This window comes from Camelus bactrianus, chromosome 14 (assembly GCF_048773025.1).
Source record: "Camelus bactrianus isolate YW-2024 breed Bactrian camel chromosome 14, ASM4877302v1, whole genome shotgun sequence".
Lineage (NCBI taxonomy): Eukaryota > Metazoa > Chordata > Mammalia > Artiodactyla > Camelidae > Camelus > Camelus bactrianus.
Genome location: NC_133552.1, coordinates 66,784,938 through 67,834,032, shown reverse-complemented (window position 1 = coordinate 67,834,032; position 1,049,095 = coordinate 66,784,938). Strand labels below are relative to the sequence as shown.

General features: G+C 40.9%; 4 protein-coding genes, 4 long non-coding RNA genes and 1 pseudogene across 19 annotated transcripts; 3 read left to right on the top strand and 6 right to left on the bottom strand.

Annotated features, from left to right (window-relative positions):
- Positions 1-9,211: 9,211 nt before the first annotated feature.
- LOC141579822 (uncharacterized) lies at positions 9,212-48,610 on the bottom strand. Its single transcript, XR_012511836.1, has 3 exons — positions 48,472-48,610; positions 22,110-22,364; positions 9,212-10,128 (listed from the first exon to the last, which is right to left on the bottom strand). It is a non-coding gene; the product is annotated as an uncharacterized LOC141579822 (long non-coding RNA).
- Positions 48,611-69,051: 20,441 nt separating this feature from the next.
- On the bottom strand, positions 69,052-117,244 carry TNFSF13B (TNF superfamily member 13b). Of its 3 annotated transcripts, XM_045514768.2 has the most exons (8): positions 117,092-117,244; positions 99,540-99,916; positions 99,363-99,450; positions 85,463-85,519; positions 84,758-84,850; positions 73,889-74,001; positions 73,651-73,801; positions 69,052-70,703 (listed from the first exon to the last, which is right to left on the bottom strand). In XM_045514768.2, the coding sequence occupies exons 2-8, from the start codon at positions 99,885-99,887 to the stop codon at positions 70,591-70,593; spliced, it is 963 nt and encodes a 320-aa protein (XP_045370724.1). In that variant the 5' UTR covers positions 99,888-99,916; positions 117,092-117,244; the 3' UTR covers positions 69,052-70,590. The 3 variants fall into 3 exon arrangements, with proteins under 3 accessions (XP_045370724.1, XP_074234622.1, XP_010950647.1); XM_074378521.1 differs by lacking the exon at positions 117,092-117,244 and having other exon boundaries at positions 99,540-100,541; XM_010952345.3 differs by lacking the exons at positions 84,758-84,850; positions 117,092-117,244 and having other exon boundaries at positions 99,540-100,534.
- Positions 117,245-121,430: 4,186 nt separating this feature from the next.
- ABHD13 (abhydrolase domain containing 13) lies at positions 121,431-140,865 on the bottom strand. The gene is made up of 2 exons (XM_074378520.1): positions 140,583-140,865; positions 121,431-126,641 (listed from the first exon to the last, which is right to left on the bottom strand). The coding sequence occupies exon 2, from the start codon at positions 126,619-126,621 to the stop codon at positions 125,608-125,610; it is 1,014 nt and encodes a 337-aa protein (XP_074234621.1). The 5' UTR covers positions 126,622-126,641; positions 140,583-140,865; the 3' UTR covers positions 121,431-125,607.
- A 2,282-nt stretch (positions 140,866-143,147) lies between these two features.
- On the top strand, positions 143,148-150,541 carry LIG4 (DNA ligase 4). Of its 6 annotated transcripts, none has more exons than XM_010952349.3 (2): positions 143,148-143,304; positions 146,634-150,541. In XM_010952349.3, the coding sequence occupies exon 2, from the start codon at positions 146,662-146,664 to the stop codon at positions 149,395-149,397; it is 2,736 nt and encodes a 911-aa protein (XP_010950651.1). In that variant the 5' UTR covers positions 143,148-143,304; positions 146,634-146,661; the 3' UTR covers positions 149,398-150,541. The 6 variants fall into 6 exon arrangements, with proteins under 6 accessions (XP_010950651.1, XP_045370728.1, XP_045370726.1 ...); XM_045514772.2 differs by having other exon boundaries at positions 143,157-143,304; positions 146,714-150,541; XM_045514770.2 differs by lacking the exon at positions 143,148-143,304 and adding an exon at positions 143,324-143,455.
- A 58,433-nt stretch (positions 150,542-208,974) lies between these two features.
- LOC105066904 (pre-mRNA-splicing factor 38A pseudogene) lies at positions 208,975-210,224 on the bottom strand (annotated as a pseudogene).
- Positions 210,225-310,208: 99,984 nt separating this feature from the next.
- On the top strand, positions 310,209-846,152 carry NALF1 (NALCN channel auxiliary factor 1). The gene is made up of 3 exons (XM_045514774.2): positions 310,209-311,741; positions 820,578-820,749; positions 843,905-846,152. The coding sequence occupies exons 1-3, from the start codon at positions 310,839-310,841 to the stop codon at positions 844,195-844,197; spliced, it is 1,368 nt and encodes a 455-aa protein (XP_045370730.2). The 5' UTR covers positions 310,209-310,838; the 3' UTR covers positions 844,198-846,152.
- On the bottom strand, positions 512,657-523,567 carry LOC105066905 (uncharacterized). 4 transcript variants are annotated; one of them, XR_012511768.1, is made up of 6 exons: positions 520,101-523,567; positions 519,368-519,857; positions 517,923-518,140; positions 517,542-517,672; positions 516,929-517,451; positions 512,657-515,814 (listed from the first exon to the last, which is right to left on the bottom strand). It is a non-coding gene; the product is annotated as an uncharacterized LOC105066905 (long non-coding RNA). The 4 variants fall into 4 exon arrangements; XR_012511770.1 differs by having other exon boundaries at positions 512,657-517,130; positions 517,293-517,451; XR_012511767.1 differs by having other exon boundaries at positions 512,657-517,451.
- Positions 846,153-928,062: 81,910 nt separating the features above from the next.
- Positions 928,063-936,585, bottom strand: LOC123616123 (uncharacterized). Its single transcript, XR_006723982.2, has 3 exons — positions 935,653-936,585; positions 932,307-932,437; positions 928,063-928,628 (listed from the first exon to the last, which is right to left on the bottom strand). It is a non-coding gene; the product is annotated as an uncharacterized LOC123616123 (long non-coding RNA).
- Positions 936,586-965,929: 29,344 nt separating this feature from the next.
- Positions 965,930-973,494, top strand: LOC141579786 (uncharacterized). 2 transcript variants are annotated; one of them, XR_012511766.1, is made up of 3 exons: positions 965,930-966,284; positions 966,625-966,790; positions 967,541-973,494. It is a non-coding gene; the product is annotated as an uncharacterized LOC141579786 (long non-coding RNA). The 2 variants fall into 2 exon arrangements; XR_012511765.1 differs by having other exon boundaries at positions 965,930-966,334.
- The last annotated feature ends 75,601 nt before the right edge of the window (positions 973,495-1,049,095 follow it).

The window sequence follows — 1,049,095 nt, the reverse complement described above, 5'->3', positions numbered from 1 at the left end:
TAAACCACAAGATCCTACTGTACAGGACAGGGAACTATATTCAATATCCTGCAATAATCAATAATAAAAAAGAATATGAAAAAGAATGTATATACTTATAACAGAATCACCAAAAACTAACACATTGGAGATCAACTACACTTCAATAAAAAAAAAAGTTCCCTCTACTTTCAGTAGTCGACAAGAAGCTGTTAGTTTCTGACTCGTAAACAGCCCTCCCCTAGACCTTATTCACAATTCCACTTCCAGATAAATACAAGGCCTTTTGCCTCAGATTGACTATTTTTTGCTGTGGCTAAAAGAGAATCAAGATTTATACTGTCCAGATCATATATTTCAAAACCGGGTTTCTTTTCCTTGTTATCGAACTTAATTTTCCAGTGAAAGGATGAAAATAATCCAGTTACACACGTGATTATCAGGACAGGTTTTGAATATCTTTTCTTCTTTTATTAAATAGCTATGCAATGAGTAGACAAGTGCTTGTAAAATGCAGACAAGCTGCCTTCAGAGAATAAACATTTCAGTGGAGGAGAGAAACGAGGGAAAGAAAGAAGGAAGGAGGGAGGCTGAGAGGCAGAGGAAGGAAGGAAAGAAGAAAGGAAGGAAGGAAAAAAAGAAAGAAGGAAACAAAGAAAGAAAAGAGCGAGGTTGGGGGAAAGGAGGAAGGAAGGAAGGATGGACATTAACATGTTTTAGAGGGGAGGGTACAGCTCAGTGGTAGAGTGTGTGCTTAACATGCCTGAGGTCCTGGGTTCAATCCCCAGTACCTACATTAAAAATATGTAAATAAATAAACTGAAATTACTTCCCCCCCCCACACACACACAAAATAAACTTTAAAAAAAAAAACAAGAGCTAGGCTCTTCAAATAAAATTTTTTAGGACTGAGAAGGAAAGAAGGCAGTTTCGATGGCTTTATCCACACAGACCTACTTTGAATAGGTCGATTAGGGAAGGCCACTCCCATTTATGAATTAGATTTTGAAAAAAAATTACATTTCCCAATGAGAAAGACAAATTTCACTCATGTGGTCTAGTTTTGAGTTACAAAAATAGTTTTCAAACATCAATAACTTTCAGATAGTTGCCCAAAATAGGATTCAAACACATTTTATAAATCTCTCCCCTTCCCTGGCTTTTTTTCCCCCCTTTTCCTACTCAGAATGGCTCGTTACCAGAGAGCTAAGAGAAGCCCTGCCCACCCACTCAGGTCCTAGAGGAGCCCTGGCTTCCTTGGCTTACGTTGTGGCCAGTATTCATGAGAGCAGCTTTGATTCAACATTCAGCACTTTTCTGATTTCTTTTATTTTCATACTAATTTAAAGAAAATTTTAAGACTGAGCTTTGAAAAATCAAGAATGCTGACTTGAAATTGGCTTCCGAGTTTTGATCTGATGAGGAGCTTCTCGCTCCTAACTTGGGCCTGTAGTTCTGCCCTCACCTGTCAATCACCCTGGTCCCTCAAGAGCAGCTGTGAATATTTTAGAGGCCAGCTGATCATAAGCAGAAATGGTAGCTCCTTCTCTCCCATCTGAAACATGCGTCTGCTTTCTTTTTTATAAAACAGGAGCCCAGAAATCTATTTACTTTCAGTTACAATCTATTGACTTGGTATAACATTTTAACTAACAATTAAACTTGCGTGCTGAGGAATAATTTTGAGAGGTAAATATTTGATCACTACGGACACCTAGAAGATTTAAAGAATTTATGCTCCAGGAAAAGCGGCACCAGGCTGCTCTCCAGGTAACTGTGTACAGTGAGCCGTGCACACAGGTTGCCTTCTAAACTGGGCCTGTTTCTTTCCACATATTATGAAAAATGTTCATCATTCTTCTGGGTTATTATAAAAGCAATAAATGGATAATGAGAAGAATTTGAAAAAAATTAACATACAATTTACCTATATCTCCAACACCTGTAAGTAATCATTATAAATACTGACGTATTTTACAAATGATTCTCTTACAAAATTGAAGACATACTGTTCTTACAAGATGCAATTTCTTTTTTTCATTTAAAAATATGCCATAAGAACTATTTTTATCTTTAAATATTCTCTAAGAAAGATAACTTTAAGTGGTTTAGTAAACATTTTTAGAATAAAAAAAATCTGGCTGCAGAATATCTCATGGCATGAATGTGCCAAAATGCATATGTAACCTTTGTTCCATCGTTTGACATTTTTGCTGCTTCCAAATTTTGTAAATAGGACTGGGATTGACACCCTTGTTATATTAAGCTCTTTATGTATCTCTAATCATCTCATTAGGATACATTATAAGTGTGATTAATGAATTAGAAGGTATAAAGTATAATGCATTTTATATGTATGGTCAAATTAAAAATTTAAAGAATCCAAGTTCACATTCCCGTCAGCAGGCAAAGAGAATGCTTACCCTCACTCCACTTACGATGACTGGTTTTACTTTGCTGAAATTTGAAGGACGTGCAGTATTTGTGGGAGGGGAAGATACCTGTATGTGGCTACGTAACAGAAATTTAAGACGTGGGGAAGGCAGTGCTCCGATAGAATTCATTGACCTAAACATTTATGTCATTAAATAGGAATGGATTAAACTAAGGCATTTCCTGGAAATTTAGGAAAAGCATATCAAAATAATACAAAAGAGAATATAAGAAAAGAACTAATGATATAAAAACAGAAAGCAATAAATTGGAAATTGGAAGCTTAAAAGGAGGTAAAACAAAGAAACAAAGGCTAAAAGTGGAACCTTTGACAGCAATTGTGATGACTGGCTCTCAAGCTACTCCCCCAGAGCCACCATCACTCTCAGGTTTTCTGAAGTTTTATCTCCATTGCTAAGGGGAATCCAGGAGCCACATTCTCGTGTCCCCTTCCCTACAGGATTTCAGATTGTCAAGCCCAGCAGTAAGAGGGCCTCACTCCAGGTCTGAAAGGGGAAAACAGGAGAGAGAGGCCATTCCTTCATCCTGAAAGTCGCTGGCAACAAGGCTTCAGTGAGTCTTGAAGAAGCTTCCATAGCATAAAAAAGAAAGCACAGCTCTCGTGAACATCTTCCAGAGTGGGTGGAGTCCAGCGTATAAGAAAAGAATGATGCTCCCCCTAAAAGGGGTCTATTTCCAGGAATGCAATCGTAGTTAAAGATTAGGTAAAATATTAATATAAATCACAATGAAAATACTGTCTTTTCATTTCCATCGAGGCAAGGATGATGTGAAAAATTCCAATACGACGCCTGATGAAAGAGAAACATTTTTATAAAATAGGAGCCATTAACTCTTTCCTTACTGGATGAGAAGAACATGTGTGAAATGGACCCTCGCATCCTATTTGAAGGAGGAATGCCGACAGCAGCTGGTTTAGGCCAGATCTAGACAGGAAGGTCTTCCAGCATCGTAACTTAATAGTCTTTTCAAGAGTACTAGGCCAGGGGGAGGGTACAGCTCAGTGGTAGAGCACATGCTTAGCATGCACAAGGTCTTGGGTTCAATCCTCAGTACCTCCTCTATAAAAAATAAACTTAACTACTTCTCCCCAAAATTAAATAAATAAATAAAAGAGTACTAGTCAATTTAGAGAGATATGAAAAGAAAAAAAAATGTAAAACTACAAAGGAGTGGCAGCGTCATCTCTTATAAGTGATATAACTCTAGACCTAAAGGCAACAGAATGAAAAAAAAAAAACCTATTCAACATAAATACAATAAATACCTTAAAAACTACTAAATACAGGTCAGAAAGCGGCTGGTTCTATTACTATATCCAAACAAAAACACTCCTTACTGTTTTATCTTTAATTGAGAGAAAAAATAAATCAGACTTACAATAATACTCCCCAAAAGGGAGGTTAAAATGCCTCAATAAAGTTAACAGAAATTTGTAGCACATGCTGGGGGGAATTTCTAAAGCTAAACCCACTCTCATAGATAAAAGACAAAAATGAAGAAATACTAGCATTTCACATAAGAGTAAATGGCAATTGTCCTAAAATTAAAAGAACACTTAAAAATTGACAAAATATATATGAACAACCCAATTCAAAAGTAACAAGGGATATGTCCAAATAATACATAGAAAAAGAAATTAAAATGCCAATTAATATATGGAAAGATGCATAGGAAGGAAATATAAATAAGTAACAATAAGATATGAGTTTTCATTGTCAACAAAAATTTAAAATGAAATCAAATCCCAGATTGATAAAGTGGAGAAACAGGAACTCACAGTCCCTGTTTGCTGGCCCTGTTACTGTGAACACAAATATTGGTAAAAATTTTATAGAAAATTTTGAAAAAATAATTACCAAAGTTTAAGTACATTAATTAGAATTTAAAATGATACCTTCTGACCTAGTCTTCACCTTACATGTCAAACATGTATGATAAACAGGGCACTGACCAAATGCATGCAACTTGCAAACTTTTCAAAAATGGCTTCCTTGGAAATGAAACCCACAGCCAGCCTTTTCTGCCATGCAGCACAGAAGACACTGCATGATGGAGAGTTGACCCATCTGCATTAGACTGTACACTAAGTGAGTGCTAAACAAAAAAAAAATTGTGTCATGCTGAGCCCTGCATTATTAGCCTTGTTTGTTAGTGAAGCTTTGGTTAACTCCCCTGACTGATATGCACACCAAGGTGAAAACCTGAGAGACATCCTTCCCTTTACCCCTGCAGCCAGATCCGACTACGGCTGAGTCCTCTACTGCCCTGATCCTCAGAGCAGCGTTCCAGGTCAAGTGTCATTTTCCGGGGCCTGAAGTCCCTGCTCCCCCCACCTTTAGAGTGCAGCCGGCCAATTGGGTTTCATGCTGCAGCCAAAGTGGTCTTTCTAAATGCAATTTTTATTCTGTCTTATCTGAAACCATGCCTTCATTTCCTGTTCCTTCAGGATAAAATTCTAACTCCTTAGCATAACATACAAGGCTCTTAATTATCTGTTCCTTGCTTATCTTTTCAGCCTTCAATCTTACCAGCGCCGGTTCTCATTCGACTCTTACGCATCTTACGCAGTCCTCCGCAAATTAAACCTGCTCTGCGCTATTCTCGCGCCTACAGACTTGCGCACAGTCCACTCTCAGCTATAAGCAACCCCCCCCCCCCCAATTTCTTACCTTTATCTAATTCCTTTTCTCCTGCATGATGGGGCCCAGATGTCCCCTCTTTCTGAAACTTCGGTCCTTCCCACTGCCCCTCCGTCCTCGGAGCCATTCTGCCCTCTGGGGAGCTCACCCCGCCCAGGGGCGCGGCATCCTACTATCGCAGGGCATCTCACTGCATCCTCACGGCCTGGTAACTTGCCTCTCTCCTCTCATCCACTGCCACTGCCGCCGGAGAACAAACCGTGCATCGTACCTGCTTTGTGTCCCAAGTCCCAACTGCAATGCCCTGTACCCAGTGAGAGCAACATAGATGATAACTGAATTAACGAATGAATGACGTTTGGATTCATTTGCTGTGGTAAGAATTCAGTATCACTGAAGACGAGGTGCAAGCATAGGAGTGTGTGTCGACTCAGCACATAACCCTGATATTGCCTAATTATAATTCCGTGTGAATCATATGATATGAGTTATAATAACACCATAAAAGTCTTCTCTCTGACGTTTTAGTGAGGTTACTGAGACACAGATGCACCCTGATTTTTTCAGCTTCCTTAAGTTTGCTCGAGTTTTTCCTCTGCCTGGAATTCTCTCCTGTGTTGCTGTTTAAAAATCCCTGCTTTCCCTGGGGCAAGGAACCCCAGGTTTCTACCTCCTCCTCGATGTTCATCCTCCTTTCTCTAGCCGTCAGTGATTCCATTTCTTCCTAGTTCCATAGGCTTTTGTTTCTTTCCATTATTTTATCACCTTATATTATTTTCATATACGCAACGGGAACCTCCATTGGCTTGTAAGTTCTTTAAAAGCAGGGTGTATATTGTTTTCCTTTTATATCCCTCCAGAGCCTAGTAGAATTCTTTGCACAGAGTAGGCACTTAATGAATGCTATTTAAATTAAATGTTGGGGATTTCAACCTGAGCATCACCAAGGTAATAAAAGATTCTTGATTACAACGGCGCTTTCCAGTACAATGTTTCAGGAACCGTGCTAAGCTTCCTGTGTGTTAATGCTTTTAATTCTCACAAGAACCTTGCATTTAAGTAGAATTAATATCACTGTTTAGTAGATTAGAAGGATAATGTAACTTGCCAAGGTTCAGACAATTGATAAATAAATAGTGTGATCTTAACCGTTAAGTTATATGCTTATGGGAGTTATGTATCAGTAATGGATTTTTCTGACATACTAATCTGTTAAAAAAGAGAGAGAGAGAACTATATTTTCCTTTAGGAATTCAGTTTAGTTTCCTTCATCCAAAGAGTAAAAGATATTTTTAAGAATCGTGGTTAATTCGATTGACTTTTCTATTTCTGCGTATGAAATAATGTCTGTGTGTATGTATACATACGAGTATGTGCTGGATATGAAATTGATGTGTAAAATATAACTAGATAGTACTAAAATATTTTAAATTATAAATATATGATAATTATATATATAAATATTATGTAAAGTACATATAATTATCATGTCTATGATAATCAAGTCTTTAAAAAAGCCTAATTTACTTCAAGGATCCAAAATGTGCCATGCCGCTCAGACACGTGCAGTCGTGCACACTGCACAGCTGCAGCGCTTTGACGCTCTCCTTGCCCCTCGCTGAGGCGGCTTTGATTCCAGGGGACCAGGCAGTTAGCTCTCTTTACAGGTGTTAGTCAGCTCAGCCTCTCCCGAAGTAACAAAGGACCCACCTGCTGCTCTGATAAGTCCTTGCCGGGGCCCTCGCACCCTCTGCTTCCTCTGAGCTAATGATGGGATGCACAGACAGAGAGGGCCCCCTGTGTCCCGGGACACCCACTTAGCCTGGCGTTGTTGTGGCGGTGTTCTTTCCTAGCTCGCAGAGACGTGGCTGTCATTTTGCACAGCCCTCCCAGGTTGGCAAGGGTCTGTTTCTTAGCACTGTCCCTGCACCATCTGAAGATGCTGTAGGGGGAGTCAGTGGTGGCTTCCTTGGGAGGTGTGACGTGGCCTTTTCTGCCCACTCCCCCCCACCCCACAGGCACACTGGAATCCTTGCTTTTCCTGATCTGATGTGCCGCTGAGCTGGACACTGGGGAGGGCTGTGCGGCCAAGGGGAGGTCAGCACAGAACAGTGCCATCAGAGCCTCCCAGGGAGACCCTGCGGCTCAGCTCGTCCCTCCGAGGCCGCTCTGGATAAAGCATGGCCCCCCCCCCGCTCCCTAGGTCTGCGTCTGCCTTCCCGGGATATTTACAAACATTCTCCTCGGTGACAGCGTGACTGCGTACCTTTCTTCACTCTGGGAGCTGATGAGAGAAACAAGATGGTGGCCAGTTTGCTGGACCCTAGAGTGAGAGGCAGACTGACCACCCCCTTGGCCTGATTCTCCAGCCTTTTCTGGTGGCCCCGCACCTCATTCATCTCTAATAACTGGCCGTTTTCTTAATGTTCCAATAAATTGCTTTTTATAAATCTGTCTTGAATGGTGATTAGAACTAAGAGGCAGAGTGGAAGATGTTAGGTTAATAAAGTTACATATAATTTTCCACATAAAAAACACGTAGAGTTAAATTTTTTTCCCCTCTTTTGTCTTCAAAGATAACTGAAGCAGCCCAGAATCTTAGTTTAAGTCTTGCTCATTTCATTATGAATAAAGCAATTGGTAAGATTCAAGGCTGGACTCTAACAGACTTGATCTACTCTATTTAAAAAGATTTATAAGGTGAACTGTTAACATAAAGTCAAGATCGTAAAATACAGGCAAAACGTACTAATAAGCTTCTGTTTCTAAGTCTCGCGTGCTCACGTGGCCCAGAGCCTCGTGGAGGCCGCAGCTCCGGGCTCAGGTCCAGGCTGACCCCTCAGTGAGAAGGTGTCAGCCTCGTTACAATGCCTCCAAGGTGCTGTCTACCTAGTTTGCAAGGGCCGATGTAACAAAGAGCCCCAGACTGGGTGCTTTACGCAAGAATTTGTTCTTCAAACACCCTCTTTGGTAGAATTCATTCTAAGTTGAACATTTGCATTATCTTGAAGTTTATCAACCCAAGTTGGGGACTTTCCTAACTCTGTGAGTAAAATTTCAGGTACAGAATAAGGTGAGGAGGAGGGCCACACGGGTTCAGGGATTAAAAGAAGTTACTCTGAGCAGTCCAATAGCAGATGAAGAGAAGACTGGTAAAGTACTCAGGTGTCTTTTACTTCAACAGACTAGGATGTAGGACTTTGTTTAAAGACTATTTAGCACACAAATTGAGATACCCAAAGAAATTTAAGCACAAAGTAACACTCTTGCTAAAGCAAGTGATGGTTATTATTTCTGGTACGCATGAGAGAGCAGTTGAGCTGGGTAATCAGAGTTTGGGCTGCTTTGATAGGAGGGGTCCTGAAATTTTAGCTCAAGGGGACAGATGGAGAATTTGCGATTCCGTGCAATGAAGTGGAAAGCAGGGAATCTGGAGCGATCGTCAGTTTAACTTCCTGGATGCACAATCCGAATTGGATGTCAGGCACAAACACTCCCATTGAACATAAATAAACGAAGCACTTTTTCATGCAAAAAATTATAAACTGCCTCTCTCAAAGTATACAAAACAGGAAAGCACAAATCTGAAGTTTCTTGAATTGTGAAAATTAAGAAATATAAGAATGAATGAAAAACCAGCAGTTCTCTGTCACTGGTGTTTCTGAAGAAGATAAACGGTTGGAAACTGCGGAACAAATGGTTTAGAGGCACCAGCATTGGTGATGCGATGTGTCACATCGTCCTTCGAAGGCGAAGTCTTCATACTACGGACGGGAAGCGTGAGTCACGTGGTAGGACCCAGAGGGTCTGAGAAGAACGTACTGTCTCCGTGTGTGCGGGCACCAAGCTCAACCGAGGGGTGGCCGAGGCATCTTCGGGGCTGGATACAGGCACAGGACATAACATAACCCTGAAGCCAAATGTTATACATCTGGTATAAAACGAGTCAAGTGTTGCTCCTCTGTTGATGACCGAGTTGGGGAGGGGTCAGGTGAGGGAGTACTTCCCATCCTGGAGTCACTGAGTGGGGGGGAGCCTCACCGCAGGTCAGCACAGGCGTTCCCAGCCCAGGAAGCTGCGCTTCGAAGCAGATCGGAGGGTGAGAGGCCCCGCTTCGCAGGATTCCCCTGAACTGACTAGAGCCAGCGCTCACCGCTGCCGGGTATGGGTAAGGGCGTGCGCGCGGTCGCTGCCCTTCCTGTTGCTTGTGTGAAAGGGACAAAATCGCCCCGTCAAAGACTCAAGGTCACTTTACACCGCTTTTTTTTTTTTGCTTTTTATAAAATAAATTAAGTCTTATTTTTATTGAAATGTAGTTAATTTGCAATGTTAGTTTCACGTGTACAGCAAACAGATTTAGTTATACATACACACATAGATATATTTTTCCAGATTCTTTTCCTTTGCAGCTCATTACAAGGCACTGACTGTAGTTCCCTGTGCTGTGCAGCAGGTTTTGTTGTGTCTCTATTTTACGTACAGTAACGTGGACACACGGTCAGTGAAATGACTGATTTGACCAGTTGGTGCTAGACCTTTTAGATAAATCACACACATTGCTGTCTAAGGCTGTGAGAGGACTTAAAATTAGGTATATCATTGGAATATAGAAAAGAGTTTGTTCTGTTCAAAATAAATACTAACCATTAAAAATGTACACTAGAAATTGACATATTATAACTGACTGCACTTCAAAGAAAAAAAAAAAATATATATATATATATACTCCTTATCCAGTTAAGAGCTACCCGGAACCTAAGAAGTGACAAGCCCGGTGGGGTGTGGAAGGAGGCAGGAGGGAACGGGGAAATAGGAAAAGTGCAGTTAACAAAGGCACGTGGGGACGTGGAGATGAAATTGCCCTCTGCGTCCCTCAGCAGGAACATCTCTGTTCAGTGATTCCACGGCCCGACGATCCCACTGAATATATCCCCGTGTGAGGCAGCCAGGTCGCCCTGCTGCCTTCAGATCTCGGCTCCGAGGAGAAAGCATTCCATGGAGATAACTATGTTTTTTGAAGCAGTGAAAGAGTATGAAGTCCTGACAGCGTCTCCTGTAAATTAAAGAAGAGGAGAACGTCACGCCCGGTGTGCATGTGTAAGAAGACATTACTCTGTGCTCATGTCTGAAAGGAAGAGCACATTTCAGGCCGAGCTTCTTTCGACACATGAATTGTCAAGGTGCTGCTCAGTAAAAAGCAGGACACGTATTAGATACACTACGAGCCAATGTGGAGGCAATTGTGAGGCTAATTATACACGATTTTTTTTAAATGTCACTAATCTGAATCATCATATTAGCCGATTTGCACACCCCCCAACACGATCCCTGCCTGGCAGAGAATAACAACACAGACAGCCAGCCTCGTGGAAGTGCGGCAAGTAATGAAGGCAGAGGAGGGTCATGAGTCCCCTGGGTGACAGGTGTTATTAAAATTTGAAAGGACATTATAGTTACAGTTGGGCAGGGAATTTCGAATATTGGCATTGCGGGCCATTAAGGCCATCTGTCTAGCACGGTGTGCCTGGTGGTAGTAAAGAAAACAGGAGTAGGCTGCTGTGTGTTTGCAATAAGGCACAATACTTAAATCACTTATCTTGAAACACACGCATTCTCAAGAGAATGCCATTTCTGAATTTCAAAGTCTGGGGCTGTCAATACACAGAATCAACCTATTTTTCTCCTTTCTGTTTACATCTTCCCAGCATTTTTAAGTGCAAGCGTCACATTGAGAGATAGGAAGGCAAATCGCTCGTGATCTGAGTCTGAACCTACCTACCATTTGCGTGCAATTAGATGAGTCATGTAATATTGTGCTCTTGGGAACACATCCCCTGAAAAATATCTTCACTATTTCTTCCACTACATGAAAAGTAGGAGGCTGGAGTATTCATGCAGACACCATGCCTTTAAAATAGCTTCTAAGTGAATTCTTTTCTTCCTCTGACGTTCACACGTCTGGATCCCTTCCGCTTTCATTATATCTTGACACCGTTGGGGTCTGCTGAATGTCGCAGAGTTCCTTTCTGTCTACTTAGGCTCCTCTGGCTTCACTGGCATGGCAGCCGCAAGGATTATAATAACTCAGGGTGTGATGACTGCTTGGTGCCAGCTGAAGTCAGCCTGCTCTCCGGTTCACACCTCTGTCTATTTTGCAATCTCACAGGGCTTTTCCAGCACTGTTGCTCATGGCTTTCTAAGCATTTCTCCTACTGGTTGGCAGGGATCTGAATTGCTGGTCCCTAGATCAATGAACTTGAGTTATCCAGGCTAAACACCACCTTGTTATTTCCCGGATGTAGGTCTAACTTCCCTTATTCTGTTTTAAATGCCAGGCTCCTTTCCTTGATGGTGCTTACAACTCTCTCCAAACTGGGATCAGGTGAGAAACAGCACAGCAGTTGCTGTCTGTCCTCGTTCTCCAGCCAGAAATAAAGACGCCGAATGAGCCCAGTGTGGTGCTAATCCCTGCGGGCCTTCAATGGTAACACGTCTGGGGAAGTCAGTCCATCAGAACTGAGCGGAACTTGTCAGTGTCTGGCTCTTCCACGGAACATCACTGTGAACTGATTTCAGTTTTTTTAATCTATCTTCTTACTTACACAGGATGAGGTAGCTTGAAAAGAAGACTTTTGTTTTCACCTTAAAAGGTACTCTGCACCATGTTTGGGGGAAATAGCAAAGCATGAGTTCCAAGTCCTCACAGAGTCTCCTATAAATGAACAAAGAATTTAGGAGAAAAATCCCTTGCCAAAAAGGTACCAGCTGGGTCGGCCTTCGTGTTTATTTTTAATCTTTTGCCAAGGAAACAGCTGCGGAGAAGGTGTATAATTAAGCCAGATGCTCAGTGGCGTCTGCAAAGAGCACCAGAGTACGCAGTGCACAGGGATTTCGGTTCTGAGCTGCTCGATACTAAACCTGACGGGCTGGGATGTGTCCAGACGAGGCGGTCCAGCTGCAGGGGCGTCTGGAAAGGGGGCTTTACGAGGGAAGGCTGAAGGAAAGGAGATGCTTAACTGGGCAGTGAGAGCTGAGGGAAATGCAGTGACTGCCTTGAATGTGTTAACGTGCCTGTTGTAGGAAAGGGCAATGCTTCATTGTGTTACTTCAGGGGATAGGGATCTGGCTTGCGGGCTGTCGTTTGCCAGCCCCTGATCTAGCACATTGTCAAAACCGCTGCCTTACTCTGAAGTCGTTTCGGGGCCAGATGTGGCCGTTCTCAGCGTCCAGAGATGGTTGTAGCGCTGGTGATCTTCACTGTGAATGCTGGTGGTTTTCCACAGCATGTGCCCAGAGCTCCTGGAAGCGTGTCATGATTGGGTGCTGTGACGGCTGCTCAGTAATCAGGTCTCTGGCTATGATATAAGCTTTAGCCTCTCTTACAGCCTCTCTGACTGTGGCCCAAGGGCCCTGACTCCCGGAGACCCTGCGCTGATCACAAGCCCCTGTGGTGTGCAGTGAAGGACAGGATAGCCTCACGTGGGAGAATGGAGATGTCACATTTGCAAAGCCCAAATGAATGAAAGGCATGGACACTACCTGTATGACAACAAAGAACCCTCGATGGTAACTTCTGATGCCCCAGGACCTATGAGAATAGCTTATCAGTTCTGTCTAAACAGTCTGCTAACTGCTGAAGGCACGATTCAGGGTAGACACCGAGTTTATCTCCCTGACATTGGCGTCATCCGTGAAGGACAATCGGGGATTTCACTTATTCATAACCGTTTAGAATTAGGTAATGGAAAGTGGCAAGGTTATCTAAATACAAATTCAATGTGGGCTTAATCTCACTCGGTTATAATAGAAATTTCAGCCAGGAGCGGGTCTGCTCTGAAGGATGCCTTTTTCTAGGACCTTGGCTTCGACTCCCATCTATGATTCTTGTATCAAAGAGACAGAAATTAACAACTAACTGTGTCTATGAAAATGCACAGTTACATTTACAAAATAAAATGCCCAAGGTGAAAAACAAATGCAGAAACTTGGCAAAAATATAGAGCAGCTAGCATTTCCAAGCCTTCCGGAGAAACATGTGGTGCGCTTGAAAGTCAGATAGAACCAGGAGCCCGTCTGCTGACAAATCAGGGGAGTCCACCGCAGCTTCAGGACGAAGATGAGAACTGAACCCTTTCACAGACAATTTATTCAGTAGCAATTTAGACCCGAGCCAAAATAATTCTATCTCAAAAGATTCCAGTCTTCTGTACCAAGGGCAGAAGTTCAAGTTGAGCAATATCCCATTTCCAGCCACAAAACAGCCTGGTCCCGACAGACACTTTAATAGTTTTTTTCCGAGATGCTTATAGTCTTAGTTTTTTTTAAGGAAATTCTTACCAGTATCTGTTGGCGCTTATCCACTAAGTCTCTTCCTCTTTTTCTAGCCTTAAATTTTATGCCTCTGTCCTACTTTAAAATAAACAAAATAGGGACACACGTGTTTCACTGAGAAATCAAATGTGGACATTTCTTTGCTCTGAGAAGTTACGCAGTGCGGTGGTGGAGAAATGAATGGCGAACAGAGCAAAGATGAGAGGGTGAGTCCAGCAGCAGCTCCGTCTTCTAACAAGGGGTGTTGAGAACCGCTTATGCAGATCGTCAGGGAACACAAGATTTAAATCACAAGCCCTGCTTTCTGCTTTTGTAAGAAAAACGTCAGAGATGTTCACCTTTGACTGAGTCTAGCCTTCAGTTCGAATAATGGCAGAAATGTAGGCATGCATTTCCGTGTCAGGCGTTTGCTTGGTGCATTGGAGCGTCCGGGGGCGTAATGAGTCTACAGCTGGACCAGCGTCCCATCCTGTGCTGCAGTCACACTGGCTGAAGCAGTCTGTTCTATGTTCTTATACACATAATGTTTGCTTTGCTTGTGTACATATCTTATAATCAAAAGAGTGTATTCTTAGGGCAATTTTATATATGTATTTCAAAGACTATTTTAAAGATCTATATGTCCTTATGAAAAATATTCATTCTTTGAACCAATTTACTTCAAGGCTAAGAATTCGTCCTCGGGAAAGTATCAGATCTTTCTTTCAAGAATATTCGTCAAAACATGAAAAGCAAGGGGAGACTGGAAATAACTTAAGTACCTGATGCTCTGAGTGAGCCCTTTCAATTTGAACACCCCTGCAAGAAAAACCTAAGTTGTATTTCGTGTTCCTGAAATTAGCCATTAAACCCATTAAGGCATCTGGCTATTTCATGCTTCACTAGGTTAAGCCAACTGAGGCCCGTTAGCGTCTACAAGCGCAGAAATGCCAGGGAGTTGTTTGAAGGGCAGTCAAATTAGAATTAAACGCCTGCATTTCTCACATCTTTTGCTACTCAGAACTGCCTAAGGGGACTTCCTCGTCCTCCTGCCTGCGCTTCCCGTGCTGAACGACTCACACCTAAGGCAGCAGAGCCCTCTGTGTGTGCTGGATAATAGTCTGTTGTCAGATACGTGTTTTGCAGATATTTTCTCCTAGCCTGTGGTTTGTATTTTCCTTCTCTTGACGGTGTCTTTCACAGAACAATTGGTTTAATGAAGTCCAGTTTCTAAGTCCTTTCCTTCTTGGGTCATGCCTTTTGTGTTGCACCTAGAAAGTCATCACAAAGCCCAAGGCCGTCTAGATTTTCCCCTGTATTACCTTCTAGGAGTTTTCTAGTTTTACATTTTGCATACAGGTCTGAGACCCGTTCTGAGTTAATCTTTGCGAAGGCGTAAGACCCATGTGGGTGTGCAGGTTTTCCAGCACCGTTGGCTGAAAAGACCATCTTTCCTCCACTGTGTTGCCTTTGCTCCTTTGCCAAAGATCAGTTGATTATATTTAAGTAGCTCTATATCTGAGACCTCTATTTTATTCCATTTACCTATTTTTTTTTAAATTTTTGCCAATACCGTACTGCCTTGATTACAGTAGCTTTGTGGTAAGTCTTGAAATCAGGCAGTGTCAGCCCTACAATTTCGTTCTTCCTCGTCAATATTATGTTCGCTGTTCTGGGACGTCTCCTCTCCATGTAAACTTTAGAATCAGTTTGTTGACATCTGTAAAATAACTTGCTGGAATTTGGATTGAGACCTCATTGACTACATAGACCAATTTGGGAAGAAATGCCATCTTGACAATATTGAGTCTTTTATACATAAACAAAAAGATTTCTCCATTTTTTTAGTTTATTTTTATTTCATTCATGAGCGTTTTCTAGTTTTCTTCATATAGATCTAGTTAAAATATGTTAAATTTATTCCTAACTTAAAAATTTTTCATTACATTTGCTAATGTAAATAGTGTTGTGTTTTCAATGTCAAACTCTACTGTTAATTGTTAATATATGGGAAAGTGATTGACTTATGTATATTAACTGAAGTTCAAAGGACAAAATGCTAGCTGGAACCAAACAGAATAATTCTTCACATAGCCAAGGTGAAGCGAGACCCTTGGGTACTTTTTGGTGACCCACTTGTCAGACTGAGCTTTATTACCTGTGGCGTTGACCACAAGGCATAATGTAAAATATTCTTGAGGAAGGATTGGGAGAAATTAAGAAATACTGCTGGCCCTGTGTGAGTAAATTCTTAACCACTGGCTCTCAAGGAGAGGGGAGGAAGCACTGATTTACAGTGTTAGCCAATTTCTGTGGTGTAAAAACTCTCCCCACTGCTGATTTGTAACTGCCGGTGTGACACTTAGGAACACAAATGTGGGGGGAATGCTAACAACCAGCCCTAGAGAGCCAACAGGAGACAGCGCCAAGGCACCACTGTGTATCTTTCCTAGAAAGCCCCTTGACATTAATCCAACCAGGAGCATCTTAGGTTGCTAAGCAATAGACGTCTCAAAAAGTGTAATTAAAGGTGATAACCCAGCGTCAGAGCAACTCAACCAGACGTAGAGGAGAATACCAGCTAGTCCTGGTGAAGTTGCAGGAAGGAGACTGGCCATGGGTGTTCATAAACCTTTGGGCAGGGAGGTAACTGGCCGCAGGGAAGGCTGGTGGCAGGCGACGGGCTCCTCTGGCTGCTCCAGCAGCTGCCAGTCCTGGAATCTGATGACCCATCCTCGGCCTGCTCCTGTTGACTAGATCTTGCTCAATAATGCAGTCATCCGTCCTGAGACCCACGGTCCTTCTGAGAGGACAGCGTCACCACATCCCCATCAAACAGGGGCTGCAGAAACTAATCCTTGGGATTCTCTTTGGACAGTTACTGACCATATTAAATCAGCCTAAAACGCTTGGACATCACTCCAAGAAAAAGCCCCTCCATTGCCCCTGAGCATTTTGCCTGCTGGCCCAACTCTGCACTCTTCCTGCGCCTCCCCAAAGCTAGCCTACCGCCCCTCCAGAACCCTGGATTCCTAAATCCAAGACCCAGCACAGTGGCCTCAAGGCCCTTCACGATCGGGCTCCCTGTTATTTCTCTGACCTGTCTTCCTGCCACTCTCTCTTATCCACTCTCTTTGCTCCAGCTCTTGCCCTGCTTCCTGTTCCTAAAACACTCACGTCTCTTCTGTTATCCTGTGGCCTTTGCCCTCCCTTTCTTCAGTTTCTGCTCAGGGGTTGGTCCGGGAGACCTCTGCTGGGGACTTGCGTTAAATACCCTCCCCTTCTCCGTCGCTCCCCACCCCTCTCCCCCACTGAGCGGTCTTCATCCCTTTCTGAGCTGTCACTACTTACTTTCTCATCGTCTGGCCTCACACAGGTAAGACGCAGCCCCCTGGGAGGAGGGAGCTTTTCTGTTCTGTTCCCTGCTTTACCAACAGCACCGTGAGCAGGTCCCGCCACACAGAGCTCCTCTCAATAATTTTTTGTCGAATAAGTGAATCTATCATAATCTTTTGTTCTGTTCAAATTAATTTGTTTGTCAATATACTCATTGATGAATTCCACAAATCTACAGATTTTCTACAGTCTTCCAGGTGCTGGAGATAAAGTAATAAATAAGAGTCATGATCCTTCCCCTCTGCCTTCATCCACCCCTGAGTGGCGCAGCGACTGCCCTGTTGCTAAATTCAGTGGATTCGTTTCCAGCCTCTGTGTAGCATCTCGTACCTTACCATCTCCTTCTTTTCAAAATACCATTTTCTCTTGCCTTTACTCATTCTTTGATTTTCCTTTTACATCTCTGGCCACTCCTCGGCCTCCTTCGCTGTTTCTTCTCTTCACCTCGTCCCTGCAGTTGGTGTTCCCTGGGACTTGGCTCCAAGCCTCCATTCTCCTAGATGCTAGACTCTCTTTACCCAGGCAACTGTATACATTCTTGTTTCTTTAAATATTATTTATATGTTGGTGGCATCAAAGTTTCTGGGTCCAGCTCAAATCTCTACTTGCTCTCTTGCCTATCTCCAGCTCCCAGAACAAAGTCCAGCCCGTTGTAGGCTCTTAAAGACATTTATGGAATTACTTGTTGAGTGATCATCTGCCCCGAGCTTCAGGATCAAATATCCTCAGCGTCTCTGTGTGACTGTCCCATAAATACCTTAAATTCTGCACTCTCCATAGAAAACCTGACATCTCCTCCCCCAGAGTCCCCTGTCCGTTGTGTCCCTTCCTCACTGAGTGACGCTGCCATCAACACGGTTGTGCACCCTAGAAACTTCCACATCTTTCTCGATTTCTTCTTTTTCCTCAGCCCACAACATTTCAGGAGGAGCTTGCAAACTATCTTCTTTACGTCTACATGCTGGAAAAGCCAGAGTCTTACTTGCTGTCCAGAAGGAATGGGTGCAAAGGCAGACTGGGGGAGCTTCTTAGGACCAGATGTAGGCGAAAGAAGCAGAGAAGCCGGAAGGCCAAACAAGAGCCCTTCTGTGTTCAGCACTTTCTCTCTTTTTCTCTCTAACATATATCACATATGCACTATATATATACACACACATACATATATGTCTTTATATGTGTATCTTTTTATTTTAATTGAAATACAGTCAGTTACAATGTGTCCATTTCTGGTGTACAGCACAACGTCCCAGTCTTGCATATACATACATATATTTGTTTTCATATTCTTTTTCATTTAATGTTATTACAAGATATTGAATGTAGTTCCCTGCGCTGTGCAGAAGAAACTTTTATATGTGTATCTTTATATATGTATACTATCACACACACAATTACACACTCTCTCTCTATACTTTCTCTCTGTATATACACACACACATGCATCCATACCTACACATATAAACACGTGTGTATGTGTGTACATATTCATAAAGGTACCGCCCAGATCAAGCTGCAGATCATTTCCGGCATCCAGAAGACTCCCTTGTGCTCCTTGCTGGCTAATGTCTGGACCCTGAAGGCAATTACTGTCTCACTTCAATCACTATGTGTCGATTTTCCTAATCTTGACCCATACTGTAAAAAGATATGGCACATTCTCTTTCACTCTCTAGTTTTTGCTCATCCTTGTCTCTGTGGGATTCATCCATGCTACATGTAGGAATCATGATTGCCTTTCCCTTTTCACTGCCGTGCAGTATTCCACTGAAGCAGCATTCCACACTTTTTTATCCATTCTCCTGTTGACACACATTATGCTGGATTTAAAGATAGATACTTGTGAATTCCTAATTTATTAGTAGCTTTTATCAGGAATGAGGTAGAATTTTATTAATTAGATATCAACCTAAATCAAGATGTTGCTTTTTTCCTTCGATATATTAATATGTTATAATGCATTCATTTATTTCTAAAGGGAAGCTATTTGCCTGTTAAATTTTTTGATAATTTCTTTTTTGGATTTTAAATATTTTCTGAAGTTAATTTTAGATATTTCATTTTTCCAAGATAATCACTGTTTCAACCAATTTTCAAATTATTAGCTTGGCATTTAGCAGTGTAACCACATTTAACCATTTTTATTTATTTTCTAAGTCTTTACTATTATTTATTTTGTCTCTTTTATCTTAAGTTAATTACTTCATGGCTTTTATGCAAATGACCAATTTTTGCATTTGTGTATTAATTATGAAATTTCTGGACTGGTAATCAATTGAAGCTTTCATACTTATCTTTTTCTTTTGCTTTCTATAGAATTATTTTAATTGTTTGGATAAGGATTTCATTCATAGTTGAGTTTTTCTTCTATTTTTATGCTTAATTTATTTTATTCCTTGTGTGTTTCTGATCATCGCCCTTAAGCCCATATTCCACTTTATCTGTGAAATCCCCTGGGGCCTGTATTAAAGTTACATTCCTCCGAAGAAGAATGGCATTTGTTTTTCCAGAATCCTGGGCTCAGTGCCCTCTTGATGCTACTTTAAGTTAAATTATTTGCCGAGGCTCTTTACAGACTGGCAGGCAGTGTGAATTCATGTTGAAAACTGGCTGAAGAACTGGGTTGTGGTTATAAGTTCTAAAAGGAATTCCTCGCCTCTCCACCGAGAGTGGCTGTCCATCCCCAGCACGTGGTTATGACATAATGAGAAACAGTGTCTCATCCTCTTAAAAGTGTCCCAGCTCAGGAGACACACTCTGCGACCACTCAGCGCTCAGGCTGTTATGGTGGGTCCTCTTGCTGCCCACTTCGGGGCGGCAGGTTTAGCCCTTGCTTTCCTTCACAGACAGTGTGCTAACCCTTAGGGGCCAGCTCTGCTCAGGGGATTCCCACTAGACTTTCAGCCTAGGCTGGCCCTGGCATACATCTCTGTCTTCGGTCCTCCTTACCCTATGTAGCCATCAAAATGAACGCTTGCATCCATCAGAGTCCCTGGCACAGCCCTTGGAAGAGACATTTGCTTGGAGCAGTCTGCAGTATGAACAATAGTGGTGACAGTGGATTCAGGATGGCCCTAGACATTTATCCTCCCTTGAGCATTAATCATCATAAAAGAGCTCTTTCTGTCTTTCAATATTTTTGCCTTGAATTCAACTGCAATCTCATGAGCCCTGAGTTCCTTTTGTATATACATTTATCAGCTGATTATTTCCTTTCCAACAAGTCTTTGTGAGTATGCTCTAAAATGCATTACTTTGTGTACACAGGTTACATTTTTTATCAAAACAGAAAGAATTTCCTTTAATTGGTTTTTCTTATCTCATTTACAATTGCTGATATGATAAGCAAGTTTGATCTCAGTTTTTTCATAGTTCCTATGTTTTCTTTTCCATTTCCTTTTGAATGATTTTTCTATTTTTTTCTCTTTTACTTCATGGTCTTTGTGTTTTTAATTTGGTGTGTGTGTATGTATATGTGTGCGTGTGTGTTCCTTTGAATTGAAACTTCCTTTTTTAAATGTTAATAATATGTTTTCAGTACTTAAAAAAAAATACTTAGGCAGGTGAACAATAATAAGAAATGAAGCTATGTTTATCTCTGCTTTCCTCTCATTTCCAGATAGGGAAAATAAAACATTATGAATACCTCATTCACGGCTCACGCGGAGCCTGCTACCCACTCAGCCTCCATTCAGTCTCCACCTCAGCTCTTGAATGACTTTCCTCAGTCTTAATAATAATAAATAAATATTATGCAAACCAATCAACCAACAAGCCTCCCCTGAACCCTCATTTTATTATGCTGTTTTGGCATGATTTACCATCCTGGTTGTAAGTCATTTTATGTGAGTGTCATGTTCACTCACATAACGTGAGCAGAAGGCTCTGGTGTAAACCGAGCCCCCTTGCAGTGCGTACATCCTAGACACAGTGATGGTTTTTATGCAGTGAGAAGACTTTCAAGTCCAAGTGAATTACAGGACTCAGTTTTAGCATTTCTCGAATCAATTACCTGCTGTTGAATTATCACTTAGGCGTTTTCTTTAAAGTATTCGGCCACAGGGATTTATGTAAAGTTGTAAACTATCTTTGAGCCAGTTTATTGAAAGGTGTGTGACTACCAGGTAATTGACTCGCAAGTCCAGCAGCTTCGTGTAGGTAGACACAAGTAGGCAAGACCCAGGAGGGTACGTTCACCTTGGCTCTGCTCAGAGACTCAAGACAAAAGATTCAGTAAACCTGTATGGCTCTTATCAGTAAATATCTGGATTATAAATTGTTTAGAACACATTGTAAAAAATTGTTGAATTCCCATCTTTCAGACCTTTAACAAGCCAGACATCTGAAATGTCAATCACAAAATAATTTTTTTAAAGATGAAAAGAAAAAGATAAATAAAAAAACCACTTTAAACATTTGCATGCTTCTATTACTAGATAAGATATTTCTGGTTCCCTTTTCACTTGGACTGAAACAAAGATTTTAAAGTGTGTAGAAAACATTCACACTTCAAAGTCTAGCTGCTACAATATAATCAGCCCCTTTTTATACAGAGAATGAGAAAGCTTTTGCTGGATTGGCGGTCCTTGCTGTCTTATGTAAAATATGTTTTGGTTCAGCACTCTATGTAAATTGCAGGGGAAAAAAACGGGGATTTTATCGTAATCTGTACTGGCTATAGCTGTTAGTTTTTTGTAAACCTGGATCCCGGATTTAGCATCCATTTCCTCATCTTAAAATGAAAGAAAGAAGAGATAACAAGTAAAAAGAAATGTAAATTTGATTTATTGCAAAGACAATTATTCTTTTATTTTTATAATGTATTGAAATTCTGCATGGAGACGAAACTAATTTTAGCTAAATTCTTAAAGAAAAGGCATAGACATCACTTTTTAAATTAGTAAATATCCTACAACATACAGCTTCCCTCTTTTAAAAAAATTTTTTTTAGTTTATTTTTACCCTTTTTTGGTGAGGGAGATATTTATGTTATTCATTTATTAATTTATTTTGATGGAGGTACTGGGGATTGAACCCAGGACCTTGTACATGCTAAGCATGCGCTCTACCACTGAGCTATACCCTCCCTGCTACAGCTTCCCTCTTTAATCAGGAATTGACTAGACTTATTTGGGTGTTTATACCAAATATGTTCTTGGTCAATATTTGAGTTCTTTTTTCCACTGTTGTCTGGTTTTACTCTTTTGCTCTCCTTATAGTTTTCCCTGGATTAAAAGAAAAAGTGTTCAAGAGAGACAGTGGTCCTGCCCTGCTATTTATTTATTAAGGCGAACATGAGTCAGTTTCTCATAATCGGGCAAAGACACTTACCAGCAGAAAGGCACTGCAAGCACGGTGCGACGCGGAGACGCCGCGGTTCCTGACGGTGCCCCAAGAGATGCGAGGTGGGTGCTCCTTGGGAGGCCAACTCTGCTGGGAAGCGTGGGGCTGGAAAGTGACTCGGGCATGCTTCGCAGGAGCTTCAGAGGTGAGGTGGTGCAGCGGCAGGGGTGGTCCCGTGTTGGCTCTCTGTCTCTCCAGACTCCGGCTCCTCTGCTCCGGACCCCTCCAGGACGGAAGGCAGGGCTGCAGGAAGAACGTGCAGTCTGGGTTAGAATCCCAGCAAATTTATTCAAGGACAAATTTCCTTATGGAAAACTAGAAATTAAAGCCTTAATCACACAGCAAAAGAAAACAACAGCAAAATGAAAAGGCAAATCATATATCAGGAGTTATCATAAACCATATACAAGGAGTTAGTATCCAAAGTGTATAAAGAACTCATACAACTCAATGACAAAACCAAACAATCCAATTTGAAAATGAGCAGAAGACTTGAATAGGCAATTTTCCAAGGAAGATACACAAATAGCCAACAGGTACTTGAAAAGAAGCTCAGTAGCACTCATCATCAGGAAAAGGAAAATCCAAACCACAATGGGATGTCACCTCAGACCTGATAGGAAACCCATTACCAGGAAGACAAGAGACAGCAGGGTTTGGCAAGGATGTGGAGAGAAGGGAGCCCTCGTGCACCATTGGTGGGAATGTAAATTGGTGCAGTGACTATGGAAGACAGTATGGAGTTTCCTCAAAAAGCTAAAAATAGAACTACCAGGTATCCAGCAATGCCACTTCTGGGTACGTATATGAAGGAAACAAAAGCACTCTCTCCAAGCTATTTCTGCACTGCTGTGTTCACTGCAGAATTATTTACAACAGCCAAGATGTGGAAACAATCCAAGTATCTATCAAGGATAAATGGATAAAGAAAAATGTGTGTGTGTGTGTGTGTGTGTGTGTGTGTGTGTTTATGTGTGTGTATCAACACATATACATATATATACACATACACATACATAATGGAATATTATTTAGCCATAAAATAAGAGGCCATTATGCTAAATAAGTCAGACAGAGAAAGACAAATACTATATGATCTCACTTTTATGCAGAATCTAAACAAATGTGAATTCATAGATATAGAGATCAGACTGGTGGTTGCCAGAGGTGGATGGTGGGGGTGGGGCAAAGTGGATGAAGGTGGTCAAAAGACATAATCTTCTAGTTAGAAAATAAGTAAGTCATGGAGGTGTAAGGTACTGCATGGTGACTATAGTTAAAAATACTCTCTTGTATATTGCAGCTACTAAAAGGCTAGATCTTAAAAGTTTCCTTCACAAGAAAAAGAATTAACTATGTGGAGTGATGGATGTTAAGTAAGTTTAATGTGGTGATCATTTCACAATATGTACATATACCAAGTCATTATGTTGTACATGTTAAACTAAGATAATGCTGTATTTCAATTGTATTTCAATAAAACTGGAAAAATAAATAAATCGAGCTTTAGTCGATAGAGAACGTCTAAATCTGAAAGCCAAGAACTCAAGATGTTTCGTCAAGATGTATGGATATAGATATAGATATATTGGTCTTAAAATTAATAATGGACATAGTTGAAAAAAAGAATTACTGTTCTTTCGATACAAAGGCAAGTTGAAATACAACATAGATGACAATCTGTCCATGTAATTTTTATATATGATTCACATAGAATGAACTTTACCCGTTTACAGTTGCAGTGCAGTGGTTTTAGCACATTCAGAGATGTGCCATCACTGCCACCAGCTAATTCCAGGACAGTCTCATCACCCTCAAAAGACACAGCTTCCCCATTAGCAGGGACCCCCTATTTCCTTCTCCCCACAGCCCCAGACAAACACTAACCTACCTTCTGTCTTTATGGTTTTGTTTACTCAGGACATTTTATATAAATGAAATCATAAAATATGTGGTCACAAAATTGATACTCTCAAATGAACTTAATCTGAAATAGAAGTAAATCATTTTGCTTTCGTTTGCTGTCATAGTATTGCTCTCTTTCACAAAGATGCGTTACAAGTTAGTGCATGAATAAGGTATCCTTGGGTCAGTTGGCCAAAAGTATACATTGTGATAATGACAATCCTTTAAATTTCCCATAAAGAGAAAAATACCTGGTCACTAATCCACCTTTTCATTTCATTCCTTCCTTTTAGAACTAAGTATTCCCATGGTGATGCTAGTGACTTGGGGACAACAATTAGGTTGGCTAACTTATTTTTCCTGTAAAATTGCTCCCTTGCCTGGCTGTTTAAGGGTATGCACAGGTGATCAAAATCAGTAAAAGCAAATTACTAACAAACATGAGGCTGCAACATGCCTGTTTAAAGAGTGTGTTTATTCTGTCTCTACTGGGACTTCCTATGGAAGAACGCAATCTATCCTGCCCAGTGCGGTAGGAAAACTGCGTATGAGACCCTGCAAGTCCCTCAGGGCACAGGGCAGAGCTGGGCAGTGGTTACAGTAGGATTGTTCCTACAAAGTGGCAGGCTTCCTCGGCTTCTCCTGAGAACAAAGTGGATGTGGTCACGAAAAGTGCAGCAGGGTTTAATGCGTTACTGATGAAAAGAAACCCCGGGCACAGTCACCCCCGCTCAGCACCGGGGGGAGAAATGCCGCCGTTACCAAGCCAGCTCCTCATCAGGAGGAACGCTCCCCCCGCTGGGGAAGTTCACTCTTCAACCTGGAACTCGCTGATGTGAATGGAGAGGGTGCACTGCCGCCACCGGAAACATGAAGAAACAAAAATAAACACCAGAAACAATGACTGAGTCCTTGCCTCTGCCCCAAGCCATCCCCTTCTCTTTCCTTTACGTCTTCCAGCACCCAAGAAAACGTCCCCTGTGGGCAAGGTAGGCCTAGCAGATGTGAGTTGATGGTATGAGTTAAACATGGGATTCTAGCAACCGTGAAAGGTCATCCCACTGGCATGCTGCGGTGTAATTTTAATCATTAGCGAGTTTAATATCATCATCATCATCATTAATACAGCATTTCTAAAAAGCAAATAAATTGCCCAAGACAGACTTACATAGGATGTTTTGAGCCCTGGATATCTAGGGAAAGGATAGTTCCAGAAGTGGAGACATCCAGAGATGAAGGCTCATTGCCTCTCTCTCACACGAGTCTGTCAAGCTCTAGGGACGGTGCCTTGCTCTGGGCGTGCAGGGATGATTAACGCAAACTCACTGTTTTAGAGAACTCAGTCTAGGCAGTGGTGGTAACATCCCCAAAGAGAGTGTGCGATTAAAGACAGAAGTGTATACAGGACACGCTGAGGGTGGGTTTAAGTTCATGTGAACGTTAGCGCCAGGCCTGAGGCTTGAAACGTGAGTTAAGCGTTTTGCAAGAGAGGAAGGTGACAGACTTTCTAGAGACAAGAAATTACTAACAATGTAATGGAGAGACAGTATCAAGGTCAGAGAAATAAAAATTCCTAGGAGCACTTGAAGCACAATACACTGTAGCAAGCTGGTTTAACAGAGAAACAGGCCAAGGCTGGTTCCTCAAGGGCGTGTGTGCGTGTGTGTGCGCGCGCGCGTGCGTGTGTGCTCTAATAAGAAGTCTCAATTATTTAAACAGCAAAAGAGATCCATTGGAGTAATTCATAGAGAAAGGCACTACAACCTGCCTTACTGTACAGAAGTCATTTTATCAGGAGTGATATAGCGTTTTCTCAGTTAGATTTTCAGCCTCAATCAAGATGTTGCTTTTTCCCCTTTTGATACGTTAATAATAAGTTATCATGTATTCGTTTATTTCTCAGGGGAAGCTGTTTTCCTATTTCCTTCAATTGTTTTGCTGATAATTTCTTTCTCAGATTTTAAATATTTTCTGAGGTTGACTTAAAGTCTTTCATTTTCCCTAGATAATCATCACTTTATCCAATTTTCAAATTATTAGCTTAGAGCTGAACAGTAGCCCGAGTGCTTAAGATTTAGAGAATCGTTTCTGTTGTTTAGGGTGGGACGAACTTAAACACGTGGTGCTATGGAAGAGGACTCAGCAGGGGGGAAGAAGTTAAGGATGAAGGGAAAAGACATGTTTAGGGGTCAAGGACCCACAGGAAATGGGAGGCAGGGGCATCTGCAGAAATGCTGGAAGGTTCCTCTCCCTCTCACTTGTCTCTGATGCTCTTACGTCTCGTTTCACAAGGAAAAGGGAAGCCACCGGCAGAGACCTTGCTCAGCCCTGCATCACCACCTCTCTCGATATGCAGCTCCAGTGCTCATCCCTCTCCTTGCCGAGGATGGACTGGCTGTGACCCTGGCCAAGGCCACCTCCCCACTAGCGGCCTGGTATCACTCCCTCCCGCTTTCTCACAAACGTCACACCGGCAACCCCGGCGTTGTCCTCCTGTACAGCGTCATGGCCACCATCACACACACATGTGCTTTTCATTCTCTTAATGGAACCAAACGATAAAACCAAAACCCAACTTTCTATCTGTCCCGTTTGCCCCTCCACGTTTTCCGTGTCTCCTCTCAGCAGAACTCTTGGCGCTACATTTTCCTTCACTCCCCCCGGCAATGCCTTTAGACATTGCATTTGTTTGTTTACTTAGATTTTTCATCTGGGTGCTGAGATGTGAAAGAAAGTCATCTTATAGATTCTGGTTGACATTTTACAACGTGGGGAGGACGCAAGGATAAACATGATTGCTCTTCTTGAAAATTAACTTGATGGAGGAGGCAGTAACTGGGAACACCTGCTCTCTGAGCCTGGAACTCTGAGGGGAACTCTATTTACCGCACAGCTTGGCGGACTTGATCTGTTCGGGCGTCTGTGGCTGTGACAGGGACAATGAGCAGAGGGCAGCTCCGCCGCAGCTTTCTGTTTATCGAGTCTCCGGCTCTGTTGCAGACCGTCGGGTCAGGGATCAGCGCTGGGAGCCTCTGCATACGGAGCAGCAGCAAAGCTACACTGCGGTTTCAAACCATCTGTTAGTTTGTTTTCTTGTCTTCAGAGGCTTGTTTATCCCTTGACTTGCGGTTATAGTTTTATTTACAATTTGATTTTAGATTAGACAACAAGTCTTTGTTTTTTCTGATGCTTTCTTGCCCTTGGCTTTCTCACTGTGGTCCAAACTCGATTGGCTTAAGTTTGCTTTTATTATGTGGCCAAGAGAAGTGATGGAAATAGCACATCGTTTGGGTACTTCCTGTCATTTTCTCTTTCTCCCAGTTTCGAGCAAGTAGTCAGGATTTGTGATTCTTTTCTAAATCTCTCCTCCCAGGATTTTGGCTGGGATGACAACAAAGGCAGTCTGTCTCTCCTTGTCTACTGTAAATCCCTGGACCTGTTGAGGAGATGACCCTGCCTTTTCTGGAAGGCCCTGGGCAGGGGGAAGCCTTGGTAGACAGGAGATGGGGTGGTGCAGTCCCAGAACACCCAGGAGGTGAGACCTATGGGTCCGGAGAGCAAGGTCTCCTGGCCAGGGGCTCTGATGCCATCCCACCTCCTGGGGTGGCATAGGGGAGCCCCTCCAGGTGACAGAACTAACATGGAAATCGCACCTGGGCACCTAGGGCAGCAAGGCACGCCCACTGGGCTCATGGGGGCCAGAAGCGTGTGGGTCTTGGTGTGACTCAGGCGGGCTGAGGGGTAGAAGGGCTTCTTCGTCGCCTTGATGCTCAGCAAGACTGGACATGCACAGCGCTTCAGCCTGAACATAAGTGACGTTTCCTGAACTTTCTATTTTCTGCTTGGGATGCAATTTTTTTCATATACAGTTGATCCTTGAACAGAGCAGGGGCACTGAGCCTCACAACAGGGGAAAATCCAAGTATACTGTGTGGTCGGTGCTGCCTGGCGGAGGTTCCTCCAGGCCCACGTTCCATACCCGTCCGGGGACCCGAGCCCACGGTTCCACACCCCTCAGGGGACCCGAGCCCACCGTTCCACACCCGTCCGGGGACCCGAGCCCACGGTTCCACACCCGTCAGGGGACCCGAGCCCACCGTTCCACACCCCTCAGGGGACCCGAGCCCACGGTTCCACACCCCTCAGGGGACCCGAGCCCACGGTTCCACACCCCTCAGGGGACCCGAGCCCACCGTTCCACACCCGTCCGGGGACCCGAGCCCACCGTTCCACACCCGTCCGGGGACCCGAGCCCACCGTTCCACACCCGTCCGGGGACCCGAGCCCACCGTTCCACACCCGTCAGGGGACCCGAACCCACGGTTCCACACCCCTCAGGGGACCCGAGCCCACGGTTCCACACCCGTCAGGGGATTCAACCAACCACGGATTGTGTGGTACCGATGTGTTGACTATTGAAAAAATCCCATATGTAAGTGGACCCTCCAAGTTCAAACCTGTGTCATTCAAGGGTCAACTACACACACACACACATACACACCTTGCTGACCTGAGTTCATGGATTGAGATTCATATCAGCTACATTTATAAAAAGATTTGAATTTTGTTGGTTTCTGTGTTTAACATTCTACTTACATGTACTATTTTATGCATATACCATTTTATTCCACTCTTTTAAGCTGCAGACATGTTTCCTCAGAAATTATTTTCTCAAACGGAGTTTAACAGCCAGCGTTTCTGTCTGTCCCTGTCTCAGGTAACGGAAAACAGGAAGACGGACAAGGATCATAGGTGACTCTCATCACAGATCTCGATTTCTCTGAGGACTTTTTCCAGCTGTTAAAACGAACGTCGCAACCACGTTACAAAACGACATCTACTCTTCCTCAGAGATAAACACTCTTAAAATAGTGTGTCTTTTACATTTATTTCTTCACATGGAAACACGTGCACACTTACCAGTGCACTCACTCAATTCCGTTAGTGCTCCTTGGCCGTATTTCATGAGAGCCCATGACGCATTCTTCTTTATTAGCTGCCCGTTATTTATTATTGTGTAAAATTATGGTCCTTTAATTTATAGTTCCATACCCTTAATCATGGGCATAGAGTTGTTTCTTTTCTCTGGTTTACTTTTAAAAACAGCCTGGGAGATATTTTTGTGTGTACCTGTATGAGTACATAAATCTGGAATTGGAATTCCTGGCTCAAAAAATTCACACATTTTTAAATTTTGATTGCTTTTGCCAAAGCAACCTGCACAAATTTATCTCCATTTATACTCTCATAAAAAAATGGCGTGAATTCAGGCCCCACAGCAACAGGAGGGACCGCCTGTGGTCACAGGTGTGTTTGGGGGAAAGTATTTGGTGTGCGCTTTCCCCAGGGCAAGGCGCTGGCTTACATTCCTGTATGCTCGGTCTTGAAATTTTTAAAAATTGAGAGCTTTTAGTATTTACTTGGTGCTTAGCCATGCATTTTTTAAAAGTCTGAAAGTATCGTCTGGCATTCATTTCAGCATTTTGTACTGATGATGCTGAGTGGCTTTTCTGATTGGTCACATTGTCATATCCGGAAGCTTTGTCTTTTTACTTTGCTTCTGATGTCACTTTCTATACACAAGTTGTAAATTTTTATGGGGTCAAATTTGTCCATCTTTCATTTGATAGCAGAGGTTACACCTGGTGGCATTTCTATTGTGATAAAATGTGATATATTATAAGACTAGCATTAGACAAGAGTCAGGGGACCGTTGTCTTTGTGACTTTGAGTTTTTTTTTATCATTGTTGCATTTACCTAAAATTATAGAATAATGTGATTTTTTGACCTCAGAAAACGCCTAAACACCTAAATACATATGCTCACCTGTGTGCACATGAGTATGTGTGCGTGTGTGCATGTGTGTGTAATTTTCTGGTTGGAGGAAAACATAAGAAACTGTAAAGGTGACTTTATTAAAATGGCATAAACATATGCCTGGCTCTAATTTCTTCTCAGTCTAATGCATGACAGTTTCTATCTCCAAATTGTTTGTACAAGTAAAACAAGTGGCTACTAATTAGACAGATTTATCCCGGGCATTCTGCCTGCTGAAAACTCAGCTCCTCATCTATTGAAATTTGTATTGAAGGTCTCTGAAATATTATTATGCTTTATTTTAGAAGATGTACACAAATGTCTATCAGCACATCCTAAGTGTAAGGCTAAATGGATCTAAACTTTTCTATGTCTGAGAAAATATGACATTAATGTAACAAATTTAAAGGTGGGAAATCAATAACACAGTTAGGCTGCTGCTTATCAGGACGCCAGGCGATTAACTGTATCATATTCTTAAAGTCAGATTTGCCATTGATCTGTTGAACTGACCAAATTGGTGTAGTCAGCATTTTAAATCAATACAGTTCATTATATGACTGATGCTTTATGAATACCTTACAACTGGAAGTGAGGTGTTTACATTGCTACATCAGTTAACTGGTCTAATGAAGAAAAGAGGCATAGAAAAAAGTATGGTGATGTCATGAAAATCAGACAAGAATGTGATGGACCAAAGTTTTTACCACCTGGAACGATGAGGAATAAAACACTAAAGGAACACAAGACCTCTAAACTAAAAGAAAATCACTTTCCATAATCATAGCCTCTTCTCTCAAGATACTCCACCACTGACAACCTCCAAGTTGACCCTCCGCCCTTTGACCGATGGCTTGGACTTGAATTTACTTTAGACATAAATTCTGTGAAATGAAAGGGCTCAGCAAATCGAGTGACACTGCAGTGTTGGGAATGGTTACCCTACGTGAGAACCCTCAGTAGTGGAATTACAGACCTGACCATTACTGAGCCAGGAACTTTTACTAATACATTCATTAATAAAAATGCTACTTTTAAATGAAAGGTCTACAGTTAAATATAATTTCAATTTAACAGAAGACCAAATAATTGAGACTAAAGACATTTTTGAGCTTCAGATAAATGTTTCTTTACCACAGGAGATATAGGTTTATAATATATCCTATTAAGGATAAGCAAAAATGTATTATAAAGAATATTTAAAGATTTTGGAGTCCTTCTCTTGGCTTTTTAAAACTATATTTCAACATGAGACACTATTGATTGATTTCCTGGTAGAAATTAACAGACTTATATTGCTTATTATCAACATTATGTAACTGTATTTCTTTTTATGCCCCTTCATGAAGCTATACGTACTTTTATAATTCTATTGCTTTATTAAGGTTTGTAACAGTTTTTAAAAAGTTCAAAACCACAGTTCTTTCAGATAATCAGTCTCATTCCTATTTAAATAACTGTTATGTTCAGAAGTATTTGTTTCCCAAAGCTTCTCTAATTCTGAATTGTATCACTGTACCTTTCTTTACCCGTCCATCCATCTATCCATCCACCCAGCCACCCACCATCCACCCGTCCATTCATCCATTCACCCACCCACCCATCCATCCACCCACCCATCCATCCATGCACCCATCCATCTATCTATCTAGTTAATCTTGGTATCTTTCCTATCACAAGGATTTCATTAAGCAATCCAATGGTTTGCATATTTGAGATGGAAAAAATAAAAGCTGCTTGGAAGCTCTGTTTTTATGGGCAAGTCTTGCAACTAGCATCCTTGTCTCAGATAATTGTTCAGGAAGCAGGGACATAACTCGGAGGGCTGTAATGTGAGCATCTTTGTTCGAGGACAAATTTCTGTAAAAAGGACCAATGCAATATTTAGCTTAGTGGATAGAACTTAGATGCTGGGTAGAGATGGGGGATGTTGTAAACTGACTTAAAACCAGACTTTCCATTAACCCACCCTCTTATTTTGTGCCCCAAGCCTAAATCTAGTGCTATTTGTAGCTGGTATTTTGAGACTCACTGCTCTCTTGGGGTCCTGCCAATGTCTGTGTGCTCGTCTACAACCTACTTCTTTCCTACTCAACTCATTAGTCAGTATGTGATCTGTGGAATGACGCATCAGCATCACCGAGGAGACTGAGAGAAACGCAGACTCTCAGATCCCACCCTGAAGCTACTGAATCAGAAGCTCGGGGGTGGTGCCTAGTGAATTGTGTCTTAATAGGTGATTTGTTTTAAGCAGAGACAGTTGGAGAATTGTTACTCTGGACTGAAGCTTCCTCATCTCTACTTCATTGGTTATAACTTCTCCAACCATGGTCAGGCTTCCAGAAATCATGGCTTTCTCTTGTCAGACATGTTTCCTACTAATTTCATTATTGTGTTTTCATGACAGAGGTCTCAATGGTGTCTTTTGTCTCTGCTTTGGTGACTGATCAATAATTGGGTTGGAACAGACCTTGGTTTCTTCCCATAGCATAATTTTTTCAACTTTCATGCATGTTCCAGCAGATATCAGAACTTCATTTCTCTTTATGGCTGGGTAACATTCTGTTACTTGTGTATACCACATTTTGTTTATCCATACATTCACTGATGGGCATTTGGGTTGTTCCTGCTTTTGGGCTATTATGAATAATGCTGCTATGAACATTCATGAACATTTTTTTTATCAATATACCTTTTAAATTCTCTTGGGTACACATAAGAATGAAATTGCTGGGTCATATGTAACATTAACATTGTGTTTAACTTTTTGAGAAACTACCAAAAGTAGTTGCACCATTTTACATTTCCACCAACAATGTATGAGGTGTTCAACTTTTCCTCAGCCTTGCAAACACTTGTTATTATCTGTCTTTTTTATTTTAGCCACTAGTGGCTGTGAAGTGGGATCTCAGTGTGGCTTGATTTGCAGTTATCTGATGACTAAGGATATTTAGTATCTTCCCATGTGCTTATTTGTCATCTGTGTATCTTCTTTGGAGAAATGTTTATTTAAAACCTTTGCTCACTTTTAATTGGGTCATTTTTCTTTATACTGTTGAGTTCTAAGGTTCTTTATATATTTTAGGTATAATTCCTTTACCAGGTGTATGTTTTGCAGATATTTTCTTCCATTCCATGGATTTTCATTTCACTTTCATGATGGTATCCTTAGAAACATCCAGTCTATTTAATTGGCATTATTTTTTTAATATCAAGAATGGATGTTGAATTTTACTACATGCTTTTTTCCTGTTAAAATATTTAGTTTATGTCACAGACGGTGTCCTAGTATTGAATTAAATTTGTATTTCCAAGATGTACTTAATTGATTATGACCAAATTTTATATTTGTGTATATGTGTGTGTATGTGTGTGTGTGTGTGTACACATACATGCTTTTGCTTTGTTTGCTTGCTTATGTTTGCCTCTTTGTTCTGACAAAGCCTGGGGGTAAATATTACTTTTATGGTAACTAAGCCTTTGTGTTTCTAATATTACCAGATATAAATATTTAATGCATTCTTATTTGGTGCCTGAACAAGGTTATATATTGGCTCTCCTGGGTCACAGATGGCTCACAGAAACACTTTGTCTGGCACACACAATACTGCAAACATTGGGACAGCCCCCCTACAAAGATGTGGAGATTCAGTTTTATCTGCAAACTCTAACTAGGTATCCCTGAGCTCGTATCCCTGAGCTCGAACAATCATGGTCTGCTTTCCGGTTTCCCCTGGGGGCGGGTGATGTGGGTCCCAGATTGCTACCATCTTCTGCGCTGTTGATTATCGTTCAGTCATTGATGGTTTCTTCCTAGAGCCTGTGGACATATGAGTTTGTAATCTCTGGAGTAAAGGTCAGAACATTTACATCTTCATTTTAAACATATTCTTCCATTTTTCTGCTCATACATTTTGTAGAACTTCTTTATATATAGATAGTATTTGTTCTGTGTGTATGTGTTGAATGAGAGATAGGAAAGGTACCAGATCGTTTGACAATTTCAAGTGCAATAATAGAAACCTGAAAGACATAGAGTAACAGGGTGGAGGCACCTTCCCTATCTTTGGTGGTCAAGGGGGCTTTCCTGAGAGAGATGCCTCTCTCAGGTGTTGGAGCCTGGTTGTCCCACTTCAGAGAAGAAGAGATGGACACAGAGGTGATGCAGAACCTGGCACAAGTCACCAGAGCTCTGAAGAGACACATCTTAGGCTTACTTTGTATTTAGCCAAGGGTCCATTCTTATTTTTGCAGCTTTGGGTAACAATTTTAACTCTCTTCGCTATTTTAATATGTCTCCAAGCTATTTCAGAAATCTAAGCTCCCCAGCCATTCCCAGGATATTTTGAGTCATTTTGCCTAGTTTTTCTGTTCACTAACATGCAGGTGAGAACATGAGCTCAGCTAACAATGATCTGTTCTAATTTTTCAGTTCACTGACTACTCTAATTATCCAAAACTTGGCACCAACTATTCAATACCCTTCATTGGGTTGGATGTAACAGAGGATGTGTGTGTGTGTGTGTGTGTGTGTGTGTGTGTGTGTGTGTGTGTGTGTGTGTTATACATATAGTGTGAACATTTAATAAGCAAATTCTTCCATTAAATAGCACACCCCGGAGTCTTGTCAACCAGGCACCCTTCAAAGGAATGTGGATGCCACTGTCTTAAAAAGAAGTCTATTTGTTTTTGCAAATAATACTCAATAATTTTAATAGTCTATATGAAAGTGCTTTTATGTAAACACGGAACACAAAAAACTGTTTTTCACCCAGACACACCCTGCAAAGAATCATTTGTTATGTTTTTTAAAAGTATGTGTTACATTTATATTATATTCACTTTCAATGACTGATTACAATAACCTGACACATTCATTTTATTATGTATGGCTTTAAATTATATTAAAAACATATGTAAGGATTTTGTTAATTTAAATAAAGCCATTATTCTATATAAACCAATTTGAAATCAACTGCCTTTTCTAAATGCCAGAGTATTCAGTTGTAAAATACCTATTTAATGCATGATGTAGTTCACGATTAACATCCAAGTTTAAAAAAGAAGAAAACAACAACCATAAGCGAATATCTTATTCTAGACAAAGTGGTGATGAATTAAAGTGACGGGAAATTTTCTTTAACTTACGTTGCTGAATTTCATTTTCATTATTTGGATTGCTCAATAAAGACTTCACAGTAGTTATCTGATCAGCAGAGTTATGTCTGCTGAAAAGCAATTTCGTGGGAGAAATCAGGCTTCCCTGGTGACGCTTTTTTGGCCACCCGGCCAGAGAGGGTCCTTCGAGGAGTCCCAGCTCGGTACGCTAACCCAGGCCCAGGTCTGGCGCTCATTTCTGCAGGCTTAGATATTTGCTGGCTTGTGCACCCAGCGGTTATCATGTTCCAGCGTTCAGACATCATTGAAACTCAAACTTACATAAAAATATATCTACCAAGTGTATGGGATACTTGGCTTCCCCATTTATCAGCCTTCCCCCATAGCTGGGATGTCACGGAAGCCAAATGACAGCCAAAGGAGCGAGCTGGTGATGTCCATGGTTCTGTTGGGATGCTGCGGTAACAGACTGCATTATCCACTCCCCCGTCACTCCTGTGCCACTGGCCAGATATTTATATTCATACAGTGGAAGCTTAAATATCTTAATATGTTTAAATACCTCAAATACTGCTTAAGGTAATTTGTGCTATTATTTATTTTTATATTTAATTCTCAATATTCTTATCACCAACTCTTGTACAGCTTACAAATATGTTGGTTTATATCTCATTATTCTATAGGAAAATCTTCAAGTTAAATGCAAACAGGAAGCTAAGGAAGATACAGTTTTCATCTTTTCATGTAAAACATTCATCAAAAAATGGTTTAACCAGCTACTTATTGATTTATGTGACTTAGGAATTTAGAATCCAAGATATGTTCTGAATATATAATATTTTTAAGACTTTCTACCTGCACTGTTTTTTATCTTCAGCACAAAAGATTGTTTATTTTTTACAAGCTTACACATAATTTTCAGAGTAGATAAGGGTGTCAGAAATATTATAATAAATATTTCAGTAACATTTGGAGACATCAATACATCTTAAATTGAATCTGTCAATCAAGGCAAGAAAGAGGATTTATGCATATTCATATAACAAATACTTACTGAGCTCTGTTTTGTGGCACTTTCTAGAAATGCAGAGGTAAGTGGATATAGTCCCTGCTGACAGGGGCCCACGGCCTAGTGGCAGGGAAATATTGTAAAAACCATCTATTTTACAGTAAAGCATTTCCCAAAGTAGAGGTATATAAACACTGCTGTACAGTTTTAAATATGAAACGTTCAGTTCTGCTTGAGGCCATCCAGAAAAGTGCCTCGGAGAAAGCAGCATCTGAGCAGAGATTTGGGGACTAAAAAGGGATTTTTCAAACAGGCAAGTTGCAAAGGACCCCCAAGCCAAAGGGAGCAGCGTCTACCAAGACAAAAATGTGAGTGATCATAGAAGGTTGGGGAACCTAGAAGTCATTCGCTGCGGCCGGATGAGAGGTACAGTGACAGAATGAAGCAGGAAGCTATGCTGAACAAGGAGAGAGGCCAGTTCAGAAGAGGATTTGCAAACTCAGGACAATATCTTAGAATCTTACAAGGAAGGAGGAGGTGGTATCTTTCCTTGGACTTCTACATTGTGATAATCACAGGTCCACATGCAATTGTAAGAAATAACACAGAGAGATCCCATGTGCCCTTCACCCCGTTTCCCCCAATGCCACACCTCGCAAATCTGCTTTTGTATTAGGAAAACTACTCTGTGGGTGACATGGAGAGGACTGACGAGAGACACGGAGTGCGTCAAGGAACCACTGGGGAAGCTCGTCCATGGCCCAGGGTGGAGACACTGAGGGTCTCTAAGGTCGGACCAGCGCAGATGAAAGAGGAAAAAGTATTTGTGGGGCCTTTATGGTGACAAATCACGAGATTGGACGACTGGCTGGATGATAGAACCACGGAAAGGAAGGGATGTAGGAGGCCTCCAAGTCCTGTCCCGGAAGATGTGTGAGCAGGTCACCGAAACAGAGTTCAGCCTCCTGCTTGTAAACTAGGACCCCTGCCCCTCTCATGATGCTGCAGAATCAGGGGCCTGAAGACGGGTGTGACAGTTAAAGACTTGAGTTTGGGATGAATCAATACACACTACTATTTATAAAACAGAGAAACAACAAGGACCTACTGTATAGCACAGGGAATTCTAGTCAATTTCTTGTAATGAGCTGTAACAGAAAAGAATAAAATATATATATATATATATATATATATATATATATATATATATATATATATATATATATTTTCAACTGAATCACTTTGCTGTACATGTGAAACTAACATTATAAATTGACTATGATAAAAAATTAGGATTATTTAAAAAAGACTTGTCCCAGAGATCAGACATGATTGGAAGCTTCCTGAATTGTGATAGTCACAACACAGTGACTAGTGATAGTCAGAACACAGTGGTCCTTTGGAAGAAGGGTGTCGGTCGCAGAGTGGAAGGATGGGGCGGGTCTGTTTTGCAGGGCTCCTGAGTAGGGAGGGCAGCAAGGTGGGAGGGAGGCGTCACCTGAGAGAGCCAAACAGACGGCAGGAGAATATCTCCGGAGGGGACTCCCTTCGGCCCCTAACCGTCAGCACTGATCCGTGCCAGGGCTGAGATCTTAGGGCCCACAGGGGACTGAGAGCAGCAGGCGTCCCCATCCTTGGTCTGCCTCTGAATGTCCGCACCTCTCACGGCACAGCCTTCCAGACCGATCTGGCTTGTGCCATAAGGGACATGAACTCTGAACCTCATAGTTGCTTCCTGAGCCAAAAAACCAAATGAGTCCACACATGGGCACCCCGACAGCACTGATTGTGATGCCAGCATTTAATAGGAGAAACACAAAATCATGGAATTGGTTTCTATGCTATGGCTGTGGCCAGGGAGCCCCAGTCCACAGAGGGGATATCAGACAACCTGGAATATTGTGGCATTGTTAATAAAAATAGTAAACCTGTGTTGGACAGTTCCTAGTTCACAGTGTCCTAAGAATGGGGTACACCTAATCCAAGGTAGCCACCCAGGCATGTAATAGGTGCCATCTCCTTTTTGCACACGTGGACACAAGGCACAAAGGGGTGCCACAGACTCCCAAGGTCACACAAGGTCACACAAACGCCTGCACTGAGACAGCTGTCTGCAGAGGCTGTAGTTTTGATCACCATGACCTCCTGCTTCGTAAGGCAGGGCTGCCCCTCCCTGAAGGAGTCAGCCATCTCTAAAGAGAGCGCTCATCACATGATCAAATTGCTAGCCACAGTCGTTCTTTCAACACTGCAAGACTGGAAAGTGATTGCAACCTTGAATTTCACGTTTTAGTCCCCGTACCTGGGACTTAGGAGGCGAACTTCACAGCCCCCTTTTGTTCATTCTTCCATAACAGCCGCAGCTGCATATGTTAAACGAATGTTGCTCCGATTGCTCCCCTGTGAACAGTGACTGCTGAAAGCAGTGTGATTGGAAGGCAGAGTTAATTACTAAGACCTGAAAGTTTTCAGAAAAGAATGCTGGAAAAAATGTGTTCTTTTCAAAAAAGGCATTGTCTTATTGTCAACTGGCCTAACGTCCAACACTCCTGACCAGCACCAAGAACTAACTTCTGGGTAATAATCTACTTTGCTTTATAAACAGAATTGTTATAAATGTTTCTCAAGAGCTGTAATATGCTGGATTAACGTCGCCTCTCACGTGTAAGTAGTGGTAGGCAAGTGAAATCTTCACATTCTCACAGTCTAATACTATGTTTTTCATGAGAAAATTGTGAATCTGAAGAAGCGTCGAGTTTATATATTTCACCTTTCTTCTTCCCATCAGGCTAAGGATGGTGGAATTGAAAAAGGAGCCCCCTTTTATTTTATAGATGAAAAAGTCAAGGCCAAGGGGCCATGTTGGCTCCAGGCCAAACAAGATAGAAAATTAGAGTAAGGATGATGAAAAGGTTTCAACTCTAGTCCCAGCTTAGTAAATGCGCAGTAAACCGGCTGTCCTGGGGGCTGTTTGAGGCAGGACTCTGAGCCCAGTGCCTCAGTGATCCATTGGTGATGTCCGCCTGGGCCCCGCCTGGAGGCGGGAGGACCATGTGCACTAGCCCTTGACAAGATGAGGGGCTCCTGGCCCTTCAGCATCCTAGCGATATTCCATGCCTCAGTCACCAGGAAGGACCACAGAAAGGTCACCTGTTTCCTGGGACATTTCCCCGTTCTTCCCTGGGCTGGGAGGAGAGAGCAGGACCGGGTCAGTGAACAGCCCCACCGACGAGGCCCGCGCGTGCGGGAAGGAACAGGAGCGCGGTCCGCGTGGGGGCGCCCTGCAGGCGCGGCAAGGCTCGTGCGACATAAACGTGTCTGTCGTCACCCCCGGGGGCCAGTTTAGCTTTGTTCAAGCCTGCTAATCCCTCTGGACGGCCCACCACACTTGTGGCATTTGAACGCAGGCCCACAACATACACAACCCTTAGGAAGCCCTGGCCCTGCCGCTTTCCGGGATGAGCGCGTTCCCCAGACCGCCCTCCTCACAACTTGGCTGTGCTTTCACACCGTCCTGGGCCTCCGGCTTCCCAGTTCAGCAGCCTCTTCGGGGTGTGTCATCGTCCCCGCCTCCTTCGGCGAGCTTCGTAACCAAAACGAAGGGAGGGAATTAGTGCTGCTCCTTTACACTAAAGAGGAGTTAAAAGCTCATTTTCTACTTGGGCACGTGCTTCCTTATTGGTTTTGTTTTCCCACCCTGGAGCTAGCAAGTGGGCAGGTCGCTGCATCTAAATACGACGGTGAACGTCGCCTTCACCAAGATCCGGGAGAGCGGACGCGTGCCTCCGGCGACCGAGTTACTGCGGACTGCCAACGTCCTACTTACAACTCCGTTAACGGGGGTTCCGAAGGAGAAGTGGCCGTTGTTAGCTGGCGTTCCCATATAATAAACGTCTTATTTTAATACCAGTTCTCCCATGCCATCTTCATAAGCAATTGCTAAAACAATTGATTAAAGCATTATATTTTTAGTAGAATTAAATCGCACTGCAGTGGTGAACACTTTCTGAAGTTACGAAGACATTTCTTATTAGTACTACTGAATTACCTGAGGTTTACCTGGGAGTGAAAATGTCAAAATAGGTAATTTGTGTGGCAGTGTTTAAAATGTTCTATTCGCTAATAAATTTTATCATAAAACCAGTCATGCTACTGCATTTCTGTCATGCCCTTGAACCTTAAATAACTCTAGCACAAGTGAAAGGTTTTCTATTACTATCTCAAACAGATAATTCTATACTCCATTTTAAATCTAAAAAAAATCATTCTAACTGCACCTAACATACAATAGAGAGGGAAGGAGATAAAATTACATTATTTGTCAGTAGACTTTTGTAGAAAATGAACAAAGTAAAACAGAAAAATAGCACACAGCAGTTATTAAAGAATTCCTGCTGAGGTGCCTAGAAGGATGTAAATGACCTCACAATAACTGGAAGAATAGATTAATTTTGTAAGTGAATTGCATAAAATTGCAGCACTGAATATGAAGATGTGATTCTAAAATAAAATGAATATTCTGCAAATAGCTGCTCTATAAAAGTCCAGTGAGTTCAGCACAAAATAGAAATATCCAGCATCCAGAAAAACAGACTTGTCCTTAAAAACAGGAAGTGGTTTATGGCAAAAAAAAAAAAAAAAAAAAAAGCAGATGTAAATAAATTTGACATTTATGGGCAACGTGCTTTTATGATTTTTATGTTGTCCATGCTTATAAAAAGATACTGGCGCATCAGGAAATTCAGTGGCATTGGGATATTTCAGTACAGCATTTAGAATAAATGTCAATGCATTTCTTAGCTCATCTTCATTGTGCTAATTTTAACACAGTGTTTCTGAAACATGATGTTTTGTCTTTGGTTTAATGAACCTTGCTCCCAATTGAAGTCACTAACTGTGCAAACATAGGTCCCTACTCAGCTGCTATTTTCTGACTCAGTCTCAACTGGGGATGACTTTGCTCCCCACCCCTCAAGGACAGCTAGCCCCATCTCGGACACTTTTGATTGTCAGCACTGGCTGGGGAGCGAGGGGGAGCGCCCCTGGCGTCCGGCGGGTGGAGCTGCGGCTAAGCACCCTACAAGGTGCAAGGCAGCCCCCATGACAAAGAGTTTTCCAGCCGAAAATGCCAGTCCTGCCACGGTTGAGAAAACCCCATCTAACTGGATTACGAATCTGAATGAAACCAAGAAAAATCTTGAAAATTCTTAAAATACGACTAGTTCTCTAGTCAGTTACTAGGCCACCATTCCAGATGCCCCCAAATACACTTCACAAATTAGTGTCACGGCTTCAAGGGGGAAGTTTTAGAGAAGGATGCGATGGTTGTGGAAATAAAATTGTATGCATTTTATACCCAATTTCCTGACTCATCATATCAAGCCACTGTAGTTCACAGGAAGTGAAATTGTCCTCCCATTAAAGGTAATTACTGTGGAAAGAGTTCAGTTGGGCGCTGTGAAAGGACGCTTTTGTTCTTGGCCTTAGCAACGCCACCCAGGAGGCATCATGCCCCAGGCCCCAGTGGGTCTCAAAGGAAATCCATGTGTTTTATAAATGATTTCTGTGCTGACCCCTTCTTTCCAAGCAAACACACAGTATATGCAAGCTTGGAGAGTAGGAAAACTGAATAATCTATGTGGATGTTCTAGAAGGTGGAGCTTCTCAGAGACGCGTGGGGCTGGAGCATATTACAGGAGAGTCTTTGGTGCACTAACCTATTTAACTGAAAATAGAGGTCAACTTGTTGCCAAGAAAACTTCAGAGGGTGCGACTATGATATATTTAAAACCTTTGGTTGTCAAATTGATACTTCTTTCCTTAATGCATGTGATCTGAAAACACAGAGTAAGCACTAAAACTGAAACAAAGCGGGACTTAACTCATTGGCAACTAATCATAGCCAGCCGACCCCCAGAAAAGCAAAAGTTAAAAAACTGAAACTAAACTTGAAACACATGCGTATTCCATTTCATTTCTTTAAAGAAGGTTGGATTGGTTGTTGACTAAAATTGGAAGATTCACACTACTCAGTTTTCACTCTCACTGTAAAGCTGCTCTAATCAAGACAGTCTGGTGCTGGTGAAAGAACAGGTACATGGGGCAATGAATCAATGGAAGAAGGATGATCTTTTCAATAGATGGTGCTGGGGAAACAGGACATCCACAAGCAAACAAACTAACAGAAATGATCCTCAACATATGCCTCACACCTTATGAAGTATAATTCAGGATGGATGATGCAATTAATATAAAAGATGAAATGGCTGTTTCCAGAAGAAAACATAGACGACTTTTGTGATTGTGTGTTAGGCAAAACATTCTTAAATACAAAAGCATAATTAATAAAAGAACAAATATTAGACTACATCAAAATTAAAAATGTTTACTCTGTGAAAGACGGTTAAAGAAATGAAAAAACAAGCTACAGATTAAAAGAAAATATTGTTTGTTGTTTTGTTGTTTTTATATTTATGGCCCTCAATTCAGACACTAATTTTTCAAAAGAAATTCTCGATCTATACTTAAATTTTGTAGCTTTTACAGATAGAAAAGTAGATTCACATACTCAAGCTGTTCCAAATAGACTTCAGCATCGCCCAGTAATTGAATCAGTTACCAGTTTTCATAAGAAAGTGCATTATAAGTGCTCAATGCTCGTATGTGGCCGGTGGCTACTGCGTCAGACGTGGGACCTCTACAGCTTACGTAGGTGGTGGGTCCATGGTGTGTTCCCTGAAAAAAACCCACCCTGTACTTGGATAATGTGTGCCCTTTCCTGTACATATATGTTACTACTGAAATTAAAAAAGACTTTATTACTTCCCGAGTAAGCCAGAGTAAGACAGGTGGGATCAGAAGATCATTTCTTTTTATTTCAAGCACTTCTGCGCCGTTTGTCTTCCTGTACATACGTATAACTTGTTCGACATACTCTTAATTGTATTTGTTAAAAAAAAAACAAAAAAGCTTTTCAGGTTTTTGCTGCATTCCTGGGAATGAGGTGAATTCAATCTCCTGTTTGAAGCCTACTCTAAGTGCCACACCGCTGCTCCCGAGCTAAGTCACCCAGCGAGGAGGCTGGGATGCCAAAACCCGAAAGACTCTGCAGTTTCTTGATGACATATGTTAGTCCACTTGGTCAAAAGGCTTTTGAGGAAACAAGAGCGGCTGCTATTTTTTGCTTTGGTGTTTTTCTTCAGAATAGATGTGTTTAATCTTCCCAATAACCTTAGGAAGTAGTAATTAGCATACTCTCCATTGGCCACATGAAGGAACGAAGGCACAGAAAGGTTATGTAATTGTGGCATCTGGGAAGTTGCTGGCGAGGACTTGAACCCAAACTCAACGCAAGGATGCTCAGGCACGTGAACTTTCGTTGAGTTCCTTTGGGGAACTGTAGCACTGTATCAGCACATAGCCTAAAATCCTCACTGATGTATACACACCAACCATTCTCTGTAAATATTTTAGTGTAGTGAAAATAGAAGTAAAATAAATAAGGATAAACTCATTCTGACTCCTTGCCGTGCTCGGCACGCGGCAACTCAAACATCAGCTCGCTGGTTTGCCAGCCCCCCTCCCCGGCACGCGCTCTCTCCCCTCAGCTCTTCTCACCGCCCCCACCCCCACCGCGAGACGCTGAGCAACTGGTGTGGTCGCCCCCCGACCCCTGCTCCACGCTGAGCATGGCAGGCGCAAGGTTGGCCAACAGCGGCCCCCGCCCTGACCTGCCATCCAACACGTGCGTCCTCAGCTGGTCCCCCCACCTGCCAGCTCCATCACTGGCTTCGTGCCCGCCTGGAATCTGCCTCGGTGTCTTTCAGATGTCCTCAGCCTCGTTTTCTGCCTGAGAAGGTGGCTGATCATTTTCGTAATGAACAAAAATGGATCCACTCTGAGTATATTCTCAGAACAGAAACAGGAAATGCTCTTTCTCCTTCTAGAAAGCCCCAACAGTCTCCATCCCTGCATGCCCTCGGTGATGTGTTTACGCTAGGATGCACCCGTTTTCCCCCGCTTCCCCGAGAGTCACCAGTTCCACTGGAAAGAAAAGGCAGGACCCGTTTGCTCAAAGTGACTGTGATCAGTAATAAACGAAACTCAGGACTCAGGGAGTCTTCCTCAGCTGTGGGGATCTGGGTTATCTCAGTGAGTTTCGAGTATATGCTTGTCTTATTAGTTCGGGGCAAAGAAGGATTTTCAAGTGTGTGGATGACAAGTAAGTGTAAGAAGATGGATTCATTACAGCTCATTAGCCTGCACTGCGTTTCAGATTTGCTGTTGTGATTCCTGTGTTTTTCACTCTTCCCCAAAATAAAATTCAAACAGTAATGATACACCCCCTTACCAGATTTATAACCTAAAACTGACAGCTCTCTCGGTTCACATTTATGCTGTGTATATAGTGTTACGAGAATAGATGGACCACAGCAAGGGGGCAAACAAAAGTCCACTTTGAAATTGCTTTTCCAGGCGGTTCAGATGGACTGTGAACTAGCATTGTTAAAAGCCCTGCCTTGTAACATGGGGCTGCTAACTGCTAATTGCTCCGTTGATGAATAGGTAACTGCTGGCTGACTCCACAGAAATAAGTTGGTCTCTCTCAAGCACATTTTTGAAATCTTCTTGGATTATGTGGACCTTCAAGGATTGAGTGAATAAACACTCCCCCGCCCAAGGAAATAAAATTTTAAAATATAAAGATAGCCTGCCTTATTCATGCAAAGAATAATTTACATACTTTAATAAGAGCAAAATTATAGTAAGTTATGTCCACAAGTGATTCTGAATTCTACATTTAAGTCATAACTATCTCCACCCTCTCAATTTGTGATCATCTTTAAAAAACACTGTTGCAAGTATAGCATCATTATGTTCTATACCAGAAACTAATACAATGTGATACGTCGATTATAGCTCGATAAAAAAATGTTTAAATAAAATAAAAATTGAAACTTAAGGTACACATACAAATTGAATAAATGGCTATTTCTACCATGAATCAGAAACATTTAATTATTTAGATAATTTGTATTTTGTGCTGGCTTTTGGGGAAAAAACTGTGATGCGTTTGTCTCCAGAGCGTCCTGCTGTAAGTCCTCAGAATCTCATTTCTCTAGGTCGTGAGTTTGTAGTTAGTCCATTTTTCCCTTTGCATCTGTGCCATTCTCCTGGAGGGAGACCTACAGCACTGGGTGGCAGGAATGTACGTCTGAATCATGGTCATCCGGGCTCAACAGTCCACCCTCAGTGACACTGGAGACACCTCAGGATGAGGAGCCGCTCCAGCATGTTAGGGGGGTTCTGAACTCACCCCAGGCCCCAGAGTAGTCAGCCTCGGCTGCACAGGAGGCCCCCGGCAGCTTTCAAACCGTATCAATGCCTGAACGCCTGGGTCCTGCTCGCCAAGTTTCTGATTGAATTGGTCTGCAAAGTAGGTGGGACTTCAGGAATATAAAACCTCGCCAGGTGACTGGGACCCCTGCTACTCACCACCCGGCAGAGGTCAGAGCTCTGCTCCTCGCACCCACTCCCTCACTTGATTTTCCAAGCATCCTTGACAAGCAGTCAAGACAAACCACGCTATCTTCTATTTACTGGGCAGCTTGGCCATAGTGACTCTGGGTTATGTAACTGAGATGCACAAAGCAAAGACCAAGAGGTCAGGTCTTAGGACTCAAGGTCACCTTGTCCCATCACATCACACTTGCTCCTGTGTGTGAGGGGTGACGGCGAGGGAGGTGACTGCCTAGACTTAATTACAGGTCAACCGTCTGTTGAGGATCACGGGTGAGCTTCGTTTTTCACTTTAAAACCCATTTTTGTGATTTCTGTTTTATTTTCCCTCACATTTGTCATCGTCAACAGCAGTTCCACTAAAGTTAGGGACAGTGACAGGCAGTAACGGCAGGAGGGTGCGGCGAGAACCCCTGTCTTTGTCCTACATCACGGCTGCGCCTCGGCTGAATACGTGAACGTCTCAGCAGAGCAGCACTGGCAGGAATTAACTCAGAGCAAACGTGTGGACACACGACTAGGAGTGTTACTACTCTTCCTGTTCGCTGTTGTTGCAATGCCTTCTAAGTACATAGTTTTACAGCTATAATGACAGTTGCCTAAAAATGTGCTGCACACGGTGTCATCGTCACCTCCACTTAAAGTGGTAGTAGTTTCAGTCCCTCTGTGATTCTAAAGTCACAGACTTTCATTGTCACGCTCTGGCCCTCCGGTACGTAGGTGACATTGCTGACCTGCTATTGGGAGGGTGTGCCCTGGGGGGCTCCTCTGTAGTGTGGGTGGAATTGCGGATCACTCCGTGTAAATTTCCTTCACCTCTCTTGTCTTTAGTTTGCACTCCTGACAATTAAAGTTTGAAATTGCGGCTCCTAATTTTAGCTTGTGAACCTACAAGAACTAATGGGTAGTTGGGGCAAGTGCTTTGCCCTGGATGAGTATATGTCCCCACACCTATCAAACGTGGGAAATAACACACATTCCAAAGATGATTGCAAGGGTGAGATGAGATCGCAGACGTCACTTGGACCACAGCAGATGCTCACCTAACAGTGTGACTGGAAAACTCTGAACGAGGACCCAGCTCAGTCAGGAAGGCTGAGTTAGGATGAGCAGTGCGTGTCTGCCCTCTCGGGTATTTTACCCCCTCGTGAAAAATGCAATTTATAAATCTGCTGAAGACTTTTGTCCTGTGTGGAGAGTCTGTGTCCATCACTAGTGGTCTGTGCACTTACGCTGCATGAATTTGGCTTTCCACTGCAGATTCTTTGAGCAGCACTCTATTCTGACACATCTTTCATATACTTCATTAGATTATAGTGTTATACTGTGGGAGTTTCTGAAAGTATTGCAGGCTGCTTGGAAGGTCTAATTCTGTGGCTTCCATTTCAGTTTTTTAAAGGAAAAAGGAAACCTTTGCTATGGTTGGAATTAACAACTGCTACTCGGATGCCATCAATCAGAAGTTTCCCCCAGAACAGCTGTAGCTTCTGTAATCCACCGCCCAGCTGTCCCACGTGGTGTTTTTAGCATTACGCACTCCAAATTCAGGAGGCAGGAGTCAAAATATAGTTAAAAGATAATAGTATTACGGCGATTCTAGGAAGGGAATTGAGTTTCTTTCCTTTCTTGTTAAAAAATATATTTGCTCTGCAAATAAGTAAACCGTCACACAGTTGTCAAGTGTACCTTTATCAATAAAATAAAGCAAAATAAAATAAAATAATAAAATAAAATCACTGACAAATTTAATCAGTAATCACCAAGATACACTTTTGAAAATTGAAATCATGAACACGCCTTCAGTAGTCACCTCTACTTGAGTCCTATAAAAATAGTTTAAATTAGGACCATTATTATTTCTGGTTAAAAAAACATGATTGTAAAATTATTCTCTCTAAACGAGACAATACTCATTGAGTGCTTACTAGGTGTGTGATATTATTATGAATTGTGCAAAAAGATCTTTTCTCTATTAAAAAAACACTTTACTGTCTAGTTGGGAATCTCATTGTAAGTGAATAAAACAATCAAGAACAAAATAAAATGCTCAATTGTGAGGAAAAGAATTGGCCTATAAATACATTTATTTACACTTGTGACAGAATATTTGCATCAGCAGAATTACTGACGCCAGAACACTTCTGCTACCTCGCCCCTTCTCCTGTGCACACAGTGAACACTTGGATGCCACAGGGATGGTATATTCAGAGCCAAGGTCAGCCTTTAACCAAGCCGGGTGACCCACTGTGAGCCCTACACAGAAGCCACTCCCAAGGCAGGGCCTGGAATTCCTTTGACATTCCAGTAACCACCACAGGCTTCTCTGAACACTCCAGGTCGGCCCAGCCTCTGCTCCAGTCTCTGCCCTCTTGTCTGTTCTGATGAGGCCTTTAAAACAATCTTCTTAATTCACATTGGTATCATCTAGTTTCATAGCGTTAAATACTACCTGTTTGTGGATGTGTCCCAAATTTATATCTACAGTTCAGACTCTTCCCCAAATTCCAGAAACCACATGCCTACCTGTCTACTGGTTCCTCCATTTAGACTCCTACCAGTACTAAAACCTCATAACTGCAGAACAAAAAGAGACTCCCAGACACAGAGAACAAACTAGCAGTTACTACTGAGGAGAGGGGACGGGGAAAGGGGGACAAGACGGGGGAGAGGGTTAGGAGTTACAAACGACTATGTTTAAAATAGATAAGCAGCCAGTATACATTGCACAGCATGGGGAAATATAGCCACTGTTTGGTAATAACCTGAAATGAAATATAATCTATAAAACTATTGAATCACTATGTTACACACTTGAAACTAATATAATATTGTAAATCAACTATACTTCCCAGTTTAAAAATAAACAAACAAGACAGAAAGAAAATGCATTATATCTAAAAGCAAGTTTCTGTATTCCCACCAAGGTGATCTCATCCCACAGGCGTCCCAGCCCCAGGCAGTGGGAGCGCTATCCTACAGACCTTTATTCTGGAGTTTTCTCCCAGGAATAAACCATGTTGTCTTTCCTCAGTCTCCTCGTGGCCAACTCCCCGGTCAAGGCCATCATGACCCGGGGTTTAGCTGTTGCTCTAACTTGTTCCCTGATTCGGCTTCTCTGCGGCACCTTCTCAACACCCGTGTCAGTACAAACCTCTGAAAGCGTAAGTCACATGTTGCCACTCCTCCGGCCCAAGTCTAACCGGAGATTCCACCTCAGAGTTAAAGCCAAAACCCTTTTTATCCTGCACAAAGCCCCCCTGCTGACAGGGCCCCCGTTGCCCGTCTGACCTCGTCTCCTGCTGTCTGCTTATGTGCTCAACTTGCTTGTGGTCTGTCTCCTCCACTGGAATATAAGCAGCCTGAGCAGAGACTTTTGGCTTATTCCTTACAACATCTCCCAAAGCTAAGACAGGGAGTGACGTGGAACAGGCTGTCAAAATTTGATTCACAATCCCCTATGGGGACTTGAGGGTGAGTCTTCAAGGGCTGTGGTCTCGATAGCAAGGCATAGGTTTACGGTTTTATACAGGCAACACCAAAACAGCAAATCAAGAAAGTACCTTCAGTTAAATAAACGAACAAAGAAACAGGTTGACTCATTTTTACATCCACCTGTGTGATCCGTTAGCTCAACTGCTTATAGAGACATAGACTGTGTACCTCTTCTCACATCTGAGTCCTGATCTATTATGTTTCAGAATGTCTGGAGCTTTCATGAGCTTGACTATTTTAGATTTGGCTCCTAAGTGGAGAGGCAAATGCTGGTTTCCAGGGCCTGGGAAGGGGAGGATGAGGAGCTGCTGTTCAAGGGACGCAAAGTTTCAGTTACGGGAGATGCTGGAGAAGTTCTAGAGAGCCGACATACAACACTGGGCTTGCAGTTAACAATGCTGTGGGGTACACCTAAGATCTGGTCCTCTGCTCTAACCACAATAAAAACAAGCATGTCCATGCAAAGTATTACACGGATTTGTCTCCTACGACTTTAGAATCACCTTCTCATCAATGAGTTTGTTAAAAATTATTTTGTTTGCCAAAGAAGCAAAACCATCACCTTCCCAGAGCTGGAGACTGGACATGTGCATACACGGTGACAGCTCTGTGACTGACGTAGCATCCCCATAAATAAGAAGGTCCGTGGCGTTCCTCACTGCCCAGAGCCGTAAGCGCTAACTTCCTCAGATGACGGAAGACAGTGCTTGGTGGCCTTCCTATGAACAGCGTACTCTGTTGCTCAGGAGAGAGTGAAGTACTAATCATGAGTGTTGCTTGCCCAGGCTGGGGGATCATGCCCTCTTTGGATGAATAGTCCCTTCCGTGTGACGCTTCTCTGGTTTCATCTGTAGCAGAAGAACAAAATTTAATACAAACTTGTGCAGGATCAAATAGGACTGCAGGAATCGCTCCCTAGCTGCTGATCGTGCACTAGATTAAAATTTAACAAGTGCCTACCAAGCCCCATTCTGCGCAGGTGGAGCCCAGCACCCACAAAGAGTGACCAGTCTTCCTTGAAAAGAGGGCCCATGTCTCTTCCACCCTGACCACTGGGAGTCTGTCAGATACCTCACGTGCACTCACTAGTGATTACTGATGGAATGAGACATGTGAAGCTTTTAGAATAAACCGTTACATCTCAACTTTCCACTTAATATTTTAAGTAAAGCTGATGCGCCCCCAAGGTAAACCCATTAGAACAGAGCCAGTGAGCAGACCTCACCAGTGTAGCTGTCTGCCTCACTTACAGGTTTCCAACCAAGAGCCGTACTGTTACCTTGTCAATATTATACTGATGAAGAGAAAAGCTAAATCCACCTTCCTGTCTCTCTTTCTGTTCAGGCTTCAAGTCAGTGATTCTTCCATTACCGAGACCCAATGACAGGACATTTTTACTCCCTTATTTCCTGTACATCAAAGTTCAAAATATGTCAGGTATTTCCAACAATCTGTCTTCTTTGACACGAGGTGGCTTTGAATACTTGTGTATATGACTTTGGACAGAAGTGCCTTCCTCAGCTAAGAGAGCTCTTGGAGTCACCACGGATTCGTCCAGCGCAGCCATGGCTCTGCTTTGACTCTCAATGCAATGGCTCTCAGAGGATTTCCCAGGAAAAAGGCAAACTTGACAAAAACTGAATTCTATTTTCAACCTAACAAATTGCCGAAGCATGATGCTGTTCTTTCTCCTACGGTAGTCATAGAATCCCAGCATCTTTGAAACAGAAGAAAGCAGCTTGGGCTCCTTAAGTGAAAAATTCTATCCCCAAAGGGCCAAAGGAGTGACGGCAATACAGAGTAACGCGTTCTTTCCTGGTGGAGTCGGGCCAACATCCTGGAAGGAGGGTCCCGCGGCTCCGTCGGCAGACGCCCTCAGGGCCCACGCCTCGCTTTCGGGAGAAACAGAGCCTGACACCTGCGTTCTCTGCATCTCTTCCTGTCCTGATGCCTTTCAACTTTCTTCTTAATCCAGCCTTCGCTTCTCTGGCCAAGATAGTCCATGGTGACTGTTGGATTTATAGCAAACCAACTGGATTTAAAAATGATTATTAACACTGGGGCCTCAAGGGACTAAAACTGACAATATTAAACACTAACAGTATTCAAAGCTTTCTTTCAAAAGGAGTCATTTAATGGTTTATTTCTCATTTCTTCACCATTTTCTTTCCAATTTTTTGATAGATTTTCATTTCGAAAATATTTATCTTAACCTGTGTCCTCATCCCGTTCTTTCGCTTTTGAATACTTCTTCCCTTTTCTACAACGCCTAACTTTATCAGTGGATACTGTCCAAAACTTCTATTTTCACAGCCCTTTTTTAGAGAAACAAACACCAACTTGCTGAGATTTGAGAATGTTCCAAGAAGATCTTATAACTTATCATTTTTCCTTTGTTTATTAATAATAAAATTCAACTATTACCTTTTTTTTGGTTAAACGCCATCCTTTCCACAAGAGCATTGTTTACAATGTAACATGTAAACGTTTAGGGTCTAAGAACTGCAGACCGGAGGGGTGGGCGTGACGGGGGAGAAGGAGATTGTTGCTCATTTAGAGAGTATTATGCCCTAGACATGTTTCTATCTATCCGCATTTAATATCTGGAACAATCCATTTCACAGATGAGCAAGCCAAGGCTTAGAAAATTTAAGTGACTTGTCCTAAATAACCATCTAATGACTATGAGAGTCTAACCCTGATCCGTAAAGGTACAAGGGAAAATGCTGGAAAACAGCCCCAGCCGCTATAGACTCAGCACTCCCATCAAAACGATTGGTTGATCTACGCCACCAAGATGAAAGCTACAAAAGCCATTTGCGCCAAAAGCAGAAAGAATTGCCAAATGACTCTTTTCTCAATTCCAACGAGTTGCGTTTGCCTGGTCAGGAGGAACCGTCATGTGGAAAGAGCATGTTTTCTGAAGTCATGTACACTTGAATTAAAAGACAAATTTTTCACTTTCTAGTTGTGTGACTGTGGATTATGGACTTCATTCTGCTGATAAAATATTGTTCTGAGAATAAAATGATTTCAGAACAAAAAATAAAATGAGAATAAACACTGTTTTTGAATACCCAGCACAAAGTATTTACTGAATAAATCAATGTAAGACATGTAATAAAAATAATAATAATAAAAATAAAAATAATAATAATAATAATAATAATAATAATAATAATAATAATAATAATAATAAAAACAATAATGACAGAAATCTAAGAAGAAAGAAAAGGCACTGCTCCCCACATCTTCCCAGCCAATCATCATGGTACAGTTTGCAAAACAGAAAACGGAAATCCTCACGTAACACGAAGACATTTATTTTCACCCTTGCTTTCATCTTTGTTCATGGCCCGTGTTTTTGTGAAGACTTCTGCATTATGCAGTTCGAGAGGACTTCAAACCTAATCTAGGGTTTGTTTTTAAGAAGATTTACAGGCCAGCCATCCTAGTCAAACAGCTGCCGGCAGACTGTGTGCGCGCTCCCTCACGCTTGGGAACACTCTGGGGTGGGCTCTGAACCACAGGACCTTCTGCTTCTGTTGAGTGAGGGCTGCACGGAGACCTGAAGGCTGTAACCCAGTCACAGCAAAGAAGGGGGGAAGTCAGTGCCGTGAACCCTGGTTCCAGAAACCGGCGGAGCAGGACGACGGTGCTGGCGTGCTGGCGACCGACCACAGATCGCGCCCCCTCCGGACTGCCAGGCCCACAGAACAGGAGAGAAGGCACCGAGACCGGGAGAGTGTCTGAGATGTGCGTGGCGGGGGGAGACAACCAGGAGGCGGTGGCAAAGCAGGCTGAGTCTGGCGGGGTCTGCCTCCCCACTTCTCAGAGCTCTTCACCTGCGAAATGTGAGCAGCAAAATAGAGCCGTACAGGATTACAACCCAGAGTATAAAGTACACATCCACGAGTCCCTGTGCTGCAAATAAAACCTTAAATAAATTAATAAGTATGAGAGGAAACAACTCTTCCATGAACAAAAATTTCATATAATTTGTGTAGTCTGCCCTCAAAGGGTGAAACATAATTTCCCACCCCTTAGGTATAGACTGAGCAGTGATCTCCTTCCAACGTATACAGTATAGAGGGGTAGAAAGAAACGGAGTAATTTTATGGGGGAGAAATCCGATAAGCACCACCTGGGCCTAGAGCTCAAGGCCAACATCCACAGTCATCCTTCGTGTTAATAATATGCACCCTCAACACGATGGGAGGAACAGGGGAACCGTAAGGTCTTCCTCCCTTTAATCCAAAACCCCAGTTTTATAATGAAAAATACATCAGACAAATCCCAATAGAAAAGCATCCGACAAAATAATGTCTGAGAAGCAGCTAACCAGGTGAAAACGTCTGTTGCCAGCCAGGAGGGGAGGGGGGGTACTGGAGGTCAAGGGGCAACATGCTTCACACTGACGATATCACGGAATGTAGGCCATGGTTCCCACCTTTTGGCTGGGAAAAAGTCATGAGAAGAGCGGCAAGAGGAAAGTTTGCTTACACAGGTCAGTGGCAATGCTGTCTACCTTCTGGGTCACCTCACAATCCCATTGTTATTTCTAAAAACAAGATTTCTCCTTTATCCAACGTCTTTGGACACAGTGTACGTGCTGCCAAAGGAAGACTTCGAAGCAGAATCACTGAAAAAAGGGAAAAAAATGGTTTTTTTTCACAAAGACTTCTAGGAAAGTCACGCTTCAGGAGGACTGGCTCACCAAACATAAAATGCAAAAAATATTTTTAACAATGGCAATTTTCCAAGCTGTATATATTTATTTGACACAACTGTCATGTCATCCTGCTCGTGGTGGACAAACAGCAATTCTCAAGCAGTTACGTTCACAACGTTGTGTTCAAACACCAACATACAAAAAAGCAGAGATACATTTTAAAGTCCAGATTTATACAAAATTAAGATTTTATCACTTTGGGTACTGGAACCCATAGAGGGGATCTGTTAGTTTTAGTTTACCCCAAGGCACACAGAATTTTTTGTGACAATTCTCAGACATCTTAGAAGCAAAGTGTCCACTTCTGAATCTCCAGTGTCAACCAAATCTGTCAGCTCCTTCCTGCATGACTTCATTTCCATTTTCCCTTTTCTCATCTCCTTGGCAACAAGGACAGGATATCAAAATTGAGCTTTGCTTTAGTGATGTTAAGGCCTTTCTTCTTTGGCTGTAGGTAAAATATTAGGAAGTTTTCATTATGTGCCCTCCCAGTCTTGATTTCCAAAATAGCCGGCACTTCCCCGCCACCCGCGTCCCGCCACCACCGGTCACGGTCACCCGGCACCGGGAGCATTTCCTGCTATGTCCCAGAAGTGAGGAGGGAGAGGAACCAGGTGGAGGAAGGAGCAGGGAGCAGGCCGGGGGCCATCGCAACACAGAACTGGTGGAACAGGAGGCCGGACTGAACGGCAATTAAATGATCGACCTCTTATTTTCAAAAGACAATTCACGGGTGATGTGGAGCATTTGCGTTTACAGTGTCCCCGGTTCCTGATAAGGAAAGCTCTTTACGCTTTGCCGCCCGAGGCACGGGGAGAGGCGGGCGCGTCCCTGCGCCCCTTGCGGCGGCGACCACTGCGGGGACCTGGGCCGCCTTTTGTGTTCAAAACCCAGCACCGGGGGCGGGCGGGAGCCCGGCTTTCTCATGCCTTCAGCTGCTCCCGGCTGTAAATTAAGCCACCTGGGGAAGTGTCTTAATTTTTTAAGCCGTGAGATTATCAGCCAGTGGAATTTAAGGCTGATACTGAATGAAGACACGTATTTCTTTGAATATTGAAATTAAATGAGAGCTCATTATCCAAGGTCATTACAGGCCACCGTCAGCCTCAATAAATCATCACTTCCCTTTTATTGTGTCTCTTCCTTCTTCTCAGAAGAAGTTACCTTTAATATAATTTTCCAACGCAGGAGCTTAGAGTTCTGGTCAGTAACATTTACTGTCACTAGTCTCTGTTTAAGTGCCCTGTTGTTTGTCTAGGTGCCGCTAAAGGCTGACAGTTTTTTAAAAAGCAGCAGAATACTAGGCATGTTCTGCGATTTGGACACTGTTTCTCAATTCTGACTTTTTTTTTCTTACAAACTCCAAGCATATGATTGATTCATCCTTAAAGACAACCTCACCAATGAAAAAGAACCCTTCACGATCGCTCCGGTAAACTGGTCGTAGCTACCCAAGCACTGTGTTAGGAAAGCGCATGTGCTTAGGCTGAAAGCGATTTAGCCAAAGCTGTTTGTCTTGCTGAGATGGAACCAAAAGCAAGATGTTCAACTGAAGGGCCGAACTGAAAACGAATATTCTTTCAATGATGTGTTTATCTTTTAAGTATGGCGCTTCTGAAAATGATTTCTTAAAATATCTAGGTGCTATGAAGAACTTTGGAGGGAGAGATTTCCACTTTATTCCTTCCTAATTTGCTTTTTTTTTTTAAATTTATATTCCTTTATTACTGCAATGCATTGTTTGCAGCAGCGAAAATATGGAAAACTCCAAAAGTTTACACACTGAGAATTGTAATGTCTTTATGGTAATTATCTCTAGGTCATTAATGGTATGATGTGTTCCTTAGAAGGGGAACACTTTTATTTTTCCATTTCAATCTGTTAGAAATAGAGCTAAATCAATTAGAGAAATTATGAAAAAGAAATTGAAGCTATTGATAAAGATCTGAAAATCTGATGAAAATATTCAAAGGCAGAAAGAACTGCAAAACTCCAGTGAGGCACCCAAAATATCACTATTCAGAGAACATTTGTGTGTTAATCATGATCTCTGACATTATTGGACCAAATTATCCTGGGGCACAGTTTACACGTGGCTAAACAGTATTGATCACATCCCCCATGGGCACCTACTGATGAACTGAAGACCTCAGGGCTCAGCCAGGGAGGAGTCTGATTGATCAGACGTCAGCAGTTGCAGGAAGGGGCAGCCAGGTTTTAGTCTGATCACCTGCCAGAAAATAAGTCATATTTCTACAAATAAAGAGAAAACATTTGAAGAGCGCATCTTGTCGTGCTGCAGTAAAAATAGCAAAGAAATCATGCAGAATTCCCCCAAGCATTGGCCTTTAGTGGAGAAATAGAATTTGAAACAAAATCTTCTTCCAACCTGGAAATCCTCTCCATAAAGTCAGTAGAGAATGAAAATCATTTTATCGTTGAATAAGCATTAAAGCAGAATGCGATGCTCATGGCAGGGACTCTGCTAAGAGACAGCGAGGATGGAAAGAAACCTCACCCTCCTGCATAGCCAGGAGGATGCGACCCATTAGAGACACGTTCTCGGGATCAGCAGTAACTAGTCCTCAAGTAACACGACTTGACAGCCACATTTGTCCCACGTGTTCGTCCTCAGTGCACCTGAATTGCAGTGACCATCCGTGTCGGTTAATTGGCTTCATATGAAGGAAAAATACATGCCTGCCTCTCTATGGCAAGAGATGAAGTCCTTATCTTCTGTGATGTTACATCTCAAGTAGCTGGCTCCCAGGACCTTGAGAAAGACTTTTCCAGGCTGGGAAACTGGCCAGATGAGCTTTTAAAAAGATTTACACACACTTGGAAGAGACAGAGAAAGAACTTGCAAGTTTTCTAAAGAAAATGTTCTAAGAAAAGGAAGAGGAGACAGCGCCCGCCTCATTTCTAACAGGCAGAAGTAAGCCTCTTCTCTTTACTTAGTGTTTGCTCTACAACTTCCCCTTTTGCTTTTCTCAAGCAGCACCTGCAGCTTCGGGGCCAGCGGGTCACCTCCAGAGGACCAGCTCCCTCTGGGAACCTGCTTTCAATGCGACGCAAGCTGCCAACCCTCTGCAAAATCTGAAGTGCTTTCAAATCGCTGCTCTTGGGGAATTTCACCTGATAAGGTTGTTACGTGAGCCGCAATTTCCTGTATCCTCTTCAGTGAAGTGGCGGGGTGCACAGGTGGGTGCAAGTTGGGGCATGTGGGTCAGTGATGGAGGGGCCACGCAACAGGCTCCAGGAGGGCGACTCAAGGACCCTCGTCAGGATGCCAGGCTCCGGAGGGCTACGCAGCCCTTCGAGGGACACCACCCACACCTGCACCGCAGGACTGTGAACCAGCAAAGGGGTGTCCCAAATAACACTTCAGGAGAGGAATGCGCGGTGTTCACCCTGGGTGCTGGCAGAAATCGTTTTAGGCATTTCAACTCTTACATGATGATATAGAAGAACCTAGCGAATGAGTACCTTCACTTTCCAAAATGGGGCCAGACTTTCAAACTTCTAGTCAATCCTGGGACCCAGAGCTTCCAAACATGCGTTTACATAGACTAGCACTTACAATGTTGGGTGTAAGGGCTGGTGAATTTCAGTCGCTGTAGGAAACCGTTAGCGGAGTTTGGGCTCCAAAGCGGGTTTCTCAGCAGTGGCTCTGGTCTCAGTTCAGGTGTTCTGTGCTCAGCGTCTGTGATTTGCCTGCACAGTTTAGGACTGGAGAAGAGGGAGATAGATTTTGGACATCCCATCGTCAGACCCCTTCCTTCCAGGATTCCCCACGCCCCTCAATAGTCATGTTTTACTAGCTTCTTTCTGATTTCCTAGGAATCTTTCTGGATTTTTCCACATGGGCCCCACAACCCCCCAAGAAGTCTCTGTGTCCAGTTGGACCTCCTCGGCTCAAGCAAGTGTGCACTGCCCGCAGGGCCTGCCGGCCTGTCTCCGCCCCACGGCCGCAGGGAGTCGCTCTGTACGTGTCCAATCTTGGTCGTTTTCTCTTCTGGGGCTGCGTCCGGGGGAGACTCAGTCCATTTTCGCACAGGTGAGAGAGAGGCCCCTGCAAGCAGGAGCTCCCCGACTGCATCCTGACAGGCAATTACCATCATTATCGGAAATCTGCAAAGGAGACAGTGCAAGCCTGGGAGAGGGAAAAGCACGCCAGGGGCAGACACCCTAAGCTGCTTGATCGCAACGTGCGGGCAGTTGTGTTACTTTTCCATTAGTCATCTTCTATGGCGGTTAAATCCGAGGAATGAAAACCATACCACCTTCACATCAAATCTCTGTTATCTAGGGTGTCACTCGGGGGGGCGTGTATGCTTAGCAGACACACGGTCCTGCGTTCAGTCCCCAGTACCTCTGTTTAAAAAAGTAAATAGATAAAAAAATTAAACTAATGACATCCCCCCCAAAAGACAATGTAAAATAAACAAATATTTTAAAAACTTACCATCGAAAAAGAAGACCAAATTGAAAAAAGTAAATTCTGAGACAGACAGACACACTGGTACTCAATTTTTAATTAATCAAGGCAAAATAGAAGTGCTTCCACCACAACCACCATTTCAGAGGCATACGCACGCCTCTCCGCAGTTATCAAATTCAGAGCTTGCACATTCGGAGGACCGTGTGTGGGTGAAGGTTTACAGAAGGCTTCTCTTAAAGAGTAAAATATGTACGGTCTTTGAAGTACCAAATATGCCCTCTGCTGTCACATTGTTTTGGTCTGGTGGATTAATTTGGAAGAAAATTGATGGTCTGGAACTCCAAGATAAAGATGAGTAACACAATCCTTAAAATTACAGTATTTCCAGATATTGGTAACACAATTATTAAAACTCTCACATTTTATAGGATATTATTAATAGGATTCACAATAAGAGAAGTCCATTTACTCCCAGTGATGCGTGCCTGGTCCAGTTCAAACAAAGGTAAGTGGAATTCAATGAGGCTGCCTCTGTGCTCAGGGTCTATTCAACTTAATTTATTATTAAAGTCAAAAACTAATTAGAAATGAAAAGAAAGAGGGATAGAAATGCATTCTCTACCACTAACTGAAGCAATTTGTTTCAGAAATACAGTGACGGTTATGATCATTTAAGTCTGAGTGGCAGGGTGGACGGCTCAGTGGTAAAGCACATGCCCGCTTGTACAAATCCTGCGTTCAATCCCCAGCACCTCCGTTAAAAAACAAAAAGAAGAAAAGAAAAGAAGAAAAGAAAAAAAAATTCACATATCTTTAAAAAAGAAAAAGAAAAAAAAACTTGAATGGAATTTCAACTTCCAAAAATTCAATTTAAAAACAATGCTCTGTCACCATTCAAAGAGAAGAGGATGAGGCTGTGAGCAGGTGCTGGAAGTGAGGGTGTTTGGTGGGGTGGGTGCGGGTGAGGGAGGAAGGGCCAACCTGCCACCCCACAGTTTCTACAGCTCATTGTGGACACGGCAGAAAACAGTTCATTAAGTCACTTACCAAAAGCAATTGTACTATTGCCTTATTTAAACTGTTTGCAAACAGAACCATGGCGTCCTTTAACAGAGAGGGTCATCGGGACCTGGGATGTTCACACTGATTTGCTGGGACTTGATGTCTCCCTACTGGAGGGAAGGGGAGGGAGAGGCAGGCCCGGAGGTGTGTGGGGCGGGCTGGTCCCGGGCAGCCCAGCAGAGATGCGGGCACAGGTGCCGGGACAAGGGGCCGAGGGGATGAGAGCCTTAGCCCTGAGGCCGGTCTCCTTGTGCTGTCGGTAAACTCATCCTTTATGTCCACAAAGAAAACAGGGTCTCTCTGGGGCAGAATGTTCCTTCTTCTCTCCACTTGCCTGCTGCCCCATCCACGTGGAGGTGATGCAGCCGGCCTCAGCGGAAGCGGGATCTAAAGCTACCTCTCAGCTTTCAGGCGGGATCCCACCCTCTCCCCTGACCAGGGCCTCCCTCTTCTCTGCCCTCCGATCACTCCTTCTCCGGGCCCAGGACTTGAGCCTCGGTCCCCGCCCGGACGCCCCTCTACCTACTGTCCTGGCTTCCCTTTCACCATCAGATTGCTCGAGAAGCCATTATCTTCTGTCATCAAACTGCTGGAAACCAAATGCTTTACCTCTGTTTCCCCAAGTCCCACCCCCGACTCAGCTCCCTGCAAAGTGACTTCTGACCACGCTCACTACGTCCTCACTTCTTCCCGGGAGCATCGCGTCTCTCCTCCGCCTCCGGCTCTTGGCACCCGGTCCGTCTGTGTGGAAGCTCCGGAACCCCCTCCCAGGACTCCTCCCCTCCTCCCCTTGGGCCTGGTGTTAGTGCTGAGGAATTGGATGGTTCCAGCTCTGCAGCCTGGGGAACCTGGGAAAGGCTGGTGGCACCAGACACTTGAATGGTCATGTAGCCCATTTCCACGCTGGGGCCGCTGTCCTTCCTGGAAAACTTTTCCTTGTGTTGAAAGAAGAATTGGCCTCGGTTTGAGCCTCGTGGTGCTCTCCAGAGATGTGCAGGATGAAAGAAAGGCTTCTTAAAGAAACGGCTTACAATGCTTTCTGAAGCATCTGAAGGTGAAGACGACACTCAGGCCAGTCTCCCCAGCCCTCCCCAACCCCGTGTTCCAAGTCCGAGCTCTCTGTCACTGTTTTGTTTTAAATTGGTACAGGTGACAATATATCCACCGGCTTGCTCATCCCCCTTCCCCTCTGTGTATCTGTTAAGATTACGTGAATATTAGAGCTCTCTGCCTGGAAAATTTCCAGGTCGAAGTGATTAAACGTAAGGAGGGTTGACCCCATGCCCTTCCTCCCGAAGTTTCGTTTTCACTTCTACCAAAGACAAAACTAAAATCCCCTGGGTTACTTTATAGTGGATTTTTACTTGACCTTTCAGGAAACCATTCTATTGTTCTCTGACATTGAAAAATCCCCTGCTGTTGGTCTGAATGTAACTTTTTGGAGAATGGTTTGATTTTACAGTGTTTAAAAGCCTATTTTCAAACATTGACGGTTGCTCTCTCACTGCACTTCCAGGTGAGCACTTGTGCTAGAGATCCTTAAGTGAAAACGGGCCAGCCTCAGGTCTCAGCCTCACCACTGACCTGGGTGGAGGACAAAGGGCCCTCACGGCAAAGCCGACAGCCACTGAGGAAGCAGTCAGCTCGGCCACCTGCCCTCGTCAGAGGTCGCAGCCCAGATCCACGCACTCTAGTTTCTGGGGCCTTGCCTGAGACAGAGCCCAGTGCCTCATCTATAGAACAGAGGTAATGACGGCACCTGCACCACAGTTGTTGAAAAAATTAAATTAGATTAAAGGGCATAGAAAGAAAAGTCACAGACTAGAAGAAAATCTTAACAAAACACATCCTATGTGATAAAGGACTTGTGTTAAAAATAGACAAAGATCTCTTAAAACTCAACAATCAGAAAATAAACAAACCAACTGAAAAGTGGGCAAAAGGTCTGAACAGACACTTCAGCAAAGAAGATGTCCAGATGGCAAATAACGAGAAAAGATGCTCACCGTCACGTGTCATGAGGGAACAGCAAACTGTAGCAACAACGAGGCAACCCTACCCACCTCCTAATGGCTAAAATCTGAAACACTGACAACGAAACACTTGCCAAATGTTGGCGAGAATGTGGAACCACGGAAACTCTCATCGGCTGCTGGTGAGAATGCAAAACGGCCCGGCCTCTGGGAAGACAGGTTGGCGGTTTCTCACAGGACTAAGCATAGTCTTAGTTAGCGTGGTTCCGTAGCTTAGTTCCCGCAGTCATGCGCCTTGCTATTTACGCTATGATCTGAAAATGTACGTCCACACAAAATTCTGCACACACGCGTTTATAGCAGCTTCTTTCATAATTATCCAAAATCGGGAGCAACTCAGGAGTCTTTCCATAGGTAAACAGACAGCTGCAGAGCATTCACACAGGGGGGTGATACATCAGTAAAAAGAAGCAAGCGTCAAAGCATGAAAAGACAGGGGGAATCTGGAGCCACGTTGCAGGTGAGAGAAGCTCGTCTGAAAAGACCGTACCGTGTGAGCCCAACGCTACGACACTCGGGAAAAGGCAAAACTAGGCCGACAGCAGAAAGATCAGCGGCTGCCAGAGCATCGGGGCAGGGCGTGCGGGGAGTGGCAGGGACGAACAGGTGGCGCGCAGGTGGTTTCAGGACAGTGGGAGTACTCTGCGTGTAAAGATGGATTCAGGTCATTGTGCGTTTGTCAAAACCCATAGGCTGTCCGACACCAAGAGCCCTAATATAAACTGTGGACATTAATTAATAATTGTGTGTCAATGTGGATTCATTAATTATAGCAAACTTACCACACAAATACAGTAATAGAGGTAATGGGGTGGTGATTGGGTGAATGGAATCTCTCTGTTCAAATTTTCTGTATACCTAAAACTGTTCTTAAAAATCTGGTAATTTATTTTTCACAGTTAAAACCTGGGTAACATGTACAAATCAGCTTAGTGCAGTTATACACATAAATAATTTTTAAAATTAAACAGAAGTAGACAGTATGCACTGTATATAGGGGTTAGTGTCTATCACTCCCCATTTCCTGGTTAAAAAAGTCAGAGGTGGAAAGAGATTTCTGCAAAACCTGGACCAGTTTAGGATGGAGACTGTCTTCCACCCTCTCCTCCCCCAGTTCCTCTTTGCCATCTCTCTGCCTCCACCTTTGCAGGCTATAATCTTGCCAACTGTCCAGGTTTGCAAACCAGTTGGTACAACCCTACAGAAACCAGTTTTCATTGCACAGGAATAGAGTGGAAATGTGATATCGTGGGCGTGGGCTTTCGTTAGGAGTTGAATGTGCTAAGGAATCGCTAAAAGGGTCTGGTTGGTGATCTTGTAATGTCTGTCTGGTTCCTGGGTTTATCGTTTTTAGTATTTCTCTATCCATTTCATTGTGTTTAAAGGTAACACAGACCTTTCACTTAAGCTGTTCCAGGCTTCCCTCTGGTGGTTGTACACGGGTACAACGCCTCAACAAGGCAAAGGCAGGACACTGCTTTCCAAAAGCAATTTCCAAAGTAATTTTGAAAAAAGTACCTTTCCAAAGTAATATCACATGTACAGTTAAATTGCATCATGACTAGAAAAACATGGACGTCACAGTGCCCTCTTGGGACCTGGGAGACGCGACCTGGCCAGGTGATCGTGTATGCACCTCTGATTTCCTGTGACGAGGACCCTCCACCTCTTTGGGGTTCTCCCTCGAAAGGCATAGTATCTCCTTTATAACCATGAGAACAATATCAGGCCAACACAAACTGAGGGTCACTCTACAAAACACCTGCCCAGTACTCCTTGGAACTGTCAGGGCCACGGAAACGAGGACCGTCCGAGAAAGTGTCACAGACCAGAGGAGGCAAAGGAGATGTGACAACTAAACGCAGTGAGGTGAACTGGGTTGGATCCAGGAAAGGAAAGGACGGTGGTGGAAAAACCAATAAAATCCCAATGAAGTACGGAGTTCAAGTGAGAGGAATAGTGTTCATTCTTGGTTGTGACAATCCCCTGTGAGTGATGTATGACACCAACAACGGGGAAGCTGGGTGAGGCGCGTATGGAACTCTGTGCTGTCTTTGGAGCCTTTTGTAAATCGAAGTCAGTTTTGAAAGTGAGGGATGTGCAAAATGGTTTCTCCCCCATTTTTTTCTTCTTTTCTGATCTTTCTCTAAGCCCCTCCCTTTCCTTCCTGAGAATACAATTTCGAGTTCCTAATGTTTTAAATTAAATTCAGTCACTTCCTGCACAACTCTTCAAGTGTATTTTTAAAAATCATTATATTTTACACTTTAAATGGGTAACTTTTATAGCATGTAATTTGTACCTTGATAAAGTTGTTTAGAAAAGAAAAAATTCTGTAAGTTCTACCCATCGATGCTACTTTTACCCTCAAGTGTGTTATACCTGTAAATATTGAAAATGGTCCTCCCTTCCCTCCCTGCCCCGCTCCCTCATGTCCTTCCACATTCTTTTTTTTTTTTTTTTTGCCTTGGGGGGGCTTTCTTTTTCATTTTTTTCTCTGGTTTAGACATTTCTAGATTCTTGACCCTTCCTTACTTGATACCGTCCACATTTCTCCCTCTCAGGTGACAGTGGGCGACGCAGGGGCTCTTTTCCCACCTGCGCAGAGCAAGCTTCCCCCTGCTGAGGCCCAAGGGGACCATCCATCCCTGAGATGAGACACAGGCGACAGCTAGAACTCTGATGCGTGTTCAGTTTCAAAAATGAAAATCACTGCTGCTTTCCAAATTCTTGCGAGTGGCTGGACGTCACCACCTGGTGATGCATCCACTCAGATGATGTGGGTTTAAAGGAACGCCTGCTAACGGCTGCATTTCCTCTCCTGGACGGATCTCCGGAAGCGCAGACAGCATCCTGGTTCCCCACCAGAGATGCGGATTTCAACACCAACGCAAGCTTAACTGTCTTCTCCGGAGGTGTCCCCTCGGAGGCTGGACGGTGACACCCTTCCGAGCTTGCGGGGGGGGGGGGTTCCTCTGCAGAAGGGTCTTGCTCATTTTCGCTGTGATGCTCAGACTCTAATCTGGCAGCCCTGAGGTTGACACTTAAGAAAAAACGATCCATTTTCTTTAACTTCCAAGGGACTCAAATAGCCAATAGACTTATCTGAAATACAGAATTTTAAAGTGGCTTTTTTCATTTCCAGTGACTCTAATCACACAGTCCTCTTCACGTGTCAGCGGGTGACCAGGGACCCCCAGCCACGTGCTCCCTCCCTGACAGGACCTGTTAAGAGGGTCGATCGTTTCTCAGCAGTTACAGGGAGGCTCTGTGGGGCGATCCTGAGGGATGTGGGCAGACCCCACCTCCACTGTCCTCTCCCGTCCTTGTCCCCAGCTCACCTGCAGGCTGGTCCCAGGTGGACGTCCCCGGGCCCTGGAAAGACTCCTTCCCATGGGCATTTTCTTTCTCATCAACTCCCCCTTATTCTGATTTCTTGCCTCGCCATCTGATCTCCTGAATTCTGGTTCCTTTCACTGCATCAGGTTAAACTTAGGGCGACCTTCTGCTCCTGCAGGGAGGCTCTTGCCCCACCTGTCCCCTACATCTGGGAAACGCTTCGCCGCCAGGGCAGGATGCAGTCAGAGCCACGAGTGTCCTTGTCCACCTGAGCTGCTGGGCAGAGGGAGGTGGCCCAGGGGACCTGAGGAAGGGCAGGGGCCATGTGCCCAGGCCCAGAGGGCGGCCTCCTCTCTGTTTCCAGTTCTTTTTCTGGTCTATTCAAGATACCTTAAAGCATACAACAAAACCAGATTTCCGCAAGTTCCTGCCAATTCAGCTTTCAGGTCTTTTGCTAAAATAAAACCAAACAGTGCATGTCTCTTTCCTTGTTTTGACTCCTGGTTCAAATCCCTCTTCTCATGTGTGCGTGAGGATCGGGGGGGGGGGTGTCTCTAAGCAAAAGCACGCAACACCTGTGTGCCAGCTGCCTTTACTTGTTCATTTTATTCTCACAGCAGCGCCACACGCTTAGCGGGACTATTACTTTGTTCCTCAAGTTACAACACAAGCAAGCAGCTGAACTAGGGCTTCGGCCCTAGAGATGCGCCCTTAACTATCCTCCTCTGCCCCTTCTCCAACATACTCCAGCAGGACCGCTTCCTAATTTGCGGGACCTGGTGCAAAATGAAAATGCAGCCTCCCTTGTTCAAAAATGATGACGAGTTTAAGATGCAACTGCAGAACATTAAAGGGAAACAAGGCCTCTTGTGTCACGGGGCATTCCCCCCCAACCAGGTGCATCTTCAAATGCTTCTTCCAGCTGCATCGTGTGTGTGTGTGTGTGTGTGTGTGTGTGTGTGTGTATTTGGCTACAGTGGGTTTAAGGGAGGGGGTGATTATTATTCACATCTAAGACAGGGTTGTATCAAAAGTACTGTCCTGAAGCGGGTGGGAGGGATAAATTTGGGAGTTTGAGATTTACAAATATTAGCCACTATATATAAAAATAGATGTAAGAAAAAAGTTTCTTCTGTACAGCACAGGGAACCGTGTTCTATATCTTATAACAACCTTTAATGAAAAAGAATATGAAAATGACTATATGTGTGCATATGCATGACTGGAGCACACAAGAAGCTGACACATTGTAACTGATACACTTCAATTAAAAAAAAATAGCCCTGTACTGATTTTCATCCTCGCACTGTGAGATGCTAATATTTGGAGAATAAAAGTGGAGGGTATAAGAGGTTTCCTTGCACTGTTTTTATAAGCCTGATATTATTCTAAAATGAAAAGTCAAAATATCCAAAACATTCACAGCTAGACAAGGCTGTGACCTCGAAGGTGAAGAATTTCCCCTCTTCCCCCGTAACTGTCTTTTACTTGTCTCTCCGTCAGCATCATCTGATCTCCAGTGATGACGGTTAACATCTCAATCTTCTGTTTTTGGTTTCTGATCACCAGCGTGGGGTCAGGGCCGTGACATGACACCAGATCTGCACTCAGGGACCACGTTCATGACTCTGGTCCTCATGGAATTTCACCACTTCATAATCAGCCCCTAAGCAGATGAATGCTTGGCCTGCTATTAGCTTTTATCAAAGTTGTATATATACACAATATGTAATATATATATACAATATATATAATATGTAATATATACAATAAAGTTAGTTTTAGTCAAAAAATTCTCATGAATTATATTCTACCCATTATAAGTACAAACCTAAAGGTAATGATATAACCAGTGTTTTCCTCTAAATAGTCTGAGATGGATTTTGAGTTTGCCCATTCATTTTTGAAAAAAGTCATTGCAACTTTTGTACAGATGGAAAAAGTAAGACCCAGAAAATGAATCCACTTGCACTTCTGCAAACCAGCTAGATCTTAGTTTTTGTACTGTTGATCTTATTTGTTTAGTCCTTTCAAATGACAAATTAATTAGTCATAGGGTGATCTAAATTGATAGTTCAATATCATAACACCACATCAAATGTTTCATCACACAGGGCCACTCACCCCACAAGTTCCCAACTCTGTGATTAGTGTTAAATACAGTAGGGCCTCAAAACACAAGAAAAAACAAAAACAAAAATGCCTAAAATCTTTTCGCACGCACACAATTAAGTGTGCAGGAAAAGGACTGCATACTCTAAATATATCATTTTGTATACTGGTGAGGGCCACGCTAGCCTGACTGTAAACTAAATCTACATAAGCAACAAATGGATACTCACGCTGGGTTGTTAACACACCTCCATGCTTTTATTTTAATCTTTGTTAATTGATCTTGAACGTTGTTTCATTATTTTTTAAATAACAAACGATTTCCTCCACTTGGCGATGGGGAGGTGAGGAGGAGCTCAAAGACGCCCCCTAATGGAGCTCAAAAGAAAATCACATTCACTCCGTGATGGCCTGGGCGCGGCTGAGCGGGGCCGACCGGTGCCTGGGGTTGCTGACTGCCCCACGCCAGCCTGCGGCACCCTCACCTCACCCTCAGGGAAAGAGGAACCGGGAAAGAGCAGCTGCTCTGACAGAAGCCTCGAGGTCTTGGACCCCTTTCTCCATGATGAATCTGTACGACGTAATCAGATTTATACACACTGACAAACTCAGTTTAGAAGAGTAATGAGCCTACAGACAACCTGGGGTAAACTCGCTAATCCCCGGGACCCAGGACAGGCCAGACAGGTAACAGGGGACAAAGAGAGTCCTGTGTTCTGCAGAAAAGCAGAGCTAGGTGCCTGGCTGCAGAGCGCCGACAAAAGTCAGCCCCTCAGTGGTGGCCTCGCACAGCCCCGCCCTGTTCGATTTTCTGCAAATTGTTTATCAGGCAGAAATCTTATTGGACGAATTAACTAAAACTGGATACATGCAGAGTCTGGGTCCTACCAATTCCACTTCTAGGTGTAGAGCCAACAGAAGGTGCATAGGTTCCCCAAAATGTTTTCAGAGAAGATTCACAGGAACATGCTTTATGATGGTCCCAAGCCGGAGGCAGCCCAAAGGTCATTCAGGAGTAAAAGGGACAAATGTGCTGTGACACAGTTACAAACTGAGTAAGGACTGACTACTGCTGCAGGACCCAGTGGGGAAGAACGTCACAAAGCGGTGAGCTCATGTATCGTGCAGATTACATCCTGTCCCGTGCCATCTGTATAAAGTTCAGATGCTAAAGCTCTTCCTTGAGGCTGGAAGTCAGAATGGCGATTACGTAAAGTCGGGGAGGAGAGTGACAGGCTTCGGTGACGTCCTGTGCTGCAACGTGGTGGGTGACCTCAGGAGGGGGTCAACTTTGTAAAAACACGTGACCAAGCCATACCCTTAGGATCTGCAGTAGCATTGGGTGGCCATCATACCTCGTCCTCCAGATGTAAAATAAGAGATCTGTATTTTCGAAAGAGGTTTACGTGTCCTGTCTCACGTGATGAGTCTAGATTTTTATATTAGAAACCAACTAAAAAATTGTAAAGCAAGATGGGACCCAAACAAAAAAGTCAGGGGGCTGCACGGGTCTCCTTGGGGGTGGGGGTGGGGCTCTTGGGAGGCGTGTTTTCTGATCCAGAATCTGCATGACAACAGGACGTATTATGTCCTTCCACCCATAAGTCGCTGCACCTGTAGCAAACCACACAGGGAGGACTTCCTCTGCACGGTGACCTAGAGCCCGGGGACTTCCTCCAGGGGCAGTGGATCTGAACTGAGTGCATATCCTTACGCCTTAGAAACGTTTTGTTGTAGGAAATCCCAGGATAACATCTTTTTCTGCTAAAATGAATGGAAGGAAAGATAGAGAAGTGGGAACTTGGGCGACTCCTGCTGTGGTGAGACCCACCCTCCCGCCTCCCACGCCTGTGTTTACCTCATCTTTACTCTGCTTCCTGTTGTCTGCACACACTGTCACTCCACCAAAGCCTGATTTTCCTCGCAGTTTCACATACGAGGATTAAGAGTTCCATTTTAACGTTGGTTTGAAACCGAAAGTAAAGTAAGATTTAAGAATATTTTAGGTGCTGAACTCCACATCTGCTGACAAAAATATGTGAAGTCATTTGAAAAGGATTCGCAGGCTGTCAACGACAAGAGTTTAGAGTGCAAACCTGTTACAACGTTGCAGTATCTTTTTTTAGCCTCTGCTCGAAGAAATAGTTAATCCATAACTATATACCTAGTGTTGATATGAACAAGTCCTTTTTGAAATATGTAAAATATTTGACTTCAAATGCTTTGCCAGACCCTAACACATACTACCCCATGATGTTTTACAGTTCATGAACCTCATTTTTAAGATGGCATTTAGTGTTATGGAGAGAAGCCAAGAGATGAGTGGTGTAAGACAAACTCAATCCAAAACTGAGGCAAAAGGCACTGACATTTTTATTTGGCAATCTGTTAGCAGCAACCAGAAGAAAATCTCTAACTTCCTTCTAGTACTGAAACTCCGACCCCACCTACCACTCCTTTATTTATTATAATATTGTAAAACAAAATAAACTGAAGAATGGACTTGACTTTAACCCAAAAGCCAGTATCACAGAAATCAGAATGATTAAGAAAGTGTAATCTGAGATGCAAAATACAAATAATTCTCTTGGTTTTGAAAATAGTCCCTTTAAAATATTTCACTGTGACCTGGGGAAAGCTGGAGCAGACCAGGTCTGCTCTCCCACCTGCTATTTAAACTAGCAAAGTCAACTGTTTAATGAAATAAACTCTTGAGACTGATGAGACACAAAAAAGAGGTGCGCAAGGGCAATCGGTGCCATAAAGGGTAAGTGTTAGAGGATTCTCAAACACGAGTCTTCATAAAATGAAGGTTAGGATGATGTCTTCTGACGGAGTAATTTTTATAACAAGCACATGGTATAGAACATACTCAGGATGCCAAGAACTTTAACTAAACTCCAACTCCTGTAAAGCTAATAATAGGAGTATTTTTTAGAGGCCGTGCTATGTGAACTATTATAGCAGCAGTTTAAAACAGGAGAGGCAACAAAAGGAAATTACATTATTACAAATGTATTTATTAACTTCTATTGCAGATTTGATTTTTACGTAAGAACAATTATAACAATTGTTATTTTTTCCAATAAATGCTTATATGCATGAAGTGGAATCACCCTACATTAAAAGTTTCTGAAGTAACTGAAATTAGCTAGAAAAAAAAAAAAGACATGAATGTAGACACATGAGAGAATTATTTCCCTCCTGTGAAAAATGTCTGGGAGTGTTCCATCAAGGAATATATAATATTAGAGCTAAAAATTGCAAACTTGAAATAAACCTAAAAGACTTACATGGTACCTAGATCCTATTTTGAGTCCAACTGTTTAATATGATATTTACATGTAAACTGTTACTTTTTCATGTATGGAGTGCGAGATTTCTATATACTTTTTTCTTTTTGGTTTTTCTCGGTATTAACTGAAAAAAGGAGAATTGGTGTTTAACATAAAAACAGAGAATCCCGGGATTCCCCCCCCCCCCCATGTCTTCATGTCCTACAGGCGTGGTGCTTTTCCTCAACAAGCAGTGGAATAGCGTTTAGAAGATGCGATCATGGCCCCTTTGAATCTGTGCTTCCTATGAGCCCAGAAGCTATGACTAAGTTGTTCAACATGGCATTGGGGGGGGGGGGGGAGTCGTTCTAATTCTATTTTTCCTTAAATGGGCTCTATTTCTTGTAATTCACATGACACCCGATGGCTGCGGATGTCTGTTAAATTTCCTGTTTGGGTCTAGTTTCAGAAAACCAAAACAAACAGCTCACAGAAGAGGGTATGGTAATAACCACTTTTTTTTTTTTTCTCCTTTTGGCATTTCCAGTTAAGAGTTTTCTCTGTAGAGGTGCAGAGCAAGGGGGGCAAGCAGCCACAGACAAGGTTTCCGTAGGTCACAGAAGTTTCAGCGCACCGAAAAACGTGCCGTCTCCCTCCCGCGAGATTTTAGCATCTTCGCGCGGTATCGCCAGTTGGAGTTCGTCCCCTTCCTCCAGCTTGGCAATGCCTGGAAAAGAGCAATTCACAAGGACTTGAAGCAGCGGTACCACAGCACAGACCCGGGGGAGGGGCAGGAACATCAGAGTAAACTCTCTTCTTTTGGAAAAAAAATGTTAACAGAGGCATTCACACTTCAAATTACACCCGTGGACTTGGAAACCAGTTATAATTCTACTCGTCTAAAAACAAAAAAATACCAAAAAAGTTTAAAAAAAAGGAAGAGCACACAGAGTTACAACAGATACAAATGGATTTATCACCTGCTGTTTCTAAAATGGAGACTCTAAACAGGAACCAAATATCTAACTTTAAGAGGAAAAAAAGTTCAGTAAATCATCACCTATGGTGGACTAGTATGCAGCTAAAATGGTTTTGCTTCATTTTATTGACAAAGGATACCGTTTATAATAATGTTCAATAAAAATAAAAAAAATACACAGACACTTATGAACTGCATAGTCCTAAATACTTTTAAATGTGCATATAAAATGTGTAAATTATTAAAAAGTTAAAGAACACATTATTAACAAAGCACATCTGTTAACATAAGAGTCAGACTATGGGGTTAGGAGTCATTTGGCTTCCTTTTTATAGCCTTCTATATTGTTTTCTTAAATGACCATGCTTGTCTTTATAATCAAAAGCAACAAAGTTCATTAGCTTCTCAAAACGGACCAATAAATCTGCATGTGCCTATTTCACAATAATGTACCCTGTGACTCAGGAATACAAAACACAAGAACTACACTCAGTATATCAAGTCAACCTGACCCCATTTTAAGAGAAAAATAGGAAGAAAAAGAAAGAGGAGGAGGGGCAGAGAATAAAACAAAGACACTGGCAAACAAAATAGCATCTAATTGTCAATAATTTCAACACAATTTTTAAAAAGTAGTTGTACTGTTTCATTAATATGCTGTGGTTTATATGAACACTTATGTGTTAACCTCTATTCCGCTGTCAAACCCAACACACATGGGTTTCCTCCAGCAGCAGCCAGAGGGTATTTATTTACTGAACATGTAAGATGCACCAGACCCCTTCGGAGGCACGCACGGGGCAGTGGTTGGAATGAACAAAGATTCTGTCTCTAAAGATCTTGTTTTTTGTAATGGACTAAGACAGACAACAAACAAAAGAACACAGGTTTAGATATTATTAAGGGTAAAGTGTACACTTTCTAGGATTGGCAAAGCATTTGATGACTATGCTAAGTAGGAAAAAAAAGACTGAATTTATTTGTTGACTAGATTAGTCAATTATCATAGAGACTGAAGATAATCTAGTATTTGACAAAGGCTATATATCACAGAACATCAAGTAATAGTAACTCTCAAAATAAAGGTGCAAACCAACCACTTTTAAAAGTAGGTTCCATTTCAGATTTCAACACTGAGTTTCTGGCTCTTTCAATTCTCCCAGATTATAACAAACGGCTCTAACTTTTCCTACAATAAACATACTAAACTTGCTAATGAAATAATGAAGATTCAGCTCTGTGTACAAAAGAGGTTCCTTAGTGTTATGCTGAGCTCCTTAAATGGACCATTTTAATTTTTTTCAGATTATTACGAAAGCACTTTATACACTTATACACCAATGTGTGGTGTTTAATGGTTTCAAACAAATTCGCCCTAGAACAGATGAAAACTGAAAACTTAAATTTCCTAAAGAACAGTTTTCGTAAAACATACTAAGCTATCAGCATTGAGAACTATCTTGAAGTAGTCAAGTTAATTACTCTTAAAAAGTCAGGTACTTAGGAACTCTGGCCAAGTAAATGTGAGATGCTCAGATGATAAGAAAATCTGAAAAAGACTTTGTTGTAAAGCTCCAAGTATTAATTATAGACAAATAACAGATTGGAGTGGCCACACTGATTACAAATACTTAGCAACACCCAAATACTGGTCACCACTGGCCACAGGGAAACCTCTCTATGAAAATTAGGGAATTTCAACTTAACACACTTCCTCCTCACCCCATCAAAGCTATTTATTGCTGTGGGTCCAGGATGACAATCGTCTCCTTTATTGTGAACTATTTTCCTTCCTTTTTTTTTTTTTTTTAACAGATTCATTGTGCAATTGTCAGTAAATGCCTTTGAAACACAGTCCTTCAAATTGCACAGCCACCCTACCCTCCAAACCTGTGTTTCACACTGTCATTCACACTAACTGAAGACCTTCCTTGGGGTCCTGAATGGATTTATCAAAAATTACCAGAGAGAAAAAAATGTGTTTAATGCAAGGTTTTCCCCCCCATATACTGGCCTTGATTAATCTGGAATTACCTCCAAAACAAAATGATTGACAGTTACCGCCCAAACAGACCTGAGATCGAGAGAGCTTATCTTTCCCCTTCTCTCCATCCCTTGGGCCCTGAGCTGAGACACAGGCGGACTCCCACACTCCACTCCCCACGATCGCCCATCTGGTGTCCATCCACACCAGACTTCACCTGCAGGAAGGTGAGAGAAGCCATTGTGCCACTTGCCCTGACCCTCAAACTGGCCAAAGGCATCTCTTCTGTTGTAAATAAAGAAGAGACACTATGGCTTCCAATCGGGTCAGACCTGCTGTCTTAAACCCAGTTCTGGAGCTTAGTAGCTTTGCAGCCTCAGACAGTGTTTGCTGCCTCTCTGTGTCTCAGATCCCACCCCACTTCAACAGGGAGGATTACATGAAGGGGCACAGGCAAAGTGGCTGGCATGCAGTGATCACTCTCTTATCATTCTATCGTTGCTGTTATTACAGAAGACGACACAGGTGAGGATCCTTCTCGGTGCTGACTGCTGTGAAGTTCCTGCCATTCCAAATGTTTTTGAAAATGGTAAACCTGTTAGTGCTGATTTCCTCAGTCTCAGTGACACAGACTAGCTTATGATTCAAGATAATACAAACCACACAGTATTTTGAGGAATGTCTTTCTATTTATACAAAATTATTATTTACCAGCTGAATAACAGGAATTATTGGGTAGTGTTTCAGGCATGTTTTGAATACATCGGAACAAAGTCACCAGACTCAATTCGTCCCCAAAGACGTGGACTTTTTTCCTCTGTATTAGGTGTCCCATGGCAAAGGTGTTATCGGTGTATAAAACCTGGGAAGCAAACCAAAGAACTTTGTCAGAAGTGAGCACAAAATGGGAGGTGTTGGAAAATGACAACAGCATTAGGGTTGGACCTACCTGACCATATATGAAGAAGTAACCTGTTTCTTTGACCAATATTTTATTTTCTTTTTCTTCAAGGGCTCTTCCTCTCTTAAAGCTGAGAAGCCATGGAACAAATGTGTAAGCTCCTACAATGAAGAGAATGATTTATAAGGTAAAAACACTGAGAAAAGCAGTTTTGACCTCCACTTAGTTGCTAAACTAAGTCTGAAACTTAGAGAATTTCATCTTTAAAAACAAAGAGGAAACAGAGAAATCACAGTCCTCCAGTGGTTTCTCAGCCTCAGTGACATACTTTTCCAGGCAAGTATCAGATACGGGAACTTGAAAGCAAACACTTCATGTGAAATGTCGGGGTTTTCTAGTTCTTCTGTATTCAGCAACTTTCATAATAAAGGCTGGTCTGGATGGGAAAGTCTGGAGCAAAAAATGGACAAAATGTCTCTGAATAACAGACCAACAGAGATTTTGGGGGGTCTTCTTTGATTCTGTTGGGGAGGAAGAAATTTTCCTCTACCCTTCAGGTTCTTCTGGCTGGTCTAAGAATTAAAATGATATGAGGCAGATCAATAGGAGAAAATCAAACAAAAGTTTAACAACAGGTGTACATGGGAGAGCCCCAGGAACACTGAGCTCTGTGCCAAAGCCCTCAGCTTGAATACCATTTTCAGCTAAAGACAAAAAAAGGATGTTACGAGTGGCGGCTTGGGACTTCAAAGGGGAGGAAGGCAATTCACCAAGAGATGGAAAAGCAAAAGTGTGGTAAACAAATGTTTGCTAGGCCACCAGAGTCAGCGGGACCCAGGGTGGGGACTCTGATCCTAGGCCCTGCCTGAGCTTCCCCCACCACCCTTAGCCCATATTCTCTGCAGATGTCTCTGGTGATGGCTCTGTTCCAGGACCAAGCCCTCTATCTAAACTCTTTTAGTCAGTTAAGGAGGGAGGTAACAAGAAAAACTTCCTGAGTCTTCTTAAAAATAATAATTAAAAATAATCAGCCTAAATTAGATCCTCACACCAAAGAGATACATTTTAGGGCGGTAAATGTGGCTCCGCTCTAGTTCCCAGAGACGAGGGAGTTTTTTGTGGAGACTTTAGCAAAGAGTACCAGGAGATAGCCAGCGCCCTCTCCAACAAGGCAACTGAACAGAACTTACAGAGAGAGAGAAAACTTAGTAAGACCTGATCTTTACTGGGACACGGTCAGGGCCCTTTATGAGAGCTGTCTGAAATATTCAAGCTGAAGTGGCTTCTGCTCAATACACCAATTCTCCTCCAGCAGCCCTCAGACTTCACTTGGGGAGTGACGGGGGAGCCACTGTACTCAAAGAGGCAGAGAGAAGACAGTGGCCAAAGAAACAGGCAGCAAAAGGGGCTCAAATGGCAAAGCCAGAACACCTACCGAGAAAGTAAGCCAAACTTCCCATGAACTCACAGGCTAAGGTCACCGGATTTGTCACCATCACGTTGTGTAAAGACTGGCGTAAACAGTGGACCCTCAGGCTAGAGACTGGGAAATTGGGGTTATAAGTAAAATGGTATAAAAATAAGTGATGCAATTAGGGAAATGGTAATGTAACAAGAGAATAGTCTAAAATCATATTAAAAATACTCCTATGTAATTGGCAGTGCTGGGCCACACGTGTCCCCAGACTTCACCTTGGTCATAACTAGAAGAGAAACAAAATCAGTACTAAAATTCAGGGTGTACAGGATGATACGCCAGAAGCTCAGGAAAAGAACACCTTGTCCCCGATTGGCTGTAAAGGAAATCTCGCCCTGCGGGTTCTCCCAAGGAGGCCCCGGAGGATGGAGGCAGCAACGGTTTCAGGTTCACAAATACAACAGTTCAGTGTAAGGGCCAACTCCAATGGTGCCCCCAGGGCCAAACCATTCTACTTGACCTTTAACCAAACAGGATTCCCAAGGGAAGCCTATAAAACAAGAACCACAGATTTTCTGAATATTTCTGAGGCCTGAAGAGCCAGAGGTGACCAAAGACGATTACACTGTGAATTCAACTTAAAATAAAGCAAGTCCTTAAGGCAGCCGGCAAGGCTCACGTCTCACAGAGGGAGGGAGGGGAGCGCGAGGGTCTGGGGGCAGGCGTGCACGGGGAGAAGGGAGGGCGAGCGAACCCCACAGACCTCCCCCACTCCTCTCCTGTGCTCCCAGGCGGAGTGAGCGCTCCCAGCTGTGCGCTCTTCCCCAGGGAGTCTCAGAGAAACCTTTTCCTGAAATGGAAAACCTCCAGCGCCATCACCTGTTTTGATATAACATCATTTCAGCAAAAAAGATGATAATAACATAGTTTTAAATTCTGCTTAAATAAGATCATGTGCCCAAAGCATTTTTTAATGTAGAGTCTGGAAATACGAGGAGGAATTAATACCATGGCTGTGGTTGCTGTCAGAGGCAAGCTGATGACCGAAGGCGACTGTTTTCACGGTAGGAAAGACACTTATTTGATGTTCTGACCACAGAGGGCTTTTTTCGCCCTTCCAGCCCTACACATTTTAGATGCTAACTTCTCTGAGTCCGGGGATGGTTTATGTTTGGTTCCCTCCTATTTCCCCAGGGCTAAAAAGGATGACTGGCCCACAGCAGATGCAGCAAATATTTATTAAATGAATTAACTCAACTTTAAACATAAAATACTTCAGGATGGTGGCGTACTATGCAATTAGTCATGAACATTCCGCTGTATTCTGAAGGCATTTACTACCTGTTTACTGAAACTCCGGGAAATGAAACACCCGCATCATAGAGACAATAGGTATTCCTGAATGGAAGCAAAACACATATTTCTAAAACTGCTTCTTTATATTCCAATCAGAGATATTTACTGACTAAAAAAAAAAAAGAAATTTGCAATACCTTAAATTGAGCCCCTACTTCTGGACACCATGCTTATCTATAAAATTAGTGAGCCAGTTTGTACCAAATTCCATGGCCGTATTGTCAGGATAGAGAGAAAACCAAATATTACGATGATATTCTTATTTTCTCTTGATATTTGCTTTTGGCATTTCATCCTATCTTGCTGGAAATATATTAAAGAGAGAGAGTACACGTTGGCTTGTTTTTATGTACTGTCTGGGTTTCTCCCCTGCCACCCCTGTATACACACACGCGCGTGCACACACACACACACACAGATTATACTCCATTAGGCCAAGGAAATGACTAAGCTGTAGTCAGAGCTGTAAACCCAAATGCCAAGAGTAGAGCCTAGCACAGGAACCTGAGCAGGTGCACGTAGGGGCCTTCCCAGTGACAGACCCCTCTGTGTCCCTGCTTATTGTCGACTAGGAAAAGCGGTTATGGAAACACACCATGACTTCCTAAGCCCTCCGTCTGGAACAAAGAACAGGCCCTGCCAGTTAATGTTTGGGAAAGCAGAGAATGCAGAAACACAGAAAGGACAGTCAGGCAGGAGAGCAGCCGTAAGTTAAACAGTCAATTAGTCACAAGGGCTTCCAGTTCAGTTTCAAAGGTGAAGGTAAGTCTGGTGCACATTCCCAAGCTGTTCTGCAGATACCAAAAGCCCCACCAGGTGAAGAAAGTCGACTGTGTGCTGACCACCAGCACGTAGCCCTAGACCACTGGAAACCAAAAGTTGATGATGTCGACTGCTGACACAGCACCCTATTATCTCACCACCAACCAATCAGAGAGAGTGCACAAACTGATCACTCACCTTGAGACCCTCTCCCTCACACTGCCCTTAAAAACCCTTCCCGAAAGTCATCCTGGAGTTCAAGTCTTTTGAGCACAAGCTGCCCATTCTCCTTGCTTCGCCTTGTAATAAACACTGTACTTTCCTTCTTCACAACCTGGTGTCAGTAGATTGGCTTCACTGCACATAGGACGAGGAGGCCCAAGTTCGGTTCAGTTCCAAATCTAGTATGTACTCAATCAGTATGTGCTGCTGAATGAACTTTAAATCTAAGAAAATATGCTAAAAGACTAATTCAAAGCTAAAGTAATTATAAATGTAAGTGTAAGTGTTATGTGTCTACATCTTAAGACTTAGATTTTCAGCTTGCTAGTTAGCCCACAGATAAACGCTAATAACAAGAGAACATGCACTAAATGCTTATTCTGTAGAAAGATTTCCTAAGCTAGCATGCATCACACCTTACAGCAGATACTGAAGAATTTGGAAGTAAATTCCAAGAGTATTAACGCTTATTTTTGTTAGTCAACAGCTAAAACATAGATGTACCTTGATAAAGTATAAACTTCCCAGCTCCACGAAGCCTTAAATGCAGTGTTAAATTCTACTGCGAGATTAAAAGTCAATCTCATCACTGCCTCTATGAAATCATGATGTTAAAAAGCAGAATAAACAAAAGACTTCCACTCTTAACATGGCTGTGGCAATTACGTCTCTCCTCTTTTACCTCCTGTAGGTCCTATGAAAGAAACAGACAGATGCGTGTTCTCCAAAATAACTGTGATGGACGCCAAAAGCAACTGAGACCACACTGAAGCTGAGCGTAGAAGTGAAGAGAAGCAGCAAAGAAAATGGCACGAAAGCCTGGAAGCAGCCAAGTTCACAAAGAGCCAGCAAAAATCCACTCGCTGAAGGTGAAGAACCCCTAACACAGAAATTCTACAGACAGACAATACAGGAAATGTCAACATTAGCTACAAGAACTTGGGAAATTAGGAGGGGAAAAAAAACCCCTTCATTTAAATGAAAATAAAAGTAAACATTTCAGAAGGGGACCTAGGTTTTGCACAAAACAAAATGAGATGGAATAAAGAAAAAGTTAAGAATTTGAGAAAAATTGTAGAATTATAGACCATAAAAGACATGCAGATAATCACTAGCGTGTACATCACTGGACCCCTAAAGACAAAACAAACAACAGAAAGGCAAGCAGAGCAACCACTTAGAGCTGCTGCAGGCTTGAAAGGCCCATCGCGGCTCAGGGAAAGTTGCTTCGGAAGAGGTTTGTTACTTTCTTATTGCAGCTGTAAGCAGTAACTACAAACTTAGTGGCTTAAAGCAATAAACATTTATTATCTCCCAATGTTAAACATCAGAAGTCTCACTGGACAAGAATCAAGATGCTGGCAAGTCTGTGTTCCTTCTGGATGCTGGAATAACCATCTTGTCTCCTCCAGCTGCTATGGCTGGCCTGCTTTCTTGGGCTTGTAGCCCCTCCACTCTTCCCAGGCAACAAACACATCATTCTGAACTCTGCTTTTATCACCACATCACCTTCTCTGACTCCGACCCTGCTAAATCCCTCATATAAGGGCCTTTGTGATTATACTCAGCCTGTTCAGATAACCCAGAACAATCTCCCCAAATTCCTTATCTTAATCATGTCTGCAAAGTCCCAGATGTAGGGGAGTAAACTCACGGGTTTCAGGGATTAGAATGTGGGCGTCTTTGGGAGCGTATTATTCTACCTGCCACAGCAGTCAACCCTGAGATACACAGTAAAATAAATACTACATTTTTAAGGGGCATGAATCATTCTTTGTACAACGAGGCCAGATAGTCAAGACAGTCGAGCCACTTTGGAGAAGAAAAATTTCTCTTACCTTAGTTTTCTTCAGAGTACATATAACGCCAAAGGCAAAAAACAGTGAAGGAATTCCTACAAGATCCTCAGGTAAAGAGAGGTTAAACTGAGGATTTCATACCCAGCCACCTGTCCTTAAAGTATCAAAACTACAAAGGAACAGCTTTGTTACTGCAGATACTTAGTAAGCACTGTTCTCAGGAAGCCATTTTGAGTAAATGAGTAGAGAACAAAATTCAGCAAAATATGAATGAGGAAACCACAGCAAAGGGACTTGCAATGGGTACTGAAAACCAAGACAAAGACACATAAAAAGGATGGTTTGATGAAAAAGAATGAAACAGTTTTAATCCACGACAATGTAGAGATTATATAAGTAACAAATATTGAGAAGTAGTGGACAGTAATTCATCAATGGCCTCATTTGGAACAGCTGGGGTTCAACGGATACACATTAAACTTGACAGATCAAGTAATAGAAGTATGAACATTGGGAGTTTGAGATGTGCAGATACTGACTACTATATATAAAACAGATAAACAACAAGTTTATACTGTATAGCACAGGAAACTACATTCAATATCTTATAGTAACTTACGGTTAAAAAGAATATGAAAATGAATATATGCATGTTCATGTATGACTGAAGTATTGTGCTGTACACCAGAATCTGACAAAACACTGTAAACTCACTATACTTCAATAAAAATATATTAAAAATAGTACATAGATAATAAACATTAAGAAATATAGTATCACTATCAAAAAAATGGATGATGAAGGACAGGAATGATAGAGAAAGAGAAATCATATTTAATTTTATTACTGATCGTAGTAGACAATCAATAGATATTATCTAAAGATATAATTATAGATGTCAGAGTAACATCATGGGAAACAGCAGCGTAGAAAGCTCAGGAATAAGTCCCTTCTCTGAAGCTGCAATTAAGCTTGCAAAAACTTACAGAATCAATGTTTTTGGATATATGAAATCTAGTAAATAAAAAAAACTTATAGGGACAAAGGGAATGTTTAATGAAAAAAAAGAGATTAAATTTCAGTAAGAAAGTACTGTGGTATTTCTGCTTACTCACTGACCACATCTCATTCTCCAGCTCAGTGGCAGCCATGGAGATGGTGGCCTGAGTTCCAGCTGGTGTCTTGCTGATGCCAGGAAGTGCAATATTCACTGTGTTCTCAAAACACTGTAACTCTGCATTTTGACCTGTCTGGAGGCTCCCTTTAGATGGGAGAAGCTCTTCAGGCTGGTGTCAGTCCAAAGTATTAAAGACACAGATGACCTGTAGCCACCCGTGACAAGGAACAGCAGAGGTAGGGCAAACAGCAGACTGACCAAAAATCTGAGGACAATGAGGCTAAGGAGGAAGGTACCTCAAGGAATAAGGGCTTTGAAGCGCCGCCACATCCACCAAGGAATCTGCAGTGCATTGTGTCTGACCGGAGCCAGACGCTCAGGAAAGACTTAGAAGAACCCTAAGCTATCATCTCCTGTTGATCTTTGATTGCTTCACAAAAAGGTTGGGAAGTCTAAGGCAGAGCCGCTGGTAGCCTGGCTAAATGTTTTAGGAGTTCCCGAGCTCAGAGCTAATCTGCTACGAAAAGGGGAATCTGTTTTTTGATGGTTTTGGTTCCTAGTATTAAAGTAAATCTCTGTCAGGATTAGGACTGGAGATAAATCTCTAATAGGGTGATTACTGCAGAGATAACACAAAAAAAGTCTTCAGTGACCACACAGAACAAAGAGTACAATTTAGTTTTTGAGAAAATATTTTGGGAAATTCAATAAACAAATGGACAATTGCAGCCCACAACAAATCAACAATCAAGAACAGCAAACCCTGGGGATGGGATTTCCAGAGTTACCACACTATAATATTCAAATTGTCCAATTTCCAAAGAAAAATTCAAAGCATATAAACAAACAGAAAATTACGGGCCATTCACAGGGAAATAACTGGCAGAAACCATTCCTAAGGGAGCCCAGACACTGGACTTACCAGTCTAAGACTTTACATCTTGAAGATACTCTTAAAGAGCTAAAGGAAACCATGGACAGAGAACTTAAGAAAACAGACATGTTAGTAAAGAGATAAAAATTGCTGTAAAAGGAACTATGTTCTTTATTTAGAAAGAAATTGTGGAGCTAAAAATTAAAATAGCTGAAATAAAAATTGTACTGGTGAGGTTACACAGGACACTTACTTCACCAAGCAGAAGACAGAATCAGCAAACTTGAATATAGGACAACTGAAATTACCCAGTTTGAGAAATAGAAAGAAAAAGGAATTAAAGGAAGTGAAAAGAGCATAAGGGACATATAGGACACTCTCAATCAGACTAACATAAGCATTTATAGGAGTCACAGAAGGAGAATAGAAGAGGGCAGAAAGAATACTTGAAAAAAATAATTACCAAACTCTTCCCAACTTTGAGGAAAGAATCAATCAACATATCCAAAAAGCTGAATGAATTCCAAGAAGGACAAACTCAAAGAGATTCATTCCAAGATGCATTATAACTAGTAGTTGAAAGAAAAGACAAGCAGAGAATTTTGAAAGTAACAAGAGAGAAGCAATTCTTCAAGTACAGGGAAGCTCAATAAGGTTAACAGATGATTTCTTACTTAAGCATGCAGGCATATAAGCAAAAGGCAATGGGATGACGTATTTAAGGTTCTGAATGAGGAATTATGTCAGCAAGATAGTAGTGTAGGAAGCCTTATTTCTCACCCCCTTGCAGAAATGATGATTTAACAATAATATTGCTACCAAAATACCTTGAAGAGGCAGTCAGGATCCAGGTAAGAAGTAGAAGCACCTTAGAGGAGCACAAACTGAGAAACAGAGCTATATGAGTGAAAACAGAAATTTCAATTTACTCACATCAGTTCCTCCTCCAAATAGGCTTAGCTCAGCCCCAAGAAGACTGCTTCAGCCCCTGATTCTCCCATGAAGGGATGGCGAGATTGGAGTGTGCACCTGGCCTCGTGGCCTCCCAGGTGCCTTCTGTGGAACTGGTTTCTAGCTTGCCTCCTACTGAGCACTGAACAACCAAAAGAGCTTGGTTCCCTGAGATAGAAACAGAAAAGGGGGAGGGCATCCCCTTATAGCCAGTATTTTTTTTTTTTTCATGATTGGGGAAAAGCAGAGAATTGATGCTTTTCCTCAGGAGGGAAGGAAGAAAGTAAAAGGGCTTTACTCCTAGTCTTAGAGGAACTACTACTGAGCACTGCTGACCAGTGAAAGTGTATCCCAGTCAAAATCAGTCCATGAATACAGACAGTAGCTGCTTCTTCAAATGCACAGACAGCAAAGTAAATTGACAAGAAATATGAGGAGTCACTAAGGAAGAAAACAGATCTCCGATAACAATCTGAAAGAAATGGCTATAATGTGTTGCAAATCACTTTCAATTCTAGTGTAAAAGTTAAAAGACAGAAGTACTAAAAAGAACTGTAACTACAATAATTTGTTGATAGCTACACAATAAAAACAGAAGTCAACTGTCACATTAATAGGAAAAAGTGTGGGCGAGGGAGAAGTAAAAGTGTAGGTTTTGTACGAGATCAAAGTTAAGATGTTATCAGCTTAGAATAGAATATTGTAACTCAGCTGTTTTATGTAAACCCTGTGGTAAGCACAAATAAAAACCTGTAGTAAATACACAACATGTGAAGAGAATCAAAGCATACTGCTGCTAAAAATAACCAAGGGACACAGAGAAAGACATGGAGAGAGGAAGAAAGGAAGAGAGGAAGAGTCAGAAAACAATTAACAAAATGGAAGTAAGAAGTCCTCATTATCAACAATCATTTTAAATACAAATGGATTAAATTTCCCAATCAAAAGTCATAGAGTGGCTAAATGGATTTAAAAAACCAAAATCCAACCATATTCTGCCCACAAGAGACTCACTGTAGCTTTAACGACACACAAAGGCTGAAAATGAAGGGTCAGAAATCAACATTCCATGCAAATGGTAAACAAGAGAGAAGTGGCTATTCTTATAACAGACAAAATAGACTTTAAGTCAAAACTGTCACATGAGACAGAAAGGGGCATCATGTAATGATAAATGGATCAATTCATCACGAGGATCTAATAAATACAAACACATAGGCACTCAACATTGGAGCCCGTAAATATATAAAACAAACATTAACAGATTTGAAGGAAGAAAAGACAGCAATGCCCCACCTTCAACAACGGGTAGATCACACAAAAGAAAGCCAGTGAGGAAACAGCGTACCTGCACAACCCTACAGATCGAATGGACTTAACAGATACATAACGGTCCATCTCACAGTAGCAAAATGTACATTCTTAAGTGCACAAGGCAGATTCTCTAAGACAGATAAAATGGTAGGGCACAAAATAAGTCTTAAACTTAAGACTGAAATCCTATCAAGTACCTTTTCCAACTACAATGGTATGAAACTAGAAATCAATTAACAGGAGAAAAGTCAAAAAACTTACAAATATGTGGAAATTAAACAACACCCTCCTGAATAACCAGTAGGTCAAAAAGGGTATCAAAACATAAATGAAAACTGCCTTCACACCTACGACTGAAACTTTATGCTGTACACCAGAAATTGACACAACATGGCAAACCGACTTCACTTCAATTGAAAAAAAATGTAAAAAAGAAAAACCTATCTTGAGACAAATAAAAATGGAAATACAACCTACCAAAACTTACAGGAGGCAGGAAAGCAGTACTGCCAGAATGTTCACACACACTTAACATTTACACGTTCAAGGTTTCCGGGCATCACAATCCATCGGCCCAAACAGCAAAGCACCCAGATACGCTCCCCTGGGCCAGTGGAGAGCCGCCGTGGCGCCTGGGAGACCACGACACTGTGAAAGGCACACTCACGGTTGGGGAGCAGCTGTATCTTTCTGGGTGATTTATAGCATCTTTTGTTTGGGGCCAAATGTGTAAAACAAACTTTTTCCAAGTTAGTTTTTTTAAACTGTATTTTTGGTCCTTGGGGTCTTCTTCTGGCTTTATTTTAATTCCTAGGAAACAGTTTGCTACCTCATAAAAATTGCAAACATATGACTTTGGAGAACACAGAGCAATAATAATAGAATTTCAAATCGTTTAGCATTTGTGTTACATTTAGGATAATTAAAGTCACACAGAAAAATTCAGATGCAAGATAGCATTCCAGGCAATCACAGCAAGGCCAGTCCAAATTCATTATCTTTCCTGTGTCTCCACCTCCGGCCCCCAGCTTAGCCTCCCAACACCTCTGAATGCCCTTCTGTGCTTCACGCCCCAACATTCCTTTGCCGCGCGCCCCCGCCTCACCTGTTTTATTTTCCTCCGTACCACTGAATTTTATTATTCTCCATTTTACTTGTTCATTGTTTTTCTGTTTTCCCCTCATCAGAAGGTAAATTCCTTGAAAGTGAGGAACCACATATATATTACTCACTGCTAAGCCCCCGTGTCCACACGGTAACTGGAAGAGTGCATGTTCTTAGCCAGTATATGTAAAATGTAAAGGACTGATTTCCTACTGGAGATTTATCATAAAAATGTTATATTTATTTGTACATGTTATATAATTATTGATAAATTAACACAAAATGTTTATGATATGTTCAGTTTTATCTTCATCCTATTATAATTTCTACAACCTAATAATGTAATAGGAGAATTAGTATTTGTGAAGATGAACTTGAGGCACCATAGAAGTTAAAATGATTTCTAAATAACAAAAGACTGAATTTGGCTGAGTATTGATTTTGTTTTATAATATGCTAATTATTTAAAATTTCTAAGCATTCGTTTTCTTAAGATAATTCTCTTTGTTAGATGATTACACTAGCCTAAATATTTATTCCCCAACCATTTAAAATAAATTTATCCTTTTACATCTGATTCTAAGAAGTTTTGAGGCACACAGGTGACTTGAGATGCGGTTTTAATACAGTCTTTGGACTTGAACTGTACAAGCAATTGAACTGAACTGAATTCTAAGTGGAAAATTTCCCGAAAGTATGTTATTACCTTTTCGTATAGTAGGCGTGTCACTGTCTGCAATTAGCTGCAAGCAATCTTGAGTAACTGAAAATCAAAAATATATCATTTTAGTTACTTGAATAGAAAGAGTAAGGGAACAAAGAGGGCTGAGATACAAAGCAACAAACCCACACTTCCAGTGACGCCGAATCAGTTATACTTTCTACACTGCCTGTATGCTGTTCCTAAAATTATTTTAGGCAATTTGCCCACAGATTTTTTTTAATAAAACTTGTACTTAAAATACAATATGTATTTGAAATTCAAGTTTAGAAAACCTCTATGTGCTATTGAAATATAGTAAGAATATTATCATTACGCTTTAGCTTAACTTGTTCTAAAATGTTACACCTGCACAGAAAGCAGGTTTAGCCTCTGGCACGTGTTTCCCAGTTCTCTCCAACACACAAGCCAGTTAAACAATCAGATTACTCTGAAATGATTTCTTGTTTAAGAAATCTGTCATTAAACAGTAACTCATCAGTACTGAAAATGCTACTATTAATAATCCTGAAAATAAAAATAATTGTTAACATTTATTGAGCTGACATAAATCCAGGCAACTTCACAAAAGCCCTAAAACTCACATACTGGAAACCACATCTCAGAAAATGTAAACAACGCGTCCAGTCCCCAGGGGCGGAAGGTGACAGGGCCAGAACTTAATCACGCTGCTCCACTCCAGGGCCAAAGCCAGGCTTTTGGTGAAGTATTTTGGACCAGAAAGAAAAAGAGAGCTGCAACATCTTTTTAAGAGCAAATGGAAGATTTCCCTGAGACTGCAGCATGAGTGCAGCTTCTGGGAAGCGCCAATTCACATCACAAATTACACACAGACTACCCCAAAGAACACTCAAAGGAACATGCAACAGTTCTGTTAAATAAAGACAAATGCCTTCAGGTCAAAGCCAAACAGTCACACTGCCTGTAGGAAAAGAAAATGAAGTCGTAAATACCTATGCAAACAGGGGACATAAACATAAATGGGCCTATTTTAAATTAAGAAAATACTGGTTTAGATTGTTCACTATACAGCAAGTATTTTATTTGGCGTTGAAGTAATGCTTTAAAGATATGCTCCTCAACATATACACGTCAAGAGCTTAACACAGTGGAGAATTCCTGCTTCAGCTGATTAATGGAAAATATGGACTAACAGAGGTCATCATTAGGTGATGTTCTGAAACTGGGCAAATGCAGAGGCTGCTAAGAATACTGTCACAGGGAGGGATCACATAAGAAAACTTACTAAGAAATTTCCCTTGAGGACAGCTTGAAGGAAGGAGTAACAGAAAATCCAAGGAGCCAGAGTCTGAAAGGCACAATGTCTAGAGCCGTCATATTAAACCTGCTATTCTGACAAACACTTCTTAAGGAATCATATGCCCGAGGCACTGTGACAAGGTCTCTGAGGGAGGCAAGGGCCCGCCAGAGCATGAGAAGCGCTTCTCGTTCCTCTGCACTTAAAAAGGAGGGATGCTGACAAGATCAAAGTCACATTTCCCAATTTCCCGTCTTTCCTCTGTGGTTGCGTGTACGTGCATCTTGTGAAGATTAAGTGAGACGACGCACGTGGAACACTTAGTATATACCCAGCATATAAAAAACAGCAACGTCACTCTAGGCTATTAGTAGTAGCAGCACTAGCCTTACTGTACTTTTTTTTTTCATCTCTGCTTCTCTCTCTCTTTTTTTTAATTGAAGTACAGTCAGTTACCAGGTGTCTGTTTCTGGTGTACAGTACAATGTCCCAGTCATGCATACATATATTCATTTTCATATTATTTTTCATTAAAAGTTATTAAAGATATTGAAAATAGTTCCCTGTGCTGTACAGAAGAAATTTGTTTTTTTATCTGTTTTTATATATAGTGGCTAACATTTGCAAATCTCAAATTCCCAAATTTATCCCGTCCTACCCCTTTCCCTTGGTAACTATAAGGTTGTTTACTATTATTATTATTGTTGTCCTTAATAGCATCAAACCAAATAAACTGGAAACATCATGGAGGGGCATTATAAGAGCACAAAGACCAAGAGAGGCTGACAGACACTGAGGAGGTACGAGAAATACTATTTCAGTTCACCATCTTCTTCACTGTTTCCGCAAAACTCCTGTAGGACACTTTTGCTATATAGACAGAAAGGGGTTTACCTAATGAGTGATGCCTCAACAATACCAAACTGATGCGAAAAATCTAAATTTTAATCTCCACAGCCCAGCCGAAACTTGTCCACAACCTACAGGCTGAACAACTACGGTCTAGTCCATCACACTGCAGCAGAAATCCAACCTTTAGAAGAAAATACACTTTGAAGAGAAATGTATTTTGCAGGAAAGAAAATGGGATATTAAAACGACAGTTCAGTAGGAGTGTCTGAGTGACGCTCACTGACGCGAGAGCTATTCGTTCATCTTCCTTATTCCAGGGAGGGTCGGGAGAGCTTCCAAGGAGACAAGTTCCTGGAGGTAAGGACAGGACCGTCCCTCCTGCTGCCCAGGTCCTGTCCACCCTATCAGTGCCATCTGCCTCTTCACCTTTCACCTCCTCCTTTTTAGGAAATTTCCTATCAGCAGCTTGTCCCCTGTCGGGTCTTCCAGGACTCCCTTTCTGATTCAGCACAGATCTGGTCTCAGACAATGGATTACTGCTCATACAAGCGGGCCACAGAAGAGCGACACTGCTTTTTGATCTCTCCCGGCAGTACAGACGTCCAGCCGCAAGAGCTTTGCAACCGCGCAGTCTAATGTAAGAGACGCATCACTGATAACAGCTTTAATATTAACCGACTGTGTTTGCTTCTCAGACAGTCTTTCACACGTCTTTCCCTCTGCTACAGTTGAGGGGAATTACACAAGAGTTTGAGACTAGTTTATCTTTTTAACCAAGGAAGGCAGTAGCATTAAAACCTTTCTTTGCTGATGAGGGGGTATATATATATATGTAATATATACATACACATATATATGTAATATATGTGGTATATTACACATATACCTATATATTATTATATAATATATAGCAGGGACAAGCAGTTTGGTGACTTTTGTTAAGTTTCTTGTTGGTAACTTATGAAAACAGTAAGAGGTGAGAGGGTTTTAAAAGACTTTCTAGAGAGCCAGATTGAGAAGTCTGTATTTGATCTACTAGAAAATAGAAAAAATATTAGGAATCTTAATTTTGAGGGGCTTGCCTGATACACGCCGGGCTTGGGCAGGATCACACGCTTGTGTGTAGAATCAGTTGCTGTAAAGGGAGAGTGAAAGCAAAGGGTCGCTGTTGACTGGTGATAAATACAACATGTGGATGATCTGGTCTAAAATGCAATGGTATCAGTGGAGCAGCCAAGATAAACTGTGAAGAAAAAATTTTCAAGTTTCTGACTAATGAGTATATGTGTTTGAAAAAGAATTAAAAACTAATAATGGGGGAGGCCAGAGCTCAGTGGTAGAGCACGCTTAATTAGCAGGCACAAGGTCCTGGGTTCAACCCCCAGGACCTCCACTAAAAAGCAAAACTAATGCTAAAAACCAGTTTTCAATTCTGGTGAATTCAGAAAGATGGCAGCTCTATAATGGCCCTGGGGAAGTTAAAAAGGTTAAAAAAGGGTGCTGACTTTTTTTAGAGAGCTTGGAATGGAGTTGATAAAATAAAATAGGCTAATTGTAACTGACAGGAGTAAAAAAATCTACTGAATTGAGGATTTTCTACGTGTGTATGTGCAAAGAAAGAGTCTTAGCATTAACTGGACACTGTCATGTACCACTCATAACGTAATTATGTTGTATGTCTGGGGGACTCAGGTAATCATTCGAACATCTTCTTAATTAAAAAAAGTCTTTAGAAGTCTAAAATGCTCTTGGAACTTACATACAAAGGGAACGTAAAACAATCCCAACTGATGACAATGAATAGGCCTGATGACATCGCACTCAGTGAGCCAGGGGGAGACAGGCACCCCTCGGAGGTAGCTCCGAGGCACCTGTCAAGGTGGCCACACACCTGTTCTCCAGCAGGTGTGTGCCTGGGAAGCCCTTGCAGCTGTCACAGGGGGACAGGGACAAAGATGTCTATCACAGCACTGTTTGTAATAATGAAAAACATTTCATGTACTGAATAAATGAAACATTCCATTCATAAAATGAGTGAACGAAGTGTATTTCACATAATGAATGAATGGAATGGTAGCCCTTTGCATAGCCTCATAAGCACTAAGAGTAAAATAACAAAAACAAAAAACAAAAAACATCATCTTCACCTAACGTTTAATCTTACAGTTGATCAAGTATTTTAATTCCCTCAATGGGTTTCCTTGCACATAAAAACCAAATCTACCTGCACAGCCTCATGAACTCTCCCCTCCTGGCCCCTGCGGTAAACACTCCTTCTCAGAACAGGTCATCTTTCTGCTTCCAAACCCTGTATTTGCCATTTTCTCCAGCTAAATATCCTCACCTCTCCAACTGGTGAAACGTCATTCACGCTTCAGGGCTCAGGTCAAATATCAAATCCTTCCCTGATCCTTCTGGCTAAATAACTAATGTCACTATACTTCGTAATACGTCATTGCAATACATGTCCCTGTGTGTGTGTGTATGTACTAACGGTTCCCGTAACCGTCTACCTCCATAGACTGTGTCACTTCATATGAAGGAGCATCATTTTTACAAATCTGCAGTGTCTGGTTTACAGCACACTAAAAAAAAAAATCTGTGGCACAAATTAGAAAACAGACATCATAACAAATCCAGCCTTTCCATGAAATTCTTAAAAGCCCCGTCCTGACGTCCCAGTTTTTAATACATGTTAAATCAAATTAAATTCAGTGTTTTAAGGAAAATCGATTCCATCTTAAAAAAAAAAAAGCCTACTTCCACAGTATCTGGACTCTGTAGCAATAAATCTTTGAGTCCGTGGGTGAGGAAAGCATTCTGCATAACGAATAATCCTCAGTCATTAGGTTTTGAAATGTCATCCATAGAACTGCAGCACACTAGAAAAATTCTTGAAGTGAATGGTTGTGTACTCTTTTTCTAAAATGTCTTACTCTTTATTTCCCAGAAGCAGCCCTAGAGCCATCCATCTGTTCGCCTCCAGCAGGCTCAGGGGGTGGGGAGGGGAAGGGGTGGGAGGGCAGCAGGGGAGGGAGGGGAGAGGAGAGCCTGAACTTCAACCCATCAACACTTGGAAAAACCCCTAAATTGAAAAAAGTAAAGGTTAATGCCAAGGTGTCGGCATGGGGGGTGTACCTCCTGCCTACATTACTAAGGTCTCTTCTTATATTTTTCTATTCCCTATTATGTTATTGTTCCCATACCCTGGGTACACTCTCCTCTCACCCCAATCTACTCAGTCTTTAAGACCCAGCTCAGCTCTTCCCGACTGTGGTCCACTTAATCTTTCAGTCTGTGACCCCCACTACGAACACCCCGAGATTCTGTAACAAGCTGTCCCGCTTGCCGGTGACGTTGTTAATTACAGTCTGGGCCTCTCCAGGATCCAATCGTTTTTCTCAACTCTGGTGTCCTACTTGAATGTTAAGTACATACAGCTCATGTAATCAAATAAACTTAGAATTTATAGTCATAGATAATCAGTTCAAACCTTACTTCTCAAATGGATTAGCTGTTTAATCATGAGATTGACACTTAATTTTGAAAGACTTTTTCTTACCTGCATGATGAAAATGACAGTATCTATTTCACAGTGTTGTGAGCGTCGAGGGAAGTCATCATTCACAAGTGCTTTGTCAAGGCGAAGGCGCTTGCTATTTTCAATTTTTATTTCAGTGTCTTAAAATTTACACTAGTTCTGTTTAATGTCTTCAACTCAATACTTAGCTTGCTGGGAGGAGGGACTGACTATGTCTGGGCTTCAAGTCTCTCATCTAAAATGAAGATGCTAACGGCAACACTGTAGGCTTATTAAGAGAGCAAATGATCTCATGGGTCCGTGGGACCTAGCCAGGCGTTTTCACACGGACCAGATTAGGTAAGTTCATCTCTCTCTCCCCTTTTCTGTATGTTCTGGAAAGCCTACCACACAGCTTTGCAGTAGTGGCTGTTTCCTCTATTTTGAGAAAAATGTGTTTCTTCTCTAACTCCTCAGAAATGGGAATACTTTTTAAAAGAAAACCCCACCACAACAAAAGTATGGCTGCCCAGTGCAGTCCCTGTAAGTAGGACTTGACCTATAAAAAGCATAATTAAACATTAAAACTAGTATCACCCATCCCCATAGAACTATTAATAAGAATGCATCCCTCAACATTATGAATTTATTCTTAAAATACCTACGCATGTCTGCAACTTTTTAAGGTTGAAAATATAAAGAAATATCAAGCTTTCAGGGGGTAGGTAGAAAGACTTACCTGGCCTCCCGATTTAAAACAGAAACATGTCCTGGTCCCCCTCCTCACCCTTCATGCTGCTGATTCTCTCAACTTTGCCCTCATTTTTTTCACTTTTCCAATGTACTTGCCATTTTCTAGTATTATAATAAACTCACTAATTGTGTTTATTGATTATTTTCATGACTTTTCACCTCACTGCAATGTAATTTCCAACGGGCAGGAAACTTTTTTGTCTCTTTTCTTTTCTAATCAACACCCAACAACTGGAACCCTGCTCGGAACCGCGTAGGTTGGGGACGGTTGGAAGGGATGCAGTACCCCCTTCTGGATGCACTGGCTGACTTGCTTCCTGGACCTTCTGTTTCCCAAAACCTTAAACTTGATAAGAACAGGGTTCAGAGATTTGGTTGTCAGGTCACTATTTTCATTTTAAATACTTTTGTGGAAACTGAACAGAAGCCAGCTCTTGCAACACTGAAAAGAAGCCTCTCGTTATTAAAGCAGGGAAAAGAAAAACAGCACTCAGGGAAGATTCTGGTCAAAGATCACCATGACAGCAGCCAGCTGTTTCTGTTCTAGGAAGGAACACGCCCTTGCTGGGTAAGAGGCTGCAGTTAGCCTCGTTTGGCGACAAACTGGATGGTTGAGTTATACACTGCTTGCTTTCAACACCCATTTTACAGCCTCGTAACTAACGGAGGAGCCAGAAATGTCGATGAAGCAAAGACTGGACATTACAGACCCCTCAGACATCCCATCTTTTCTTGCAAAGGAGCTGGACTATGGATTTCAAGAAAGAAGACTCAAGAAGAGTATTGATACTTTTTATGTTTAACAATAAAATTGTTCACCCCAGTGAAATGCATAAGTTTCAATATGAGCTGTTAATTTCTGTGCATTATATTCAAAACACTGATTTAAAAAAATATTAAACACACTGTGGCTTCCTGGATGGTTCCTGAAACATTAAAAGGCATTAGTGTAAAAGCTGATGAAATTCAAAGAAAGTCTGGAGTTCAGTTATTAGTTAAATCCCAGTGTTGGTCTCCTAGTTGGGACAAAGGAACCCTAGTGATGTAAGGTGCTGACATTAGGGGAAATTGGATGAGGGGGGTTATGGTAACTCACTGCACTATCATTGTAACTTTTCTATAATTCTAAAGTAATTCCAGACTAAAACAATTATTTTAAAATGGAGAAAAATAAGCAGCTCATACAGCTCAATGTAAAAAAAACCAAACAACCCAATCCAGAAATGGGCAGAAGACCTAAACAGACATCTCTCCAATGAAGACATCCAGATGGCCAACAGGCACATGAAAAGATGCTCAACATCACTAATCATTTGAGAAATGCAAATCAAAACTACAGTGAGGTTCCACCTCACACCAGTCAGCATGGCCATCATCAAAAGTCTACAAATAAGAAATGCTGGACATTGTGTGGAGAAAAGGTAACCCTTCTACACTGTAGGAATGTAAATTGGTGCAGCCACTATGGAGAACAGTAGGGAGGTTGCTTAAAAAAACTAAAAATAGAGTAACAACCCAGCAGTCCCACTCCTGGGCATATATCTGGAGAAAATTCTAACTCAAAAAGATATATGTACCCCAATATTCATAGCAGCATGTTTTACCATAGTTAAGACATGGAAGCAACCTCAATGTCCATCAACAGATTAATGGGAAAAGAAAACGTGGTGTACACACACACACACACACACACACACACACACACACAATGGAATACTACTTAGCCATAAAAAGGAGTGAAATAATGTCATTTGCAGCAACATTGATGGACTTAGAAATTATCATACTAAGTGAAGTAAGTCAGACAGAGAAGGACAAATATACGATATCACTTATATGTAGAATCTAAAAAAATGACACAAACTTATTTACAAAACAGAAAGACTCAGACAGAAAACAAACATCGTTAGTTGGGGGAAGAGAGTGGGGGGGCAAACTGGGAGTTTGGGATTGGCAGATACAAACTACTATATACAGAATAGATAAACAACAAGGTCCTACTGTGTAGCACAGGGAACTATGTTCAACGGCTTGTAGTAACCTATAATGAAAAAGAGTATGTATACATATATATATATACAACTGAATCACTATGCTGTACGCTAGAAACTAATACAACATTTAAATCAACCATAATTCAGTTTTTTTAAATGGAGAAAAATAATTTAAAGTAGATTGGTCAGAATCTTACAAGAAATATTTGAAAGATAAAATACGGGCAAGTTTTCCTGCTCTTGTTTTTCTATTTCTTTGAATTGCTCCTGCCTTCACCACTATTTTTACTACTATAATTGAGAGAAGAATAATAAACATTACTAATAAAAAATAATTGTTATCTTTCTATCACCTAAAACATGGATTTCTGATAACTTTTAAATTCTCTACTGCATAACAAGGGAGAAAATAACAAGGTCACCTGATTTTACTAATAAACTGTTTCATTTTGGTAGGAACCCATTTGAAAGAATTCACTTTCTTGGTAACTTTGAAGATGTTTACCTTTAGGTTTTTGAAATTAACAGAATTACAGTTAAGTATGGGTTCAAAACATGGGTCACCATGACTGCGTTTGTGAAGAAACTTTCATGTGTAGTATTTTCAGAGCTGTATCACTTTAGTTCTTTTTTTATAATTGGGTATATCTCCAAATACACTGATGGGCTTAAAAGTGAATTTCTATCATGAGCCATTTGGCAATTTTAATCCTGGATTTCCCCACATTTCTATTTGTAATACCATAATCAGGAATTATCTTCTGAAACACACAAAACTTACTAAGACTTTCATCTGAAACAATACAATTAAGGAAAGCAACCCTGGAGCCCTAGTAGCAAACTCTAGAGCCAAGTAAAAGCACCATTTACCCCAGGGGCCCTGCAAGGGAACAGTCCACATGGGCGGGGGGCTGGTGGCGATGTCTGCCCTCGTCTATGGCTGTTCAGCTTGTGAGTTTCACCAACCTGTGTCCCAAAGACACGTGCCCTTTTCTGTATGTAAATAATACTTCATTAAAATAAAAAACATTAAATTAAATTGGAAATTCATTAAATTATAGGGAAAGAGGTTGCTGAATGCGGTAGCTTCTCTATGACTTGTGCCTCTACCTGAAGTGCCGGGAGGGTCTGAGGAAAAGGGTTTGCAGACCATCCCTGTGACTCTGACCCTGTAATCTGACTCATTCTTTGGTTACTCAGCTGTTTTAAAGGTCAAGTTAAAAAAAATTTCATAAGATGGCCTTTGATCAAAACCTGACAAATGAAAAAATAAGGGAAAATCCCTCCTTTGCCCAAAACAGTGCCAAATCACTCTATCTTACATGATATTGAGCCCCAAGTTGATCAACGCATACTCAGAGAATACCAACAGTGCACCTGCCGTGACGACATACAGAAGGAGAAACAGGACCAGACCACAGCAGTTCCTCTTTAGCTGCACAGACGGGATACACACAAATGAAGAGAAGGCAGCCTCCCTAGGTGGTATGTAACGCGCCCCAAACCCTGACGCGCTGGGCTTGCTGCGCGCTGGGGAGGCCAGGCCTTCCAGTCCCGCGTACTGGGATCTACTTACAAATTTGAAATAGACACAATAAACCCGAGGTGCCTGGTGAAATTCAGGCAGTGTTTATGGAAAAATAAGAATGGGTAACATTCTGCTGTGTTATTTAGCAATATTTAGCTAGGAACCTTTTTGACACAGTTGTAAGATGTGGCCTGCTGACACTGAAGAGTATATGTAGAAAGCAGAGTATTCTAGAAAAAAAATCTAGCATGCTATGATGATTCTGCTAGTATAAATCCACTAAGTATATTGATGTGGCTTAAAAATAAGTGTGAGATCAAATACTGTATCATTTACTGAAAACTCTGTTCATCTTTTAATAGTTTAACAAGCTATTTGTAAACACTGAGACTCCAAAATAGCAAAAAAAAAAAAAAGACCTTTTAAAATTAACTATAAAAGAAGAGTGAAACCTATATAAGGAAAACTTGTCTTACTGTGAAATTTAAAATTCTATATTTAATAGAGATATTAAAAAGTCTTGAACATATAAATTAAAGTGTGAAAATTCATTGTCTTCTTCAGAGTTAAGCTTTGATAAAACTCCAACAAAAACATGTATAAACATATATAGACAATTCATAAATCAGAAGAGAAACCAACACTTTGCAAGTAAAAGGGACAACCTACGGCTTCTGAGTTTTACTTAAAATAAATCACAGCAATTGGAATGGAAACAAACACAGAAGAAAGTTGCAGAGATTCAAACTATATAGCATTTCCTCAATTCCAAAAAAGGACTCTACCAAACAGAAAGCAAACAAAAATCATGGCATCTTAAGACAATTTTCTGGGTATATATTAATTTTGGAGTAGTGCTAAACAGAGTACATTTTTCCTGCATAAAAAGATAGTGTTTAAAACAACATTCACGCCAATTTCATTGACAAAGAATAGCTGATATTATATTACCTGTCACTAAGGTTCTCATCTTCAAATCTTTCATCTCTGATCTACGAATGTTGAGGGTATATGGAGAGAGAGATATAGAGATACAGCACTAAGTACTATGCATACATTTATATACTGTGTATCTGTACCCATATATACCATAAATATATACATATATATGTGCCATATATGTACTACATTAAAGGTCTATAAAAATCTGAGACAAGCGATGATAATGACAACCGTGATTACATCTGGGCTGTGGAAACTGGGTAAATTTTGATTTACTGGTTAGAATTTTCTGCTATTCTCCAAACTTTCTAAAAGTTGCAAATTATTTGGGGAAAATTTTTTGTTATTATACAATTTTTGGATGCCATGGAAACACAAATAGGAAAAAAATACATGCAAGAAAATTTTTAAATATTAATAGAGGATATTTTGGAGAAGTGGGACTCAGGTAGTTATTGGTTTCTTACTCAACTCTTTTCTCCTTAAATCTGATGTAATGAGTCTACATGCTCTTTGGAATGGTAAAGTTAGGGTTCATTTTTAAAGAGGCAAGGGAACTCTCACAGAGAAGGTTGAAGGAGACTGAGGTATCACCCTACTGGATATGGAAGCTCATTATATTACAAAATTACTTTACATATTTTATTTAATACAGATAAATAGGGTAATAAATCAATGAAAAATAGTCTCAAGATAGATTCAACTATATGTAAGGAACTTAATATAACGCAGTTAGCTTTCCAACATAAATGAGTTAGTAAGAATCATCTAATTGATTTGGCTGAGATATCCTGCAGCAGTTTGGGAAGAAGAAAGGAAAGAAAGGGAAAGTTTAGGCTAGTCTAACATGACCTACCGAAATAAACCCCAGAAGTAACGCGTTAAATACCAAACTACAAACTAAACTATAAAAAGTCAGAATAGCAGAGAAAAGAACAGACTATTTAAGAGATTATTAACAAACACATTTTAGCTTTGATGTGTTAGAGAAAATCAAAAGAAAAAGTGTATCAAGTTAAAATATACCGATGAAAAACTCTGTACATGTTTTTTAAAAAACAGCAAAATACTGTGATAATATTTACATCAAAATTTTGATAAACAAAATGTCTAATGTGGAGTTTACTGAAAATGATTTTAAAAATAGGACAAATGAGGGAAGTTGTAAATAAAAATTAGCAGAAGATAAAATTGGAAGTTATCAAAATACATGGAAAGTAGTTCATTCTTAATTTGTAAGACAGCAACAAATTAAATCACAGGCTTTACAACTACCAAACTAGCCAAAATAAATCTTTAAAGATAAAATGCTGTAAGGATGTGGAGAACTTTTACGCTGCATTTCTGACTGCAAACATTTATAATTCCTTCTGAAAGCAGGATGGCAGCAGGTAGCAAGGGCAAGAAAGCTGCTCATCCTCTGGCTCAGACATTCCATCTACGGAATTTATGTTGAATACATGTATACAATTCCTCAGAAAGAATGAGATCTGCACAAAAATTGGGCATGTTTGATAACAGCCCCAAAAAAAGCCAAAATTGGAAATGATCATGATAAATGACTGTGTGATAAATTAATACAGATGTGTGAGAATTACTTAGAAATAAAGAAAATGCATATTGTGCAAGAAGTGAACACAAATATATACCACAGTATATATGCTGGATTTTTTCAATTATGTAGAAAATATAGATGATAAAATGCACAGTATGAAAATAATTGATATCTTAAAGAATAGTGAAAATATGAGTGTTTCCTAGTTTTACAATGTTTCAACCGAACTGTCTCTGATACTTGGCACAAAGATATGATAACCAGACACAAAATTTATGGTTTACAAAACAAAGAATTTTTTTTCACGAATAAGGCACTTAGTCAAAAACAAGCTTACTGAAGGAGCACCGTGTATGTGTGTGAGAGAGAGAGAGCGCACCCAGTCTGCCTGTCTCTCATGAACTTCTCTTCAGAAGTACAAACACATGTAAGTAAGTACACGTGATCACGGCCCCACGGTCACCGAGAAGGTGAGAGGACACAGGAGACATGACGCTCCCTGTTCCAGTATAAGCCTGCCTGGCACCTTCTAAGGCCGCAGAAATGTTCCTTCAATACAAAAGGGAACAGCTCCAAGGACGTGTTAAATTGCAATACTGGCAAATGCAATGCAAATGTTCTCTTTCATCCCTGGAGTGAAGGCACTGGAGCTGAACGTTCTGGGAGATCCCACCAAATCTGAGGTTTCAGAGATCTGCACAGCTCTGTGGAACAAGTGAGCACGAAGAAAGGCAGATAAGGCAGAAATCACTAAAGAACTATTACAAGAAGATTATAAATGTGTGGACCTCCTGCAAAAGCGTACCTTGGAGAAAAGCTTTAAAATCAGTGTGTGTATGTGAAATACATTAAAAAAAATTAAAAAGATACAAAATAAAGCACAAACATGCACCTGCTCCCACAGTGACCTCCACGTGGTTTCACAGCCGTTACGCCCATGCAGGAGACCTTGTCTTTGGCTGCCCTCCCCTGACCAGGTTCACGAAATCTCACTCTGCACTAGGACTGGTGCTTCTTTCCTGGGGTGACGGAGGATGTTCCTGACACAGGACTGAGCTATCTGTTTGAGGGGGAGTGTGAGCCCCTTTCCCCACCTCTACTGCTTAAACTGCCGCACACAAAACAATACCTCTATCCACAAAATCTGCTCATGGGAGGCCAAACATGCTGTCAGCCTATCACACCGGCCAAAGCTCAGCTTTGGAACCGGGCAGACAGAAGACCATTCACGAGGAGAGCGCGCCGGGCGATGCAGTCAGTGTAGGACGCCGAGGAACACAGACAGCAGGAAATGGTCCGCTGTCACTCAGGCTAAAAGCCCCAGTCTGCACAGTTCCAGCAGGGAAACGGAGCCCCCCTGGCTGGGACGGTAAGTCTCGGTTTCCAGGTTCTGTTCAGCTCCCCTCTCCCTAACCCGATGCTCTCGTCCACACCTATGAACAGGGATCCCTGACTCCTGAAGGCTTCTGTGCCCCAAATGTACCTGTTTCTTCTGCATCCTGGGCAGCACGTTTATCCCTGCCGCTCCGACTGGAGTTGTTCTCTCCCGGAGCTGGTGGGGCCAGGATCGCCTGTGAAGAGATAAGCCCCAGGTTACTGGCAGGACGTCGGCTGGGGGGACCCCAGTGCCCAGCCGGGGCTGTGGCTGCTGCAGACTCACTTTCAGGGCAGAGGTGGTGAGGGGGGCCTCCCGCGGGGTGGCCCCGGGGACCGCAGCTCCTGCCTGGAGTGGGGCTGGCAGCTCCCCCCACCGCTGGTCCCGCAGTTCAGCCCGGAGGCGCCCCAGCTCCTCCTGCAGGGAGACCACCCAGCAGAAAGACAGCACCGTGAGGCAGCAGGACAGCAGGGCCAGCAGCAGGGTCATGGCCAGCAGCTTCCCATCTCTGGAGAAGCAGCCAGAGGGGCTTTCCTTCTGGGGGAGGATGGAGACTGTCTCCTCCAGTTTCATTTCTTCTCTTCTCTTAAGGCAAGGAGGAAGGCGTGCTGGCTCCCCTCTGGACTCATCCATTTCCCTCCTTGAACTTTGCAGGTTCGGACCTTCAGCATAAGTGACCACAGAGAATGGATCATTTCCTGTTATCTGCGTTTGCTGGTGCCCTACACTGACTACACGGCCCGGCCGCCTGGCGCTCGCCCTCAGGAGAGTTCTCCTGAGTTCTCCTCTCCCTGCCGGGCTGCATCTCTGTCCCTACTGCAAGGATAGGTCTTCCTGGCATTCGCCCTTCTATCTGATTGCTCAATCGGCCTTCCTCATTTCACTTTCAGTTTTTGTAAGAATTTCAATGGCATCTCAAAACACTCATGCACAAACGGGCCCCTTCAATCTACTGGTTGGAAGGAACTGGGGGGTCTGGCCCAGCGCACTTCAGAGAACTTTGCAGATATGGAGGTGTTTGTTTAAGGGGCTCCCCCTCAGGGACTGGGAGGGAACTGGGTCCGCTTTGGGGCCATGTGGCTTTGCAGAGAAGTAAGGAAGGGACATTAAAGTTCCTGCTGGCATAATAAAAATAATTAATGTGAAGGTCAGATAAGCTAAGTCCTTTAGCAGTGAACTGTGCTCAGCTGGAGAGATTTATGAACAGTCTGGAAGGAGGAAATAAAATGAAGTGTCGTCAAAGGAGGCACAGAAGTCCGCTGGGACTATTTGCCTCATTTTCCTCTTCACAGTGTGATAAAAAGAAGGCGACTAAATGTTGGAGACCTACTTGGATTAGATGGTCTGCTCGTGGGAGCCTCTGCATGAGGGCTGATGCATTTCGAAGGGCAATCTGCTCCATCTCCTTCCTTCTGGGACCCCTACAGGGGAGTCAGCCACCCAGGATGCCCAGTCCTGAGGAGTGGTCCCACCTCTGCTGTCCCCACTTCTGGGGCTCGGGCTGACTCTGTCTGGGGGCAATCGACCTTATCTCAGCTCCCGATGCCCGAGTCCTGCCACTAACTGCTCTTCCCTGAAGCAGCTTATCTGCGAGTCACGTGAGGTTGACCCCGCCCCAGTCTAACGTGTATCCGGCACTGCCTGACTTGAGCCGGAGGGACTTGTGTCAAGTCTCCACTGTTGGACGCGGTGTGGTTGTGAGGACACCCATCCCGCCTCGCCCGATGGCTGGCTCCTGGCCGGTGCCGGGGTTCCGGCCGCCCTGCCCCCAGCACGCACGCATCACTAAGCAGCTGCAGGCCAGCAAAGGGTCCTGAGCACCCACCAGGCCGGCCAGCACCACTGCCCTGTGTGCTAAGACGGCCCTATCCCACCCACACTGCTCTGCTGCCCTCAGAGAGGAAGCTGCAGAAATAACCTGAGTGAGGGCACGGCCCCAGAGCCCGGTGCAAGTCCCGGCCCCCTCAGTCACCTTCCTGGGGCAAACCCGCAGCCTCTCTGTGCCTCAGCATCCTCATCGGTTAGATGGGCGTTCACCGTCCCCGAGAACCGAGGTGAGGCTCACAGAAATGCAGGACAAGCTTCAGATGCTTGCATCTGTCATTCATTTCCATTTCCATTCATTCCACTCATTCACTACGTGAAATACATTTCATTCATTCATTTATTCAGTACGTGAACTATTTTTCATTGTGACAAACAGTACTGCCATAGACATCTCTGTCCCTGTCCCCCTGTGACAGCTGCAGGGTTCCCAGGCACACACCTGCTGGAGAACAGGCGCATGGTCACCTTGATCAGGTGCCTCCGAGCTACCTCCGAGGGGTGCCTGATCTCCTATCTCACTAAGTATGATGTCACCAGACATTCCTTTTTACCTACTGGGATGGTTATTTATTTTTTCCTTCGTATGTGTAAGTTCTAAGACCATTTTAGACTTTCAAAATCTTCTTTTAAAGTAAAAAACTGTTTGAATGATTACGTGGGTCCCCTGCCTGTTCTGTAATCTCTCGGGTGGAATTTTTCTTCTATAAGTGGGTGTGCAAACTCCTGTGTGTGGTACAAGCCTTTTGTCAGAGTCCTTGTTTCCAGACCCCTTCAGGATGACACATACTAGACAATATTTCAATTTTTAAAAAAGGATTAGTTTGGGGAAGACTTTCCAACTGAAAGTAAGTGAAACTTGCTCCGATGATACGTGTGTGTATACATCCACAGAGAAATAAAGGAATTCAAGATGGTGCTAGAAACCAGCTCATTTCTTCTTTCACCCTGGACATCTGCAGCCACCGCTTCTTTCTGTGAACAGACCTTCTTCCACTTCTTTGTTTCTTAATTGAAGTAGACTTCATTTCCGATGTTGCGTTGGTTTCTGGTGTACAGCACAGTGATTCACTTATACGTGTACATACACACATATGCTTTTTCAGATTCTTTTCCATTATAGGTTACTACAGGATACTGAATGTGGTTCCCTGTGCTGTACAGTAGGACCCTGTTTATCTGTTTTATATAGAGTAGTGTGTATCTGCTAATCACCAACTCCTAATTTATCCTTTCCCCCTTTTCCCCTTTGGTGACCGTAAGTTTGTTTTCTGTGTCTAAGAGTCTCTCCTCTCCGTGTTCTGCTGTAAAAGTTCTACAGAGAAAGGAAATAGTTTGCTTTTGGGAATTACTTCTGCCTTCATTGCTCTACTGGGAGAGCACTGAGCAGTCTGCCTGCCTGCAGCCACTTAGAAACAAGGAGCCAGTCTTGCATCAAGCAGGGGGCACCCCAAGCAGAGAGGGCTGGCGCTTCATCCACAAGAGGCCACAGGCCTTGCCGCCACCCCTGGCCACCGCCACAGGCTTGTCTCCGCCGCCCCTGCACAGTTCAGCACCTCTGAAGACAGGGAGAAAACCAAGCGGCATTTATGTGCCCTTGAATTTCTTATTAGAGGAACAAAAGGAAGTTATTCCTCCATAAATCAAAGATCCGTTTCCTGCAGAGGAAGTGGGTTGACGATAGATGTAACTGAAATTCTGTTCCACAAATGGCAGGTCCATGTGCATCGCCTAGCTGGCCACACTCCCATGTCCTCAGGGCTGTGTGTGAGCCAGGTTCTCCGTCTGGATTCAGCAACTTTTCGTCCTCTTCCTTGTCTCCACTGGCGCACTGAACATTCTGCAGCAGAGCTAAAACAGCCTTAATACACAAAGTGAGCGCCGTGGTCGTCGTCCCGCCCACTCCGGAGAGGGCAGCTGGGAGCCTGTGGGGGTGCATCTGAAAGGAGTTTCTTTCAGTGATGAGTTCATCTGATGGACTGAGGCACAGCATAAAGCAAACATCTGCTCTTTGACCACTGGTTTCTTATACCGACAAGCTCCAAAATAGTCAGAAAGCTTAACTTCTGGCTTAACAATCCTATGAAGAATTGGCTGGTTTGGGAAATCTCTCCTATATTCATTTCTCTGACAAAAAAAAAAGTGTCTTTCTTGAGGATTGGACTGCGCCAGCATGGAGACGACAGCTCTTCCAGCTTTGCAGATCTGCCTCAAAACAGAGCTAGGTAAAACTGGTGTCCGAAAGTGCTCAGAAATGGACAATAGTTTGATGCAAATAATCATTACCTTTCAGAAAAAAATCATGTCGTTTTCTGGTAGAAATATATACATGCAGTCAGTTGCTATTACAGTTACAGTGAAACTTGATTTGGAAGTTTGATTTTGAAGGCCTAAGTGCCAGTCATTCTGTAATTTAACCGTGAAGTAATGGTATGTTTTTTAAAACAGGCAACTCCAGTCATTTCTTATACAACAAACACTGTCATTGCCTGGCAATGCTGATTTCTATTTCTTAGTTATTTCCAAAGAGAAGTGTGTATGCGCTTGCTGGAGCTTACTTTTTGTCACTTTTGGGGAAAAAATCCAGTTTTGTAAGAACTCAGACTCATTCGTGAATGAGTCATCAGTTTGTAGTGTAACTCGTTTCAGATTGAATGCTCTTGAACAAGTGTTCATTAAGTGTGTTTTTAAGAAATTTGTTTACTTCAATACTATTTTCAGCTAGAGTGCAATTCAGTTTGTTATTCTTTCCTTTTATAATACTTACAAGAATATTTTCAACAGTTTTAAGATGAATATGTGTCCATCAATGTGATCGTCTATTTTATATACACCAGTCAATTTTTCTATGTTACATGCCTGGCACCCAGAACACACACTGACACAAAGGGAACATTCAAACAATACCTGGTCAGATTCAACCACCCCCAAAATACTGGAGAAATGATGACTTCTATCCATGCAGAATTATCATTTATGCAATTTTCTCTGTCTTCAAACACTTAATAAAGCAGAGCTTGTAAACCTTTTTAGTAATTTATTTGAACTTGTGCTTATTAAATGTGAGAAGTAAAACAATGTGGGTCGGGTGTACAGGCTCTGAAGTCAAGACACATCCGTACGCCACATTTGGTTTTACCCTCTTAACAGCCTCTTTCCTGCCCCAAACCTAGACCCTGATTTTGTTCAGACGTCCACCTTGGCGGCCTGCTGACCAGTTGCACACGTACATCCTGCAGTGCGGACCTGGTGACTCCACCCGCATCCACAATGACGGCTGAAAGTAGATGGAGGAGAACAGTTTCTAACAATCAGATGTGGGGGAGCTCCTTGGGGGGCTCATGAGAAAGAGCCTGTCATCTTTAAAGGGAAATATAAGAAAAGACACTCTTCCTGCTCTGTCGTGCGTTCAGACAGGACGTCCTAGAATTGCTGGCTGTCCACCCACTGCTGTGCTGTCAGGGCCGACAGGTGCAGCGTAGATCAGGGTCCCGAAGAAGACCGGGGTCTCTGGCTGTGCCCTCGGGCTGCTACGTGAACCCACTCCGTGTTCCCTCTTAGGGGGCTTCTTACGCTGGGTAATATTTTTTCCTTACCCTCCAAGCCAATTTGAGACAAAATTAGATGCTAATGCCCCCAAAGAAATCCTAACTAATTCTGCTGGCATGAGGATATGTTTATTCCTACAACCAAAGAACTTTGTATAGAACCGTTTCAAGTGTTCTTCCAGAATTTTCCCAAATGTCCACATTTTAAAACCTACAATGCAAACAGAGAAGGTTGGCACCCATTGCTAGAAAAACTAGTTTATTCATGAAGAAAGGTCTTCCTACTCTAAAGCTACCTTGTGATAACTCCAGTAATACAGCAGAGTGAGGAAACCTGAGAAAACAGAATCTTTAAAAGTGCTGTTATGTGGTGAGGTGTTGAATGGATCTGTCTTTTCCGTGTGGAACCAGAATATATCGTCACCTCTTTCAGAAAGGAAAATACAAAATCAGAATTGAGGGCTACCGGTTAAGGAAGGAATTACCTCCAATTAAAGGAAAATCAAGGTATTCTAAGAAAAATGCAGCACGAACCCCTCTCTCTCCTCCCTACAGGCTCGGACTCAGCCATCCTTCCTGAGCCAAACTGCAGAGGAACTGGAGGCAGGTGGGTGTTAGCACGACCCTGGGCTCCGACAGCGCCCTAGACAGAAAAAAAAAGGGATCCAAGGCTCTTCCCCTCAGAGCAAGGCTTGACAATATTGAATCTGAGACTGGAGTCTCCGTGGATCTCGGAATAAATGGGAGAGCAGAAGTCTGTAGACCCCAGGTGGGGTTTGCCATCAGCTCCACATCACTGTGCCAGGGGTGCTTGACCTTGAGAGGACATGGAGGAACAAGGTGAGCAGGGTTAGTGCCCCGTCCCCGAGCTGGGAGAATGGAAGCGGACAAAGGGAACAGAAGTCTCCCCCAAATGCGAATGCCTCCTCAGGAGACTGTGCGCTTCCCTGCTGATACAAAGCCGGCCTCTATGGATGGAGACGTTTTGACTTCCTACCAGCTGAGCCCTTGAAGAAAACTGATGAGACGCCTAGGAGAGGCGAGCAGGGCCACAGAGAGGAGAGGACACAGAAGTCCTCCTGCACAGACACCCAACAGAGGTGACAGTGGCAACTAGAATCTTAAAAATTAATAGAAAATCCAATTGCAGGAAACTTTCATAGAAACTAAAAAACATGCCCATAAATTTTCCAATTAAACTGCTTAATGGATGCACTGAGGGAAAGGACGGTCACTCCGGAGCTCTGAGTTACTGGCCTGCCGGCTTAAGTGCAAGGAAAACCTCAAAACACAGAGTAGAGACCTGACCCGTAAAACACAAGAGACATGAAGGGCAGGGGGTGCGGGTGGGGGAAGGGAGAACAGATTAAAAGATTTAAAAACCTGGAGAAGGAAAAAAAAAACCTTCCTTAATCTATGAAAAACACAAACCTACAGTTTGAAAGGGCTCACCCAGTGGAAATTCAGAAAAACAGACCCAAGCAAGACCTGATGAAATTCCTAAACGTAGCAAAAATGTGTGGGACACGTGGAAAATAAACACACTGAAGTTCGTGAGATGGATTTAAGTCTACTTTTACAAGGAAAATGACAGCTTCAACTGCGAATTAGAGAAAAGAATGGGAAAAGGTGAGCGGAGCATACAGTTCCCAAAGTCCTAAAAAATCAAAGACGCAAAAGCAAATGAATCTCAAAGACAAAGAAATATAAAAAGAAGGGAAGAAATTAAGAAAGTAGACAGCAAGCCAGTGCACAATAGAGAGGATAAAGAAATTTTGTTATGAGACGACGAATAAAATGAGTAATTTGGGGGAAGACAAACTGAAGAAAAAAGTACAAATCTGCACCAACAAACGAACGATGGGACATTTCTAGAGCTACTGCCGATGTTCAGGGGTAATAAAAGGGTATTATGAATACAGTTTTGCAGCGGTAATAAGGGGAAATGCGAGTTTACATACATTTCCATTGTGGGCAAGAAAAATGAAACCATAAAGCAGGGATGCTGAGTGCCAGATGAAGGACAGTCCTTCGTAACGCTCTAGGTGCCAGAACGAAAGAGAAACGGAAAACTCCTGCTTCACGGAGCTTAAGTTCTACTGTATAAGATCACCCATGTTGAAAATTTTATTTGAGAGATATATGCAATGGTTTCTTACCTGGTTTTCCATTTCAATTTCAAGCTGTGGCACTTTTTTTTAGTTGTCTACTTGTGCTTTCTCCCTTCACTGCAGGAAAGGATAGCCAAAACTCACTTGTTTAGTTACTGCTGTCCAAGTGATTGGGAGACGGTTTTACTTCCCATCTTTGTAACTGGCTTCATTCTACTTTTCTTGAATTTCCTTTGTTTTTCTCTGTTCTAACTTCTTCAGTTGAATGCTTAAGCATTCACTGACTTTCTTATTTGATCTCAACACACAGACAATTAAATTTCCCATGACCACTGCTTAATGAAATTCAATCCTATTTGATATGCAATGTTTTTATCATCAGCACTTTAAAGAAAACCTGACACTTTGGTTTGGATTTTTAGTTCAACTAGAAAGTCATTTTGAGAGATAGTTGTTAATTTGTTTTAGTTTTCAAGCATTCTTCCCATTTTCTTACTAATTTCTACTTACTGCGTTATACTTTTTTTTTTTTTTTACTATTTCTGTTTATAAAGTTTAGTTAGAGTTTCTGTGGATTAATATTGTCATTTGGGTGAATATTCAATACACAGGTACTTGAAAATAAGATACATCCTAATTAGTTTTATTATTTAAGCCTGCATATCCTTGTTTTTGAATACGGTCTGTCACAGACCAGCAGAGATCAACTAAAGTCTCCTACAACTAGTGTTTTGTCTGCGTAGTCCCCATTATTTCTCCTACAAACTTTATGATTATTGATGCTGTATTATTGATCACTATATTATTTAGTACAAGGATATTCAAAAAGAGGAAAAGATACTCATATCTATGAAAAAGATTTTTTTCCCCAAAAGTACAAGAAGGCTTAAAAATTTAATCAGCATTAACAAGTCAAAACAGTAGTTTTTTTACTGCTGTGACGGATGGTTTGCAAAGACTGTGAGAACAACCATCTGCAGGAAGCCCGCTTGCAGGGGACTTGGCAGCTCGTCCTCTCAGAGGCTCCCCGTGTTCTCACCCCTGGACCTGAGCTGGCCTTGTGCGCTGCTTTGATCAGCAGGACACAGCTGATGTAACCGAGTTCCGGTTTCCACTCTCTGGGACTGCTTCCCTGAGACCACCATGTAAGAACGTCAGTGGGGGATGAGGAGGCACACGGAGAAGCACCAAACTGTCCCAGCCACGAGCCAGCATCTGCTGCCAAATGTGAGCGTGAAGCCGTCTTGAACATTCCAGCCCAGTGTGGCCGCCAGGAACGTGCAGCCACAAGAGAGAACTGAGGTGGGACCCGCAGAAGAACCCCCCAGAAAACCTACAGAATCACAAAGGCAATAAATCATCACTTTTAAAAGCCACACTTTTAAAAGCCACCCTAACAAACATTAGGGTGGTTTGTTACTTAGCAACAGGTAACTGAAATATCGCATTCACTGATTATAATTAATCAAAATAGAAATCATTACAAAAAGCCAAAGAGTTCACTGAACTTGGAGTAGAATTAATGCTAAACTATTTTTCATCGTAGCAATTCTCATCCTCTAATAAAATACACTAGTTTCTAAAAAGTCCATCCAACTCCATCTCTGTAAGATGTATTTCCAATAAAACTTTACTTTTGTGTTTAGTACTTACTCATAAATATTTGAAATATATTTGTTTTGATTCATTGGAATAATAAAACAGTTTTATCATAACAGAAAAAAAAAGCCAGAGTTGTTTACTTGAAAATGTAAAAATACATTCACAAACTTTAAAGCAAAGAGGTATGCAACACTGAAGTTAGGAACTACCCAGAAAGCGATGAGAAGGAAAGCAATTTATATCCTAAAGCAGCAAAGGCAACATTTATTAATAAAATTATAGCACTGAAAACAAAGATGTAGTCAAAACACGATATTCAAAGAAATCAAATGCGCATCTGAAGAAATTAGAGAAGGAATAAAATAAGGCAAAATAAACCAGGAAATGAAAGTCAGTAAAGATAACAAGCATTGATGATGAAATTGTTAATTACATTTTACCAGTTCGAACATGAGTAGAGGGTCCCCTTTCAAAAATGTGAAATAATGAAACATACACATTTCAACTCAACAGTGTTACTGCTGAGAATCTGTCCATGGGAGAAGAAAACAGCAGAAAAATACACATGTATATAAGATTTCAAGCAAAGTTAAGTTCCATTATGTTTAGCCCTCTATTGGAAACCTGTGACATTTCTTCTTGTGTTCCCCTGCTGCTCAAAATACAAAGCTAAAGACTCTTAATCTCACATTGTTTTATTACCAAGTCTGACTGCCCAACAAAAATACTATCTAACTTTACAGGAAAATTTAAAAAAGCTGACAATCATGGAGAGTCATAAAACATGTCTAATATGTTAGAATTTATAAATTTTATTTATTGTTAATTATGTCTGAATTTACTGCATTTGAAATGAATTTGCTGATTTTTGTCTATTTCTTTTAAATACAAGCCTTTGTTCTACCACTATTACAAGAAAAAAGAGGGTGATTTCCAGAATTTTAACCAAAAGCGTAATCTGTTATCTGACAGCTACAGCTGTTTACATATTTTAAACTGAATAATGAGCTTCCAAAAGTTTCAAAAACTAAACACGATCAGACCTATGTTGGTATTTCCACACTCAAGAGAAGCAATCTAGCTGCAGTCCAAAATTCATGTGAAATTTTCACTATCGCTTATCAACCAGCAAGGCTAGTAATAATTAACCAAGGATAACAAGTCAAATAAAATAAAGTATAAACTGAACTCTGCTGGTGACTATTAAAATCCTTCACCATTTCAGAAGACTAATCTTAAATCATTAACTGTAGACTTTTTTGACTTTAATTGAGGTGAAATTGGCATATAACATTGTATTAGTTTCAGGTGTACAGCATGACTCACTCTTTGTGTACACTACAAGGTGATCACCACAGTAAGTCCAGTTACCATCTGTTACTGTACAATTGGTTCCCTTCACCCATTGCACTCACCCCTGAAGCCCCTTCCCCTCTGATAACTACCCATCTATTCTCTGTATTTATGAGTTTATTTGTTTGTCTGCCTGTTTTTTATATTCCACATGTAAGTGAAATCATACAGTATTTGTCTTTCCCTGTCTGACTTACTTCACTTAGCATCATACCCCCAAAGTCCACCCATGTTGTCACAGATGTCAAGATTTCCTCCTTTTTCATGGCTGGGCAGTATTCTATTGTAGATACACCACTTTTTTGACTTCTAGAAAAACTGCATTAAAATATACATAATATAAAATTTACCACCTTACCCTTTATATTATATATTATGTATTATAATTATAAATTATATATGTAATCAAGAATTAAGAATTTAGGCTAGTTTATTTAAATGTACAGTTGTCTACTTATGGGACATATATACAAACATTTCAACTATTTTGTCCTATTTCCCATTATTTCAGCATTCTTCCATACCAGCAGCTTGTCTTAGGCTTACATTATACTGGACTTCTGGTAATTTAATTTGCTACACTTCAGTATGGTAAATGTGATATATGTGAATTAATCAGAATTAATTAAGACTGGCTAATTATTGCAATGAGTTACTCTGTCCATATTAAATCCGAGGTTTTGTTAGGAACATAAAGATTGTCAGAAATTATCTTTAATTGGCAAAACCAGTGGAAGACAAGATACTTGTTAGTGAGGAGGGGCAGGACAGGACCCACATCCTTCACACTCACAAGGACAAGAAGCTGGCCAGCCCAGCCATCCGTGGTGCCCTGCAAGTATGGATGCTGGTAAGCTGGTTTGTCCCCATTTCAGGAGAAACCCTGCTTTCTGAGCTGCTGATCCACAAAGCATGCTGACGCTGTCTCAAAAACAGTATCAAGTAACACCGGAGTGACCCACTGATAACAGGTGTTAGATGCACCCGAGGGCAGAGGAAAGCCCCTCTCCCCCTGTATCCGATGTGGCCATGCCGGTTGCTAATTAAGAGTCTGTGCGGGAAGAGGAATTCAGTCTGAGACTTGCTCTCATCGGAACAGCTGCGTGGTTGCTAGGCAGAGGGGGCGGGGCTCACAGGCTGCCTCTAACATCGAGAGAATATAGATATTTACAGACAGTTGCTACAGCTGATGACCTAGCAAATAAACTCTACATATGTCAAATCTGAAGTTCAAACTAAGCTCTGGGTTTTTCCAATTAAGTTTTGATTCATAAAATTTTAACAGTAGGAAAATACTTCTCTGATATTTTAAAAATACCCCTGAAGACATTAAGTGGGAAATGCATGGTGAAGAAAATGGTGTATATAATGCTGCTACTTCTCCAGTCCAGGCTGAAGTCAGTGGAGGTAGATGGACAGAAAGAAACGATGGACAGAGAAACAGATAGTGGTGGATGGCGGATACATGGAATATTTCATAGAGACATATGTGTGTATACATGTATGTGTATATATAATGAGTGTTGTTTGAATTGCAGTTTACAACTGAAATAATTTAAATAACATTTCTTTATTTCAGGCAAATTTACAAGCTGGCCCACAATGCTCTGACACCGCACATACCTTCTGTGAACTAGAGGAGGGGAAAGTTACTGAAGCAATCATACACAAAAATACTCTATTTTATCTTTTCAATGTAAGTACAGGAAAACCCACACTTTGGTCCAAAGTTCCTTTTTATTAAAAATTATCTCACTGATACTTTGTCAATAGAATGCATGCTAATTATGAGCCAATTCTGAGTTCTATACCTGTGAGCTGCTCCTCCCTTCGCCCCCTAGGATTCTTTCCCTGTTGTGTGATTAATATTAACAACTTAATGTCTGCATTGTGTATATGATATGAACAGTCAGATAGCAGATACAAATTTTACACCAGCATCTCTCTTTTTCTCAATACACATACATATCTACACACATAGGTAATATTATATTTATATATATGCTTTCTAGTGGGCTAACACCGGTCACATTGCACAGCACCAGATTTTCTTCAATAAAATATATCATCGGTATTTTTTCAGATCAGAAGTATAGATTTAATTCTTTTCATAATTTATTTTATTCTTTCCCATGGATGGGGTTTCAAGCTGTTTGCAGGGATTTTGTTTGTTTGCATGTTTGCTTTGCCTACTAAAAAAACAATGCCACGTTAAAATTTAATTTTACACGTGCCCTCGTCTAATTATGTTTTTAGAATAGACTTCCCAAAGTGAAAACACTGAGTGAAAAGGGCTGAAACAAATCTTAATGTTTAATAGATACAGGCAATTTGGCCTCCGAAATGCAACAAGTCACAACCCCGCCAGCAACACTTCCTTGCACTGCAGCTGGCATAGGATTTTGCCAGTCATTTAACTTTTGCTCCAGTTAACCTTGAAAGAGAAAACAGTGTATTGTTCATACACTGACACCAAATCAAGCTGTTATCACAGCTACCTCCAGGTGTAGTGTCCTGATTCTACACTGATTTTACTAAAAAACTCAATTCTTATCATTTTAAAACACAATCGCCAACAAATCCTCCCAGAACTTGTATATTCTGAATAAGCTTGTACTACAGATGCCCATTGTGTCCTCCCCCTGTATCACACCCCCTTCCTGGACAGCCCGCCCCATGAACAGCCCAGTAACTGAGCAGCGGAGCTGAGGGCATCTTTGGTGACACCAGTTATGGGCTAAATCCAAGCAGAGCAGAAGTTGATCTAAGAGAGAGTGCAGATATGAGACCATGTGACTCCAGAACAAGCCAGAGAGGCGCTTCATTCACTGAATCTTTAATCAAATGATCATGGCATGGTCTGCTTCCATTGGCATTTTACAAAATTCAACCTTCTTTCATGATAGAAACACTCAACACACTAGAAATAGAAGGAAATTACCCCAATATAGTAAAAGCTATATATAAAAAGCCCACAGCTAACATCATACTCAATGGTGAAAAACTGAAAGCTTTCCCTTTTAGTAACAAGGCCAAAATGCCTATTTTTGACACTTCTATTCAAAATAGTACCGGAAGTCCTAGCCAGAGCAATTAGGCGAAGAGAAGAAATAAAAGGCTTCCAAATTGGAAGAGAAGAAGTAACACTGTCTCTGTTCACAGACGACATGACCTTCCTTGGAGAAAACCCTGAAGTTCCACAAAAAAATAGTTAAAACTAATTTAAAAATTTAGCAAAGTTGAAGAATATAAAATCAACACACAAAAACCAGCTGTGCTTCTGTACACTAACAATGAACAACCTTCAAGGGAAATTAAGAGCACAGTCCCATCTGCAACAGCGTTAAAAAGAATAAAATAATGAGGAATAAACTTAACCAAACAGGCAACGACATGCACACTGAAAGCAACAAAACATCGCTGAAAGTAGCCACACAAGACAGAAGTAAGTACAAAACCATTCCGTATTCATGAATTAAAAGAGTTAATATTGTTAAAATATTCATAATACTCAAAGTGAGCTACAGATTCAATGCAATCTGTGTCAAAATAATTAATGGCATTTTTCACGGAAGCAGAAATAATCATCATAAAATTCATATGGGATCTCAAAGGACTCTGAATGGCTGAAACAATCTTAAGAAAAACAAAAAGGAAAGCAAAACTAGAGTCTTCACAACTCCTGATTTTAAAACAGGGTACAAAGTCCCAGTACAGTACTGGCATGAAAGCAGCCATACAGATCAGTGGAATAGTCCACGACAAAGACCACAGAAACAGACACTCACTTACTTGGGCAAATGATCTTTGACAAAGCTGTCAGGGCTACCCAGTGGGGAAGGGATAGTCTCTTCAACAAACAGAGCTGGAAACTGAATACCTACATGCAAGAGAATAAAGCAGGCCCCTTGCATTCCACCATATACAAAAACCAACCCAGAGTAGCTTAGATGTAAGCAAGGTCCTAAGGTCCTAAATGTAAGACCTGAAACTATAAACTCTTAGAAGAAATCATACAGGAAAAACTTCATCATGTTGGATTTGGCAGTGATTTCTTAGATACAACACCAAAATAACAGGCATAAAAAGCAAAAATAGACAAACAGGACTACATCAAACTTAAAAACTTTTGAACAGCAAAGGAAACAACAAACAAAATGAAAAAGCAACCTGCAGAATGGAAGAAAAAACTGCACGTCATAGATCTGATAAGGAATTAAAACCCAGGATATATAAAAAACTACAACTCAACAATAAAATCCCCCAAATAACCAGATTTAATAAATCAGCAAAGGGCTTGAAAAGACCTTTCTCCAAAGAAAATATACAAATGGTTAACAAGCACATGAAAAGATGCTCAACATCACTGATCCTCGGGGAAATGCAAATCAAAACCACAATGAGATACCACCTCACACCCACTAGGATGGTCGCTATTAAGAAAAAAGAAAGCAAAGAAAGTGTTGGCAGTGAGATGGAGAAACTGGTACCCTTGTACTCTGTTGGTGGGAATGTAAAATGGTGCAAGCGTTGTTGAAACAGTACAAAGGTTCCTCAAAAAATTAAAAGATAGAATTACTATGTCATCCAGCAAATCTCACTTCCTAGCATCGATCCAGAAGGACTGAAAACAAGATCTCAAAGAGACACCTGCACGCCTATACTCATCGCAGCCTTGTTCACAATAGCCGGGGGTGGAGGCAGCCTAAACGTCTGCTGACTGACGCCTGGATAAAGGAAGCGTGGTATGTGCATACAATGGGATTCTATTCGGTCTTAAAACAGAAGGAAAGCCTGTTACACGCTGTAACATGGGTGAACCTTGAGGACATCATGCTAGTGAAGTAAGCCAGCCAAAAGAAGTACTTACTACGTGATTCCATTTATTTGGAGTGTCTACAGTAGTCAAATTCAAAGAAACAGAAAGTAGCATGACAGCACCCAGGGGCCGGGGGAAGGGGACAATGGGAGTTGTCCGGTGGATCTAGAGCGTCAGCTCTGTAAGGTGACAAAGTCCCAGAGACCTGCTGCACAGATGTACCGGGCACTCAGCAGTGACTGAGATGGTCAATTTTATGTTTGTGACTTTTACCACAATTAAAAAAAGGTAACTGACTGATGACAAAACAATGGCAATCGTGAAATTGATACCATATATAGAGGCAAAGTATATGACCAAAATAACACAAGGCAAGAGGGGGAAAACATAAGTCTACCAGTTACAGGTTCTTTAACTTTATGTGTGGTGGTATAAAATTACCTGAAGATAAACTGTAAATTTAAAAAGAATGCTGAGAGAACTTAAAAGCCTCAAGATGAATATTTTTAAGATATTAATTTGACCCAAATAAATAGTTCATCAATTTGAGAGCCTTTTTATTTTAAAGAAAGCACCATGTCAATATTCATATGGAAATGCAAATGGTTTAGAATAGTGAGAAAAAATCTTGAGAAAAGAGGAAATGTTGAGGATTTACACTAAATGATTTCAAAACTTCCTAGGAAGCTACAATAAGAGAGGATGGTACTGAAATCAAGGTGCAGAAGTCAAAGGAGCAGAATAAAAAGGCCAGAAACTGTGTCTGTCTCTGTCTCTCGTCCTGTCTGTCTGTCTGTCTGTCTCTTTCATCTGCTACAAAGGCAGCAGTCAATACTGTCAAAAAAAAATGCCTTTATCTTTCACTCTTGGCCAACGAGCGGTTAGAGTTCCAAACCTTAAAATTTCAAAGCAACAGGAAGTCTAAACATAAAAGCCATCATCTCTTTCTTTCTTTTTATCTTAATCATAAATATGTTCATTTCTGCCAACTCTAAGTATCCAGCCAAGGGAAAAAAAAGAAAAACGACTTAACTTTGTCATCATTTTCATTGTCGACCTAGCAGAGTGGATGTTACTAAGAGAGGAGTGGCAATCCAAGCATAATGAGGGTGTTGAAAACGGCTGCAGAGCATGACCCAACCTCGTGAATAAATCTTACCTGGCAGAGAAACAAGAAACTGAATTAGAGTGGCTGCCGGGAACATGACTGTAGGTGAAGACTGAACGGAAGTGTTTGAGGAAACGGCACCTTGCTTCTGATTCGTGGAGAGAAAGCAATTCTGGGCTGCGTGTCTCTTCCCCTCCAGTTCCTGTGGACTCTGCTCTATAACAAAAGGAGCCGTCCCTGCCATGGCACCAATTTGTTAATCTTTCCCCCCCATGATACTATAACCCACCTGTAATCAAGCAAGCAATCAACACACTCAGGAGTGCCCCAGCTGAAAATTAAACTCTTTCATCCAGATTTGGAACAAGGCTACAAACCTTGTTCCAAGCTACCAACTGAAGTGCCAGCTACTCTGCAGGCTGGAGTAAAACATCTCATTCTGTCTCCTCTGGGGGCATCCTCTCTCCTCCTGTCCCTTAAGTGTTCAAATTTCTCAGGCTAGGTCTGACGTTCTCCCTTCCTTTTAGGCTCTTGCACTAAACTTTTGTCTTTTTTTTCTATTGTGAACAAATATGAATAACACAAAATGTACCATTTTATCCATTTTTTAATAAGCAGTTCAGTGCATTAAGTACAATCACACTGCTGAGCACCCTCCTTCTTGCAGTAACACTGATGGCTACTCAAACACCTGTCTCAGCCCAGATCTCGTTCCCAAAACCTGACGATTCAACATCTCCTTTTGGATATTATAGCATTTAGGTTTCTCTTAGGTGCAAACAACAAAAACCACTGCTAGCCAATTAGATAGAAAAGGATTCTTCTGAAAGGATTTAGGGTAATTCTTTCGGAAGAATCAGAGAATCGTGCTTCCTCATGTTTGGAGGATGGGTGTATACATACATACCTCTCACAGTCACAATGTGGAAGTGAGCACATGAAAATACCACTGCTGTTACAACTGGGCACAGACCACCACTTGCAGTCACACTGTTAGAGCAGGCAGGTAGCTAGATATGAGCAGAGAAAGGGGGCCCGGGCCAAACGGCAGGAAACCACACATCTTGTAAACAACGGGGGTCCTTGGGCAGAGAAAGAAAAGCAGGAACCTCTGGACTGATAGGAAACCACACATCCTGGGCTGATGTGTCCTGGAGGCTGACAAAGAAAGGTGGGGAAACGCAGGAATCTCCAGTGTCTGAATGCGAACTTTTGCTCATTATGCCTTCATTACAATAAAATTGGCCTTGCAGATTTGAAGTACCCATCGTGCACAGACACCGGGACACTTCCGATCCAGATTAATAAGGACAAAAAAAAAAAAAAATCCCTTTTCTCCTCAGGAAGGTGGAGCTGGGATGAAAATCAGGAAATACAGCCCCAAACCCCTCCCTCCCCAATGAATACTCCACCCATTCATTTTTACACCCCAAGTAACCACCCTGCCAAAGAAACTCAGCCCAGATACTCACCGCTCGCCCCTTCAGAGTGTACTATCGCTTAATAAATCCTTGCTTTGCTTTCTAGACCTCCGCATCTTGTCTCAGAATTCCTTCTGCAACTAGACAAGAAGCTCCTCTCCAGTCACAATACCTCCGGGGACCTACTGCTAGAAGCTCTGAGGTCCGCACCTGGCTGCGGCTGCGGCTGCCACATGAGCACGGATGTCACAATGGCCTTCCTTTTCCACATCACCTGTCTCCGCCTCAAAGTCTGGTCCAAGTGTGCCTGGTTGACCAAGTCTGGGTCATCTCAGCTGTGAGAGGAGCACCCCCTATCTGGAGACCAGCTCTCACTCATCAGATGGAAAAACTGCCAGAGCAAAGGGCAGGTGCTCGGTAGCTGAAAAGAAGAAAATATGCTCATTAGCTTCTTTAACAGGCACTTCAAACTCATTATGAACTTAGAACTCCTGGTATTTCCCCAAACATTCTTGTGTTCTTTTAATCATGCAAGCACCAAAGGCAGAGATGTAGAAGTATTCATTCTACATTCTGCTGCATTTTTCCCCACCAGTTACATCTCAAGTATATCCTGAATCCATCCACTTCACTCCAGATCCATTCCTATCACTTAAATCCAAGATTTTTTACTTGGAATATTCCTAAATATTAGTCTCACCCATTGTAACAACTTCACTGAATATAACTTACATGCAACCCTAGTCACCCATTTAAAAGTACAATTCAATAATTTTCAGTATTTTCAGGGTTGTGATACAGACTGATCACAAAAATCTATGTTAGAACATTATCGTCACCGTCCCCCCATAAAACTCTGTATCCATCAGCAGTCACTCCTTATTTCCCCTCAAGACCCTGACGCTTAGACAACCACTAACCTACTTTCTATATAGCTGGAGTTGCCTGTTTTGGACATTGCAAGCGAATGGACTCATACAGTATACAGTCATTTGTAACCAGCTTCCTTTTTCAAGGTTCGTCCATGTTGTAGCACTGATCAGAATTTCATTTCCTTCCTTGCTGAGTGACATTACATTGCAGGATGCATCACATTTTATTTATTCCATCGTCAGTTAATGGCATTTAGATTGTTCTCTCCTCTATGATGAAGGATGCTGCTATGAACATTCAAGTACAGGTTTTTGTATGAACATATATTTTCAGTTCTCTTAGATATACACCTAGGAGTGCAGATCCTGGGTCGTAGGGTAACTCCATTTTCAACATTTTAAGAACTGCTAGTTGTTTTCCAAAGCAGCTACTCCATTTTACATTCCCACCAGCAATGGGAGTGTCCAAAATTCCTCCACATCCTCGCTGACACTCTGACACTTGTTTTCTGTGTTTTTGATTATATCCATCTTACGAGCTATCAAGTAGTGTCTCAGTGCAGTTTTGATTTGCATTTCCCTGATTATTAATGAAAGTGAACATCTCTTTGTGTGCTTATTGGCCACCTGTACATGCTCCGTGGAAAATACCTATTCAAACACTTTACCCATCTTTAAATTGGGTTGTTTGTCTTTATGTTGTTAAGTTATAAGTGCTCTTTACATTCTGGAAACAACTCTCTTATCAGATATATGATTTGCAAATGTTTTCTCCCATTTTGGAGTCTGTCTTTCACTTTCTTGAAAATGTACAATGTCCTTTGAGGTGTATGTTTTTATCAAGCCCAATTTATCTGTTTTTTCTTTTATTGCTTGTCCTTTTCACGTCACACCAAGAAACCACTGTCTAATCCAGGGTCACAAAGATTTGACTGTCATTTTCTCCGAAGATGTTACAGTTATAGCTCTTACATTTAGGTCTTTGCCCCATTTTGAGTTAATTTTTAATATGGTATGACAGAGAAATCCAAATTCATTCACATGTATGTGGATATCCAGTTGTCACAACACCATGTGTGGAAAAGACTTCTTTCAACAATGAATTTGGCACTTTTGCCAAAAATCAGTTAATTAAATATATGTTAATTTATGGACTCTGAATTCTAGGCCATTGATTTATATGTCTTTCCTTATGCCTGTATGTCTTGACTACTGTAGCTTTGCAATAAGTTTTAAAATCAGAATATATGAGACCTCTGACTGTTCATTTTAAAGATCGTTCTGGCTAATTCAGATCTCTTGCATTTACGTATGAATTTTAAGATCAGCTTGTCACTTTCTGCAAAAAAGAGACAGATTTAATCGAGTGTATTGATTTCCTTGATCAAACTGGGGAGAATTGCCATCTTAATAATTTATCTTTCAATCTACAAACACGTGATGTCTTTCCATTTATTTAGGTCTTTTTTTTAATCTCTTTCAAAAATGTTACATAGTTTTCAGAGACGACATTTTGCCTTTATTGCTAAACATATTTTTAAGTATTTCATTATATTTGGTGCCATTGTAAATGGAATTTTCTTTTAATTAGGGCTGCCATAACAAAGAACCACAAAGTGGCTTAAACAACAAAAATTCCTTCATTCTCTCCCAGTTGTGAATGAGAGAACTCTGAAATCAAAGTGGCACCAGGACCACGCTCTCTCACCTGGCTCGTAGAAACCCTTGGCGTTCCCTGGCTTGCAGCTGCACGAATCCCATCTGTCTTCACTGCCATATGACCATCTTCCCTTTGTGTGTCTGTCTCCTCTGTGTGTCTGTTCCTAAGTCTTTTCTCTTTTTTAGTATAAGGGCACCAGCCATGTACTAGTAAGGGTACACCCTACTCCAGAAGGCTGTCATCTGAATTAGACCTTAATTACGTCTCCAAAGACCCTATTTCCAAATCAGGTCATACTCTTAGGTACCAGGGGTTAGGACTTTGACGTATCTTTTTGGGGTTCACAAGCCAACCTACAACACTATCATTTTGGGATTGTTTATTGACAGTGTATAAAAATGAAATTGATTTTTGTAGACTGATCTTGAATCTTACTGAATTCATTAGCTCTCATATTTTTAGTGGATTCTTTAAGATATTCCATATATAAGCTCATGTCATCTGTAAATATGGTTTTACTTCTCCCTCTCTGATCTGGATGTTTTTTGCTTTATTTTCTTGCCTAATTGTCCTGTACAGAATCTCCAGTACAATGTTGGATATATGTAAGTGGCAAGAGCAGATATGCCTGTCTTTTTCCTGATTTTAGGGGAAAGCTTTCAGTCTTTACCTTTAAGTATGATGGGAGCTATATTCCATAAATGCTCATTATAAGGTTGACTGAGTTTCCTTCTATTTGTTGTCTGCTGAGTGTTTTTCATCATGAAGGTCTTTTGGATATTGTCAAAGGCTTTCTTCTATTCATCTGGTGTTAAGGACTGAATTGTGCCCCACTTCCCAAATCTGTATGTTGAGGCCCTAACCTCCAATGTGACTATATTAGGATATAAGGCCTTTAAAAAGATAATCAAAGTTAAATAAGGTCATAAGGCTGCTGCCCTAACCTGTAAGAAGTGGTGTCCTTGTAAGAAGAGGATGAAACCTCCCCACGCACAGACAGAGGAAGGGCCATGTGAGGGTAAGCAAGAAGCTGGCCATCTACAAGCTGGGAAAAGAGCTCTCACCAGAAACTGAATTTGCTGGCTTCTTGACCATGGACTTACAGGTTCCAAAACTGAGAGAAAACAAATGTCCGTTGTCTAAACCACCAGCCTATGATTTTTGTAGTGGTAGCCCAAGCAGTCTAACATATATATTGCATTAATCGATTTTCAGATGTTAAACCAACCTTGCATTTCTGTGATTCTGGCCACTTGATCATGGTGCATAATCCCTTTATAAACTGCCGGATTCAGTGTGATAGTATTTTGTCGAGGGTTTTTGCACCTATATTCACAAGGAGATCATTTTGCTATCAATGATATTAGATAATGGGCAAAATGTAGATGAGATGAGAATTAGATGTAGTAATGTATCTGTGTTAATTTCTTGATGTTAATGGTACATTTCGGGTGTCTCCAATAAGTGAGTGTTTCATCTCCACTTCCTATCATTCAGCTGGTTCTGACACTATTCAAGCATGTAAGTTTCCCGTTAGGGAAAGCAACCTACAGAACCATTCCTAAAGGTTGAATGAATATCTGGCAATTTTTAATCAGCCCAAATTATTAACTCAATGCCAATGAGAGAAAAAAAAGGAACAAAGAAAAAAAACCCGACAATTTCATGAAAAGGCACTTTATGAAATTCTAAGGCATCATGATCATGAACAGTTAAAACCTATTTGTTCCTAGATTAATGTAACTAATCAAATGCTTTGGGTCTATTTGTTTACCACCAGTTCACATATAGAAAGTATTTAAATTAGCCTAAATTAAATACATGTGGCAGAAGAATACAAGGGAAGGGAAAACAAATCTAACTTCCACTTTTTATTCACACCATTAGTACAAGTCCATTCATTTCAGTACAAATCCAGGAGCTTATTTAACCATTAAGGAAACTTTACTGTCCTACCATATAATTTAGGTTAATAGAAAATTTAAAAAAGACTGAAGACAAACTATCTTAAGACATTAATCAATCTTTTAATGTATCAATTTATTGCATGTCAGTACAGAAAAATAGAAAGTATATTTTAAAAGAAATTTATTGTTAAAAAACAAAAATGTTTGCCTGACATGATTAGCGCATAATGTACTATAACATTCAAATTTGAGTTATAAAATTGTATTACTGCTTCAAATAAAATATGGCAAATAACAAAATATGATTTACATTATGAAACTGGATTGACTTATTTTATCCTGAATGTACTTGAATAGGCTGAAAATAACTTGAATTTTCAGTATATGGTGTACTGACAGAAATTGCTATAAATTATGTTAAATACACACTCATCCCTGGTATATATGTATATATGACACTTTTTGTAAAAAAGTGTCTCTTATACATAGTCCTACTGTTAAACTACACTTTAAAGATACAAAATATAAATGGAGGTATATTTGTGCCATTTGGCAAAAATGTGTTGACTACTTACTATTAAGGATGAATGCATTTATTTCACCATAAAATTAATATACTATTTCTGGTTAGCTAAGATGATGTGCATATATGGCAATATAAACAGAAGTGCTTTTTATTTTCAACTCTATTGATTTAAAAAATAGATGTCTGTGCTCTGTCATTTCCAACTTTACCTGAGTGATATGAAAATACATGAATTTAAGTGGATCATTCAAAAGCATCATGACTATTTGTCACGTGTCTTTTTCCGTAATTGCTGTCAAACACTGTGAGAAAAACGGAGGGGGGGGGGAGGTCAGGAGGTTTTCAGAATATCTCAACCACGACCTGATTTAACAAGCGACTTCTGTGACATCATCTTTTAAGGTTTACCTTATTTACTCCTAACCTCAGGGAAGGAATGGACTCAATCATAAAAACTACACTTTAGTTGGGCTTGCAAGATAGTTCACAGAAAACTGAATACAGCCTTCACTCCTTAATTCCACTGAACAAGCCAATACCCACCTCAAACCAAATCTTACAAACGTAAGAGATGAATGTGAAAGCATCAGGTGGCACTAACTCTAAGTGTTACAAAGAGTTAATCAGGTGACGTACTGCCAAAGGGGGGATCATGTTATCATCAACCGTCTACAGACCATGAAAAATAAATTTAAACTGCCCCCATAACAAAATTCAAAATACCATTTTAATGAAAACACCAATTTTACAGCCAAAATATTTGCAAAAGCACAGGGTAGGTGCAACATCAGGACTCCAATGACCTTCTGTTAGAAATGCCTTGTTTTGTTCTGAATGTTAGGTTTCCTCATCACCAATCTCATCAGCTAATTACTTCCTAGATCGAAGCTTGAGAACTATGTCACATTTCCCCATCCAGTTGTTTCTATCCTATTTGCACTTTTATCTGTTACAAATGATTTCTTTCCGCATTTTGCAATATCATTTTAGGATCCTTTTTGTCATTTTACCCCGAGTAATTCCTTTTAAAATAATCGATTTTGATCTAAATGAGTTTTATCTTGCCATCTAAAATCATTCTAGAATTTCCAAATTACAGTAGCTTAGTAACTTTAAAAACTCAATTCAGAAACTCCTATAGGGGATGCTCATGTGTAAATGAGCAAAAATTAATAAACAAGATGGACACACCCTTACTCCCACTAAGAGATGGGTCCAAAATGAGGGTGTGACCCATGAAGAATCCATGTTTTATTAAGACCAATTGCTATGGCCACAAAATTAGACACATTTTATAAAACTGATGCCATGGGGTTTGTGGGCCCCTGATGATAGGAGTTTGCTTTCTACCTCCTTCCCGTCTAAGGAAACAGTCCCCAGTACAGAAGCCAGGAAAGAAGGATGGACTACAACCCTAGACGCAACCTCTTCCCTTTGCTGCAGAAGGAAAGGGAATGGAGGGAGGGAGAAACACAAGTACTCCAGAACTTCCGAAGTCCTGGATTAAAAAAAAAAGCCGGGGGGGAGGGTGACTGTAAATCTGGAGTACTGAAAGAGAACAAAAGGCAGCATAAAATGAAACACTGCCGAAGAAAAAGCTTTTTATGCTTCATCAGCATAATATTTATAACTAAAGTTGATATATTCCTCCACAGCGTGGGAGACTAAATGATTACATGAAAACCTAAGAAGGTCCTCTGTAAACTTGAAGAATGATAGAAGTCTAAGGTGTGCCGTGTATAAGCTCACGTCTAAATACACTACACTTTGTTGTAGTAACTGTTTTCTTTTTAATGCGTTACTATTTAGGATACTCATTCTACATAGCAATGATTGACAAGATGAAAAGTAGCCTTTAATTGTAGTGAATTTACACATACAAAATACACCTTCCATGATACGCGTTACCAACTTTTTTTTTATAAAAAGCATGATTTTTTTTTACAATTTATAGAAAACATCCTTTAGAAATCATACTTGCTATAATTTACTTTTTCCTAAATATTGACATAAAGTGAATGATAGGAATGTTATTTGGCAAAAGTATTTCTAGCCCTATCTCCATGGAAAGTTTTAAATTAAGGTCAAGATTATTGACCTATTATTTCTCTGCCCTAGCTGCTTGCACAAAGCCAATAAATATAGCTAAAATATTCAAAAAATAGTATATGTTGGAGCTGACATAACGCCGTACAGAGCTCAATTACATCTAATTTTTGAGGACTGCTTGAAAAAACTTAGCACAACTATGCCTCATAGCTTATATTTTTAAGGTAAATCCTGTAAGTTTTAAGGGGCTCTTCTCTACGTAAGATTTTTCTTACTCTTCTGTATGTCCAAACACTACTTCCCACTGACAGCCATTTAATTAAAGGTGCTGACAGGTTCTGTGATTTAAAAGCTCTAGCGTCCCTTCACTCGCACAGTCCTACAAGGAGAACATAAATGAGTCAGGCTTCCTAGAACTCTCGATGCAGCTCTTCTGTTTCGTAACTAAAACATCAGACCAAAGAAAGACAGCCTGCTTTTTTTTTTTAACTTTTGTTTTTGTAAGTTTTATTTTCAGAAAGTCCAATAAATGGTATCTTGGCTTTAGTGGGATAGATACACCAAGATATTGGGACTTAAAAATCATATGTGGAAATTTCTGTAAAATAGTATGTACAATGGAATAATGGTAAGACTTCCTAATTAATTCTTAAACAAGTTCTGATCTTCGTTATGACTGCTATTAGGGGTTCAGCTGTAGACTTACAAAACTGACAGAAGCTAAAATTTCTTTGCCACCAAAATTACAAATGTTAAAAAGTTCAAATATGCACATCAAAGCTGCAGTAAAATTCTAAATTTCTATTTTTACATGCCATGATCCAACATGTCAGACTGTACCTAACAAAACACGGTACATTTCTATTGGAAAATGGGGTCCCATTTATTTGTAAGAAAAAGCTGGATCTCAGCATTCACCAGAGCAAAATTCAATGGCAACCTGCACGCAGGCCTCAATTTCATATCTTGCTAAAAACAAAACAGAGTTTACATAAAAATAGCTATGACCCAGGGCATCATGTACATTGGCATATGACCAGTACTATTTACAGTAAAAACATGGCATTGCGTAAGTCAAGGAATAAAATACCATCATGCATTTCATTTTAACTTTTAAGGTGAAAAATGCAATTACAGAACTAAGTTTGCTTACCATGATTGTCCCAATATTTACTAAAGGAATAATACCCAAAGGTTTCTTGTTTTCGTGTCTCCTTCCACACCTAGCCATTAATCGAAGTGTCACATAGATTACACAGCTGTAGCAACAAGAAACTTTTGAATATAATATGCTATTATACTAGCATATTAAACTAAAGACACAAACACACAATCACATTGAAAGGTTTGATGAAAACGTATGAAGTAATTCCAAGAATTATCGTTCTTCAAATGTAAAAAACTATTTGGATCATCTCAAAGGAGCAATGAAGTCCTTTCAAAGTTTAATGTCACTCTTCAGACAAGTACAGACATAACACACTTCTAGAAAGGAACATTCTTTATCATTCTGCACAAATTAAAATACAGTACATTAATCAAAAAGAAAAACATTATATAATTGTTACATTAGATGAAGTTTTTGCTATTTCTTCAGGAGAATGACTCTTTATTACTTCTTTGATGAACTGTTCAAGGGCAGTGAAGTAACCCTGGCACTGCCACGTATCATTATGAGTTCCATCAGGAAAAATGGCTAATCTCTTAGTCCGAGAGGGGGAGAGTTCATAAAGCTGCTTCATCATTACTGGTGGAATTAATTGGTCGGAGAGTCCAGAGATGAAAAGAGAAGGCATTCTGCACTGAGAGATTTTTCTGTAGGACAAAAATTTATTTTTGTAGCACCATAAAGGAAGGTAACGCATTGGGAAGAATGAAAATAAAGTGCTGGCCATATGTGGTATACTTAAAAATGTGTTCTCCACCATAATGGCTGAAATCCTATGTGAATTTTCAGAAGCCAAATGAATAGCCACTGCTCCTCCCAAGGAACGGCCAAAAAGAAAAATTTTTGTTTTGTCGAGGTCGGGCCTGGCCATCACGTAGTCCAGCACAGCCTCGGAGTCTAAGCACAGCCCCTCCTCGCTCGCTTCTCCGTCGCTCTTCCCATAGCCTCGGTAATCAACAAGCAGAAGGTTAACTTTGAGGTTGACCAGCATGAGCAGCGCATTTGGTAGCCTGTGACCTATGTTGCCTGCATTCCCATGAAAATAAATTATCGTTGGGGAATAGGGCGAACTGTCTCCAGTGTATCTTATCAAAATGAGATTCAGACGCACTCCGTCTTTGGTTCTGATGAAAACGTTTTCATGTGGAATACCAGTGGGCATGGGAACATAAAGGCGTGAAGACGACGGCTGTTCTGGGAAGTAGAGCAACACGTCCTGGAATTTATACAGAATGCCTGCTATTGATATGAATATTAACAGAAGTAAGATAATGCCTCCATACAGGTGAAAAGTCACTATTAAAGGTAAAAGTGAAATGCGGCAGAGAGCCCAAGACCATGAAGCCAAGGCTATTAGCCATCTTTCAACAAAGTTCCACAGCGTCCAGGACTTTTCCATTGTGGCTCTTCGTACGTGTCCTGAGAGAGAGAGAGAGAATCAAAAACTCAGCGTGTATCTATTATTTTAAAAAGCAGATCCCATAAATCACAGTGCTAGGGGAAACCCCAGAAACCTACGTCAATATATCCACAAAGTCAACTGCTCTGATTCCCTTTGTCCCTTTTATTCTAAGGTCTCCTCTCTCCCTCCACTGCTGTACTTATGAAACATTTTCTAAAAAATACAGGTATTTCCATGCCTGTATTAATTTAATAGAAAAATAAGTTGATGCCACATTCCCAATTTTTTATATGAAAGAATGAAGGCTCAGGAGCATATGTGGATTGGCCGAGTCCTGGTTTTGCAGGTAGAAGACCCTGGAGGCCAATGAGTGAGCCTCCAGGGCTCTGGTGCACCCACCAGGGAGATAGGTAGGGTGAGGGCAATTTTTTCCTTAATTGAAGTAAAACTGACATATAACATTACTTTAGTTTCAGGTGTGCAACATAAAAATGATTTGTTATCTATATATACAACAAAATGATCACAGTAAGTCTAGTTAACATCCATCACCACAAATAGTTACAAAATTTTTTTGTGATGAGAACTTTTAAGACCTACTCTAAGAAACTTTCAAAAATGCAATACAAAACTATTAACTACAGTCACCATGCTGTACATTACATCCCCATGACTTGTCTATTTTATAACCCTAAGTTTGTACCATTTGACTCCCTTCACCTATTTTGCCCCCTTCCCCCAGCCTCTGGCAACCACTGCTATGTTCTCCGTATCTATCAATCTATCTTTTTTTTTTAGATTCCCCATATAAGTGAGATCATACAGTATTTCTCTTTGTCTAACTTACTCAGTAAAATTCCCTCAAGGTCCATCCATGTTGCTGCAAATGGCAAATTTTCATTCTTTTTATGGCTGAGTAATATTCCACTGTGTGTGCGTGTGTGCGTGTGTGCGCACGTGCATGCGTGTATACACACCCCACATTTTCTTTATCCATTCATCCATTAATGAACACCTAGACTGTCTCCATATCTTGGCTACTGTAAATAATGCTGCAATGAACATGGAGGTGCATATATCTTTTTTTAGTTAGTGTTTTCATTTTCTTTGGATAAATATCAAGAAGTGGAATTGCTGGCTCATTTGGTTATTTCATTTTTAATTTTTTGAGGAATCTCTATACCATTTTTCATAGAGGCTGTACCAATTTACATTCCCACCAACAGTTCACAAAGGTTTCCTTTTCTCCACATCCTCACCAAAACTTGTTATCTCTTATCTTTTTGATAATGGCCATTCTAACAGGTATAAGGTAACATCTCAATGTAGTTTTGATCTGCACTGCCCTGGTGATTACTGAAGATCATCAGCCTCTTTTCATGCATCTGTTGGACATCTGTATGTCATCTTTGGAAAAAAAAAGTATTCAGATATTCTGTCCATTTTTTTAATCAAGCTGCTTGAATTTTTGTGCTATTGAGTTGTGTGAGTTCTTTATATATTTTGGATATTAACTCTTTATCAGTATTTGATTTGCAAACATTTTCTCCCATTCAGCAGGTTGCATTCTCATTTGGTTGATGGTTTCCTTTGCTGTGCAAAAAAGCTTTTTAGTTTGATGTAGTCCCACTTTATTGTTACTTCTGTTGCCTTTGCTCTTAGGGTCAGATCCAAAACATCACTGCAAAAGTCAATGCCAAGGAGTTACCACCTGTGTTTTCTTCTATGGGTTTTGTGCTTTCAGGTCTTATGTTAAAGTCTTTAATTCATTTTGAGTTAATTTTTGTGTGTATAAGACAGCAGTCCAGTTTCATTCTGCATCGTTTTCCCAGCATCATTTATTGAAGGGACTGTCCATTCTCCATTGTATATTCATGGCTCCTTTGTCATAAATTAATTGACCATATATGCGTGGGTTTATTTCTGGGCTATTCTGTTCCACTGATATGTTTGTTTTTATGCTAACAGCATACTGTTTTGATTACTACAGTAATTACTACAGTAATTACTACAGTAATATAGTTTGAAATCAGGGAGCACAATGTCTCCAGTTTTGTTTGCCTTTCTCAGGATTGATTTGGCTATTCAGAGTCACTTGTGGTTCCATACAAATTTGAGGATTATTTGCTCTATTTGTCTGAGAAATGCCATTGGAATTTTGATACAGACTGCACTGAATCTGTGGATTGCTTTCACCAGTATGAACATCTTAACAATGTTAGTTCTTCCAATCCATAAGCACTAAATACCTTTCCATTTTTTTGTGTATTCTTCAATTTCTTTCATTAATGTCTTATAGTCTTCAGTGCACAGTTCTTTTACCTCCTTAGATAAATTTATTCTTAGTTATTTTATTCTTCTTGGTGGAATTGTAAATGGGATTGTTTTAATTTCTTTGATAGTTCATTGTTAACATATAGAAACATGACAGATTTCTGTATATTGATTTTGTAGCCCACAACTTTACTGAGCCAGATAAGCTGAGGGCAAATTTTATTTAAAGATGTAGTTAACAGATTCTAACCTATCAAGCCCAATCTGATATAATTTATTGTCAGTTTTTTCACATTATAGAAAAAAATTATAATTAAACTAGCATAAGAAAAACTAAAATATTTCCTCCTGTATTTGGAGATCCTCACAGCTAAATTTAAAACAATAGTTTAAATTAGCCACTAGTTCCTAATATTGTACTATTTTTAGGAAAAAGTTTAATAATTTGTCTTTTACATCTGATTAAAAAGAAATGTTAGCTTGCTAGTATTATGAAGTATGCTAAATCTTTTATACAGTCCTTATTGCAATTTCATACCAGATTCAAAACAGATTGCCATGATTTACTCTTAAGGCTATAAACACGTGGGGGATAAGTGTGAAACAAAGACACACCAGTTCTATTTGAGAAACAGAGATAAATGAAGAAAATGACTTACTGGAGAAAAATCTTTTAAAATTTGCTGAAAAATATAACGTGAAAAAAAAATAAAAGCTTTCAGAAGTCAATTTTTTGTTATCAAAAAAGTTTATGCATGCTGTCTTAAAAAGGGAGACAAGGTGAGATTTACTTTTTTTTATGTAGCAGTCATCTACCTAGATAGTTATCAATTTTTAAGAAATATTACATTTCTCTTTTACTAACAAAACTACTATAAGGAAGTTATTCTTAAATTTAATAAATATCTGTTAATGACATATTTTTGAAATTTTATTGCATGCCATAAGCTAATAAATGTAGTAGTTTAGTTCATCAAATTAGATACAAACACTGAAAATCAACTTAGACTGACTATAAAAATGAGTTAGATGATTTAATAAATTCGATTTTTCAATATTATAGCACCAAAAATATTTTACAATTTCACTAAACATGGACTTTCAAATTTGAGTTTTTGTTCCAACGATTCTCTTTGAACATAACCCAACAGCATAGCATTTTTCTGAAGTTTCTCTGAAATCAACACTGCCACCCAGTTGTAGCAAGTTTTACTGCAATGAGCACTATGTTAAGCTGGAGAAAAGCAGGTAAATGAAGTAACAAAAATCCAAGCTTCAAAACTACAAAAGCAATACCTAAGCACTAGGTGTCAGATCTGGTTAAGAACCAGACTGGAAGAGGCTGCAGAGCCAATCACACTGAACACTGACTAACCGTTCCAGGTAAATAATCAGTGCTCTTCACGATCTCTGACTGCTACTCACCAACACCTTAAATCAGACATTCCTCTACACTCTTCCACGGTAGTGGGTGAATCTCAGCAACGCCTCTGACCACTTAAACTTTTCATCTAATGCTTACTTGAAAATGGGAGACAGACTGGCATTAACTTTATACAGCAAAACAAAAGAATTTTTCTGTAATGATTAGGATTAACAAGGTCTGGGGTAAAACATACAAGTACACTGGAGCACTGTACTATTCAGAAAATCAGATATACCATTTAAGATACTTCTTTAGTGAAAAAATGTGCTTTTTTTCATAGACAAGCCAATCATTTATGACAGACGTATCAGAGAGATGAGAATGTCTAATATTTATTTGATGATACAGTAGAAAAAAACACACTAAAACTGCATCACCCTTTCAGTCTGCTCTACCATATATTTGCTGAATAATCTTGAGTTTATAACTTATCTTCAGTCTGAATTTTCTTCTCGGTAGAACGAGAATTTTTAAAATGCCTACTTATAAAGCTGGTCAGCATTATCAAATAAAATTAATAAAAAAGCATTTACAAATGCTATAGACATATTACCTTTATTTGCATTAGTGACTAATATTCCTAGCTGTACTACTACATTCTTAACCATGTTCTGCTCAAATTAACATCAACATCAGAATTTACCAAGCACCTATGAGACAAGAAAAAAGAATCTAGAAATTTGATTGAGGGCATGGCAAACCACTCATATAACCTGAATAACGAGGAGTGAACTAACTAAATTTTCAAGCCAAATAAAGTTATTATAAAAACTAATATAACACTAGACAAAATATAAAACTTCCTACATGTGGATAAATCAGATTTTGAAATTCAAACCACCTGTATAGATTAAATCTATATAGTTAAGTTTTTCAAACTTTGAAAAAAAATCTTTTTTTTTAAAGTAGCCTCTTTAATTTCTAATTTCAACATACAATATTAAATTTAAATCTACAAGGCCAGGAACTGTGTTTTTCTTTTTCACCACTGTATCCCTATGGGTAGTACACAACTTTACATATACTCAAGACCAAAATGTGTTTTAAATGAACAATCCAGCAATGTGCCTGAATGATTAGACGTCTAAGAAAAGACAACTGCATTCTGAGCACTGGGCATGTAAGTTCAAGACTGGACATTAGGAAAATGGCACATGTGAGTCCACTGCTGGTTAGGAACAACAGGGATCAAACCTGCAGTTTTCCACAAAACATTCCTGAAAAGTTGCCTTAATATAATCTTACAATGGACTGTTATTAAACTGTGGAAGTCAGAATAAAAATCAGTTCATTTGGAGGACTATCAAATGCAAGTCAGTTTTAAGGACAGGTTAATAAAAACTGTTCTGGAGTGTGTGTGTGGCTTCTCTTTAACGCATTATGGCACATCGGTGGTTCAGGAAAGGACCTCCACTCAGACTACTTTAAATCTCCTAAGCCAGTTTGCCAATAATTTCTGCTCCTTTGTATCATGTCTCCATGCTCTTAAAGGAACTGGGTCTGGCAAACAATACAGCAAGGATTTTTTATTTACTAAATGTGCAGATATTGTAACAAAGTACCATTACGAGAGCCATCTGCTGAGATGTAAAAAAAAGCTTCACACAGACCCAGATGTTATGCTGGTCAATAAAAATCAACACTGCCTCTAACACAGACCACCGCATAGATGCTACAGCTAGCAGTACGTTTTCCATTTATTGTCAATAAATTAGTGTGAATAAAAGGTTAACAAAACCTTTTCTCCTCCGTGGGGGAAAAAATGACCTCTGGTTAACCTTCTAGCACTGTTTCCCTGGAAACCTCATAAATATGGGATCTGAGCTATGTTTCAAGCCACATTTTGTGTGGTAAACTTGACCCTACTGGTGGGATGAATATGGGTTGAGAAGACAGTGAGCAGGTCTACACATGCCCAGTGGGAAGCACAAAGATGGACCTCTCTGAGTGGGATGTGACTTGTAACTGGTGTGTCCTCTGCTGCGTTGTGGATGCCATACCATGCACTGGTGCTGTAACAGAGGACACTGTCTCCCGTGGAGCCGGAAGCAGCTCAGTCAGGGTGGCGCCCGCCCCCACCCACCTGTCATCTCTCCACCAGCCTGACCTGCACTTGGGAACCACACAGCTGATGCTGATATGCTGGGTTTTCTACCCCATGTGATTCACCAAAGCAGGGGGAGGTGGGTGCCAGGGATGTTCTCATGGGCCTATTGAGAATGTCCAACTGAACCCAAAACCACTGCTGCTAGACATGCTGAATAAGCAAGACAACTAGTTACCCCTTAAAAAGTATGTCCAATGAGGCAAGCATTTATGAATGTGTTGCCAGAAGAGATGGATTATTTGCCAGGTTCTACGCCTGCTGCAAGGCATTTGCTGATTAGATTTTAGCATCATAAACAACCAAGAGAAACGGTGAGTTTAATATACTCAAGGTTAAACCACAGTTTATACCAATCAGAAGGGTTGCTCGGAGAGAAAGAACATTAGACCTGTAGAGCACAGAAACTCAGTCACCCAATCCCTCCTCACTGTCCACGCTGCTTCTGCATCACTACTGTCTTCATGTCTACATCTTACAGAAATACCTCATTTACTCCCATGTCTCAGTTCTGCCCTTGCCATGTTATCGCACCAGCTCTCAGGTTTCAAATGTCTCTGAAACCCATCCATCTGTGGCTTTAATCACCCTCAGTAACTCCTCAGCCACTTTGAGAATCTGATGCACAAGCTCTCGGGATGATCTCTCATAAAAAGCAAGCCTCACTGGCTGGTACACCTGACGGATTCTTCTCAGTCCACACTGCAACACCACACCCCTGTAAGCGGCACCACACCTTGAATCCTCCTCAGCTTCCAGGACACTCCAATTCCTGTGTTTCTCCCTCTGACCTGCCCTAAATGTGGGCATTTTCCAAGGCCCTGTACACTTACCCTTCTTCCCCTCAGGGACTTCCCTCTTTCTTATAGCTCCAACCATCACACTTGTGTATGAATTACTCCCACCTCCATGTCTACTCCGTCCACCATCTCAGTCTGTCTGCTCCTTGAGTACCTGATGCTTTATCAACAACTCAGACTTACCCAAAACTAAACTCATCCTCCCCACCTAATGTTTTACATGCTTTACATTAATTATGAACAAAAAACAATGTACACTTTTTTTTAAAGAAACAATTGATTCTAGGGCTTAATATATAATAAGCAAACTAAATTTAACTATGTGTTACAGTATCAAAAATAGGCACATTATTATAACATGCACAGGTCTTACGCGTGAATGAAAAAAGTCAACCTTAAAGATAATTTTTGTGCTTTTTATTTAGATGAAGAGGTTAGGTGTCATACTGGCTTAAACACATCTCAAGAAAACACTGACAAAAACATGACTAATTTTTACTATTATAGACAAAGTAATCTAATCATGATTGTTTTCTTTTTAAAAGAATGGTTCTGAAATATTAGCAACATCTTTTAATACTGTAACGGCACTTTGGTCATATGAATGAAACTTACCGATCTGGTGACAGCCATTTTGAGAATTTCATGGTCCTAATTAACTTGCTTTGCTCACCTTTAATGCTCCATATGCATCCTATCTTTAAAATATTTGCCCATTTTAAGTATACAATAACCAATTTAAGGCTAAAAGTATAAACAATGTGTAGCTGTGAGGCTATCAGCACCACCACGTTGGCTACAGTGTTGGCTGCGTGGCAAGTCCACAGAGTCAGAGGGGTCTGCTCAACTGATCTCCACTCATCACCTTGAGTGCTCCCCATATATGGACTCAGAGGATCGCAAATGGCTTCATTTCTAAGGAAATATATTTAAATAACTGTTCTGTGCTTTAAAAAAGGAGAGATCAATGCAAAATTTATTCCCACCCTCAATGATATGAGTCCTCAGAACACAAATCCAAGTCCCCAAGGGAGTTCTCAAACTCAGCCCAGACCACAGAAAAGGTCCTACAGTTGGTCTCCCAGCTTCACCGGATTCCAGTGCATCCTACCATACTATTTAAAGATTAAAGACAGAGCCACAGATAAGTGCAGACATCTGCCATTTGAATCATAGCGCTTAGGCACTACAGACTATTTAAAATTTATGTTCTTAAGTAGCTCATGTTCTACACAGTAACTCTCAAGTAACTCATGATCTACTCAGGAGAACATGCATGGACATACGTAACTGTTCGTGCCTAACACAAATTCATTCAATTACAGAGGACACGAAATCAAAGACCACACTGTCCTTAAATACAGCAAGAGAAAAACAAAATCTTAACTATGTGTCCTTCGCGACATAATTTTAGTAATTTCTGGATTTCATCATGCTTTATACTTAAAGAAACCATGTGAAAATTTATGGACAAAGCATAATTCCAAGGGTAAGAATTTCCCTGACTTTCCATCAAACAGCTGCCTATGCCACTTATTTTTATTCACTTAGCACAATTATTCACAGGAACTGGAAGTATTCAAGCAAAATCTAAATAAATACTTGGCAAGGACAGTGTAGAGGAAATTAGAGCAGTTGACCTGAATGAACTTTAAGGTCCCTATTAAACTGAGATTTTTCTACCCTAGTGGTCCTCCAAAGGTGGCTGCAGACTCCTGGCGGTCCGCAAGAGCCATTCCAAGGGTCTCTGAGATCAACAGCAGAAGCTTACTACAACACTACTTGCCTTTTCACTGCTTGACACCAGCACTAATGGTACAAAACCAGTGATGGGTAAAACTGCCAGTGCCTCAGATGAAGATCGCATCCCAACCAATGAGCACACTTCTTTTTAACATTCTGTGTGACAATGTGTAACAAAATGAGGAAGACACAGAAAGCACTACTGCTGTGTACTGAAATACCTCTGAGTTGTGAGCTGAACTAGCTCCATTTTTATTTTTAGGTGGCACCATTTTTACTTAAAAAGACAACAGACAAACTGTGGTTATTCAGGCTTATGTGTCTGGCAGACATTTTCTGGAAAACGAATGAAGTTGCCAATAACTTCCCAAAACTTAGAGACTTTTCTGATGACACTGTGATGGTGATAATATCAACAAATGTGACATTTGCTAACCTATTAAATATGTCAATATTTGGAAGAATCTGCCCAACACAGCAAACTAACACTTTCCAAATGACCGATGAATGAAGTCACAGAAATCAAGCATGGATTAAAAAATTCACTGAAAGATAAACCAATGGATTCTAATGTAACAGAGATGAAGGGCTGTTTGATATGGGTTTCAGAGTCCACAATATAAATGACCTTTAAGAAACCACCATCTGAGAGGGGAGAGTATAGCTTGTGGCAAAGTGAACGCTTAACATGCATGAGATTCTGGGATCAATCCCCAGTACCTCCATTAAAATTAAATAAACCTAATTACCCCCCCAAGGGTTTAAAAATAAATAAATAAAACCACATCCTTAAAAAATAAAAAAAGAAACTACCATCCGTTGACTATGTCCACAATTATCTGAAAAGACTGTTAAAATACTCCCTTTGCAACTACAAATGTCTGTGAGCCTGATTTCCTACGTGCAGTGCACCTAAAACAACCTCCCGCATGAGAACGGAGAAACGTGATCATCGGCGTGTCTTCTAGGAAGCAGACATTAAAGATATTTACAAAAACGTAAAACAATGCCACATTCCTTGCTAATTTTTTAGTAAAGACAGCTGTTTTGCATAAATATGTTATTATGTTAATATGCAGATCTCTTACTGTTATTTTGAAGTGATAAACTTATATATTTTATAAACTCCCAGTTTTAATTTCTAACACAATAAAGCTTTCTATATAGTCTACATATACAAAAACCCTTTGGAGTCTGTAATAATTTTTTAAAATGAAAGGTGTTCTGAGACAAAAAAAAAATTTGAGAACCACTGTTCTGTAACTATATAAATTTACTGCCTTTTTTCCTTAGAGACTTGCCTCCTTCAAATTAAGAATAATGTACTACATTAATTTACATCTTTTGTGCATATTATAAGGTTACTAAGCCTGCTAGATGCTAGAAGAGAAATATCTTTAATAAAAACACATAACTTTCTTCAGGTTCCCAAGGATCATAAACAGAAGACAAGCTTTGGGGAGATGAGCTTTCAACCTGAGCGAGGGCTCTGCCCAGTGCCGGTGAGGCTCTCCACCGGTCAGGGCTGCTTCACATTCTCAGATGAGTAGCCAAGGCCACATTTAAATGTGGGGAACCATTTGAATGAGTACCCTTGTATGTCCCTTTGAGTTTCTACATTTGTAAAAGGAAGCAGTTACCTGAATAACCCCTAAGGTTTCACAAATTCTATTTTACAGGTGATGGAGAAAAACTGGAAAGTTAGAAAACAGGCATTAGATTATGCATAATATTGTCTTTACTAACTGGTACAGTGGGAAGTTGGAGGCCCTGGTTATGTGACTCCAAACAGTGAAGAAGCTACTGAGGGATTAAAAATAATAGAAACCTCAGATGCCCACAGATCCAGGGATTTTATCTTTCAATTGAGGTTCGTAAATATTTTATTCATGAAACATTTTCAGTCTCCTACCCAGACCTCTAACTGTCAAAGTAACATATTTTAAAGAGTACACAAAGTTGTAGAAAATAACTTTGGCTAAACAACCTTTACATAAAACAACAGACACAGTGTCTTAAGAGTGTGTAATTAAGGGAAGAGGAGGACGAAACGCCAGGAAGTAAATACACAAGGAACTGTCACGAGTTCCATGAACTCTGCAGTGTTTTTCTTTGCTTTGTTAATGGAACTCAGGTTATTCCCTCCAATAAAAAGTAAAGTAAATGACGGCAAACAGCACATTAAAGATTAATTCCAAGTCTAAAGTAACAACCACCCTCAACCTCCCCCCTCGCCAAAGAATGTTACTGCTGTCTCTCTGAAGCTTCCACTCTCTTCAGGAGAGTCCTTTATCCAGCAATATTTATCCAAAAGTTAAAAATGAAGAATTACAACTTAACTATACAAAGAAGTAAAACCCAAACTATGGAAATGGATACATTCAACTATTACTGCCCATTAATACTAGCAGAGGGAACTGAAATTATCTTTCATGGATAAAATTGTATTTTAATGATGGTTGGAACTGTTTCACACACACAAAAAAGTAAATGCTAATTATTCTCATTATTTTTAATTGCAAAAGTTTACACCATACTGAACAGTCTACATTCATTTACTGATTCGGCCAACAGTAAAAGGTCTTTGAAGACTATAAAAGATTTTTACCTACACATGAATTAAACAGGAATCCCCCCAAAATAATATGACTAAAGACCAAATCATTAATACAATTCTATAAAGTCCTAAGTCATAAATGTACCATTATTTTTAAAGGCCTTTATAAGCATCTCAATTGATAATTTTAGGAACATGTTGTTTAAAAATAAAAACTGCCCATACATTAAAAAACTTGACTACAAGAGACCAAGCCATGTGTAGGTTCAAGTGAAGACCAAAAAATGGAAAGCAAATTCACGTGTCACTGCTAACATCCACATCACAGGGAAAGAATGAGTATCCTCTGGGGGAATTCACAGCTTCCGATCACATTTCAAGTAATTACAGAACTCAGGTTCAGCCCTCCTGCATCAATATATCTCCTTTTCTGCTAAGCACTGGGAAGTTAAGAAACCATGCCAGCTGCACAGCTGAAATGGAAACACAAAGAGCTGCCATCAGTGTGCCGGAGACACCACAGAATGAATTATCTATTTCCCTAACGGTTACCCACATGTCATCAATAATGAAAAAGTGTGTATTAATAGTCCTATGGGACAAATGAACAATAACTACCTATGGAGTTGCTGGATAGCAACTGAACAGTTTAGAGAGCATTTTAACTGGGATTTGAACTTGCTGGAACAGACACCTCAAATGTTATACTGGGCAGCCACTTAGCAGCATTTTGGTGCTTTCCCTTTCTGTTGAAGCACAGAAGACTTGGCAAATATAGTCAACTCTCACAGAACAAAGATGACAGATTATTGTCATTACCGAAGTCAATCACAATTTGTTCTGAGATTATAAATATCCAAGAAATAAAATGGTTTAAAAAAATTGGATCCACAAGGCTAAAACGCAAACAGCGATGCTGGAATTAAAACTGATAAAATTAGGGTTTCCAGTTAATGAAGGGGTACTGTTCTAAATACTATAAACTAAATGGATGAAACTTAGAATTCATTTTCTCATAAAATGAATGTTACAGAAGAAGTAAGATTTTCTGGCTAGCTCATAAATGTGTACAGTTCTTGTCCTGGAAATACTACACCTTTGCAATTCCAGTACAATGTACTGCTGTAGGAGTTAAGACTTATATGAAATAGTGAAATAAAATGTGGTAACTTATTAAGATGTCTATCATTTCAGGGGGAAGTATCTTAATTAGAAACAAGAGAAAAACTAGAACCTTTTTTAAAGGTCTATTCTAAAAAGAGTACATAAGGGCCTCAAACTACAGAGGTGACTAAACAAGACTTAGCAGGGTTTTAGAATCTGAGTAATAACTGAGTTCTAAGTCAAAGAAAAACAGAGAAACAGAAATAGGTTCCCCTGAGATAAGTGACGAGAAAGAAGAAATCACAGAAAAATGTCAGGATGGACAGTTTCCTATATCCAGCAGGAAAGTCATGTTGCTAACCGAGGGCAACCTGGTTAGTAAACCCTCACATTCAGGTCTGAGAAGGCAGGCGCGAGCCAAGGCATGCATGTGCAGGTATTCCTAAACCGGCTTCCTTTCATCATTCCAACTTAGCGAGCAATGGGAGGCAGTGCCAAGCAGTGGAAAGGACAGTGTGTGGGGCTTGTTATGTTAATAGCTAGGTGGGCTTTTGCCAACTCACTTAATCTCTCTAAATATATGTCTCCTCATATGTCAAAGGGGGATGAAACACATAATTGAAAAGCTGCTGAGATCAAATGTAATACACAGTGTGTTAATAAATGCAACTACTTGTATAAGACAATTTAAAGTATTTTTTTTTTATCTACTAGAGTAGAGTAAGAGAAAGTAAGTACAATTAGAACTGCTGCTAGACTTGGATTAAATAATGGTAAGTGAGGCTCACTGCAGATACCCGAGTACTTGCACACACGAGGTAACTGAGGCAATGTCTTGGTTTTTTCTGTCAAAACCCAGCTCAGATAGCAGCTCCTTCAGAAAGCCTTCTCTGGACCTCTCCTCCCTGCCGCCCACCACTGCACATCCTGTCCTTTGCACACATTTACGTGGTGGCACTCACTACTATAGTGTAACTCAACTGCTTTACACAGACTGGGAGTTACCTGATGACTGTGACGTCATCTTACCCATGCCAGCATTTTCAGGAAACAGCAATGCCTGACACATAGGAAGTCTCTACCAACAGTCACTGAACCGAGCAGTCTACGTCTTAAGCAAGACAATTATGACATTACACTAGACCGTCCATCACGAGTTCTTATTTGGTGGAGCAGAACTTAACCTTTGAGCAAAAGATACGTGATTAAGCTTGCACGCGGATTAAGCCGTGCAGAAAGATACCAGGACAGGATCAATGAAAATCAAGCTTCAAAACTTACAGCCCATATCCCCTTGTGTCTTCCTATTCAGTTATTAGTATACAGTAAATTTAAGTAGCTGTTGAATAAAAGACTTGGTTTTGGTTAAGATACCTTCAGAAATAACACTCGTAACGCACTCTGCAGAAAACACGTTACAAGAACCTATAGCAAGACTGACTTCAACTGTATGGGGTGCTCGCCTGTGCTGTCACTCAAGCGCCCCAAACTTCCCGCCGCGAACCTTGCAAGTCTCAACCTGCAGGCGAGGCGACTGGGTCAGGACGACTCCGTCCCTCACACCTGGGAGCTGGGATTTTCGGTTTCACTTTTCGTGTGCAGGAGGGAGGGCTGGGGTGGGGATGGATGACGTCCAAGCACTGGTGTGTACGCGTTAGTGGAAACACCCCTGACATTCGGAGACACGGTCTGGGACACGGTCCCGGCACCGCACCCGGGGCCGCGGTCACCCGCGCGCCTCAGTTTCCACACCGGCGTCTGTTTGGGTTTCTCCCCTCCCGCAAGGCTGCGGAGTGGGCTCCGTTCGGGTCCCGCACGGCCCTGGGCGCGCAGCCCCGCGCCCCCGGGAGGCGGTGCGGGTCCCGGGCGCCCGTGAGGCCCCGGCCAGCCGCCCGCGCGGCCCCCGGGGGAGAGCGGCCCCGCGGCTCGGCGGCCCCGCTCCGCACTTACTTAGACCCGCTCTCAGGCTGCGAAGTCGGCCGCGGACACGGAACCCGGCGCCGCGCAGCAGCGTCCCCCCGCGTCGCTTCCGTCGCTCCTCATCGTCCTCTTCCCGCCGAGGGGCCGCCGCCGTCGCCACGGTCCAGCCGGGAGCTCCTGCGGCGCGGCACTCGGCTCCTCAACTTCCGGCCCACGCTCGGTGTAGCCGGCAAATGACACCGCCGGCTCCCACATCACCTGCTCCCCGCCTTCCTCCCGGGAGTGGGAACGCGGCCCGCCCCCCCCGGGCATGCGCAGACACCGCGGCCGGGGGAGTCCCCGCTACGGCGGCCGGGACGGACAAGACACCGCGGGGCGGGGCCGGCGGCGCGCGCGCGCTCGTGGTATGCTGGGTGCCGGGCGGCGTCTCCTCCCTCCGAGCAGGGAGGCTTCGCGTCCCGACTGCGAGGCCTCCGGAGTGAGATCTGAGAGCCTGCGGGACGCATTTCTTCCAGAAGAAAGCGTGTCTGCCTCACAGGGTTGTTAGGGGAGTGAGTTCCAGCACTTAAAGCGCCCCCGTAACTGTATTTCTTTTTGTCTAATCCCCGACTCACTCCTGCCTTTGTCAGGGGGACCGTTACAGGCGGATGCTTGCTTTATGGGGCCCGAGACTTGTACCATTTAGACGCTTTTAAAGAAAAAGAATGCAAAATCACGCTTTTGCAAATTTACAGAAGCGCAAGACCGTGAGAACATTGCTAGTGCCCTTCCCAGGGCCTTGGAAGTGACCACACAAATGGTCATTAGCTTCCCTGCAGCGTCATTGGTTCCCCTAACAACACCCCTGCGCACCAAGTTGTACTGAATTGTTTCTTTATAAACGTCTGTCGCCACCCTTGTCGTTCCCTATTCTCTGTTTTATATACACAGACGATAATGCCATGTTTTTTAAAACACGGGATCTGCTAACTGAGTGAGAGCTCCAGGTCAGAGAGGCTCTTGATACTAGGTGCCTGTTGTCCATCACGAGAGCCACCCAGCAAGGCAGACCAACCACTTCAGAAATAAACTAATAAAGTAACTCCAGCAGATACTTAATGAAAAACTCTTGGTTCTCATCGAACCAAGCATTAGAAAGGCTAAAGTCATATGGTAAATTGGAGACTGGGATTTGAATCAACTTGAAGTTTGGTCTGGTAATTACAGTCTCCTTTCTTACATCACTAATACAACGTACAGTCTCCGACAATGTAGGAACTTAGTAAATGTTGAACAAGGTACGAAAATGTACACAGACAAGTGCCATCTCGAATATGGGGACGTGGAGGATCCTCTAACTTAACACTGTTATGTGCTCCTCCAAAGTAAATTGACAATTAAGTTAAATGGTTAAGTATGAAAATTACCCACAAAACAGCATCATGTGACTTTACAACCCATAGGTGATTTCTGAGAAATACTCAGATAACATAGGTGAATTAGACATAACAATGAAATTAATTTTTGTGGGGCTAGGAGGAGCCCTAATCCAGGTTTACTACAAACTAGTACTGTGAATTAATATGTGTCAGTTCGTAAAAAGACTTTTTTTGTACATTAGACAACTCCTAAGGGCACTTAACAGCTCTAAAATGTTTTCTCAGAGCCTGTTGTAGCAAAATTTCACTTCCATTTTAAAGCAAAAATATTTATACGAAAATGAAATAATTATAAAAGTTGTCTCCTCTTACACTTTATGAATAATTTCCACCCCATTGTGGAGGAGGAGAAACCACAGCAGAATACTGGGAGAAATCAAAAGTTCCTGGAACATAAGGTTTGGGTTTGTTTTCATTTCTCAATCCTGATAGATAGCACAATTCCAATATGATAACGAGTGTTCAGTAAAGTTTTGTCGAATAATTTCGAATCCTTGAACAGATACTGGAAGAGTCCATAGTTGATTTCGGAGTATGCAACTGTTTACGGCTATATTATGAATTACATATTAGGTATTATTATGAATTATGTATTATGTATGTGTTAGGAAACAAACTCCCATCAAAGTTTCACCATCATGAAAAATAGGAAAAACAGTCTCAGACAATTTTGCAAAAGTCTGTTTTTCCACCTAAATGACAGAGCAGACATTTTGGAAGGAAAGATGCCCTCTTCTCCCCTGGGCGCTTTCACAACTAGCCGGGGAAATGAGTGTTGGCAGCACCGTTTACACACTGGGAGCAGAACTCTGAGAGGTTGTCCCTTGCTAACCGCACTTTAAGCAGAGAGAGGGCTCAGGCTCAAAGTCCCAGTAGCGAGCAGTGGACAAAGTGTTTTGGGTTCTCAGCAACGAAATCCACTCTATTGAGTCAACCGCTAGCAAAAAGCACCTGCCGCTGCTGCTGCAGCCAACGGGAGAAGTGTTTGTAATAACACTGTAACCTTTGCTCCCTTGAGTCCTCAGCAGCCCAGCAAGGTGGGCAGTCCTCCCAGTGCCCGCCCAACCGTTTCGGCTCCTGCGCCAATCACCTCCCTGACGTCACAGCCTCTCGGCCGGCTGGTGGCGACGGCGCTTGCGCGCATCATCCTTATTAGGTCAGGGCCTCCCGCCCCGCATACAGCGAGTGCGCCTGCGCAGGGAGCAGCTGGCGGAACCGGCTCTCCACGCTCTGCTTCCGGCTTGGCGGCGCCGTCAGGGACCTCACGTCAGGTTGGAGGCTCGTGCGGCGGCTGGCGGGGCGGAGGGGGACTCGGATTGCGCAGAGGACCCAGGGTAAGCCTGGGAGGGCGGAGTTCGGGCAGGGGTGGCCAGAGAGGCGGGGCCGTGCCGCGTCTTCTCAGCTCAGCGAATGCTGCGGTCCAGTTCAGGTTCCTTGTTCTCCGGGACCGAAAGTCCTTGCCATCGTCCGCCTCCGGGCCCCCAGGTGAGGGGCCCCCAGGTGAGGGCACGGCACCCCGGCGGCCGCGCTGCCTCGGAGGCCGGGCTCCGGTCCGCGGCGCTTGCTCTAGACCCCACCCTTGGGGCGTGGGGAGGGGGCTGCAGTTTCCCCGCCTCTGCCTCTCAGGACCCGTGTCGGCTGCTTGAATTGCCCGATTCCCGCGGCCACCCCACCAGGGGACCGGGGGCTCAGAGAGACACTGGGTTTGCCCGGAGCCGGAGAATTCACTCGGGATCCGTTGAGGGTTTTGGCTGGGGCGGAGGAGTGATGTGGACCCTTCCTCCAGTGATTTTGCAGGCGTGTATATGGCTTGAGGGGCGGGAGCGAGTGCGGGCTGGGAGCGAGTGCGGGCTTGGAGCGAGTCCTGTTCTCTTCTTACGCCTTGCCTGTCGTTAACTTTCTGAATCCCACAGCCGTCTCCCTTTTGCTCACCACTCACTTCTTTCTCCTGAGGTTCTCCCAGAATATCACAACGTTCTGTGAAAGGTAGGATCCTGTAAGCCCTTTGTCTTTTCGAGGGTTACATGAAAGAAACTTCAGGGGTACCACTCTCTCTCCAATAAAATAGCATTGAATCTCCCATATTCACCAAACAAAGCCTTGCTAGTTTGTTTTGCTGTCATCAGGACGATAAAGGCAGCACCTGAATGGACGATGAGTCATTATTGAGCTAACTATTCATTCTCTAGAAAGCTTTGCTTATCATTGTCAGAATGAAGCGTCCCCTCTCTTCTTACAGGTTTAGTATTTTGTATTATTTTTGTTTTCAATGTTGTTCGGATCAACATGCATTATAGTACTAAAATTGTTCAGGGACTTACTAATTGCCAGGTACTGTGTTAAGCACCTTGTAAACTGTCGGATGTCATTCTAGTTTCTACATGGTTATAAACCCCGCTTTGCACTTAAGGAAACCAAAGCTTAGAGAAATTAAATAGTTGCCCCATACCACACAGCTGTTAAGCGTCAGCGTCTACATTTAAACTCAGATGTAGTGGACTCCAGAGCCTGAGCCCTAACCACAGACTTATTTGTTTTTGTTTTTGTTTTTGTTTTCACAAATAGAAACCATCAGCTAAAATCTTAAGAATCCAGGAAATGAAATTAAAGCATATGTAAAAAAAAAAAAAAACCAAAACAGTGGAAATCCTAATATTTGAATTCTTTGTACAGTTTTAATAAGTAAAAATATTTTGTCTGTTCATTTTATAGTAACATTGGAATCCTTATCTTTATAGCAATCTTATGATGCATGTATATTCACATGTGTATTATGTGGGTTTCAACATTATAAAAAGTAATTTGAGTCTTTGCCTGGGACTTGTTCAGGGAAACTTTGAGACCATATAGAGTGTACAGATGGACCAGAAACTGTATGCCAATCTTGAACAGTCAAAGAACTATTTCTGCACTTCATTACTTCATTTTATGTATATTATATATAAATCATACACATGACATTATATCCCGTCAGGCGCCAGCTGGAGGAAGCTTGTTTTGAGGTAGGGCAGTGAGCAGACCTGACCAGGTGGTGCAGTCAGTTATGCAAATGAGACACAGTGAGGGGAAGGAGTTCCTAGATTCAAAGATAAAAGACTCTGGATGTGGTCTCTCATGGGTTTATCTCTTGGTCTAGATGTTGGGTTTCCTTTGTCAGGAATCAGACAGAGAAGTGAAGCTTGTTTTCCCCACAGACCCCCGAATGCATGTTCCCAGTGCAGTCGTAGCTGCTGAGTGTTTGTGACCAAACTGAACCCCACCGCTCGTGCTGGGGGGGTGTGCGTGCCTACGTGTTGTGCTTAGTTCCTGGCCTTCCTTGGTGTGCTTTTCCAGGAATCAACCCTAGGTATTCAATAATTCATTGCACAAACCAACCTACTCTGTGCCAGGAGCCAGTGGCAAAATTACAACACGATTTCTGACCTCAGGAGGCCGGCACTTTAGTAAACGTGGATTGTGTCTGGCCGTTTGATTTCTCGTGTTAGACAGCAGGCAGTGTAGCCTTCTGCTGGCAACGTGTGCTGCTCTGCTGTTTGCCGGGGTGGGGGATCTCAGGTCTCTGCACCACAGGATCTCCCCGCTCCCTGGGGAGCTGCTCAGCCCCCTGCTCGCAGGGCTGTGTGGGGATGTGCCAGCAGGGGTCCGAAACCACAAGACAGAACTGGCTGAATTCCTAGAGGAGGTATTTTACTGAAACCTTTTTTTGGAAAAGTTAGTATATTTTAGGGTTACATACTTTAAACTATATTATTTTGGCTCTGATACCTTACAGACTGTAATAGAACTTGCTTGGATATTTAAAACGTCAAAGAAATTCCATGTTCGTGGTGACCATTTTAGCGAATATTCTAGACCTTAGCCCAGCAAGGTCCCCATTGTTTCCTCTCTGACTTTGGAAGGTACTTCAGTGAAAAGCTCTGTCTCATAAAATTTTACTTCTGTTATATTTTTGTTAAAGCACTTAGCATTTTATAGTTGTTCCTATTACATTCCTTTTTCTTTATAGAATGTATTCTTAAGGTGGAAGCATACTGTCTTGCCCATAGCACAGTGCCTGGCTCGTATATAGTCAGCAAGCAGTTTGAGGATTACTGGAATATCAACCCAAAAAGTGTAGAAATGAATTTAAATTTATAAAACTCCAAGTAACTATGAAAATAGAGTTAAAAGAGATGGGGAAAGTGAGAATTTCATGGGGAGCTTACTTTGGTTTGGGTCCTGAGTGCTGGAGGCGTCTGGCGCAGCTAGCAGTGAAGGCGGCGCAGCGAACGGTCACGGGCTTCGTCTGCGAGAAGAGGGTGCCTGTTTCGGGGAAAGGGCCCTATCCATGTAGGAGTTCAGTTCAGCCAAATTTCAATTTAGTGAGCTAGCAATTTGTTAAAAACATGATTTTAAGAAGTTTGTTTCTGGTGCTGGGTGGTGGTCTGAAAGATAAAGAAATATTAGGAAAGCCTTTACCTCAGAAGCCCAGAAATGAAATGACATTGACGCAAAGTAGTTGATTAGCATTCATTGTAGAGGTTGGAAAGAGACAGCATTTATAGCATTGATCTGCTTTCCTTTGGCAAACATGACCAGACGTTTATTATGAACCAGACACTCTCTGTACAGTAAACATTTAGTTGAATTTTATCTTTTACTTATTCTCCTTTTGCCTTATTAGATAAACCAGAAGATTCACCATCGCTTCTATGGCTGCCTCCCAAACTTCACAAACTGTTGCCTCTCACGTTCCTTTTGCAGATTTATGTTCAACTTTAGAACGAATACAGAAAAGTAAAGGACGGGCAGAAAAAATCAGACACTTCAAAGAATTTTTAGATTCTTGGAGAAAATTTCACGATGCCCTTCATAAGAACCAAAAAGATGTCACAGACTCGTTTTATCCAGCCATGAGACTTATCCTTCCTCAGCTGGAAAGAGAGAGAATGGCCTATGGAATCAAAGAGACTATGCTTGCTAAGCTTTACATTGAACTGCTTAACCTACCCAGAGAAGGAAAGGACGCCCTTAAGCTCCTGAATTACAGGACGCCTACTGGAGCTCGTGCAGACGCCGGAGACTTCGCGATGATTGCGTACTTTGTGTTGAAGCCCAGATGTTTGCAGAAAGGCAGTTTAACCATCCAGCAAGTAAATGACATTTTAGACTCCATTGCCAGCAATAATTCTGCCAAAAGGAAGGACCTGGTAAAGAAGAGTGTTCTTCAGCTTATAACTCAGAGTTCAGCACTTGAACAGAAGTGGCTGATACGGATGATTGTAAAGGACCTCAAGCTTGGTTTTAGTCAGAAGACTATATTTTCTATTTTTCATAATGATGCGGAAGAGTTGCACAGTGTCACCACAGATTTGGAGAAAGTCTGTAGGCAGCTGCATGACCCTTTGGTCGGACTCAGTGACATTTCTATCACTTTATTCTCAGCCTTTAAACCAATGCTGGCTGCCATAGCGGATATTGAGCGAATCGAGAAGGACATGAAACACCAGAGTTTCTACATCGAAACCAAGCTAGACGGCGAGCGCATGCAGATGCACAAAGACGGGGATGTGTACCAGTACTTCTCGCGAAACGGGTACAACTACGAGGACCAGTTTGGTGCTTCCCCACAGGAAGGCTCTCTGACGCCGTTCATTCACAGTACATTCAAGCCAGACGTGCAGAACTGTATCCTGGACGGTGAGATGATGGCCTACAACCCTCATACGCAAACGTTTATGCAGAAGGGGAATAAGTTTGATATTAAACGAATGGTTGAAGATTCTGATCTGCAAACTTGTTACTGTGTTTTTGATGTGTTGATGGTTAATAATAAAAAGCTAGGACATGAGACCCTGAGAAACAGGCATGAAATTCTGAATAGTGTTTTCACACCAATCCCAGGTAGAATAGAAATAGTGCAGAAGACACAAGCCCAGACTAAGAAAGAGGTAGTTGATGCTTTGAATGAAGCAATAGATAAAAGAGAAGAGGGAATCATGGTAAAGCATCCTCTTTCTATTTACAAGCCAGACAAACGAGGTGAAGGATGGTTAAAAATTAAACCAGAGTATGTTGATGAATTGATGGACAAACTGGACATCTTGATTGTCGGAGGCTATTGGGGTAAAGGTTCACGGGGTGGAATGATGTCTCATTTTTTGTGTGCTGTGGCAGAGAAGCCCACTTCTGGGGAAAAACCATCAGTGTTTCATACTCTCTGTCGTGTTGGCTCAGGTTACACCATGAAAGAACTGTATGACCTGGGTTTGAAATTGGCCAAACACTGGAAGCCTTTTCACAAGAAGGCTCCGCCCAGCAGCATTTTATGTGGAACAGAGAAGCCAGAGGTGTACATTGAACCTTGCCACTCGGTCATTGTTCAGGTTAAGGCCGCAGAGATCGTCCCCAGTGACATGTATAAAACTGGCTGCACGTTGCGTTTTCCACGAATTGAAAAGATAAGAGAAGACAAAGAGTGGCATGAGTGCACAACCCTGGATGAGCTGGAGCAACTTCGGGGGCAAGCATCTGGAAAGCTCGCATCTAAACACCTTCACATAGGTGGTGATGACGAACCGCAAGAGAAAAAGCGCAAAGCTGCCCCCAAGGTTAAGAAAGTCATTGGAATTATCGAGCACCTAAAAGCACCTAACCTCTCTAACATAAGCAAAGTTTCTAATATATTTGAAGATGTGGAGTTTTGTGTTATGAGTGGAACAGACGGCCACCCAAAGCCTGATCTGGAGAACAGAATTGCAGAATTTGGTGGTTACATAGTACAGAATCCAGGCCCAGACACATACTGCGTGATCGCAGGGGCTCAGAACATTAGAGTGAAAAACATAATTTCTTCAAATAAGCATGATGTCGTCAAGCCTGAGTGGCTTTTAGAGTGTTTCCAGACCAAACGCTGTGTGCCCTGGCAGCCTCGCGTCATGATTCACATGTGCCCATCAACAAGAGAGCATTTTGCCCGAGAGTATGACTGCTATGGTGATAGTTACTTTGTTGACACAGATTTGAATCAACTGAAGGAAGTGTTCTCAGGAATTAAAGATCCTAGGGAACAGACTCCTGGAGAGATGGCCGCTGTGATCGCCGACTTAGAACACCGCTATTCCTGGGACAGCTCTCATCTCAGTATGTTTCGAAGCCACACTGTTTATTTGGACTTGTACACTGTTATTAATGACTTAAGTACCAAAATCGAGGGAACAAGATTAGCTATAACAGCCTTGGAGCTTCGATTTCATGGAGCAAAAGTGGTTTCTTGTTTAGCCGAGGGCGTGTCACACGTAATCGTTGGGGAAGATCGTAGTCGTGTTGCAGATTTTAAAGCTTTTCGAAGAGCTCTTAAGAGAAAGTTTAAAATCCTACAAGAATGTTGGGTAACTGAATCAATAGACAAGTGTGAATTACAGGAGGAAAATCAATATTTGGTTTAAAGCTAGCTTTCCTATTGAGGAAAGCTTCCTATCTGGCCGACTTACTACAACAGGCTGGAATGATAAAATATTAAATTGCATTTTATTTTTAATCTCTTAAAATCTGTGCTTAAACAGTATTATTATTAACTATAGAAACACAATCACTTTAACTTCTGATACAGGAAAGACACTGAATGGCCTAAAGTCAAGAGAGAAAAAAAATTTTTTTAGCAGTGTAGTAGTTGATTTTTATAACCAAGATGAAATAAATAGTTTAAAATTATAATCTCCCTACAGAAATCTAAAATTTTGACTCAGATATTAATAAAGTACGTTTAGAAGCTTTTAAAGTCATTAAAAGCATTGACCTAACCAGGATTTTTCTGAAAGTCAAATAAAAATTTTAATAATAGTTTCTATCTAATAAAAGCATTGCAAGGAAAAAATCGGAATTGTTACAGTTGGGCTTGTGAAAATTTATTTTTTTAAATTGAAGGCTAAAATTCCTCTTTGATATGTGAGATGTAAACTTTTTTAAAGTTAAGTTCAAGCTCATGAATAAATACCTTGTTAATGATGCTATTAGCTAAATCACGGGAAGTTGAATAAGATTTAATGGTTTAAAAACTTAACATTACATCAGTTTGCTTTTTAAAATCTCTTGCAATTTTAAAAGTACTTAGCCCATGTTTGTTTTCTAAAACAGAGCGGCTTTAAAGAAAACGTTTTATGTGAATTTGTACCCCTTTATAAATAGCATTCACAAAGAGTGGTTTTCCTAGGTATCAAACAGGTGTTGGAGTGGCCTGTGTGTTGTAGCTTTCTGTACAGAGAATTAATAGCTTTGACTTTTTACAGTGACTTTTATTTATCCTTGGGTTATTTAAAGTGTGGATAGTATGTGTGTACATGTATATATATTATGTCTAGATTTACATACCAAACATATAAATACCAAAATATACCAGATTTTGGAATATAGCCTATACATTTTGAAAAATATGTTTTCATGACACTAATGAAATACTTGGAACTTGGTACCTGAGAAATAATGTGTAGATTATTTGTAGGTAATTAGAAATTTTATCCAAACAGTGGAACAAATGTATGTTTTGTTATATTTCTTAATTTAAATAAAATATTTAATGTACTATTAAAACAATTTCTTGTACTTATTTTAAAACAATTTAGGATACTTACTTCAGCCAGATACTGTAATTTTTAACTGATTCACTGTAATTTTTAACTGATTCAAGTCAGTTCCTATTTAAGGTCCTTTGTATTTCGTATTACTAAATGAGCTTTATTAAAAATTTTTAACTTGTATATTTTTATATAATGTCTATTGAGAAAAATGACAAAATGTAAGTAAGTGTAGTGTAGGGAAAAGAAACATAATTTTACCACCAAAGATAATAACATTTACTATTCTAGGTTATTGATGGTAAGGAAAGTAGAAAATATATATTTGTAGTGTAACAAATAAGTATAAAATAACCAGAAAGAACAACTAGATCGTAGTGAAACACCGAGGGCGACATTCACAACAGGACCAGGTAATGAGGTGCCCCCGAGAATCCAAACACACAAGAGGTGAGGGAAACAGGAGAGCTCAAGACTTGCAGTATTTGTGTGAAGAAGGCAGAGAGACTGCGTAGGTCCTGAAGATCCCGAGAACACCAGAAACTACATAAATAGTCAGCAGGTCTTTCCTGGACAGCACAGAAGTTCAGACAGAAAACCCACTGAAACTGGGAAGGGTTTCATGCAGCACAAGAGCAGGTAAGGAAGAGCCCCCCACCCGAACCTGGAGGCACAATCCAGATCAATTCTCAAAACTGAGCCACCAGCAGTCCTTCCAGGACTGGGAATGGGATTTAAAAATGGGCAAAATAGGGACAATAGAGACAAAGGAAATCAAAGGTCCAGATAAAGGTGGGGAGTGAAAGGAAGCCAGCGTTTTCGGAGAGCAAGCCACCAGCGCAAAGTTCTGCTAGTGAGAGTTCTGTGACGTTAGAAAAGTGACCCTCAAGTTAATCTCCTCTAAAAATGGGCCACCACTAAGTACTGAGACAATGTACAAAGCATCGCATCGTGATCAAAAGCCAAACCTAACACTGCCCTGGCACAGGGTTATTGCTCAAACAAGAGGAGGTGTTGTGTTATGTCAGAGTTAGAATATTTCCTGCTATGCGATGAGACCAGTAAGCGAACTGAAACTCATGAGTTCTCAAGAATATCAGTAGTTGAAATTTTGTTTCTCGTTTTTGATTAATGCTTGTAAAGTCGTCAATGCTCCAGATCGTCTTAATGAAGAGCACCACTGCTTCTGAGATGTCTCTACTTGCTGATGGAGGAATCGCAGCTCTCGCTAAGTTGAAGGTACACCCTTGCAAGAGATCGAAGTGAAGTGAATTCAGCGAATAATTCAAGCCTTCAAATTATTACAAAATGTGCATCATAACACTTAAAGGCAAAAATACCATTCAGCCCTATGCATTCTCTAGCTTTTATGTTTATATAATTTGAGTAAGGTACCTCCTCTTCCTTATGATTCTAATAATGGTTTTTACAATGATTGGGGCAAGAGTTTTAGGGTGAGGGGGGCAGTGGTTACAGTCCCACAAGAAAAGTAAGAGTAATTATGATAATTTCCCCCTCCATCTCCTTCTATAAATGACTTCCCGTCTCCCGGAAATGCGGCACCGCTGACCGCTGGGGAGGCGCTGCGAGGGCGCCGCCCGGTCTGACGCGGCGGCCGGGGACCTGCAGGGTCGGCCTCAGGCAGGGAGCATCTTCCCGCCCGACCGCGTGGGGGCCTCTGGCCTTTACAAACATGTTTCCACCCAAGGCTAGAGATTGCTTTAATGTCTCTGGCTGTATGTATGCATTGATAAATTAGACAATGTTCCCTTGAAAATGGAGTCATTTAAAAGCCTCTGGGTAAAAATTCAGCAATTTTAAGCTGAACGCCCCCCCGCGGATGTGGAGATGAGGACCGTTATTCGGTCTCCGATTGTTTTTATTGTCAGTAGCATAGAACTTCATTTTCCCCATAATGTATCTTAAGTGAAAGAAGGAAAAATAAGGTACATTGGGTAAAATAAAACAAGTAATATGAGCGTACAAGTAATAATATTACAAATGCCTATAAGGTAATTGTCACCAGATTAATAAACTGTATTCATCTGATAAACTTCCTGTGTGTGATACCGAGTTTTTTCTAGCAGTTCCAAAACAGAGTTGAATAGAAGAGAAGCTATACCGACAGTCATATCCAGCTTGCCTTTTATTTATTGGCAGTAGTGCACTATTCATAACCCCAGCATTTTTATTTGTAGAATAGAGCTTGCAAATAAGAACTCCAAACATTATCTCTAGCCTCGTAGAGGAAAAACAAAAACAAAAACAAAAACAAAAACACCACAATAATTTAAAAAAGTAATCCACTTGATTTTTTGAAGTACAATTTATAAAAACTAAAAATCAGGAAATGAAAGTATTTTTATTTATTCTCGATGCTGAAACAGTTCATTTTAGCATATTTTAATATATGATAATTTCCAAATGTGATATAGTATGCTATTTTTAAATTTCTGCCAATTACTCTCATAATTCATTTAAAGAAAATTAAAATGAATTTACTTAATAAAAAACCAAAAATTGGACTTAAATATTATGAGTCTTGCTCTAGTCACCACTGCCCTATAGCAAGTCAACCCAGACCTGAGTGGTGCAGTGCGGCATAGGGGTTCAGACCCGACAGGGCAGGCGTGGCTTGTCTTGGTTCCATTGTGTCTGGAGACTGAGCTGGAAGAGTCTTTCTCTCTCCCTTTCCTGGCCTTAAAGAAGTTAAGTGGCCGTAGATCCCCCAGTTTCAAAAAACTGAATGCTGGCAACAGCCCCGGGAGTGGGGAAACGACGGTTCCTGAGTGTCTTCTTCACATGAGAAACTAGCAATAGAAAACGAATATATATTTTTGGTTCCGGAATCGGGTTCTGCTCAACAATTACCTAACAAGTGGCCTTGGAAGTGGGTACTGGGGGGAGTCTGGAAGACATCTGAGGAGCACAATACAGAAAGCCTAAATCACAAGCAGACTGGCGGTAGGAATCTGGATTGCAGGGACACTGCCAACCAGGGCTCAGAGGCGGTGAGGAACAAACACTGGAACCGGGAGGGAGGGGGATCGCTGTCCTGCAGTGGCAGAAGCTCTGTGAAGTTGTCTCCTGAAATTATGTAAAAAGAGCGTGTAGGTGGTGACCTTGGAGATCCAGCTAAGGAAGTTTACGCATAGTGTCGGTGATGCCACCTGGCTTCTCGCTGCTTATAGGAAAATGCAAAAGGATTCAAACAAAAATCTGCATTTTTATTTGTTTTTTGTGGGGGATAAGAGGTTCACAGTAGCTTTAATATAACTGGTAAGTTCCCTCAGAGCCAGACAAAAATCTGTTTTTGCCTGATAAGCAAAAAGAAACAATTTGATGATTTTTAAAAAAATTTTCAGCCTCTCCAGATAGCAAAGCTGCTGAAATTCAGACATTGCTTCAGAAGTGTCTTATACAGTAAAATCTGAAGGTGTGATTGTGCAAAGTTTGCTCTAGTCTCACAAATACCTAAAGATCTGATATGCAACTTCACAAAGGGTTGTTTCAAGGCATCCTCTCAGATCCTCTCAAACTGTATCTAGGACTCGTAGCAAGGTTTAGTATGTTATTTGTCTCTGAGCATCTCAGCAGGAGGTCAAAGTGAAGGTCTCAACAAATCTGTCAAGTGACTTCTGCCTAAAGGAGTGAACCCCAAACTCCGAAATTCTCAGGAGACCCACAAGATTCTTGAGAAAATTATTTCAGCAGAAACATTGCCAGCTTAGCCTGAAAGGAACAGAGAGAGTTTAAAATGAAAAGAGATGGAGGGAAAACGTCAAAGTTCTGCTGGCAGGAAGCAGCCTCAGAAGCCTGCACAGCTGCAAACATATGCCTTCTCTCCTGAAAATAAAAGATGACTCAGAGGGCAGAGCCATGAGTCCAGAGAGCCACAGAGAATTATTCCAAGCTTTGAAAGTGAATCCAGGAACTCCCAACATCCACTTGGCTGGATTTCAGACCTGCTATGGGCAGAGACTCCTTTCTCCCCTGTATTTCCCCTCCCTTCTGAAGGGGAGCATCTACAGCTGTTACCTCAGGCCTCACCATCACGCGTTGGGTGTACTGAGTGAAGATAACTTGCGTCTTCTGTTTTGCAGGTCCATGGATGGAGAGCTGGGCCTAACAGCTCTTAACCAGGAAACTCATCTGCACCTAAACCTGATGTGACAATGAGTTTTGTATTTTGCTGATATATAATGGCGTGAGACTCTTGCGAACCTAAGGAGGGGGCAAGATAGACAGCATTCCATAATTACAGTGCCCTTAGTAGCAGACTTGCCCCAGCCTCTCTCTCTTCTCTTCTCCTCTCCTCCTCCCTTCTTCCTCTCCTTTTCTCTCTCCCCCTCTTTCTCTCTCCTTTCTGACTTGCATAGACATGAGCTGTGATGGACCCTATAGCAGCAAGAAACTGAATGCTGCCAGGGGGGCGGGGGGCGGGAAGCAGACACTTCCTCAATTGAGTCTCCAGTTGAAAACTCAGCAGTTGATAATGAATACACATCTCATCATGCTCTCCTCTCTCTGAAACCCTTCAATGATTAAATGATAACGTGTGTCAAAGTGCTCACCAGCGTTTAGTGCACCCAAGGCGCTAAAGAAATACTTCCTTTTTCTCCTTCATTTGCTCTATAGCAGAAAAAAATCCAAATGGATTGGACTACATTTGGTACCTGACCTCAAACCAATCTTTCAATCTTATCTCTCTGCTTAGCCCATCCCAGCCAAGCTGGCTTACTACACTTCAGCTTTTCAACTTCCGTGCCTACCCGGCTGGTTCTATTTGAAATGCCCTCTGTGAGCCTCCTCTATGACAATCCTCGAATTTCAAATCCTATTCATCTTTCAAGCCACAGCTCATATGCCACTGCTACCGTATGCTCTACCCTAGTGCCCTGGTCATGACAAAACTCTTTCTCCCCACCACCCAGAAATTCAGAATTTTCGGTGTTCCTTATGATTTCCTGCCTCATCATCTGTTTGTCTGATGTTATCTTTTGGATCAGCTCTTTGAGGATATGAATCGCGTGTTGTGGGTCTTTCCATGTGTCGGTGTGCCTTGGGTTTACTGAGTGCCTCGCAGTTTGTTTGGAGTACGTCCACACAGTGTTGCCGTGCCGATTTTCTTTAGACTTTCTGCTTCCATTCTCCGTGGTATCACTGCTGTTTTTTAGAGAATTTATTCTGACACACATGAAAATAACAGTGTCCACTGCTGAAAAAACTTCTTGCTGGAAAAATCATACCTACAGACAGAACTCAGCTGTTGACAGCATGGACCCTGGAATCAAAGTGCCTGAGTCTGAACCCAGACTTCTCTATTTGGGCAAATTATGCAGCCTTTCTGAGCCCCAGTTTCCTCTTGCATAAAACAGAGTAACGATGGTACCTGGTTTATCCAGTTGTGAGGACTAAGTGTGTGTGTGTGTTTCCGACGTATTAGAACCGTGCTTAGAACACTCCATCTTACCGTTACTTTTGTGTGTAGTGTGAGAAGGAAAAATAGCAGGTGCAGAGGCCCCGTGATACACAGCGGTAACAGAATGCGAAGGGGAGGACAGCCCTGTGTCTGTAGGGAAAACCTGGCAATGGGCGTTCCCCATCATTTTTTGCCCTTTCTCCTACAACGCGGCTCACAGCTAGGGATGGGTTTGCCCTTCGGGGGTCTGGCAACATCTGGAGACTTTCTGACTGTCAAGACGTGGGTGGTGTGACTGGAATCCTGTGGGCAAAGGCCAAGGATGCAATTAAATACCCGACAGGGAACAGAAAAGCCCCCGCGTAATTACCCAGACCACAATGTCGATAATGCTGAGGTTGAGAAACCCTGTCCTAGAATCATCTAAAATGTAATGAAAGAAGACATTATACTACTTGTGAGAAACTCCAAAAGACCATACATAACCACAGCTTTATTGTAAGCCAGGTTTTCATTCATAAAACAAACGCTAATTCCTGCTTACTTCCTTTACGAGGGTGAGTCTGTGGGTTAATTAGTGTTTGCAAAGTCCTTTGATGATGTCAAGTCCTGTGTAAATGCTATTTATTATTAATTAGCGCTCTGGAAGACCACGCTGTGACCCTCCTGGCTCGCTACCACAGCCCAGCCTCACAGACCCCAGCGACACTGAATGATTTTTGATAAGTTGGAACGTTTATAATGAGAAAGACAGGCGTCAGGGGCGTAAGCTGGTTTTAGGTAGCTGGGATACGGCGCTGTATAAACTGGCTCATTAAGATCAAGAAAACCGTGGATTTTGCTTTGGGATAAGTTTGCTAGATTGGAATAATTTCTTCCAATTTTACAACACTGTTTGTAGCGGGGAGGGGGGAGGGAGCAAGAATCCACAATACAGTTTTACTAATTACGAAGAAGTAAAATTAATTTATAGAAAAATTCTATTATTTATATTTATATGTTGATTTTCTCTGGCCCATGAGTCACTGTGTAATTTGGACTGGGTCTGATAAAACGAAGACAATAAAGGGATTTGCAAAAAGCTAAAGAAACCAAGAAACTGGGTATAAGACAATATTTTTTTTCTCTAGGAATGAAGTGTAAATCATGTCCCATAAATATAATTTTATCCTTTGACAGCACAAATGTCTTTAAATGTCAATATAGCTCTTGATTTTACCTAAGGTGACATTTTCCTGTTAGCGGCTGGAGTCTAATCTCTAGATTTAAATAACAATGTTATCTTTAACTCAGCATCATTCTGGATAAAGTATTTGTTGGTGACATACTGGGGTAATTAATTCCAAGCTATGGGACTTGGCTTTGTCAAATTCTGATGGACACAACGTGAACTTCCGTGTTTAACAAAGGTGATGTTTCATGTCAATGAGGAAAACATAGATTATTTAATAAGAGGTTTGGAGACAGCTGTGTCGTCATCTAGAAAACAGACACTCATTTTGGAACCTACTCTTATTGCTTAAACCAAATATATTTCAGGTAAAGCAGATATTTAAAAGAAAACAAAGCCATAAAAGAATCCAAATTTAGGGGAAGGGTGTTTTAAGTATTGAAAACAAAGCAAAAACTAGAAGCCAGAGAAGAAAAGGTTGCTAAATATAATTTATAACATTTACAAAAACACTCTGCAGTAAACACCGTAAATCAAAGGAGATGACACAGGAAAAACATCTGTAACAAAACAGCAGAAAAATGACTTTTGTCTTTATCATATGAAGAGCTTCCATGAGGAAGGCTGTCAGCTAGAAATAAATAACAAATACGACTGTGTGTAAAAATGTTCAAAAACACGTAAGACAGGTCAGCGAAAACACACAGCTATTAAACTTATAAAACGGTATCTTCCTCATCCATAACAAAGACAAACGCAAGTTGTATTTTCCTTTTTGCTCCCATGTTTGCAAACCAAAGCTTTGAGACTACGTTGTGTTGATAAGAACGTGAGAAAATAGATATTCTCATGCTTTCTTGAAGGCAAATATTTATATCATGTATATACTGACCTTCCATTGGGGGAAATAGCAATAGGTATCAAACTTCAACATGTATTTATGCTCTGGCCAGGCTATTGAATTTTCAGGGACTTGTCTCTCAGAGGTTGTCACACATATAGGAAAACATGTATGTACAAGCATAGTTACTGTAAAGCTGCACTTTGACAAAGAGAAGAAATAACTTAGATGTCACAGAGGTTTGGTTCCACACATGAAGGTGTATCAGCTGCTGACAAAGTAAAGCTATTTTTAAAAAAAGGCGTTTCTATATTTATCAGTTGGGAAGTATCTTTGACATATATCAAGTAGAATGACAGATAGAAATCTGCAGGACACTGTGAGGATTCCTTCACTGTACATTTTTTAAGGGAGGCACACGCCAGTATGCTTACACACGCCACCCCGTCTCCTCCAGACCACACGGCAACGGCCAGAGCGGCTCCTCCCGGGAGGGAGGCTGGGGGTCTCAGTTCTGTTGAAAACAGGAAGGACCGGTGGGTGAAGTACCTGTTTATACTAATGACTGTAATCACCGTGGTCCTCAGTGTTTCCCAGCGTTCCTGCCATGACTGCTCGGGGTGTAAGAAATGTTACTGCCTTGGGTATGTGACTGGTAGTAACTATCCTTCTGGTAAGAAACCAAACATAATTTTTATATTGATTTTGGTGTTTTTGTTATTAGGTACACAGAAATAAAATGTTTTAAAATAAAAATGTCTGTTTATTTTTTTAAAATGTACATGAGTGATACCAGTTTAATCACACTGAAATTTTGTTGGAGTTAAGGGATTACATTTCATCGAAACAGCCTAGATTAAGAAGCCTTGACTGTCGTCTCGGCACATTTTCATGATGGCTAAATTTACCCGGCATTTATGTTTGCCACGAGAGCTAAAGAAGCTAAATTCAAGCTATGTTTTGTGTTTGTTTTTCAGGAATAAGTGCTAATTCTAAGAGCCTTGTCTAATGACAACAGAGACCCACCGCTTTCTCTGTTTTTTGATTTTTGTTTTTTAACACACTCGGATATTGGCCCTAGTGTTGTAAATATAGATAAAAAGGTAAGATCTGGCTTGTTCAAAATGGATACTCTGGATTAACGAGGATACGGAAAATTAAAGGGCACAGTAATTGCCAAATGGCTTTAGCCTCCACTCAGCAGCGTTGTTTGTCTTGGAGAAGACAGTCTCCTCCTCCCTGAAGCGTCTGATGATGGTGGCTCCCCAGACTCTCCTGGGTCTCCTTCAACGTGAACGGCTTCATTGAAGGAGTTTCCCCCTTTGTATACACAGGAATCCTCATGTAAAGTCAGCGTAAACTTTTTTTAGCAGAGAAACTTGCTGATGTATTTCTTATACTATTGTCTCCCAAGATTAAGTTTATTGGAAGGTAGTCAGCAAAATGCCTTTTCAGACGGTCTGTTAACAACCAGACTCAAATGCCTACCTTGTTAGGAGCAGCGGCCTGACTCATGATTCACTGAACAGGACAATAAATTTCCACCTTATTTGATTTTGTTAATTAGTGTAAATGAGATCACTGTAGGAGCAGTTGCTAATTATCAGTTACCATCAAACACCTGTTGGGAGAGGTGGAGATGATATGCATAATTTTAATCACCCTCATCTATTTGAAAATAGTGAGAACGAAGGGGCAACATTTCTCTGGGCCTAGTATGTTTAGCATCACTGTTTCAAATGAAATTTCATACATGTGGAGAGATGTATGTGTAAGGATGCTTACCGTGATATTTGCAATAGGAGAAAACTAGGAACAATCTAAATAGTTAAGTAAAATAAATTAGTTCATATAATGATATGAAAGACAGCTATTAAATTATTGAGGAAGAAGGTTTAATAGCATGCAATGTATGCAAAATGATATAAACAACATGCAGTATAATATGAACACCAATTATATGTAAGTGCAATAATCATGAGTGCTTCCTTTTCTTTGTGTTTTTCTGAATTTTCTAGTACTTCTGCACTGAGGGGAAAATTCCAGGAAAGTGAAATTGGTAATGAACTTAAAAATGAGACACTGAACACTGACACTGAAATCAGAAATCTTATTTTTTTCTCTTCTGGTGAAATTCCTAAGATATGTACATTTCTTATTATGGCCTACTTAATTTGTCAGCTTCCTTTTCTAATGATTCCTTCACGTATTTCATAGGGTTTCACTAATGGAAAAATGGAAGTTACGTTTTTTTTCAAACTGTAAGTTGTTAGGTACCATCTGGTTCTAATTCATTGATGATCCAGCTGATACCAGATAGGGTCTGTGGTACATAGACTGCACTCCAGTCCTTCTGCTGATGTGGAGAGGCTGACTGGCCCGACTGCAGAACAGAATGAATAGGATATAATGAGAGTAAGCCTTATGTACATCGTTTTCTATGCTCTTTAAACAAAGAATTGATTTTGTAGCACAGTATATCAGAATAAAGTAAGAAAAAAAAATTCACCATGTGTCCTTTGTGTAAATAACAGGACTATAAATTATGAAGCTAGCCATGTACATCAAATGCATTGTAACTGAGTCACATGATTATTGGTTTCTTCAGTCCTCTCTCAGAAAAATGCCATTTGTGCAACATGGATGGACCTAGAGATTATCTCACTAAGTGAAGTAAGTGAGACAAAAACAAATACCATATGACATCACATATATGTGCAATCCAAAATATGATACAAATGAATCCAAAATATGATACAAAACATGATACAAATATGATTCTTATTTACAAAACAGAAACAGACTCACAGACATAGAAAGCATGTCCCCTATGGTTACCAAAGAGGAATGGGGGTGGCGGAGGGACAAATTAGGAGTTTGGGATTAGCAGATACAAACTGCTATATATAGAATAGATAAACAACAAGGACCTACTGTAGAGCGCAGGGAACTGTATTCAATATCAGTAATAACCCATAATGGAAAAGACTCTGAAAAAGAATATATATATATATGTACCTGTATAACTGAATCACTTTGCTGTACACTAGGAACTAACACAACGTTGTAAATCAACTATACTTCAATAAACAAGATACTCCTGCTAAAAACAAAACAAACAAACAAAAGATCCCCTCTCAGGAACATTTAGGATGAGCTTAATGACAAGGTACAGTTTAGCATTTCTGTGTTAATCAAAAATCTAGATAGCAGCTTGTGCCTGTTAAGGGCAACAAATAAGAATCAGAAGGGAGAGAGCCACCGGAACAAATAGTGTCCTGGGACTGAGAAACCACTGAACGCCATGTCCGGGCATTCTATGCAAGATCGAACCTTAATGGAACATTCACTCGTGATTTACCAGTAATCTCCATCATCTATTCACCATGGCCTCCTCTTTAACGCTCAATTTATGCTTCAGTTTCTCACCATGAAATCTTTGTTCTAATCAACAGGTTTTCCAGTGACCCCTCAGTCCATAATAAATCATTTCAGTAAAAAACCGGGAAACACATATTTATCATTATTCTGTATACCCTTCCTTATTTTATAGAGACTCGAGAGCACCCTTGACCCTCCCCTCTGCCTGGAAATCCCCACCATGTTTTCTGTGGCTCGTTCCCCTCTCACCTTCTCCTACATCCTCCTCTAATCTTTCCTTTCTCTGGACTCCTATCGAATTTCTAGGCTAAACCAAAAAATGTGGTGCTTAAGCATTCTCTCTTTTATCTATAGCTATAATAGTCTTAATAGTTCCTTCAGGGAAGATTAACCTTTTACCTATATTTGGGGGGGTTCCCACTTCAGTTATAATTTACAGAGGTGTATAATGAATGCCTATCTTTAACTGATTAGCTATCAGTGTACTGTTATACTCTGATATTTGTATTTTTATCTTAGTAGTGTTTGATAAGAAATAGTTAATAGTGCCCCAAAGTTGCTAAGTAAATATTATTCCATAGGACTCTGATGATGAATAATTGATGGAACTGATTATTTCTCATAGATGTTTAGGAAAAAAAAAACTTCATGGTAGGGCAATAAAGTCGAATTTCGAAGGAAAAAAGTCTGGACTAACAAAAAATGAACAGAAGGAGGAATTGAAATTAACTCTGGAAAATATCCAAAAACGAACCACAGAAATGAGGTGGTTTGCACGTTCACAGTGGAGGCTGGGAACTGTTAGAAGCAGGAAGCACCTGCTACCAGTTTTGGGTTGTGTTAGGCTGGCGGCTGCGGGCTTGGACTCTGCAGCCGGAGTGCCCGGGTCTAACGCCACCGGCTGGACGGCTCTGGGCTAGGAGGTGACTAAGCAGCTCTGTGACCTCGGGCTGTTCCCTTAGTACCTCCGAAATTGAACACACTTCTAGGTAACATTGGGAATATACGGACCTACCCCATGGGGTTCCGGTGAAGATTAAATGAGTTAGTACCTGTAAAGGACTTAAAGTAGTTGCTTAGCACCAGGGACAGGTACATATTTGTGAGGCCTGAAGCTTATAAAACTTCCTGTCTCCTCTCTACAGAAATGTTTTTGAAAAGTAAGAATACAAAATCAGATTTGAAATCCAGTGACGTCATTGGGAAAACATAAAAACAAGAACACTGACAAAAAACTTGTCAAGACCAACTTTTGGTTAGCACTCTGGTGATCAACTAAAGGCTTGAAAAAATCCAGGGAAGGTTTATTCAATGCAAATGGCTGAGTTTTGGTAAGAGGAGCGAGCTCTGCAATATCTTCTTTTGCCCTGTGCCCTTCCTCCCCTCCTTAATTTCATGGCAGCCTTGCAAAGCAGCCTCCCCAGGGACAGTGAACACCAGCCTCCCACAGGCACTGGAGGGGTCAGACAGGGCTGGAGCCCCTCAAAGCCCCTTTCTCTGTGAGTTGTCACTATTTGGCCTATCTGGCCATTCGCTGGAAAAGCCAAATGTGAGGCTTATTTTAATTTTGCTGGATTCAGACATAGCCCAGGCAAGCACCCCAACCCCTGCGAGCATTCATGGGAAACAATCAGGGGCAGCTGTTTAACGTCTCCCCTACCTGACCCAAGATCACACTGGCACAATTTACAAACTAACCAGAAAACTTACAAGGAGTGGCAGGGGAAGAAAGTGACCATAGGGGCCTTTGGAAAGCTCGCCCGCTTTCCTGGAAGGCTGGAAGGCCACATCCATGCTCACAGCTGTGCGTGTGCCAGGAACAACCTGAGAAGAGGTCCCAAGGGCTCGCCTCTGTTTGAGGCTCTGAACGGCTGAGAGGTGAAGGCTAAGGCAGAGTAAGGCAGGCACCCCCAGAGGCCACCACACAAAGCCCCGTCTCACAGGGGATATCTCTCCCAAAATAAAACACTCAGTTACAGCTTCATTCTCAACCCTCATGGTTTCTTTGAAAGCATTATTTTCCCTCTGCGATGTATCAACAGAAACCTGGCCCACACAGACCTGCCAAAAAAGACAACATTGAGGGAAAGCAGAAGAACTACGTGTACTGGGCACCTCCCCCTGCTCCAGGTGCACTATGGTTTATGCAAGCTGAACAGGAGAACAAGGGGTAATCAAAATTATTTACTGCCTTTATTATTTTCTAGATTTTTAAATAGACGCGACCACAAGGTTCACTGGGGAGAGAACAGGAGACTCTAGTGCCCTTGAAGACTGTATCACGTGGCAGGTGTTATAATACAGCACTTCTTTGCCTAAGAAAATGCGGGGAGATCCTGAAGGGGCTAGAATCTGAAATCAAAGTCAGTAGGCTCGTGGAGAATGCGCAGCAGGAGAGGGTCTGGGAGACGCTTCTCGGTGTTGGAAGTGGGGAGTGAAATGCACGCGAACGCGCAGCTCCGCCCGTTCTGCTCGAGGCAAGTGGAGACGAGAGGGGAGCTGCCCTGGTCCATCGGTGGAATGAAAACACCACTTCGTAGAATTGCTTCCAAAAGGATTTGAGGTGGGTTTGTCCATATTTTAAAGAGGAAGAAAACTGAGATTCAGGGAGGTCGAATTCCTGCCTGTCTGGACAGAAGGAACAGAGGACTGTAGGTACGGCGGGAAAGCCCAGCAGACCCCGCGCAGCCAGGCGGTCACGGGCAGTGGCCGCGGTGACAGGCCGTGCTGACGGCACGTGCCCCTGATGCTGCTGTGGGCTCTCTCACTCTAGCGGCTGGGAGTCTGAGATCAAGGCGTTGGCAGATCTGGTTTCCTGAGGCCTCTCCCCTGGGCTTGCAGACAGCTGCCTTCTCCCCGTGTCCTCACGCAGTCTTTCCTTGGGGCCCGCATCCTTCGTGTCTCTCTCTGTGTCCTCTTCCGGTGAGAAAGCAGAGTGACTGGATTAGAGCCACCTCAAGGGCCTCGTTATGACTTAATTACCTCCTTAAAGGCCTTTCTCAAGTACAGTCACATTCTAACGCAGCTTCAGCATATGAATTGGGGTTGGGAGTGCTTAATTCAGCCTTTAAAACGTACTTTCCAAATTTGGGGATAAAACCATGTATATTTAAGACCTATCTTAAGAACGTTTCCATTTTACATCTTGAAAAGGGATGGACAACACTTTCAGCACACGAACTGCAAGTCCCTGCTTTTCCTGAGTGTTTGCATTTCCTGTAAGGCGCCTGCAGCCCCTGGCTGCATGGCTGCTCGGCCCCAAATCTTCAGACCCCGTACTTCCTCCTTTCCTTCTGCACGTGGGCTTTCCCTGCCTGCCCTTCGTCCCTCACCTGTGCGTGCTCTTATCCAGCATCTCACTGCCTGCCTGAACCTAAGGCATCTGAAGATGTTCAGTTCTCCCAGTCCCAGCCCTTTCCTTTTTGTGGCCTGAGCTACAAACACACTTCTAAAATTCCTTTTAAAAGTGAATATGTGCCAGCAGTTTTAAGGAAACCTTTAGAAAATCCCATGCCATTTTAATGATAATGTAACTTTCTTTTTCCTCCCTTTTCTAGCTCTGAATGTCAATCTGAAAATTCACTATCAGTCACTTTTAGAGCAAGCTAGAAGTTGTAGTATATGCATGTAACTTTTTTTTATGCTCTAACTTTTTGGAAATTATAGACTGCAAGAGAATGTTTTATATGAAATAGAAAAATGTTGAAAGATTTAAAACAATCAATCACACCCTGAACTGAGGAATGTTTCAGTTAAGCTTTAAAATTATGTTATATAAATAAATTATATGGGCTTGAATGAGCTGTAAGATTTCCCTAAACATCTAAAGGGTTTTCAAAGAGGAAGGATGTCTATAATTAAAGTGGTAAATCTTTAAGTAAGCAGTAGTTAAATTATGCAGAAGCTCTTGAAGAACTTGCCAGAAATAAATATGAGGCAGAGAGTCAGGGTATAAATAGGTAATTATATATGCATACATATAATTGATATATAACAACATATACTATGTAATAAATATATATAATTACATACAAATGCGTATACTTTTTTGGTTTGGATTGACATACTTTTGAGACATTAAATATACCAAATATTTTTAAAATCTACTACAGGTATCTTACACATGAGATGACAAAATAGATTAAATATTTCAGAGTAATGCAGTTCTAATCACATAAGTTCTTACTCAATTTAGTAAGAAGGAAATAGAGATCCAGAGAGACCACATGCACATCTCAGTACTAACAAACATGTCTGCAAAGCTCATTGTGTACCATCTTGTGAGTATAACAGTCAGGTGAAATGAGGAGAGATGCAGATAAACTCAATTTGAACATATGACCAGTTTTATGGAGGGAACATCAGTACAAAGATTCCGGTCCTTCTGGCCCCTGGACGCAGTACACAGATGTGCACTGATCCCATGATGTGCATCTGCTCTCTGAGATTAGGTCAGCCAGCTGTGGGAGGTTCTAGACAGACGCACGTTCCTTAGCATGCTTCCGGTCCAGAGGAAGACCCGTTTCTCCTCTGGAACTGTGACTGGCCTGTGATGGCCTTGACTAACAAAGCGTGGTACAAGTGATGCCCTGACAGTCCACGACTTGCTCTTAAGAGGGTTGGCAGTTTCCGCCTTGATCCTGAAGTCTGAACCACCCTGTAAGACATCCAGTTGCCCCACTGAAGAGACCATCTGGAGAGGCCCTGAAACTGGGGAATAGGAGAGGGGCTCAGATGATCTTGACCATCTAGCCACTGCTCTAAACACACTGGACTTGTAAGTAAAGACACCTGGGACCCGGGAGACCAGACCTGCCGCCCGCTGAGTACCCCCGGTGACCTCAGACACCGCCTGCCTGAATTCCTGTTCCACAAAGTTGTGAGACACAGCGAAATCACTGTTATTTAAAGCTTCTCAATTTGGGGAGAGTTTGTTATGCAATAATAGATCACTGGGATATTGCACTTTGGATTAATTTAGGAATAAATTTAACATCAATTTCAGGAAATGACTGTTTTTCAAAAAATAATCAACATAACTCAGCTAAGTGTATTACAATAAGTCAAATATAACTAAGAAATACTCATACACTTAAGATTTAACCTGAGGCCCTCAGATACCCTTACTACACACAGCACAGGTTATCCTTGTCCTGGAAGCGCTGGAAGTAATTCTACTCGAGGTGCGGGTTCCTGAGGTATGGTCCACGGTCCAGGACTATCAGCCTGACCTGGGACCTTGTCAGAAATGCAGGACCTCTGCCCCCACCCAGACCTCCGGCATCCGAAGCAGCATTTTAACAAGGGGAGATTCATTTGACTCTAAACATTGAGAAGCATTACTCTAAATAGTTTTATCAGAAGGATGAGAATTTATGTAAATAAATGTAGGAGGAACGTTCTCTCTTAGTTTTATTGCTGAGTGCCCTTCTTCTAGAATGTTTGGACTATGATTAAACCTAAAGGGAAAATTGTTTGCATTCATTTTCTGCCTCTTCATTCAACAATAATGGTTTCTCATTTCGAGTAACTTCATTTTCCTCCAACATCAGAGTGTTCTTAAAGGCAGAATTTCTCCAAACCACAAATATGCAGGAATAGGAAAGCACACTTTCAAATTGGGGCATGTATCATATATGTATTCAAATTATAGCTTAATTAGATGAGAAAAATATATAAACTCTTCCATCAGTTTTTTGAAAATAAATATTTTACAAGTTCAGTTATCGGGAAAATAGATCCAACAAAACCATTATTACAAATGGAATAATTAAATCAGTTTGGGTTTTTGGTGCTGGAAAAAGGTGCAGCAAATTTGGAAGGCATCTAGACACGAGTAACGGCATTTATATTAATAAATTTAATACATAAGGTGATTTCCTCTGGCAAAGCTAGTGCCCGACCACACACCCCACGGGAAGGGCTTCCTGGTAAATCCCAGGAGCCATTCTTTGGACATCTTTCCACTGTTGCCACCTACTGGTCAAGAAATGAATTTTCTTCTGTTGGTCTTGCTGTTTTAATATTCGTTGACTTGTATGAGTGTCTTTAAATAATTCAGCAGATATAAATGAAGGGCCTACTGTGTGATAGACCCTACTGTTCCAACAATAAAACACTGCGCTTGTCTCAAAGAGTTCATGGTTCTGTTCAGAAGAAAGACAAAACCAGGCCTTGGCATCAAAAGGGTGTGAGCAGAGACACCGGGTACGAAGGAGCACGTGGGAGAGATATGCACCTGTCTTGGAGGTAAGGGAAGAAATTTCACAAAGAAGTACTAAGAAATGGTTCAAATCTGGGGTTCTGGCATCACAAAGTCTGTGGTGTGTGAAAAAAATCAGGGAGGAAAAATAACTGAAACCTACAGGACTTACTAAATTGTCTAACTTGAGGTTTAGATTTACTGACCAAGCCGTATTATGGTTTGTAGAAAACACACAGAAGAGGTCACTTCAGTGAGAATCACAGAAAGGATTTTCAAAAAGAGGTTTTTCTTCACGAGAGGATTAAAGGTGAGCAATATATATCCTTTAACCAATTTTACCAAGCACCGACTGTACAGGCGGGGCGTGAGTGCTGAGGATTACACAGTGATGAAGACGATGAGAGTGCCTGCTTCCCCGGTTCTACGGGTGTGGAGGGGGACGGGGAAATAAGAAAAGGAACTGCAATGGAGTATGAAAGCCTTTGGGCTGGGGAAACACAAGGGTTGGAGAGGGCTTCCTGGAGGAAGCGGCGCCTAAGCTGGGAAGGGGTGACTAACAGGGGTGAGACTTCCAGGTGGAGACAGAGGGTCCCAGGTGGAGAGAACAGGCATCAGCAGGCTCCACTGAGGGTTTTACTTCTGTCCTGAGGGCAACGGCGAGTTACTGAGGGACTTTAAAAGGGAGGTGACAGTCAGCCCGGCTTGTCAGAAAACCCTTTCTGGAGCCGCTGTGGAGGATGCATCGGAAAGGAGTCATGATGCAGACAGGGCTGCCTGCTTTAAAGCTGTTTGTCGCTTGTCTTTCAGGAGCTGAAGCCTTGGTGTAGGCATTCCGTCTTCCAACTCGTGCCTGTTTCCCCTGAACATGAGCAGACAGGCTTCTTTCAACTTCATTCCAGTACTTGAACGTTTTCCCCCTTTTTTCTAATTCTTCATTGTCCTTTAAGGAAAATAGTCATATCTAATCGTGGTTAATCCCCACAATGTGCAAAATGCTGTGTGTCTTTATTTGATACTCACACCAATACTTTGAGGCAGGTGATTTGCATGCACAGTGAAGTTTGAGAAGCAATGTTCTAAATTTTTCACAGTCCTTTTCGCTGATCCACAAACCTGTGACCCAGCGACACCGCAGTCATGTGATGTGCTAGTTAAATAAAACGCAAATCTGCAGTCTCCACAAAAAAACGTACTGAACTAGAAACTCCAGACATAGAAGCTAGATTCTGTCTTTTTATAACTTTTGCATATAATTTTGATGCACAGTCATATTCTGACCCCTGTTCAGGGGAAGGGAGAACTCCAATGTCTGCTCTAGTCCCTGTCATACTATTCATGGACAACAAAACTGTCCTTCTCACGGAATACCTGGAGTGAACATGTCACAGAATGAGGTCCCATTTTATTTCTGAATACATTTAAGGTGTCATTAAATATGACATTATGGATATTTTGTAACTATTTAATAACATTCTAAAATTTCTCCAGGGAAGTACGTTGTCCAGGTTCTTTTAGGTAACAAATACCTGTTTTCAGACTATTTACTTGGTCTTCAGAACTTGGATATTCATATAAAACCAGAGAAAGTGCTGGCGTTCATTCAGATTCACAGGGCTCCTGATTTTTTCAGGTATTTAGTCATGGAGTTTCATAATGTGCAGATACTAAATTTGAATTGTGGGAAACCCAGTGCTTTGAAAATTTCCGTTTCTATTAAACCATCACATCTGAACCTTTTCACATCAACAAATGAAAGTAAAAACTGCACAAAAGCAAATGAATTAACTGTTGTTAGCTTCAAAGCTGAATGTGTGACTATGGGGCCATTACTCTGTTAGGCCAGGAGGCTCCAGCCCAGGGGCTGGGTGATCGCCCTCCCTGAGACCACGCAGCCCAGCCCCCACCCCCAGGGTTCACAATGTTACTCGCCTCCTATGAGCATCACAGAGAATTACATGTTCATTAGAACTGAGCCATAATGGTACTAAAAGAGGTATTTTCCTGGGCATCTGCAGTGTCTGTGTTACTCTTCTAAGCTTTAGAATGACGCCGTGGGCACACCAGTTGCTCACGTGGGGCACTAAAGCAGGTCTGTCGCAGGGGTTTTTAGATGAGGACGGTGTGAAGTTTCTCCAGCACGTCACTCATGCTCCAGCTGCCCAGTGTGCTTCGGGTACACGCGTCTGATGATCTGGTATTTCAGCCAAGACGATCTGACGCACAACAGGGAGTCAGCCGCTCGTCTTGCAGAATTGCAGAGGGTTTTCTGAGATTCCCGGCATTACTTCTTCCCAAATGTTAAGTAATAAATCTAATTCCACTTTGGGGTCTATGTCCTGAATTCAGATATAAACGAGACCACACCAGGCAGGAAAAGCAGAGAGCCTTCGGGAGGCATTTGTAGCTCACGGGGCTGGCGTGTCTAGGCAGCTTCCCCCGGGGAAGTGCGCCCGTGTGGCCGGGATGTTCAGCGGCGCTGTGGTTCCTGTTCTCCATCCACAGTTCACTGCGGCCACTGGGAACGGCGAACTGTAAACACTAGAAACACAGCGAACTGCCAACAGTGAACTCTGAACAATGTTGCCTCTGGGAACAGTGGGGCGCAACAGTGCCTCCCTGCCTGCGGTCTACACTCCGCAGCGCCTGGCCTGACGGTGCGGCCGTGTCCCTGGTTCCCGGCGGGACATGAGCCCACGCGCTGCACGGTGGTTCCCACGCTGAGAAGTAGACACTCCCCCTTCACTGCCTCTTCCCTCCTGCTCCCTGGAGGAGCCATAGATAGAAGGAACCCAGGTCCCCAAAGAGCATGGGAGGAAAGATCCCTGGGGATCGGAACATCCACACTGTCCCTTTTTCTGATTGAGAAATAAAATTCCATTGTGCTGAGCCGTTATCCTTTGGGGACCATTTATCATCACAGTTGAGTCTCCCTTTATTCAGATGGAGAGGACGGGGAACACCGCAGGTGAGTGGTGCTCCTGGGAGGGGAGCGGTGACAGTGGGGGACAGAAGCAATGAAGGATTTCCGGAGTGCTGACTGATGCCACACCAGTGCTGCCCGCGGAGGGGAGAGAATGGCTGCGAGGAAAGACCAGCCTCCAAACCGAGCCAGGGCGCAGGCCGTTGCCCCAGAACGCATCACAATGGCCTATTGATTGTTGTGAACTAAAGTTTCTTACGAGATGCGCCCGGCACAAGAGGGACACTCGGGCCCTCCTCTCTGTCTCCCTGAGAGCAGGAAATACGCCTCTCGTGAGGGAGGCGTTCTCCCTGTATCTGGAGAAGGAGGACCCCTGATCACGAGAGTCAGGGAGTCCAGGCTGAGGCGCTTATGTACACAACCTTGGTCACTCTTTGATTTACTCCCCAGAGTCCAATCTCACCACTAATTGAGTGCTTAAAACCTGTTTCTTTGTCCTGTCAATTCCTCACAAAGGTACTGTGTCTATGAAAGTATAAAAGCTGCCTGCTTTGGCCACTTCGGCTCCATTTCAGTAAAAGCCCCATGTGTACGGATTAAAATTTGTTTCTTTTTCTCCTGTTAGTCTGTCTTGTGTGAGTTTCTTATTGGTTTCCAGCCACAAGAACTCCAGAGGGTAGAGTGGGAAATGTCCCCGTCTCTGACACCCATTGGGCCCTCATGACCAAGGTTTCGGCCAAAGGTATTGAAGGTAAGAGGCTGGGGGTGAAACACAGGCTCGCAACAGAGCGGCAAGTAAGTGCAACCATGGAAACACTCCCAGAGCACTTGCAGCGCCTGAGAAGGCCTGGGGCTTCCTGGAGGTGCTGGAGAACGGTTCACCGGCTGCCAAGTCTCAGCAGTGAGAACGAATAAATCACATAGTTTTATGACTGAGAATATTTTTACTAAGCAATAAAAATTAAAAATAATTGCAGTAAGTAGATAAAATGAGAATATTAAGCTTAATATACTTGAAAATGGTTTATGAATTGGAAAGTAGAAAACAGATGGTGCAGAAGACAGTGACAATCAATTGTGTATAAATCAGTGACTTGAGTGGGACACAGGCAGGACACGGCCCGTGCCGTGGGGCTTCTCTCCAAGACTGGCCACCAGAAGTCATACAGTAACAGGAATGCACAGAAATGAGTGCTTTTTCTTGGGTGTCATGGGTTTTATTAGACGCTGCTTCCATTATCTTTGTAACTCTACTGTCTGAATATCTGTCATGTCTGTCAAAGGTAAATCTGATTATTCTCCTCCTCCGACCTGAATGGTCCAAAGGCTTAGCATCATGCAATGAGTAAAACAGAAAGTAAAATACAAATCCTCTAAGATCCTACACAGAAAGCATCAGGACATCTCTCTGACCCTGTTTCCTTACATCCCTTACACTCTCTACTCCAGCCACATCAGCCTCTTCTCTGTCACGCAGACACACCACGCACGTTCCCAGCCTAGAGCCTTCACAGCCGTGACACCAATGAGAACAAAAGATCAGACAAAGATCATTCTAAGGTTTTTGTTCACAGCCACTAAGTTAATGGCGATGCCCTTTATTCAGATGGCCAAGAGGTAGCTTCTTTGAGAAACTCTATTGGGAAAAAATTAAACATAACCAAAATGAGAAGATCTGTAATACAAAACCCCACATACTCCTCCGTCAGCCAGCCGTAGAGACCATCAGCTCGCTCACATCCGTGCTTCCTCTGTGCCTCACCTGCACTCGGCTCCCTCCGCCTCCTGCACCAGCACCACCACTGCACTGCGTATCATTTCTTCTTCTTACAATTTCCCATTATTTTCTATTCGTATCATTTTAAAACAACCATAATACTGTTATCATCCATAAGCAGCGAACAATAATTCCCTAATATTATCAAATATTCATTCAACGTTAGAATCCAGAAAAGTCTTTTTTTTTAATTTTTTTTTTCTTTTTTTCCCTTAAGCGGGGGAGGTAATTTTAGGTTTCTTTGTTTATTTTTTTAAACAGAGGTACTGGGGATTGAACCCAGGACCTTGCGCATGCTAGGCATGTACTCCTCCACTGAGCTTTACCCTCCCCCACAGAAAAGTAGTTTTGATAATTCATGGGAATCAAAAGTCTTGCTTTAGACATATTAAGTTTTAGACGCTTATTAGAAACCTAAAAAGATATGTTGTCTACCAAGGAGGCGATCATACAAATGTGGAGTTTAGGGGGGAACTTGGAGTGAGAGATGTGGACTTTGGAGTCAACACCTGTATACAGAAGGTGGTGTGCAAAATTATGACTTATGGGTAAGATTCCAAAGGCAGAGGGTGTTCAGCGATCGGGCCTGGAAGCATGCCAACATTTAGGAAATGGAAAGAGAAAAGAAAAGGAAATTTTTCAGACAGAAAAGGGAAACCCAGAAAAGGGAAATGATTTGGCCCAGGCCACACAGTGATTTTCATCAAGGCTAGAACTTGAATCAGAGCTCTTTATTTGTCTTTGAATCATGTCTCCAATTTCATGGAAGAAGTTAAGGAACATGTATTTCTTTATCAAATATCTGCTCGACTCTAAAATGGAAAATCCCACATACTAACCTACTTCTATATGGTTGTTAAGTTTATTATTACATACCTTGTTTGTCATGGAGAAGAACACTTCTGAATGACAGAAAAAGACATTCCTTGTCTAGAGGCTTTGCTTGCAAGGGGATCAGTTTCTTTGCAGGTAGGAAATAAGATAACATTGTGAAGCTACGTTTGCCAAGAACTGTGAGTCTCCAGATCAGACAGGGTGGAGGTGATGACTCGTGATGATGTTAGAGAATGACTCAGAAGAGCACGGAGCTTGCAGACCCTCTTGAGAGATCACAATAACGTCTCCATAGCAGCCCATGAGTTAGGACTGCCAAACCACCAACCGTTCTGCTTCCCGTCTTCCTCTGTCTTGAAAAAGTGACACTATTTATGCTCATGGAACCAATTCAAAGCAAGGTTTTGATAGCAGGTAGAAGTTTTTTTTATTTCTAACCAAAACTTTAAGGGCAAGAGAGCCTCAGAACAACACCATGTCAAGTGTGCTAGTATGGATACATTTGGGACCTCGCAGTACTCTTTTATTAATCTGAGTTTTAAAGCTGTGCCACCTCATGAATTGTATCTCTTGAGGCAAGAAAGACAGATGTACGGTTCTGTTTGGATTTGTAGCCACGATGGCAAAAGACAGAAGACTGACCACTATGGCCTTATGTGGGCACTTATGTCTGGGGACTGGGAGGCTATGGGATGTGGAGAGGACGATCACAAGGAAAAGTCCCCCTTCTTTATTTATCAGAAGCCTGTTCCAAAGAAGTAATTGAAAGCGTCAGTTATGTGGAAATTATAAACCTGGAAATTAGCTATGCTGTTGTAGTTGCTAAGAACACTGATTATTAGCATGAATGAGTTAGAAAAAGAAATTGTCATTTGATGTTTTAGCAGATATTCTTCTAAAAATATATACTAAAAATGGAAGTAAGCTCAAGGGTACAGTGTCCAACAGAAGAACAAAATCGATCAAATTTATTGGAAAAAATTACCATATTTGATATTTATATAACACCTTACTCCTGATGAGTTCAAATTAGTGGCCAATAATATTAGATCTATTCCTCAGTGAAGTTAAAATACTATGGAAAAAAGAGAAGAGCTTGATACTATTCGCATGGGTTTCTGCTATGCGGCCGCGAGGACGGGTGTCACGTGGGGGACTGCTGGTGCCAGACGTACCTGGATGATGGGCCTGCCTTTGAGTGGGATGCTAGCCCTCTGAACCATCTCCTCATCTTTAACACTGTCCTTGCAGGGTTGTTGTTAGATTTAAGATTAGAATGTTTGTAAAGCTATATACATACATATCTTACATAAAGTATCTGACATATTGAAGGTGATTCATTTATTAAAATAATTAGTTTGGACAAATTTTGCACTTATTTGTCAATTACGTGTCCCGAATGCCCAGGACAAGTGGTCACAAGAAGAGCAGCCCCTGCGTGACCTGGGGTTCCCCCGACTCTCAGCTCCCATGTCTCCATGACGATCCAAGTGCCCTGAGAGTAAACACAGCTCTGGACTTGCGGGGTCAAGCACCAGGAAGGCAAAACACTCTCACGGGGTGGAGTCTGGGGGTCACGCGCTCCCTCTGTAGACCTCTGGTCTAGACGCAGACCCGTCTAGACACACGGAGGCCTTGTGGATTCCCAGCAGACCACCAGCCGGAGGTGAGGAGTAAAGCGGGGTCACCTCTTTCAGGACGGGGCTGAGAAGGGTAAGAAGCACAAAGTACTCCTTGATGACTCAGGCAGAACTGGAGCCAAGTATTCTGACAGGCACATGTCCTGTTTCAGTCACGCTGTCACGTGGGGCACAGGCGCCCTGCTACGCACTGGGCAGAAGTGCCGAGGCTTCCTGACGGCACAAGGACGGGTCTCTCAGTGTGGGGCCTGCCACAGCAAAGCTGCCACTGGAGGGTGAGGAAAGAGGGGGGCGCACAACCATCTAAGTTGTGTCCTTCTTCCAGGGCCCACTTCCAGGAAAGCGTGGGTCCTCCTCCTCCATGCCTGTACTGGTCAGGATTCTCCAGAACACACACACACACTCACATATATGATTTATTGTATAGACGGTGGGGGCTGAGAAGCCGTAAGTTCTGAAGCCAGCCAGCTGGAGACCCAGGAGAGCGGAGCGTGTAGGTTCCAGGCCAAGTCCGAGTCCTGCGGCAGCTGGAGAGCAGTACTGCAGCTGCAAGACAGGCAGGGTGAAGTCCCCACTCGCTCAGCCTCCTGGTTCTGTCCAGTGGGTTGAAGGAGGCCCACCCACATCGGGGAGGGCCATCTGCTCTACCTAGTCTCCTGGCTCAAATGCCAATCTCATCCAGAGATACACCCCACAGATACACCCCGAGTCAAGCGTGACCCAATGGCTGGGTGTCCTGCGGCTCAGGCAAGTTGACACATCAAATTAGCCATCATGATGTCTACACTCACTGTTCGACGTTAGTACTGGAAAGTTCTTTACAATTATATGGTCATGGTTGTTTACCCTTGGGGTCCTGGAAAGAGATTCAGGGGTCTGGCAAGTGTGTGTGTGAGAATTTTTCTGGGAAGAGCTTCACAGCTTTCATGTGACTTTCTCCTGTGTTCCTGACACCCAACACATCAACCACCACGTGGTGCATCACCCACAGGATATAGATTAGGGTCCTGGGTGGCGCAGAGGTGTGCCCAGGTGCACACGCCTCCACAGCAGAAAAGCTAGAACTGCCACATTTTTCTCACCTGGCGTCTCTGGTCCTAATCCGTGCTCCTTCTAGACGGAATCCAGTGTTTAATGACTCAGTGACTATTGAGGGATTTGTGCCAACTTGCTAGTATTACTAAGACACAGAAATGCGTCCCAACACTCCACTACTTGGGACTTGTTACCTGCAAGGGACAGGTACTTGCCTGTCTTCAGGTGCTCAAATGGTGAGAGATGTCACATGTTCTAAGGCTCTGGGGTTAAGTAATTTTAAATCACGAGGAGTTATATTTTCTAAGCTTTACTTATCAAATTCTCTCGTACTATTTTTTGGGGTTCCATATGGATTTATCTCTCACTCTGGCTGGGAGATTAGCCACAGCACATAACAAAAATATAGCTCTCATTACAGAACCCCAGACTCTGTGAAACAAGTCTGATAAGCTACTGGAACTAATGAAAACAAATTTAAATATATTTTACATTTTCCTTAACATTCTGAATAGAGATTATTGATTTTTTTTTATCTCAGTGTCTCCTATTTGTTTAATCATTTTCATTTTATACTAAAGTATTTCTAAATAACAAGAGGAAAACTGTTTCATGGTATCAATAATTTAAATTCCTTTTAATTTAAAAAACACAACCTTTTAAATGTCACATTCATCTCACATTCTACTTTTTATTACAGTGTTCCCTGAAGCGTGGATTTTATAACCAAGAGAGCCTTTACGGTCATTAGCATAAATACAAAGATGCTCATAATCACATCGGCGACGTCTTTTCTCAGACTACGTGGCCTTTCCGAGCGTTTTAAGACCACATGTAGTTACTCACAGAGCCACCCAGAGAGCGATTGCCCAGATGAATATTAGATGACTGAATGCTTTGAGTAATACATTGCACTTTATTTTGTGTAAATGTGAAATCACATCAAACATGGCAAGCTCATGTGGCAGGAACAATGCCTAAGAGTTCCAGCAGGTGGCAGCATATAATACCACAAACGGGCCGAACAGCCTCTAAAAAAACCTCAGCGCCCACTTGCTGTTCTCTCCTTTGAGGAGGGCTGAGCCGCCCCTCCGGCCCCCCACACTCTCAGGAGTCTTAAATGTGAAAGTGGCAAGTATGAAGATGCTAAAAATGAGGTAACGTTGCAGAATGGACATATCACACTAAAGGCAATAACACAAATAGCTAAAATACATTGCGGGCTAAGTCTGTGCTTCCCCAGGTTCTAAGCACTTAATGCGAATCATTTAGTTATTACTCACACCAGCCTTTCTGTTGGTATTATTCTCGTGTCCATTTTCTAGACCACAAAACTGAGGCAGGGACTTGGCCCAGGTTTTCACAGCTGCCAAGGGGAGGAAGTAGGATTTTAAACCAGGCAGTCTGGCTCTAATGGCCAGGCTTTTAACCCCTATATCATATTGCTTAATTGTGGGAAATCAAATAACTGATGAATATTAAAAGTCTTAGGAAAAATACAATGAGTTTTCAGAAGAGAGACCTGAGTATTAAAGGTAATTGTTAAAAAATGGAGAAATTACTAGGTTATTAAGGAGGGATCCTGTAAAAAATAAAGAAATGAGTGAATAAAACTAGAAATCATTCAAATAGGGGAGAAACTGGGACTTCAAGGAGCCCCACAGTTAAACTGTGCACATCAGAGCAGCCGGGTGGAGGGCAAGGAGAGGTGGCGCGTGGAGCAGGAGAGAAAGGAAAAGTTCGTGTGGGCACACAAAATGTCCCAGGGCACGCGGGGCGTGGACAAGACTCTGGATCCGAGCAGTCCTGAGGGAGTCAGTCTCCACTATGTTCCTGAGCTTCATTCCCTCCAGCGAATCCCAGTCTGAGGGCTCCAGCCCGCCTCCATCTGTGCTGTGACCAGACTCCACAGCCCCTCAGCTGGGGAAAGGGACGGAGTTACCAAATGCGTGTGCTTACCCATCCTCTCTCCTTTGTGTGAAAGCTGGGAAGAGTCGGGAGGTCTACAGACGACCTTTGATTTAATGCTTTTATTTAATTAATTACGGTTCTATCTACTAACGTCTCTCTCCCTCAAACCTGGCTCTCACCCTGGGGTGCCAGCCATTCTCTGAATACATCCCTCACTTTTGTCCCTCTGTGTGATTGTTTATCTGGTTCCCCGAATCTGGAGGAACCCCACCTCCCGGGCCCCTTTCAATAATGGTTGTTGGATCAATCTCAGTATTGACCCAGAAGAGGCGGAACGGATGGGTCGGTGGAGTAGGGGCAGGGGATGTCAGACGCCAAGAGCAGCACCTGAAAGCTTTCCCTTGGCTTGTCAACTCTCTGGCGTCACAGCGACTTCTCCAGCCGGACGGTAAGTTCCTTTCAGGGGTGAGGCCACGTTTTAATGACCTCTGAGTCCCTCCTAACCTTATCTGCTAATACCTCACCTGGTACTTTGCACCCAGTAGGGATTCAGTCACTGGCTGCAGCGGGCGGGTGGTGCAAAGTCCAGCTCTCATCGCACCTGACATACCCTGGCTGGACAGGAGCACCACTAACCCAGGATCCTAGTGACGCTGGGCCAACAGGGAGCTGAAACCAAGCAGAGAACTTTTTCTAATTTGGGAGAGAGAATAAACAGCTACAAAGTATGGCCACAGAGAAGAGGCAGGTGGTCCGAGTGACAGTTCACACAATGAATATGCTCAGGAATGCTCCGCAGGCCCTGACCAAAACCAGGAGGCACAGTCTTTCACTCCCAGGCTGGAAGGAAAATTAAAACACTCCACGTGTAGCACAGCCGGTGTGCGGGCTGGAAGAGGAGGTGGAGGTGGGAAGATGAAATTTTGGAGAAAGGCTGGCAGAGGAGAGCCCAGCTGTTAACTGAGACCACCTCTCAGCACCGTGGCACTGGGGCCGGGATCTCAGCACGTGCATTTCGGGGAACACGGGCATTCTGTCCGCAACACCCACGAACGGTAGTCCCGCCTCGTTGAGAGCCATGGCTTTACATCTGTTACATCAGGGGGAGACTTCGTGTGGGTATTGCTTTTATTCTACCCTGCTAAATGCTGTCTTATTTTTTTCTTTCTACTCATGAGAATTCTTCCAGTACAGGCACTGCTTCTCTAACAGCACTTGAATATTCTGAGATGAATTTATATGTCCTTTAAAACCCAATAAAAATGCAATTATGACTAAAATTAAAATACACTAAGCAAAATGAAGCCACTGATGACATCACCTGAAGGTAGGTCACCTCAGTTATTAGACAGGGGTTACAAAACTGGCTTATAGCATGTGTTTTTGGCAATGTCTTTCTTTCAACTAAAAATATTTTGGGCTGACTGCCTCTAGGCTACTGATCAATATAAAATATCCTTAAGAGTAAGCTAATGAAAACTTATCTGAACACCCTGCAGTATTTCTGTCAAAAATTTGATCATAATAAACCTCTACATCTAACTCCCACTTCACAGGATCCACAGGGCACGGAGAACAGTTAAATGACAACAGTGCTGTCAGCAACAGTGAGAATATGGGACATTTCACATGAAACAATGACTACTTTTTATTTTAAATAAATGTGAGGTAAAATAGAGATGTGATTCTTATAGATTAAAAGAGATATAAACAAAGTACAAAGTCTGGACCTCATTTGCATCCAAATTTGGGAGATTTTTTTTTAGACATTTGAACAGAGACTTAACATTAGATTATATTAAGTAATTATTGTTATTTTTATGATAACAGTTGTGTTAAATTAAGAAAATATATTATATCTACTACTATATTGAAGTATTTACAGCTAAAATGATATAGTGACTAGGACTTGCTTTAAAATATTCTAGCAGATATTTGTGTTTCCAACGATGAGGGACTAGATTCCAGCAAAGCAAGCCTTCTGTATCCTCCAAAATTAGAAAAGCAGCATGTAAAACAACGCTTCTCACCTACCTCTTCACTCCGCACCGCCAAAGGAAAATCTGTTCAGAGGCCGCAGAGAGCAGCCAGAACGTGAGGGGCCATGATCCTCAAGAGCAGGAAGCATCTCTGAGTTTGAACCTGACCTTCCACTCTGCTTTCCCCCGAGGTGTTTGCTGATATTTAAAATGAGCTCCACAAGGAGCGGAGAAACCAAGGAGAACCCTGAGCAGGAAGCGGTGACTGTGCAGAACCTCGGCCAGCTCACGGCGCCGGGAGAGATTCAGGCCCCCAAACCAGCTAGGATTTGGGGGGCCAGTTCCCCAGGGGCTGACGAGTAAGCAGGGCTTTTGTGACGTTTCAGCAGGTTAGAGACATGACTCGACTTTCAGGCCCGCAGGGGGAGGCGCCCTGTTAGACATCTCAGACTCTCAGCCTAGACGCTGGAAAACCTGAAGGCTGTGTCCGCAGGAAAGTGCCAACCAGGAATCACCTGTGACTTTTAAAAGCTGAAACCCCAAAACCCGCCTCAAAACCAGGGGGCCTACTCTTGCAGCCATCAACGGGAGAGAAAATGAAATCAGACTCGGGTGGGAGACATGGGTGCATGTGCTGTGAAACTCAGTTCCAGGTCGGATCAGGAGGACCTTTCTCTATTCCAACTGCTTGTTTGCACAGATACTCTACAGTTATTTATACTAAATAGCCAACATTAAATCAGTAATTACTAGACATGTCAAGAAGCAGAAAAAAGGGAAAACAACAGAAGCAGAACTACCAGTGACCCGGATTCCGGACTTACTAGATAGAGTCCCCCGGCAGCTACAGTTGTTGGGGTCAAGGAAAAACCGGCAACATGGAGAACGTCACCAAAGAATGGAGTGTATTAAAAGAATTCATGGAAAATCTGCACTTGAAAAACACAGTGACTAAATACATGGCTTTCATTGCAGATTACACTCAGCTTCAGGGAAGATCTGACAGTAGAAATATCCAGAGAAAGATGATGTAAAACACAACAAGCACATAAGAGACATAAGGTCTGAGGACAAGGTCCTGTATGGAATTGAAGTCAAAAGGCAGAGGAGAGAGAATAGGGCAGAAATGATATTTAAACAGACAAGGCAGAAAAATACTTGAAGAGATAATGTAAGATAAACTTTCAAAACTGATGAAAGACAGTACACGATAGACTAAAAGATACCACAGATCTAAGTAAGATAGAAAACCACACCTCAGCCCCAGCATTAGCAAAGCCACTGAAGAAAAGCGAAAAGCCAACGCAGGAAAGCCTTAAAGGCAGCAGGAGAAAAGGGCGCATTCCACTCATAGGCAGAGAAATCCCAGGTGATTTCTCAGGAGAAATGACAGGATTTAGAAGACAATTGGGTAATATCTTTGAAGAACAGAGAGAAAATAAATTGCTATTAAGAATTCTATACTAAGTACAGTTTTCTCTCAAAACATGAAAGCAAAATAAATATATTTCCAGAAAAACTGGTATTGAGATAATTTGTCGGCTGCAGAACTTTACTGAACGAAATGCTAAGCTGCACTTGGCAGGTACAGAGACAATGGTCACACGTGTGAGAAAATTATCCCATTCGGAGGAATACACATTAAGGAAAAAATGAAAAGCAATGAACTGAGTAAATACACGAGTAAATCTAAATGAATACTGATCACCCAAAGCAGGAGCAGTAAAATTCCATGGAATGTAACATACAGTTGTCCCTCAGTGTCCACCAGGGGCTGGTTCCAGGGCCTGCTGTGAAAACCCGAATCCGTGGGTGCTCAGGTCGGACAGTCTGCCCACGGTGTCTGATGTGCAAGGATCACGTAGAAACTGTAGTGTTCACCGGAAAACCCCACATGTAAGTGGACCTCACAGTTCAAACTCATGTTGTTCAAGGGTCTCCTGTGTATGTAAATTTAAAACGCACACAACAACTACACAAATGGCAAAAAGAATGGAGTGAAAGTGTTCTAAAGTCTGGGAACTGGAAAAAGCACTCATTTTTACTGAAGTTTAGTAAGTCAAGTGTGTGTGCTGTGATTTCTAGAATGATCATCGAAAAAAAAGGGGGCAATAGAAGGTATAATTGAAAAAACAAAGGGAAGTACGAAATGGTAAAAATTTTTCATTAATCCCCCCAAAGACAAGAGAACAGAGAAGAGGTGGAATAAGTAAAAAACGAACAGTGATACAGTGCATTTAAACCCAAATAAATCATGAACTGAAGACTTCATATTGTTCAGATAACAATATGCCCTAAAGTGACATACAGATTTAATCTAACCCTTGTCAAAATCCCAGGTACCTTTTTTTTTTTGCAGAAACTGACAAGCTGATTCTGAAATTCTTTAAAAAAGCAAGATATCCAGAAGAGCTAAAACAAATCATATTCTTTGTTTTTCAAAAATTGTTTAGAATATTTATTATGGAGATCTTACACCTTTCTTATTAAATCTACTCTTAAGACTTATAATTTTGTCCATATTGTCAGTGACATTCTTCCTGATGTGTCCATTTCTAGGTGCTTATCAATGAAATATATCAAAGCAATTGATTTTTGTTGTTATGTTCTATCTAGCCACCTTCTCAAGTTCTTATTAATTCTAGGTGTTTCATACCAGAGTCTTAGATTTTTTAGCGACATAAGAATGTCATCCGTGACAAGATGTAGTTTAATCAATTATATAACCCACCATCACAGTAGGCTAAGCCAGAAAAAGCCTAAGACCCTATCCATTTTTCTGTGAAGAGGCAGAAAGACTGGAAAAATTCCCTAACTGATTCATGATAAAAACTCTCAGCAAATTAGGAATAGAAGGGAGCTTCTTCAGTTTCACAAAAAAACTCCCAAAATCCACAACTAAAATCACACTTGATGAAAAATGATGTGATCTCACTACACACGTATTAGAATGGTGAATGTCCATAAAGCAGACAACACCAGAGTGAGGACCTAACTCCTGGCTTAGACAGCCGCCTCCTGTCTGTGTATTTACGTGGCCTTTCCTCGGCGAATGCACTCAAAGTGAGTGCCTCTTCCTCTTCTTACAAGGGCACTAATTCCAGCATGGGGACTCCACCGTCAGGGCCTCAATTAAACCTAATTACCGCCCAAAGGCTCCACCCCCAAATACCATCACATTGGGGATAAGGGCTTCAATAGCTTTATCTAAAAGGTATAAAAATATTCATTCCATAACAGTGAATTTGCCAAGAGCTTATCTCAGAACTACAACTGCATAAATTGCAGATGAGGAGAAGAAGTAAATGAATATTAAAATCGTGCAGTACTGTGTCTTAAAAGATCTTACAAAGGGATTTAGATTTTATTATACAAGTTATGAGAAGCTACTGAAGAGCTTCGTATGGGACAGTGACATATCAGAACCACGTTCTAGGTCTACTCAGGTGGCAGTATTGCAGGTGGATGGATGATAAGGAATAGTGTCTGGGAACCTTTGAAAACCACGTATTGAGAGCCTGGTCCAAGGTAGCATTTGACCATGAGGATAGAGGGGTGAGAACAGCTGTGAGCTGTACAATGAAAAATCTGCAGGAGAACTGAGATGCGGGAGGGAAAAGAGATGGAGGATGGACAATGACTCCAGAGTTGGACTGAGGAACTACAAACTCAGCCTGGAAAGAGAAATAAGAGCAAGAGATGAAAATGCAGTAGTACAGGAGGCTGAGCTGACTGAGGAACAGACATTTAGATTTGCTGAGTAAGTATTTCAATATATGTGTTTGGACTTTGAAGAGAGCATTTTTAAGGAGAACATTAGATAGTGTCAAATTCCAGAGAAAAGTTAGATAATATAAGATCAAAACATTAACCATTCAGTTTAGCAAATGTGCAGTACAATGAATGGCACGCAGAAGGTCCTTGCCAAAGTTAACATTATTTTAAAACACATACCAACAGATAGCCATGGAAGAAGTTCAAAATATTTATCCAGAAGTGCACTGTCTAGGAGACAATTCATGGAACAGTAAACTGACTTTTTTCAACTTAGAAAGAATGGTTACTAGCGTAACATGAAAGAGGCAAGCTATGTGATCTTAGACTCAGTAGTCCCTGCCTCAAGTCAAGGATTTTAAGTGGTTTGATGTAGTTCAGTTCATCTTTCCCACTATTAATTTTAGCTTTTAACTTCGTAGCTACTCTCATTCCAAAATATATAAAGCCAATGTGCCTTCTGAAGGTCATGATTAATATCCACGTGGAGTCTCTAAAACAGTATAAAATTAATTTGTTTTCCATCTAAGCTTCTTTCCTGTCTACCTTGGAAAAAGATGAAAATAATAAAATTGAAGTTAATTTAACTAGTTTCTTGTTGAGCTTTTCTGGGTTTTCTTAGTAAAACTCCCAATGATATCTTTAATTTTTCTCAGAAAATACTTCTCAGTTGCCAACTCCCTTGCTGGCTCAATGTGCATTAACAAACAGTGACCAGTGGGACCTCTGAGCAATTTAATATCAAAGTGCCGAGCAATCTGAGATGTCAGAGCACCCTACAGGAATACAATTATTTCCTCCGAAGATCTCATCATTCTCAAACCGGGGTGAAGTCTGTGCAAGCAGAATTGCCCTGTCCTTGGGAAATATGACTTTCTTTGCTGTTAATATTCAGTGTACTTATATTCAGTTGGAGGAGAAAAATTCTGTTTTGGCTGATCAGAAAACACTTTTGCTAAAAATTACAGGTGGTTTATGTAGAAAATTAGTGTTCATCCATATTTATTTGGTTTTCAGATATTTTAGGAAAGTGAAGTGTTGTTAACTGTGGCTTAGTGCATGTATACTTCACTTCTGTTTTCCTTTGAGCATCTATGTTCCCCAGGCTCGGTGTGGTTGCCAAAGTAAGATGGGACTGTTGCCTACACATCTTGGGTGTGTAGGCAAAATCTGTGGTTATTTTCTAGAAAGCTCATTGCAGCATAGAAGGGCATATCTAAGTGGTGTTTTTTTGTTTGTTTTCTAAGTGGTGTTTAATACTAACAATATCATTTGGGTCACGGTTTCTGAATTTATGCACGTGAACTTACTGCTTCAGTATAACGTAGTGGTCACGGAGTCTGGTGTCAGAGGGCCAAGGTTGGGAATAAAATGATCCAACTAAAAATTTCTGAAAGGATGGAAATATGCACATTTTTATGAAAGAAGACCTCAACAAGGGTAAGACGGGTCACAGGAAGAACAGAGGAACGTAAAAGGTCTTATCTTGCTTAGTGCTCAGAGCTCTGTGATGTGGGCACTTAATTCTTTCCACTTTCACATGACAAAGCAGAGGCTCAGAGTGTTCAAGTAACTTTTCTTAATGTTGTATCCTTATTGCACGTGGACATTTTCAGACCCAGTCTGTCTCCCAGTATGCCCAAGAGCTCCCCACCTGGCAATAGGGCTCCTGAACCAGTGACTATCAAACAGAAAATGCTGGGGGTTTGCCTCGTGAGATATGGGTGACAGGTGAGTGGTGGGGTACTGTAATTCTGGATTGATGGCACTTGCATGATGATGGAGAACCGCACAGCGGATCAATACCCATGTCAGACCAATTGAGATGGATGTCAGCTCTTCCTAAAAGTACACTCCTGGGATCTTGGCCAACAGAAGCTTCTTTTGGTTTCCGAGACTGAATGAGATAATACACATCAAACAGATTTAGAAACTGTGAAATCCTAAGAGGCGAAAGCTATTACTTTCATGTTAGAAGAACATAAAGTGTCTATAAGTCAGCTTCCACCTTAAGTGCACTAGGGTAGATTATATTCATTGGAGACCTTCCATGAATTTTTTATTAAGTGAGAAACTACTTCCTGTTTTATTACTGTGGTTTTTCATATTTTTAAGGCTCTTTGGGGATGACTCAAAAACCCTCCTTGAAACCCCCAAAAATGCCTTGAGAAAATATCTATTTGAATATGCATCATTTGAAATGTTTTATGCTGCAAGTTATAGAAGACCCAACTCAGAATGTTTTAAATAACAAAGTTAAGCTACTGGGCCTGAAACTAAAAATCTGGCATCAAGAGAACCTTTACGTCTGTTCTCACCCTGCAGGGGATACATGGTCTCCCACACCACTGTCCTCTCCAGTCACTCCTCATGTAACAGCAAAAGGGCTTCAACAGTTCCAGAGCCCAATTCCCACATCCTGTAGTTCATAAGAGGAGACAGGTTCTCTCCCAGTATCTTCTGTGGAAAGAAGAGGAAACTTCCTCTTCCCAGAAGACATTAGGAAGTATCTCTTCACACTGCATTGCTCTCCTTTGGCTACTGGACTTTCCCTGAGTGAACCACTGTGACCAGGGAAGGGGCTGCACTGACTGGTGTAAGGCCATCAGTTCCCTTCTCTGACCCTTGTAACTAAGGTTGGCTCCTGCGCCAACCACATGGGCACAGTGGTTCCCGAAGTCCGGGTAACTGTGCTGGAGAGCTGACAACAGACTCACTGCAAATCTCATTGTAAACCACTTTTGTGGTCGGCTTTGAGTGTTCTATTGGAAACATCCACACTTAAATTCAGACAGTTTCACCAAACAGATCGATTTACTTTGGGACTTATTTTGGAAGTTAATTAGATCCTCCTCCAATAGGTTTGCAATAGGTTTGTTAAAGACTTCATTATGTTTTCCTCAAACAGTCTATGGATTAACTGTTCGCTTAATGCTTTGTTTAGTGGAGGCTGGAATTTGTCTGGAGTCTGTTTAGGCACGATGCTTTGGGGTGGGGGCAACAAATTGTTCCGAGTTCTCACACTCTTCCTCACTGTATTGCTCCTCCTCCTGGCCACACCTCCTCTGGGTCTGCAGCGTGACTTTCACTGTCCTCACTCATGGAAACCCAGTCCAGCTCATTTTAGGTTTTGGCCAAAGAGGCTAGGCCTTATTTTCATAACTGAGTTATGTTATTTCGCACTCTTTCATTCTCTTATTATTGGAGAGACCAAACACAATTCTATTAGCAGCTTCTCTACACTGTACAAGATGGTACATGTGATAGCTATTTTTAATTTCTTAACTAACTATAGGCATTAAAGGAAACTTCCTCAGTTAAAATTATAATAATGTCTTCAGAATAAAAAGACATTTAGGAAAATACATACGCGGTAATATCATTCCAAAAGGGAACAAAGGGGCCTTAATTCATTTTGAAGGAGCAACAGTTCTTCTGAAAAATGCTATTAGCCCAGAATCACCTTTTAGTGACTAATATATTTTTCATAATACACTTTGCTCTGCAAAAGTTGTCAGAATGAAAATTTGAATATTTATTTCTTTCTGATTTTATCTTAAAGTAGTTTGAAAACCTCTGATATAGTTTCCTATTAATATCTTTGTGTAGGCTGATAAATTTCTGAGGTCAAAGGGAATTCATAAATCATTCAGAAAATTCATACACCTCTCATTTTAGTGGGACATTTACTCAGCAGAAACTATTGTGTATACAGATGGCAGACACGTGTTGTACAAGTACACCTATCGCCTTTAATAAGCACGTATAGAATCCACAGCGGTTTTCTACTCACCGATCAATTCTCGATTCCTCTACACTCCGTGAAGTTCCTGTTTTATTACTTCTCTTTGGTCAAATGTTCATTTTAATGCTTTCTCTCTGTTTATCTACTATTTTTGTTTCAGGATCATATCTGGAAGTGTGAAGTTAGTAGGATCAGAGAGCTCATGTTCAGAGACAGGGGAAACTCTCGCTGAGTGTGTGAGGGAGAAGGATGCGGTACAGCCAGGCAGGACTGGGCGGTGCAGGTGGACGCGCAGAGCAGTCATCCCCCGGGAAGGAACAGCAGAGGTCACTGTGGTGGGAGTAGGAACGTCACTGCCCTTTCAATTTTGTGTGATTATGGACGATGTAATCATTCTTTTTCCTTTTTTTTTTTTTTTTTTTTTGTAGTGCTTAGACAAGCACCACTTCAGGGTATAAAAGTAACCATATAATTATCTTTTACTTTAACAGCTGGATTTTGAAAATGGTCTACAGTAACAATAGCCATTTCCGTCCTATGAAGTTTTACATGTATAATTACAACTAGTATTTCCAACAACCCCGCAAGTATTATTATTATTAGGTCCATTTAACAGACGAGAAAAGAGAGCCTCAGAGAAGGTGAACGTATTTTCCAGGACCGACACCGTGGTGGGGGATGGACTCTCATCCAGGCCCTGTGACTCCAAATCGTGTTCTCTCACTAACTCCCTCTCTAGCAACCATTCTAATCGAACAGTAAAACTTCATAAATTACTAGGAAACCAAAGGAAGTTCCACTTGAATTAGCATAATGTATCAATAATAGACTATCTAAAAAAAGAAGGAAGTCATGTTATGTGAAAACTGGTCAAAGAGAGCATCACTGAATAGTTACTTTGAGGGTATTTGCTCTATCGAAACATTAGAGTGATATTAAATTAGCAAGAATGCATCTAAAATATTTATGTAGTTTAAATACTATTCCCATATTTTAATTTTATGATTTAGCTCACTGCACATGTATGAATTTTTTTGTACACATTATTGTTTCAATTAATGTTTATTCACACATGTGCCTACTCCATATGTATTCAACAAGGTGTTTCATCTTGGCCTGGCTAATTTGGCTATTTTAATGCTGATTCTCTTCAACCATATGAGAACCACTTTGTGGGGCTATTACTGAAGTCATATAAAGAAATTTGTCAGCGAAGAGAGACGCGGAGTGGGGAGCTCAGAGCCACACGGAGAGACGTCTGAGAGCTACTGATAATGGCTTTCACTAAATTAGCAGTTGATAGCCAGCATGCTGGGCACTGCTCCTTTCTCTTGATTGTGGGAACATTTCAAACCAACTCACCATAGTACGTGCAGGTGTGAACAGCTGAACCCACCTTGATGAACTGTTACAGGTATTCGAGAATGGTTACTTTCCTGAGCTGGAAATTACAAATATTAATCATATAACGAACTTACATAGGCTACCATCCAAGAGTGCTCTGTATTATATAAAGATTCCACTGAAAGCCTGGAGTAGAAGGTTAAATAATTTCTGAGGACCAGGATATGAACAAATCTTTACCCAAATACCACATATTTTTGAACTCGCAATTTAATAACTGCCTTTGTAGTTGGGGCATCAAACAGATGAGGGATTTTAATAAAATTAAATGCTCAATGATATACTCTACTTTGGAGCAGTAAGTATTTTCCTCGAAAAGCCTATGTGAGACCTAATTTAAACTGTGCATTTGAGTGTGGGGTCTGTCAATTGGCAGCTTTCAGGAAACATGTCTCCTTGAAGAACACAATGAAGAGAAATTACAGAGTGGGAGACACCAGCGGTGAAAACAGCCCTATGCCTGGTTAGTCATCTAATTATCACCCTCTCTTGATAGAAGTATCTCCGTACAGTGGATTCTCCGCAAATGAGTTTTGAGTTCTATAAATTACATTTCATTCACTTACACAAGAAAGCAGATAGTACCCTGTGGAGCAGAAACAAACAAACAGGGAAACAACATGTGCTGTCATCTTGGTCATCTGCTTTAGTGACTTGGTTTAAAATCTATTTCTAACAGTTGTTATTTTGATGGTCTCATCACTTTACCCATGATTATCATTATTTTAGGTATTTCTTTTTAAGAGATTATCTCCCGGACTATTTGACTGTTTCTGTTAAATGTACTTTAAGTGTCAGTCCTTAACTCAGGTTTCTTCCCACAAGCACACATACATTTTACTTGATTTGCAGATGCTTTGTAGTGATTCCTTGTTCCTTCTCCATAGGATTATACTATTTTAGAGAAGGGATCATATGCCCCCAAAGCTCCATATTTGCTGTTATTTATTTCCAATGATCATCCAACAAATAAACATCAAAGAAGTGGAAAAATGCATTTCATATAGCAGACATATCGAGTCCTAAAGTGATGTAGCATTAAAAATAGGAGGTATCATAGATAAATGTTAATGATTGCACATTTCCTGCAAAATTAATAAGCCTTTAATCTTGTCATTTTTTCAAGGGCTTGGTGCCCTTTCTAGGGTGAATTAAGCCTTGTTCTTTATCACAGGATTTGACTAAAAGTTTAATTATTGATATAATACAACCTTATTATAACATAGCTCATTATTCAAGTCAGATCTACTAATATATATTAAGCACCCATTTCCCACTGGAACTATGCAAGGTGCTTAGGGACACAAATTTAGAAGCAAGAGACAAAATCTCGCAATCTTCAGGGTTTTTAATGTATCTCTATATATTAGCCCAAAGATATAATAATCACATATTGCAAAAATCTGAAATGCTATAAAGTCTTATGATCTCACAGAGGAGACAGCTGTAGAAGTGGATAATTTTAATATTGTATCTTTTTTTTCTTGGTGACCTGCTCAGGTGATGTGGAATGGCACTCAATCCATTCTAAGTTTCAGGAAGTCATCACTGGCCAAGTGACACCATATCTGCATGGAGAGAGAATTTGTCTAGGCAATGAAATTATGGGAGGATTTCAGGGAACAATGCCACATGAGCAAGATGGGACCAGCGTGTGCTTGGATGCAGAACTCTAACTGTTCGATACAGAGGAGGGTAAAATGGTTGCAAACGAGGCTGGAAAGCTGAGGATTACCGTATGTGTCTTTATTGAATTTAACTGGGTTTTGTTGTGGTAACACATCCAAATATTGGATCAACTACAAGCTGATTTCTCAGTCAGGTACAGTCTGCTAGAAATGGAGGCAAATCACCAGCATTGTTACAGAATACACAACATCACACTGCCACTCCAGATTTATGAGGCAGAGGATAGGCACCAGAATCTAGGACCTTGAGAAAGAAATAGATTTTCTAACAGAGACTCAGCCCTACAGGAGAGCACATTGTCCGGGACACACAGATTGAACCCCATACTGGACCACACGAGAGGCCAGTTCCCAAGGCTATCACGAGGGACTGCAGTGAGGAGACTTACAGAGCAAATCCCTCGTCTTCTACCTGCCCCCACCCCCGCCTGAGTCTCAGCCGGGTCACAGGTGGCGTTCCTTAGGAACCTGAGATGGCTTTTAAGCCAATGTAGCCTGAATTTCAAAGGACATCTGGGTTACTATTAACAGAATGCCAGACTTGAAGAGTGGTCTCAGTCACCTTTAGTTTTCCCTCAAACCCCAGCCCATCATGGTTGGAGGAAAAAATACTCACTAGCTGGCAAACTAAAGTGACAGTGACTTGAAGGCACAAGCAGGCTGTGCATTTGATCATCCAGGTTTCAGGGAAGGGTGTAGCAAGTTAGTACATTACATATCAGCCTGAAAGAATTTTTACGGAGGGTTGCAACAGTTTTTATTCTTAAAATGCATTAAGCACCCAATTATATCTATACTATTAAAGTCAACTGTTTGCATACTTCATGATCAGGGCTTGTATTTTAATGTCTTATTTCTAACTGTGGTTGTAACTTCCTCAAATTCAAGAGCCTTGTTTTATATCCGTATCTTGGCCATACTGCTAGTAATCCTCCATACATCTTTGGGCATGCGGATGATGGCGTGGGAACAAGAGTCCTGTTTTGCCTTATTTATCATTGTGTGTGCAGTAGTTGTTTTTCTGTTCATCTTAGACCTGGTTTTGAATTATCTTAGACAAGAACTTGCCCTTGGAAATTGAGAATATCTGGGGACACGTTGAACTTATCTTCTGGTCGGAGCTGTAAGGGAGTGGGACACAGTTCAGCTTTATTTTAATGGTACACTGTGCTTAAAAGATAGGAAAAAAATAAGAAGGAGCTTTTTATCCTAATCATGAATGGTCCTGAGTCAGAACCCTGCCTTCTGCAGCATGTGAACATCAGGCAGACAGAACAGACAACTCGAAAGGCAGACCTCGACCTCATTAGAGAACAAACGCAGGAGGAAATGATGTCGGCGCAGCTGTGGGAAGCGGGATGAGAAAGCACAGGGAAGCGAAGCTGGAGGGACACTGAGCGGAAGGGCAGCCCCGCGAGGCCCCTCGGCAGGACCGGCGCTAACAGAGCCAAGAAACGGCCTTGATTTCAGCTGCCTCCCCACGTGTGCGGATTAATTTCCCATGCTTCCCGTTTCACAAAATGGAAGTTAAGGTAAATTAAAGAACATTTACCTGGAGATAACTCAGGGTTGAATAACATTAAATAGGTTAAGAGTTTGCTTCTCTCAGATGTGCGGGCTGCATCGCTTTTAACCACTTCACATCTCAAGTGCTTAGCACAATTCTTCACACATAATAAACGTCTGGTAGGTATTTGTTGAATGACTGAATGGAAACACATATTTGCAAATGATGAGAGCCAAAACTGATTACTTTTAATAAGTGGAGAATATATATGTACAGCAAGTCAACAATGGATGATAAAATAGAAAAGGAAACTCCGAGAGTTTTCAAAGGAAGAAGTGCAATGAAAAGTAAAAGTAAGAAATGCTCCATTGTGTCACAAATTAAAAATAAAAACATTCATTTTCAGTTTTTACTTACCAATTAGAAGTTTGTCTGTGCTGAGAGACTCCCCTGTCACAAATGCCTGGCTTTGTAAAGGAAGGTAGTGGAATGCAGACTCTGAAGCTGGGTTGACTGGTGCTGAGCTCAGCACTTGTGGTCAGCTTGGAGGGGCCTCCATGTCCTTATCTGTAAAGTGACACACGGGGTTGAGAGAGCCCGCTTTCATCTTACTATTGGATACATGAGTTCAGAACTAAACAATCAATACCAACACTAAGCAACCTACAGTCGTCCCTCAGAACCTGCAGGGGACTGGTTCCAGGACCAGCCATGGGCACCCAAAACTGCAGGTGCTCAAGTCCCTTATATACAGTGGCATGTATTTGCAAATAACCTAAGCTCATCCTTCTGTACACTTTAAGTTATCTCTAGATTACTTATAATACCTAATATAATGTAAATGCTATATAAACAGTTGCTGGGGCAGCAAATTCAGGTTCTGCGTTTTGTAACTTCCTGCAATGATTTTTGAAGATTTTCAATCTGCAGTTGTTTGACTCCTGCAGATGTGGAAGCCAAGGAGGCCGACTGCATTATCAATTAGAGGGGGACCATAAGAAGGCAGATGAAATTCTGGACACAGTGAAAGAAGTCAGTGAGGGTCAATTTGAGCAACTGCACTGGTGGAAAAGCTAAACAAACAGGGAAAAAACGGACAGCACCGGCAGGTCGTGTCTCCCTGAGAAGATGCAGAGAGCACCGCTGTGCAGCCCGCACCTCAGCCGGGAGGGGACCCGGGGACCGTGCAGCTGGCTCAGGGGTTTTCCGTCAGGCCATTAATCATCTTGGATGTTGAGGGTAATGAGAAATGTCTAGTTTAGCTCCTGCACGAGTTTTCCCAAGGCAGCACAAACTCAGAATTCTAGAACCAGAGGGGTACTATCGATCCTCATTTCTCAGAAGAGAAACTTGAGACTCAGAGAGGTAAACAGACGTTCTTAAGGTCCTGAAGTGAGGTAATGTCAGACCTGGGGCCAAGACACGAAACAGGATCTGAATGATTAAAATCATATATTTAGTCGAAATTTTGCACTGGCTCTTGTAAACCAGGCATGGGATGCTGGGCATGGGACATTTTGTAATGATTTCTTTTCTCCCTCTCTCGTGCCCCTACCTGGTCTACCCTTTAGCCGAATCTCCTCCCTTTCCCGGCCCCATTTCCTCTTCTTATATGGCACTGGCTGAAAACGGCAATACTAATTGAGGATTGATGAGCTAATACTGGAAACTTAATGTGGGGTTTTAGAGACTAAACTCTCTCTTGGATGCAAGGGTGGAGCTATGATTCGAAGCAACAAGGTGGGGCCTGTTGTGTTAGAGCTGAAGAGGCGACACTGTCCCCTGTGGGTAATGGAGGCAGGAAATAGATCTCACTCACTGGGTGATTTATCCAAGGGATTTTCAACCTGGGTGTTGCAAGTGTTGCTCCTGCTGCTTATTAAAAAAACATGCCTGAGGATGGGAGTAAGTAAAGGAAAGACTCCCAACAAAAGTAAATCGTGACTTGCTGGTCTGGAAGGCTCCCAGCTCTCCAGATGCTAAAATTAAAAATGGCTTCTGAGTAAGTATCTAATCCAGAGCACCATCGGGGAGGCTGGCAGAGAGATGATGCTGAGGATGGGAAACGCTCAGTGAAGCCTTGGAGACACCAACCTTCTGTCAGGCCGAGGGCCCTCTAAGGCCACGACGGGGTGCTCACCATCCTCCACCTCACACCAGACTTTGGACTTTCAGGAAATTTGGGGGTGTTCCTCAGGCCGCTCAGCAGAAGCCCAAGGACTTATTTTTTATGCAATCTGGGTAAAATGCTGCAGGGTTCCGGGACTTGACTCCTAGCAAGGGTGCTAACCAAGTGGCCAAGTGGTCAGGCTCCCTGGCGGCCCTGAATGTGCCTCTCTCTCCCACAGAGACGCCAGCAAGACAAGGGAGAGCCTGGAAGCTGTGCGTCCCGGGCTCATACCATAATGGTCTTTTCCTCCTCCCAGAGTCAGGGGAGCTCAGCCGCTGTGCCCTCCTTCAAAGCCAGCGCCTCCTATGTACTCTCCGTGGTCCGTCTTCGCCGCGCCTGCAGTGGAATGGACTCGTCTTCCCGGTTCTCCCTCATGCTCAAACAAGTGAGTACAGGGAGCACTTTCTTTGTAAAGAGATTTCTCTGCCAAAGTGTCTGGACAAAGAGGCCAAGAAGACAAACCAAAACAACGTGGGACACTCACAGAAGGACTAGAGTTTACACCTGCACATCTACGTGTGGACCCCTGGCATGTCTGCCATCCAGGAGTCCCTAAGCAGCACAGATTCCAGGACTTAGGAACACTTCCATGCACAAGTTGTGTTCAGGCTTAAAAGGCATATTTTTAGTAACATGCCTTGGAGATTTTATATGCAAATGTTCATAATGTATTTACTTCTTTAAAAGTTAAAACCAGCATGTATTTATAACCCGGTTTAAAAGTGTACACATATATATATACACACACACATAGACATATAATAAACCCTTCTCAAGTGCAACACAGACCATTTATAAAAATTGTGGCTGAGTCAGAAAGCAGGTATTAACAAAGAAATACCAAATAAAGTAACTGGTACCATACATTCCTGACCCCAATGCAACTTCTTAAAAAAGAAATAAGGTAACTAAAGGAAGGTCTCAAGTTTATCAACAGAAACATAGCCCTCAATAACATGGACTTACATTCCACAAAGCTGACCTGACCGCCAACACTGCTGAGGGCCACTCTGCCAAAGCAGGGCCCCTCTGAGCCCCTGAGCAGGCTCCACCCCCTTGGGCGACATCAGCTGCCTGGGGGCAGGGTCACTCCATGGCCCATTTCCATGACAGTGGGGCTGTGATTCCTTTCTGCTGAACCATGTATTTCCTTTGGTCATGGGTTTGACTTCCACGCCTGCTACATCTCTTTCAGGACCACCACTGTGAACTTACGGGTGCCTTCCATCTTTCATAGCATTCCATACACTATTTCTGATCAAGTCTCAGTCTCTAACACTCCCTCCTCTTTTTTCTTTTTTTTTTTTTTTTTTTAGTGGCAAACTAAATGAAGCCGTAGACTTAACCTCTGGTATCCACTCAGGTTACGTACCCAATTATTACATGCATTGGGCTCAGTGACAGTTCAGTTACAGCGTCAATTTGGGAAACGCATCTTGTGAGTGTGGGATGTTGCCCACAGGCGCTGCTATACGTTGAAGAGATCCATGGAGAGAGAATTCTGTCTCCTCCATATCCAGAACTTTGGATCTGGGAACCCAAGGCTGAAAGAAGCAACAGCACCTGTGGGGCCCTTATGCAAACTACAGCTGATCCTTGAACAACACGGGTTTGAACTGCAAGGGGCCACTTACATGCGGATTTTCTTTTTTCAATAAATACTGTAGTACTGCACAGTCTGGGGTTGGCTGAATCCGTGGATGTGGCACCACAGGTATGGGGCTGACTGCAAAGTTGTACTTGGAGTTTGGGCTGAGCGGGGAGTCAGTGCCCCTGACCGCTGTGTCGTCCAAGGGTCAACTGTGCACGTCTTCTATCACCATGAACTTGGGCTTTCCTCTGCCAGAACTCCGGGGTTCGCAGGAGCGATGATTCATCCCTGGACACACAGTGTTTACACTGAGACTGTGGACTTGCCAGTTTGGGTTTCTCATGCCATGGATCCAGTAGGCCCCCAAATATGCAATGTCAACTGGTCATGTTAATCCTGACCAGCATGGGAATTAGGCTGCTGCAGGGGTAGGATGAGTGTGTTAGAATCTTAGAGAATCATTCTAATGCCATGTCCAATGGTACAAATCCACGGAAAACGTCAGCAAGTCCATACAGGCCATTAGGGGCTCAGACCCTGTGAAATAAAGCTGTGAGTTCCCCACCCTGACCCTCCCCCCAGATAAAGGATTCACCCAGTTCCGATTCTGCCTGGGGCAATGGATCCATGAAACGGGTGGAGAGAGAACGCATTTTACGCGTCAGTTAATCATGATCTCTCGATAACTGCAGAAAGGAAGTAATTATCTCTATTTTCATTTTTGCTATCTTAAGTACATATTTGTAAAAATTGAACAACTTCTTTTTCCCTTTATTATGCCATGAATAAAAGTTCTTCTCATGGGGGCTAGCCGTTTCATTCCTTAGGCTGTAGGCTAGTAAAGTGGGATTATGACTGACCTGGAAAAGGGAAGGCTGTGCTCCAGAGAGGTGCTCAGTGATTGAAAGGACTGTGGTTTCCCTCTACGGGAGTGGGGGAGCTATTTGAAAGTGCAAATGTCCATGGAGGAGTGTGCATACACGCTGGTGTTTTACCAGCACTCGACGCTCTTTAGCAACTAATTTATTGCTTAAATTGTTGGAGGGGTTCCATTTCCTGTAACTGAACCTTTACTGGCACAATTTTTAATGAGGAAATGCTGGGAGAACTCCCCTTAACATTAGGAAGGAGACAGCATGACTGTGCTTACTACTTCTGTTCACTACAGAGAGTGGAGAAAGGCAAGACAAAGAAATAGAATTTAGAAAATTTTGAAAGAAGAAATAAAACTCATATACTGCAGACAGGAGCGCAAATTTGAAACACCTGCTGTTGACCCAGAGCATGTCTCCCAGGTCTGTCCCTGAGAAATTCTCATTCATGGATACTAATATCCATACCAACACTTTTTGCAGTAACACAGAACTGATTATAAAAGTCATAGATATCACTGAGCTGAAAACTCTAACCTTTTCCTCACCCATCTATATATCGAACAAAATATTTCACCAATAGGCACGTGTCATTAAAGTGCACATTTTGCACAAGGCAGCTTTCTGCTTTTGCTTGGGCAGCTCTACTATTAGAGAAAAGTGAAAAAGTCTTTGTATTTAGACAGAGTGAGTGTAAACTCTCTCCAGCTTCAAATTATTGATACTAGTTCCAACTTCATAAATTCTAGATTTAGTCCCTCTCCTACATTGAAATGATGATGTAATGATTCATGGTTTTCTCTTTTCTGGCTAAAAATACCCTGCGTTTATATAGCATAGTTTGCAGATATCTTGAATTCTGGCTATTAAGCTCCATTCAGTATGTTCATGTTTCTTTTTTCACCTTAATTTTCATGTTGAAAACATTACTATGTCCTATTGGACACTCTTGGTGTGCACATGACAGTACGAAAGTAGAGTATTAATCACATACTTTCTTCTAGATAATACTTGTCTATTAATTTATTCTTACTCATGAGGATTAGCCCATAGGAGCCATGTTGCTTTGCTGACCCCATGTTCTGTTTCAATCTTCCCTAACTTCACTCTGCTAGAGGACCTCGCTAATACAGTCAATAGTGGAGTAGAATAACCACTTCCATCTGTGAGAGGAGAATTAATTTTGCTGTTTAAGACTGGCAACTCTTGTTCTTAGGGGAGACTTTTCCTCTGTTCTTCACTTCCCTGTATCTGTAAGCACCCAAAGTCACTTCCCTTCAATATCCCATCCTGTAACTTCCCAGCCCAACAACTGACCTCCCCAGACCCTGATTTGCGCTCTATATACTTCACTGGAGATGGGACTCCCACTAACTCGTTTGATTGTAGCTCCAATAACCTGTCTGTCCTTTGGACATTTCTTTCTCCACGTGGACTAAAGCATGACCTGAATTGTAGATCCTGAAGGATGTTAGTCAATACCAATGGGAGCCCGTGAAAGTAGGAAATTTGATTCGTTTGATACACCTCATCACTTCAATCAGCCTTTTTGGATAGTGACACTGTCCCAGGACACATCTTCTGTGGCCTGGAGGACTCTGCCATTTTTCTTTGCCATCTTGCTTCCCCATGAAGGACGTTTGCTTCACTGCAGAATAAACCTCTGTGGATACCCTAGTGCTCCAGAATGAATCACTGTACTCGAGTTCCCGTCACTTCTCTGCACCTGGTTATTTTTCCTTTTATATACATAGCCATTGATATTTTGTTAGGAACAGCCTGTACAACTACAAGCCTCTTCAAATAGATCATTTTTCCTTGGTGGGGTCATGTGTTAGTAAATCTCCACAATTTTATCGTGGGAGCCTCCTATCACTCTTGAGTCATTCTCCTTTTTAAAGTCTCCTGCTGTTGGAACCACATGTGCTTTTTGATGTTTAGAGAGACCCTGAATCTTTTAATCCATTGGATTCAACTACAATTGCTGTTTAGACAAAAGTGAATAAAACACTGTGCCTTTGAAGGCTCAAGTCCAGTTAGGTTAACAGGAAATGGAGACAGTGCCTTACAAGATAAATTGGTAAGGGATCTGCACAATGGTCTTAGCAAGTATGTGAAGGCACAGAAGAAAGAACAAGCCACTATGCAGAGGTTTTGAAAAGTGAATAGGAATTTGTCAAGTACAGAAAATGATGGTGCGTTCCCGACAAATGAGGCAGGGTATGTAAAAGCCCTGCTGTGTGGAAAAGCCCACGTGCCCAGGGGCAGGGAAGACCCCTGCGGCTGAGAGATGCTGTAGTTGACGGGAGCGATCAGAAGGACAGTAGCAGCGAGATTATGAAGAACGTCAGTTTTCCTGCGAGAGTGTGACTCTCATAACACAAGATCCACATAAGATTCTTCAACAAGGAAATGCTAAAATCCATGTTCTTGAAAAACCCTCCAAGATATTATAGTTAATTTGGGGGAATTCTAGTATTTCACTTTTATAAGACGGGTGGATTGAAACAACGATTTTCGGAAAGCACGTAAACCCACTGTGGTGGTTGTTGGGCAAGACCGGCATATGTTGAAAATCACAGTTTATATGGTTAACGTGTTCTGAACACTTTCACCCCCTACCTCTCCCCGAGTACTTCCCACGCCTGTATTCACATTCCAAGTTCAGCCACAAGTAGCAGATTGATGGACAGCAGCTGAAACTGCATTTTTAAACTTATTTTTGGACCATGAGAGAGACTGAATATTTTCTCAACTTTGTAACAGGCCTCTAGATGATCCTAGCTTATCTTCTCGTGCTCCCTGGATCCTCCGCAAAGACGGGTTGTCTGTAAATACGGTTTGAACGCAGGAGGTATCTTGCTCACTGTTGAATCACAAAGACCTGTCACAGGGTCTAGAAACTAGGGGACACTCAGTAATAGTTATTAAATGAATGAAAGGAACAAACAGTCTCACTGAATCACAATCTCGCCTTGGCAGCAGTTGGGGAGGAGTCACACGTGGAGTTGTAAAAGTGACATAAGATTCTAACAGGTTTGTATCAGGCTGGTATGTAGTCAAGCCTGAATCAACCCTAAAACCTGACCTTGAAATAATTCAGTTCCTCCTTCTTGCAGGGACTGTCAGAGACACAGAGGACAAGCATTTCAGAAGGAGAATTTTCTAAATTCATGAACTAATTAAAGCTCAAACACAAGTTTAAAGATTCCAAAAGGTTTTAGGAAAAAGTGACCTTCTACTACTTGTGTTTTTCATTCTTTCCTTCTTGGATGTATTTTACTTTGTGTATTACATACATATATTCCTTATATTTATCTGAGGCATGGATGTGTATACAGTCACAATGACTGAGGCTATAACAGAAAAGAGTAACACGTCTAAATGAAATGCAGTAGAGGACAGAGAAACAGGAAGTATTTACTTGACACTATCTCCTTGTTTTCTGAGTCTCATGCATCTTTGAAACAGTTAATGTTTAGTCTCTTTTTATTTATATACTAATCAAGAATTTGTTATTTGATATAGCATCTGATATTTGATATAAATTAAGTTGAGGGTTGAATGAAATTAGTTTTCTTCATATATATATGTTTACCTTCTCAACTTTGGATCTCCCCCGGGACCCATCAACTTACCTTCTCAACTTTGGATCTCCCCCGGGACCCATCAACTTACCTTCTCATACTTATCATACAGTAATTTTCTATTGATTGGTTCTCCTGCAGGTCAATAGAAAATGTGTAGGAAACAGCAAAGGCAAGAATCAGTCATTTTTGTGCTGGAGAGGCTGTGGAGAAAGGGGAACCCTCCTACACTGCTGGTGGGAATGCAGTTTGGTGCAGCCACTATGGAAAACAGGGTGGAGATTCCTCAAAAGACTAGGAATAGACTTACCATATGACCCAGGAATCCCACTCCTGGGCTTGTATCCAGAAGGAAATCTACTTCAGGATGACACCTGCACCCCAATGTTCATAGCAGCACTATTTACAATAGCCAAAACATGGAAACAGCCTAAATGTCCATCAACAGGTGACTGGATAAAGAAGAGGTGGTATATTTATACAATGGAATACTACTCAGCCATAAAAACCGACAACATAATGCCATTTGCAGCAACATGGATGCTCCTGGAGAATGTCATTCTAAGTGAAGTAAGCCAGAAAGAGAAAGAAAAATACCATATGAGATCACTCATATGTGGAATCTGAAAAACAAAAACAAAAACAAACAAACAAACAAAAACAAAGCGTAAATACAGGGCAGAAATAGACTCACAGACAGAGAATACAGACTTGTGGTTACCAGGAGGGTGGAGGGTGGGAAGGGATAGACTGGGATTTCAAAATTGTAGAATAGATAAACAAGATTACACTGTATAGCACAGGGAAATAAACACAAAATGTTATGATAACTCACAGAGAAAAAAATGTGACAATGTGTGTGTATATGTCCATGAATGACTGAAAAGTTGTGCTGAACACTGGAATTTGACACAACATTGTAAAATGATTATAGATCAATAAAAAATGTTAAAAAAAAAAGAATCAGTCATTTTTGTGTTAGTCGCTATAGCACTGTGTCAGCTGGAGAGCAGCCTCCTCACCTCATATAAAAGGTGGAAGCCGTCTCATGCGTCTCAGAGCCCGGGAATGCAGACAGAAGTACATAATGATGTAATTTTACCTCTAGAAAGGCACTTTAAGGATAGGCAAGCTTACCCTATGTGGTCATTATGAGAAACAAAGATTGAGCGAAGTTACAGTTCATGTCCCAAATCACCCATCAAGCTGATATCAGAGTCAAGACAAGAACACTGGCATCTTGTTAACCAGTGTTCCTTCTGCAGCAGTTTGTGATGGTCAGTGTTACACGCGGGCAGTAACCTCGAGAACGTGTTTTCTTTGGCATATACCATCAGAGTGTAGCGAGTAATCACGTGAATTCATGCATTAATAATCAAGCTGCCATTTATTAGGGACTTCTCTCACGAAGAGAACTTTGTGCTCATATCTGGCCTAGGATCTTCACGGCAACCTCGTATGATAGATACTACCGTTTGTATTTTATGAACAGGAACGCTGACGCTTAGGAAAGATGACACCTTCACCCATGGCCATGCTACAGTTAGTCATGGAACTAGCACCTTAACCTGAATTTCAGCTAACAGGAATCCCCGTGTCTCTAACATCCGAGCTGCAGTCCGGGAGTCTGGCTTAGCTCTGAAAGAAAGAGATGGGATTAGCACCTGCCCAGGGCTCCATCCTACCTCCACAACCAACGATTTGATTCCAGGTACAGTTACGGAAGTTTGTGTCTTAGAAAACAATCCTTAAGTAACTTGAAGTGAAAAATACCGGGAACTCAGTATTCTTAAAAGCTTACTTACTTTTTTCCCCCACAAATTACAGTGAACTGATCTCAAAGCTCCCAGGTATCAAACAGATCTTTTTAGTTGTCACATAGAGGACAGAGAGCTGCTCTAATGGGAATGGCCTGCAAGTTGAACCCCGATCATTTGTCATTAACATTTCTATTTGTTTTTAATTGAAAGGATGGTACACCTACAATTTTCGTTTTAAATCATACAAGTCTCACACTGATAAGCACTGATCTTTTCCAAAACACTAGAAATATATAACTGAAAAAAAAAAATTCTGTCTTCTTATTACTTTGGAGGGACCGCCAGAGCTCTTGGCAGGGGAACAGCATACCCAGTTAGCTCATTTTCCCTGCCCCAGGGCTTCTCTCCCCTCCTGGTCCCATTCTCTTTGAAAACACTGTTCTCATTAGCATCACCACTGCACGCTGAGGAAAGGCAGGCTTAAGAGAGGTTATTTTCTCTCTTCCCTGCTTCAAAGTGGCTGAGCACATAAATAAGATAAAAAACAAGGATCTGACAGAGTATCTGATGTTTCTACATATTTATACTATTTTTCATCTACATCAGTTTTGGAAATCACTAGTTGAAAATTTAGCTTTTTCTTCTGCAGGCTCTATTTTCTGTAAGAAAACAGAGTGTGGCAATAGATAGAACAGGATCATTTAGAACCTTGATGAAGTAGTAAGCTTCTCCCACTAGTTTCTGATTTTAAATTTCTCAGTAAAAAAAAATGCATTCTGAGTAATTATTTATAAAAGAATCTTAAAATTGTAATAGCTATAATGCTTAGAATCTTATTTTTCAAACTGCGACACCCACTAGCCCAGGAAAAATCCCATATGAGCCCAGAAGACATTCTTGGAGGCCTTGAGGTTTTCCATATTTTCCCATTAGGTGTTTTGCCTGCATCTTTAATTAAGCACCCAGTGTAAGTATCTTCTAGATCATCTGCACTACTGCCTGAAATTGAGTCCCAGCTCTGTATTTCCACTATAATAACTACTTCTGTGTTTAACTGCACTCCAGGTAAAGGCCACCAGTAAACGTTCGCAGCACACTGTAGGAAGGAGGGCTTTGCAATAACTTGAGAAAAGGAGCAGAGGAATTGAGCTGCAGCACATCTCTCCCCGGCAGAGGCTGGCTAAGGTCAGAACAGCCTCTGCCATCACACACTGCCACCTCCATGTTGCGAGCAGGCTTATTTGTCAATGTGCGACAGTCCATTGTCAAAGAAGACTTCTCCTGATCCTGGCTGTGGCAGTGATTACAATACATACTCATGCAATGCAGAATTCAGTAATGCAGCTGGGCAAACTTTATCTTCAAGCAGACAACAGCACAGAATTAACAGGTGAACCCTCATTAAAATCAGCATTAGAGAACTTCTCATTGCAGCATTTCATTAAAGTAAGAAGCCTTATTAGCTCAAGCAGTCAAGTCTTAACTTATTAATATTTTATAAAACATATCAATGCAAATATGCACGTTTACATTAATATATTGAAGTCAGCATGGGAGAAAATGTTAAAACAGAAATAAACTCATGGCAAAATCTTCCTTATTACTAAATACAAATTCTTATTGAAGCCATCGCTTGTAAATTAATTTCAGAAAATAATCTAGTTGACATAGCACAGGGAAGTATATACAAGATCTTGTGGTGGCTCACAGAGAAAAGCAACGCGACAATGAACATACGTATGTTCATGTATAACTGAAAAAGTGTGCGCTACACTGGAAATTGACCCAACATTGTCAACTGACTATATAACTCAATAAAAAAAGAGATCTAGTTGAGTAAATACCATTGATTTGAAATAAATTTACTTTTTTAGTTTTGTTTTATTTATTCTATAATTGTTTTGGTTCTATAGATGCATAGGACTATTAAGAATAAGGAATTTATACCAGGTTGTACAGATTAAAATCACTATATGATTAAAACACCAGGAAATTTTTATTCCCTGTAAAAGAAGATACAGATTATGAACGTCTGAAAATACACTGTGATGTGCTTTATAAATGGTGAACACTTGGCAGAAGCTTTTCAAGACACTGGAGGCAGAAGCGGAAGAGAGCTCAGGTGTCGTCTATGTTAGTCCCCTTGTTCAGGCAAAACGTGGCTTCAGGCAGTTAGAGCCTCCTTCAAGGTCACAGAGAAAGTTAAGCCATTCCATCAAGACGTATTTCTGACCACTTACTCCTACATGCAAAAATATAATGTACAAACATGGTCAATGGCAGAGCGCCAATTAGAACCTACACTTTTATGGCCAAGTCCAGTCTGTTTTTATTTCTCCATGGGGGTCTTTCTAAGCCTACACACCAGCCAAGATGGAGGCTGATGTTTTAAACAGGAATCAAAGAAATCACAGTGGCCTCTTCTAGTCTGGGTTCTGTTTCCATAAACGTTACGATTCATTTTTAATTTAGTTGGAAGGGCTGAGATTTTAGTATCAGCTATAGAGAAGGAGAAGCAAGGGGAGAAAGTTAAAAAACATGTATGTGACCTCAGGCTAGCCATTCAAAGAGAGCTGTGGCTCTCTCTTAATCAAAGACATGCTGTATTATTTTGATAAGGAAAGCAAAGCTTCATTATCCTTCATTGGTCTTTCCAACCATGATGAAAAATGATCAATTAGTGTGGAAATCTTGCAAATTATTGACCATATTTGTTATCTATATGCTCAGTCATTGCGAAAACAATTACCAGGTGAACTTGTTCTGTCATTTGGCGTTTGGTATGAATACCAAGCTGCATTGATCATCAGTTCTCTCTAAGCCTCATTCTCATTCATGTGGCACCAGTATAATCCTAGGTCCCTCGGATTTGAGTCCAAGAGGCTGTGAAAATGTTGGGTATTTCTTTTTCCCCATTTCACAGTTAACTCAATAAATGGAAAGTTCAAAATCCATGTGTGAAATACTGGCATGGATTCTCCAAAGAATATGCAGCCTCGCTTTTGTTCAAAGGGCTCTGAGTCACTGTGAGAATCCAGGGAGGAGTTGTAATTGCTAGCGGAGTACACTGAGGAAGGTCTAAGTTGCCATTAATACTGCTCACCCAATATTTCCAATTCGCCTTCCAAGGTTAGGGTAGGGATGGCTCTTTGTGATCCCTTGAGGGTTGGAACCTGCAGTCCACTCTCTCATACAAAATTCCATAGTCATTTCTTTGATTGAAATCTAGAGGAACAACTTTGATTAACCCAAGGGAGAAAAGACATGGCACCTTTTCTTACTGGAAGGAAGATGAGTACCTTGAAGAGTTGGACAATGAGGGAGCTTGGGAAGGACAAGGACGAGAATAAAAACAGCTCAGGGATGAGCAGCCGAGTGCCTGACCATCTCGCTAGTTCATTGGTTTGCAATCATGAATGAACCCTGCCTACACAGTAGACTCACCTGTAGAACTTTTAAAAAGGACTCATGCCAAAAATAAGGTAAAAACTGGGGTGTCAAATTAAGGACTCCCTGGATGAATTTAATTGGCAGGTAGCAATACAAAGAAAATATTTTCAAGTCTAAATCTGGAAACTACTATTTAAATATGCAAAGAATGTTTGAAAATTAACAACAAATCAAAAGCAACCCCAATGTAAAAATGAGTAAAGGATATGAAAGGGCCATCTCTATAAGAAAACTTGCCCCCCCCCACAAAAAAAACCCTGAAAGCTAACAAACTCATACAGAGATACTCAGAATCACTGATAAATATAGAAATGAAAAATAAAACAAAAATATCCCCTTTGAAGTTTTGGAATGAAAAAATTAACAAACTGGATGTTGCCAAGGATTAGTGAGGATTTGAGCATATATAAAACTCATGTCTTGCTTTGGGAGTGAGTACAGCCATTCGTAAGAGCAACCTGTCATTTAGCCAAATTACGCACATAGCACAGTGATTCCATTCTTAGCTATGTACCCCAAAGAAGTTCTCACATAGGTGCCTACAGGAACACATACAAAAATATTCATTGCAGTGTTATTTGTGTTACAGAGAGTTGGTTTCAAGTTGGCTGTCCATCCCTGGGAGAAAGGAAAGTTAAAGTTGATAGATATACACCAAGGAGTATTACGCAGCAGTTAAAAGAGGCAGTGAGGGGCTATGAATTAAATATACACATGGTGACATGGATGGATCTTAAAGGCATTTGCTTAGTGAGGAAAAAAATAATACAACATATTTAGCAAAGTACCACTAAGAAACTTTAAACCGCATGCACATCAAATAAAAAAAATATATTTTTCAAGAATACATTAAACATCTATCCATCTACTACAAGGTACAGTAAGATAATTGGAATATAATATAAAAAGAAAAATATATAAAATAAAAACTAATGGCTGTGCCCCGCCCCAGAACAATTTCTCTCTCTAGCTCTCTCTTTCTACTTACTTTTGGAGAGTTCCCAGTTGATTACAAAGCACAGTAAGAACAACTATTGAACAGAATATAAAATCTAAAAAAAGAGTAACACATCTCCAATGGCCTTTTCCCCTTATGGATGTCTTCACATAAGATTCCAAGTCCAGGTGAGAGAATCTGAGTACCTTAGTGTAAGCGATGTTTGTGCCCCTGGGCTCCTGAGATCAGACCTCCACCCGACTGTGTGTAGAGCCAGAGGAGCTGTTTCCCTAAAAAGGGGATGTCAGGCAATCCAAAATAATAGGCCCAGGTGGGCCTAACTATGCCCAGTAATAACCAGAGCAGATGTTTGGAAGTTTCTGATTCTCAAAATATATTTAAGACAAGATGTTTGATTCCAGGATGAGAAAGATTAATTAGTGTATTGACAATTAATCCCTATAAATTCAGGATTCAACTTACTGCACTTAAATAATTCAGTATTCTTGAGTGCTTTGCTTTTACTACACTAAGTGCAGAGAATTAAAAAAATATATACATATATTTTGGATCTTGCCAACAGGAATTCCAGGTTAGATGGATTTCTGTGTGTCATTAGTGCTATGCGGCGTCTTAGGATGAGATATCTGTCAGGTCTTTGTAAATGATTAGAAAAAACTCGATTTATGTGGGAATTTTAGCCAAAACCTGCATATGCTCTAAAATTTGCTGATGATTATCTTGAAAGTCCAACCCTGGATGGGACTCAGGTCCCTGAGTCCTCCTCTGGCACCCATTCAGACAACAGTCTGCTGCTGATGACTGGGCAAAGCTCCATTTGAATAACTGCTTGTGTTCTAGCAACAGAAACATCTTTACATCTAGACGGGATCTTTGGGTTCTTATTATCCCCATTTTTAGTTGTTTCTTTTTTTTTTTGGAAGAGACTAAAGTCCAGAGAAATGAAGTCCCTGTCCCTAGAAGGCAGGAGAGTCCAGGTCTCATTCCAAGCTCTCACTCTGATGTCAGGACAATTTTATGGTTCTTCCCAGAACTGTCTTCCCCGGTGAATGATGTCCTTCTGGGGCATTCAAAGTAGATGATACCTAGTGGTCCAGAACCCTGATGTCAGCATGACTGATACTAAAATGCCTGCCACTCTATTTTTTACAGCTTATTTGTTTAAAATTTAATGTATTTGTAATTTAAAGTTTTAAATCACAAGTAAAATAGTATTTTGAGACATTAAATGCATTTGTTCCCAAGTTGTTATACACACACACACGCACATATATCCCTGCCTGCAAAATTGCCATCCTGTCTCCTGTTGGTTTGCAATAAATTTGTACTTAAGCTCTTAAAACACACACACACACACACACACACACACACACACACACAGGTATATACATGTATGTGTGTAATAAGTATGTGCATATGTGCTATATACAGGTATCTATGTTTTCTATGCATGCATGTTTGTATATAAATATGCATATATAACCTTCGATGTCCAAGACACTACCCTAGACTTAGGGCATACAATGATGAAAGAAACAGTCATAATTCATGCTCTCAAAGAATTACAGTTTAAGGGAGATAATTTCTATCAATACAAGTAAACAAAGCAGACACGGGTTCGGGAGTGGCTGTGGCTTAGATGTTGACAAGTTCTGTGCTCACATTTGTGTGTGTCATTGAAGGGGGGAATGTGAAAATAGGAAACGGGATAAAAGAAATTGCATATTTCTTTTATAAAGGTCTTAGAAATGTGAAGAAAATTGTATTTGTCTGGGTGGCTTTACATGAATATTTTCATATGAATACTTTCCACCTACTGAAAATTATTGTGGGGCTGCTTGTGTTGACTGTGTGGGGGCTGCCTTTTTCTTCTCCTTCCCAACGTTTTCCACTTTAATCTAAAGCATGATTTATCAACTGATTCTATTTACTTTGTATTTTGTGGAATCTTACCCTTTCAAATTTTCATACGAAAATACTTCATTTTTTTTCTTTTGTAAGTGTGTGGGTGTTTCAGGTTTAAGCACAGGGACTTTTGGTAAAATGCAGCTTTCTGATTATAATATATTTTTTAGTGCACATTAAAGTACTCTACACATAGAAACCTGATTGCTTGGTTGTTTTCATCTCTTGACTGCGCCCCAAACTGTCCTCAAATCTGTGCTTCATTTTTCCTTAAAATGACACATCCCCATGACTCTACCAAGCCCTTTTTGCAAATAATTCCCACTTCCAGATCCTAACCCTTGGGCCATTTTCTAAGCATGAGTGTCATTTGTCCAGAGGCCAATGAACATCTCTAGCAGGCTACTGAGGCGCAATGTATTAACTTCCCTGAAACACAAATTGCCCTGGCTTCTTCCTTTCTACTGGTGCTAGAGCATCCTTTTAGACATTCAGTTTTAAGAACTGTAAAAATCATTTTAACACATCTTGGACTTTCACTTCTTATACCCACTTAGTCATCAAGTACTTGTGATGATTTTTTTTGCCATCTTTCACCCCGATAGGGAAAATGAATCAGGAGGTAAATGTACAGTGTTATGCTAAGAAGGGACCTACCCCTGGGGAAGACCTGGGTGGGGATCCCTGGTACATGAGAATATTTTGCATGGTTTCTTTGGTTATGATTATAGGGCCTCGGCTGGAAACTTAACTAGCTTTTATTCAGTCTTCTGGAAAATATTTTTGAAGTTCCAAATATATAAATGCGTTTTGGGGATACTTTGCTATGAATTATTGGTAACAAATCTCTAGAAGCCTTTTGAACTTCCTCTTAGAGGTAGAAGTCAGATTTCTCTTTTTTTTTGCAGAAAATGAGTGTGTCAAATTTAATAACAAAAGTGTCACCAGGGGGCCACACCCTCCCCATGTCATTCATACCCTCTACTCAAATCCATTCTACCCTCATAAATTTAAGTACAAGCAAGGCTGGTTGTACAAAGAGATCAAAAGCAGCCCTTGGGAAGCATCATGCCTCAAACGTGGGTTACGATTCAAAAAGAGACACAAAACTCAGCACCTCTTCTCATTTAAAAGAAAAAAAGTGAAGAAACTTGGTGGAAAAAAAAAATCTAAAATATTCTCATAGCTGCCTGGGGAGTAGGTCTTCATTCTTCCACATAGACAAATGCCTTCATCTCCACAGAAGGCCATCGGGACCAAACGGAGTCCGTTACTCATTCCCTCTCCAGCTCTTCTTGTGGCTTTTCTTAGATCTTTCAGGAGACTTTGAGTGGCTCCTATGTCTGTGACTACGGTGATGACCTGGAGACTTGGAGCCATCTATCTCGGGACCTGCTGCGATGACGCCTTGGACTCTTGCTCTGATGCCTTTCTCAGAGAGGAGAGGGGCTTCTCCGTTTGGGAGACCGACTCCTACCCCTCCAGTAGCGCAGTGTGGGAGAACGACGTGGCTTGTCCAAGTCTCGGTAGCTTCTCCGGCGATGATCAGGTGACGGCACTCTCTCCAACTTCTCATCCTCTTCTTCCTCCTCTTCACTGGACTCCACATCATCCATGTCCTCTTCTAGAGCACTGACCCGAGGCTCCAGTTGCTCAGCTTCCTCCAGCACATAGCGTTTCTGTAGCTGGGGCAGAATGATATCACAGACTCTCTCACTATGCAGTAGTTCATCAATAAATTCATCTACACGCACCAGTTCAAACTCCCCGTTTCGGTTCTGGCTCTTGATTTTTTGATAGTTGCTGTACAGAGGCTCCAAGTACTTGTAGCAAAATCAACTGCAGTGCCTGTCAACCTCATGTAAAGCGCTCCCAACATGCAGACATACTTGAAATCTTCATTTCTGATAAACTCTACAACGATATCCTTCTCAGGCTGAATCTGAAGCATCTTCAAGGTCAAACACAGAAAGGGAGTTGGCTTTATGTTGCCACCATAGACACCACCCACGAACCTTAACTCCATGGTTTTATCAACAAGTTCAGCCGTAAGGCCAAAGCTCTCCTCTTTCCAATATTTGGGCTTGTAAATTTAAGTCGAATGATCTTCTCCACCAGATACTGAGGGTTGGTGCCGTGGATGCTATGCTCATCCTTTACCATACGGTTCTCCATTTTAGAATGCCTCCAGCTCTCTCCTTATACTGGTGCTAAGACCACCACTGCAGGCACACATGCCCACCTTGAGGATGCGCTCCCAGATGTGAGTATGGGCACGTTGCTTTTACCCGTGTCGAGGCAGTGGCTCCCGGGGGCCTGGTAATGCAGGTGCAAATTTGCTGTTTACTTAGTAAGTCTGCGGAGAAAGATGGAGAGAAATCTGCTTCATCACTCTCATCCCTCAGCTCAGAAAGCCATCTCCTTAATTAGCACAGCTGCTGCCTGATTCTTCGAGCTTGAAGATGTCATTCTGTCTCCTCCAACAGTACTTGGCAAAGTGAGGCTTGCCCCCAGAATATTATAAAACCTCTTCTTTACGGTCTCCTCTTTGTGTGCATGAAGGTTTGTTCTTTGAAGACTCAAACATTTTAAAATCAGTACCATCTCTCTTTGCCCTACTGAATGCTCTCAGCATTTAGCTCTGTATTATTTGATGAGAGCATGACATCCGGGCTTTCTTTTCCTTCCCCTTTCTTGGTGTTCCCTTGCCATCCACTCACTTTAAACCTTTTCCGACACCTTGTTTTGTGGTGATTTTATAAATGATAAAGAGTCATTTTTCAATTTCTAATGGAATCTGACACTCGTATGTGATACAACATTTTAACCCATTGACATTTTGATAAATGTACTCTAAATCTTTAAGTTGTATTTATACTTAATTGTTTTGTGCTATTTTCTCTTCTTTTGGCACATATTTTCATGGATCATTTTTTCCTGTGAAACTGGAGGTTCCACTATGCCTTCCTAACCTCCCTCCTATTTTACAGGAATCCTGTTTTTCTCATTTTATACCCATGCTAAATAATTTTTGCATGCTGCCACCTCAGACATTCACTTGCCATTGCCTCTCTGTTCCAAGATGAAATCTTAAGAATACTTTGAATTTCCCCATCTCCTCTTTTTCCTAAGAGAACCTAAAATTATTTATTTCCAAAATGTTATTAAGTTCACCCTTATTATTGATCTCTTTTACTTTAAGAAGCTTTATATAACAATATTTTTTAAATTTCCATTTTCATCATCATCCATTAGGGTTTAACGACATATTGCAAGATCCATTGTTTCCCACTCTTTCTTCCTCTGTGCTCCCTGAGATATCTGCTCTAATTCCAACCTCATTTCTCAGAATACTTATGGTAGTGACAGCCGAAGTACGTGAACGTCAGGGTCTCATCAGTGAAACAGGGTCCACGTGAGACAGTTCAGTGGGTGAGAGACCAGTGACAGGATCTAGTGACAGCAGTGTGGGGAGAGATGAGGCAGCCCACTGATCAGCAATAGCAAAAAGCAGCTATTTCTGTCAGGGCTGGAGTAATTAAGGGGCCAGGTGGTTCTTCCAGAACTGTGGTGGGAGCTGGAACCATAGTAGACAGAGTCAGTGCCAGCCACGGATGCCACCTGACGCAGAGAGGAGGGAGGAAAGACCCCGGTTTCTCTCTTCCTCCTACTTGCCAGTCTCCTATCAGGGCCTTCTATTGTTGGCAGCTATTGAGAAGCTAGCTGGCGACGGGGTCTGGGACCCTTGGCTTGAGGACACAGGCCCTGAGGAAGGGCAGGGCATGGGCTTAGAGCAACAATCCAAGACCAGCCCAGGCAGAATACTTCCTGAACTTCGCAATTCCAAGACTATCTTTATTTTGCGCTAGCAGATGGATGCTATCTTGGCTTGCCACGTTACTCTTCGTCTCAGTCCTGGCTTCTCTGAAGTTTATAATGTTGCTCCACTGCCATCTTTCTACCAGCTTTTTCCATAAAAAAAGAACTTCGTTTTTATTCTTTCATTTTATTTTTCCCATCACAAAACGGGCACTACAGTTTCTTTATTCTTCGAATTCAGGAACTACAACCAACAAGTCCCAAAATTATCTTGGGATTTGGGGATGCCTTTCAAATCACAGGTTCAAGGTGTTTCATCACCTTTGGGTTAATATTTGTGTATGTGTATACATATAAAATTGTTCTCTGTCCTTCTAGGATTCTTATTGCTCATGAGCTCTCTCTCTAGTATCTTTCCTCAAATCTCTTTCATTATTTCCCTCACAATTTTCATTGCTACAATCTTCCCCTACATTCTGTTTTTCCATCTGTTTCTCGAAACAAGTAATAAACTTTCTAGACCAGGATTTCTGTGAGGTTACAGTTTCCGTATTCAAACACAGTGCTTGTCTCACAGCAGGTTCTTAGTAAATATTTGTGGATAAAAGAGTATATGAATTAGTCAATCATATAATTATTTTCTTTATAAAATATATGGACACAGATACAGATATATAGAGATGTGACTATATATGTGGATGACTGTTCAAACATAAAAATTATGCTGCACACGTAAACATTTGGATTTCTAAGAGTTACCACAGGATACACAAACAAAATAGGGCTCTTGCATAAAGGAAACGAAGGAACAGTGTACAAGCAAATACAGTCTTTTCAAGTCACTTTACCTCTAATTTCTTTTTTTCAAAATAGGAAGCAATGGTATCCATAAATTTTCTTAAACACTGCACTTACAGAAATATATGTGGTTCACATCTCAAGCAATAGCAGAACAAAGCCTTTTGAGTTCTATTTTTTTTTAAACCGCTTAAAAATGTTACTCATTTTGTTTTTTTGACTGGGAGTAAGTCAATAATGCTATTCTAAGGAATAATATTTTTAATGATATATGAGACTAGAATTTAAAGAGGCAACAGTTTACACACTTGCAATGAATTTAAAAAAAGAAAGTGACTACTTAAATATTGCAGACACATTATTAGTTTATAAAATGCATGTGTGCATAAGATTCTTAACCTTTTATCTATTAACATGAATTTAGAAATAAAAAAAATCAAAAGAAGTCACTGTGTGTGCCTCTTCCATCTGAATTTCCTCTTTTATTTTATTGAGTGGCAGACTGTGATAGAACACTACTGACAGACTGATTATAAATTGCATCTTACTGTTGCAAATAGTTTGAGTTACTGAGGTATTTCCAGAAAGTGGTTTGTTTATTAATACATTTATTCGGGATTCATATGTAATAAAATGCACAGACCTCAAGCATTCAGACTGGTGAATTCTGACTGAGTAACGTTCACCCAAAACAAGATGGAGAGCATTTCCATCACCCTATGAAGTCCCCTAGGGAGTCCCCCATGCTGTACTCCAGTCACTCCTGGGCACTGCAGCAGCCTTCTGGGGTTCAGTCTGTCCAGCATCCCTTTCTTTGGGCTAGTCTCTCCCACCCCAAAACAGTCAGAGGAATTCTGACCTCAGCGTGGAGACTTCACTCACACTACTGCAAGAAGATTCTCTCACGTAGGAACCCAAATCTGTGTGAAGACCCAGAAGGACGTAGGCCTTGGGGAGTTTCCACTCTGATGACAACCCCAGAAAGTAGTTTCTGGCCCTGGCTCCACACTGCCATTCCCTGGGAGTCCCCCAAAAGACCTTTCTCCTCACTCAGGCTTCAGGTCTCAGGCTCACTGATACTTCATTTTATAAGCAATTTTCCCCATCAGGGAAATTTTAGGCAAATTTAGGGGAATTTCCCCTAATCAGTCCCTGGCCTGCTAGAATGGGAAGAGCAAGGAAAGCAATAATAGTACAAAAAATACCATTTATTAAAACCTTAAAAATGGTCCTTGCACCAGCTAACTGATTTAAAGAGATTATTCCATTCACAAGTACCTTACAAGTAAGTATGATTATTGTTACCATCTCTATTTGACAGAAAAGAAAATTGAGTCTTAAGTATGTTAAGCAATGTGCGCCGACTCCACATTTACCACCTGGTGGAAACAGGCTTGAACTGGGTTCTGTTTGAAACAAAATCTCATGCTCTGAACTGCTCTACTGCACTGCTGCTCAAAACACTGCATTTGATTTACATGCTAATACCACATTTATTCTCACAATTCTTACTTCATCTTGACGAGGAGAAAACTGAACTTGAACTATGGTTTTCTCTCATGAGAAGACTCTATTACACATACAGTTATACACAGAATAAAAGCATAATTTAAAAATATACACATTTTGTTGACACATTTGAAACTTTGGATTAAATAGACTGTTTCTCTTTAAATGTATTAGATTTCTAAATATAGCCTCCATAAAATAGGCTGGTCTCTAACAATATGATGCATCATGGCTTAATGCATTGTTTAATACAAATGTGAGTCATTATGCTTCATTTCTCAGTATGAATTTCTCACACTTTCCCTAATGTCAACAGCAATATTCACAATAACAACAGCATCAAAGCACTGGTTTTGTGTCAAGCCTGGTTCTTAGCAAACCACATCGACAGCTCAGCCTCCATATAGTACTCACAACTCCTGGAAAAGAGACAGCACTGTGTGTGTGTGTGTGTGTTGTTGTTGTTGTTGTTGTTGTTTCACTTCAAGTTTATTAAAATTAGGGAATGAATTTCAGAAGCATACCTAAAAAGTCAGTGTTGGAGCAAAGTAACTGAAATCCCTGGAATTTCCCACATATTTGAACTTTGATTATATGATGAATTCATTTTGTATAATTGTAATTTATTAAAAATAATTGACTTGGGGTCATTTTTTCTGTGTCATAATGAACTTCTGTGAACAAAGAACAGATTAATTTCTTATTATCAGAGATCCCTGTTGTTTATCTGCCAAAAAAATAATGATCTATTAAACTTCTTAGGTTAGTCAAAGATCTTTGGCACCTGAAAATCCAATCATGTCATAAGTTGGAAAATTTTAATTTAAAAAGCACCGCTGGACATTAAAAATGTAATAATGTTTACTTCTTTATTCTTCTCTGAGTGACTTTGCTGTGCACTGTGGCAATAAGAAGACAGAGTGAGGTAAGGCCAGTCTGTACAGAAGCCATGCAGAAACAGAAACCACTCTTCTGAGGATCGTTGAGTCTAAGTCAGTGAATATCAAGCAGGAGTTCCTACTGTGAGGGGTCTCAGAATTACTTACTGAAAATATAAAATGGATGTAGATTTATATAAAAAGCAGAAAATAGGAGACAGACCTACAAAAATAAATTTTCTATGATTTTACTTTCTAAATGTCCAAATCCTTATGACCTGTGTAAACTCTGGATTAGAGACTTTTTCATGCTTAAATCATTGAAAATTTCATTCTGCACAGAAGTTCCTACCAAGGAGGATTTTGTGTGGTTCTGAGGATGCACAGAGCATGGCCACTAAGTGACTCATTTGTGCATAGGAGGCCAGGCCAAAGGCAGAAGTGAGACTAGCTTCCAAGACACAGGCTGGAGTTTGAGTTGGGAAAGTCATGTACTGGTTGAGTTGACCAGATGCACACAGGGGAGCCAGGGACATGATTTACTAAGACTCACAGCAAGGCAGCCAAGCTTGGAGTAAGGCTCAGGCAGGAATAAAGAAACAGAACAAGAAGTTACTGTGGTTGACTAGAAGCTGTCACTTCTCATGCACAGCCCAATTTCCCTTCATTGGAAAGGAACTACATCTTAACTTGGGCATCTGATTTCCCAATAGATTGACAATTACTATGGGCTTTTATATTTAAGAGAAATATGCCTAATCACTAAAGTAGATATGAGATATGAGAAGAAATTGCAGCAAAAGTCTATATATAACCAACCTTTCCTGTCCATGGAAGCACTGACTTCAGTTAATTTCCTCAGCACATAGTCAAAACATTGTTTGCCACACTGATTTTGTTTTTTAATCTTTTAAAGAGTTTTGGGGAATATTTACTAACATTTTGCTCATAAAAATAAATCTCCAAATTTTGTATATATATTCCCAATGGGAATCTAATGGGGCTGCTCAAATATTATATGGGAAAGTCATTGGAAATCCCTAAAGCACTGCATAATATATATTATTATTTCTATAATTACAGTAGAGAAGTCACTTGCTTTCCAGGTTTTATTTCAAGGTGCACTGTCAAAGTAGCGTCATCTATTAACCCATTCTTCTCCATTCTTTTTTTAGTTTTCTTTTTTCCAAGAGTCTCAATGTCAGAATCCTCCATAAAGCACTGCCTGACTTCTCAAGCCCACACTAGCTTCTTCCTTTCCTGAATTCTTTTTCACTGTGGTCAGTATTACATAGTCTAGTGCATAATTTCTGTGGTACTGCTTCATATACATCTTCACTTAGATCAGAATCTTTTGAGGACTGTGTGATGGTTAATTTTATATGTCCACTTTACTGGCTACAGGGTGCTGAGAGTAAACATTCCTTCTGGGTGTGTCTGTGAGGGTGTTTCCAGATGAGATAAGCATCTGAGTCTGTGGACTCAGAAAAGTAGGTGGCCTGCCCCAGAGTGGGCGGGCATCCTCCAGTGCACTGAGGGCCTGAGTGGAGCAAAACGAGAAGAAAGGAGGAACGCACCCCTTTTGCTTCCTGCCTGCCTCCTTGAGCTGAGACACCTCTTCTTACCTTCTCTGGCCCTCTGGCTGGGATTTGCACCACTGGCTCCCAGGTTCTCAGGCCTTCAGGCTCAGACTGAATTACATCACTAGCCTTCCTGGGTTTCTAGCTCACAGAGTGGACTTGGAGCTGTGAGGCTTAACCTCCCTAATCATGTGAGCTAATTCCTCACAGTAAATCTCCTATATATCCCACTGGTTCTGTTTCTCTGAGAAGCCTGCATAATAGAACCTCAGAACATGTTTGTTTTTTTTTTTTCCAAATGATTAGAAAATCTCCCAAAGAATGGACATAGGAGAGTCACAGGAACGTGAAACTTTAAACTGATATATGGGAAAAGGTTACTTCAAGAAGAAATGTGGCCACATAGGTCAGATTTTTGTCCTTTCTCCTAAAAATAATATAAAAAGAAAAAGAATAGGTGAAGAAAATAAAATAAAACAAAACAGACTTCCATTTCTGTCAAGACCACAGATTCCAAAGAGCTGCTAATGAAGCAGATGCAGCTGGGTAGAAGCCATGTGGAAGGGGTTAAAAGAGGAAGAGCAGAAGAGAAAGAGGACATGATATTAAATGCCTGATCTAAGAAGCTGAAGCGAAAACACATCTCCTGAAAACGAAGGACTCACACAAAGTCAAAATGTTACATTTCTTCTTTACCATTCTGAAAATCAAACTGGAACTTGCAGAACTATGACAAAAGGTTCTTCCTAATGGAGTTCAGTTCCAGGGTGCTAAGGAGGTGGCCCGCACTAAGACTCACACGGATGGACCACAGGTACGAGAAGCAACTATTTGGGCAGAACTATCTCAGTGCCATGCCTCCTCTCCCACCACTGACCTCCGTCCCCAGTGATCCACAGGGGGGCCAGGAGCAAGGTGGGCCCAGGCTGTCTTTTAGAGAGGCAACACCACTTAAACGAGGAGCAAAGACTGTCCCCCAGCAATCAGGCAACTCACTCAACCTCCTCGAAGACAAGAAGCCTGAAAGTCTTAGGGGAAATATTTCCACCTGGAAACCAAGTAGAGGAAAATTATCAATGATGTCCTATAATAATTACTATCATTATTCTTATTTTATGGTGCTGTTTTATTGACATTAAAATTGGTTGTCAAAGAAGTGCGTTTCTCTTAAATCATGGAGAAAGGGAATTAACATGGTTTGAATATCTATTAGAGACAAAATACTTTGATTTGCCTCATTGAATTTTCATCATAACCCACTTGTATTTTGAGCAATTAAGGTTTAGACAAGTTTTATATACAAAAGTTATAGAGTAATCAAGTGCTAATGGTGAGAACTGAACCTATGACATGTGTCTCTGAGACACCTTATCTACCATGCTTTTCTGTTTCCTTCTAAATTTTGTGAATTAATGGAGGACTTCCCTTATTTCAGAGAAACTAAGATGCCATCAATTAAAAGTTACACTATTATGTTTTATACCACTAGGAAATAAAATGCACTGCCAGCTAAAATGTGATACGCATCAATGATAAGATGCATCTGATTATCAGAGATGCTAAAATATGAAAGAAGTGTTGATGAAAATCCAATAGATTTTAAGAGAAAATTCAAGCTTCAAACATAAATCTCATAACTTCATATGTGAGAGAAATGATTTGACTTGGATTAAATTTGATTTTTAAAAATACTGTGAATCAGTCTAGTCTTTTGATAATAATAACCCAAAGAACAGTTGATTGCTGATTGCCAATACACAATGTGACTTAATTTCAGTTAACACTGGAATATAGTTGTCATTTTTATTTGTGTATAACAAGAATGAAATAAAAGTTAAACTTAAAATCCTCTCCTATCAATTACACAGTTCCAGATATAGAAGGTTCTTGTTGCTAAATCCTCACTTCAATCAACATATTTAAAAAATTTGCAATTTTGACTCTTGATCTAGTAAACTAACTACTTTTAAGTTTCTTTCTGATGACTAAGTCCATTGCACAGGGTTTCCTTAAAAGAGTTAAGACACTGTTGCATTTGCTGCAGAATTTGTTAAATACAACTTCAAAGATTGTTTCCTGCAGAGGACACTAGAAAAGAATAAGACGATGCAGAGTTTGCAAAGATGCTGAAGTCAAATTCTTTCTAGCTGTTGAGGCTCTAGCTACTGTAATCTCTTTCTAGTGAAAACACTTTAGGTGAACACGGTCCTGGATGTATGTGTGGGTCACTGTAAGATACCGCCTCCCTTCCACCATTTCTCAGCAGAGTGAAGTCAACCTTAAACTGTAGTATGTCTTTTGTAGAATAGGAACAATTATGGAAGATGATATAAATTCATCAAGTAGTGTCATAGTCTGTAGGACATTATACATTTCTGATTTAAAACCACTCAAAGTGAATTTAATTCTTGTGAAAGTTGCTGATGTAGTAAATCCTGTGTGTTTTTCTTTATTTGCAGGTCAGTACAGAGAGCATCAGAGTCTTTCTCAGAGCATCAGAGACAATTTACTACTTCACCCATAAAAAGCCTAGCTCCTTTAGCTCCAAGAAAATTATTCCTTGTTTGTGCCAACAAAATAATTTATATAATTCTTCTTACACAGAACTGAAAATGCTCTTAACAAATTCACTCATGACATAGCCAAAGAAAATGCGGACTCTCTTAAGGACAGAACTTGTCAGGTTCAGAGAGATGATCTAAGGGCAGCATGTCTGTATTTTAAGGAAGTGACTGAGTGGGTATTCCCCTAGAGTGCATTCTTTCCTCAAGACATTTTAGTACACGTTGCCTCTATTTTGGTTGCCCTTTAAGGGATTTTAAAGTATCCAGATTAAAAAAAAATTAAGTGTCTATTTATAAAAATGATTGAGGCCTCCTTCAGTCATGCTATATCCTACAAAGTACTCAACTTGAAGCTTTTCTTTACTGCTAATTTTTGGGGAAAATATACATTGGTCTACTGTATGTTCCTTATGGAACAGACTTTATATCCGGAGTACCCTAAAGATGATCTAGCTCCCGGCACCCTGAGTGATCACCCAGACATTATCTGGGTTTAGACATTCTGCTCCTTGCACTGCGCTGCCTCTGAACCGAGCTATGCCCAGAAGTGAAGACAGATTTACAAGGCACTGTCTCACTGAGAAGATCTTACTGGAGTTTTACTCTGGGAAACATCAACAGTGCTTCGTGATACCATCAGGAGTCAGAAAAGCAATAAAATTTAAAAAAACAGTCACTGTTGGTTACCTTCTGCTTCTAAGAAAAGCAGAAATGCCATTGAGAGATTCTTGAGTGTCCCCTGAGGAAGCAAGCCTATGGAGGCTCATGCCTCCTGCCAGAGTGCCAGCCTGGGACCAGAGTCTGCATCCAGATAAAACTCTAAGGCTACTGTTGTCTCCAAACCCAAGGGGATATTAAATGCTCTGTGGAAGATTCAAACCATTCAGCAGAGAGGCTCTGTACAAACCCTAAACAGCAGGAGCCCTGGATGGAAAGTCCATTAGGATGTCAGAAATCAAAGGAGAAACCTGGACCTTGAATACCGAGCAGACTTAGTCTTTCAGGGGAACTAACCAGAAGTGCCCTGCTTCTTCAGTCAAAAGCTGCAGTCTGTTTTACAGACCAGCACAGTGGGTCAGCATGTCCAGGGAGGTCCAGGGGATTCATGCTAACGTAGAAAGTACACTCGTCTCTAAGATCCTTAAGTGGCAATATTAACAGATGGGAATATTAAAAAAAAAAAAAAAACCAATAAACCTTGGAAAAAGTTGTCAGAACATGTGCATACAAGCGTTTCTGGCCATTCTTGCTGAGGCCCTGGAACAGGGATAATGAAGATCAGACTGCAAGGCTGGCACTGGAATGACAGACTGGTAAAAAGAAACTGACCAGATATAAACTGAAGACAGGAGCAGAGGAGATTAGGATCAAGCAGCTAAAAAAAGGACTTGAATACTCAACACATCTACCCATTCCTGATGGTCATTGTTCTTCCAGGATCTATGTTGAAGGCTGTGTTTTCCAGCTGCTCCTCAGAGCTGAAGTTGGAATGGCCAGCGGTGGTTACAGATCAGATAGACCATGGGTGCGATCTTCCACCAATGCCATACCCCTTTGGGTAATGAACCAGTCCTCCTTGGGCAGAACTCATTCACATGGCTTGGATAGCTCTGAGTCTCCTCCCAGTCTTGTGCTGGAGTTGGGTGTAACTGGGGCCCATTTACAACAGTCTTGTATTCACCTGGTGTCCAATGCTTATCAAACAGACTAGCATGTGACCCAAGCAGGCTGATCAGAATCCTCCAAGGTCATCTGCTGGAACTGTCAGGAGTGATGTGATCCTGACTTTCCTGGGCTTGTTGGCCAGGAGGATGATGTAAGCAGCAACTTCCTGCTTCAATCTTGGCCACCCCATGAAGGCAGCCTGCCAGAGAGTGAGATTATTTCAACCTCTGAGTACAACAGAGCTCTTGGACTAACTACCCAGCTGCATGCCAGTAAATTTCCTTCACGTTGTGTAAGCTAATCTGTCCTAGGTTTATGTCACCTGAAACTAAAGGAGCCCTAACACAGGAATTAAGAACACTGAAACACAATATGCACTTCGACCTCCTGAATTCTGTGGTACTTTCTCTCCTGAGAATAGTTTGTTATAGGTTTTAATGATGGATTTGTACTTCGCTCCTATTGTCTGGCTATGATGTGAACATTGACCCTATGTTATATTTTGTATCTAAACCTATATATCAAGTGTCTTGAGTTTTATTAATGAAAGGAAATAGACTAATACTGTATGATGCCAGTTTATTAATATACTAAATGGAAAACCTGTACAATCACTTTCAGTCTTAGAAGTGATCATACGTAACAAACTGTGACTACATGGCACACGCATGGCATTTATACTTGTGAGCTCCCTTTATATGAGAGTATTTAAGTGTATCACTAATAACATTAGCAAGAAGAAAAATCAAGGGAGTACCCTAACTCCATTTTATAAAAGCACAATGAATAAGCAGGAAAAAAAGCAACTTTCCCCAGCTTCAAAGTAATGAAAACATGTTTTAAAATAAGGGAATATAATAAGTACACAGAAAAAAAGGTAGAGGAAAAGGCAGGAATAACTTCAAACTGACGACTTACTTAACAAATGTAAGACAACCAGAATCTAAGCTTATGTTTCATTTCAGGAGTAGTTAAATGTTTTCTCATTTTAGAAACATTAAATAACAGATGATGACACAGTCTTGTTAGAGATATGATCGAGTGCAGAACAAAGCCTTTCAATGTCAGAAACAACCTCTTGAAAGGACTAGGTGTCAGGAAACTGAATTAACCCAAGCCAATTGATTAATCCTGGCTGATGAGCAATTTCCTCTGGCTCATTCTACCACAGGTCTGCAACAAACCTTTTGTCAATCACGATGCCCTTTGCCATAATTACTCCTGGTCACTATTCCTGGTCTTTATCCAGGGCCATCGCTGAGCAGAATTTATAGCTCATTAATTTGGGGTAATATTTATGGTGACTTCATGTGAGACTTTCAGGGTTTTATTCAGATTCTGCCATGATTAGAAATTTTGGAATGAGGGGAAAGTTGCAAAATGGTATTTTTTTGGATGTTTCTTTTTGTCTTTGCCAAACTGAAGTCTATAAACACAAATGGCCACTCTGCAAAAGGCACTGTGTCAGCTGCGTCCCACGAATGTGAGCCTCTGCTCATAGAAGTCTGTGATTTTACTGAGGGGACAGACACACGCACTGAGGTAGACTGTTATCATCTGTTGCACAGGTATCTCACCCATTGTTTAAAGAAAACTTTGGGCCAACATTTCAATCTTGTGAGAGTTTCTGTGTAAAGCTGCTTGCACGTCTCTTGACTCTCGTTATGAAGGATGCTCAGCATCAACTCAGAAACTCAGGACCCACAGCCTCCCGTTCACATGGCCTTGCAGCTCCTCGAGTGAACGCTGCTGCGCCTCACTGCATTTCTGTGACAAGACTGAAAGCCTGTGCTAACTGTTTAAGGGATTTTAATGAGTCTTCTCAGTTCAAGATTATAGGACAAAAGCATATCAAGCCTCTTATTGATGCTTTTTTGATTTATTAATTATGAAAACTTGTTTTCATAGTGTTAGACACACAAAAGAATAAACATAAAGATACAGGAGTCCAAAACATCACCCTGAAATTGTTAAGGGGATAAAATTATGTTATGTGGTGTTTTTACTCCAATTAAATGTATATATTTATAAATATATATACATGGCAAATTATAGAAGAATTAGTTTTAAAGTACTTGAGCAATCCTCTTCGATAACTTAACGCAGAAATAAATAGCCAGGATTATATTTTTTTTTTGTGCACTATTATTTTGTGCACATGAAACTATTGCTCAGATTAGACAGTAGGAACATGCATAGTTGCAACTTTATTTCCAGGGTCAATAAACTAACAACACTAAACTGTCATATTCTCTTCAATTCTCAAGAACCACCCCTATTATTTCCCAGTCATAAAAGAAATCATGTTACTTAACTAGCTTTGCCAAGCACACTTGACAATTCATTTTGCCAACCACCTTTGAATTAGAATGACAGTTTTTCATGACACCTGGATATTGGTCTTTTCTCTCCTTTGCGGTCTTGTTATTTAGTTCTTACAGGACACTCCAATAAGCATTTGCAAATGACCGACTACCTTGAAATAATTATCATCAAGGAACTGAATGGGCCAACTAAAAAGCCCCTTTTGTTGAATCTTATCTTTATGTCCACTAACCAGGCCTATGAAAAATGTCCTATGTCATGGAAAATGCAATATTTGCAAGTTAATTTGGCAACTCACTGTCCTGGGATCTTCCGAAATTCAAGTAACAGTTAATCAAAAGTAGTCCTGCCAAGAATAAATTGCCACTGTAAATTAAGAATATGTCAATCCACATGCAGATGACTTATCGCTGAAGTTCTCCGGTGCGGTTTACTTGCCTGTGTTTACACCCACTCTGGGAAAGAACAGTTATATTTTGCTCTTGAACAAGTTTCTCAGAGCTGATATTTCTATCTTCCTCTTGGTTTTGCCTTTTACTCACAGTATCTGAGTCTCCTTTAAAATTCTCTAGGCTGCTTAAGGATTCAATTTGAATGGTGAATATAAATTGGGATCTAATGGAGAATGCAGTCCACATGTTGAAGGTCTCCTGTGCAGTACTGTTGAGTGATGAGTGTGTATTTTAATTTCAGAAATGTTTTGGTTCTAAACAGAAGCAAATAATTGGCCTTATTTTTGTGTTTGTTTCTGTTTTTGTTTTCTTTTTGTAAATAAATTCTTTTCAGAAGGGGAATTAAGTTCCATCCCCTGGAACAGGAAGTAACTACAAATGTTATTTGGAATTCTTCTGAAAGGAAATCTTGTCCCTCTTTACCTGTTTTCTTATGTCAATATGAACTCATGCATATTTCCTACACTTTGGGATAGAAACAATTCTACATTATTTATCTTTTTGAATAAATTGTTCCAGATTTATCCACTCTTTCAGACTGGCTCCTCTGTCTTTCTGACTTACCCTCGTGGATTTTTTAGTTGTTTGATTTTGAGCCTTTGATTATATTATGGAACCACATGTCTACGATTGTCTTATATTTCCCTTGCCCACCCCTGGAATTAGCCATTTCTCCAAGCTGCCCTGGTTCCTTTCAGTGGATGATGGTATTTAGAAAGCAAGAATCAGGTGCCAAGTGGGCTCACTGCTTCTAGGCTCTCCCTGAGACAGAGGCAGGAAACTGTGTGCGTAATAGCCTATTCATGCGCATATATCTGTAATTATTTCTCCTGTTATCTACTTGTGTACACATATAAAAATAAACATGCATTCACACTGATGTCTATGATGCTAATCCAACAGCACAGCATTCATCTTAGCCTTCTCTTGCTTAGCTGTAACTTCTCTGACAGTAAGAAAAATGGATCTCATTATCAACATTGTTTTTTAACCAACAGAAACTTTACAGATCTTTGAACAATAGCTCAAACAATAGTTTGCAACAGTAAAACTTGTTTATCCGAACTCTGCTAATCTTTCCAGAGACTGATCCATGACAGAGGTCATGGCCATCATGAGCCTTCTTTTCTTAGGGACTGATATTTCTAGTTTCTTTAACTGTATCTTGTAAGTCATAGCATCCACTTCTTTCACCAACACATTGTAATATAAACACTACCTGGTGCTCAGAACTGGAGGAAAACTATAACCTTGCTTAAAACATGGTTCACTTTTTAGTTTCTGTGACCTTGAGACAGTTACTTAACTTCCTAGTTAGTACTCAATATTTCCATCTGTAAAATGGGCCTGACAACAAATGTTTCATAGGAGTTCTTGGCAGGATTACATATAAAATTATCTAAAATATCTAGTACAAAGCCTAACAGATATTTAATGCACATTTGGTTCCTTTTCTATCTACTTACAACTGTTGGCATATTAATGTATACTAAAGTAATATCATGCTTATTATAGACAATGTTATTGAAACTAAGATTGCAGTAACCAAAAATAGTTAAAATTCAGAAATCTTAAACATTATCTTTTCATTCTACATAATCCTTGCCTTTCTGTACAGTGATAATCAATACTCATATTACCACTGAGGCAAGGTCCTACAAGATTAGAGGTGTTTTCTTAATCATCAGAGAAAATTATTATTGTTGCCCAAAGACTTAAATGTGGTCACCTGGTAAGATAATCACAAAGTGTATTTAAATTTTTTTTACATATAATTAAAAACTTAGAGAAAAGTTCAATAAAAGTACAAAAAACTCCTGGATATCCTTCACCCTGAATGCCCAAATATTAATATTATTACATCTGTTTTATTTTTTCTCAATCATTTCAGAGTAAGTTGCACACTTCATTGCCTATTTCCTGCTAAAGAATCAACTTGCATATTTTAACCTATTTGATTACTTTTGGTAGGGGAAAGAATATTAAGTTCAGAGGCAGAAAAACCACCTACTTGAACAACTAAAATGGCTGTGACTAGCAGCTTGGGAAAAGTACATCATCTTTCATAGGTAAAATGAAGTAAATAAGGACAATCTCTAAGTCTCATTTTAGGACCAAGGCCATCATGGTTATGATGGTGATGGTGATGGTGATTATATTGAAACAGATATTGAAAGATATTAACATCAGTGTCTAGGTCAACAGCCTCACATATACTTGTCCATCAAGATCATGGAAAGAGCCATATAAATTATTACTAGCAAAAAATAGTACTTGTTAATAATTAATAGTGAGTTGATAATCTTTTTGAATGGGAGAGCCTTTTTTATTACATTGAAAAAATGATAATGCTTTTGCTCCATTACAATTTAAATGCCAATTGTATCTGTGATTTGAGTCATTCAGTGCTTCAATTAGAATTCTTCCTGAGTCATCATATTTTTTAATTCCACTTCCAGTCCTCCTTTCCATTTTAGTAAGAATTTTAAAGTTTTTGCTTCACATAACAAAAATCTTATGTAACTCTTACTAATACAGTGGCAAGTTTTCTTTTCCTGAGTAAGATGCTAAAATATGAATTTTGATTGTGCTAGTCTTTGGACAGTTGCTCAAGATTCTTTTTCTAGAAGGCATTAGTATTCTTAAACAGGATTCATATTAATCATGGCTTTTAAACTGTTTTTATGACAAATAGAGAGCAGTCTCTCATTTATAAAAGAAACAGCTAAACACACACCCTAGGCCTGACACTGGAAGCAGCTCGGTCTGCTAATCTGTAATTATTAGGGGAGGGCTTGGCACTTTTCACTGCCACCAACTAAGTTGTATTTGGAGGCAAGGGTGCTTTTGTTCATTTTTTAAGAAACTTGCCAGAATTTATAGGATGGAAAAGTTTGCTCTGTTCTTGCACAATGAATCCAGGTATAAAAATGTCACTTCCTAATCATAACTTACATTTATAGAGTTCTTTTGCTCCCTAAATCTGAAACCTCATCTTTTGAATTACAGGGCCCTTTTGATTCAGAATTTAATTTCAGGCTTTGGGTTATTATTAAAAGTCTCTCTTTTTTTTTTTTTTTGCTTAGTTACCAGAATTTCTTAGTATTTTTGATATGTGACATATTAGGTAGAATTGAAAATCTCTAAGAAGTGACAGAGCAGGGGTTTAAATATATTTTTAAAGTATATATAGATGATACTTGTGCTTTATGGACATGTTCATATTTCTGGCTTCTGAAAGCTTTCATCCAAGTGGTTATACAATTAGCTGAGCTTGAGACAGATCATACATATGTAATTGATCAAATTAGACTTGGTACTGGACTTCATTTGGGAGCTATATACGTGACTTTAATTTGCCTAAAAATATGGTTAAGTCTTCAAGCATCATTTGAATCATTTGAGAGGAAACATGCTTATTAACAGAGGCTACGTTTTACAGTAGGAAGACTGTAACATTTGGAACCAAGAACCACAATTCATGTCACCTAGAAGTGACTTCACCGTGCTAACACATGTGAAGATCAGCTCTGATAAACGCCGGGGGTTTAACACACACCGACGTGCCACTCTCAGCTCTCCAAGAAGCAGAAGCCATGAAAGGGTTGGGTGTGCAAAACGTGTATCAAGGCGAATGTTTGTGACGAAGGAAGGGAAGGATGAGGAGCAAGGCAAACAGCAGGGAAGTCTTCAGATTATGCAGGGTCCAGTTTCTGCTTGATCCCAGTGCCTAGAACAGATCAGTGCCTAGGACAAATCAGTGCTTAGAACAAATCCTGTATTTCCATTTTGAGCTAGTTCAGGCCTAGGATGTGTGTTCAGCTGGTTCTTTTATAAATGAGGAACTGCTCTCTATTTGTCATAAACAGTTTAAAAGCCATGATTAATATGAATCCTGTTTAAGAACACTAATGCCTTCTAGAATTGCTGTAAATATATGTAAACCATAGCATAAGTTAGACAAGATTTTTTACTGTGTCCCTGTGACATAATCAGAAGCTTACTCCTTATAATAGTACACACACACACACACACACACACAATGCTAAACCCTGAATGAAATTCCTCAATCACTCTCCAGAGCATTCAAGCATGAAGACAAAATGACCTTCCTGCAAACAGTGCCTGTTTGGTTCACCCTCCTTGCTCCCCCAGGGCTCCTGGCCCTCCCTGCTCTCCAGCCCGCAACCCACTCCCAGGCTTTGGGTTCCACACCAGCCACTCTATACTTGCACTCTACACTGAACCCTCTCTGCTTCTGTACACACTGTCTCCTCTGCCCTGGCCCCAACCCCTCATTCTTCCTACCTCCCCGCATCACTCTTCCATATTCTGAGTGTCAGTGAAAGAAAACTTGCACAACATAGAGGCTGTGAGTTGAGCTTATTAAGTGTCCTACTGAGAACTACAGCCCAGGAGAGAGCCTCTCAGGTAGCTCACAGAAACTGTGCCAAAGAGGTAAGGGAGGACCCTGGATACATGTGAATTCTTTGTGTTGGAAACAAACCCAGAAACATCAAAAGATTACTACTAATTCCCAAGAACAGACATCTCAGGTTAATGACATTGCTGCTTTTCTGTGTAAGGGAAGAAGATGCAGGAATCTGTGGTCACTGGAAGTTTTCCTTAGATATGCACATTAACTACCTAGGGGCCAGTATCCAGAGCACAGAAAGCTTCGGGTCTTCACCCTTAATCCCCCCCAGGGGCACCACCGGTGGGCAACTGCTGTGGCTGTTGGCTTGATCCTAGTAGCACTGAAATAGAAGGCAAATTTTTTTCTTTACAAGAGTAAGTCTCGCTTGTCCATGAGGACCTCCCTCCCTCCCGGCCTCCAGCCTTCTTTGGCCTGCCATTGCACTTGGCACTTTGACCTTTAAATCTTGATTTACTCATCTCTCCTTCTCACTAGATACAATTATCTTTGAAAGCAGAGGCTGTGTTTTATTTGACTCTGTGTCACTAGCACTTATTTTAGTTCCTAGCAGCAATATTTGTAGAATTAATGAATTATTTATGAGTGAATAAAGGCAAGTAAGAAATAAATTTGACTTAGAAATCTCTTGCTCCAGTGTCTGGGAGAATAAAAATAAAATGAAGATAGAGTGAAGTGTAGAAACAGACTTTGACAAAAAAAAAAAACCAAAACAAAAAAACAATTCATTCCAGACTCTGTTGAACATGAGCAAACTGGGGAACATTTAGGCAGACAGTTAATCACACTTAACAAATATCTATTCAGAACTTACTAATTTCCAGGTACAACACCAGGCATTAAAACAAGGGTCACCTACTCCAGGGGTCATGCCCTCCAGGCTGGTCTCAGGCAACTGGCTGGTCAACAGCTAAGGGGTCTGGACACTAGACCCTGTAGAACGGCCCCAAGGGGCAAGCTGTGCTCCAGAGCCCCCTGGGGAGGGAGGAAGTCAGCCTGCAGGAAGCACGGCTCTTGCTTAGCTCTCGCTGACAAAGAGAGTGAGCTGCTGCTAGCTCTTCTCTACAATCTTGAGCACAACTGCAACTGCTATTTTTTTTAATTATATATTTTTATGCATCCAATTTTATACACACAGGGGTTTTAAGAAGCCACTGTAAAAAGTTTGCAAAAAAGAAAGCACAATGCCTATCCTCCAGGAGTTTATATTCTAATAAAACACACATCCCCCCTTAAAATACACATGTCATAAAGTTCTAAAGGCGCATTTGTTCAGTATGAGTTGAGCACACATTCTGTTTGATGTTGAAAGATAAGGGGAATTTGGGTATATTTTTGTACATCTCAGCGTTGTTCTTAGGAGAATGTAGTATAGGATTATGATAGCACTTCATCATATGGAATACACTTCCTATTTTCACATTTCCTATTCTCTGCTGAGAAATTCCAACGTGATTGCTAAAGGACATTGCTACTTGCTGTGTATTAGCCAAACAACTGCCCTTTGTCTATGGGAAAATAAGAAGTGAATTATGGAACTCATTGCATCTCTTCTAATTGATCTTCCCTCCTCTGTCACCAACCTGATTTTCCATTTACCACAACACTGAATTCCCGACTCAAATTTATGTATGTAATTCTTTTTCTTTCTTTACTTATCTCATGTACTATTATCCTTCTTTCTGGAAGAACTTTCCCTTCAGCCATCATGGAATAAACTTAAGAATTATCTCAGGGGACAGCATTTGTGATTTTCTTTTAAATACTCAGTCGTATGAGAAAGAAGGAGTATCTCTGTGGATAGCTTTATCACCTACTCATTTGTTAAGTTTATGAGCCTGTCACTTGAAAAAAATGCACAACCTAAAAGTTGAGAGTTATGTTTTATTCAGCAGACTTATCCAGGATTTAAGCCTGGGATACAGCCTCTCACAAGGCTCTGAGGGAATGTGCCGAAGCAGAAAGAGAGAGCCAGGAATATATAAGAGTTTTTGCTGGAAAAAACTCATGTAGTTTTGAACATTGAAAGATTCCTGCTAATCACAAAAACAGATGTCTCAAGTTAATGACTTTAGTGCTTTTCTATATAGGGGAAATGCAAGAGTCTGGGTTTATTGAAATCCCATTTATATGCATCTTAAATACCTAGGGCCAGCATCCTGTTTTTCTCCACCCTGAGTTCCCCTCCGGGTGCACCACAGGGGTGGGGTTAATGCAGGGACTGATGGCCTGCTGGCTGCAGCATCCTTTGTTTGCTGAACTGTTAGGCGACATTCTTTGTACACAAGCCAATTAAGTGGAAAGGACTAAATTATACAATATTCCTTAACACTTAAAATTTTAGTAAAACATTAAATAACAGTTTTGCATCTCAAAGGTTATATATTGTTTAAATAATAAACTCTTTTTAAAAAAACAATAAAACCTTTAATGTAGCTTGGAAAAAGTGAAAAATCTGCTAGTCTTGAATGGTATAAATAGTTATGAATAAAATGTATCCGCAGGCTTCATGGTTATATATATATATATATATATATATATATTTTTTTTTAGAGAATTATGGAGACATTCTACTGAAGACATTTAAAATGTAATAAACTAATAAATCCATAGTCTTTCCTTCTGTTTCTCCCTTCTCTCTCTCTGCTGTGTTGGGTTCGCTGAATAGACGTTAGTAGAATGCATAGACTACTAGAGAGATCAATGATGAGAAATTCTTTTTTCTTTAAAGCAAAGACTTATATGGTTTATTTTAACTCTGCATTTATTTAGCACATTTACAAAAATAAGTTCACATGGAAACATTATCACAAGTTTACAGGAAGAGAAGAAAGATTTTTTTTTCTTTCTCTCTCTCTAAATGTCTTGGTAATTAGATTATCTTTCTCATTTTTCTAGTTCCACTGCTAAAAAGTTTTATTTAAAGTACCAAATGATAATGATTTGTGGTAACTATAATACAACTCTTACATATAAATGATCTGTTTTCACTCATAAATGTATTAATGACAGCTGATTTGGTTTTGCTTTTATGTATAACTTTATTATGGTTTTATATAATTTTGATATGAGACAAAATGGGGGAAAAAAGACGTGTAATTTAATCACCATTACACTGTGAATGAAAAATATGGCAGCCATATCAATAAACAAAAAGGAATGCTGCGGCCATCAAGTCATCAGCCACTACCACTGCCCCGACAGTGAGTGGAGGGAACTCAGGATAGAGACAAGCAGACAGCCCCACCTCTGCAGCCACCCCCAGTTATGTACCTTGAAGGAACCTGGGATATGAAAGAACAAGTCACTGGCCCTACAGAGCTAGGTGCATATCAGAAGGATGATTTCAATGAGCCCAGGCCTTTGCACCTTCCCATACATGTTAACAATGTTTGTGTTGTCAACTAAAAAAATGCTGACCTAAAAATTGAGAGTTATGTTTTATTTGGCAGACTTTCTGCGGACTCAGCCTGAGAGGTAGCCTCTCAGATCACTGTAAGAGACTGCTTTAGAGAGGCAAGGGGGGATATATAGGAGTTTTTGCAACAAAGAACAGGTAATCGGAACATTAAAAGATTAATGTTAACTAAAGAAAGCCACGTATCCTGAATTAAGGAATTTGTCTCAATTCCTTCTGAGGGATCTTCTGAAGAATTACAACAATAAATGCTGGAAAGAGTGTGGGAAAAAGGGATCCTTTCTACATTGTTTGTAGGAATGTAGTTTGGTGCAACCATTATGGAAAACAGTATGGAGATTCCTTAAAAAACTAAAAATAGACTTACCATATGATCCATCAATCCCACTCCTGGGTTTACATTGGGAGGGAACTCGAAATTGAAAAGATACAGGCACCCCAATGTTCACAGCAACACTACTTAAAATAGTCAGGACCACAGAAACAGCCTAAATGTCCATGGACAGATAGATGACTGGATAAAAAAGCTGTGGTACATTTATATAACAGAATACTATGCAGCCATAAAAAAGACTACAATAATGCTTTTTGCAGCAACATGGATGGACCTGGAGATCGTCATTCTAAGTGAAGTAAGCCAGAAAGGGAAAGAAAAATACCATATGATATCACTCATATGTGGAATCTTAAAAAAAAGAAAAAGCTAGAAATGAACTTATTTACAAAACAGAAACAGACTTACAGACATAGAAAACCAACTTATGGTTACCAGAGGGGAAAGGAAGTGGGAAGGGATAAATTGGGAGTTCGAGATTTGCAGATACTAACTACTTATATGTAAAATAGATAAACAAGTTTCTACTGCATAGCAGAGGGAACTATATTCAATATCCTGCAGTAACCTATAATAAAAAAGAATATGAAAAGGAATATATATGTATATGTATGACTGAAACATTATGCTGTACACCAGAAATTGATGTAACTTGAAAACTGACTGTATTTCAATTTAAAAAAAAAAGAATTACAACCTATGCCAGAAACTCTTGAGTTTGGAATAAGCAGTAACAGTCAAAATGCGTCATTTTTTTAAATGGAAATGTAAATGTGCCTTAACATTTTTTTTCTATTGTGGCAGAAATCCTAGCAAAACTTTGTGTTGGTAGACCACTAAAAGTATGCAAAGCTTAAAGGAAGATCACCAGAATTGTTTTCAAATAATAAGAAAGAAAATTTTAAGTTAGGAACAAAGTTCAAATAAGAAATTTCTGAAAACTCTTTAAGATTATTTTCAGAATAACTTTAAAAAGTGAACCTCAAAGACAGAGGGACTTTTGGGAAGGCCCCTGTTGATATGTCCCAGTGTATTTCAGGGGGCACGGGGGAAGTCCACTGAGATGGGAGTTCCACTTCATCTGCAACAAAGAATGTGTCTTAATTGCTCAAAAGAAACCAAATAACTAATCAACCTGGATTTTAAAATTACAGTTAAATCCAATTACTGGCTTCAAAAGTCACACTATTATATTGGGTTTGTTACTACATTTCTAGTCATGTCTCTGAATATGTTTGTTTTACACAATTTTTAATAACAGAGGTTAATTTAATGGCTTATGCTAATACCCAGATATAAGTTATTCCAAGAAATGTCCTTTTCTAACACATTATGATTGAGAACATTTTGAAAACTGGGAAGCATTACAAATATGGGAGATGTATGAAGAAATGATTATTGCCTGTATTCCATATTTTATATGCAAGTGAAAACTGATTATTATTAGAAGTTTAAAACTGATTTTGGGGGCAGCTTTGAGTTTTAGAAACATTACTAGAAATACATACGATTCAACTTTGGATGACCTCATAAGGAAGGCACAGACTCCCTCCCTCTCCCCGTGCCTCATTTCTGTGCACTATAAATTCTCTGTATCCTTCCGGTCCTGGTTCTTGTGTACAGGGAGAGCACGAGGGAGCGGAGAGTCACACCAGTTTCAGAGCACTTGGCAATGTCACCTAGAGTTCTGGCAGGCATGATAATGGTTAAAAAGAATTTGGGGCTTAAAGTTTTTGGCAAAATCCTCCATTGTAACTCTTATTTTGTCACACTGAAGCTAGAATTTGTGGTTGTTATGTTTCCATTTCAAAAAGGTAAGTACAAAAGATGAAATTAAGCTCTGGAAAAGGGCTGCTGTGTTTAGTGGTCTTGATGTACTACATAAAATCAATGTGCTTTTCATTTCTCAGCTGCTTCAAATCCTCCTCTTTCAGAAAATGGAAACATGAAGTACAAAACTTCCACTGTAATTACTACAGATAATAGAAAAGCCTCCTTTGACCTGTGGTTTTTTTTTTTTTTTTTTTGAGTGGACTGCTGTTAAAAAAAAAAAAAAAAAAGCTTATCTTTGAACTCAATTTGGGAAAGACCCACAAAGAGCTAGCTCTCTGAATACAATACAGTCGCCCCCCTCATCCTCCTACCTAGCTGGCTGTAAACACGGGAGGTTTAGTCACCTGGTCTGCAGGATCTGGTTTTTCAGGATGACTCTCTACTTGGTATACGAAAAATGGGGGACAGTAGCTTATTCCTGTTACTCCTGTTTTATAGGCACCTTCTGATATAGCAAGTCATTGCAAATTTAATTTCTAACATATATTCACACAACTTGTCATCTGTGTGAGGACAGGACAAAACGTAACTGCATGGAAGCATCACCTTATTCACAATTCATGAGTTATTAATGCTGTTATTTTTCTCCCTCCAAATAATGACACTACGGCGATACAAAAGATGTATCCAGTCCCCAACGTGCTAGAAAGTACCACAGACTATTAGGTGGCTCATTCCTCGTGACAAAGTTCAATCCATTGTCACCCACTGGGTCTCAGACTAAAGAACCATTCAAGGGAGCTCAAACAGATGAGGTTAAACTAGTTTCCTGTTTATTCTAACCTACATCACTAAAGAACAATACACCTCGGGGAAATAGGGCATTGCTCCGTGCCTGTGTGTACAACCACACAGAGATTCATAAAGACGTGGACATTCAATTGATTGCTTTCTAGGTACCAGGCACTATTTCCAAATACTGCCTCCTCACAAAAGGTTTATGAAGTAAACACTATCATTACCGCCCATGCCAAGCAACAGGAAGCTGAGGCACAGGATGGTCACTTGTCAAGGACTTGAACTCCACCTGTCCACCCCAGAGCACAAACTCCTGAACGCCATGTGATATTATTGCCTTCTCCTGTCAAGAATGATTAAAATTGAAGACATTATGACAGAGCAAAGTAAACCTTTTTCAAGTTTCAGTAATCTTAAGATGGAAAATGCCAAATATTCTCACTGGGCAAGGGGGCTTAGGAGCAAGTGGAATAAAAGCCAGGCTTAAAACAGAAAGTGGCTGGACAATTATTTGTTAATTAAAATCCTACTGAAATTTTTATTTAATTGAACTTGTCCTGAAAATACAAAATTGCCTGCATAAATTCAAGCCAAAGAACCATCTGTTTTCTTCCTTTTTAATGATGTTGCCAGCATGTAATTTTCCAACATTTGTGCAGAACTCCTGAGAGCCTTATAGAGACATGCTAAGGAACCCCATGGATCACATGTGGAACACCAACTAATATTTCATGTTCTGATTATTGTGAAGAAAGTAAAAGGCTTTTTAATTGTGTTAGAAGAAAGGAAGATAAAATTTTTTTTAAAACAGCGTACGTTTTTGGAATCTCATGTAAAGTCAAGTCTACTTGACCCACGTGCTCTAAAAAGGGTGCACACATGAAGTCTTGCAATCTTTGGGTTCAACTATTGGAAAGATCTCATGCAAAATGACTCGGTGTTTTCATACAGTTTTCCTGGGAAAACTGTAACTATCAGGTAAGCTGGTTTCTTTGACTCAGTCTATCACTGACCCGCTTCTTATGGCATTCATCAAACGAATACTTCTTATTCAGAAATGTGACTAGAGATATGACAAAACTTTATTACATTTATAATAAGGGAAAGGTTCCTGGCTATTTGGATTGAATCTAATTATAAATACTCATAGATATTTATACACAGGTCCATAAAAATAAATTATACTCAGTCATGTTTTACTTCACCATATTTACATTTTTGGGTTTGTGTGTCTACACAGCACCAGGAAGTAAACACATGCAAGAAGAGCCTGGGTTGAAATAAGAACACAGAACCACAGAACTGATGGAAGACAATCTGCGACTTGATGCCTGTGCTGGAGGCCGTCAGGGCTATGTTGAGACCCTCAGCTAGGGCCACCTGCTCTCTTGTTGGTCCTAGGGGAGATCACATGAGCAAGCCCAACATTTTCACTGTGTATGTATGGATACACATGTTTTGGTGTATGTAACACACTTACAATGTAAATCCAGCCATCTATACACAACTGGGTGATCAGTCATTTATACTGCATCCTCTGTGATGCAATCAACGTACATGGCTGTGTGCAAATCCACTTTACTTACAATGGAGGACAGTCTGTTAACTAACAGTGCCTGCATTCCATTTAATGGTTTAGAATGTAAAGACCATGCTTTACATTGGAAAAAATGAATTGAAAGAAATTCAGTCTGCATGGGATCAGGCACAAAAACCATATTATAGGGTTATCAGTCATGACAATTCTTTTCTTGGTTTGGTAAAATCTACCCTTGAAAAAAGGTGATGGCTGACGTGTACTAGCCTTTGTCCTCTCAGATCTGGAGAGGCAAGGGTTAAGAGCGTGGGCACGGGAGCTGGACTATGGGTTCCAATTGAGGCTCTGCTTTTTGTAGGGCAGCTACTAATGTTTCTGTGCTTTAATTTCTTCCTGTGGAAAATGGGGATAGTGATCGTCACCTAAAGACTTCTAGTCTACCTTCATCACATAAACATTTTAGCATTTTACCTGTTACTGTCTCCTGTGTTTATTTTGATGTTTTCAATGTCCACGTAGATTATCCCTGTAATATTTCAGCCTCTTATTTTCTTGTCTTCTTCCCTATTTCAATTATGTACTTGCATGTTTGGAAATATAAATACATATTATGCTTTGTTTGTAAAAACAGAATATGCCATGTCATTAGAAGGGTATAAAAAGATTTATTCAGTAAGATACTTTTAGACACAAGAATGAAACAGTAATAATAAAAAGGAAGGAACCGTGCAGTTTTTACGTTTCTGTGACCACAAGAGAAGAAAGAACGGAGGTGCAGTCGGGAAGATTCACATGGAGGAAAATCCCTGAGATAATGAGGAAATGGTTTGTATGACAGATAAATGGGAAAATACTGAACTGGAAGATTTCTCAAGACCCTCTTGGGCACTGCTCATGCTGGTCCTTCCTTTTGCTACATGGTCTCGGCAGAGATCAGTGAAAAAAACCTAATTATTTGTGCATCACTCTGCGGTTCTCTGTTGCAGGCTGCTCCTACCTGGAAAGGTGCTCTAGGGAGCAGGATAGGAGAGTCAGACATCAAAATGGATTTCTTTTGTATTGTTGAGTAAGCAGAGAAAAGTCCAGTTGGGATGTATGGAAAAATACTGCCACAAAAGGAAATGACAGCATTGGCCAAGAACACAGGAAACACGCACATTTCTGAGACACATTTTTTTTTACAAAACCAAAATTACAATATAGCTTCTTCATGTTCTAAATAAGACACATCATCTATGATAAAAGTACAGGTAATTCTAGATATAGTAAAATCAAAATTGAGGATAGCTAGAATGGAAAATGTTAGCAAAGCTAAAAAAAAAAAAGCAAAAATACAAATTAAATGTTTTAAAGAATAGGTTTTATATAACAGAAGTTAAATTAGTGAATTAAAGAACACATTTCTAGACCAATCATAGAGAGGAGAGAAAGAAGATAAGTCAATGAAAGTTACAAGACAGGATATAAGATATTGGATATATGACATACTTGTACAGAACTGAAAAATAAAAGATGTGATCAAATACAAAGAGGAAAAAAGGGACTGTGTGATGAGAAAAAAACATTATCATCTGATTTTGTAGAAGACTCACCAAAGTTAAAGACTAAATAAAGAGAGTCCCACCTGGTCATAATCAGGTAACCACTTTCCTGGATTCCTATTCTTAAAAATAAAAGTAAAGCTATTTAGAAAATAGTGCAAACAAAGTAACAGCATATTTCTTTACAGCTATCTAACAAGCCAGAAAAATAACTATGTGATATCTACAAATGCTGAGTGGAAGAAATTTTGAACCAGTGCACCCATGCCCATCACAGACATTAAACTCACTAAACTCTGCTCCAATGTGCAGCCCTTGAGAATATTATTTGAAGTCTGAGTCATTGAGACATAAGTGGAAGTTATGAATATAATGTTAGGGAACAGACCTGGAAGCTAATTGACCTGGAAATCATAAACATCAAAATTTTATTTGTAAATATGATGGAAAAATTGAATGCTCAGGAATAACAATCTTTAAAAAAATCATTTATGTTTTTAACAAAGTGATACAATTTATAATCTTAGATAAAACCAATAGATGCCATTTGAGGTGAAGACTTAGGAAATAGAAGAGGAATCAAACTATTTTCCATGAATAAAAAATATTCAATCTGACAGCATAAAAATTTTGATTTAAAAATTTCTTAGGAATGCATAAATAGAAGTAGCATTAATAGAGGCATAAACATGATGGGGAGCTTCAACTAGCAAACAAAATCTTGTATATCTAACAAGAAAATCAATTAGATATACAGCAAGAAAACATTAAACAGATAAAACAGACAGCACAAGCAAGTTATTTGTCTTTGTGTTTTATCGTCTGTGTTTGCTTTTACTATCCTGTCTGTAATCCACTGCACTTCTTCAATCTGTGGGTTTGTTCCTTTCAAAGAAAGTTTGGTAGTGTCACTTCCTAATTCAAGAAGTGGTCGTTATGTGTGTGTGCACCACCCTGGTGGTCTGAGGAGTGGCTGAGTTATTTGGGAGGGAAAGGAAGTACTATGAGGGAGCAATTAATGTTTGTATGAGATGTGGTCAAATTACTAATGTGTTCACATTATAGGAAACATACAAATAGGATATAAAGCATTGTCACAAACCTCCCCATCTCAAACTCAAGAGCAGCAAGAAGCCTCTTCCACTGAGAACTCTATGTAGAGGAACAAGGTGAGAGGCTACAGACAGAACATACAAAGATGGAGGGTTAACATGAGGGTTAGGTAGTGACCGTGAAAGTCAGAGGTTCCACGAATGAGTGTGGAAGGAAGAGCATCAGGAACAGCTGCCATCCCTGGGAAGACAGTGAGCTGGGCTGCAGTAAGAAGACAAGATGCCAGCTTGCTAGCCTTTTATAGAGAAGTTGGAAAAAAAGGTTGAAATGCTTCTCACTTCCTTTTGATTGATGTGTGTGATGTGATGTGTGTATTTGGAGGAGACGTGTGAAAAGCTGCACTGTCTCAGCTACAAGGATACTTTTTAAGCAAGCGATTGTTACCAAGAACACCAACGCTATATTCCTCAGCATTATTTATATTTTTAAAGACATGCCTTTGAAATTTAGAAAACCTATTATATTAAGGCCATTATACTTTTTTAGTTGGATGCCCATTCAAATAAAAAACATTTCAGAGAAAATTTCATTGGAGTATCTTCTGTGCAGACACTATAAGGTATCCTTTTGGCAGGACAATAATAATTATTATTATTATTATTATTATTATTATTATTATTATTATTATTATTATTATTATTAACCTATGAAAAATGACTTTGAAGTTGGCATAACCATTTCAGAAAAATTATTTTAGATTTCCTGAAAAGAAAGCAGATGCTAGCAGTTTTATTGTAGGCTTTATTTCTATAAAATATGCCATAAAGAAATATTTCACTTACCTGACATAAAATTAAATAATTAAAATTCTTATGTGGCATTTAGTAAGATATAAGCAGGTATTGTATTAACATTAAATATTCAGAAATATTGCCTGGCATATGCTAGTGTTTTATTAATACTAAAATATTCATTTTATTTTGCATATTAAGGTTCTGGCTTTTGTCTCTCACTATATGTACTGTTGTGATTGATTTAGTAACACGCATAGAAATGGCACTAATAACTCCCTCAGCATCGTGCAAGGCAGTTATAGAATGATGAGCAGAATATGAAATACTGTGTGGCACTTAGAGTGGAACTATTTTAGCTCAGATTATATTGAAAGTTAAGCTATTAGTTTAAAACCTGGTTGATACTAAGAAGTCCTCTCTGTATTTTGGTTACATTACTGAGATTTAGTCCAAAGTGTACACACACTTGAAGACTGAGCTTCATCACCCTTTACCCAAATACACTGACAGGTGCCTCTTTGTAACATAGGCACCGCTTCTTAAACATTAGGGCTTAGCCATTATGCTAAGTAGTGAAGTGACTTTTGTGTTTGCACGTAAATGGACAGTATCATAATAAATACATTGGGTTCTTTAACTTGTATAACACTTCTGAGCTCTGTCTAGGAGAAAATCAACAGCTTTTCAGACAGCAACAGCCTTGCCTTGTGAGGTTCACGCCCTGTCAGAACGGGTCTGTGAACTCCCCGGGCAGGAGCACTCTGCAGGAGGAAGTGGCAGCAGCGTGCTGTGGTTTCATAACACTGACATTCTACCCGTTCTGTAAAATTTCATGGCAGAGTCAGGCAGGGGTGGTACAGAATGAAGCCTTTGCCTACAGCTGGTGAGAGGAGCTGAAGAGGGAAAAAAGGGAACAACTTTAAACAATATCAATTTCAGAAAACAGAGAGAGGACACTGGGGGCCATCTAGCTGCCCACCATCTGCCTGAATGTGGGTGATCAGGGGTGACCTGCTTGCAAAGGGAGACACATGCCAGGTAACAAACAGAGGAAGCGGGACCTATGCAGGGAATATGTGAAATAAACAAGCTGCCACGGTGCCATTTCCAGCCACGTATGTGAGCCATAAACTAAGGGTAACACTGCGCTTGGGCCGGGACACACATTTTTGTTATAGTAAAAGTGGAATTCTAAAAGACTGCCTCTGGAGCAAGGAAAATAAATTAGATAGTCTGGAAATCTGAAAGCAGTTTCACATCTGGTAAATACATTTTTCTTCAACTTGCTTAGCTCTTCCCCTGACCTTACTGATGTAACCCCTCCTAAAGGGAATATGTTGTATACTAAGACACTAATTAGAGACCATCTATACTTGTTTTTTGAGAATAAACTCGGTAATATATTTTCTGAGGCCAAAATTTCATACCGAGTTATAACAGGTTAAAGAATATGGTTATGATCGCTCCTAAGCATGAGGCTTTTTGTGTAGTGAAACATATAAAAATATTTTCCTGTGGTTTACCTCCATAAATAAACCGTATCAGTATCCTAAACTAATTATAAAACAAATTCCTATTGAATGTTTTCTGTCATTGACAAAGACATAAAATCCATAAATCCATAGTATTTAATCCAAATACTTCTATTTTACAGATGAGGAAACGGAGATTTACTGCTGCAGAAGATAAAAAGAGAGCAGAGGAGGGCGATGAAACATATTACGAGAAAATAAAATAATTAAAAACATTAGCAAAGGTAAGAGAGAAAATTGATCATTTGGAAGAGGCGATCGAAGGAGCCCTCTGGTACAAGATTTCGGAATAAAACGCCCGAAACCAGCTTTAGGAACTAATAAAGCTGAGGTAAGCTTTCAAGTAACTATGCTGAAGAAAATTAGATTGTTAGAGTCCAGAAGTGGGATTAGAGCTGTATTAACACAGAAGAAAAATAACTTAATGTGGGGTGAAAAGATAGGTAGTTTATTCCTTTAAGTGGAGTAGTTTTTTTTGCCAAAAAAAAAGTTTTTACCAATTACTCCAGTTCCCATGAGCCAGTCTTCGCCATGGATGCAACCTTCAGTACCAATTCGCTACAACTGCTGTCAGTGAACCTGACGGCTACTCTCCCGTTTATCCTCCTCACTGGGCTGACGGCTCAGCAAGAGCTTCGGAGATAAAACCATCAGAGCCGACTCTGACCTGACAGTCTGTGTCCTCCCCAACCACCCTGCCTTCCAGAGAAGTTAGAGAGAGATGTTCTTTTCTTAATGCTGTCCTTGGCTATGGAGTTTGCAGCATCCTGTGAATCCCGTGGGGATTTCTCAGTCACTGCCTTTGTAATCATAAATTGTTCCATGAGCCAAGACTTAAAAACCCTCCCCCAAACAAGTGTAATGGAAATCAGTTGGTGGTTTTTTAAGAATGCGCACACTACATGACCATAAACACGAAGTTTCAGTTGACAAGCAAGGGGGATTATTTGGTTAAAATGTTGTGCATTGTTAAGGCATTTTAAATATCGTTGTTCATTCATTTCAATATTAGGAACAACCAAGGAATTTTTCTCCCTTCATAAACTTCCTTTCTAAACTTTTCTCCATTACAAATGCTTCAAAATTAAATAACATCAATAGCAAACTCTTACTAAAATTAAAATAAAGTGATGGTGACAGAAACTATAATAAAAGCAAGTGCAAGCTGAGGCCTTAAATTCCATGTGGCTCTCAGAACACATCAGAAACCCAGATGAACATTTTTAAATGATCATTAAATTATAGAGAAAAATAAATAGATTTTCATAACCAACTGATGTTGCTGAAGGGATCAAGTTGGAGAAATGTTCACCTAAAAGGTATTATATGGCCCCCACATCACAGATTTCTTTTTCAATTCTTGCATCAGTGTAATATATGCAATTGAAGATCATGATGATCAATGAAGTTAACTGATTTTTACTGCATCTTCTAACTCTGATAGTCAAAAACAGAGAATGGAGACACTTTTGAGGACTTTCATGTAAACAGTAAAACTTCGAGGACTTTCCACACAAAAAGTAAAGGCATTCTTCCAGGCTAGTGGGGGATAGGAGGGGCATCTCTGCATGCCCTGAGAGCAGAGGGAACCTGATCCTCACAGAGCCACAGAGAGGAAGAAGAGCCCGAGTGGTATGTCCATGCACCCTCCCAGGCTGCGTCAGCAAAGCTCTCTGTGGCATCAGAGCATCACAGAGAGCTAGACCCTGGGGACTGCTCTTGGCTCATCTACGGACAACTGACTGAGGACCACAGGGTCTGATTGTCCCCTCCTGGCATGACACGAGACCTTCGGACTGTGCCCCAATCCTCTGGGGCAGGGACCAGGAAAAACTGAAGCTAGAGTCAGAAATGAACTTGAACTATAGAAAATAAAATTACGTATGCCACAGACAGGATGCTTATCAACATAGAGCTATCTAAATATTCTCCTTAGAACAGAAAGAAGTTTGGATGGATGGGCTGCCCACTGGGGTGACACAGACCATTTCCATGAGTTAGTACCTTAGAATTTACTTACTTATTTCTAGGAAAATGAGCATTCATCATCTTGTGATTCTGCTCCTCTAGACACTGAGTTCAGAGTCCTAGCTTTCATCAGTCCTTAAGGTAAAGGTACAGTCCAGATGGTATTGATTTTAGGTAACATCCCATAGTTTTTTCCCTTCTAAAAACCTAAGATGATATTAGGATTATATTATTGTGAGAAATCTATTTGGTATAAGAAAAGACAGTTAATTATCCATCTGTTGTCCACATTCTGAGAAAAAGTCCATCTGCTGATTCTTATAATATCAATTAACATAACTGCCTAATGAATAGGGAGTCATAGGGCATGTTTCCAAAGGAACTACTGGGAAAAAAAGATGATGCATTTTTTGTTTCACTAAAGAAAATTTAGTATAACTGTGATATGTTTATGTTTAAAGGTTGCTCTAAATAGTATGCTTTTAAATATGGGGCTTGAAATCTGTATCAGACAGGATCAATTGGGGAAAACAAAAGCCTAACAGTTTTTTTTTTTTTAACCAGAGAGAATTTAATACAGGGTATTGGCTAACCAGGAATTGGAGGACTGGAAGACAGAAAGGAACAGGTGAGGTGCCACAGTGAAATACACTCCAGCAGCTGGTGATGAAAGGACCGGAACCCCATGAACTGAGGCCAAACATCTGAGCAGGGAGGCTGCCCAGCCGGTGCTGGCACTGCATGAGCTTGGGGAAGGCTTTGCTATGTCCCAGTTTAGCCAACTTCTAAGGAATGGTGCTGGTGGACAGACAGCCTTTAGAACCTCAGGGTCTTAGACAAAGGCTCACAGGATGGGAACCCATATGTCTGAGGAGAAGGAGGTACCTGTAGGGTGAGGCTAGTGTTTCTGAAAAGCACGATGAAGCTGGTCTGGCAGTGCGGAAGATGCCTGGAAATGGAACCGGCTGCTACTGGAACTCATACTTGCTGCCAAAGGGAAGAGAGTCCTTACTGGGGGACAACTGGGACAAACAGAACCTAGGAATTAGAAGGCCCCCTACCTCCCTGCCTTCCCTCTTCCCTCCAGCAGGCCTGCTGGCATAAACTAACAAAAAGCTAGCTAGCAAAGAAGTGCAGTTTGCAGTCTACCTCCAGCATCTCCAGAACACAGAAGGCTCGGAGGGGAAGCACGCCAGCAGAGCACCTAGCAGAAACCACCATGCTGGCTCCTCGGCAGCCACGCACAACTGTCCACATACATGTGCAATCCCACACAGCAACAACAATTGTATCATCTGCCCTAATAAGATGAAAATATCCTTTATACAAATGAAGACCTCTTGCCCTCTCTCCAAAGAAAAATGGGAGACAGAAAAGAAAACAGGATTCCATGAACTCTGTATCCCTTGAACAACAATGTTGAAAGAAGCCATGAGGTATTGGTCACTGCTCCCCAGTGTGGGCAGGGAGGAACCGTCCCAGGATCCAGGGGTTCTCTGGGACATCTCCTCCTGCCTGCTATTTCTTTATGTGTATGTGGGCGTATATGGGTGCCTGTCAACTACCTACCAATGTATTGATCATCTACTAACCTATATGATATCTATCTACTAATATTTCCCCCTTATTAATTCACATAAGGGTTGCTGGTGGTAGGGAACTTTATAATTTAGTCTTTAAGTTACAGAATATTCAAGTGGACCATGACTGAATTTTGGGGAATGACTAACACTCTCCCAGTGATAGATACACTGAATATTATTATGATGAACCAAACTGATGTATGAGTTTTAAGAGTGATGGAACCCTAAATCCTCATGAACTTGACTATCAGTTAGCATGAAAATGATAATACAGATGAATATTTATTGGTGTTGGGTTATTTGTAATATATTCTTGAGTGATCTTTTTTTAATACATAAAACCACATACCACCATTTTATTTCGTGATGATAGCAGATTTGCTTTCTCACTGTAAACAACCAGAAAGCTGGACAAGATGTGAGACAAACATTTTTTTCAGACACTGGAAAGCAGGCAGGAAGGACACAGACGAGGGGAACCCCACAGGTGCCCTGACTTTTTGTCTGGAGGCACATTCCTAGACCAGTGCAGGAATAGAAACCAAGCAGAGCACAGCGGGCTCCCTGGGCTGGGGAGACAGGGATAATTTGGGAGGACAAACAGCTGGAGACAGTGAGAGAGAGAGGCAGTACTGGAGAGGAGGGGAGAGAGTGCTGGAAACTCACACAGGGTTTCTTTTAAGCCGTGGACTGAATATTCAGCTGTACTGTCTTGCTGAAGCTCCGTGAGGTTTGGACAGGAGCAATTACTGTGGGTCAGCTGTTGCTGGACAATTCTCATAGCCCTCAAGAGCCAGAGTGAAGAAACCTGGCTGACCACGGGGGTGTTTATTTCACATTCCCAAGTAAGGGCTGCTCTTGACCCAGGCGAGCGTGCTCCCAGCACAGGCTCCCTCCTTTCTTCTGAAGATGCTGGGATGTTACGGCTTCGAACATTGCTTGACACTTACGCTGGGCCTTGAAGTGTTTCTAGTACATCACATATAATACCTGCACTACCCTCCAAACAGCTCTGTGGGTTAAACACTGCCATTATCCCCATTTCAACAACAAGAGAATGAAGGTGCAAATAAATAGGTCCCACAGCCGTTACAAATGGAGCCAGAATTTGCACCCCAACAACCTGACTCCAGAGTCTTCTTTCTTAGCAACTATCTCCTCTGCCTGGAAGTAGATATACCAGGATATTAACAATGACCATTTCATTGTAGTCGGATGATGCTGATTTAACATTTTTCTATATTTTGCTTATGTGCATTTTCAAATGTTTCTAAAATGAACATGTTCTGATTTTGTAATAATAACATTTATTTTCAGCTAAGAATACAACAATAGTTGTGAACAGTGTATATAGGTGTAATCTTTTCAGAAAGCAATTTGGCTGTATGAATCTGAAATAAAAATAAGTCTGCTCCTATCTTAGGTAAAGTTGGATCCCACATTTAAAAAGAGAATAGTAAACATAAATTTAAAAACTAGAAGAGGATAGGATTATGAATGATTTTGATTATTTTAATATGCTTTCTGTGCTTTTATCATATATTGTGTAAGAAAATATATTAATATTAATTTTACACAGGGAAAAAATAATTTTAAGTTCCCATTATTTAGCTAGTAGGCTCAATCGTAGGAATTTTTAGTAACAGATATTTAGAACACTACTGTTTATAATAATGAAGCCTCATGAGTAACCTGTTTGTCAAAAATAAGATTAAACAAGGATATCATGATGTGACAGAATATCATGGAGACATTAAATAATAATATTTTTGAAGGACATTTGCGGACTTAGAAAATAATTCAGAATATGTTACTACAATTAGTATTTTCAACAGTACATACCCTCTGTTTCCAGTTTAGTAAAAATAAATTGGACAAAGATAAACACGTATTCTTCTACCCACACACCACATCTCACACTTAACAAGGAGATATCAAAAATGTTAAAAGGTGTTCTATCTGAATAGTGAAATTAGGGTGATTTTAATTTATTCTTTTTGTTATTTCCCCAAATTTACCATAAGATGTTTGTTTTTCCTTCCATAGACAATAGACATGTGTTTCTAATGCACAGGCAAACCATTTAACTATTTTAATATAGTTATCAGGAATTCAGAATGGGTACAGAAATATTTTTTCATTTCCTTGGTGCTTACCAGTGATGTAGGGATATCAGCCTCCTTATATAACTACAAATGTTCCAGCTTTCTTCTTTGTCAACCATTTTATGGTTGTGATTTGGGTGTGAGGAACTGTGCTGGGGAGAATTTAAGATTTCCAGTTATCACAGAATTAGCTGAAAAATAAAAGATGTGTATATTTTAGTTATTCAGTATAAAGTTTTATGTAATAATTTTTAATTCTCCAAGAAAAATAAACCACTGATGTTACCTGACATTCAATCAGCATGTGCATATCAGAATATGCACGGTTCATATGGCGATATTTGTAAATTAAAAAAAGCGAAGCTCACATTTTTGTCAGTAATCAGATATTTTTCTTCTAAATAGTGTATTTGCAAACTTGTTTATTACATTAGACTTCAGAAAGGTCATATTTGATTGCTGTCGCCTTTTTTGAACCTTTATTGTTTTAGCTATGTTAGTTCTACTGGTTTCTTTTCTCATGCCATGTCACACAAACTGGTCACTGTTAAAAGCTGGAAATACTTGATTGGCAGACATGCCTATTGCTTGAGCAAAAGATAAGAGGGTAAAATTCTTGGGAGATAAAATGAGTTTTATTTAGAATGGTAAAACTGAAATTGAAATTCTGAAATGTTTTGTGATAGAATTATCTGAGAAAAATAAACCAATCATGACTTTTGTGATTCTGATGGATTATCACAAGTTTCAAAGAGAATTTAAGGCCAATATTTTAACAAATATTTGTGATTATTCGAGTTCCTGTCTGCATTGTTAGCTAAGCTGGAGTACATAATGATGCAGCAGTCTCTAGATTGCGTCACACTGATGCAACTGATGCGAAGTAGCCGCGCTTCACCAGGGCAAGTCTGCAGACAGGCTCTGAAGGTAGCTTCTAAGTAGCAGGAATCACCTAATCAATGCCAGGGTTTATAATAATAATAATAACAACGATGATAAAGTGAAATCTGCTGGAGTAAGAATCAATACTGTTACGTCTTTTGCATTTAATACTCTGTATCCCCCCCCCGAGAAGTCTCTGACACCTGCTGGGTTCCCAAGCAGCAGCTGGTGAAGGAAGACATGGACGTGGCACCACTTCAAAGCAGCGCAGCTTCGGCTGTATTCACATCATGTCATAATTTCTCAAATGGGCGGGTTACTGAATTTTTTTGGTTTTATCAAGATCTTATGAAAAGATTACCTAAGCAGGCATCCCTGGAATGTTTGGACTTTGGCAATTTGAGTTTTCATATTCTATTTTTATATGTTAATGACTGGAATAAAATGAATTTAAAATTTTATGCCTTACTAGGGTAAATTAACATACACACATACAATACCTACGGATAAGTAACCTGTATTTTTTTCGAAACAAGAATCAAGATTTAAAATACCCGACCTGACATTCGTATGTTGGTGGGAAAACAACGTATTTGAAACAAAGGCTACTTTTGAAAACCAAGACTTTTTCCATCACACGTATAAGTGGTTTCTCTTTTGCATCAGTGTTAATTATTACTTCATGCAAAATTAATATTTTAGCAGAACGGTTAACAAAGTCTAGTTAAGTAATGCTGTGTATAACATGCAGTTCAGATACCCTCAGCTGGCTGAGACAATTCAATACTCAGCAGCTGCGAAACGAGGATGTCAAAACAAAAAAAGTCCAAAGAATTTATATAAGTTATTTTGGGACTAAACATTTTTAAAAGGCAATCAGGCAAAGGAGGGAAAAAAGCAAATAATATCATAAATATGGACTAGGTTTTTGAAAGACTGAATTCATTAAATTCCCATGAATCAGAAGCAACTCCTCTTCAACTTCAGAGCTTGGCTTAAGGCTTGATATTTAAAAACATTTTTATTCAGTAAGTGAAAGTGACTAACCTTATACTTTATCTACAGTCAACTGTGTACTTCAGGGGCCCTAGTTCCTGTGTTTTTCCTATCTCCGGTTTTTCACCTGTGACCTTCAAGAATTAACTGTCACTTTATAGGCTAACGTCTAGTAGGACACTACACCGTCTTGCTCTTATTGCTCTCATCCAACCCCACGCTGTACAACACGCTGTCCACTAAACACATGTGGCTGTTTACATTTACTTCAAGCAAAATGAAATACGTTTTAGAAAATCAGTTACTCTGTTGTACAAGCTCAAGAGGGACTTAAATGCAGGGCTATAGGTCAGGACCACGCAGAAATGACACACCTCCATCGTCTCAGGGAACTCCACTGGACAACCTGCATTTAGCCTCTCCAAGGAACACCTGGGTGAGGGCAGAGTAACGAGAGGTCTGCCACCAGAGACTGAAGGAGCCTATGGTGCCCAAAGACCAGCCCCTGTGTGCCTTCTTCACCCTCACACAGTCCCTGTGTGACAGGGATTACTGTCTTCATGTTGTAAAGAAGGAAACTGGAATTTAGAGGGTAAAATAATTTACTAAGAATTGTAAGACTAGTTGGTGGTGAACCTAGGACTTGAACTCAGTTCTTTGTTTCCAGTGCCTATTGCTGTACTATGACATGTTTTCTGGGAAGAGAAGAAATGTGGAGGCTGATACAGAAGTTAGACTTTGAGGGATGGGTGTGGTGGAATATGAGAGAGGTCTGAGGAGGAGCTGGGGTGATTCACAGGTTGACTTTTTTTTTTTTTCAGGCATTTGTTGTTTGTGCTATTTAAATAGAAATTCTTTTAGAATTCCAAAATAAATTTCCCTGGAATTTCTCTCTCCTCCTTGGTCCTCTGAGCACCCAACCAGATACAGTATCATATTTTTTTTTTTCCTGAAGGAAAATTTGAAATAGGAGAAAGCAAGAAAAAGGTGTCTATAGCTTTGGGAAAATATTGCACATTTTCCTCACCATCCCATCTCCAAATCATTTAATGGGTCTCTGGGCTAATGGGAGAAAGAATTAGGGGCCAGCAGGCAGTGTGTAGACCTGGTGGAGCTTGGAGGAAGGGAGACCTGATATGGGGGCAGGGGAGCTAGCACAGACAGAAAGCTTGGTGGGATCTGAGCAAGGAGGCCATATGTATCCAATGCCCTAGGGGGAGCCCTGGGAGGTAGCAAGTACACAGAGGAATGGCTGTAGGGTGTGTCCGGAAGGATGGATCTAAAGCAGTCCTACAACATTCCTCCTCATTCTAGTGGTGCACGAGAGAAACACAGTAACTTTCACAGTTCTGAAGTAGAACTGAGCAAGTTAAGGGTCCTAGGGAGGCGGACAGAATTCCCTGGGTTGCAGTGTGGCATGCATGGGATTATTAAATCATCCCCCTCTCCTCAAAAGCATAAAAGAGGCACTGGTCCCTAGGAACCCTGAGGACAAATCCTGAATGATAACGGAAGACTAACAGAAGCCAGCGGATAGCTCATCAGATGCCAGCTGAGCTACACGACATCGAAGACAAACCCCTTCCACGTCTTGTGTCTGTACTCGCGCTGGGTACCACTTTACCACCAGTTTAGACTCAGTCCTGAGGGAAAAGTTTGTTAATTTCCACTGACTAAAATTCACTTAGACATTTAGTTGTAGAACTGAAGGCTGAGTTTTATTTCACTCTACGTGCCTAAGTTAAAACTGCACTGAATATTGTGATTGTCTACAACAGACCCCATGTTATTTTAATTCTTCTTTAGTTTAAGTTATCTTTTATCACTTCCAAAGGCGTGGAGTATTTAAAGAAGTGCTTAAATTTATCTTGGAAACATTTTTAGATGCTAAAGTGTTCTGACTGCTAATGTGATTTCTTACTCTGTTTAAACAACAGCTGTGCACCTACTGTCCCATATTTTCCTTTTTTATTTTAATGGTTTGAGTTACATCCTAAGAAAATGGCAGGACTATTATTGCTGCATTCTGTTATTGATAGAAACAATGATAACTTGAAGGTTTGAAATTAAGTTAATTTGGTGTCAAGTTTCCTATATGTGTAAATACTGAAACTAGCAATTAAATGACCATTCTACAGACTCACAGAGATGTGGCCAGACTTGTAAGAACAAGAGTATAGGACAACTCTCTAGATCAATGAAATAGAGACTTTTTTCTATGAATCCTTATGAATGTTTTATTCTAGAATTACATGATATGTACGTACAGTCAGCTTTTAATTATCTCAATATCCCATGAGATATACCATTGAGATATACTATGACACAGTGCCTAAAAGATTACCTTTCACTCACTGGAGCTTAAAAGAAATAGGTTACAACTGTAGCTAACAACAACTGAGGACTTACTGTACCAGCTATTTGAATAGGCATTTTCATGAATCAAAATATTTAATATTCACAGTAAACTATTAAGTTTTTAATCTTCCTCTTTATTAATTCTGTCCTAAATGCACTCACAAAGATTTTAGACCAGAAGGAGATTTCTTAATTACTAACCTCATAGCAAACCACAAGCACGCAGCCTCCCTGTGTGCTCGTTCTTATCTCTGGGCTGTTGAGATGAAAGCCAGGGCAAATGTCCTACACGCATGAAGTCTGCATTGCAGGCACGGAGTTGAGAAAATAAATGTGGTCTTCTTGGGACAGAGGAGACTGATGTCTCTCTTACTTCTTCAGAGTCTGCTTTGAAACATCTTACTGTAACCCTTTGGGATGTAAACATAGCTTCCCAGAGAAGTGACAAGCCTGTGGTCTCCAGGTTTATGATGTAAAGATGACACCAGGTCCTGGACCTCCTTCCTCACCCTGGAATGCCACAGGTAAGTCCCCAGAGCTCCCACAGTCCACACAGCAGCAGATTAACTTCTGAGGATGCTCTTATCTCAGGTCCCGGTATCAGTAAAATATGCTAGGAAAAGCCCCAGCTGTGCACAGACATAAACATCTTTTCTCACTACACCACCCATATCCTGCATTATTTTTCAGATGAAGCAACTTAACCTAGAGAAGTTAACTTGCTTTGGGTCAAATTTTAAGCTATCAATAAAGCCAGGATTTTGACCCCCATCTAAATTTAAAACCCAAAGTCTTAAATTAAACATTATAATATTTTGTTCATCTGCTGGTTGACAAAATGAATGAATGCATAAAATGGCCATTCCTAATTGCCACAAATCAACTTTCGCTTCACAGTTTTGTCTAACCTGTCTCATACTAATGTAATAAACTGGTTATAACTTACAAACTAGTTTAATGTCGTTTATTATTTATTCAGTATTTCTTCATGAGAATCAACTGAGGCCTGTGGCGGATGGGGGAAGAGTGAGGGCATATGGGGATCATTATACAGAGGAAAGAATCAAGTAAAAAGTTTAGTAAATCTATATAGGTGCAATACACATAAAAATATTACATTTTCTGATCCCTCAAATACATAATCTGATAAATAAACTTACAAGCATTATATATATGCCTGTAATTAATAAATGAATAAAAAAGGCACTTGTTCATAACATCTAGGCATATGCGATCATTACAAAATGAGTAAATAGAACTTTTGTAGATGTTTTGTTATATAGAGTCAATAATTCACTCAGATGAACTATTTGCCTTTGTCATCTACTTCGCTCCTTTATGCTTAAAATTTCCCTTGAGAAAAGGATATTTAAAATCAAATATCTAAGGTGTTTACAATTATTATACAGTTTCTAGGCATCAGGACTTTCCTCTATCTTAGAATAAATGACATTTAGAGAGAACATTGATCTAAATATCTGGTCTTTGGTGCTAGGCTGGGGTTATTTTTGCCATTTTTCAGTATGATTGGCTTCTGTAGATACTAAAACATGACGTGGGAGGAGGGTGCTGGGTGAAGGGACTCACTTCAGAACCTCTTCTCAGTGGTTCAATGAAAGCCCCAGTCCTGTGTCTTGCCAGAACTGCAGTCATTTGGGACAGGAGAAAATTTGTACTTTCAGTACAATTTTAAAACCGTATCACCCTTTCCTCTTCAAATCTGGGCATATTATGTGGGTTTAAACCCAACTAATGTAAGGAAATATCTACTGAAAGAATAACAAATATTGATAGCATCATAATATTACTATTGTTAGTATTATTGACAATTTAATAAATGCCAGGCACTTGGTAATGATATGTCTTCCCCAACAGTCTGGATAAAACAAGGCAGGAAATGTATGTGGGTTAGAGGACGGTAGTCATTCCAAGAAGAAGGAAAGGGTAGGAGATAGTAATTTGGGGAACAGTCCACTATAATCCAAAACCATAGTACCTTGAAGAAAGAGCAGTAGGTCCAAGGAGGTGATGTTGGAGACAATACTGTAACTTCTTACCTCGTCCCCAAGAAGGGAGTAAAGACAAAGGGGCCAATGGAGACTGATATTATCATTCTCATTTCAAGGATGAAAAATTAAAATCATGGAAGTTACATAACTTGATCAGGGTTAAGTAAACAGCAGAGCAAGGATTTAATCTATTTACAATGTAGATTTTTCCTATCCTACCAAACTTCCTCCCAACAGTTAACTTTGCACATATTATTTGGCTAATAAGTTCTATTTTAAGTCCTCAAGGTTACGGCAACAATAAATCATTGTTACTAATAGGCATCCTACTGTCTCTCTCTCGCCTAGAAGTAACTGAGGATAAGAATTTCTGATCTGACAAAACAGATAAATGTCCAAAGAATCATGAGAAACCATCAAAACTGCACTAGAGAATTAGAGATGGCACTGATGATAGAATCAGTAAATAGAGAAATGTGGTTAGAAAAGGTTCATCTTCCACAAGGAACCAATGAAGTATCAGTATTCCATCTGGTTTCTAGAAGACCTGGAGGATAATACACATGCATTTATTAAGACCTCCTGCAAGATTCTTTAAACTGCATTTAGTGAAAAGCAAAGCTGTATGTGGCATTACACATGTTCATTCCTCAGGAAAATTTCCTCTATTGTGTGTTACTGCATGTTTAAATTTGTGGACAAGGAAGCAGACCCAGAACCACAATCTTTCCTGCAGGAAGGTGTTTATTTCATCTCCTTGCCTGCAACAAAGAATTAGGAAACAATTCTATGAAGTCAGAGAACTGTATCAACTTAGTTTATTTTAACAATGTAGGATTTTCTTTCAATGTGAACTTTCCATTTCTTTGCTAAAATCTTTGCCCACTCCCTGAATCTGTCATGTATTGATCAGAAAACTATGAAGCATTAAATCTATTAAATTCAAAAGTACACAAAGGAGCCATGAAGTCAGATGTCTGAGACGGTTGCTTCATTACTGATCAATAATGTATTGAAAGGGAAAAAAAGGGAGTCTGAAGGGGAGAAGCAAACTAAGACTAAGAGAACACTATAAATTAGCGACTTGACATACTTTATATAGCTTCTATCAGAGAAGATTAATATCTTCATACTTCGCAAGATACTTTTGTTTGACAACATTGTTTTCTAAGGATAAAATTTGGATAAAAACCTATTTAACTGATACTAGAGATGCATCCAAGTTTTATGGGGCCTGAAGCGTATATAACCTGGATAGCAAACTTAAAAGGGAAAAAAACCCAACAAAGTTTGAAATAAAAACACAGATACTGGGGCTTGGAAGGAACTTACAAAAGTGGGGTCTTGAAATTTAAATATATTAACTTCTGACTCAGACACACATACAAATGTTTGAGATTTTATTTCATTCTAAAGGAACCTCTAAAAAATTTCAGTTGTGAACTCACTAGTAAGGGCCCTAGAAGCAGCCAGCTTCTCCAGGTAAACCGCAAGGGGTGCTACTTTTGTCTGCAATCCACATTGCTCAGGATACCTAACACTCAGGTGCAAATGAACTGAGGTAATCGCTGCCCTGCTGACAGGAGCAGAATCTCCAGTTTGCCGCCTGTGGATCATGCCACCAACAGGACGATGATTCAACACTTCTGGCTTGTCACAGGATGAAATGCCATGTAAAAAACAAACCCATGTTGCTAATGATATGTTGCGTAATTTATTGATATTTTCAAAAGGTTTACATGGTATAATTTCAATAAATAAAAATTATCCCTAATTTGAAGTTGTAGTTGAGTTTTACTTCATCCTTCATGTTTTTTCTGCGTATTTTGTTTTTAGTTTTAGGTTCTTACTTTATTATTTTTTGAATTTTCTAAATTTTTTTCAATAAGCAAGTATTAATTTTAAAACTAAAAATTATTTTTAACATTGAAACAACAATGAAATGTGAGATAAATGTCAATGTATTAACTCAAATAAATGAAGAAATATTATTTTAGTGAAATGGTATAAGTAGAACTTCTGTTGAATCAACAGTGCATTGCACCCTCAAGAAAATTTGCAATACTGTGTCTTCTGCACAAGTAAAATCTTGGTAACATATGTGAAAACATTCACAATTTTCATGGTGTGAAAAAAACTACAACTGCCCTATTTTTATTGCTCCTTCCATGCAATAAAAATATAACTTTTCCTTAACTGACTGACACACATAAATTTACTATATGTTACAAAAGAGAGATTAAATCAGAATCCATTCTGCTTTCATCTTACATACTTCCATCCAGTTATCATGCTCCCACAGGAAAGATTTCTAATCAACTGTGTAAGCATTTTTTGTTTTATAGCATGCAACCTCAATTTAGTACTCAGCAATCTGGGTATACATGAGTTTCTAGCTTATGTGGTAGTTTAATTTGTAGAACAATAAAACTATAGGTTGTTTTTAGTATCAAATACATGCTAAGAAATGAGTAATTGTCAGGAAGACATTATAGGGAGTTAATAAACACTGAATATCCATGTCACAGTTATACTGCTTCATCTAAAACCCTAACAGGTTATTAACAGCTTTACTAAAAGGACAGAGGTGCGAACTATGCAAGTGAGCAAATAAGGTCCATGTTTAGTAATAAAAAGAGAAAGTAAGAAGCCATCTGAAAACTGTATCTTTTATTAAAGTTATTAAATAGTAAATAGTAAAATACAAAAAAGCAAAGTTTTAGAAAATACTTTATCTGGTTAAAGAAAAATACTAATGTACTAGTCAAGATGCTTTCTCTTTCTCTCACCCTACATATTAAACTTATTATAAAAGCATAAGCACGTACCAAGGGTTATTGAGGAAATTTTAAAAGGAAGACATACCTATGCACAAAATTTGCCAATATCACTCCAACCACTTTCAAAAGATGAAATATATCACCAAAAGCTAAATATAAAGAAATATAATATAGATGATAGACAAAGTGTTAGTTTCTGTAACACAGAAAGTACTCTTTGATAATTACAAGATAAAGAAAAAAGTAGATAGAAAATTCAGTAAGGATCTAAATCCTCAGGGTCCACTATGATAACCAGTGGACATGTGTGGTCATTTAAATTAAAATCAATTAAAGTTAAACAAAATTTAACATTTAGTTTCTCGGTCACATTGCTGTATTTCAAGGAGTATTTCTACAATGTTGAGAAACTCTATTGAAGCTGCTGCTTTAAATTGTCAGCCGATAGAAGAGCAAATACAAATGGCCAACTCACCAACAAAAACTGGCCAAATTCACTAGTATGTGGCCACAATGACTGACGCAGCAGAGCATTACTTTACACTCACCACGCTGGCAAACCATGAAAAGGACGTGCATACTCTCTTTGCCTAGGATTAATTTTTTCTTACCACTACCACAGAACTATGATTCAGCGTATCATTTTTAAAAGCAAAACAATAATATTTATTTAATAACATATTTTATAACATGTACATATATGTGTGTGTGTGTTTTGTATAGATCTCTCGACAACAGTATCCTTCCTGGCAAATCTCTCCCACAGAAATGAAAGTCCAAGTACAAATGACATATGTATGTCTTATGTTTATGAAAGTCTTGCTTATAATGGCCCCAAACATGCAAACAAACAAACAAAAAAATAAAACCAAAAAAACAAAGAAGTGCCTATCAGTAGAAAAATAGCTGGGTTTGTTACATTGTACTCACATCTTGGAATACTCTTCAGAAACTGAAAATAATAAGGTAAAACCACACAAGTTGACTTGGTGTGATGCCCACAAAGAACTGTAAGTGAAAAAAGATATGCTTGATAGGAACTTATCTTTTTTTGCAAAGCAAAAATGACACATACATTTATACACACACACATAAGCCAATACATGAATGTACATTTATGATTATCTGAGCATGGAAATGTATGAAATCTACAAATTAGACTGCTCATTGTGCTAACATGCTGTGGGGGTGAGGATGGAGAATTCAATATGGGAAAAGGGACGTTAAGCATAAAAACACTTAAAAAGATGTAAGATTTGATCATTCAGGTAATCATGTACAATTATATACATCAGTATGGGTGTAAGGCATTAAAAACATTTAAAAGAAAATTCATGCTTTCTAAATCTAGCGAAAAATTTAACTATCCAGATTGAACTTTAATGCATATTTCTTTTCCAAAATACAAAATAAGATTTTTCTTGCAGCATATTTCTTAATTTTTTAATTTAGGTCTCAGTTACGCTTTTTCTTATTTACCTGAAGATGCATCTAACACATCCTAGGAAAAACATAATTTTATTCAAGTAACTGTAATTAGAAGGATTAAGATACTAGAGCAACACTGACAAGGGATATACAGGGCAAGCTGTAAATGAGTCAACTTGCAATTTAAAATCTTCTTATTGCCACATTACGAAAGTGAAAGGAAATAAGTGAAATCAATTTTAGTAGTATGTTCTTTTTAACTCCAAATAACCAAAATGATATCATGTCAGCTAGTAGTTAACAGAACAATTATTGAAATACTTGTCATTACTTTTTCACATCAAGCCTTTGAAAACCTGGGTATATTTTACACTTTCAGCGCTTCTCCATCTGCTTGGCCACCTTCTAGGGCTCAACTACTAGTGGACGGAACAGAACTAGACAACTGGAAGAAAGGTGGGAACTGATTTAAAATGTGGCAGTCCCAAAAATTTTACTCATGATACAGAGGAATTCAGAACTTTCCAACCTTTTTTTCTGTTCATTAGCACACCACATGTAAGCTGTCCAATTTCTCACAAATGATTTCTTTTTTCCCCCAGTTTTGAGATACAGACACACAGCACCATATACATTTAAGGAGTACAGCATAATGGTTTGGCTTACATGTACTGTGAAATAATTACTACAATAAGCCCAGTTAATAGCCATCATCACATATAAATACAAAAAAAAAACAAAAGAAAAAAATGTTTTTTTCTTGGGGTAGTAACTCTTGGGATCTACTCTCTTAACTATTCAAATATTCCAGGTAACAGTGTTAACTAGACATCATGTGGGAAAATGGTTTCTTTTATAAGGGTCTCTAAGGATATTTTCCCATGGTGTCTGTAATAGCAGGCTACTCTCACACAAATGGTTATTTTAGAAGTGGGGATGCAATGGAGAAATGTGTGTCTGTGACTGGGTGTGCTTCTTGTAGCCTGTGACCTTTCTCCGTTAAGCATTCATTACAACCATCTGTAAACCCTTTCTTTCTTAAAATGCAGAATCTTGCGCCATCCTAAACTCATGGATTCAGAATTTCCAACTGGGAGATGAGTGCCCATTGACTGATTTTTTTTTAACTTTTTTTTTATTGAGTTACAGTCATTTTACAATGTAGTGTCAAATTCCAGTGTAGAGCACAATTTTTCAGTTATACATGAACATACATACATTCATTGTCACATTCTCTTTCGCTGTGAGCCACCACAAGATCCTGTATATATTTCCCTGTGCTACACAGTACAATCTTGTTTATCTATTCTACATTTTGAAATCCCAGTCCCGTCCCACCACCCCATCCCCCTGGCAACCACAAGTTTGTATTCTATGTCTATGAGTCTGTTTCTGTTTTGTATTTATGCTTTGTTGTTGTTGTTTATTTTTTAGATTCTGCATGTGAACGATCTCATATGGTATTTTTCTTTCTCTTTCTGGCTTACTTCACTTAGAATGACATTCTCCAGGAGCATCCATGTTGCTGCAAATGGCGTTATGTTGTCGGTTTTTATGGCTGAATAGTATTCCATTGTATAAATATACCACATCTTCTTTATCCAGTCGTCCGTGGATAGACATTTAGGCTGTCTCCATGTCTTGGCTATTGTAAATAATGCTGCTATGAACATTGGGGTGCAGGTGTCATCCTGAAGTAGGATTCCTTCTGGATATATGCCCAGGAGTGGGATTCCTGGGTCATATGGTAAATCTATTCCTAGTCTTTTGAGGAATCTCCATACTGTTTTCCACAGTGGCTGCACCAAACTGCATTCCCACCAGCAGTGTAGGAGGGTTCCCCTTTCTCCACAGCTTCTCCAGCATTTGTCATTTGTGGAATTCGAATGGCCCATCGACTGATTTTTTAAAAAAACACTCACCTCATGATTCTGGGGTAATAAAGACTGGTGTCTGAGCAGCTGTTTCAGAGGCTTTGCTTCCTTTTCGCTTCTGGCCTGCAGGCGTGTCAGCACTCTAGCTGTACAGGCGTTTCTCCTGTGTTTTAGTGCTAAACCCACTCTGGATTCATTTATTTTAATTCCACTGTTACTTTCCCTTCACCTTGAACATGAACTTTCCTAACCTGATACTGACCCACACAAAATTTCAATACAAGTTATTTAACAGAGAAAATAATCGAAATGTAGTAACATGTCTTTGTGAAATGTCTTTACTAATGCGTGACTTGAGGCCTCGTTACCCTAGGTGGTTCATTTACCTGCCGAGATTAGTGATGTTCCAGAAGCAACACAAATACATAATTTCTGCTGTGAAAAAATAGAATTTTGCAGCAAACAACTTTCTGTGCAAGCCCATTTACTATGTGGCTAAAGACTGCCATTTCCTTCCCCTTTTCATCAGCTTTCTGTGTCACCAGCCAAGCCTAGTGCCACCTGCTCTTGGAATTCTCCCATGTGTAGGAAAGGACAGTTCTGCCTATGACAGTACAGAAGTGAGGGTGTGACGTGGATGGGGTGAAAGAAAAGCCCAGGGGCCTTGGAAAGGAATCTGAGAGGGAGAAAGTGGAGGTAACCCCATATCCTGATGCTGAGGAGAGGGGATACATTCAACAATTGAGGACAACACTGAGATCTACCTTTTAGGATTCTGGCCACCACATACCTATGTGGGGACAAACATCTGCAAGGAACTTGAGACCCTGTGACACGAGCAAGCAGTCAGAGGTACGCCTTCCCATACTACCCTGGTCCACGCAGTAAGATATAGACTGGGGTCAGGCCCAGTGGGTGACTGAGGGGACGCTTGCCAGAGGAGTAAGGTGACCATGGAGAGGGATGGAGCCTGTGCTGCTGGGGCTGGGAGAGAGTGGGAATCACAGCCAGAACCCAGAGAAATGCATAGCACCCTGTGGGGTGGGGGCACCCAGACTGCTCTCAAAGCTGAGCTGCATCAAGTGTAGATGTCAGTAACCAGTGAGCACTGAGTGAGCTGTAGCCAGAGACAGAGTGCTGAGGGCTTTGCCCAGTGACCAGAGCACAACAAAAGCATAAAAAGAGCACGACCAGAGTGCCATGGTGGTGAGGAAAGTGTCATAAAATCCAAAGCCACAAGTCAGATTTCTTGCAGTTAGACATGTCTTAGGGGAGACACTCAGAGGACTCAGTATGCTTGTCCAGCAGGGACTGATGATACCCAACTGTCAGATTAGAATATGCTTGAAACTAGGTGTGGTGTTTCATTAATTTTTTGCCTGCTCAGGAGACAGGCTAGATTACATAATCTACTTTGTAATCTATTACGTAAGCCATTTTGGAAAATTTCTTCAGCAATTTCTCAAGAAGAGAAACATAAAACTACTATATGACCCAACAAATCCACTGATTGGTATTTACCCAAGAAAAATAAAAATACATACCCACATTAAGACTTACATGTGAATGCTCACAGCAGCAATATTTTAAGAGCCTAAACCAAAACTGAACCTAAATGTTCATCAGCTGGGAATGGACAGACCAAATGTGATACACTTACACAGTGGAATGGTATTTACCAATTAAAAAACCAAATGACTGACATGCTACAGCATGGATGAACACTAAGGAAAAGAAGCCATATAAAAGAGAATACATATGATGTGATTTCATTTATACAAAATGGACAGAAAAAAGTAAATTTGTAGACAGAAAATAGATTAGTGGTTGCCTGGGGCTCAGGGTGGAAGCGGGGATTTACTGTAAGTGGGTATGAGGGATGTCACTAGAAGGCTGAAAGCATTCTAAAACTCATTTTTGAGGATGGCTGCATCACTTGCTAAAGTTACCAAAAATCATTAAATTGTATACTCCAAATGGGTGAATGTTAAGATATACATAAAATACACCTCAATAAAGTTGGCTAGAAAAATAATATATGTTGCCAGCTTAAGTAATTTGGATATTAAGTGTTCTCTCTTGATAAAGAAATCAAAATCAATAGATGTGCATGCAATTGGATTTTTAGTTGAAATAGTAAAGGAGCCCGTATCTGCATATCAATCAGCACAAAACTGATACGTTGGAATACACCTCGCTTGTCAAATTTCACATCTTTTTAAAAATGTTTTTAATCACTGGCGATATTGTTTCTCTATTCAGCAATGCTGATAGCAGAATGGTAAATTAGTGAAAAACAACATGAAAAAATATGCCATTTAAGGTCATTTCTGAATTACTGTTTAATGTATTATTATTATATATTAAATGCCTTAAAATGTTGATAATCAATTTCCAAGTCATTCACGTCCTCTTTTTCTTTTAACACATGGAATTCTAAACTTATTTTAGATTTCCTTTCTGCCTAAGTAGAAACTAATAATTTGCCAATAGTAAATACATTAAAAACTGTATTTGACCTGTTTTCTCACTTTCAAGTAAGACTATGCATAAAGGGAGAAAGAGTTCATCCTTCATATGGTAAAAAAGAGAAGGCATCATTAGAAAAATAAAATACTAGATCCAGTAGTGATGAAATAAACATAGGCTATGGCGAATGAACCAAGAAGGCAGAGCTGGCTTCACGGGTACGGAACCTAGCAGTCACACGGGCCCACCTCAGAAGGGCCCACTCTTGCTTTAACATTCTGCTGTTGCCATCTGAACATTCTTCATAATTTTTTAGCAAGGGGCTCCACCTTTTTATTTTGCACTGGGCCCAGTAAATTAGGTGGCCAGTACTGTGTGCAGAGAACAGTATCTGAAGAAAGGTGGCACTTGAGCATTTAGTTCTACTTCAATTGTCCTTGTGTGTTGAAATCTTTCCTCTCTGCATGCTTAGAGTTAGATACATACGGATAAAAATACGTGTTGTTATGTGACTGTACTCAAACAGCTGAAAGAATTCATGGGACCTGTTAACTCAGAATCACCATTTTGTTCAATTTACTTAACCATTTGTGGATAATCCAGTATAGTAACCAGTTTCTTATGAAAAGACTTAGAAAGGTCAGACTGGTGCCCACCCAGCACTTCATCTGTTTTGCCAGTGAGCTCACCGGACTGACACACCACCAGTACTTTTGCTGGCTGAAGGGAAGAACGCTGTCCAGAAGTCTTACTCCTGGAGGCTACTCCACTCATAGCTGACACCGCGATAGAGAAGATGAGGAAGAGGTGCCAGACAGATAAATGGCACTTATTTTGAAACTCAAATCCAGAAATTATGCTATATTCAACACACTTGTGAAAGCAAGCTGGTGTCATCTGCTAATGATGGTTTAGCTGCTGTAAAATTACATGAAGTCTATCAAAAGCTTTCTGTAAATGAGTAAAACCCTCTCTGGACAGCATATATTTCTAGGAAGTAAAAATGTACTTTCTCTCAGCTTCATATAAAACAACGCTCTCTTTTCTATCTTTCCTCGTCCTTGAAATCTTTACTCACTCCATCTCTTTCACCTCTTCTGAAGGAATCTACAGTTTGAGCCTCCACATTCCCTTTATACTAACACAGATACACGCCAGCATCACCCCTAATTAACTGATAGTGGCCTCCTTGGTGCTGAGATGAGTACTGTTAGCTGCACCCCGTCAGCAGGAAAGTGACCTGTGACTGATTAGCAATGACTTACTATAGGAGGATGCTGAAACGGTGAGTGTGGGGACACCGGGAAGGGAGGCCAAGGGAAGGCGTGTATTTGCTGATCTTAAAGAAGGATCTGTTCTTCTGCTACCAAATAGCCAAGTGCCCTAATGTTTGCAATTCCTTTTCATTTTTGCAGAAGCTTTCATTTGAGAACACTGATTTAATAAATGTCGCTATTTTATATTCACTTGCAACTTGTTTGATGTTACAAAATGTGAAAGCTGGAACTAAAACTGGAACCTGGACTGAAACCTTTTTAGTGCAGAGAGTGTGACTGAAGCACTAGGTCAACTGGTTGAATACTGAGGCCTCTGTATCTTTTTCCCAATGCTTGTCTTCCTCTGGAATGCCCTTGATCATGAAACAATTGTATTCACTCTTAAAGCCTAGCTCAGAAGTCATTTTCTTTAATAAGTTATCCTGACTTTTCCAACAGAGGTCACGGCTCTCTTGCCTCTGTTTTGTTTTTGTCTTTTCACAGCTACGAGCCTGCGGACACCTGTAGGGGATGCTCTTTTCTTGTCTCTTCCTAGTTCCTAGTGGTTTGTGGGCAGTCTTTCATATTCTTTCGCTTGCAGATGCACTTCTCCAGCCCTGCATCTTCATATGGCTGGCTTCTTATAAGAACAGTCATACTGGGTTAGGGACCCCCTCTATTCCAGTATGATCTCATCCTAGTGTAATTAATTATATATGCAAGACCCTTTTTTCAAATAAGGTCACATTCTGAGGGAGTAGAGGTTAGGACTTCAACAAATTTTGGAGAGGACACAATTTAACCTATAACTGACTTTATTCTTCAGTCATTTTATTTATGTTAATCTACACATATTTCTAAAGTACGTCCTACTTGCAACAATGCCTTAAATTCCAAACTGAAGATTTTTTAATACATATTAAAACCTCTAACTTGATTATTTAATAATAGAAATTTTATTTTATTGTTTTCCTGACTTTAAAACACAGCTGAAGTTTACTAACACATGTAATATGCATGTTTACAAATTAGAATAACTTAGTGTACATTTTTAATGATTACATATTGTTTTCAATTCTCTGTAAGTAAAGTCCCTTATAAAATAAAACCAGGTTTGCTGATATCACTAGTAGATACAGTTTGCAAAAAATTTAAGCATCATGTAGTGAAGAAAACTATTAAATATTCTGTAAGAATCTTTGTTAATAAAATAAAAATAAATATTTTGAATAGTTTAAAATCTATTCATAAGTAGTATTTCAATCATTTGGATATAGCATTGCTTTACTTATGTTACCTACATGATTACTTCAGTTTTCTACTTTACATTTGCATATGTTTATAGCACATTTTTTCTCCAACAAGTGTTTAGTAGAAAACAGTGTTTTAACATTAGTTTCTTTATTCTTTTAGGACTTTAAAGTATAAGGAATGTTAAAACTTAAAAAGCAGTCATCAGCAAAATACCTAAATCATATTAGCTTGAGTGAGTCTCTAATTAACAGCCGTGTTGACAATCACGGAAGCCTTAATACTCAGATAAAAATCAACAGGAGGTTCTGATGATAATGTGCCGTTCAGTCTCAGACCAAGACAAAAGTGAAAAATGTGATAGTCAAACTGTCCCACATGGTATAGCACCTGTGCAATTCTGCTAGCTTCATTTAGGAAAAAAGTGTGAGTTGTAATTTAAGACTAGAGAAGCCAACTCTAACAAAGGAAGCAGGTGTGATTGTGATAACTTCATTCTTAGACCTAGGTACATCCTTTGCACTGGAACATTCATTAGTAAGGAAACAAAATGGAAAGTGTAAACCTAACCCCAATTTAAGAAGGAATCAAAAGGAATCCCACCCATTTCACAAATAGTACTTCAACCCAGTGGATAAAGTTTGCTTAAAGGGTGTTTTTATTAGTAGTATGTTATTATGGATTAAAGCACTTTAGGATCTGAAGTGGAATGACCTGTAGTAATCATCACTATCAAATTTTAATTATGGTGACAGTGGCAGGTCCACTGTTAGTGATTTAAGACTAGTACTCGAAAGTTGCACCACTAATGTTTCAAATGCTACCAGATGCAAACAAATTCTCTTCCTAAATGTTACTATGCTTTATTTCACATGCATCTTGTCACAGAGGGTTGGATGAAAGATATCACCTACCCAAATACGCCAGCTACTAGCCAATCATTGCTCTACAAGCTACCCCAGAAAATTCATGCTCACTAAAGTATGCAATACTTGAAGGAGATTGATCTGATCAAATGCTCATCCCCAAAAGACAGTTTTAATTTGGAGGAAATGGAAACACTTGATAGTGGCCAGAAGACTAGAGCTAATAAAAATAAATGGAGTAACAAGCTCAACTTCTGGCTGGGCAGTCGTTTTGGAAGCAGAGGACAACTTCTGCTGAGGTGAAAGACATCTTTCTCCCATCATGGCCATACATGCATTGTATCCAGAGCAATTTGGTCTGAGGCTTATCTGTGCCACAATTAAGCTGGTTTCCTATCCTCTTTTTATTCTTCATGTGGCCTTAAAATAGACTCTATCAACTGATGTAACTTCAGTGTATCTCTGGTCTTTAAAATTGATACTTAAAGAAGTTACATCATCTCACCACCGTCACTAACCTTGGTACAGCAAATTCTTTTTGTATATGTTAAAGGTGAATTCCAAGGAGTCGGCATAAAAGTATTTTCCTAATTTTCATGTTTCTATTTATCTTTGCCACCACAGTTTTTGTGTTTAAAAGTTCTATCATATGCAGTAGTAAGAAATAAAAACTGGAAAAGTTACATTCTGAACAGAAGATGTCAATTTCTAAATAAACATATTTAACTACAAATGCATAATTGAATAATTATAAGGAGAATAAGTTCAGAGTCTATTTGGCAAAGTTTTGCATCCACTTAAAATTATATTTTAACAAAATTTTATTTGTTTTACAAAAATACACATTGTATTTATGTATTGAGAGTATCTGACTATATACTTTCTGCATAATATCATCTCAAGTATCCCATCACTAGCAAAGAGACTACTTTCCCAGTAAGTTCATAAAGTAAAATGGCAGTATTTGATTTACCTAATTCCTAGGCCCCAAACAAGTAATGGGTCACCCAGTAGTAAGGGCATACTATATAGTGGCTGAAAATATACTGAACAGGTCATTTGTCCTGGATTCAAATTTTTCCTCTATCAAAATCAGTTGTAGGTTTTTGGTTAAGTTATTAAATTAAAATGAAGAAACTGAAGTCCCAGAGATGTTAACCAACTTTGATTAGATTATTGGTAAAGTTCCTAAAATTATTTAAAGCCTTTGATTCTATGGTATAAACTAGTCTACTACAATATATAAAATAGTAGCCTCACTTTTATTTGTTTACTGTTTGACTAGGATTTAATGCTTCATTATCCAAGTAAACATGACTAATCAATCTACAGAAATGCAAGGCAGTGGTTTTAAAATGTGCTCACAGACTAAAAGATGAAGTCTCTGCATTATTCTTGGATACAAGCATAGTTTTAGTGAGTCTCAAAGATTTTCAAATCATCTGCTGTGATGTGGGATGTGGCTGCCATAGATATGTTACTGTATCATTCTTCATGTCTATTCCTTTTAAGTACAATACATATAGCACAGCCTGCAAGATGTAAGGCATACACAGCAGGTTAAGTTAACAGGGTGCTACTGTTTAGAATATCTTGGCATTGTCTTACCCATTCCATTTTAAGTGGAAAATAGAGATCTGCTCAAATGCAATTTAAAATCTAAATTGAACCAGCCACATTAACACCCCAAGTAATAATGTCTTTTTAAGTATCACACAGTTATGGTATATAACTGCTCTTCCAATCGCTTATACTTTTTTTCTCAGTTGAAACATTTTATAAATGATTCATGTACTTATAGCTTGTTTAGTGATTTGGTGAGGTCACTAGAAAGGAAAATTAAAATTGTTTTATTTTTAAAGAAATTCAGTATGAAATTAAAGTCACCAAAAATTGTATCTTTTAGCATTTAAAATGTTTCAATACTGCTTGAAAATGGTTTAAAATATTTAAATTATTTAATGGTTCATTAAAATACCATCCTCCTCCAAATATAGTATCAAGTGAAATTTGCTATTATTGTGGTAAAAATGCTGGGGTTCTAGTTATCAAATGTAAAACAGGCGTCTATTGCTTTATTCCTTGAACTGATTAACTATCATTTAATCTCAAGCACAGCCAACAACATAAGGTTCTTATTCAATTTGAAAATGCATATTGGAATTACAATACTGGAATGGTACCATATAACATTGCAACTGGATCTTGTGAAACTTATCTCACGTAATAACAATGAATAAATAGAGCTGTAGACTGCCTTTGGCATTTTAACAATATTACTAAAACATTTTATAAACAGTCATTGTATGTAACTTCATGATTTAAGAATGTGGAAATGATTAGTAGTTCAAGTAAATCTTAACATATCCCAAAAGTCTGGGACACTGCAGTTTTCTAAAAAGGCTCAGGAAACAACACCTGTACCTGTGAGGAATACATTCCTCACAGAATCAGGATCATTGGTTGAAATCTCTTAATTAATATGCTGTGAGGTTTGTAGGGCTCACTCTTTCTCACCTATAAAATAAGGACGATAACTTCTGCTTTGACAATTTCCCATAGGTACTGCCAAAATCAAATGAAATATCAGATATCAAATACATTTAAACATATGGAAATGAGATGCATGTTCAAAGATCAGAGACAGATATACAGAGTAAAGATCGAATACAAGTAAGATTTTCAGAGGTACTTTCAGAATAAAAATTACCTTGTTGAGGATGAAATTAAGCAAACATTCCAAAATGAAGTGAATAATTAGAACACTGGTTTATATTACGGTGTTTGTATCATTAACATTACTGGTTATTTTTACCACTGGAGACCTTGAAAGTAAGTCCAGTGCTTTTCAGAAACTCGGGTGGTCAAGATTGGTCAACACTGACAGAGTTCTTGGCATGGGACCACCTTATTTATGACAATCATAATTCAATGACTCACAGAGGAGTAAATTTGGTGTTGAAGATGGTGTTTTTGCTTCTTCATGTATCAGTCTTCAGCCATAATATTGGACATGCTTAAAGATTAAACATCAGGATAAGACCACAAAAGAAACATTACATAATCTTTTAATGCTGACTATGCACACTTTTCCCAATCATGGAAAGGTCATCAGTTAAACTAAGTCCATCTTTTGGATTAAGAAGTAATATTCCTGGTATACCCTCAGTGCTCCACAGCCTCAGGTTTGCTGTGTATATACCACGAGGTGCAGCTGATACCCACAATGATACCTAGATCAGTGCTGATAAGGGATGTAACTGCAAGGAGCATGGAGAAGGATATGGACTTGGTACCTGCACTAATATTCCAAGTGTCGGGGCAGTCCTGTGATCACAGACGATATAAACTTATCAAGACTGGGGTAAGAGAGTGAAAACAGGAGAGACCCTTGGAACCAGCTTTTTGTTGGGATCCTAGAAATATGTGGTCCATCTGTACTGTGACTAGAACTCTTGACATTTTGTTGTCTTCTCCCTTTGATTTAAATATGAATTATACTTTTAAACTGGGCCATGTCAGAACTTTTTCCTAATACACTGTACTAAATTCCAAAAAGTACACACCTCAGAGCTGTTAATTAAAAGGGCCTGCTGGTATAAATAAACACATATGCTGCTGATTAGCCACCCTTTAGGGGTCAACAGTGGGGAACTCCTGCTGGGCTTCTGTTAACTGTTGTCCAGAATCTTTACAGGAACTGTCTAATGATCTCGTATGGCTTTGGCCATCTGGCCCTCTGAGTTCACTTGCCAGTGAATAGCCAACCTTCAGAAAGAGAGAAATATCTCTTAAAAGAGGAATATCTTATAAGATATAACCTAACTACTCATATGTGTGCATAAGGATTCATTTACCTGAATTCACTAGTCAAACCCTATACACCTGAGCTTAATCGTCCTGTACTTTTTTTCTGATGTCAATTGCTTTAATACTCACTAAAAACTGGGTGTTTTTGCTTCTTTTCCAGAAGCAGCATTAGATGCATCAGGACTTGCTAGTATTGCATATTATATTTATAGTCATATTTATTATTTCTGATTTGTATCTAACAATTTTAAGTAGTGGTGCATCTTTTTTTTTCCAGTAGGGTACTGTGGAACTGAGGACCAGGTGCAAAACCTCATTTCATATATTCTAGAATACATTTAGGATTTTAATTGGTATTAACCCTCTGAGTATTATAAAGCTACACTATTAACTGGTTTTTCACTACATTATCTCTCCCATTTTTAGCTGAATTATACATAATAGAATTAATAGATTTAAAGGAGTTAATAAGAGAGTAATGTTCATTCACAGTAAGAGTTATTTTAGAAAAATCTGTTTTACTTGTCTCATTTTCAGAGATGAAAGTCTGGACAAAAGGGAAGAGACCTTTTATCTCAAGGTGTGTATGTGCATATTTTTTCATAGAAATTGTGTCTTGAAGAGAAGAATATAACTGGCTAAATTTAATCTCATATTTAATATGCAAGTATACTATGAAAAGAGATCAGACAGTACTCTAAAATTTACATAAGCAATAGAAATGGAAGTTGTTACTATTTTCCATTTATATTGTATCTTATCATTGTCTTGTCTTGCATCAAATAGATAATTTTCTTTCAAAATTTTCAAACTACTCTTTTCCCCAGATGATATATTTTTCACCTAGGGCTTTGCTTAATTGGTGAACATTATTTTTAAGGAAAGTCAGTTTAGATGGAACAAAATTCATGGTAATGTTTATGTTGACATATGACTGATCAACGAAGTAGCATGGATGGTGAAATACAGCCAGCCTGTGATTGTCAGCCATAACAGATAACATGATTGCTTTTTAGTTATGTTGCAGTAATTCTGAAAAAAAAAAAAAAAAACTCAACTTCTTTCAAAGGTATTACAAACAAATTTTATATAAGGAATAGAATGTCAAACTCCTTCATGTTTCGGGTTTTATACTAATTCTTTTTTCTCCATGGCACCTGCTACTAGATCTGAGGGTTAGATGGGAAATGAAAATTCATCTAAACTAACCATAAGTTTTCTAGAACTCTCTTTATCCAAAACATTTCCTCCAGGACATTTTTTAAGCTCAAAATAAAACATTTGTTTCTAGATAAAATTAAAAATTAAACAAAGAGACCAACGAAAGAACTCTTGGATGCTTGGGAACATTTGACCTCTACATCTCTCCAAACCCAGAATGTAGGCTGCCTGCCATTCTACTTGCTTTACTGTCCTGCCATATCCTGACTACTCATAATCTCTGTGAAAAATCAAATAATCTTCTTATATTTTTTCTTCTACACACTTCTAAGACCCCCCAGTAATTGATTAATTTCCACATACTTGGGAAATTTCCATATTTCCTTACGTTATTGATTTTTAACTTCATTTCACTGTGGCTGGAGAATACACTTCGTTTGACCTCAGTATTTTTACATTTATTGTGATTTGTTTTGCAGCCTGAGATATAATTTACCTTAGAAAATGTTCCATAAGAAATTGAGGAAAATGTGTATTCTCTGGTTGTTAGAAAGTGTTCTCTGTATCTGTTAGGTCTAGTTAATTTATGGTGTGGCCAAGTTCTATAGTTCTTTGTTATTCTTTAGTATAGTTGTTTTATCCATTATTGAAAGATAATTCATTGTTAAAGGTAATAATAGTTGGATACTTTAATACTGAATTATCTATTTGTCTCTTCAATTCTGTCAGTGTTTATATGTATTTTTTGATCTCTGTTGTTTGATGCATACATGTTTACAACTGTTTTATTTTCTTGACAAATTGACACATTCATCAATGTATAATGTTCTTCAGTCCCTTTTGTAACAAATTTTGAATTAAAGTCTTTTTATTAAAGAGCCAACCGAGCTCTCTATTGCTTACTGGTTGAATAGCACATCTTTCCCAATCCTTTCACTTTCAATTGATTTGTGTTTCTGGATGTAAAAAGAGTCTCTTGTAGAGAGCATGTATTTTGATCTTTTTTTTTCCCATCCATTTTGCCAATTTCTGCTTTTAAACTGGAGAATTAATCCATTGATATTTAATGCAATTACTAACAATGACGCACTTCTACTGTCAATTCTCTTTTTTTCCTATACTTCTTTAATCTTTTTGTTCCTCATTTTCTCTTTTGTATTTAATTTGTCTTCTTTTGTATTTAATTACATTTTTAGTGTAATATTTTGATTCCCTTCTCATTTCCTTTTCTGTTTTTTGTTCATTTTTAGTTATTTTTCTTAATGGTTACCCTGAGGTTTATAAATCATATTTTAAATTTATAACAAACTAGTTTGGATAAGTAACAACTTAGCTTCAATAATATATAATATTTCTGTCCCTGTACAGCCATCCTCCCTCTTTATGTTGTTATTGTCACATATCACATATTAACATATTGTATGTCTGTTAACATAGATTTCTTGCATTCTTGTATGCATTTAAGAAAATCATTTTCACTGGATGAAATGTGACTCCTCCTGAAGATATCGATGTGTCTTTGGAAACACAGTTTTTACACAGGTAATTAAGATGAGCTCATTAGGTAGCGTGGGCTCTTACCGAGTAAGACTAGGGTCCTTATAAGAGAGAAAGATGGCCATAGGAAGATACAGACACGGAGGAAAAATGCCACGTGACAACTGAGGCAGAGATTGAAGTGCACAGTTACAAGCCAAAGATCATCAAAGATTGCCAGAAAACCACCAGAAGTTAGAAAGAAGAAAGAATTCCCACTACAGGTTTCAGAGGAAGCACAGTCCTACTGACACCCTGATTTCAAATTTCTGGCCTCCAAAACTGAGACAATACACTTCTTTATCCAGGATGTCTATAAAATTTACAAAGTATCACGCAGTGTCAAGGTTTGTTTTTAACATTTGCAGTTTTTGTTCAATATGTGTACGAACCACTATGAAAATGTCCAGGTAAAAGATTTTTCCTGGATGCTAATTATGACATATGTGCAGGAGGAGAACAAGAGAAAGATGAACTAAGTTGATGATGGCCAGAGAAATCTTGACAGTGGAGAAAATACTTCAGTGGGGAGTTAAATAATGAGAACTGATTAACCAGACTAAGGCAATGGGAGAGAGTTCTAGACGAGGGGACTTGTGCCAAACCACAGGAATATGAAATAAAATGAGTTGTTTTGGAAGGTATAAGATGTTCAATATTGCAGGATATTAATGCTTGAGATGCAGATGGGAGAATGCATTAGTAACGATTAATAGTGTATTATTAAGGAAACTTGCCTCAACAGAATTTAGGGAGAACTGTGAATGTACTTCCTGACATAGCAATGGCTAGGGATTTAAATCACATCATGTGGACTCCTGTTTCCTTCCCTTGTCTCTTCTTTCTTTCGTTTTGGCTTCATTCTCAGTGAATTGATAAAGACAGTGGCCAAAGCTGGCAATTCCCATCCAGCAGTTTAGTTACTCTAGAGGATGAGAATTTTTGTTGCTATGGTTACTGTCGTTGCTGTTTCCAAATGCTATGGTAAAAGTTCTGGTTAAGACGAGGATTGCCTCATTTTGGGTCATTTTCTCTTTTCTGAACTAATTACACTTGCCAAAGGTAGGGGGTACTCTCACTTACTGAGATTGATCTCACATACCTATCTCTGTGGCAGGGTAGAAGGTAGTGCCCAACATCCTTCTAGCATACAAAACGAACCAAATTATTGCAAAGTCATATAGAGATAATAACCTCCAAAATAGGTTATGAGCAGAAAAGGAAAAGGTAAAAACACAACAAAAGAAAACCAAACAAACACCAAGTCTTAAGAAAACTGGAAATGAATGTGATGGGTGGGCAGAACTAGACCATGCTATTATGAAACAGAAGTTTGTCTTATTCTGTAGAAAAGAAAGCGACATTAAAAAATGGAAAGGATAATGACATAAATAGTATTTTCATGTTAAAAAAAAGCAAAAAACCTCTGAGAAATGTGTGTAGGACACACTGGAAAGGGGTGAGACTGAGGCACTCCGGCCCCTGCCAAATATGTGCCTCAAATACAGTTTCCTTTTTATCTAGATGCATTTTCCCTAATATTTTTCATATTCTTCAGACCTTGGTACATGCCACAAAAATATTGGCCAGCTATTCAAACATGATTCAACTGTAAAATACAAATAACACATAAAATATATGTTACATATGTAATATTATATAAAACTGGCTTTGTTCTTTTGAGATACTGTATTTTAGAAAAATGTAATGCTTTGCTTCTGAATTGAATATGTCTGCCTCTAGAACATTTTTATTTCCTGTACACTTCCATGTGTTTATGCATATATAATGAAAACTGTACTATTTTGGTATACACACTTTTTATGTAAACATTGTATGTTCTAAAGATATTTTGAATAGTCAAAGCAATAGCCTTCTGAAATAATATTGTAAAATCAACCAGAATAACAGTGATTATTCATTACAACTCAATATGCTCTAATATCAACATCATTTATTAAATTTAAATTCTTGATGATTTGTCTTTAGTGTGTATTAAACATTAGCCAGCAGTGCTACTCTTTACATAATGAATGATTACCCATATTCATGCAGGCTCTCACAAATATTTATGTTTATTTTAGATCAGTAATCTCATGTGAGTTTTGTGTAAAAACACACCAGACCCCTCCCCCACAAAAAGCCTCCAACTCAGAATCTTACAGGAGAGTATAAACATGAAGATCAACATTTTAAAATTTCTTTGTATACAGAGACTTGTATTACTGAACCACAAAATATGTCAAGACAGTGCGCTTGCTTATTTACTTTTCTGCTGCATATTACATTGGGCCTTTTCCTAAGTTTGTATTTGCATAGTGTTAAGCATGGAGAGAGAGGAGTGTGTCTATTTGCATTTTTAACATTCAGTATCTCTGGCATAAATGAAGGTAGGCAGTTTGCCCTTACATTCCCTCAGCACATTTCATGACATGAAAATACCTCCCCAGTGATTCACTAATGTGGTGTGCAAAAGAAGCCAGAATATCACTGAGGCAATCTTCATATGTCAGTTAAAAGTTTAGGCTCTTAGTTAAATCTACATCTCAAGCGTAATTTTAAAAATGCTGTGATGAGATTTAGTCATGCATTCCCTCCTCAGACACTCATCTACCACCTCTAACCATTTCATGTAATTGTTGATGCAAACCTTTACTTGACTCAAATATGTGTTTCTAACCATGAGGAATGATGTCACTTGGAATCTTACAGTAGATCAATAAATATGTTGATTCACTTAAACTAATCTTCTGAGGCATAGGGCAGTCTGAATGCAAACAGGAGAAACAAACAAACAGTAGTGGTACGCTCTGAAAACAGCAGCCAGAACTGGAGATTAAGATACAGTTCACATATCTGCTAAATGAAGACAGCACAGATCTAAAGGCTTCAGATACAGAACAGTGGGCTCAAATCCCAGTTTTGATGCTTATTCATTGGATGAATTTGGTTAAGTTTATAATTTATTCTTTCATTTTTAGCCACAAATAATTTCAACAACTATTTAAAACAATCAGTAGTGAACCAGAAATTTGCTCCCTCAATTTCATGCACTGGACATTGTAGGGGATTCGATACATTTTTGTTAAATAGATGAATAGACTGAATAGCATTAACTAAATATGAAAACTATTCTAAAATAAAAGAACAACTTTCTTAGCATATGGAACTTTTTTTTTTTTTGGCTAAGAACACATTAGATTGCATAGGACTATTTAGAAATTTAAAGAAAAACAAAACAAGTAATGTTTGTCATTTTCCCACCACTCAAAATATTTTTATTGTGTATACTTTAGGTTTCTAAAGTAATTGTGTGCCTCAGCTTACAAGCTTTATCACATCACCACCATTTGGCAACTTTATATAATTTTTGTTAGTGTGATTAAAACCGCAAAAAGCATGGCACAAACTCTTCAAATCCATCATAAAGAACTGCACAATCTCAGAATGGCATAACAATGCACCTCCACTCTTGTAATTTTTGGGTTACTGGCAATGATGAAAAGTTTTCTCTTAACACAGACAGTTGACCCTCGAATGTTGCAGGGGTTAGGGGTGCCAAAGTCCCGAGCAGTGAAAATCTGTGCCTTGGTATCCAGGGGGGACTGGTTCCAGGAATCAACATGAATCCCAAAATCTGAGTATGCTCAAATCCCACTGTCAGCTCCCTGTGTCTGCAGTTCTGCATGGTGGGTCTGCAGATCATGTAGTATTTTATTTACTGAAAAAAATCTACATATAGGTAGACTGGTGTAGTTCAAACCTGTGTTGTTAAAGGGTCAACTCTAGTTTGTTATTAATGAAAATTTATCTGTTGATGTCCACTAAGCAGAGAAAATTCAGCAATTGTAATACATTTTTGGTTTTTAAAATATGTTGGGGTACATACTGTGCATAAAAACATGTCTATGACAAATAAGTGAAATTAAAGAATAATAAAAATGAACCCCATGAATTAATGGTTTGCTAAAGTAAACATGTTAGTACTTTAGAGTGTGTAGTGGGTGACTCCCCAACCTTATTCCCATCGTTCCCTGATAACAGTATGACTCTTCTTATTTTGGTGATAATCATTTCCTCCTATTTCTTCATAGAATTATCACAATAAATAGGTATCTTTGAACAATCACATGTTTTAATTTTGCTTGTTTGTCGGATTTGTATAAAAAAGGACTGATACTGTATTTATTTGTCTCTGACCATACTTTTTATCTTTCAGCATTGTTTTTAGTCACCCAGGATGACAGGTGATTCAATCATTTTCACTGTTCAAAAGGAGAAATTCTTGAAACTTTTGGTCTCAAGACTCTTTCTTCTTCCCTTCCTAAAAGACAGTAAAATTATTTTCCCTAATTTCAGTTTACCATTGTCATATCAGCCCTCAACAAAACGAGCATGTTTGACAGTACTCATACCCATGGTCTCTTCCTCCACTCTTGCCTGCTCCACCCTTCCTCAGCCAATGTATGATGAAAACACCAAGAACTTTAGATTTAAGTTGTTATATATCTGTTACTTGCTTTTTTGTTTTATTCTGTTCCTTACTTTGTGAGAAAGCATTACATTTTGCTAAGTTATGTGAAACCATCATTTTCATCAGTGCCAACCATCCTCCATGATACTGCTTTCTTCTCACTTGAATACTTTTCCCGAGTATTTATAAATAGATCTTGGTATGGTATAGCACCTGATGCCTTGAAAGGCTGAAAATTTCTTTAACTATCAATCCAGTGATAACTGAATTGAATGTAAAAATACAGTTTTAAAGTTATTTACTTAAACACTTGAAAATAGTGCTTATTTTCTTCTTCCATCAAATTTGCTTTTGAAATTTGAGGTAGATCTGATGGAATTTGTTTTCTGTCTCAGGGATAGTTATTTTCTTCTTCTTCCATCAAATTTGCTTTTGAAATTTGAGGTAGATCTGATGGAATTTGTTTTCTGTCTCAGGGATAGTTATTTCACCTCTGAGGTTTTGAAACATATTTGTCTTTCATTTGCTTAAATTTCACAAAAATATTTCTAGTTGTAACGCTTTGAGTACCCTGAAACTTTTCAATCAGCTAGCAATGATTTTTTCTTATCCTTGTAAATTCTTAAGATAACACTCCTTTAAAAATTTTTTTCTGTCCTTGAGTACTCCTTTCATGTTGATGTTGACGCATTTTTTTCTTCCTTAATATCCCTAAACTTTTCTTTTGCATTATCCATTTCTTTATTTTTTCCTGATCAAGATCTGAACTTTGAGTTCATCAATTTGTCTTTAAATTTATTCTACTCTTCCCAGTCTGTTTAGTTATTGATTCCTCAATATTAAATAATTAATTAATAGTAAAAATAAGTTAATACAAATCTGACCCTTGATTCTCCTTATAACTGCTTATATCCCCTTATATCCCTGAGAACACTAAATTCTTCAATTATGTGTTTCATTAATTTTACTTTGCCTGGTATAAGTGATTCTGTTCATCTTTTATATAGCTGTGTTGTTTTTTTCTCTCATCTTTTTAGTGTCACTTTATGTTTTCTTACTGATATAGAGATTATGTGATTTTTAAAAAATTACTAGTTTCTCATTTTATCCCCTGCCCCCATCATTCCTCTCAACGTGTAATGAAGAAAGTTAAGCACAGGGTCTTACCCAAATTCATATGGCTCTTAACAGTGGAATCTCTTAGTTTTGAAGGCATTTATGTGTGCCATTCTAAGTAAAAAATTTTGCACTTAGAAGAACATTGCAAAGTTTGCATAATTATGCACTTTCACAAATGTGGCATCAGTTTTAAAAGAGCAGAAGTCATATAGCAACAAAGTGCTCCATTTATATGATACTCTGGACAATGCAAAGAAATAGGGACCTATAACATGTAGTTAAGGGTGGAGAGGTTCTATACAAATGGGCACTTACTAGACTATTCTTTTCAGCTGTTGGAATGTTCATCTTGATGGTGCCTAACCATACATTTGTGAAAAACTCACAACTATATTTAAAACAGTGTGTGTAAACTTAAAACAATTAATGGAGAACAACAAAAACGTTTTCACATGTTAGGAGAAATTTAAGCTCTCCTGAACCTTGGTTTTTATGTGTGTAACACTTCCTTCTACCACCTTAGGATCCTTCTTAGGCAGAACTGGAAAGAAAGGCCTCAATAGGCCTTTTTTGGAACCCAGTCGGAACTTAAGAGAACACTCTCTAAGGCGACAGCTGCCCTCAGGTCATTCTCGTAACTGATGAGAAAGCCACAGGGCTGGCCGAGTCTGCCTGTGAGTTGACGCCAGGTTTCCGGGGTCAGAGGGTGGGAGGCTGTGCTCTGAAACATAAGGGTGCATCTGAAGGAGCTCCCCAAGAGGGGACCCCCCCCCCCAAGGCTTTGCCCTAACCCTCCAGCATCAACATCACTGATTGGCAGTGCAGGTCTGGAGGCCGTTCTCAGCTCTTCAGCTTCCCATCTCAAGCCCACTCTGGGCCTGCTTTCTGAGAAACGTGTTTATAACACACCTGTCCCCACTCTGGCACCGTTCTGTCGCCACCCCCAGTGACCGAGGAGAAGCAGTGACAACCCAGGACCCAGGCCGTGATGCCCCTCGGACACAGTAACCCCACTGTCACATAAACAACGGCCCTGCACCCACAAGCACGGCTTCACAGTAGTCTCAAAGCCAATAATGTTAAAAGAGTCGCCCTGCCTAATGCGCTCCCTCAGGCGTCCACGGACCCCAAGTCAACGCCCCGCCCTCCATTTCTCTAGCAGCTTCCACTCCAGGTTCCTGCCGTGCATGCACTGCCCACGCCCGGGGTCTCACCTCAGAGCCACCTCCAGAGCGGTTTGGAGCGACCCACCGAGGCTGAGTCCTACTCCTCTCAGGAACACGACCCCGGTGCAGAGGTCCGGCTGCGGCCTGACTGCCGCCACAGCGCTCCACGGCTGGCTCTGCCGGCCCCGCCCCTGCGCCGGCCCCGCCCCTGCGCCGGCCCCGCCCCTGCGCCGGCCCCGCCCCTGCGCCGACCCCGCCCCTCACGCGGCTCCCAGAATACAACGAGCTACCCCCCCCCCCCCCGCCCCAGAATGCAACGCGCCTCTCTTCCTGCCGCAGCAAGTGGCGGGAAATGCCGGGTCGCTCCACTCTGAGGTATGCGGGTTCCGCCTGGGGAGGCTTCTCTTCTGCCTTCTGAAGAGAAGGGGCGGCAAGGAGGGACGACGGTTTCCAGTGCTTCCCAGGTACCCAGAGTGAACCCTCTGTGGCTGGGAGACCTGGGGTCCGAGGTCGTGGCCGCACTCCCTCAGGGACAGTGGACGTTCAGGGGAGCAGCAGCCTAGGCCTCCGGGAGGTCGACGCGCGGGGACGCCGGACGGAGCTGTGTGTGCAGGTGAGCTCGGAGTGCGGAGACGCCTGGAGGCCGGGAGGCCACGGGCCTGGGGGGCCCTCGCCGTGTGTGGCCTGCTCCTCAGAGGCCCAGTGTTACCCCTGAGCGTGGCCTTCCTCCCGCAGGGCCGTGCTGGGAGCGCTGTGGCCCTGCTGTGACTCCGAGGAATGAAGGAGGGTGGCAAGAAAATAAATTTTGACATGTTGAGATGTAGGGAAGTTACCCCGGCTGGTACACGAGTTAAGTTGAATTTCCTGCTAGAACAGCCTGCTTGTGGCCTGGTACGGCGGCATTAATTATTAACGAAAAGGGCACATTGACTGAGTGAATAATGTTGTGTTAAACATAGAGCTTAAATGCCCCTCTGCCAGGATGCCCCTGCTGGTCCTCGGCTGAGGATGACTCCGTCTCCTGGTGCCAAGGCCATACTGAGGTGGGGTACATACTGGTCTTTTTGTTTGTTTTTAGAGAAACGTTTCCCCGACTTGTTAATGTCTCTGTTCTGACGAGAGATAAAGCTGTGCTGGAAGCCACGCTCCTCCAGCGGAGCAGCGCCTCAGAGTGATGTGGGAAGCGGGTTTCTGGGCTAGTCCTAAGTTTGCCTCAAATAAAACTCTTTTCTATTATTATTGATTGATTGTTGATTATTTTTGATTAATGATTGATTGTTGATTGTTTTTGTTGACATTAGCTACGCAGCCCGAGACCCAACTTCTGGGCGTTACTTGTTGCCCCTGCGTCCTGCGCTGTGGTTTTCAAGGGTGAGCGTCCAGGTGGCGGCCATCTTGCCCTGGGGGTGGGCAGGGACTCAGGATGGAGTTGACTCTGCACGGTGTTCCTGAGCTTTGTCGCTGTTGATGCGTCTCTGCTCTCTGAGAGCTACACTAAGGTGGTGCAGCCAGAGGCCCTTCCGCGGCAGCTGCAGAGAGCTCTATGTTGATCATATGGATGTTAATTTACAGTAAAGGAAGAAAAGACAGAGCAGGGACGTACCACAGTGAAAGGGCCATGCAGTTAGTGGAACATGGCACCAGGCCATTTCTGGTACATGGTCAGCATAGCCCAAACTTTGATCTACTCTTTTGCCACAGCTTTAATGCCAAGAGACTGGATTTTGACATTCTGAATATTCAGTTTAGTAGCTTCTGCTGCAGACATGACCCTAAATTTTAAGTATTCTCCATTCTAGCAATAATCATGTAACAAAAATGTCCCAGGGCAATGTGCTAACTAATTTGTTTAAACTATGAGCAGGCAACCATGAAAAATGAGCACCAGATAAAAAAGATATAGCTCCTATTCACCCCATCACATAAAAACAATTTGATAATTCATTCAACAAGTGTTAACAATTAATGATTTTATGTGACACAATTGTTTTAGATGCTGGAGCATCATAAAATGCCCTTGACCTTTTAGAGCTAACATCTTGGAGGCAGAGGCAGATAGCAAGCAAACGAGTAAACAGGCATCTTCAATCATAATTACAGATCTTCCTTGACTTACAATGGGGTTACCTCCCAATAAAACCATTGTAAGTTGAAAATATCAAGTTGCAAATGTATTTCGTATGCTTAACCTGCCAAACATCATAGCTTAGCCTAACCTACCTTAAATGTGCTCCAAATACTTATATTAGCCAGCAGCTGGCTAAAATCATCTAGCCCAAAGCCTATTTTAAAATAGTGTTTAATAACTCTTGTAATTTAATGAATACTGTACTGAAGATGCAGAAAATCTAAACAGACCTATTAACTTTGGATGAATTAAGGTAAGTTACCAAACAGCAAAAACCTGAGAGATATTTTAGTCCCAGGTACTTTCACCAGCAGAGGTGAAATCAGTGCAGATAAAATATCTGGATTATTTATTAATATTCTCCTGTGTAGAAATGAAAGGCATCTTCATGAAAAGCCTCCCCTAGTCCCCGATATCTGATTCTGCTCATTCTAAATCTTACATTCAAAGCCTTATAAAAAAAAAAAGTGCCAATTAAATAAATGAGTTGCTGGTGAGAGGCAGGAAGTCTCCTATGAATTCTCTAAAATAATAGGATCCCTGGGTTTGGAACAAATTAGTAAAAGCCCAGTAAATGTTTTTAATAAGTGAGGTTGACACATTTAAATGGAAATAGTATCACAGCAGACATCAGGAGATTTGGGTTATGTACTAGTGCTATTAAACAATGACCACTTGACCTTGAGCAAGTCATGTAACTTTTTTGTGAATTTCTTTTTCTTGGTTTGTACAAATGGAAGATATCTGTTTTTGTTTGTTTTTTTAGGAGAGGATCTTACATACTAATAGGTTTCCCACCAGTGTTTGAAGGATGCTTAAATAGTAATAGTTGAAAAATTAAAAAAAAGAGAAAATTTAATGTCTTGTACACCGAAGCGTGTGAACTGAGATTGGTCCCACCCCCATATAGGAACCTTCCCTTGGATTGCTAAGAATATTTTATGGAAAAGAAAAAAATCTTGGACTTAATCAATATCATACTCAAATGTGCAGAGTAAACTTCTTTCCTTCTCTCATACTTGAAGCAGATTCCTTTCCCTTAGAGCTCCCTTCCCAGTGGGAAGTAGGAAAATATAATTTAACCCCAATGTGTTAAATTCAGTTCTGTGGGATAATTCAAACGATCCTTTGAGAAATTGTTCAGTGCTATCAGGGAAACATGTTCAGTCTCTTTTGTTACCCCATCCTTATTCCTCTGCCCAAGAGGACAGCCAGGTACATGAGGGGCTTGTTGTTATCACATGGCAGCAGAAGAGTAGGGCTCTTCTATTCAGGGTTGTGTTCTATGGTTTTTCACTGACCTTCTCTGTAGAGTAGTTGGTTAAAGTCACTCCCTGGACATTCTGCTGTCATTTTTGCTAAAGATGGCCCCTGGTTAAATGTGTAGCCCATTTCCTTTTAGCTTGATGAAAGCCTGGTCACCTTCCAAAGGTGACATTACACACACTTGGGTGCTTCTGGTCCTGCATACCCTCTCTCAGTTACTCTACTTCCACTTTCCATCCTCTGGCCAGGCTGTTGGTGGCACAGAATTGACTGTGAATTCCCTTCAACAGTTCAGACCCTAGAAGCAGACCTTAACTCTACTACCTACCTCAAGTGGAGATTTGAGAGTTTCTGGGATTTGTCCACACCATTCAGGAAAATTGGATGACTTGGAGAAGCTAAAATCTAGCCTGAGAGAAGAAATAATTACATGGTATAGCCAAGTCTACTTTATTTTGGGGAATTTTGTAAGTTAGTGTGGGGTAGAGAAAAGGACATCCAAAATGCTCTGGAGACTCATCGCCTCCTCCCTTTCAGGAGTTCGCCAGACTCTGACTCAGGATGTATAGGTTGATTCAGTGGAAGAACAGCTCCAGAAGCTCTTATTTTCAAACAAGTTTATTTCCTTAGCAGGAGGCTGGATTCTTATATAAGAGTCTGCATGTGCTTTGACCATTTTGTTGATGTGCTTCCTTGGTGTGATCAGCCCTGCCCAACACAAGCTGCCTCTGCACCTTGTGGATAACAACAGAATCTGGGAACATTGCATCATACTATTTTTCTGCCTCTACTTTTTCTCGGTAATCCCAATTTTACAGATAAAGTATACAGCACATCCATTGCTGTGTGTCTGCCACACAGTGAGGGGAAGATTGCATACCTCCTTATTCAGACCAAGAGCTTCCACTTTAGGGAATCAGGCAATGTACCCCTGGCCCATTGTAATCTAAGGCAAAACTTCAGAGCCAATATCCAGTGATGTGCTGGGGCAGACTCCTGCCCACGCATGATAGAGGATTGTGAAAGTTTTAACATAGCCTTTGTTACATTTCACCATGTACTACTACTGCACATTTCTTCCCAGCACTGCCATTCAGTGACACTGTGTTGTCAGTTCCAAATTGGTCATGGTAGGGGCATTTACACGATAGAAATTGGTAAACAGTAAAAACATGGGCATTATTTTTTCTCCTGGATCGCTATTGTTGAACATTGGACAGCATACCACTGGTAAAACTCTCCCCAGATGAAGACTGGAGATCATTGTTGATTACCTGGAGGCAAGAAGAGAGAGCTATCAAAATGGTCATCAGAGTCTGAAAACTAAGCTCCTAGGAAACTCTTTCTCCTGCACAGGAAGCAAAGCAAACCTTTTCAATACAGAACTACAACTTAGCCATTCTTCAAAATATGTAATCAAATCTGTTATATACATAAATAAGAACTAACTAGGAGGAAAAATATAATCATTTCAGTGTAGCTTTGTAATCTATGATTTGGCTTATTTGGCAAGACATTTACCTTTCCAAATGTGTTTAGTGTAACTCAATTAGGTATTAGTTGTCTGAGCAAATACGCTTTGACAGAAGGGCTCTGCAACTTTGGGAGAAAGAGGGGAATAGCCTGATTAGCATGTTTTGGCATAAATAATACATTCAGGAAAAATAATATTCTTGCAGTTTCTTTTCATGCCAAGATTTTAAAGTTGTTTGAAGTTAAATTTTCTTTAGTTTCTAAGTTTTTGATTCTTTTATAAAGATCTTAATTTATTCTTTTATCTAACACATACTTTAAAAGAATGATGGAGGTTCAAGGAACAATGAGTGGCCTCTGCCCTCAAGAAAATATCCTTTAGTTAGAAGAGGCAGCCAGATAGACAGGAAATATCCAACAACAAAGTGAGTTCAGTAATATAAATGAAGAATGGTTTGTGGGAGCATTTGTGTGTATAAATGTGTCTTCAAGTATATAAACGTGGGATTACCTTTCTTTCCTTCCTCCTTCCCTCCCTCTCCCTCCTTCCCTTCTTTCCTTCCTTTCCTTTCTCCCTTTCTGGCATACCCTGATTGCTCCTGCTGGGTGAATCCATGTGAAATATATGGTGATATCCCTCATCCTCAGTTGCTTCATGTGGTACTGTGAAAACAAAACCAATTTTAGCATCAAAGTATATTTTCAAGTATTTTTCTTCACTAGGCAAGCTGTAAGAATCTTCAGCTGTTTTGTTGCCATGGTGAGTAGAGTTAAAGAGATATTTCTAGTCAGAGAGGAAAATCTAGAAAATGAATGCTAATATGAAATAAACTAACAGCCATTATCCTTTAATACAGGAAAGTTTAAAAGTGAGAATTTTCACCTGCTCTTAGACATGCAAAGAAGCATGTATTTGTTACTGAAGACTGGCCTGGATAAGGGTTGCCCATTTTCTCCTCTTTGCAAATTCAGTATTAAATATATCTAAAGTTTTAAATTCTACTTTATTTCAAGAATGGATTTAAAATTTGCTTGTAGGGAGAAGATAATTTTTTATGGGGACACGGGAACTAGGTTTCAGTCAGTCCTCCAGAAATTACTACCTCCTGTTTGGGAAAAAGAAAAAGAAAAAAGAAGAAAATAATTTTTGTCCTTTAAGAATTATTTTAGTGATAAATAATGTAATGTGTCCTAAAAACCTTGTAAACTATTAGGCCCCAGACAAACATTTAATTTTAGCATTGTCACTTGATAATAAAGCACACAAAAAGGTGTATTACTGATCATAATACAGAGCACTGCAAATGGTCAGTGAAATTCCCTCACCATTTCAGGTAACCCATTGTGCCTTTCTTTACACAGTTTGTGAGATAGTATACTTCTTTTTTGGACTTACATGACAACATTCAGGAGACCGAACAGGTCTTTTGTCCATTATTTTTGTGGAGGTTTTATCTTATTGAGTTGTAGGAATTGGTTGTGTATTCTGAATATATAAGTTCTTTCCTGTTTACAAAAAAGACATAGGAATGGCCAGTAAGCACATGAGCAGGTGCTCTAATGCATTAATGATTCAGGAAGTGCAAATTAAAACCAAGATTGACATACTGTTTCACAGCCACTGAAGTGAATATAATTAAATATTGGTTAGAATACGAAACAACTAGAATCTTATATTGTGCTAATAGGAGAGATAAATGGTACTTTAGCAAATTTTATTGCGTTTTCTTTAAAGTTAAACATATACTTGTAGAACCCTGAAATTCCATTCCTAGGTATTTTTCCAAAGGAATTTCTTCTGTAAATCCAGTTTTATGTATGGTGGGTTTATTTGATTTCCTACAGGTCTCTGATACTATATTTGATTTCTTTTTATTTTAATGTTTCATGATTTTAATATTTCTTATTTACCTTTAAGTTCACTGATCATTTCTTCTGCTATGTCAAAGTGTATTGTTAATGTCATCCAATAAATACGGTATTTGATTTTTTTCACAGATATAAAAAACAAACTTATGGTTACCAAAGGGGAAAGGAGGGGAGGGATAAATTAGGAGTTTGGGATTAACAGGTACACACTACTATACATAAAATAGATAAACAAGGACCTACTGTATGGCACAGGGAACTATATTGAGTATTTTGTAATAATCTATAATAGAATCAAATCTAAAACTAACAGAACGTTGTAAATCAACTGTAAGTCAATAAAATTTTTTTAAATTAAAAAACAAACAAAAATGTTATTTTTTAATTTTTACAGTCACTGTTTAGTTTTAGTTTAGAGCTTTTGTTTCTCTGTTGAAATCCCCATCTATTCACACAATCTAATGATCTTGTCCTATAAATTAATAATCCTTTTCTCCATTAGTCCTTTTATTTAGTTATTTAATTGTTAATGATTTTATCTTAGCCTTTAATTCTTGCTTCTTAACTCCAGCATCTAGGACATCCTTTGTTCTGACCCTATTGACTGATGATTTTTCTTGCTTATGGGTGACATTTTCCTGTGTATTTGTATGTCTCTAATCATTACAGTGTGCTGGACATTTTACATAAAGATTCAGCAGAGACTAAAATAGATCATTTTGTTTTGTTTTCTCCACTGGAAACACATACTTTACTTTGTTAGAAACCTAAGTGAAGCGGCTAACACCATGAGTGGAACTAAACTGAGGTAGGACAATTGCAAATTTAATTGGTTTCACTTTATCTCTAGTTTCAAATGAGATAACAGAAATTGTCTTTGCCTTTTTTCCCTAACCCTCAACTTATTTAATTGACAGAGGGACTGTACTCTTTGATCTTTCATGTTTTACCTGTGACTGAGTCTGTTTGTAGCTTTAGTTACATTCTGCCTAACTGAATTTAACTCCTGTTGTGCTCTTTTTTTCCAGCTGTGCTGTGTCTCAGTTAACCTAGCAACAGTTCCGTGGAAGATAACTGTCAAGATACTGATTTTTTTATGTTGTTGTTGGAGGCTCTTCTATTTCCCAGCCAGATTTTTGCTTGCAGCAGTGTTAATAAAAATTAGGCTGCTTTCTCCCTTTTCCTAGAAAAGTCTCTGCGGTTTCAGTGGTCTTAGCCTTCTCCTTACCCTTACCCAGGTTAGGCTGCTGGCACATGTACAACAACAACTGTCTCTCTTTGCTCACTGATGAAGGGCTTATCCTTTGCAGAATTTAGTTTAGATTTGCTTGCATACATTGTTTGATGGCATTACAGGGGAGCATGCTTATATTTATCCTGTGTTGTTTCAATGGGAACAAAGGACTTTCACATGAACTCAGTTACTATTTTTATTTTGCAGTTTGCTTTTTTCTTAATCTTTAACAGATTACATTTCCCCCCTTATCTTCCTAAAGTGGGCCGCTCTCTAGATTAGTTCATGTAACTCTGCTTCATTATTTCCCATGGCTGAATGATATATCATATTATTATAGTACCAGAATATATCTAAATTATCTGCTTTGATTGCAATTACTACTTCAAATAATCATGGGATGAATAACGTTACCTATATGAAACATATATTTATCTCATACCGTTGTGTGATTGTTTCACTTTGGTACATTCCTAGGGTTGAAATTGTTGACTCAAAATAACTATTAATTTTAACTGGTCACAAATATCACCAGATTATATTTACAAATAAGTATGAGCAATAAATGCTTCAAAATTTTATGAATGCTCAAACTCCTCTCCTTGTCACTACTGTGTATCTTATTCTTTTAAATTTATGCCAGTTTGGTGGGGGCAAAATTCTTCCCCCACTCCTTTCCTTTAGTATTTACTTTTCTTGTTTACTAGTGAATTTCATCTTTACGAGTAATAGTCAGACTTCATCTTTGAAGGCCATTTATCTTTGCCTGTATACTTTGCTATTGCATCCTTTTTCTATTCCCTGTTGATTTTGGTGTATTTGTGGGAGAGGGTGAGCTACCAGCTTCCTTTTGCTCTGCCATCTTGGCCCCTTCCACTATTCCCTATTGATTTTGAAGAACTTGAATATTGTAGATATATGAACGTATTTATTATTAGTTATTTCTGTGTCTGTATTCCTTACCACGGTGGGAGCTTCTTGATATTAAGTGCAAAATCATATTAACCTTTTCATATCCAGGAAAATTACAGTTGCTTGCCTGAAGTAGACATTCAAATATTGACCAACTGAATAGAATTGACATAGAATGATATATTCCATAATTATTCCTCTAATAAATGAAGATACTGCACATGTCCTATCATATAAATAATCAACTTGTTAAAATAGATTCCAATCTATTCTGCCTTCGATTTCAGTAGTTGTGATCATTACTGGACTTTTTAGTGAACTTCATCATTGTAACTCTGCTTTAAGTCTCACCTACCCAGTCTTCTGGACTACCCTCAATGTCTGTGAAAGCATTACTTATCATCTCTGTCCAGTGCATCACTTGTTCTTCCTGACTCAGTAATTGGTCTTACTCATAATATAGATATGACCTAAGAGCCAGTCAAAACTGAGTTTGATCGAGGCACCTATCTAGAGTCCTGATGATAAAATAAGTTTCAATCATTGAATCTAATTAGAAAAGAAAACCCTCTTAAACCAGTGTGTATGAGTGTAGACATGACTCTATTCATTTATATTTTTGCCCTTGAAAGCTGACTGAGACATTTTGATCGGAAAACTCCACTAAGAATGGCAAAACATAGCGGGTGAAGCAGATATGTTACTAAAAGAGCGTCAGGTGTTGACTGCTGTCATTTCCTACTAGAACAGCTTGTCCTTAGCAGTGAGTCAGGACACACCTGTGTGCTGATCAGTTATTGAATGTATGGGTAAGATAGCAATTTCAGTATATAATTTCAGGTGTGCCAAAGACATAACTTTTTCTATTATTCAACTTAACATTTAATTCAAAGCTGTATCCTACTCAGACACAGTGCCCTTAAAAATATTCCCTTTCACATCGGCATCGGGACATAGCCATATAGTTATAACCATTGCAAAGAACTGGGATCAGGGGAGTGTACAGATCAGGTCGAGTATATTTCTTGTGTGTCTTATTCATTGGTCTTCACATGTTGCTGCAAATTCCTGCCCAACAGGCTTATTATGCCTGTATCTTGTCCTGCCATACCCTTGTCCTTAGTTAATGAATAAGGGATTGTTCATAAGAATGGATACAAAGGAACAGGTTAAAATAGAGGGGGAGAGAAAATAAAATCAAAACATTCTATCACAGATGTGATAAGAAAATCACTGCTGAATACTGTGAATTATATGCTTTTCAATAAATATGTACATTAAAACCGATGCAAGTTTTCCATCAAATAACAGAATTCTCACTAACTTGCATTTGGAGTTGTATTTGAATTAGAGAGAAAGAAATGGTTTATACAACTTACAGAAATATGTACAAAACAAAAATAATTGAAACATGCAGTCAGTTACTTTGGGTGAGTATTGCTGTTCCTTCAGAATTTGTGGCAAAAAATATGTAGATTTATTTCCCAACAAAATTAGCAAGGTTGGATATAGAAAATCTGGGTATATCATGGAAATGTGTCATGCATCAGAATATCTTCATTTATGTCTGCAGCAGGAAAAAATGTGTGGAAACTGCTATTTTATAAAGCAAAATGTAATGGGGCATGGCAGCTGACGGCAGTTTGAAATAAAGCAAAAGTGTTAGGAAACATACATTTAACTAGACTCATTCAGAAAGAGTTTTCAGGAAATAAATGGACAGACATGTTGGTTGTCTTTCAATTAAATTCATACATTTGATCATCTACTCTGTGCATTCATGAAAAATATGCATTTAATGGGAGCTAGATGTCCAGGCATGGGAAACAAGGACTCTGAACATCAGGCAGCAGTAACTACAGGGAAGTGCAGGACAGTGTCATGTTCTACACTAAACCTTAGTGAATGTGCTCACCAACCAGCCATTTAATTATTAGCTCAGATTCCAAGATCCTATGAGATGTCACTCAGCTTGTCAAGATTTTTTAATGTGTGCCTCTTGAAAATGAGGATCAAGCCTCTTTGATTTCTAAAGAGGAAGGCAGCCACTATCTCCTAAAAGTATCCAGGAGACTGGATACTGGTTATCCAAAATGAGAAATGTCTATTACACAGGATCAAAAGAACTGTAAGACTTAAAATCACATCAGTAAGTTGATCAAAATTGATTCTGCTGCATGTGTACACACCATAATTTATGACTACTTCAATAAAAAAATTAAAATAAAAAATATAGTTAGTCTCTTTTTTGATAGATGATCAGATCATGCTTTATCTTTAATATTTTCTTTACTATTATTATAAAAATTCCAAGGAACATCCTTATGCATAACTTTTTTTTCTTCTAGGAATACTTCCTTCAGACTGTGTCATGGAAAAGACCACATTTGAATAACATGTACTCATTTTACATTGTGACATGTATTGCCAAACTGGTCTTTATAAAGATTCTTTAAATCTATACAACCACCCATAAAATTGAGAGAAACCATTTGTACTCACTGTTAAGAACACTGGCAAGAGAGGGTAATATCCAAAGATGCTACGAGAGAAGTGAAAATTCAAGAAGAGAGATTGGTACGTGGCTGGGATTGTTGCTGTTTATTTTGGGGTTCTTTATGGAGTGTGGTCCCTCTACTAAAAATTGGAGTCAGAAGAATTAGAAGATTAAATAGAAAAATTAAAATGTAGAATAACTGCTTTGAGAACTGTGATTGGAAGTGAGTCAGGAAGAATAAAATGATTAAAAAAATGGTAGAAAAGGCAAATTTAAATTTAGGAAGCATAAATCTGCGACAGAACAAGCTGACATGATTTTGCTTCTTCCTGTATGAACTGCAAACACTCAAGGAAAAAATGAATTGCATGTGAGGGAAGAGTGTAGGCGCTTGAGTTGGTCACTGTTCTGAGCTCGTTGAGAGGGCTGTGTAGGGGACTTTAGGGATCTAGGGTAGTGGAAAACGTACCACTGAAATAAGATACACGCATCTAAGTTCACCAGTGCTGCAGTCAGTAACATAACAACTAGACTGGATAATCAGGGGAAGATGAGGAAGTAAGTGCATTTTTCTTACTAGAATGAATGTTCCTAAGTGAATCCTACATAACGTTCACCAAGCAAAACATCTTGCATATTTGGTGCTCAACAAGTGTCAGTAAACTGTATCTTCAAGAAAATTCTGGAAGGATGACCAACAGGGTGAGGCAAGCACCTGACAGAGAGCAAGGCAATCAACCCAGTCACTTTTAAGGGTTTTTAACCCAGAGCAGAGGGTGGTGAAAACCTTAGGCATGGAGGTGCAGCAGAAGGAAAGAGCCAGGGAGGTGGTGGAAGGCTGTGCATGACTTCACCTCCCTATGAACTTTTTCTTCCTCAGGAATGTACACTATCAAAAGCATGGTTGTGAAGGGGACCGTTGATTGAGACCTGTGTAGGATGAGCAGAAATGCAACCAGGGCACATGCATATGAGCAGACCAGATACATAAATAAGATGATGTTTTATTACCATCATAAAATAAAATAAAAGATTAAGGGGTTCAGAGAAACTAGAGAGCCTGGATTTTTCAAAGCTATTGAAGAGGTGCTTAGAGCTAAATTTGTCCAATCCTGAAGTATCTAGGAGTCTTCAGTGACATGTACTTTTCCCACATAGGGTTTTTGTACTAAGGCGAAATAACCTAGGCAGGTTTTAAATTAAACCATCCCCTAGAATTGAATCAAGAATGGACTCTAACTGTGCCTGTTTTTAAATCCTTGTATATGAGGCGATCAGAAGTTGAGACAAATCAGGCAGGACCTTTGATGATCCTTAATTAATACACCACCTCAGAGTCGGTGATGTTATGAAAACTTCTCTAAGATCCTAATTGGAACTTTATGAGTTGTACATTTTAAGACTTGATGTTCCAGGTGGAGAGCCAGGGCTTGGAGCCCTGTGTGAGTTTACTAGATAGAGAAAGGCTAAGACACCATGTGGTTAGGAAAAATGTGAAAATTGGAGTGTAACCAAGCTTTGAGAAACAAGAATTTTTATCAAGAAATTCGAGTTGTCTAGCCATGTAAAAGGATGTCTGTGAAAGATGCAGGTAGTGATGAAAGCCCTCTTCCCTGATTCAGGAGGCCCTCAAAACTGGTTAGCTGCTGTGGGACTGGCTCTCAAGCAGAGTTCTGAGCTCCTGATGTTACCAGAATCTAGAGACATTTGTGGGATATACAGTGCCAGAAACAGGAGTGGAGAATTTTGAGTTGGCGTTACAATATGTCACTGAAATTTTAGAGAAATGACAGGCCTCAGACAGGAGAAGTGACAGATATAAATGGAAAGTTTCAGGGCCTGGCATTAAGAATTATATCTGGTTGACACTCTCAAACTCCTCCATTTCTAAACTGATGCAGAGTGCACTTGAACTAGTAGGAAGTGATGTATTGGTTCCCAGAATTTTGGTGTCAATTTTCTTCCATTGCAAAAACTAGGGAAAATACTGCTGTTATAATGCATTGTCTAGAAAATCAGCCCTGGTTAAGTAAAACTCTTGTGAAAGGAAACTATATATATTGAATAAAGTGTTTAAAAAACCCGAAGAACTAAAGAGACTTGATGAAACATTAAAGAATACCCCTACATTCTTGTGATTATTGAAACTAAGGCAAGAGAAACAAGGGTGGGAAGCAGCACTGAATGGTAGAAAATGAGATTCGACAGTGACTTTGGCATCAGCAGCACCAGCTTGGGATCCAGAAGCTGGGGTTAATACAGGTGACTCAGATGCAGTGGAAATCCTGGAGGTAATGGAAGGCCCTCCTCTGTTGCTTGCCCTTCTCCGACTCTGATTGGAGACCAGTAATTTGTCTCTGATGTAGGAGCTAGTCACAGAAAGGCAGGCTTAAACCCATTTGAAATTACTGTCTTACTCCTAAAAGACTTTTAGTAACAGTGGGATAAATCCTAGAAAGAAAAAAGAACTCGTGTAGCACTGTAGTATTTACTGTTGAAAAAGATCCATGTATAAATGGATCTACACAATTCAAATCTGTGTTGTATAAGGGTCAGAGGTATTTGGATTTTATTTAGTTAACTGTGTAACACATACTGATGTGAGAGGCAGTCAGATGCATATACTAGAAGATGAAATTGTGGAGAGTGACATTTTCATGACTTAGAGAATGTCAGATCTCTTAGCTGCAAGGGACAGGAATGTCAATCCAAACTGTTCTAAGCAAAGAGTCAGCTTACTGGCTCAAATTACAGTCAGTTCCAAGGAGAAGTTTTACTTTGTCCAATACAGATTGAAAAATTGCTGTGATCTCCTGAACACACACGGCCCCACATCTTCCGCTGCTTAGCTCTGCTTTACTCTCCTTGGGCTTCCCATGATGCACTCTTTTCTTTTGACTGTGGCAGTATGGCCACCAGCATATCCAAGCGTAAGTACTGTTCTCCCTTCCCAGAAGTTCTAAAAATTCCAAGATTGAACCTCAGTGGCTCTTTTGGCTCAGGCCTGTCTATTAAACAATCAGTCCCTATAATCAGACGTGATACTGATTGAAGAGGCCTGGCTCCAGGCTCACCTCTGGAGGATATGAGAGATTGTGTTGAACTGAGAGTGAGGGGTGAGTGGCCCCTTTCCTGCTTTTCCCACTGGAGATAACCACTCTCTAATTGTTATATTTCTTTATAGTTTTACCACCTACATCCATCCTTGAGTTTGAGTTTTGTATAAATGTAATCAAACACCAGACAATGTTCTAACTGGCTTCTTTAGCTCAATATTATGTTTGTGAGATTCATGCAAAATATTGATAGCAGTTGTAGTTTATTCACTGAATAGACCAAACTTAATTTATCCATTATGATGTGGGTGGAACATTTTTTGTGTTTTTCAGTCTGAGGCAACTACCAAAAAAAAATGTGGCAGTCACATACCTATATCCATATGAAGAACACACATTTCTCTCAGACATATACCTAGAACTGAGTGTCTGGGTCATATGATACACGTGTTTTTACATTTAGAAGATGAGGCCAGACGATTACCTAAAGTATTTGTATTTGTATTCCTACCAGAAGTGTATGAGAATTCCTGTTGTGTTACATCTTCATTCCACTCAAAAAAAAGTCAGTCTGTTCACAGATAATTTTATCAAATTGTGGTTGTTCTTGGTATTTCTCTGATTAGTGAAGTTAAACACCTGTCACATGTTTATTAACCATATGAATTTCCTTTTTTCTGAAGTACCTCTTTACTCTTGCACATTTTTGTTGGTTTTTGTGTCTTTATCATCTATGTGCTGCCTCTCTCTTTACAGATTTAAGGAGTCTTTATATATTATGATACTAATTCCTTGGTACCTAAATAATGTAAGTTATGGGTAGTGTTTCCTGTGTCTTTCTTAAACAATTACTTCCTATCTTTAAGTAAGGAAGTTATTTCCCTATGGTCTTAGTTTTATTATTTTCCCTTTACACTTGATTTTAATCAATTTGGGGTTGATTTTTTGTAAGGTTAGAACTAACCTTCACTCTTACCATATGTTAATACAACTATCCTTTAACTCTGATATCAATGATCAGAATGTTTATTGAAAACCTTTCCACTGTCTTGCATGCTATGTCTCTCATAAACCAGGCATCCATGAAAGGACCTCTTTCTGCTTCTACATCTTCCATTCTGTCTGTTGGTCTTTATGAATATCTATCATCTAGGACTATACCGTGTTACTTACTATAGCTTAAAAATTAAGGTGATTATATAATTTATTTTCCAAACTGGGACAATGTGAAAGTAAAAGAAGGCACCAAAAAAAATAAAATTCTGTGAATTTTAGAAATATTTATTTATTAATGTGTAGCTCAGTTTTATTATATTGGTGAACCTATGGAAAGTTCTATTCAAAATGATTTTTTTAATATTATTTATGAAAAATAAAATAACATTTATTCAGTGTATACATTGTCTTTGTTCTAGCTGCTATTTAAAAATGTCATAAACTGGGCAGTTTATAAACAACAAAAATTTATTTTTCTTGGTTCTGGGGTCTGGAGAATCCAAGCTTGGTTGTGGTTGATTCAAGTGTGTTGAGGGTCATTTTCCCAGTTCATAGATGATGCTTTTCAGTGTCCTTGCATGGTGGAAGATGGGAGAGAGCTCTCTGGGGTCTGTTTTATAAAAGCGTTAATCCCATCATGTGGGCTGTCCCCTCACGACTGAATCAATTCCCAAAGGCCCCATCTCCTAATGCCTTTGGATGCAAACTTTCCATCTGTAGCAACATTACATGTATTGAAGCAAATCTTTAAAACCTTTTTATTGACTCTCAGCATTAAAAGATAACAAAAACAGAATACTTCATTTTGGTAATAGTTACAAAATCATTTCAGCATCTCTTTGCAATAGCCTGCCACTGATATTTTAAAGAGACAGATACAGTTTCTTTTTTTACTATGATATTATCATTTATCATTGGTTATAAAATTTAGTGAAATCTTCAAAATTTTAATTTATGGTTAAAATTTTATATTTCTTGAAAACGTTTACTGACTTTTCTCAGTATACCCAAGTATTTTTGAGAAAATAATTCCTTTCAGGTATGTGTACACACACGCACATAAAATGTTTAAAAATATTAAGTGTGTAATTATTTTACCAAAATATTTTCCAGGTACTGTCTTTTAGTTTTTATTCAGATCATTAATCTTTAAAAAAATTTTATAACAAAAAAATCTCTTTAAATCACTTGATTCTATTTATGATTCTTTGAATGTTTTACCAAATTTATATGCTGGAAAATCATAGGCCTTCTTGTTTCCTTCTGTCCCAGTCAGAGCATAAATTTATCCAATTAAAATAGGAACTTCATCAAAAATTCTTCTCACAATCCAAGATATTCCAAATCACACTTGTAACAGTTAAAAATTAAATTCTGTACACCATCTGAGCTCTCACTCTTTGATTTGTTCACTTCCTCTTTTGCTTTTGTCAGAATAATTTACATCTTGCTTGCAAGGTCTGTTTTCAGTAATTGCAGTTCACCCAGTTATTCAAAAGCTGAAGTTTTTATTCACTGAATACTTGGATTAAAGATTTCCAACCAATTTTGAACAAATTAGGATCATTTTTTCTAGAGCTTGTTTACAGAATAATTCAATAATATAGGTTTGATTTAGCTACATCATTTCTGAACTTCTCTGTTTTTGATTGGTTATTTCAAAGCTTTGATCACTTCTTAGTTCTTCTAGATCAATGTGGAATGTTAGACTACAGTTCTGTCTGTTTTAAGGCCTCATGTTTCTGGTGATTTCACTATTTGTCAAAATATTAATAGGATTACTTTCATCTTTCTCTTTGTAATTCTTCTAGTAGCCTTTTTATGGATTAGAATGTTTTCCCTCTTTGTCCTCCCATTGAATTAGATGATGGGATGGAGGTGGGCTGGGGAGGCTTTCTCTGTTTCCAGGGTGGCTTGTGGGCTCTCCCCTCTGTTGTTTTCCTGAAGATTCAAACTGTGGCCTCAGCTCACTCAGGTAGCCATTCCTCAACCTCTCTGAATGAGGTCTTGTTGGGGTGATTTTTTTTTTCTTCCTTCCCCATGCCCTGGGCTCTTGCCTTAGGCATTCTCTTGCTTCCTAGTACTTCTTGGACCTACACTGAGGTGTCTCCCCTTCCGGCCACTTGAACCTTCTCTCACTCCCGATGTTCCTTCTGTGCTCCATTTGGAACCCTTAGGAGGAGCCTCCAGTCTTCTGGAGGAGAGTATCTGCAGGTATCCTGAGGCTCCTAGGGGCTTACTCTGCCAGGACAGTGTTTGAAGTCCCCTTATATCCCACTTCTTTTGCTTGCCAGCAACTTGGAGCTGTGATGCCTTTCAGCTGTACTTGTGGCTTTTAGCCATCTCAGGCTTCTGAACACAATCCTCTTTTTGGGGAGGAGGGGAGATGGATATTACATTGGTTTCTGCAAGGTTTAGAGGCTGTGGATTGGCCCCTTTCATGGCCTCCTGTTCCCATCCCACAGATACTGACTTCTTACAGGTTTAGCTTCACCCAGACATTTCCTAGGGTCTTTGGAGATTCATTGTTACCTACTTTTGTGAAATATGCCATCATCATTTTTCCTTTCACTACCATAATTTATTTCTTTGTTTCAAAATGAGTATTTTGGATATTCAAAAATTATGCTCCCAAAATGATCATATCACTTTAATTATTCATCAGTTTTAACTTAGTGATATGAAATAGAAGTTCCCATTCTACCTTTCAGTCCCACTCCCTCAGAGATAACCATTATTAAACTTTCATTGGATTTTTTCATATGTTTTATAAATTTAAACAGATACATACTTGTTTCTGTGGACTAATTGTGTCACCTCAAAACTCGCATGTCGAAGCCCTGACCACTAGTGTGATAGTAGTAGGAGGTGGGGCTTTGGGGAAGTAATTAGGGTTAGATGAGGTCGTGATGGAGGGGGTCCTCATGAAGAGATTAATGTCCTTATAACAAGAGACACCAGAGAGTTTGCTTCCTCTCTCTCTCTCTACCACTTGAGGATGGAATAAGGAGGCCACTTTCCACAAGCCAAGTCGAAGATAACCCTCACCGGAGAACTGAATCTACACATTGATCTTGGACTTCCCAGCCTCTGGACCTGTGAGAAATAAATTCTTGTTCTTTAAGCCACCCAGTCTCTGGTGTTTTATTATGACAGCCCAGTCTGACTAATACATTAGCATATTCATGTCCTTACTGTATTCAATCACATACATACGCCTTTTTAAACAAAAAAAGTCTATTAGTACAGATGTTTAGAGATTATTAAAGAATATGAGAATTTTTAATTTTAATCAATACTGTTTCAATTGCTTTTGAAAACAACTGTATTGATTGATACTCTAACAATGAATTTGCTAAGAAGACTTCACTTCATGCATTACCTCTAGTATTTAATTAAATTAATCAGAAATAAACAGTGCCAAAATAACTTTGTGTTTATATGCAGCCTGAAGGTATTATTTGAACTGGAATAGTACTGTATCAAATATACAGTGTCATTTGTTCTAAACTTTCCTTCAACTTGTATCTTGATCAGCTGTTGTGTTTCTGACTGCTAGAAACTAATTCTGGTTCATGGTAAAGCATGGACAGAGGGGAAAAAAAAACCCCTCAGAATTCCAGTGGACTAGAAACATAAATAAAATAGGTAAAATAGATAGTTAAGCACATCTTGTGAATATTACAACTTACGACATACCCTGGGAAGGTTAAGCATTGAAATTTTAGTAGGAAAAATTCAGGTTGTTACAGTCTATGGAAGCAGGGAGTGCCAGGATGAGGTTGATACTGGCCTGACAACAGTTACATCTCCTTTCAGGCTGTGATCCAAAAGACTTAGACTTCTAACAGTTGGGAACTTGTATGGTTAGAAAAACCTAATACCCAGTCCTGAGCTAATTAATTAGCCTAAGCTAGACACAGGCACAGAAGGTAGACATTTAGACGTATCCTGCAACCTGAGAGAATCCTGATTCCCGAGGCCCATCCTCAGCACTTCTTGTTACTCATTTCTGCTGGACAAGGAGACATACCCTCATTGTCAGGATGGGCCAAAATGCGGCTCAGTAGCCAGAGGAAGATCTCACCCTCCAAGCCATTGGCTCTGAAACTGCCTAGAGATGTAAGTTAAATTAGAGATCTGTAATTCAAAGGCCTTAATATAGATGCTTATGAGTAAAGACATTCACAGGCAAGATTCTAAATTCAGAGATTATAATTGAGCAAGAATTCTGGTTTTGATCAATATCACATGGTCAGTATCCCATCATTTCTATAATGACCAGAAAAACACCAGCTTGTTTTTAATATATTCATACATTTACTAATATTTAGTAGTTACTCTAGGTATTACAACATGCATACATCACTTCTACTTTTGTAATTTATAAGTTACAGACTTTGTTTTATTCAGTTTTAGAGTTTCCAGTTCTCTGACAAAATTCTTCATTGTGTTATCTAATCTCTTTAGCATATCAGTTAAAATACTTTAAATTATACACCTAATATTCCAACTTCTGATTCTCCAGTAGATCTATTCTAGTGATTTGATTTTTTTTCTCCTGAAATTCTGTTATGACATTTTATGATATGCTTGATCATTTTTTATTACATTTTGAATATTGATATGCACCCTTGCAGACAAAATTTGAAACTCTGGCTGATGTTAGGTTTCTCAGGATAGGTTTGCATTTGTACCAGGTAGCCAGTTAGGGTAGACACAGAGCCCCTCAATCTAAACAGGGCTTGAGCTGCTTCAAACTTGGGCATTAGACTCTATTTAGGACTTGCTTTTTTTCTGGTTCTCTTTCTTATTTATAGTGTGTAAATGTTTGGGGCTCTCAGTTTAAAGCTAGAGATGTCTACCAGTGTCTGGCCTCTGTAGTAGATACTGAATAATCTGTCCTACCCTGACCCCTGGCCATAAGAGTAGCCTACTCAGTTGCTTCTTCAGTTTAGTTTTAAAGCCTCTTCATTGTTGCTTTTGAACTGACAAATTCCTGAAGAACAACATAGAATGTTGGAATTGCTGTAGTTCAGCATCAACCTTCACACAGGTGTATTTTATATTTTATTCAGCTTTCCTAGCTGAAACAAGCTTGTCTTAAAAAATGGAAGTGGAAATCTGTCCTCATTTGAATTAAAAGAAATAGTAGTTCACTTCCCATGATACTGTTTTGGGGAGAGGTCAGGCATGTTGTTTATGTATGAGTGGTCTGGTATATTCATTTATATATCCACAATTGCCCAGCCTTGAAAAGCCACATCAGTACCTGAGATTATGGCACATCAGCCAGAGATCCTGGATTTGGAGTCAGATGTTGGAACTCGATGGAAAACTAAGTTACCATATTTGAATAATTACTGTGGTTTTTTTTTTTTTTTCTGTTTGGTATATTCCCTTTTTTTCTTGTGATCACAGTACCCTGAATTTATTTGGTGGGTGCCTCCTTAGTCCATGTGGTTTCTGCAAAACAGACTTTACCCCTGGATCCCTGAATGTGACGCATGCTCCAGACTAAGACCTTCAGCACATTCTCTCCTCTTGGCCGTGGTGACTGATTCAAGGATGGACTCCAGGACAAAGATGGGCCCACCAGGAGCAAGAAATTTCAAAACTGAGATGTAAAGTGATGTTTGTTTAACCTCAGAGCTCCCAGAGACTACACTGTGGATCCTAAGAATGAAGCCTGCACAGTGGAAGGAAGAGCCCAGAAAATAGAGAGGCTAAGTCTTACTGACATCAGTTGATAGAATTTAGATACATGTGAAGCTTTGTCCCTGGACATTTTGGTAATAAAAACTAATATATTTCTTTTTCTTTCCTCAGATTACTTTTAAGCAGATTTTCTATAACTTGCAAATAGAACAGACCTCTATGATGAAGGCTGTCTCTATTTGGAGAGGAGCGAGAGCAGCTTATGTAGACTATGTATTTTGGAGGGATATAGGTGGGAAGGAGGACACGTGGGTATTTGGTACAACAGTCCAGACCCCTTGCCATTCCTGGAGTGTATCCTAGACCACATAACAGCCTCGGATTTTCATTTGCAGATTAACCCCTTTTAGTTTCAGTGCACGTGTCGGGTAGGGATCAACCCCAGTTCCAGGTGTGGATCATGATGCAGCCTGAAGCCATAGTGATTGGGTCAGGAGTGAGCACATGACTTAATTGTCTCCAATCGCAGTGAATCTCAGGACATTTTTTGGAGCTCCCGGAACAGGAGCAGTCATTTCTGATAGTCTTGAACTTTGAAGCATGTGAGACGGTGGCTGCTGACACAGTCCTTCCGCATAAGTGAAGCACCTGCATGTAAGCATAGCCAACAAATCAGAAGTCAGAGCAGAAAGTTTGACAGTAAAATTGGCCAAGAAGGCAATGTTTAACCCCAGTAACCCAGCTATGCCTGAACGAAAGCTTATCCTTGAACTCTTCCGTTTCATGAGCCAATAAAGTGATGCTCATTTAAACCTGTTTAGGACTTTTTTTTCCCTGTCACTTTCAACAGGAAGAATCCTAACTGATGCTGCATGTGGCCAGTCATCTCTGTTTTAGCTGCACTGTATGAGCAGAGCATCTTGCATGGAGCATGTATTTGAGGGAAAGTTACATGAGATTCTATTGAATTGTTTCTTCACACATACTCACTTTCACACAGTAGCTATTGATATATGCTGTTACTCTGTTAGCTGCAGTAAATGCAGAAAGACATTTGGCCTTAGAGGAGCTTATAACAAGATGTTTTGTTTTTTGTCATTGCTCTTTAAGGGCAGATGTATAAGCAAACACAGGCACTTATGCTGTTCACTTATGGGCATGTGCCAGGATGGAAAGATTTACAAGGTGTTTTATTTTTTATTATTAAAGTATAGTCAGTTTACAATGTTGTGTCAGTTTCTGGTGTCCATCATGTTTCAGTTGTACATACATACATATATTCCTTTTCATATTCTTTTTCATTATAGGTTACTACAAGATACTGAATATAGTTCCCTGTGCTATACGGTAGAAACTTTACAACAGGTATTTTGTTGTGATGTGGATGACCTGTGAGGGGGTTTCAGGAAGCCTCTGAACCCTGCAAGACTATAGGCAAAATCTTGAGTGTATGAGTGATAAACTTCTTTTGGGGAGAGTGTGCAGAGCTTTCATCAGAGTATCAAATAAATACTTCACTTCAGAAATGGTTAAGAGTCACTGCTGTATAGAATATTGTGGAAAAGCTAAAAAGAAATAGTCAGCAGTAAAATTGCAACTGCATTCAGAACACGTTGAGGACATGTTCGTTTCTATTCCTAGAAAGACAAATAGTAGATGTACAGTATATATCAGTTAAATAGGTTAATGAACGAATTTAGCTCTGTCAAGGAAGGTGGCAGGGAAAAAGTCATGTCTGAGTGGAGTCTTAATAGTAGTAGGAATTCACCAAGCAGACTGGATTGGTGACACACTTGCTCTTTTGGAATGATTAGTTTACATAAGTTTAATTTTCTTTAAAGTTCTTAAAAGTAAAGTATAAAAATATCTACCTATGTTTTCAGACTGTAAGCACCAAGAAACTTGTCTACATGTTGACCTTTTTAATTAAGGAGACTGAGAAACTTACCTAACTTTTAGTGATTGTGCAAATAGAGTGCTTTATAACTGAATGGATGAATGAATACACATTGCAAAGCATTTCAGAAATGCTGACCCTGTATGTTTATAAGCTTGTGGAGGAAATGTGTTTCAACATCAGGGAATATATAAGCTGTTAAAGAATATAACACCCCTGAATCGGTAAGAATTTATTTCCCTTTCATTCAGAGCTGTACTTATTTACAAAACAAAAAAGATTAACAATTTCATGAAGTTAAATCTTGTAATTTATCATGTGATTTTTTTCCCATTGGTTTAAGCTTTCCTGCATATTTTACCACTTTCTGAGTTTTCATATTTAATTATTTAACATGTCTGGAGACCATGCCAAAGAAATAAACACATAAGTGAACTCATATTCTAATATCTAATCCATTGTCCCAGAACCATTTATTGTGTAATAATTTCCCTAATCCTTTGTCATATGCTACATTCTTTATAGGTCTTGTTTCTATGGTTTCTATTTTTTCCCCATTTTTTGCCTACTTTTAGGCCACTTACACATTGATTGAATTATTAGATGATTAAAATATGTTTTAGCACATGGTAGGGTTGTCATTGTCTTTACTTTTTATTTATTTATTCTCTTTAAAATTCACCTGAATTGGAAATCTTCCATGCTGGGTGGGTGTTCCCTTTGGATGTAGCTCTCTTAGGTGCATTCTCCCTCCTGTTTACAGTTGATTTTCTACTGACCTCTGTCACTACCATCCCTGTTGATTTTGATGTCTGAGAACCAGTGAGAGATTTATATCACCATCTACTCTTTGGTGGATGTATCTGATCTCAATTTATGATTAAATCTGTAACTAGTGTCACAAATCTACTCTACAGTATGGGAACAGCACTGTAATATCTGGGAATAACCACCCGAGCATAGCACTCTGAGAGGTTTATCCAAGTAGCCTCACGCAAGGTCTGACTAGAGATTCTCTGAACACTGGAGAGAGATGGAGGGGCAGAGGCTGGATCCTGCCCGAGTTGTTCATGGAATGACTAAGTCACCATTTATAGCCCCTGCCGGGTATGCTTGGGCCTTGTGATGGAGAGGCTAATCAGAAAGGGAGAGCCATGGAGAGGTCCTGTCACGAGGGCAGCTGAAGGTGGAGGCAGACGTTCCAGTGTAGGGGCACATTCAAGGAGGATCCATTCTACTACCTGTGATTCCAGGCAACATTTATAACTTGCTGTCAGTCTGTACAGAAAAATTACTGCTTTAATTAAAATTGTATTACACGAACCACATTTGTGCCCAATATAAGGCATACCCAAATAGAGTATGTCTAAAGCCCATCCCTTGTGATGAATCAGAAGCTTACTTCCAAAAAGACTTTTATAAGGTTGTACTTACCAATTTAAGGATGAAAATGAAATTAAGTAGCAAATGTCTGCTTATAGCATTTTATGTATTGATTTAGATGCACACTTATTTGAAGTAGTACATAAACTAATACATTACTTTTGAAACACCTTTTTATACTCTCACATGCCAAGAAACAATATTACTCAAACTCTCCACTTGCTCATTTGATACCTGAGCCTGCGTCACCGCTAGAGACAATGTCACCATCAATTTTGTCTCTGCTTGACAGACGGCACTTGAATGGTTCACTGAGGATCCTCACTGACACTGGAAGTCACTGGGAAATTCTGTGCCAAACCAGAGAATCCATTTGTATAATGGTGATACTGTTCTTTTCTCTTAAAAAAATTCCTGAAAAATGTGTTCTTAACCACTGTTACATGACCATTTATTATATTGTTTCCTACTGTGATCTTTGAAATCCTTATTTAAAATGATTTTTGATACTTGTGGAATCATTACACCAGAAATAATTACTTAATTTACCTTCTTTAAAAAGTTTTTTCCTTTGTGACATTAACAGCTCCAGTGGGTACCCTCTACAAGCCTGTAAAACTGACATTGGTGGATATTATTTTAGGGGTATGTCTCCCCAAAAGAATTTGAATTAAAATAGAGATAAGCCCCCCATCGTATAAGAGATTTTGTAAGGACTCAAATGTAAGATGGTTCCTTCTTTTATAAGGGATAATTTCAGGAAAATAAAACTCACCTTATTTTTAGGCATATGTGCATTAATTTAGGGAAGAATTTCCATCTTAATAATAATCATCTTCCTTTTTAGACATAGGCAAATTTTTCCTGCTGTTCAAATCTTCTCTTATGTTTCTCAGTCATTTCTGTTTGTTTCTCCATATGGACGTTGCTCTGTGTATCTTGAAGGAAATCTTTTCACTTTGTGACTTTTTTACTTGCAAAGCTGTGTGTGTGTTTACCCACGTACTCAGAACAGTAGTTGGCAAATAATAAGTAATTTCTATGAAGATGATGTTGTAGACTTTTTAATGGTATCTGTTGGTGTTCTGTGGATTTGCATTCTATGGAAAGCATTTATGAACTAACTCGACATGTGCTAACTCTTAATCACAAATACTATTACTTAACAGTACATCCTCTAATGGATGAATCTTGATATTGGTTTAGAATTTAGAGTGTGCACTTTAATTTGACTAGCACTGGCAGCTTTGTCCAGCAGGCCATCCACGGCCATCACCGTGGTTACCAGGATTCACTGGTTATACAAAGTTACCAAGAAAGGCTCATTAAAAATGCAGTTCCTCTGGACCTCAACCTAGTCCTACTGATACAGTCTCTGGGGAGGGGTGCAAGTTTACTAAGCCCCCTCTAGATTTCATTCTGACCAGTATTTGAAGACTACTGAGCTAGAGCACACTGGAAGTATATAGATAGAAAGCAAGTTCTAGTTCTGCCCAGCCAACCCAATCAAGTCAAGGTCAGTTGAGGTTCAGAGACTCTGCCACATTTACCATTGTTAGTAATCAACTAGTGTCCTCAGGTACCTGATGGTGCCAGAATCTGCCCTCTTCTTTAAAGAGTGGTTACATTAGCAAACTATAGTGGGCCTAAAGCTAAAGGTTTAATTTTATTTTCTTTATAAATAAATTTAGCTTACTCTTCATTTGCTCTTTATCCATAATTTGTTTTTAAAAATATAGATATGTTAGTCAAGAATTTACATTTATCCATGAATTCTGAAAGCACAAAATTCCCTTTTAGATCAATAGGTATATAAGAACATGGTCTATTTTCACATATAGGTGGCACATAAACAATGTATAATTAACAACAAAGTGGATGTGTCTATTTTTGTGCATCCAAAATACATTCAAAGTGAAAAAGTAGCTCAGGATTGTGATATATTTGACTTATGAAGTGGACATAATCAAGTAATGGTTTCACTAGAAAACAAGATATTTCTTCTCAGTTTGACTTTTCTATGGTAGAATTATTTTGCAGATATTAACTCTAAGGAATAAGACTAAATTTTTGAGAAGACAGTAAGCATGTTATTTTAATTATTTTTACAATACAAAACCAGAGTAAAATAAATATCTCCTTCCAATACATAACATTAGCTATTTAAATAGGAATAAAAGTACAGATTCTCATTAAAATACATGTAATCAATTAATTTAAGAATTTTGAGGTTTTTGCAAGATACAAGCATAAATGACACCGTGCATAGTAAATGCAGGGCTATGATATATATGCAGATCATTTCTGCAATGTTCTCTTTTAAAAAGCACATTTAATCACCAGATCCCTCAATATAATGTATTTGCAACTAGGTGCTATTCAGCTGCCTTCTGAAATGTGCCTGTGCTATTAAACTACTCTGTGCCATTAGTCATACTCTTAGGTAAAACCTGTGTGGGAGTTTCTAGACTCCACAGCCTACTTTTTCTGATAAATGAAACCTACATTCCAGCCAAGCTATTTGCTCTTCTTTTCTACTGTGCTACATTTGAGCTGATAAGCTAACAAGAATCAACATATTTACTAATCTGGTTAACACCTCCCCTGAACATATTTCTCATTTAGATTTTAGTAAACAGTGATGTTAATGAAAACCAACTTTTAAATCACTGTCTAAATTTCCTCAGTGAATCCTAATTACCTTCAGGAGAAGAGCTGATTTTCTTTGCTTATGATACGGTATCACTCATGATGGAGTCCCAGCCCTTTTCTCTATAGTCTTTTCCTTGTAGCTTCTACATATGTTCCCCACTCCCCAGCCCAGCCCACTCACCCATCCATAGATGCTCCAGTGCCCTGGAGTCCTTCATGCCCCAGAGTCCTTGAACACTGGGGGTCTTCTTCAAGAATCCTTCCTAAAGCCACTCAGTGTCCCCAGTACCTTCCTATCCTGGTCCCTTTTAAAATCAGATTGGAGGTTATCCCTCATCCTCTGAAGTCTTCCAAATAGCTAATCCTGTAGCATTCCCCACTGTATTGTGGTTGCTGGCCCAGCTGTTCTCTCTCCCTGATGACTAAACTTCAAGAGGCCAGACATGGCCTTTCATCTCAGTCCCCTCACAGTCCCCAATATATAGCAAGCAGAAGTGGAATTGGTTGTTTACAGTTTACTTTCAGAGGGCATGTACTCTTAAAATTGTCCTATTTTAAAAAATCCTAATTCATGGGCACTGTAAGAGGAAGGCAAGGACCATATTACTTAAAAACAAAGAATTAACTATAGTCTATTGTAGAAAGTATTATCATCCCAATTATAAAAATTAGTGAAACTATTATTTTATCATAGTATATTAGACTTTACTAAGCATCACTGAAATATTTTGTGAAACATAGTTTGACTAGTTTTGAATAATAATAGGATAAAAATAACAGAGCCTGATTTTACTTCTCCTTGGTTGAGAGTAATGGACCTTTAATTTCATATATTGTTCATTTCTTTTATTTTCCCATTTCTAGTTCTCTTTCTGATTGAATCACACACTCAGAACATGAGAGAGATGCTAATGTTTTGAGACACCATTAGAATTTGTGTGTCTCTGATTAAAATTAACAATGCAATACTGAGAGGAAGACTGCATTTTCATCTAATAAATGTGAATACATATGCTATCAGATTTCCTACTTGAGTCCTTAAAAAAATCTTGTTTAGTAAATGTCACAAAATGGAGGATTTGCAATATAAAATAAATGTTAGGGAGATACTGCAAAATGAAAATAGTGACTATATCTGGGGATTGAGATTACTTGTGACTTTAAAAATTGTTCGCATTTTGTAATTTTTTACAATGTGCATACAGTACTTGTATAATAATAATTATATATGTATGAGTGCACACATATGTTTAGTTTAATGTATTATATATTGGGGGCCCATGGGTCCATGTATAAAGTACAAAGAGACAGCTGCCTGATTAATAAATAGTCTGGTTAATCAATAATATTTTATTTGAATAATGTAGAAAAATTCTGACATTAATCAAATTTAAGTAATTGTTAGTTATGCCCTTAACATTTTATTGAGAAGACAGTGAGAGGTTAAGGAAGTTTTAGTATTTTCTAGTCTTTTAAAAATATTCTGTAACAAGAGATGTATGATGAAGTGGTGATTCTGAGTGAAGATTATAAGTTCCCTGTATTTAAACAAAAAAATTATAGCTTCATCTTTCATGCCAGAACTCTTCCTATGCAGATATGAATTAAGTAACTACTCCTTTGAGATATTTCTAGAGCAGTGGTTCTCGATTTTGCTCCCAGGGGACATTAGCAATGCTTGGAGACATTTTTAGTTGCCAGACTAGTGTGTTGTGAGTAGAGACTAGGGGCGGCTGCTGAACCTCCTGCAAAGTATAGCACAGCGCCCCACAATAAAGAATTATCTGACCCCATGTGTCAGTAGAGGTGATGCTGAGCTATATTATCTAAAGTAATTGTAAATAGTTTGATTGCAATAGCTCTGTTGGTCCTTATCTTTAAAGTCCATCCTAGGAGTTGTAATGTCTCTCTGTCAATAGCAGGAGCACTCAACAGAGAGCACAACTCCAGGCTAGAGGGCATGAATGAAATTGGAAGATGGAAATACACATGGAGTGGTGTGGTTGGGGAACGGAGTTAGTTAAAATGGTAGTGTACTGGACTTGGGACAAGAAAGGCAGAATATGTATTTTAAGAACAAACATGATAATTCATTTCAGCAGAACTTCTGCCACTTTTTTCTTGAAAGTGGAACTGAATATAAAGATAAGTGAATCTTTATATTCACCTGAGGTGTTATTAATCACTGTAAATAAGAGCAGGTCTGACCTGAGCTGAAGGGGTTAGAGGAGACAGGGTTGGGTGGTGTTGCACAGCTGGGGAGTGGTGGTCTGTTTAGGTATTTCAACCTTGGAACCCTAGTAGTCACTTTGCCCACATCTTTCCCTTTGGGGTAGCAGAAGGGCTCTGGTGAATTTTCCTTTCTCATGTTAAAAAGCCAGTCACCCTTAGGTCATCTGTGTGTTCTGAAACTCAGTCTAGTCTGCCTGTGAACTTTCTGTATGAGCTTCCCCCTTCAAGGACAATGGGTAGGCTTCCCTAGCCAAGGATTTTCTGAACTTTGTATCTTGCACAGTAGAGATGATGAAAAACATAAGCCTGTCCAGGCAGCATCTTCAAAGTAGGAAGAAACAGGGTGAAGGAAAATAAAGGGGTAGGTAAGAGAAAGAAGTATGGAATTAAATCCTGTAACCCAGGTATTAAACAACTAAATCTAGATAGAGATAAATAGAGATAGATAGATAAGCAAAAAAAAAAAAATTCCTTAGTTTTTTTAATTGAAAGAAAATCCTTACACTGCATTTGTAGAAAGAAAGGCCTTGGATTATTATACTTCATCTATATTTTATCACAAAAGACCAACAAGTTCAAAACAAAAGGAAGTGAGAATCATTTCAGGATTTAGAATACAATATGATCACTTTCATGTTCTGCAAAATCTTTTACCAAGAAATAGAAATGGAGACTCCCATTATCTTTCCATGTATTTATTTATATGATAGAAAATCCCACACCCATATACTCACTTATGGCTATAAGCAGACTTCATGTTGTATTTAAATCTGATTTAGTTTAAGAGGGTTGAAGTTTTAAATATAAGAAAATAGTAATCACGATAAAAGGGTAGAAGACAAAATGCTTTCTAAAATTTAAAGGGATTTTTTTCAAAGGATATTTTTTTCCACATCACTGGTTGAGAAAAAATAATGTCAAAATAATTTAAACTAGCAAAATAAAAAGAATTGAAAGACTATTTCCTCAATGTATGCTGGGTTCCTAGACAAAACTCAGAAAAAAAATGTTTTTATTTTGTATTTTTCAGCAGAACCTGGAAATTTGCTTGAAGATGCTGTAAGACAAGGATAAACCTGCCATAGAAAGTATCTTTAGTTTCTAGATCTTTCATGTAGTTAAAAAAAAAAAAATTCAACACATTGATAGCTGAAGTGCCAGAATGGTGTACTTACACAAGTTGTCTTTTACAGTGTTACATGACACTTATAGATCAACTAGCTGTAAAATTGCACTAAGCTTTGGTGGTCACTGGATATAGTCTTTAGAAACTTACAATTTCCATGGGTAAAGTTTAGTATATACCATACTATGCTGCGAGAAGGACTGGTTGGTTGAATCCTACTCGTTATGTTTTGCAACTTGCCGTTTAAAAAATACCGACTTCTCCCGTGTGCCAACACCCACAACGCCTCTAAAACGAATATGAATACAGATGACCCATCCTTTTGGTTTCTCAACATAGTTAGAACGATAGCACCCTGACAGTGCGCCTGTGAATGTGCACCCGACAGAATATTAGACTCATTAGAAAGCAAGGAAAGGAGGTTGACATAATGAGTGCCTGGTGAAACAAACCGCTGTCCTATGCGACCGCCAGACAGAGCTCAGGACAGCGCTGCGCTGCGGGTGCGCACACAGGCGGCGCTGGCACCGGCTGCGTCTCTGCTCCCGCAGCTTGGTAGGAGTGAGGGGTGGAGTGGGCTCGGTCTTAAGATGAAACAAGACTGGTATTTGCCCACAGAGGCAGGATCCAGAGGACCCCTGATTTTCCCAGCGCGTCTGACGCTTTTCCTTCTTGGAACTCCGAGAGCCAACGCTAAGGGGCACCAGAGGCTCGGACTGACTGCAGCGGCCGCCACTCCGGCAGCCCGAAGGCCCGCTGCTGCGGAAGTGCTGGGCGGCAGGAAAGCCCAACTCCGTGGGGGCTGGGGCGCAGGTTTTTGGAGTGAAGGGTCACAGGGGTTTGGAACGCTCCAGATCCGAAGGAGGAATCCTCCGAGGTTAAGACGTCGAACACGAAACTGGGCTAGTCGGTGACCCTTGATAGCCGAGGTCTTACTGTTTTTTCCCAAGACTCTATAAGGCCACTTCTAATCTCTTTACTTTATGAAGAATGTCAATGTCATATATACAGCTAAAGATTTAAATATGGTTGCGCATACACATTATCCTTTTATCCGTATTACTAAAATAATTTGACAAAATAATTTAATGCATTGGAAGCTGTTGATCTCTAGTTGTCTAGGGATCCTGAGGCACATGCAAAGAGATCAAATATCGCCTCGTCTTCCCACCCACCCGCGGCCAATTCGTGTTTACTCCCATGCCCCCAACCTTTCACTTGAAGTCTGTCATTCCTTAGCTAAGGAGGAAACACCCAGACCCTTGCCGCCCTGGAAACCTCTAACCTCCCGCCAGCAACTCGGACTTTTTCAGAGTCAGGGAGCAGGAGATGCTGAGGAAATTAGAAGGCATCTTCAGCCTTGCAGTCCTAATTCTGACTTTTATCAGTGTTAGCAGAAAGAAAAAACCGAAAGGTGGGGAGAGGGGGGACGGAAAGGAAAGAGGCAGCGCCAGATCGCAGCAGCCCAGGCGGGCCTGCGGGCACAGTCGGCCCCCACCCACGCCGGACCCTTGCGTCCTCGCCCTCCTCCTCCGCCCGGGCCGAGCCCCGTGCCAATGCGCCAGGATGGAGAGATCTCGGCGCGGGAGGAGATGACGCAAAACCCAGCGCTCCCCCCAAAAAAGTGTTTCTCCAGGACGAAGATGGCGGCAACTTAGCCGGGGACTGAAGATGACTGTGGCTCTCGGGAGGCCCAGCCCAGGCAATTCGGCCCCGAGGTCCGGGGGAGGCGGCGTCAGCAGTCGGAGCCTGGCGGCAGCGGCGGCGGCGCCCGCGGGCAGACCTGCAGCAGCAGCGGCGGCGGCGGCGGCGGCGGCGGCGGCGGCGGCGGCAGCAGTTAGAGCGCGGGGTGGGGGGTGGGGGGGAGGGAGAGCCCTGCCGGCGGCGGCAGCCCAGGCTCCGGACTCGGGGAGAGAGAGCGAGAAGTAGGAGCAGAAGGAGGAGGAGAGAAAGGAGAAGGAAAGGAAGGAGGAGGAAGAGGAGGAGGAGGAGAGGAGCTGGGGAGGCGCTCTGGTCGCAGTCAGTGGGCAGCGGAGACGCGGCATGCCCCTGGCAGGGGAGAGCGGGCTGTCCTCAGCGGGGCCATGGGTACCCGCGCTCTGACAATGCCTGGGTGAGAGGAGCAGCGCCAGCCACCCTGCCACCTCCACCATCACCTCCTGCACTCAGCTCACCACCGGCCACCAGCCCCAGCCTCCTCCGACTCTCTCTCCCTCTCTCTCTCTCTCTCTCTCTCTCTCTGCATTATTGTTTCCCACTCTACAGAAGATGGGGTCGGCTGATGATTAGGTCGGAAGCAAGTCGTATCTTTCTCCAGAGCCTGGTAATATTTATGTAGGCAAACAGAGAGAGAAAAGAGGGAGAGAGAGAGAGGGAGAGAGAGAGGGAGAGAGAGAGACAAGAAACGGGAGGAGGGGATAAGGAAATTAAACCCTTTAAGTCAATGCATATTGTGGTGACACCGGCACAGGAGCCCTCACGGTGGAGTCGGCCAGGGCTGTGCGTTCCCAAAATATGACCAGGGGTGCTTGGATGTGTCGGCAGTATGACGACGGCTTAAAAATCTGGTTGGCAGCACCCCGGGAGAACGAGAAACCGTTCATCGATTCAGAGAGGGCTCAGAAATGGCGACTGTCTCTGGCATCTCTCTTGTTTTTCACAGTCCTGCTCTCTGATCACTTGTGGTTCTGCGCCGAGGCCAAGCTGACCCGGGCCCGGGACAAGGAGCAGCAGCAGCAGCAGCAGCGGCAGCAGCAGCAGCGACAGCGGCAGCAGCAGCAGCAGCAGCGGCAGAGGCAGCAGGAGCCCTCCTGGCCCGCGCTCCTGGCGAGCATGGGGGAGTCCTCGCCCGCCGCCCAGGCACACAGACTCCTCTCCGCCTCCTCGTCCCCCACCCTGCCCCCCTCCCCGGGAGTCGGCGGCGGCGGCAAGGGCACCCGAAGCAAAAACAACCGGGGCAAGGCTCTTTTTCTAGGAAACTCTGCCAAACCTGTGTGGCGCCTGGAGACTTGTTACCCCCAGGGCGCCTCCTCGGGCCAGTGCTTCACGGTGGAGAGCGCGGACGCCGTGTGCGCCAGGAACTGGAGTCGGGGGGCGGCGGCCGGGGGGGAGGAGCAGCAGGTGAGGGGGACGCAGCCAGCTCCTCTCTGGAACTTGTCGGATTTTTACCTTTCGTTTTGTAATTCCTACACACTTTGGGAGTTATTCTCGGGGTTGTCCAGTCCCAACACTTTGAACTGTAGTCTGGATGTGGTGCTCAAGGAGGGCGGTGAGATGACCACTTGCAGGCAGTGCGTCGAGGCTTACCAAGACTACGACCACCACGCTCAGGAGAAGTACGAAGAGTTTGAAAGCGTGCTCCATAAATATTTGCAGTCGGAGGAGTACTCGGTGAAATCGTGTCCTGAGGACTGTAAGGTAGGAACAGTGGTTTTTTCCTCCCCCAATTTTGCGCTTTTCTATCTCTGTGTGTTTGGCTGGGGTGTCTTCTGGAGTTTTAAAATAGTTTTTGGACTCTGGTTTTGTTACTTCAACCGTTGTTTTTGTGGTTGTAAGAGCTTGACTGGCTGCTTCATTTAGGACTATCTCACGGATTGCTGGTGCACAGGTGCCTTCCTCAGGGAATCCTTGGAAGCTCAGGAAGACCAGGGTCTTCCCAGATAATAAAGCCCGCGCTGTAACTTTCTTAAAGCTATGAAGTTGGTTCAAACTCAGTTACCTTTTTTTTTTTTTAAATGGAATTTGAGTGAAGTTTGTTAGTAAGGCAGTGATGGGACTGCGTACTGATGACCCCCGCTAACATCAGAAGAGTCAGAGATAGGCATTTATGATCTGGGTTATGGACCTGGACACATAAACTCTCTCATAGTGACATCATTTGGCTGGTTGACCAAAGGGACAAGAAAAAGTGTTTGTGGTTCTTTATGTAGGAGGAACAAAAAAGCATTTTACTTGTTTTACTGGGGTAGTTCTGGCTGTTTGGAAAGTCTGGGGGTCTGCCTAAGTGTATTTACTCACATAAGTTTCCTGTGTTCTCTTAGAAATTTGTATGGTTATTGATCAGAAACTCACTATGAGTAGAAAGTTTTAATAAAGTATCTGGTGATCAATGATCAATGTTAGGTTATTTATCAGACACCTTACATAATTAGCTTGAATTTTCAGAATGCTCTCCAGAAGTACTAATTGGCAAATGCTTGATGCTATGAATGAAAAATACTGAACTCTTTAATAACATATATTATATTCAACCTCTTCCAGTTGGATATAATAATAGCTATAATCCTTGCTGATTCACAAAGGAGAAATGTATGCAAATTTCGTAATAAATGGCTAATGCAACCATGGGTGCCTGTCCTGGTAGAAGTGTTGCTGTCCGTGGTGCTGAAGCGAGATTTGTTCAAGAGCTCTGTTGAAGATGAAGATACTGCAGTGACCTTTTAGAAGGGAAGAAATGATGACAGAATCTCAGTAAGCCTTCAGCCTTAATGTTTTGTTCCAAAGGTACTTTCTTAAACAATTCAATAAAACAGTATTGCTTTTCAAAAGAAATAATACACCACATTCTCTGTCTTTCTTCCTCTTCACCACTCCCTTAGCCTCCCCAAAGAAACCCAACAATTGTCCCTCTTTTGCCTCACTTGCTTTGTACTGAGGAAGTGTAAGCAAGGGCAGCATGGATCAAAGGATTTTGTCATGCTTTGGCGAGAGAACTGGCCTATGGGATATCTACTTAAAGTGAACATAGTTCAAGGGCTATATTTCACTTTGGATTGATTAGTTATGCTTTTGACAATTAAGCTAAACTCAAACTAAACTTGCTTTGCCAACATTCTTTAAGACCAGAAACATATATTTTTTGCAAGTAGTAATATTGAGTTTACAAAATTAATTTAGAACACTACTTTATTAGATAAATGGATTTTAACTTTCTTACATATTTTTCTTAACCTTATCCTTTTAAGTCATGCCTTGGGGTTAAACTTAATCTTAATGATAGAAGTTAATAATGAATGACTAGTGTATTTATTGCATAGTTTATTTATTTTGACAAGATACATTGCACCAGAATTGTAAAGGGAAGGATACTGACATAGCTGCTAATTTCACTGCTAATAAAAAGCTTGCAAGGGTTTCAGTGTATTTATGTTTGAAAGTGGTCCCTTGAAATTATTTGTATTTGCTTGCTTCTTTTAATGTAAACTCATAGAAATTTCTAGTAATTCCAATTTGAATAGATTCAGTATTTAAAAGATAGTCAGCATTGTCAACAGACTACATCACATTTTCAAATGAGCATGTCAAATACATTTTGTTTAAATATTGAAGTTTTAAATATATATATATATAAATGTTTATTTTTCCCTTGACCTGAAATAATTAGCAACTTTATACTTATATCATCATAGCTATAAAGTATAGTGTAGGTTAAACTACTTGTAGTATTATGAACTACTTCTGGATTGTGTTTTCATATAAAGTAGTAGTTGTATACACAATAGCACATTATAAAAATCTTAACTCCTTTTTAGGAACATTTTTTCACATTGAAAAGTGAACACAGACTGTTTTTTCATCTTCACAACTCAAGATTTATTACCTGTGATGTCTTGTAGCTATTTCTTGGTTGGTTGTTTGTCAGTTGGAAACGCTTGAAACATTAGTTCTACAATAACTGTTTTCAAACAGTTTCAAATTTTAGGTGTGGGGGTAGGGTGTTCAGTGTTCTTGGTTGATAACTCACAAATCTGTTGATTAGCTCCTTAGCTTAATATATAATTCTTTTATGATTCTGCAAAACCACAAACACATCCATATACAAAGTATATTACATAGCTTAAAATACTACTTGTAGTTTTTGAAGAATGTGTCTGAATTTCTTTCTAAACACTTTTACTTATTTCAAATATACTTACAATTATGTAATAATGACTGTCATCAGAGGCATCATTCAAGATATAGTCCGCAAAATTTTCCACATTTTAAGGTAACAACAAAGTCTTGGGCTACATTAAAGGTAAATGCATTATATTTCCAGAATCGGTAATATAGTCATAAAAAATCCAATTTAACAGTTTATTAAATATATTTGTAAAATTAATAGACAGGGGAATACAGGTAACCATATTAGTTATGCAAATTATTAGAATTCATATTTTAGAAGAAACAGTTTAACTTTATCATACCCATCTATAATTAAATGATTAATGCGGTGATTTCTGACTTTTAAAAATTAGGACAAATTGTTACTTTAAGCTTTATAATCTCCCCCATTAAAAAAATGATATTTTCCATATATGCATAAAATTAAAATGAATTAAATTTAATTTTTATTTAACTTGATTTAAGGCTTTTGGCCCATTATACTGAAAAACAAAAAAAAACAAAAACCCTTAATATTGATCAAATCCAATCATATTGTCTTGGGCCCAGAGTAACTGGAGATCAAATTCAGTTTGTATTTACTTTAGTAAAACTTTATTTGTAACATATAATAGAAATCATTTGCATCCAAGGGTATTTTTTAATATTCCGAGAAATAGCTGTTTTAATTTTTAAAGTAAATATACACCTTTATCTGGGAAGTAATTTATAGTAAAATAAAGAACAAGAACTTCTGCATCTATCATTCAAGCTGCTATATTACATAAATCAAGTAACCAAAATTATGATAGTAATTTTTCTCTGGAGTTTGCATTGCTATTCAAAATAATGTTTTTGATGTGTAATAAGGATCTGGTGAATCTGTGTAAATCTTTAAGTTGGCTGGTAATATTAAAAAATGGAATATTCTAAACTACAAAATTGCATATATATATAATTAACATGCCTGAATTTTTATTTAGGTTTTTTTTCCCTAAATATGCCATTCTTTAGCTCCCAAGCATTCTTGAAATTACATATTATAAACCTGAGATATTTAGAGAATATAAATTTCTATGTTAACAGGTAAACTTTTATTACTAATAGTTTTATTGACTTACTATTCCTTAAGACAGATGGTTAGGGAAAGCACTTTTAAGATTAGAGTCTAACATAAATCATTACGTCATTTGTATTTTAGTTCTCTCAAAATAGATTCTAATCTTTATACTCTCAAGAATGTAAACATTCTTATATTTCTATTTTATAATCTTATATTAAAGCAAATTATACTGTCTATTTTTATTTAACAGACAATGACCAAAAGAATACTCTACCGATGTTAGGCATGTATAACATTCGTGATATTCAGCGCTTTCTGTTTTGTTTGCAGGAGTCATTCAGAAATATTAACTATTTTAAGAACATAGAATTTGGATTACATAATATGCAATTTAAAAAAAGGCATTTCTTAAGTTTTTATTTCTTTTGATGTCAGACACTATAGATTCTTAAAAATAGTTTTTTTAAGGAAATAAAATATCTAATAATTCTTTCCACTTAAATACTGAATATAAAACATTATTTTGCTGTTAATTGGTTAAGTGCTCTTGTACATATTTTGACACCGTTAGAGTGTGGAGTGCATCTGCAAATAGATCTCTTTTATATTCTACCACTTTATTATTTTCAAGTCATATTTTCATATTTGCTTCTCTGCAAAACTGAACAGTCAAACCTTCAGATAATCACTTTAACCATTAATATGCCTGTTGTAACGTCAAAGCCACTATTATAACCATTTTTATGGCCCAGATTTTTATTTTTCATATTTTTGCTCCATATGTAACTACTGATTTGTAATCTATGTTTTATTTTCATAGGAAAAACACCCCAAATTTTATCTTTATATATACTGCTGCTTTTTTTTCACATTTAAAAAAAATTTTATTTTATGCTGTTGCTTTATAAACCAAAAAAGTTTCTTTTTTTTTTCTTACTTTGGACTTGTAACTGGGTCAAATTAGTAGCTATATAGGGCATAACCACAAAGCTTTAATAATTGATGTTATACATTGATTTTATTCACTTTAATTAGATGAGATTGGTGTCTGAGTATGCAGGGTGAATTAAAATATGAAGAAAAGAAAATCAAATAATGTTCTCAATCTCATGCTCTCCCACATATAAATCATAATCCATTAAGATACATTTTCATACTAGATTGAATACACAAGAACAAATATACAGATAACTATTTTAAACAAAATACTATTTTAGTTTGAATTATGTGATCTGTTGCTTTAATTTTAATTCCCAGTTTTCTTTTTAATCTTAATCTTGTATGTCGACCTCACAATTAGGCACCGAACATGTCATTATTTGTTTGTATTGATTTACACTGCAAAGATATTTCTTAAATATTAGTAAATGTTTACTGTAGATCACTAGTCCTTGGGGGGATCACATTAAAATATCCTGTGAATATTTGAAAACACCCCCAGTCCCAAGAGATTCTGATTTCATTGGTTTGCCTTGTGTCATTAGCTTGGGATCTTCCAGTTTCCCTGATGATGTGCAGCCAAGGTTGAGAACCACTGTTCTAGTTGACAGTGACAACCAAAGTGGAAGGACTCATTAGCTCCTGTCCCTCAGTAATATGTAATAATCTCATTTGTTCAACTGATAAAGATGGAACTTAATTTTTTTTTAAGTGATAAAGGCTACAGGACATAGCTAGAGGGCAGGGGAATAAATGTGAAGTGACTAGCGGCCGAGGAAGTAGATGAGAAGTGAACTAACTGAGTGCAGGGTTTAGGGGATGTGCCAGGAGAGGAGGTGGTGAGAAGGAGGACGATGCATACAGGGCCAGAATTTCAAACATTCAAGGACAGGCTTATGGGCTGTGGGTTTTCTTTCTGTTAGCCAGAACCAAGTCAGTATCCTGGGGGTCACTAGTGGACTGAGCACGTGAGTGCAGAAGGTAGATGGTTGTCTTTGTGGGACTGATCAACTATTTGATTAGAGGAGCCTCAGCTTCCTTATTTTTGTCTCTGATTTTAGCTTATATAAATGGCTAAAATTTAGACTTTTTCAAAAGTATGAGTTTGTTTTAAGAGGAAACATTTTGGTTTTTCATAGTATTTCACATGGTTTGCGTCTATTCTTTCTTCACCTGTTCACTTTACTAAACCTAGGAAATTACTAATTCTTTTTCTCTTTTCTTTTTTCATTATAATGATGAACCATGTTTCCTTTTATACTTATTTCTGTCATACAACTAGTTGACATTCATACAGTTGTTTTTGAAGATTCAGGCTTCTAAATAGGTAGAGATTACTGCCACACTTATTTAAGAATTCATTTTAAAAGAATCTTATCATTGCTCCATATTGAAGTGATTGTAAAATCAGTCATATTTAGTTTTTAAAAGTTTAGATTACAAGATGCTGTGAAGCACTAAATTTAAGTTTTATCTAATAAGAAATTGAATATTACAATCCAAATAATGAAATTTCATTAATAAAATGTTTTAATTAACTCTGATTCTTTAAAAGGGAAACAAGAGATAGTTAACATTTGTCTTTCTTCGGTAATAAATAGTTAATAATTTATACTATGTATTGTATTAGAATGCATGAAAATATTTACTTCTTGGGTGTTTGAAGTATTAAAAGGTAATAGGTGATTTCCCCTCCCTTGGTAGTCTGTTTCTATACATAGTGATCTATTGAAAAAAAAGTTATACGTGCTACCACTGATGGTAAAAACACTCCTGCAAAAAGTACAAGTTTACTGTGTGTTTAAATACAGTTATTAATCTTAGCAGTAGCAGTAGTGTATCTACACGTATATGTGATGGATGAATGTAATAATGATTTCTGTGGAAATACATGGGGATTTTATATGTCAGCTGCTCTGCCCTCCATGAGAAGGAAATCATGCTCTCATCAAAACTGAGTCTTCAACCCTTGGATTCCTCTTCTTCCTGTCAGTGTGCCTTCTTGCTCCCATATGGCTGAATCCTCTCCTGGCCTCTGGAAGTTTCACTCCCAGGGCCTGTGTCCCATAGGAGACCCAAAGTTCAGAAGTCTTTCTTCTCTGCATCTCCACTGCCATCAAAAATGATCAGTCTTTCTCCTACTGAACTGTGACTGACTTAGTTTATTTGAAAGGAAAATTGAACTAAGATTTAAATGGATGATCCTGACGATGTATTAGCTTTCTCAGAAACTGACTTGAATCACTCAGAAGTTTAAATGCTGGAACAAGCTTCAGTAGTAGCTAACAAGCTTTAGAGTTTGTTAGAAGTCAGAAACTAGTCTAATTTATTTAAGCTTCACATCAGCTTTATAAAGTAAGTACTATCACAGATTTTCCAGGTGGGTAAAGTGAGGACGTAGAGTTAATCATTCCAAGGTCAAACAGTTGGGTAGTGTTAAAGATCAAGTCCACTTCCTCACTTTATGGTATTTTCTTTCTCTCTTTCATTATGAGCATTACAATCATTACAAAGAATGAAGAGATTAGTATAATAAATCCGCAGGTAGATTTAACACTTGTTAAAAATCTTGCCATATTTACTTCTTTTTAGTATGAATTTATCAGTTAAAACATTTTATAGATGACATAGCAAGCTAAGATGACAGGGGTTTGGGAGTCCTGGACAGCTGGAATAAATGGCCGGGAATTCCAGGTTTATCATTTCAAAGTCTTAGGGAAAGATAGAGATATGAATGAATGGAATGACTATCAGCAGAACACTTAGACTTCTGATTTCCATTTTAGAGCAGAGCAGAGCAGAGGAAGGATGTCTATACAGTTTTGGAGGGAGGGAAGTAAACTTTGGATATCTCTGATAGTTTATACACTGAATTCATAAGTTAAATAAGATCCGATCACTTTTTGTTTATGATTTTTAAACAGCAGTCCCATTTTTACTTTCTCATTTTAAAAGATGTTGAGTTTATTAGTTGATAATTGTGTGCATATTGTCTGACATCTATAACATTTAGTAATCTTAATATTTATCTAATCTTTATTAATTGCTTATAGGCTTTATCTTCAAAGATAGTCACATTGCGGGGGTCAGGACTTCAACATATGAATTTTTGGGAACATGGTTCCACTCATACATTGAATGAGGTACGCGTCAAGGGCTGTAGGAAATACCTCTGGAGAGATGTTAGTACTCAGTTGTGAAGAACCATGTTTCCCATGCTAAGGCCTTTGAGTTTCGTCCTTTGCATGATAAAATATCAGAGAATAATTTTAGTCACGGAATTTACTTGGGATGATTTGTTTTTCTCAAAAATTAACCCTGGCAGCAATGTGCTAATAGGTTGGAAGAGGGAAAAGTGGTATCAGAAACTAAATTTTAAATTATATTTGATTTTAGTCTAAATTTAAATAGCCTCATGTGGCTAGTGACTACCATGTTGGATAGAAAATTCTAAATGGCTATGATGGCTATGGAAGTAGAAAAGAAAGCAAGATTTGGGAGACTTTTCTGAGTTCAAATTTACCAACTGATAAGCACAGAAGAGATTTAAGTCAAACTTTCTAAAAGGTGAGATTCTGGATGTAGTTACCACTTAATGAGATAGGAAATACAGGAGGAAGAATAAATTGGGATTGAATTTGGTGAAAGAAACAGCAGTTCATTTTTGGAGATAATGCCATCAGGGGACATCCAGTAGATAGTATACCACATAAGTAGGGCATTTGGGTGTGAAGTGTACTCTCTGCATGTAGTTTGATCCAGGAAGCTGTGGGCAGGGATTAGATTATTTATCACAAACACATTCTGTGGAGAGAATGCCAAAGACGAACCTTGAGGAGGAACAACACTGATGAGCTTAGGCAGAGAAGGGACTAGGAACAGAGACTGAGAAGAAACAAAGAATGAAAGTGAAAATGGGACAACAAGAGAATGAGGGAGGTTGGAAGTGGGGAGAGGAGGGAGGGGGAGAGGCAGAGGCAGAAGGAAAGGAGAGAGAGAATCATTAGAATGTGATCATCTGAACGGTATAGGGCAGAATTTTAAGAAAGATGCAGAGTCAGTCAAGGGTGTCTTATGTTGCAGAAAGAACACGGAGGGTGAAGCCTAGAAATAGGTCACTGAGTTTGGCAATTAAGTCTTGTTGACCTTACAAGAGTAGTTCAATAGAGTGGTAGGAAGAGATGTCAAATTGTGATGGATTAAGGAATGTGTTGGAGTTAAGGAAATAAAAACTAGTCCAAAGTACTCCTCATTAAGTTTGGCGTTGAAAAGAAAAAGAGAATGAAAATAGATGGAAAGAAGTGAATTTAAAAAATAAATATTTTATGATGAAATAAGCTTTAGAATATTTGTAGCTTTTGATCTAGGACCCAAATGGGAGTATGAGATTGAAAGTACCACTTTCAGAAAAAACTAGTGAAGGTCTCAGATTCTAAAGAAGAGATAATAGGCTCTCATCTATTGCTTACTCTTGGAGAGGAGGGGAGGTTGTATCTTGCACACTGTGCTGTACATTTAAGATCCTTTTTTCTGTTGTTTATATTTTAAACAGAAGCAGTCCTTTAATTTCAAGATTTTGGACAATAAGCACAATTATAATCTTGAATATTCTTAACTAAAGTAGAATCTTCATTTTCAAGTAATAGAAAATAATTATTGACTGTAAATGTGAAATCATCAGTAATTACATTATATGTGTAACTGTAAATTGTTTTCTTTAGGAATGTGCTATCCTGGGGTTCAATATTTAGAGAGTCAGTTGAATTAAATATAAATATGGCTATCTCATTGTGTGTTTTCTTAAAAAACATTGATATGTTTCAGAGAAACTTCTAAAAATAGAAATTAATTGTAAATCTAGTAGAAAAGTATGGTAAAGTGATTAAAAGAAGTGTTGAGGGTAGACTAGGTTCAACTCCCAGTTTCATCATTTATCAACTATATGGCATCATCCAAATTTCTTAAAATAGGGATTCCAGCATCTGTCTTGTAAGACAATTATGGGAAGAAATCAAGAGACTCCCATGCATATAAAAGTACCTAACCTAGGGCTTGATGATACCCAATAAATGGTAGCAATTCATTAAAACCAATGGAGAAAAAGTCATGAGAAAATCAGTAAAATTAATACAATCTCATCCGGTAAGCAACTCTCATTTATAAAAGTTTTATAAGCAGACTTTGCTTTTTGCCTGGTAAAATTCTCGGTTTTACTACATCTTCCTTCCTTCTGCTTCTCTAGAAAGGTGACTAAAGGTGATTCTTAAGAATAAAACACAAAACAAAAAATCAGCTGGAATGACAATGTTCCAGTCCTAAAGCTTGTTTTTTTCCTCTGTTTTTTCAGATTAAAAATTAACATGTTCTAGGTTTTAAACTGAGTGGATCCTCTTAGATTATGCAAAAGGACTGGAGCCCTTTTGTGGACAGATATTTTGGGGAAGACTAGTAGAGAAACCATTGTAATGACCCTTCATCTCTTGGAAACCTATGGGTGAAAATAATCTTGGGGACAGTTCTTTGCTACGTAGTTGGTCAGGCATTGCAAAGTTTCATGTGCCTCCAGATTCCGTTTTAGAAATTGGGGCCTTTGCTTTGTATTTGGTTTTTGTTGTCCCTGTGATTTTTTGCTTTGTCCCATGTTTGCACACTCTGCCACACCTCATATTTTCACTGACAGGGGAGTGAAAGGAAGTAGAGTAAAAGATTGCCTCTGCATTTGAACTAGAGCTAGAAGACAAGGCAAACGTGGCCAATCCAAGAGAGACAAGACGGGGCGAAGCAGAGTAAGACTGCAAGCTGTGCTCCATGAATGAGAACATGATTGCCCTGAGAAAGAGAGGACACAGAAAGACAGCACAGAAAGACAGAAAGGTTCTTAAACTCGATAAAAATTGTCATGTGGAAGGGGAGTCTTATTATCTAATACTTTTTAAATTGAAGTATATTTGATTTACAGTTTGTGTTAGTTTCTGGTGTACAGCATAGCAATTCAGTTATATATGTGTATATATATTTTTTCATATTCTTTTACATTACAGGTTATTATAAGATATTGAATATAGTTCCCTGACCTATACAGTAGGACCTTGTTTATCTGTTTTTATATATAGTAGTGTGTATCTGCTAATCGCAAACTCCTCATTTATCCCTCTCCTCTCCTTTCCCCTTTGGCAACTATAAGTTTGTTTTCTATGTCTAGTTTGGGTCTAGGGGTAAGAATGAGGCTCTATTTGCAGATGTTTTAGGAATATCTTTACTCTGCATAAGGAAGAGTGATCTAGTAAAGGATAAAACGGAGCAGCCTGTCTGAGGAAATCAGGGGCACATGACTGCAGAAGATGTACCAATGGATCTGTCTGCCGTGACCCTCAAGGGCATCGTGCATGTGTGCTGCAGGTTGACCAGAAGATTTAATATACTCCATCCAAAGTCCTTTGGCATAAAATGAGGCACCCAGAAGTGATAACTTTGCACAGTGAGATTGCACTATTTTCCTTTCCTGACACCTTGCTTATAGTAATAGTACTTTGCTTTTAAAAAAGAAAGTCTTGATGACTTCAACTTTAGATTATTTCTCTGGATCCAATTCACACTGTTATCAGTCTGGATAATTTTTAGAAAGAATGAATCAACTACATGTGCATATCCTGAAGAAATACAGGAACTGAGCTGGACTGATCTCTAAGTAAATTTTTTGTTACTGCTAGTATCCAGAATAAATACTCATCCTTCTCTTCTAACCACAAACACACCACTCACTTTTACAAACTGTCAAATAACCTGTTGAGCAAAGCAGGACTCAGCAACATGGGCAGGTTTAGAAAGAAAAGTGGGTCTGACCTTCCTCCACTGGCCTTGCAGCACTTTTTTCACATATGAATTTGTCCTCACATCCAGTTCTGTGGGGAGATTACCACTAGCAATAAAATCATTGTATAAAATTCCCACCTTCGTGGAATTTTACATATTTACTAAGTTTTTAAAGTAAACAAGTCCTATACTGATAACTTTCGCATCCTTATTTATCCCCCATAATAATCTGCCATCATGGGAAAAATTAGCTTTCTTCAACAAATGGTGTAACTGAGGCTTAAAGAAAGTAAGAAGTGTGCTGAAGTTCTCTTAGGTAAGTGTGGCATAGACAGAACTCAAACTCAGCAATTTCTGGCTCTTAATCTCATGGGCCTGACTTAACTATTATAATATACTGTTCATTCTGTCACAAATCATTGCTTATGTCTAGTTTTTTTTTTATTTTTTAGGGGGAGAATGTGGGAGGATGACAGCAGGCGTGGATAGAATATAAAGTTCTTTGGCACATAAAAGAAAATATAACTCACTCCATCTAAATTTTTTGTTGCAACAGCGTGGTAGGAAAAGAGCTGGGCCTAAAAGTCAGAAACACCTAGATTTAAATGTCTGTTCCATCAGTCCCTGTAAGGTGGGCTGCTTATTTCCAGGTTGAGGAGTCGCTCAACCTGAGAAGGAACAGAGCAGGTGTCTAATAGAATACAGCCGGTGAGTCGAGTTGTCATCTATTCAGTCCAGGCTTCTCTGAGGAGGGAGGATGGCGTCACACTGCAGGGCATGCTCTGCTCTCCCTACTGTTAGACACTGGCTGCTAGAAAACGCTGACAAGTTTGTCCTTCTAATCCAGTCGCTGGTTTCTGATCAGAGCTGTCCTAGAGTAGATCAACTCCCAGATAAAGACCTTGGACTTAGTTTCCACAGAGGCATTTAAAAAGGCACTGGTGATGTATTTCACCTTGGGAATCACAACAACCCTAGATAAGCAGTGAGAATCTGTCTGAAGAAAAGCAAATGTTTTTAAAAATGTCAGTCTGAATCTTAAACCATTTAAAAACAGGATTTCTCCTTCTCCATAGTGTAGACTGAACTGGTCACTATGGGCCATTAAGCAAGGAGTTGTGGGTATCTTTGCTTTCTGATTATTGGCTTCATGCCAAAGTCCAGGTGAAATGATGGAAAAAAAAAAAAAGACCACATACAGATGCAAATGATCTTGCTGTCAGTGGAGCTGTGAGTCTCTATATCTGATCTGCTTTGTAGAGGGCTGGCGAATTATGACAAGTTTCAGATATATTCTATTTGTCTCATGGATTTCTAAATATATATTGAAATTTAAAAAGTCACTTAGGAAGATATGAATCCTTTCCTATCATTTCAGTTTAGATTTTTCAAACTAAATGTTCATTTTTATTCAGTGTGAGACATTTTAAACTAGGTGTTCATTTTTATTCAATGTGTCTGAAAATTCCAGTAGGATAGAATTCAACTCTGAACAAACAAAATCCTTGTCAACATAGTTTGGCTTCATTGATGAATAAAGATTATTTGGGTTTTCAACTGTCATAGTTATCAACTGCTCAGTCATGGACTTGATTTCCCCATTCGATCAGTTGGCTCTTTAAGATTATTAAAATAATTGATTCAACCTTTAGATAGTTGATTCTTTTTTCTTATGATAATGGCTAAAACAGATCAACATTGTAAATGCTGTTTCACTTACAAGGAGTGAAAACAGCTATTTATCTATTTTTTGGCAAAAGCAAGCATACCCAAACCCTTTTATTCATTTATTTAGTCTTTGAGAAATAAATTTCTCATATCCAAATAACTTCAAAATCTGGGGAAAGCTAACAAAATCTATTAATATTTGTAAGTATCAAATTTGTAATTTTGTATTTCATACATGATATTAAGTACTTGAACTTTTCATAGTGAAAATAATAGTTCCCCAAAGCCATCGGGGTTGATTGTTGATGGTCCTAAATTTTTTCAAAAGGTAGAGATTTTGAAAGGCCCTTAATGCTAGAGTAATTCTTAACATGGACGAAGAAGTTGGGCTTTGCTCCAGTTGCGCTGCCGAGACTGGGCGCACCGCGAGTGTGCGTGACTAAGGGTTCACTGACCGTGTGGTTCCACTGCTCTTGAGTGTTGGTGCCTTGTATCAGCTTTTCTTAATTCACATTTTGGCTGTATTCACTTAGGAAAAGAAAAAGTAGACTGATAAATAGCTACAACTGAGACAAATATGAATTTGCAAAGATCTGAAATACTGTTTTGTTAATTTATATTTTGACCAATTGTCTGTCATAAATACGGTGCATCATTGTTGAGGAAGTGATACCTACTTCTCCAGCATTACACTGTAATTGGATGGATGTTTAATTTTTTCACACTATCCACTTCAAACAGATAAATGCAAGAGCCAGGCAGTGCAAATTTGCGTTTCTTTTACAACTTGATTATATTAACAGTATGAAAGCAATATAGCTTAAGGCACTCAACAGTTCACTTTTTTTTTCAAATCAAGACTAGATTTTGTAGTAGATGAACTAGAAAGGTTAACTCATGATAGATATTGTTTAGGGAAAAACATATCTTCATCAAATATAGTAATTTATCTTAATGGCCTGACACTTGACATATATGAGGCCAGATGAAGATGCTACAAATAGACCAAGGGAAACCACAGTGATATATGAGAGTCTGCTTTTCCTACCTGTAACCGAGAATCAGAATTTACTTTTGCCTGTAATGCTGTCTCCATGCTGGGCTGTTTTCTATGGCTCTGAGCCTGTTCTTCTTCTAGTGTTTTTTTTCTTTTTTTTTTTTCCCTACCATGACAATATACGATCCTTTAAATGTGGTAAATTATTAAAGAGAATTTCTCAAAGGGCTGTTCAGCTCAGTTCCTCTGACTTGTCCAATTAACAGTGAAGGGCTGTTCTCCAGGGCCACTGATGCTTGTTGGCGATGAGCAAGGGAGTCGGAGGGACCAAAGGCACATCAGCACTGAAGAGAACACACGCATTTTCTCAGAATGATCACAGTGATTATCTGCAAAGAATATGATAATTGTCACCCAGATGCATTAAAGGATGCTGTATAAAGAGCATTTTAATAACTTAATTTGTAATCATTGCCTCTGGGAATGCATTTTGTCATATAATTTTTGTGTACCATATAGGAAAAAAGCATAGTATAAGGGCGAGTATGTCTTTTTAAAAATAAATCTTTAGTGGAAACTGTTCTTGGATGATTTGAGTACTATTATTATATGGCAGTAGTAATTTAGGCACTGAGATAAAAGATATCCCACAGTGCACCTTGTTAAAAAAGAGTATAAATAATCAGACATTTAATCATGTGTGACTCATATATGGACATGAAAAAAATGTAACAAATTTAAATATAAACAAGATGGTTACTAAAGCAAGAGAAGGAAGGAATATGAAGGAAAATCTGGGAGAATATTTGATTTTCTTTTTCTAGATACATGTTAATGAGAACAAGATTAATTGGCATGTACATCTCTTAATCTAAAAGCTGCTGTTTTCATAATCTGCTACTAAAACACACACACACACACACAAAACAATTTGGTGACAAGTTTTTCTTTTCAAATGGTCCCACTTTCAATCTGTAAGCGAAAATTAGATTTCACTCAGAGCTTTGAAATCAGGACAGTGCTGTAATTTCAACCTGAAATTTTTCCTTCTAATTTGCTTATAAATTCATTGTTTCCCTTTAAAAATACAGCAGTCTCTAAGTCAAATAATTACAAAATACCAGTTTTATAAAATACGGTGTTTGATGTCTTTGTTGTTGAACAACAGAGCTTTTGATGTGGGAAATATAAAGACAATATTTTATTTGTACATGCTTCTTCATGGGTAATTGTGGGTTTGAAAAGTAATAAACAGCAGTGTAATTATTCCATAGCTTGTAGTGGGAATGTGTGTTTCCTTAATCTGGCCACTTAAGAAAAGAAATAACTATCTCTGAACCTTTCCAGAGAAGCATTTAAAAAAAATTCAATGGCTTTATCCAAATTTAGAAGACCTGGGAAAAATATGTTGCTGTTGGGTTCTGCTGATTAGTTTATGAATTTTAAGAAACTGGGATGATATTATAACTTTACAGTGTGATGGACTAAAATAAGAAAGCGATTGAAAGAAGTTTCCACTTAACAGAAAAAAGGCAGAAGAGACTATTTGACAGCATGATAGAAGCTTTTTGATTAATCCAACTGTTGGAATGAAAGCTATAATTGTTTTTTCTTTATTACAAGATCCTATTCAAATAACTAACTAGGATGTTCAGAGTAGCAAAATCATTATATCATCTGAGATACAGGTCAAATAGTTCCAAAAATTCAAATCACTCACAGAGAAATATTTTAGAGAGTCATGACATCTGTGGCTTACTTTGAAATGGTTCAGCAGAGAATATAAAGGTACTTATGACAACATTTGCCAAATCTAGGTTATGGTTGTGAGTGTTCAGTTATTAGTCTTTCAACTTTTCTATATGTTTACATTTTTCATAATTAAAAAGCTTTTTAAAAAAGAATCAATTGCCTACAGGGAGGAAAAAGTTCACTAGTCACGCCAATGTGACTATTCCAGTCTGTGTAATTTGTATATTTGCTATAATTCAATAAACTAGCACTCTTGCTTTAAAAAACATATATCACTTTCCAAACATATATGTATTTTTTCACATTATGGAATGAACTAGAGGTTAGCGGTACAACAAGGAAGAAGTCGAATCCCTAATGGATATTGAGGGGATTTTTGTGGAAAGTGTATTACTCATATAGGAAAAAATGTAAATAAATACTGTGACTGCTTTAGTCATCTGATTTGGAGAAATTTTGTTAATTAGTCAGCAACCCAAGTATAGGGAAAATAATTGATGTAAATCTGTTTCTTTGTCTTTGTAAATAGAAATTTTACTTTTTATTTTAATTTGATTCATGGATAGGCAACAAAGCTGTGTGCCCATCTCTGTTAAGATCGTAATGTTAACATTTATCACCTAATATTGGTACCAGACCAATTTATTTAATTCTCTGAAGTAGGTCTGATAATTATCCTCATTTTGCAGATAAGTAAACAGAGGGCATAGGACTTTTAAATTAAAACTTTTAACAATCCTCTTATATTTGTTTTCTATCACACTGCTGTGATACAGAAGCAGTCCTGATTTTCAGAGATTATAGATTATTGAGAAAGAAGAACATACGAAATCACTGAAAACATTATCTTGAAGGCAGTTTCTAGCAACATGTGGATGATTTACATGATAAACCCATAAAATTAATTTTGTACGTATATGTATGCTAGTCCATTCATCTCTCCTATTAGATTTTGAGACTATTCTTAAAACTAGGAGTTATGTCTTATTCATATTTTTGTCTAATCACTTGTAAAGAAGAAAAGAAAGAAAAAAAAGAGAAGAAAATGAGCTTGTGATGGTTATAAAACATTGTCACAGATTCCTTGACACTTCTCCAACTGAGAGGGTGTAAGCATGCCCTCCCTTTGAATGCAGGCATGCTTGTGACTGCTTCATTCAAAAGACAAACTTACAGTTACCAGTGTGGGGGAAGGGGGTGGGAAGGGATTAATTGGGAGTTTGAGATTTGCAGATACTAACTAGTATGTGTGCCTATCTATCTATCTATCTATCTATCTATCTATCTATCTATAATATAAAATAGATAAACAAGATGTTCATACTGTATAGCACAGGGAACTATATTCAATATCTTGTAGTAACTTATAGTGAAAAAATATGAAAACGAATATGTATGTTCATGTATGACTGAACTCCAGAAATTGACACAACATTGTGAACTGACTATACTTCAATAAGAAATATGTATATATACAAAAAAAAAAAAAAAAAAGACAAGGGCAGATGATGCTCTGTGACTTCCAAGGTAGGTGGTAAAAGGTTGTGCAGTTTCTGCTATTTGCTGCCGCATGCATTCTTGAAGCTTTGAGCTGTCATGTAAGATGGTCAGCTAATCCAAGATCACCATACAGTGAGGAAGCCCAAGCTACGTGGAGAGGCCATGAGCAGGCCTTCTCCTAGACAGTCTTAGTTGAGCCCAGTCTGAGTTGTCCCAGGCCAGGTGCCACACATGTGAGTAAAGCCTCCAGATGAGCCCAACGCCCAGCTACTGACGTCACCCTCAGCCCTTCAAACCTTCTCAAAGCACCAGATACTTTACAGGAGAGGAAAGCTGCCCCCATAATGCAATGTCTGATTTCCTGATCCACAGGATTCTAGACTGTAATAAAACAGTTGTTTTAAACTAAATTTTGAGTGATTTGTTATGCAACAATAGATAATTAGCTCAGTGTTTAATAATAGTTTGTTGAATGATTGATTCACCATTAGGTGAGAGGTTCCGTTGAGTAAAACTTATGAAAATTGAAATAAAAGAAACCTATGTGGCCTCATAGACCTTACTGAATTCTTTCCCTCTGTAGTAACCAATGCTGGTAAGCAGTTTCTTAAAGTTGTTCTTATGACGTTTTCTTCTGCCAATTTATTTAATTCATTTAGTAGCCAATATTCATGCATTGACTCTTCTGTGCAATTCGTTGTCTGAGAAATTTTGACATATATGATGTTAAAATACAATATTGTGTACAATACAACTGAAAAGATTCAGTTTGAGGCTGCGTATGAACAGTGCCATGGAGAGATATAGCACAGTCCTCTGGAAAGAGCTTCTTACTTCTTTCATTGGGTTATACTAATGTGATTCACTGTGTGTCCATATGAGGCAAGCAACATGAGGTTAGTATAATTGTTCAAATAAATAAAGTATCAAAATTTATCTGCCAAAATTTTTGAGCAAAGAGTAATTTTAATTCTATATTATCTGGAATATTTAGTTGAAATTCTCATATTTTAATTTTTTTAAATTAAGAAACTGCAGTGAACTAGTCCACTTGAAGTTGAATAACTTACTCTGAATTTATAACTTTAAGTGTTTTCAAGTGGGTGATTATTACAATATTGTCTTCTAGACACAGAGTTTTTACTGTTATTTGGGAGAAAGTAGTTACATTTTCACTCACTTCTTATGTCATGCACCTACTAGCCATATCTTTTGAATATTCTAAATATCATTTGCATAAATTTGCACATTCAATTTACCTGAAATTTTTTTGAGGGAGAATTAAAGGCTAATATTCACAGAAATCAAGAAAGAAAACTAGCCATGGTCTAATCAGGAGCACGTGGCATTAGCTAACCGTTGGGCAGAATAGGAAGAGACGAATAATCATCATGAAGGAAAGCACCAATCAGTTTTTTGAGTAAGTTATTAAACATTTTATTTAGCAGAGTGGCTGTCAGTTTTCATGGGTTATTCCAAAAATGAGATAATACTATATTTGACATCTTTTTAAAGTTTAGATTGAAGTGAAGCGGCTTGAGTTTATTTTTCTTGCTTTGCAAACAAACAAATAAAAACCAAAAATACCAGAAGTAGAGAATACCATTGTATTAATTTTTGCTCTGTAACAAATTACCACAAACTTAGAGATTTAAAGCAGTGCTTGTTTATTATCTCACGGTATCTGTGGGTCAGAAGTCTGGCATGGCTTAGATAACTCCTCAGCAAGACTATAAATCAAGTTGTGGGCCCGGGACTGGAATGTGGAGAGAGAGGTCTCAGCTGAAACTTTACTAGGGGAAGATCATATTCCAAGCCCACATAATGGCTGGTGGAATTCATGAAGTCATGCCCTGCAGACTGTGGAACTGAGGACCTGGGATACTTGCTTCCCATTGGCTGGATGCTTCTTTGCCATGTGGCCCACCCTAGGGCCAGCTCACAACCTGGCATCTTCCTTCTTGAAGGTCAGCAAGGGGGAGTGTTGCTCAGTAAGACAGATGTTAGATTCTTATGTATTGTCATCATGCAAATGACACCTGTCATCTTTGCTCTATTCTATTCCTTGAAACCAAGTCCCAGTCACACTCAAGAGGAGGAGGCTACCCAGGACATGAAGAGGAGGACAAGGGGTTGCGGGCACAATGGAGACCATTTGTACGTCCATTACTTTTAAAGGTCCCTCAAAGATATTATTCATTAGATAAGCAGAGACAGTTTCATGTATTTGAAAATCATCTCAGGCAACGTACATCTTTATTTTTGTTTTGTCACTAAGCCAATTGGTATTTGATAAATATTTAACTATCAGTGTAAGAGATCTTCAGCATTATGAAGTACAATTGTGTTTTACTGCAGGGACATATGTAAGTAAAATATTATTAAGCATGATTTTGCTCAGAGAAAATGGAGTTTTAATTGAAGAAATTGAGAGTGGTCATTTTCAAGCCTTCTTATTTCTTCCAAAATTGTCTATGTGTAAAATTAAATTCTAAAGTTTGCCTTGACATATTTTTTAAAATTTGAGAAATTTGTTATAATTATGGAATGATAAATGTCACATTATTGCTTTAGGAGAATAAGTCTGTTTCCTAAAATGTATTTTTAGGGTAAATTAATGAATTTTAGAACCTATAGTTTCTAAATGGTGACCTATAATTCCATAATAAGATTGACTTGTTTGGACCAATACAGTAATCACATATGCTTATTTAGTGATCCATATAAATCTCATTTGTCTGGAGTACTGCCCATAATGCTAAATTCAGATGAAAGGTTTCAGCGATGGGATTTGAAATAAACAAAGGCACTTTAGGGCAACTGCCTTTATGAATAGAGGTCTGGAAACTCTCTCTCTTCAACTATTCTGACCCAACTGGAATACTTCTTTCTTTTCAACAGTTCTGGAATGCCAGATTTTCTTCAAGGAGTTGCATCTTTTGTCTTTCGTCTTTGATCCTCATTAAAGTTCAGATTCTGCATACCTAACACTGCTATACATTTACCTGACTAAAATGGTTTCCCAATTTCTTGCTTACTGTATGAGTTTTTTATGGAGAGGAAAAATATTCCTGGGATCAGAATGGGAGTCTTGGGTCAGGCTTGGGAGGTCAGAAGGCTGTATCAATCAGGATAGATCAGGTTATGCTGAATTCATAAACATCCCCAAATCTCAGTGGCTTACAACAATAATCTCTACGAAAGGTTTCTTTCTTGCTAACATTATTTGTCCTTGTGGATTGGCAGTGCCCCTGTTATGTATTTTCAATCCAGAATTCAGCCTGACAGATCAATCTCTGTTTAGAACATTGTCAGTCTTGTGGCAGGAGAGGAGGCAGGGTACCATACTCTGGCTCAGAAAGTCCAGCTCAGAAGTGAAACACACCACTTGCAGCTGCATTTCACTGACTGAAGCAAGCCACACTACCACTCCTGTGTTCAACAGAGTGGGGAGGAAACTGGATTGTTTGGCAAGCAGTGATATAATCAGCCAGAGATAGGGTAAAATGCAGAAAATCTGGGCCCAAAGAAGCTGTGTTTTTATAATTCAGGGCTTTGCTTATGATTGATGCTTTTTAATGTATTTTTTTTAAAAATTATAGATTAAATCTTACTCTACCATCATCTTCTAAGTTTAAAGTTTTGTTTTTGTTTTTGTTTTTGTTTTTTTTTCAGGAGGGTGCTCCAAAGATTGCTTTATTAGTGTCATTCTTTTGGATGGTATGATAATGGAGATAAAACTGATACAACTGATAGACATTTCCATGTGTAATATTAAAATGTCAATAGTTTGAAAGTAAATTAGAACTTTCTGGGGAGTGGGAGAAGTAGAGTGGAGATACATGTATAGCAGTATTTTGGAGTCCTCTTCCCAAAAACACAGGCCATAAAAGAACACCAAGATTTAAAGGGTATTTTCAAATACAGTTCCCCATTAATATTACTATAGTTTTATGAATTTAAATTACCCAAATAGATATGCTTCGTATTGAAGAATGCTTAGTACTGCAAATTAAAAATACAGTTGGGAGATAACATTCTAATTTTTGGATTCATTTTCATTGAGGAACTGGTGTGGTTCTGTGTGGGGAGGAATAATTAGATTGGTGTGTTGGGCAAATAGGGTAAGGTTAGGTTTACCACAGTCCTGCCACCTCAGCTTCCACTCATTCTTTGTCATCAGGTATCTCTGTTCCACAGCACAGACCAGACCTTTTGGTTGTTTAAGGAAGTTGAAGTGGGTCACTATCTGAAAAATGATTCCAAGCGTATGTCACCCAATAGCATCATTTTTTGGTGTTTACAGGAGAGAATTTTATCTGAACTTGGGTCATGCCAAAGGGACAAATGGAATTCCATAAATGGAATCTGGACGTTCTGAGCTGACAACTAAACGCACGCGTGCACTCTCTCTCTCTATGTATATATATATATATGTTGTTTGGTGTCCCATTCATAATTACTGACAAGGTTAATGTGTTACGTAAAATTAGCTCTAGGCCTCTATTATTTATCCTTGCAGGACAGTTGGTACATAATTGTTCACTAAATATTTATTGAATAGATATTATCCACTTGGAGAAAATCTAGTTTGAATTCCATAAACAGAAAAAGTGGGGTAGCCGAATCTGCTGTGACTCCCAGAAACACTTACTGTTACACTGCACTCTTAAAATCAGGCAGATGGTCTTTTTTTCTGTGTGGTTTTTAGATGAAGTCATGCTGGATCATAATGTCAAAATCTTGTTTGAATTAGGAAAACAGAAGTTAAACAAACCCATGTCTCCATTTCAAAGTATATCCATTCTATTGTCAAGCTATCAGTGGTTGTTGGATTTCTTCAAAGCATGATTCATATAATTACTGTATTATGATTAGCTTTATTAGAGGACTGAAGATATTTTAGTAGTTTGTGGCGAATGGAAACAAGATGAAGTATGAAGAACTAGGCTGCAGTGAGAACTGCTAAATGTTGAATTCTGTTACAGTTATTGTTGAATATTATTTTAGTATGACTGAATCCAGAGGCAAGACATTTTGTTCCTTAAAAATCTCATTGAAGAATATTTTAAGGATGACCTGCATAATAATTAATTTTCAAATACTTATTAACATCCAGCAAAAAAAAAAAAAAAAAAAAAAAGAAAAGAAAAGAAAAGAAAGAAAAAGAACTCTGGTATAATTGCTAGGATATTTTTAGTTTAAATTCTTGCTCAGATTTATTTTAAGTTTTCTTCTGGTCATGTCAAAAGAAACTCTTTAATAGTTACTGATTTTCTAGATTTGAAAAAAATATATATATTTGATTAGTGGCTACTTACAAATTGCTCCTCAACAAACTGTCCTAATTTCTAATCATAAATATTGGAGGAGGGTATGTTCAGTTATCTCCTAATTAACTATCTTTAGAACCCTCCAAAAAGAAGTTTCCTTTAAAAATTTGATAAGCTGAGAGTTGTTGTTAATGTCCATTATTTACTGATTCACATCAGATTTGATTGTGCAGAAAGCAAAGACCAAGCATGTTTTGGTGCTTTAGTACTTGAGTAGAAAATAAGAAACATACTCTTATGATACTTTGGCTGTTTAGAAGCAATAGCATTTGATGTTAGAAGCAGTGTCTGTTTTATAAAATAGGATTTTTGCTCATCAGTTAATACGTGGTTTCTCTCCAGATGTCTTTAAAGTGCTGTCAAGTTTATTCTCAATTTGTTTTTTGCTTGATTCCATTCACAGATGGCTTCTGTTTCTACTGGCTCTTTTTAGTGGGTTCTTGGTCACTCTAGCCTCTATTCCAGGGAGGACAGCACAGAGATCTTTGGTGTGAGCGTTAGAAATTTCAGGATGTATCTGATGCAAAACGAAGCTGAAACAAGGAATTATAGTGATTAGGTTTATTCGCTTGTGGATTGCATTTACCTTTGCCAGGTGAACCTCTTGGGGAAGCTTATTAAAATGCCAAGTCTGATTAGTAGGTCTGGGATAGGGCCTGAGCTTCCGCATTTCTGACAAATTTCCAGATCATTACCCTGATTCAGGGACATGAAATGGACTGTGTATTGTGTGGCAGTTATGTGGGATTTGAGACAGTTGTACCAATGAGACTTTTGCTCACACCCCACCTGTCTTTGTTTTAGCAGGCCCTTGGTATTTATAATGTAACATTCAGAGTTTGAAAGTCCATTACTTGTAGGTTTAGTTTGTAATATTACTGAGGTACAGTTTTAAATTGCACATTGTGATACTTAGTCATTCATCAATTAAATATGTATGTTCTGATATCCGTCTGCTAAGCATTCTCTTGGATGCTGGGTGACAAAGGCAGACAAGATTTAGATAAGCAAATGGATAATTGCAATATAGTGTGGTTATTGCTACTCTAAGGGACGTCCAGGTACTATCCGAGACTTTGGAAAGTCTTCTCAGAGAGACCGATGTCTAAACTGAAACCTGCAGCCAGCAAGGGCATTTGTGTGAAAGGGCAGAGAGATGTCTTGGATTCCCTGCTGCCCGTGTGTTCCAGATCCACTATTATGTGATTGTGCTACGTGCCACAAATAGGAAGGCGTGCCTGTTGGTAAGGTGAGCTTTGAGGGGCTCCTGTCATATAATTGTATCTCCTTTGATGGAGCAGAGGGTCATAGGGTGACTCTCTGTGTTGCCCAAGCTCCACAGTCAGGTTGTCTACTTTCAGACTTTGTGTCTGCAGTTTACAAGTGTCTGTGGCCAGCCATCAGTCACCATTGATATTCTGCTAAGTGTGGTTAAATGTTAAATGTATTTCCACTCCCTAGGGAAGTATCAGTAGCCCGGATAACAGGCACATGGCCCAAGGAGCCTGAGCATTTCCCTGGTTTGTCCAAGAATATCTGGGTGATATTTTTATTGAAGAGAACATGCAAAAGCTGGTTGAGTCGTTGGAGGGAGGGTCCCCTTTTTATTTAGGGGATATTTGGGGATACCTAAATAAAAAGCTGGGCATAAATATCACACTGGTAGATATCTTCTTCCCAGAGATTTGCCAAGATTGAATTAAATCACTGTCAGGTTTTTCCAAAAGAGTGTGCTGGGGAATCACTAATTACACAGGAGGTTAAAAGATGTTGAAAGATAAAGAATTTTGTGCTCAAGTATGTCTGAGAATTGCTGGCTTAAAAAAAAGTTAATTGTATTTCTTTATGGAAAGTGTACTAAGTCTTTTGTATATCAATGTGCTATGTAAATCTCCAAACTCATTTAATCATGAAACTCTTTTTTAAGAGGCATTGTGAGGGACTTATGTCCAGTACAATTTGAGACCCTGTAAAAGAAACAACACTAAAGAAAACTTACACAAATGCTATTATTTGTTGGTAAATGTAAATAGTTCTACCTTTACTCTTCGTATGTAATATACTTTTAATCTACATATTTGATTTTGAAAACAAGTCTAATTTTGCATCATAATGATTGGCAACACTTAATAAATTTTAAAATGGTAATGTACCACACATCTGTAGTAGACACATTATTTCTTTGTGACCTTACACAAATAATTGATCTCTCTTGGTTTTGACTTCATTATCTGTAAACTAGGCTTACCTCATTTGCATACAAATAGGTGATAAAATAGGTCTTTTTATGTTTGTTTCAATCCTGTTATCTGTGAGTGTATGAATTTTGGATCACATTTGCTTTCATGCTATATTGTGTGTTTCTATCACTTGTATTACCTTATACTTAGAAGTCAAATTGGCCAAAATCTTTCAAAATGAGATAAAAATTTTTAAATTATCATGTGTATATTAAAAGAATATGATATTTCACCAAGTTATAAATAAGGATTTCATAAATATAAGCAGAAAGAAATGTATTTTTATTTTTATTAGATAACTATTTATTATTTTTGTTTAGTTCTAAAATGACAGAAATTTAAATATAGATGCACATTTCTATATATGGTTTGTGAAAAGCATTCTTTTGCAAGAATATTTGACACCTCAAGAATACAAGAAATATTGTATAAAGTAAAACAGGCATATAATCAACTTCTTTCCCAGAACTTATTCAAACAATGTGCTTCCCCCATGGCAGTGTGAAAGCAGTCTTCGTGAAATGTGTTGTGTAAAAACAGAACAAAGCAAAACAAAGTCAAACAAGAACTTGAAAACATTCTTATTTTTTCTAGTTTTGGCTTTCTAAAAATTTTAGCGGAGATGCCAGCTTTCCTTTTGCATTTCTGTTACGTATGCCCGAGTCATTCTCAGGGAAGAACAAAGAACTAGTAAAAGATAATATCTGTGAATTCTAATACTTACATAGATTATTTCAGTGCTGGGGAGTTCCCACTTTTTCCTTTCAAGCATTTTAATATTATTGGTATTTTTCTATTAAATGAAAATACTCATGAATAGCACATCCTAATGGCATCAGCTCTGACCCTCTCTTTTCCCTTTGCGATGGTTCCTTGAGGGCATATAGAGCCAGGGCTCTCATTCCACAGTAGCTCCTTGCACAGTAGTTTTGGCAGTGACAGATGGAGGCACAGACATTCCCAGATTGCCTTGACCCCTCATTGGATTGTGAAACCTTAGGTGCTTAAACTTTTATTTGAAATCTGCTTAAGCGTAATTTCATACTTTAACAAATATTTATTGAACATGTTCTATATGCAGAACATGGGGGGAGGCACCCCTAATAGTCCCTTCATTCATGTTTGTTGAATACGTGGATGAATAAATGCACTGATGACCCCTGTCCTCCATAGCATATCTTTTAATGGGAGAAACAGAACTGCTTAAAGCTATTTGTATTCCATACCAGGATGCTATGAATCACTAGGAAAAGGTCAAGTTCAACAAGGGAGGATTGGGAAAGATTTTACTTAGGAAGGGGTTTTAAAATTAAATGATAAGGATGAATAGGGTCATAAATTACAGAGAAATACTCAAGTTTTTCTTTAATGTTTTCTAATAAAAACTCCATATCCTGAACTCAGTTGAAGTTATATGGGGCCATGTAATCAAATAGTAGCCAATAAAATGTATGTAGGAATTCAGGGTAGTCTTTCAGTGGGGTCGTCTTAAAGGAAACGGGAGTTTCTTTACCTTTTCTCTCGCTCTCCACTTTGCTACCTGGAAGGCAAGTGTGATCTCCTCCAGCTCCAGCTGGCACCCCGAACCTTCAAGAGGGAAGTCTGTTATCCCAAGGGTGGTTTACCCAGGAGACCTGATGAGTATGTGGAGTCACTACACCCAAGTGAACCTCCTGGTGCCAAGGTTTTTCCTTTTTAAAGTGAGAAAAAAGAACTTCTTGCTTGAAATCACTATTATTTGGAATTTTATGGTTACATGTCTGAAAAAAAATATATATGGCAGTGACATCACTAAAGAGCTTTATCAATTGCGCTCATTTCTTTTAGTTTCTTTATGCTTAGATCTTAAGTATAAGATCAATCTGTAGATCTCATTTTATCTACACAAGATCGTAGGAGGCCACAGTATATACCTATTTTAGAGTATTTGTGTTTGTTTTTGTCTTTGTCTATTAAAGGGAGGGAGATACAAGTTTAAATGCAAACAGAATATAACATGCTATATACCATGTCACCCCTTTAAATTAAACACTGCATATTCTTAAAATTATACATAAGACATTAAAAATAATGGCCTTTCACCATCTTTATTTTTTCCGTTTAGTCCTTATCTTCAAAATTTATTCCTTGTCTTCCAATATTTTTTATGGATCATGAAGATCCCTAATCTAAAATGTAACTGCCATTTAAGAGACATCTTTGTCTTAAGCGTGCACACATTGTTACAGTGTGGACCCCCAGAGCTGGGCATCCAGCTCTGCTGCTTTCTAGCTCTGTGACCTGAGGCGAGTTTCTTCAACTTTCTCTCCTTTAGTTTACTCGTGGGTAAAATGGAGAATAGTAAACCTTACCTGAGAGAGTGAGTTGAGTTATTATATGGAAAGTGTTTGCCTGGTACTGGGCACCAGTAAATACTATCGAGTGATCAGCAATTATCGTAGTGGCGACCCTTTCACGGTAACCTATGGAGTTTAGACTCCATCCGTGTATAAAATAACAAACAATTTCAACTGGAAGCAGCAGCCTATTAATGAGGAAACTGGGATTTTAGTTTGCTTAAAAAGATTGGAGTCTGGAAGGTGGATTAAGACAAGGGTGAAACAGAGTTGTTAGATCATCATTGAAACAACAGCAGCGCCTACGCAGGGCGACCAGAGTAAGAGTGCTGAGACCACCTTCGTCTCCGTGGCCTGAGAACTGGGCTCAGCACTAAATCAGCCAGGCCAGCTAGATCGCACCCCTTTACCCGCCGTCTCACTACAAGTCAGGTGTTGTTCTCTCAGGAGAATGGCGATTGTTAACTTACACTGGGGTGGCGGAGGTCATCATTGTCTCACTCCCTGAGAGGGTAGGGCCGCTAGTCAAGCGCAGAATTGGAACCTGAATTTTGCAGTTAAAATGAAAAGGTACCTGCAGCTTCCTGTGGGGGAAGCATCCACGTCTTTCTCTGCGAGGCAGTGCTTTTAATTCCTCGCTTGCCAGAACATAATAATTACTCACCAGTAAGATGTGATGGAAGAGGATTTGTTTTCGTTTAATGACTTTCATACTCAAAACATCCCCAGACTCCTTGCAGATGAGTGATTGAAGAGCTCCGTGTCACCCACCCACCTGCTCAGGAATAACTGGAACCTCTAACAGCCTGTGTCTTTTTAAGCCAAGTGAGATCACAAGAGGGGAAGACTAGAGTGGAGGTGTGTTTGCATGAATTTAAATGATAGCTCGAATAAAACAGATCTCTAACGCGCTTCCTAACACTCTTGCTGTCTTCGTTGTTACTGCTAAGCCTTCTTTAATCAATTATCCAGCCTGGATGCGTATTCCTGCAAGCATGCTTCCCACCAGTTAGCTGTTGTGTGCAACATCTTTAAGAAATGGGTCCCCAAGCCCCCTTAGAATAGGAAAAAACAACGTAATTTCCTAATGTAGGATGCTCTGTACAGTGTAAGCAATTACAGAAAAAAAAATGCTGGAGCTAAAAAGCAAAAATAGAAACATTCAATGTCACTTTATTTTATTGCTTAAGGAAAGAGTCGTGCAAGGTGGTGCTTCTTGTGCTATGTAAGTGAACCGGCTGGGGATCCTGATTCCCTAAATGGGACAGGTTCTGAGAGTGCATTTCTGTGAAGCCCAGGTGATCCTGCTGATGCTGGCTTTTCGGCGGCACTCAGAGTGGCAGGCTTCTGTGGCATAAAGGTGTAGTTTGTTAGTAGACGTGAGAAAGGGTCAAGGACAAGCTCTCAGAGCCGTGTTATTTCATGTGTGGATCTTGTGCTTGGCTCACTGGGCTTCCAGCATCTAGAAGTTGTCTGAACAGAAGTCACAGCCCCTTCTACTCACACTCTGAGCACCTTATCGAGATACCAAACCAGAACACGTTTCTGAAGCATCTTGTGTCTAACATGAGTTCTTGGATATATACTTTAAAAAAGTCTGCATCATCTAATGATGGATGCTCCCTTGTCAGTCAGTTATGACTGCTTTCTCTCAGAGAAGCCTCTGTGAAATGATCTTCGAGGTTTTCAGGGTATCTTTTTTTTTTTACAGAAAGAACTGGTAAAGTATAATTTCCGTTCATCATTCTCATCAAATGTCTTTTCTGAAACCCGGGTGGTGCTGTGAAGTGCTATATCGAGAAAGTGAAAGCAGATGTCATGCTGACTCCTGGGAGAGTCTGTGCAGCTGGTGGGGCATTCCGGGCCCCGGAACCCTCCTCAGACTGTTTCAGGTCATTTGAATTGCTCAAGCTTTGATAACTCTCTGCGCTCTCAGCATCTCCCCTCTATTTTCAGGACCCATTCTCTGCAACATCCTCTGCACTCACAGAACCCATCCCAAATCCCTCCAGAAGGTAGATACCTGCGGGAACTGTGGAGGTGCGTTTGATGGTGGGGGCAGAGGCCCTTTATTGCTGCAAAGGGTTTATCATGGTAGCGACATATTTCTTCCTTCAATAAATCAAACCTGAAGCTTTGAGACTGTTATCTGCTGCTCTGTCTCATCCTCTCTAAGCACCAGCCTCCAGTGTTCCCACATGGGAGATGCTCTTTGAGACTGATGAGCTTATGAAAGGGCTGTGAACAACATCTCCTAGTGTAAGCAGCATTCATGGTGCGCTTTACCATTTACAAAGCTTTTTGCATAAACTGTCTCAACAACGGGTGTAATACAACTCCCTGAGGTCACTTGGCTAGTGAGGATTTTAAAGGAGTCCTGAAGCCCAGTCAGAACTTTCATTGCTAGGAAAATGCAGTTAAATACCCTTCAAATATAGGTAGTATTTAACCCGGGATATTATGGAATCCTAGTTTTCTGCTTTTTAAATGTTATGCTCTACTTCTACTATTTTCCTAATTGAAACTATAATTTTGTTAAAAAATTAAAAATACCACTTCATGAGCAAATATGCTAAGTCATTTTTTCAGAGAGAGATTTCTCATTCTTGATAATGGCCTTTATTGACATATTTAATTAGAAAATAACACTATTAAATGTTAATGTTCAACTGCTTTTCCTTCAAGGTACATTATACTTTCCTAAGTACTTTTTGTAGCAAACACAAATAATTCGATAGTTTCGTAAGCAAAATGTTTCCTAAAACTTACATTAAGAATTGCTTCTGTGTTGTGCTTAAAGTTGGGCTGGCTGTCTGTGCCACTGCCCAGATTCCGATTGTTGTGATGATTACAATAAGAATGTACAGCCCACAGCCCAGTGGACAGCAAGCATCACGGAATGCTAGCTCTTAGTTAATGTGGTCATTTCACATGTTTTATGTCACACGTTATTTCTATACTTCAGAACTGTTGTTAATAACGAGCTAAGTCCTCAGTCACTGCTTTGCCCGTTGACCTTGTGCCTGCTCCTAGGTTTACTCGGTTGGGCTAACTGTATAGTTTTTTGTTTTCCATTGTCTCAAAACTGGTGTCATGAAAGGCCCAGAGACAAATGTCCCTGGACCTCTCATCCTGAGGACAGAATCAGCTGAGGGGAAGGGACAATCCCAAAGTTAGGTTTATTCTTCCTGTTTTTGGGGAAGTGAGTGGGGGGGTGAAATGGCCCTCTTAATTAATTAATCACCTTCATTTGTAAGAGCTTTCACAGTGCAGAAAGTTAAGAGGGGAAAAAGAGAGGTTGATCTGCCTGTCTACTGCTCAGGGGGAAAAATTGATGACATGGGTAAAGACATTTTTAAAGGCTTTTATTTTCTATGTATCTTGGCATAGGAAGACGTTTCCACGGCCGTTTTACATGTGAACTTGTGCTTCTGTGTCCTTCACTTTAACCTGACACTATTATCTTGACAACCGTCTTGTAAATAGGTACCATGGTACATCAAAGAGGAAACATAAGTAATTAAGTAGTAGTTAACCCTACCTCAGATATCATGGACGATATATGATCACATATTTCCACGAAGAAAGAAACAGAAGAAAAAGGAAGGTAAAAGGAAGGAACATACATATATATATATATATATATACACATGACTGCTGTGTGTTCTAAACTCAGTCCTTAAAGGCTGTCATTTATGGCATATCTCCTGTAACACATCTTCCGTTTCTTCCTCGGTGCCATTTGGTGTCATATTAAACCTGGAATTAGTTTGGTGTTCTTGTCTTGTTTCCTTAGGAACATTTCTGACTGATCCGTTATACAGGAAATTAGCATCCCACAGTTAGGAAAGTAGCGTTACAGATGAATAGTGTTTTGACAGAATTTTTCAAAGTTAAATTGCAGGCCATACCTTAGCAAGGCTGAACTATCTGAATGTATATGTTCCTGAAAGAATATGGGATATGAGAATGGGAAACGATTCTATTTTTTCTTATCAAAAACTGGAGAGCAGAGCTTTTCTCCAGGCAAATGATCCAGCTGTCTCGGGTAACATTTAGACACGAGATTCAGAATCTTTTTAATTACACTCGTTAATTGTTTACCCAGCTAGTGCATCATTAATTGCCACCCTTGTTGGACCGGTACCCTGATGACTAGCATCTCACAGCTTGGCTGGTAAGTAGGGGATGATTCATTGCATTTCCCCCTACTCTCTTGACACCAACGGTAAGAGATTTACTGTTATTAAAAAATAGGTAAAAAAATTCAGCCTCATGCTCTCTGACTCAGCTATGAAACAAACATGGTCTAATTTAGTATCAGGTTTGAAATTTCTTTCTCACAATTGCCAGAGTTTATATATATGTTAGTGAGTGGCATTGTTAAAAATAAAAGACAGCTATCTTAACTATGCAAGCTAATGAAAATTTAAGTATTATTATGAGAAGAAAGTAAAATGATGTCATGGAATAATCACTTTTCATGGGAAGCACTATGATGGCAGATAACAGAGGGGTCAGGAATCTTAGTTTTCGTTTTTCTTAATTTTTTTTATTGTGATAAGAACACTTTATATGAGATTTATCCTCTTGAAACCTGAAGTGCCCAGTGAAGTGTTGGCAAATATAAGCAGCGGGCTATCCTGCAGACCTCCAGCACTTCCTCATCTGTGCAGCTGAGACTCCATATCCCTCGGCCAGCCACTCCTCATCTTCTCCTTCCCCAGCCGCCGGTATCCGCCATGCTACCCTGTGCGAGCCTGACTGTTTCACATACCTTTATCCAGTGGGAGTATTTGTCCTTTTATGTCTTGCTTATCTCATGTAGCATAATGTCCCTCAGGTTCACATCCATGTTATCCCATATGGCAGAATTTCCTTCTTTCTTAAGGCTGAGTAATATTCCACTGTGTATATGTGTATATGCAAGATTTTCTTTAATGTTATATGCCCCATTTTCTTTATTCATTCATCCAGCAATGGACGTTTAGTTACAGGAATCTTGGCTTTCCTTTTGACACTTTCACTAATTGATTGAAAAATTTTTGACTCATTATTTAATCTTGTGATCCTCCATTGCTTTCCTATGTAAAGTATCTTATTTTTAACATCTTTCCATCTGAGAGGATTATGAGGGTGAGCAGTGACAACTGAATATGAGGAAAAATAGAGTTAAATATGGCACACAAGAAAAGCTAAGTAAATTTGATAGTTCATCATGATTGGGAGACTGTAATGTAGAAGTTTAGTTTTAACAATAAAAGTAAGCAGTGCAATAAGAGAACTAGCCAGAATAGTCATACACACACACACACAAAATCTGTAAGAGGAGAAAAAAAAGGAAAAGGTGACTCTTCATCCAACTAATAATACACAGTGTACAGCAGAGTGCTTATTTTGAACCTGATAGAAAATTATACCAATAACATTTATATTTGTACTCAAAAAACATATCTGTCTTCCTAAGGCCAAAAGTGTCAAGTTCATAGAGACAGAAAATATAAATAGTGGTTGCCAGGGGCTGGAAGGAGCAGAGAATGGGGACTTTGTGTTTAATGGGTATGGAGTTTCAGTTTGGGAAGACAGGTATTTTGGTCTGCACGGTGTAAACTGCCCATCTCCCAATCTGCAGACCACACAGTGAGTCAGACTGCTTTAAACACACTACAGGAGTGGGTAGAAAGGGGAATGTGGCCGGTGCCAGTGAATCAACGCGGTGTCAATGTGGTTCTCCTGCTTCTGTGTTGGAGGTAGTGATAGCTTTCTTGGGATCATTTAAATGGAGTCTTCTGCAGGTTGGGCTTGGGGTGGGTTGCCAAACTACTGTGTTCCTTCCTGCTAAGCCTCACTGTGACTTCCTGTCCTTCTCAACACAGTGACACTATGGACTGAAACTATGCACCATCTCTGTTATAGAAGACAATTGCATAAAGAGAAACAATTTATATTTTTGGCCCCGTATACCCTTCTGTTACAACACAAGTTTTACAGAGTATAGTGAATTAGTGATTTCAAAAAGTATATACATAGAAACTTCACTGATGGGCAAAAACATGTAAATCTGTTAGGATGTGTCTTGCCAGCAAAGGTTCAGACATGAGTCAGCTCATGATCTTATTTTCATAGTTTATTCTGACACAATGATAATACTTTGGCACACAATTAATACAGTTATCTTAGTTTTTATTAGAATTAATTACTATGATATCAAAATGCAACAAAGAGATTCTGTTCATAACATGACCTCCTGAATGTCAGTGCTTTTGTCTGAAAGTATTTGACAACCTGGTTGTATGAAACCACTGCTAAGAAAACAAATGACTTGGGTGCTGAAAGTTATTTCCATCCTATTGCGGGTGTATATTATGTCAACATTGAAATGTCAGGTTCAATGCTTTATTTTTGGTCTAACAAATTTCTGAAGTATGCGTGCGATGTGATACACTTTATCAGAGCCACAGGCTGGGCTTTGACTAACCAACTCTGTTAGAAGCAGATCAGTCGCTGTTTATCATCATCCTCGTATGAGGTAAAGATGGGAGCTGCATGCAGGGGAGGTGTTTTCCTTTCGCCTCCACGTCGTCCTGCCGTCTCCCAAAGGCCTGTCTTGTCCTTGTGTAAGTAGTCATGGGAAGTCTCCACTCTCCACTTTTGCTCATTTGACCAGCCACAGACTCACCTGCAGAGACAGGCTGGGCATCATTGTGCTCCAGTCACCTCTGAAAACTTCTCAGTTGAGACAGTGGATACAGGTGTACTGAACCTTGGGCCAGAAAAAGCCAGTGCACATAACCTCATTGCTTAGAGAAATGTCTTTTTCCAGGTAATGGTACAGCTATATCCAAAGTGGTGAAATTGGTACCATCCCTCCACGCAGATCTGAAGCCACATCCCTGTGCATATAGACTGAGTTACTAGTTACCAAGTGAAAATATGAATTCCTGTATGTCTTGTACCATTTTTTAATAGGTGACCAATTGTCAGGCCATTACGATTTTATCTGCTTCCCCAAGCAGAAGTAAATCTCTGAAAAGAGATAATGGACTGGAAACCATGTTTGTTGTTAGTGGAGATTGTGTGTGTGTGTGTGTGTGTTCTGATTGAATTTAGTGTAAATTCACTACATATTTTGAATCTCCTCATAGTATCCTTTTGGGGGGAAAATTCTCTGATTCAACTCTCAAAAAAAACCGCTTTACTTTCTGAGTAATTTGATTTAATCAAATGAGATCAGACGGGTTGTAGACGAACATTCTGCGCACAGTGATGCATGCAGGTGCGGTGCTGCCTGGAGCCCGACCTGAGCCCCCCCACCCCCCCGCACTCCCTGCTGTGACTGCAGATGAGAACCACAGGCAAGGACATGAATATGGGCAATATAATAATAACAAAATTTGGAATGCCAACGATACTAAGGGTAGCCTTAATTCTAATTACTCATAAAAACCTTTCAAAAAGAAAGATAAGATTGTGTAGTTTATTAAAAGTACTATCAGCATTTTAAGACTAAGCTGAAAATTGCCCAAATGAGAAATAATGTGAACTCTAATTCACAGGTCCCTTCAGTTTGCAGGGACACTGTGAGATCTCTATCATCTGCTGAGTGCCCAGTGATGTGCGTACACGTTGGCCTAGCGGCCTAAACGGCAGCAAGGAGACTCTGACTGAGGGACAAAAACACTTCCTCCTCTGCTGCAGTTTTGTTCAGATGAGTATGTGAGCATGGATATTCCTAAAGAGTTCATCTTTTCTGTGCTGAATGACATATTGTTAACTGCCCTTTCCAAAATTCACCCAAGTTCAATTTTTTTTAAACAATAACCAGGATTTATAATTTTTTTTTCGATTCGACTACTGTGCTGATAAAGAAAGAAACATCTGATTTATTCCATTTTTGTGTGTCTGTGGAAAACAGAGCAGAGTGTTTATAAATAGAATCTTTTAAAGCATGCTTTTTGAATAAAATTAGACTTGGTTTGCAGGGTGTCATAGACTGAATATATGTGTTTCCTCAAAATTTGTATGTTGAAACCTAACTCCCAAGGTGATGGTGTTTGGAGGTGGAGACTTTGGGGAGTGACTGAGTCACAAGGGTAGAGCCCTCATGAATGGGGTTAGTGTCCTTATAAAAGTGACCACAGAGCATTCTCTCGTCCCTCCTGGACACAGGGAAATACGGGCACATGAATCAGGAAGCGGGTCCCTGAAAGCACCAGATCTGCCAGGGCCTTGATGTTGGACCTCCCAGGCTCCAGGCCTGTGAGAAATACATTTTCGTTGTTTGTAAGCCACCCAGTCTGTGGTGGTTTGCTATAGCAGCCTTAATGAAAGACAACACAGAACAAAGATTATGTTGGCAAATAAGTATAAACACAAGCAAAAAGTGTGGAGAGTAGCTAATTAAAAGTAAATGGAGTGAACTGGTCTAGAGGCGAATGACGCTTGCTGGCCTGGGAAAGTGGGTTTTGGCAGCTGAGTTCTGATGCTTCCTTATGCCAGAGATCCTTGCGGGAAGACAGTGGGTTGAGTTCCTAGGAGTAGATCTGTTGTCAGTGATTCTGCAGCAAACTCTGACTCTGACAAATGTTACTCCTGGGTGCCTAGGTGGAGTCCTCCTAAAGGAAAGACATAATTCATTAACATGGAATCCTTATGCTCCTTTAGCTCAGACAAACTCTCAGCTTGATGAAAAGCAAAGAGGAGAACAGAAGAAAAAAAATGCAATGTCTGTAAATACAATTAAGACGACTATGCGAGCAGCCCTTTATTTATTAGGAAAACGCCTTAATTCTTGAATAGATACCCTGCAGATATGTATTTATACATCTCTAAGATGAGTCAAATAATATTCGATTTGATTGGTTAAAACAGGTGCATTGCAATATTTGTAGTTTTAGGAGCACATCATAAATCCTAAGGCAATGTTGGAGATTGTGCTCAGCATAAGGTTTATTCCAGAACATGGTAGAAACTAAATCTTGTAAATAAATGGATTTACATGGATTAGTAGCCTGAGGCATTCTGGTTTGATGTGCTAACTTGCTTTCTTTTTTAGTTTTATTTCCATGTGTGTAAGGTCTTGCTTTTCTCATAAATTTAAGGAGATTGAATACCTACTATGTGTCAGGCAAGGCACAAAGCCCACTACATTTTTTTCCAACAACGCTTTGAGACTTTTGATGCCAGTTATTCCAATGAGAAAACTGAGGCTGGAGAGTTAAGTGTGTTTTTCCCAACGTCACATTAACAATAAGGTGGAGCAGAACCTCCTGTCCAGAGGGAAACGTCCTCTGGTCTGTGAGCTGACGAGTGAGAAGGCTCGTCTCCTCTATGATTTGTACAGAAAATTGCTCCAACGTTACCAGTTGTAATGCTCAGACTTTCCTACCCTTGCTGAAAACTGTTTAGAAGCTGTCTTCTCTTTTGATGCAAGATATTTTTTTCTGCTTCACACTTTCAGCCTGGAGCACCCTTGGTGTCTTTCTTTTCGCAGAGGACCATTCTAGATGGTGCTTCTTCTCTGCTATTTCTAGGACATGCTCTTCTGTTTTAAGCATGCAGGTATTTTTCCCGCTTTCTCTGTTGTGCCTGGTCCTCGTGCTCTGTTTGACGCCTTTTCAGCTGCTGGCGTTCCCCGAGGTGCACTCTCAGCTTGTATTGCTGGTTGAGTGGCTTTGCACTCCAGTAGGGGCTGCACACACACACGCACACATGCACACACACACGCACACATGCACACACACACACATGCACACAGGAGGGATCTGGGGACTATATAGGACTGGACTTGTTCAGAAAGACCACTTTTCAAGGACCTCAAATGAGTCTTCTCTCTGTCTCTGGCTCTGGCTCTGCCCTTCCCTCCCGCCCTCCTTCCCTCCCTCTCATTTCCTCAGTCTAAAATACTCTACTCCAGCCTTGGGCAAAATGGCTACATTTAGAACACTATCAGCTGCATGCATTTACTCTTTAATGGGTTATACTAGTTGTAGTCAAAACACAGATACATTATTGGACTCTGTTGGAATGGTAACTCCTCACTAAAAAGTTGATGAACTTTCTTTTCTTTTCATAGTCTTGCAGGGTCAAGAACTGCTTATATGAGTGACAAGGGAAGTTGTTTATTTGTTACAATAATTTACTTTTAATTATCTCTGTAGCTTTGATTTTTAAGTAATATTTTCAGAAGTTACTCAATTAATGCTCATTGTGAATTATATATTTAACATGGTACATAAGGAGTGAGGCAAGAGTTCAGATAAAGGCAAGAAGGTTTTATTTTTGACCCCAAACTCCTAATCTGTTTCTTTCCACCTTTACCCATTGGTAACCACAGTTTGTTTTCTATGTCTGTGAGTCTAATTTCTGGTTTGTAAGTAAAATTTGTATTTTTTTAGATTCCACCTGTAAGCGACATCATATATTTGTCTTTCTCTGTATAACTTACAAGGAAAGATGATTTTGATGAAAGATTATAGATCTACATTTTTTAAAAATTAAGGAGCATCAACATTTTATGATGGCATAAGACATTTGATGTTGAAAAATGGAATTTCATCAATTAAATAGCATGCTTCTTTTAGGTTAGGTTAAAGACAAGAAATTATCAACAGAGAGAGAAATAAGAAATTATAGTTATAATGCCTTTTAATCATTGGAGATATTCCAAAGGAGACCAGAATTCTCATTTTACAGTTGAGAGAGCATCTAGAAGGTAGGTTTTAGGTTATTTACCACAAAACAACAAAGCTAATGAGAAGCAAGGGCAGAAATTCTAACTCTTCCCAGCCCAGTTTTACCCTAGCAACTGACAGTTGCATTTTGCTTTTAAGAATCATGAGTTTCCTCTTCTCAGTATTGCCTTTCCTTTCTAAACATCCAAAGAACTACTGGAATCTAAACGAACAATAAAATAAATAACTGCAGTGTAACTACCAGGTTTGTGGTTTTGGGTTATGTCCTAGTAGTGGGGAGAGGTGGAAAGCAATTTACTACTTTATCTTCTACTTTCATATTTCTGACATTGGCCACTGAAGTGGCAAACTGAAATTCATAAGGGCAGTGGTGCGAAGCGAGCATGAGTCCTGACTGTAGAGCGATGGCAGGGCCTGATACACACGCTGGAAACGTGTGCACTCACACTGTATCAGGTTCTCATCAGAAATGAGCTGCCACTGTGGTCCTGGCTTCTCGTCCCAGAACTCTGTGATTCTCAGTATTTATGTATGAAAAATGGAGGAATCCACACATGAAGAATGGAGTTGAGAAGCAAGCAATTTTCGGTTTGAATCAGTTACTTTAATCCTTTAATCTGGATTACTTTAGGTCAGAATTTCCTGTCCTAGAATATCAGACCCATGACTTCTGTTCTTCTGTTTATCCTACGTGTGTTCTCAGATCTCAGGAATGTTTCCCTCGGCTTTAGATGAATGGAAAATGAATTCCATTACAGCATTTTCAATCCGATGAAGCATCACCCAAAAGGCAAGCAGTTAAGGAAATTATAGTAGAAAAAGGCTTTAAGGCATTTAATCTATTCACACTTTATTTCATTTATTACCTAATCAGTTCACTCATTCAATAAATATTTACTGTATGTCCTTCATTGTTAGGTCTGAAGTCAAAAACAGTTAACTTCGACTTGGTTTCTACTATTAATAGTCAGACAGTCTAGTGGAAAAACACAATTATGTACTACTAATAATTATTTTAATATGTGCTAAATATAATAATAACTATAACCATTTGTTTATTCAACAAGCATTTATTGAAAGCCAGTCATGTGCCATTAATGTGTTATACAAAGTGAGAAGACAGAAACCATACTGGTCTTTAAAGAGTGTATATTCTGAGGGGGGATAACAATAAAAGCAATAATCACAATAATAATATTGAACATTTTCTAGATGCCAGCACTGCAAGAAATGCTTTTCATGTATTAACTCATTAATTCCTCCCAACAGCCTTGTGAAATAAGCATTACTATTATTCCTACTACATAGTTGAGAGAACTGAGAACAGGGAGGCTAAGTTACTTGCCCAGTATCACACAGCTGGTAGGTAGCACAACTAAGATTCAAATCCAGGTCTTCCAGCTCCAAAATCTATAAACTTATCACACAAATTTACGTAAAGTTGCATCGAAGGAAGAGCACAGAAGGCCTCTGGAAGGTCATGGAAGACTTGGCCTTTGAAGGAGATGCAGGACATGGCTTGGAGGAGAAGGATAACGAGCATCTCCAGCAGACGTGCAGAGGCCCTCTGGAGGGGGTGCACAGGCAGTAGGCGCGGCAGCGACAGCCAGCAGGGCTAGAACAGGGGGACATGAGGCAGGAGGCAGGGCTTCCGGGCCATGGTGAGGAGGTTTGCTTACAGCGCAGTGGGAGACCAGTGGGTTTGCATGATGATGCCTGGAGAACCAGTGGAGCAGGGCAGGGACTCTCGTGGAAGGTAAGTTGGGAGTGTATCTAACTTGCCCAGGTGAGAGATGATGGCCGTGGGGGGCAAGTGAAGGCGGTGAAGTCCACGGTTTGCTAACTGCCTAAGGAGTTTGTACACAAGTGTCTCTTAGTGGGGTCAGACAGACGTAATAGCCATACTAGGCTGAAAGGCAGGGCTTTGCCAGACAGACAGGGAGGGCGACTGGCCATTCTGAGTAGATAGATATTGATAGAAGAAATTTGAGTAATCGCACTGTCACAGTAAAACCAAACAAATGCCCCTGACAACAGCATTTCCCCTGGTCAGCTGCATCCAGCACTTTTACCCAGATTCTCATTCTCAACAGACCGCAGTAGTGTAGCTTTATTTTTGATGGCCAGTGGCGAGTGCTTTATTAAATCCCAATTTGAAGAGAGAGTGGACTTTCTCAGAAAGATGAACTAATATTCACACGCCATAAGTTTTTTACTTAACTATCGCAGTTTAACTGACCGTTTCAATCTTTGGGTTAATCTTTTTAAGCCAGAATTTTCATTGTTCTTTTTATATTTAACAATGTCGCTAAGTCTTAATATCTTTCCAGAATGTTAATGCCATCTATCCCTTTAACAAAATGTGGAACATTCTCAATCAATTTAATGCTAAAATATAAGGGAGAAGATAAAAAAGGCTATGAACAGAAGGAGCTCAGGACTTTAACAATATTCACAATTTGTCAGCTGCAGTGAGAAGACTGCATCGCTGACGGTGCTGTTGGAGTAAAAGCGTTTTCACGTTGAGTTGCCTTAACGGTGAAGCACTGGGTCTCACGTTTGGACTTGTTGTGGAATCACCTGTAGGGTTAGTAAGAACACAGATTGCTGTGCTGAACCTGGAGAGTTTCTGATTCAGGAGGTCTTAAATCTGCCTGTCAAAGGATTCCCAGGTGATGCTGACGCTGCTGGTGTAGAGGCCATGCTGTGAGGTCTATTTGTGGCAAGGAAAGGGGGTCCTAAAACACTTTCGCATGACCCCAGGCAACTAACTGGGTTGGAGGGAGAGCAGGTCCCTGCCACACAAGTGCATTTCTGTGAAAATGAGTGGAAGGCAGTCTGGGCTTTATTGTTGTTTCTGCAGGAGGTGAGCAGGGTGACCCCATCTCCTGGGTGCACTGGCACTTTCACAGCAAGTCTTTGCTGTGAAATGTCTGCCCGCTTGCTAGGGGTGTGCACTCCTCTCAGAAAGATGCACATGCGTGGTTTCTAAAAAAGACACATTTGCAATTAATTTCTTATTTACAGGAGAGACCATAAATGGTATGACAAAAAAAAAATGTGTTCATGTGGCACCACTGTCCACATCTATTGTGATGCTGGAGTTTTTCTGAAGATGATTTTGTGCCATTGCCAATTGATTCATGTAGTCCTTTGAAAACGTGCTCTGATGTAAAGATGAATTATGATCTGATAAAGATAAGTTGTTTAAAGGTTTAAGAAAGAATGAGGAGAATGGCGATATTTTCACAAATAAACAACTAGTTTTAGTTCTTACTTCCTTGTTCATAAGGTTAATGACATGGCTTTATTTGGATTTCAACAATTACCGCATTAATGCCCTCTTTCTGTTCTAGGATCAAATCCAGTCCAAGCTACCAAATTGATTTAGCTGTCACATCTCCCTAATCTCCTCTTGTCTGTGGCAGTTTCTCATTATTTCTTTATGTTTTATGCCTGTGACAGTGTGAAGAACACTGGACAGGCATCCAGTACGTCCCCAGGCTGGATGTGTCTACACTTTCCTCCAGATAAGCCTGGGCTCTGGGTTTCAGAAAGAAAAGAAGAAATGTCCTCAACATGTCATATAAGAGCACGCATGATATCAACAGGACACTGCAGACTGAGGCCTGTGTTTGGATAACTGCAGACATAATTACTGATGCTAAGTGCTAATCAATGCATAATAGTGAACAATTGAGCAGATTCCTATTTCAATGGTTGAAGGATATCAGGGTATAATAAGCCATCAGGGAGTCATGTGGAAAATTCTTTCTTATAAATATTGCTGTGATAAACCAAAATTTTATAAACTTCATTAACAAAACTTCACATAAGCATGTAAAATATCATGCTTAAATACAGAAATTTATTTTGTCCTTAAAGAAACATTTGTTCTCCACTCTAGAGACATATTTTACGTTAAAGAACATAGGCAGTGACTCACGTGTGCATGTAATGATGGTAGTTTATGCTTATAGTCCTGTTTTGTCATGAAATGCTAAGGGGCGGAGGGATGCAAATTAAATAGCTATGCATTTTATCCCTATACATGAGAGTGCAAGTAACACGAGGTGATTTTTACCAATACCTGGAGTAAATATCTGGCAGGGACGTTTAGCTGCCAGGTTTCGAACGTTGGTAACGAGCTACATCATGAAATAATATCGTATTTTTCCAGATCAGTGTCTCCTGTGGTTATTAAGCTATGGACTAGAACTGGAAAATCTCTGTAAGCAGCAGTCACTGTGATAGAAATATCAATGTAGTGAGTACTGAGAAACATTTATTTTTTTATTAAAATGTGAAGCCCTTGAGCACAAAGAGAAAGATTTGTTTGGTAGATAAGGGGAAATAGATTAACTCTCCCAATATTCGTTTGGAAATTGTCATTTAGGCTTTTGGACTCCCTAAATACCATAAGCTTCTGCCTGGCAAAGAAGTTTGGATGTCAACACCTTGACAAGGTAGATAGGGAGCTGTGGGTAACAAGGCTGAGGACACTTTCAGCCAGCAGTGGGCTGCACCATGAGGAATCTGGAATAATCCACTCAAAGTGAATGTCAGGTCTCTGTGCACATTCAATTTTAAAAATATGAATGTGACTCAGGCCACTGGAATCAGTCGTACTCATGAAAATATACAATTAGCAATGAGTCCGGTTGACTATAAAATTTCTTTGGAAGAATAGGAAATTCTTGCATTCACGAGATGTCACACAGTGCATCATTCATGAAACATGTATTTACTGAGCTCCTACCTTGTGCAGAACACTGTGTGAGGCACTATAGATGATGCAAATGATCTATGAGACAAAGAATCTACTCCTAAGAAGAGTATACATAAGAGCACAGATGTCTGAACGTCTTCTTGGACCAAGAAAGGGGCAGAGGGTTCTACCAGACTGGGTCGCATGAAACAGGGCTAGGTTAGGGAGTGGACGGCGTTGACTTGAAAGTCTGAGCAGGAAGTCTTCAATCTGCATTTCAAGGATTTAGCTTCTAGATTCCCTGTGAATACATCTATAGTTGGAGAGGAAACTGATAACAAGCTTGAATCAGTTTAGACAACTATACAGATAAAAACTGCAAGTTAGAAGCCCTACAAAATAGACAGTGGCAGTGGACATAGGAAGGTATAGATTATGGACCATGTTTGAGGTTATGGAATATGGAAGAGAACAAGGGAAGGAGGAAGGAACAGGGAGAGAAACACAGGGAGACAGAGAACTTCAGAGAGCAAGTAATATACTCCTGGAGTAATTTAAGTGCAGACCTCCTCAGTGGTCAATAGAAAGTGGTTAATATTTCAAAGTACTAAAGTAACATAAACAGACTTGTACTTGAGGAAGACTTAGCAGTTTATAAGATAGATTTTGGGTGGGTAGAACACTTGGTAGACTGCCTTAGTAGCATGTGCAAGAGATGATGATCTCCTAAGTTTGGAAAAAAAGAAGACACACATGCAGTAAACACTGTTGGGGCAGAATCTGACAAGTAACTATTTACAGAGTCATTCATATTCAAAGGTATTTACTGAGTGCCTATTCTTTATGTGCTAGTCACTGTGTTAGCATTGGAAATTCAGAGTGAACACAGTAAATATGATCGCTGACCTCATATTACTCATACTCAAATGGGAAAGAGACGTAATCAATTAAGTGATTACAAATCCTTCATTCCTTTGCTGAGCATACTTTTGTTGAGAACCTAACTATCTGCAAGGCACTAAGCTCAGGAGATAGAGCAATAAACCATGCAGCGGTGGTCAGTGTTACGAAAGTGGGCATGCATCAGTATGTGTCCCTAGTCCAAGGGAAACAAGGGAGATAATTGAGTGTAACTTTCAGGAGCAAACTATTATTCATAATTTCTCAGCATTCTCTTCCTGCAAAAGCATAGCTGGATGTTTTCACACTTAGCGCTAGAATTCCCAAAACTGCTCAGCTGGAGTTCTAAGACAAATCCTGACATCAGTTGGAAGATGTAGGCAACTCTAACTCTACAGTCTGCAGCTCAATACCAGGTGATCCTTGTTGCCTGACGAGGGGCTCTCTGGTACTCCAGCTCATCCTCCATACACTCTTTTCATCAGGAGGAGCTATGGCTGGACCCCACTCCCTCCAATGTCACCAGGGCCCTCATGCACACAGCCAGAATACACTGAGCACTTGCTGTTCTCAGCAACCCCTGCGAACAGGTGGCCTCCAGCTAAGGTTCTCTGACACACAGTCTCCCAGTGCTTTGCTCTCTCTCTCCACGTCCATGCCCTCCACCTCTTGCAGAGAGAGAGCATTGGGTGGGCTGAGTCCTTCTTCTGATTGCTGCCCCTCGATGTGTCCAGTTCAACAAGAGCAAGCTTAACTCTTTCCCAAATGTCCCCAGGAGGTTAATGCACCCCTGACTCGGGCGAGGGGATGCTTGTTGATGGTCCTCCAAGAAAGACAGCATCCATCACCATACAACTTACAAGGAGAATTCAAGAAGGACAGGAACTGATCTCTACCACCAAGCAGCAACTTGAGAGCAAGGAGTTTGCTTTATACATTTTTATATTCACACCACATAGAGTACCTGAAAATCAACAAAAATCTGTCAGATGTATAGATGGATGGATGGTCAAATGTATAAAACACAACTGTCCTACTATAGTGCAGACAAGCACATGAAAGCTAGATTGCAAGGGTGCTGTGTAGAGGGAGTGTAGGACTCGCAAAGGCAGTGCCTTTGAGGGAGTTTGTCAGTGATGTGGAGAGGGACCACGTACGATAGAAGCACTGTGGAGTTACAAAGTGTGAGAAGCCATTTACAATTTAGCAGACTTGAGAATGACTGCAGACTGATGGGATGTCCTCTGTGATCGGTGAGACTTTGAAAAGAAACCTTAAAATGAGGAAAAATGGCACAGATGGATGAATTACCTAGAAAAAGGAACAAAGGTTTCCTTAAGAGGAAAGAATTGGGAGAGAGGACAGGAGAGATTATAGGATAAAAATGTTGATACTTCCCATGGTGAATGTTTTAAAGGTATTTAAAGGTATGACATTTCTTGAGATATGTGGTAACATTTCTTTTTGTAACTCTGGTGTGTGTCATTAACCTGTTTGTACTTCCTCTATCACAGATCTTAAGTCTACAAATAGTTTTAGAAACATCGTTCTAAATAACATGCACAAACATAACAGTAGTGATACGTTATTGTATAACATACCTGTAATGTGTCATTTTGCACAAGTCACAATTTCAAGTGCATTGCATTCCTCAACAGTCTATTAGTAAATGGTAACATTTTCCATTTTTAGTTGTAAGATATAGTTTGGATAATCTTGTATGAAGACTTTAATATTTATTTTTTATTAACCTATTTACTGAAATTTTAGTCATATATTTACCTCTTCATTTATTGATATTAGTCTTCATATTTCATGTAATGCTGTCTCTTTCTCTCCAACCCAAGAATAAAATCCTAAAGTAATTAAAAAATTATAAAAATGTTTGTATTAAATTCCCAGAAGTCCATATGTATAACAGAGTAAGGAAAATGTGAAGTAATAAAACAAGCTTAAAATTGGCACTCATAATTGTATTTGCTTGAGTAGCTGACCCATATTTTTGTTTTAAATGGCCCTGGCTACTTAAGTACTGGGTAAACAGAAAATTAATTGTGTGATTTAGGTGGACACATCCTGCATAAAAATGACATTCAACATAATTCTATTGTACTCTGAATTTGAACTGGCTTTTGTTTTATTTAACATTACATAGATCAATAAGTGTTGTCATGTAGACAATCACATATGCTTTGTTGTCAATGAAGATCTTTTTTGATAACAGCTTTTTTGCTATGTAATTCAAGTATCATCCAATTCACCCTTTTAAAGTGTATATTTTAGTGGTGAATACTATATTCACAAAGTTGTGCAGCCATCACCACAATCGACCTTAGAGCACGTTTGTCATTCCAAAAGAAGCCCTGTATCTAGTCAGGCCCTATTTCCTTCAATCCTAGGGAACCTCTAATCTACTCTCTGTCGCTATAGATTCACCTATCTTGAATCTTCTGTATAAATGAAATTATACAATATGTGGTCTTTTGTGAATGGATTCTTTCACTTAGCATATGTTTTCAAGGTCTGTTGTATCGTAGTTTGTATCAGTACTACATTCATTTTTATTGCCAGATAATATTGCATGGTAAGAGTATGCCACATACTTTTTATCCATTCACCAGTTAATGTACATTTGGCATGCTTACACAGCAATAAATAAACATAAATATTAAAGGTATATAATATGTATTATATGCAACAGTTATATGTAATAAGCAGCATCTAATGTATAGCTAGTCTTATAAGAAAATGTAAAGTCACATAAGCAAACATTAAAAGAAGTTTGAGTTTCCCCAGGTTTATTTTATTAACTTTCCAAAATGGGATTGTTATGGGAGGAATGAAATTCTTCAGTTTCTCCAGCTAGGTTTGTATGTTTCATGCTTTGCTTATTTATTTAGTAAGCTCATGTTTCTAAATAGGCCACCTTTAAGACCTGTAATGCTGTTGCAGAATATAATAGTCATTTTTTGTAAACTTAATTATAGCTTTGGTTTCTTTGTTCATTGTGATAATTTGCTGTGGGCAAATGACACAAAAATATGCATATTTATTCAATGCTCACAATTCACAGTTTATCAAAATTTGACCAAGCCTATGCCACAATGATTACTTATTAAGACAGTTGCTAATCTTACCCCAGTAAGGCCAGGGCAGACTAAGCTTTCTAAAATATCATACTATTGGGGACAAAAATAATGTAGCATTATTTAGAAATTTCCATAAAATTATACTCCTTGAAAGCAGAAGCTTTGGCTTGGGAAAAATAAACATAAATAATAACTACTTATAATCATGATACGTTTTATATACCAAATGTTAGATAAATTGTATAAAGTTCTAGATGGACCCATGGGTAAAAATTATAAATCTATCAGGAGAAGTTTAAATGTTACTATAATAACAGAAGCTTTATAGCCAGTATCAGAAATACTCTCTCGTTTGCATGGTAATCACGTTTCTCGGTAGACCTGGGATGAGGTAGGTCAGTGCTGCAGATTCTCTGCACCTTAATCAAATGAACCATGTCATGTGGTCTTTTGTATGAATCTATGTAAACAAACTGTCTTCAGATGTCTTAGTTGTGTTCATTTGAATGGTCAACAAATATTGCTGTAGAAACATTCAGCTCATTAAAGCTGGTCAGTGGTGTTTAGGCTGGCAAAGTCTGGTTGGTAGTTATATTTACTTAATGAACATAAAACTGCATTTATACTGGGTATTACAGCATCTATTCTGCATATAGACTTTTAATTAATTGAGCATGTATCTAGCTGAAATGAGTGAAGTTTTACTCTTTCATGGGACTTAAGATTTCATCAGTTTAAAAATTCTTCTATTAATTATGTTTAGATACTAAACATTATGTAGTATTCAACAGCAAAATATTTTACATCTCTTAAATTCTGTTTGTCAGGCCTTATCAAAATAGTGAATAGAACAAATTTTCAACTGCTATGATTGATTTTCCTAAATGTCAGTGAAAACAAGTCAAAGTGTAAATATGCAAAAATTTTAAAGGATTTAAGTCTAGACTTATCAAAAAGCATATTTTAGACCTTAGGGAGCTGTTAAGATTAGTCGGATAGATTTCCTGTCCTCTGTGAACTCATAATTTAATAGAAGGGATATACGCACCTTACTTAATGGGGACAGTTGCAGGTGGCGGCATTTCAGCTGGGCTTTGATGGGCTAGTGGACAAAGGGGAAATAGCGCTCCTCCTGAGGAAACAGCATGAGTAGAAAGCAGGTATGAAACTGCATGCCATGTTTCAGTAGCAATTAATTTTCCAGTGGGCCTGGAGCTTAGAAAGTGCTCTTTAGTGGGATGGGTGTTGAGTTAAGAGAATGAACAGTCTAAAAATCTCATCTAACAGAAAGCCTAAACTGTATACGGAGGATTTTGGCTCCTACTGTGTGGGTAAATATTTCTAAGTAAAGGTATATATAATGCATTACCATACCTCACAGGATGTGTTTACTCACTGATTTATATGTTAGATTACATTTACAGTATATGTGGATAATATATGATTAACATCAACAATGTGTATGGAGAATTGCAGACCTTAATCTGGTTGTAGAGTGGATAGAATGGAGAGGTGGAAGAAAGGTTGGTCAAGATACTAAAGCAACATCCCTGTGGACAGGCACTGAAGATTCAGATTACAGAATGACATTCAAATGCAAAAAGAAAGATGGATGGGAGAGATTTTGAACTAAGAATTGGCAGGAATTGGTGGCTGACAGAAAGCAGTGAATGTAGGAGAGAAAGCAATGTTAGACAACCATAAAAGTCTGGCTCAGATTATTAAAAGAATCATCATGTCAATGACCAAGATAATGATGAAAGAATTTGTTGTCTTTTTTGAAAAATGATGAATTTGTTTGACCTCTGTGCAGTTTGTGAAGTTATCAGGATATACATGCATAAATGTACAAGAGCTCTTGCAGAGATGTATATGGAATTCAGTAAATCTGGGCCTGCACAGAGGTTATGGGAGTGAAGATATAAAGCATGAAGAGAGGAGAAATGATTTAAGTGTTGAGTACACTTGGGATTAGGGTTCTGTCTCTTTGTAAACTTCATGATTAAGAGAAATGTGCAGTGCTGAATCCAGAGCTCCCAGTCTGAGCCTCTGCAGCTCGTTTTGGCATCAAGGCTGCTTCCCATGTTCAGGGAGCAGATTCTCAGAGCAGACTGTCTCTTTTTCATGGGTATGGTTTTCACTGCAAATTTTGCATGTTCCGTGATTTTGGAAAACAAGGATTCTTAGCCTTGTATTTGATGTTAATGAATAAAAACAGGCTTACATGTTCACAGACCCATTAGTCACCTATTTCCCGCTCTGGGAGTCGGGCTTGAGTTGGACAGCCTGGTCACAAGGCACTTTGGTTTGAACCTGCTGTATGAGGTTTCTCAGCCTGAGTCCCAGTTACGTCCAGTATTGTGAGCAGAAGTGAGGAGATCAGTGTCGAGGGGCTTCAGGAAGTTACCTTCCAAATGCCTTTTCTTTTACCGTGTAGTTTTCCACATTGTTCTCAGAATCTGTCCAAGGAGTATTGTTCACCTGTATAATGTGAATTCTGTCACAACTAGAAGTGAAAATGGAAAGGGAACACCCCACTCCCTCTATAGCTAAGCTGTCTTTTCTCATGAGTCTCTAAGAGCCCTTGTCCATAGTCCACGTTTGTAGAAGGGGATCTGCTGAAGCCGAAATGATGCAGTTGGACCGGAAGTCAAGAGAAAGAGGAAGGCAGGTTTAAAAAAGCCAGAAGTAGGAACAATCTTGGAAGAAATTTCTAAAAAACTAAGTGAAATTTATGTTTTTCCAGGATTAAAAAAAAGAAATGGATGGGAGAGATTCCCTTAATATGGAAAAATCTAAATAAATATTGTAAACATTTTTTGTAAACATCGACACCATCATTTATATGGTAGTCCTCATAAGGTGTTCCCTACGGGCTGTATATATCTAGGCTGCAAAAGAACTTGGGTCCCACAATACTCTTGCAAATTAGGTGATCATTATGGTTCCCTTTTCTAAATAAACTAAAGAGAAAAAAAATAATTTTCCTAAATCAGACAGTCTGTTAGTGAAAGAGGCCTGTAACTTGCTACATTTGCTTCCTATATAAATAATTTTTTTTTTGTAGAAGGAACCACACTGAAATCTTGTGAGTTCATTTATCATTTGTGCAATTGCTGTTTTATCACAATATGTAAGTAATGCAATGTGGAAAGAATAATATAAAATCCACAAGTGCTGCTTTAGTAGGAATCAATCTATTGGCTCTTAGTGATTTTTCTTTTTGGTGAAAATCAATACTCATCAGTTTTGAAAAGTTTTATAATGTTGTGTGACATGTTAAATGTTCGTGGATCATTTATCTGAAGAGTTAAACCTTTCATTTTCACTTACTTGATTTTGTGAGCCTTTGCAGAATCAGCCAGGTGCAGTACTATTATTCAGTAATTTATCATAATGTTTATTTATGCATGGTGATAGTTTGTATTTTAGATGTGCATAGTGTACATTAGATATTGAGAATAATATCTTGCCATGGTACAAAGTGTTTTATGAAGCTGAATAAGCAGACTGTTATACCAGTGAAATCATACTTACATACTGAATATTTTATAACTGAATGTACCCAGAAGAAGTCATGAAGGGATTAATACTAAAAGAAACTAAATGCAGGATTCTGTTCTTTTGCAAGTACATGTCAGTATTACGTATTTTAATAAGTGCCTACTGGCTTGCTTTGATATTTAGAATTTTAAACACATACTAGAGTTCAGCAAAATAGAAAATAAGAGGAACTTGCCAAAAATTGTTTTAACTTTGAGAAAGAATTATAGAATGTCTACGAGCAAAGTAATATAATTTATGAGGATGATTTTGAAAGAACAGAAACGGAGTGTGTAGTGCCTATGAGTCAGGAGTTTTTAAGCACGTGTTATTGATTTCTTGCATTTAAACTCTTGGGGTTAAAAAAAGTCTATATTTTCAATTCCTTATAGTTGATTGGAGACACATACAGAAAATAAAATGCAGACCCTTTAGTGTCATTGGAAACTATCATAACTGCAGGTCAGAGGTTAAGAAATGACTTTTATAACAAATATTCTCAAAGTGAACTTCAAATTTTTTCATCTACTTGGTATGCTGAATCAACCCCACATAAAGACTTTTTTGCTTTTCTGATAAGAATTTTGTAATAGGATATTGTAGTAAAGCACAATGTATTCTATTTCATGTCCCCCAATTAAAAAGGTCATTGTGAAGCTGCACCATCAGTGACTGCTTTAAGGAGACACCTAAAGGCATAGAAAATTTTAAAGCTGCCGGTAGCAGAACCTGGAGCACAGCAGAATATTTAGTATTAGAAACTAGGTCATCCCTGCACAAATGCACGCACCTTCTTTTTCTCTCTAGGTCACTTTGAGGTTTATATGCTTAGTTCAAAACACTTGCAATCTGAAATTGTTACAGAATGGGTGAGCTTTCTGAAGGTTTCTCCATGTTTCTTTCTATATGATTCTACAAAATCTCTTTATAACATTGAATAACAGTAAAAATGTGTTTTAAGACAGTCAATCTGTTTTCACTTTGTTATTTTAAACCTACAGGTGTTTGGGCTGGCCCTTTTAATTTGGTGCATGACCAGAAGCCCTATCCATTTCAGGGATCTGGGCCAGAAGAAGCCATAGACTTCAGTAGTTACACTGAAAGTCCAACACTGACACGAGTTAGAATTGTTACCAGTTCATTAAGAAGATATTTCAAAAATGTTTATCCAAGATTTCCAAACCTATAAAAAATTCTTAACTTGTATATAAATTTACTCTTGTGATTACTAATATGGAGGGTTAATTGCACATAGGATTAAATAAAGTAGTATTCCATTTCTCAACTAAATATGTATTTACTCATGGAGTATGGTTTGAACTTTTGAAACCATGCATTTTCACCCCTGGTTGGAAATAAAGAAAATGTCAGAAGAAGGTGGATAGACTTCTCCCCCACCGCTTCCCTCTGTAAGAATAAAAGAGCCCCTGTGAAGGGGGAGAATAAATGAGCTTATTTTATAATTATAAAGGAATAACTGTATCTTGGACATTACCTATACCCACAGCATAAAGCACACAAGTCAAACGCTGCAGAGGGAAACTGCTGGTGCTAATGACTCTGATAGGTTTCAGTTCACTCGAGGGAATACTGGAAGGTGATACATGCACGTTTAAGAGGACTGTGCATAGTATATGAATAAACTCTCAGAAATCATAAAAAATGGTGCAGTGGTCTGATGTAGTTAATGCCATCTCAAATGTTACACAATTGGGCCCATAAAAACATAAACCAAGGATAATTATACTTCTCTAAACATATTTCAATGACTGTTTTTAGCTGCCTGTCAGTAATATATTCAGTGATTTAAATTATTTAAATTTACTATTTATGGTACATAAATTAGGATATAAATTTTACTCTTCCATGTTATTCTACTTAATTCCTTAACATAAAAGGCACAATATCATATTTATTTGTTTACATTGACAAGTAAATATTTTAATTTCTATTTATTTCTTGTTCAAGGCAATAAATCCCACATGCACATCCTTTTTTGACAACTAACAACACACTTAAGATATTATGACACAGTTCATTACACCTTAATTTTCATCTTAAATTAAATGCTTGAAATTCTAATATGCATATTATCTTTAAGAATGACCGACATGTGCAAACATTGAAAGTGCCCTCTCAGTGAGAACAGGACAGCACCTCAGAAGTGTTCTTCGGTGGTGGGGAAAGAATCTATTCAGTTTACTCAGGTCAGTGGCCCCTGAAGTCTTAGTCTGAGGTTTTCACTGGGGTCTGAGGCCTCGCCATGCACCTAGAGTAACTACTCTATAATTAAAGGTAAAGGAGGTCAAAGGACTATGGCCCAGGTAACAAACTCAGTCAATTTAGGAAAGCTTAGTGCCATTCTGGGAAAGTTTAAAGAGCTCTAAAGTGAGCTCCCAAAGCCAAGAAAGATGATTACTCAACATTAGTAAGCTCTGGTGCACAGGATCCAAGAGAGTGAGATAAATGGGCAGCTGAACCCTTGCTTAAAGGAAAGCAATTAATTTCCTGCCCAGATGCTTCCACCTACATATCTTTCATGTGTCTCTCCTGTCACTCAGAAAACAGAAACAGAGTTACTGGATCCGTCTAACTGATCCTTAATGGCAGTGCATTCCTGATCCATGTAGCCATGGCGCACACAAGAGAGAAGCAAAGGTGTCCTCCTGCAGGACCCACAGGGTGAATGACAGAGGTAGAGAAACATTTAGGTTTGGAGAGGAAAACACAAACCAAACAAACATTCGCCATGCCTACAACTCCTTAGTCTAAATTATTTGCCCAGACCATCACATCCCAGGTACCTCTGTTGATCCCCCTGGCTCTGCCTCCCTCTCTGCTAGGACCAAACACATATCACCTTGAGACTCATTTTGAGTTTGAGGTATGACCATGATGTATTTGAAATACTTTGCTCTGACAGGTTCTTACATCCTGTTGAAACGGAGCTGAGCGCTCTCCTTCATCATTAACCTGCAGCGCCTCCCTAGCCACTTCCATCAAATTCTCTTCCTCTGTATCCAGACTGCCTCACCTTAGCCCAAATCCTATTACGCCATATACCACAGAAGTCTCAAGTGACCAATTCCGTGCCTAAATCATTCCCAACACCACTTGTTGCTTTAGAGAATATACGAGAAATACCAAAAACACCCCTCACTCAACCAGTCATTAGAAAAACCCTGGCTGTTAGGACGCAAATTGTAAAATTCTAGAAAAGTGGCTATGACAATGACTGTGGGGAGTAGTCAGAGCACACTGATTTTGGGGTGAACACTCTGTGCTGGAGATTTAGGGAGTTCCATTGTATGTCCCAGAAACCATTAGTTGAGCTGAATTACGGGATCGGTCCATGGTGCGTGAAGGGGCTCTGACTGACATCAGGGCCAGGACTTGGATCAGGCTCCGGCATTTTCACCTGCGTGTTCTTGGGCAAGGAACTGCCCCCTAGAGTCTGTCATGGTTACTGTGGGGTTCAAATTAATTAATACAGATGAAAGTGCCTAGTATGTAATGGCCCTCATTAAAGGCTTGCTCAGTTTTTTGTTTGGAGGTCATTTTATTTCTAGTTAGTTTAACAAAATGAAACCAAAAACGCAAATAAAACCCCCATATTTCTGAGATAAAACTTTTCTAAAGGAGCTTTGAGTTCAAATCGGTTAGCACTTGTGTGGGAGAATGTATCATTCTGCATTGGAAATCATTATAAAAATATGTATAGAAAAAGAACAGCAAAGTTCATGTGCAGTATTTTGAAAATGAATAGTCAGATAATGCGAATATTGTATCAAATTTATCTTAATGATTTTTATCCTGAATAATATGAAGCTATTTTTAAGGGTTTTAATTCAGATTAGGCCATAAAATAGTAATTGGATGTTTGTTACCTATTTTTGAACAAGTTGCCAGTTCTCATTATTATTTCCTGGAAACCAACTTGGATTCTGAGAGAAATACTGACCAAGTTGTGTTAATTTTAGAAACTTTAAATTTAGAAGTTTTGTTTCATTAAATTATTGTCATTTCCCCTTGAATTCCTACCACCATAATTTACAAAACGAGTCCAGTCTCCTCTGGTTTTCTGAGCCATTCATTTGCTTATTTCAAATTGTAGGCACAACGCATGTTCCCTTTTGTGGTCTGAGAGGGCAAGGCCAACTTCTTTCCCGTCTACAAGGGTTATCCTGCAGTACAGCACAGGCTGGCTCGTACGGGGGGCTTAGCAAGTATTTTTGAATAACGATATGCATGATAGAATGACACCAAATTGGAGATTTTCAAGGCAGTTTTTCCTCTTACTCCATGAAGAGATCTTTCCATTTCTACAGGAAGGATGAGATGGACGCTTCGATATCTAATGCTATTGAGTTTATTGGTCACTGAGTTCATTTGAACCCAGCTTTCCACTAAGATTTTTATTTTTGCTTTATCAGGCAAATGATTATCCTCAATCTTAAAGCCAAGCATTTGAGCTAATGAAGTTCCTAGCAATGGGGGTGGTTTAAAAATGGCTTCTCCCTTTTTTATTCTGTCTAGCACAGTCAGCAAGTTTCCTTTTATTCATTCTTCCACCTATACTCTAAAATTTATGAAACATGTAGTCTTTGCTAAACATCGTGTTAGGTACTACAGTTGATATACAAAAATCATGGAATCTGTGTTTTTTACATCTCTTTTATATTCTGGGAAATGTATGTATAAATATGTTATCTACTTGAGTAAATTTTAGATGACTGTAAAAAAAAAAGAAAATAAGAAAAGGGTTAGAGAAAAGTATAAAATATTTCGTATTTTACTGGTTTTAAGATTTATAGAATCATTCACAGATTATGATTAGAAAATCTATATGCAATATATTTATAAGGATCTATTTTACAAATAGTATGATTTTGATATTGTCTATAAAAGTTGTTTTTAACAACCTGCAGTATATGCAGATGCATTTACAGATATATATATACATGTACAGATGTTTTGTATGTGTATATATATAGTATGTATACACATACACATACACAGATAAATCAACTGTAGTCTGTAAAAGGAAAAGCAAAAATATACCAAAGACATATTTTGAGAAGACTAATTTTGTCATTTCTATTTTGTGGTAATAAAATATTTTTCTAGGGATATCTACATAGAATACTCATTTATAATATGTGGAGTGAATAATAAATTTCCTCAAGTGGAAAAAAGGAAGACTTACAAATTGAAGCCAAAAATTAAAACATTATAACATAAAAGACTGGTAACCTATCTTTGATACACATGTATTTTCTTTATCTGTGAGAGGAAACATCTAGCAACCAATTTCTTGATAATAGATAATTTCTAGTGTGTTTTTCATATTGAGATGTGTACATAAGACAGATTTCATGTAAATTTCCATTTCTTAAAAATTTCTAACGCATATTCCCACCTAAAAACATGCCCAAACGAGATGGCTCCTCAAACCACTGAGACACCAATAGTTACAGACTTCGGCCAATGACATGTGCAAAGGGCAGGGGGTACCTTGTAGTCACTCTGTTCAGCCAGCACAGTGAAGGTGTGTGAAGAGGAAAGAAAACCAGCCAGCCATCAAGAGGGCGGAGTGTGTGCTGTAGTCATGGCCGATTTTAGAGAGCTGACTGCCTCGACTGGGTTCATCCTTGTGAAACATTTTTGAAATTGCCCTCTACCAGTGTTAATTAGGATATGAAATTAAAATCTGTTCACATCCAACTGAATATTATGTCAGCAATATAGGGCACACATTTAGTTGGCCCCTGACAGGATTTTAATTTTCTGCAGTCAGTTTCTAGAAAAACCTTGTAAGGAATGGAATGTACTGATCTATATTTTCTATTGGCAGCTGCCAAGGTTCTGCCAAACCCATCTGTCTTAATATTACCTTTCACTGGATTTCCTTGGAATTCCTTGTACATGAAAGAACAGAACCTGAGCGTGACCTCTGACTGTACTATAATGGCACCCCCCCTTAGTAATTGCTCATCTATTCAAAACCTCTCTTGCAAATGTTTTAAAACAGATTGACATCACCCTAGTACACCAGTTAACCTACTCTTCTGACATATCTGGGAGACGTCTTACTGCTGCGCTTTGTGTGCACTGGGTGCCTAGGAGGGAAAATTAGCCATGGGGGCAGTGGAGAACATTTTAATGAAATAACTACATTCAGTCATCTAGAATCTCTAGATTTCTGTGACAGCAATGACACTGTTATAGTTCTAAATGCTTTTCTAACTAATATCTTAATATTACACTATGTAGTGTACTTTTACCTTTAATTTTTGTTTTAATGTTAGAAAGGATGCAGGACTAGTCAAAGCAAATGAGAGCAAGCAAGTGTTATGTAAGGTATTTAAATAGTTTAACTGACAAATTGCATAGAGCCTGGAGCAGGATAATTATGCAAACCAATTCCCTTGAAATGTGATTGAAGAACTGGAGTGAGTGTGAGGTAGCTTGTTGACGTCACTGATGTTCGTCTGTTGGATAAAAGATAATTCTAGAGCAACCATCAAGGCTTTGTTCCAAATATCTTCAGTTTATTATTTTAGAAAAGAAATCCATTATTCTAACTCAATCTAAGTGGTGCTAAGAGAAAGGGTTGAATGTTATTTCATTTGTAATTTAGAAATTACTTTGACTATTTTTAAACCCATTTTGTATAACCGCATGAATGCAAGCCATGGGAGGGCTTCTGGAAAGATAATATGAATAACAATAAAAACACAATAAACAAATTCAAGAGAATTTTCTAGAAAATATCAAATTAGAAAGCCAAGTATCTTGAACTTTCTACTTTACCCAAGCACTCAGTTTCTTGCCCACGACAGTGAGGCAAGGAGCAACTCGGGATGCCTCCTGGGAGGAAACCTGGGGTTGAGCTGCCTGCCTCTTTCTCTCCTGTTTTCTCTTAGTTCTGTCCTCAGTCAACCAAGAGGTGGTAACAGTGTGCTCTTGAAGTGTGGGGGTTGGGAAGAAGTGTTAGGCGTGGTTTGGGTCTTCAAAACAATTAAGTCCCTTCCTTCCTTCCTTCCTTCCTTTTTTCCTTCCCTTAATTTTCTTTTCCAGTTCTCTCTTCTTTTTCCCTGTTCTTCCTTTCTCCCTCTTTTATTTCCTCTCTCACTGTGCTTTTTCTTTGTCTGACTCTCCTCGGTGAACATTGCCTTCTCCCGTCTCCAGCAGCCGAGGAAGGTGTAGCCAAAGCTCTGCAGATGCTTTACCTGTTGTTGTTGTTCCTTCCGTCATAAGTAAGAGGGGTCTGAGCAACATCTGGGTCCTTAGCCTCGCTATTTTGCTTTCATCTATGGGTACAGTACAGTTTTCAAGTTGCAGCATTCTTTTGATGTTTTGATAAAAATTTTAATGTATGTTAATTCTACTTTTAAAAATACCTAAGGATCAGTCCATAGAGTCTTCCGCCCTAAGATTTATGATTATAAGCAAAACAAGCTTGGTTAATGGTAAGAGTCACTTGCAAAAGTAAATAGTGAGTCTACACTTCCTGCCTTTAACCATTATGCTGGTTGGGGTTGTAGAAAAGCGATGGAAATAGAACTCCTTCCGTTGCTTTCATCATCTCCATGTTGGCATATGTGAGGGAGGGAAGATTCAAATGAGGCTCAGTGAAACCAGGATTCATGGAGTGTACCCCACGACCCCTGGCTCTGTGCTGAGCGTTATACACACGTCACCTCATTCAGAGGCAGACCCCATTCACATCAGCACCAAAGAGGATCCTCTGTGGAGCCAGCCCCTCGAAAGAGGCTGAAAGTAGGGCACAATGAGAGGCGGCTGGTGGCGGCACCAAGATAATTTGCTCATGACTTTGAAGTGCATGCTTTCCTATCCCAACAGAAGGCATTTCAGTCACTGCAGTAAAGGTCTAGGGCCACAGTCAATTTGCAAGGGTTTGCCTGCTGTGGTGTGCGAGGATTCTGCACTAGGAGATGTGGATGCCGTGGTTAGGGACAGGCTTTAGGGATAAACACGACCAGGGAGACTCAAGTCTGCCATTATTTGGTTGTGGGACTTTAAATACATTAGGCTCTCTGAGGCTGACTTTTTCTATAAAAAGAGGCTAATTATGAGAGAGTTGTGAATTTAAAAGTGAAAACATCAAGTTCCTGGCATATATAAGTGCTTAAAAGGCCATAATTTATGTACTTACTATTATTACTAATTTGGCAAATGTTGCATTTTGTTCTACAATATTTTGGGGCAGATTGTTTGTCTTTATTGCCAGGACTTTATAGGCAATGGGCTGTATTCAAAGTCAGACTAGCCAGAAAGACACAGTTTGAAAAGAAATATTGTTTTATCTCCCAATAGCAAACTCTATTTAGAGATGATGAAACCAAAACTCTAAAACCATTCCAAACTGAATTTCCACTCTGAATATATGGTTTCTAATAAATTAAATTACACTGTCTCTTGGCTTATCTGTGAGTATAATTCAGAATTCAAAAGAAGAGACAAGAGGTACATAAATGAAAGAAATGAGGGAAAGAAGTAATAAATACAATGATTAAAGAGAGACAGAAGAGCCCAGTAATATTAGCATTCTTTCAAAATACTACTGTAGTATAGAATTTTGCAATGATAGTTTCAGAAATTTCTGTTCATCTACTAGGAAAGTTATGTTATTAATTTAAGTAATAGTACTCAATTCTGAATGAAGAATATCTTAACCTCTAGAGACAAGAAGTTGGCATACTCAACTGGCAACATATATTTAGTGTACATTTTATTTCACTAATTGTGCTTTCTGAAAAACGATTTTGCAAGCAAAGGAGGAGAAGATACGCATTGCTAAAACTGACTGTCATCAGTGAGTGACCGATGATCTGCACTAATTGTTAGTGAACGGACAGATGCCAAAGTGTCCCATATTCATAAGGGTACAGCAGGAAGCATAAATCATGGGGAATACTGCATATTCTTTCTTATACACCCACATGTCTCTGTGGCTGAGAATACTGCTCTTCAAAACATAGTGATCTGCCTTGCTTTTGAAACACTTCCATAGAAATCTGCTGTAATCCAAGCTGAGGAAAAAGGGATGTGCAATTTAAATAGCTGCAAATTGCTTTCGTACTTTTTAAATATAGAAAAACATAGCTATCTCAGGCTATTTCTATTAAAAGGTATTTGATTTGGCCTGTTGAAAACACTTTGATGTGCAGAACGAGAAGAGAACACAGGAAGTATGGTGGCCTGTCTGCCAGAAGGAAGAGTGTGCGTGTGTCAGAGGTCTGCATTTCCTCTGAAGGGGTTTGTCTTCATCTATGATGAGAGAGATGTTATTGAAAACTTATATTCGGATAAATCTCAATGGTAAATCTGAATGGTATTTCAGAATGATAACTGTGATAGCATCTTGGAGAAAAAATGGCGATTAGAAACATCAGGAAGACACAGGGAGGCTGTTCTATGATTGGTGATGGAGCAGGCTGCAGTCAGCGCACAGAGAAGTAACAGAAGCACTCAGGAAAGGTCAAAGAACAAGAAAAATCAATGAAAAAATATAGAGCTTAAAACATTCTGAGCTTATTAAAACTTCCTGGGAGAAATACAGCTTTCACAGAAAATATAAGTAGAGCTGGTAAATAGCAACATCTTAGTGAAAATTGAGATTAAACATACCTCAGGCATTTGTTCATATGAAAATAAAGAGAAGATATGGAAAGTAGTAATATCAAAGAAAATTCTTGAATACAGGCAAACACTAAATAAAAATTATACTAGGCTAGAAAAAATTTAAATCTAAGAAATATAACTCTGCAATCCCAGGCCAGGGAAAGATGAATGTTGACAAATTGGATACCATTTGATGTGACTAAAAAGTTCACCGAATTTATTATAGTGATCAAAAAGTTGAAAAAAATAAGGTACATAACATAAATAAAAGGAATCCAATAATCATGACTTTAAATTTTAAGAGGGAGATATTGTTAAGGATAATTATTAGTCTACATAATTACCACACACAAAGGTTACCTTACATTAACCTTAAAACATATTTTGATGTAAAAAATGATTTAATATCAATATTTGATGTTTAAAAAATGGTGGCATAGGAATACAGTAAGAGACACACCAATATTGACATTTATACACTTTTGAGTCTAGCGGTCATCAGTCTGGTATGAAATTTAATGTGTAAAAACAAAATGGTTTTTAAGACTACAGAAGAAGAGGAAGGAGGAAGACGAGGGAGAAGGGAGAGGGAGAGTTGGGAGAAGAAGGGGAAAAAGTCCTACAGAGTAGGAGAATCCTGTGTGGAGACTTTTTCCTCACTTGTATGGACATGGCACAAGACTACTGAGATGAAAATTACAGAAGAAAAATGTCTTTTATACTCGAGAATGTTACAGTCAATGAAACACTGAAAATGGATAAGTCCTCATCTATTTTTTACTTACGATAATTTGGGTTTACAAAGTGTAAAATGCAAAGTGCTTTATGATGTATAGTATTATTAGGAATAATCACAATAATCATTATGTGTACAGCATTATGCTGAGATAAAAATGATAATATTGAAATCATTAAAGAACATAGCCTTCTACCTTCTAAACATGGAGATTATTTGAGGAGAAAGGCTTCATACAGAAAAATAAAAGTCACTTCCAGCATTTTAAACCTCAGCTTGGCCAAAGGCTAGAGATGAGGTGCCCTAGGGGAAAGCCTTAGAGTAGGAGGGGTGGACGAGTCGTGCAGTGAGACTTTGCCTCCCTTTGCTGCTCTGCGGCTTCTCCCAAAGGATGCCTGACTGGGTGCACTGCACGTGAACGATGAGCCTTGTTAAAGCCTTTCTCTTCTTCCCTCCATCAGTGACTTTTCCCCCCTTTCACAAGATGTGAACTGACTTTTTTCCCTGAGAATGAGAAAATTAGATTGACCTAAATATTACCTGACTGTAGTTTATTTTATCCAGAAACACTGGCACGGGGTATAATGACCCTTGTGCTCTGAGGAAGACTTGCAAATGCAGGACTCTAACAGAACCTTCGCTAATTTTTGCCTGCTTTGCTTAATGTGCACTCTTTTTTTTTTTTTTTTTGCAGTTATTTGTGTATGAAAATAAACACTTTGTGAAATTAATGTGCATGTTCACTTGACCTCTTCTGCTTTATTTTGTTTTTTCTTTTTGTTCACACTGAATAATCTCTGAATAATCAGGTGATTGGGAATGAATGCATCCAAAGATCTTCCTGTCTCTTCAATGCTAAAAGAACTGTTTTGACAGAATTTTTCCCTATTGTTTAAGAACATAAACCCGTTTTTTGGTTCAATTTAAACATAGCTTTAGGCAGGAGTATATTGTACAAGCATTCAAACTGTAACTCAAAGAGCATAAGTAAAAATAATTATTCAGTGACAAAAAAATAATTATTTGTGATGGAAGTTTGCCTTACGGTATCTTAAATTCTTAAAATGATCCTGTAATGGAGTCTCCATTTTTTCTAATATCCCATTGGTAGAAAATGGACTATTGAGAATTTTTTAACCTAATTACGTAGATTCCAGAAATACTTGTGGAATATGGCAAGATAATTTTTTTTGGTGGATGAGTGAAGTTTTGAAAAAATGGTCTTACAAATATTGACACATTTTGTGTTAAGCCATTTAACATTAGCAATGAAAAGCAAATAAAGAAACAAAAAAAAGTATGCTACTCTGAATAGGGAACAAAGGATTTTTCTCATAATAATCAGCATTTTCAGATCCTGTGTGTCTCTATCCAGTTCAGGAGGCCAGCAGACAAAATAAACTGGAAAGAGAAGGACACAGCAGTTATTCGAGAGTGGAGAGGTCAAGAGCTCACAGGAAAACAGCTGTGGCTTAGACTGGGAAAAAAGCTGAAAGAGTAACATAACCAAGAGCTTTCAGACGGAATGAAAGGTTAACAGGCAGCTGTTCTTCATTTCTAAGGGCACAGAACAAGAAATAAGATGGATTTAAGGTGAGCAAGAAATAAGGGCATTGAGCAAGAAATAAGATGGATATAGTACAGTGGATTTAAGTTAAATATAAATTGGCTGTAGGTTAAATATAAAATGACTGTGAGAATAATTTACCTGCAGAAGATATGTAACTCTTTTTTTCCAGATATATTTTAAAAGATGAAGATTCTCACACCTGTTTGGAATGGCTTAGGTATTAGTTACCATGCTTAAAAATAAGAGTGAACAGGATGAGTTAATGAAATTCATATTCAAGCTCATCTTTTTTTTTTTCTTCAGACAATTTCAAGCAACTTTTAAAGACAGATTTTTTTTTAAAGCTTGTGATGATTCATTGTCAATTTAGAGACTAAAGAAAGTAGTTAAGCTGAAGTGGGTTTATTTGTGTCTGGATACCAGAATTTATAATAGGCTATGTGGGTGGGAGAGAGACTTTATAACCTAAAATTGCAATAGAAATTGCAATTCAGAATAACTAAGTCTGATTCAAACTTATGACTAGTTAATGGCAGAAACTTTGAAGCTGAGATTAAAGAATACAAATACTAAAATTTTGACACAAACCTACTTCATAGTAGAAGCAGAATAAAGTATTACTTGCTCTCTGCTTGCTGTTAAGTAATGTAGTTTGGGAAAATTATAAAAACAGATAAAGTAAAACATTCAAGATAGCATTTTGCATGATATTTGGTGGAGCCATTTTGTTTGATAGATGTATTAATATGGCATTAACTAACCCTAAATTCACACCCTAACACATATGTTGGAACAATTCTTACATCATAATCAATTCTAGTGTTGACAGTACAGATTTTCCATTGATGTTCTAGACAGTGATTACACCCACACATACCACACACACACATACATACACTCACTTTTTTCTTTTTATCTCACTACGTTTTCTAACTCTTATTTCTACTCTTGGTCCAGTTGAGACAAAGTTTCAATCCACTCCATTGACAAGAGCTCCCTCTGTCACCCCAGACAGTTTCCTTCCTCTAGTCAGAACACCATTGTGGCAGACACCGGGTTTCTCTTCAATCTAATTAAGGTTCCATTAACTTGACTAGGCTAAACATGTTTGCTTTCTGTTATAATCAACCGCCAGGCCAGCCTTTTCAACAAGGCTTATCATATATTTCTGAATTTTTCCTCACAAACTTTCCCAGCACCCCTCTCCTTCAGCAACTTGACAAAATGCTCACCTTAGAGAAATGGAAAAATAGAACCACGTAATCAAATTGCATTTATTGATTGGTATATCTGTCCCAGTCTAAATTAGATGCTGTGATCCCCTAGATAAGACCTGTTCTCTGGAGTTCACCTTATAGAGGGTGATATAGACAAGTGGACCGGAACTGAGTAATAACTTTTCCCATGTGGAACTGTACTCTAAGTACTGTGGAATCACATGGGAGGAACAGTGGATGCAGATGGGGCAATCAGGGAAGGCTCCCTGGACGAGGAGAGGGCTAGAGTGAATGTGGAAGTTCAGTAGGGATTGCCACATGAAGGAGGGGAGGGGGATATTTCAGGAAGGGAGTTAGTGATTATAACACATTCTGGGAAGTGCATTCTTTCTACAAGAGTCAACCGATAGTCACTGTTGAAGGAAGAATAGAGGTATGGCTAGATCATGATTGCCCCAAGTATAAGGATTGAAAATAGAAACCATCATGAGCAGGTTGGCATTTTAAGAACTGGCATTTAGGCCCAAATATGGAGAATCGATGGGTGAGGGCAAAGTTAGAAGCCAAGATAATAATTAGGAGACCATTGCAGTGATCAGCTGAGGAACCATGAGGATCAGCTAAGGCAGTGATGACGAGATGGAGGAATACCAAAAAATGAGGTAGGATTGGCAGGATCTGAATATGGAGGATGGGGAACATTTAAATGCTAAAGATGGCATCTGAAACATTTACCCAAATATTTAAATGGTAGTTACATTGGGCATGCTAAACAAACAGAGGCAGACTCATGGATGTACTGTCATTGAGGCGGGCGTGGGATAGTTAGTGACAACAGCTGGTTGGCAGACACGCACCTAACTGAGAGATAAGGTTATAAATATGAGTTAAGGTTTCATGAATCATAGTAGCAGATGAAGCCACCAGGTCTCAAAACAAAAAAGAATTATATTACCTGGGAAGATTTGATTAGGGGACATACTTATTAGTGATTTAACCGCATACAATATAGTTTTCAGAAAAGAGTGGCCTTATTGCTTAATCCATGAGCTATTAGGTTGTGAGAGAGTTCAGACTGGCAGTAATTTTTTTCTAAAGAAATAACTTTGGAAATACTTTATTTTACTTACCAACTTACTAGGATAAATGATGGACTATATATAGTACAGTAGACAGAGTGAGGTAGCTCTGAATTCTATTCCCTAAAACTCCTAATAAGGCACACAAACATTGGCAGTAGGTTTTAGGTTTTTTTTTTTAATTTGGGGGGCAGTAGTTTTTAATTGCTTTACTAGGAGCCACATAACATAGATCTGGTAACATTGGTTGTAAAATTAAAGGCATTTAAACTGTGAATCATAAAGAGAACAAAGGACATAATCAAAACTCGTATAAGTCTGCAATACCTTTGAGCCTCTAATGAAGTTTGTATTTTGACTAAGTTCTCTTACATAGACATTCACATCCATGTAATTGTGACAATAATATTTTCTGCCATATGCAGTGGCTATTACTGGAAAAGTTTAAGGCTAGAATTTCAGATTGGTCAAAATAATTGGTGTGCATTCATATGAACGGATTTCTCATCAGCATAAGAATATTTTCTGTTATGCAACAGAATTGGTAGAAAGAATTGTTTAAATCCTCAGTAATAAATAGTGAAGACAGTCTAAGATAATAGTAAAGAAATAACATTAAATGTACTTAATAGTCTAAAGCTCAGTGGATTTTCAGTGTTGGTCAGGAGTAAGCATAGACTGGGAGACAGAATAATTGTGTGAAATGATTGTATGAAGGTTCCAGGATGTCTCTCTACCAAACAGATTTGTTAACCTGTCTAAAGTCCAGTTCTTATCTCTACGGTAAAGATGGCGGATACGTCTCTTTGACCCACCAGGTTCACTTTCCACCGTTGTCCACTCTGCTGAGGGAGGCAGACCTGGAACATCTACCCCAAGCTTTACCTCACTGAGTTCCTTAACCATCTGAGTTAGGCAGGTGCTTGCCTCGGGAGAAGCTGAGAGGGAGGGAGCCGGTGGTGAGGATATCCACCCCTCAGTTCCCACCCTCTGATGGCGCCTCGTTCCAGCAGCTGGCTCATCAACAGGTCTTTGTCTTCCAGAGGAGACCCTCTCTGGAATTTCTTTCCTTCTTGTCTTCTCCTTCCCTTCATCTTTTTGGGTGTTGGTTGTGGGAAAAGCTAGCCCCTGGCTTTTGCACTACCCTTTGTGGTATCCTTCCATCTTACCTTGCCCACAGTTGTCCTTTTGTAAATAAAGCCTCCCTACATTATCCCATTTGAGTTCCACCTTTATCCTGTGTCAGGTCCTGATGGATACAGTGGTCTCTAGAATTCCACCCAGGAAAAGTATTCATTGTTTCCGTGGGTTTTGAACCACTGTCATCAGAGTAAAACCACTAGCGAGTCTGTTTAGGAGAACAGTTACTGTAGATGCTTCTTTGCATCTCAGTGGAGTGACACCTCTTACCAATTTCATTTTAAATATTGACAGAGCAGGCCTTAGACTGGTTCATCTGTGATACTTTTAGACAGTCTGAGAAGTTTTCTATTCTATATATATAAAGAGAGAGAGTGGGGGGGAGACAGGGAGAGAAAATCAGTGATTTACTGGGAAACGCTCCCTGAACTGACAGAATGGAGCAGCTCTTCTGGTATTTGTGCAGATTTTTGTATAACTGCACAGGACAGTTTCTATTTCAGTGATTACTAGCAGCATGCAATTTCCATAGCCTCACCTCCTGGTTTGGTTGCTTAAAGTCACAGTTTCTGTTTGGGGTGGCTCCCTCAGATTAAGCATGGCAGCAGTTAATTAGTCCAAGTCTTCACGGGAATCTACTTCCTAAAACAAACAGACGTGTGCAGACCCTAACATGTACACATTTTCCTTATGTACCGTGTAGCGCGTCGTCTCGTGCACCGTCTGTGGCTGTCACCTGTGTCTGACTCCCGGAGGGAGACTGAGTTCTCGCGGTCGCTCACCCTAATTGGAGGGTGCGTGGCGTGGACGTGGTTTTCATAACCCAGACCAGACCTGCTGGCCTCCCAGGGGCTCAGCTCTGCTAGGGTGCTGCGTAGAGGAGGGGTGAGTTCACCTCCAAAAGTTAAGATGTTTTCATAAGATTTCTTTATAAAATTGGTCCACAGAAATGTAACTCGGCCTTCTTTACAATTTTTATCATCTACTATGGAGTCAAAAACCAACCAACCAACCAAACAGAAAAAAACAAACAGTATTTGTTTCATAGGAAGTCAGTTTTGTACAGAAAAATAATCACAAATATGACCATAGATTAGTCAGTTGTCTGGTTCATTTATTTATTCAACAGATTTTACTGAGCTAGGCAGTGAGGATATTATTACGTTTAAAACACGTATACTTATTCTCCAGGTGATGATAACAGCAAATGCATATAACATTCAAGTAAACACATAGTTAAAGTCAAAGAGCAGAGCTCTTAGACGCAGAAAGCAGAGCCATCTAACTCCAAATTAGGCTCCCGGATGAAGTGCTGTCAAGAACTGAAGGATGGGCTCTCCTTCTGACATGGTCTAGTCAACTGGAAAATGTGTGCCTCTGTCAAGTAGTGGGAGTTAACAGATAAATTAAAGTGAACATACAAAACATTACACGCTTAAAACACAATTTAAACATGTAATATCATGAGTGAGGGTGGAACAGATGAGGACAGACTCAGGTAGCACCTGGAGTTAGAAAAGGAGTAGAATTTACGTGTGGTGGTTGGGGGTGAGCTGAACTGAAGTTTGTGCAGATTCAAAATGTAGATCAGATTTTAAAAAGCCTCAGTAATTACCCAGGCTGTTTCTTCACCTGGAGGTTGATTTTTAAATCTCTTAAGGCTTATGTAATACAGTCTCTGATCCAGGGAGATACACTCTCCTACAGAGAGTTGTTTTGCCTTAGAATGATTAATGTGGAAAAGATTCATTGAGTTAAAAATAAACTTTCTTTTTGTAAAGATCTCTGGTTCCAAAAATATACAAATGAAATTAGATCTTTTGTGTAATAATATTAGCATAGAAAATATTATTTTTCTCCTTGGGTAAGAAGAAATTTACAGTATTACCACAAGTAAAAAGCAAGTTGCAAATCCACCATAAATTTGGAAAATATTTGACATTTCTGCTGTGTTCTGGTTTATGCAACTGATGAGACACTTAGCAGGTATTTGATTAACTAATTCAATTTTTAGCATCTAAAATATGACAGGCACTACACTAATGCTAGGAATATAAAGATAACAAAAACCTGGTTTCCATCCCCCAAATCTCACATCCCATCATTAATGCAGGATTAATAGGGCATTGCGGAAGAGGCTCCCCCCCACAGCTTTATTGGGATATAATTGACACATAACCATTGTGTAAGTTTAAGGTGTACAATGTGATGATCTGATACATGTATATGTTGTGAAATGATTACCTCAATAAGGCTAGTTAGCATTCTTTACCTCACATAATGACCATTTTGCTGGTATTCGTGATGTTGTTGCTATGGTGAGAACATCCAAGATCTGCTCTCACAGTAACTGTCAGGCATACAGCACAGTGCTGTCAGCTGTGAACACCATGCTGCTCTTCACGTCTCCACAATCTCTTCCTCCTGTAACTGGAGGTTTTTACCCTTTGACCAACATCTCTTTATTCCAGAACCACACCCCACCCCCAGCTCCTGGCAAACACCAATCTGTTCTCTGTATCTGTAAGTCCGTTTTTGTTTTGTTTCTTCTTAGATTCCACGTGTAAGTGGGGTCATACAGCATTTGTCTTTCTTTGTCAGACCTATTTCACTTAGTATAATGCTGTCAAGTTTCATCCATGTTTTCTCAAATGGCAGGATTTCCTTCTTTTTTGTGTCTGAATATTATTCCATTGTGTGTGTGTGTATATATGTATATATATAAGTGTGTATATACATATATATATATGTGACAATTTCTTTACACGTTCACCTGTTGATGGACAATTAAGTTGTTTCCATGTCTTGGCTATTGTGAATAATGCTGCAGTTAACATTGGGGTGAAGATACTTCTACAAAATAGTGATTTTAATTCCTTTGGATAAATACTCAGAAGTGGGTTTGCTGGATTCCTTGGTAGTTCTGTTTTTAATTTTTTGAGAAGCCTTTATACTGTCTTCCGTAATGACTGCACCAGTTTATATTCACCAACAGTGCCCCAGGGTTCCCACCCACCAGCACCGGCTATCTCTTGTCTTTTTGATAACAGTCATTCTAACAGGTGTGAGGTGATACCTCATTGTGGTTTTGATTTTGCATTTCCCTGATGCCGTTGAGTACTATTTCGGTACCTGTTAGTCATTCGTATGTCTTTTTTCTTTTTGCTATTGAGTTGTTCCAACAACAAGCACAACAATTGTAAATTCAGGGGAAAAATGTATGTTTTGTATATAGAGAACAAAGTAATAAAAGTACATTTTATGTAAAATAAAAAAAATAATTTTCTTTTAAGTTTTATGAGTATAACTTGTTTTCCAAAGGACTTAAGACAATGAATAATGCTTGAAATTTTATAGCAGAGGGTGTCCAACTTTAAGCATGAAAAGGAAAAGACATACTGAAATGTTAGTGTCTGCTTAATAAGTAAAAAGAAGTTACGAGGTTTTAAGAGAAAGGAGAAGGAGAGTAAGAGAAGGAATTCAAAAAGCAGCTTTTGAAAGGCTTAATTAAATCATCCAGGTGTGGAGAGATCTCAGATAATGAATAAAAATGTCAATGTAAATGGTCTAAAAGGTGGAATAGGAAAGAACTAGCCTTTGGCATTTCTGTGGCTATGAATGGTTTGGCTGAGAGGAGGTGTGAGAAGGGAAGACCATTTCAAGGGAAGGGAGTGGAGGAGGGGCCTTCACCTTTCTCATTATAAGCAGAAGGTCACATGGAGAAACATCTGTGTTTGAAAGCCACTAGATCTGACTTTTGGAAACAATAGCAACATACCTGTCAATCAGAGACTGTGAAGTATCTGACCCGTAACTGTATATTCCCTCAGTGAAATATGGAAGGAAACATTACTTAAAGCTATGATGCTATTCAACATGTAGTAGTGAAGGTGGTGTTAGAGATGGACTTTCTGGTTTTGAGAAAACATTGGAAGGTTGAAATAGCCCAAGAGGAAATCATGAGCTCAGATATTTGAGTTAATTCTGTAACAATGCAGATGTTCATCCTCAGTTAGATCAATATGACAAGATGATGGAATATAAAGCAGAAATGAAGGAAGGTCTGTCTGTGAGATTTATGCATGAAAAAGTGTAGAGCAATGAAAATATTGCATCTCTCTGCAGTAATTCAGCCAAAATATTTTGAATATGAAATGAGATTTGTGTAAATCTTATTGACTTAATAAAGATAGAAGCAGCAGAATTTGATGGCACATTGACTGTAGAGAAAATAAAATTGGAAACAATTATTTAGTACTACTTTTTAAGTGAAAATAATTGGTACTGGAAAAATGTGAGAGTTTGTGTCTTAAAGTACCAGTTTAGGAGGTGATAGTTGGCTAGTAAGAGCTGAAGCTGTTGAGAGCCATTGGCTGTTTAGAAAGAATCCCTGAGAAGCTGGATGCTGGCCAGAGTCCATGCTGATCTTGGAGAATGAGAGGTAGGGAAGGAAGAGGCTTCAGCAAGGGACCTGGAAAGATTTTAGAGTTTATAATCTGTACTGAAAACCTGTGCTTAGACCTTGGAGAACTGGGGAGTCCACTCCTCCACTGAAATGTCCCATTCCTGTCTCTGCCCCGGCCTGAAATCTGCCTTCATCAAAGGTCCACCCATCGATTCTGGTCTGACTTCAAGAGTCACACCAATTCCAATTCCTTTTCTACATTCAGATCTTTAAAATGTGAATTCAGCAGTCATACCCCTCTTTCCATATTCAGTCCAGCAGCTCCAATATCCCCAGTTCCTTTAACCAGTCCTCACATGGTATCACTTTAACTTCCCACTCTCCTAATTCTCCTCCTCTGGGCACACTCTAATGATGTTCCTTCTTAAAATGTGGTACCCAGATTTAAACACGATGCTCTAAATACATTCCACACACCAAGGAATAGAGGGAGACTCATGTTTCCTTTGCTCTGAATCCTGTATTTCTGTTTATGCAGCCCAGGTTTGCAGGGAAGCTGAGTCTCTTGTCTTCGCTCCTGTTAAATAGGCAGTTACCTTATAAGCCGGCTGTTTTTAACAAGTTTTTAAAAATTTTTCCAAGTCTCCTTTATCTTGGGGTACGAAGTCAATTCTTTAAAACATAACATGTGCAATTTAAATCTATCTTATTCAAATTTATTTTTTAATTCAGCAGCAAATAAATCAGCATATACTTTGAACAAAACAAAAAGTAAGCACAATGTCACATTACAGAGTCATAGGAAGCTAATTTCTAGGAATTTATAGTAAAAATCTGTTGACCAAATTTTAAAAACACATACATTACATAAAATCTATATAATATGTTTAGGGCTTTTTGAAGTGTATTTTCTCCAGTTTCTTTAATATATCTCTTTTGCTTCCTTTCCTATAATTTGCATAGAATGCAAGTTCTGGCCTTGAAAAGGCATCAGGGGCTGCATCTCCCTTTCTTTGCAGCCCCGCCCCATAGAGCGAGAGCACTCAGCGGCAGACTGGCTGTCACCTACTAGCTGAGTGTCAGGGGGAATTTTAAATTGTCTCTCAACCTTAGTTTCCTTGCCTGTAAAATGGGGACAATAACAATGTCATCCTCACAAGGATGCTGTGACAGTCATGCCAGATACCTCATGTGAAGTCTTAGACAAATTGCCAGATACAGGAAGGGCATCAGTAAATACTAGCAATTTTAATTGGGCCACCACTGAATCTGAATAATTCAGCTCTTCTATCAAAGCACATTTCAAGGATGTGTGTACATTTTTGTCTGTCCTAAAATCTGTCATGTCCTTAAGGGAACTGTTCCTTGCTCAACTTGATGGTTCCTGGCACACAGTAGGCACTCAGTAAGTGCCTGTGAAATTAATGTCATAAGTGGATCAATCATTGAAGATATGATGCAGTCTGACAGCTCAAGAGTCACACTTGGCTGCTGTTCAGTGATGGTGCTCATGACAGTACGATGCTGGTGCAACCCCAGACCTGTTCCTTACGTGCTAATGGTAGCACTGGAGCCTTACCATGTGCCAGAGCTGTTTATGTCCGCTTTCCCATTTCCCTGTGGGGAAGGTTCAATCATTTGCCTCTTTTTACAGATGAGGAAACTGAGGAACTGAGATGGTAAGACTCTTACCAAGTCACTCAGCTGGAGTGATGGAGGAGGGGTCGGAATCCAGCCCAGCTGGCTCCCAGCCAAGACAGCCTATCACTGTCCTCTGTTGCTTCCCACACTGCTGAATTGTTCCAGTTCAGTCTTTGTCACGATAATGATTGAAAGCAAAAGCCTTCGCCCCAGGTTTGGGTTCGGTTTGGGTCGGTTTGTACATTTGTTTTGTGCTCTCCTGACTGCCTTCAGAAGCCGAAGCTGATGGGCCTGGGCACTTTCTTCTTCCCTCTGGCTGCTGATGTCAGTCAGGCCCACAGTTGGCACGTGAGACAGCGCTGGTCGACTGTCACTGTAGGGCAGCTTTCCTGTGTGCCTGTCCCGTTGAGCAGTTACAGGCCAGGTGCATAACAGCCAACCTGCCATGACAGCCTAGCTCGGTCATTTCCTAACTAATCTCAGAGGGGCTATTCAGCCTCCCCCTGAGTTAGGTCCTTTATCTTTGAAAAGGTGGACCTGATACTTTTCTATATTTTGTAATGAGTAAGTGAAATAACATGTGAGAGCACCTAAAATATTGTCTAGCGTAGGGTGTAACTGTGTTTCTCATCCAAATGAAATTGATAATCCAATGGGAGACATAGGAATTTATTTTATATCAGTAACTACAGCGTGATGGTCTCTGAGTTACAGTGTACTAGACATATTATACAATATAGAGGTATTAGGGAGGGAAGGTCCCTCCTGACTCTGAAAAGAGGCAGGAAGGTCCATAAAAATGGGATTTCTGGCTGACCCTTGAAGAAAATTTTCAGCTTCTTCAGAGTATGGGTAATTTCGTAGTGATCTGTTCCCATAGACTCCATGACAGCAGAGAGAAGGATGGTTTTTCCAACATTCCACCCCCACTGTCTAACAGCAGACCTTATATACAGTAGGAATTTAACAGATATCTGTGGAATGAATAAGTAAGCAACAGAGTGTGTAACAACCACATGATACACTGCGTGTTAGGTCAGAAGTGCTTTTAACTCCATTTCACTGATGAAAAATTTAGACCTAGAGTGGTGGTAAGTTCATCTGATCAGGAAAAGAGAAAGGAACATAGACTTTCTGACTGTAAAGATCTGTGATTGTATTTTCTGAGGGGTTTTGTCTTCTTAATTTAGAAAGAAATGCCAGAGTAAAATCCAGTGTCCAAATTTCTTTTGGAATCCAGCGGTGGTTGCGCAGGGACTCCATTTTCCTAGCTGATTTTAAAGTCCATTGGATCTGTTGAAAGCCCCCTAATAAAGAGCTGCTGCTACAATGTGCAAACTGTTCAGCAAGATGTATGATATCACATCCAAAACTGGAGCTCTGTAACACATGTGTGCACAGAAACATAAACACACACATTAAAATGGACTCAGAATTACTGCTACTTTAATGAGCCATTTCAAATACATGGGAAATGTCAGGAGAAATGCATAAAGTGACTACTCTTCTTGCATTCATTAAGGGGTAAATATTCTAGCTCAGAATCTGTAGCAGGGTAGACCCTCAATTAATAGTTAATAGAAGTGTAACAGGCTGACTCAGTTAATTAAACAATTAATTTAATAATGAGCTCTTTAAAATACTTGAAATTGATTATTTAAGTGGAAAAAACCACCTTTTTAGCAGGATTGAAAACATAAAATGACATTGACTACCTTGTTGATCTTAAATTCATACAAAATAGTGATACTGTAATTTTAAAATAAGGAGATCAAAGCTTACAACACATTTTAAATTAAATACAAGAGGAATGTCTTTCAGGATAATTTTTTGCTTTTTTTTTTTTGTTTTAGAAATTTTATTGAGAAATGGAAGGATATAATTAGAAAAAACAAAAAAAAAATCAATCCCTTGATATTATTTTATAAAATTCTTATTTTGTTCACCCCATGGCAAATTAATCACAAGGTTAATCTATTAATAACTTCAAGGCATATCTATATAATAGCTTTAAACAAAGACATTAGTCTGTATTCAGCATTATTTTTAAGTTAGGTTATTCTATGAGTATGATTTAAAACCCTGAACTATGATTTATTGTATGTATCAAGATAGTTTCACATTTTCTAGTGCTATCTTTGTTACAGCTCATGTTTCTGATAGGAAAATTGAAAATAATTCATCAAAGTAGAATACGACCAAGCTGGAATATGTCAAAATGTGCATAAAATATGGATCACAAGTCAAATAGCTTCTACAGACACATGGCCAATATACTGTTTACCTTATTAAGAACCAGTACTTTCATTTTATCCTTTGATGAAATTGAGCTCTTTAAAAGCAAGAACTGTGAATTATTCATCCTAAATTACTTCTACTTAGCAAAAAAACTACATTTTAAATACTCATTTAATGCTCATTAGATAAAGCAAATATAAGATGTAAAGGAACATTTTAATAAAAATATAATAGATAATAAAGATAAACCCTGAAATGTTCTATTCCATAAAATTTAAGTATTATTTTTTTAACTGAGAACCATCACAAATCAAATGGAAGAGATTTTCTATCTAATTTTAAAAAATCATAATTTAAAAGGTGTGTTCCATAGAACACTGCTTTCAGAGTTTGTAACAAGTGTTTTCATCACATAGGAACCCAAGCTCTCACTGGTTTTACTATAATAGGCTCATATGCAGGGTCATGACTCAAGAGGAGGTATAATTACTGTGTGTCCCATGAGAATGTCAACATAGAATTTTTTTTTCATTGAATATATTTTAGGAAAAGCTACTGCAAATGATTCTGCAAATTTCAGATTAGTTTATTCTTTGCTGATGTATTTTCTACATTGTTAATAACATTTTTTTTCACATAACATTTCCTATAACTCCTCAAAGGGCTCTCTGAACTTGTTTAAGATTGAATTTATCTCAGACAATGGAGACATACTGACTATATTGTTTAAAATGCCAGGATAGGATTTCTTTTTTTCACATCAAGTTTATAAACTCTCCACAATGCGTAAGTGTGTCAGCCAAATGGTCCACCTACCTCAATATTCTTTTATATTTACTACACACACACATATATATATAATTATATATATAACATAAAATATGTATATCTCTTTAAAGAAAATAGCTATTATGTATGTGTGTGTATATATATTTACATTTTTATATATAATGGCATTCAATTTATTTGATAAGCATTAAATGTTATATGTTAATTATCATCATAGTTATGGACCTTTTAAAGGTCTATGTTTAATTGCAAAACATTTAAAAAATCAAAATCCAAGTACTTACGTACTAATAAAAAAACTTTATGTAAAAATATCATCTCAAACCAATCTGGAGATTTGAGATTTGGAAACAGCCAGAAAGTAAAATTAAAAAGGTTGAGTTAATTTTATGGTTAGATTTTTTTGAACTTTAATCACTACCATAATGCAGATCTAAACTGCAACATAAAATATTACATGTATTGTAAGTACATTTTCAAACGACATTGTTTTATGCCCCCTTGAAAAAAATACTCTTCAAATGATTTTATTTAAGGTGCTAAATTCAAATTCCCTAATTCCTCAGAAGGAAGAAGGCAAATAATTGCAAGGACTGATAAAGGTCAAAGAAAATTTAGTCCAGAACCAAGAATGCAACAAAAGAATTGCCAGAAGCAAAGAAGACACAGTGAAAAAGGAAGTCAGCCCGGGGGTGGGGTGGGGGGGGGGCGAAGGGTGGGAAGGGATAGACGGGATTTCAAAATTGTAGAATAGATAAACAAGATTATACTGTATAGCACAGGGAAATACACACAAAATCTTACAGCTCACAGAGCTCACCGAGAAAAAAATGTGACAATGAATATATATATGTTTATGTATAACTGAAAAATTGTGCTGAACACTGGAATTTGACACAACATTGTAAAATGATTATAAATCAATAAAAAATGTTTAAAAAAAAAAAAAAGAAAAAGGAAGCCAGCAAGTTCTTTAAAAGGGGAAGAGAAAAATGAAAGTTTAGGTCATTAAAGATTTAACTGACTAGTCAAAGTCAGAGAGAACAAAGCCATCAAATGAACTTTTACAACGGCCCCATGGAGATATTACCCCAGCCATTAACATATCTTCCTCATTACACTAGGCAACTCTCAGACAGGCTGTTGGTAAACCCTGTACTTTTGAGAAACATAATTGGATAATGGCTTGAAAGTGATTAGAAGGATCATTGGATAAGACAATCTGTATTACTTACTTGTAAAACCATAGAACTCTGAAATCTGTCAGAAGTTAGAGCCCAATGATAGATACTTAGGGAGAATATTTTTCCTTAAGAGGTAGAGCTCTTCCTAAAGAACAAACGAGAGTTACCATCCTGTGAATCTGTGGAGACTTACTATGCATAAGTTATATTGAGTAATGCTCTCCCATTGAAAACTTGGCGTTGAAAGCCTATGTCACATGTAAAGTTGACCTGGACCCTTCATCAGTATTCACAATACAAGACTAAGTGGATTATGAGACCTGCACAGCTGCTTCTGAGTTGTAGGCAGCTCCCAACAACAGAAATGATCACAAGTGTCTTACTGTTGTTGGAGATTATCAAAAGTATAGAAAAGCTAAAGCAGAGTTGGAAGTTTGAGATATTAGGGGGGTATGCGTTGGTGACATTTTCCAAGTAGTGACCATAGGCTACTGCAGTTAGGCTTGGAGGAGGGACTTGAGCTGTGTCTACACACAGCCGTTGATCTAATGGGTGACTGGCTAGTTTAATTAAGGTTAGTGAACAGTTCTTAAGGTTAAACATTATATTTATTTCTAAATTCCAAAGACTTTTCTATATCTGCCAGTCAGTTACTGTTGTTTATCAATTTTATTGGTAGTATGGATTTTGAAATTTTATACTCCTACTTTCAAAAAAAGATTTTATTTCATTTTCTTCTACTTGTCTATTTGGTGTTAAAGATGGAGGAAAGTATATTCAGGGAATGATTCAAACTGTTCATCCTCGTGCTTAATAAATGTTTCTGGAGATCTCAGTAGAAAAAAATAAATCTCAGTAATTTTGTTCACATCCTAAATGTCTTTGAAACTACCAGATAATATTAATTTATTGTGCCCCTTCACATTAGTATATTTCCATAGACAATCCCTAGTCCTGAAAACGAGTCCCAGTTACAGGTATGTACGTTTATTTTTACTTTGTAGAAGAAAAGCCAAGAATCACCGTAATAAAATAACTTGCCGCAAGTGTACAGTATTTAGCCTGTCAGGACCATAATTTTAGAAACAAACTATTTATTGAACTCCATTTATTGCATGCTTACTATAGGCCATATACTGTTCAAAGCACTGTAGATGTAATGTCTAACTTAATTCTGAAAAGAATCTTATAGGGTATGTATCATTGACCCAATTTTCAGTTATGAAAACTGAGGCTCAGATAAATGAGATGTGCCTTCAGGTCCATCTGTCCCCCACCTGCTCTTCTCTCTGTGGATCAGGTCCCCGGGAGTATTTGCTGGACGACGGCCCAGCGATGGTTCCTAGGAGTCCTGGCTTTCTCATGTCTCTCTCCTGAATACATGTCTGCCCACTCTTTAAGCTTATTCCTTCTTGCACAGAAACGTAAAAACACTCTGTAAAGATTTAGCACTGCCACAAAGTACATACGAAAGCAGGATGTGATTATCATATGTAAACAGAGAAAGCTTCTGTCTTAAATGGCATTGTGGGACTGTTCATCCTCACACACATGCACACACACACGTGTAATGTATGTGATTTACATGAAATGACCTTTAGCCGCGCGCATGCAGCTCTTACACTGTGATGTGAGAGTACGTGATACAGCTGATAACATTCTCCCTAACCGTATGCTGCTGATGCAGTTCTAGGATACTTTTCAGAAGGAACACAACTGTCCCCTAATTGATATATGATACGTGACATCCTAGAATATTCTGATGTGAACCATGAGACCAAATCTTGACAGTTTTTATAGAACATGTTAGGACAATGGAATAACATATAATAAGCAGTCATTACTGCAGAACAGTGATTCGGGGCTCAAGTCCGCCTCTGCTGCCTGTTTACGCCTGGATGTACAGCAGGGGGAGGGAATCTTGGGCCCTTCGTTTCTTCTGGCCCTGGGGACGAGTCACAGGAAGTGACAGCCATTTATACATCTTGTCACAAAGCACACTCTTACTTTAGAAAAGCTACCCTAGGAGGCCGTGTGCTGTGGATTTCTGGCTTGTTAATATTTTTCTCTGTTTCTGCATACATGTGACATTTATTTTCTTAGTATGTGAGGGACGCACATCACAGGGTGGTCCTCTGTCACTTTCCACGTGTGACTCTCTGTTTATGCATATTTCCTCTTCTGTTGCATTTTCCCTCTAACTCTTTTACTCCTGTGTCCTCCTGCCCCCACCATTTCTAATTCTTTCTGTTGTCGGTTGCCTGCTTCTTTTATTGATAACATAAAATAAAATTATATAAAGAAACCCCTCTGAGTTGCTTTTGGACTCTTTCTGTAATATGAAAATCAAAATGAATTTGTTTTTACTTCTGCAGCTTTTTGGATCAGATGCCATTAAAACAAAGAATGGGACATGAGTCCACATTCTCTGCCTTTCCATGGGCTGTTTTAAAGCCAATAGATGAAATAAATATATGATACCTTTTAAAAGTCTTGTTACATTCACTTTATTGTAGTGAAATTTGTCTTGTGTTTTAGACTGAACCAGCACTCTGAGTGTTGCCTTAGCACGAAGGTATCAGTATGTTCACAGTATGAGAGGAAATTTTTCTTATGTTTTACATATACAGATATAAAATCTCTCATAGGTTGACAACAATTAACAAATACTCTGTTTGACACTTCAACCAGCAGCTTAATTCTGTACTGAGTATACATGTCATTAACCCAGACAGTATTTGAGCCAGCAGATTCACTACAGATTTTAATACGTATTTCTCCTGTCCTTATTACTGCTAATAGGCCTATATTTTGATGTGTTTTGTAGTATAATTTCACTGGAAAGAAAATTAATTTCTAGTGACCTAGTCATACATTTTCTTTGTCTGATTTTCACTTGACTTAAAAAGGAAATGTTTTGGTGAGCTCATTGTTATCTATGACTTACTCTTTTGCAAAAGCAAAATTTCTAACACATCTGCTAAGCCATTGTTTGCCTCAGGTTGCTGTCTCACATGAAAGATGTCTGTTTTTTTGACTTCATCACTGGGGATGATACAGATTCATCTTAGTAACACTGCCCCCAGTGAGAGCTACTGAGGTTCTCAGGTGGCCATTAGCCACAGCGCCCTCGTGCTGAAAGGGGGCGGGGACTGTACAGAAGCTTATGAGAGCTGCTCCTGTGTCTGCAGCTTCAGCCGCCTCCTAACTCAACGTGAAGAACAGTCATCAAGCGTGAACAGTGGTAGCCCTGAAGGAGCTGTTATACTTGATCTTTCTGTTCTTTATGCTTTCTGTTTTTTTTTAAATTTTTAAATGAGCAAAGAAAGAAACCCAGCTAAAATATAGCTATTTTTATAAAAGAGAGTAATGTGACCTACATAGAGGAATTTAAAACAGCTAGTTGATTAGACCCTAAAGGAATGTGATTTGTCATAGACATAGTATGTTCCACAAATATTTATAAAGGTTTAATAATAGCTATTCTCTAAATATTTCATTCCTTTTAAAATCATGCAAATCTAGGTAATATTTATTAATTTAAATATTTATTAATTTAATAGGCTTAAATAAACTAAGATGATATTTCAGGACCATTCAGTGAGAATGGGTTTTATAAATGATGCAAGCATGCAAGCAAGGTATCTGTTTTCATTTATTATGAATGTAAAGCATGAATGGACAAAAATTATATTTACTAAGTGATATCATGAGAAACCATTTATTTTTTAAATCTGTCCTCATTTTTTAAACCTATCCTCATTTTAAAATATATTTTTAAACAGTGTTCCTGTGTGTTACACTAGACATACACATACACATTTACCTACGTACACATAACTGGAACTAAACGGATAAATATTATGTAAGTGGGCTTGCAAGTTTGTGTGCTAAGCTCTAATAGCTAATCAAGATAAGATGACACTTGGTTATGCCATTGCTTCTATAACCAAACTATATTATCCTATCCACATTAACGTGATACTGAGCCTTGGAATTTTGTTGTTAGGTAAATATTTTAAGGAGAAATTTAGAAACCCCATTGGACTGGATTCACTCAGAACAGATTCTGATGATACCCAGCTCTTCGGAAATGGGTATTTATGGTTTGTTAAACATTTGCAGTGCAGTGAAAATCTTTAAATTGCAATTAACACAACAAAGCTGAAAAATGAAGAAAGTTATGAGATTTTAGTCTCGCCCCTTGTGCATGTGATGGTGGGGATTTCTCTAGTATTCTAATCCTAGAAACCTATTTTCTTCTCATTCAGTGATAACTCTCATTCAGAGAAATGGCAGATATGTCTACTAGATATCTCTTTCATTGGGTGAGGAGCAGCTCTTGTTTGAGAGAGCGCTTATTAAGAATACAGTAATTTGCACTGACTTGAAGTGCAGGGACTGGATGTCCTCTGTGCATAAGCTACTCCCAAGTTGTAAGATAAACCGCTTTATAATCTGTCTTGATTCTTTCAGTCTAATGGCTGGAAAACTGTAATGAAACATAGCTCTCCAAAGGGCTTGACTTCAGATCACATAGTTGACCTCAGCAAAGAGAGTATTTTGAAACTGTAAACTTCATTAAAGTGTGTCCCAGTACATCACTGGGTATTTTGCACTGTTCCCACTGATTTCACTGATCTTGGTCATCTGATGAATATTTTTGTGATAGAAGAAACTTCTCAGCGTTAGCTATTATGCTTTACATGTTTGACAACACTGAATGGCCATTTTGACATAGTCACAATGATTTTTAGGGATTGGTTTTAAGAAGTCAAATGTACTTGGTTTTCTGTTTCTTGATTATTTAGAACTTATTTTTATATTTTTGGGGGGGAGAGAGGTAATTAGGTTTATTTAATTATTTTTTTAATGGCGGTATTGGGGATTGAACCCAGGAACTTGTCATGCTAAGTACACACTCTGCCACTGAGCTACGCCCTCCCCCTCGATTTTTTTTTTTTACATTACTGTCACCTAGATGAGACAAAGTCCCTTCATTAGAATATTTTACCAGGTATTGATGTTTAATTCTCTCGATCGATCTCTCTATGGTAGATGACAGATGGATAGATGGATAGATAGATAGAGATATGAATGTGGATATAGATGTAGACATATTTATAGACTTTATATAAATAACAAGGCTTGGCCTTGGTGGTGTAGTATCATGCCATCTAGTTCCTTTCCTAACATGCCCAGGTTTCATAATATTTCTACCATAGCTGAAGGAAGTGAGAAATAACACAGAGTGGTCGCCACAGTGGGGAAACTTCCTAGATGTTATGGTAACTCAAAGTAGTTGCCTAGCAGAATTTCCCAGAGCTCATGGAACAGAAGGTTTTGAAGAACAAGCTAAGAAGATCAAATTGCTATGATTGTTACACTATTTAAATGTATGGTACAAAGCAGGAGGAAGAAAACTTTGGGTAACACACTTAGGATAGGGTGCCAGTTGGGTGCCAGCTTTTGATCAAGGAAGTAGACCTTTTGGCCCATGATTGGGAAACTCATCCAAATGGCTGGATATCTGGGAGTCCTGTCTTTATATAACTGAATAATATTGATGTGTTAATTCAGTGACCCAAAATAGTAAATATTTCACTTGTACAATATGTATATTTCTGCATATTTCCCTATAACTACAAGTATACAAGTCAATGACAGAAATCATTATAATTTTTCTAGTAATATCAATTTCCTGCCTTTTTATTAATGTTGTTTATTTAAGACAAGTAAAAACAGGCCTCAGGGCTTTAAGAAATATTTTTGAAGGAAACTTAAAATGGAAGCAATCCTATCTGCTATTTATCTCCCCAGTGAACTGGGAAGGCCTGCTTTTTATTTTTTGCTTTTTTTAATTTCAGTATGGAATTCTTCAGTATAGATCCCAGATGTTCTGAAAGTCCATAATCTGAGAACCAGTGATTTAGTCTGAAGAAAACAATATCAGGACAACTAAATAACTATTTCAAGGCTATAAATGGACATTATATGGAGGATGACATCTAGTGATACTTAATTTACCAGAGTCGCTATTTTTATCCATTGAGATCTGATTAGTGACTAATTCTTAGGGGAGGAGGAGGAGGTTTAAGAACACTTTAAATGGACATTCTCTTATTTGTGCGATTTTTCTCATTTTTTCATTTCTGCTGTATTATATTTAGATTTTACAACATGTATGAAATGGTTTCATATAATTTGGTGGACGCCAGAAAAAATGATGACTTCATTTTTCTCTCTTTAAGCTAAAACTTGAGGCCTATTAGAAGGGAAAAAAAGTATCAAAACAGATGTGCTCATTGTTATTCTTTGCAGCGTCCACGAAGACGGGCAACCAGAGGCTGGAAAATCTGTAATTATTTTTCTTGTCTCAATTCCCTCTCTAAAAGCCTCATAATGGTTTCTCATTGCCCCTCAGATATAAAGAAAACTCCTTAAGAAAATTGACTTCCTTTTTTAAAATAACTTTTAAAATTGCATTAAAAAACCCATAACATAAAATTTACCTCAGCCGTTTTTAAGTGTACAGTTCTGTAGCATCAAGTATATTCATATCGTTGTGCAGCAGATCTCCAGACCATCTTCAGATGTTCCTTGCCAAGCTGAAACTCTGTACCCATTAGACAACAACTCCTTATTGCTCCTGTCCAGCCACTGACAGCCACTATTCCGTAAGACTTTCTTGACCCGACTCCTTCCTCTGCTGTCTGATTTTTCCTAACTCATCTCAAAACCTGCTTTACAGGCACACACAGACTCTTTACATTCCCCATCCAAACTCTCATTTCTGGATTTTTGTTCGTGTTCTTTCCATTGATTGGGACACTCTTCCCCCATCCCTTGTGTGGTTAACTTCTGACTCAGTTTTCACATACAGACTTAAAAGGCTCTCCTAGACTGGTGATGTACACCTAACTCTGTGATCTTATATGCACCTTGTATTTCCAACTATCGCAATAAATAGCTTTAAAATTTCTTTTTGACAGAACATGAGCCCTTTGAAACTAAATGTTAGCAATATAAATAAGAACATCCAGTCTTTCCCATCATTTTATTCCCGGCACCATAGCACACACTAAATACTTTCTGACTGAATAAATGGGTTAGTGCTCAAAATGCCTAAATTTAAATTTTATTTTGTTACCTACTGGTTGTATGCCCTTGGGAACATAAAGATAATTACAGTGACAACAACAATAACAATAATTACAGCAATAATGATAGTGGTAGCAAGCTGCGGTCTCTGACAGTTCAAAGCACGTATTGTGTCCTAGACGTTTTTTAGCCCTTACTTACATTAACTCGTTAAATCTTCATAATAACTCTATGCAGTAGGTACTATGGTTATACCCATTGTCAGATGAGGAAAGAGAACAGGGATGTTAAGTGACTCATCTAAGGTCACACGGCTCAAAAGGACAGAACTGTTCCTGGAATTACACATTTTGAATCTGAAGTCATGTTCAGAAATATTATTGTTTAAAGCATTGGGGCCCCATTTCCTTATATAGTAAGGGTTATTATAACCATTTCAAATATGGGTGATGAGCGTTAAATCTTCTAATCTATGAAAGCTGCTTAGTACAATGCCTGGTATGTAGTGAAAATTTAATAAATGACAGCATCTTCTGTCATAATATGTGTAGAGTGCCTTGCTCAGTGCTTATAATGATGGAGGCTTTCAGTAAATGTGAGCCCCTTTCTTCCCTCTCTTCCTCCTTAATTAGAGCAAGTAAGAGGCAACTACTAGTGCAGAGAATTAGGTCAGGAGCGTATTGCAGTGGCTACCAAGAAAATGAGTTATAATTGGAACGAACTGTAGAAGAATAGCACAAATTTAAGAAGAAGACAGCATCCTGTAACTGAGTGCTAATACTTTCCTGGGATTGTGATAAAAATGTCTGGCATTTAGATAATGTTTGTAACTTTGAAAGCGTGTTCACATTTTTCATATCATTTTTACTCCATAGCTGACCTTGAGAGAAAGGATAGGATATCACAATTCCCATTTTATAAAGTGATTCGCTGAAGATAAGAATAGTTAGGTTACAAAGGGGAACTAGTGATTGCATTTCTAGAATACTTGTTCTGTAAAAATATAATTCATCATCAAAACAGGACGTTTTGAGAGTAGAAGGAGAAACTTAACAACTGAGTAAGCAGGTGCAGCTGGCACTGCCCAGGGCCGGTCAGGAGGCGCCCTTACTGCTGCTCATAGTCTTCCTTATCTCGTTCACTTTTTCTTTTCTCTCCCAACAGCAAGCATCACATTGACTGAAATATTCCTCTTCCTTGATCTCCAGAGAAGGATTTCTTTCTTCTCCTCAGGCTTCCATAGTCCCATTTGTTATGCACATGTATAGGTGTGAAAATCAAATGTATCTAGTTGAAAAAAATGAGAAATCTACCTTGACGCAGTGACTACATATACATGCCTGTGTGTATAAATATCTGCATATATGTGAGACAAAGACCGACAGGCTGGCATACTTGATAAGGCTCGCTTCTGAGACTGAGCTGCCTAAATCATGTATTGGTTTCCCATGGCTGCCGTAACAGAGCACCACAGACTGGATGGCTCAAAACAACAGAAATGCCTTGTCTCACAGTTCTGGGGGCTTCAGGACCAAAATCAGGCTTGACTCTTTATGAGGACTCTGAGGGACAGTCCATTCAGTCTCTCTCCTAGCTTCTAGTAGCCCCGCGTGTCCCCTGCCTTACAGACACATCACTCCAGTTCTCCTCCTCACTCGTCTCCACGTGGCACCGTCCCCGTGGGTCTGTGTCTGTATGTGCCCGTCTTCTGCAGTCATACTGGATGAGGGGCCCACTCTGCTCCAGTGTGACCTCATCTTGACATTGCATTTATAATGACCCTCTTTCCAATTGAGGTCGTATTCTGAAATACTAGGGGTTAGAGATTCAACATTCTGTTGGAAGGAGGACACAATTCAATGCATAAAGAACAACACCAACAGCCGCGCCCAGTCACGCTGCACCAGGGTGTGCTGCTGTTGCCGTCTGCCGAGACCTCTCTTTTCCATTAATTTGTGTTTTAGGAAAGAAGGAAAATATAAGAGTTAATTGTGTCTGCTGAAGATAGAACCTCGTAGTGACCCTCCCTCTTCACCGAGTGGAAGATGGTTATAGGATTCGATTATATAGACAGGAATTATAAGCAGAGTTACAACAAAATGAATATCTTGCTTAAATTATTTCCTCCACTTGCTGTGTTTAAAAGATGTGAAAATTACTTTCATTTTTAAGTTTACAAAATTTTACTAGCATGTTATTGATAATTTTATGTTGATTATATTCATTTCATATTTCTATTTTAGTCATGCATAGTTGTGGTTAGAATGCAAAATAACTTGGCATGTTGGAATTATAGATTATTGCTAGATAGACATTTCACACTCTAGAAAACATGACAAAGAAGTAATTATTGTAATTTGCTCTTGTTTCACATGAACTAAACAGCGTAGTAGTATCAGGATGGACTTTTCATTCTCAGCAGAAGACACATGGAGGGAAAAACCAATAGGCCTGAGCAGAAGCATTCTGGAAAGAATGACAGGTCCTCTGGGAAGACATCAATAGGTCTAAGCAATTAAGTCCCAAAGAGGCGGGCGAGGTAGATACCATTTGAAGGTAGCTAATTGAGGCTCCAAACAGAGACTGGCTAGAGATGCTGAGCAGGGAGGGTGGAGAAAATAAGGCAGAGTGTTGGCTGCTGGATTCTGTGAGCGTTGAAGGGCTGGGAGTAGCACCTTGCCGGGCAAGCACCAGCTAAACCAGGCAGTCCTCCTAGAATAGTTAAAAAAATGGGTCTGGACTCATGAGAACTGGATTCACGTGCAAGAATCAGAGACATGCATGGATCCATTCCCTCTACCAGTTTCTCTCAAGATGAGGGGGTTTCCTTAAAAGACAGCTGCAGGTGGCTTTCCCAGCCTTGTAGTCTACCATCTCTTCTTAAGCCACTGACTCCTCAACATAAGAAGATAGTCTATTATAAAACCCACAAGCCCCTTTCATATCTTTGCTCAGAAACCTCCTCAGTTCCCCACCAGGCAACTGACATCATTTGTAAAGGTCATCCTCATCCTCTCTCGGACTCAATAGTTTAGTGTGGCTTTGATGAGTCTTGCAACTTAAAGGTAGGGTTTTGGATTTTGTTCTTTTGAAATATGTATTGAGACCCCAAATAAAACAATTACACACCTAACCTTTCTTCCCATTATGCATAAGAATTTATTTTAAACATGCATTTTGGGAAAACCAAAAGTATGGCAAGTATAACATGCTTTTTATTGACTCAGCAAATGAGTTGCAATAAGATAATGAGTGTGCTGAACTGTTTGATAGCTTTGATGGTTTGAAATTAATGAATAGGGTGGTGTCAATAAAGCAATGGAAAAACTGTATTCTGGGAAATATTCAGTTTTGTCAGCATAAAACATTAATAGTTTATTAATAGTTGCATAGGGAGGGAAAACATAGATAAGCAGGATATTTGAAATCAAAATCCAGTTGGAGCTCTTTTGCTCTTTTTAACCCATTTCTATCACATGTTCTGCTTGTATTGGCTCAGTAACTTAAGAGAGTGGCTGCAGCTTGGTGTTGCTCCCCTCCTGTCATTTTTGCAGGCTGGTGTTGGGGAGATGCTACTCTCAGTTGGATATATAAATGAAATTACCGAATACAGAGATACTTGACTTATCTCCCTGGTGAGTCCCTAAACAATTGATAGTAGGAAATGATTTACCACCATTCATAAGGTTCAAAAAAGAGATTATCCAAGAGCTAGTAACATTGAGGATGATATATTACAAAACTCAAGATGATTTTACAGAATTTTTCAAACTGAGTCCTTTGAGCATACAGTTTGAAAAAAAAACCCTCAAAACAGTTAAGTGCTGATTTGACAGATGCTTTATTTTACCAATCATGCAATAAAACTCCTAAAAGGCCATCTTTAGGTCTTAGGCCTATCCATCAGTGACAAAACCAATAATTTAATCAATTACATAAGGGAAAATATCTGTGTATATGTGTGTGTGTACCCGGAAACATACATTCACCTAGTTTTCCAAATAACTGAAAGAGATACCTTGGGAATAATGATATGTACAGCTCTTTATGTGTGTAATGACTCTTCGAAGTTTTGGAGACAAAATTTGAGAGACAAAGACAAAATTCAAAGTTTTTTAGAGTTAAGGGCTGCATTTTGCAGACCTCTAGCTTACTAGCGTCTGTTGAATGAACAGAACTAAGGCCGACTTGCTAACTGGAGTGTGAAGCTGTGTATAACGTGCCTCTTCACCTTCCCAAGTCAAGCCTCTGTTACCGTTACATCCACCCTCTCCACAAATCTTACCCCTCTCCCTCTGCAGTGACATTCCTGGAAGGCCTTCCTTCCTCACCACTAACACAGAGACCTTCACGTTATCAGCCAGGCCTGGTAGCTTTTTCCCTCCCTCCCTGTGTTTACCTCTCACTGCTCCCCTCCGCACACACTGCCCCCCCCCCCGGCCTTGCTCCTTGCGTAAACGTGTGGACCACGTCTCCAATCTGCCCGAACCTTGAAGATGGCGAGGCTTTTGTGTTAACATGAGTCTTTAGTTCGGAATCACATCTGCATATAAATTTCTTCTGTTACAAAGTACCTCTGAACGAATATTTATAGTGAAAGATAACTGGAAATTAAAGCACATGTCAATTTATAGCCTTTAGTACGAACTTATTAAATGAAACTTATGACAATAGTGCATCAAAGAATTCATGAGACTGTGAAGATTTGTGTGACAAATGTATCTAATGTCACTACAACAAAATCAGACCTTAAACCTTTGTATGTGACCAGTTAACTTCATAATGCACTGAGTCGTCTGTCCTTGTTTATTGTCTGAAAGAGAAAGTGCGGATCTTGTTTCTGAGGTTAATTGTTGCTTTCACTGCTCGCACACCCTCTTTTCTTGCACTCATGACATACCTGTGAAAATGGATATTCGTGGTGTATGGACACAGGGAGCAAGATAAATGGTGACTAATCCCTGGAGGTGTTTAATATAGTTAAACGCGCATGTCAAGTAAGAGACAAACATTTTTAAGTGACCGTTGTAAGGTCACAGAAGTGTGTCAGGCCTGCCTAGACTAACATTTACTTTATTTTTTGTTACATGTGGAGCCTTCATCCTGATTTATGTATTCATGGTTTACGCGTATCTGTATTAATGCTTTATATGTATTGACATTAAACTAATTTAATATTTAGTCATGAATGATTCTAATAGGAGTCCTCATGCTACACCTTTGCTCCTCGAAGGGCAGTCTGTGGACCAGCAACATTGTCATCACCTGGGGGTTTTGTCAAAAATGCAGAATTCAGGTGCTGCTCTCAATTACTTAAGTCAAAGTTGAACTTTAACAAGAACCCCTGCCCTAATGCTTCTGTGCGTATTGCGGTTTGAGGGCTGTTCTACATCTCCATGAAATGTACTCTTTGTAGATGTGAATTAGTATTTGGTTTTTAAACATTGCCATTGTTTTGGGGTTGTTAGAGCACCTATAAAAATAATTTAATATTTTTCATTAAGAAGTCTAACTTCTACCTGGCAGATGGAGATTTTACTCTTGAGTCACACAGATGAAATATTACAAAGAAACATTAAACTCAATATCTTTCGTAACCCAAAAGGCAAGATTTCATTAGATACTCTGTGTAAAACAGGCCTAAATGTATATCCCTGAAAGTATGTTCTTTCTCATTAGTGACCCTTTTGTCCTTAGTTGTCATGTCTATATTTTATGTAGAAATCCATTAAGACTGTCATAGAATTGTATATAAATAAAACTTTTGAACAAATGAATTTGCTGGATCTGATTTCCATTGCTCCTTTGGAAAAGGGCTCCTGGTGGCACTGCTGAAGGTTTTATGTTCTGAGACAAGTGCTACCAGCCAAAACTTTGGGGCCAATTCTAAGTCTGCTGTAGACTGTAACTTTTCCCTGAGTGTGTACATATGTGTGCAAACACGTGAAATCAAGCACATTTAGAATCAATTGTGAGCAGCTCTCAGTTTTATCTATCAACCTAAGTTCACTATAGGAGCTGTGGCAGCTAGAGAGATAAGTAGAGAACAATTCTTGTCTTCTGGGCATTTATGATCTAGTGTGCAAAGTAAATTGAACAGCAGTGGTTCCCCTGTGAAATGTAACAAGAGGGCTCCTGATTACTTTTGAGGGGGCAATCGAAGAGACATTTTTTGTTAAACTAGTATTTAATTGAACCTTGAAAGATATGTGGCATTTCAACAGGTAGAAAGAAAGCAAGAACATTTTAATTGGAAGCAACTGTGTGAACGAAGACTAGAAAGCCAAAAATGATGAGGCATGGAAAGGAAATAGTTCCATGAGGAAAATGGTGGAGCCTGGAAAGAGTAATGGCAGGGAAGAGATGGTCTGAAGCTAGAACCTGAGCATGTCAGAGGCTATGCTAAACACTCTGCATTTTATTTAGAAAGTGAGGGAGGGCCATAGGCAAGACTGTGTGTGGAGGGTCATGTGATCTGGCAACACACACACACAACATGTTTTTGTTATTTTTAAAGGGCTTTTTGTTTCTTTTTGGTTTGGAAATTTGATTTACTCGGGAAATTATTTAAAAAGTTGTATTCCTTGAGTGTTAGCTTCTATATGGTAATAACTATGGGAAATTTTCTATAGCCTCAGGGTTTTCACAAGTAACTAGATTACCTTGTTTTTGTTATAACGCCAAAATGTACAATGCATTTATATTTTGCCTTTACATTTTATCTCAATTTATTGACAATTTTAGAGCTGAAATTTGAAATTATATTTAACAATGACCAGGGGAGACACACAGGGTTAATACTACATATCAATTTACCAGAAGACGTTAACTTCTTGATGAAAAAAATCCTAGAATAAAATGAACAAATTTTGAAAATACCAAAAATTGAAGAAGGAAAAGTCTGCTTACCACCATTCTATTGTATTTACATCTTCTCACCTTTCTAATAGCTTAGGTATATAAAGATATTCTTATAAATATTGGTAGGCTGAAAATACTCATGTGAATTTAGAAGACAAATGTGAACAGACATGTCTTTAAAATCGTTAACTGCAAAATCATGTAGTCTTAGAATGAAGACATCACTAAAAACCATCTTCTTCAACTTTTATATGAAGGACAAAAGTCTTTATGCCCTTTCTGGTTTCCATTCGGGCTTTTTAAGGATTCATTTATTGACAGTTTTCTTCAGTGAACATTTAAAGAGAGCTTCTGGGAATCTGTTTTCTCAAGTTGATTGGAAATGAGAAAAAACTGTCCAGTGGTCTACTTACTTATCCATCCTTGACCCCCAAACTAGGAAATTGGGAACATATTCTTTCCCTCTGCTTAGAACTTCTATATTTTTCTAAGCTAAACACACTCAAATTCTTTGGATGTTTTATGCATGGTGTATTATGTGTGTGTATGTATAAATTTCTCAGTACCCTGATATCTCTTTTTTGGATTACCTTCCAGGAGAGGAACAGTAAATGCAAATTAGTTAAAAAAAAAACTTTTCAAATAATTGCATTAAAAATCACTATCATGTATCTAATTTCAGCATTACTACATAAATAAAAATATAAATGTCACTTAAAAAGTAGGAAGAAAATAATCCTGGAATAAAACAGCCCCCATCTGATAATAAATTCCATCATACATAGCCAAACTACGCACAATGTGGTCCTTTTATTTTTTTTCAATTTTTTTGTGGATTAGAGAAAATCTCTTTATGGTCAGCAGAACAAAATTTTGAAAGCAGTCTTCTCTGTAACCTACATTTTGTCAATATCTCTTTATTTTTTAATTTTTATTTATTTATTTATTTATTTATTTATTTATTTATTTATTTATTTATTTATTTATGTCAATATCTCTTTTTAAAATGTCACATCAGAATGAACACAGCACTCTCACACGTCGTCTCCTCCTGTTTGGACACGCTCCCTGGGAAAGTGCAGCCAAACACTGCACTAGATATTTTTCTCGGCATTATCGTTCTGTTTGCTCATCTTATGCTCACAGGAAACTCTCAGTTCTGCTGCTGCACATTTTTATTTGTGCAGTTAACTTTTTGAACCTAAAGGCAGCACTTTATATTTATCTTTGTTCGTCTATATCTTGTTGGTTTTGGCAGAGTATTGCATTCTGTTGAGAACTTGAAGAATAATGGTGATGTAGGTCTAAAAAGTTTCTTTTTAAAATGTTTTATTTAGATATAACTGACATATAACATTATACTAGTTTCATTATGCTGTACATACAAATATTTGTTTATATTGCAAAATGGCCAACATGATAAGTCTAGTTAACCTCCATCACCATACATAGTTACAAAAATTTGTTTTTTTGTGTAATAGAATCTTTTAAGATCTACTCTCTTAGCAACTTTAAAATGTACATTGAAGTATTATTAACTATAGTCACTGTGCTATACATTACATCCCCTTGACTTATTTTTCTTATAGCTGGAAGTTTGAGTTTTTAACCACCTTCACCTTTTATAAAGTTTGTGTTCAGTGCTTTCAGGCTGTCAAAAACCTTTAACAGGAAAATTGTACAAAATTTTTGCAGGATGTGTTCTGTGTATCATTAGTATGCTGTATTTCTTTTGCCTTGACATAAATAAAAAAATGAATCACTTTTATGTACTTGAAACAATTCTACCAGGTTGAAGTTTTGGGGCAAAAACAGCCTTGTATTTCTTCATCATCTGCTCAACATTTTTAATGAATTTTTAAAATAAAACATATATGTAAGATATACAACATGGTGACTTGATATACATATATATAGTGAAATGATTACTAGCCAAGCTAGTTAACACATTACCTCTTCACGTCGTTGCCATTTTGTGTGTGTAGTGAGTACACCTGAAATGTGTTCTCTTAACAGATTTCCAGTTTTCAGTACAATGTTACTAAGTAGAGTCCTCATGCCTGCGCTTTAGACATCTGGACTTGCTCATCCTACGTGACTGCAAATTTCTACTCTTTGAGCAACATCTCCTCATTCTCCTTCTCCACCCCAGCCCCTGGTAACCACCATTCTACTCACTGCGTCTATGAGTTGGACCTTGTTTTTTAATCCCACCGATAAGTGAGATCAGACTGTATTTGTCTTTCTCTGTCTGACTTATTTCGTTTAGCATAATACCCTCCAGGTTCATCCATGCTGTTGCAAATGGCAGGATTTTCTTCTTTCTCATGGATGAATATATATATTCACACATCTTCTTTATCCATTCACATCTTACATCTCATATCTTCTTTATCCATCCTTCTGCTGACCGACACTTAGGTTATTTCCTCTCTTGGTTATTGTAATAATGCTGCAGTGAACAGGGGGTGCAGATTTCTCTTTGGGATACTGATTTCCTTTGAATATATGTCCAGAAGTGAGATTGCTGGATCAAATTGTAGTTCTAGTTTTAGTTGTTTGAGGAATCCTCATACTGTTTTCTGCAATGGCTGTACCAGTTTATATTCCCACCAACAGGGCACCAGAGTTCCCATTTCTCCACATCCTCACGAGCACTTGCTATCTCTTGTCTTTTTGATAATAGCCATTCTGACAAGTGTGAGGTGATAGATAATCTCACTGTAGTTTTGATTTGCATTTCCCTGAGGATGTTGAACACTTTTTCATGTACCTGTTGGCCACGTGTATGTTTTCTTTGGAAAAATGTCTACTTAGGTCTTTTGCCCATTCCCCGCCAGCCAGCCCCCCCATGGCACGTGGTGTTTGGGGCAGCGTTACTGGGAGGCTGGGGAGCCCTGGCCTACCCGCTCTCTGCTGCCTCTCACTCCCTGACGCCGCTCATTCCTCATCCTTTGCCCATTTTTCAGTTTGGATGATTTGTTTTCTTGCTGTTGAGTTCCTTATATATTTTGGATATTAACTCCATATCAAATGTATGGTTTGCAAATATTTCCCCCTTTCTCTAGGTTGTTTCTTAACTCTGTTGATTGTTTTCCTTTGCTGTGCAGAGCTTTTTGTTTAATGCAGTACCATTTGTCTATTTTTGCTTTGTTGCCTGTACTTTTAGGGTCTTATCCAAAAAATCATTGCCTAGACCAATATGAAAACACTCCCCCTATGTTTTCTTTTAATAGTTTAATGGTTTCAGGTCTCACAGTTAGGTCTCCAACTCATTTTGAGTTGATTTTTGTATATGGAGTGAAATAAGGGTCCAGTTTCATGCTTCTGCATGTGGAAGACCAGTTTCTCCAACACCATTTATTGAAGAAACTGTCCTTTTCTCATTGTGTGTTCTTGGCACCTTTGGTGAAGGTCAGTCACTATAAATATGTGAGCTTTTGAAGTTTTGGCAAACACTGCTCTGTACTTCTTCGTCTGCTCAACATCTTCAAGAAATGGCTGCATTGTTTGTGTCATGATCAAATACATTATTTAAATTAAAACAGCAACAAGAAAAAGAGATTTATTATTTTGCTGCCAAGAAATTCAATAACTAATTTGGGGTTTGAAGAACCAAAGGCTGAAATTCATTGGTAATCTCAGAAATTCTGAATGGAGTGAAGCTGTATTGTGAAATGAATGAAAGAACCTATAAGCATAAGCCAGTTAAAAATAAGAAAAATGGCTATAAACACAGAAAATTAATGACTTGAAAAAGTTAGGAATGTGCCAAGATACTAGGAAGGGCCTTTGGAAAAGAGGAACAAAACCTAAAGCGAAGGGCAGACAGCCACAGAGAGACCCAGGGCCAGGCTGAGCCGTATAGAAGAAAGCAATTTTGCTCTTTTGCTGACTTTATTTAAAAGGTATTGAGTGGACCATGAATAAATTGTTAAGTCTGTAATCTCCTTGGAAGTGTTTAGAACATAACCGAGTTACTTAAAAAGCAACTCTAAGCCTCATAAAAATCTGTTTTCATCTTATTAACGCAAAATGCTTATGTTATGGCAAAGGCTAAATGTTGGCTAATGCAATGGTGGGAGACAATTGGAAAAGTAATAGATTGGCAATCTTTTGTAGAAAAAAGGAAAAAGATACTGTTATGTGATGTATGTAATAGAAATAGCATTGGATAGGTAGTCAAAATATCTGACATGCCATTAATTACAAAATTTAATTCATTTAATATTTTTTTCATTGCCTATTAGATGAGTGATTGAGTTTTTTTACATATATTAGTGTTTTGAAAAAAATTGACATTTGATAACATGTTAAATGTGATAAACTTTGCAAAATTCAAAATCTGTATTTTATTATATGCAAAAATTCTAAGTGCTTTTATTACATAAATTATATTCTATAATTATAAATTATAGATGTAAATAAATATATTTATATCATATATAAGTATATGTAGTATATGTGTATATTAGCCTTATATTCAATAACTAAGCTTTGATTAAGTTCAGGTTTCCTTGAAGTCTGTTTTGGGGTAGGCAACCGCTTACAGAGTATGTATCTATGAATTTCTGCATTATATTCCTCATTGTCATTTAGCACTTGAGATAAGTATTTTACCCGTAGTGTCTTAACATGGCTAGAAATTGTACATATTCAATACCATTCAATAGGTGATATGTGCAGTAGGAAAGTCTACTGGAATTAATTAGGTCTGTTTTAAAGAATAATTATTTATTTTAGTTCAGTAAACTGTGCATGTATGAGATGAGTTTACCTAACTTTGTAATTGACAGATGAATAGATATTTTTAAAGCAAAATAGTCTAGCAAGTTATTTCTTTGTGCTTAATCCAAAGACCAGTTGTTTGGCACCTTAAAGCTATTATTTTTTAATTTAAATCATGTTCTCCAACTCTTTACAAAACAAAGATATTCTTCACGGTCAGTTTCCCGTTAATTTTAACTTGGAAGAAGTCTTCCACAGGCATCCAAATGCAACTTCTCTTTCACATCTACCTTGGGCAAAGCAACATGAAATATTATTGGACTATACTCTGCTGTTTGGCTATGAGCCTTACCATAATTTACCCACTCCAGAAAGGTTAAGGCATGCCATCCAGCTGAAACCCCCTAAGCCTACAAAATAGATTATCTTATGGTAATGTGGCTTTTCCTTTCTAACTGTGCTTTACCCTGGAGGAAATGAAGTTGCCACTTTGGAATGCTTAATAGCACCAGCATTGTAGCTCTCAGAGATTAATCAGTTTCTGCTCTGTTTTATCACTCAGTCAAGAGGCTTCCAAATTAAGGTTGGCACCTGCTGGCCTTTGACCTATGCCCTGCAGGATGTAGTCTTTACAGGAGGCTTTCTGTCTGGGAATTTTCTTTGAGGGGGGTTAGTTCCTGCCTTACAGAACAGATTAAAAAAATCAGTTACTTCAAATTTAAGGCCTCTTAGGTTTCTGAATAAAAAAATTCTTAAAGAAGTTTACTTTCTAATTTCTAATATTTTATTTTATGATATTTTCGGAGAAAGGACTTCCATGTTAACATTTGAGAAAATGTCATTTAGGATCTATGATTCTCTCCTAAAATTGTCAACCAAGTCAGTACAGCATAATTATTATTTTAGTAGAAAGCTGTATTACCTAAAAGTGTTGTTACCTGTTACTGTAACATCACTACTTGTGTATTTATTTTGTTTGTTGCTTTTATTTTTTCTTTTTTTCTTGTTAAAGAAATCTCATATATTGTGGTGGCTAATGATTTCCCCCAAATAATAACTTTTATTTCTTTTTTCCTCTTTTTTCTTTCCTTTCTTTTCCTGTAAATTTAGGAATTCATATTATCCAGTTTCATTTTAAAACACATCCAGATATAAAAAAGTTAACTGGATTAATTACATGATGAGATTTATAAAAATGTGATGTAGTTCAATTTAATATGAGTTAAATATTGGCTAAATAATTTTCTGTATCTCTTATTTGAGAAATTTGATTCCCATGGTTATGTTATGCAAGACCTAGACAGACCCTCCTATTGGACAGCTTAAAGTTCCTACTAAATTTTCTAGTCTCAGTGGATAATGTCATTATGGTAAGCTGGATCTATTTTTGTGTTGAACCTCTAGGCCTACAGCCTCCATTGGCCACATGTGGCTATTGAACACTTGAAGTGGGGTGAGATTGAGGGAGCATTTTTAACAGTTTCATTTCATTTTAATCAATTCAAATTTAAAAACTGATGCAGTGTAAAAGAAGTTTACACTAAGCATGTCTTTATTGTTCTGCCAGGACTATATATGACCTTTGAAGTTTCATCATATGATTAAGATGTGCTGCAAATGTAAAATGCTCACAAGATTTCAAAGATATTATATTAAAAGAGGAAGTAGAATATATCAGGAATAATTTTTACTTTTATTAATGCCGAGATGATAAGATTTTAGGTATATTATGGTAAATAAAATATTCTATTAAAATTAAATTCACCTGTTTATTTTTTACTTTTTTAACATGGTTATCAGAATAGTTAAAATTGCCTAAGTGGCTTGCCTTATCTTTCTTTCATACTGGTGGTTCAGATGAGACAGTGATAGTTCTCTGTGCAGAGGTGAACTTGACAGGATTTCCTGTACAACTTAACATCTTCTCCATCATTAAAAATGAAAGATTTTTCCTTTTTAATTTATTAAGAGAAAATCATCTGAAAACACGAATTTCCCAAAATATGTTATTAACAATGTTAAAAAGTTTTCTTAGCGCCTTAATATGCCATGTGTTATATATACATATGTGTGTGTGTGTGTATATATATATATATATATATATATAAACATTATATACCAAGAGGCATTTCCCAAATGGATTTCCAAGGAGCAGCTCTCAAGAATAGTATTCTGTGGATGAGATGATCAGATAATGGTTGTGTAACTTACTATTTTGGTCATCTTTTATTCTAATACCACGAATGGCAGTCACTCACATTGAGTCCCTCATGCATACTGCACATAAATTTTATGTAATTTACACTGTCCCCAGTGGCTAAGTGACATTTTCCAGCTGGTTGACTTTAGCTTTCTCACATTTTTTTCTCTCATTCTTTCCCTTATTCTCAGACTCATTCTTTGTGGGTAAGAGAGCAAATAACATAAGTAAATCAAATATGATGTGTGAAATCTCTACTCAAGTTTTTTCAGCACAGATATTTTCATATGCTAAACATTTCTAATTCTTATCGTTAGTTTCAATTAAACATTCACGATGTTAGGTTATACCAGAGGGCATTCAATGCTACTGATCAAAAACTACTCCTGACTAATGAGTATTAATTAATTGTCAGGTCAGTTAGCAAATATTTATTAGTTTATGTCTTGCAAGGAACTGTGCTGTAGACAGTGGCGATTCAGTGGTAACAGACACACATGAAATGTAATGATCTGACCTCATGGTGAATAATTGTATCTGTAAATAAGTGCTATATATTTAGCAGAAACAGTCAATGCTGGTGTAGTATGAAGACTACTTTATTCGTTACTTTGAGGTTTCCTTTTTTCTCCTTGTGTTAAACAACATGTAGAATTTATGAAAAAAGTCACATGGAACGGCAAAGTAAACATTTGCACGCAATAAATGTGAAAGAAAAGTGAGTTTTGTGTCATATAAGCCACAAGCTGCAAATGAAATATTTCTATACACTTCAGATTGACAAAGACTATAAAATCAGCTACGAAGAAAGCAGAAGGCCCATTACTTGATAGAACTTCCTGCTTTTCATTTTTTCCTGCCTCTTTCTCTTTCAGAGTGATTTAATGTAAAACACCCAGTTTGATCCCTGAAAAGAAGTAGGGAAACTGGGGATGTTTTTCACTGAGTGAGGGAAGAGCAGTTAAATTACTGTAGTTGAAATTCAACTTTGTCATTTTGTTAGACTTGAAACCACTGCTTACAAAACTAACATGAGCACTTCCAGTAACTGATTCACTTAAGATATTCCTTGTTAGTGATCAGAATAGGGAAAGTATTTGATGAGATATAAAAGTCTTCTATGAAATACTCTACTGCTCATTAAATGCAGGAAACAAACCAGAAATAATTAAGTTTAGAATTAAATATTTTAAACTTAAGGTATTTAAAAAATTATTTTTATAATCTCAGTGAAGAGTCTTATATACATTTTAACGGTGAATCATTCCATTAAAAAAAAAAAAAAAGGTCCAGAACTCTTCTTGAAGAAACACAACTCTCATTAATAGTTACTTTCCAGAAGGGGAGACTATTACATGACAATTTTAGTTGCCTGTCTAACAAAATTGAAAGATATACTGAGTGTAGATTATAGAATATGGCATTATAAGACTCTCCACTAGCTCCCGTGACTGCCTTTCAAATACTAAATTTGCACTAGAGTTTGGCCACCTTGGAAAAATAATGGGCCTTTTGAAAAAATAGTTATTGAGCTAAGTGTTTGAGACAATAGAGAAATAAGTAAAATAGTCTTTCACTCAGAATGCCTGGAGTACAATGGGGCAGAGGGAGGTAAAACAGACAGGTAACCAAACCGAAGGATGGATGCTCACTTCCTAGCAGCTGGAGGAGAAGCCTAGTTTCAGTAGAGTGGAAGGTCCCACCTGATGGAAGGTTTGGGCTTCATAAAAAGCAGCGTTTGAAATTAGCTGCTCAGGATGGCAAAAGTTTACAGGCAGGGATGGAAAAAAAAAAAAAAAGCCTTGCAGACAGAAAGAACCGTGTGGACATATGGGACAAAATGTAAATCACCATCACAGTGCAGCAAATAATGCTTTGATTATAGCCTAAGATAAGTATAAGCAAACAGGACTCAAGGTGGAAATTAAAGTCAAGTTGTAAAGGCACTGGCTATCGTGACACCTGTTGTGTTCAAATGACAATAAAAAAGTAAAATTAATGAATGAACTTGGGAATGTTAATCTTTCAGTAGAATGAATTAGAGTGTATAGGACTTGGAGAAGTATTTGGTTTAGATGAAGGCAAACTTTGTGAGCCTGAAAGCCAGCTTTCTTTGAGATCAACGTCCTGGTGAGAGTTAAGCAATTCAAGAAGCAACTCTGCCCCAAAATATTCTGTCCACAAATTTAAAGATTTACTGATTATTAAATGAAACTATTATTTAATCATTTGATTCAAAATATAAATGATTTTGGAAAGTTTCAGTAGGGATTTCTTTACAGTTGAGTATGAGTCAGCTTAACCCATGTTTTTCTTCCCATCTAAGTTCACTGAAATTCACCAGAAAGCTATAATAATTCTAGAATTGTGTGCAATTAACAAAAAAGCCCGAAGTACTAACAAAGCAAAATTGATAGAACTATAGAACTCCGCTATCATAATGGAAGTTTTTATCTACATGTCTCAATTACTGATAGGTCAAAAAAATGAAAAATTAGCAAAGATAAAGGAAATTTGAACAATACAATTAACAAGTCTAATTTATTAATACCTTTTCTTCAAACTGGTGTATGTATATCTTATAAAATATACACATACTTTTAAATTATAAATTATTCATTAAAAAAATCATCCACAAGTCATACATTAAGCAGGCCTCAACAAATGTTAATAAATTTTAAAGAATTCATATCACACAACAACATAGTGAAGCAACAGAGTTTAGTGAAGAGTGTCGCCCTCGTGAGCCCCACTGTCAGATTTCAGATCTCAGGTTCTTCACATGCTAGACTCCAGGAAGATTGTTATTCTTTTTCTATCTGTTTCCTCAACTACTAGCAGAGGTAATAATAGTATTGATTTATAGATTTATCGTGAGTGTTCAATAAGTTAATGTATGCAAGGTGCTTGGAAAAGTATCTGGAAAATAGTGAAATTATCTAAGAATTTGCTATTACTGAAATAGTAGTTTCTTATAGTTCAGGAGCAGTGGGGAAGGAAATAGTCTTTCAGAGCAGAGCAAAACTTCCCCAGGCTGTCTGGATGCAGATCCAGGAGAGGGTAAGGGGTGGAAAGGAGTATGTAAGCTACAGGACAAAAGGGGGCCTAGTGTTGGGAAGAGAGAGGGATCAAGAAAGTGAGGATGGACACCCCCCCCCCCCCCCGTTTTGCCTTGAGTGTGTTGGGTAACAGCAGTGACTCTTAGACACCACTAAGCCATGCTGTCGGCTCTGGTTCTGTCCCTGGCAGCTCTTGTAGTGCCTTTACAAATCCTAGGTGACGGTGCTTTGATACTGGCATGGACATCTCAGTAGCCCCCTCCTTACCATCTCTGGCATGTCACAGGATGTGAGCCCCAACTTTACTCTGTGGTGTAGACCTTCTCATGGCCCCAGGAACAGAGGACCAACAATGGAGCATCTATACTTTGCACATTATATCCTTAGACAGTTTTAATTTCACTGCTGATTTACTATGAAGTCCAAATATTGTGCCTTTCAGTTTGGATCTTGGTATATATGCTCATAAACATTTTGACAGAATATAGAAGCCACAGTGGTCTTTTAGCTACATTTATTACAATAGAAACTTGTTCTATCTCACAGTGATAGCCAGATGCCTGCATGAAGAACATTTCATCTTCATTCAGTCTGATTTTTGGCAACTATACGAATGCTTGCTTGAAAGGCCCTATTTAAAGAGTTTTTACACCAAGTGTTCCTTTCCAATTAACACTGAGAAGAAGCTTTAAAATTTTAGTGCATCTGCAGCAAAGATGTAGAAAATAACTTCTGAATAATCCAGGCTTTTTGACAGTAAAATTCCTAGGTGGAGAGTAACCCTGCTAATATACTGTTGTGGATAAATTAAAGAACAGTCAACCTCAAAATGTCTATGCTAAAACAGAGTGCTAAGCAGTAAAAAATCAAGTAACAGAATGTTTCCCTAAATGTTTTGAAAGGAAACCTGATTTTTTCCCCCCAACAGAGTATCTATTTCCTTTAGACATAGATTGGATCATCAATATTTATTAAGCACCTTGGGGTGAGCTGCCCAGGATCTGAATTACTGCTCTGCCTTGCTGGCTATAATAAATAATAAATATTGGTGCTATGTTCAAGAACAGGAATTCCCTGACTTGAGTTTTTTTTTTTTAATCAGAAAAATAGACATGGGTCATAATAAATATTTTATTACTTTTTATTATTTATCTATGTGAATCCCATTATGGAATTAAAAGGGAGTGAGAAATAAGATCAGATCTGTGTTGGCTAAGGGGAAACAGCAGTTTCAGGGAGGATTTTGGAACTTTAAGAGGCTTTCATAATCATCTGATCCAGCAATCCCATGAACGTTTACTGAAACAGAGGGCTACAGAGCATCTGCGGCCTGACTGATACCACACAGCTAGCACCGAACAGAGGTGAGAGCAGGTTTCTCTCCTGGTTCCTGAACTCTCAATCAGGTGCGCGCCCCGCTGTCTCAGAATACACCCTACCTTTAGTCTTGTTCTGTGTAACTTTCTTTATAGGAAGGAAGAAAACCTTGGTTCAAAGTTACATAAAAATAATAAAATCATGGATTATCATGCTTCTATTTTATTTGAGTTTTACTTGCAAAGAAAAGCCGATGTCAGTATCCCTTTGACCCTAAGTACTTCCTGCTGCAGAACTTCCCCACCTTGGATTGGAAGATCAGTGGTGTCATGCGTGTTAAGAGAGTTGAGACTGAAGTTGGGAATCGCTCCAGCTTGCTCCCTGCAGCCGACCATGAACTTAAGTGAAGTGGAATAAACAGAGCTGCACAGTCGGATCGTTCATGCAGGCGTGTGGCGGGACGTGAAAGGCCGGGCGCTGTGAGAGGAATGAAATAAATAAATACAAAGATTATTTTTTTGCTAAATTATTCTTGGCCTAGGGTTTAATCTTCAAGTTGATACTCTTAGGAATTTCAGTTTGTCTTGAAATTGAGAGTATAATCAGGTTAAAACATGTCATCAGAGATTATATATAAATTTCAAATGAATGTACATTACGCTTCAATAAAAAACACCACTTTCACAGAAAGCAGATGTCTCAAGGTGGCACGGCCAGCATTTTGTGTTATTGTTGTCAGACCTACAAGTGAAACGAAGTATAACCTCAGGGTTGTCTTGAGATCATGGAAGCAAAGGAAGAAGCGTAAGTTGCGTGATATGCGTGGACTTACGTGCTGGATTCGGCTGTGGGTACACGCTTGTCCATCTTTTGCCTTCCTTTAATAATTAATTCTAGGCTGATGAACCGCATCCCTCTTCTAACTGACACTTTTTAAAATTTTGATTTACTAATATCTCTGCTTAAGTTTTAGTTTTAGGGAGGTCATTTTTAAAAGACGCTTGCGCAGTAATAATGACTTAACAACAGCGACGATACTGCCGTCGAGTAATCACAGTTTAATGTTCTCCAGCGACTCTGCTGCTGGACTTTAAACACATTATCTGTTTCAAGCCTCACAAGCCAGTGGGTATGTCTTCCTCCCTTTCTTGCAAGTGAAAATGTTTATGTCTCACAGGGCTGAAGGAGCCTGCAAGATCTCACACTGGATTAAACCCGTCTGTCTGACTCAAAGCCTTCCTGCCTGCTGTGCTTTCTGTGTTTCATTTTTAAGTCACGCCCTTGCCTTACGGCCAGCCAGGCTGCTGCTGCTGGATACCTCTGTTTTCTTTTTCTTTTCTTCTGTTGTAACTTTAACTCTGGGCATCATTAGTTGCTACCTAGACTACTGGACTAGCCTTTCACAAGGATTTCACAATTCCCCTTCCCAATTCTAATCTATTTTACACAATTGAAAGATCAATTTTCTTAAGGCACATTCTGATCATGTCACTTACTTTATAAAAAAATCGTTACAGCTCTCCATCACTTACACAAAACAACCACAGTTCTTGGTGGAGCATACAGTGCACCCCGTGTCTAGCTTCAGAGTCCTCTTCCAACCCATCCCCCACTAGACCCCACCACGCAGTCTGTGGTCCAGCCAAAGAGAAGCACTCACGACTTCTCCAGACAGATCTGCTCCATATGTTTCTTGTTCCTTTTACTCTGTTAGGGAGAGTCTCAATTTCTTCGTATCTGTCCCCTAACCATCACTCTAAACTTAACCCAAATGAGGTTTAACCTACAGCGATGGAGTTGGTATATGATCCACAGCTCCTTTCTTCTTTAATGCTATCTCTCAACTGATTCTTCCAGATACGGTCCCTCCCGTGAGCCTCCACAGCACCTGATCTGCACTTGCGTGCGGCCTCTGTTACTGTTAGTATTACACTGCAGTGATTTCAGTGTGCCGTTTCCTACCAGAAATGGTGCTTGTCCCAAAGGCTGAAACAAGGATTGAAGTGCAAGTAATTTATTTCGGAGTTGATCTTGGGATTTCCAAGATCCCAAGATCACTTAGAATGTGGTGGGGGGACAGGGACGGGAAGGAGTGTGCTAAGGAGCAGAGTACGGCCTTGAGAAGCTGAGATTCAGTCCTTGGGCGACCATAAGCTCCTAGTGTGTCCCCACTAAGGAGGGAAAAAGTATTTATATGCTAAGCTCCCTTTAGCTCTGGCTGAGGGCCACATGCATGTGACCTTAACTCAGTACTCCCAGCCTGGTCCGGAAAGACTGAACCAGTCAAACAGCCAAAGAAAGCACTCCGAGGAGAAGTGCACCATGTGGGTGGGACCGACAGTGTCTGCAGGAGGCCCCCGGGGCAGCACCTTGTGGATTTATCTCCACGTCCCCTGTAGTGTCTGTAAGTCTTAGGATGGGGGCATTGGTTCATTTGCTCATTCATTTAGAGCTGTCTGTCTAGTGTCGGTTAGATGCCCTGCATGAGAAGTTGTGGATGCCTCCCTCATGATGCATATCAGTGCTGCTCACGTAGCATTTACACACAGTGAGGAGAGGTCAGCAAACAAGGAAGCAAATGAGCAGAGAGGCGACCTCTACACACTGCTTAAGGGGCACCTGTAAGCAAAGCTTTGTTTGCCCCCAGCTAAATTAAAGAAGCAGAAACACATCAAAAACATTTTCTTTTTAAAATCCAGGTGGTATGGCTTTAGCGTTGAGAAATGTACCAGTGGGCATGTTCTAATATGTCATCTTCTTATATCAAAAATAAAACAAAACAGCACTTACCCTAGGTTTTTTGGTTAAGGCACCATTTAAATTATTATATGATGTTTTAGTTATATGAATCCAGTAAGATTGCCTCTCAAAAAGACTATAAAAGCAGTTAAGATAGGTCCTCGAAAGATGTTTCCTTGTTAATAATGAAAGCATTTGTCTTTTTTTCATATCTTCACTTTATCCTCATAACAATCTTAATTCATCATTTCCTTGACAGATTTACACTTTGACAAATATTTCTCATAGGAAAGGTTAAAATATTTCCCTATGTATAATTATCATTTAGAAAGGTTTCTCTGTGAAATGGGTGGAAAATATTCTTTGCCATATTTGCTACTTAGGAAATCAGCACTCAGAGAAGTCACAATAGTTAGTGGAATTCCAACATCCAATTAGCACCATAATCAAATGTAAAAACTAGATCTTGGAATTGCATGCCAGATCTGCCATCGATGCGTCCATGCATATTATCATCAGTAATTATCTTAATATTAATTTGAATTCATTGTATTATAACTAACAAAAGGCCAGGCAGACAGGAGAATCAGTGTTATGCCTGGCGTGTTACAGCAGCACATTAATGTGCATTGAATGAATGAATGAAAAAAGATCATGGCCACTGCCTCCCCAGTGCTTGAATTTAGTGGTGTCTGAGGGTGTTCTCTGCTGCCTTCATGTCCATCCTTCCCACTCCGACTCTGTAACCCACAGAATGGTTTACCTTCTCTTGTTTACATTCCAAAGCATATATTTTATCCCTCGCTGTGAAGGATTCAGTGTGATTTTGTTTTCTCATCCCCAAGAAGACTGGCAGGAACTGGCAGAGCATTCCACACATTTGGGGAACCATTCTTGGGCAGGTGAAGCATGCAAAATTTTGGCTATTTATAAAATGATTTATATAATGATAGTATTAGATATTCACTAATAACTGAGAGTTACCTAGGTTACTATAATTCGATTTATGGAAAACAGATGAAACTAATATGCAGACATTTTTAGCTTTATAATTACCTGTATTAATTTTATTGTAGTTTGCACATGAATCTGAAAGATCAATATGATTAATAATCCAATGATAGATGCTATGCAATTTCAAGAACTTCAGTGTTAATTACATTTAATTGATTTTACGTATTTCTACACTAAGTCCCCCAAACCAAAAATAATAATTTGAAATCTCCATCCCTCATTCTCCAAAGATAAAGAGAACATATATCAACAGATACCACATAGACTGTTTCTAGATTCTATTCTATGGTTTTGTTTCTGCTCTTAATGAGATATTCTCATTCTGCAGCTGTCATTTCCAATGGGAAAATGCATCATTTTCTATGTTCATAGATATTATTATTTACCTAAGATTTATAAAAATATTATTTCTGGAATATAAATTATACAAAATATATATCAAGTCATATCGATTTGAACGCACTGTAGAGTTCAGTTCCTCTAGGTCCTAATAAAGAGCACAGTTAACCTTGTACAATCAGTGTGGCATCCGTCCAGTAGCACATTAGATATATATTTGTCACCATATGTTCCTGATGAGTCAGTGAGGTCCGTATCAGCAGGTAAGAGTTTGTCCCATTTTTGACCAGAAAACCCTTACAGTCAGATTTTTGAGCAAACATGCTCTTTGATTATAAAATGTAACTGCAGTTTTGTCTTTGCAAATTATAGACAGCTCTTCTGAAATTATAACTACTTCATTTCTAACTGCCTTTTTATTTACCCATTCTAAAATTATAGGGGGAAGGCTCTTAATAATTTACTGTTATTTTTCCCTTGTGCATTCTCAAGTTACTAATTATTTGACTTAAGTTGACCACTAGAAGGATGAGAAAGGGGTTTGGAACAAGGGAATGGGGAGAGGCAGGGAAACGGGGCAAAGTGCAGGCCTGTGATTGGAATCAGGTAAAACTCATGTAATGCTTCTGTGCAATTGGTCAAATGGAGGCTGTCCATCAAGGTCGTGAGTCCATCCAACGTATAAAAGCCAACCAGAACGAAAAGTGGTGACCTCCTCAAAAACAGACACATAGATCAGTGGAACAGAACATAGAGCCCAGAAATAAACCCTTGCACCTGTGTCAATGAACCCATGACAAAGGAGGTAAGAATGCACAGCGGAGAAAAGAATTCTCTTCAATAAGTGGTGCTAGTGCAGTCAGTTTGATACTAAGGCACAAGATTAAACATTTAAAAGTGCAGGTCTCTTCCCTCAGCGCTAATGTACTGTGGAAAGGCAATGGAATGAAAACGTAAGTCACCTCCACCTCCTTGTCATCTCACTCACTCAAGTGCTGGCTTCTAACCTGGTGATATTTTTGAGAATCCTCATTAAAATTGTTAATAGCATATACATGTTACTTATGTCCAGAAACAAAACAAGATATTGTAACACTACCTAGAATGTTCCCCAGTGTATATTTATTTCTGCCTCTGAGATGTTTGCTCTGGATAGGAGGCCACCCCTTTTTTAAATTGAAGTACAGTTGATGTATAATACTATATAAGTTACAGGTATACAATATAGTGATTCACAATTTTTAGAGGTTATACTCAATTTTTAATTATTATAAAATATTTGCTATATTCTCTATATTTTATAATATATCCTTGGAGCTTATTTTATACATAATAGTTTGTACCTCTTAATCTCCTACCCCTATAATGCCCCTCTTCTCTCCCCTCTCCCTACTGGCAACCACTAATTTGTTCTCTATATTTGTGAGTCTGCTGCTTTTTTGTTATATTCACTAGTTTGTTGTTTTTCAGATTCCACCTATAAGTGATATCATATAATATTTGTCTTTCTCTGTTTGACTTATTTCACTTAGCATAATACCCTCCAAGTTCATTCATGTTGCTGCAAATAGCAAAATTTCCTTCTTTTTTTTAATAGCTGAGTGATATTCCATTGTTTATATATACACCATGACTTCTTTATCTGTTCATTTCTTGATGGGCATTTTGGTTGATTCCTGTGTCTGTATCTTGTGCCTTAGTACCAAACTGACTGAAGTAGAACCATTTTTACTACCGCTTGTAGATCTATATTTATGGCTGTGCAGAAATTTTATGTTTTCCAAATGGCTTCATATGTTTTAATATCCCTCTGCCCCTAATCATGCATAGATATGTTTTGTATTCTTCAGAAAGAATATTATGACCGCTTTGTTAGGAGATGAGGAAAAAATTGTTTCCATTAGGTATACATACTCCCAGACAGCATTGTATTCTCCAGGATGATGGATAATTTGCAATACTTTTGTAGATAGCTGACATCCTCAGACAAATACAAAAAGAAATCTACAAATAATTAGGAAATTTGCTTCTACTCTAGTTCCTTCAGCATCTCTGGAAGTATTTTTATGCAAGAGTATACAGTGAAACTAAATAAAATTTAGCTTTCTATTTTGAGTCCCTTTTCCAGAACAAGTCAATTTTTTAGGGTTAAGAAAAAATAATGATTACAATAAAGAAAGTGTAACTGGTTAATATACACAAAAAATGATCACCTCTCATTATCAAAATTATAAAAATTTTAATAGTAATGTTCTTCCGATTTTCTCCATCAATAGTTTAAAAAATCAATTAGTTTTAAAATGAAAATATCTGATGCTATTAAGGATTTAGTGAATAGGAATTCTGCATCACACTGGAATATTGATAAAACCTATTTCAAAAATAACTTGTCTCAGTAAGCTTATAAATATTCATCACTTTTGACCTAGGAATTTCATTTATTGTTAGCTATACAGTAGAAACAACAACAAAAACCAACTCCTGAGAAGTGGTTCCATGAAATCATTAGTGATAATCATAAAAACTAGAAATGTCATCATAGCTAATAAAGAGGTTACTGGTGCTTCTGTATGATACCCCCTCATGCAGCTCTTACCAATGTTGTTTACAAACATTGAACAATGATGTTTTAATGTTCAGAATATGGGAAGATCCTGGAGAAGTTGATGTGGTTCTCAGCTGGCTTCCAAACTGGTTGAACAGACAAAACATGAAGTTATAATTCATGGAAATATATATAATTAGAAATGCAGACCTGCTCCAATGGTTGGCAGGCCATTAGGATTTCTTCACTGCCTGGGACTCCCTTGCCAAGTTAGTCTAGGAAAAATCATCTTATTATGGTGGAGTGGCTTTCGTCTTGCTTTGTTTTAAATCTTGGAGATGGGAGTTTCAGGTCTCCACTCTGCTACGCCCTCCTTAGCCTATATTTTGCTCGTCTGTCAGTGCCTCCTCACACCCGAAATTAGCTACAAGTCTTTGATTCACACTGGCTTTTTTCATAACTTGTTAACTAAAAGCAGTGAATTAACTGACTAGAATTTATAGGCAGCAGAATTGAGCTGAAAAGTAAAAAAAGTAGAGACTATTTAGGACCCCCTAACATTTGAATGCTGGTCTAACACCCAAATTGAACAGTGGGGGCGTGAAATGTAACCTAGGACTCTGCTTTGTACTCGGGTGTTCTTTAGAGAACTAGCAGTAGGAACGTAACTGAAGAGGTCCATAACTAAGCACAGAGGAACGAGTAGGTTTGCTGCTTATTTCTTCCCGCCTGTGAGTTTCAGCACCTTATTTTCAGGGAAACCCACTGATGGCAGCAGCAGCCAGGGGTGTAGTCAACCGTGTGAGCAATCCTACAAGCGAACTCCAACAAGGAAGCATGACACAGTCGGGGAGATTTTCTGCCGCTGCCCCTTTACTGCACTCTAATGAAAGCGTCCACATTTCTTACAGAGTGCAACTGGTTAGATACAGCGTATACAGCTTATTCAGGGTGTGTGTGTGTGTGTTGGTGTGATTGTGAGAGAAGCCATGAAACCTCATCTTTGTCCTCGATGTTCTGTGGACTATAAGTCATATCATTTATCCAGTCAGCACACGGTTATTGTCAGGAGGCCGGGATGGTTCCTGCCCTCAGGGTCTTTATGGTCCAGTAGGGAACGTAAGATTAATATAAAAATATCTTTGGTACAAGATAAAATGAGATAAGTGCAATGAGTGGGGCATACAAGTCAGAGTAGAGAAAAACCGCTGAAAAGGGTGAGTAGTTCAGGATGCACAGTTGGCATTCTCAGGAAAGACTACGGTAAGTATCTTATCAGTTCGCTGCAGGGGTGCAGTTTTAGATTCTAGGGCTTGTTTCTCTGTCATCCTCATACCAGGAACAGCCCGTGGGTAAGGAGATGCTGGAAGAGAAGCCCGTCTCCTTTTGGCAATAATCTGTTAATGATGCAAATTCAGATCTAGAAGGCTACAGCTATGCAGTGGTACAGTGTCAACTGTTTTCACTAATGTAATTAGATATTTTAGTAAAAAAACGGACTTTATAAGGCTGGCTTTTAAAGGGGTCTGTTGGAGGGAGGGCAGGGAGTTCAGGTTTTCTTTCCTTCTTAGCCACTTACCCCTGTCCCAACTTAATCTAAGAGTAAAGAAAAATTAGTCATAAAACATATGTGTATTCAGATGGGGAATTTGGAAAGGGCAGCTTTTCTGATTTCAGAGTGTCTTCCTGGGTGAAGCGGCTAGTCAGGATTCTCAAGCCAGGAGAAAGAGACATGCTGCCAAAACTCAAATGTTGGCTGAAAACGCTTGGCCATTCTCTGTGGATTGATTATGTTATTCATCCAACCACGTTATAATCCTGATCACTTGGAATCTAGAAATGCCCAGTGGTTAGTCTGCCACAAAGGCACCTTGGCTTCAGTAGGCCTGTACTACGCAGGTCTAGCTGTCAAATGTGGAGCTAAAACTTACTAAACCAGAATGTATTATTATAATTCTCTTTCTCTGGGACTCATGAGAATATGTGGTCTGGGTTTCAATTTTCCACCAGGGTCCACACAGCCGGATCAAGTCTTTGTCAGTGTTTCTGGGCTCTCGGCCTCCAGATTTCCTGGTGGAAAGTTGTTTTCACAATGGACAGGCAGGCTCTCCCCCCCTCGTCTTTACCTGTGCTTTTGCTCCAGGACTGATAGCTTTTGACCCCATAGACACTCAGATGGGATTTAGTTCACCAGTCAGCTACTGTCTTACTTCCCCCTGTAGAGGGGGATTTGTCGCAGTGTCTAAATTTTGGCTTCCTGTGGTGCCTGGAGAATAGTCGGGGGATAGAAGCAAAAGTGAAGTGTCATTTGGAGGATCTTATATAATATGATTTATATGAATCACTGATGTGCAGTGAATATTGTCAATGGTATTTCTCACCATCATTGATAGTAGCATGAACATATTACACATCATTTATTTCACCTTAATAATATTCTTACACAATAAGCATTAGTAGCCACAATACCTGTTTGAGGAAACTGGGCTCAGTGAGATCAGCGTCTTATCCAAGTCCCCCACCTGTGGGCAGGAAGAGCTAAAACTGCATCTTTCTGGTTCCAAGCTTGTGTCCATTATGCTATAGATTTACTGTGTAACGGCTTAAACACACACACCAACAACACCTCTTAGAAGGATTTTATAAGACCACTAGGATTGCAGCAAAAAATAAGTACATTTTCACTATCCTGTATCTAGCTCTTGGATCTTCCTTAGTTCATTGTGATGCTCTTTAAGGCTGACAAGACCCGTGGGTTTTCTCTTGCCTCACAGTTGCAACACTGCAGATGCTCCCTAGTGATGACCTTTCCCAGAAGTGAATTGTAGGATCCATTGGGGCTGAACTACTGTGTGTTCTAGCACAATTACGTGACATGAAGGCAGGACCACGCTCCTCCTTACAGAGCTTCTATTCTTTCACTTCCCTTTCCTGGGAGGTCGATACAAATTGTATCCTGGGAACAACTTTTGATGTCATAGGAAATATAAAGGTAACTACATACATTAAACTTCACTAAAAACCCCAGTGGCTTTTAATGTCATGGTATTTCTACTAAGTTTTCTTTTTTTGTGTGTCATTGATTTATTTTTATTATGTAGATTAGGAATTGGTAAAAATTATTTTCTTAGTTTTACGCTAATACAGACATATCCCTGCTTTAGGCTAATACTAATGTATGCTTTTGCGTTGTAAAAAAGGGGTAGGTCTGAGATGCATCACTGTCTGACTATTCATGCTACTTTGGTTTTTAAAGACACATCTATACGAACTAAAACGTACAACTGGAAACTGTTGAAACCTTGCATGTGACCCAAATTCTGGCACTGCCTTTAGAAATTCAACAAGGCGACAAAATAACTGAGATTTAAACCATTCTGAAAAAGAAACAGAAGCCTTCAAAGTTGTAAGAGTGTGAATTTCTCTCTTGCATCTGCAGCAAGCTGCAGGCGTGCTCTGGGAGGCGGGTGATGGGACAGCGGACTTAGACGTGCCGCTGTAATTTCTGCAACACACCCTGGGTCACTTGGGCTGAGGAACTAGACGTGGGTCTAATTTAAGAAATTGGCATAATGACTAATGAATTAAAGTTCCAGGAATTTACCCTAATAGAAAAACTTGTGAACCCAAAGAAATGATCAATATTTCTAGAGGATTTGAGTGAAGATGCTTCTGACCTAGGAGTCCCTTCTCTTCTCCAGGGGCTGTCTTACTTTATGAATTTCCATCATAACCCATTGCATTAGCACAGTGTTTCTGTTTTTTTAAGCAATATTGCCGTCGCTCTCCATCCCTTACCTTTCTCTGAATTCTAGGAAACTTGGTGAAAACCGAGTTTCTATGAAACGGGTGTGCTGTAGACCAGTTTGCACACACTGACTTTATGGCAGAAGGAGGAGTGGTGAAGCAGAGATGCAGTGGCTGGGGCCTGCTGCGCGTGCTGTTCCAGGTGTTTACATGTTCTCTGTAATGGATTTCGATCACTTTGCACACTTGTTTATCATGATAGTGAAAGTAGGTGAACGACGAGGGGAGGCCTCACATCTTACTATTGAGAAAAGCAGGTTCAAATAAACAAATACCAGGAGGCATCAACTGTGCGTCTCGTCTCTTCCGCAGTCCCACGTAAGACTTAAGAGAAGCTGCCTGCGCTTCATGAAGGATGTGTCCTAGACACGTGGGTAAAGAATCACGTGGCTGTCTCCTGAGGAAATGAGGAGAGGGTAGACCTATTCAGCGGCAGTCAGAGCACCACCCTCCCTCTGGGAGAGAACAGAGGGGGACAGGCATGCCATCTCAAAATCCGGGCAGCCTGACTTCCTGTGGGGCTGCCCCGGCTGCTGGATGGCTGGGCTTTTAGGAGCTAATACATCTTTTCAAGTGTCCACAGTGCTCAAAGCACTGCCAGCAAATGAAAAACTCACTGTGTATACTTGTACTTCATGCAGACATAAAATCCAGTGGAACTGACATCAGTGCAAACCGTCTGTATGTATGTGTGTATATATGCATATGATGGATGAATAATACACACGTGTCTCATTGCATACTGGTCTATATATATCCATGTTTATAGTGCAAAAATTATAGGATGTATAGGACGGTGTTCAAAATGAACTGAAAAGAATCCAGAAAAGGTTTGTGAAGAAGGATGAGTGAATCTGCTCCCAGGAGGCTAGGAAAGAGTCAAGCATTGCTAGCAATGTGGGGATAACCTGGAGGAATCAACGTCAGAGCAATGGGTCAGTTCTCAGCAGCAGTAAATTCCCAGTTCCAGTTTTCTTTTGTTTGTTTTTCCTGATCATACAGCTTCCTACAGTTCCAAATCTAGATAGCCCTCTGAAGAATTCTGTAGTGCAAAGGAAGCAGGAGAGAAGGGTTTTTAGGCATTTTAAAGTTTACTATGGCCTGAATTAGTACGTGGACCCTTAAGTATATTTTTCTTAACAATTACCCCCACGATGGAACACTTACTGAGAATTCACATATAATATAAAGGCTCCCGTTGAGAGTGACGTTATTGTTGTATACATTTAGGGTTAGAATTTCCTTGCAGTACACAGGGAAATAATATAAGTCATCTCCTTGCAAAGATGCAGGTCGCCTTCTATCCTTGTGCAAAGATTCCTTTCGCAGTTTGTTTTCTGGAAAGCTAGTCAGCATGCTAACTTCCTAAGAAAGACCACGGCAAAAACAGTATCACACACTTCTCTGATGGCACCCATCCCAGCCCTTCACACTGTAAGGATAGCTCTCATGCTCTCCCACTGTCTGGGGCCTGCCTATCCCTCTCTAAGATCCTCATCCCATTAGCATACAGGTGGTGTGTGATGCTAAGCACTTCATCACTGGTCTGAGGCTGAAAACCCAGAGGTAATTTACAATGTGTATGTGCTCCGGGTTCCCTGATTGTGCACAGCCTCTGAAACCAGGCATCTCAGTGCATGGCAGCCTGCAGAGGGGAGTGCTACTTGGCTCCTGCAGTATCACCAGCACCGGTTTGACACTGTATTACTCATCTGCTGACTTAAAATAAAAGGTGAATGGTGGCAAGTCATTCTGTGATGGTTACCTGATCTTATGCAATAATATCAGGAACCCCAACACTTTAAAGAAATAAGACGTTTTTATTAAAAATACATTGAAAATGACTTCTTTAAGACATTTTAAGAATTGTTTTTGAGATATCATACATTAATACGAGATAATACGGAAAGTCTTTTAAGGAAAATTTAAGTATTAGATTAGAACAGTAGGAATTGTTAGAGACTTATTTTCAACTCCAACCAATGAATTAAATCAGTGAACACAGAAATACTGGGAAAACACGAAATCAAACGAAAGTCCCAAGTTGAATTTGTGTCATTGCAAAAGGCAAAAAACAAAACAAAACAAAACAAAAATTAAAAAGCTCAGCAGCTCATGTCAGTCACAACAAAAATGAAAACAAACTCAGGAACCAGAGTCCTGTTTAATTTTCATATTATGGTGAACCTGGCCCAGTCATTATACTGAAGAGCGTTGACTGACCCTGGATCTCACTGTGATACGCTAAACGTATGAAAAGCATTTGTGTGTCAACAATATTTTCAGTAACTCATTTGTTCTGACGACTGTGGAAACAAACCACTTAAAGCAAAATAGAAATGAGAAAGGTGCAAGCTGTGCTGCCGTACGTCTGTATGCAGACGCCTGCTTTGTGGATGTGCTGTCTCATTTCTCCCGAACAGACAGCTGTTTGATCTTCCTCAGTAGCAGACTTAGAAAATAGATGCTGTAGAGATTCTGTCATTGACAATTAACAGAAATGGCTTTTACTATATTGACCAAGAGTTGTATAGATCAAGGACATTTACTGTATTTTGACTAGACTGCATAGAGAAGACAGTTCCCAAGTTCTGAAAACCCTCCGCCTGTGGGGCTCTCATGAGAAGTGCTGCAGGACCCAGAATGTTCTTCATGAAGAGTTTTTCGAACAACCCGTTAAAAAATCAAACAGAGAGAGGGAAATAATGCATCTACCCATTTTAATCTTTTCAGATGAAATTTTTTACAAGAGTTGTTTCTTCATGCATCACTTTTTTTTTTTTTTTTTTTTTTTTGGCACGGCAAGCTGTATCTCTCTGTCTTTCCTTTTAGCAAAAGACACACTGGTCTCATGTCTGTACCTCGAAACAGGCCATTTTTCCTTTGTTATCATGGGCAGTCTCTTGTGTCATTTCAGTATCTTTTTTTTTTTTTTTTGTCAATTTTCTGCTCTGCCGTCCTGAAATTTTTGGAATGTATAGTTTATGCCATTAAGCAGATATGAATTCCAAACTTGGGAAAATAAAAATGAAGAATTGCTAAAATCATAAAATGCTAGACCTTGGTTATAACAGCTCTTAGAAAAGAGATTCAACTGAGGCAGAACTCTCTGGAAATTGGGAGAATTGGGAGTACAAGGCAGCCTTGAGGGTCTCCTTTAAAAAAAGTGCGTGAAAAAAATCTCACATTTTCATCTTTGATTTTCTGTGAGTGTTTTCTTTCTTTGTAAGCAATAGTATGTCTTTACAAATTAGTTTGCGACCATCTGTTCTATGAAAAAGAATCCCTTATTTTTCAAATTAAACTCTTCAGCTTAAAATTTAACATCAAATCTGTCTTTATCAATATAAAATTCAAATGATCAGGTAAGGAATATTGATAAACACAACAATATATAAGGGCATTTTGACTCTTTATACAGTGAAGAAAAAAGGACACATGAATTTCTGATCCAGATAACAAATATCTGTGCCTCTCTGAAGCCCAGTAAAATGGGACTGTGCTCAGTGAAACGAAAGGAAAATCACAACCTAGATGTGGGTCCACTTTAATTTAAAGAATTTTCTGGGAACCACAGTTTCTATATTTGGAATTGTTTTATGGGTAATTTAATAAGTCAAGCCATTGAATTAATTCTACTTTAATGCTTAGTGGAATTTTTATCTTGAAATTACAAGATTGACATTCTTTTCAGTTTTATTCTGCTTGTTTAACCTACCTTCTTATACTTACATTGGACCCACTTTTTTTCTTCCTTCTCCACAAGTCTCTTTTGCTTGCATGTGAGCTACAAGGGTCCATTTAAAATTTTTTATTAGGTCCTATTGATTTTGAAGTTTGAATATTTTTACCCCTGCCTTGCATTTATAGGTAATATATAATTAAAACATGCATTTCTGATAGTGAAAAGCCTCCACTTTTTGAAAACCCACAGGAAATTACCAAGAAACATTATTATATGTATTTTATATGTTAATATTAATACAATATATTAATCTATTATATCATATAGTATATATTTATATGGTATTATATGTATATATCATATATAGTATGTATATGTATCATATAGTATATGATTTGATATATAAACTAAAGCCATATATAGTATATATGGTATATATTATATGCCACATAGTATACATTATTTTATGCACACATACTATATGTAATATACATTTAACTACAGTGTATATCATATATTTCACATATATAGTAATATATCATATTTTATATGTCATTTTATATGCATACTATATATAATGCATATTTAACTATAGTAATTTAAATTAGTTAATAGCTTATTAAGTACTAATTATTTAAATTAAAGTTTAAAAATGACACACTCAACTCCAGTGGCCCAGCGTGCCTCTGCAGGCTTTACAGCTGGTATGTGCAATACTCAATCTGCAAAGCTTCCCTAGGCTTGCCGAAGAAAATCCTATAAAGTAGACATTGTATATCTTTGGGGCCATTCAGTTCTTGCTTGCCCACTTTCTGTTTTGAACATCAGCTAGGTGTTGTTTTCCAAGAGCTCATTGGAAATGTTGAACACTGGAGTACTTCTGTTCCAGGGAGAGCTCCCAGCAGCCACACAAGGTCAGCAGCTGGCAGCGAGACTGTGGCAGTTCTGGGCAGATGGACCTGCCTGCTTGTGTGCACTGATGGATGTGGCTGTTGACTCCAGCTCACTGCCGTGTCCACGCAGTAAGAGATAGGGGACCAGGACGATGCATTTCAGTCTTATCTGTAGGAAAAGACTTGACTTATAACTTCACATTTTCCAAACAACAAAGAAGAATTTTAACACAAGTTAATTTTGTGGAGGGAAATCTAATTTGATATAAATGCAAATTAGATACCATTTTTGGCCATTTTTTTTTAATATATAAAATCGTATGTGTGCCGTTCTGTTTTCTATAATTTAACCACCCCGAACCAGGGCTTGTTTAACAGAAGTAAAATAATACCAAGCCGTCCCCGCACCTGCCCCACCAGATTCACACAGGATGCCCTTGGCGTATGATTATGAGAATTGAGCCAACATATTAAATGTAAGTTAACTGCACTTGACTACGTACATAATGGTCTAGCCGGCATTATAAGAGCTTTTGCTCTGCTTTGAATGCCTAACATCAAATTTTAATATATGTATGCAGTTGTTCCTCAGTATCTTTGGGGAATTGGTCCCGGGACCCTCCAGGGATGCCAGAATCCACAGATGCTCAGGTCCCTTGTAGTGGGCTCTCTGAATCTGTGGATTGTGCATCCTCGGATAAGGAGGGCTGACTGTATGTTAAAAATCCTTAATTAATTCCTCCTTTCCTAGTGACCCAGAGAAACATTATTTCAGAAGTATATTGACATTACACAATTTGAAATGAATTTGGGGGATGTCAGGGTAAGTATGGTGGGAAGAGAGAGAATGTAGCTTTAGCATCATTGCCTGTATCGTCTATATTTAATGGACATTATCATTCAATTTGAACACTGAGTAATTGATATTTTTAAGAATTTTGTATTTAATGAATCAGTGGCCTGAAGCTAAGAATAAGTTCTCATTTCAGAGCCCTAAAATTAGATACCAGCAGAATAATGCAGGCCAGCTGTTCTGTTGCTTTAGGTGATTTGTATCACTAGAACTTTCGCTTTCTGTTTGAAGTCATATTTTATAAATCTATGGCTTCTGTGCCTGACTAACCCTAGCTCCACCCTACAGATAGGAAGCAATTCTGTAATTCTCCAGTGTTTAGGGTAGCGGGTGGTTACCCAGTTCTCTACAAATTAGAAAGAGCCACTACAAGAATTTGGGGAAGGAGCACTTTGTTAAGGACAGGTGGGATGAGAAATACTGTTCTAAATGGCCAAATTTCATTCCAAAACAGATTACACTTACTTCTTTTAATTAATTATGCAATTAATCAGCCATTTCTGGTATGTGCATGAACTGTGGGGAAGAGACACTTGGGGATGTATTTCATGACAGGAACCAAGAAAATGATTGCAGATGATACTTGAATTTAAAAATGCACTTCACAGGTGAGATCTCAGGCTCGATTCCTGAAAGTCTTTTTTTTTTTTTCAGTAAGAGTGTTGAACTGTTTTGTAGGATTCAAGATGAGAGCAGGCACTACACTGAGGGAACAGCGGTGTGAATTTTTAGCTTCCAGACACGATTTCCTTCTGTGCTTTCATTAGGGGTTTTCACTTGCAACTCGTCATCCAATCTGCAGTTCTGACCGTCGTGTATAACCCCTAGAGAACATCCTGGCGTGTTCCAATTGGAAACCATCAAAAATGTACTTTTTGCTTTGATTATTCATTCAGGAACTCAAGGAAATGGATTTCCTACCTCACATATTTTGATGTCTGACCTGTCTTTTACTTGCAAGTAAGACCTGGCAAGCTCAAGGTTGACCAGCCTAGACTAAGGTTCTTAAAATTTTCTTGTGTAACACTTTATTCTTATCACAGAATTTGTGTGTGTGTTGATGTGTGTGTACGCCGTTCAGTAATGACCAAGACTGTGTCTCTTCTACCTGTTACCCGTTAGGCAGCTAATAACTATTTGCTGAGTGAATGAAAGCACAAGATATTTAAAAGGTGTTTCAAACCAAGCGCAAGAGATTGCCATACTAAACTTGGGGGCATAAGAGGAAGAGAAAGAGAGTGAGACAGAGGTGGCTTATAATGATGAACAAGAAGTAGTGGAGTGTGGCTCAGGGCAATAAAGGATGTGATACTGTAGTTGGTGGGAGCGCTATCTGTTTGTTTATTTTTTTAATTGAAGTATAATTGACTTACAATATTGCATTAGCTTCAGGTGTAAAACATAGCGGTTTGATATTTTTATCCATTATGAAATGTTCACCACGTAATAAGTATAATTACCATCTGTCACCATACAAACGTTATTACAGTATTATCGACTCCATTCACTTTGCTGTACATCAAATCCCCACAACTTATTTATTTTCTAACAGGAAGTGTGTACCTCTTAATCCCCTCCACCTATTTCACACATCCCTACTCCCTCCCGTCTGGCAAGCTCCAGTTTGTTCTCTGTGTTTATGACACCATTTCTGTTTTGTGTTTGTTCATTTGTTTTGTTTTTTGGATTCCACATATAAGTGTAATCATATGGTATTTGACTGATGTCACTTATCATAACACCCTTTAGGTCCATCCATGGTGTTACAAAAGGCAAGATTTTATTTTTCTAATGGCTGAGCACTTTGCTGTGCACACACACACACACACACACACACATACCACATCTTCATCCATTCATCCATCCGTGGATACTGGGTTGCTTCCACGTCTGGCTGTCGTCAGTGATGCTGCAGTGAACACTGGGTAGAGGCGCATGTATCTTTTCGAGTTAGTACTTTCTTTTTCTTTGGGAAAGCTAAGCTTTATTTTTAGAGAGATCATATGAGGCACTTTTAAAGTATTTAAGTGTGTCGTTGTCATGAAGCTGCTGTGCTATATAAACCACCAAGAAGAAACAGTATTCCCTTCATAGTTCAAAATCTTGTTTACCGTAACTTTTATTCTGCTGCCAAGGTATTATTTGTTTGGTTTACCCACGATCCACATTCAGAAAGTTCTCACAGCAGGTCATTGGACGTAAGTTTCCCAGAGCAGGGAGGACGTTCTTGTTGCCTGTGCTCCCCACCAGGTGCCAACAAAACACCTTTGCACATAGAAGACATACAGCATTTCTTCAGTTTTCTGTTTCCATCTTTCAGCATTTCTCAGCCACATTCTGTCCAGCTTTGAGGTCATGTCTAGAGTGTTTAGTGTATTTGAGGGACTTACAAGGAGTGGACTTTCTGAGCTAGTACACTAGACTGTGAGTTTTCAGGGTCTGGGGGATACCCACCCAGCTTGCAATGGGAATTGCAGGACAACAGACACGTTGCATAGTCAGGGCCCACAGAAGCAGCCAGGCGATCTGGTCCCGGGGCTCGTATAAGCCAGTAACCCAGGAATCACATGCCTCATTTCACTGCCATCTTCTTGGGTACCCAGCAAATTGGCTCAATATGATGAATGAATGCAACAATTAATCAGGGTTATTGCACAAGGAATTCCAGCTTTGAGTATGAATTCTAACTAGAAGGCTTGTAAGATTTTTTTTTTAATATTGAAAATCTATGATGGATACATGCATCGAAAGTCCTAAAACGCATGATCATTTTAATAGCCACCCTTTTTGGGTTAAGCGTGTGCTCAGAGCGACCATGTATGGTACCTTTTCCAAGAGGGAAATACAGGCTGGAATCCATCCCAGGTTGTGACGATCTGACCTGACCAGGCTGAAGGCTTTAAATGCAGTATTTGAGATTGTTATAGCAACCCTGGAATGGCATTTTATTACTTCTGTTTTATAGATGAAAATAAGGGTTAGGGAGGTTTTGTGACCTGCTCACGTGGATGTGGCTCCATATCCCCAAGTTAGATCTCAGGTCTGCCTGGATGCCAGGCCTTTCTCCTACCCTCTGCTTTCGGGCCATCAGCAGACGCCTGAGGAAGGGAGATACTGGCGTTGTGAGGGGCCTTTGGGGGGCTGCCCAGGAAAGGCTGTGTGAAGGAGCAGTCTCACCGCCGCACTCCTGGGACGGAGGCCCTACGGCTGCCCCTTGGGTCCTGGAACGCTGAAGTCAGGCAGCCAGGGCAGGCCAGGATGTGCTGGGCTTCCTCCTAAATTCCTACTACCTGAGCCCTCAAAGCATCCAGTTTCAGAGACGCTTTCTCCTGGTTTCTTTAGTCTGGGCTCTGAAAACAGAAGGAGTATGGGTGCCGCGTTTCACTGGGTGGTAAAACCATGTAATGCGGTCTTCAGTGTTTTCTCACTCTCCCTCCCTGACTCCCTCCCTCCCTCGTTTCCCCTTGTCTCTGCTGCTCTCTGTCTCTGACTCTCACTCTGTTTCATTGTTACAATGTACCTATACTTCCACCAGAATGTCTTTGTTTCTTAACCTGCTGAATGCTTCAGTTTGACTCTATACCGGTCTTAAATCTCAAAGGTTGGAAAAAAGTGCATAGTGATGTCTTTAACTTACCATTAGCCAGGGCGTGTGGGTAAACAGAGCATGCACAAGCCTTGTGAATGCATGTGGAGTTTGGGAAAGTTTTACAAGAAACAATGATAGAATGAATGCATCTGGCAGATCTGCAGGCAGTGGAGCGTCCCCGCGCGGCTCCCCTCTCTCACAGGAGAAGATAGGGAGGGCTTATACAATCTGCTGGCAACCACTAGGCAGTATGGTTAGGATAATGAGAAGGGAAAATGCAGCCTGAGGCTATCCCCGTCACCCAGCACTCCCTGGGAGTTAGGTGTTTGGATTCTGCCAGAGAAGCAGGCGGCGGACGTTGTGGGCAGAGCCCAGGCGTGGGAAATCCCTGCAGGGGGATGGATCAGCCCGCCTGTGAATTCCCGCAGCGGGGGGCCGCCGCGCGGGGACCTGGCTGGCGTGTCTTCTATACTAAGGAGAAAGTCAAGTTTGTACCACACTGCAAACAGCTGAATGCTGCCTGTTTTTTCAGGAACACATACAAGTTGAAATATTAAACCTGCTTTATCTGAACTGCAGTCTAGCATTGGAAATTAGGAAGTCTGTGGTGTGGACTCAGCTTGCCTGCGCCGTTCACATCTCTAAATGTGCAACAGTTTGTGTTCCCACTATGTGCTCGACGTCCTGGCAGGGCCCCTGGGCTGGACCGAGAAGGTCTGTAGTATGCTCCTTGAGTCCTGGGAGCTGGTGGAAGATGCTGTGGACCAGCTCACTTGTGGAGATGGTGGGCAGAAGGCTGGCAGAGGCAGAGGAGTCAGGTGTCAGCAAAGCCACTTTCCTTGTGCACAGTATCCCCCCAGGAAGCTGCGTGGTCTTCACGTGTCCACTGTATCTCGTACAGTTTGGTACTTGATGTCCGGAGCATTCACAGTCCTCTCCTTGATGTCTAGCCCAGAAATGAGAGTTACGATTATTTTATTATAAATTCTTTTATGCATATTGAGATCCAATGGCACACCAGTTTTAAATTAACACTGCTTCAGAGTAAATAATGCCATTTTCAGATTCCAAGGTAACATTCGCCTTATGCACATGGTGAGATGCCCACAAAGATACAAATTCATATGGATACAAATGGATTTAGAAAGTAATGCCTCCTGTTACCTCTGCGTTCAGTTCCAATTTGACTGCACGCAAATAGACTTGTGCTGGATTATTCTCCCAGAATGGGGGAGAAAACGCAAATATGCAACCTTTGGTGTAAACAGATGTGTTTCAACCTGTGTTTACTCAGAAGGTGGGAGGAATCAGTACCCTCAGCGTAGCGTGATTTTGCTCCAAAGTGATCAGTCGTAAAGGACGTGGATCAGCGCTGCAGTGCAGGCAGATGGGTAATGCTTGGGAGAATAACAGACTCTCTTGCTTCCCCAGCCGAGTTCCTCCCACCGTTTGATTTGGCTGATTTGCCGCTGCAGTGTTTAAGGTGGTCAGATGCAGAGCGTAAACCCCATTCAACAAACATCACCGGACTCTTAACACTCATAGGTTTGATGCTTGAAGCTGTGGCTGTTATGAAATCAAACAGTCCTCAAGGAGACTTAATAAGGCAGATCAGTCATGTACCGGCCTAAGGAACGGCAAGTTTGTAGGGTGGAGACCACCAGAGTGCTGTGGGATCGAGATGATGTGTAGTCGGCGGTGAATAAGAGACACCCCATGGAGGTGGTGCCAAAGGAGAGAAGATACAAAGGTGGAGGGAGTTGGGGACATGGTGGGTGGGAATGGGGAGGGCATTTCAAACAGACACTTGAGCAAAACTGGGAGGACACAGTGATCCAGTGGGAGCAGGGGAGCAACATGGCGCCACTGTGCTCAGGAAAACCTGCCACGCAGCCGGGCTTACCATGAGTTTGCGGGAGGGCGGCTGAGTTTGAGAACCTTCCGCGAGTCTGGGTCGGAGCGGGACAGATACTGGGAAAAGAGAAAAAAAAAAAAGCAAAGAACAACTATGGTCTTTCAGTCCTGGATCCCCAGAACACATCCTACTACCAGCGAGGGAGGAGCGGGAAGAGGGGGATTTAGTCAGAGGAGAGAGGGGAGCATGAGGGGCTGGGTCTGAACTAGCCGGAGTTTGCTTTGCTGGATCACCTGGTGCGAATGTCTAGTAAGCAGAGTGCCAGGTGGGTCTGGAAAAAGATCAGGATAGGGTATCCAGAAATTTAGAGATTTCTTTAAAAACGTATGGTCGAAGTGGTAAACATGATCATACCACCAGAAAAAAAAGATAATTAGGGCAGAATGCGGAATGTTCCCATTCATGGGAAATGAAAGAAAAAGAGACCACAAGACATATTGTCCAGGGGCAGATATAGGACCAGTGGGCAAACGGAACGAGGCCATGTTGAAACAGCTAACAGAATATCCGCGGACCAAAGTGCTCAGGGGTTAACTGTTAGAAAGTTCAGGGTACCCGCTAATCTGAAAACTAGGAGGTTGTTGGTAATGTCGTGGATAATCACCAGATGTCAGGTAGTTTACAGAGAGTGGGTATGAGGAAATGGAAACAGGTACCTCTTTCAGAATATTTTTGATGGGAAAAAAGATGAAGAAAACTGATAGCTGAAAAAGCGATTGTGATAATCACATTTACTGAGTACCTACAAGGGGCCGGGCACCATGTGTCATTTATCTCATTTAATCTGGACACAAACAGACCTGGTTGGAGATTTGGGACAGAGAAGAAGGAATGAGGGTGTGGGGCCGTCTCTTCACTCCTCCCCACACCCTCCATTCAGCAACCTGAAAGATGATAAAGGCAGAAGATTCCTGTTTTCCTTTTTGAGACTCAGTCCTTTTCTATCTGGATTAACCCCCAACCCCCTCCTTGCCACCTCCTGCTATAAATGCAGTGCCCTGGGCACTGGACATAGCTTCTTACGCAATGACCCCAGCTCCCTTAAAGCAATACATTCTAGTTTCCTGTCTTCCCTGTCCTTCCTTTTGAGGAGTTTCTAGCTCACTGCTCAGGCCCTAGTTGCTTCAGAGTCACCTGGAGAATTTGTGAGACCCGTGCAGGCTGGACTCCAGTTCCAGCATTTCTGACTTTTGTGGGTATTTGGCCCCATGGATACAACCAGAACTCATGTGCGGAGGGAACAGAGAAGTCTTACTGGCCCACAGGAGGAACTGAGCTCAAAGAGGGTGACATGGGTGACGTGGGCAAGCTTTGAGGACACCACGGAGGACGCTGCAGCGTTTCCAGCTGGATATTCACTTGGAGCTGATGCTCTTATGTTTCCTCCCAATTCTGAGATCTCAGTGTTTTTTGATTCTCCCAAGTTCAACATTTTTATTCAGAATGGCCTGGGCCCTCCTACTTTTCCAGTACCACCCTCTCCCCGCCACCAACATTAAAACAATCAAAAAAGGTGGAAAAATGTGTTTCTCTTTACAACCTCACTCCTCCACCCACCACTGTCAGTAGTCGAGTGGACACTGAACTCTCTTCCTACCAAACTCAACAGTCACCACACTCTCCGATGGGGCCTGAGACCCATGCCAGGTCTTATCAGCCATCGAAGAAATTTCATCTGAAAACACATCTGTGTTTAAATGTAGTCACAACTGTCTTCAGCTAAGCAGGCACTGCATATACACTTTTGTGAAGGAGGTATTTTCAAAGTGTGTCACCTGCCTGTCCAGGAAGTGAAGAGAAAGTAGGTTGCCCGAACACACGGTCTGTGACTTAAGTGCAGAATTGTCCCCCTTTATCAAGCATTGGCCCTCGATGCACGAGGAGGAGACTGGGAGGGAAAGAAGGAAAATACGATGCCGTAAAGCAGAAAATGCCATGATGTTTTTTCCTCCAGGGTGAATTTATACCTGGCTGAAATCAGGGAGCACTGTTCCTGAGTGATTGAAAGTTCTCTTTTCCAAACACAAAGACTCCACTGAATTTTGAACCTTTCAGCACTGCCTTATCCTTGGTAATAACTCCAGCTAAGAAGTGCAAATGAGCCTGATGCCTTTGAGAACATCTGAATGGTCTTGATGGAAGCATTGATAGGGCGAAGCGGGAAATTAATGTTGCCTTGAAAGGTGACATAAATGGGTTTCAATTACCGCCTTAGATGGACACTCTAATTTCTGCAGATAACATCAGTCTTCCCAAAGTTAACTGTGTTCCAGGCATTGAACTTAGCAAACTTGGATTAAGCAATGTCGAGAAAAAACAGCTATATCCTTTACATTGATTGATTCACTTCCTTTTCTTTGGAACAATACTTGTAATTACAGTAAAAAAAAACCCGAAACAACAACAACAACAACAAAAAACCCCTGTCCTCTTGTAGGAAATCCTGCACTGAAGGCTTTTGAAGTTGTATTTTCATTTAAAAACTTCAGAGGAGGCTTTTAATCCAGACAACGGGCCAACCACAGTGGCGAGCAGAAGTCGCTGGAGGTCTTAGTGGCAGGAGTGAGTGCTGTGGACACTCACTATAGACAGTGCTTTGCAAACTGTGTCCGCTGATGGCCTCACTCTTCCCTTGTACGTCATAACCCATGCTGGTCCCCCCACGTGACTGCACAAAGCTCGCGCGTGCCACACACGGCTCATCACCGAGTTCCAAACACTCCACCTAGGGGCTGCTCTTGTTCAGCAGGGTGACTCCTGTGGTCACACATGGGAATGGCTTGCGTTGTCAAGTTGCTATAGAAAGTTCCAAAGCACCCCCTTTCTGTGCTCACCGTTCCATGGGCTGAAACTAACTGTCAGGGGCTGCACTTGGAGAAATACTCCTCTTTATCTAAGAACCTGGTTCGTTTTTGAGACGTTTTATAAAACAAAGCTCTTTTAGGCATGAGCACCACAGGCAAAGAACGTTGCTATGGATACCATCCCTGCAATCTTGGAATTCAGAGCGGGAAATAATACTGATACAGACGCTTTTATATCAGACTCATAGGAGGTGAGCTGGGAAGATCAAAGCAGGACACAGATACACAAAGGAGATAAAGGGGCTGCTCAGAGTGGGACGGTGTCCAAAGTTGTGAGGAAGGGGTATGTAAGGGCAGTTCCCGGGGGCCTGCTCTCCCGGTGAGGGGAAGCTGGAAGGAGTCAGCAGGGAGCCCTGAGGGGCAGCTTTGGGCCTTGCTGACTCTAAGCTTTACACACATTCTCTCGTCATCGTATCTCATGATCAATGATAAATGGAATGCTGGCCATGAAATGGCTTCTGTACGATAAGACTTGTAATCACAGAATTAAAAGCTGTAGAGGCTTTAGTGATTACCTAGTCATTGTATGGAGTCAACTTAAATGCACAGAATTGAAGTAACTTGTTTCGGGCCCCGCTGGCAGTAAAGCTGAAAATAGGGCCCTTGTCTAGGGCGTCTGACTCCAAAGATGAGATCTTTTCCTACGTCCTGTTCTGTCTCTCGTGCCATCTGGGAAGGAGATTCTTACTCTTTTCGCTTAATTATTTAAAGGCACTTCTCTTCTTTAATCTCTGCTGCGTACTATACATTATGCATTAAAAAAAGTTTTTTCAACTAGCTTGTTTCCTCCCACGCAGGAAAGGTTAGGTTATTGAGTCATGCTGTCCTTTGACCCTGTCCTTAAAAGCGCAGACATAGAAAAATGACTGGTAAATAGACCATGTGCATACTGTGCACACCGGTTAACTTAAACTCTCCATTTTACCACGTTCTTACCTCCGTGCTCCGTTGCTCACTGGGTTACCAGGGACGAAGCTGGCAAGCCGAGGGAAGACTGGCGGCATGGCGGCGAGAAGACTGGCTTACACAGCCCTCCTCCGGCCTGCCGTGTGACCCCCGACGGCGTGCTTTGTCTCTTTGCCCCTCAGCTGCTTCGTCTGCAGGCTGTGGATCACCCAGTGTCGACCACACAGTCCCAGTGTGAGGGCGATGTGGGATTGCTTATTAATGCCCCGCCGCCGGTGTCTAGCAGTGCACAAGTGAGAAACATCACTCTTCTCATTGTACGTTTGTATCATTAGATTCAGTAGAAAAATATCAGAATCCTTCAAAGAAAATAGAGGAGGAGAATACCCATAGTGAACTAAGAGAGGCACGATGTCCAGTGACATCACTGTGCTCTGAGAGTGAACACCATTTGTTTGAGTTCATTTCCCTCAAAGGGTCATCAATACTTGAAATGCTCTGGTTTCTGAAGGAACAAGGAAATTAGAAGGACATAATTAAATTAACAATACATCTAAGAGTGCCATTCCCAGGCAACATGAGATGCTGCCTCGCAGTGGCCGTCCCTTGTGTGGCCGTGGTCTGACCAGCAGCTCTGGGTCAGGGAGGCGCACCCGCCGCGGCAGAGACACTGCGGCTCCCACTGCCCTGCTTGGGAGCAGAGGGCCGGGGCCTGCGCCCCAGCACCTGGTCAACACGCTGGACTGTCCATCTCCTGATGGAGGTGGAGCCCGGGTGGACCTCAGGCCTCGGTGTCTGGTTTGTGGGTTAGCAAGTCAGCTCCTGTCTTTGATCACAGACAAGACAAAGTCTTTTGAATTTAAGGAATCAAACCACTGCAGCTGTTATGAGGCAACGATTTGAAAAGCTTCTGTAGACTTTTTGCTGAAAGAAAGCTCTGTACCTTTTCATACAAGCCTTTCACACTGTGTGACATTTTCAGTGCTTTCATTTTTTTTTTTTTTCATCCTTAGAGCACATGCCACAGTCAAATTACAAGTATAGCAGTCCACCATCTGGCAAGGCTCATTCTCCCCAAAACGGCGCCGGGGCCGTGGAAGATGCTTTGTATTTTACATTTCTTCGTCCCCACGTCTGTGCCACTCTGTGTTGTCTCTCATGCTTGTTAATCACATCTTGAAAAAGAGTCTTCAAAATTAATTTCCATGGCTCTCAAGGCTTCAGTGCGTCATCCTGGACCTCAGCTTAATTCAGGATCTCTGAACTTAGTTTGTGTTTATGGCTCGCATCTAACATATTTTTTTGGCTGGCTATTTCTTTAGCCTCTGTTTTATTGCTGTTATTACCATCTGCTTGTTTTTTTAGGGTTCCTTCCTTCTTGTTTTTGAATCCTTTTTGGGTATGTCACTTTTTGTTTATATCTCTTCCAGGGGAGAGCAGAAAAATGGAGAATACAGGCATCAGAAAAATTCACCAAATCCAAATATAAATGTCTGAGTTTAATTTGGTCACCAGTCCATTTGGATATATTTTTCTTAGCTCCTTCTTACTGAGTCAAAGTACAATGTATAGGATGTGTGTTTATTATAGGATTAAAAGATAACTTAATTAAGGTGTGTATGAATGAAAATAATTCAATCAAGGAAAAATTCAAACAGCTTTTTATTTTTAGTAGGGAACAGATTGATAAAATTAGGGTCTTATTTGTGTATCCTGGCTGGGGACTTTTTTGTGTGATTAGTCTGTAGAAAACCCTGTTTCTCTTGCTCTGAAACCATCTAAAAGTGTCTCATATTAAGTAGTATTTTCAATAAAAATAATCTGTTGTCCCCAAGCACATGTTTTTTATTAACTAACTGGGGATGAAGAAAGATCAGTAGTTATAGCAAAAGCGTGCTCCTTTAGCCTGTCTCCCTGCCTGTTTCCACAGAAAGTCATATTTAGAAATACTCTTGAGAATGCTGTTTGAAGTTCCTGTTGAACACCCTGGGGTTTGTCATATATTAATAAGATAGTTCTTCATTTTACAAAAGCCTCCATACCAACCAACTGGAACAGAGACATCCCCAAATTATAAGGAAAACATTTGACGTATTCATGGACATTTTCCTGGGTAATTATATAGCTGCCTGCCTTTTTCCTTCATGAATACATATATTTCATACCAGGTGAAAGGGAACACTGTAAAAGGATTATGGGCTTGGTGAGGCTCACAACATCATGCGTAATTCAACTCCATAAACACTTCTGGCACATCTGCTGCTGGAAGGGCACTCTCTTAGTTCCATGTGATAAAACAGTGCAAGATACGGACTCTTCTCTCAAGCTGCTTATAATGTAGTCGAGAAATAAGGTAAATACACAACTGCTATAATGTATGTCTGGGAGTGGTAAGTTACTGAGCATTTCAGAAGGCAAAATCACATTACCTGAAGGAATAAAGAAAGTATAGAATAAGTAATTGTCATTTGAGATGGCCTTTCATAAACTAATTTCTGATACAAAGATTCAATCATGTCCACACAAACAAAACCCACAGAGACATAACCAGGAAAAGCTTTTTTATCTACTACTATTCCATATGAGATAGATGCCAGAGGGGAGTATCCGTGCTGATTTTTATAGAACTGCATTGATGCTATAAAGTTTAACTTCATATCAAAAAATTCAAATGTGGGTTGTCTACACAGCATCTTGGAATAACTTTTATCCTACCCATCTCTTTCCAGTTGGATGCCTAGGACTGCCAAATTTGAGCCAATTATCCAATCGCAATGAAACTATCACTACAGGAACAGGCATCAAATTAATAATAATGTGCGCTTACATCATGTTTTTACATATACATTTATAAATATAGAAACACCCTTTCTGTATTTTTACATATAAAACCAAAGGAAGTAATTAATGGGGCTAAAACTCACAATCTGTTCATTTTCTGATGGTAACATTTCAATTGTTTCATCATGAAAAGGAAATTTGTAAAATAACCATATTGTTTTTACCCTAAACAGCAAATGGTAAAAGAGCGGAAAATAATAGAATGAGAAATACTTTGTGACCCTCTCTAGAATCACCTTTATAGCAATGGTCCACTAAACATGCATTGTCCAGCCCGGCAGCCAGTAGCCATGCTTGCTTTTTTAAATTTAAATTTAAATTTAAGTAGCATTTGGTAAAATAACAATTCATTTTCTCAGTTGCACTGGCCACATTTCAAGCACTCAAAAGCCACATGTGGGTTGTGGCTCCGTATTGGGTGCTACAGCTGTAGGGTGTTTCCATCGTTGCAGACAGTTCCACTGGACAGCACTACACTTAAATTCCTTTGAGGACAGAGCCATAAAGTTTTATTGCTTAGGAGACAAAGCAAATATCTTTTGAACAATTAATTGGAAGAGAGCTCTGACCTAGGACTTTTGGTCTCCAGGTGATTTTTTTGAGGGGGTGCCTTTGAAAACCTCTGTCTTTGGTTCAATGCAAACACTAAGCTATAATGACTGTAATGACAATGGTGGTGGTGGTGACGGTGGTAATAACGATCAAAACATGGTGATGATGGGGCTGATGGTGATGATATCAAATAAGAATGTCAGGAGTGAGCTGGTGGGGGTATTTGCATTTTTGTTTGTAACCCAATGAGCAGTTGCTGTCAACTTGTGGAACAAGGAATGGATTCCTAGAAGTTTGGTATGTCAGTGGTGTGGATACCGGTGATTTCACTTATGTGAGGTCCTTCACAGTCATATCTGAGGTCTGGTGAAAACCTGTTAGAAATGTTGTATGTTTGGGACTTACGTCCTTAGGGAATAGACGCTGAATGGTATACCATCAGTGTCTGGTTGGGACTGTAACATGCTGTAAGGAATTTTAAACAGTGTAGGAAAAGGGTTGTTGAATGGTTAGTCTGAGCTTCTTAAACGGTGAAATGGCTCAGATGAGTTCCTGAAAGCTGCATCCGAGTTAAGACTATTGATCCCATTCTAGCTGCTGACTGATGGAAACCAGTTTCGCAAGAGAATGATGAAAATTTTCAAAAGGACTTTCCTCCAGGAGACATGTTCTCAGAGGCTGTAGTGATACATTTGCAATGGAGCCTGTCTCCTTCTCCCCTTTCTAGTATAAGTTATCTTGTGAAGCTCGCTTGTGATCAGACAGCTGCTCGGTTAGCAGGCAGTCAGGTTGAAAGCTTTGATCCAGAGAGAATGTGGTAAATTATCTTCATTCTCACTGCAGAGCACACCTTGCCTGGTAACCAGAAAGACACTTGACATGTAGCTCTCTTAAGGTAGCAAACCTTGTCTTTTATTAATATTACTTAACACTAATTCCACCCTTGAGATGATACTGTTATGGAACGCAGGTTTGACTGCTCACTGCTCAAAAGTCAGTAATTAGAGAGGCAAGTGGCAGCAGAAAGGAAAGTTGCTTTAATCAGGAAAACCAGTATTCTTGGGAGATGGACTCATGTCCAGAGACCAAGTCCAGAGATTCTGCTCACCTACGACAGTTTTTAAAAGGAAAAATGGGGGTAAGAGTCTCAGTGAATCATGGAGGCAGGAAGTTGGGTTCTGCATCCTCCTCCATCATGTGCAGACTGGCTGACTCTCTTTAGATGTTATCTTGCCCCTGTGATCTGTCTGCAGGATTGCTGAGGGAGCTCTTGGAGGTAGAAAGCTAATCATTCTTTAATTACTTAATTCTTCATTCTTTTTATCTGGGAAAAGAATCAACAGGTTAGGCAAGGCATGGTGGGCATTCAGGAGGGCATAAGTCAAGAGTTAATTTCAGTTGCCTAGTGATCTCACTCCTAAACTTAGGTTCTTTTGAGGTTAGAGGAGGACAGAAGTGGGCAAACTGGAAAGGGGCAAAACAGCTGCTGTAAGACTCTAAAGACGAAGACTCTAACTTGGTTGTCTCTCCTCCCCTTCGCCAGCTTGTATGGTGTCTGCTGGTACAATGTCCTTGCTGTGTTAGGGCTGAGACCATTTCAGGAGATCAGGTAGAACTGAGGGAATATCCATAAAACAGACTTTTAGCCAAAAAGAAAAACAGTGACTTTAAGAGGTAGCTGTGGCCTCCAGTAAGAATCACTCTTTTCCCCCAGCAAGGGTACCCTGATTCCAGATGTAATGGAGAAAAATGAAAGCAATATATTTTTACCTAAGGGTAGACTCTTCCTTAGAAGCAAAATCTCTCATGACTTTCAAAGGTCCCCATCATTATCTCGATGTAAAAAATTCACAAAGCCTTTTCCAGAGAGCAGCAGATTGACTCTCGTCATCCTTTCTTTGCTGCCATCCAGAAAGCACACCTACCTGTGCGAACAGTTTGGGGGAGACTATAATTATTTGTATTTAGGATAACTTCGATTTCCAAAATCAGGGATCATTGTGGGTCTTCTTGGTCTAGAAATCCAAAAAATGAAATATTAGAGCACACGGAAAACACAGAATATCAAAATTCTTATTCTCCAGCCACAGATAATAGTCAATTGTGTGGCTAATTTAAGCATACACGCAAACTGCATTTAAAGCTATCGGGTAGCCAATAGAAACTCTAAGAAAGCCAGCTAACCCAGTTTGGAAGCTCTGCAGCTATGAACAGTGCGATCTATCCTTAAAGTACCTAGCCACACAGAGATGTCACCAGCCCCGCCTCTGGGACAGTGGACAGGGCTGCCGCTGCAGACTTCCACCAGAACCGGCTCCGCGCATCCCTCCTGCTCTGCCTCATCAGCTTCCTGTTCACATGGGGGCAAGCGCTTGTGGTGGGCAGGGCCAGAGTCCTGTGCTGACCCCTTGCTGTGGGGCAGAGGCAAAGAGAGTAACTGCAATCTTCAGTTGAGGGGAGAGAGTTGGACTCTGCTTCAAGCAGGAGGGGGTTCTGAAATGAAACAACCACAACGAATGAAAAAGCCTGACTCTACATAAAATCTACCCAAACTCCTTATCACTGACATCGGACACATCATTTTTATGACTCACGAAAGCAAGGAAATTAAATTTTGCCAGATTATTAGATCTGCTTTAGCCTACCCGAATGGCCAAGTGACAGAATATTCATATGAATGCACTTAATCTAAAAACCGCCGGACAAAATTCTCTCCCCACGTATGTTAAACAATTGAGCAATTGCGTTCAAATAGGAATGAGGTTAAACCTATTAAGAGAGAAACATTTTTTTGTTAATGTTTTCGGTTAGAAGGTGGGAAGGTCAAAGAACTGAAGACCATGAGTAGAGCCAGTCCTTGAACACTGAGTTGAGGACGTGCACTTGTTCTGGTACAGCCTGTTCTGTATGTGTGGGGGCTGGGACTTATAGTTTCTGCATTTAAAAATCCATCCTTTTGTTTTTCCGGGTGATGCTGTTTTGCTTGGGACTAATCCTGCTTTCAAGTTATCAAAATAAAAAGACTGCAGCAAATGCTACATTTAAATTTGCATTGAGAAAAGCTTTGGGGGAGATTGTGGGGGAGCAGTAGGCATTAAGAAATAAATATGACAGTGGAATCTTTTCAGGATAAAACTCATTTACTTCAAAGAAATTCATGTGAGAAAGAAATCTAAGTAGAATACGAACCCTTATGAGGCTTAATGAAGTAACTGCTGGTATAATCTGTCTTACCGAGTTGTTTGTCCTCAGACTGTACCATCATGTATCCCTTGCAAAAGAAACAGAAGGTGAAAGAAGAAATTTATAATGTCTGGAAGGGAGCAGAGTTCTGGTTACATTTCTGACTAATAATTTGACTTTCCCTCCCACAGAGAGAGTCGGGGAGAGCATGTTTTAGGCATTTAATTGCCTGTAAAGATTGAATCCCATTGTTCCAGAATACTGCAGACATCCAGCTTTCTCTTTCTCTGTGGTTTAGCAGGATATTGAGAATGTGTCCTTAAATGGAATGACTTGTCATTTATCCAGAAGTCTGTGTTATAGTCACTGGTGCCACTGGAGTTAAAACTCAGACTCCGTGTTAAGCTTTTTGACCGCTCCTCACTGTTTTTGCCACTGCAGCACGAAGGGCCCCTGTCCCTCCCTCCCTTACACATCCGCAGTTCGTATCAGCTGGAACAAAAACTAGCCAACTCCTTTCTCGCCGCTACAAATCTATTACCAAATATAGGCTCTCAATGGAAAAAATAAAAATAAAAGCAAAGCATCACAAGATTGCACTAGCGTTTTCATGAACGCATCTGTTTATATTTTCTCGTGTTGAAAGGCGTCATTGTTTCCCTCGTCCTCAGTTAGAGCCTTGGCTTTGGGATACATTGTGGGGACAGTTATGTTACTTTCTCACTTTGTTTCTTTCTAAGCCAGTGTTTTGCTTGTATTTGATAATGCTGACATTGTAATCAGTGCCAAATTCTGTATTGTTTTATACTTGAGCATCACTGTGTAAACGTGGTCCAATTTGGATGGCAAATGTAAATATATATATACACACACACAAACGTATGTATACACGCACACATATGTATACACACACACTACTATCATCCTGTAGACTTGGCATGTGAACTTCATGCAGTGTACTGCCTTAGGCTACATAATCTGCTAATATTGCAAAGGCAAGTACATTCTCTTACGCTGCATGCCCATCTCACAAGTACTTTCCCAGAGCTAACTGCAGTAAATGGTTTGAATTTATTTAAATTGGAGTTTCTTTTAAAAAAACAAACAAACGAAGCAACAACAGCAGCACTGACTACAGCACGCACTGGAGCTCACTGCGGCAGGCACGTCTGTTCCGCGTCCTTGTGAGGGAGGTGGTTGCACACAGAGGTTAACAGCATAAAATTCCTAGTTGGACAAAGCTGGATTTGGGTCTCACCATCACCATTTATAGTGTCTTGACCTTGAGAATACCTCTCTTTCCTTGTCTACCAAAGGGAGTAATATGTGTACTTCTTTCAAATGATAAAAAGTTTAAATGTAATAATGTCTTGAAAACATGGCATAACATAAGCAAAGAGGTCAGAACATGGAGGAACCAATTTCTGTGACTTACACAGGCCAGATGTGAGACTGATAATAGGGAGACTGGTTGAAAGTCTCTGCATATTAGTTAGACCCACAGGTAGGGAGCTTTCTTCCTCCCATCCCACTCCTCCTGCAGTTAATACTCTGGAGTAAGTGCTCCAGTGAGATGGAGACTCGGGTATCCCAATTCTAGGGGAAGGTTTAGAAATGAAAACACGAGGGTATCGTATCCTACACACTGAAAGATGGAGCTCCCTGTCCTCTTATCATTTTACCTGAGAATGCCTGTGTCTAAGCAATTGTTCCCCAAAGCTAGAGATTAGCAAATTCTTCTTTGGATAAACCCAGGAATCCCAAACAAGACCTAGTGACACTAAAACCTTGATGCCTTCGGCAAACACAACCGGCTCGAGACAAACACTGCTCCTTTAACAGATAAGACTAGGATAGGATGTAAAATAAATTGCCAGACAACTGAAAGAGAACTCTCAGAAATTGGGACTTTAATTGCTGAAAAGAAAATTAACAGAGGAATTCTAGTCTAATGTTGAGGAAATTTCTCAAAAAGTACAGTGAAATTTAAAGAAAGAGATAGACAATAGTACAGAAAAGATTAGTGAATGAGATAAAATAATCCTGGAAGTACTAGATCTAACTATTCGGAATTTCAGAAAGGGAAAGCAAGGAAAAATAAATGGAATATTATCAAAGAAGGAAATAATTGCATAATATATTCCAGACTTGGACAGCACAAATCTTCACATTAAAGAGACCACCATGCAAGCAGAACAAGGATAAGGAAAAACCCTCAGTGAGGTACACTCCCGCACCATTTTAGACTGCCAAACCTGATGCCACAACCCAACAACATCTAAAAAAGGGGAAAAAAAATCATGCCAATTTATCAGATTTAATTAAATGTCTAAAGAGCGACACTGGGATAAGAGACAGAGAACAAATGCTTTCCAATTTCTGAAGGAAAAAATGTTTTTTGCTGGACTTTCATAGCCAGCCAAACTATCAGAGTGAGAAGAGTAAAGTATTCTTGGACATGTGAAATTCTCAAAGAAATTTTTACCTCTCTCTCAGTATTTATTGTGAAGCTTCAGAAGTGATGCTCTACCAAAACAATGAAGTAGTCATGGAAGAAAAAGCCTGAGATGTAGGATACAGGGAATCTAACAGAGATGAAAAAGAGGCTTCCTGTGGGGCAGAACTAGAAAAGTTCCAGGGCAAAGAACCCCAGGAAAAAGTGAAACAAAACAAACAAAAAAGAAAACGGAATTTAGCTGGTGCATTTGAATATAGGTGGATTAGATTATAGGACTTTGTCTTTGGGAAATTTTCACAATGGATACGTTTAAAAAATTATGCAAGAATAGATACAAGCCAACTGTTAACTCTAAGAAAAACAAAATTTGTACAAAGAATAAATACATGTTACAAAGTTTGGGTCCAGCAGGGAACAATATTTAAATAGTTGTAAATTATACAAGATAATTTTTAATTTAACTAAGATGTTGCTTGAGAGGGCAGAATATCCATCCACCATAATGGCAAAGTGAGTAGAGAATTTCTAAAATGTGTAATTCAAGAATTAATGTTTAAGAGTTCTTTTTTTTTTTTTTTTTTAGAAATATAGCTTCAAATACTAAAAGAAACAACTAAAATGGGTAATAGTCATTACTTTTGAGAAGCAAGACTGGTGAGTCAGAAGGGGGTGGATAAGGGACACTTGTCATAATCAGCTTTGTAATAGAAATTGGTATTTTAAACTTTCTGTTGTCCTTACTAATTATAGTAGTTGCATCTCACATCACTACTTTTGCAGAATGAAGCTAAAAGCAAAGAAAATTTAGTAAGTTTGCTAATGTCATTTGGATGGTAAGCGTGAAAGAGCTGTAATTTAGATCAAATCTGTCTGAATCACACACACACTCACTCTTTCCCTGCCTTGGGAAACAACACAGTGTGATTTCCTGTCAAACAAAGATAAGGGTGACCAGTTGAATTGGTCATTGTGTGTGTTCAGTATGGTTCACGGCCGGTTGTGGTTTTCTTATCTATTTGCTCCAAATGGGCGTGGTTTTAGGGGCTGTCTTCTCCCCAGCCAATGCGAGCCCGTTGAAATGAGCAGACTTTATCACCTGTTTCAACTGGACAGAAGAAAACAATGGTGATTTTCCTTATGTACCTTCACCCTGTGTTCCCTCTCTCCTGCCAGGAGGGGACACTTACACAGCCCATGGGAGTGCCTGCCTCACATGAATATGACTGGAGTGGATCACGGCCTTTCAGTTGCCTGTTTTAGAAAGGGGGTCTGTGAACAGACAAATACCCAAGGTGATTCAGGGATAATTGAGTCTTATACTGTGGAGTCCTCTCCTAATCAGGGTTTGGCCCTCTGTAATGTTTTACCGTCTCCATCAAAACAGAATCCAGTTCTCAGTAATGCACCTTCCCCAAGTAGTTCCTCTTTTTTTTTGACATTGAGTGTCGTGATAGATTCTTTTAAGGGAGATTCAACTGTAATTGGTTTAGGAAGACAAAAATCAGTGATACACCAAACCAAAAACGCCACATACACTACTTCCAGGAAATATGTACCATAATTCTTGATTTCTTGATTGAATGAAAAATTTGTGCCTCTGCATGTCCTTTGGAAGGCATATTCACTCTACTAGATGTTCAGCTATGAATGGCAGAGACTTGAAATGGCAAACACCTTCAACAAGATAGAATCGTGTTGTATCTCTTCTGTCAAAATCCAGACTGCTAAGGCAACTCTGCTCCATGAAGCTGTAGGATGCTGGGCTCCTTCTGTCTCCTGCTCTGCCACCCAGATCCTCATGTTCCCCCACCCCCACCCCCACTGCGCCAGCATTCCAGGTGCAGGAGGAAAGGACAGGCACACCTCCTTTTGCAGGTGAGATCCAGGAACGGGCTACCATTGGCTCATACCTCATTAGATTCGGGCCACACTGAGCTCTGAAGGGGACTAGGGGGGAAGTTAGTCCTTACTCTGCCTGCTCCGGTGTCTAACTAAAATTCCTAATCACTGTGGATGGGGAAGACAACTTGTGGTCTGAAATCAGAAAATGGTATTTTACACTTTTTAGGGTTTTGGAAGGATTCTAACCATGAAGTAGCTTAGTGAACATTTAGTAGAGAGCATATATGCTTTGGGTATTGTCACGACTTACATGAGAGCAGGTGGAAGACAGCTGTGGGTGGAGGAGCAGAGGAGACAGCCTCTGAAAACAGCGAAGTGACACTAGGTAGCACCATGGTTGTGGCTGGACAGCTTTCCCTGGATGAAGCAGGGGGCACGAGATAGGGGTGGATGCGTGAAAAGCAGACTGCAATTGCAGTTGGATGCGTAAATGAGCACAACCCCTCTGGTCGCCTGAATTTAGATAGCATATGTCCCTTAACCCACAGTTTGGGTATACTAGCCCACTTGAGAAATTATATGTATCCAAGGATATCCATTACTTTACGTTTTTGTAATAAGGAAAGATAAGAAACAACCTAAATTTCTATCATCAGGAGACTGGTTAAATAAATTATGACACATTTATATAATAAAATGCTAAGTAATTGCTATTAAAAATAACGAGGATGGCCTTTCTGATATATAGAGATTTCAAAAAAAATATTAAAACGAATAAATAAAACCGAAAAACAAAATGTGGAACAGTATGGCGTAGTGAAACTATTTGTATAAAAAGGATGGAAATTTTAAAAATTTAATTGGCTTATTACATTGTATACACTGGAAACTGGGAAAATGGGTGGAAGGGATAAGAATGGAGAGAACTTTTCCCCAAATGTTTTATACTTTGAGACTTTGAATTTGCTGCTATGCAGAAGGTAGTTTAAGGAAGAGGGGAGTTACTTGCAAAGAGAATATTGAAATAGTTTAAGTTACGAAGTGTTAGAGTCAAGAATAAAATGCAACCAAAGGGAAACAGATTTTCAATTCAAACACTAGTTAAATTTGTAATAATTTGTAGCTAACGATCCTTTTTTAATTTTATATTTGTGTACAGATATTGTGAAAAAATTGAAATATCCTCCTTCCTCCTCAGTAGACATTTTGGTGAGAGTTTTCTTGATAAATAAAAGGCATTTAAAGTCAATAAAATGTTCAGTACAGAACAGAAGCAGTGATTTTTAAATTAAAAACATTTAACTAAAGCCTGAAAAATTAATACACTGAAAGTGGGAAAGTTACTCAAGGTGAAAAACATGATCAAACGCTGGACAATACAAATACGCTTTCACTGCATTAAGGCATAAAGTTCAGAACAAGATTACCCATCTTAATCCGTGAATGCAAGATTAAAAGTTACTATTTCTGACTAAAGTTCATTACAAGTCACTAATTCCAGCTCTTGGAAATTTTTTTTTTTTCATTTAAATGAGAACTTGCTAAATTAGCATCTTCACATAAAATATTCTTCACAAATCCAGTGCTTTTAAGAATTATTTAGTAGTCTCAAATAAAACATACCAGAAGTCTTTTATAAATATTTGTCTTGAGGATAGTAATTCTCCTGTAGTGTTAAATTCTGATAAATTAGGAATATTGGTTCTTTTATTTCCAATTTTAGTTTTCACAGCCTTGATTCATGGCTTTAGACAAGTAACTTAAGTTCTGTGCAGTCATCATTTAGACATTCTCTAAAACTCGCCAAAGTTGTCTCAATATACTATTCTTTATTCCTTCTTTCTCCCTTAATACTGATCATTAACCAATGATGATCATACTAGCTTCATACTAGCTTCTTGCCCGTACAAATAAAGAAAATTAAAAAAAAAAAAACTGTGGGGAAGGGAGCAGATTGCAGGAGAGGGGAGGGCTAAGGAAGAGGGAACATGTCTGCAGATGTGGAGAAGGCAGTGGAGGTGGGACACAGGCAGGCACAGTGCACAAAATGTGAACATCAGGCAATCAGAGAAGTCAGAGCCATCCAAATACAAAGTGATGCCAAACATAGACACCAGGTCATTTAGGAATATTAAATGAAAGCCGCTATTTATTGAGCATTTTTATATAACAGACATTATGGGTTATTTTATATATACATCACCTAACCTAAATCCCCAGGCATTTCTATAATACATCATTAATTTTGGTATTTTGGTTGTATATATGTATACATATACACACACACACACACACACACACACACACACACACACACACACACATATATGGATGTGTATAACAGAAATAACAGTATACACACCAACTGTATATACACGCATATATAAACACACACACACGTACGCACACACACACACACGCATACACACATGTGTAAAGACCTGGAGATGGGAAGTGCTTTGCCCACACGCTCTTACTAGTAAGTAGATAGTAGTGCTGATGTTTAAATTGAGTTTGTCTGACTCCCAAGTCCTCTCTACTACCCTCTTTTGTCTGTCTTCCTTCTGGTTTCCATTTGTGTGAGGTTCTCAGTTGTAGAATGGAATTCAGGTTTTGACTTATCCGTTATCAAATGGATGCCCACTGTGATTAACGTCTGCAAGGTGTTAGAAGTTTTGAGATGTAGATTGTACGTAGCACAGCTTCTACCAGAGCCACTCTTTGTGCTTCCTACTCCTTTAAGTCTCACAGATTCAAAGATGGCTAATAAAGGCTCTTACTCAGAAGAATTATGGGTGAGCCGAAGTACCTCATATTTTCCACCATAAAACTGCATTAATTCATTCAGCCAGAATTTATTGAGCCAGGCATTGTGTTGAAAATTACACCTTATTTATGCTTTTGATAAAGGTGTACTTAATTGTACATGCTCCCTAAATACAACAATGTATCAGGAGGGCACTGAATAATAAACCAAGAGGACACGATGTACTAGAGAGAGAACTCAACCTGAAACTAGGAGAACTCTATTATTTGCTCATTCACTGGCTACCTGTGTTATCTTTAGTCTCCAAGAACCCCAGTTCTTTCATCTATAAAGTGAGATGTATTAAAATCTCTCTATTTAAATTAAGATCTTATTCTGGGTTTTAAGTAAGCCCAAATAAATTAAATGAGACAGCAGTGTTAGTAGGAAGGAATAAGCAAAACTATTTAGGTACAGAATCATGAATCTGCCACTGAAGTGATATTTTAACTTGTTGAGAAAATATAGGAGAGGATAGTCACTGAGTGTTCCCTTGTGCCAAGGTGACCTCGCCTGCTAGGTTTGTTTATTTTAACGGCTACGGTTCCTATAACCCTAAGTTACGTTATAAAGTGTCCAAACCTTTCTTACACATCCAGATTCATGGTAGCTCTCTCCTGCCAACTATCTCTATATAATCATTTTTCTTTGACTTTCAGACATATGGTAGGTGCTTCTGTGTTTTTATTTCCCTTCATCTTAAAGGTAGTTATTATCGGTGCTATATTGCATGTGAGAAACCCGAGAAGGGCAAAGAGCTTCTTAAAGTTCAAGTTAAGCTGGGGAGCTGGGACCCATAACCAGAACCAACTCCAAAATAATGTCATAGAAGCAGAAAATTTGTGTAGGAGAGAAATAACTCTGTTTATAAATAAGGTTTGATTATATAGCGTTTTATTTACTTATCTATTTTTACTGAAAAAGTTAGGGATATTTTGATGCAATTGAAATAGAGTCTGAGACTTGAGCAAGAAAATTGCAAAAATTATAAAATGACTCCATCACAAACATGAATAAATTGTTAGTAATTTGGTGGCATGAAAGTACTTTGTTGGTGGGTCTCGGTCTCTGCTACATACAGATTCTCCCACCTCAAACAGAGGAAAATAAAATGGATCAGAATTCTCAGGAATTCATTCTCATGCAAACCAATCATTGCTTTCACAATTGATTTGACTTCTCAGTGAGATGGATGGATGATAGCTAGATAGCTAGATGGATGGATGAAAGGAAGAAAGGAAGGAAGGAAAGAAGGAAGGAAGGAAATAAGGAAGGAAGGAAGACTGGAAGCAAATACAGTGTGCCTTTCTTTATCCAGTTGTCAAATTAAAAATGAAATAGAGAGAAGAGCAGGGAGCATGTGGAGGAAGTAGAAAGCGGAAGATAACTTGACAATCGATTTTAAAAGGAGGATTGAGGCTGAGAGTTTCAATTCCTGAGCTCAGAGGATTTGAAGCGCTATCTCCAGAGTCTCCTAATCCTTTCTAGTTTCAACATCGGTTTGAAAAATCCTCTGTCCATGTTTTCAGCAAGTACTGCTCCCTGACGCCGGTTGTCATATAGAATAAGTTCACCCACAGCAAAATGTCTTCCCCAAAGAAGACACATGGTGGGATAAGGTGGTTTGTAACATCCCCACTGCTTCTGTGGCCGGATGTGTGTAATTTAACCATTCTCCTCTTCAGTTTCCTCATCTGTATGTAAACAAAGGTAATTTGTACTTAATGAGATCTTGCAAGTATCCGTGAGGTAAATGTGCAGCACAGCCAACCCGGTACTTAGAAAAGACCATGACTCTTGAATCTGAGAGTCACATTTTAAGCCTTTTCCAATCTGAATTGTGTGTCTTATATTTGATGTGTCCATTTATGATTTTTTTTTTCTGGGAAATGTATTGTATTACCTTCATCAGGTCAAAGCCAGTGGCAATTAGAGCGGCAGTATGGCAGAAAGTCCTCAGTAAGCAATAATTACTTAGCCGATGATCTAAGGTACAACTAATTCTCCTTATACCCCTATTACAGAGAAAAAGAAGAAAAATGACTTTTTAAAAGAACTTTGCTTCACAAAATAATAGTGATTTCCAGGCAACTCTCAGTGAAAAATCTTTCTTATTCCCTTGTATTTATTCTAGATACATATGGTTCTTGTCTATATAAACTCAGAAATTTTATTAAAGTTGACTTAAGAACTGTAACTTTTTTTTAGTTATTTAGGCACATAGTAAACGGGTAGATTTCTAGACATTCACCTATATTCAGTCGACATTGTTAGTTTGACATAGCTACAAATACATGTTAAATTAAAAGGTCATTTTCAAATATCTTAGATGCATAGCTTTTTGTCAAGGTTTGTGAGAAAAGTTTTAGCTGTAATAGATAGTCTGGCTTTAGACTTATCACATTTTTATGTGATTTTGTTTGAGACCCAAGAAGAAACTATTAAGAATCACATAGTCTGGTTTTCTTTAACAGCAAATATAACAATTTAACCCATAAATAGCCAGGATTAAAGTAATTTCTTGATTACTTTAAACTGGGCCAGATTTACATAATACAAAACCAAGTTACATTTGATTTCTCTAGAAAACTGAGATTTTTTTAAAATAAAAAATAAAGTTTATGTTTGGTCACATTATGTATTTGTATCAAATATCCACTATATCACTTTCCCAAATTCATTTTTTTACACAAAGCTAATATTCAAAGAATTATTACATTTTGTATGCAATAAATTCTGGTGTCAAAGGGAAGTAGCAGAAAATTGGCATTGACTGCAACCCCTTCTCACTGGAGTCCAATCTGGAGAGGGATAAATTAAGCTTTTTATGTTATTTTTGAAATTTCCATAGTTAAAAATTATCTGGTGAATTATTTTAAATAATGTGAATTATCTATAAATCTCAATGCATCTCCCCTCATCTCTTTTTTATGCAAGTTTGCTCAGTTGTCCTTAAGATTTTATTTTGCTTCATTTGTTTATTTACGGACTTGAGAAACATTTGTTGTCCATGTATAATGTGCTAAAAACCATGCCTGTAGGTGAAGATAAAAAAGATAGATATGATATAGCCCTGTCTTCAGTTTACCCACAAAATAAAGGAGGGGTTTAAATTTTTTTAAGAAACATACATTTTTACCAAATCTTGTCCAGACTTTCTTTGCCTATGTTTGTTTTAGTCATATATCATTTTTTTTTGCATCTGTGAAATACGTCACACACCATCCAACAAAGCATACCATTCATATGAAATATTTGAGAATAAATTGTATAAATAGATTTCAGGTACTTGCCTTTCCCAATATTCCATTGTTAATTTGTTGCTGTGTTTTTTGACTTTGAAAAAATTGTGTTAATAAGAAAAAGGGAACTCTGCTTCATGTGAGACAGAGCTGAGCTCTTCATTTCACTCTGGTTTTGATCTCAAATGCAAAGTGCATATGGGTCACACTCTTATGATATGATGCAGTCTGTATAGAAAACCAGGTGGGAAATCCAACATTGGTTACTTTATTGGTCTCGCAGGGCAGCCATGGCAAAGTACCGCCAATGGGATGGCTTACACAGCAGAAACTGTCTCACACTCTGGAGCCTAGTAGTCCAAGATCAAGGCTGGTTCCCTCTGAGGCTCTGAGGGAGAATTTGCTCCAGGCCGCTCCCTAACTTCTTCTAGTGGCAATTTTCGGCACTCCTTGGCCTCTGTATCACCCCAGTATCTGCCTTCATCTTCTCGTGGTGTTTCCTTCATGTCTGCGTGTCTCCAAATTTCTCCTTTCGGTAAGGGCACCAGCGATATTGGACTAGGGGTTCACTCTAATGATCTCATCTTAACTTGACTAATTGCATTTGCAATGATCCTGTTTCCGTGCAAGGGACATTCTGAGGTACTCGGCATAAGGACTTCAGCATGTGAATTTTGGACAACACAGGTCAATCCATAACAGATAATGAATTCTTGGCTCAGGTTTACGTAAAACTAAATAGATTTTCCAAATATCTGCAAGAATGCATGAATGACCCATATTCTTACCATCGTCTTGTTTGTGTACCTTCTTCATGACTGTTGGAAATTTCCCAGGAGTGTTTATAGACCAAATAACTGAATTTCCTTCTCATCGTTTCTTCTTCCTCTCGACTGCAGCGTTTGGTCCTTGGCCAGAGACACCTTCCGAGTAGCATCAGTCACCCACCCTCCCATCTTCCTTCAGAGTGTCCACTCTGATCACATTTGGCAGACTGGTCCAGAAGATGTTTCACCCGTGACCACTCCACTCTACTCTGAGGCTGTACCATTATTCACTGTGTAGTTTTTTATTTCCTAAACTTTAAGATGAGCACTCTCAACGCAAACAGTTGCTCTGCTCCGCTTAATTGAAGTATCTTGAATTTGGAATGCTTTCTTTAGTTCAAATCACTCACTAATTCCCCAGGAGACAATGCAAAAACCACTTAAGCTTTTCAGAACAAACACACTTAAAAGCTATCATTTGGAATGTCCTACATTGAATTCTCCCTGGGGAAGTCAAGTCCTGGAAACTTTCAGATGCTGTTGAACCTGTGAACTGCATATTAAAAATATGATGCTCCCTAATTTACATCCTTTCGCTCTTGGCAAAGCACTGAATCTCTTTTTCTTGAATTATGAGCATTCTCATTTGAAACTTTGATTTCATTAACCCTTAAAGCATAATAGAGTGGGCCAAGCATGGACTTAGGACCACAACAGAACTGAATTTGAATCTCAGTTTAGTTTTTCCTTTGTTTCTCACCTGTGAAACAATCCTTAGAACTCCCCTACACTCACATTCTTCATCTGTAAACTCGGGACACTAAGGCTTACGTTTAAGACTTGCTATGCTAACTCGGCTGACATATCAGCAAAAGGCAATCAATAATGTGTTTAATTCCTTTCTTAAACTTTGCATAGTTTTTACTTACTTTTACCTACTCAAATGCTAAAATTAAATAATTGCTTCCAAAAAGGTGCAAGTCAAGATTTAGTTATGTCTTTGGGGAGCTATATTGTTTGATTACTAAAATGATGAAATATGTACAGTTCTTTATGAGATGTGACCTTTGATAGTGTCTTCAATTTGCAAAAGGAAATGGAAGCAAATCAATAAAACCAACTTAAGAGACGGGCATGGAATGTTTGCAGAATTGCCATAACTCATTCACTTACACATACCAAGAATCTGAAGACTTCTTCTCGAAGAAAAAATATTTTTCTTTCCACCACTATTGCATTCCCTGTTCTGCATGGAGAATTCAAAAATCCTAAAAAATAAATTTATTTTTGAAATTATCTGTCATGACTCTGATGTCAGATTTTTTAACATTAAATCTTTCAATATTATTATTTTTAGAGTTTCAGTTTAAGCTCAAATGGCCATCCCTTCAATTTCCATTTTGGCAGAAGTCCACAGGACCAAGGATTTTTCCTTTTAATTGTCAACCTAGCATCAAGGTAGTTTTAATTTCATTTATTAGAAAGCTGTGGCAAAAATTCAATTCCAGTGTGATTATTCATTTACTTGGGTCCTAAATCAAAGAGTGGTCAAAGACTATGGATTATATCAGTTATAAAAAGTTGTCATCATAAAAAGCCTACAGTAGGACTGATTAAGACAGAGGAGGGAAGAGGAAGGAGGGAGGTGAGATGAGAGCTGGAGGGGGAGTGCAGACCAAGGGTGGAGACTGAGGGGAGGGTGAGACAGCACTGTCTTGGGTGAGGAGGGAGCTGAATATCCGCCTCTGGGGAACCCGTGCAGATGTCCGGCACTGCTGTGACCTTGGCAGGGTGACTTCTCTCTGAGCGTTTTCAAGGGGACCACAGAGAGTGCTCCCGGGGAAGCAAGCTGTCTGATGCAACCTTCCTGCCCAGTCCAGCGACAACAGAATTCTAGGCTTTTCAGGCTGAGTCATCTTGTTCTGTGTCATTTGGTCCTTCTACGCCATTTAAAACGTACCTTCCTGCTTCTCCTCATTACCGTCATCCTCACTCATGACCTCCACTTGGAGATTCTTGTCTGCCTCACTTTTTGGCATTTTCACTAGGTGATGCAGTTACGTCAGCAGACCCAGGAGCCACGTTCTGCCCACCTCTGCCTCTGACCTCTGAATTCTCTGGGCAGATTCTTCATTTGGGTTGACATTTCTAACCCGTTTCTCAGGCAGCAGGTCCCAGACTTTGGAGCTAGGGTCACTTGGACAGGGCATATAGAATGACAGAAATGCTGCCTTTGCGTTTTTCCCTGGAAGATCTTTCTTATGCAGGAAAAAAAGAGGTTTTGTTTCATCTTATTTGAATAGCTGCCTAAGAATTGTCATCCTTCATCACTGTTTTTCCTTTAAACCCTAAAAACAATTGACTAGAGCTTTGCCATGTGTATCTAAGGTATTTCATACCGTTCAAAACATAGTTAAATATTTTCCTATCTCTGGTATTTCTGTAAAATTTACCATTCATCTATGTTAACAGAAATGGCATGCGATTTAAATTTACTAGTGTAAAGCTGGTCAGTACACGGGGTAAAATCCTGCGTTTTGCCTGTGGAAGCTTTTCAGCCTCTCGGCGATATCGGGTGAGGGGCGTGGTTGCGGAGCAAGACACCTTGTCTGGTGCCAGCGCATCCTAGCCTGGCCACCTCGCGGAGGGAATGGTAAATGGGCTTCTGCAAGCTTCAGTGTTCACAGCCATAAGATGCAGTTATTATAACAGCATCCATGTCATCAAATTTTAATCAAAATGATATGAGAATGTGGTGAAGACGTTCAGCACTGCATCTGCAATTCAGAAAGAATCCAAGATTGCCAGCCATTGTTACTAGCGTTGTTGGCAGTAGCTGTGTCTAGGATTGTCGTGTTAGTATCATTTACCTCAAAACTGGTAAAATGCTGCACCAGAGATCTTTAGACGAACATGGTTATTTTAAAAAATATTCCTTGCTTAAGTTTTGGTCTGGCGATTTCAGGTGCACTTCTCAGTATTGTCCATAGACCCCCTGCAATGATGGGACCGTCCTAGGTCTAACAGACCCATGTGCCCCACTCTTGGGTCCTTGATGGAGTTGGTGCAACTAACAATCTGAATTTCTATTTATATTTAATTTTAAACAATTTTAACTTTAATAGCCTTAGGGTGGCCAGACTTAGCAAATAAAAAGAAAGGGCAGCAAGTTCAATTGTAACGTCAAACAACAAATGCATTTTTAGTGTATGTATGTCTCAAATGTTGCGTGGGTTATACTTATCCTAAATGTTTTATCTGCAAATATAAAATATCTACATGTCACTAGTGTTTATGGTAGTGGACAGTCTGTCTCTAGGCAACTCATTTTCTTAAGTAGAAAAAATTACCGTAGGCATTCAACAAGAACATATAAGACATATCATATAATTAATTCCCCACCTCATTTGGTGACCTGTTATCTAAAATCAAAATACATAGTTTCTGGGTGATGTCATGGGAAGATTCATACACTTTAAATAATGTTAAATTGAACCTTATCTTTATAATTTATTATAAAAGAGAAACCAGATAAATGAAAGTATGATTAACTTAGGAAATTACATGCCTTTTTGGAGTCAAGTAGAATAATACCTGGGTTTTAAATAATATATAGAAAATGTGGAACACAAGAGTGATAGGAGAAGCTGGCTATGGGGTAGAGACTGAGTGAGCAAGTTTACGTATTTAAATAAAGAAATACTGATTCCTTAATTATCCACTTACCTAAGTCCCAAGCATACGGAATTTGAAATACCAAGAAACCATGAAACATTTGCTTTCAACAGGGATGGCAGTAGTGACTTGAAATGAAAGAGGCAAGGGCCAGACCTGGGTCGGTGTGGTCCCCTCACCCAGGTGTCCAGGAGACCCCACGGGACGCCTTCGGCTGGGAGCCGGGGACTGCGGAAGAATGACAAGTGGGCCCCCAGAGGAGAGAGGCTGCGGTGCAGGAGGGGAGCCAAGGCTGGGGTGGGCAGCAGCGAGCCTTCCAGAGGCCGTGCCTGTGTCCCCAGCGGAGAGAGGTGGCCCCAGCCACACTCAGGCCTCTCCAGGAACCAGCGTTCACACTCCACCAGCTGCCGGAGGACTGGCTGCAGCCTCGTGGGGCAAAAGGCTGACCTCCGCCCCGCAGGCTTCTCGCCTAAACCTTGTGTAACAGGGAGACCTGGCGCCGAGCTCATTCTGGCCAGAACACCTCTCACTATGGGTTCCAGTCGCAGTATTTTGCAACATACAATGACTGTAAGCCTGTCTCTTGCCTCTGCACACGCAGAAGTGCACAGAGACTCTGCCAGGGGTTCCGCCAGCAGAGAGGAACAATTTCCTTGCCGAGTATGTTTTCGAGGGACAGTGGAGAGTCAACATGAAATCATGCTTTCCCACGTTACTGGGTATGTTGCTGCTGGTTTAAAAACATTTGAGCAGAGAATAATCTTTGTTACTAAAACTAAACCGAAACATAAGTTAATTTAAACTTACAACTCAGAAAATAAAAGCTGGACTTTCGGAGTGGCCTGGGGCCACGCACGCAGCAGTGATGAGCGGGCAAGCACGCTGGGCTGGGGCTAAGACGGGTCGTGGGCAGGAGGCTGTGCCTTTCTCATCCGCGCGCTGGCGTGGGGCTCGCTCGTCGAGGAGGCTGCTGCGCAGGGCGCAGGACGGCCAAGGCGGCAGCGCCGGCCCTCCCAGAGCTTAGGTCCGATGTGAGTGGCAAGCAGTAAATAAATCAGTGCATCTTTACTTAAATGATAACATATTTTAAAAAAACAAAACTGTTGAAAAACAAAATCACGGAGCCCCCAGGGTGCAGGAGAGCCCAGCCTGGTTCTGGGAGGTCCTGGGCCTCCCAAGGGCTGCAGGATTCAAGCTGCGCTCTGAGGGCACAGGCAGAGGCAGCCAGGCGTGCGTGTGTGTGTGTGGTGAGGAGGCCAGAGAGGAAGAGCTCGGCCCGGCTGAGGAGCTGGAAGAAGGGCAGCAGAAGTACAGGACCAGGGCCCCTGCTGGGCCAGGAGACAGGTGGGAGGTCTCACCCTGGAGGCGACGTCAGAGTCACCCTCGCTGGCTGTGCTCTGTGGTCCCCCCAACAGCCCCAGACATTCGTTCCTTCAACAACCCGTGTTGAGCAATTATTGTATACTAAGCCCTAGGCGTACCTAAGAGGGAATTAATAAAGAGAAACATGCCTGCGAGCCTAGCCGAGGGTCGTTTGTAGTTGAAGACGTCTACATTTTCCTACTAAAACTTAAGAACACATAGTCTGGCAGAGTCATGTTTTTCTGCTGTAAATTTACTTATGTGAAAAGACGAACAAACTTGTGAAAAATTAAATACCAAATTCTTGATCTAATAAATTGACATTTTTGAAATTTTTTAAAACTGTAGGAAATAGACTATCCCAGAATATATGACGTGTACAGTCCCAGGGATAAAAGTCAGATAAATGGAATATGAGTAAAACCCATAGCTCACAACCTTCCTTAAGCTGCCTTAAGTTTAAGAAAAGGGAACAAATATGCATCAAACACCAGTTATTTACCAAATACTTTGTTACTTGCCTTATGAGGTGCAACAGATGAAGCCGATGTTCACCGAGGTTAGTGACCTTTGCTGGAAGTCACTGAGATTTGGCTTTGCCCCAGGACAGCGTAGAGCAGTGCCCAGTTTAGTGAACCTCTCTGCTTACTGTTCAGGAACTGTGGGGACATTTATATAAATTATATATAATTATATTTATATAAATGTGGCTGCATCATTCTAGAAACTTCTGTGCAGTTGAAACCTTGAGATTTCCCACCCACATCTCTTCCCTCTCCCCTGCACTGACCACTCCTTCTGTCCTTCCCAGCATCTGAATGCCAAGCGTGCAATGAATCCCTCACACGAAGAATGTCCTGTCATGATCAGGTTCCTTGGAAGGAAAGAGAAATTCAGTGCAAGCGGAACCATAAACCCTGTGGCTCTGCGAATGCCTCAGAGAAGGTCACCGGTTTCAAAACCAGTCTAGCTAGGATTATTTTTCATTTTGACACACACACACACACACACAATGGACTTTGTGTAATTGTTTGTGGCCTGGTTATTAAGGAATTCAGAAATTCATGATTCCACTGAAAAAAAAAATAAGCCATTGCTGCATGCAGACATTTTTCACACTTTACCTTGGGAGGAGCACACATAAAAGGTCACAGCATAAGAAGAGGAGCTGTCGCTCCAGATCCACCTGCGTAAAGTGGTCCAGAAAATTCAATTCAAACGCCTTTAGGGCGTCGGCATCAGCGGTGCCTGCTGTTCGGTTCTGCTTGCTTGTTTTTCCTCCCCTCATCTCACGTTTCACACTTTAATTCTTCACCGTGTAATCAGTCCGAGGCCGTGGATGTGTTGATGGAACAATGGGACTGAAAGCAGTAGCTGACTGACACGACTAAAAAGCCTCCTGAGCAATATTTTGATCATATTTTTATATTGTTTTACGCATTTCTTATCTGACAGTTTAATATTATATCTTTACATATTCTTGTAGGAAAGGATTTTAGTGCCTGTATAATATTTCATCCTGTGAATTTGTCATGAAGTAGTTTGCTATTCTCTTTCCTGGTATTGAACATTTACAAATTTATAATTTACATTACATAATTAGCTATGTAATTTCTTATATAATATGTAATACGATTATTACATAATCTATAACAGTATTTACAAAAAATAGTGTTGTGAACATAATTAATTATGCATCTCTGTACCTAAGTGTGATTATTTCCTATGACACAGTTTTAGGAAAGGAGTTAGAAAATGGGGTGTTTAAACTTTTTAAGGCTCTTGATAAATATTGCTGTATTTTCATCTGTTATACTTGTACCAAGTTACACATGCCTGGCCTCAGAAGCCCTCTTTACTCCGTGTGATTCTGACCCCCAAATTGAGGCGATGCGGTACATCTGTAGGATGTTTTAACAGATAGATATTTTGCATTTTATAGGAATTTAAAACATCATTTTGCTATTTTATTATTCCTCTCCCCTCATTCTTTTGCTTTGTTAAGGTAGTTTATATGATTTAAAAAGTCAACTAATTTTATAGTCTTATAACCAAAAATAAACATAAACACTATTTATACCAGTTTTTTAAAAATGTATGGTTATATATGTATGTATTTGGACATGAGATATATAACCAGGTATATGTATATATATTTCATATATATATTTATATTTGGAATATATATTTGCTATGTAAGGATGGTAAATATTTTATTTATATGTATTTATGCACACATACTAAAGTATTTCCCCTTTAACCCTTTCTCTAAACTGTAGTTAACGATTGCATACATAAAATGTGGATAATCATGTAACCCCCCTCATGTAAAGATGCTGTCATAAGGACATGTCCTCTGCAGGATAAAGGGCAGGGTCTCTAACCTGTCCTGGCCACTCTTCTAAGTGAGCCCCAGCCCAGCCAGTCAGGCTTGACAGATCATTTTACATTTTCTAAATATCCCACATTGTTTTATATTGTTCACTGTACTCAAAGAAAGCATGCCTGGGATTTTTTTCCTTCCACTCTTCCTCACTTGGAGATCTATAAAATTACACAAAGGTTAAGTCTTCAAGCACGAGTTCCCAGAATGCTGACCGCCCGTCTCCATCTGCAGACCCTGACCCCACTCAGTCTCTGTGGCTCTGTTGGTTGAATAAGTAGTACTTTTAATGCACATATACTGGAAAGATGATACGGTCTGGAATGGTCATTTGACCTTTGTAGGACTTTGTTTAATTTGATTATGCACTTTCAAAGGGGGAAAGAACAAATCGTACTGGCGTGGCCCCTCTGAGCAAGCCTGAGTGTTCCCCCAGGGCTTTGTGTTAGCAGGTGAAGTTCTGGGAAGTCCTTGGCATCTTCGGGAAAGGAAGGGTCGCAAGATGGGGGTGGTGCACTTGTAGATTCATAGGCTCTGAAATCCTACCCGTGGCTGGAAGTTTCCAGTTAGACCTTCTAGACATCTGACAACAGGTGGCAGCTCTTTCTGGGAATGAAGGTCCTGACCTCCTACACCAGACCACCTGCAGTTAGTGGCAAGAAGAGGGTGGAGAGAGTGAATCAGTTTTTAAATCCTCCTGTGCGTGGCCTTCCTGGCCTCACCTGGAGTCGGCTGTGTGGCAGTCCTGTGTTTTTCACGGCCGCGTTGCCTGGGGTGCTCATTTGACTGACCCCATTGACATTAGATGTACGGCAGCAAATAAACTTTCAGGATGTATTCGGCGCAGTTAGCCGAGTCTTGACAATCAAAGACAAAGGCTGAATATTTGAATATTCTGTTTGTGTGTGATTTGGTGTGTGAGGGAGTGGTAGACAGGAACTTACAATCAAATTGGAATGTAAGTCCACAGAAGGGGCTCTGATGTTCCCACCGCAGCCCGAGGACAGCGCCTGTGTCGGGTTCAGTGAGGTGGGCACCAGTGCAGAGGGCCGGTGTCCTCACTCCCCCGTTCTCTGTCCTGTGGCTTTGGGAAAACAGCCTAAATCTGCAAACCTCACTCACTGGAAGAGAACAGAAACTACTTCTTTGGATTGGCGAGGATTAAATGAAAGTATGATTGCCTTTACCACAAAAACAAGAGCTTAAAAATGCATGGTATTATTTTGTTTAATCGACCGTTGCTTCCCAGTGTGGGAAGAAAGCATAGATCTCTGCCTTCTGCAGCACAGAGTGATAGCGGGGTGAGATGGTGACAGAAATGAGGTGAGAGCTGAGAAGGGACCCGGAGAGGCAGGCCTGGAGTCAGATAATTAGGGGAAACCAACGTACATTTCCTTATGAAATCATAGAAGTAGGTGTGATGATCTAGGGGTGTGGAAAGGATGACATGAAAAAGAAACAGAAACTGGAATCCTTGGAAATATCAATATTTAAAAGGCTGGTGGTGGAAACCAATTAGCAGCAGCCAGGGAGATTGAAAAGCCAGACAGAGGGCCATAAAAACATATTCTTTCTCAGTACAATTGACTCAGCACATCTAATGCCCACATGATACCCAGTAAACTGTTTAATGAGACAAAAATGTTAATTAATAAATGTTTGTATTGTTCAGACAATGCCAGATAAGAGTTCGATTTAACATGTAATATCCAATAATAGCAATTGATGTGTTTAATTTGTTTTAAATCAACTTATTGTTTTAAAGTCATCGAGGGCATTAGGCACATGTGATCTCTTTTATAAACATTTTCTAATGTGAAATTGAACAGTTTGTCATTTTAACCTATGTCTTTTTGCCTAGAAGGGTTTACACCTGAGACCAGAGGTTGATAAAGATGACCCTTTCTGTGTCCGTTTCCACTAATAAGAATTCTGATACTGGACAAATAGACAACTGAAATCCTTCTGAAAAGTTAATTTGGGGATTTAAAAATACATACACAGTTAGGATGCCTGAGGCTGAGAGGTGCGCTCGCCCACCTGAGCTCCCCAGTGTAGCCTCCAGGAAGGGAGGCCTGAGGGCAGCTGTTGGGGTCACGTCCCTGGTCACAAGCCTTGCTGTGTGGAGCTTGTCTTTTCCGTGGTCTCTGGGTTACACAGCTGATGATGACAGGGAACTTTCTTGCTGATGCTGCCGCATTTGTGCACGAACAGCTTGGTGGCCATGCACCTGTCTCCAGCCTGTACATGGACCACTTGTCCACAGATGCATACATGTCCTTACACATATTACACACTCTGGGCAGATTATCCTGGTTAGATCACTAGTCTTATAAGGTTAGATTCTGAAGGAGAAGGAAGGGAAGGATTCTGCTGATCCATATAGAATGTGACGGCTAAAATTGTTGGAATCTTTCTTTCTGTTTGAGAAATGTTCCCTTAGTATTATTTTAACTTTGAAAATCCTTGTTGGCTTGGGCAGAATGCTGTGGTCAACATTTGTTTCAGGACTTCAATATGATTAATGATACACTTTCACATTTCTACAGATTCCTGGGAAAGAAACAAGGGAGGAAGAAGTTGTAATGCAATATAATAAAGATACTTCTAACGTTTTTAACAGATGCAGACAGACAGATTTCCCCTTGCAGAAAAGCCATTAGGACAGCTCTTACTGCATCTCCTGATGATGCTGTCTACGAGCAGGTGCTCTGAGGGCTGCCGGGACCCCAGAGCCTGTGCCCCGGTGGGGAGAGCTAACTCCAGTCTACTGGGTACTGGGATGTGCGGGGACAGACACATGGACTTGAGGGCAGAAGGAGAAGCATCTTGCCATGTGAATAACGCACAAAGTGCCCATTTTTTGTTGGAAGGGAGCGTTTAGGTAATATTCAAGTTGGCCTTTTAAAATTGTGTAGCAGTGTCCCTCTGGCCCCAACTCGCCTCCCCTTGGCCGCCTGCTGGTCTGCTCCTCTCTCTCCTTCTTCCCCCAGGAGCAGTCTCTGAACTTTGTAACAAACCCCATCACACCTCCTGGGTCCTTCCTGCCCACCTCCCTCTCAGTCTGGTAAAAAGTAGTCCTCAGAATTGAGCAGCAAGCTTCCAGTAGGATCTTGCTTTTGAGTAGCTGAGGAGGGGGAGAGGTGGGAACTTACCCACTACGTGAACCACATCCTCTCCCACCACGTGGCTGTCACTCCTGCCAGCCTGAATGTCTCCCTCGTCCCTGAATCAGGAAAGCCTTCACTCTCCCGTGTTTTTGAACATCTTGTTTTATTGTCTTATGTATATTTAAAGCTAAGTTTTCATTCTCCCTTCAGGCCTCTGTCTTATTTGTTAATGCTCACAGGTGGCACATGCAGAACTGTCACTTACAAGTTTCTCCCAGTCTTGAGTCTTAGCCCCTTGAGGGCTGGCACAGTGCGTGCTGTGTAGCATGGGCCAAATAAATGCTCTTTGGGGAAAAAAAAAAAAAACAAGGATGCAGGAATAAATGCTGACTATTTCGATAGAGATAAATTGGAAAGAAGGGCATGAAGTTCAGAGGGAACAGCATAAACCAAAACTTCTAGTTATGAAATACAATGTAAATAACAGGATGTGTGTGCTCAGGGGTGACGTGGAGAGTGAGGCTGGCATGTTTGCATGGATGGACGCAGTTGACAGCACCCGGGGGTTTCGAGGAGAGAACTGGCTATAATGCCTACCTGGGGAAGGAAAGTGCACACCCTCTTCTGTTTGTAGGTCACTTTCGGATTGCAGGAAGGGCAGGGGAATCGCAGAGAACAGACACAAAGACCCTGTTCGAGCATTGCATGTTCATTCTTTGTTTTCCAATCTTCCTATTGGTCACACCAGGAAACAAGGAGCGGTGATGCTGGAAACCACATGAGATACTCAGCTCCAGGCTGGACCTGGAAGTGAAAACACAGTGATTGATTGGTGTTGCCTCCTGTCCTTGGGTGACTTTTACTACCTGCTGCCCCGGGCACACAGTCATGGCCCCCGTGTGGGCGGGACCGCTGTTGTCTCTGGGCCCCCTGCCTCCCTGCATGCATGAGCCCAACAGGTGCACCTGAACGGCCTCCTCTGGGGGCCCCACCTCATCTCTCTGCAGTACTTGTATGTGTTTATGTTAGTTGACTGACATGGGGATCTGGTGCTCCCAGGTCCCCTTCCCCAGCTTGGCAGAAGGGCTCTGTCTTCTTGATCCTGAGAGGACAGGGGCGGAATAGGGTGGGAAGGACCAGGAGCCAGCACACCTCTCCTGTGGGCTGCGCACCTCCTCTCTGCCTTCCAGAGGGCGGAGCAGCGTTGGTCCCCGAGAGACGCTCCCCACTGCCTCCCAGGGGGGTGAAGTGAGGTGGGCTACTTTTTGATATGCACCCCTGCTAATTCAGTTACAGTGTTTGCCCTGAGCGCTAAACTCCATTAAACCAACAACAGAGAAGAAACAGAAGGATGAGGAAAAGAGAGAAGGAAGCCTAACAGCGAGGCTGTTTAAGTCTCTAGGACTGTTCCTGAAGGGAGAAGGAAGCATGCGTGACACTTGGGGTTGCCCTCTGGGCGTCTCTGAGGTCCGTCAGGTACGAATGTGCCGTGGCTGTTAGCATTATGGAGCTAGAAGTGACAATTTAGATTTTGTGGAATAAGTGTATCTCCACGTGAGGAAGGTCGCAGGAAGAACCAGTGAAGGAGAAGGGAGGGAGAGGGGGCGAGGCGGGGCAGAGAAGTCACACTGTGGTGAGCCAGACCCGGGAGAATGACCCTCTGCAATAAGCGGGCCGGTGGTGACCTCAGAGAAGGGTTCTCTGTGGGGAAATCTAAAGCAGCCTCACTTGCCAGAGTTTAGTTAGTGAGTTTGTGGAGAAGAAGCAAAAGTATTGAGGGAACATCTGTTCTGATATCACTGGAAGTGGATAAAGGGGGGGGGAAAGTAGAAATTTTTGAAGTAATGAGGCAAAGAATAACATAAAAGAATCAAAGATTTTAAAAAGGCAGTAATTTCTAGTTCACTTAAGGGTTAGATCCAATGTGAGCCAGTGTCCCAGCCCAGCAGGGCGGCCGTCCCTCCCTTCCTGACCAGTGTCCTCTCTGGTCATCTGTCTCCTTTTCTGCACGAGTGGTAAGAATAACCCCAGCCTGACTGTAGCTGATACCAGGACCACAGGTTCACTCACCTTGGCTGCCGTATGAGCGTCTTTTCCTAACCATACCCGATGCTGGAGGTGTGGGTACGCCCTGAACCAGCGGCTGCCTTCTAGGATGATGCAGGTCACATTATTTCCTAGACGATAAAAGTCTGGATAGATACGTAAACGGTAAGATTAGACAGAAACTGTAATAACTGTAACATGAATATCCCTCTATTTTAGCAGGTTATTTGGGAGTGTCATGACGATCTTGTGGATGTGCCGGAGGAAGGACTGGATAGCGTGTTTACTGATGTTTCACAGCTGGTTAGCAGGTGGTCACTGATGGACGCATGGGCAGGGGCACTGGGGCACTGAAGAGGCTGCAAGGGAGGACAGCTCACACTGTCCTTGTGCGCATGCATCCTCTCCCAGGCTTCGCGGACTTGATTTGATTTGAATTCTAACAAAACATAAGAAGTTAATATTTTCAAGGCAGTTTTACCATCAAAACAGATGTAAGGCATTATTATTCTTTTTATTATAGAAAGTTATCTACATTTTTTGAAAAGTTAAAGCTCAGAGAATTATTTTTAAAAAACACAGAACATTTTCCATCATAGTAATAAATTCTATTAACATTCCAGGCATGGGGCTGTCTCCTGGACAGGAAACACAGCATCATGCAAACCTCTCTTCCATGATTGTCGAAGAATTTGTGCACATTTTTCATGTAATTTATTGGTCATTGGTTTATTTTTGTGGCTTTTTCTTAGTAAATCTAAGACCACTTCAGGGTAATTGGCTGGTTTGCATAAAGATGAATCCATTATATAGATGAATGGATGGAGACAGGCATCAACAAGGTGAATTTAAATAAAATTCTGACACGCACATGAAGAGATCACGGTCTCAGCGGCTCCTGAAATAGTCGTATCCCCCAGACGACCACAGAGCAGCAAGGTTATAACCAGTCGCTGTTACCGCCTCTGAGCTCCCGACGCACATGGGCTCATTTCATATACACAGCCGCCCCGCCAGGAAGACATCACTGCCCCTACTTTACGTGAGGAAACAGAGGTTCAAAGAGGCCAAGACTCTCTGTCAGATGCCTGACCTAAGTCCACGCCTCGTGTTCACTTTCAGCATCTTGGAAATACAGGGATGAACAACAGACTCTGCCCCTTCCCGTGTGCTTGTGAGCGTGTGTGCCTGTGTGTGCGCCTGTAGGAGACGCGTGTGTGCGCGTGTGTATGAGAATATTCTTAGAGACATGACTGCTTTACTGCTCACTAAGACCATGCTTTCTTTAGGTGCATTTAGAATGTTATTTAAATTCACCTTGTGGATGCCTGTCTCAGTCCATCCTTCTACATAATGGATTCCCTTTCTGCAGACCAGCTAATTATCTTCAGATGGTCTTGGATTTATGAAACTTCATGAGCAATTTTTATAAGTGGCTCCAAACTGGAAGTATAAACTCAGCGCTGGGCACCAACATCTGGTGAAGTCCAGAGGCATCATTTCCCAAAAGAGGATTGAAAAGCAACCATTTTGCATTTTCTGTGAATCATTAAAAATCACAGGGTGAGAGCAAATAACTCCAAACATCATTTAAGTTGAGTCGAGCTCTCATCACTGCGGATTTGCAGCATCATTATCCACAGTCTCATGACCTAGAGAGGATAATAAACTGTGCCACGCCAGCAGTGGGAGGATGGATGCCGGAATGGGACTTAGTTTTTGGTTCCTGCATTGAGCTCAGGAACATGGACAGAAAACACTGTTGAAACGAGGGAGGTGAAACACTGGTGTACAGCTCATCCCTGAAAACCGTGCCTGTGCTGGTAAACCTCTGCGAGAGCTCCCAGCAGTTCTGGTGTGAGCCTGCCATAAAAACAGACATTCGGTTGTTCAGCAGCAGCTCAGTGGTCCTTCAGAGCATCCGATGATACTTCCAGCAGCCCCGGCAACGGCTTGTTCACATGGGGTGGGCGTGGTTTGCTCCCTTGGTGCCCTCTGCTTGTGTCACATGCCCCTGTTCCTACTCATCTGGATTCAAGTTGGGACTTGGTTAAATTTGTATAAAGCAGTTGTAAAGGAACATTCGTAGATGTACGTTTTGTAATTTCTGAGCATTTTCCATGATAGAGCCTTTTCTGCACCATCTTTTAAACAGTGGCTCTTACAGTTACCGGGAGAAAAAAAAAGTAGTAAGTAAATGCAAATACAGTGCCAGAATTATGCGCGAGAGAAGGCATCACTTGCCTTTCCCATCTGCACTGAGCATCTCCGTAAGGACCAGTCAGATCTTTCCCCGTCCTTTCTTCCGATCTCAGGCCTGGGGTTGTGCAATAGGGTCTCACAAAGTATTTATCATTGGTGTAGATGAGTATGTAATTACGAACATAAGAAAAATACAAATATAACATCAATGCCACATAATTAAGTTTTCCCAGATGCATTTCGGTGTATAAATACGAAAAGGAAAACATAAAAGCAAACATCTAGTGATTTCTGATTTGGAAGTTATTAGAGATTTTTTTTTTTTTTAACAAATTTTGTTATCTGAAAGCAAAAGTCAGGAGATCATTTCACTATTCAGTGCCCCATTTATGGGCTGTCTGTCTTCCAGGAAGCCATGGTATCCTGTAGACCCAGTCTCATTAAATTTCATGCTGTCCTTCTGAGGTGGGTGCTGAGCTATGGCTAAATGATAAGTGAAAAGCTGTTAGGTTGGTAACAGAGTGTTTATGCACGGAGTCTCAGAGGGCGGGGAGGCTGGAGCTCCCTGAGCACATCTCAGGTGTCACGGGGCAGAGCTGCGCCTGAGTCTAGTCCTCCGCTGGGCACTCGTCGAGTGGGGAAGAGGGGAAGAGGGGTTCCTCCTTAACTCAGGAACCCCTGCCAAATGGAATCGGTCCTCCTCAACGCTGCAACGACATCTGCAAATGCAAACCAACCAACAAAGGTAGACTTAGTTATCTAGGTATAAGACACACAGAACCCTAGCTTCCCAGGGGCCTCAGGAGGGTCCCTAGGGGAACTGGGGTCCCACCTCGCAGCAGCCCGAGCTTCTCTGCTCCCCAGCCCTATCCAGCTGGCAGCAGTGAGACTGCCTGGTGTTGGGCATCCCTAAGGTCTGAAAGAGAGAAAAGATTTAGGGACTTCCTGGATCTTAGCGATGACTTAGTCGTGGAGGTGAAAAGCACAACTAAACAGAGCGTTACTTACTAATATCTTTGCTTTAAACCCTACATGCTTGTTGTTTGGATAGACAAAATGAAATCTCTATTCTTTGGTGAATGGTTCAGCAGTATGTGCTGTACCAACTTCCAGTAACTTTTGAAAGGGAGATTTTGAAATAAAGTGGAAACTATTTGAACTACCAGTATAAATTTTTGGTTAAATATGCGATTCACTGTTTCTACTTTAAAAATAATCATTCATTCAAATTTCCATATGGCCACTTGTTTTTTTTAATTTCAAAAATGTTAATTAAATTGGATATATGATGTAAAGATACACATGTAATAAAAAAGTGGCTCATCCTGCCCTCGCAAAAAATAAGAAACTGTTTTCCATTATGTAGAGAGGAGATTGTTTGAAAATTCCAGTTCTCTTTTATGATTTTAGAATGTTTAATTAGGTGACTCTTTTGCCATCAAATAATTATAGTACCTCACACTTTCCCTGAAGATCTTATTTCTGATCTCCATCGAAGTTACACAAATTCAGTTTGTTTCTGATGGAGAGACTCTTGGCTTTTTTCTGAAAGGAAAATTACAAGAATTGACTTGTTAAAAATTGACTTTGAGCATTAAATTTGGCTTAAAAACTTTTATCAGATGTTGAACAGAGCATATTAATCTTTTGCTTTCCTTTAGACCTCTTTTCTACCTTCACATTGACTTTAAGAATCTTAAAATTCTTCTTGTTTAAGTCCTTGCATCATTAATGAGGAAACTTAGCCCCAAATTGTTAGGTGACACAAATAATGAAACAAAAACAAGTCTTTTTTTATTCATTTTAAATAAGCAATCATCGATATTAAGACTTATTTTCCCTTTGGCTCACATTTAAAATTGGAGGGAAAAAAATCTTTCAATAATTCATTTTTTTTCTTCAATAATGTGAAATAAACCTTTACTAGGTGAGAGGATCCTATAACATGATTTTGTGAATTAATGATACTGACATTTTCAGGGCTTTTCAATGTTTAATTGTGTGTGTGTGTCATATATATACATATATATGCATAACTCAAAATATATTTTGTAGTAACTAAATTTAAAGTTTCATAGTTAAATGCAGTTAAATTGTTGAGTACCTGTTTATTAGCTGAAACTGCATTTATTGAGCAATTAACAGGTAGAGGAAGGTGGAAGAAGAATTGAGACCAAGATAATGCTATAGAAATCTGACAATCTTAAGTACATTTGCTTATCTATTTAAAATGGTTTAATAGTTTCTCTTATCCTCTGGCTCTTTGCATACTTTTCTTTATATAGTCTCAGTGTTTTCAGAAGCATTTAAAGCAATTAAAAAAACACAAATAACCTGACAAGATGAGATAAAATACAAATAAATATGAAAAATAGTGTAGGAGAGCAAAATATTGCCTCCAGTAACAGTAAGATATTTGACTGTAGGTTACACTTAGAACTTAGAGCTGAGACAGGGGAGGGACAATATGTCTTCTGAAGGCTCAGAATGCCATGAGTGACTTCATTCTTGTGGGAGGTGATTCACAAGCTTGCCTCTAAGTTTTATTGCAGATAAAGCTGATACAGAGACCTGTCAGTTACAATATTTACAGTGCCCATATTGTAAAAATAAAACTCCTGCTCAAGAAAAAGAACTGTCCTGATACTAACAGTGTATGTCTCCTTTAGAAATACCCGCCACAGTCGCGGAGTAAGGACAGTGATAACTCTTGCTGGCTTCTTGTTTTGATAATTCTTTTTTTGGTGGGGCAGAATATTAGTACTAAGTGTGGGTGGGGGGAAGCCTGGAGTATAGATGTGTCTTCTACACAAATAATCAGAGTTGCATAACTAGTCAAATTTCTTCTTTACAAATATCGGGGAATTCAGAGCTAAATGTATTACCTCATCCCAGCAGCCATAGTATGTCTGGTTCCAGGCACCACATTCCCCTTTGGAAGTCTTGACACCTCTTGTCATCTTCCGTTTCACTTGCCCCTGTTGTTACGCTTTGTTCTGAGCTGTCTGTGTGGTCAGCTGTTGAAACTGAAGTGCCAGTGCTGGGTGTGAGGATAGGGGGCAAAGTCACTGGGCAGGTGGACCTCAAATTCAGGGTGCCCTTGGGAGACTGCAATAGTGCTTACAGAAAAAGGGGGAAAAAATGTAGGGGCCAAGTTCAATATGAATGTCTCACTGCACCAAAAGAATATAATGCAGAAAATAACAACTCCAACTAATGCATCCAGGCGAACCATTTTCTTATGCTTATATTTGTAGCAAAAGTGTATAAATCTAGCCATGATTTAGAAGTGAATGGAGCCAGCGAGAGGAGTTCAGCGAGGAGTGAGAGGAAAGACGGTCAAAGATGGGGGTGGGGAGTGGTGGGGAATGACGTCAGATCAGATCTTGCAGGGCCTCCCAGGGCGCTGGCTTTTCCTCTGCATGAAGTGGGAAGCGTCAGAGGGTTTTGCCCTGACTTGAACCGGCTCCTCTGTGGAAAGTAGACCTCAGGGAGGAGAGTGCAAGAAGGGATCAGCTGGAGGCCAGTGTGCTGACCCCAGTGGGACACGAGGGGCTCAGATGAGATAGGGCAGGGGGTGGGGAGTGGCTGGGTGGGGAGTATAATTAGAAAGTAGAACCAGTGAAACAGATCTGTGGGCAGGTGGGATGTGCGTGAAAGAAGGAGGAGATGGAGGACCATCGTGGAAACTGGACGAGCGCAGTCCGGTGACCACAGTGAAGAAGACTTCACGGGTCAGGACTCAGCCACGGACGTGCGTTTCTGAGACTGCTGTGGGATGGGAAGTAGACAGTGGCACACGTGGGCTTGGGCTTTGGGGGGCAGAGATGCCTACTTGGGAGCCGTCAGATACGGAGGACATTAAAGCCAAGGCATTGGAAGTGAGTGTAGATAAAGAAGAGGTCCAGGACGGAGCCCTGGGCCATGACAGCACCGAGCAGTGGGGAGTCGAGGGGATGCCAGAAGTGGAGGATGAGTGGGAGCCAGACAGCATATGTCCAGGAGGCCAGATGTGAAAGCGTTTAAGGGAAGGTGGGCTCAGGCAAGCGCCAGCGAGGTAACTGAGAATTTATGAAATTTGCTAATGAGGAGGGAGAAACAGATTATAATGTACTTGCTGAGGTAGTGATACTGAGAATTTAACAGGTGTAACTGTAGTTAAACTGTGGTATGATGTATTAATTTTCACATTAAAAAGGACTATTATCTTGATAGTAAGTTTTCTTTGGAATTTTCTGCTTTGAAGGTTATCGAGAAGTAACTAGGTTCTCCAAACTGGTGCTTGCCAGAGGGGAAGGGTGTGGGGGATTGGTCAGAATAGGCAAGGAGGATTAGAAGGTACTAACCTCCAGTTATGAAATACATAAGTAAGTCACAAAGAGGTACAGCATAAGGATTAGAGTGTAATAACTCTGTATGGTGCCAGATGGTTCCTAGACTAATGGTGGTGATCATTTCATCATGTATTTAAATGTTGAATCACTATACTGTACACCTGAAACTAGCATAATATTGTAAGTCAACTATACTTCAATTAAAAAAAAAATTCTCAGTTTCTCAGTTGCTGAAAATAGCTTACTTGGGTGATTTCCCGCAGTGGTAGTATTCACGTACTTTCTGAAGGTCTTTTTTAGCTGTAGGATAAAACAATTTGATTTCATTGGTTTTCTATTCAGGGCGGTTACTTTTGGGCATAGAAAAGAAAATTTGTTCCCTAAGGAACTGATGAATGGATGTTATGTGCTAAGTTACGAAAAGAATCTCTAGAATGTGTCACCTCCAAACACAGTGGAACATTCTCTTTCAAGTATAAAGTAACAGTACATTTTAGTGTAAGGCCTTATTACTATGAGACTATGAGATGATACCCATATAGCAAGAGCATAATTTGTTTTTCAGTGAAAGGTAATCATTCAAGTTGATTATTTAGTTTCAAAATAAGTGGGAGGGGAATACATATTTTGTTAATTTGGATTTATTAATTCATTTAAGCTTGCATAGTTAGACATGTTAAAGGGAATAATGTACAAAAATCAAAAAATTAAAAATTAAATTTGAATTCTGAATTAGTTTTAAATGACTAATTTAAGGTCATTTTAATTTTCAAAACCTTTAAAATATACTTCTCCTGAAAAGCCATAGTCTTAATTTAGCTGAGCTAAATCTGCTTTCAGTTTTATACTTGGTCACTGAGCCCCTGAAAAATGAGAGTGTCTTTTTACAACTAAGAATAGTGTTTATTATCATTTAATTAGAGTATGTTCAGAAAAGCAGATTCCCTTTTCGTTTCTTAAATACAGAATCTTACATCATAACATTTTATATAATAATTTATTGTTAATTTGCTAATTAAAACTCCCAGAATCTTTAAAATCATAGAACATAGTGAAAAGGAGAATTAAGTGACATGAATGCTATTTTCAAATTATTTTTAATGGGCATGGTGCTTGAGAACTGCATGAAACACATTTGTGGGAAATCACATTATGATGGCTAAAAACAAACCCAGTTTTAAAAAACAGATTGTCCCCATATGTTTCCTACGGTATTTTTTTTTTAACATGATTGCTATCAGAGTTAATTTTCCCTATTTAAGGAAAAATCTTTAATAGTCTCAGTAATATTAAAAGTCTACTAAATAAAATGTGGAGGTTTAGTAGATGACATACTTCATTCTGTCCAGGGACGTCTCCGGGAAATAAGTTTCAATGTGAGCTGGTTGAATCTGGGGCCCAGGATACCGCTTGGATGTTTCCTGGTAAAACCTATGACCATGGTTACCTCCAGCTGGTTCACCACCAGCCCTGGCCAGGCTGTAAGGACCAGCCCATGGGACCTAGAGCAAATGAGGAGACTGGTTGCCAGTGCGGGAGAGGAGAGAGAGCATCATTCAGAAGGCTGCCGTGCCCAAACACCGGGAGAAAGGGTTCCGTTTTAAAGGAATGAGAGAAGCTTTCGTTCTGTAACCCCACACCATCCCTTTTTCACCTAATGGAGATTCTTGAATTTAGCTCTTCTTGGAAAGAAAGAAATGCTATTAATTTCTTCACACAATTTTTCAAAAGATTGTCTCTAAAATAATTCACAAAATCATAAAATTATAGTCTAGGTTGAAGGACTGAGAAAATTTAAGAAATCTAAATAGACTTCCCTTTTGTATTTTCTTCGTCCTCTTTAAGGCTGTAATGGGTTTGTGTTTCAGGCTTAAAATACGTATAAAGTTAATGTTGTAGAGCATGTTCATTCCCTGATATTTATGATTAGCTGGGCATAATCACGTCTCTGTGAACCTGGCTGGGGAGCCCATACTTTTCCCAGTGTTGATGGAGGGCGGGATGTTATCTCAAACTGTGAGATGGGAGGTAATTCAGTTTTCACAGAACATTCATGGAATGCTAATTGAATTAATCCTTGGGTTTTGTGGCATGTCTTGTTTAAGGTATTATAAGCCTGGTACTTTTATTTGTCTGGATGCTTCTGCATCATACATTTTGTGTTTAGTTATCTGTGGTCCTAGTTCAACTGGTCACTTGCAAAAGACGTGACTGCATTTTGGTTGTCAGACATCATATGGGTCACTCTTTACTTCCCTGAATATGTCATGAACAGCAGATGCAAAGGTAAAAGCAAATTATAAAACTGCTTTCCCAAGCTAACCAAAAGTGTACACTTTATAGATTAAATGTAAAGTATCTAATGGAGCCTTATTGAATATACTTGCTGGCACCCATTGCTAATAATGAACAAGATTTTACTGCATGCTGGTAAGATTTGGAGGGAAGAGGGCATAGGGTAGGACTGGAGATGGATGAGAATTCCTAGAAATCAAATCCACACAGAGGTGCTCAATAAATGTCTTCTGGTTAGGAATGCAAAGTTTCCTTTAACGTTCTTATAATTTAGAAGCTCATGATCTGAACCGAGTTTCATTTGAGAGCTGCTCCAGTCACCCTCCTGGCAAAACTGGGCTAGTTCTGAATGTTTCCACCAAGATGCCAACTAACTGCTATAGGAGAGAAGACGGGGAGAGGGTTTCCTGGAATATGTTAAATGCTGATGGTTTGAGGGGCAAAGATCTTCCCTTTAGGTATTCATTCATTTGACTTTTTTTTCTTTCAATGCCAACAACGGAGGACACCCCACTGGGTACCAAAGACATGAAGATAAAAGAGGCCCTCTACTAATAAGGCACCAGTGAGCCAGTGGGGAAAAAGGATAAATACAATAGATTACGTGCAGATTGCAGGCTAGAGGTCTAAGTGGGATGGTGTGCAGCACAAGAAATGGCTCCCGATTCACCCCGGGAGGTGCGGTGCACTTCTCGGGGGAAGTGACATTTCAGTGGATTCTTAAATGGTGAGTAGGAGTTAATTAGGAAGAAAAATGTGTGTGTGTGTGTGTGTGTGTGTGTGCACGCACGCACATACGATATGTGTGGTGAGTTGTGGCTGGTTGAGAAGGATGTCGCATGTACAATACTTAACATGAAAGGGTACATAAAAATGGAAAATAACGGTGCACATGAGTAACTGCGGAGAGTTCAGTTTGCACAGACGGGGGTGCTGTGGAGCACGCGGGCAGGACCAGCTGGAGGTGCAGCCCAGTTTTATATAAAGGCCTCCTCGCCTCTCATGATGGAGTAATAGGGACCCGCTGAATAAGCAGTTTGGGGAGGGAATGCCAGTCACATTCTTGGTACAGAAATATCACTGTAGTGGTATTAAGGGAGAGGAACCAGAACTGAGGAATCGAGGAGTGATTCATGGTGGCAGAGAGGGTGGTTTTAATAACACAAGTGAGAAATGATAAACGTGGAAAAGGGGAAGAAGGCATCCTCGAGGCTGAAGGTCTGGTATAGCTGGAGCGAGGGGTCTGAGCCTAGAAAAATCCAAGGCTGTGGGCACGGTGAGAATCTGAAGTTTGATTTTTCATATCAAGTGATGACAAGAAGCAGGGTTTGAAAATGGTGTTGGGTGTTGGCAAAGGCGTCGTGATCGAGGTGAAGGGGCCAGTCCACTTTGTTTAGGGAATTTATACCTAAATTCAATAAATTCAATATTCCACATAGAGTACAGTTTGAGGAACAGAATTTTGATAAATGATATGAAATGACCTGAAAAGTGTAGATCCTAAGAAGGAAGGTGACAGAGGACCATACAGATTAAAAAGCAAAGAGAGGAAGAATATGACCAAGTGGTCACGAGGCACAGATGGTGGACGGGAAAGGCCCTCACATAAGCTAATGAAAGATGCTCCAGAAAGAAGAGAGACCTGGCAGGAGTGAGAACAAAGACAGATGAGACCTGTGCAGAAGTAACGAAATCCACCATCCTCAGTCAGGAGGCTCACCCAGTCCCCACAGAGACAGATAAAAACATGTCCACACCTGGAGACATCATGAAAAAGAGTCTTAAAAGTAACTTACAATGTCCAACTAACTAATTCTCATCTTAAAGCATCAGTGAGAACCAGGAGACAGTGTGCTCGGGAAAAGTAACTAGCGTCTGAAACTTGTAAACCCAATCAAATTCTGTTTCAAGAAGGAGGTCACAATCGTGATGTTTTCTGCCAAACAATACCAGAGAAGTTACTGCCCCAGTCCTCTCTAAGGGAACAAAATTCTAAGACACGACTTCATGCAGGTGTGAAAGGCCAGACAGCTGGGTCCACCAGGACATCGGTCAACAGGTGGGGACTCAGTGGTGTGGTGCCTGGTGTTGACATTTCCGGTATGGGCGTCTGATGAGGTTGAAGTATGTACTTTAGAAAAACAAAATGAGTAGGTGTCTTCAGATGGAGTCAGAATAGGTAATGGTTCTTGGGTAAAGCACACACTTCCGAGTGTTCAGTCACAGTCACTGGGTAGCAATGGAAGGACACACAATCACAAAGACTCATAAAAACTATGTACCTACAACATTAATATCACAGCCTGTGCAATGTGTTGTCTCTACAGCTCTCATGGCAGACTCTTCTCACCGAGATCATTGATCTGTCCCTTTGCCTCTTTGATGCACACACGTGTGTGTGCACACACAGACCAGACACATCCACACTGCACACACACTCACACATAACACTAGGAGAAAAGAAAGTCAACCAAGTTACCTTCTAAAGAGCTGCTGTGTGGTGCTTGGTGGTGGTCATGATACCAGGTAACAGAAAGGAGTGATTGCTCTGATTTGGGAGCATGTTTACAGTACTTGTAGAATTTCACTATTTATATCCACACAGAAGAACTGGATACATTTTTCTGGAGCCCAGGGCAAAGTTTGAAACTGAAGATGTAAATTTATGAAGATATTTTACCTAATTAACAATAAATAAACACAAACAATATGGTAGGAGAAAGTATATTGAGACGGCTAGATTGCTCTGCTGTGTCAGCATGACACAGTGAACTAGCAGTGAAAGGAACCACCTAAAGAGGTACTTTTTAGGGGAGAGAAAACTTTGGTTACAGAAAATTCATGGAGAGATTTGAAAAATATTAGTTGTGTGTATGAGGTGCACAGCTCAGGAACATTTCACCAAATCTGAGTGTTAATGCTGTGTAGACTCACAATCCGAGAGGCTGTTCACCTTCTCATTTGTGTTTGTAGCCAGCTTGTAGACACATTTAATAACGCCCAGAGAGAGATCCTCTGTCTCACAGGGTTTGCCAAATGCAGGGAAAGAAATAAGCCCTCTTTCTGGAGTGTGAGCCTGTTCTAAGAAAAGCCGTGCAACCCTCCCAGCGCCAGGCTTGTTCTGTGCGTGTCCTGCCAGTATCTGCAGAGAGAGAGATGCTGTTTAGTTTTCAGACTGTTATATGTTTAGTTTCATTTTCACTCTGAGCTCAGGAGGGATAATAATGCTTCCTTTGCTTTTGCACATGAAGGAAGAGAGTTTTGAAGACCTTGCTGACATATTCTTCCTTCCTCCCCTTTGTTACATAGGAATTTTCCGCCTTCATCTGGGAATCCCAGAGCACCTCCTCCTTGTCCAGAGAACCGCCCTGTGTCGTCCCTGCAAGTTGTCAGCCGTGGTTTTCTTTCCCTTTGCACACTGTGGAGTACATGTGCCCAGGGTCTAGGTCGAGACGCAGGACACCCCTCAGGGGGATTACCTTGTTTTCCCTGCTGTCCTGACCCGAGGCTGCCCTCCTCTCCCGCCGCGGACAGGTGACTGCCCTAGGCAGCGGCTGCCTGCAGGCCCGTCAGCACCAGGGACAGTGCCCGGCACCCGGACAGGGAAAGAGACTGTCACCTTCAGGTGCGGCAGCGCGCGGAAGGGGCTCACCGCGTCTAAAACGGGCACTCATCTTTTCACGTGCTTTCATGTTTAGTGTGTATTTACAATTTCCCCCCTTCAGTGTGTGCACCCCTGTGTGTGCGTGTGTGTGTGTGAGGAGTCGGTAATAAGAGGCAGGTGAGTTTGGCCTTGGAAAAACCTCCAGAATTGTTTCCAGCTGGGCAATTGTGGTGATCTCTAGGAGCCTAGATTGTGCAGGCCATCTGTCCAGCATTCCTGCTCCTGTCTGTACTGTTGATGGAAATAGAGAGCATGTATTCTACTTGGAGTGCAGTTGGCCTATCTACATGAAGTGCTCAAAATGCATTGAAAGCAAAAAATGCAGTTAATGACTTTAGTTGACAGATTCCAACATCTCTAGACCTTAATTTGTAGTTAAAAAAAGAGACAATTGCTTTTTGCTAAGAACAATGGCTTGATTATGTTTATTAGAGTTAGATGGCTAAGGAATAAAATAAATGATGCCCCAAAGTAAAAATAGGTAGAGAGTTAGTAGGTAATTCCTCCCATCACTTAATTCACTTAATTTTCTCTTTCAACAGGCATTTATTTAGCTTTGAATGAAGTGACTCCCCAGTTGGGTGATGCACAATCTCCTTCTCCCCACAAAACACTTATGGAAAGAGAGGGTGTATTAGTTAGTTATTAAGCTGACATTAAAATAATCCAACTCAATATGCAGAACTTACACATTTAATTGAAATGTGGTCAAATAAAACAGATTATTTTTCTTGAAATGCCACGTTCTTACAAATGCTTAAAACCGTCTGTGTTCATTTATAGTACTCTATTTTAATCTCACAAACGAAATTTTTTCCTTAAACCCATGATGAATTTTTTGTTTTGCAAATCCAAACCCATTTTTTGCAAAATCTCTAATTTATTTGTTTCCCTGTATATCTGATTTATGTTATCCATTCATGCATCCTTCCAACAAATACATTTTGAGAACTGATTGTCTGCAGTTGACGTTCTAGGGGTTGGGGCACAACAGTGAGCAAGTGGATACAGTTTTCCTCTCACCAGTGGTTTGTCTACAGGCAAAGTAAGTCATTAAATAAGCAATAATATAAAGAATCATGTGTCATGGTGGAAGAAACCCCAGCATTGTTGAGTGTATACTCTTGCTCTATGCTGGTGGTACATGTTTGCACATCTGTATCTTTAATTTGATCTCATGTGGAAAAGTTTTAAGTTGCATAATACAGACAATAGATGGTACATTAGGAGATCCAAAAAGAAAGAAATTTGGGGGGGTTTAATTTCTGTTAGCAAAGGTATTTTTTGATATCTATTTAAATTTTAATATTTCTTTTGTAGCGGAGTATATATTATATAGAACACACTGTAATCATAAATTCATCAATATTATTATTTATATATAGCAATACTTGTTCCTTTTAACATGTATTTACTAACTCCAAGATCTCTGTGTCTCCAAATATTACATTGCCACTAGCATCCTTCTCATGTTTGTGGTAAAAGTGGAAATGAAAATAGAAATCGTTAGGGTTGCTATATATATGCAATAATTTTGCAATTTAAATAAATTTAACTGGCGTAATCCAAGAGATACTGTGCAAATGAAATGCTATTTTGGAGCAACATTGGTCCTCTGAGGAGATATTCAAATTGCACAATATATCAAAGCAAGCTTCTTTTATTTGAAAGACTCATGCAAAGTTATCTGTACTTTTCTATTTATTTCAAAAAAAATGGTTGACATTAAGACATTCTGATGGAAGAACTGAATAAAATAAGTGAAATAAAAACATACTGTACTTAATAGTTTAGGGCTTTTTAATCTTGACATTATTAAGTACTTATATGTTTAATTTAGTGCTGTAATTTCTGAAAATTATGTTAGAATCATAGTCAACACCTTATTTTTCTTTTTGACGTTAACAAAATTAGCCTTGACCAAACCATGGTATTTTAACCACACTAAAAGTTATCTATTTGATTTTCACCAGTCTTCTTTGTTCTGATTTCCACTATCTTATTCCCTTTGGCAGCGTTTCTTTTGACAACATTTGAGGTTCGAGATTGCCTTTCAGCAGTTTGAGCACCGCATCTTTGTGTCGAGACATTTACAGAGATGAATATTGCACTTATTCTTCTCTGCCTGTACCTTTCTTTGGCTGCTCTCATCCCTACCACATACCAGACTCCCACACACATACACGCGGTACCTACAGAATAAATGAACGCTTAGCTCATGCCAAGAGGGCTTTAAATATATGCAGTTTTCCATACACTAAAAAAGTACTTATTTTATCCAGCAGTTTGGTTTTCAGAGATACAGCAACTGAAAATTAGGAAGGCAAAAATTACCAAAAGTAGATGATGTTAGAAATGAACTCAGAGAGGTATTGACTAATTGATTGATTTTATCCAGCACATCAGAAGCCTAGACATATTTTATAATGTCTTACACTGGCTCCAGGGAAAAGGAAATCACAAGGTGAAACTCATAAAAACATTTTTAAAATGCATGATAAATTATTCTGTTTTTTTCCTAACTTCTTATAGTTCATGTGATTGGTTGGCTGTTGGAAATGATCAGATTGGCAGGAAGTATTAGACAATTAGATGGTGATGATGAAATCAAAGCCAGTAAAGTCTACATTTACAACTCAAGTAGATCCAAATTACTTTATATCAATCTATTTCTCCCCAATAATCCTTGTATTATTATTAAGGATAAGCAAATTTTCTGATGCCATTTTTTTCAAGGAAAGACTCTTGTTTTAAAGAAATTGAATTTCATCCAGCATATTTGTGTCTAGAAATTACACAAAATAAGCTTTAACAATATGGAAAAATTATAGTACAAGAATCCAGGTATGAAGAAAAAATGTTATGGAGGGATTTATACCAGCGTAAGAAAATGAGTTTTAGGAATTTCCTAGCAAGACTTAAGTTTTTTTTTTTTTCTTTTTAAAGTCAATGTGTACTTTTTATTGGGTTTTCTAGAATAAAGTTAGAGAGTTACCAAACTTGACTGCTACATTTTAATGTTCCTTTTCTCACCACAAGATAATCTTAGTTGAAAAAAATGTTTTCTTTTTAATTCTTTAAACAGTAGCAATGCTATTCAAGACTAAGATAGGAACACAGGACCATAAGCATGCATTAAGAATTCTTTACTCATTCCAATTTTTTAGTTTTTTTAGTTTCTACAGCAAAAAAAAAAAAAAAAAAGAGAGAGAGATGCAATATAGTGATTCTAGTGAATAATCTCACGGAGGCCCACCATGAAGGTGAAGCTGATATTCTCAAAGCTAGAAATGTTACTAGAAATAAACCAAGAAAACTTTACCAGTTTTTTTTTCTACTCTTGTTTCAGCAAAGGTCCCATCACCAAGAAATGTTTTTTTAATTGAAATTTTATTTCCTGAAAAGTAGGGAGGATATAGTTCTTTCCAATCTGGAATTCTTAGAGAATAAAGTTTGCTTTAGCCCTCATTTATCTCTGATGAAAAATAGTTGTCAAAAGTCATGTAGGAAAAAAAAAAAAAAGCAAACCCAGTGGACGTAGAGCAATCTGTGGATAAATTCAGGATGTAGTGATCTGAGTCATCCAGTGGTACACTGCTTCTAATCATTGGGGTCTTCCATGCTAGGGAGGGGGAGTAATCAGTAAAGTGAGTCCTAGGGTAAAGTCCTTTATTGACAATGCAAGGATGATGAATTTATCAAGGTAGGGACAGGCAGGAAAATGAAAGTAGGATAATACTCCTGGAATGTTCCAAGGGGTATAGCCTCAAAGTTCCAACACTTAAAAAAATGGTCAAAAGAAAAACTGTCTTTGTAAATGTTATGTTCCCTGCCCACACATATGCTTTCTGGGGAGAGCTTAAAAATCCTACGTGCATTAATCTGATGATAGGAAAATAATGGCCATAGTTGTTTGTATTTGATCCTTTGTTTCTTATTTGGTTTTGTAATTTTCACTCTTATTTGCAGGATGGCATTAGTTTGCAAAATAATTTGAACCCAAGAAAGAGCTTGTTTTCACTAGACTTCCCGGACTGAAGATGAAATAAATCAAAAGTAATACAGTGTTCTGCATTATAACTCAGATTTTTTTCCAACAAAACGTAATAAAGCTGTTTATAGAGTCGACCGTACCTCTGTCTGTAAAGATTTTTTTAAATCACGTTGTATCTTCTTCTTGTTTATGATCTCACGTTCATTAAAATGGAAAACTTCCAAGTTTAAAATTAGCTTTGATATATTCACAGAGGGCAGACTCCACAGATCTGGCTGAACATCTGGACATCTGGATGGAAAGATGCATCTTCCTCGCTCCTATCCTTCATTCTACCCCGAATCTTATTTTGATTAGACTAGATCTCAGTACTTGAGATTTAGTAATCTTCAAGTGTATACTGTTGAAAACAGCTTGTGGAAGTTCTTTAGGAACCTCCTGTAAGAAGCTGGTGCTTCAGCTGTCTGCACAGACAGTTGGAAGTGCTGGGAGATGAAGGTGTGGGCGGGACTCGGGTTTCCGCTCTGCAGACATAAGCAAGCCGCAGTGTCTGCTCCATCTCACAGGTAATAAGTGCACTGTTCCACAGAGCGAGCCAGTTTTAAATCTGTTTAGTATTTGTATCTATCGACTTTTTAATTGTTACTGCAGGTATAATCTCAACACTTCCATGCGCAGGTTTTGTTTGCTTCAGGGATTTCCCTCACCGCATACAGAGAAGCAAATCGAGTCTATTAAGACATAAAAATGCTGATGAAAATCTCAGATTCGTTCAAATGCGATAAGACACAGCTGAGCTGAGTGACTCGACATTTTGGCTTTGAACAGCTGGAATAGTAAGACGCTTTAAAGCATCCTTGATGTGACCTGTCACTGCTTCCCAGTTGCTCTGTGCAAATAAAGAGTGGAAGTGGGAGGGCCCGGGACTGACCGTCTAAGCCATAGGAGTGAACTGTGGGACCCCGGGCAGATCCCTGACACTCTCTCTCCATGTATAAACTGGGGACAACAGCTCATTTTCCTGTTCTTTCGTAAGTTTTTTAGGGTCAAATAAGGTAATGGGTTTATAATTATTTCCATAAGCAGACATTACTATTCAAGCGCAGCATCTACCAAGGAGTTGGCTGGTTTGTTGGAAACGAAATTACAACCACTAGGTGGCGCAACCTCATTGCGCTCCCCAACTGGGGCAGTCTCCACGCCAGACAGGTGGTCCCTTCAGATGGGGAGGCTTTGCTGACTTCTTTGAAACTGAAGTGACCTTCCTTTGCATACGCTATTGTTAACTTGGGAGGCATCTGTGTCTGCTTCAGGTTATCAGATAAATTAAGAATGCTATTAATAGCTGTGCAGGATATGCCCCAAGTGGCACCAACTCCTCCAGTTCTAGACTTAACAGACAACTTTCAAATAACTCACTTTAAGAATGGAGTGACCAGCAGGGCAGAATTAAACTTTAAAATTTAGAGTACATTATCAAGGATGTCTTTTAATCAGGAGTTCTTTTCCTTTTAAGTTCTGTGGTTTAAAGTAACACAAAAAGTAACTCACAGGTATCAGCAGTAGTCCACACGGAATTCTGTTTCTAAATGATAGGCTGACTCTGAAGAGCTAGAGCCTGTCCTGTGCTTCGGGTCACCTTTTTAGTCTGGACTCCTGGGCACAGCACTTCACAAAATACAAAGTTTCCTGAAAGATCATTTAATAAACAGTTGAATCTCCTGTGCTATCTCAGCTACACTATAGCTTTCCTTTGAACTATTTAACATAGCCTGACTTTAAAATAATTCTCCAGGATACGATTTCTTCCTGTGACCAATCAACTTCTTATGTGAAAAGTTTTATTTGCACTTAAACAGGATTGAATAAAGGTTGATATATACCGTGTTCAGTAAATATGCCTCATGGGAAAAGTAATTTATATGAAACAATTAACTCTATAACCCAGGACTCAAATGTAAACGATTGGCAAAGGAAACATCTGATTAATCATTTTAAACAAAAATATAATTTGGGGAAGGAACACAATACTAACTGCATCATCAATATGGTAAAAAACCTATTTGTGTGAATTTTATTGTATAACAAATAAACTAAAGAGTAATCTTTAAAAATATTTTTTTTCATGTAACAGAATACAGCTGTATATATTCATATTATTTCTTCACAATTTAATCTCTGGACTCAAGATATCGTAGTCCCTATGTGAGAATCTGTATATCTGTGTAAACAATGAACATTAAAATTTCCCACACATAATCAGATAAAAAGGAAAATAACAAAATTAATTTATAGTATAACTGATATCATTTTTAACATTTTAAGAGAGTGGTATTAAGAAAATGAAAGAAGCAAGGTATAGACTGGGAGAAATAGTTATAAAACACATATCTGATACAGAACTTGTATCCAAAATATACAAAGAATTCTAAGAAAGTAAACAGCTCGATTAAAAAACTAAGCAAAAAGATCTGAACAGATTTTTCAGCAAAGAAGATATTCAGAGGGCAAAGAAGCACATGGAAAGATGTTCAACGTAGTATGTCATTAGGGAACTGCAAATTAAAACAAGATACCACTACATACCTATTAGAATGGCTAAAATCCAAAATACTGACAACATCAAATGTTGGCATGGATGTGGAAAACAGGAACTCTTATTCATTGCTGGTGGGAATGCAAAATGGTGCAGCTACTTTGGAAGACAGTTTGGCAGTCTTACAAAACTAAACATACATTTACCATATGATCCAGCAATCACTCTCCCTGGTATTTACCCAAATGAATCGAAAACATATCCACACAAAAACCTGCACATGAATGTTTATAGCAGACTTATTCATAATTGCCAAATCTTGGAAGCAACCAAGTTGTCCAACAGTAGGTAAATGGATAAGCAAACTTTGGTACATTCATACAATGGGATATTACTGCTAAAAAGACATGAGCTGTCAGATCACAAGAAGACATGGATGAGCATTAAATACATATCACTAAGTGAAAGAAGCCAGTCTGAAAATATTATCTACTGCATGGTTCCAGCTATATGACCTTCTGGAAAAAGCAAAACTATGGAGACAGTAAAAAGATCAGCGGTTGCCAAGGGTTGTTTTTTTGTTTTTGTTTCTGTTTTTGAAGGTTGAGTGGGGGAATAGGTGGAACACAGGGTATGTTTAGGACTGAAATTTTTCTGTATGACACTAATGCTGGACACGAGCCACTCTATACCTACAAAAACCCACAGAATGTACAGGGTGAACCCTAATGTAAACTTGAGACTTTAGTTAATTATAATATAGCGTGTTGGTTCTTCAGTATTAAAAATATCCTCAAGCAATTTGTTAATAAAAGGGGACAGCTTGCGGGGGAGGCATGTGGAACTCTGTACCCTCTACTCGATTCTTCAGTGAATCTACAACTCCAAAAAGTAGTCTATTAATTTAAAAAACCATGCTGGTCACTTTTATCATTAATAACTTGGTCTAATACACACAATTTAGAAAAGTAATTATAGTCCATAAGCATCAAGTAAATTTTACAGTAGCTCTTCTAATTTGCTGAGCTCAGTTTCTAAATCTATTCCTAGATAGATGGGTTTTTAAGTAACTTTTTTTAATGTGTAATAAAGCTCAATGACATAAAATTTAGAGAATAGAGAGTATTTAATGCCATTGTTTGCATCATGTAATACCTGCTACACGTCTGTATATAAATATCCCTCAGTTTTATTTAAAGTAATCCCTTTTTATATGTTTCCTCGCTTTTGGCCAATTTAACTCAGAGCTAGCAGGAAGTTGCTCAAGACAGAGAAGCTGTCCCTGGAGGAGCCTTCTGACCCTAAAGTCCATATTTCTACTGTAATGAAAGGTAGTTTGTTTTAAACAGTATCTCACTTATGTTAAGTTATTAAAACTTTCATGGAGGTGCGTTAAGTTTACAATTCTGCTTTTGTAGACGCAAACTTTACGTCCGTTAGCAGGGGAAGTGTTGTAAGCTTAGCAATATACCATGGAAAGCTATGTGACAAATTAGCTAGAGTTGCATGTATTCTATTTTGTGCAATGTTTTTAGTGGAATATTTTTAGTAAAAAGTAACATGTGGCAAAAAAAAATAGCGTTGAAGAACACGTAATTTAAAAAAGCAAATCTCTCAGCTTGGGTGAGAGGTGAGTCTGTTCGGTTTCCTGTACACTTTTCAGGGCTCATCTTAGTCCTTTCACTGCTTTCCTTTTGTTTGTTTCCATTTACCAGTGATTGTCCGTATTATCATGTATGAGGTTGCCTCAGATCTCACAGGGACTCACTGAATACATTTTACATACTTTAACCAGTCCCTGTTGATGCGTTTTTAGGATATTTCCAAAGTATTGATGTATTATGGGCATCAATGGGCATCCTAATATATATGTCTCTGTCCACAAGAGCAAATATAGCTGCTGAGTAAATTCCCGTAAGTGGAAATGCTTGGTCAATGTTTGAGTCCATTTACATTTTTGATAGGTATTGCCAAGTCATTAAAGAGATTATATAAATATATAGCATTGGTCCTAGAAGAATAAAAATGTCACTCTACATTTTTAACTATGAAGTCCATTGAGATTCAAATTAATGCATTCATGAGTGGATACCATGAATTTTACTGACAAGGGCTTAAGATAGCTGTCAATATAAAAAGATTTATATTATATCATGGTTAAATAAAGCTAAATGTAGGACACTCAAATTGATATATATATAGAGAGAGAGAGAGAGAGTATTACTTTATATTGGAAATCAAATGAGCATAACATTGATAGAGAAATAATTCATATAAGAAGAAAAAACATTTTACTCAGTAATTAGGTATAAGGAAATAATCCAGGTCACCTGACCGACAAGTCATTGGGCATTTAACTGTGAATGACACAGTACAAGATGAAAAGCAACAGAAGAGGCGAAGATCTCTTCAAATAATTTATTTTACAGGATTAGCTTTTCGATGGTGGGAAAGACAATTCTATCTCATGCTATTTTATTTTAACTACATCATTAGGAAAATACTCCTGCTATTATTTTAGAAATTGGAAAGATTCTTCCCCATCTACACCTTTTTTGTTATTCCGCCCCAAGTAGCTGGCTGTTATCCAGGGAGCCTGTGTGAAGGGGAACCAGGGAGGGAATGCCAGTGCTTTCCATTTATGAAGTAAAACTATCCCCAGTTGTGATGGGATAGCTTGTAGCTGACCACTGCTCCTACTGAGAACAATTAGAAAAGTCAGATAAAGTTTATGAAAAATGTCTGAGAGGATCAGATGTCTGCGGACATAGCCAAAACACAAAGGAAGGGCCATTGCCAAGAGAGAAGGGGGACACCACAGTGAGCCCGTTTGCCGCATTTCCTTTTCTGGTCCCTGATACGAGGCAGGAGAGGAAGAGCCGAGGAGGAGAGCGGCTGCTGAGACAGAGAGAGCGAGCACTAGTGCTTTCTGCAGCCTCTTGAAACGTGGGGAACCAGAGCTGGGGCTGAATTTTGCCATGAGACCCAGAAAAGAGGAACTCAGAAGAGAGACACAAAAAATGAACCCAGCACTCAGTACCAATTCCTCTTGTGTTATTTGCAAAGAAGCTCTTAAGGCAAAAGTCTAAGAAGCCAAGCATAAAACAGTTTAGAAGTTAAAGGGTTGTTTGTTTGTTTGTTTTGTTTTGTTTTTTCTTCCTCTAGCGTTTTCATGGTGCTCAGGACAGAGAAATCAGAAATCAGAGCTTGCAAAGAGAAATTGTAGAAAACAAGATAACAGAGAAGAAATACTATTAAATGAGTAGGACAACAGGCTATGGTAGCCATAAACCCAAACATATCAGTGAAACCCATTAAGTTCAGTAAAACATTTTTAAATAGTCGAATATTCCACTTGACAAATAATAGCAAATTGGATAAAATATGCAACTGTGTAACATTCAAAGAGAAACAACTTAGAGACAAAAATACAGAAAGATTGAAAGTAAAGATACAGAAACATATATGATAAAATTTTAAACAAAACCAGTTTCACTTGACTAACATAAATCAAGATAGATTATATGGCTAAAGAACAATAATTCATACTGATAAAATAATTATTTCCCAAAAAGATGTAACAATTCTAAATGTGCAAGTAACAATGTTCTGGCTTCAAAATATAATTATACTTATAGAACTAAAAGGGGAAGAAAAGAGACAACTTCATAATCATAGAAGAAAATTTTAACCTCCTTCCCTCAGAAACCAATAGAATAGCAAAAAAAATTTGGTAAGATTTTGAGGAATTGAACAGCATGATTGATGAACTTGGCATAGTTTATACTTACCGTCCATAATGAAGATGCACCTATTGTTTAAGTTCATGGAAACAGGTACACAATCTCAGCTACTTGCAGAGAAATTTTATTTTTCAAGATACAAATGTTTTTAACTGAATGATAATGAAAAGCTGATATATCAAGACTTGTAGGATGCAGACAGGTCCATACTTAGGCTCTCTGTGTAAACAGATGCACACATTGTTCAAAAAGAAAGGTGAAAAAGCAATGAACTAAATATCCAACTCAGAAATCAGAGAAAAAGGTAACAAATATACGAGCTGATATTAATTCAGTTGAATATAGGTGATGATATGTAGGCAGAGACTCTCTAAACAGGGTCCTTGGAGAGATTCATACAATTGACAGACGCCTGAGGAACCTGGTCAGTATGCAGAGTGAGAGGAAAAGTTACTAATATGAAGAAGAAAAAGCACAGAGCGTCACAACAAATCCTACAGATGTTTAAAAGTTCATAAGAAATTTTTGAAATATTTGAAAAATCAAGTAAAATGGGAAGATTTCTAGAAAAATGCAACCTGTTGAGACCGACACGCACAAATTAAAAGACAAAGAGAAAATAGAAAAAGTGAAAATTCCAAATCCACTAAGGAAATAAAGCCTACAATAATTTAAAAAATCCAACTTCCTTATAGGAAACACTCAGCTGATACGGCTGCATAGTGAACCTTTCTGATCATTTACAGACAAAACAATACTAGTTCTGTTTAAACCCTTTCAGAGAACAGAGAAAGAGGCAGCACACCCAAATTTTTGAGTTTAACATGGCCTTGATAAGAAAACCTGTCAAGGATATTGTAAGGAAGAAAAATTACAGACTAATCTGTTTTGTAAACATTAATGCAAAACTTCTAAACAAAACATGTATTAAAAAATTTAATCCAAGTTGAGCTTGTTCTTGAGTAATGTAAGCTTGGTTTATCGTCAAAAATCAATCAGTGTCATTTATTAAAAAATAAATGAGAAAAATCACATGATCATCTTAATAAAGACAGAACTCAAAAAATTAAATTGAACACCCACTTACTGTTTTAAAAATTGATAGCAAAATTAGTATGGGAGGGGAAGTCTTTAGGACAACTAAAGCAAAGCCAAACAAACAAACAAGCAAATCCCTACAGCAAATACCCAAATGAAGTGGTAACGTTCTGGAATCTTTTCACCTGCTGTAAAAATCTAGACAAAGATACTGGCTATCCAAGTATTTTAAACTGGTCTCAGCTGGTCCTGCATGGCAAGAAAACCGTAAATGGTACAAGAATTGGAAAAAGAGAAATGAAGCAGTTATTATTTATAGATGACAATTCTGTATATAAAACACTACCAAACAATTTGAGAAGGAATTTTAGAAGAATTTCATTTAAAATAGCTTCAAAAAAAAAAACCCACAAGCATGCAGGAAAATGTATAAGGAAGAGTTTATAAGATCCATAAAGGACTTACATTGCCAGATATAAATACTTATTATATAAGATTATATAGAAATTAAAAGGGTGGCATTGGTGCAAGTTTAGACAGTGGATGGAGGAGATGACGTAGAACTCAAGATGCAGACCCACACAGCTGTGCTCATCTGACTTATGACAAACCTTTCACTCCGCCATCGTGGAGAAGGGATAGCTTCCAATAAATGGCGTTGGGCCAGCTGACTATCCACTGAACAAAATAAGAAGAGTCTATCCCTTATCCGATGCAGACACCAAACCAGATGGTTGTGGATCTAAACGTGAGAAGTACAGCAGTGGAAGTTCTGGAAGATGACCTGGGGGAGCATCTTCATAGTCCTGGCGTAGGCAGGGGGACCTTAAACAGCACACAAACACAACTCATCACAGAGAAGAAGACTGGTGAACAGGACTGCATGCAAATTAACAACATCTGTTTACCAGAGACATGATTAAGAGATTCGAAAACCATTTCCGACACAGGTATCTGACGAGGATCCAATATCCAGAATATGTAAGCAGCTTCTACAGACTAGTATGAAAAACACAAAAATGCCTTAGAAAAATAACAAAAACTAAAACCCCCACAAAACTGAGCAGGCACTTCACAATAGAGGCCATTCTGGTGGCTCATGAACCTCTGAAGGGGAAATGTGCTCAACTTCTTTAGTCATTGGATCAGTTTTCTATTGTTGCTCTAACAGATTGCCACAAATTTGATGGCTCAAAACAACAAAAATGTATTACCTTACAGTTCTGTAGTTGAGAAGTTCAACATGGGTCCCCTTGGGCTAAAATCCAGCTGTCAGCAGGGCTGCGTTCCCTTCTAGAAACTTTAGGGGAAAATCCATTTCTTTACCTTTTCTTGCTGTTCAAGGCTACCTGCATTTTTTTTTAAATTAAAAAAATTGTTTTGAGAGAGGAGGTAATTAGGTTTATTTCTTTTTTAATGGAGGTACTGGGGATTGAACCCAGGACCTCGTGCATGCTAAGCACAGGCTCTGTCACTGAGCTGTACCCTCCCCGAGGGCTGCCTGCGTTCCTCACACAGGCTCATGACCCGTGCTCCACCCTCAGAGCCAGCAGCACAGCCTTCCTCTGACTCCATTTTCATCATCATGTCTCTTCTCTGACAGTGTCTCCTGCCCTCTTACACTTTTAAGGACACTGTGTCAAATAAACCAACGAGACTGAATGATCTCTCACTATAGGCAATGACAGTAAGACATAACAGAACACAGAGCTCATGATTCTGGTTCTGTAAAGTCCAAAATCAAGCAAAACCAACGTAGGATGTTAGACTCTTGGGTGAGTGGTCACTTTCGCTGGGAAAACAGGATGGGCAGGGGTAGGACTGATCTGGGTGATGGTTCTAGAAGTATGTTTACATATGTTAAAATTCAATAACAAAAGAGACTTACTTTAAAAAGGAACACTTACACATGAAAATCCTTTGTAAGACAATATTTTGACGTATGAACAATCTCCTCAGACTACTGGGAGATGTCATTATTTGCAACTTAAATATAAGCACATACATAACTGTAAATATCTTTTCAAACACTATTTCTTTCTGGCCCATCGTGCTAAGGTGAGCCAGGAAAACTGTCCGTAAGCTCAGTGCTCGGTGTTTGGGTACAAGAGGCACATGTTCTAAAGTTAATTAGACTTGGGTTCAGATCCAGTCCCTGGCATTTACTGGCCATTGAGCTTTGACAAATTCTTTGACTTCCGTTTCCGTGTGCATCGGCAGAGGGAGGTAACACCACCCCAGGCGGGCCATGGTGAGAGCTGGAAATAAGCCAGAGCGGTTCCGCTTATGGCAGGAGCGCCCACACAGCTGTGGAAACCTGCCACTGAAAACTCACCTGAAGTTTGGTGGCCAGAGGCGTTTCCGTCTCCTGGCTGAACTTCCCTGTCTTCCTTAGTGTGAAATCCGCAGCGTGCCATCCTGCGGCGCTCAGGCCCGGGTGCCCCTGGACAGGACGCAGGAAGCGAAGTACCAGCAGGCCCAAGGCTGCCGAGCGAGCGGGCAAGGCCCGGAGGGCCTTGGTGATGAGATCGAAATGCTTTGTAGCAACAGGCGTCATACTACGTTCTCTGTTCTTCTCAAGACCCCTTCCCTTTTAAAATTGAATCTTTTTTTCTCATAAGATGTTATTATATTAAAATTTGGAAATAGGAAATAAAATCATAGAGAAGAACATAAAATTACTCATTTTCCTAACATCCCCCTTTATTGATTCCCTTTCTACAAATAACTGTCCTTCATTTTTTCCCAGCTTTATGGAGGTATAACTGACACACAATGACCATATGTACATTTAAGGTGGTGGTTTGGTATTTGTATATGTTGTGATCGCTGAAATCAAGCAGATTAGCACATCCATCACCTCACATAGGCACTTTTCTTGCGGGTGTGGTGAGAACACCTGATACCTAGTCTCTCAGTGGATCTCCAGTGTACACTACATTCTTTTTTTTTTTTTTAACATTTTTTATTGATTTATAATCATTTTACAATGTTGTGTCAAATTCCAGTGTTCAGCACAATTTTTCAGTTATTCATGGACATATACACACTCAATGTCACATTTTTTTCTCTGTGAGTTATCATAACATTTTGTGTATATTTCCCTGTGCTATATACAGTGTAGTCTATTCTACAATTTTGAAATCCCAGTCTATCCCTTCCCACCCTCCACCCCCCTGGTAACCACAATTCTGTATTCTCTGTCTGTGAGTCTATTTCTGCCCTGTATTTACGCTTTGTTTTTGTTTGTTTGTTTGTTTTTGTTTTTGTTTTTCAGATTCCACATATGAGCGATCTCATATGGTATTTTTCTTTCTCTTTCTGGCTTACTTCACTTAGAATGACATTCTCCAGGAGCATCCATGTTGCTGCAAATGGCATTATGTTGTCGGTTTTTATGGCTGAGTAGTATTCCATTGTATAAATATACCACCTCTTCTTTATCCAGTCACCTGTTGATGGACATTTAGGCTGTTTCCATGTTTTGGCTATTGTAAATAGTGCTACTATGAACATTGGGGTGCAGGTGTCATCTGAAGTAGATTTCCTTCTGGATATAAGCCCAGGAGTGGGATTCCTGGGTGATAGGGTAAGTCTATTCCTAGTCTTTTGAGGAATCTCCACACTGTTTTCCATAGTGGCTGCACCAATGTGTACACTACATTCTTATTCACTATAGTCACCATATTTTAAATTGTCTTCACGTCCTTCCATTCTCCCCGGCCCCACACACACTACACATGGGAATTTCTGTATCCTGAGTTTTCCTTACCTCCTTCTGTTGGAAGCCTTCCCTATGACTTACGCGTCCTCTGACAACATAAGCCTGAATCACTATGTCATACACCACTTTTGATGGGAATAGTTGATCAGACCAGCCTGCTGGTTTGCTAACCTCCTGCTTTTTCACTTACGCTAGCACTTGAAGTAACCCTCTCTTTTTATTTATGCTAATACTTTGTTGATCAAGCTTTCATCTCTAGTATCAGTCAGTTGGCTGCCCCACCCATGACGGAGCCCCTGAGCCAACAGGCAGCTGTGACACATGCCATCTGCTGTCTTAAGCCCTGAGACATGCTCCCTGCTTCCACGCACGTGTTGTGACCTTCACAGGTGTGACATCATAAGGGGCAGAAGTACCACATTGGTCCTTTTCCTGAAACACCTGTAATTCAAGAGCAGAGCACAATTGCTGTATTTAAGTCAAGGTAAAGGGGCTTCCGGGTTAAGCAAAGTAAAACGTTAGGAGAACAGTGAAACAGGTGGAGCCTCCGTTACTGCTGAACGCCACGGTACGGCCGCATTAAATGCGGCGGCCTCTTTCCCCTCTGCGTCGGCGTCTTCTGACTTTGGTCTTTGTGGTCTGCTTACCCACACATCCCTCCTTTCACAGAACGCCACACGTTTCCGAAATAAGTAAGTAAATAAGAATTCATCTAGGGCAGAAATCACATATTTTCAGATGTGTGTTGATATTCATAGATGAATATTACGAATTGGTTGTTGTGAAGGAGCGAAACGGATGATTTCAGTTCAACCACATGCAGTGTGTATAATGATCACTACCTTATACCCTGGGCATATAAAGTCTAGTTTTTATTTATGAGAAACTGAAAATCTTCCATGTCTAGTACATTGCCAGGCACGTGGTATTTGCTTAATAAGTAGGTGTTGCATAAATGCTGACTTCAACGAACATTTTTTATTGTGCCGACATAGCCAGTGTTTTAGCTCAGTTAACTGCGTCATGAGTAAGTGAAACCCAACCTTTAGTTTCAGTGAAAACCCAGCTCCATGAGTTGAAACAGCCACTTCCCACCAGCTCTGATGAGTGTTTAAAAGCGGTGCTTCTCAGCTTTCACTGCGCATAAAAATCACAGGAGGTTGTTGATCCTGATCCGTAGTTCCGGGGGATTCTGCGTCTCTAGACGCACCCAGGCGGTGCTGGTGCCCGTGGCCCGAGGACCTCTCCTGGCCTGAGCCGGTGTTTGTCGCTCTCGGCTGCACGCAGGCACCACCCGGGAAGCTGGAAAAGCTGATTCCGGATCCCCCTCCCGAGATACTGGGATCCGGCTCAACTGGCGTGAGAACTGTGTGCTGAGGTTTCTGAAGTTCCCTGATGGTTCTAATATACACAAGTTTAAGAAGCACTGCGTGGAGAGAACCAGTTCTCAAACCTCTCTAAGGGCGTTCATTCTCCGTGGCCCGCTGAGTCGGTCCCAGCCGAAGCCCAGGATTTGATGGCTGATGGGGTCCCGTCATCCAGGACCTTTCAAAGCTGGGACCGTGCTGTGTGACTCCTGAGGCAGAGTGGAGAGTGAGGTAGACCTGGCTGCTGGCTATTTTCTGACACTTGAGAAATAGAAGCATCCTTCTGTGTAGAGACTGAAGAATGAAATCAAACAAATAAAAATTGAGACCTCAGGACCGCGGGCTTTGGTTGCCCTCTTGTGAGATCCAGTGTCACACCCTGCCTTGAGCCCCACAGCCTATTTCTGCATCTTTAAAAGAAACTCCCCTATCAGATTACCTAGCTGCCATCAGATGGTTCTTGGCTAAGAAGATAACTGACCAGTTTAAGCAACAGGTATGAAAGTCCCACTGATCATTAAGTTATTATAAATGGGGGGATACATTCACATATTCTTCATAGAAGTGTGCTGCCGAAATATAGCATCTTTGCTGAAAATATAGGGAAGTGAATGCATGCTGGAAGACGAGTGCTAAGGAGAGGGGCAGCCCCATCTTTCCTAGTAGCACCTGACTATTTCCATCCTGTAAAAGTCCTGGACGACTCTCAGCTTTTGCTGGAGCCTCACCAAAGAGAACACAAACATAGGTAAAAGTTATATGAAGAGCAAGGGAGGAGTTTCTGAAACCCGTATGTCCCCTCCTTTGGGCCTCTTCCTTCTCATGCCAGGAGGGGAACTGCATGAACAGATTTCCCTAAGGAAGTCTGTTCATGCCACAGTAGCTGGAGATAACTGGACAATTTAAACTGAGGTGTATGAGATTTGGTTCCGTGAATGAGTCTTTAACTATGTACTTACATTCTTAGCACAAAGATATACAATTTGCAGAGACAAAAATGCTGCATTTTCATGGTCCCTGCCTTTGAGGAACTTCCAATGCAGTTTCTTTGACTTGGGCATCATTTTCTAAGTGCTGGTATAAGAGACAGGAGCTCAGGATTTATAGCCTGGCTGTCCATGTGCAGGTGGCAGCTCTGCCACCTTCTGTTGTGTGGCCCTGGGCTTCCGTTTCTGTATCTGTGAAATGGGAATAAGAGGTGTCCTCTGATGTGTATTGACAGGATTGAATGATTTCAAATGAAGGGCTTGGAAGAGCCTTTGTCTGTGGGGTAAGTACTCAGTAATTTTTAGCTATTATTATTATTATTATTATAATAATTATTATTATTACTATTATTATTCTCAGTGTTATTTTTATCCCCAAACCTGTATTTGTTTCCCCAACCAGAATGCTGGCTCTTTAAAGATAGGTTTTATACCTTTTAACATTTCACATATTATCACAGAGCCTCATACTAGTCTCGGGGTCCAGAAGTAGGCCAATGTCGTTAATTCCTTTGCATTTTTTAAAGTTCATTCATTATTATTGCTCTCAGGCCTCACACAGAGTGGTGTGACACATGTGTCAAACCTATCTCTTCCACTACAACACTATTCTTGGGAAAATATTCATGCAAATGAAGTCTTTGGAAGAAAAATATTATAGGAATATTTTCACAAATACTGTTTTCTTGCTGATAAATATTTCCATGAAGTGATCAATCCAACCCAACTCTGAGTAACATTTGATCTATAGATTATTGTTGCAGTTTCATATTTATTAATCTCAAATCTTATAACCCCAAACTGATGTGAAATTAATCAAAGATCATGTGAATGCTGCCAGGGAATATGACTAAAATAGTTCAAATGTCTTCTTACTCTATCATAAGAATATTATATTAGGATTAATTAAAACCAGATAAGCTGATGCATCCGGGAATGCTTCATTTCAAATTATATTCTAAAGTTCCCTGCCTTGACTTTTTAAATACTGAACCACATTTGCACTACTGCGTAAACAAGCCATGTTCTCATCAGTTTAGCTGTAGGCTATGTCATCTAGGGCAGGTTATAATTTTTATTTTGTTCCTCCATCTAATGCTATGGTGCTTAGTGGTTGAGACATAGAATTTATTTATAACCTTCAACACTGTATAAACTTGTTTTCTTCTTTGACAGAAGAATCTTCTACTTATAATTTTAAATGACTTCCTTTTCACTCACCAAAGCAATGCCATAATAACAAGAAGGCAAGGTAAATTATAAATATTTAAAGCATTAAAGGATTCTAATCCTTCTGAACATAAACTTTTCCATTCTCTTATCATGCGTTTGCTTGGATGATGTTTGATTGTAAAGATTGGTTCAAAACCACCATAATATAAAATAAATTAAATGATACTTCTCAAATGCTTATATGTTCAACAGATATTTTATTATGTACCAGCTCCCTTTCTCAGGTATTGGGAAGCATAAGAAGACAGTACCATTCACGATAATCTTTATAGGTTGTTGCAGGCATAGAAATAAAAGAATGCCAGGAGTACAGCGAGGGCACGTAGATGAGCCTGTTCAGTTCCACTTGGGGTGTGACGCGTGGCGTCCAAGAGTGGACACCTTTTGTCCGAGTCAAGGATGCCCATTTACCTGACCTGTGTGTTGGACCCCTCCTCTGTGTCAGGGTTTGTTCCCGGGCACTGGGGATGCAAAGGTTCACCTGTTCAAAACCTGTGTCCTGAGAAACCTCGTGACCTGGCGAGGAGAACCTATACCCCTAAACCATGGAAATACGCAACTGCCGTGAGGAGGAGATGGCAGGGACCGGGAAGGCCGGGGGTGAGCAGCACAGGCTGAGCAGTTGAGGAGGTTCCTGAGATGAACTATCACCTAAGCTGAGTTTTTAGAAGCATGAGTTGGAAGCAGAGGGTAAGGACACTCCTAGTGGATGCTAGGAGCAGATGCGGAGGTGGCGTGGTGTGTCTGAAGAACTTTGACAGTGGTTTGTCTGCACCACTGCGAGAGACAGGAAGGAGCGCTGCTGACAAGGTAGGCTCGGGGCAGGTCACACAAGGTCTCGCTCCAGGTCAGGGTGGTCAGAACTGCAGAGGGAGGAGGCGTTAGACTCTGCCTTGCCAGGCAGTCTGGCTGTGTGCGGGGTGAATGAAAAGTAATCTGTTTGGCCTCCAGCAAAATAAATAGCTTATATGAGCTAAGTTATCTCTTCCGTGGGGACAGCTATCTTTTTCATTATTTCTCTCAGGAGAACAATTTGCTTTTACTGGGAATACACTGTAATCAATCAGCTGTTCCAACAGTAATCAATCAGCAACTGTGTATTGAGCTCCTGTTAATGAAAAGCATTGTGCATGTTAGGTGCGTGTCTGGCAGCCAGATGTCAGCCACGTGAGTGTCCTAAATTCTTCCATCCCTGTGGGCCTGGCCCCTCCTGTATCTGTGACTTCATCACCAGTCCTTTGCCCAGAGCTCCGTCTTCTGCAGCCTCTCCTGCCTTCTGCAGAGCTGCTGTCAAGTTGGTGTCCATCCCGCCCCAGGGCTCTTGCCCAGTTCTCTGTCCAGAGAGCTTTCTCCAAAACCTTCAGATGGCTGCATTCTGACTCACTCAGGTTCTAGCTGTTTCGAGACATCTTCCCAGACTCTGCTATAGAAACTCTCTCGGCCGCCCCCTATTTCATTCATCTTTTCCTTTCTCTTCTTGAAAGCTCACATCACTCCCTGAAATTGTCTTACTCGGTGATGGTTCCATTTTGTTTTTGCCTGGCATCCTCTTTTTCCTGTGCTCGGTGACAGGTTATGAGGCTCATTAAAGCAGGGGCCTCTCCGGCCTCGTTCACTGCTACCACCTGCACTTCCGAAGCATCTGCAGCGGAGCAGGCTTTCAATGAGTGCTCAGTGAATGATGAGAAAGAATCCTCACGAGAGTACCACAAAATCAAATCCCGGATCAGGCTTACCTCACGCACTCTGCATTTATAAGTAGGAGAAAAAGTGAGGTTTATGAATCTTGGGAAATATTTTTTAAAAATCAAAAATAACTTTGGTATAATGAACAAAAGAGACATAGGGGCTACTAATTAAGTTAACTGTAAAACTGACTGGTTTGAAGACTACTGTAGTTTCACATCCCCTTACATACAAAATTGTGTAAGAATAATAATAAAAAGAAGCCACCGTTACTTTAAAAAGCAATCAGAAAGAAAAACAAAATGATGCATGATAAAAAAAAATCACTGAGACATGAAGGCATTTCACTCTGTTAGAGTCAGAAATAAAGAATTTATCCTTCAGCATGTTTTCCTGAAAATAATTTGTTAAATGTGTAGCCTTCCTGACTAGTCTCCACCTTGAGCAACCAGAAGTCAATCTTTTAAATAACATGCACTGAAGAAATGCTTTGGTTCATTGTACAAGTTCTATAGAATTGGCACCAGACAGTTCTAAACAATTATGTGTTCAGTTAAATCTTTCAATGGATGGAGGCACGAGCAAACTCCTCCACATTTCATTCCAATTTATTTCTTATTTGGCAACTTTGACTTTTGGATTAAATTATGCTGGTTAATGGATTCAATAATTCGACTGTAGGGGGTGGTGGCACTTTGTGCTTCTCAGCTATAGGGGAGGAACTCGGCTGACCTTCGGCACTGTGCTTCCTCTGGTTCAGATTCAAACTGCACTAAGCAGGGCACTCAGTCTTTGAACTGGCTGTGTCCTGCTTATCTTCCCTTCCACACCTGCAAAACTGCTTTTGTTTGCTTTTGTTTTGTTCATGGGTCTTTTTTTTTCTTCTAAACATTTCTCAATCTGATTCAGGTTTGCAGGATTAATAACTGAGTAAGCTAGATGGAAAACTAACTTACACTGTAAATTTATGAATAGGTTTTTGTTTACTATCCAAGCCAACCATTTAACTGTGTAACTAATTGGTTTCGCTTGGATTGGGGCTGCTACTAATAGTTACAAGTAACCTTAAATACCAGTCATGTGCTATGTTCTCCAAGCACTGTAACATTCAGTTCTTCAAACTTACTCATTAATTACTGTTACCATTCCCAATTTATAGATGGGGGAATTGAAATTTAGAAAGGCAAAGTGAATCTTCCAAGAATAAGGGGCTGGTAAGTAGTGGACTGAAGACAGAGAACGTCTGTCAGAAACGTGCATCCCCCTCAACCGGTCCTCATCGCAACTTGAAGGGTTTGCGGGTGTGTGGGAGTCAACTAGGGCTCCACAGTCTGTAGAAGAAACTCTGGTTATTAAGACATTCACATACTCAAACTTGGTCAAAACATTTTAATTATTGCTTATATGTACTGATCATCATGATTTGGATAAATACGAAGTAGACAGCACAATATACTTTACAGTTGTACCAGTTACCCTTTTCTTGGTAAAACCATAATCTTATGTCCCCTATAGGGCTTCCTCCCAGCCCTTCCCTGAAACAATTGTCTGTAGAGTCAACTCTTTTGCTCTGTCTCATGTCCATCGCTAACCTTTCTCCAAGGTGCTACTGTAGCATTTGATGCAGACACAGTAAGACAATGAATAGCCTCCCCGTGGTCTCTCTTTCGCCTTGATGAAAGTCAGTGATTTCTTTGATTCGCTTGACATTCTTCTCTTTGATTCTGCCCCTGCCCTCTACCACCCTTCTCTCCCTGGAAAGGAAATAAGGAAGGAAGGGAGAGAGGGAGGAAGGAGAGAAAGGAAATAACTGCCTCTGGGTCTCTCTCCATATCATATTCTCACCTCTGTGTTCCTTCTCCTCCTCTCTTCTTATCTAAATGTTTCACAATTTAGCTGAAATCCCATCTCCAAAAATAAGTCTTTTGCATCGCTCCAAGCTCTGGAGTTTTCTCTTTTTTTCCTAAACTTCTGTTGCAACACCACATGCTTTAGAAGCAAATTTACTCTCTGATTTGTTCACATATATTAATGACATTTTTCCAAGTGGAATATAAATATGTATAAGAGAAGGGAAAGAAAATTAGCATTTGAGTTACTTCCTCCCACCATCCTTACCTCCCTTCCCAGAGGTTATTCAATATATGTTGTATGGATGGTAAATACTTGTTAATTAACCAGTTAACATCTCCTACTTGGAGTCAGTTTTATAATTCTACACAACTTTATAAAGAATTAAAGAGCTGGAACTTAGTATACTTTGATTTAAATATATATTATTAAAACCTGTATAACTGTCTGAGCATTATAGTATCTAGAACAACCATATGAGACCAGTTCATATATATATATATACACAATAAGTGCTGTATGCAATATATGCATACATTATAATGTATAATATGTGCTATACATTATAATGTATGTATATAAAATAAATAAAACATTGGGCAAATGTATGATAGACTTAAAATTGTCTGGCTTTGTTTTTATACTGTTATTCAAAGTCTTATGAAGGAGAAAAGAGGTTTAGGAAGGTGGTAATGTGACATTTATGAGGTGCAGCCTGTGAAGCATCGCAGAGATCAGGGGAAGGAGCAGGTGGATTGGATGGGAGTAAAGTCAGTGATCGGCTACTGTTTTGGCATTAGCAGTATAGAATGGTCACGCCCAGAGATGGTGTGTATGGCGGTGCATTATGGTGGAATGATGGAGCCTGAAACGAGCTCAGAAATTGTCTGGTCCCGCTCTTCCTATTCTAGCTGTGATGGCTGAGGGGTAAAGGGATATGTGATTTTCTCAGTGTCAGCCTCGTTCTTGTGAGTGCTGGAGTGTCCTGAGCCAGTTTTATTTACATTGTACTCTATTGTCTTCACAGTTTCTTTTATCTGTATTTATGTGTGTTCCATATGTTTCATACACAAGGAAAGCTTTAGACATTTATTTTTTGAAATATCACTGACTCTGGAAATTGTCTTTATATGAAACTATACACATCTATGCATCTAAATATGCTACTCAGCCATTCATGGGATTATAAGCCAAGTCTATCTCCAAGATAAATAAAATTAAAAATGAGATATGACTTTCAAATCAGCAGATCAATTATTCCTCCTTTCTAAAAATGCCTGCTTGCCTTGTTCTGCACGCCAGCACTCACTGGAGACAGGCGCTAACTTTAAAAAGAGCTGCACTGATTGAAACCTGTCAGTGAAATCTACGCACCTGCACTTTCGTGGGGCTTTTTTGGTTTTTTGTTTGTTTGTTTGTTTGTTTTTGGTGAGGCTTGTTATAAAAGTTTCAGCTTTCATTTCCATTTGTTGGGCTTTCCTTCTCTAGAGAGCACGTGATTCAATAATCATATTCCACTTACTCCCTCATTCATTTTGAAATTTTGAAAATAATGTTTATGCTCCTTTTGTCTCAAAATCATTAACTTTATGTACACCTATTTGCATTATAACCTACTTAAACTATTTTATATATAAATTTCTATCAAATTTATCCTTTGAAACATCTGAATGGAAGTAGCTAAAAGTGGAATTACTTTTCACCCCCTGTTACTGGGTTTGGAGAGGGAGGAGGGGCAATGGACATCAGCCTGGAGAGGCAGTTGAGGCCATGATGAAGACATCCTGAAAAGATGGAAGACAGAGAGAAAGTAAGGAGGGACTGGTAGAGAGCGTGGCCATGTGTGGACAAATGTAGAAGTCACAGGTGTTATCGGGAAGAGCAGCTCCTAAGGAAGGGAGAGAGGAGAGGACAGAGGAGAGCGAATGAGACACAGAAGGGGGTTTTCTGAGATGTCAGCGATGCCAGGCCTTTCCAGCCCCTCACTTATACCCCTTCCCCAGGGACCAGGATCCAGAAGGGCCACACAGAGATGTGGATAACCCAAGGAGGTAAAGGCAGAGCTAAACCAATTAAATGCATGTGTGTGCCTGCGTGTGCGTATGGTTAGATGGAGGTGATGAATATATAGATACACAGATACGCAGAGAAAGATGCATACAGGGGTAGACAGAGCATTGTCACCAGAACACTGCCTGTTAGAGGCATTTACATACCCTGATGGGGTGCAGGTACACTCATTTGAAATGAAATTAAGTTGCATATGCAAAAGTGTTTTTTCAATTATGCATGTTATGCAAATGATAGTTATCGTGTATGTTATTACTATGTTAATATGTACATTAAAAATTTTATACCCAAAAATGAAATGGAGGATTAAACAGAGGTTGTCATTTAGGAAGCGTCTGAGAGTATCGTCTTTGTAAACCTTTGAAGGAGAAACAGAGAGAGACAGAGAGGAGAATGTCATGTGGCTGAACTGGTATTTTCCTGGGTTGTCTTTGAAAAACAAAAAATGAAATATTGCGAGTATTTCTGGCTTTATATCATCTGTATTAGAGCAGGTGAGCTGTCCCTGAATTTGATGTCAGCAGGGACAGGAGGGGCTCATTATAAAGGACACAAATCATTTGCCATCTGAGTCCCAGTGAGTCTAAGCCACTGCAGACAGTGCGGCCCCAGCCCAGCCGGCTCAGGCCTGCGCCCCGCTGTGCGCTCTGCTGCTTCAGAGCCTGCCTCCTGGAACCCGAAACTCTGAAGACAGCCTCCAGCCTGTACTCCGGGTGTTCTGGAACCTCAGTGGCACTGCTTCTGCTAGTTTTGCCAAATTTCTGAAGTAATTTCCCCATATTTTAACTAACTAAAAATCAGAATCAAGATTATTATTCAACCACTGTCTTAAAAGATAGGGTTTTCTTCCCCAGTGAAATATTTTCTCATAATTGAAGTATGATACGCGCAGAATCGCGTCCTCATTTGTGAAACAGTGGGAGCAATACCTACGTGGTAGGGGCAGGACGGGGTGTGTGCACGCCCCCAACCCAGGGGAACACAGAGCAGGCACCATATATTGGTAGGTTTTATTTTTACATCATTATTAAAGAATATTTGAAAGCACAGCATAAGAAAAAATAAGCCATTTTACCAACATAAGGTAATATTTATAGAGCACCATTATATTTTAACATTTGAGTTTATAGATTCAAAAAGCTGGGAGATTTGAGTCGAGGTACCAAGCAGATTGCCTCAGCTGCCTGTTGGATGAGCATGAATCCTCATCTTTTCTCTCCAATAATTGATCTGTCAATCATCCCAGAGATGAGAATATTAAAAATATGTCAACATAAACCATGCATGTTTTATAAACCATACATTAAAATTTCTTTTTGTCTCAAAACATTTGCCTTTTTATGCCACTCTTCGATCAGACCTGTATGTGCAAAATAAAAACAGTTGTAAATAATTATAACCAAAAATACAATTTTGTCCCAATTATTCATTCAACAAATACATATCAAGAGCTTATTCTCTGGCAGGGACAGCAGGTAGAAAGGGGATAAAAATAGTGTCCCTGCTTTTGGGCTCCAGTGGATGAAAATGATATTTTATCTTTGTGTAATGATGACTTTCCAAGACTCTGAGAAATGCCTGTAGCTTAATGCTATTTGCGGAACAAAGGATGATATTTGTGGTTCTTTTCTTTCATATGTGGATGTTGGAGTGTTTCAGGAGGAATAATGAACTTAAGAAAGGGCCTTAAATACTCATGGTATACAGAGTGGTGTGAATGAACAAGAATGACTACCTCAGGTTGTGCGGTAAACTCAGAGCGGATGGACGGAGGTGAGAGTGGACAGACCGCTTTGAGAACTTTAAAGTACTTCTTGAGTAAGAGGCTGGACTTAATCTGATTGGGCAAAGGAAATTCAACATAGGCAGAGACAGATAAATCTATCAATTGATCTGTCGATCAATAGATCTACCTCAGTGTGTTTATGTTTCTGTATTCGTTCCCATTTTTATTTTCTCTGTTTTTGATGAAAATCACATCATTACTTTCTGGATAACTCTTACAGCTTCCCAGCTACAGGCATACATCAGAAATACTGCAGGCTCAGTTCCAGACCACAGTAATAAAGCAAATACCGCAATAAAGCGAGTCACATTATTTTTTGTTTCCCAGTGCATGTAAAAGTTATGTTTATATCGGTAATCTTTTTGCCGAGGCCATGTTGATGGCTGGTGACTCATCAGGGAGGTGGTTGCTCAATGTTGGAGTGGCTGTGGCACTTCCTTAAAATAAGACAACAACAGAGTTTCCACACCAAGTGACTCTTCCTTTTAAGAACAATTTCTCTGTAACATGCAATGCTGTTTGATAGCGTTTTACCCACGGTAGAACTTCTTTCAAAGTTGGAGTCAACCCTCTCAAACCCTGCTGCTGCTTTATCAATTAAGTTTATGTAATATTCTAAATCATTTGTTGTCATTTCAACAGTCTTTGCTCATCCATAAGAGGCAACTCCTCATCCACTGAGAGTTTTCATCATGAGATGCAGCAATTCAACCACATCTTCAGGCTCCACTTCTAACGCTAGTTCGGTTGCTGCAGTTACTTGCCTCTGAAGTCTTGAACCCCCTAGATTCATCCATGAGGGCTGGAATCAGCTTCTTCCAGACTCCTGTTAATGTTGATATTTTTCCCTCTCCCCATTAATCATAAGTGTACTTATGTCTAGGTGTCTAGAATGGTCAGTCCTTTCCAGAGGGCTTTCAATTGACTTTGCCCAGATCCATCAGAGGAATCACTGTCTATGGTGGCTGTAGCCTCGCAAAATGCATTTCTTAAACTATAAAACTTGAAAGTATTCTTTGATCCAGGGGCTGCAGAATGGATGTCATGAAAATAACATTGTCCACTGCCATCAGATCTCTTGGGTGACCAGGTACATTGTCAAGGAGCAGTCATATTTTGAAAGGAATCTTTGTTTTTGAGCAGTAGATCTCAACACTGGGATTGAAATGTCAGTAAACCATGGTGTCAACAGATGTGCTGTCATCCAGACTTTGTTGTTCCATTTACAGGGCACAGGCAGAGTAGTTAGCATAATTCTAAATGGCCCTAAGATGTTCCAAATGGTAAATGAGCATTGGCTTCAACTTAAAATCACAAGCTGCATTAGACCTAACAAGAGGGTCAGCCTGTCCTTTGAAGCTTTGAAGCCAGGCACTGACTTCTCCTCTCTGGCTATAAAAGTCCTGGATATCATCTTCCTCCAATATAAGGCTGCTTTGTCTCCATTGAAAATCTGTTGCTTAGTGTAACCGCCTTCATGAATGATCTGATCTGGCTCTTCTGGGGAACTCACTGCAGCTTCTGCGTCCGCACGTCCTGCTTCACCTGCACTTCGATGTCATGGAGATGCCGTCTTTGCTTAAATCTCATGAACGAATCTCCGTTGACTTCACAGTTTTCTTCTGCAGCTCCCCAGCCTCTCTTGGCCTTCATAGAATTGAAGGGAATTAGAGCCTAGCTTTGGATTAGGCGTTCGCTTAAGGGAATGTTGTGGCTGACCTGAACTAGCCAGACCCCTCAGACTTTCTCCATAGCAGCAATAACGCCGTTTCACTTTCTTATCAATCACGGGTTCACTGGAGTAGCATTTTACATTTCCTTCAAGAACTTTTCCTTCACATTCACAGTCTGACTATTTGGTGCAGGAGGCCTCGCTCTCGACTTGTCTCAGCTTTCAACGTGCCCTCTTCACTAAGCTTAATCATTTCCAGCTTTCCATTTAAAGTGCACCTCTTCCTTTCACTTGAATACTTAGAGGTCAGTGTAAGGTTATTAACTGGCCCAATTTCAATATTACTGTGTCTCAAGGAATAGAGAGGCCTGAGGAGAGGGAGAAAGATGGGGGAGTGGCTGGTGCTGGAGCAGTCGGGACACACGCAAACTTATCGATCAAGTTTGCACCTCAGATGGGTGTGGTTTGTGGCGCCCCCCCAAACAACTGCAATAGCAATATCAAAGATCTCAGATCACAGGTTATAACAAATATAATAATAATAAAAGTTTGAAGTATGAGGTGAGAATTACCAAAATGTGACACAGAGACCCAGAGTGAACAACTGCTATTGGAAAAAATTGTGTTGATAGATTTGCTCAAAGCAGGGTTGCCATAAGCCTTCAGTTTCTAAAAAATATGATATCTGCCAAGCAGCAAAGGGACGTGCAATAAAACAAGGTTTGCCTGTAGGATTTTTGCTTCTGAGATCTTCTCGCTCCAGCCAATCAAGATATCTTTTCTAAAATATCTATCTTTCTATCTATCTACCTATCTATCTATCTATCTATCTCTGAAGTAGAATTCATAGGAGTTGGTGACCAACTGAAAATGAATGAAGTAAGGGAAAAAGGGTTGTTAAGACTGACTTCAGAGTTTGTAGCTCAGTGACAAGATGAATGACACCATCGTCAGTCAAGATGGGGAGACTGACAAGTGGGAGAATGAGGGGAAATCGTGAGTTTTGGACTGATTTTGACAAAGCAAGTGTACTAACCAAGAGGTGATTTCCAATAGACAATCAAAAATATGGGTCTGAAGCTAAAGAGGAAGATCAGAGTTGAGGTCTGATGTGGAGATATGAATCAGACTAGTATTTTGGTCGGGGTTACATAACTGCCAAACATCTCAGTCACAGTTTTCAGTGATACAATTTCACATCTTAGAGTAAAATACTATAAATTACTTATAAATAACTGTAGAAATGTATTTCAAAGACTTTGTTATTTATGTTGATCTGAATAAATCTATGTATAATGGATGAGAGTAGCATATGTTAATGATTGTGTATATATATATTAATATTATTTTCAAAAACAGTAAAAAAATTTTGAAAAATTATGACCATTGATTTAAACATGGGCATTTCATAAAGCTGACCTGGCTGTTGACTATATGTCTAGAAATTTTTCTTCCTTCACGTACATTAGTCTTTATTTTTTGAGAGATTTTAAAAGATCAAATTTTATTGTGGAAATTGATAAAATGTTAGTAGAGCCTCACTCTTTGTAGAGGGACATCTCAGTGCTCAGATGGTAGTGAATTTTAAATGTGTAGACTAGGACTGGACACGCGTGGCAGTCAGTAATCCCCACTGGAGTTCTTAACAACAGCAGTGCTTTTTGTCATTGGGCTTATGTGTGTCACTAGTTGTTCTTTGGGTTGGATGATTACTTAGTTTCACATCAAAGTATTGAGGTACTTGGATTGCATATTAGAATCATTTAAAATTTGCACTTGAAGGAACTTTCGTAACATAACCCATCTGATTCTTCTTAGAACAGAGAAATAGAGGCCGCTGCTCAGTCAGTGCCAGGACTAAAAGTGAGAGTTCCTGACAGTATCCACTGTATTATTTGCTTTATCTCAGTGCTTATATTGGCCAACTGATGGTCACTCAGAAGCCACCTTGCAAAAGTAGGGCACATGAGTCTTAAGGGATTTAATTCATCTCCATGCTGGGTGGATGAGAGATGGGTAAGAAATTGGAAAGTACAACTTCTCTCAGATAAATTATTATGAAGTAGAGGACAGACGGTAAATACCCTGCTACTTACAATAACAGGAAAAAGTTAAAAAGAATGTCCTAAGAGGTATGAAATTTAATTGGGGAGCCTGTAGGTAAGGAAAAGATTCACAAAGAACACATTAACATCACTTCTTAACCTAAGGTTAAATATGTTTGTCAAAGTAGCACTTTGATGCCTCAGTGCCTTGATTATTAAAAAGTGCCAAAATTTCCTATAAATTATTTTGAAATAAAACCATCAATAATAATTAAAAAAAAAAATCCCATTGGCAGTCCATGTAGAAGGTAACCAGGGTCTGTTTTTTGTTTGTTTTAAATGACATTTACCAATGGACTGTATCAGTTTAGATAATAGTTTCCTTCCTGAAGAAGAAAAAATAAATTTGACTGAAAAATGTTCAAGATATTACCTAAAGCTTGGATAGTCTTTCATTTTAGAGGAGCATTGAGAATTACCTCAAGCAACTAAAAAAAAGCATATTGCCTTTTGATATGCAAAATACTTTAGCAACCTTATTATAGCTAATTATCTTTTCCATTTGCTATGTAGTTGTGAGCACATTGAATCAATATACCTTTTAATAATGTGAACCATAATTTATGAAATGTGGAAATGGTAAAGGGTTCCTCAGACATTTTGTGACACAAAAGGAGATGAAGTAAAGGATGGGCTGCCTTGAATGAAAACATGTTCACTCTCACAGTTCTGTCCGTGGCCTCAGTTTCTAATTGACTCTCACAAAATAGCACAAGACAATTAATTACTCCCTTGACATTCTGCTTGAAAAAACAATGGCAGGAAGGGGTAGCCTAGTGGAAGGAAAGCGGAGACTGGGGAGGTATAATGTCTTACATGCAAAGGGCTTTGGCGTTTGCCTTAAACCAGCTGAAACGCGCCGCACAGATGCAGAGTGAAACAGGAGAACATGTCTGTTGATTTAGGACACCCAATGACCGGAGCGTGAATCTTGGCTGTCCTTTTAAATGAAACGTCTTGCTTTGGAAAGATGTCAAGTGTCTGTTACAAGGGTAGCAGGCTGTCATATGGTTTATTAAAAAACAAACAAACATAAAAGATCAGCCGTATGGGTAAGGAAAGTGTCCACGCTACTGAAGAAATGTCTTGTCCATTTTCAGAGTTATGAGAGAATAATTTCATCTTTATAACATTTATAGATTCCATATAGACATTACTTAGAAATGAAAAGAAAATTACTTTCCTTGCTTTCCCCCCTCTATGTTCAAGGCTTTTAGAAAAAAGCCTTTAGCATCGCATTCCTAATGTTTAAATGAGCTGGATTTTAGAACAACGCTAAGGTAATAACTACCCTCAAGTTTAAGGCAAAATAAGCAAACCTGTGGAAGGCATTCACGTTGAATGTGTGCAAATTTGTACTTTCCTTCTAGAGAGCAGGATGCTTCCAGAGCTAAGCTGAGAGTCAGTAGTAACAGAAGAGGGGAAGGAAACAGAGTCGATAGTTAAGTGCTTTCTCCGTAGTGGTATTTCATTTGATTCTTTGTTCTAGGTTGCTTTGAGTGGCATTTTTCTTTAAGCCTTTGGTGTAGGCTTTAAAATATAAGTTTTACAGGAAATTGCACTCCTAGGCTTATAGGGAAGAATGTGTCCCGATTGCTGCCATTCGGGTGGCTTTCACGCAGAGAAAATGCAGGCACAAAGGGACTCCTTCATTAAGGTTTCACTGGCACGTAGGAAGACAGCCTCCCCCTCACTCGTGGTAAATAACACTGAAAACTGTATGACTTTGTCATATGACATCATGAACTCCATTATGGGCTTTTCTAATAATTATCATAAGGAGGAAAAAATCTTAAGAAATCTGTTCATACCACTCATACAGGGTCTGGTAAATTCGTATGGTGGATTCATGCTGGTGCAGTGCTTAATCCCACAAAGTGCTCATTTCTTTTCATGAGGTTTTTTTTTTTTTTGAAAATCAATCTCTAACTCCCACATCCCAGGGGAAATGATAATATATTTTCTGGGTAATTACAACTTTCCCAAGTTCACTGGTACATAGAGCCAAGGCTAAAGCAGTTGGATTAGAACAATTTCAACAGGGGACAGACCTCACCTTCTTTATGTGTTGACACCATTGTTAGTGTGCTGCGCCATCTTGAAATTGCCTCACCTTCCGGAATTGCTCCTCGCAGGATGTTTGAGGGGAGAATGAGGAACAATATGGCACTCCGCAACTGACCCAACTTTTGAGTCATCCTTGCACTGTGTGGCAGAGAAGAATGAGAAATAAAATGTGCCTTCGTTTGTTTAAGCACTTTCTTATTGTAGGTCTTCTTGATTGTTTCCACTTTCTAGTTATAAATAGTAGCCCAGGGAGCACCTCTGCATGTAACTTTTTTATAGAGTCTGTGACTGGGAAAGATGTATAAAAGCGGGAGCTCACGATATTTTTTTTAAAGATTTTGACATATCTGTCACCTCATCAGTTATTAACAAAAACTGTTACATATCCACTGTCATTATTTTCCAATTTTATGTAGTGTGTAAGATGAACAAGTTGGGAAAAAACCTTTTTATAATCTGCACAGTCAGTACTTTTAAAGTAGGTGTTACTGAACTAAATAAACACTCTGAGTTTTGAGTGAACCACTGTACAGTTTTTCTACTTTGAACATGGGACCCCTCATGTATCACTCATGCACTAAATTGACTAAGCTGTGTCTGTCTGCGTTGCCAAAACTACCTGTCAGTTCGGAGAAAATAATCAGTTAAAACAGTTATTTGGTGTCAGGTAGGAATGAATTTTCTCTTCAACAGGTTTTGTTGGTGTCGTGTAAGCTCAGACTAGAAAGAACATTTATTCCAGAAATATTATCCTTAATGGAAAACTGTAACACTCCCCTGGCTGGGAGACAGACGAAGAGCCCTGTGAGGGAATAATGAGGAGGAAATGAACATTGGCATTACATTAAGCAAAAGCAAAAGAGACCTGTTTATTTTTTTTCCGCGTCTCATTAATAAACTTTGATTTTGCAGAAGCATTTTGTATAGACAACCAGTGCCTCACATAAAATGCAGCAGTAAGATAAGTAGAAATGAAAGATGGGAAATTACGGTATTTCACAATATCCCTATGGCACTTTTAAGCATGTTCTGATATACAACACCTTAAATAATTTTTGCATTAAATAAATCCCTTAATCGCTTCAGATGTAGCTAATAATTTGGAGTGGGTGGTTCCTATCTGCGTGCTGTTTTCTGCTAGATGCCAGGAAGTTGACATCTTTTCTGAGTCATTAGAATGCTCTCCATTTAGCCCTTTTTATCAAAAACATTGAACCATTTTTTTTTTCCCCCAAGTTACGTTGCCCTGGGTGGAGAAGAATCTAATGCCAAATCTACATAAAGCTGCAAGTAGAGATGAGTTAGGGTCAGGTGCTAGTGGAAATGTAACCTTTAAAGACAAGAAAAAGTGATACTCTGCATGGGAAGTCTGTGCCTGCACCAGGGTTGTTGGTAATTAATTCCCCAGCATTAATGACTGGGGCCCTGATAGGCGAAAGGAATCTCGTGCTTTTATGGTTAAATTAACGCGTGCTGGAAAAAGTCGAGGGTTATGCAGAAGAAATCTATGTGTTAAAAATTTGTAAATGTCTATGGTTTAGCACATTTGAATGTGTTACTTTTAACTTTGGCCTGAATGTATAACCTGGCATTTATCTGGAAAATTTGGAACCAGAACATCTCTTTCCCTTCCTGCCTTCCTCTCCTCTCCTTTTTTATTGAGAAGATAAGAGGGGTATTGATGATGGTGAACAAGCAGTCAGAGAACCTGGTGATCAGAAGAGGAACTGAGGGAGGCTGGGAGCCAAGGTCAAAGGCCATAAGTATGAGCGAATCTAACTTTACAGTTTAATGATGTCTGTTCTACAACTTACTGGTCAAAGGTTTGATAGCAAAAAAAGAACCCAAGCACTTATCCATGAACATCCACACATTGAAATACTCCACAGCTGTAAAAAAGAAAAAAAGAAAAAGAAAAGAATAAAGAATAAAAAAGAAATTGATTAGATTGTATTTTATGTAAGAAAGAGGGAAATGTGGATGCGTGTGTGTGTGTGTGTGTGTATCTGAGTGTGAAAGCAGAGATGTGTACTGTGAGGTGAGGATGGGTTGGTGAGTGTGAAGATTGAGGACAACAGAAATTAGAGTCAGAGCAAGACTTTTTAATCTATAATTTATTAAATCATTTTGATTTCTAAGTCACAGGAATGAAGTTTACTATCCAAACTAATAAAATTCACTTTAAAAAAGACAATCTTTATACCATCTTTAAAAATTATATTAGTCTTCTAAAATAAACAATAACTTGACTGAAAAAAAATTATACAAGATGACATTAGTTTTCTCAGAACTACAAATTGACAGCTCTGATTTCTCATCATTGTTACCAAGAAACTCCAATATACTGTGGAAAAGCAAGAGTTATAATAAACAACGTGAATTTTAAGAGCTTTAATAATGTCTGCTATGATTTTTCACATCCTTCCTCCACACTGACCACACAAGATATGTACTTACATTTGTATAAAACACACACTGGCTTCATGGATTACATTAGACAGTAAAGCAGAAGAAATCTGACAGCTACCTCTTTCCTGTAAGCACCTTCCGGTGTCTCACTAACACGCCTGAGCCTTCATGTCCGTACAGCGAGGATGCTTGTTCCTCTATCACTGCGTCATTCTCCTGCAAAGACTTAGTGCTGTAATGTTGAGAAACCTTTCACAAATTTTTAAAGTCCTATGCAGATGAAAAGTGATAATATTGTGGTTATTTGTTCCGCACTGGACAGAAGTTGTGCTTCCATCAGCCAAGTGCACGTGTTGATGTAACAGACGCGCCCCCTGTGCATTTTCATCCACGGTCGCACTTTAAAACGCTGTGCGTGTCACCCTTGCTCCAGCTAGAAAATACTCCCCGATCCTTTCTGCCAAAACAAGTTCTTTCCTTCTATTCCTTGTTTAAATAGAATCTCGTCCAAAAGGTTCATTCTGACTAACGTTGTCTGCTCTGTGTGGCCGCTTCATCTGCTTTAATGAATAGCTACCTGTGAGCATCCCCTGTGTTTAGAAAGCTCAGGAGATGTTGGGGGTGCAGAGAATCCACACACACTCTCCTTACTTCACAGCAGGCAAGCCCTGTGTCTGCATTTCTACCGAGGTGTGGTGCAGTTGGCTTGAACCATGCACACAGCAGAAAGAAACAGTGGAGCCATAGTACAGTTACCTTTATTTCACTGAAGGTTTTGGGATGTTTTTGCATTTAGAATTCTTAAGCATTCAAAACCCTTCCAAGAGTGGCTTTAGAGATAGGGCTCAAGAGCAGTTATTTTCTAGTTTCTTTACCCTGTTCCAAAGCTCAGAAACATTTCCTTTCTGAGTGATGTAGGCCTTCCACTTAAACAATGTGACCTTGCGTAAAAAACAGTTTTCCTGGAAAAAAAGAAGCATATAAAGAAAAGTTATTGTATGTTTGTTTCTTTGAATACAGATTCAGTCAATGAAAAAGGAGTCATGATAGGAGACATTTAAACCGTGGAAGATTTATAAACCCTCTAACTCCATTATATTCACAGGACCTGACAGAAAGACTAACTACAGACCACAGAGCTGACTGCGTGTGTGGTGTAATCTATGCGCTCTGCACAGTCTGCAGGGGGAGCCATCGGCCCCAGTGACTCAAGCCCTCAGGCTCCAGCTTGGAGCAGAAACCGCTGCGTTCTTAAGAGCAAGTCCTTGGCAACAGTGGAGCCTATTGCAAAAGTTCTTTTTCTTTTTTTATTGAAAACCAGTAATTTACATTTCGATTTTCCCATCTTTTTTGAGATGTAATTGACATGTGACATCTGTAATTTTAAGACATACAAAGTGTCAGTTTGATACACTGAAATATTGCAAAGGCATTACCACCATAGTCTTAGCTAACACCTTCAGCATGTCATATAATTTCTTTTTTGTGGTGAGGACATTTAAGATTTATCTTCAGCAACTTTAACTGTACAATACGGTATGAATAACTATGATCACTATGCTGTACGTTTATCCCTCAGAACTTTTTCCTCTTATAACTGGGAGGTTTACATTTTGACTGACGTCTCCCATTTCCCCTAACCCAGCAACCACCCTTCTGCACTCTGTTTCTCTGAGTTCAGTGTTTTTAGATTCCACGTATAAGTGATATGATACAGCGTTTGCTTTTGATATACTGGCATCCTGTAGATTTTGCTCATCAAATCACGTTCGTTTGATGATCTCTACAACTTTGCATGGTACAGTGAACTTGGTTCCCAGATATACATGGTCTCATACTCCATGTACTTTTTCACTTTGACAAAAAACCGCTGTAGATGGTATGTCATTCCCAGTTCCATCGTTATAACTAGTTTCTGTAATAGTTTCTGAAAACCACTCCCTACTGGGTGCTCTGTCTACAGTGAGAAAAAACACAGAGATTTAAAAAACAAATGGAAATACCTGAGCTATATCTGAAATAGAAATAGTTTCTGCTGGTGGAGAGTAATTTGTTAATTGCATATCGACACTCTACCTGGACAGATGGATTTATAAATATCTGCGGTGAAAGCGGCCCCAGAGTTTAGTATAGAATATTTCTCTTTTGTCAGTAGCTTAGCTCTGAGGTAAGCAGGCAAATTCATCAGAGACAGAGCATCAGTGGGATGGAGTAATCGTTCTCGGAGAAACTCATGGGCATATTTCAGATCTCATTCCATGAATCACAGCGGCGCCTCCTATGGAGAGGAAGTGTCATTCCCGTTGCACACGCCGGAACTGACTCGCAGCCAGGAGGGAGATGGGGGCTTGGCTGACTCAATCATCCAGGATCGCTCTAGGAGCAGAACCCAAGGGATCGGGTTTCAACTTGATTTCTGCTCAGCAGGTCGGAGCCTTACCCAGACCCTCAGTGTAGCCCCTGTGGAGCAGAATGCTTCAGTTCTTCTCATGGGATTTGAGTGTTCGGTGTAAGAGTAAGGGTGACAGGTCAGAGAGCCTGGCGTCACATTCAGGCAGGCCCGGGTTAAATGTTTACCGTCCCCAAGGAACCAGAACACCTAGAAGCAGAAAGAAATAGCGCAGCAACTGTAATAGGGGAAACAACAATATAGCCACTTAAAGCGAGAGCCTGTCAGCGTGGCACTTACAGCAACGGGGCCAGCCGCCGCGCAGAACCGCGCTTCTGATGACTCAACAATCCTCTCTCTGCGATTTTACTTCAGTCTCATTTAGCTTAAGAGTTCACCAAACAGGATTATTTTACTGTCTTGTTTCTCACCTTCTTGACAGAAATTAGAACATTCAACATTGTCACTAATAAAAAATATGAACCCGCATGTCCCTGTAATTCTTTTAACCTTAAGGAAACTTAATGATACTAGAAAATGTTTATCAAGTCAAAACTATAGTAAGAAAATACTCTTATCAACCTGGAAATATGCGAACTGCTGTGTTAACACTGCAATTTAGGACTGAAGAATCTGGTGGAATTTCAGGGGAGGTTGAGGCAGTCAGACGTAATCACTCACTTGAAGGTCAGCCAGAACACCGCATACCCTCCATGATGGGAGGGATCGGCGGCAAAGCGCTCAGCACCAGGAGCCAGTCTGCTCTTAGCCACGTGTTCCGCTTGGCAGAGTGAGGCTTCAAGGGTTGTCCATCAAGTGTGCGCCGTATTTGAGCTCACAGTAAGCGTGGTGCCGTGAAAGCTATGATGAGGTGAATGGCAGGAGTCCTTCCCACTGAACTGAAAAGAGAGAGAAGGAGGGAGAGAGAAGCAGACAGAGAGGGGAGAGTGAAGGAGCAGAAAGGATTACTTCTAAGGGACCTAAAATTTCTCTTCAAATAAACCAAAAACATTTTGGAAAACGCAGAAATACACAGAGACGGTGATTAATTGTGATGAAGGGAAGCTTTGAGTTAGTGTCATGGGCAAACTCCTCTCATGCCCTCCCTGCACAAGACTGTGCTAGATTTCTCTACCACATGGTTCTGCAGGACGGGACCATCAGAGGAAGAATGAGGTCAAGCTGGAAATACACTCGATCCTTTGGAGCCGACATCTGGCATGATTTACTGGCTGCGTGTCCTTATGTACTGAACATATACACTGGTTGCCATTTTATACCCCCAGTGTTCCAAGGGAAGATGGTGGACAAGAAAGCTTATGCGCAGGGTTCTTACTGCTGTGAGAAAGTCGTTTTGTGCAACCATATCAGAAGCCGCTGCCCATCTACCTGGGAATCCATGGATAGGGAACACATCCTCTGGTTGATAAAGGTGAAAAAAAAGGCTGCAGATAAAAAGTCTAGAATCCTGGTGAATATTTGTGAACAACAAGAATTGCAAGGCTGGAGGTTTTTCTGTTCCTCTTAGAATTTCCAGAGACACATACAATTAGAGATTACCCTGTCTCATTCAAACAATAGCACATCGTTTCCCACATACACTGTCTCTATAGCATGTGATGGCTTTTTGTGGCTCAGGGTTGAAAGCCAGAGATATCAAGGGTATTTCCCGCTTGACCAAATCATCACCATTCTTTTGGAATCCCTCCTCTGGCTCACCATCAAATTATGGTTCCCGTGTGGACTTTGGACTTCAGTGATAAGCTTCCTGGCTAAGGGTTGGCAGCTTTTCTTTTTTTTTTCCTGTCCTAGAGGAGTGTTTTTTTTTTTTTTTTTTTTTGAACAGGTTTCAAACATCACAATTGGGGATTATTCCATTTTAAAGGCCCTACAAAGGCAACTGAAAGTGCCAGGGAAAAAGAAAATGCTGACTGATGTGTGCCTGATTACTTAATAATGAACACAAGAAGCAGGACGCCTGCTTCTTTCTAACTCCCTAGTCCGTTTCTGATTTGGGAAGTTTGACAAGAAAACAGGATGTCCAGGCATTAGAGCTTCTGAAATGTCCATATTGGCCTCCTCTGCAACAAATAGCTTCGGCTGCAGTAGTTTGGGTTAAGTCTTACCATACAACACGGCTACGTCAGAAGTGTAGACCGGACACACGAAGCACCCGCAGGCCCGCGGTCTTGCCCCCGTTCCGCCCGTAGCTCACGGTGGACCCAGAAGCAGCTCGCTCATTCGTGTCAGTCCGTGGCAGGACTCGATGACCTCTGAGAACCTTCCAGTGCAAATGCCCTGTGACTGTCTCTGGAATTCATTAGATGGTTAATATGTTTTCTTCTCCTTACAAATGTGACTTAAGTAAAAGATTGTATATTTGGCCATGATCTGATAAAGAAAAGCGCAAAGTGCGAAAGACTAGTTTACATTCCAAGGGAACCCAGGCTGAATTTTCTGTCATCCAGCTGCCTTCTTTCCCAAATCCTTGCTGATCGCCAGGGTCCAGTGTAGGGACGGTTTTGCTGTGAAGCAGTAAGATACTTTCTGATGGGGTAGATTGCTCCTACTGTCATTCCAGGTATGAGGCGAGGAGCCTCTTCTGGAGTGGCAATGCTAGGAAGAAAGAGCGGGGAGGATGGATGTAAGACGTATTTAGAAATAAATCATCAAGACTTCGCCGCTGTTGCCACATCTGAGCCCATCTCCAGACTGTCCACCTTGCTTCCTTCCCACCCCGTACACGCTAATCCTCAGGCTCCCCCCCCCCCCCCCCAGGGCCCTGGCACAGTGAAGGGCACCAGCCAGCCCCGCGAGCTGCACCTCGCATCCCGCGCCTCCGCGCCCCCACCGCCTCACCCGACGGCTGCAGAAGGGGTCCTGGGGTCTCCTGCTTTCCACTCTTGTCCTGGCGCTGATCCATTTCCCACACCACAGCCAGACGGTCTGTTCATAAGTGTAAGTTAGACTATGTCCACCGCCACTGAGAACTCGAGGGTCTTTCCTTTGCACTGTGACAAAACTGGCCCTTCGGCCCTCTGACCCATGGCCCCCACCCTCCGGCCGCTCCCCTCCCTCGCCGCCCCTGGAGCGCTCTGCGCGCGCTGTGGACGGCTGGCTTCTTCCGGCTGCGTCCGGCCTCCGCTGGAATCTCCTTTCTCCACAGAGGGTCCCCCGCCCTGTCTTAATTTAGGTCCTCCTGTGTCGTCTGTCTCCGCCCCGCTCCGCGGCCCTTATCACAACCTGCGAGTAGCTGTTAGAGTGTTTGTGTTCCTTCGTTACTATTTGCTCGATGCGAGCAGGGATCACGCTTGTCTTTGTTGTGGAATATTCTAGTATGTATGGGTTGAACGAGTAAATAATTATGTGAACAAAATGCACCTCCCGGTTTAGGTACCTGCGCCAAGCACTTCTAAGAATGAAATACAGCGAAGTTTCCATGCGAGCAGGCGAGCACACGGGTGCTGGGGCGCTGCAGCTGTTCTGAGTGGCGGCGGGGGAGCGCTGGCCACCTACCCGGTGCTGGGGCGGGAGCGCTGGGGAGGAGGAGGAGGAGGAGGTGCAGGCGGTGGCAGGACAGCTGCAGCAGAGCCCCCCGCGCTTCCGGGCTCCTTTCCGCTTGCCACTCCCGGGCTGCTCTGTCTGCCAGGCCTTCCGCCTAACGGTTCTCTGGGAAGACAGCTGAATGCAGTCAGCGGATTGCACTTAAGTGATTCCTTTCATCTGGCATTTTTAAAAAAGGGCTCTCTATCACAAAGTATACCTGGATTGCTTCCTCAAATGGAAAGCAGGGCTTTCCAAATTTGCTTGGTTAAATTTAGAGGGACCCAAATATATTCAAATTCAAGGAAGCATAATTTAAAATGTAAAACACCTGATTTATTTGGGTTATTAAATCTCGTGCCAAATGGAATGTGTCTGTCATGGATATATCTTGCTCAATGTGTCCTTAATTGTATGTACTGGGGAAATCTGACTTCGTATATACCCTGGCATTTCCATGTTAAAAGAAATTTTTCAGAATGACTAAGCTCCTTACCATACATGGAACGAACAATAATTGCTCTGTAAAAACTTTTGCTTTTCCATACTTAGATGTTTCATTTCTGTATTTCTACCCTTGGGTGACATCTGACTATAAATCCAGTTTTTTGTTTTGTTTTGTTTTTTTTTGCAGTCCAGGAAGAGGTGGACACAGCAAAGTGCTCTCAGAATTGTTTTTGCTGCCCCTACCCTCCCCCCATCGGCTGCAGTGGGAGGGCTCCTGGCAGCCTGGGTCCTGGCTTGTCCTTTTACTTCTGTCACTGTTCCCGGTGACCCCAGAGCACTGTGCGTCTTCTCATATGTCAGCCTGTCTGGCATTTGTTCTACGAAGGATGGGTGAAATAGCAGCTTCTGACATTTGCTCTGGACTAGAGGAAGGGAAAGGAAGCATCTTGTTATCCAGGTAGCAGGTAGGTTCTCAGAAGCTTTCCCTGAATTCTGTTTCAAAACCAAATTTGTATTCAGCTTTCAGTTAACATCTTTCCATCAAAAAAGAGAAGATCAGTGGCTTTGAAAGATACATTAAAAAAAAATCTGGTTACAACATGTAGGGCAAAAAAATGCTCAGCACTTGTTGAACTAAAACCAGCAAATGCTGCTGGGTTATTGTTCAGTATGACAACATCAGTGTGACTGGGAGATTTCTTCCCAGGAGCGTGATTCCACGTATGAGATCGCTCATATGAGGAATCCAGAAAAAAAAAAAAAAAAAAAAAAGACAAATGAACATAAATATAAAACAGAAACAGACTCAGACAGAGAATACAAACTTGTGGTTGCCAGAGGGGAGGGGGGTGCGAAGGGACAGACTGGGAGTTCGAAATTTGTAGATACTGACAGATAGATATAGAATAGATAAACAAGATTATACTGTATAGCACGGGGAAACATATGCAAGATCTTGTGGTAGATCACTGTGATCTACAGTGAAAAAGGATATGACAATGAATATATGTATGTTCATGTATAACTGAAAAATTGTGCTCTACATTGGAAAATAACACAACACTGTAAACTGTCTATAATTCAGTAAAATAAAATTAAAAAAAAAAAAAAACTCATGGACATAGAAAACAAATCATGGTTACCAAAAGGGAAAGGGTGAGGAAAGGATAGTTTAGGAGTTTGGGATTAACAGATACACACTATTATATATAAAAGAGATAAGCAACAAGGACCTACAGTGTAGCACAGGAAACTATATTCAATTTCTTATAATAACGTATAATGGAAAAGAATCTGAAAAGAAAAAATGTATTTGCATGTATATGTATAACTGGATCTCTTTTGCTATACACCTGAAAGTAACATCATAAATCAACTACACCTCAATAAAAAATTTTTTAAAAATCTGGTTACAGCATATAGGGCAACAAAATGCTTAGCACTTGTTGAACTAAAACTGGCAACTGCTGCTGGGTTGTTACTCAGTGTGACACCATCGGGTGACTGGGAGACTTCTTCCCAGGAGCGTGCAGGTCATCAGGCAGACGGACAGAATCAGGCACTAGAGGTCAGGTGCCCACTTTAAACCAAAGCACTGTGTGTGTGTGTGTGTGTGTGTGTTTGTGTGTTTTCTGGAATTTTAATCTTAACATTCAAATTTTCACTTTCTCTTCTTACAATCTTTCATTGTTGAAATAGATTCCAGGAAGTGTATGTCTTCTGGATGCAGGTGTAAACTCTCACATCTCCCCCTTCATCTTCATCAGTAGCATGGAAATCACGCGAGAAAGCAGCTGGCATTTACTGAACATCCTCTGTGTAACAGGAACTTTAGATGCATTTGCTCCATTAATCCTCACTACGGTCTTGCGTGGAGTGTATCAGTCTGCCACTTTACAGATTAGGACTTGACAGAGTGGGCAGTATGAAATCCCAAAGGACCGTGGGGCTTTAAATTGGGAAGGCTGGAATTTTAAACTCAGGCCATGAGAGACTTTATTTAAGAAGTACATTCCACTAAGCAGTTATCATACGCATGGCTGTCTTCTAGACAGAAGATGTAAGTGATAGCGTTCATCAGTCTTGAGATGGTTTATCATTTAACTGAGCAGAATGCACATCTGCCTTAAGAGAAAAATAGTCTGAGATCCTAATTTCTAAACGTAGATGGCTAGTATAAGCCACTGTTCCCCAGCTTTTTCATATTAGGGCACACAGAGAATCAGTGAGGCTGGCTTAAAAGGAAGTGGCTGGTCCCTGGGCTCCAGCCCACCACCTTGAGGGTGGGGGAGCAATAAACTGGCACCCTTTGGACCTACTTTCTGACTGATGACTGACAATTTCATATTATGGACCATGGTTACCAGAGGAATTGAAGGAGGGAGGGCTGTTTTATGATGCAGGGGGTGGGTTATGAAACGACAATGGGATGTGGACAAGAGGACAGTCGTGGAGACAATAATTAGGCAGGGGGAGTAAGTTGGTGAACCTGCAGGTGATGTGCTCAAGGTACAGAGAACAGGAAAGGAAGGTAGCTTTACTGAGTACTGACTGCAGACAAGCTCTGTGCTTTTATAGAAGTAGATGCCTTCATAGGTATGATTTTTATCCCTTGATGGGAAAAAGATAAATGCACAGAGTGGTAGCTGAACTGAGGGAGGAAGAAGAGGAAGATGTTTTATATAGGCTGATTTTTGAAATCTTGGCTTCATGTTTAGGTGCTGGTGGTTAGAAACTGTCTAGTAAAATAATCAATAAACAATCAAAAGTAAGAACAGAAAGGAGTTTTATTTGAGCCAAACTGAGAACTAGCCTGGAAACCCACTTCCCAGATCACTGTGAGAAACTGCTCCAGAGAAGCATGGTTTCCAGCACTGTTGTACATCTTGTCAGAACAAAGAACATTAAACGAGTCAAGGATACATTTCTTCAAGGTTTCACACACACACAAAAGACCAGCACGAACCCATATGTCCTTGGCACCTGGGAAGGGAGTCTTACCATCAAAGGAGGACCAGCATTGGCATCCCAGGAAGGAGGGACGTTTAATCTTTATTTTTAACGTGAACGTTCTTTACTTCTGGTCAGTGTGCTCCTTTCTTTAATAATTAAAGTAGATGGACAATGTATGTTAAATAGACCACAAACAGGTTATTTTAGCTAGCATAAAATTCACGTTAGCTCAGGTAGATGCCAGAATGACTTCCTTATATCTCAATATGTGAATTTTTTTTATCAAAATGAAAAGAGATATGGGATTGAAAAATAATGGAAGTTTCAAAAAGAAAAGCACTCCAGTATGTCAGAGTAGAAAAAGAAATTGTATGTGATCTGTGGACAAACTCCCATCTTTCTACAGAGAATAGAGAGTAAATTTATTTACTAAACATTCAAATGGTAGTTTTCTAATTTCCAGGCATGGTTTTAAGTGCTTTACCAATACTGACTCATCAAATCCTTGTAACTGCCTCCAGGGGAGGCTGCACTTGTTTTATTTTGTTTAAAAAAAAAATATATATATATATATATAACATAAATATACCCTCTGTGTTACTCAGGTTCTGTAGAAAGTCAGACCTAACAGGTTATTTTATATATTATACACACACACACATACCTATACATAGACATATACATACGCATGGAGAGAGAGATTAATTTATTATTGTAAGGAATTGGTTCACACAAATATTTTCAAATATTTGCATATATATTCTATTCAGAAACAGTATGTATCATGGTTTCATTTCTATTTGAAGTTTATAAATGACAAAATACTGTATGTCGTACTGTATTTTCACTTAATTTATGGTTTTGAGATATTTTCATTTACATATATATACATTCCTTTGTTCACATTTTCTTATTCATCCACTTAGATGAATAGATATCTAGGCTATTTCTGATTGTTTTGTTTGTGTAAATAATAGTGCAGCAGACAATCTTCTATAAGCCTCCGATCTCACTTTGCAGTCTGAATGTTTCTCCCACTTACCCTCCTGCAAGGAACACGGATCGGTCGTATACAGCGCACATACCTTCAGTGATATCGATGTTGCCAAGTTGCAAGCCGCAGCAGCCGAGCCTGTTTCTTCTCCACTAACACTGCCTGTGATTTCTTCTTTCCACATAGCTTCATCAGCATTTAATTTTTCAGACCATTTACATTTGAGTAAATCTGAGAGCAGAAAGAGAATCTCATTCTGGCTTTAATTTGCATTTCCTTCATTACTTATGAGTCAATTATCTGTCATATCTCTACCATCATCATTACTATCTCTTCTCTTTTGATATTTGAGTCTCCTAGTCTATTTTCCTCTGCTAATTTCTTCTTCCTTTTTCAAAAATTGATTTTTTAGGAATACTTACACACACACACCCATACGCATGCACATGTATATATCCATCAATTTAGATAAATACAGATACATTTGTGATAATTGTTTGTTACGTATATGCAAATATTTTCTTCAAGTGTGTTTTAAATCTGTGATGTTCTTTGACAACAGTTTGCTAAGACTTTTGTTTAAAGGAATGGAATTTTATGGAATGCTTTTTTTTTCTGAATCAATTGACATGATCATGTGATGTTTCTCCTTTAATTTATAAATGTGGTTAATTACATTATGTATAAACTTTATATATATATATATATATATATATATATATATATATATGTATATAATACAATATATTCCATGCTTGCATCCCTAGAATTAGATGTATATCACCAGGAACAGCCTCCACCCACCACCCAGTCACAACACTGATGCAGGTTTCATGTTTTCTGACATGACAACACCCCGCTTTTAGAAACAGAATCTGTCCTGGAATGTCTTCCTGCACACCAAGCCACCTGGAGCCTAATCTGCCACAGGAGTATTTATTCTGCTCTAAATCTGCAGGTTGGGTAGGGGTCTGTAGTTTCGGTTCATCTCTGCTCCACTTGGCATCAGCTGAGCTGGCTTGAGAGGAGCCTAGAATTGTCTGGACAGACTCTTGTTCACATACCTGGAGACTGATACTGGCTGTTCATGGGACCTCAGCTGGAGCGGCTGGTCAGAGCACTAACGTGGTCTCTGCTCATGGCCCAGGCTTCTTTGAAACATGGTGGGTGAATTCCAGGGCAGGAACCCCAAGAGAGAGCCCCCTCGAAGCCATGCCACCTTTTACTGCTTACTCTCAGAAGCCAGGCAATCTCACCTCCAGCACATTCTGTTCATCAGGAGAAGACGCAGAGGTCAGTCCATACTCAGAGGGAGAGAAATTATGTTGACATCCGTGAATGGGAGAAATGTCAAACAATATGCAGATATGTTTTAAAACAATATGAAATGGACAATAAGGAAAGTACAGAGTTTCACAAAAGCAACAGTCCAATGTTTCAGTGTAGACAGAGGTCCCTGGAAAAACCCCCATCCTTCTGAAGAGAAAAATTAAGGGATTTTACTTTATTGAATAATTTTTTTCTGTGTACAGGTATGGTTCTAAGTGCTTTACAAGTTCTGTTCAACAAATCTTCCTAAAGCCCTATGAGTTAGGGTCTGTGATAATTCCTATTTTAAAGATGTGGAAAGTGAGACAAGGGTGGTTAAATAAATCGCCCAGGGTTACACAGCTAGTAAGTCTGACAGCTGCTCAGACCTGTAAGGTCTGACTCCAGACTCTGGGTTTTTATCACATCATTATTTTGCCTGTGCAGTAGAGACAGACTAGGTCAGGGAGGGCGTGAGGGAGCTATGTGTTTGTCCTTAGTGTGCCAATGGAATCGAGTGAACCAACTCTGTTTATTTTAATTGTTTTTATTTGGGACTTCTTTCTCTTTAAAAAGAAAAGTACAAATTATCCTGACCTGAAATTTTTCCACTTTACTACTAGTTTCCAAAAACTAGCCTCTGGTATTGTTGAAAATCTCTTCTATTTTTGCTATCTAATTCATTAAATCAGTATTTCTTTTCATTATGCATTTCTTTGTTCTTCCTTTGGGTTATCCATATGATTATTTTTCCAGCCTTTGGAATCAAATGCTTAGCTTATTTATTTATAACCTTTTTTATATTCCACAAATTCATTCAAGCTGATGAATTTCTAAGACCAGTGTAGCAATATGCAGTATTCTTGTTGTTTACATCTAAATAGTTGGTAAGCACATTATAGTTTTCTCGTGGCTCTCTTTTTTTGTTGATACACCTCAGAAACCTCCAGCCTTATTGTAATGACAGTTTACACATTATAGGCCCTCAGGAAAACTGCCCAGGTACAGTGAACTAAATATAATAAGATTCAGCTGCCAGAGTAACAGAGAAGGAATTACCTACAGTTACAAATGGACTGGGGCAGAACAAAGTTCAAACAGTGCCTTGTTAATTCAGCAAAGCTAGATTGTTACGAAATAGAACGAATCAATCCCAATAAGTTATTTCACTCTTCAGGATAGATAAAACGTGTTTTAGAAATCCAAATCGCTAGTACCTTACAGAAACATTACAGCAGAGAAAGCATGCACCAACCAACCCACTGACTGTTCAGCTTGGAAACAACATTTGTGTTAAGAAAGTAACAGTTTTAACTTGGATTTTGTTTTTATTTATCACTAAATATACTTTAAATGTTTCTTCTCACAAGATGTTAAGAAATATAAAATTGATAGAAAAATAGAGAATATTTTCTCGGGGAATAGTAGATCACATTTACTGCTTAATTTGGTCACTGTGAACTTAGTGCCATTGTCATAGTTACAGTGGTAGCAGGGGTTACAAAATACTTGTCTTGGGGCTTTTTATTGTACAGGTGAGTTTAAGTAGTAGAAAACATGTTTTTCTCAAATTGCACATTTGCCTGCAGCATAAATATGAATAACGAATTATGTTCTTTAGGGCATGTCAAGAAATCTGTAAGAGATCTGACTGCTGAATACTAAAATTCAGACATCCCCAGATTTGTGTCCCTTGATGGATGATGATCTGAATGGTACAGCCTAGCTGAGTCTACACATGTTTTTGGAAGGAATAACTGGTGCATAAGAGGTAGCATTAGCTTCTCAGTGTGGGAACAGGTTGTCTGCTAGATAATGTTTCAACAAATGTTTTCTTCAACTAATATGTTTCACTGTGTGGAGGGGATGTTTCCCAGCAGCAATGACTCCATCCTGCGCTGCTTAATCAGAAACACCCCTGTCTAGCTCTCTAGAAACACACCATATGGGAAAACAAGCCATATTTTCAGCCCGTAGAACATTACAGTGTCATATGCACGTAAATGGAAATATCTAAGAAACACCAAGTTAGGATTTTTCCCTTCCTAGGAATACAGTCTTATTTTCTTTGACAAAGCATTTTTAATGGAACCTGTAGATAATATTCATAGGAAAAGCTAATAGAAATATTAAAAACAAAAACATTATAATATATAATTAAGTAAGCAGGCCTAATAATGAAGTTATTGCTGAGTATGCTGTGAATCTGCACAGCCAGGTCCTGAATCAGTAAACAGAAAGGTGGAAGATGTCTTTGCTTCTTTAGGGACAGTTGGCTATGATGCCCAGTTAGGCTGGAAAGGGGTCAGGAGGGCGTATTACACACTTCGGGCCATAAGCAGTAATAGCTTAAATTGTTTTGCTGGGAGAGAAGCACATCACGTTCTTATGATTTTGATTCAAGGAAAACACAGGATGTTATTAGTTGTGATTAGATGAAATGATGTCCTTGACTAAATGAACGTCATGCTTTGACCAACACTTTCTTTAAATCATCGTTTTGGGGGTAGCAGGACAAAGCAGTTTAGAGCCCATCGCTGGAGCCGAACTGTGATCAGACCCTGCAACCCAGTTGCCATGTGACCCTGGGCAAATTATGAAACTTCTAATTCTCAGTTTTGGCATTTGTGAACAGAGATGATACCTTAGCTGCTTTAAAGGGTACTATTTAAAAAAATGAGAATGTGCATGGAAAGTGTTTAGCATAGGCTCTGGCATGTGATAAGCACTCAGAAAGGGAAAGCTATCGTCATCATCGTGTGTAGCATTATTATTATCTCATGGCTAGCGGGACTGTGGCAGAGGAAGATGCCAGTTACGCTCCATGCCAGAATTCAGCCGTGATCCTGACGGCGCAGCAGACTTTCCAGACAACCAGACCATTGCTCATTGCCACCGAGTAACTGGGAGGTAGCACAGACACTGTTGTTAGGTAAATTCCATGCTAGAACTTAAATTTTTAATTAAAATATTCTGGAATATTAATGAGGAAACTTGCCATATTCTCCCTCTTTTCTCATCCCATGTTTTACTCCCAGTCTTAATTAGAGAGAATAATTTTCCTATTTGTCTTTTCAATGAAGTCTTCCAAAAGAATATCAAACATATAAACTAGCACGCATCCTAGACTGTTCTGAAATCAGCAATGTTTTGTTCAGATATGTTCCCCAAGAAATGAAAAATCCACTAATTCTGGTTGGAATTACATTGCTTTGAGTATTTTCATTTTGACTCTGAGTCTTCTAAAAACGTCTAATCATACAAATGAGAAAAAATTTTTTCTTAGTTCCTTAGAAAGAAAAAACAAACTACTGAAATCTAAATGTGGATAGAGAAGATGAGCAAATAGTCATTTGGATTAAGGGGCAACAATTTAAAATGTAGCCTCTCCATGACTCTAAACAGCAAAAAAAAAAAAAAAAAAAAGCAATTTCAATGTGCTTGCATTTGGAGGCGAAGGAGGATGGTGAGGATGACTGGCAAGAAGGCAGCCTTCTGGGTGCACTCGTTCCTGATCTGAAGGCCACTGTTGTGCGGTGTCTGGGGGAGGAGTCGTATTAGGATTTTAACTTTTGCCTTCTTGGATGCTTTTATGATGTCTTAGGCATTTTAGCTACTTGATTCATTTTTGTCTTCAAATATGGTTAGAGGAAAAATATATTTCTGGAAGATTTGAAATTGAGAATGACTTATTTCTCAGTTAAAATGAAAATCTTTGAGTTAAAACAGTCTCCTGCACGTGGCCCCCGTGTGTCACCTTCTGCTCCCCTCCTCCCGCTCCAGGGCAGGGCAGTGGAACAACCTTCCACTGAAGACTGTGCTCCATTGATAGAATGTAAGTGGTCAGAGTGTCAAAACATGCAAAAAGCATGGCATTTTCAAAATAGATAACTGTGCTCACTAGAATCGCGCTGGCATTTGGAGTAACAGATGGAAACATAGAAAATGGAGCCCCGCACACAGATACCATGGCTCACTGGTCAACCCCACCACACTCAAAGGATTTTCATTTTCATCCTTGCTTTCTTCTTCAATTTAGTTTTTATGGTCAGATTTTAAGTTGCCTCTTTGTTAATGTGTTCATTACTGATCTGTTATTAAAAGGAAAGGAGTATACTTCAATGTGATACTAGTTAATCCATTTTTCTTTTATATTTGATACGTTGGCATATTTAAAAATAACCCTATATCATTGACTTCACACTGTGATATTTGCATGGTTATGACTTTAGTCTTTTCAGTCAGCAACAGTAACTCATTACTGCTTCAAAATTCTAAAAGGAATCCCTCATATTTGGCCAATTTTTCTTATTAACTTGAAAGTAAGTTCTTACATTTAAGCAGTTATGGATAGAGCATGGTAATCTTTCTCCTTGAGAAATGGACTGGTGCCTCTATAGATTTGTTACTAACAGAAAACAGAGTCATAGGCCCATAAATCACCTGGAAAATGTGAATAGAAAGTGCATTTTAATTAGAAATGGTTTGGCAATACCATTTCAGTAGCATTTAAATTTCACAGCTAATTATTAAGTTGCAAATATGTGCAGAAAAAAGGAAAATGATCATTTGGAATAATTTTATCGTTGCTTTCTACAACAATTAAGGAGCATTTTTTTTCTTCTTAAGAAATTTTATTAAGGAATGATTTTGAACTTAACCAAAATTTCTCTTCACAGACCAGAATGTGAGAAGAGAATCTGTAGTAAGAGCTGCTAAAACTATCCTGTCCTGTCCCTTCATCCTCTTAACAGGTCTCTTTGCCAAGTCAATTGTGTGGAATGAGCTTTGCTACATAATTACTGAGGAAGATGAGTTATGGAACATGCATGAATTGTCAGGTCTCTAATGGAACATGAGCATAGGGAATCATGTGTTCTCTTGTGTGTATGTTTTCTGGGCCTGCAAGGTTAACAGGAGCATTGGTGAGATGGTTGGATCCCTGAGAAAACTGGCAGCTATAAGCACATGAATTGCAAGGCTAGATACCAAGGAATAATTGAATGAATTCAACATAAATAATCATTTAATAGACTCAAACTAAATATTAAGTGAAATCTTTAAATATTCCTCAGATATTTAAAGATAAACTAGAATACAGTTGGAAATATGATGTATAACATTTAAGGAAAATAGGAATGTATTAGTAAGCCATGCCACTGTGATATAAACACCTGCATTATAGATCAGCATAGTTTCTCATCTGATCTGCCTCAAAATTATTCATCATAGAGAAAACAGGTTTACCATGGTCCCTTTAAGAGGTGATAAAACACCACTTCATCACTTCAGGGAGGTTGAGTGACCCAGCTAGGAGTGGCAAAGTCACATCTAAAGAGATCTCAGATCTGATTCTGGTCTAGTGTGCCTTCTGTCTAAAAATTTTGTCTATTCTCAGCCCCTTTCCGACTGTAATGCTTGCAAAGCCTTCCTGTGTATAATTGGAGTATATTGATTTCAGGTTCGATTCTCACGGTTTCACAGTGATCAGAAATGAACAAACAGCAGATCGTCTTGTCCAATCTTGTCATTTAACCTGAGCACTGATGCTTTAGGAGTTTAAACCACTTGCACAAACAAGTTGCTCTTGAGGGCAAAAGCTGAGATTCACACCCAGGTCTCGTATCATCTACAGTTCAGAAGTGTTTCTGTATAATCAAACAATATGAACCTTACTCTGAAGGAATTGTCCAATTCTTGTTGTTGATTTATAAGAAAAAAAATGTTTAAGGAAATAATAGGGAGCTTGTGTCATTAAAAAAAGAAGGGGGAGAGGAAGGAAGGAAGGAAAGAAAAAAGGAAAGAAAGAAGGAAGACAGGCTCAGTAATTCACTCTGGACAAAACTGACATTGATCTAAAGTCAGATTGTAACTCATAGCTAAGGATTTATCTGTATGAAGAAACAACTTTGGTTCCACCTTTCCTAGGCAAAGGAGGTTTTTTATCTTTGTTTTTTGTGTTGTTTCATGTCTTTCTATGTGTTTGTACATGTATTTTATTTTGTTTTTATCCTGGAAGCTCCAAAACAGTGCTGAAGAAAAATGAAAATGCCATAAACTAGTTGTGAATGAGGTACTGCATCTGTTCTTCAGAAAGCATGATGAAGACATTAGCTTTTTAAGGATATTCATGCATTTTGAGAAATTGTAATCAGAAGGTCATAATAATTTAGTTAATAGCAAACAACCAAAGCCTCTTATCTTAGTAAAAAATGGGAGTGCTAATGTAACCAGGCAGGACCCTATTGTCATTGGTGACCATCTGATATCTGCAACGGTGTTTGTAAATGCCTGACTGTATAGTATTTTAAAGAGTTTTTCTCATACTCTTGCTGACCAGGGTTAGGCTGGAAAGGAGGGAGGTTTGAGTGGTCCACTCAACCCCCTTGTGGGGGAATCATGCCCAGTGCTCTGCTCCTGACCCCAGTGCCCTGCTCCTGACCCCAGTGCCCTGCTCCTGGCCCCAGTGCTCTCCTTTTAACCCCAGTGCCCTCCTCTTGACTCCTTGTGGTTTCCTTGTATCCTGTTGTTCAAGCTGCAGGTCCCAGCCTGCGGTCCAAGGTCCCAGGCCTGCTTAAAAGGCTAACAGCATTTATCCACCTGACTTTAAACTGTACAAGTTTTTCTCTAGAGTGCTTTTCCATGGAGCCCCTTCCTATGCATCCTTTGTTCTTGGTACAAGAATATTAAGAGATTCCCAAAGCTGGAGGTGAACTTCTTACCCAGAAGAGGGAAGTTGACCACTGCTTCTGCAAAAAAAAGAACAATTTTGCAACAGTTTGTTACTCTGTATGCTATCTCTGTGGAAACTAGCTCTTGAACTTTTACTATAAAACCCCCTGCCTTCTGTTCCCAGCAGGCTCACAGTCTTAGAGGCGTTAGCCCACTGTGACCTCCTTTGCCTGGCAAATAAATGAAATAAAGTTGCCTTTTCTACCTTATCCAAAACTCTGTCCTCAAGTCTCAATTTGGTAAGCAAGTTATGGAGGCCATGTTTCGGCAACACTAACCCTATTTGAATTAATCTAGGAAATGGCTCTAGAGGCTAACTGAAGTCTTTCTAGGGGACAGAGATGGTGTTGGAAGAGAGATTGGATGTATAACTTTACAAAGTAATTTCATCTCTCTAGGCCTCACCTCCTCAACCGAAAAAAAAAAAAAAGTGGATGAAGTAATCTATAAGATTATTTCCAAGTTCCCAAATTAGCATTTCTGTATTATAGAGTGAATTCTTGCATTAGAATTCATCTTCCCTCTCTCCTTCCTGGTTGGCACCTGCCCAGCCCATCTTGCTGTTATCTCTAGCCTAGAATAGTGTGTTAGCCTCCTCACGGATCTTCACAATCTTGGGGAAGTGGGAGGGAACTCGCTTGGGAAGGAGCCTGTACATTCTGGGGAGAATATGGACATGCTAAATTTGATATGCTCATCAGGCACCCAATAATGCTATCTTGGCAACTGAATGTGTGAAGATCGTGTTCAAGGACAGAGTTCAGAACTAGAGATATCTATTTGGGAAACTCTGGCCTATTGTATTGATTTAAAACTATGAGACCGTAATTATCTAAAGGGTTGGTATAGACATTTAAGGACTCCACCTTGGTTACCCAAGTATTCAGACAGTGGAAGATAAGGAAATTCAACAAACAGAAAGTATGGAATTGTTGCAAACATGAAGGCAGAGAACCAAGAGTGACTGCTGCCCATAATATAAATTTAGACAAAATGGAAATCACATGTCTGTGAAAAATTAGGATTTTGTGTGTGTCCCCATAAAGCAATCTGGACAGATAGCAAAATGGTCACAGTAGTTTGCAACATGTAGGTGAAAGAACATAGAGTTTTGTAGACATTTTACCTTGTCTTTTATTTATTATCATATTGATTGATTTTTAAAAACAATTATACATTATTTTTACAATTAGCACAAAAGCTCCTTTCCTTAAAAAAAAAAAATCAGGCAAGCTTCTCATAGTCTCAGTCTCAGGATAAATTTCTACTCTTGTTTTTCATTGTATTCAACTACCTAACATTGACTATTTTTATTTTGTAAGCATTTGTATGTTTTCCCTAGAAGAAAGCCATTTGCACAGTTCAATACTCTTTATGTTACCTCTATTATTTATAAGAACAAAAGCTCTGGAAAGAAAGAATTTTCATGAATATGAGATGGATAGTCTCAGCTGAACCTTAATATACACACCAAAACTCATGCATTTTCAGTCTTTATTATGTAAAGACAGGTTTGGAATAAGTGATGATGTGGGAGATGAGGTGCTAAATAGGAGAATATACTGTAGAAGTCTCTCAAATCTTGCACCAAAAGCATAATTTAAACCGTCTCTGCCTAATCCACCTTGTCTACGTGTACCAGAGAGCCGTGAGTATGTGTGCATGTGCGTGTACGTGTGCATGTGTGTGCGTGGTCACCCATGTCTCCAGGCATGAAGGCAGTAACATGCTGCTTTATGCTAGTATCTTTGATCGTAAGTAGACCTTTTCAGGGACTGACTTGAAGAATCTGTTTGTTCATGTTGTCTACAAGAACACTTCTAATATTCTCAGAGGGCAAATATGAAAAGGAGCTCCTCTCAATATATGCAAAATATCATTAAAGTTTATCTCAATTTAAATATAGATGAAAATATCTCAAGCAAATGCCAAATTGAGACAGAACAAATAGAGTCACATGCCTAGAAAAGCAAACCACCATTGCCACTTCAAGTGATGCAAGTTGACTTCAAAAGTTCAGCTGCTTAAAAGAACAGGCACAATGTCTTTCCCTGAGATAAGTATAACAGTGGGCATATTGCCAATTTGGGAAACAAAGCAATACACAGGAAGGGAAATTGCCCGTTCCTATGAGGAGGCACCTAAACTGCTTTAGAGAATGTGACTAGCACGGTTATCCCCCTGACGAGACTGACAGAGACCTTCGTATCACCAGGCACCTGCTACCTTGTATTTGCCGAGGTGTTTTCTCTTGGATCACTCCTTCTCTGATTGCCTTCAAAGCCTGACCTCTTACACATTCCATGTGCACACACACCCCCCTGCCCCTCCCACATGCACATGCAGGCACCGCCACTCCCACAGTCTGAATTTTAGCAGTTTCCAGCCCACAGTCTTTAATACTACTCATTTTGTTTATTAGCTAAGTAGCTACTAGCTAAATGTCTACATTGAAGTCCCAGCAATACCCAGAAAATACGCAGAAAAGCAGATGGTGCACTTTGCCATTAAGGGGAGAACGGCAGAAAAGAGTGGCAGGCAGGTCACGTGACTGTCTGGGAGTGGGCTCTTCCTCTTCTGTGTGTTGAAATGGGCTTAGTTCTTCGAGCCTTCATTTTCCGGTTATTTGGGATTGTTCTGTGTTTTCTCTCACACACTACTCATGGTCACGGATGATGCATACAACAACTGTCTCAGCCTGGACATGTTGATCAGTTTTGCATGTATCTTCTTAAATAGCGATTATTGGGGAAATACGGCAATGAGAAAACATGCCTTAGAAATGTGCCTATTCTTCCTTATATAAAAATAAAATTGGCCATGGTAACGCACTTAGTACCAGCTATTTTGGGTTGTCATGACATGGAGTCAGTGAAGATGATAGAAAGCATAAAAATCCAGGCAATGAGAGAAAAACTTCTCTCAGAGATCTAAACTATGGCCGTTTTTAGTGAATCCACAGGAAATAGGAGAAACCTCCTTCAGGCAATGTTAATATACTAAAGTTTGTGGACAAGAGAGGAGCAATGCCTTGAATTTGTTCTTATTGTTTAGATTATTCTGTGCAAGAGTAATTTTTCTTAGAGCCACAGTGTGTTCTCATTATGTCCTAGATTCAATGTATTCCAATTAAAAGGGAACATTTTTCCCTGGTTACGAACAAAGAGACAGTTTAAAAAATACTATGATGCAATTTTGGTTGAAAACGCAGAAGGATTTCTGTTCCCCTAACTGTGACCTACTGCACTTCAGGGACATGGGTGACTATCTTGGCAGCTCCGGTGTTCCTGGAATGGTGTGTGTGTGTGTGTGTGTGTGTGTGAAAATGATAACAGGCTAATTATTCTCTGGATCATCTACGATTTTAAACAATATGATGGTAAAAGGTAATGACCTATGGCCTCAGCGTTCATGGAGAGTATAATGCATACTTTTTTTCTTTTTTTGCCAAGATTTTCTAACTTCCAACAGAGTTGCCATTGGGAAAACACCATTTCAACCTATTCTTTAAGGGGAAAACAACAATATTAATTTGCTTTTATTTTTTAATTTATAAGGATAATTACCATGGTAGAATTTTGGCTCACTGTTTTTCATCCATTCTTGCTCTCATAAATTTAATTCTAATGGCTAGAAACATTTTTAGGATTACTTTAAAGGCAGTAAATGTAAGATACTTTGATAACACGCCAAACTGATCAGGTTAGCAGAAGACACACACACACACACAGAAAAAGAGAAGGAGAGAGAGAGAAGAAAAAAAGGAATAGGGAGGGGGAAGAGAGGGAGGGGTGGGTATTATTAATGCCACTAAGTTACTGACTATATATTTCACTACTCAAATTCATGCAAATAATTCATTTATTCATTACTCATGAATTAGCTCATCCACTGTTTATTGAATGTCTAATTTCCTAAGCAATAAAGGGATAGAGTGTTCAGAGGAGAATTGACATAGTGAGACTTGGCACTTTTGCTCTGTCTTGCTGACAGCCATGTGGAAGACAGCACAGAACCAGGATCTGGAGACCACTTAGAGGTGTGAGAGATGAAGGTGCATGGGAGATGGGGTGATGAGAACGGGCTGGCTTGTAGAAACATTTGGGAGTAAGCAATTAATTAAATATTGCAGGAGGGTAGGGAAGGAGTCAAGGTTGACTGCCATTTCTAGAAGCATTGACTTTGCAATGCCTCTAAGGAGAGAAAGCTTAGGAAGGACACATGCTGAGTCTTTGATGGCCATACTGTGCCCGTGGTGTGCACTTGGTAGTTAGATACAACACCCAAATCGCAGAACCTCAGAGGGCTGGTCTGAGGTTAGTGATGTGAGGACATCAACTTGCAGGTGAGGGTTGAAATCAAGAGAGAACGTGGGACCTTCAGATAAAATGTAGAGTCAGCAGAGAAGTGGAAGAGTGGAACCCATCAGAAAACCAGCATTTAGGGGTGTGCAGAGGGAGAGTCAGCACTACAAATCTGGGGGACAGATCAGGTCTGATCAAAGGCCAGATTGGTATCACCCCTGGTATATTTCCACCTGGTCTGATGAGGAAAGGGGACTTGCATTTGTGAGAGAACAGAGTGGAAAAGTCAACCATGGAGGAAAATAAAAGCAGAATATCATGAATTAAATGCTAATGTGTTGTCATGAAAGCCAAGCAGGTAGCGAGTTTCAAGAAGACTGACAATATCAAATGCAGAAGGGAGGCTACTTAAAATCAAATCTGCAGTGTCTGTTTCAGGGTAGTTGGCTTAAAAGACCACTTTCAGCCCAATTTCAGTGAATTGGAGAGGAAGGGGAATGACTCAGACTGATAGTTTTGACAAATTTGGAAATGAAGACCAAGATGGATGAATAGATCACCACCAGAAAGCCTAGATAAAGTCAGTGCCTTAGTCTGTTCCAGCAGCTATGCCATAATACCAGACTGAGTGCCTTATAGACAACAGAAATTTGTTTTTCACAGTTCTAGAGGCTGGAAGTCCAATATCAAGGTGCCAGCATGGTTAGAGGAGAGATCTCGTCCAGGGTGCAGGCTGCTTGTTGCACCCTCACATGGCAGAAGAGCCAAGGGAGCGCTCTGGGGCCCCTTTTACAAAAAGGTCATTAATCCCATTCATGAGGGCTCCACCCTCATGACCCAACCACATCCGAGAGTTTCCATCCCCCAATACCATCACCTTTAGGGGTTAGGACTTCAACTTATGAATTTTGGGAGCACATAAACATTTAGAACATTGCAGTCATTTTTGTTTTAGAATGAGAGAGTTTCATTTAAATGTAAAATTGCCCTATTATCTGATGATCTGAAGCTCAATATTCTTGAGCTTCTATTCCCTGCCATGTACTCTTCAAATACTGTTGTAAAGATTAAATATATTTTAAAAGACTTTGTATAGAACCTGACCATGGTAGTCTCTAAACCAATGCAATTTCCAAATTCTGGGTTTTTTTATTCCGAGTGGAAACATAACAGAGGCAATCTGAATCTGGTCTTTGATCATACTGATTTTTTTCTTGATCTGTAGGGATGACATTGAACAGTCATTTTACTGTTATTCAAGGTGTCATGGTGTGTGTGATCGCAAGCAAGTAATGTGTGTTCCCCAAATATATCACTTAGCATCACTGGAACTCAGTGTTAGCACTGGCAGAATGGTATAGCATCACTGGAACTCAGTGTTAGCACTGGCTGAATGGTATAAAGGACAGAGTGATAGAAGTGGTCTTAGGTCTCTCCCAGTTCTGAAATTGCCTGTGATTATAACTTCTCAATAGGGTTATCATCTATTAACTGAATTTATAAAACACTGTTTTGCTTCTATGGGATGTTGTAGTGACTAGACGATAATGACCTGATTCTCTCCTAAACTGAAATCAATAAACATTTTTCAATACATGCTGCCTCTTAAGCATTATAATAAATTCTGAGATTAAAAAGTAATCATAAAAATAATGGAAGCTTGGACTTCCACAAGTCCAAATATTCTTTTTTTAATCAGAAAGAAATGGGATCTTTTATTCATAGTAGACATTGAATAAAAGAGCTGGAAAGTGAAATCTTTGCATTTGATTAGGTAGATATTTGAAATTATAGGGGAAATGTTAATTATCTATACTTGAGTATCCCTAGGATTATGGGATCTCTGTCCATCTTCGAAGTAGCAGAAATAACAATTCTTCTTCATTTAGGTTGACTGTTGGGGAAAAATGTTCAGACCAGTTTAATTTTTAGAAACAATTTTATCAAATCTTTTAATTTATTTAAATTCCCCTATGTTTTTGAAAAGTTTTGACACTGAGTCAGTCAAGAAGGTTGTTTTTTATACTTGGTTTCTCTCAGAATGAAGCAGGTAGTATCTACAATTCTAAAACTCCAAAAGGTGGAAGATGGCTTTCTTTTTTCCATTAAACTAGTGGGAAGAGAGAGAAAATCAAACAAACCTAAAACAGTTACACTTCAGTCATTTGGAATTAAAGTCACCCTGTAATAAAAGTCAAAAGTAGCATGAATATGAATTACTTCTTACATTGCATCTGGCATTTAATTGAATGTGTGATGTAGTGAGTAAAAGCGCTCTGGTCAATTTTTACATTCGCACACTGTCACTCATCTAAAAGGTAGCTTCTAGTGTATTTTCAGGTATTTTCATCAGTCTGAAATCTGAAACAACACTCATGCTCTAAGCCTGTTATGTTACAGGGTAGATGTTAAACGTGGTCACTCAGATGAGAATTGTTATTCCTGTGTCACTCCACTTACTCAGGCTGTGGGAGGGGAGGGTCTCCGGAAATTTCCATCCATACTTCACCTCCCTCATTTCCATCTACACTCACTTGACAGCTTCCTCTGCGTATTCATCGTCAAGCACAGCTTTATCAGGAAGTCTCTGTAAATACGTTTTGGTTATATAAAAAATACTTGGAAACCACTGAAACATGGAATTATCCTGGTGGGAATTCTGTTGCTACTCTTTCTTACTCATCCCAGTGAGCCTTTGACTCACTGATTGGTCTCTTTCCTCTTTATTGTTTCTCACTTCACATTTACATTTTCCTTCTGTTGGTAAGTTTTATAATAGTCTTTATAAACTCAACAGCTGAGTCTGTGATAGTTTTACAAGACTGACCCAAGCCCTAAGACCTCGTAGTCCATCTACCAGCTTGAGCTGAGGTATAGGGTTTCCCGGGGTGTGGGTAACAGCGCTTCACAGACTGAGTCAGTGGAAGGTGGGGGCTGCGATGGGGCCAGGGGAGTCATCAAAACTGCGCATGAAGAAGGCACCTGCTCCTTGAAGCGCTTACTGTGGCAAGACAGATACAGCCGAGGTTCTGACTCACATGTCAGTTTAAAGTGGTGCCCGTCTACTGCCACCAAAAGACAGATTAGAGAAATTCGCAAGTGATGGGCGTGTTAACGGATAAAGAAAGGAGTTAGGAATGGTTGGGGCTGGTTCCTATCCTCTGAGAAGGACTCTACCACTTTTAAATAACAACTTTTTCCTTTGTTCATAATGTTTCTTGGTGTCACCAAATATATAACCTATTCAGTTATACACCAGAAAGACACTTTTTGTTCTTATGAGTAATAGAAGTGAGGATGGTTTATTCATTGTATAATTAGTAGTCTGTAATTCAAACAGCTTTATTTTCTTTCAACCAATGAACAGATTTATTCAGCACATAATATTTAAAGCAATAAAATGCCAGACAATACAACCAAATACCCCGAATGTCATACATTACACTGGTTTTTTTCTAAACAACTCGGAAATATTGTGGAAATTGAAAGGTTAATGAGCTCATTTCTGTTTCTTAGAAGAAAAAAATCATAAAAATAAAACTTTCACAAGCCTGATGTTGACCATTGTAAATTTTGTGGAATTGTTACTCATCAGTTAAAAATTTAGAACCATTTTATTTGTTTTTACATAACAAATACAGATTAAACATTTTCTAAGTGTACAATGATTGGTATTTTTCATGATAAGAATATTTGTCACAACAAATACTTGCAGCTATTATCATTATAACCTTGGTATATCTCTAGCGTCTTTGTTGTCAGTGGAGGACAAGAATAGCAAGGAAATTTGATCCCAATCAAGTAAAACACTAAGGAATATTAGCCTCTTAACTAATGGAAGTGGTAAAAGTACCGAGGAGGCTTCCATCCCCTCTTTCAGCTGAGATGTGAGTGATGCAGCTTGGCCAGATATGTAATCTGTTTGGTCATCCTGCCTGATGTTACAAGCTTTAGCCAATTTTGAAAGCCCAAACACAGCATATAATCACTGCCTCAGGGGAATTTCCAAAAATCAAGCAATCAAAGAAGAAACTAGTTTACCAGATAATCTACTTCCTTAATCAGTATCTAATTATACATGGACCGTTGTGTTTTGGAAATACTATACTTTAATGTTTCATTTCACAATTGCGGCCTAATTACACAGATTTCAGAGAAATTTATATTAAATGTTGTGAAAACTATGCAATAGCAAATGTACTCTAATAACATTAACTTAATGTTTAGGAGCAAACACCAGTTATTTTCTACACTACAGGAAAAAAAGTCTTGGAGAGATCATTTATCCTCAAGAGCCATTCATAATTACTTGAATATTAAAGCAAATTCATAAAGTAAAAATTCAAAACTTCCAAAAACTTAACTAAATATGCCATTGATTCAGTGCGCTGGTAAAATCACAAAATGTTTCAAGAATTATTTCCCTAAATGAATTTATTATAGTAGAAAGTATTTTAGTTGCTATTTAATAAAAAACCACCAAAATTCAGACAGTTGGAATTTGTTTTTGGCTTCTATTGTAACCTTGAAATGTAACCAGAATTTTAATGGGGATGAAAATAATACATGTAAATTCATCTTCATCTTGATTTTTCTGACAACTCCTAGTGAGCCAGTAGTCTTAAAAATGTTAAAAGGCAGAAAAAGGAAAGACTGGAGATAAACAATAATTTGAATAATTCACAAATTGACATTTGATTGTTACTTCTTGAGAATTCACCATATACAATACCACAAAAAATGAGAAAAACTGTGAACAAAAATCATGTTCCAAACCATCTTGGCAGTAACCTGTTTGCTATTTTCTGTTCTGAATATTTTAGGCAAATTTTCAATTAAAATGGATTGTAATTAAATTATTTGGGTGCAGAAATGTGCCTTAGCCTTTGATTAAGCTGATCATTTCAGCATTTCAAATGATTAATCTATTTCTTAAAATGACATCAAGTTGTAATATTGCCATTTATGGAGTTTCACATGTTCTCAATGCATTTAAAGATCTGGCTTTCCTTCTCTTTTTTTATTACGCTGGGAAAATATGATTGATTCAGTTTTATACATATGCAGAATGCCTTCAACATGGTGCCAAGTATACCCTATTCAGGAAAAAAAACAAAAAATAAAAAGGACATTTCTTTTTCTGCAGCAGCCAAAATTATGCAGATGTAGAAATTAAAAATCTTAAGATTCCTTGCCAGAAATGGCTCAAGGAAAATTTACTTATGCTGTTTTTCCTTTTCCATTCACAAATAACAGGTTTATAAATACCAAAACAGCCTTCATCAAAACAATATGATGGGCAAAGTGGTCCCTCGTGACACCGTTCTCTCTCCCACTGGTGCCCAAACCGTCGTATCTTGGGCCCCTTTTTCATGCCCAATTGTTTGGGACCTGTCTTCTCTTTCCAGGTGTGCTTAATTGGTTCAGGTATGTAGGGGGCTTTCCCTGTGGACAACATCCAAGGCTGTCTTGGCCACGTTTCTCAACTCACTCTTTCCAGACCCTGCAACAGAGACTCAAAATTGCCTAAGGTGATTTGGGCCATTAATTTATTTGATAAACTAATTTCTGTTAAAGCTCTTTGGACCTTAATTATCAGCTAAAATGTGTGTATGTCAACAGTGGCCCACCACGAGCACTCTGCTTTTGGAATCTCTTGGAAGACATCACTATGAGAGAAGAGATCCACTTTATGTGGGCACAGTGGAAACAGCCCACAGTGGGCGGACCGCGGTGGCTGGATTAAATAAGTCTCTGGGAATAAAGTCTCTTATTAAAGCAAGCAAGAAACATCTGTATAAGCCGTTCAGTCATTCACGTATTTGTTCAACCATCTTACTGTGCAGGCCCGGAGGTTGCGGGAGGAGGTGCAGACCTGTGTATCCTCGGGTGGTTTACAGTCTAGCAGGGACGCGCTCAGGGACAGAAATCTGTGCACTGTGTCTGCTGTACCCACCCCCAGCCCAACGGAAAGTGAAAACAAGGAGAGCAATCACGCTGTTGTAACAAGGATGAAAGTTACACTTGAGTGTAGGGTAGGCGTCCTACCCATGCCTTTTATTCACCCCCGAGCAAAGTTCAGAGGAGTCTGGACTCTCAGGGTGCCATTCTATTCACTTTTTACCACCTTGGCAGGCCGTTTCCCCTCGTATCAGATGCAAATACGTCACTTCTTCAGATCCACTTATAAAGCTGCCTGCTTTTTAAATCCATTCTTACTCCCTCTTTCTTCTCATCCCCCCTCTGCCCAAGTACAGCAGATCGAACTGAGCCTCGGGCAACAATTACCATCTCAGAAGCGACATTTATATTTGCAGTAGTATTTTATCTGCAGAGAAACAGGGATTAAAAAACAAAACACAATTGACATAGGGAAGAATTACCCTGAAAGGTATAGCTCAGAAGTGTATATACTTTGTAAGTTGGTAAACTGATCTTTCTAAGAGACTGGGTATGGTTTTTTGCACTGCATCACTCTTCAGACTTCTGCGTCTAAAGCATCCATACATGGCTGGGAAAGCACCTCGATCCTTGTAATTCATCTATAGACACCTTTGTCGGTCCTGTGGAATGTCCATGTCTCCCTCACACTCCTCCTTCCTCTCGATCCTCAGAGCCTTCGTGGAAGCACGGTAACTTTCTGCAGCTCCAGTGATCTGGAAACTGCATTAACACCCTAAGCATAGCTCTAAGTAGCGCTAGAATTCAGATCCAGGAGCAAGGAAAGGTTACTCATGAGCGCTGGTTCCAAAAGCGTGATGTGGTGAAGGCTTCTTTTTTCAAGTGAAGGGTCTCACGAGTTTAATCCATTCTACCGCTAACTCGTGGCTTCATAGAAGTGTCTTGGAACGCTAGATGAAGCACGGCGGACGCATGAAGCGTCATGTTTCTCCTTCTACCTTGACACCTTAGTTCTCTCTATTTCCCATCCATTTCCCTTCTCTAAACACAAACCTTAGATTCAAGGGTAACCAAGGCAGAATGTTGACAGTAGTAGAATGGACAAATGGCGGCATTTTGGTGGTGCAGTAACCCCTTGGACAGTATTCCTTACATGTGTCTTTGCTGTTTGCTCTAATGCATTTTATAAACTCATCTGTGGCAAAAATCTACTTAGGAGAACCATGAGTAAAGTCATGATCTCTGAGTGATGGCTTCCTGCAATACATCTCTAAAAGATAAGTTTAATATCCTCCTTCCCATAAATAGATAAATTCAATCATTTATTTAAATAACCAACAAAATAACTGGAAATGGACCCATAACATACCGCTATTCTAGGGGCGTGTTGGAGTGATGGCGTTCAGTCTCTGGAGTCACAGGAAACTGAAGACCCCTATGCCATTCAAACTTCACTTACTTTGAGCCGCATCGACCACCAGGATGCTCGTTCATAAATGGTGGTTAGACTACATCTGTTGGTGCTTTGCTCTCTAATAACCATTCTGTGCACTTGGTAGGATGGTTGTTGAGAAGTGAGGTGAGGGCTCCATGAAGCTGCAAATGCAAGCCAGCTCTTCTCTGCAACGCTTTCCCCAGAGCAGGACAGTTTCACCAGTGCCTGGAGCTTCCTTCCCTGTCCTGCCTTCCTCTCCGTCACACGCAGCCTTCTATACTCAGCAAGTGTAAGATGAATGTGATTGCTTGACTACATTTTGTCACCTGCTGAGGTGACAGGCATTCTTCCAGGGCTTAAGTTTTCACTTTGGCTGGCTTGGAGTCCTCACTTTGAATCCTGTCTCTGTCATAGGCAAATGTTCCAGTGCTGAACATATGGTCAAAAGTAATTAAATACATACATCGTGTGAAATTTCAGAGAATCGATATTTTCCCTCCAACAGAAAGGATTTCAGGAAATGAGTGATTAAATTAATGAAATGCTATACCGTGTGTTTATGAGGTTGGTGTGTGGTGATAGCAGGGAAAAAAAAAAAAAAAAAAAACACGAAGACCGTTGCTTTGTTGTTTGGAGGGTTTTGCTTTTATTGTCCCCGACTACCATCTGAGAACAGATGGCAAAGGCTGTCAGCTGGGTTGCGCGGCCCCAGCGAGCAGGAAGTAGGTGATGATGAATGGCTGGTAATTTCCCTTCGTGCAGTCGCTGTACAGACGGCTCTGCCGTTAAGAATGGATGCTGGGCTAGGACATCCTCCGTGGAATCTTGTCCAGTACTTCGATTTTTTCTCATAAGAAAAGCAAACGCAGAAATCTTGTTCTTCTCTTTGTGAAATCTTTAGAATGCTCACAATAATTTGTTTTCTCCTGCAACAGAATTATCAGCCTTATCTAAGAAATGAAACCTCATATTTCTTGCAAGATTAGTTGGATTTTTCTTCGCCCCATAAGCCACTGGATTTACCGAATACTTCCTGTTTGCCCGCCTTTGAGATACTGGCCAGAACTGGTTTGTCCCTTTGGTCAAAGGTTTGGCTGAGTAATTTCCCAAGCTGATTTTCAGGTGAACAAATGGAAGAGATTCTTTATTTGATTTATTTAAACAACTGGTTATTAAGAATCTATTTTGAAAGGATACTGATGTCTAATATAATAGAAAAGGCAAGTCTCTGAAATCAGATTAAGCCTGAATTGCAGTTTTATCACATGGTATCTGTGTGTCCATTGTCAGTAACTTTACCTTCCTGGGCCTCTGTTAATCATCTGCAAAATGAAAAAAAAAAAAAAAAATCACTCCCCAGGCTACTGGGAGGATATGTTATTTTTAATTATTTAAGGAAGCCAGCGCTGTATAGTAGCTAGTAGACATTTAAGAAAAGGTAGCCTGATACTAAGTAGAGTGACCGCTGTAATAATAATGATAATAATAGCAATCTCAGGAATACAATGTGGTCGAAGAAAAAGGCATCGGATTGGGAGGAACATGAGAACCACCCAGCCTGTGGGCATCAAGTGCAGCCACACAGGATGCAGAGATGTTCCATTTGAACAGCTCTGGAAATGAGGGTGAGACTTACAGCTATCAGAAACGGACCTCTCCATTTATCACAAGTGAAACGTACAAACAAACTAAAAACGGGTGTCAGCTCTTAGTACTTCTGTTCGGTTTAATGTTACTTACCTCAGTGATAAAGAATGAGAACCATTTTGATACTTGACATTCCTTCAAGAAGCAATCATTCAAAAGCCTCTTCTAAGTGCTGGTTTTATTTGACATACTGATCACTGCTTCTTTGAGGCTTAATTTATGATGTTAAATTGCAAGTATGACCTGATAAGTGAATGCATAAAAAAAGAGTTCTTCAAATTCTTGGAAGAAAATATCTCATTTCCTTAAACAGCCTTGCATTAAAATACTTCCAATGATCTTACTTTGTAAGTATCTTACATATAAGTGGCAGCTTTGGACTATCTGACATTGCAAATCACAGTTCCTATGAAATCTCTGAAATACCTCTGGTATGTGTATAATTTTCTTATGCATCTGATACATACTAATCTTGTATTTATGTGACTGACTCTCTTGTCCCATGTGTCATTCATTCAAAAAAATACATGTATTTCTTTCAGAAACAAGAAAGGAAGAGTTGTCCATTGGCTAGCCCATAGGTTATCGCACATCTTTAAACTTTATTTATTTATTTATTTATTTATTTGTAAATTAAAACCATAGGTTCAGGTTCCGGGTACTTGGACCTTTTAGAATGGAACCTATGTTCCATATGGTCCTTAAGCCTCATTGCTATGCACTCTCTTATGATGGGTTGTGGAAAATTGAGGGAACGTTTCTGTTGTTAGGATTAGGGCAGAGTTAACCTCTCTTCTTCCCTAGGAGTCAGAGGGGGAGACAATGAGAGGAGGAGAGAAGCACCCAGAGGCCGGAAAAAGGCCGCATTAGCGAGCAGGGGCAGTGGAAGGTTGCAGTGTGTTTCAGAGAGGACAGGAGCTCTTAGGAACACATTGCTTTGAAATATGATAACAGCCAGGTCTTTGCACTGCTGTAAAATGTATATACACACGAAATTCTGTGTACAGTTTCTGAACATTCATGTGCTTCCTGAACTGTTCATCATTAATGTCAGACTAAGAATGCTGAGCTTCTTTAGGTAAAAGAATGTTAACAGTCGTACATACTAACTGGTGAGTTATTAACTTCAGGCTAAAGCAATTTGTTTATTCCCAAATGTACATGTTTTAAAACTAGACCTAAAATGGCCACAGTGGCCATTTAAAAATGATCATTTTAATGGATCACTTTTGCTGTATTTTGTCATCACTGGGCACAAAACCAATAGACGGGAAATATTTATTTTATGGAAACTGAGATCGTGTAAGTTTTACAGAATTATACTTCATAATTTATAATTGATCTGAAATAAAATATAATAGGGAAAAAAGTTCTATTTATTTGATGATATAAAAGTACTAAGAATATCACTTGAAAATGTATTTGTCTGGTAAAATATATGTACAAATCCTAAAGATTGAGAAGTATACCATAAAAGTGATTCTTGCAAAAGCTATATATAATAAATATTATGTTTTATAAATTACATATTTTATAAGTTTATATTATATTTTCTAAATATTATAATAGTATATATATAAAGGGTTTATCTGTCAAATTCATAATCTTTATTTCCTTCTATATGAAAAAACTGGGTGACTCAGAAAAATAGGCAGAGAAAAAAGGGAGGAAATCACAATGAAATAGTTCAAGGTATGTTCTGAGGAAAGATGAAAATAGCCCAGACCTAGATGTATTATTGGGAAATTTCAAGCCATCAGTGATGAAGAGAAGATTCTAAAATCTTCCAGACTGGGAGGAGAAATAACCTACACAGAATCCAGAATCAGAACAGCTTTGGGTTTCTCAAGAGCAAAACCCAAGTGAGAATACAATGTGTGAATGTACAGGCATAGACACATTTCAGGCTGCATACAGATTTCAGATGAAAAATTTGAATCTATCCGGATTGAACAACATTTTTTTTTTAGGGAAGAAAATCATCATTAAATATTGTTCTTGGAATTATTTGCTCTTAAATAGGAACTTTTCTGTGTTTGGGGTACATACATTTGCTTTCATGTAAAAGAAATATTATATATATATATATATATATATATGTATATGCATGTATATATGTATATATATGTAACTTCAAATTTTCTTTAAGCCTCTCCCTAAATGAAAATTTAAGAAAAGAAAGAATTTATAACTATAGGTTAAAGTTGAAAGAATCTTCTATAAATTCTGACCAATAATCAGTTACTCTTCCTGCTCCAAATGCAACTTAAACTTCATGCTGGGCCTTAGACTTCATTTGTTTTTTCTTGATCCAAAATAGCTTGGAAAGGCTTCTCTTTTTAGCCTGTAATGTTTTCTGTCTTTGAGACCACGTTTGTTTGTTCCCTGTTTGTGAAACCTTTCCTGCTTCTTTGAAAATGTAGGGGAATTCCTTTATCAGCATTCCTGTAACACTCGTATTACCACCATTATTATCATGTTTTTAATCTCTATAGCATGTGAGTGCTTCCATGTCAGTTTTAACATATTCACAGAGAAGAATTCATGTCTCCTCCAGGCTTGTACCTCTGGTTTCTTTGTTAGTACATATATACAGTAGGTTCTGAATGACTGTTTGGAAAAAAAGAATCTATTTCTTGGGTGTTTGTGTCATTATATTATTTTCTATACAATATCCAGTCAACAAACTTATCTTTCCCATCACATATTTAAAATTTTGTGTGTAATTGCAGCAATATTTTTTTGGATCCATCTCCTAGAATAATGGAAATAAAAGCAAAATAAGCAAATGGGACCTGATTAATCTTAAAAGCTTTTGCACAGCAAAGGAAACCATAAACAAAATGAAAAGACAACCTACAAAATGGGAGAAAATATTTGCAAATGATGAGACAGACAGATTATTTCTAAATATACAAATAGCCAATACACCTTAATATCAAACAAACAAACAAACAAACAAACCAATCAAAACGCGGGTAGAGGACCTAAACTGACATTTCCCCAGTGAAGACATCCAGATGGCCAACAGGCACATGAAAAGATGCTCAACATCGCTAATTATTAGAGAAATGCAAATCAAAATTACAATGAGACATCACCTCACACTAGTGAGAATGGCCATCATTGATAAGTTTACAAATAATAAATGTTGGAGAGGATGTGGATAAAAAGGAACCCTCCTACACTGTTTGTGGGAATGTAAATTGGTGTAGCCACTGTGGAGAACAGTACAGAGATCCCTTAAAAAACTAAAAATAAAGTTACTATATGATCCAGCAATCCCACTTCTTGGCAAATATCCAGGTAAAAGTATACCTCAAAAAAATAGATGTATCCCAATGTTCATAGCAGCACTATTACAGTAGCTAAGGCATGGAAGCAGTCTAAATGTCTATCGACAGATGAATGAATAAAAAGGATATATATGTACTCAATGGAATATTAGTCAGCCAAAGAAAGAATGAAATAATGCTAATTGCAGCAACATGGGTGGACCTAGAGATTATCATATTAAGTGAAGTAAGTCAGATAGAGAAAGACAAATATCATATGACATAATTTGTATGTAGAATCTAAAAAAAAAGATATAAATGAACTTGTTTACAAACCAAAAATAGAGTCACAGACATAGAAAACAAACTACGGTTACCAAAGGGGAAAGAGGTGGAAGAGAGGGACAAATTAGGAGTTTGAAATTAATATATACATACTATGTAAACATATACATATCTATGTAAAATAGATAAACAATAAGGGCTTACTGTAGAGCACAGAGAACTATATTCGATATCTTATAATAACCTATAATGGAAAAGAATCTGGAAAATAATATATGTACATGTATAATTCAATTGCTCTGCTGTAAACCTGAAACTAACACAGCATTGTAAATTGACTATAGTTCAATAAAAATAAATTGACAAAAAATAGAAAAAAATTTTAAATAAATAAAATTTTGTGTGTAATACAGATGATTTTTACCACGTCCAGAGTTTTATGCTAAGTAAACTGTGGCATGGGAAACTTTAGTGACAACATCTATAATACTACAGCAGATTAGTAATATGAGAAATAAGTACTCAAAGGGCTCTGATGAACAAGATCAGTTACCATTATTATGGATTTGCATGTAATGATGGGTGAGAACAGAGTCACAGAAAGTAGGAAACTATTAAATGTACATTAGTGAGGGCCAGAATTGGTGTGGAAGGAGAAAGGCGAATTCTGCTTATGGAGGAAGGGCCAACAGGACTCAGGCACTTACTTACAATATTCCCTCTATTATGGAGACATTTGCTGCAATATGTTTTCATTTTGTCTTATGGAAACTTTGCTCCAACTAGAGCTAGAATAATCTGTTTATTTTGTTCGTAGTTGAGTAACCTCCCTCTTTAGACAATTTTCTTGTACTATGCGAGGTTTTATGTGTTTTTAGTTAAACTGGCAGGACCATGGGTTTTGAAAGCTCGTTGATATCCTATGATTGCTCTGCTTTAGACAAAATAGGCATTATATTGAACTTTGGAGGCATATGTAATAATTAAGTGCTAAGGAGGAAACGCAAAAGGCTTGAATCAGAAACAAGTTACAGTACAGCAAGTTACAGAGCTTTTCCTTGTTGATTCTGCTCCCCTTTTGGTCCTTAATGGGGTTACTTTTTTATATAAAAAAATGCCACATGTTTGCGTTTTAGTTGTACCAAAAAGAAACCATCGCAGAGAAATTACCCAGCCTTTGACAAATGCTGTCCTGAATAAGTGCTTAGCTGGCTGTAGCCTAATCGAAATGTCTCCAAGGAACAAACAGTGCAAACAAAATAGAAGTAACTCTATTTTTCTTGAAAAAAATCATTTCCAAGTCTTGGTTTTCACTGCCAGAGCCTTTTACTTAGCTCTTATCTGGGTCTACTGTGTTTTGACCATTTTCCCCTGGTCTCTAGCTCATTTAATGCCTCTCTTGGCTCCTGTTCAGATGGGCGCAGCAAAGGGCAGTTTTTCTTTTATTGTTACAGTGACTCTCTCTTTCCTCTTGTTCCTCAGCTGCTTTTTCTTTGACTCCTGAATTGCCAACAAGCCGCTCGTCCTCTCTGGTCAAATCTGGGCACCCTCTCCCCTTGCTGTTAAAATGTTTAATTGTAAGTCAGAAAGAGGAGAAAATCTGTGCATTAGATATGATCCTTCTGCCTCTCCGAGTCTTTAGCTTCTTTCTCCAAACTCAGAAAGAGTATATAGTTTTATTTATTAGGCAAATATTGATTGATTGTTTTCTATGTGCTAGACACAGTGTCAGGCCCAAAAAGACAGCAAGGCGCAAGAATCAGCCCCTTATGTCATGACCACATTCTTAAGGGGAAGGCACATAAAAACTGAGCAAGTAAGTGATGATTTGAGAGAAGGAAAAGGACTATGAAGAAAACGATGGAGGTCGTGTACTGCAGAGTACCTGGGAGTGGGGGATGCTATTGTTGAAGGGTCATCCAGGGCAGACCTCGCAGAGAGGTGCCACTGCAGCTGAGATGTGAGTGACAGAAAGGAGCCAATGTACAGGATGTAGATCGTTGGAGTCTCAGCATGGTGGGCCAATTAGTAGGTTATTGTAGTCATTTAGGCAAAATATGAAGATGCTCAGATCACAGTGATAGTAGTTGGGACGGAGGACAGTAGAAATAGCAGGACTTGTTAATGGACTAGATGTAGAAGACGGGGTAAAGGGAAAAATCAAAGATGGGGACAATTTTTGACATGAGGACCTAAAGTATACAAACACAGCAGCCTAATTAGGAAATGTAATAAAGATCAGCTAACAAAAAGTGAGACAGACAGTATGTATCTGAATATCTGCACATACAGTTCCATCCCTCAGACAAAAGAATTACAAAGAAGGATGAAAAATTACTCTATCAGAATGTTAAATGGAATGGATTGAAGAAGGATGGGAATTAAAAAGACTAGTCCAAAATTAGTGAGTTTAACTAAACAAGGCCTGACTGATGTCAAAGAGACCAGTTAAGAAACTGGCACATGATAGGGAACAGGGCAGTGGACAAGGGTAGAAACAACCAGAAGAGATGTAAGTTGACTGGTTTAGGACTTACCTGAAAAGAAAAAATGGTGGAACTCGTAAAAAGGTTAGATGATGAGGACGAATAAATGGAGGGAGTCAGAGACTCAGATTTTAAGTTCCAGTGACTGCAGAATGGACACCCAACGAAGAAAAGGCCGAGAGAAGAATTGGGAGAGAGGATAACACCAATTCAGTGCTGCACTCCTGGAATTTTAGGTCTTGGTGAAATCTGCGGGAGATATTTTTAAATAAGTGAAGATTCACAATAAAGCAACAGAGATCCTAAATAACACAATAGACTTAACTGACAGACTTAACTGATATTTTCAGGACATTAGTCAAATAAAACCAGAATAGGCATTCTTTTTAAGTGTACATGGAGTAATCTGTAGGATAGACCATGTACTTAGACACAAAATAAGCCTCAACACATGTAAGATGATAGAAATTTGTTTCCAATAACTTTTCTGACTGCAACAGCATGAAAGCATATAAGCAGAAATCAACCACAGAAGGAGAGACAAGAAAAAAGCAACTGCATGGAGAATAAACAACATGCTACTGAAAACCTGCCCAAAACCAAAAAACAATGGGTCAATTATGAAAAATTAAATGAATGGAGATTCGAAGAATTACCCTGAGTCTACAATGGGGTTATGCATCCAAAGACAAAGTGACAGAAGTGCGACTTGATGATGAAAACAGGGATGAGACTAAGGAAAAGACAAATGTCTTCTAATAAGATGGTCAAGGGCAAAACCTAGACTCAAGTCTGGGAGGAGTGGAGGAACCACACACAGAGAGAGATGGGAGCTGAACCTGAAGAGTTCTGGGCTAATAAGATATTCAAGAAGCCAGCTGGGTTCAGATGGGAGAATTTCAAGATCATGGTAGATTTTACAACATCAGAGGCCATAGAAAATTTGAGGAAGACAAAATGTGACCCAAAACCCCCCCATATCTACCCATTAATCTAATAAGGAGATTTTCACAATGGTTACAAGAAGATTTAAGTAAATTATTTAAATCACAGAACTAATAAATTGAGTGAGGAACAATATGGTACCTCCCTTGACTTTGCAATAGAATCATAAATACATATTTTTCTATCACAAGTTACCTAGTTTTGAAGTATTGTGACTAATAATTTGGGGTGTTGCAAATGGCTAGTTTTCTCCCAACAATCCATTTCCCCTTTCTTCCTGGGTTTGCAGCTGGCCAATTAGAATATACATCCCTCTCCTTGCAGCTGGCTGTGGCCATGTGGTTTGCCAGCTTGGCTTGCCCCACCCCAACCCCTTGCAAGAGAGAAACAAACTTTTATATTATTTGGCCACAGAATAGTAGGCTTTTTGTTATGAAAGCTTTGCCTTGTCTCTAATTCATGTAACTCCTGTCCATGTATGGCTGGCTACTATATACTCACTTTCAGGAGAATGTTATTCTACAGAAGTTTGCAAGAGTATGAACAATTGTGAAGTCTATCCCCTATTGAGGCTAGGAAATATTTATTTTCTATACTTCTGTCCTTCCAAACTCCTTGTCATTTTTAATTTACAAGGTAAGACTTCATACCTTCCTGCCATTGTGTAGATTGCCCTCTCTTCATGGAATGGTCTTTCTCATTCTTTCTCTGGCTTACTCCACCCAGTTCTGTAAGATCCAGAGCACAAAAGCTTTCCTAAATTTATCATCCCCTCCTCTGAGCTGTATATAGGTGACCCATATGCGAGACTCTGTACATGATCTTACAACAGCATGGCACACTGTTGGTAATTATCTTTTTACATTAGGCTTCTCTACTAGACGATGAACTCCTTGTTGCATAGGCAGCATGATTTATTCATTTTCGTTTTCCAGCCCTCATCCTTTGGAGTTTCTGATGCATAGAAGGCTTTAAACTTAGTCTGAGGAAAGAATTCTCAGGAGAACAAGGAAAGAAAAATGTTCTTTCCTTTGGGGCAATTATTGTTTCACTCTTAGGAATTTTAGACCCAGATAGGAAGGATGTCAGTGAATATGTAGAAATTACTAATTCAAGGGTTATTCTTTGAAATGGAACTTTTTATTGCGTTTAAATCTGGTCTAACAAGAGCTGAATCGTTATCTACAATGATAAGACCTGTCGGAGAGATTCCCTTTCATCATTAAATAAAACGCTGAAGTGGTCGGTAGATTGTGCTCTCATTTCCTGATTAAAATAGGACAGAGAAGTTAATCAGGTCTGATCTTGTCACTGTTTTATTTATGCCCTTGCTCTTTATCAGAAGCCAGACACTAAATGTATTAAACCTGAAAACACACACACACACACACGTTCCCAAACATACCTTCATAAACTTTGTTTTATACTCAGACTGTGCTCTATGTCAATCTCAAACTGTAATTCAGAGTCCAAGGCTTGTGTTACAGATGGGAAAAAAATCACCTAAATGCTATAAGTGTGGTAAGCCTACAAAATCTGAGTCACAAATCCTCCCCAACCACAGTCAGACAACAGAAAGTGAGAGTCAGGTGTCCATCTTTAACCAAAGGAAGGAGACAAAAGGGATGCTGAGGCATGCAAAGGGAGATGGAGGAAGGCCATGTTCACAAGAGAAAATGGCGTAATGTGGACCACAGCAAACCGTTTATATCCAGAAATACCAACCACTGCTTACCATTTTGCAGCATCATCGACTTTGCTCTGAGACCCTCACTGTGATGGTGGCCCTAGTATTTTGAGGTGATTTTGCTCTCCTGGACTTGCAGAAGAATCAGGGAACCTATGCTGAACTTACTTACATTGTAGAATGGAGCTCGTGGGATGGTGTCATCGGGAGGCAAGATCAGGACTGGGTCTGTGCTGGTTTGGCAATTCCTGACCGGATTGCCCCTGGGCTACTCACTCCACCTCTTTGCACCTCAGTCTTCTCAAGGCAAAATGAATGCATCCTACCAGATGGCCTTGAAGTTCCCTTGAGTGTTAAGATTTTGGTTTTCTTCCTCCTTGACTCTACTAATTTTGTTAATCTGAAAAACTCACCAGGGTCCTATGGCTCCATTCTACTGAAAATAATTTTATGTTCTATATCCAAGTCATTTTATATTGTTAGGGAAAATAGAATATCACAGTAGGCCTTGTGCACTTAGAGCTCAAATTTTCCCTTAATCCTAATACAGCAAAAAGGTTTAGACCCTGTTTTTAAGTCTCAAGAAAAACTTTATGACATGCGTCCAGGACTTTTATTAGCTGAGGAAGTTTTCATAAAATATAAGTGCAATATGCTTCAAGAGTAAGAATAACTATTGGTCACCTTACTATTTCCCTGAGTTATCAAGGACTTCCCTGTGCTTGTCTTAAAGGGCATTGACTTTCATTCCCAGCCCTTGGTTCTACTTGGAGTGCAAGTTTCCATTTGTAATTCAAAGATAACATCTTTGCTAAAGAAGGACTGCTCATTGATATGCAGACTGAAGAGTCAGGGTGTCCTTGAAGAGTTTCAAACTGTGGAATCAACCACAGTCCTGCAAAATAATAGGACCATAGAGCCTTTTACACTGTGAGACTTTGATCTCCTACTGGCAGGTCACTAAGTTTAATCCGTGAGCTTCACTTAACATGAAAAAGCAAAGCTTGATCTCCAGTAAGTGATTCTAATGCAGAAATATGTAGCACAAGATCAACAGTAAAAATCCAATCACTGATTCATTCACTCATATATTCAACAAATATTGATTGCTTGTTTTTGTTGGTGTAGGAATTGAGCTTTTGTCAAGCAAGAGACTGTTCTCATGGACTTATGTTCTAGTTGGAGTGAGGAGGGAAGGAACGGAAGACAAACAATAAATGATCAAGATTCAAGATGCTAGTCAGGTGATGATAAGTGGTAAATAAAAATGGTGCAGGATAAGGGAATAGAGAATGAAGGGGCTACCAAAGGTAGTTAGTTTCCAACCACATTGGTGTCTTTGATTAAATCTCTTTGAGACTGTATCATTTAGGATCATGTTTAAATACGGAAAACAGAAACTCCAAAATAACATGCCTTAAGTAGGACTGAAATTTGTTTCTCTCTCATGTACTAGAACCTCAGAGGCAGGTAGTTCAGAACTGTTATGTGGGCTAATGGAACCACAGATCTGTCAAGAGATAAGAAGGTCCTAAGATTTTGTCCTACTTGCAGGCTCTCAAGTTAGCCTGACAGTTTCATGGATGCTGGTGTAAGTCATGAGAATCCATGGTCAGAACAGAGGACGTTTATTACAGAATAGCAGTAGTCAGATTATCATCAATTGTGCACCAGTTTCTGAGCCCCAGTTCCCAAAGGACAACACAGAGAAGATCAGGTGATGCCTGCCCACCCAGTGGACTGCATTACAGAAGAAGAACCCTGTGCTTAGGGAAACCAAATCTTTTATAGTAGGCAGTAGGCATGCCTGCCCTTTGCTCCCTGGAGAGACACTATCTCTGTGTTCCAAAACTGTTCACAATTCAAAAGTCCTTGAAAAAATAGACAAAAGGGAGTCACTACCTCCTCACAAGATATGCAGAAATGCAGGAAACCCATGGAAAATTGTTTCCCCAAAATATAATTTCAGTGGAATTATTTGAAAATATTTGTGCAAGATATGCCAATTCCGTTATCTATAAATTATCATTTTAGTGAATTATAGCTTTTGCATACAATTTTAGGATAAATCTAAAATGCTGTTTATGAGAGTTGGAATGTTAAGATAAGTTAAAAGCATGAAAACTCTTTGTAATATGCCAAACACAAGTTTCACAATACTATTCCTACAAACCAATGATTTGGAACACTATGGATAGAAAAAAACACAATGTTTACTTTTTGTTCTACACATTGTTGTTTGCAAAAGTATTTTCATGTCAAATAATATTTTCCTACCTACTACAACTGTAAGTTTGAGGTTGTGTTGCCACAGTAACTCATAGAAACTAATGTACACAAATCTCATTTAAGAATTACAATATTTTGTTTTTCTTTTCAAAATACAATTGAAGTGCTTCTAATTATCTTTCAGAATTTCTACAAAAACTTAGTCCAAAGCTCATAGTTGGTTGTATTCACTTTAAGTAAAATATACTTATTAAAATATGAAGTAAATTCTGTTTTTACTGGACATCCGTTATTTAATATAAGATGGCACAACCATTCTAAAAATAGTTTGATAACTTCCTTTCAAAACTAAAAAAGGACTTAACAAAGGACCCAGTAATTGCAATCTTGGGCACTTATACCAGTTAATGAAGACTTAATGGCATGCAAGAACTTGTACATGAATGTTCGTAACTGTTTTACTTATAATAACCCCAAACTAGAACTTACTCAGATGTCCTTCAGTGAGTGAATGGCTAAATACCCTGTCGTACATCTGTAGCATGAGATACTGCTCAGCAATAAAAGTGAACAAGGTACTGATACTCACAACTTGGATGAACCTCAAGGAAATGCTGAGAGTGATAAAAGCGAGTCTCCAGTCATTTTGCACGAGTCCACGTATGTAGTAGCGCTGCTGGGCTGACATAATCATCGAGGGGAGAACAGATTAGTTGGTGGTTGCCAGGAGTTAGGGCTGGGAATGCGGCGATGCGTCTACAAGGTGGTGACCCATTGGAGACTTACGCTAATGCTTCAGTTGAATACGATGGTTGTAGTGGTGGTTTCACGAAGCTACACACGTAGTAACGTTGCGCAGAGCTACACACACATGAATACATGTGTAACGGTGAAATCTTCATACAGTCCACAGATCTTAGCAATGATAAGTTCTTAGTTTTGATAATTTGTACCTTACTTGTACAAGATGTTAACACTGGGGGTGGCTGGGGGAAGGATGGGGGGGTTTCTCTGCATAGTTCTTTGTAAACTTTCATGTATCTTGTGATTTCAAAATAAAAAAGGCTAAAAAAAACATAAAAATGGGTACCATTTCAAGTAAATGATCAAGCTAATCGATGTGTGTTGGACTTTATTCTAATTACTTCCCGACTTTGGGTCCTAATAAAAAAAGAAAGGCTAAATTTAACATTTGTGTTACCTGGATTTGTCATGGTAAGTTTGACAGGATTTAAAATTTGTTATCAAATATCAAACGTACTTTGATAAATAAGGGGAAAAAAGAATAGTGTATGTATATATACTTACCATACATATGACTTATTTTGATTTTTAAAACATTTATGTCTATATATGCATAGTCTAGTTTTTAAAACTAATATTAACAGTATGTTACTGTATATACCTATGGACAGAATTGGAAGTGTCCATTCAGTTGTTGAAGATAGTTACTGCAGGGGTATAGATTATGTTTTTGTTTGCTTTACTTTCTACCACGTGTTTCTTTAATACTTGACATTTCTATACCTTAGTAATATTCTTTTAACTAGGTAAAAAAAGCATATAGGAGAAAAGATAATGAAGTCTAGTATCTAGCTCTACCACAAAATGTTACTAAATTTCCTTAAATAAAAAGATTCAAAGCTTGCTCATATACCCATGCTGCGGTCAGCCAGCCCAGCCAGCAACTGCTCAGGGACAGCTCCTTGGGGGGGTCTCCGAGCCCTTGAAAGTGGATCTTTCCTACAAATCTCAAATCCCTTCTGTTCACACAGCTCGCTTTCTTTTAGGTTACCTAATGGTAACCTATTAAATTGGAAATTGTAAAAAATATGACAAAATATTTTGTTAGGAAAGACCAATGACCCTCATGGAATTGATAACAAAATTATCTTAAATCATACAAATGTATACAAAAGAAAGAAATTTAAATTCTTTAGTTATACAAATGTATACAAGTTATCTTAAATTACACAAATGTATACAAGTGGAAAGCAAACTGATGACTTCCTGGACATGCCCACCACACGGGCTGGCCTCCGTGGGACCCCCTCTGGGCGAGGCAGTGAGGCTCCAGGGTGGGCTGCGCGGTGCGTTTCCATCTGCCCTGTCTCTCGTCCTCTCAGGCTGCCGGGCTCCCGCCTCCAGACCCAGATGGTGCTGGGTGCCTCTGGCTGTCTCGGCTCAAACTCCAGAGGCCTTGCCCCTCTGCAATTGCTCCCTGTCCAGTCGTTCTCGTTCAGAGAGAGTTGGCCGTGGCTAGAGAGGCTTCCTCACCTCTGTTTCTGGGGTGGAGGCTCTTTATGTTTAGATCTGTTAACGACACAGATCTGCAGAGCGTGGGAAATGCTGCCAGTGTGCCTCATTTCCAATAGAATGTGCTCTGCTCAGGCCTTCTGTGACTCCCTCCTTGACTGTAAAATTGTGACTCTCTTTTGTGAAATGCCTCTCATAAAATCCTTCCAATTGCCATGAATAGGGTGAATGTTTTTATAGCCATTCTTGACTTGAGGTGAGAAATGAATATCTTCTCAGTTTAATGTTGCTGAGAAAAATTCCCCTGTCACTTGGAGGTCCTCCCCGTAACAGGTGCCTCTCAACAGGAAAGACTGTTTTGGCTTCCATCCGAGTAAATTATAGTTTATGAGTTTTAGGCTGTAAGTGTGCCTTTTACTCTGCCTGGAAAAATGGAATGGTCTTCTACCTGAAGAGGAGGCTCTAGGCATACGTGAGGTTATTTCTGAGACTGAGAAAAATTCTTTTCCGTTTTAAAATTTTAAATGTTTAAAATCTATTCCTGGAAGAGGCTGCTGGAGGTTGCTAGTGAAATCAATTGCAAGGTTTCATAGGGAAATTCACATTTTTGCCTGGGCAAAGAATTACGGACTTATCAATTGCTAGAATAATCAGATTAAGGGGAAAAGTCCAATTATTCTCATAATGGAAGAAATAGAAAGACTCGAGAAGTTTTAAGTTGCAGAGAAAAAAAAAAAAGGCCACATGCTGATACTGATGTACACACACATGCACAGTATGTAACGTCATGATACCTGTCTTGTTTTGCAGATGAAAAACTTGAAGCCCACCGAGAATAATTTCTGCTTGCCTGAGAGTGAATCTGTGGCAGATTTAGGCATAGAGGGAGGTTTTCCAAATCCCAGGAATGTTTTTCTTTCCAAAATATCTTTGTGCCTCTCCTCTAGTCCATTTTAACTAGAGGTTCTGTTTTGCTTTGTTTTTATTTGAGCACCTTTTCCTTCCTGGCATATTTTCTCCATCACATTCCTGGAGTTCCTATTGTATCACCCCGCTTCATTCAGTGATGCCTCTTCTGGGCCATCTCTCTGTTCCCTCCGGCAATCTCTGGGTTCCTGTTTCTTCTTATGTGACACTGCTTGTTTTCATTTTACGCGGTTGCTTGCCTTTGGTTTTGCCTTTTCCCTTCTGTCTGAGGAAGGCTTCTGCCTCCAGTTACTGCTCCTCCCTTCCCTGCGTTTCTGTATGCGTGCCCCACCCTTTGTGCGCGCCTTCACCCCTCCTGCCCAGGTTACGAGTTACCACGATTTGTCTGTATTGTGCCCTTGATTCTGTTTCATTTGTGCTATTTCTGCCTCTTCCTCTTCCAGTTGTTCTCCCACTGGTGATATCTTTTCTCTCAGTATAACCAGTTTCATCTTCCTGTTCTTTCCTGATTTAGACATGACTCCATGTAAAATAAAAACCGAGGAAAATGTCTTTCTTGTAGGCATTTGCATTCATGTTTAACTGCATTGGTCAGTGTAAAAATGAAAGACGTACTTATGCTTTTATATATAACCATGGTCCCAAAATACATCTGTAACACTCCGTTAGATTTGGGGACATGTGGGGACTCCAGTGGGAATTGTCGTGTGTGACCCCAGGAGGAGCAACGGCAACTCTTTGCCCTCCCCAGCCTTGCGGCAGCCTTACTGGTGTGAGGGATTTGGGCTCAGAATTCGAATGGCTCTGTCTTAGATACAAAGGATGGAGAGGCCCTGCAGCCTCTGGCTGAACTCTGGTTTAGGAAAACTGTCCAAAAGAGAAGCCCAGTCCCTTTGTCCCCAACTCCCCCCCAATCTGAAAACAGAATAAGCTTTAGGCTGAATCAGAGCCAGTGGTCCCCTGCCGACGGAGGTCGGAAAGACGTGCAGAGGTCCTGGCCGTGGCAGTTACAGTGTGCAGGTGACTTCAGGCGTGAGTGTTCACCTGAGCTACCCTGAAGGGAAGCCGGGTCCGGCCTCCAGGAATAAGGTTCCAAGAACAAGGTGTGTGGACAATTAGGACCCGTCTGCTCCACCGGGATGAGAAGGAGCAACCAGGGTGAAGGCAGCAAGCCCCTGCAGCGTAGAACAGCCTCACGGTTGCAAGGACATGGTTTAATATTTACTCCAGGACGCGGTCAGAAGGCAGAGAGGGAGCTGAAGGGTGACCGGCAACCGTTCCTCCTTCATGAAGATCCCCAGTTTAAGGAAGTAAGGCTGCTCTGATGATTCCTTCTCACACACATGCATATTCGTATCTTCACAGCTGCTTTATGTTACAGTACACATTTCTGAAACCTTTGAAATCAAAAAATAAATTTAGCAGCATTGGACTTTAGAGTTAATGAAACTTACAATGGATTAGTTGCATACTTAAATTTGAGAGCTGAGTCTTTGGATTGCAGAAATAGAGGAAGTATCACCCCCCCCACCCCAACCTCCATCAACATGGGACGTTGTCTCAGTCCTTTCAAAAGCTCCTTCGTTCCAGGCCGTCTTTCCCAGTATTTCCCATATATTCCAAAGCTTGCCAAGCACTGTGAAAGTCCGGAAGATACCGTTCTGCCGAACAATAATAGGTCAACTATGAGACGTACAATAGATGTTTAGAGGTCTTTGGAGAGGTATTTTGATAAGGTTATAAAGAATTTGTAAATAATATTTAATTCCTTCATATTCCAGAATGGCTATCTGCCTGACATATTCATAGTGGATTAATTTTTGCTTTTTATTTGGCCCCGGATGGATAAACTAAATAGAATTAGAATTATACAAGTAAATGTTATTTCAAACCCTCCAGTAGCAGGAAATAGCTTTATAACAAAATCACATAACAGCTGGTGCTGCCTCCAGTGACCAGAATGGTAATGTTTGCTTTTGATTCTCTTGCAACTGCACAGGGCTGTTTAGCTGCACTGTCTTCAAAGACTTTCGGCAAAACGGGGCAGAGCTGAGGGATGCGAGGGCTTTATAGGGATAAATAAATAATAGGTTGTGGTATATAAAGTGCTGTCTCCTCCCATGGAACCAACTTTGCAGAGTTATGTCACTATTTTAAATGTGAATAAAGGAGCAACGCTGCTACCCCACGCTTCTCAAATAATAAGTGCATCCAGGACGCGTAAGAAGCACGTTAAAATGCAGATGCTGACTCCCAGTTACGGGCTGGGTCTGAGACTCAGCTTTCATCACCAACTCTCGTGGCGCTCACGGTCCCTGAGCTTCCAGGACTGGGAGTCCACACCACTGGCAGGGTTTGTCCACTCTGGTCCATGTTGTCAGGCCTGGCCTTTGTGTACAGGTCAGGCGGGTGTGTGGGAAGCTCTGGTTTTTGAGGTGGGGGCTTGTGGTTTTTTCAGCCGCTGCAGGTCACACCTACGTGTCATCTTCCTCCGACTCCAGAGTCACCTTGGGGCAAGGACTTTGTCACTTAAGTGTTTTCAGTCCCCAAATACCAAGTGCCTTAAACTGGCTTTGTGCTCAGTGTTTGGTTTTTTTTTTAATTGAGATCTGAATAAACAATTGTTAAAACTCATTAAACATATTTTCACTCTCATTTGCCCGTTTGTTTGAAGAAGCCCACCTGAGTTCTCGGCAGGGCCAGCTCCGAACTTCCCGAAGGCGGCCCGGCAGCCCCAGGGCCGGGCCGGAAGGAAGCGGAGGCGGGCGCTGAAGCTCTCGTTGGCCGGGAGGTGGGGTCTCTCCAAAAGGAAAGCGAACTCGGTGCGCCCACTCCTGTTCCACCCAGTCGCTGCACAGCCCTCCTTCAGGCCCGGGACCAATTTAACTTCTCCTTGTAGCCTCCTTCAGCCTGGAGCACGCTGGATGGTCCAAAACTATCCCGAGAATGGGTTGATGTGGTCCTGAAGACAAATGGCATTGAGATTCCGAGTTGACGATTGTCGGCGGTACCTGGAGACGCTGCAAAGGAGATTACGGTCCTCAAGACCTGCTAGATCCACGGCACTTATCACCCGATTTTTTAGGAGCTAAAGAAAGTGGAAACTCCTGTATTTATATCAGACATCCTGGAAAGCCCGGGGCTGCAGCGGCTGTGGGTCGCCCCGGCGGGTCCAGGCACTGCGAGGGCTCCAGCCTCCTGTCCCCTAGGGCGGGCGTGCGGCCAGAAGCCGAGGGGCAGCGAAGGGTGGAATACACACACTACAAACACGCCTCTGACTGCCCCGTCTCTCAGAAATAAAACTGCACAGGTGCTTGCACAGGATTCACTCAGAACGGCGTGTGCTGCAGAATGGCAATGAAGGCGAAATCCATGCCACAGACACCAGTTTCTTAGGCCTTATACCCTCCCGGGACACGTATGCATGTCTTCCCGCCTGACAGTGCAGTGGACCCTGCAGCCAAAGGCAACATTTTTCATTTCCAAGATCTCAAGGCAAAGTCCAAACAGCAAAATCTCTTCTTTCTTCTCTGACAGTCTAGTAGGCCATCATTGTTAGACTCCATCAATACGACTTTACTAATTATGCTTAAATTCAAGGAGTTACAAATTGGCTTCATTTTGCATCTTGTTTTGTTAATCTGAAATGACAAACCTTGGAGAATTTCTTTTAATATAAGCCCCTAAATAATAATGTAGCTAACTGGCAAGAGTAAGAAATGTTAAGTGTTGGCAGGTCATTATCCCTGCCTTTGAAGGTTCAGTGGAGGCAGAGGGCAATTTCATGAACACTCACCTAGAATGTACCCTGTAGAGGGGTGTGCAGAGGAGAGAAAATAATCAGCTGTGCTCCGGGACTGCCAAAGTGTCACACCAAAAAGAAAAAATAATGGGTAATCTTAAAAGCTTAAAAATCATCTTAAGTAATCATGGGTAGGAATTTACAAACTAAAAATCGGACGAGAAGCAGAGTATTTGCATGTTCTCAGAGTTTCTCCCCACAGATTGCTTACAAGTCAAAGGGAAGAATGGTAACCACAGTGGAAAGTATTAGGCAACACCCTGCCCAAGAATTCAAAATCAGCATCACCGAGGGGAGCAGAGAGACCCTGGGTGCCTTTAAATGCAGTGTGCCGAGAAGCACAGTTACGTGTGTTCTGGTGAGACACTTCAGGCAGGCCAAGCGGGGAATGTTGCGTAAAATAACTTTCCTTTGGTCTTTACTACATCAGTGTCATGAGAAACAGTAAAGTTGAGGAATTGTTCCAGATTAAAAGGAGACTCAAGAGACATGGCAAATTAGTAGTATATACTCTTGGACTGAATTGTGTCAGAACCGGGGAAATGTTATAAAGGGCACTACTGAACATCACTGGGTTTGTCAAAATTGGAGTATGGAGTGTGTCGATGAAACTATGGTATCAGTGTTACATTTCCTAACTTTGATAGCCGCACGGTGCACCGTTACAAGACAATATCCTTGCTCTTAGGAAATAAGACTTAGTTGAGTATTAAGGAGTAAAGGGAGATGTATATACATGTATGTATATATGTATGTATACATGTATGTATATATATGACCTTTTCTCAAAAGATTCAGAAAAAAACAAACTGGCAAGGTCATTCAACACTTAGAACACACATGCCATGATACAAAATAATCCACTCACATAAAGTATTTAAAAAATAAATTAAAATTTGTTTGGAAAAAATGTGGGGCTAGTGGCAGGTGGTCTGAGGAAATATGGCTGGAAAAAGTACGTCGAGAAGAAGTAATTAACATCTCCAACATGAGGGGAGTTTATCCTGTACACACGATGCTCATGATGAAGACTTCCAGGCTGTATTTTTAAGAAGGTTGTTTCTGTGCCTTGTCTGATATAAAGATATGAATATTTAAAAACGACTGGTCTTGGCAGAGCACCAGTAGGTCCCTGCGGAGCACAGAGTGTGCACACCTTTGGGCATAAGCGTGTGTTAGTGAGTGTATGAGTGTGAATTTAGTATGTTGTGAAGATGTGAGCAGAAAGAATGCACTAATAAACGCATAGTCTGGGGTGTTGATCTCCATTTAAAATAACATGAAGTCTCACCCTACTTCATACCGTATTAAAAATATATTTCAGACCCTTTAAAAGATTAAATTTAAAGAGTAAAAAAAAGAGTACCAAAAGAAAACATAAAATATATTTAATCTTGGGGTGAAAACGGCCTTTCTAAGTGATACAGGATGTAGTGCCAGTATCTATTTTGCTTTTTTGTTTTTGCAGTGTCCTTGAAAGAAAATCATTAGACAAATCCTTGAGTATTAATTCTCTTCAGAGCTTTCTTTCTCCTCTCTCTGAAGCCCAAACCTGACCCCCTTCGCCTCCCCATGTCTACCCTGCAGTAGACACCTTCTCCTCGCCTTTCCTGTCTGCGGTCCACTTTTTTCTTCTTTTCTGACCCCCTTCACCTATTTTGCACCCCCCCCCAACAACCACCACCAATCTGTTTCTGTTCTCTGAACCTGTGATAAGCGTTTTTTGTTTTGTTTTTTGTTTTGATCCACGTATAAGAGAGATCAAGTGGTATTTGTCTTTCTCTGACATTTCACTTGGCAAAAGGCATTCCAGGTCCATCCATGTTGTCATAAATGGCCAGATTTCATTATTTTTTATGGTTGAATTATGGTATCCACTTTTTACCTTATCGGGTCCAGCACATTCCTTTGCCAACTCCAAATGCTAGAAGCCTGCAGACTTGATCCGCTCTGCTGGAAAAGTCTACTAGTTTCTCAAACTCAACATGTCCCAACCCACTGGTTTTCCCCATCTTCTACTGACCCTGAATCCCACGAGATGTGGTCTTTTCCCTGGGGCTCATGATTCGCTGTTACAGAGGGAAACCCTGGCGTGTCCTGATTTCTCGCCTTCCTCAGCGAAGTCCGTGTTCACCCCCATTGATTCCATCACCTCAGTGTCTCTCCTTTCTCTCACCATACTGGTCTATTTCAAGCCATTATTATCCTTTCCCTGGTATATATCCTTTCCCTTGTATAAAATTTGTATGAGATTTATGTTGACTTTAGTTTTTCGTTTAAAATGTTACCATTAGAGAATATTGAAGAAGAATACAATTAGCAGCCCTCAGACTTCGGGATCCTTTTTGCACAGAGCTAATGCTGAGTGTGAGGTCCCTTCCTGACTGCTATGTGACCTCGGAGGCCATCTCCATCCTGATGAGTAGCTGTTCCTCCCCGGAAGAGCTCAGCAGTGCAGAGGGCAGTGTGTGTCATCTCCGCAGTCACTGCGGCCCCCAAGTCTGATGATGTTTCCTTCTCTACTTTGGATATAGGAAGCTCAGATCAACACAAATGGTAAATTATGAGATCTTTATTTTCTCGATTTCATTTTATTTCTCTGTACCTATTTTCTTCAGTGCTTCTTCAATTTTTCTTACATTTTCTTGTACTCTTGGAATCTTTGTCAAGTGCGTTAACTCATTTTGGTTTTATAAGACAAAATCCATAAGCAATTAAAGAATTATTTCTTACCCAGATCGCTCTCTTTACAGTCCCCTCTATACTGTGCAAGATTCGGGGATCACCCACCAAAGCCTTCGCTTCCACCCTTTCTTCAACCATCAGGCTGCTGCTGGAACGCAGTCTCCCTCCCTGCTTCTCTCTTTTGCTTCTGCAGTTTCCTCCCCATGAGATGTCTCCTCCACCTGGGGTATCTTCTACCGCCTCCACCCTCCACACCAAGTTCCAGTTCAAGCCATACCTTAACCAGTGGCAAGAGTAGGGGCGACTGAGTTACATTCTTACTGTGCAGATAATCATAAGCAGCCACACTGTTCTCACTAGTTTATCTCTGTGAGCATGTTAGTGTTTTCTTTCAAGGAATGGGCACATAACTATATTTCTCTAAATTTAGTCTTATTGGAATGCTGTCCTAGGTCTGGTTCTCTAGGTTTTTAGGCAATTTCAAAACATTTGTTTTCCGCTATAATTAGCAAAACCCATCTCTGTTGTTTTTGAACTTTAGAATTCTGCCTGATGCAGTCAGTTTGTATGGTCAACAATCTATAGCGAAGATTTAGAAGAAAATTAGACCAAGGATGATCGAGCATTTGATGTGTACAGCCGCAGCAAATCTCAGGGTCTATAGATAATAACAGTAATATTACCACTGCTAATAAAAAATAGCTGTATCGAGAACTTATTATATATTAAGAGCTGAATGAAGCCTTGCATGCATTATTTCCTATAATTCACGGAAGATACAGAGATTCAGATCAAGTGAAAATGAGCCAGATGGAAAGATGTGGCCTGCCGTTTAGTGGATGATGATGACGATGGTGGTGATGGTGATGACAATGCCTGGAGGGAGAAGAACCACAGTCAGGGTCAAAACCATGTATTACTGAGTTCGCTTGCAGTGTCCCAAGTCCTTCCCCAGCTCTGTCTCCTTCACGTTCACGAGGAAAGACAGAATTTAAGTAACTGTTGGTTGTAAAGATAACCTCTGTGTCTCCTGGAATTAGCCTCAGCTTCAGGGTAAGTGTGCCCCTTCGCAAATTCTTCAGGTTTCCAGTCCTAGTGAATTTAGTTGTGAAGCTACCAGTGGGCTGATGAGCAGGTCACAGGGACCAGGCTGAGCTCAGTCACGGCCCACCAGCGTGATCTTTGTGGATTTACCCGTAGGGGCGAAAAGCAGCTGTGGCCGCCTTTTTGGTACAGAGAGTGGCTGGCCATCTAGCCTGGTTTCAGTAATTTCTCTTTGATACTGAAAAGGACAAATAATGTCATAATTTTAATAGAGTGGTAAAATTAGTAAATAGTGATATGCAATTAAAGGTAATCAAAGAAATGTCTCAAATGAAAATTTTGGTAAAATAAACACTAACAACCTGTCAAGGTCCTTTGTCTGAATTAAGAAATATTAAAAATTCTCAGGAAGGACCAAAGAAAAATGAAATATCCCAAGTAGAACTTAAAGTGGGGAGGTGTGCATTGGGGATTATTGACTGCACACCCCAGGGTGGGGCAGTTAGGGTGAGATATAACCAGCGAATGGTAGGCTCCCCTCTTCCATTAGCTACAGAGAAGCCTTGACGCCCCTCCCCCTACACACCCTCCCCAGAGTTTCCATCTTTTCCTGAATTTGATTTGGCTGCACCACCACTATGCCTCCAGAAGAGGTAAGTGGGAACTCTGTACACAGATGCTTGTTCACATCTCTTTGTGTTTGCAGCAGTAGCCTCTGTGCTTAGAATCTGAGTTCCAAACTGTAGTTGGCGCTCAATTTAGGTGAAGGAGTGAATGCCTGACTGTTCCTTAAAAAATACTGACAAAACAATATTCATGTTAAGAAGCAAGTCTCTGGCCATAAAAAAGATTAAAGAACAGATATTACCTTTCTTGCAATATTTGAAAATCTAATTAAACTTTTCAGTGTTTGGCAAAGGTGAACTGCCGTGCACTAAGCCAAAACCAAATGCATATGGCAGGTCAGAGGCTGGAAATTTGCATTATGCAAATTGTGTTGCATTAAATGCTCTTGCTTCTCTTCCGTGTTTTAGCAGAATATTCCCGCCTCCTCCCTCCTCTCCCTCCTCTCCTCCATCCTCCCCTCCTGCCCCTCCTGCCTCTCCCCCTCCTCCTCCTTTTTCTATCAAGTACTGACAGGTAAGCAAATCTAATCTGAAGGAACTGTCGAACAATAAAACAGATATGAATTTAGTATTTTCTATAAGGCCTCTTGAATTTTAATGTTAAAGGAAAAATGAAGAAAGTTCTAATCCAATTATTATTTCCCAAGGCTTCTCAACATATATGCACAAAATTGGGTGGGGGGGCTCATTTTTGAAGATAAGCAAAAAGAACTATTACCAGGCCCACATCTGTGGCCAATATAATCTTTTCTTCCCCCTCTAGCTCTCTCTGTCTCTCTTTTGTTAATCAATTGGTATGTCTCCAACAGACCTTATTTAATAAGAATTTGGCTGAATTCCCTTCAGCTAAAACAACTTCAGCTTAAATATAAAACCAGAATAATCTTCCAGATAAGAATGTATTCTACTTTTTTTTGAAGATATGATATACTCTAGACTAAACTTAAAACTTTATTGATTCAGAGTTTGAGAATATTCAATAATAATACTTGGTGTAAAAAAGTGATTTAAAAATATTCCTGAAGTATTTTAAGTAAACTTGGACACGTGTTTTAACTTCAACAATATTCTAAACACATATCATTCTTGCCCAGTCATTAAAAGAGACCTGCATAACTACTGGTGGGAATGGAAACTGGTACAGACACTATGGAAAACAATATAGAAATTCCTCAAAAAATAAAACTAGAACTACCATGTGAACCAACAATCCCACTGCTCAGCACATATTCAAAAGAATTGAAATAGGATCTCATAGGGGCATCTGCATGCCCACGTTCATCGTGGCATTATTCACAAGAGCCAAGACGTGGCAACAACCCAAGTGTCCATTGGCAGAAAGAAAATTGGTACATACATACGATGAAACATTATTCAGCCTTAAAAAAGGAAGGAAATCCTGCCATATGCTCCAACATGGATGAACTTTGAGGACACTATGTAAAGGGAAATAAGCCAGTCACAAGAGGACAATACTGGTGATTCCCCCACTTATATGTGGAATCTAAAGTAGTGAAACTCACTGAAGCAGAAAGTAGAATGGTGGTTTCCAGGGTTGGGGGGAGGGAGAAATGGTGTGTTGCTGTTCAGTGGGTTTAAAGTTTCAGTTATGCAAGATGAAAAAGTTCTACAAATCTGTTGTACAACATTGCATCTATAGTTAATAATATTGTATACTTCAACGTTAAGAGGACAAATCTCATGTTATGTGTTTTTTGCCACAATGAAACAAACAAAGGGAAAGAGATCTACACTGATTATAATTGATAGTATGTTTTGCTAGCTATTCATCTTTATATAACCTTTTAAGTTTATAGGTTAAGTTTATATCTTATGGTTACCAGGGGGAAGAGGGTGTGAATGGATAAATTTGAGAGTTCAAGATTTGCAAATATTAATTACTATATATAAAAATAGATTAAAAAACAAATTTATTCTGTATAGCATAGGGACCTATATTCAATATTTTGTAATAACCTTTAATGAAAAAGAATATGAAAATGAATATATGTGTATTCATCGTGGCATATATATATATGACTGGGACATTATACTGTATACCAGAGATTGACATACTGTAACTGACTGTACGTCAATGGAAAAAAAAAAGACTACTTTTTTTTTCTAATCTAAACAGATGGTCCCCAATTATTCACAATTATTTTTCATTATTTTTAGGGAGGATACCTGATGAATCGATGCACTAACAATAGGCAACTTGAATAAGCAGAGAAAAGTTCATAATTGTTATCCAAAGTGAATTTCGGCTTCTAGAGAGCTTCCCAAATTTGTTTTACTGCAATCAAACATTTTCTCCTCTCACATAATAAACTTTGAGTGATAATTTGCATGAAGAAATTTGTATTATCCTGTTCCAGAGCCCTATTCTAGTGGTTAGGGGGTGTGAATCACAACATAATTAAACAGCCCGCTGAATGATCGGTTGGATTCTGTTGGTTACTGCCAACTGGAATAATTAGAGATTCGCAAAAATTCCTCAAATTAAAGCGATAGTTTCACAGCTCAACTTCGTCTTTTTTACCTGTAATATTTAGGAAGAGAAAGCACCCCTGGGTGGCAGCCTCCCCGGGAACCGCGGGCTCCCAGCCTTTTCTGCACCGCCGTCGGGGCCCCCCGCAGAGACGGAGCGCGGCTTGGCGTCCCCTCCGCCCTCACGCCGCCGCCCTCCCTGCTTAAGCATTCTCCGCGCTCCGCATCAGCACCCGGCGTCCCAGCCCCGCCAGCCAGCCTGATGGTGCGCTCCGCGGAGGGGGTCCTTCCTTCCACCGAAGGAACGACAATAGCTATCATTACGCCTCGGTGGCAGCTGGAGAGGGAGAGGGTCGCACAGACACAATACATAACCGTGGGCCGCGAATGTGACGGCGGGCCCGTATCAGAGGCGATTAGAAAGGAAGAGTGCATTTCCAAGCCTGGGATCAGCACATGAGTAAATAGTAGGTCCAGTCTGACGGCGCCACGGCCTGCTTTGACAGCCCCCCTGCTCTCTTAGCTCATTATTTGTTCTAAGTATATTGATGAGATATGCTCCTACATCTCAGCTTATGCTCTCTCAGTGTCACTGGGCCTTCCCACCCACCACTGCCACCCGAGTGCTGCCGGGGGACCTGCCATCCCTGCCAAGGGGGAGGCCTCCCAAGTCCCCAGGCTGCAAAGGCTCTCATGACTAATTGCACTGCCTTCCATCAGCTGGCCCAGGGCTGCAGGCACTTGGTGTTCAATGCACAATGGATCTACTCTGCTCTGACCTTCGTCACTCACCCTCTGAAGCAACAAAGCCTCTGATGGATGATCACAAAATCAATTCCCCAAAGGGTATTTTTAGTTTTCCCCTGTAGCCTTTTCTCCGAGAACTCTGCCCTAGATCATGGGACTGGACAGAAGAACGGACACAGTCTGTCCTCTCAGGAAATCTACAGAAAGCTGGAAACGCAGCTTCGTTCTGATACAGCCTGGTGCTGGCTCTGAATTCTGCTCAGGGCTCAGCTCAGACCCACTTCCATTCATCAGGACACCTGCCATGGTACCAGGTGCTTTCCATAGCATCTCCACCCACACACACAACTGTTGTGAGGTCACAGGAGCATCTCCTGTGCAGATGCAGTTGCAGATGAGGAAACCAAGGCATGTAGCAGACAGTCACCGAATGAATGGGATGCTGAGACTAGAATCGATGACTTCCTGGCTCTGTCAGTCCATGAATGTGCCCTTTAAGAGGCATGGATTTCAGTGGGCACTTGCTTAACTGAGGCAGAATCGGGTCTAGGATTATGACCAACCAGAACATGAGTAACCTAGCAGGATGCAGGAAGAATGGTGACTCTCCAAGAACGCGAGATCGCGCCCTCTTTCTTACCAATAAAACAGAGTTGAAAGAGCCTCTATTTGGTGTAACTTTGGTGAAGTGCTCATTATTTGCTCCAAGTATATTGGTAAGGTATGTCCATATTACAGAAGCCTAATTACTCGGTCATTTTAATTAAATGTCAAATTAATGAACATTTTGATAGGTGAGGTTTTATTGATGGGACATTTCTTCTAGAACCTTAAGAATGTAGCATTGTCATATATTTCAAATAGGAGTAACCTACAATAAACCATAATGCTAACTTCAGCAGTAATTGCAGGGGTTTTTCAAACATTGGATTATGCAAGTAAAGTGTTTCTTATAATTCTCAGAAGATAATAAATACTCTAAATATTAGCTTTAAAAATGTAGTTATATTCTCACTACAGTGCAATTCCCGAGAGTAGTGGTAACAGGCAGAGGCTACCAGCTGTAGTATTAGTCACGTGGTATGATTACTGATGATCCCCCAAGGCATGGTGACAAAAATAGTATTTATTTTGAAAATTGAAGTGCATTGGTTATCATGGGATTCCCTACATGCTCTAAGACAGTTTTATGAGAAGATTTAGTAATGAGCGCCTAGCTTTTACAGGCCAGGGAGCACATCTTACCTTTGAACATTAGATGGTCTTTTCTCTCAGAACCACTTATGTCCTTATGTCGTGTCTGTGCGGCTCTTCATTTACTAAATACCAGTGTTGTTGAAGATTCATCTATTTGTATTTACGAGAACTGAGCCTCTTAAACAGTATACAGTTAAATAAGGGTCACTGAATGTTCAGTTTTAATTCACTGACTTACTAGAGAACAATTCAGATTGTTAAGTGGAGATTGATTTCATGGGTTATACCCTTTCAGCTCTATTTATTAAGTGTGTCCCATATTTTGATATTATAGGAATAGTAGTAAATCACTGGTAAACATGAATCTTTGAAATCCTAAAAAATGTGATGTCCCTATCAGTGTATCCTAAATACTGTAAGATTAAAGTACAGTCTGAAAACTTGAATTGCTTAGTGCAAAACTATGACATAATTATCCATCTTTTTCATATGTTCTTTCCTGTTCTGGACAACCAGAATCATTATGAATATACGTATTATAGATTCCTGGAAGTTCTACAGTGGAACAGGGCTAAAGCTGAGAAAGGCTGAGGCTGGGAGTACTTTCGTGGCACCTTTAAGAGGTGTTCCCAACATCTGCTGATTGCAGGAAGGCAGTTCCCACAAAGGAGCCCAGTTTGTGTGTCTATAGCTTCATGGTTGCCTTATCTTTTGGAGAAGTATTTAAAATCACTAAATTCTCCCTTATAAAGGAGGAGATTATATTAAATGATCTATATGTTTTCCTGATATAATTTAATTTGCTAATGCTTAATTTGTCCAAAGTATTAATTTAAGTAACTAGATAGGCATATTTTGAGTGTTGATAATAAGCATAAAATACATCGATTATTTTCATGTTGCTTATCATAGCTTATATGTAGAGCACACACATATATACATATTATATATTGTATGTAAATGATATATAAATAATATACAATATATAAGTATATTTGTATAGTATATAGTTGTATATATGTGTATATATATATGGAGATAAATCTCTACAAGTTCACAGGCTTCAGGCAGATGGTCAAAAAGAGCATCAACAGTTCCGACACAGCACACAGCGCTGCATGCAGTGTGTTATGGAAGTAGACAAGGAACAGACAGAATGCAGAACAGTCAGGAGAGGTGCTGGGAGGCTCCTGTGAGGCAGTGTGGTACCTGTCGGAGCGTGGGGGAGAAGGAAGCATTAGGCTGGCCGCCAGAGTGGGGGAGGGTTTTCTAGACTGAGCTCACAACAGCAAGGACAGGCCACCTGCTATTTCTTAGAGCTTCTCTTCTGTGATCACTTGTCCTACTGCACGTGGTCATGTAGACATAGCTCTTCTATCTGGATTTTTAAAATATTATTTTGTTTTACTAATGGTCTCACTGAGTTTTAGACTTGATCAATAATTTCAATTTAATATAAGCATGTCTTTACCACTCTGTTAAAACCTGTGGCAATCCTAGATGGAATTGCTCTTACGTGGTCCCCAGTGTTGAAGCTTAGGCTGACCTATAGGGAGGGACAGTATGTGTGGTTGGGTCAGGGATATGGGGTCTGGAGCCTCCAGACTGCATTTTAAGACTGGTTCCACCATTGGCAAATCACACCTCAGTTACCTCATCTGTAAAATGGGGAGAGTGATGGTTGCTACCTCATAATGTGTCAGTGAGGATTAATTAAGCAAATCCATGTAAAATACTTTGCATATTAACTGGGCAATAGTAAACACATTATAGTCAAAGCTATATTATTATTCATAAACTGTTAAAAATTAACTTGGTAAACCACAAATGTTATCTATTATAGACTCTCTTAAATTATGAAATTATTGAAACGTTTTTCTACTAAGTATTGTAAAATGGAAAGGTGTGGGGTTCCATAGTAGAATTCCCCTCTCCTGGATTTCAGTTTCAGTACAGCATTTATCTTTAGGGAAAAACGCTAGAGCAACCCTTCCACCACTTCTGCCCTTTAAGTCACATAAATATTGTAAACCACACTATTATATATATGAGTTACTCTTCTGATGCCATAAAAGGTACAATTTACAATGTACAGGCAGTTTTTAAATTATGATTATTATTAATGACTACCATTTATTGGACACTCTCCAAGTGTCAGGCACTGAGCAAAGAGCAAAGAGATTTTTAAAAAAGATGTATTTTATCATTTTATTTTCTTAACAAAACTGTGAGGTTGGTATTATTATCTCCACTAGCAAAGGAGATGAAGATAATAAGATGAAGTGACTTGGTGAGAGGCACAGAGCTCATATTCAACTTGGGTTTAGAAAATCAGGCCTGCTCAATGCTTTTTTGCAAATCCTTCTCCCATATTTCCTCCTTATGCAATAAAGTGGCAAATATATTAGGTACCAAGTTACACTGAGAGAAGTGCTACTTAGAAGAGAGAGAGATGCATATATATTTTATGTGTTGTATATATTTAAATATCTATCACAACATTAATTTTTTTCTTACATTAGTATTGATATGGTTGACAAAATTTCTATTTTTCACTAAAAGGTAATTTTAGTCATATACAGTGTCAGTGGGAGGTTTTTTAATCTTTTTTTTTTTTTAGTTTAACATTGGTCTTCAGAGTGTTTTTTTAGGCATAGCAGGGCTAGATGGCCAAGCATAAGAACGCTAGCCAAGAGGAACAGAAAGAGAGACCGAATACCAAAATAGTGAAACTTGCCTCGTAGCAAAGCGTTACTGACTTGTACTTGCAGTGTTCAAGGTTGCAGCTGGAGCCTTTTTGCCCCCTGGAAGTGCGAATCAAAAGGTCAGTGTAGACCATGAATGCACAAACGAATGCAGTCTTTAGGAGTGCTGATCCTAGGGTAAACTGAAGTAATTCGCGTCATTATAATCTGGACACTTAACATTCATGAGGTTAATTACAAGAAGTGTGTGAGAGACGTTTCAAGGCAAACCTGCGTTGGCGCAGCTGAAAAGCCCCGCGAGGTCTGCTTGCACTTTCCGTTATCACGCAGCTTGCGGCCCAGCACGCGGGTGTCTGTTCACAGCGCTGAGTCCCAGCGGCAGCCCTCCTGCTTGCAGAGGGCTGGGTCAATCACGGTGGCCTTCACGGCACAGGGGAGTTACAGGTATTACTGGGTTGTTGGCTGTAACTCCCCAGGGAGAAGGAAGGCCCAGCGGCTCTGGCCATCTGTGGGGGACTCCAGAAAAGATGACAGTTCTTCTCGGGTGCTCGACCTGCAGACTGTGAGCGGCTTCAGTGTCGAAGATGCGCCTGCTTTCATTTGCAACGTCCTTCCTTCCAGAAGGCTCTGTGCGGTGGGAAAGAAGCCCCAGAGCTGGGCGTGTTCCAGCGTGTTAGAACCTGCAGGGGAGAGAGTTGTGCACAGAATCTGCCTCCTGCTCGGACAGGAGCGTGCTGCTGGGTGTTTTCCTCAGCCCACGAGGCCTTCGGACCTTGCCCTGCCCGCCTCCCTCCCTCCCCGCCACCGTCTGTGGGCAGCATCCCCACCCACCCCTTTGAGTGGGACTGCATCACGTCTTGGCCCACGGGCCTTCACAACAGGCAGATCTCTGCCTGGAAACACAGCTTAACCACCCCGCCCGCCGCCCCACTATCTGCTCTGATCCCTCCTCTCCCTTCAGATCCCAAGCTCCAACCTCACTGCTTCAGGGAAGCCTTTCCTGACCTCCTCCCTCCTTCTGAAATAAGCAGGGCGTCCCTGCCATGTCCTCCAGTTGCCCATAGTTCCCGCGCCCTGTAGTCTCAGCGACCCACGACGGTGTTGCCACAGCAGAAATTTATTCCTTCTCTTCTGGAAGCCAGAGAGTGGAAATCACGGTGTCGGCACGACTCTCTCTGCAGGCTGTTCCTTTTCTCTCTCCTCTGACTTCCGGTGCTGCTGGCACGACTCGCATTCCTTGGCTTGTAGATGTACCGCTCACATCTCTCGGTCTGTCGTCGCGCAGCGTCCTCCCCCGTCTCCTCGCGCCTTCGCCCTTCCGTGCGATCCTGCGTCTGCATCTCTTCCCTTCTTACAAGACCAGCTGCAGTGGAGTAGGTCCACCCTGCTGGCCTCGTCTTAGCCCGACTACGTCTGCCAAGGTCCTACTTCCAAACAAGGGCACACTCACAGGCCCTGGAGGGAAAGAACTTCAACCCACCCTTTGGGGGGACACAATTCGACCCATGATACATAGCAGCCTGTATTTTTCCTTTACGGTATCCAGCCCAGTCTGCCATTGTACGCTTATTATGTGACTGCTAATTGTTCCAAGTCTGTCCTCTAGAGTGGACCCACAGTGGACACGCTTCAGCTCTGACTCCATGAGGCCCCACACACAGTGACTGGCACACAGTTGCTGCTCAAGAATTTTTATGAGTGTTCACAGGGTTCCCCATCTTCCTCCTCCAAAGCAGGTGTCAATAACAGGCTCCCCTGTGGATCTGAGGGAGAATAAAGCTTCTACATCGAGGTAGTTATAGAAGCAGATTTCCTACAGTGGTCACTGCAGCTGAGGCCCGTGTTGACACTGTGGCCAGTCTGACCAAAATCCATACTGTTAGACCCTCTGTTTGTCTCAGTTTAGCAGCAAAAGGGTTTAAAAGAAACTGGGATTCTGCCTTTGGAAATTGCTCATGCTTCTATTTTGCCTTTGAGACATTTTTGTTTATTATAGTGGAAAGATTTTGAGGAAAATTGCTGTTTTTCTTCATTTTGGGTAGTTAAGACATCTATTCTCATTTGCAGCTAGACTCATTTGAGGTAAAGTCTCTGAACTGGGAATACAGAGTGTATTAAAGTAGCATCATGAGTGCCAAGCCTTTCTAACTAAGGATTTGGTAAAATCAAATCCTTCAGCTGTCCCAGAAAATCTATTTGAAGATTCGAGACCACTTATCTAAAAGCTGGTGTCAGCCCACCAACTGTATGTTAATGAGTTGTTGTTAGACAGTTTGCATAGAGTGAGTTTTCATAATTCAGCTTGCTGTCCGTGTAGCTTGCTGTTGTCATGTTTGTACATTTGATTGTCTGAATAATTCTAGCAGAAGGCTGCATTCTGATATATTTGAGAATCGAGATACTTTGGGATTTTTTTTTTTTACTTTTAGATTATTCCCTGACTGGAAATACTACCCACTGTTAGATTAAAAAAAAAAAAAAAAAAAAGACACTTTTGGACGTATGTAATGACAATAAAAATACTTTATCATTCATAGATATGTTGATACTTTAAATTGTCACTATATTTCCATGATTTCACTTCTCATTTTCTTTGCAACTCTGACATGCTATTCCAGTCGAGAATCCTAAAACTTAGTGTGTGTATATATATAAATACATAAAATATTTGTTTTATTTAGCGAGCTATCTGGTGAGCAAAGATCTCTGATAGTTGACTGCATTATACCTGCCTTTTCATGTCAAAGTTTCAGGGCACACCTGGGTCATTTTTCCCAGGAATAGGCCTGCAGAGCTTCTTAGTAATTACACTTGAATTCGTGACACGTGGTTTGTATTTTGTGGTTGTTGCTATTTTAAATAAAGTGAGCTGAGATGGAATCATAACATATATTGTGGCATTAGTTTCAGATTTTAATGCTAAATGTACCCTGAGTTTCATTGATTTCAATTTGGTATCTGATGTTAGAAGCAATGTATTCTGAATTTAAGAATAGAATTTGCCCTGAGAAATAACAAAGTACACGAGCTTGGTGATAGCCCTGTCACATGTGAATACTGTAGCTAAATAATAACTAAATATATTTCTAGTGTGCAGTTCACTTTAACAAAAGATAATAATTTGACTTTCAAATTAATCTTCAGGCAGTCTGTTAAATAGTTATTGATCAGAGAATATGTGAATATGTGGGGTGATTTGATAGCTGTAACTGGGTGAGTTGTCATGGCTCTTTAGAAAACAGAAGTGAGAAACTTAATAATAATGTTTACCAAGGTGGTAAGGAGACCAGTAATTACTAAGAATTGTGAGGAGAAAGGGGATTATGAGAGAAGAAGGGATTAATAGAGTTCATATAAATTATCATGGAATATAGCTACGTGAATGCCATGGCTTCTAATGTTTTCTAAACATGAATTAAAATGATAAATGATGGCATCATTTTAATAAACCAAAATTACAATATTAGCACATTTTCCAAGAAAAAAATTAAGCTAATAATCTGACTTTAATTTTTAATTTTTTGAAAAGCCATGTAGAATTATCCATTTATATTCTAACAGTATGTCTAGAATAACATGTTTTGCTTTAATTTTATTTTCAATTAATGTGATATATTGATGAAAATCCATGGCCTTGGACTTCGTACTAAACCACATGTAAAACAAATAAATCAACTTGATTGAGTGGAAATGATGACAATAAAGTTTATTTCTTTTCAAAAGTGAAAATACTTTTTGACCAAATCTAATTCAACTAGTATTTCTTTAAGAAACTAGCTTCATAGCTATATACTTCATGTCTCATACAATCCACCCATTTAGAGTGCACAATTCATTGGACTGTGGCATATTCACAGACATGTGCAGCCATAACCACAGTCAATTTTAGCACATTTTCATCACCACAAAGGGAAATCCATGCTCTTTGTCCTAGCATTTCAAACGGCTCCACGCAGCCCTAAGTAGCAACTAAGGCACTTTCTGTGTCTATAGATTTGTCTATTCTCGACATTTTATATAAATTGAACTATAAAACACATGGTCTTTGTGACTGGCTTCTTTTTCTTAGAGTAATGTTTTCAAGGTTCCCCTATGTTATTATTTGTATCAATACTTCATGTTTTCACTGCTGAATAATATTCCATTATATGAATAAAGGACAATTTGTTTTTCCATTTGGCTTTTGATGGACATTTGGGTTGTTTCCATCTTTTGGCTGCTGTAAATGGTACTGCTATGAATGTTTGTGTACAAGTTTTTGTCGGCACCCTTTTTTTTTTAATTCCTTAGCATAGACGTCTAGGAAAAGAATTGCTGGCGGATATGGTAACTATGTTTAAGCAGCTGAGGAACCATGAAACTGTTTTCCCAGGTGCCTGTGCCATTTTACACTCCCAGCAGCGGTGCATGGGATTCTGCTTTCTCGGCAGCCTCACCAACAGTTATCACCTGGCTTTTCAATTCTTGTAACTATCCAGGGAGCACGAGGTGCGTCTCCTGGTGGGTTTGATTTGCAGATCCCCAATCATCTAATGGCGAGCACCTTTTTATTGACTAATTGGCTATTTGTTTATATAAATTTCTTGGAGAAATACCTATTCAGATCCTTTGCACGTTTATTAATTGGGTTAATACAACGTACTTCTAACTTTAGTGATTTTAACTCTTCCCCATAACTTCAAATCTCAATAACAAGACTTTTTCTATCAAAAAAAGCACAGAAAACTGCCCTTCATTTTGCTTCCTCTTCTTGGGTTCCTCTTGGTCTTGCAGCCTCCATGTGTGCACTTGTGTTCTCGTCCTCAGGTCTCAATTCACGTCACCTTCACAGAGAAGCTTGCCCTGATTCCTCCAGACTGGCTTGGGTCACCCCATCATACACTTCCATGGAAGGGTGCGCTTGTCTTCGAGGAACTGGACTGGCTGATAATCACTGACACTGTTGGTCAGGTGTGTCTCCAGCTGCTCTGACTGCACTTTCTATTTCAACCCTCATCTGACTAAGGAACTTGCCCAAGAACTCAGATCTATCAAGTGAGTGATCCAGGAGTCAAGCCCTGAGACCCGATTCCAGAGCTAATCCTCTTAATCTCTACTGGCTCATCTTGCTCATCTTTACCAGATTTAATTCTTGTATGTATCAGCTTAATGTAACCCTTGAACTCGGTTCGTGGGTCACAAGGGTAGACACCAGGGCTCTGCTCCCCATGGTGTCCCTAAACCCTGGCATGGTGCGGGTACTGGCTGTGCCTTCTGTTCCAGACTGCAGACTTTCCTGCGCCCCTCACTGTCCTTGCCTGGCTCACTCTTGTTCACCTTTCAGGACACAGGTCAGAGAGACTCTTCTCTGGGGGACTGATCCTCCAAAACCAGATCTTGTGCCCTTGGGAGTTTGTAGGAAAACACACATGCTTCTCAAATCCATACTGTTCCTCACGCTGTGTTTTAACTGGCTTCATCTGGCTCACACAATAAGCTCCTTGGGAGCAGACACTACAAAGAGGAGTAAACTCTGTTCTGCAGCACATCCCACAGGGCGTGTTTGTTGATTGAATGAATAGACTTGCCTGGACTCTATATATCTCAGTCATGGTGTAGCTGTGTGTCCACTAATATCTGTGACTGAATTCGAGTAGATATTCGCAATTTAGCTATACAGAATTAATAAACCAACATGAAATACACCTTAAAAATCAGGCTCTTTGGGTTGTGAATAATATACTAGTTGCTAATTCAGTAGGGTTCCTAATCCATCTCCATGCCTGGTGGCAAAATTCCAGACATTGCAATCATAAAGGTGACAGGTAAGACTTTCCTCTCATTCTCATGGGAGGAGAGATTGAGCTCATGCCGTTTATGCTTCCTGGTCCCAAAAGTTTGGTAAATGACATCAGCTTGGTGGCACAGGGCCATCCCCAAACTCTGCCTTCACATTAATTTGAATTTTTTTGTTCCTTCTTCATTCAAGCATGTATATGTGCCAAGGATAAAAAGCACTTGATACATAGAAAAGAATTTTATAGCCACTTTTCTGGAGCTTCTTTATTCTTAGTTATCAGGGCTCTTTCTGATTTCTTGCTGAGGCAGAAGGAACACGGCAGGCTGGGCACACACTTAGTTCTTTGAGTGCCGCCGCCTTAAAATCTCACTGCGGCAGGGCAGTCGTCCGGGGATGGAGGGTCTGTGAATGAGCGTAGCAGAGTCCACTTCTTTTCTTCATCCTGGGAAAATATTTCACACTTTCCCTTTCTTTACCTATTGTTCCGTATCTATACTGGAAGGTTTTCATGTTACTTAAAGGCTGATGGCTGGAATTTGGAGACATTGTCTAAAGAACCCTTCACTATCAGGCCGTTCATGTTAATAAGATCACCTAGTCTTTATGTGTAACATTCACATCTACTGCTTCAAATTGTACATGCATACCCTGAAATGACCATGTATAGTGCACAGTGCAGTTTTAAAGCTATATATAATGAAAATGCAGGGTTTTGGTGTAGTTGAGAGGATAAATCTTGTCCTCTCTCTCTCTCTCTCTGCCAAGACATTAGTCTTTCAGATGTCTTGAGTTTGGAATTAAAGCTATTCCTTTCTTCTGCTTAAATGCTCCCTTTGCTTTAGAAAATGAAGGAGGAGAAAGGGTACTTCTGTGGATGCAGGCATACTAAATTAATTTCCTGAAGCCATAACAGAGTAATAGGACAAAGGACCATCTGAGCTGTGGCAGCCGCTTCCTGAGCAAGGCGAGAATCACAGCTCCAGGAACGAGCCTCGTCTCTGAAATAACAAGGTCTTCTTCAAATAGGCTCATAAAGATCCTAGCGTTTTATTCTTTGACAGTTGAATAATTAATTGCAATAAATTTGTAAGATTATTAAAAGCTTTGAATTGGGTAGAGAAAAATAAGGAGCATAAATCTTGCTTTTCATTTTTTGTTTATTATAAGTGGCTGTCAGGGCTATTTTTAATTTATTTAATATTCCTGTTAATAACAACTCTAATTAAGAAATCCATTAGAAGTCTGTAAAGTTAATTTAACAGGGGGAAATCCTAATGGAGTGTTATTGGAATTGTCTTTATAAGAAGAATGCCACAAGCTCTCGTGGATTCTTAATCAGAATCGCCTATCATCTCAATGAGTCCATGTATTCAGGCTTGAATATTTTTAGATTTCTGTTGTTGAGCTTCTCTCAGAGCATTTCTGGTTTCTGATGTGTATGTCAAGTAGCTATATCTCTCAGTCATTAGTGGTTACTATGTTGTCAGGAGTTTGGAAATTGGATGACTTTAGTTCATATAAAATCTTCTGAATGTAGAAGATTAAATGATTTTTACCAGTAATGAATTCAGCATCTCAAAATTCAGTGACCAGCAGTCCCTGTGGAAGCTGACGCCAGAGCTTGCAGTCAGTCGTGCATTACAAAAGCAATCGTTCACTTCTCTAGAATGGTCTGCGTCTTCTCCCTCCAGGTCAGCATGGGTACACACGTATAAAATATTCATTTTAGGAAACTGAGGATGCAGCTTTACCATACATGATGCTGTCTTTCGATCATGAGAGAGAAATTAGAATTTCAAACGGTATTTCTGTAGAAGTATACTGAAAAGTGGTTAAATCAAAATTCAGAGGCAGTTTCTTTAGATTTGCCAAACTTTTTTTTTTTTTGCCAACATTTTTAATATGTTAGGTCTTTCCAGCTTTAGCAGAGGCTGAGGAGTTTGGAATGTTTTCCCTTTCAGTGGGCGAGAGCCTTCCTGTGAGGGACAGGAGTGCGTGTGAAACCCAGCCCCTGCTGTACTTGAGGACAAGGCTCTTCTTGCCAACTCAGGTAGAAAGAGCTTCCTTGACCGCGGCAAACAACGGCTCAGCACTGTTATCCTGGTGGGAATTGCCCACAGAACAGAACACTTTTAGACTTTGCCTCTGATTATTATTATGTAACCTAGGAACACTTTAAATTCTTATTGGGCCAACAAAATCTGGTGACTATCTGCTTTTATTTTCTCTGCATTTTCCTGGGTTTTAATGGTATTTTAAGAGACTTTTAATTAACTAGAACAACCCTTATAATGATGCCGTCATTAGGAACTTAAAAAAAAAAACCAGACTTTGTAAGTTTATACATGTGAGTAACGTAGAGCAAAACCAATACATCATGCTAGTTAAGAATAGCTGCTTTGGAGTTAGAACTTGGTTTGAGTCTCAGCTTCACTAGTTATGTAAACACAAACTCATAACCTCTGCGGTTATAAACATACATGCGGTGTGACTGAGAACATGCCAAGGAGCCGTTTTCAATCAATAAATGGTTCAGGTAATGTCAACAGTTATTCCATTAACTCTATATGAAATCTTATGTGTATTTTATCCTATTCCAGAATACTAATGTGTTGTTTTATGATAGTCATTAGGTAAACATGTCTTATTTCTTGCTGCTTTACAGATGAAGAAACATGTTTAAGAAAACTAAGTTGAATTGAGCAAACATTTATTGAGTGTCAGCCTCTTTTCAGAGTGCTTAGGTGCTTCGGGAGGTGCAGAGATAAGCACAGGGAATTACCTGATGAAGTGTGCAGCAAAGTAGGGGAAACGATTGAATAGCCAAACTCCAGTGATGAATTAAAAACAAGATGTCCATGTCTGTTTTGTTTACCAGTATATTCAGACCTGGGGTTTAGCAAAATGCCCTAAATGGCATAAACACTTATGACATGTTTCTGTGCAAAATAAATGGATAAGTGAATATAATAATAGGTGCTTTATTTATTAATTCAGTGATTTTATATTATTATCTAGGAGCCTACCTGTGTTGACCATTCATAATATTCCAAGTGCAATGCTAGACCTTTCATAAATAGAATCTATTGTAATTACTACAACAATCTTGTGGAATAGATATCATCCCCTTCTTACTGATAAGTAAACTGATAAGTTTAAGCTGTTTTGTTCCAGTTCTCAAGTGAAATCAGGACTTTAACTGAAATCTGACTCCAACAACCTATTCTTGAAATACACTGTCAAATACTAGGGGATGTGTCTGTGATCATGTAGTCAGAATCCCAGACAGATCCTTTGCTAACTTGCTTCCTTGAAAAGTAATTTAACTGAGCTCCGGTGGCTTTAACATGAGGCAAACAATACTTGTATTTCCCAGGGGTATGCAGATTAAATGCTTTGCTTGTGAAAATGTTTCCTAAAATATACTTAAGGGGTACATGGTATGGGGTTCAAAGGCAAATGGCTCAAGCATTCCTACTTCTCCAATGATCTTTTTATGGAGGGTAAAGTTTCCCAAATGATGGAAACAGACTATAAAAAGAAAGAGTAAAGGATACATTTATTAAATGGCTTAATTGGAACATTAAGTCAGTCCAGTGTTCAAAACGGATAGATGATGAGTCTGTTGTGGTCCCAAGACATATTTTCTTGGGTTTGAAAGTTCTGAAAAGATCAGAAAATATCACAAATAAGTTCATATTTTGAGCTACTCTAGAAAGGCTGGAACATCTGCCCCTGTTTGTGTGTTGGACATGCATCCTCAGTGCTTCTGACGGCCGGAGGCTGACTTCCCCACCAGTTCTTCCACTCCCTTGCATAACCCTGGCTTCCTTCACTCATTCACCTTGCCTGGCTGGTCCCTTGGGGATTTTGAGCTGGCCATCCCAATGTAGGAGGCCAACCATGTCGTCTTTAACCTGAGTCTGTAAAATATTGTTGAGATGGCAAATGTAGAAATCAAGTGTGAAGTGAATGCTAGGTCCATCAAAATCCTCAAGTGGAATGATAAAAAATGTATCCCAATCACTAAGTAAACAAGTTATAATAATGAAACTAAAAATAATCAAATGCTCCATCTTGGTTATAGAACAAATCACATGAGTAAAGGAAATTACATGTTAGTTTCCAAATTAGGTTAATTAATTACATACAAAGACTCCCCTAAAAAGGCTCATCTGGACACCTAAAGGCCCTAAGGTAAATAATTATTACCAAAAACCTGCAGAAACTTTAGTATGTTGATGTGTTCGCGTCAGAATAAAAAATGCTTTACGGTGAATACTGTCCTTTAGCACATAATCTGTGGGATGATTATCTTCCTACTGAGGGAAGATGTTCCATCAGTAATTGGCAAATGGGGCCCATCGGTCCCCTGCATCAGAATCACATCAGTGTTTGTAATTGTCTTGCATCTGCACTCTGGTTACTTAGACCGGATCCTAGAGGCTGAGACCTGAAACGTGTGTTTTAACAAATTCACTGGTGAAAGTTTAGGGATATTAGAGATGGGAAATACTGGCAGAATATTAGAAAATTAGTATTCCATGTTAACTTTTCTTCCTTCTTTCCTCTCCTCCCTCCTTCCCACCCCCTTCCTCTCTCCTTCCTTCCTTCCAACTAAATTAGAAATATGTTGTCTGTCAGTATCCATGGGGGATTGGTTCCAGGACCCCCTCGGATACCAGCATCCAAGGATGCTCAAGTCCCTTATAAAAGACAGGAAGTGCAGTTGGCCCTCCCCGCCCACAAGTTGAAGGGGACCCTCGAGTTGCTTTACCCGTGGATATGAAAGCCAAGTGTGGTGTTCAGTTTTTCTAGGGAAAAGTGTTAATATGTACATAAAGAAAAATCTATTTTCTAGAAAGAAATATTTCACTTCATTGTTCACGATCAGAAGATGAGGCGAACGTTCTGCAGTAAACACATCTGTGGTTCTCAAGTTGACTGAGCATTGGAGTCATGGGAGGGGTTGTTGAGACACAGATGTCTGGCCCTGGGCAGAGTGTCTGATCCAGTGACTGGGTGGGGCCTGAGAACTTGTATTTCTCCCAGATTCCCATGTGTTGTTGACATTGCTGGTCCAAGGACCACACTTCTAGAGCTGTCACGGTACATTTCCCACTCACATTCCATCCCCACCACCCCCCACACCCGCTTCGTTCTCTTTCTCCTTTGTTTAAAGAATTCCCTCTGCCATGCTTTGTATCGCAGGATTTTAGCTCCTTGGTTCTTCTCAGGTCACAACTATAGGTCTCTTTATTCTGCCTCCTCTCCATTGTCCAATAAAATCAACTTATTTTGTCATCAGACAATCTGAAGAACCAATTTTCCCTCATGTCATCCAAAGACACGTGAAAACGCCCTTTTCAAGGTACTGCATTTTTAAGAAGTCCTTAACTGAAGTCATGACCTCCAGTTGTGCCCCTCCGGGTACCACGGAGACTCCTGCAGCAGGGGAGGGGTTCGGGGTGTTTGTTATTCAGCGAGCTTGTTATGTTTTGTTTTCCAAAGGAAGACCTTTCTAATACTCTCTCAAGTTCTCATTTGAAAGACATCTGAACACATTAAAGAAATTACCCTATAATCATAAATACTGTTAGGCATTTCAAATGTGTAAACTATAAAGAATTCTAACAGTCACTTACAAGCAATCGAAACATACAGAAAGAAAAAAAGAGATTGGCAAAACCAAGCCTCTTTAAAAGTTGTAGTTTTAACTATATATTGTAGGGAATGTTTATGTTTGGATAACATGATTGAAGTTTTAATTCAAAAGGACAGGTAACTGGATTGAGTCAAAGTAATCTGGTTTTTAAATTATATTTTAAGTTTCAGTTTAGTAATTATACTTAATTTTTTTTCTTTCATGTGGTTTAAAGTAACTTGATAGCTATCATTTTCATGGAGTTTTCTTAATAGTTCTGTTACTAACGTTCATATAATTCTTGAAGCGTATTTAGGGGTCAACATCTTGTCTCTGGTCAATATAATTGCAATTTTATCTTAGAAACCGGCACAGAAATACGATTGTATTTCTAAGTTAACTTCTAAATTGCTCTCTTTTCAGGGATTCATATTTTCTCTAAATTGAAGTTCTTGAGAATTTCAGTAATATCCAAGGCCACTCATATAAGTGGACAAGGCATATGGGACAGAAAAGTCAAAGTTGGAATGCTAGCTAGGCAAAATAATCAAATATCTTAGATAACTGATGTCAAAAACATAGTTATATAGAAACTTCACATAATGCATTTTGATTGATTTTCTGGTAGTTTATGAAGTAGGAATTTGGACGAGATCACACCAATAGCCTGAACTCCCAATATTTAATAAGATAAATTTCATGTTTATTCACGAGGGCACACATGACACTAGAATGGCCACTTCATGGAAAAACATAACAGAAAATACTAGCAATGATTTCGACTCAAAAAAGTATCAGAATAGTCCATGATGACAGCCCATGCCAAGGTAGTAAAAGGCACTGAAAGTTCTTAATGAACTCTTCAAGATTTATCCTTGAATACGAACACCCATGACAGTGGGGGAACTCACTGTATTTCAAAGGATCTGATGCAGTTTTACTTTAAAAATTTGTTCTTGAAACCTGTAGTTTTTCAGATTCTAATTCTGTTCAATTTCTCCTATTTCTTTATTTTGTTCTCGGTTGACTTCAAGACAATTTATTCAGACCAGAGCATTTAAAAAGGTTTAGTGTATGATAAAGTGGATTATAAATCAGTTAAGGAATAAAACACTTTTCAATAAAAACTTCTTGGATGACTAGCTAACTATTTGAAAGAAAAAGTTTAAGTTAGATCAGTACAGGAAATTAGCTGTATTAAAGAGTTAACTGTGAAAAATGATGCCTCAATCATCCAGAAAACAAATACATGCATATCTGATTGCAAAATGACAGAGAACTTCATAAGCATGAAAGTAATGAAAAAGTTCCAAGGAGACTACCAATAGATTAGTCTTTATGAAACACAAAACTCTGGCATGTCCAAAAGCACCATAAAGTTAAAACGCAAGTGAAAATCTGGAAAAATTATTTGCAACAGTATGTCTGTCAAATTCAGAAGATGTGATGCTGATAGAATAATGAAAAAAAAACCATTTAAACAGACAAATCATAAAAAAAAGAAATGTTCAATATGAATGGAACCAAAAATATCATTGTTTAAATACTGAATTGGAATAAACGGAGAAAATTGATGATGGAGGTCAGTGATCAAGAGCTCTCTCTTTCTAAAGGGCCAAAATGTTATCTATATAAATACATACTCTTCAATTCAGTAACTCCTCTTCTAGGAATGTATCTTAACATCTCAGTTGCAGACAAATACTTGTATATTAGAATGTCCAGCAGGGGATTATTTATGTCAAGTGCGGAGAACAGAGTTCTATCTCTTTAGAAGTTTTTACACAATTAATTTCTTCACTAAAATTTGTAGTAAAAATAGGGAGTATTCTTTGCACAGGGCCAGACACATTTCTGGCATTTCTGCTGTCTCCCTTATTATTTCTGAAATTTTACTGCCAGGATGGAGAGACCAGATCCCAGTTCCTGTATTACTTAGAAGTGCTTGTTGTCTTTGTAGAATGTCAGCTGCTCTTCATAGACGATTCGCCTCGGTGTCCTGGATGGTTTCCAGTTTACATAATTATAATGTAATTGATATTATGTTTTCCCCATAGCTCCGGTGATTTGCAATATTGTGTTGCTTCCTGTTTGTCCTGTCATAGCGGCTGGGTTGTCCCAAGAGGCAGTGTTTACTCCCTGGCATATTTGTGTGGAATGAGTGTTTAATGTGTGCATGCACGTGCCATGGGCGTATTAAAATAATCACACTTGGGGGAGGGTATAGCTCAGTGGTAGAGTGTGTGCTTAGCGTGCACAAGGTCCTGGGTTCAATCCCCAGTGCCTCCATTAAAAATAGATAAATAAATAAACTTAATTACCTCCCCCCCAAAATAAATAAGTAAAATTAAAATAAAACATCTATGTGGATGTGTTTCATTCATGTAAATTTTTTTTTTCCTGAGCACTTACAATATACCAGGCACTTCATGGTTTATGAGCTAGTGGGGGATTCAAGCAGGAAACAGGAAAACAAACACGGCGGTTATTACAGACTGGGATAGAGGTGCAAAGTGGACAGAGGGGGAGTGTCTTGCTGGGGTGCAGGGTTCTGCTCTGGACAGAGCTGTCAGACTCTGACTAGGTGGCTGAGCTAGGATGATGCGCCCAGTCCAGGAAGAGTGGCCCAAGGTCGGGGGGAAGCAGGTGAAGCCCTCAGGCTGGGAGGTGGAGGGACCTAAGGGGGCGGCGTGGCTGAGTGAGAGAGTGTGGTGGGAAAGTGGTTTGGGGTGACAGCAGAGCCTGGCCCGTGACCCTGGGCTGCTGACCATTCTCTTCTTGGCAGTGGAGATGGCTGGGTTAGGCAAACTGTGAGTTGGTGCTGGTTCCTTACCTAGAACCCCCTGGCCACTAGGGGAAGGGAGATCAAGCCAAGAACCCTGCCAGTCGTCCCCTCCCATGGATAACTTCTCAGACTCTGTCGCCGTCAGAATCCACCGAGACGGTGACCGCCACCTCGGGTGGTGCCTGGTCAGCCCCCACGGGACTGTCAACATGACTCCACATCTGAGCAAAATGAATCTTCCAGTCATTGCACTGCGGGCAAAGCTGGCAAGGTTTGACTGGTGCCCCTGGGGCTGGACGAGCTGGAGGCCAGCATTCCTCACCTTTCATCTCAAAGTCCTGCTCAGATTAGCAAACTCTAAGGTGGCAGCCAGGGCGTCAAAACCTGAGGTATGAAAAGTCGAAAGTGTCACGTTTCAGGGCCACTGAATGTACTGCGTCGTCTGCTATTCCATGAGTGAACCTTGCTCCCTTGCGTCTCCCTGTTTCCAGATTCCCTCATCCCTATCCGAACGTTCTCTCCTCCTGACTGCCTGCTCAATTCCTAGTCATCTTTTTTTCTTTTTTTTGTTTTAAGACCGAGAGGGGTTAAGTGACTTCTCAAAGCCACACAGCTTGTTATTACCCGAACTATGCTCTCATTTTCCTGCTGTTTAGTAATTTTTCACTTTTCCCCTCAGCTGTGGAGGGTGTGCCAGCCACGTGCTAAGCACTGAGGAAGCAAACGTGATGAAGACAAAAGCCGATGTTCAGGGGCTCACCGTCTGGTGGGGAGACCTTGTCGAGCAAATAAAATGGGATGGGAGTGAGCGAATTGGGTGCTGCAGAGGACAACGGGGGTGCTCAGCAAGCCTGTAGAAAGGGGTCCTAGAATCCGTGCTTAAACTGAAAAATAACTCCAGGTTAGCCAGGGAACAGAAGAGGTTTGATGGGCAAGGACTGCACACAACTGTATACGGAAGCTTATGATTTTTTAATTTATTAAAATGTTCAGTTGTGCTTGGATTACTTCAGTTATTAAGCTGTATCCTCAAATTTTGAACTACGTGGCAAAAGTGGTTTGATTACAAGAGATGGACACTTGGTCCTTTACCGTCCTTTCCCACGAATTGCATCTGCATTATCGGAATATTATAGATGACTTTCCTGAATAAGTCGGTGACTGCTGACATCAGCTTTTGTTAGGAGGACATGTCTGTTGTCCTTGTCAGACAGGGTAATTCCTCAGGGACCAGTGTGTTCTCCGTGTTGACCCACACTCATCCTTGACTCTGGCTCCCGCTCCTGGAGAGCAGGACCGTTGTGTCCACAGATGCCTCAAGGATGCCGACGCCTCTGAAACGGGGCACTGATCCTGGAGGCTTGTGAAGAGCAGATTTTGGATGCTCAGATAGGTCTAACAACAAAGAAACAAAGGTTCTGAGGATTCAGGGAATGAATCCCTGTGGAATTGGACATTTTAAATTAAAAAGAGCATATGACTCTATTAAAGAATGAAAGTAACTGATATGTCATACTGTTTAATATATTTGTAAAATTTTTCTTAACCAGAGTATATGATTTTAACTTATTTTTAGCATGGCATAAAGTTTCTATTTATTATGTAGATTAGAATTGGCCCTATTGTGAAAAATACTCTTTTCTAATCAGTAAAACATGTTGATTTTTTAATTGCTATTATCAACATGCAAATTATTGGATTATTGTCTAGATTAATTGCAGAGAATATTTTCGAGCTATCTTGTATCACATAATTTGCTGGTAATTTAAGAATACTTATGGTTATGTATACTTGCATTTTTAATTAGTGGATATTCTTTCAATTATATTAGTAATGGCCTCATTCATTTTAAAGTATCAGTTATATTTATATTCTTCTTTAGTAAACTAAATACTTTTGAAATACCAAAAACTTGTTTTTTAAAGAAGAAAAATCCAGGCAGGCTAAACTGCCCAGACTTTTTCAAATTGAGGCAAAAAATTACCAGCTGTAATAGTTGTGTGTGCGTGGACGTGTGTGTGTGTGTTTGTATGTGCACAGGTGCCTGTGCAGGTTCGTGATTAATAGTAATACTAAGTATTTGAAAATGTAAACTTCCAAAATGGAACGTATCTACGTGAACTCGCAGAACATGCCTTTTTTCTGAGCACTCTGAAGTTCCTCTGTTCATGTCCGCACAGACGTCCACGGAACCTTTAGCACATGCTAACAGTGTATCACAGAGGAGCCGGGTTAAGCACCAAGGCATATCAGCACATATCCTTTCATCCTTCAGCTCATCAAAGTGGTCCCCTGATGACGGCGGTCAGCAGCTGCAATTCCCCAAGTAAAGATCAGCACCTCACAGTCCTTCCTGAGACTTTTTTTTTTTCTCTTACCGCTTAAGTTAATACAGAAATCATGTTTGAAACTTCACTGGGGTTAATTGGAAAACTCCAAAAGCCACCCTGCAGGTATTGTGGCTTGTATGATCCATGCCTGTCCTAATTTTTTAGAGTTGCTATTCAGCAGTCTCGTTGGAGCTCCAGCAGATCAGCTGGGTCTTGACTAGGTTACACTGTGCTTGTTTTCAATTTAATTTCGTCTTGTCACTTAATAGACATACACTTTCCAAGCTGTCTCATGTTTGAAACTATTTTCTTGACTCTTTTTTTTTTTTTCTGGGCATCAGATGCTGTTTCTTAATTGTAAAGGATCTTTCAAGTGAGATAGATTTCCATTGATTTTGAACATCTAAAGTTTAATGCTCTCTAAACACAAAGGCACAAGCTGTATCTCTTCATAGGGTTAATCCTGGGCCTGAAATGTCAGATTATCCTCTTTTGTTTTCACCTTTAAATCATATCAATGATATTGGTAACACAGTGATTCCTATCACTTTTCTGGGATCCTCTTGCTACACAATAATTTTCCAGTGTTTATCCTACTCCGGTAATCTTATTTGTAGTTAGAATGCAACTCAATCCTCCAAAATTGCCAGGCTTACCATATTGCCTTGGAAAATAATGCATGAGATGAATAATAAATATTAAATTATTCACACAAATAACCTCCCTGTACAAGGACTCCCTGCTTCTCTGCCAGGGGATACACAGATAACATAAAACAATCAATTGAAACAGAGTTAGGAGATAAAGGCCTGAGAAAGCAGGACAGCAGCTGCTGCCAGGAAAGCTTTCAGTAGGTGAACCTTCACAAAGGAGACGGGCTGCGCTGTTTCTCGGGGAGCTGACAGGGCAACTTAGCCTAATGCCACACTCCAGTTTATCTGAACACAGGGTGCTCGGGGAGAAAAATGGAGACAAAGATTAGGTAGTTCCAGAGAGAAACTAAATGATAGATGGTGTAATAAAAAAAAAAGAAATTTAAAACTTTTGCTCTGCAAATGACAGTTTGAGTGAAAAGACAAACTTCGAATCGGGTGAAGGGGTGAGATTTGCTTTGCAAATCCCTGACAAAGAACCTGTATGGAGAGTGTGCAAAGAACAACCGACACCAATAGAAAAAAAGCAAACAGCCCAATTAAAAAATGGGAAGAAGACATGCACAGACACTTCACCAAAGAGGATATATGGATATTAAGTAAACACACAACAAGATTCAATATAATTAACCCTTACAGAAATGCAAATTAAAACCACTGTAAGATACAACATCCCATTAGAATAACTAGCATTAAACTTACATACAAATAGACAACATTAAGTGTGCTGGTTCTGCGAAGCCACCGGACTCCTGTACATGGCTGAAACAAAGTCGTGCAAAAGGGTACAAAGTCGTAGAGACACTCAGGAAAATGCTGTCAGTTTCTTATAAAGGCAAACATACGCTTACCTTATCAGCTGGAAAACCTGCTCCTTTCTTTTGAAAGAATCCTGGGTATTTACCCAGGCAGAAATATAAACATATGTTCACACAAGTTTGTGTGTAAATGTTTATGGAAACTCTATTCATAATGGCCAAAAACTAGAGTCAGCTCACATGTCTTTCGGTGGTGAATGGATAAACCACCTGTGGTACTCGCGTCCTTCGTGTGGTGCTACCAGCAGATGAAAGCAATGAAACACTGATACATGCAGCAACATAGATGAATCTTAGGGACAGTGTGATAAATGAAAGAAGTCGGTCTTGCAAGAGTACATACTGTACGATTCTGTTTATATTACATTCTGGAAAAAAGCTGTAACAATGGAGATCAGATTAGTGCTTGCTGGGGGGCGGGCAGGAGTGAGGGGGTTGTGTGACTTTAAAGGAACAGTATGAAGGAGGTTTAGGGGGAGGTGACGGAGCTATTCTGTTTTCTGATTGTGGTGGTTGTTACCTGATCGCACGTGTCAAAATTCATAGAGCTTTTACATACAAAAAAGTCAATTTCACTGTATGTTAATTCAAATGTCATCTCTTTTAAAAGGGGTTTTCAATAGCCCCTTGAAATGTTCAAGATTCACTGACTCATCTGTAGGTTAATCTCTCCAAAGACCCACATGGAAAATAGTCAGAAATGGTGGGGTAAACTTGCAAGGCTTGAAAGCTCTCTGTGTCTCCTGAGATTTTTGTTTTCTGAGAACAAATTCCTCAGCTGTTATACTGAAATGTTCAAATTCACAGCTTTTAAACTGCAGCTGCTGAACTATGGCTCTGGAAATCATCCGAAGCTGAGAATGTGTAAATATTATATATACAGTAATTTAGAAGAGAGTCAACATTTCCTTTCTTAACCCAAGGTTTTGAGTTCCTGAAATTGCCAAGGTTGAGTAAACTTTGAAGCCATCCATCTTGTTTCTTTTTATCCATGTTTTCCTATTGAATTTCTCTCTCCCTACCAACGATGTTCTAAAATTTAAATGATTAGACTGCAAAGTGCTTTGAGGCTTTGGGATGCAGAATGATTCAAGCGCTAATTATTATCGTGTGGTCTTCTGCAAACACCTCGCTTCGCCTTCTGTGAAGCTGCTTTCTTCCCGGTCCCGCCTACATTCCTTATCGTCTCATTCTAACTTTTCCCGTGGATCTCCTCCTTTCTCCCACCCTCCAAATGTTGACATTTTGTTAAGATAGAAACTTGGATCTCTCAATTCTCTTCCCTCAGACATTTTTTCCTTTGAAAATGACATTAATTGTCCTGGCTTCCTCTAACCGTGGAAATAGCTCCCAAACCAACACTTTCTGCTCTGGTCCTTTTATTTAACTTTAATCAATTGGGTCTTCTCTCCTTGGCTTTTCAACAACATCTTAAACTTTCTGTGTTTGAAAAATCCCATTACTGCTGAGAGTTGGAATGGAAAGTCTCTCGCATTTTTGGTGGAAATTTAAACTGGAAGACATTTTGGAGCGCATGTTGTCAAGACGTACCCAAAGTTTCTATGACATGCCCTTTGACCCAGCAGTACCATTTTCTGGAATTTAAAAAGCACATGTACAGAGATGTATAAATAAGGCTTATCATCATTTTATAGCAAAAAAAAAAAAAAAGAAAAATGTTAATGTCCATCAATAGGGGGTTGTCTAAATAAATTACAGATAATTCCATATCATTAACTTCTGTGTAGCCTTCACGTGTTTACATTTGTAGATAGGGAATACACCCACATTATATTATTAAATGAAAATAGGAGGTTATGACATAGCATATAATTACTTCTTTTTAAAATTGATGTTTCTTGGTTTCATCAGATACTATTTTTATAATCAGGGAAAATCTCTCCTCATTGAGGAGACAAAATTTAAACAAAAAGTAGTTTATCACGTTCATCTCAAGTGGACTGATTTGCCTTAATACCTGTGATAGGAACCACCACCCCTCCTGACAGCCAGACTTGAGAGCTAAGCGCGGCGCCCTGAGATTGCGCTCTCTCCTGCTCCAGCTTTCACACTGCTGACAAGTCTCGGTGCCTGGATCTCTGTGACACTGATTCTTAAGAGGGACTGGGATGGATCTGTACATAAAAATCTCCACTTAGGCATGGTGCACAGTGGCAATTTGCAACCGAGCTTCTGAAATATCCATTAACTTCGCACATGTGCCACCTGAAGAATCATTCTGTGCATTGAAGGCTGTAACTGACAGCAGTGTTTTGCCATCTGTCAGTGATGCGGGGCAGTAACCAGTGTTGAGAACCAGAGCTCTGAATTCTGCCTTTTCCTTATCATTCCTCCTCTGTACTTTACCCTGGGTAATTTTTAAGAATAACGTCATGAGTTTTCTTCTCTTTCTTTCCGACATAGAGCTCTCTTCCAACCTCATCTAATTTAGCCCCAACTCTGTGATCGAGGTTACCAAGCCATAGTTTGTGATGGGGAAACAGAAGATGCAGTCAAAAAACTGACTGCATCTCTTGACGGGTAGATGTGAATTGAAAGAGAAAGTTTATCAAAAACTAAATCTAGTAGACACTCTATAGAGAGGAACCCCAAACAAATGCTGTAAACAAATAAATACTGTAAGAGATAAAAGACAAATCTTTATCACTGAAGCCTTAGGGATGGGCGAATCCTTTAAAAGGTGAATATAAAGACAGAAGTTAAGAGAACTAGGCTCGAATGAAGAGAAACACTGACTTAACGAGGTAGTGCAGGATGAGGGCCGGTAAGAAAGGGAAAGAGTTCAAAGAGTAGGAGGGAAACTGAAGCTTATTTTGTCTCAGTGTGTCCTTCCAGCCCCAGCGGGCAGGGGTTGGTGCCACCCTCGCATGAGTTTAGAAGGGTGGGAAGAGGCGTATTTTGTTGTCAACAGGACAGAACTGTGGATAATGATGCCAGTTGCTTTGCTACACACCAGGCAGTCACACACAGTGAAGAATTGTTCCACCAAATGCCAGCCCTTCTGAGAATCACTGTGTACAGAGCCTCGCACGTGGTAAGAGTTTAATAAATTAATGATTGAGTGAATAAAGTTCATTCATGGGGAATTGAGTGTAAAATGCTTATCTGCGTGCCAAGCACCATGTAACTCTTTAATAAGTGTTAACCGCTGTGGTTACCAGGATTACAATGTTATGAAACATTTCCCTGCTTTCAGATTTAGGTCAAAAGACACTTAACCACCTCTGAGATCGTTTTCTCCAGGTCTGTGTCAGATTGCTCTCTCTTTCAATTGTGATCATCTCTCATCTTTCATACTTTATTTCTGGTCATCCAAGGTGAAAAATCTGTTGAATGAAGAAATGTAAATTACACGGGGAGCCCTGAAACTCATTTATACTCTTTTAATCATGATTTTAGAATAGGAAATCCTCATCTAAGGGAAAACCAATGAGACTGACAATCAGCTCACCAACTGATTGTTTTGTTTTTTTGTGCATTTTCCCTTATACACATATGAAAATAGTTATATTCATTTGACCCCCAAAACGCAACTTCACAGGTCTGACGTGGGCCAGTGTACATGCACTTCAATTTCCTATAATTTCCTTTTGTGCACCTACAATTGATGTGCATAATGCTGACTCCAAATGACTATAAGATACTGAAGAACTTTCACTGTCATTGAAAAATAAAGCCTCATCATTCTAGTGTTCATTTTATTTCTTTAATTTTAATTTTTAATATGTGACATATATAATTTTATATGTAAATTATTCATATTGTTGGCAACTTTAACCAGAGTACTCCACTTTTTGAAATGTCCTTTCTCTAACTATAGTTAGATGTAGTTTCAATCTCTAGAATCAACAGATAGTTAATTTTAACTGAAAAATACCTGATTATTTTTCCTTAAGCAACTTCTCTCTCTACCTAGGTCTCCTGGTAATATTATGACCCAGATGCAGTGGGAGAAAAGCATTATTTGGCTGGAAAGTATTGTTCATTTTATTAGGTCATGTGGATTTAATTTTATTTAGTATTTTGATGTTAAATATTTCTATTTTGAGACTTTGGTTTCTTTGTCTAGGAAAGAGTTAAAATGGGATCCTTCAGCAACTTTCTCTGTCCCAGCAAAAAGCACCAACTATTTAACAACTTAGATTGCCTTCCTATTACTGGACACATGGCCACCCCTTGGTGAACCTTACACTGGGTGCTGTGACCCCCCTAAAAGTGTCCCGGGGAGCCCACTTCCCACAAGGACTCCCTTCTAACACAAGATGCTTTGTAAGGCATAAGTTACATTTATCCCAGCTTCAGTTGTTACACACTTCAGTGAGTGTTCTTTGAAGTGTCCTCTATTCTTCCCCCATCTTTCCGATGTGCTGTCACAGAAGAATCCTCATCATGTGCATCTTGAATGTAACACAGCCCCACTGTGACCTCCCGAGAAATTGGAATTGAGTGCCCAAAGAAGTTTTCATCTCTTTTTGAGAATAATCTCAAATCTAAAATTCTATTTGGAGACCAATGTGAACAGTAATTATACTGTACCTATAACTTGCGGTTGGTTGTAAACACAGATTACAAACTATGACCTAATGCCCTTAACCAGATGTTACCAAAGCTCTCCGGAAGGCACGTTGCAAATTCTGCACATTTAAGTCTCTACCATCAGCTGAGTGCTGGTCCACTTCTGTGTTTGCTTCACTGTTTTGCTTTCAACTTCAACCCAGTTTGCCTCCCATGAAGGTCACTGTGGCCTTCCTTGTCACTTGGCGTTCCAATCCGACCTTCATTTCTCCTGTGTATCACTCTGGTCTTGTTATCTCGTATGGTTCCACTTCAAATTCACTTTCCCAAATAAATCGCCATGATGTTGAAATGTTCTGAAATTTGTTTAGGATGTTCCATCAAAAAATCATCCTGTTTGTTGAAGAACTCCCCAAAGAAGCAAATGTACAATTTCGGGCTAACTCAGATGTCTTCTTTTATTCACATTTGGCAGGAAGTGATAACAGGAGCCAGTCACAGCCATGATCTGCTCACAGCTCCCTGCACTCAGCAAGCAGCCCCGCCCCAGCGCTCACAGGCAGCTCACCCGGCTGCTTTTTTTTTTTTTTTTTTCTATGAAAGCAGTTATCACCTCTAAAATACCACACAGTTACTCAGTTGCCATGTTTGCATTTTCTTCTGTCTTTCTTTACTGGAATGTAAGCGCCAAGAAAACAGGTGACTTATTTTTGTAACTTGGAGTATTCTAAGTGCCTGGAAAAGTGACTGACACAGTGCAGCCAGTGAAGGCTTGCAGCACGCATGACTCGCAAATAGGCTACGAGTTGCTGAAATGCGTGATGGTGTACGTTTTTAGCTCCCTGTTCGCTTCACTTAGGCCTTCATGGGGCGATGGCCACTCCCCTGTGATTGTCAGACTGTAGATCTACAGTCCTTACACCTTACTTCCCAGTAATTTCCAGAGCTTCGTTCTTTCCAAATACATGTGTGAACACCTCAAATTTCATCTCACTAATTTCCCCAAAACTTCTCTCACTCCTCCAGTTCTTAGGTATTCCCAAATTCCAATATTTGTGTTTCCTTCATAGAGAATATGTAAATTAAATGCAATCAAAGCCATGTGTAACACCGTAAAAATTGACTACTTTATATTTATTTATTTGGGGGAATATTTGATCTTATCTGTTCTGTTCTTTTCTTTCCTCTTCTTTCAATACCAACATTTAATTCTTTAATCTGAAAAGAAGCAATAAAAATAACATATTTGTACAAGAGAGAGAAAATAAGGCAACTATTTTTCTCATACTTGACAGAACTATTTTATTCCTCAGTTCTTCCTAACATTAAGACCCTTATTCCAATGCAATAGGTCTTCTCAGCTTTTGTTTTTTTCTCATTCTGCATTCTGTGCAGGGTTCCTGGGTTGGTTCTGTCTGTATAATGTTCTGCCTGACTTGGAACTACTCTTTTGAGCTTAAGTTTTGATTCCCTGTTTTTCTACTTAAAAAAAAATTCCCATTAATATTGGAAGAAGTTAGTCCTGGGTAGTGTTGACAATATTGTCAATATTTTGCTTCTTTTCCTTTAATTTTTCTATTATATTTCCTCTGTTTTATAAACACATTTTATCTTTTCAAATAAATAAATAGGGCAGAACCTTTTTCTAAACATCATCCAAGGCCAGTAGAATTAGGAGCCAAGATATACACACATATGCACACACACACCCACACCCACAGAAACGTTACTTAAAACTGAGACAGAAAGTAGGAAGGAAGGAGCAGAGAAACAGGGAGGAACACCTTTCTATTTCACACAATGGGAAGAGCGTTTCAGATACCGCTAGGCACCATACTTCATCATCCTCCAAGAATGTCAGCGAGGTAACACTTTTATTTATCCAATCTGAGATTATCCAAAATCTTGAAATTTAGCTTTGGAATCCGGTGTTTATTAAAGAAACCGTGTCCAGTTTTGCAAATTGACAAAAAAACAAACTTAAATGTTTATTTTGGAAAATATCAAGTGACTATCTCAATATTTATTAAAACTCTCATTAGCTGGTCAGAAATCATAGTGGATGATGCTTCAGAAAAGTCCCCGGGGTGCACAGTTACAAAGTGGAAATCGGAGTGTGTCGCTGTCGCTACGTGCTAAATTCGATGTGTATGTTGGTCATGGAGACTTTAAAGAGTAGCCGTCACACAGACAAGTTTTTTCTTTTTTTCCTAAATGTGATTGCCGACTACTACAAGATTGCTGACATTTCTTCATTATTTCACACAGCATCTGAAGGCTGACAATAAGTTGGGAAAGTATCATACATTAATAAAATGGAGAAAAACTAAATTAGACTTAGTTGTCAAATTAAATCTTTTTGCTCACTTCATGGCAAGGGCTTGTGTCTAAAGAGGGAGACTCTATTTCTTGAGGAGCAGACATCAGCGTTTTTCTCCTTAAAACTCTGCAGGTCACGCCTCGTCACTTCAACTGGCAGAATGAATGTTTTCACTTTGCAGAACCGCTGAGTTAAGCCATCCTGGAAAGGTGTCTGCTTAAGCTAAGCACGTTCTGCTTAGCTCCGAAGAGTCGATTCGCCCTCCTCCTGGTGAGGGCATCTCGGCATCTTTCACACCCCAGTCAATGCCTGAGGCACAGTTTCCTTCTAAATCAGAAGAGATATCTATTCCCCCATCCTCCGAGACCAAAATTGGTCCTCCTCCCCAAATCTGTCTTCATACAGTGCGTAAAATAGGATCATTTCTCTCGAGTCCAACCCCAGAAATAAGCCTGCCTACCACGGGAGCTTGTTGTAAGGATGAAATGAGTCAACTGATGGAAAGACCTTTGCACGGTGTCGGACGTGTGGGAGGCACTCAGTATACTGATATTTAAATGTTCAATATAAGTATGAATTTGCAAAGAAAAAGTTCTGGTCATCTTTAATTTTTCTCTCTCCCCAGTCATCTGTCACCCCTCAGCTTTCCCTCTTTATTATCAACACAGAGGTTCTAGCACCAGGTGCCACTCAGTCGTTTGTGGAAATCGTGCTTTCTCATCTTGGAGCAGTTTTTCTGATTACAGGCACTCTTACAAAAGCGATGCGTTTGATCTTCACAGCTTCCATTTAGAAGGGGTACATTTATTTCTCATAGTCTATAAATGGGTAAACTGTTGCTCAGAGAAGTTAAGGAACTTGCTTATGGACACACAGCTGGCAGGTCACATCTTCCTGGAGCTCTTTTGAGGACAGGGTCTATTCTTATTCATCACAGGAAGCATAATAAGTACGTGTTGCATAAACAAAGGTCAGCTAAACAAAGTTACATTATAAAGCATTATGTAATATGTAAATATAACTCTCCTAAATATATACACGCCAATCTAAAGACCCACAAGCCAGTTCTGCATAAACAGTGGGCTGAATTTGTGCATTTGCATATTTGCAACCAATTGCTGTTTGAAACAGAATCTAATTAAATATAAAAATTACATATATACATCAAATTTTTAATTTCATTCATTAACTACTGAAGCTTTGTTAAAATATAATTTGCAAATACTTATTTTTATGTCAGGCTTATTCTCATGACAAATAATCATGATATACTCTAAAAAGAGACAAGTTTCCCAAACCCCAATTTTAAACTTACTGGGCGTGGAAAGTGTCCTTTTTTTTCTTGATTGCCTGTTTCTTTGCTTTTTAACTGGTGAAAAGTTTGTTTAGCTCAGCTGTCTATTTATGAGGCTGATGTGGTGGCTGTTTCTTCCTGATTTTGTGTCAGTTACAAGATGTGGGCTGTCCATGTGTACTTAAAACTTGTGATGATCCACAGCTGGACTTTGCCTTCAGGTGTTTATTTTTGGTGTTGCTTTTAAGCAACTTGCTCAAGGAAAAATCAGAGTGAGTTTGAAAGATGATGACAGAGTCACAATACCTAGAGCTGCATCTTATTGTCAGCGTCTGAAAGTTAATCTGTCCTCCTCTCTATTACAGGTGAAATGCGAAGTTTAAGAAAGGTTGAATGACTATATACCAATCAAATGTGTATAACATATAATTATAAGTTATTAATTATATAAAACAGTAGAATTATATACTAATAAAACCAATATACTTATATAAATATGTTAATAAATATATTAATATAACTATAATACTTGTATAGTTATATATATATATTAGTGTAATACATGTTAGTATGGTCATTAGGTTATTTATATGATGAAGGCATGTATGACTGAGCACAGAAATCCAAATATTTGTATCATACAAGGTAAAATAAAGAGCTAAATCAGTGGTTTCAAGATTTCATAAATCAAGCAGAATTTCCACTAGTGCTTACTTACGACCTTGAGCATTTTAAAGCAACAATAACGAACAGTTATTTTCTTGCTTATATTCAGAGCCAAACATCCCTGTGACTATTTCAAATTGTCAGAAGTCATGACAGATACATTTTCAAGTAGAATGGGGCAGGGTAATTTATTACTCTTTTTTTCTAATTAATGAGCCTAATCCGTTTCTATGCAGAAGGTGGCGATTCAGAGGCGACAAGGTGAGCACCACTGTGTGGTGTGGGAGGAGGCTCGGACACGGCGGGCCAGGCGTTCCATTCTGGGAGCATCCAAGTAACTGAGCAATTTTTGGTCCTCTAGTTAATGCAGCTAGCTATTTTTCTTCTTTTAACTTAGACTTTTCACTTGGCTCTTCAGTTACCTATTCAGCAATGAGTGTGCTAATCATAAATATAGCAGGTATGCTTTGAAGGAATCTCCAAAATCAAGGCAAGACAATTTAAGATACTAGGACCCAAAGTCCCGATTTCCAAGCACCTTCACCACACTAGAGGAAGTGGCTCCTTGACAGATACTGTGAACTTCACTGTATTGAGTGTTTCTGCCCTTCCTTTCTTTACGGAGGATGGAAAACTAGAACACGCTGGGACAACTTTAAACATTTTTTTTTTAAAAGAGGTGACAGACTTTTAGACATGCAGGAGCAAGCTCATTAGCTCTGGTTGCCTCAGTTGCTTCTCATGTAACTTTCTTTCCTTAGCCATTAAAAACTTCTAGCACATACAATACACCAGTCTCCTCCGGGGCCAGTTGCCAACAGACGTGCTGCATTCTAAGTTAATGAAGGCAAGTAAATTTGAGGAAAACCTGTCTTCCTCCTACATTTTGCCGTCATTCGCACAATTAACACCTGCAGTTACCCCGGACCCGCTGACGAGGAGCTCCCTAATAAAATGCTTAAAGTGGGTCAGCTTAACATAAATTTTACTTGGGAGGTTCTGTTACAATATGAATAATGATTTCGGTGCACCATGGAAGAGCTGCCCAAAGTTAGGACTCAGCCATACCCCGGAAATCCAGCGTCCTTACTCTTCTACGTTTCCCAATAAGAGATGACTTCCCTCATACATTAAATGTAGTTTCTTAGTTATGTTTAAGTTTAAAAATAGATTTAAAGATACTATTAGCCAGCAATTATACTCCTAATTATTTTAGCTATTTAAGAGAAATAAAAACATATTTCCACTCAAAAATTTGTACAAGAATGTTCATAGCATCTTTATTCACAAGAATCAAAAAGTGGAAAGCAATCCAACTGTCTGCCAAGTGATGAGTGGATAAGTAAAAAATGGTTATACATAGAATGAACTTTTATTCAGCAAAATAAGGCTGAATTTCTGTTGCCTGTTACAACAGGGATGATCCTTGGAAATACTCTACTTATTGGAAGGGGCCAATCACAAAAGATGACATATTTTGTTTTTCTACTTACATAAGATTTCTGAAATAGGAGATGCACAGAGACAGAAAGCAGAATAGTGGTTGCCTTGAATTGACATAGGTGAACGCTAATAGGTACAGGTAATTCGGTGGGGGATGGTTAATAAGAATGTTCTAAAATTAGATTGGGTGACAGTTATACAACTCTGGTGACTGTACTAAAAATCACTGAAATGTACGCTTGAAATCGGTGAACTGTATTAGATGTGAATTATATCTCAATAAAACTACTTAATTTTCAAAAATGTACTATCTTGTTTTCAAATTTAGTACATTTGTAAAGCACTCCATTGTATTTAATATCTAAGACTTAGTTAGTTTGGGGATAAGGATACAGCCATGAGAGCATCACCACCACCAAAGCCACAGGTATATCCGTCACCTCCCAAAGTGTCCTCTCACCCCTTTATTATTACTATTTTGTGTGTGTGTGTGTGTGTGTGTGTCTGTGTGTGTGTGTGTTTGTGTGTATGTGTGTGGTAAGAACACTTAACATAAGACTTTCCTGCTTAGCAAATTGTAAGTATACAGTACGATATTGTTAGCTAGAGACACTATGCCACGTAGACCTCCAGAACTTACTTCTCTTACATAGCAGAAGCTCTGTACCCTGTGACCATCATCTCCTCTTTCCCTCCTTCCCTCCTTCCCCCAGCCTGTGACAACTACCAGACCATTCTCTGCATCTATGAATTTGATTTTTTTAGATTACATATATCAGTGAGATCATGCAGAATTTGCCTTTCTGTGTCTGGCTTACTTCAGTTATAATGGCCTCCAGGTCCATCTATGTTGTCTCAAATCTCAGGATTTCCTTCTTTTTTAAGGCTGAATAGTATCTCATTGGATGTATATACCACGTTTTACTTATCCATTCATCCACTGATGGACATTTAGGTTATTTCCATGTCTTGGCTTTTATGACTAATGCTGAAATAAGGATGAGAGTGTAGGTGTGTCATGGAGATTATGATTTCAATTTCTTTGGATAAATACCCAGCAGTGGGATTGCTGGGTCACATCATAATTTTATCTGTAATTTCTTGAGAAACTTCCATACTGATTTCCATAGTGGCTGTACCAGGTCACATTCCCACCCACAGTGCACCAGGATTTCCTTTCCTCTACTCCGTTGCCAACACTTGTTTTGTTTCTCTGATGGCAGCCATCCCAGCAAATGTGAGGTGATGTCTCACTGCGGTTTTGCCTTGTGTTTCCCTGATGATTAGAAGTGCTGAGCACCTTCTCATTCACCTGTTAACCGTTTGTGTGTTTTCTTTTGGGAAATGTCTATTCAGGTCCTTTGTTAATTCTTAATTGGGTTATTTGTTTTTGGCTATTTTTGTTTTGTTTTGTTTTGTTTTTTCCTGTTGATCTGTAGGAGTTCCTTATGTATTTTGGATATTAACTCTTTATCAGATACATGGTTTGAGGGTATTTTCTCCCATTCCGTAGGCTGCCTTTTCATTTTGTTGATTTTTTTTTTCTTTGTTGTACAGAAATATTTCAGTTTCATGTAATCTCACTTGTTTGTTTTTGCTTCTGTTATCTATGCTGTTTGGTGTTATGCTTTAAAAAGTTGCCAAAATCAGTGTCAAGGAGATTTTCCTCTATGTTTTCTCCTTGGTGTTTTACAGTTTCGGGTCTTACATTTACGTCTTTAATCCATGTTAAGTTGGTTTTTGGGTGAGGTGTGAGACACGGGCCCAATTTCATTCTTTTTCACGTGGACATGCAGCTTTCCCAGCACCACTGATGGAGGAGACTCCCCTTTCCCTAGTTAGTCTTCTTGGCACCTTTGTTGAGTCTGAGATGACTGTGTATGTGTGCATTTTTCCTGCACACCCTATTCTGTTGCGTTGGTCTGTGTCTGTCTTTACGACAGTACCGTATTGTTGATCACTGTAAATTTATACTATAGTTTGAAATCAGGAAGTGTTATGCTCCCAACTTCGTTCTTGTTCCTCAAGTTTACTTTGACTAATCAGTCCGTCGTGATTCCTTATGAATTTTAAGATTGTTTTTTCTATTTCCATGGAAAATGCCTTTGGTAGTTTTTCAGGGACTACACTGAATCCATAGATCACTTTGGGAGGTACAGACGTTTTAATAATGTCAATTCCTCCCTGAACACAGGGTATCTCTTCATTTATTTGTGTCTTCAAATTTCTTTCATTTATGCTTTATATTTTTCAATGTACAAATCTTTCATCTCTGTGGTTAAATTTATTCCTAGCATTTAATTTATTTTGGTGCTATGTGAGTGGGATTGTTTTCTTAATTTCTTTTTCAGATAGTTTGCTGTCAGTGTATAGAAATGCAGCTGGTTTTTGCATATTGATTCTCTGTCCTGCGACTTGACTGAATTTGTTTATGAGTTCTAGCAGATCTTTGATGGAGCATTAGTATTTTCCGCACGTAAGACTATGTCACCTGCAGGGACAGTTTTATTTCTACCTTTTTGATTTGGATGCCTTTTATTTCTCTTTCTTGCCTGACTGCTCTGGCTAGGACTTCCAGTACTGTGTTGAACAGAAGCAATAAATATCCTCGCTTGTCCTCGATCTAAGAGAAAAAGTTTTTTGTTTTTCACTGTTGAGTACGTTAGCTATGGTTTGTCATATATGGACTTTATGATAATGAGATAAGATTTAGTGTATTTTTTAAAAACGCATTATTTAAGGAAAAAAGTAGTAATAGATATGGAGCGGTTTGATTTCAGGGAAATATAACTAAATATGACTACATTTTCTTAAATGAGTTCAACTTAAAGGCATTTCTGGCCTAAGTTGAATTTTTACTTTCTCACATATTCTGACATCATAAATCAATAAGAACAGCAAAAAGTTTCTCCAGGTTTGAGACCTGGCATGGTGAAATGTTTTACACCATAATTGTTCATAAATAATGTCAGTGCAACAACACTGAACATGCTTGAAAGACTTTAGAACTGGTTTGAAAAATGAAAATTTTTATATATCAAATAACCTACAAAGAAAGTTGTATTATTATAAGTTCAACCAGTATCTGCTGAACCTTCACTATATATCCAATCGCATTTATATGTCACTACGTGAACCACTCAGGAGACAGCGTTCTCTCTCCAATGAGATTTCGATACGGTGGGAAAACAGATTTGTCCGTACATAATTGAGATATTAAGACTGAAGACAATTTCTCAATCATGTGGTTATATCAAAGTTGATAACTTTCGAATTTATATGCCGAGCTTTGGAAACTCAAGACTCACACACCTAGTGACGTACCAGAAACCTCCAGCTGGACACCTAGGAGACACTTCGAGCTTCTTATGTACCCAGTGGCTCTTTTCATCTCCTGCCCACCAGACTCACTCTCCTCTCCGTGTTCCCCAGGGCCTCCCCATCCCTACTCATCAGGTCTCACTAACGGAAGTCGCACGTGACTTTTTCTTTCACTCCCACATCCAATGCAGTCTGTCAGCAGATCTGCCATCCTACCTCCACATAAGTCAGGCTCTGATCAGCTCTTACCTTCTTCCCAGCCGCTCTCGTGTCTTACCCGGACCCCTTCCAGGAGTCACCTCTGAGCTCCCTGCTTCTGCTCCGAGCCTCCTGCTACCGTAACCGGAGGGATCCTTTTTAACAAAAAATCAAACCGTGTTGTTCCCACATCAGCTCTCCTGGGCCTCCCTCCGCGGTTCGAGGAGCCACTCTTCTTTGCCCTGAAGGTCGCTTCCCCTTCCTGCTGCACTCAGTCTCCCCAGTGCCCTCGACATTTATCACAAGTGCTCTGTTTGCTGGAACATTCTTCCAGTCTTTGCCTGGTGCTGCCCTTGCCCCAGGCCTCGCTCTGCTCTCTTCCTGTCACCTGCTCGAAGCCCTTCCGGGGCGCCAGTCCTGCCCTGTGCCCTGAGCTCTGCAGGTCTCCTCCCCAGCCCTGACAGCTCCCTGCAGTTCTGTCACATTTGGCTTATCTGTGTGTTTCCTGTGTTCCCTGCTAATGCATAACCTCTCTGCGTGCAGGGACCTTGTTTTGTTCAACACTGGCTTTCTGGGCCTATAGCCAGGCCTGGCCAATGCAGGCGTCCACTGAGTATCTGCTGAATAAGCAAAGGTGTCAGGAGAGCGTAACTAGGCCTTGGGCTCAAAGCAGCTTTGCCCAAGATGACCTTTCCCCTCAGCACAGAGTGACAGGAGGGGACAGTTAGAATGGTGCCAGGTGCAGTGATGGTATTTGAAGGCAAAAGATGGAGAAAGGCCTGAGGAGCAAGATATGTTGTATTCAGCAGAAAGAGGAGTTTGGGGGTGAGACTAGTGCGTGGTATAAATGGTATAAAACTGAAAGCTAAGTTAGGGCCAGATTTTGGAGAGGACTTCAGTGTCAGTATCAAGAACTTTGGACTTCAGGTTATAAACAGTATGTAAATCCATTAAGGGTTACGAAACTGAACAGTGATGTGATTAGGCCTTTTTGATAATAAATTAGCTACCTTTTAAAAAACTTACAGTACGTGGTAATGGCCACTGGCAGGGCTGTTGTAAAGATGGTCTATTCTGTTTTATGACATCTGTCGTCTGCTAAAGGCCACAATTTCAAATGCCTCTAAGGTTGGACCGTGAAGAAAAACTAAATGGATGAGCTGCCTGGCTGGAGGGCTTCCTATGGAAGGGCTGCGGGAGAGCTCGCCCCACCTGCAGACATTACATTCTATTTTAGTTTTTTGAATTTGGAAGTCAGACACCACCAGCGCACTGGCAGGATGCAGCCTGAAGCCTCGGAGGCCGCAATGGATTCTCCAGACTCCAGTCAACTAACTCGTGGGGCTGGAGGGACCTCAGGCCCTGGGCTGTGTTTGGTGGAACTGGTACCTGTCAACTGCTAAATGGTTATTTCCACAAATACAGACGTAAACGAGCCGCATCTCCATCTTTACAGACACTTTTGAAAAGAAAAAAAGTATGCGTTAAATAACAGTATCATAATGAATTCAGCTGTATTTTCTGAAAGTTTTTAGGAAATCAAATTACACAAGAAGTGCATAAATGAGGAGGCGTGGGATTTAGATTTAACCATGTATCTGCTTTCACTTTTATCTCATTGTCTGAGAAAACATTTGACATTCTGGAATGTAGTGTTTAAATCGTTATGAAAAGCGTAAGATCTTACAGAGACTTTAAAAAGGAAGGTGCAGCCAAAGTCCTGAGAAGTGGGCTAAGGGGCCCTGGGCCTGGGAGGTGACCTGCGGAGACGGAATCAGCTGCGAGCAGGTGGGCTCCCACAGAGCTGGGTTCATGAAGGCCGCTGCATTTTTTATTTTACACTTTGAGTTGCATGCCTTTTATGCAGCTTACTGTTCTAAATTAATAACTGCTGGGCTGTACAAGAAAGCATGTTTTTAAATAAAAATCTCCCAAGAGGAGAAGTGTAAGGGGGATTTGTGCTGTGTTTACTAAAAGATGGGATGTGGAGAGATGAGGGGGCGCCTGGAAAGCTCAGACATCTCTTAAAGGTCTTTTTTGGAAAACAAAAACTTTTATTAAATGTATTTTTCTAATTTTCACAGTGTCAATATGAAGCATTCTCGAAGTTTTTCTCATATCTATATTTTCACAAGAATCTCCAAAATATTTTTTTAAAAAGAGGGAAGCTGTATTTATCACTTAAGATTATGCATTCTTTGCACTTCTGACCTTGTGAAGCAGGCACTCGGGAGTAGAAATAGATTACTCTGCTAACACTTTGGGCCTGGAAATAACCTGTTCTGTTCTATGTCAGAGATAGTCTGCAAATGACAAAAGATGTAGTCAGTCCTTTTCAACTTGAGGGGATCCTTACTGCCTGCTCCACAGGAGAGCTCCAAACTGTAATTCTTCTGCATTTGTTCATGTGAAAAGCAATGAAATGCCCTTCAGAAGTTCCACCTCTTCGCTGGATAGAAAAATTGTTAGTTGTTGCTATTATACGTCAAAAAGACTTATTTACGTTGAAAGGAATGCCTGAAATCATATATTTCACATGGTGGAAAAATGCAAAAAAAAATTCCTTCTCTCTTACTTTCTAGTAAATCATTATTCCATTTATCCTCCTTAAATCACCACATTCAACAGAAAGTAGAACTCTGTTCCAGTCAGCTTAAATAATTCACATGCCTATGCTTAAAATTGTATGAGGGAAATGACCTGGTAAATACATGAAATCACGTCTACCTGATACGTTTGAATTCTGAACGGGGAGCTTCTCTTTAAATACTTTAGTTTATTGTCACTGGACAAAATATTTGCTGTTTCAGCAGCTTAGTTCTTAGCAGACATCTTCAGGCTGAGATGGGAAATGACACAAAAGAAGTTACTAAAAATACTCAACAGTATGGAAGAACTGAGGCGAAGCAAAGTGATGTTAGCATAAAATGACATTTTAAGACATAATTCTTTACCACCACTGAAACAAAATGGTGGGTTTTTTTTTTTTTTTAATTCCTGCCCACTTTGGAATTAATATATGTGAGACTGTCAGGTCTTTCCATATTGTCTCAATTGTAAATGTCTCGCCTTATACATAATAATGGATCCAGTTGACCTATAAACTGTGTGTGATCTGTTTTGATGGTATAGCTAATTTTGATGCTACTTTTATACCTGACCTTTTAAATGGAACGTTAGGATGAGTTTTAAAGACAATGAGTTGCCTCAGGTAAACAATAGAGTTGCCTATCAGCGTATTGTTTCAAAACAACACATAAACATTGCACTAGATGAGGCAGATGTCAGTTAAAGAAAAGTCTCAAAGTCACTTACAGCTCAAGGAGAAGAGAAAATATACACATGAAAGAAATTTAGAATAATTAGAGAAGAATATGTCAAATTAAGAATAGCAGGAAAGGCAGACCAAGGCATAAAGAAATAATTGATGATTTTTCCTTTGGTCTCCAAGTCTGTCTCCATTACAACGTCCTCAGTTTTCAGAATGGTGCTGTAAAACTCACACATTAGTAAAACAGTGTGAAACAGTGGCTTAATCAAGAGCATGTGTGTGGCACCTAGAATTTCCAACCGAAAAGTAGAATTTCCACTGCTCCTGAGACAAAGGGACTCCAAAAGATTTTATCGTATATAACCTTTAAATGTAAGACAGTGATTTAATTCTAATAGTTTGTGAACTCTGTGGCTCATTAATTCTCGATATGTTTAAGAAAAAGTAACTTTTATGTTTAAAGAATTGTTTTCAAGTAATCTGTATTAATAAATTTTATTAAGTGACCACATACCAGGTTTTTTTTTTCCCCCATCTGGCATTTATTGACTAAATAATTAAGATGATAGAAAACCAGGCATCATCTCAGGTTTACCTGTAACTGCATTGATAGACCTTTGCTCTTTGCTGAAGTGCTATGTCCTTAGGTTAGGGCTGCGTCACAGTTGTGTGTGTATGTGTGTGTGTGCGTGAGAGAGATACATATGTAGACACCTGCACACATTCATGTTAAATACTTAGTAACATTTTAGAAATCCATCACCACAACGCTTTCTCCATATATGCATTCTCTTCAGATTGTTCTGAATGAAAATTGCTTCTGTTTTCCCAAAGATTTTTTTTTTTTTGGATTAACCTGGAAGAATTCCTTCCAGCCTCTTTCTGTGACAGTTGTCAGGATTACTGCCTTTATTCCTCTTGTTCAAGAGACTTGAACCCATTGTTAAAATAATAATAGCATCCAGAACAAAAATCAGGCTTCTGTTTAATTTTTTCATAATCTGTGTGCATTCATTCATTTTCCTCCCTTCATACACGGCTTCTCCCAGGTCTGAAATCACGCTTCAATTGCACGTTGTTTGTCTAGTGTCTTCTTCTTACCATTTTCTCTTCTTAAAATTGCATGAATAAATCTTACCCTTTGATCACTAGCCATCATGCTCCCATATCTCTTTCTGCACAAAACTTGCTTACTGTCCAAAATCACTGCCCAAATTCGATTGACTTTTAGAAAACCAGAGCCATTTTTAACAATGATCAGGAAGCAGACATCTCCAGGGCTTTCTTATTTCCCCACCATAAATTGTTTCCAGTCTCCCACAGTTCTCTCCCAAGCCCTTCAAATTCTTCTCCTGCACTTGTTCTGTAATGGACCCAACAATAGGAATCTTTCTTTGAGCTTAATACTGTCTGACACACCTTATCCGCCTAACTCCTTTTGACGTATGATTAATTTGTTCTCACTTTTTTTTTTTTTTTGATATAAGAAGTCCATCACCAGACCTCGCATTCTTCATTCTTCTTTGCTATTTACTCGTAGAATTTGTTTTATGTGGTATCTCTTTAATTAGGTAATCAATATCACATCTATTCTAACATAAAGTTAATAAAATAAAATAGCAGATCTGATTGGCTTCATCTTATTTCTTGTGGATGGAAATTGGAAGGCAGTCAAACAGGATGTTTGCTTTTCATAAAATGCTATTTGGTTCTTACAAGGGTAACGATTCTGATGATCAGGCAACAGATAAAGTTTACAATTATTAACTTTATCTGCATGCATTTGATGATAGACCTGCTGATCTGTGATTTAGTTGTTTTGTTCTGTTTCATTGTCAGATGCAACAAAGACACATTTAATCATCATTAATTAAAGGCCTCCAGCTACAAGAGGTGCTGTAAGCATATGAAGACACACGAGGCTGGTCCCCTGACCCTGGCCTGTCTGTCCAGGATGATGCATCCAAAGTGCTGTAGGGGCACTGAGGAGTATTAATTGTGATTTCTTTGACTGCAAATTACACCCCAGTTAGCAGTACTAAATGCAAGGTATACGGAGCACTTGTCAGGTAATTTTTAAGGAGTTGGGTGGGCATATAAAGTTTATCATCTAAATGGAATTTGGCAAAATTTGTGTTTGTCCTTTCTGCCACATGTGGCTGTAGATGAGCAAAGTCTAGTTTGCATTTGAACAGGGTATCAGCAATCAACAATTTTTTAATGTATTTTTCAATTTAATTTAATTTAATTGCTATTTTTAAGGGAGGTCCTGGGGGTTGAACCCAGGACCTCGTGCATGCTAAGCACGTGCTCTACCACTGAGCTATAACCCTCCCCCCATCAACAAAACATAAATTTTTTGTTTTATGTTTTCTGTGCTTCCATTAAAATCTTCATAGAAATCAAGACAACAATTTAAAACTCTGTTTTTCAGAGCAAAGTCCCTAAGAGCTAGGTGGACCACTTTTGACTTCGTGGCTGTGATTGGACACACCATTCGCTATGTTACAGAAAGCATGGTTGTTAGTATGACCTGACAAGATCAGCTCTACACTGTATGGGCCAACACATCTGTTGTCAAAATTCTCCCTTTTGTTCACCTGTGCAACTTCTGATTCAGGAAATGTAGCTTTATTTGTTGTTTTGTTTTGTTTTGTTTTTTGTTTTGAGCCATCAAGAGAACAATATGATAACTTTGTTTGTTTGAACAATATGACACTGTATGTTTGTGTAGTGTGATAATGTGTGCTCATTTCTGCAGTATGCTCAAACAAATTCAGTAGCTGCTGAGTTTAATAATGTCTTTTGAGGAGACAAACCTTTTGATTGATTCAGGGACACCTACCTGTCTCATACTGACCTGGGAGATGCGGTCTCCACCTGGCCTTTCACATCTCCTTCTGCACCAGCCCAAACTCAAGCTGTATTGTGAAGGATGCTCTCTTTTCATTACTTACCTCTCCAATCCAGTTGAATATGTCCTTCCATCTGTCATTTAAAATACCACTGTTGTTCACCCTTCTTTTTTGGTGATGTCTGGATCATACTGTCTTGCTGTAATCATGATTGTTTTCACCACGTGAACTCTTGGGAAACACAGCCACAATATTCATCATGTTAAAAATTAAACTAGTGCCATCTTGGTACAAAGCACAATAGTTAAGCTGTAGGCAAACAGACACTGCCAAGACTCATGATTACAATGAATTGAAGTTGCATCACTTGGAAAAATGCAGCAACAGATGATTGATCCCACACTGTGAACTGAAAATCATGGCTGTCAACATCAGTGGTCGGGGAGAGAAGCATGAGGTTGCAGGTGTGGACTGGTTTATGGGATGAACTGAGCAAATCATCTGTAACTCAAGAGAGGGAATGTGGAAACTCCCAAAACCTCAAAGTATTGCCTATAGTTCCTTCCCTTCTAAGAGACTTTAATGCCTTCTGTTTTTGTTTTTGTTTTTGTTTGTTTGTTTATTATTTTTAGAAGGAAAACTCAGCATAAAAGAAAGAACAGCAAAGGAGCACCTGACCTTAGGAAGTGGGATGAAGTTGTTCAAAGCTCAAAGTCAAAGTCAACTAGGCGATTAGAGCAAATCCCAGCTCCTATTCTAGGCAGGATAACTAGCACAAAGCCCAACAGTAAGACTCGGTTCTCGTCCTCATAAAGCTTACAGCCAGCTACAGGAAAGCAAATACTATTCAAAGAACTACGCACAGAACACTTAAAAACCCAACTGTAATAACTGTTTCAGGGAAGCAGGGTATGGTTTGGAGGGTATGATAAAGAGCCACTGACCTGGCCAGGGAGATCAAAGAAGGCGTATCAGGGAAGAAGGCCACTGAGGTGATATCTAAAGAAAGATGAGAAGTTGCTTAGGCCTGAGGATTCAGTTTCTGCAAGAAGAACAGTATGTGCAAAGGCCCTGAGGTGAGAAGCAGCATGCTGGGTTTGAGAACTGAAAGAAGGCCAATGTGGCAACGGTGATGGAGAAAGTGAGCACGGTGCGAGCAGAAGCTGGCGGCGGGGCAGGGGAGAGCTCTGTGCCTAGTTGAAATTTGGGGTGTGCCTTCCATTCTGTTTCTTTTTCCCTTTATCAAGAAAGACAACAGACTCCTTTACATCAAGCCATTTTTACTGGGAGGTGCCAAAGTGAATCATAGCATTATAACCCTTCCGTTCACCTGCCTGTTAATCCCAACCCCTCAGAACACTTCTATTTCTTTATTTCTGAAGGTCCCTAGCTGTGCATCTTGCTGCAGTCGGTATTTGTGCTGGTGGAATAAATGCACCAGTTCCTTCTGTCAAAACAAGGTGATGGACTTTCACCCACTGAGACTCAGATCACATACCTAGGAGGCTCTAACTTACCCGTTTTCAAGACTCTACATGATATAAGCAAAAGGCTCAAAATCATTTTTACTTTGCACCATTTCTTTCCAGAGTTATTTTCTGGGTGCAAAGTTCCCCAGGTAACACCTTGTCCAGCCCATTCACCTACATTTTTACGTTGTCCGACAGCACTGACCTTCAGCTTAGGAAAACCTCTTTGCCATTATGATTCGTATTTTCCTCACACGTAAGATAGAAATGATAATGTCTTTCTTTCTGCATATCAGGGCTATCATGAGAGGATAAAACCGTAAAGATAAAATAATGGTTATGAAAGCACTCTGAACAATTCTAAAGATTATGCAATGGTGGATGGTCCTCTGTTACATGCAATTTCAGTGACAGATTCTAATTCAGCCATACTTGTTCTTAGTGACAGCTTGCTCCGTTCTCATAATCATTCCACATATTAATATCACTGTGAAGCCATTTCAACAGCTGTATCTTTGCAGATGTTTTACCCTCAAAGAAAGTGAAATTGTGTACTTTTTTTCCTGGAGTTTTGATTGAACCAATTTTGAATCAAAATAACTATAGAAATGTCTGTTGTTGCCTATTGGTGAAGTACACCCATTAGCAGAATCTTGTAAGTTAATCTTTTCCAGCATCCTTTATTCTTCTGGTATCTAAGAAACATCCTACTTATAGACAGCAAGGAACCACAGGAAAGAAGGAGAGAGACTGATAAACAGCCATTTATAGAAACACTGGAGCTGCAGTCCTGGAGTTGCGGATAGGACAGCATGATGAGCCTTTGGGGAAGGTGGTGAAGGCTTCTCTGAGGAGGTGACCCATAAAGTCAGGTTTCTTTAAAATGAGAATTCAAGGAGGTAGTGGTGCAGAGGAAAGCACCTCTATGGAGGCAAGAGTCACTGTCTTGAGTTTTTAGGTTCTATTTCTGGTGTCTTCAGTCCTCTAGGTCAGGGTAAGTTTAGGACAAGCCTGGAAAAATGAGGAAAAATTACATTTGCAGCCTACCTGAGTGTCAAAGGGTATATGTGTCCAGATGGCATTTATCAGTGTGCTGACAATGGCAGTGAATATTATTATTATTATTAGCATTTAAAGTAATTGATAACATCCTGCATTCCCTTTGGCTCATCTTGCCTGCTGCCTTCAGCTTTTTTTTTTTTTTTTTTTTTGCCTTCCTACAGCAATCTTTGTAAGAGTGGGTTAAATGTGCACAACAGCTCTCGGGGTATTTCCTGTTTACTAAAAACTTACGGAACGTTCTGAAGAGCGAGCGAACGTGTGTCCGGGGGTGGGAGGAAGTGGGCCTGGTGCACACCAGGTAAGCCAGAGACGGGTGTCGGGTATCAGCAGTACCTTCCGACGTGGTGATTTTGATGACTTGCAAACTTCAGTTATTGTTTCTGCCTTCCTTTGGTACATCTTTAACCTAATATTTGTGGGGGTGGAGAGGGTACGGCCACCCTAACTCACGTGGCACCTTTCGGGAGCTGGATCAAGAGCCCGTCCTGCTGGGCTCAGCCTTGGGCAGTGGACTCGGTCCTGCTCTGCGGCCAGGCCCCCGAGCCCTCCAGCTCCGTGCGCAGCCGAGACGCCGCCGCCTCTGCTCCTCTGGAAACCGTGCCTTCTCCTCGGGGGTTCATTTTTCAGTTTTCATTCTCAGCCCTGGAGTCCATCTCCCAGAGGGATTTCTCTCAATGTCTGTCAATCCTTATAACTGACAAAGTCATTTGGTTGCGACCCTCAATGGGGAAACAGAGAAACTCTTCAAGCCTTTATAAATGTTCTGAATCACAACTGCCAGTCTGCCACCTCCACTCACAAAACGTCCTTCAGGCTGGTTCCATCCTGACGAGGTGGTCACTGTGTTGTGAATTGACTCAGGACACTCTCTTGGCCACAATTTCATTTTTACTTTGTTCTTAAAACAGACAGCTCCCGCTGTAATCCACTGGCTTGTTAGACTCAACACACTTGTTACATAGGACTTTGAGGTAGAAGGTTGTGTTGCCTTTTTAAGCTGAGTGTGTAAGATCCACGGCTTCCTTTTGCTCATGAAAACTGTAAGTTGGGATAAACACAGAAGTGTCCTTGTTCTGGAAGCTTCGGGATCTAGCCAACTCTGTAAGGTTTCTCTGCAGAGCTGAGCTGATTAACCGTTTTTATTAGTCTCTCAAGTACCTTACATTGTCGTTTGCCATTTTGTTACGCTGCAGTGTTTCTCCATAATGAACTTGAATAGAAAACCCCAAGGGGGTGATGCTCATATAGATAATTGTCTCCTTTTTGAAATGCGACAGCTTGTGGGGAAATAATAAAATGTTACGCAGAGTTTACCATCAAAATGTTGTACATCATTTTCAACGTCGTGGACCCACTGCACATCCGTGCATGCGTGCCGACCCAGGGAAACTGTTCTTCAAGGACACAAAGCTTTCATCATGTCAATCATGATACCCCCGTTTTTTCACAAAGGCCTCCTGTTTATCTGTAAGTGCCTCACCAACAACATACTGACTGTTTGAGAAAAAGGCACAGATACCTGGAAACTTGCTTCCCAAGGCCTAACTGTGTGGGATTGTGTGTGAAAATTACCAGCGGGTGGTCTACTCCTAGATGATTTTCCATAATTGATACGTCCATCTGGAAAGGAAGATCTGTGTGTTTGAAAATGCTCGCTGTTTCAGTTGTCGGAAATGGATGAGGGTGCGTGGGTGAGAGCGCGTAGCGGACAGAACCCTTCCCCCTCGGGTGGCTGGCGCTGGGAAGTCTTGGAAACACACGGGAGCCACACAGGGTTACTGCACTGGAGGGGCTTGTGTTCTGTCTCTACGTTATTCTCTACAGAGAGTCTGATCTCTCTCCTTATAAGTCAGCCCAGGCTTTCTCAAAATTAGGGTGTAGTGACCTTACAGATGGATGTTATCTTAGGCCCTTGGTGTCAACTTCACTCTTCACACAGGACACACTGAGAAAACAATGGCAGTGCTTCTTAAAGAGTTTAACTTCCTCTGTGAACACATGATTAAAAGAAATGACCCGCTTGAGTATCCAAAGACACCGAATTGGAATATTTTATGAGAGGGAGGGAAGGAAGGGGAGGAGGAAGAACCACATTTCTTGTCTTGCTTCCCCCTCAAGAAATGCAGATTGGAAACAGGACAGAACAACGTGTGTCTGCCTTCTGTGCCCGGCATCCCCCGCCCCCCGTGGGGTCACCCCTCCCAGGTCACTAGTGAGAGGGGCGGGGGTTACCCACGCCCACCGGAGCAGGAAACATCCCGAAGCACGGGAAGGAGTTGGCTTCTCTCTCTGGGACCCCAGCCTGCTCTCCACCCTCAGAGACACAGGACGCAGGGAACTGGGAGATACTGTCCATGACTTAATGTAAGCGCTGTGTCTTCCTAGATTCTTGCATCTCTGCTCTCCTGATGGCCCTTCCTATGCTAATCCCCCAGTAATTCCTCTCCACTTCTATTACCTTTACTGTGCAGTTTAACAGCTAAAAACGAAACATGCTTTCCCCTTTATCCGTTTCTCGTTATTAGATGGGTCTAGCCAACTGGTACAGGTTGGATCAAGGCCTAAAGAAAAGGCCTATTTGTCCGTTCAGTTTGCCCCTTACAGTCCATGGGGGCAGAGGTCATCGAGCACGTGTGTGCAATTTTAGCCAAGAGGGTACTGAGCCTTCTTACAGCGGAAGAAGATTTGGGACACTCGACATTATGCCTGACACTGAGTTAGATTCTAGAAATTAACTAGGGTTAAAAACACGAGAGTCACAGGATTTGACAGGGTGGAGGTCAAGGGGGGTTGTATGTAGGACTGACAAGCAATTTCACAAATTTATGGAAAATTATTACTGTTTTAAGCACTATGAGAGCATATAACAGGGAAACCTGTCAGGGGTAGGGATCTGGGCGTGCTTCCTCATGGATGGAGCTACCTTGGAGTTCACTGTAAGGGCTGACGAAGAGGCAGAGTGAGATCATTCATGCATGCGAAGCCCCCCGCTCCCCAAGCCCCCCACTCCCTGCAACAGGGAGCACAGTGTTCCAGGAACTGAGAAAAGGCTCACAACCAAAGACCCCGAGTGTAAGCAGAAGGTTTTTGACTTCAGCTAAATGTTTAGGTAAACGTCACAAAATGGTTTGCAGCCGCTGCCTGCAGATACCTTGACATTCCTGTTAGGGCAGCTGTTCCTTCGCGCATTGGGTGACTAGTACCTGAACATTCTCTGCCCACTTCTCTCTCTGCTGGATCCTAGGAATAGAGTGACGACTGAGGACCCGCCTCTGCCTGCTGGCAAGCAGGTCCATCCCTGAAGTGTAGCGAGTGAGATGTGGGGCGAATCCCACAGCCCGTGAGAAGGAAGGCAGAGGCTTCGTCTAGAATGTAATGAGACGCATTCGGATGGTGGGCCTGCAACGAACTGCTCGGCATTGGTGGGTGGACCTGACGAAACAGGGCCAACGTCACTGCAGGTTGTCTGGCGCTTCAGATGCTGGGAAACGTGAGCAGAACTAACGGGAGCCCAGCACGCGCGGCTGCGGCCCTGGCAGGGGTGCTGGTCAAGTGTCTCATTGCTCTTTGCTAACTGGCGCCCCCCCGAGAGGCGGCGGAGCAATGGGCCGCCTCCGTCCCCGGCTGCGGCGCAGACGCGCTCGGCGTCACCGGCGGAGGCTGCACCCCCGGAGGGTGGCGGTTACCTGGGAACCCTCTCCGTGCCCTGGGGTCCCAGCCGTGCCTTTAGGAGAGCTGCTGAAGAACACTGGCTTTTCAAGCCCTGAGGGAGCTAGCTAAGTAGCGCTTGCCAGCCCAGCGAGTCCTGCGAGGGTGCAGACAGAGGTGCGCCGTCGCGTACCCGGGCCCGGGATTGGACCGCTGGAAATGCCCTAAGCACAAGCGCCCGGCCGCGGTGATCCCTCAGAAAGGCTCTCACACTGCAAGTGGATTACTGTGGCTGCGAGCTCCGGTTCCTCCTCAGACTTTCCCTGCCAACAGGCCCGTGGAGTTCCAGTTCGGGAAACAACTCCTGCCTTCTGCTGCTCGGGGGGAAGAGCTGTTCTCAGGCCTTCATCTCCCCGCTGTCCGTCTACCGTGTAGACCTCGGTCCCAGGGCACAGCGTCTCGGGCCTCCTCCAGCCTCGCGCCTCCCCGACGCCTGCGAGCGCGCTGGGCTGCAGGCGGGGCGCGGGGCGAGCTGCCGGGGCTCTCGCTCAGCGCGTGCTTGCTGTCTGGCCCGGGGAGCCCAGGGTGGGTGCTAAGAGAGCCGGTTGGAGCCTTGCTGGTTCTTCCCTGAACCTCGCTGCCGGAGAAGGAAAAGGAAGGAGAAAGGAGAAAGCCCTCCCGTCCGGACACAGGTTCCTGCCTGGCCGAGCCCGCTCTCCGTCCCAGGGTCGCACGGGGATTGCGAAAGACGGAGCAGTCATTTCAGTTCCAGACATCGACTGTGTTCTCGTGACTGAAAATACGACCATCCCCTTAAGTAATTTTCCGGAGAGAGTTTATAAAGCAAGAGAGTCACCAATGGACACAAAACTCGTTCAATTTGATATTGAATGTAGAATATGCAGGAAAAATAGCTCATTTTTTTCTAGGAGGTCTGTAATATGTAGGGGTATTGGGCACGGATTTCTTTACTTCAGTTGCCTTTCTGCTCTCAGAGAGCTGTGCTGGGTGATGAATTTCTCATTCCTTCTTGGCCTTCCCCATTGTGCTATTGCTGTTTGAGGGAAAAAGAATTAAATTTTAGAGTTAGGAAATTTGCATTTGACATTGACTTTTCCATTTACTTGTTGTGGGACAACGGGTAAGCATTCTAACCTCCAAAACTGAAAAGAGGAATATTAATAATAATAATAATAATAATAATAATAATAATAATAATAATAATAATAATAATAATAATAATAGTGGTACTACCAGTAGCACCCTTTCCTTAGAATTTTTGAGACTTAACAATATTTTGTATATATTTTTTAAAGTTTTTTTAACGCTAAAGATTTTTAAGCTATTATGTTTATGTAACATGTTTATATTTATAAAATTGCTGTCGTTTTTAATTCTACAGTGCTGTCATGTTGCAAGAGTTTAAAAATTAAGTTCCAAGGTGAAGCAAATCTTATTCTCATCTAATGTAATAATAATCATTGGCTCCAAACCCTTCAAACAAAAATTGCATAGTTTAAAAACATTATTCTAGTCTTAAAATAATCTGAAGTTTATTTTATCTTGTAGTTACTTCCCTTGAAGGCCTATATTTGTATCTACAGATAAAAAAAGGTAAGAAATGCCCTTTATAATCGTTGCTTTAGTTGTTTTAATAAATCAGATTTCTGTATTACAGGTAGAAATCTGATTAAATTAAAACCAAGGAAATATTGCATTTCCTCAAATCAAACAGACCATCAATTATGGGACTAAGAAAAACACAGACAAAATATGACAAGCTATTGATTTTATTACACAACTAGACTTCAGAAGTGTTGGGATGCAATGGGTGAAGTTGCCTTAGAATCAAAAAAATAAGAGATTTATATGCATTTTTACCTAAGTTAGCTTAAAGCTTTCATCATGCTCGCTGTATAATGTTCCCTCGCCCATTCCTGAACTGACAGGTCTTGAGTAAGCTTGCGACATGAATGCATGATGCTGGGTGAGTGAAAGCAGATGGTCTGTGCGGTGTACTTGTACACGGGACCCGTGTGCGTTTAGGAGTTAGACGCTAATCTGATTATCCGACCAATAAATGTAAAACCTGACACTGTAGAACCATTTAGTGGGGTTACCCTCAGCGTGGAGTTTAAGGGGAGACCTATCTGGGAGAGTGACATAGAGCTTGATTTACATTTTAAATTACTGTTCATGGTGAACTTCACCACGTTGGCTGGGGAACTGCCCTGGGGCTGGTTTTGCTCATATTCTTTTTCTTCTTGCCTCTCTAAATCCCCAGATTTGTCTTCTAAACAGGTCCACTATCCATTCCCCACGTGGATCTGGGCCAAAATGCATCTCTGTTTTCCCAGGATGGTTATTCTAGGCCACTCCCTAAGCTCTTGCTGTAAGTTCATTCAATATAAACTTTTTATTAATTATTCTGATTAAAAGGTTTATTTATTTCTCATCCATTCTGTGAAATGTGGCTGCCCACCTTACTTACAATGAGACAATGTAGCTTCTCTCTTTTTCTGTTCCTATTTTTCTTACTTGAATGTTCTCTGTCCTATTTGAATTCTCTGCTAGACTGTAGACTTAGGAGGATATTATAAAACTTCTTTTGTTGAAAAGCAACATCCCTGTTGGGGTCCCTGAGTGTATTATTTAGAATTCTCTTGAAAAAGAGAACTAGTAGGATGTGTGTATGTGTGTGAGAGAGAGAGAGAGAGAGAGAGAGAGAGATTTTAAGGACTTGGCTCACATAGTTGTGAAGGCTGGCAAGTCCTAAATCTGCTGTACAGGCTGGCAGGCAGGAGGCCAGGGGAGAGTTAATGTTGCAATCTTGGGTCCAAAGGCAGCCTCCTGGCAGAATTCCCTCTTCCTTAGGGTACTGCAGTCTTTTTCTCTTAAAATCTTCAACTAGTTGGGTGAGCCCCACCCACATTATGGAGCATCAGCTGCTTTGCCCAAAGTCTACTGCTACTTTGTCTACTGATTCAGAGGTGAATGTCATGTAACGAATACCTTCCTGGTAACATCTAGACAGACATTTGGCCAAACATCTAGGCACTATAGCCCGGCCAAGCAGACACATAAAATTAACCTCCATGCTGAGATCATCAGTTTCAGAAATAAGGATGACAGAACACTTTCCACGTGGCCTAAGTCCGCAGCCTCTACTTCCACCAAAGCTCATGGTATTTCTGTGATTTGATCAGCTAGAACCATGTAAAAATCACTGCCATGGAACAGAGGATCCTGCTCAAAAGTCCTGATCCTCCCAGGCCCCCATCAGATAGCTCCTTTGACGAGAAGGGTTGTGTGTACTGTTAATTAGACCCACTCAGTCCTTCCCTTAAGCCCCCAGAGCACTTCGCACATCCTCTCCCCCGGATTTCCACTTTCACTGCTGCGCTGGAGACTTAGACTGAGGGCGGTGTGTCTCTGTCATCCTTTACCACTCCTCAGTAACATACACCTAATAGGTGCTTGATAGATCATTTTAATGGAATTACAGAATCAACTAAAAAGTCAAATTCAGTGTGTGTCTGTCTATATGCTTTGGAGTGAAGTAACATAGATAATGGTTGGCTCTGTATGATCACTTTTATTTGATAATAACCTGTTTTTAATAGAAAAGAAAATATCACTAGGTTTCCTTTTTCCCATTAGCATTTGAAAAGACAGCAAAAAAAGACTTTTAGACTATTAATCGTTTCAGGTAGATCATTGTGACAAAGATTTATTTGTAGCGAACTATTTCAAGGTAATATTTCATTCATTAGGAATTTTAGGGCAATTTTCAGTGGCAGAAAAAGTTTCATGGTAGGAAATCCATTCAACTAGGTACAAATGAACACTTTTCCGGGGGCTTTCTCCTGACATCAGAAACATAATGCAGTTAATTTCTAATTGCACTAATGAAACTTTTAGCCATCAATCCGACTGGTCTACGTTTGTCAGATTGGTTTAAATGTAAATAATTAAAGATAAGAGCTCCATTTTCAAAGAAGCGGATGCAGAATCTCTGTGGATGGTTGAGAGGACCAGTTTTCAGTTCCTGGTCTTCAGCAACATCCAGGGTTACTTCACTCTCAAGTGCCCCAAGCCCTTCCCTCTCATTTGTTTTATTTTTGGAATATTTTTCAAGAACACAGTAGAATTTGTAGGTATGTTAAGTCAGCGAACATGCGAATGCTTTTATCAGTATGTTTTGTTTAAAATCAGAAATTTAATGGCAATCTTAGAGCTCTGATTTACCTCATATAACCTCTATTCAGGGTCTAAAATACTTCATTTTAAGACCAGAGTAACAAGTACAGCAGGCCGTTCATTTAAGCAGATTGAACTGTTCTATAGAGACCCAGAAGATTTGTGCCATGTAGCAATTTGGAATTTTACTGAAGAACAAACTGGAATCAAAATACTGCAGGGCAGATATGCTAGGATGATTTAGCTAATGAATGACTTAGCAGACGAGTGACTTAGCAAATGAGTGATTTAGCTAATGAGTAAGCTTAACCTCCAGAGAGGAAAGGTAGTGTTGTTATTAGAAGAGGATCTCTGAAGTCAGGGGGCTTGGTTTCAGCCCAGCTCCTCCACTCCCCAGCCACGGGCCCACCTACCTGACCTCACTGAGCTCCCCTGTCCACCCGTGCGGTGGGACCGTACCAGCACGAGTGCTTAGTTTTCAATAACCCCAAATTGGCTTTGACGTAATGTCTCTATGTTTTGAGTAAAGTAATTCCCCTCCACTGAGTAGTATATATAGTTCTTTATGAAAATTAGAGTCTTTGAAATATATATGTGTTTCTCCCCCTGCACTACATAATGCCAGAAATTCTTTAAACAGTTCATCTTCCTGAGTTTCAATCTTATACTTGGTGTTGCAAACACTTTTCATGAAGGTAAAACAGAGAAAAAAACAAGAAGAGAGAGAAAAAAAAGTTGAAAGTAATTGTGCTTGACTTTTGAAAAATGATTCATTCTTTCCACAATATTAATTTCCTCCTGAGTTCTTAAAAATTATCCACTTTGACTTTAAAAAGTTACTGGCAAGTTTCAAATACATGACCGTCACATTTCACGTCTAAAAGGTTGTTTTGCAATAGGTTTAAACTGTAGGAACATAATTTCCCCCTTGAAAGTCTGGATGTTAATTGGTGATGGACATAATTAGAAAGAAAGCGTTAGCTACTCCTGTTTCCAAGTTTTTTTTCTTTTTCTTTCTTGTTTTTTTTTTTTGTTGTTGTTGTTGTTGTTGTTTCTGGAGCGGATCTCACTTAAAACCCCACCTAGGAGTTTAATTCAGTTTAGAAATAAACTGTTTAATAATTCTAATCACCAAAGAGAGAAATGTAACAGTTATAAAAGTGGAGACATAGAGAATATATGCCAGTGACAAACGTATCTGTTAAAAATAAGCAGGAGTGGAAGTGGGCATAATTAGGCAGAATGGGTCTCCTTTGACAGATATGTTAAAATAATGAAACTATTTCACAATATAGGAGATGCTTTTAATATTGGCATTTCTTTAATGTGAGCATAAAACTAATACAAGACAGAGATATTATGTAACAAACGTTTCGTAAGAGGCTAATAGTTACCCTGTCAGGAGTTTTGAAATTCCCAAAGACAGATCTTGATTGTACATTAGATATCGTGAGGATTTTTCATTTTCAGTTCGTATACTTGGATATCTAAGGTGCTTTGAAACACTAGAGGGCCTTGGCAAGGAGGGAGGAGATGGGCAAGGAAGTGGGGCGGCTGGTCCTCGCCTGGTTCAATGCACCGACTTGAAGGGCGTCTTCTACAGAAGGCTGGAACTGCCAGCATCAGCGGATCCTTTGACACTCAGAACTCACTTGAATGAAAAAGTGACTTTGATGTAAAGGATTTTTAACCCTCCTTCTCTACCAGGTACTCCCTCCGTATGATGAAACTCTGGAGAAACTTTTGAACTGTGACTTTCTTAAAAACTCAGAAATTATTTGATTCTAGTACCTGGAGTGAATATATTTGTTTCTAAAGATCTTGTGTTTTTCTCCAATATGTATTTTTAGAATGTCATACAACTGTAAAACCTGTTTATGTAACAGTGAGCTTTTTTTGTGATGAATTGATACAAATCTAAGGTTTAAGTGAAAACAAACAAAAGAGCTGAGTTTCTTTAATTTCCCCAGTTAAGCAAAAAGAAAATATAATAAAAACTTAATAAAAGTAAGTATAAACATTTAACCATAAGGGAGAGAGTAATGTGAACAAAAAATACTGCAAACCCTATCAGTAAACAAAGAATGCTGAAGCCATCAAGTCACCAGTGGCTGCCACCACCCCACCCCCCCAGTGAGGACAAGCCTGCAGCCCGGCCTCTGCAGCTACTCACAATGGTGCACCCTGAGGGGACTCAGGGTGAGAAAGGACAGGACCCTGGCCCTAGATAGCTGGGTGCTTGTCGAAGGAATGAATTCAATGAGCCCAAATGTTTGCTTCCTCCCATACATACGAGAAAGCACTAAATTCTTTAACTTGAGATGCCTGGTTTTCGTTAGGTAACAAGTAATCTTTTATTGTTCCAAAGCCTTGTTGTAAAGCTCGCCTATATCCTAGCTCCTCCCCTATCTCTTCGGAGCTGTCCCTCAAAGCCATCTGAGAGGCTGTCATCCCGGCTAGAGTCTTCCCATCAAATAAAACGTAACTCTCAATTTTTAGGCTGCGCATTTATTTCAGTCGACAGTAAGGAATAGCATAGTGGTTTAAACACAGACTTAAAAATCAAACTTCTTTCTTAGGTTTTTCTCTGTTACTTAAGCAAGTTCCACAATTGCTCTGTTCTCTCTCTTTCTGAATCTGCACTATGGAAATAGTGATTTATTGCCAACCTCATAGTGTTTTGTGAATCTTAAACAAATGAACACAAAGAACAAAGGCTACCACTTGGTAAACATTCAATAAATAATGGAAAATATGATTACCTACAGTCTCACATAGGCCTCCTTTACCTTGCTTGATACATTATATTGCATTTGTAAGTAATCTGAAGCATTGTGTTTTGAGGCTTTCCAAATATTCATAAACTAGCTTGAATAATTAATTATATTATGCTGAATTCTCTAAGGAAATAAAAATAAGGTCCAAATAGAAATGAAAATCACATTTCAGAATCTTAACATTCATTTCAACAAGGATGTTTGAGTTGTGCATTAAAAATGTACATTTTTCATGTGAGAAAATGAATGTTGAGCAGCCAGTACCTAAAAGATCATGCTGAAGCAGAAATTGCACTGATGAGGTTAAACAGGCCAGGATGACTTTATTCAAGGCTCCTGCAGGAGGGGACCGAGGCCAGAACCCAGCATGAGCTCAGCTTGCTGAAACAGAAGGAAAAGGATTCTTAGGGCTGGGGGCAGGGATCCGGGTTTTAGGCCAAATGTGCTGGTTGTCCTTCCCCAGGAGAAGAGCAAACTTTCCATGACAGCAGGTGCTGTTACAGCTTGTAGGTAGCCTGGGGTGGGGGTAAGTCCCCTCCCCTCCCATGAAGACTGGGAAGTGGGGGCACTGTCTCCCCTGATGATTACACTTTGAAGGGAGGGCCCCCAGTACAAGAGGAAGACATTCCTGGGTTGTAGAAGTGGTGAGAGACTTTCACAAAGATTTACATCTCAAAGGAGCAGAGAAAGAATTTCAATGACAAATTTTCTAAAGTGAATGCTCCAAGAAAAAGGAGGCCTGGGGCTTAGAGTCAGGAAGAAGCCTGTCTGAAACTCTGTCACGGGAAGAGAATTTTAAGCCCGCCTTGGCCAACACCAGACTAGCCTGTTGACCAAACAAAGCTTAGCTCATTACCTCCGCGTTGGCGAGAGCATTACAGGCTTTGGGCGGTGTGAGAAGGGGGACTCGTGGGTAGATACTTATGGGCTTTGGACTCCGATTTAAGATGAATTCTCAGTGCAGGGTCTGAATGAGAGCAGGCCCAGTTCCTGTTACTGTAGTTAAGGATTGCTGGACCCAGAAGGGTGAGTGTCTTGAAGCAAGTATTTATAAATAAATAGTTGCTTCATTAGAGAAGAGGGATGTTTGAGCAGTCAGTTGGTTTAGGAAAAGTTCCTGAAGCAATGAAGTTATGTACTGGCCTACAGCCTTATCTTCCAGGAGCAAGAATTTGCTGGAACAGCTGATAAAGTCATGTCGATATAGAAGAACTAAATCTTGGACCGGGAATTAAACTATGGAATGCCTTGTGGTCTCATTTCTCAGTAGTTAATTGAATATTCAGCATTCAACTACAGGGTTTTTTTTGGAAATAAACTAGGACACAAAGATGGTTTTCATTCATTTTGTTGGATTTGTTTCTTGATTCAGTTTTCCTGCCTGAACATGCCGTTAGTGAGAGCCCCAAGCGTCACATGAAAATACCTTTTAGGGTTACATTAATGTGACGTGTTTTTAAGGGAATAGTTGTCCATTGAAGTGCTCCAGCCACTCTCCTAAATTGTTTGTTGACTTACAAGTTAATTGATTCCCAAGTTCCTACATAACTCTTGGCTCATTACAAGGACACTTGTATTAATTGACCCAGCAGAGGGTCTCTGCTATTATCTCTGCTGCCAGAGAATCTCTACCAGGTGAGTTCATTTAGTGATTTGAACTTAAATCTATGATTGTAGCCCAATGAGACTGAATGCAAAAAATCTCAACACTAAGTACTTAAATTGAGATGTACTTATAAACAAAATTAATAAAATGTCCAAAAGGTATCCGTACTTTCATAGTGCTGTATGAAAGGTTAAATGTTTTGGGTTTGATAATGTCCAAATATGAGAGAAATATTTTAGAGTTCTCACTTCTAGAAAGAGCATTAATTTGCTTATATTTAAAACAATGGGATTAACTTAATATCCTTTATAAAGGACTATATACCTTTGTAGCCAATTTTAATTTAATCTAAATTAGTTTTCTCTTACGTTTTATGTATGAGAAAAAATATGCTCAACTGGTTAGGGACATGGTCAGATAGTTGACGGGGGAAATAAAAAATTCTAAATCAGTGTATTTTAGCTCTTGACTCCACATAGCCTTCCAGTCATTTTACAGCCACTTTCTTTGGTGGGTGGTTCACAATTCAAAATTCAGGGGTCAAGACCACTAAATCTATACCTGTAAAATGTCAAATCCAACATGAAATTGCCTGCTACCTGTAAGGACAGAGCTTTCTTTTTAACTCAAGGATGCCACCCCAAACGTAACTGTGGTATTCCTAAAAGCTTTCCTTTTTGATGTATTTATTCCCTTCAGAGATTCAATGTGTAGACTGGGTACTAATTCATCTCCCAATAGAATGTGGTTGTCTGCAGGCGTGGCGTCTCCTCTTCTCAGGAGTCCACCCCCGGCGGCAGCCAGTGTCAGAGATTTACAGGCTATTATTGGACTGCTTTCTTTTTCACTCCTCGTAGCATTTCTGCTCCATTGTCTGTTAAAAAGAACACAGGGAAACGTGTATTTTTGCACTGGGTGAAGGCTTTGGGTATGTGTTTCTCTGTCTTTGAGTTCCTACACAGTGTTTGTTGGACAACTCTCGATAAAGAACTTCTGCGAGGCAATCATTCCTCCCTCAAGCTCGATTACTTTCTGATTTAATTGTGTCCATTTAATTGAACTCTAAGAGATTATAATTTCCATGAGAATTTCTTCAGCAGGTTCTAAAATAAAATTAGGTTATCGTTATAATTATTTTCATTACTTGGCTCTTCAAGGGCATCTTTAAAATATTGATCTGAGGAATAAATTTTTATTATCCTAAGAATCTACAATAAACCCTGTGCCAGGAACACCAGGCATTGGATCACTTTATGGTAATTAGCACCTTGTGTGTGGAACCAAAGAGCATTGTGTCTTCCGCACGTACGCAGTGAACGAGAGCTGGATTTGAATGTACGGCTCTAAGGATCACTGCCCGGCAATTTGTGTGTCTCTCACGTTTCAGCTTTTCCCTTGTCCTCTCTCAAAAGTTAGGGCCACTCCTCGTTCTCTAATGAAAACCTCTGGTTCCATTTTTCTGGATGGTGGTGACTTCAAATACTGTGCCTAGAAAGCCAAGGGTTTGTCTCTCGGCCTCTCAGGCAGGATGGATAGCTTTATCATCAGGGTTTGGAGAAGAGTGGCTTAATGTCAAAAAGCCGTAATCCACCTGCGCCATATAGTTCTTGACCAGCAGTTTTCCAGCTCTGTGAGTTATTTTTCCTTCTTGATCGTAAACTATCTGTTCCTTAATATTCAAATTGCAAAAACTATATACTCTGCAAAATCTTGATTGATATAAAAACATACAAAATATAATGTGAAAGTTGCCCCTCAAATTATCCAGGAAAACTCTTATTCATAATTTGATATCGCCCTTATGTGTGTGTGTAAATATGGCTGTGTGTGTATATATATGTGTGTGTGTTTATGTATATATATGCCTTATAAATAACATAATTATGTAAACAATTTTTGAATCAAAGATATTTCATGGGCATCTCTTTCTAACTGATAGTCATCTTACTACTGTTCATGTCTGCATCATATTCCTTTGCGTGTGTGTAAACTATTTCATTTAACTATTTATTGACCACTGAGGTTTTTCCAGCTTCCACAGTTTTATAATTAGTGCTTCAATAAATATTCTTGTACATTGTCCTTGTCCACTTGGGCTGCTGTAACAAAAAGCCACAGACTGGGTGGCTTAAATAATAGATATTTATTTTTCACTGTCCTGGAGGCTGGGAGATCAAGGTGCCAGAAGATTCAGTTCTTAGTAGGAGCCTCTTCCTTGCTTGCAGACAGCCACCTTCTTGCTGTCTTCACATGGTGGGCAGGAGAGAGAGGGGGAAAGAAACAAAGAAAGACAGAAAGAAAGAGCATACTCTGGTCTCTTCATATAAAGGCGCTGATCTCATGTGAGGGCCCCACCCTCATGACCTCATCCAAATTATAACCGGAAAGTTTGACTGCCTTCATCCAGTCCCCGCTTCCCCATTCCCTGCCTCTGGTAAACACAAATCTGATCCCTTTATCTATGAGTTTGTTTGCATGTTAGTGTGTTTGTTTTTGAGGCATACTTGACCTACAACACTACGTTAGCTCCTGTTACATGGCACAGTGGTTTGGTATTTCTAACCATTTCAAAAGGATAGGTGTTAACTCTTGTCTAAATGTTCCGTGGTATCCACCTGTGAAACCTTCTGATCTTGGGCGTGTATTTTGGGGGAGTTATTTTATTACTGATTCAATTTCATTACTGGTAATTGATCTGTTCGTATTTGCTATTTCTTCCTAGTTCAGTCTTGGGGGAATTGCATGTACATTTAGAAATCTGTCCATTTCTTCTAGGTTGTCCATTTTATTGGCATATGATTGTTCATAGTTATCTCTCGTGATGCTTTGTTGAAAGATGTCTTCTATATGTTTATTTTGTCCAGGAGTAGTAAGTGTTCTGTATTTGGAGTTATAAAAATATATCTGGTCAGCTCTACTGCTGAAAATAAACATCTGTTCACAATGTTATTTCATTTTATTCTCATATTTTTCTTATAGTGGCTAGTGTTAAAATGAGGAAACTTAGGCACAAAATTTAAGTGGATTAACCACTCAGACCAGTGTGACAGATAATGAGATGTGGCTCTAAATACTTACAGCAGCACAATCTCCACACTTATTTCATTCTGGAGTTAGGAATCGTAAATGGAAAACCTGGATAAATGATGTTGACGGAGCAATCTGAGAGAAGCAAGAAGCAGATTCCACACCATTGCCCATCGGACCGTGCATTGACCCAACAGCCCCCAAATACGAGAAAAATGGAGAAAATACCATTAAAAAAAGAGAACCACCTTTACAAGAAGTTCCAAAAACACAGGTTACAAAGAGATTTTCTCCAACTCTTTCCAGGTGAACCCAGTATATGTGTATATATGTATATATGTGTATATATGTGTATATATTTCCTATCTCATCCCAAGGAATATACCTTTGAATCATCAAATAAACTCTCTCAGCCCCTGATTCCTCCTGGAGTTGAATGGACCAGACAACTCAAAATCTGGGTTTTTATAAGCTATGCATCTACTCTGGGCCACAAGGCGGGGCAACTGCTGGGCTCCTGGAGGCAAGAAGCTCCTTGGGCCGTTGTTCTCTCAGACCCTGCTTTGGGGATCCTTGGCACCCATCCCTCCAGGTCCGTCTGTCTGGAGTCTCCATCTCCTGCCACGCAAACCATCCCTGCCCTTCTCACCTTGCCCTTTACAGTCCTGAGCTTGCGCCCCAACCTTCTGTCTAATCAAAAGCTGTGGCACAGTTTTAGGGTGCAGTGGGATCCCATTCCAGGTTCTGATTGGTGAAAACACACTGAAGTGTGTTTCAGCGGGAATGCACGAACACAGGAGGTGTGCCGCTGTGGGCAGAGGACTGACAGACCTCCTCCAAGTCACTGTTCATCACGCTCTTCTGCGATGGAGGTTCCCGCGGAGCACGGAGGACCAGGCAGCGCTAAGACATGTGTAACAAGAGCGTGGATTAGGGGGGTACAGAAAGATTCAAGGGAAAAATGAGAAAAACATAAGGTTTACAAAGGATGCTGAGCAAAAATAGTAAACAGAAAGACATCAAAATAACTATACTATTTAACAACAGAGAAATATTTAACAAAGCAAGAAAACCAAGAAATATTTAATAAATCAAAGTACCACATGTAATCCTTTTATAGTAAAGAAAAATATCTAAGTTAAAAACTTCTATGATCTTACCAAAGTTCCAGATACATTTCATCATAGAAGCTATAAATTTAAAAATTTATATATAAATCACATGCTGTTTTTTTTATGCTGCAAATAAAACACGAAAAGTAAAGGTAATACACCAAAATGTAAATTTAATAAAAAGGGCAAAGTGTGACTGTGGGGTCAATCCTTTGCGAAAAGTAAGACAAAAGCCCACCTCATAATGACTAGAGAAGAGAGACGATCAAATAATTTCTGAATTATTTTTTATTTAAAATTTCCCATTGCATTTATTTAAATCATGTATGATTTCTCCAGATACACAAATTCTAAGTCTCGTACGAATTCAGAGCTCACCATATGTCCATTCTTCCAGCTCCCCAGTTTTGTCACTTCAATGTCACTTTGACTGTTTCCCCTGCTAACAATGTATGTATCACCCATTCTATTGCCAAATAGTTCTCATTTAAATTTCATTCATTTTCATGTGTAATGGTAGTAATAGCCAGCTGTCACCTCGAGCTTGTTGTGAATCAGTCACTTTAGTCTGTCATTTTTTAATGTGAATTGGGAAATGAAAGAATCTCAGTTTTGCATTCGGCAAAATAAATCCATGCAGGACGTCGATAACCTAGCCAAGGTGCCACCACTTAGTGAGCTGCAGAGCTGGGAATCTCAGCCACTGGTCTGGATAAGAACGTGGGTTTTGGTGTCAGACAAGTTCATAGCTCTTCTCTTACAACAATTTATGGTTGAAATGGTCGGTTTATACATCAGTCTCCAGCTAGACTGTGAGCAGCGCAAGGGCACGCCTTACTCAGCAGTACTCCAGGACAAGCCCCAATCCTGGTTTGATGTAAGGCTCATTAGCTACTTTTCCTGCTTTCGGGGGGATTCCTTTTCCAACTTCCTTTCCCTCTTGCCTGTGTAAATATGACACATGCTCCTTCCCTTCTCTTCTGAACGTCCCTGAACCTATGAAAGCGCTCTGTTCTCCACAGCCACCTGCCTCCGTACCTCTGCACCACTGCTTTGTCATGGGTGATAAACCTGATTTTCAGTCATACAGCACGTTGATACCTGTATGTCTGTTTTGTCTTTCATTCTCCATTTATGCCTCTCAGTCGATAAACTTTTTGAAGGCAAAAACAAAAACAAAATCTGTCTTTCATCTTATTCAATGAATAAAGTCTAAAATTTGACATGCATGTCTTTTTGCAGAATAAAGTCCAAAATTTGACATGCATGTCTTTTTGTCCAGCGCAGTCCTTACCTCTCACTCTATTCTGTACTCTCCTCCAGATGTTTACAGCTCCCTCAGCGGACCTTGTAGGCTGTGCCTCCACTCACCTGGGATTGTGAGAAAACCTGATCTTTGGAGTCTAACAGATGTAGCTGGGAATCTTACATCCATCCCTTCTGTCTGTGTGTTCTCCTCATCAGTAAACTGAATGGGATCATTCCTACATCAAGGGACACTAGGAAGAGTGAATGAAATAATTGACAAAATCATGAAGCACTGATTCTGGGATGACTGAATACTCGGAAATGAGAGCTCCCTTCCTTTCCCCTTCAAGATTCAGATCACACATCTCCTTCTAGCTGACGTCCCCTCTGAATCCCTAAGGAGAGTTCTCTCTCCCTTTGTGCCCACCCACGTGCACATGCACGCCAGGCATCCCCCAGCGCACCCTCAGGCTTGGTGACTCATAGCAGGACTCAGAGAAGCTGATGTGCCTGTGGTCATGGTTTCTTACAGTGAAAGGATACAGAATTAAAATCAGCAGAGGGAAAAGGTGCCTAGCGGGAGGCCCAGGAGAAACCAGGCACCAGCTTCCCGGTGTCCTCTCCAGGGAAGTCCTGCAGGCAGGTCACTCGCTCGGCAGTGATGACCTAGCGCCTGGGAAATGGTGCCAAGAAGGAAGCTCCCCCAGCCCTAGGGTCAGGGTTTCCCAGGAACTAGTCACACAGGCATGCAGCACAGAGGTAACTGGCCCTAGCTGCTCAGTCTCCAGCCGCTCGGAGGCCACGCCTGTGCTGCAGGCGGCCCGGGCTGCAGGGACGCACAGCCGCCGCTACGAGGGCTGAGAGGTTGCACCGCGGAGCCCGGCGAGCGCCAGTCCCGGCAACAGGCCTGTTTCTAGAATGTGCAGGGCTCGCCGCACCCGGCCCTGCTGGATTAAAACCTTCGCTGCACCCCGTGTTTTATCACGGTGACTTCACATGCCTGTCTCTCCTGCCTTCCCACTACTTAGCGTTTTGCACTCAAGCAGTCTTTGTCGAGTGGCTGAATAAATACATAAATGCATTTCTGACTCTCCTAAGGAGACCTAACATTTCTCTCCATATGTGCAATATTCATTATGTACTTGTAGGTTCGTAATTGATAATAATAATTCAGAGATGAGTTTCTTTTGTCTTTCCTTTTGTTTTAGGAAACCAGCCAAAATAGGAACTTTATATTTGTTCAAGCTTCACATTTTGTATTTTGCTTTTCTTTGAATTATCCGAAAGCCTTACAAAGATTGTTTGTGATTTGCTGTGACAGCAGAAAGCAAAGAAACTTAACACTGGTGTTTCCTGACCTGGAGCACACAAGATGGCAGAAGGCAGGCACTTACGGGTTAACAGAGAAACCATCCTTGGAAGGCTCCAATCTCAACAGACATACTAGAAAGATAAGGGAGAAGCGATGTCTGCAAAGCCGAGGAAGACATCTAGATGTTAAAAATGTGAAGGCCTAAAGGCAGGAATGGGACTAACCTCTAATGCGTTTTTTACCTGGGACTTGGAGGTGATGGGAAAGTGCTGGGAGCTGAGACCAGGGTGAGAGGAGAGAGAACCCGTCCGCACTGCTTCACGCGGTGCTACTGAGTATTTCATTGCATCTTAGAAGCATCTTTTAAAGAACATGTTTTGAAAATGTGCAGACTAGACTTGGTGACCTAGGCACCTAAATGGGTAAATAAAAAGAAAAAAAAATGCAGGCACAGTTCCTTACAAATGTCTCTGCCTAGTTGGAGGCAAATTACTCATGCAAGGAAAGGACACATTTCTTAATTCCTCCTACCTCACAGAAGAGCTTGTTCAGAGTGTTTTTATGCAGAATACAGGATGTGGGGCATTCAGTATAGAGATAAATGAATGTTTCTAAAGCATTTTTTAAAAATCTCATTTTCTTCAACTGGACAATGTGTCTGATATTCTTTACAGTGGTTTCCTTCATAGATGGCGTTAAGTGTGAATGTTTATGCAAATTGTAGCAAGATCTCACCCGATTTCAGTTACTTCCTGTTCATAACAGTTTTGATTAATAAAAGGGCATTTACAATTTATGTTGAATCTTTTCCTATCCATTTAGAAGTCTGTAATTTTCTCAAAAGTAATTTGATTTGATCTAACTTTTTTTTTTTAAGAAACAAATTATTTCTACTTCAAAAAATGTTAATGATAAATCTGAGACCTTGGGGCCTAATCCGTGGGTCTGATCTGTACTGAGCTTTCAGGCCTTTGTGTTATGGTCCCTTTTACCCTTTTAGCAAAATAATCCTCTGAATTTTGGCCTTTCATTTGGTCAGTTAAAGTCAAGGTAGTATATTCTGATGTCACACTCAGTATTTTATAAGGCGGCTTTAAGTCCCACATTAAATATTAAAAGACGTGTCCTCATGTGCCACCTGATTCTTTTTAAGAAAAGGGGGATTATATTGAAAACCTCAAAATGGTGTATTTCATTCTAATGCCCATGATTAGATTATGCTGCTGTTAGTCAGTGTTCTTACATTTAAAGGCTAAATTTAATAGTCTGTAAAGCATCTTTAGGAGAAAGAGATTTTTTAGAATAATTTTGCCTTCAGAAATAGAGTTGGGAAAGAGCAAAATCAAATTAAAAAACCCATGATAACTTTTTATTGTCAATGTACACAGATTGGTTTGTACAATAGCATGTGCAACTGTACTAGCTGTCAGGTTTGCAACCTCTAACGTATGCCACTTACCAAAGTCGGAGCCACGTGAAAATCTATCATGAGATTTGATGGGTGCAAAACAGATCAATGCTTTGCTTAACCACAGAATTCTGTGTTCCTTTCGCAGAAATTCAATCTGATGCCCAGGAACATCTTTTATAGAACAAAAAGCCTAGGAGAAAAGCAAGCATATTGGGCTAGAGCACTGCTCCCAGCACAGAGTGATGCTCTCAATGTCAGTTGTTAGTTCATTATGTTAGCAGTAGGTGCCAAGTCCCAGGACTTTTGAGATGTGTGTGTTAAATCACAGAACTAATTGGGTGTTACGTGAAGAGTCGGTCACGCTGACTGCTGATCCCCCGTCTCCAGCCCCCGGGGCCTGGTCTCCGTTGAGGGTGCGCAGCTGCACCCTGGGGGACAGACGTGGGGGCTGTGACTCCCTGGAGATGCCCGGGCTTCTAGCCTTTTAATTTATCGTCTTGTCACCTCCCACTCTTGCCTCTTTGGGATTGAGATGAAAGGAGTGAGATAGAAAGGAATATTCATTTCACTTTTTAATTAAACATTTGGTTCAGTTCCAAAATACAAGACTTCAGTTCAGATGTATGGGAAAGATGTCAGAAAAATGGTTAAAAAAAAAAAAAGTTAAGCTTAGAAACTATATTCTTAGACACAGGAGACTTTTACTTTGGCTTCAGCAGAAAAAAAAAGAAAAACAAAACAAACAAGAAAACTCTGCTTGCAGGGCCAGACGGGGTTCACAGAGTGCAGTCTTGGAATGTGGATGTTTCTTGACCTCTGCGCTTGGAAATAAGTGTACATACCATAGAAATATACAATATTGTCGTGCTCTCTGATCAAAAATGATTCCTGTTTTTATATTTAAGCAAAAACATTTTGCCAAAACTAACTAAATAAAGCTATAGAAGCTTGGTTGGAAAGTGTTTACTTGTTAGGATCTCTTAACCCAAACAAATGTTAGAACATTTGTTTAAAAGACTATCTTAGAGTCCTCTCGGCATCTGTTCTCATCTTCATTGGCCGTTTAGCTTTGAGCAATACATAAGTCGTGGGATGCGCAGAAACGTGAATTTGCTTTTATTTGATCTTCGCCTGTAAAGATGCAGTTACCAGTTTAGCGGATGAAACGCCAAGCATCCCCTAAGAGTCTAAACATTGAGGTTTTTTTCCAGCAAGGGTTCCAAGTTAGAGAAGAGAGTCCTTTCCTCTTTCCTACCTGCCACGCGTTCTTGGGTCTCAGCACAGTGTTTGTGGGTGCAAACGAACAAACAAACAAAAAAAGATTTTAAAAGGATCTCATATGTGAGATCAATGCCAGTATTCGTTCCAAGTGTCTGAAAGTCCCAAGGTTCTTTCAGAGTCTCCTGTTTTTCTAAGCGGTGTTTCTCCCGGGTGCAGTGAGGTGACCACTGAGGTTTCACCCTCCCGGCCAGAAAGATGAGGGCTTTCAGTTGAATGTTTTGGATGTCCCTCCCAATGCTGATCTTCCATGGATACCTTTAATGTGTCAGAGCTTCTTAGCGGGGTTTTACTTTAAATCATATCTTAACTGTTGGGATGTGAACCTCTTACGCATTGAAGCAGGGTTTATGCAACTTTAATGGAAAAAAATAAATAAGAAAATACCCTTTCCGTTGAATTGATCATTGAGTTTTTCTGGGTGTCACCTTCCTTCCAATAGTGGCCTTACACTCTCACATCAACAGATGCCATAGAAATGCTGTCTTTTAAAAAAAATTTAATTTTTTTATTGAAGTATAGTTGATTTACAATGTTTCAAGTGTACAGCAAAGTGATTCAGTTATACATTTTTACACATATATGTATTCTTTTTCAGTTTCTTTTCCATTATAGCTTATTACAAGATATTGAATATAGTTCCCTGTGCTGTACAGTAGGTCCTGTTGTTTATCTAGTTTATACACAGTAGAATGTATCTGTTAATCTCAGATTCCAAATTTATCACTCGCCTCTTTCCCCTTTAGTAACCATGTTTGTTTTCTGTGTCTGTGAGTCTCTTTCTGTTTTGTAAGTAAGTTCACTTGTGTCACTTTTTAAGCCCCCACATGTAAGGGACATCACATGGTGTTTGTCTTTCTCTGTCTGACTTACTTCACTTGGTATGATCATCTTTAGGTCCACCCATATTGCTGCAAATGGCATTATTTCGTTAATTTTGTGACTGAGTAGTATTCCATTGTGTGTGTGTGTCACTACATCTTCTTTATTCAGTCGTCTGTCGATGGACATTTAGGCTGTTTCCGTGTCTTGTCTACTGTAAATAGTGCTGCTATGAACATTGGGGTCCATGTGTCTTTTCAAGCTGGAGTTTTCTCCAGAGGAGAAACCCTATGTTCCAGGTAAATGCTGTCATTTTAAGCTTCTGAACTGAATAAAGGCAGTGGTTTCTGCAACTCTCAGCGGCAGCAGAGAACATACCTAACCTCCTTTAATCACTTCTTTGGGAGAAGTCTCGCATCTATCACATTTCATCACTTTAATGAGATGATATCCGTTTCTAGAGCTCATTGTGATTTTAAGTCTTATTTTCTGAAAAAAATCAACACGACAGTAGACTTCTCCCATGCTGTCCACATAGACGCTTCCTAGAGTTTAACAAGGCCCGAGCACAGGACGGTCTGTTTCATCTTTCTGAAATAAAGCCAATAAGAACTTTGAGACGGAAAAAGGCGATCAGAGCTCCCAAGGCATTATAGATCGTCACTGAAAACAAGACTCCTGCTGCGAAAACCACAAATGGTAGAGCGTTTCCTCGTTTGTACACTAAGCAGCAAAAGTTTGATGCAGAGCCAGGAAGTATTGTTTAGAATCCCTACATGTTTTATTAAGTGTAAGGGGCCAAGTAGAGAGCATGATCTAGTTGCGTGATTCCTACTGGTCCTAAGCAATGGCTTCTTAAGTCTTTAGACAGCATGTTATTCAAATAAATACATTCTGAAAAGTTAATGATAAAAGTCATGAGCAACATAAATCTGCGTAACAGGGGGTTCTGAATGTCCACCATTGCTTTCACTTTTACGTGTTTGCACTTTGGTGGAAAAAAGTGTGTTGTGTTCTAGTTCTGAATTAAACAGGGATGGGGGGGTCAGGGGAGAGGAAGCCCTAATTCTGGACAAATTGTAATTCTAAGCTGCCCTTCCCCCCGACTTTTTTTTACCTTTCTATGTCAGTGAAGAAGGTCCCCACTGTTGCCTACTCCACTGTGTTGTCAGACCTGCCTACAGTCAAAAAGGGAGCCCCGAAAAAAATGAGGTGAAACAACAGTCTAGCATTTGTGTTCCTGGGTCTTTACCCAAATGAGCTGAAAACTTTTGTCTACACAAAACCCTGCACACAGATATTTATAGCAGCTTTATTCATAATTGTCAAAACTTGGAAGCAACCAAGGTGTCCTTGAGTGCGTCAGTGGATAAATAAACATCAACACAGTGGAATATTACTCAGTGTGGGGAAGAAATAAGCTGTGAAGCCATGAAAAGCCATGGAAGACTCGAAATGCCTATCACTAGATGAAAAGTCAATCTGGAAAGACATTCTGCGTGATTCCAGCTTGTGACCTTCTGGAAAAGGCAAAACTATGGAGACAGTGAAAGGATCAGTGGTTGGCAGGGGTTAGGAGGGGGCAGGGGTTAGGAGGGGGCAGGGGTGACTAGGCAGAGCGGGGAGGATTGTTAGGGCAGTGAAACTGTTCTGTATGACACTATCATGGACACGCGCCTTTATTTGTTTGACAAAACTCAGTAGAATGTACAACATCAAGAGGGAACCCTGATGTGAAGGATGGGCTTTGAGTGATACTGACGAGTTAGTGGGGTGGTCATCAGTGGTCCCCACTGTCCCACTCCGCTGGGGATGTTACAGTGGGAGAGGCTATGTGTGTGTGTGAGGAGGGCACATGTGTGAAATCGCTGTATTCCCCACTCAATTTCATTGTAAACCCAAAACTTCTGGAAAAATAACTTTACTTTTTACAAAATAAGGCAATAGTTATGTGAAATGATGGAATTTTTGAGATGTCTCTTGTTACTTAAGATTCCTAATACATTTAATACTTAATTTAACTAGGATGCGATATGTTATATTGCTAAGTAAAACAAAAATGGGTTGTAAAAAACACTCCTATTCACTTTAATTTAATTTAACAAGCGTTTCGCTAGCCAGGCTACTATGTTAGTAGTAATCCGTAGTCTCCTTCATCGGGCTAGTGGCAAAAGAGATTTCTTTAACTTGAGGAAACAACAACAGCAGTCCTGAAAAAGGTTCTGTGGGGCCCAGGAAATGGTCTGAATGCCGGGCGACCTCCAAGAGGAACTTCTGAGGTGCGCCGTAGACATATGTCCCAGCCAGAAGGAAGCTGTTCAGCTGGTCGTCAGAGAGAAAGATTTCCAGAGTTTTCCCGTGCTCAGTAGAAGCCGGAGTGTCAAAACCTCCCAAGTGAAAAATCGTGCCCCAGGGTTAAGTAACACGGCAGGCCGAAGCAAGCACACGTGCCAGAGCAGCACGGCCTATGGATCAACGGTGTTTTACCTTCTGGCACAGGGGGAAAGGCTTGAGAAAGAGACCCCTGAGTGTCCTGGGCTGAGAGCGAAGAGCCGAACTGGGGGAGAGGGAGGAGGAGGAGGACGCAGCAAGGGGGTCGATGGAATAAAATGCGGGATGCGGGACAGACAGCAGGATAGGTGTGGGCAGACAGGAGGGGGAGGAATGAAGGGGTGTGAAAGCAGGAAAACCAATGAAGCAGAAGACGGGGCGAGATCCATATCCTCTCTCTGGAATTCACGTTGCAACACATAAGGCTGAAAACCATCCTCTGGGCTTGGCCAGTAAGCTTGCTTCTGGCCTTTGACACCACGATAACAGCAGAGCATCGGGGCCACGGATGCCAGTTCAGGAGGGAAGGGGCAAAGCTGCTGGAGAACTGGGAGGAGCTGTGCACAGTTTATTTATTTAAGAAGGCTGATAGTTAAAGGACAGGAATTGATCGGAAACCAGGGAGATGAAGTGAAGTCAAGAGAGCGCCAGTTTTTCTGGGTGAAGGGATCTGTTCAAGGGTAAAGCAGAAGTGTGAAGGCCAGTGAATAAAAATGCTGGAGGGAAAGACCAAACAGGCTGAAAAACCTCCAGGATTTATTCGGATACGCTCCTTGCTGTACCTGTTTCTAAAACCACACTCTGCCCCATCCTTTCATAAGCTAAGTTTATTTCACACACTCGTGGCTTAATAGGTGCTGTTTGTTCTGAGGACGGTTAACCCCTAAGCGATCAGGACACGATATGTTATTATAAAGCTTTGAATTCATCTGATCTAGCCTGTGTGCTTCAAAAGACACATCTGTAGACACCCACAATGTCATAGATGGGGGGGTGCTAATGGACTCACAGCCGCACCAGACCCCCTCCCCGATGGGTCTACACTGTTATGTAAGGCTCCCGGACGGGTCTCCACGTCTGGCATCTGCATTCTGGTGTAAGAGAAGCAGCTGTACCTCCTGCAGACGCGCAGGCAGGATCCTGCCGTCCCTGGTGCCCTGCCCCGAGCCCTGCCCCAGCCCCCGGCCGCCGCGCGTGGTCTGCTCAGCAGAGCGCAGTCGTCCTAATTGCCTCCCTCTGGGTTTTCTTTTTATCCACAGGGCAACTGGTTTCGGAAGGTCCGCATCCTTTGTGTAAGCAACATAATATGAAATCCAGTGTTATTTCCTGTGCTGTGACTCACACCCCATCTGGCACAGCCAGGGATTGAAACATCATCTCCAGGGCACAAAGTATTCAAAATGTAGCTCATAGTTGGAGATTTTCACGGCCAATTCCAAGCCTATATTTTCCATTAGCTAAATATTGAGCATTGGCAAGATGAATTTGAATTCTTTCATCTCCTGCAAATTATCTGTTTATAAGCATTAGTGATACCTAATGAGACTGAAATAGGGCCCTTCTCCTGTACCCAGCTCCGCCTCACCTCTCAGGTTTAAACCAGTTCAGGGCACAGAGCCCGGGGAATTCATCCACGGCATCCCTGAGACACCTTACACCCACAGCCTTCCGCCTGCTGCTCGCCTCTCCCTGCACTGAAACACTTCTGTCTCCTAACCATTCCCACGCCCCGGATTACTCTGGGAAGCAGTCTAAACCAAATGCCTTCGCTTTTTCATCTTACTTTCATATTCCAGCCCTTTGCAGTTGGCTTTCCTGAATCACTGCAGAAAAAAACGGCCCTGTTATAATCTCCATTTTCAAGTTCAACAGCTCTTCCAAATGCACGTGTTCAGTTCTTCCTTAGTCCTCCCCACCCCCGTCCTTCTCTCTCCCACACTGGCCAGAAGCCACCTTCTCCTCCTGGGCCCTCTGCGCCTGAAGAAAATGGCTCTTTCTTGTTTCCCGACATCCTTTCTGATGACCCCCCCTCTGTCTCATTTGCTCCTTTTGATTCCCCCAGGCCTTCAGATACAGTTGCGCTGGAAGGTTTATCTTCCGGCTGCACTTGAGTTCCTATCCAGGACACTAACTAGGGTGCAGCCCCTGGGCCGGGGTTCCCAGTGTGGGGGTGGGGGGAACGCTTGTAGAAGGCATGTCTTTACTTTTGTCATCTTTTAAGCTCTTTTTGCCTTATTTATGTCACCCTTCCGTCCCTGCCTCTCAGCGCCCACCTCTTCCCAGACGAGCACTTTGAAGAAGGCTGTCGGTGTCAGCGCTGGCCGCTGGCCTCAGTGAGTGAGCGCGGGGTCTCGGGAGGCGGTCTGCCCCGCCTGCCCTTCCCGCTGCCTGGGGATTCTAGGCAAGGCGTCCAACCTCTGCGTGCTTCTCTTTCGTCATCTCTTAAATTTTGTAATATTAATGAGCCCCCTAGGATGTTGTGATGCTAAAATTAGTTATTGCATTGAAAGAGTTGAAAACAGCATGGTGAAAGTGTGTGGACGTTGGCTATTATCATTAACACGGCTTTACTCCATTACCTACATTCCTAGTGCCCATCCCTCTCCGAAGCTGCAGGACCAGACTGATGTCTCCACCGCCACGTTCCCCACGTTCCTGACAACAGGGTCAAAACCAAATTCCTCCTCTACTTCTTCTACAAACCTACCTAACATGATCTTCCTAGACTTTTTCTTCTTTTTAATCAGCTACCTTACCAGTGCTCTTGCTTGAAACTCCCCAGTCATTTGTAATTCCTTTATCTCCTGTGCCCTCCCATACGCCCTCTGCAATGTTGCTGTTCCTTTTTCATCCATCTCATTCTTTATATTCCATTGTCAATTATCTAGGTCAGGCTTTCTTCCCTAGTTTGGACAGTGAGGAAGTTCTCGTTCCAGTTTTACACACCATCCGTCCCACCCTCCAGGTCCTGCCCACGGCAGCCGAGCGGTGTTCTGACGGCACAGCTCTGCTCTGCAGGTGGCAGAGGTGGGACGTCATTAGGATGTGCTACTCTCGTTATTTACTTGAGACTCTAACACTGAAATCTGTTTGGCTGCTTTCAGACACTTAAGTTTCAAGATCAATTCCAGGGATGCTTGTCTACACAAACACTGGTCTGTTACAGAGTCCGAAAAGCCTTGTCACCTAAAACAGCTCCTGCCAGGCAGTAGGCGCTCCTTGTATGTTTCTCCAGTGATTGAGTCAATCTGTAATGCTTACAAAGATGCATAAAGAAAATGCGAATGTTGCACGTGTGTATGACCACCAGTCTGGCCCGCCATCCATCTTGGACACTGCCCCTCCCGTTCTTCCGTGTAAATTCTCTGTAAAGAGCCTATTTCTGCATGTCCAGGGACAAGGCCAGTTCTATCGTAAATGACCTGAGGTGCCAGCAGTCGGAAGTGGCCTCTGCTTCCATGCCATGTGATGGAAATTCTTATTCTTGGACTTTCTCCTTAAAGTATTAGAAACCGAAGGCTTCGATTAAAAATTTAAATTACTTCTTTAGTATATCTGCGTGATTTTTTGCTTTTTCAATCAAATTAGCTCTAATCATTGTCATACAGCAAATAAGGCACTGGTGGACAGATGGCCTGGTGCCAAAATGGGGCTGGTTTTGTGCAACGTGGGGCCAAGAACTCAGGGAAGAGTGGGAAGGCGGACTGAGGCTTGGGCTGGGCTGAGGCACACCGTGTGGGACAGGAAGGGAGACGGTTTAAGCCCCAGGGGACTGGCTTGTTACCTAGGCAGTAACAAGAGCCTGTCTGACACTGAGGAAAATTTAGAGAGATTCACAGACCGGCAGACGAGTCAAACTAGGGGTGCACATCCAGGTAGAGGACCTGGAGCTTTGGCAAAGCTGGTCTTCCTCTTGCTTTGCTTTTCTTAGCTCATTTATGTGAAAACAAAATTTATAGAACAGCTGTGTATGTAGGTGCTAGCTCTGTAGCAGTGAGCCAGATGGACAGAGTTCCTGAGTCCTCTGCATTCTAAACAGTTTCTGCCCAAACTCAGATCTCGCCGGTGCTCTGGCCCCGAGGCGGGGAGACTCACGTTCCCCTCTCTCCGCCCCCTCTCGCTCTCTCACTCTCTCTCTCTGTTCAGGCACCGCTCTAGTCCTGCCTTAGGTCTCTCGTCAATACTCACCACTCAAAGTCTTCATTTCAAACCTCACCTTCCAGAGATGTTCCCAGAATAGCACTTCCGGGGGACTTGGTCCTATTCAGCTTTCTTAAATGAGCTCATGGTCTTTAATAAGTTAGCTCTGAGCTCTGACTTTAACTGCTTTTTTTCTCACTGTAGTAATACTTCTTGCATTTCCTCAGCTTTCTTCTACATGCTTTCCTTTATGACCATATTTCCTCCCTCACTTTAATTTATATTATCCAACCTACTGATCTGATGTTCACCCTATTGAGCAGCCGCAGATTGACAGCACTGTCGATGGTGGTGACAGCTCACCAGGCCCCCCAGGCATACACACCCACCTCCTGCGGGCATGTCTGGAGGTCACCCTCCACACCTCTCCAGTTTCAGTGTCCCGCTGGCCGTGGACCCTTCCTGAGCGCACTGTGGGCATTGTTCATTCAATAAATATTAAAGTTAATTCATTTCTGTGCCTTCTCATCGCCCTGCTCCATTTTTCTCTCATGGCCTGTCATCCACGCGTCCTCAGCATCACTCACACCTGACGCTCGCTCTTCGTGGTTTTACCCAAAAGCCTGGAATAGACCATGAGTGCCTGTGATGCAAAAGCTCTGCCATGGACTTCTGCTACCTTTTAACCATCCTGCCAACACTAGGAGGGCAATCTGCTGCAAAGCCCAGGCCTTTATGCTCGTTCCCTCTCTTACTGCAGTAATGGATTTCCACCGTGAGTCCCCGGGTCCCCCCTCACGTCTTGCACGCCGCACTGGAGCGTAAGGTATCTGAGAGCAGGAGCCGTGGCCTCTTCTGTCGTCACCCTCGCACTTGGTAAATGCTGTGCGTTCAGTAAATGTTACCCGAGGGGCTGAGGATGTCCATTCACTTCTGAGAGAGTATTAGAGAATATGTGTTTTCTTTAACTCCAGCTGAAGATTGTAAAGTTATTATGAATTTCCCTCTGAATTTGTTGTACTCCTCGGCAGTGTGGTGCACAAACTACATGGAGTAATTCCTCAGTCTTTTTCACTAGCATTTTAGGTATTGAGGGAAAACTTTAAAAAGTAGTTTCAACTAGAAAATAAACTTACAGCAAACATTGTTACATCCTGTTGCAATTATACGTCCCCATAACTAGACAGCAAGCTTTCCTGTAATACCTTTGTTGTTTACAAGCCTGAATCATTCATTATCTCCCCCACGTTCACCCGGCACCGAAAGCACCTCAGTGAACAGTAAGCAAATGTGATGAGAGCCGCACAGAACTCTTAAAAACAAGGTGAAGAAGGCACTGGAAGAGCATCAGCCCGGCTCATGGGGTGACTGAAGACTGTAAAAGCTTGGCTGTAATTAGGACTCGCACTCTTAGAATTTTAAAGTTCTCAAAAGACATACGCAGTATCTTTCCAGCTGAAAAAACAAAAGCTCAGGAATGTTGCTGAATTGAATGTAATATCTATGTCAGAACACTCACTTTGTGGGTTCTTTGTGCGTACACAATAATATGCAACCAGACGGAAGGTGTGGATGCTTCCATTCAGGATTATTCTCAGGACGGAGGGTTCTTTCCGGAGCCGACACAGTTTGGGCTGGTTCTGTGCTCATGGTCTGCCCCGGCCCCTCTAACTGGACACCAGACACCAAGACCTCCCCCTGGTCTCAGCCATTCATGCCGAATCGTGCCTTCTGAACTTTTCTGTTTGTATGTGGTGTATTGGCTCCAAGGCTGTACTACTTTATATTCGGAAGGTTCATTTACATTACTCTACACTGTAGCTTCTTGTCACATGATGTTCTTGGTACTTCCTGTAGTCCCCACTCACAGCATGACAGAATATGAATTTATTTTTTTTCTATATAAACAGCCTCTCAGTGGACAGCTATTTTCACATAATGTGAAATAAAATATACGAGATTAACAGATACACACCACTATATATAAAATAGCTTAACAACAAGGATTTACTGCATAGCACAGGGAACTATATTCAATATCTAACAATAACCTGTAAAGGAAAAGAATCTGAAAAAAAAATCTGAATTATGCTGCTGCACCCCTGAAGCCGACACAATATTATAAACACCTATACTTCAGTTAAAAACCATTGTTTGGCATGTTATTCACCAAAATGAATTTTTGTTTGTTTGTTTGTTGGGTTTATTTTGCCATTTTCCTAGAATGTAGCTAACAATAATGAGTGAGGTTTACTGGGTATTTATTAAAATGTGTGAATGGTAGACACATATATCATCTCATCTTCGTAACAACCTGAGGATTGGGGGTGACTCATCCCTTACAGGTGACAAAACTGAGTTTTGAGGCACCACGGAGCTGTGAACTGTGCTGATACAGATCTAGCCTGAGTGAGCCTTCCATGCTGATCCACGGTTAAGTGTCATGAGCTCAGGTGGATTCGGGGACAATTACTACTTAGGCGAACATCTCTTTAATTTTAAATAAATTGAGGGAAACTTACTCGGACACCAGCGGGCTCTTTGGGTTAAGAACATCGATGATCCGGACAGCAGGAGGGGAAAGGAGAGGCAGGGCGGGAGGGAGGGTTTCCATGGCAGCAGCATCCACCGATTTGACAACGTCTGCCAAAGGAGGGGAAAGGGAGCTGGATGTCATGGATAAGGACTCCCGAGTGCTGAGAGAAATGGAAAAATGTATGAAAAACTTCAAATTCTTGGCTTCTTTGGAAGAAGAAGAAACTGTGGCAACACGGCCTGAGTACACACGTGGCAGGATCAGCTTGAGATGGTGTGTGCTTTCGGATGGCCCGTCCCCCCCGCTATTGTACACCTGGTGGCCTTGCTCCTTCCTGTGGACACCTGGGCCCTGTCACTGCTAGAATTCTCAAACTCGGCATGAATAGAATAGGAGTGGCTATTTAAGAGAAAACTGCAGTGTGGCACTGGGAGGAGAAAGAGAAGGCTTGGGAACCTAAGCGTTGGCAAAGAGTGGAACTCTGCCGTTGTTATTTCTGTTTAGCTTTCAGAATTAAATTATAGACTCTAATAAATTGATAGTGTTTCTGCTCATTCCAGTGTTCGACTTCCTTTTAATCACACTAAAAAAAAATTGAACTCATGAATCGAGAGAGAAAACTGATTAATGTCAATTATGTTGCACATTTTCCCCCAAAATGGGATGATTTCTTTTAGTTGTATGTTCTTAGGGAAATGACTTAAACATTTATATTTGGAAATCTTAAGTCATTTATCATTTTAAAGTATTAGGTATATTTTGAATATTCTAAACAAAATAAATACATCTTTTCAAACTACTCCCAAAGAATCCTCTTAAGAAGAAAAGATAAACACGTTTTGAAGAAAAGTGAATAACTTATGGCTAGAATCAAAGGCATGGCCTAGAAAAGATTTGACTGTTTTGCTTAATATAAGCAATTGTTAGAATGGAACTTGGGACATAGATTCACTCAGTTTACTTAAGGTTAAATCTGAACTAGCCAGGGTAACCACTGGTGCCAGCTATAGGTTTTAATGCAAAAGTATATAAAGATGGAAATTAGTCAACATTTCTTAGTGTTTCAGAATCTATTTCTAAAACCTTCTCCATAACTGGAGGATGTTGATCTAGAAAACCTTTCCTGTCTCTTCCTTCCACGGTTCTGGGATTCTGCATAAACTGCTATGGTCCACACGTCGCCTTAATTTAGCTCAGGTTAAATTTCACCCCAGATCTAACTTCACTGTAAAGAAGAACAATTTCATGATATTGACTTACTTACTTCAGGCAGATCATGTCTAGTTGACTGTCTCACCTTTTGTTGGCTGATTCAGTGATGAAATACAGCAGTATTGTCAGATGCCAGCTGTGGTCAGTTTTCTGTCTCTGACAGAAATCGTGTCAGGAGCTAGAGGTGCAATGAGTCTCATATTGCTTAATAGACTGGGTTTCCTGGGATTTGGTCAAAATGGCAAACTATATGGAATTAGATACCTGAAGCACGTCCTAACAGACCCCCCCAACACAATTGTTGAAAACTGTGATCTGGGATTGGGGAGGGACCTTTTAGGCAACATAAAGTCAGATGACATGTTTCCACCTGGTGACCTGCTTGCACTGGTTGAAGAGAAGGACAGCCTTTTGTTTATTTTATACCAAAGCAGCCAAAAGGAAATTATAACTGAAAGGGTCGTCTGGGATTTACACACGGTTGCGTGTGAAGGTTGAATACCAGCACAGCACAAGAATTTTGAAGCAAGTTCCGTATGATAGTAATTGCCTGAAACAACTAGATTTTAAGTGTATAGAATTTAGTAGGTGCACTAAAATCCAGTTTCAAGCAAGATTCTGTGTCGTCATCCTTGCAAACAAGAGTAAATTGCAATCAATTGACAGACTCAACAAAGGCTCCGTTTCGAGCGTTTGCTCCTCCTCCACACGCTGTGCTTCCACAACAGGCCTACTAGCAGTTCCCGGAACACGTCGCCCTCTGCCCTTTCTCCCAACACACAGTCCAGCTGAGTGATAACGACCTGAAAGAAAAACATTTTCTGCTGGTTCTCCAGCACCCACAACAGTATCCATGGTGTAGTGGTTAAGTAAATATGTTGAGTAAATGAAGAAATGTGACTGGCTTTGACTTCTCCAGACTCAACTCTACTAAACACAACCCAACTAAACCACTACACGGAGTTGACATTTTGATGCATCAACTATTACGTTCCTCCCCTACCCCACCGCCCTCATGAGTTTCTGTATTCCACAAGACCCTGTCCTCCGCTCAGGTAAACTAGGGCAATCTGCTGCGGGTGACAAATGGAGAGTTTTAATGCAAAAACATAGGGAGAGAGAAATTAGTCAACATCTCTTAGTCTCAAAATATACTTATAAAGCTTCATCTGTAACCAAAGGTTATTAAGCTAGAAAACGTCATTTTTTCTCCTTTTTCCATGATTCTCTGATTCTGCTTAAACTGTAGTGATAATGGATAAAGTTACATATTCTGAACTGTTAAGTGGAAGCACTTGTTTTTGAAAGTTCAGACAGTAAAACACACGTATAATTAAAGCACGTATAATTTTTCCTCCAAAACTGTCAGTGCTCTGTAACTTGCTTTGCAATGTCACTCACAGTGAAAGAGAACACGGTCAAGGGTGGGATGCTTTTCTTTCTCTCCCCCCTTCTCCCTCTCCTCTCCTCTCCCAGGATCATCTGAGACGATTTCCAGAGAAACACATTTAGTTTGGCATCAAAAATCTGGCCTCCCTGTGAAGGTAGCTAGTTGAGCTCAGATTCAGAGGACAAAGAGACGCCGAAATCATGAAGCAGACGTGGGCAGTGGAGGAACTCTGGTTTAACTCCATCCAGCTGAGAGCAAAGTTCCCCCGTGCGTCTGAGAGTTAGGAGATTAGGGCACGTGGAGGGGGGACGACTAGAGGAGGACAACGCAGGAGGGGAGGATGGCAGAAAGGGACGGGGTGACGCCGCGGTGGGGCGGGGAGAACTCATCGAGGCATGTGAGTTGTCTTTTTTTCTAAAATCACAATCCAAGGGCAAGTGGGGTTTCCTTTCGGTACCTGCAAGACACTGTCATTCTCTACCGAGAAGACGCAGGCCAGGGTGTCAGCACCAGCCACCGGGAATGAGAGCCAGACCATGAACTGGGTCCTGGTAAAAGCCAGCTGCAAGGGCGATGACAGGCCAGTGTGTGCGGTGCTGTGCCCACAGCCCTGCGTGTTCTCCTTCTCTTCCTTCTAGGAAATTGGTCTGTGTGCATTTTCCTCCAGATGCTGTAACTCCCCGACCAGCCACACGGGTGTAATGTTATGCTAAGTGCTCAGGGTGAGACTCAGAATTTGCCAAAAATACGGTGTCTGTCTTCTGGCTCTCGATACTAAATTAACACGTAAGACTGTTTTAGAATAAGGCCACCAATCCCTCAGCACTGTGGCTGCAGAGCATTAGCTGTGCTTAATTAAGAATTCCAATATTTGTGAATTTTTTAAAAAGGCATTTGCATTTTAGCCGATAGGTTGGGTGAAGTCTCCCTCAACTCTTATTAATAATAGATGACATCTCTAAATTTAAATACAAATACCAAAAACATAACAATATGCCTTAAAATGAATGACCACGGTGTGTATAAGATTATATTGCTCGTATACATTATTAAGTAATCTTTCCTGAAAAATAAACAGACACCCGTTATATTATTCTTAAATTTTACTCTGGAGATTTTTAACAGCCCAAGTCAGATCGTAACCCACGAGATATTTTTTCTGCCTGCTTCTGTTTCTAAAACAATGTTAGCAAGCATTAAAGAAGTTATATTTCAAGCCAGTTTCTAATCCCTAATTTTTACAAAACCAGCAAGTCTCAACTTCAATGAAATCACATAAACTTTTAAGTGTTCTTGTCCAGAAAATATTAAGTATACGTTTTTCCCTTTAAACTATAATATCCAGGACATATCTGGAGGAAACTTGAAATGTATTTCCTTCGCAAAGATGAATTTTCTGTCCCAAGGAATATTTGATTTGTATTAACCATGGTGAGTGTTTCTAGAATCCTATGTTGACAATAAATTCATGCAGTTTAAAAACACATTTCAACGTACGCGCGCGCGTGTGTGTGTGTGTGAGTGTGTGTACATATTCAGGTCATTTTCAAACACAGAAAAGTTGAAAAAAATAGACATCGGTCATCTCTTTATCCATCATCTATATTCTACAGTTAGTATCTTACTCCACTTGCTTTATCACAAATGTATCCATCAGTTTGTTCTATCAGTTTTGATGGATCTCAAAGTAAGCTGCAGACGTCAGCACACTTCCCCACTAGACACTCCTGTATACGTATCATTAACCAGAAGTCAATATTTTCCTTTCTATTTTTCTTTTGAGGTAGAAGCTATGTGAAATAGAGCAGTCACAGATCTTGGGTTAGCACTCCAGGAGTGTAGACAAAGGCACACAGCTGTGTACAAACACCTATGATTTTTAGAATATGACCACCAGCCAGGAAAGCTGCCTCAGGCCCTTTCTAGACGATCATCATTCCCGCTGCCCCACGGGCCGCCACGCGTGTTAGCTCTGCTGTTCAGAAACTTCACGTAAGTTGTTCATACAGACGACAGACGCTTCTGTGCCAAGCCTCCTCCACTCATAATGCCCGTGTGGTTGCGCGTGTCCGAGTTTGTTCTCTTACTTCTGGGGGCAGCTCTGTGTCCATACACCGCAGCTTGTTCACCCATTCTCCTCCGGATGGGTGCCTGGGTGGTTTCCAGGATGATCGTTACGAATAATATGAATGTTACGCTGTGCGTATTTTTGTACAAGTTTTCTGGTTGTCCTTTTCTGTCCCTTGGGGACATACTTAGGTGTGGAAATACGTGTCACAGGATAAATGTGTGTTTGGTTGCATGAGAAATCGACAGGCGATCTTACAAAATAGTTGGCGTGTTTTATACGCCTAGCAGCAGTACGAGAGTCAGCCAGCCTTGCATGTGGAGTGAAATTTGACGTTACCAGGGTTTTTGTTTTGTTTTAAATAATAGCATTTTGGTGTGTGATGGTACCTCATTGTTCTCTTAGTTGACAGTTCTTGGATAACTGACGACGCTGGCACTTGTTCATGTGCTCCCCTGACACTTGTACCTTCTGTGTGAAATGTCTGAATCTTTTGCCTTTTAAACAATTGTTGCTTTAACCATTGTTGGATTGCTTGTCTCTTTTTTTACTGAGTTGTGGAAGTTTTTTGTGTTCCTTGAAGATCAACTTTTTGTCAGATACACGTTTTATAAATATTTTTTCCCAGAACGTGTCTTGGCTATTTCTATTCTTAATGGATTATTTGATGAGCAAAAGTTTGTTGTTAGTGAGTGAAAACAATGTCGATTTTTGCTTACTGGCCTCGTACCCTGGATTAATACCGGTACTATAGTTGTTACTATAAATTTCTCAGGAATTTCTGCATAAACAGCCTGCTTCTCTGCTGAAGAAGACAGTCCCCGTTCCCCTTCCTGAATGTCGTGCCGTCGCGCGTTCTTGCCTGTGGCGCCAGCTCAGGCCCCTCCCGCAGTGTGAAGTCAAAGTGATGAGACTGCACACCGTGCCTTGTTCTCCATCTGAGGGGGAAACCCTTCAAGATTTCACAGACTATGATGTTAGTTTTCATTATCAGATAGAACGAGTTCCCTTTTGTTCTGTGTTGACCGTTTTTATCATGAAGGGGTGTTGAATTTCTTCATCAAATGCTTTTTTTCTGCATTGATGAAAATGACCAGAGGCTTTTGTTTCCCCCTGTTATTGTGCTGATGCACTGAGTGATGAGGGTTTAGTTTCCAGTATTGAAGCAGTCATCACATTTGGGATAATCCCCACTTGGTCATAATGTATTAGCCTTCTTATTTACTGCTAGCTCATGCCTTTTATTTAAATTTCTAGATTCAAGGGGACGTTCTTTAATTGCTTACTTTTTTTTTTCAGCAAAGTGAATTTTCTATTTGGGTAATGTTCTGAGCTCATTCTAATTAGCTGAGATAATTGTAAATGCAAGAATTATTTCTGAGAACATGTCTAAGCAGTTATTCAAAAATACATTAGAAAGACACAGTAGATCACAGAACAAATATATTAATAAATGCACAAAGTTCATTGGACAAAAATAGTTTATTTAGTGTTATTATTGGTGTTTCTTCGTCTCTAAGATAAAGCTTTAATCTAGTTTTGATTTTAGAAACACGGTCCTTCTAAGCAGAGGAACCCCTGATCCAGCTTTGTTTATGACGCAAAACCCAGAGGCTCTCCAGGGCTGGGACAAATTCTCCATCCCTGACACACTGCTTGTGGGGGTGGCAGTGAGGAAACAGCCTCGGGGAGGCTGTGGAGGCTGCAGTAGATCTTCCTGGGAACGCTGGAGTCCAGGGCTCTGCACTCAGAGCCCTCGGAAGGCCATTCTCCCCTTGAATGCTCCTTCTGTTTACACTGTCTCTCTCTCTCTTTCTTCTCTTTCTGTCTCTCTCTGTACCTCCCTTTCACTCTCAGTCTCATTCCTTTTCCACTCTTTCTGCAGTTGCATTGTGACGATGTGAGTATTTATCAAAGGCTCCTGTAGCTCAGACATCGGACTGTTGCCATTTCTCATCCCTCCCTTCATCTTTGAGGACACAGTCCCAACAGCCAGCTTGGAGGGGGTTAAAGCTCAGGCACGTTTGCCGTTTCTTCAGGCAGCACGTGGCGGGGCTCATAGCTATGCTGGAGCTGCAGATCTGCCAGCAAGTGAACACAAAATGTGATCACTTCATGAATGGAAAAGAAGCCTTTACATCCTCATACGATCATGCAGAAGACATCTGAGAGACTAACAGGTCCATTCAGAATAGCAGGTAAACCTGCTCCTTGCATTTATTAATTTAATGAAGAAAAACACCTAACATGGGTCTGTTAACAACATTTTGAGCTAACGTGACTTTCTGGGTTTCTTTTTTTTTTAATCAATCTCTAAGGTGCTAACACTTGTAATACCATCTGAGCTCCACAGCTGGGAGAGACTCTCAGAAACTCTTGGAGATTCTCGATGATCTTTTTCGGGGTTAGAACTAGGGGAGCATGGCTAGTTTGTTGTTCTCTCACAGCTGGAATTCTCCTTGTCATCTTGGGCTTTCTGTCCACACATTTCTCATAGGGGCTGAATTATAAATGATAGTAAGTTGCCGAGGTTACCCTCACAGATCTCACTAACGCCCTCATGGAAACAAGGACCTTATGGAGGAGAACCTTTCAGACACACCCAGTGTCTCCAGAACCTCCAGTCATTTGGCATCTGGCATCATTTTGAAGATGTTTTATGTCTCAGAAGGAAGGGGACCAGCATGGTTACGCCCCTCCCCACGTGTCTGTGTGCCCCGCTCCCTGTGAGGGCTGGAGAGCCACCACACTTACTGAGAACTCTCTCCATTTTAGACCTCTGCTAAGCTCTTTAGATTCACTATCACATTGAAATCCTGCAAGAATTCTTTAAGATATAATATTCTCTGCATTTGCAAAATAGGGAAACTGTATCTTGGAGAGGATATTCCAGTCCCTTGAGGTCACTGCTAGGAGGCAGCAGATGCAGAATGTAAAGAGAGGTCCGTCTGACTCCCAGCTCCGAACTCTCGAAGGCTGAATGCAGACCTCCCGGGTAGCCGCTCTCCCATGAGTTAGGGCCAGTGACCCAGGCTGTACTATAGCTGTGAGTTTTATTATGTTATTTTTGGAAAAGCATAAATCATTTTGGGCTTCCAGAGTCAACAGCCAGAAAAGTGCAGGAGAGCTGGGCTGGCAAAATGAGCGGAGAGAAAAATCTAATTAAAGAGCCTCCTGTGAATTGCATGGTCTTCTTTCACAGCTCTGGTTAGTGTGAATCTCATCCTCTTTATGCTGACGGGTCTTTATGAACAGGCAGAGAGAAGATCCAGTTTCTCTTTACCTACTGAGAGAGAAGTAAAAGCGACCATTAACTCTAACTGTCAATGAAAATCAGCGCATAGTCAGTTGACATAAAGGTTCTCATTTAATAAGCAGAAATACAGAAATCAGGACGGTGGAGTTCACTGTCTGCTCTAGAGGTCTTTGCATGTTAATGAGATAACCTTCAATTCAATATACGACAGGCTGATCCGACCTCTTATTCAGAAAGCGACATCGTTCTGGAATTCTAAAACTGTCTGTGCCGTCGGTCAGTTTACCTGAGGTCTGTTAGTTCAGGAGGGCAGGGTATCAGGCTCTAGGTTCTCACCTGACATTTTCTTGATGTTCTAGCACATCCTCCTCCTCATTCAGCGGACAGTGACTTTGCTCCCATTTCCTGGTGGCATATAGGCGTACAGTCTTCTTCTTTAATTACTGAAGTGTAGTCAGTTTCCAGCATTGTGTCATTTCTGGTGCACAGCATCATGTTTCAGTCCTGCGTGTACACACATATATTCCTTTTCACGTTCTTTTTCATTATAGGTTACTGCAAGATATTGACTTCCTAGAGCACTGTTCTCTGTGCTCTAGGAAGAAACTTGCTGTTTATCTATTTCATATACAGTAGTTAGTATCTGCAAATCTCAGTGGCACACAGTTCTCGGTGGACCAAGCTTGTACTGTGAGACCGTGTGTCTTCCTTACACAGAGACCCGCCGGCTTCCGAGTGCTCACCTTCACATCAGCTGGCAAACTGTCTGCTCACCTGTGTCTTGAGACGCGTCTCTCTATTCCAGCAGAGCATCTGGGAGTCTATTCAACCTTCCCACTAAATGAAAAATGATCTCCAGGGAAATCTTCTCCTTTTACTTCTCGAAGAATTGTTGACGCTATATAATCAGTGATCATAGTGCTTCTTCATGACACAAAATGAACCATTTTAAGGAAAGAAATGGGAAGTGTTCTTCTAGGGAAAAAGAGAACTAATTAGCTCTTTGATCTCCTTTCCGTAATCTGTAACTCCAGCAGCAGTGTAATTTGGGGTAGGGTGGGCAAAGCACCCTCAAAGCCACATCTCTGACCTGTGAAGATGTGGCTCAGTCAATTTAAGATCTTCATATTTTTAGCAGAAATAGTAATTCTAACCTTCGAATATTTTCAGTCATCATTATGTAGCAACTAAGTTTTCCAGCCTTAAGTTGTTATAATGCACAATAATTAAATAAATGTATTCAGTGTTTTGTCTGCTTAGTGGCTGTAACAAAATGCACATTTTGTCGTATTAGCTACTGATACTAGACTTCTTAGAGTCAGGATTTTTTGAGAAAATACCTCCAGAGTTTGCTTAAAAGAGAAGGTAGGACCCTGGGAAATGGATGTCTGTTTGTGGCCAAAACAATATGATCATAGATTTCTCTGTAAGACCAGACGTAACAGTTTATCTTGAGAGGGGAATGGAAGAAAAGATAAAGAAGCAATGAGGGGTGAGGGGCAGCCAGGTAAGAGGACGGAAGCCTGAGTGAGGGCCCCTCGGGGGAAGTGCGAGTCCTTGGGATGGGATGGCATAAGAAGATTTTAGGAGATGAATGCCTAATTTGCACCACAGGTATCTGCCTCCATAATGGGAACTCCCCCTCTACTGCTCAAAATAATATGAAAAACCAATCATAATGTGAAATTATTTTAATGGGCAAATATTGAAATAGTGAAGAAAACCTGAAAATAGCACAAGCAGATGACACAGCCTGGGGAGGCTGTACGGGGCATAAGGCCCTGCAGGAGTCAGAGTACCTTTGGAGGGTTCTGAAACAACATAGGCAAGGACTCGGGGGTCCATGCTGACCCTGTCTAGAGGTACAAGGTTGGGGCGCAGCTGACAACTGGCTTCCTTACACGTCCATATATCCACAGTAATTCCCACCCTTCGCTGCATATTGGAAAACCCTTGGGGAGCTTTTCACACCTGCTAATGCCAGGACATGCCACCCCAGAGAGTCTGATTCTTGAGGGTGGAACCTGGACTTCATTATAACTTCAATGCTCCCCAGATACTTCTAGAATGCAGCACTAAACTCTGTGACAACAGCGAATATGATGCTGAGGATGTCGTGCAATCAGGAACTTGGAGTGGCCCACTTTCTCAAATGAGGCTCCTCATTTGAACCAGAGAACATCCAAAATTATTTTGGTAACTACATTTTTTTAGTTCCTCCAAGGATTCATATAACTACTCTGTCCTCAATGCTTACAGCAGGCTTAGGGCATGAGGATCAATTCTCTCACAGAACCCTACTTAAGGAAATCTGGTAGACAGAGGGTGGGGACGTTACAGAGGCATAAATATTTGGGGGTGCATTGCATGGTGTTGAGATAATCACGCCTGTGCTCACTAAGGACATAGCTAAGAATTCATGGAACTCTTGCCAGCTGAGTCCAGGCTGTCCCGCACGAACCTAATGAACACTTGCCGCTGTGAGCAGCTCGCAGTCAGTTCACGCGATGCACTCAGCCCGATGGCATCACAGAGCCGGTGACAGCGACCATGCCGCTCACACTGTCCAGTGACCAAGATACTCACACTGTCCAGACTGGGACAGTGCGTGCAGCTGTGTGTGTAGGAAGCACCGTGGATGGTTATGCTGAGACATGGGGTGTCAGCTGTGCCCTCCTCGGCATACCAAGAGGCAGACTACTCCTCGCGCTAGACAATGAGGGGTGTTCCTGGGAGGGAGGGTCGCTTGGCTACCAGGACGATCGCAGGAGCAGAGTGAATACAGGACGCGCTCTGGGGTCCGACTGAAGGCTGCTTGATTAGGAACTCCAGCTCCTGTTAGCTCCGTGGCCTTGCTATGTTCAGTGCTGGGCACTTGAATTATCCGTCCTGGTTAATATTATATTCCAATTTCTTATTATGGAATGGCTTTTCAGTAAGTGTATTTGAAATGGACAAGGAGTGAGTAATACACATTCCAGAATGTCTCTCCACTGGTTAGCCCCTGCTGTGAAAATAATCTGTAGACACTGCTGTCTCTCCTAATATTAAATCTCAGAACTGAACACCTGACTCCAGGTATGATCTCTCAGCTTTTCTGCAAGAAAATTAAGGAGTCTGGTATTTAACATGTTTGTTTAACAGCTTTATCAAATGTTGTTCTCATTAGGCTGCGGCATATGAAAAATTCAGGTGTTTGTACATCAAATTGCTTTCATCATGCCTGCAAAACTGAATTGCATATTTGATAGGTTGATTTTAGGATTTTTATGTTTATCTCTGATAAATTTATCTCAAGTGTGCTAGTTCTATTTCCCCTACTTTGATTACTTTAAATTCTGGTTTTAATCTTTATCGTCTTACCATTTCTTACCAGTGCTGAAAAGTAATCTTATGTCATTGATAACAATATCGCATAAGAACGCAGAGCCCCCCTCCCCATGGTGTCTTCTACTTAGTTCGCAAATGCGAGCGAGTGTGGTGCTCCAGCTGGTAGCAGGTCAGCCCAGCGGTGTCCCCACAACGCTGATGTGCTTGCTTTACCTAAACAGAACGTTAGGGCCGCACTAGGTGCCCTCTGTTTTCTGCCTAGAAGTCATATTCATTTATATTTGGCAGATAAGCACAGCACACACATGGAAAGCATTTTGACTACTTTATAATCCTTTTCTTTAAAAGTCTGAAGGACCCCGGCGGCCAGCATTTCAAAGACATGGCTATACGATCAGGGCCCAGTGTAATACCTGGTCCACACTGAGCGCTCAGCAGCCGGGCTGGAGAACTTACCTTCCAGGGCGCGATGACTTGCTGAGGCCTTGTTAGAGGCGCTTTGAACAGCGGAAAGGCTGGGAGGTTGCTATTAGGAGAGCTCATGTTAAGTTGCAGCAAAATGCACATAGTCTATTAAAATAAGGAACCAAGAGGGCGCCATAAACTCTCAGCGAACGATGAAATGTTTAGCTTAAAACTTCCTCCAAATCACTGATGTTTCAGTAGCTAAAGGTACAGATTTACAAAAAAAAAAATTGGCTTAGATAGCTGAGGCTCCAGAATTTAGCAACATACCACTTGTCACTCTGCACTCTAACATTTTCTGTTGTTCTGCTGCTCAGGGCCTCTTGTTGGGCTGCTTTCTGATTCTGGGAGGTTCTGTCTTCAGAATTTGAGAGCTGGAAAAGAGCCTAAAAACCGCCCAGTCTCAAACGCCTCTCAAATTTCAGGGATAAAAATGAGGCCCAGAAAACGGCCCTTGACACAAAGCTGCCAACAGCGCACATTTCCTGACTTCCAGACCGGACGGCGGCGTAGATGGCGCTGAAGATGCTGGTTGCTAGGTCCAGATCATCAGAGTTCCAGTCCTGGCTCACTCATTTACAGAAATTGTGTAAGCTCCACCAAGTTACTTGTCCCTTCTGAACCTCAGTTTCCTCACCCCTAAAATGGGGCAATAATAGCGCTGACCTCATCAGGCTGCCCCAAGTGGCCTGAGTTAGTAGATGTGGAGGACTCAGAAGAGGACCCAGCTCAAGGAGGCGCTGTGTGCCAGGCGCAGTCTGCTGTCCTGATCAGTGTCACTCCGCCAGGCTCCTTCAAGGGTCAGCTCCACGACCCCTCTTCTAGGGCTTCTTTCCAGCCAGTTTCACTGTTTGTTCCCAGCAGTTCTGTTTTGCAGTTACTTCGTCCTGCTTCAGCTGCGCGGGTGTCTCTCTCCCTGGGCGCGGTGGTTTGCCCTGTAGGCCCTGTAGGATATTTCAGATTAAGCACATGCTTGTTGAACTAAAGTGCATTTTCATTTAGGATACTAAATTGTAGACTTAGCTTTATCTTTTTTCCCCATCCTTAACAGTCTTTAGATGGAGAATTTGTGTTCCTGGAACAGAGCTCTCAGCCAGTTCGTGACCAGCTCCTGTAAGGCCAGTCCACAGAGGATGCTCGCCACTGGATCTCCTTCCGAGATCCCTTCTCTGAACTAACAGCCTCAGCCCTTAACCCCAGGGAGGGCACAAGGCAGGGGTTTCCGTTTTAATGAAAACAAAATTTTCTTTTTCTTCTCTTTTTCCCTTTCATCCCTTTTTTTCCTTCTCATCTGAAGTTAACTACTTTGGAGTATTATTTATGAACTTGTTGTCCCAAGCTGACAGCTCTGCCCTGGTTCTCTGAGTATCCCTTCTGTTTCTTCAGAAGTTTATCTTTTAGGAAGTGAAATTCAAAGAGATGTGCAGTTTTATTCTTCAGGGAGTATGTCTCTTGGAAAAATAAAATTCCTCAAACAGTCAAAATGACTATGATAATCTTTCCCCAATTATGTCAGATTGCTTTGTAAAATTTAAAATAAAAAGTTCCTCTGTTGCACTTCAGGGCTAAAACATATTTTGGAGAAAATGCAGTGAGAGTATAAAAAGTGAAGAAAAAACACAAATATCTAAAGTTGTTCTTAAAACAATGGAAAATGGTATAATTATGTATAGGAAATGGAATAAAATAATTTATTTAGTGAAAAAAATAAAGTCAACTCCCTCATTTGCGTGGACGTATCTATTTGAAGGGTCACTGTCCTTATTTTTTGAATTATAATAAACTTTATCCATTAACACACCATCCTGACATCCTCACACAATATTAACTTTCTCTATGTGTAAACTTAGAATATATAATAATAATTGGGGTAATTGGCTAACATTACTTAGGTTATACAATGTCCTAGGTACTTGTGTCATGTAATATGAGAGATATTATCTTAGTTTTATCATCTTTACAATGATCAGTTTAAAAAACTATTATATTTCAATCTATTTTGTCAAGAGCCTAAAATTTGAATTATTTTATGAATCAAGGCAACATGGTATCATTGAGCAAGTTTTTTCAAGAAGCCAGCAGCAATGGAGTAGAGAAAGAGACACAGCGTTTTGGGAGCAATCTGATGCAACTCTTTGGTGTGTGTTTGAAGATGGTGCTTATATGGTTGGGAAAATGTAGAAATCTTGAAGCTGCATCCAGTACTACTTCAGGATAGAATCTGGTTGCACAGAGGCAGCTACAGAGCTCACACACCAGTGTCTCTCAGAAGCACATTTGATTGGACGTTGTACAAGTTCCTAGTATTTTTTTTGTATGAACAATGATTCACTGTGAAAATATGAGAGGACAAATATCCCAAACAATCGTCTGGATTTCTAAGACGGTGAAGGAGGAGGCTGAGCATCCATATGTGATGGAAATCTGCAGCCCCTGATGGCAGCCGGGTCAAGGTCTCAGATATCCATTCTGTCTGTAGGCTTCTTCAGCTTTCTCAAATGTTGCACCGTATTTATTCACTTATTCAACAATCCCTGGCCTCTCGGAGCTTACTGTCAACCACAGGGGAGAGCTCCAACCCAGCCCTGGCGCCATGGAAGGGGCAAGGGGAGAAACTGTGCTCTAGAAGCCAGGTGGTAATGACCCTGACCTGGCTCGAGAAGCCAGGGAAGTCTTCCCTGAGGGAGAGAGCTAAACATGTGAGGAACACTGAGAGTGAAGTTGGGGCGTGGGCTAGAAACATCCCACGGGGAGCATCATGCAAAAGAAACAAAGAACCCCCATTTTTGGAATGGGGGCGAGCATCCCTCTGGCAGGAAAAAGAGGAGGCTGTGAGCTTGACAGGACTGAGCAGGGGTCTGAGCTGGAAATAGATGTCTAACAGTTTCTTGTACAGAGATCCTGAATATGCTCTTTTAAAGTACAGTAAATAAAAATCTGCATTAGTAGGAAGTTAAACTTTTCCTAATAACATTCCAAACTTGGCCATTATCTTTCTTCTCCTATACTTTTTATATCACATATATGCTCTCTCTGTACTATTTTGGAAATACTTCCATAATAATTTTAGGTTAGATTTACTGATGAGTTTTTCTCTTTAGAAATGTACCTAGTTCATGGCGAATCACTGACCAAGCACATCTCTACATTTTCACCCACATTTGATTTGCTGTTGCATATACATTGCTTCCACCAGTATAGCTCCAAAGTTCTCTGCCTTCGGTAAAAAGCATTTGTTTCTCAAAGTTTACTTTTGGTAAAAAGTACCAAAGTTTACCAAAGTTTACTTTGGTAAAAAGCATTTGTTTCTCAAAGTTGGACTTTGTTCCAACTGACTTTCTTTCTTGATGTTGTCAGTAAAGGAAATTAGGATCAACTACAACTTTCATTTGCAAGAAAAGATTTGGTTTGCCAAACAGAGCAAGGTTCCGAGAGTAAGTGCTTCTCTCTCACCTGACACGGTGGGAAAAAAATGTTAAAAAAAAAAAAAAAAGGAACTTCATAACTGGCAAGAGGATGTATATTTTACGTGCCCTGTTTATAAGGAAATCCTAGAGAACAGAGAGATGTATACCCAGCAAAGTCTAATTTCTTCACATTAACACTAGAGCACCTGTAAAAGAACCTTTCAGTGACCTCTTGTTAACTTATTACATGGGAAATCTTAAAATTCCCTGAAGAAGTTCTGAAAATCAAGTGACCTTTTAAAGAAGTCATGAAAGTTGAGCTCTCTAGGACTTGAACAGAAAGATGACATATTATCAATGATACACCTCTAAGAAAAACCTGAAATGTTATAGTGTCTCTCCTCATCAATGATATTAATTAATTTACACAAAATTTTTGCAAGTGAGACAGATCAGTTAACTTTTATAGAGTCGTCAACAGTCACTTGAATTAAAATGCTGTTCTGTACATCATAGGCTGATGCAGTCTACAAGCACGTGGTATGTCAGAACCGCCCATGTGCATGTGAGAAGGCAGATCATTTCCAGATGGAGCAAAGGATCTCAGATCACTTTGGAATGTTATCCAGGAGTTAGCTATACCAGTTCATTTGATGTGTGGCTAGTATTGAGTAAGATCTGATAATAAAAGGCTGCATTTGAAAAAATTGATACTTACAGCACTGAAAGAATTCTATTTGCATTAGAAACACTACTCCTTAAGATCTAGATGAAGGCTGGCAGATAGAAATGATTCTCTTCAATTAATAATGTACTGTCCTTTAAAAATAACTTGCTAAGTCACATGGCATATACTCATTCATCCAAGATCGGTAGCCTCAGGAAATTGGCGAACAAAAGAAGTTTGCAGTGAGCTTCTGGAGGCATCCGTGTATTTATGTGCTTGTGTTTGCTTCCTCGTTATTGAGATAATCCAACTCTGCTTTTGAAATCAGTGAAGATCGAGTGTTTCTTTCTTAGTTTATTAATTCTTTGTTTTTACTAATTCTGATAAAGCTTCAAAGAAAATGCTTATTAATCAGAATAGCAAAATGAATAGAGACAGATTTTGGAATAAGTAAGTCTCAAATCAAGCCCTGTCTTGACCATTTAAATATATCGACCACTTTGGGGAAATTCTCTTAGGGCTTTAAGCCCCAGCCTATTTGCAAAGTGGAGATGATCTTAGTTCACTCTGCAATGGCTGGATATGAGCAGTCAATGCTCGCACAGAGTCTGTTACTGATAACTGCTCAGTAAACTGTTAGGTATTGTTTGCATGAGGTTTTGTCTTTATGATCAAAAAGGAAGATGTGGAAATACAGTTTTTAGCCATTTTGTGATACTTCTAACATTCTGATGAGCGAAAAATTCTTCTTAGATAATTGATGATGGTACTTGAAAGTCTGCAGGATGCCTCGCCCGCTGGCTGGCATTCCCATCAGGGAAGCCTCATGGACAGCGGCAAGGAGGTGGGTTCGCGACTAAGTTTGCTTTGACATCTACAAACTACATGACCTTATGTGGGTGGGCTTCCTAAAAACTGTGTTGTCTCATCATCCTTGTCTGTGTGGAAGGGTGTGCCTGTCTCACTGTGGTGGGAGGTTTAAGTGGAATACTGTGTGTACAGCCATGAAAGTACGCTTGGTATGTAGTGGGCATCCGTGCATGTTAGCTCTTATTATCTGCAAGAAAAAAGCACCTGTCAAACAAGAGAGAAAAGGCCACCAGGTCTACTGCTTACTGAGCGTGGGTGGGGATGGGTAAAAAAGTTTAACCAGCAGCGTAAGCCTGCTAGGGAGTGTCTCAATCCAGTGGAAAGACATAGTCATTTCAGATCTGCTTTTCCTTTAAGGATAGATTTTTCTTTTGTTTCTCTGTAGAGAGAGATGAAGAAAAGTTAATTTGTGTTAGTACTTTGTGTCTGAAGTGTTCAGAAAGGATCATAGGCAGTTGAAAGATAGGAGATGGGTAGGCTGTGTGGGAGAAGGTAGAGAAATAGGCCCAGCGATGCTGCAGGTGTCTGAGCTGCGGTGACAAGCCCCAGCTCTGGAGACAGCTTGTCTAACATCAGCCAGGTTTCCCAACTAGGAAATCGGGATGTGTCCATTTTCCCTGGGGCGCTAATCCTCGCTGTTTCTCTTTCTCTTCACCTTCCATTTCTTGCCCTCCTCCTGTATCATCTTCTATCACCATCTTCTTTTGTTCTTATGTACACCATTCTCATGATTTGTAACAGCAGAAGGAGATACATCTGGCTACTATGTTTGGAAATAGAAATGTCAGTATCCTTAGCCCTGCCCTGTGACATCATAATAGGGATTTTCGGGGATTTTAATAGCTGTCTCTTCTTTGTTACAGTAGAAATGCAGTTAACGCACGCAGAAGGAATGATTGAGATAGAAAATCACCATTTAGCAAACACCTCAGTAATAATTGTTTCAGACCATTAGCGTCAATGGATGCTAAATCTACTAGCCTACAGTATAATGAGGAAAGAGATATTTGCATAGACTCAAAGTATCTTTCCTTTAGATATTTCTTAATTGCAAAGGGTAAAATAATAACTTTACAGCGGAGAAACCTGGCAGACATCACATCGACCAAGTAATCAAAATGAACATCACTAGTAATGAGACATGTCACCATCGTGCATCCCCTGATATGATGCAAAGAACAGGGCACCATTTCTGTGGGATTGATGTCCAAAAAGGGCATATCCTGAATTTAATCTTGATGAAACATTAGACAAACCCAAAGTGAGAGACATTCTAAAAGTAAAAATAATTGTTCTAGGGACTACTTAAACAAATCATGTTGAACACATAATACAATCTTGCTTTGCAGTAAAAGCATCTTGGAAATAAATGATTAGAAGGTTTATATTTGGCACATGGAATTATTCTATAACTTTTGGCAGATCTACAGAATTACCCATATGTCTTAATTAGATTCATAATAATAATGTATTGCCTTTCCAGAACAATTCCAAAGCTAGAAATGCTATTAGGGCTCCAAGATGTATTTTATTTTTCACATAAGCTGAAAATATTTAGTATAATAATATTACCGAATTTTCAGTCAAAAGCAACTGTACTGAGATATGCCAGGAACACATAATGCAGGATTTATTTGCACATTTTTTTCTCTTTTGTGTTTTTTACCCTTCCATCATTTGAGAAGAAAAATAAAAATGTATTTTCTTCAAGTCGGTTTTCGAAATAATATTTGCTGTTTGTGAAAAAGTCTTCTTTTTTGGAGTGCTGGTTCTCCAAAATGGAGATGGAATATTCTACAAAGAACCTCGAGCTGCAACAGCCAGGGACGCTGAAGACGAGGCGCCGGGCACCCCCACACGGAGCACCCCTCCCGCTCTTGGTTCCACTAACCACATCGCGGACTTCCTAGACTTAGGAGTGCATCACGATGAGAGACTAGCCTCACGTCCATCTTTCTGGCTTCTTATGTTTATACAATGAAATAAGATGCACCGGCACAATCTGTTTTATCTCTCATTTAGAATTCACTGTTTTCTGAATCAGAGTTAGCATGCCCTATTTTACTAAAGAGCTGTTCTACATCCTTAATAGCAAAACATCCCCAGTAAGCACACATAAAACTTTGACTATCTGGCAAATAACACATACCGGAGCAGTTAAAATTCTCCTTTTCAGTGAGAATTGGGATATATGAAGAGGAGACACCAAAGAAAATGCAGAACAAATCTGTGCTTACGAATCACCAGAGCTCTGCAAAGACTATTGTGTCAAAATCTCAGCTCCAGGGATGAGGTCGTGTGAAATGAAGTTTCTCTTTTCTACACTCAGAGTGGTTGCTGCTGAAAGGTGGGGTTTTGAGGGAAGAGAGGCATTTCCTTCCATGTTTAAAGACACGTCAGGGTTGTAGGTTGATGAGCTAAAACCCTATCCCATCTCCCCTTTCTGACCTCTTATTTATGTTGCTTAGTAAAAGGGGTTAAGGCAGCCCCTGATATAAAAATAAGGAAACCACAATGGGGAGAGGTCGGATGGCATGTCTGAGAAATGTACAGAAGCAGGAAAAGTGGGAAGTTGTCAGATGTCTCTCCACCAAGGACAGATAAGGCTCACAATATGCCATGTGCCTGGTGTGCCTGTGTGTGGCTGACTCTCCCTGGATTAATACAGTGACTGGGTTCCACTCAAAGCCCTAAGGAGACAGGATAATTTCTGAAATGACAGCCGGGCGTAGTTACCATCTCTTGTGGGTAGGGGCCACCTCGTCTTACCGCTCAGCCACGCTGCTCTAGGAACCCCTTCTGGGACACGTGAGCTTCAGAAGAACTCATTCTAGCAGCTAAGGTGGGTACTTCTAATAAAATATGTATTAAATATATATAAATATAAATAAATCATAAAATGTAATTTTTCCTTGTACGTATTTTATTTATTAATTTTCCTCAAGAAAAGAAGGTACACATTTTTTGTAATGTCAAGTTATCAGCACATGAAAATGTGTAATAGGGAAGCCCTCTAAATAAAATAAGTGTGGCTTTAAAATAGATCAATGATTGCATTTTTGGTTTTGTTTTCTTTTTTTCAGAACTGAAGAAACATCTTTTTTTTTTTTTTTTTACCTTTTCTGATGATAGAAACGTGTGCACAATGCAAAGCAGTATCATTTTGAAACGTTATTCATCTTTCAATTCTCTTTAGGAAACACTGAAATTGAATTTAGTAACTATGGTATCTCAAGAGCAACTGAAAACAGATATAGAAAGGAAGAGGCCAGACGACTTTCTACAGCATAAACTCAAACGCATTTCCGTCGCTTCACTTGTCCTTTCAATGTCTGTAGTTTTGCCGATTTCATTCAGGCTCGTCTTTACGAACACGAGGCACATAACATGCCAGTAAATTATTAGCCTGACCTCTACAGCAAATTGACTTCTGATTTCTTTCTAATATTTTTAGAGTTAACTAAAGAGCAATTGCACTTGCAGACAACAACCAAATTTTTTTCTGACACCAAAAATCAGAGAAATACTTCACTCATGAGTTTATTCCATTTGTCAGTGTGACTGATACCTCCACAATACTTTATACTTTTGTCTCTTTTTCTTAAGGAGATATTTCATAAATAGTGTTTCTTAAGTATTTTGAAAAGAATGGATTTAGAAGGAGAAATGAAGAAATTAAGAGCATTGCACTATGTAATTATTTCACTAGAATTGTAGTTTTTAAAGTTGGAAAAGCTCTCAAAGTTCAGCCACCCAGTTAGGGGTCCCCCTCCGGCTCGGCACCCTCAGCCTGTAGTTTCTCAGTCTGTGCTCCAAGCTCTTCATGGGACTTACTGCCACCTTCAAGAGCCAATTCCATTTTGGTTCCACTCCACTCTTTCTTGTACAAAACCTTGGTCTCTTTTCCTGTGTATCTGAGGATTAGCTTCCTGGCAATATTACTCATGGTCTACATGCAGAAAACTGCCTGATTTTAAATACAAGGATGTATGACATTCCAGCAACTGACATTGTGTTCGAGTATTTTCATTGTCAATGCAGCTTCCAAATTGTAGAAATTTTGAGAAATAACATAATTTTGTTTTTATTTGATTAATGTTTAATTGGATAATTAACTTTTAAACAAACCATATCAAATCTACAAACCAAAATTAAAATGAGCCATAAACAACCATAAAAGCCTGTGAAGGAAAAAAAAACCCATTTAAGATATATGCAGTTTAATGAATATGCATTTTGCATATGGGGCCAATTACCCTCACCTTCAAGAGACAAGAATTTCTACTGATGCTGTCAGATTATCTGTTTATTGGATTTGAGCAGAATTCGTTTTGCTCCTAAGTGCCACGCTTGCTGTCTGCTTTTCTTCTCTGTATTAGGCAATGGAAGGTAAAATTTGTGTCTGTCAAACAGTTCTTTGGAACAAAACTAAGAATTCTGATACCAGATCACTTACTGTCCATATAGACAGTCTGTGTTTCAGTGGCATTACATGTACATGTTTGAGAACCAGACTGGACCAGTTATCTCTGCATACAGATTATCCCCAAACTCAACGACTGAGAAAAAACCTAAGTATTTATTATCTCACAGTTTCTATGGGTCTGGAATTCAGCAATTCCGGAACTCAGCTGGGCGGTTCTGACTCAGGGTCCCCCTGGTGGCTGCACTTGTGGATTCGGGGTGCAGTTGGATTTGCATTCATGTCAAGGCTCCACCAGGGGAAAAATGTGCTTCCAGCCTCACATGGGCCTCTCCATACGGCCCCCTCCTGATTTTCCTGAGAATTAAGTGATCTGAGAGAGAAAAAGACCCAAGTTACAAGCCTCAGTCTTTTATAACCTAATCTTGGAATTGATATCTCATCACTTCTGCCATATTCCTCTCGCTAGAAATGAGCCCATCAGCTCTTCCCAAACCCCAGAGCATGGGTGCCAGGAGGCGGGAGTCATCAGGAACCCTCCTGGAGGCTGTCCACCACAAGGAACTTCTCTAAAGGAGACAGAAAGGTCCCATGACTAGAGAGCACTTATCTTTACTGGGCCAAGCAAGTAGCGAACACACAGAACCATTATGAATAGAATTTTTTTTTCATTTATTTAGGTCCGTGTACTCTTAAGATAATAAGGAGGAAGTGGACCCAGAGAGTTGTATTTGAATTCTTTAAAATTCTGTTGCCTTTTTCACATCCTGGTTACATCACTAGAGAGGAGGTAGGAAGGACAAGACAGGAAGACTGTTGTGGGGTTGTGGCCACGCACCGACCACTGCCTCTGTGTTACGCAGAAGTAAGTGCAACGTGCTCCCTCGTAGAGCTTACACTCAAGTCAGGAGGACACAGACACAAAGGGGTAAGTAAGTATAGGGAAGCAGGAGGTTAAATGTTAAAATTGTGCTGCGCAGACATTAAATATTAGGAATTCCGATGCAGGGAAACAGTCATTTGCACCTGATCTTGTCCAGACAAATCTGGGCTTATTAGATGAAAATGATAGCTATTTACTTCGGTGAAGGTCTGAGCTAACTCTTGGGAAGATGTGGTTGATATCTGGGGCTCAAACAAGATCGGTACCTGATAGACAGGGAAAGAGCTCACTCTGGGTCCATGTTCAAAGGCACAGACAATGGTTAGGGGTCCACCACAGGGATGATTTTGAGTATAACGTGGGACAGGTTACTCAGAATGTCTTCCAGCACAGTCCCAGTCAGTCAATTCTACATCATTGGGGAGGATGACTGAGAGACATGTGCTTTGTTAAATAAAGCGAAGTATTGTCTCCCAGGCCCACTGTAAGAAACTGAGTGACTAGAGTAACGGGCAGGTGGTGTCAGGGATGAGAAGGAAGCGTCCCCATTCCTGGAGGAAGCTACAGCTGTGAACACACGTGTGGCGGGGACCCACCGGTCCTGGAGAGGTGGGGTCAGTTCAACAGCAGGTCCTCAGACACAGCGAGTGAGCACTGATTTCTTCCTTCAAGGGTGTGATGAATAAATTCCGGCTGAGACAGGACAAAGCAAGCATGAGGAATAGCATAATCAACATGCAAACACTGGCACGAAGAACACGGATTTGGGCCGGTGAATAGATGAGGTCAAGTACAGAGTAGCTGCAGAGGACACTGGAAGGTCAGACTTTGACTGCAGGTGGGTCTTAGATCGGATAATAAATCTCCCCTACACTCTGAGTTTAAATGCTCAGGTAGGATTTCTCAGTGTTGTACTTAGACCCAGAGACTGCCAGGTCGTGTTGGAATACGTAATTTGGAAAGAGGTTACAGATGATCTTGAGTGGAAAGTAAAATGCAAAATTGGATTAGCTCATTCCCTCTCCATTTGCAGTCAGAGGAAAGGTAAACTATGATACCACATGCTGCGACCATACAATTTAAATTTCTACATTTTCAGAGTGAAGTGCTTGTCATTGGCACCAATAATTAATTTGGGTGAAATGGCATAAATATATTATTTTTCTCTAGCATTCGACAGTTTGGGGTTTTTTTTCAGGATAATGAAATCCGCTGTGTTGCCAGCAAGAGCCATGTGAAGGCAAACATGCCAGTTTCGCCCACCACTACTCCTAAATCTGCTTCAGTCTAGGTAGTACATTGTGTACTGTGGTTCCCAACCAGAGGAGCTTTTGTTTTGTACAGAAAAAAATCTCTCATTTGGGCCTCTTTTTTTTCCCTTAGGCTGTTGGGCATTTGGCAGTGGACATAAAGTCCAGTAAAATTTTACCATCTCAGAATTATTATTTGCTTAATCCTCTCATTATTTTTAACTTACTGGTCCTTCACCCTCATAATAAAAAGAAGAAAATTAAAACGGTTGTGGTTTAGGAAGAAGTGACATGACTAGGCAGAGAGAATTTCATAGATACATTTCCTGTATACTGACTTGTAGTAAAATCAGTTAAATTTGTGTGTCTTGTTTCAATTAAGTGAACCAGTCCTTTGGCAAATTTGTTATCCGGTGAGTTGACTTTTGGTCTCGTTGCCCTTGGCAAGTCGTCTGGAGTGATAGTGACAGTGGCACAGGGACAGGGAAGCAGGTCTTGGACGTGAAGGAGCGCTTGTACAAACAACTGTGTCCCTTCAGTAGAACTTCAAACAAATAAAGACATATTGATTGCTTTATAAAAGCAGTTAGGATGATGGGTATCCATTTACATAAAAAATTCAAAGAAAAAAGAAAAAGGGAGGGAAAAAAAGGAATGAAGGAAGAATGGAAGGAAGAAAACCGAATTATACCTCATATATTTTACCGAATTGATATTAATATTCAAATATTGACAGTTACATCATAAAAGTACAATAAATAAACATATAGGGTTTAAAACATAATTTTCAGTCAAGGGAGACTTTTTAAAGCATATGATCAGTACATGAAATTATTTAATATGTAATTTTGACTACCTAAAATTTTAATGAAATATTAAAAATAGTACAATATCGAAAATCAAAATTTCCATTTAAATGAATGAAAAGTGAATGGAAACATAAAGATTTCACAATATATGTGCATGGCATTTATATTTTTAATATATATTCTTAATATATGATCAGTGTGAAAAAACTTGAAGTAGAAAAATTAGTAAAATACACAGAAGTGATTCACAAAAGAAGGAAAATAAATGGTCAGTAATCAGATGAGATATTAACCTTTTAATTATCATGTAATTTTACTTTAATTAGTATCCCCAATTCAATTACATCGTTCCTATTTAAACATATACAATCTAAGAATTGTACAGAGACGATTTAAGAAGGTTGATGAGCTTGCTTTTGCCATTTTCTCTTTACTTATCATTTGGCTGTAATATGCAAATAGACCTTGTTAATGGGTGAGATTTAAATGTAGAAATTTTGTTTTTTGTACTCAGAGTGTAACGTAAGACTTAGAAGTTAACCTTTTTATCATTGCAAATAACATGCACTTGGAATGATGTGGTAATTAATTATTCTTTTCAAGCTTATTTATTCAGAACCATTTGCCAAGCTATGCTGTTAATACATGAACATAAAGTGCACTGTAACAAATGTTAACCATTTCCCATACGAGCAAAAGGCTGATTTTCAATCTGACAGGTAGAAATGGATTATTCCTTTCTTAATCTGTGCTCCCTTCTGACTGGTTCTGGAAAGGAAGTTCTTCCTTTTGGCAACAAGACAACTATTAATATATTTGACAAATCCAGGTTAGATTTTTGATCATCTCACCTGCTTTCATAGGTCACATATACACTATGCAATAGGAAATTCTTCTCATAGTACTTTCCTAATGAGAAAACTCCGTGTCTTGCTGGAAAACAAAGTGACACTCTACCCTGACAAAAGCACATTTCCTTTACTATTAAAAATGAAGATTCTGTAAGTGCAAACAGCATCAAATCCATTGCTTCCTTTTTGTGAAGCCTGTCTTCTGCCAGATGCTCTCTTGTGGCAAAGCTAAAACTGCAGTCCTCACTGTGCTGCATGAGTTAATGAGTTAATGGGTCAATCTGCAGTTTTGTTACCACGGTGTTTCTCCGGGCAACATCTGATGGAACAATCATCTTACACTTTGTGTTATGTGACAGTGACGTGCAAAGCACATTAATTGCGATAACGACTCAGCAGTTGTGACTTGCTGCAGGGGACACAATCCTAGTGAGCAACAGCCTACTGTGCTGCTGTGCTTTAGGAAAATACATGGCGCTGAAGGCGGTGTATTTTAGCAATCTGTGGGTTCAGTAATAAGACTGCAGCGGCAGCCACCACAAGTCAACGTTATAACATGAATGACAGGAGAAACGGCCCGCTAGAGGCAGCAGAAATAATGCTGACCAAAACAGGATGATGGCTCACTATTTTTTTTTCAGTTTGGGCAAGTTTTTCTTCTTCATATCACTAATATTCAAGTTTTATCCATTAAGTGAAAGTAATAGTAATACCGTATCCGTAGCATTATGGTAGATCAGATGGGATGGTGTGGGGATGTGCTCAGCGTGCTGCTTAACAGCCACAAATCCTCGTTAAGCCGTCGCCGTTAGTAATGCTGCTGTTGCTTCTGAGAAGACTGAGGTTCATCTGGGAAACTACTGTTTCTGCGTGTGCAGATCTGGACCTCGTGGTGTTTCTGCCTCTGTCCCCTGGTGTCACAGCTCATTTAGCTGTGAACTTGAGTTGGACAGATTCTAATAATTTGTGGATTGTCAGGGTATTTTTTTTCATCGACAATCTGTCAGTTTCTGGTGTACAACACAATGTCCCTGTCATGCATATACATACATAGACATATATTGTCAGGTTTTTAAAAATGCAAATCAGATTGTGTCAGTGGCTTCCCATTTTTCTTAGGATAAAAGAGCAAAGAGAGGGACACCTTGGCCAACCCCGCTGGCCTCAACTCCAGCTGCTCCCTAATTCATACCATTATCCCCCTACGCCCTCCTCCCCACACCCCCAAGTACCCCCACCTCCAGTCTGCAGAGGTGGCCCAGGGAATTTCTTGCCGACATTCTGATGCTTTTTGCCCGCATCTGCTTCCAGCTGTCCCTTCCAGTCTCGTTTACCTGACTACCTGGTCTCATCCTTTAAAAGTGACTTCTGGGGAGTCACCCCTACACCTACCCCATTTCCATGCAGAATGTGGTAGTCTCAAGGCAGTCGTGTGGGGACTGGCAGAGGGGTGAGGGTGGGCGCTCACAGCTCCCCTGAAATTGTTCAGTAAATACAACTAGTCTTCCTGTCTTTGGTCCCCCGATGTCCCTCTCCTCCTGGTGACTCTCCTGCTCCTTGTGGTCGCCTGTCCAATGACTGCCTTCCTGCCACAGTGAAGGGTGCTGATGGGCCAGCCAGGGGCCACTTTCCCCGACTCCATCAGCAGTGCTTCGCACAGCACTTGGCCTGCAGGAAGAACTGAACACCTGAATGTCTGAACGAGGGATAAATTCAACTGCACATCTTTCATTTTGCCTTCAGCCTGTGGGCAGGATTGCAAGAAAGCATTCTCAGAAGTGTGTCGTGAGCCCTACAAGCAAGGAAAAGTCACAACCGTCCTGAAATGTCCTTACATTTCCTTGAATTTCACAGCCTTTCCAGCAATCCCTTGTTCCTGGGACTTAGCTCAAACCATCCCTAGGGCCTTAAAAGCTGAGATGTACCTTTACTGTGAAAGGAAATATATTCCATCCACGTTCTAAAAATGCAGCCTAAACAAATTGGATGCTGAGTTCCAAGCATTTCTGTTGGTAGTTTACTGACTCAATTTTTTCCACCTCCTCCCACCTCCAAATCTTATTATAGTTGAAAATCTGATGCCTGTGGAGCTCCTTGGACTGGGTATTTTAAAGTCTCTTCCAGTACAAATATCTTTAATACAGGTGAAAATTATAGCTTTGCATAGATATTTTTCAGAATATATACAAAATTGCCATGATTCGTCCTGTGTCCTTTACACACCCCCCTCTTTATAATTTTGAGTAAGAAATATGGGGCAGAGCTGAAGTAAATATTCTGAAACTGATTGACACAGAGTCCAGGTTGTCTGCACCCAAATGCCACACAAAGTCTGGTTTACTGTCTCTTCTGAGACTTTACAGTTTCTTTCCAATTTGGTACCCAGAAAACATTTCAAGTGTTTTAGCAGCTTTAATTGTTATTTGTTTGTGTATGTGTGTTTGTGTGTCTTTGTGTGTGTCTTATTCCTTGGTCCCTTCCAAAGTAACTATTCTGATTCATAAGGGCCAGGTGCTCGTAAATGGCCGTCCGGGGTGGAGGGACGTTGCCCACACCGCCCCAACGGAGCAAACGCCGTCGGCTAGACCTGCCTCCGCCTACATTTCAGTCTCAGTTTGGGTTATATTTGTCAGCTGATTCTTTTCGTAGATTTTATTCAGATTGCTTTCTCGTCTTTCACTCTGACACTTTGGGGAAGGAGAGTGCCGATAGTGCTGGAAATCAGGAAGTAACTGCAGCAAAATCTGCATATTCAGCAATGCTAGCACTGAAAGTACGTCATTAAAAATGACTCTGAATATTGTATTGTTTGCTAATTAGAAATGCTGAGCATTGAATCTATATCATTCCCCTCTCCCTGAACGCCGTAATGTCTGCCTTTCCTGGTCTGCCCGTCTCTTCGGGTTTACTTTGATTCCTTTCTCTCTGTGACCACAACAGCGAATATTTCAGCTTCCTGTACTTCTTTCTTCTCTCAATTTTTAATTAAACTTTGTACATTTAATCATATATTGCTTCTCATCATTTTTTTTTCACTGATTTCAATTTGTGTCTAATCTTCCTAATGCATGGAAAAGCTGTATCAGTTAAGAGTTCAGGTTTTGCAATCAGGGCTGAGTTGAAATGTATCCATTCAATCCATAAGTATTTACTGAACACTTGTTATGTGCCAGACACGCTCTCTGCTCTAGAGACCGGGGCACAGCAGTGACTGAAACATGCAAAATTCCTGTCCTCAGAGGGCTCAGACATTGTAACGCGTGGACACAACATAAACAATCCAACACACAAATACTATGATATTAGCTATGGATGGGGCTGTGAAGAAATACAAAGACTGAAAGGACACAGAGTGAAAAGCCGGGGCGGGGGATGCTACTACTTCAAATAGCGTGGACAGGAAAGGCCTCTCTGATAACGGAGGAGTAATCATGAGGGTCTGTGGAGGGAAGAGGAAGGAGCAAGTGTGAAAACCCAGAGACAGGAGAGAGCTGGGTGTGTCCAAGAACAGTAGAGCAGTTGCCGTGCCAGGAGCCGAGTGATGCGCCGGCGAGTGTGGCAGTGACTTGGAGAGAGGGCCAGGAGCCGTGGTCTGCCGCCTTGTGCATCAGGACAGGGACTCCGGGCTGCAATGGGGGATGCTGTGGAGAGTTGAACAGGGGAGTGATGTGCTCCTATCTGTGTTATAAAAGGATTTCTTTGGCTGCTCTGTGGATATTCTTAAAAGATCTTATAAGCCTTGGTTTCCCCAGGTATATAACAAGAGCCATATTAAACCTAATTTAATTGGTTGTTGTGATTGTTAAATGAGATAATATGCAAGTTCAGAGCGTAGGTCCCACCTCCCTAATTCAGTTCACCACTGTTGATGTCCTTTTAGCTCCCTGAGTGCAGCCAGGTCGCCTCTCACTCTGAGACCTTGGGCATTTGCCCCCCTTAATCCTGGGGGCTCCCCGCTGCTCTGCCCGGCTCATGTCTCACAGCAGAGCCACAGCAGTGGACCCTCGGATCCTTCCCTCACTCTCCCGTAGTTCCCTTTCCCTTTCCTTTCCTTCCCACAGTTTGCAATTTTACATTATTTATGAGGTGATTTGCTTAATTTATTCCCAAGACCACCAGCCCCAAGACACACAGAACGTGTTCATTCCTGTTCTGTGTAGCACTGTGTCCCCAGCACCTAGACCAGAGCCTGACGTTCCATCGACATTTGTTGAATGAATATTGAACGAATACGACCATTATTTCACTGCAGTGGTGGCTGCATGGTCAGTCCTGTCTAAGAGTCTATTAAACTGAGCTGAGGTCTGACATCTGTCACTTGGGGTCCCGCCAGTAGACACCCCTCCTATTTGTAAGGACTCCTTTCTACAAAAAGGTGACAGCCTATTCCTGTTGGGTTTTGCTCGTTGATTCATATTTTTACTCTTTTTGGGATGCCCCTGTTCCACGCGATGTGGCTGTTCTGTACAGCACCCACAGGGCTCGTTTTGAAGGGAACTTATACTTCCTCCTGAAGTGTGCACGGTGGGCAGTAATGGAATATTTGTTGACTTTCTAACATTTTCACTCAGATCCCTGTTTATTACTTAGTGCTGAAATTCATCTCCTAAACTTTTCATGATGAGTGTTTACTGCGTGCTCTTTTAATACTTGCCCTCTTAGGAACTGAATCGTTTAGTTTTCGGAATTTGCCGCCTCTGGGTCTGGGTCAATATTAATTGTGAGATTTGTCAATGCTCTACTCCACCATTACAATAATTGGTAAAATATTTATTTTTCTTTTTAAAGAAATAAACCATATGCTCCCAGTGGACAAATTCTTCGAAGCCGTCATCAATTCAGAGACGTGATCATGGTGCTGCTGAGAGCACTAGGATGCCCATTTGCTTTACAATTGTCCCTGCTCTGGAAAGCTGGATGCAGTTTTCAGAAGTTGTTTTTGCCTCCAAGTTACAGGTTACACACTGACAGAATCCCAGTCAAACAATTTTTAAGAATTAAATTCTCATTAGGAGAACAATGTTCCACCCTGGGGTGGGATAAGGGTGGAAAGACTATATTGAGTCCATATCTTTTTCAAGAAGGTAGAATTTAGGGTGGATTTCATGGAATTTAGAGTGGATTTAAGTTTACCTTTATTATGACAATGAGATACTTTCATATCTGTGTCTTATAGAAAGATCTGTGAATAAACCTTTGTCTTTTTAAAGGTTTTATTGCTTGCACCCTAATGCATGAACATCCACATGAAAACTGCTCTTAATACGATGAATCTTTAGCCTTATTTGATGTTATACAACTCAAAAGGTTAGACATAATAGGAACTCTTCCCCTTTGATCATTTCCAAGGACCAAAACAACCTCATGACCGCTTTTTCAGTAACATAAGACTATGAGTATATGAAGTAAAAAGGTTCTGTTAGCCAAGATAAAAACAGGAAAAAAAGCAAAAAAGGTATATAATTTCAACCATAAATATAATGTTCCCAAAAAAGGTGAGTCATTGTTTTCCTTTGATCTTTGTAGAGAAGAAGGTATTAGGTTTCCTTATGAAGAACTCGCCTTCAGCGCTTAGCATTTATTAAACCTATTGACCACTTTTTCCCCCTGCTTTGCAGGATTGATTTAGCAACTTGCATAAGTATTACATTGAGCATGTCATATAAGCTATGAAAAATGCATTCTTTCTCATCTTCAGAGTACATTTAAAACGTTGAATTATGCATTTTATAGACCAAATAAACTGAGTAATGGAGCAGCCGGAACACCTAATCACCGCAGGCGTGCTGCTTCCTCCCAGCCCAGGTCTGTCCGCAGGGCAGCGCCTTCATCGAGCACGATCCCCACTAGCTGCTCAAGTGCCCTGCTCGGGCGAGCACACTCACTGCACAGGCAACTAGAAAGTAGCTTAAGAGAGTTTCCAAACACAAGAATTAGAAACTTTACTATGAATGATTTCTGTGACCACTCTTCTCTGCTTCCAAACCATAAGGGATTGTGGGAACAGGGTAGAAAGCCAAAACAGGAAGAAAAAGCAAAGGCGGGAAGTAAAATTTGGAGTCAGACGGGGAGCACCAGCCCTGTGTGTGCCAAGAGGCTGCAGTCACTCAGCTCAGAGCTTCAGTCACCAGGCCAGCAGGGACCCAAACCCAGGCGTCTTGATGGGAGAGACCTCTGACCTTCAGTAGGACACCTCTTACAGAGTTTTTGCCAAGGCCTGACAGTTGGGGCAGTAGATTGTGCTGAAAAGGTGGTAAGTTGGCATAGCAGAATGGCAGAGTGCCAGAAATAAGGGGGGAGAATCCTCAAAGTCATAAGTTACAATATTGTCCTTAGAATTTTAATAGTGTAGTTCCAGATGACCTGTTAAGTGAACACACGGTCACTCCATGTACGTCCCACAACCCCCAGAAGTAAGAATCATATAACCCCTTCTAGAGGTGAGAGAACTGAGGTCAAGGGAGTTTGAGTCATGTGCATAAACGCAGCGATGACGCCTTCAGCTCGATGTGACTTCAAAGCCTGCTCTCGTCTGTGTCTCTGGGAGGAAAGGTGGTTGTGGTGTGATGCCTCTAGCTGACACGTTTATGAGCAAAAGCCATTAAAGACTTTTATCACCCAAATAAAACCAGGGTATAGTATCAAGTATCGCATTCACTATCAACTGCTGTATAACGAATTACCACATAGTTAGCTGTTCAGAGCAACCCTCACTTGTCACCTCACAGTGTCTGTTGTCGAGCAGGACGCGGGCACGGCCCAGCAGGCGCCGCTCCTCCGGTGAGACTGTGCAGGACTGAACGCAAGGAGCTGGGCCGGGGGTGAGGCCTCCTCTGAAGGCGTGGCCGTGGAAGGACCCATCTCCAAGCCCGTGTGCTTGTTGGCTGGTTGTTCACAGTTCTGAGCGTCGTGAGACTACTGACTGCAGTCTCCTGCTGTCTCTTGGCTGGAGGCCTCGCTGGGTCTCTGACTGTCCCGGCCTCTCCAGTGTGGCTTCTTGCTTCAGCAAGGCCAGCAGAGAGGAGTCTGTTAGCAAGGGTGAAATCACCGCCTCGTGACGCCTGGGCGCGGAAGGGCCGCCCCTCAGCTTTGCTAGGCCAGGCGCCAGTCAGGAGGAGGGGACTGTACGTGGGCATGAGGGCCAGGAGGAGGGGTGACTGGGGGCCTGCCCGCCACAGGCACGGAGATATAAATGCCTTTTGTGAAAAACGATGAGGGGTAATCTCACTGTTCAGCGTAATGCTTACACAAATAAATAAGTAAATTACATAATTCAGAAACAATTAAAACGTCAAATCGTTTGTATAAAAAGTCCATATTACCATCCAGTGTGGGTTTGGTTACGACCCTACCATATCCTAAATGCATTACACAGTTACGTATCTCCAGTCACGAGCCATTAGCGCACACTGACAATTAATACAGCAGCGAAAGAAACAGCATTGTTTTTTAAAGTGACAATTATTTCATTTGGGTGAGAATAATTTTAAAACGGTCTGTTTATTTTAGAAATGCACAGTGTTTTTTCCCTTTGACATGGAAATAAGCAACTCCAGGGAAAAGCCTGTCATACAAAAACCAATTGACAAAATAATAATTTGCTTTAATTCATCTCCAGTGTTTGTTGGTGATGAAGCTATCTCCGATTTGATTTTAGAAGAGACAGCGTAGTCACGAGTGGGCTGACTACTGGACCAGAAAACAAAACCCTTTTAGCGATGCAGGTTGGACTTCAGATCCTCTGTGTTCAGCGAGGATTTACATGTTGGCCAAATCAGAATATACATGATTAAGACTTCATTTTTCTTAGAGCCTGTCTCAGTGGGATTGAGTTAACCAAGTATCTGGATAATTTCATTAGGGAAGGAGTGTCTATGTGGGTCTAATCTAGCCTGGCCCACTCAGTTATTCTTGAGCAGAGTGATATATCAAGGTTTGTGTTATAAGCTATGCCATTACACACGACTGTCTGAGATTCTAAAGACAGAAGAGCAAAATTGATTGTATTAAGGCACTTTAATGAAAACAAATTTAAATTTGTCTGTGTTATTTTTTTTTTAACCAGAGTTCTAAGAGAGGGCTATTCAGAGAGGAGATAAAACACAGTTTAGAAAAATTAGTGAGAGATGGAGTGAAATTGATCAACCATATAATTTGTTCCTAACTGGAGACAATTTTGAGAAGGAAAGGGGATGTTAGACATATGCAGTTTAAAAAAGTATATAGTAATTAATAAATAATTTTATTATATTGGCAGACAAAGTTATACGCAAAACCATTTTAGTGAAATTCTTTACAAAAATAAAAAATAACAAAAATATGTGCATGTTGAAACACCTTCTCAAAAATATATATAAATATTTGAACATTGAATACTGACACAAATAATAATTATTCTTGATATATTTCATATACTTTTAATTGGTATTTTGGCCACATCTCTCCCCAGTACTATGCCCCAAGTATTTTCTGGAAGAATGCTTATAGAACACAGTCTTAAGTTTTCAAAAATATAATTGCCTGCAATCTTCATCAAAGATGCATTTTACATTTTCTTGTTTTATGTTTACAAAATTTGAAAATATCAACATGTTCAATTAACTCTGACCATGCTATGCTATTTTTAACTGAGGAAAAATTATCTTTGGTGGTGCTAAGATATATGGAAAATTCAAAGCAAATTTTACTACCTGGAGCATACTTTCAATATACCTTTGTTCTATTTAAATGGATAAATATTTTAATGCAAACATTATCACATTTTTTGTTAAAGTCATTCTATCTTTGAAAAATATTTTCAAGACAAAACTTAACAATTTGTTTTTATTTATTATTATTGTAAATATTTTGCCACTTTTAGATACTTCAAAATTTCAGGCAGTCCAAATGTCACAAAATTCTGGCATAGACTGTAAATTTATCCAATTAACACAGCAGTTCCTTCCAAAAGTCCTTCCCGTGAGTGGAGATATTCCAAAGCTCTCCATTAAAAGATCAACATTAAATCTTGGACATGGTTTGAACTCTTATCGCATTATTGTGTTCAAGTTAATTTATTCTGTTTCTTTCTTGCTTTTATAAGATATAGTTCTATTTTTTTCTTTTTACAAACTTTATTTTCAACGGCTAAAAGCACTAAAAAGCACTAAAAAAAAGCTGAAGTGGTTTGGTGCTGTATTTATCCAATATTTTGATTAGAAATTTACACTTTATTTTGAACAAACATAGCAAAAATTTACAGCCTTTATTTTCAAAACAGTTCAATAATAGTACTAAATTTACAAAGTAGTTCTTCAAAAGTTAAAACATTCCTAAAATCTCATCTTTAGGTAACTTTCCATAAAGTACCTGAAAATGAGAATTGAAAATGGATGTACTTAATTTAAAAGAACAAGAATAACAGATGTTTCACTATTCACAGAATTAATTTCCAAAAGCTTTACTTTGATTTCGTGAGTTGGTTGGAAAAAGTCGAACTGATACTGGAATTAACTGATTCTTAATTTGAAACATCTGATGATACTGGTGTGGTTCTCTGCACTTATCAATGTTAGCTGCTGAGCTGTTTCATGACATTTCAGCATTAGCAATTACCCTGAGCCTAATCTTGTCCTAGAGCAGCTCTCAGAGTGTGGGTCCTAGACCAGCAGTGTCAAGTATCAACTGGAAACTCGTTAGGAAAACAGTTTCTCAGGCTTCCGCCCAGCCCCTCTGGGTCAGGAGTCTAGCAATCGTGTTATTCCAGACCTTCCAGATGCTCCTTGTGCGTGATGAAATTGGAGAGCCCCTGCCAAAAAGCAGAGTTGAAGGCCATCTTCTCTCTGTCGGTGTTTTATTTTAAGTTTACCTAAGGTAAGTATAGTTACATACAAAAAAACTTGAGTAAATTATTTATTATTAAAAAAAAACCTTAGCCACTCTATTGAATAGTCCATGCCTCAATTTGCATGACTAATTGATAATAGGCTAAATTCACATATGTAAATATGCCTAATTATGTTTGAAAAGCTAGAAAATTAGATGATTTGTGAATCATTTATGAAATTACATGCATGAAATTCATGTGCTGCATGTACCAATTCTGAGGTTGAGGTATAAATAGATGCGGTGTTAAGTGAACGTCACGACAGACAATTAGCAAAATTTTAATTCTAGTGTCCTCTTTATTGCACACCATGGTCTTGTAAAATGGCTTAAAATGAAACATTATGGTCTTTTAAAAGGAGCATCATTATGTAGTGACCTTAGTTAACGCCATTTTATTCACCGTGGCAACAGCAGAGTACATAGAATGATAATCATCATTGCATACCGTACTGGTCTTTTCTGCTTTGGATGTTTGTTTTTGTTTGGTCTGTTTATGATATGTTTATAAACGAAAAATCAGAGCAATTACATAGACGTTTTAATAGAGATTGAAGCTGGGACATAGGGCATTCTGCCACTCCTTTTGCTCCTGGCGATGCATCTCAAGATTCCCCTGTTCCTTTACACTCGGAGGGTGCTGGTCGGCTGAAGACGATCTGAACTCTTCCAGGAAGTGGGAATTTGAGTTAAGCAGGGCTCTGCAGGCCACAGGCTCTGGGCAGATGTATTATGATGGTGACATGGCCAAGGCCACAGTGTTTTGGGGAGCACTAGGGCTGAGCAGACGGGAGAGGGGGGACCTTCCTCTTTCCTCAACTGGACTGATTTCCTCTCTCCTAGGCACTGTGTGTGTACGTGTGTGTTGTGTTTTGTTTTAACTGTGAGTTGTTTATTTTAGGGAAGTGCCTGTGAATGCTGAGCATCTATGTTGTGGGTGTTCGGTTGTGTTTGCCAAAGTAGCTCATTTATATGGAGACACACATGCACGTCTTCTTGCATACAGAAATGCACACACGTATGCATGCACACACACTCATGTATATATTTTTATCTGTGTATTTTCATACAAAGGAACACACATATAAGTGTATATAGTTTTATGTTAAAGTGTATATCATAGACAATTTTATAAATGTTTATGTAAAAAGTTCAACATAATTTTTCTTCTTCCTATAGTATAAAGTAGAACATATCCATTGTAGGTATGTGAATGTTGTATACAACCCTCTGCAGCCATTTTTCCCATTAAGCAAATAAGAGAGCTACTTCTAAAATTATTATTAGGGGCCCCATGTGTCCAGCCACGTCACAGAGTCTGCAGCTTCTGCAGTGAATATGATGCATGCAGTCTAAAGTGTATGGGTCTTCTGCGGATTTGGGTTGACAGAGCTGGACTGCTGTACCCTGTGACCATGCCACTCATGAAGACGGTCAGCCCCACCATGACATGCTGTGCTAACGTGGGAGCTTTCTGCCACCCTTCAGCCTTCCTCACACACAGGAATGCTCAGGGCCAACAGTGAGGGAATCAGGTTTCTAATTGGTAAAAAATGTAAAGAGAATGACTTTGTTTCTCTCATCTCTTGAAATCGGAAGAATGTATTGCATATGTTTTCCTAACCATCAACTCATTCTTTTATCCATACAACAAATGTCTGTTAAGTACCAGCTGTGCCCTGGACATGGTGCTGTGTGTGGAAGGATATGTCAGCGACCAGGATGTGTGGACATCAAACCATTTACTGCATAGTAACGGGTCAGGTTTGCTTAGCATCAGTAACACGTGGACATAAGTTGCATTGGGAACAAAAATAAGTAAAGAAAAATAACTGAATTCCCAACCTAGAACAACCTGCTACAATATTTGTTTATGCCAAACAAGAAGAGTAACAGTAAGAACAACCATTTTTAAATGCTTCCACTCAGCGTCAGGTAGTATCCACGAAAGGGCATGTAAGTTATTCAACAGTACTAGTCATATTATCCGTTTATTCTGTATTGCTTGGGATTTATTTTGGATATTTGCTTATGTCACAGTTGCCAACATTTAAGATCCACATCCCTTTCTCTGGGCTGAGGGCAAATCTCCTTCTTCTGGATAGCCACTGGATAGCCAGGAGAAATCTGAATTTTCCCAGTGTGAAGCATTTATGCTTATTGCTTTGGAAAGCCAAAGTAGTCAGAAAATATGTAAAAAGGTAATCATTTTGCAAGGTGCTGCAACCCATATCTCTTCCTTCAAAGTGGATTTTTGAAGGTGGGAATTATAACCTTGACCATGGAGTTTAGAGAAAAAATACCAAATTCTTTTTTTGAAAGAGACAGCCAGGGTGAAATATGAATTGCCCATTATTTCTCTGCTTTGGGAGCATTGTCATGCTGATGGAAGGGAGAATGAATAAATATCAGTCAAGTTCATCCGTAAAAGGATCAATTATGTAACAGAGTATTAGGCACTCCAATGGAACTCCTTTTCAGGATGGCCATCCTTTATATTATAAACCTTATATGCCAATCCCTGGGTAATTTTTACGATGTTGGAATTTTCTATATATAGGAAGGCATATGAATATTAAATATGAAGTAACTTTTTGATTGTTCTGCTTTCCATGACCATGAATTAAATAGATCAGAGCCAGGGATTAGCTTCCTAGGGACTGAAATTGGACGCTATAATAGGTTATTCTATTTGACAAACAGGAGCAAAGCGATGAGCCCAAGGCCATGTCTCTGGGGAGCTCTAAAAACCAAGGTGTAGGAAGCCAAATATTAATAGCAAGTGACGTTCAAATGCAAACAGAAACCGGGGCAGGCTGGGGACCAGCTCGCGCACAATGAGAATACAACCCTGAGTGATGCCTTCAGTTACAGACGTGCCTGAGAGTCACTGTGGGGGCTGACGTGTACCTACAACTAATGGACATGCCGGCCTCAGTTACAAGTACCGGGTGGACGCAGTGAGTTTGCAAAAACCTTTCAAAGTCGCCGCCAAGGCTCCCCGGCATTCCACAGCAGACAAGGTTACTCTAATGTTAGGAACACACAGATCGCAGGTGGCATCCTGGAGCATCTCTCAGTCACTTTTCCTCCTCTCATCATCTCTCAGGCCTGGAGAAGAGAAGGGAAACAAAAGGGACAGGAAGGAGGCAGTCTACTATGGGCAGTCCATGGAGTTAGCAAGAGAAGTGGACACCTTTGGATGGAGTCCAGAAAAACTGACTTCAAGGAATGGTCTTCATAGCAATCGTTGAGCGAGTCTCCCTACTGGGGTGGCTGGCCCGGTGCTTAGAGCCAGTCGTCTGCTGTTTGTGGTATAGAAGGCAAGGGAGACTGAACCTTGACCTGTAGTCCCAGGTGGTCAGCCTTCCACAAAGGGCAGTGGTCTATCCTCCAAGCACGTCCCCAGGGCCACCATGCTTCCTTTAGCCTCTGCCATTATTTCCAGTGATTCTATATAGATTTATATGAACACACACTCATATATACACGTACAATCCGATTAGTATCAATCAATTGATGCATATCTATAATGTCCTTGTGTATAATCTTCATCCAGAAGTCATTTTTCATACACACGTGTGCACAGATCCCACAGAACTCTGAAGCGAGGGTGTGAGCAGGGGAGACCTGGCTGAGAAACCCGTCTCCACTGCAGAGTAAGAGAAATGCACACTTTCATCTGATGTCACGTGACTTAAATGAACAACGGTGGCACCGGCGCATTTTATTCCAGTTCTGCCAGTAAGTGCAAATGACGGGAACTTTTTTTTTTTTTTTTTTTGGAATATTTCCCCATATGCCCTGTGCTGTTATCACTGGGCCTTACCTGAGAGGCTTGTCCCCACAGTGTCTTGCAGTCTGCTCACTGCCATCATGATCATTTCCTGTCGTTGCTCTCCCGACATGCAGTCATGGCAGCTCAGTCCCCTTCAACGCCTTCAGCACTGGAGTGGGACACTAAGATGCTCTCCTGACTGCAAGAGCCTTGTGCGTGTTCTTTTGGGTCACACAGCAGCGCCTACCGGGGCAGTGGCATTGGGGGTCTTCCCCCGTGTCTTCTCTTGCTCTCCTCCAAAACGGCATGTGGATGTGGCCATAGGCTAGTTCTTCTGACAACAGAATATTTCCAGTATGAGTTGAACTGTGCCTCCCCCCAGTCTGTATGTCTTCTATGGACTGAATACCCCCAGTATTCACATGCTGAAGCCTCAACCCTCAATATGCCTGTCTCTGGAGACAGGGCCTCTAAGGAGGTGACAAAGGTTAAATGAGGCTGCGGAAGGGGAGCCCTAATAGTAATAAGAGACATCGGAGTCCTCTCTCTCTGCATCACATCAGGACACAAGAAGACCTTTTGCAGCCTAGGAGAGTGCTCTCACCAGACATGAAACCTGCTGGAACCTTGATCTTGGACTTCTAGTCTCCAGAACCATGAAAAAAATCAATTTCAGCTGTTTAAGTGAGCAGTCTAAGATACTTCGCTATGGCATCTGAGTGCACTAAGACAGTTTTAACCTGCCATACCTCAGCATGTGACTGTGTTTGGAGCTAGGATCTTCACAGAAGTAATTAAGATGCAGTCACTAGTGTGGGCCTTAATCTGATATGATTAGTCTTTATAAGAAGAGGAAATTCAGAGACAGACAAAAATGAAACACCATGTGAAGACACAGAGGGGGTGAGCATCCATAAGCCTCGGAGGGAGGCCTCAAGAGAAACCCCCCCTGCCGACAGCTTGATCTCTGGTTCCTAGGCTTGTTAAGCCACCTGTCTGCGGTGCTTTGTGATGACAGCCCTAGAAAACTCATGCAGTTTCAGAGAAAATTACAAACTTACTGTCCAACAGAAGCAGCAATGACATAAAGAGGAAAACCTCAGAAAAATGCTCCCGGGGGTTGACAGATCTCAAAAGCTCAGCCCCATGGTCCTTGGAGGCTCCAGGGGAACCGGGAGGGGGTGCTGAGCCTCCTGCACCTGCCTGGGCAGCCCCGAGTGGCTCCCGGGAGGCTTTCAGTCTATGACCTGCAGTGAGGCTCTTGTCAGCTTTGCTCTCCGGAAGGGCTTGGCTTCCCCTCCGGTCACCTGGTCTGGCCCAGGGGGCATGGCCGTCAGTCATTCACCCACTGTCACAGAAGACATGAGTGTAGCCAGTGGGATGAGTCCCTGCAGTGTGGTCCATAAGATTGGCTCAGCTTTAAAAAGTGACTTTTCAACCGACTGCCACCAGGAACATCAAGGCAACCGACTCGACTAATTCGATCAGCTTTACTTGTCATGTGAAAGCTGGTCTTCTTTGAAAATACTAACGTTCTCATTCCCCATGTAGCTCCTCAGCAGTCTGTTCACATACTTAGTGCTTTGGAGCAGGGGGTCCGTGCTGTGCCTTATATTTTTGTATCTCTCCGAGCACCCAGCACACATGGGAACTCAAAAATATGTTGTTTAATTTAATGAAGCAGAGCATCATTGGATGTCCCCATTGGGATGTCCCACTTGTACCGTCCCTGCCACTTTGCTGGCCCCCCTCCTGGGGATTATTCATCTGCCCGCTCCGGCAAGATTCTCCTTGCAGCCTTAGTATAAGAGGATGTTAAATTGTAACCATTTTACTGGAATCTGCCAAGGCCCAATACAGTGGGTGCCACCTCCCACACTGACACCCAGGCCACTCATACACAGAGGCGTGGAGATACACTACTGTCTCCTCCCCCGGAAGGTCTGGGCAGTGAGAGCCCGTCCAGCCACTTCCAGAAACAGAGCCGATAAAAAGCAGTGGCATGACGGGCTGTCTCCGTCTGGTATTCCTTCGTCCATTCCTCACGAGAGTGTGAAAAAGAAAACACTAGTGTTCATCACAGGGCTCGTGTAGAAAGCAGCAAGCCCATCAAACAGAGCAGCCGACGGGGCCGAGGGACGTGCCAAGGAGCTGGAGGTCCTGCCAGATGCCTGGGCACTGAGGAACAGCCCACAGCCAACCAGTGAGCGATGCCCTGGCCTGGGTGTGGGCCACCCCACGGGTGAACCTCCGGGGGTTATGCACCCCATGAAGGAGACTCATGTCCCACTGGCCTGCCTACTGAGGAAAGCCTGTGCCAGAGCTGAGCAGTGCGGATGACAAGCAACGGGAAAGTGTGAGGCAGCCAGTGACAAGAAGAGGGGCGCAGTGGATTTCAAATACGAGTTTTGGTGATTTTTATTATTACACTGAACTGGGTACTTTAATTCCTGATCTGAGATCATGACTTGAAGACTCAATGTCTAGAGTACTTTTTTGATCATCTGAGAACCAGGAGACACTTCCTGGAACCCATCCTAATTTCATCCACAGAGGTGGGAAAAAACTACCCACATGGAGATTTAAATGGACCATGAAGAGAAGGAAGAGAGTTGCTCCCGAGGACACCCTCAAATGTCCTGCTTGTTCGGGACAGTGGTTACATCAGCTTCGCTCTTCCTTCCTCCACATTCTGTACCCAGGGTGCGTGTGTTATGCCTGGCACATATTAAATGCTAAGTAATTTTTAAAAAACAAGTGTTGAATGCACTGAGCAATCTCTGTCTTTCCTTCCATTCTCTGTAAACAAGTCCCTATTATTACTACTACTACCACCACCACCACTATGACCACCGCCACCACCACCACCAATACCACCACCACCACCACCACCAATACTACCACCACCACCACCACCACCACTGTGACCACCACGACCACCACCATGATCACCACCACCACCACCACCACTATGACCACCACCACCACCACAACCACCACCACCACCACAACCACCACCACCAATACTACCACTACCACCACCACCACTACCACCACCACCAATATGACCACCACCACCACGACCACCACCACAACCACCACTACTACCGCCACCACAACCACCACCACCACCACCACCACTACCACCACCACCACCACAACACCACCACCACCACCAATACTACCACCACCACCACCATGACCACCACCACCACCACCATGATCACCACCACCACCACCACGACTACCACCACCACCACCACCACTACTACTGCTTTTATTATTTTTGGTTCCTCTATCCCATTCTACTCTCACAAAGATGTATCTTGGCTTCTGGACTTTCAGATTTACAAAAGAGCTGGTTCTGCAAGTGCCCTGTGCTATTTTAGCTTCATGTGATCCACTAGAAGTCTGGCTGCCATTTTCTTGTCAAATCTGACAATGTACTTAATTTCTCTGGGCCTTTGCTGTCCCATCTGTAAAAAGGCCATGGCTGGCCTTGGGTAGTCAGTGATGGCCATGAATCAACCTTTTCTCAGGTGAATTCTAAGGCACTGGGTTTAATGTTTAAAACCCTGTTCTAATGGGTTCTTTGCATCTTATTTATGCTTCGAGATGCTTAATTGATTTAGGGATTTAAAAGATTGTCAACTCTCCAGGGTCAAATTATGTTTCTGGCCGAAAGCAAAGAGTTATTTTGAATTTTCTACTAGGAGATATATTTTGACTACCAAAGTGGTCCAACTACTAAGTTTACCCAGAAATTGTGAGATAAGTAGAGATATGCTTAGAAAAAAATCAAACCTAGAAGGTTTATTTTCATATTTAAACATCTGACAAGGCACATTTTAGAGGCGATATTAAGTAATTATTTGGTTTTTAAATCCAAGTTCTTTTCTTGAACTGTTAGCCCCAGCTGTCACATCCAATTACATGTGAATATGATAGATGTGCTTAAAGTGATTTATTCTTTCAATAAGTGTTAATTGAACAGTTCTGAATGCCAGGTGCTGGTCTAAGCAGTTACAGTACGTAGATTAATGAACAAAATGGACCAAACGTGGCCTTCATGAACTTACACGTTAGCGTGTACGTGTGGGTGGGCATTCAGTGCACCACGAGGTAGTGGACAGCTAAATAAGTCAGTGTGTGTGTTGCTTGGCGGGGCTGCCGCAGGGAAGTGTCGCAGTCTGGGAGGCTTACCCAGGGAGATGTAGTATCTCACACTTCGGAAGCTAGAAGTCCGAAATCACGGTGTCAGCAAGGCTGGTTCCTTCTGAGGCTGTGAGGGATCTGGCCCAGGCCTCTCCCTGGCCTGTGGACGGCCGTCTTCTCCTGGAGTCTCTCCACATGGTCTTCCCTCCATGTCTATGTCCAACTGCCCCCTTTTAATAAAGACACCCACCATATTGGATTAGGGCCCATCATAATGGCCTCACTTTAACTCGATTACCTCTATAAAGACCAACCCCCAAATAAAGCCCATTCCAAGGCACTAGGGGCTAGGACCCACCTTATCTTTTCAGGGGGACACAAGACCCCTACGGTGTAATGAAGGTTCCAGCAGGTGAAAAGTGCTTTGGCCAAGTACGGGGAGTGAGGCCATGAGCCACGTGGGCTGTCTGCAGAGGCGGCGGCCTTGGGATGCGGTGAGTTAGGAGGCACTGTCCCCTCCCGCAGCTGCAGTCCGTCTCCGAGCGGCCAGACTGGGGGAAGCAGGAACTACCGCGGGAGGGCTGGTGTTCACCTGTGGCCGAGACTCAGCTCTGGGACCACTGCATCCCCTGAAGCTGGAGGGGTGCCTTGTGCTGACACGTCCCGTGTCATGGGAGCTGCAATATTTTAGAGACACTTGCTCTTGTGAGGAGTTTAAGAGGAATTTGCACGAATGCTCCATGTGGCATATAGCGCAGCCTTGGTGTTTTGTTGCCAGGCAGTTCCCGAGATGCCCTCTCCCGTACACGGGGGGAGCTTGCCGCCCCGCACGGCGCTTCCCGGGTTGCGGCATCTCATGGGCACTGACGCCTGGGCGCCTTTCTCCCTTCCACAACGCGCTGCGGGCACTGTGACGAAGGGGCGGGAAGGCAGGCACCACTTCCTCGCAATACGTTTAACTTGACGTGGTGTGTTTTATTTAAAGGAGCTCATTGCAGACACTACCGTGTCTCTAACCATGGCAAGAGTTTCTCCCTTGGGTCGTAAGCCTTGTGTCAGACTCTACCTGATGTGTTTTGCATGACACTGAGGTCTTGTTTCTTAGATGTTTACTTCCTCAGATTAGAGGGTCATGCTTTCCAATGCTTTAAGTATTTGCAAAGAAGTAGTGTTAGGACAAACATGGAGAAGAGTCTAACAGATTTAAGCAGGAGCACAGTGCCTCGGTCCCCTGTCATTCTAGAATTTTTGAAGTATTTGAGAATAGAGCCTTTAGCATAGAGCTTCTGAAGAATGGAGCTATCTACGCTTTTGTGTCTTGGTACAGAACCGTGGTCTGTAAAGTATTCTGGGTGATAAAATATACATGAGGGTTTTTCTCTTGCGTGAGATGAAAAGTCTATTTTGAGCAGATTTCAGATGGGCTTGTTGTGAATGAGGAAGCACTAGAGGAGAAATTCCAGGAGCACCACGTCATACCGCTGATTCTTTACTTACTGGACCAAAGACTAGCCGCCTGTTTATTGCCAAGAGTAGGTAGATGGGGAGGGACATAGGCTCCAGGCATGTAACGGAAGGGCGGGGACAGCAAGGGAAAGGGGTGATGAGGGCGCCCAGCAGACGCGCAGCGGGTGCTTTACAGGCGCAGAGAGGAGAGACGACCGCCCGGAGGGGAGACAAGCCCCTCGGCCGCGGGATGAGCGCGCCGCGACCCCTGTTCTCGCGCTGGAGGGTGATGTCGCTTTAGAAAGAAAGTGCAGATACCTCTGGATTTCAGCCAGTTTTATTCAAAATAACTGCTGCCTAACCAGTTGTTAACGTCGCAGACTTGCAAACTTGGTGCCTTTTCCCGGCACACGTTCGGAGTCCCAATTCTGTTGTCAGTGTGGGGACAGCTTGGCCCCCGAGGACACCGCAGTTGTGTGAATCTCGTCTCAGATCCGAGCCGATCCTTGGAACGGCACCGCGTTCAAGGCGGGAGCGGGCTTCGTTCCCTGACACGGAGCAGATCCCGTGTGCCACCCCCGAGAACCTCCTCTTAATCTAGCAGGGCGCTTTCAATCGAAGCAGACAGCTGTAGACAAGCAAGCAGCAGCCCCAGTCCGCCGGCGCTGACAGCGGCCCATTACGGTGTGAAGATAAGCCGTGTCTTGTTCCAGAGGCTCCAGCTCTACGAAGTGACGAAGGGTCTGCTGCTCCGTGCTGCCTGATGGGGGCTGAACCTGGGACGGACGCTCTCTGTCAAACCGCATCCTGCCTGTGGTCACCGGACCAGACAAACCAGTCCCTACGAGGAGTCACAGAGATCTCTGAAATGTCTCTGAGTTTTGAAAGTTCACATTTGGATCGCTTCCAGAAAAATAATTTAATTTCTGTCAGATTTGTCCAAATTTCTAAGACATTTGAAATGGCAAAAATGCCCTTTATCAAGCCTTTTCTTCTCCCTATGCAGGGACGTGGCTGTTTATCGCTGCCCTCTTTATTTTAAGCAGCTACTGATGCTGTGGCCAGAGGTGTTTTTGGTTGTTTTTTTTTTTTTCCTGTTTTGGGGGTCGGGGGAGGGTGCTAATACCTGAACTACAGTCTTTCCAGACCGGAAAAGGTGTCACTCTCTGGTCTGCGATGCCAGCTACTGCACGAAGAGCCTGTTTGCAGCTCTCTTTTTCATGTGTTGCTCTTTTACTTAAAAGAGAATGTTGTCCTTCCTTTCCTGGAATAGCCATCATCTTATATTACTTTCCTTTGAATTCTGAATTCTCTGCACAGAAACCTAAGTGCTTTCTGAGTTATAGGCCACAGCCCTTGCATGGACCCTCTCAGATAACTTTAGGGAGTGGCCAGTGAAAAATGTGTGGCCACACTGGCCAGAGAGTCATTGTAACCTCATTAGACTGTGAAAGCTTGGAGGTCAGCAAGCCACTGCCCTTTCACAGAATTCAGGTGATTGTCAAGGATCACATAGTTAGCTGCTCTGAAATAAGCAGGGCAAGGACTGGCACGCTTATCTCAAAATCAGGAGTCAGTTAGACTTGAGGATTCAGGGAAATCTTCCCAGAGCAGGTGACGAGTCAGTGGCATTGTAGTGAATTAACCTCTGGGAGAGTGTCATGGACTGAAGGTTCGTGTTCCCCAGGTATGGCAAAACCCTAAGCCCTACTGTACGAGGAGGTAGAGCTTTTGGAGGTGATTAGGTCATGAGGGTGGAGCCCCCATGAGTGAGATGGGTGCCCTCATTAAAGGGACCTCAGAGAGCATCCTCACCCCTTCTGCCATGTGGGGACAACCTTGCAAGGTCACCCTCTGCAGCCAGGAAGAGGGCTCTCCCCAGAACCTGCCCGTGCCAGCATCCTGATCTCAGACCGCGTTCCATGTGAGAGACGAGTGTCTGCTGTTTGTACAGCGCCCCACCCAGTCCACGGCCCTGTGTTGTAGAAGCCCCGGTGGACTAAGGCAGAGAAGAAACACGGGAAGACTTCCCAGGCGGTGGAAGCAGTTGTGTAAGAGCCCCGTTAGAAGGGAGCAAATGGCTCACACACCTAAGAAACACCACGGGCACGACCTTGCCACTCTGGGAACAGGAGTGGCTAAACTTGCACCCCGAGATCGGTTTGACTTACAGAGAGCCAGTCGAGGGGGTTTCGTCTACAAATATAGCCTTAAGATACCTTATTTTTTAAAAAATCTAGAAATTACATTATTTTGCAGGAAACATCTTTGAGTGAAGACGTCTACTTTTGGATTGTTTACCGGTCAGCACAAGGCAAGCTTCCTCAGCAAGCTTTTGCTGAGAAACCAGAAAAAAAAGTAACAGTCGCAGTTCAACAGGTTTTAATAAAAGATGTGGTTTTCTGTCACTTAGAGGTGAAAGTTGTTCTCAATTTTAAAGTTAAGAATTGGAAAAGTGTATGGCTTTAGTAGCATTTAAGGCGTCCTCAGCCACCTCAAGGCTCCACGTTGTGATGCACTGCGTTCATGTTGCAGCTGTGAGCTAGCGGACTGCTCATGTTCCACGCGGGGCCATTTCTTGCTAATCCTGCGTCTGGGCTGAACTAAGAAAAGTTCTTTCTGTTCAACTTAAATTTTATTAATGCGTCAGAACAAACTTTTAAAGTACACTATGAAATATCACTTCCTCTCAGTGGGACTAGCGTGGTGGAAATGTGCAACTTGCTCCTTTGACACTGTTCTCTGAGGACTGGCACGTGCAGGCTGTAAGCTGCTGAACAAAACAGTACCTCGTCCTGCCAGTAGCATGAAAACCTGTTGGTTTAAGATACTCTCAGTGCAGTTGATTTCCAAGAACTTAAAAACATTGGCTTTCCCTCTCCTCCTCAGAAACATGCTCTGAAATTAAATAAAGGAATTCTTTACTTAGAAAAGAAAAACAAGGGGTGGGGAGATACTTTTTTTTTTTCAACTGAAAATGAAAAAATAATGTATTTTTGTTAACTTTAGAGATTTTGGAAATAGGAATGATGAGAATAACAGGTAACATTTAATTATCCCTTAATATGTGCCAGAACTCTGCTAACCACTTCACTTGGATTATATAATTTAATTTTTATGACCATATAAGGTAGGTATGGATATTATCATTTGCTTTCTACAGATGGAGAAACAGATTTACGGGGAATAATTTTGCTTGCCTGAAGTCCCACAGCAGGGTCCAGAACTGAAATTCAAACCCAGGCAGCTTGACTTCTCATCTTAAAGGTGTAATAACTGGGAGAGAACTACCTGTTCAATCAGACCTTAGAAAGCAAAATTAACGTATTTTCCACATGAAAATATTTATTAATTTATTTGATTTCCTCTCATGTGTCATAAAGATAAAGACAGCTAATTTTAACTTTTTCTTTCACCCCTCTGATTGAGCTGGTTTGTTTTTAATATTCTGACACTCAAAGGGAAGGAAGTTAATTGAAAAATTAATACAGGACATTCACAAACAAAGGTTCTTTTATTATCTGTGTCTGATTTTTAAACAAATATGCCTTGTTTGGTTTCACTTATTCAAATTATAATTAATTCATTTTTAACTGGGGGAGAAATGTAATTTCATTTTAGTCACTATAAAGGGATATAAAGTATAGAAAATATTGTTCCCATTCAAAATAAAATTTCAAAAAAGTAACCTGCTTTTTCAAAATTAAATAATTATTTAATCACTCTGGTACTAAATTCTTAGACTTCTTGGAAAGTAAAATGAGAGGCCAAATCTAGTTCTCTGTAGGGATACACGGACATTAGAGTTATAGATGTACTTGGTTTATTACACTGCATTTAATTTTAATTGCTTTTAACTCGAATTTATAAGGGAAATAATACCTACTTGCACTGGGAGTACAATAAAAAGGAAACAAGCAGTTTATCTTTCAGGTATCTAAATAATCTATTTTCAATTTTTAGAATTGCTTCTAAATCTTCAAAATTTATTTTTCAGTCTTTTTTCTTCCTCTTAAACTTGACTTTGCTTTTACGCCACGGATTTGTTGCTATTGTCTCAGAATAAAAGAGCAAGATTGTCGTCAGGTGAGTTGCTTTTCTAGAGCAGTGGGAACTTTATCCCCCAAATCTGATTTTTATTCCCTCAAAATATTTTTAAGCATAACAAGGGGATAAACATCATTTATTACCCATAAAGAAACAGACCATTTTTTTTAATGTGTAGAGCTTTTGAGTATATAGAACTTCAAAGTTTGATAGTTTTAGGAGAATATAAAGAAAAAAGATCAAAAGTCAATTAATCTTACATATTAAATACACGGAGTGGATATGTACACAGAGACTGATGTTTATGGAAATTGAACAAGCATGTCCAATGCTAACCAGGTTAGTAGAGCACCACCAGATGGAACGTTGTTTTGCAAATGAGGTAAAATCATACAATAGGTACTATTAATATGCTAAATTTGGCTAGCTCCGTTACATGTTAATAAAAGCAACAACTGTATTTTCAGAAGAAAGCAGTCACAAAATTATCTTGCCATTTGATTCCTAACACTGTGTGTTAAGTAGCAGGAATCCTGTAATAGCCTCAGCAATAGTTGCTTATTGAAAGAGAGTCATTTTTTGAAGCTGCAGATGTCTTGCATACATGTGCTGAAATTAATCTTGACAGCTTACTGAGGTCACAGAATGTTCAAAGTGTGCCCAGCTGCTAGGTTGTGGTATTTAAACACTTAGGAAACCCACAAAGAGCTCAGACACAGTCCCGGTGTTGCTCATGCCTCTCAGAGGTGGCTGCAGCTTGGAGTTACGGGGCTGCTGTCCCTGGGGCTCTTGTGAGCACATCCTCGAGTCGTCCAGCTCTCTGCTGTCAGCTTCACACCTGTGTTTACTCCCTAAATCAGAGCTAAAACTAGCTGTTTATCCAAAAGCTGATGTATCACGAAAAGGCAGAAGAGTTCAGGGGAAAAAAAGATGGCACTCAGCACCAGGTGACACTGCCTTTAGTGTCCACTGGCAAGCGGGGGGACATCCTACAAAACAACTGACCAGTGTCAAGTCATGGAGACAAGGGAAGACAGAGGAATGGTCATAGACTGGAGGACACCAGGAGGTAGGACCACTAAAGCAAGCTGGGACCTTGAATTCCATTCTGACATAACAAAGATGTCGGAGAAAAGGAAGGATTGTAGTTTAGTCCACAGCATTGTACTGATGTTAATGTCTTAGTTCTGAACAGTATACCATGATCACCTAAGATGTTAACACTGGGAGAAGCTGGGTGAAGGCTCTGTGGGAATTCTTTGTATTATTTTTGTAACTCTTCTGTAAGTCTAAAATTATTTAAAAATGTAAACCATAAAAAATTAAGAAGTAATGCACATTAAAGGAGATAAGGTTGTCTGACTCCAGAATATTAGTAAGAGCTATAGGTTGAATGCTTGTGTCTCCCCAAAGTTCGTATGTTGGAGTCCTAACCCCCACCCATGTGATTAGGAGGCAGGGCCTTCGGGGTGAGTAGGTCCTGAGGGTGGAGCCCTCGTGGTGGGATTAGTGCCCTTACAGAAGAGACCCCAGAGAGCTCCTGCACCTTTCCTGCCCCGTGAGATCACAGTGAGAGGTGGTGGTCTGTGACCCAGGAGGTGGGCTCTCACCAGACCCAGAATCTGCTGGTGCTTGATCTCAAGGCTTGCTGGCCTCCAGAACTTTGAAAAACAAACATCTGTTGTTTATAAGCCACCTCGTGTATGACATTCTGGTGTAGCAGCCCAACAGACTAACACAATAAGTGTATTTGGCCAAACCCCTCTTTTGTGCTGGGTTGTTATTACAGCTATTCAGACATTATTTTTCCTTTTCAGCCATCATTTATATGCCATTATATGCCACAGTACATATATCATGTACACACCACGCTTATACTGTGTACATTCCGTGTGTGCACCACCATATACATACCACCTCGGTCATCAGTTCACAATGGCTTCACACTTGGGTACATTAAATGTTTTACATTTGAAAGCCTTTTTTAGCAAACATCACATTTCAAATCCATGATCCTCCTCCTTTGTCTGGGACCATATAATATAAAAACTTCTAGAACACTAGTCAACCAAGTACAACAACAATTCTGAGTTCATCTAACATTCCTAATGAATTCCTCAATTGTTATGCAATTAGCTAATCTTTTCAAGAACCAAAGATTACAAAGCATTAGTTATAGATTATAAGAAGTGACTATCAATGTTGTTACATGAATTTATTTGACCGGCGTGAAGTAACATTGGCATTGTTGTTTCCTAACGCTGGGGAGTGGAGGTAAAGTGGAAAGGCAACTCCAATAGGCAGTGGTCCTGGATACTGGGGGAGAGTGCAAGGGTGGGGGTCTGCAGGGTACTCCTTGACCGGAGACGGCGAAGGGACTCAGGCCTGGCACTGAGCATAGGTGCCAGAAGGAACTAAGCCCCGGGAAGAGAAGGACCGTTCTTGTGCTCGCTGGATCGGGCATCGTCGGCAGGGACTTGGCTTCAGAACAGCCCGTGAAGGTCCCCTCCGCTCAGATTTCCCACGAACTACCCCGAGGTCTCCGTACCTATCGGTCCCCGCCCTTCCGCTCAGAACGCAGTCCTGGAGGGGCAGAAAGAGCTAAGATTCCCCTTCTTCTCTCTTTATGTGTTTTCTTCTTCAACCATCATTCCCCTCGATAACAAAACATTTTAAAAGATAATATGAAGGAAATGGAAGCAAACCAGTAGGATGAAAACACGTCCGCTTTTTAATCTCCATCTTCTAACAAAATGCTTTCTCTTTTCTTCAGAGATGCAGTCTTTTCCGTTTTCTTTTTTGCCTCTGAAAAATATTTCCTCAAGAAAATGACCATCCCTGTCTGTTGTACTGAAAGAGGCGTGGGGGTCATTTCAGGGGAGGAGATCAGAACCGTCAACCTATTTGTTGTCTCGGAACTGCCTTAACGTAATACGTGTGTGTCTCTGCCACACGGATGTGCACCCAGCTTTTGTGTTCCGCTGGGTAAAGCCGTCAATTCAAACTCCTCCTTACTCCATCCTCATGTAAGGTTTTTCTCTGAAGACAACTTGTTTATATAACTTTGCATTTTCTTCTTTTGGTGATGACTATCACATAAAAAATAACGAGAGCTTTTCCCAGAAAAACCGCCCAAAAATTGTACTATAAAGGAAGCAGCATCCAAGTATGCGAAAATCTGGTAAAGGCTGGGAAATGTGGACGTTTTCAGCCTATGCTGGTTTACATTGCAGAACTGGGACCATTAAAAATACTAGTGCTTTTTAAAAGTTGTTATTTTAGTAGGTATACTCCATTAATGACGCAGAAATACCACAAATAATGACGTAACGGCTTATGACTGAACGTACAGACGTAACTGTGAAAGAGTCTGATCCTTCTCAGTATCGCAAAGGGAAAAAAAAGGCCGTATTTGTCATTAAACATTTTTGACCTGTGTATAACTTTATTTTCTTGAAACTTAAAAGGAATTTCTAATAAATCCCAGGTGGGTATTGGTCTTTATAATAGAGCGTACTCACGTCCGACTTGCATTTTGGTGTGTCTCCGTCCTGCTGATTTAACAGAGACTTGGCAGCACAGCCTTGAGTCTAAACCCCAGATGACCACTCAGCTGATGATTTCTCTCTAAATAGAAGCGGATTCTCTGATAGGTTGTCTGAAGGCATGTCCCTTGTCTGAAGCTTAATTAGCTCTGAGCAGGTGTTGAATGAAGTGCTCAGGCTGGGGTGCAGTTAATCAGACGAGGTTTCTTGTAAGAGGGGTGCTGAAGAGGAAGGAGGATTCTCGAGGTGGGGGACAGCAAGTCCCGAGCAAGACGGGTGGCGGGGCTGTGCCAGCGGCGGGGGGACCCTTCCTAAGAAAGGCGGGCTTTCTGCCCCGTGAAGACCCCAGTGCGGGTCTGAACCTCCACCTCCTCTGGTTCACGGCCCCTTTGCTTTTCCCCAGCATGCTTCTCAGACCAGACATCCTTGGAGCATCCTCAAATCTGAATACACTGGGACGAGAAACATTATATCAGTACATTATCATTTCAGCTTTGTGAAAACACAAATTTCAGACTGTTTTGAGAAACTAATGGAAAGTTACTATAGCAGTAATGAAATCAGGCCTGGGTAGGGACGAGGACATTTAAAGTCACTGTGATTTGTTTTTGGTTGTTTCCTTGGTGATAAGAGAAGCTATAATTAATTAACAGCCCACTACTCTGGTTATTTCTGGGTTATTGCTGAACAGAACATAAAGTGATTTTTTTTTTTGAGCTACATAAGAAATGGAACATTCCAATTCTATTTACAATAATTTCTAACTTACAAGGTGGTCTATAAAGATAAAAATAATTCCTTGTTGGAAGAGGTGTCTCTGTAAGTTACCTAGCAAAGCAATTATTCTTTCATGATACAATAAAGAGCTGTGTTAGCAATGACTTATCAGCCTGCAGTAGGGATCATTACTCTGCTCAAATGCTACTAAGCATAAAAGCATTCTAAATTAATGTGCCCTTGATTTTATTTTTCATTTGAAATACCGAGTCTTGATTTTCCTGTATTTCAAGATAATCAATATACCATTTGTTCTCTGTCAAAAACCTGCTTTAAAAAAAAAAAAGTGCCTGTATATTTTATTTTTCAACAATAATGTTAAAAATTTTAGAAGAAAAATCTGTTGTATTACCTAATGTGTCTTTCAAGGTTGGTTATGTATTTTCTATTTCTTTCTCATTATATTTTCAACATGAGCCCTGACAATAATTCACATAAATGTCCAGATTTTCAAAAACTCAGCTACATGTTTTAGCACTTGGAACCAGTTTTTGTACCAATTCCTCATAATATTTATGGCTAGGAAAAGTGAAATAATCCCCAGAGAAAACTGATTCTCAGAATAAGTTTATAAATGAATTTCACTTTCAGAATATTCCAAAGCACTTGGTGAGGTATGTGCACGTGTGTTTAATCTGAGTGTGTAGTTAACCTTCAAAATTAGCTGTATTACAAATATATATGGGGGTGTGTGTGTGTATATATATATATCTCCAAATTACTAACCTGCAGAGGAACAGTTACATGGTAAAAACCACCAGACACTGACTATATATATATATATATATATATATATATATATATATTTATCCTGCATACACAAACCCAATTCTTCTGCTTTATTCAAGTTGGTAAGAACTGCTTGGTTTACTCTTGGGAGAAAGCTGTTTTCATTTTTCTCTGTAGCATCATAGAGAATGTAACACAAAAACTGTCTGTCATAACTTTGAACTTTCAGGCAGCTCCTGTGCATAGCAGCTCAGGATTTACTGTGTATTTTATTTTAAATTCCAACTTTGTTTAAACTCTAAGGGGCCCACACAAGAAAAGCAGGAAGAGTGAAGAGATTCAAAAAAAAAAAAAAAAAAAAAAAGAGTGAAGAGATGGATTTTAAAGAACAAAATGATAGCTGATAAAAGCTGGACCAGGAGGGATAATAAGGAGAGAGAAGAGGCTGTGGGAGAAGGATGTTAACACGTAGACTATTAGTGCATTTAGTTCTCACTCAGATTCAGAATTAGAAGTAATTTATTTGTTATTACTTAAAAACTATTCCAATCTGCTAGATTATTTTGAAAATACATAGATGCTTATCTGTCCAGTCATTTCCTGCTTTGTCGTTAAATTTGGGAAACCAGAGAATAAGGGTGGGGCCCACTGAGTAAAACATAACTCTCAACATTCAGGGTGTGCGTTTGATTGCAGTGGACAGTGACACTTGCAGGGTCTTTGGGTCATTTTCACATCAGACCAGCAGCATACTTTTCATGGAAGACAGTGACTCACTGACTTTATTCAACAGACATTTATTGAGAACCTATTATGTGCCAGGTACTTTTCCAGGCAAGGGGTGCAGAGATAAACAAGATGGGGGAAGTTGCCACTTTTGTCATGCTTATATGAATATATGCTGATTGTCTAAAAAAATAGGTAATGCCAAGAGAAAGTGGAAGTTCCTCTGTGTTTGTGTGGAAGGGGACTCATGAGTAGCGTCAGGGGAGAGGACCACTGGGGTCGCCTCAGAGCCTGGCCACCACACTCCTTTCCCACCTTCCCAGTTCCACTCCCTACTCCAGTTTGTTATATCCACTCTGAATCTTCTTTTAGAAGAATGTTCTAGAGCATTCTTTTCTTCTTTTGCTGTGAATGTTTATCAGGGTAAGGGAGCAGTGTTCTGTGTTAATCTTTTCCTCAAACTTGGAGCTACTTTGTCATTCTATTCTTTATAGAGTTCTTATATATTTTTTTAATTATAAAAAATTAAACTATTAAAAATTCAAAATTGAAGCTTAAACAGTTTGCATATATGTCTGTTCAGTATTTTTTGTCTCAGTCGATGATGGAAAATATGCAATGTGAGGCAGGTAATCACTGAAATTGGAGAAAGCACAAAGATGAGATACTTCCTGTTTACCTACAGGATAGGTATTTTCAGGAATGCTCTTTCTTCTTTGATATACATTTTCATAAACAGTGATATTTTTGTGGAATGCGACCAAGCATTTCCCAGAAAGTTATTCTTTGAGAACATGAGAAATATTGAAAGAATTTCCAATTTGTCTTCATTAGCTTGGTTGAATAGAAAATGTCAAATACAGCTTTCTTGAGTTTAATGGACTATGATTAGGTAGAAAGAATGTATTTTGAAACTACTTACTTGAAAGCTAAACACACACGTATATATATGGGCATGTGATGTCACAGCTCATTCCATTCATACAGCTTACTCATTTTTATTCCTTGAATCATAATTGTTGATTCTAAATATGCTACGTTTATCCTATCAAAATTAATGCAATTGGGTATGTCCACAAACGTTTTTCCTGTAAAACTAGAGAAAACATAATTGAACCATTTATATAGTTAGAAGATATATGAAGGTGAATTTAAAAAAAAAAAAAAGCAGTGGATGGTAACATTTTAAGTTACAAAATATACCTCTTTGCCAAGCCTAAATAAAAAATAATCAAATGACGTTTCTCATCTCATAAAAATAAATTGTCAGTTAAATTATCTCAGAGAATGAATTATCAAAATCTTCAGACAATGAAGTATGATTCTTGGTTTACTACTGACCTTCTGAGATCGGGGCCCAGCCTCCGCTTCCATGTCTCAATGATTGGAGCACTTCTTAGCATCTCATTCCACATTTCTTTGAGCAATTCCAAGATGATTACAAAATGCTTTTCTCAAGTGAAAGCTGCTTAGTGATATTTAAGTTGCCAATTTTTAATACAGCTTAGCCTGTAATCTAAAACCTGAAACATTAAGAAATAAATTATATTCCAGAATTTGAGAGGCAATCTGCTTGTTAACCTCCTGTTGAGTTGAAAGCTAGCCCAATAAAGATGTTCTGATGTAGTCATGTGCCGAATCAGAGCAGAAAAATTTTTCCCTAAAAATAATTCCATGTTCTTGTTAAGGAGTGGTTCCACACAGAGTGTATGGAGGGTCAGTTCAAGGAAAGGTATGTTTGGAGGATCATGATGCGTTTGTGGGATGCTAATTGGTCCAATCTAAATAAATGAAAGAAGGATTTGCACGGGGAAGCAGGAGGAAAAGGGACATCAACGAATTTTGTAATACACTTTTTTTATAATTATAAAATTATAAAATGAAAATCATGCTAATTACAGAAACATCAGAAAGGTCAGAAACATCCCAAATGCATTTTCTAGGTGGTAAGAGGAAAACCAATGTTTCATTGTGAGGAATATTAAGTGTGATGTTAGAAATGTTTATCATCATGTATAATCTATTTTTCGTAAGTATATTGTGAATGAATGAAAACCACTATGAATAAGGCAGGTTATTTTGATAGATAATCTTAACTTTCTACCATGCTCAGCCAGATTTCCCTGACTTTTGTCATTGGAAGCTATGAGATTTGTGTGATGAATCAGACTAAATCTCAGGTTAAAAAAAAAAAAGAAAGAAAGAAAAAGAAAAAAAGATGATGGTGTTGCCCTCTTGTGGCTGTTTCTAAGACCAGGTCGATGCTTAGAGAGGCCTGACATGAGGAGTATTTTCAGACAGACGAATTAGCCCTGGAAATCTGGAGAGCCCCGTTATTTGGTCTGGTTTAGCAACGCCGCTGGACCAGTGAGTTATGCCCCAGCTGCGGTCCGGTCTTCCAGCAGCTGCAGGCGCCGCAGCGTGACCCGGAGCGAGCCCGGCCTGGAGATCCGGGTCCCAGCGCTCGCTGCAGCCTCGATCCTGCCGCGAAGCAGTCTCTCACGTTGAGACTGTTTAAAATGCAGGTTTCAAGTCATTTCGTCATAACCATTCCATTTGGGATCTGCAGTCTGTCTTCGGGCTGCCTCCCTGCTGCCTCCCTGCCCCCGTCACCTATCATTCAACGTGGAATCGAGGACCCTGCGCCAGCTGTCAGGAGTGCCGAGAGCTGGTCTCAGGTCTGCTTTTCACTGATTCCTGACAGCGTGACTTTCCTTTGAGGTCTCACTTCTCTTTGGGAAATGCTAAAAGGAAGGGCGAAGGGGAGCCCGCATTTCCTGAGCTGCGGGCTGGAACCCGGCTCTCTGATCGCTGCCGCCCAAGCCTTACGTGACTGGCTTATTATTCGCGCAGTGATTACGTAACCCGGATAACCACAGGTGCTAATCCCAACGCAACCGGAGCGTGCATTATTATCCCCAGTTTACAGATAAAGCAATTGAGGCTCGGAGAAGCTAAATGACTTCGTGAAGCTAAAAGAAGCTAGCGGTGGCGGACGAATACCAGGTGTATCGGCCACTGTAGTGACGGCTGATCCCGACAGTGAGCAAGTTGCGTCAGTGGCTACACAGCTTTGAGATCCGCTGCGCGTAACAAAGTTGAGCAGGTTTGCTTCCGAGTTTCTCCTGGTCTTTGACGTCGCAGTATCCGCAGCGATGCACTGTGGCGCCTTGCCAGACCCCGTTGCTCTGTAGGGCACATTTCAATAGCTCTGGTCTGCCCACAAACTGTTTTCCTTTACCTCATCTAATCAAAGATCTTCCCTGATTATTTATTTCATCTCTAAGAGCTTTTGTCCTAATTCATGTTTCTTTCCATGGTTGCCTTTAATGATACTTATCATATGATTTATTTTAGTGTTGTAATTTCATTAGACATTTCTTCTCTGTTAAATTTCAAATTCCTGGAGGGCAGAAATTCGTTTAGAGATAAGTATAGTGCCTTTTCAGCCAACAGGCACTCAGTGAATAATTGCGGAATATGAGAATAAAATGAGGTGGTTATGTAAATTACAGTTTGTCTCTAAGTTTGTCTGGGATGTTCGTGGCTGGCATGTCATATGTCCCTAACAAGTTACTATTGTTTCAACAGAGGCTTGGCACATCTTACCCGGAAGGTTGTCTGAAATAGAAATTGCAGGCATCGTGACACCGTCAGAGGATTTGATGGAAAGGAGATTTCAAGGGCCTTTAAATCACATGCACGTTGTTAAAACCTTAGCATTAGAAGGGATTATGTGGGTCTGAAAGATGAAAGAAATAGGGACTTTAGTTTATCTGTAATGATTTACCCCTCCAACATCTCCCCTTCCCTGTGGCTGCACAAACAGCTGAGATTCCCCAAGCTTTGCTGAGCCTCAAAGCAGGAGCTCAGTCCACAGCATCCTATTCACCTCAGAGAACAAACACACAGATACAGACTTTTCAGGCTGGAAGGGCTGTTAGAGGCCATCTTGCCAAGTTATTTTCCAACCGTGTGGGATCCTGGGACAGAGGTCTGGGAAACTTTGATGACATTTTTATTTCACAAGATATGTTTATTTCTAAAGCTTAATAACATGGTGACACATCCGATGCCTCTTCCTTTTTGACTGCTGCTGTAAGGTTTTAACTTCTGCTGTTTGTACCTGATTAAAAACATTCTGGACTGGGGACAATTACTAATTTTTTTCCTCATGATTTCTCAGGGTCACTACGATCACAAGAACATAAATTGGATATTAAGACCTATATAGAGTCGTAACTCTCTATCGTAGCTGCTAAGTTCAAAGTGCCATTTTGGTTCTGGCTGGTGGATTTTATCATAATAAGAAGCATAAGCTCATAACGCATGCTCATTCTCATGAGGCACCGCCTCTGCTGTTTCATATTTTGCGTTTTTCCTGTGAACGTGTCTCAAAGCGTTTTCTTCAGAGCTTTCCGCTCGGTTTGCGGCAGAGGAGACTTGAAGCCAGAGAATAGGCTAGAATTCGGTCGTGTCTCTTAATTCCACGCTCACTGTGGAGCTTTCCAGTCCACTCTGCCTTGTTTCAGTTTAAACCCAAAGCACAAGGAGGAGGATGTAAGTCATTTAAGGAATGAGGAATGAAAAATTATAAAGCTTCCACCTTTTTGCTTCCCATGAAGTGACTTCACATCCACATGCAGAACAGCCTAACTCTGACTGGTTGGAGTCCGTGCCGAGCTGAGCTCCTTATGCCCCCGGAGGTGGATTTGGCCTCCCCAGTGGTCCACGCCCTACTGATTTGACTTAGTTAAGTCTTCGAGATTCCTTATTTTGAGAACAGAGGAGAATAAGCAGGCCGTGGCAAGAGCGTGCTTGAATTCTCCCTGGGAACTCAGGAAACTCGAGTGTTTTCCAGAGCAGAGTCAGGGGAAGACTGTTTTGGGGAGAAGGCTCTGTGCCTCCCCGCCAGTGCTGACTTATCTCCCCGGGTGGGGTCCACGCCACGTAAGGGCTACTCAGGGATCACTTCCCCTCGAGCACCTGCGAAGAGAGCTCACCTTCCCCAAACTACAGTTTGTAAGGAAGATCTTGGGGTTTTATTCTTTGTCAGGTTCACAGACTTGCACTTTTCGTGCCTCAGACTAACAGATGTCTAACCTTTTGAGAGGAAGTGTGTATGTCTCAGAAGAATGGTGTTCTATTTACAAGTTTACCGTGATCCACGTTTTCTCCTGCAGAGCAATTCATGTTCATCTGAACTTAGAAAAAATAAAAACTCACGACAGCTTGTTGATGCTCTGTTCTTCCTTTGGTTTCTTAAATGAATGAACTAGACGTTTGTAATAAAGCACCAGTTACTACCTTCTCGCATTTGCCCAAGACCGTCTTTGGAAAGGCACTGAAGTCAAGAGTGTGGGGAAAACATACCAAATGTCTTTCATGATATCTCAGAGCATCAGAAAGAAGAGATTCATTTCAAGGATAAACTATTTTTTAATATTCACTATCTACAAGAATTTCTTCTATTTCTATTCTTAGAAGTTGTATGCAACTTGGATAGTAATTAAACTCCTTTTGATAAGATCTTAAAAATAAATCTTTAGGAACCTGAGCAGAGGTCGATCTTGGGGCAAGGTGATGATTTCTCCAAACCTTTTATTCCATGACCATATTAGCTCTCGTTAGGTGGCAGTTCTTAATTCTTTCATTCGTCAATTCATTAATTTATTCAACAAATAATAAATTTATTAAGTATATACGATGTTTTGGGGGGACAAAATATGTACAGAATGGTTTGAGTTTAGTAACTTTTTATGTTTCCACAAGTAACACAATACAATGAAATAGATATAAATATTGGAAATATATATATTAATTGTTTCCTGTTTTTAACTCTTAATGGTCGGGTTACAGTCAATTCTAGTTTTTTTTCCTTTTGTGCTTATTTAAATAATCTAAATTTACTTGTAATACAAAAAAAGTATTTAAAAAACATTATGGATCACCTGGGAAAAAGTGTCATACTCCAGATATTGAAACACAAAGATGAATTTTGTCATTTGGAGGAAGCATAATCAGATGAGGGCATTTGTAAAAAAACAATATTAGACTGCATCGTGATGAAGGCTCGAATATAGTTGTGCATTAGATGCTATGGAGGGTCAGAGAAGAGACCAAACTCAACTTCCCCTGGAAGAAAGCGACTCGGAGGCAACTGGGAATTCTTGGCAGATAATGAGTAGGAGACCACAAGTTGGACAAGAAGGAGAAACACATTTCCCGCAGAGAGAAACGCACAAAGCCCTGTGAATAATCGACGTATGTGACAAGAGGGAGCAGAGAGGTCAGAATATAGGGCAGAGTGAAGCAGTCAACCTGAGTTCCTTAAACCCAGCCCTGACTTGGGCAATTTTCTTAACCTGTCCAAATGTGTGCCTTGCAGTTTGTCAATAGACAATGCTATTTCTTTCTTTGTCTCTCAGGATATTAATGAACATAAAAATGAAATACTGTATCATTTGGCACAAGGGGATGTGTAACTGGATGTGAGACTGTGTCGCTGTGGGGACACTCCTGCCCGTGATGACGATGTGGTGTACAGAAATGTGCCAGACAGCGTGTTCTGCAGCCGTAAGGCTTCCAGTGAAGCCACAGCTCTGTGTGTGTTCTTCTCCAGATGGGGCACAATTCAGGGCATCTTTGTAATTAATTTCTTCCCACGTTGGGTTTTCTACCGTCAGCCAGGAGAGATGCTAATCAGACAGAAAACACATGATCAATATATTCAAACAGGAAATGAGGGCGAGACTTTGTCCTCCATCTTCTTGGCCTGAAATAGGATGTCAGGGCAATGTGGATTCTGGAGCACAATTCAGGTCAGTCTAATTCAGGACAAACCAACCTGTGCAGACTTAACAGATGCTAGCTGATGAGCACAGACCTGGGTTACAGCGGAGAGTGACCAGTGGATCTCTAAGAGCTTTGCTTTACAACCGAGTCTTTTCTCATTGTAAGTCATTTCTGAGTTGCGTTTTTACATTGGCGATGGAGTGCGTGGAAAGAGGAATTATCCTTCAGTATTTTTCAAAATTAATTTCCAAATTCAAGCACATACAACTTTATTGTAGCTTTAACTTTCACTTTTCCTCTTGCCTTTCCCCTTTCATCCTTGAGTAAGAGCCTGGTTGTCCTCAATGTTCCTTCTTCTCCGCCCCTGGAGGTTAGCTATGCCCAGAGACAGTCAGAAGAGAGACTTCAGTCCCTACAGAATGAAGTTCTGGCCAGAGCTGAAGCTGTGGGCCAAATTAGCCACAATGGCAAAGTGTCTTTGAAAGGATAAAACAAAGGGGGAAATAACTGCCACCCAAGAATCTCTTGCCTCAGAAACAACGTTGGCCTGAGGCCTTTCGTTGGTATATTCATTATGAATTTACTCATTCCGCACATACAGACTTTCCTGACTGCAGGTTTAGAGCAGGCGTTGGATCACAGAACGCAGTGGCAGGAAGAGACCACGAGGGAGGAAGGGGGACTGCAGAAAGCCCAAATGAGGAGAATTCCCCTTCAAGTTCAGATGTTGGCAACCTTTTTTTTTATCACAAGGAACAATGAATCTCTGTGTATAAATTAATTTTTCGCCATTGAAATCATAGCACAGTAAGCACTTCCACTCTCATGTAGATACGAATCCAGAGTTCACAGGAGTGCTTTGTCAGAGAAGTCCTTCACAAACGAGGCTGCTACGCTGACTCTCTTTCTGGACAGATCCTCCGCACATGCTCAGAATGACTGTTGTTTCCATCAAAATAAACCATGTTGGACGGTCACTCTGTGTGTCTCCGTGTGCTTTCGGATGATTTCTTTGTTTGTTGAGTGACTTATTGTGCTGCATTCAGCAGACAGGGAAAAGTCGAACAGATCCACAGTAGGCATTATCATCTCATTGTTGCTTGGTAATTGAATTTCCAAATCTATCTTGTTACAGTAAAATAGCAAGTTCCTGATATGTAGGGAGCTTGTACACCGTCTGGAGGGACTAGAAAAATGAACAAGAGTAGGAAAAATTATATATAAGGGCATCCTTTGCAGGGAGGTATCTGTAAGCCAGCGAGTCTGTAGCTCTGGGGAGCTATTAAGTTAGTGATATATTAGGAGGATCTCTCTGCTTGGATCTAAACACTTGGCTTACCGTCTGGCACAGTCCACAAATGAAGCCACGAGAATATTTTATTCCCTTTGTTAGTCAGGATGCTTCTGCAGGAGGAAGCTAACCTTCCAGCAGCCCGACTGCAGCCCTGGGCATCCATTAACACAGTCACACAGCAGAGGACCAGACCACAACGTCCATGCATCTATTGCTCGTTGCTGCTTCTCCACTTTTGCCACATTTCTTCAGGTCAACAACTCTAGAGAGAAAGTCCTAAAGTGGAAGAGTGAGGTGAGAGATGTGGGTCTGTGGTGTGAGGTCCCTCTGTACTGCCGCCAGGGGGAAAGTTTAGAGCAAAGAGAACTGTGAGAGAATAATTTTGAACTTTGGAGAATAACTAAGGTTCCCCAGCAAGAGGAAAGCTGTAAAGTATTAGCTCATGTTTGCCAGCACCTGCTAAAGCACTCGGCGCTCACAATCAGGTATTTTTTGCAGTTACAATTTTCCTGCACCTTTTCAGACTTAGTCTGATCACTTCCCAATAAAACCAAGTCCATCATAATACATGTTGGTGAGTGTTTTCAAGCGTACATGCTGCTAGTCTTTTTGTGAGGGAAAGACATGAAGGAAAAATGAAAAACCCATATTCAGACATAGACCCAAGTAATGAAAAGTACCATCTTTTTATCTCAGCATCAAAATCACATCATCCTGGGTCAAGCTGTCTGGCTTTTAGGAACAAGTGGTTGTGAACTTGTGACCAATGCTTGTGTCTCACCCTGTTTCCATATTTATGTTAAGACCCTTGACTACCTTTAAGATGAAGTGGAAGGCAAACATTGACTCCTTTGCTTAAACCTCATTTTGCTATCTGATCACTTGTTTGTGTGATGGACATCCTATAGCATCTCAGATCTACCCTAAAGTCACTCTGCTGGGTCCTGAGAGCACCGGGCATTTCCATCCTTAGGGAGAGTGAGGGCAGAACCCAGGCCTCTGGTCTGGACGCAGGGACACCGACCTGAGGGTGGGCTAACGCGAGCCCACGTGTTTGCCCCCGGGGCTGTCAGCAGTGCTAACTGTGTTACTGCTGATGTTGTCACGCATTATGTATGTGACACACACGTAGACAGGCGTAGGTTTGATGTGTAACAGCATACCTTGCGTTTCACACCCCCGCACTCTGGCTCTCCATCCTCTGAGTTCTGAAGCTTCTGAAAATGAAGCAGTTGGCACTTCCTGTCCAAGATGAGTAACAAATGCTTGTACCAAAGGCAGCCTGACCCCTCGGTGTCAAATTACTTTGAATACCTGAAAGGACCCACTGTATAATCTTTAAGAATTATAAACTGTAACAGGTGCAGGGGTGTTGAGGCTCCACATCCCTCCTTTGGGTTGAATTCTGTTCCCCAAGCAAGGTATTTGAAGTCCTTCCCTGAGAACCTGTAAAACTGACCTTCTTTGCCAATATTAGTTCCTTACCTTTTCCCCTTATACCTGTATCTTTATAAAGCTAGCCTTCAGCTGCTCCCTCCTCTGGTTTGAACACTTTCCTCTAGTCCTGCTTCTTCTTCTACTGATCCACCTGTCCCCATCCTGAGCCCCTTATCTGTTTCTTAATTCATCTTCCTCTTCCAAACTCTTCACTCCGGGTCTTTTCCCGTGTCTTCTTTTTGCCCTCTGTGCTTTCTCCTGGGGTGCGCTTCTCCTCATCTGTTTCTGCGTCTACTATCTGTACATCCAGATCTCTGGCCTTTAACTCTCCCTGAGCAACAGATTCCCAATGGCTTGCTACTCATTTCCTGAACCAGCCACGTTTCTTGGCTCTTCCATGGACCGTTTGCGGAGCCTCTACCAGAAGGCTTCCAAGTTTGCATCAAAGCCACTTCCTTCTGTAGGCATTCCCTGCATTCCTCCAGCCGACTTACGTGTGATATTTAAGTAATTGCTACTTTCTGTTTACCTCAGTACATACTCATGAGAGTAGAGGGCTGGACAATGAATTGGTAAGTAAGGAAAGGAAGTTCTTGGTTGCTGATCTACAAAGTAAAATATTTCTCTGGATATAAGGAAGACTCGGCTGAAAAAAGGAACCTGAAACTGACCAAGCCTATAGGTTTGATTACCAATGTCTAGGAATTGTGGGAGAAGGAACATAGTAACCACCACCCCGACAGGCAGTCAGTGAGCTACGACTGGAGGAAACTCTACAGGAATGAAGGACATGGCTTATTAACCAAAAATATCGTAAGAGACAAAAGAGAGGAAAAGACCAGGAGGAGAGAGAGAGAGAGGGAGAGGTAGCTGTAGGTTAGAAAAAAAATTTAAAAATCAGCCTAATACAATTGTTGCATTCTGATTTAAACAAACTATTAAAAAGCATGAAGTAATCAGAGAAGTTTGATTACATTAAGGTGTCTGATTTTTAGGTATATTCATTGATGCTGAGATTATGTTCTTTAAAATGTTTAAATATGTTTTTAAAAACAGAATATATTAATATAATATCTGATATTTACTTCAGAATAATTCAGAGAGTGAAAAAGTTGGTGGGGCTATAACTCAATTATAATTTGATATGAGTTAAAATTGGATGGTGGTTTGTGAGGGTTCATTTATTATTCTCTTTTCCTTCTATGTGTTTGAAAATTTTCATCATTAAAAAGAAAGATTGGCTGAACTTGCCAAATGACAACCAAGCTTCCACCAATTTCCATGATGTGAAAAGGGTGAGATATCTCATTCGCAGTTCAGCTCCAAATGGATTTGATGATTCCAGTGGGGTTTTGATCTGAAAGTGAAGATGACAGGCCATTTGGGGCCTGAATTCTTTTGGGATCTGAGTGCCACAGCTTAGCGGAGATTGTGTTCCAGCTCATAGCAAGTTTAGTCGGAACTAGAACTCCACCCAGACTTCCTTTGGCTTTGATTCACTTTATTTTCAGTGCAATTTGTTGACTTGTGAATGCACACAAGCGCCTACTTCTGTTGTCTCTTTGTTAGTGCCCTAGCAGCCATCTTCAAAGTAATTACTTCTATTTCCATGTGTTTAATTTTACCTTGTCTTTTGCATGTTGCTACAAGTCATTTGTGAATTCTCACATCTATGCAGTAGCATAACCACATTTGTGGTCGTCAGCTTTAAAAATCAATTTCTCCCTTGTGCCCGTAGTGAAAATAATTACAGGTTCTATAAATGCGAGTTTTTTCATGACAGTGGAGCAGAACTGATGTGGCATACTAATGTATTCATTAAAGTGCAGATGAACAGATTATGATCGAAGGTGGTTGCATAGTTTCCTTCTGCCTCTGTTGTCCGGGAGCACACGCTCCATTCAGATGGGAAACTGACAAAAGACAGACTCTTCGGAGCCCTTAAGGGCACTTTGATTTCAATCCCACTGAAAAAGCGATTAAAATGCCACACTCAAGAGGCAACATTTTTTGTTTGGTTCTTAAAGCAGAGAGATCCTGATACTGATGGAAAAAGAAGGAAGGAAGGAGAGAAGGCAGGAAGGGGTAAAATAACTTTTCAGGGAGTAGACATCAAAATTTGTATCTACAGGATACACAATCCTTCTTTAATATTTATTGAATTGGCCACTTGTAAAGGCATATTGTTTGTGTTTTTTAAACATGACATCACAGCTGTTCTTTAGTTATGAGTCCAACTGGATCAGACATTCCATTTTAAACACTGAAGGATGGGAGGGTAAAGACCAGGCTAACTCCGACCTTTGAAGCCCAGTGGAAGAGGCAGACGTGTCACAGAGTCACAGAAGACATCAGTTAGCGATGCACAGCCCATCAACGGAAGAACAGAATTACGTTCAGGTGGGAGACGGTCACTGTGGGATGGGTGTCCAGGGAGAAATCCTCACAAGAGAAAAGCATTGAGAGAAAAGTGAGGACCATTTGATCCAGAAGAAGAGAGAAGAAATTACGAGAATGAGAGAGCAGGGAACGCGATTCCAGGGAAGGGAATGTTCAGAACGTGTCTGCAGGAGTTACAGGACCAGCCAGGCTAGAGAAGAGAAAGTACAATTAAATCAAAATAGATACACAACAGGTTTCTACTGTACAGCACAAGGAGCTATATTCAGTATCTTATAGTAACCTATAATGAAAAAGAATATGAAAAGGAAAATATATGTATGTGTATGTATGACTGAAACATTATGACATTCACCAGAAATTGACGCAACATTGTAAACTAACTATACTTCAATTACAAACAACTGCGGGAAAAAAAAAGAAATTCAACAAAATTATTCAGGGTCTCCAGTAACGTCCAGGAATGTAAGCAGTTTTTAAAATCAGGACTTAACATCAAGTGACACTTGAAGAACAGCGTGCTCCTGTGGTTGACACGCTGACACAGTGGCTGCAGTGCGGAGCTTTCTGTCCCTGCTACTCGTCTTTGCACCTGGTCCCAAAGAAACCCATGTGTAAATAGAGAAAATACATGTTACTCGCCAAAATCAGCATTTCAGTTATGCCCATTGTCATGGTTTTCAAGTTCGTACATTAGCACTGGGGATGTTGACTAAATTCACTTGCATAATGTATTGTGTCCAATGGTGGAGGGGCCACATGTACCGTTTAATCTCCTGGTGATGGCAGAAGACAATTGTATTTCTAATTTTCAATATTGTGTTTCTGTGGATATTTTCAAGAGACATGCTTTCCAGGAGTGTCTTCTTTAGCCCTCAAACGAGGAGACGTGGCGTTTCAGACAGTTGAATTAGCTTTCCTTATCCCTCGGAGTGTGGCTGACATAATCACATTGGCAATAATGTGGGTTAAAAATACTGGGGAGGTCTGCATCCCAGCATTTAGCAAGTGCCAGGCACTGCAAAGCATTTCTGGTCTTTATATCCCTGAAGCCCCAATATCTGTGTGGCAATTTCCACTATTCACTTCTTTTGGCAGTTGGGGAAACTAAGGCTTAGAAAAATTAGGTAATTTTCTGAAGGTACCACAGCAAGCAAATGATGGTGCCAGGAATCAAATTATACTAATAATATTATTAAATTAATAACAAGTTTATTAAATTATTAATAAATTTATTAAGCTATTAATACATTTGATGGAATTATATAATATATATTAGGTATATAAAATATGTAGACAGGTAGAAAGACACGTGTGTATGTGTATCCATACATGTATATATACAGAAACACGTGGATGTTTCTTTGCATGCACACATGCATGTACCTGAGGGCAGGGATACATATGTGTACTCACGCGTGTACATATATTCATTACGTATATAATTTGTTTGTTTCTTCATGCATCTACTCGTTGCAAATGCAGTGGATGCACAGCCCAAAGGGTCTGCTGAAATTGCTGTCTAACTAAACTTGATCGTGTCTGTGCAGATGACGGGCCACAGAGCACCTCAGAGTGACCCCTAAAGCCTCAGTGAGCTGCACCGAGTGGCTGATCTGAAATCTTCTCGAGAAACGATCCATTAAACTAAGTTCTCTGGTTTATGCCCATGTGTTACTGCGTAGCTCCCTGCAAGAAACTCTGGAATCCTTTGCCATTATTATCTCCAGATCGGGCTGCAGCCCTTTGGTGGCAACATTTACTGTTGGCAGGAGTGAGTGAAGTGCTGTGAGAAGATGAACGGGGTCCCACACTTGGGATGCCCTTCCTCTCAAGTCATCTGTTCACATCCTCCAGGGCTATGTCCTTTGTGATGGTTTCCTGGTCCCTCAGCCCGACGTAGATTCTCTCTCTCTCCCTCTGAAGATCTGCCACAACGTTTTTTACAGCTGCCTGCTTTCCGCGTTGCATCGTGTGCATTCGTGTACCTCTCTTACTGTCTTTATTAGATTTCAGTCCACTTTATGTTTGATGCAGCTTCCCGTCCCTCGCTGTGCGTGTGCGAGTCGGGCCCTATGGGGGTCACAGATACCTGTTGAAACAGTGGGACTATGACATAGAACAGGCTTGACCTAAAGAGAAGCGCTGAACGCGGCACGGTTGGCATTTGGTTTTCAAATTGCTGTTCAAAGGCAAACTAAACTCTCTCTCCGTGAGCTCGACGATTTGTTTGAAACTTGTGTCGGCCCTTGTTGATTTGCCCACAGACTGTGGCCTTGCACAGCACTGCTAAGGAGAGAATTTATCAAGAGTTAAATTTTAGCAAGAGTCATATTCTCTCTTACAATAGAATTTTATTTTAATAAATTTGTTTACTGGTGTTTAGTGTTGACCCGTGAACTTTTAAAAACACAGATGCCAGGTATCATTGGGAGTCATTTAACTTCTAAAGCTTTCCCCTGGTGGAGTCAGTCGCATGTTTACATGAGCTTTCCTGACCCAGTTGCTCGGCAGTGACCAAGGATGGGAGAAGGGAAGGCGGCAGGCTTCAGGACACATCCATTCTAGAATAAGGCAAATAGATCGTTAACTTTGAAGTGGTTAGAGACTACCCACCTTGTAATTTTGCTTTCTAAGCAATTTAAGTCTCCTTGGTAGACATACAGTAATCAGAAAGAATCTAAGTTTGGGGAGACCCCTTTGCACTGAGCTCATAAGGAAACTGGGAGACCTAAATTTCCATTTTGTTGAGGACCCTTGACATTTTGAAAACTTAATTAACTGAGCATCCCCGTGGTGTCGTAAAGTTCATATTTTCATCAAATCTCTCCCTGCCTAAAATGCCTAATGTCGATTATCCTGGCCTGAATCGCAGGCATGGACCAGTACTGAAATGCAGTCACAGAAGGCCCATGAAGCTTGCGAGGTCGTGGGCTCTGTTCTTGCACCTGCTTCAGGAGAGCAGCATCAGACGGTGTGTTTGCTGAAGGAGGGGGCGCGCGGGAGCCCAGACCGCAGGCTTGCAGGCAGGCGGGGCTGACCGCGGAGTGAGGGCCTTCAGGGAGCTGCAGGGTAAGGAACTGCCAGCCCTGGACGGTCATGGAATTCCTTCAGGGCCAGGAACCTTCAGTGATTAAACGCACTAACGGAGAAGCGTTATTCTGCTTACTGCACACAGAATCACTTGTTTCCAAAAAATAAATAAGGCAAGTCACCTAAATCATCTAAAATATTTATTCGTGCATTATCAGTTAAACCCAGAGCCACGTTTCTCTCTTGGGCGGTAGACTCGCCTGGGACAGCAAAGCTGAATGCTCGGGTTCCCATTCTTTCCCTGGTTTTCAGCGGCGGGATGTCGAGCTAGAATTCAGCCTCGTCTCAGCCTCAGGCATTGCTGCCTCTCTTTTGTGAATGAAAAGGTGACTAACAGTTGCTGTGTGAGGGGCCGTTTTCCTAACTTCTAAAAATAACGTCTTTCACGTGAAGCACTAAAAATGCCCCCGTCCTGGCTTTTCCCATGAGGCTCAGTAGTTTTCTTACACGAGGCTCTTTTCTTAAATTTTACAGGAACTCAGAGTTAACACCTCTTCGCACTCTCAGGTTTATGAAAATGCACTTGCGTTTTAGTAAATGCATTTGTCTGGATTTTACTGCCCTCTGTGTCATGGCAAAATGGAAAGCGTAAGGAAGGAGGCACACTGAACTCTAACCTCAGGAGGGTCAGAGGGTCTGCTTCTGGGTACTTGTCCAGAAGAAGGACGTGGAAGAGCCAGCTCAGTTTTCTCGTCCCTCTGGCTTGTCCTGCACAGAACGGTTACCCTCCTGGGGGACAGGTCGGGGCACCCAGGACTGCTTGATTCCAACAGGGGACATTTGTGGGTTTCACTTGAGAGCCACAGAGAGAGGCCACAGGGCCAGAAGGCGTGACTGGGGCCATCAGAACCCACTTTGTAAGTTTCTGACTAGCTCAGCTGAGGAAACTAGGAGGGGAAGGGAGAGAGGAAGAATGAAGCAGTTCTCTCTCTTGAAATACCCTGAAAGTGCACAGACTGGACAATATGAGACAGAATCAGCCTAGTGGGACTGTCCCCAGGAAGTCCTGCTCCGCGCGGAGGATGCACAGACACCCCGGAACGCTGGCAGCTCCGTACGTGACTTCTCTCCACCACCATGCTGCGCAGGCGGCGTTCCGGGGGCCGTCCACACTGCATGAACTGCCATCTCATCCAGCAAAGAACAGCAGGAACGTTCTTAAGTAAAGCGTGGGGTCTCGGTCTGGGCATCTTTGCTCTCAATCCCTTACAAAGGAAGAGTTAGCATCTGAAACAGAAGAGAGTGTTTAGTAAGAAGAAATGGAAGTGAGCAAGATATGAAGGGTGTATTGTAGCAAATTTCATCGATGTTTTTTTCCTTATATTTTTAAATGATCTAAAAGTAGCCTCCCACCCATATTCCCCCAAAATCGTTAAAATATGAAATGCCTGCTTCCTTTGAAAATATATGACTTGTCACCAAAAGAAGTAAGTGCACACTCTTCATTTGTGATTAAGAAAAGGATGTCTGTTATATGCATGTTAAATTTCCCCAAATGATTTGACACATTTATTGAAATCTGTTTAAGCGTTAAATTTGCTTCTGAGTAAACTTACCCTTTTAATGCCAATGAAATGCTTCTTTAAAAATCCTGATCATTCATAACTTATATGAATTAAATGATTTGATCCATAAAGTGCACAGGTAATATTACTATTTCTTCTGAAAATGCCCCCAGCACAGCAATCAACCAATCAAACATGGAGAAGCTTTTCTATGTTTTCTACAGAAGTGAAATAAACAACATTCAAAGCTGGTTCCAGACGGAGCACAAACGACTGAGAAACAATTCTAGGTAATTATGTGTAACCAACATGATCACTGGAATATTCTGAAATGGTTGTCTCGGGAAGAATGTCGGTGGTGCTCAGCACTTCCTAGAATCATTAGAGGTGGTGATGGCTTCTCTCCCTCTGCTGGGAGGATAACAGACAAGACCCAACCCAGCCTGGCGGGGACGGACTGCTGGCCCGGGCAGTATCCTCCCTACAGCCTTTGCGTCGTCACAACTGTGCATCTGGAAAGCTTGGAACATTTCACAGACAACCAGCAATTAACTCCTATCGTGGTAACCTGCTCAGAGGACACTGTTTTAGTTTAAGTTTAGACGTTGTTATTAGTGTAGGTATAATATTTGCAGCCGCAGAGGAAAGGTGCGGTTAGCAATTAGAAAGTCTTTCTCATTTCACTGAACTCAAACAGACTTTTCTGTTTGCAGGCTGCCTCATTATGAGGGTCCAGAAATAAGGACAAGCCTATCGGTTCGGGGCTGGGCATTCCACGCTCCCCACTATTTGATTTGGCTAGACCGTCTGCCCCTGACAGAGAGCTGATGGAATTTTAAAGTAGATTCTGTTGTAGCTGGTTGAGCAGAGCTTGTCACAAGCTTGTAATAATTACACAGACTATTCTGTGCACCTTGTTTCATAACTCAGATCGTGTATCTGCTCTGCTAGGGAGGCATAGAGTTTAAATTCCGCGTCTACTGGAAATTTCAGATGCCAAAGGATGCTCGAGTCAACAGGGAGAACAGGGTATACAAAGGGGAGGGCTTCAGACGGCGGGTGGTCCCCTAGGTGAACAGGCAGCTCCTGATGTCCAGGGTGATGGCGACTGCACAGGCCGGGGAGCCTGTCCCCAGAAGCCAAGTCCACAGGCCGCTCTGAAGCCTGAGCGCAGGGCCACGGCCCAGCTGTCAGTAGAGGCGCCTCGGAGAGAAGTCCGGTAAAACGAAAGGATTGTGCGCAATCCCAAGTCCACACTTTGCCCTTGGTGGGCCCTTTCCTCCATAAAAAAAAATGAAAAATGATACTTTATGACTGTTAGTATAATAATGAATGTAACCCAGGATGATTTAAATTCACCTCTTTTTTCTGATTAAAAAAATTTTGTGTGCCCCTAATTAAAAAGGATTTAAGAAAGCCATTAACCTAGTCCTGCTCTCCTGAATGTCAGTACAGTTTGAAAGACCCCGTTGGTAAGTCACGATCCCTTCCCCAAAGTTGCAAAAGGGAGAAAAACAGGCGGTTGTCCCAAATGACATCATCTTAGTACAGAGTGGGCTGCAGTGTTTCTCCAATTCTGTCAGAGTCCTAAATCGGTGCCAGTGCAAAAATCAGAGATTGTCCCTCCAGATTAACAGTTTCAGGTAAAAACCATCACTGTATGACATTTTAACTATGCCCCAAAGTAGCATGTTTTTGACAATCTACTCTCTGTGTGGTTTATTTTTTCCCCCAGCATTTAAAATCATCACAAAATAGCAATATCACCATCAATTTCCATTTCAGTTGTAAAGCCTGAATACATCCCTGCTGCACTCCACTGGTAGTTAATCTTATTCAGCAAACATCTTCTGTGCTGACACCTCTGCCTAAGCCTTTTACAAGTATCAGTCCTCACTGAGTCCCCACAACCGTTCACGACGGGTTGAATCACGTCTCCCCGAAAGGTGTGCTGGAGTCCTAAACCCCAGAACCTGTGGCTGGAACCTTATTTGGAAATAAGGTCTTTGCAGACATAATCCTAAGTGAAGATACAGTCATGCCGGAGGAGTGTGGGCCCTCAGTCCAAAACGGCTGCTGTCCTCATAAAAAGAGGCTATGTTGTATGTTTTTTACCACAATACAATATAATCCTCATCCAGGCTGTAACGAACAATTAAAGAGATAACTCTATTATCCAGTCACATGAGATAAAGCTCAGTTACTCTGCCACTTCGTAGTAAACAACATACAGAGAATTTAAAAGTATAAGATGTCGTAGCTCAGTGAGAGTCTTCATGGAAACTGGGCCATAATATCGCCCTGAAATGGAAACATCACAAGCAGCTGCGAGGGGAAGGCTTTCTTTCAAAGTGAGCAGTGAACTCCTGTGAACTGACCACACTCCCCTGCGCAGAATCAGGCCTTGTCAGCTTTCACACTTTGTTGACGTTCAGTGGATGAGGATATAAGTCAGAAATACAAAGAAAATAGGAAAGCATCAAAACTGAAAATGGACAAAATGGAGGCCCCAGTGGCCACGGTGGACCTGGAGAGAGACCCCACGTGGAACACAGCCACGTGGTCCTCGGTACCCTTCAGACGTAGTGAATCTACCTGCAGTCGGCTGTCTGTGAAACACAGTTCCTCTCTTCCCACAAATGCTGCCTCCCTCTCACACTTTAGCCTCTAACTTAATAAATAAAAAGGAGAGAAAAGAATATATGGGAAGCATTTAAAGGAATGCACTTTTTACTGAAGAGTAGTTGACTTACAATGTTAGTTTCAGGTGTACAGCAAAGTGATTCAGTTATACATACACAGACAGATATATTTTTTCTTTTCAGATTCTTTTCCACGATATGTTGTTGCAAGAGACTGAATATAGCTCCCTGTGCCGTCAGTGTTGAGTGCTGGATCACCCCAGCATAACTATATCTGCAACAAATTTTGTACGTCATTACTATGCGTGTGGTAGAGTGGTCTGTATGTATATTTAGTTTTAAATCTCTCAGCTCTCTGCTGAGGGGTTATTATTATTCATTATTACTCTTCATATTATTACTCATTACGCAGACAAGACAATTGAGACTTAGAGAAGTTAAGCAACTCATTCAAAATCAGACCATTGAGTGGTGCAGTCTGGATGGATATTTGGTCCCTCTGATCCCTAAGTCTTTGACTGTGCTGTGCTGTGATGCATTGACCATCTCCAATCCCTGGATACTTTTCCAAACTCTTTTCTCCATGCAAATCTTTCAGCTCTCAGATCTTGACTTTTTCACAGAGGAAAGAACTGTAACAATAGCCTCAAAGAGCGTTCGCAGGATCAAGGGAGAGAAAGGACATGCACATTAAGGGATGGGGTCCCGAGCACGATGCGGGGGCAAGGTGCCTGTCTCTCCTCCTTTATCAGTGTTAACTGTGCTCAGCAAATACCTCGCACATCAGCAAACCCACAGTTAAGTGAGGAATCCCCAAGTGCATCTCAACCCTCTCAAGGATTCAGATACACGAGAAATTAAAAAGAAAGAGGTTGCAGTTGAAAGCAATACAGATACAACACAGCAAATTTTTGTTCTGCTGCAAAGCATTTGCCCTTTCATTAAGTTTGAAAGAAATAATACAATTGTGAATTTCCGTATTACATTGCAGTCTGAGAGAGGGACACTCCTGTCTAGCATTTTAAAGGACCAGCCCTAGGCTTTCTGATTTAACAGAACAAACTTCTGCCCATTCAGATACTTACATTTTCCAAGGTGTAAGCCACACCACAAGGGGTGCCCTGCACATCATGGGCCTTTTCTTCTAACATGTCTTCATAGTTAACAAAAGGAAATGTCTCATTTCCAGGATGACCTAATATTTGGTAAAAAGAAAGGGCAACGCTAGTTTCTTTTCCTTTCATTGATCATTATGCATGAATGCGTTTATGTTGATCAGAAACAGCTGCTCTAAAGCTGTTCTTACTTTTCTATCTTGATCTGTTGTCATTGTTAAGCAGAGTAAGGGGGAAGAAGATGACTTGGAGACCCTTCAGATCAAGCTCAGTTAATCACCTAAAGTTACGAGTTCCATTCAGGGGGGTCTAGCTTGAATTAGACTGTTGGGAAAGCAGCATCAACCTGTGTACAGCAATAGGTTATTTTCGGGATAGTTTCATAATAAGAAAAAAAAAAAAACCTATTGCTGATAATGGGCTCTACTCAGTTTTGTGCTACGTGAAATTCATGTTCAAGGGCATTAATGCAGAAGAGGCAGCTGAGGCCTGGCAGGATGCTGGTGTGTGATGAGTTGTCCCAGCCTGGCCTCCTGGCAGTACGTTAGAAAATAGAGATTGCGCCCTTCTCCACGTGACTTTAACAAATGACTTTATAACCTCGGTGGCTGCTGAGCTAATCGCAACCAGCGAATTAAATATAGGTAAGAATTCAATTATTTTAGTGTTTGTGTCATGAAGGTTCTAAAATACAATTTTCCCATTCATGAATTTACTAGACTTTAAATACTCATAAGACACTAATTTTGCAAGGAAGAGGAAGACTACGCGAAAAAGCCATCACCGCCCCTCGTCCTCGCCACCGCCGCTGAGCTCTGCCGGTTTACCTGAAAGACGCATTTTCTACAACTGAAAAAAATTAGTTAAAATTTGAAAAGACATCGTTTATAAAACTGAAAAAAAAAAAAAGAAACTAGTTAAACTCTGGAAGGATATCTTTATTACTTAAGTAAAAACGAGGATATTATAGTTGGTCAAGAAGAAAAACAAATGAGTGTAACTGGCCTGAGGCTAAAAGACAGGCAATCAATTACATTTTAAGTGGCTGTAGATTTTGAGATAGCCGTGAAGGAGTCACAAACATACCTCACCGTTGGGATTTTAAAATTACTTTTAAAGTGGTGGGAAATTAAAAGGAGATGCTCAGTTGTAGATGAAAGATAAGAAAAGGTCATTGCTCTGTGAGATTTAATAGGGCTTCAGCGAGCACCCTCCAGCACTTTCTGGAGACTCGTGAAAATTGGTTATGGCTTCAAAGTGCTTGCTCAGTTTTATTGGTACTACATGTAACGCGGGAGATACAGGGGCTGCTGTCTTAGTGACAGAGCCCGATAGAAGCTGCCAGGCATCATTTAGTGCAAAATCTTGAGGAATTGACCGTTCTCAGAGAGCCAAGGCCACTGGTTTTAATTTCCAGGAGATTTACGCGGAGATTGCCTTAGTCCCACCTCATTCTCTCTCTCATTAGCCGAGGACAGCCTCTCTAGTCTGTCTGTGTGAGCACGTGGGCGCTGGCTTCGGAGCAGAAGTGAGGAGACCAGCGTCCTCTCCGCCTCCCAGCTCCCAGGACTCATCCTGACTCTGCCCCTGGGAAGGCTTACTGAGGCCTGGGAAAGTGAGTCCTTTAGATTCTCCCATCTCCTCATCCTGGGGAGCAACTCTCAAAATCTCCAAACCAAAACCACAAAAGCATCACCACCGACAAGAAGCAGTAATACAAGGCTCCATCACAAACTCTGCCTGAGTCTAGAATAGTGCGTTCCGTGTCACCAGCAAAGCAAAACACCGCAAGGCGAACAGGCCCAGCAGTAACAGTAAACGGACCTAGCATGTCCCCCCCTGCGTTGTGTGGCTGGGTAGCTGCCTAATCTCCCTCCGCCCATATTGCCTTCAATTTGTGTAAGGAGCCCCTCAAAGAGCATTTCAAAAACACACAGCCCTAAAGGTAAATTAAAACTCCATCCCTAGTAAGAACTGCAAGTTTTAAATGCAGTTTGTTTTCCCTGCTTTCATTTCTCAAGGTTAAAAGCATAATCTCACCTCTGGTCAACTCCTGAAGTCTTTCACTGAGGGGGTGGCAGAGCCTTCTGGAAGAAAGTGTAAATCAAGGGAGCTGTAAAGGAACATTCTAGAGACTCAGGGCTCATCAGCAGAGTGCCGATGAAGGAGTGGCACTGGACGAAGCTCCAAACAGAGATCTGAGGATGGAGCTGAGTGTTGAGTCTTCACCGTCCTGTGGGTCACAGGTTCTCAACCAAAAGATCAACTCAGGTGACCGGAATTGCTCAAATACACATTTTCCAGGGTTCCTGTTTGGGGAAGGTCTTCCCAGGCAACGTTGATATCCCTCTGTGCAAATCTTGGAGGATTAGTGTGACGCGTAAATAAAGAATTGTTGAAGATGGATTTCCTTGAATTTGAACCGCCATCACATTAATTAAAATTACAACAAGAACAGTTAATCCCTATTCAGTTCCCTCGACACTGTGGACTTTAAAGTTTGCTGAGGCATTTCTTAACTTCTAAACATAACTTCATGAATGAAACAGTGATATGAATGAACAGAATACATTCCCTTTATTTAAGGGAAACTCAGAAGAAAATAAATCTACAAAGATAAAGATACATCATTTTCTCTGAATTATTCATCAGTGAGAAATTCTGAGACTCGAAAATCACAATAAGTTCTTGAATAGCAAGGAAAATACAACCCAAATCAACTGACAGACGCAACCCCTTCTCCAGATTGGAAGTATTTACTGTTCTCTTGGGAAAAGGAGACAGAAGTGGCGATCGCTTCCATTTTCACTTTGGCTTGCTCTGCGTTTTAGCGCTCTGTACGTTAGTGAGGACTGCGTGGATGTCTTTCAGAATGTCTCGCGTAGTTGAATGTTTCATGTACCTTTTCAGGTTCTGTCAATCTTTTTTTAATTGAAATATAATTGACATAAAATATCATATTAGTTTCAGGTGTACAGATTTCACAGTGATTCGTATTTGTATACGTTTTTAAATGGCCCCCAGGACCATCTAGTTACTGTCTGTCACCGTGGGAAGTTGTTACAGTGGTATTGGCTACAATCCCCATGCTGCCCACGAACTTCCAGCTGTAACACAGTCATGAGGGTGGAACGCTCAGATTCCACCATCTGAACTGTCTTTGGCGTCTGTGTCTGCAAACTCACTTACTTGCTAAAATGTATTTGTAACCTCCAACACCAATACTTGGGTGCTTTCATCGCCACTCAGGGACACACAGAGCAGTGAAAAGTTTGTCACCAGACAGGCACATTCCCAGCTCGGAAGGTGATGCTCTGCTTTGTTGTTGCAGCTCTAGTCCTGCAAACAGGCGCTCTCCTCATGGTCTGCTTAGTGCCGACTTCTGCATCTTCTATGCTTTCTGTTGGTGATTTCCCTATTTAAAATGACCCCCAATGTAGTGCTGGAAGGGTGTCCTGTGTTCCTTGGTGCAAGAAGGCTTAGATGTGCCCAACACGGAAAGGACGCCTGTTAGAGAAGCTTCCTTCAGGCACAAGGTACAGTGCTGTGGGTCATGAGTTCAGTATTAATGAATCAACGTTATATATTAAATAAGGTGTCTTGCAACAGGAATTCACATGAAACAAGGCTATTTTTGATTGATTGATAAAAGTATTGTGACCAGAAGCTCGCAGGAACCCAGTCTTCTGCTCTCCCTGGGAGCCAGGGTCAGTGTCCACTATTTCAGTGTTTGTGGCATCTGAATAGAGCAGAACTGCTGTGTCATGAGGATCTAGGTTGTTCACTATATATTTAAAATTTTTATCAGATAGTGCATTGCATTCGTCCTCTATTATTCTAAAGCCATTTTGGAAACCTGATAGGAATTCAGTTTCAGCACCGGGTTTCCATAGAAATATGCTCACGTCTTAGCCGTTCTTCAGTTTGACCAACAATGGAGGAATCAGTGTCTGTATTCTGGGACTCTGGCCCTCACCTCTGGTGATGAAAGGGGTTTACAGCTCTGGGTAGCTCCGAGGAAGGCCTCTGTCACAGCTGGTGAGAGGATACCCTCTGGATGTCTCTCTCTACGCCTGCCACTCCTCTGTAGATTTTTAGACAGTCTTGATTTAATTCCTTTCCATGTTAAAATTCTCCGTCTGTGTGCCAGGTGGCACTACGGTTAAATGTAAGAGTCTTTGCCTTCTGCAAACTGGGCAGTTTGTGTGGAGTGGGAAGGATTACTCCCAAGCTGTCATGGAACCAGTAAATGAGTGTTTGTGAAAGTAGGCTGTTTATGGCTACTTTAACAAATTCTATGTGTTCAAAAGCAATGGTTTTATTTATAGAATGTGATTATTTGCAAAGGACCAATTCCAGGAACTAAGCATTAATATCCATATTTAGGAATTGCTCTTTTATTGAAATTTAATTTAAATTTACTGGCAGTTTTCTTTAGAAAGAAAATATTTTACAAATAATTCTTGTTTGAAACAGGCAATAGAAATAAAATGCTTTATGGGTTTCGCCTTTGAATTTTCATGGATTATTTTGATGTCTTTTGAAACATGAATTGTTTTCATCTCTAAGAGTTAATATTCTAGGATGCATAAAATGGAAATGTCTTATGAAAACACTTATAAACATTTTGATTTTCTTTTCTAAATGTCTGACCCCTTCTGAATCTTTAAAATATGCACAGTAATTTCCTCTAATTATTAGTTGAAATAAAATCATTTTTATTATGTAACAACTGCTTCGTGTTCTCATGAATAATTATTCAAAAGTTATTGTAATATTATGCTTAGGGAAAGAGCCTGGAGTAACCACCGGGAGAATAAGGTTTAGTACTGCCTCTGCTGCTAGTTGACTGTATGAACTTCTACAAACTGCTTAATTTTGGGGGGTCTCAGTGCCCCGTGTTGTGAAATAAGGAGTTGAGGCTGGGTTTCCTTGATGACTTATGTCATCTAGGGGGAAAATGTGACCCTATGCAACGGTAAACATTAAGCGTGCCACAAGAACTTGGCCTTTATATCTTGTATCATTTATATTACTTATGAACAAAATATTTCTCGGCATTCCCAAGCAATTGAGCAATTGTTCTACAGTCTTCAAAATATTACATTACTGGAAAAGGTTAGGGTTGGAATTCCTCTAAATGCTAACAAAAATAAAATCAACATACAGACATTTTTGTTGACTATCATAAAACTAAAGTTTCCACATTACCATTTTATTGTTTTGCAAACCAGATTTCAAACATTTTAGAAAAAGTGAACATTTAAAACCGTTAGCATCTTCTTTTCTTCTGTAGTTCCCTTTTCATCTTATTCTGTGTTACTGCAATTATTACATGTTTTATGTAAGTTCTGGGCCATCTTCAGTAGTTCACGATTCAGATTATAGTCAGTCATTGAAAAGATTCACTATACGAGTAGAGAGGTTTGATGCAGAAGTAGAAAAGGATGTGGGTACACGGGACTATGTGGAGAGAAAGGTTGTCATATATTTGAAAGCATTTTGTTAGCATAAATCTTCCTTTTTATTCTTGTTTGGAGCATTCTATGATGTTCCTCATGACGGGGTTTGAATTTAGACTGGTCACAGTTGAAGTTGAAAGGTGCAGTTCAGCTGTTTGTACACAAACATGAGACAATGATTGCTTGAAGCACATCCCTTCCAGCATCCCTGGGTAACCATGGAGACACAGCCCCACGGCGTGAAACACTGCACAAGACATGTGTCTATGAAAAAGCCTCATGCTGTAACTCTGGACCTGAGAGAACAGCTGAGAGATGAGCGTGGAAACAGGATACAATTAAACTCCAGAACATGCAGCTCCTTTTATTTGAGGCTTTCTCATCTGGAATGAGAAATATAAACTAGTCCTCTCGTAGTTACCTTCATGTGTTTTCATCCCAGTAGAGAATCAAATGATAATTCGTTGGGTAATAGTTTGACGCTCTACAATTTCATATGTTGCATCCTAAGATGGAGGCTATAGATAAACACTGAAATAGCATTATGTTCTGTTAATAGTTACTATCAAGCATCATAGAGACAATGTGTCCATTTATTTGTCAACATCATTTCCCTTTTGACATCAAGTAGACGAAGTCTCAAATCCTTCATCATCAGAGCCAGAATAACCAGATCAGCTCCTCTTACATCTGGTGCTGGAGTCTCCTAGGTTTGGACTGTAAAGTGCATTCCAGCTAGATGTACTATAGTTTGACAGGGGCCACCACAGTGAAATGCCTGCCTATGATTTGGTCATTGTGGCCAAGGAAGACAGCCGACTGCCGGTTCCCCTCCTCACCTTCCTCCTCGGCCAGCCTGAGCCTGGAGCTGATGCTGGGCTGGAGTAGCTGGAGCTCTCTTCCTCTTGAGGTCTCAGAACCAAAGACACCTCTCAAGTGAGGAGCAGATGTCTCCGTTCCCCACACTTCACTTCCCCACGCCTAGGACCGGGCCTTAATGACCTCAGGCTGCTATGACAAAATGCCACAGACTGAGTGGCTTAAGCAAAAGACATTTATTTCTCACAGTTCTGGAGATTGACATCTGAGATCAGGGTGCTGACGTAGTCAGCTTCCGGTGAGGACACTCTTGTCAATTTACAGATGGACACCTTCTTGCTTAATCCTCATAAGGCAGGAGAGAGAGAGAAAGAAAAAGAGAGGAAGCAAGCTGTCTAGTGTCTCTAGTTGTAAGGGCACCAATCCCACTCATGAGGACCCCCTCCGTGACCTCATCTAAACCTAATCACCTAATCACAAAGGTCCCACATTGGGGGTTGGGGCTTTGACATACAAATTTGCGGGAGACACAAACATTCAGTTCATAATAGACCTGAAATAAAAGGATGAGGGGAGAAATGGTCTATAATTTTAAAAGGTCAAGTTAGGCGATAAAACCTGTGGGGACAATTTCTTTCTCTCAAAAAGTGAATTAAAGAGCCAAGCCAGATTTTCTTCGGAGAGTAGCTCTGAGATAGTCGAAAATTAGGTTTGTTGGAAAACACTTACCTAGGACAGGACATGATGTTTCCAGGATACTTGACATCAGATTGCATTTACTAAGGTGAAATGCTTTTTTCCACTCCATTTGGTTATAAAATCGCTACATGGACTTCCAGAAAAATGCTTCAGACTTTCTTGCATTGAACATTTAAACTCTTTTATCAAAGCAAACTTCAAGATCTACTAAGATTTCACTCTTAAATTGTGCTTTTCTAAATTGCTAAAGACATATTATCAGTTCCTAACAAGCTTTATGTTTAAGACACTATTTTCAGGAAATACAGTCAGTTTGTGTTTATGTCTTGAATATGACACAGCTCAGCACCCTGATAATCTCACTCTAAGGAGACCCCCCTCTTCATTTATAAAAGCTAGTCTGTTACAACGTCATGCTGGTGAAACATCTCTAATTTAAAACCTAGTCAACAATATTTTCTGTAGAAATATTGACTGAGTGTTTGTGTCTGAAACACTTTTTGCTTTGCATGGTAATTTTGTTTGCTTGAGATTCTGCAAAAGAGGTACATTTCTGATGATTTAGACGAAGACTGTGTGGATGAGCGCCGTACACAGAAGTGCTTCTTGTTTATTTCCGATTGTGAATGTAGTGGCTTAGGCTGTGGATTGCAAGTTTATCCCTTTATTTCTTCCTTTAAAAAACAAGATTAGAAAATCATTTTCCCAGAACATGGGTACAAAGATTCATGAGGCATCAGATTGTTCCTTTAGAGGTACATTTTGTTCCTCCAAACACTTGTGCATCCGTAGAAGCAAGAGAGGCAACAGAGAAACCAAAGGCTGTGTCGAAACCATTCTTTTAAAGAGCCTTACAATGACTGATTGATTGACAGAGAGAAAACGCTCTGTGTAAGGGCTTCTGGTATCTGGCTGGACTCTTGAGTTTAAGTTGAGATAAATTAGATAATTGTAAAACAAAATGGAACTAATTTCAAGAAAAGTTTTCTTTAAGCACCTAAAGCATGCCAGGTGTTGGGAGCGAAGTGTGACAAGTCTAGGGAGGAAAATTACCAGCTGCTGAGAAAGAATATAGAATATAGCAGTGAGCGCTGAACCGAAACGTGTGTGTGCGCATGTGGGTGTGTCGGAGGAGGAGACGGGGAGAAAGATCACTCCGGGCTAAGATCTGAAGAATGACCTGGAGGGCAGGGGCGCCGCACTATCAAGAAGCAGTGACAGAGACGCAGGTGTGTACCCAGTAACCTGCACGGTCACAGCTCACATAGCATTAACCATCACACTCTGGATATCTGATGGCGACTGAGGCTAATTATCAAGCACTTAAGAAGAACTGATTAGCCATGTGAATGCTGGTATTACAACCCCAAATATATAAAGAGAGGAAATGAAACGGTCATCCACACTGAGATGCATTTGTGGTCTGGTGGTTCAAGTCAAGGAAAGTTTTAAAGGTACTGCCACCTCGTGTTTCATCAGCCTGAAATTATTCCCCAGCCTGATATATTACCGTATCTAGGACACTCGATGACATTTGATTAAGTGGTAATTATACTGAAAGCTTGGTAATGGGAAAGAATGTATTAAATATGTGAATGACAAGCTATTAGAATATTACCCGTTATAGACTAGTTCAGGCATGGCGATCTCATTCATATTGCATTTATTTGATAAAGTGATTTCTCTTGAATTAAGTACACTTCAAGAGAGCTTCGAGGTCTAATGCCCATGGTTGGCAGTGTTCTCATGGACCAGGAGTGTCTGCTGGGTCGGCCATCCTTGGACAGTCTGGTTTATCTGAAGAATGGCAGAGAGTGTTTTTGTTGGGTAAGCAGAACTAACCCGCATTAAACTTTGCTCCAGGCGCACTGTTAAAAAGTGGCTTATGATCATTTTCCCAGATGTTGTATTACTTAGGTAAGACTCAAATACCAGCTTCCCAGTTCCTGCTTCCTAGCTTCTTAGCCTTCAAAATTATTTTCCTACTGAAAAATTTTAAAAGTTTGTTTGAAAATTTGCATATTCTTTTTTTCTGCCAATTTGATGCTAGGGAAATGATTTTATGAGAAATAAAAAATAATTTTCTTAAAAACTAGCAGTTACTATAGAATGAGAAGTTAGAAGTCAAAGGAAAGAAATGAACTTCCCACCTGTTATTTGCTCTCAGCTCTGAAACTGACAGATTTTGTACAAGACATTATTTTCCATGAATCTCTTTTTCTTGGTCAAATCAGGAGTACAAAATATGTCTCACAGAATTTTCTTGAAGATTAATTAAGAAATAGTTGTAAAAGAACTTGGAAAGATAAATACTTGGAAAACATAACTCAGTATTATGCACTCTATTATTAAGCCATTGTATTACTTACAATATTTGGATTATTTTTTATCTATATTGCATTATATTATGCCCTTGTGCATTATAATATGCACACTGTCCTTTTCAAATTATATAGTACTTGTTAAGTGCTGTGAATAATTTTAGAACATGAAAAGTAAATCATAAGTTAACAGAGCACTTCCATATTTTTAAGGGAGCCACTGAAAATTTCAAGACAGTATTTGATTGAACAGGCTACCTTTGGCAGGATGGAGGGGCTTGTAATAATCATCTTTACAACTGATTCAAGTGCTTCAGCAAATCCATCCTGTGACAGCAGACAAACATTTAAGATGGTTAAAGTACGCAAATTGACTCATCCAGGTTTTGTTAATATCATAGTGTAGAAACAGTCTACATGGCATTGAGTAATGTACCTTGAGTGACAGTAGATTCTTTGGCATTACTGTCCTGTATCAATACATTTAGCTTCACCTCTTCTGCAGTAAGTAACAGTTTCTTCAGAAATACTATATAAACTCCTGAAAAATAGAAAATATTTCTAAAACATTTGGATATTTTTATGAGATTACATGCACACCTACTACACACACAAAAGAATACACATGTCCCAAACTCAGACCCAATACACCGTGAGTTAATGCTTATGTCTGGTGAAGACATGGGATGCTTAGATTAACCAACAACTGCACTTCTATGCAATGTTATCATCTGGTAGAAGGATACTTTCTTGGAATTTGGGGAGTTTCTTAAGGAAATTTGTCTCTGAATATGCAGAAATGGCCCTGAAGACTGTTTGCAACAGAGGGATTTTTTAAATGTAGTCATTTAATATGTGAACCAGAAAGTTAACTACAAGGTCAAGCTCTTTAAAAGAGACTTCAAAAATGCAAATTTGAAATAGTCTCCACTGAGTTTAGGTAAACATACTAAACCTACAGAGAGGAAGCAAAAGTGAAAATGCATTTTAAAAAGCTTTTTATGGATTAATTTTTTGGATAAAATGTTTTAATGTGACAAGACATTTTAAAGTATATCTTTGATCAAAAATATAAGATACTATGAGTTAGAAAAATAATAGGCAGTCTTGGAAATATTTGTCCAAGTGTTTGGATAATCATTAAAAAAATGAACCTGCCCTAAACTACTTTGTCCTTCCTACTGGTGACAGAATCCATTTAAGATATAAAAGGCAGAGACATCCTAACAGTCTCTCTGATAAGTTCAAATTTAAAACAAAAAATTAGAGGAAAACATAAGGAAAGTAAGGAGAAACAAAAGACAGGGTGGACACATAAGGGTGGGTTCCATAACTCAGTGAGTGTGCGTTTAGTTTGCTCAACACGTGTTGCTTGCGGGCCTGCTGCGGTTCAAGTGCCGTAGCAGGCTCTCGGGCTGTGAAGGAGTGGCCTTCTTCTCTTAAAATCTGATGTGAGAGAAAAGCGAGCAAGTAGGAGCCATTGGTAGATTTTACGTAGACGAAGTAATGATTAAATTTGCATTTAACAATGATCCCTCCAGGGACAAAGTAGAGAAAAAATCAGAAGGGGCAAGAATCAGAAAATAACTCAGAGGCGGATAAAGTAACCCCCGCCAGCTCCCCCAAAAGGAGCAACAGAAATGTATGAGCTGCCAAGTGACAGAGATAGTGCAGTTTAGTAAGGCGTGTGATGCTCTTTATTCAAGGGAAAGCAGCCCTTGGATTTGGGAGCACGGCGGGGCACTCCTGGGCAAGAGCCAGTCTGGGCAGGAGCGACCTTACAGAGCCTTAGAAGAGGCAACTGGGACGTGCACGGTTGACTCGGAGGTCGTGACCTTCCCCGGAAGGAATCAGGTTCTGTCTTCTAGGGTCAGCTAAGTCAGCCAAAGCTGGTTTGGAGGATTGCGATTGGTTTCTCTGACAGAGAGGCACTTCCAGGAAGCGCAGGCTGACCTAGGCTTAGATGTGTGAGCTGGGCTGGGCCACTGGGGTGGCCTCCGTTTTGTGGGAAATACACTGATTTCCTTTATCAGACTGAAAATGTAGAAGCCATGCAGATGGGATTGTCTCAGACGCTTTTAAGTGGTGATCTGAGATGAAAGCCCCAAATGAAACAAGATTGTTTGTGTTCTGCATTCAGAGTGGAGCTTTTAAGGGTGTCCAAGAGCCACTGAGGGTTTGTGGATATAACATTCTTTAGGAGAATGCTTTTAAAGCTAATCAGAAGTTGTGTAGCACAGAGGCGTTTGCAGGACTATTGGAAGATAGATCTCCTCCTGCTGCTGGAAGTTTGGAAAGCAGGAAGGGACAGTTTAGCCATCACCTTTCGTCAGGTCCTGGTTTGTAGCACCCATCTGACGTCCTGATAGAACTTCCCTTATGAAAAGGCGAGAGCACTGAAAACAGAGAAACAGCTCACCTTAATGCTGGTTGAAGGAGCAAGGAGAGCCAGTCCTGGTGCAGTCAGTCTTGGCGTTTCACCAGAAACCTGAGCCTGGGGTGGAGGAGCTGGAAAATTACAGACAGAGTATTTTTCTAAAATTCAAAAGGGAGGCAGAAAGGAGAACAGGTAGAATAATAATGACCCAGAGTTGGGTTCTTGTGTTGAGTGATTGGCTTGTGTTTATGTAAGAAACAAGAAGTCATCATCAGAATCCAAAATTACTGTACCCAACCTGATGCCATACATTATCTCCTAAGGAGTCTTTTTTTTCCATGAGGCATTTAATGAAATGTCTTAGGACTACATTTTAGATACTACATAGATGTGTGGGTTTATTCCTGTTGCACGTAGATAGGTTCATAATTGTTTGAAGTTTTATTCAGGAGAATATTGTTTAAGGGGGAAAATACCAATCAGAAGGGACTAGGGTTCTTGTGCTGAACACTGGAATTTGACACAACATTGTAAAATGATTATAAATCAATAAAAAATGTTAAAAAAAAAAAGAAGAAGAAGAAGAAGAAGGGACAAGGGTTCTACCTACTGGGCTTAAACGGAGGAAGGTTGAATCAGCCTGACCATGAGAAGGGGGTAAGGCTCGCGCTCTGCCTGAATTGTTTGAATATGTCAGATATAGGTATTGGTTCAAGTTTGAGAAGTCACATTTTAAACAAAGATATTGATGGAATTAGCATCAGGAAAAAAAAATGTTAACAGGTAGAAAGTCTGTAGAAACGGCTGCAATGATGTGTTTTAATGGACTAGTGGATAAATTCCATGTAGTTCCAGATGCAGGACCAGGAACAACCCACAGAAATGACTGGAAACAGAGCTCAGTTCCAGATGAGCACAAGATTTTTACCACTTAGCGTTGTCTGAAAAGGTTACAGGCTGCTTTTCCAGAGAGAAAATGTTGGCGAATCTCCAGATCCTCAGAAAGTCATCTCACTAATTACTCCTGAAATCAGCATTTTTAGACACTTGGAACAAACTTGCTAAGTGTAGCTTTTTCTTCAACTTACAAAGCTAATTCAGTGTTTCCAGTGGAGTTCGAGATGTTCTCCTAGCAGTGTAAATTGCACAGACTACAGGGAAGATGATTAATACTCGTTACCAACCACTCACAATGTTCTCATATCTTGGTCTCAATATTCAGAAAAATAAAATTGTTCTGTTCTTTTAGCCAGCTTGTTCCCTTCAACTCATTAATTTATCTCAAAAACTCTACTTTTCAAATTTAAAGGCCCATAATTAGAATGTTTAGCATTGATGGGAAAAGTAAAATGAATACATTATCAACAAAAATAAAAACATTTGCCGTCCTTTCCAATAAATGCTTTCTCGATTTGTTCGATCCGTGGTAACTCTTGCTGAACATTAGAGCTCGTACAATCTAACCTTGTGTTTTAACACGAAGATTGTAATCAATAAAGGCGGCCCACGTAAGCTAGTCCTGTCACCGACCAAGCACCCAGGATGCAGAACTCAGCGACTGTTCATTAAGCCATGGTTCTTTACTCAAAGGAACTATGATTTTTGCAACATTAAGCCATTATTTATTAATAATGGAAGGCTTGTAGAAATAATTCCGTATAGTTTCAAGATTTGCTCTGTAGTGCTGATTTTTTATGATCCATCACGTACCCTGCATGACTAACAATTTAATTCCATTTCCGTCCCTTGACGTCATTCTCTGTAACTAAGGAGTCAATGTGGGGAAGTACGAAAATGCCTCAAAGATTTGGAAGATGTCTCTTTGAAGTTGTGGGTTCCCTGACCAGCAGGGGGTAGATTAGGAAAAGGCAGTTTTGTTTGTTTGGTTTGTTTTCTTTGTCTTTGGTGGGCGGGAAGAAGTAGGGAAAAAACATCCCGAAGGACAAGATACTGAGGGGATGTTTTCCTCCTCAACTCTACAGTTTTCAGATTTATTCCAAAGGACTAAAATGCCCATGTCTTCCTTCTGCCAGTCAGTGTCTGTTTATTTTATATCCACAAATTTAAAAGACCCTCTTAGAGAAGTACAACATGACACACAGCAAGCCAGAGGTCTTGGGACCATCTTTCCTCGGAAACCACTTCCGTGCCCGTCTCGCTACGTGCCACGTGTTTCCCTGTGACATTTAAAATTTATGTCTGGAGCACTCTTCTCTGCCCTGAGCTCCTGGAAATGTGACAACTCGGATGTGTCACAGATACTTCAAATTTAAATTCTCTAAATGGCCTCCTAGTCTGACAATTCAATCCAGCTTCTCCATTCCCTGTAGCCGGTCAGTAGTACCTCATTTCACCCATTTAACCAAATTGGAACCAAATGACATCATCTTAGCAACTTAGACTCCTCAAGGGAGCAGAGCCTGAGCACATGCAGTGGCATTAGACCACCTTGATTGGTGATTCTGGGGATGGCATGACCTTGGGTAAGCTGTTTAAATCCAACAATACTGCCATTGAATCCTCTGTATAGTGAGGATAATGATATTTGAACCTATCTGTATAGGTTTTTGAGGGGTTAATGAATTAATATTTATTATTTAATACTCTATATTTATATTATTTTATATTTATACAGCTCTAAGAACAATGCATGACATATCATAAGCTCTTTTTCCTCACATCACCAGTTTTCATCAAGTATCTCCTTAGATATTTTCTTTATCCATCCCAGCCTGTCTATCCTGGCTGCCAGGGCTTGAGTTCAGGCTGTTCTCACCTCTCTGTGAAACACTGCAATTGTCATTTCTATTAATCTTCCCACCTTGGGTCTTTCCTTGAATCCATCCTTTATGTTCCTGGCAGAGTGATCCTCTAATACATAAATCTAATCTGTTCAGTGTTCATCAGTTTAAGATTCTTCTGTGACTCATTATCTTAACACCTAAACCCCTTAGTGTGGTTGATGAGACCGTTCATGAATGGCCTGCCTGGCAGTTGATCCAGTCTTACATGGTGGCACTTCCTCTCTCACATCTTTCAAAATCAGTAGTGATCAATACCCTGTCTCTGTCCTCCAGCATCTTGTTTAAGCTGTTTAGAACTGGATGGCTTGGCAAACTAAGCTCCCTGAACTATACTGCTTAATCTCTTCCTCCTGGACAAATGTAAGTCTAAGCAGGACTATGTTTGCTTGTATGTGTCTTGGAAATGTGCATACATTCACTTTAAAGATGTTTCTACAAATGGGAGCCACTATACAGACACGGTGCTTCACCTTGTGTTCAGAATTTAACAGCACCTCGTGGACATTTTCCCGTAAGTAGTACATATAGATTGGATCCCTTTTAATTGCTATTTTATAAATTTTATTTAAACCCCAGTCCGCAACAATGATCCTTTCGTTTGCCCCATATTTTTGTGCTATGAACAATGAAGCAATGAACGTCCTCGTGCACAGCCTTTACTTACATGTGCAAGAAAAGCAATTGAGAAAATTATGAGAAGTAGAATTAAGTCAAAGGATGTGAACATTTACAGTTTTAATAAATATTTCCAGGTTGCACTTCAAGAAGTAGTCCCAGCTTTCACTCCCACCATAACACATGAGTGTTGCCATTAATCCTACTCCTCCCCTAAAGCATGTAGCCTTTTTCACTTCATCTGTATAAATCTAAATTTTCACTTGAAAACCGTACTTTATAAATAATGCCTCTCTCCTCAGTGATTTTTTTTTTAAGTTTGAGAAAGTAGTAACCATACTATGGCACAATATAGAATGAATTATGATTTTTGCAATTTGCACACATACAACCACCCCATAACATGTAGGAACTTGTTAAAGCTGTGTCAATTTCTGTGCAAAAAATACAAATATGAATTATAGCTTTTATTTCTTTAAGGCATTTTAAGGTGATACTAAAAGAGTGAAAAACTCCAAAAGGATGTTTATTATATGCTCATTGACATTGATTTATTTAATTTACATAAGTTGTCAGAAAATTGTCATTTGTAAAGAAATCCTTAGTATGTAAATGTTTTCCTAATGAAATGAAATGGAAGTTAACAGATAAAAGTATTTGATTTCTTTGCTTTTATCTGGCAGAATTATCACGGTGCAGTCTTATCTCCTCATGATATTTGAATGCTTCTTATAAAAAGCGGTGACAGAAAACCTCTAGAATTCTCAGGGACTGTTCCTTCTGTCAGTTCTATTCACATATGCTGTTGGATTTTGCATGCTTTCTAAACACTTTTTCATTCCCCAAATTCAATTTTTTCATGCTCTACTCAACTCTTTTGTTTGTCTTTGCTTCTTTTTGTTATTAACTGGAAGGCTTTCTGTGACCTTTATATTTTAAAAAAAATCTAGAGTTAATATTTTACTGCCTTACCTGAATTGTATCTCTTTGCTTTAGTTATCCTAGATTATGGTATGGAGATTTTATAATATAATTATTAGTTAAGGGTCCAAAACCATGTTCATTATTTCCTTGTCTTACAGGTTATTTTGAATATATTATCAATATGCATGTTATAGGCTACTATTTCATATAATCATCTAGTATATACTCTTAGTATTGATAAATTTAAATTAAAATAGAAATCCAATCTGTCCTGGACATAATGCTTCTTACCTTGTCCAAATTAAGATTAAACTTTAAACTTTGTGTGTCTGATCAGAGAATTTCGGAGAGAGTTTAATTTTTCACCTAAAGATGATTCCCAGGATTTCTACAAATTTTTCAAACCTCTGACTTGTTTAAACCTCACACATGTAAAATCATTATCAACATTGTGGAGAAAATGGATAAATCTGTCTTTCTCTTTCTAGAATCTTAGGATGATTTTGTTAAGATCAAGTCTTCCAAGGACATATACACTTTAATGATACCATTAGAAACGTGTTAAAATCTATACTTAAATAGGCAAGTGTTCCTGTCTTGATGAAGGATTTTACGCATGGGCTGGCTGACTGTAGAAAATAGTTATATTATTGTTTTAATTCTTAGCGTCTCCAAACAATCACACTGTGATTCCAAATAATCTTTTCTTTTGCTGAATATGTTTTGTCATAACTAATAAAACATTAAATGTAAAACTGAGTATTATTCTGATCGCAAAGTCAGAATTGCAGTCTGGGTTAGTAATGTTTCTACAATAATGTTAGATAAGTTCCATGTCTGCAAAACAACTTGTTTTCTTTCTTCATAGAAAACATCTTTCATTTATATTTCTAAAAATAAAATAAAAACGAAGGTGTTTACTTTTGTAATTGTTCCAGCACTTTCCACTTACGGCTTGTTGCGATGGTTGCAGCGATGACTTAATTAAAGATTTAGGTGCTAGTCTTTGGCAACAGAAGATTTTAAAATGAGGCTATCAGTTGCAAATAAGTCAGCAAAATGCAAATAAAGTGAATTTTTAAAAGGCAGCGAATTATAGCTGAAGTTGCTAGGATTTTGAGATTTTTTTTACTTCAACTTTATTTATGATTTGTATTGAGAAGTGAATATGCTTATTTCTACTACTTTGGAAAGGAGAAACACAAAGAAAAATCTTTTAAGCAAGGAGAGATGCTGTAGAATTTAAAGAGAAAGAACACTAAGCAAAAATAGAGACTCAGCTGAACATAGGAAGAAGCTCCAAAAATTTTCACTCAGATTTGGATAAGTCTGGAAGTCCTGGAAGAACTGTATTTTGGTTTTTAAAACAGGAAACACATATTCAAAAGTAAATCTCAAAAAAATTGCATTGGAAATTGTGTTTGCTCAATACCAGTATGAAATCTCCTGTAGTGTTTTATTCTACATTTTATGAAAAGGAGGGAACCAAGAGAAGGTTGTCAAGGTAAGACTATGGAAGGCTTTTCAAGTCAGACAGAGGAAGCGACTCACGCAATGTGACAACTTTGTAAATCTGTAAGTATGAAAAATGCTCAGTGAAAAACAGTGTTTTGACAAAGTCGATCTGTCAGCCTCCTTCACCATGGGCGTGGGAGTCGGTGATGAAGGAAGGAGCCCTGAGGAGAGCCTGACTTAGAAGGATAGTCGTGGAGTCAGGTAAATCTGAGGCATTTTCAAGGAAACATGAACTTATTACTGAGTGACTATATTGACCAAAAATAGGAGAATTCCTGAATTCGCTCACATTTTCTATTTGGATACACCAAATGGGTATTGAGTAAAGAGCCCATTTGAAGGAAAATGTCACATACTTACTTTTACTCAAGTTGAATTTGTTAGTGAAAAATCAGCCTCTGTACCCTGAAAAGCTAATTCAAACTTGGAGGCAAAGTCTGGAAACAAAGGAATGAGCAGCTTTATCGCTTTGCCGGCAAAGGGAGCCACAGCAGGCTCGTGCCTTAGAGGACTCTGTTGTGGGCTGGGGCTTGGTGGCCATCTAGGTAAACGGGACGGGGGGCAGCCATGGTATCAATCAACACTGTTCTTCTACAAGAGTTCCCCAGGCGTCACGAGAACTTCAGGTGGTCCACCAAAGGGTCATCTGCCTGAGACCTCTCCTATCTTGATCTCATCCATTTGGCCTACCAGGGGCTTCTGGAAGATCTGATCATTTTCCTAAGGTTAGCATTCTGTGACCTTCTTCCTGGAACATAGCTTCTGGTTTTAGGTGTAAATTATTTAGGGTAAGGCATAAATCACAGGGTTGGGGTTGCTAAGCATGAGAGTCAATCAAGCTAATCAAACAATAATAGTAGCAGAAGGGAGAACAGGTTAGTCAGCTAGAAAGGATTTGAAGAGAACAAGCTAATCAGTCATAGTTTACTCTTTGAGCTGCCTTAGCATCGGGGAAGCCATTTGACTCCTTCACATTTTAAGGAGAGGGCAGGGAATTGGAAGTTTCCAACTGACCACTGGGGAGTGTGTGGCAGTCCCTGGAGAAGCACTTCAGGAGTGTCTGGGCTGACATTGTCGTGGAAAACGAAGGCGCACACTGAAGGCATTTTCAGATGAGTTGTCGTACTCCACTAGTTGGCAACTGTATTGCTTTGATTCCATTGTTTCAGTTGCATAAGCTTTTTTTTTTTTTTCATTTGTTCTTAATTCGACAAGTGTTTTTGACTGTTTACTTAAAATATTTTGCACTGTGCTATGCACTGGAGATGTTAACAGAAGAATAAGCAGGGTTCCTTCTGGGGTGGATAGTCTACTGGGAAATATAAACAAGTGAAAGACAATGAAGTTCAATATCCAATAAGGTATACACCTAACTGAGACTCGGCAAGGAGGAGATCTGCAAGAGAAAACGGTGTTCGTGCTGACAGAATTGCGGTAAGACTGGAGGGAGGAATGCAGGGAACATTCTAGTCAAAGGGAAGATCATGAGTGAAGGGATGGGTGTGACAAAGAGGGACACTGTTCAGTGTGTGAGGAAGGAAAATTCAGTGGTTCTGGAGAATTAAGATGAGAGCGTAACTAGGGGAGAGAAACGGAGTTTAGAGAGTAGTGCAAAAAAAAGCTAAAAAGTGCTAAGCAGGGTGACATCATGCAGAGTCTCATTAAGGAATTAGTACATCATCCTGAGGCAAAGAGGAGATGAAAGGATTTGCATTTGTAGAAGATTATTCAGACCACCAGGTGGAAAGTGGATTCCTGGAGGCCAGCTGGAGGCCAGAGCCTCATTAGGAGGCAACCATGGTATTCCTGGACAGGAGGGGCGCTGGCCTCATTGGGTAGCAGCACTGGGGCTCAAGACAAAGGTAGCAGATTTGAGAGGGATTTAGAAGATGGTCAGGCTTGGTAAGTTATGAACAGTCAGTGCCTAGCAAAGTTGCGCTGTTTTCTTTCCTTGCTCTATTTCTGCGTGAGAGTTCAGCTGGGTTGTGGTTAGGATTCGTCTTTTCAATATGGAAGCTCAGGAGACCTTGGAGATACATTCACATTGCTCATGAGTAGTTGACAGCAACTCCTGCCCCTTGTGATCTGTCATTTTGAGGGCTTTTCACCGGATGCTTTGCACCTGCTCTTGCTGCTGCTCTCGGTCATTTCTTTCCCTTCTTTTATTATTTTCTCTGTTATTTGCTGGAAATTTTCTCATTTTATCTTTCAAGCATTACATTAATATTTTTATTCAAGCTAATATATTTAAATTTCCAAGACTTCCCACTTCTGTACTTAAGTTTGTATGTCGTGAATGCAGTTTTTTCCCTTTTATTTCTATGAGAAAATGATTTTTTGCAATACTGACATTTTCTTCTGCTCTGTGTATTACGACAGTGTTTCCAGGTTTTCTCTCTGGGTTTGTTTTTGGTTTCATTTTTCTTAAGTAAGAAACTGTCTCAAATATCTTATGGCAGTTTCAGGAGTGCATATGAGTGTGATTAGGAGCGAGACACTTAAAAGCTGACTGGATGATCGCTCGCTGGTGGGTGGGAATTTTGCAGCCATTCTAGAGCTCTCTGTGCTAATTCCCCGAGGTGGGCGCCCGACATTTATCTTTCTTTCTAGGTCAGTGACGACTTCTCCACTGGCTTTCACTCTTTTTACAGATTGTGATTCCGGGTTTTAGGTGCCTGAGTTTCATGAAAGATTGTATTTCTATTCTGATTCTCCTTGATGTTATTTTTAAGATGTCTAAGTACAGAAAGCAGTTTTAGAAATTCTGAACTTTGCCATCCCAAAACCAAAGGTCTGCCATTTAATTCTTTTCAGGTTTTCATTGAGCACTTTTTTTGGAAACTGAATTATGATGAATTTGCTCAGAGATTATCATATAATTATGATGTAATAAACAATTCAATATAGTTCAGTCTTTAGAAAACTCTTTTTTTGGCTATTGTGCTACACTGTTCACTTCTAACCCAGTAAAGCTAATGAATACCACAAAAAAACAGTTTTTAATAATTAGAACACTTTTAAGTTCTGAGATATATGTTTTAAGATCTGACAGTTTTCATATTAGAGAAGCAACAGCAACCATTTTGCTTTTCAGATGGCGCTTTTAAAATTGACATATGATTTCAATTACAGTTAAACTTGGATGCTAAACATGTTTTTCTTTAAAAGACGCATGCTGGGAGGTAACGGATTACTTTTCTGTACTCGACCCCTCTTCACACATTTTTTTTTACTTAAACTGCAGATGAAGTACCTTCGAGCCAAAATCATACAAACAGTACTGATAGCAGAGGTGGGAACAGCTGAAGAACAATCTCATTTCACAGAAAAAAAAAGTGTTAGAACGTCACCAGGATATTTGGCTGCCTCAGAGGTGTTCTCTTATCAGATTGATATCTTTTCTCACCTCAGGCCACATTTTCTAATTTCTTGCCAGTCTTTTCACTCATACATGGTGTTTACTAATCACAGACGATTTCATTGTGTTTATGATAAGGTGCTTGATATATTTACATAATTCAATGTAAAAAGAAAATCAAGGCTTTTGCTGTTGTTATTTCAACATTATTTTCATGTCAGGAGAGCTCCCATTCTCCTTTAAATTTGGTGTAGTGAAATTCATGGTGATATGTTGATATAAAGAAACATCAGTGGTGAGAAGAAAAAGAAAATCTGTTTCCTTTTTCAATGTTTGAGGAGAAATCACATCTTGATATGTGAAGTACCGAGATAGTAAAAGCAAAACACAAAACAAGACAAAACAAAACAAAAAACAGTACACACACAAACCCCCCCCACACACACACACACAACCACACACACACACCCTCGCCTGCATTTTCCTACTAACTCATTAGTAACTCATGAACCAAAGTGCCGTGTGGAGTTGACCTCTGGAACGTCCGGGGCCATCCAGCAGGGTACAATGCTCTTAAAATGAAGAAATAAAACAACTGTTATAAGTGTTTGCTTCAGAGGAATTCTCTCTTCTGTTAAAACTTAGAGAATGAATATAATTGTAAAAGAGAACCAGGGTCCCAGGAAGAAAGCGAAGCTGAAATTCCAGCCTCACGGTGACCAAATCCATTAAATAAGCAACGCGCTTTGCAGGGGAATCCGTGTCCCGACTGCAGCGCAGTCAGCGCCCCGGTGAGTGAAGGGAGACTCGGGACTGGGGGTGACCGCTCCCCGGGAGTCGATATTCCTTCCGGCCCGCACCAGCCTCCACGTCAGGTGTGAGCAGCGTAGCCTCGTAGCTGAGCGCCGGGGCCCGCTTTGCCTTTCCGGCACCCGTTCTTGCTGGGGACTCGGGTGTGTTGCCCTCCTGGCAGGGCGACGCCAGTTCATCCACTGTCAGCTCAAGCTTTCCCGAGTCAAATAAACTGTCTTCTCTTGTCAACGTCGGAGTCTCACTTGCCTCAGGATTTCTCTGAGAATTTTGGGAAACATAAAATGATAGTGGCCATGTTCTTTGGCGTTTAGAAGCAGGCGTGTTTCTGAGCGTAATTCAGATGGTCAGGGACTCTGGATGCCAGCGAACGTGAGACAGAAGTGAGAAGGGCTGAGTGCCGTCACTCTGGAAACCACGCTGTTCAGGTCTGCTGCTTTTAGTCTTTTCTGTATTCAGAGAAAGCATTTCACCAAACAAAAACAAGAGTTTCTATTGTTTGTCATTATGGTGATTATTCACTCATCGACATTTTGATGAAACTACCAGGTTGCAGGCAGACAGGAAAACGCACGCACGAGGCGACGTCCTCACATTCATGAACGCCCTGGTGAAAGGGGAGAGTGAAACAGGTAACACATTTCTACTGGAAATAGCCTCTTAAAAGATAGATACACAAGCAGGCGAGACGGAGCTGGGCTGTAGCCTCAACGCCTTTAATTGAATTAGAAGTCAAAGAAATTCAGCACCTCAAAAAGCTAAAGGAATTTAAAAATAGGCAGATAAGACAAAATTCACGTCTACAGAGGCCGATGGCTGGCTGGTGCGGAGAAGAAGGGGGAAGAAGGTGTGAACATCCTCGTTGGCTGGAGAAAACAGCCTCTGGTCACTCCTGTTCCAGCATGTCGCTTTTTTGCTAGTAGCTATAGGTAATTTTGCAATAAGTATGTTGGTTAATAAGTGTTTTTCATATTAAGCTTGATTTTTTAGGAGACTTACCTAAATAGGATTAGTGGATGGAAGGTATGAGCAATAAAAATTCCCCAATATATATTTCAAATACCTTTTCTGAAGACTACGCCAGGTCACACTCACACCCACGACGTCTTAGGGGGCTAGTGTCACCCGTGTCTTGTTTGCATACATTTCTGTCTCTCCGTAGCGTTTCTGAGGGAGAAAGGTAACATGTGGCTTGTTTTAAAAGCTTTTGAGGCTGAATATTTTCTGTCAGTAGATGACTGGGTGCTCGTATTTCCTTTGCTCCAAGTGGTCATTTCATGTCCTGCACCCATGAACTTCCGGAAACTTAGAGCCTATTTGTAATTCATGGGAAATTACTGGTAATGTTTCATATTGTTACAATTATTTCTCAGTTTCTTTTTAAAATTTTGGTTGATTGCTATCGACACATAAAGAATAAAGACATAGATATGAAGTAGAGGAAAAATAGAGGAAAAGCGATGCAGAAATTTGATGAGATTCCCAGTGGTTTCCTGGGTAAGAGACAATGTAGAAACACAATGGTGTCAGCAGCACAAATACTGTATTTAGTGCCCCCCCGTCCCCCCACACACACATTACACTGGTCTTACACTAAGGGTGCAACATGATACACTTCATAATATTAATCGCTCCTTAGAAGAGAATCATAATATCATTAATGAGAGTTATAAATTGCATCATGGATTAGAGTCTAATATGTCACTTGTAAGTAATTAACTGCCCACGATCATGAATCACGGCAAGTTTATTACGTCCACTTAAAACATTAGTACAAAGTGGATGAAGATTTCTCTTTTCTAAATGTCTCATGAGCATTCTTTGGCAGTTAGACAGAAAACTATTCTATTTGTGTGAAAGGACACCTAATTCCCTCACTTGTTCAGGGGACGAGGCCATCCACAGTGCTTCGTGTCTGCCGTTACAGCTCCAACAACTTCTTCTTGTATTTAAAAAAAAAAAAAGAATCATGTAAATACAGTCCTACTGAATCAATTGTACTGATCAGGACAAATGATTCGCCCTTGAAGTGACTGCGTTTTGCCCAGTGGGTGGCAGTGCCCCACTGAATCAGCAACCACAACTTTCCACTTCCTCTCTCCGTCCTCTCACCTCTGTCTCAGGAAATATGCACCTTCTTAATGTAGGAAATAGTTTTGTTGTCATGGCAAACAGAACAGAAACAAAACACTGTTTCTTACCAGTAGGGGAAAGAGACGGCCCAAAGCACAACGGAAGCTCTCACCCACTGGTTCTCCAACTTGGCTCCATACGGAGAAGATCCCGGAGCGCTAACAACTGCTCCCCACGACCCTGCGGTTCTGATTTCATAGGATGCAACCTGGGCTCTGGGATTTCTCTGTTCCTGAGTGATTCTAATGGCAATGAAGTTTGCGAACAGTGGGTCTGAGGCGCCTACCTCATCCCGGGTGTGCTCGCTGTCCTTCCAAGTGTCTAAGACCCCAGATGCAGCATGACTTGGATCAGGGGAGTGGGCACATGTGTTTTGGAAGGAAATAAACATACATATGAAAAAACACCTTATTTTAATAAGGAAAAAATGTCATCAGGGCTTATGGGTGTCAACATTGCAAAGACCTGGTACTTTTTAAAAAGAAGTTGCTCTTAATTCTCATGGTAAAAATACCAGAGAAGATGGTTTTTCCAATCAGTGCTTGAGCAACCATAAATGTCATTCATTTTTGTTGTGGCAATGGTGGAGGTAGCTTCTGTTGTCACATCATGATCAGAGCCTCTTGCCTCTGTCCCCAAAATTGTAAATGGTAATCCATTCAACATTGAGTGTTTACAAATCATTGAAATACCAGATTTCATTGATAGCAAATCATCCTTAATGTTGAATAACAAAATCATTGCCAGAATTCACCAGAAACACGACTGTGGCCATGGACGTGGGCCCTGACTTTGCAGTGTCTCTGTGTAGTGCGCAAGTGTGTGTGTGTGCTACAGACAGCTTTGTGATTTCTGCAACCAAGGTCCGACATTGATCTTATGTCAGTGTGAGAAGTCACACCACGGGAGTTTTTGTGGTTGTTGTTTATTTCTGGTCTGTCTAGTAGCTTTTCTTTACTTTCAAAGGAGCTAATTTAAAAGTAGGACTTTGAGATATAATAAGTAATTACTTTGAGACTGTTTATAATTTTAAATTTTTATTTATTTAATTTTTAATTATGTAAGATTTCATACTTAAAATTTTTAGTGTATAATTTTGGAAAACTTTAAACATGTAGAACTAATGAATGCCCATCACCCAGCTTCAGCAGTAATCAACATTCCACCTTCTTCTGTCGTCTGTACCAACAGCCCCTCCCCACACCCTTGCTTGATTTATAACTGCTGTTACCGTTTGTAAGGTAACAAATCACAGAAAGCAACGTGTCCTTAGCAGGACAATGCTGGCAGATGGATACTCTGTGTAACCCAGACCTTTCCACAGCCTAGGACACCTCCTCTTACAAAATGGTTCCCTCCTGTTACTTCCCCGTCACCCCCCCACCCCCACTTCAGAGGCAACCGCTGGTCTTATGTTTTTCACCTTTGATTATTTTCGACTTTTCTGGAATTTCAGATGTAAGGAAATATGCAGTGTATATTCTGTTGCATCTGCCTTCTTTTTGTCAACGGGAAGTCTGTAAGGCTCATCCACGTTGCTCCAGGGATCAGGATTTCGTTCCTTTTCGTTGCTGCCTCGTATCCAGTGAGAGCATGTGCGTTAGTTTGGTAACTCAGTGAGGTCAGCCAGGACCCAGGGTCCCTTCTGCCAGCCTCACTGTGTCAGGGTTGTCATGTTTTGTGGACACAAGCTTTGTCCTCTCCTGAGAACGTCTAAAGCACAAGACTTTGAAATTTTAAAACTTAATCTGAAAAAAATAAAATTAGCATTTGGATAACTAAATGAAGGGCATGGATATAAAAATGCCATTTGTTTTAGAAATCCTGTTAACCTAGAAGCAACCAGCATTTAAAATTCATTTTTATACTCAAACAATACTCTGAAGTTCTTTCTAAATAATGAACAGGTAAATGAGATTTTACAATGTATTATGTTGTTTTTCTTAATGTAATCAACCTAAAGACAGTAGAGAAAAAAAAATCTTTATGCTTCTTTTTGGTCCCTAAAGCCAAGTGCTGGACACACTGCAGACACGGTAAGTTTTTTTTAACTTGGTTATAAGAGATCGTATGATTTGCTGACTTATGAGCAGCTAATTGCTGAATGTAAGGCTCTGACTTAAGAGTAGTGGGTGTAGGGTTGAACAAGAGTGTTGTTTGTTTCAACCAACTATTAGTTTGAAAGCTACTGGTCGCATTTCTTTTAATAGCTTATTATCACTGCGTACACTGAAGGACCTTTTACATTCAGAAAAGGGCTCCAATGAGACCTTGGAACACTTCTGCGGTTTATTTTCCAGGAGTTAGCCTGTGCTTATAATTAACTAATGGTCCTTAATGCATTCATGGAATAATGACAGCAGTGGTAAGTACGAGATGACATTTGCATAGGTCTGCGAAGTCCGCAAAGCCCAGACCTCTCTCTGGCAATTGACATTCCTGTCACCACCATCTCTTGGCACCGGGCTCCCGGGGTTTGCCGGCACGTTGTGGGTCTCCTCTCTCACTCCTCTCTGTCTTCTTTAATTGGATTTTCGTCCTGCTCTTAAGTGTAATTATTATTCAAGGTTTTTAAGAAACAGTAGATTAGTAATGAGAAAATAAGAATTCTAGTCTTGGATCCACATTTTAAGCATTTATAGTGGACACCATTAAACCTCTCAAGCTGCAGTTTCTTCAGCTATAAAATGGACGTTTTCATATTTTCCTTGTTAATTCTGAGGGTTGTCATCCCCGCCAAGATAATATGTGTTCAACCTTCTGAACACAAAGTTTTTTTTAAGTACAGTGCAAAGTTCAGGCATGGCAGTTACTGTGCTCTGCAGGGTCTCAGTAAATCCACCTCTTCCCGTAGCTCCGTCTCCAGTCTTTTTACTGATGACTCCCAAATTCAACAGTCCATTTTTCTATTTTTGGCTTAGATTTCAATTTCTTATTTCCAAAATCCACATCTTAGTGTTAATTAGTAACTCAAACTCAATGTGAGGGGTCAGTTGGTATGAAAGTGGCTCCGTAACAATGTAAAAACGTCTAAGTGAGAAGGGCGATGGCCCCCTGTGCATAGATCTGCAACTCTAAAGCTATTATATGTATTAATGGGATTATATAAATATCAAACTTGATTTTAAACTTAGAATTATCCATTCCTGCCTCTTCTGAATCATATGGGTTAAAATGATATAGTCAAAAATTATGTCCTAATAAGTTGCAAATGTATCTAATTATTTGTAGATCTTGAACGGGAAACTGAACCCAGAGAAATAGGCTGTGTTTTGATTTACTTTTCAAAAGGATCCTGACAGTAAAAAATAAAATAAGGAAATAAATTAAGATATGGCTACCAATAATACAATAGTATTTAGACTCTGAATATCTCCTAGAAAACAGCCTGGTCTGTGAAAAGATGGTGTCTGCTATGTTTTTGAGTAACTTTTTTCCAAATTCAGTTGTCCAGGAGGAAAAATACTTATTGACAAGAACAGTGATCTTTCACAAATTTTGAAACTCAAGAAAAGAGTGCTGTGGTACTGGGTTATGAAATGGAGGCCTTGGAAAAAGCAGCTACAGAGCTTTGGAGTTTATAGTAACTAAGATAAGGAACGTTATTGAGTCCAAGAGTTTAATGGCTTTTAGGAACTTGTGAAAGTTGATGTAAACAATTTAGACTCTTTTGACTCTCTGTCTATAAATGACAAACATCTCAAATATGAAGAAAGGAATCATCAAGATAATTCCACTTGTGGCACAAGTATCTTAATGCTTTTATTTACTAATCTATACATTTTTAGTTGAAACACAGTATATCTACAGAAAAGTGCATAAAACGTCCACGTGCAGTTCAATGAGTTTTCTCTTAGTTTTTGGTCCTTTGATCTTATCAAGTTATTTCTGTTTGAATTTGCGATAAGGATTTAATATCCAGAACATGTAAAGAACTCTTACAACTCAACAGCAAAAAGACAAACAAAAAAATGAGCCAAGAACTTGAATAGACATTTCTCCAAAGAAGACATAAAGCACATGAAAAAAATGTTTAACCTCATCAGTCATTAGGGAAATGCAAACCAGAACTGCAGTGAAATCCCACTTTATATACCCACCAGGATGACGATACTAAAACAGACAACAGCATCCAAAAAAAGGGAAAAATGATGAATGTTATCAAAGATGTGCAACATATTATGCAAGTTCAATTCATTACGAAAAACAATTTGACACTGTGGATCAGAAGCTGGGGAACAGCAGCCTGCAGCCAAATCTGGCCCAGAGCACCACTTCTGTCAGCCCCTGCTGTTTGGCTCACTGCTCCCCTGCAGCTTATAATTCAGCAAATGTGTCAAGGCAAAATGGATAAGAGAGCCTGTCTTACAGGAAGGGCCCACCCTGCGCCGGCCATCGTTCTGACGTTCGGGGCCTCAGTTCCTCACTTCCTCGGTAACTTTAGCGATGCGAGGAGACCTTCCCCTTCGCTTGTCTGGTTGTTTTTGGTTACGGGGCTGACCCCTTATAAGCAAGCCCATAGCTGATAGGATGTGAAACCCCAGGGTTATTCTGTTTGTTGTGAGTTTTTGTTTATTTTTACTGTGTGGACTATATGAGAATAACTAATGTTAGAGATTATAAGGATAGTGCCCACATAGTTCAATAATAAACTAGAGAACAAAAATGCTATAAAATAACCTGTAGTCAATACCTTCATTCTAAGGAGCAAGTAGGGTAAGTAGCTAATGAGAGGTTCTTAAAAGCATCACCCCATGTCGTAGCCTTACTTTCAGACGAGGGAAAACGCAGGCAGGAGGGTAAACGGGACCCTTTCACGTTCGCATAATGAGTAACATCAAAGGTCAATCCAGACTGAAAGTGTTTTTTTCTTTAGCTCATTTTCGGCCCTTTTTCTGGACGGTGCGATTGATGTTACTGATGATGCCATAGTTCAGTAATTTCTACGTTTGATTTGTATTTCCTACTAAGCTGGAAGCTATTGCCTTGTATGCTTTTTAATTTTCACTTCTTTTTAATTCGCATCACAGTGCCCAGTGGTCCCCTCTCTTGTTTGGTGAATTTAGAGGATAAACAAATGACTAAATGCCTGGATGGAGGCTGTTCACACTAGATCAGCAAAGGAGGGGCAAAGCGAATGACCAGGAAGGTGACTGTAGGGAATAAAATGGGGAACTAAACCTAGAATCCTTGGTCAAATTTTGTAGAGAAATAGGTACAAAGGGAAAAAATGTTTTACAACACAGCCTGTGCAGCAAAGGAGACGAACTTGGGGAAATGCCAAACTCTGAACGCCGGCATCCCATTTTATAGTATTTTAACCAAGAGATTTAAGAATATGTAAGGAAGATTTGTTACATAACGTCAATTTAAGGTATTTAACATGCACCTGAATTTTCACAGCTTTATTCTTCTAGCTTTGGGGGCTTTATTGAAATACATGAAAAAACCATGTTGAGACCGTATTTTAGTTAACGCCCTTTGAAGCTGCCGGTGGAAGGTCAACCATCATGCATGCCAGACGTTTTAATACGCGCTTTCCTAAGCCAGTTGCATGGGTTTTCACTGCCATTTAGGTGCAACGCTTCCCTACTTCATCCTATGACCCATCAGTAAGGAAGTGGCAGCAGTTACAATAGTCTAATAGCATGAAATTTTAGCTTACAGGTAAAATTTGAGATGAAAATAATATTTTCCTAATTTTTTATCACAATCAAGTGCGGATAGTTCGAAGATGGTAAAAAATAAGGAAGTATACTCATTTCCTGAAGTTTGCTCATTTCCTGTCACTTAGAAATAATGCAGATATTAATATGAAGCAGTCTAATTATCCAGATGCGCCTCATTGAAGCAACGGTATGAATGATAACTCACCTTGTGTAATAAAACTACTAGCACGTCTGTTCACAGTTTGGGCCCCAGGCTGGTATTGCAGGGCATCCGTCCTCATCCTGGGTGGGAATTTTCTAGATCAGTTTTAAAGCTGGCTCTCTAGCGGGTGACTCGGGGCTATAGCACGAGTGATTATCTGAGCAGGAGCTTTGGATAATTGGCATTTTTAATTATTTAGACCCATAGCCTTCAACAGTGTAACCTCAGGGCCTCCAGCCTTGACGGGCAGTAGGTAATCACTGGTGTTTCTGTGCGGACTGGGGGCTCCCAACCCCAGGTGCACAGCGGGTGCCCAGTCCCTGTGAAACTGCGGAGAGGAGGGCCGGGGGGTCTCGAGTGGCCTCAGGAACAAACGCTGTTTCCTGTGGTGGTCAGTCCTTCTCCCTCCCAGCCCTGTTGCTGCCGTGAGGGGCCCCTGAGCCCCTGGGCACAGGCGGGTCCAACCTAAGCCTTCAATGTGAAAACACTGCAAGAATTTAGAGAAATCAGAGAAATCTTTGTTTGAAAAACCTACAGTCCTTCTTTCCTTCACAGAGAACTGGACAGGAACACATTCATGTTACGACTCTCATTCTAGGATCAGAAGTCTCATTTCCCACCAATAACTGAAGCCTTTTTAAAAAAGCTTTGAAAAGCCTCTGAGGCTCGTTCTGCCTGCCCGCCGTTTGGCTCAGGGCTCCAGAGTCCTTATTTAGCCTTCCCTCTGCGCCCCTGCCCGGACGCCCGAACGCTTCAGCACACACACCTTGTTCTGTCTAAACTTCTAATTTGAGAGAAATTTTCTTTTACAGGATTTTGGTGAATATATTGTTTTAAAATGCAAATTCCCACGTTTCCAATTTGTTGTTGTTGTTGTTAGTGGGGAGATAATTAGGTTTTGTTTATTTGTTTATTTAATGGAGGCACTGGGTTTGAAGCAGGACCTGGTGCATGGTGGGCAGGCACTTGACCACAGACCTAGACCTTCCTCCCTCCAATTCTTAATCGTAGTCTTTTTCTAAATATCCTTCTTTAAGAATAGGAACCAGGGCTCTTTGGAGAAATGGCTGAGTCTCGGTTTGGGTCCTGAAACTTCAGGCTTGACAGCGTTTCTGTGGTCATCTTTTTCAACATCAACCCCAGCCTGAGAAAATAACAGGCAAACCCTAGATGAGCGACATTCTGGAAAGTAACTGGCTGGTGCTCATCAAAAGTGTCAGGCCCGTGACAGATGAGGAGCAAGTGGAAACTGCCACGGCTTGAAGGGGAATAAGAAGGGGCAGCAATGATGTGGGATCCTGGATTGGCTCCTAGAGCAGAAAAAGAGGGCTAAGGAAACACTGGTAAAATCTGAGTGAACGCTAATGTTTGCTGATGAGCGTTACGCAAAGTTGATGACCTGGTTTTGAATTGTGCTGTAGTTATGTAAGATGTATCACTAAAGGAAGCGGGGTGAATAGTACACAGGAATCTCCTGGACTATTGTAATTTTTCTATAAGTCTACAGTTCTTTCAAAGGGAAAAATAAATATGTCTACATGTTGTGTGTGCATGTGTGTGTGTGTATCTGTATATATATTGTGTTTCTTGATTCATTATAGTCAAAACCTGATCTATTAAACTTGCCCAAGCTTCAGTGCCTAAATATAAAAAGATTTTGACTACAGTTTGGGACATATTTGGGTGGTTAATAGATGGTTCCTACTGTATTAAGTGCTCCCTTTGATTGTTCAAAAATTCTTCATAGAATTGCATAACATTACTTGACCAGTGTGGGTCCATGGAGATATTTATAAATGTGTCCTGTTTTTCATTTTGCTGCTAATATATGCCCCGTTCACATCCATGTTGCTATATTCTATTCAACCATAATTCATTAAGTCTGCTCCACGTTGCCATCTGTTAAATAACTTTAAAAGTTATTGTGAAAGTTTAACTCAATTTAGAATTCTATGTGCCAGGCTGGACCCACTCTCAGCTTGTTCATGAGCTACTCTGATGGTTGTCACCTTGTCCCAGAAGTCTGAGATGCTTTAGTTTTTCTTCCTGTCTTCCTGTGTTACACTGTCTGAAATCCAGCCCTTTGAAAGTTACTGGCTGCCTTCTTGAGTAAAAGGTGAAGATAAAGTTGCTCTCATTTTGACATCCCGAGGTCAGATATCCTTCTCTGTAAGTTTTAGACACAGGTAATTTCAGTGATAGACCTATTTTAGAGAGAGATCAGTGAGCCTCAGGTGGATGAATTGAATAAGAGCAATTATTTTACTGGTAAACTGAGAAAAGACACTATTTCTTTTCATCATCAAAGCCGTCACTAACAGGTTCTGCAAACGCTTTTACTTGGTCTTCAACACTGGAGGTACGAACGATGAGAAGATCTTTTCCCCACAGAGCTTCCTATTTAGAGAGAAAGGGAGGAAAATCAATAGTTAAATTACAGCCCATGAGGGAATTCATAACAAATCCTGCAGGAGAGGCCCTTCCTGCAGACTGAAAAGGTCAGGGATAGTCGACATGAATTTCATTTGTATTTTCTACTGCAGCTCTATTAATCAATGAAAAAAAAAATCGTACTCTGGTCTGTGTGGGTCCGAGTAGTGACTAATAATATTGCATTGATTTTTCTAACCTTCTCCTGGACAACTTTTGCCTGAATGCAAACTTAAGGTGAAGCCTGCCCTCCTCCATCATTTGGGTGGGTGGGCCCTCCCCGACACTGGAGCACAGCCTGGGTTCTAAGGACTCCCAGCCTACCGTGGACTCTGCTCTCCAGACCCTTTCAGCCACATTGGAGCCTTGCTTTGATCGGCCCTTGCCAGTCTCTAAGATTATATTTTTATTCCCTTTTTACCTGGCAGTGCTGTACGTCCCCTGTAAGGACCTTGATATGTGTACGCTGCTTGACCTGACTGGTCATTCTTTAATAAATGTTTGTTAAAATAATGAAAGCGAGGTATCAGTTGATACCCATTGTTTGTCAATTTAAAGTGAAATATTTTCTCTTAAAAATTTCCTCCGTGTAGCTGAAACCCATGACTCGAAGTAAGAGCTTTAGGGCACGGTGTTTTCCGGGGCAGCGCCGGTTTGCGACCTCTCCTTCATCCTTGCTCTCGCTCTGCCCCTGGTCGTCCCGAGACAGCAGCTTGTACTTCAGAGACGTTGGGTTTCCCGGATGCTCACTAGATAGCCTTCTAAAAGGTAGCCCCACCAAGGTCGGCCAAGAACCAACTTGCCTGTGGCTGTTTTTTCATGGCACTAGCTAGTGTGTCTGCCAGTTGTTCTTCTGATACATTCAAAGAAAACAAAAAATAAACACTCTAATGGATTACAGCTGAAAATGCAGTTGGATTCAGTACAAGTACTCGTTTGGCAGAGAAAATACAGTTTGGGAGACTGCTATTTATCTGATGATTTTGTGCACTTTTTTTTTGTTTTTGTTTTTCATTAATTTGTCTCTTATTAAATTAGATAAGGAAATGTACATAAAATTGGAAATAGAGCCAAATTGGCAATGTTTTTCTTTTTTAAGTTTTTTGAATGTTCCCTGTATCTTGCCTAACGATTTTCAGAATGTATTTTGGCAAGCTTTTTTCTTTAGCTCTTTAAGCTCTTGCATTTTAAAGGAATTCAAAATTTGTTTCAGAATTGACATTGACAATTCAAAATACCAACTTTCAAGGGAACAGAGATAACCAGTAGTTTCTGTGAGTACTTTAAAGAAACTTGGCAAACAGTGTTTCTTTAAATAATCAGATTTTGACAGAGGAGGTGAATTTTAGGCCCCTAGGGTTTGGTTCTAAAACAAAATAATAAAATCTAATTTCAGAAAAGCCACAGTTTAGTTCAAAATCATTCAATGCTTCTAGTTTAAAGCCAAGCAATTTTTGTCCTCTTCTCCCTCCTCCTACCCTCCCTGTGGGCTCCCCCCTCCTCGGTTCCCTCTCCCTCTCCCTGTCCCCCTCCTGCCTCCCCCTTCTGTTTTAACGATGTGGGAGGAGCTTCAAGCAATAGACAGCGGCACAGCACAGGGAAATACGCTCAATATTTTGTAATAACCTGTAGTGCAAAAGAAAGTGAAAAAATAAATATACATGTATAACGGAGTCACTTTGCTGTACACCTGAAACTAACACAGCATTGTGACTCAGCTCTGCTTCAATTTCAAAAACAAAAGCGATAGAGAGCAGTGGAGCCATCACAGCTTTGAGAGGGGACCCTGGTGGCCTCTCACTAAGGGTGGGGGAGCTGGTGGTTGCATTGTGAGGAGGGACACTGAACAGGGAAAGGTGCCTGAGCCCCACCCCCCAAGGGGGGGGACCCGAGGAGATGTCACTGAGCGCAGTGCGTTTTCGGAATGCTTGCCTTTCCTCAGTGGGTACAGTGTCTCATTCTAGTCCTCACCACGGCCCTGTGAGTCAGGTGTTTTACTCAGAGCTGTAACTTAAGGGCCGTTAGGGATTCTGAGAAGCAGTATAAAGAAATGCTTAGCAGCTTCGTGGATAGATCGATGAAGGTTTGAACTCTCGCCTCTGTCACTTACAAGCTTCCTGACTTCAGACATGTTTCTTGAACTGCGTTGCCTCAGTCTGCACGTCTTTAGAATGGGATGATAATGGTATCATCCCGATAGCATCGCTGAGATTCTGAGTTCAGACGTGGAAAGTGTTCAGACGATTACCTGGCACGTGTCAGGCACTAAATAAATATTTGTGAAATGAATGAGTTTTCTGATAAATTTTATATTATTTTTCTTTTTTTTTGCTACTGTTATTATTAAGTAGCTTCTCCAAAGTTCCACAGACAGCATGTGATAAAGATCTGAATTTGAATGTTGGATTTGGTATATTGTAACAGTGTGACCTTGGATGAGTTACCTAGAATAGGGTTCAGTTTGTCTATAGTGAATGGGAAAGCAGCACTGCCCTTTAAGGAGTGAAGGAGTCAATAAAATAATGAATGTCGAAGAAAGAAGCAGTGACTGGGACCCAAATGGGTCTCCCGTATGCAGCATCCGCAGGGAGACGTTCTCCTGGCCCCTCCCCCGCTACCTTCCAGGACTGGACGGTCCTTGACGGGGTGAGATTCCAGTAGGATTTTCTCTGTTTAGCTGGACGGCTTGTACAGCCGAGCAGCCATCTGCAGACTCTGGGAGAGTGCTTTCCGGACACATCCGCGAGTTCACCTCTCAGTAACGCAAATCTCAGCAAGTCCTCTGGGCACCGAGGTGTGTAACCAGTGGTCTGAGAGGAGCTTATGTCCTCTACTTTTCTCTTCAAAATGTTTGCCAAACTTTCTTCCTAGGCCATAAAATGTTAGTGCTTGATTTTATATAAAATGATATATTTATATATTGCATACATATCTCTATAATGATATGATTTTCCAAGTCTTTAAATAAAGGCTTTATTTCCAGCAAGTCGCTGTATGTTTTCTGGTTTTGTTTTGGTTTGTTTCCCCTGAAGACTGATTTCTCTAAGCAACTGCGGGCGCTTCTTACAAAGGCACATCCCTGTCTTCCTCCAGAAATTCTGAGGGCTGCCCTTCGGGAGTTTGCATTTTCCAGAAGAGTCCGAGGGAGTAATCAGTGTGTCCTAAATAAAGCTGACTCAGTGTGAATTACCACTGGAGGTGCAAAGTTGAGGTTTTTCTTCCCAAAGCCTTTGCTGGTGGCTACAATGGAGACCAGTCAAATCCTAGTGAGTGAGAAGCCAGGACTGAGGCCTGGAGGCTCCGGGAAAGTTTCTGTGGCCTTGGGTTTACGGTGAAACAGCATAAAATGAAACCAAGGCCCAGCGTTCACAAAGTCAGACTCCAGCAGGAGCAGGATGGCGGTGGGGAGACACTCCGTTTCGGTTCTAAATGTCAGTGTTCCTCCTTCCTGAATCACGTAAGAAGGTAAAATGTTTCTCGGCTGTTCGCCGTGGAAATTAAATCAGTTTAGAATATGTACTAATTGTGGAAGTAAAATACTTGAAATATTTCGAGAGAAAACATTTCTTCAAAAAATATTTTCATTACTTTTCATGAAAAATAATTTCTAGCTACCTCAAGGGGCGAGTAGTTTTCAATCTCTGGTTTGGAAGGTAATTTCAGATTGTCCTTTATCAACACAAAGCACGTGAGGGAGGACCTTTACTGCTTACTGTCACTTAGCGCTTAAAATAATGACCCAGGAAGTGCTCAACGAGAGCATGATTTGTCAGTTGTTGTTCATGTCAACATGGTGCCTGGGTAAGGAATCAGCTTCCGGAGTGAAGACACACATTTGGGAAGAGGATCTCACATTTTGGTTTTACATTTGAACTAATTATTAAGCAAATTCAAACTAAAAAATATGGCATTCCAAAGAATGTGTCTACGGGGGGACAGCAGTAGTAGTAGAGTGAGCTTTCGTCAGCTAGGAGCAGGCAATGTCCTTGGTCCTAAAGGGTGCCTCGTAGTCTCAGGTCAGGACTCCAGGACCTTCTAAGCCTTTGATTAATAACTGTTTTCTTTAATTTTTTTAATTAAGCAGTATTTTTTCTTTAATTCAATGAGGTGCAAATTTGACATTAAACTCAGAAATCTATGCTGGTCTATACGAAGCTATAGACACTGTGTGCGCAAATGCACATATAAGTACCACAGAAAGCCATGTCTCCACGCCAACTGGTTTTTCTAAACTGCAGGACGTTCTTTTTAAAATAAAATATTAATATAAGAAATAACTTTTTTTTCTGTTTTATAAGGGAGGGGGAAATTACACTGATTCCTTGAATCACTAGACTAAGGTTCCTGATATGAAATCATCCACCATAATTTGTAGCAAAATGTGTTTCAGTTTCCTGCCTCTTTGGGGGAGTGGGAGCTTGAGGCAGCCTCTGAGGTCAGGGGAGACTTAGCAGATTCAAAAATTTAATAAAGGAATTCTACCAATGAAGTCTACTGAAGTCCCAGGGCCCTCCAGATACAGGATAACTCCACCAAGAACCTGTCGGAACATGGAGATGCCGACATCCCGTAACTTGCCACCCTGGTTCTCCTGACGCTCCTGGACAAGAACATAGTCAGCACTTTCCCACCCAGGAACGGGCTCGATACTGTGACTGCTGGCCCGAGGAAGTGGCTTGTCTTTGGAATTCATTTGTTCTTTGTTACCTATTCATTTATACTCTGTGACTCAGAGGAATGGCCGTATTTTTTTAATGTTCTTTTAGTCATTGAAACATCTATATTCCAAGCTATTCTGGTGGAGTGTTGGTGACAAATTCATCCAGGAAATAGCTTGTTTCATTTCCAAATGGCTCTCAGCTGGATGACTGCAGATGGAGACTGATGGATTTGCATGTGTGCAATCAGATGTCCACGTTCCCTGGAAGGACCAGCAAATTTGGATCCGATCAGCCTCCAGTTCACCGGATCAGTACACAGTTTTGAACACACCTCCCCAATAGGTGTGTTTGTGTGTGTGTGTGTGTGTGTGTATATATATATATATATATATATATATGCTATAGCATAACATAACATGGTATCCCTCGATGATGTATTACATTATTAAACAAAAAGAACAAAAAATAGAGCATTTAAGAGCAGTCTTCGATCACCTCTTTCAGTGGGTGATCATTATGCACCTGTCTTGTGCCAGGTACTGTTCTGACGAGGACCCAGCAGTGAACAGGACAATCTGATATTTCAGGGAGCATGTATTTTAGTGTGTAAACTGTAAATACATAAATATATAATATAGTGCCAGTGATAAGTATTTTGAGGAAAAAACATGGTGCACTATTCAGGCAGTGATGGGAGTGGAAGGGGTGCTATTTCAGCGAGGGGGTTCAGGAACACAGCCAAGGCCTCTAATCAGAGAGTGAAGAGAATTACTTGATATCACAGAGGGGAAAGTGCAGTGCCTCGGGACAATGGCAAATGGGATGAAGATAAAACCAACAGAATTTATTTATTATCGGTTAATGAGACACCATTAAGGAGATGGAGAGCACATCTGTATTTCTCACAGTCTTTTAATACTTATGAGTTTTTCTGAGCTCACTGCGTGGCTTATCTGACGGGCTTGTCATTGTTTTAACTTCAAAACGTAGCTGACAGAGAACTTGTGCCAGGAATGAGAGGATGTCAGCAGTGCTGCTGTTTCATTTTATTCACACATTAAAAAATGTTTTCATATCATTTCTATTTCCTACCGAGATACAAGAGTACTCTGCTATTAAATATGATACATACTGGTCAGTTGGGGTATGACTTCAAATCTTTGAAATAACAGGCATGAATTTTGATTAGACAGGATTATTTTATGATAAAAGCATAGAGTTAGCTATTAAAATTTTATATTTGGTATTTTATTATACAGTATTAACAGAGAAAGGCCTAGAAGGCAAGGATCAAGTCTTTTGAAGTATCTGTGTTATCACAGGGAAAACACAGAACCAGAAACACACAGGAGCTTAAATTTGTTTATAATGACCTTGTACAATTTAAGCAAATGTCAGAAGATCATTTAGGTTAGTATACAAATCTCATATTAGGTAATCAGAAATTCGTGTCATGTAACAAGCCTGTCTTCAAAATAAAAAAAGCCCAGTGAATTCTGGAGGAAACCTGAATTGCTCACTGCTTATTTGACCTATTCAGAGTATCAGAAAGGCCCCCACAAAATAAAGACAGCCCAGCTGTGTAAGACAGCGATGGAGAAGTCGCGGCACTCTAGCCTGCATTATGTGGGAGGTTTGCATGTCGCTGCAGAAGGGGAGAAGTCTGAGCTAGGACGTCTCTACGAAGCCCCCTCATGAATAATGGGACCCAGATCGACTTCTGGATGGCACTAGATTTACAGTAATTTTCCACTGACAAAGTCAGAAGCTTTCTGTACCAGAACAGTTTTCCAACAAGTGTGTGTGATGGGATGGCGGTAGAGATGGAGTGAAGGCGGTAGTTACCCCTTGTCTCTAGTCGCTAACAGCTCTTGCTGATTCTACAGCAAGGTAACCATCACACTTCTTCCTAAGAAGAGGGTTCTTGTCTATTTTTTTAATAATTTAAGGGAGTGAAATTCACATCACATAAAATTAACCAACTTAGAGTGAACAATTACTTCAGTGGCATTTAGTATATTCACAGTGTTGTGCAACCTCCACCTCTATCTCCTTCTAAAATATTTGCATCACTCCAAAGTAACACCCCTCACGCGTTAGTCAATTTCTCCCTATTGCCTCCTCCCAGAGCCCCTGGCAGCCGTCAATCTGTGCTCTGACTCTATGGATTTATCTGTTATAGACATTTTGTGAAAATGGTACCATACAGTATGCAACCTTTTGTGTCTGGCTTCTTTCCCTTAGCATGTTTTCAGGGTTCACCCCTGTTGTAACCTGTATCAGTACTTCATTATTTCATGTGACAGAATATTTCACTGTATGTGTACTCATACAGTTGACCCTTGAACAACACAAGTTTGAACTGTGAAGATTCTCTTATATGTAAATTTTTCTTCAGTCAATACATGCTCCAGTACTACGTGGCCCATGGCTGGTTGATTCCACAGATGCAGAACCATGGATACAGAGGGCTTCCTATAAAGTTAAACTAGAATTTCTGACTGCCTGGAGGGTTGACATCCAACCTTTGCATTTTTTGAGGGAAAACTCTGTGTGTGTGTGTCGAAATTTCTTTATTCATTCATCAATTAGTGGGCATTTGGGCTCTTTCCACCTTTTGGCTATTGTCAGAAGTACTGTTATAAAGGTATGTTTACATAAATTTTAGTATCTATTTTCAGTTATTTTATTATGAGATGATACGGTAATTATGCATTTAACTTTTAGAGGAATTGCCAAACTGTTTTCCACAGCAGCTGAACCATTTTACACTCCCACCATCAATGTCTAAGATTCTCATTTGCCTTTGGCTTCCAGCAGTTTGATCATAAAGTGTCTGAGTGTGAATCTCTTTGAGTTTATCCCACTTGGACTTCTTAGAGCTTCTTCAATGCATAGATTTACTTTGGCCTTTATTTTTCCAAATAGTCTTTCTGTCTTTCTTCTTTCTCCTCTCTTTCTGGGACTCCCAAAATGCACATTTTGGTTTACTTAATAGTTTCCCATAAATCTCTTAGGCTCTGTTCACCTTTCTTCCTTCTTTTTCCTTTCTGTTTCTCATGCTGGATATTTTGAATTGTCCCACTTTCAAATTTGCTGATTACTTCTTCTTTCTGCTCCAATCTGCAGTTGAACCTAATTTTTTAATTTCAGGTATCATACTTTTTAGCTCCAGAATTTCTATTTGGTTACTATCTTAGTTGTCTCTGGCTGCCATACCAAAATACCATAGACTGAGTGACTTAAAAACAAAAATTTATTTCTCACAGTTCTGGAGGCTGGCAAGTCAAAGATCCAGGTGGCAAAAAGGTAGGTTTCTTCTGAAACCTCTTCTCTTGGTTCGTAGGTGGTGCTCTTTCTCTGAGGGTTTGCATGACCTCTTCATTGTGCCCAAATGGAGAGAGGAGAAAGAGAGCTCTCTGGTGTCTCTTCCTACAAGGACACTAATCCCATCTACAGACCAGAATCACTAGGGGCCATCTTGAAGGCTGGCTACCACATCAAGTATCTGAATAGTTAACACATTCACCAGTCCTACCTTTCCCAGTCCATTCCTCCTTGCCAGCCCATCGCTCTGTTACAACCCTTAGCTAAGACTGACTTAAATGAAAGCATTATATATTTCACTTAAAGCATCTTGCACAGATGGCATTGATAGCAAGCACTCAGTAGTTACTAGGATTATCCACGCTATCATTTCCTGTATGATTTCATCCCACCTCAAAAGGCTCGTCTGGGACAGAATATATTGGTGTTAACGATGACAACTTGGCATTCGGACAGGATTGCTCAAATCGGCAGTGTCAGGTTTGTACCACACCAGATGAGGTTACAGCTGAGAGAGAGTCTGCACTTCCTTGATTTCTCCCCCTTGTCCTATTGAGGTGCTCCACCCCAGCCGATAATGCAGTCGGTGCAAATGAAAGGCTGCTGGGATAGAGAAAGTCAGGTCTGTGGACCCACTGCCTCCACGTACTCAGGCTGGAGAGATACCTCCTCACCACTCAAGTGTTTATTTTCTATCACTTTTAGCAATCCTTGCTGTGCCTCCGTGTCCTATGTCTTTCTGCATCATCAGCCTTATAGCAGGACCATAGACAGTGAAAGATCCTTTTCTTCTCATTTTATTTCCTCTGATTGAAATATATTCTTAAGTCCAACTTATACCAATTGCTAAAGGACCAGCCCAAGTTCCACACTTTCTGTGACACCTTTCCTGCCCCTTTGTGCTGCAGAAAGAGCCTCCTTATTTCAAGAACTCCCATGGCATTTCATCCAGAATGTTCTTATTGGACAGATCACTGTCAACCTTGTACTAAAGTTATTTGTGTATATTTGTGTGTTCTCTATTATATTGCAAGCCCCATAAGAGCAGGATTTCTGTCTAATTTATCTTCATATCCCCAAGGCACTAACAGTGTCTTGCATGCAGGAGACAATCAATAGGCATTTCTGGAATAAATTAAAATAATCAGCAGTGAGTATTGGAGGGGTACTGCCCCTACATAGATATAGATCTTTATATTTGCATGTGTGTAGAGATACAAACAGATGGACTGCATCAGAGAACATTTCGTAGAAAATATTAAGTTAATTAAGCAAATATGAAGCTCTGCCAAACTGTCAACACAAAGGGCTGCAGACCTCGGTTTCTGACGAATGTCTTCTCTCAGCTAATTAGAAAATCTAAGGACCTACTTTTAGTTGTGAGACCTTCCAGTTTGGTGCACAAATTCACATGTTCATTGTCTCCATAGACAAGTGGTACCAAAGACAAGCACAAATTGCTCTTTTTTATTAGAATTTGACTAGTTTGAGCTAGATAACCTCAATTTGCCTAAAGGTGACAATTCAGAGTATAAAGGCTCTTAAGTTTCTTCAGTTTATATCAAAATAAAGGCATCCTGGTGCTAGTTAGAACAGAATTTGTGTTGAAAACGGTGTGCCGTCAAACATAAAGGCATTCAACCTGTAGGTTATGTTCTGGCTGTACCTTCTGTGATTACATTTTGGAAGTTAATCAGTCAACAAATGTTTGCATCTATTATTCTTCATGGTTCAACATGGGCACTTCTGGGTGCCCAATGGAACCCCAACTGTCATACTATCGGTTAAAAGATAAAAAAGATATATAAATCTTACCATTCAGTTGACCATATAAGTGAGATGTAGCATTTACACAAGGAACCAAGAATAATTGAAGTTTCTTAAGACACACACAAGGAAGAACCTTGAAATCTCACAGTAGTAAGAAATCATTTTCATAGAAATAAAAGCATTGGAGCTTAACCTTACATGTAAAGAGGGATATTTAACAGGTGGAGATCGTCAGTGGGGGAATTCCCAGGTGCAGAGGTATAAAGTACAATATTGATCATGCAATAGTAGTTCAGTCTATCTGAGGAATGGGAAATTTGTAGAGGGATAAACTAGTTTAGGTGCTGTAGGATAGACAGAAGATTAAAAATTGAGAAAATGCCATCTTAATTGGCATTTAGCAGGTAACTACTGGCCTTGGGAAGCAGTAAGATCTATTAAGTTGTGGGAGCGGACTGCAAGTCGTTGTTGAGCAGGTAGAGACAAAATGAAGGTAACAGATGGAGATTTTCCCCTAAAAAGGGGAAGGAGATAAGACTGCGTGTTGCAAAGAAGCAAGATTGAGGGTAAGATTTTTTAGGACAAGGAAGCATTTTGTAGGCAGAGTTGAGTGGGTCGAGATGGAGAGATTAAAGACCAAGAGATAACAGGACAATTGATGGTGCAAGGTCTGGGCAGAGGAGATTTCAAGAGCATCTCTGGAGGATTTTACAGTAGAAAGGGTTGAGAATTGGGGCGACCATCTTCTCTGCGTCTGGGGAGTAGAGAGTAGATGAATGTTTTGAGAAAAAGAGGAAGAAAATTGAAAGAGCTCAAATGAAGACGGCCTTGATCTCAGTCGAGTTAGAAGATGATGTAGAAATTGGGAGGCTGAGAGAGTACAGATGATTTATAAAAAAAATGTCCTGAAAAAACAAATAGGCAGTTACGCAGTTGAGGATAGATGACATCCATTCACCTTGAATCCAATCAGCATTATCTCCTGACTTTCTCTAGTAAGCTTGTGGCAATGTGGGAAGGAGGATTTTGTGTAACATGAGAAGTTCAGCACAGTATTTAATGCAGATAACAAATTCCAGTGCACTGTGAAAAATATTATTCAAAATGCTTAAGAGCTAATTGTCTTCTTTCAGCTCTTCTGCTTCATAGACAGTCATTTGTGGCTTAATAGGACCAGGTAAAAGTACTATCATTATTAGATTTTTTGGAAAAAACAAAAAGAACAGCATTTCATGTGTTGTAATTAGCTGGTAAGTAGTTTCATTTTATATAAACAGACTGCTTTACTGGGCATCCGCAATTAGCCACTGTGGTCAGAATACATGGTGTACTTTTTTTGCTCCAGGCTCTTAAATTGTGAAACTGTAATGGACTCACATGCTCACTTGTTTATCTGTTCATTCATTCATCATGGTGGTGGTGTTACTGAGTGTTTAGGAGTGTCATAGAGAAAGAGGAGGAAAAAGCCCGCATAATCCCCAATTCCAGGGGGTTTCCTGCTTTCTGTCCTATATTATCTTCTTTATTCATATTAAAGCATATTTGTATGTTGCATGAACAAATATCAAATAACATGGACTTACAAGGAATGATTCTAATTAAAAAAGAAAAGCCTGCTTTGGCCCATAATAAACAGAAGCACATCAGATCAGGAGAAAGGCAGAGATCAACACTGAGTCCAGATCTATTCTGAGTCTGAGTGGGGCTAAAAAACACCTAGAACAGCCCAGCTGGTGCACGACTCTCCCCGCTGCTGGGTACTCTCCAAACCATGAACGTGCCTCAGTGGCAGGCTGACCACTGATGTAACCAGTGATTAACTGGGTAACCAGTATCTTTGGACACATTTTCAAACATCGTCTAAAAACTGTTGTTCTTACGCATAAACTATGATATAAAATGGAAACACATTGGCTGTTTTGGGCCAGTTTTTCCCTTCAATTATTTAATCAGCCAAGTCAAAGAGACAGTAAATATACATAATAAAAATTTTGCACGCTGTGAATGGGAAAAACAACATTGACTTAAGGGATTGATGGGAGATTACATGATGGCAGTGGGGGCGGAATGTGTACCCAGTGCCCGTCACATACATCCCACTTGCTAAACTCTTACCAGTTTGCTTGTTGCTTTAAAGCCATTTTGATTTGATGCTCATAGTTTTGAATCATCTCCATAAACCCTCTCACAGACGCTTTGTTAAGTAACAGGTGAATAGAGGAAATGCTAGGTTTGGTGGATAGCGTGTGGGTGGGGATGGAAACAGAGGCTGGGGACACGGACAGAGCTGGAAGCAGGAGACATGGCTGCATCTTTTATGCACTGGCTCTAACAGCCAATTTCGTTAGTAGGATGAGTGACTTCAAGTAGCCATTTTCCAGCACAATGCTAATGAGAACCTGACAGTCAAGATCCAAATTTAGACACTGATAATGGCTCTTCTTGGCCTGCGGATAACTTAAAACAGCTCAGTCTTGACCAAGGCAAGGAGTAGAAAGCTCCCCTTCTGGGTAGTTGAGTTTTTAGAGGAAATTGCCTAAAGTGGAAATGAATTTGTCATTCTTCCTTTCCTGAGAGAAGGAAATGGAGGCAAAGCTAAGAATAATAACTATTATGTAACTCTTAAAGTGGTATAGTATTTGCTAACTGAAATCAGTGCTTTATTAATAACTCGAATAATTATTTATGTAAAGGAGGAGACTGGCACAAGTAATTACGGCACCTTTCACCGACCGCACTCAAAATGCCTCTGAGACATGAGGGGTAGAAAGGCCTTTGTCATTTTAAAGAAATAAATTGGAAGTTTTCTGGCTGATACTCTGCTTTATTTCCACATCACAGTTGAAGAAAACAATTATCTTAAATTACCAGGAAGTTCACATAATTTTCTAGAACCTGATGAAAAATTACAGGGTGAATACAATGTTCTGCATCTTGCAGAACTTACTTAGGGGAAAAATAATTTAATTTTGAAATGTTTCTTGAGAAATTTTCTTTCAGATTTTCTCTTCTTCTATTGTTTTTTGATGAAAATATACTTGTTTGAGTTGTCAATACAGAATCCACCCTTTTAGTAAAAAATTAGGAATTAAAATGCTTATGTATATATGACTAGCTAAGCTAAAAGATGGCCTTCAGATTATAGAATGTTTTTTAATTTTAAACATAAGTGAATATGTTTAGACGTTTTAGTTTATAAATGATGTGTTTATCTGTTGACGCAGTTTGGGAAAAAAGTTTAATTTTCTGTCAGAATCTACATAAAGATGGAATATGTTGGTTTTCTTAACACTTACCAAAAAAAAGAGGCCTGTAAATATTTTCATATAGTGAACAAGGCCTATAGAAAGTAGCCTTAAAAAAAGTTCTGTTAGACCCAGAATTCATGTATATGAGTTTCAGTGTCAGTTTTCTTCATCATTAATCCTACCAAATGCATTTAGCTGATTATGTGCTAAATCCCTTATGGTCACGTAGTCTGTTATTTCTTATTTTAGACACGCTTTAAGGGGAGAGAGGAACAACTCAAGGGGAAAATGAGGTGCATGCTTAAAGGCTGTTCTGGGCTTAGAACATTTAACTTATTGGGAATACGTCCACGGTAGACAGCTGCCAAGATGTCCCCAGTGACCCCTGCTTCTTGGCACTCATACCCTTGTATAACCCCCTCCCTTGGATGTGAGCTGGATTTACTGAACTTTGTCTACAAAGTGGAATATGGCAGAAAGGATGGGATGTCACTTATGAGATTTGGACAGTGGCTTCCATTTCGAACTCTCTTCAGTCTTTCATGGTGGGGGAAGCAAGATGCCGCTTTGCGAGCAGCCCTGTGGGGAGGTCCGTGTGCTGTGGCAAAAGACTAAAACCCTCAGCCCAGCAGCACTCGCAGAGCCATGGGCCTCCATTCACGAGACACCGAGGCCCCCCAGTGACCACGTGGTGGTTCTTTCAGCCTCGGCCAAGTCCTGAGGCCCAGCAGGGCCCGCCCGCACCCTAACTGAGAACTCACGAGGGGTGCGTTTGGCTTTAGCAAATGAAAATGCAAGATGCTCGGATAAATCGGACTTCCAGGTAAACACAGATTTTTTTTTTCAGTATAAGTTATGTCCCATGTGATGTTTGAGACACATCTATGCTAAGAAACTATTTATTGTTTATCTGACATTCCAATTTAATCTGCATGTTATCAGGCAGTATACTAGGAATGAGGTACTCTGAGCTGGAGGCAGAGCTGAGCCATGATCAGATTCCTGAGCACAGAAATTGTGAGGTTAAATACGTTTGCCGTTTTGAGCTGTGAGTTTTGGGATAATTTATTATGCGACACTAGGTAACTGATACATTACCTAATAATTAGATGAGGGTCCAGACAAGCTTGCAAGGTGGACTACATTGATTAGCAGACGTTTTCGCTGGCCTCACAAGCGCAGAACCAACAGCGATGCTTTGATTTGGCCAGGCTCACTCGGATAGAACATGGGTTATTGCTTTGGAAATGGGAGAGAGAGATTATTTGCATTTAAACACTATTGACTGAAACACAGCTTTTGAGATTCGACCTTCCTAGTCCCATTAGAAAGATGTTGGGAAAACTATATAATTTTGAAATTTTAATTTTTTAAAATAATTCACCTCTTTAAAAACCTGTGGTCAACAGAAATTAATAGCATGATGCCTAGAGAGGGTTTGTTGGTGCTACTTATGTCAAGGCAAATGAAGGTGGGTTTTGCACAACTTTGGAAACTACATGCATATTTTACACACATAACCAGATTATGTGACAGAGCCTTCACCCATCAGGTAAACAAGTGCATCGCGGGAGCCTCTTATCTGAATGTTTTCTCTTCCCTCCCTCCCCATCAAACCAATCACTACGTACTAGTGCGCAGTCCTTTGCAGCATTGCTCAAACCCTTCCCTTCCCTTCCTTCTCTTCTCGTTTTTCCCTTCCAACCAGATGAGGTCTCTATCTATTCTGCCTGTTCCACCACCGTGGTCTTTTAACTGATCTCTTCTCCAGAGTTCTGTGTCCCTCTATGATGCAGAGTCCAACTTTCTAAAATATTACAATCATCAGACCAGTTCCACAGTTCAACGCTTGACTCCCTTTCCACAACCCAGAGAATGGGGCAGAAAATGATTTGGGCCAGAAGTCATGCTTCCTGGAGACGTGGCTCTAACTGTTTTGATTTTCCGTGCTGTCCTGAACCAGTGCAGTAGCATCACTCGTCATCACCACGCACTAGGATGTAGGTGCTCCACACAAGAAATGGCTCTGAAGGGAGGCTGAAAGGAAATGCGGAAGCTAAGTCTTTTCTCAGGAAAATCTGCCTGTCAGTCTTCTCTTTCATTAATTCTTGTTTCTTTTATAGCATCCTTTTTTTTTTTTTTTCCCCTCCTGGGCACTGTCATTTTGCATCCCATAGGACAGGAAACATGTTCAGTGTCCCAACTCAATATTTGCAATTCTACTTTGTAACCAAATTGAATGTTTATTTTAATGTATTATCTTAATATATTACCTTACTGACATAGCCTAATGATGTTAATCTTTCAGGTAGAAAACAAAAACTTTGTATGATGTGGAAATAAATCCTTTTAAGGTGGGCAAGTAAATGTATCAGTGGCTTCTTTTTTCTTGTTTAGACTAAAAATATACAAAGGATAATACTGTTCAATCTAAATTTTATCTCTACGTGGTGCTGTACGATTGATTCCTTAGCCCAATGGTAGAAATTTTCAGTAAATTTGATAACCTGCAGTGATAAAAATCTGCATAAATAAAAAGACACTTTAAACCTATTGAAAATAAGAATATTATGTGTATTTACAAAGTTATTTCCACTCATTAATTAATGTTTTATTTCCAGTCATCAGGTCCTGATGTTCTACTAATTAAAATCATGTTTGGCAACAAGTTACAGGGACCTAAGCCACAGTGCCTTAAGCAAAATAGAAATTCCTTACTCGCTCAGTTATGTAAAGTAGACCCAGGCAATTACGACTGGGAAGGCAGCTTTACGGCATCAGATACCCAGCTTTCCCCACGGAGCAGCTGCCCCACACGTGGTTTCCAAGACGCTCATGTTCCAAGATGGCCCTAGTAGTTCCAGCTGGTCTGTCCACCCCAGAGCAGACATAAGAGGCGGAAGGCCAAAAGTCATAGCCTGTTCCTGCAAGGACATTGTGTTTTCTGCCTATTTTTCATGGGGTTACACTTAGACCCATGGCATGTCTGGCTACGAGAAATGACAAGGAATGCGACCTCTCAGCTGGGAGAGAATGACCCAGTTAAAATTTGATGATGTCATACACATAATATGTGTATGAGTGTAACAATGGTTTATTTAACATTTTTAATGTCAGTCTTATTATAGATTTTTTAAAATATTCTGCGATGAGGAAAGAAATGCAGGTGAAGCAATGAACTACTGAAAGAGATACTCCTGGGGTGTGTGTGTGTGTGTGTGTGTGTTTGACAAATTCATAAATATTTTACAGAAGAAAAAGCTTACAAATACAACTTAGCCGATAAATGATTTAGCAAAATCAAAGAGACACAGTACACCAGTAGCTCACCCGAGAAGAGAGTAGCTCTGGCTTCAAGTGACCAGGCAAATAGTACTTGAACTCTGTGCTGAGTTAATCATAATTAAATTAATTCTAAATTAATGTAAAATCAGGGTATGTTTCTTATCTATGAGAAAAATAAGCTCTCAGAAAATGCATGGTTCACACACCGACGCTATGAAACCCTAAACTACTGCTTTTAACCATAGCAGCTTATTAGCACCGCCGTCAGCTAAGGGAGCGCCCCGGTACCTAGCAACGCACCATGGGCTGGGTCAGCATCCGCTGAGCGGGCTTTCTGCTCCTCGCTACAACGGATGGAAAATTTGTTCAGAGCCTGGGATATAATTTGTTTAGAAGAATTAAAAGATGGCTGTAATTTTAAAAGACTGCTAAGGCAGAAAGTTCCATTTTGTTATCCAACAAACCACTGAATGAAGGACCTCTCTAAAAAGTCGAAACCTTATTCAATCAAGACGCACTGTGGCTCCGTTATTCTCGGCATAGAGCATGAGGGCAGTTACTGGGAGCGGCCCTGGTGTGTTTGCAAAGTCAGTTCTCCAAGACACACTGCCGTCTAAAGAACGTTAATGGCTCAGAATAACTCGTGTTGTGTTGTGTTGTGTTGTGTTGTAAGCACCCATTCCTGTTTTCTGGCTTCTGGATGGAAGGACCGTTGGCAGAGATCGCTGCTACTTCATTTCTCCACGTTTATCTCAGGCGATGCTCAATGCTCTGTGCAGTGCTCCATGTCTGATTACTGCCTGCCAATTTGTTCCTTCAAGGGCTCTGTAGCTGAATTAGCTGCAGAAATGCAGTATTTTTCTAACTGTATCTCATGTACTCATGTCTTCAACCTACTTTTTCTGCAGACACGGTATTCCTTCTCCTGATAGCAAGACAGCAGCTCGGATGTTCTGTTTCGTGTCCAGCACACACTGTCTCTCTCATCCATCTGCCTCTCTGTTACAGACTGTAGCGGCCATTCTATCTGTTAAACTGTGGTTACTCAGTTACCAGGAAGAATGACGAGAGAGTGTCTGAGACTCTCCTGGGGTAGCTCTTGTAAAGGGTCTGCTGATTTATGGCACGGCTGCTGATCATCTTTGGCCATCATTTAAAAGGAAGTTAAACTTGGGAAGAATATTGATAAAAAGGCTGTATCATCGATCATGGTATGCAATCCAAAGCTTCTTGAGAAAATGTGACTTGAAGCCATGAATTCATAACTTTGCATGATCGTAAAGGCGGTTTAATGCCGTCCACGTTCCCACTGATGAAGTTACACACGTGCTTTCCCTGTTCTCATGGCTTCCTCGTACTGAGCGTGGTGTAGAGTGTGTGTTACTTTTGTAACTTATGCAGCAGAGTGGTTTCTGCCTCTGGATGGGTGGCAGCCTTTCTCTATCAGCTGTGAGAGGATTTCCTTAGTGACCTCAGCTCCCTTTGTTCCAGCAGTGTGGCAATGTGCGCATGTTTCAAAACAACCCAGGGTTCAGTACGTTTGTTTCCTTGCCTGAAAGTTTTCTCAAGCACTTTTATTGGTTTTAATAGTCTATGAAACGGATGTAACTCGGAGGACTGAAAATATTCTTTGCTACTGCTTTATAGCTTCCCAGTGAGCCTTCAACATCATTACACAAAGTATATTACAAACAAAACAAGAGTTATTAAGCAAACTAGTGTCATTATAGTTGTAAAAAAATGTACAGAATTGGATAGAGAATCGTCAGTGTGACTGAACAGATATCCTAGAAACTACTGAGTGTTTTTCATGGAAATTGATGGGTCTGCTTATTTTTGTAAGAACACTTGTCATGTACATATTACACACACATATATGTGTGTATACATTCGTATGCATATATATGCCATATATGAACATGGCATTATGACAGTGAGAGACGTGTGTCGCTGCGTGTACTTTCACAGTTACTTTATTACAAAGGGCTTGTAAGTGGAGGGAAGCTGCGCTCTGAAAGCCAAGCACTGGACGAGGGGGAAGGAGCACCGCGCAGATGTGAGTCTGGACGTCTCCTCACTGCTCTTATTTCAAGCCGGACAATTACATCTGTCCCCCTTCTGACCTTGTTAGTCCTCATTTCCTGAACAATGAAGTGGTCTTGGCCGACAGCGAGAGAGTGATCCCGGGGTGGGTTGGCGGGGGCGGGGCTGTGCCATTTAGCAGAGCCCATGGCACAGTTTTTGCCCTGATAAAACTGGAAATACTGTGAGCCAGGAGCGTCCGCCCAGTCGGGCAGCCTAAGTGATGTAGTTTCATAAACAGTTCTTACTCCTATCATCACGTAAGATTTCCACATGAAAAAGTCTGATTTGCTGGGGGCAACAATTGACTTCTGTGCCAATATCAGGTAGCTGTTGGAAGTGAATGCTTTCTTCGGAAGAAATCGACCCCAGGGAAGGGACGGCTGTTCTGGTTTACGGTACAGCACAAGCACGGCCTGAAAGCAGTACTGCCGCTCTCATACGTTCCTGTGACGGCTCGCTTTCTTTTCTACAAGAATAGGTAGAAACTTGCTGAGTTTTATTTATTTCTTCCTCAGTGTGAGTCCCAAGCATGTAAGCAAACAAGAGAATAAAGTAAATAATAAATGTGGTTTGATGTTAGATCACATTATTAGTGCATTGAAACAAACAAATGTTACTTTTTGCTTTATGCTAAAATTCATTTATAAAATGCAAAAGCAGATCTGACAGAGTGAGTACAAAACGAGTTAAAGTGTGATGTAATGTTGAACTCCGGGGAGCATTAATCTAGGTTTCAGAAGTTAATGATCTAGCTGTCGACAGACGATCCCAGAAATGCTTTTGAAAGGGCCATGTGACCCAGATAGATTTCATGCCTGGATACTTTGTTGAAATGGAGAGAAAAAAAGAAAAACCCTTATGTCTATAAAACTGGGCCTTCAAATTTCCATTTTGAAATGGCAATAGTTGAACTATTTTTTCCTCTGATATACGTGTTAACATTTCGTTAAATCGTAAGGGATGTATTTACTCGAGTAACCTGAAGCCTCTGAGGTAAACGTAACCTGGTGGCTCCTGCCCCTATTCTCTGTATTCTCTGTATTCTCTGTCATTTTCTGGGCTGTGACCTCCGTACACGTTGGCCCAGGGACATCTTGTTGCCTTCACTTAATTCTAGATCCCCTCTTCTTATTCCCTTGTTTCTTCTAGCTCTGGTTCTCAACAACAACTTTTAATATCTGACCACATTCGTTTCATCATTGCTTTGTCCTCCTTTTTTCCCCAGTCTATGTTTCTGTTGTTTGTTGGTTTGTTTGTTTTGCTTTGCTTGTTTCCCAAACTTCCTTTCGCGGCTTCCTGGTCTCAACTTCTTTGCACAATGTGGACTGGAACCCAATTCTCTTGCTGTGATGGTCTCTGGACCCTGACCTGTGAGTAGGATTTTACAGAATTGCAGGCTTGGTATTTGGAAAGGGACTAAATGCTTTCTACTCTGAGTCTCGAGGCTCTGAATTCCTCTGCAAAACGATCATCTAGTTCCTGCCAAAATCCTTTAAAGATGGAGAGCTCGGAGCAGCACTTTAATATAAATTTGTATCATGGATCCTGCTTCACCAAGAATGTCCTTCAGACATGGGAACGCAGCTTCGAGTTCTCTCTGTGTCGGTGCTGTCTAAAGACCCTTGATTCCACAAGCTGTTTATAAACGTATTTCCTTTTACAGACTGTTTGCCTTGCTGGTCTCCTTACTCGTGGACGCTCTTCACTTCGTCGCTGTAGGACGAGGAATGGACACAGTACTCTGTATGTGTTATCAGCTAGTGCAGAATAAACCTCTACCATCCTCCCATCCTGGTTACATCCAAGGACTTCGAGATCAGACTGGCTTGTCCGTGTCCGTAGCATCCCGATGAGTGGCGTCAAGCTTACGTCCACTGGCGATGGCTAGACCACCCCTCAAGGAGCTGCACAGTTAGGTTTTAGACTTGGGAGAGGACTTGTCCATTTATCCTAATTAAATTTCACCACTGTAGATCTGACCAATTTTTCAAGCTAATTATGATCTTTTGAGTCAAAAGCTATACACTTGCCCTTTAGCTAGAGGAACAAGACGTGGCAATGTAAAACGTTTTTAACTTGGACTTTAAATGTCTGGCAGGGCAATGGGAGTGGGATTCTGCATTGTAAAACCAAGAGAAACAAACAGGATCTTTTTTCTTGAAATACTGACTTAGTAACCTAAATTTTTTTAGAAACCTTAAAATTAAAAAATAATGCTCACATTTAATTCATCAGACGCTATTAAGCCATCATTTACTTTCTGTAGATTTTACCTAAGATCAGAACCAAATTTTCCTTGCGGTCTTTTGCTGTTACCAAATGCTATTCCAGGTTCTTTCACAAAAGTACATTGCTATGGAAAGCAAGCCGTCTTACCCCAAAACTACTCCAGTTCAATACAAACTAGGCTGGACTCGTTTATGTATGTACTATACACGTAAGCTGTGACCCTTCACTGCTCATTGGTTGCAGCAGAGATTTCCTTTAAGAGGAGCTCTGTAACTTGCTGACTACTTCCAGCAAAACATGAATTATTTCAAGTTCTCCCTCCTGCTTCAGTCCTGGTAGGACACAGTTTTTCAGAGGCTGGAGGGAGGGCTCTGCCGCTCTTTGCAGGGTTGCACTCCCCCTCCCCGACCCTCGCCATCTCTCCCGCAAAGCCGGCCTTTCTGCAGGTCACGTGACTCGGCCGCAAAGGCTGGATCCGCGGCCCACGCCTGCGGGCGCCTCGCGGTAGGAAATAGGTCACTGGCCTCTTCACAGATGGGAGAGTTCCCTGCTGCAGTTTCTCAAGATCAAAGATAAAAACCCATCCCAGCGATGCTCTGAGGCTCTTAACCCCAGTGGTTTCTACTGGAGCCCATGTGAGATTAAATCTAAATCAAGGGGGAAAAAAAAGTGGGAAGAACGACTTTAGTCTCCTGAGCATTATTGAAAGCTGTTTTACACACTGAGGTTTTCTCTGAACCTTCAGCATATGTTAGCTCACCGATTTTACATTTCCGACCATTAGTTAAATAATTCTCGGCTCCCTGAGAAGTGAGATCATGATGACCTTTCTTACTGCCGGACCCTGGGGTGCATGGGTGAACAGTCAACAGTTCCAAGGGGGGTGCATGGGGTAAGTCCCTACATTCATTTTACCTTTTAGTGATTCGGACGATGTGCAGCACACAACTTACAAAATAGAAGTACACAGTGCTCTTCGCTGTAAATTCTGTTTACCCAATTGATTCTGACCGAACCCTTCTGCTGATTTTTGCAAACTGTTGCACGAACTGTGGTTGCAATTGAAAGTATTGCAACAAACGAGTATAACCCCAACTGTTGGTTGATACTTTTAGTTACACTAACTAGTAAGGAGACAGGATACAGCAAAGACATATATTAAAACATCACTCATGTGTCAATGCAGCGAGGTGAGAGCAATGTCTCTTCTGCATGAGACGATCATTTTTGAATACTGAAAGAATATTTCCTCAATTTTTGTGCTGCTCACAATGTGCATATACATGGAGCTCTTTTCATTTGGTTTACTAACATTTTCTCTGTCACTTTCCTAAGTCTGGACGGCCAACAGAACCATAAATCAAGCTGTGACTTACATTGTTTACCTAGTTCTGTGATGTAAACTCTCCCATCGAGACAAAACTCGACCTACCAATGTGACATCACTGAACCCATCACTGAATTCAGTGCCCCAAGATGCCACATTTCCACCATCCAAATCCACTCCACATAAACAACCTCAAGAACATGGATAATTGTAAAATAATGAATAAGTCATGCATTTTGAGTATTTATTACCTTTGTTTCTGATATAACTTCATTGTAGATTTATATAATTTAATTTTTAATTATGTCTACTTAGACAGCCAGTTTGCAAAAATTTTTTACAATTTGACAACGGGCTTTCCCAGCCGGTACAAATTGGCTCCACCCACCACTGAATACCCCTGTTGTCTGGTAAGCATTTTTTGGCACCGAGCATTTGCCATCAAATAACGTTGGTTATTATTCCCTGTGCCAATATCTGATTTCTCACATTTCTCCACAGACTGATGATACCTTCCTATATTAGGTGGCCAGTAAGTGCACTGATCAAGTGATAAGATTCTATGTCTTTGTTTGAAGACAAGCAATAAAGAAAAGTGATTAAAGGGACAGCTTCAAGGGCAGGAAACTAAGTCTTGGGCCTGTCACATACTAGGTGTGCAGAACTAAAGAAATGACCCAAGTTGCTTCAAATGATACAAAGATGCTAATGGCAATAACATTACAGGATGTTGTGAGCATTAAACTAGACACTGTATATAGTATACGTATATGCAGCAATAGAGCTTCTGTATCTATAAAGTAGATGTCCGCCAATGACTCGATTAGACTGGGAATACGACTCTGTAACTCAGAGTGAGGGGTCTACCCACGGATTTGAGTCTTACTTTGGGCAGCCCCCACTGCAGCTGCAGAGAAGTTGAACGCTAACCCACCCTCTAACATACAAGTTTCTTCAGCATTAGGAAATAGTGAAACATAAAAGGCTGGACAGAAAAATACACATGAAAGATCTTTCTTGGTGAGAATGAAGAAAGACAAAAATTTCTGGTCAATAAAAGAGCAGAAATGTAGGAAGGGATGAAAGAATGAACTGTTTTTGGCGAGTACACCACCCTCCAGGGAGAGAGTGTCCAGTCTTTGAGAGCTGTTCCTCCTGCTTCACAATAGGAATTGCCGGTCTGTGAATGGAAGAGCCATTTCCCAGGCACCACTCAGAATCCTGGTCCCTGCAGGGCAGAAGGTTGCAAAGGCTGTCTGCGAAAATGTCATCATGAGCTTAGTAATCTTAGATTTTTTTAAGAAATTAACTTTGAAAAAGGAAAGGTTAGGTAAATACGGACTTTCATAGGTCCAATGATATTTATTAATTACTACTGGGGGTTTTCCTTGAGCTCATGTAATTAAACTGGGTACTTTATAGTTATAAGCCAACCTGCTAATGAGGGTAAGTAGAATTACAGTATTCGCTTGGTTGACTGATACAAGCCTGAAATACAACTTACCCCCAATGCTAGATGCATTGGAGGTGGAAATCAGTAATGATCATAAAGAAGAAGTTTTGTCAGTGAGACCAGAATCTGAAAGGAAAAGTCTCATTTGCAGGTTATGACACACCACTTCCTTCGATGACTTACTTTAGGAGAAGTCTTTCGTAAATGGTGGTCTTGGCTGCAGGAATCATAATCCCTGCTCTGATCATCATTTTTAGGCTGCGGTGTTCACAGCCCTCGTGAAGACTTTTCTACTGCTGTCCCATCTCTGTCTTCCCCACCGCCACCTTCCTTCCCCTCCGGCTACTCAGTCTGTCCAACATCTGCGTAATCTTCAATACCTGACGTGTCTCATTTTTCCCACGATGCCTTTTCCGTAAAGCATAAGACGGAAAGTGTGAGCTTTCCAGGAAGGACCTGAGTTCAGATTCTGGCTCTGTTCCTCTCTCGCCGTGTTCCCCACGTCTCTTCAGTAAAATGATAGCAATGTCTCCCACGAAGGATTAAGTGACGTGATGAGAACCCATGGAGTGGCCCGGGCCTTGCCTGCAGACACGTGGCCTTCCCTGTTGTTAATGAGTCGTATTCTCACCAAGCTCCTGTGTGCTTAGATGCACAGTAAACAGGTGTTTCTGAATATATATAACATGAGTATATAATACGATGAATATATAATATACTGGAAGGTGGTATAAGCTAGCAAGGGTACAGAGATGTTGCAAGGCCAACTCCTCTGAAGAGGTGGCATTTTGAGTGACAAACAAAACTTGAGTGACCAACGAAGACCTTGGAGGAGAAGTGACGGCATGTAGGGAGTCACATGCGCCGAAGTATTGGGTCAGGAAAGCACTGGGTCTGTTCAGAGAGATGCAAAGAGCGTTATGTGGCTGGAAAGAAGTAATCAAGATAGTGACAGAAGGTTTGCTTTTAGAAATAGGCAGAAGCCATGCTCAGGACTCAGTGTTTCATAAGTCGGCATATAAGCTGTAGACCTCGTGTTCTAGAGTGACCTGATCTGATTATATCACGGAAACCAGCGTTAGGGATGCTGAGAGCAGACTCAGTTAAAAGGGGTAGGGTGAGGTGACTTCACCTCCTGCAGGGTGGGACTTAGGAACTTCCTGAAGGCGGCGTCAGCTTTCTGCTGGAGTGGGCAATATCCCGAGGAGACAGTGTGAGCGTCTGCAAAGCAGTCCCAGTTGTGCGCCCCACCCGGAGACGCACTAGCCATCAGTCACTTAGTGTCTCTTTTGATTTATGGGCAAATGGATTTAGAAACAACCTGCTGGGTGTATAACTTGTTGCTAAACAGATGTGCTTCAGTGCTCCAAAAACAAAGTTATCACTTGATAGATGGAAATAAATGGTTGCAAAAGTGTATAAGAAATACCAAACAAGAGAAGGGATTGGTACAGAAGGAAAACAAGAGACTCATTATTTCAAAGGTCTTAGCAACTATGAATTGGTTCAGATCTTCTTTTAAAATTTATATGTACTGACTTGCAAAAATCATTCCATAACAGAAGCTGTTTCAAAGAAATCAAAACCTGCTCATTCTAAATAATCTTGCTTTTCTCTCAAAATCCAACTAGGTAACTCCCGAACAGTTGTGGCTAGAAAAAAATCCCTCTTGTCATCAGAATACAAATAAATCAATACACCTTCCCAACATATTTTAACTTATGTCCGTTATTGCACCTTCTCTGGCTTTTCCACGATTAACTATATATGAAGCAGATAAACAACAGGATCCTGCTGTGCAGCACAGGGAGCTCTATCCAGTATCTTATAATGGCCGACAATGAAAAGGAACATGAAAAGGAATATATATGTATAGATGAATCACTATGCTGTACACCAGAAATTAACACATTATAAATCAACTATACTTCAATTTTAAAAATTAAAATATAAAGAGACTGCCGCAAGGAGTCGAAAAAAAAAATTCCAGTGCTCTCCTACCTACAGCTTGGCACATCAAAGTTTGTAACCTCTTATTCCCGACTGGGTCCTGAGGCCACTGCCGTGGGCTGTGGCTGCAGGTGCCGGTGCGCGTCTGTAATGAGGGCACTCAGTCATCGCTGGGAAAGGCTGCAGGTCTGCCCCAGCTGTCGGCAGAAGCAAAGTCTTCTCTGCCACTTTTACCAAATGTCTGTCGTTTAAAACTGAGACAAAATGGAGAGCAAGGTCTCATGTTATTCTTCTAAATCTGAGACCTCTTGTCTGATCAGCCAGAAATAAGAATTTCTTGGATTTTCTGAGATCGCTGCTTCCTGAACTTACTCCGTCTTACGAGGCTGAAATGGAGGCGGTCCCTGGAGAACAAATTCAGCTGCACGTTGTGCCTAAGCTTATGAACGAACGGTATCTTACATTTTCCTATCCTCTCCAAAAGTCACAGCACAAGATGTTGGTGAAGATACAAATGGGTAATATTTCTGTCACATATGTGTACCAAGTCTAGCGTTACTGTCACCAAAACTGCCATTAAGATCTCATATGAGGGGGGCGGTTACAGCTCAGTGGTAGAGCACGTGCTTAGCATGCACGAGGTCCTGGGTTCAATCCCCAGCACCTCCATTACAAAATAAATAAATAAACCTATTACCCGCCCCAAAATAAACAAAATCCCATGTGAGATAAAAATACTGTCTTCTTCCTCTTTCCAGCATTCTCTTCTCTAGAGCCCTCTTTTTTAAAAAAGCATTTTAATATTCTTGTTACTATTTCTGAGAGTCATATTTTGAATTCTTTATTTTCCTGATGTGAACACACTAAATACCTTTTTTGTTTCGTTAATAACAAAATAATCTTTAGCTGATTTCAGTTGTGCAAATGAAGTTTTCTTATGGTATTTTTCTCTTGGTAATAATATCTCTTGAATAAATAGATGATTTGTTTTCTGATGTATTGCCAGCATTGCATGTATATAGTTCTAATTTGGGATTCCAGTAGTAGTGAAAAATTTATCTCATGCATACATCTCACCCATGGCTGCACGCTAATATTGACTAGGGAGCTCAAAAAACAAAAACAAACAAACAAACAAAAAAACAAGACACCAGCCAATCCCTAGAGGGTCTTTTATCATCATTCTGATTAGGAGACAAGGTGTTACTCTATTTTCAAACTCCCCCAGTGACGTTAATCATCTGGGGTTGAGAACCCGTGGTTTATAACTGATGGAATGTCCCTTAAAACCAGGTACATGCTTATAAAGTGATTAAGTGATACATATGTAGTTAAGATGCAAATCAACAGCACTGTGATTAATAATGTTAACAAATGTAATTCCCAAAGCAAAAGTTTTATGAAACAAGAAAGTGAAGGACAATATGATTTACTAACAGTATGTTTTTTAAGAGGTAGATGTTGGAAAGAAGGAAGGAAGGAAGGAAGAAGGAAGGAAGGAGAAGGAAGGAATATGGTTAGAGTTCAAAATAAAAGTGTCTTTTATCTACGGCATAGTAAAACTTACAGATTTAGCCATGTCCCTACACCTATATTCAAAATTGATGTCGTTTGCCTCTTCTGAATCTAAATGGAAAAGCGCAGCATTTGTACATGAAAAACTCTTGAGAAGGAGTCTGGCTACCCTTCAGGATGTGTCTTGAGTACTTGACTCACTTTATACAAAGTTACCAAACCTGCAGTCCCTCACAGCATCTGTTGGCTTCCCAAGCTGGCATTTTAATTGGAATAGAGCATGAATTGGAATAGCTCAGTTCCCTCGCTTTCTCCTGGGCGATTTCATTTGTCTGAATTTTAGAGACCATCTGAGATGTAATTTTTTTTATTCCTCTAGCTCCATTCCTCAATAAGAAAATAAGATCCTCAATGAGAAAATAAGATTCTCAATGAACTCGACTTAACTGGGGTTTCCTGGCCATCGATCATCACAACAATCTGACTGTAAACCTATGGCTGAAAATAAAATTATCTTCTCAAATCTTTGTCATGAAAATCCCTAAAGATGAATATTGCTTTGATACTAATCTGAGTAATTTTTCTAACATTTTATACAGATAGTATTAAATATATCAAAAATCTTACCCTGAATGGGCTGAAGACTATGAGGAAGATGCAAATTCTCAAGTCAAGAAATTTCCTGAGGTGTTTTCTGACATTTTGACTTGCAATGTGCCATTATTATTTTAAAAATATATGCTTTACCTTAAAATTTTATGTTTATATATCCGTGTAGACAAGGCACATTTCTATATTTTTTATTTGTCATCTTAAATCAGCCTTCCAAGAAGATTTTATTTTTTTTTTCTATTTGTTACAGTGTCTTCATTCATATTCATCAAAGTAAACGTCTTTCAGTTAGAAACTGCCTCTTGCTGCACTCTATATTGTGCGGATAAAAGACCGTACATTGTACAAAGTTCTCATATTTTCAAAATGCTCCATGAAAGTCTAGAATAGTATTGGTCTGGTAGAACTTTCTTTAAAGATGGAAATGTGCTGTATGTCTGCTTTCCAGTATGAACACACGCAGCTTCCAAGGGCTTGAAATGTGGCTAGTGCAACTAAAAGACTGAATCTTTAATTAAAAAATTTTTTATTCACTTCAATTTTAAAGCCCTATGTGGCCAGTGGCTGCCACTTGGAGAGTCCAGCTACAGGGGAAAAAAAACTTTACAAAGTTAGATTTTACCAACTTAAGTTTTACTGCTAGCTTTCCTTAGGCTACAGGGAATTTTGAAAGTTTTGACTTGCTAAATTTTTGCAAGAATTTAAGCTGATGAATAAATTACTTCCAGTGGTTGCCGACGGTACCTGAGAGTAAGAAATAATCAGTAGGAAAACCAGACTAGCAAGACCTCAGCAGGAAGTGAGAAGCTGGAGCCTGAATTCTGAGCGTGACGTCCCCGCTGCAGAGAGCACCTGTGTCTTGTGCAGTGAAAGCTTCTGCATACAATTTCTTTCCAGATTTCACAGAATGCGTTGGTCTTTTTCCCCTTTAATCCATCCCCTTTTGTTTGGTGACAGTCCCCCCTCCCAGTCCCTTGTGAAGAGCCTACATTTTTCTCTTCATGCCTTCTTTGTCTCTTTACCTTTCTAAGTAATTTTCCTCACCCATTCATTGATGCTACAGGAAAATGGTGGTGATAGTAATAATGTTAAGATACGTGGTCGGGCGCCTTTTTGTTGGAGGTGCTTAAAGCTCTCCTGTCGATGTGAATATCCCCCAAGACACATGCTAATGATTAGGGATCTTTTCTGTTCCTTTCCGCTTCTTCACTAAGCCACTGTCTCATGTGAGGCCTGGGGAGAATGTCCAGGGTGACCTCTTCAGACACTGCACGATGGCACGCTGATTTATATTCTGCCTGCTTCTGTCCCAGAGGTCAGACAGAGGGAGGCGCTGGGTGGGCTGTGTTGTTGTTACTTATTGCTGCCTCTGTGAATTCAAACTCCCACAGTCATTGCTTAAGACCTGCACGTTCCCTTTCATTCTAATCTCATTCCATTGTCATTACTTTTTGTTTCCTACGTTGAACTTACTAAATTCAATTCGCTCTCAGTCAAAATAACAGATAACCTCATGTCTCCCTTGAGAAGCAGAGAGCTCTTCCAAGTGTGTGTGATCCAGCTGCACATTGCCCTTGTGATCTCAGTGTACAATGCTTTCTTTCTTACTATATGAGGCAGCTCTTTTATTTTTTTCCCATGAGACATCTTTTCACCAAGGTTTTTTTTTTAAGTGCCTTTTACATCTGTATTTGTGAAAATAAGCAAACTGTATTCTTTTTTCTCACTTGCTTTGATCACGTATGCAAATCAAATTCATTTGGGGTGTATCATAAAAAAACATTGATTATCCATGTCTGTCAGGATCATATAAGTAAAAAGATACTATATTTCAATGGATGACACTAGATCAAAAAAATTGAAGATAAATGGACTATTCATTCTTGAGTCTCAAATTTTGCCTCTGTTAATATTGAAGAAGAAAATGGGATCACGTGATTAGGAGTGACTCACGTAATCTTTGTCCTCATGCCTCTCAACCAATAGATTATTGGTGGCCTTAATTTAGAGTCACTGTAGCATTTCCAGCTGTTTTCTTCTTCTCCTTCATGTTAATCTAAGGAGATAAAAAGGCCAAGCTAATTTAAAATGAAACTGAGTGAGAAGAACTTATTCCCTGGCTAGGAACTGTTCAGTTGCAACTCTGAGTACATTTTTACAGATAAGAAATCAATCCTTACAAAGAGTTCTTCTAATGGAAACACTAGAATTCTTAAAGTCCCTCAGTGGAAACCGTCAAAAATGTGTGCAATGACTGTCAGAGAAGTCTACTTTTTCATCCGGAAGCTTGCCATTTAACTAGTTGGTAAGTTTTGGAAAATATCGTTGGAAGATGAAACCAAGCATCCACTTAATGTTTGGTAACTTATCATAATCTCCAAACTAGCATTTTCTTCCAGAGAAAACATAAACCCTAATTTTCTTGCGTTTAAACCATCTTGCTAGGTTTTCAGTGGCAAAAGACTCTGGTGAAACCATTCCGAATGGAGAAATGTTTTTTGATCATGTATTGTAACCTTCAGAGATACTCCTGAGGAATCTGAACAAATAAATACAGCTGAACAATCTTTTTGAAAGTCACACCGTTTACCCCATGGGAGTTCTAAGTGACTTCTCGCTCTGCTCTGAAAAACAAAGCAAGTAGTTTAAAAAACAACTTGATCTTTGAAAGACGGAACAAAGAAGATGAAAGAATAAAAAATACCCTACATTCCCTAACAGGATTTCAAGCTTTAATTTTTGATATTCAAACAAGATTCTAACTCTGCCTGCTTTGTTCTCATAGGAAAAAGATTGTTAAATGTAATAAAAGCACAACTCAATGTATAATGTAAAAAATGAGTTCTGTGGTTTGGACCTGGGATAAGGCAGGAAAGCGCTGAACCCTGAAGGGTGAAGAAAGTGATTGTTGTCTTTGTTGTTGCAAGAATACTTACAGCCTGGAAATCTACGAGAAAAAATACTGTGTCCTGCTCGAAGCATGTCTTCAAATGAATTTTTTTAAATGCACAGATGAAGAGTGTACAAAATGCTCTGGCTTTCGGGGAAATGGAGTGTTGCTGTTAGTGCAGAATGAGATCGAGGCATGTGGGTGGAGGGGGAGAAAGACACTCCAGGTACCAGTAAGTTCAGCGGAGCCCAGGGGAGGAAGTGCTGGTTTGGGGAAGAACGTGATGGATTCAGTCTTCTTTGTGCTGAGTTTCAGTCTGAGATGATATTTGCTCCTCCAGGAGGAAATGCCTGTGCTTCATTCAGAATGTTGGACTAGACCTCAGGGGAAAGTTAGTATCTGGCATAGATGTCTGGATTCAGGAAACACCCACCTTAAAGCGAAAATCTCTGAACTGGGGAAGGGGTTTCATTTGGGCTGAATGTCCAAGAAAGAAGTCCCTTATTTTAAGTTTTTTGTTGGTTTTTTTTTTTTTTTTGAGAGGGAGTTATTTTGGAAAAAATATTGAAAATATGACTTCTTCCTGCATGGTTGATAGACAAAGAGTATTTTTTTCCTATTTGATGTGATTTCAGCTTCTTCTGGCAAACATTTCTCGAAAAAGATACAAAGGAGAAAATCAGCAAAATCAGTATATCAATGCATAAAATGATAAAAATCGTTTTCTTAGGATCTCAGAGTCAGGCTATATTATTAGACAAAATTATCATTAACATGTATTGACTTGGAAACCCAAGTTTTATCTGGTGCGGTGCGAGTCTGTGTATCTCATGTCAATTACAGGTCTAAATGCAGACGGTCTAAATTACGATCTAGGGCACATGCATTTTTTGTGTCTAACTTTTTAAAAAGCAAGTGAAGTAAAATTTTAGTCTGGATTTCACTCTATGCTAGAAACATAATACAAAGTAAATTTTAAAATTTCAACAAATTCATGACTTGTTACTGATCAACATGAAAACCATGCTTTTCTTTGCATAAGCCACTCAGGTTAAAAAAAAAAAAAGCTATTGTTCATTTAACAGACACTTGCTAATTTGTTTCCAGTTCTAGAAATCGACTTTCAATGTCACAAAGCCATAGTGAAGAGCAAAATTACCCCAGGCTGACATCTTCCATGCATCTCTTTGATTCTGGTACCTCAAAATTAAATAGCTATCTCCAGCTATTACAATAGCTGCTTTGTGAATTAAAGTTAGCATCAAGTTGCACAGTGATCGTGTTCTTGCTCAGCTCACTGTAAAGTGCTGATGATGTACTTCTTTGACCATCAGAAATTGTAAGCATATTTTGCTGTGGGAAAAAATGGCTCTTACTTAAATAAATAATAGTCAAGACATACTTATTATCTGCTGATTATCAGTTGGGATCAGATGGTAACTCTTAGCAGCTACAGAAGCCAAACACAATTTGTAGGCAAAGACGAATATGTCTTTCCTTTGACATTATAACAACAATGTACAATTGGAAACAGATTTGTAACTTATTAATTGGTTCCCCACATACTACCCATATATTGTATTTCAGTATTTTCATCACAACACTATGAGATAAGCAGGGAGATACTATTTTCTTCCCTGACGACTTTGTTTTGAGTCAACTATGGAAATTAGGCTGCTCAGAGCAAGGGAAGGGGGAAGTGAGAGATAAGCCTCAAAAGATGTGTAGGAACCAGATCACGGAAGTTCCCAAAACACTGATTGACCTTGGACATGAAGAACCTACGTCAGAGGAACAAACACCCGTGAGGACAAGCACATCGGTCTCCTTAAGACTGAAATTCATATTCATCCTTTTCTTGTCTTTTAGAGGAAAAATTGATCTGTTCCCGTAAGATGCCAGGTCACTCTGATAAAGCTCACATAGCATTTACATGATAAATAAATAGTGGCTTGAATACACCGCTCTTGAAAGTGACAGTACGCACTATAATGACGGCTTTCTTCTTTGACCATCAGGAACTACAAGAAGCCTCTTTTCTGCAGCAAAATCACCGTAACAATTAATATTTATTTTATCAGCATCATAACATTGTTCTGACTCAGGCTTTTGCAGTGTCATTGCACAGAGTCAGTACTACAGGTGGTGGAACAATTTATTGCAGGATTTGAAATGACTTCCTGTGGACGGAAAGTTATACGGCAATTTTTGACACAAAGCGACAGCACAGATTGTTGCAAAGTCCTTGACATGCCTTTTAATTGATGAGCAACTTTCCTATAGTCTGCAAGGCTAACCTGATTTTTGGAACTTCAGAAGTTGTTGGCACTGCTTTATCCAGTAGTTTTCCTCGGTGACTGGATTAGGGAAGAGGGGATGGGGACTGTCTGACCGACCACACAGGGTGTGTTTGGCAGTGTTGAATGCCTCGCGGAACCCGCAGTGTGGGAATCAAAAAGCAACATCACATCTCTCCTCCTCCCTCTCAGCTGTCCTGGAGCCAGGAAAGAGCATCTCTCAGCTCCGCTTACATGTACGGCACCGGCTGCTAATCTAACACTGTAGGTAAAAGAAATAAAACTAAAGCTTTGAAACAAACAAAGAGACTGAAAGGGTGGTGCTAGTAACTATCTGAAGGCCCTTCTCCAGCTCCCTCTGTACATGCAGATGCCAGCCGGTCCACTTGTCCATTCATATCTTTAAAAAATATTTAGTGTGTGCCTTCTGTCCGCCCTCCAAGAATAAAGTTCGATGCTGGACAGTAGATGAAGGCAGATACAGCCCTAACTTCTACCTGAGTCTTACCAGTAGGATCTGGATGAGGATGCCCGGTAACCAAGTCCACGAGGGCATAACTGGCACGTGCCGTGCTGAGTGCCGTCGAGGAAACAGCCAGGGCTGCCACAGGGAGCAGTGGGCATGGGGGGTGGGCCACGCTGAAATCACTCGAGTGGTCTGGGAGCTTCCGGCGGGAGATGCATTTACACTGAAATCTGAAGAAGGAGAAGGAAGAGGTGGGGGACAGGGCAGGTGGCATTCAAGCATGTAAAATGAATACAATGCAGAAACGAGGTGCACACCACGTGGCAGACTCCGTGCAGGGAGATCGGGGGGGGGGGGGGGACAGTGGAGAGTGAGGCAGTGGTCAGACCCTGGCAGGGGCTCAGAGGGGGACTTGGGGTGTCAGTCAAAGGCTTGAGAGCAGAGAGCAATGAAATTTGCATCCCACTCCCTGCCTGTCCTGTGAAGACCGGTTGCATTGGGGCCAGAACGTGAGTGGCTAAGAGGGAATGGCTTGGCTGAAAGCTGGTCGTGGTGATGGAGAGAGGGTACCCCTTGGAGATATTTTAGACGTTCTTTGGTGCTATGATGATGGCAGGTAAGAATATTAGTCTTGCTAATAGAGCAAAAGTTGGAAGACAATTGAGAGATCATCGTCCAACAAAAGTAATTTTTTTAGGTGATGACCCAGGGAGCTTTATAACACACCTCAGCCTCACATTTAAAGAGTTACACAATCCGTAAAGCAAGTCTTGTGACTGTGGTGCCGCCCTGCAAAGTGGATCTCTAGACAAACAGAGAGACACAATAATGTGCACGTGGCTGTCACTTTGAATTATTTATGAATTCTATATTAATTAACGTTGCTCAAAGAATTAAGATACATGGAAAATTAATTCAAAACATATCATTTGTAACTTGTTCAAATATTGTGAAAGAAATTTACCACGGGAACAAAACACAAAGCTACTTCATTCTGTAAATTAAGTAAAAGAAAAGTCCTGGCATTGAAGGTGTCTGGCCGTCCCTCCGTGTTTCCTTTTCTGTCCTCCTTGCTCAGAGCCTGACAGCTCCTGCTGGGCGCTCACCTGGAGCGGGGCCTGCAGAAGAGAGACAGAAGGACCTTCGCAGCAAGGGTCCCCCATGGCTCCGCTGTGAGGACACCAGGCTTCTGCAGGGACGTGGGGAGAAGGGCAGGGGAGGCCAAGTGCATGCTTAGAGCCAGAAAGTCTGATTAAGGATCAGTCACTGGTGGTGCCAAACCCTCTTTGCAAAGTTTCCATCCTTCTCTGAGCTGGGGAGTAAGCTGGGAAATGGACTCGGAGGCCAATTTGAACCAGTTGAAAAAGCAGGGGTGAGGGACTACCTGTTCTGTTCATCCAAGACTTAAAGAATTTGGAGGGTTTTCAATAGCAAGAGCAGTGCTAATTAGGAAATAAGATTTCCAAGACCTTCCAGAGCCAGCGGGCCCTCCAGCACGTCCCGGCCGACGTCCTTTGTTGGACACGCTTTACTGCCTCTGCCGGGCGGTGGGGAGAGTCACCACGCGGAGTCTCCATCAGCTCTCCGCTCCTCGCTGCTCTCGCAGCTCCTCCGATCCGTGGTCTTCGCATCACCAGTGGCGATGAAGCCTGGGAGATAGACATTCCCGTTTTGCAGGCAAAGACTTGGGTGTTAGAATAACTGAATGACTTTTGCAGGACCCTCCCTCCATAGCAGAGCCTGGATTTGTGTCAGCTTTCCAAACAACAGTAAAACACATGCCTATCGGATGCCAGACAGTTTTTTAAGGGCTGGTATTAATCCTAAAGTCCTCACTCAATGAGCAGAGTGTCATCAACAACCCATTTTATACACGGGGAGAAGCTGAGTACCATGCTTACAGTCGCAGGGCTAATGACGAGGAGTCTGGAGCTGAAGAGAATTCATGTTCTTACGGAGAAGGCTTCACTGCGTTTATTAAAATGACAGGTAATTATTTGGAGCCAATATCCAGAATTCCAGGTGCCTCTGTTACCCCATTCCAATCTGCTGGAGATGCTGTAACTGGACGGTGACCAGCCAGGGCACCAGGGCGCGCTACAGCTCCGCTGGTCTCCACACCTGACATCAGACACATGGCATCACCGTGGTTTATGAAAACTGTGCTTTGGGCTCTGCTGACAGCGTATTTCCATCAACCATAGAATATCAGAGTTGGAAGACTTTCAAGGAAGGAGGAAAAAGGTTAACTTCTTTTGGTGCAGGCAACTTAAATCCAAATGAATTAAACAATGTGTTTAATCTAAAATGGAGAGTAAAGGGGGGTGGGTAGAGCTCAGTGGTAGAGCACGTGCTTAGCAAGCATGAGGTCCTGAGTTCAATCCCCAGCACCTCCACTAAAATAAATAAACCTAATTATGCTCCTCCTCAAAAACATTTTTTTAAATAAAAATAAAATGGAGAATAAATACCAATGACAAAGGCATCAAGGTGGAAACCCAGGGACTCTGACCTCTGACCCTGCTTTCTCTAGCACCAAGCCCCTCCCAGCTCTCTCACCTGTGTGTAACCCGAGCTAATCACAAGACAAAGCCACAATGAAATCAGGATCATTCGGAAAAATGCCATGATGGTATCAAGGAGGAATGATACTGAGGTAGCATTATCGTCTAACTAAATTCAGAGGAAATCAGGATGACCCCATACCAATACCCCATAAATTTATTTAGCTACATTTTATGTTTATTTTTAAGCTTCAAGGTAAAAGGCACGTCAGCTCCTCTTCCCTCCCCATAACAAATAATTTTGTGTGTGGTTTGTGTCTTCTCTACGAGGACTCATAACAAAGCTGCCATCATTCGTAGATAAATATCCAGGTTATGTATCTATGCGGATTTAATCCCTTACTGAGAGGATTAAAACCTCCACTCTTAATTAGCAATGGATTATGTGTACAGACTACTTGAATAAATTGAGATTGATAGTTTTATAGCTGGTAAAAGTAAGGGCCATCTATAAAGGATTTCTGTGTTGAGTGAAACTAATGGGTAGGTAGGAAAGGTGATGAATTAAAGCAAGAAGGGGTGGGTGGGGGCTCAGTGTGAAGGGACCACAGAGCCAGGAAGGGTGACTCGTTCAGGACTAGCCTCCAGGTGGCTTCATCTGCAGCGGAACATTCGGGAAAGATCAAGTTTCTATTAGTGGTTCTGAGACATTCCTCTTAGGTTACGATGCCTCTACCTCCAGCTCACTCCTTTTCCACTGGAATTTGTCTTCAAAATAATAGATGAAGCAAAGGTTATCTTTAGTTAGAACTACCTCTTTTAACTGTAAACACTTCAAATTTTGAAACCACATGCTAACATACTAACCCAAAAAGTCCCATTTATATTCTCATAGAATTCTGAAAAATGTGCTGTGACACAGAAATGTGCTGCAGATTCCTGCCTCAGCTGAGGCGGGTTCTCTTTATGTACTTTCTAGAGCACATGTGATTCAGAATAACCTGGTCTGAATAAAGCACCCATGTTTTTCCACATGTCAGTTCCCTCTTTTGCAATATGGATGGTAATAGATAAGCACTTCCCAAAGGCAGGCTCTGAAGGCACGCTCTCCTTGACTGTAACAACACCGCGCAGTCACTGCTGTTGTCTGCGTCTGACAGGCTGGGAAACTGGGATAAGTGAGCCGTCCAAGGCCATGCACGTAGTCAGAGGCACAGCTGACCTAGGGACCCAGACGCCAGGGACTCCCAAGCCTGACACACCACACAGCTTCTTCGTGTTGGGAGGATGAAATGAAACAACACTCAGCATGAAAAACACCCAGCGATGCGCCTGGACGCGTAACCAGGATTCCATATCGTTTATCCCAGTATTTTAAACAACTACGACGCTTGTAAGTAACGTGTCTGATGCCTAGTGTCCTGTTACACTGCCAGCTTCATGACGGTAGAGCGATGTCCCCACCATGTAGCACGTGGCAGGAGCTCAAGAAATAACTATGGCGTAAATGAATGCTGGTTTCATATTCTTGAAATGGTTCTTTTAATGGGTTATTTTATTACCAACTCTCATGAGAGATTATTTTTAGTAATTTTTTGATAGAAACCATTTGTACTGGTTTACCAAGGCCGCTGTAACAACGAACCACAGGCTGGGTGGCTTAAACAGCAGAAATTGATTTTCTCACAATTATGGAAGCCGAAAGTCCAAAATCAAGGCGTCGGCAGGGTTAATTTCCTCTAAAGCACCCCCTCGGCCTAGAGTCGGCCAGCTTCAGCCTGTGACTCGCTCTCCTCTTCTTACAAGGACACCAGTCACATTGGACAAGGGTCATCTTAGTAACCTAGACCTCATTTTAGCTTAAGTCCCTCTTTAAAGTCACTATTTCCAAATACAGTCACATTCTGAGGTGTGGGGGATGGGGGTACAGGGTGTGGTTAAAGCTTCAACTTAAGAATTTTGTAGTGACCAGTTCAGCCCACGACACTGTTGTTGCATTAATGCTTCCTTGTGACTTAGAGTTACTTCTAAATCTAAGGAAGTTTCAAATACATGATAAAGTCCAAGTTTTGTGGACGGATTGCCAAAGCCCTGTTTCCACGTCGGATTGGTGGGTTTCATTGAACCCACAGCCTGCCCTGTAATTTATCAGAACACCAAATTGCTTGGTGTTCTGACTACACAGAAGACATGGTTCTGTGACTCTATGGTGGCTCCGGCACCACCTCTCTGGGAAGCCTTTTCCTTCTTGAGTCTCTGGGATAACACCTAATTGTCAGCTCAGATTCTGCTCAGGACCCATCTCCACCGAGGCACCTTGAATTTGCCCACACCTGGCCACCTGTGCTCCCACAGCTCCTGAGATTGGCACGGCTGTCGTGGGGTTACTCCCCAGTGGACTGAGAGCTCCTTGAAGGCGGGGCCATCCTCAACCAGCAGAGCATCTGCGGGAGGCGGTGCTCCGTGCAGCTGTGCCCACTGCCCGGCTCTGCACCTGCACGTAGGCCAGCTGCCCGTTTCAGAAACCAGCGAGGGTGTCCACATCCTTCTCGCCTGTCAAACGGAATTTACGGAATGGATGCTACTTAGGTGCCCTAATTCTGAGATGATGAGGTTTTAAGAGTTAAATGATTTGTCTAAAGCCACATGTTTGATAAGCAGTGATTTGAAACCCTGAATGTGTTGCACTGACTCTCCATTTTGTGATTTTGATCCTTGCGACAAATCACGTCTATGTAATGGGCAGGGCCCCCTCATCCGTAGTTCAGTTCCATCCAAAAAAAAGAGACTTCTGTTACATCGTTACCTATTCTTTTTACTGTCCTTCAGATTAGAGGTAAAAAAATTGTTCATTGTGTTTCTGTGTCCTGTGGGAGAGACACGTGTGTGTGTGTGTGTGTGTGTGTGTGTGTGTGTGTGTGTGTGTGTGTGTTGATGTCTCCTAGACTTAGATCTTAAACTCCAGCCTCTCTTCTGGTCTCTAGACAGTGTGTCCAACTCACTCGTTTTACCCGGTATAACATATATAGATAAATAGATTGACAGATATAGATCAAATATATGTCTTTGAAAAGATAATTGAGATTATTACAACAAAGTTAGGACACAGTATTTTTAAGTAGACTTACATTTTTCTGCATACTTAGAATTTAATTTAATATTCCACATATTTGTATCTAAATGTGTGTTTCAGCACTCACTATCCGTACAGTTTTATTTTCTTCATACCTGTCTCCAGTCTTATTAAACAGAACTTTCTATTTCTGTAATTTCAAGTTAATGCAGTTGCTGGCCTTACTTGTGATGGATAAATGCTGTATTTTGGGTGTGTTTATCATCATGGACAGAAAAATAACAGAGAGGAAAAATACATATGTGATATATCACATGTCCCAGGAATATAAAATATATAATACATAATATGTCCCAGGAATATAATTATATTGGTCAAATTTAATTAAACTGCTGAATGGAGTGATGAGATTTACAGTTTATGTTGTTGTGCAGTGCTGAGAAACACACCATTTTACACCTGTATTTCAGTTTTCAGAATGAAGGTATTATGTGCTCTGAACTCTCCTAATCTGGGCGCTTCCAGCTCTGCTCTCCTCTGGGCCGTGCAGGGAACGGAACCAGGGTTCTCTGCTCCTGTGTCCCAACAAGAGCCTTCACGTTAGCGGAAGAGACTGAGCTCTGACCAGTTGCAGCTGGTGGCACGTTGCAAGCTTGCTCGTCCGAGGGAACACGGGGGCGCCCTGCTTTGGAGACCTGGGAGTCCTGGACCTTAGCGGGAACCTGTCTGCCACCCTGTGCCTTCTCTCTGTCCTTTGGCAGACGGCCTGTCTGAGACCAGACAGAATGCGGAGACCTGGCAGAAACCCCAGCCCCCAGCAGCAGCAGGCTGGGGGACGCCAGTCTTTGCGGCCTTTCCTGCCATCTGGGCTGGTAGGACCTGGCGGAGGTCCGGGGGGCGGAGGCGGCAGACATGGGGACCTGCTGCAAACTTCAGCCAAGCACTGTCAGGGGACGGCAGGCACCTGAAGTCGGATGAGGCGTGCCCTCTCCTTCTGGAACGTCTTCTCTTTGTAAGATGGCCTCTTTCTCCACGATGCCCTTCACGTGTCTTCAAAACATGGACGAGGGCAGTGGTAACCAAGGCCTTCCTGTGGTAAACCCAAGCGGGGCTTTCCCTGAACTCAGCAGAACACGATCAACCTCTACCACCTATGATTTCACAGAATTCTGTCACACTTCTTTGAAAAACACTGCTTAAAAGAGTTCTTGAAAATGGTGTTTCTTTGTATCATTAAAAAGTGTTGCTTCACACTGGAATGTAATGGAATTTTTAAAAAGTGTATGTTCACAGTCTTGGATTTTAATAGGATAGAATTATTAGTAAATATATACTCGTAAACTACTTTCGGGGATTATTCCAGTAATAGAAAAGCAGTGCACTATGATAGTGAGTATTGCTTCTTGAGTTTTGGTAAGAGCTCCAGTAAGTTGCAAAGTGATTAACAGTATCGTAGTGCATTCATCAATTAAAGACAGAATTATGTAGAAAAAGACTGTGAGAAATAAAAGGTGGGTGTTATGGAGATCCTCCGGCTCCTACATCCAGAGGAAGGCTGAGTGCCGCGAGCATCATTAGGGTGAAGCAAGCGGAGAGGACGGGGCGGGAGCGTCGCTGCAGCTCATTAGCATCCGGGCATTAGGATTATCCAGTCATCTGCTCTGTCTCAAGTCTAAGCAAGAGTTTCTGGGTGTCAATCAGTCAAACTGTAATTACCCCAAACAGAGATGGCATGGACGAGTTCTTAAGAATAACCACGTTGGAAGGCATTTAAAAATTTAAAGCAGAGGAGTAGGAGAGCTTAATGTCTGCTGTTCCCTTGCTGAGCTTCTGTCTGGACACGGTGGTAGGGACTCGGGGGAAGTCACTGGTGACCGCTCTCAGCAAGGCCAGGGAGTCCTTGGTGAAGGACAACAGATGATCTTGGAGGAGCCCGTTCTGCCACTTTTCCTCGTGACCTGATGGCTGCAGAGCACGGGGCAGGCGGGCGGAACCTCTCGGCCCCGCCGGGCTGGCTGTGCAGCCTGTCTATGATGTTCATCAAAACAGCATCCTTATTAAAGCAGAGAACACAAACTCCTGCCACCTCAAGGGCACGTCACCCCTTGTGAAAGGATAATTAGGTCACGGTTGGCACAGGCTCCGCTGTGCAGGTGGTGGTGTCTTGCGTCTGAAGATGCCAGAAAGTTACCAGGTTGTCCTAGCAAAAGAGAGGGCTCACTAAATCCTCAGGGAATGTCTCCTTTTCCGTTTGATTTCAACCAGATGCAAATTTGTTTTATTGAAAAATATAGAAGGAAGAATCGAGCGTGTCTGGAAGAGCTTGTCAATTTATCCCTCCTTAAAAATGGAGCATACAAAAATCTGCATTTAATTGTGTTTGCTCCATTTAAAATATAGAATGCCCCTAATGTCTAATTTCTCATTTGAGACTCAGAATACTGGAAACCATAGTTTAGTGCATATCACTGGAAAATTAAAGATTATTAAGAAATGAATTTCTTTATTTCTATTGCTGGTCTATTTCATATATAATTTGTATACTTTGATAAATAACAATGTAGTAAAAGGAATGCAGTAATAGAAAACGTTCACATGGTACAGGAAGCTAATCGTGTCATATATAACTCTCATTCTTTGCCATTTTACAAATAGACTGTAGATATTCTTAATCACGCTCTCTTTTTTCATTTCCTCTGAGAGTGAGTAACAACTTTTAAAAGTGATGTGATGTCTAATGCATATTTTATGAACTATACCCTTTCCAGCTGTGGCTACTTGACTCATGGCTGCATTTTAAAATACCTGTACAGCCCAGTTGCCTGTGACTTTAAAAGAAGTAGGCAGTTTTGGGTGACAAGTAATGTTTAGACACAGACTTTCAAGAAAAAAGATTCAGAAGAAATGACTCTTTCATTGGGTAGATGGTTGGATGCAAAAGGAGTTTCTAGAGTGAAGATTATTATTTTATAATTATATTTCCATAATAAAAAATATTTGTTAAATATAAGAAGAGGAGATGGTTGTTCCCTGCACTACTTGATCCCTCACCCTGGGAGCAGCAAGCACTCCGTGCGTGTTATTTTAAACTTCCCCTTCCGTCCCTCCGTCTCTCTGGCCTTGTGTGGTTGATGCAGTGGTTCAGACACTGAATTCAATTCCACCAGAACTGATCATCATTCCTTTCTTCCTGCCCAGGACCTGCTTATGTAACGTGTCCCAGAGCCAGGCAGAAACACGCCTTCATAACTCTGGAAGCAAACTTTTTGTGGGTATTTCCATTCTTTTTTATGCCCCCAAGTTTTGGCTGCACTGGTCCGTTGTGGGTGTTTTCCACTCAGTTATGATGAAGGTGGACCTGGGCTGAGAATCGGTGGGCCCGGGCCCTGCTGTGCACACCCTGAGACCTTCTCCTGCGTGGCCAGCTGTGTTCGGGTCCAGCCGACCACAGAGACGTCTTGTTTTACCTTGTCACCGCTTCTCGCTGGAAGAGACACCACCACCAGCTGTAGCTGACCATGACGCCCGCTTGCCCTGGGTTTCCCGTTTGTCCTGCCTTTGTCGTTGTGTCTCGCCCTCCCCTGTGGCCATCTCTCCTTGCTTCTTCCTGGTCTCTGCAATCTTCCTGATGTGAGCTTTCAAAATATGATGTGGAGGTGAATCTCTGTCTTTATATTTGGACATGTTCAAAATTCAGAATTAAGGTCAATCTTTTTTCACTGTAACTGTTTTAGTTGTTATATGTCCAGTCTTAATATTATAGAATTAAAAGCTTCCCTCTGAGCTGAAAACACTCTCCAAAAGGGAAGCAGTGTATCTGAGCAGAGGAGAACCTGGGCTCTGAAGCTCACCTGTTCGAAGCTCAAAGTTTTGCTCCAACACCGACTGCCTGTGTGATCTCAGGCAAGTTACTTAATTTCTCTGAGTCTCAGTTCCTTCATCTCTGAGGATGGGGATGCGAGAAGACCTACTGAATGGAATTATCTGGAGGATGAGCTCAGTCACAGTGTGTGATGTTACTAGAACAATAATTGAAAAAGAGCAAGTGCACAAAAACTATCGGTCCTCTTTACCACCTGTCTTGTTAGTGTTCTGGGAACTATGCACAAAGTCTGTTTGCCGGGGGCTGTAGCTCTCTGACTACTCTGCTTCGAGCCCAAGCAAGTGCCTTCATCCTTTCAGCCTAGATCATCGATGAGAAGCATTATTAAAATAATCAAATTTCCTAAATTTTAAACTACACATTTAGCAGTCTGAGCTTCTGTGACCCTTTTTGAAGGATTGAGTGAGATGATTTCACGATTAGGATGATGCTTTCAACTGACTTCTGGGTCTGGTTGTGGGAGGTGAAATAAAGTAGCATGTCAGAAGTAGAAGGAATCTGTAAGACCGCGTCGGTTTCCCTGCCCTCCCGTATTCCAGATCTTTGAAAGTCTGTCACGTGGAAGATGCCGTCTGGACGTCAAGGTGACCGCACAAGGGCAGGGCCTCCATCCTCGGAGCAGGGTCTCCATCCTCAGAAAGCCTCCCTGGTCAGCTCCATTGTTCCCCTTCTTGTAAACTCTTCATGTGTCCGTCCTCTAACGTCGCCTCCAGGCACCACAGTAGGAGTGATAGTGCCTGCCCTCAGCCACCTAATTACCTTGGCTTTATTTCCTAGTGCTTACGTAAACGGAGACCAGCAGGAGGAAATGGCCACGATTTGCAGGACTGACATACTCGTCTCTCCATCCGTCCCAGAGCTTATTTGCAAACGTTTAAATTTAGATCCAACGGCTTGATGAAACTTGCTTATTACAAGTGCCCTGACTTTCCTAGTTGTTCCAACCCACTATGAACACCCATCCTTTTTGAACTCTGTTAGTGGAAAATAAACAGAAATTAAAATTGTTTAGAAACATCTGACTCTTTGCACATGTGATGCAACATCAAAACTGCTCTGCTGACAAGGATCCTGTCTGCAGTCAGCAGTTAAGCAGAAAATGTAAGACTTCAGAGAGCACCTCACATTTCCCATTCTCCTCCTTCACCTTGATGCCGTGGCGCACAGCTCTGGGTTGTTCTTTCAAAAGCACAGATCAGTCTTGCTACTCAAACTCACAGAAACAATTAACACCTCTCTCTCAGGTGAAAAGTTTCTGCACAGCTCAAAGATGGCTTTCCTGTCTATTATACTCAGAAGCCCTCAAAGAGCTAACAGTAAGAGCAAAATGTACTTGGTTGCCGCAATGCTGAGAGGCAAAGAGGTGAAAAATACAGGGCCTAAATGTGTTATGTGGAACTCTTGCATGTAAAGGCAATTAGTCTAAAATGAACGCAACCTTAAATTATGCACAGCATGGTGAGGGAGGCGGGAAGCATTGGTTATGTAAACCATTAAGAGAACTGGAGTCTGGAAGACTCTCGCCAATAAATTACATCTGTGTCATGTTTAAAGTCAGTCCTACTGTGGAAGCCAACTGAGATCACGCAGACAGAAAGGTGCCAGTAACTGAGGAAACGTGGAGCTTTCCGTGTAAAGACTCTAAAGACCTGTCAGTTTAAAGATCTCCTATTCATTCTTCTAAGCCCCTCTTTACCCGGCCCCGGGCAAATATTTATACAAAAATGACACTGGCCAGTTTTCCATTTTAAAACACATGCTCCTTAGCTATTATTCAGTAAATTGCAAACCCTTGAATCAAAACTGCCCAGAGCTCTCGCTGGTTCCCAGCATCCAAGGTGCCCCCAGTGGTCCTTTCCCCCCACACCCTGGCCCACCTGGCCTCTCTCTCTTTTACCCCTGATCGCTCTCTCAGGTCCCCTTTCATTTTTCTTCATCACATCTTTTTTGCATTCCTTGCAATACCTACCAGGCAAGCAATAAATATTTATCATCTCAAAGTTTGTAATTTTCCTACCACGTTCTACTGTTCCTTCCACGCCAAAGGGCAAAAACATAAACAAATAATCACCCAAAAGGGAAGACACACGGACATATGGAAGTAAATACAATAATGACAATATATTCACACACAGAAAAAGGCTTTTTCACCCCAACAGGCAACGAAAGATAAAGTGGCGGACTTTGTCCTGTTTCCAGCCTACCTGCATACGGAGATGCTTTCGAAATTCAAGGGCGTATCGAGATGAAGGATGAAGAATTTGGTGAGCAGCGTGTATGTTTTCTTCTTGAATAAAATCTAGCCTTTCTAGTTGATTAGATTGAACCATATGACATTGCCATTTCTGTAGATCAGAATAGTTGGATGTCCGGGATTTCTTATGGCTCAACTGAATCCAATGAACATGCTCGTGAAAAGGAGCTCCTGTCCCTGAAGGCAGAGGCCGCGTCCCGGGGACAAGCTCGCTGCAGGCAGGCGGCAGCAGCTAACGAGTCATCTCTCCCTCGTCCTGTTACCTTCCTTCTCGAGGGCAAACTCGCACGTGGATAGACTTCTCTGGAACGTGCCGAACCCCCATCCCGGGACGGAGGGGTGCCCCTTTTGCTTTCCGTCTGGTCTCGCGCCTCCCTGAAGCTTGGTTTGGAATCCGAGGCGAGAGAGAGTTTTGCTGAGGCAGCAGCAGGAAGATGAGCGACCCTGGAAAACCCCTACCTGGCAAGTGCGCTTTCTTGGGCCCAGGGAGACTTTAATTAGCGTTAATGGAGAAACTTCCTTCGAAACCTAATTAAGCACTTAAATGTGTTCTTAATGATCTCTGCTCCCCAAGCCTGGGTGCAGAGAGGGGAGCTGATTTAACACCAGGAATGAAAATACAGACGTTCCCGGGCTCCGGGAGTTGCTCTGGCTGTGGAAGCTCCGCTCTCTCCTGGTGAGCGAGCTTTCCTCCAGGCCCTCATGCAGCGGGGGCTCCCGCGGACCCCTCTCCCTGCTCTCCTGAGCGGTGCTCTGAGGAGGTGAGCCGCTGAGCCAGAGGCATCCCTCGATGCATAAAGCACTTTAAAAATACAAACAGACTCGGCGGGCCTGACTATGCGGCAGGTGTTACGCGCCCCCTCAGCCGGAGAAGTGATCCCACACGCTCTTTACTTCAGGGCCGACACAGTGAAAATCCCGCATCCCCAGGGAGAGCAGCCTCCTCTGAAAGCACGTGGTCCCCACCCTCGTGATGGATGGTGACTTTCCATCAGCACGAGTGTCCCATGATGTTTCCTCATTACAGATCTTGCAAGAAATCCACAATGAATATGCTCACCCAGGTTCAACATGACTTCTAAACACGCGAGTACATGTGTCTAAAATGTGGTTTATGTTTGACCTGGGGTATCTCTGGTCCAAATAGTATTATGCCAGGAGCCAAGGGCAAATCCATTATTAGAAAACACTATGAAACAGTCACATGACAGAACTTCCATGAAGCTGGTTGGCTTGAACCACAGAAGATAATCCGTTGTCAGAAGAGAACTTTAATCACTGAAATGGAGGGTTTTCAAGGCAGACAAGCAGAAGCATCATCTACCAAGTCTCCAAAACGCTTCAGCTTGTATCTTACCCTCTGTGTTTAATGTTGTTCCAAGTAACAATATAAAAAACACAGAAGGACTGAGTTCTTTGGGGCATGTGCCTGAGATAAAGGAGGCAATAGAATGCAATGAATCCTACGTCACCTCCGCACCCCCCCACACACCCCCGGCAGAGCTACACCTTTAACTTACACATGAGCCCCCTTCTCCCTGGGATGATGGGGGTGTCTTCTATTGCCTTCATTCTCTTGTTTGTCTGCTCTCCTGACCCTGAGTTCTCCCCACGAAACTACCTCCAGGAGATGCAGGATCTGCTAAGATCGTAAGAGAGGTGACAGGTGGTCTGATTTTGCTGAATTAGACTGTCATCTTGGCAATAAGGAGACCATTTCAGTAGACTGGTAAGAACTATGTTCACAATTCCCCACTGCCTCATTACCTTTAATGATATATTTTCCAAATGGTCTATAGTAGATTGTAGCTGCCATTAACCTTCTTTGAGACTAAACTTCATGGATATCCCTATTTATCTAAATTAACCAAAAAATGCAGATTGATCAATAATGGCACCACTCCTCTTACCAGTGCCCCTGCCACATGCTCCTCACATAACACCTGGTAAACGTCGGTGAAGATGGTCACATTCTTAAGAAAGGCAATTCGTTACTTCTTCCAGTTTGTGTTACTTGTAAAGAACTTACATTCTGAAATAGGGGATCTTTGCCAACATGTAACATTAGCAAAGTGTTATTAGGATTTGATTGTATTTTATTTGTCCTTACATATACGTAGTTATTCTATCCTTCCTAAAATCTTACGAGGTTGGTACTACTGTAACATCACAAGTCATGAGTGACACTGATCACGGCTTCCCTTGGATCCTTGTCACTCAAAGGGCTCTTATCTCTCCATTGTGTATTCTTGTCCATTTCAGTGTCACTCCCATCATGTAAAACTTACCTGTATTGGCAGTGGGTGGGGGGGTGATTGTTTTAATCATACTGACATTCTTGTCTGTCAAGACATGAAAATCACCAAATAACATGCAATCCTAAAGGATGCAATGGAGAAGATGTTTCAAAAAAGTAATTTGCTAGACTTTTCATTTAAAGTGATTATCAGTGTTTGATCAGAAGGTGTGAATTCATTCATAATGATATTTAAAAGCTCTCTGCAGCCGTGGTGTTTACCAGACATTTTCTTGGAGTTTTACACGGCCGGGAAACAGGCTGCTGGAAAACAAGCCGCACCTAGATTTCCATGAGCTTAAAGTGTTACATTCACACTTACTTACTTAAAATGCACAGGCTTGCTTTGTTTTAATGTTTTACTTAGTAGATGACCTATAGCACGGATTATGCTAAAGAAAGTTTGTGAGGAGAAATCCTGAGATTGACCGTAAATGCACGAAGCAGGGCAGATATTTCCTTAGGGTAAAACAATGGAGGTCCTGGAAAGCCAGATCGTCCATGAACAGAACTTGGTTCTGGCATGAAAGCATGCGGTTTAACCCAGGGGGAATATTTGCTATCTCCAGATGTCCTGGAGGCAGTACAGGATAGACTTAGAAAATTTGCTTACCCCGAGGAGGGTGACTGTTCCTGGAAGGGGTGGGCCTGAATTCATCAGTTAGCCAGCAAGCAGAACTTAGTGCTTATCACATGGAATGTCTGAAGCCCACCTCTCTGACTGCATTTTTTCTGAGCCGTGTACTCCTAATACACATGATGTCAACCAGGCTTTCGGGGCTCTAGATCCAAGAGATCTTGAGTCCCCTGGTCCCATCTTTGCTCTTTACTTTGTCTCTTTGTTTCTTAAGTCTTGCGTCGCCCATCCTCAGACACGATCCCAAGCTGCGCTGGATGCAGCATTACACACCTTGTGTCTTGAGCATCTTTAGCTTGCAATAGTCTAACCCACTCACTAGCTCTTCATAGATCAAGGCACCATACTAGACACGGAGGGCTCTCCTCAAGCATCAGATAAAGTGCCGTCTCAGTGAAGAGTCCAGTCTGAGAAAGTAAGGCAGCCAAAACACAGGCACGGCCCGATTCACAGCCAGTCAGACCTGCAGGACTTCAGGGCACCCACGGTGAGGGTAACTGAGGGGGTCCTAATCTTTTTCCACAAAAAATTATCAGGAAAATTTTACATGCAAGTGAAAGTCTGTCCAGAAGTACATAAATATCTATGTTTTGCGAAATGGAAGAGAGAGGGGGGACTGGAGTTTTGACTTAAACAGGAAGAGGGCAGTTGGAGGTGAATTACACACAACCGCAGAGAATTTTTTATGCTGCTCTGATGGTATGCTGAGTTACTCCGTCTGTACTTTTAATTCATTTTGCCAAAAAGAAATCTCCTGAAATGATGTAATACAAGAATGTCTACCTACTCCATAAGTAGTAACAAATGAACCACATCTTTTCGTGAATGTTTAGGTATCTAGCAGTCATCGTGGATGCCTTGCGACTGAATGGCTGGGTGCACGAGGCCTTAAAAAAAAAAACAGCCTGGGTTTAAATTCTGGCCCCTTGGCTTAGTTGGGTCACTTTGGTCAGGGATTTAAACTTTGTGGGCATCATTTTTCACATTTGTGAAAAAAGAACAATTACTGTTTACCTGAGAGGTCTGTTGTGAGATTCAAATGAGCAACTACACGTAATACTTTTCTTTAATTGAAGTATAGTTAGTTACAGTGTGTCAGTTTCTGGTGTGCAGCACAACGTCCCAGTTATGCATATACATACATCTACTTGTTTTCAAATTCTTTTTCTTAAAATTTATTACAAGATATTGAATATAGTTCCCTGTGCTATACAGAAGAAATTCAGTTTTTTATCTATTTTGATAAACAATGGCTAATATTTGCAAATCTCAAACTCCCAAATTTATGTCACATATAATACTTTAATCAACAGTTTCTAGCAGGTAGGAAGTCCTATGTGTTAGTGGTTAACATCTCTGCTTTTATTACCATGTTGTTGTAAGATCCAAAATCATCTATTTGCTACAATCATCATTATATTTCTTCAGATTGATAGCAATTATGAAAAGTCAGGAAACTGATGTTAAAAATTTTTAGACTGTAGGTTTATGAATTTCTAGCACCAGCTTCTTATGATCTGTTACCTACTCTCTTTGCCCCACAGTGACCGAGAGCCCTTTTTGAATGACCTCTCATGTGGGTACTATGTGAAATAAACAGGTTATTGGGTAATTTTTCACCATAGAGAAGCAATTTCCATCTAAATGTTTATAAATTCCAGTAAATATACATTTAACACTGTTTTACTCTTAGAATAGAAAATAGACATTTTCTGGCTGAAACCGATTTTAACAATGAAGAGCATCTTAAATTCAAAAGAATAAAATCAAACTGTATTTTGGCAGGATCTTTGGATTTCTTTACCTGATGTCATACGAATGGCACTCCTACCCGATCTCTTACCCGGGGACTTCCCTCCAGTCGGTCATTTGGGCAGCGGTGTGGGTTTAAACTCAGGTGCTCACTAGGATAAATCACCCTCCTTCCTGCTCACTGACCCTCAAGGAAACAAGTTTTATGAAGGGAACTAAATTCCATAAAGGCGATTGGAGTCATTGTTCTACCCAGAGGAAATAAAATGTGAGCAAGGTTCATGAATGTGGAGAGTAGTAAGGTCGTTTTTTTTTCCCCCAACTTCAATTTTTATCTTTTTCTTCTTTGTAAAAGCAATACATATCATTGTAGAAAACTGAGAAAATTCAGACAAACCAACAGCAAAACAAAATAAGATGACATCAAAAATCATTTATACATATCCCACTACTCAGAGATTATTCCTACCAATATTTTGGTGTATATGCTTTTTCATTATTATTTACTAAGCATACATAAAAATATTTTAGTGCAATACACTATACAAGCTCTTTAATATCTTACCTTTTCTCTTAGCGATATAACTTTTTAACATTATGCTGTACAACAAAAAAAAACACATTGTAACTGACTATACTTCAATAAATGTTTAAAAATAGCATAAAGGTGTTTTTTATTTTTAACTTGTAAGGAATAGTTCTACTCTAGACAAGAAAGTATTTTTCCCCTGATATGATAATGGAATCTGGCCAGCTGGAAAGGAAATACGTGTGTGTGTGTGTGTGTGTGTGTGTGTGTGTGTGTCTGTATGTAGTGAGAGTGTGGAGGAATGATGGCTCTTTGATTTGCATTTTCGGTATCTCTCTGTAATGAGGTGGAATGAATGACTTTATTTCCAAGTTCATTTTATTTGGATTTCAGAATATGTATGTTAACATCTACTCCATTTACACACTTGATTACCCCTTCTTCACACACGTATCAGTTGGTTAATCCTTAAGTTTAAATGTTTCCTGAATCCTCCCATTTTGATATGAAATCACTCCTTTTGTTTTATTTCCAACATCCTTTCTGTTGCTGCTGTTTTCCATGAAGAGATCATGAAGAACATCAATTTATTAGTTACAGATCTTCTTATTTATGTGCTGATGACCTTTTAATAACTAACATCTTGTTTGGTTTTCAAACCAAAACTTAACTTGGAGTTTGTATATTTAAAACCACAATGATTTTATTACCACAGGTACTAAGCCACAAAATTTTATCATTGCTGTTGATGTAAAATGACCTTTAAACCTTTATTTGAAATTGAATAAAAATAATTTGTTAAGTTGCTTATTTCAGGAACTATGGCAGTCAGACTTTATGGAAGCAAATTGTTAGTTTCAAATTTTAAGGCGTTGCTGTGGACACAAACTTTATGAGCTTTTTATCAGTTCGCATGCTCTGGACTGCTAATATACATCTAATATTTAAAAAAAGAAGTGTCCTCATGTAGGCAATGATTTGTGTTTTATTGATGCATACACACATGCAGTCTCCACGTAGAAAATTGGTAAAATTAAATATCTGGATGTTCTGATGCTCTAAGTTTACATAGTAATATAAGAAGTACCTTCTTAATTTAATGCAGGCATATTTCATTTATGCACTTCTGGTCAGACTTACTCTGAGTGCAGACTAGGTACACAGAGTGTCTTCATTCTGAGCAATAAATAACCAGCAACTATCTGCTCTGACCTACACCTTCCACTGTGCCCAGCAGGTTTGTGATTACTGAGTAAGAATTCCACTAACTCTACTTTTCAGCAATAGTCATAGTGAACGTCATATTACCTTAAACAAAGCATCGTTTATAATACTAGAAACGTCCTTCTGATGCCATGCTGAGCTCAGGGTCAAAGAAGATGACATACGGGCTAAGTGTGCCGTGGCGCCCCCTGCCCCCCACCGCTGACCCATGCCTGTTTCTGCAGAACTGGGAACAGAATGTCTTCTTTCCTGGAGTTTTAAGCTCCTAAGCCCAGCATTTGCAGGGGTGAGGTGGAAGGATCAGGAATATTTATGTTCTTAACTCTGTGAATAGTGTGGCACTTTCTTTTGTCTGAGATACACACAGCACACTTGGAGAATAGGAGATGCATTACATTTTACTTTCATATTACATCTTACACACGTGTATAAATACATTATATTTTTACTGTGGAGGGTAAATGGAACTCCAGGAACACTCAGCTGAAAATTGTCTTAGGAAGCGTCTTAGCAAGGAGTTAAAAAATCCCGCTTTTCAGGTGAACTGTTTGTCATACTCTGAATTGTGAAACTGTTGTGCATGAGTGAATCTCTTTCTATCTTACCTGAAACATCCTACTTTTATCTTTTGAAAACACATTATCTGATTTCTTAGACAACTACATGATCTAAAATGTTAAAAGCATCCATTTTGCTTAATCTCCTTGTTTACTGAGGAAATGGGAAAGCATGGAAAAATTCGGGAAGAACAATGTTTCCCTCTTCCACTGTCCCCAAAAGTTGGTGAAACATTTAAGAACGCAGAAAGGGATACATCTGGGAGTTTGAGATTTGGAAATGTTAACTACTATATATAAAAATAGATTAAAAATAATTTTTCTCTGTATAGCACAGGGAACCATATTCAAAATATTGTGATAACCTTTAATGAAAAAGAATATGAAAACAAACATATGTATGCATGACTGGGACATTGTGCTGCACACCAGAAATTGACACATTGTAACTGACTATACTTAAAAAGAAAAAGGCAGAAATGGAGTTATTCACAATGTATCTTGATCGAATTCAACAAATGATTTCATTTTCTTAATTTTCACAAGATGCCAATAAATTTAGTGTTTAGCAGTTACACGTGTAAGCCTGCGTCAGCCAAGTCATATCAACCAGAACAAGAAACAGCAGTTTTTACCAGTGTCCCTTCTCCTGAAAGTCAGCACCAGGAGGCTTGTCCAAAAGTGGGCCTGTGAGTCCAGCTCCTGGCACTTTTAAAAAGTGCATCAGAAGAAATAGATGCTTTTAGCTTCTAGTTTAAAAAAACAATAATAACAACAAAAAGATTGGCCAAGAAAATAAATCCTACCAAACAGAACAGGAGGGACCTGCTTTCCCGGCCCTGTGGGCTCACCTTCCGTGTGTGTAGACATCACTCCTTCATTCACTGACGAAACCCTAACTGCAGCCTCCCAGAGCCCAGCCCCACCTGTGGAGAGAAGACAGACTGGGTTCTTGCCTCCTTCTGATTTTGAGGTTTTGTCTCGTCAGTTAGATAAAAATCATCAATTTGCTTGCACAATGCAAGTGCGTGCTCAATTTTAAATGTCTGTGACATACAGTTTCACAATTTGCACAATTTTTCAGTATTTAAAACCTTTACACTTTCTCTGTAACTTATCCAGGCTTTCCATAAGTGGCGTATGCAAGGTGGCTCATTGTCATGGGACAAAAATTCCCCTCACGGTGGTCATTTATCCTGTTCTTCACAAGCATTTCTGTGCTTGTTTTATAATGTGCACGTTACACAGTAGTTCATGTGTATGGTTTATAAGTAAATATTGATGGAAGGGAAATATATTACGATTTTAAGTGGATGGAGTGAAAATGTTTAGCAAGTACTGTTGAAAAGACATACAAGTTGGTGTCAGTTCTGTATAATTTAATAGTTGAATAAATGTTCGTGTGAGAAACAGAGAAAGAGGGAGCGAAAACGAGACCGTGAAGGTCCAGGACCAGGACTAGGAAAGGAGGCTTCCTGACTGGTGGCGGCCCTTAGCTCTAATGACAGGCAATTTTTTTCAGACTTAATTCTGGTTCTTTTCTCATTAGCGATAGTATTACTCATGTCACCAGCGCCTGGAGTTCCGAGCTTGCCTTAAGACCACAAACACTGCGATTTTTTGCTGTATTTAAAATCTTTCACTATAGACTAAAATGCGTAGTGGTTACTGAAATACCTTATTGAGATAAAATGAACTATAAAGTGTTGAAAAATGTTTCAATCTTCAAAACTTACCCCCAGAAGAGATATTTCTTGCAACCCAGGAGCAACGCAAATGATCAGAAGTTAGTTTTTGTTTACACCTGAAGTCTGCGGGGTACAGTAAAAAACACATTTTGTTCAGGGTAGGAGTGCGGGGGTAAAACGACCTAAAACCTCCGTCTGACTTTACTGTATTCTGCTGTGGGACTCTGGCCAAATTGCTGAAATTCTCCAAATCTTAGTTTTCATCTTGGTAAAATTGGAGTAATCACACTCACCTCCTGTAGACAATGCGCTGAAGTCACCTGGTCACATAGCTGAGATCAGGCGTGTCTCAGTTTTATTGCCTTTCATTTTATTGTGTGTGAGTTTTTTTTTTTTAACAAATTGAAAGTTTATGGCAACTCTGCGTCCATCAAGTCTATTGGCACAATTTTTTTCTAACAGCATTGGCTCCTTTCTTGTCTCTATATCACATTTTGGTAATTTTCACAGTATTGCAAACCTTTTCATTATTATTATATTTGTTACGGTGATCGGTGATCAGTGATCTTTGACGTTATTGTCATAATTGTTTCGGGGACCCGCAAACTGTGCCCATGTAAGACGGCAGAGTTAACTGATAAATGCTGTGTGTGCTGTGACTGCGCCACCCCTGGCCATTCCCATCTCTCTTCCTCTCCCCGGGCCTCCCTCTTTCCTGAGACACAACAATGTTGAAACCAGGCCACCTGATTATCCTGCGATGGCTTCTAAGTGCTCAGGTGAAAGGAGGAGTCACACAGCTCTCACTGTAAGTCAAAAGCTAGAGGTGACTGAGCTCAGTGAGGGAGGCAGGTGAGAGCTGAGACAGGCAGGAAGCTAGTCTCCTGCACCAAACAGCCAAGTTGTGACAGCAAAGGAGAAGTTCTTGAGGGAAATTAAAAGTGCTCCTCCCATGAACACACTAATGGTAAGAAAGTGAAACAGCCACATTGCTGAGATGGAGAGAGTTTTAGTTAGTGGTCTGGACAGAAGCTCAAACCATCACAAAATTCCCTCAAGCCAAAGCCTCATCCAGAGCAGGGGTCTAACTAACTCTCTTCCTTTCTGTGGAGGCTGAGAGAGGGGAGGAAGCTGCAGAAGAAAAGTTGGAAACTAGCAGAGGTTGGTTCATGAGATTTAAGGAAAGACGCCATCTCCATGACACCAAAGTGCAGGTGAAGCAGGAAGTGCGGACGCAGAAGCTGCAGCGAGTTCCCCAGAAGACGCAGCTCAGATCATCCATGGAGGTGGTTACACTAAGCAACAGATTTTCAAAGCAGACGAAGCAGCCTTATATTGGAGGGAGGAGATATCTAGGACTTTCATAGCCAGAGAGGAGAAGTCAATGCCTGGCTTCAAGGCTTCAAAGGACAGGCTGACCCTCCTGTTAGGAGCTAATGCAGCTGGTGACTCTAAATTGAAGTCAGTTGTTATTTACATTCTGAACATCCAAGGATCCTTAAGAATTATGCTAAATCACTGCCTGTGCTCTATAAATGGAACAGCAAAGCCTGCAGACAGCACACATGTGGACAACGTTGCTGAATATTTCAAGCCCACTGTTGGGACTCACTGCTCAGAAAAGAAAGATTGCTTTCAAAATATGACTGCTCCATGACAGTGCACCTGGCCACCCGAGCGCCCCAGTGGAGATGGACAATGAGGTCAGCGTTGCTCCCATGCCTGCTGACGCTACATCCATTCTGCAGCCCCAGGATCAAGGAGAGACTTCGACTTTCAAATCTTATTATTTAAGAAATAGTTTTGTCACACCGCCATAGACAGTGAGTCCTCTGATGGACCTGGCAAAGTGAACAAAAACCTTCTGGGAAGAATTCACCCCGAGAGACGCCGTTAAGAACGTCCGTGGTTCATGGGGCACAATCAAAGTGTCAGCTTGAGCAGGAGTTTGCAAGAAGCGGATTCCAGCCCTCGTGGGTGACTCTGAGGGGCTCAAGACTTCAGGGGAGGAGGGACCTACCTGTGTGGTGTAAATAGCAAGAGAACTAGAGTCAGAAGTGGAGACTAAAGACGAACTGAACTGCGGCGTCTCAGGATCAGACTGGAAAGGAGGAGGAGCTGCTTCCCGTGGCTGAGCAAAGACAGTCGTTTCCTGATCTAGAAGCTACTCCCGGGGACGATGCCGTGAGGACTGTTGAAATGGCAGCAGAGGGTTTAGAACTTCACATCAACTCAGCCGACAAAGCAGCGGCAGGGTTTGAGCGGACTGCCTCCAATTCTGAAAAAGCTCTACTGTGTGCAGAACGCTGTCAGCCAGCACCGCACGCTGTGGAGAAGCTGTTCGCGAAAGGGAGAGTCAGTCGACGCGGCAAACGTCTCATTTTAAGGGGTTGCCACGGCCGCCCCACCCTTCAGCACCCACCGCCCCACTCAGTCAGCAGCCGCCACCACGGGGACGAGACCCCCACCAGGAAAGGCTGAAGGGCCAGACGACGGACAGCACTTTTTAGCAATAGGATATTTTTCATTAAGGTGTGTACGTTATTATTTGACATAACGGTACCGCACACTTACAGACTGCAGTGTAATATAAACACGACTTCATGTGTGCTGGGAAACCACACATTTCATGCAACTCTCTTCATTACGATATTCACTTTCCTGGGGCTGATGTGGAACCAAACCCGCAGTGTCTCCAAGCGGTGCCTGGACAGTAAATATTCCATCGCCTGCTTCCTCCCGTGCTGTCTCCCACTGTCCCTTCCCGTCCCTCTTTTCTTTCCCGTGTCACAGGCACTCTACCCCGCACTCCGGTCCCCTCTCGGACGTGCCGTATCACTCCCTGTCCTGATGTCCCCTCCTGTCCTCCAGAACCACCCCCTGCACCAGCGGTCCTCACTGATCTCTGCAGTCTCCAAGCCAGAGCCCCCTGCTGGTAATTTACTGCACGGCAGGCCTCATCTTGGCTCCTTTAATTTGCAGACGTTATTCTTGGGAGCAGGGAAGATGCGTCATAATGAAATCTTTACCCTGCCCTCCACGCCTGCTCCCGGGAGGACTTCCCAACTGCCAGGCCCATGGCCCACTCTCAACAAGCCATTTTGGATTAACAGATAGATTGAACGATACCTTTGAAGCCACGGTCGGAGGATACCCGTTAGTGGCTCCGTGTCATGATAACAGCTACAACTCTATGCTAATTAGAAGTTTGAAGGGTTTGCTCTGTGGCTTTTTAAAGCTCTCAGTTCTAAAAGGATCACTGGCACTTTTCTGGCAGTGATCCTATTTATCTAAAGACCCAGTTTAACTAAATAGCATGTTTCTAGGGACCAGGACACAGCTGCGTCCCCACGGTGCTGGGAGTCCATGTGAGGAGCTGTCACCTCTCCTGTCCCTGCTCCTCACAGACAGGACACGTTAGGATAAAGCAGGAAACTCTAAGGATAGCTGGGCGTGGGCTTGGGGACGGCAGAATCAGTCACATCTGTAGGAAAAATAAGGAACATAGAGCCCACCCAACTGAGGGACCGCCTGTCTTTGAGCAAAGACAGGTGAGTATTGTTTAACTGACAACTGTTACGCCTCGGATGCTGTAACGTGGGGTTGTCATCCCGTATTGTCAATACAGGAATGTCCTGATAATGTTGCAAAGTAGAAAATTTAGATCCACAAAGCGTCTCATACCCCAGTTCTGTACAGTAGAAGGCCATGTAAACCTGTAATTGTGTATAAAATGATCAGATTGTTAGTTAACTAATTTTACTTAATTATTGCAAGTTTTTTGTATTTGACTTTAGGTTCTATGACAAAGCTATGCACTGACTTTCTTCATACCTTTATTGTGTGTTTCTATTAAGTGAGGGAGTTCCAGGAAGTCCTATTCTATTTAGTTTTATGAAAAAAATGAATACATCCACATTTTTAAGGAATGCACTGATTACTTATTACAGTTCTACTGAATGTATTGGCATTTTCTAAACGCACTCTACATTCTGGATTGCAACACTCATTCATTCACTCACTGTCAACTGCTCCATGAATTCCTCTGTGCGTCCTGCAGAAAAAGGAAAGTCCACCACGGTCCTGCTCCCCTTTCCTGGAGAAATACATTTTCCCCTGAGATGCTTAAGGCTCACTCCAGATTTACCTACAGACTCACTTGTACCTCTTTCTTTAAAAGGTCAGTTCCCCGCTTTTTAAACCCCTTTCAACGTTCTCGACCTGCTAAAGATGTGGCACTCCAAACTGAATTTCTATTCGAGTTTGCTTGCTGTCTTTTTAAAGCTATAAATTCCAGTAGGATCACTGGCACTTGGATGACGCTTAATACAAACCACATTAAATACAGTGTATTTAGAGGACCACGTGCCATGTAGGACAGTTGCATCTTCAAGGTATTGGTTGGCTGACAGTCCACAAAAGAAGCTGTCATTTATCCCTGTCCCTTTCTGCCTCTAGAAAAGGCTGCTGAGAAAACAGCAGTTTTGCCCACCCATGGCCGACATGCAGAAGTAGTTTCAAGAAAGAATTTCCTTCCTTCCTTCCTTTGTTTTTTTTTTTTTTAAACAGAATCACTTATTATCTCGGGCTTGTAATGTAATTTAAGTGCTGGCCGTATTTCCTGAGTCCTCTGGCTCACTTCACGCATGAATTTTCCCAAAGTTATTCCATGTCCATCATCTCCTAAATCTTCCTCTGCAGACCCCGGGCTTTTAGGGCTTCTTTCTGCTGCATACACCATCTGGTGCCTTTATTCAAGGAGTCCATCACCTCAGACACAGCCGCAGCGTTGGGTTTATCCATAAGGACAGGGAAGCCACGCCTGCACTTTGGCAGATCCCAGCCGTTCCAATATAGATGTTAAATCCTCTGTTGGTGCTTCTGGCCAGACAAGGAGGAGGGCGCTGGTGAGATAGTTGAGCAACTCCACGATCCCGCGTTTTCCCTAATCGTTCCTGGGCCCTCGGTCGCTGCCTACGGGCCCCGCGTCCCTCCTGAACGTCCCCCCCACCCAACGCCCGCGTGCACGGCGCCCGCCCGCCCGCCCGCTCACGGGGCGCGCTTCTACCGCACCTCTTTCTGTCGTTACTAACGTTCACTTTGGGAAGCACAGTAACTTTGTTGGAAAGGAACGAGGTAGGGTTACCTGTCCTCCAGACGCGTTTTGCCATCATCCCACCCAAAGCAGCTTGTCCGTCTCCAACAAGTTTGGAGGAAACTCCGCGCTCGGAAGCTCCTGGCCTCCTACGGGTCCTGAGCCCTGAGTCACACCGTGCCTCCTCTTGGGCAGAAATCCTCCGCTGCTGCCAGCAACCCCATGCCCTGACTCTGCACCTAAACCACAGTGTCTGCCGGGAAAGAGCGGCTCAATTCACAAAGCGGCTTTTAAAATCGTATCTCTGTAGGATTTATTTGTCCTCCAGTAAACGGGTTTGCCGCTTATCTCAAAAGGATCTACAGGGGTTAACATCTTGGGAGCACATCCAGGTTCCTGGTGTGAGTCCGCCCTTGGCAGGATCTCGGAGCCAGGCGGGCTCACACCAGCCAAACCACAAGAGCAGGCTGTGCACACCTGAGGGCCATGCTGTGAAGTTCTGGTGAGAATTCCAGGGAAGGGCAATTTCTCCCAGCCCCCCCCCCCCAGGGCACCAGGAATACAGAAGTGCACAGGCCCCTTCAAGGGAGCCTGGGAAGGAGATAGAGGAACAAAGTGCGTGGCAGTCAGCGTCAGTCCACAGGAGAACATTTCAGAGGCTTCAGACGTGTGTCAGGAAGGTTCACAGGTGAGGTCACACAGGACGGTGGACTCGAGCAGCGGAGGGATGTGTGGGCGAGTTGGGGGAGGGCAGGGCGGCGGGGCTGCGAGGCCGAGGCACATGTGGTCACCTGCCTGTCACCCTCCGCGGCGGCAGAGCGAGGATGAGAGCTGGGGGCCAGGAGGCGCGAGCTCGGCCGGGCAAGGTCTTGAAGCTCTGAGCCGGCTGAGGAGCCGGAACTTCTCCCGGCGCGCAGAGGGGCGGCCACGGGTGACGTGAGGTGGGCGCTGCGATAACCGCGTCCATTTCAGGAAGATCGCTCGGATTGCAGGGCGGAGGCCGGCGCGGCGGAGGCGTTCCTGACCGAGGCCCCAGGGTGCGGCCGCTGGGTGAGGATGGGAACGGCTGGAATCGACAGAAACCAGGAGACCCGGAGTCCTGACACTTAGGACATGGGCCCCTAGGGCTCGGCGATGAAGAGGTTGCGGGAGAGAGCAGACGGAGGCCGGGGGCGACTTCCACATCTTGCCTCTCCCAGAAGAGAAGACGGTAGACTTGAGACTGAGATGCTGAAGAACTTTGAGACAGAGACACACAGAACACAGACGAGATGAGAGAGGGAGAGGGGGCTGCACTGGAATTAGGCTTCCCTGTCTTCAGGACCACAACCAAACCACAGTGAACGCTTACCCCGAAACACTGCGTGACGGCAGTTGAGGACAGACGCCTTGGGGAGATCAGCATTCGGGGGGCAGGTGTGGCAGAGGAGACCAGCAACAGTTACCACAGAACGACCAGTGCAGGAGTGGGGGGCGGGCCAAGAGGAAGCGGGGGTAGAGGGAGTCTCATAATCAGCGGGACGGGCGTCTCAAGACAGAGATGAATCAGCCTTGCTCGCTGCTGCCAGGAGGTCAGATAAAAAAGCAGCCAATTTTAACATCCCAGAGGCCAGGTCACTTGGAAAGAACAGTTTCTGTGCAGTGGTTTGGGCTGACGCCAAGCCGTAGTGAGATGAGGGGGGGAAAGAAGGTGAACCCAGGACGTCATTGACTCAGACGGTGCAAGACGCGTATTCCTGAGAAATGCGGGAAAGGAGACACGGGCTGGCTTTGTGTCCCCTGGACGGTGCTGGAGACACACAGACTCTTCTCTGCTTTCCCCTGTTGCGCGCCCCTCGCAGCTCATCGCTGGGTGAGAGCGTCCCCTCTTCAAGGTCGCTGGCAGAGCTGATCTGCTTTCTGGCATCTTTGCCATCACGTCCGTGTCTGTGGGCCTCCAGGTACTGCACCTGACTAGCAGACGGGACGGGCTGGTCCTGCCTTTTTCAGACCGATTCCCTCTCCAGATGGACGAGGGTTCTGGTGTGGTGGGGAGACTGGGTTGGGTGGACTTGAAAATGTAGGGCAGCGCCAGGAAGCTAGGGAAATTCTGAAGCTCAGGGGAACAGACCAAGTGTTCATAAGAGGATCCAAAAAGTGGGTCACCAAGAGAAAACAGGAAGGCATTTGCGTGTGATTCAGGAAGCGGAGCCGGGACGCAGCCCTGCAGGACGAGGCGTGCTGACATTCTCAGTCTCTGGCAGATCAAGGGGCCTGTCTCCTGACACCATCCATCTCTGACTGTTCCTCCTCAGATGACTTGCTTCATCCTTAAGCAGGGATTTCTTTTTCTTGTTTCATCAGTATTCCTGATTTCTGAGTACAACCTGCTTTAACCAGACACTGACACAGATGTAGAAGAAAGAAGACGTTCAGATACATGAATGTGAACTTTTATTTTGACTTCCTCCCTGACGCGTAATTGTAACAACATGCGTTATGCATCAGGGTGCAGCAGCCTGAGGCGGTTACCATAGCAGACGATTGCTTACATAACCGATTATTTCAGCCCCACTCGCGCTCGGAATGCGGGCCTTAACGCACCAGAGCTGACAGAGTAAGATCCCCTGGAACGCGTCACCCAAGCCACGGATGTAAAGAGTCAGCCCGCAGTGACACTTGGGGACGAGGACCGCAGCCTTCTACTACGATGACAGCCATTTGCAATTTCTGACATTTTTCTTAATGATAAAAAATTGTAACCCTTTTTTTTTTTCAAATAGCTAACAAATATTTACAATATAAATCGCCTCCCTGGCTCTAAAACGTAGACATAGATTTAGGGGAAGGGAGGCAAGTGTATTTAAAAGAGATGAGACTCTGAGCCTCTACAGGAAAAATATTAATTTTAGGCATTTTCATGAGCTGAGCCATGGTCACGTGGAACGTGCACACCCAGGAGAGGTCACGAAGACCTGGCCTGGGGTGTGCTGACCTCATTTGTAAGGGCAAGCCTGAAAATCACAGTTATCTGGGGTACCGGGCAGAACTTGTAATGAACACAGAAGGGACTGTTTCAGGCTCACCCTTCCGTCCACATAAAGCCTCCCTTTCCAGAGCCCCACAGCGCAGCCTCGCCTCCCACAGCCGGGGACAGAGAGCCCTCCCTCAGCCTGTGTCCTGGGACTTCCAGCCATGATTGTGCCATTACAACCAGAACTTCCCTAAAAACTGAGGATTATTTTTTGAAAAAAAACAGTCTTCATCAAAAGTCTGGAAGTGAGCCGAGCAGCCCACAGCTCCCTGGCATCGCCTGCCTCCTCACCCTGTGCTCCCCTAGCTCCCATCTCCAAACAGGCCTGTGTAACCGAGGGGGTTTACGGGGTGACGCTGTGCAGAGGGGAGCCAGAAGTCAGCCCCGGGGCGGGGGCGCTCAGCCCAGCCCGCTGCGCATGATTGCAAGGGCAAGTTTGGAGGTGCAGGTCTGGGACGGTGGGCTGGGAATGAGCACTGCTCAGGTGACGCCGTCCAAAGGGTGTGCTGCGTCATTAAAGCCACGTCCAGGGAGGCAGGGGCTCAGGATTGCAGGCGACTGTGAACTTGCTCGGGCCCAGCTCCCACTTTATGACCCGCGGCTCAGCGGGACGACCTGGGGGACCTTTCTTCTGAAATGCTGCCCCCCACCCAGGACTCGGGGACCCAGACACCGCGTGTTGCCATCACTTTCCATTTAGGCTCAGAAGAGTCCCGGCTACGCAGAGCCCAGCAAAAAGGGCCAGCCGGGGTTCCACTCATTGGCTCCTCCCATCTCTCTGTCACTCATTTTCTTCGTCTGTGAAATAGTTCCCAAACACAACTCAAAGGTTTCATGGGGAAAAATAACAAAGGAAAAAATGCTTTTGGAGGGAATAAAAAAAAAAAAAAAAAAAAAAAAGAACATAACTACTAAATAGAAACAAGCTCATAAACATAGAATACAAACTTGCGGTTGCCAAGGGGGCGGTGGGTGGGAAGGGGCAGACTGGGAATTCAAAATTTGTAGATACTGACAGGCACATATAGAATAAGATAAACAAGATTATACTGTACAGCACAGGGAAATGTATACAAGATCTTGTGGTAGCTCACAGTGGAAAAAAATGTGACAATGAATATATGTATGTTCATGTATAACTGAAAAATTGTGCTCTACACTGGAATTTGACACAACATTGTAAAATGACTATAACTCAATTAAAAAAAATAAAAAATAAAAAAAAATTTTATAAAGAGAGAAAGAGAAGATTGTTATCCAACTATTCAGTAAAAACGTCACTCTTATTTAGGTCAATTTTCATCATCTGCTCTTCCTTTTCTACCCTGTAATGTGAGAGTATTTCCTGTTGACTCTACAACGGGCTGCTGTCGGGCAACGCGGTTGTTCAGTCAGCCGTCCTTCCCAAGGGGCAGGAAATGGGGTGAGGTGTCCTCCACGGGCGTAGTTACCTGGAAAACGAGCTGCTTCCCCAGAGAGGCGCAGCCTCCGGCAGAGGTGGGGTCCACGAAGCTTAGCTATCCATGTGTCTGCAGAGGCCTGAAACGTGCATTTGTTCCTGTCCAACGCCACTGTTTAGCGTCGACAATCATGTCTACTGTTCAGGGACACTGAGAAAAGGGACGACGCGATGCTTCTCTCCACAGGAGAAGCGAAGTCGCTGTAACAGAGATTTCTGACTTTCCTTACAGACGGAGTTCTTATGGGGAGAAGACAGGTGTATTCATTTTTCATCACGTACTTCTATTTGAAAATCCTTTAGGACTTTAAAAACTTAATCATCTTGTCTCTTTGGGTTTGTGCCAAAACCTTGAAATTTCTCAACCCCTTTCCCTCAAAAATTGTAAAATGGCAGCGCTGGGAAGGATCTAAGAGCACTTTCCTTGCACAAGGGTCCTCCTCTCACTGTATTGGCAGGAGTTACCCAGACTCTATCGGAATTTTTCCCGTTACGGGGAGCTCGGTACCTGGCAAGGCAGCCTGGTGCATTTGTCTGCATCTTGTCTGGGACAAAAGCACCTCTTCGCACAAGGACAGCCTACCTGTCTGTGTTCTCTCTGGTCTGTACCCTCTGGTTTCACATTAAGAAAAGCTATTGACATCAGCCCAGAGCAGCTTCTTCAGATACTGATGACAATAGTTAGCACTTCACCCTTTCTTCTTCTGCTCACCCTACTTTCTGGCTTCGTGCATTCCTAGAACTAAATTGTAGAAAATGTTGAAGACTCAAATAAGGGATCTTCCATTGCATTTCAAAAGTCTAGGACTTAAGTCCTAAGAACTAATGATACAGCAGAGGCCGCTGGGACAGCTGGTTGTAGCCCCACGGAAGGTCCAGGATTCTGCCGGTGGCTCTGCAAATCATGGCCGCTTTTCTTCATAACCACTGCCTGATGTTTATAAAAACGGCTTGGATGACTTACTAGTGTTTTAAGTCAAAAAACCTGCAAAGGAAGTATAGATGAAAAAGCATTTAGGGACCAGAATAAAAGTGGCCCCATTTCAACTGGGCGATGCTAAGGAGGCTGCTTGGAAAGAAGACAGATGTGTATGGACCCCAGGAGGCTTCCGTACGCGGCGTCCCATTGTCTGTGGGAGAGGAGCCTGTTTCCTAGGCTCGAGTTTATACGTCCAGCACGTGACTTGCTCTTCAAAACCATTTTACTTTGAATCATTGTGCAAAAATAAGCTGTGAGGTGAAAGAACACAGTTTGACCCATAAAAATACCTGTGATTTCTGGAATTACCCACGGGTACTCCCTGAGGGCAAAGAGATACCTGGAGTCTTTCGAATCCCAGAAATAAGCAGAATGAGATTTTTCCTTAAAAGAGAATTTTATTGTTGTTAGATCTGTATATATAAATATACTCAACTTCCTCTAGTACCAAAAAAAGGAAGTCTAAAGCAGGAACCACAAAATAGACACTGACTATTCTTACATTATAGCTCTGTTTACATCCTAAGTGTCATGCATCCCATTACACGTTATGGCGTGCTGCACAAATACCAGTGGTATTTTGAAAAGCGTCCTCAGCTCCCCGAAGCACGGCTGGGAACCCGCTGCTGTTCTCTTTCTCTGCCGCTCCTGCTTTCAGCCTCTTTCTGCCAGAGTGAAGGCCCCGCCACCCCTACCACCACATCTCCATCCACACGCCCCATGCCGTTTCTGGTTGAAATTTAAGAAGTCTTCAGGGTTTCCTCAGCTATTGTAGTGTTATTTCTAGTGCAATTTCTAATGTACATTTTTATGTTAAGACCTATTCAAAAGACCTATAAGAATACTAGTTATTTGGATATTTTCCTATCTGGTCATATGGTGATTATAAACCATTGACGACAGCAGGTAAAATTATGTTTAGCTATCTAAAATTATATCTGAATTTCACCTGTATCTCATTTTACCCCGACTGAGGCACCTTGATTGAAGAATCAAACTTCACTTTGATCAAATGAGTAGTTATTCATAAAAAGTCAATGCAAACTTTCTCCTACCAAATGCATCCATTAACCAGGTACATGCAATGCAGTGCTGATCACAGATGAATCCGACATCTCTCTTCTGGTTTCTTAAATTCTTCTGAAAAACTGTTTTCAGATTAAACATAGCATAATTATGATGCATGCAGAATTCGGACTCCTGCAGAACATGGATTGTCCAGTTACTTCCATTAGTGATGATTATCCGTGTGCAAAGCGTGACCACTACTTACCATCTGTGTGTGTGCTGAGAATCACATGGGAAGCAAATGCTTGTAACTTGCTCAGCACAGAGCGTGGCGTGGCTGAATGCTCGCCGTTATTCTTGGGGTTACTGTCAGGTGTTTGTGATCTCTCTGTGTACGCGTAACTGGAAACCGTTCACTTTTCCAAGTAGGATGTAGGCGACAAAGTCTTCCCTGAGGAGTATTAACCCTAGAAACAGGCGATCAGAAGCCAGCGGAGCCACGGGCCGGGGACGCCTAAGTCACAACGGCATGGACAGCCGCTGGGGGAAACTCTGTCACTGGGTTATTTGGACTTAGGCTCAGTTTGTTCCCTTATTGTAGAATAGGGTATTTTTTCAACATTTACTTTCCTAAATACCTATCAATCACAAAGAGACAATTGAAATCACAATCCTTTTACATTTTATTAAATTAAACAAACACTTAACAAATACTCATGTAGACCCCAGGTCCAAGTTGTGGCTCTGATGAGGTTTCCTTCCTCGTGCTCCTGACGAATACAAGACTTACAGAGTGTGGGTTGGGTGTTTCTGGGCTTTCGGACGATGAGACATTTCATGTATCTGATGTGAGTCATGAATTTAATGCCCACCCTACGCGTTCAGTGCCCTGGAGTTCAAGCTCCAACCAGCAGCCTGTCCGCACCGCCCGCTGGGGCGTCTTTGTAGGGGACTCAGCGCCATCTAGTGCCCCCGGGGAGAACAGCTGGTGGTCTGCGCAGCTCCCCCCGCACCCTGCAGTAAATAACCACAGTGTATCCACAGCGTTACTTCCTTCCTTGTACATCACTGGATTCCGAAAACCTCAGCTCTTGCATAACTCCACTGTTTTTCACACGAGTTACATCCAATCAAACGCCATATTACCTTTTGCCTTCTCGCAAGGGCTCAATCCAGGAACATTTGGCTCCAATGCAAAGACATCACTTGCCGCTGGCGTTGGGTGAATATGCTTTCTGCAAGGGCCGGCGAGTTTTTTTAGGAGCCATTTGAAGCCGCAGCGGGCTTCTCGCAGTACAGCCTGTCCTTTACTAGCCAGAACTGTTGTCATCTCGCCCTATTTTTGATTCTTCTCTTTTTCAGATTGTCTACAAAGCCTGGCTGTGTTCCCAGTACTTTGAAGTCGCCCAGCTTAACTGCAGAAAGACAATTCCTTGCAAGCAATACTGTTTGGAGGTTCAGACGAGGTGTCCGTTCATACTGCCCGACAATGATGAAGTGATCTACGGGGGACTGTCCAGTTTCATCTGTACAGGTACAGTGCAGGGCGGCTTTGGCCCCCAGCCGCTCGCGGGGGGCTTGCTCTCCTGCGGGCTGCTTGTCTGCTGGGTTGGTTCCCTCCACTGATGTAGCCCTGAAGATGCGGTTAGGAGTTTTCCACGCTGCCCTTCACAGATGTCCTGAAAGGCCCCTGAGACTGATGTGGAAATGCCACGTTGCGTGTTGTCTACGTGTGATCACAGTTGTTAACTTTGTAAAAGGCTAATTCCGAGGACAAGATTTCAGCAATCATTAGATTTGCTTCGATTCGCTTAGAGTTGGTCAGGTTCTACCTGCCTCATCTTTGTATTGACCTAAGAACAGATGATGTGGTAAGAACAGTAAAATTGTGTCTCTTCTTCAGATCGGTCACAAGCTTATGTCCCAAGTCCATCTTCTGAGAAGTGCCGTGTACCTTTATCTTAAATAAGTATCAGGAGTATAAAGAAATGTCCATCTAAGTTGTTCGTGCATTAGAGCCGCATGTTACGGGCCAATGCAATGTAATCTTATATTTCCAATTAACGATGTTCACTTCCTTCAGCAAATGACTCAGACGGGGCAAAATGTCAGCATTTGGCTTCTGGATGTTTACAAGCATGCATGACACCACTTAGACATAGAATAAGATGTGAGGGGTAAGAGCAGACTGCTTTGAAAATGAATGGTGAGCGGGCCTGGGAGGACCGTCCCCTTGGCCGTCATGATGTGGTCACCGGAGCTGTGGGTCGGGTTCTCTCGGTGAGAAAGGACTACGTGATGTCCTGGCGACCAGACGGCCTGAGTTATGGCATGTTTAGTTTACAGGCTGTAAGGACAAGATACTCATAAGCGAGAAGGAACATGAAAACCCACTCCTTACACTAGCCTTTGTGAAACCCTTCTAAGCAGAGTGACACATCGAGGTGTCCAACATGAGAAATCACCAGATTCTTTCTAGCTCACTTATTTCCAGGCCGGCCCATTGGCCATACTGTTCTAAGTGATGGCCTCTCCAGGGGCAGTCCAGCAAGGATCTCCCCTCGGAGCCTGCCTCGACCCCGGACGAGTGCTTCCTGGTGGCCCAGCCGCATGGGAGGAGCGTCCGGATGGAGGCTGACAGACACGGCTTTCATCCTGCTTCTCTCATGCCTCCTCTCCGAGCCACCGGCTTCCCCTGAGGCAGTTCATGATAGTGGTTCCCCCTTGCCCATCCGCCGGGAGGGCCACAGACAGGGGAGGAGCCCAGGACACGTTCCTTAGGCACCGGCCGTCTTCCGAGTGGAAGTGATCTGAGGCAGGCAAAGGAACTGGCCAGTTCTTTTTGTTATGCTCTGGGTTGTGCTGAGGTCATTTTTCATACAGTTCCTCTCTACCCGGAGGACAGAGGACGAGCAAAAGAAACAGAGACAGAGAGAAAGGAAGGAAGGAAGGAAGGAAAGGAAGGAAGGAAGGAAGGAGGGGGGGGAGGAAGGGGGGAGGGAGGAATTTATTAACATCTTCTTCCTTTGACTCTGAGCCAAAATTCACCAGCCAGAGGCTATTCATTTATTTGTCTTTCACATAAAACTCTCAATAAAAGGTCATCGAGAAAAGACCTTTGACTCTTGACTTTGGGGCAATGAGATGCCCATGGTTCCAGGACTTTGGAGTAACTTGTGGAATTTTCTGGAGAGGCTGTATTTTTGTTCATTCACACGCATGTAGCTTTGTTCCTGGAGAAGTTCAGTGGCCCCACTCCCCCGCCAGGTTCTCAGAGCAGAAAACAACCTCAGACAAAGGGTGAGGCATTCATCTCCATCTTTCCCTGCTTCTTGGGCCCTTATCTGTTTGTGCAAATCTGAAATACAGGTCTGGATGTCTGTCCCCTTTTCTGTACACTTTCACAGCTGTGGAAGAAGTGAGACCTGGGATTTTGTCTCTTTCTGCACAGCAGGTGCACGAAGTCCATCTTATGGTTTTAATTGTCTTTGAGTGTTTTTAAGTCGGAGTTTTCATAGCCATCACTACATCACTGAGGAAAACAGACAGGAAAAGAGAGATCTGTCACCTGTCAGGTCCAGGGGAAAGGTTAGAAGCTTTCTTGGAGTCTCACAGCTGCATGTTTGTTAACCTGACTCCTCTGTTCCCCACTGTCAGTTGAGTGTCTGTTCTTTTTATTACTTCTCCAAAATGTGCAGAATAAATTCTAAAAGCATCTTAAAAGGAATTTACCAAGTGGGCTGGTCTTAAGCTTGCCTCCAGTAATTCTTCTCTTTAAAAAAAATTAATAAATGGCTTATTTCCATTCTATAGGCTGAAAAATATAATTATTTATCATCAAGAGGGGAAGAGATAGATGGCGTTTCTTTCAAACTCAACCTATTTAATTCTAGTTGTCTCCCTACTAAGGGAGATACACCCAGTTCACAGCTTCCAGAAGGGAAGGGGGCCCCTCTAAGAGTCAGTCTTGGAGAAGGACTCTGCACATGGGACTACAAAACTCCATCTTCCAGATGCCACCTAAGTGAGGGTCAGTTTTGTTCCAGGTGCTTCTCCCTGTAACGGTGTAAGGTTGGCTTTTTTTCTAGAGTCCTCTGTGTCCAGTCTTTCTGAGACTGCAATTGCAGGACCCCAATTCCTCCTGTCACGTAGGCTTTTATTAGACACGTACCGATGCTTGAAACTCCTGTCATCCACCAGAAAAAGTGCATCTTGGCCCCTTGGAATCAGTGAACCAATTAGAAGGTTCAGAACACACAAAGTTTATTTAAATCAAGAGTTATTTAAAATGTTGAAAACAGTTATTAGATTCAACCTGTAGTGCGTCATTTCTTCAGGATGCTTACATTACTTACCCTATGTGGGGATATTTTAAATACCTGTTTTTTTATCGTCTACTGCTGTGGTCCTCAGCAAGCCGGCGGCTCATCTGAAAGAACGAAATGTCTGAGCGTGATGCCCGTTGCTGCACATTGGCTTCGACTGAGGCTGTTAAAGCAGCGCCAAGACCGAGCTTTCTAACCACAGAACTAGAGGAAGGAAGCGCCTCGCTGTGTGGCGAGTTCTGCCTCCGTCTTAAGAGATGGAGGAGAGACACGTCGCCCTGGATCGCCCTTGGTTTTTCTGTTAGAGAATAGAGCTGACACATTACCGAAGGAGTGTTTGAGAAGTTAATTAGGGAGAAATTCGGAGATGCTGGCGGGGTGAGGCTGTCACTGGATGTCAGGCTTTATTGAGTTAAAACTTTTCAAGGTGGGTCCTTCCTCAAGCTGGGTTCACACCCTAGGCTGCTGGTTTAGAGGCTGTTTCTTCATCTTCAAAGTGACGGGGTGGAGTTATTCATGGATTCTCCTCTGTCAACCCGTCATTGTGGTAATTACCCCTCCCCGCCCCCCCGCACACTCCCCCGCCTTCTTCTCGAAACCCCTAGAGAAACCCTTGATTGCTTACCTGGGATGGTGAACCAACGTTAGCAAAACAGAAGGAGCCGGTCCCACAGGCCACGGGCGCCACGGTAACAAGCATTATGAAAACTGCCACTTGATTGATGGATGAGAGAGACTCGACAGGGTTTGCTGCTGTTTTTTTCATAGACAAATTACTGAAAGAAAGAAAAAAGTAAGAGTCGATCTGCTGGGGATTACTGACAATGGAGATAAAACATATTTTGAGAATTCTGTGTAAATTCCGCCTTTCATTTTTCAGCTGTGACAAGGATAAGGTTATGTTTCCGCCTCTCGGGAAAACACCGTGGGCTGATGCTGGAGACGGTGACAGGCCTGGTGAGGATGTGGTGGAGGACGGCGCCCCCTGGTGGCGCAGCTGTGCCACCGCAGGGGGCCCAAAGCGGATTACTGCCTGCAGGCGAGGATGGGAGAAAATACTTTGATACGCATATTGATCAAATCAGAAAGGAATTTTTAAAGCTGTTTCATGTCATTCACATGAAAGAGTTCACAACAGTGAAAAAAACATTACCCTAGTCGTGTTCTGAGAGGACTGGGGCGTTGATAAAGATTTTTAGAAAGATAACAGATTTTCTCACTAATGGAGTATTTTAGTAGAAAATTCTGCTGCCCATAGATTTTAATTTGGACATCTATGGTATTTCTAATTTCTGTACTTTGTCCAATGTGTGGATATGTTTCATTCTTTTCTAAAAGGAAAAAAAATTTTCTTAGAAGAAAAAATAATTTTCCATTCTTTTCAAGGTTTTTGTTTTGTTTTGTTTTTTCTGAAAGAAGAGTAATGAAATACCACTTCAGGGGGGAGGGTAGAGCTCAGTGGTAGAGCACTTAGCATGCATGAGGTCCTGGGTTCAATCCCCAGTACTTCCACTAAAAAAACATAAACCTAATTACCTCTCCCCGCCAAAAAAAAAGAAAAGAAAAGAAATACCACTTAAGTTATAGCACCATATGAATCCATACAAAGTCTTTCAATAAAAATGAAAAATTTAGGCCCAAAGAGAAATGGGAGGGAAGACTATGATTAGAGTAAAATAAGAAATATGAAAATAAGTTATGTTTTAAACCTTAAGTGAACTATAGTAACATCACGTGTTTGGGACGGCGTCTTCCACTAAAACACCGTGCTTTTTGAGGCTTATTAAATTCATATACGTAGATCCGAGTTCAGGTCCTCGTGTTTAAGACCGTCTTCCCCAGCTTCCCCCTCCGTGTGCTTCCCCCTCCGTAAGTTCAAGTTTGCCCTGAGCAAGGGACCGACTCAGGGAAGAGCCTGGAGTCGAAGTTAGGATGTGTACATTCTGCCAGTAGCTGTGAATTTTGGAAAGTCACTCTCACTGGGTCTCCGTTTCCTCGTCTCACAAGCGGCGGACGGAGCCGGGTCTCCCCTGCGCGCTGGCTCGTCTCGTGGAGGATGCAGCCGGGGGGTGAGGGCGCAGGGCCCGCTCTGGGGACGGCGGGGCCCAGGCCTGGCGGCGTGGATGATCCGGAGTCGAGTCGTCCTCCCCGGTCAGACAGATGTTAAATTAAAATTTCAGAGAGCTTCTCCAGAGCTAGGGGGACGGTGGAATGTACCCCATCCTGCAGGTTCCCCGGAAGCCCTCCTGACTGTTGAGACTCAGAAGTGCTTACCACTGACACGGTCACACTCAAAGCAGTAGAACAAAGGAAGAGTTTTAATTCCGGAACTTCGATCTAGGAAGGAGACCTCTGGGCAAAGAGGGGTTTCCCAGAACAGGTGCGATCTTGTTCAGCGAAGGCGTTTCTCGTTCTGTCTGCGGTTAAGCGCCTCTGTGAAGCGCGCATCCCCACCTTGCAGCTGCTCTGGGCGCTGAACCGCTTTGGACACTGCGATTGTCTCACGTGACTGTAGCTTCGGTCACTTTTAGAACAAGCCTGAATTACACACGTCACCTAGTCTGATTCTGCTTCTATGCGGGATTAAGCAGAGCCGACCCCTCCACTAGCCTGTTCCTGCAGGAATGAGAAGCGATCTCTATTTCCCGACTGTTAGTCCAGTGTCGGGGTCACTCCCCCAGTGGAAACGGCCAGTCGGTCAGTCCTGAAATCAGCCTGTAAGCAAAGGCGTCCTTTCTGCCGTCCAGCTGGAGAAGGTCCCTCCGCAGGGGAAACAGAAGATGGACACACAGCTTGTGGCCTGTGCAGTGCCGTTTCCAACAGTTCAATAAACAGGCCTGATTTCACATTAAAAACGAACACGAGGCGTAGTTCCTGCCTCGACCGTCCTTTCCAGCGAAGGAAAGAGCTGCCCGGCACCCTTCTCGGCAAAGCCTTGCGCTCCGAAGGCTGCGCCCTCGGTCAGATGGGTTGGCGAGTTTCTCAGACCGCGCGCGCGCAGACCTACAAGTACTTGAGTGTGAAGGGAAAAGACAAGGACGCAAGGTCCCTGAGACGTTTGCCTGGAGCATTGTGAATCTAAGGGACCTTCTGCCTCGTGTCCGGCATGTTTGAGTCCCATGAGGAAATAACGTGTTCCATAGATTTTAAAAAGGCAAATGAACCATGTTTCTCGATTTTGAAATCTTGTCCTTCTGGTCGTTTGACTTGACACAACTGGGTGAGATGGTTATTGCTTGTCGTAATTTCTGCGGTATCAGATCATCGTGTTTACTCTTGATATTTAATGGGAAATTTTCTTCAGATCAGTAAAATTTAGAAGCTCTGTTTTTATACCCATGATGCCATCACTGTTCAAAACGATTTTTAACATTTTCTTTGGCAATAATTTTCACACTCTGCAGCATCCTCTTTGTGCTTTGAGAGGTTTATCCAAATGTGTTTGTTGTTTATGGCTGTATCCCCAGCATCTTTAAAGGTGTTTGACACAGTTTGTGCTCAAATAACAAATGAATTCATTGATGAGGAACAACTCAGAGGAATCTGTGGTGGTCCCTGTTGTGAGGAAGAAGAGGCCATCCAAGGTGGGGAGGAGCCCCAGGAGGGCGGGGGGGGGGGGGTAGGTGACCCCCTGCAGGGCCAGCAGGTGTCTCCTGTCTGCCAGCAGCATTATGATGATTCCAGAAAGGGGGCTGACTGGTAGGTGCACTGCAGAACACAAAATGTTCCCCCCATCAGAGTCAAAAAGAATATCAGTATTTCCTTTGAAAGCCGTCTGTGCGTCACATTCTGCACTCCTGTCACAGGCAGCGTAAATACTCACATTGAACGTTCAGACCTCACGCACCGCGCTCACCCTCCTGGGATCCTGGGACTTTAAAACAGAGCCTAATAAATGATGACAGCTCCTTTAGGGAATTTACATCTTGAATGGGCCCCCAAACTGGGTGGCATGGTTCAGTTGTCCCCCTCCCCCATTCATATGTTGAAGTCCTAACACCTGTGTCTCAGAAAGTGATCTTATAGGAAAGCAGGGTCTTTGTGGAGGCAATCAAGTTGAAAGGAAGTCCTCAGGGCGGGCCCTAATCCATCACCACGAGTGGATGTGTTCATTTGCGAGGCTGTCGTAACAAGACACCGAGGCGGGTGGTTTAAACAGCAGAAATCTGCTGTCCCACAGTTTTGAAGGCCAGAAGACCAAGGTCAAGGTGCTGGTGAGTCTCGTTTCTCTGGAGGCCTCTCTCCGTGGGCCACCTTCTGGCTGTGTCTTCACGTGGCCTTCCCTTCCTGGGTGCACCCCAGGGGTCTTCTTGTGTGCCCAAATTTCCTCTTTTCATAAGAAATCACGTTGAATTAGGGCCCACTCTAAGGACCTCACTTTAATTTAATCACCTCTTTCAAAGCCCCGTCTCCAAATACGGCCACATTTGGAGATGCTGGAAGTCAGAGCGAAACCTGTCACTTCATCTCACAGCAGGGTTGCAGAAAGGGGACATTTGGACCCACAAACATGCACAGAGGAAACACACTGTAGAGAGACACAGGCCAAACTCCGTCCCCTGGCCCCCTGCCAGCACTGTGGTCTCAGACCAACGCAGTAAGGCATGCATTTCCGGTGTCGCAGCCGCCCCATCGCTGGCACTTGGTTAGGGCAGCTCTGAGGAGCGCCTGGCAACTGTGTAAGAGAACAGATACAGCCCGTGTTGTTTGTTCAAGAACAGAATAATGTCTCACCCTTCTAGGAAGACAGATTTTGCCTACTTCAAAAGTTCTAGAGGATTAGAGGAGAGAAAGCAATAAAAAGGAATTATAAAGGCAAAGAAAGAGCTCAGCCAGGAGGCTTTGGAGGGTAGTAATTATGCAGAGAAAGTCATGGCAAAGAGGCAAGTACTCACCATTAAAGATCGTTTTTAATTGTAAAATCAAATTATTTTCATAAATTTCATGAAGCTCTTTTGCAGGAATTTAGAACCACGTCCAGTCTGCAGAGCTGCTGTGTGTGCTGTGTGTGTGCATTCCTGGCTTAATAATTAGAAGATTTTTAAACATGAATCTGAAAACTTTTCATCTCAGGAAACTGCAGTTAGTGAATTTTTATTTTGGAAAATCTAGCCACTTTCTGTACTGTCTGCTCAGCGTTGCTATGAACCTAAAACAGATCTTAAAAAAGTAAATCCTATAGGGGAGTAAAATCTAGCCAAATCTGCTTTCTGTCTCGAGATAAATTGTCTTCCATTTGGAGGTGTGTTTGTTCTCACCCACTCTTGCGGTGTTGGAAGGAAGTACAGACTAATAACTTTATGTAACAGTTTCATGAAATTTGTGGCTAGCTTTCACATTCCATCAGTTAGCACAGAAGAGGCAATTGTGGAAGTGTCATTAGGGAAGCTCCACGCGGAAAGTCAGGGAGCTCTGTCGCTGAAAGGACGTGAGCTGTTGTCCAGCTCTCGATGGCGGGTTCCACGCTGGCTCGGGGGTGCTTGAGTCGGGACAGTTTGGAGGATTGAGGTTTGGACTGTTAACGATTACAGCGATCACCTGGAAAGGTCTGCACGCGTGAAAAAGCAGCCAGGGGCTTTCCCGAGGCGTATTTGTCCAACACGATAGCTCAACAATTAAATCCACAGAAAAGAAAACTGAAGAATAGAGAAATTAAATCTTTTCCCTAAGTTCATAATAAAGTCATCAGTAGAAGCCAAGGCATCTGACTCCCCATCTAGCGTGGTTCACTGTACTTTTCTCTTCCTTTTTGACTCCAGAGAGTCGTAAACTCTTCCTACTTGGATTGTAAAATGCCTGCTGTGCTGGGGAGGAACGTCTAAGTGTAAATGTCTTGGATGTGGGTGACGTCACATTTTCTCCTACACGTTTTATCTCCTGAGGATTCTGCTCTGTGTCCTTTCCCTCTAAATATTTTCTCTTGCATTTTCACTCATTCAGCAAACATTTGCACAAGGCTCATTGCATCCATTTTTTGTTTTTTATTGCTGCCTTAACAAATTGCCAAAAACTTGGTGGCTCAGAACAACACAAACGTATTCCCTCGCAGTTCTGGAGGCCAGAAGCTGGACACAGATCTCACCAGGCTGAAATCACGGCTTTCTCTGGGGGCTGTCGGAGAAGGTCTGGCTCCCGATCGGTCAGGCTGCTGGCAGAATTCAGTTCCCTGCCGCTGCAGGACCGAGGTCCCTGCTTCCCTGCTGGCCATCTGCCACGGAGCGTTCCGGCTTCTGGAAGCTCCCCCGACACACATCCCTTGGCTGTGGTTCTAGTGCTCAGGTTCAAAGGCAGCAATGGAGAAGCAAGTTCTTCAATCACGTCTCTTCTACCCACTGCATTCAGCCCCTCTCTCTGTTTAAGAGCTCGTGTGATTAGATTATTCTCACTTGGATGAACTACCGATTCCAAGGTCAGCTGATTAGCAGCCTTCATGCCGTCTGCGTCCTGAATTCCTTTTTGCCACGTTGCAAGATACTCGCCAGTTCTGGGGATTGGGATGCGGACGTCTTTTGGGCTCCATCACTTTGCCGCCTGCATCCCTGACGTACCAGGCATTGTGCGAGATGCTGGTGCTAGAAAGAGGACTGATAGAAGTGGTTTCATAGCCTGAGAAACACACAGTTTTTCAAAACCTGAAAACACAGCAGAAGTAGATGAATTGAATCGATTAGATTGGCGGCATTGCATGTAAAGTATTAACAAATTAGAGAAGGGGGAGGGAACTATTCACTCATCACCATAACGTCTCTGGATGTAAGTATAAGAGAGTGTTTTACTAACCAGGGATTCTTCTCCATTTTCATTTTTTTAAATGAAATAAATTTAAAAATTTTTCTATATTAAAAAATGCTACTAAGAAAACATCAGTACACTTATTTCTGTAGACTTCTGATTCAGTTCCTGAAACTCACTGACTTGGACTTGACAGGTAAAAGGGCGCGCAAAAGCTGTAGGCGCTTGATATTTATTGCCAAAAACTCAGAAAGTTTTTAACAGCATAGATTCTCACCGCCAGTGCGCTCTGCTTCTCATTTCTCACTCCTGTGTGAGCACGGGGCATTATGACGAGGGCTTCTCGAGGTTTTAAGTAAAATCGTACATGTCCTTATTTTTTTCAGCTCACTAAAATACTAGTGTTTGAACTCTTTTACATTGGTCTTTTTATTTCTTTTGTATTGCCTCTTATTAATTTAATACATAATCTTTTTTAATCTTTATTCCTTTACCTTTCTTTCTTCCCTCCTTCCCTCCTTCCTTCTTTCTTCCTTCCTTTCGTCTTCACCCCCTGCACACTTTCCTTTCCCTGCATCATTGTTTCTTATAGGAAACAGCATTGTTAAGGGGGCTGTTTTACTTACACGGAGCAGAAGGTTTGATGTATCAGGCGGAGGGGCCCGAGAAGCCCAACTGCCCAGCACATCAGTTTATCCTGCATTGCCTCGGAGAGATACACACTTCAAAACCTCGTTTTTATTATTCTTCATATCTTCCCAGTTTCATATTTTCTCAATTTACTCTGTGTATCTTTATACATATATGTAGTCAGCATAAAATCAGGTGATATCAAAAATGGAAAGAATCCATGCTTTTGTTATTATAAAAGAACAGATATTCTGTGTCTCCCAAGTAAGAGTCATAATTGGATGCTAAATTACCCCGCCCTGACTAACCCCCAAAAAGAATAATTCCCAGGGACTGTGTCTCTATCACTTTAAATTCCTTCTCTGGCTAGTTAGCAGTCACTGGCAGGTTTCTTTGCATGGTGTTAACACTTTAAGGTCCTGGGTCTTTAACGTCTGGTGTAAACCAGTGATGTCCGTGGGAACAGTCTGGAAGCAAAACAGAGAATTAATCCAAGGTGCCGCTGGACGGCGTGAACCATAATCGTGCCGTCGCACCTGGAACCGTAAACCATTAATATGCCGCTGCCGGGTGCATCCCCCTGTCAAATGGCCCGCCAGAATCTCACTCAGTGGAAACTATGTGTGACTCCAAAACGCAACATTATTTTTAACGAAGAATGCATTCTAATGAGCCGTTTCCTCTGCAAATGGACCCGCAGATAGGCCCCCAAAGGCCTGCCTGCCTGCCTGCCTCAGTGTCACCGCTTCCCGTATTTTTGTAACCCCTTTTGAAAATTCTCTTACATTACCTCAATTTCATTTGAATGTCCTACTTCAGATGTTAAACCTGTTGAAGGTAATTCAACTTTGACAAATAAAGATACTTAATCATTCCAGTTAACATCCTGTTCGTTAACTTTTTTTATTGACACTAAAATATTGAGACTAATTTCCTTATCTTGTTTATTAATGATTCCAGAGTATTTGCTGTTCATTGGAGTCAGAGTACTACCAACTAAAATTTTGGCATTTGTTTTGAGTAAAAACATTTTGATGAAAGTCACAGCTTTCACATTTAATGTTTCATAAACTGGTGATCAAATTAGGAAAATAATTTCCCCCAACTCATTGAAAAGAAAGCACATTTTTGAAGTCCGTGTCTGTTTGTGAGGTGTTCACGTGCCTTGAAGCCATTACCGTGTGTCTGTGCAACACAGACGTGCACACAGACGTTGGAATAGCTTTGTATGCGTTCTGTGATTGCGCAGCAAGTCTGTTTTCCTTTTTAGAAAGAAAAGCAGGAAATCTTGTTCGTACTCTAAATACACCCGTTGATGGATCAAAGCATTTGCAAACCTGTCTCTTCAATTACAAGTCTCGGTTTTAGATTCTGCAGCCACAGACTGATTTATACAGTTTCCTGTTTTTAAGAATATTTCCTTTGCAGAGTCATAGTTACCAAGGATCTCCAAATTAAAAAAAAAAGACTGGGCAATCTATGAAACCATGACACTGATTTACTGTATGTGAACCCACTGTGCCACTCCACAGAGAAAAGTAGCACAAATTAATAGAAGTGGAACATAACAGGTAATGTTCTTAACGAGGACCATACAATTGTCTTCATGTGGCTCCTTGGGCAACGACGCTGAACTAGCTAGTGTTCCCCACGAAGTCACGGACACGTCCCTGAAAGGTCCAGTTTTTTACATTCTCCTGTAATGCAGATTCATAGAACACACTTAAACAAGTTTCTCTGAATTCATGAGATGCACCTCCTGAAATCCCATAAACACTCTTCCCATCTGTGAGAGCAGCCCAAGCAGAAAACTGAAGGCATCTCCTACCAATGGCTGGTTCACAGGGATGGAAGAGAAGGAGCCGTTTGCTCATCGCCTCCTCTGGTAACTTCTACCAGCCCCATTTGGCACAAGTCCTGGTACCTGGTACCTTATCAGCATGGGAAGAGGGCTCTGTCCCACCGGACTCCCCTGCCTTGAGCCCTGTGATGCTCTGACGTTTTGTGCAGATGCAAACGGCTTCTCTCCAGTGCGCTGACTCCTCCTCCAGGAACCCATGTGGCTTTCCTCCACCCCATCCTGTGAAGTCTCCATCAAGGCCCCCCTAAAGGGAGTCATTAGGGATGAGCTGAAAAATTAAACGATATATTTTGGTGAGCAAATATTTTCTTTGTTAACGTCTTTACTTTTCTATTTTCTTAGAATAAATTTTTCATAACTAAAAATATCACTGTAACCCCTCTGGGGGAAATAACAATGTAAAATGCGCTAGTTAACAGCGTGTGTTAGTTCCGTTGAGACTGCATTATCCCTGGCTGTAGAAGACAGTCTTTGTCCTTTTAGTAAAATCCTAGAAAAATTTAGGACCCATTGTTGAGGAAATTTTCTGCTGAGCTTAAGACATTTCAAGTGCCTGATTTAGTCCTCAATTTAGCTTGTGGTCTTAAAGAATGAGTGAAGGCTTTGAAGAACTTCTCTGCTGTTTCAATGTGGGCCTTTATTTTAATTTCACTCGGTATGATTTTCAGTTTTTAGAGCAACCTGTAAATGTGCACTTGGCTTTCCACTCTGAGCGGCCATCCATAGCCAGAGTGAGCATCTGTATCCCTTTTCTTCCCTGGTGTGTACTTTTATTTTACTGTTAGCCTGCATCTGTGTGCTAACATATCCAATTTATTCAAACATTCTCTTACAGCTCAGGGTACTAGTGCATGACCCCTTGGTTCCTTCCCCCTCATTAAACAAATGCATATTGTTCTTTTGGAGATCGGCAGCTGGCTCGGGGTCACAGTTTCAGGCGGAGTGGTTAGGTGTGGCAGTGACGCAGGCCTTACTCATCATGTGGATCTGATACCTCTGCCACTGCTCCTGTCAAAACAAAAACAAAAACAACAAAAACTAATCTACTTTACATGTATACCCTAATTACTTAAAATTTGCCCTTACTTTAAAAATATACTGTAAAAATTACCAATATATAAATGCTCATGTCTCATTCTTTCTGCAGATGGTCACTATGATTTGGAAATGTTTTTTCGAGATTTCTGAGATTGAGCTCTCATTTTGTCTTGCTTTACCAGCCCAATGAAAAACAATCCTAGAAAATTAGCAAAATCTCGGCAGGTCACTTATTTTATTTTTACCTTAAAAAAGGTAGATACAATGTGGGTGCCTGTGCTAACTTTCTATTTTTTGTAAGTTATTTCTAAATAAATAGTAGGTTGTATTCACAATTAACCACTACTGTAGTACATATAAAATGAAGGGATATTAAAGGTGAAACGCTAATTTCAAAAACTACTTTTTGCAATACTAAGGTTTTACATGATGGTAAGAAAAATGGTCTTGGTAATGAGTAAACCACTGTATTTGTGTGTGACTTAAATGCGAATGTGGATGTGACTTCTAGTTCGAGCTGGCAAACCAAAACCAAATTCTTACTTCCCACCTGTCTCTAATTCTTATTGAAACTGAAGTAAAAATTGCAAAATGGGATACATCCATAGAAGCTCTAAAATCTAAAAAGTGTTACACAGTTAAAATGGAGACTATTTTTTTTTTTAATGTACAGAAGGGAAAAAGGCAGATGCAGGGCTTTGAATAGAGCCACAGTTTAGAACATTCTCCCTCTGGGTTCTCCCTTTTTGAAGCAGAGTGTCTATATAACTATTCATCTATGCCCGTCTCAGCATCCCATGTTGGGAGCAGATAACTTGCCTCTTGGTTTCACAGGTGGAGAGGAATCGCATCCCAGGAAGGATTGTACCCAGAGTCACATCCATACGTGATTCAGGTGATTCAGATCATGAGATTTGAGGATTTGGGACTGATGGGTTAGGGGGGATTTCTGCACTTTGAGTTGATGCTGTATTGGGTGTAGACTCAGGACCGTGGGATAGAGTGAAGATATTTTGCCTGTGACGTGGATGTGAATCCTTGGGGCCAGAGGGTGGAGTGTGTTAGACTGTAGTCCCCCAGAAAGATGCCCATGAGCTGATGTCCAGAGCCTGTGAATGCATTAGATGGCAAAAGGGACTTCGTAGATGTGATTCAGGTTATGGACTTGAGATGTGGAGATTATCCTAGATTACCGAGGTGGGTCCCTCTAATCACACGGGCACTGAAATGCACAGAAGGCAGAGTCAGTTGGAAAGACACAATGTAAGATTCACTTGGATGGGGCTGAAGGAGAGGTAAGAGAGATTAGAAGAATGCCATTGCTGGGCTTCCAAGATGGAGAAAGGTGAGCCACGGGATATGGGGAGGGCCTCTGGAAGCTGAGAACAAGCTCAGCCAATAGCACGCAAGGACATCAAAGCCAGGACCCCAGTCCTACAAGCACAGGGAACCACATTCTGCCCACAGACTGAATGAGCTTAGAAGCGAATTCTCCCCTAGAGACTCCAGAAAGGAATTCAGCCCTGCCAGCATCTTGGTCCTGGCCTTATGAACACTGAGCAGAGAAACCAGTCAACCTCCTAGACTGTGACCTACAGAACTGCGAGTGAGTAGAGTATTGTTTGCAGCTACTAGGTTTGTGGTGATTTACATCAACAGGAAACAAACACAATCAGAATTTCCCCTGGCACTGGCCACTAGGGCGCAATGAAGTAATGCCTTCAAAGTTACCAGAAGAAAAAGATTGTGAATCTGGGGTTCTATCCCCAGGCAAAGTGTCGCTCAAGCAGGAGAATGAAGTTCGTTTAAATTGAATATGGATACTCTTGAAAGTTTACTTTCTACATATCTCATCTGAAAAATTGTTTGTAGTTCTAGTCTCGTAGAACAGGAGAGTGACACAAGAAAGATGGTCATGGAGGATTTCAGTGTCTCTGGTGGAGCAAAATAAATCATAAGGTAATATCTGTGCATCAGAAATAGCCTGTTCACTCTAGAGCACTGAAGTTGGTCTGGTTATGAAACTGATTTAGCGGCATAGGGATGAGGATGTAATATTTTTCTGATTATATGAAAAAATGAAAGACAACTGGGACTTCAGAGAAAATGCTCAAGAAGGTCGTGAGCCACATATTAAGCTACTTAAATTTATCATGATTTTCATGAGTTGATAAAGTATAAAAAGTAATCCTCTATTTTGCCTGGTATTTAAAATCCTTTGAACGATACTACTGTAATGAAATGGAAGTAAATGAACCCCAAGCGTTGTTTTCTCTCACTTTCACTTTTCAAAATTAACATACAGAATAAAAATATGTAGGAAAATGTAACCATAGTTTAGAACAAAAGCAATAGCTGGCCAAATCTGGAGACTGATGGGGTAAAGCACTCACTCAACTTTTTCAGTTGAGGACAGCTAGATAGGATCTAAAATCACTGGATTGAGAAATAGACGTATGAATAGAGTGTACAGAGTTAAGAAAGTAATTGCTCCCAATATAAAAACAAACAAAAAAGCAAAACCAAAACCCATCAAAGTCATACTAGACTCTGCACGGCCCCTCCCAGCACCCTGCCAACGGCCTTATCTTAAGTCTCTTAAAACTCTGTTTCCAAACAGGGTCACCTTCTAAGGTACTAAGATTTAGGTCTTTAAGATATATTTTTGGGAGAGCTAATTCAACTTTTAACATACAGAAAATTAAATATGGAACCTAATAAAATATACTTTATATAAAAGAAGGAAGACAGGGCTTGAGAGGCAGAATGGTAACATATATTTGAGAAGAGTTACTACAAAGGTAATGTTAGACAGCGTCTGTTCTCAATCAGTTTCGAAACATGGAGACCCTTTAAAACAAGAGAAGAGTGAAAAGGGAATCTGGCTGGGAAGCAGGCATACATAACAATACATCTGAATTAAAATATAGATATTGCAGAGCAACAAAAAATTGCAAATATAGTATACATGTCAAGGATCATGGTTGACTGGCATAAGCACAGTGGAGGGTAAGTGTGAAGAGGGCAGAGCTGAAGCGCAGGGCGCAGACCAGGACAGGAAACGTGGTGAGAGGGGACGTGATAAATTGAAAACACACAAGACACAGGAAACTAAAGGAGAAAAAGACAATTAGAGAATGAATAGGAAAACTGTTTCCTGACCTCAGAAACACTCTTCTTGGCAGATTAAAGTGATTCTCCGCATTTTGGCAAAATTAAAGAAATTAGATCAAATTCCAAACATTCCTGAATTTTGAGAATGAAGGAAGTTCCTACAAGCTCCAAGGTGGAAAATACCCTATTTGACCAGGAAGGAGGACGCTGACTTCAGCGGTCTTCTTTCACGGAGGGTGAACTGGCACGCACAGCTGTGCTCGCTCCCTGGGGAGCTCCCTCTGGGAGTGGCCGGTGAGACTGGCGTGGGCAACCAAAGCAAGCCGCAGTGCGCCATCGGAACCCGGCCCCAGCCAGTCCCCTATGACACTGAACTGAGAGCAAAACAAGGAGGTCATGTACACCTTTGCCCAGGAAATAAGAGATTCTGAGATTATTCTAGTGGGAGCTTCTTGGTTTGGTTTTGCTTTTCTGCCTAAATTAGCTCCAGTAAGTTCCTATCAATTGCAACCAGTTAATCTCTGAAGAAGGTAGATTTAAATAATATGTAAATATTGTTAATAATTACTGGGAGGGAAGATATAAAATGTTAGTAATTTGACAATAAGTAAGTTTAAAACATGTGATTATAGCCCCAAAAAAAAAAAATGATGAGGGAAAAGGAGTTGAAGGAAGTAAAATTTCATTAACTTCCTCATCAGTGATTCTGATAATTAGACAAATTGTTCAAGGGTGTGTGATTTTTTTAAAAAGGTGAGGTCTAGGAGAATTAATAACTGCATGTGTTTAACAAATGATGAAAAGATATGATTTAAATAGTTCACATAGTAAATGTTAGAAAACAAAGGTAGAGAAACAGTTTAAAATGTTTGGAACTGTTAGTAGATGGTGATGAAGGCGAGCCAAGCACTGTAGACCAGACAGTACATGTAAAGGGACTGAACTCTGCTTTCCAGTCACTGTGAAGCTCTCAGATGTAGAGCACAGCACAGAAAAAAGAGGTCAAGAAAATTAAAATAATGGACAGAGATATATCAGGCAGAGGTGCTAAAGTGCGTAAGGATAACACTGAGCCACTTTCTTTGCTCACCCATAGGAAGCAACGCCTCATCCTTTCAAGTTTTATCAGGAGATGCGGCAGTTCGGTCACATCTTCAGGCTCCACTTCTAATTCTAGTTCTTTTGCTATTTCCGCCACATCTGCAGTGACTTCCTCCCCTGAGATCTTGAACTCCTTGGAGTCATCCATGAGGGTTGGAATCAACTTCTTCCAGACTCCAGTTAATGTTGATAATTTGACCTCTTCCCGTGAATCAGGAAATGTTCTTAATGGCATCTCTAGTGATGAACGTTGTCAGTTAACTTTGCCCAGCTCCGTCAGAGGACTCACTATCTATGGCAGTTACAGCTTTTACAAAATGCACTTTTTAAGAAATAAGATTTGCTGAAAGTTGAAATTCCTCCCTTATTCATGGGCTGCAGAATGGATGACGTTTTAGCCAAGAAACAGCATTAACCTCATCGTCTGTCTCCATCAGAGCTCTCGGGTGACCAAGCGCATTGTCAGGGAGCGGTCACGCCTTGAAAGGAGTCTTTTTGTGAGCAGCGGGTCTAACAGTTGGCTTAAAATATTCAGTAAACTATGTTGTAGACAGATGTGCTGTCATCCAGGCTTTGTCGTTCCATTTATAGACCACAAGCCGAGTAGTTTAGCATAATTCTTAAGAATTTTACAAATGGTCAGTGAGCATTGGCTTCAGTTTGAAGTTACCAACTGCATTAAACTCCAACAAGAGAGTCAGCCTGTCCTTTGAAGCTTAAAGGCATTGACTTCTCTCTGGCTGTGAAAGTCTTAGTGGCACCTCCCTCCAGTATAAGGCTGTTTCATCTACATTGAATATCTGTTGCTTTGTGTAACCACCTCCATGGATGATCTGAGCTGCGTCTTCTGGGGAACTCACTGCAGCTTCTGCGTCCGCACTTCCTGCTTCACCTGCACTTTGGTGTCATGGAGATGGCCTTTCCTTAAATCTCATGAACCAACCTCTGCTAGTTTCCAACCTTTCTTCCACAGCTTCCTCCCCTCTCTCAGCCTCCACAGAAAGGAAGAGAGTTAGTTAGACCCCACTCTGGATGAGGCTTTGGCTTGAGGGAATTTTGTGATGGTTTGAGCTTCTGTCCAGACCACTAACTTAAACTCTCTCCATCTCAGCAATGTGGCTGTTTCACTTTCTTACCATTAGTGTGTTCATGGGAGGAGCACTTTTAATTTCCCTCAAGAACTTCTCCTTTGCCGTCACAACTTGGCTGTTTGGTGCAGGAGACTAGCTTCCTGCCTGTCTCAGCTCTCACCTGCCTCCCTCGCTGAGCTCAGTCACCTCTAGCTTTTGACTTACAGTGAGAGCTGTGTGACTCCTCCTTTCACCTGAGCACTTAGAAGCCATCGCAGGATTATCAGGTGGCCTGGTTTCAACATTGTTGTGTCTCAGGGAAGAGGGAGGCCCAGGGAGGGGAAGAGAGACGGGAATGGCCAGGGGTGGCGCAGTCACAGCACACACAACATTTATCAGTTAACTTTGCACAGTTTGTGCCTCCCCTCCCCCAACACCTGCAAAAGTAACATCAAAGCTCACTGATCACAGATCACGTCACAAATATAATAATAATGGAAAAGTTTAAAAGATTGTGAGAATTACCAAAATGTGACACAGAGACATGAAGTGAGCAAATGCTTTTGAAAAAAATGGCACAAAATTAGACTTGCTGGACACAGAATCACCATCAACTTTCAATTTGTAAAAAACACAGTTTCTGTGAACACAGTAAAGCAAGGTCTGCCTCTGTATGTGTGTGTGTTCATAAGAAGTTGAGAAAACAAATTGGAACTGTTTCTTCTTTTTTTTTTTCATCCTAACAAAGCCAGATTTGGGGTCATTTTCCCCCTTTGTTTTATTTCACTGTTTTCTAAACTTTTGCATTCAGAACAACATTGTAAAGTATATTACTAGTTCAAGTATTTGAAAAATTAGCTTCATATCTCTGGACCTAAAGATGGTAAATGTAAATTACTGAGCTAATGAAAGATTATGTTTAAATAATCTGTGTTTATTTTAAAGATTTCCTTAGAATATTTGGCTTTCCTGTACTTAGAGATTATTTTTACTGACTATACTAGAATAATTGTTTCGAGCTGTGAAAAATAAAATTTTCCTGTGCGTGACTTAGACTAATTGAAAGCAGAAAAAGAATTTGAATTAGATATTTTTAAAACACTTTCCTAATAATTAATTCTCACTCTACTATTTATCCCGGCTTATAAGAGGTGTAATTAATATTATGTAAGATTTTACTGTCTTCCAGGCACTGTTCTAGGCAGTTTATGTGTATTATTTTGTCCTCAAAAAACTAGAAAACACCTAGAAAAACGAATGCTAAAGCAGCAGAGAGAAAACAAAGAGTCAACCACATTTACATCCAGAGTCTCTCCAGACACAGGAACTGGCATCATGAAATACTTTAGAGGGGGTGACATCGTTAGCGACATTAGGGGCCACTGGGTGGAGTCTGTTTCTGAAGCAGGCAGGTCTTCCTTGCCTGCACCTCTTTCTCCAGAAAAGCGTTGGCATGTGTCTTTGTGGGAGGGGATCTATGTTTTGTAAAGGGTTGGAGACAGTTGTTGGACTGGGAGACAGAATTCTGGAGGGCTTCCCGCCTGAAAAGTAAGAGCCGAGCCAAACAAACAAACAAACAAAAAATGACCTAGAGAAAACAGAACACATGCAAGGAGGAAATAAAACAGAACAAGCAAGAGTGCTGTAAAAATCTCAAAGTAGGAAAAGAATATATCGCAACTATGAAACAAAAACAGTCACTTCAAGAAAAATTCAGAGTATAGAAAATAGCTCTTGGAAATTAAAATGTGATTTAAAAAAAGAAAGAAGAAGAAGGAGCAAGGGATGAAGTGATGAGTAGGGAGATGAGATAAGGACATTAAAGGACAAGTCCCAGTGGTTCAGTACCTGAGTATGGGAGTGATGCTCAAATCAATCTGAAGGGTGCAAAGTTCTAAACCTGAATCGCATACTCAGCCACAAAACCAATTAAATGTGAGGGAGTGTAAACACATTTGTGGGCACACAGCTTCTCAGAAATTTACCCCCAAGAGATTTTTCCTTATGAGAATACTGGATGCTTAGGCCACCAAAATGAGCAAGGAGGCAGAGGGTACAGGGAATAGAAAATCCAGAGGGGAGAGGCAGCCAGTGTCCCCAGGAGGAAGGCTCATTGGAATTTTCAGGCTGGAGTCTGTGCACCAGGCATCAAAGCACCCAGTCCAGATGGTAAAAGACTCCAGGAGACATTTCTTCAGGACGATAAGCTGATAGAACGCCTGATTCAACTGAAACAGCTGGCAAAGTACTGAGTGTTGAGTTAGTAAGTAGATAGGAGACTGTCAGATAATTATTAGCTCTAGGAACAACAAGAGTGGAATGGGAATGGAAAGTGAAAGTTTGCTTCACGTCTGAGTTGAGGATTGTTTTTACAACATCCTAATAAAGGAACACTGAGATCACACTTGCTAACGTAGTGGAATGTGTTGGGTGGGGAGATGCATAAGGGCTGGAGAAAGAGCAGAATGAATGTGTTTTTCTCACATGTCCTGGGGGGAGATCTACAGAAATGATAAAAAAATGAAAATCAAGAAAAGCGTAAACCAGGTGATTGACAGACTGGAACTAATACAGAAGCAAATAACAAAAGGATAGTATTTGCCTCTGAAAAGGAAGGATTTGGGATGAAGGAGGTGGGGGAATTTTTTGTTGTCGTTAAATATCTTGCCGAATTATTTCACTGTTAATATGCATGTATAACTGAATAAAAATTCTTATTAAAAAGATGGACAAGAGAAAAAGAGAGTATTAAATTGTTTAGTCAGAAAGAAGAGTACATTTATTGGTCTGAATGAATTGCCTTATTTTTTCTGAAATGACTTTAGTTATAAATCAGCAGGCTGGCTTCTGAGCAGCTTTGGAAGAGCCTCTTACGTGGATGACATTGCTAAACATATCCTGACTATTAACATTCCAAAATGTTGGTCTGAATGACCTTTAGATTTCTATGGTTATAATCTTAACTATAAACTCTCTTCTTTGTAGAATATGACTTTGGAAAATGTATACTTCAATAAGTGATTAGTCTACCAGTGAGGTATCGTATTTGAAAAAACAAAATATCGTACAATAAAGATGTCAGAGCTGCAGATCTCATTAATTCAGTTTTCTTTCCATATTCTACCTAGGCGAAGGTGAAGTTTACCTTTGAATGCCTAAGAAGAAATGAATATTGTAAGCATCATTATAAGGATATCTTGGTCATTTTTTAAAAGAAACTGAAGATTGCAGTGTATTTTATTTAATAGATTCTTTTTTATTAAATAAATATATGTTGAATTTATTCATGTAACAAATCTCACTAAGTATCTATTTTGTTCAGGCTTTCAGCTACATATTGGGACGCAAAGCTCAAACTATACAGTTCCTGCTCTTAAGATGACACATAAGTAAGGAAATTGACATGCAAATGAGCAATTGTGATTAAAAGAAAACATGATCATTGCTCTACTGAAAAATTAGGCAAAATGCACTAGTAGCCCAGGAGTGTGAATATAAGCTTCACACAGGGAATTCCATGTGGGCTGAACTTGAAGGAGAAATGAAAGTTGGGTCTATGAATTGAAAGAGAAAATTCCAGAAAGAAAAAGCAGCTTGGGCTGTGCTACAGATGTGGGTGAAGCATCACATGTTCTGAGAACAGTCAGTAGCTCAGGATGTCTGGAGCCCTGAGCTGTGAGTCTGGAGAGAGAGGAAAGGAGGCTTTAGGTTTCATGATGTAGGTGGAGTCAATGAGACATGATTAATAACAATGATAATTGACAGTAGTTAATGTTTCAAGTTATATCTCTGTGCCGGGCACTGAGCCAAGCACTTTACATACAAAATCGGATTTAATCCTTACAACTACTCTATTGTCATTTTTAAGTTTTTCAAGCTTGAGAGTAACACATCTACAATATAGCAAGAAACGAGGTTGGAAAGATTGTAGTTAGTTCTAGATAGCCAGTTTTATTCTTTTTCTCCACTTTGAAAGTTTCCAAAATACCCATTTATCAATTTAAAAATGAGAACAATGTGCATTTTTAGAGGAAGAAGTCAAAAGAGAGGGGAGAAAGAGAAGAGATTCCATGAAAAGGGAAGAAAAAAAAGGAGGGAGAATAAGAGCGAGAGAGTGAGCTGGACCAACCCTGACTAAAAGGCGATGCTGGAAGATCGGAAGCAGTGAAGGACAGAGCAGAGACTCCTTCAGTGGTCCAGGCAAAAGCCACTAAGGGCGGCACTTCAGGCAGACACCAACAGCAAATGGAAGAATCAGGGAGATACTTATAGAAGGAAATAGTCACCTGTTGGATGTGTAGATGATTACGCTCCTTAACCGAGAAAGGGAGATGTAAGAGATGGTGACATTTGGGAGAGGAAGTGATTAGGAACACGGTTCCTAGAGCTCTGGTATTAAGACCGGTTGGTTGTTTCTTGGACGAAATATGCCAAATACGCTAAAGCATAACTGATGCGTTGCATTAATTAACCCCATTCCTGTTAAAGAAAAAAAAATGGTGGTTGAATGTCCTTGGTCATCAAGTTGATTCAGAACCTCGGGTTCTGATTTTGACGTAATGAAATCTTCTACTGTGTATTCACCACAACCCAGAACTTTCATGGCGTGACCACCAAGAATACAAAAAGAACACAGTGAGAAACTGAAAGTACTGGTCTGGGAGCACGATGGAGTGTTTACCCAGATTGTATTGACTTGCCTTCCCTTCACAAAACTGTGAAATTTTGTGGATCAGGTGTTAGAGTGACAGCTGTACCCTCCGCGCCCCCCTGCAGGTCTTCCCTTCCTTCTAACCGTGCCCTTCCTTCCCCCGACAGGGCTCTACGAAACCTTTCTCACCAATGATGAACCAGAATGCTGTGACGTCAGGAGAGAAGCAAAATCAAACAACCCCTCCAAAGGGATGGTGGACAGAAGCGGCTCCTGCCCGCGGGCGCCGCTCACAGCTTCATCAGCCACAAGACTGTGCAGCAGCCACAGACTCAGACTGTGCGTTCTCGTGCTGATCCTCCTGCACACAGTCCTCACAGCCTCCGCGGCGCACAACGCCACGGCGCTGACCTTCGGCGGCATCAACACGCTGGACGAGAGCTCCGCCAGCGAGGACTAGGGAGCACGGAGCATCCCCGTTGCCCCAGTAACCGCAGAGCGCACGGTCGGATGTCACAGACTCCGTGCTCCGACCCGCCCATCGCCGCGCGCGGGGCCTGGAGGGCAAAACTTAAAAAAGAGGGGCCTGAGTCCGAATAAGGACACAAACCCAGCTTTTTATTGACTAAAAGGCTGGAAAGTGACTTCAATTTCTCACACCATTTTATACACTGTGTTTTAATGTTTGGAGGTTTTATTTGCTTTTCCTTTTGATTTGGGTTTATCTGTTTGTTTAGTTTTTGCACTTGTTAATACAGGATTTATTTGGGGGGATGGTTTCTCAGAGGTAAACTAAGTCTTTTCACTGTCTCTCTCTCTCTATATATATATTTCTAGTCATTGTGTGTGTTCATCAGATAGTTTCGTCTCTACGTCTTGTCAGTTTCTATTAGCGGAATGACGGCTATGACCTCACGGTATAGCAAAAAACAACAACAAAAATCATAAAAATAAAAAAAAAAGACAAAAAAAGAAAACAACAAAAAAATAAAAATAAAAAACCTCCCTCACTCTCCCTCCTGCCTATGAAACCGACGCCTTTCCCGGCCTGCTCGGCCCGGGCCTCCCTCCCCAGCAGACGACATCCGCTTGCTTCTGTCGTTGTCGCCTCAGTGAGTGGGCACAGTGCACGCTCCGCTGGGCTTCTGAGCCGCTGTCGCACAAACCCGCAACGGAGCAGAACCGGGGAGGGGGCCCTTTCCAGCTGAACAAACACGTGCTCTCCGTAACAGGTGGTCTCAGAAAGGGAACACATCTTTATGTTGAAAACAAAGGCAAAGAAAACTACCATGAACTCTGTTGGTCCAGCTCCCCCTCCCAAGGGTCCAGTCCTTCCTCGCTGGTCGGGTGGCTGGGAGCAGCCGCCCAGGAGGAGGATGTGAAGAGGTAGGAAGTCCTGTCCTGAAGCCCGCAGGTGGCTGGGCTCTTGGGATTCCAGTTCCGTTGCAAATAGACAGGAGCACGTTTTGGGCACTGTCACAGGAACAGGATTCCAAGGACGCAAATTTGGACTTCTTTTTCCTCCTTTCCTGTTGTGGAGGAGAGAGCAGACGTGCTCCAACACCTGCAGCATACAGAATCTAGACCATTTCTCCCCAGTATTTCCCCCACATCCAGTTTTTAATGCCTCCAGGTCTAAAGTGGATGCAAATGTGCATTATCAAGAAGAACTTCTTCTCCAAAACTAGGTTAGCCATTTTCATTCACGTGCAAAAACGTTGTCACTCTCCACACTCTAGGTAGTTGAAGACAAGAAAAGTCTGATCGCTCTGTCTGTATTTTTTCTTTTCGTGGGAACATTTCACCGCTGAGTGTCTATGAATTTGCTTTCTAAGAAAAAGGCTTTTATGAGTTTACAGTAGAATCAGTGGAAGGAAGAGTTAATAAGGGCTGTTTTTAAAACAAACAAAACAAATAATTAAAAAAAAAAAAAAAACACTTTACATTCCTTCCTAGTCTCTAACTACGCTTGGGAAGTGCACTTCAGATCTGTTTGCTGTGTAACCGGGAGATGAAGGAAAACCATGGAAAAGGTCCTCTTAGCGAACAAAATTTAGTTCTTAACTTTATAGCTATGAAATTCCCCGGGGCATTTGTTTTTGTTCAAACTTTAACCTCTGCATCATACTTAACTCTGCGACACGCGTACAGTATGCATATTTTGTTTTGAATAAAAAAAAAAATGTTTTGTTCCAGTCTGTTAAGAATATTCAAAAATAATAAAGGTATTGCTTAATAAAATTGCTAGAATTGTTTAGCAGTACATGCACTGATATTTTACTAGATTCTTTGTTTTAATAGTGTTTTGTTGAGACTGAAAAATCCTAAAATGGTCTGCACAAATACAAAAAAAAAAAACACCAAAAATGTAAAATTTTCCAGTTTTTGTTCCTTTTTTGAAATACTGTTTTTTTCTTCTGCAAATGCCAACACACAATCACACATACACAAACAGACACAGTATGTTTAATATATGGAAATTATGGTGCTATTTCTGGGGACTGCGGCTGGGGAGTGACTCCAGGGCATGTTAACCATGTTGAATTACGGCAACTGTTAAGTCTTTTTTCAGGCTAACTAGTGGTGGAATAGAGACTTCAGTGGAGTTGGGGGTGGGGAGAGAAGAATGGGGGAGCAGGGACTGGAGGTGAGGGGTGGGTGAGGACTCGGGGGAACAACTTACCAGGTGAACTCTTTTTCGACTGACCCCTTAACGACGCTAAGACCAGAAAAAAGTTTGTTGTAGACTTCGTCTGCCTCTGCCGGGCAGAGGCCACTCCCCTGTCTTTTCTCCCACTGTTCCTTATGCTTCTGTTCATGCCAGAGGCGTTTCCATGTCTTCGGGAAAACGACATCAACACGGATGCAAGTTTCACCCGCTCTTGCTGGTGTGACAAGTGACTCTCCAGACACTGGGCAAAATGATGACAAAAGTATCTCTTAACAGCAGGGTTTCATTTTCTCGTTATATCTTTTTGCGACAGGTTAAGGTTCTTTTCCAACAGAAGGGGACTGGGAGGTTCCACTTGCGCAAGGTTTAGCTTTAGTTTGGGTAGAATGGCGACCACCGCGTCACAGGAGAGGCAAGCCTTCCAAAGACAAGCTCAAGAGCTGGGAGAGGCAATGTGGCACCGTGAATTTGGGTGAGGCAGGGAGGTGGGGAGGGAAGGGGAATGGCAGCTCAACCGGCGCTGGAATTGCCTGGAATTCTGCTAGCATTTTTTTCCTGCTGGGCAGATTGAGTCTTACGTGGGAATGAGCTCCGTGCCTCGTATTTATTACTGCAAATGTGTAACCACGTCCCTGTGATAGTTCCACTGACACAGTGGACTGAAGCTGGAGCCTGCAAAGTCAGGAAGCAACCACTGATGGTGCAGGTCTCGCTCTATTCGTTGGCCATTGGGAGTGGATTGCCTGCGTGATGGCATGATTGCCGTTTCTGATAGAAAAAATTCCGACCCACATTTCTGTAATCATCATCCCACTCTGCTTTTCTTGTGGTGGATAGCTATTGCATACTAGATAATAAGTTACAGTATTAAAACTATTATCTCTGAAAACTAGTTGAAAACCAAGGAAATGATTTTTTTTTTCACAAATGGATGAGACAGACTTCTCCATGTTTATTATTGTCTTTTTTAAATTCTGCAATAGAGAAGTCCCAGGTTGAGGAATATGTTAACACTGCAAGACCAAATGTCTAATGACAAAAGTGGAATCGTGTGTCGTTCCTTCCTGCACTGACACTGGGTGATGCATTGCACTGACTTTTCTTCCGTTAAACAGGTAGTGCTGTTCTCTCCACAAAGAGTAAGTGAGAGCTGTTCTTTTAAATGGCATCATTATGAAAAAAGAAATTTAGTTCCTCACCAAGGAATTGGTACCACTAAGTACTAGAATCTGTGGTCATTAAAATAAAAGAAGGCAGGAAGGAAAAAAACGAGAGGAGGAAGGAAGGAACGAAGGAAGGGAAATAAAACTGGATTTTTTTATATGAATGAATAAAAACCTCACTTTTGTAGGGAAAAAAATAAGTGAAAGATGTTTCGGGGTGTCAGATCCATGTGCCAAGTACCTGAATTGGCAGGTGACACTTGGTATCTGGACAACATTAAAATATTGACCAGCCTGAGGCATTGTTTTGGTTCTTTCTAGGTAAGAGCGAAGTTTAAAGTGTTCTTGCTACTGGAAGCATCCAATCGGCAAAGCAATGAGAAGCGCATCTTATTTTCACTAGAACTGCAGGCGGTATTTGACCCTGTACGCATGCATATGGACATGGATATATAAGGAGAAAGCGTTACACGTCTATGGTTTATTTTATAGTGATATATATCTTACAAGTAAAACGTCAACCACAAAATTTTTCAGTCCAAAGCAACACACACTATAATCAGCAATTCCGATTTTTTGCTAAAGTTTAAGCAGCATGCTCATTTAAAAACCATACCTGCCTTGATGCAGAAAAGACTCTCAAACTGTCTCCATTAATGAAAGAATAGCAATTTTGAAGTAGCCAGAATCTTTTCCACTTTCCAAGCACTATCATGTTTAGAAAAAATTGAATATGGCTAGCAGATAGTGGGTGATGGTGAACAAAACTGTAAGTGAGAGAAAGGGAAGAAACTGAGTGCGGCTTCAAGCAGTATCTCCATGACACTTATGAGAACGATCAAACTGCTTCAAACTCTAGAAATTCTCCAAATAATGATCAAAAGTATAGATAATCCTCTCAGCCTTGCAATAAAACTTAAGACTCGAAGCAAATCTGTTCTTGGCTCTCAAGATAATTCAGGGCTATGTTTACCTGGCACAAAACGTTCAGATTAACATTAAACATGATGTCACATGGCTATTTTCTCCAAGGCCACACAGGTGGATTGTGCCAAAGTGGAACTCAAACCACACCTGACTGCAAATTCTAAACACTGGCTCTGGAACACACAATCCCTGGGTCTCAAGCGTGCTTCATGAGGATAATGTATTTTTTTCCAAAATGCTTTATTTCTTAAATGGTGAATTTAAAAATCATATTAAGTATTAAAAATAGTAAAAATATGGAAAAGACACTGCTAAGGTTTGTTGATGCCCTGTTTCTTTCTCGATTACTCATTTTAAGTGAATTTGCTTTTTCTCCCGCCATCATTATGATGCTGACCCAACTGGTCCCTCTCAAAATAGACTTGGCCGAACTTCTTTTTGAATATATGTATATTAGGTTGGATCATTTTGTTGATTGAGTCACAAAGAAATAATCATCCAGTTAACTATAAAGATTTCAGTACTATACGTCTTTCTTTTGTGTCTTATATTTTATTTTTTATTCTTGGCTATTTCTATATATGGTGTGAAAAAAATGGAGCAACACAGTTAAGGTAATAATTTCTGCTGCTTTTATCAATCTGTCAAGAAGGCCAGTGGACCACTGCTACAGACGGGAGACAATTTATGTGACTGGGATTGGCTCTCCTGCCATCCTGGCCCGACACCCACCTTCATGACTGCCCTGGACAAGCCACGTGATGACTCGGTGATGCGATCCCGGCTGCTGCTAAGGCCCTTGCCAAGGATTTCACTATTCTGAAATACTAGAAATACTACTTCTACTTTTTTCCTTCCCCTTAATTTGAAAGGCATGTAAACATTATCAGTAAAGGAAATTTAATAGAAACAAAGTTCTTTTCTAAGCCTTCAAGTAGTGATTATATTTTGATGAAAATCTTAGTGAAACGTTTGCTACAGCGCTACACAAAAGTCAAAATGAGTGAAAGCGTTTTGGTTTAATGCAGTTTTCTTTTTCTGAGATATGATAACAGTGAAATAAGGTTTTGAATATGCAAAATACCCAGCGTGAGGAACAAACACATAAAACATACGTAGAATGTTCTCAGGTATTTTTACTATAATTAGAGTCTAAAATGTGATAGTTTTCGGTTCCATTGTCCTTTCCCCTTAAGACAACACACCTTTTGATTTAATTCATGTGGTTTTTTTGAAACACTTTTTATAGCTTCCTAGAGCTCTTCAAATTTCACATGGAATTTTGAAGAATCATACTTACGTTCCATTTTGAAATTAAAAATCTCTCTACTCATCTGTTAGACCCAAGATGTATCAAACAAAGTACTCATGTTGCTACAAATAGATGTAATTACCTGCATTTGTCCTGATCGCTCTCCCTTTCTTCCTCCTTCCCAGTCTCTCTGCCCCTTCACCCCTCTCTTTCTCTGCATCCCCCACACCCTGTCTCTGTTGTCCTTCTGTCTGTCTATCACTCTGTCTGTCTCTTTGCTTTTTTTCTCTCTCTCTCAACTTCAGGATTTTAAAATAAGCTTTATTAGTATCAGGGTTTTTGTTGTTAAATCATGTAGCCTGTCCTATGATTCTTAGAATTGAAAAGAGAAATCATCTCATCAGAAAAAAAATATTAAAAATGTGAAATACGTTGAATATTGCATTATTTGAGCAACCAAGACCCTTTCGATTTCTAGTGAAACATTTGAAGCACTAATTTATTACAATGACTCACAAAGATATATTCTTTTCAGAATGATCTAGGTAAGTTGCCAGAGAATGTGAAAAGTACTAATGTGCTCTTAGAAGAATACATTCAAAAAATGCAAACAATGACTTTGACTTTTCTGAGGTTAGAGGATTTATATATATATTGCAATAAAATGTATTACAAAATGTGATTTTGGGAAAAAATTCACGTGCTTCAACTGAAATGAAAATTTAACCTCCACAGAAATCCAATTTTATTGCACATATTTTTTAAAACAATTCTTGAGAAATTTTCACTTTTATATTTTTATGGAGAACTAGCATCTTACTAAGAGTCTAGGCCTCTTTGCCAACCAGGCACAACTCCCCACGTGCCTCTGATTTCACACTGATCTGCATACAAATGGTACCATAGTGCACTGCTTTAAACACACAGGTGTATTTTGCAAGATCTAAGGCTACAGAAAATACCTTAAGCAAGTGCTTATTTAAGAATAATCTGTCTATGGCCGTACCACCCTGAACACACCTGCTCTCAGAAGAATAATCTATCTTGAATTTTATGCCCCTGTGCAGTGACAAATAACAGCTAAATCCTGCAAAATACGTATTTCGCGTATCAAATCAGCCTGTGATTTCATTCACAGAAACAGATAAACACCTGCTTTCTTCCTTCCTTTCCCAGCGAACTTGGCCAATCTATCTTCCGTTTCTCCCTCAAGCTATTCTCAAAGGTGAGTGTAAAGTGAACATTTTTTTTTTGTGACATTGAAGGAAAAGTGATGAAGTTTGGGCATCATGTTATTTGTATCCCTGTCGCAAAGTCCCTGGTAGGCACATAGTGTGGAAGGCAGCACTCGCCCTCCCCCAGCATGTTCCTCACTCCCCCCTCCCCCGCCTCCCCTCCCCTCTCCACCCTTGCCTCCCCCCTCCGCTCCCCACCTCCCGCCTCCCCTATTCTCCCTTCTCCCATCCTCCCGCTCCCCCAGCCTCCCCAGCCTCCACCCACATCCCCCTCCCCCTCCCCATCCTCCGACCCACCCTGCCACCCTCTCCTCACCCCAAAGCTCTCTCGCTGGAGAGGACCCAGAGCCCACCCTGATCTGCAGTTAAGCTCAAATCAGAATGAGACAGGAGGGAGCAGGGTGAACACCAATAAAATTTCTGGGTAATAAAAATGTATCTTATAGTATTCAAAGGTAGCATTTGTATACATTTCTTTTTTATTTTATGGAAGTTTCCAGAAAGGGGAAAAAAATCCTGAAGATTAAAATGGATACCTAATGCTTTTTATTTTCAGAGGAGTGTGTATATTTTATACTTCCATTTATTAATTTATATAAACAGACATACAAGCTGCCTACTTTCTTGTGTTTTGTTCACTTATCATAAAAAAAGGTACAGAAAATCCTCCATGTCACTGGGACTAAGTTAGGCTTTGGGGAAACAGATACAAAAGAAGTACTTTTGGTTTCCTAGGAGTTCTTAGACCAGTGTGGGAGAAGGATGTACCATCACAGGGCAGCGATAAGCGCAGAGCATGGCAAGCTAGAATACTCCGGAAGCCTCTAATTCTGGTTGGTAGAAGTTAAATTTTCTCAGATAAAGTGACATCTTAATAATCAAACAGAAGTTAAATAATCAAAGGACAGACAGAAACTGTGGTTATGTGCAGAGACACAGAAACTGGAGAAACCTTCCTTCAGGCACGGAGAAATACAGGATAGCCTCCTGATTGGAGGGTCGAGAGGCTGGTCTCATAACCCAGCCTAGAAGTTTGGATTTGACCCTCAAAGCAAGAGGAAGCCATTAGAGAATTAAAAAAAAAAAAATCCTGCAGAATGAACTTTATGCATTTAAGATGTTTTCCCTTGGCATCAGTAGAGCACAGACTGAGGGGAATAACACAGGAAAGGACCGTTAACACGGGTGAGAAATAATGAGCGTCAACAAATTCAACAGCAAATGAGACGGGGTGGGGGTGAATTTGAGACATATGATGATGTAGGATTAATGGGGCTCGGTAATTTTCTGAATGTGACAGTTAAAGACAAGTGAAAGGCAAAAAGAAAAAAAAAAAAAGACGGAAAGGAATCTGTTTTCCAATGTGGCCATTCATCAAATGAAGAAGCCAGGAAGAAGACTAGGTTTGGGACTACGGCCAACCCTTGCACAAGTAGAGATGTGAGCAGGCACCCCAGGGGGACTGCCTGGTGGCAGCATGCCATGCTCTTAGGAAGGTACGAGCTGCTCTAAACAGTGGAGAACAATTTCAACAGCTCAGCTCAAGAGGTTTATTTTTTTTTTTTTTTTGCTCCCTTTAACCGCCAGGGGGCGCTCTCCTATGGCTAATTCCAAGGCCCATTTTTTTTTCTTTTTTTTTTTTTTTCTTTTTTTGGACAAAGATGACGAAAGGGAGACATCTCTTTTTCTTTAAGCATCTTTCAGGGTCAGACATTTTTCATAGTTCAATTCTGGTTCTCACAACAAACCTGCGTAAGAGGCGCTTTTTAACCTGAATTTCTGGAAGTGGTACGATTTTTTTCAAATGCGATTTTTCTAAACCAAGGCCCTTCTGCTCCGCCTTTGAGAACACTTCGTATAATCCTGCTCTCCTCAATCTGGGAAGAGGCCTGGACAGATGGAATTGTTTAAAACTCAATTTTAGCCGTAAATAATAAAAAGAAATCGCATCTTTAATTGTCAAGAATATAGGAGAAATACGGTAAAATTGGCTGGTGAAAGGAGTTTTCATTTTTCCATTCTTGTCTTGTGGGTCTCAAGCTTAGTGAATTTATAAAATGTTCTATCCCCAGACTCAGACTCATCAAGCCTCTTGGAATGACAGTCTGGGTTCAGTGCGGATTAAATATGATCGGATCACATGGCTGTGGAATTCCTAAGGAAACTAGCGGACATTAATTGAAATAGACTCCCACGGTGTCCAGGGCAATGGTCAAGATGGAATAATAGATACCTTGACAAGTGTATGGCTTAGTGGCTACAAGGCTGAAAGGAAATTGGTGACAGTATTTCCCATTTTATGTTCTTGTCTGTTATTGGCAAGGGATCAAACTATCTTTGTGCCCAGTGGTTTAGTGATTGGGACTCATTCTCTCAAAATTGATAGAGAAAATTACTATTCTCCAGAGGTAATTATATTAAAAGAGAAGACACAAATGATGTTGCTAAGGATGTATCAACTTACAGAACGTCTCACAGTAAACCCAACACTACACCCAGCTCAGTGACAACAACAGCTATTTCTGAACGAGGCTGGAAATTCTCCATGAAGCTGACATGTGTTGGGATGCACAGGAAAATTTCCACAATTTCATAAATAACTATTTTTTAAGAAAACATTTAATTTTTCTGAGTGAACCTAAATTTCTGGAGGTGGTACAATTTTTTAAGTGCAATTTTTCTAACACCAAGCCCTTCTGCTCCCCCTTTGAGAACACTTAGAAATTTAGGGTAAAAAGCACCTCTTACGCAGGTTTGTTGTGAGAACCAGAACTGAATTATGAAAAATGCCAGAGTTTGTACATGATTGGTGTAATTTTTTTTCCTAAATGTTGGGAGGATTCACTGATGAAGCCATCTGGCACTAGAGTTACCTTTTTTGGAAGGTCTTGAACTTCGACTTCAATTTTCTTTAATAGACGCATGGCCGTTTGAGTTTTCTGTTCTTCCTGAGTGAGCTTTGCAGTTTGTCAGCTCTTTACTCATGTAGGTCAAAGTGAAGCTCGTCGTTAATGGGACAGGTTGAGATTGTATTTTACATGATAGGATGGACTTTTCTATCATTTCTTCCTAAAATATGTAACCTTAATTTAACAATGTGGAATGATCCAACAACCCAAATCAGAGGTCTTTCTAAAAAAAACAGGAAACAAACAAGATATGACAACTTAATGCAATGCAGGTCATATGTTCAGTAGGTAACAGAAATCTACAATTTTAATTTTATTATCTAAAATATTAGGCAAAATTTCATTTTCATTAAAATTCTAATATGTCTACATTTTTATAGTATTTTTATTACATGGTTATACCTAACTGTGGGCCAATGAGTTGGGGGTCCCTTTGGGGCAGGTAAGTGAAAGCTATCTAAACACTGAGAGCTATCTAAACATTGAGATACTGACAGAGTAGGTATCAGTAAGCTGCTAATATGGTAGGTAGGTAGGTAAGGTCACTTTAAATGACTAATTCTCTAATATAAGTGGAGGGAACATTGCCCAATTCATTTTAGGGATCCAGCATTACCCTCTTATTAAAACCATTTAATTTTATAAGGAAAAAATCTCCAAAAAATTACATCCTTCATGAACATGGTTGACAAATCTATGGGGCCTGTCAGTCAGGATCACTGAACACTTTGCTGCAGCTCAGTACAACATCCATCTCCTTTCCTTTCCAAGTCTAATGAACAGATGACCCCAAATTCAAGGGGTTTTCATCTCTTTTTATTTGTTTGAATTGATTTTTCATCAAAATTTGAAAATCTATTGGCCCAGTCATTCCAAATGTACAATTATAAATTTAATTATGTTCCCATAGGATTTTGTGTGCTGTGCTAGCAAAAAATGAAACAAAAATCATAGAGGGTTTTCACTATATTAGTGAGCACCACAATCACTCAAAAAGCTCCAAACACATCAAAAATAAAGAGCAATCATCCCAAAATATCTTAAAAATAAAACCTTAGGTAAATAATGGCTAAATAGGTCAATGTTGATCAATATTTCCTTATATGGGCATCCTAGAAAAAGACCAAATAAACCAAAAAGAATTATATGGAATAATCATTAATATATATGCATATACAAATACTTTTTATGTTTAATGAGTAAAGTATCCCTATCAAATCAAATATGTACAAAAAGCATTTAAATATTTATATTGCTTTTCATTTCCAGTACAATTTCATAAGATTATAAGATGGACTTTCTAGCTGTAAACACCAATTTATGTTGTTTCTTTGGCAAATAGTGGTACTAATTATGGACACTATATATACAATGTGTGTATAAAAATCTATTTATCTATCTGTAAATTTCCTAGAATATAAGTGCCCAGAGATGGATGCAAATTAACCTGAAGTTATTTGATTGAAATACTTTATTGAGGATTGAGATTTGAATGTATTTCAATACTTCGCAAAGTAAAATAATACTCACTGGATTAATTTTTAATTTTTTTTGTAAGTAGTGTAATTACTCCTCCCTTTTTTATCCCAGAACGTGGTGCTTATAAGTCTTTTGTTTTGTATTGTAGTTACTTGGATTTCTAGCCCTTTTCCCAGGAAATCTAACATAGGTGCTCAATAAGATTTTTTTTTTATTATGGAAAGCAGAAAAAGTGTCTTTTCAACCAGCTGACCAATGAAGACAGCTGCCCAGAAGACGGTGCGGTATAATCCCCCATTAGTGTGCTTAGACCTTACTTCAAAGGGAAGAAAACCAGTCATATTGGGTTAGAGCCCACCTGAGGACCTCATCTTAACTTGAATGTATCTGCAAAGACCTGATTATTTGCCTGCAGGGTCAATGCCGATCACTATTATTAAGTGTATCGAGCTCTTGGTGTTAATTTTCCAATAAAAGAGTCAGGACTCGCACTGCTTTCTCCCTCACCCTCCTGGGGAAAGCATGCATTTTCTGACGAGTTGCTTAGCTCGCATCTACAGACCTCACTGTAACTTTGCTGAGTTCCACAAGGAGCACTTGTCTGTGCAGAGGAGAAACATCTGCAAACTAGTCCTCGTTGGTGACATGATTTAATACTGATCTGACTGGTTAATTATTTGAATATTTGACATCAGTAAGACTGTTCCCAAAGAATACTCATAATTCTCTCAGATGTCTTTATTTTGTCAAACCAAAGGGTCGTACAACCACCTGACTGGATTTCACACGGCTAGAGATCGTTCTGGAATCCTTCCTTCCAGATCCCGGTTCTGAGCATCTTGTAAACATGAACTGACTTTCTGAGAATCATTATTTGGCTCCTAATTCTTTTCTCCAAGCTCAAGTGACTTGTAAACATAAAATCAGTTTTTCTTCCTGTATATTCAGATTCCTGGGGTTTTTTTCTTTCTTTTTTTAGGTTTGTATTACAGATCCTCTTTCAGGTCTTTTCACCCTTAAGATAAAGTTTTTGAAATGCATCATTTAAGTGTCCCTGGGTCCCTCTTCATGAATAATGCCTTTAACTGTTTCCCAAGCTTAGCACTGCCCGCTTTCTGGGGTCAGTAATTCTTGGCGATTGGGGCAGGCGTGTGCATTGGGGGGGCATTTTAGTAATATCCTTGATCGCTACCCACTAAATGCCTGTAGCACCCCCGCCCCCACCGCTGTGTTGTGACCATGAAAAGCATCTTCAGATATTGCCAAATATCCCCTGAGGGGCAAAATCCTTCCTTTTGGCGAGCCACAGCCCTAGATTGGAGCATGATCCCATTAAAGGAAACTGAATGAGCTCTCTTATAGGGAAATGCCACAAATATTGGAAATATGCTAGGGCTTTTTATGCCATTATTTTTGCAGGAAAAAAATTTAAAAATATATGCAGTAAATGTGATGGCATTATTTTTGGTGTTGATAGAATAAAATTAATTTTACTGATATTGATGACATGGCATGATTTATTGATAAACATTTTATTTGGAGTTATTTTGAAGGAATTTTGTTTAGAGGCATCTTGTGATTAAAATCTGGACTCTCCTTTCTTTCACACCTGATGCTAGAGTTAAGAACACAGTTGCAGAAGCCAGGTTGCTGTGTCCTAATTAAAACAATTCGCTCAATAGCTGTAAGTGAAATAAACAAGCAATGGGAGAATGATGATGACTTTTTTTTAGGATGGAAGATGCTTTTGAAATGTTTTTAAAAATTGTTTTGCTTTGGTTTATTTTTGCTTTATTTTTCCTTCAGGTGAGGAAACTAATTTGGAAGGAATAAAAGAATTAGCCTCGTGACAGCCCAAAATTTATCGTTCTGTTTTTATACAACATGCATAAAATCTTATTTCTTCAGATCTTGATGAAAAATCTGTTATAAGACTCTGAAATCCTCAAGTATGTTGTGCAATGGATTTAGTCTCCATATTCACTAACAAGTCAGTACCATTCTGAGTCATGAAGTGACTGCTTTATATATAAATGGTCAATCTTAACCAAAACCTAAGAGAATCTTACCTAACATTATGGCCCATTTTCAAGGGCCATATCCTGAAATCCATGCTTAGGTCCATCAATGTTTATCATAAATATCTGGCCACAGTTGAAGCATATGCTTTCAGAGACACACAAATAGGTTAAGTAATAAAGCATTATTTTAAAAAATGAAATTGTACTTCTAATGAACACAAGTAGACATTACTACTAGCAATCTCAAACAACAAACAGGAAACACTATCAAAACTGAAACATTACCCTAGCAATTTACAACTTAAAAAGGAATTTCAGGGAAACAAAATACAAAAGGAAAAAAAAAAAAAAAAAACCCTGCAAGGCTGTTATGAAGTCATTTGTGAATCTGAAGTCAGGCCAAAACACCACCAACATTCTGAGCCATAAAATGAACAACCTACTCAATCTCCCATGTGCGCTGTCCCCACGGCATAGAAAATACTTCACCTAAACCAAAAGATCGTGGATGCTAGAAGCTAAGTTTTGGTTCTTAAAGAAAATCAACATTTTTCTGATTTTAAATAATAAGATTCGGGTGACTTTTTAAAAAGATGCTTATCATTGAATCAATGCACTCTCCCTGGAAAGGAGATACACTGGCTTTACTAACGCTCAGTGGTATGATGTGCCCTAGGGATGTTCTGAATGAGGGCAGTTCTGCGCGTCTTAGCCCGCCACTCACGGCTGGAAGCCTTTTCGTGAACAGAGTCATGCCGTTGGCCGGGGGCGGACTCCTGCTTCAGCGTCCCCCTGGGAACAAACACATTCGTGCTTTTGGAGCTCAAACCACTCCATTTAGGAAAAAGAGGGAAGGGCTTGGACAGAGGAAGGTGACACAAAGGAGTTTAGTAGCAACAAGAATTGAAAATAAATGCATGTAAATCAGCAAATGATGGCTTATGGGCCAAAACCTGCCGCCTCCTGTCTTTGTACAGGCAGAGAGCGAAGAATAATTTTCACATTTTTTAATGGTGAAAAATGTTTAGATCTCAAGTTGCGTTTTTACCACAATTAAAAGATAATAATAAATGGTTGAAAAAAGACCACATATTGTGACATAGGAAAAGTATGTGAAATCCAAATTTCAGTTTCCATAAATGAAGTTTAAGAGGAACACAGCCACGTTGGTTCACACATGGTCTGTGACGGCTTCCCCGTACAGCACCTTGGAGGGGCTGACGGCCTTGGATGCCTAAGGTGTCTACTGTCTGCATCCTTACAGAAGCTTTCCAACCTCTGGAATAGATAAAACACTGATATTTAGTGGAAGACAGGGACAATGCCAGACGGACGAGGTAGGAAGGAGACAGATCACAGGAGGCATTTAGCAAAGCAGGCCGCCAACAGACGGGTGTTATCATCACTGGGCTAGACATTGAACTGAAAGTTGTACCACTGCAGTGATAAGAAAACACATTTAAATACTCCAGCCAAACTACCTGAATATCGACTTTTGGATCATAACCAATTCTCTTTCCAAAACTTCAAGAATTCTTATATTTAAAAAATATAGATCTAGGTAAAAAACAAATTTATGAAAAACAACAAACTTTTTTTTTTTTTCAATGTTCTTGGTTCTACCTAGAGAACAGCTGGCTGCCAGTGGCCAGGAGCGAGGGCCTTGTTAGAAAATGCTGGCGCGGCGGTTTCCAGTCCCAGCATAGAGTCACTGTACTCAGTGTTACGAGATTGTGGAGCCAAATGCACTACTTTGTTCCAAGTCACTCAAATCGGAAGGAACATGTCTTGGAAAGATAATACAGCAAATTAGTTAAGAAGGTAGTTTCTCAAAGTAGGGAACACCAGGAGCACTGCTGAGTTTTATGAGTTGAGCGGTTTTCCGCACGAAAGCTGCTTTGAAACAGCGATGGGTTGACGTTAACGATCCACGCTAACTGGGGAGAAAGTCAGCCCAGATGTTGCAAAAGCGCGAGTCACCCCAAGCCGTTTTTGTTTGGCTTTAGTACGTACTCTGTGTGTTCTTGGCACCTGATTCACTGTAACAGTTACACTCACTTAATATTAAAAATTATGTTTCCTGGGCACCAACAAATGATGCAGGAAGAAGGCCCTTAGAAGCAGCTTGAGACCAGCTGTCCTTGAATTTTAAACTTGCTGTCATATGATACCAGAGTGGATGGTCCCTGGAAATGTATATTTTTAAAGTGGGATGTTGATGACGGCCGATATTTACCGCATGAAGAGGGGGCCAGCGTGGACATGGAGGGAAGCCTCTGGATTCCGTCGGGGAGCTGCTTTCGCTGAGCGATGCCGGGTTTCCTGGGTCCGACTTTCCCACGACACCTCCGCATCCCAGCTCTCGGCTCACGGCCTGAGGCTCGTGCCTCTTTGGGGCCTTTCCGCACTGAGAGCTGAAGCAGGAACTTTCCTGAGGATAAGGAGGAGAAACTGGGAAGGGCAAAAAGAGAAAGATAAGAAAACCTTGTCTGCTGAGTTGGCTGTGACGCAGTGACCTCTAGCCGCAGCCTTGTCTGAAGGGACAGGTAACATAAAATGGAAACTTGACCGTCTATGTGTCAGTTGGGTAAACCTGACCACATCCCCCACGTGCGTGATCAGTGGCCTGTGAGCAGATGAAACCAAAGGCCCTTCCGCAGAGGAAGAAATACTCCCGAGGTGACCACACACACCCCCTGTCTCCTGTTTTACAGGTGCAGGAACCCTCTCCCTTGACTCTGTGTGTGTGGAGGCTGCGGGTAGGCTTCTATCCCTTGCTTCAGACCACGGGATCGGGAAAATGTGATAAATGTGTGTGATGACGTGATTATGTCATGCAAGAGCGACTGATCCCTGAGCTCCTCACGCCTGTGCTGGCCTTGAAGAACCGAGCTGCGCACTGAGGGTGGTCGGGGGAGCCCAGGTGGTGAGGAGCGGAAGGTGGTCTCTAGATGTTGATGGTGGCCTTTGGCCAGCAATCAGCGGGAAACCGAAGGCCTCAGTCTTACAACCCAAGGGACTTGGTTCTGCAAACAAAAGTAGGCCTTTCTCCAGTTGAATGTTGGCAGTGAATCCCCAACCAGCGCTTAACTTATGTTTTTGAGAACCTCACAGTGGACCTAGTTTACCGTGCCTGGACTCATGACCCACAGAAACTATGAGAAAATTAATGTGGATTTTTTAAAGCAGTTCAGTTTGTGGTAAGTTCTTATACAGCAGCAGAAAAATAATACAGGAAGACATCCTGAGAATTTAATCCAGGTACATCAAAGGGGGCTAGATAAAACAGCAAGACTCAGAGCCCCCATTCTCTAAGTATCTGCTGAGGAACATCCCCTCAGTGAGATTGCGGAGAAGACTTTTGATTACATTGCACTTTGGCAGATGAAAGCTTGAGAACTCTTGCAGGAAAGAAATCTGCTTAACAGTTAAAGTTGGGAGGTCCCAAATGTATTCATGCAGAACAATTTTGTGCATATTCTTATGCCAAAAGACATTTTCACCTGTGCTTTCTCAGGATGACGTGTTGATTAAAAGGAAGTTATCAGGACGCGAAGTACGTGCCGCATCTGAATACACAGTGTGTGTTCATGTATGCTGACCACAAGAACCGTGGGCTGGAATTTCTATTTCTGACTGCAGTGGAGATCTCAGAGAACAAAAAAGATAAGACAGGGCTTTAAAGTCCCAACTCAATTTATAATCTGAGAAACATAAGCCAGGGAATCAGCGGCTTTAAAATGGCGGAGTTGCCAAATTTCCTAAGTAACGTGAGGAAAAGGGTTAATGAGGAGTAGGACCCTGAGACTTTGGACTAGGATGAAGATGAGTCTTGAACGCCAAGTGCGGTCGAGTCTCCTCTCGTGGTCAGACGTGCCCCAACTTCCCCTGTCCAGAGACCGGCCTCTCCTCGCTTCAAGCTCGTGTGAAATCTCAGCAGAGGCAGCCTGTCAATGATGGGTTAACGGTAAAGCTCCTTCCTCCAGACTCGTAAATACAGTCATCTTCCAACACAACTCTGTATGGGGTATTGCAAAGTTTCATCCTGGAAGAGACAACTTGTACACACAAATCTCTGCTGAATCCCGCCGATTAATACTGCCAGGAAAGTAGCAAACATGCGTGGGAACGGATTCTAAGATTGCTAGACCAATAAGACCCATATAATGTTGGATCAGAGTAAGCTTACTGTTTGGGGTACACTTTCTCGGGATTTTAAATTTAATGTGTGCGTTCAAGCAGCTGGAAGTCGGCGAAACATTTGCTTGGATGTGGCCTGAGCGAGAATTTAACGTGGCTGAGACTCCAGAACTGGCACGATGTGGCGAAGGGAACCTGAAAGGTCAGGGAGAGATCATTGCATGCAGACACTTGACCTTCTCCTTGCCTGTGTTTGCTGCCAGGGCCCTGAAGACACTAGGTTTGCTAAGCTATCAGAAAGGCACTGGCGAGAGGGACAGCACCCTTGGGAGGCTCTTTGGTGACTGACCTGCAGCTGTTCTGCAGCTCAGGTGAGCGGCGGGAGGTGAATCCTGGGAAACGGGCACCTCGACCGTAGGGGACGTGCTGAATGCCGACGGGTGGAGGCCGGGGGAAGCACTCAAGTGCTAGAGCCCAGCAGGTGAACTCATGGAAACTGGGAGCGGGAAGGTGACCTCAGCCCTGTGTCCTGTCACGAAGGCATGGGAGGAGGTGGCTAGCGGGCCGGGTTGTACCTCGGCGTGAAGTAGACGGGTGGTTTGCCAAAGCGTGGACTGATTTATTTAACTGCAGAATCTCTTGAGGCCCAATCTGAATCCCTGCAGTGAGAATGTAAGTCATCACAGTAGATGGACAGAATTAAGTCTGCTCACGGACCCAGATCTTGGTTGAAAGTAAGTTGAAAGTTGTCCTTGAGGAAGTTTCCTTTGATGGAGGCACAATAAATACTACACATGGTGAATCTTTCTCCTTTTGTTGTTTTTGTTAGAATGGCTGCAGACCAGAAGGAGGAAAATACCCAGACTTGGGAGATTGTTAGACGCTGGTTCTGAGCCGCCCCGTGTGTGGCTCCTTGTCACAGCTGCCCAGGGGCTGATGCAGGCTGGAACCGTCTGGACTGTGGGTCCCCGGTGCCTGGTGAGCCTCTGGGTCTGTCCAAACCTGCTTTCACCTCCTCCACGAGGTCTGTGATCTTCCTGCTGCTTCTGGTTCACTCATTCCCCACTGAACTCAGAAAGTGGGCAAGTTTTAGGATGACCTCAATTAATTTTGCCCATACTTTCCATTTTTGTTCACCTCTAGGTGACCTATGATCAAAAAGAAATCTATATCTAAATATGGCAAGGATAATCTCTTCTGATAAGTTTAAATAGAGACTCTAATTGAAGGAAAGATTGAGTTACATTTAATTAGCTACCTTTCTTTTTCTTGATGGAACCTGTGATATCAGTGTGTCTTGTAATCAGTGCATCTGAGATGTAATGAAACACGTAGCGCATAGTCACGGAGGTCTCCCCTGATTGCTCAGGAACTCTGTTACTCCCTCTCAGCAAGAACTCTCTTCTTTTCTCCTCCAGGTGCCCAGCCCAGCTGTAAATGTGTCTGTCTCTGTATCTGCTGTCTGACTATGTCCATGGCTGGGGTCGTTGAAGGTAAGGCCACAGCTGATTGACTCACCCCAGTGTGCATTCTGCCAAGGGGGTGACTGGCCCACAGTAGACTTTTACGACATGTTTCTGGGTTCACTGACCCAGTGGGTGAAAACCTCTTTGGAGAGCTCACTCTGAGAGGAACAGGATGTTACTTGCTACAGGCTACAACGAGGTAAAAACCAGTCCACTTTGATTTTCATCCTGGACTTCTGTTAACGAAGCACTAAAATAAAATGCTGTAAACCACTGTAACACGAGAATGCTCTTGGGTTTTACAAAAACAAGACGCATAAAAAGCAGTTGGGTTTTTTCACAGCACAGTTCGGATGAGGTGTCTAAGATGTGCCTGTTGCTCTTCCCGGGTGAACCTTATTAATGAATGACCCAAATATACGGTCAGGAATATCCTTCCACAGACCCTAAAATTGTGAAGTTTTCGGAAGACTGGGAAAAACAAACATAAACAAACCCTGGACATTTCTTGCACAAATCCAAAGCAAATATCCCCCATCCTGGATTTCCCTTTGTGCGACCAGGGATACAAACCGGAGTAGAGCAATTGCCCTGTAACCCCCCAAGTCCTTAAGCCGAGGATAAATGCAGTTTTCCCTTCTGGGCACAAAAATAAAAAGTAAACTCTCTTTGGAGCAGGTGTCAATGCTTAAGTGGACCATAAATCATAATTAAATATAAAAGTGCCTTATCTCGCTTTTTGATCTCCAGTTTTCATTCTAAAGACAAGATGACATGGTGGAGATCCCGCCACCAGTCGTGTTTCATTGGAAACTGTGCTGTTGTCCCTTCTATGCTGGCCAAGATCAGTGTTATTTCGAGAGATTTAATCCTTTGTTTACATATATTTAGGCACTGTCTCTCTGGTATTGTGAGATGAAACACACAACTGAATCACAAAAGCATGCAAATTAAATGTCTACAACTTGCGTTTGAAAAATCAATTACCAGCTGCACCAACAGACCTAAGAAGTTGAACAAATAAAATATAATGATCTGCTTCCTCCTGGGGATAATGTGAGACTAAATGAGGAAACATGTATTAAGCGCTCTTTGAAAATGTCGTATAAATGCATGATATGAACAGCCATCATTATTTTTCCGACATTTTCTGGCTCATTAATTTATCTCTGGATTTCAAAAGATTGATATGCCATCTCTAATTTAAAGAAACCACATGAAATAATAATTTTTAAAAGGTTAGGCATAAATTCATAAAGGAAAATGTTCATTTCTAGTGTGTAAAAATGAGTTTCAAATTTTGGTTTCTTATTGAAATCCTTCCTGGAACTGTCACCAGATGTACCAGGGGAGGGCAGCAATGCCTCGTGGTTGAATCCTAGCCGTTTGCTGTTTCTTAGTTGGGACAGGAATAGTCATTTCAATTTTTCATTGCAAATCAAAGCAAAATTATAAGCTAATGTCCTATCCTGCCACTAGCCTCAAAGGTCATCGCAATATGCTCTATAAATGAAAAGAAACCGTTAGTTCTAATTACATGTAAAATTACTATTGTATGCTCTGAAACTGCTTGTTTTTTCTTGGTTTTACTCTTCATCTTTAAATTGAGTGAGATCTCACAGGAGAGACAAAGAGTAGCAGCTAATATCCTTCTTGGATTAAATTCTATGACTGTAATTTAATTCAAACATTTGATTTATTACCCCTATAATTTAAATCACTTTAAATTAAATTACTGTGTTTTTGTTCCTTCTGAATTTCTCACCAAGGACACTTACATGGAATAAATCTAAACAAAGCAACTTTAGTTTTTTTGGAAACCAGACACTTTTCTTACAGTTTCATGTGTACAAGAAAACTGAGACCAGTGGGTTTGACTCAGGTTCTTACCTGGCTGAGTGGGTGAACGTGCTCACGTGTGCATTAGAATCCTGCCTTTCTCAGTCTTGGGAACGGAGTGCTGTTAATTTGAACATAAACTGTATCAGGAGAAAAAGTATATGACGTCGGAGGAACATTCCTACCTTTTGGGCGCCAACACCCCCTAATTCTGGTCAAATTTAGCAGAACCGGGAACAGTGAATGGAAACCACAAGGAGGCAGACTGCAGGTCGCCTCCAACAAGCGCTTTCTGACCATCAGAACCACCAAATGGGATACCAGTTTTCGTGAGAAACGAATTTCACGTGAGTGTCAAACTGGGACCGCACACTTCGTGACTTAAGACTGAAGCAGCCAACGAAGTTCAACAAAGCAGAGACGTGATGTTTTTCGCTTATTACTCTTATTCCTGTTACACTGCATAGCTATATAAAACCCTTGCAGCTGAGACATAACACTTTCCTTATTTATAAAGTGGAATTAAACATCTTAAGAATGATTTCTAAATTATAGAAGATTATAGCACTGGCACAGAGTAAATGTTCAATAAATGTTAGCTATTCTCATGTTTTGCAGTAGCCCCAGAATGGCATCCCTGAGCACAGGCATTTCTGTCACCCTTGTTCATTCCTGTGTCTTTGGGGCCTAACACAGTGCCTGGAACATCATACACACATAAGAAATGGTGTTGATAGCACAGTGGAGAATACTGGCATAATGATAAAAAGTCCGGGTGGGACACCAACCTGTTCAAAGGGCAACAGACCCACCCAGCTGTGTGGCCTGAGGGGAGTCACTCAACTCTCTTTATTTCTTCAGTCGTGAATGAAGGTAAAGATAACGCTGAGTTCCTGAAGTTATTGGAAGGATAAGCGAGGAAATTCTGAGAAAGTCACTTTGAAAACCCTTTGGAATACGGCGCTTGTGCCCAATGATTGCGAACAACAATGGTCACCTCTATAGGGTGGAAATAACAAACATCTGGGATGAACTATTTCTTCCAACACATTCAGGTCCACTGTACAATCATGGACTGTGTGAGCCGCTGCGATGGGGAAGTCCAGCCTCAAACAGCTGTCCGAGGGAAGCGCGCAAAGCGCTGTAAGGACCGCCGCCAGGCTCCACGAGGCGCTTCTGACTGTGGCCCTTCTCCACAGCTCCGGGGCGTGTTGGCCTGGCCCCTGTGTAGACTGCCTTAAAATAAATGCAACTCACTCACACAGCTGGCTTGCAGTTTAAGTGGTAGCTGGTATGAACTGATGTGAAACTGTGTGGTGTGACTATACCTAGACCAATCTTATTTTAACAGGAAGGCAGGACCCCGTCAGCTTTCAGCACAAGCTGCCAACGTGCTGGTCTGAGGCGCGTCAGGCTGGCGGGCGTGCGAGCTGCCCTCAAGGCGGGGGTGGAATTGCTCGTGGGGGCGGGCACAAAGGAAGCAGACGGGACCAAGCGAGAACCCCACTGTGCACGTCTCTAACGTGGGGAATCGGCAGTTTCAGGAGAAGGGGCAGGTTTGAAATTCAGAATAAGACAGGGGCAGATTGAGAGCTTTGGGAGAGATCCAGCGCTGCACGGAAGACACGTGGGAATCCTGTAGCTTCCCCGCCAGGGTGATGGGGTGATGCTGTCCCTGTGAGCCTGTGACTGCTCATCTGGTCCTATTTTAGACCAGACCTTCTCTTTATTACAGCACCTACCCGGCTGCACTCTGCTGAGCCTAGAGGAAGCTTCTAGCTGTCTCTGCTCGGTCCACCCCCATGCAGCTGGGGCAGCCAGTAGCCCCTTGATCTGACTGGCAATTTACGATATGACCAATTTTCATGTTCTTAGGAAGCAGCACAAGAGGTCCTTGGCAAGTCTTTTCCTGTTTCCAGGCACTGTTGATCCTTGGGGAGTTCCTGTCTCACTCAGAGCAAGGGCACAGGAGTACCTAGGAGTGTCCAGTCTCTTAGGGGAGGGACGGTCAACCTGACATTTTAAAAGACCCTCTGTCTCTTTTTTTAATTGAAGTATAGTCAGTTTACAATGGTGTGTCAATTTCTGGTGTACCGCATCATGTTTAAGTCACACACATACACACATGTATTCCTTTTCATATTCTTTCTCGTTATGGGTTACTATAAGATATTGAATACGGTTCCTTGTGCTCTACAGAAGAAACTTACTGTTTATCTATTCCATATGTGGTAGTTAGTGTCTGCAAATCTGGAACTCCCAGTTTATCCCTAAGATAGATGAAAGACCATCCATCTTAACTGTTAACATGACTTTTTTTTTCCCTTCCGCATTGCAAGGCATACTTGGGGTGAAGCTGGGGGCAATGGCAAAGCCAGCAGGTGAATGTTACTAAGACCAACCTCCAAACCATGTCACTGAATCACATGGTTAATTTATTCCGCTCGTATGTCTGGGGTTGTGCCTGAACAGGTTAAAAAAAAGTTGCCTGGGTTGGGATGAAAGACCATCACAACAAGGAATTGCTACTAGAAACGCCTGGTTAATGCTTAATTTTGTAAAGAGCAAAAAGAAAGGGGGTTTTCTCATTAACCAGACTTAGGCAAATTCAGATATACTTTGAAGTATTAAAATTACTGATAGCAAAGGGCACGAATTTGTTGACAACCATGTTACCTATTTTTTCTAATCTTTTTAATGCAATACTAACAGCATTTAGACTTTAACTCCAACAAATGAAGACTCAAAACTATGGTTTCCTAGAGAACTTATTAGATGTTCTTTGTCCATGATTGACTCATTATGTAAATCTGGTAAACTTAGCCACCGTTCCCAGCCCCACCTCAATGTATGAGAGTTCAGTTATGTTAATTCCTAAATGGGAGTTAAATTTTGCAATAATGAATGTAAAAATCTTTTTTTAAAAAAATTAAACTGGGAGCATGTATGCTCTTACTGGGAGCATTTATAGTCTTTTCAATAAAATTTAAAATGCCCTTCGTTTGTATCCCCCTGCAGACTTCTAAATTTTCTAGTTAGTTGTTTGATGTGCTACTAAAATCTACAAAGTTGTTTCTCGGATGCTGTTTCTAAACTGAATCGTGCTAGATTTTACCAGCCTTTTCTGTCTCACACTTTCCTTCATCAGACTTTCACCCACCTAGTCGCTGAGCTCAGACTTCGGATAACTAGCATGTACTGTCCAGCATTTGCCAGACCTTCTGCTTAGCATCTGTGCTAGTTAATTCTCACGTAGCCTTAAAGTCAGGACGATTACTAGCTCCAGTATAAAGGCTTGGAGACCGAGACAAGGATGTTAAACAGAGATGTTATTGAACAGCTGTCAATGGCAGGTGTTAGACTTTTAGCCCAGAGACTCCGCCTCTGAACTTTAACTAAGCCTTTTGCTCAGGTACCAGAAATGTGACAGTCAAAGAAATTTCCTGCTATTTAGAAAAAGTTCGAAGAGGACGTATCAACAAAGAAAATAATTACAGTGTGATTGGTTTCAAAATCCTATGACTTACTAACTGCTCTGCGCGGCAAGAAGGGACTCACTAACTCTAAGTGCCTGTGGCACCACCGTGCTGGGCGCCTTGCATGGGCTGTCTCACTTCATGACCAAATTCAACTTCGCAGGAATCTATTATCGTCCCATCAAGAAATGCAGAGTAACAGTGAGCTGGAGGAGCGGTGGTGGGGATGGCCAGGGGGGGAGGTCTCCGGCGTGGTGGAAGGATGCTAAGTGTGTCCTTGGTGTCACAGAGTCTGCTACAGGTCACCGAGCGCCAGGCCTTTCCCTGGGTGGGCACCAGCCAGGCTGTCTTCCCAGCCTCCCTTGGTGTAGGTGGGCTCCGGGATGGATTTCTGGCCAATGGCACATGTGCTGGCGTGATGTTCCCCACTTCCGGCCTGGCCCCCACAAACCCCCACCTGCTCCCTCATCTGCCAGCCCGAAGCAGAGCATCCCAGGCCGACTTCGAGGCCACAGCAGGGATGTCGTATGGGCGAAGACTGGGTTTCTGAACAACAGCAGGAGGGACAAATCCTGCATTGCTGGAGCCGCTGAGGACGGAGACAGTCACAGCCACGCACTTACCCTAAACCCCCTGGACGTCGATTCAGTTTTAGACAGAGAGACGGGATGAATTTGGACGGTGACCCAGAGATGTCTGCTGTTTGGCATAAACTGTGACAAATGATGGGAGAAAAACAGGAGTGTTCTGGTGTTCTTCCAATTTAAGTAAGAAATGTGAGTTTATGCCATGTGGGGACGACTTGCCAGGCCTTGTTGCAACAGTTCCTGTCTACCCTCATGAACCTACAGGAAGAGGCCAAACAGCGCCTTCGGCGTTTCTGCAGAACCAGCTCTCGCATTTCGGGCGTACGATCACCACTCGGGGAAAACTCAAATTCTAGTTCACAAGATTTAAGGGCGATATTTTTCACTCCTAACAATCACCCAAGTGACCCTGGACAAGGTGGTTAAAGGCGAACCCCATTTTGAGAAAAAAACATCCTAAGTTCTAATCCATTGGTGTGGCCCAGGCCTCCCGAGATGACACGTGGGAACACATGGGCGCGCCGCGCGGGGTGCAGTGGGGAGAACTCTGGGGGCAGAGTCTGTGGAAATGACGCGGGGCCTGTAGCTTTCAGGGGGTTTGACCTCAGTGGGAGCTTTGCAAGTTAATCCGTGACTTGCCTTTATTAACCTGGCAGGTGTTTCTCCTCATGCCTCACGGCGTTGCCACAGCCCAAACACACAGAAAGCTCAGCAAATAGGACTCACGTGCCTCTCCAGGCCGCAGCCTCCTCATTACAACTTGAACAGATCAATAGGACATAAATAATTTAAAGGCTGCTGCCTGTAAAATGCACATTAGAATGTGTTTCTGAAATCGAGAGTCCGTTTTGAGAGATGGAAGTTATTTTACCTGTGGATGGTTGTCCCTGCAAACTGACCACCAGAAAACATAACACATAAACTAACGTGTTTGCTTTTGCTATTGGCGGACTTGTGCCAGTGGAGCCGATGGCATTTGCTCCCGGCACGCTTGCAGCTGCCAGTCCCTCCCCGCCCGCCCCTCTAAGGTGACCGGACGGAGCAGGTTCCATTACCTTCCATCTCGGCTTAATCCCTTGCTGTTACGAGAAGTGGAAAATGCAATTAAATGCACTTCTGAAACCCTCCCCCAGAGTGCTGTTTACGATATTGCCTGCATGAAACAGGCTAAGCCAGGCGACGCGGCCACCCTTGTCGCATCTGGTGGCTTTCCGCAGCCTGGGGAGGCGCGTTTGTAAATTAAAGCGTTCAATCAGCAGCTCTCAGAATACATCCCAGTTTGTTATAAAAGAATACAGCTGAAATAAACACTCATGTGGGTTTCATCCGGAGTCTGGTTTGAGGGTGGGGGCAGGGGTTGGAAGCCCCCCCCACTCTTCCATGGGGGCTAAACTTGGGATCGGTTTTGCTCACGAAGTGTTGGTGGAATTTCAATGTTAACAGATCCTAAAATTACCTTAAAAGAGGATTCTAAGCCAAGCAGGACATTTCCTCCCTTACCTTAAGTGTTAATCCATTATGTAGATGAGAAGCCACCGTGAAAACTTCCCGTTTCTTTCTGAAGGATGTGGCTTTGATCACACGTTCCACTTGCTTCTCTCACAGGGAAGGGTGTGAAGTGACAGGTGACTAGGAGCCAAGTGACATGAAACGTGTTCTTGGCTCGACCTAGGGCTTGGGGGGTGGCTGTGACCAGGACATGGAGCCTCTTGGTGATGCCACTTGCCCACTTAAAGAGCTGTCATCAGATTGAAGGGGTCGCCACACTTCCTGCATAGAGTAACCTTGCCCCGTCTTTAACCAGATGTGAATTTGATGTGATAAAATGTCCAGCAAACACTTCCTCAGCTCACTTCCTCCAATGGTGGTCAGTTTCCACACACCACTACTTCCTCCGAATATTCCCTTCCTCCCCAAAATGCTGTTTTCTCTTTCCATCCATCAGCTATCCTATCCCCAGGCATCCACCGTGGATGGGAGAGGGCTGAATGACACCTCCTGGCTTTGGAGAATTTCTCCTGTCTTCTCCCCACGCCCTTTCTTCTTCATTTCCACTGTTCATAATGTCTGCTTAATGCAGAATAACGAAGAGCTGTGTCTGCTGTGCGCCGCCCGCCCTGGTGCAAGCAAGGTTTAAAACGCTTCCATTTCACGCCTCGCCTGCACCTGTCACTCCATCTCCCCGCTGCCCTGGCCCTCCAGCCATCGCTTTTCTCCTGTAAGTGCATGAAGTAAACACGGGAGGACTTGCAATTCTCTTCAGTGGCAGTGACACGTGTGTTGAGAGGTTGATGCGAGCCCACCCGGTGATCAGTGCCCAGGATGAAAAGAGGCATCATAGACCGACATCACTTTGATTCCTGTCTTCCCCGGACCCTCTCATCAGTGGGCAGTCTCAGCGTCAACACAGAGGTTTAGCGCCACTAGTTCACAAGCCAAAACTGGTCAGGGCACCCTGTGTGCCCAACTTCTCAGACCCAGTTTTTATGGTTTTATGAGGTTTGGAAAACCTCACAAAATGTGCTCACAAAATCCCGGGACTCTGCTCATCCCCAGCGCCCTGGACCAGTCTTGATAACTAGATGCCTGGCTCTGTTTTCAGTTGAGCCCTCTTCTTCTTTGTTGGGATTAAGGTCTTAACATGACCCCAAGCCCCCAGAGCTAGTGCTCCCAGAGACAGACACATCACAGCTGTGTCTCATCCGCTCCGTCTTCCATGTGTGACCTCACACTGCATCGTGGAGCGAGGTCTCTCCTGTGTCCCACCTGCTCAGGGCACTCTTGAGGCACAGTGTCCATTGGGTGTCTCCCATCAAGATGAAAATCCTGTGCATAGGAACACTTACCAGAAAGAAATCGGAGTGGACATCTGGTCACCCCCTCAAGGGCCCTTCCCCATCCTCAGTCTCTTAGGCCTGACATCCATCTCCCTGTCGTCAGTGCTGGGGCTCCTGCATCCCAGCCTGTCTGGGAACTCACTCCACCCTGGTCACAGCAAGGAGCTCCTACCCCAGAGAAGGAGGCTTCCAGTGTGGCTAGAAAGATTATAGATAATCCATGTGGCAAAATATAAATCATAATAATGAGCCAATTATGCTTATAGTATTGCTACAAACAATAAATCTCACAAGAGGGGAAGTAGAAAATACAAGAAAGTTGGAAACTCATAGAAAATTCACAGAGCAAAAGATTTTGAGGTGGCCCATGAAAGAATACAATGTACAGAGAGGGGCTAGGATGCAACAACAAAGACAAAAATTAAAATGCATACAATAGCCAAGACATGGAAGCAACCTAAATGTCCATCGACAGATGACTGGATAAAGAAGCTGTGGTATATTTATACAATAGAATACTACTCAGCCATAAAAAAGAATAAAATAATGCCATTTGCAGCCACATGGATGGATCTGGAGATCATCATTCTAAGCGAAGTAAGCTAGAAAGAGAAACAAGAATACCATATGAAATCACTCATATGTGGAATCTAAAAAAAGAAAAAAGACATTACTGAACTCATTTAGAAATAGAAACAGATTCGCAGACATAGTGAACAATTTTATGGCTACCAGGGGAGAGGGGGTAGGAAGATATAAATTTGGGAGTTCAAGATTTTCATATATTAACTAATATATATAAAAATAGATAAAAACAAATTTCTTCTGTATATCACAGGGAACTATATTCAATACCTTGTAATAATCTTTATTAAAAAAAGAATATGAAAATGAATATATGTATGCATATGTATGACTGGGACATTATGTTGTACACTGGAAATTGACACATTATAACTGACTACATTTCAATAAAAAAATTTTAAAAATAAATAAAATGAGCTCACCAGGAAAAAAAATGCAAAGGTGGGAGATGAAAATATTTTACAGAACTAGAGGGTTCATTTTAAGATGATAATAGCAAATCTTTAGAGACTTCCCTGAGCACAGACAGGTGTTTGAGAGGCTACATAGTAAAACAAGGTTTGTACTGACAGCTAAGAGGCTTGGATTATAACCCTAGTCCTGCCATGGCTGGGATGTACAATTTCAGACAAGTTATTCATCCTCCGCTGACCTTATTTAATGAATGGCTTAGGTGTTACTGACCCACGTGTAGACTAGGGGTCAGTAAACCTTTTTGTGATGAAACTTTACATAATTAGGTGAATCTGTGGCATTTTCTAATGAGTGACTCCTTAAGAGTTCTAAAGGAGAGATAATTTTGTGAAGTTAGTCAAATTAATAAAGAGTGCTTTGTGTGGCAAGCAAAAGGGCAGAATTGTAAAAGCAGGGAAATTATTTGAACAAACTTTACAATTATGATATGGATGTATGTTATGAGTTAGGAGAAAACAGAATAGAATTGAGAGACAGTAAAAGGAAAGAACTTTCCAGAATGTTCTTGGGAGAAGAAATGGAAGAGGTGAAATAAGGAAGAATTGTGATGATTTTTATAGTTTTTAACTGAGTTATAGCAAGAATGATAGCACCATCACTCAAAATAAAGAAATTTGGAATAGGAGCAAGATCGGGGTTGGCAAACTCTTCCTGTAAAAGGCCAGATGGTAAATCCTTTTTGTGGCCATATTGTCTCTGTCGGCACTACTTAATCCTGCTCTCATGGCACAAAAGTAGCCATGGACAGTAGGTAAACACATGGTCATGTCTGAGTTCCAATAAAACTTTATTTATAAAAGCAGACAGTCAGCTAAATGAGTTGACATTTGGAGAGCTGATTTTTGAGAGCTCACAAACTTAAAAGCCCACTGTGTCTACTGGGTAACAAACACAAATGTGTGAATCAGTTCAGTACAAGTACTGAAAAGTGCTGGGATCTGCAGCAAGAGGAAGCGCGTATGTTGCACACAATGAGATTTAAATTCAGAACATTAAAAAAAAAAAGTTGTATCAGCTAATCAAGACAGATGGCAGACACCGGAGGACGTACAGGCGGAGATACCGGGAAGTGCGTCAGCTACAAGTTGACATGATGGAGTTATCCACAACTTGATGACTGATTCTATGAGATTACATTGTCAGGGGAGAAATTAAAATGAAAAAGAACAGATTTCAGTATTAAGTCCTGGAACAGACCCACTTTAGGAAATAGGAGAATGTGGAAGTCACCATCTGTGGGACCCAAGAAAGAAGAGGACAGTAGAGGGCCAAAGACAGAGGAGTGGAAGGAGGTCAGGGCAATGGGACGTTTCCTGCTGGAACCACAGGGACAAAAACTCGTAGGAGGTCAGGTGCTGAGGGACATGAGGGGCCTCGACGTCCTCGGAGACGCTGTGAGGCAGTGGGAGCAGAAATTTTAGGAGTTCAGGATTAGACTGCGGGGTTGAGAAATGGAGCGGTGGGGAGGACGTGACAGCAGCACAGTCCTGTGACACAGCCCTGGACGTGGCCACAGGCAGGTCCGGTTCTGCTCCCTGCGTCCATACGTCCCAGCTACTTAGGTCATCTCCTTAGAGTTATTTAATCTCTTTGAGATTCAGTGTGTCATTTGTGAAATGAGGAAATTAATAGCCATCTTCAGGATCGTGGAAAGAAAAACGGAAATGAGACGGATTTATGCAGAGTCGCCTGGTGCCTCACACACAATAGCCTTTCAAGCATGCGTCTTCCTCTCCCCTGGCCCCCGGTCCTTTTAGAATATAGATTTCAGCTTTTAAAAATATGGTGATCGATGTTCAATTATACTCTTGTCTAAGTCAACCAAAAGTTCTTGTCCACGGGACAATAAAGGGCCAGTTGAAGCCATGAGATGGTCCATTTCCTCATAAACCAGTAAGAACCAGAACTTACTTATGTGTCAGCCTAACTAGTTACGGATCAATACAACATTGATTTTTTTTCACTCTAGGTCCTCTCATGCTAAACAGGAAGACAGCAGGAAGTCTTTTAAAATGTAAAATAATTTTCTTTGCTGTTGTATGAAGAGAAAGGACTTTTATTTCAAAATTACTAATAGACAACGAAAAAGGAATCTACCCCATAATTAAGTCACTATGAAAGTAAGACAACTGTGAACTCTTTTTTCCTAATTGTCAAGAACTTACAATTTTAAAGTTTCAGAAAATTAATGGCTAAAGCTGTTTCAGCTGCACTAAGATCGTTCAATCTTACAGACTAAATTTTCAGAGATTTTTATGAGAACATTTTGGGCCCCATATTTAACATAATCTGTACTGAGATTAATGAATTTTGTTAACTCCTTCCTATGAAGGCCTTGGAAGGCTTCTGATAGTCTAATTTGAATAGCACTTTACAGTGATTTTGCTTAATATTTTATTAAATATTAATCCCCAGACTTTTAAGATGAACTTCCTAACACCTATATTTCAGATGAGGAGACAGAGCCTGCAAAGGTTAATTAATATCACAAAAGGTCTCAACGTGTTTCCACCTGCTCTTATCTCTCATGTTGCTCCTCACCTGGGAGAGATATCTGCTTCTCCAGAAAGCCCTGGAAAGCCTGAAAACCACTGTGGATAATCTGGTTTGCCCCCCCACACACCCATATGAGGCATATCCAGATCCAGAAATGATTGTCTGTCATCCCAAGGGTGGGAGGCTGGGATGGTTGAGATTTTTGAATAAGCCAAGTGGGGTTAGGAGTCATGGCTGAGACCCAACGGAAGTGACTAACAGTTCACATTATAATTTCCCAAGTTATGACGCAGAATAGCTATCAGTCCATATTTCCACGCACATATGAGGAGACTGATCTGTCAGATGGGCACCATGGGAGAAATCTTAAGTGGGAGACTTCTAGGAGATGTAGGACTTCTGCAATGTGGAAGTGGAGAGAGTTCGCAAGGATGACCCCTCAGAGAGAGCTGACTGAAAGGGAGGGGGCATACAGTGGAGATGGGGTCTTTATTTGGGGCAAGAAAGACATTGGACACTGCAGTCTTTCATCCACTGACCAGATTACTTCATTCTACTCTGTAGTAGGAGAAATCCTAGGCATGTGGTGACCATGACACACCACTCTGCTTCAGGAACTTTCCTCCAGACACAACCCTGTGGTCTGAAGCAGTGAGTGGCTGGGGAGATGGGCACCAAGCCAGTCCTGAGAAGGTCTTGGCCAGCTCAACCCGAGTCAGCTGGAATCCAGGGCAGGGTTCCATTCTCAGAAGGGGATAACGGTACAAGACAGGAAACCACGACAGGCACTCGGCCTCAGACTAAACAAACATGGGGAGGTGGAGGGGCAAGTTTATAACTTGAAGAACGGGGTGTGCACAGGGGCTCCACACAAGCTGCAGGAAGGGCGGTCACGGGCTGAGACTCACTTTGGACCCTGCCCACCGAGGAAAGGACCTGACGGCTGAAGAGCATCCATAGCCGGGGCACGACTTAACCAAGATGGACTGAGATGTAGCCTTTAAGTGTTGTCTCCAAAATCAAAATCATCAATTTTGGGTATATTTTTTAAAAATGAGCTCTGTTTCTGGAACTTTCACATATTCCCTCTGTCCAAAAGTTAAATCACCAGGAATGCCACAGAAGAAGTCCACATTGATTAAATCACCCCTCAAGTCAAGGACAATGAGCTTGTTGTTTTCAGTGTATTCATGTCACTCAGTAAACATCCACGGTGGCATTTCCTCAGATGTAAAAGGGGGATTAAAATCTGTCTGAAGTTGGTAAACTCAAAATTAGAATTTAGCCGTGTCCATGTAATACTCAAATGTATGATCAAGTGGATCAAATGTTCTGGAGATTTAAAGTGAAATCCTTCAAACTATTTCCTGACACGTGGCAAAACAGTTCAAAACTTGAAATGTTTGGGTTTGAGCATCAGAATAATAGCATTTTCCAAGCACTTCTCAGATTTTTCTAATTTTATGATTCTTACACTATAAATTACTAAACTGAAATCCATATTTTTTAGAGACTACATAAAGAGCATTTCGCAGGGGTGGCTGGCAAAAATAATGGCTTTAGTTTTCTTGTATGCCCAAATGCCTAAAGGTCTGTTGGGAATTTTAGCATTTGTTAAAAAAATACTTTATTTATATTTTATGTAACTACAAGATGACAGTATTTTTACCTGTAGAGTATATGCTGGGCCCTGGGTTGTATCCTGTGAGAAAAAGGCCACCAGGATGGCCACAGGTGGTCTGAAATCCGGAAGATCTTGGTGGTGAAGAAAGTATCCAACCTGCCATCATTACTGAAATGTTTGAAATATTTAGATGAGTAAAGGGTTTTCTTCTATTGAAGTATAGTTGGTTTACAATGTTGTGTTAGTTTCTGGTGTACAGCACAGTGATTCAGTTATACAGATATATTTTTTATCATACTCTTTTTCATTATAGGCTATTATAAGGTATTGAATATAGTTACCAGTAGGACCTTGCTGTTTATCTATTTTATATATACTAGTTAGTGACTGCAAATGCCAAACTCCCAATTTCTCCCTCCACCCGCTTCTTCCCCCCGATTCCTGGTAACCACAAGTTTGTTTTCTATGTTTGTGAATCTGTTTCTGTTTTGTAAATATGTTCATTTGTCTTATTTTTTTAGATTCCACATATAAGTGATAGCATATGGTATTTTTCTTTCTCTTTCTGGCTTTCTTCACTTAGTATGAAGACCTCCAAGTCCATCCATGTAGCTGCAAATGGCATTATTTTATTCTTTTTTATGGCTGAGTAGTATTCCATTGTATATGTGTGTATGTGTATATATCTATATATATGGCACATCTTCTTTATCCAGTCATGGACATTTAGGTTGTGAGGTAGACGGAGTTTTTGAAGTACACATTGAATCAGCAGTGAATCAGGACTGTGTGTTCATTCATTCAACAGATCTTTCCTGAGCACCTGCCCTGTGCCTTGTCCAGTGTCAGCTGGCGATACAGGGGAGCCTAAGTTGAAGGTGCCACCCTCAGGGAACTTCCATCTTGTGCAGAAGACAGAAAAGGAGCAAGAAATTCAAGGAGCACACTCCTGATGCACGGCTGTAGCTGCATCAGGCGGCCCGCAGGAAGCCAACAGCCGGCGCTTGTGAGGCTGTTCAAGCCCAGCAACAACCTCAGAAACGAATGCTGACGCTCCTAGCCTCCTCCTTTCAAAGACTTTCACAATCATTACATTACATTTCATTCATTCATTCATTCATCAAACTACCTGTCAAGTGCCTCGTGCTTGACACTCTGCTAGGCGCAAAGATTAACTTGACAAGTGTCTGACTTTGAGGCATGTAAACAAACACTCCCCAGTGAGCCAAGTATATATATATGTCTCTCACTACAGGCGTTCACAAGAAGGAATGCTCAATTTTGTTTCCAGGATGTGGGGAAGGCTTCCAAGAAGAGGAAGTGTTTCACTGGCGTTGAGCAGAAGCTCATGAAGCTCAGGGATGCTCTCGCAACCACAGGGGCAGATAGGACACAGTCAGAAATATGCTGGAAATAGCAAGCGATGCGGCTGCACAGAGGAACTTGGGAAGTGTCATGAAGATGGCCCCATGAAGGTGGGAGACTCAGAGATGGTCTGGAGTGGGCAGTCAAGGCCTTGCAGCCTTTGTGGTATTTAAATAGCATGTTTCATTTGACAGGTTCACCAAGGTGTCTACATGTCAGAGGTGGAAATCGTACATTTATCTTCATATCATTTCAAGTGCACATAACCTTAGGAGAGGATTGTTTATTACTGCATTATAATGTGCACACAGAGGTTGTTAGCAATCGCTCTTCTTAGCCATAAAAGATCATTAATAAGGTGAAGGATATAGATCTATAGTGAGGGGGATTTGCTCGGGGTTTTATTTCGATGGCAAAGAATACAGTATAAATCATGTTTTCATGATGATGAAAATGCGCAGCAGCAAATCTAAGTGCCATATATCATAAGGGGGATTTTGTCAAACATCGTATTTCATGTAGCTGACAGAGAACTATCCAACATCTCAGGCACAGCCTCGGCCTGGCTGCATAAATTTGGCGTCGATTTTATTGCCATTTTGTTAATGAAATATAAAAATTAAATGGATTGCAATGAAACTGTGAAGTAAGTGGTATTCCACATGCCTTTGGCCTCAAAGAAAACAGGGTGGAATGAATGATAATCAGGTACTGAGCACAATGTAAAAAAAAAAAAAAAAAGCAGAAGCCTATTAAAGTGATCTAATGGATGTTCTCTGCCCGTCTTCACTTCAAATTTAGTTTTCCTGGGAATCTATGTCAAGATAAGTCATAGATCATGCTCTGTGAGTCAGGGTGGATGGATGGATTGATTTTTTTAATGTTACTGGGTAGAGTAAACTGAAGCGAATACTGTGATTGACAACACACAGAAGAGGAAAACAAGGGGTCAGATAACTGTCGTGCCCAAGAAGCTACAAGCGAAAGGAGACTCCATGATGGCGACATCGCCAGCCAATTCCGTGCAGTGAGTATTTGTGTCCAATTCTGTGCCAGACACTGCACTGGTGAGTCGCCTCAGCGTGGCCTCATTACATTTGCGCTCAGGATTTCAACATCATTTCTACTTTTTCCCAACCCATTCTGTCCAGAATGGCTGACAGTAGTTGGGTGACCAGCACGGCGGACGCTGGGAGAAACAGATGTGACCTGGAAGAGCCCCAGCCCGGCCGGACTCCTGAGCTCCCAGGGCTGAGGTGCATTTGCAGCAGAATGCCAGGGTGCCAGGGCTGCACCACCGAAGCAAGATGCCTGCACAAGCTGTGTCCTTGCCCCCACGAGCACCACACAGGCCCTCTGAGCGAGTAAACGTCACATAGGATCTAAGGATGGCACAAACACCTGTAACAGACATTCGGGCCAAAGACAAGACTTTAAACAAGCTCCCAGCCAGACCTTCCTAATGACTAGGACACTGTATAAGATCGAAAACGGTGTTTTCTATAGCTTGGACTGTGACTTAAAGCAAACAGAAATATATGTAAACGGGGGGTAAGTGCATTTGATAGAGGATAAGGCTTGATTTTTTTCAAGCGGTGTCTCTCTAGCAACGGGTGAATCTGTTCTAAGCTTATCTAACTGTTGCAGAAGCAGTAAGATCAGCTCATCAGATTCTGGCCTGGAATTCTTCTTTATAAAGAAGGTGGGGAAAATTATGCCTGCTAAGAATTCCATTTCAGTTCAATTTGCTCTCCGCTCTATGCAGCATTTGAAGTGGAAACAATACAAAGGAATCAGGAGAGCTTTAAGAATAAAAGAGAATGGGGTATGCTGGGGGGAGGTGCACCGAAGTTTCTAGCACTAAGTAGACTGCTTTTGCAGTGTCAGTGGTTTTTTTTTAAACATCAAGCAAATAAGCAAATAACACTTGCTTATTTTCTGATACTGCAATCCGTGCGTCACCTATTTTTTGCAACACTTTTCCCCACCACAAAAAAAAAAGTTTTATTTTTTTGAAAATGGGTGTGTGTCAGCAAGACTCAGAAACAATTTTATTTCTCCCTCAAGTGCTCTAGTCTACATCCAGGCAGCAAGTACCACTGGGGGAAGACAGTACCCAGCAACAGCCTCCCTCCTGCCCACGCTCCCAAAACGCACAATAGTTAGAAGCATCTGCGAACGGTGAAGCTCACACAGTCTTACCCGGGTCATTATACCAACAGAGGGGAAAGTTCTAAAATTATCTTACGTGCTGTAGCTGTTAATTAAATATCAAGGCTAGAGTAACTTCTCCACAAGTAAGAAGGTCATTATGTCTACAGGGAAGCCGCTTTTCCGCGTGGCTTCTGTTCCGTGTAGAAGTCGGGCAACGCTGGGACAGGCGTCAGGCCTTCCTGTTCAAAGCATCCCCATTATTTTGCGGTTTAGTGTGTAGGTCTCCATGCTTTACAACCGTGCTGCATGAGATTCTCTGTAAATATTTGTAATTCATTTTCTTTCTATCGTGTGGAGGGGAGTTCAAAAGGTTTTATGATTGATGTCAACTTGGCAAAGAACTAGTCAAATACCCACCTGTGAAGGCGAGCAATAAAGATTTCTGCTTATCTCTCCTACGGCATTCTTGGAGCCATAGAATTCTTAAAGCTCATAATACTTATCAAAATGTATGTTCTGAGCAGGATTTATTATTAATGAATATTGTTCTGTCTTTGGTCACCTCACAGTTTATTAATAACAAGGACATAAGGCAAGAATAAAATACATGCTGTTTATTCCGAGGCGCTTACAGGCAAGATTAAAACAAGCGCAGCTTATTCAACACCCGCCCGGTTATCTGTGTCTGTGTTTGTATCTGTAACCCAGGTCGGGGCAGGTCCTCCTGAGGACGGTGATATATGTGCTGATAAATTACCTGATGCGTCGACTCTCAAAACCAGGCTTCCCTGATTGGAAGTGACTGTTTTTTTCTGAGCTTGCCATAATCTGGAGTAAATGATTTCCTCGATTCTGTTGTCCTTTGAGCACACGCTCAGCTCTGATTTCACAAGGAAGCCTGGCCGGCGAACGCCTCCTCTGAATGGGCTGCAGCTTTTGTTCCTCTTGATCATCTGCAGGCAGGCACCAAGGGCCCCTCGACCGAAGGGGGTCCTCGGGGAGGAGGTTTTCGCTGTGATAACATAACCCTTCGATCGGCGCCTCAGACTGTTCAGCAAAGCACAGCTCTTTCCTTTCTCAGTGCTTTTTCCACTGTCTGCAACCATGTTGCTCCACCACACACTGATAGAGCGGTTTCACGAGATTCATCTGAAGTCAGCGAATTTTAAGGAATGCTTAACGTAAAGCTTGGCGGAACAAGATAATCGAAGATGCGAGGGGAAATGTTTCGATTATCGAATTTCAAAAGCAAAGCATGTGATTGAAGGTTCCAAAGCAACCGTCCCAGTAACTTCCAAAACTACCAGTGTTAACATTCCCATGAAAAAAAATGCCATGATAAAGTTAACAGAAATGCCTCACTTTCAAATTTAAAAAGTGAAGGAGAAAAATGTGGTCTGATTGTGGGTAAAGGATTCCTTTTCAGACACATCAGCTGAAATTCAAGTTCAGCTGGGGGGCTCTGGAGAGGGCACTGGAAAGGACTGTGATCCCTGGAGAGGAAAAACTCTTATTAAGTACCAAGTGTTATTATCTTGACAGTTGGAGATGTTCTTAACTGCAATCATTTAAAAGAATGCTTTCACAACCAAAACATTTTAAAATTAACCTTTTGGAGAATTGCAAAGTACTGGGATGGAGAACAACTTAGGAGAGCTTTCAGAAGCTCTACATTCTCACAAGAAGGAGGTTCACGAAGATTATGTGTCAAAAGTAGGAACAGAATATGAGTTCCACCATCGTCAAAGCGCAGCTTGGGAAACAGACATTCCGGGGAGTGGAGCCTGTGGCTTGTCTTCTCCAGGGGCGGTGGGACTTCTGCTCTTACCTACATGTGTACTACGTGTAGGGGCCATAACAGGACGGGGGAAAGAGGGTAAGTTCTTTTAAAGCAGACCCAACCTGGTTGAGAAACTTCAGAATTTTTTTTTTGAGTTAGTAGCCAGTAGTAATAAACATACCTTATCAAATTATATACAGTTAATTTTGTCACCTGATATGAGCAAGATGACAGAGAGAAATAAGAACTCTTTATTGAGCTTGAGAAGAGCTGGATCAGTCTCCCAGGTCTCGCACAGCTAGCTGTGGGCTCTGAGTCAAATTACCGAACCTCACCAGACTGTCTGCTGTCCTGCAGAGGGCATCGGGCAAGATGGTCAGAGATGACTGAGTCACGTCTGAAGACTCCATGTTTAAAAGTCAACGTATCTAAGATTTAGCTCAATATCTCCCTGCTCTTAGCATCCTTTCCAATATGTCAAACCCTGTGGACAAGAGTCCCACCACAAGGCAAGTGGAATGCCGGGAAGAGGACGTATTAATATATTTTCTAGAAAGCATGCCTATGTCAGTATTCTCAAAGCTGCAACCTGAGTATGAAAACGCTGGGTATGGACAAGAAAGCAAAAACTTAAAGAAAAACGTGATCAACATGGACAGCACCAGGGGCGGGGGTCCCTCCCGGTGCCAGGCATGGGCCTGGGGCTGGTATAGAATAATAAACCCGACCCAGCCTCCATGCTCAGTGCAGCTGGAAAGGCAGTAAAAAGAATTCACTGCGATCAGTATGATGATGAAGGTTTCCCCCTAGCATTTCCGTGTGTTTTCGTGCCCACAAAACATAGCTTTACCGTTGCTGAGCTGAAAGTCCACACTGTGACTCTCACTGACACAGGGTCACACGCTTCAGTGACAGCCTTCTGTTCAAACATGTTTTATGTGCCTTGGTGGTTCTTGCTTCTAGGCCTGTGTCTGGAACCTTCCTCCCTCGGCCAGGGCCCCAGTTCACCCAGCTGAACTCCATGCATTCCACAGGGAGGCTTCCGGGGGCGCCCTCGAAGCAGCGGGCCTTGGCCTCTTCCTGGCTCACTGCTTTGCTGTCACCCTCCAGGTCGCCCCCTTGGGCAGCAGCAGCACCGAGGACCTGTGAGAATGCAGGTCCTCTGCCTCTGACCCCACCCCAGCCCACCGAGTCAGCAGCTCTGAGACCTGGAGCCGGCGCTGGGGGGTTAGCCAGCTCTCCAGCGAAGGGGTCCTGTAAGGACCACGGCTCCGCTGCGCCTGCTGGGTCACGGGCCTGCCCCGGAGGCCGGAAGGCCCGTGCGGGCGGCACCACACCTCCCGTCGCCCTCCTGTCTGGAGCTACTGGGTGGTCAACGTTGTTTTGAATGGACAAGAAAATGCATGAAATGACTTCCTGAAAGACATTTCTTCTTCCACTAAATTCCTTTTCAACCGTCCACTGACACACTCTAAAATACCATATAAATAGGTAGGTTATAAAGCTTAAATAAAGGATCCATTTCGTTACAGACAACAGATTAATCTGTAAAGCCCTCATCATGTTCTTACTTTCTTAATAATTCCCAGAGGCTTCTAGCTGCTAATGTGATCAGATCGGTGGTTCTCTTCTGAGGTGCTTTTGCCCCGCAAGGGACATGTGGCATGTCTGGAAACATTTTTGGTTTTGACGACTTGGGTGGGGTGCTTCTTGCATGTAGCGAGTAGACCCCCGGGATGCTGTTAAACATGCGGCAACGTCCACGACAGCCCCCGACTTCAAAGAATTATCGGACCCCAAATGTCGAGCACGCCAAGGTGGAGAACCCCTCGTCTAAACGCGTGGTTCGTAAATAACTAGTGATAAGTTTGGAGGGTAGATTTCTAAGAAGTTGGGGATCAGCCGTTGACAGTCCTGGGGTGTCTCTTCACACAGCACTCCTTAACCCAGTCGTCCTCAAACATTTTCCTCCTGAAAACATTCTTTGCTGTTTTCCTCTTCAGAGCCATGTGCTTTAAAAGCAATCTTCCAAAGACAGAAAAGTTCAAAGCTAATGCAGGGGAACCAGCACCATCAGGCGATTATTCGGTGCCCTTGCGTTCAGCCTTCTGCCAAAAGTCTTCGAGTCTCAGAAGGAAGAACAGCAAGATGAAGAAGGAGAGGAAGACTGGCAGCGAGGCCCACCCAGGTCCACTCAGTCTGGTTCAGAGCTGCTCCCATCGGGCAGTTATTTGGGGCTATTTTGATGTGTTGTTTCAACGTTGTTAGAACTCTCTGACGTGTCCCTGAATGAGCTGCCCCACAGATGGACGAGTACCGAGCGGGCATCCCAGATGCAGTGGGCTGTGTCCCTGCGGAGACGCTGCATCCAATGCTCCTGAGAGGTCAACACAGTCTCCACAGAAAGGGCCCATTTCAGGCAAAATCGGAATTTTTCCTGCTGGCAAACCCTCAGTGATGCTACTGAGGAAAATCGAGGGAGTGCTGAGGTCTCAGCACAAAACTTTATCTAAAAGGCACTATGAACTCAGCTGCAAAACAGAAACAGACTCACAGACATGGTGAACAATCTTACAGTTACTGGGGGAAAGGGGGTCGGAAGGGATAAATTTGGGAGTTTGAGATTTACAAATATTAGCCACTATATATAAAAATAGATTTTAAAAAAGTTTCTTCTGTATAGCACAGGAAACTATGTTCAGTATCTTACAATAACCTTTAATGAAAAAATATGAAAATGAATATACGTATGTATATGCATGTCTGGGACATTGTGCTGCACACCAGAAATTGACACATGCTAATTGAATGTACTTCAATAAAAAAAAAACCTAAATAATTAAATAACCAAATAACCAACTAACTAAAAAATAAAGGACAAAAAATTAAAGGCAACGCAAACCAAAAAAACCTATTGGAGGTGAATGACTTGTGTTAATGGCAACAACTAGTGAGCTGTGCGCTGGATGTGGCCCTGTGATGGGTTATTGTCATTTAAAGTGTGTTAGTCCTTTGGTCTGAAAACAGGTGATGTAGCTAGAATGACCTCTTCCAGTTCCATGACTTTCTGAAAGTCAGTGCTGGTGGCGATAATTTTAGATAAATAAAACCTTCACTGGTCTGAAGAATTTGGACATTATTCTTTCCTAAGAATTATTCACCCAGTACAGCCACAGTGTGTGATTTAGCTGCTGCTTCTATCAGGATTTTATCCCCTTTCTTTGATGGCGTACTATTAAGTTTTATACTTAAACCCTTCTGTAATTCAAAAGCATGTAATGAATGTCTTAAAACCTAACCACAGTAAATAAAAATGTATTTGGAGTATTCTGATATAAATTGTATCTATGAGAGAAGGAAATGTGTTGAAGACCTAGAAATACTGTTTCTAAGTCAAAGGGAAAGTGACACTTTTGAGACTAGACACTTAAAAATTCCTTCTTTTCAATATTCATTCATGCGCTTGGTTATTGTATATCTTACTTTCATGTTGTTTTTCTTTAGCAGAAAATAAATATTTAATAAACTTGATTGACGTTGGGGCCGCCTGGACTATCATGCCAATAAATTTTGAAAAACCAGCTAACAGCAGAGTGCCGAGAAATGCAATGTCACTCCATCACTGCAGAAATAAAAATACAGTTTCAATTTTTCATGACGTTTAACCATCCTCTTCTGAACTCCATGAATCTAAAATAGGTGGTTTGACAAAAGTGATTAAAGGGAGGACATTCTGAGTTATTTTGATATTTGAAATGAGAGCCTGTCTACCTCACTGTTCCTCATCCATCAAACTTCTTTTTTGTTTTTAACTTGAAGCGACCTTAAAGTTACTAAGACACAGTAACCTTGAAGATCAGTTCTAAAATGTTGATAGTCCTTGTTTGTTTCGGTGAGAGTTCCTTGCTGGGTAAAACGAGGTTTTACGTATGAGAGCCTCGATCAGAAGTGGTGCATCAGGCACCCTCATAACAGATCTTCATAACATGTCCCTGGTATATTTATGATATCCTGTCTTCTTCCAAGTTGCTATTGAAAAGGTATTTCGGTAGCAATAACACTACTGAAACTATTTTGATTACCAAATTATTGACATGGTGTCAGTTGTGTGCAAAATGCAACGCTAAGTGGTCCAAAGATGTAGGACATGCTTACGCCTGCACAGATACGGATCTTAACTTTCAAATAAGAGGTGGCTAGTATTTATCAAAGACCTGGATTTTCCTCATCTTCCACAGCGCTTCTCAAACTGTGGTCTCCAGATTTGCAGCAGCAGCCTCACCCAGAATCTGCTTAGAAATGCAAATTCTTGGGCTCACCCCAGACCTACTGAGTCAGAAGTTTGTGGTGGGGTCCAGCAGTCTGTGCTTTAGTAACCCTTGCAGGGGATTTTGGTGCACACTGAAGTCTGAGAACCTCAGTTCTGCAGCGGTGGTTCTCAAATTAGGGCTGCAGGGTCCTGGGGGAGCCCTGGGCTACACGGTCAACTCCTTTTACAATAATACCAAGATGTCGTAAGCCCTTTATGCTGTCTGAACATTTGCCCTCTTGGTATAAAAACAAGGATGAATGACACTGCTGATTCTTTAGCAACAATCAAGGCGGTGACACCAAACTATGTTTGTAGTCAATATATTTTTTACCAGCATAAGCATGCAGTTAACAAATGCTAGTTTCACTTACATATGCTGATTACACAGTAAAAAAATAATTTTATTAAACCTTGACCCTTGAGTAGGTATTTTTTTATTACTCAGTGTGATGAGATGGGAAGTATGCAGGAAGCACTTTTGCTGCAAATCAAAGCAGGAAGGTCGTCTAAGGGAAAAGTACTCATGAGACTCAGTTGTGAGCCAAACTAACAGCTTTTTTCCTCATGGAACAATATTTTTCCTTGAAAGAACAACTGACAAATGATGGTGATTCAGACATGGGTATCTGGCAGACATTTTCCCCAAAATGGGTAAAGTGAGGTCATCATCACAAGAAAAACAACTGACGGTGTCTACTGCCGAGTGTTGAGTTGAGAGCGAAAACCAGAACTCTGAACATCTGGCCTCGGCCCTTGTGGCTTCATAGTTTCCCAGCACTCAGAGTGTTTTCTGATTAGATCAGCGATGATAATGACAAATACGATTTTTAAAATATCCATAAGAATATGCGTTAACTGTATAATTTAGCAAATTGTGCACAGGTAAAAAATTCAACCAAAGCTCAAGCTAGTCCAAAGGCTTTCAAAGTAAGAGCACGTGGCGAGTTTAATGGTGTGATTTCAGGTTCTATGTTTCCCCTCAGCTTTCCAGAACAATCTACGTTGAGTTGGTTTTTTTTTTTGAAGTGTCAAAGAAGCACATCCAAAACAACCTGAAAAGGCTAATATGGTCCTTCTCTCATCTTAAATCTCATCTCTGTGTGAGGCCAGATTTTTTTCCCTATATATCAACCAAAGCCATGAATCATAATACACTGAATGCAAAAGCAGATGAGAATCCAGCTGTCTTCTGATAAGCCAGACGTTGAAAAGATTTGCAAAATGCAAAGCAATGTCATGCTGCTCACTTTTTTTGTGGAAAATACGGTTATTTTTCATACATACATGTTGTTTATCTTAACACTTGATGGTTTTATTATGGTTATTTTCAAAAGACTTAATAAATAAACACAGTAATAATTCCTCCTTTTTAAAGTCTCATGTTTTAAATACCCGTCGTTATAATCCACATACATAAAAGTTCCTCAGCCTCCCCAGTAAGTTTCACCTTCTTGAATCATGTTATGCAAGCAACTGGCACCTTACAATGGCTCATCACAAAGCAGTCAGCTGACTTTTGAACTCTTACAGACATATTTTCTAAACAATAAACATTTCTGAAAAAAATCATCACGTGAATATTATATTTCTTTCTTTGAAAGATGCCATTTGAAATTCTGAAAACTGAGACCTTCACACAGGCTTGATTTGCCAGTTTCTGTAGAAAAAGCTTCTGAGAATGATAGCTGTCCCAGAATGAAGAGTAATTACGTAAGACTTCATGTTTACAATGGACGATTGCTGTTTTGTCATTTAGACACGCAGCACTGCTCTTCTACACAATACAATGCATCAGAAGAGATTCAATAATCATTTCTTAACTGGTATTAGTCTGACTGACAACAGACTGCAGGGGGCAAGTGTTAGAAAAAAATCCCAAGAATGGATGTTGTCAATTTCACATTCTTTTAAACAAATAAAATGCACAAATATTTAGTATGAATCAGATGCAAAAAATCCCAAATACCAAGCAAGTGTTCTTTCATGAGCCATTATAACCAGGTGGCAGACAGACAGTATTATTTCACTGTTCAAGTTGGGGAAACAAACGAAAAGAGACCTTCAGATACGGAGCTAATGACAGACCAGTAATGATGGTCACGTGGTCCTTACATGGCAACTTCTACTCTGAAAGCCCTTTACACAATTTCAGTAGGATGGTTCTGCCTTTTAAATCCTCATTATCAATACTTATTTTTGTAAACTTCTAAAGGAATCAACTTCCTGTGCTTCCCAAAGATTTGTCCCCAAAAGGCTCAAAAAGACATTGGACTCAGAGGAACCAGAAGTTAACTTGCTTTTAGTTTGATATCATTCTTTGAAATCTTAAAAGTAAAATTCTTCACTGATATCTTATTCTATTTTTAAGAAAAATGGAATGTTCAGCTCTTCATTTTCCCCTTAATTATTAACGTTTGGTAGAAGGTGAGGCTGGCGGTGGCACAGTGTCCTCTGGCACTTCAGGACCTCATCATGTATGTTGTATCAGCTGATGAATAAATGGTGGAGAGGGGTGACAACATTTATGTGGGAAGCTAAGCCTTTTTTCTGAATTGAAGTAGAGTTGATTTACAATGTTGTGTTAGTTTCTTGTGTACAGCAAAGCGATTCAGATATATATATACACATATATATTCTTTTTCATGGATGCTGAGTTTTTTGAAACAGTTTCCAGGACTGACTGTGACATTCATATTTGTGCATAACTCAGCGCCGGTATCAGTAATATGTTTGCAGTAATGCTAAGGAGACCATTTTCCGTAGGAATAAAAGCCAGGAAAGAGATTGGGCAAAAGAAAGAACCCATTTGACTGGCTGCCCAAGTCTCTACATCAAAGTCAAAAGTCAACAGGAGGATTTTGTTTCAAAACCAAAAGGCATCCACCTCATGGGAGAAGGCTCCTGTAAGCAGGACAGAAGGCACAGGCAGCAAGAAAAGCTTGCTTCTGTGCATAATTTACTTAATTTAGGAGCTGACACAGGCCCCGGGGGAGGCCCTAAAGATCTGCTATTTAAAACAGAAAGATGGAAGAGGTACGTGCTGGCACTAAGAATCCTTCAAGGCTCTGAATGCTGGAATGAGGCAGAAATCTCCCATGAAGACCCTCTGATCTCTGATGTCCTGAAACACAGGTGGGTCCTGATTTTCAGCTTTGCCAGACTTTCATGAACGTTAGAAGCAGCCTGGGGTCTGCCGGACGTCCAGGTGGTGTCAACAGGTCACAGCCTCCATGAACTCACTTAGATCACAGACAAGAGGAACAGGTCCCCCAGGCACTGAGTCCCAGGGCCCCTGGCTTCTTCTGCCTCAATCCTGGTGCAAACAGGACCATGATGAACATGTCTCAGAGTGGCCACTCAGAACTTCAAAACGGGTAAAGAAAGCTTTCTGAATATTCCGCTGCAATACCCACACTCCAGGGAAGAGGGCCTGGGCTGTATCCTAATGCATCCAGTTAGCTGGCGTCTCAGTTCCAGTGCTGGTAAGTCCTTAACGCATGTGAATGAGGATGGGAGCATCTGCTATTAAAAGAAGACTTCCTTTAATTAGAAATTTTCATACTCGAGTTTCCCAGTTTATGAAACTTTGTGATGAATGTAGCTTCCTTTAGATAATTGCTTGGGATGAGTGAATACCCCAGTATTTATTTTGCAAGGATGTCAATGAATTATGAATGGAAGCAAAGAGTTCCATTGGGCAAGCACTCTAATTAATAAAGCCAGTTTCCCGTGGTTTCGCGTGTATGAGAGGTACCCCGGCTCGGTGGCAGTGTAATTAATGCACATAACAGATGTCAGAGGTATTCCTGAGAAAAGAACAGGCACAGGGGAGGGGAGCTGACCTGATGCTGGAACAACCTCTTTTGATCTTTGATTGTCTCCGCTCCCTTTTCCACCATAAAGACCCAGATCACATCAATATATTTGCATAGAACCACCCCCAACCCCCCACCCCCGCCGCAAGCTTAATCTTTAGCATTTACTGACAATGGCTTAACAGATGGTCTCTCCAGGGTATTTTCTTGGGAGGTAAATATTCTTAAACTACAAACAGGACCAGTCTAGGGCTCCTATGTACACGCTGCATACCAATTGATAAAATTCTCAAACATCTCCGTATCTTTGCTCAGAAGCCCAATGTCATACCCTGAGATCATGGAATTTCATCACAAAGCAGTTACTAAAGGATGAACATCCACAAAGGGTTTTTAGGTTCAGCTTCAGATATCAGCCTGGCCTCTGTTTTTATCAGAAATTTCTTTGCCCTCCTGGTTGGTAAATATTTGTAATATGACTTCTGCGTGCCTCAGTCCATCCTCAAAACTTAAATGCTTGAATTTTAGCCACAGCAATACAGAGTGGAATGCTATTTGTGAGCTGCAGGAATGCCGTGGCACCCTTCCGCCTCCGTGTAGGCATCCGTCTACCTGGGAAGTCTTGGGAGTGGGGGGAGACAGGGCACCACTGTAACCTTGAAGTAAATTCAGCTCTGGTGCAGTGGGAATGTGAAGCAGTACTAAGTTCCCTGCAGGTTCAGTGTCCTCCTGTGTAATAAGTCACACGCGCAGGACCCTGTTCCTCGTGCTTTGATAAGTGCACATTTATGTCACTTTCATCCCCACAACACTCAAGAGTTACGATATTGTAACACCTGATTCTACAGCTGAGCACAATAGTTTTGCCCCTCTTCAATGGAATGTGGGATGTCATGCCTATTCTAAGAAGGCTTCAAGATTCCTGCCCCCTCCTGGACACACACCATACAATCTGATTCCTTTGAACATAACCAAAGCCAGTGAATATGATGAAATCTCACTTCCATAAATAGGTTACATTATATGGTAAAAGGGAAGAGATTTGCAGAGGTCATTAGGTCCCTAATCCATTGACTTAATCAAAAGGAAGATGATTCTCAGTGCATCTGATGGAATCAGGTAAGCTCCTTAAAAGAAAATCTAGAGATCAGAGCCATATGAAGAAGTCAAAGAGACTCAAAGTCAAAGCAAATGGTCTCTATTAGCCTTGAAGAAGGAAATTGCCATGGAGTGGGGAGGGCCACATGGCAGAGAATGTCAGGCAGCCTCTAGGAGCTGAGGACCACAGTCCTACAACCACTGGAACTGAACTCTGCCAACCAGTGAACTTGACTGAGGACCACAAGCCTCAGATGAGATCACAGGCTCAGGCAATATCTCGACTCTCACCCTGCTAATAACTTGAGACAGGAACCCAAGTAACCTTGATTCACGGAAACTGAGAGAAAATAAATATGTGTTGTTTTAAGTGTTAAATTTGGAGGAATTTGTTACGCAGCAGTAGGTAGCTATTATCCTAGACCTCAGAAGTATTCCACACAAGGGTTATATACAAATACCAAGAGACAGTCGGTGGGAAATACATGAAGTAACCTTTAACCTGCCTAATAGCAGATAACCTATATTAGCCCATTGTTCAATACATACTGGGTGTTGGTTAGTTAATAGGCTAATGGATACCAACATTTAACCTACTTGTTCATCAGCAGAAACTCAGGCTTAAAGTCAGTCTAGCAAATATTTGCTATCTACTATATCAATCAGTAAACTAAATGATGCTGAAGTTTCCATATCAAAAGAAAAAGAAATGGAATAATTGTGTACCCCATAGAGTATTAAAGACTAGGTAACTATTTATTATAATTAACTTAGTCAAAACTTAGTTAAAATATATCTTGAAGGGCAGAGTGAGTGAGAGTATCTTCATCTTTTTTTATTGAAGTCAGTGAGTCTACACTGGGTTAAATTGATCCTTGCGGTGGACAACCGGAAAGTAGGTCAAAGATAACTAAGTCTTTCCATTTTGATTCAATATTGCTGTGTAACATCTACTTAGGACGATTCAAATGATTATTTTCTTTTAAGACTGCTGTAATGGACATAAATGACATCGCCAATTATGGGAACCAGAAACATCAAAAGTTTTCTATAATACATTGAATCTGGCTCGAAGCCCTGTGATATGATATCTACCCAATAATTGTCATCATGAGGGACCAGCAAGTAGAGACTGGAGCTTCAGCCTTCTTCATGGACTGGGATATAGGGAGCTGGAAAGTCCAGTTGACCAAAGGGCATTTCCATATCTCCAGGGATTGGGTAACTGAAAAGACATACTCAAGATGATAGTTGGTTTTTTTGGTTGCATTTAAAAACGTAAAAATTTCAAATGGCTTTTTTGGTTGCATTTAAAAACGTAAAAATTTCAAATGACATTAAAGAAGGATTTTCTATGTTTATCAGAAGGTAGAAACGGTTTGTAAAAAGTAAAGACATACGCACACAAAAAAAACCTACAACATAAAACTGCCCTGGCATCCATGCTGGCAGTGACCTTATGACACTGGGGAATCCAAACCAATGGTACACGGTTTTTGCAAGTCCAAATCATATTTAAGAAATATTTTCACACCTGAAAGGATTCAAATAAATCAGCTCACTAACCAATGGTATTTATCTGTTTGTCACTGGGTAAATCCAGAATGTACCATGGGATATACCTTATAAACAGTTCACTTTGTACATTCCCCCTCCCAGAAATAATCAACCTTTCTTCAACTTCTCTTCCTTGGAAATTACCATGTAAGAATTTCCACTGAAGAAGGCAATCCTTTCTCCTGGAGGAAAATATTATCTTTCTTCCCACCTGCGGAATCCCTCTTTCTCTCATTAAGATAAACATCTTCAAAGCCTGCCATGAGAAGCGAGATCCGTAATTACACGTCTCCAAAATAATGGCTAGATAAAAATGACAGATTTGGCCATTCCATTCTGTTGTTTTGTCTACATGACACCAAACAGCCCTGTTGGCTAATAGTTTCCCTGAATTAATTGGGCACACCTGTTACAGGATGTCAGGCACACCCTAATTTTGCGGTGCCCCACTGCAGGCAGCATTGAGGGAAGGGGGTGGGGGGCTGGCCTCCTTTTAAGGTGGACTGGAAGTCCTTTGGAAGGTGGACTGTGAAGTCCTCTCTCCTCTCGTGCTGCTCAGTAACTGGTGACAGACTAGAATATCTCCTTCAACCTTAACTTAAAGTGCAGGACACCACTTCAACACAGCGCGAGGTGAAATTAAGACAACCGGCTTTCATCCCAACCTGACCCTTTTTCCAAATCTTCTCCACACCCCAAATCAGACTAAATTCCCAGCTCCTGCAGAACAATTTACCCCACATACGTATTTATCAATCTCTTTCTTCCTTCACATTTTTTGTTCTATTTTTAAAATCGCTCTTTGGGCCAAAACTGAGATGCTGCCTCTGTAATTATTTAACAGCTTTATGTATATTATTTCTTCTCAATAATCTTCTTGAGTATACAAATCACGTATTCAACTAGAATCTCTGTCCTCCCTACATACCTTGTCTAGCTTCATGCCAAAAAAGGTAATTATTCACTAAATAATTACATTAAATTATGACTTTTTTATTGAAGTATAGTTGATTTATAATGTTATGTTATTTTCTGATATGCAATATAATGATTCAGTTATATACACATATATATTCTTTTTCATTATAGGTTATTATAAGGTACTGAATATAGTTTCCTGTGCTATACAGTAGGTCCTTGTTGTTTATCTATTTTATACACAGTACTTTGTATCCGCTAATCCCAAACTCCTAATTGATCCCTCTCCCCTGCCCCCTTCCCCCTTTGGTAACCATAAATACTTTTCTATGTCTGTGAGTCTGTTTCTATTTTGTAAATAAGTTCATTTGTGCCATTTTTTTAGATTCTACATATAAGTGGTATCATATAGTATATGTCTTTCTCTGTAAATTATGACTCTTCAAATAGATAACTTAGACTTTGTCCTTGGGCTGTATAATTACCAAAGTACGTGTGAACTTCAATGACATGTGCATTCTCTATGTTTTTGACAATTCCTAAATGGAATTTCTACAATTCCTCAAATCCATCTGACTGACAGATTCTCCTTTTCAAGATCCCATCTCTAAACTCGTTCTGGAATTTCATCAAAGTGTAAACTTAAGAATTGTCAAGGTCCAGGACACTACATTTATTTTCTTTAACTCTGTGTGCACAGCAACTTTATTAAATAATTCTGCCTTTCTGGAAATCTACACGGTCTACATGGGCTATTTTATTTTGACCTTTGGCTCACCTTTGATGGGAGTGCTATTTCAGAAAACTCCTTTTATTTTAACATCTGCACCCTATACTTGTGGTTCCATGGAGATAATAGAACTTATTAAAAACATTTCATTAACAACTTTTCATCTCACTCATCTTTTTATGTGTATTTACCATGAAGGTAATTAGCCTTAAGTTTCTCAGAGTCCTTCAGTGATGAGTCTCCGTTATGTCAATCTGCAAGAAGTCTCAGTCATTACAAATATCTTGATCTGGCGAACGACCTTTTCACTAGACTCAGTCATCACTTCTGGCTAAAAATCTTACTCTTAAAATCAGTTGACCTACTATTCATTCGAATTGACTCCAAACACAAGCTCAGATATTAAATCACTCTAAAAATGGACTCAATTTCTTATAGATAGTCCATAACAGAGGTTCTTGACCTGAGATCTTCAGATTCCCTAGAAGTTGTAAACAGAATTTCGTGTGTGGATACATTATTTTTTCTGGCTGAAGGACCTTGTTGTTATCAGATTACTAAAAAGTTCTATGACTCCAAAAGAATAGCAAATATTTCAGAAATAGGTACTGAACCAGAAGCAGAAGTAAGAAAAGCTCCAAAATTTTTGAAATTGCTATTAATATTTTCACCTCCTGTGATCATAGACATGTCCTACATTGGTGATGCTGTATAATACCTAATTTTTAAGTGAGCAGAGATGTCCGGTATTTCAGGAAGTTTAAGGAAATAGTTGACTCTGGTTCCTCATGGCTTAATTTGACCCAGCCTAAGATAGGGTGCAGGGGAAATAGGAAGAAAGAAGATTGGACTTAAATAAAGACAGGGATCAAAAGAAGAAATCCAAAACCCTTCCAATAAGTTTACATTCTGACACCAGGATGTTCTTGGGGATATAGCTTCATTTTTTTTTTAACTGAAGTCTAGTCAGTTTACAATGCTGTGTCATTTCTGGTGCACAACATCACGTTTCAGTCATACAAGTACATACATATATTCCTTTTCATGTTCTTTTTCTTTATAGGTTACCACAAGATATTGAATATCGTTCCCGGTGCTATATGGTAGAACCTTGTTGTTTACCTATTTTTATACATAGTAGTTAGTAATTGCAAATCTCAAAGCTTCATTCATTAACCCTGTGAATTCTAAGATCTCATGTGCTCAAATGTAAAGTCCACAAGTAGAGACATAAGTGACCTTCCTTTTATCTGCCTTTCCCATCCCAATACCAAGTGTAATTAAGAGTTGGTTCTCAAAGAACACATCATACAGACAAAAACAAACAAAAAGTATTGAAAGCCCTGGAGGAAGAAAACAAAAGAGGAACACAAAATTATCCTCTTTAAAATCTTTTAACCTCCCTGGGACTCCAACGGCATTTTCTCCTAGAAGAGGGAATTAAGTTAGTATTCTTTATGATCCCTTTCAACTCTAAAATCCTTGGATTTCTGTGATCTTGTGGTTTCATTATTTCTATTTCTAGTTTCAGTAAGTGATTTCATCCCCGGCCTGCTGAGAAGTTCCACGCCCGGTTCCCCGGCACAGCTGAGAAGACCCCCAGAGATGCTGCACTCTTTGCTGGCTCAGGGCCACCGGTGGGTGGATCTCACAAACAAGGTTTGCAAACAAACATGCACACACATAGAAAGAAGCCTCCGAGTGACAAGGCAAAGTGGCTGCAGGTGTGTCCCCCTGTTCCCAGTCGCACAGTCAGGGTCACTGAAACTAGCGGGAGTGGGCTGTGGGATTTCTACCATGGTGATTGGAGAATGCAAGGCAGGCACAGTGTCATCCTGGGAACAATGTGATTCTGGTGCGACCGAGAATCGCGGAGCAGCCCGACATGACAAGACACGCCAGTGCAGCCTGGAAACCTGGGCTTGCCAATTAGGTCGGCAGTTACTGAAGCTGTTTTCTCCCATCTGGAGATGAAGTGATCACAGGAGACACATACAGGGTGAAAGCGGAAAAGCTTGCTCAGAAATACAGGTTTTCACGTGGGAGAAATCAGACAGGCACTTTAGAAATTATCCCTTTGCCCTGTCCTGACGCGAAATAAATGGATGTAATGCAAATGGCCCCCCTCCCCAGTTGCTGGAAGACCCTGAATGCCCAGGCTTGCACTGAGAGATAGTCCCAGCCCTATTGTGGTTATTAGTGTTGCTGGAGGAACAGCAGTCGATAAATGGGTTGCCTCAAGGGAAAAAAAATACATGCCTGGGTGCCATTCCTCTAGGCCCCATCACAGTGCTATAGAGGGGAAGACAGCTGTTTATGGAGAAGCACTGGTTTTCTTCTGTAGTAAGAAACTAGAAAGTGGATGGGAGACTATAGGGAATTAGACTTCCCAGGAGACAGAAACTAATTTGCAACAATAAAGGCGGCACGTCGCCCTCCCTCCGGCTGGACTGGTCTGCGCGTCACCCGCCCCGCCACTTCCTCCGGCTCTGCCCCTTCACACGGAGATTGGGAGTAATAATGTTGGCCACTCCCGACTCTTTTGCAGGAGTGTTATGAAAAAAATATAAATTATTCAACAATTGCAAAGGTGTTTAAGATTCAGAAGTGAATCTCGTCTCTGGGTTATTCATGTGAGTGACTCCACCGTCCTACGGAGGATCCTAACGAGGCGTCGCATGCAGCCCAGGGCGGCATCTCCCAGAATCGGACACCTTGAATGGAAATGCAGGCTAAGTAATCTTGTTCTCTGCTCAGAAAAAGGAGACTATTCTCCCATAATCAGCACCCCCTCCTCTGACCTCATCTTCCTAGACGTGGGTGGAATGGAGCCGTTCTGTGTATGGATGCTCAGGCAAGGATGTGATCCGAGATGCAGGATCAAGAAGCACTTTGGTGTGGCCATACTTACGAGATGTATTCTGCCTTTACTATGTCATTTGCACTGACGTTAATAAATGTGTCTCAGTTCTCTTGTACCGTACAAGCACGGGTCAGCGCGTCCTGGGACCCCGCGTTGAGTCTGCCTGACCGCGGAAAGGACCCACATCCTAACGCTGTGGTGCTAGGCAAATTCCGAGGGGCCTTCTCGCCCGGATCAACCCAGTGGCTCCATGTGAAGGAGGAAAGGTCACTGAGAAAAGAGGCCTTACGAAGCAGCATTTTATTAATCCCACAGATCGGGGCTCACAGCAACTTCACATGCTGAAGTGTTAAGTGAGAAAGACTATGAGGGTTTTGAAAATTCACATTGGTTATTATTTTAACGCCTCTGTTAACTGTCAAGAATGACATCATTCTTTGTGAAGGCCTTGAGGCTGCTGGGCTCAAATGAAAATACGAGTTTACTATTTGGACTTCCATTTAAGACAACGCTCAGATTCTCCTTAGCATTTATAACCTTGAAATGAATTTAATTCATTTTTTTTTTCACAAGAAAGAGTGCATAATTTGAAGATTTGTTTTGCTACTAAAATAATTATCTACCAATTACTAGTGGTGGGGTGAGAGCAGGCTAGGGGAGAAAGGAAGAGACGAACGTGACTTCTGTTTAGCACTTAATTATCTTGCCGGAAGTTGCCATCCACTGGCACGAAATGCCCCCGTCAACATGAGTTTGTACACCGGGTCATGGCATGCTTGTCTCCATCTGGTGCTGCATCCACTGCACAGCAACAGAAAACTGCATGCCAAAGAACGGGCTCTTATTAAAAACTACTTTATTAAAAGAAAATAGTTAACACTAGAAATGTGAAGTCTTCAATTATGCCCAGAAGAGGATCAAAAGTACAGTTTTACTTCATCTCTCATTTTTTTCAGCATGTCATTTCTAAAACAGTAGAACCTATGGGACAATGATTATTGTCTGCAGATTATTTCCAAATGTAAAAATTTTGCTTCTCTGATGATCGGCATATTTTTCAGAAGTCACTGGAGGCACATAGGTGAGGTCTCTCGCTCTCTCTCCATATCTCCGATCAGCCAGCTCAGCTGTTATCTTTTCAATAAGTCTGATTCTGTCTTTTTAACAACTTCATTGAAATGTAATGGTCATATAATAAGCTGTGTATGTGTAAAGTATGCATATTGATCACTTTAACTTATGTATGCACTCATAAGACTATCACTGCAATCAAGACAATCAGCGTATATTTAGAACCTCCAAAATTTCCTCATGCCTTTTTGTAATCCTCAGTCCTGTCCTTCCCTGTGATGGTTAATCTTATGTGTCAACTTCTCTGGGCCAAAGTGCTCAGATATTTGATCAAACCTTGTTATAGATAGTTCTGCTAAGGTACTTTTTGGATGAGTGACATTTAAATTGGTAGATGTTGGGTAAAGCAGATTGCCCATGATAATGGGGGTGGGCCTCATCTAATCAGTTGAAAGCCTTAAGAGAAAAGACTGAATCCCTCCAAGTGAGCAGGAATTCTGCCAGCAGATGGCCTTTGGACTTGAGTTGCAACATCAATTGTCCCCTCCAGACTTTGGACTTACACCTCCACAATTATGGGAGTCAGTTCCTTATAATACATCTACCTTTATCTGTATGCATCCTGTTGGTCTGTTTCTCTAGAGAGCCCTGAAGAATACACTCCCCAATCCCTCACCAGCCCCACACCACTCGCTGTCCTAGTCCCAAGCGAACACTGACCCGCTCTTTGTCGCTACAATGGATTTTTAAGAAATTTATGCAAATGAAACAATATAGTATGTACTCTTTCATTGTCTGGCTTCTTTCATTCATCAAAATTACTTTGAGGTTCATCAATGTTGTTGCATGTATGGAGAATTTAACTTTTTATTGCTGAATCATGTAATATAGTATGTGTATGCCACGCTATTTTTATGCATTCACCTGTTGTTGGACACTGGAGTCATTTGCAGTTTTGGGCTATTCCAAAAAAAAAGAAAAATCCTATGAGCATTTGCGTGTAAGTGTTTGTATGGAAATGTGCTTTCATTTTTCCTGGGAAAATGCCTGGCCTAGAAGGGCTGTGGGGTCGTAGGGGAGGTGCATGGTGCTAACAGGCTTTTAACTCTGTGCTGTTCTCTATTATACAATAGAGAGAGGTCAGGAGCCCAAGTTATCAATCGCCTATAATTTCCAGTTATGAAATATGATTTATTTTCATTCTTAGAGTTCAGCTCAACTTCTTGAAAGACTATTTACATTCTTTACATTTAGCTATAGTCAGTGAAGAACAGAATTCAATCTCAATAAATAATAGAATTACAAGCTTTTTGTAGGTGTGAAACATTTAAAATATATGCCTCACTCTAAAAAATAGGTGTAATTATTTTTTTTCTAATAATGAGTTCAACATAGGCCTTGATTTCACCAGCCAAACCAGTATTTATTGAGAAAAATGCCAGGCTTTTACCATTAAAATCAAATTTCATGGACATACAGCAAATTACTTGGCACCTGACAATTAGGTAGACTTGCTGAATAACTAAATTATACCAAACTGTTTGCCTTTCTGCTTTTCTTAGATTCATTCAGATTTGTTTGCTTTCATCCACATAGATCAGGGGCATTTGTCACCAAGCAAGGTTCTCACCAGCAGCAAGCTTATCTTCCAGAATCCTCCCTGTTGGCCAACATAGTGACTCAGAAGGAAAAGCGTATTAAGTTCCGAGACGCTGGGGGAAGCATCATTTGAAGTGGTATTATCGTTGCTCTATTCGTGAATTCCTGGCTTATCCCTGGCCTCAGAAAGATAATTTTAAAATAAATAAAATAAAGTCAATCAGTTATTGAGCCCTAAGGCACCATCAGATAGGAACAGTAATAAATCAGGCTGATAGCCTTAAAACAGCCCCGGATTTTTCTTACTAATCAAATGAGATCAGAACCCGGCCATCACTGCAGGAGAAAAAGCCAAATTTAATTAGCTTATCCAACAGTGTCATTTAGTAAATCAAAAGCCTTTGAAAGGTCAATGAATCTTGCCCTTATCAACTCATTATCTTCCAGCACTAACGAGGTATCATTAACCAGCCCCACAGCAACAGTTATGTCAGTGTCAGGCCATCGCTCGCCATAGTTAGCGACACTTTCTGCTGCAGAAATGCTAGTGTGTGGAAAGTCAACTCTCTCATGTCCAGGGCTGTTGTAATATTAACTTCCCCGAGATCTGATGGAAATAATGTCTTCCCTTCTCTATTTAATACATCTTAATAAGTAAAGACGTCATAAAATTTGTCAGTGTGGTGTCCCCCCCAAGCACGCTAATTTAAGTAAAACCCGACGACTGATTATTTTCTGCACTCAGACATATTTACTGAGCACCTACTACGTGTCAGGCATTCCATGGGGCACTCATAACGTGAATGTCCCTTCCCAAGGGGCTAACTCTTTGTTTGACATTTGCTCTGACAGCAGGCATGAGTGTTGTGAAAATGAGGCATCGAACACACGGAGTCTGGGCTTCTCCCTATTCTGCAGGCTTGGGGTTTCCCGCTTCTAGGAGCCTGCCGGTGAGGAGCGCCTCGGGTCCCACCAGCGAGGCCTCCCCTCCCGCAGCGCTTAAGATGCTTCACGCGGGAGGAGACGCGCACATCTGTGGACTTTGACCGAAGCCTAGGAGGTGTCGGACTACAGCTGACTGGCTGAGTCAACTGTCAGTGAGCTGGGAATTCAGAGGAGCGGGAGCTGGACCGCTGGGGCCAGAGACACAGCTGCTGGACGGAGGAGCTGGCCTTGAGTGGGTGCCAGTGAGCCACGGGGAGGGGAGCCTGCAGGGGGAGCTAGCACAGAGCAAAGGCACAGACGCGGGAACGTGGACGGAGCTCTCAGCACAGCAAGGTTACAGCGGCAAGTACACCGGGGCGGTGGCTCCCCAGCACTTTTTGGCCACAGGCCCGTTAAAACATCTTATGATGTTATGATGATGATACTAAAAATAACAACAATGCCAGCAGTGACAGAAACGGTAACACACGTCATCTCGATGCGCTGTCCTCCTTCTCATGTAAGTGCTTTGAAGTCACTCACGTAACCCTCACTGCCCCGTGCGGTCACACCATCGAGATGTCCCTTTATTAGATGACAGAACTGAAGTCAAACAGCTTAAAGGTCAATCGGAAGAATCCGGGCTCAACCCCACCCTGCCACTCCAAGCAGCAGGCCCTTTTTCTAGAAAACGGTGCTTTCTGCATTTCCACACCATTTCAGAGGGTTCGTGGACTTGAGGTTTCCCCTGTCCACAGGTTAGACAGTTTTGATCTGTGGGGTTGCTGGCTATTGATGAATAACTGCAGACGCCACCACTAGGAGCCCTCTGTAGAAAACAAGAACACTGAACATTCCTAAGCTGGAAATGACATGGAAAAGCGCTTACTGTGAGAAGCACAGGAAGAAAGTGTGAATTGACTAGTGTATCCGAGGTGCCATGCCGGGCACTCGCACATTGGACTGAGTCATTTAACCCTCCCAATAACACTGTCTTTTTATGGAATCCCCACTTTTTCTTGCAGGTGGGGAGCTTGGTCTCCTGAGAGTGTACCTTACCCGAGCTCAGTGCCGCTGGCAGAGTCGGGGCCCACACCCCCTCCCCAGGCGGCGCAGCCCTGTGCTTCCTTCTCCCAGCAACTATGGAACTGCCTGCTAATGGCTCACCCCAGCCACCTTCAGAGACTGGTCTCGGCCAGCAGAGTCAGTGCCCAACTAACAGAGAGCTGGAATTCCCTCGACAACCACCACCAGCCGAAGGACTTGGGGGGAAGTACCAGTACTGTGTTTGCCCGGTACTTGGTCTCAAGTCAGGACGTGCTCTCCGGAGCTCCCGCAGGATCCTGCAGAGTCTGCGTCTCCGTCTCAAATCCCACCTGCCCAGATTCACCTGAACTTCTCTGTCCTGCTTTCTGGGCCCCATGGAGCCCTTTCTGGTAAATCACTTGGACTCAGACCCTTGGCTCGGGCACTGCTCTTGGGACAGCCCAGACTAGCCAGGCATCAGCGGTAAAACCACAAGGATACCGAGCCCGGCCTTGATCTGCTTTCGTTCTCTCCCCTCCGTCACAAAAGCCAACAGCGACAGCATCAAAAGAATCATAAAGAAAAGTATCTAGAAATGAATCAGTCATAGGTAGCTTCATTTTGGCAAAGCTAGTGCCGCGGATGCTTACAAGTGGGAAATGCATTAAATAAAAACATCTGAAGGGAAAACTAGCAGCACGAAAGATTATAGCTTCTTTTCCAATGTGATTTCTAAAGACCTGGTCTGCAGGTGTGTGGCCTGCCAGTGTGGCGGTTACATAGACCACCACTAAGACAAGCTGCGTGAACACCCAAAGGCTTCTAACGCTCGCCCAAAGGTCAGGACTCAAGTCAAGTTCAGTGATGAATGAGGGCAACTCTAAAGGAAACAGGATAAGAAACCGCACAATCACGTACCATCAACACACCCCAGCAGTCTTCTCTGGCTTGGTGTGATGTAGATTTTTGAGGGTGTGTCTCCCCTTGTCACATCCCCCATCCATGGAAGGAGAGCTTCATACCACATACATTTGCCACATTCAGTAACGGCAGGTGGAAGCCACGAAGTTCCGTGGTGTCAGTGGTCAAGGAACTGTGGTCACTGCAGATGTGAGGAATGTGGACCCAGATGGTAAAAACACAAACAAGCAACAGATAGACAATACGCTGCAGGACATGCATTTCCACAGATCATGGTTCTGTGTGTTTTTCTTTAAGAAAAAAAAAATACTTCAATTAAATTGAGTTAAAGTTCTGTAAGACAGGGTTTGATGAAAGCAAGCTTGTTGATCATCATAATTTAATATGTAGCAGGTTTTTCCTTCAATAAATCATGGATATGAGTTTACTTTAAATACTTATTTTTTTCCTCTAGAGTGTTCATGGAGACAAAGATATTCAGATTTTTGAAGAGATGTTTTTCTTTCCCTTAGGAAAACCCCTATGCAACATGATTTAAAAAATAAAACATTACCATTTGTCTCAGGGAAGGTTAGTTCCCTTAAGTGAACAGGAACAAAATAAACAGGACTCTTGCCGCAAGGGGCACTTCTTGCAGTTTGGTGTCAAAATATTTTGTAGCCCTTTTGATTGTGTATCGTGTTCCTCTATTGGATACACAGGTGGGATTTTTCAAGCACTTTGGTATTTGTGAAATGCAGGGATCTCTCACAAGAAGAATTCTGTGACATAGAAAAAAGAACCACAAAGCAGAGAATCCCCAGCAGTGGGGGCGGATGCAGTGCTCAGATGAAGAGGACCCCAGGCACGGGGGCCTCCTTCTCACAGGAAGGAGGTCATTTTACCCAATCACAGGCCCCTGCTCTGCCATGAGCCTAGGACACGATCTGAAATAGCGTGCCTTTGGCCAAAATACATAGGACTTTTTATGCAAATAATCAGATGGTGAATTCCGCTTGAGAAAAAGAACAATCCTCTTAAAACATAAACATCAGCAAGAACGTGGGGAAAGCCGTAAGAAAAGTAGCTGCCTTCAGGAACGTCCTCTTTTAAAAGGGAGCAGCGAATCTTCTACTAAAACCGCCCGTGACTTTCATAAAGCTGCCGTCTGCAACGCGAGTGTTTCTTTTCGAGGGATTCAAAATTACTGGTTTCGTCTTTTCATTTTCTGGCATTTGGTGATCAGAAAACATGAAAATGTACGTGTGGGAACTTCTGTCAAGTGCCTGAGTGACAGTGTGGAAGAATGTCTGGGGACGGAGAAAATCAGTGCATATGGGACTGAATGACAGCTTCTTCAGGGAAACCTAAAAACGATATTTCCAGCCAACACGTTTAATTTCCACCTAATCAAGGCAGGCCGAGCCATCTGTTGGCTGAGATCTTGTCCCCCACCTTGGGGGTGCCTGGTGATTGGCTGGCCGTGTGTGAGAGAGCCATCTCCAACTAACGTCTGTCATCTGTCAGCCCCCCGACTGTAATGATGGGCAAAGTTGCTAGCGGCTGTCAGTGGGCCATATGGGATGACGAGGAAAGGGACAGACCACGACCACACCACAGACGCAGGGTGTTTCACTGGCAAACCAACCCCTCACCAGCCACGCCAGCTGGGATGGGAGCCCCGGGAGAGGCTCTGGTTGAGAAGGTAAGGGGAGTGGGGTCACGTTAGAAGCCATCTCGTCTTAAATCTCGACTGGAAGGGTAAGTGGAATAAGTAAGTAAATAAGCCCGTAAGTAAGTCAGTCAGTTAACTAACAGATGCGCACGTGTTAGGGTGGAACTACAATAGATCCGCACGCAGAGATCCGCTACCATCAGCGCCAGCAGTGTTGTCAGCAGGAAAAAGTCTGTCTTTATGGCTCTGTTGGACAACTATCCATGATCAAGGCTTGAATATTGTCTCCCTCTGTTTTAAGAAGCCTCATACAGACCAGCAAATGGCCGCGGGAGAATGTTTTGGTCTAAATATATATAAAGGTTACTTGAATGCTTAACCAATGAGGCTGCAATTTTTTTTAATATATATAAATTCTTTTTTAAAATTGATGTACAGTCAGTTTACAATGTTGGGTCATTTTCTGGTGCACAGCATCATGTTCCAGTCATACATATACATACACACACTCCTTTTCATATTCTGTTTCATTATAAGTTACTACAAGGTATTGAATATAGTGCCCTGTGCTGTGCAGAAGCAGCTTGTTGTTTGTCTATTTTATATATAGTAGCTAGTATCTGCACACCTCAGTGTTAGGTTCGTGTGGCATCACACGGCCCCAGCAGCCTTGCACACGTGCTCACGTTTTAAGATTCATTCAAGAAGGCCTATTACGGGGAGCTACCTAATTTAAAGCACTCTCTCTAGCATTTAAACTGTGGACTGCATTCATGTCACCTAAATTAAGTCAGAACTTGGTATGGCACCCAAGCCAATAGTCATTTCTGGAACTAGAGATGAGAGCAGGTGGGTGGTAGCATCTGTTTATAACTGAGGAATCACCTTGCCGTCCCAAGTTCTTCAACCCCATTTAGTTGTGGACACTAACGAATTCTGCCTGGTGGTTCTCAATCCCGGCTACTCACTGGACCAATTAAATAAAACCTGTAGGAAGTGGGACCCAGCTAGAAATATATTTTTTAAATGTTATGTATCATTCAGTGTACAGTTGAGAGGCAATGAACGTAAGTGCAGCTCAGCTGAATTTCGAGCTGAACCTGAAGGAGCTGCAGGGCAGCGTGAGACCCACGCTGGCTTCGCTGCGCGTGCAGGGGCCGGCGCGCCTGGAGGGGACCGGGGCCCTGGGGCTCAGCGAGGTCCGCGCTTCCTCCAGCACTCCCGAGCACAGCCGCTTGGTACAAACCATTTTCTGCTTGACTGTCCAGTCCTCTCTGTGGGGACCAAAGCTTGTCCCTGAACCTGCACTCACCTTCCAATTCCTTTGCTGCACAGAATGGATCCCCTGGGATCATGATAACGTCTCCTGTCCAGACTTGCTCATCCTCATAGCAAATATGAGGTAAGAATTAAGGTAAGAAGTATTGTCACCATCTTGAAGACAAGAAACAGACCCCCTGGAGAGGCCCAGTAATTTGCTTGTGCAATTGCAGTGCTAGAATTTATCCCAGGCTTTTCTGACTCCAAAGCCTACGCTGGCCCGTTTCAGCCACCGACACTGAGCTCCAGCCCCTTCCCTCAAACTTGGATCTAACTTCTCCTGAGAGAGGCCGTTCTGCAGCCCTGGCCCCACCCAACTCCAGCCACGTCCAACAGCCTTGGAAGGAGAAGGCCCCTCGATGACGTTCCAGGATCCCACCCCATCACCAGCTGACTTATAACAGGGACCAAACCCACACACCATCTTCCTTCCTCACCACCACTGACCAATCCAGCCTCCTCTGACCCTCCTACAGCTTGGATTCTCCTCTTCATGATTGTAAGAACATCTGTTGGTTGCTTTTCAAATGCTTTACGCTGGATCAATAAAATAAAAAGAGCCTCATAAATGATTGCTTTCTCCCTTACCTTTGGAGCAAGATTCTCTCCTACTGAATCTTGATGATCTTCGTTAAAAGTTTTGAGATTTATTTTCCTTCAAATAAGAGAAAATGTAATTTTGGATTAAACATTAATAATAATAGTAATTACATTTACTCAGAAGAAATAAAATTCTAAGTTCAAAGTAAATAGGACCATTTGATTTTTTTATTTAAAAAAAGTGAAAGAAATAAACAGCACCATAGGCTGAAAAACCACTTCATCTCTCTCATCTGTTCTGAGCTCTTTCTGAGTTAAAGATATTTGTTTGGTACTTTTATTACATTAACTTGTTTAAAATGTTATATAATGTTTTTGTTTTAAAAATGATACAAACTTGTGCTATAAAAATTTGGGAAAGTAGAGAAAAGAATAATCATGAGAAAATAACTTAATATTTTAAAGTATTACATTTCATTTAAAAAATTATTGGAAAAAAACTGAAGAACTTGCTAAACTTAGAATAAAAGTTTCTTCTCAACAATCGATATAAATTCTTAAATATCCCAATAAAGTTAAAATTTTAAAAAACTTTATAAAGTGGGTAATTATGTAAAAAGCAATAAATCAAACTCTAGAAAAGAAAATCATGGTAAAGTAATTATAGTCGTGGCTCTCATAAATCCACAGAGGTTCTACCTGAACTGAGAATATCCGTCAGCCTTCTCTTTTCCTATGAATTCGAATTACCTGGACAGTGTTTGTTTGAGTTTGTTATTTCAAAAGGCACTGTTCTTTAAACCCCATCAGCTATTAAAAAATTATGTCAAAATTTCATTTGGGGACCATGATTTATTTTCCTCTTGTTTTTCTTTAACCTCACTTTGTGATCGCCTTTCTTTTTTCTTGACAGGAAAGATAATCACTCATTTGGTGTGGCGCTATCTACTTTCTTCTTAGACATTTTTACGCAGCCCTCAGACCTCACGTCCCAATTTGGAACGATTATTTCTACACCAGCAGTACAGGAGTTGTTCTGAGCTGTATCTTTTCTTCCCAGGGTAAGTGAGTTTCACCTTAAAACTCATCGTCTTCTTTCTCAGATTTCTTTTTAGATTTGTTTCTTGAATTTATTTGTTTTTTAGTGTTTTTTTAAAATGACGCATGGCCAAATAAACTTTCTCTGAGTCTTCCTGTGTTGGAAAGCACCTAATTTTGCTCTCATGCTTGAATGCTACTTTCGTTTTCCTCATACTAATGTTACTCCACTGTTGTCACGCATTACATTTTGCTAATGAGAAGTCTAGTTTAATGCTTACTCCTACTTTTTTAAAGAAGATGGAATTTTTCTCTGTCTGTGGAGTTCTGAAGTGCCCATCAGTCCACACTTACACGTGCTCTGTTTTCCTTTCTACCTTCCAAAAACTCTCCAAAGTTTTGGTTTGCTAAAATCCCTTCCTTTTTACGGTCTGTTTTGTTTCTGTTACTATTAATATTAAGTAATATGGTCAGTGCCCCATCTTGAACTAGAATTTCGTGTTTGCTCTTTTATTTGGCACTAACTACTCTAGGAAACACAGATATTGGTAAGACAGCCCTCTTCATCCACAAGGAGATAAAACAGCAAACAAATTATAAGAATTGCATTTCTTAAACTAATGGGATGTCTGAAGTGGGCAAACTCTCTTCCAGTTGTAATACCCAAGAAAGGCTGCATACAGAAAAGATAGCATTTGTGTAGAACAAGCAGGAGTTAAAACAGTAGAAAAGAATCCAGCCTGGACGGCCAAGAAGGGAAGAAGAGAAAGAGGTCGGTGGGGAAGAGGGAGTCGACGGGGGACAGTGTGGCACGTATTCTTGAGGCAGAGACTAGACTTGCTCAGCTGTGGTGGAAACGCGCGTGTCAGGAACCGACCGGATGTGTAAACTGGGAGGAGTGTCACTCACTCACCAAACGTCTGAGTACCTGTGGGGAAGCAGGCAGCCAGCCGAGCGCCCGGCAGTCCGTGGAGTAAATGACATGTAATAAACGTGCACAGGTTTACAAGGTGACACACATTTGTATAACTATATATATGATATTAAAATTATAGATACATATGGAGGTATGAACATAGTGACTTTCTTGGGAAAAAAAGTGGGTTAGGAGTTGGGGCTAGAATGTGGTTGTCACTATTGAGCATAAGGCTCTGAAAGACTTCGGTCCTGAATCAGGACACTGGATGCCGTTGAAGGCTTTCGTGCCTGGGAAAGATGATATAAAACATGTTCAATAAATCTATCAGTGGAATATCACAAAAAGAAAAAAATTAAATTAAAAAATTTAAAAAAATTTTAAAAATCATTTAAAAAGCTACCAGGTGAATGAGAGTGCTGTTAGGGATGTTTATTTCAGAAATTCAAGAGTAAATAAAGAAGAAAGGAGGAGGCAAGTACAAAGGTAGGTCAGCAAGATAGGCAGGTATCGGCAGCGGAGAGTAAGGTTGTCAGAGGTCGGGGAGGAGGACGTGGGAGTGACTGTGGTTAACAAAAACTGAGATTTTTAATCTTAGAACTGGAGGATAATGATGCTCTAAAAACCAGAAAACTCAAGGTACCTCATGATGGAGAGGAAACCACATGGGCTCTGTAGATGGTGGATCTGATCACGTCATGCCTCTAACTGCTATGGAAGCTTTGATGAGTGTCTGCCATCTCTGGGTACCGTTTTCCTCATCTATAACATGGGTTGGCCATAAGATATATATGTATATATTTTTTAATTTTCAAATTAAAATTTTATAATTTTACTGAGTTTACACATTAGTTTTGGTGTCATTTCGTCAGTATCTTTATGCCATATATTCATAAGTAACATTAATTCTACTTTATATGAGCAATGATTCTAATCTTTTACCTGTACATCTTAGCTTAGAAAGGGTTATTGTCTTATTTTTATTTTTTAAAAACATAGTAAGAATAAGATAACAGTGAAATAAGCCTGTAAATTATTTGAGAACCAAGGAAGGGTTATTTTTTTTTAAATGTCCCTTGTATTCCCCTTCAAATTCCAGAGCAGGAGATCAAGTAGAAGAACTTTAATGTGGATTTCAGTTTTCTATATAAATCATTCTGTCATTTTGGCACTGCAGCTCAGCTTCCTCATATTAGCTGGAGAAGATCATGAATAAATTTGCAGCATACTGCACATGGGATTCTGTGTACATGAAATAATTCTTATTGGCAATTGCTTTCACAATTCACTGCACAGAAGATGTAACATGCGGGCACAGAATTTCATTCCTCACACTAGGCCACAGACACAGACACTGAAGAGCCGCTGCCTTCCTGATCAACAGAGCTTCTCTGCAAACCCGTTCAGCTAACCTGATTCAACACCAGGAGTGCACAGTTCTGTTGGCCATGATCTCTCAGTGATGTCCCCTAGTCTCGCATAAAATCGTGATGCTTTAATCTGGTAATCGAGGTGTGCCACAGTCTGACTCTAATCCACTCCAAGCCTTGCCCCTAATTTGGACTGTTCTTGTGCAAGAATGACGAGCAGGTGATGCGTGTGTTGACCTCTGCCCCATGCGCATGGAAGGCACCATCACTTAGTTGTGGCATTTTCACACTGTGTAGTAACATATCTTCTCAAACCTTCTCTCTATCATGTTCCAGGAAGTGACTAGCAATCGATCAGAGTAGGCATCAAGTTTAAAAATATCTGCTGTTCTTGGTGGCTTCCTTCTCCTCTAATTTTCCAATCCTCGTGGCTAAGACCCCTTAACTTACATCTCGAATTCAAGTCTAGCCCAGGCTCTGAGGTCAAGCTTCCCAGTAAGGATAAAATGTTACGGAGCCCAAGGCTAGTATTTTTGAGGCTCAGAAACAAGTCATCTTCTTAAGTGGCCCCTTTCTGATCTTTGGTCTTTTAGTTCTATTCACTGGACTTTTGACTTATTCCTTGGAATCCTTTGTATATGGTGCCAGACCTGAGTTTATATCTTAGTTACTCGCTGAAGATACAATATTTCTTTGGGATTTGGGTTTTCCCTTAACTCTTGTCTCTTCAGATGGCCAGAGTCCTTTCCCTTGATATCAACCACTTGCATAGCTGTGTATTTCCTGGAATCTTAGACAAGTTCCTAGCTCTCTGCTTCTGCTGGGACACACATTTTTGGCCAACCTTGGACCTGACCATTACCTCCCACCAAGCTTCCTGACATTCCAGCTGGCAGTTCAAATCTCTTGGTGAAAATAAAATAACATTTAACACTTGTATTATTTCTCAGTTGATAAAATTTTATCTCTTCCCATAGATTATATCACACTGTACCTCATTAAGCCCAATTTTTATACAAATCCACATGAATCTTCATCTCAGTCAAACTAACATCTGAGTGTGTTTGATGATTTTTTTCCTCCTCTGCAGATTTCCTCTGAACACTCTCCCAGTCCTAAATATCCTCCCAAGTCTTCCTCCACAATTGGTCCCCTGACTATTATGCTCAGAGCCTTTCACCTTCTTTGAAATTTGCTCTTGGGACCTCATATCACAATTAGTGTTATAGCTTAATAATTGGGATTTTGTCTCACAAATCATAAGTTCCCAGGTTTTGGAGGAAATACTGTAGGCCAAGTTGTTCAAAAACCAACCTGGTGCAATGTATGAGCTTCATACCCAATTCTCCACCATGTGTATACCTAATCTGTACTCGAACATGCCAGGACAAGGCACTCATTACCTCTTATATTTTGGTAAATAGTTAACCATCAGTAATCTACTTCTCAGTTACCTTAGATTTATTTGCAGTCCTAACTTTACCCAAATATCTAATAAAAGTGCCACAGAATGGTAGTGCCTTAAATATTGAACACAACTCTAATGTGTTCACTAGTCTCCAGCCTTAATCCTCTAAGACTTCATTTATTTTTGATATAAAGTTTCTGCTTACCTCATCATTCTGGTCCTGCCTCATATGACTTTTTTTTTTTTTTCCAGTCTTCGGATAGACTTATTGCAGATTGTCCCATTTTTCACTGTGCTCTCTGCAGTGATCATCCTCCTTGCTTGGAATAAAGCAGATGCATATTGTAGAACTGTTGATTAAAACTGACTATTTAATAAGGATCTATAATTCATAGGCTAGTACAGCGTGTGTGTGTTTATATGTGCGTGCTGTATAGGAAGACTGGTTAAATGAGACTTTTCAAGGCTTCACTTAGCCAGCCTGAATTTAGTGGGCCAAGACTTTTGAAAAATAGGATGCATTTAAATAAAACATAAGTATGGGTAACTTATCATTACCCGTTTGTTCTATATTGGAAACAGAAACTCAAAAGCTGAAACAAATAAATAGCCTTATAGACATGTGGTATCTTCCAAAAGCTTAAATTATAATGTTCAAACTGGATTAGGCTGGGATAAGTTCCAGTCAATGCATCTGATGAAAAGATAAGTTGAATTGTAAGGTGAATTCATTCTCAGTAAACATCTAATTGAAGAATTAGTGTTCAGGTATTTCTGAAACTAAACAGGACATTAAGCCATCAAATAAGTCCCAGTAAATTTAAAAGGACTGAAGTCATACAAAGTATGATCTCCAAACACAATGGAATGAAAGTAGAAATCAATAATGGAAGAAACTCTGAAAAGTTTACAAACAGATGGTAATGAAAAGACATGCTCCTAAGTAACCAGTGAGCCAAAGAAATTAGAAAATATTCTGACTGCACACCAGAAATGGACACACTGTAGCTGACTGCACTTCAATAAAAATGAAGGAAAAATTTTTTAAAAGAAAATATTTTGAGATAAATTAAAACAAAAACAACATACCAAAAATTATAGAATGTAGCTAAAGAGCTTAGAGGGAAATTTATAAATGCCTATATAAAAAATAAGAAAGATCATAAATCAATAACCTAACTGTCCTCCTTAAGAAACTAAGAGGAGCAAACTAAACCCAAAGCAAGCAGAAGAAAGGAAATAATAAACATTTGATTTGAAAAAAATTAGAGACAAGCATATCAATAGCAAAAATCAACAAAACCAAAAATTGATTCTTTAAAGATCAACAAAATTTACCATCATTAGTTCAACTGTCCAGAAAAAAAAAAAAGAGAGACAATTAAAATTAAAATTACTAAAATCAGTAATGAAAGGGAGGGAATTAGTATCAACCTACAGAAATAATGAGAATTATAAAGAGATACTAGGAACACTTTTATGGCAAAAAAATTGATAAGTTAGGTGAATTGGACAAATTTCTAGAGAGAAACAAACTAACAAAATTGACTCAAGAAGAAATAAAAGATCTGAATATAACAATAACAAATAGAGATTAAATAAGTAAAAAAAAAAAAAACTTTCCTCAAAGAAAATCCTAGGCTTCACTGCTGAATTCTACCAAATATTTAAATAAAATGTAACACCATTCCTGAACAACATTTCTCAAAAAATAGGAGTGAACAATTTTCAACTCATTTAGGAAATCAGCATTATCCTGATATGAAAACAAAAGACATCACAAGAAACAAAAACTAAACCCCAATATCTCTTATGAATATAGACACTAAAACCCTTAACAGACTACTAGAAAAGTGAATCCAGCAACATATTAAAAGCAGTATACACCAGAAATAAGTGGTATCTATCCCAGGAATGCAAGGTTGGTTTAACACACAAAAATAGTCAGTGTAATATGCCATATTATTAGACGAAAGAACAATAGCCACATGATAATCTCAATAGATACAGAGTAAAGTATTTGACAAAATCCAACATTTTTATGGTAAAAACACTCAACTAACTAGGAAGGGAATGTCCTTAATCTGATTAAATTCTATGTATGAAATGCCCACAGTTTATAACATGCTTACTGATAGAATACTGAAAACTGTCCACATAAAATCAGGAACAAGACAAAGACACTTTCACTACTATTCAGCATCAAGTGGAGGTTCCAGTGAGGGAAATCAAGAAAGGAAAAGAAATAAGGTATCCAGATTGCAAAGGAAAATGTAAAATAATCTCTTTTTTCAGATGACATAATCTTGCACACAGAAATTTCTAAGGAATCCACATGAGAAATTATTAGAGATACTAAATAAGTTCATCAACATTGCAAGCTACAAGATCAATACACAAAAACCAATTTTGTTTCTATACACTAGAACTGAACAATCCAAAAATGAAATTAAGTAATCAATTTCATTTACAATCAAATGATTGTAATTAATTTGGCAAAGGAACAGCAAGACTTATACACTGAAAACTGTAAAACATCATTGAAAGAAGTTAAGAACCTAAATAAATGGAAAGCTATTCAATGTTCACCAACTGGAAGACTTAATGTTGTTAAGATGGCAATACTTTCCATGCTGATCTACAGATTTGACAAAACCGCTTATCTAAATCCCAGCTGCCATTTTTGCAGAAATTGACAAGCTGGTTCTAAAATTCACATAGAAATGCAAAGAACCCAGAATAGCCAAAACAATCTTGAAAAAAATGAAGAAAATTGGAAGAGTCATCCTTCCCAATTTCAAAATATACAAGAAGCTGCAGTAATCGAAACAGTGTGATGTTGGCATAATGATAAACATACAGAATATATCTATATTATATAGAATATATAGTAAAATGGGATATAATTTAGAGTCCAGAAATAAACCCAAACATTATGGTTAATTGATTTTTGGAAAAAGTGCTAAGATGATTCACAGGGAAAGGAAAATCTTTTCAACAGAATAAAGTTGAACCTGAGTTCTCAGCATATTTAAAACTGAACTCAAAATAGATTCAAAACCTAATTGTAAGAGATGAAAATAATAAATAAAACTAGTAGAATGAAGCGTAGATGTATTGATTCATGTGCTCAATTGAATTCATTATTTCAGAAAAGCCCAGGATGCTGTCCATGGTACTCACATCACCACCAGGAAGTATCTGAATCAGTCTGCATTTGTGTCCACCATATTCATGGAGAGTCTCCACAAAGGGGCAAGGATCTGATTTTTTTTTTTTTTCACAGTAGCGTGCCTGAGTTGAGCCTCAGGTATTTGAATCTTCAGTTGGATTAGTTTAATCTTTTGCCTTTCTCTGGGCAAAAGATTGTTTTTATTTTATTAATAATAATCTCTGCCCTTGAGCTTCTATGATGTCTAAGCATCAAACTATATTCCACATATTATCTCATTTAATCCCCACCCTACAGCAAACCCAGTGGTATGTAGTTTCGTCTCTGTTTTACAGAAGAGTTCAGTGAATCTGTACCTTAAGTGGTTAAGTCAGGATTGAAGCCAAATTAATCTGACTCAGAGGCCCTACCTTTCTACCACACAACCTCCTTTTTCGAGATGTAGCATCTCAGTCCAAATAGATGTCTCACTGGCAAAATTTCTTGCAGAAGCACAGAGTGAAATGATGTATTTTATGCACTGTGAGGGCAATATTTGGGAGCAGAATGCATCACAGAACTATGCAATACCTCCCTGAGAAAATCTTCTGCTTAGGGATGGCATTGTCCCATGACTACATGCATCTCAAGTGACATTTTCCACCTCTTTCAAAAGTCACATGGCCACAGTTGAGCCAGGGAAGAAGGAGATCTCTGTGGAAAGTCATACAGGAGCCAAGAGGCTCACCTCCTTTATTTACAAGGAAATAAATTAGTTAAATTCTTCTCCCAAATTAGGAACTGCTTATTATTTGAGGAAGAAAAATTAGAATCAAATCATTATAATTAGTGAACTCCAAGCCTCCCATTAGAATCACAGAAATTTTCCCATTTAAGAATTTTGTTTCATCTTTGTTTTTTCCAAAATAGTAAAAAGATTCACAAAGTAAAGCTTCAGTACACTTTGATGGCATTAGTATTGAGAAATGGAAAAAGGAGTCCAGAAACCTTCAACTCCTCCAAATGCCAAGTGACAGGCAAGAACAGGAAGCAGGAAATTGCGACCTGCACTTTCGCCAGCACGGAGCACAGGCTTCGTTCAGCTGCAAATCCTGCTCTGGATGTGCATGAACCGTGTGCTCAAGTTAGCGCCAAACGTATCTTGTTTGGCACTGTTTAACATTTTCTCTCCTGATTTTGGCTACCAGCTTTTCAAAAAGAATATTTTTAACCATCAGTCACTGAAAATCTATGCTTGTGTTTGATTCATAACCTTATTTTGGCATTGTAGTGTGCTGGGTATTCAGAGGACTAACTAGTTTGTGGAACTATTTATATGGCCATTAGATCATTTATACAAATTTGATTTTAATTCAGTACTGGTTAATGGGCCATAAAAATAAACGGTGAGCCAACAACAAAAGGAATATGGTTTACTGCCAGAAGGAATGCCTAGGGACTGTGGTGGCTTGATAAGTTAATAATAGCAAAACATTAGCTTCCCCCCAAGCCTTTGTCATCTGGGAAAGTGAGATTGTGTGATGCCCATTTATAGACGCGCACTTTAAATGTATACTTTCAAAGAGAGAAAATACAAAATGCAGGGAAATTGGGTGACTTCCTGCCTGAACAATGAAGCTGAAAGTTCAGGTGTGCATTTCTTCTGCCCCACATCCTGAGAGGACATTCACTCCATTTCCGTCTGATGGAAAAATACTGGCTGGAGATGGATTTTTGGTCAGATGTGCTGGCCATACATTATAAGAAAGGACAATGACATTTTTTTCATGTTTTAAGAACACTGTATGCACACTTACAATGAAACTAGTTTAATTTTCTGTTTAAAAAAGAAAAAAACAGGTCATTTTCCCCCATGGGTTCTAACAATGGTGTATGTTCACACAAAGTTGCTGAATGAGATCTACTCAACTCCCCTGCGGAGCTGACCTCGGAGGTTCCGGTGGAGACCAAGGTATTGGCCAGGGTGAGGGTGCCTCCCCTCCCTCCAAAATAGGTAAAACTTTAAAAAAGTGTCCTCTGATTGAGGCTAAAGGGTTGTCCCTAAACGTTTTATTCTTAGAAGCAGGAAATTTGACAATAAGTGAAGAAACAAAATAAGATACTACTTTAAAAATTTTTCCTATCAATATTATTTAAGTGGCGTTTGGCTGAAATCAGAGGCCAAGAACGCAGCGGTAGCAAGTAGAAATTTTGGATGGAAGCATTTCCAAAGCCCAGAGATGTGATGATGGATTGAACACAAAGCCACAAAGGTGGGTGAACAGTGGATGCACGCAATTTGGTTATGGATCGAAGTTCTTTAAAAAGAGGAAAATAATTTTGTTGGAATGAAAATTGAACTTTAAAGAGTCTCTTTTGAATGTAAAATACTTTAAATATTTGCATTTTACAAAAGATTGATTTTTTGTATATAAAATAGAAGGAATAGCCCATGACGGTGGGATATTCCCACAGCTTTGTAGCAGCGTCCCTATAAGGCGAATACAGAGACTGAAAGACAAAAACTCACTTTTCAACAAAACGTTAAGGATGTAGAAAAAAAATCTACTATCATTACTAAACTGGAGAGTGTTATGACAGATTTTTTTTGGTTCATATTGATATGGAATTATTTTTAATATGATTATCATCTAGCATAAAATAAAAACTATAGAACAATTTGCATGTAATGGTCTAAGGTATTGACTCTATTGTGCCGGTAGTTGATTGTACTATGTACCCATAACCTTCACTTTTTATACATGCCTCTGAGTTCCCAAGAATGGACGACAAGTCCTATTAAGAAGGTATGAAGGTAGCAGCGCTATTTACAATGGCCAAGACATGGACGCAACCTAAATAGCCATCGACAGATGACTGGGTAAAGATAATGGAGTACAGATGTATACGTGTGTGTGTGTGTGTGTGTGTGTGTGTGTGTGTGTGTGTGTAGGAATACTACTCAGCCATAAAAAATGAAATAATGCCATTTGCAGCAACATGGATGGACCTAGAGATTATTATACTAAGTGAAGTAAGTCAGAAAGGAAAGACAAATACTATGAGATATCACTTACATGGGGAATCTTAAAAAAGAGTGACACAAATGAACTTATTTATAAAACTGAAACAGACTCACAGACATAGAAACAAACTTATGGTTACCAAAAGGGAAAGGGCACAGGGGAGAGGGATAAATTAGGAGTTTGGAATTAGCAGATACAAACTACTGTATACAAAATAGAAAAGCAGCAAGGCCCTACTGTACAGCACAGGATCCTACTGTAATGCACCTGTATCCTACTGTACACAGGTCCTACAGTGTATTCAATAGCTTGTACTAATCTGTAACAAAGAAGAATACATACATATATATATATGTGTGTGTGTGTGTGTGTGTGTGTGTGTGTGTGTAACTGAATTACTGTGCTACATACAACAATGTAAATCACCTATACTTCAGTTTTAAAAAAACAAGACACGAAGGGATGAGCATGAGGAGGGCACCCACACAAGGTGGGTGGAGGCGACAGCCCAGCCCCCCAAATGAGGGAAGGAGGGCACCTGGAAGGAGGGCAGCCGAGCGCAGGGAGCCTGAGCCCAGGTGGAGCAGGGGTGGCATTCACACGAGGAAACAGTCCAGCTCTGGGCCGGCAGGGGTGTCACAGCCTGAGGGTAGGCGGGACAGGAGGAAAAACAGAAGATTGGCTGCAAAAAGGGGAATTGGTCCTATAGGTAAATAATTTAAGGGTTGTATGAGGCAGTTTTCTCACTGCTGGAAGAGAAGAATTACAAACATGAAAAGAGGGAGATCTAGACAGAATCCCGTGTGATTGCATTTAGCAATGACGTATCAGAGAGAACTCATGGTTTTCAATAGCTACAAATAGATACGGAAATAATTTACAAGTAAAAGTGTATATATGCTTATAATTCCCTTCTCCCACCAGTGAGAGAACTACCTCCTACATACTTAATTACCTTGTTTATCTGCGGGAGTCCTTACTTCTGTCCACTGGGAGAGCCCAGAATAGCGACACCTCGAATACAGCTGGCACCCCTGGTACCCAGATCTTGGCTTCTAGCACTGTGCTCCTCTGCCAGGAGCTGGGGCTTCTGGGAGAAATGCTTGATTCCAAGACCAGGGTAGAAAGACTGCACAACAAGCCTGGAGCATCGTGTGCCAGAAAGTAAAGAGATGCGCTAAGAAAAGTCACGGGGGCATGTCAAAAGGACATCGGAGTAGTCTTAACGAGGCTCTTACTGGTCACATCTGGGACAGTGTGGACGTTAAAATAAATAATGATAATAACTGAGGTAACCCATTGAATAAAAAGAACCTATGAGGACATACTGACATTGTGTATCCCTGAACAGGTGGACGGTGTGATGAGGAATGCAGTTTTTATCTAACCTCAAAAACTCCACACACCCCCAAATAACTATCAATTACCAAAAGAAAATGACTTTTCAAAGTAGAGAAGTCTGGCAGACACCAGCTGAATTAACTGATCAATATTAACTTAATCAATAATGCAAGAAATTGAAATTCTCTTCCACCGGGTAGGACAAGCATCTCGTCTGAGATATCCCAGCCAAAAATACATGATCTGAATTCAGTTATGAGGAAACCTCAGGCAAATCCAAATTTTGTTCGAGCATTCTACAAAATAAATGGCCTGTAATCTCCAAAACTCTCAAGGTCATGAGACTCAGGGGAAGGATGGGGGAACTCTTCCAGATTCAAGGATCATTAACAGCTAAATGCAAGGTGTGATTCTGAACCAAAACATTCTGTCAGACAAGAGCACTTCTGGAACCATTGGAAAGAACTCGAATGGGGTCTGAGGACTGGCTGTCAGGGCAGCATGAATGGCATTCTCCCGATCGTGACGCCTGCATCGTGGTTACGGAGAAAAGTGTCTTCGTTCATAGGAAATACACGCTGAAGTATTTCGGTGGTGACGTGGGCGCTCACATGGGGAGCGCGCTCTCGAATAGTCCACGGGGAAATGCTTCTTTGTTCTTTACTTGCAACTTTTCTGTGAGAAAAGATTGTTTCAAAATTTAAAAAGTAAAAATTAAGGAAAAAATAGAAGAGAAACTCGATTGTATGGTGTTGTCTCTTCCAGCTCAGGTTAAAACCAGACAATCAAGACAATTTGACCTGGGGGAGAGGAAACCCAAACACTCCAGAGCTCATGCTTGCGTGCCTCTTAAGTAAGAATGTGCTGCTCTTAAAAAGTATGTTTTGTGCCCTCCCTTACCTGTTGTCAGGGAGCGCTGCTGCTTCTTACAATTCATGATGGTGGAATATTAGTATCTGGCGCGAATCACTGTATCTTTCCAGGACTTCCAGTGGGAATTACCATGTGATTACTATACAAGCTGAACAGTTCAAGAATTTGGTTACCATATTTAGATCTGTATATATCTTACAAGGCATTGTGCAAAATTTAGAATCAGTTCAGCCTGGTCCCATTAGCACTGTCATACAGTAAGCCATCCTTTTTGTGCCTGAAACTCCTTTGGGGGGGAATATTTATTTGGGTCAAAGTATTCAGTCTCCAGAAGTCTGCATCTCCCCAGCATGGCAAGACCATCCTTCGCCCTGTTCTGCCTTGCTCTGCGTCTCAGGAGGCCACCCTCTAACAAGTGGAGAATGACTTCGGGGTCACCCGGGCTCACCTGCCCCCAGCTCCTCGGAGGTACACCTGCGGGAGGTTCTCACGGCGGCTGAATCACCGCTTACTGTCTCTACTGAGAGGCCTCTTTCCAGGGCTCCGGTCCTTCCCCAGGGCTCCAGCGCTTCACTTCATTCCGGACTTTTACCTCTTCAGGCCCAGGTGGTGCGGTGACAGCTCCCCATGGTAGTCAGCTCCTGGTGCCTTCGCTCTCCTTTGCTGGGTCTCTTAACCCTGCCTCCACGTCAGCAGAACTAGCTTATTAAACTCTCCTCCATCACATCTTTGAGTGTGCCGTCCGTCTCTCTCCGAGCCCTGGATGAATCATGGCATGCAGTTTCTCTTGGATTATCAGCTAACAAAATGTGAAATTTTGGAAATTAGGAATTATGGGATGGTTCATAGAAGGAAAAAAATTTCTACAGCATCAGCCAAGATTCAGAGCATGGGGTGCATCCCAGAAGGCAGAGCAGGCTGAGCAAGAAATGTAACGTCAGGGTGAATGAGCTCCTTGGGGCAGAAGAAGAGAAGGTGAGGGGAAAAGAAAAACCTACAAGGAAAGCCAACAACGTGGGTGGAAGTAAACACGGCAGACTGGCCAGTGGTGTTATTTCAGCGTCAGCTTTGGTAGTAAACATCCGTCGTTAACATGTATGTCCACCCACCGTACATGGAAACCAGAGAGTTGAAAAGATCTTTAAGACTGTTTGCTGAAAACGGTTCATTATTGTGTTGAAAATGCCCTCCAGTTGGGGCAAATCAAATTAGAGCAGGGAACTTAACTTCTGACCTCCTTGAAAAGTTTTCATCGTCCCCTCTTGGCTAGAATGAAAGTTTCACACACCAAGAATGGAAAGTCCAAGTAGCTCAAGTCGAGTTTCTTTTAAAGCTGTATCTGTAGACGCTCGCCTGGCCTCGATCTGAGCTTCCTAGGGGTGGATGTGCTGCTTTCGATAATACTGAACAACCTGCACTCATTTTTTTCTAGAACTGTAGTAGATTTTTTTAAAAAGGAAAAAAAATATGAGGACCCCATCATCTACTGAAGCAACCATCTTTTTCGAGATGGAAACTAAGATGTGGGTCAGAACTTGGAAGAGCAAGGTCACATAGAAATGGGCAGAAACATTAACCAGCTGCCAGGAATTCTTCTTAAAACATTTATCAAAACTGCCCTTAAATTGGGTTCAGGTGGAAAGAAATGGAGACACATAGGTGAGTACTCATATTTCATGTCTTCTGTGATGCTATGATCTTTTACAATTACTAACGTTTAGTACCAACACGGATAGGTGAAACTATTTCAATGAACATAATTTTTGATACAAAATTATTGGACGACTTGGCTGTAGGCATGTTAGGCTCCTCTACCACCCTCTTTTCAGAAGGAAGGAACTTGGTGGTTTGGAAAGTCACATGCCTTGTCAAGAACCTGGTTTGCTGGTGGAGCAGGCCTCGGGGACTGCTGCCCGGGCTGCCTGGGTCTCCTGGGCCTCAGTCCTGATGCTGACACGGGAGAGCAGCTTGTCACAGTCCACGGCAAGCCCCTCAAACTCCCCGGGCATCCGCTTCCTCATCTGTACAACAGGGATCATAATAACCCTCGAGTGGTTATTGTATCAGATCAGTAACGCATTACATTGGCTCTTTCTAAAGCTACGTAGTCGTAGTCGTAGACGCTATACCAATGATGTTACTATTCTTATCCTGATGTTACGTAATATTCTCCATGTACCTGAAGAGAAAGCTGGGGCCCAGGGTTGCAAACTGACTTGTTAACAGTCACTCAGGAGGTGATTCCAGAATTGGGTCTCAGTTCCAGCGTGTATAGAGTATGTATGGATTCTGCTGAAATTTTACTTCAAAATAGCAGTCTTTCTGAGAAGTAGAGTCAGTTATTTTTCCTTCTATTTCAAGGCTCATTTCTCCTAAACCTACAACCCCCATCACGCCTCCTTACTGAGTCTTACAGCATGTCTTGCACTATTAGGAAGTAGACCCTGAAAGAAAGTTTCCACCAGGTCTGATATTTGAATATGGTTTCTGAAGTTGTCAGCTTCCTGTTCATGAAATTCCTACCAAAGCTTTGCTGCGACTCATGGTAAAGACCTAGACTGCAGGACGGGGCAAACCAATTTCACACAGCGTCTGGCAGAGCACACCCAGAGGGAGGTGCACAAGGGCTTAGCAACACTCGTGATGGCTGTAACAGCCACAAAGATGGTCTCTTGTCTAGACATCATGACCTGGTCCATGAAATGTCATGATATAACGAAAAATCTTATTAACACCTAAATAGTTATATAATAATGGAGGGATTTCACATTTTCAGACATCTTAAGATGTCACATGTCACCTCCCACGGTTAGCCAGATAGAGTCCCCAAAACATGTGTCCCAGGTACTCCAAAATAAATGTCACAGAGCAACTGAAGTGCAGTATATCAGATATTCCTCAAATGCATTCGTTTCCCTAAAATAGATCTGCCTTTCTCTTATGCCTTCATTTTGGCTACTAATAAACATCTTGAGATAGATGGACCTAAAGACAGGGCTTGCTGAACTTCTGAACTCCATCATGGCCTCGGATAATTAAGCAGCAGACAGCATCCCAATGTTGTAAGTCTGGGTTAGTCCCAATATCTCCTGTTCCTTCGACATTTCAATATCACAGTCACAGCGATATGAGGGTGACTGTCACCTGCATCTGGTACACTGCAGACGCGTGCCTAGTCACCCTAACAAGAACTGTTAAATTGCTCCGGTCTGGCTTGACATGTCCCATGGAATGCGCAGTCACCAGATTCTTCCTGAAATACTCAGTCGACTATAGGATTCATTGTATATTTTGGCCAAACTTCACAATAGTCTATAGTTTCTAGAAATTCCAGAAGGTTTGTAATATTTGCCATTCTTTCATCAGGGAAAAAAAAAACCCTCAGAGAATTCATATATTTTTTAAAATTACAAAGTTTTGCTGAGATTGCACACACATTTAACACATTCAGACATAATTCTCACGTACATAGAGGTTTGGATGTATTTACACTGGTTGGTTTTGCTTTAAATATTCTTTGTAGCTAAGTTGCATTTTGTTTTTTTTTCACCGCCAGATCTTTGCAGCTTAGGACCCGCCTCTGAGCTGAAGGCACCAAAGCAAAATGGGAATCACACAGATTTGGCCAACGTAAGCTACATCCTATTTCCCAAAGGCCCGGGCCTCTTTTGTTCTTGTTGCTTCAAACAAACAAAAAGCTCTATTTTTTTCCAGCACTTTTCATTAACTTCATTTGTCACGGGTTTGAGCCTCTCCTGACATTGTTTTTACAGGTTTGTTTTAGGCTCTCATGTTCCCATTTCATTTTGCATGTCTACACCACACTTTCAGAGGATAAACACGTTTCGTGCGGTTCATCAGAAGCTGAGTCACGGATGAGTACAATCAAGTCAACACGAGACGCGAAAATTCTTACGGGATTGACACAACTTTCCAGACCCCATTTCCTGATGTTCGCCACTTCCTTCTTCTCCCAGGAGTGATTCCTCAGGCAAGCCTTTCTGGGAAAGCTCCTGGCAGGGGCCCTGAGCATTCTGGCCTGGGAAGCCCCTAGGGTTCCCTGAAACACCTCCCCAGCATCACCCCTTTTAGCTGTTGGAGTGTTTGTTTTCAGGAACTCCCAGTGCTGCTCCGAAGAAGCAAAGTGAGCTGGGCCTTCACTCATTCATTCATTCATTCATTGAACAAATATTTATTGAGTGCCTCTTACGTGCTGGGCGCTGTTCTAGGTGCTTGTAAAATCTCAGGGAGCAAAGAACAAGAGCCCCTGCCCTCCTACAGCTTGGCACTGTAGACCTTCTAGCGGGTCACGAAGGTCGAAAAGACAGAAAACTTCAGGCAGAACTAACAGCACACATGAGAGCCAGGCTTCAGAAAACAGCCCAGCAGCTTACAGGAAATGTCTGCAAATTCTTCAAAAGTTCTGGAAGGGAACCTACCAGGTGAGGAGCAGCTGGGTGCCTGGAGGGGTGGGGCTGTCCCATCTAGAAGGCTTTGGGTGTTCTGGGGTTCGCCAAGTTTCCTATACATAATAAAAAAATATTTATTGAAATCAAGTAAAAAAGCTCTGACAGTTTAAATTTTGAGAGGTACACTAGTTCTTATAAAAACTATGAGTATTGGGGAAATTGGTAGCCTTTTGATGAATGAATAAATGAAGGAAGGAAGGAGTGACAGAAGGAACAGGAACAGTCAGGTACGAATTTTTGAAAGACAACTGTTGTGTCAGTTTACAAAGCAGAGTTGGATGGAGAAAACCCAGAAAGGAGGTGACTAGATAAAAAAGGAGCACGAGGCCCAGGAGGGAGTGATAAGGATGAAAAGTCCTTGCCTCGGCGTTGCCCCGGGCGCTGCACTCAGGGAGTCCAAGGGAGCCATCCTGGACCGCACGCGAGCAATGCCCCCGGCGATGGGCGGTGGGCCAGCCTTGGGGGGAGCTGTGGCAGGGACGATGGGAACGAAAAGTGGGAGCAAGACGAAAGACACTTGGGTCATACAAACAGATCGGACTTGCTGACTGACTGGTTGTTCTTTCAATTTTATGGCTAATGATTGAAGTACTGAAAATTACTTACAGTTTTCCCTTAAATTTTATTTGAGTGATCATAGTGTTCCTTCTTAGGTTAATATTATCAAACTATAGCCTACAGATGTGATTTTGGAAAACTGAAAAAGCATTTTTTTTCACTTGCTAATTACTGAAAACCTAACACAACAATTTTATAGCTGTATCGGTATCTGCCAGTTGAATCCGATGTACACTTTAGGTCCTCCGTGAAGATTCTGAATTTACCACGATTGCCCCATGACTTTTCCCATTGCCCTCTCTTCACCTAATCAGCTGCTGCATTCAGAGTCTTTAACATACCGCTCAATGCCTGATCCTATATTGCTTTCCACCTACTTCTCGCTGGCTACTATTAGGTCCACAACACTTATAATTGCCCCGAGGGTTATGAGGTTAGAGGTCAGAGGTTGGTTAATGGAAGGTGGGGGTCATGTCATAAAATTTATGTAATTCATCTTATCATTCAAGTTTTGCAAAAGCCAAACCTCCGTCCTAAGGAAAATCTTTAATGTTTTAAATTTATATTTTCAGTCAAACGATTTTTGAAATGTCTTCATATAAAAATTAATGTGTGAGAAAAGATAGTAAATGTCTTCTCATCTTAGCATTAGAATGATAAAAAGTCACCGATCTGTTCTTTTGGGGGCCATTTCATTTTTTATCTCTAAAGTTTATTGCAAGATCGTAAGATTTCATGTTTCTCAGTTTCTATTTCTAATGTGTGGATGTTATTTCTATATTTGTTAAAAATGTGTCTGCATTTTGCACATTTCTAAGATGATCTGCAGGTGTGAAGTTTCTGTTCGGATTTTTAAGTGAGTTGGTTTTTGAAATCTTATCTTTACATTGGAAACGCCAAGGTGCTGGGGGCTGATTTATTTTTCAGAAGGCTGGCTTGACTTTTAATGGGTTATTTACTTTAAAAGCAAATTTTAAATGTTTATTAAAAGTCTCACTAATAAAATTTTGTTGCTCATCTTCAGGTCATGATTCGAGACCTTTGGCGAGATGAGGGGACTGCAAACCAGGTGGCACAGTAAATCTGGTTAGGAATGAAAAAGGGTCATTTATTTCCCAGCCATTACTGAAATTTCTTGGAATAATTCTGGAGCAGGCAAGGGTAGAGGAGCATATTAACCATATTGGCTGTAAACTGACTTTATACTTGAGATGCATGCAGTGTTACTCTCAGGTTTAGGCTCCATTAAGGGATCCCAGGCAACAAGCAAAACCCTCTTCAGTGGATAGTTATAGGTCAAGGTCAGATCATGGACACAAAGGCCATCTGATTGCAACCTCCATCACCCCAGGGTCAGAACGGTCGAACTTCGCAACGTCTTCCTTCCTCACTAACCACTCCCCGTGCTCTCCTGAAACGGAGCTTGCAATAACAGCACACGGCCGAGAACAAGAGGGTTGCTATATGGTCAAGGATGCCTCAGTGGCTCTGCAAGCCCACTAGAAGTCCAGGCAGACCTATGCACAAATTTTGATCTCACACCCAGAATCATTCCGCTAACCCACCTGTGCTGGCCTGATAAAGCAGAGGCAGAAGCCAAGACAGCAGGAAAAGGACTGGGAGTCAGATAATACATCTCAGCTCAGCCTCAGTCCTGTTGACTTATGATATTGACCTTTCTGATCTCTGCTTCCTTATCCTGAGAACTGCTCGGCCACGGCAGCTCGGGAAAGAGGTCAGGACCAAAAAAAATTGGCAAACGTCTGCAAGCTATTTATAAGACTCACGAAAGCCACTTAGTGAACTGCGCTTTAAATGGGGGTTTTTCCTATGTTCACGGTGATTCTCTTATTTGATGGTGGACTCCTTGAGGACATGTATCCTGGCTTGGTTGTACTCAACCATCCTACTGGCATTTTGCCTCACGTGTAGAACAGCATAATCATGGAACCTCAGAAAGGTCTCGAAACTGTCAATTACCAATCAGATCCTTGACACTTGGCTACATCATTGTGGCTAACTTTATATGTCAACTCGGCTAGACCATGGTACCCAGTTTTTGGTCAAACACCAGTCTGGATGTTACTGTGAAGGTAGTTTTTAAATGAAATTAACACTAAATCAGTTGACTTTGAATAAAGCAGATTACTCTTCATAATTTGGGTGGGTTTCCCACAGCTAAAAGTCTTAAAAGATTGAGATACCCCAAGAAGGAAGGAATTCTGTCTCTAGGCTGCCTTCGGATTCAAAACTGAAAATTCAACTTTTCCTTGAGTTTCCAGACTGCTGGCCTTCTCTGTAGATTTTGGACTTGCCAGCCTCCATAATCACATGGAAAACCCTGCCTAAGACAATCATTTAACCACCTCTCAAATACTGCCAAATGATCAAAACTGTCTTTGAGACTGGACTTCGTAAAACTGCAGTCCTGGGATTGAGAGGATTCAATCTTAACAAGTTACAAACTACGTACAAACTACAGTTTTGATCAAGTTTTCAGAGCCTAGCTCCCCATCTATGAAGCAGTTATAATAGGACATCTTAGAAATTCCAAGTGATATGTACGAAGCGCTCATAACATAAAATGATTCTCAAACAGTGGCCGTCACCATTTTGCTCTGATGAACTAAATGGGATTAAATCCTGCTACTGACTGTTCCAGTAGCTGATGGCAAGGCTAGTTTGAACTTTGAACTTCTCAAATGAATTCAACTTTCTTGGCCAGAAATTGACCGTGTGCTCCATGCTTCAGGATTACCTTTACTTGCAATGTTGCCATGCAGGCTACAAAGAGACACTTCTGGAGCTGAGTCAGCCTTCTTTATTCTGAAGCAACTGGGCCCTCCTGGAGGATGTCTCCCCTGAGAGGGTGAGAGCAATGGCCAGTAGCAGAACCACAACCTGAGTGACCAAAGAACTGGGAGATAATGGTTTACACTGCTGATCAGCCCTTGGAACTTGACTTAAAAACAAATAGTGTAGGAATTCAAAGGACACTCTTTCTAAGAATATGTTCACCTCATTAATCAGTTTCTCAAATGAGTCTCACTTTTTTAAAAAAGTAATAATCACTAACATAAGGTGTACAGGCATTGTGGAATAATTTTTTTATGTGTGAGGCTCACATTTTTTCTAAAGACCACAACCGTTGTTTTTCAATATAAGTATTAGGAATTTCAAGGGCATATCAGCATAACTGACATTTTGGATATGAAATCATAATAAATTATTAGAGATAATTTTTAAAAGGAAAACTTAAGCTTTTGTGAAATTGAAACCTTACATTTCATATTTAATTTAATGTTGTAATAGTTTTAGAAAGATGTATTTCAATCAATCGTCACCCCACTAAGTTCATACTGTAATCATTTTTCACAAATTTTCTTTCAGTTCTAGGTCCCAAACTATTTCAGACAGGACATTGGGACTTTCTTATTAGTCAGTATCTAAATTCAGTATTTCCAAGAAGAGACTCAAGAACAGCTTTTAAGGAAGATTTTATCACCTCTTGCTAAATCACATTTCAAATTGCTAACAGGGTATTGCGTATAGCACAAATGGGACCACGTGTTCAACAGTCAAGACAAGCAGACGTGACTGTACAACGAGAGTCAGGCGTGCAGGACCTTGCATGTCAGGGTAATCTGGCTACACAATATAGACACAGCCAGAGGCTTAACGGCTCAGCTGTGCTGGAACCTGTTAGTGAGAGCCAGGGGTCACCTCTTCAACAGCAGAAGCTGGCTGTCGTGAGCTCCTGGCACACGGCCCGGTGGTCTGAATAATCAAACAAGAGCTGAAGTCACCCAGAGACTCTCAGCCCAAGTCCAGGATGTTGACATGCAGTGACAGGACACTCACTGAAATCCAAGGAACAGCACAGGAGGGTCAACCAGGCCTTGTCTGGAGTGTTCTGGAAACAACAGACAGGAGAGGGTGTAAATTAGAGACTTTTAACAATGCTTTCTTTGAGAACAAAAGTACAAATGCTGATGAAAGTTTATATTTAGCTACTCCCTATGTTTCTTAAGTCTATGGCTTCTGGGGGAAAATTATGAGAAACTGTATCACTTTGTGTTGTCTTTGAAAATAACTGAAAATGTTTCCGCAAATGACTTTAACATCCATCACTGCGAGAGTTTATTCAACCCTAACATTTATCATTTAATCTTCTTCCTGTTTACTTTGTCATTTAGCATAACTTCTTTAGAAACTTTTTTTTGATTTGTCAACAACATGGGTTAGGACTTTTTCTCCATGACCCCATGAGAGAGTTCATCGGACCTGGAGAGAGATATGTACCCACAAGGATAAAAGCCAAGCTCCCTAGCCTGACCTTGGCAATCAGCGTAACATTGTTTCTTTTCATGACCTTCTGATTATTTGGGAACAAAATTATCTTTCTGTGCCTAAGCTTGTAAGGCACTTGATACGTTGGTTTTCGCCCTGTCTGTCAGTGGAAGCCAGTGTTATCTGCCTATTCGTGGGAGCTGTCTCAGCAGTTAACTTTCGTTTTAAGGAAACAGAAAGAAATTCCGCAGTAATATTTTATTTTGCCATCACAGATAATAAACAGATCATGAACGAGCTGTAGCTTCATGATGTACGAAAAGAGAATAGTTCCTTAGGATGATCATTTTAATATAATACTAAAAAGAGGAAAGCAAGCTTAATTAGTGATTTTGAGAATTACCAGTTCTTGCTTTGATCTGAGTTTAGAAAAACTATAGTCAATAATACTCTAATACCAGTATCATAGACAGTCTTGAAACTTTATTAACACTTGAAATATATTAAGAAGCAAGAGTCAAAATTTTACAATTTCACGTTTGTTGCCTCTACACTTGTTTCTTTATGCTCTATAATGTGTGTTACTAAATCTGAATTTAATTCCTGGATATGCCATCCATTCATCATGTGAACACACTTAATTTGAGAGCTTCTCCTCACATTCCTTGTCTTCTAGTTTCTAGTTGGCAAAACAGGAGGATAAACAACATATTTACCCATAGGAGTTTTAATGAGATGAGCACAGATCACTGCAGAAAGCTTTTTTTTTTTTTAAAGCATTTATATTTGAAAGCAATACAAAGTGTTTAAAAGCGAGGATTTTGAAGTATAGTTAGACTGCTGTTTGTGACTGAATTTTGCTAAATAGGACGTATTGGCCTGGAGGAAATAACCTCTCAAATACAAATTAATTACCTGTAAAATTAGTATAAAAGTCACACCACACACAGTGTCGTCATGAGGACTGTATGAGATTGAAAAGCATGTTTAGCACATAACCAGGGTCTCGGGGCTCAACTGACTTCGGCGACCATTTATTACTGCAGGAATAAAAGCTGAGGGATCTGTTTTCATCTAATTAAAACAATTTCCTTCAAGCTGAAGAGTAGGACTGATTCCATTCTCAATCACATCTCTGAGAATTAGGTTGTGTGTCTAGTGGGAGGCTAGAAATGCAGACTGTGGTCCTGGGTGGTAAGTCTTAGCAGACATTGCTGAGTCATCAGCCATTGTGCAGTGACTGAAGCCACACGTATGGATGGAATCACCCAGTAAAATACAGACAGAGAGAGAAGGACAAGTCCATAGGGAGCACAGATAGTGAAGGCCAGGAAGACACAGGAGAAAATTTGTCCTTTCCCCTGAAATTAGAGGGATGGAACTAGGGGCCGGGGACAGACACAGCCAAAATGTTAGTGAGGAAGAGCATGAAGAATGGCCATGTTTAATTATCTCCACATTCTCTGATGCAGGTTTTAGGCTAATGTAATATGAGGAAAGAACAGAAAAAAGGGCAGTCAGTGAACCAGCCTTGGTGACGCAGGTAATTCACTTGTGGGAACAGACGACAGGTTAGAAAGAGATGTGAGCCAATCAGGGAGGACCTTAGCTGTTGGAATAACGTTTATCCTCCATCACTGAGGGAAACGGTAAGATGGAAACAGAGGCTTTGGGAGCTTAAGTTGCCCATAGAGTTCAAGATAAACTATAGGAAAACTGGACTCAAGGAAACCAGTGAGCATGCTATGGTGACAAGGTGCTCTGAGCGCATTTTCGAAATGGTCTGAGCCTCTGGTCTGCTCTCTGCCACGCCACCACTTTCCAGCACTTTGAACCCCATCGCTAACCCCCTTCATCCTTCAGTTCTCAACTCAAGTATCACCTTTCCAGGGTAGCTTTCCCTGACACCTGGTCTGATCTTAATACCACGTCCTCAATACTTTCATGGTCCCCAATCAAGAAACTCATCATGCTGTTCTGTGACGCTCACCTACTGTCCTTCTCCCCAGCTAAACTGCAAAATTCCTAACAGATGGAAACCACGCCTCCTTGTGCTCTGGCATCTGGCACACAACCTGGAACATCATCAAAATTCAATGAAGGTGAATGAATAAATGAATGAAGGAACAAAGACATAGATCCTGACTAAATACTATTACTGTAAATCACAAAATCAGAAATGAAGCGTGGACAGAGCATCTTTTACAGCGAGCTATGTGAAAATGGTTCTTCTAAGAAAATGAAGGGTAATTAATGAACATTTTTTTTTTGGCAGTAAAGGTCAATAAATTCTTGTTAAGGCATTCTAACCATAATTTATAGTCAGACAACCAGTGTGCTCCCACAATTGCTTCCAAGTTATTCTGTGAAGCAGTTAACAGATGTGCTAAGCCCTTCCCTGCCAGCCAAGAGCCAAAGGGTGAGAATGTAATGAAGTCGTTTTCCTTCTCTTGTGTTCTTGAACTGGCTTTTCTATTAAAGAAAATCAGGAATCAGCCTGACCTTCCTTGCAACGAATGATGCTTTACAGAATTTTTTTTTTTAAATGCCACATGGAAGGCAGTGACTTTCATATGGTGAGGCTATGCCTAGAGTCCCACCGAGTCAGTGATTTCGCGGAATTGGTTGGCTAGTGACTTGTTGGAGCTTAGATACGGTCGCCAAAGATGATTAGCTGGAAAACTCCCAGGCCTTTTATCTGGACCTAGAAGAAAAATTGTCTCCTAACTGCAAAAGCATGATTTATTTTAGCATTCTTCTACATCAGTGTTTTTCAGACCGTCTTAACGTGCACCCATGTGACCATGACCTAGTCCCTTACACATGTAGGAACGTATCAAGCTTCGTGAATTTTCTCCTTTCCCCTCTTCACATCACTTCACGGCTGTTCTATTCTATTGGTTTTAAAGAGCCCTCTGAAGCCCTGATACTGGTTTCTTCAGCCGCTGATGGGTCTCAGCCACACATCATTTTACAACACGGTGGACGTAAGCAGCAAAATTACAGACTAGAGTGTGAAGTCCGCCCTTTCACCTTTGTGTTGGTTTTTACTGTTTTGCCTAATTGATTAATCCAGCTGATGATCAATTTGGTCAAATTTCAGACTCTCTTTATCTGTGTCTTAAAACGTTTCATCTTTCAGCTTCTTTTTGCTTTGTTCTGTGTGTGGTGTGGGGAGAGTGACAGAGAGAAAAGAAGGACCATAGACCACGTGAGCTTTGTCTTAGGATAAAGATAAACTTTGGGAAGCAGAAAGGGTGAGACTTTAACGTCATCTAGCTAAACATTCCTGGAATTTTACCTTGATTTTGGCCTCATTCATGAATCCATTCAACACACATCTTGTAGCCCTTACTGTCCGTCAAGTTCGGTGCCTGGCTGTTCGAGAGTCAAAGATGAAATATAGGTTTCTGCCATAAATATGTTTATCATCTGGGGAGGAGGGAGATGGGAGAAAAATTATGAAGTAATTATTTTGAAAAACCAACCTATATTTTAGGTCACCATTTCCTGATCTGAGTTAAACTGCTATCTCAGTGCAATAAACTATAATAAGAGATGCAGTGGATCTAAAATTCTACTTGATAGAAAAATAAACCTCTAGGCCCAGTGGTTGCATTCTGTTTGTGGCAGAGAGTTGATCTGAGCTTAACTTTATTCCCCCTACCCCTGAGCTAGTTAAGGCTTCCTCCAAACCACTGGCTCCTTGATGCCAGACCCTCACCTCCTTGGAGGAGCCATTAAAAAGTCTTGCTTGTGATGCTCTGTGCACGTGAGGACTTGATACCCTGATAAATCCATTCTGCTAATCTTAGTGCATACGCTGCTATACTCTTGGACTAGGATTTATCTCATTTCCTCATTGATAAATAATAGGAATGAGTAAAAGACTTAAGAAAAGCCAAGGTGTAGATAACTTTAAGTGCGATTCAGTACATATTTGCTTTTCTCCTGTGGATAGCGGGAGAGAGAGATCATCTTGTATCTGATACCATTTGCTAACAGTGATATAAAAATGCACATGAGAAGAAAGAAATCGAAAGGCATAAATAAACCCTTAATTATTTTCAAAAAAATTTATAAATAGGCTCTGGCTGGGAAAAGATTTACATTTTACCTTCTAAGTCATTTTAATGGGTCATGCCTGAAGTGAGATGTGAGAAATCTAAATGGGTGACTAAAAATACACAGAAAGTTCCCACCAGGACAGGAAAATTCAGCAGGGAAAGGAACAAGCAGTGGGACAGTGAGAAGAGGCACAAGGCGCTGTCTGGTGTTCGCTTGTTCTTACAGCCAAAACCAGAGGAACCAAATTGCGTCTGAAATTCTCAGTGATGACCATAGATTCCGTGTCAGTTTCCAATGTCTCCCCGTTGGGCCTTGGCTCTGGGGCTGCTGTGCCCAGGTTGGGGGACAGAGAGCACGAGGTCGTCCTTGCCACAAATCCTGTGACCCTCAAGAGGCCATATTACTGTCCTCAGCTCCCTCCTCCGCTTTGTGCGCGGTTTCAGCGCCCATCTCACAAGACCGTCTGCTGATCACGTGGGCTCATGTAAATCCCGACGTGCGGTGTGAACCTAAGTGGTAGTTGCATTAAATTTGAATCTGAATTTGCTCTTTCCATTCTCTCTTTCTAGACTAGATCTTCCAGTCCCAAGACTTCACCTGTTGTCTTCATGCCAAAGGTTACCAGCTCCCGTCTCGGCAGCCCTGACTTCTCTCCAGAGCCGCGCTGCTTGCTGGCTGTTTTCTCCTGGGCAGAACACCCTCACTTCCACCTCAGTGTGTTTAAACGACTATATTTACCCCCAGGCTACCTTCCTGTCCCGTAGCTTCTTTTCCTCTAAATGATAGAATTACCCCTTTCAGTTGCCTAAGGGCAAAACACTGGTGTCACCTTCAGGGTCTTCCTCCCTTCGCTCGGCCCACACCTGCCTATTTTCCACACTGTGTCAGGCCCTGCATTATGACAGGAAAGGCACACAGTTGTCAACTGCCCAGGCAGTCAAACCCCATCTTCTCACTACTTCCCGCCCCTGTGCCTCTGCCAGCTCAGCTTTCCTGCTACCATCACCGCAGCTCAAGCCCTCGAGTGCAGCGGAAGTTAAAACGAGACTTTCCATGCTTCAGTGGTATCTTTAAGCTTCATCCTTGCACAGGACTTGCGATGTCTCCTCTGGCCCCCAGCAGCAGGCGTGAACTCCTCAGCCCTCTGCCTTGGACCAACATCACTTTTCCGGTCTCATCTCCAAGGCAGATCTTTGTCTCTCTCCCATCCTGGCTCACAATGAGCTTTTTTATTCTTCTGCTTTGGCTCAAATCTCTTCCCTCAACCCCCAAACCACAGAGGAACATTCTTTTCTCTACCCCTGAAACTCTGTCCATCTTTAAAACAAGCTCTATTCTCTTCTCTTCTCTTCTCTGAAACCTTAGCAGAGCATCCTTGCCAGGGGCTGGAACTCACTCACTCTGACCTCTGCTTTATTTCGTGGGAAGAAAAAATCTCAGCATCTTCTCAACTTGTCAACTAGCGTGTTTTAAAGTTGAAAGTGCATTTGTTTTCCTTGGTGTCTCTGCAAATTTTTGAATAGATGGTTTAACGCTCCTGCTGTTCCTCTCTCTCACTCTCCATATCTATGTAAATACATACTTACATGCCTATATTTACGTATCTATTGGCGGATAGATAAAGTTCAGAGCATCATCCTGCTTGTATAAGAAACACAATAGAATTTGGAAATGTTGTACCATGTGTCATGTTTCATGTAAATAATTACTTGTAAAATCAAAGTGAAAATGATCTGCTTCTATAGTCCTCAGCAATACACCACCGAAATAGCCGAGCTGTGCAGGTAACAGAGAGGACTCTAAAGAAATCTATTATTCTTGAAGAAAGATGGTTCCAGTCCTTGTAGGAGTGCGGTTTTTAACTTCACTGAAATTTCACACTAAACTTTTTTTATTCTTGTAGCTAGGTAGTGATTGATTTTTCTCAACATAAACAGCAGTAGATTAGGGAATTAATTAAGGGAAGCCTAGAATGTCTTCTCCCTCACTTCACTTCACTCACAATGCCTGCTGGGCAGATGCAGGCAGCACTGGTAAGGAGATTATTTCTCCTTAGGGCTTGCAGAATGTAACAACTATTGTGATTAAAAGGCCTAAGGGATTTAAAGTGAGAAAAGACTCAGCTATGACCTGACAACTAAAGAATATTCAACAAAATCAATTGTAGTTAATCCTTCCAACTGGTAAAAAAAAAAAAAAAAATGGAAGGAAGATGTTCAAGGATTTCATTCAACTCTGTGATGGGTGAGGAAGCCAGGAAGATGGCGAAGCTAGATTCAAAACCATTTGAGAAAGAAGGTTTGAATGCATCCCCAGGAAATGCATTTAAAAAGCAGAATATTAGAATGAGATATGGGGGAGTCCAATACAGAAATGATTACTATCTTAGAGGGCAATAAAACTGAAATCTTTCAGGGTTAATTTTACTACTGAACAGAAATCTACAATTACCAGGTAACTTCGTGTTGTCTACACGGTAATCAAAGACGACCAAACAACGGAGTCAGATGTGCTGAATAAACATTGGGTGGCTTGACGCACAATAACCCAGTGTGATCTAGAAAAGGCATGCCACTCACCTTTTCCCTAAGTTTCAAAAGCTTTTCCTTAATCGCAGTTATCCTCTCCAAGAATCTGACGAAAGCCGTGGACCAGTCACTCACGGTATTATGCTATTTTAGGAGGTTGGTGATCTCCCAGAAACCCATCCATACGCCCCCAGGGGTCCACGCCCTCAAGAGTGGAAAGGCTTGGTCCTTATTCTCCACGGCTGAAGCACAACCAGGGACCATTTATCTTGGTTTTCTTTTCAGGGGAACATGCAGGATACTCACGACAAACAAGTGGATTCCACCTCCAGCGGACTGGCCTCCAGAGCAGTAGGGAAGTATCTGGCACTCGTGTGTCAGCCTGCCAGCCCCGGACGGCCATCACGGACTCACGCTGTGAGAGGTATGAAGCCACTGAGCAGCAAGATGTCCGGCTAAGTGGGAAATGTGAGAAATTCGAGGTGAGATGATGTGAAAAATGAGTAGGAAATAGGGGCTGAGCAGTCATGACAGCCAGCAGATAGAGATGCTTGTGCCCTCTTCAAAGTCCAGGGGAACATAGAATTATTCTTTACTGTTTTATGATGTAGTTTCCTATTTTTAAATACTTCGGGCAACTATAAACTGAAAAAAGAAGTTCATTTTCAGTGAAAATAGGGCCCTGGGTTTCCGTTTTGCAAGAAAGCTGATGACGACCCTGCATGGGTTGGACTGTTTTCCACCGTTTACCATTCGTAGAGGGGAGAGAAGCAGGCTCGTGATTACACCACCAGTGGCTCCTGAAGAGCATCGGTATCTATTTCAAAAGCTATATTTTATTTTTTAGGCGACGCAAATATTATTTAAAGGCTTTAGAAAAGGTCCGTTTTATAGTATTCAGCGAAGCATAATGTTTCATTTAGATCAATGACTCTTGTTTCAGTTAATTTCACTCCTTTTTTTTTTTTTAATTCCAGGTTTCCGTTTGCATCTACAAAGAGTGAAGCAGGTTTACGCGCTGGCTCCATTGGCAGAAGAATGTGTCAGAGTTAAACGGTGCCAGTTTTGTATCAGTGCCGTCGGATGCTATGGAGGGAAAAGGCTTTAGTCCCAGTGAGGGTTCCAATTTCTCATCCAGTTCACAGGATCAAAGGAAGGCTTTAGGAAGTTAATTCTGTCAAAGGTGACTCATGACTGTAAATGCTGTTACAAAATCGAATGAAAAGTTCAACGTTAAAGACAAGATAGCGTATTTTTTGTTGTTTTTTTGTTTGTTTGCTTTTAGTGATAATACCATATAAATTTTGGTCAAGCACCAGCATTGTGGTAAAACAACGTTTTTACTAAATTAAGAAGTCTGTGAATTTTGTTGTAATGTACACATAATTCTTAACAGGCATCTAAACAAGTTCAATAGTTCAAAGACAGAATGACAACAGGTTTGGTATCATTCATCTCTAGAAACTCAACTCCAAAATTTTTGAAGAAAGCTGATGGGAACACAAAAAATATTTCAGCGTGGCAGTTCATTCTCTTTGCTACATGTCATCATTCAGGCTTTGAAATGTTTGAGCCTTTGAAGACTCCCAGTTTAATACCTAAAATGGTATTGAATTTTGGTAGCTGGATCTCTTATATGTTGGTTGCAATTTTGTTCAAAATCACATGAAAATCTTTAATCACATTGTTTGATAAATCGAGTACCCAAGAAAAGTCAGTTTGCAAAGCTTATAGCAAATCGTGATCATTCAAGACAAAGCTTCTGAACTGGAAGATACTGTAAACTGTTCCTATAAAAGCAAGGGATGAACCAAACACATTAAAATGACGAGAAGTCAAAAGATATTCAAGATTGAAGTGCGGTATTTTATAACTACATTTTGAAACAAGTTAATTTAGCATAAATGTCACTTGATGAAGCACCTACTTTTAATTGAGTAAATCAATACTCTAGCAAATTAAAGTAAACTGAGAAGGGCCGCATGTTTACAGCGTCTGAATTTAATTCCCCTAAAAGACATTCAAAAGAAATTTGTGAAACTGTCTGTTGAATGAAAGTAACCTAAATGGAATTACCTGGGAAAATATTTAAAATGAAATGTTTGCATATCTTACTAGGAAAACAAATCAGAAATGAGTATATTATCCATGTAGAATAATTTATTTTCAGATCACCAGTTATCTCAGCTCCTAGAAAAAGTGTATTTTCTCATTTCAAAATATCAGAGGCATACATGTATTTCCTTGCTCTGTCAGCTGCATGAACTAGAAGCAATGACACTCCAGGAGCTACAAGCATATCTTAATGCCCAGATCTTGGTTTCTAACACCATTCTCCAGGAAAAGGAATCAGGGCCCCTGGGAGAACTGGCTGGATTCATGACCAGGGCAGGAAATACACACGGTGAGCCTGTAGCATCTGGTGGTGCCAGAAAACAAAAAACATTAACAGGGAGGCCAAAGGGACACAGGAGCCAACCAAAGGGGCCCTCAACGGCCAAAACTGTGACATTTTGAGCAACAATCTAAAGCAGCATTGGAATATAGCCCAATGGATAAAATAAACACCCAAACAGCTAGGAGCTCTTACTGGTGTAAATAAAAGATTAAACAAATAAACAGGGGAGAAGAGACAAACCTCTCATGCAGAAGAATTCCAAATAATTTACATGGATACTCTACCCTCAAGGAAGTGGGGCATAACTTCCCTCTGCTTAAATATGGGCTGTGGAGAGTGACTTCCTCTCAAAAAGGACAGCAAGGAAACAGAGGGGAAGGACCTTTCCAGTGGAGAGAGCTGACAAACCCGACCCCAGGCACGTGACCGAGGTTGGCATCAACGGTGATAAAGCTTGTTGACGGCAGGTGCCCATGATGTGATGCAGGAATGGGGTTTTACCCTGGGGTCTTCCTCCTCCCAAAAGACACTGTCCCAGCCAAATCCTGGAGAGGAACAGTAGACAAACTCCAGCAGTGGGACTTCCTATAAGATACCTGACCGGTTCTTCTCAGGACTGTCAAGGCCACCAGAACCAAGTCTAAGAAACGATCCCAGTCAAGGGGGGCCTATCAGGAGGAAGGGCTGGGCGGCCTCCTGCACAGGGTCCTGGAGTAGAAAGAAACCATCAGGTTAAAACTAGGGCAATCTGAATACACTATGGCTAATGAAAGAACAAGCTTTAGTTAATAGCCGTGAACCGATAGTGGTCCACTAATTGTAACACGTGAGCCATACCACTGTGAGATAGTAGCAGGGAACGCTGGGTGGGACGGTGGGCGGGGACTCTGGACTGCCTTGTAAACTTTCCTCTGATTCTGATAAAAGCCCGGATACAAGCCACACACTACCTTTCACTTTGGGCTCCAATATGGCCGGGCTGGGTTGGCTGTGTCCCCGACTCATTCGAATAGAAGGTCCCAGCATTTTGTACATTCATTTCAGGGTTGCATATGTGTTCCCACTGAATTTCAGTCAGGATTTCTCCCTAGAAACAATCCTGAATCTGTAAAAATATTACACTATGCTATGATTTTGAGCAGTCAAACGCCTCCAAAAATGAACATTTTGTTTAAAAAAACAATCATCTACAAAGAAGGCTCTTTGTAGATGGACCGAACTATACAATAATTTGGAAAAATTGCTGGTAATTTTATTTTTAAAAATTAAAAATAACACACTATTGAAAAAAAAGTCTTCAGAAAAAGTTGCATCTATCAATCTTACATATCTTTGTAGTTTTTTAAAAGCATGCTAATACACAAAATATATGCTGAATGCTGCCTTTTTTTTCCTTCTAAGTAAATATTTTATACATACACATAACCCATTCTTAGCTGTGCTTGCTGTCACTCCTCCCTCTTGCTAATGTACTTTTGATCATTTAAAAACTTTTCTTTTCTCCTCAGCATGATGTAATATTTGTTCATCTTTATAACTGGTGAGGGTATCACACAACACAGTAGGTCTCAGCAAAACTGATTATAGAAGGAACCATAATTTAGACCAAAATCTATTTGAAGAACCATTGTAACAGTAAAATTGAGGTTAGGTGACAGAAATCAGTCATAAAAGACTACATATTTCATGATTCTGTTTACATAAAGTGTCTGTAAAGGCAAATGCATAAAAGAAAGATTGGTGATGCCTGGGGCCAGAGGCGGAAATGGGGACTGACTGGAAATGAGTACAGAGGACGTCTGGGGGGTGACAGAAGTGTTCTAAATCTGGATGATGGTAAAGTTTACGCAATTCTGTAAATTTACTAAAATCCATTGACTCACATACTTAAAAGGGTAAATTTACGGTACATAAATTATGCCTCAAGAAAGCTGTTTTTTGAAATGATACTTACCAAGATGGCGGTACACCCAGATGGACTCAGCCAGTCTGGTGTCATTGAGATAAATTTCTAAACTTGAGAATTATTGTGGTTACTTTGCTTCTGAAGCTGCTCAGAGGCAGCACTGACTCTCACAGGAGGCAAATTTCCAACCTGGTGCGTAGGAGCCAGTGTGTTCAGGGCCCTTAATCCATGACAGAAACTGTGCAAAGTACTTCGCAATGAATAGGTTCTGCAGAGAATTTAACAAATTAGTTATTCTGGGTCTTGTAATTACTCTCTTTTATTCAGCCGCTGCTCCCCCAGTTCTATCATTTCTGTTTGACAACTTAAAAAAAAATAGCCTATCTTTCTTCTTTTCATAGTTTAATGTCAGCTAGAGTTTGAGATGCCCCCTTCCTTTTCATTTATGCAAAGTTCTTCTTTTTTTTTTTGTATGTGAGACTACTGAGTTCAAGCAGTTAGCTGTAGAAAAAGCAATGAAAATTTTTATATTTCAATTGAACCGAACTGAAGATCCTAACCTGTGAATAAATAAATGTCATTGATGGGTTAGAAATCGATGAAAAGAAAGTACAGTGGAAACACTGTGGAAAGAACAGGCGTTCTTTAGCAATCCTTAATGTCCAGATATTTATGGAAAGTATCCATGAATGTAAAACAAGGGTATTAGTCACCTCTTTGTATGATTAGGGGAAATGGCCAGAAAGGAGCCAGTTAATAAAAAAAGAAAGAAAGAAAGAAAATTAAAAAGTCCAGTGGTGAGAAATTGAACATATCAACCATGAAATTGTGTTAATTTGATAATTAAAGTGTCTTAGTTCAAATGTAGATCCCGGACACTTAACAAAACGGTGACAAAATAATTAGGAATGAAGGCGTATTATACACACATTAATAGCGGAAACGGATAAAGTATAAAGCTCCCTCCAAGAAAACGTGTTTTGAACAGCGCAGAGCAATTATGTACAGATTGATATTATTTCATCATTCAAAGAGGATCTGGGAAGAAAGACAAGGAGCCTTTCCAGTTGGGTTGAGCTCTGAAGGGCACAGTCAGAAACAGAGGAGGAAGGGAAGATGAAAGAGGAGGACGGGGATGCGGAAAACTAACAAACGAAGAGAGATGAGCACCACGAAAGCCTGCGTCGGGGCCCCTCCCCCTCACGTTTAATTTTCTGATTCTCTTTGCTTTGGCTCTCTCTCCTTCTCACCTTTATTCTCTCACACTTTGGCCGCCTTTAAGATGTTCTCAAGTCTCTTTGTATATTTAATCTCCACTCCTTTCTCTCCTTTCTTCTCATAAAAACCTTCATTAAGGCAAGAAAACTCTTGAGAAAAATGAAAATGAATGGTTTAATTTTTATTCCAAATTCAAAAGGTGGGGATGAGGAAAGGAAATCAACACATTATTTCTTTACAGCTCAGGCGGGATGGCAGCCTTAGGAGACAACAGCAGAGCAGGGGATAGAAACAGAGGTCTTTTACGGAAAAAGGTAATTCATTACAACGCCTGTTGTTCTGACGCTGATATCTGTAGTCTCAGCCGGGTAATTGGGTTCTCCTGCTTTGTCTTTTTTCCTTGAGGAGTTTAATTTTTTTTCCTTTCATAGCTATAATACAAAGATGAGTCAGTGGCCCAGTTTTTTAAAAAGTAGATTTTTTTTTAAACATAGTTTCCAGTATAGTTAGAAATGAAATGGCCCCAATTCATGCCAGGGTCTTCTCTGGTGCATAAAACATCCAGGGAATGCATTTAACTGCTAATTTTGAATGAGGAAGGGAAAAAGGTAACTATATGTTATAATATTATATCACACATCAAAGTCTTTTTATTCATCAAGTCGTTTTATATCATCAAAACAATCATTTCACTTATCACCCCCGCAGCCATCCCTGGTGCTCAGCATTGTTATTCATTATCTTGATGATACGTTCTTTATTATTTCTATTTTTATTATTATTATGCACATAAAGCAATTGAAGTTAAATCATTTTTGTCAGGTCATTCAAGTCATACATTTTTAGACCTGAAAAAATCAATCTCTTCATCTTGCACAAGAGGCATGGGGGTGCAGAGAAATTAAGTGCCTCGCCCAAGTCACACTGCTAATAAGACGCAAACCTCGGGCTAAAAGTCAGGTCTCCTAGAGTGCTCTGGCACCAATCTGTCTTTTATTTAGCCCCACAATGATCCAACCAGCGTGGAAATGCAGATATTTTATACACATTTGCATTGCTTTTAACTAGGTCGTTCAGCAGAGAACTCTGGCATACAAACTACTTGGGATGGTGCTGGCCCACCTGAGGCGTCACGAGTTGTAAGGGTTAGGTAGCGATGGGACTTCAAGGCCGGCCCTCCGCCATGCTAAAGCACCCCCAGCATTTCAGGAATTGTGCAAATTCGCCAGGATAGCAATTAGTAACGGATGATGGAGAAGCAGTCTCCAATTTGGTCCGTTCACTACTGTCCTTCTCACAGCAATTGCTGAATGCAACTGACACTCCCTTCTGTCTTTTGTTATTTTATTTTATTTTATTTATTTATTTTTATTGAAGTAGAGTCAGTTTACAGTGTTGTGTCCGTTTCTGGTGCCCAGCATCATGTTTCAGTCACGCATATACACACACGTATTTGCTTTCATCTTCTTTTTCATTACAGGTTCCTGGCACTCCCTCCTTCATGCTCCCATCTCCAGTCAGAATTCAGATTTACTTCCAAGCTGGTACCTCAATAATCATCCCACATATTTTCTTAAAGATAAGAGTGTGATCTCATGTGCTGTCCCGTGAGGACGTGGAGACTTTGAGGCAGGCGGTGGGCATCTGTTCGACAACTTTTTCACGGTCAAGCCTGAAAGCGGATGCAAACCACAAGTATGGCCAAAAAAAAAAGAGCAAATCCCTATTAATATTCCCCATAATCAATCTTCATAGAGGTGTTTTATTTCTATGGCGCTTCCCAGATAAAACTCATTAAAGATTGCAAGAAGGTTCATTTTCTAATACTTCCTTATTACTTCCCTCTGGTGGCTTCAAGCAAGTGATCTAACCTTTTTGGGCTCAGTCTCCTCTTCTGTAAAATGAGGCTGAAAACAGTACTGACCTCAAAGGCCAGTTGTGAGGTTTAAATGAGTCAAAATTCAAAACCCTTAGAGCAGTGACTAGCACAAGGTCAGTCCCAAACACCAGCTGCTTGCCTACTTTTCCCGGGAAAAATACTAAAGTGGTAGACGAAATATCAAACAACTTCTGGGTTCTTTTTTTAGAATAATCTTACCTGGTTAGCCACGAACAACAGACCAACCACAGTGAATGGTCTGTATTCTTCATAAGAACAGGGGACAGCCTTCCGCGCCCCAGGTTGTCTGGACTACACACTAACTTTCAGTCCCACGTGCACAGGACTTCGCCCCAGTAATGGGGGTATTTGAACTCAGATCTCGGTTGTTCAGTCTCAGAACTCAGTCTGAGGCTCTCAGAGACGGATGGCTGTCACGTTTGAGACCAGTGTTCCTCGGAAAGAGTTAACATTTGGGGGTTATCTTTATTATGGAAATTACTACTCTCACTGTTTTATTCATTAATATTTTAATATGTTTATGATGAGACTCAACCCAAACCAATTTCCAAATCAAATCTGTCCCTCAGTAATTTCATTTGTTGGAACAGAGAACAAAAGCATTACCAACAGGGTAGTTTGAATGAAATTCTAATTAATTAGGCATATGAATGCACTGGCTAATTTTGGATGAGTAATTAGATGACTAATTACGTTGAAAACAGAGCTGTGTGCTTAATGAGATGACCATGGCCAATTGTACCCACAGAGAATTTTTTTCTGTTAGTTAAACTTGTGATTGTTTTTGATGAGCCAGGGTTACCTGTTGCACAAAGTTATTTCGAGCCTGTTTTGATTGACAATTTCCACTCTTCACCCACAATTAAGGCTTTTTTCCAAAACATGCGTTCCATGACTGTGCTTTGCTGATTTCTTGATATTCCATTTCTTTCCTTTCACAGGCACACATCTCCCACCACCACCTGAATCCCAAGATAATTGCTTTAAGTTTCTAAATATAGTGATCGTTCATTATTTCCACTTAAGTTTCGGAATCTACCCAGTGATAAATTAAATGAGAAGAGAAATAACACACTGATTGGGCTACAGATAAATCTTCATCCATCCTGGAGAACTATCTGCGCTGGCAGTTTCTCCTTTGAAAGGGCTCTGTCTGCGATCGGCGCAGACCACAGGCAGCCTTCAAGCATTCAGAAGTTCCGCTACAGGCGGCTGGTTCTAACTAGCACCTATTCGGCAGAAAGCTGCACTCAGGATTTCTGGTTTTAAGTTCAAACCAATATTTCATAGCAATTGTGTTGTCAGAATTCAGGTCAGGGAGACGGCAGATGTTAATTTAAACCAAAGAAGCAAAAACAAGCTCTTTTCACTTTTTCTTTTTTTTTAATCACAGAATTGGCAGCTCTGTACAAATTCTGAAAGCAGGGTAACCTGCAACTGGCAGGAGAATCGCAGGGCGGAGGAGACCTTTCCAGGTGCTTTGGTGTCTAGTGAACGCTGAATAGATTCTAAAATCAGACAAATAATTTAATGGTGGGAAAATTGATGGTCTTTGTCACAAAAGAACACTTGATTTTCTTTATTCTAAAAAGGAAGCTGGAAACAATAATGATCCCAGTTTGTATGAAAATGCTTGACCTGGTCCATAGCATTCAGTGAGCCAGACGGTGAGATCAGTCCTCAGGGAAAGGCATTTATCTGGGTCTGCTCTTCCCTCCTAGGTCTCAAAAGGACTTCCCTGTCAGGAAGTGTTACATCTGCAGGGAAATCTGTGTTTGTGCTGGAATCTAGGCAGTGTCCAATCTACTCCACGGTTGAAACTCAAGATTCTCCGTTCTTTGACAGTAAATGCAAAATTGCTGGAAAAGCCTATGAATCTATGTGAATGTCTCTGTTCTGGGGGCATTTGTGTGTATGTAACTCGGGCCCTACATCTGCCCTGCCCTTCACCTGCTTTTACAGTTTCAAAAGGCTAAGAAAGACCCAACACGGAATGTCTTCCTGATAAAGATTCCTATCTTTATCTTAAAAGAGAATTATGATTCGACCATAAAATCACTTGAATTCATCATTCAGAATTCTTCAGGTTGTTCAGGGCTCAATCTACTGAAATGGCATTTTTTTTTTCATACTGAAGGAGTTATTTTAAAATGATCTGCTGTAATCTTCAAATCAGTCACCAATTATTTGACCAGTGTTTGAAGATTATCAAGCAGAACTACCTGTCCGATCAATGTTTTGTTTCCGTGAGACCCATAAACGACGTGCACCCTGCTTCCTTTTATAGCTCCCTTGTTGACCGAACATTCATACAGAGATTGACCGTCACCACCGAGCAGTTCTCAGGTCTGTTATGTGATAAACTTATCTGGTCTGCTGTTTCATTTGGGTTGTTTTTGCTGACGTGTTCCTTGCCCAGCAAAGCTTTCAGGAATGTGGGTTCTCGACTGGGGGATACTGAGACGTTATTTACCTTAGATCAGGCACTTTGGAAGGTCCTGCTTAAGCGATCCCATTGTGTGTCCGCATCCTGCCCGGAAGAGGTCACTTTGGATGTCATAGTTTGCTGGTCCTCATTTCCATGCGGGTGCTGTTAAACCTCAGGAAAATAGAGACCCTTGGCTTCTGCCAGTTTAACCTACAGACAAAAAATAGAAGCTGTCTCTGTGGTTTGTTTACTCCTCAATGAGAAAAAAACTTTTAAGAAAAAACACTTTGGGAGAGAAATTTAGGCTCTACAAAGGACTTTATGTGGAAATGTAGGCCGATTTGGAAATTCACAGAACAAAATCCTAAGGATTCCTTAGCTTGTCCTCTTTTCATGGTAGCTTTTCCCAGGTTTTGCAAATCGACGCGCTCTGCTTTAGTTGCTTTGTTAACAGTGGCTCCCACTTCCAGGAGGCTAGGCACTGTTTCCTTCCTGCACTGGAGATTTATTAGAAAAACTGATACTGTGTCAGAGAAGCTGAAAATAGAACAAGACAAAGGGAATCAAAAGAATGACTTCTTTTCATTTTTTACAGGTATTACTTTAGGAGCCAACGATCTGCACACTGTCACAGCTTTGGAATAGTCTGTGCCTGGCATCCGCGCCTGCCTCTGTGCACATGTTGCACGTAGCAGGGAAATAGGAGGAGCACTCGACACTAAGACTGTTTACTTAGTGCAGTCCATAAATCAGGGATTCTGTTACAAAAAAGCTAGCAAGCATTTACTGAGTGTCCTTCATGTGCGCTGAGCATACGTTTGGTCCTGCGGAACAAAAATGCCAGCAAGTCAAGAGAAAGAAAAAAGGGTTTGCAATGTATTACTGACCAAGAGTTAGCTTCCTACTAGCTTATGTGGGTATGTAAATGTATGTTGTGTACATGCCCTGTGTATGAGTGTGTATGTTTGCATGTACGTACATGTGTGTCTATGCATATGTATGTATTCCATCTTTGCTGAAAGCATATACTTTTTAAACTACAAATAGTTCAGGTTAATATCATTTTCCTCCAAATCTAAAGCAAAAACACTTTTGAATCATTATGTTTGGTTTAACTCTTTCTACATCTGAGTCATGTGTTGCTCATTAGGGAATTCTGTTTGGTGATAAAATTTGTGTTGAGAAATCTGTTTCCCTAATTTCTTGTCTGACACAGTACACATTCTGTCAAAGCAAATGCATCAGACAGGTAGAACAGGTTTTACATTCTGCCCTTACATGAACTAACTGGGCTGGCTGTGTTTGTTTGACCTGCCGATACCTACTTCTTGGTCCTTTGCGGAAAGGACATTAATTCATGTTGGCCACAGGGATTCGTGTTTCAATAGAGTTACTTCTGTATGTAGCACTCCATGATTTAGAATGCGAAGTGTGTCTTCACTGCAGGTTATTTACATGAGCATCCACTGACGTCAGTATCCTCACTGCAGTGGGATTCCTTGGGCAAGTTACATGTCAGTACACATTCATGAAGCACGTGAGCTTCAAGGAAATGAACTGAAAAAAAGTCAAGATAAGGGTCTCACACTTTGTCTTTTACCAAAGGTTTTCAGACGTAGTTGGCCAGTGAGTTCTGCTGTTTCTAAAATCATTTAAACTAAGATTAGAATGACTTTATTATGCTTTATGGCTTTATAGTTTGTGGGGTTGTGATAAAAGATCATGAAAACATACATGGGTACGATCTTTCTGATAACTTATTAACTACCCCCCAGTTAAGCTAACAGACCTCAGAGGCTGTGAAGAGGAGGACAGATGTGAGGTCACTTTTATCCACATAAGGTCCAGGACTGTCACACTGACGTCAGGCACAGGTAGGCGGCGCTGAAGGGTAACTCTGGGGTGGAGGCTACCCAATGCAAAGATGTGGTTTCTCAAAAAGCAAATTCAGTTAAATGGCTGCACACTATTAACATCTCATGAATCGAAATGTCTAAGAGCCAGCTGTCAGTTCTAAACTAAATATGGAGAAATAGAGAGGAAGAAACGTGAGGCGGGTTTCCGATTTCCATCCTTTGTTTCAAATAGACCTTAACATCCTCTCCCATCATGCGTACTCCCATCAGAGGATTAGCGTCGCCAGCGCAATTTTGATCTCACTGCTACATCTCTGTCCATGCACGAGAGCCGTGAAGAAGTACGCGGTCCAAGGTCAGTGTCAGTGCAGCTGTAAGGCAAAGTTGTGATTAACTCAAGATGGCTCGCACGTCCCCATTAGCTCAGGCTGGGAGCACAGGCAGCTGGGTCACAGCTGGGAGGCACCTGGCTCCCCACCCATCCAGCACTGAGCCCCGCTCGCCATTTGGAACTGTCTGCCCTTCCGCGTGGGTGAGGTGAAGGGAAGGCTGGGAACAAGTTTCAGAAGTTGAACTCTTCCCTCCACACCAGGTGGCCACGTAACAAATGCCATCCCCTGTGGATCTAAAGTATCCGTTTCCAACAGGAATTCTTCAAAGCGGTGATAGGCAATGTTACTTCCCCCACCCCCCAAAATTTTTAAAGCCCATATATCGTGAATGTATTTTAAATGTTTCAAAAATATTGTTTTTATAAAAATTAAATTTTACCTGCAAGCCTTGTCAGTTGAAATAAAGGTAGTTAAATCCTGTATTTGTAAACAAGTTTTAACCATGTGTTTTATACAGGCAGAAACAGTGAAAGTATATGATTAAAAGATTTGTTTATTACCCTGTATGCACTTGGCCAAGAGATCTCAAAGAGTCCGAAGCAACAAGGCTACAGTGCGGTCAACTTGGGATCAAAGGAATGTAGCGAATTCTTGAAACATAAACCGAGGACAAGCTTGAGACCACGCCAGTCCAGGTCTGGAAACAAATTATTTAGATGAGTCTTAGAACTGAGCATTCCAGGAAGGCAGGGAATGTGGGAAAATGTGTCGTTCCTTCCCTCAGAGAAGCAAATAGTCCAGGATGGGAAAAAGTCATGCCCGCGAGAAACACAATGGGAAGAGAGAAACCAGTAGTTAGAAGAGGGTGGTTTGATCTGAGGACAACCGTGTCTGTGCTACCAACACTTAACAATCATGTGAAATAGTTCAAATCAGAATACCGGCATTACTATGCTCGTACCTTCTTTTTTATCTACTAGGTTACTGGTTGATTGTAAAAGGGTGTAACTCAGGAAGAGCTGGGCGAAGAGAGGCTGAGGGCAAGGCGTGGGCTTTGCCTGGAGCTCCCCTCTCCCAGAACCGCCACAGAACCCGGAAGCCCCTGCTTACAGCTTTACAACAGAAGCGCCGTGCTCCCCCCGCTGCTGTCATGTATCGAGTTGTGCGCAACTTCTACCACAAACAACCATGAGACAACAGAACAGCTGTTACTCCGCCCATTTTACAGGTGAAGACACAGAGGATCACAGAAGCCTGGCAGCCATCCTGGGCAGTTCTCTAGGGCACTGCTTACACTGCAACCACCGACTGACCTTCTTAAGACACCAAAGTGGGTTAGTGATAGATGTGGATCTTGCTGGCAAAACTCAGAACACAGCCATTAGAGTCACACGGGCATTTGCCTGCCGGGGGCTTTGGTCCTGATCACTATCCTCATCCTCACTTATTTCCTTTGTGCCTCTATTTCCTAATCTTCAAAACAGGATAATAGTATTGTTTCACACATTTGCTGAGAGGATTAATGAGGCATGTATGCAGAGCACTGAGTACAAAATAGACATTCAATAAACAGTTGCACTTATGTAAACGTAACCACCTAAGAACTCATGTCTATTGATTTTTAGGTGAGAATTCATTCCAATACAGCAATCTTTTTTATTTTTTAACACGAACTGATTCCATATAGCTATATCATTTAAGCTGAGATTTTATGTGTAAACACAAATTGATACACAAGGTCACACACCCACACAAGAAATTTATGCAAACCTACATATACATAACTTCAAAAAAATCTATAAGAAAGTTTGCCCATTTGGAATTTGCGTAGTAATTTTTCTGAAGAACAAAAATTGTGCTGTTGTAAAAGCTTAAATATTATTCCATTTTTTGAGCAGTCTAATTATGAGTTTTATACATTTCTTTCACTAAATTATGTCCAAAAAATTTGTAACAAACACTGGAACTAGTATGTTTTTAAAAAAGTTATTTCCTCTCAAAACTATGTGCTACGGGCTTTTTAAAGAAAACTTCACAAGTTTAATTTACTTAAACCAAAGATAATAAAGTTAATTTAAAAAGTTAACTTCTAATAGGAAGTATATCTACCTAGAATTTCTATATATTGGAGTAGAGGGGAGGAAAATTTTTCATCTTGAAAATATTCCTCTTAGTTGTGATAATGTAAGTTTTCAATAAATAATCTCTTCTAAAGAAGTTCAGTCAGATGCAAAAGTACCCAAGATGTGTATGATTAAAAAGTAAAAGCCTATCCATCAATGTGTATTCAAGGTTTTTCTGGTACGCCTGAAATAAATCCCTTCCAGATTTTGTACATTCTTCCTGTTCCCCAAAGAGCACAGTATTTTTCATTTATTCTTTTTTTCCCCTTTATTCATGCCTTCATTCAGTCATTCAACAAGTATTCACTGAACAAAGAGCAGTGACAATACGCACCAGGGGCTGGACAGGTACGGCCTTTGCTTTGGAGGGATTAAACATACGTGTAAGTTAAGACACATAAATATGTGAGAAACAGGGCATGACATGGCAGGAGTAAGTCTCTGGAAGAGGGAAAAGCACTTCTTGCAGGTGTCATGCAGGGACTTAGATGGAGAAGGAGCAGCTGGTCTGAGCAGGACAGGCAAGGATGGGCGACAGGCATTCCAGGTTTATCAGAGCTTAAGTAAGCTGAAGGAAGCCATACTATGAGGGTTGCAAAATAGGATTATAGATGCTTAAGAATAGATTTTTGAAATCTTTTTTATCATTCATTTTGCCAGTATTTTTGGGGGGGTGCATATATGTGTTAGTCCCTTTACCCCCAGTGGCAGTACAACACTGGTAACACACAAGACACCTCTGCCCTCATAGAATTTACATTCTATGGTGGCCACTGGGGAAGGGGGAGACAGACACCACGTACTCCCTAATGTATGTTAACTGTGTACATAGTGTGTCATATGAGGGCTGAAGTTTCTAAATAAAGTGGTCAGGATGGTCTCGCTGAAGGGAAGTTTGAGTAACAACCAGCCAAGAGGTGAAGTCGCAGCCCTAATGGTGGATGAGGGGAGAACGTTCCAGGTGGCAAGAACAGCACGTGCAAAGGCCCTGAGTTGGGAAGATCAGCAAGGGGGCCAGGGTAGCTGGAGAGGAGGGAGAGAGAGCTGGAGAAGAAGAGGGTGAGTTCAGAAACATGGAGGCAGTGGAGGCACAACTTGAAGAGGCAGCCATTTTTGAGGCTCTGGCTTTTACCTGAATTGGTGTGAGAAGTCTCAGAGGATTGAGCAGAGAGGAGTCATTCATGATCACTCAGCTCATCTACTGAGTGTGGATCCAGAGGAGTGAGGGGGAAGCCAAGGGAAGACCCTGGATGCTTCTGGGACGTCCAGCCAGTGTCATGGTGGTGGGGCCAGTGTGGTATGAACAGAGGTGCTGAAAAGAGTCAAGTTGTGGATACTTTGAAGGTAAGCTGATAGGATTCACTGTGAGAGGAAAAGAGACATCAAAGGTAACTCCATGTTAGACCCAAGCAGCTGAAAAGAAGGCACTGTCATTAACTGGAGCAGAGGACAGTGGGAGGAGCAGGTCTTCGGGGGTGAGGGCTCAGGAATATGGCTATTTTGGTGCCTGGTTGGTTTGAGTTAGTAATTCATTATTTACCCATATTCACTATGCTTAATAATTATGCTTTCTATTGTAGGATTAAGTCACAGAAACCTACAAAAGAAGGCTGTTTCATGAGCTGATAGTTAAGGAGTTTTACTTCTTTAAAGAATCCAATATTGCCTGCATTAGTTATTGTATTTCATTTTGGTCGTTTGCTTTTTAGCATGACACAGAAGTGACTAGAGGTTAGGAAACAGAGGTGGTGTACACAGAGAGAGAAACTATCTGGGCAAAGCAGGCTAAGGGAATTCCATGATGCCAAAGCGAAAAGACCAGTTTCCAAAGGGTCCAGTCAGTTGCTGAAGGAGACAAAGTGCCCCGTCAAGCCCCTGTGTAGCCAAAGTTCTCCCAAACCGACGGAGAAAGAAGGCGGCCTTAAAAAGAGAAAAAGAAACCATTCAGTCCAGTCCGTCCCCCACACCGGAATTATCTTAAGTACCAATTCTGATTCCAATATTTCAAACTCTGGCAACATAAATTATGATGAGTGGCCCTGAGATTTAATAACCTGCCATTTACAACGCAGAGTGTCTCGTCATTGTCGATAACCGAGGAGACGCGGAGCAGCCGCCACCGCGCGGGAACCCGCGGCGCACGGCGCCCTGCGGCCTTACCGGGCTAACGCACACTAAGCGATCTTAGATGCCTCTTTTTTCAGTTTTATAAACGGCCAAGCATCTAATTACTGCCCTATTATTCGGCCAGTGTCAGACTTACATCAAGAAATGTGCACGTGCGTTTTCTAGAAGAAATCTTTACAGAATTTGATGGGCAAATCTTTGAAGCATGCGATTAAAACTTCCCTCTTGGAGGTTTAATTATCAGTGCTGCAGTAACTGTTGCCACCCAAGCCTCACGCACCCTCAGGTGTCATCCGTTAAATAGCTGAAACAACACGGATGTAAAATATTATACACTCTCATTTCTAGTTTGACATGCTGCATTCTCTCATTCCTTAAATGTTCATCTTTTAACAGGAAATCATTGTCTAATTCATATTCAATTTTCTGCATATGGGGCTTTTTTCTAAATTAGAAATAGAAAATTACAAATTAATGTACAATTGGATGAAGGGCTGCCTAAAGCCCATTTGCCATTAATGGGTTTGACCTCAGGAAAAACAAAAACAGAACAGCTTTTAGTCCATTAATTGCAAATTGTTGATGCCAGCCACAGAAAAGAAGGAAGAAAATGATAAAATAAGAAAGCCTGATAAAATAAGAAAAAGAGAAAAAAGAATAGGGAGGAAACAAAAGGAAGTCAAAACAATGTAATTGTTCTCGTATTAACGTGGAGTGACCTGTAGGTGAACAGAGACCCAAGCTCAGCAGTGTGTGTCTCTGGCTTTGGTCTTGCTTCCTGCTGTGGACTGAATGTCTGTGTCCCCTCCCCTGTGCCCCTGTGTGGAAGCCTTACTCCCCAACGTGATGGTATTTGGAGGTGGGACCTTTGGGAAATGAGTAGGTTTAGGTGAAGTCATGAGGGTGGGGCCCCCAGGATGGAAGCCGTGCCCTTATAAGAAGAGGAAGAGACACCAGTGCACTCTCTCTGCCATGTGAGCCACAGCGGGAAGGTGGCCATCCGCAAGCCCGGAAGAGGACCCTCACGGGTACCTGACCTTGCTGGCACCCTGATCTCAGTCGTCCAACTCTTCTTTGCCCCCCTGCACCCCAGGTCACCACCCCCGGCCTGCTCCTACAGTCTTCCCTGAAGGCCCCTGCAGCGTGCTCAGCGCTTGCCCTGCTGCGTGTATGAAGCTTCAAAGGGCTGCATCCTGACCTCAGTGTACGCGGACCCAGACACTGAGAGCAGTGAGTTTTGTTTACTCTTGTGTGCATCGGCACACATATGCAGAGAAGCGTGCCCAAAAGAGGCCTCAGACTCAGGGCAGGAAAGCCAAGGAGTGCTCTTCCACCCAGCATCCTTTCTGCAGACATCAAACGATAGGTGGTTAGTTTACCAGTCTTTACCGTGGTGTCCTGATAGAAACCATAAAGTGAACATTCTTCCTATTCTGCATGGCTACTTGGAATATGTATTACTTTATCTCTCTCCAACAAAATACATGATTCAATCTTCATTTTCACCATGCGTTCTAATCTGTGACTGTGTAACTTTAAGGATTAACTTCCAAGTGCTTTCTTAAAAAAAAAAGCAGTTCAAGTCTTTAGCCTCCAATATTTTGCTGCCAACCTGGGCAGCTTCAGTTTTAGTTCACATTTGGAGCTCGTCACAGTCCAAAAATATTGCTCGTGTTAGGCTGAATGAGAGTGGCGGAGAGACACAGACGCATTCCTCGGTTTGTGATAAATTGAATGAATGTTATTACCTAACTTTCGCAATCCTGACACCATTGCAGTTGGATTTATCCGGTACTTCTTCTTAAAATCTAAAACATAGGCTGTTTCTTTATTTGATATTTTTTAAAAAATGAGAAAACAACTCGTGGGATGGAACTAAATGTACACTGTATCATGCAAACAAAGCTATGCTTAGCAGTTTCCTTAAATATAAACAAAATGTCCGTCAATCTCTTTCCACATGAGTAACGGTCAAGATCTGGGGCTGATCCAGGTTTTGTAGCCTGAAGCTTAACAATTTTTTATACCCCTTTTAACAAGAAAGATACAAAATGATAAATATCATATTGCTAGGGCCCATCCAGGGCCTTGACAGAGTCTCAGGCAAGACAGAGACCCAGAAGGCTGACCTCATGGGCGGCGCGGTAGTAGCACCCCTACGGAACAGATCGAGGTCTAGAAAACGTAACTAGTGCGGTCGGGGTCCATTTCTTCCCTCAGTGTCGGCCTTCTGATGCCATCGGCCACTCACACAGTTCACAGCAGCAGAGGAGAGACCGGCTGAGTCCTGGCTTCAGCGCGACCCTGCACAGAACCCCCGCCTCCCTCGTTGGGGCTCCAGGTTCAGTCTGTTCATAGCTCAGAGCCTGCTGTAACCGGGATGCTGATAAGCCCCAAACCTCTCCCACGGACACCCCGCGGGTCGGTCTCGATGCCTGCCCTGTCACGGACAGCATGGCGGCCGGTCCTCCTTGTCTCTGTGTTCCCACCCCCTCTTGGATTCCCATCCCTCTCTGTCCGTCTCCTGTGCTGCCTTCACTTCTTCAATTTGCGTATCTTGAAGGGATGTTCTGGTTAACCCCATGACTCCTCACACAAGCTCCCTGACCTACTTTTCCACCCAAACCTCTCTTCGGAGCTCTAGACCCAACTATGTAATTGGAACTTTTTAAAGTCACTCAAGGGGGATTCTCATGCTGGAAATGTCCAGATCTGGACTCCTGGCCCTCTCCTCAGTGCCCTGTGAACGGCTCTTCCACAGATGCAGCCGCTCAAAGCAGCCCCAGGGGAATCAGTCAGGCCTCCCCTGTTTTCACTCACCCGTTTCCAATCAGCCAGTAAGTGCCATGGATCCTACCTCCCAAACGTCTCTTGAGTTCCTTCCCGGACTGCATACTCCTTCTCTCACACCAGTGTAGGTTATGATTATCAAGATGATTGATTCTTTGAAGCACAGTCTTATTTGAATTTATCAAATGCCCTTTTGGCTGTTTCCTAAATTTGAATAGAAATGGAAGGCTTTTCAAAGCCAAATGCTCTCTCTTACATTTTCCCCCATGACTCGAATCGATTTTCCATCATGATTAGCTCTGGACTCTCAGCAGGTAACTTCACCACCTCCTAGAAGGAAAAGGGAAAAGATCCTGAGGGAGAGATGATGGGCTCCTTCAGTGTCCAAAGACCAAGCCTGTAAGCTTACTGGCACCTGCACCCGCTTTTACCTTCCATTCCTGTTACAGGAGGGGCCCTCCCCGGAACCAAGGCTCGCCCCTTGTGTGCCCGCCTGTGAAGGATGCCGCCCCTTCCTTTATTCTCATTTGTTTCCTTGATTGTGCAGCATCTCCATGGCTACCAGCACTTTCCTGACAATTGTCTCTTCACCCCCCCCTCCCCGCACTGCTTCTCCTAACCATTCGATTCTAAATTCCCTGAAGCAGTGCCTACGTTAACTGTCTCTTTGCTCTCTGCCATCTGACTTCAGCATTCTACTGAATTCCTAGCATTCTACTTAAATAGCTCCTGTCACCTAGTAAACTACCTACCCCATCAAAGGATGTCACTCAGCTACTTCGGCTTCTAAAGGACACCATGCACCAGATTTTCTTCCTGACTCTCTGGTTCCTCTTTCTCAGTTTACTTTGTACTTTTCTTTTTGCCCGTCCCAGCTCCTCTGCTCTTCTAACCTTACACACCTTTCTGCTCCATCATCCTCCAGCTTTAATTAACCAGTGATGGATTCTGATTCATAAATTCACATCCTTCGCCAAGATCGTTATCTGGAGATTTAGATGAGTATATCCCTTTAACCAGTGAAATCTGCCACTTGAATATCTCCCTGTGGGTCTAACTCCAGTGTCCCTCAATAAGTTCATCCCCTTCCCACCAAACAAGCTTTCCTTTGGTCCCACGTTATGGTGGCAGGCATCACCATCTCCCAAGATGCTCAGGCAAGAATCCTTCTCCTTTTGCTTCCCTCACCTCCCTTGTTTCCCACATCTAATCAAATTCCCGTCAGTCATACCACCTGAGTCTTTTTTGAGCTTGTCTTTTCTCTCCACATCCACTGTCAGTGCCCTGCTGTCCACTAGTACCTTTCACCCCATTCCCTGCAGGATTCTAAATTGTTCTCTCTGGTCCCAGCATTGCTCGCTTCTGATACGTTCTCCACATTGCAGTGTAATCCCTCTGAGATACACTGAGGAACCATCATGTCGTTCTTCCGCTTCTGACTCACAGACATGGAACACAGACTTGTGGTTGCCGGGGGGGAGGGGGTGGGAAGGGAAAAACTGGGAGTTTGAGATTTGCAGATACTGACTGGTATATATAAAACACATAAACAAGTTTATACTGTATAGCACAGGGAAATATATTCAATATCTTGTAGTAGCTTAGGGTGAAAAAGAATATGAAAATGAATATATGTATGTTCATGTATGACTGAAGCACTGTGCTGTACACCAGAGATTGACACAACATTGTAAACTGACTACACCTCAGTTAAAAAAAAAAAACAACCTTACAGTGGGACAAAAACAACAGCAAAACCTTACAACAACCCCCCCGCACTGCTCCCGCCACCGCTCCCCACCCTCCCCCCTCACACAATGTGGTGCAGCTGTGAGGCCCTCTTTACAACCTGAGACCCTCCAGGTCTCTCCCCGCGATGCACAGCCCTCCTCAGGAGCTCCTTCTTGTCCCGGGGGCCTCAGATTAGCAGCAAGTTGCCAATGAGCTCCAGAGTCATTGGTTAAGTCCTCTTTATAGCATCCTTCACAGCCTCTCTTGATGCTTATGACCGCAGGGCACTGTGTTCCCTCTCTGCCTGTTTGTAGACTCTAAGTGTTTTAAGGACAGGACCAAAGATTGGGTTGATCAACCTGCATTTGTGGGGCATGGCTCAGTGCCCACCCCCTAGCTGATGGGCACATTGTTTACCATGTGCCTGAACTCTAGCATGGGGGTAATCGTGGTACCTGCTTCCTTGGTTGTCATGGGAATTAGCGAAGTCTTGCCTGTAACACACTTGGAATAGCACCTAGCACATAGATGATGTCCAATAAGTGATAGTGATTGTGATTTAATGAGGGGGCAAGTAATTGTTCTAACTAAAGGAACTTCCTGCCCTGGGACTCAACTTGGCTCAATACCCCTCTTATGGATAAGAACCTATAAATATTGAGTGTCAGTATGTTTAACTTAATTAATATTTAATCAAGCAGATTATGAGAGGTGCAGGGAGCAGGAGGAACAGCACCATGTCCCAGCCCTTGTCACATCTCACACACTCACTTTAATATAACGTAGGAAAGGCAGAGTAGGAAAACATGGGTTGTCACGGAGACCTGCAGGAGCGGGGGCTTCTAGGAGAAGTCTGGTCAGAGACTGATGAATGGATCTGAAAGTTTATCTCAAAATTTTAAATTTGAGGGCAGAAAGATTGCAATAAAAATAGGTATCACTTGGAAAAGATAGAGACATCGAGTTACTTTTCAAATCAGTCAGGGTACTCTGTTACTGCACTGACTAACCACTGTTTTCATAGATAGCATGCGTTTGGCAACCTAAGGCATAAGTCACATTGAGGCTGAGCAAAAAGTCATGCCGTCTGAAATTTGAGATTGCATTGGTAAATTTATATTTAAAAAAAAGATGCAGCCTTCCAGATCTTCATCTCTCTGGAATTGCAACTAATGTTCCCAGACTAAAAGGATTACAGCTTGTATCAGCTTGAGTAACATGTCATGATGCCTAGAGTCCACATTGCAGACACCAGCGCTCAAGACTCACATTTGGGTTCACATTTTCTTACTTGTGTGGGTTGAACTGTGAATCTAATTTAATGATCTTCTGACACTTCATCTCACAGAAGAAATTGCCGCTGCTCTTTTTAAGTGTGTCTGCAAACGCAGTGATAAACATGTTTGTATTCACTCTTGTGTTTCCCCTCCATACGTTGTACACTCCCCTGACGGGGACTGGTTGCTTGTCTGCCTTGAGGACAAGAGCTAAATCCAGCTCCTATGCTCAGTGATGCACCCAGGCGGGCCTTGACTGACACTGTTAATAACAAGAATGGTCCCATCAGGGGTTCTAAACTCGGCACCTCTGACTTTTGGGGCTGTGCGATTCTTTGCTGCTGGGGGGCTGTCCTGTGCTTTGTAGGATGCTAGCAGCATCGCTGGCCCCAGTCTTCTAGGTGCCAGTTCACTCTCTCCCCATTTGAAAACCAGAAATGTCTTCAGACTTCGCCCAATGTCCCTGGGGGGCAAAACCACCCCTGCCTGAGAACCACTGCTCAGGATACATGCAGATGCAGGGGCTTTAAAGGCAATCGTAGCAGGAAAGGGACGCAGCCCACACCATGTTCCAGCCATGTGACCTTGATGTCCCGGGCCAGGGAGGTCAGAAGGAGGGTTAGGTACAGGCAGGCCACAGATTCCACCGTGAATTTGATAAAATTACCCACTGGATTCAAGATTATCAGGCCATCTTCAATTTTGAAAACTTCTTCTACAAGAAGACAACTGAGGATTTGTGCCCTGGTGGTAGCAGGCATAAAAGAGCTTTGTAAGGTTGTAGGTGGATTAAGCTTTTTATAAATCAACAGTGTAGTGGGGCTAACTGCCAGACCAAAGCCAACTTGATCTTCAGCTGCATTAAGAGTTGCATAATTTATTAAAGGATGAACTTAACGCTCTGTACTTTAAGATCATTTTTGGAATGTCTTGAGGCTACATTTTAAGAATTTCTAGGTATGTGCTAGGAAGTACTCAAGGAATTGTAAGTTATCAGAGAAATTGTGCATCTCAATACAGAATAACTGTCTGGGGAGGCCTGAGATGCTTCAGTAATGCCGAAACTCAAGTGCACACCTAAAGACCATTGATAAGGATATTATAGAAAGGCCTTAACTTTCTGGTGAGCAATTAAACTTGAATATCACTGCCCTTCCTAAGCCTGAGAGGCTGCGATTCCTTAAAAGTGGTCATTCATTTTTTTCTCTCTGGCCCCTTTAGGACCAAGACCAGAAGGGAAAGGAGGTAGAGGGCCTTCCCAGGCTTTGGTGGGGGACGAAACAGACCTGCACCTGGTGTTTAGATTTCACATGGATCTGGACAGCTCAGTACTCCTTCACATATGTCTTCTCGTGATCTTACTCTCTTAAGAGCAGGATAAATGTCACGCCCCCCCCCCAACTCCGTTTACCCTGCTTGGCTCCTGCAGAAATGCAGAATGTGTTTCAAGCCAAATAAACTATTGAGTATTCTGCCCTAATACCATGGAAGTTATCTTTTCTAAATAGCCTTAATCTTTGTTACCTAGTACATCATTATTTGTACAGCTTGGGTTGATCCATGAGAAGGTCATGGCTGAGAGCGTGATTAGACAGAATTGAAGTTTCCCACCAATAAAGCTGTTCTGATTCAGCTGACTTACGAAGATGCCTTCAAAGACAAATTTCCAGAATTACCTCCTGGCACTTGCCATTCCTTATTTCTTGAGTCAACCTACTCAGAAACAGGGTTTTCTTATTCAATTATTTCTCGAGCATTAGGTTTGATTCACTTCTGACCCCAAAGTGACTTAATGTCACAGCATTAGTGAGCCCCTATCATACAGCAGACTGCCCCAGAATATGATGTGCCCTTAACTCAAAATGTAGCCTTTTACTTGTTTCAGCTTCAACCTGGAGATGGGTAACATGTACTAGTAGTAGCATTTCTTACAGAAAGCACAAAGCTTTTATTTTTAAAATATAGCATCATGTCTCTAGTTGGACAACCTTCCAAATCTTTGAATGCCTCTCCTTTGTTTCAATATCACCCATAGTCTTTTATATCATCTCAACCTTTAAATTTTAAATCAGTCTACCAAATAAAATGTCAAATCCCCTCTTACTGCAAAGTCACACATAATGTGAAGGCCAAAAAAAAAAAAATTCTACAAATAAACTAACCTGATAAAAGTCTGCCATCAGTTTTTCAGATGGTTCCATTACTGAGATCATTTCCTTTGGTCTTTTCAGCAAGTTCCTTCACTTTGTCCTACATGAAAGGAGCTGCTTGCTTGACTCAATACTGTTGCTGAGTTGAGTAGATGGTGTTGAAGTTAAAAGTCAGGAAATGTATTTCTCTCTCCATCACTAACTGTGAATCCTTTCATTTCTGTACCAGGTGTTTCCTACCTATAAAGTGGACTCTCTGGTCTGAGAGAGGATGTGATTAAGATTAGTACATAAATATCTAAGGGTTTTCAAAGATATTAGGCATAGAATTTTTACATAGCTTCAACAAGCTAACATGAGGCCCTAAAGGTCTATGGTTATGAATATGGGAGCTAATAAAAGCCTGTGAAGAAAAGTAAACTCTCCTACCCTGTGGGTGGGAATGTAAATTAAAATCAGTGCAGCCACTATGAAGAACAGTGCAGGGGTTTCTCAAAAAAACTAAGGATACCATGTGACCCACGGATTCCGTTCCTGGGTACAGATCTGAGAAAAACAAAAACACTAATTCAAAAAGATACATGCACCCTAATATTCATAGCAGCACTATTTACAATAGCCAAGATATGAAAGCAACCTAAGTGTCCATCAATTGATGAATGGGTAAAGAAGATGTGATACACACACACACACACACACACACACACACACACACGCGCACGCACAATGGAATACTACTCAACCATCAAAAAGAATGAAATTTTGCCATTTGCAGCAACATGAATGGGCTTGAAGGGTATTATCTTAAGTGAAATAAATCAGACAGAGGCAGACAAATACTGAATGATATCACTTACGTGTGGAATCTAAAAAATACAACAAACTAGTGAATATCAAAAAGAAAGAAGCAGACTCACAGGCATAGAGAACAAACAGTGGTTCCCAGTCAGGGGAGGGAAGGGGGGAAAGGCAGGATGGGGTAGGGGATTAAGAGGCACAAACTCTAAGGTATGAAATGAGCTACAAGGATGCACTGCACAACACGGGGAACACAGCCAACATTTTATAATAACTATAAATGGAGTATAACTTTTAAAAATTGTGAATCACCATATTGCATACCTATGACATATAATATTGTACATCATCTATACTTGCGTTTTAAAAGTCTGTAAAAATGTAAAAACATGGCAGCATGCGCTTTTTATTCTTTGAGGCGGTGGGAAAGAGGTCTTATTGCCCCCTCCCATCTCTAGAATGCATGTGCCTGCAGTTGTGAATTTGCTTATAGTTCATTTTCTTGAACTATGGCCCCCTCTAAAGAGGCTACCATCAGCTTGGGTGGAAGAAGAAAGACCACTAACCACATCCACGACATCCATCTCTCTGCCTTCATCACAGGGGGCTGGACAATGCGTCCATCCACTGGCTACCTTCTCCAGGCCTGCCTCTGCTCCTCAGTCGGCCTTCAGTCCATTGCAGATGCCGTCACACCCCACGCCACCTCTTCTGCCCACTGCTGGCTTCACTGCCACTGGATGGACAGATCCCCGCTTGCTAACAGCTTCCCTGAGACTCAGCTTTTTTGTCTCTGCGCCTTCCCAAAGGCCCTGGCAGGCAACCAAGGAGTGATGGGGTGTGGACACCACCCGGACAGCCATTGCTAGCAGGTGGAGGGATGGCTAGGTAAGTGCACCAGCCTCTCTTCCACTGGAGGAGCAGTCTGCGCTGCAGGTGATGCGATTTCCCAGGGGGTCGCAAGAGGGCTTGAGCCCCAGGTGCTCACAGCGGTGCACCCTTTACTGGCGCATTATCTTCTCCTTTGGCTTTTTCCTTCCCTATCTCACTCCCCCCATGCTCTCTCTTCTGGAATCATCCTCCTAATAGACCACCTGCACCCTAGACCTCATGTCAAGCTCATTTTGGGTGGTGAACCCAAATAAGGCAATTCCCCAGATCACTTCAGTTTAATAAACTTTGATGAGGCATGAACTCCATACTGGGATATGTGGTGGGGTTAAAAAAAGATACGCCATGCAGCAACACACTCCTGTGATCTCAAGGAGCGGTACCTTTTGTGGGAGAGCAAGACAAACAGAGCCATCGTCACAATAGAGGTGCTGTGGTAACAGCACGTCCAGAGGCTGACGAGAGCTCAGAGGGGGGGCAACAGCGCACTTTTGCAGGGCGGGAGCCGTGGGAGTGAGGCGTCCGTCCTCGAGCGCTTCCAGAAGAGGCGTCTGAACTGATGCTCGATGTATCAGTTAACAGTGCTCTGCGTGGAAAGCAGAGGAAAGGCAGCAGTGATCTGCAGGAAGATGAAAAGCACGGGCTACTTATTCCTTCAGCGTGAGTCACCGAGCACCTCGTCAAGGCAGGCTCTCTGCTCGGCCCTGGGACCTTGTCGGTGAAGAAGCCAGCATTTTGCAGGACCTTCTGCCAGGACTTACCGGCCATACTGAGGGCTTCGGCGACTTGCCACTGCACTGTAAACATCTTGACATCAGGGACTAAGTTTTCGTGTTTCTTTTTTTTAGTTTGGTACAGAATTGATCAAAATTTTCCCCTTCTGAGTTTTCCTCTGTGTATACGTCACTACCACTCAGCCTAATTTCCTGAGCCAGTTTGAGGGGTGACTTAGTGATTCCAAGAGGAGGGAATCCACAATGATGTGTCCAGGGAGCTTAAAACGGCTTGGCCTTTCCTTGGACTCACATTCCTAAAATAAACTGAAATGTTCTTGGTCCCAAACGTCCCCTCAGCTTCTCAGCCCATGCAGCTCTCACCCTTGAAAGGAGAGAGCGTGTTAAATGCTCAGCTGAATGAGGGCTTTCCCCACCGATAATCACTCAGGAAATTCTGGTCTGTAAACGCGACCTGCAGTCATTCAGAAAACCAGCTAGACCTCGCCTGGAAAGCTGTCAGAGCGATGGAATCAAAAGGAGACGCGCCGGTGAGAGGGGCACAACCGGCTCCCAGCTTAATGAGGAGCACAGCCGCCTGTGTCTGCAGGGACAGCCCTACTTCCTGCTAGAACATGCACTTCCTGTCTCATAAACACAACTGGGGCACACCTTTCAAACACCCAAGGAGATACGAAGGCGGCGGGGCCGGGGGGCACAGCTGGCCGACCACCGCGCCCAGGGTCATTTCCGTCCGCGGAAGGTCACGCTCCTTGCTCTCGCTCTGGCGTCCGCGTAGCTCCCCTGCAGCCCAGCACCCAGTCCCTATTTTTAACTGATGATGCTGCGTTCTTAGCTCAGTAAACTGCCTTGGTTAAATATTCTTCTCATCTATTATTTTTTTCCTCTCCTCTGGGGAGCAAAGTATTTCCTGACATCTGTTCTGAATTCGGGTTTTTTTCGTAATTTCTGTGTAGGCCTTTTTCCTATCATCTACACAGAACTGAAAACAGCATTTTGGGTTGAGGTTTTTGTTTGTTTGTTTGTTTGTTTTTGCCATTTCTAGGATAATATCACCGTTCACCTCAGGGAACTCCAAAAGGGCTCTGGTGCTAGCTCTTCAAGGATCCTGTAGCCACCGAGACAAAGCTGTGTGTCCCTGAACTATTTCATAAGCCTGTAATACTTACTGGAATAGAGCTCAGGGCAGCTGCTGCTTTGAATGTTTGTGTCTCCTCCTCCCCAAAGGCACATGTAGAAGCCCTAACCCACCTTGCGATGGTGTTGGGAGCTAGGGGTCTCAGGGAAGTAATTAAGGTTAGAGGAGGTCAGAGGGTGGGGCCCTCATACTGGGATTAGCGTCCTTGTAAGAAGAGGCACCAGAGGCTCCTTCCCTCTCTCTCCTTCTCTCTTCCTTTTTTTCTCTGTCTCCACTCCTGTGAGGACACAGCAGGAAGGCAGCCATCTGTCAGCCGGGAAGAGAGCCCTCACCAGAACCCCACCACACTGGCCCCTCGGTCTTGGACTTCCACTCTCCACAGTGTGAGGAAATCAACTTTGCTAGTTTAAATTTAAATTTAAATCCGTGGCATTTTCTTACGGTATCCCCAGCAGACTGACAGGCTGGTTGCATGGCGGTCACGGTTGCCCCTCTGTACACCCCAAAAACCCCTTCCAGGACATGCACGGGGCCTCTCCTTCACTGGGCCCTCCTGACTAGACTGACCACAGTGAGCTGCTCCTCTTGTCTCTCCAAACTCTGGCAACTCATGACAAGGACAAAGATTACTGCCATATGCAATAATGCAATTTAGGGCATGTTTTTAGCATATCCATTACAGGTTTTTGGAGAATAAATAAAAATAGAAATTAAATAAATAGTCTACAATCCCACCAGTCCTAAGGTAAATAACAAGTATGTGCTGCTAAGATTACTCCCAGTCCCCTTTAAATGCATATGTACATCACACTGAAGCACATGTGTGCGTGTGTTTGCATGCTGTGTGTCCATGTGCGTGTATTAGTCTACATTCATGGAGGTTTTATGGGGGCAAGTAGTGGGTATCTATGTTTATACGTGTCTATGTCCACGTCTGTGAGCAGTATCACATCTGCATGTGTGTCGTGTATAAATACACACACACACACACACACACACAGCTACATTACACCTAAGATGTCAGCCAAAGATTCTACCAACCTAGATTCCTTGTGATTCAGAGTCTGGAGAAGGAGTGAACACCTGGAAACTGGAGAGGGGGTTCTTAGGCAGTGTTGCTGAAAATTAGAAAACAGATTCCCTTCAATGTTATTTGTGAAATGAAAATATAAACTAGAATTCCCTGTTACTTGCTGCTCGGCAGCTGGACTCTTTTTCTCATGACTCCTTGCAAAGATGTGCCATGTGGCTCCTTGGTTTATGTTTAGGATAATATAAAAATACGCCACCAAACAGTACCGAGCTGGTCAGTTCCATCCAATGTGCGTCGCTCTTCAAAGGAAAAGTTTCCAGTTTTCTGCACTGGGCGTCTCCTTAAATGAACTATTTTATGAGTAGGCACTTTTTAAACAGTAAAGTAGTACATGGGTATGAAATATTGCTCTCAGTAGTGACGGGGCAAAACTCAGAAATCAAAGTGAAAAGCAGATAAAGGGGGACAACCCCTCGCATCACCTCCCCCAGGACAGCCGCGCCAGCCGCTCTCGGACGAGTCACGGGAGGACAAGTGTGCTCAGAGGGCGCTCGCCTCCAGCTCCAAAGGCAGCTGGGTGCTGAGTCAGGGGCCAGCTCTGCCATCCCTGAGAGGCCACGGGGAGTCTTTACGGATTCTCGTGTCCACTGGCCCCGTGCCATCTGTATTTTGAGATGTTCACAGAAGAGTGGGAAAATACTTTCTTCTCACATCCAGCAGAAAATAATTTCTGGAAGTGATTGACTGCTCTAAACAGCCCTCATTCTAGAATTCATGTTGACTTGAATGGGCATCTCCTTTTATAAAACCAAGTACCTGATCAGACTGTCTCACTAGTTCAGTTCTCACGACCCCCGTGACCTTGGAAGGGAAGAAAAGGACTAGATGGTCTTCTTGGGATATGATGTTCCTTAACTGTCGATTATGAACTTCTAAAACTACTCTGACGAAGAAAATCTTGGAACATTTCCTGAAGGTACTTATTCTGTGCTTTTTAAAGACAGTTCAAAGTGTGGTGTTCCAATGAAACAGTAAGACACAAGAGTTTTAAACATCATGAGAGGTTTTTCCAAACTAAATGATTACATGAGTCTTAAAAAAAAAAAAAAAAGCCAGCAAATGTTAGGCTTCTTTACCAGTTACCTGAAAAATAATCTCCCGAAGTTGACCAAGCAAAATGCCCTGTTATTTTTTGCCTCAATTCTAGAGGCTGTGGGGGTGTCCAGCTCTGGTGAGGAAGGGGGAAAGGAGCAGGAGGGTATAAGATCAAAGCACGTACACTGTAGGGAAAATGCTTTTTCTCTGGGGCTTTGAAAATCTCTTTTTAAAGGGACCCCTCCCCACCTACTTTGGGGGTTGGCATATGGCTTGTGCTACAGATGGATAAGCAGTGATGCAGCTGTAAAGGACCTGGCGCTCCTGCTCCGCGGTGCTCCCTGCCAGCTGGCCGGCAGCGGCCTGGGCTTGTGCGGCGAGCTGATTCCTCCCAGCTGTTATGCAAAAGAAAGGAGAGAAATGTTTCTGCTCATCGGTTTTCCTTCTCAGCCATCTTAGCTTAAGCTCAATCCCAACAATGACAACTCTCCCCAGAAGGCCACTTCTGTGACACCGCACTCCTGGGCCACATTACGGGAAACTCTGTCTGCGAGGTTACGTTTGGACGAGGTTAAGAGACAGCAGACGTGCTCGCTGCAGCCAGCGCGGAATAAGGAATGAAGGAGGAACCTGGGTCCAGAGCAGGGGGCCTGCGGGGCGTTCACCGTGCTGCCCGGGAGCCACCAGCCCCCGCATTCCCCGCAGACAGGCAGCCAGGACATTCATCTCGCTTGTAAACGAGGGAGGCCCAACCCGAGGTGATCGGCTGACTGAGTTTGTGACGAAAGCTGCATCAAACAATATTTAGGTAGATAGTCAAAAAAAAAAAGACAACCTCTGAATTAGAAATGAAATCTGTAAAAGACTGAACGTTTGCAAGAGCAGATCTTATCCGGAAGGCTAGAGCTGCAGGGCAAGGGGGTCACAGGATCAGGTTTTCTGGGGAGGTCACAGTGCATCCTCTTAGAAAGTGCAAAGGTCGCATCACCTTTTAGAAATGTGAGAGAAAGGTTGCAGCAATGTATATTTTTCTCAGTGAAGATGAATGTATTTTGTTTGTAAATAAGTAATGTTTTTATTGGCGTTTTTCTTCTCAAGGGCGATTTAATGCTCTAACTTTGGGCGATCGCGGGAACAAGACCCCTCCCCTCCCAGAGCGGAAACTCGCCAGACACCCTCCCGCTCCGGCCCCATGTCATGTGTCATCGCCTGCGTCATGGCGCATTTGCTCGTCCTGCCCTGCTGATCCCGGCGGTTTTATGAGGTGAGGAGGAAGAGGGAGAAGGGGGATAACTGACTGGAAAGTGGGGTGTTTGCAAGATTCTCGGGGAGGGGGCCTGAGGGGCTGCCCAGGCCTGTGAGGAAGTGACCGCCCGGCCTCTGGGAGGATGAGCGGAGTAGCAGGAAAGGCACCGGCCCCCAGGCAGACCTCTCATTGCTCCCTATTGTTGTTTCTGAGACACGGACCCTTTGAGCTCCCGAATCCAACCTGCACGGCAAAGCCGCAAACCCGCTGGGTGTTGAGCAGGTTCACATGAGAAAGTGGAGGGCCAGGGGGGCAGGCCTGAGCGACTAGAGAACCTGCAGATCCCGCAGGGCACCATCCTTCCACCTGCTTCACGGCTCTGCTGCGATTCATTAGCCCCTGATCCTGCCATGGGACAGGCCCTTTTATCTTCCCCAAGGGCAGCGAAAAGCTAGCATAAAACTTAGATATGCTGCCCTTGCTGGGGGAGAAGGCAGGGTGACCAGTAGCATAATTATTATAGAACATGGAATGGAAAACAGATGAGAAACCAGTTCATAATTTGCAAACGTCAGGAGTGCATTGCTGAAAGGAAGGAGAATAAATGAATGAACGCTGAGTTCCCTCTTCATATCATAATCATGAAATGTCCCAATTAAACAGAGTCGGAGGAAAGATAATTAAGATTTGAAAAGTAGCACTTTTCTGACACGTCGAGTGAAATCAACGAGCAGCACTTCTCGTGTGATACACCTTGTATTTCTGCAGCTCCTCCGGGACCCGTGGATAAAGCGCTTCCACACACTCTGTCTCCCCTGGCTGCCAAGTTTGCCGCCAGTGGAAGTGCTGCTTCAGGAAATAACAGCACACCGGCTAAAACACGACGTCTGACTCCGTAATTTACGTTCTTCAGAAGTTATAGCCGTCTTCCAAACGATTCCCAGTGAGTGTCACGCATTCATTTAAATATCTCAACAGGAAGATTTATCTGTGAACCTGTGATGCTGCCACGTTACTGTAAAACACCCTCTCATTTTCCCCCTCTACTGGCAGCAATAATGGCAACAACACACCTCACAAATGCTGCTATGTACTCAGCAAGGTGCGTGTGCTGAGTACCTTCCGTGTGCAGGGTACTGTGCAAGGAGGGAGACGGAGAAAACAAAGAAAAGTCTGGGTTCAGAAGCAGACTTTCTGCTCCTGATGATCTCTGTGAGCTAAAAATCCTTTCAGTGCTCAAATAACCTTTTGACTGAAGTGAAGGGTTTTGGGGGGGGGGTGTTAAGGGAGGAGAGTAACCCCCATTAAGTCAGAACAGACAGGCTGAGATAAAGAGGAGTCAAGAAGGTAGACACAGGGGAAGAAGTAAGTTATGCCTGATATGCCTCATGGCTAGTAAATTTACAAAAACATCGAAAGAAATAGGCCTCACTGTTTTATTGATAAGATAAAAGTCATGGATCTTCTAAAGAACTATCCACACAATTGAGTTACTTGGTCCTAAGACAGTCTTTCTCATACAATGGCCAAGTGCATACACGTCATTGGACCAGATGGTTTTATCTCGACTGCATTGATGGGTTTGAGGATTATGACAAAGAATCCTAGATCATCAATGAATCTCCTGCTTCCACAGGCACAATGCTCCCTCCCTTAACATTTGTTTGGGGAGCTTCTCTTTCTCTACTGCCAAAACGCGAGCACAAGTTGCCATGCTCTTACTCAAGAATAGTGGTCCTGGAAAGAAGTCTTATGTAGGAGGCCGTGGAAGTGTAAGTAGAAGAAAGACCCAAATAATGTCCAGCAGGGAAACAGGACTTGCAGACGGTGCCTGTTGCCATGGTAAACCCACCTTCCTTTCCCAACCTAATCTCCCTTGATTTGAGAGACAAATTCTTAGTGCTAGCTGAAGCTGATCCCTATTCGGCAAACTCACGGCCACCATCTCTTCACGCACGTCCTCCCTCACGCCAGCTCCCCACAATGTCAGGGAGCGCTAGGACATGAGACTGTGCCCGCGTGGCTCTAAGCACCAGGCCTGGTGCTCAGCTGTCAGTCAGGGTTAGCAGTTAGCAGTGGGTCTGATTCGGCTGCTGTCCCGTGAGGAAGTGCTTTTTCCCTTCTTTCCCGAGTGTGTGTAGGACGCTGACTGCATAACCAGTTCAAGATCCTCTCTTTTTTAAAAACAATTTTTCAGAGGAGGCAATCAGATTTATTTATTTATTTATTTAAATGGAGGTACTGGGGGTTGAACCCAGGACCTCGTGCATGCTAAGCACGGGCTCTACCCCTGACCTATCCCCTCCTCCTCCAAGACCCTCTTTTGAATAATACCTTACGTGTCCGTTTGAGCTGAGCCTCATACATGACAAGAAGGTTGGGACTATTGGAACGCTATGATGAAGCGTATTAATCAGGAAACTAAAGAATAAATACATGGGACAGAAGCCATTAAAAATGACCTGCCACTAAAAAGCTCCTCGGCCTTAGGACATCTTTCTTCTTGTTTTGGTTCCACTGTTAGTTCTCCCAGCAGCCTTGTGACTTGGCCAAATTTCTTAATAAGGGTGGATGTGTTAATTGCAGAGGGTACTCAGCCCGTCTTCCATCTCAAAGTTGTCTTTAAATTTTATTGATTTCACCTACCGAATTTCTGTCACTTCAGCACTTTCTCCTCCTAATTGCTGTTCCACATATCCTTGAAGTGCCAGAAAAACTAATCTTCTCTAATATTAATGCCCTCTGAAAAAAAATCTGTTGTAAAAAGATGGTGATAAAATAAAATATGTGAGAGAGACTTTATAGAAATTCTCTGGTTTGGGCAAAGACAGAATAATTCCTGGGTGGAGAATCAACTGGAAGGGTTTTCTAATTGAAGTATTTTACTGCATGTTTGTGACAAATGTTTTCTGTATCCCTCCCGTCTCTGAGGATCTCTTTCTCCCACTGTAGTATCCGGGGTAAAAAGAGGTAATTTTGCTGTTTCTCTGGGTTTTATTTGCTTAACTGTGTTAATAGCAGTTACATTTAGTAAAGGCTGTCTTCAGTGTAACGTATTGTTCATTCACCCCTTTTTTTTTCCCCTCAAAAAAACATCTATTTGGCAACCACTCTGTCAGGCACTGTCCCTGATCTAGGGATGCAGTCGTGAACAAAACAAACAAAAACCTCTGCTTCGATAGAACTATTTGACTAGAGGGAGACAGGCAATAAGATGAAAGGTAAATATGTAACACGTGAGATACTCCTAAATCTAAAGGGGGAAATGAATACAAAATGCCCAGATGGGGGTTGAGATGACACTCAGATAGGATGACCCAAGGGATGAGAAAAATAAAAAGAGGGGTCACAGGTGGTGCCATGGCATTTGACCTGAGCGCCTGGAGGAAGAGTCCATTACCTGAAAGGGGCTGGGTTGGGGTGGGGTCAAATGTCAGGAAGTATTAGCATCCTGTTACCTCTTTTCAGTATGAGAGTAGCGTGGGGACGGCCAGAAGTGAGTTGGACACGTGGGTCTAGAGCGAGGGATCTGGGTTAGAGAGACAAACATGGGAAACAACCTTTGGCTGAGAGTTACAGCCCGAAGGTCACCCGGGGCTCGGACAGGAAGGAGGCAGGGCTAAGCTCTGAGCCTCTAGGGGTCAGGGAGATGGAGAAATCTGCAGGGGAGCCCGGGGAGGGCAGCGGGGAAGGTGGGAGGGAACCCAGACAAGGCGGCAACCTGAAAACCAAGAAAAGAAAACGTCTTAAAGCAGAGTGCCACCTCTGTCGGATGCTACTGAGGGGAAAGAGTGCAAGGACTCAAAAGGCCAATGGATGTACAACATGGGGGCCAATGAGGACTTGAGGTTGGGGGTCGGGGTAGGAAACCAAACTGCAGTGGACTCAGGGAGAAAGGGAAGAGAGGAATTGGCTTCTCACGTGCACCAGTTTTCCTCCAAAGCTTTTTTTATTGAGTGGATTGGCAATAAGGACTTTCATTTTTCCAACCAAAAAAATAAACGGGTTCTTTCCTTGCAAAAAATGTTTGAAAGACACAGGGACACTTGTTTAGCTGAGGTGTTACTTGAGCAGCTGGCAAATGCTGTCTCATTTACAGCAATCCTATTGGCCAAGTTCCTTCAATAGGGATGTTCCCAAACAAAACTCGACTTGGCTTTCAATCCAAAACGCTTAAGCCATTTTTTTCTTGAAAATTGTAGACCAGGGTATGATTACTAAGAAATCCTGGAAAGCTGGCATTTGCTTTCTTTTCTTTCTCTCTTTCCTTCATTCTTTTTTTTTTTTGGAATAATCTCCTAAAAGCTTTTTCTCATGTGTAAGTACCAATATACCAAAGTCAGCATCATTTTTCTCTTAGTTTCTGTAGCCCTGCATGGAAAATATTTGTCAGCCTGAGCAACTCAAATTTGCACTCTGTAAAAATAAAAGCTATAGCAACCTCAAGGACTGTAGAGAAAAAAGTCAGAAGACATATTTTTAAAGGAGTAGTTACTAGGTTCAATTATTAGCTTTTGTGCCAAAAGGAACATAACATGCCGTGGACTCTGCTGGAATGATGGATGTACGTGTCTTTGCTATGTCAGACAATTAAAAGGATCATATTGCAGTAAAAAAAAAATTAATGAAATCTTTCAAATCATGGCCACTGCTTGGCTTTCAAATAATAACTCATTCTCTTTCCAATGAGTGGTGCATGGGTGCCTGCCAGAGTGAACCGCAATCAGTTTCTGACTACTAGAAAGGTTCTTTTGCATGGAAGGGAAGATGAAAACATGGGCTTTGCAGCAGAATTTTGATACATCTAAGAAATCATAGATCTGATGCTGGTTAACTCCTAAAACACCAACCAGCGTTATCAGAAGTTATACATCAATACCAAACGGGGTCCTCTATTCAATCATCATTTGAAACCCACATGGGCAGCACCTTTGTACTTGAACTGTCATCCATCAGCTCGACTGTGATCAAGGCGCGCCAATTCAACGTTGAGTTTCTGGAGTCTAATATTTACCAAATGTGCAGCCAGGATCCGCTGCCATCCTGTCTAACGTTAGAAAGCGGAGATCACCAGCTTCCTCCCAGTCCCGCAGTGGCTTATGATTACGGCTGATTCGCATCTCCGATTCTCCAGGGCTGCCGCTGTCTCTCTCATTCTGCAAAGCTCTCTGGTGTTCTAAACCTCTTTAAGTAGAGTTAAATCGTTTGCTGATTTACCACTGTGGCACTTGCCTTAATTTGGGGAGAGCCATTTTTAAAGGACACTTAAGAAATAAAAGTAAACCTCATAATCAACTTAAAGTGGCCATCTTGCATTTGCAGTGTTATTACTTAAAATACAAAATGACCTCAGATTTTGTTTACACTTTCAGACGTCATGGAAATTTTAATATCGTCATAGACTATGCATACTATTTTCCATTAAAACGCCAATGTGCTTACTTGAAAAAATTATTCCTGAGAACAAAACAAATAGGCTATGATCTAACTTTTTATGACTCAATATAGGGTTTCCAAATTTAGCAAATTTATCCATGGGATATACTTTTAGACTGAAAAGCTATTTGCTGTTTATCATCAAGTCAAATTTAACTGGGTGTCCTGTATTTTATCTGGCAACCCAAACCGTACCACAAAAACAGACAAAATACATAAACAGCATTTTTGAGATTCCTTTTTCGAATGAAGAAAGGTAAAAGCTTTCTTTAAGATAGCCCTTCTGTTTTTTAAAACAGGAGACAAAACTGTTTCCAAGTATAACCCAGAAGCAGCAGGTGATCAGAGCAGTGGTTCTGGAGCGTGGGACGGGACCTGCAGCGTCCCTATCACCTGTATGTGGTCAGAATGTCAAATGCTCAGGTCCCCCCACACCACTGAGTCCGAAACTCTGGGTGGTGGAGCCCAGCAATCTATGTTTCAACACAGATTCTGATACAAATGCAAGTTTGAGATCACTGACAGGCAACTTGCATTCACATCTAAAACCAACCTGAGAACGCGTATAAACTCAAGAACCTAGCTTTTGAATGTTGTTGGTTTTGTTTTCACTTTTCATGACAGACACGGAGCATTTGCGTCCTCTCTCAGTTAAACAATGAGGATGTGGACATGGGCACGGGGGAGCGGCAAAGAGAGCGTGAGGTTTTCACATGCTGTTCTGTTCAGCCCTTCACACACGGACTGGCCTAAGGTAGCTTCCTCAGCACCAAGATTATGTACTGACTACAACCTAAAGCCGTTTAATCAGATCCGCTCCATCGTAAGTCAGTTTTGCCGATAGCGTGGCCCCCCTTATCTAAACAATGCTTGGTAACGGCTTCTAAGTAATGTCAGGCGATGCACATGGACGCTGCCGGGTGAGACGCTGGATATAACGCTTTGCTTTCCACAGAGAAGTTTGATCCAAGATGTCAACAAAGAGACCGTAACAAAGAACTTCTAAAGCTCCGAATGACTGTGAACTACAGTCTCTCTCACACGTAAGGGCATTTTCATTTGGGGGGTTTGGTTGGGCACCATATTATCTTAAGTACGTTAATAGGGAATTACACATCCATGGGCTTAACATGTACATCTCACGCAACCTAATGATGTTAAATTAGAATGATACCACATGATAAAAAGTTATCATCTAGCTGAGATTCATGATTTTTTTATATCTTCCGATTTATGCTAAACTTTGGCATGGCCTAAGGTTTTTGATCAAATAAACATATGCTTTGTTTTTTTTAATAAAGAAATAAATATAAGTTAACTTTGATGCTATTAACCTTGGTCATTTCTTTTTAAGTTTTCTCTCTTAGGTTCTAAATGTAAAAAATAAGTAATGTTTATGGACAATGTAATTGTCACTCTTTCCAATATAATATGATAACTTCATTTGAAGACATCTGATTAAATGTTTCGTTAAATATTTATCATTTTAAAGAGGCACAACATATATGAAGACAAATAAATACAGCTGTGTGTAACTGTATTTATAATACATATGTGTAAATATATATATTACATAGATACCACATCTGTCAACATTTAAACAAGACTGTAATCATCTAGATGATATCAGGGTTCCTCACCCTAAGTGTACACGATGGCTATACAGAGCTATTCAGTAAACACACAGGCTGCCCACCCAGAAAGTCTCGAGAAAATGGGTGAGCTCTGTGGTGCCAGAGAAGGTGCCTTACATGACCCTGATGACAAACGTCCACTGACAGATGAGTAATTCACACACAATGAACACTTTTACTAAAACATAAGATGACAAATCATTACCCATCACAATTTGAGCCAATAACCAATTTTCAATACAAACCCTTGAACTAAACCCTGATGGATGTGGCATTCATCCCTGACAGGTGGGCGAGTGCATGAATTAGAAAATGGTCAGTTCTCCAAGAATTTGTAAATTTCTCCAGGACAAACTGAATCCTAACCAAAATTCTGCAAATCTAATCTGACCTGGTGTCTTTAAGAATGTGGAGACACAATGAAAACTTGGCTAGTGGGACAGATGACCAAGCAGATGACAGTCAATCAGAGACTTTAAGTAAGCTAACCAGGTGCTGATATATTTGCGTTAAGAGATGTGTTGGTTCATCTTATTGTGAAATTTGAGAAGTTTGAAAAATAGAATGGTGGCTATTGTGTATAAACCTGTTCTCTTCACTCAAAAAAAAAAAAAAAAAAAGGAAGAAGAAAGAAAAAAAACCCACTTCCCTTTTATACACTGACGTTAGCTTAAAATAATGGGGAAAGTAATAAACTATATCTATTTGAAAATACAATTCCCTAATTCCATCTCCCCCCCAGGCAGCAGCAGGTATGATGAGTAATTATCTTTGTGCTTCTCAAGCATAAAGAGCCCAGCATTGTACTGAGATCTGGTTTCAGCTCGCTTCAAGGAGGGGTCTTTAAATTCCCTCAGCTGGGAATACATTGCTCTGTCTTCTAAAGCAAAGGAGGAGAAAGTATTCTAGAAGGTTCAAGACAGATTTGTTTCTTAAAACTCATTTCTTTGGATCCCAAAGATTTCGTGACAAGTCACAAACCCATTAATATTCTTTATGGCCCAACAAGTCAATATATGCTTTTGTAGGTAACACCAAAGCAAAGGAACTGGCTTTATTTTATTAAATAAATGCTTCAATATTTGCAAAAATTTATTAGACCTAAAAATGCTTCCACTGAAGAAATAAAATTATCATAAAACTAGGGAAAGAGTCATAAAAAATGGAATCATTGCAGTATTATTCCTAATATTTGATTCATGTTTAAGAAGTTCCTCAGCTGAAATGTTCAGATGGCGTAATTGCTATTTCTTGCTAAATTAAACTGAGAAGCACACAATGTATTTCTTTGATGGTATAGGGCTTCTGTAGGTTTTCTTGTAGCCCTGTTTTTGTAACCAGTATTCACAGAATACTGAGATGGTTTGATTAAAAATGCTCACATGATTAAGTCCTTCTATTTACATGCCTAAGTACATTTGGATGGTGAGTCGTTTTATTTTTGTTTAAGAGAGAATAGTTTGAATATGAAAAGACCAAGCAAAAAATTGAACCTCGAGTTGTAAAATGTGGCATGAAATGCTATGAAATTAAGATGTAAACCATCCATCACGGGCTGTCAAAGAAACGGGAAGGAAACATGTTCAAGTGGACCAAGCTCCCCTCTTCTTAAAGTTCATACACCAGAGGACGGAGGAAGGGACGCGCGTGCAGGAGGAAGAGCAATGTCTGAGCAGAGGAGGAGATCTAGGCACGGAGACAGTAGGCCTGGGCACGCCCAGAGCCCTAGTTCTCCCACTGAACCAAATTTACACGCCTGAGAGTGTTTCTCTGCTTCTGTTTAATTCACTAAACCTACTTTCAGGCAGTCACTCTGGACAGGCAAACGTCCTGGGCATGGCAAAGGTTGCAAAGATTAAGAAAAATGCTCTTGGATCTTGCAGCCTGTTATGGCCCATAAACACATGCCTGGAACACAGGCCTGGGTGTCAGAAGAGATGTGCCTGGGCCCAGGGAACTCAAGTGAGGAGCACAGAGTATCGGGTGGTGAGGAGTGAAACCTGAGCCCGGGGACGGCAGCGAGTGCGCTGGGCTCCGCAGTGAGAACGTGGGAGCGAGAACATAGAGGGAGGCATAGGTTGGACAGTCTGTGCACCAACCTATCACCGGGGATGTGCAGACATGATGGGGCGACAGAAACCAGAGAAAGCCAGGTGGGCCTTGGTATGGGTGACGATCAAAGCCACTGGGAGGAACTGGTATTTGCTTCATCTGACAGTCACTGAGGAGGACTAGAAACATCTCAGTGGATGGTGACATGGCGTGAGCTGGCTGGGCAACAGAGTAGGGAAGCTGGAGGAAGGACTGGCACTGGGGCTGGTGGGGTGTGTCAGGGAAGGACCACTGACGCCTGATTCACCCATAAACAACAAGCTCCAGCGTTCTCCACTTTTCACCCCTTGCTGTAAAATGCTTCCAAAATGACAATCCGGGCATCTGGTTAACAGCCAACTCCCCATCATCGGTAAGGACGTGGATGTCTTCACAGGTTGCACGTGGAATCTTAAGCAGAACTCATTTTTCACAGGAGAAAGCTTCAGGTCAGGTGACTAAGCCACTCCGATTCCAGGTTGAGGAGTTTTCCCTCCGCTCTGTGCTCCCCCGGAGGTGTCATCAGACCCATGCTTCTCCAGTGTAGGAATCACTCAGAGATCTTGTTGAAGTGTGCTCAACCTGGGGTCCGGACTGAGACTGGACATGTATAAAGTTCCCAGGTATTGACAATGCTGGTTGATGGTCCACAGACCACACATTGGGTGTGGAAGCATTAAAATACTTTCTCTTTTTTTTTAGAGCTAAAGATGTTTTAATTTTTCTCCTTTCCCAAGAAGATACTTGCTTTTTGCATTATGTGTTACAGGAAAAGAGGTGGGAATGGGGCAGAAATAGATCCAATATGCAGACAAGTAGCATCTTCTTCAAATATAGTGAAGATGATAATAATGCCTCCCTTACATTTACTGTGTGTTAAGTTCTTTTAGAAATACTGTCTCATTTGCCCCTGTCTTAATTATCTATATCGTCAACCACTTTAATAAATTATGCATATGTGTATATACATATAGTTGGTACATATATAATCGAGATCACTTACATATTTATTTTGATTATAAATTTTTATTGAGGATGACATCCAGTGATGGCTAAAAATTTCAAAGAGATGATTATACCTAATGAAGAATTCTATGTCCTCTTGGGTTATACAGAAAATAAGTAGAATTGAATCTTCAATTACTGTGTTACCCAAAGTCTTGAAGAAGAGACTTGGGAATTTTGTTTATAATAAGTTACCAGATTTATCTCCTGTAAAGCGAATCAAGAAATACAAAGTATGAGTCCAACTGACCAGCAGGAAAATGGAGCATACATTCAACGATTTCCTTTAACAAGTCAGGTGTGCCTGAGATTAAGGACCAGGGTTTCAAACCCTTTTTTCCAGAACAAAGAATGGTACATTTCAGTCTTTAGCCACCTCTACTCATCCCATGAAATTTGGCAGCACAAGGTGAGAGGATGGAGCACTGGTCCCTGAAGCTTTGCTAAACCAGAATATTCTACCCAACACGGAGCACACAGCTAGTGCAGGGCTGGGGTTTCTGGTGATGAGGGTTCCAGGATCTTCTGAGTTTCAGCTGCTTCCTTTCTTCTCAGACCACAGTCAATGGGATTTTAATTCCCAGAGAAGAGATATTCATCTTTGACTATTTGAAACATCATAATATACATTTTAACCTTTTCCTTCCCTGATTGGACCAACTCTAACTGTACTAAAGATTAAATAAAACAAGGTAAGCATTAACTGAGATATAGGACATCATTCATTGAGAATTGATGAATGGAAACCTTCATAAGAAGGTAAGTGGATCCACAAGTAAGAAGATATGCTCAGGACATAGCAGTTCTGTTCCAAAAGCTGGTTTGGAAACCAAAACATGTTTTTCCAAAACATTACTGGTGATGGAACCCTGAGAAGTCCACTTTAATAAGTCTACTTATTAAAAATGTAACTGGATTAGTGTACTCTGACCCAGCACTCTACTGTCTAACCAGCGTGCAGTAGAAAACACACTCAGGTTTCAAACTTGGAATTGCAGGAGCAGGAGCCTGCAGTGCTGGGCACACGCAGCCCCTCCCAGCTCTGAGCCAGACGGGGGTTCCAAGGCAGAGGGTGGCCCGAGGAAGGGCTGGAAGTCTGGGGCAGATGGATGACTCGGGGTCAGGAGGAGAATATTTGTGGGTGACGTGAAGGAGGGGCCTATCACCTGCTCCCCGCCCGCCACAGCCCTGTCTGACTCTTGTGGTTTCTCTTACTCTTTCCCCTTCCGATCCTGCCGTCCTGAAAAGCCAAATCTACTGGAAGGAAATCCTGCATGTCTCCATTTCCTCAACTTCTCTTCTCTCTAGGGATCCGACTTCTCCTTCCCTGCTTTGCTCAAATGCTCTCACTGAAGTCACTCCTGACCACTTGACTGCAGAATTTGGTTGTCTCTCTTCCACCCTCATTGTTTTGATCTTCCCCCTGGGAATTCTGCCCTGGCCATGGGAATACTATCTCCCTCCGTGTCTGCCCCTTTATCTCTGTCTACGCCTTCCAAGCTTCTTCCATTAGTCCATCTTCCAACCCCCCGCCATTGGTTTGCCCACTAAATATTGGTTTCCTTAAGCTCTCTGCCCGCTTCCTTCCTCTCACCCTCTACCCTCTTCCCGCACGACCGTGCCCATCCTGGACCTTCCATTTCCAGCTCTGTGCTGATTCTCCATTTATTTCTTTAGTCACTAATTCTCTCTTGGTCTTTGAGGATCATATTTTCAAGTTTCTTTTAGACTCTTCCTCATAGACGTGCTTCAGAGATCTCGAGATCCCACATCTCAGTGAGTGGAATCATCACCCAGACAAGAGCAGAGCCAGCCTCGGCTCCCCTGCTGCGCAGAAACCCACTAAGGTGCCCCTAAGTCTTCCTGACTCTGGGGAACCTTCAGCTCAATAATTTACCCCCATGTCCACTGGCACTGCTTCAGTTCAGGGACCCATACTGTCTGTCCTAAACTACAGTAGCAAGCTCCCCATTTGTTTCCTTGTCCCAGCTTTTCCCCCCTCTGGTCTGCTAGCTCTCTCTCTTTGGTATTAGCACTGTCCATATAAACTAGAGCTGAGATAACATCACCCATGTCTACAAAAATGGCTTTGCCTATTGCCCTCTGACAAATGAAGTACAAAACTCCAACTAGGGCATTCAATGTCCTTTAACAAATGAGGTCCAATGCATCTTTCCAGCCAATGCTCTAACAGCACAAGATAGCCCACCATTCATAATTTTGCCACAAACACAATTCAGTGCCTTTTAAGAGGCCCTTTTTTGGCTGACTACAGAGTTTTTATTCATCCTTTACATCCTTGTGAAGGTGAAGTTCATTGTTACTGCTTCATCACTCTGGGCTGACATTCAAGATCAAAGCTGAGACGCACCACTGGTAGCGCGAAGATGGAAGACCCTTGATGTTTACTTTGCTGAGGGTCTTTGTAGACAATACACGGAACCACACTAACACGAAATAAAAGGGGAGAGTAGGGATGTGTGTATGTGTGCATGTATGTACAAGGAAGGAACTTGTAAAAGGGTATCTCCGGCAGCAATGAGATCCCATAAGGTGGAGAAGGTAAAAGAGGCAAAGACTGGAATGAAAGCTTGTAAGATCGGTACATGTCATTTAGAGAGTGCTTGCAATATGATGCCAATACACGATGAAGCTGATCAAAGTAAATTTAATAAGTAAAAATGATATAATGAAAGGATGAATAAGCTAGTTTTGAAAATTGTACGTAAGACTCTTTTAACTTATCCCACAAATATATTGAATAGCTAGACACACCTAGAAGGGAAAAGAGCCACAGACAGGTCGGTAGCAGTGCTACGATCCCTCAGAAGTCCTCTGCCCACTCTTCACCCCGGCACGTCCTCGGCACATACACACGAGGACACGTGCACAGAAATCGCTGGCCTGTAAGCACCGCAGGAGCCTGCCACCTCGGAACAATCAAAATGGCTTTGTGAGAAGCAGAGGAGGCATGGCGGTGCATTCTCCTGCTCTGACAGAGTGGCAGGGCGCACCAGCAGAGGGAAAACAGCAGGCAGGGACAGTAGGCACGGACAAGGCTTCGGAGTCTGACCTTGTTGTGCTGTCAGGATCGATAGCACTTGCTGGTTGATGGGAGGGTATGGTCTGGTTTCTATGTACTGAGATAACGTAGTTAAGCACTTTGCTGCAGGGTCCTTTTCTAAAGATAGTCAGCGAGTAGCGCAGTGTGAATTTGGATTGTAATGTAAAAATGGCTTAGAACCCATGCAATCAGACTTATATAGTAATGGGCTACATGGAGCAATAGAGAATCTGGTCATCACACGTTGAGATCTATTTAGAAGCTACTGCTAGATTAGTTGACTGCTAGTAAGGGTAATTTCTTACGATTCCTTATGTGCTACGTGAGGCAGAAGTCCTAAAACTTACTCTCTAACATAGGGACATAAAGTGAAAGATCACCACATCAGTGGGAAATGTGATTCTATAAGACAATGTGAATAAATTAAACACTGAATGACAAAAGGAAATCAGAAGTAGTATAAGTGAAATGTAAATTTTAAATCAGTTAAACATCAAGGAAATCCAAAATCTTGCAGAAGGATCCAGTAATGGTTATGATTGACTTCAAGCTAAATTGGTCATCAGTGAAGTTAGTATTAAAACAAAATCAGAAGTGACACATTTGAGATGGCACTGCGAAGAGCTCAGTGAACAATTTTCCTAGTAAAACACCAATAACTAGGGGGAATTACTAAACACACACACATACACATATAGTCAGACACCTGGAAAGTGTCCTAAGGACCTGCAGCAAAAAAAAAAAAAGAAACACTTATTCAAGAATATCTACTAAATCGGAGCACCAGGAGTCTGTGGTATCTGAGCCAAGACCCACTGCCTCCCCAAACTTCTGCTCATCTTGATGGAAATGCCACTCCAGGTGGGTATGAAATGCAGACCTCCCTCTGCCCCATGCCCCACCGTAGGGCCACGCACCTTCCTAGAAGGGGCAGGCTGCAAAGATGTATAAATGGCCAATAAACACATGAAGAGATTTTCAACATCAATAGCCATTATGGAAACACAAATCAAAACCACAGCGAAGTAGCACTTCACACACACCAGATGACCATAATGAAAATGACAGACAATGGTGCATCCAAGGGTGTGGAGAGAATGGTGAAGCATTCCAGATGCAGTTTAGTAGTTCATCAAAATGTTAAACTTGGAATTACGTAGTATTAAGCACTCCCACTCCCAGGTATCTATCCAAGAGAAATGAAAACATATCCGTGCAAAAATGCATACACATGTTCATAGCAGTGTTATTCGTAATAGTCAGAAAGTGGAAACAATGTCTGTCAGTTGATGGACGAATAAGTAAATGTGGTGAATCTATACAGTGTAACATTCTTAGACAATAAAAAGGAATAAAGCACTGATACACATTACACTATGGATGAACCGTGAGAACATTATGCGAAATAAAAGAAGCAAATCATAAAAGACCATATATTACATGACTAATTTATGTGAAATATCCAGAATTGGAAAATTTCAATAAATTTTTTTTAAAAAGCATGAAAGAGGCATTTATTCAGGGGGGTCAGCACAAAACAGCCCATGAACTACATCACTGAGTGGTTAAGAGGATGGGCTTTTTAATCAGAGAGACCTGGGTTCAAGTCTTGTTTTTGTCGTGATTTGCTGAGTGATCATACCTAAGTGTGTGTGTTTGTTTCCCCTATAAATTGGGAATCCAGATGACTACATGTCAAGATGGCCATAAGGATTATATATAATAATGGCTATGAAGTGGAAAGCAGGGACAAAATACTATTTCATAAATAGTAACTGTTAAGGACATTAATTTTCAAATTAGTCAGTGGTTATTTCCTACATCCCGTAATTTAAAACCTCTCTTCCATTTTTCATTAAAAATAAACAACAACAACATTTTCCCATACTGAATAAGCTAAGTCTTCCTAATGACCCTAACTTAGGGAAAAGCCAGGTATTCTAAATCTCGCTGTGCTGTCTGGGCTCCAGGCACAGCCAGTCCTGTATTGACTGCTTCCCACATCCTCCTCAGCCCCCAGGATCCCCCAGTGTTGTTCCCCATTTCCTTTCTCCTCAGCCATCCCAGCAGCAGCTCCTTTCTATGCAGACACAAGGATACCTCTGCAAAACTATGGTTATGTCTAGATCGACGTAAGTGTTAGCTGTATTGATAGGAATTCTATTTTTGTATATTTAGTCTGTCTCCCGCAGCAAAGCACTGGATCCTTGAGAATAGGGAGGATGTTTTCTGACACGGTGAAACTTCTTACAGTCATAGCACAGACCTTTGTGGGGGAAGGTTTATTGCTGCCCAGCTAGCTGGCCTGGGGGACAAGGCAAGGTCCCCAACGCTGCTGGGGGACTCTGGCCAGGCTGGTGTTGATGGACAGCTCCAGCCAAAGCAAGAGAGTCTCCTGGGATCCACTCCAGAGCAGTGCAACGCCATGTTCCACCCATGTCAGTGTATCTGCATGTTTTCAGTTTTTGCCTTTTATTTCATATGATTTTTTACCAAAAAAGCCCTATTGTTTTTTGTTTGTTTGTTTGGTTTGGTTTTACCCTTTCCTTATTCCTAAGAGCCTGTTAACTTACAAAGATGTGTACAATATAACAACATGAAGTTAATCAAGATGGTAATAAAAATAATCTAAAGGTAATGCAGAAGGTTGAAAAGCAAAATGGGATCAAAAGTGGAGTTAGGTTGCAAAGGGAGGCCCCAAATTCCTCCACACCTTGCTGAAGCCAGATCACAAACCTAGACTGAAGTGCTGCAGGACTCAGAAAGACGGCAGGGAATGACCAGATGCAGGAGAGACCGTGGTCCTCAGTTATAAGCAAAGTGGTTGCTAAAAACAAAAAAACAAAAAAAAACCCCACAACTCTCCTAATACTAAACATAGAAGACATTTCTCCTGTGGCTTTTATATGATGAACGTAATTCCATGAGTAACGATACATTTAAGGACAGCACCCTTTCAAAACTGGTCCTCATAACTCATTTGAGAAATACACCAGCGCGTTACAACAAAGGTGATGGTCTAAGAGAGAAAACAGCATTCATATTTATAGTCTTCTGCTTTTCTGGAATATAATAAGTCGTTCATCTCTTCGACAAGGCACGTTACACTCTGTGATATATGAATGAACGGCATCTTAATGTGCAGAAATAAATGCGGTTGACTTATATGTTCCACATGCTACACCCTTGTATTGTCCTTTTCATTATACCAAAAAAAGTGATTTTTAAAGCACTCAATCTTAATTTTGGTTTCCCTTAAAAACATCTTACCCACCAATAGATATGATTTTAAAAATATCTTCCCCTGAAAGAAAGACTGCATTGATTTTTGGGTCCTCTAACATACAGAGATGTTTATAATAGACACCAGCAAGTTGACCTTGCGCTTGCCTTTCTGGACCCACGGCAGTACAATAACAAAGGAATTCAGGGAGCAGACTCTAAATTAATTGGCCGTCTGAACTTTGAACGATCATTGCTATGTGCCTGTTTGGGAAACATGATTGCTGGATTTAGAGATGGATAACGACAAAGACTCCGCTCTGACAAGCCATTCTTCCGAGAAAATTGAACTGTTCTTTTTTCGATGGCGTAATGATACCTAATCCATCGAGATGTAAAAACGCCATAAAAAGGCCTCTTTACCGAGCACTCCGGTCAGCCGGTTAAAGAAAGTGAGCAGTGTTCTTAGTGGAAGATAAACGGTTGCCCTGTATGGTTTCATCTGTCATACTAATCTCAGAAGGCATCCCAGACGAGGCTGGAGTTACAAAGACCGGCAAGCCGTCCGCGGGTACCGGGAGCTGAGCGTCCGAGCTCCGCGCACGCGGAACTCAAACTACTTGGAAGGAAGCTTTCCCTCCACATCAGTCCAGGCACACGCAGTGAACCTGACGTGAGATAATCCAAAACAATTCAGGTTCAGCAAAGGCTGGGAAAACATTGCAGGAGACGTAAAGCTTTGACGGAGAGCTTCTTTGATCTAAAGATTATAAAACGCACAGTTTCTAATCTGACAAATTTTAAGCTGCAAAGCACAGTATCTAAACATTCCTCTTTTGTCATAACAGTTTAATCCCTTAAGAATGTGATTTAAACCACTGGGGAGCAAAGGTTACTGTGAGATTTGTATGAAAGGGGAAAAATGCCTCAGACACCTTGATAGAAGTATGTGAGGGTCATTAAATTATGTAACAAAATGCTGCATCCGACGCACTCCGCTAGGTCACCGTCAGTTCACGGCATGCCAGCCGCCCATTGCCTTCCTTGCAATTAGGTGCAAAACGAAACAAGTCTCTCTTTGTCCCTCTTCTTCTCCCTCACCCCACCCCGAACCCTGCCCGCTTTCCCCTTTATCTCTTCCTTTTCCTTTAGTTCAAGATTTAAATTCCCTTGATGTTACAAAAGTAGTACCTGCAGATTCCCCAGCAGCCACAACTAAACCCTAACAAAAACATTGCCCATTGTCATGACATGCTTTCCATACGTACAGGTTTAACCAAAAATGTGTATATAGTATTTTCCCAGTAATGCCCAAAGTTAAACACAGGAGTGGCCATCAATACGGACAAAATGAACACTTTGGTTTTTCACGTGGAGCCAAATGTACCTCCTGGTTCCCTCGATGGAAGCTTTCCGCCAGTGAACACACGGAGACAAAAGCACGTGAACCATGGTTGTGCCGACTTTCTCAAACCACTGAGCAGAGCTGTGGTCCGAGGAGGCCAACTCTCTGACTGTCCAACAGGCTCCTGGGAGAGGGTGGTTTTCTGTCTTTATCCTGCTAGTGATGCCATCTTCCTGCGTCCTCCTGCTTAAAAAACACTTCAAAAGGATAGACTTGTCCACACGCAGAGGACTAACAGCTTACTATGTCAGAGGACTCAGTTGAAATACTCATAGGGCCATCATTTGTAAGATCTCACGGGGGACACTGGTGAGGCACTAGGAGGACCTGAAGGGGCAAATGCAGTGTCTGTGCTTAACGATGGGATGAACAACGACCCTGGAACTGCAGGCGTCAGTTTATTTTCCTTACCTGGGAAAACTGGAACAAATCATCCAAAAATCAATTTGCAAGCACGGAGGAGAGCCCGTAGTGCTAGATAATAATTCACAGACCGTCGTGAAGCCAAAGGCTGTCCAAGTTTTATAATTTCTTCCTACGATTGTGATACCCTGGTAAATTAGAAGGCAGGAATGGCATCGTATTTCTTCACTAATAAAGTTTATTGTGCCTTGTAACATCCCCATATAATCTGAGTCAATACGAACTAGGACTGGAGGTCATGATAAAGTCACATGGGCACACACGTAACTGCGGTGTTTCACTGAAATCTTAATCAATGAATAATTACATTTCAATTTCACAGCTTAATAAAGTGGATTTTGTAAGAGGTCCATGGGGATCTGGGACTATTGGATATTTTCAACTTTATCACATAGATAAATAGACGATACACTTGTTAAATGAACCAGCAGTAATCTAAGAAGTGTAATGATCACCTTCAGCAACAGAATTAGAAGTCAGAATAACACTGAAATAATAAACAGAGTGAAGATCAGCAGCATAGAGAAAGATACTGGAGTATTTCTCTTGTTGAACAACAAGAAAGGAAATCTATAAAGGAAGGACCATGAAGGAATTCCCAAGTACAAATTAAAATGAAAAATAAATCTAGGATTTGAATTGAAATATATGTGGATAATTATTTAATAACAAAAAATTCATTGCAGAAACAGATTTTGAGGGAAAAGTCATTTTAAAATGATCAAATTCATCACTGTACATTTGAAAAGAATGATTTAACAAAAGAGGCTTCCAATAAACTTATGTGGGGCTGAGTTAGCTAGCGCCTGATTTACCAGAAATTTAGCATCAGACTGTGAGCCCTTTAGGGACGGGAAGTGGGACTTAACTCTTAAAAGCCCCGCCGGGAACAGCGTGTTGTTTTTTCCCAGCAGGTACTGGGTGGATGCGACTGGGTTGGACCTAAGGCCTCCTTGCTCAGAGAGTTTATACAAGTACTCATGCTTCTCAGTGTAACAGTGTTGGTCCAAAGCTGCTACCTGTCCTGGCTAGACAGGAAGTGAAATACAATAATCATTTAGAAACATCTAGAACATTTTGATAACGTGATTTTATGTCTGTTCAATCCAGTAATAAAAAACAAAATCGAGGCTTGTATTTTTCATACCTTTTCATTTTCCTAGCATTTCATGTCTTTTGTATTTTACAAATATATGGTTTTGCAGTGAGTTGGAAATTTAAAAATCTGGCTTCTTACCACAGACAGTTTGAGAAAAAATGATACAGAGCACATAGAAAAATGGGAAAAATTTAATTCTCTTATTATCTTAATACTGGTTTGGTTTATTTAAGACCATTTCCAGAAAACAGACTGCAATGTTTGGAAAAATGTCAAAAAAAGATTCAAAGTTATGAATATGGTTCAAATGTAAGAAATAGGAACAATTGGTGAGCCACAAATCAATGACCTTAAGATTGTCTCTCTAAGTATCTTTCTGCTTTGTAATACAAGCTTTCTAACTCTTCAGGGTCATTTTAAAGTGACTTCTCTTCCAGAACACATAAAGCTAGCATATCTATTTTCATGTCAACGGTCATGCTAATAATGCTTTTCAAATTCTCCACTTTAATAGATTATTTATTAAACTACCAGGCAGTTGTTGTCCTGGAATGTTTACTTCTAAGATCAGCGCAGAATCAGTTGCTAGGTGCTATCCGTGATCAAAAGCCCTAAGTCCACACAGACTGTCTCTTTATTCTGCCTTATCTTCATCCGCACCCCTCCATCACGGGACACAGCTCTAACAGTCTGACAGAGGAACAGGGGTGGCCCTTCACACCTTATTTCTCTAGGTTTAGGGCTGATCGGCATCCTCTTTTATCTATTAAGGGAGCACTTTTCATCAAAACCTACATCTACATGGCACTTTACGACGATGCATAATGGAAGATGTTCTACATGCTAATGACAATAAAAAGAATTATGGGGGAAAAAAAAGAAAGAAAGAAACCCAAAGGTTAATAGCCTGATGGGCAGAAGTTCATCTCATTTCTCCCATCTACCATTTTCATTACACTCTGTCGTTTGATGTGCTCAGGGAGTGACAAGGGGCTGCATTAACAATAGGAGTTAATGCGAAAAGTATACTGGTGATGCTGATTGAAATGTACCTATGCTGACAGGCCTAAATGAACCACGTGGGTGGCGGGGCATTTGTCAGTCAGACCCTGTTTATAGCACTGTTTTAGATTCTGTGGAGGTGGGTACCTCCTCCTCTGTTAGGACCAGTCTTGAAGAGTTTCTTGGTGACCACCTATAGAGTGGTCATGTAGGTCTGATTATACAAAGAACAGAGCCCTAAGCAAGAAACCAGGACCTCATTTCATTAGGTCTTGACTCTTGCCCAATTATTTCATAGCGGATTACTCAGTTCCTCCTCAAAGGTTCAAGAACAGAAGACTGACCCAACTCTGCAGCCAGCATTCAAGGACCCTGCAGCTGTACAATCATAGCATTCAAGCCACTCCCTCCAGCCCACCCAGAAGGCTGACATCTGCTGTCCCCTCCAACCTCCTGAAATGCCCTGGCTCTTACATCACCACCAGTCTGCTTCCAGCTGCATCAAACCCCTCTGTCCAGGCTCACCAGCCACACATCTTCTATGAAGCCTTCCCGGTCATGGCCAGGAAAAGTCAAGGTCCCTTCAACACACTCTTCTGTATCCACATGGAGTTTCCACGTGGTCACTTACAATGACCTTCCTGTCCTTTCTGGTTCATTCATCATCTCATCACCCAGAACTTCTTCTGTCCATCATATTCTCAATTCTGTTTCAGTCTCTGACCAACAGGTGTCAGTTTTCACCCCTTGGTACCTGCTCTGTCTTCTCCTAAAACTCCATGTGCTCCACTCCTGCAGTTCCCCTCATCATTCTGATCTTCATGGCTTCACCTCCTCTCCATCTGGTTTAGTCTCTACGTATGATGACCTGAACTACCTTTTACCAGAACCCTTAGTTTCCTTGTACCCTCACTTCTATCCACACCCTCATCCAACAAAATCCCAACCCTCATTCATTCCAGAATCCTGAAGCAAGGAGCCTAGAGCCAAGTGATCCATGCGTTGACAAACAGAAGCAAGAAGGAGGAGGGTCCTACCAAGATGGCATCAGATGCCCACCAAGTACACTCCAGCTTTCTTCCTTACAGAATGCTGGGCAAAGCCAGATACACTGCTTCCCACTCACTGGTTAATGCTCTTTTCTAGACCTTTATTTCCTCAGCATTAAAATGAGAGGGTTGAAATAGATGAATCCTTTCTAATCTATTCTTTCCACCTTTCTCTACCTTCCCTTTTTGCAATAAAACTCTTACTTTCAAATGTAATCTTATTAAGGAGCCCCCAAATAGAAAAAAAAAAATAGACGAAAGTAATAAAAAGGACCCTCAGGCAGCATAAATTCTAATTGTTTGGCAAAAATAAATGTTTAACTTTCATTGCCCCAGAAACACCTGTGTGTAGCCCAGGGCTGTATACAGCTCATTTTGAAAACTAGTGCATTACGCCTTTGGGCTACAAGCTTTATTATAAATAAAAAAGGTAAATTGCACAGGAGTATATTTAGTATAACTCCATTTATACATATAGATAGGTGTATATATAATATAATATATATAATATAATATATACATATAGATAGGTGTATATATAACATATATATAATATATATTATATATACTATATATATATAATATATTCAGAATATTATATATTCTGAATATTTCAGAATACACAGAATATTTCAGAAAGAACAAATATAAAAATTAACATTGATCTCTTCCAAAGGCCAGAGATCATGTATGAGAAAAAAATTTCCATTCTTTAATACAGTTGGATATATACTTTTTACCACAAACGTGGTATTTTTTATTATTTTAAATAAAAGGAAATCACCAAAGTTTTCTTAGGTACCTTTCATCTCTAAGGTTCTGTGATTTTGTTTCCCATAACCCATGAGTTAATCTTTCTTCCTTCCCAGTATTTGCACCTATCAAAAATTGCTTGTGAAAAGTCCTGCTCTAAAAATCAGGAGTTGTCTCTAGAAAGGAATTTTCCATCAAAAGTTCTTATGAGATAAAAAAAAGAAAGTTCTTATGAGTTGAAGTTCGTCCCCCTAAAAAGACATGTTGAAGTCCTGCCCCCAGTATCTCAGGGTGTGACCTGATTTGGAAATTGGGTCCTTGCAGATGTAATTAGTTAGGTTAAAACAAGGTCCTCGTGCAGCAAGCAGGGTGGGTCCCTAATCCAGTAGAACCAGCGTCCTTACAAGAGGAGAGACATGGAGAAGTGTCCACGTGAAGACAGAGACACGCAGGGAGGAGGCCACGTGAGGATGGAGCGGGGACTGGAGAGCTGCGACTACACGTTAAGGAACTCCAAGGACTGACAGCCACCACCAGAAGCTAGGAAAAGGCACGAAAGGAATCTGCTCAGAGTCCCCAGAAGACGCCAACTCTGCCAGCCCTTGATTTAGACTGCGAGCCTCAGGAGCTGTAAGAAAATCAGTTCCTGTTGTTTTAATCCACCCAGTGTGTGTTACAGCAGCCCCAGGAAACTGACACACAAGCCCACACCCTCAGGAGGGCACACCTCCCTAGCTTTATTGTTTCCCACGTGGCTGCCGCCCTGCCCTCAGGCTGAGCAGTTGTCACAGACCCTGTAAAGAGGACATGTAAGCATTCTTTTGTATTCAGCACCCCACAGATGCACACTGAGAAGGAAGAGCTAAACTCAAGGATCAAATCATTCTACGTCAGGCATTGAACCACGTGATGTATGATAATACGACAACCACCAGTGGGTGATATACATCACAGTGCTTTATTTGAGATCCAACCGAATATGTAGTGGGTTATCGATTAGATTTCCCCTCGACTGTCAGTGAAGAAATGGAAATGTGACTGAACCACAAATATTTTATATCAAGAAACCAACAATTCGAAAAGAGCCTCCAAATCTGAACATAACAAAAATCCGGAGCTGGTCCTCCAAGACACAGTGCATTAGATGTGTTTCAAACTGTAAAATGCTGTCTATATAATCTTTAGGCAGCATTATTTTTCCACCATAATAAATTTCTGGCATTGGACTACATTACATTCCAATTTGTCACTGAGAAAAGAATAACACAGTTCATTTGTGAGAGAAGAATTTCAAGGATAACTTCATGTGCAATAGAGACACCCACACCACTGCCCTAGAAACATCCCCAAAGCTGTTACCATAGCTGTCTTTGCATTTAGCCAAAAAAACTCATGATTTACTGTCAAAAAAAAAATTACAACTTGGCCTCTGGATCCTATAATTAGTCAGTTTTCAGATTTAACCTTTTCTTTTTTGTTTGAAGCTTCTCTTTCTAGGAAAATTTTAATCTTCTGGTAAAAAGTACTCGATGTGTGACATGGCCTCTGACCCAAACAGAGGTATTCACAACCCATGCACTGGATGAGTTCCTACTGTATACAAAGCATTATGGTCATCTGGTTCTAGATACAAAAGTAAAATGAATACAATCCCTAATTTTATCAAAGTTCACCAATTATATAAATATATATAGTGATAAACACATATCAATAAATCAAAATAAATAAAAGTCAGCTTTTGCCCCAGCCATAGACCCATCCCTGAGATCCCTTTGAGATGTTCACGCCAGGATTCAGCTCTTCCTCTGGAACCACTGAGTGGTTAGCTATCAGTTGTACCTCAATCACTCAATGCCGGTGTGCTTTCAACATGGCCTTACCTGGACGAGAATGACAAGGCACCCATGTTAATCACCAGAAGCACCTCCCACACTCTCGTCCAAACCTCTGCTGATTGAGTCGCCTCCTCTGCACCACCCCTCCCGTGGTGACTGGATAGGTTTGTTGAGCCCTAGCTTGAATTAGATTTAAGATGCTCATCCTCCACTATTTCTGCCTGCAAGGGGCTCCTTTGTGTCGGCCTGAGCTAAAGGGGCAGGAGGAGAGAATAGCAAAGTGCAGTAAGAAGTGCAACTGGGATTGTAAGTGAGAGGCGAGCTGTAAAAGGCATGCGGTGCCACCGGAGAAGGAATAACCTGATTAGCTCCTCCTTTTGAAACGATTGCTTATCTCCAAGCCACTGCTGAACACTGTGACATGTGCCACCATTTCTGTGGCAGACTGTCATATACACATACCAAATTTTGTAAGTTATTTATTTAGTATGTAAGTTAAAGTGCCATCAATAGTCTTTCCATAATAATAGTTACTCAAACTTGAGTAATATATGAATTCAAAAAAAAAATGCAAACAAAATTCTAAGGACTCTCCAGTGTTGACCAATCATTTTCTCTATAAAGTCACTATGGTAGGTTGAAAAATGTCGCATCCTACCTCCCCTTGTCAGCGCCACCACTAAAGACAGTCACCTTCTACTTCCTGGCACCTGTAAATGTGACCTTATATGACAAAAAATGGGGGATGGTGGTTTGCAGATGGGGATTAAACTGAGGATTTGAGGTGGGGGAACTGTCCTGGATCATCAGGATACCCACCTGGTGGGCCCTAAATGCAGCCACACGCGTCCTTACAGGAAGGAGGCACAGGGACATCTGACACACACAGAAGGAGGCAATGTGAAGACAGAGGAAAGAAAGACTTGAAGATGTGACCACAAGCCAAGGAACACTGGCCACCACCAGCAGCTGGGAGAGGTAAGGAGTGTTTTCTCCCCTCGAGTATCTGGAGTGAGGGTCACTCTGGTGATGCCCTGACTGGGGCCTTCAGATCTCTAGAACTGCGAGAGAGAAAATTTCTTTGGTTTTAAGTCACCAAATTTTTGGAAACTTGTTACAGCAGCTTTAGGAAACTAATACAGTTACAGATCATTTTTATTATAAAATTGATGTACAAACATCAAACAATGGATAAATTCTTTACTCTTACGACTGTGATGTATCTGTGAAATCCCAACTAATTTATAAATTAAACAAAAAGAAAACTATAAAACCAATAAAACTCACTAACAACAGGAATGTAACACAAACGATGATTGCAGAAATTAAGCCTCTGTGTGATAGGGAAGAACAAATCCGACTCCATCCTGGCTCTGTTTCTTTTACTGTACCATTTATACCCTATTGCTTTGCTAAAAGTTAAGAATGTTGCCTAGAGCCTGAAATATACAGGATAGCCCATTCTCAAGGCTCTGACCTTTAAAGGTGTAACACTTTTCCATTCATATAGAGATAAAAAGTTGCAGAGCTGAGAATAACATTTGTCTTGTTGGAGGTTTACAGGAACACCATGACAGAACCTACCTAGTGCACAGCTACAAGGACAAAGGATTCCAGCACGGAGAAGTCTGCAGCAGCCAACCACACCCCTTCCCTTACTACTGTAAAAGAAGCCTGAACTCTGACTTGGGGAAGATGGTTCTTCGGGACACTAGTCCGCCATCCTGTTGGTCTGCTAGCTTTCCAAATAAAGTCTCTATTCCTTGTCCCAGGAACTCAGTTTACTGGCCTGTCATGTGGTGAGCAGCAGGAGCTTGGACTCAGTAACATTTGCAGTAGGAATACACCTCTGGCATTCATGTTCCAAGTCCTACGTTTGAACTGCCTAAAGCACCAGGTACCATGTGCTGCTGACACCTCCCACCACATTTCTCTAGTTGAACTCGCTGGGTTAATTATTTACATTTCATACACACAGTCTGTCTTTGTCCTTTTCTCTTTAGCCTTTGAAATTCAAATAGCTCTACTTGGCAACAATGACAGGGTAAACCCAGAAGCCAGTCTAGGCACTGAAGCTGGGAGTCAGTAATATTTGTAAGAAATCATCTAAGTCAGAGCTTCTTAGCAACAAATCACCTAGGTATCTTGTTCAAGTGCAGGTTCACAGGTCTGCGTGGGGTCCGAGAGCCTAGCAACTTCCCACCCAGGTGATGCCAGTGCTGCTGGACCACGGCTGGGGGGAAAAAAGGAGCTAAATGACCCATCTGGAATGTGCTTATTTTAGATTTTTTATATCATGATATAAATATTTTTAAAATCTTTTAATAAGTTTATGGAGTTCCCATATCCACCCCAAGAAATACATCAGTCTGAGTAACATTTGCACTTGTGGAATGGGTAAAGGATGCTGTGTTAGCAAACAACACTGGAATATCAGTGCTTAACACATAAAAATGTATTTCTTTTATGTGCCGAGACAACTGCCTACGAAGTAAAGTGCATTCAGTGGTTTCTCTCCAACAGCAGCTCCCCAGGCTCAGGGGTCCAGGTTTTGCCTTTCATCACGGGGCCCCCTGCAACCCTCACAACCTGTTTATTTTCTGGAACTGGTCGCATGGGCTTGCACAACTGCAGGAAGGCTGGGAAGTTAAGGGGAGCTCACGGATATTCAGGGAGCAGTGAGTATCTCTGCCAAAATATGATCTTGTAATGACGGCGCTCTCAATTACCTGCATGCAAACTATCTTGCATGAGAGAGGGTAAGCAGAAGCTACAGGGAGCCGTCACACAGCTGGGCTTGCTCCCGGTCAGCTCCCCCATAGCTCAGCTGCAGTAAAAAGCTTCACTGCTCTGCGAACAGTGCCAACGCTCTCGTCTGATAGAAATAACGTTAATATCAATTTATTACATTATCTTCCAATTTTAAACTACAGATACTTTAAGAAGACGAAGGGGTTTAAAATGTCCATTCAGAGGACATTCCCTTCTGCACTGCACCTGGGTTAGATTAATTCTATAAATAGATCACTCCCTCTAACAAAAGCAAAAGTAAACAAAGCCATTATTCATATGAAAGTGGCAATGCTGTATTTATATTAAAAATAATACGCTAAATTGTGTAGATTCTATCATATATCTTTAAAAAAGGATTTGTATAGCTATTGTTTAATAGTACACACTTGAGTTTAAAAAATTTATGTAATACATGTTATTGAGATCTGGAAAAAGCTCAAAATTATGTTTTAGATATTTTTTACTACAAAATATAAGCACAAAAAAGCACATAAAGCATAAGTGGATATTTTAGAATTAGTTTTTACATAAAATAATTTTGTGAACAATATATATTAGATTCAAAGACAGGCCCACGTTTATTAGGAAACATGAGTTGTGATAAAGACACGACATTACAAATCAGTAGACATACTATGGACCCCTCAAAAGCACACTGCGGTCACTAACCACACAAACACTAAGGATGAAACTAGGCCTTCATCTCAACCACCTGTGCACGCACACATACACACACTTTCATTTGGATTAAGATTTTTAAGACAAAGTACACTAAAAAATGGAAGAAAGTTATAGGATATATGCCACTGCTGCTGAGCAACTTTTTGTAAGTAAATCTCATTCACACACAAAATGAAATACTACTGATAAAGTCAGCCTAATTAAAATTAAAATTTCAAACAAACTACTGTCAATAAATAACACGAATAAAGTAAAAATAAACTGCAGACTAGAAGAGAATATTTGTAATCTATGTAACACATATCATCTATTGAGATGAAAATGTAGGATATATTGCAAGTTAATGAAACAAACAAAAAGCCCAACAGAACAGTCGGCAAAAATTGTGACTATTCTGCCATGCAGAGGAAAGAAGATGAGAATTGCCAATAAACATGTGAATATATTCTTGCAACGTTGTTAGGAATCAGGGAAAGGCAAAGTAAAGCTGATGATGAAATTCTGTCTCAATTCATCAGGCTGGAGAAAGCTATTAATCACACTGCATGTGACAGTGAGGGGGTACGGGCTCATAATTCTGCTATTGGGTGATTTGATACCATCACCTGGAGAGCAATGTTACCTGGAGAGCCAGAGGTGTGTTCCCTAAATGTAGGGGTTCCTCTGGATTGCAGACTTTCTCTGCTCTAGACTAGAAATGTCCACCGCACATGCACGAGGCTATTCAAAAGGATTTCTGTTGCAGCAGTATTTGTAGCAGTGAAATAATGAGAGAATTGGAACAAAGTTACTATCCCTCACTAGGGGAATATATAAATAAATGCGTTTATTCAGATCTTGGAATCCCAAAAGATGATTGATTAAGTGAACTGTATCAACATGTACCAACATACACTGATGACAAAAACTAGGGTGTAAAAGGCCAAATATAGTGTGATACGATTTAAGTAACAATTTAAGAGAAATAATATTATAAATTTCTCTTAACATAAACATAACAAGAGTACAAACATGCACAGTAATGACATACAAAACCTCAGCCTCTAGAGAGGAAGAGATGAGTATGGAAGAAAGCCCAGTTTTAGCTGTGTCTCTCTTTTTTTTTTTTTTTTTTTCCTCTTTAAAACAAAGAAGAGCACTCTGAAGCCAGTGTAACAAAACGTTAACATCTGTTAAATCTGGGTGGTCGATACATGGATCTCTTGTTATATTATTTTCATTCCTTTTTGGTATGTTTGACTTATCTCCTATAAAAATTTTTAAAATCAAAATTGCCAAAATTGCCAATTTATTTATTTTTTCCAGTTAAATTACTTTTTTTATATCTTCAAATGGCTGATTTCATTACTTTCATGCTTTTAAAACACTTTAACGACTATCACACCAAAAAATTGAGGCAGTATTTGCTTTATTCCTGCATACAGTTGTGGGGAGGGAGGGTGACTATTTGGCGAAGTCCATGTGAGTGTATTGCTTTCATGAAAGTCACAGCACAGGAAAGACTGAGAACTTTTGGCACAGAACAATAACTCTGACAAGAGGCTCCAGTTTGGAAAGAAATAGAGACAGGAAGCAAAAACACCAGTTGCAACAGACCGAGCGAAGTTACAAAGTTCTAGCAGGGGAACGCAAAATTGAAGACGAAAAAAGAAAACCAATTTTAATGGCAAGTTCAACAAGATTCAACAAATCAATGTAGAGGGAAGTGTGAAACATCACTCTGAGATTTTCTCTGCAAGGAGGTGACATTAAGATACAGGACATACAGCACTTGCAAATAGAGAAGATGGTGGGTCCTGTTTGGGACATGCTAGATTTCTTGTGACTTATTTGAAATCACAACATGACTTTCTAATGTGACTAAATGTCACCAGAATGACCTGGAATTTAGGTTGTTAGTGGGTCATGAAAACGCTGCCTCCCTTAGGGAGCTGGATGGAGATGCCAGTTCACAAGCACGAGGAGGTCGGCAATAGTTGGGGGGGGGGGCTCGAGCCTCTTTTGCTTGATTTCCACTCCCTTCTACCCATCTGCTTCCCTCTTAGCCTGGGCTCCTTCCTCCCCAATATTGCTGAATATATATATATATATTTCATAAGAATGCAAATGTCATTATCACATTTTAATAAAAAGTGAATCAGGCTGTATTCCTTACTTTAAAATACACTCTACACTTTAAAATGACATTTCTATGGTTTGTTTTGCTTGCTTGGGGGTCTTAGTTGATCTCTTTTCTGGGGTTTATAGACTGAACCCAAATTTTACTGTTTGTCTGCCATCACCACCAGCAAAATGTGCTCACCCCTGAGTCTGAAGCATCAGCCTACACAGCCCAGCCAGCTTTAACTGCACCCTCCCCACCCCTCAAGCACCCATATTCCCCAAGAGAAATTCTCCAAGCCTGGTTTGGGATGCATTCCAATCTGCAGAATTTCAGTAGCTTCATGACAGCCTTCTCTTTTGTCAGGAATGTTCAGAACAGCCCTATAAATCTCTTCCACATCATGCATGCTAAAACGGAGGGAATTATTTTTTATTTCTTCTGTCATTCCAGCTTGAAGTTTCCCCTACCTTAAATATGAATCTTAAAGACAGGAATATGGAAACAAGAAAAGAGAATAGGTATTCAGGAGAGTTTACTGTTTTACATGGAGTTTATCTGGGAAGAACTCCCGTAGAGCTGAGCAAAGATCTGGGATGTAAGAGAGTTTACACACACCTAATTAGGAGATGAGAGTTCCAAGCAGAAGGTACAGCATGTGCCAAGGCCCTGAGGTAGGGCTTCCTGGGGGTTAGAGGAACAGCAGTGAGGAAGAAGCATCTAGAAATAGAGTTAAGGTCAGGGAGAATCTTGTTCAACATGCTGTTAGAGGGGAGTGTAGACCTACAGGGGCATTAAGACCAGAAGACAGACTTTTCTTACTCAGAGTGAAATGGGAAGACACTGAAGGATTTGGACTAGAGTGGCACAAGGTCATCTGCTGTGTTATAAACACACTGTAGGGACGATGACAGAAGCAGGAGACCTACCCGAAAGTCTTTGAAGCAATGCCCCCAAGAGATGATAGTAAATTAGCCTCGAAATTTAAGATGGAGGAGCAGAGTTTTGGAGGTAGGTTCAAATTTTACTGATGGATTGAATGCAGACTGCAGATGAAAGAAAAAAATTAAAGATGAATCCAAGGTTCCTGCGACCTGAGCAGCCCAGAGGATGATGAATTTGCCTTTTGCTGAGATGTGGAAGAAAGCAGGGGCAGCGGGCTGGAAGACAATCAGGTCCTTACATTCAAGATCAGTCACCCAAGTGAACATGTGAGTGACTGTTCATCCAGCTCTGGTGCTCGGGGAGGACTTGTCGAGGGTGAGTTACACGGTGCAGAGCCCGGCCACGCAGGTCTGCAGCAGGTTGGTGGGGTGGCCCCTGGTACTGTCTGTCTCCTGTGTGGCTGGAAGTAAAGAATGTCCTTCTCAACCTTTCCAGCTGTTGTTCAGAAACTCTCTTGCTCTCCCATGATTATCTCCTGGACACGAAGTCCACGTGCACCTGCATGGATGTTTGTATACACACACACACACACACAAATAAGCACACAACACACACATCCCTCCCTGGGACAGTCATTTTCCAAAGACAGTACAGCCCAACTCCATTTGTAAGAAAAATAACATTCCTTTAAGTACAGAAGGTGAGAACCGCCATGCCAGTCAATGTATATTTCAGGAAAGAGAACACTTACATTAATGGTGTAAAAGCAAGTTTCCGCAGCAATTCTGGGTAGACCTCTGTTTCATAGCTGTTAGATGCCAAAGCTCACAAAGCATCTCCTCCCAGAGTAAAGGGCGAGCACCTCCAACCCAAATTCTGGCCCACACCTCAGAATGCAGAAAGTGTTCGCTCTTACGCCCACCAAGAAGTCAGTGTTCCGCTTTAACCAATTGCAAGCTTTGTTCTGCATGAAGCACTCTATTTACAATTGTGAAAAAAAACTCTTAAAAATCACAATTATTTTATTCAGTAAAATAATTTAAAGCTGATACTAGCTGAGTCTCAAAATAGGAGGCGGAGAATGTGTTTGGACACTGAAAGAGAGCTATCCTGGGATTCAAACACGGAGGTGGACTTGAAGTGTGTTATTCCAAACGTCGTCTATAAGAGAGACTTAAAAAGAGTTCCAGACTTAAGGATCCGCCTCCTTGAAATTCCTCTTCACCTTCTCACTGTTGGTCATGACTGAGTGGTTCTCCACGGGGCCTCCCGCTTTCCTATTTCTTCTGCTTTCTTTCTTTTGGAGATCAGATAAGGTCAGCCCTGCACGCTGCTCCACTCCTCGTGGTACTTCCTCTCAGCCCTAATTTCTTGATCACTCTTCTAATGCTACTTCTAACTCCTCCCTTTCTCTTTCTTTCTTTCTTTCTTTCTTTTTTTGCTATTTCTGATGAAAAGTCTTCCATTTTCCTCATGTGGATGGGAGATATTTAAAAGTACTAAAAGGACAACTTCTTAATACTATTATCAAGCTAAGGCTGTCAGAGCTGTGTCCACGTTCCTTCTGTTTTTCAATAGAGCACTGACTTCCTGTCAGCCATTGCTGCGTGTGAAGATATATAAGGAATGGTCACTTCCTTGAAACAGTTCAGAATCCAGTGGTGGAGAGAAACACGTATAGGTAAACGAATGTACCTTTGTCTACAATATTTTGATATTTAGAGAAAAATTGAATACAGCTTTCAGAGAAAGTCTACAGTCAGATGAAATGTCTGTGCTGAGATTTCCCAGGTAAGTAGGCAACTCTAGAGGGGAAAGTTCATCAAGGCAGAGGGAAGGGCCAAAGCACAGGCAGGAATGTGGCCCACCATGACCTTCTGGGGAAGTTCAGTGACCTGGTAGGGGCTGAAATAGAGGAGACTGGGAAGGAAGAGGCAGATGAAACTGGCCTCCTATCCAGATGGTGAAAACCTTTGCAGGCTCATTTAAGTGCCCTGGAGTTTTCCTACCTGACAAAGGGGGCCCATGAAGAATTCTTAAATTAGGAGGTATTACAAGGGTCATTCTGGATGGGTGCGGGAAGAGAAGGGGCTGTCAGGTGGTGACACTGTTCCTGGCCATACCCAATGTCCAGCAAAGCTTTCCAACCCTTTCTTCAGGCCATACAGCTCTGAAAGTTGACCCTGATTTTTTTTTTTTATTCTATTATCTCCTCAGTGATATAGTTTTCAGAGAACTACCTATTATTAAAATAAGACAAAATAAAATGAAGCACATATTCTATTCTATGTAAATATCCTTTGACTCTGAGTAGCCAAAACAATCTTGACAAAGAAGAAGAGAGCTGGAAGAATCAGGTTCCCTAAATTCAGACTATACTACAAAGCTACAGTAATCAAAACAGTATGGTACTGGCACAAAAAACAGACACACAGATCAATGGAACAGGACAGAAAGTCCAGAAATGAACCCACCTGCTTATGGTCAATTAATCTATGACAAAGGAAGCAAGAATATACCATGGAGAAAAGACAATCTCTTCAATAAGTAGTGCTGGGAAAACTGGACAGCTACGTGTAAGAAAATGAAAGTAGAACATTCTCTAACACCATATACAAAAAAAAAAAAAAAATGGATTAAAGACCTAAATTTAAGACCAGATACTATAAAACTAGAGGAAAACATAGGCAGAACACTCTTTGACATAAATCACAGCAATAGTTTTTTTTTGGATCCATCTTCCAGAGTAATGGGAATGAAAACAAAAATAAACAAATGGGGCCTAATTAAACTTAAAAGCTTTTGCATAGCAAAGGAAATTATAAACAAAATGTAAAGACAACATATATAATGGGAGAAAGTATTTGCAAATGATGCAACCAACCAGGGCTTAATTTCCAAAATATACAAGGAGCTCACAAAGCTCAATATCAAAAAAAAAAAAAAAATGGGGAGAAGATCTAAGTAGACATTTCTCCAAAGAAGATATACAGATGGCCAACAGGTACATAAAAAGATGCTCAACTTCACTAATTATTTGAGAAATGCAAATCAAAACTACAGTGAGATATCATCTCACACTGGTCAGAATGGCCATCATCAAAAAGTCTACAAATAATAAATGCTGGAGAGGGTGGGGAGAAAAAGGAACCCTCCATCACTGTTGGTGTGAATGCAAATTGGTGCAGCCACTATGAAGAACAATATGGAGATTCCTTAAAGAACTAAAAATAGAGTTACTGTATGATCCAGCAATCCCAATCCTGGGCATATATCCAGAGAGTAATTTGAAAAGATACATGCACTCCAGTAGCATAGCATAACTTTTTTACAATAGCCAAGATATGGAAGCAACCTAAATGTCCATTGACAAATGACTGGGCAAGGAAGTTGTGGTATATATATACAATGGAATACTACTCGGCCATAAAAAGGAATAAAACAATGTCATTTGCCACAACATGGATAGATGGACCTAGAGATTATCATACTAAGTGAAGTAAGTCAGTCAGAGAAAGACAAATATCAAATGATACAAATAGCACTTATATGTGGAATCTGAAAAAAAATGATACAAAACAAACATTTATAAAACAGAAAGATACATACAAAGAAAACAAACTCAAGTTTGGGGGGAGAAGGCAGGTAGAGGGATAAATTGGGAGCTTGGGATTGGCAGATACAAACTACTATGTACAGAATACATATACAACAAAGTCCTACTGTATAGCACAGGGAATTATATTCAGTGAATTACGGTAACTCATAATGAAAAAAATATGCAAAAAAGAATACATATGTATATATGTGTGTGTACAGCTGAATCACTATGCTATACACCAGAAACTAATACAACATTGTAAATCAACTATACTTTAATTAAAAAATGGGAAAAAACATATCCTTTGGAAATGAATTGATAACAATTGGCATATAAGTGTTATCAATATCTTGATGAGATTTAATTTTGTGTCAACTGATTTTACACAAGATTTTAGTGTCATCTGGGGACACATGCCAGTTTTGTGTTTGGCTCTGGGTTTTCCTTCTTTCTTGTGAGGCTAGAAAATGTTTGGCCTGAGAGATTCTCACATCAGCATAAGCCGAGGTCAATGGAAAGCATTTTCTGGAGGCAACATGAGTTGGGGAAAAGAGGAAGGAGAAAAGGAGTGTGTTTGTCAGGTTTCTCCAGGGAAACTGAATAGGCTATGCATCTGCACAGAGAGAGACTTATTTTAAGGAAATGACTCACAGGACAATGAGGGCTGGTGTGTCCAAATTCTGCAGGATTGCCTGCAGGCTGGAGACCCAGGATGATCCAATGTTGCAGTCCAATCCAAAGGCCATCAGGCTGGAGAATTTCCCTCTGGCTCAGGAAAGGCCAGTCTTCCGTTCATTCAGGCCTTCAACTGATTGGACGAGGCCCACCCACACAATGGAGAATGATCTGCTTGACTCAAAGTCCACTGACTGAAAAGCTAATCTCATCCAAAGACACCTTGACAGAAACATTAAGAATAAGGTTTGTTTATACAGCTGGGCACAGTGACCAGCCAAGCTGACACATAAAACTACCCATCATGAAGATGAATGTGAAAGATAGAGAAGAGGGGTGAACATGTCTGTGAATTTGTATCCCATTGTATCCAGCCTGGCAATGCTGGAGACACACACAAAGCAGGGTCGATATATGAACAGAGGTTATGTATCAATAAAGCATAATATTATTTTAATCTTTGAGTTTGCTTGAAGGTTGAGCTGTAAGTAAACTTTCTTCCCACCTGACTCTTAGATGTATTAGAAATCAGCTCCTGCTAGACTAACCTCCCACAGCACGTGGAGAAGTACTTTTGTGGTGGCTTTTCAGATCACACACACATTCTATGCCATGTCTATGAAGAACAAAATAGTTGTGCTATCTTAACAGGTCATGAAAATTGCTATGGGAAGGATTCAGCTATGCTCTCCAGCCAGGCCTCGCTCCAGTACCCTGTCACGTACTGGCATGGCCCATGCGGCTTTAAAACACATTTGAAACTATATTTAGAGCTTCTCAGAATATAAAAATTTGGTCATACATTCCTTTATTTTTATGCTCAAGTTTCCACTTCATCCCGTCTCTTACTTTCCGCTTCAAGAAGTACCTCCTGCCAGGAGTCTGCCGTACCCAGAGCTTCCCGCCCGCACCCTCCGAGGCAGTGAGGGATCGCCCACTTAAAATCCACCTTCATCTGCTCTCCTCTCTCCACATCAGACTGGCTGCCTCATGAGAGCGCACGTCCCTACAGTGAGGAGGAACGTCCAGCCCCAGTGCGGGGATCCTGACACTGCCCGGACCTCCTGGAATCAAGGCGATGACTAAAGATGACGCTGATACCCACACTTCCACAGCCAAGCGGGCCGTCTGGAAATACTTCCAAAGAAAATTGGGAAAGCTTCCTCTACCCAGACTGACACTTTACTAGGATGGGATGGCTTAAAGCAGCACATGTGGGAGGTAAAAGAGTCTCTGGGAAACAGGAAGTTATTTAAGATAAGAAGTCAAAGGAGGGCACTTCCCGTAGGTCCCATGTGCCCGTCAACATGATGAGGACGCCACTAGTCTTCGGAAAGATCAACAGTGCAGTGTCCCGTAACTCGCTTCATTTTTTTTTTGACTCAGGAGCAGATTTCACCTTCCTTGATTCAAGACCGTGTGATGGCCACCTAGCAGGAAATGTGAAGGTGAAACTGCCTCAAGAGGTGTGCGCAGTGGACTAAGGAACAGGGGCCTGTGAGAACACAGCTGAGTCTTAGATGAGTAATGAGCCAAACTCAGTTACTTAAAAAGCATCTTCACGAGCTGACGAGAAGGGGCATTCTGCCAATTTCTACTTGAGACTTCAGAGAAAAATGATCTTTCTTATTCAATAGGATCATTTTCAAGATTTCTTAACTCTGAGGAAACGTTTCTGAAAGATCCAAAAAAGGAGACATTTTCAAAATATATAAAAGGTGAGTTGATAGCTGAATTGTTCTTAGTCCCTCCTTTTTTCTGGAAAGCAGGGCTAAGCATGTGAATATGAATGAGTATATCTATCTTTGGGGAAAAAATGCTATCAAAATCACGGAATTTTAATTTAAAAAATTTTTAATCAAAAAAATTTAATTTATAGTCATAAATTGTCTTGGTTTTCCTGTCTTTGATGTCTTCTCATATTTAAGCTTGACTTCTTTGAGTGGAATTATGTGTACATCACTGAGATTCAGAACATTTTTGATAAATTCACAAACATCAGATAAGATCATCAAAACTCATGACCTCTGACCCCACGATGGAACCAGTATCAAACGACTGGCAGGTAAAGACGTTTAGGAAATGAGCGCCTGTGAATGATAACCTGCCTGCGGGTACATGTGCAGGGCCTCCCACTACCTCCCAGCGCTGCAAGGTGAGCAGCTTTCAGGCATGGGCTCTGTTTAGAGGAATGGGTGGGCATTTCGCCATGACTCGATTTGTCCAGCCAAGGCCAGTCATCGTTCCCTTTGGATTTATTCTGTGGCTTCTTTCGTGGATGGTCGGCGATTGACTGTTATAGCATCGTTATCTTCATTTATCTCTGAACTGTTCAACTGAAGGAAATAAATTATCTCTTTTGCATCAAAAGTAGCACCGGTCCTACTGGCAAAAAGTGACATAAAGTGATGAAGAAGTCATCATTGCCAATTTCAATAGATCCCTGATGCTAATGATCAGATCAACACAATATAATCTCTTCTTTTTCCTCTCTCTCCCTTTCTCTCTCTCTCCTCTGTCTCTGTCTCTGTCTCTCCCCCTCCCTACCTTACTCCTGTTTCTGAGTGAAGAGCTGGCTCAGTCTTTGACCTTAACCAAGAAGGAAGTCACTAGTCAGCTAATAAATGGCTATTGGTAGCAATTTCCCTTCACGAGAGGGAAAGCTCTCTTAAACCACTAGCAAAGGGGAAAACGTAACTTAGCATTGCAATTACCTGACCTCCTCTGATGATCTCTTTTTGGCGTATCTCCACGTATCACAAATTCTTTTCTAAATTCATAGCTCAGCTCCCATTTTCTCATTTTATGTAGCTAATATCCTCACAGCATCTCAAGGACTCTTCACTCCCTCAATCACTTCCAGGAAGAAAAGGAAATTATGGTTAAAAAAAAAAGAGTCCTCTTCAAGGAAGCTAATCAGTTAGATAGTGAAGAGATTCAAAAGCAAATTTAAAGACTAAGAAAGTAATAAAAAAGGAAGAAATCTTTAGAAATAGGTACTGCATCCATAATGTTTTAAAGTGCTAAAATCGAGTTAAGGGAATGGATTAATCAGGAGGGTGCATTAAACACAACCAACTAACATGATTTCTAGTCTGAGGATAAATTAAAAAGAAAAAAGCTGTAAGGCCAATTTTTATTTGTTCAGAGAATTTCAAACTAAGGACGGACAACTGTAAAAACATCTGCAGTCAGCTGGAACTGCACTTCCATCACCACGGGGCAGCTGAGACTCATCCAGCCATCTCCTCTAGGACATCAAAATAAAAAATAAAAAAAGACGAGCCTAATCGCTTTAGCCTTGGCTGGTTAAATAGCTAAGTGCACGGCTGTGTCTCACTGTGTGCGATGGAAAATAAATGATCTCGTGATGGACTGAAGAGTAGCATCTTGAGAGAGCGCCCCTTTCCAACCTTCCCTGCGTGTGCAACATGAAACAGACCGGCAAGACATCCCAACTCTCAGTCCTCAGCCACACAAGAGATGCTTCTATGGATGAAGCACAAGAAACTTACTTCTCTAAGTGAGAAGCCTGACCCTTTGGGGCAGAAATGAAGCTTCTAGACGGAAGCTGTACTGCGTACTCTTTTGAATTAAAGCTGAACGAAGTACTATCTCATGAGACACGTTAGCCCCGTCATAAACGTAAATTTTCCTGAACTTTCTTACTTGGCTGGAAATTACTCACTGCCTCCCCATGGACCTTCGCTGTTCCATTTTTAATCCTCGATGCTTTCACAGTTGTAAGTATTACTGCAGCCGTGTGGTATGCAGGGTGTGCCTTCTTATGGTTTATTCCTCTTCATTTCCTGTATGATGTCCCTCCACCATTCCTGTCCTGACACAATGGCCAGTTTTGAACAGGTAACCGTGTGAATATATGTTAGAAATTGGGAGTAGCCATCACCATTGAAGTGCCAGGAGAGAAAACCCTTTACCTCATGCCGTTCATTTCCCCAAATCTGTTCCCTTTGGGCACAAAGGTAAAGTTCATTGTGAAGAATTCTGAATGAATCCAGAGAGAGACAGAAGAAAAAATGTTCCATTTTTCCAACAACAGGAGTCTAGTGTGAAACACAGCCCCAGAGCTGCCGACCCCCTGATGGCATGTGACACACCGCCCCCCGAGAGCTCACCCTGCTGACTCTGCTTTATCCTCCCGCTCACAGCGTCTCGTTTGAACACCAAATAGTGGAGGAAAAATCTTAACATTTTGAGGTGAGGGAAATGAGGCAGCAATGTGTGAATATTTGGGTGGAAATAAATGACAGATCAGCCAGTTAAGAGGCAACAGGTAGTGATGCGTCTACAGTACAAGTTACTATAAATCAGTATGAGGGTCTGGCTGCCGCAGCCTCTCCCAGTTACACACCGAGAGGTGGAAACTTCTGCCTATAACCTTAATTATTAAATGTTCTATACACACACCAGACACAGAGCCATTTTCAAGATGAGACACTTCCACTTTATGGAAGTTAAATGAAGACTAAATCTTGGACCTCTCTGTTTCCAGTTTTTTGTTTTTGTTTTTTTCTCTTATCAGCTATGTTATTGGTCTTTAGAATTCACTGTTCTGTTTTGGTTCCACCAAAAGGTCTATATTCTGCTTTCAGCATAGAGGCCTTGCAAACGGTTTCCCTAGTTTAGTCTGTGTCCAATTTGTCCAGTGAACACTGTACCTGGAGCACAGATACGTTACCGTGGAAGGATATTGTTTGTGTTCTATTAAGTTTAATGAGACGATAACATTCTTATAAAGGGCTGGAAGTACAACGGTGAATACTACCTGAACTTGCTCTGTTTTGTAAGATGCTGGAAGGTTTTCTAAGGCGCTGGAACTCCCAGGAAAACAGGAGAGAACAGGGAGGAAAAGGAGAACGGAGGAAAGGAGAGTGCACCAGGCTGACCACTTGCCGACAGCTGGGAAAGTCTGATAGAGGAGGTAACATTTAGAAGTATCATAAAAAAAAGAGAGAAATTTTACCTCGGAAGTAATGTGGGAGGACACTAGGCAGATGGAAAACAGCTACTAAAAAAGGACTGAAGAAATGTAATAATAAGAGCTACAATTTGAATATTTATTCTGAACTGGACTCAATTCTCATGGCTTGAAAGTACTGCCTTTTTTAGCCCTCCCAACAACCCAACAAGGTGGGTACTATTTTCCCTGTTTTACAGAAGCAAAAACTTGGAGAAATGAAAAAGTAACTTGCCCAAGTTTACAAAACTAGTAGGTGGTGAGTGAGAAATCTGACCCAAGCCGACACTCCCCAGGGTCCATCCAGCACGTTTAATGAGCTACAAGTCGGCAGGACTGGAAATCAGGTACCTGTGGTGAGAGGGTGAGACCGGAGTCACAGAGACTTGCATGATACGTCTTCTCTTCCTAGCTAAGGGGCTTGGCGTTTAGCCAAATGCAGTGGATGGAGAACTGTTAAAGAATTTTAAACCGAAAGAATTAAATGGGCTTTAGAAAAATTGTTCTGGCAACACATGTATTTGGCTCAAAAGAGGGTGAAATTAGAAATTACAACAGAGAAGTCAAGAGGACACGGGTCCAGGGAGTCCCCTAAAATTCATAAGCCCAATTATCTTCATTTCATAGTTACCGAGGACCTAGGAGCGCTAGCTTCAGGTGGGGACGCCTGAATCTCAGATGAGAGACCTGGGCTGGAAATCGGACAGTCATGCAGGGCTGGTGGCTGTGGTTGCTGAGCTGGCTTGGTAAGGACTGGGAAGAGAGCGGGCTTATCTTTGCCCCCGTGTGTACACTCTCCTATTCTCTCTCTTTTCTCAACTGCTAAGCATCCCCATGTACTTCCCAAATTGAAATAAATAAACAAAAATCACTCTGTATATCGCTTTCTAGTTCCCACCCTTTGAGCTTTTTTTCTCTTCTCAGCCAAGCTGCTTGTAAGTGATGAAGGTGACACATTCCTTCCCTTCCTTCCCTTCCTCACCTCCCATGCATCTTACTAGCAACTGCCATCTGCTCTCTGCCTCCAGGACTCCGCAGAACCGACTCCGGCGAAGGGTGGCGAGGATGTCTCCGCCGTGGAGCGCTGGACACTGCTCAGTCTCCAACCTCTCGATCTCTGTAACCACTCAGTGCTGTAGAACTTTCCTTGGCCAAATACCAAGGGGACTCCCTTCTCCTTTTCCAAAGTATTAATTAGTATTTATTTTTTTAATTAAAGCAGTGATGGATGGATTCTAAAGCTTCAATGAGAAACCCCAATCAGAAGAGCTTTTGTTTGTTAGTGTTTTTTTTTTTCTTTTAACAAATTCTATTTATTTCCTGGAAATTTAAACAGCTTCCATCTTCCCTGCCCTTTGCTAATGACATCCATTTTCTTAAACTATTTCATAATTTAAGCAGAGAAAAAGCTACCTAAGGAAAGAAAATTATCGAAAGTCAATCTCCACAAACATAGCCTAATAAACGCTCTCCCCTGATGAGGTAACCTGCCTCCTTCTTTCATTTTTGAGACGATTCACACTGCTGTGATGATGTTGCAACCTTTCTGTGCTGCGATGGGGGTTCTTCTATATTTTATAGAAAATAGTATAAAGAAGCAAGCATGTAAAAAATTCTCAAGGCCAGACCAATAGGCACAGAGTGAAGAACACGCCTGTGTTTATAGATCCTTCTCACCGTACAGTTTATATGAATTATCTACGGAGAATGTAACGGATCAAGTCTCGTAACCGCATGCTCCCCTCACCAGGGTTTACCAACTCCTGATGAAGTTTCCAGAAGAACAGACATTGTTCCACAGCAAGTGGATCCCTGCATAAAGGCTGTCCGAGGACTCGCTGACAGTTTCCATGACACTGCTTCTTTGTGTTTCCCCTTCTATGCCTTTTTTCCCCATCTCACTTATAACTGGTGTTTCCTGGGGCTTTTTCATTAGCCTACTGGTCTCCTTTCTCTCACCTCCCTGGGTGCTCTTGTGCTTCCAAGGTTTTGATGACTTCCGCAGATGGGAGAGCCACAGCCCTGCCTGGCCCCCGTCTCTGCTCCCAGCTCAGAGCCGCCCCCTCTGAACGCAGGCATCTGGATGCACCGCAGGTTCGTCATCCCACACTCAGCACATCCTTAGCCGAGCTTGGAACTGCTCATCTTCTCAGCCAAGCTTGGTGTTTCTTCACACTTCCCCAATCTTAGACATTAGTACCATCAAAAAGCCCATCACTCAAGTGGGGAACGTTAGCGCATTCCTAGATCATTTCCCCAAAATAAACATTCAGTTGCCTGTGTATCTCTTGTCCCTGCTCCCCAGTGGCCTTCCCCCCTCACAAATTTAAATCCCCCACTCTTCCTTGTATCAATCTTTAATTATAAAGTCAGAGGGTCAGGATACCACCTAAGACCATTTTCCTATTCACTTCCCCAGGAGAACAGTGAGCATTTTCTTAACCCCTTATATAGGGGGTTTCTCAATCACTGTGTAAGGAAATTTGCGAACAAAAGTCCTTGGACTCAATACACATAGTCTGTTGATATTGGCCAAGACTTATTAAAGATGAAAACTACGGTCTAAGAAGAAAGCAAATGAGAAATATGATCACAGGAATGTCCATTAGAGAATGGATACTGAACTCCATCATTAAAATAGTAGCTTGCCTTTTACATGGCTCTACTATTAACCTGATCACTACAAATCTGTAAACTACCAGTGTCAATCACTTTACTAGGGGGAAAAAAATTCTCCCAGTATGTATTCCATTTACCAACATGTCACCCTGAAGCAGAACCTACCTGGGACATTTCCCAGTATCTGTACATGTCACATTAAACTATCTGGTCACCTCGTTTTGATGCCTCATATGTATCCACTAAAAAAGACCCCCTCCCCCCAAAGAAATGAGAACAATACAGTGGAATGAGATTTTGGAGGGTGAAATGAAGAGCGTGCCCCCCCCCCCACCACAAGGCGACTTGCTCCAGGAATACAGAGTTCAGCTGCATACATAGTGCCTGTGACTGTCAGTTCCCAGATCAGTAAAACAGAAACCATCTGAGAATCTACTTGTGATCTGGCTGATTCAGCTAACTCTAATCTTTGGCAGTGATTTAACGAAGCCCAGTCAAACTCTGTGAGCACTGCCCATCACCGATGCAAATGAACAAGATGTAGTTTGCAACTGATCGAAGTCATTAATTCATTCTCAGATGTATAAGTTGGCCACTGATTTGCACAGGGGGAAATGATTCACCCTGCAAAATCACAGCTCTGAGACAGGAACTGAGCCTCCTCCCCTCAGATCCATCTGTTTGACAGCTCTGACTGAGTTCCCTTTGCGAAGTCTCCATGGAATTTACATCTTTCTCTACAACGTCTGAAATCTTCTACACTTGAAGAAAGAACCCCCAGATCCCAGAGCGTCTCCTGCATGTGGGGCGCCTTCATGGAACTGCGGCTGTAGTTGTGGTTCATCCGCCAACTGCTTCCTACCAGAGGTTTTCTGGTTGATAGTGAGCCCCGTGCGGAACATGATTTCAGAGAATAAATTAATAATCACTTGCAAAGGATGGCACTTGAGTTTTAATGTTATCTACTACCTGGTGTGTTATCTTTTGTAATAAACCAGTCCTAAAAGGGCAAATTTACAAAAAGAAAAAAAAAATTTGAGTTTGAGGTACCCACGTAAGTAAGCAAACCAACAATGGTGGCCACGGACTTTTAACAAATACAAAACAGCATATGTGTGGTCTAAGACAACTTGTTGAGTTTTAAAGTATTTCAAACTAAGATCTGAGTGTATGTAGGGCAGGTGTCTCTTAAATCTCACCTCGCCGGGCTAGATGCTGACTTTGCCTAGAAAAGCTTAAGGAAGTGTTTAGTGAAACCCAAAATAGTAATACAAATGTTGACTTATTTAAAAAAAAAAAAAAAGAGCACTTTAGGTTTTCTGGTTCATCCCCAATAGTTCTGTGTTTTTTATGACCTGCAGTTAGGATGGTGGGTCAGGCACTGGTGATAAAGCTTCTTATTAATAAATAATTCAGTAGCCAGAGTGTAAAAACATGGCTTGCATTGTCCCTGAGTGTTTTGTTTCCTAATTATGAAGCAACTGGCAGGCCTGCCGCCCCAGGGCTGAGTGATTTCACCAGGTTTGTTCTGTGGTTCCCCATTGTCGCCCTTGAAAAGAACATTCCCACAGAGCGGGCTCTAAAGACAATAAACACCGCATGTGAAAAGAAATGACATAATATTCGGCGCTGATAAGGGAGCTTTTCCCAGGGGCTGCGTGGGACGGAGCCCAGGAGGCTGTCTGAGCTGGGTGCCTGGAAGGAAGTGTCCCCAGGGCGGTTTACGGGGCCGTGCGGGCCCTGCACAAAAGGCCCAGAAGTGGGCAGGTCCCTCCCTGCCTCTGTGAAAGTCAATCCAAGGAAGTCTGATGCCGTGGAGAAGTTTCCTGTCCGCTGTGTGGGAAATCTGACTGAGTGCAAGCGGCCGGCAACAGTGGGACAATACATTATAATAAACAGGAAAAATAGCATTGGCCACGGAAATCAATGGCTGGAGTTCATGAGGCATTCATGAGATTGACAAGTGAATAAATTAAAACCAGAAGGTTAGGACACCGAAAGAGAAGTTAATTTTATGTCTGCCCTGAAGCTCCCCTTTTCAGACTCAAATTAAGACTGGGTATAATAAAATGAACATAGTCTTGGATGTACAAAAAAGGCTTCGTTAAGACCTACATCGTCAGAAACCAGGGATTCTTTTATGAACGGCCACATGCATGCATAGCCGTTGCTCACGGGGCATTAACCACCCCCTCGACAGCGTGACCAAAGGCTTATTTAAACGAGGTTCTTGCTTTAAATAAACCTGCTCTCAGCAACCAACTGTTCATCCAGGAGGTGAGGTGACACCCCAGTACACTGAAGACATTTACTCAACCAGAACCGGGTAGAGATGTGCGCCCCCGCGCTATTTAACTTAAATAGAAAGACACACGAGACTCTTCCAAACCCCCAAAGAGTTATAAACAACAGAACACAGCCAACTCTAAAACAGACTTCGGTTACATACACAGTGATCGATCCTTCTCCACGCCATAGTGGCTTCTCTTTTTAAAGACATTTTTAAACTTTGGTTGGCTTTCTTTTAATAATAAAATGACTTTAATTAGAACTCACCACTGAACCTTGGTTTTGCAATAAAGTGTTTGACACACCAAATTCTTTCTCCTAATTACTATTAAAGACAGAGCTTTGTTCAGGAGACAAAGCAACAGGCTGACAACTCTGAGACAATGCATTCTAACCCAGGCTGTGCTGTAACTCTCGCTCTATCTCAGTTCCTTTGACAATTAAGCGTGAGTCTGCTCCACAGTTTATGAACTTTTGTTTTAAGTTATTACAAAGCATGAAATGATCTGGCAACTGTTGCCAGGGAGCAGTTCCACACAACCTCATATTTAGAAGCCAGACCTCAAGTGTGCCTTACAAAATTTGGTCTGTGCTGCAAAAATATTTCTCCACATTATTCCTTTTACTCTTTGACTTTGGACTGAGATGGTTTCTTTACATATCAAGGATTGCTGAGAGGGTCTAATACCTTGGAAAGTTATATGATTTAGTCTTTAATAAATAAAAATTAACTCAAGAATTTCTGGTCTTATAAGAATATACTTAAGCACATTAAAGCAGAAAGATAGTATCAGAGAGCCTTTAAAACTCTGGTTTCACCTTAAAATTTCCACGATGATTTTAGGAAGATGTAGAAAGAGCAAGAAATAACATCTTTCAACATGTCTGTTATTTTAAACGTGGCAACAACCTAGTTTTTTTCTTTGGGTTTTTTTTTTTTTTCAGGTTTGCCCAGAAGGAGGAGAAAAAGAAAAATTTAGGTATTTGTTTAAATTAAGCCAATCTCATTCTTCAACACTCACTTCAGCAGCGGTCAAACACATGAGGTGGCCAGCAGAGGGCAGTATATAACAGCAGAAACTGTTTTATTTGAAAGGCAAATCCTATTAGTTCCACTAGACGAAAAAAAGAAAATAAAAATACAGTTTTACATGAAGTAGTTTCTGACCAAAGAAACAAATATTCTGGCATCAAAATATATATTAAAATGCAGTCGGAAGACTTGAAGGCCTCTGGAAAATCCACTGCATTTTGGTGACAGGCACACTCCTGACTCCATCTTGTCTTTTAGGCAAGAAATAGTTAATTGCCTTCTTCATCTCCGCGTTTTGTTTCGTTTCGTTCAATCCCACTGAGCGGCAAAGATGTTCACGACTGTGCTGGGAAGAGGGCCCAGGGCGCCTTCGGTAGCGCTAAGGAGCCTGGGCAGAGGCCTGGCGGCAGCCGGCCACTCCACCCCACGTGGAGCGTGGGCCGGGTGTCCGTGTGGTCCCCGTAGGAGGGGCCCAGCTCCCCGCTGGTGGGCCTTCTCCTCCCCTCTCCACCTTCATCTTGCTCCAGTCTCGGGTGTCACAGCTCCATGGACCCAGAGTCCAGGACATTCTGAGGGGTGGGCGAAGAGTCCAAGGCCAATTCCAAGTTTCCCCTTCCTCAGACAAAGCTGCATCTCCAGTTTGGTCCTCTGGGTCTTCTCCATCTTTCAATAGAGTCATTGAAATTAAAAATAGCAGGCTTTCATTTACAGCCCAGGCCTTGGCCCTCCAGCCGTCTCCTTCCCTGGGGCCAAGGCCAGGTTTTCTGGGTTCCCCTCCCACTGGAGCCCCACCCTTCCTTGACCTCTCCGTACCCCCACCCCACCCCCTCCCCCTCCACTCGCTTTCCCTTCACCAGCTTGCACTGTGGAATTAAGTGAATAATCACAGTCGCCTCCTGGGGCACGCAGGGTCCCTCTGTTCCCCTGTGACCTGCCCACGCTCACTCCCCCAGTGCCTTACTCCCCTATTCCTGTGTCTCCCGTTTCTTATTGCTCAACTTCTTTTTTTTTTTTTTTTTTTGGTCTTTTCCTTAGGAAAGCGAAGTACAGGACAAAGACAAAGGATGACTATTAATACCAGTAAGATAAGAAGGATGGACACCTGCTCAGGGTCGGGACCACAGTCAGCACAGGCAGCACCTAAGCCAGAGTGCCAGTCAGCCGGCCTCGCCCTGGCTGAGCAAGACCCTGCTGTCCTGAGGAATGTGTGGGCTGCCTTTTAAGATTCACTGTATTATGGGGGGGGGGGGACTTGGTTTCTAAGCAGCTGTATCTCCGGCTGAAATCGACGTGAGCTCAGAGCATTTAGCACAAAGGTGTTTCCTTCCGTCTCAAGATGATTTAGCACATTTTGCTTCAAATATTTGCCGGGTGGCATGAAATAGGCCCAGTACTTTGAAATATTTCAAATTATATAAGAAAACATACAAGATTTCATGGTTTTGAAAGACATGTGTGTTGCCTTCTGGGTTATCCACATTTAATTTGAAAGGAAAGAACGTTGTTAAAAGCTGAAGTAGGGTCATTTGATTTCCAAGGGTCAAAGGGGAACTCTGCATTTCCCGGCCCCCCACTGTCCACTTCCCACCCCAGCCGAACTTGACTCAGCCTTAGCAGAAAGATTCCGCTCTGGAAAAGGAGCTCCCACAGTTTGCCCCATGAAGGAGGGAAAACCCTCTGTGGACAATGGCATTAAATTCACAATGACCCAAGTCCAACGTGATTTTGAAAATCACTGCATCACCATCAACAGTTTCCACTCTGGTGAAACATCAGAGGGCTGGTTATTTTAATTTTTTAAGAAATTTCGGCTGTTTAACTTTTTTCATCCATCTCAGTGAAAATACTCAGTGATTCTGAGTATTGAGGCTGAGACTCATGGGCAGGGACCTTGAGAAGCGTCTGGCACTCACTCAGAGAACTGACCCTAAGGCCAGCTTCCGAGGGGATCCCATAAACAGGATCTCTGGCAAGCCTCCATCCTCCATTTTCAAAACACCCAGTGATGGAGAAGCACCATCTTGAAAGGAGGTTCATTCCATATTTAGGCAGTAAGTGGCGAGACAGTTCATCCTTACGTTAAGCCCAACTTTGCTCATATTTTCTATTCACTGAACTTCATCCTAACTTCTGAGCACACACTGGGAAGACACCTCAGTACTCTTCTGCAGTCATACTTGAGTAAAGCTCTCGTGCTTCTTGACAATTCTCTAGGTTAAACAGCGCTGGCACCTCCTGGTGAGGGGTACGGAGCATCCCGGCAAATCCTCCGGCACCCCAGTCTCGCTTCAGGATGTGTGTTTGTGACACACAGCTCTGGAAACTGGCCACAGTCTGCTGGGTGTAGCCTGACCAGCACCTGATGAGAAGTCTCCTTTTTCTTTATCATTAATTCTCAAACTCGTATGTGTCCAAGCATTACCTGGGGAACTTGTTAAAAACGAACATTTCCAAACCTTCTCCCTGAGCTGCATTTGATGAACAGACATTCCTGAGCTCATACACTGAGAGACATTTCCTTAGGGACTATACTGTTTAAAAACTCTGGCTTCAGATCTGACTCTTTCTTACGACAGTATAGACTCATACTGACATTACAGTCAACCCTAACAGTGTCTTCTCACAGAAACCCGTATCAGAGTCCCCCAGCCTACAGTTGTGTAAGTTTTAAGGCTGAAATTCATGAAAACGCATTTACCCCTGTGGAGTGTCGCCAGAGAAAACACAGGAAGCCCTGAGACTTGAATTTCAGATAAACAACACGTCGTTTCTTATTGAGACGCACATACTGAAAAATCACTCGTTGTCTATCTGAAATTCAAATTTAACTGGGTGCTCTGTGTTTTTGTTTACTAAACCCAGTAGCCCTGTTCCTGTGAAACTCACTCTGGTAAGATTTGTTTTTTTCTAGTCACGCCTTTGTGACCATTTTAGAATCTAATTCTGTCCTCAAAAGTTTTTAGTTCAGAGATGTTCTCCTGTTTCTGACTGTCAAGCTGCTCTCCCTGTTTACGTGAATTCCCAGGGACAGGCTCAGGGTCAACGTTTGCTCACTGTTGTTAAAAAAAAAAAAAAAAAAACCACCTCCCACAAGTGATTGAGCACAAATACCCATTTTTCTTCATTATCTCCAACCGTCCCCGAACTCCGAGATGACCAGTTTATTTTCTCTCATAGTGCAAGCAAGAGTGCGGCCAGCCTAGCAGCAGCAGGCCTGAGCTCTGCTGCGTCAGCCCTGTGCAGCTTCAGGCAGCTAACAGACTTCTCTGAATCTGAGCACAGACTAAAGACTCAAGCCTTGTGCTTCATAATTAATAGTTCTTCAAAAAATTCTTCATTCATGAGTATTTTAACTAGTTATGGGAGCTTCAAGTTCAAATTGGCAGAAATAAGTGCGCGGATTACTTCCCGTCTGTCTTAAGGCCCATCAGAAGCATAAGAATAAATAAATCCGTGGCCATAAAGGAAAAAAGAGGGGTCACATCAGACATCATTATCAATGCGTTACCAGAGAACAGGAAGCCGAGCCAACCGGCAGATAAACCCAAATGAGGGAAGGCGGCCCGGAATACACCCCTCTGTGAAGGGGCGATTCCGAGCATCCACACGTAATATTCAAACAACACGTCTCATAAACTGAGAAAAGAAAAAAATGTGGAGAAGAGATTAGGAAGCATAATAGAAACAGAATTCCAATCCTAGAAGAAGTCATCTGTCTTCAGATGAAAAGAATCCAATGAATATAAAGCAAAATGGATGCAAAAACGGCCTCATGCATTTTCACCAGGCAAAGTTAAAGTCTTCAACGCTCTGGAAGGGGTGGGCGTGGGAACCTATCAAAGCACAAGAATGGGAGTGCTATCAGATACCTTATCAGCAACACTGGCGAAAGGAGACAATGGAGAAAGGCCGTTCAAACCTGATGGAAAATGATTTGGGACTCAAATTCTAAATCAAATGTGCGATGTTAACCACCTTCCCAACATGTCAGAGATCCATCAATTGTTACAGTTTGAGTAACTTGCCAAGTCCCAGAGCTAAAGAGTGGCAGGGCTGGGCGTTGGGCCAGGCAATATGGTGTGGATTTTATGTCCTAAACCAGAAATCTCTACTGCCTTTCTAAAATGGATGAGCCTATATAGGTTTTTCAACTAAATGATCATTTCTGTAGAATGCAAATATATTAAAGAGCCATTGAAAATGATTCTGGAGGAAAAGAAATTAAAGGAATTTCAAAGAGACGGAGTAAGATGGCAGAGGGTAAAGTGGAGAGCGTAAATGGATGGATTTGCCTTATGATGTCTAGGTTTTCCTTTGTAAAATAAGAAAAGAGGTTACCAACTGGGAGTAGGGGACCAGGAAAGTGCTTGAGATTTATGGAAACTGGGAAGAGTTTGAAATCATTCTTGTGCAGAGTGGAGTGATGCTGACCAAAGAACCCAGTGAGACTTCCACGCAGCACTGCAGGTTAGTGGCCATGGAGTTACAGTAGACCCACTTTCCTCAGATATATGCTTTCTCCAGGCAGAGGAGCAGCAGGCGGAGAAGAAAGAGGTCGTTGGGTCCTTCCAAGGTGGGGAAACATGAGCTGGGAAAACATCAACAAGAATCACAACAGACAGGCCAGAGGGCTCGGGCGGCAACAAGAACCACTGACCAGACGGAGTGCTCGCTGCAAACTGGGAGGCCAAGGAGATGGAGGGAGGAGGCTGACGGAGGAAAAACAGAAAGACCAGTGGGTAGGAGGCTCAGCCAGGGGCAAGAAATGTCCTGCTGGAAATCATGTAACAAATGGACAGAAGATGGAGAAAATCTGTCCTCCCAAATCACCGCTCTAATAATGGCTCTGGAAGGGTTCACAGTTGTGTTTCCTAACACGCTTGCCAGTGTGCCCGTGGGAGTGACAGGCTGAGGTGGGCAGAGGTCTGCAGAGGTGAGAGAGTCAAGGATGGAGAGGTGCCCACAGGTACGGATGAGATCTGCACTGATGTCAGGCCCTGGGGGAAAGAAAAAGACTAAATTCACGTGCAAAAGCCATGATTTTTTGAGTTTTGAAGATAATCTCAGCAGGAGAAAGAGATGGTGATTAGTGTGAAATGTCGTGAACCTAAAAAGTCCAGGGTTTGTTGCTGTGGCCTCATTTTTGTTTTATAGATGGAGAGGCAGAGGAGTTGTGACCTGAAGGCAGCAATGGGGTGCCAGGAGGAAGCCAGTGCTGTGCTCTGTCCCTGACGCACAGGAAGTGCAGAGAAAGATACAGCTGGATACAAAGCACAGGTAAGCTGCAGGGCAGACTGAGGTCCCACATGGGAGGCAGGTAATACAATGCAAGAAGCTGGAGGGAGCATGAGAAGAGGAGTCTGAGGACACAGGGTGTTTGCTTTAAAGAAGACTTGGGAGGTGACAGGTGGAAAGCTGGATGCCAAGGAAGTGGCAATTATTAGGGAAGAAGGAAAGTGGCCCAGACCTCCCCTTAGGGACTGATGACCTCACACAAGAGAAGTGCTGTGGTTTGGTCTCAACAGACTCTGATTTACTTGGATTCTGGGTTTGGTGTGTCTTTAAGTCACAGAAAAATAAATAAATAAATAAATAAAAGGACATACTTCCCCATATAATGTTGTGATTCAGCACAACTTCCAAATCTGTGGAGTGCTCATGATGAGGTTGTATAATAAAACAGGATTAGGTAAAATAATCGCGGAGAAAAAGGACACAGAAAAGGCTCAAATGGGGGGGGGGGGGGGAAGAAAGGCAATTGAAGAAATCAGTAATTCAAATTGTCCAAGCAAGAGGAAGAGATAACATCAAAATACTATATTCAAGAGAAGAATAGAACTGTCTGTTAAACTGAGAGCAGGAAGTATGTTATTTAAGTGATGACAAAAAACTATACGGAAAGTCAAAGGTAATCAGTGTATCGGCCCACCTTTTGATTTGGGGGAGTGAGAGTGGTAACGTGTGCCCGTGGTGTTTGTTTCATTAGAATTCTCCTCCAGTGGTGTCAGTGATTTAAATTTAAGACACTGACAGAAAGATCATCATGGAAACAATGATTTGCTTCAAATATGTCCTACAAGGAAACTCAAAGTCAAAGGTGATTCAAAGATTAGAAAGTCTTGGGGAAAAAAAAAAAAGACTCAAGAAACCATGCAGGATGAAGTTGCCAATAGGCATCTCTGTGGAGAGGACTTTTCTATAATAGCACTATTTTATCAGCATTATGCTTAAGAAAATTAGCCAACATCCAAACATTAGTATCAGAAAAACAATCCGCAGAGGCAGAGCAGACATTGTGGTCGCTGCAAAGCCCCATAAATATCTCCCAGTGCTATTAGGGTGACAGTCTAGGTGATGAGCACAGGTTATTCTGACGAATAGGCGCGTATTCCAGACACGCTGAATTGGTTCCAGAATATATCATCGAGGGACGCCAGATGACATTGCAGACAGGGGACCTCAAAGCAATATAGAGTAAATCATAAGAAAGAGAGAGTGTAATTAAAGAGAATGGTCAAAGGTGTCAGAGGTCACAGGGGGCTTCAACTGGACCAGGTAAGAGAGTAATGACCACAGGGCTCCGGAGACACGCGGAGGTCACCGCGGACAGCGCAAGGACACGGGGAGGGAGGGGAGAGGAGAGGAGAGGCGCGGGCTCAAACTCTGGGCACAGCCCATCAATTCTGAGTTATGCAGTGACCGAGACACGCTGCCCGAAACAAGATTTATAACTATCGGCAAAGCTAACCACAAACTGGAGAGATCGCCAGGGCTTTATCTTAAGGGAAACAAGAACCTGTAAATAGACAGCAAACCAAATCAGCAAAAAAATTACACACACATATATAGAGAGACAGAGGCAGAGACAGAGACAGAGACAGAGCGCGCGCACTACAGTTAAGTCTCCTTCAATAAACATCGCTGAAGCCAGGGCGCGCCAGGCTCAGGGCTGGCGACCGGGGGCTCAAAGGCAAAGAGGAGCCCCCGAGGCGTTTGTGACGCAGACGGAGAGCGGAAAGCGGGGCCACGCCGAGTTACTTCATCACAGACGAGCACCCGTGCGCGGTGCGGCCGGGGCACAGGCCCGCCGTCGCGCGGGGTCCGGCCGGGAGGGTTTCCGGGCACGCGCGGGACCCCGCAGAACCCTGGCGGAGAGACGGGGCGCCGGGGCGGAGCGGCGGCAGGGGGCGCGGGCCAAGGGAGAGGCTGCGGGGGACCTGCCGAGGCCGGGCCCTGCTGGGCGGCAGGCCTGGGCGCAGGAGAAAGGCCAGCGAGGGCGCAGCGAGGCGCGGCCGCGGCCTCCCCGTGCGTCAGGCGGGGAGAGGAGGCTGTGTTTCGGGCAGCGGCGTCGTGCAGGTTGCAGTGGGCGGGGGGATCTGGGTTTGGGGGGATTGCTCCGGTGATGCCACGGTGGGCGGACTGGGCGGAAGCAAGACGGAAGCCGGGGAGGTTCCTGTCACCCCACGGGCAGGACGAAGACCGGGAGCGGGAAGGACGCCGGAGCCCCTCCCCGACACTGTACCGAGAACAGCCACAAACTGCCATCGCTTCCCGCACCTGCTCCGCTGCCGCCGAGTCCCCGCGGTTCCTCCTGGCCACCCCGCCTCCGGCTGCAGGTGCGGCTTTCTCCCCAAGCTCAGCAGGAGTCAGCCCCCTGCCAGACCCCGCCGTCTCACCCCCGAGCGGCCCTAAAACTCGCCCTCTTCACACCTTGTGTGCGCAAGAGAACTCTTCTCCTAAAAAATGTCAAACTATAAATCTGAACATTTGTAAATAAATTGACTTCGGGGAGGAAAGCAGCCCTGCCTCCTTCCGCAGCTTCCACCTGGTGTCCCCGACCCACCGGAGCGCAGCGCCCTGCTTCCTGAAATCGCGTCTTGAGGTGCCCCTTTCCGCAGCACGTGGCGAGTGAGTTTACACACATTTCCCTCTAGACCGGAGGGTCCGAGGGCAGAGCGTCCTGGGTCTGCTGATCCCCAGTTCTCCCCACGCTCAGTAGACTCAGTTATCGGCGGAAGAAATGAAGGAATCTTCTCTGAGTGGCTTTTCGGCCCCGGAAAAGGATGCCCGTCACAGCCGTGTTATAGCTGAGGTGGGATTTTGTCTCTCAGGAGTTAACGTGCCCTCATCGAAGGACAGGCTTTCCCCAGAGGATCACAGAGGTGCTTCCTTCGTTGGACTGGCCTGACTACCACACTTTTAACTAGTGAGTGAGAGAAACTAGCGCAGATCTTTAGCCATTCATCTTTCATGCATAGTACAATCATCCAGGAGGCTGTAAATCAAAGACTACTATGTAAGATGCACTGAAAGATGAAGATACTCTTTTACGCTCAAGAAAAAGGCTAGTTGTTCAGCCTTTGCTCACTCGTACAGCTCAGTGGAGTCGCTGCCACTTCCCCCCACCCCCTCTTAGAAAGTGTCTCCCAGACGGCTGTGCGGTTGAATTTTAGGGTCATATCTCTTCGAGGGCTCACAGGCGTCTAGGAGCCTCAGCTTTGGGACGTTAGGCCAACCTGTCACGTCAGGCCCCTCCAGCTTCTTATACCTGCTGGGGGTTTTCCTCACATCACCTGCCGCCATCCACTCAGCTGTTGAGGCCACTTGTGCTAATGAATGTCGATCTCAGTGTGCTTGCCCTTGTCCTCTAGAAAGTGTTTTTTCTCCCCTCTGATCTCTTGGCTCCACCCTCTACTGAGGACCCAAGCAGGCAGGAAGCTTTCAGGTAATGAGAAACCAGCTGCTCTTTATCCCCGCGTCTCGAAGCCCCTCCACGCCTGACTGCCTCCAGGGATTTGCTTTCCTGCCGCTTTTTTTTTTTTTTTCTTTCTCTTTTTGAAACAACTCTCTCCAAGTTTTATTTTTTCCTGATTCAATCCTTATTTTCCAAACAACGACTTTTCTTATTAGCTCCCTTACAATCTTCAGGTTTTTACATACTCTGTGAAAGGAACGGTATCATTTTACACAGAACATAAGGTTTTAAGAATAAAACTAAAAAGAAAATGGGAAGCACATATTTGCCATGTCTTTGCTCCTAACCGTCCGACCTACCTCTTAGGTAAATAAGATTCACATCTTTCACCCAGTAAAGCAGATGTATTTCAAATGAGTTCAACTGCATTTCTAAATACATTTCCCAACTGATAGAGGGAAGTCAGTATCACCCAAATGAAAAAGCTAGAGCCATGAAATAGGAGGGCTGTTTTTACTAGGCTGTCGCTCGCTCATCACGGGGACAATGGTTTCCAGTCCTCCCTAAGACTCTGCATCGTAAATAATGCAGCAAGATCATAGCAAGAAATCACAGCTTGTCTTTTCTTCCTTCTTGTCCCTCCCCATGTACAAAATACATGCTAGTGGAACACAGGTGATGGAAGTAATGAGTGACGATGACAAAGAAGCCTAACAGCAGAGAGGACACTGGCAGACGAACATCCCTCGTCTCCCTCGTAGAGCCCTCTGGACGGTTCCTCCGTGGAAGAGCTGCTGCTTCCAGTCTTCTGTCCTGATCCAGGACCCATTCCCAACACTGGGATTCAGGGAGCAATGCTTATGCTCCATGGACTCAGAATTCCCTAGACTTAATGATATCTCAGCATTTAAGAACGCTAACTCCATGCAACCCACCAAAAGAAAAAGGGTCTGCTGGACTTCCAGGAGCTTCTGGTACCGATCGCACCTGCTCCCTGTGGCCACACTATTTCCTGCAGATCCTCTCCCTGGATGGCTGAGTGTTCCTGGAAATAACCAATGAGACCACATCCCCTCCACCCCACAGAGCAAGCAAGAATTAACATCCTCAATGTCTATTCAAATGATTACTCTGATTTAACATGGAAAACGTGGCATTTGAAATCAGAAAAAAAAAATTTCAAATTCAGTTCTAGTATTCCTTCCTGCTTGCATGTTAGTATCCTTTGGAAACCTAAAAAGAAATCTCAGTGCCAGACCACCTCCAGAGATGTTGATTTCATTCATCCAAGGTGAGTCCTGGGCACAGGCATTATTTAATGCCTTCCCTGATTATCCTAGTGTAACCACCACCGAGAACACACACACACGCACACACACACACATTTGTGAGACTTGAAGACAAGCACTTAATTTCTTTGAGTCTCAGGTTTTGCAAAAGAGGGATTGCAGCTTCTTACTTGACTTGACAAGGTGTTAGGAAGATTAAACATGGGTTATATATGAAGGCACTTTGTAAAACATACGTCACTAAATTTAAAGTCTTTTATAACAATCATTAATAATACAAGGTAATTTGCTGACTTATTAACTCCTGCTCATTCTTTATTCTATTGCTGGTTTTCTGCCCATTTCAACAAGTTAGTAAGGATGTCGTGTCTCCTTGTATGTGTGCGTGTACATGTGCATGTGTGTGTGTGATTTTTAGGGACAGAACAGCAGTTTCCAGGAATTAGAAGCTTTTCCATCCAGGCTGTTTGGGAAAGCCTAGACTCCTGGGGGACCTGGAGATCAGGAGCAGGGACACGCCAACATGACTTCCTTTGGCCCTTCATGTTCGACTCCCCTACCAGACCTAGCACAGAGCCTTTCATTAAGTAGATTTCAATAAATATATATTAAATGTCAAAAAATTTATATGTATATATAAATATATATAAAGCATAGGAGGAGGGAGGCTTGGAACCAGATGCCCAGACTTAGGAGGAAGGGATTTAAGATTGGAGGGAGGGCGGTATAGTGGCACAGTTCCTCCCAAACCTGTCTAGAAGCAGCACTGATAACGTCACACCTCAACCCGGCAAGAGGCCCAGCCTTGAGGATGGAGGCCACAGGATGTGACCCCGAGAGTCAGGGCCTGGGGTCCCTGTCGGGCAGGCCACTGGGTCAGCAGAACTCGCCACCTCAAGACCCACACCCCACTTCATATTCTCCCAGCTCAGAGGGATCCTGGAGAGATTTTTTTTTTTGAGTTAGAGAAATAAAGAAATTAAGCTATTTATTATATAATTCTGATACAGGATAATTAAAAATTCAGAGTTAATAGTTCTTTACTTGACAGAAGTTTAAAAAGCCCCACCACATACCTCCCAGCAACTCCGTTAGTTTGTAAGGATACCCTTGAAAGTCAACAAAATGGGGTAGGGATAGTCATGATAGAAATGGTAATGACATTAACACATTTGTTCCCCGCCCCCTAGCCGAAAGGCTCAGATGAGATGTGTACTTGAAAGTAAACATCTGCACTGTTACCAGAACGGATTAAGACGCTCTGGCGGTGCCACACTCAGATACACGCACAAGGGCTGCGCAGAATCCTACTCAGTAGCTTTTTCAGTAGCTCTGAGATGAGTAGAAAAACTGAGAATGATGCCAAACAGTAATGCTGTTTAGTATTAGTCATTAACTGATTCCCAACCGGGGGTGACGGAGCCTAGGCAGAGTTTGCAAGTTCGAATCAGAGGAGTCGCAGATTCAAAGCAAAGTGTAACCCATCCCACTTGTAGGGTTTGGATCTGAAGCCCAGTTTGACCAGGAGACTGTAAAGGAAAGTTCGGTCTGCCTCTCATAGCTTTAAGAGAACTTGCTCTGGATGTCTACCACTCCGGATCTGATACTGCAGCCAGAATCTCTGAATCCGCAGACTCAGCCTGTTAATGATGTAACCCAGCTTACTTGGGGTAGGAACTTGTTCTCATAAAGGATAAATAGGTGACTATAAATAACCCACAAAGGTTTAGAATCAAGTACATTGGTGACATAAGTCAAATTCATTGTATGAAGACTTTTGCATTGTTTAGAAATAACAATTTATATATTTGATGCTTATCATATTTAAGAGAATTAAGCATCCTTTAAGAGAACCCAAAATATTAGCCTTGCTATTATAATTTTTAGTTATAATTAAGTAATTGATTTAGGCTTGTAATTTTAAGTTGAAAGTTAAACGATAATTTGACCAAGTTTTAAAATAATATTAGAACGTGTAAAAGCAACTAAAGTCACCTATTTTCTATAATAAATATTAAATTTGTCAATGTGTACTGTATTACACTCTGTCTTTGCACCCATACGGTATAGAAAATAATTGATATTTAAGGATAAAAAATTGAAGCATTTCTGATATCAAATAGGATTATCTGCATCCTTTCTCTAGGTAATTTTTGCTGCACCCAACATGTTCAATCCCTTTTTTTTAGAGTTTTAGATACAAAAGGGTTGAGAGATGTCATTTAAACCAATTCTCTAGCTGTATCAATGAAGAAATAGGGACAGAGAAGTGATTTGCTCAGACAACAAAAGCCATTTAGGTACAAAACCAGCAAGAGATTTCATGACCCCACCCCCTCCCCGGCTGAGTGTTTTCTCTGCAGTATCTGTGGCTTGGTGACATTGCCCCCTGGGACACATCACTGATAGTATCTTAATCTGAGCAGTAGATGGTTCTTTTTTTTCCAGACAAAGAGGAAGTATTTAAGTTACCCCAATCTCTCCAACTGAGAACATTCCTCTTTCTGGTTATGAAAATTCTCTCCTTTGTACATAGTAAGAAGGTTAATGCCATGACCAATCTCCACCTGCCTCTTCCCTAAAACCACTGGAAAATCCTATCGACCCAAACAATGTATTGTTCTGGCCACAACTTGTCCATTATTCAAAAATACTGACTTTCTCAACATCCATTATTCTATGTTCAGTTTCACAACTGTAACAAATAACTTATTCCATGTGAATTTTGTGAAGTGCTTAAAACATGGAACATTCCTCCTAGGACCCACTGGAGAAGATCTTATGCTGTAAGAACACTGATTGCTTTATTTCTGTTGCAAGCAGAAATCGAGGTCCTGTTCTAAAGTGTTAACATTTCTCCAGGGGTGGATGGAGAACAGCTAATGCAGGGGAAGAAATCTGGCTTGCTGTTGACAAAGCACCCATAGCCCTTGGAAGAGTGGTATTGTGCAAATGCAAAGCTATTATTATATAAAAGCATTCTGAGGATAATATTAGCCATAATTGTATTAAATATTAATATTAATGCAAATGGTGGCTAAGAGCTTTAAAGAAGAACCGTAGAAGTCAATACTAAGTGGAGTAAAGGTATGCAACGTTCGTGTATTTCTAACTATGCATACCATGCAAACCCGACAAACTGAGGACTAATTATGAATTGTCAGAAGTCATGCTGTTCATCTTTAACTCTTTCAGCTCAAAAAAAATTTTAAAAAGGTTGTCAAAAATTTTTCAGTCGGCATTGGAAATTGGATTTAAACCCAATTTGCTTTATTTCCATAGGTGATTTTTTTTTCTGATGTGGCAACTTGGCTAGGCTGAAATACAGTTCTCAGTTTTTCAGTCAAACAGGAATCTAGTTGTGGATGTGATCAGAATCCCTAATCAGCTGACTTTAAATTAATCAAAGGGAGATTATCCTAGGTGGGCCTGACCATATCAGGTGAGCCCCTTAAAGGTGGCCTTGGGGCTTCACTGGGCCTGAAGACTCCATGCTTTTTAGCTCATACTTGTGGGGTAACAGTCCGCTCAACATCCTCCCTTTCTGACTCCTGACTTAGGGACTTCAGGCTTCCTTAGACAGCTCCCACAATGGGGCAGGCCAGTTCTTTGCAATGAATGGAAATATCTGTCTATTCCACATTCCCTTTCTCTCTCCTGTTGGCTCTGCTTCCCTGATTGAACCCTAACTAATACACTATATTTTTCAGGAAACATGTATGTGGGTTGTTAGATTTTCAAGGTTAGAAGAATGTATTCTAAAAAATATACTTTGACTTTGCAGCCATAACACATCAAGGAAAATAGTCATTTGATTTTGCTACCGTTGCAGATGACATAATCTGCCAATGATTCTGAAGGACATCACTACTTAAGATGGACGAGCTTTTCAAATGTTTTTCGATTGGATTTCAAATGAAATTCCAAGCATAATGAATTATTGGATCCTAAAAATAAAAGCTTCAGTGCTTTGGTTTAAAGCAAAAAATCCAACTAGTATGGATAAAAAAAAATGACTCCCAACACCTTGGATTCTTAATGCCTTATTTCCTCCATCCATTACATGATCATCACACGTGAGCACACGCACATAAACACACAGCCCAGCAGAGCAAAGCAAAATGTAAGATTGGGGCCACCTCTCAACAAGCCTGAGGAATACTGAAATTTTCAAAATAAATTATAATTTAGTTCAAAGATGAATAAAATACTTAAAAGTCATTTCACTGGGTTGTAATGGTTAACTTCTCCATTTCTCCTGAGCAGCTCTTGGTATCTTGGTAGACGTCATACATGTGTTATTAACTCCCTTTTAAGAAGTGAAAAACCCAATATTTTAAGTGATATGTCAAAAAGCAGTTAAATTCATTATGCCTTCTAACTTCATTCTTAGTTAAAACTCCCCAAACAATAATATCTTGAAATTAAAAGGCATTGGGAAAGGCAAATTATAACAAAATGGAATATTATACAGCCATTGAAAATTATGTTATGAAATAATTAGAACAATGGGAAAAACTGATATATAATCAATAAAAGTAGGATAGAGAATTCCATATATATATATATATACACACACACACATATATACATATATATATATGTGTGTGTGTGTGTATGTGTGTGTGTGTGTGCGTGTGTGTGGCCTAATTTATAAAACATATAAGAAAAAATACTTTGGAATATGTCGACAAATCCAAAACAATATTTATCTCTAGGTTGTGGAGTTATTAGGGATTTTCTTCTAAATTTCTACAGCTGTTATGTATTATTTGTACACTTAAAATTACTGGTGAAGAATGAAATCCATTGCTTTAATAATTTCTCATCTGTTAAACACCAGCAATGTTTTGATACTGAAGTAGCGGGGTGCTCCCCGGGGACACGCACTGCACCAACCACGGGAACTGGAACCGCACACGTTCTGTAAGAAGCCCCCGGGGACCCACATGCACGTGGCTCCTGCTGCGGGTCAGAACAGGCCGGTGCTTGACTCTAGATTGTGTGCTGACCGTGCAGGTTGCCTCCGGATTGGCTTCTGATGCCTTCAGTCTTTTTGTGATTTAGGTGCATCAATACACCCTGATTTCATAAGAAGAGCCAAGACTATATAAAGTCTCGGTAATATGCACATCCCCCCCCACAATAAAAAGGTGCGAAGATTCCACAGACTCAAGAACTTTGCTTTATGTTTGCAGACCCAGTTTAAATTCATCATTTTAGCCTGCCTGCTCCCCACACACCCCTGTTCTCACAGTTGGATTATCTGCACGTTCTCAAACAGGTCCCAGCATTCTCCTCCATATATTTACTTTTCCCCCTTGGGGACCATGGTTCCCTCCATAAGGGGGCCTCAGTCTCTCCTCTGAAGCTCTCATTTGCCAAAATTGTCTTTCTAATTCGAGATGAACAGATGGACAGAAAGTATAAGAGAGTTCAAAATGAGAAATACGTAAACCAAATTTTCAAAAACTGGCAAATGACCCCCGTAATTTATGTATAAGAACAGTCTCCCTCCTTTGCTCCCACATTTATGTTCCTGACATGTAGAGAGGTGGGGAGAAGGTCAGTGACTTCCAACATTCTCTGCTCCGGGCTGTATTTCAGACCAGATTCTCTCTTTAGGTCCTCAGCTTATGAAACATGTAGCTCTGTCAGCACTTAAAAAAAAAAATCATAGAGACTAATGTTCCAGCCCACTGGCTCACCTGGAGAAAATATTTGGGAGTGCATGCATGGCTCCGTGGAGAATCATTCAGATCTGGATGAAGAGGAAATAAATTCTCCTTTCACCAAAACCTCTGAAAGGCTTTCCTCTGCTTATTGAGAACAAATCAAGGTGATACATCCAGATCAGATGACCGAAGGTATAACTTCTTCAAAGTCAGATTCATCATATTGAGTGTAGCTTGAAATCTAGCATAATGAAAGAGAAAACGGCCCAACTGATGAAGAGTAGTTTTAATAATAACAAAGGCCTGATCATCTATGTTATAAACATATAATTATCATGTATCAAGGAAATAGAGGGTTTGAAGGAATATTGAAAAAATCAAACGATGGTGTTAACAACAAGAAGAAGAAATAACTTGGAAGTTCTGTAACTTGGGTTTAAAGCCACATGCACAAACTGGACTATTTCTTAAGTTTTAAATGAAACTGGGGCTGTTCCAGTTCCCGTCAGGATGACAAATCCATGGGGAGCTGCCAGCTCTCTCTCCAGGGCTTCACCCTGGAGATCCACACACAGGAGAAGCAGCTAATGGATGAGAGAAACTGACATGAAAGCCACGACATCCCTGGGAAGAGAAAAGGTGGTTGTTTCCTGGGGAATGTGGGACAATGACGGCCCAGAACACAAGGTGCCAGGAGTGTGAACCGGGATAGGGTGACAGAGAGCGTTTTCTTTGCAATCTTTTCTTTTCTAGTCATAATCCAGGGCAGATGGCTGCTGCCCGTCGAGCTAAAGCTTCCACAGGGAAGAGCAGTCACCACCACCACAGACTAAGAGTAAGGAGTAAGGCAGGCATCAGACTTCTCATCAGCAAGGCAGCGTGCCGGGACACAATGGGGTCATCATCCCCATTGCTGGTAATAACGCTGAAGCATCAGTTTTCCCAGTTAATTATACCCTCAGTCTTACACATCCACAGAAGTTCTGGTAGACAAGACTCTCTTAAAAGAAACAACTCAGAGATAAGAAAAAGAAGGTTTGATGAAATGTATATACTCATAAATGAGTAAAAGTAAATAACTTACTGTTGTTTGTTGTTTTGAAAAAATGCAAAAACTGACATTCTGGGGGGGTGAAATTGAAGAAAACACATGGCTTGGTTTGTTTTTTGAATGTGTTCAGTTCTGTTTTGTTTAGCGATGAAGATATAGATATTTATAAGCGTAAAAAAATCAATGGAAAAAATATAAATAATTATGGGCCAATTAAAATTTTCTTAATATTTAAAATTAGGGGTACTCACCATAAGCATAAGATAAAATGTATGATTTTTAATGTAAAAGAAGGAACTATTGATCTATTTTAAAAAAACAGAAAAGAAGAAAATTTAAAATATGTAGTTCAAAAAACACATAAAATAACGTCACAATAAATTTGACTATGGAAATATGTAAATTCAATGATCAAGGCATTCTCAGACTTGTAATCTTCAAATGAAACAGATTAAGCCAAATGCTGTTTCCAAGAGACACCGTTAAAACCACAGGATCCAAGAAGTTTGTAAATTAAGGGACTGAGAAAGATACAGCAGACAAATGTAAGCCAAAAGAAAGCCACGTTACTGATTTTAATATCACACAGAATAAAAATTCAAGGTAAAAATTCTGTAATTGACTTTATGCCAATAAAATAACAGTAGGTCTTAGAATTTTTTATCATAAACGTTTACTGACCTAACAGTACTGCTCACAATATATAAAGGGCCAACTAACAAAACCACAAAAAGAATGAAAGAATTTGAAAAATTAGTCAGTCCTGCTCATAGGGAAAGGAAGGTAAATTAAAATTCCTCGGGATACTGACATTATTTATAAACCCAGTAAAAACCCATATATTTGACAACATATTCTGTTGGTGAGGCCGTGGGGAGATATGGTCTCATGTACTGTTGGTGGCAATGCAAAGTCAGTCAATACTTTAGGAGAGGAATTTGGCTATATTTAGAAAAGTTCTATCTGAATTAACTCTTTGACCCAGCAGTCCTACCTCTTAAAATCTATCTCAAAGATATAGGGACAAAGATACAAAATGAAATTTACACGAGGTACTTTTTTCAGCATTTATTTCTAAAAAAAGCAAGAGATGAGAAGCAACCCAGACGACCATCCGGAGGAGACTGGCCGGAAGACCGATGCATCGGGAAGCTGGGGTGCACGCCACTGGCGGTAAAGGCTGCAGGGAAAGTCTGCAGCCCGACATGGAGCTCTAGGCTATTTTGTTAAAAAATAAAAATAAAAATAAAAAAGGAGAAGCAGCAGCAAAGAGATAACAGTGGTTACTTTACTCAAACTCTTGAGTAAAGAAAGGGGAGGGAAATTTTTTTTTGAAAGAAACAGTATAAAGATAAAAATAAATTAGTTACTCAAAAGAGAAGGAGAGAAGTACATTTTCTGAGCAAATGAAACAGGTAAGTTAACAATCTTGTGATATTAAATTTGAATTGGCATTATCAGGACAGTTTTGTGCTGCATTTTGGTTTTAAAAACCATCCTTATTTTGCAGACTAGAAGCAACGAGCTTAAAGGCACTTACAGCACCTAATCTGTGGTCTCCAAAAACAATTTCCATTAAAGCCTGGGCACACAGAGACACAGCTGATCCAGGTCTGAAGTAGGAAGTTCATAAAGTCTTTCTGGCATAAACTTCTTGTTCTACCAGCAAGTAAGGAAGTTATCAAAGACTAACAGCATCCTATTAAAAGGACACAGGAACTCACCTAAAGGTGCACCCATTGGCCTCACTGGGGGGAGGGAGTAGATTTAAGCATAAAAAAGAATAACTATATCAAATAAATAAATAAGTGGAAACACTTCAAGCCTACAAAAGCTCATGGGGTTCTTGATATTAAAATACACACACTGGTCACCACTGGAGTTGCTAAGACACCAACCCAGGATTGTGGAAACTGATAAAGACAAGAAAATCAAACACTCATCCTGAATTTCTTTTATCAACCCTATTTCAGGGTAAGAAAGTGATTGCTGAGGAATAGTTCTTCTTTATGGAAGAATTACAGCTAATACATGCAGAAAGAATAAAAGATTATAAAATCACTGTTTTGCCATTTCTAATGAAATAATAAATTTAGGCAACAATGACCCAAGACCTCTGACTTTAAACTTAGTAAATTAGACGTCAGTAACAAAAAAGAACTAACCAAAATCCCAGATATCCAGAAAATAGATAGATGATTACTAACTGAGTGTGGGGTTAAAGAGTAAAATTACCTGGGGGAATGATGGAATATTTAAACTGAACAATAAAATACTAAATGCCAAAATGTGTTCAACACAGCTAAAACAGCATGTAGCTTATGATGAATTACTTGGTGAACAAGAAAGTTGGTGAATAAATGAAGTGAGCATTTAACTTAAAAAGTTGAAAAAAGAGCAAGAGGATAAACTCAAAGAAACAAGATGAAAAGAAATAGTGTAGATATGAAAATAAATCAATGAAATAGAGAATTACAACAAAATCAAGAATGATAATGAATTAAGGAACATAAATCACTCAACTTTCTGCACTTGAAGTCTAAATAAAAAACAAATGCACACGCCAAGTAGACAAACTATGTAAAGAAATAAAGTTTAGACCTGGAGATGACCTCCAGATATAATATAGCTAGGAAGTACCCTTCCAATTCTTGTTTTTAACAGTTTCCAGCTCCTTTCAAATCCAGGCATACCTCAGAGATATCGCAGGTTTGGTTTCAAACCACTGCAATAATAAAGCGTATTTTGCAATAAAGCAAGTCGCATGAATGTTTTGGCTTTCCAGTGCATATGAAGTTATGTTTATTCTATCCTGTAGTCTATCAAGTGTGCAATGGCATGATGTCTATAAAACAGTCTGAATACCTTAATTAAAAATGCTTTATTGTTAAAAAAAATACTAACCATCACCTGAGACTTCAACAAGTCATAAGCTTTTTGCTGGTGGAGGGTTTGAAATATTGCAAGAATTACCAGAATGTGATACAGAGACACGACGCGAGCAAATGCCGCTGGCAAAGTGAGCCTGGTAGACTTGCCAGAGGCGGGGCTGCCATGAACCTTCAACTTGTGAAAAAGTCAATATCCACAAGCACAATAAAGCAACTTGCAGCAAAACGTGGTGTGACTGTGTAGTGAATGCTGTGAGTTAGAGGAACTGAAAAGTCGGAAGAAACTGTCCCACAGACTGCCCTCACTTCAGGTATCAGCTGCAGGTTCTGGGACCACCTCCACTTCAGACCAGCTGACTACAAACTGGAGGGTCTTCGTATCCACTCTGAGGTTCAGCACTTCATTGGAAGGACTCACAGACCTCAATGAAGGCTCTTATACTCACGGTCACATTTATTACAGGCAGACACAAATGAGAACCAGGCAAAGAAAAGGATGCCTAAGGTGGAGTCAGGATGCATCGACATCCCGGCGTCCATGTGGATGAGGGCACAGGTGTCACCACCCGGGGAAGCTCACCCAGAGCTGTGGCGTCCAGGGGTTCCACCAGGGCGCAACCACATCCTGCCTGTGCCACTGACCTATATTCTCCAGCCTGTCCTGGAGGTTTGAACTTAATACCTTTTTTCTCTGATGTCTCCAGAGGTTGAAATTAACACTGAATACACCCCGCCAAACCCCCACCATAAGTCAAATTGTTAGACTATCCAGTGGTCAAAATCCCAGGCAAACAAAGACACTCCATCAAGGCAGGGCGTTCCAGGAGGCTGGAGATCACCTCCCAGCAGCCAGGGGCAAAGGCCAGACCCCTCCTTAGGGATAGTTCATTCTTCACTACACACTGAATACAAATTTGGGGGAGTCAGACAGAGAATCCATTTTTTAAAAGCCTTCTGGGTAATCCTGATAAACCAGATTTGGAAACTGATGATGTAGCTTAAAATTGTAGGGCGAAAAAAACTTTATTTGTAGATGAAAAATCTGAAGACCCAAGAAATGAAATGCCTCATTGTGGTGATAATCACACAGACAGTAAAAAGGGAGCCACGTCTAGAACTTGGGGAACGTGACTGAGCTGTCGGGGCCTGGGTTACTACAGGCACCCTCTCACCAGCCCTCAGGCATTGTCTGCCGAATGAGCCTGCTTTGCCTACGTACCTATAAACATGTTCTCATGTTGTTGCCATTAACAAACTGAATTCCTGGAAAAGCACTGTGGAGCTCTTCACAGCCTTGTAATTCAGAAAGTGGTAAAGGAGATTTCAAGCCATGCTCTGCAGAGAGGACTCAGGAATGACTCACTCAGTACCATTTAGCCATTACACAGACAAACTCAACCCTGCCCTTACCAATCCATCGGTGCCAAATTTAATTTCCCTAAAGTCAAGTCTTAGCAAATGTGGCAGGGCTACTGCCAATTTGATAAAACAAAATGGAAAGAAATTCCTGTGGTCCAACTGCTTTTTAAATAATTTATCATTCACTCAGCTTCATCTGTGTTTCACGTGTGCACGAATCCCATACACTCATCTGCAATGCAGAGAGATCATCGTCTCTACTCAACCATCCGCTACCTATCCTTGCTGTTTTCAGTTGTGCCTCACAGTAGTAATCGGTGTCGCTGAAATATGAGAATCAGATAAGAACCTATTTCTTATTCTTGCTTTTTCGTGTTACTTAGCCTTGCTGCATAAATGTTATTTTTCCCTTTAATAATTTAAGTAAGTCATTCTACTCAGAATTGATTACTAATGGATGACACTTCTGTGATTGCTGACCTGGAATTAATGATATAGATATAACCTGTGCCAAACCAATTGTTCCCCAGAAAGTAGGTAAACAGAATCTAAATGACACTCAACTGATAAACAGTCGCTGTGGAAGGATGAGTTGAATTCCAATCTTAGTAAATCTAACCCCCGTCCCATTCACCAAGCTGGTGATGCTCCTCATTATCCGTGCTCTCTGCTCTCAGTCACGAGACGTTCCAAGGGCTTGTACAGTCCAAACATTCTGGGAGGGTCCTCTGGTCATCTGTTGAGCCTGGTCACTGAGGGGCTCATTGTCCAGTGCAGCAGGATTCCTTGGTGGTTGCTTGGGGCCAATCCTGAGCTCTGGGTGTTTGGCCAAGGCTCGGTGGTAGGGGCATCCTCTTGAGATGCCCAAGACATCGATTCTCTTCCAGATCTTCCCCCTTCCCTACATCCTACATGGGAGGGGAGGGGTGGTCCAAGCGAGCTCACCCTTCTGGTCCTGCACATCTCTCATCTGCCTTTGTGTTCATTGTCCTCCATGTGAGGACAGGATCTCCTTCCCCGACCTGTCTGGCAGAGACCCACATCATCCTCTCCACACCCTTAAGTTTTAGAATATAAACCTAGGATCAAGGCGTCCTCAGGTGACTTCTGCTTCAGCTTCCATAACAGAAACACTGGATGAGGCTTGTTCATTGGAGGTGGGAAAATCACAGAGAAACAGTGCAAATTAATATCTTATTAAGTCACCACGTGACACATCAGTGCACAAGAAAAGGATGGTTTGCTATGGTCTTGTGAAGTGACAGTAGCAGAAAGAATTTGGAAACAAAATGAGGGGAAAGCTTCTGGTTGGTGTGTCTACCTGGAGAATGGATCGGTCCGGATCCTCAGTCCACAGATCATTTTGCATCACTTTCTTTTATTCTTTGATAGAGAAAGGTTGAAGATGTTTGCCTACAGCCACTGATTTCAACGTGCTTGGTGTACGTGTTGAGAGAATATTCACAATAGCTACAGGGATTGAACAAGTACAAATTATTAGTTGAGGTTATGAAACTTTTGCTAAAAATGTAGCATGGCTACATAGAAGGAACCAGTGTGCTCTTCTCTTTGACGTCATAGGAAACCGTAACGATCCTGTGTGCTGGGCCGATATTTATAAATGCCTGTCATTTAGATCATTTGTCATCATGCTGGCTAAACTGTCCTCAAACTTTTAAGGGTCAGCACATCGTACCTCAGGCAACAAATCTGGCCCATCACCAGGGCTAAAGGTTTTTACAGTTTTTAATTGTTTAAAAAAAAATTTAAAGCAAGAAAAATATTTCGTGATGTGAACATTTATGGAATTCAAATTCTGACGTACATGAATAAATTTTTGTAGGAGTGCAGCCATGCACAGTGATTTATATAGTGTCTATAACCTTTTTCCTGTTACAATGACAGAGTTGAGTAGTTGTAGCAGAGAAAGTGTGATCCACAAAGCCTAAAATACTCACTGTCTCGTCCTTTACAGAAAAGGATCGCCTGCTCCTGCGTTAGCACGTGCTCGTGCATGGGGGCAGGAAGGGGAGGTTTTTTTAAAAAAATGCATGTTCCCTGGTTCCATTGCAGGGGTTCTGGCTGCGTAAATCTGTGTTGAAGACCAGGAATCTGAATTTTTAATAAGCATCCTGGTGATACTGTAGTAATAAGCCCTATACACTGTGAGAAACATTTTAAAATCCGCATGTGAATATATATCATATATACATATATATATATGTATATTTGCCTCCTGGGCAAATAAATATTCCTTCTCTCTCTAGGCTGTTAAGAGGAATAAGTAAATAATAAACTATAAATAGATGTTAAAAATAGGTAAATATTCCTATTTGCTAAGCCTCGGGACGCCTCTGAACCTCTTTGAAAAATAAACTTACTTCCTACATACACTCGGGGAGAAAAGAAATCATTCTTTTCAAATAACATTTGTCAGAAATAATAATCCTCTCCTTCCCCAATCTAGCTCAAATTTAAATGTTTGAACAAAAAGAACATACCTAAGAATAAGATGTGAGGGGAGAGAAATATTTCCATAACAACGTGTGTAGGGACTAACCCTGCCCAGGAGACAGGCAAGGCAGGAAATGCTGTCTGTAAGGATACAAGATGCTTTCTGTTTCAAGTCTCAATTTTAAGATACTTTTAGGTTTTCACAATTTTTCTTCTAGGATAAAATTTCTGAGATTATGCCTGTGAATGTGGAGGAGATATATAATTACCAGGAAATGGTTCTTTATCTGTTTCTTAACAGATAATGGGTGATGTGTGTAGGGTACGTATTCACCAACGAAAAGGAAAAAGGACTTGAAATGTCAGATCTGAAACTCCTAAATTCAACCTGCAAGTAAGTCTCAGTACCTTTATGCTACATTTGGAGAAAGTTCTAATGAAACAAATATGATAAACTTAAAGGACAGTAATGGATTGTGATTCAATCAGTTGGGTTGCGTTTGCCCACTGACGGCCCGTCGCGGTTATTAAGGGCTTCCATCCTAACTCCCTTGGAATGTTTTCATTGCTTGGTTCTCGGTGCAGAGATTGAGTCATTATGGAGTGTGGTCTAGTCCAGTTCCTCTCAGGAACCAGCCCTCCCCAGGCTCAGCGTCTGTACAACGGGAACGTCTGGCCACGAGAAAATGTGTCTGAAGGCTGCTTGCTGGCCTCTCACTCGGCTTCCCTGACCACCGCGCTTGCTGCCTGCTTACCCCTTCACCTCCACATGGATCAGCCTCCTCTGGCCCTGTCCTTCCTGTCCCCTCTTGGCTCTATTCTACTCCCCCCTGAAGTCCGACTATTCAGAAGAAGTTCTCATGACACCATCCATCTTGGCTGCGCCAGAGCTCCCGATGCCCTTCTCACCAGACACGCCCACGGTGCTTCTCAGCCTCTCAACCCATGCACTTGGTTTTGGGTTTTTTTAATTGAAGTATAGTTGATTTACGTTGTTGTGTTATTTCTGGTGTGTGGCATAGGATTCATTTACCCACGTGTATGTATATATATATATATATATGACTAGTCAGATTCTTTTTCATTATAGGCCATTACAAGATATTGAATATAGTTCCCTGTACTGTACAGTGGGACCTTGTTTATCTATTCCATATATCTGCAAATCCCAAACTCCCAATTTATCCCTCCCTACCCCCACTCCCCCTGGTAACCATAAGTTTTTTCTGTGTCTTTGAGTCTGTCTCTGTTTTGTAAATAAATTCATTTGTGTCCTTTTTTTTTAGATTCCACATATAAGTGATATCATGTGGTAATTTTTCTTTCTCTTTCTGGCTTACTTAGTCCATCCATGTTGCTGCAAATGGCATTATTTTATTCCTTTTATGGTTGAATAGTATTCCATTTTGTATATATACATATATATAAATATATATATTTTTTTTTCACGCACATACATACATATACCACAATTTCTTTATCCGGTCGTCTGTTGACGTACATTTAGGATGCTTAGCTCATGTACTAGCAAAGGCAGAGAAGCATGAGCACACACCCTCAGGAGGTACAGGGCAAGCCCCAGCCAGCCTGCAAGTGCCTTCACACTCCCATTCAGGCTCGTGGAGACTATCTGACTGGGACCTGTGGAGGTCGGGTACCATTCTGCATTCATACCTGAAGGCTCTGGGGCAGCCTGACGTCAAATCTAATGCAATAATGGAAACAGTCCCTCTCATACATCTAAGCCCCTTAGTTTTCTCCGCAGCATCTGGGTAGATAAGAGAGAGGAAGCTGAACACTGATGAGCTCTTGGTTAAGGAGAAGAGCCAGGGTCCTTGGGCTGGAGTCCTTGCGTCCTCTGGCCTCAGAGCATGTCCGTGTCCACCTGGCTGAGCTGCGGTGCCTTAGTATGAGATCTGGTCTCTCGCAGAGTAACTAAATCTGCACCTTGTCTGAGTAACTAAATCTTACCGTGGCTCTCCCTGACGTCACGATGCCCTGTCTCGGCCCCGTTTGTCAAGAAGTCCTCCCAGTCTTGGCTGAGGGGTGAGCTCATCTCTTCACGCCGGTGCCTCTGGCAGGGTTCAGTTGTCTTCTGGGTCCTCCATGAGGGAATTGTGGCCACATGATTTCCCATCTTTGCCGCACAAACCAAAACTGACACAGCAAATCTCAACTTCAAAGATATCTTCATAGGTTGAATTGTACACCACCCCCACAAAAAAAAGATATGTTGGAGTCTTAACTCCCATGCCTCAGGGCCTATTGGCAATAGGGTTGTTGCAGGTAGAATTAGTTGAGCTAAGACGAGGTCATATACTAGAGGAGGGCGGGCCTTAATCAAATATGGCTGGTGTCCTTATACAAAGAGGACAGAGACACAGAGAGAAGGCTATGTGACAGTGGAGGCATCTATAAGCCAAAGAACTCCAAGGATTGTTGGCAAACACCAGAAGCTAGAAGAGGCAAGGGAAGGTTAACTCTTACAGGTTCCAGAGGGAGCGCGTCCCCACAAGTGCCTTTATTTCAGACTTCTAGACTGCAGAACCGTGAGACCATCGATTCCTATTGTTTTAAGCCGCCCCGTTTGTGGCACGTGGTTACACCAGCCCCGTCCAACTCACTGCAGTCTTTCTGCAGTAACGGTTATTCTGATGTGGGTGATCCTCACATTGGTGCCCCAAAGACCTACAAGAATCTGAGCCCCAAACCAGGAAGGGAGCAGCAGTCCCTTTCCTTTTAAGCTCTTTCTTACGCAGCTGACCTGAGTTCTCTCTCTGATCTGAAATCTTAAAGGAGGAGGCCAGGGCACGTGATCTGATCCCTTCACCCTCCTTCCACGAATCGTGGGTCCCAGGAGGGTGGGCTGCCCGGCCCCCCCCCCAGGCCGGGGCTTGTCTCCCACAGCAGCGCCTGACGTCGTCGAAACTCGCTTGTCCTGACTGGAGAGGGCTCTTCTTCACGCCACAGGGCGACTTAAACGTCCAGCTTTCAAGGCTGACACTTGATAAGCTAGTTGGGATCTTAAGAATTTCAGAGATAAGGGACAGTCCTGGGAAGAAAAGTGTCCCCAGAAGTAGATTGCTAATCTATGAGCAGGAGAGCATCTGGCCTCTATGACAACGCTCGCACGCAGCTATGACCCATGGGGGTCGTGGCCAGTGACGCTGGACCGAAGAGGGGTACGCGGTTTCTGTTTCAGCTCTGACGTTACCCCGACACTTTCAGTCGTCTGTTACACGGCAGCCCCTGTGGGCTTTGGAGGACAGAACAGTGGGGTCTCTGCTCTTGGCACACGTGAGTGGGACAAACTGCCTTGAGAGGTTTGCAAAAGCCCGGAGAAGCAGTGGTGGGTGGCAGAGGGCCACCGCAGAGAATCGCGGGAGAGCAGCTTGGATAGAGCCAACTGAGGAGGCCGGAGCCACGCTCTGCGACCCTCGGAGTCCTGGGGGGGGGGGGGAGATTGACGTCTCCACCCCTACTGGGGCCCTGGGTTTTCATTTTGCATTGAGATCCCACAAATAATGGAGCTGGCCTTGCTCAGAGTGCAGTTAAAGCTTATTGTATTCACTCTCCATTTCCAAAAAACCAGGAGGTGGATGGTGAGAGCGACCTAGGATTGAGGACTGCTGTCGGGGGAGTGAGGAGACCTGGGAGTCTGGCGGAGCAGGGCCCAGGCCGAGGGTGATGACGCGGTGGGCGGAGGGGCCAGGAGACGGTGCTGCGGAAATTTTCCTGAACACTTCAGATTTGGAATCAGCTTTCGGGAAATAACAGTAGCGTTTTCTGTTTTCAGATGTGAAAGTTATTATCTCTGTTACTGATTAGGTACTCAGATCCCTTAAGGCACCACAGGTGAGTAAGCAGGTAAAGATGCCATCCACTCTTCACCAATGGCGTCTCAGGAATAAATGTTTACATACTTAGAGAAGACCTAAGAGATGGGTGGGCGGTCTCCATTGCCTTGAACAAAAACCCACTGTCCTTTCCCCTAGCTTTTCTAAACATATAAGACTTCTATTACTGGAAAACCTAAGGGCAAAATCAGAAAATGCCAAAATGAGACTTCTTGTTTCAGTGCTGAGAACCAACATGCGTATACTGATTGTTCCAAGCACGGGTGTGTGAGTGAGTGACAGAGACAGTCACCGCCTCATACTGAGCCCAATTCCCTGACGCTGGACAGAGAACGCATTTGAAAGCATGATGTGGCTTTGCCTGAGGTGGTGACGCAGCTCAAATAGGAGATGTCAAGGACCCAAGGGAAAGAGCTTTCCTTCCCCTGCTGTCTCTCTGGCCACAGGGAACTTGGGGCTCTTTCTTATGAAACTAGAATTTAAAAAAAAAAAGTAATTCAGAGAGAAAATGATCTTCCCTTGGGTCCTAATTTTGGAACCTTCTTGTCCTTAAGGACATCATTTCTAAATGATTTACTGGGCATTTATTTGGACAACTACTGAGTATGCCCAGTTTCATAAGAAAATAAAATGATCCCTGTAAAACTAGAAAGCAGGAGAAAACACTTTTACGATGTTCCTTCGATAGAAACTAACATCCTTCACTAAACCATTTTGCTTTACTGGTTTCAGCTATTGCTATGGGCCTGGCATTTGTGAGGGTGGCATCCATTCAGCGGCGAGCAAATGTGAGCCTCCGGGATACTGGGCAAGACTCAAAAACAGATCTGGCTCATGTCACGATAATGCTGCCCTGTGTCTCTTATATACTTGCCCTATGCTGTGCAGTAGCATTACTGAATTATTTGCTCTTCTTATCAATAATAAAAAGTGTATTACATGCTTATTATGTGCTAACCTCCTTAAATAGATCATCCATTGAATTCTCATGCCAACCCTGCAAGGTAGGTGCTATTGTGAGATGCGTTTCATGCTGGGGGGGGGGTAGGGAACTTAAGAGCTGAGTGGAAGAGTCAGGGTTTAAACACAAATTTATTTTTCTTCAAAGTGCATACTCTTAACCAGGTTTATGATATAACCTAGGTGCTCCCAAAGAATGTTGCAGTGTTTAAGGAGACAATAAAATTTGGAGGGCGGGGAATACATCCCAATAACTATTAAGCTATAGTCAGATTCTTTCTATAGTAGTGAAAAAGGAAAAACAGAACTTAAAAAGCTCAGTGTTCTCCATGGTTTCTTATCACAAACTACCTTTTCTCCTGCATTCACTTCTGCTTTGCTATAAAGTGTATTATAACAAAGTGCTTTTGACCAGTTTTTCCTCCCAGGGGCCCCAGATACTACACATTTATTAGTGGAAAAAATACCTTAATCTGGACATTTAAAATATGGGTAAAAATTATATTACATTTAAAAAATGGAATGAATCTTATATGGAAATTTTTAAAGAAACAAAACCAGTTTTTTAAGTTTAAAATGGATTTGTTTTTAATGGAAGTAACACCTACAATGGCTTTAATAATAAAAACAAACAAAAAACAGGTACTTTGGGGCTTACAAGTTAAAGTATCAGTTCCCGATCCGTCCTGCCCCCAGAAATCCTGCTCCCCAGGGCCAGCCACTTTTTTTTTCACTAGGGCCAGCCACTTTTATACAACTTATGTCTTTAACTTTTCTGCTGCTTATCTTCCTATTACTAAATAATATGACTCCATTCTGCCTTGAGTCATCAGTTTTAAGCATTATCAGCTGACTTCCACCTGGTGAGGGAGGGCTACCACAGCCAGATTTAAGCCAAGCCCAGCCCTGCAGACCCAGCTCAATAACTGCAAACCAGTTGAAAATAAAAGCCAGTTTTGAACCCAAAGGGAAGGACATGTCTTCGGTAGCCAACTGTTATTTGTGTTGCCTTAAAAAAAACTAAGAATGTGACCTTTGGCCTCTTGCAATAATGGAGTCCCTCTCGCAGTCCTTCAGGGACTTGGAGGCACAGACAACCAAAGGATCCTCGTTGAAATCCTTTTTCTTTTTACTTTGTTTTCACTCGTACCCTTTTGCTTGGCTGACTGACTAATCCCGGACTCTTTAAATTCCAGGGTGCTGTGTGTGCTGGCTAAGAAACCCAACACCAGCGCAAAGGCTCCAGGAAGTCGTCTTAAGGAATAAGTATGTTTTGTAAACAGACAACCAGCCTTGGATGAAATACACATACTCATAAGCTACCCCTTGTTTGTGCTCGCTAATGGTCTTCAGGATTGGAGCCAAGGTTTTAGCTTAAACTTCAGTGTAGCCAACCTTAGGACAGGCTAGCAACAACCTTGGTTCTCACATCGCATTCTTTTCATTTACAAAGTCGTAAACTTCTTAAAATAAAAGGCACAGCCTTTTTTCCTACGGGAACCTACTAAAGACTAATCCTAGCTATCTTTAATAAGAGAGGAAATAAAAAGAGCTCCGTTTTGGAAATAGAAATAGACAAAGAGATGTGTGGATGGATGAGAACGAAAATATCTGGACTTGCTGAGTAGTTCCCAGTGTTTATTCTTGGAAACCTTGGGATTATTTATAGGATCTTAAAATATTCTCAACAATCTCGAGATATGGCAGAGCCTAAATAGTTTTGATTTGAAAACTAACATAATTAGATTTTTTTTCCTGGCATATTTTGCCATACAGTTTATACGGGAATAACAACGGTGAATGTATGAAATGACCAATCCGCACACATTCAGCAGACGTGGACTCAGGGCCCTGGTTCTCATGAGATGTATGTATCATGTATATATGCTAACGACTCCCTAAATTGTTTTATGACAATGAACCTTTGGGTCTCTTTCCACGAACATTGTGTTTCATATTACGAGAACCTGGAGCTCCTGGCATTTCAGACAAGTCAGGGCATGAGAGTCTTGAAGGAGACCTGGCTTTTGGTCTTCATTTCCCCGACCCCGTCTGCAACAAAATCTACATTGTCTATTCCAAATGCTATGCAAAAATGTCATCATCACAGAATCAGGAAAATCAGGCTTTTAAACAAAGTTTCCTGAATGCTGATTCATTTCTGTGTTTTCCCACTCAAGAAGAGACATTAACAAGCATCACTCTGTCCAAAGTTGTAACAGCATGTGCACAAATCCGTGATAGACTAGCCCACGTGATAGACTAGCCTAGAAACAAGAACCCATGGAGAAAGGAATTAAAAAACAACAAAGACAAGAGATCACAGTTCAGGCAACAACAGCGTTGTTAAGCAGAAATAGAATAATTTTCAATTAATTAATTGAATCTTGAAGACAGTCTGTTTTTCTCAATCAGAACAAAGTCATCAACCATAACTTGGACATTATCGCCAGATATGTTCAAATTTTTTTCCTTCCGTGATTTTTCAGCACATGTCAGAGTGTGGAGGAAATGGTACAGTCATCATCAAAATGAGCCATGAGTTGATTTCTACACACTTGACAGTGAATTCGTTGTTAGAAAGATTTCTGTGCATATTCTCTGTAGAGCAGCTCTCACTGGTGCCATCCGATGATACCAATTCTAAACTCAAACTGAGCTTGGGGTAAGGCTGAGTTTGCTTAGCTGAAATACATTTTTTTTAAAATACTCTTTCAGTGGGAGGAGTGAAAAGAAAATCAACGGGAAGTACCAACCCAGATTTTACCCTTGTGGACACCTGTTGTAGACGATAGCCAAACAGACTTCAAGGACTGGGTCCTCCTGGGATAAGGGTTTATACACCAAGGAGCTTGTGAGAAGTCCTGAAGGCTGGTCCTCACCCTGCCACAGAAGTGGTGTGTCGCCTGAGGTGTGTGATCATCCTAGGAATCTCTGTTTTCTAAATAGCAGTAGCTACTTCAGAAAAGGGTTCGTGAGTTCTCTGGTATAAATAATAGATCAAAAAAAAAAAAAAAAAAAAGGTTTTCCTCTTCTGTTAAAGACTTCCCACCACAGCCTGAGAGCGGAGCAGCTCCTTATCAGTCAGGGTGGTGCCTGTTTTCTGAAGCACTGCGTGCTCCCTGGGTGTGAACACACAACATTTATCTTCGTAGTTAACAAATGCCATCAGTTAACAAATTTCCCCCTTGTGCTACTAAATCACCAACTATGAAAAGTAGAAAACATATTATCAGATGTGAGCTATGATTTAGAAAGTGTTTACCTAGAAGCATCTGATACAGAAAAGAAAGTTGAATTTCTTATGGAAGATTTTGCTTAAAATCTTGTCTGTGCCCTAAGTGATACATGACCTCAAGAAAGTCACTTCAACACCCAGGGTTCTGGTGTCTCTTCTTCACAGTGAGAGTAACATCTATCCCACCCAGTGGCTATAAACATTGTATGAGTTTTAAACAAATAAATGAAAGGCTTAGGAGGACTGTTTTAAAATATCATGGAAACCCTACATCAAAATTTGAGATTATCACTTTCATTTAGACTGTTTCTAAACAGTAAAAACAATTTAAATGATTCCACAAGACAAAGAAAACAGAATGGGATTCAGCTGATTTACCAGATTCAATTTCCCACAAATGAAACAACTTTTTCACTAGATGCACAACAGCCCAACTAATAATTCTGGCATTGTTTACACCCAATCGCAGAAGACAAAAAGCATAGCAAATGTTTACCTTTAAACGTCAGAAACATCCTCTAACAGTATTTGTGTTATTTTCAACAAATTCTTGAATGCTCCCTTCTGAGAAAAAGACTGACTTCTGGAAAGAATTTGCATGGATTCCATTTCCGCTGTAGCACGCACATTTCAGCAGGCGGTTCAGTCCTGGCCCTAACAGCCATATTCCTGCTAAGGCACAGTCACACGGACTGGAGAACTGAGACAGCCTGACAGATGATTCCATGTGGAAAGTGACTGCTCTTCCCTCCACTCTTGCACTGTCTCAAATAATATTCTTTCTCTTAATTATGTAATTAATAGCCTCAATTTTTCATTTCACTCTGAAACACTGTGAAATGCCACAGCCTCATAAAGTAAAACAAGGTGATTTCTCCATCCAGCAGAACATAAAATCGGCAACACAATAAATGCATTGCCAGCGCTGCCAATTATAAGATGGTTTTGCATGTAAACAGTCACGTGTGTGAGATGAATACATCAGTAGTGACAGTGGCAACTCTGCCGCGAAGTGCAGCGGTTGGCAGGGCTCTGCACTTGGAACAGGTATTTAAGTAGTGCTCCGCCAGCCAGCGAGGATTTGAGGAGTCCATCGTCTCAGATGTGATCATCCCATCGTCTCAGATGTGATCATCCCATCAGTACAATATGTGCAGCTCCCGGTGGTCTGTGGGTGGTCTCACACGCTTCCAAGATTTTGAATTTCATCTACAAGGCAAGGACCCCCAAACCTACGTCCCCAGACCAGATCACTATTCTGAGTTCCAACCAATAAACTTAATTCTCTAAAGGACCTTGCTCTTTGGATATGGGTGGTTACCTTGTACCACATCTGCAAAGTTCCACCACAGTAGTCCATTGGTATCAGTGGGGGGACTGGTTCCAGAAGCCCCCTCCACAGATACCAACATTTGTAGATGCTCAGGTTCTTTGTATAAAGTGGTGTGGTATTTGCATGTAACTGACCAGATACTTTAAATCATCTTCAGACTACTTGTAATACCTCATACAGTATAAATGCTATGTCAACAGTTGCTGAAGCATGGCAAATTCAAGGTTGGCTTTTTGGAAACTCCTGGGATTTTTTAAAAAATGTATTTTTGATCTATGGTGGTTGAATTCGTGGATGCAAAACCCACGGATACCAAGGGCTGGCTGGATAATAAAGTCTTTAAAAGCATGGACTCCAGAGCCAGACTGCCTGGGTTCCAATCCTGACTCTTCTACTGTACAAGCTGTGTGACCTTGGTTAAAGTACCTATCCTCTCTGGGCCTTAGTTTCTCTGTCTATAAAATAGGGGCAGTAATAGCAAATCATCAGAAAGTTATTTAAAAATTAAGTCAATTTCTGAAAATAACCTGGAACCCTGCTGACACATGGTAAGTCTTCAACAGCTGTCATGTTCTCTTGTTGTGACTCTCCTTCTCTGTTTCAGTGAATGGCACCGGGATTCACCCAGGGATTAAGCATGAACCTGGATTCAACTCTTGGACCAACTACGTACAAACTCTGTGACCTCGGGCAAGTGACATAACCTCTTTGAAAGCCTCAATTTCCTCATTTGGGAAAGGGGCACCATAGAGATTTCTAATACGGATGTAGCGAAAACCCGTGTAGAAGCTTTGGGCAGGGCCCGCCATGGAGCCAGCACTCAATCAAGACGAGCAACTGCCATTATCACCGTGGACTCTTCCTTCCCTTACGTCCCCATTTCTAACTACTTTACCAAGCGTTGTCACTTTTAACCCTCACAGAACTCTGAATACCCCCTCCTCCTTACGCTCTGTCTCACCTCCCGTCAATTTCCACTTCCTGACTGCTCCTCTCCCCCCAGCTCCGGCCCTCAGAGCCGGCTTCATCCCTCCAGGGATTCAGGCAGAAGCAGGTCACACCCCTGCCCGGGCCTCCTGCCCCTCACTCACACTGTTAGCGCAGCTCAGCAGGGCCTCCACACCCAGCTCTGGCCCATCCTTACCCATCCCTTGGGGGGCCCAGCTCGGCCCCAGCCCTCCCAAACAACCACAGCTCCCGGTGGGGGGGTCAGTCGTGCGCCTCCCCCAGGACTGCAGTGACACAGGGTAACAGCAGGGGAAGACACAAAAGGCAAATCACGCAGCACAGGCTTCTCAGATGTCCTCACTCTGGGAAATGAGCACTATTTAAAAGTTTTTGACCTACAGAAGCAGCAGGTTTGTTTGCTGCGATCTAATATGATAGAAGAGAATACAAATTTCCCATTAATTTCATAGGTTGAGCTACGAGAATTCACAGGTCCTTTTAAACCTGCAAGTGTTCCCATGGGCGGAGACGGGGGAGCTTTGGGCGGCATCCCGCCTCCCTGTCACCGAGGCTACTGCAGGCAGACAAGCCATTCTCCCCAGCATTTCACATCCTCTTCTCTGAGCAGCTTGACAGACGGACAGACCAAGCCCGTGCCCTCCCCGGGAACCAGCGGACCGAGTGACTCCCCGTGTGCATGCATAGCACTCGCTCTGTGTCCCTTCCCTGCATTTCTGCAATGGTGTCTCCCTGGCCACCCCACTGACCTGTCTCTCCTCTGTAGTCTTGCAGGGCAGAGGCTGTGTCCCATTCGTTTTTGTGTTGTCACAGCCCAGCGCTGTTCCCGACACCCGGCAAAATACGAAATTGACGTTAGGCAAAGGTGATGCACCTGCAAAATGAACCAAAAACTATCTGGAAATCTGCCTAAGTTTTTCCTCAAATCTATTTCAGAGTCTATACGATCCACCTTGATCTGGAACAGAGACTACAAGATCTGGTCATTCGTGCTGTATGTGCTGTAAGTCCGTGTGCGCTAACGTCACTTGGCGACACGTTGGTTGAAGGCTAAGAAACACAACTGAAAACGTTTGAAGTAAAAGTTTTAAACAGTTGTGAGTAAATAACACACTCTTCCAAGATTTAAGGACCTCAGGGCACAGCAGTCCCTTTGAAAATATTTTGAGTTATCTTCAAATTATTTATTTCCCAAAAGATGAAAGTCACTCCTTCCATTTATACTCCTGAGACTTACTGCACTCTTTGGTACCCGGAACTGCATCCTTTGAAGGCAGCATGCCAAAAAAATCTTTTTTCACTTGTTTTTGTGATTTTGTTTTGGAGAAGTTTGAGGGCATTTTTTTTTAGGTGTTGTTTTCTTTTTTTTACCCTTTGTCAACATTTGAGTTATAAAAGCTGCAACAGTGGCCAAGCTGATAAGAAGGGAAACTGTGTAAAAGTACCAACCTTGAGCAAGAAAGGAAATTACCAAATAGAGACTTTTCATTCTCCTAAAATTAAGCACAGCCTGAAATTAAAGCAGCCGACTGAAGCCTCCTCTGGCTGTTTCTAGCTGGCTTTTAAAGACAGTAAACAGACGATCCTGTAAACAGAGCAGAGCAGTCACCCGTCCTCCCCCACTCCTCCACCGAAGGGGCACGTTGGTCCTGAGAGTGCCGTAGACCAGAAGTAGGCTCAGGGACTGTTCTTGCAGGTGCACGTGCTCCTTCCACAGTTCTCTGGTCATTTAAGAGATTAGCCTGCAAAGTCAGGCTTAAAATTGCAGTGCTTGAAAAAAAGTTCAGACTAAGGTTTGATAAGGAATTTTGGCATCTCTTGAATGGAAGGTCTACAGACTGACTTGTTCTTATCTGGAGTTGGTGGGGTGAGGGCAGGGACCACAGAGGGAGGTGGAGGCGAGGGCCGGGCAGATGTGGAAACTTGAATCAATTAGCTGTGACTTTCTGGGACTCACACTTTGAGAGCTGAGGAGAAAACGATTCCAGAGGCATCAGTCCAAGGTCACTTTCCTTTGGATGAGGAGTGTAGTATCCGGCTGGCCCGTCAGGGTTCCCTTAACTCCAAGACTCTTGCCTTTGCTCCTTTTGACCTTCCATTCCCTTCTTAGATCAGTTATTTGACAATAAAATCAAAATGCAAGGAAATTAAGACTATTTCCGCAAAGATCAATTGACCTGAGGAATTCAGAGAATGTACATATCAGATTTCACCTTCTCATCTCAACTCCCTCACTTCCTTCAAACCCAGAGGATGTTGAAGTCATTGCCAAAGACATCAGCTGAGCTGTGATGGCGATATAGTCTCATTGCTCCTCAAACTGTCTCAACTTTTCATAAAAAGAGGCATGGTTGATTTTCAGTAACCGTAGTTGTGTGATGCTTATTCAGTGCAGGAATAAACTATATCACAACAGAAGAAGGGACTAGAAGGCAGATCCCATCTCAGCATCATCACTGGGGGCTAGTTTAGTAACCAGCTCTGGATTTCTTAAGTCTCTTCTCAAGCGGATAAAACAGAGAACTTATCTTAGTCAGCTTACACTGCTGTAACAAAATAACATGGTCTTGGGGGCTTAAAACCACAGACACCAATTTCTCACAGTTCTGGAGGCTGGACGTCCAAGATCAAGGTGCTGGCAGATGTGGTCCTTGGTGAGGAAACCACCACTTCCTGGTTTGTAGATGGCGGTCCTCTCTCTGTGTGCCCACATGGTGAAAAGAGAGAGTTCTGTTGAAAAGGTGCTCTCTTTCAACAGATGACTGGATAAAGAAGATGTGGTAGATATATTCAATAGAATATTACTCAGCCATAAAAGAGAATGAAATAATGCCATTTGCAGCAACAGGAATGGACCTGGAGATGATCAGACTAAGTGAAGT

Excerpts from the sequence above, each read along its gene's own strand:
- TNFSF13B (XM_045514768.2), bottom strand. The coding sequence starts at position 99,887 with ATGGATGAGTCCAGAGGGGAGCCAGCACGCCTTCCTCCTTGCCTTAAG. Across the intron at positions 99,451-99,539 it reads TCACCACCTCTGCCCTGAAA|GCGATCCTGGCCCCACCAGC; the intron begins GTGAGTCTGCAG and ends ATCTCTTCACAG. Across the intron at positions 73,802-73,888 it reads ACTTCTTCATATATGGTCAG|GTTTTATACACCGATAACAC; the intron begins GTAGGTCCAACC and ends TTTGCTTCCCAG.
- ABHD13 (XM_074378520.1), bottom strand. The coding sequence starts at position 126,621 with ATGGAAAAGTCCTGGACGCTGTGGAACTTTGTTGAAAGATGGCTAATA.
- LIG4 (XM_010952349.3), top strand. The coding sequence starts at position 146,662 with ATGGCTGCCTCCCAAACTTCACAAACTGTTGCCTCTCACGTTCCTTTT.
- NALF1 (XM_045514774.2), top strand. The coding sequence starts at position 310,839 with ATGACCAGGGGTGCTTGGATGTGTCGGCAGTATGACGACGGCTTAAAA. Across the intron at positions 311,742-820,577 it reads CGTGTCCTGAGGACTGTAAG|ATTGTCTACAAAGCCTGGCT; the intron begins GTAGGAACAGTG and ends TCTCTTTTTCAG. Across the intron at positions 820,750-843,904 it reads GTCCAGTTTCATCTGTACAG|GGCTCTACGAAACCTTTCTC; the intron begins GTACAGTGCAGG and ends TTCCCCCGACAG.